The sequence below is a fragment of the Lingula anatina genome, chromosome 3 (assembly GCF_051362555.1).
Source record: "Lingula anatina isolate TDL-2025a chromosome 3, LinAna3.0, whole genome shotgun sequence".
Classification (NCBI taxonomy): Eukaryota; Metazoa; Brachiopoda; class Lingulata; order Lingulida; family Lingulidae; genus Lingula; species Lingula anatina.
In genome coordinates, this window is record NC_141769.1 from 11,180,632 (window position 1) to 12,239,682 (window position 1,059,051).

The 1,059,051-nt window shown below is 36.7% G+C and overlaps 80 protein-coding genes and 3 long non-coding RNA genes across 174 annotated transcripts; 41 read left to right on the forward strand and 42 right to left on the reverse strand.

The window, feature by feature from the left end:
• Positions 1-1,665: 1,665 nt before the first annotated feature.
• Positions 1,666-6,664, forward strand: LOC106166227 (flavin-containing monooxygenase 5-like). Its single transcript, XM_013544715.2, has 7 exons — positions 1,666-1,936; positions 2,206-2,607; positions 2,903-2,999; positions 4,267-4,394; positions 4,637-5,063; positions 5,238-5,403; positions 5,917-6,664. The coding sequence occupies exons 1-7, from the start codon at positions 1,800-1,802 to the stop codon at positions 6,213-6,215; spliced, it is 1,656 nt and encodes a 551-aa protein (XP_013400169.1). The 5' UTR covers positions 1,666-1,799; the 3' UTR covers positions 6,216-6,664.
• Positions 6,665-8,344: 1,680 nt separating this feature from the next.
• LOC106166202 (flavin-containing monooxygenase 5) lies at positions 8,345-50,932 on the forward strand. The gene is made up of 7 exons (XM_013544680.2): positions 8,345-8,765; positions 9,238-9,639; positions 10,038-10,134; positions 48,515-48,642; positions 48,891-49,314; positions 49,678-49,843; positions 50,147-50,932. The coding sequence occupies exons 1-7, from the start codon at positions 8,629-8,631 to the stop codon at positions 50,404-50,406; spliced, it is 1,614 nt and encodes a 537-aa protein (XP_013400134.2). The 5' UTR covers positions 8,345-8,628; the 3' UTR covers positions 50,407-50,932.
• A 364-nt stretch (positions 50,933-51,296) lies between these two features.
• Positions 51,297-59,966, reverse strand: LOC106166201 (serine--tRNA synthetase-like protein Slimp). Of its 3 annotated transcripts, none has more exons than XM_013544679.2 (17): positions 59,892-59,966; positions 58,622-59,379; positions 58,184-58,300; positions 57,849-57,929; positions 56,866-56,940; positions 56,547-56,619; positions 56,291-56,360; positions 55,943-56,084; positions 55,567-55,602; positions 55,140-55,290; positions 54,682-54,759; positions 54,315-54,367; positions 53,440-53,561; positions 53,057-53,150; positions 52,620-52,700; positions 51,786-51,851; positions 51,297-51,557 (listed from the first exon to the last, which is right to left on the reverse strand). In XM_013544679.2, exons 2-17 carry the CDS (start codon positions 59,186-59,188, stop codon positions 51,507-51,509), a joined length of 1,857 nt encoding a protein of 618 aa, XP_013400133.2. In that variant the 5' UTR covers positions 59,189-59,379; positions 59,892-59,966; the 3' UTR covers positions 51,297-51,506. The 3 variants fall into 3 exon arrangements, with proteins under 3 accessions (XP_013400133.2, XP_013400132.2, XP_086866214.1); XM_013544678.3 differs by having other exon boundaries at positions 59,839-59,955; XM_087010088.1 differs by lacking the exon at positions 59,892-59,966 and adding an exon at positions 59,711-59,880.
• Positions 59,967-59,985: 19 nt separating this feature from the next.
• LOC106166200 (uncharacterized) lies at positions 59,986-73,239 on the forward strand. Of its 2 annotated transcripts, XM_013544674.3 has the most exons (12): positions 59,986-60,043; positions 60,186-60,342; positions 62,293-66,402; positions 66,612-66,724; positions 66,924-67,819; positions 68,070-68,387; positions 68,640-69,203; positions 70,466-70,566; positions 70,874-70,951; positions 71,210-71,353; positions 71,591-71,681; positions 71,930-73,239. In XM_013544674.3, exons 2-12 carry the CDS (start codon positions 60,310-60,312, stop codon positions 72,055-72,057), a joined length of 6,576 nt encoding a protein of 2,191 aa, XP_013400128.2. In that variant the 5' UTR covers positions 59,986-60,043; positions 60,186-60,309; the 3' UTR covers positions 72,058-73,239. The 2 variants fall into 2 exon arrangements, with proteins under 2 accessions (XP_013400128.2, XP_086866212.1); XM_087010086.1 differs by lacking the exons at positions 70,466-70,566; positions 70,874-70,951; positions 71,210-71,353; positions 71,591-71,681; positions 71,930-73,239 and having other exon boundaries at positions 60,009-60,342; positions 68,070-68,290; positions 68,640-68,905.
• A 181-nt stretch (positions 73,240-73,420) lies between these two features.
• LOC106166203 (syntaxin-6) lies at positions 73,421-89,057 on the reverse strand. The gene is made up of 8 exons (XM_013544681.2): positions 88,870-89,057; positions 87,751-87,920; positions 87,112-87,206; positions 86,791-86,853; positions 86,194-86,307; positions 83,496-83,602; positions 82,968-83,062; positions 73,421-75,996 (listed from the first exon to the last, which is right to left on the reverse strand). The coding sequence occupies exons 1-8, from the start codon at positions 88,902-88,904 to the stop codon at positions 75,917-75,919; spliced, it is 759 nt and encodes a 252-aa protein (XP_013400135.2). The 5' UTR covers positions 88,905-89,057; the 3' UTR covers positions 73,421-75,916.
• A 3,190-nt stretch (positions 89,058-92,247) lies between these two features.
• On the reverse strand, positions 92,248-96,601 carry LOC106166231 (uncharacterized). Of its 2 annotated transcripts, none has more exons than XM_013544720.2 (2): positions 96,465-96,601; positions 92,248-95,485 (listed from the first exon to the last, which is right to left on the reverse strand). In XM_013544720.2, the coding sequence occupies exon 2, from the start codon at positions 95,440-95,442 to the stop codon at positions 94,495-94,497; it is 948 nt and encodes a 315-aa protein (XP_013400174.1). In that variant the 5' UTR covers positions 95,443-95,485; positions 96,465-96,601; the 3' UTR covers positions 92,248-94,494. The 2 variants fall into 2 exon arrangements, with proteins under 2 accessions (XP_013400174.1, XP_086866215.1); XM_087010089.1 differs by lacking the exon at positions 96,465-96,601 and adding an exon at positions 96,266-96,449.
• Positions 96,546-99,982, forward strand: LOC106166232 (U3 small nucleolar ribonucleoprotein IMP3). The gene is made up of 6 exons (XM_013544721.3): positions 96,546-96,716; positions 97,325-97,432; positions 98,013-98,087; positions 98,283-98,362; positions 98,821-98,945; positions 99,407-99,982. Exons 1-6 carry the CDS (start codon positions 96,580-96,582, stop codon positions 99,431-99,433), a joined length of 552 nt encoding a protein of 183 aa, XP_013400175.1. The 5' UTR covers positions 96,546-96,579; the 3' UTR covers positions 99,434-99,982.
• A 98-nt stretch (positions 99,983-100,080) lies between these two features.
• Positions 100,081-104,778, reverse strand: LOC106166185 (uncharacterized). 2 transcript variants are annotated; one of them, XM_087010087.1, is made up of 6 exons: positions 104,681-104,778; positions 103,365-103,469; positions 103,083-103,180; positions 101,366-102,858; positions 100,926-101,147; positions 100,081-100,668 (listed from the first exon to the last, which is right to left on the reverse strand). In XM_087010087.1, exons 2-6 carry the CDS (start codon positions 103,447-103,449, stop codon positions 100,578-100,580), a joined length of 1,989 nt encoding a protein of 662 aa, XP_086866213.1. In that variant the 5' UTR covers positions 103,450-103,469; positions 104,681-104,778; the 3' UTR covers positions 100,081-100,577. The 2 variants fall into 2 exon arrangements, with proteins under 2 accessions (XP_086866213.1, XP_013400114.2); XM_013544660.2 differs by lacking the exon at positions 104,681-104,778 and adding an exon at positions 104,451-104,672.
• Positions 104,779-105,206: 428 nt separating this feature from the next.
• On the reverse strand, positions 105,207-110,966 carry LOC106166209 (iron-sulfur cluster transfer protein NUBPL). Its single transcript, XM_087009480.1, has 11 exons — positions 110,844-110,966; positions 110,388-110,543; positions 109,916-110,063; positions 109,467-109,501; positions 109,133-109,223; positions 108,808-108,847; positions 108,444-108,534; positions 107,757-107,850; positions 106,912-107,118; positions 106,563-106,645; positions 105,207-106,233 (listed from the first exon to the last, which is right to left on the reverse strand). Exons 2-11 carry the CDS (start codon positions 110,514-110,516, stop codon positions 106,147-106,149), a joined length of 1,005 nt encoding a protein of 334 aa, XP_086865606.1. The 5' UTR covers positions 110,517-110,543; positions 110,844-110,966; the 3' UTR covers positions 105,207-106,146.
• Positions 110,737-125,011, forward strand: LOC147762911 (uncharacterized protein C05D11.1-like). Of its 2 annotated transcripts, XM_087009475.1 has the most exons (23): positions 110,737-110,933; positions 111,470-111,552; positions 111,801-111,959; positions 112,522-112,731; positions 113,131-113,253; positions 113,413-113,553; positions 113,948-114,058; positions 114,745-114,836; positions 115,107-115,209; positions 119,052-119,126; positions 119,360-119,470; positions 119,741-119,884; positions 120,431-120,613; positions 120,927-121,029; positions 121,436-121,566; positions 121,778-121,958; positions 122,209-122,294; positions 122,399-122,583; positions 122,888-123,127; positions 123,429-123,522; positions 123,782-123,942; positions 124,207-124,359; positions 124,704-125,011. In XM_087009475.1, exons 1-23 carry the CDS (start codon positions 110,789-110,791, stop codon positions 124,768-124,770), a joined length of 3,081 nt encoding a protein of 1,026 aa, XP_086865601.1. In that variant the 5' UTR covers positions 110,737-110,788; the 3' UTR covers positions 124,771-125,011. The 2 variants fall into 2 exon arrangements, with proteins under 2 accessions (XP_086865601.1, XP_086865602.1); XM_087009476.1 differs by lacking the exons at positions 121,778-121,958; positions 122,209-122,294.
• Positions 125,012-128,958: 3,947 nt separating this feature from the next.
• Positions 128,959-141,139, forward strand: LOC147762912 (uncharacterized protein C05D11.1-like). Its single transcript, XM_087009474.1, has 23 exons — positions 128,959-129,165; positions 129,988-130,070; positions 130,320-130,478; positions 130,969-131,178; positions 131,387-131,509; positions 131,629-131,769; positions 132,201-132,311; positions 132,605-132,696; positions 133,014-133,116; positions 133,549-133,623; positions 133,870-133,980; positions 134,364-134,507; positions 134,789-134,971; positions 135,269-135,371; positions 135,793-135,923; positions 136,076-136,256; positions 136,506-136,591; positions 136,718-136,902; positions 139,013-139,252; positions 139,554-139,647; positions 139,908-140,068; positions 140,334-140,486; positions 140,831-141,139. Exons 1-23 carry the CDS (start codon positions 129,003-129,005, stop codon positions 140,895-140,897), a joined length of 3,099 nt encoding a protein of 1,032 aa, XP_086865600.1. The 5' UTR covers positions 128,959-129,002; the 3' UTR covers positions 140,898-141,139.
• Positions 141,140-145,099: 3,960 nt separating this feature from the next.
• Positions 145,100-156,125, forward strand: LOC106166210 (uncharacterized protein C05D11.1). The gene is made up of 23 exons (XM_013544689.2): positions 145,100-145,297; positions 146,115-146,197; positions 146,447-146,605; positions 147,096-147,305; positions 147,514-147,636; positions 147,756-147,896; positions 148,328-148,438; positions 148,744-148,835; positions 149,160-149,262; positions 149,702-149,776; positions 150,014-150,124; positions 150,475-150,618; positions 150,923-151,105; positions 151,347-151,449; positions 151,846-151,976; positions 152,309-152,489; positions 152,737-152,822; positions 152,936-153,120; positions 153,401-153,640; positions 153,947-154,040; positions 154,330-154,490; positions 154,750-154,902; positions 155,228-156,125. The coding sequence occupies exons 1-23, from the start codon at positions 145,135-145,137 to the stop codon at positions 155,292-155,294; spliced, it is 3,099 nt and encodes a 1,032-aa protein (XP_013400143.2). The 5' UTR covers positions 145,100-145,134; the 3' UTR covers positions 155,295-156,125.
• LOC106166205 (serine/threonine-protein phosphatase 1 regulatory subunit 10) lies at positions 156,122-172,459 on the reverse strand. Its single transcript, XM_013544683.2, has 19 exons — positions 172,341-172,459; positions 171,999-172,203; positions 169,677-169,811; positions 167,673-167,770; positions 167,406-167,492; positions 165,885-166,072; positions 164,318-164,398; positions 163,723-164,056; positions 163,266-163,435; positions 162,790-162,932; positions 162,362-162,494; positions 161,895-162,154; positions 161,426-161,556; positions 161,076-161,151; positions 160,116-160,203; positions 159,425-159,615; positions 159,055-159,220; positions 158,680-158,793; positions 156,122-158,455 (listed from the first exon to the last, which is right to left on the reverse strand). The coding sequence occupies exons 3-19, from the start codon at positions 169,776-169,778 to the stop codon at positions 158,286-158,288; spliced, it is 2,532 nt and encodes an 843-aa protein (XP_013400137.1). The 5' UTR covers positions 169,779-169,811; positions 171,999-172,203; positions 172,341-172,459; the 3' UTR covers positions 156,122-158,285.
• A 110-nt stretch (positions 172,460-172,569) lies between these two features.
• On the forward strand, positions 172,570-177,169 carry LOC106166218 (uncharacterized). Its single transcript, XM_013544700.2, has 7 exons — positions 172,570-172,756; positions 173,516-173,711; positions 173,934-174,031; positions 174,332-174,403; positions 174,818-174,884; positions 176,136-176,195; positions 176,422-177,169. The coding sequence occupies exons 1-7, from the start codon at positions 172,640-172,642 to the stop codon at positions 176,604-176,606; spliced, it is 795 nt and encodes a 264-aa protein (XP_013400154.2). The 5' UTR covers positions 172,570-172,639; the 3' UTR covers positions 176,607-177,169.
• Positions 177,158-191,006, reverse strand: LOC106166216 (uncharacterized). Of its 2 annotated transcripts, XM_013544697.2 has the most exons (14): positions 190,834-191,006; positions 189,032-189,300; positions 187,176-187,314; positions 186,299-186,529; positions 186,025-186,133; positions 185,578-185,604; positions 184,638-184,741; positions 184,329-184,397; positions 180,847-181,024; positions 180,364-180,541; positions 179,978-180,100; positions 179,644-179,825; positions 179,282-179,477; positions 177,158-178,912 (listed from the first exon to the last, which is right to left on the reverse strand). In XM_013544697.2, the coding sequence occupies exons 2-14, from the start codon at positions 189,258-189,260 to the stop codon at positions 177,729-177,731; spliced, it is 2,949 nt and encodes a 982-aa protein (XP_013400151.2). In that variant the 5' UTR covers positions 189,261-189,300; positions 190,834-191,006; the 3' UTR covers positions 177,158-177,728. The 2 variants fall into 2 exon arrangements, with proteins under 2 accessions (XP_013400151.2, XP_013400152.2); XM_013544698.2 differs by lacking the exon at positions 185,578-185,604.
• Positions 191,007-191,155: 149 nt separating this feature from the next.
• On the forward strand, positions 191,156-209,668 carry LOC106166222 (endophilin-B1). 6 transcript variants are annotated; one of them, XM_087009477.1, is made up of 12 exons: positions 191,156-191,275; positions 193,871-194,012; positions 196,169-196,297; positions 199,971-200,104; positions 200,403-200,495; positions 201,702-201,725; positions 203,058-203,081; positions 204,123-204,215; positions 206,213-206,302; positions 207,153-207,253; positions 207,536-207,725; positions 208,050-209,668. In XM_087009477.1, the coding sequence occupies exons 1-12, from the start codon at positions 191,219-191,221 to the stop codon at positions 208,155-208,157; spliced, it is 1,185 nt and encodes a 394-aa protein (XP_086865603.1). In that variant the 5' UTR covers positions 191,156-191,218; the 3' UTR covers positions 208,158-209,668. The 6 variants fall into 6 exon arrangements, with proteins under 6 accessions (XP_086865603.1, XP_086865605.1, XP_013400160.1 ...); XM_087009479.1 differs by lacking the exon at positions 204,123-204,215; XM_013544706.2 differs by lacking the exon at positions 201,702-201,725.
• Positions 209,669-214,192: 4,524 nt separating this feature from the next.
• Positions 214,193-219,478, forward strand: LOC106166211 (uncharacterized). Its single transcript, XM_013544691.2, has 2 exons — positions 214,193-214,674; positions 216,880-219,478. The coding sequence occupies exons 1-2, from the start codon at positions 214,375-214,377 to the stop codon at positions 216,973-216,975; spliced, it is 396 nt and encodes a 131-aa protein (XP_013400145.1). The 5' UTR covers positions 214,193-214,374; the 3' UTR covers positions 216,976-219,478.
• A 2,393-nt stretch (positions 219,479-221,871) lies between these two features.
• Positions 221,872-223,615, forward strand: LOC106166196 (uncharacterized). The gene is made up of 3 exons (XM_013544671.2): positions 221,872-222,354; positions 222,759-222,831; positions 223,208-223,615. Exons 1-2 carry the CDS (start codon positions 221,887-221,889, stop codon positions 222,792-222,794), a joined length of 504 nt encoding a protein of 167 aa, XP_013400125.2. The 5' UTR covers positions 221,872-221,886; the 3' UTR covers positions 222,795-222,831; positions 223,208-223,615.
• A 532-nt stretch (positions 223,616-224,147) lies between these two features.
• On the forward strand, positions 224,148-228,455 carry LOC106166189 (organic cation transporter protein-like). Its single transcript, XM_013544663.2, has 9 exons — positions 224,148-224,872; positions 225,068-225,171; positions 225,496-225,650; positions 225,760-225,928; positions 226,207-226,434; positions 226,715-226,929; positions 227,175-227,283; positions 227,626-227,844; positions 228,305-228,455. The coding sequence occupies exons 1-9, from the start codon at positions 224,363-224,365 to the stop codon at positions 228,453-228,455; spliced, it is 1,860 nt and encodes a 619-aa protein (XP_013400117.2). The 5' UTR covers positions 224,148-224,362.
• Positions 228,456-229,437: 982 nt separating this feature from the next.
• Positions 229,438-235,650, reverse strand: LOC106162330 (organic cation transporter protein). 4 transcript variants are annotated; one of them, XM_087007434.1, is made up of 10 exons: positions 235,593-235,650; positions 234,518-235,225; positions 234,063-234,166; positions 233,362-233,516; positions 232,946-233,114; positions 232,495-232,722; positions 231,850-232,064; positions 231,182-231,290; positions 230,638-230,856; positions 229,438-230,124 (listed from the first exon to the last, which is right to left on the reverse strand). In XM_087007434.1, the coding sequence occupies exons 2-10, from the start codon at positions 235,046-235,048 to the stop codon at positions 230,040-230,042; spliced, it is 1,815 nt and encodes a 604-aa protein (XP_086863560.1). In that variant the 5' UTR covers positions 235,049-235,225; positions 235,593-235,650; the 3' UTR covers positions 229,438-230,039. The 4 variants fall into 4 exon arrangements, with proteins under 4 accessions (XP_086863560.1, XP_086863558.1, XP_086863559.1 ...); XM_087007432.1 differs by having other exon boundaries at positions 235,582-235,650; XM_087007433.1 differs by having other exon boundaries at positions 235,557-235,629.
• On the reverse strand, positions 235,644-238,428 carry LOC147762913 (uncharacterized). Its single transcript, XR_015333313.1, has 3 exons — positions 238,292-238,428; positions 236,221-236,304; positions 235,644-235,707 (listed from the first exon to the last, which is right to left on the reverse strand). It is a non-coding gene; the product is annotated as an uncharacterized LOC147762913 (long non-coding RNA).
• On the forward strand, positions 238,244-242,918 carry LOC106162327 (organic cation transporter protein). Its single transcript, XM_087007431.1, has 9 exons — positions 238,244-238,798; positions 239,142-239,245; positions 239,508-239,662; positions 240,239-240,407; positions 240,726-240,950; positions 241,286-241,500; positions 241,800-241,908; positions 242,214-242,432; positions 242,707-242,918. Exons 1-9 carry the CDS (start codon positions 238,244-238,246, stop codon positions 242,780-242,782), a joined length of 1,827 nt encoding a protein of 608 aa, XP_086863557.1. The 3' UTR covers positions 242,783-242,918.
• On the reverse strand, positions 242,607-248,710 carry LOC106166221 (acidic mammalian chitinase). Of its 4 annotated transcripts, none has more exons than XM_087007439.1 (9): positions 248,367-248,710; positions 247,430-247,474; positions 246,785-246,989; positions 246,248-246,500; positions 245,891-246,015; positions 245,564-245,687; positions 244,153-244,338; positions 243,586-243,720; positions 242,607-243,228 (listed from the first exon to the last, which is right to left on the reverse strand). In XM_087007439.1, exons 3-9 carry the CDS (start codon positions 246,916-246,918, stop codon positions 243,097-243,099), a joined length of 1,089 nt encoding a protein of 362 aa, XP_086863565.1. In that variant the 5' UTR covers positions 246,919-246,989; positions 247,430-247,474; positions 248,367-248,710; the 3' UTR covers positions 242,607-243,096. The 4 variants fall into 4 exon arrangements, with proteins under 4 accessions (XP_086863565.1, XP_086863563.1, XP_086863566.1 ...); XM_087007437.1 differs by having other exon boundaries at positions 247,430-247,558; XM_087007440.1 differs by having other exon boundaries at positions 248,362-248,710.
• Positions 248,711-250,244: 1,534 nt separating this feature from the next.
• LOC106166191 (uncharacterized) lies at positions 250,245-253,535 on the forward strand. The gene is made up of 3 exons (XM_013544666.2): positions 250,245-250,994; positions 251,751-252,368; positions 252,756-253,535. The coding sequence occupies exons 1-3, from the start codon at positions 250,769-250,771 to the stop codon at positions 253,265-253,267; spliced, it is 1,356 nt and encodes a 451-aa protein (XP_013400120.2). The 5' UTR covers positions 250,245-250,768; the 3' UTR covers positions 253,268-253,535.
• On the reverse strand, positions 253,384-261,702 carry LOC106166230 (STAGA complex 65 subunit gamma). Of its 4 annotated transcripts, none has more exons than XM_013544717.2 (11): positions 261,554-261,702; positions 261,241-261,431; positions 260,867-260,987; positions 260,537-260,664; positions 259,838-259,947; positions 258,940-259,061; positions 258,433-258,620; positions 258,063-258,157; positions 257,731-257,842; positions 257,300-257,461; positions 253,384-253,960 (listed from the first exon to the last, which is right to left on the reverse strand). In XM_013544717.2, the coding sequence occupies exons 2-11, from the start codon at positions 261,396-261,398 to the stop codon at positions 253,948-253,950; spliced, it is 1,209 nt and encodes a 402-aa protein (XP_013400171.1). In that variant the 5' UTR covers positions 261,399-261,431; positions 261,554-261,702; the 3' UTR covers positions 253,384-253,947. The 4 variants fall into 4 exon arrangements, with proteins under 4 accessions (XP_013400171.1, XP_013400172.1, XP_086863568.1 ...); XM_013544718.2 differs by having other exon boundaries at positions 261,241-261,424; positions 261,554-261,692; XM_087007442.1 differs by having other exon boundaries at positions 261,633-261,652.
• A 139-nt stretch (positions 261,703-261,841) lies between these two features.
• LOC106158991 (tetratricopeptide repeat protein 29-like) lies at positions 261,842-267,989 on the forward strand. 2 transcript variants are annotated; one of them, XM_013535138.2, is made up of 11 exons: positions 261,855-261,974; positions 262,190-262,222; positions 262,868-263,126; positions 263,537-263,760; positions 264,032-264,214; positions 264,519-264,734; positions 265,114-265,199; positions 265,443-265,534; positions 266,071-266,194; positions 266,539-266,779; positions 267,105-267,989. In XM_013535138.2, exons 3-11 carry the CDS (start codon positions 262,894-262,896, stop codon positions 267,302-267,304), a joined length of 1,599 nt encoding a protein of 532 aa, XP_013390592.2. In that variant the 5' UTR covers positions 261,855-261,974; positions 262,190-262,222; positions 262,868-262,893; the 3' UTR covers positions 267,305-267,989. The 2 variants fall into 2 exon arrangements, with proteins under 2 accessions (XP_013390591.2, XP_013390592.2); XM_013535137.2 differs by lacking the exon at positions 262,190-262,222 and having other exon boundaries at positions 261,842-261,974.
• A 115-nt stretch (positions 267,990-268,104) lies between these two features.
• LOC106166208 (sequestosome-1) lies at positions 268,105-272,218 on the reverse strand. The gene is given in 7 exon segments (XM_013544687.2): positions 268,105-268,770; positions 268,772-268,966; positions 269,234-269,532; positions 269,779-270,163; positions 270,458-270,681; positions 271,135-271,230; positions 271,763-272,218. Coding segments are annotated over 7 exon segments (1,449 nt in total). The 5' UTR covers positions 271,929-272,218; the 3' UTR covers positions 268,105-268,686.
• Positions 272,219-272,507: 289 nt separating this feature from the next.
• Positions 272,508-279,725, forward strand: LOC106158965 (sterol regulatory element-binding protein 1). The gene is made up of 16 exons (XM_087007430.1): positions 272,508-272,695; positions 273,322-273,758; positions 273,974-274,327; positions 274,476-274,590; positions 274,731-274,871; positions 275,023-275,214; positions 275,373-275,566; positions 275,724-275,985; positions 276,215-276,381; positions 276,569-276,731; positions 276,942-277,065; positions 277,402-277,638; positions 277,868-278,039; positions 278,556-278,726; positions 278,919-279,036; positions 279,322-279,725. The coding sequence occupies exons 1-16, from the start codon at positions 272,587-272,589 to the stop codon at positions 279,549-279,551; spliced, it is 3,186 nt and encodes a 1,061-aa protein (XP_086863556.1). The 5' UTR covers positions 272,508-272,586; the 3' UTR covers positions 279,552-279,725.
• A 253-nt stretch (positions 279,726-279,978) lies between these two features.
• On the reverse strand, positions 279,979-283,797 carry LOC106164211 (uncharacterized). Its single transcript, XM_087007938.1, has 4 exons — positions 283,695-283,797; positions 281,931-282,069; positions 281,381-281,500; positions 279,979-281,079 (listed from the first exon to the last, which is right to left on the reverse strand). The coding sequence occupies exons 1-4, from the start codon at positions 283,795-283,797 to the stop codon at positions 280,173-280,175; spliced, it is 1,269 nt and encodes a 422-aa protein (XP_086864064.1). The 3' UTR covers positions 279,979-280,172.
• An 11,266-nt stretch (positions 283,798-295,063) lies between these two features.
• Positions 295,064-303,557, reverse strand: LOC106164189 (trafficking protein particle complex subunit 2). Its single transcript, XM_087007615.1, has 5 exons — positions 303,539-303,557; positions 296,740-297,080; positions 296,192-296,339; positions 295,823-295,908; positions 295,064-295,607 (listed from the first exon to the last, which is right to left on the reverse strand). The coding sequence occupies exons 2-5, from the start codon at positions 296,833-296,835 to the stop codon at positions 295,509-295,511; spliced, it is 429 nt and encodes a 142-aa protein (XP_086863741.1). The 5' UTR covers positions 296,836-297,080; positions 303,539-303,557; the 3' UTR covers positions 295,064-295,508.
• A 98-nt stretch (positions 303,558-303,655) lies between these two features.
• LOC106164219 (pericentriolar material 1 protein) lies at positions 303,656-330,175 on the forward strand. 11 transcript variants are annotated; one of them, XM_013542051.2, is made up of 39 exons: positions 303,656-303,971; positions 304,331-304,475; positions 304,702-304,950; positions 305,654-305,833; positions 306,161-306,259; positions 307,540-307,635; positions 307,966-308,106; positions 308,735-308,917; positions 310,403-310,492; positions 311,163-311,250; positions 311,560-311,822; positions 312,115-312,313; positions 312,537-312,669; positions 312,885-313,049; positions 313,267-313,458; positions 313,816-314,040; positions 317,643-317,772; positions 318,060-318,159; positions 318,501-318,660; positions 318,944-319,065; positions 319,304-319,510; positions 319,744-319,850; positions 320,180-320,351; positions 320,746-321,340; positions 321,559-321,617; positions 321,819-322,038; positions 322,178-322,418; positions 322,727-322,819; positions 323,298-323,510; positions 323,838-323,999; positions 324,358-324,596; positions 324,947-325,082; positions 325,352-325,519; positions 325,855-325,970; positions 326,219-326,474; positions 326,737-326,811; positions 327,058-327,181; positions 328,014-328,130; positions 329,142-330,175. In XM_013542051.2, exons 2-38 carry the CDS (start codon positions 304,332-304,334, stop codon positions 328,112-328,114), a joined length of 6,243 nt encoding a protein of 2,080 aa, XP_013397505.2. In that variant the 5' UTR covers positions 303,656-303,971; position 304,331; the 3' UTR covers positions 328,115-328,130; positions 329,142-330,175. The 11 variants fall into 11 exon arrangements, with proteins under 11 accessions (XP_013397505.2, XP_086863732.1, XP_013397503.2 ...); XM_087007606.1 differs by having other exon boundaries at positions 312,540-312,669; positions 327,055-327,181; XM_013542049.2 differs by lacking the exon at positions 310,403-310,492 and adding an exon at positions 310,559-310,648 and having other exon boundaries at positions 327,055-327,181.
• A 265-nt stretch (positions 330,176-330,440) lies between these two features.
• Positions 330,441-343,503, reverse strand: LOC106164221 (BTB/POZ domain-containing protein 17-like). Of its 8 annotated transcripts, none has more exons than XM_087007610.1 (3): positions 339,178-339,600; positions 337,120-337,775; positions 330,441-332,929 (listed from the first exon to the last, which is right to left on the reverse strand). In XM_087007610.1, the coding sequence occupies exons 2-3, from the start codon at positions 337,414-337,416 to the stop codon at positions 331,682-331,684; spliced, it is 1,545 nt and encodes a 514-aa protein (XP_086863736.1). In that variant the 5' UTR covers positions 337,417-337,775; positions 339,178-339,600; the 3' UTR covers positions 330,441-331,681. The 8 variants fall into 8 exon arrangements, with proteins under 8 accessions (XP_086863736.1, XP_013397510.2, XP_086863738.1 ...); XM_013542056.2 differs by lacking the exon at positions 339,178-339,600 and having other exon boundaries at positions 337,120-337,425; positions 337,673-337,944; XM_087007612.1 differs by lacking the exons at positions 337,120-337,775; positions 339,178-339,600 and adding an exon at positions 343,357-343,503.
• A 567-nt stretch (positions 343,504-344,070) lies between these two features.
• Positions 344,071-346,060, reverse strand: LOC106169437 (uncharacterized). Of its 4 annotated transcripts, none has more exons than XM_024075957.2 (3): positions 345,891-346,060; positions 345,259-345,479; positions 344,071-345,051 (listed from the first exon to the last, which is right to left on the reverse strand). In XM_024075957.2, exons 2-3 carry the CDS (start codon positions 345,461-345,463, stop codon positions 344,702-344,704), a joined length of 555 nt encoding a protein of 184 aa, XP_023931725.2. In that variant the 5' UTR covers positions 345,464-345,479; positions 345,891-346,060; the 3' UTR covers positions 344,071-344,701. The 4 variants fall into 4 exon arrangements, with proteins under 4 accessions (XP_023931725.2, XP_013404350.2, XP_023931726.2 ...); XM_013548896.3 differs by having other exon boundaries at positions 345,259-345,482; positions 345,891-346,035; XM_024075958.2 differs by having other exon boundaries at positions 345,259-345,482; positions 345,784-345,973.
• A 153-nt stretch (positions 346,061-346,213) lies between these two features.
• LOC106161937 (protein FRG1-like) lies at positions 346,214-351,049 on the forward strand. Its single transcript, XM_013539015.2, has 8 exons — positions 346,214-346,414; positions 347,595-347,686; positions 347,986-348,117; positions 348,805-348,974; positions 349,266-349,370; positions 349,576-349,667; positions 349,850-349,960; positions 350,182-351,049. Exons 1-8 carry the CDS (start codon positions 346,356-346,358, stop codon positions 350,216-350,218), a joined length of 798 nt encoding a protein of 265 aa, XP_013394469.1. The 5' UTR covers positions 346,214-346,355; the 3' UTR covers positions 350,219-351,049.
• Positions 350,955-361,469, reverse strand: LOC106161936 (ubiquitin carboxyl-terminal hydrolase 46-like). Its single transcript, XM_087007562.1, has 9 exons — positions 361,377-361,469; positions 359,862-359,942; positions 356,074-356,293; positions 355,503-355,583; positions 355,111-355,250; positions 354,707-354,867; positions 354,329-354,461; positions 353,895-354,038; positions 350,955-353,564 (listed from the first exon to the last, which is right to left on the reverse strand). Exons 1-9 carry the CDS (start codon positions 361,401-361,403, stop codon positions 353,463-353,465), a joined length of 1,089 nt encoding a protein of 362 aa, XP_086863688.1. The 5' UTR covers positions 361,404-361,469; the 3' UTR covers positions 350,955-353,462.
• Positions 361,470-361,591: 122 nt separating this feature from the next.
• Positions 361,592-364,137, forward strand: LOC106161935 (large ribosomal subunit protein eL21-like). The gene is made up of 5 exons (XM_013539013.2): positions 361,592-361,634; positions 362,238-362,374; positions 362,572-362,684; positions 363,410-363,563; positions 363,986-364,137. Exons 2-5 carry the CDS (start codon positions 362,246-362,248, stop codon positions 364,073-364,075), a joined length of 486 nt encoding a protein of 161 aa, XP_013394467.1. The 5' UTR covers positions 361,592-361,634; positions 362,238-362,245; the 3' UTR covers positions 364,076-364,137.
• Positions 364,138-364,971: 834 nt separating this feature from the next.
• Positions 364,972-368,069, reverse strand: LOC106169431 (signal peptidase complex subunit 3-like). Its single transcript, XM_087007564.1, has 5 exons — positions 367,862-368,069; positions 367,155-367,230; positions 366,877-366,951; positions 366,482-366,597; positions 364,972-365,796 (listed from the first exon to the last, which is right to left on the reverse strand). Exons 1-5 carry the CDS (start codon positions 368,002-368,004, stop codon positions 365,667-365,669), a joined length of 540 nt encoding a protein of 179 aa, XP_086863690.1. The 5' UTR covers positions 368,005-368,069; the 3' UTR covers positions 364,972-365,666.
• A 39-nt stretch (positions 368,070-368,108) lies between these two features.
• Positions 368,109-375,240, forward strand: LOC106169430 (lysosomal Pro-X carboxypeptidase). Its single transcript, XM_013548888.3, has 9 exons — positions 368,109-368,296; positions 368,582-368,722; positions 368,896-368,997; positions 369,161-369,342; positions 369,770-369,927; positions 372,275-372,447; positions 372,740-372,907; positions 373,581-373,768; positions 374,196-375,240. Exons 1-9 carry the CDS (start codon positions 368,132-368,134, stop codon positions 374,383-374,385), a joined length of 1,467 nt encoding a protein of 488 aa, XP_013404342.2. The 5' UTR covers positions 368,109-368,131; the 3' UTR covers positions 374,386-375,240.
• A 215-nt stretch (positions 375,241-375,455) lies between these two features.
• Positions 375,456-380,195, reverse strand: LOC106169408 (spartin-like). 2 transcript variants are annotated; one of them, XM_013548865.2, is made up of 8 exons: positions 380,026-380,195; positions 379,524-379,671; positions 378,683-379,317; positions 378,233-378,436; positions 377,539-377,733; positions 377,053-377,214; positions 376,700-376,790; positions 375,456-376,442 (listed from the first exon to the last, which is right to left on the reverse strand). In XM_013548865.2, the coding sequence occupies exons 2-8, from the start codon at positions 379,622-379,624 to the stop codon at positions 376,193-376,195; spliced, it is 1,638 nt and encodes a 545-aa protein (XP_013404319.2). In that variant the 5' UTR covers positions 379,625-379,671; positions 380,026-380,195; the 3' UTR covers positions 375,456-376,192. The 2 variants fall into 2 exon arrangements, with proteins under 2 accessions (XP_013404319.2, XP_086863687.1); XM_087007561.1 differs by having other exon boundaries at positions 379,524-379,677; positions 380,026-380,152.
• A 128-nt stretch (positions 380,196-380,323) lies between these two features.
• LOC106169413 (transmembrane protein 184C) lies at positions 380,324-386,350 on the forward strand. Its single transcript, XM_087007560.1, has 10 exons — positions 380,324-380,730; positions 381,238-381,274; positions 381,539-381,747; positions 381,989-382,063; positions 382,524-382,617; positions 383,310-383,422; positions 383,872-383,971; positions 384,325-384,499; positions 385,186-385,272; positions 385,509-386,350. Exons 1-10 carry the CDS (start codon positions 380,474-380,476, stop codon positions 385,997-385,999), a joined length of 1,638 nt encoding a protein of 545 aa, XP_086863686.1. The 5' UTR covers positions 380,324-380,473; the 3' UTR covers positions 386,000-386,350.
• A 1,977-nt stretch (positions 386,351-388,327) lies between these two features.
• LOC106161930 (uncharacterized) lies at positions 388,328-391,642 on the forward strand. Its single transcript, XM_013539009.2, has 3 exons — positions 388,328-389,729; positions 390,576-390,667; positions 391,019-391,642. Exons 1-3 carry the CDS (start codon positions 388,388-388,390, stop codon positions 391,640-391,642), a joined length of 2,058 nt encoding a protein of 685 aa, XP_013394463.2. The 5' UTR covers positions 388,328-388,387.
• On the reverse strand, positions 390,832-400,519 carry LOC106161931 (uncharacterized). 2 transcript variants are annotated; one of them, XR_015333425.1, is made up of 6 exons: positions 400,434-400,519; positions 397,599-397,701; positions 396,834-396,895; positions 396,379-396,449; positions 392,061-392,761; positions 390,832-391,909 (listed from the first exon to the last, which is right to left on the reverse strand). XR_015333425.1 is itself a non-coding variant. In XM_087008441.1 (5 exons), the coding sequence occupies exons 1-5, from the start codon at positions 400,479-400,481 to the stop codon at positions 392,425-392,427; spliced, it is 621 nt and encodes a 206-aa protein (XP_086864567.1). In that variant the 5' UTR covers positions 400,482-400,519; the 3' UTR covers positions 390,832-392,424. The 2 variants fall into 2 exon arrangements, 1 of the variants encoding a protein (XP_086864567.1); XM_087008441.1 differs by having other exon boundaries at positions 390,832-392,761.
• Positions 400,520-401,869: 1,350 nt separating this feature from the next.
• Positions 401,870-407,978, reverse strand: LOC106169412 (uncharacterized). 2 transcript variants are annotated; one of them, XM_024075954.2, is made up of 5 exons: positions 407,828-407,978; positions 405,782-405,896; positions 404,982-405,040; positions 404,125-404,165; positions 401,870-403,971 (listed from the first exon to the last, which is right to left on the reverse strand). In XM_024075954.2, exons 1-5 carry the CDS (start codon positions 407,867-407,869, stop codon positions 403,632-403,634), a joined length of 597 nt encoding a protein of 198 aa, XP_023931722.2. In that variant the 5' UTR covers positions 407,870-407,978; the 3' UTR covers positions 401,870-403,631. The 2 variants fall into 2 exon arrangements, with proteins under 2 accessions (XP_023931722.2, XP_086864568.1); XM_087008442.1 differs by lacking the exon at positions 407,828-407,978 and adding an exon at positions 407,662-407,746.
• Positions 407,979-408,120: 142 nt separating this feature from the next.
• On the forward strand, positions 408,121-416,990 carry LOC106169445 (GDP-fucose protein O-fucosyltransferase 1-like). Its single transcript, XM_024075956.2, has 7 exons — positions 408,121-408,296; positions 408,762-408,877; positions 409,244-409,367; positions 409,653-409,827; positions 412,936-413,131; positions 415,524-415,757; positions 416,077-416,990. Exons 1-7 carry the CDS (start codon positions 408,185-408,187, stop codon positions 416,269-416,271), a joined length of 1,152 nt encoding a protein of 383 aa, XP_023931724.2. The 5' UTR covers positions 408,121-408,184; the 3' UTR covers positions 416,272-416,990.
• Positions 416,991-418,133: 1,143 nt separating this feature from the next.
• On the reverse strand, positions 418,134-422,343 carry LOC106169425 (uncharacterized). The gene is made up of 3 exons (XM_013548882.2): positions 422,185-422,343; positions 421,451-421,492; positions 418,134-418,806 (listed from the first exon to the last, which is right to left on the reverse strand). The coding sequence occupies exons 1-3, from the start codon at positions 422,228-422,230 to the stop codon at positions 418,526-418,528; spliced, it is 369 nt and encodes a 122-aa protein (XP_013404336.2). The 5' UTR covers positions 422,231-422,343; the 3' UTR covers positions 418,134-418,525.
• Positions 422,344-426,953: 4,610 nt separating this feature from the next.
• LOC106160868 (protein SCAI) lies at positions 426,954-445,143 on the reverse strand. Its single transcript, XM_013537636.2, has 15 exons — positions 444,929-445,143; positions 442,380-442,475; positions 441,631-441,717; positions 438,371-438,469; positions 437,997-438,093; positions 437,528-437,626; positions 433,285-433,437; positions 432,845-432,970; positions 432,435-432,615; positions 432,089-432,188; positions 431,331-431,412; positions 430,995-431,067; positions 430,487-430,660; positions 430,209-430,309; positions 426,954-429,832 (listed from the first exon to the last, which is right to left on the reverse strand). Exons 1-15 carry the CDS (start codon positions 445,012-445,014, stop codon positions 429,689-429,691), a joined length of 1,698 nt encoding a protein of 565 aa, XP_013393090.2. The 5' UTR covers positions 445,015-445,143; the 3' UTR covers positions 426,954-429,688.
• A 55-nt stretch (positions 445,144-445,198) lies between these two features.
• LOC106160869 (deoxyhypusine synthase) lies at positions 445,199-457,082 on the forward strand. Of its 4 annotated transcripts, XM_013537637.3 has the most exons (11): positions 445,199-445,268; positions 445,462-445,614; positions 445,814-446,050; positions 446,874-447,099; positions 447,984-448,148; positions 454,108-454,326; positions 454,607-454,693; positions 454,976-455,081; positions 455,250-455,353; positions 455,896-456,021; positions 456,281-457,081. In XM_013537637.3, exons 4-11 carry the CDS (start codon positions 446,899-446,901, stop codon positions 456,407-456,409), a joined length of 1,137 nt encoding a protein of 378 aa, XP_013393091.2. In that variant the 5' UTR covers positions 445,199-445,268; positions 445,462-445,614; positions 445,814-446,050; positions 446,874-446,898; the 3' UTR covers positions 456,410-457,081. The 4 variants fall into 4 exon arrangements, with proteins under 4 accessions (XP_013393091.2, XP_086864585.1, XP_013393093.2 ...); XM_087008459.1 differs by lacking the exon at positions 445,814-446,050 and having other exon boundaries at positions 456,281-457,082; XM_013537639.3 differs by lacking the exon at positions 445,462-445,614 and having other exon boundaries at positions 445,223-445,382.
• Positions 457,083-458,323: 1,241 nt separating this feature from the next.
• Positions 458,324-459,260, reverse strand: LOC147762914 (uncharacterized). Its single transcript, XM_087008461.1, has 2 exons — positions 458,857-459,260; positions 458,324-458,388 (listed from the first exon to the last, which is right to left on the reverse strand). The coding sequence occupies exons 1-2, from the start codon at positions 459,211-459,213 to the stop codon at positions 458,353-458,355; spliced, it is 393 nt and encodes a 130-aa protein (XP_086864587.1). The 5' UTR covers positions 459,214-459,260; the 3' UTR covers positions 458,324-458,352.
• A 2,208-nt stretch (positions 459,261-461,468) lies between these two features.
• Positions 461,469-463,109, reverse strand: LOC106160870 (uncharacterized). The gene is made up of 3 exons (XM_013537641.3): positions 462,773-463,109; positions 462,300-462,366; positions 461,469-461,918 (listed from the first exon to the last, which is right to left on the reverse strand). The coding sequence occupies exons 1-2, from the start codon at positions 463,091-463,093 to the stop codon at positions 462,331-462,333; spliced, it is 357 nt and encodes a 118-aa protein (XP_013393095.2). The 5' UTR covers positions 463,094-463,109; the 3' UTR covers positions 461,469-461,918; positions 462,300-462,330.
• A 2,132-nt stretch (positions 463,110-465,241) lies between these two features.
• On the forward strand, positions 465,242-466,730 carry LOC106155155 (uncharacterized). Its single transcript, XM_013529877.2, has 3 exons — positions 465,242-465,619; positions 465,860-465,930; positions 466,359-466,730. Exons 1-2 carry the CDS (start codon positions 465,302-465,304, stop codon positions 465,893-465,895), a joined length of 354 nt encoding a protein of 117 aa, XP_013385331.2. The 5' UTR covers positions 465,242-465,301; the 3' UTR covers positions 465,896-465,930; positions 466,359-466,730.
• Positions 466,731-469,378: 2,648 nt separating this feature from the next.
• LOC106154915 (uncharacterized) lies at positions 469,379-470,382 on the forward strand. Its single transcript, XM_013529511.3, has 2 exons — positions 469,379-469,746; positions 469,973-470,382. Exons 1-2 carry the CDS (start codon positions 469,444-469,446, stop codon positions 469,985-469,987), a joined length of 318 nt encoding a protein of 105 aa, XP_013384965.2. The 5' UTR covers positions 469,379-469,443; the 3' UTR covers positions 469,988-470,382.
• Positions 470,383-470,817: 435 nt separating this feature from the next.
• LOC106160866 (stanniocalcin-2-like) lies at positions 470,818-473,320 on the reverse strand. Its single transcript, XM_013537634.2, has 4 exons — positions 473,091-473,320; positions 472,459-472,622; positions 471,628-471,815; positions 470,818-471,328 (listed from the first exon to the last, which is right to left on the reverse strand). The coding sequence occupies exons 1-4, from the start codon at positions 473,188-473,190 to the stop codon at positions 471,223-471,225; spliced, it is 558 nt and encodes a 185-aa protein (XP_013393088.2). The 5' UTR covers positions 473,191-473,320; the 3' UTR covers positions 470,818-471,222.
• Positions 473,321-474,004: 684 nt separating this feature from the next.
• On the reverse strand, positions 474,005-478,503 carry LOC106160865 (uncharacterized). The gene is made up of 4 exons (XM_013537632.2): positions 478,235-478,503; positions 476,338-476,489; positions 475,758-475,954; positions 474,005-474,782 (listed from the first exon to the last, which is right to left on the reverse strand). Exons 1-4 carry the CDS (start codon positions 478,368-478,370, stop codon positions 474,680-474,682), a joined length of 588 nt encoding a protein of 195 aa, XP_013393086.2. The 5' UTR covers positions 478,371-478,503; the 3' UTR covers positions 474,005-474,679.
• Positions 478,504-481,700: 3,197 nt separating this feature from the next.
• LOC106154999 (carbohydrate sulfotransferase 15) lies at positions 481,701-490,777 on the reverse strand. Of its 3 annotated transcripts, none has more exons than XM_087009729.1 (8): positions 489,132-489,343; positions 488,458-488,804; positions 486,093-486,420; positions 485,682-485,798; positions 485,255-485,414; positions 483,792-483,966; positions 483,300-483,450; positions 481,701-482,370 (listed from the first exon to the last, which is right to left on the reverse strand). In XM_087009729.1, exons 1-8 carry the CDS (start codon positions 489,229-489,231, stop codon positions 482,135-482,137), a joined length of 1,614 nt encoding a protein of 537 aa, XP_086865855.1. In that variant the 5' UTR covers positions 489,232-489,343; the 3' UTR covers positions 481,701-482,134. The 3 variants fall into 3 exon arrangements, with proteins under 3 accessions (XP_086865855.1, XP_013385081.2, XP_086865856.1); XM_013529627.2 differs by having other exon boundaries at positions 488,467-488,804; positions 489,132-489,341; XM_087009730.1 differs by lacking the exons at positions 488,458-488,804; positions 489,132-489,343 and adding an exon at positions 490,754-490,777.
• On the forward strand, positions 490,526-492,063 carry LOC147762915 (uncharacterized). The gene is made up of 2 exons (XR_015333616.1): positions 490,526-490,986; positions 491,478-492,063. It is a non-coding gene; the product is annotated as an uncharacterized LOC147762915 (long non-coding RNA).
• Positions 492,064-498,412: 6,349 nt separating this feature from the next.
• Positions 498,413-520,324, reverse strand: LOC106155231 (sodium- and chloride-dependent glycine transporter 1). The gene is made up of 14 exons (XM_013529995.2): positions 520,155-520,324; positions 516,956-517,154; positions 514,762-514,893; positions 512,745-513,072; positions 512,384-512,516; positions 511,926-512,060; positions 509,861-509,964; positions 507,196-507,320; positions 506,898-507,010; positions 501,134-501,265; positions 500,685-500,784; positions 500,429-500,529; positions 499,947-500,114; positions 498,413-499,667 (listed from the first exon to the last, which is right to left on the reverse strand). The coding sequence occupies exons 1-14, from the start codon at positions 520,224-520,226 to the stop codon at positions 499,413-499,415; spliced, it is 2,097 nt and encodes a 698-aa protein (XP_013385449.1). The 5' UTR covers positions 520,227-520,324; the 3' UTR covers positions 498,413-499,412.
• A 7,138-nt stretch (positions 520,325-527,462) lies between these two features.
• On the forward strand, positions 527,463-530,487 carry LOC106154507 (uncharacterized). 2 transcript variants are annotated; one of them, XM_013528909.2, is made up of 2 exons: positions 527,463-527,639; positions 528,239-530,487. In XM_013528909.2, exon 2 carries the CDS (start codon positions 528,283-528,285, stop codon positions 528,790-528,792), a length of 510 nt encoding a protein of 169 aa, XP_013384363.2. In that variant the 5' UTR covers positions 527,463-527,639; positions 528,239-528,282; the 3' UTR covers positions 528,793-530,487. The 2 variants fall into 2 exon arrangements, with proteins under 2 accessions (XP_013384363.2, XP_086865573.1); XM_087009447.1 differs by lacking the exon at positions 527,463-527,639 and adding an exon at positions 527,688-527,867.
• A 1,437-nt stretch (positions 530,488-531,924) lies between these two features.
• Positions 531,925-541,418, forward strand: LOC106159914 (protein SDA1 homolog). 2 transcript variants are annotated; one of them, XM_087009116.1, is made up of 20 exons: positions 531,925-532,130; positions 532,684-532,788; positions 533,264-533,362; positions 533,830-534,012; positions 534,456-534,521; positions 535,056-535,148; positions 535,305-535,382; positions 535,701-535,802; positions 536,032-536,101; positions 536,312-536,415; positions 536,867-536,924; positions 537,310-537,445; positions 537,657-537,754; positions 538,035-538,111; positions 538,289-538,415; positions 539,010-539,095; positions 539,291-539,499; positions 539,851-539,935; positions 540,184-540,336; positions 540,708-541,418. In XM_087009116.1, the coding sequence occupies exons 1-20, from the start codon at positions 532,041-532,043 to the stop codon at positions 540,753-540,755; spliced, it is 2,067 nt and encodes a 688-aa protein (XP_086865242.1). In that variant the 5' UTR covers positions 531,925-532,040; the 3' UTR covers positions 540,756-541,418. The 2 variants fall into 2 exon arrangements, with proteins under 2 accessions (XP_086865242.1, XP_086865243.1); XM_087009117.1 differs by having other exon boundaries at positions 539,013-539,095.
• Positions 541,419-541,478: 60 nt separating this feature from the next.
• Positions 541,479-550,514, reverse strand: LOC106159915 (glycine receptor subunit alpha-2). 2 transcript variants are annotated; one of them, XM_013536365.2, is made up of 9 exons: positions 550,208-550,514; positions 546,545-546,654; positions 546,080-546,147; positions 543,989-544,215; positions 543,741-543,823; positions 543,104-543,238; positions 542,497-542,711; positions 542,020-542,193; positions 541,479-541,688 (listed from the first exon to the last, which is right to left on the reverse strand). In XM_013536365.2, exons 1-9 carry the CDS (start codon positions 550,282-550,284, stop codon positions 541,479-541,481), a joined length of 1,299 nt encoding a protein of 432 aa, XP_013391819.2. In that variant the 5' UTR covers positions 550,285-550,514. The 2 variants fall into 2 exon arrangements, with proteins under 2 accessions (XP_013391819.2, XP_086865244.1); XM_087009118.1 differs by having other exon boundaries at positions 550,204-550,514.
• A 1,330-nt stretch (positions 550,515-551,844) lies between these two features.
• On the reverse strand, positions 551,845-581,623 carry LOC106167835 (protein inturned). 11 transcript variants are annotated; one of them, XM_087007794.1, is made up of 22 exons: positions 581,478-581,622; positions 578,084-578,865; positions 576,383-576,487; positions 562,064-562,200; positions 561,317-561,739; positions 560,900-560,985; positions 560,291-560,491; positions 559,918-560,030; positions 559,571-559,660; positions 559,297-559,374; positions 558,801-559,035; positions 558,309-558,371; positions 557,730-557,951; positions 557,483-557,532; positions 557,027-557,128; positions 556,560-556,663; positions 555,527-555,616; positions 555,011-555,147; positions 554,530-554,615; positions 554,089-554,281; positions 553,329-553,477; positions 551,845-553,175 (listed from the first exon to the last, which is right to left on the reverse strand). In XM_087007794.1, the coding sequence occupies exons 2-22, from the start codon at positions 578,197-578,199 to the stop codon at positions 553,064-553,066; spliced, it is 2,892 nt and encodes a 963-aa protein (XP_086863920.1). In that variant the 5' UTR covers positions 578,200-578,865; positions 581,478-581,622; the 3' UTR covers positions 551,845-553,063. The 11 variants fall into 11 exon arrangements, with proteins under 11 accessions (XP_086863920.1, XP_086863922.1, XP_086863923.1 ...); XM_087007796.1 differs by having other exon boundaries at positions 562,070-562,200; positions 581,478-581,620; XM_087007797.1 differs by lacking the exon at positions 555,527-555,616 and having other exon boundaries at positions 581,478-581,623.
• Positions 581,624-585,037: 3,414 nt separating this feature from the next.
• On the forward strand, positions 585,038-593,328 carry LOC106167850 (neuronal membrane glycoprotein M6-a). Of its 4 annotated transcripts, none has more exons than XM_013546755.2 (8): positions 585,038-585,217; positions 586,221-586,377; positions 586,620-586,779; positions 587,057-587,219; positions 587,546-587,625; positions 587,858-587,923; positions 589,039-589,163; positions 591,094-591,266. In XM_013546755.2, exons 1-7 carry the CDS (start codon positions 585,214-585,216, stop codon positions 589,144-589,146), a joined length of 738 nt encoding a protein of 245 aa, XP_013402209.1. In that variant the 5' UTR covers positions 585,038-585,213; the 3' UTR covers positions 589,147-589,163; positions 591,094-591,266. The 4 variants fall into 4 exon arrangements, with proteins under 4 accessions (XP_013402209.1, XP_013402201.1, XP_013402217.1 ...); XM_013546747.2 differs by lacking the exon at positions 589,039-589,163 and adding an exon at positions 589,874-590,036 and having other exon boundaries at positions 591,094-591,265; XM_013546763.2 differs by lacking the exon at positions 591,094-591,266 and adding an exon at positions 589,874-590,038.
• A 163-nt stretch (positions 593,329-593,491) lies between these two features.
• On the forward strand, positions 593,492-611,699 carry LOC106159911 (sorting nexin-25). Its single transcript, XM_087007793.1, has 24 exons — positions 593,492-593,604; positions 594,120-594,239; positions 594,694-594,845; positions 595,120-595,280; positions 595,623-595,754; positions 596,105-596,280; positions 596,579-596,753; positions 596,985-597,058; positions 597,317-597,393; positions 597,667-597,777; positions 598,120-598,211; positions 598,479-598,518; positions 598,848-598,973; positions 599,196-599,355; positions 599,651-599,826; positions 599,992-600,132; positions 600,483-600,647; positions 601,148-601,261; positions 601,642-601,775; positions 602,035-602,097; positions 602,464-602,610; positions 603,141-603,322; positions 603,523-603,623; positions 611,022-611,699. The coding sequence occupies exons 2-24, from the start codon at positions 594,164-594,166 to the stop codon at positions 611,256-611,258; spliced, it is 3,012 nt and encodes a 1,003-aa protein (XP_086863919.1). The 5' UTR covers positions 593,492-593,604; positions 594,120-594,163; the 3' UTR covers positions 611,259-611,699.
• Positions 611,700-613,304: 1,605 nt separating this feature from the next.
• LOC106167825 (multidrug resistance-associated protein 1) lies at positions 613,305-637,432 on the forward strand. The gene is made up of 31 exons (XM_087008462.1): positions 613,305-613,442; positions 615,159-615,335; positions 615,669-615,797; positions 618,486-618,620; positions 619,026-619,145; positions 620,740-620,801; positions 621,296-621,427; positions 621,653-621,976; positions 622,320-622,497; positions 622,801-623,055; positions 623,434-623,499; positions 623,652-623,789; positions 624,085-624,231; positions 624,547-624,631; positions 624,827-624,893; positions 625,279-625,405; positions 625,664-625,840; positions 626,098-626,265; positions 626,877-627,063; positions 627,592-627,688; positions 627,967-628,144; positions 628,432-628,663; positions 629,125-629,435; positions 629,781-629,980; positions 630,176-630,314; positions 630,703-630,804; positions 631,033-631,179; positions 631,671-631,829; positions 632,246-632,412; positions 632,591-632,785; positions 635,346-637,432. Exons 1-31 carry the CDS (start codon positions 613,401-613,403, stop codon positions 635,455-635,457), a joined length of 4,755 nt encoding a protein of 1,584 aa, XP_086864588.1. The 5' UTR covers positions 613,305-613,400; the 3' UTR covers positions 635,458-637,432.
• A 984-nt stretch (positions 637,433-638,416) lies between these two features.
• On the reverse strand, positions 638,417-651,930 carry LOC106170660 (prostaglandin reductase 1). Of its 5 annotated transcripts, XM_087008817.1 has the most exons (10): positions 651,828-651,930; positions 651,274-651,408; positions 650,932-650,977; positions 649,034-649,093; positions 648,570-648,758; positions 648,120-648,237; positions 647,446-647,601; positions 646,820-646,931; positions 646,111-646,229; positions 645,452-645,869 (listed from the first exon to the last, which is right to left on the reverse strand). In XM_087008817.1, exons 2-10 carry the CDS (start codon positions 651,380-651,382, stop codon positions 645,759-645,761), a joined length of 1,020 nt encoding a protein of 339 aa, XP_086864943.1. In that variant the 5' UTR covers positions 651,383-651,408; positions 651,828-651,930; the 3' UTR covers positions 645,452-645,758. The 5 variants fall into 5 exon arrangements, with proteins under 5 accessions (XP_086864945.1, XP_086864944.1, XP_086864943.1 ...); XM_087008819.1 differs by lacking the exons at positions 645,452-645,869; positions 646,111-646,229; positions 646,820-646,931; ... (3 more) ...; positions 649,034-649,093; positions 651,828-651,930 and adding exons at positions 638,417-638,708; positions 638,997-639,115; positions 640,190-640,301; ... (2 more) ...; positions 641,733-641,915; positions 642,268-642,327 and having other exon boundaries at positions 651,274-651,767; XM_087008818.1 differs by lacking the exons at positions 645,452-645,869; positions 646,111-646,229; positions 646,820-646,931; ... (5 more) ...; positions 651,274-651,408; positions 651,828-651,930 and adding exons at positions 638,417-638,708; positions 638,997-639,115; positions 640,190-640,301; ... (4 more) ...; positions 643,468-643,513; positions 643,917-644,180.
• Positions 651,931-653,565: 1,635 nt separating this feature from the next.
• LOC106167910 (prostaglandin reductase 1-like) lies at positions 653,566-659,446 on the reverse strand. Of its 2 annotated transcripts, XM_024074358.2 has the most exons (10): positions 659,274-659,446; positions 658,712-658,848; positions 658,366-658,411; positions 657,330-657,389; positions 656,860-657,048; positions 656,414-656,531; positions 655,765-655,920; positions 655,141-655,252; positions 654,434-654,552; positions 653,566-654,191 (listed from the first exon to the last, which is right to left on the reverse strand). In XM_024074358.2, exons 2-10 carry the CDS (start codon positions 658,818-658,820, stop codon positions 654,081-654,083), a joined length of 1,020 nt encoding a protein of 339 aa, XP_023930126.2. In that variant the 5' UTR covers positions 658,821-658,848; positions 659,274-659,446; the 3' UTR covers positions 653,566-654,080. The 2 variants fall into 2 exon arrangements, with proteins under 2 accessions (XP_023930126.2, XP_013402263.2); XM_013546809.3 differs by lacking the exon at positions 659,274-659,446 and having other exon boundaries at positions 658,712-659,164.
• Positions 659,447-661,224: 1,778 nt separating this feature from the next.
• LOC106167899 (prostaglandin reductase 1) lies at positions 661,225-665,394 on the reverse strand. The gene is made up of 9 exons (XM_013546797.2): positions 665,257-665,394; positions 664,854-664,899; positions 664,117-664,176; positions 663,662-663,853; positions 663,282-663,399; positions 662,450-662,605; positions 662,191-662,302; positions 661,853-661,968; positions 661,225-661,632 (listed from the first exon to the last, which is right to left on the reverse strand). Exons 1-9 carry the CDS (start codon positions 665,363-665,365, stop codon positions 661,522-661,524), a joined length of 1,020 nt encoding a protein of 339 aa, XP_013402251.1. The 5' UTR covers positions 665,366-665,394; the 3' UTR covers positions 661,225-661,521.
• A 1,688-nt stretch (positions 665,395-667,082) lies between these two features.
• On the reverse strand, positions 667,083-699,942 carry LOC106159770 (vascular endothelial growth factor receptor 1). Of its 3 annotated transcripts, XM_087008041.1 has the most exons (24): positions 699,642-699,942; positions 690,384-690,511; positions 685,071-685,248; positions 684,509-684,799; positions 684,039-684,187; positions 683,575-683,764; positions 683,044-683,209; positions 682,544-682,668; positions 682,018-682,329; positions 681,575-681,743; positions 679,336-679,466; positions 678,810-678,996; positions 678,304-678,407; positions 677,107-677,270; positions 676,532-676,655; positions 676,188-676,292; positions 675,809-675,928; positions 675,270-675,703; positions 674,793-674,915; positions 674,512-674,582; positions 674,219-674,359; positions 673,510-673,615; positions 672,045-672,114; positions 669,528-669,699 (listed from the first exon to the last, which is right to left on the reverse strand). In XM_087008041.1, exons 1-23 carry the CDS (start codon positions 699,748-699,750, stop codon positions 672,049-672,051), a joined length of 3,693 nt encoding a protein of 1,230 aa, XP_086864167.1. In that variant the 5' UTR covers positions 699,751-699,942; the 3' UTR covers positions 669,528-669,699; positions 672,045-672,048. The 3 variants fall into 3 exon arrangements, with proteins under 3 accessions (XP_086864165.1, XP_086864166.1, XP_086864167.1); XM_087008039.1 differs by lacking the exon at positions 672,045-672,114 and having other exon boundaries at positions 667,083-669,699; XM_087008040.1 differs by lacking the exon at positions 672,045-672,114 and having other exon boundaries at positions 667,083-669,699; positions 677,107-677,255; positions 699,642-699,941.
• A 206-nt stretch (positions 699,943-700,148) lies between these two features.
• On the forward strand, positions 700,149-702,899 carry LOC106159776 (proteasome maturation protein). Of its 2 annotated transcripts, none has more exons than XM_013536178.2 (6): positions 700,149-700,198; positions 700,826-700,929; positions 701,137-701,197; positions 701,525-701,626; positions 702,008-702,101; positions 702,363-702,899. In XM_013536178.2, exons 1-6 carry the CDS (start codon positions 700,196-700,198, stop codon positions 702,428-702,430), a joined length of 432 nt encoding a protein of 143 aa, XP_013391632.1. In that variant the 5' UTR covers positions 700,149-700,195; the 3' UTR covers positions 702,431-702,899. The 2 variants fall into 2 exon arrangements, with proteins under 2 accessions (XP_013391632.1, XP_086864168.1); XM_087008042.1 differs by lacking the exon at positions 700,149-700,198 and adding an exon at positions 700,511-700,546.
• Positions 702,900-703,090: 191 nt separating this feature from the next.
• On the reverse strand, positions 703,091-714,770 carry LOC106159769 (DNA-binding protein SMUBP-2). The gene is made up of 16 exons (XM_013536171.2): positions 714,580-714,770; positions 713,590-713,753; positions 713,181-713,376; positions 712,878-712,996; positions 712,547-712,707; positions 709,400-709,603; positions 708,188-708,412; positions 707,801-707,898; positions 707,167-707,349; positions 706,753-706,871; positions 706,410-706,504; positions 706,071-706,194; positions 705,659-705,835; positions 705,110-705,317; positions 704,613-704,748; positions 703,091-704,453 (listed from the first exon to the last, which is right to left on the reverse strand). Exons 1-16 carry the CDS (start codon positions 714,663-714,665, stop codon positions 703,653-703,655), a joined length of 3,096 nt encoding a protein of 1,031 aa, XP_013391625.2. The 5' UTR covers positions 714,666-714,770; the 3' UTR covers positions 703,091-703,652.
• Positions 714,771-717,918: 3,148 nt separating this feature from the next.
• Positions 717,919-734,501, forward strand: LOC106159774 (uncharacterized). Of its 4 annotated transcripts, XM_087008625.1 has the most exons (11): positions 717,933-718,070; positions 719,515-719,609; positions 723,973-724,260; positions 724,480-724,554; positions 726,844-727,020; positions 727,198-727,312; positions 728,810-728,969; positions 731,565-731,627; positions 731,974-732,259; positions 732,652-732,729; positions 732,936-734,501. In XM_087008625.1, the coding sequence occupies exons 3-11, from the start codon at positions 724,032-724,034 to the stop codon at positions 733,115-733,117; spliced, it is 1,365 nt and encodes a 454-aa protein (XP_086864751.1). In that variant the 5' UTR covers positions 717,933-718,070; positions 719,515-719,609; positions 723,973-724,031; the 3' UTR covers positions 733,118-734,501. The 4 variants fall into 4 exon arrangements, with proteins under 4 accessions (XP_086864750.1, XP_086864751.1, XP_013391629.2 ...); XM_087008624.1 differs by lacking the exon at positions 719,515-719,609 and having other exon boundaries at positions 717,919-718,070; XM_013536175.2 differs by lacking the exons at positions 717,933-718,070; positions 719,515-719,609 and adding an exon at positions 723,170-723,297.
• A 465-nt stretch (positions 734,502-734,966) lies between these two features.
• LOC106159772 (sodium-driven chloride bicarbonate exchanger) lies at positions 734,967-754,694 on the reverse strand. Of its 3 annotated transcripts, none has more exons than XM_087008621.1 (21): positions 754,533-754,694; positions 750,545-750,638; positions 745,189-745,228; positions 744,004-744,166; positions 743,627-743,787; positions 743,232-743,405; positions 742,461-742,702; positions 741,839-742,090; positions 741,354-741,500; positions 740,809-740,960; positions 740,438-740,612; positions 740,122-740,255; positions 739,366-739,936; positions 738,882-738,995; positions 738,407-738,565; positions 737,914-738,092; positions 737,359-737,431; positions 737,151-737,219; positions 736,644-736,820; positions 736,171-736,278; positions 734,967-735,631 (listed from the first exon to the last, which is right to left on the reverse strand). In XM_087008621.1, exons 2-21 carry the CDS (start codon positions 750,632-750,634, stop codon positions 735,482-735,484), a joined length of 3,330 nt encoding a protein of 1,109 aa, XP_086864747.1. In that variant the 5' UTR covers positions 750,635-750,638; positions 754,533-754,694; the 3' UTR covers positions 734,967-735,481. The 3 variants fall into 3 exon arrangements, with proteins under 3 accessions (XP_086864747.1, XP_086864749.1, XP_086864748.1); XM_087008623.1 differs by lacking the exon at positions 754,533-754,694 and adding an exon at positions 753,897-754,023; XM_087008622.1 differs by lacking the exon at positions 754,533-754,694 and adding an exon at positions 752,699-752,926.
• A 9,264-nt stretch (positions 754,695-763,958) lies between these two features.
• Positions 763,959-766,246, forward strand: LOC106155388 (growth hormone secretagogue receptor type 1). The gene has a single exon (XM_013530187.2). It carries the CDS (start codon positions 764,835-764,837, stop codon positions 766,035-766,037), a length of 1,203 nt encoding a protein of 400 aa, XP_013385641.1. The 5' UTR covers positions 763,959-764,834; the 3' UTR covers positions 766,038-766,246.
• Positions 766,247-771,711: 5,465 nt separating this feature from the next.
• Positions 771,712-773,688, forward strand: LOC106155378 (uncharacterized). The gene is made up of 2 exons (XM_087009355.1): positions 771,712-771,976; positions 772,322-773,688. The coding sequence occupies exons 1-2, from the start codon at positions 771,940-771,942 to the stop codon at positions 773,227-773,229; spliced, it is 945 nt and encodes a 314-aa protein (XP_086865481.1). The 5' UTR covers positions 771,712-771,939; the 3' UTR covers positions 773,230-773,688.
• A 4,942-nt stretch (positions 773,689-778,630) lies between these two features.
• On the forward strand, positions 778,631-779,188 carry LOC112041878 (sarcoplasmic calcium-binding protein-like). Its single transcript, XM_024075617.2, has one exon. It carries the CDS (start codon positions 778,631-778,633, stop codon positions 779,186-779,188), a length of 558 nt encoding a protein of 185 aa, XP_023931385.2.
• A 240-nt stretch (positions 779,189-779,428) lies between these two features.
• On the reverse strand, positions 779,429-799,347 carry LOC106155413 (von Willebrand factor A domain-containing protein 5A). 6 transcript variants are annotated; one of them, XM_013530247.3, is made up of 19 exons: positions 799,094-799,347; positions 795,974-796,185; positions 792,911-793,148; positions 792,048-792,166; positions 791,665-791,773; positions 790,508-790,612; positions 789,747-789,873; positions 788,962-789,106; positions 788,610-788,692; positions 788,306-788,420; positions 787,811-787,972; positions 787,275-787,467; positions 786,871-787,019; positions 786,290-786,446; positions 785,565-785,801; positions 785,015-785,038; positions 784,028-784,234; positions 783,580-783,776; positions 779,429-782,188 (listed from the first exon to the last, which is right to left on the reverse strand). In XM_013530247.3, exons 1-19 carry the CDS (start codon positions 799,161-799,163, stop codon positions 781,148-781,150), a joined length of 3,690 nt encoding a protein of 1,229 aa, XP_013385701.2. In that variant the 5' UTR covers positions 799,164-799,347; the 3' UTR covers positions 779,429-781,147. The 6 variants fall into 6 exon arrangements, with proteins under 6 accessions (XP_013385701.2, XP_086863913.1, XP_013385702.2 ...); XM_087007787.1 differs by lacking the exon at positions 799,094-799,347 and adding an exon at positions 797,029-797,586; XM_013530248.3 differs by lacking the exon at positions 799,094-799,347 and adding an exon at positions 797,078-797,584.
• Positions 799,348-799,425: 78 nt separating this feature from the next.
• LOC106155414 (dnaJ homolog l(2)tid, mitochondrial-like) lies at positions 799,426-809,670 on the forward strand. 3 transcript variants are annotated; one of them, XM_013530252.2, is made up of 13 exons: positions 799,427-799,622; positions 800,297-800,436; positions 800,780-800,863; positions 801,301-801,394; positions 801,930-802,069; positions 802,212-802,364; positions 802,711-802,858; positions 803,358-803,422; positions 803,635-803,763; positions 804,076-804,191; positions 804,547-804,644; positions 805,799-805,913; positions 809,120-809,670. In XM_013530252.2, the coding sequence occupies exons 1-12, from the start codon at positions 799,466-799,468 to the stop codon at positions 805,894-805,896; spliced, it is 1,422 nt and encodes a 473-aa protein (XP_013385706.2). In that variant the 5' UTR covers positions 799,427-799,465; the 3' UTR covers positions 805,897-805,913; positions 809,120-809,670. The 3 variants fall into 3 exon arrangements, with proteins under 3 accessions (XP_013385707.2, XP_013385706.2, XP_013385708.2); XM_013530253.2 differs by lacking the exon at positions 809,120-809,670 and having other exon boundaries at positions 799,426-799,622; positions 805,799-805,914; XM_013530254.3 differs by lacking the exon at positions 805,799-805,913.
• Positions 809,671-814,410: 4,740 nt separating this feature from the next.
• On the forward strand, positions 814,411-833,534 carry LOC106176707 (xanthine dehydrogenase/oxidase-like). Of its 2 annotated transcripts, none has more exons than XM_087007786.1 (34): positions 814,411-814,525; positions 817,905-818,031; positions 819,684-819,741; positions 819,922-820,018; positions 821,161-821,269; positions 821,735-821,861; positions 822,201-822,391; positions 822,663-822,804; positions 823,055-823,222; positions 823,415-823,491; positions 823,629-823,722; positions 823,907-824,019; positions 824,306-824,484; positions 824,617-824,782; positions 824,981-825,191; positions 825,660-825,838; positions 826,133-826,255; positions 826,639-826,866; positions 827,258-827,321; positions 827,584-827,653; positions 827,925-828,012; positions 828,193-828,279; positions 828,463-828,654; positions 828,958-829,103; positions 829,237-829,321; positions 829,547-829,645; positions 830,074-830,202; positions 830,529-830,603; positions 830,826-830,878; positions 831,452-831,566; positions 831,742-831,828; positions 832,034-832,207; positions 832,510-832,677; positions 832,944-833,534. In XM_087007786.1, the coding sequence occupies exons 2-34, from the start codon at positions 817,963-817,965 to the stop codon at positions 832,992-832,994; spliced, it is 4,014 nt and encodes a 1,337-aa protein (XP_086863912.1). In that variant the 5' UTR covers positions 814,411-814,525; positions 817,905-817,962; the 3' UTR covers positions 832,995-833,534. The 2 variants fall into 2 exon arrangements, with proteins under 2 accessions (XP_086863912.1, XP_013414652.2); XM_013559198.2 differs by lacking the exon at positions 814,411-814,525 and adding an exon at positions 817,611-817,742.
• A 15,895-nt stretch (positions 833,535-849,429) lies between these two features.
• LOC106155402 (sodium- and chloride-dependent taurine transporter) lies at positions 849,430-878,877 on the reverse strand. Of its 3 annotated transcripts, XM_013530222.2 has the most exons (15): positions 878,615-878,877; positions 874,653-874,722; positions 874,032-874,297; positions 867,548-867,679; positions 866,483-866,753; positions 861,988-862,120; positions 861,143-861,277; positions 854,788-854,891; positions 854,008-854,132; positions 853,700-853,812; positions 853,204-853,341; positions 852,606-852,705; positions 852,129-852,229; positions 851,564-851,734; positions 849,430-851,269 (listed from the first exon to the last, which is right to left on the reverse strand). In XM_013530222.2, exons 2-15 carry the CDS (start codon positions 874,679-874,681, stop codon positions 851,012-851,014), a joined length of 2,076 nt encoding a protein of 691 aa, XP_013385676.1. In that variant the 5' UTR covers positions 874,682-874,722; positions 878,615-878,877; the 3' UTR covers positions 849,430-851,011. The 3 variants fall into 3 exon arrangements, with proteins under 3 accessions (XP_013385676.1, XP_013385678.1, XP_086863885.1); XM_013530224.2 differs by lacking the exon at positions 878,615-878,877 and having other exon boundaries at positions 874,653-874,842; XM_087007759.1 differs by lacking the exons at positions 874,653-874,722; positions 878,615-878,877 and adding an exon at positions 871,962-872,038 and having other exon boundaries at positions 874,032-874,292.
• A 10,436-nt stretch (positions 878,878-889,313) lies between these two features.
• LOC106155416 (periodic tryptophan protein 2 homolog) lies at positions 889,314-899,627 on the reverse strand. Its single transcript, XM_013530255.3, has 19 exons — positions 899,466-899,627; positions 899,157-899,269; positions 898,644-898,738; positions 898,320-898,419; positions 897,884-898,027; positions 897,284-897,419; positions 896,856-897,012; positions 896,488-896,554; positions 896,030-896,185; positions 895,686-895,893; positions 895,303-895,451; positions 894,621-894,768; positions 893,847-893,997; positions 893,489-893,669; positions 892,981-893,128; positions 892,493-892,664; positions 891,850-892,068; positions 890,322-890,547; positions 889,314-890,004 (listed from the first exon to the last, which is right to left on the reverse strand). The coding sequence occupies exons 1-19, from the start codon at positions 899,481-899,483 to the stop codon at positions 889,839-889,841; spliced, it is 2,754 nt and encodes a 917-aa protein (XP_013385709.1). The 5' UTR covers positions 899,484-899,627; the 3' UTR covers positions 889,314-889,838.
• A 49-nt stretch (positions 899,628-899,676) lies between these two features.
• Positions 899,677-906,105, forward strand: LOC106155417 (V-type proton ATPase 16 kDa proteolipid subunit c). The gene is made up of 3 exons (XM_013530257.2): positions 899,677-899,866; positions 904,292-904,475; positions 905,275-906,105. The coding sequence occupies exons 1-3, from the start codon at positions 899,797-899,799 to the stop codon at positions 905,489-905,491; spliced, it is 471 nt and encodes a 156-aa protein (XP_013385711.1). The 5' UTR covers positions 899,677-899,796; the 3' UTR covers positions 905,492-906,105.
• Positions 906,106-907,695: 1,590 nt separating this feature from the next.
• Positions 907,696-918,519, forward strand: LOC106155409 (uncharacterized). Its single transcript, XM_013530240.2, has 3 exons — positions 907,696-908,057; positions 914,972-915,113; positions 915,543-918,519. Exons 1-3 carry the CDS (start codon positions 907,817-907,819, stop codon positions 916,522-916,524), a joined length of 1,365 nt encoding a protein of 454 aa, XP_013385694.2. The 5' UTR covers positions 907,696-907,816; the 3' UTR covers positions 916,525-918,519.
• A 56-nt stretch (positions 918,520-918,575) lies between these two features.
• On the reverse strand, positions 918,576-952,537 carry LOC106155407 (uncharacterized). Of its 3 annotated transcripts, none has more exons than XM_013530233.2 (15): positions 952,326-952,537; positions 930,010-930,057; positions 928,940-929,088; positions 928,591-928,682; positions 927,583-927,672; positions 927,174-927,294; positions 926,905-927,024; positions 926,392-926,575; positions 926,168-926,274; positions 925,700-925,847; positions 925,366-925,451; positions 924,797-925,041; positions 924,295-924,429; positions 923,598-923,775; positions 918,576-923,249 (listed from the first exon to the last, which is right to left on the reverse strand). In XM_013530233.2, the coding sequence occupies exons 1-15, from the start codon at positions 952,364-952,366 to the stop codon at positions 922,225-922,227; spliced, it is 2,769 nt and encodes a 922-aa protein (XP_013385687.1). In that variant the 5' UTR covers positions 952,367-952,537; the 3' UTR covers positions 918,576-922,224. The 3 variants fall into 3 exon arrangements, with proteins under 3 accessions (XP_013385687.1, XP_013385691.1, XP_086866220.1); XM_013530237.2 differs by lacking the exon at positions 952,326-952,537 and adding an exon at positions 951,590-951,608; XM_087010094.1 differs by lacking the exon at positions 952,326-952,537 and adding an exon at positions 946,679-946,707.
• Positions 952,538-1,048,141: 95,604 nt separating this feature from the next.
• LOC147762916 (uncharacterized) lies at positions 1,048,142-1,049,495 on the reverse strand. The gene is made up of 2 exons (XR_015333320.1): positions 1,049,095-1,049,495; positions 1,048,142-1,048,271 (listed from the first exon to the last, which is right to left on the reverse strand). It is a non-coding gene; the product is annotated as an uncharacterized LOC147762916 (long non-coding RNA).
• Positions 1,049,496-1,059,051: the final 9,556 nt, after the last annotated feature.

Below are 1,059,051 nucleotides of genomic sequence, written 5' to 3' on the forward strand. Positions count from 1 at the left end.
TGGGGTCTAGATATTAGCTAAATCTAGACCTCTATTTTCAACCAATTCTCTGCTTTAACTTAAACAGTCCAGCAGAGAGAGAGAGAGAGAGAGAGAGAGAGCACGTTCATTTCTGCTATCTGAACGACTTTTAAGTTCATTATGCGACGCCAGATGGCTCCTGTTAGAAATATGGCCCTTCATTGCATTGGGTGAGCCTTCTGAAGAGTGTTTTGTATCAAAAGAAGAATAAAGATATCGTCAGAGAAAATACAATAAAACATTGCAATTACTGTATTTACTAATACTGCTCAGAGATAACGTCAAAACTACGTTGCTTATATACATAACATGTATTTCCTTTATTACGAATTAAAATCATAAATTTGAATAGGAAAAAAAATAGAATCGTTTGTCTCAAGATAACAAAAGTTAGAAAAGATAGTATTATTAAACATGTAGAACCAAGTGCTGTATATTTCTCAGAAATTTCACTGGTTGGAAATTTTAATCATAACAACTAAAGAATTGTTCTTTGTTAGAATCAATGGGGAAAAAAATAGGAAAGGTGATTCTAGGGCTGCTGTTTGTATATTCTACGTATGACCTATAGTTCAACCTAGGAACATGACTTACATGTACGTGAGAATTAGTAAGATGGTGGAAGAGCTTTACCCTATCGCATTATTTGGTTGTGATAAAATGTTCAAGTAACATGACAACAACCGGCAAGTCTGATCAGTTGAAGAAGTTATATTTACCAACCGCGTGCATGTTGGGGAAACGAGGGAGAGAAGGGAGACAGAGAGACAGAGAATCAACATTTGGTCTCTAATTGTGACCCCCCCCCCCTTCCCCGATAACTTGAAACTATTGGCACAGTAAATGTACATGTACACTGTAGCTTTTTGATTATATGACTCTCTCTTATTGGATGCATATGACCTCGCACAAATAAAAGAGGTGTCTGATATATAGAGAATTAACAGGTTTTATCAAGCGCTTTAGTTTATCGAGGTCAGGAACTGTGACAATATACCTACATATATCTAGCGGTATTTTTCACCTAAGACGCTAAAACAAAAACAGTAGTAAACTACCATGCAATCATAAGGCAATGCTGGGTTTGCTGAGTTTTGATCGATCTTTCCTTTCTGTGTGAAGCACCAAACCATGGGTTGCTCCCTGTCTTCATTTGTGCTTTATTGGTGTGTGGCATGAATATAAGCGGTGGAACCAATGTAGTCTTATACATGCCAGTGCTCAGTCAGTTTGTGTCTCTTACGTTGTATAAACTATGTCATGCTACATGTAAAAGAACTCTGATCACCCTCTCTCTTGTATCACGAAAATTCCCAAAAATAATCTGTGCCTTTTTATCCCCGTTTCCTCCAAATCCAACCGGGTATCCTGCACCCAAACCACTCTTTTAAGAGGTTTTATAGAAAACTTGGAGTGATCTTTCACTGTTGTTGGAAGAACTATCATATAATTCTTTGCTAGAATTGGGTCCGTTCATGTACACAAAAAGGAATACGGTGCCTTAAGTGTCTAGTTGTCTTGTTCACGGGGCATCAGAACAGTATATAAACTTTTTATTATATTTTTCATTTTCAAGCGCTGATAAGACGAGAAGAGGTACAACAGATTGCACACCCTCGTGTTTAAACAAGAGAACCGATGACCTATTTATCGCAGAAAACTGCCGGGTTAAGTTACCCTGCGCAAATGCTGCATTTCCGAGGTTGTACCGAGACGGTGAGCTTGCCATAGCAACGTAGCTGCCGATACACTGAAATTATTCGTGTTTCTTTCCAAAGATGCCTGGCAGAAAAAGAATAGCTGTTGTGGGCGGTGGGGGCTGCGGACTGACCGCAATAAAATGCTGTTTAGACGAAGATTTGGATCCAGTGTGTTTCGAGAGATCTGACCAGCTGGGAGGCTTATGGCTTTTCAGGTACATTAACTTACTTTTCTCAACTGTTAATATGAAATTAACAAAACATATTTTAAGATTAAATAAAAAAACATCAAGGCAAAAACTTAATTTCACAAAATTAAGATATATCAGCAGAAAATTAAGCAAAAATAAATTAGAAAACAGATATGCGGACATGAAAGACCGCTCGCTCGAATGGATTCCCTTTGCAATATGCTTTCACCAAAATATAAGTTTAAGAATAAAATCTCTCTTTTTAATCTATTCGCCCCTTATTTATATTACAGACCTGGGGGCAAGCAGGATGGGGAGGGGACAGTCATGCGGTCCACCGTTATCGACACCAGCAAGGAAATGATGTGTTGGAGTGACTTCCCCGTCCCTGATGACTACCCAAACTTCATGCACAACACCTACGTCCTCAAGTACTTTCGAATGTACGCCGAGACGTTCGGCTTGCTGAAGTATATTAAGTTTCGCCACGCAATCATAAAGATAAAACCGGCCAGGGACTTCCAGACCAGCGGGCAGTGGGAGGTCCAGTACAAGGATCTAGAGAAGGATCAAGAGTATACAGAGATCTTTGATGCAGTGTTCTGCTGTACTGGCCACCATACAACCAAAAACCAGCCAAAGTTCCCCGGCCAGGAAAAATTTCAGGGGAAAATTGTCCACTCTCACGATTACAGGTAATGTGAAGGCTGTGCTACCGCTTCTCTAAATATCAGTTCCACTTTCTCAACTGTTATATGGATGTATATGTTTTTATATTAGAAGATTAATACCTTGATAGAAAATTGCATAATCACTGGAATATTTTATCATAAAATGTGAATTCGTCCAGTGGATTGAAATTGTGGATAATTTTAATACATGCATGTATTCATTTTTCATTATGATCATAATATCTCTACTCTCTTGTTTACCTGCTGTCTCTCTGTCTCTGTCTCTTTCTAACACAAATACATTTTTTTACTTGTGCAGTGACGAGAGAGGCTATGAAGGCAAGCGAGTTGTCGTCGTGGGTGTTGGAAACTCTGGTAATGACGTAGCATCTGAATTGGGAAAAGTCGCAGACAAGGTATTCTTTGAATTGCGATATGTTGCGAGGAGAGCCGAATATTGGCTCTCCTCGTTCATTTGTAAATTCACACTGATGCATGTATTTTCAAGAAAAATGGGCATCTGTAATATAATAATGGTTACCATTCTTCGCATATTCAACTCCGCGGGAACTCTCTGATTGCAAACAACATACTCGTACAAGAACCAGCTTTTTATGTTTTCTACTCAGCGACAGTTAATCTGATTGCATTCAGCGAGAGTCCCTGCGGAATTGGATCGAGCGGCCTATGTAGAATGATAGTTTCATTGTGAATGAGGCCTAAGTTTGGTAGATCGGAAACACAAGAAACATCATAGTTGGCAGCATAGCAGTATACAATATGTGACACAGTACAGTAATTCTAGTGGCCAAGGTGCAATTAACAATTTTAATATATATTTAATAGAAACCTGTACTGAAAATTATTGGCAGAATTAATACCAGTGTATGAACAGAGTTGAAAAAGAACAGGTTTCAGATCAGTTTACATTGCCGTCAAGAAAATAGTCTGGCTTGCATTCTTTACCCCTCAAGGTCACAGAGAGTAGGCCCCTATACTACCGAGACGTGGGCAAAAAACCATTTGATGGTGCACTTATAATCCAGTAGGGGACCTAAACTATGCTGAAAATGCCAAACAGTAACTTTTAGTAACTCCAAACATTCAAAAGAGCGTCTAAAGGTTCAACTATGGTAAATGCAAAGACTATGCTAACAAAGGAAATCAGAGCTGTGACTGAAGGGTGAAAAAAGTTCTGATTTACCAGTAACTACCAAACGTGCCTCATATTGCAGTCTCCCGGTCCAATGCAATTTACCCCTTGTACCTTGAGCCATCGCTTACTTTGTTGAACTTACGAGGTCTTGCAATTAGTAGGTCTGCAATAAATCTTTGTTAGAGGTAGACATTTAATTCTTAGGCCTTCCACATCTTTATTATAAAGTTACAATAATGCTTTCATCAACCAAATGTCATCTAAACTCGGAGTTATTACTATTTAAGTATTTTAGTGTGTACCGATGCACCACTAAGGTACAATTGTGAATCTATAACATTTTTAGACGAACTATTATTTAATTTTTATATTGGTAACAGGGCTGATGAATTAAACTTTACGTGACGTAACTTTTACCTCCAACGTGCGTATCTGCTGTCATCAACTTATGTTGTTAAGGTAGCAAGACAATTAGTAACACACACACACACCTCTATAATAGATCATGTTCTTCACTATGATTCCAGGTATTTTTCTCGACTCGGCGCGGGATGTGGGTGATGAACCTTGCAGACAAAGATGGCCTCCCCTGGGACATCGTACAAACTCGCCGCCTGACCAGCTGGCTAGAGAGCTGGCTCCCGTTCAGTTGGAGGTCAGTTTTAGATGTAGAAGTCTGATACGTTTTACAGTTCACATAATTAATAATAGGGGCTTTTTGGTTTTGTTTTTTCAGGGACTTAAACTGGTTTTTAACGAAGTTGGCATTCAGTTTTGCCGAACTATTTTACACGGATAATGACAGTGAAATTTTTCAGATCTAGAAACAATTTTTCAAAATTTGTTTAAAAATGTAGAATTCTATAATTAAAGCACATTCTTTGTTTTTCAAAACAGATGCACCATGGTGGAAAACGACATCAACAAACGCTTTAATCACGAGCTATTCGGCCTGAAGCCGAAACACCGCGTCTTCAGCCAGCATCTGACGGCAAACGACACGCTCCCGGTTCGCATCCTATGTGGAAAGGTCGTCATGAAACCGAACATCGCAGGTTTTACTAAAACCGGCGTCAAATTCGACGATGGGACGGTGGAGGACGACATCGACCTCGTGGTTCTTGCAACGGGCTACAACTATGGTTTTCCTTATGTCGATGAATCCGTCATCAAAATTGAGAAAAACGTCATTAATTTGTACGAGTACATCTGGCCGTTGACCACTACCCATCCCACCATCGCTTTTATTGGATGCATCCAGCCGCTCGGTGCCATTTTTCCATGTGCAGAACTTCAGTGCCGTTGGGCGACACGGATGTTTAAGGTACTGATCATGTGAATGTTATTATTAAAGTGTTCGATCTTCTGATATCATTTCTCAGCCGTTTATCAACATGTTTGATTCAAAATAATAATTTGTTAATGCGAACGAAGCTAATAGCCCCTTAAAACATCACTTAGATATTATGGTCGATCTGCATCTATTTTTACTAACCAGGGACTGTGCAAACTCCCCAGTAAGGACGCCATGTTGGCAGATATGCAAAGGAAGCGTGACGCCATGGCGCAACGTTACGTCCAGACCCAACGTCACACTATCCAGGTGGACTGGATTCCCTACATGGACGAACTCGCTAGACACGTTGGTTGCAAACCAAACTTACGTGAGTCGGCGTTATTTTTTATTCATTTTTATTTTTAATGTGTGCCTGTATGCGTGTCATTGTCTCTCTCGTCTTTTAGTATGGAAACATAATCCTACATGTACGAGTACCTTGCGTCCTCCGTAGGCCTGAAAGGGTAATGTGTGAGTTACATAACCTTTGCAAAATGTTCGATTTACCTTTATTTCATATAATCAACATTTTGCTGAAATTTAGTAAAACTACCATTCGCATTTGATTGTATGAATGTCTGAATTGCATGAAACTGAAAACCGCAGTAGGGGTTTTCATCCATTATTGTAATAGTCGGCTATGTGACTGTTGCGTGTTATCTATGCAATCACAAGGTCTTGGCGGAGGTCTTCTGTACATATGATACAGCAGTTGGCAGTAAAACTTTTAATTTTATCTGTATTTACCATTCCAATATGGTCCCCACAATACCCTCTTATATTATATGTTACAGGACTGCAGTAAAAAAGTGAGTAATCGACGTGCTGTTTTCTATTTCAGTGAAACTGTTCTTAACCGACCCCGTCCTGGCTTGGGCAGTTCTCACAGGTCCGTGTGTGCCCTATCAGTACCGCCTGATGGGTCCCAAGCCGTGGAAGGGCGCTAGAGAGGCGATCCTCTCCACCATGGATAGAGTCATGAAACCGCTGCAGACCAGAAAACCTGCCGGGTGCTCAAAGAGGTCCGGTTTTGGTCGATTCTTCTCCATGATGGTCCTGTTGGTGGCTATAAGTGCGGTGATGGTAAAGCTGTACTATCCAGACAGGCTATCCTCCTTAGTCAACATGTTTAGCCGCTGAATGATTGATTGCGGTAAAACGATGCATTACTGATTAAGAAGGACCGTTGTAATGAAAAAAGAAACTTTTTTACTACTCTTTTTGTGCCTACACCTACAACAGCATTGACCAAACACTGCCATATGCCACTATTTTGGGACGCACGTTTGCAAACTAGGTCTAATATTCTGTTGTTACATGTTTTTTTACATGTTATCTACATGTGACGGATTTGTAAAAGGAAAAAGTTTTACGTCGTTAAAAGGATAGCAACTGTTCGTATGAGATTCATATTTCACAACAAATACATTATAAACAACTCATATATGATATGACATTAACAGCCTTACGGCTTGATTTTTATCCATTTACTACTATACAATATATCACGTAGAATAATAGTTGTATATTAGGATGCATAATATTGAAAATGTGTATGACTTTTCCTAATACATTTATTTATGCACGTGTGTGCTATCGGTTATTATTGAGTGCCACTGGTGACAGGGCCTTTCCCCAAGCATTTTATATTGCACCATATGTAACAGCACTGTGTGGGAGATAAATTAATTACCAAAGTACGTCCTTGGACGTGAGCATGAACAAATGCCTCGACATTTGAGAGAAAGTTTAAATTACTATAAAACCATGCTTCCTCGCCTAAAACGTTGTACCCAGAGCACAAACTCTATCCACATTGCCTGTGAAATGCCGAATAATTTACACTTTTTTTTTTCAACGAAATATTCTAATCTGTTTGCTTTGGGTCTCCATTGGGTTTACCACTCTTAGTTCAATTCCTTTATAAACACATGTGGGAATTAAAGTCTCTCTGCTTATGATAAATGTCAGCATGTCGCTGAGTCATAGACCGTGCAGATACGAGGACTTTCTACCGGGACACTGGCACCGGGTTAACTACAAACACGTTATACACGCGTGCACGTTGATAAAAAGGACAGCCAGTTGTTTTTACCCTGAGCTTCACGTTTGTTACGTGTAGGCAACCTGTACGCTGCAAGTCACTTACCAAATCACTATTTGGCCTAATTCTGTGCGATTACATTTAGATTTCATTTGACTTGTTCATTAATTCCATTGCCATGGATCTGAATATTTCCCTCCAGTAATGAACCATAGCCTTTGCACAATCACAGGTAAGCCGACTTAATCAAGACTTGGAAGACCGGACGCAGCTTCTTAACCAATCGCCAATGAAATGTTTTCCGTAGGCTCGAAGGCAGCATCCCGAGTTTGACAGATTACTAGAATATGCTTGCTGCCTTCTTCAGGGACCCCCTCCCCAACCCCCCCCCCCTAAAAAAAAAAAAAAAAAAAAAAAAAACAAAAGAATTATTTTATTAAGAGAATAAAATAAAATAATTAAAGAAATGACATTGAAAAATAAAAATAAAAAATTTAATTTAAAAAATGCCCTTTCTTGTATCGAAGAAACAGGACAAACGTATGATAAATAAAGGTGTTAGTTGCCCATTGTATCTGAACCTCGGTGGAAGTAGGACATTTGTCCTCTATAAGATAAGGAGTCATCTCAAACATTCACATGGCTTCTGCAATTTAAGTTATTTTAAGGCTGATTGGTAGTTAGATGGATACTTCATCTTGCAAGTATCTAGTAAGATGTGACAGTTTACTCTTAGAGTAAGCCATGGCTGTCACACTATTGGTAGAAACCTTCTGAAAGAATCAAGTGGCGGCCACTGGACCAACCAAGGCTCTTTTGTGATATTGAACGCCAATTCAAGTAAATCAAACAAGAAATAGATAGCATTTTAGGCAGCTGTACTTGAACAGAGTCGTTATAACGCAAAATTAAGTTAATTTTTTAAATGATGATACCCTTTTCCTCATTGCAAACCTTACTGTCAATGGTGAAGGTTCTGCAGGGTATTTATCACCTAGTTCAACAAAGTGCATGAAACAAGAATCATGCCCCCCTCCGCAAAAGAAATAACCCGATAAACGAATAAATAATTGAATAAGAAAAGAGATTTAACAAATGGATTTTTTTTAAAACAAAGAAAAGCATCTTATTAATAGGTACAATGTATGGCAAAAAACACAAAAGACAAATTGTGACAGGAGACAAACCCCAGTGAACCTGTCGCGCCTGTGACCTCTTATTTCAAGATAACAGCTCGTGCAAGGTCATAGAGCGTAATGGAGCACTTATATCACTGAGACTGTTTATCTACCAGAGAAAAAACTTTCGCAACACACGCAAACCTGACCACACCTCGTGTCCGCTGCACCCTACGAACATCTTCAGGAACTTAGGCTACACCACCACGTGTCTGCGGTGCCAGTATTTAACACCTGAAGGAACATCGACAAAAATCAGCACCATCGGCCTCTACTGTTCGCGTTTACATCACATCTACAAACTTCGCTAACTCCTTGAACACATTTTAAGATGTCGGGAAGAAAGCGGGTAGCTATTATAGGGGGTGGCTCAAGTGGACTGACAGCAATAAAGTGCTGTTTGGACGAGGATCTTGAGCCTGTGTGTTTCGAGAGGGCTGACCAGCTTGGGGGTTTGTGGTATTATAAGTATGTACATTTTGTATATTATCTTTAGTGTAAGACAACCAAGCCATTTACATATGTAGCCTACATATTCTTTGCTATATATCTTGTCAAAATATTATTTTATTTTAAGTTGCAATGATGATTATCAAAATGAATCAAATAAACAAGAATGAGTTGAACATTGAGAGAGAGAAAGAGGAACAGACAGTCAGTCAAAGATGTTTCATGTGTGAGTAGGTACTCTGAATTGCAGCAATTTCAGCATTTTGCAGGACTCGTGTCCTTTATTTCTGCCGCTGAGGGGCTTGTGAAAGATATACTACATATTTGTGTGTGAAAAATTGATGCCAAATCCATAATTGCAGTACTGGGGTGCATGTAAATAGATATTGACTTAATTGAACTGGAAGTAGCAATATCTTATACCTTCTACACAGACACACACATACACACAGCGATATCACATATTCAAACCATCTCTATCGGATTTTAGGCCAGAGGGTAAACTTGATGGTGAGTCCACTGTCATGAAGTCCACCATCATCAACACAAGCAAGGAGATGATGAGCTGGAGCGACTTCCCCATGCCCAAAGAATATCCCAACTTCATGCACAACACCTACGTCCTTAAATACTTCCAGCTATACGCAGAGAGGTTTGGTCTGAAAAAATACATCAAGTTTAACCACGCGATCATCAAGATTACTCCCGCCAAGGATTTTGAGAGCACGGGGCAGTGGGAGGTCCGGTACAAGAACCTGAAAGAGGACAAAGAGTACACGGAGATCTTTGATGCTGCGTTGTGTTGCACTGGTCATCATGCCAACAAAAATGAACCGAAATTCCCCGGGCACGAAGAGTTTCAGGGAAAGATTTTGCACTCCCATGACTATAGGTAAAACTGTTATTTTGTCGTACAGATGGAATATGAAAAATTATTTAAAACGTTAATATGACTAGACTGTACATCTTTCTTTGGTAATGACTTGCAATGATAGCGTTATCATCCGTTTCATTCTTCAGTATAATTCCAAATTGGGGATCTTCTCAGACTCTATCCCAGATTTGATTCAAAATATCAAAGATTAATTTACACAGTAAACTAATAAAAAGCACAAGAACTAATAAAAAAGAAAGAAAGATGTTTAAATCAAGTCAAAATTTATGTGAATTGATATCAATGATGGTTGGTTCCTATCCATGTCACAGCTAACTTCTTTGTCAGTGCAAGGAGTCTCTCGTCTATTTTGCAGATATACTGTATGTAAAACTTAAGAATTAACTTTTCTTCAGAGATCAACGAGGCTATGAAGACAAAAGGGCTGTAGTCGTTGGTGTTGGCAACTCAGGAAATGATGTAGCATCAGAGCTGGGGAAAGTGGCAGAAAAGGTAAAATACAGGGTGACAACCCCCCCCCCCTCCAAATAACTTTGCTGGATTTAAACTTCAGTACGTGCATGATCATTCTCCAAAGATTCAGTTATCTTGGTCGATTTGCATAAAAGTTATATTATTTTTAAAATATGCTTCAAATGGTCTACATGGTATTTGAGGCACACTTGCATAAATCGCGAAAATAATTGTCAATTTCTCAAACACATTCCTCCTTGGAATTTCCCTGATTGTTGCCATCAGTTCACCAATCATGCAAGGTTTGTTCTGGTACAAATTGTCTTTGAGATATCCCCACAGATAAAAATTTGGGGAGGTTCAAGTGAAGCGGTGCCCACTCATCATCACACTTTCTGCTGATCAGCCACTCCTGAAAATTTTATGAGTTCTGTTTTTTTGGGTCACCCTGTACATGTAGGTGAAGCAGATGAAATAATTTGGTAGTCTATGCCGCATAGTTCAGTCAGATCAAAATGACCTTGATGTGTCAGTTTACTTAAGCCTTTCTGTGTTTACCTAACCTCATTATGATAAATTAGCTGCGTAGACAAGTACTGATCTGATATCGGGGCAACGTGACAGTCGAACGTGGCCTGATGCCTTTAAAGATGCGTTCAAATCAGGACAGGTTACTCCTCAGGTTTTGGCAACAGAAGTGTTATGTAGCAACCGAATTGATTAAATGGATTATAAGGTTGTAATTACTTGTAAGCTGTAGTTACATGTAGATCCCCCTTCAAATTAGTGGTTTAGATGCGTGTTTCAGGAAAATTATAATCTAAAATATTCCCGATAAGAAAAAACCTAAGGTTGCCTCTCCGTTAACTTATTGGGCAAGAAACACACACACACACACACACACACACACACACACAGTTAATGTATCTCTGTTGTTCAAAGGAAAACACTGTGGTAAAATAAAAACTGTTGCAATTACTTTGAGGTTTGGCCCTAAAATGGCTTAGATTGCCTGGACTAAACTTGTTAAATAAACAAAATGAATTATTTTGCTGATAATCCTGCCGAGAAGACAGCACTCTGAGATGAAAGGGCAGTATGACGTGCATGGCACCATGGCGGATTAGCTATACTGACTCAATTCAAGTTTGATCTGTTGCGTAGCTGGTAAAGGATAGAGATCAAAGACCATCCCCGCCTAAGCATCATTTTAAGAACCTTTAAATGAAGAGTAAGAAAGTGTTATCGACGAGGCAGACATTATGATAACGACCAGCAAAAGTTGTTGCAAAATCGATCACTGATCCGAAACTTTACCGGCTTTTTATGCAAAAGGTAATTTGCCGGGACCGACGAGTGCCTGCATTCGTATTCGCGCCTTTCCCATCACGTGACCAGGTCGTATCCGAGGGAAAGGTGACATGCCTCATCCGGGATTCGAACTCGTGACTACTCGTGACTCGTTACCATGGTGGATGATTGGTTTGATTTTTTTAACAGCCTTGCACGCTACCGATTGCGCGGTGAGTGACCCGCCCACCCTCCGTGGATACGAGTTTCCTCTTATAGTAACCAAAGAAAATTTTTAGAAATGATTTCCAGCAACAAAAGATTGTGCTAGACGTTGTAGAACTCGAACCCGGGAAGGTGTCTTACTAGCTGCGTCCCAGTCAGCAAAGTTACCACGGAACCGAGGCAGCTTCGTTAGAAAGCTGTAAATCAAATGCAAACTTTCTGCCTTGTCATGAAGAGGGCCAGTTTGGATGCACATGTAAATGTCCGAAATTACAATCGATAGCCCTTGGGCCGTAAAAAATGAATTTCATCACGCACAACGCCTTTCCCCGAACATCGTATTATCATTGAACGTTTAAGTAGATGATGTACACGAGACTTTGGTTGAGAAGCCGACACGGAGCGTTCCGAGATAGATTTTTTTTTTTCTTTCTTACTATGACTTTGTTTTGAGCTGAGATTTAGTTTGGTATCACGTATGACGTTAAAAAGCACAGGGGAGCGATTTTAGCTTTAGCGAGGCCCTGAAAAGAGGGAATCATTAAAAAACGTTCAAATGTGTTAAAGCTGGTGCGTTTTCCTTTCAAGCAATTGCAACCATGTGAATTTTGACAAAGACAACATATTAGGCGACAATTCCGCCGAGAGGATACTTTCTTTTTCTGCTGAACGCGGTTTACAGGCGGTAAGACGTGGTGTCAAAGCGGGAAAGCTACCGAAACAATATCAAGTTTGGTCGCTTTTATTGATAAGACTGCTCGGAACGTAACTAGCCAGATGGTTTTGAAGCTTATATTTACATTTTGGTTTACAGTGAGATTACGTCTGACTTCACCTGTGAAGTTATCGAGCAAGACGAGAGCTAAAGCGGTTCACAGTTGGTCAGTTTTGGATTTGAGTAGTCTTTGCCATTTCTAATGGCCATTGTGGAGTTGCCCTTGGTACTGTAAGACAATATGAACAGTCTTGAGAAGTAAGGCCCTAGAGGAAGGGATGACATTTAAAAACACAACAAAATGTAACATTGGGTAAAGCAAAAGCGGTGACGTGATTTTCGAAAAAAATAAAAATAAACAAAATAAATTATTTTGCTGATAATCCCACCGAGAAGACAGCACTCTGAGATGAAAGGGCAGTATGACGTGCGTGGCACCATGGCGGGTTAGCTATACTGACTCAATTCAAGTTTGATCTGTTGCGTAGCTGGTAAAGGATAGAGATCAAAGACCATCCCCGCCTAAGCATCATTTTAAGAACCTTTAAATGAAGAGTAAGAAAGTGTTATCGACGAGGCAGACATTATGATAACGACCAGCAAAAGTTGTTGCAAAATCGATCACTGATCCGAAACTTTACCGGCTTTTTATGCAAAAGGTAATTTGCCGGGACCGACGAGTGCCTGCATTCGTATTCGCGCCTTTCCCATCACGTGACCAGGTCGTATCCGAGGGGAAGGTGACATGCCTCATCCGGAATTCGAACTCGTGACTACTCGTGACTCGTTACCATGGTGGATGATTGGTTTGATTTTTTTTAACAGCCTTGCACGCTACCGATTGCGCCGTGAGTGACCCGCCCACCCTCCGTGGATACGAGTTTCCTCTTATAGTAACCAAAGAAAATTTTTAGAAATGATTTCCAGCAACAAAAGATTGTGCTGGCCGTTGTAGAATTCGAACCCAGGAAGGTGTCTAACTAGCTGTGTTCCAGTCAGCGAAGTTACCACGGAACCGAGGCAGCTTCGTTAGAAAGCAGTATATCAAATGCAAACTTTCTGCCTTGTCATGAAGAGGGCCAGTTTGGATGCACATGTAAATGTCCGAAATTACAATCGATAGCCCTTGGGCCGTAAAAAATGAATTTCATCACGCACAACGCCTTTCCGCGAACATCGTATTATCATTGAACGTTTAAGTAGATGATGTACACGAGACTTTGGTTGAGAAGCCGACACGGAGCGTTCCGAGATAGATTCTTTTTTTTCTTTCTTACTATGACTTTGTTTTGAGCTGAGATTTAGTTTGGTATCACGTATGACGTTAAAAAGCACAGGGGAGCGATTTTAGCTTTAGCGAGGCCCTGAAAAGAGGGAATCATTAAAAAACGTTCAAATGTGTTAAAGCTGGTGCGTTTTCCTTTCAAGCAATTGCAACCATGTGAATTTTGACAAAGACAACATATTTGGCGACAATTCCGCCGAGAGGATACTTTCTTTTTCTGCTGAATGCGGTTTACAGGCGGTAAGACGTGGTGTGAAAGCGGGAAAGCTACCGAAACGATATCAAGTTTGGTCACTTTTATTTATAAGACTGCCCGGAACGTAACTAGCCAGATGGTTTTGAAGCTTATATTTACATTTTGGTTTACAGTGAGATTACGTCTGACTTCACCTGTGAAGTTATCGAGCAAGACGAGAGCTAAAGCGGTTCACAGTTGGTCAGTTTTGGATTTGAGTTGTCTTTGCCATTTCTAATGGCCATTGTGGAGTTGCCCTGGGTACTGTAAGACAATATGAACAGTCTTGAGAAGCAAGGCCCTAGAGGAAGGGATGACATTTAAAAACACAACAAAATGTAACATTGGGTAAAGCAAAAGCGGTGACGTGATTTTCGAAAAAAATAAAAATAAACAAAATAAATTATTTTGCTGATAATCCCACCGAGAAGACAGCACTCTGAGATGAAAGGGCAGTATGACGTGCGTGGCACCATGGCGGGTTAGCTATACTGACTCAATTCAAGTTTGATCTGTTGCGTAGCTGGTAAAGGATAGAGATCAAAGACCATCCCCGCCTAAGCATCATTTTAAGAACCTTTAAATGAAGAGTAAGAAAGTGTTATCGACGAGGCAGACATTATGATAACGACCAGCAAAAGTTGTTGCAAAATCGATCACTGATCCGAAACTTTACCGGCTTTTTATGCAAAAGGTAATTTGCCGGGACCGACGAGTGCCTGCATTCGTATTCGCGCCTTTCCCATCACGTGACCAGGTCGTATCCGAGGGGAAGGTGACACGCCTCATCCGGGATTCGAACTCGTGACTACTCGTGACTCGTTACCATGGTGGATGATTGGTTTGATTTTTTTTTAACAGCCTTGCACGCTACCGATTGCGCCGTGAGTGACCCGCCCACCCTCCGTGGATACGAGTTTCCTCTTATAGTAACCAAAGAAAATTTTTAGAAATGATTTCCAGCAACAAAAGATTGTGCTGGCCGTTGTAGAATTCGAACCAAGGAAGGTGTCTAACTAGCTGTGTTTCAGTCAGCGAAGTTACCACGGAACCGAGGCAGCTTCGTTAGAAAGCAGTATATCAAATGCAAACTTTCTGCCTTGTCATGAAGAGGGCCAGTTTGGATGCACATGTAAATGTCCGAAATTACAATCGATAGCCCTTGGGCCGTAAAAAATGAGTTTCATCACGCACAACGCCTTTCCGCGAACATCGTATTATCATTGAACGTTTAAGTAGATGATGTACACGAGACTTTGGTTGAGAAGCCGACACGGAGCGTTCCGAGATAGATTCTTTTTTTTCTTTCTTACTATGACTTTGTTTTGAGCTGAGATTTAGTTTGGTATCACGTATGACGTTAAAAAGCACAGGGGAGCGATTTTAGCTTTAGCGAGGCCCTGAAAAGAGGGAATCATTAAAAAACGTTCAAATGTGTTAAAGCTGGTGCGTTTTCCTTTCAAGCAATTGCAACCATGTGAATTTTGACAAAGACAACATATTTGGCGACAATTCCGCCGAGAGGATACTTTCCTTTTTCTGCTGAACGCGGTTTACAGGCGGTAAGACGTGGTGTCAAAGCGGGAAAGCTACCGAAACAATATCAAGTTTGGTCGCTTTTATTGATAAGACTGCTCGGAACGTAACTAGCCAGATGGTTTTGAAGCTTTTATTTTCATTTTGGTTTACAGTGAGATTACGTCTGACTTCACCTTTGAAGTTATCGAGCACGACGAGAGCTAAAGCGGTTCACAGTTGGTCAGTTTTGGATTTGAGTAGTCTTTGCCATTTCTAATGGCCATTGTGGAGTTGCCCTGGGTACTGTAAGACAATATGAACAGTCTTGAGAAGTAAGGCCCTAGAGGAAGGGATGACATTTAAAAACACAACAAAATGTAACATTGGGTAAAGCAAAAGCGGTGACGTGATTTTCGAAAAAAATAAAAATAAACAAAATAAATTATTTTGCTGATAATCCCACCGAGAAGACAGCACTCTGAGATGAAAGGGCAGTATGACGTGCGTGGCACCATGGCGGGTTAGCTATACTGACTCAATTCAAGTTTGATCTGTTGCGTAGCTGGTAAAGGAAAGAGATCAAAGACCATCCACACCTAAGCATCATTTTAAGAACCTTTAAATGTAGAGTAAGAAAGTGTTATCGACGAGGCAGACATTATGATAACGACCAGCAAAAGTTGTTGCAAAATCGATCACTGATCCGAAACTTTACCGGCTTTTTATGCAAAAGGTAATTTGCCGGGACCGACGAGTGCCTGCATTCGTATTCGCGCCTTTCCCATCACGTGACCAGGTCGTATCCGAGGGGAAGGTGACATGCCTCATCCGGGATTCGAACTCGTGACTACTCGTGACTCGTTACCATGGTGGATGATTGGTTTGATTTTTTTTTAACAGCCTTGCACGCTACCGATTGCGCCGTGAGTGACCCGCCCACCCTCCGTGGATACGAGTTTCCTCTTATAGTAACCAAAGAAAATTTTTAGAAATGATTTCCAGCAACAAAAGATTGTGCTGGCCGTTGTAGAATTCGAACCCAGGAAGGTGTCTAACTAGCTGTGTTTCAGTCAGCGAAGTTACCACGGAACCGAGGCAGCTTCGTTAGAAAGCAGTATATCAAATGCAAACTTTCTGCCTTGTCATGAAGAGGGCCAGTTTGGATGCACATGTAAATGTCCGAAATTACAATCGATAGCCCTTGGGCCGTAAAAAATGAATTTCATCACGCACAACGCCTTTCCGCGAACATCGTATTATCATTGAACGTTTAAGTAGATGATGTACACGAGACTTTGGTTGAGAAGCCGACACGGAGCGTTCCGAGATAGATTCTTTTTTTTCTTTCTTACTATGACTTTGTTTTGAGCTGAGATTTAGTTTGGTATCACGTATGACGTTAAAAAGCACAGGGGAGCGATTTTAGCTTTAGCGAGGCCCTGAAAAGAGGGAATCATTAAAAAACGTTCAAATGTGTTAAAGCTGGTGCGTTTTCCTTTCAAGCAATTGCAACCATGTGAATTTTGACAAAGACAACATATTTGGCGACAATTCCGCCGAGAGGATACTTTCCTTTTTCTGCTGAACGCGGTTTACAGGCGGTAAGACGTGGTGTCAAAGCGGGAAAGCTACCGAAACAATATCAAGTTTGGTCGCTTTTATTGATAAGACTGCTCGGAACGTAACTAGCCAGATGGTTTTGAAGCTTTTATTTTCATTTTGGTTTACAGTGAGATTACGTCTGACTTCACCTTTGAAGTTATCGAGCACGACGAGAGCTAAAGCGGTTCACAGTTGGTCAGTTTTGGATTTGAGTAGTCTTTGCCATTTCTAATGGCCATTGTGGAGTTGCCCTGGGTACTGTAAGACAATATGAACAGTCTTGAGAAGTAAGGCCCTAGAGGAAGGGATGACATTTAAAAACACAACAAAATGTAACATTGGGTAAAGCAAAAGCGGTGACGTGATTTTCGAAAAAAATAAAAATAAACAAAATAAATTATTTTGCTGATAATCCCACCGAGAAGACAGCACTCTGAGATGAAAGGGCAGTATGACGTGCGTGGCACCATGGCGGGTTAGCTATACTGACTCAATTCAAGTTTGATCTGTTGCGTAGCTGGTAAAGGAAAGAGATCAAAGACCATCCCCGCCTAAGCATCATTTTAAGAACCTTTAAATGTAGAGTAAGAAAGTGTTATCGACGAGGCAGACATTATGATAACGACCAGCAAAAGTTGTTGCAAAATCGATCACTGATCCGAAACTTTACCGGCTTTTTATGCAAAAGGTAATTTGCCGGGACCGACGAGTGCCTGCATTCGTATTCGCGCCTTTCCCATCACGTGACCAGGTCGTATCCGAGGGGAAGGTGACATGCCTCATCCGGGATTCGAACTCGTGACTACTCGTGACTCGTTACCATGGTGGATGATTGGTTTGATTTTTTTTAACAGCCTTGCACGCTACCGATTGCGCCGTGAGTGACCCGCCCATCCTCCGTGGATACGAGTTTCCTCTTATAGTAACCAAAGAAAATTTTTAGAAATGATTTCCAGCAACAAAAGATTGTGCTGGCCGTTGTAGAATTCGAACCCAGGAAGGTGTCTAACTAGCTGTGTTTCAGTCAGCGAAGTTACCACGGAACCGAGGCAGCTTCGTTAGAAAGCAGTATATCAAATGCAAACTTCCTGCCTTGTCATGAAGAGGGCCAGTTTGGATGCACATGTAAATGTCCGAAATTACAATCGATAGCCCTTGGGCCGTAAAAAATGAATTTCATCACGCACAACGCCTTTCCGCGAACATCGTATTATCATTGAACGTTTAAGTAGATGATGTACACGAGACTTTGGTTGAGAAGCCGACACGGAGCGTTCCGAGATAGATTCTTTTTTTTTTTTCTTTCTTACTATGACTTTGTTTTGAGCTGAGATTTAGTTTGGTATCACGTATGACGTTAAAAAGCACAGGGGAGCGATTTTAGCTTTAGCGAGGCCCTGAAAAGAGGGAATCATTAAAAAACGTTCAAATGTGTTAAAGCTGGTGCGTTTTCCTTTCAAGCAATTGCAACCATGTGAATTTTGACAAAGACAACATATTTGGCGACAATTCCGCCGAGAGGATACTTTCTTTTTCTGCTGAATGCGGTTTACAGGCGGTAAGACGTGGTGTGAAAGCGGGAAAGCTACCGAAACGATATCAAGTTTGGTCACTTTTATTTATAAGACTGCCCGGAACGTAACTAGCCAGATGGTTTTGAAGCTTATATTTACATTTTGGTTTACAGTGAGATTACGTCTGACTTCACCTGTGAAGTTATCGAGCAAGACGAGAGCTAAAGCGGTTCACAGTTGGTCAGTTTTGGATTTGAGTTGTCTTTGCCATTTCTAATGGCCATTGTGGAGTTGCCCTGGGTACTGTAAGACAATATGAACAGTCTTGAGAAGCAAGGCCCTAGAGGAAGGGATGACATTTAAAAACACAACAAAATGTAACATTGGGTAAAGCAAAAGCGGTGACGTGATTTTCGAAAAAAATAAAAATAAACAAAATAAATTATTTTGCTGATAATCCCACCGAGAAGACAGCACTCTGAGATGAAAGGGCAGTATGACGTGCGTGGCACCATGGCGGGTTAGCTATACTGACTCAATTCAAGTTTGATCTGTTGCGTAGCTGGTAAAGGAAAGAGATCAAAGACCATCCCCGCCTAAGCATCATTTTAAGAACCTTTAAATGTAGAGTAAGAAAGTGTTATCGACGAGGCAGACATTATGATAACGACCAGCAAAAGTTGTTGCAAAATCGATCACTGATCCGAAACTTTACCGGCTTTTTATGCAAAAGGTAATTTGCCGGGACCGACGAGTGCCTGCATTCGTATTCGCGCCTTTCCCATCACGTGACCAGGTCGTATCCGAGGGGAAGGTGACATGCCTCATCCGGGATTCGAACTCGTGACTACTCGTGACTCGTTACCATGGTGGATGATTGGTTTGATTTTTTTTAACAGCCTTGCATGCTACCGCTTGCGCCGTGAGTGACCCGCCCACCCTCCGTGGATACGAGTTTCCTCTTATAGTAACCAAAGAAAATTTTTAGAAATGATTTCCAGCAACAAAAGATTGTGCTGGCCGTTGTAGAATTCGAACCCAGGAAGGTGTCTAACTAGCTGTGTTTCAGTCAGCGAAGTTACCACGGAACCGAGGCAGCTTCGTTAGAAAGCAGTATATCAAATGCAAACTTTCTGCCTTGTCATGAAGAGGGCCAGTTTGGATGCACATGTAAATGTCCGAAATTACAATCGATAGCCCTTGGGCCGTAAAAAATGAGTTTCATCACGCACAACGCCTTTCCGCGAACATCGTATTATCATTGAACGTTTAAGTAGATGATGTACACGAGACTTTGGTTGAGAAGCCGACACGGAGCGTTCCGAGATAGATTCTTTTTTTTTCTTTCTTACTATGACTTTGTTTTGAGCTGAGATTTAGTTTGGTATCACGTATGACGTTAAAAAGCACAGGGGAGCGATTTTAGCTTTAGCGAGGCCCTGAAAAGAGGGAATCATTAAAAAACGTTCAAATGTGTTAAAGCTGGTGCGTTTTCCTTTCAAGCAATTGCAACCATGTGAATTTTGACAAAGACAACATATTTGGCGACAATTCCGCCGAGAGGATACTTTCCTTTTTCTGCTGAACGCGGTTTACAGGCGGTAAGACGTGGTGTCAAAGCGGGAAAGCTACCGAAACAATATCAAGTTTGGTCGCTTTTATTGATAAGACTGCTCGGAACGTAACTAGCCAGATGGTTTTGAAGCTTTTATTTTCATTTTGGTTTACAGTGAGATTACGTCTGACTTCACCTTTGAAGTTATCGAGCACGACGAGAGCTAAAGCGGTTCACAGTTGGTCAGTTTTGGATTTGAGTAGTCTTTGCCATTTCTAATGGCCATTGTGGAGTTGCCCTGGGTACTGTAAGACAATATGAACAGTCTTGAGAAGCAAGGCCCTAGAGGAAGGGATGACATTTAAAAACACAACAAAATGTAACATTGGGTAAAGCAAAAGCGGTGACGTGATTTTCGAAAAAAATAAAAATAAACAAAATAAATTATTTTGCTGATAATCCCACCGAGAAGACAGCACTCTGAGATGAAAGGGCAGTATGACGTGCGTGGCACCATGGCGGGTTAGCTATACTGACTCAATTCAAGTTTGATCTGTTGCGTAGCTGGTAAAGGAAAGAGATCAAAGACCATCCCCACCTAAGCATCATTTTAAGAACCTTTAAATGTAGAGTAAGAAAGTGTTATCGACGAGGCAGACATTATGATAACGACCAGCAAAAGTTGTTGCAAAATCGATCACTGATCCGAAACTTTACCGGCTTTTTATGCAAAAGGTAATTTGCCGGGACCGACGAGTGCCTGCATTCGTATTCGCGCCTTTCCCATCACGTGACCAGGTCGTATCCGAGGGGAAGGTGACATGCCTCATCCGGGATTCGAACTCGTGACTACTCGTGACTCGTTACCATGGTGGATGATTGGTTTGATTTTTTTTAACAGCCTTGCACGCTACCGATTGCGCCGTGAGTGACCCGCCCACCCTCCGTGGATACGAGTTTCCTCTTATAGTAACCAAAGAAAATTTTTAGAAATGATTTCCAGCAACAAAAGATTGTGCTGGCCGTTGTAGAATTCGAACCCAGGAAGGTGTCTAACTAGCTGTGTTTCAGTCAGCGAAGTTACCACGGAACCGAGGTAGCTTCGTTAGAAAGCAGTATATCAAATGCAAACTTTCTGCCTTGTCATGAAGAGGGCCAGTTTGGATGCACATGTAAATGTCCGAAATTACAATCGATAGCCCTTGGGCCGTAAAAAATGAGTTTCATCACGCACAACGCCTTTCCGCGAACATCGTATTATCATTGAACGTTTAAGTAGATGATGTACACGAGACTTTGGTTGAGAAGCCGACACGGAGCGTTCCGAGATAGATTCTTTTTTTTCTTTCTTACTATGACTTTGTTTTGAGCTGAGATTTAGTTTGGTATCACGTATGACGTTAAAAAGCACAGGGGAGCGATTTTAGCTTTAGCGAGGCCCTGAAAAGAGGGAATCATTAAAAAACGTTCAAATGTGTTAAAGCTGGTGCGTTTTCCTTTCAAGCAATTGCAACCATGTGAATTTTGACAAAGACAACATATTTGGCGACAATTCCGCCGAGAGGATACTTTCCTTTTTCTGCTGAACGCGGTTTACAGGCGGTAAGACGTGGTGTCAAAGCGGGAAAGCTACCGAAACAATATCAAGTTTGGTCGCTTTTATTGATAAGACTGCTCGGAACGTAACTAGCCAGATGGTTTTGAAGCTTTTATTTTCATTTTGGTTTACAGTGAGATTACGTCTGACTTCACCTTTGAAGTTATCGAGCACGACGAGAGCTAAAGCGGTTCACAGTTGGTCAGTTTTGGATTTGAGTAGTCTTTGCCATTTCTAATGGCCATTGTGGAGTTGCCCTGGGTACTGTAAGACAATATGAACAGTCTTGAGAAGCAAGGCCCTAGAGGAAGGGATGACATTTAAAAACACAACAAAATGTAACATTGGGTAAAGCAAAAGCGGTGACGTGATTTTCGAAAAAAATAAAAATAAACAAAATAAATTATTTTGCTGATAATCCCACCGAGAAGACAGCACTCTGAGATGAAAGGGCAGTATGACGTGCGTGGCACCATGGCGGGTTAGCTATACTGACTCAATTCAAGTTTGATCTGTTGCGTAGCTGGTAAAGGAAAGAGATCAAAGACCATCCCCACCTAAGCATCATTTTAAGAACCTTTAAATGTAGAGTAAGAAAGTGTTATCGACGAGGCAGACATTATGATAACGACCAGCAAAAGTTGTTGCAAAATCGATCACTGATCCGAAACTTTACCGGCTTTTTATGCAAAAGGTAATTTGCCGGGACCGACGAGTGCCTGCATTCGTATTCGCGCCTTTCCCATTACGTGACCAGGTCGTATCCGAGGGGAAGGTGACATGCCTCATCCGGGATTCGAACTCGTGACTACTCGTGACTCGTTACCATGGTGGATGATTGGTTTGATTTTTTTTAACAGCCTTGCACGCTACCGATTGCGCCGTGAGTGAACCGCCCACCCTCCGTGGATACGAGTTACCTCTTATAGTAACCAAAGAAAATTTTTAGAAATGATTTCCAGCAACAAAAGATTGTGCTGGCCGTTGTAGAATTCGAACCCAGGAAGGTGCCTTACTAGCTGTGTTTCAGTCAGCGAAGTTACCACGGAACCGAGGCAGCTTCGTTAGAAAGCAGTATATCAAATGCAAACTTTCTGCCTTGTCATGAAGAGGGCCAGTTTGGATGCACATGTAAATGTCCGAAATTACAATCGATAGCCCTTGGGCCGTAAAAAATGAGTTTCATCACGCACAACGCCTTTCCGCGAACATCGTATTATCATTGAACGTTTAAGTAGATGATGTACACGAGACTTTGGTTGAGAAGCCGACACGGAGCGTTCCGAGATAGATTCTTTTTTTTTCTTTCTTACTATGACTTTGTTTTGAGCTGAGATTTAGTTTGGTATCACGTATGACGTTAAAAAGCACAGGGGAGCGATTTTAGCTTTAGCGAGGCCCTGAAAAGAGGGAATCATTAAAAAACGTTCAAATGTGTTAAAGCTGGTGCGTTTTCCTTTCAAGCAATTGCAACCATGTGAATTTTGACAAAGACAACATATTTGGCGACAATTCCGCCGAGAGGATACTTTCCTTTTTCTGCTGAACGCGGTTTACAGGCGGTAAGACGTGGTGTCAAAGCGGGAAAGCTACCAAAACAATATCAAGTTTGGTCGCTTTTATTGATAAGACTGCTCGGAACGTAACTAGCCAGATGGTTTTGAAGCTTTTATTTTCATTTTGGTTTACAGTGAGATTACGTCTGACTTCACCTTTGAAGTTATCGAGCACGACGAGAGCTAAAGCGGTTCACAGTTGGTCAGTTTTGGATTTGAGTAGTCTTTGCCATTTCTAATGGCCATTGTGGAGTTGCCCTGGGTACTGTAAGACAATATGAACAGTCTTGAGAAGCAAGGCCCTAGAGGAAGGGATGACATTTAAAAACACAACAAAATGTAACATTGGGTAAAGCAAAAGCGGTGACGTGATTTTCGAAAAAAATAAAAATAAACAAAATAAATTATTTTGCTGATAATCCCACCGAGAAGACAGCACTCTGAGATGAAAGGGCAGTATGACGTGCGTGGCACCATGGCGGGTTAGCTATACTGACTCAATTCAAGTTTGATCTGTTGCGTAGCTGGTAAAGGATAGAGATCAAAGACCATCCCCGCCTAAGCATCATTTTAAGAACCTTTAAATGAAGAGTAAGAAAGTGTTATCGACGAGGCAGACATTATGATAACGACCAGCAAAAGTTGTTGCAAAATCGATCACTGATCCGAAACTTTACCGGCTTTTTATGCAAAAGGTAATTTGCCGGGACCGACGAGTGCCTGCATTCGTATTCGCGCCTTTCCCATCACGTGACCAGGTCGTATCCGAGGGGAAGGTGACATGCCTCATCCGGGATTCGAACTCGTGACTACTCGTGACTCGTTACCATGGTGGATGATTGGTTTGATTTTTTTTAACAGCCTTGCACGCTACCGATTGCGCCGTGAGTGACCCGCCCACCCTCCGTGGATACGAGTTTCCTCTACTAGTAACCAAAGAAAATTTTTAGAAATGATTTCCAGCAACAAAAGATTGTGCTGGACGTTGTAGAATTCGAACCCAGGAAGGTGTCTAACTAGCTGTGTTCCAGTCAGCGAAGTTACCACGGAACCGAGGCAGCTTCGTTAGAAAGCAGTATATCAAATGCAAACTTTCTGCCTTGTCATGAAGAGGGCCAGTTTGGATGCACATGTAAATGTCCGAAATTACAATAGATAGCCCTTGGGCCGTAAAAAATGAATTTCATCACGCACAACGCCTTTCCGCGAACATCGTATTATCATTGAACGTTTAAGTAGATGATGTACACGAGACTTTGGTTGAGAAGCCGACACGGAGCGTTCCGAGATAGATTCTTTTTTTTTCTTTCTTACTATGACTTTGTTTTGAGCTGAGATTTAGTTTGGTATCACGTATGACGTTAAAAAGCACAGGGGAGCGATTTTAGCTTTAGCGAGGCCCTGAAAAGAGGGAATCATTAAAAAACGTTCAAATGTGTTAAAGCTGGTGCGTTTTCCTTTCAAGCAATTGCAACCATGTGAATTTTGACAAAGACAACATATTTGGCGACAATTCCGCCGAGAGGATACTTTCCTTTTTCTGCTGAACGCGGTTTACAGGCGGTAAGACGTGGTGTCAAAGCGGGAAAGCTACCGAAACAATATCAAGTTTGGTCGCTTTTATTGATAAGACTGCTCGGAACGTAACTAGCCAGATGGTTTTGAAGCTTTTATTTTCATTTTGGTTTACAGTGAGATTACGTCTGACTTCACCTTTGAAGTTATCGAGCACGACGAGAGCTAAAGCGGTTCACAGTTGGTCAGTTTTGGATTTGAGTAGTCTTTGCCATTTCTAATGGCCATTGTGGAGTTGCCCTGGGTACTGTAAGACAATATGAACAGTCTTGAGAAGCAAGGCCCTAGAGGAAGGGATGACATTTAAAAACACAACAAAATGTAACATTGGGTAAAGCAAAAGCGGTGACGTGATTTTCGAAAAAAATAAAAATAAACAAAATAAATTATTTTGCTGATAATCCCACCGAGAAGACAGCACTCTGAGATGAAAGGGCAGTATGACGTGCGTGGCACCATGGCGGGTTAGCTATACTGACTCAATTCAAGTTTGATCTGTTGCGTAGCTGGTAAAGGAAAGAGATCAAAGACCATCCCCACCTAAGCATCATTTTAAGAACCTTTAAATGTAGAGTAAGAAAGTGTTATCGACGAGGCAGACATTATGATAACGACCAGCAAAAGTTGTTGCAAAATCGATCACTGATCCGAAACTTTACCGGCTTTTTATGCAAAAGGTAATTTGCCGGGACCGACGAGTGCCTGCATTCGTATTCGCGCCTTTCCCATCACGTGACCAGGTCGTATCCGAGGGGAAGGTGACATGCCTCATCCGGGATTCGAACTCGTGACTACTCGTGACTCGTTACCATGGTGGATGATTGGTTTGATTTTTTTTAACAGCCTTGCACGCTACCGATTGCGCCGTGAGTGACCCGCCCACCCTCCGTGGATACGAGTTTCCTCTTATAGTAACCAAAGAAAATTTTTAGAAATGATTTCCAGCAACAAAAGATTGTGCTGGCCGTTGTAGAATTCGAACCCAGGAAGGTGTCTAACTAGCTGTGTTTCAGTCAGCGAAGTTACCACGGAACCGAGGTAGCTTCGTTAGAAAGCAGTATATCAAATGCAAACTTTCTGCCTTGTCATGAAGAGGGCCAGTTTGGATGCACATGTAAATGTCCGAAATTACAATCGATAGCCCTTGGGCCGTAAAAAATGAGTTTCATCACGCACAACGCCTTTCCGCGAACATCGTATTATCATTGAACGTTTAAGTAGATGATGTACACGAGACTTTGGTTGAGAAGCCGACACGGAGCGTTCCGAGATAGATTCTTTTTTTTCTTTCTTACTATGACTTTGTTTTGAGCTGAGATTTAGTTTGGTATCACGTATGACGTTAAAAAGCACAGGGGAGCGATTTTAGCTTTAGCGAGGCCCTGAAAAGAGGGAATCATTAAAAAACGTTCAAATGTGTTAAAGCTGGTGCGTTTTCCTTTCAAGCAATTGCAACCATGTGAATTTTGACAAAGACAACATATTTGGCGACAATTCCGCCGAGAGGATACTTTCCTTTTTCTGCTGAACGCGGTTTACAGGCGGTAAGACGTGGTGTCAAAGCGGGAAAGCTACCGAAACAATATCAAGTTTGGTCGCTTTTATTGATAAGACTGCTCGGAACGTAACTAGCCAGATGGTTTTGAAGCTTTTATTTTCATTTTGGTTTACAGTGAGATTACGTCTGACTTCACCTTTGAAGTTATCGAGCACGACGAGAGCTAAAGCGGTTCACAGTTGGTCAGTTTTGGATTTGAGTAGTCTTTGCCATTTCTAATGGCCATTGTGGAGTTGCCCTGGGTACTGTAAGACAATATGAACAGTCTTGAGAAGCAAGGCCCTAGAGGAAGGGATGACATTTAAAAACACAACAAAATGTAACATTGGGTAAAGCAAAAGCGGTGACGTGATTTTCGAAAAAAATAAAAATAAACAAAATAAATTATTTTGCTGATAATCCCACCGAGAAGACAGCACTCTGAGATGAAAGGGCAGTATGACGTGCGTGGCACCATGGCGGGTTAGCTATACTGACTCAATTCAAGTTTGATCTGTTGCGTAGCTGGTAAAGGAAAGAGATCAAAGACCATCCCCACCTAAGCATCATTTTAAGAACCTTTAAATGTAGAGTAAGAAAGTGTTATCGACGAGGCAGACATTATGATAACGACCAGCAAAAGTTGTTGCAAAATCGATCACTGATCCGAAACTTTACCGGCTTTTTATGCAAAAGGTAATTTGCCGGGACCGACGAGTGCCTGCATTCGTATTCGCGCCTTTCCCATCACGTGACCAGGTCGTATCCGAGGGGAAGGTGACATGCCTCATCCGGGATTCGAACTCGTGACTACTCGTGACTCGTTACCATGGTGGATGATTGGTTTGATTTTTTTTTTAACAGCCTTGCACGCTACCGATTGCGCCGTGAGTGACCCGCCCACCCTCCGTGGATACGAGTTACCTCTTATAGTAACCAAAGAAAATTTTTAGAAATGATTTCCAGCAACAAAAGATTGTGCTGGCCGTTGTAGAATTCGAACCCAGGAAGGTGCCTTACTAGCTGTGTTTCAGGCAGCGAAGTTACCACGGAACCGAGGCAGCTTCGTTAGAAAGCAGTATATCAAATGCAAACTTTCTGCCTTGTCATGAAGAGGGCCAGTTTGGATGCACATGTAAATGTCCGAAATTACAATCGATAGCCCTTGGGCCGTAAAAAATGAGTTTCATCACGCACAACGCCTTTCCGCGAACATCGTATTATCATTGAACGTTTAAGTAGATGATGTACACGAGACTTTGGTTGAGAAGCCGACACGGAGCGTTCCGAGATAGATTCTTTTTTTTTCTTTCTTACTATGACTTTGTTTTGAGCTGAGATTTAGTTTGGTATCACGTATGACGTTAAAAAGCACAGGGGAGCGATTTTAGCTTTAGCGAGGCCCTGAAAAGAGGGAATCATTAAAAAACGTTCAAATGTGTTAAAGCTGGTGCGTTTTCCTTTCAAGCAATTGCAACCATGTGAATTTTGACAAAGACAACATATTTGGCGACAATTCCGCCGAGAGGATACTTTCCTTTTTCTGCTGAACGCGGTTTACAGGCGGTAAGACGTGGTGTCAAAGCGGGAAAGCTACCAAAACAATATCAAGTTTGGTCGCTTTTATTGATAAGACTGCTCGGAACGTAACTAGCCAGATGGTTTTGAAGCTTTTATTTTCATTTTGGTTTACAGTGAGATTACGTCTGACTTCACCTTTGAAGTTATCGAGCACGACGAGAGCTAAAGCGGTTCACAGTTGGTCAGTTTTGGATTTGAGTAATCTTTGCCATTTCTAATGGCCATTGTGGAGTTGCCCTGGGTACTGTAAGACAATATGAACAGTCTTGAGAAGCAAGGCCCTAGAGGAAGGGATGACATTTAAAAACACAACAAAATGTAACATTGGGTAAAGCAAAAGCGGTGACGTGATTTTCGAAAAAAATAAAAATAAACAAAATAAATTATTTTGCTGATAATCCCACCGAGAAAACAGCACTCTGAGATGAAAGGGCAGTATGACGTGCGTGGGACCATAGCGGGTTAGCTATACTGACTCAATTCAAGTTTGATCTGTTGCGTAGCTGGTAAAGGATAGAGATCAAAGACCATCCCCGCCTAAGCATCATTTTAAGAACCTTTAAATGAAGAGTAAGAAAGTGTTATCGACGAGGCAGACATTATGATAACGACCAGCAAAAGTTGTTGCAAAATCGATCACTGATCCGAAACTTTACCGGCTTTTTATGCAAAAGGTAATTTGCCGGGACCGACGAGTGCCTGCATTCGTATTCGCGCCTTTCCCATCATGTGACCAGGTCGTATCCGAGGGGAAGGTGACATGCCTCATCCGGGATTCGAACTCGTGACTACTCGTGACTCGTTACCATGGTGGATGATTGGTTTGATTTTTTTTAACAGCCTTGCACGCTACCGATTGCGCCGTGAGTGACCCGCCCACCCTCCGTGGATACGAGTTTCCTCTACTAGTAACCAAAGAAAATTTTTAGAAATGATTTCCAGCAACAAAAGATTGTGCTGGACGTTGTAGAATTCGAACCCAGGAAGGTGTCTAACTAGCTGTGTTCCAGTCAGCGAAGTTACCACGGAACCGAGGCAGCTTCGTTAGAAAGCAGTATATCAAATGCAAACTTTCTGCCTTGTCATGAAGAGGGCCAGTTTGGATGCACATGTAAATGTCCGAAATTACAATCGATAGCCCTTGGGCCGTAAAAAATGAATTTCATCACGCACAACGCCTTTCCGCGAACATCGTATTATCATTGAACGTTTAAGTAGATGATGTACACGAGACTTTGGTTGAGAAGCCGACACGGAGCGTTCCGAGATAGATTCTTTTTTTTTCTTTCTTACTATGACTTTGTTTTGAGCTGAGATTTAGTTTGGTATCACGTATGACGTTAAAAAGCACAGGGGAGCGATTTTAGCTTTAGCGAGGCCCTGAAAAGAGGGAATCATTAAAAAACGTTCAAATGTGTTAAAGCTGGTGCGTTTTCCTTTCAAGCAATTGCAACCATGTGAATTTTGACAAAGACAACATATTTGGCGACAATTCCGCCGAGAGGATACTTTCCTTTTTCTGCTGAACGCGGTTTACAGGCGGTAAGACGTGGTGTCAAAGCGGGAAAGCTACCGAAACAATATCAAGTTTGGTCGCTTTTATTGATAAGACTGCTCGGAACGTAACTAGCCAGATGGTTTTGAAGCTTTTATTTTCATTTTGGTTTACAGTGAGATTACGTCTGACTTCACCTTTGAAGTTATCGAGCACGACGAGAGCTAAAGCGGTTCACAGTTGGTCAGTTTTGGATTTGAGTAGTCTTTGCCATTTCTAATGGCCATTGTGGAGTTGCCCTGGGTACTGTAAGACAATATGAACAGTCTTGAGAAGCAAGGCCCTAGAGGAAGGGATGACATTTAAAAACACAACAAAATGTAACATTGGGTAAAGCAAAAGCGGTGACGTGATTTTCGAAAAAAATAAAAATAAACAAAATAAATTATTTTGCTGATAATCCCACCGAGAAGACAGCACTCTGAGATGAAAGGGCAGTATGACGTGCGTGGCACCATGGCGGGTTAGCTATACTGACTCAATTCAAGTTTGATCTGTTGCGTAGCTGGTAAAGGATAGAGATCAAAGACCATCCTCGCCTAAGCATCATTTTAAGAACCTTTAAATGAAGAGTAAGAAAGTGTTATCGACGAGGCAGACATTATGATAACGACCAGCAAAAGTTGTTGCAATATCGATCACTGATCCGAAACTTTACCGGCTTTTTATGCAAAAGGTAATTTGCCGGGACCGACGAGTGCCTGCATTCGTATTCGCGCCTTTCCCATCACGTGACCAGGTCGTATCCGAGGGGAAGGTGACATGCCTCATCCGGGATTCGAACTCGTGACTACTCGTGACTTGTTACCATGGTGGATGATTGGTTTGATTTTTTTTAACAGCCTTGCATGCTACCGCTTGCGCCGTGAGTGACCCGCCCACCCTCCGTGGATACGAGTTTCCTCTTATAGTAACCAAAGAAAATTTTTAGAAATGATTTCCAGCAACAAAAGATTGTGCTGGACGTTGTAGAATTCGAACCCAGGAAGGTGTCTAACTAGCTGTGTTCCAGTCAGCGAAGTTACCACGGAACCGAGGCAGCTTCGTTAGAAAGCGGTATATCAAATGCAAACTTTCTGCCTTGTCATGAAGAGGGCCAGTTTGGATGCACATGTAAATGTCCGAAATTACAATCGATAGCCCTTGGGCCGTAAAAAATGAATTTCATCACGCACAACGCCTTTCCGCGAACATCGTATTATCATTGAACGTTTAAGTAGATGATGTACACGAGACTTTGGTTGAGAAGCCGACACGGAGCGTTCCGAGATAGATTCTTTATTTTTCTTTCTTACTATGACTTTGTTTTGAGCTGAGATTTAGTTTGGTATCACGTATGACGTTAAAAAGCACAGGGGAGCGATTTTAGCTTTAGCGAGGCCCTGAAAAGAGGGAATCATTAAAAAACGTTCAAATGTGTTAAAGCTGGTGCGTTTTCCTTTCAAGCAATTGCAACCATGTGAATTTTGACAAAGACAACATATTTGGCGACAATTCCGCCGAGAGGATACTTTCCTTTTTCTGCTGAACGCGGTTTACAGGCGGTAAGACGTGGTGTCAAAGCGGGAAAGCTACCGAAACAATATCAAGTTTGGTCGCTTTTATTGATAAGACTGCTCGGAACGTAACTAGCCAGATGGTTTTGAAGCTTTTATTTTCATTTTGGTTTACAGTGAGATTACGTCTGACTTCACCTTTGAAGTTATCGAGCACGACGAGAGCTAAAGCGGTTCACAGTTGGTCAGTTTTGGATTTGAGTAGTCTTTGCCATTTCTAATGGCCATTGTGGAGTTGCCCTGGGTACTGTAAGACAATATGAACAGTCTTGAGAAGCAAGGCCCTAGAGGAAGGGATGACATTTAAAAACACAACAAAATGTAACATTGGGTAAAGCAAAAGCGGTGACGTGATTTTCGAAAAAAATAAAAATAAACAAAATAAATTATTTTGCTGATAATCCCACCGAGAAGACAGCACTCTGAGATGAAAGGGCAGTATGACGTGCGTGGCACCATGGCGGGTTAGCTATACTGACTCAATTCAAGTTTGATCTGTTGCGTAGCTGGTAAAGGATAGAGATCAAAGACCATCCTCGCCTAAGCATCATTTTAAGAACCTTTAAATGAAGAGTAAGAAAGTGTTATCGACGAGGCAGACATTATGATAACGACCAGCAAAAGTTGTTGCAATATCGATCACTGATCCGAAACTTTACCGGCTTTTTATGCAAAAGGTAATTTGCCGGGACCGACGAGTGCCTGCATTCGTATTCGCGCCTTTCCCATCACGTGACCAGGTCGTATCCGAGGGGAAGGTGACATGCCTCATCCGGGATTCGAACTCGTGACTACTCGTGACTTGTTACCATGGTGGATGATTGGTTTGATTTTTTTTAACAGCCTTGCATGCTACCGCTTGCGCCGTGAGTGACACGCCCACCCTCCGTGGATACGAGTTTCCTCTTATAGTAACCAAAGAAAATTTTTAGAAATGATTTCCAGCAACAAAAGATTGTGCTGGACGTTGTAGAATTCGAACCCAGGAAGGTGTCTAACTAGCTGTGTTCCAGTCAGCGAAGTTACCACGGAACCGAGGCAGCTTCGTTAGAAAGCGGTATATCAAATGCAAACTTTCTGCCTTGTCATGAAGAGGGCCAGTTTGGATGCACATGTAAATGTCCGAAATTACAATCGATAGCCCTTGGGCCGTAAAAAATGAATTTCATCACGCACAACGCCTTTCCGCGAACATCGTATTATCATTGAACGTTTAAGTAGATGATGTACACGAGACTTTGGTTGAGAAGCCGACACGGAGCGTTCCGAGATAGATTCTTTTTTTTCTTTCTTACTATGACTTTGTTTTGAGCTGAGATTTAGTTTGGTATCACGTATGACGTTAAAAAGCACAGGGGAGCGATTTTAGCTTTAGCGAGGCCCTGAAAAGAGGGAATCATTAAAAAACGTTCAAATGTGTTAAAGCTGGTGCGTTTTCCTTTCAAGCAATTGCAACCATGTGAATTTTGACAAAGACAACATATTTGGCGACAATTCCGCCGAGAGGATACTTTCCTTTTTCTGCTGAACGCGGTTTACAGGCGGTAAGACGTGGTGTCAAAGCGGGAAAGCTACCGAAACAATATCAAGTTTGGTCGCTTTTATTGATAAGACTGCTCGGAACGTAACTAGCCAGATGGTTTTGAAGCTTTTATTTTCATTTTGGTTTACAGTGAGATTACGTCTGACTTCACCTTTGAAGTTATCGAGCACGACGAGAGCTAAAGCGGTTCACAGTTGGTCAGTTTTGGATTTGAGTAGTCTTTGCCATTTCTAATGGCCATTGTGGAGTTGCCCTGGGTACTGTAAGACAATATGAACAGTCTTGAGAAGCAAGGCCCTAGAGGAAGGGATGACATTTAAAAACACAACAAAATGTAACATTGGGTAAAGCAAAAGCGGTGACGTGATTTTCGAAAAAAATAAAAATAAACAAAATAAATTATTTTGCTGATAATCCCACCGAGAAGACAGCACTCTGAGATGAAAGGGCAGTATGACGTGCGTGGCACCATGGCGGGTTAGCTATACTGACTCAATTCAAGTTTGATCTGTTGCGTAGCTGGTAAAGGATAGAGATCAAAGACCATCCCCGCCTAAGCATCATTTTAAGAACCTTTAAATGAAGAGTAAGAAAGTGTTATCGACGAGGCAGACATTATGATAACGACCAGCAAAAGTTGTTGCAAAATCGATCACTGATCCGAAACTTTACCGGCTTTTTATGCAAAAGGTAATTTGCCGGGACCGACGAGTGCCTGCATTCGTATTCGCGCCTTTCCCATCACGTGACCAGGTCGTATCCGAGGGGAAGGTGACATGCCTCATCCGGGATTCGAACTCGTGACTACTCGTGACTCGTTACCATGGTGGATGATTGGTTTGATTTTTTTTAACAGCCTTGCATGCTACCGCTTGCGCCGTGAGTGACCCGCCCACCCTCCGTGGATACGAGTTTCCTCTTATAGTAACCAAAGAAAATTTTTAGAAATGATTTCCAGCAAGAAAAGATTGTGCTGGACGTTGTAGAATTCGAACCCAGGAAGGTGTCTAACTAGCTGTGTTCCAGTCAGCGAAGTTACCACGGAACCGAGGCAGCTTCGTTAGAAACCAGTATATCAAATGCAAACTTTCTGCCTTGTCATGAAGAGGGCCAGTTTGGATGCACATGTAAATGTCCGAAATTACAATAGATAGCCCTTGGGCCGTAAAAAATGAATTTCATCACGCACAACGCCTTTCCGCGAACATCGTATTATCATTGAACGTTTAAGTAGATGATGTACACGAGACTTTGGTTGAGAAGCCGACACGGAGCGTTCCGAGATAGATTCTTTTTTTTTCTTTCTTACTATGACTTTGTTTTGAGCTGAGATTTAGTTTGGTATCACGTATGACGTTAAAAAGCACAGGGGAGCGATTTTAGCTTTAGCGAGGCCCTGAAAAGAGGGAATCATTAAAAAACGTTCAAATGTGTTAAAGCTGGTGCGTTTTCCTTTCAAGCAATTGCAACCATGTGAATTTTGACAAAGACAACATATTTGGCGACAATTCCGCCGAGAGGATACTTTCCTTTTTCTGCTGAACGCGGTTTACAGGCGGTAAGACGTGGTGTCAAAGCGGGAAAGCTACCGAAACAATATCAAGTTTGGTCGCTTTTATTGATAAGACTGCTCGGAACGTAACTAGCCAGATGGTTTTGAAGCTTTTATTTTCATTTTGGTTTACAGTGTGATTACGTCTGACTTCACCTTTGAAGTTATCGAGCACGACGAGAGCTAAAGCGGTTCACAGTTGGTCAGTTTTGGATTTGAGTAGTCTTTGCCATTTCTAATGGCCATTGTGGAGTTGCCCTGGGTACTGTAAGACAATATGAACAGTCTTGAGAAGTAAGGCCCTAGAGGAAGGGATGACATTTAAAAACACAACAAAATGTAACATTGGGTAAAGCAAAAGCGGTGACGTGATTTTCGAAAAAAATAAAAATAAACAAAATAAATTATTTTGCTGATAATCCCACAGAGAAGACAGCACTCTGAGATGAAAGGGCAGTATGACGTGCGTGGCACCATGGCGGGTTAGCTATACTGCCTCAATTCAAGTTTGATCTGTTGCGTAGCTGGTAAAGGATAGAGATCAAAGACCATCCCCGCCTAAGCATCATTTTAAGAACCTTTAAATGAAGAGTAAGAAAGTGTTATCGACGAGGCAGACATTATGATAACGACCAGCAAAAGTTGTTGCAAAATCGATCACTGATCCGAAACTTTACCGGCTTTTTATGCAAAAGGTAATTTGCCGGGACCGACGAGTGCCTGCATTCGTATTCGCGCCTTTCCCATCACGTGACCAGGCCGTATCCGAGGGGAAGGTGACATGCCTCATCCGGAATTCGAACTCGTGACTACTCGTGACTCGTTACCATGGTGGATGATTGGTTTGATTTTTTTTAACAGCCTTGCACGCTACCGATTGCGCCGTGAGTGACCCGCCCACCCTCCGTGGATACGAGTTTCCTCTTATAGTAACCAAAGAAAATTTTTAGAAATGATTTCCAGCAACAAAAGATTGTGCTGGACGTTGTAGAATTCGAACCCAGGAAGGTGTCTAACTAGCTGTGTTCCAGTCAGCGAAGTTACCACGGAACCGAGGCAGCTTCGTTAGAAAGCGGTATATCAAATGCAAACTTTCTGCCTTGTCATGAAGAGGGCCAGTTTGGATGCACATGTAAATGTCCGAAATTACAATCGATAGCACTTGGGCCGTAAAAAATGAATTTCATCACGCACAACGCCTTTCCGCGAACATCGTATTATCATTGAACGTTTAAGTAGATGATGTACACGAGACTTTGGTTGAGAAGCCGACACGGAGCGTTCCGAGATAGATTCTTTTTTTTCTTTCTTACTATGACTTTGTTTTGAGCTGAGATTTAGTTTGGTATCACGTATGACGTTAAAAAGCACAGGGGAGCGATTTTAGCTTTAGCGAGGCCCTGAAAAGAGGGAATCATTAAAAAACGTTCAAATGTGTTAAAGCTGGTGCGTTTTCCTTTCAAGCAATTGCAACCATGTGAATTTTGACAAAGACAACATATTTGGCGACAATTCCGCCGAGAGGATACTTTCCTTTTTCTGCTGAACGCGGTTTACAGGCGGTAAGACGTGGTGTCAAAGCGGGAAAGCTACCGAAACAATATCAAGTTTGGTCGCTTTTATTGATAAGACTGCTCGGAACGTAACTAGCCAGATGGTTTTGAAGCTTTTATTTTCATTTTGGTTTACAGTGAGATTACGTCTGACTTCACCTTTGAAGTTATCGAGCACGACGAGAGCTAAAGCGGTTCACAGTTGGTCAGCTTTGGATTTGAGTAGTCTTTGCCATTTCTAATGGCCATTGTGGAGTTGCCCTGGGTACTGTAAGACAATATGAACAGTCTTGAGAAGCAAGGCCCTAGAGGAAGGGATGACATTTAAAAACACAACAAAATGTAACATTGGGTAAAGCAAAAGCGGTGACGTGATTTTCGAAAAAAATAAAAATAAACAAAATAAATTATTTTGCTGATAATCCCACCGAGAAGACAGCACTCTGAGATGAAAGGGCAGTATGACGTGCGTGGCACCATGGCGGGTTAGCTATACTGACTCAATTCAAGTTTGATCTGTTGCGTAGCTGGTAAAGGATAGAGATCAAAGACCATCCCCGCCTAAGCATCATTTTAAGAACCTTTAAATGAAGAGTAAGAAAGTGTTATCGACGAGGCAGACATTATGATAACGACCAGCAAAAGTTGTTGCAAAATCGATCACTGATCCGAAACTTTACCGGCTTTTTATGCAAAAGGTAATTTGCCGGGACCGACGAGTACCTGCATTCGTATTCGCGCCTTTCCCATCACGTGACCAGGTCGTATCCGAGGGGAAGGTGACATGCCTCATCCGGGATTCGAACTCGTGACTACTCGTGACTCGTTACCATGATGGATGATTGGTTTGATTTTTTTTAACAGCCTTGCATGCTACCGATTGCGCCGTGAGTGACCCGCCCACCCTCCGTGGATACGAGTTTCCTCTTATAGTAACCAAAGAAAATTTTTAGAAATGATTTCCAGCAACAAAAGATTGTGCTGGACGTTGTAGAATTCGAACCCAGGAAGGTGTCTAACTAGCTGTGTTCCAGTCAGCGAAGTTACCACGGAACCGAGGCAGCTTCGTTAGAAAGCGGTATATCAAATGCAAACTTTCTGCCTTGTCATGAAGAGGGCCAGTTTGGATGCACATGTAAATGTCCGAAATTACAATCGATAGCCCTTGGGCCGTAAAAAATGAATTTCATCACGCACAACGCCTTTCCGCGAACATCGTATTATCATTGAACGTTTAAGTAGATGATGTACACGAGACTTTGGTTGAGAAGCCGACACGGAGCGTTCCGAGATAGATTCTTTTTTTTCTTTCTTACTATGACTTTGTTTTGAGCTGAGATTTAGTTTGGTATCACGTATGACGTTAAAAAGCACAGGGGAGCGATTTTAGCTTTAGCGAGGCCCTGAAAAGAGGGAATCATTAAAAAACGTTCAAATGTGTTAAAGCTGGTGCGTTTTCCTTTCAAGCAATTGCAACCATGTGAATTTTGACAAAGACAACATATTTGGCGACAATTCCGCCGAGAGGATACTTTCCTTTTTCTGCTGAACGCGGTTTACAGGCGGTAAGACGTGGTGTCAAAGCGGGAAAGCTACCGAAACAATATCAAGTTTGGTCGCTTTTATTGATAAGACTGCTCGGAACGTAACTAGCCAGATGGTTTTGAAGCTTTTATTTTCATTTTGGTTTACAGTGAGATTACGTCTGACTTCACCTTTGAAGTTATCGAGCACGACGAGAGCTAAAGCGGTTCACAGTTGGTCAGCTTTGGATTTGAGTAGTCTTTGCCATTTCTAATGGCCATTGTGGAGTTGCCCTGGGTACTGTAAGACAATATGAACAGTCTTGAGAAGCAAGGCCCTAGAGGAAGGGATGACATTTAAAAACACAACAAAATGTAACATTGGGTAAAGCAAAAGCGGTGACGTGATTTTCGAAAAAAATAAAAATAAACAAAATAAATTATTTTGCTGATAATCCCACCGAGAAGACAGCACTCTGAGATGAAAGGGCAGTATGACGTGCGTGGCACCATGGCGGGTTAGCTATACTGACTCAATTCAAGTTTGATCTGTTGCGTAGCTGGTAAAGGATAGAGATCAAAGACCATCCCCGCCTAAGCATCATTTTAAGAACCTTTAAATGAAGAGTAAGAAAGTGTTATCGACGAGGCAGACATTATGATAACGACCAGCAAAAGTTGTTGCAAAATCGATCACTGATCCGAAACTTTACCGGCTTTTTATGCAAAAGGTAATTTGCCGGGACCGACGAGTGCCTGCATTCGTATTCGCGCCTTTCCCATCACGTGACCAGGTCGTATCCGAGGGGAAGGTGACATGCCTCATCCGGGATTCGAACTCGTGACTACTCGTGACTCGTTACCATGATGGATGATTGGTTTGATTTTTTTTAACAGCCTTGCATGCTACCGATTGCGCCGTGAGTGACCCGCCCACCCTCCGTGGATACGAGTTTCCTCTTATAGTAACCAAAGAAAATTTTTAGAAATGATTTCCAGCAACAAAAGATTGTGCTGGACGTTGTAGAATTCGAACCCAGGAAGGTGTCTAACTAGCTGTGTTCCAGTCAGCGAAGTTACCACGGAACCGAGGCAGCTTCGTTAGAAACCAGTATATCAAATGCAAACTTTCTGCCTTGTCATGAAGAGGGCCAGTTTGGATGCACATGTAAATGTCCGAAATTACAATCGATAGCCCTTGGGCCGTAAAAAATGAATTTCATCACGCACAACGCCTTTCCGCGAACATCGTATTATCATTGAACGTTTAAGTAGATGATGTACACGAGACTTTGGTTGAGAAGCCGACACGGAGCGTTCCGAGATAGATTCTTTTTTTTTCTTTCTTACTATGACTTTGTTTTGAGCTGAGATTTAGTTTGGTATCACGTATGACGTTAAAAAGCACAGGGGAGCGATTTTAGCTTTAGCGAGGCCCTGAAAAGAGGGAATCATTAAAAAACGTTCAAATGTGTTAAAGCTGGTGCGTTTTCCTTTCAAGCAATTGCAACCATGTGAATTTTGACAAAGACAACATATTTGGCGACAATTCCGCCGAGAGGATACTTTCCTTTTTCTGCTGAACGCGGTTTACAGGCGGTAAGACGTGGTGTCAAAGCGGGAAAGCTACCGAAACAATATCAAGTTTGGTCGCTTTTATTGATAAGACTGCTCGGAACGTAACTAGCCAGATGGTTTTGAAGCTTTTATTTTCATTTTGGTTTACAGTGAGATTACGTCTGACTTCACCTTTGAAGTTATCGAGCACGACGAGAGCTAAAGCGGTTCACAGTTGGTCAGCTTTGGATTTGAGTAGTCTTTGCCATTTCTAATGGCCATTGTGGAGTTGCCCTGGGTACTGTAAGACAATATGAACAGTCTTGAGAAGCAAGGCCCTAGAGGAAGGGATGACATTTAAAAACACAACAAAATGTAACATTGGGTAAAGCAAAAGCGGTGACGTGATTTTCGAAAAAAATAAAAATAAACAAAATAAATTATTTTGCTGATAATCCCACCGAGAAGACAGCACTCTGAGATGAAAGGGCAGTATGACGTGCGTGGCACCATGGCGGGTTAGCTATACTGACTCAATTCAAGTTTGATCTGTTGCGTAGCTGGTAAAGGATAGAGATCAAAGACCATCCCCGCCTAAGCATCATTTTAAGAACCTTTAAATGAAGAGTAAGAAAGTGTTATCGACGAGGCAGACATTATGATAACGACCAGCAAAAGTTGTTGCAAAATCGATCACTGATCCGAAACTTTACCGGCTTTTTATGCAAAAGGTAATTTGCCGGGACCGACGAGTGCCTGCATTCGTATTCGCGCCTTTCCCATCACGTGACCAGGTCGTATCCGAGGGGAAGGTGACATGCCTCATCCGGGATTCGAACTCGTGACTACTCGTGACTCGTTACCATGATGGATGATTGGTTTGATTTTTTTTAACAGCCTTGCATGCTACCGATTGCGCCGTGAGTGACCCGCCCACCCTCCGTGGATACGAGTTTCCTCTTATAGTAACCAAAGAAAATTTTTAGAAATGATTTCCAGCAACAAAAGATTGTGCTGGACGTTGTAGAATTCGAACCCAGGAAGGTGTCTAACTAGCTGTGTTCCAGTCAGCGAAGTTACCACGGAACCGAGGCAGCTTCGTTAGAAACCAGTATATCAAATGCAAACTTTCTGCCTTGTCATGAAGAGGGCCAGTTTGGATGCACATGTAAATGTCCGAAATTACAATCGATAGCCCTTGGGCCGTAAAAAATGAATTTCATCACGCACAACGCCTTTCCGCGAACATCGTATTATCATTGAACGTTTAAGTAGATGATGTACACGAGACTTTGGTTGAGAAGCCGACACGGAGCGTTCCGAGATAGATTCTTTTTTTTTCTTTCTTACTATGACTTTGTTTTGAGCTGAGATTTAGTTTGGTATCACGTATGACGTTAAAAAGCACAGGGGAGCGATTTTAGCTTTAGCGAGGCCCTGAAAAGAGGGAATCATTAAAAAACGTTCAAATGTGTTAAAGCTGGTGCGTTTTCCTTTCAAGCAATTGCAACCATGTGAATTTTGACAAAGACAACATATTTGGCGACAATTCCGCCGAGAGGATACTTTCCTTTTTCTGCTGAACGCGGTTTACAGGCGGTAAGACGTGGTGTCAAAGCGGGAAAGCTACCGAAACAATATCAAGTTTGGTCGCTTTTATTGATAAGACTGCTCGGAACGTAACTAGCCAGATGGTTTTGAAGCTTTTATTTTCATTTTGGTTTACAGTGAGATTACGTCTGACTTCACCTTTGAAGTTATCGAGCACGACGAGAGCTAAAGCGGTTCACAGTTGGTCAGCTTTGGATTTGAGTAGTCTTTGCCATTTCTAATGGCCATTGTGGAGTTGCCCTGGGTACTGTAAGACAATATGAACAGTCTTGAGAAGCAAGGCCCTAGAGGAAGGGATGACATTTAAAAACACAACAAAATGTAACATTGGGTAAAGCAAAAGCGGTGACGTGATTTTCGAAAAAAATAAAAATAAACAAAATAAATTATTTTGCTGATAATCCCACCGAGAAGACAGCACTCTGAGATGAAAGGGCAGTATGACGACGTGGCACCATGGCGGGTTAGCTATACTGACTCAATTCAAGTTTGATCTGTTGCGTAGCTGGTAAAGGATAGAGATCAAAGACCATCCCCGCCTAAGCATCATTTTAAGAACCTTTAAATGAAGAGTAAGAAAGTGTTATCGACGAGGCAGACATTATGATAACGACCAGCAAAAGTTGTTGCAAAATCGATCACTGATCCGAAACTTTACCGGCTTTTTATGCAAAAGGTAATTTGCCGGGACCGACGAGTGCCTGCATTCGTATTCGCGCCTTTCCCATCACGTGACCAGGTCGTATCCGAGGGGAAGGTGACATGCCTCATCCGGGATTCGAACTCGTGACTACTCGTGACTCGTTACCATGATGGATGATTGGTTTGATTTTTTTTAACAGCCTTGCATGCTACCGATTGCGCCGTGAGTGACCCGCCCACCCTCCGTGGATACGAGTTTCCTCTTATAGTAACCAAAGAAAATTTTTAGAAATGATTTCCAGCAACAAAAGATTGTGCTGGACGTTGTAGAATTCGAACCCAGGAAGGTGTCTAACTAGCTGTGTTCCAGTCAGCGAAGTTACCACGGAACCGAGGCAGCTTCGTTAGAAAGCGGTATATCAAATGCAAACTTTCTGCCTTGTCATGAAGAGGGCCAGTTTGGATGCACATGTAAATGTCCGAAATTACAATCGATAGCCCTTGGGCCGTAAAAAATGAATTTCATCACGCACAACGCCTTTCCGCGAACATCGTATTATCATTGAACGTTTAAGTAGATGATGTACACGAGACTTTGGTTGAGAAGCCGACACGGAGCGTTCCGAGATAGATTCTTTTTTTTCTTTCTTACTATGACTTTGTTTTGAGCTGAGATTTAGTTTGGTATCACGTATGACGTTAAAAAGCACAGGGGAGCGATTTTAGCTTTAGCGAGGCCCTGAAAAGAGGGAATCATTAAAAAACGTTCAAATGTGTTAAAGCTGGTGCGTTTTCCTTTCAAGCAATTGCAACCATGTGAATTTTGACAAAGACAACATATTTGGCGACAATTCCGCCGAGAGGATACTTTCCTTTTTCTGCTGAACGCGGTTTACAGGCGGTAAGACGTGGTGTCAAAGCGGGAAAGCTACCGAAACAATATCAAGTTTGGTCGCTTTTATTGATAAGACTGCTCGGAACGTAACTAGCCAGATGGTTTTGAAGCTTTTATTTTCATTTTGGTTTACAGTGAGATTACGTCTGACTTCACCTTTGAAGTTATCGAGCACGACGAGAGCTAAAGCGGTTCACAGTTGGTCAGCTTTGGATTTGAGTAGTCTTTGCCATTTCTAATGGCCATTGTGGAGTTGCCCTGGGTACTGTAAGACAATATGAACAGTCTTGAGAAGCAAGGCCCTAGAGGAAGGGATGACATTTAAAAACACAACAAAATGTAACATTGGGTAAAGCAAAAGCGGTGACGTGATTTTCGAAAAAAATAAAAATAAACAAAATAAATTATTTTGCTGATAATCCCACCGAGAAGACAGCACTCTGAGATGAAAGGGCAGTATGACGTGCGTGGCACCATGGCGGGTTAGCTATACTGACTCAATTCAAGTTTGATCTGTTGCGTAGCTGGTAAAGGATAGAGATCAAAGACCATCCCCGCCTAAGCATCATTTTAAGAACCTTTAAATGAAGAGTAAGAAAGTGTTATCGACGAGGCAGACATTATGATAACGACCAGCAAAAGTTGTTGCAAAATCGATCACTGATCCGAAACTTTACCGGCTTTTTATGCAAAAGGTAATTTGCCGGGACCGACGAGTGCCTGCATTCGTATTCGCGCCTTTCCCATCACGTGACCAGGTCGTATCCGAGGGGAAGGTGACATGCCTCATCCGGGATTCGAACTCGTGACTACTCGTGACTCGTTACCATGATGGATGATTGGTTTGATTTTTTTTAACAGCCTTGCATGCTACCGATTGCGCCGTGAGTGACCCGCCCACCCTCCGTGGATACGAGTTTCCTCTTATAGTAACCAAAGAAAATTTTTAGAAATGATTTCCAGCAACAAAAGATTGTGCTGGACGTTGTAGAATTCGAACCCAGGAAGGTGTCTAACTAGCTGTGTTCCAGTCAGCGAAGTTACCACGGAACCGAGGCAGCTTCGTTAGAAACCAGTATATCAAATGCAAACTTTCTGCCTTGTCATGAAGAGGGCCAGTTTGGATGCACATGTAAATGTCCGAAATTACAATCGATAGCCCTTGGGCCGTAAAAAATGAATTTCATCACGCACAACGCCTTTCCGCGAACATCGTATTATCATTGAACGTTTAAGTAGATGATGTACACGAGACTTTGGTTGAGAAGCCGACACGGAGCGTTCCGAGATAGATTCTTTTTTTTTCTTTCTTACTATGACTTTGTTTTGAGCTGAGATTTAGTTTGGTATCACGTATGACGTTAAAAAGCACAGGGGAGCGATTTTAGCTTTAGCGAGGCCCTGAAAAGAGGGAATCATTAAAAAACGTTCAAATGTGTTAAAGCTGGTGCGTTTTCCTTTCAAGCAATTGCAACCATGTGAATTTTGACAAAGACAACATATTTGGCGACAATTCCGCCGAGAGGATACTTTCCTTTTTCTGCTGAACGCGGTTTACAGGCGGTAAGACGTGGTGTCAAAGCGGGAAAGCTACCGAAACAATATCAAGTTTGGTCGCTTTTATTGATAAGACTGCTCGGAACGTAACTAGCCAGATGGTTTTGAAGCTTTTATTTTCATTTTGGTTTACAGTGAGATTACGTCTGACTTCACCTTTGAAGTTATCGAGCACGACGAGAGCTAAAGCGGTTCACAGTTGGTCAGCTTTGGATTTGAGTAGTCTTTGCCATTTCTAATGGCCATTGTGGAGTTGCCCTGGGTACTGTAAGACAATATGAACAGTCTTGAGAAGCAAGGCCCTAGAGGAAGGGATGACATTTAAAAACACAACAAAATGTAACATTGGGTAAAGCAAAAGCGGTGACGTGATTTTCGAAAAAAATAAAAATAAACAAAATAAATTATTTTGCTGATAATCCCACCGAGAAGACAGCACTCTGAGATGAAAGGGCAGTATGACGTGCGTGGCACCATGGCGGGTTAGCTATACTGACTCAATTCAAGTTTGATCTGTTGCGTAGCTGGTAAAGGATAGAGATCAAAGACCATCCCCGCCTAAGCATCATTTTAAGAACCTTTAAATGAAGAGTAAGAAAGTGTTATCGACGAGGCAGACATTATGATAACGACCAGCAAAAGTTGTTGCAAAATCGATCACTGATCCGAAACTTTACCGGCTTTTTATGCAAAAGGTAATTTGCCGGGACCGACGAGTGCCTGCATTCGTATTCGCGCCTTTCCCATCACGTGACCAGGTCGTATCCGAGGGGAAGGTGACATGCCTCATCCGGGATTCGAACTCGTGACTACTCGTGACTCGTTACCATGATGGATGATTGGTTTGATTTTTTTTAACAGCCTTGCATGCTACCGATTGCGCCGTGAGTGACCCGCCCACCCTCCGTGGATACGAGTTTCCTCTTATAGTAACCAAAGAAAATTTTTAGAAATGATTTCCAGCAACAAAAGATTGTGCTGGACGTTGTAGAATTCGAACCCAGGAAGGTGTCTAACTAGCTGTGTTCCAGTCAGCGAAGTTACCACGGAACCGAGGCAGCTTCGTTAGAAACCAGTATATCAAATGCAAACTTTCTGCCTTGTCATGAAGAGGGCCAGTTTGGATGCACATGTAAATGTCCGAAATTACAATCGATAGCCCTTGGGCCGTAAAAAATGAATTTCATCACGCACAACGCCTTTCCGCGAACATCGTATTATCATTGAACGTTTAAGTAGATGATGTACACGAGACTTTGGTTGAGAAGCCGACACGGAGCGTTCCGAGATAGATTCTTTTTTTTTCTTTCTTACTATGACTTTGTTTTGAGCTGAGATTTAGTTTGGTATCACGTATGACGTTAAAAAGCACAGGGGAGCGATTTTAGCTTTAGCGAGGCCCTGAAAAGAGGGAATCATTAAAAAACGTTCAAATGTGTTAAAGCTGGTGCGTTTTCCTTTCAAGCAATTGCAACCATGTGAATTTTGACAAAGACAACATATTTGGCGACAATTCCGCCGAGAGGATACTTTCCTTTTTCTGCTGAACGCGGTTTACAGGCGGTAAGACGTGGTGTCAAAGCGGGAAAGCTACCGAAACAATATCAAGTTTGGTCGCTTTTATTGATAAGACTGCTCGGAACGTAACTAGCCAGATGGTTTTGAAGCTTTTATTTTCATTTTGGTTTACAGTGAGATTACGTCTGACTTCACCTTTGAAGTTATCGAGCACGACGAGAGCTAAAGCGGTTCACAGTTGGTCAGCTTTGGATTTGAGTAGTCTTTGCCATTTCTAATGGCCATTGTGGAGTTGCCCTGGGTACTGTAAGACAATATGAACAGTCTTGAGAAGCAAGGCCCTAGAGGAAGGGATGACATTTAAAAACACAACAAAATGTAACATTGGGTAAAGCAAAAGCGGTGACGTGATTTTCGAAAAAAATAAAAATAAACAAAATAAATTATTTTGCTGATAATCCCACCGAGAAGACAGCACTCTGAGATGAAAGGGCAGTATGACGTGCGTGGCACCATGGCGGGTTAGCTATACTGACTCAATTCAAGTTTGATCTGTTGCGTAGCTGGTAAAGGATAGAGATCAAAGACCATCCCCGCCTAAGCATCATTTTAAGAACCTTTAAATGAAGAGTAAGAAAGTGTTATCGACGAGGCAGACATTATGATAACGACCAGCAAAAGTTGTTGCAAAATCGATCACTGATCCGAAACTTTACCGGCTTTTTATGCAAAAGGTAATTTGCCGGGACCGACGAGTGCCTGCATTCGTATTCGCGCCTTTCCCATCACGTGACCAGGTCGTATCCGAGGGGAAGGTGACATGCCTCATCCGGGATTCGAACTCGTGACTACTCGTGACTCGTTACCATGGTGGATGATTGGTTTGATTTTTTTTAACAGCCTTGCATGCTACCGATTGCGCCGTGAGTGACCCGCCCACCCTCCGTGGATACGAGTTTCCTCTTATAGTAACCAAAGAAAATTTTTAGAAATGATTTCCAGCAACAAAAGATTGTGCTGGACGTTGTAGAATTCGAACCCAGGAAGGTGTCTAACTAGCTGTGTTCCAGTCAGCGAAGTTACCACGGAACCGAGGCAGCTTCGTTAGAAAGCAGTATATCAAATGCAAACTTTCTGCCTTGTCATGAAGAGGGCCAGTTTGGATGCACATGTAAATGTCCGAAATTACAATCGATAGCCCTTGGGCCGTAAAAAATGAATTTCATCACGCACAACGCCTTTCCGCGAACATCGTATTATCATTGAACGTTTAAGTAGATGATGTACACGAGACTTTGGTTGAGAAGCCGACACGGAGCGTTCCGAGATAGATTCTTTTTTTTTCTTTCTTACTATGACTTTGTTTTGAGCTGAGATTTAGTTTGGTATCACGTTTGACGTTAAAAAGCACCGGGGAGCGATTTTAGCTTTAGCGAGGCCCTGAAAAGAGGGAATCATTAAAAAACGTTCAAATGTGTTAAAGCTGGTGCGTTTTCCTTTTAAGCAATTGCAACCATGTGAATTTTGACAAAGACAACATATTTGGCGACAATTCCGCCGAGAGGATACTTTCCTTTTTCTGCTGAACGCGGTTTACAGGCGGTAAGACGTGGTGTCAAAGCGGGAAAGCTACCGAAACAATATCAAGTTTGGTCGCTTTTATTGATAAGACTGCTCGGAACGTAACTAGCCAGATGGTTTTGAAGCTTTTATTTTCATTTTGGTTTACAGTGAGATTACGTCTGACTTCACCTTTGAAGTTATCGAGCACGACGAGAGCTAAAGCGGTTCACAGTTGGTCAGTTTTGGATTTGAGTAGTCTTTGCCATTTCTAATGGCCATTGTGGAGTTGCCCTGGGTACTGTAAGACAATATGAACAGTCTTGAGAAGCAAGGCCCTAGAGGAAGGGATGACATTTAAAAACACAACAAAATGTAACATTGGGTAAAGCAAAAGCGGTGACGTGATTTTCGAAAAAAATAAAAATAAACAAAATAAATTATTTTGCTGATAATCCCACCGAGAAGACAGCACTCTGAGATGAAAGGGCAGTATGACGTGCGTGGCACCTTGGCGGGTTAGCTATACTGACTCAATTCAAGTTTGATCTGTTGCGTAGCTGGTTAAGGATAGAGATCAAAGACCATCCCCGCCTAAGCATCATTTTAAGAACCTTTAAATGAAGAGTAAGAAAGTGTTATCGACGAGGCAGACATTATGATAACGACCAGCAAAAGTTGTTGCAAAATCGATCACTGATCCGAAACTTTACCGGCTTTTTATGCAAAAGGTAATTTGCCGGGACCGACGAGTGCCTGCATTCGTATTCGCGCCTTTTCCATCACGTGACCAGGTCGTATCCGAGGGGAAGGTGACATGCCTCATTCGGGATTCGAACTCGTGACTACTCGTGACTCGTTACCATGGTGGATGATTGGTTTGATTTTTTTTAACAGCCTTGCACGCTACCGATTGCGCCGTGAGTGACCCACCCACCCTCCGTGGATACGAGTTTCCTCTTATAGTAACCAAAGAAAATTTTTAGAAATGATTTCCAGCAACAAAAGATTGTGCTGGACGTTGTAGAATTCGAACCCAGGAAGGTGTCTAACTAGCTGTGTTCCAGTCAGCGAAGTTACCACGGAACCGAGGCAGCTTCATTAGAAAGCAGTATATCAAATGCAAACTTTCTGCCTTGTCATGAAGAGGGCCAGTTTGGATGCACATGTAAATGTCCGAAATTACAATCGATAGCCCTTGGGCCGTAAAAAATGAATTTCATCACGCACAACGCCTTTCCGCGAACATCGTATTATCATTGAACGTTTAAGTAGATGATGTACACGAGACTTTGGTTGAGAAGCCGACACGGAGCGTTCCGAGATAGATTCTTTTTTTTCTTTCTTACTATGACTTTGTTTTGAGCTGAGATTTAGTTTGGTATCACGTATGACGTTAAAAAGCACCGGGGAGCGATTTTAGCTTTAGCGAGGCCCTGAAAAGAGGGAATCATTAAAAAACGTTCAAATGTGTTAAAGCTGGTGCGTTTTCCTTTCAAGCAATTGCAACCATGTGAATTTTGACAAAGACAACATATTTGGTGACAATTCCGCCGAGAGGACACTTTCTTTTTCATTAGCCAGAGTGTTTGAACTGAGTGTTTTTTTAATGAGTTATATACATTGCTTTGACGGACCGAAGGTTGCATTGTTCAATTTCCTTTAATTTGTTCAGAGGTTTAATGTTTTGAAGTTGAACGGCAACTGCTATTACGGGATGGTTTCTACTGACTGATTTTGCATCATTTTCTTATTTTCACAAAACGTAGGCATTTTCTGAATTTTGCAAGACAATATACCATCCAACCAATCAGCCACCAAAGCGAGGAACACTCCGACTAATGAACCTTTGGACAGCCGAGACAAATCTTCCACTTACCATTTCTTCCTTCATCCCCCCCCCCCCCCCCCCCCCAATAATCTCAGTTTGAATTTGTTTGGAAACAAAAATGCTGACGAATATTAGCCACGTAAATGGATTTTTTTCAATTATCTATTTTTTTCATACTCAGGTATATTTTTCCACGCGACGAGGGTTTTGGGTGACATTTAAATCAGACAAGAAGGGGTTTCCTTGGGATATCAACCAACTGCGGAGGCTTCCTCAGTTTTTTCTGAGCTTTCTCCCTTACTCTTGGAAGTGAGTTCTTCGTTTTATACACCAGAGGCAGTTCGAAGATTTTTCTTGAGAAATATTCATCAATCGACAAGTTTTCCTTAAGTTAGGCCAATTACTGAAACTACATATTTATTTAAAAACGAAATTGTTAAAATCGTACCCTTTCTACATAGATATCTAACCTAATGCAGTTAAATTAGAAAATAAGTTTTCAACGCTTTTCATACGGTTAAGACATATAATTATCATCTCTCACCTATGCGTTTCAGATGTACCATGGCAGAAAACGCAATCAACGAGCGGTTTGACCACGAAACATTTGGACTGAAACCGAAGCATCGTATTTTCAGTCAACACGGTACCGCTAACGACGAGCTCCCAATCCGAGTCTTGAGCGGCACGGTGGCCATTAAACCAAACGTTGTCGGTTACACAAAAACTGGCGTCAAATTCGAAGACGGAACCGTAGAGGACAACATTGACCTGGTGGTTCTTGCGACGGGGTATAACTTCGGTTTCCCTTACGTTGATGAGTCTGTCATCACAGTGAAGGATAACAAGCTCGACTTGTACGAGTATGTCTGGCCGCTGATATCTAAGCCCACCATAGCATTCATCGGCTGCGTTCAACCGATAGGGGCGCTGTTTCCTATAGCTGAGCTTCAATGCCGCTGGGCGACTCGCGTTTTTAAGGTGGGTTTGAATTAATTCGTAATTTGGAACTAATTTGAAGATGTTGTCTTACCTCAATTTCTTTTATTCTTGATAAGAAAAAAATGTACTGAACTCGCAAATCTGTTTCTACCATACTTCTGCTGTTCTTTAAGAATGAATATTTTGAAAAAAAAATTAATCTTTTTTTTTTTTTTTTTTTTTTGTAATTTGACATAGTGAAAAAAATATAATAAAAACAAAATTCGAAATTTTCATGTTGAATGAATGTTTCAAGTTGAATTTAAAATATTGGATATTAAAATAGAATGTAAAAATATTTCAGACACACAGCCCTGGTTGAGTTTAATATCCATGTAAAACAAACGACATGTCGTATTCCAGGGTCTAATCAAATTACCCGATAAGGAGGTCATGGAGGCGGACATGACGGCAAAGCGTGACGCGATGGCGAAACGTTACGTCCAGAGTCAGCGTCACACTATCCAGGTGGACTGGGTGCCCTACATGGACGAACTCGCTACACACGTTGGCTGCAAGCCCAACTTACGTAAATAGCCATTTCAACCGCCTGAAAAAAGGCCATCTGTCTTAATAAAAAAGTGTAGAATCAAGAGTATTACTGCTCACATTGTATTGTTGTGCTTTTATATATTTTATTAAATTGTATATCCACAGGTTTTCAGAACATCAATTTTTTAAAGAACAAACCTTTTATATAAATGACTATATAACTTGATAGTTTGAACAACACGGGACTGCTATGAAATTTTTCGTGAAAAATAGAAGTATTTCAGACAGAATATTTGGATAGGTGTGTAAGCACAAACTTAAACTTGAATTTTTTTTTCAGTGAAACTTTTCCTGACCGACCCTGTCTTGGCCTGGGCGGTTCTCACGGGGCCATGCGCGCCGTACCAGTATCGCCTGATGGGTCCTAAGCCCTGGAAAGGGGCGCGGGAGGCAGTCTTGACCACCATGGAGCGCGTGCTGTACCCCCTTCGAACCAGAAAAGCCTATACAGGCTCCAGTGCCTCGGGCCCGGGGTTCCTCACAATGCTGGTGATATTCATCGTCATAGTCGCAGTTCTCTTGAAGGTGTTTTTTGGATGAGGCAGGTGTTTGATGATGTCGATTGTAGAAACGTAGATTGTAGAAACGTAGATTTGAAAATTTCGATATATTTGATACTTTTACACAAATCAGCTCTTTACGGGCCTCATGAGCCTCAATGAAAAATATTTCGGGCGACGGAGCATTCTACTACTTAGCACTAAAAATTGTTTCGTCGTTTATGTATACCAAGCTACAGCCCAAAATAACTCCGCAAGGCAGAAAATGAACAGTGATTTTTTGCATCAGCTTTTAGAAATAAAACAGATCGACTTTTCACAGAATATTCACAAATACGTCTTTAAATAAATAGGCGGTCAATTTAATATCTCTGAAATTTTCCGTTTTTCCCTATATAATCTGCCACCCTGGTAGAGGGTAACAATTTAAGATGTACATATCATAAATGAAGTACTCATATTTCCTATGTCAGTATGGGGTTCTTATGCCGTAATTCAGTTATTGGTAACATAATAATAATACTCTTATATTGCATTTTAACAAACAATAAAATTGAAACCACTTCTTTTAGCGTGTTGCTTTTTTGTTAAATTTTGGTTGGTTTCTTACACCCCATTCTCATAGATTAGATCGACCTACATTGGATCGACCTAACTCCCTGGGGGTTCACGCTAAATAGCTGTCAGCCGGGCGGACACGAAAGTTAATTACCCCTTAAAGCTTGTAGTAGGCGGGGACGGACACTTAAGGGGGATTATCTGACAGTAATCTAGTGAGACTCCCCGCGGTGATAGATCGATCTAAAAGTTGTGAGAACAGAGCCTTAAAGTCTCATTATCTTCCTCTCTACATGTACTACAAAATGATTAATCACTCTACATTATTACGGAAGAGAGTGGTAAATAAGAAAAAACTAAAAAACACGTCAACTTGTTCAGAGCTCTCTATTGCAGCTAAAACAATTTATTGACTTCTGGTTAACCATACTAGTCACATTTTACACAAAATTAATGCATAATAGGCCTTTTCCACGTGGCGATGGACACAATGCACATTGTGTTGAGACATCCAAGTCACAATGAGTCACGCCTAACAAATTTTTTTTTTTTACAATTTATCCCACATTTAGTTTCACAGGATTATTTCATCTCCACAAATGACTGGAACAGGGGCAGGCTAACTTCTCCATTCTGCAAATAAATATGGGAGTTATTTCAAATTAAAATTGGTAACACTTTTTACATTTCCTCTTCCCTTTATCTCAGAGTGACTTCATAGGATTTATGACATTATATTTAAGCCAATTTTTAATTAAGTGAAGATAATATTACAACCCCGCTACTGATTTCAATCATTATATTAACACAACTACAGTTCATGGGTTACCAGGTAACCGTTTGCAGTAACAAACTACTCACTTTGGTTTGACTTTGTTCCAAGAGGCAAGCAATCAGTTTGGTGACATCTGCAACATAACCATGTACCTGGCAGAAAATGAGATCATTATTATTATTATTTTAGCCTGTGACATGAGTCATCAGTCTAAAGCAATGGAATGATAGGTCTGTGGTTGGGCCGGTGAAAAATTGGATTTTTAAAAAGAAAAATCAGTCTGCAATTGGTCCTACACCTGTGGTCATTAAAAATTTTTTTGGACCAGTACATTTTTCTCTAAGTGTGAAAAAATGGTCTGATAAGGCCACTAGATTTTTTTCTAGATTTTTTCAAAAGAGCTTTTGATTTGTTTCAATTTTTTTTTCCGAAATGTAACTAAAACATGATGATTCTAAATCAAAGCTATTACTATTAAGACTCCTACAATAGGGTGCAATGTTCAGTCCTTTCAAAAATTTAATTCAGACCAGTGAATCCTGATTTGAACCATCCTGATTTTAGGAAAGTGGTGGTCCTAATGGCCTGTAAGCTGAAAAGTTTATAACCAAACTCAAAAATGATATTGGTTGTTTTAGATTTTTTCAATCTTCTATAACTTTGATCTTGAGACTATTAAATTTGATTCGAACTAGCAGTGTTTGTTTGTGTACCAGTCCAATTGAGCTGAAACTTGCTGGGACTTTTGTTTCAACCATGTACAATTACAAATTGTATTGAACACTAAGTCTTATACTTTGCACTCAAAATTAGAAAACAGAATGAACCTTGACCAGTTAATAATTTGGAAACACTGAAAAATACAATAGCTCTTTAAAAAACAATCTGCCAAAGAAAATCACAAGGCATCATTAATTTACCATATGCACATGGTGTCCACCAGAGTGTTTTATCATAAGGCGTTTACTAATAAAATCATTGCTTTTTGACACAGCTGCAACCTGAAGTAAATAGCAAATTCACTTTCATAAATAGCCTAACAAAAGGACAATTCTTTAATCAACATGCATTATCAATTTTGTTGTAACAAATGAAATGCTTTTCTAGAAGAGCAAGCATGGTTAATAAATTTACTTAAAATTTGCTATCAACTGTTGATAACGACAAAATCTACATTCATGCCACAAAGATATTTTTATGATAAAAACGCAGGATTACATTTTATTTAATTCTACACCATCAAGTGATCAGTTTTGTTTAATTACAGATGGTATAACAATGTACACTTTCAAAATGGCTAAATTTCATGAGTTAAATACTTTACTTTCATAAAATGTTTAATAAATAGAATGTATACCGTAATAAACTTTCTCAGGCTTGGTGACCAAAGCTGAAATTCGTTTCTACAACTTTCCCACATGGCAAGTTGGGGTGCAGGTACAGAGCGCATCCTACAGTGAACATCAAATATTAAATACCTCTGGCAACAGTTTATGACCTATACCTGTTACAAGTCCATCTAATAATAATATGAAATAAAAAGATTTCCAAAAACAAAATACCATGCTGTTGATTATAGATTACAAAAACTGACAATCTTACACCAACCCTTATTTGCTATATCTAAATCAAGACACATAATCATGATAAATCTTTGTTATTTAGTACCAGTATATGTATGTGTACTAGATGTATATGTTTCTTTATGGGTACTTGATGATCGAAACACTTCTAACTTGCCTGCCATAAGGAAAAATCTCACTGGTTGTTTTAGGAGTATAAAGTCTCTGCAAGAGGTCAACCATCTCTTGGTACATTATATCACTTTCACTGCAATTCACAGTAGCAGCACATAACTGAACCTGACAATAAAAAAGAATTTATAATCACACCAAGGTTTATGTCACTGCTTAAATAGAATATTTTATAAGTAATTTTACAAGTACATTAGTTCATTATATTAAGATTGTTTTTTCATTCACAAACAGGCAACACAATTACCAACTAGAGAAATGGTAATGCACAAATTGTATTGTATCGTCATTAGTATATCATATTGCACAAGGTCATGACAATCTATGTACCAGTACAGAAATAAATTGAATTTATTCCTTTAATCATATCTGCTTATACTCTACTTTTCTTAGTTTTAGCACACCGAAAAAAAGTCTTAAGTCAAAAAATGTCAGGCTGGCCTATTTGACCTCTGACAGGTGCCAGTGTCTTATAGTTTGACACCTGTCAATTTGTTGTTGATTTGAGAATAATATGAAAACAGTCCAGAATTGGGCTGTAGGGTAGTCTGCTTTTCAATTTTGTTGCCATCACAAGATAGGAATGTTCTCATTTTAAGAATATTACAAATGCATAACGTGTAAAATTCAATTTTCTGCATTGAAAAGATTGAATCATTACCTTATGCCTGCTAGTGTCATCAGGCATTTACAAGTAGCAAATGTTAGTCCTGTGAAGCTCAAGCTGCATGGTTACCAGATATGAGTGTTGTTAATATCTCTTGTTAATTATCTTTAAAGTGTTTTGTCTTAATTCCAAAATGCTAAATAGTTGCACTAAATCATACTAATAGTATGGTCAACAGATGATGGCATATTTACCCTTGATGATTGACATGTGTTGAACAGGCTTGGCCCATTCAGATCTTCTTTTGCTTTAACAAAACAAAATAATGTTAGTCCTTAAAGTGTTATAATAATAATAATAATAATAATAATAAATAAATAAATAATTCTAATTTCTTTAAAAAGCTGAAGAGTTGTAGGAAAATACACACTGATTTTTGAAAATATTTTACACAATCTAGTCATTTTTCCATGTGAACTATTGTAATTTTTTTAATTAGGAAAAAGTTCTTCAGTAGAATTATTTACAAGGATAAGAAGAAAAACACACAACTTATTGACACAGAAACATCTCATAAAGTTTGTTTCATAAATAAACCAGTCCAAACCTGCCCAAGCTTACCAGGTTGGTAATGTCTACCCACAGAATACCATTTAGCTGGCAAACTCTTCTCCCAGATATAGTTCTTTGTTATGTAGGCTTTGGATATAAAACATACCACATTGTTAACAATAAAACTGTGATTAAAAGCTAATGTCTAAAATAATTGAATAGTCATAAAAGTCACACACACACAAGATATATATATATATATATATATATATATATATATATATATATATATATATATATATATATATATATATGGTTAACCTGTACAGCTGGAATATAAAAAATTGTTGGCAGAAACTGAAAATGCAGACTGGACAGGAAATAAAATAATGGTGTGCACTATGCAACAGAGCACAGTAGGGTCATAAAAATGATTTATTAATTTATTTATTTTACTATGAATTGGTTTATTTTCTCATTCATTTATCTATAAATCAACTTATTTTTACATGTAACTAATTTATTACCTGTGGCAGCCATGTGGCTGACGCCAGTCAGGTGATAGGTAATACTCCATTCCAGACCACCAGCCGATCCAGGCTGGGTCTTAGTGGAGCTAGACTCAGAGTCAGGACTATCTCCATCTTCAAGGTCTCCTCGGCAAGACAGAGTCAATACCTGTATGAATTACAGGAAAAAATTATCTGTGGTTGAATTCAAATAATTTCCTTATTTCTAAACAAAAAATCTTATTCATTATTTATATTTAAAGTTTTATTTTTCATTTTTTGTTATTTCAAACTGAAGCGGCTAAATGGTTTAAGAAAGAAAATTGTTTTTTTCCAGGTTAATTTTATAATTTTATGCAAAATTGCAATGCACTGCACCTACTTGAAGCAAAAAGTGTGGAATGTTCAAAGACCAAATTATTCACACAAATGAGATATGACAAACCTGTTCAGGATCTTCTGTGTCAACACCACAACCTTCCTAAGATTAAATTTTAAAAAATCAAACAAGAGAATACTTGTTCAATAAGTGAGAAGAAATGGGGATAAATAAGAAAACAATGTCACTTTACATCTCTGAACCAAAAATATCCTAAACACACTGAACTAGTACATGTACACCTATGAACTTAATATTAAATTGACCTACAGTATACATGTATCACTAAAATGACCAAGATGACATATGTATACTCCACACAGTAAAGCAGAAGCCATGTAAAAAAGAGTGGATTAAATCTATGCTAACAAAGTATTTTTCCTCTTTCTCCTTGAGTGACAATCTCAGGACAAATTTAATCCTAATATAACTGTCTACCCACCACAACAACAGATTTGAACATATCTGGACAGGAAAGAGGGGTAAAGCCTGCTTCTAACAACTGGTCAGAGAAATGGTCAACCAAAGAGAGCTCTGCCTCAGCCAGCCTTCCTTCCAAGTAATATGCTTTGGGGCTGACACCTCTGGAAAGAAACGGGCATTCAAAATATGGAAAATGACAAAATGACAGATTAAACAGAACAGCAAATACCAGTAAAAAACATAACTGGGATTATTCAGATGATATTTGTATTAATTTTACAAACAGTAAAGGGAGAGCAATTGTTGATACTTTCTATTCAGAGCACTTGACAATATGTTCCCATTCTTCTGTAAATTTCAAAATTACCTGAAGTGTATATTTCCATCCGGGAGCCGACTTGCCAATTCAACATGATCTTTGTATGATATAGGAGGCTCTGAGAAATCATAACATTTCTTAAGTTGTTATGTGTTTCAAAGTGGCATTCTGGTCTAAAACATAATTTTAAAAATTAAATAATCAAGTAATACTGATTATATTTTTCTAATAGTATGTCATTTGCAGCAACAGAATGAAATATTAAGAATCCTTGAATATAATTTTTCATGCTTTTCATACATACCCATTTCCTTAATAAACTGATCAGCTGAAGAACAAGTTTTATGATGTTCCAACAAAATATTTTCATGGTCTTTCTGGAAATAAGACAAAATGGAAACGCTAAAAAAATCAAATTTAATCAGCAAGTTGGATACAAAGTTTTATGAAGTACAGAATTATGCCTTTGCAAGAACTTCTCAGCTTATTTTAGTTAGCACTTTACAAAAGGTAAAAGTTTCAGTTACATCATTACATGCTGCCATGTCTGCAAATAAAAATAAAAATAAAAATGATTCAACTTTAAATAAAGTCTAAAATTGTCTACAACAAAGTGACTTAACTGTACAGATGTCCAACCAGTTAGGAAGTTCCAGAACTTGTATCATGATTTTATCTTCAATGTCAAGCCACTGGTCCTGAGTTGGTAGAATAAAAAGATGGAAAAAAGTTATTTAGCAAGAAACATTATTTCTTTAATTTCCTCCATGTATTAGCATCAGTTACCACCAACCATAATTCTACTGATTAAAAAAAAAATTGTAAAATTTACATATTGCCAGTGTATGCAGGTCAGCGGTTTTTAACATTAGGAACATAAGTGCAATTCGCAATCAGTTGTCTGACTCTGCTGCAGCCACAGTCATAAATTGTTTAGTTACATCTCGATTAGATTACTGCAACTCCATTTTATACGGTTGTCCAAAGAAACAAATTGCCAGACTGCAGCGCATTCAAAATATTTCGGCCAGATTATTAACTCAGACATCCACAAGGATACACATTTCCCCAATTTTAAAAAGTTTACACTGGCTACCTCTACAAGCCAGAATTTTATTCAAATTTTTAGTTTTTACTCACGATGCTTTTTATGGATTGGCACCAATCTACATCAATGAATTAGTTAGTCACTATGTTCCAATGCGAAATCTGCGGTCTGTAGACCAATTGCTACTCAACCCAGTAAAAATGCGATTAAAAACCTACGGTGATATATCTTTTAAAGCTGCAGGTCCAAAGGAATGGAATCTATTACCGCTGGAAATCCGAGCAATTCAGTCTACCAAACATTTTAAAAAAGAACTCAAAACATACCTTTTTAGGAAATATTTTGATTAACTCTTAATTGGTTTTATAAATCTTGTATTAATTGCATTTAATTGTATGGAATAATGGCTGTTTAACCTAGATTTTATTTATGACATTTTATGTAGTATTATTTATGATATTTTATGTAAAGTCTACTGAACATTTTAAATGGATTTTAGACTTAAAATAAATTTATTATTATTATTATTATTATTAAAATACTGAAATTACGATTCACCTTTAACCCAGATAACTCCTCTCTTAACTCCCTTCCTCTCTTGGTCAATGTTTTCATTCTCTTTACTGCTTCGCTGGTTTTCTTGAAAATAAATTAAGCAAACATTAATGTCTGTTTCCAACATACAAACTTACTTGCATAATATTGCAATAGTTCTTCTTTTAAGTAAAATGTGTGTGTGTTGTGAGAAGGGTTTATAGGTACTAGTAGCGGGTATCAGGTTTAGTATCATTGAGACTTGAACATTATATGACATTTTTCAAGTAACTCCATCACCCCCTGATTATGGTGATAAAAAAAAAATAATAATCCTTACGAGCATTACTCTGACTTACCCCTGTTGTCTCAAACTGGCCTACCAGGAGCTTAACTTTCTTTGTAATGTCTTGTTTTTCAGTCTCTACCTTCTGGAATACATCTCTGACTTCTCTAAACTTTTCATAATTCTGCATCTGAAATTAAAAGGAAACAAAATAACAATATTAAATAAGAAAAGCGAAGAGTGGCATTGTATTATAATTATCCTGGAAGTTCGAAAGAACTTGAAATATTGTTATCATAATGGGGGGGGGGACTTCAGGGCAAAATGATTTTAAGATGACAAGGCAATCTATACGATCTATATAGACACTAATACATACAATTAAATAATAGAGAAATATGGAAAAATAAAGATAAGAAATGAGCATAAAAGGCTGTGAAACACACGTACTAGCATATTACCAAAATGTGTCTTTTTATCAGAATTTTTCCTTAAATATGTCAATGCTCACCAAAATATCTATGTCCAGCCTCATTTTCCTCCTGTTAATATTTTCTCTAAGTTTAGGAATATTCTCCTCTGACAAGACAGCATCCACATCAACATCAGGCTTTACAATCTTTTGGGAACTTGGGTATCCCTTGCGAACGTGGAGGGCTGATGATGAGAACCTCATTGATGCTTGGTTCCCGATACTACTTAAGGCAGAGGAACAAAAACATTTTCCACTTTTGTGCACATTGAGTGATGACCAAAGTGATCCTAAACCCTGGTTGAACTTGCTCTCATTTTGTGGTGGTAAAGCATATCTCGATAAGTTCCTTACACTTTTTAAATGATGAGAGGATGAAGAAGCCTTCGTCTTTTTTTGAGACAACTGTGCTATCGGTATATTTGTAGAAAGAAGGGAAGTCATATTTTTATGAAGGTAAAGAGATGATACAGAGCAAGATGACCTAATACAGAATTGAAATGTCATCTTTTTAAAGGGTGACAGCATACATTTAGTTCCAATTAATCCTTGAGCATTCTTCAATATATGGAGATACAGCCCAGTTGGCGAAATACTCATTTTCATCTTTCCCTTGAGAATAAAAATCTAACAGTTTTAAAGTGACCGTTCTGGCATCTTAAAAAATTCCTCTGTAGTTCACAGTTCACATAGTCCTCTTACTGCTAGCAGTGACCAGTGTCCAGCTAGCAGGCTTCTTCTCATAAATTCAATATACTGTACATGTACATCCTGAGTTAATGTTGACAAGTTGCATCCTGAAATGCACAAACAGCCTAAAATTAAGTCATCGGTGTCAGTTTATTTCAATATTTTTCAAGCCTGATGCTGCAGTCCACTATGATATAAATAATAGCAACTTGCTGCTGAAAAGCTTTATCCAAAAAAAAAAAAAAAAAAAAAAAAAAAAAAAAAAAAAAAAAAAAAAAATTAAAACACTGGACAAAATTATGATGATAAAATTTTCTAGAAATTAATTATTCTCAATTCGTTCATATAAAAATGGTCCTAGAAAACTCAGGTTTTAGATTAGCACAATGATTTAAAATGCGAAGGTGTATCATAGCAAGAACAGGGAATGAATCTTACTCGTCAAAAGATCAGTTCTTAGCATGTACAGTATATACAACACACGCGGATATCCAGCTCGGTGCTTGGCTATGTTCATGAAATCACATACTAGCATTATTAACGTTAGGACATTCAAAATCAATTACCATAGGGATCTGAATAAAATCCTTGAATATGCACTGAAGACAGAGCGAACTACCTTAGACTCAGACTGGACTGAAGCAGAAATCACGTTTAACTGTGGGAGAAGCCATGATGAGGTCAGAGGGTAAAGGTTATCACAGAGGTCAATGGGGAGCAAGAACGAGGCTAACACACACCCGGGAAGTTGAAGTTTATTTTCTTCTTGCGGTCTCTTTGTTTACTGTTTTTATGTGATTATTTCAATTGTTGAAAATGTTCGAAGTTACATATTTTAAACCATTCTTATAAATAAGACAATGTTTACGTATCGTTATAAATGACCAAGCATTTTAATTTTGATTGTTTACAGGAATTGCACTGTTTGTAAACACAGCACGGCATTTTGTTGAAGAAACAACAAGACGTGCACCAACGCTACAAGCACGTGGGATGTTTTCGAACGTTAGATATTCGATCACATACAAAAGTTATTGATGGATAACTTTGCAGTTCAGCCGATGAGTTCAGTATGTAGTCTACTTTACTTATTGTCGCTTGCATTTGAAATTGCCGGCAGGAGGGGCATAAAAATAATGACTTGGCATATTTTACATGTAATTGCTTGTGTAATATAGACGTGAGGTTCATATGTAAACTGCTGGTGATAGCTGTATATAATTTATTTATTAGTTTATTTATATTTAAACCTTATCCGCACGTTTTTCTATAATTTACTTACTTGTTAATTTATACATGTAATTCTGAGTTTTTAAAATTGTTATATTTTATTTGTTGATTACAATATACTATAATCAGTTGTGGTTTACTTCATGTACATAGGGTACATTTGTTACATGTTAAAAGATATAGATGTGACATTGCATATTTAATTGGGGCTCTATGATGAAAAATGTGTGAGTTTGTTCTCATAATTAGCCACAAGGCCCGACCGAGCTAACAAAAATTAAGATGTGATCAATAAGCAGACAACAGTCATATTTACATAGTTAAAAAATTATATAAACATGAAAATAAGAATGTTTATTATTTTCTATCATGCTTTTTCTTATTTATGTGCTGTTTTACAAAACATTATGTCAGCTTCACTGCTAGTTTCAGAAGGACATGGTTTTTTTAAAGTCATAAAGTATATGGTTATACTAGTAATAGTGGAAGTGTAATTTGAATTAAAATCTTGGTGCTTTAAATTTAATGCAGGAGTTTTCCATCATTTTTTTAATGAAATATAGTCTGTAGGTGGCATGGATTTTTATGTCATATGTCTATCTTTTATTTATACTGGTAGTAATGAAATTTACAAGTGTGAAAATGGGGAGGACAGCAGTTTGGATGAATTTGTTTTATTCATTCAAGAAAGTATATATATATATATATATATATATATATATATATATATATATATATATAAACATGTAAATATATTTGTCACATCACTTTGAAACAAAACACACTATTTCTTTTTGTTTCCTTTAAATATTCATGTTCTCCACTAACCTGAACATCCAAATATGCCATATACCATTATGTCCATTATGAAATCTTATTACTAATTAGACATGAGCTTTTTCCATGGGAAATGTGGAATTCTGCATTTTTTAATTCAGTTTTGATGGTTCCTGAGATTCATCTTGTCTGAGATTCGATAAATGTTCAGAGTGTTTTCCTGAAACCTGACTGACTAATAGTTGATGTAAAGTAATACCACCTACGTGAAATGAAACTGGCAAGTGGGATTTCTTGCTTGTCTGTTTACTTGTTTTAATCTAGTTGATCTGCTTCATTGCCCTTCTTGTCCTTCTTGCTCTGTCTTATTTTTACTTGGTTTATCTAGTTGATCTTGCTGTCTTTTTGCTTGTTTTTATCTAGTTGATCTGCTGCATAGTCATGAATCTTTGTTTTTTTTTTCTTTCCAAATAATTTAAAAGCTCTTTTTTTGTGGAAAGGAAATTGTTTTAACATAAAAACATTTAATATTAAAACAGCTTGTGTTAAAAATTAGGAACAGTGAAATACATAGGGTTTGTGTTTCAATTAATTTGGCTTAAGTCAAGTAAACAGACCTAGCTAGTATGTATTAGAGTTACTTTGAGAAGAAATTGAAAGAGATAATTAAAATTATACTTATGTGCCAAAATAGTTTAGGTTTCCTTTAGTGCATAAATAAAAAATATGATTAAATTCAACTTTAATTGAATGGATTAGGAGGAGCATGCATAAAAGCTGACCTAGTGTACCGGTATGTACTCAGGGAAAGGTGACTGAAGCACTACAAAAGTCATTTAATGGAGCATGTTCCAGAAATACAATGGGATTGTGATGCTATAATAACATCTGTTAGCAAATTATGACTTTTGAAACCCATCTCTGATTTACTAGTTCGCTTCCTTTTAACTGACTGCTTTTTATTTTCAGCGATGTATGGAGAAAACAAGTTTACATTTTTTTTCATATTGCAGAGTAAAGGAATTGAAACTTTTGAGGTGAGATATAGTTCATCTGGTGTGGAGCACCATTCCAAAGACCTTCGCCAAGGAAAGGAAGAGCCCAGCGATCCGGACCATTACCATGTAAAGGACAGTAATATGAAAATAAAAGTTTTGCATTGTGATTGTTGCACATTCAAAAAGAAAACTGAAGCAGAGATTGCAGTACAAGACAACAGCAGAGAAGAGAACAGTGACACTATTTATCCAGGTCACCAAAAGAGAAATTGTTCTAGACTGCAACAAATAGGTTCACAAAGGAGAGAAGACAGAATTCTGAATCATGATTCTAGAAAGATCCATTCTCAATGTAATGATGACACTCACATGTCCCAGTCATTAATAGAACAGGCAAAGAGCATGCTGCACCATGAGAACAATGCCCCTCAGGTTAGTCCTGCTTCTAGAAATTTACCTGAAGAATCTGGATTCTGTCTCCATCAGAAGGCAGCAGGGGACATCTTTCGTCATGACTCTCTTAACTGTGAGCTTGGATTGAAAAAGGAAAAATCTTCTGGTTCGACATGTTCACAAAGAGCCAGTAGCTTTACAAAACCAAGACCTGTCCAGCATTCTCAAAGTGCAGTGCCCCTCAGAGAACAGAGTTCTTATTTCCAGGATTGTTCAGTTGAGGGTTTGAGGGAGTCCTTTAGCCATGATGGAAGCAGTTGCATGCTGTCTGAAGGTTCTCTTGTCATTACAGGCACTGCCTGTAAAAACCAACTTAACCACAAGAATGGCACTGACACAAGCACAACACTGGATGGTGACCTCTCTCATGTAAAAGGGCTTGACATGGAGTCGATGGAAGAAACAAAAAATGAAAGTTCAATTGTGCACCCCCTTGCGGAGGAATCGGGCATCCTGATGCCCGACCTTGAAGTGCGAGGTGAACCGAAACAGGTTCATGTGGCAACTACTGATGACTGTTCTATTTTTGATAATGCAGAAGGGATAGCAGATAGTATGTATGAGGAAGACATGATCAAAGGGGATTCATACATGAATAATAACACAATGCTGAATGTCCAAGGAACACAGATAAGGATACCGCTGCTCAGTCAGTCAATTTCTTCAAGATTAACCCAAGAGGACCAAGAGGTTTCTGCTCATGACAGTTTATATGAAGAAGATATTTTATCAAAGTCAGATTCTGGTGACCACTACAAAGATGTATCAGTATTAAAGGGGGTACGTATAGGTGACCTGGATAGCAAAAATCCCAGTGAGGCAGTACAGACTGGATTTGATTCCCTCAGTGTATCAGAAATATGGTCTTTCGATCATGGCTGTCAAGGACAAACCACCAAAGAGTTTGATCAGTCAGGCACAGATGAAGGTTTTGGCAATTTAAACTCTTTTAGTAAACCATACTCACATGTTTTGCACAAACTGAACAAGTTGACAACAAAGTATGACAGGGAACCTGGCACTACACTGTGTGCTAACATGAGGAGTCTTGTTCTGCAGATAGCAGATGTAGTTGGGAAGATTGCAAGCACCACTGGAGCAGTTGATATTTTACATGGACAAGACAGTCCACTTGCTGACAATATTGATCTTGTCACAGTCACATCAACTTTGTCAAGCTATCTTGAGACTTGTTGTTATACTGTGTCAGAGCTGAACATGGCTTTATTGGAAGTTGATCAGGTTGATGTGGAAGACATTTGTTACCATAGTGATCTGGAAGGTAAAGCTGAGAACAGTAGTAGGATTTGCAGTATAGGCAGCATCATGTCAGGACATGAGCAGATTCAGGACTTTTTGGTGGCATCTGAAGTTAAGAAGTATGGTGATACAAGTTTTAATGAGAATGTGTGCAGAGGAGAATCAGAGAAAACTGTGCCCAATGCCACAACCATTAAAAGTCCTGGTCCAAAAGAAGATGGTAAAAAGAATATTGAAAAATTAAGTGAACGCCGTGCAGTTGATTCTGGTGATGATGGCACAGAAACCAAAGGGTGTAAAAAGAAAATGAAAAGGAGTGTTTCTTTTTCAAAGTCAGATAGTGTCCTTTCTGAAAAAAATGATACAGAGGTGATGATGAATGATCCATTTCCAATGACAAGCACACCAAAAGAGCCTGAAAATAAAGAACAGCAAAGAGTTTTCAAGCTGAGGAAGAACTTGCATGTTCCAAAAGCAATTGAGGAGAGCCCTTGGGCCAAGAAATCGTGTAGTGTAACTTCTTCAGATAGTCTCCCTGAGCTTGAAGAAACTACTAAACCTTTTCCCCCTCTGGAAGAAACTAACAAAACAAAGGGGGTTTTCTCAGGTGACTCTAAAAACAAAAAATTGAAATATTCCAGTCCAGTAGCAAGTCTTCAACTGCATGTCATGGATCAGGGTATGGTCTTCAAAGGTAAAGCAAAGAAGAGATCCAAAAAAGGGAAACGTGGAAGACAATCAGTGCTAGATCTAAATAATAATGAAAGTCAAACTCTAGTTCCATTCGTTTCTTCAGCACAAGGTGCAACAGAAAATACCCTATCAGTAAAGACTAAAGCCAGTTTATCTAGTAACTTGTTAAACCAACAAAATAAGCTATTATGTGCCACTACTGGTACAACACCAGTGAGTACAACTGATGCAAAGAAACCTGGAAAGGCTGCTACAGGTACTACTATAGATGATGGTGGAACAGATAATATTCCTGTTGTTTTGCTGAAAAGGATTGATGATGTTGCTAATTCACCACTGCAGCCAGTTGCCAAAGAACAAGTTTTAACAGACAATAGGGCAGCTGATGATGATAAAGAATCTGATACATCTGAGATCTGCCTTTGTTCCAGTGTGACAACAGCCAGAGAGACCAAACTGGCAAAATTGGATACCAGCAATATGGACAACAGCTCTATTCTGTCAACACAAAAGTGGTATTGTTCAAAGGAAAATGAGCCCAAAGGAAGTCAGGGGACTACACTAAGTGGGCAAACTGATTTAGGCCCCACGAAACAGCCAATGAGAACAGCAGATGAATTAAACACGAGAGATCAGCCAAATGTAGAAGACACTACCCTTGAAGCTAATGTTAAAATTGCTTTAGCTGAAGCAGACTTAAGAACCATCAGTCAGAATCATCCAGTCTCCACCATTACAACATTGTCTTCCAGTGTTTCATCTAACCCTACCTCAGTGGCAGAAACCACACCCAAGAGAATAAAGAATGCTGTTGATGGCATGCAAGAACAAGCCAATGTGTCTTCTACACCTGTATATGTAATCATATCAGGACAATCTGATGTTGAAGGGGACAGCCAGGTAACTGGGGCTTTAACAGTGAAACATTATATGGAGGCCTCAGGATCATCAAGCAGAAAGGCCCAAGAAACCAAAGAAACTGCTTTTTCTCATACCCAACCATTGCAAACTGATGATCTGAAACCTAATTCCATATGTATGAAGTTAGGACAATCTGAAGCACAGACCAGAGTGAAACCAGCAGTTACCTCATTTCAGACTGAGCCATTGTTGCCTTTGGTAGTGCAAGCAAATTCAGCTTCAGGTGTACAAAAAACAAGCTGTAAAACACCTCTAAAATCTGAGCAATCAACAGCAATATGTAAAGCTGCTGTGGAGCGCACCTTGGATGTGACAAAACACCAAGAGAAACCATCACTGCCAACAGGGCTCTCTAGCAAGATGCAACATTCCAATCCAGCTACTACTGCACCAAAGACACATAATGGCCTGAATACTGCAGTGTTCTCTAATGGCCAACAGCCAGCATCTCCTGTTCAAAGGATAGGATTGGGTCCTGTTGTTGGTAGCCCAATTATAATACCGTTGACAGCCCTGGGCTTTAGCAGTGCCATTACTCCCCAAACTACTACAACATTAATGTCTACTGCCAGTGCCCTATCTCCTATGTCAACAGACCCTAGACTAAACAGGTCTCTCACCATAGGTCAGTTAAGGGATCCCAGGATGAATGTGGCTCAACATGTTAATAGCCCAGCAACATCAAATGCATTCAGGCAGAACCTGATCCAGATGTCAAGTTGGAAGCCCATTGCTCACCAGGCTTACCCCTGCATACATGGTTGGCTTAGCCCTACTAAGAGGCAGTCTGGTTCTGAGGTAATGTATGTCAGCATATTGATGTGTTTAATTTTTGATGTGAATATTATTTTTGCCTTGTTCAGAGATTTTTAACTGTGACCAAGTGTATTGTAGATTTGTATTTCAGTAGTATGTCTTGAGAAAGTGCTTGAAGATATGTCTTCCATTTGCAAATATCTGAGCTGCATGTGTAGACAAATGGTTGAACATGTTTAATTAAACTACAGGGTTACTTGAAAGTGCCATCCAAGTCTGAAACAAAAAGGGACATGGTAACACAGACCTGCTTAGAAAAAACAGTGCATACGGGTAGTGACAAGAGACAAAGAGAAGCTGAAAGGTAAATGATTTCATAAATTGACTATACTAATAGGAAAATCTGTACTATGTACTATGTTCATTTCATATGTTAAAAGACTTTACCAAGAAAGTTATATAAAGGTATAATGGGTGTCTAATGCTGCAAATTCACTCACCTTATCTGGTCCCCCGTTAATTCTGAGGTGAATGTCAATTCTGTAATTCTGTGTTGCTTTTAGATCAAACATCACCCAACCTGCCAGTGAACCACCTGCAAAACTTCTAAGACTGGGTCCAGAAAAGACTGGTGCCTTTCCAAAACACCAACACAGTGTCGCTCTCACCTCTTCTACACTACAAGGTCAGCATATGGACAGCACCAGCAAGCAAGAATGTGCGAGTCTTCCATCTTCAGTGACAAGCCAAAGTCTTGGGACCCTCCCTGCAGCCTCCATAGTACAGGTTCATGGCAATTTGCCTACTGTTTCTGTTACTCTCGGTCTTGGCAATCAGCTTCCTGTTTCTGTAGCTCAGGGTTGTGGCAGCCAGCCTCTTGGCAAAGTTCTTCCAGTTTCTGTACCCCAGGGACATGACAGTCTTCCTGTTGTATCTACAATTCAAGGTTACAATTTTTCCAAAACTGCCCCCAGAGTTCAGAGTGGAATTCGTGTGCTGACTTCATCTTTTGGACAGAATAATGCAAGCATATCTGCACCACTTACAGTCAGTCCAGTAGCATCTGTTCAGAACAGTAGCAGTCCAAATGTTGGCATTACCAGCATGTTTCGATTTCATATTGATAAGGGCCATCAAAAGGTAATTCCTTCTGGTCAGAGTCAGGCCTTTCCAAATAACCGGATTCCCAGAGTTCCTGGTGTTCAAAGTCATCAATTTTCTGGAGGCCAAGCATTTCCAAGAGGTCTGGGCCAGACATTTCCAAAAGGGCAACCAATTCCAAGAGGACAAGCTGGCACATTTCCAAGGGCCCAAGGTCAAGCACGTCCTAGAGGTCCAACATTTCCTAGAGGTCCAAGTCAAGCTTTTCCCAGAGCCAAAGTCTTACCGAGAGATCTTTCCAGGACAGTTTCTGGGAGAATAAAGAAACCTGGTGGAAGACATGATATGAAGACACGAGGTACAATCTCAGAAGTACATATTGCACGTGGTTGGTGATCTGTGGATAAGTTTATTTTGTACATGTCTACAAAAATTTCGTATTTATGTAATTGTAGAGATTCTAACACACTGGAATTTGGTAGTACTTATATTTTAGCACTGGGATCGTTATATCAATCTTTAGCGAAAGTGGGTTTGTTGTGTGTGTGTTTGGACAGGTAGGCAGGGTGTCATGTGTCTGCTTTTCTGTACAGCTTGCTATGTTTCAGCTGTAAGTCCTTCCCATCCACTGTACCATATCCTGAAGAACTACATGTCTGGTACAGGAGAGCATGACCACACCAATGCAGGCAATGAGAATGTGAGTTTCACTCCTGGAACCAGTATTGAAACATCCAGAGCCAGCCTTGGGGATAGTAGTTCATCCCCAGAGGGAAGCAGTATTAAAGCACCCATTGCAAACCATGAGTTGGGCAGTTTAACTCCAGGGGCAAGTAGTTTATCATCAAAAACAAAACATGAGACTGTCAGTCTCATTTCAAGTTGCAGCACATCTAAGAAATCCAAGAGGCGTCTGGACATGCAAGGTTAATTTAAGAAAAAGCATTTTCTCTCTTATCTATCAAATAGTTATGAGCACATAGGTTTTATATGCATTACGCGCCTTATTTGATGTTTATTTTAATTCAAATTACAACTATTCTTCAAATGAATGTGAACAGTTGTGGACATTTTAACATTTTTTCAAACATCGAGGTAGTATTTTCTCCTTTTTTTATAAGAAAATTTTGTTGTGAGTAATGATGTCATACCAGATGCATGTTCTTCATATATTACAGACTCCGCAAGACATAGCCATAAAGAAAAAGACGAAGTTATTCAAACGAGAAAGCATACTCCTTCCCACTCCACTGGCACATCTGACAACTTGGTAGTTATAAGTGACAGTGAAGATGAGCAAACAGAAGATACCTCTCAAATTCAGGAGAAACATGTAGATGAGGGGAAACCATCTTGCAGCTATGATGCTGAATCTAGCAACCCCTCTGCATCCAAAAGTACACCAAGGATGAATACTGTCAAGGGAAAGTTAACACCATCTTTACCAATCAAGGGCAAGTCCAGGACCTCCCTCCTCACCGAGAGTTGGGTACAGGGGGAGACTCCCCATGAAGTTGATAGTCCCAAAACCCCAACTAAGAGCACGTTGAACACATCCAAGCCATTAACTCCTTCCACCCCAGGGTCTCAAGGGAAGAGAAAAGGGAGACCCCCTGGTTCCGGTAAAACTCCAAATAAGATCCCTAAGAAAACCCCCACAAGCTCCCAAAAGAACAAGTCCCGAGGAACTCCCATCAGCAGGAAGACAAGGCTGAGCATATCTAGTCTGGACACTGTGGGAGGTAGGTGCTAGTAGATGAAAATGTGGCTATTGGCTGTACTGCCATTGGAAATATAGCTAGAGACAAAGTAGGGTCAAAAATGTAAACACAATGACAAAAGGGTGGGGGGAGAGGCAAGTGGGGTTTAAAAGGTATTATTATACATTTGCAAACTTAAAGACAGTCTCAGTGCGTTAAACCCTTAAAATAGCACGAAAATGAATTTTCCTGGAAAACTCACCAATTTCCCCATAATGACCAAAGTATATCCTATCCAAAACCGTTCAGAAAATGAAGCTACCTAATACCGTTTTTAAGTTCCATTAAATAATAAAAGACGACTCGTCTTAAATACTCAGCTACCACCTCACAGTACGGCTTCAGAACGCGCAATTTCTCGCTAAGTCTTGCGGTTTACTATGAATGAAGTACTACGGCTGAGACCCGGATGTTACTATTTGGCGCCAAAACAGCAAACATGGCTCAGACGCGTGTCAAGTCTGAACAGGAGAGCGACAAAAGGGGGCGAAAGAAAATAGCCACTCCAGTTCGAAAGATACGAAAGAAAATTAGAGACAGACGAAGAAGCACTCAGACTGTGTATGTTGGGAGGGAGGTGGGGCGGTGGAGGACACTTAAAGCTGAGTTAGGACTCACATACGAGGCAATGGCCAAACTACTCCTCGACACGTGAGTATGCGCTTCACAGGTCTCAAGTGTGTCTGATTATCATATTATCCTGTTCACAATAAATGACAATATTTGTGCTCATACAAAGTTGGTTACGTGTATAAGAGCGTTTTGGGCTTTACGTTTTCTGTTTTTGATCGGTACATGTACCGAAAAGATGGACAGGCGGCACTTACATGTCTGACAAGTTTCGCTGTGTAGTCGTGACGTCTATCTCATGCTGACTGAAGCCTGCTGTGATTGGTCGTAAGCGTGGGAAAATCGAGGTCGTGACCTTGAGCCGGAAGTACTTCTGGCTGTGCTCCGAAATAATGATAAATAGTTTTCGTTTTCTAATTCTTTATTCTAGTTGTCTTAACAGGACTTTTGTGACCCAGACTTATTCATATAATAATAAACAGTCTCCCAAAACACAAATCTGATCAAAGTTTTACATAGAACCTGCTTCTATACATTAATCTAACCCACTGAGTTGTCCTTTAAGCTATTTCATATCATAAAAAATATGTCAATGTATTTTTATCCAAATTTATTTGATCATTATTTTTGTTGCCAATGCATATTTTAACGGTGTATAATAAATTGACTTACAGGTGATAGCTCCGATGATGAGTGTGCTGTGCCTCTTGCCAGAAGTGTCTGTTCATCTGGAGAAAAATTACCAGTAGCAAGGAGGGGATTTCAGTATAGAAAGGTGAGGAAAGTGCTGTTTTTTTTCTGTGATGTTTTGCTCATGCAAAAATGTTGTATTAGTTATTATTTTATATCTTAGCATTAATTTTATGAATGATATATTTATGTCCAAACATTTTTAAAGGTAGGAGACAAAAATGAAACAGCTCTTTCACTTTGTATACAAGGACAGGAATAATATGATAATCCAAAATATTTTAGGAAGCACAAATTAACTGTGCTTACATGTAACTCCTATTCCATTCAAATTTGATATTGTATCATTCTTTCAAGTTTCATTGAGGATTCATTTATTTTTTTTTTTACAGAAATGCCTTAAGTTGGTTGATAAAATTCTTGAACATCCCTCTAGCATTCCCTTCATGCAAGAAGTAGACAAAAAAGAGGTTAGATTAATTTTATTCTGCAATATTTATTAAAGATCCAAAAATTTAATATTTAATTACCTCTTATTTCTTAATATTAATATGGGCTGAAGTCCACAAAAAACTGGAATATTTCTATGTTCTAGTCATAGATGGATAATTTTTCCTATAGAAAATTGTAGTTCACTAAAATTTAAAAAGGAAAATAGTAATTAAATTGTTAATTCATTTTAACAAAAGACTAAAAGGAATGATTACAATTTGTATATCATTTCTCAGTTCCCAGACTACCACTTGCTGGTGGCGCGCCCTATGACTCTCCAGAATGTCCGCTATAAGTTGGTTCAAATGAAGTACCAGAACATGGACCAGTTTGTGCATGACATGCGCAGAATATTCTTCAACTGCAAACTCTATAACCAGGTAACATAGACAAGATATAAAAAGTTCCAGTGCCAATTAACCAGCATTTTGATGAAATTCCGCATCTGCATATATATGCAGCTTATAATAATCTGTACAAATTACTTAAGAATGTATTTGAAAGTTTTATTTTAATATGGTATTAAAATGGTTTGCAAGAAAGTGTAAAATCTCATTCAATTTACGGACATGGTGATATGAAATGACTTATTTGTTAATTGATTCAATATGTTTTAGCCTGAGTGTCTGGTCATGGTTCAATGTCAAGAAATAGAGCACCTGTTTGAGGCGCTGCTGGCACGGATGTTTCCAGACATGCAGTTCACAGGTAACAGTGAAAATCATTGAATCACTAATTAGCAACATTTTCATATCCAATTGAAAAAAAATGTGAAAAAAAGCTGTTGTTTAATAAAGTGCTGTATCTTTTTGTAAATTAATTAAGTTAAATACAAATATAAAGATGTTTGCCCTTTATTTTACATTTTAAATCCCTTTCAATAACAATTACCCAGTACTTTCAAAATTTAAATGTTTCAAAATCTGCTATGACTTGCATTTGTGATATTTCCTTAGATATCCATGGAGACCCCAAAGAGATGGACATTTTGAATGAGAGGCAGTATTCACTAGAGGGTGTTGAAGCTGAGTGTGAAGAAGAGCCAATCAGACTTAGTGGAGAGGTCAAGCGGTTATTCTTTTAATGCACCTGCAAAGAAGCACCGTGGAAAGTGGACAGATAAACCCTAAAAACAAAGTCAGGCCTTAAAAGTGATAATTTCCAGTTGCTAACATGAGCTTTAGATTTGGGAGCACAAATGCAGAAATTAATGACTCCAGTCACAAATTAAGTATCCCATCGTAAAATTAGTTGCCACAAGGACAGTATTTAATTACACAAACAATGTGACCAGCTTCCATCCAGGTCTCTGACTGTATACGTAGGACCCCCAACAGGTTCATATTTATCAACCATTATGCGTATTAATATGTCAGCAATGTACGTGATCCCAGCAATACCCGGCTCATACGGAACATACTGAATGAGTAGATAAGCGGATAAACAATTTGTGTGGCAACTAATTTTTCATTGGGGTACTTAATTCCTGACTAGAATCGTTCATTTGGGCATTTGTGCTCACAAACCTGAGGCTCAAGTAAGCAAATAGTCACCTATTCTATTTGTAAGGCCTGTTAGTGGAGAGGTCAAGAGGGCAATGGATCGGTTTCTAAAGTGCTATATTATGAAGCAAAACATAAAACCTTGCTACATACTTGTCACTTAAGGGAGAATGATTCATAGTCTGAACACGTTTTTTTTTTCAAAACAGTGACAGACAGATTGATTTTGTGGAGAACCATTAAATATCAACTAAAACAAGTGTTTTACTTGCGAATGGACAGTTGTCTAACGAGAAGTTGAAAAGAAAAAGATGTTTTATTGGTGAATGAAACGCCATTTTTCAGTTTTAGAGAAATTATTCCACCCATTCAAGCAGTAGTTTATTTTTCTTCTTCTTCTCATGTTCTTGCCTTCATCATCTGTATGGACACGTGGAATTATTCACATGTCTGTTGGCATACCTGGAAATGCCATTTACAATATTTTGATCTGTTTACCGTTTCAAGCAAGTTTTAAGATAAACACATAAGAAAGTTAATTTGGCACCTCGCTTATTTCATCCCGATTTCCCAGGTAAGGGATGAAGTTCTTTCCTGTTGTTTCCAATTTTATTCCTTTTAAAAATATTTTTATTTTAGAATTTGGCATTCTTTTTAGTGCAGACTGCTTTAAAGTATGTCAGACACCAGAAGTTGAATCCATTATATTCCCAAATCTGCATGTAAACAAATAATATTTTGATTAAAACTTTTATTTTTTATTATTAATAACTTCGTCTTATTTTTCCTCTGAGTCAGTATATATTCCTGGGCTAATAACCCTTGTCAACATTTATAGCATCTATGAATCACAAAAGTCCACACATATGTGCATTTTGTATCTACTATATGACTGGAGATAAAAATGCTCGGGAACAAGTCAACATAAAAACACAACCAAATCCATATCCTTACAATGTATAATTTTATTTCATGTTGGTCTTTCACAAATCATTACTATATATTTATGCTGCATCTTAATAGTATGAAAACATTGTTCTTAAAACTGAAAACAAATTAAAAATAATATTTGAGGATATTTGGGTCATATCTTTTACTCACCTTCCAATAAATTTATTTCTATATGAATCAATATACGTTCCAATTGCATGGTGGTAAAAAAAATGATAAGAGAAATAATTTCTTCCTCTTCAAAGTTACACCTTTTTATCTTGAATCTGACCATTTTTGCAGCATGACAGAATGCTGACTGCATAATGTGCATTTTAAATATTACAAACCCCTGCACATTTCTGTTTTATACCCTTTTTCTGCTAGTATACATCACTACAAGTAAAGCACTAGAACTGTTATCATGCTCTATGCTTCTCAAATACTCGCACTTTTTATATTCCACCTCCAGAAATAAGTCTACCATTAGGACTTGTTGAGTATATCATATTCATGTATTATGCATACAGTATTAAAAATCAGTTTCTCTAAACAACTATTTTCTATAAAGGTACAAAAGGTAATGGTTTGGGTTACAGCACGAAATCCTTCATAAACAAGGTCAGTGACCTACATTTAGGCAATTTGCGCCTGGCCTGATCAGTAAGGATCTTCCCTCCTTTAAAGAGAAAAAATAGGTAGGGTCAAAACAAGATAACTATTTTGGGACTTTCATGTTGTCAGTCAACCTATTTTGCTCCTTGGAATTCAGGCTGCCAAGATTAGGTCATGCCCCTATGTTGAAAACTTTTCAGCACTGAAAATGTCTCTCTAAGTGTGTTGTTCCATTAACACAGAAATTACCAAATCATGCACCTTAGTTTAAACTTTATTATTCATAAATGTATACTACCCAATATTCTATGAGAATGTTTAAGAATGCCAGAACATTATAATACGAATTGAAAAATAAAAGATATGAAATGGAGGATAAGCAGGAAGTCTTTGATGTTAAAAATTTAAAGTAAGAGTTATTCCACTAAACTTAAACATATGAATAAAACAACTGAAATTCTAATTTATGCCTACCTTTATTTAGAATAAAATGTCAGTGTCCCATAATACTTCAATAGATACTATGGTGCATGACTTGAATATTCATTAAATGGGTCATACATTTTATGCCTCTAAATACAAAAAATTACATTGTACTAACAGCCAAGTGAATTTCTAATGCTCCTACTGCCTCTATGTCTGATCAGAGGGATCAGCTGTAAAATGCAAAAAGGCCTGTTGTCAGTTTCTGTGTGCAGAGGTCAGCATAACAGGGGCTGGGGGCCTTATAGTGCCTTAATTTAGTCCCTTTCCCAAAGACACCATGGGTCTACACAGACTGATCCAACTCTGCAGAGACTCCTGCTGAGAGCAGTCAGCTTAACTGAATGACAGACCCATTCAGGCATTAAGTAAAATACAGAAAAGTTGATGAGTATTCAAGTGCATTGGAAACGAGAGGAGGTTGTGTCCTTCAGTTAAGCTGGTTGCACTCAGCCAGAGTCCCTACAGAGTTGGATCAATTTATGTAAACGAAAGGAAAATTTCTATGGGAATGGGTTCTTACTCTCCGGCCACAGATGTCGCTGCAGTCTAGTGGGTAACTAAATTTATGAAAAGACACCTGTGAGATTCGAGAGGATCTGAATGAACGCTTTTTTCACCAGACATTTCCTTTGCATTTAATGGGGATGTTTTCATGCCTAGGTGTTGAATAGCGTGTATCCCTGTCTGTGTTACGTTATGTACTTATAGCTTTAAAAATTAGGTCAAGCAAGGAGTCGTTCTTACTTCAAATACCCAGCTGTGATTACACTCAACCCTGAAATTATCCCCTCTGCTGCTGTGCCAGCTTTTTAGGGTGGAGTCAAGGCAGGGAAGTTACATAAGAGTAGACAGCTTGATCATCATTGGGGCCTTTTTATTCAATTTTGTAATTAACAACAGCGATCCCTGTGGCCAGAGATGGTGCATCAGATATAAATTTGCCCCAAATTAACTTGGTGCAAGGTGGTCATATAGGGCTTTATACTACTGAAATGATTCTAACTTAGAACCCATGTGAACAGGGCTTTTGTCTGCAATTGCACATTGTGAGCTTCACATGCCTGTTTTTCTCCTTACTGAAGATAATAAAGAGCAGTATGACAGTCAGTCTGTCCTCTTTTTGACTGTTACAATGAGTAATATGTACATTTTGACCTGTATACAGATGGCTGCAGGGAGTTTTGTAGCCCTGCCACCAGATTTCGCCACTTCATGGACAAAATGCTCAGTTTGTCTGCTAGTAAGGCATGGACAATACTTGCAATACTAGCCATCACCGCTGGAAGAATCATAAACAGAACACTAGATGGCTGCACATGTCCTTCACCAGTACTTGTGTTTTTACTTTGTCTTCCGTAGCAAAAAGTCTAAGTCTTTCATAAATCCCATTTTTTCTTCACAATTGGTGTTTCATGGTAGCGTTGCAAACAGAATGATGATGATGATGAGAATCACAAGTAATATCCCAATGGCACACCACTGTCTTCTATCTGAAAAGAGAAAATTAATATTTTAGATGACACCATGATGAAGTTCAATGTATATATCGAACAATATTCTGAGACTACTACTTATTGGTTAAATGTACAGTTTTGTGTTGAACCTGACTGTGACCAAGACTTTTGACTTAAAAATCAATAGAGGACATCAACACATGACAAACATATATACCACATTAGGACTGTAGGGCAAATTGTTTTCTATTGGTCAGATAATATTTGTGTTAAGGTCAATGCAGCTTTGCCCTAATGGCTTCAAAATGGGCAGAGATCATCTGCATGTTATGATGAACCTCCCTACAAAATATGAAGATAGACCAAATTTTTAATTATTTATTGGTCAGACAAGATTTTTGTGTTGAAGGTCAATGTGACCTGGAAATTTGCCCTACTGACCTTAAAATCAGTAGGATCATCGATGTGTGATGAGGACTCTCTCTATAAGACCAATCCACCAACATGTGCACAGCAATCAATTTATCCCTCAAAATCAAAGTGATTTTAATTAAGCCCATTAAAACCTATCTATAAAGTTTGAACTTTTTGAGTTTGGCTGTTAACTGACAAACCAAAATAAATAAAATAAAATAACCTTCTTGGCAGGTGAAAAAATAAAAAGCAGTGTTTTTAGTACAGACTATTGATATTTGACCTTGGGAAGATATAAACAGTCACAACAAGGTATCCTCTCACTTTTAATACTTAGTCTAAGTAAATTGAAATTATTCCATAATTACAGCACTGCAAATAACAGGAAACTCAAATGACAGCACTGCCATCTATAAGGACAAACCTACATAATGCCAAAACAATTTTCTCAAACAGTATTTAAGTACTGTTGTTTTTTTCATTAATTAAGCTATTTTTATTCATCTATAGTAAGTGAATAGCCCCTAAAATTTTTTTCACAGCAGGCATAAAAACACAATGAGTAAAAAGTAGTGTTTAATTTTTATGCACATCAAAACCCTTTCTACAAATTTCTTAGCAAGAGAAATATGCCAAATTGAAAACGGTTACTGTGACATGAACTGACTTTCTGTGCTATGTAAAACCCTCACTTGTTTTTGGCAACTCATTTGAATAAGTTGCAATGTGCATCCAGCAACAACCTTACATTGGAGTAATGATTTTGCAATGTGTGTGCAGGACTAGGTCATTTTGCTAGTTTTTACAAACTGGAGTGATGGTAAAATAGGTAAATTTCCAGAAATTTGAAGAAGGTGCCTTTTCGATGGCATTTTTTTTTTTTTTTTTTTTTTTTTTTTTTTTTTTTTTTTTTTTGCTGATCCTAGGATTTATTTGATTTATGATTAATGATTTGGCATGTCAACTTTATTTTAGTCATGTAAGAAACTAATAGAATGGTTTTTAAGTTTTTTTGGGTATCCACGCTCACTTTATATATAACTTCAATCAGCATATATCAATAATATATAATATCTTAATCATCACACTCCCAATTGTTATATTTATCAATGATTCATTTAAAATACAAAGCATATACTTTTAACTTTCACATTATTGGTGTAAAACAAGAACAACTGTTAAGAATATAGATGAAAGCGAGACCTACTATACATATATAAAATAGTACACTGTTGCAACACCATTTAAACAACACGATGTGATACTGCATTTGAGTAAAAGCACAGCAACATTGTTCTAAGATTTTGTAATTTAAATGCAGTTAAATATTTCATTTCCATTTGTAATTATATAGCACAAAAAACGTTTGATAAATTATTTTTGGGAATTGTACAGAGTGGGCTGTTCCAATGTTTTCAAGGCCTCGTCCCACTGTAAGTTGTGGTGATGTGTATGAATTTATAATTTTTCTGATAGAAGAGGCTCTAAAAATTTCACTCATTGCAGGTACCTTCAGTCAATATAGAAGAACACTTTGTATTGTTTAGTCTTGAAATAAAAATAAAAAATCAGTGAACATATGTATTGCTAACATATCAATTTTTTCTTTAAAAAAAAGGCATCTGTAACCTGTCTAATTTCATGTACCCATAAATACAGTGAAGTTGGATTTGATCTACTTGTAATTAATACATGAAAGTAATGACATTAACAAGTAAAACCTAATCAAATCTGAAAGAAAACACGGATGTGGAAAGCAGGGGAAGAGGTTTTTCTTTCAAAATTTCAATATATTTCAGCATAAAGACACTGTCTAATTTGTCACTAGCAATTTGTACCATTTAAGGCTGTAGGAAACAAAGCAGGAAGCAAAACAAAATCAATAAGAGCTACTCATATTCCAAGGATATTATCCCTAGGTAAACTTTTCAATTATGGTTTTTCGGAGATACTTGAGAGGAATTTGCTGGAAACCCCATCCTAGGGATATTACAAAGAGTTTTCCTTTGGGCTGATAATCAGAATATACTTCAATGTTACTGATCACCTTCAGAGCTCATTACAGGTAATTGTATCTTTTGACAAGAAGTACTGTAAGGGACTGCTTGTACCAGAGAGGACACGTAACTTATTTACATGAGAACATTTTCAAGCAAAACAAATTGAAATCTGAAATGTTTGTTTTTGTACACCTGGAAATTCAGAAATGTCCTTCAAAGACCACATTTTTCAAAAATATATCAATGTATTTGTTTATCTGAGCTGATGCAATAACAGCAGCGTTTTGAGGGTGAAACTATAATACTAGTTTCAAACAGATCTCCTTCATCTGAACAGCTAACATAACAATTTTACACCTATTTAATCACAACAATTAGGCCCCGTTCAGAATAGGGTACTAACTATGATTGTGTTCAGCAGGGGGAGTAAGTATGAATAATGGGAAACACAGGACAAAAACACATACCTAGTGACCAATGTTTTCAATCCTTGCAAATGCTGAATTGGGAATAAATGACCAAAAATTTGGTGATTAATGTTTCAGAGATTAATTGCACTTTTTTATGAATCTCCAGGAGGACAAGAGTTGGGCTCAAAGTTTATTGTAATGACTTGCCCCATATATACCAATATATAATACGAAACAAAGCAGCAAAGCTGTCAAATGTACAGACAAAAAGCAGAAAATAGATCATTTTGTCAATTTTGATGTAATAATAAATAATTAAGGAATAACAGCACAGTCAATCAACACTGAATTTTAATCATGCACAACAGGTAATGTGGTCAATAAGATTACAGTTTCGGGACCATGAGAGTTCATATTCATATAATGAAAATCCCAACATGTGTAAAATAATATTACATAACAATTGCTTATGTGAAAATACAGAAAATGAACAGAGCTTCAGGCTGATGGGAGTAAAACTTCACACCTTGAAAATGCCACAGTGTTTGAAAAAAAAATTAAAAAAGAAAACATGAAAAAAAAAATTCCAATAAAGCTGCTATTTGAACTTTTAATCTAGCTGTATTAACATGATATGAATAACCCCATTGAGTTTGATAATAAGGCACTGTTATTCATCTATAGCATTTATGTTGGCATTACACAAAATATTTTTTTCTTCTGTAACTTATTTGCAATAATAAAGAAGATTTACCTGCATAATTATCACCGATTCCTTATTATGTGACACTATTAATTTAGACTTTTGCAAATTGTATCTAGCAGATGAAAAATTTGCAAAGTGCAATTTATGGTGAAAAGTAGGTCAAAGGCCAATTTTAAGATCATGGGTAGATTGCCAGTATATGACTTTCTATTCAAGTTCAATAGTAATTATAGGTGTATCTCTGCTAATTTTGGAGTATTTAACATTTTATTTTCATACTGAATATTGCAATGTTGTACTTTTTGATATAGCACAACTCTTAGACCATATGAAAAAAAAAAAACGTACTGCACCTACAGTATTGACAAGCTCTACAAAATGTAAATCTAGCTTCTACAGTTCCAGAATTAGAAAGAATTTTTAGTTTCAGCATCTAGTGGCTGATTCTTCCGTGAAAATGCACCTAGCGACCCCAAACTCATGAAGACAAAAAGAGACCCCAGTGTAACTCCTCACCATAATATAAAAGCAATGGTCTATTTAGTTTCTGAAAATTGGTAAAACAATTTTCAATTTGCAGAAAATTAACATTTTTACAATATTTTTGCCCATTTGACGTTGAAATAAGAGAGGAGTGACTGAGAGGCAGTATCATCAATGCATGTCAGCTGATAAAAATAGCCAGAAATAAGAGAGAGAGAGAGAGAAAGAGAGAGAAAGAGAATCAATAATGATGTCAACATTTGTCTGTCAGCTGACAAGAATTATCTGGGTTATAAAAGCCACCTACCCCAGATATGACAAAGGAGTGTGTCAGCAATCAAGAAAGATAAGAGGGAATTCCCAGTGTTGTATAAGTCCGTTCCCTCCACTTAGCAGCATGCTGTGCCATGTGACAGTGAGCATGCCACCTGTAGCAAAGATCTCACAGGGAACCACGCTGTGTTACCAAACCTACCATTGTTTCTGCATGTGCTTCTCTGCAAGTTCTAGCCACACGTAAAAAATGACTTTATGTAAGCCAAAATAGAACGTGGAAACACCATGCTCATCATGCTTAGAATTAAATAAGAGAAATTTGTCTATTCCACTATAAATATGGCTCTTAAACAAATCTGTAAGTCATATGTTCAGGTGTTTCTCCAACAAAGTAACAGTGACTCTTTACAACTTACTGGACACACACAGTTGATCACTGTCAGACAATACAGGTAAGTGGTACTTCTATTTATATCACAGCCTTAATGAATTATTAACTGTGCAAATGCTGTGAAACTATATCAATTATCACTGTAAAGAAGACTTGTTGCTAATTAAATTTTAGTCTGCATTTAGACAAAAAAGACACCTGAAGCAAAGTAGTTGATAAGTGTGATTTTTTTCTCAAAATTGACTAATTCAGGTGCAGCATTTTCTAAATAAAAAATCTGATTTATTCTTTTACTATCTTAACTTTTCGATTTTTAGTCAAATTTCTTACACATATCTCTGAGTCAATGTCTTCTTGATCAAGGACCATTGTAAGTGAAACTGAGCCAGCAAAATGAAAATGCTTTTGTGATCAATTTGATTGTTAGAATTTATAAAATCAGTAGCTCCAGCATTGTAAACATATCGGATTTACGACTAAAAGAAACATGGTTTGACAATTTTATATGGTAAGGTGGGGATAATTATATCATTACTAATGAATAAAATGGGGTTTAATTTTGAAATCAGATAAACGAACAGACTTTTGCCATCAGATTTTCAGTAAGATTTATATTTGTTTAATTGAACAAGTGATTGCTATCTTACCTGTGGCTTGAATTTATTTGAATTTATGTAAATCAAACATATCCTAATGAGAATTAATTAACAGTTGATAATTCCTGAATTGAAAAAAAATAGTTTGTTATTGAGACTAATAATTTATTTTTTAACATTTTAATAAGATTACTATTTTTCCTTCTTTCTTTTAGTCCGATATAAAAATTGGTCAAAAAAGGGCCATGAGAATCAGAGAAACTGAATGAGTCAAATGATGTCTGAATTCATCTTTTGTGGAATGTTGCACTTTTATCAATTTTCCTTCACAAATGGAAGCTTCTTTAGTTGTAAGCAATAGAATCAACTTTAACCAAAGCTTTGGTCATGTCAGATCTATTATTATCTAATCCAGGTCCAAATCTGAGGGGCATTTTGCACCATTGGTAAAAAAAAAAAACAAAACAGTAAGCATACAGCTGATCATTCCATATTTAGAAACAAATAGAAATATCCACTGCTAATTATTTCAGAATATATACTTCTTCTGGTGAATAGACCATTTTTACAATATTGGGTTTTCGGCCTAGAAATGGCAAGCTAAAATTATATATCCTGTAGTTTTGAACAATATTTTCACTCTTTACTTATACGTAGTCAGTGTACATATGTCAACTATGCCACATTATCAATGATAAGACAATATAGTTACTTTTTTTTACACACTTTCTATTAAGTTTATAAACTTAGCTTCATGTACAGCGTAGGGGACCTGTTCAAAAGCTTACAATAACATAACAATAACAGCATTCTCCTACACATATTGTGTTAGACTTTCAAACAAAATGACTTATAATTATGAGTCAACTCAAGATGTAACCTATTTATATCTTGTGGTAAGTGGTAATATATCATTCAAGGCTAAACAAATTTCAGTTTTGCTAATAATGATTTTCACCAATTTCACATTGTTCTCTTTTAAATGACAAACTAAGCAAAACGAGAAATATGAAAGCAACAAATATAAATCAAGAAGGGACTTAAGTTATGGTAGTTTATGCTACAGACTGATACAAGCAATGCGGTCTTTATGCTAGTAAGTGAAGTCACATGTCCTCCTGCAGATTGGTCTACTATTAGATGTTACCCAGGTAATATTAGTCTGTCACCAGTGGCAGGCCGAGATACTTCCCCTCGTCAATTTTAATCAAAGTTTGCCTAAGGCATCACTACAGCCACAATATTGCCAGTAACTTCTCTGCAGTCTACAGTGCTACAAGTGATGATCAAGATCTCTCCAACAGAAGCTTTCTCAGATTCTGCTGCTGACTTCTATGTGGTTTTGCTGGATGTTCATCGATGAAAATGAACCTCCATGACCATCAAGCAAAACCCACTATAGTCAGTACAATCTACATGATCCAAGAAGATGAAGAAAAATGTACTTGATTCAGCAAAATATACAAGAACCATGAAGATTAAGAGAAAGTAACTGAAATCACCAAAACCTGCAGTATTTACAAGAAGGAGGAGCTAACCACAAAAAACAGGAAAAATTAACAGGACACTTTTGTTATATAGAGCAGTTAGGATGAAGTCAATTAAAACCAACCTTAGTTAATATGCCATTTCCATTAGGCCAAGCCCATTCAGTTGCTGAATCACAATATTGCGATGTGAAATCGCCTCTACCACGTGAATACAACCAAACGATTTATCAGTAGCACTTACCATTTGACATGTGTAACACTTTTGCAATCTTCTTCATTGTCGTGTCCATTTTAGATTCTGTATTGTCCATTTCATGACCAAATTCATCTAACATCCTAAAATTTGATTCATTAAAAGATTTGTAAATATGTCATTTATTTTGAAGTAACACACACACCTGTGACTGTGTGTGGGGAAGTACATCATGCTTACATCAATTTATTCATGTATCTGAAATCTAAATTCAGTTTTGTTTAACCTCTTGTTTCATGTTTAATGGTGACGGATTCCCAGATAGAGATGAAAGAGGACCTTTAAAAAACAAGAAAAAGAGGAAATAAAAGCACTGACGATGCACAGCTCTATGTTGGGGTGAGGGTGGGGGGTGGGGAGCAACAGCCAAATATCCAGATTCCCTGAAGACTTTCATCTGTACCCAAAGAAGGTGTTGGTTTGGAGGGCATCCAGAGGACGCTTCTAACCTGGACTACTGTTCCAATTATGAGGACTAGGATATAAGTTCTATCAATATTTTCCAAATTTACTTACACTGATTGCTCTTCCAATTCATTGTGTATTCTGTGGCTCATGTCTTTCAAGACTCCTACACTGGTCCCTATGTTCTCCAGGTGGGTATCTTGTGTTTTGATCATCACCTGGAAAATATACAGTATTATTAAATATAATGGGCATAGAATATGATGTTATATACAGGGATTTGATATGCAATATACTACATAGTTATCTACTTCCCTGACATCATCAAAAACATAATATCTACTTCCTTGACATCAAAATAAAACAGTATCTACCTTTGATGCAACCAGCCGTACACATGATGACTTAACATTGACACAAAGCCAAGTCGATGTCATCAGATAAATATGGAAACTGGCTTTCCATATGCTTCACATATATTCATGGAATAATTACATCGTATCAACTTAACAAATAATTGACCTCATCCAAAGTCAATAATTGTATATTATAAGTTTAAATGCTTATCTCATTATCATTTAAATGGTGATTTTCATACATATTTATGTATCATTATCAGGAAAGCAGAAAAGACCTAGCTTCAATTTAAAACTTATATTATTAGTAATTTCTTTGTATTCATTTTTTAAATATCACTAAACTGAAGTGCAACTGTCAAGATATTGAAACAATGAAACTATATGCTTTCTAACACCCCCCCCCCAAAAAAAAAAAAAAATTATCCTATTAAAAGTATCAAGTTGATATAAAAAGTTAAAAATTAATGACACCATCACAGTTTATATTATATATAACATCATTTCAGGCCAATTTATTACAGGCAACAAAAATGCCTTAAAAGTTGCTACAATAACACCTTCTGAAAAAAGTCAATTCAAAAAGATAACATTTCAAAATCTAATAATGAAAACATGACTGGTGTATAAATATCTTTAATTGCAACAAAACATGGATCAAAAGTCTATCCTGACATTTCTACTCATGCACAAATAGAAAAATTATCAGGATTGTACCATGTAACTTGAGAATTAGGAGCGATAAGATTAAAGACCTTTGGGGGTTATATTTGTACAAGCTTCAGGAGTGAAAGAATAAGTATAAAAAGGACAGAGCAGACCATAACATTATACTGTATTATCTCATTTCATCCCTCTGGCTGAGTCAATCTAATATTGGACAGAAAGGGAATGCAGATACACTGTTCTAGGCTGATCAGAAAGTTCCATTTAAGGCATATAGATAGATCATTTATTTCAACATGTGTAGAGAGTGAAAAACCTTATGATAGTATGTAACATACACCTACTCATTTCTCTTTGCCAAGTGTCCGCCTCTACACTCTATACATCATATGTTTTGTAGAAGTATTTGAAGCAAGAAATAATGGTATATTGCTGTTAAGATAATTATATCTCAACGGTGTCTGAAATGATCTATAACAGTTTTCAACAAAAACACATGGTTTCTTATCAATTTTTATTTAAAAAATTGAGCTTATTTAGTTAATAAATAATTAATAAATGATAATGAAAATTGAGCTGTTTTGGCAGAGGTCTGTAATCTCTGGTTGCTTCTCTTGTTTTAAATTATTTATTTATTTACTTTTGGTATGCCAATTATGATCTCATATTTCCCTCTCAAATGCTAGAAAGACAGATGGCAAAACAAGATTTGTCTTGAATTTACATATTACCTCTGCAAAGGAGGTTATGTTTTGGGGTCTGTATATGTCTGTCCGTCTGTTGGCAACATAATGCAAAAAATGTGGAAAATTTTAATGGAATTTTAAGGAACTGTTGATGACTTCATAAGGTGACTCTAATATGAAGTCTAATGTGCTACAAGTGATGACCAAGATCACTCCAATGTACTTTGTTTTCTGGTATTAATTCATTTTTATAACATAATTACTCAACAATACACAGTGCACATATTGAATATGTACCAATTGATGCCACAATGATGGCAATTTATAAAACTAGACAGCAAAGCTGAAAACAGACACCAAAGAGGAAGTAACATCAAGAAAACACATGCAAAAAATTAATCATTACCATAAAAGTAAATAGAAATATGGTTTGTTACTTAAATGAGGCAAATGTCATCAAATCTGTGCAAAGAAAAAAAAAATTGTTGCAGTAAATGTAAAGTGATCATGCTAATTTTTGAAAGCAACCTGCCTCTTTACCAAACAAAGCCACTCAGTAAATTAAAAGTAAAACAGAAAATACAGTTTTGCAGTAATGGAGCAAACAAAACGTCACCAAATTTGTGCAAAAAAACAGAATAATTACTTGTACAAAAAACCAGAATAATTACCGTAAATGTACACCAATCATGCCCATTTTCAAAAGCAATCTGCCTCTTTACCAAACAAAGCCAGTCAATAAATTAAAAGTAATGAAAAAAAAAGGGATAAGAAGTTATGGGGCGAACGTCACCAATATTGTACAAAAACCAAGAATAATTACCGTAAATGCAAACCGATCGTGCTGATTTTGGAAAGCAACCTGCCTCTTTACCAAACTCTTTTGGCAGTTATGGGGCAAACGTCATGTGTCGGACACTGACAGCAACGTGACGACACGGACAGACAGATCAAAATATATAGATTCAGACACTTAAAGTGCCTGTATATAATAATTTCAATGTGATATTTTTCATCATACTGGCTCTAATCCATAGAGAATTAGGCTCATACTCATGCAAAACCAGTTTTTACCAAATGTAAACATGCCTAATATCTCACCTGCTGCTGTTGATTCATGTCATCAATAAATCTCTGGTTTGATTCCACTATATCATTGTCCAATCTATGATATCTGTTTTGCTGTTGGCCAGAGCCATTGGAATGCAACAGTGACTGAAACAAACAAAATAACAAACTTCCATTTCAATATGTGACAATATTGTGTAGGGTTGCTTTTTCAAACTATCAGTAATTTCATAAACAAATTCAATCATGCAGATTTTTGGTAGAAAACTGCCTTTTTATCACATAAAGCCACTTAGCAAAGTTGAAGTAAATACACAGATTGGCCCTTGGGGAGCAAAGGTTGGCACAATTCACTCACAAAGAAATGCTATTAAATAAAAATTAAATGATATATATGTGTACCAAGTTGAATTTCCAAATTACCCAGAAGTATCTTACATATTAATATCCTGCTTTCAGATTATTTTTGTGGCCACACAGAGAAAAAAGTTCATGTCAACCTAGTCAGCATCATAAGGTTTACCCTCAAAATGCATAACTTGAAGATATATAAAGAATATATCATTATCACAAATCACACCAGCCATGGTCACTGCTAGTATCAGTGCATGTATTAATTCCCTTACTAACCTGTTTTTCTCTGGAATTGTCTTTGATTTTCACTCTTGGGTTGGCTAAGTGATCTTTCATTTGCTGGATAGAAAATAAATTTAATTTTGTCATGCTGTTATGAATTTTGAAAATTACAAAAGTAAAAATCCAACGAGGCACTGTGAAACATGAATTTTTCAATATTCACCAACCGTTCTTGTAAAAGCTCTGAATTACTCATTGTAAAGATATCGCGATTCTTTAATTGGTCTTAGTAGTAATCTGTCCATATATGGATATACTGTTCAATAACATATGCTAAATATAACAATGGGTGGAGAATTGTCATTAAGATCTTACTTTTACTGATGATCTTGCATTTTCTATAAATTTTCTCCTTTCCTGTATTTCACCAGGTCCAATTTTAAATTTCCTGGGGTTCTTCTCAACTATTCGTACCAGGATTAAGGAAAACAACAACGTTTTCGAAATAATTTGCTAAATCACAAGACAGTGATAGCCTGACTATTCAGCACACAAATTTCCCTCAATTTGTGTGTGCTTTCCTTTCTTCAACTCTGATGTCTGGCACACCTAGTTGAAACTGTTAAGGGGTAATTAACTATCATTTAGCATCTTCAGCACTACTGTTATTGTGGGTATTCAGAAAATGTAACTAGCACAAGTTCCAAAACCATGTCATACCTGAAAATTCCAGTTTGTAAAGAATGGAAAATTAGTATAAAAAAAAAAGATTTCAGGAAAAATATTCCAAACAAACAGGTTTCTGCACACTGATACATTTTAGTCCTATGATTTATTGCTATATATTTAAAAATAGTGAGTGCATGAACAAAAAGTCCAGGAAAGTGCACAGCCACATCATGATGATGGTGAACTCAACAATATGCAGCTGATGGCAGGTCTCTGCCAATACAAAAAGGAAAGTGGAAAAAAGCAAAAAGTAATCTCTTTCAAAAACTTGTGTCAAAGGGATATCAACTGTCTCCTCCAGATCTTCCAAGTCCCACTCAATGCTGCGTAAACTATTTCTGAGTTCATTCAGGGTCCATTCATACTCCTCACTGGCTCCTGTACCCCCAACCTCCAACAGCTCACACCAACGGTCATATAAGCCCCTGGATGTCTTCAGGGCCTTTTGCACCTCCCTTTTGACAGAAACAAATAAAGAAAATAAATGTTCAGCTGGCATTAACCTAAGTGTATTGTTTATTTGTAAATTAAGCTGAGATAAAGTGACAAATTTTACTCAGTACCATGTTATCATGTATTTTCTGGTCTATTGGCCCTTTAAAAACTTTTCCAGGCATTTTTTTTTTCTAAAAGCATCGAATACTTGTCCATTTCCAAAATGACATCAAAATGAGTCAACTAGCATATCAATGTTTAATCACTGCTCTGTCTCATACTAATGCATCCTGCCAAAATAAGTATCAAATAGGATGCTAAAAAGCTAGGTATATCTCAGATGTGTATTCTACTAATAACTGTAAATCAAATGAAATTTGGCATAGAAAACTTTTCAAAAATATAATGAAATAATTATTTTAAGTTCCAAACACATTTTTGACATATGTAATAGAGAATAAAAAAGGTATTGTATATTCAATGAATATTCTTTCAGCAAGGCTAGCATTTAAATTATTCTCACGCCACCCACTCATTTTAACTGCTCTACTACAGTTATATCTAAATTCCTTTACATTATTTAAATATATTTTCATGTGAGAATTTCATTTTCTTTGTTCTGCAATCAAAATAACAAAAATAAGTTCTTTCAACAACAGGTAAATCAGAATTATTACCACTACAATACTGCACTGATTTGTTGAATATCCAGACAAGAAACAATGGCTTTAAATATAAAATATCAGTTCTGTAGCACAGCGTGACAAGCGATGATATGGACTGCCTTTGTCGTGCTGACGTTAAACTGGGCACATATCCGTTGATCCAGTTCATACTTATTCTCTGACCAAAAATAAACATCTACTGTCGTCTGTCGAGTATGTTATTATTAATATTAGTAAACGTACAAAATACACGGTGTCATTTATCGCGCTGACGTTAAGGAAGCAAACGTCAACTCATACTTACTCTCTGACCATAAAAAACGGATCTTCTAAAGACATGGCTGCTGTTTTACAATAAAATCACAAAATGGATGTTTTAGTGAAACAAATCTGGGTCAAACGTGAAAATATTTCTACCAAATCGTCGCAGCCGTCACCTCCTCCACCGGAAGTCGTGCATCATTGATGGTTTTAGTCATGTGACGTTTGACGTCAGATTTTACGAGGGAATCCCGTCTATAAATAGATTATAACCTCCAAACGTCCTAGAAATATGTTGGTTCGTATCATTGATGTAAAACTGTCACTTTAAATAAATATCAAGATGAATGAAATACTACTTTCAATAATTTCTCATTACAAGTAGCCCTAGCGCGAAATTCATGTGTAAGCACTCCTTTTACGGTTTCTGATATTTTCTCTGTACTAACGCATGAGAACAAAGACTTCAGAATTTTTGACAATAAATGTAAAATGATGACCAGTCTATCGCGATGAAGGAGCTCTCATATCTAATCTGTCATCTTCTTAACTTTCATACTCCTGTAAAGCCAACCAGTTTTCTCGTTGACATAAACATGATTAAGTTAAGAATAAGATACATCTGCATGTCCACCTTTCATCACCCAAACCCAATATAGAGGTGCAATTGATGCCACAGGCATGCTCTTAAAATATTAAGTGCACCGATTGTAAACTACGTTTGCTTATTTTAGGGTCCCACATGAAGAAATATGTATCAAAGTTTCACTCTCCTGGAACCATGAATAATAAAAAATAATTCATCGTCTATCCCCAAATAGGAACGTATGTTACTGTCACAAATGCAAGACATCCAGCTGTGTAACATTTTACTCCCTTTGAAAATTTAATCATCACTGGTTTTATCTCCTACATGTAAAACATTGTAAAAAACTGTAATAATCTTCTGTATAGAGTAGTTAATTGTTCTTGAGGAACTTTAGTTTGCTTGTCACTGTATATTAAAAAAGTGGGGCAAATACCAACAGTAAAATAAGCATGAAATTAATTATTTTCTCCTTGTGATCCAAATATTATATCAGAAATGTCAAACTATCCTGGAATCACAATATATATTTTTAGTTGGTAACAGAAAACCGTTTCTTATTGCATCAAGTACTTGAACAAAATTAAACTTTTTAAAAATTTTTCTGGGGGAACGTATATGTTACCTAGTATTAGCCATGACACAAAGCCCCTTGAGTTATAGTTTAAATATTAGAAAAAACATTCTTACATCATGTATAATTTACCATGACTGAATCACTAAAATATATATCGTAATGAGGTATGTATATTAAAATTTAATTGACCCAGAACATACATTACCATACGTTTCCGGAACATACATTAACATTTAGGGCTCTTTGCATAACGTAAAGACATGGTAAAAATTAAAATCTGAATTTAAATTGAGACAGTCATTGATTTTTGTTCCATACACATATATGTTTTAAAAAATTCAATACAACTTTGAATTCATTTAATTTTACTTTTGGACACTTCAGGATGTGAAATGCACCCCTATATTGGGTTTGGGTGTCATGCGTTAGCACAGCGTACATATCAGATACAGTAAATAGGAGTGCTAAAGCATGAATATCGTGTATAGGTAACCCTATTAATCTCCCCTTTAATCTTAAAGGTATCCTCTAATTTGTGCAAAATCAAAGTTTTCCTTGAAATTTAATGCTTTAGACCATTTCTTGTTAGGCTTTGGGACAACAAACATGGATGGTACACTGTGTATGGCTTTAATGTACAGGTACTGGGAGAGGGGGGTTGTCCTGATACCCTAATTAATGTTAATGATGAGTTAATATATTAAGTTTATTGATTTGTTGACTTATTATTAAACTCATAAATTAACTTACTACTTAATCAACACCCAAATATAGCCATTTTTACCTATCCTGAAAAAATTTAAATCAAAAGCTCTCCAAAGCCTTTTGTATCATGTTACTATGAACAGACAGACAAATAATTCACCATTAATTAATAAGAGAAATACCAAAATCTAATCATTTTTAAGTAAGCCCATTTCTGACCTGTACTGTACTGAAAAATTCATTAAAACCCATCCATGACTTTTTATGATAGGCTAGTAGTGACAAACAGACAAATGAAGGTGAAAACATAACCTTTCTGGCAGAGGTAATGAAACAGTACTTACAATATGAAATTGACATGGAAAACACAAAATGAGTTTGAAAAGTTCCATCCATAACAGAGATAAAAGCAAGTAAGCAACCTAAATAAATTTTATTCAAAACATGAATGCCCTTCTGTTTTCATTCTTAGCAATAGTTTTCTTCAAAATAATAGGATAAAAAAAAAAAAATTTTTGTGATCACAGACTGATTAATCGCAACAATAATAGTCATTTTGGCAAATGGAGTCTTAGGGTGTATTCCCAGAGATTTAGCTTAATCCAGGGATTAAGATTTAGATCTACCCAACTCCCTGGGGGTTCACGCTAAATTGCAGTCAGCCGAGCGCGCACCATAGTTTATTACCCCTTTACGGCCTCAGTGGGTGGGACAGACACTTAAGCTGGCTAAGCTGACAGTAATCTAATGAGACTCCCCACAGGGATAGATCGATCTAAAATCTATGGAACTGGGGTCTTAGCCAACTGATATCAGACTCAACCATACAGAATAAATGAGCTTAACTTAAGACTTAAGAGTCAAAAATAAAGAAGGAATAAGCACTTGGAATATTCAACAAAATGATTTTTTTCTAAATATTTTGATAAAAAAATAAATAAGTGAAAACAAGGCAGCAAAACTGTCAAATGTACTGACAAAAAGCAGAAAATAATGATGCGCAAGGTAATTTTGTCAATTTTGATTCAATAATAAATCATGTTTAAACAGCAAAGTCAACACCAAATTTAAATTACCCATGACAGGTAGCATGGTTGTTAGGAATAGGTAGTTACCGTAAGGTTTCAGGTCCATGAGACTTTAAATTCACACATTGAAAGTGCCAGAACGAGAAAAATGAATATTTAAAAAAAAAATGCATAAATTCAAGAAATATAATCCTATCAAGCTGGTTTTCCCATTTGAGATGTATGCCAATCCTATAAATCATTTTTTAAAGTTACAAGCATATGAGGTGGAAATGCACAAAATAGTTTTCTTGTCAATTTTTATCCAATAAAAGTTTACAGGAAAGAGCATTGTAGGGTTTCACTTTGGGGAGTAAATGGATACTCATCACTTTGTATTGTGCAATATCACCTTGTGACATCATCATGGCTTCTTTGCTTTCATAAATGTGCACAGTGAGTGTACATTTCTCAAATTTATTCTTGTTATCATAGTAGCTATTGTTTTAGTGTGATCTGGGTATGCATAAAAACAATGAGTCAGCATATTTTATGTAACAAAGCTGTTTATCCGGTTACTAATAAATTTTGGAGTTGCCTCCCTATCCAAAATTGACAAACACCAAATGGTTATTCATCTTGAAAACTTTCATGCTATTGTCAACTTTTGCAGAATTTTTAGGCTTAGCCACTTGACTATAACAAAAATTTCAAGAATCCAAGCCAACACTTATTAAGTGTCAATATATATATATTAACGTTTGTAGATGCATTTGAAGTTAGTTGACATGGCAAATCAACCAAATGCCACCATTACAGGGAATCTTAGAATCTCTTCGTATACAACTTTAAACTTTAAATTTTCATATGAAGCAAGTGTGGATTCCTAGTGTCACTGCTACCAGTATCTCACACAACTCAAAATATCCCAGTACCTTTTTCAAACTTCTGGGCGTAAATTTGACCTACTTGTCCATTCCTCCAGTTTGTAAAAGTCCATCAAATAATGTAGCAATGTATGATGCATTATACTGCTGCTGCCACAACAGCATAATTATTCAAATGAGGTTTGGTGAAAGTTACAGAGGATTACATATATATATATATATATATATATATATATATATATATATATATATATATATACATGTAAAAGAAAACATCTGGTCAAATATTATTTTTCAGGAAATATAAAACAATGCCCTTTGCTATTTCTTTAAGTTATTCTATTTGAATTTATATGTTGGCTTTTGGTCAGGTTTAGTAACAAAGACTGGACATGTCAACTCACTTCAAATGCATCTTTAAAGTTAGTCTTACCATTCTCAATTTCTTACACATTCCATAAAAAATTTTAAATAATCAGCAAAAACACTATACAGACTGACTGACTGAGTGAACAAAATCAAACAAAAAAAAGATCTTTTTCAGTTAAATTTAAATTCAACAACATCTGTCACTATTAAATGTATAACTGAATGTCAGTTTGTAATGGCAGCATATATATATATATATATATATATATATATATATATATATATATATATATATATATATATATATATATATTAAATGATAACTGAATATAGAATTTATAGGAATGTAAAACAGATGACAAATTTAACTGATATAACTTCTGCTTAACAAATGGAAGTCACCAGCAATTTATCAAAAAAATTCATAATAATTATGATAAATCAAATACTATAAATGTTGTTATAAGAAAATACAATAAACATATATCTGATTTATAGTAATAACTCATTAATACAGTTAATAAAATCAGTTTATAGACATTGCATAGACATTATCACTGGAAATGTATCATTTTGAATAGGCTTCATATCTCATAATCAACTAGAAAAGCACTCCAAGAGCGTAGACCTCTGCCAAGGTAGCAAAGTCTCCACCCAATGCCGTTTCACCCCTAAATTTTCATTCTATAATGACTTTGTTTTTTGATTATTGATTATTGATTGATTATTGATCCGGATCACCACCAAAAACTAATCATCTGTTCCTTGGCCCACTTCTGAGAGTTCCTGAAAATTTCATTGGTCCATAACTTTTTTGAGTTATGTTGATGACAGACAGACAGACAGACAGAAAGACAGACAGACAAACAAACAGGGTTGAAAACATAACCTCCTTGGTGGAGGTAACAAAGTAAGTACGATTAATAATAAAGATCACACTTCCAGGTATGAACAGTCAAGTTGATTCTAAATCATATATCTTGAACGTTCTCAATTAGGTGACATTCTTTCCTCTCTTAAAAATTAAATCCCTTCTGATCACAATTTTCAACTTTCCTCTAAAAAGACATACAATCTCTTCAAAATTTTCACACAATGTATGTCTTTGAGTTAAGATTTTGATATGTAACTTGATTCAGACAAGATAATCAAATCAGGTCTGTTCCTGTCTGGAGGAAATATAACCTTCCAAAGAAACATTATACTGTTATAATGAAAATATACCAGAAATAAAGTTATTTTATGAAATTAACAGAGACAGACCTATAGATAAAGATGTGGTCTAAATTCAACAGGCTTAATCCAAATATTCATTATAATAATATTCTTTACAAGAATAACCTTTAAAAAGGTGAAAACTTTAAACTCTAATTATGTTCTAGAAAAAATAAGAAATGGATTCAGCTTATTACAAAAGTAATCAATTTCCCTATGCATCAAAGATGCTAAAATTTTAAACTTGAAAATATATTATCATCAGACATAAGATAAGTGGCACATGGTTTCAATCAATGAAAATTTTAATCATACTGAGATGTCAATCTAATTGGTCCTCCAGAGGATGAGGTCGGCATATTGCAAAACTTTCCCTTTTCTTCGCTTTTTTCAACATCCTTGTAGCTTGTTTGCTATGAACTTTTATGGAACTTTTAGATGTTCTGAAATTAACCTCATGTTCTTTTTCAGTGTCACCCTTAATGGGTCTTTGGTCATTTGAATCAGCTATAGTAGCAGTTTCTGCACTTTTTGTGTCATCAGCATCATTTGTTATACTTGTTATGTCCCCTCTGATGGCTGCCCCAGAGTTGCTTTTACTGTTATTCTCTGCAGTAGGATCGGCTTCAGCCAAAGTGATTTTCGAAGTTTTAGGAGGCAAATAGTCATAATCAGGAAATATCTTCCTGCACAAAATATTCCCAAACCTGTTGAACATTTTATCAATGAACCACTTTTGATCACTCTCATGCTGTGTCAACCGATAAAAATCATCCTCCATTTCTTGTTGATGTTGGTCTTCTGGATCTGCAAAAACTGTTCCTTCTGGCACGTCTTTGTCTTCACACAATCTCTGTGGGCACAGGACGTTCAGTGCTATATAAACTTCATATGTCTTAAACATAATTGCATTGATTTCTCTCCCAGGGTCAAACTCCTGGCCACCTACATCTACCCACACATGACGTCGAATTTGTTCCGATTGACTAGAAGTCTTTGTGATCCAATATCCCAATTTCATGCAGGATTCTATCTTACGTTGTCGAAGATTGTAATAAAATGAAAAAGCTCCTATGAGAGCATTATCAAAGACTCCATGTTTTCCTATTGCTTTGGTTACATGGCGAAATATTTTATGAATTTTACATTTTTCCCTGTGTTTTGCCCAGTGGTTTGTCTGGCAATTTCTGTCACAGTAGTAAGCCCTATGACATTTACTACATTGCTTTGTGCAGTCTTCTTTTTTACAGTTCCAGCATGCTTCTGGCATGGCATCTACATCTAGTTATGCTCCACTGGAGATATGACACAATCTGGAAGGGAAAATATTTTCAAAATTATAATTTTTTTTAGATTTTGTATTTCATTACAAGTATGATCCTCAGGTAAAGGTAAGGGACAATTTCATACTTGAGTGAAGAATATTCATTCATAATATGAAGAATTTTATCTCTGCCACTAGAATTATATTTGGTATATGGGCACTGACTGATCATTGATATTCAATACAGAGAAAGAGGGGCAATTTCCACCTATGTGTGTATAGAACTATTTCTAATTTTCCCAATCCTAAAAAGGAAATGGGTTTGAGGCATCCTCCTACTATAAACATTTTTGACCTAAATGGCTCCCTGTCTGGAATTATGATATAATAAATGGTAAATTAATGATTGTAACCCTAATGGTGCTTTTTTTTTTTTTTTTTTTTTTTTTTTTTTGCTTATTATAATATGCAAATACATATGTTAATACTCGCATTCACATTTTCTGATTGCAGAAAATATGCGCAGGAGTGCAAATTAAGGCCAGACAAAATTAATGGGCTGGTCAGCCAGCACGGCAATGTAATTGTGTCATGGAAAAAATGTGTTGAGTATTTCTGTTGTACGTGTGAGAAAATTTAATTACATGTAACTACTGAAAATCCTTACTACTGGTACGTTTAAATTATATTATATTTATGTTGTAAAATCGCCCACACTGTGTATTTGACATTCCATCCCCCTGAAAATGAAAGAGAATTAAAACTGGATTTTTTAAACATTAAATAAAAATAAATAAATAAATAAATAAACATAATTTTGATCGTCGACCTTGTTTAATGAGATTTGCTGTTCGTTAACCAACTTAACACTGCCTCAAGCTCCAAGCCTACGGGATGAATTTTTACGGATGTTGATGCTGCTGCACTTTAGCTGTCTTCTTCGAATTCGACTATAACACCACAGAAGGCTAAATTAGGGAAAAAGTAATCTTCGTGATGTTATATTATAATTATAAAAAGTTTCTTACCAACTACTGAAAAGTGGTCACAAATGTTTTCCGACCTTGACCTTTGATCAGGCATTGATATCTGTACTTATTTCGCTGAAGAGCACAACGTGGACCAACGCCGTAAGCAACAAGCATGGTTAGAAAATTAAAGTTTCACGAGAAAAAGTTGTTAAAAAAGGTTGATTTTATATCATGGGAGGTAGACAACAATTTACACGAGGTGAAGGTGATGAAAAAATACTACATACAAAAGAGGGAAGACTACACAAAGTAGGTTAATCTCGCTCTCATTCACTGTTTTAATAGGATCCAAATTCCTTTTAGTGTTGGTGTACTGTTATGCGAACATTTTGATGTATGCCATTGCATTACCATTGTCTCTGCTAAGAGTTGAACTCCCGAACGATTTTGGTTAACAGTATAGAATTTTGTATAATTTTGGTGCATATATACAGTAGATAGCTACCTGTTTGAAGGCGTTAAACCGTTGAATTTTAGAGTCATCTTATTTAGGAAACAAAAATAGATATTCACGTTTTAACACCATGTTTGCCATTTTTAAAGGGGTCGTCTCTTTAAGTCTCTGCATTGTTACTCCCCAACAAGATGATATCTGTTGCAAAATTATAACATCGCCCACTTCATTATGCTCTGTAAAGATAACAACCTCCGTTGAACCCCCCTCTTCAATTGTTTTTTTTTTTTTTTTTGATAAGAATGAAAAAATGTTGCCTCCTTCAGGCAAGGTACAGTTATGGGATTTTGGTCTGCAAATATTGGAAAATACAAATTGGTCTAAAGATTTTTATTTCCGACCTTTCTGAATGTTATCTTAATGGCTCTACCAAATTATTATTTTATTTTCCAAAATGTTTTAGATACAACAAGCTATCAAGATACGTAAGGGAACTGGCAAACAAGATCAAAGAGGTTGACATTAAAGACCCTTTCAGGACAGAAGCTACATCTCAGCTGCTGGAAAAATTGTGAGTTTTGCTGAAAAACGGCACACAAAGTCTACTGGGGACATCAGTGTTTCCTTTTATATGTAAATGACATATTCATCTCATAAGTCTATTTTCCAAAATGAAGATCTTCAGAGATTTGGACATTTTGGCATTATATATATTTTGATTTGAAGAAATGATTTTGTTGTATGATAAACACTGTGACTACTATGGTGAGGCAATCAAGATTTTTGTGGTATTTATGGACAGTTCACTGTGGCTGGACTTGTTACTTGCATGTGTCATTGCAGTTAGCATCTTTGTGCATATAACTTTCTAACATTTTAAAAGGAAAACTTGCTTACTATTTTCAAATTGCACAATAAAAAATTGGTGGTGATTATTTAAATGTTATTAGTTATGCATTATAATGTATAAAACACCCATGTTGTGCACTGTCATTGTTAACACAGTAAATAGACAAATTTGTGCTTTATTTTCCTCAAACATACAAGATTGATTCATAGGAAAAAAATATAGCTCAAGTTCCAAAGCCAGCTAAATTGAATTGTTTTTCATTTGTAAAATAGAGAATTTAATTAAATGTAAATTACTTCAGACATTCCATGGGACTGATTCCAACAAAGAGAAGTTTAGCCTTAGCAGATAAAGTCAATGCCTCTGCATTTTGCAGGTAAGGTTTTAATATAACAGTTAATCATGAAAAATATTTAGGTTCTGTCTACGCTACTTAAAGCCTTAAAGCAATTTCAGAAAAAGTGAATTTTTATATATTTCTGTAGTATTCATGCATTTTGTTTCAATATGTATTGTAAACAAATGAATTCTACAAGTAGAGAATTTACATTTACTTTATTTTGTTTTCCAGACGACGTCTCCCAGTAGTAATGGTAAGAAACCACATGGCAGAAACTCTCAAGTCGGCTACTACATTCATTGAACAGGGACGTATCCGTTTTATCAGTACTATCATGCAGATTTATTATTGATATGTAGAACTACTGTAAAAAAAGCATATATTGAGACCATGATAACATGTACTTTAAAACTGAATTTAACCAAATCAGTGGTAAATTGGCAAAAGCAAATTAATGTGCAAACTTTTGTCTTTTATTAAAGTAAATATATTTATTAAAAGTAAAAGAAAAGAAAGGAAAAAAGAATTAGCCTTGTTATGAATTTTTGATGACCTAAAATGTTTTTATTGACTGACCATTACATACTGTTGTAGAGGTTTTCCACATTGGAATTAAGGGGTATCTTTTTTTCTTTTATTTGCTGAACCCATAGTCTCAGAACTTCCAGTATTTTACTAGATGTTCTTTTTCACTAACAAATTTATACCGTATCATGCTTTTACAAAAAGAAAAAAAAAACAAAAGAAAGTGCCTTAACAGGTTTCCCAGATGTTCGTGTTGGTCCTGAGGTGGTGACAGATGCTGCATTCCTGGTCACCAGAAACATGGAGGACTTTGTCACCTGGACAGATACTTCAGCCATCAGGAAACATGTGCTAGAGTATAATGAAATGGTAAGGACAACCATCCTATTACAGAGAAGATTTAGAGGTGAAAGTTGGCCTTAATTTTTGGACTGAAATGTTTGGTCTTTTTAATTTTTGGGATAAATCAGTAAGAGTCCACCAAAATAAAGTGGCTACTGGTCTGAAATATTGGCCTTTTTTTCTTTTTACAAAATGGGCACAACAATTTGCTTAAGTGGACTATTAGTGATTTATAAGATAGCATGGTTGCTCAGTCTAAAACCCAAAACTGGCTTTTAAACAAGCCTGTAGCAACAACCAATGATGTTTTGATATATGTTTATATCGTAAAACAAAAATGTCAGTAACATGCGAATGTAACCTTGCAAGTAGTCAACAATAACAAGTACACATGCAAGGTAAATTTTGGCTGTGTTTATAAAATGTGTTAATAAATAAATATAATAAGTAGAGCCTACTGTGAGTCCATTTGTAAAAATCTATTTCAGAGAGATGATTTTGATCTCATGGCATGACGGAATTCAAGCTTTCTGGAGTCTAGTGGTGAATACAAAGGAGTGGTCAAGCTGGGAGACACATGGCAGGCCCTGGGAATACAGGGTGTTGATTGAAAGACCATCCTGTAGCATACTGGTATCAAGACAGCCAGATGCTGGATGAAAAAGTTTCTGTTGCTAGGTGACCCTGGCTCAGCTCTGTGTATTGTTTGGAGCTAAAGTTACTGTTGCTCAGCAGTATAACTGGGTGTCAGGGTATCTGTAGCAGTTGCTACATAACACCTGTGCAATGCAAGGAACCACGATAGTGATGTTAGGAGCAGGAAATTGTGACCAAGTGGGCTGAAATATAAACTTAATTTGATATCACATCAAAAGGCTTGCTGAATTGTAGTTGTCAGAAAGTAGACATCATTTATCCAGTTGAAAAGATCCCAACTTGATGCGTTATGCAAGTAAAAATGAAGTGGGTCTAACCGCAGTTGCAATCTTTAGGAAATGTTTTGTATAAACCTTTCGATTCAAAATTGGCTAATTGTGTGAAATAAACTTAAGAAAACTTCAGAATTTAGTTTATGTTGAATTTAATTGCCCAAGAAGTCTTAAACAAAATAATGTACTCAACTCTCTTTAATAACCAGTTGCGATATAAACAAAACAACTGATTTTAAATGTTGTGGTAATTTTTTTTTATTAAAAGCAACATGTAAACAAAGTCTGAAAAACAACTGTAACATTTGTATATCCAGTATTCCCACCACTTGAGACAATTTATGAATTAGGAAAAAATTAAGAAGTACCTTCAAGAAGCATAAACAAATTATAAATAAGCTTTTGTTCTGCTCAAGATCATGTAAAATATTTTACAAAAGCTGCTTACATAACAATAATGAACACTGAACCCTGTTGAATGTGAAAAATTGTATAAAGTTTACAGAAGACACGTTACATACATACAGTCTCTGTAAACAAATTCTGACTTCTTTTCTTGAATCCTGCCAATATTCATATTTACCAAACTAATCTAAAATATGAATATTATATTAAGCTGAAAAATTCTGTAACAATAACATTTAAATTTTGTTCTTTAAAATATACGCATATAAAATATGATGACAATTATTAGCCCTACATTACAAGAAAAATGAAGCAAATTAATACGTCATCTCCCACATTTCTTGTGAGTGCCAAGATAATTCGGTCTTTTGTGCCTTAGTTGGTCCATTTCTCTTTTAAATTGCATTAGCATGGTGCTGGAGTAGAAGAATAAAACATTCTCGTATCATACATGACAAATGATTGGATTTCGTTTACACATGGTACCATTTGTATAATATCTTAAGACTGGTCAGTACAACTTTTAAAACTTCAAAATTGGACTAGCCTATTTTGTAATTTTTTTCATTCAACATGGACATATTTTAAAACTTAATTCATGGAAACTAGGTGTTTGTGTCAGTTATTGTTATATGTCATAACTCTGGAAGAAACAACTGATATATATACATACTTCAAAGATGTGAGCTCTGATATCAGTCCTTTCAGCATCCGAGTTTCCTTTGTATCTGGGTGTTTCTCTTGAGGAGGTACAGCAGCCCCCACATCCCTGGTAGATCTGAGTTGTACCAGTTTCTGGGGGGCTGTCAAGGCATGTGCTGGGGATTGGAGACAAGTCTTACTGTGGTCTACAGAGCTGGTATTTTCGCCTGGCATAGGGTAATGGCACACCAGTCTAAGAATAAAAAGAACAAAAGTGGGAAATGGCCATGCAGATTAAATTTGAAGTCTTAAAGTTGCTCTGCCTTAATGCAGTTGTAGGATAAACAAAAGTTATACCCAATTACACACTTCCTGCTTATTTTTCTTTAAGTGACATTTTTTAGGGACATTTTTTATTTTAAATTAATGTAAATCAAAGTCTCATGACATTATCTTTTTCAAAGTGCATACCCGTTTCCCATTCCAGCTTGGTCCTCTTTCATAAGATCTTCCCCTAGCTGAAAAAGTTGAGAGTCACTTATGTCTGGGCACTCATCTGACTGAGATACTGTCTTAACACCTACAATCTGTGGTACTTCTAATGACCTTAACTCCTCAATACACTGGCTGAGTACTTCTGACACTTTAGGTTCAATGGCAGTTGTGTTGTCCCTCAGTTTAAAGACTTCGGTACTGTCTCCAGCCATATCTGGGATGGTACAGTCTCTGGGGTTGTTGGCCATGGCACAAATTACAGGTGTAGAAACCATGGTACTATCTCCAGGAATGGCACTGGTATCAACTACAAGGGAGCAACTCTTGGTACTGTCTGCTGACTTGCAGTCCATGCTTCTCTCACAAGGTTCATGGTCTGTGACATTATCCCTTGAACTACAGGTGGAACTGTTATCAGGCTCAACACATGTTGTTGTGGCATCTCTGGTGATACTAATTCCAACTTTACAGGACTTTGTGTCATCTCCAGCCTCACAGGCCATGGAAGTGTCTCTATACTCACAGGCTGAAATGTCCATGTCTCCTTGCATCTGTGGTGTACTACCCTCTTTGGGCTCAAAGGCTATGGTAATTTCTACAGATTCACAGTCTATATTACTATATTGAGATTCACATGCTGAAGTGGACCTCTCAGGTTCATCTACTGTGGCAGTGCCTATCTCACTCACCTCTTTCATAACAGCTCTATTATCTCTTGATTGAAGTGGGAAAATATTACCAATTATTTGTTGCTCATCCTGAAAGGACACATGTGTACTTGTCAAGTTTACAGTTTTTTGTGTGTATGGAAAGACTTCACCAGGTGTTTTAACTGTAATGTCCTCATATTCTGTACCATTTATAGTCCCAAGTGGTGAATGTTGAAAATTTTCAAAGGGTTCTTCTACAACACCTTTTTTTTCTGTAACTGATATTGTTTTTCTTTGTATTTTGTCTTCTTCTCCATGTGAACTTTTTTCTGGGCCAGTTCCTGGGGAATTACTTGTAAAGGTAACTGTAGTTTTCTTTGTGTCATTACTTTCAAGTACCACAAGAGTTTTTACATTACATTTAGTTCCTATTGTGTCTGATGTTCTTGTACTAATATTGGCTTTGTGAAGACTGATGCTTTTTGATGCTTCTGTCATTAAATCTGCATTAACAACTGTAGAGCCAGGTGTTTTGTCCTTTTTGTGAGACTGAAAACTTGTCAAAGATTTCTTGAATGTTTTCCTTTTGCTGAAGTTGGGTTTGATCCTTGCAGGCTGCGACAGAGGAACAAAATCATCATAGTCAGATGTGACTGTTTTACTGTTTGACACACCTATCATTATGTCATCCTGAGATCTTGCTAATATTGCCACAGGGTTGTACATGTAGTCTAGGATGATGTTATTTGCATCAAATTGCTGTGCTTCTGCTATGCATTCACTGTGGATAGGCTGGGACTGATCAGTCTTGTTCTCCACCTATAATGGATTTGAAGAAGTCAGATAATTTGAATTTGAATAACTTGATGTCATAAACAGATTTTTACAAATATTACTGGGTAGTAGGGTACATTCTAATGCTGAAAACTAGAGAGATAAACTTGCTCAATATCAGAAATTTAAAATTAAATTTTGAGTTTCGTGATTAATGGAAAGGGTACATATTTATTACAATAATTTAAACTTCAACACTGACAAACTACCTTTGTTTCTCTGCTTTGAAAACCTGCTTCACTTGTTCCATCGCCTTGTATAGTTTTAGCTTGTTTTGCTATTACATTCCCATGATTATTTGATTCACCTGTATAATATAATTATAATTATCATTTTGATTTGTATATATGCACAGCACTATTTATGTAAAATTTTGGCCTAAAAATATCCATTTAATGTACAGAAAATTTTGCAAACAAAATGTTTCAAACATATAAAAAATAGACAAGGAAAAATAGAGAAATACTGATAATGCATTTCTCATTTGTTACCTTTGCTTGAAACTGACTTCCTCTTCCGTCCGCTAAGTGCTTTGCGTTTTTGTGCAGCTCCATTGGTTTTATGCATGCTCGGCATCGTAAAATCATCAGATTAATCTGAGAAAAATAATGGATACCATTTACAAATGTGACAGGATCAATATTGGGATTTGAGTGTTTTCACATCTCTGTATAAGTGCATTGTTGATGAGTTTTCACATTTTCACCTAGGGTCAAGATGTTGTTAAGGATTCCTGCTCTCCCATCTTCATCCTTAAGTGCCAATCATGTTGATTTTGCTGTACAGTTTCACATTGCCTCTTGGTCAGAAAGGTCTTTACCCAAGGTGCTTTTGATGTTACTATAACTAATACTACATTCCAATGCTTTAATTTTTTCAAAATTAATTACCTCAAACTTTCAAATATAGTTATTTGTGGTACTTAAATCAGTAATAGTCAAGAACTATAAATTCTCGATGTACTTAATAATATTAACAAGCCAGCAAATGGGCAACTACCTAGTACATGAATCTGTAGTTTAATATACTATATGTGAGTTTTCATTGAGAAAGAAAAGTAAATTTTTCCTACCCAACAATCATCGTTCTAAATTTGAAAAAGATCAGTAGCTTTACAAGATATTAAGACAAAAAATTGACTTAGGTTTTGGGAAACTTTCAGATGTGTCGAGTTAATCTCAACATTAACGAAAAAAGTATCTTCTCATAAAAAAAGGTCCTTATCATGCAGGTTGATTCAATGACATCCACACTGTAGAAAGATAAAGAAAATTATAATGTAAATCATCATTACTTTACTAGTATTTGGACTAGAGTCTGTTGGTTGAGCATAGCACGAAATTCATGCACTTTTATAGGTGTGTACAGCCAGTACATGTACATATCAAAGAGTTCTTAACCCAAAGGCAGAAGTTTCGTGCTTGGTCATGACTACATGAGAAGAGACATTAACATTGCCTCGGTGTTGAGCCTTGCTCAGATCTTTTTCAAATAGTAATATATACTTATCGCAAGTAAGTTCCTTTTCAATAAAACGAGCATTCGTTTTCTAGAAAAGCAATATTAGTTGCACTTACGGTGGCAGTTATAAGAGATAGTGTGATGAACGGACGTCTGAGTAGCTTTTTTGCTACAATTCATAAATGGCGGGTTTCTAACAGCAGTCACCGGTTTACGGTAGTCGTAAACATAATGACTCCGATGTTCGTCAAATGTTGGTGGTGCTTGTTACATAATTAAGCCGTCTAAGTGTCCATATGATGACATATTATTATGCGCGAAATACTTTTTCATGTAAACCATGTACCTGAAAGTTAATAAAAACTAGACCGCTTCCTCTCGCCGGCCGCTGGCCTACTCGACTCCCGTGATACAGCCGTAGACCTGGGAAGACATACCATCATGATTTATTATAATAACATATAACACCAGAGGCGGATTTATGATTTGGGGAAAGGGAGTCATAAAGTGATACTGTTTCATTATTTGGCAGTGGTTTTCACACAAAATTATTTAAATTTTGTTATAGATGATTGGTTACGTTTTATATAAAAAAATTACAACGTGCAGGTCTACGGGCGACTAGTAGATCACCTCAAAGACTCAAAATAAATTAATTGCTGAATTAACTGGGTAAATTAACCTAAAAGTCACAAAACTAGATTACTCTAGTACAGAACCTACCTTTGTTTAGCTTTAAATTTACAAGTTTACCATAACACAAATAAATAAATGAAATGAAATAATAAAATAAAATCAGTTTTAAAAGTATTTTAAAAAGAAATAAATGTTTATATTATAGCATTGTTGGAATATTGCAAAAAAGACATCTTAAGTTTTGTATGAATGTGTTTATTTCCATTATGAAGCTTAAAGCAGGTCTTAAATTACTCATAGTATTTATATTTTAATATATAACAATATGCCATCATATGGACTCTAAGATTAGTTTTACAAATTCACATACATGACAGACAAATTTAAAAGCACTAACATTGAATTTTATACACTCTACAAAGGAAAATTTCCAATTCCCCCAATATTTAAACAACTATATTTATTGATTGTTGCTGATTATAAGTAACTTTTATTTTCACATAAATTAAATTGCTGAATTGTCAGTAACCATATAACTTACAGCTGGACTGAGTGATGTCAGCTGATGCCATAGCCTGATGAAGATATGACTTGAGTAAACAAAATCTGCATGAACTGTTCTACACTGATAAAAGTATAATAATATATTAAAGGTATACCCTGCATTAAAAAAAATGCCCCAAATCATATTTTCTTTATTGATCATCTACACACATTTTGCAAAGCTACTTATCTTTCATTAATGTAGACCTTAAAAAGAATAAAATTCCCTCTAGGTAGACATTTGGAACAAAATTATATACATAGCAATGACATATATAAACTATTGAATCCAAGGGCATAGAATGAGTCCAGCAAAGATTTCAATTGTCAGTAGGAACTTCTCAAGGAAACTGATTTGGTGTGAAAGTCTTGGATAAGATACCTTTTATTCGACTCCAAAGCCTTTTTTTATCTTAAATCAAAGTATAAGCATTTGACCATCACTCAATGTATCATGTAGTTTCATCTGAAGAATATGTGTAAGCTTGTTTTAACAAAAAAAATCCTATTATCAAATTGAAGGTAAGGTCTCCATCAGTGCCAGTGTCTATCAGCACAGGACTTTATCATTTGCAGGTATACATGCATCCATGCTACAATGTCAGATCTCCATTACAAATTTTCAAAAATTGCTTAAGTCTTATTTCCTGCTGGAAATGGGTCTTCCCAAGCTGGTAATTTTTCCACTACTTTTCTGGCTATATTTTTGAAGGCCAGTGCCTAAAAATAAAAGAGAAAAAATGCAAATCTATTAGAAATATTACAGCTAATAATTTTCAAAGTAAAAAGGGCATCTAGAAATTAAGAAAGGCAACCATTAACAATAATTGTACAAAATAACATATACCAATCCCCTATATTTAGTAACAACAGTGCTATTCACTAGTATGTAAAACTTTTAACAATCCTGACCAAAAGTATCTAATTTCTTTTTCAAATTCATAATGAGTTCTTGTCACTTTCTTATTTATAAGTCCAAAATAAAGGTTATCTGAGCTGACTGTCTAATACGACATCATGTTAGTATAAAATCAGACCGTTCCACATACCTGTGGGCTCCCCTCTTCACTGACTACCACTGGTTTTCCACTGTCACAGAGTTCACGGATCTTTGTGTGTAGGGGAATATCACCTGAAAGGCATGACACTGCATCAGTGGCATATTCTCTGATTTTTCTGAATAATTTTTATTGTACTCACAATCTTATATATTATTAATTCCCTTTTAAACTCTTTCCTTTATTTATATTATGTTTTATCTTTGCTGGCGATTATATGATTCGATGATTTCCCTAACTTCAGACAGTTGTTTCCAACAACAGCAGATGCACACTGACACCAAAGGTAAGTTTCAGGTAATCTCTGAAATTCAGTAACTGCAAGGCCAGTCATGCTTACCAAGTATCTCCAGACCCATTTCTTGTGCCAATTTGTTAGCTCCCTCTTCCCCGAAGATGTGTTCCTCATGCCCACACTTGGGACAATGGAAGACACTCATGTTCTGTACTATACCCAGCACTGGAACCTGAACTTTCTTGAACATCTCGGCCCCTTTCCTGGCATCCAGGAGGGCAATGTCCTGTGGTGTGGACACAATTACAGCACCTGCAGCAGTCATTTGAGTATTGAATTTATTGTCAACTTGATTTATGACACAGAAGTTTTCACAGTTTAACTAAATTATAAACTATAAGCAAACTAATTGTCTATTTCAAATATTCTTATTGCCTTTTTGCTGTTGAATTTGGATTAAAGTAAACATTTTTGTAAGTTGTTACAATTTTGAATTTCACATATTTTACACTCCTTTTATGCAGAATTACAAACAAAACAAATAATGGAGACAGAGAGAGATTGATAAGACATTAAAATACAGACATCGATTTCAACTGGCTATTTATATACTTGTTATGTTGTAAATCAGGCCCGTAGCCAGGGGGGGTTCGGGGGTTTGAAAGAACCTCCCCTTTTGCTGGGAAAAGGTCCACTCTGGGTAAAATTTGATCTAGGTACATGAAGTTTTAATGGGAAAAGGTCCACTTTTTCAGAAAAAGAACCCCCCTTTTGAAATTGCTGACTATGGGCCTGTAAATGATCACTGAAGAAAAATTGTCAAAAATTTGAACTTGTTAACTGAATAGTATCAATATTCTGATCTGGGAAATTATCACTTTAGAATTTATTTATAAGTCAGAAATATGACAAAATCTGACTTGTGGAATAATGACCAATCATTTTCCTACCTGATATGGGAATATTTTGGGATAATGTTAACTGTGTGTCACCTGTGCCTGGGGGCATGTCAATAACTAGGTAGTCTAGAGGGCCCCACGCAACCTGTAATACAATTGATAAAATTATTTAATCATATCAAGATCTATAAGTGCCCATGTGCAAAACAAGCACCTTTAAAGTACTAGTATAAGCGTGTAATCAGGATTTTTACTTAGAAAAAACTAGGCTTTGACAGTGAAGTTTGTGTCATGCAGCAGACAGAATGAACAGTCAAGAATGGATCTAATGAGCAAACCAGCAGCTTGGCAGTTTGTTGATGCAATGCTAGGGACAATAAGAGTAAAGGTCCACACTTTCTAACTTTGTAGAGGAACAGATTTCATATCGGTCACGGAGTGACCAAAACCTCTGTAAGGTAAAGCTTCAAGTTAATGTAGAAAAAGAAAAGTTCAATTTCACAACATAACCCTGATACAATTAGCACTGAAAGATATTTGCGTTATTTGGAAGAGAAAAAAGATTAGTGTGCGTCAGATAGAGTAGGAACTCTGGTATGGGATGAAGTGAAATCTAACTATCAAATGGGTTTTGTGTACATGTGTTCAAAAACTGTATACCTCATACATTTCCTCTTATTTTCCCTATCAGCACTGCCTTGGTTCAAGAGAGATATAGGGAGAGACTTGCCAACTGACCTGTCTTAGTAACCTTTGTATGGCAGACATAACCATGAGCCCCCTCCAAACAACTGGTGAACCCTCGTCCACAAGAAAACCCATGGACATACTGTAATCAAATAAGCCTGTCCTTGAAATTACAATTCTTATTAGCAATGTAAGACTGTAGAAATCCCCAACCTTAAAGACCCACAAAATAGTGCAACATTTAACATACGTATATTCTGTAAAAGTTGGTTTAATAGTTTCTTGTCGCAGATAGTGAATGTTTCTCTGTTTTCTGTTTTGTTCAGTCTAGTATCCAACATACTGTATGTTGTATTCTAAGTTCTATATTGATAATTGTTTCTAGTAGCAGAAGGATGTCATTAAAAAATCTTACCATTTAATTCCGAAGTTCACTAATGGCATCATTAGATTTTCTGTAACAGCAAATAAAAATAAAATGCTAAAACAAATAAGGTTATTGAGATGCTGTAGCAGCCTTAAAAATTGCATGCAACACAACAAATTGCAACTGCTTTGCAAACACTTGCAAAAAATTGGCAAGAGAGGGAGGGGCATTTTTCTAACCATTCTTTATGTTTATTCTGTAGTTACTGTAAGCTTACAATTTTTATATCAATTGGGAATAATCATTTGATAAAAATTTCATATGCTGGGAGAAATCTACATATTACATATCACTGCACATGTACTTCACTTACGTTCATTTAAAAACACCTGCCCTTCAAGGTTCATCATCCTTGGGATAGAGGGGCCATACACATCAGCATCTAACAAACCAACCTGCTTGTCCTAGAAAAAATAACTTTAATTATTTACTTTTAATCACCATCTGGAACATTTTGTGTCCTACTAAAAATTTATTCTTGAAGTGTCACCTAAAATAGGAAGATTTCTTTTTCTGCAAAAGCATGACAAAAATAATCAGTTATATAAATACCATATAATATTAAATTATATTTCATTATATAAATGTCATATAATTTAATATTTTCTTAATTTTGACACATATTGGGGAATGCATAAGGCAAATACCTTGTCATTGTCTGCAAGAGCTAAGGCCAGGTTTACTGAAAAATTGAGATAAAAATATCACTGACACCATTTTCTGTAAACTTTTTTGAAAATAACTAATACTAAGCCTGTTGATTTAAAATGTTGGCTGTTTTTCAGCTTTGCCAATGCTATGTGTATGATGGCCAGGATAAGGTGAGAAGGCCATGTTGTTATTAGTAACAATACAGTAAAAATATATACATTGATGATAATTGACAATGATTCTGTTATATTCAGTCAATTTAGATATACCGAGAACTTGCAATCACGTATTATGAGTGGTCCAGTCTGTCTTTAAATAAACTGCAAAATATAACTTAGCTCAGCAGAGCAGAGTTTAATGGTATAACCATGTGCACTGAGACCATTTGGATCACTCCAGACAACAAGACAAGGACTAATTCAGAGCAGGAGAGGCCACACATTACCTGCTACAGTGGACTTGCCCACCCCACCCTTTCCAGATGCCACCACAATGACCTGTTTCACTCCTGCTATGGGGAATTTCTTTGGCAATCCTTTGGACATCTGTTCCTTGACACCAGGCGAATCTGCTGTCTTTTTTTTATTGATTCCCTACAAGGCAAAATTGGGGAACTCATACATGTACAATGCACTGTACAGTATATGGTCCATTCCATAATTATTTTTCCTTCTTAACACCTTAACCCCCCCCCCCCTCCGTCCTACTCATTTATCATTAATATACCAGTTATTATCACAAAGGTCCAGTGCAAAAAGTAGAGTTACTTACAGCAAAATTAGCATCCAATGGATGATCTCAGTTAACGTACTGGTATACACCAACTGACCAACTTCATCAAGTTTCATTTTGGAATATTTTAATATTAAAATACTAACAGTTACTGACTGTTCAAATGCACATCTTGACATACTTACAAACGGATCTTCGTGGGTGGAAAAATGCGTTTTTGTTGTTGATGAAACCCGAGGAAATGTAGCATAACAGGAAAACAGTGACTTGGCACAATTTCTGGAGATCCAGGCTTTCCCCACGAGGGTCGCCATTTTTTGCTCACGGAATTCCCTACCTCGCTTCCATACAAGAAACACAGGCATAAGGAAATGTCTAAGTAAAACCCATTAGCTTGAACTGACATAAATAAAATATTTATTTCTCAAAATGAATTAAAAATCTAAAATTAATTAAAACGCATTTTTAGGCGCTATGAGGGACATCTGATGAGACAATCTAGAAAAGAGTGTATTGATTTTTGACCACGTGCCTGTGGCATAAGTAACCTGGCACGATATGTGGACCAGTGTACGCAGCATACAAAATGCAGCAGGATTTTGAGTTAGTTTGCTCTGCCACAGCCAACAGTGGTAAAATACCTGTGTACAAGTATAAGTCAAAGTCGACAGGATTAACCGTGTCCATAGCTCAGGTAGCTGGGCCAACCGTAAGCGGGTATTTTTGCTTGGGTAAGTTGTTCTGGTGAAGCCAGCTGCTGAGACCAGTCGTTTGCTCCATCTTAGGTCAGCAATACTTTGCGGTCTATCTAAAATGCCTGTAATTAGATACCTGGATGTAGTTCTACTTCTGTTTGAAATTAAGCCTTGTTACACAATATATATTTAAATAGCCGTTTGTGCAAATACCAATCTCTTGAGCTAAGCTAATAAGACAAAGAATTTGACCTATTTTCAGCTAGACTGAACAATTTACCTCTAGTATATATAGTTTTATTTATATTTATTTTAATCAATATTATTTTACTGACCTGCTTTAATCCATTAGATGTTTGTTAAGTTAGAGTGAAAACCATCTTTAATTTGTGTCTACACAAGTATATATAGTAAGTAAACATATACCAGTAACTTTTCTGCTCCCACGTGCACCGGCCCTCACATGCCAGACTACTTAGTACATTGTGCAAGTTATATTCATTTAATACTAATTGAGGTAAATTTGGGTGCTTATACCATCAAACAAGACAACATCTGCCATATTTTCCCAGCTACTGAAGCTCATGATGATGATGGGTTACCCCATACCTTGGAACATTTGGTCTTTATGGGAAGTGAAAAGTACCCGTACAAGGTAGGATTTTGTCTAAACTGGACACTTGCCAAGATGTAAAAGTTAAAGGGAACTCAAATACAATGTAAAAGTAATAGATATGATGATGCCATAGGACATCACACTATGACAAAGCTTAATTCATATTTGTCAATAAGTCAGGAAGAAAAAGGTTCCAAGGTAAAATTACAAGTATTATTTTCACCAAACGGAAGTGTTTATGTGTCAGTTTAAAGATTTACAATCATGTTCTTCTGACATGCTTTCAGGGTGTATTGGACCTGTTGGCAAACCGCTGCCTGGCCTCTGGGACTAATGCCTGGACTGATACAGACCACACCTACTACACCATGCAGACAGCTGGAGATGAAGGCTTCCTTACCCTCATGCCCATATATGTAGAACATGTGCTTTTTGCTACTCTTACTGTAAGTGTATTGGAAGATTTGCATTCTGATGAACTTGGGTATTCTAAATTGTGGAATGTTAAAACACTTCTTTGGTGCATTCATACATGTGAAGTTCAGGCAGATCTTAACAGGAAGCAGTTCATATTCTTACCGGGTACCTGTCATCAGCCATTAGACTTTCTGATAATAACCCTTCTTCATATCGCTGCATTCCGTTGAAAAGCTATCTGCATCTGATCGTAGGTCGCATGACTCTTTAGTTATGCTTTTATGTCCTGAGTGGTCTGTACCATCATCCACTGATACAGGAAGAAAACGATCAAATATTAAGGAAAAAAATTGTAATTGATATGACAAAAATATTAATTATAGGTTGGATGCCTAGTTTTTTCAGGCTAGGATATACTAGTGCTTTTCATAATATGTCATAGAGAGTTAATTTAAAGTTTGAAATTAACTAAGAAAAGCTGAAGTGTTGATCAATAATTTAATGATAAAAATATTTATCTGGCTAATTTAATAAGAAATTCCTAGTATTGACCCCTAGAGTAAGTATTATATTATATATTTCGTCCTCCAGGACTCTGCTTACCTCACAGAAGTTCACCATGTCACAGAGCAAGGGGAAGATGCTGGTGTGGTCTACTGTGAAATGCAGGCCTGTGAAAACACGGGGGAGGAAAGAACCAGACTCGCCCTTCTCAGGGCCATGTACCCAGGGCATTGTGGGTATAAGTCAGAGACTGGGGGAATGTTGGAAAATTTACGCATAAGTACCTCAAATAAAAAGGTAAATTGCATTATTTTTCTCAAATATTATGGTATTATACAATTATTGGGCAGACTTAATTTGGCTTGAGTTTTTTTTTTTTTTTTTTTTTTTTTTTTGCAGAAAAGTGATATCAACCGAGGCAGCTGTAGAAGTACCATTGCTGCGAGCTGATATTAGTATATGAATGTTAATCTTTTACCTTAGGTTCAGATAATAACATTTACTGTTTGTTTATTTAAGAAACACACTATTAACCCAGGATTCCATTTTTTTCTTCTGTTTACTAATTTTTCTCTGATCAAGGAAAGAACAAAACCATAGAAAAATATCATTTCATTGCAATCAATAATTCTCAACGAAGGAAAATAAAAGCAATATAAGTGATGCCAGTTATAAAGATTTATATAATTTCCATAGGTTGTGAGCTATCATCAGGAGTTTTATCGCCCAGAAAATCTAAACCTCATTATCACTGGTCAGGTCAATCCCCAAGATGTGTTTAAGGCACTAGAGCCAATACAGCAGAAAATACTAGCAAAGGTAAGTGATAGCAATGTCTGTGCATCTGTATTTATGCCCATTTTGGGTCAATCCACTTACTCTTTATTATAACAATTTTAGTCAGGCACTGCCTTTTCTTCTGGTCTCTTTAATGGTTTCTTTGAATGTCATATGCTTTATATATATTGTTCTTTTTAGGGTAAACAAGCTCAATTTGTCCGTCCCTGGCAGAGTGATGTTCCTCCACTGGAGAATTCAGTTGAACAGATTGTCTGCTACCCCTCTGATGATGAAACTCGGGGCCTAGTCAGGATGGCCTGGAGGGGACCTAATGTCAAGGTCAGCGAATTGTAATGGCCATCACATCAAACAAAGTACAGTCTCACATAACATAATCAAGGTCAGATGTGATGATTGGAAGTGGCTCACAATAAGTACTACCTTTTACTATAAGAAGTATTCAGTGGTGTAATGTCAATTTCCGTCAATGCAAACACATTTAGTTTTGTCATGTAGCTAACGCACTGAGCACCGTCACACAAGTTTTCCTAACCTTCAGCTTAAAGAGAGATCCTCTGGCACTTGCTTGTGTATAGTTGTCATAAAAAGTCAGTTTTTGGTATAAATGTTGGATAGTGATATGAAATTGTAAAATTTAAAGAAAAAACGTGTAAATTGCAGCAATGTGAGTGTTATTCATTACTTACTTAACCAAAGACTTCTATGATTTAAGGATCTGTACACACATGTTGCACTGACTGTGATTTTGGACTACCTCCGAGATTCTGCTATATCTCCCCTACAGAGAGACTTTGTGGAGCTGGAGGAGCCATACTGTTCAAATGTGAGAAACAGCTGTTGGTATTCATGGTTTTAGTCCCGACACGTCTTGGGATATTTTGAGAACTCTCGTTTATTGCATTTTGTAGATCTTGTAAAGCACAACACTGGATTGAAAGTTTACATCATCCCTGTGAATTTTCAGGCAAATGTGTGGAGAAATGAAAAAGAAATTGTGCACAAGATAAATCAACTTTGTTTTGTTTTTGTTTTTTGTTTTGTTTTTTTTTGCCCATTACCAAATAAGAATGTAGTGTTTAACCGACCATAACCCCTGATATTGCATGTAAAATTTAAATGTAATTCCATGTTCATTTTGCTTAAAGTCTTGGCTTTTTAAAAACACATACTTTGTATGGGTAATAAAGGCACAAAAATAAATTATAGCCAAGTTACTGAGGTGACCCTGCTTTTAAAGGATAGCTCACAGAATTAATTGGGCCCAGCAAAAGTTTATGGGTCATTATTAACCAGTACCTATGGGGTGAAAGCGGGTGAAGGAGGTGTGTGCAGTCTGTTCTGACGCTTCGGAAGTGGTGAACTCCATTTAATTCTTTGGCTAAATGAGAGACAACAACCCTGTATTGATCTTTAAAGAGAGTTGCGTTGATATTTTTGTGTGAGTTTTTCTGAGGTCAGTTAAAAGGGTGACTGAGGATTGATTTAAGAGATTTATTTGATTAATTTCAGGTGTCATATTCTATTATAGAAAACCGAGAGATGTGTCTTATGCTGACATTCCAAAATGTCCGAAAGGAGAAGCTGAAGGAAATTAAACCCAGGTATGCTCTTCCATAAGCTAAAAGTTTTGCTGAGTTCAGTAACTTATATCATGTATATGTGCAACTATATGAAACTACATTGTTTCATTATAATTTGTTTACCTTTTTGATTCTGTTCCACCAATCTATGTCTTATATGATAAATCTGTGCAAACTTTTAGTATTTGCTAAACTATTTGAATAATCAGCAATTGCCCCTATTATAAAGGAAAACCTTATTTCGCCATCATATTATTGCTTTTTTTAATAAGTTTGTTTGTGATTGATCAGGTTGTTGGCCACCATTGGAAAGATAATGAAGAGAGAGGAAGAGATTGATAGTAAGAGAATGGAGACTGTGATTCACAAAAATATTCTGGATAGTATGGAGAGGGTAAGTCTCAGAATTAACCTAAAAAACAAGTTACATCTGACCTTATGTAAGTTGAAAGTGTGTTAGGTTTCACATTGCAGTAGAAACGACATTTTGTTAGGTGCGACACTGAGTTGCATCAGAAAGTTAGTTAAAGCAATGTATCAGACGTGGTAGGATGTTTTGTATTGGAGGATATTGGATTTGACTGATGATAGATATGAAATTCTTATTTTTATGTACAGACACAGATGTGTCTGTACATATAGCCATCACCTGCGTCTATCGTCGTCGCCGTGCACTTTCACCGAAAACACGATAAGTGGAAAATCGTTTTCTCTTTTAGTTTGAAACTTACAGAATTGATAATTATTTATAATACGCAGGTCAAGTTCAAAAATCAGCACGATCAGGTCATTTTTAGGGGAGTTATGCTGTTTTTTCACTTTTTTCAGCATATATGCAGCACCGATAACATGATAAGTGGAAAACCATTTTACCTTTTGGCTTGAAACTTACAGAACTGATGAATATCTATAATACGCAGGTCAAGTTCGAAAATCAGCATGATCGGGCCATTTTTACAAAAGTTTGCTGTTTTTTCACTTTTTCCAGCACATATGCAACACCTATTACAGATTTTAAGGAAAATTGATTGGCCAATTGTCTTGAAATTAACAGGAGTGATCAATGTTACTAAAATACAGATTAAATTTTGAAAATAAGCTTGATTTGTTAAGTTTTGGTGAAGTTATGCATTTTTTTGTATATAAGTGTTTTTTCCTCAAATTTAATTCTCAGGCATGTTAACAGTCTCATTTTGTAACTAATTAGATATGTAAAGTTGTTCTTTTGACATTTTCTGCATCTTAACAATATTGTTAGTTGATTATATAAAAATGATGGTAAACCTGTTATTGTGTATTGTGTAATAAAGTTTCAAAAATGGAAATAAACTCCTGTCTTTACAGTTTGTCAGATTGAATCATTCACTATGTTCAGAATCTCTGAATGGAGCAAATTAGACATATAAAATTGTTCTGTTGATATTTTTCCTATGTCAACAATTTTTGTAGTTGATCATTTAAAAATGACAGTAAATTGATTATTTTGTTTTATGTAAAAAAAGGTGCTGAAAATGGTAAGAAAATCATTTCAGTACAGTAATCTCTTGTTTACATTTTGGCATTTTGAAGGTGTGGCTCTTAACTTCCATGGCCTTGAAGACCTTTTCATGTCACGTTTTCGGAATATCCATGATACTTTTATTTTATTATTAAAAATTGATGGTTATTATACTGTTAAGCATTATGTAATATTGCATCAAAATGCAAAAAAAAACTATTTTGGACACTGATGACCATCAAAGGAAAACCATGTTACTTATGGTACTTACTGAAAAGTGCATCTTGTGTTGGAAAGTCAGTGTGATTGTTTTCTGTTTTGTAAGCAGTGCAGTTCTATAGAGTGCTATATGATGGTACTGTATGGACGGCAGTCTATGAAATTGTCCCTTGGGTGATCGCTAATTAAATTGAGGTCAATAAAGTCTTGCCTAGTAATTAATTTTCAATTGGCCATTAAATGAGATTGATGATTGATGATTAAATTTAAAGGGATAATAACTGTTCGTTTTGGCCAAAAATCGAATTTTCCTGGAGTAAACAATAATTTTCCCATACTTAACAATGGTAAATGAATCAATTTCTACATTCAAAGTTAGTCCTTGAATTTTTTCTAAAAAGTTTTTTTCTTTTTTTGTAATAACCTCTTAAGAGATTATAACAGAGTATATCCATCTGTGGAGGTCTCATGGTGCAACGACAAGCTCAGATATCAGAAAAATAGCTATAACTGCCATTTTTGTGGTAAAACAGAATATATTTACCGTGAGTGTCAGAGCAACTTAAAAGCTAGCTTGCTAAATATACCTTGTGATGGAGTCGCTTTTACTAAACTCTGACGAACACCGACAATCTGAGGGCGTTCTTCAAAATTTTGCCTGGGGTGCTTCCATATTTGGAAGTCACACGTCACAGCTGTGTCAGCCTGGATCCATATTTGGAAGTCGTAAGTCTTGTACGTCACAGGTTTAGCCGCCTGGAGCTGCCTTTCCCGCCTTGCGCTGACGTTATCTCGTGCAGACGAGACAAGAACCAAAGTGGCTGACGCGGAGTTAGAAGTTTGAATTGAAAATATCTTGCAGTCAAAGGTCAGTGCCACAATACAAGCAACATTCTGCTTTAAAAACTGATTTTGGTGTAGCCATTGCGCAGCCCTTATAGTGGTATCGGGCATCCAGTGTAGCTGTCAAACTTGGCACACGGCAAGCATGTGTGCTTATATCTCAGGACTAAATGTTCTTTGATAAGCAAAAAGTACAAAAACATTGGATATACCTTTTTCTTTTAGAAACATTATTTTATTTCTCACTTTACATATCTTAAATACAGCAAATAAAATTAAATAAACGTTTCATTTTGGTCTGATGACATTCAACTGCAGATTCACTGTGGAGCAGTTCTATTTGATTGACGGAAATCTAACATGGCCGCTGTTCGCTAGAGCCTGGTATTGCTTATATGGGTTATATATGAAATCAAGATCGAGCTGGCAATACCGGAATCTAGAACCTAGGGTAAATATATTATATTTCTATGAGTTTTTTTACAATGTCTTATTGTGGAATATAGATCTCATACAAAGAGTTATTATCCCTTTAAGTGTTGATTGTGCTGTTATAAGTATTATTTATTATTGTATCAAAATTGAAAAAAATGACCTATTTTCTGCATCTTTTTAAGGTGTGACTCATAGGCCTGAAGACCTTTACTAGTCACATTTGTAATTTTCCCTTGGGAATAAGTTCAGAGCTATAAAGTCAATTAAGATTCAAGTGGCCATTAAATGAGATAACGTAAAACACACTTGTTGATACTGTAAACTCCCATAGGTTAAGTTCTCTGCAAGATAAAGTGTCCATAATAAGGAAGCAGTGATAATTATGCAGGTAAATATTGCTTAATATTGCAAATAAGTTTTCAAAAAAAAAAAATTATTTTGTGTAATGCCAACATTAATGCTATTGATGAATAACAGTGCCTTATCTATCCTCAAACTCAATGGGGTTATTCATATCATGTTAATACAGCAAGATTGAAGGTTTGAATAGCTGCTTTATTGGAATTTTTTTTTTTTTTTTTCAAACACTGGCATTTTCAAGATGTGACTTTTAACCCATTCATTTGAACCTCTGCGCATTTTCTGCATTTCCACATAAGCAGTTGTATTGGTATTTATGTCTTTAAACATTATGTGAATTTGAACTCTCGTGGTCCTGAAACTGTAATCTTATTGCAGGGGTGGATTGACACCATCCTCTGGGCCTTCTGGAAGACGGTCAGATTTTAATGTTTATATTGACGGGTATCTATTTTTTCTGTTGGAAGACCATCAAAAATGGAGGATGGATCAACAAAGATAATTTGGAATACTGTCAGAAAATATATCTCCTGTTCGCTCCTGTTATTGACCATGTTATCTGTTCATGATTAAAATTCAGTGTTGATTGACAGCATTATTTATTATTGCATCAAAATTGACATAATGACCTATTTTTTGCATCTTTATTTTCTGTTTTTTGTCTGTACATTTGACAGCTTTGCTGCCTTGTTACTAATATCACCCTATTGTGATGTTATGTTCAATGGAAGCCTTCTCTGTTGAAGTGCCTGCAGGTAATCATATTATTATTACGTCTAAAAATGTTTTTTCTGCTGTTATGTTTTGTATGCACTGCACTTGTGGCTTGGCTGGGACATCAGAAGTACAGTTGAACAGTGATATTTTGTGTTTTATTTTAGTTGGAGTCAAGACCCCATGATCAGATCGCTGGAGATTTGATAGGAGATTTCCTGTTTAGTGACACAGGAGAGGAAGTAAGACGGCATTTTTCTTGTTTTTATCCAATATTTCTTTAATCTGCTAGTATTTAAGATTTACAACTTTTTAGTGTTATTATAACAGTGACAGTATTTGTATTTTGATCTCTGCACCAACACTGAAGACGGAAAACAAATTTTTGTTTTTCAATAATGCCTATAGCTTATATGTATTTTCTGAAGTTTATAGAGCAGCAGTGGGAAATCTATTGGATTGATTAATCTTCCAGCTGGTTGAGAGAGTGAACCAGATCAAAATTTTCAAAAAACTGAGTAAAGAAAACAAGGACTACTGGTACAATTTGCTGAACCAATATTTCATGACCTGTCCTTCTGTTACTGTAAGTATTATGGTTATGGTGAATTATGATTTATAAAGTATTACAGAGACTGTTAGTTTTGATCATCTGTGTCTCCCTTTTCCCTAATTGCCTACATGGAACATATTTTGGAAGTTGTTTGAGACACCAGACTTTATTAAATAATTTGTAACATGTGTCACTATATTTACTTTGTTCCCCCAAGGTGAAGCTTACTGCAGTGGCTGTTTCGCTTTCTAATATACAACTAAATTGCCTACAGATAGTATCCATACTTATCCTTTCTTCCAGATAATTGGAGAGCCCAGTAAGGCGCTCCATGACAAGATGGCTGCCACAGAGAAGGAACGTATAGAAGAACAGAAGAAGAAATTAGGAGAGACAGGGTTAGCACAGATGGGGGAGAATCTCAGAAAGGCTTGTGAGGAAAATGAGGTAAGCTGTGTGATGTTTTGGGGAAATGTGTTTTGAATGAGTGTAATAAATTCTGAATACTGCAATATGTTTTTTTTTTTGTTTGTTTATTAGTTCATATGTTGTTATAAAAATAAAGATTATGTGCTCCCATGCGGTTATGTTCAGGTGAGAAAAAGACTTAAGATGCTGCTGGGCTAGTACTGATACATGTAATATGTAATATTTTCAGATATGCTTCCTTCTGTGCATCTTGTAGTAGCATCATTTTTTTATATATAGATGCCCCATAACTTCCAAAACTTATTTTTGTTTTACTTTAAATTTACAGAGTGGCTTTGTTTGGTAAAGAGGCAGGTTGCTTTAAAAAAAATTAGCATGATTGGTTGACATTTACAGTAATTTTATGTAACAGTCCATCAAAATTGTCCAAAACATTGTTTTGTGCACTTTTTTCTGCATAAGGTCTGAACATTTCACAGTTTTGCTGCCTTGTTTCTGTATGGTGTCTGTATATTTGTCAGCTTTGCTGTCTGTTAGTATACACAATTGCTCTTTTGAATTCAGATTGAGGCACCAGGAGAAGTCGTCACCAGTGTGGACATTCCAAATGTCAGCAGCATTAAATTCCATCCAATTACAACATGCCACTCTGGCCACCCAGAGGCTGATACCAAATTCTCAGGTTTTCCTCTCAGTGATCTTCCTGTGGCATTCCAGCTGAATAGCATTAACAGTAACTTTGTGTCTGTAAGTTTTAGTTGCTTGAAAGCTCCCAGGGAATGTTTTAAAATTACATATGACAAATTTCCCTGAGGGGTATCTGTTAGTAACAATTAAATATCTTCGTAGGTAGAATTTTGTGATCTGTGAAATAAATGATGTTAATGAATGATTATTTCAGTCCTTTTAAAGATGAATAGATAATTGTTTTTAATGAGACTTACTCTACCCATATATATAGTGCATAATTTTCTTTTTAACTCAAGAACTCTAAAACAATTGGTTTAAAACTCTTGGTATGAATCGATATATGTTGATGTGTTGGCTATTTTATTGTCAGTTGTGCTGCTGTATCAATACGGATGCTGTACCTCAGGACCTGAAATATTACTTTCCTCTTTATGCTGCTGTGATGTGTGAGTCACCTCTGATGAGAAATGATGGTAGGATAATCAAGCTTCCTTTTTTAAAACATAACACTCTATGTAATTTTAATATGTTCCTGTCTTTTTAGGCAACTGGTCTTATGATTCTGACAAGAATCAAGAAATATCTGTGAAATGAAGCAGCTTACCTAATTGTTTTTCTATGATCTAATGTGAAATGTTATTATTGTCAGTTCTTTATGAAATTCTGTTAAGTCCATCTTCATTTCTGAAAATGTTTGAAACTGATAGATATGTTGGTAGTATTTTATGTCATCTGGTTTTCATACAGTCCATATTTTGTGGTCATTATGTTGGTCCATAGCTTGATGTGTATATTATCAATGTAATTAATTCACTATTGGTACACTGTGGTGCCCATATGAGTGAACAGCTTTATGATAATTTGAATTATGTATTGCAGAGCTGGTGTCCCATGAGGTTGTCATCCAAGAGTTGGAAGCTGACACTTTGAGTGTGGACACCTCTCTTGGTCTCTCAGGAGGAATGTTCACACATGGAGATTTTCCACAACTGCTTACACTCCGCCTCAAGGTTAGTCTGTGTGTGTGTGTGTGTGTGTGTGTGTGTGTGTGTGTGTGTGTGTGAGAGAGAGAGAGAGAGAGAGAGAGCATTTACTTCTTCATTCTTTGTCACTAAATCACAACATGAGTCAGAATGAATGTGAAATATTCAAGTGTTTTTTAGAATATTCCCATTTGCTTTCACTACCCTAAATCAAGGAAGATACATATTACCACTTCAGGTAGAGTGTGAGAAGTACAAGAAGTCCATCACATGGATTCATGAACTGCTGTTCAAGATCCAGTTTAATGAAGAGAGACTGAAAATTGTAGCACAGAAAATGGTGAATGAAGTGTCTTGTCTGAAGAGAAGAGGCCTGTTGATAGCACAAAACATGATGAAGGATATGTCTTTTGATCAAGGCAAGCACACTAGCACATAAATAGAAATACTGAGTGTATGTATGTGTGCACATCTGCTTCTGTACGTGTGTGTAGTGTTTTGCATACAATTTATAACCTGTGACTTTCTAAGTTATTTTGTGGTCAAAAAAGTTGACCTGTCACCCCTAAGAAAAAAATTGAATTGTTAACGGAATAGAAGTATTACTCACTATTATCTTAGTTGGTTGATCATATACATTTGATAAAGTAAGGGTTTTCTGTCTTGTAGCAAGTAACATGGTTGTCATGGGGTTCATGAGACAGCATACATTCTTGACTGATATGTTGGAGAAATTGGAAAAATCACCAACTAAAGTAAGTATTCTCTCTCTCTCTCTGAACTGCCAGAGATTTATTTTTTTCTGATTTATTTTTTAATGGACTGCAATATTTATTTTAATCCATCAAAATTATTTCAGGTTATAGAGCAGATGAAGAGACTTCAAAAACTGCTGACATTACCAGAAAACATCACAATCCACATGTCAGCAGATGTGACAAGACTAGCACAACTAACGCAATGTGATCCTCATGAAGTCTGGAAACAGGAGCTCCTACCAAAGGAACTGCAGCAGGAAGTGGGCAAAGTGGATTTGACAAAAAAGTGAGTTTTAAAAATATTTAAATAATTTTTTCTGATGCAAAAGAAACTGAACTATGGTATAAAAAACGAAATTCCTGTTACAAATTCCTGTTAATATAAATAACTGCATGTTTATGAAAATATTTAAGAAATTTATGACAACCAGTTGCTCTAACTGATGCATTATTACAAAATAAACATGGAAATGTGATATTTTGTGAAATTTAGAAAGTGCCTTAAATGCAACTGTTGCAATAAAAACCTCTTATTTAAGTATTCTTTCCCTTGTCAATTTTTAAAACTGACAATCGATCTGTTTCTCCAGACAACCAATCAAGTTCTCTCACTCTTTCCTCCGTACCCTTGAAGAGACATCTCAGAGTATGGGGATCATCTGTGGCGTAGCAGCCGTGGAGTCAGCATACCTAATTCTCAGTGTTCCCTGCCTTACAACCTACATCCACGTTGACACTGCACCTGTCATGGTATTCATACAGTACCTGACACAGATGGAGGGACCCATGTGGAGACAGATCAGAGGCATGGGACTGTCCTATGGATACAGGTAATAAGTGTGAGCAGTGACCTAGATAGAGAACTACTGCTTACTAGGTCATAAATGTGATGGAGTATGTAGCTTTTAACCAGCTTGAATCTATGGATGCATATCAGTACTAGTACATATCAGCAAAATAAACTATATAATGAAATTTGGCTTGGACAGTTTATGAAGATTTTTAGTACTTTGGCTAAAATTAATATGTTTTGAGGTTGTTTGAATCATTTGCTGGTTACCCAATCCCCAATCTTGGAGATGTCTCTAAAGCCAGAGGGAGTTGTTTTCATTAATTTTGTTTTTGTTTCAGAATGAGCATCAAGCAGGAGACTGGTCAGCTGTACTTTATCCTGTCCAGAGCTGCCCAGCTGTCCAGTGCCTACAAGCAAGCCAAGATCATTGTGGTAAGGAATTGTGGTCTTGTCCATTTTTAAAACTTATACAAAATGATAATTTAGTTTGGATAGCTTTGATATGCAATACTTTCCCGAGTAGGATACGCAGTACCGAAGTGATGTGATAATAATAATGTCAATTTTATCCTTTCAAAGACTTCTGTGATTTTCATGTAATATTTGTGTAGATGTGTTACTAGAAATTTGAACTTCTTTATTTATAATGTTTATATATTATGATATTTTACATGATAGAATACAATTTCAGGAAGAATTCCTCAGTGGCCAGACTGAATTCACAGAGGTAGATCTGGAGACAGCGAAGAGTTCTCTCATATTTAAAATCATTGAGGAAGAGACTTCAGTCTCTGACACTGCCTTCCAGAGTATTCTCAGCTACTACAGAGGAGTGGAAGTTGACTACAACAGGTATCTTTTTCTCATACCACACCCTGAAGAGTCAGGGATTAATAACACTGTTACAGAAATATATTATGAGAAGAATAGTCTTCCAGTTTTCTCCAGCACAGAGGTCACAGGAAGAGAGTAAAGAAAGGATCTATTTGTTATGAAAAAGTAATAAATAAATAAATTTATTGGTTTTACAGTTCTTTACATCAAAAACAGTTGAAATAAAACCTATACAGTATTGTTTTTTCCATCTTTGTAAGCTTTTTTATTGAATTATTGTAGGCAGCTCCTCCAGGATATTGCTAAGGTGAGCATCAAGGATCTTCAGAGAGTGAGTAAGCAGTATTTCAGCCAGCTGTTTGACCAGACCAAGTCCAGGTGTGCCGTCTGCTGTGACTCTGCCAAAGTGGAAGAACTGCAGAAAGAATTCAAAGAGTAAGAGATTGAAAATCGGTGGAAGATTTTTCAAAAGTGACTGAGTTTTTAGAAACGCATGCATGAGTGCACCACAGGTACAAAACTTGATGGATGGCAAACATTCTGTTTGGACACATGTAAATTGACATGTTGTCAACATGCACAAATTCATTTATTCTTGTGAAATGCATCATTTTATGTGATAATGAAATACATGTATATAAAGGTGTGAAGCAGAAAATGAATGGGCCAAAAGACCTCAATACCTTATGATTAAGAATTCACCAGTATTGGGATATAACATTGTTACTATTAAGTTGCCATTTCAGAATGTCATTCTTTTCTCTTTTTGGTCATCGCAGGTTGGATAGAGACCTGACAGTGCTGCCATCTTTGGAGGAAGGACTTATGGCTGAACTGAAGATGTAGACAATGCCCTGATGCAGAGATGCTACCTGAGCGCTTGATTGCAGGATTCCTGCCAAATAGCCCCAAAATCCTACAAGTGAATTATGCCAGTGCGCCTAAACTCTTGCCAAAAGTATCAAGTCCATGCAATATTTTTGTGATATTGTGCAATTAAAATATGAAAATCAAATATCTATGTTATCTTTTTTTTCTAATGATATACATATTCTGTCAAATGATGTGAATAAACTTTTTAAAAATCTCCTGCTCATCATTAATTCATTGATCATTAATATTATCATTAATTCTTTAATTTAATGAGAGAAGTAATAAAAGACAGCATATATTGCAAGCCCTGTTGAAGAGCAATATGAAAATGGATGACAAGATGGGTGGGGGTTACAGAATCTTTATCTTTTTTTCTTCCTACAGGTAAATCATCAACATTAATCATGTCACAATTATTCGTCCCCTTTTCCTAAGAAATTTAGTGGATCCAAATAAATTATTAATGTGAAATACCGAGTAAATGCTGGCTGGTTTATGAGCTAAGACAATGATCTTTTAAACCGAGGCTAAAAGATCCAGTCGAACATCTGGTCTTCTCAGTGATCCCCTGCGGTGACTTCCGGTCTCCTGGGGGCATTTCAGGTGGAAAGATCTTCAAAGTTATAAGCCTCACCTATGTAAAGTAAAATTCATTTCGGTACAAAAGGAAATATATGCATGCTTCATAGACTGTACTATAGCATTTGATTGAGTTCACCACATGCAGATAATAGAGTGTCTGGAAAAGATCAGGATATGGGAAAGACATCAGAATCATATCAAACCTCTACTGGCACCAAAAAGCAGATATAAGAATTCAGGGAGAAATATCAAAGAAAGAGGAGTGAGACGGATGCATATGTCACCTTACCTATTTAACATATATACAGAGATTATTTTTCGAAAGAGAGAAAACTGCCTACAGGTATCAATTAACATTGCAGGGTGGAATATCAACAACCTCAGATATGCTGATGATATACGGTCCTTACTGCAAAGAATGAAGAAAACTTACAAGCCCTTGTAAACAAAGTCAAAACAGTGAACAGGCAGGACTAGATATGAATATCAATAAAACCAAGGTCATGTTGATGTAAAAAAATCCAATGGAGACAAACATAACCATCGATGATAAAAGATTGGAACAGGTTGTGAGTTTCTGATATCTGAACAGAAAAACGCAGGAGATGGCAAAAATATGCAAAAAAAAAAAAAAAGAAGGTATTGGCATGGCAAAATCAGAGACTATAAAAATGAAAAAGTATTGACCAACAGCAACATCTGTTTTAACCTAAGACTCAGACTTGTGAAGTGCTACATAATTCCTGTCCTAACATACAGCTGTGAGGCCCAGACATTTAACAAGGACATAGAACGAAGAATCACATGGAGAAGGACAGTCGAAGCAGAGTTGAAACAACTGGGAGAAAGCTTAGGAACCATCCAACACCTAGCTTGAGACAGACAGCAGTGGAAGACCTTTGTTGGTGCCCTAGACACCCGACGGTGTAAAAGGAGATCATAGTAATAGTAGTATAGAAAGAAGAATTGAATCATTTGAAATGTGGATATACAGAATGATGAGAAGAATAAGCTGGACACAAAAGCTCACAAATTAAGAAATGTGTAAGCGATTGTCTGTCACACCAACTTTACTGGCAGATACACAATGCAGGAAACTGCAATACTTTGGTCACGTACAGGCATGAAACCATCTGCAAGCATGTCCCAGAGGGAAAGGGCGAAGGAACATATGTAGGAGAGGGAGACAACAACTAACATGGATGGATGACATCTAAAGATGGACAAGTAAATCAATGGAAGAATGCATGCATGAAGCAAAGAACAGGGCAGGATGGAAGGTCATTTCACGTCAACCTCAGAGGAGATGACATGCAAGGATGGATGGTGTTAAGTAAACAGTTACTTCTATATAGATGTCAATATGATGTTTGCTTGGAAAATAAACCTTCAGTGCCTCTCCACAGTATCATCTTTACAACAAGAGCATCCTTAATTTCACATACGATGGAGAATATTATCTTATTTAATCATCCCTGTGCACCATGAAAATCCTACTCCTGCAAAATGTGACTCCCCCCCCCCCCCCCCACACACACACACACACACACACACACACAAATCATTATAAATCTTATTTTGACTATATGACTTTTATATTGTAGTATGCATAATGGAGGATACATTGGAACTTTTTGTTAGTTTGCAGGTAAAAATTTTAACGAGAAATTGAGAAAATTTAAAATGTGTATTTAACCACCCAATGACTCGCTTATAAAATAGCTATTTATATGACATTTGGTGATCATTTCAACATCTTTCCCTTAAGTATACTTTGTGAAGAATATATTGGAAATATTTGAAAGTTTTGTGGTAAAATATTGGGTGCAAAAAATGAAAAAAAAATCATGAAAAATCTTCCATATTCATACCCATTGGGATTTGGAATCCCATGAAGAAAAGGCCCTATTTTATGTTTAGTCACCATACCATTTTTTCCACATGGTTTGCATTGTGACACATATTTTGTTAGTATTTGAAAGTTTGATGTTGAAAATTTTGATGAAAATTTATAATTTCTGAAACAAGTATTCATGTTACTACCTGTAGGATTTGGGCTCCCATAGCCTTTTCATAGGAGTCATTGTGTGGAAAAATACACATTTTTAATTTTCTTATTTTCTCTTGAAAATTTTCAAAAAGTGCCAATGTATCTTCCATTATGCATACTACAAGATAAAAGTTATGTACTCAAATAAAACAAGATTTATTAAGTTTTGTGAGGGGGAGTCAAAATTTCATGGGGGGAGTCAGATTTTCATTATGAAATTTTGACTTGGGGAGTCAGATTTTCATGTTACACCAGCATGCTTTGCGTGGTTACATCCCTATACGTCCCCGCACTGATACTCCCCTGCACCATTACTTCCCCGCACCGATACACATGGATACTGCACCAATACTACCCCGCAAATTTATGTCCACACACCGATAACCCCCACACAGAAGAATATATTATTTTTATTTGCACTGTTGAAAAAAAATTGCCAACACAGACTGCATAAAACATGAAAACTGTAGCAACTTGCTTGTGCATTCATTAATTACTGCTTATGTGTAAAATTATGCATTTGGTTATGCTCTTCTATAATAATGGAATGTTTCGTTTTTTTTTTTTTTTTTTTTTTTTTTCATAATCCTCTCAGAATACTTGAGTACGGAATTGACTTCAAAAACATTTTAAGGCTATATAATAAATAATACTTTGAAATTCTATATCTGCACTTTATTTCATATCTCTAACTTCAGGATTTTATTGTTATCATTGCTATTTTATATATTTTTTGTTTCACTTTTAAGAGCTCTGTTAATATTAAAATTTCTGAGACATTTTGTAAATAAATTTATTTATTCATTGATAGATAGATGGACAGATAGATCAGATGAATAAAATTATTAAATGTTTATTACTTTGTGTGTATGTACTTGATCACAGAAAAATAGGAACAGTGCTAACAGTAGTATGTGCCAAAATTATCCTGAAAAAAAGGGAAAATTTTCAAGATAAATTAAGACATTTAAAACGAGAATTCACAAAACTGTTACACGCCATGGCACTGCCACAAACTATGTTTAGAATTTTATTTTAATGCATTATAATATTAAAGTCATACTGAAAGAAAAATATGTTTTTAAGATTAAGAAATTTAAAACCAAATTCCAAAGCTGCGGTACAGTGTTTATGGGTCCATGCATTTACGTAAAATATTACTAACAGTTACTGACTGTCCAAATGTACATCTCGACATACTTGCAAACGGGTGGAAAGTGTGTATTTGTTGTTGATGAAATCCGAGGAAATATAGTGTAACAGTAAAACAGTGACTTAGCACAATTTCTTGAGATCCAGGCTTTCCCCACGAGAGTCGCCATTTTTGCTCGCGGAATTCCCTACCTCGCTTCCATACGAGAAACACAGGCATAAGGTAAATGCCCAAGATAAAACCCATTAGCTTGGACTGACATAAATCAAATATTTATTTCGCAAAACCAGGTAAAAATCTAAAATTAATCAAAATGCAATTTTAGGCGCTATGAGGGACATCTGACGAGACAATTTAGAAAAGAGTGTGTTGATTTTTGGCCGCGTGCCTGTGGCATAAGTAACCTGGCACGCCATAACTATGTACGCAGCGTACAAAATGCAGCAGGATTTTGAGTTAGTTTGCTCTGCCACAGCCAATAGTGGTAAAATACCTGTGTACAAGTATAAGTCAAAGTCGACAGGATTAACCGTGTCCATAGCTCAGGTAGATGGGCCAACCGTAAGCGGGTATTTTTGCTTGGGTAAGTTGTTCTGGTGAAGCCAGCTGTTGATCGTTTGCTCCATCTTAGGAGTACTGTACGGTCGATCGAAAATGCCTGGAATTAGATACCTGGATGTAGTTCGATCGTAACTGCAATGCTTGGCAACTTGCACAGTCATTGTTTATTTATATTATGTGCGTATTTGCCTGACTGGTGAAAATGCTTCGTTTTTCGCTTAGTGTGCCCTTTCTAGTTGTCGCTTGTGTAAACAGACGCCAGTTTCATACATGTACAAATACCATTCTGTGGTTTTACCATGATCTTATTTCGTAGGGTATGGTCACACCTAAAGACAACGAAGTTTTGGGCATGTGTTTATTTGTAGCAGTATATATATGTGTGTGTGTGGAGTCCTTTTAATCATGTAGATGCATATACAGTTTTATAGAGAGTGAGACTAATCACTTGGTTATATTAAATTTTAGAGTTGTTACATAATATGTATTTAAATAGTCATTTGTGCAAATACCAACCTCTTGAGCTCAGCTAATAAAGCAAAGAATGTGACCCATTTCAGCTAGTCTGAACAATTTATCTTTAGTATAGTTTAATTGATTTATTTTAATCAATATTACATGTATTTTAATGCATTGCTTTAGTCCCTTAAATGTTGGTCAAGTTGGGATGAAAACTATCTTTAATTTGTGTCTACATAACATTCAACTTGTTTGCTTATCTCCCACCCTCGCATGCCAGATTTTTCTAAGTACATTGTGCAGGTTATATTTATTTATTGCTGATTGAGGTAAGTTTTGGGTTGCTTATACCATAATGAAACAATATCTGTTTTTATTTTCCCAGCTACTGAGGCCCATGATGATGATGGATTACCCCACACTTTGGAACATTTGGTATTTATGGGGAGTGAAAAGTACCCATACAAGGTAGGATTTTGTCAATACTGGATATATGTCATCATGTAAGTTTTGACTGTTCACCAATTTTGAAGCAAAATTGATAGATATGATGATGTCATGGGACATCACACAATGACAAAGCATGCTTCCTATTTATGAATAAGTCAGAAAGAAAAAGGTTCCAAGGTAACATTACAAGTATTTTTCTCGCCAAACAGAAGAGCTTATGTGTCATTTTAATGATTTATAGTCATGTTTCTTCTGACATGCTTTCAGGGTGTATTGGACCTGTTGGCAAACCGCTGCCTGGCCTCTGGCACCAATGCCTGGACTGATACAGACCATACATGTTACACCATGCAGACAGCGGGAGATGAAGGCTTCCTCACACTCATGCCCATATATGTAGAACATGTGCTTTTTGCTACTCTTACCGTAAGTATATTTGATGATTTGCATTCTGGGAAATTTTGCTATTCTAAATAAGTTGTGGAATATTAATACTTCTTCAGTGTGTTCATGAATACAAGTGAAGATGAAGTAGTTCTTTACATTCAGCAGTTTATATTCTAACCTGTCATTAGTCATACGACTTCCTGACAGTATCCCTTCTTCCCACCACTGCATTCCAATGAAAATTATGTGCATCTAATCAAAGGTAACATGTATGTCTGAGTTGTATTTTTGTATATATATAATGATGAAAAACATGTTACTAATGGATTGGATGCCAAGTTGTTCAAGTTAGCAAGACAGTGTTTTTCAAAATATGTCATATACAATCAGTTTTGGAATAAGCTAAGAAAATGCTGCAGTCTTAAACTATTTGATCAATAGTTTATTTATAAAATTATTTGTCTATTTAACTAAAATAGAAAGTGCTAGTATTGACCCTTGAGTACTACGTATATACTTCATCCTCCAGGACTCTGCCTACCTCACAGAAGTTCACCACGTCACAGAGCAAGGGGAGGATGCTGGAGTGGTCTACTGTGAAATGCAGGCCTGTGAAAACACAGGGGAGGGGAGAACCAGACTCGCCCTTCTCAGAGCCATGTACCCAGGGCATTGTGGGTATAAGTCAGAGACTGGGGGAATGTTGGAAAATCTACGCATAAGTACCTCAAATAAAAAGGTAAAATGGATTGTTTTTCTCCAAATTGATGGTATTATATAATTATAGACTTTGGCTGAGGTTGTTTTGCAGAAAAGTGATCAAGGAAAGATAAAAACCATAGAAAAATATAATTTCATTGCAAACAATACTTCGCAACAAAAGGAAGTCATTTAAGCAATATTTCAGTGATGCCAGTAATAAACTGAGATTTACATAAATTTTTCAGGTTGTGAGCTATCATCAGGAGTTTTACCGCCCAGAGAATCTTAACCTCATTATCACAGGTCAGGTCAATCCCCAAGATGTGTTCAAGGCACTAGAACCAATACAGCAGAAAATACTAGCAAAGGTAAGTGGTATAACAAGTTCAGTCCAGTTACTATTTATTACTAAATTTATTCCAACATCGTCTTTACTTTTGGATTCATAATGCTTTCTTTGTCATGTTTCATATATTGTTCTTTTTAGGGTAAACAAGCTCAATTTGTCCGTCCCTGGCAGAGTGAGGTGCCTCCCCTGGAGAATTCAGTTGAACAGATTGTCTGCTACCCCTCTGATGATGAAACTCGGGGCCTGGTCAGGATGGCCTGGAGGGGACCTAATGTCAAGGTCAGTAACTTGTAACAGCAATCACATCAAACACAAGTGCAGCCTAACATAGCATAATCAGGGTCATGTCCAACAAAATTACTATCAGAACTCCTGGAATTACTGCTGGATATAATAACTGAAAGTGACTCCCAGACAGAGTAGCACCTTTTACTATTTATAAGAAGTGGTGCAATGTCAATTTCCATCAATACAAACACATTCAGTTTTGTCACAGCTAACACAGGGCAGCATCACACGTTTTCCTAACCTATAGCTTGCAAAGATCCTCTGGCTCTTGTAGGTGAAAAGTTGTCATGAAAAGCCAATTTTTGGTATAAATGTTGAATAATTATATTGAAATTGTAAAATTTAAATAAAAGATAGATGTAGATTGCAGCAATGTGAGTGTTATTCATTAGTCCCTCAACCAAAGACTTTTATGATTTAAGGATCTGTACACACATGTTGCATTGACTGTGATTTTGGACTACCTCCGAGATTCTGCCATATCTCCCCTACAGAGAGACTTTGTGGAGCTGGAGGAGCCATACTGTTCAAACGTGAGTAACAGTTTTTGCTTATATTTTAATTATCAGTTTTAACATAAAAATACACCACATATTTATATACCATATTTGTTCATCATTTTAAAGCTGGTTTAGAAGCTGTGCCCAGTCTGTACTGACTCTTTGGAAGTAGTGAACTCCATATAATTCTTTGGCTAAATTAAAGACAACAAATAAAAAAAACTGCATTCATCTTTAAGGGGATATTTTTCTTGTGTTAATTTTTCTCTGGTAATAAACGGGTGGCTTTGAGGATTAATTTGAGAGATTTATTTGATTAATTTCAGGTGTCATATTCTATGATAGAAAACAGAGAAATGTGTCATATGCTGACATTCCAAAATGTCCCAAAAGAGAAGCTGAAGGAAATAAAACCCAGGTATGCTCTTCCACAGACTAAAAGTTTTGCTGACTTCAGTAACTTCATTAATCATGTGCATATATGCAACTATATACATTGTTTCATTATAATTGGTTACCTGTGTGATTATAATTGGTGTCTGTTCCACCAATCTGTGTCCTATATGATAAATCTGCACAAACATTTGTTCAGCAAATTTAGAACTGGCTAACCTAAACAGGCTAAACTGCCCGGTAAATTGTCCCTATATAAAAGAAAACTCAATATGGTCATCATATTACTGCTTTTTGTAATAAGTCTTTTGTCATGAGCGTCACTTGTTTGTGATTGATCAGGTTGTTGGCCACCATTGGTAAGATAGTGAAGAGAGAGGAAGAGATTGATAGTAAGAGAATGGAGACTGTGATTCACAAAAATGTTCTGGACAGTATGGAGAGGGTAAGTGTCAGAATTTACCTATGAAAACAAATTACATCTGTCATTGGGTTAGTTGACAGTGTGTTAGGTTTTACACTGCAGTAGATATAACAGTGTGTTAGGTGTGAAATTGAGATTGTTGCATCAGAAAGTTAGTTTAAGCAATGTATCAGTGGTAGTATGTTTTGTATTGGAGAGAATTAGATTTGACTGATGACAGATATGAAATTCTTATTTTTACTAATATCATGCTCTGTAAGATGCTATAATGACCCACTTGTGATGTTATGTTCAATGGAAGCCTGTTCTGTTGAATTGCCTGCAGGTAATCATATAATTATTACGTCTAAAATGTTTTTTTTAATGCTGTTATATTTTGTATGCAATGCACTTGTGGCTTGGCTGGGACATCAGAAGCACAGTTTAACAGTAATATTTTGTGTCATATTTTAGTTGGAGTCAAGACCCCATGATCAGATTGCTGGGGATTTGATAGGAGATTTCCTGTTTAGTGACACAGGAGAGGAAGTAAGACAGCATTTTTCTTGTTTTTATCCAACATTTCTTTCATCTGCTAGTATTTAAGATTTACAACTTTTTAGTGTTTTTATAATGGTGACAGTATTTGTATTGTGATCTCTGCACCATCACTGAAGATACCTAACAAATTTCACTTTTTGTTTTTCAATTTAATGCCTATAGCTTATATTTATTTATTTATTTGAAATTTATAGAGCAGCAGTGGCAAATTAATTGGATTGATTTATCTTCCAGCTGGTTGAGAGAGTGAACCAGATAGAAATTTTTAGAAAACTGAGTAAAGAAAACAAGGACTACTGGTACAATTTGCTGAACCAATATTTTATGACCCGTCCTTCTGTCACTGTAAGTATGGCAGTTTTTATATTCAGACATTGTTAGTTTAAGTAATCTAATCACCTGTGTCTGCCCTTTTCCTAATTGTCTGCACGGAACATATTCTATTGCCTTTTAACTGCTTCAAAATATGTCTGTCTGTGCATGTGCCAGCCTTAATGCCCAATTTACTTGTAATTCTAAGATGTAGCACCCAAGGAAGTTTCCATTAATACATTCAAGAAAGGAAATTGTTTGAGACACCAGACTATATTCATAATCAGGCAACATGCATCACCATATTTATTTTAAGTTTGTTCCCCCAAGGTGAAGCTTTCTGCAATGGCTGCTTTGCTTTCTAATATGCAACTAAATTGCCAACAGATAGTGTCCATATTTATCCTTTCTTCCAGATAATTGGAGAACCCAGTAAGGAGCTCCATGAGAAAATGGCTGCCACAGAGAAGGAACGTATAGAAGAACAGAAGAAGAAATTAGGAGAGACAGGGTTAGCACAGATGGGGGAGAATCTCAAAAAGGCTTGTGAGGAAAATGAGGTAAGATCTGTAATGTTTTGGGGAAATGTTTTGAATGAGTATGATAAAGTGTGGATCCTGCAATATGCTGTCTTGTGTATTAGCTAAATATCTGTATGAGTACATATTTATTTTGTCATAAAAATAGAGATTATGTGCTTCCATGTGGTTATGTAGGTGAGAAAAAGACTTTAGAGGGGAGTACTGATACATGGAATATGTAGTACTTTCAGATATGCTTACATCTGTGTATCTTGTAGTAACACCATTTTTATCATAGAATATTTCTGTTTTGAATTCAGATTGAAGCACCAGGAGAAGTTATCACCAGTGTGGACATTCCAAATGTCAGCAGCATTAAATTCCATCCAATTACAACGTGCCACTCAGGCCACGCTGAGGCTGACACCAAATTCTCAGGTTTTCCTCTCAGTGATCTTCCTGTGGCATTCCAGCTGAATAGCATTAACAGTAACTTTGTGTCTGTAAGTTTTAGTTGCTTGAAAGTTCCCAGGGAATGTTTTAAAATTACACATGCCAAATTTCCCTGAGGGGTATCTGGTAGCAACAATTAATTATCTTTCTAGGTAAATCATCTGTGGAATAAATGATGTTGATGAAAATGATAATTATTTCAGTCTGTAAAATGTATAGATAAATGTGTTTAATGAGGATTACCTCTATTATATATAGTGCATAATTTCTTTTAAACTCTAAACCGATTGGTGAAAACTCTTGGTATGAATTGATATGTGTTGATGTGTTGGTTATTTTATTGTCAGTTGCGCTGCTGTATCAATACGGATGCTGTACCTCAGGACCTGAAATATTACCTTCCTCTCTATGCTGCTGTGATGTGTGAGTCACCTCTGATGAGAAACAATGGTAGGATAATTATGGTTTCATTTTAACAAAGCACTCCATGTAATTTTAGCATGTTTCTGTCTGTTTAGGCAACTCGTCTTATAATTCTTTGAAGTACTGAGATAATAGAGCACCTTATCTAATTGTTTTTCTGTGATCTAATGCAAAATGATATTATTGTCAGTGCTTTAAGAAATTCTGTTAAGTCCATTTTCATTTCTGTGAAGGTTTATAACTGATTTTTGGTAGTGACTGATGTCATTTGGTTTTCAAACCATCCATATTTAGTGGTCATTGTAACAGTTTTGGCTCTTGGATTGATGTGTTTATTATTATTATTATTATTATTGTTGTTGTTGTAGTTAACTCACTATTGGTACACTATTGTATCAGCACCCTTATTAGTGAATAGCCTTATGATAATTTAAATTATGTATTGCAGAGCTGGTGTCCCATGAGATTGTCATCCAAGAGTTGGAAGCTGACACTCTGAGTGTGGACACCTCTCTTGGTCTCTCAGGAGGAATGTTCATACATGGAGATTTTCCACAACTGCTTACACTCCGCCTCAAGGTTAGTCTGTGTGTGTGTGTGTGTGTGTGTGTCTGTGTGTGTGTGTGTGTGTGTGTGTGTGTGTGTGATTTATTATGAAATCTGCAAGACTAAAGTGTTTTTTCATTGATTTTACTGCCTTATATCAAGGAATACACTTCTTACCACTTTAGGTAGAGTGTGAGAAGTACAAGAAGTCCATCACATGGATTCATGAACTGCTGTTCAAGATCCAGTTTAATGAAGAGAGACTGAAAATTGTAGCACAGAAAATGGTGAATGAAGTGTCTTGTCTGAAGAGAAGAGGCCTGTTGATAGCACAAAACATGATGAAGGATATGTCTTTTGATAAAGGCAAGCACACTAGCACATAAATAGAAATACTGAGTGTATGTATGTGTGCACATCTGCTTCTGTACGTGTGTGTAGTGTTTGGCATACAATTTATAACCTGTGACTTTCTAAGTTATTTTGTGGTCAAAAAAGTTGACCTGTCACCCCTAAGAAAAAATTGAATTGTTAACGGAATAGAAGTATTACTCACTATTATCTTAGATGGTTGATCATATACATTTGATAAAGTAAGGGTTTTCTGTCTTGTAGCAAGTAACATGGTTGTCATGGGGTTCATGAGACAGCATACATTCTTGACTGATATGTTGGAGAAATTGGAAAAATCACCAACTAAAGTAAGTATTCTCTCTCTCTCTCTCTCTCTCTCTCTCTCTCTCTCTCTCTCTCTCTTTGAACTGCCAGTGTTGATTTATTTTTTAATGGACTGCAATATTTATTTTAATCCATCAAAATTATTTCAGGTTATAGAGCAGATGAAGAGACTTCAAAAACTGCTGACATTACCAGAAAACATCACAATCCACATGTCAGCAGATGTGACAAGACTAGCACAACTAACGCAATGTGATCCTCATGAAGTCTGGAAACAGGAGCTCCTACCAAAGGAACTGCAGCAGGAAGTGGGCAAAGTGGATTTGACAAAAAAGTGAGTTTTAAAAATATTTAAATAATTTTTTCTGATGCAAAAGAAACTGAACTATGGTATAAAAAACGAAATTCCTGTTACAAATTCCTGTTGATATAAATTACTGCATGTTTATGAAAATATTTAAGAAATTTATGACAACCAGTTTGCTCTAACTGATGCATTATTACAAAATAAACATGGAAATGTGATATTTTGTGAAATTTAGAAAGTGCCTTAAATGCAACTGTTGCAATAAAAACCTCTTATTTAAGTATTCTTTCCCTTGTCAATTTTTATGTACAGACACAGATGTGTCTGTACATATTGCCATCACCTGCGTCTGTCGTCGCCGATGCCGATGCCGATGCCGGCGCCGTGCACTTTCAGCGTTAACACTATAAGTGGAAGACAGTTTTACTTTTTGGCTTTATATTTACAGAGCTGACTAATATTCATAAAACGCAGGTCAAGTTCGAAAATCAGCATGATCGGGCCATTATTGTAGAATTTATGCTGTTTTTTCACTTTTTAGCATATATGCAACACTGTTAACACATTTCAAGGAAAACCGATAGGCCTGTTGTCATGAAACTCACAGGAGTAATCAATCTTACTAAAACGCAGATCAAGTTCGAAAATCAGCATGATCGGGCCACTATTTTAGTAGTTATGCTGTTTTTTTTCACTTTTCAGCATATGTGCAACACTGTTAACACATTTCAAGGAAAACCGATAGACCTGTTGTCATGAAACTCACAGGAGTAATCAATCTTACTAAAACGTAGGTCAAGTTTGAAAATCAGCATAATCGGGCCATTATTTTTTAAGTTATGCTGTTTTTTCACATTTCTTCAGATTCAATTCTTAGGCATGTTAACAGTCTCATTATTTAATTAATAAGATATGTAAAAGTGTTTGTTTGACATTTCCTGCATCTTTACAACATTGTTAGTTGATTATGTAAAAATGATGATAAACTTGTTATCGTGTATTGTGTAATAAAGTGTCAAAAATGGAAATAAACTCATATCATTGCAGTTTGTAAGATTCAATCATTCATTATGTTCAGAAACTCAGAATGGAGGAAATTGGACATTTGACACTGTTCTATTGATATTTTTCACATCTCATCAACTTTCTTAGTTGATCATATAAAAATGGCAGTAAACTGTTAATTTTGTTTTATGTTAAAAAATTGTTAAAAATGGAAAAAATGCATTTCAGGACAGTACTGTCTTGTCTACATTTTGGCATTTTCAAGGTGTGACTTTGAAGTTCCATGGGCCTGAAGACCTTTGCTAGTCACATTTTCTGAATATCCATGATATTAATATTTTATTATTAAAAATTGATGGTTATTATCCTGTTAAAAATTATGTAATATTGCATCAAAATTTGAAGAAACCCCTATTTTGGACACTGCTCCCTTGATGACCATTTAAGGAAAACCATGTCACTTACTGTTCTCAAACTTACAGGAAAGAAACATGGGACTAAAATACAGTTTCATTAGGCAGTGCAGTCTATTTGGTAAATTTTTCTGGCAGTTAATCAGTTTTTTGTGAAAATTTAATTTTTCACATATTGGCAATTTGAAGGTGTGACTTAGAACCACCTTGGGCTTGAAGACCCATGCTAGTCACATTTTCTGAAAATCCACGATACATATATTTTATTATTAAAAACTGATGGTCTTTATGCTGTTAAGCATTATGAAATATTGCATCAAAATAGAAGAAAACACAATTTTGGGTATTGCTGCCATGATGACCATCATGGGAAAACCATATTACTTATGATTGTCAAACTTTTAAAAAAGAAACACAGGACTAAAATGCAGCTCGAGTTGGAAAAGCAGTCTAATTGACTTCTTTTTCTGGAAGTTTTACATTTTCAATGTGTGAACTTGAACTCCCATGGGCCTGAAGCCTTATGCTTGTTACACAATTTACTTACATTGGTATTACCTGTTGAGCATAATTAAAATTTGATGTTGAATTTGCAGTTTAACATAATGTACTTTTACATCAGAATTGACAGTAGCCTATTTTGTTATTTCCTGCTTTTTGTCTGTACATTTGACAGCTTTGCTGCCTTGTTAAAACTGACAATCGATCTGTTTCTCCAGACAACCAGTCAAGTTCTCTCACTCTTTCCTCCGTACCCTTGAAGAGACATCTGAGAGTATGGGGATCATCTGTGGCGTAGCAGCTGTGGAGTCAGCATACCTGATTCTCAGTGTTCCCTGCCTTACAACCTACATCCATGCTGACACTGCACCTGTAATGGTATTCATACAGTACCTGACCCAGATGGAGGGACCCATGTGGAGACAGATTAGAGGCATGGGACTGTCCTATGGATACAGGTTATAAGTGTGGGCAGTGACCTAGATAGAGAACTACTGCTTACTAGGTCATAAATGTGATGGAGTATGTAGCTTTTAACCAGCTTGAATCTATGGATGCATATCAGTACTAGTACATATCAGCAAAATAAACTATATAATGAAATTTGGCTTGGACAGTTTATGAAGATTTTTAGTACTTTGGCTAAAATTAATATGTTTTGAGGTTGTTTGAATCATTTGCTGGTTACCCAATCCCCAATCTTGGAGATGTCTCTAAAGCCAGTGGGAGTTGTTTTCAGTAATTTTGTTTTTGTTTCAGAATGAGCATCAAGCAGGAGACTGGTCAGCTGTACTTTATCCTGTCCAGAGCTGCCCAGCTGTCCAGTGCCTACAAGCAAGCCAAGATCATTGTGGTAAGGAATTGTGGTCTTGTCCATTTTTAAAACTTATACAAAATGATAATTTAGTTTGGATAGCTTTGATATGAAATACTTTCCTGAGTAGGATATGCAGTACCGAAGTGATGTGATAATGATAATGTCAATTTTATCCTTTCAAAGACTTCTGTGATTTTCATGTAATATTTCATGTAGATGTGTTACAAGAAAATTGAACTTCTTTATTTATAATGTTTATGTATTATGATATTTTACATGATAGAATACAATTTCAGGAAGAATTCCTTAGTGGCCAGACTGAATTCACAGAGGTAGATCTGGAGACAGCGAAGAGTTCTCTCATATTTAAAATCATTGAGGAAGAGACTTCAGTCTCTGACACTGCCTTCCAGAGTATTCTCAGCTACTACAGAGGAGTGGAAGTTGACTACAACAGGTATCTTTTTCTCATACCACACCCTGAAGAGTCAGGGAGTAATAACACTGTTACAGAAATATATTATGAGAAGAATAGTCTTCCAGTTTTTCCCCAGCACAGAGGTCACAGGAAGAGAGTAAAGAAAGGATCTATTTGTTATGAAAAAGTAATAAATAAATAAATTTATTGGTTTTACAGTTCTTTACATCAAAAACAGTTGAAATAAAACCTATACAGTATTGTTTTTTCCATCTTTGTAAGCTTTTTTATTGAATTATTGTAGGCAGCTCCTCCAGGATATTGCTAAGGTGAGCATCAAGGATCTTCAGAGAGTGAGTAAGCAGTATTTCAGCCAGCTGTTTGACCAGACCAAGTCCAGGTGTGCCGTCTGCTGTGACTCTGCCAAAGTGGAAGAACTGCAGAAAGAATTCAAAGAGTAAGAGATTGAAAATCGGTGTAAGATTTTTCAAAAGTGACTGAGTTTTTAGAAACGCATGCATGAGTGCACCACAGGTACAAAACTTGATGGATGGCAAACATTCTGTTTGGACACATGTAAATTGACAGGTTGTCAACATGCACAAATTCATTTATTCTAGTGAAATGCATCATTTTATGTGATAAAGAAATACATGTATATAAAGGTGTGAAGCAGAAAATGAATGGGCCAGAAGACCTCAATACCTTATGATTAAGAATTCACCAGTATTGGGATATAACATTGTTACTATTAAGTTGCCATTTCAGAATGTCATTCTTTTCTCTTTTTGGTCATCGCAGGTTGGATAGAGACCTGACAGTGCTGCCATCTTTGGAGGAAGGAATTATGGCTGAACTGAAGATGTAGACAATGCCCTGATGAAGAGATGCTACCTGAGCACTTGATTGCAGGATTCCTGCCAAATAGCCCCAAAATCCTACAAGTGAATTATGCCAGTGCGCCTAAACTCTTGCCAAAAGTATCAAGTCCATGCAATATTTTTGTGACATTGTGCAATTAAAATATGAAAATCAAATATCTATGTTATCTTTTTTTTTCTAATGATATACATATTCTGTCAAATGATGTGAATAAACTTTTAAAAAATCTCCTGCTCATCATTAATTCATTAATCATTAATGTTATCATTAATTCTTTAATTTAATGAGAGAAGTAATAAAAGACAGCATATATTGCAAGCCCTGTTGAAGAGCAATATGAAAATGGATGACAAGATGGGTGGGGGTCACAGAATCTTTATCTTTTTTTCTTCCTACAGGTAAATCATCAACATTAATCATGTCACAATTATTCTTCCCTTTTTCCCAAGAAATTTAGTGGATCCAAAAAAATTATTAATGTGAAATACAGAGAAAATGCTGGCTGGTTTATGAGCTAAGACAATGATCTTTTAAACCGAGGCTAAAAGATCCAGTCGAACATCTGGTCTTCTCAGTGATCCCCTGCTGGTCTCCTGGGGGCATTTCAGGTGGAAAGATCTTCAAAGTTATAAGCCTTACCTATGTTAAGTAAAATTCATTTCAGTACAAAAGGAAATATGTGCATGCTTCATAGACTATACTAAAGCATTTGATCGAGTTCACCACATGCAGATAAGAGTGTCTGGAAAAGATCAGGATATGGGAAAGACATCAGAATCATATCAAACCTCTACTGGCACCAAAAAGCAGATGTAAGAATTCAGGGAGAAATATCAAAGAAAGAGGAGTGAGACGGATGCATATGTCACCTTACCTATTTAACATATATACAGAGTTTATTTTTCGAAAGAGAGAAAACTGCCTATAGGTATCAATTAACATTGCAGGGTGGAATATCAACAACCTCAGATATGCTGATGATATACGGTCCTTACTGCAAAAAATGAAGAAAACTTACAAGCCCTTGTAAACAAAGTCAAAACAGTGAACAGGCAGGACTAGATATGAATATCAATAAAACCAAGGTCATGTTGATGTAAAAAAATCCAATGGAGACAAACATAACCATCGATGATAAAAGATTAGAACAGGTTGTGAGTTTCTGATATCTGAACAGAAAAACGCAGGAGATGGCAAAAATATGCAAAAAAAAAAAAAGAAGGTATTGGCATGGCAAAATCAGAGACTATAAAAATGAAAAAGTATTGACCACCAGCAACATCTGTTTTAACCTAAGACTCAGACTTGTGAAGTGCTACATAATTCCTGTCCTAACATACAGCTGTGAGGCCCAGACATTTAACAAGGACATAGAACGAAGAACCACATGGAGAAGGACAGTCAAAGCAGAGTTGAAACAACTGGGAGAAAGCTGAGGAACCATCCAACACCTAGCTTGAGACAGACAGCAGTGGAAGACCTTTGTTGGTGCACCTAGACACCCGACAGTGTAAAAGGAGATCATAGTAATAGTAGTATAGAAAGAAGAATTCAATCATTTGAAATGTGGATATACAGAATGATGAGAAGAATAAGCTGGACACAAAAGCTCACAAATTAAGAAATGTGTAAGCGATTGTCTGTCACACCAACTTTACTGGCAGACACACAATGCAGGAAACTGCAATACTTTGGTCACGTACAGGCATGAAACCATCTGCAAGCATGTCCTAGAGGGAAAGGTCGAAGGAACATGTAGGAGAGGGAGACAACAACTAACGTGGATGGATGACATCAAAAGATGGACAAGTAAATCAATGGAAGAATGCATGAATGAAGCAAAGAACAGGGCAAGATGGAAGGTCATTTCACGTCAACCTCAGAGGAGATGACATGCAAGGATGGATGGTGTTAAGTAAACAGTTACTTCTATATATAGATGTCAATATGATGTTTGCTTGGAAAATAAAGCCTCAGTGCCTCTCCACAGTATCATCTTTACAACAAGAGCATCCTTAATTTCACATACGATGGAGAATATTATCTTTTTTAATCATCCCTGTGCACCATGAAAATCCTACTCCTGCAAAATGTGACTCCCCAGTCAAACTTTCATAATGAAAATGTGACTCCCCCCCCCCCCCCCCCCCCCCACACACACACACACACACACACAAATCATTATAAATCTTATTTTGACTATATGACTTTTATATTGTAGTATGCATAATGGAGGATACATTGGAACTTTTTTTTAATTTGCAGGTAAAAATTTTAACGAGAAATTAAGAAAATTAAAAATGTGTATTTAACCACCCAATGACTCGCTTATAAAATAGCTATTTATATGACATTTGGTGATCATTTCAACATCTTTCCCTTAAGTATACTTTATGAAGAATATATTGGAAATATTTGAAAGTTTGGTGGTAAAATATTGGGTGCAAAAAATGAAAAAAAAAAATCAGGAAAAATCTTCATATTCATACCCATTGGGATTTGGAATCCCATGAAGAAAAGGCCGTATTTTATGTTTAGTCACCATACCATTTTTTCCACATGGTTTGCATTGTGACATATATTTTGTTAGTATTTGAAAGTTTGATGGTGAAAATTTTGATGAAAATTGATAATTTCTGAAACAAGTATTCATGTTACTACCTGTAGGATTTGGACTCCCATAGCCTTTTCATAGGAGTCATGTGTGGAAAAATACACATTTTTAATTTTCTTATTTTCTCATGAAAATTTTCAAAAAGTGCCAATGTATCTTCCATTATGCATACTACAAGATAAAAGTTATGTACTCAAATAAAACAAGATTTATTAAGTTTTGTGAGGGGGAGTCAAAATTTCATGGGGGGAGTCAGATTTTCATCATGAAATTTTGACTGGGGAGTCAGATTTTCATGTTACACCAGCATGCTTTGCGTGGTTACATCCCTATACGTCCCTGCACTGATACTCCCCTGCACCATTACTTCCCCGCACCGATACACATGGATACTGCACCAATACTACCCCCACACAGAAGAATATATTATTTTTATTTGCACTGTTGAAAAAAAATTGCCAACACAGACTGCATAAAACGTGAAAACTTGCTTGTGCATTCATTAATTACTGCTTATGTGTAAAATTATGCATTTGGTTATGCTCTTCTATAATAATGGAATGTTTCGTGTTTTTTTTTTTTTTTTTTTTTTTTTTTTGTTTTTTTTTTTTTCATAATCCTCTCAGAATACTTGAGTACAGAATTGACTTCAAAAACATTTTAAGGCTATATAATAAATAATACTTTGAAATTCTATATCTGCACTTTATTTCATGTCTCTAACTTCAGGATTTTATTGTTATCATTGCTATTTTATATATTTTTTATTGTTTCACTTTTAAGAGCTCTGTTAATATTAAAATTTCTGAGACATTTTGTAAATAAATTTATTTATTCATTGATAGATAGATGGACAGATAGATCAGATGAATAAAATTATTAAATGTTTATTACTTTGTGTGTATGTACTTGATCACAGAAAAATAGGAACAGTGCTAACAGTAGTACAGTATGTGCCAAAATTATCCTGAAAAAAGGGAAAATTTTCAAGATAAATTAAGACATTTAAAACGAGAATTCACAAAACTGTTACACGCCATGGCACTGCCACAAACTATGTTTAGAACTTTATTTTAATGCATTATAATATTAAAGTCATACTGAAAGAAAAATATGTTTTTAAGATTAAGAAATTTAAAACCAAATTCCAAAGCTGCGGTAGTGTTTATGGGTCCATGCATTTACGTAAAATATTACTAACAGTTACTGACTGTCCAAATGTACATCTCGACATACTTGCAAACGGGTGGAAAATGTGTATTTGTTGTTGATGAAATCCGAGGAAATATAGTGTAACAGTAAAACAGTGACTTAGCACAATTTCTTGAGATCCAGGCTTTCCCCACGAGAGTCGCCATTTTTGCTCGCGGAATTCCCTACCTCGCTTCCATACGAGAAACACAGGCATAAGGTAAATGCCCAAGATAAAACCCATTAGCTTGGACTGACATAAATAAAATATTTATTTCGCAAAACCAGGTAAAAATCTAAAATTAATCAAAATGCAATTTTAGGCGCTATGAGGGACATCTGACGAGACAATTTAGAAAAGAGTGTGTTGATTTTTGGCCGCGTGCCTGTGGCATAAGTAACCTGGCACGCCATAACTATGTACGCAGCGTACAAAATGCAGCAGGATTTTGAGTTAGTTTGCTCTGCCACAGCCAATAGTGGTAAAATACCTGTGTACAAGTATAAGTCAAAGTCGACAGGATTAACCGTGTCCATAGCTCAGGTAGATGGGCCAACCGTAAGCGGGTATTTTTGCTTGGGTAAGTTGTTCTGGTGAAGCCAGCTGTTGATCGTTTGCTCCATCTTAGGAGTACTGTACGGTCGATCGAAAATGCCTGGAATTAGATACCTGGATGTAGTTCGATCGTAACTGCAATGCTTGGCAACTTGCACAGTCATTGTTTATTTATATTATGTGCGTATTTGCCTGACTGGTGAAAATGCTTCGTTTTTCGCTTAGTGTGCCCTTTCTAGTTGTCGCTTGTGTAAACAGACGCCAGTTTCATACATGTACAAATACCATTCTGTGGTTTTACCATGATCTTATTTCGTAGGGTATGGTCACACCTAAAGACAACGAAGTTTTGGGCATGTGTTTATTTGTAGCAGTATATATATGTGTGTGTGTGGAGTCCTTTTAATCATGTAGATGCATATACAGTTTTATAGAGAGTGAGACTAATCACTTGGTTATATTAAATTTTAGAGTTGTTACATAATATGTATTTAAATAGTCATTTGTGCAAATACCAACCTCTTGAGCTCAGCTAATAAAGCAAAGAATGTGACCCATTTCAGCTAGTCTGAACAATTTATCTTTAGTTAAATTGATTTATTTTAATCAATATTACATGTATTTTAATGCATTGCTTTAGTCCCTTAAATGTTGGTCAAGTTGGGATGAAAACTATCTTTAATTTGTGTCTACATAACATTCAACTTGTTTGCTTATCTCCCACCCTCGCATGCCAGATTTTTCTAAGTACATTGTGCAGGTTATATTTATTTATTGCTGATTGAGGTAAGTTTTGGGTTGCTTATACCATAATGAAAAAATATCTGTTTTTATTTTCCCAGCTACTGAGGCCCATGATGATGATGGATTACCCCACACTTTGGAACATTTGGTATTTATGGGGAGTGAAAAGTACCCATACAAGGTAGGATTTTGTCAATACTGGATATATGTCATCATGTAAGTTTTGACTGTTCACCAATTTTGAAGCAAAATTGATAGATATGATGATGTCATGGGACATCACACAATGACAAAGCATGCTTCCTATTTATGAATAAGTCAGAAAGAAAAAGGTTCCAAGGTAACATTACAAGTATTTTTCTCGCCAAACAGAAGAGCTTATGTGTCATTTTAATGATTTATAGTCATGTTTCTTCTGACATGCTTTCAGGGTGTATTGGACCTGTTGGCAAACCGCTGCCTGGCCTCTGGCACCAATGCCTGGACTGATACAGACCATACATGTTACACCATGCAGACAGCGGGAGATGAAGGCTTCCTCACACTCATGCCCATATATGTAGAACATGTGCTTTTTGCTACTCTTACCGTAAGTATATTTGATGATTTGCATTCTGGGAAATTTTGCTATTCTAAATAAGTTGTGGAATATTAATACTTCTTCAGTGTGTTCATGAATACAAGTGAAGATGAAGTAGTTCTTTACATTCAGCAGTTTATATTCTAACCTGTCATTAGTCATACGACTTCCTGACAGTATCCCTTCTTCCCACCACTGCATTCCAATGAAAATTATGTGCATCTAATCAAAGGTAACATGTATGTCTGAGTTGTATTTTTGTATATATATAATGATGAAAAACATGTTACTAATGGATTGGATGCCAAGTTGTTCAAGTTAGCAAGACAGTGTTTTTCAAAATATGTCATATACAATCAGTTTTGGAATAAGCTAAGAAAATGCTGCAGTCTTAAACTATTTGATCAATAGTTTATTTATAAAATTATTTGTCTATTTAACTAAAATAGAAAGTGCTAGTATTGACCCTTGAGTACTACGTATATACTTCATCCTCCAGGACTCTGCTTACCTCACAGAAGTTCACCATGTCACAGAGCAAGGGGAAGATGCTGGAGTGGTCTACTGTGAAATGCAGGCCTGTGAAAACACAGGGGAGGGGAGAACCAGACTCGCCCTTCTCAGAGCCATGTACCCAGGGCATTGTGGGTATAAGTCAGAGACTGGGGGGATGTTGGAAAATCTACGCATAAGTACCTCAAATAAAAAGGTAAAATGGATTGTTTTTCTCCAAATTGATGGTATTATATAATTATAGACTTTGGCTGAGGTTGTTTTGCAGAAAAGTGATCAAGGAAAGATAAAAACCATAGAAAAATATAATTTCATTGCAAACAATACTTCGCAACAAAAGGAAGTCATTTAAGCAATATTTCAGTGATGCCAGTAATAAACTGAGATTTACATAAATTTTTCAGGTTGTGAGCTATCATCAGGAGTTTTACCGCCCAGAGAATCTTAACCTCATTATCACAGGTCAGGTCAATCCCCAAGATGTGTTCAAGGCACTAGAACCAATACAGCAGAAAATACTAGCAAAGGTAAGTGGTATAACAAGTTCAGTCCAGTTACTATTTATTACTAAATTTATTCCAACATCGTCTTTACTTTTGGATTCATAATGCTTTCTTTGTCATGTTTCATATATTGTTCTTTTTAGGGTAAACAAGCTCAATTTGTCCGTCCCTGGCAGAGTGAGGTGCCTCCCCTGGAGAATTCAGTTGAACAGATTGTCTGCTACCCCTCTGATGATGAAACTCGGGGCCTGGTCAGGATGGCCTGGAGGGGACCTAATGTCAAGGTCAGTAACTTGTAACAGCAATCACATCAAACACAAGTGCAGCCTAACATAGCATAATCAGGGTCATGTCCAACAAAATTACTATCAGAACTCCTGGAATTACTGCTGGATATAATAACTGAAAGTGACTCCCAGACAGAGTAGCACCTTTTACTATTTATAAGAAGTGGTGCAATGTCAATTTCCATCAATACAAACACATTCAGTTTTGTCACAGCTAACACAGGGCAGCATCACACGTTTTCCTAACCTATAGCTTGCAAAGATCCTCTGGCTCTTGTAGGTGAAAAGTTGTCATGAAAAGCCAATTTTTGGTATAAATGTTGAATAATTATATTGAAATTGTAAAATTTAAATAAAAGATAGATGTAGATTGCAGCAATGTGAGTGTTATTCATTAGTCCCTCAACCAAAGACTTTTATGATTTAAGGATCTGTACACACATGTTGCACTGACTGTGATTTTGGACTACCTCCGAGATTCTGCCATATCTCCCCTACAGAGAGACTTTGTGGAGCTGGAGGAGCCATACTGTTCAAACGTGAGTAACAGTTTTTGCTTATATTTTAATTATCAGTTTTAAAATAAAAATACACCACATATTTATATACCATATTTGTGCATCATTTTAAAGCTGGTTTAGAAGCTGTGCCCAGTCTGTACTGACTCTTAGGAAGTAGTGAACTCCATATAATTCTTTGGCTAAATTAAAGACAACAAATAAAAAAAACTGCATTCATCTTTAAGGGGACTTGTGTTTATATTTTTCTTGTGTTAATTTTTCTGTGGTCAGTTAAAAGGGTGGCTTTGAGGATTGATTTGAGAGATTTATTTGATTAATTTCAGGTGTCATATTCTATGATAGAAAACAGAGAAATGTGTCATATGCTGACATTCCAAAATGTCCCAAAAGAGAAGCTGAAGGAAATAAAACCCAGGTATGCTCTTCCACAGACTAAAAGTTTTGCTGACTTCAGTTACTTCATTAATCATGTGGCACTGCATATATGCAACTATATACATTGTTTCATTATAATTTGTTTACCTGTGTGATTTTAATTGGTGTCTGTTCCACCAATCTGTGACTTATATGATAAATCTGCACGAACATTTGTTCAGCAAATTATGAACTGGCTAACCTAAACAGGCTAAACTGCCCGGTAAATTGTCCCTATATAAAAGAAAACTCAGTATGGTCATCATATTACTGCTTTTTGTAATAAGTCTTTTGTCATGAGCGTCACTTGTTTGTGATTGATCAGGTTGTTGGCCACCATTGGTAAGATAGTGAAGAGAGAGGAAGAGATTGATAGTAAGAGAATGGAGACTGTGATTCACAAAAATGTTCTGGACAGTATGGAGAGGGTAAGTCTCAGAATTTACCTAAGAAAACAAATTACATCTGTACATCTGTTGGTTTAGTTGACAGTGTGTTAGGTTTTTACATTGCAGTAGATATAACAGTGTGTTATGTGTGACATTGAGTTCTTTGCATCAGAAAGTTAGTTGAAGCAATGTATCAGATGTGGTAGTATGTTTTGTATTGGAGGATAGTGGATTTGACTGATGATAGATATGAATTTCTTATTTTTACTAATATCATGCTCTGTAAGATGTATGAATGACCCTATTGTGATGTTATGTTCAATGGAAGCCTGGTCTGTTGAAGTGCCTGCAGGTAATCATATATTTATTATGTCTAAAAATGTTTTTTCTGCTGTTGTGTTTTGTATGCAATGCATTTGTGGCTTGTCTGGGACATCAGAAGCACAGTTGAACAGTAATATTTTGTGTCATATTTTAGTTGGAGTCAAGACCCCATGATCAGATCGCTGGGGATTTGATAGGAGATTTCCTGTTTAGTGACACAGGAGAGGAAGTAAGAAAGCATTTTTCTTGCTTTTATCCAATATTTCTTTCATCTGCTAGTATTTAAGATTTACAACTTTTTAGTGTTTTTATAACGCTGACAGTATTTCTTGATCTCTGCACCATCACTGAAGATAGTAAACAAATTTCACTTTTTGTTTTTCAATATAATGCCTATAGCTTATATTTATTTTTTGAAATTTATAGAGCAGCAATGGGAAATTAATTGGATTGATTTATCTTCCAGCTGGTTGAGAGAGTGAACCAGATTGAAATTTTTAGAAAACTGAGTAAAGAAAACAAGGACTACTGGTACAATTTACTGAACCAATATTTTATGACCCGTCCTTCTGTCACTGTAAGTATGGTGATCTTCATATACAGACATTGTTAGTTTAAGTAATCTTATAACCTGTGTCTGCCCTTTCCCTAATTGCCTGCCTTTTAACTGCTTCAATATGTCTGTCTGTGTATGTGCAAGCTTTAATGCCTAATTTTACTTGTAATTCTAAGATATGGCACCCAAGGCAGTTTCCATTAATACATACAAGAAAGGAGATTGTTTGAGACATCAGACTATATTCATAATTTAGTAACATGCATCACCATATTTATTTTAAGTCGTTCCACCAAGGTGAAGCTTACTGCAGTGGCTGTTTCGCTTTCTTATATGCAGCAGATAGTATCCATATTTATCCTTTCTTCCAGATAATTGGAGAGCCCAGTAAGGAGCTCCATGAGAAGATGGCTGCCACAGAGAAGGAACGTATAGAAGAACAGAAGAAGAAATTAGGAGAGACAGGGTTAGCACAGAAGGGAGAGAATCTCAAAAAGGCTTGTGAGGAAAATGAGGTAAGATTTATAATGTTTTGGGAAAATGTGTTTTGAATGAGTGTGATAAAGTGTGAATCCTGCAGTAGGCTTTCTTGTGTATTACTATTAGCTACATATCTGTATTACTACATATTTATTTTGTCATAAAAATAGAGATTATGTGTTCCCATGTGGTTATGTAGGTGAGAAAAAGACTTTAGATGCTGCCTGGGGAATATTGATACATGTAATATGTAGTACTTTCAGATATGCTTCCTTCTGCACATCTTGTACAATGTAGTAACATCATTTTTATCATAGAATATTTCTGTTTTGAATTCAGATTGAGGCACCAGGAGAAGTCATCACCAGTGTCGACATTCCAAATGTCAGCAGCATTAAATTCCATCCAATTACAACGTGCCACTCTGGCCACGCTGAGGCTGACACCAAATTCTCAGGTTTTCCTCTCAGTGATCTTCCTGTGGCATTCCAGCTGAATAGCATTAACAGTAACTTTGTGTCTGTAAGTTTGAGTTGTTTCCAGAGGGGTATCTTCCTAGGTAAATCATCTGTGAAATAATTGATGTTGATGAAAATGATTATTATTTTGGTCTTTAAGATGAATACATAAATGTGTTTAATGAGGATTAAGTTTATTACATATGGTGCAAAATTTCTTTTAAACTCAAGAACTCTGAACTGATTGGTTTAAAATTCTTGGTATGAATTGATATATGTTGATGTGTTGGTTGTTTTATCATCAGTTGCGCTGCTGTATCAATACGGATGCTGTACCTCAGGACCTGAAATATTACCTTCCTCTTTATGCTGCTGTGATGTGTGAATCACCTCTGATGAGAAACAATGGTAAGATGATTATAGTTTCCTTTTAACAAAGCACTCCATGTGATTTTAATATGTTTCTGTCTTTTTAGGCAACTCGTCTTATGATTCTAACAAGAATCAAGAAATATCAGTGAAATGTAGCACCTTATCTAATTGTTTTTCTGTGATCTAATGCAAAATGATATTATTGTCAGTTCTTTAAGGAATTCTGATAAGTCCATCTTCATTTCTGAAAATGTTTGAAACTGATAGATTGTTGGTAGTATTTTATGTCATCTGATTTTCGTACAGTTTTGTGGTCATTATGTCGGTCCAAATCTTGATGTGAATATTATTAATGTAATTAACTCACTATTGGTACACTGTGATGCCAATATGAGTGAATAGCTTTATGATTATTTGAATTATGTATTGCAGAGCTGGTGTCTCATGAGATTGTCATCCAAGAGTTGGAAGCTGACACGCTGAGTGTGGACACCTCTCTTGGTCTTTCAGGGGGAATGTTCACACATGGAGATTTTCCACAACTGCTTACACTCCGCCTCAAGGTTAGTGTGTGTGTGTGTGTGTGTGTGTGTGTGTGTGTGTGTGTGCGTGCGTGCGTGCGTGCGTTTGTATGTGTGCCTGTGTGTGTGTGTGTGTGTGTGCGTGCGTGCGTTTGTATGTGTGCCTGTGTGTGTGTGTGTGTGTGTGTGTGTGTGTGTGTGTGTGTGTGTGTGTGTGAGAGAGAGAGAGAGAGAGTTTTTACTTCTTCATTCTTTGTCACTGAACCACAGCACAATCAGAATCAATATGAAATATTCAAGTGTTTTTAGAACATTCCCATTTGCTTTTAAAGTTTACTACCCTAAATCAAGGAAGATACATATTGCCACTTCAGGTAGAGTGTGAGAAGTACAAGAAATCCATCACATGGATTCATGAACTGCTGTACAAGATCCAGTTTAAGGAAGAGAGACTGAAAATTGTAGCACAGAAAATGGTGAATGAAGTGTCTCGTCTGAAGAGAAGAGGCTTGCTGATAGCACAAAACATGATGAAGGATATGTCTTTTGATAAAGGTAAGCACTCTAGCAGATATAGAAATACTGAGTTTATGTATATATATGTGCACATGTGTTCCTGTATGTTGTGTTGTGTTTTGCATGCAGTTTTTGACCTGTGATTTTGTAGGTTGTTTTGTGGTCAGAAATGTTGACCTGTCACCCCTAAGAAAAGAAATTGAATTGTTAAAGGAATTGAAGAGTTACTCACCATTATTTTAGATTATTGATCATATTGATAAAGTAAAGGTTTTCTGTCTTGCAGCAAGTAACATGGTTGTGATGGGGTTCATGAGACAGCATACATTCTTGACTGAAATGTTGGAGAAATTGGAAAAATCACCAACTGAAGTAAGTAACTCTCTCTCTCTCTCTCTCTCTCTCTCTCTCTCTCTCTCTCTCTCTCTGAACTGCCAGTGTTGATGGACTGCAATATTTATTTTCATCCATCAAAATTATTTCAGGTTATAGAGCAGATGAAGAGACTTCAAAAACTGCTGACATTACCAGAAAACATCACAATCCACATGTCAGCAGATGTGACAAGACTGGCACAACTAACGCAATGTGATCCTCATGAAGTCTGGAAACAGGAGCTCCTACCAAAGGAACTGCAGAAGGAAGTGGGCAAGGTGGATTTGGCAAAAAAGTGAGTTTTAAAAATATTTAAATAATTTTTTGTGATACTAAAGAAACTGAACTGTGATATAAAAGAACTGAAATTCCTGTTACAATGTTGATATTGGATTACTGCATGTTTTAGAAAAATCGTTTATTCTAACTGATGCATTATTACAAAGTAAACATGATTTTTTTTTTGTTTGTTTGTTTAATTTAGAAAATGCCTTGAACGCAATAATAAAAACCTCATATCAAGCCATTCTTTCCCTCGTCAATTCTTAAAACTGACAATCAGTCTTTTTCTCCAGACAACCAATCAAGTTCTCTCACTCTTTCCTCCGTACCCTTGAAGAGACATCTCAGAGTATGGGGATCATTTGTGGTGTAGCAGCCGTGGAGTCAGCATACCTAATTCTCAGTGTTCCCTGCCTTACAACCTACATCCATGCTGACACTGCACCTGTCATGGTATTCATACAGTACCTGACACAACTAGAGGGACCCATGTGGAGACAGATCAGAGGCATGGGACTGTCCTATGGTTACAGGTAATTGCTGTGAACAGTGACCTTGATAGAGAGCTACGGCTTTCTAGGCCATGAATGTGAGGGAGTGTGTGGCTTTTAGCCAGTTTGAACCTTTGGATGCATTTTAATACTAGTAGATATCAGCAATATAAATTATGTAATGAAATTTGGCATGGGCAGTTTTTGAACATTTTCAGTACTTTAATTGACTGAAATAAGTGTGTTTTGAGGTAATTTAAATCTTTAGCTGGTTACCCAATCCCCAATCTTGGAGATCCCTCTAAAGCCAGAAGGTGTGGTTTTCAATAATTTTGTTTTTTGTTTCAGAATGAGCATCAAGCAGGAGACTGGTCAGCTGTACTTTATCCTGTCCAGAGCTGCCCAGCTGTCCAATGCCTACAAGCAAGCCAAGATCATTGTGGTAAGGAATCGTGGTCTTGTCCATTTTTTAAATTTACACAAATTGATAATTTAGTTTGGATAGCTTTGACATGAAATATTTTCCTGAGATTTTAGTCTGAGTAGAATATGCAGTGCTGAGGTAATGTTGTGATAATGAAAATGTTATTATTATGTATATTCTCTTTTTTAGCCTTTCAAAGACTTATTTGATTTTTGTATAATATTTCATTTAGGTGTGTGACAAAAAAAGTTCTTTATTTATAATATTTATGTATCATGATATTTTACATGATAGAATATAATTTCAGGAAGAATTCCTTACTGGTCAGACTGAATTCACAGAGGTAGACCTGGAGACGGCCAAGAGTTCTCTCATATTTGAAATCATTGAGGAAGAGACTTCAGTCTCTGACACTGCCTTCCAGAGTATTCTCAGCTACTACAGAGGAGTGGAAGTTGACTACAACAGGTATCTTTTTCTCATACCACACCCTGAAGAGTCAGAGAGTAATAACACTGTTACAGAAATATATTATCAGAAGAATAGTTTTTCAGTTTTCCCCACCACAGAGGTCACAGGAAGAGAGATAGGAAGGGGCTTTATTTTTATGAAAAATTAATAAATAAACTTTCATTGGTTTTACAGCTCTTTACTTCAAAAACAGTTGAAATAACATCTACATGGTATTGTTTTTCATCTTTTAAGCTTTTTTATTGAATAATTGTAGGCAACTCCTCCAGGACATTGCCAAAGTGAGCATCAAGGATCTCCAGAGAGTGAGTAAGCAGTATTTCAGCCAGCTGTTTGACCAGACCAAGTCCAGGTGTGCCGTCTGCTGTGACTCTGCCAAAGTGGAAGAACTGCAGAAAGAATTCAAAGAGTAAGAGATTGTAAATCAGTGAAAGATTTTTCAAAAGTGACCAAGTTTTAAGAAATGCATGCATGAGCACACCACAGATGTTAAAAACTTGACATGTTGTCAGCAAACACTAAATGCATTTATCTGAAAGACTTCATTTTGTGTGACAAAGAAATACCTTAAGGTGCGACAAAGGTGTAAAGCAGAAAATGAATGGACCAAATGACTACAGTATCTCATGATTAAGAATTCGCCAGTATTTGCCTGAGATATAACATTGCTACTATTAAGTTGCCATTTCAGAATGTCGTTCTTTCTCTTTTACGCTGTGATAATTTCATTGCAGGTTGGATAGAGACCTGGCAGTGCTGCCATCTTTGGAAGAAGGACTTCTGGCTGAACTGAAGATGTAGGCTATGCTGATGTTCATTTAAAATCACCGTGTTATAAGGAGGAAGTTATTGTCAAAATGTATTCAGGAATTTACAATAGTTCATATTTGTAGTGGAGTCTTTGACTAGCCTAATGAATAACTCCAAATCCTTTCCATGTTCTCAGTATTGTACCTATGGCCAACTATATGTTTATTGGTCATCAGCGCGTTTTGATACCTAGACTAAACCCAAAATTTGTATTTGTACTATGTCTTTTTCGCTGTGATATTGACTCTACTTTTTTGTTCAGTGCAATCAGGAACGTTGTGCTAGCAATCTAGAATGTTGTCTGTTACTCTCTGCAGTCTTTATTCAGTGCAGCAAAGATGTTGTTTTAATGTTATTTTAAAATAGTTTAAACATTTGACAGCAAAGATGGCATTTCAAGACTCTCATACCTGATCCAGAAAAGAGAGAAAAGACATTTGCTGCACGTTTTTTAAAATTATGTTCAGTATGTAGACTGTTCACATCACTATAATCAGGGTACACTGCATTAAAACAGTAACACTAATAAAATCTCATACAAGGTTATTGACGTCAGAAAGCATCAATAGAATTTTATACTTATCAGTAATCGGATTTTAAATATTTTATAATGATACTCTTTTTAATTGTTTTTAAGTGTTTAGATGATACATGCATATCTCGATTTTTCATGTTTTAAATGTATAATGTAGCTAGTTGTGTGATTAAGAATTTTAATGCAGCAAAGAACAGCAATCATCACTATGGAGAAGTGAAATCCCATGCATCAAATCAACACTGTTAAACAGAATTGTGTGAAATAAAGCAAAGGAAAAAAATCAACTTGAAAGTTTTTATTTGAACAAGTCACTGTCAAGCTGCAGTTCTGCATATATGTAATACTGCTTCATAATATATACCTGCACAACAATATTCAATGTATATCTGGTGTACATTATATACAGCAACACCTTCATTTCTGACTTGGCTATTATAAGTATAATCATTATTCTCATTACATACACATTCCGTTTGTTGATTATAAAAATGACCAAAGTGCATCTACTTTACTCCTGCTACCATGAACTTTAACCAAGTCTATTGTCATGAGGCAAAACGCCCAAAAAATTAAGATGGTACATTTTCATCAAACTAAGACAAAATCCTTACAAACATGGAACTGCTAGTGGAAAATGTTAGAGCTGAATCTGATCATTTGAGCCAATGCCTAAAAACTGGACATTGGAAACAATACACCACATTTCATACACTATAATGCCTTTCTATATTCTTGAAATACACAATGCTTTATACAGAAAAACTCTTTCTCAAGTTACTGAACATAACCACGGATCTCTGGTCTGATAAAGTTATAAAAGTGGGAACAGATTACATTAATCTTTTGGTGATCTATTTCATCTGAATGTCATTATCTAACAAGCGTAAGTGAAAAAGCAACCAAAACTTCAAATAATGTCTACCTGAACCTTTTCAGGTAGACATTAACTACAATGCGCATGTTGCTGAAGCTGAACAGTTGCAACACAAAGAATGGAGGATATTTCAAATATATACTGTATTTACTTGCATGCAAGTTTTGTACAAAACAGCATGTCTTAAAAGGGTCTTCTTTCAGTTCCAAATTTGTAACTGGACTCATGCAGCAATTTTTTTTTATTATTAATTTTTCATATTAGAAGTCGTTTTAGAAATTGCTCTTGCTTCAATTAGTTATTTATATATGGGGTAGTGGGGGCTTTTACTCAAAAACATAGTGTATCTTTATTCCACTCAGATCTACACTACTCAGCAAACATTGTACACAAGTGGTATTGATGTGCCATGGTGGTTGGGAGACATTTTTTTTGTTCAGGTTCAAGCAGCTGTATAAAATGATATTTGTCAGTTTTGTATGAAACTGGTCTTCTTTAGAGCATATTAAGTATTTTCCTTTTTTTTTCTTTTTTTGTCACATTAAAACCTTTCCTACTACCATCTTTGGGTCTTTTAAAACCTTTAGGAGTATAGCTGTTTGTATCACCTTTTACCACACTTATTGATTTATTTTTCTTAACAAAATTAACAAATTTATTGATTATGTATCAATTATCAACATGATTACAGAAGATTTCCCTTGTGACCATGTTTCAAGAAAAAAAAAATGTATTCTCGAAGAGCAGTGAGACAAGTTGTCAATACTGACAGTAGTCCTGGCTAACACTACCTTCAGCAGTCAATTCAGATATACAACATTCAACAAATAGTTACTGCACAGTTCATTCAGTTGTCTAGAGTCAGACTCGGTACTTTTCTCATACATGCCAGGGTGTATTGTATTTATCAAACACAAATTTTAATTTGAACCTTCAATGTTAATGACAAAAAATCTCCTCTGATCTTGTTTGGCTGGAGAAATGAACTGATCCTCACCAGCACGTCACAGTATGACAAAAGAACTGATGAAATAATGACTTGATGAAACATGTATTAGAGTTGAGGTATTTCTACAACTACAAAATGATGAAGTCAAGTCTGTTTTTCACTTCCTTGTTCACAACACACTGTGATGAGATGAAAAATTATGGACATGATGAATATGAGTGGTTTGCGGCTACACAGTCTCCAGTTTACTGTAGACAATGAAATGATGAATGTTCCTATGTTATGAACATGCTTAGAACGGTCAGCTCAGAAGTTCTTTGCACTTGGTCAATAAGGATGTCCTTCTCTTTGAATGTGTTCTTTTCCTTCTTCCAATATCAGCACATCCACTAACTTGTATCATAAATACTTCAAATGTCAAAATGGAGCTGAGATGGAACAGTCTTACTTTCAAACCATGACTTTTTTGTAGGTAAACAATGAAGAATGACCAACTTAAGTCATCATAATTCTGGCATGTCATCATCATGACAACAAAACATTCTCTCTTTGATGTTAACTCTCTTCTAATTGGTGCTGAAGGCTGCCCAGTTATCCACTCAGCCTGAACTCATCAACAAGCTACTGTGTGGGAGACTGGTGTGGTGGTGACTGTTGTGGAGTGGGAGACTGAGCTCCTCCTGGTGGAGGGAGCGGAGGACCGTTGACACCAGGATGAAGGAACTGACATGACATTGCAAAACGACAGCCACGTCCTGCTGCCATGAAGTGTCTGCACACTGGACGATCACCTATAATCATCAAATATAAAATTCAAATTATAAAATCACTTATGGATAAAAGTATCATTTAACACAAGGTGATTTATTTTATGAGGAATGAGCACTTGCAAAAAATTTTCATTTAATTTTCTCAATTTTTTCAAGATAATACCCTGCAAAGTATTACTCCTAGAACTTCTTTCTGTCTCTCTCTCCCCTCCATCCTCATCAAACCTAACTGATTAAAAACCTACCTCTCCCTATCCCCCTTCCTCTCATCATAGGGGGTGGTGGAGGTCCCCGGGGACGGAAAGGAAATCCTGTCGGCATACGGCCACGCATCATGGGCACTGGACCCCTACCTGGACCTGAAAATTACACCTCATTATCAATGTGAAAAGTAAAGCTTCATGGTCTACGTGTTTCTAGTAAATTGGGAGATGTTCTGCAGTGGGCTTTTAAACTTGCATTGTTGTACTTAGTGACACAAAAGCTAATGAGTGAAAAAATTAAGTGCCAGAGGCAATGACAAGGAGTAGTATTACATAAATTCTATTGAATTTGGGACAACATTTTTTTTTCAAAATTTCAATCTTCAGTTCAAGACCATTTGTGCTGAGAACCCCTACCTCTGGGTGGCATCATAGGCCTAAAACCAGGTGGAGCAGAGCCCAGTAAGCCAGGGAGATGAAGTGGTATACCAAACTGAGTCATCATGAAGTTAGGAGGGAGTTGGTTCTTAAATGGTTCAAGTGCTCGACGTAAACTCTCTATTTGTTGCTGGTCTCCTCCACCCTGATGCAAACATAAGAAAATAATTGGTAATATATTGTACAGTGTGATTTAATGGATTTGGTGCACATATCACGAACATTCCAACAGGACTTTAGGTACCTAGATTTCCATATTTCATATAATAACCTATTTTCCATAAAATTTGCAACAACAACAAAAAAAAAGTCATTTATAACTTGCAACATAGTAATTGCTATGACTTACAGAGAGTGAACTGAGAATATTTTTGATATTTTGTATATCCCCTGGACTAATGGGAGCAGGCGGTGATGAGGGGGGCTGGTGGGGTTGTTGTTGCTGGTCACCCTGTTTACTGTGGTCATCTTGTTGATCCTGGGGCTGCTGCTGGCGGGCCAAATTCTGGATCATCTCTGCTATGTCTGGTGGTAAACTCACTAGAAATCACAAAATTGCACAACTGAATTGAACATTTCAAAGTACAAACTAGCATTTTCTTTTACTTGATTTTTATCCGTTTTCAGGCATGTATACATTTGTCCACCTACATTCGCCATTCTGCCAAACATGAAAGAACATGCAAGTTTTCTGTTATCTTTTTTCCTTTTATAATGATTTGCATCTCATGTGTCTCATCTGTTTCCATCATTCATATGTAGGTGGGTAAAGTTAAGCACCTTATTTACATCTAACTTGTGTATCACAGTGTATGTTAATTCAATGATGGAAATGAATCTTGGAATTCAGTAAAATTCACCTAGTGCAGTTTTCTGTACAAAGTAGGACACTTACATTGTAAGTATTAATTTTAGAAGGTATTTTTTGTGCTGACCTATAGTATTAAAGTTACAATGTGTTTCCTGTCCTTTGAGAGCATCCTTATTTTATAGCACTTGTTATAGTATGCATCTTAACATGCCTGTTGTTCTATACTTACATTGTGGCTGTTCCTCTCCCTCCACATGTGGTGCTGCAGCCTGGTCTTCTTCCACAGCTGGTTCCATCTCATGGTCTGCAGAGGCCTCCTGGAATTGTACAATGATATTATGTTTTACTGTGCTTATGATGTTTAGCGTAAAAAATTCTCGAAATGCCAAACAATGGAATACTAAACAGTAAAGAGTTTGATATGTTGGCATATTTTGATTGCACTGTAGTTCTGTTGAATATTAGTCTTATGAAATATATATAACCAATTAGTACACAACATATGAAACAAGCAAAAACATCAATGATCAGATGACAAGGACAAAAGACAATGTGTGTTTATCTCAAATGATGAAGAGTAGTAAAACTAATTCCAAAGCGAACAGAACAATGTTTGCACTATCCATTGGATTAAGCACACACTTTAAAATTAACAAGAAAACAGGACCACCAAAAATAGGAATATTCAATCTTATTAATCCATGGAATTCAGTATAAGCTGGTTTGGACAATTACTTCTGAAAAATGGGGGTCATTTTAAAGGTCTTTTTGAAAAACTGTGTTCGAAATTAATTAATCCCATCAGCTACTCGTACAGAAACCATGGTTAAACTATGTAATTAAAGCAATGCCTTTTTTTTAAGTATCACACAAAATAAATAAAAAACAATTAGTAAAATTTCTAACATATAGAAGAGAAGTCTATATAAACCCCTTTCAAGAAAAAAAAAAGAATAATCTTGGTTGTGTACATACTGTAACACAAGTCTTATCAGCACCTTCGACAGAGATGAGAGGAGGATTGAGAGGTATCTGAAGGAGAGAAGAAAGAGCTGGCCTGCAAAATATTGTGACGGAGTTGATTTCTAGAACACATGCTAAGAAAATTGTTTAAGAAAATCATATGTTACATAGACCAACTCTCCACAAACCAACATGCAAATGCACCAGGCATTACTAAAACACTTACATCTTCTAATGGAATGATTTTAGGTTCAGATGGTGTGTAGTTCTCAGGATCTGGCTCCTGGGCAGTATCTGGTAGCCTGCAACAATAAGACACATTAGAATGTGATGTAAGATAAACTTCAATTTGTAAAAGCCTGTGGTTAACACTAAATTTCTCCCTAGGCAAAACAGTAAAATTTTGATACTAATAGAGTACAACTTCACACACATTTTTACAATGGAAACTTTCCATTTTTTGTATTCATTAAGCATTATTCTTTTCCATATAGCGTAATGAATTGCTTATCTACATTTTTGGGGAATTGTAGCAATTTCAGAACCCTTCCAACACGAACTTAAAGAAAAACTTACATGTCCTTAGAGAAAAAGATGGCCTGTAATACTGCTTTCTCTCTTTGGGCCTGTGTCTCTCTCTCAGTGCTCCTCTCCCCAGGGGCTGTAGGAAGCTGAGTCAGACCATCTATACGATGAGGGCGATGCCACTGAAAACCAAATCCACAACTATGAAAGTTCAAAAACAAAAACAGTATTCTTAATGGATAACATTGACAATGCTTATACTTAACAGACACTAGCCCCTATATTTTGATTTTTTTTCAAGTAGAATTAAACCTACCAAACCACCACCTTTTTCCAAATATCACAAGCAATGACTCTCTTATCAATGTTAGAAATAATTTAACTTATAATAAAAGGCCTCTGCAAATGTAGTTGATACGCCTGACTAAATTAGCCCATATGATATATCATAAATAAAACAGCCAAAATGGTATTGCATATTTTGTGGGTTACATCCTCCATGCTTTGTTATATCACTTACATTTGTTTTCTCATTCATCTTATCCTGTGCCTTCTTCTTAGCCACCTCCACTATGTGTCTGTCTTCCATCATCTCTTTCTTCTTCATCTCCTCAAAATTCAACCTGTTTACATTGACTCGTTCCGTCTCATCCATCTCAAAGTAGTGGATTTGACGCAGATTGGCATCATCCACCCAAGATACTTTCTTTTTCTTCTTGCCACTTGATGCTTCTGTACTTTTTTCATTATCTCCAGAAGATTGCGAGGACCCTGCAGAATCTTAAAAATATATAAATCAATTAATAAATCAATTAATAAATAATACTGTTTACTGTGTAGGTATGCATATGCATCAATGCAATGATAACATATATGTCAGGTATAAAGAATTTGTACCTCAAAACCTTTATTGGCAGTGGGATTTAGCATGGTGCAACCAAAATACTATAAACAAATTGTGATCCTGTTCTAAATGTGATCTCTTACTTGAGTTATCATCTTTCATTTCCACATCATTAGATTCAGACCCCTCACTCTGTTTCTTGTCAGTTCCTGGTGGTGATGAAGCTCGTTTCTCTTCTTTATTCTCATTTGAGGTGTCTAATGTGTCTTTGTAAAACTAAAAATATATACATAAAACCTTTTTAAATACACATATCACTTACTAAAAATCACAACAGCTTTATTTCTGCCAGACTCATACTTAAAAGCAAACAGTAGGCAGAGATATTGGACTTGTCATCACAAGTGTCATCATCACAATTACACCTCATCCAGGACAATTGGGTAGATGAAGACATGGCTTTATGTGAGGCATTTTGAAAAAATAACCTTAATAAGTAAACAAATTGTACACTCTACTGAAGTAAGAACACATATACAATATAAGTTTTAAGTGAAGTCAGCAGACGTACAGATAACTGTGGTTTAGGCATGTTTGGAGATGTTGGTGTGGTTGGTTTTGGTGGCAGTTTCTTCTTCCGTCTGACAGGGACTATAGCAGGGGCAGTCAGAGCATCCATAAATCCTCTGCTTTCATGAACCTCATGTTGGACAGCTGAAATATATATGACAAAATAGTCAAGTGATTACTAAGTCTTTGCAATGAATAAAATACAAATACAAAGTACTTGCTACTGCTGTCTTCTGATTGGACACTTAATCTTATAATTCAGTCTATAATTTTAAAATCCATAGAAAATTAAGAAAGTGACAATAAACCTCAAACTGATGATTGTTCATTACTTCAAACATACAAGGATCATGAGGAGCCTTCTATGAAAATAAAGAATCAATATAATTTTCAGTATCACATTCTTCAGTCAGCATTACAGTTCTAAAAGAAAGGCAATAATCAAACTACGAACAATGTGAAATGTGTCACACATACGCCTTGGTTTAGCTGGAATGATTTTAATTTTCCCATGTGTTTCTGTTGGTGGTGATGTTGCTGTTGGTGATGCACCGTTGGCACTTGTTGAGGGCATAATGGGAGATGGAAGGACTGGCCTTGGTTTTTTCTCAGGGGGAGCAGTAAGAGGCCTATTGAATGGGGTTGGCCTGAAACAGATAATGCATTTTGATAAACATGGGTCACAAGACCTTTGTAGAAATGTATGTAATTTCAGTACAGCAGATGAAAACAATTTATCAATTTTTTCCATGTGGCAGACAAACTGAAACTTGGTAAACTGTTGTTAATCATTTCGAGACCTACATAAGACATTCAGTGAAGCCTGACATTTGTATATTATTTTCAGTTTTTGTCAATAACTCTGTTTTATCACATATTATTCACAAAGAATTTAACCAATATATGTTTATTATGTAATACCCATAATACGTACAGTGGTCTTTTTACAGGTGGTTTATCCTTATTAATACTGCCTTTCTTTTTCTGTACTAATGTCGTCTGCTCCTCTAATCCAGTGGAGCGGAACTTAGACGGTAAAGATTTAACAGTTTTAGCCCTTTCTTTCTGCTGACTAGAGCTCTTATTTTGTGAGGAGTTCAAAGAATTAGATAAGTCTTTTGATTTGTTAGCACTACTATTTAAAGAGTCTCTTCTCTCTTTCTTTGAGTCACTTTTACTGTCTTGGCCATTTGACTTTTCGTCCTTAGTTTTCTCTTTTTCTTTACTCTTCTCTTTATCTTTGTGCTTCTTCTTTTTCTTACTTTTGTCTGCAAAAGAAGTGAATACTTTTGATTATGGCTGCAATTTTCTTTCATATACCCTGAACTCTAAGCTCATTAAAGCATAAAATCCAAACCAAACAGTTTTTACCAAAAGGGAACCAATCTTATTCTCTTTGATCTAAAACACTTCCAAAGAATCATCTGACTAGGTAATCACTTCATGCAAAGAAGCTCACTTTAAACATGAAAGAGTTGAAAATCATCTGAAATTTTCAATTTCTTCTAACACAGTTCATTAGAACTTACCAGTGGATGCTTCTGTTCCCGATTTCTCTTTTATCTTCTTCATCCAATTATCAACTATTTCTGTGGCCAAAGTCTTCACAACTGCAAGTATCAAATACATACTAGATTAAAATCACGTTCAGCAAATCTCATTATAATAGTTATTATATTTTTTACACACAAACCACATGTCTAAGGTACATCAAATACAGCTAAAACACCCCAATGAGTCACTTTATTCAATAACAATAATCCAGTGGAAGACATCATTGAGCAAGTTTGAAAAAAGTTTTGGATTGCAGCACTGTTGTGACTTAGCGACTTTGGCAGTTTAGCCACAAAATATTGTAATAACAGAGAGCGTGCACCCAATAAGATGTTTTTTTTTCACTGCTCTTGCTTTTAGCATGCAAGGTCATTTTGAAGCTAGGCCAAGATTTAAATTGCTTACTTTTTTTGTAGATTTCTTTCGGGCTTATTTAAAAATATTGATTAAAATTCAATTTTAAAAATGAAGCTGCAACATACCATTTTTTATTTTTTGGTTTATCTGCTGAGCAGAATGTGCTAGGCACGACATAACAGCATTGGTATCTTTCAACACCGGATTAATAGGAATTTCAAGTGTCATAAACAGCATTCTTTTCACCCAAAAGACATGTTTCAGTGTTGCAGCAAGGTCCTTTTTGCGTGTTTTAACATTAATCGTGCATATCAGCTTGCCGTATTTTCATCTCAAACATGTGGTTTGTTGTAAAAATATCATAACACTTTATTAAAAAACATTTAGACAATATACAATAAAAATTTAACAATCTTATAAAATAAAATACTGCACTTGACTTTAAAAGCCACACAAAAAAATTCAAAAAATAATCCTTTGACAACCATTTCCTCTCTCTCGAGTATTTCTAATTCCCTGCACAATTGATTCTAAAAGAGAATATAAGTCAAAGAAAAGTCAGTGCTTGTATGTGCATATTTAGCAGTGTTTTGTTGCAAATCTTGGATATGCACAAAATCAAATAGGACTTCTAAGAGACTGCCAAAGTTGCTTTTAATGTCTGTCACATCCATGGAAATCATCCATATTGTAAATAACCGCTTTGAGTGTAAATGGGACTCTTTGGCACTTGGAATTGTAAAAAGTTTCATGGACAATGAAGACCATTTCCCTTCATCATGATGATCTTGGCAACAGTTCTTATGGCAATACACAATTTTCACTGGATTATGTCCTATGGTGTTATATCCAGGCACTTCTCTTTGTTTCACATGTCCAAGAAGTAGTATGTTGCAAATGTCAAGAGGTTTTTTTCCCTGTTAAGATCCGTTTTTGGAGAAGTTTTCCATAATCTTATAGGAAGACTGTTTCATTTAAAAACATTGTGAAGGTCTGGCAAGTAGCCTTACCTAACAATCAATTAGAAAAAAGCAAATACATACAAGATCAATAGAATGAGAGAGCAAAATGTTATGCCATAATTATCCTTCACAAACATTATAATGAAACAGTCTTGAAAAAAGATCTATGGATCAACTCCAAATTAAACACAGAGGCTAATCATCTTTATCCCTGAAAACTTACTACCATCTTCCTCCTTGCTTAAATTTTTTATTGTTTTAGCACAGTTGTTCTTTTTTAGTAGTTCCACTGAGACTGGCATCTGTTGATAAACTTTAAGAATCTCCATCAAGAAAGATGCACTGCTGGAGTCTGCCTTGGCATCCTGAAGCCAGGTATTGAGTAGATCCCAGCCTCCTTCTGATATGAACCTGTAATGAGATATAATTATTAAATGACTGTTACACGGCCACTGCATTTAAGATTCAATGAATGCTACAAAAGTTCAATGTTTTAGCACAGCTATCACTTTGATACTGAAATGTTATTAGAACTGACCACCACTGCACTAGTGATAACTGTAGAGTTAACAATTACAGCACACAAAATCAAGTATCTCATTAAGTTACAGGATGGTATTACCATAAGATCACTTTTGGAGAAGCTGAGCACAATCAGGTACAGTATCATAAAAGTTGCCAGCAACTTCACTTAAATCAATATTCACACAGAAGACAGCTCTAATTTCAGGGGCAACAGAAGCTGCCTTTTTCATTTATCTAATTCCCATACACGCATTACGGGCAAGCTTGTATTATCTGTACTTTAGTGGTATTTGATAGAAGTCTACCAGCAATCAGAATCAGTATCTAATTGGTGAGTATTCAATAAAATTTGCAAATGTGGACAGTTAAAATGTAGAGACTAGCACCAATGAACCCAAAACTCAGGGTGTATAGAAGCGAAAAGACCAAAATTATTCTATTTATGATCAAAGAAAAGAAATCATACTTGGAAAAAACATCAGTGTGATTGGCAACTTGTTATTCTGCATTGAAATTACCAAAATGTTCAATTTTGGTTTTAGACCTAATAACCTTATTAAATTTTCTGCATTTTTTTTTTTTTACTTTTTCACTTATATTTTTGTTCCTTTTTAAAATTAATCATCAAGTCTTTTCCATAAGATTTGTAATAATTACAATTTTTGAAATATTACATTTCTGATGCATTCTCAACTTCCTTGTAATTATTCTCCACAAAAGAGCTCCAACTTTAATTGGTTATCTGTCTAGTATTTGAACTCCACTATAACGACTTAAGCAAAATTTACTCTGCCAAAATAATTAAAAGCATTGAGACAGATCAAAAAAAAATCTTGCATTTCACTCTACCAAGAAGTGACATGTACATTTGCATAGATTTATTACACAGAAATAAATTTGGGTGAACATATTTTCTCCTAAATTTGGTTACACAATCTAATCAAGGATCAAGAACCCAAAAGTTAAACACTACCTTCATCAAGTCATCAAATATTCAGATTTTAGCAAATCCAATAATGGCTTTACTTAGAAATATAAGAGTTTTTTTATAAGTTAATGGTTGAACATTCAGACTATAACAAAATATTTCAAAACTTCTACAAACTCATATTACAAAATAAATCCTTTTATTTCCTACCCTTACCCCCCCCCCCCCCCCCCCCTTTACACATAAACATTTACTACTTGAAGAAAAACATAGTGAAGTAAAAGGACATACTTTTCTAAAATCTCCTGCTCATTGGTTGCTCTAAGAATATTGAGATAGGTGCATCTACTGACCATCTTGCTGGCATCCTTCATGAGGCTGAAATGAAGGCAAAGCATTCTGAATTACTATCCTAAAAGTGAAGCAAGTAGGCAAATTAACAAATACCCTGTCATTTTGAATTCAGCTGAATCAATATCTAAAATAATGTTTGAACAATTTCTGATATAAATAAGTTAGTAGGCCCAAACACCACTGCACAATCCAGGCAATTCTTACTTCACCATCCTTTGCACTGCTTCTTCATTAAGAATGCTGCCATCCTTACCCACCAGTGCTGACAAGCCTTGTAACAGTCCATGAGGATCTATGGGCCCCTGAAAAACAGAATCAATATCTGCAATCTGGTGGCTCTAAACTTGAACAAGAAATTGATTAACATATGAAAATTACAGCAGTGTTCTTAAAATACTACTTTGCGAGGCTTGTGGGATATTGTGAGAAGTGAAGGGCATTGTTTTTTTCAACACACAATAAAGTCTTTTGTTGAAGATTCAATGATACAAAATATTTTATTTGATATGAGGGACATTTGTCAAAAAAGTTTGGCGATTTCCAATAGTGATCTTTTCCCCAACAGATTCTTATAAAATGATCTTCAGACTGATGAGACTTAGGACTCATTTTATAATAGATAAGACAATCAGAAAAATAGTTTTCAACCTTCTTACTTAGATAACTAAACCTTTTGAATAAATCCTAATCAAAACAGGGAACATACCAAATAAAATGCATGCTTGATATACATCATAATTTTGCCTTGTTCGCACAACACAGAATCAAATATCTTATATCATACCTCAACTATAAGCATCCCTCAAAAAACTTTGGGCCCACCTACCCGTTCAAACCACTTCATGTTCTACAAGGTTATTAGGCTCACCTCATTTTTACATACCGTCCTAATCACAACATCAAGCATCATAAATGAAGTTCAAACATTAACAACCAAAAAGAAAAAAATTCCAAGTTAAAGAATTTTATTATCTTATCACATTGCACGCCATCCGATAATTTGAATATTCCACTGTATATCACTGCACAGGTTTTTCTTTGGCACTTTGACAAGAATGTAAACCTTGCTTGTAATTAAAAGTCACTCACTTAAAAAAGAGAGAAAGACTATGCAAGACCTAGAAAATATTTTAACATTAAGTATTTATGTTTGTTTTATTCAAGTATTTTCATCATTTTTTAAATTAATTTTTAAAGAAAAAGTTCACTTCAAGAATTAAGGGAAATGTACTGAATCAGGATTAAAACCCATTTTGTCAAGCCTTCTTGTAAAAAAAGAAATTTATAGATATAATCTCGTTTGGATACTTTCAGTCAATGATGATCATTGTCAATTTTTTTTATATAATGAGTGAAAAGAAAGCATATATTGCAAGCCCAAGAGCAATATGAAAATGGATGACAAGATGAGACAATTTTCTCTTTATTTTTTGTCTTATGGATATCATTATTATTATTATTATTACTTTGACTCTGTGGAATTAATTTAACTAATATGAAATTATTAAAAAAAAAAAAAACGGTAATTATTTTTATTTTCTACACAAATTGCCGATTGACCCAAAGTTGATGAATTTAGTGTTTCAAATTACAGCCGACATTCAAGAAGAAAACAAAATTTTCTTAGATCCTTTTTTTGTTTTTCACTACCTAAAAAGAAACCAACTTCAACCATGCCATTTATTCGTTTAAGATGAGCAAGCAGATCAGAAAGTACTTAATGATTTTTTTTTTCAGTTTTTAATTTCTATTCATCTAAACTGCACGAAAAGGAGATACTATTCCAGTGGGTTATCTTCTTTCAATGGATTTTCATATTCTTTTTTTTTTCCACAGTAACTAGTAACCTGGTGAGTTAGTTACATAATGCAAAAATAGACATGCAAGCTCTGAAAACTAGTTGTGAAAAAGGGCCCTCTACTGTTGTTTAAAGCAAACTGCCAGTATCAAACAATGGGTTTTTACAGAATCTTTTATCTCAATTTTTTTCTTCCAAAAGGTGAATCATCAACGTTGATCATGTCCCAATTCTTCTTCTTCCTCTCATTCCACAAAAATTTGGTGCTTTTTGTCACAGAATATTTGGTGGACCCAAAAAGTATAAAATACTGATATACAAAATGTCTTTTACAAACTTAATCCAAATAGGCATTTAGGTAAGCCGTTTTTGACATGCTCATTTTGTTAAATTCAGATCGAAAAAATTACCATGTTTTTTATCATTAAAGATTGCATCTGCAGTCCTTCACACCCCATCAACTCATTTTCTTCTGCATGTTGAGTATCTGGACTTTGTGTTTCAGGTATCATAAGGAGACTTCAGGTATGCTTATTTTTGTTTTTCTGAAAGAGAAAAGCACAAAATTAAGTTTCCAATATTGATAAAGTCTAAGTCAATATTACACATATACGTAAAAGATACCCCCACTCAAATAATTCTACAGATGTTGGTTGTTCTACTTTTAACCTTTGGCAGACATCATTTATGCAACAAGAATAACACAATAAATCATACCCCTCACATTCAAAACAATAGCTAGTTAAAAATGAACACAAATATTTGAACCAACCAAGTTAATATTTCACTCAAGAAATTTGTGTCAAGCTTCATCAACCTGTGCTTTCCATCTCAAAAGACCATCCATTTTTTTTTTAATATTTACAAGGAACTTTTAATTAGCAAAGCAGTTTAATAGGGCACAAAAGACTTAGGAGAATTAACCCATTAAAGCCTTCACTTCGACATATTTTAGACAAATTTAAGGACCTCAATTTTTAAATGTTTTTTGAAAATCAGACTGCTTTTTCAATTGAAGAATGAAAAGACTATATTTTAGTGAAACAATTTCCCTCCATAGCAATAGTTGTTAACCTTGGTCTTTGCAGCATACGTTCATCCGCCAGACTTGGAATGCTAAGATCAAATTATTTGTAGAGTTTAAATAGGTAGTGGGACATGACCATTAGTAAATCTTGACCATTAGAAAATCCTTGATAACATGTTACTTTTGCAAAATTGGTTTTTAATAGGGGAATGGTCTTGAAGCATAAGGCTGTTCTTGACAATTTTCAAACTAGATAAATTTTGGGCTTCTATCAGCAGATATCTCAAAATTGTACTATTTACATGATTTTTCCCTCACGATTAACATCTTACTTTTTTATGATTAATCCAAGGACAATTTTTTTTATTTTACAGATAAAGAAAGAGCTGTGCAGGGTCTGCCTAAAAATAGTAAACCAGCTAACACACCTTAACCCCCCCCCCCCAAAAAAAAAAAAAAAAAAAATTCACTATCAAGAACTCCTTTTAAGGTCTGTTGCTCACAATAATGACCCAACAATGGTAATTGAAACCAGAATAGAAGTTTGTTAAATGTATCAAAAAGATAAAATGACATTCGCTTGTCAGAGTCAATAAATGTTGATCTTGTGGTGCCAATTTTAGAAATTATATAATAGTGTATAAACAGAAAGAAAGAAATCCAGTACACTACTACAGATGAAAGTATTTGGAGAGGTTTTAAAAATCTGCCATATAAATAATGCATATTAACAAGCATACTACATGAAACAGTAAGGAAAACATTGCCTTAAAAGAAGGCATGTACTGCATACATATCTATCTTAATGGGGAAAAATATGCAATGTTGCAACACTTGCAAGCGTTGTGTGGAAAATCTTCATTGGATTTCCTTATATCACGTCCTGAAAATTCTCCCTCATGTTCACAGTGATCTTAGTTCTTTCATTGTGTGCTTTGGCTTGATCATATGAACTATCTCTTCATTTTACACTCAAGTAAAACAACCATGATGCTCATGGTAAAAATCTCTTCCTGTCAATTGCTATCAATAAATTTTTCCAACTCAAGTAAACTGGTTCCTTGGTTAATCATATAATGTCAATTTTTAAAAATCAAAACACTCAACTTCATACCATAAAAACTAGCAAATTTTCACTAGATTTCTCCTGCATGTTAAACAGAACATATTACTTTCACTCCACACATAGATTTTTTCTGTGTTCAGTGGACAGTTCTACCTTCTTGGTAGACATTTTGTTCAGTAAGTCAGCAAGCTTCCTCATTCAAGATTCTCCTCTTTCCATCTCAAATCAACAGACCTCGACTTTTCTTTTAGCAGATAGTGGTTTTCTATCTAAATGTTAACTATTAACAGAATAAGTTGCCCCAACAATCTTAACTTGGGAGATGATCTTCAAAAGTCAGTCAGACATTTTACACGTTCAGAAAGAAAAAGCATTATTCTTTCCGTTTTAATTGAGTAAAATTCCCAGAGGATATTAAGATAATATTTTACTTGCAGTGAACTTCACACAATATTTTATTTTTTAAATACAAAACCTTTCACCCTCACAGAACATGATTTTAGCACCAGGTTACCAAAAGCATAGATAAATATGACTATGTCATTCTTATACATAAATGATATCTGCCAGCGTCACGAACATTTCTTTATTTTTTGACAACTCAAAAGTTAGAATTAAAGATATAAGTTATAAACTTACGTGTTTAAATTATATCCAATATATCTTGATTATTTATAAATATATTATGAAAGAAATATCTTAACAGAAATATCAACCACAAAAGTGAAGCTTGGTGTGTGGAAGGGACAATTTTATATTTCCATATTTCAGCAAAGGACCGCGTTGGTTCAAGGTCAAACGTCTGGGTTGGTTTCTTGCCCACTACTCGACACACTGTTTAATTCTGAAACAAAAAGAACATAAAAATATAAACTTTTATCTTCTAACTCTATTTCAAACATTAAAAGTTACATCTCAACTGCAAGAAATAGGAAAATAGAAGTAATTTCTAAAATATACAATATGTCTTCCGTACCATACCTGCTACGCCTAAGTAATGACGTCAGTGTTGGACGCATGCCAAACGAAGCCGTAAATAGAGAGTAGTATTGAGAAAATACATTAAATTTAAAACATTACAAGATCATAAAAGGTGATTTTTTTTTTCAAAGCTTTTATGCGTCTTAAGAAACTGAAAAAATTACTTCAAAGGTTGGTTCATTACATTTTTATTTTGCACCTATTTCTTTTTTTCCTTACGGTTCCCTTACCTCAACCTGTCCACGTGACACAAGATCACGCATATGTCGCGAGAAAATATGTGAACATTTATAAACAAAATGGCAGCGGCTAAACTTACCACGAGCATTTTGTTTTCTCGAAATTTAAACCGACTTGGAAAGGGAATTTACATGTGCCGAAGTGCATTTATGATGAGAAAAACAGCTGTCAATCAGGTAATCGACAGGTTATTTATGTAATAGATCCTGGGCCTTTTCCTTTAGTGCAATGCCTTACCTTAAATGAAAATTCTACCTCGGCAGGCATGAACTCCCAAGCCAAAAGTACGTCGGGAAAATAAACAAATCTGACATTTTGCCTCTTTTACGCACGGTACTTATATGCAAGTAGCACGAAGTAGCTACATATCCGCACGCTCGGCTGTCACCTAGATTGATCAATTGAACTAAATATAGCACCTACTAGTACATGAGTTGAGATTTTGTAAACTTTGTGATTCGAATAAAGTAGAAGATGAGTTCCACCTCCTGCTAGAGAGCAAAACATATGATTCAATACGTGATTCCTTCAGAGGTCAGCTGTCAGAGTTCCTACCCCTAGGCGACCTCAGCAATAATGAACTGTTTAATTTTCTTATGGGTGCTCAGGACATAGATATTCTTAGAATGGTCATGTGTTTTGTAAATGGATGCTTTCAACAAAGAGCCGAGATTTAATTACTGTACCCCGCAGGGACGACGTGTGGAGAGGCTTGTGAGAGACGGAGAGACTATTAAAAGATTAGGCGGTTTTTCTTTCATGTACGTCCGCCATTTTTAGTTCTCAGGATTTGTAAAGCCTGGCTCAATTCGTTGAGAATGCGGTCTTAGTCTCCTATTCTGAATGGGGCTTTTATACCGGTACCTTGACCATAATATCAACTGAAAAAGTCTGATCAACATGTCTTTTATTAATTATATTTCATACACCCTTAGCTCTTTCCAGTTGAATTCAATCAGGCAAGTAGATGGGTCAGCACATCACCCATATGGTGCCAAAAGGATAATGCCAGTGAGGAAGATGAATTAGATGATGACACAGAAGAGGTAAAAGAAGATGGGGGTGTGCATGTTACATTTGCAGAGGCAAAAGCACCTGTAGAGGAAAGTATCGCATACATGCAGAGTGAAGGTGTGTGGTTTTCATTTTGCAGTTTTCATTGTAATTGAAATGGTTGCATTGTACAGTTTTTAGGAATTTAGCCCTTTTGTCTGGTTAACTTCAAATATTGCTGCAATTTTTGTGTAATAATTTTTTTAATTCTCCATCATAAAATTACAGTCTTAGATGCAAGTGTATTATTTTCAAAAACAAGCTGTGACTTGTTAGACTGATTATTTTTTATCTTTACAGTATTTAAAGAAAGATATGGAGATTACCCTGTGTATTTCTACTATAGGCGTAACCATAAGGGCAATACACCACCACGAGTTACAAGACGAACTTGCATTGTAAGAAGATGTATAAACATTTTTGAAAAAAAAAAGGTTACTTTTTTAATGGAAAGTAGTGGGATTATTATGATCTACACCAGCTATTGCCATTGTTTAAAATGGCACCCAGGCTAGTGAAATATGGATCTTACAGGCTTAAATTTTTTTTTTTTTTTTTTTTTTTTTTTTTGCCGGTGAATTAGTTCCACTGTATATGCTAGTTTTTTTGGATACCCTATCATTCCGATACTTGACTACACAGTAAATAATTTCTAAAATGCAGTTTAATATGATTGTATTGATTTTGACTGATTTCAGAAGGGCAACTTTGTAACAGCGGGCAATCCCTGTCCCATCTGCAGAGACAGGTTTCTTACTGTAGACTATAGAGTAAGTTATCAATGTTCTCCTAAAGATTTATTCTTTTTGGTTAGTGGGATTCCTGTTATTTGTTTCTTAATCTTTTAGTTTTGTCTTAAAACCAAGGAAATTAAAAGAATTTATCTCACTGCAGATAGTCAATTTTACGTGTGAAAATTACAGAATGAAACTACTAGTGGCAATTGCTTTTATGTTCTTCTTCAGTTCCTTTTACGCGTGAAAATTATAGAATGAAACTACTAGTAGCAATCATTTTTGTTTTTCTTCAGTTCCTTTTACGCTGGCTGTTGTCATGGCACCAAAAAAGATTTTCCACTAATCTTTTTCACAAACTATTCATTGACAAATTGTGCTGTTGTAAGTCGTGACTGACATTATAATCATTTCATACAAAGTCTATGAAAAAGGATTTTTCTTTTACAGAATCTTGATCTTCTGAAACAGTTTGTGTCAGAAGAAACAGGGGAGGTGCTGAAAGTTCACCAGACAGGTATAAAATTATTATTATTATTATTATTATTATTATTATTATTATACTTCAGTAAAATTACCAAAAATAGTTTGATGCGAGGTTATGTTATCATTTGTATATGGTTATGTTGGACTTTAATTTCCTCAACTCACATGAGATTACAGAGAGAGAATTTTTTGTCTGAACATGTCTAAAATAAGAACTTTCTGATAACAAAATATCACTTCAATTTTTAAATGCTAGAGTACTAAAGAAAGTGATTCTTCTATAAAGATCCATTGAAAGTCAAATTTTTTGCCACAGAACCTGGCAAATGCCATCATATAGTTTTGAATTATATAAATATAAAAAGAAAAACCAAAGGGCATTGTTTCCAATTTTCTAAAAAATTATATGTAAATGGATATTTTCTGAATCAAGAATTTCAACCAAAATGACCTTTTCTTTATTTTAATTAATTTTTTTCTGAAGGAAATTTATGGCACATTATTGTAACTCCAAAATTATAACATTTAGTCCCTTATATCTCCAACACTGGCAGAGATAGGTCTATAGTTACTGTTGAACTTGAATAGGAAGTCATATACTGGCAATCTTAATGTGACCTTGAAATTGACCTTTGACCTACTTTTCATCATGAATTTGAATTTTGCAAATTTTGGTTCCCTTTTATCTCCAAAACTGGCAGAGATAGGTCCATAGTTACTATTGAACTTGAATAGGAAATCTTACTCTGACCTTGAAATTGACCTTTGACCTACTTTACACCATAAACTAAACTTTGCACCTTTTTTAATGCTAACACTTTCAAAACTGGCAAAGATACGCCCATAGTTACTATTGAATTTGAATAGAAAGTCATAAGAGGCAATTTACTGTGACCTTAAAATTGACCTTTGACCTACTTTCCACCATGAACTGAACTTTGCAAATTTTGGTTCCCTTTTATCTCCAAAACTTGCAGAGATAGGTCCATAGTTACTATTGAACTTGAATAGGAAGTCATATACTGGAAATTTACTGTGACCTTGAAATTGACCTTTGACCTACCTTACGATGAACTGAACTTTGATTGTACCATTTTTAGTTATATATATATTTTTTTTGCATATTTTGAGAATTCTTGTTGATTGCATTTTTTACAGCTTGTCAAGCACAAGACTGGTGGGGGGTCTATACGAATGTGCTTACTCCAGCTAGTGGTACAATATTCGGAGGCGGTATCGCCTCTCTGATCCTCTGGTTAATAAGTAACTTTGTTCATTACAGGCGTTTGCCGCAAACAACAAAAGAAACTCATATTTGCAGTAGAGAAGGCAAGAGATTTAGGTAAATCTGCTGTTGTGTCTGTCACATTAACTTTCATATCTACCTAATAAGATATAGCAAGTGAAATGTATGCACGCAATTTTAAACAGTTCATGTGGTGTGTGTGTGTGTGTGTGTGCATGCGTGCATGCATGTGTGTGTGGAGAGAGAGGTAGTCTTGTCAAGAAGGAAGTGCAGTCTTTTTGGAGGATAAGGCATGGAACAAATTAAACTTTTTTAATTCCAGGATTCATGCGAGCCCCATTCCATGACCGCTATTATAATTACAAGGAATACTATCCACATCTGACTGAGAAAGATGTAGTACTGAAGACTCAGCCAAAGCCTCCACGTCCACGCGATAGACGTTTTCTGACATATATGGACATGCTGACCAAGAAATATTTGAGAGAGAAATTAAAGTACCAGTAGCACATGAGAGATGTTGTTTCATTCTGTGACTGAATATTAGCATTTCTTCTAGTAGAACTCGAAAGGTATTCCCCAACATTTGGTCTTGGCAATGGATTGTGGTACCTGTCAACTTTAACCTTGTACAAGAATATGAGCACATTGAAGTATCAGTTGGTGACTTTTTTTCATAACAAAATATATGTATTTAACCAATTTCAAGTCTTTCTGCAGATGTTGTTCACAGGGTGATCAAAAAAACTTTTCATTTTTATTTTATTATTTTTTTCATTGCTTTACTTTAAATATTTTAAGTCAGCTTGTATGTTGTAGTCATGCTGTGTCGTAAAACAGTATGTTAACTCGGAATTATACTACTAGATCAAGACAAACCCAGATGTTTATGTCTGAATAACTCGGATTAGTGCCAAACATCTAAAAATGCATAGAAACTGAACGTTATTTTCCAGGAATCCTAGACAATAGGACTTTCTACATGCCTGACATTAAAAATAGCTCCTTGAAATTGGGAATCTAGTGGTGTAGATCAAAAAAAGAAATAAAACTATGGGTTAAGTTCTTTACTCATTAGAATCTTTATTTATAATATATGACCACTAATAACCCTGTATATATTGGGTGTGACAACAATACAATTGCTGTTACTGCCATCTGGTGGGATGATGAAATGGTTGTAACTTGATTTATGGACAAGTACATACAACAAATATAATATCAAGATGCACTGTTATTTTGAAATTGCAGGCAATGTTGATATAAAAATGTACTATAATGAAAAACATCTAATATCTAAACATAATAAAATATACTGACATACAAAAGTTGATGCTGACTATGCATTAGGGATAAATGCAGTAAAAATACACAGATTGTCATCAAATTTTGAGCAAATACAAAGCACTTAACCATGATTACACTAGTCCAGTACATCTGTCTGTTAATGGTGTACTACATATATTTTGATTAAGAACTGTAGGCAATGAAGGTTCTACCACATTTCATGAGGACTAAATAATAACCACTGCGAATACAAAATGTGTTAAACATATGGGCTGTATCAGTATGTCTTTGCCTTCCCTATACTTTGTTATCTTTAAGAGTTTACTATAGAGTTTACACATACTATGATAACTTCGATAATTCATCCATCAGTTCATCTTTAAATTCTTCACCATCATCTCCATACTGATTGATATCAAGCTCAGCCAACCTTTCCATGAGATTCTCATCAATGCCAGTTTCAAACTCCTCACCACTGTTTCTTTCCTCTTTTGCTGTGGGGTTGATCTCACCCCCTGGAATGTCCACAGTTTGGAAGGTAGTTGTGTGATTGGCTCCAGTGGTTCCAGCTGGTGACGACTCCTGTTCTTCAGGCTGTGGTGACATGTGTGGCACTACTGGTGGTTCTGGATCTGATGTCTGTGACTTGGAAGGAAGTGGAGATGACTCGGCTATTGTATCATTTTTCTCCTCTGCAGGTGGTGCCATCTCACCATCTTTCTCTCCTGGTGCTGTGGGCGGTGGTGAAGGTATGGGCGTAGTCTCACGATCGTACGTAAAATGACTAGGTGGCATAGCTGAGATTGTCATTTCATCATCAGACATTTCTTCAGGAAGTGGAGTCATGGAAAGAGCATCCTTTCCTGAACTTCCTGACATGTTCCTCATAATGGTGGTTTTTGGTGATACTGATCCACGATCAACAGCTTCAGGAGACGGTGGGGGTGGAGCGGGAGAGTCCTCCATCATTTTATCTTTGTCAACCAAATGTTCTGGCGGCTTCATCATTGAAGACAAACTTGACTTCTCCGATTTGCTGTCAATATTCACATATCGTGAATCTGTGTTTGCACTGGATGAAGGCTTTGAGCTGGAAGGTGGTGGGGGTGGCGTAGGGGATCCCTCATAGTCCTCCTCATTAACCTGAGGCCAAGGTTCAGGGGATGGTGGAGGTGACTGACCCTCACTATAATCTGGAGTACCAGTCCTGTGCACACTGGAGATATCAGTCTGTATAGATCTAGCACCTGTCACCATTAACGTGTTCAGGGAACTCTCCCCATAGTCCATAGGCAGGTGTGGGATTGTGATGGAAATAGGAGACTTATTTCCCCATTGTCCACCAGGCCTTCTAGATGAAGTCACTGTAGATTGTGTCTTGGCTGATCCCTCGCGGGAGGCACTTGGCACCTCTGGTGCAAATCTCACACTGCGTTTGCTCATGCGCCCTGCTTTTAGTGAGGCACTGCCTGGAGGAATGGGACTCTCTTTGCCCTGTTCTGGGGGCTCTGGTTCATTTGATTTTCCTGTGGAATAAACAAAAAACCAAATTAACAAAGTCTGTGTATGGCAGCTGATCATAGTGCAGGTAATTGTTTTAGAGATAAGTATGAACCCCTTAAGTCATTTTAGGGTGGGGGGGGGGGGCATCTGCACTTATCTCTGTTTAGAAAATAAAACATTTATCAAATGAGCCTTAGAAACCTTTATCAAATTAATGAAATGACATCACTGAAAATCCCTACAGCTCTTAAGATCTTGGCTGTGAGAAAGAATGTACAGTTGTATGAAATTTTTGTATGAAAAAGATTTACACCTAAATTATTCTGTTCTTCATATATATGGCTTAGAAACAACAAAACTTGTGTAAGGTGAAAAAAGTTCTCTAGACCTACCAGTTCTTTGTCTCTCTGCAGATGCAGTGGCCTTGTCTTGAGCTGCACCCCACTCTGGTTCCTCTGATGATGTTGTAGTGTCTGGTGGGGTCCCACTCACATGGGCACGTAGTGTCATGCGTGTGGTTGGGGGTGTCTTAGGGTAAGGAGCCGACTGAGGAACCAAACTATTGTAACGTGACAGAAGTTCTTGTTGCTGGGGAAAGAAAACATAATTTTGAAATATACATATTTTTAATGTTTGTAAACACATGCAATGTACAGTAGATGGATAAATTTAATGCCAGCATAAATATAACTTTTTAAATGTCAGCTTTATGTCAGAGACTGAATTTTCATACTATGAGGCATTTTCCACATACCAGTTGCATGGCTGTTGGAGTAACAGACTCCTCACGACTAGAGCTGCCCTCTGCCTCCAGGGAGCTGTCCATGACAGAGTCTACACTGGGCATGGTGACGTGGATGGTGCTGCCCTCTGATGGTGGTGCTCTGGACTCTGCAACACTACTGCTCTCTGAGGGAGGTGGAGTGGGCAGAGGACCTAGATATAACATGTACACAGAAAGCTGTATAAAAATTAATTTTAAAAGCATTGAACAAGTATAATTAATTGTCAAAAAATAGTTTATCTGTGAAAACCCCATTTCAGTCTTGCCTGCAATATATACTATATGTTTTTGTTGTTATTCTTACCAAGTGTGAAGTCAAAGTTTTGCCTGCTGTACATGAAGGGCTTTATGGTTCCCTTAGGAAGCTCTGGTAGACCCAGGGAGATTGATGGAAGCTTAGTTTTGTGGGTGCGGGTACTCTTAGACCCTAAAAAAAGAAAACAGTTATTTGGTTACTGATCATACTGACTATGGCTGTAAGAATCCTGATGAAAAAAGACACTATATTTGTACAAATAATACTGAGAAACAAAAAAAATGGTAGAAATTTGATGTAGAAGAAATAATAGTAAAGAAAGGCAAAAAAACTACAGATTTGAAAGAAAATTTAGGTGGTAATATATTAAAACATATTCTATGTTAAAAAAAACCTTTATTCTTTTCATTGGTTCTGCAGAGAAATATTCCTACCTGTTGCAGAAGGCAAGGGCTTTCTGATATATTTTGGCGACTCAGCTCTGGCAGACGGAATCTCGCGGACTGACCCAAAATCAGACATTCTAGCAATACGGTCTTCATCAGCCTCACTCTCTGGGTTGTTGACAGAGCTCATCTTCTCCAGAACTGCATAGTCATCCAGTAGGTAGACCTGAGGAGAGAAATTTGGGCAGAAATTTGAATTTAATTCCTTTTTGTCATCTGGTTTCTTTTCGACATAATTTTTAAAAACAGTTTACAGCAGTTTTTCCACAGATTTCATCCATGTGCAAGGCATAGTTTGGATTTTATTATAGAAAGAGGGTAACTATATTTTAGGGTCTTTTCACACATAAAACTGATCTAGACCAGACAGCGTCTGAAAACATTTATGATTTTATAATGATAAAACTGGAATTCTATCAGATGAGAAAATCATTTATTGTTTTGATGGTCTGTCCACCATCCATTCAATACCTGCTTAGTTGTTAACAAATCTGGGTTTTTCATGTTCTTCTCCCTGATGTCACGCAGGTTCAACTTCTTCTGCTGTAGTACATCGCTGTTGGCCAGGGTGAGGGACACCTTGTCCTTAGGGAGGCTAGGGACTAAAGTGAGCAAGAGATCCCTGATCTTCTCCTTGGACAAAAGACTTCTGGAAAATAAAGTGCAAACAAATGAGATGAATGTTAAAAGGAGTCTGATGAAAAATCATATATCAGTATCAATACCTCATTTCCACGCAGTTCTGTCTCCAAATGCCACGAAACCTCGATTGGTTTTAAACTAAGTCACAAACCTTTGGGTTATCTCCCTTATCTACGGTAAAGTCTTGAAAATTTCGTCGCTTAAAAATTAATTAATATTTTTAATTGTGTAAATCCGACTAATTTTTCAAAATTACCTCTCCCCGACTCCTGGGTATGACGAAATTTTCAAAAATCCGGCCTTTGGGCTTTTCTCCTTAGCGACTGTTATCTTTGACCCTCCTATATTGTGGGATATTTAAAACTACTTCCTAAGTCGTTTTCTGGTGGTAAATAAAAATATATTTATTACTGCATCTCGATTAAGTTAAATTTAACTTACTGTACCCGAAAATGTGTTGAGAATTATCTTCCCGGTAAGAAACATACCTCCTGATAGAGGAGAAGGATCAAGATAAGCTTAATTGCCTCCTTGCATTATAACCTGGCCGCGACATATTAAAAAAAATTATGCACTTGGCAACGTTTGTTGCATGCAGGGCTTTTCCCAGGATTGAATGTCAGGCCTTCTAAAAGTACCATCTGTAACTTCCTAAAAATTTACAGGGAGTTAAAATAATTGCTCCCGCAGACGATCTTCCGCAATTTAAAGCAATAATAACTCTTCCTTTGAGATTCAAAAATCCGCATGAAATACATTGTAAAAAACGCATGGAAATATATTCTATTGTATTTTACCACTAAAACGGCCGTTTTTGTAGGAAAACTAAAATCTGTGCTTGTCAATAGGGCTTACGATGCCTTTTTTCCGGTCGACAAGTGCATTCGTTGCTAATGACGTAATGGTGTCACGCGGATTCTCGCGTTCATTCGAGACCAAAATAACATGGCGCCAAACGCATTGGTGCAGACGCAGACGTAAGTTGCGAGTTTTTGTACAGTGCGTCGGATAACGAAAAGCCCAGAATGGCACACATTGCGGATATAAATGCATTTTTAACAAAAAGACGAATATATCTCATGAATCTTATATAGTGTTGTTGTTGTCTGCTTTTCCCGCGGTTTTAAGTAGGTCACCAGTGACTTTGCAATGTCAGAGAGAGCTCCGTCAGTTAAAATCTCTTAAGAGATTTTAACAAAAAACCGTACGTTTAGGAAAAAAACCCTGGATTAACTTTGAATGCAGGAATGGGGTCGTTGGCCATTGGTAAGTACGGGAAAATTGCCGTTTTTTCCAGGAAAATCCAATTTTTGGCCAAAACGAAGAGTTATTATGACTTTAAGTTTCTTGAACTTATATGAAAACTGAACGATCTCCCGATGATGATATGAAAATTGCCTTTTCGTCTCGCTCGGATCGCGAACGATCTCCCTCTGACGATCTTACGCGAACAAAGTCCTGGCGATATATTTACGCAAACGATTCTTCGCCGAAGATACATGTATGCCGTGAGCGGGGAAGGGGGGGGGTGAAAGATGAAATTAAAAATATATATTATTTATAATATTCAAAGGGGAGGGGGGGGGTAAAATAATGATCTCCCGCTGACGATCGTTTGCAAACTAAGTTCCTTGAACTAATATGAAAACTGCATTTTATTATTGCTTACATCGCGAACAATCTCCCGACGATGATATGAAAATTGCCTTTACGTCAAGCTAGGATCGCGAACGATCTCCCTCTGATATGATCTTACGCGAACAAAGTCCTGAGGATATTACGCGAACGATTCTCCGCCGAATATATACCGTGAGCGGGGGAGGGGGGGGGGGCTGTTTAAAGATAAAATGAAAAAGATATTTTTTAAATCCAAAGTGTGTGTGTCTGGGGTCTGGGGGGGGGGGGGGGGGGAGAGTGAAATAATGATCTCTCGCTGACGATCTTCCGTTAACGAAGTTCCCTAAATCCCTTGAACTAATATAAAAATTGCATTTCATTCTTGCTTACATCGCAAACGATCCCGTGATGATTATCTTACGCGAACGATTCTCCGCCGAAGATATGCCATGAGCGGGGAAGGGGGGGGGTTTAAGATAAAATGAAAATATATATATTATTTATTAAATTCAAAGGGGGGGGGGGGGTTAGAATAGTGATCTCCCGCTGACGATCTTTTGCAAACTAAGTTCCTTGCACTAATTTGAAAATTGCATTTCATTCTTGCTTACATCGCGAACGATCTCCCGATGATGACATGAAAATTGCCTTTTCGTCTCGCTCGGATCGCAAACGATCTCCCGCTGATGATCTTACGCGAACGGAGTCTGCTATAAATATGAAAATTTTCTTCTTGTCTCGTTTGGATCGCGAACGATCTGTTGACAATATTACGCGAAAGATTCTCTGCTGAAGCTATGAAAATTGCCATCTCGTCCCATTCGCATTGCGAACGATCTCCATGGATGAGCCAGGTAATTGTTAAATGGTCCTAAATTGAACATGGACATGAATAGAAGTGACGGGTACATTTCCCTTCGAGATAATATCTTGATCTTTCATTGTGTCTTCCTCATTTAGGACAGCCGCCGATAACAATAACGGCGTTACAAATGACAAAGCCGCGGCCTGTGACTTTTATTTGCCGGCTTGATAACGCACCTTGAGCCAGGTAATAGTAATGAAACTATTTAGACAAAAGGCCGATGTTCCCGCAATTAAGAACGGGGATTCACATCTTAACCACTTATATTGTGAGTAACCGCTCGCAGGGGCGCACTATTGTTCCTATCTCCCATTGAGAGTGTTATCGGCAATGATATCCTGATCGTATCATTGTCTTGAATCAACTGACGCATTACCTTCATGTTTGAGCTGGACAACGCGGCCATATTTGGTGACGAACTTTTCAAAAATTATTGAGTACCTCATTTTCAAGGTCGACGAAGTTTTCAAGGGGAAAAAAATTACCTCGGCGGAAAATCGTCTGCCGACGAAATTTTCAAGAACGACGAAATTTTCAAGACTTTACCGTAGATTAGTAAGGAAGTGGAGAAAGGCAGTTGCTTAATATTTTCTTTGGCTACCAGTAGTTATGCAAAGTTAGTGAACATATTCCTAAAAGTTTCTACTATATTTCCACACTTCATAGGAAAAAGGATGCTTATCATAAGAAGGGTGTTTTTATACTACGAGTTTTCTTTTACTACAAGCCGACTTTACTCACAAGCACTCTAAATGATCCTCCTCCTTTAACTACAACAAACTCAAAAATATTTTTGATTTCATAATAATGTATAGTTCACACAGCTTACTTTGTGTCTTCATTATCCTCCAAGATTTTCTCAAGCACTTTTGTTGGAAGGTGCAGTAACTCTAACAACCTGTAATAAAAAAGAAGGGAGTTAACTACATGTACATCATCCCTTCCACAGAGTTAATTACATCCTCCTATTCACACACACACACAAACACACACACACACACACACACACACAAACCAAGCACGTGTACATTTGCAAACTCCTGCATGCAAACACACATTCACACACAACTGTTAAATGACATTTGTAAAATAACGGCATGTTACTGATGATATACTGGCATATAGTATGTTAACTTACATTTCCATATCTCCTTTCTTTTTCATCCCTGACATCAGGTGCTGTTTATATGGCTGACCTCCAGTTGGTGACTTAGTGCTTCGAGGGGACATCTGCACTTTTCTCTGTTAAGAAAATAAAATAGTTATAAAATTAGTCTAAGAAAATTCTTGTTAAATGAACAGATAAAATGTAACAGTAAATCATTGAAAATCTCTTTGAGCTTTAAAGATCTCAACTATAAGAAAGAATGTGCAGCAATATGAACATATTGTACAAAAAGATCAGATATTTTACTATTAATGTAATTATGTAATCATATAATGAATCTGTCCATTTTTATAAAGCTGATACCATTTTAACAAAATATTCATTGGTAACATTTACAAGCATTTGAAAAAAGTATGTAAGAACAAGTTACACAGAAGTGAGTTCATGTACCATTGAGATATAGAATCTCTGTAACTTTGAAAAAACATAAAAATGTGAATATTAAATAAATGAGCAGAAAAATTAAAGGAAAGAGAGTAAGAAATAAAATTTTACTAAAACCTAGTTTAAAAAATCTCAAAACCATTTGTGCTAAATACCCAGGAAAAAGGCTTATAAACATAAGGCAACATTTTCTCAAGTAAAATTAGAAAAACAATATAAGCTTTAACAGATGAGCTCAGAGAAAAAAATATTTATGAAATAAATAGCTTGCTAACAACTAAAAGTTGCTAACTGGAGCTTTCAAGTTTAAACACAAACTAAAGGTGCTACAAGATATCTATTCATTTTCTAACTGAAAAATCAATACAAAATAAGCTGGAACAAATCAGATAAGATTTGATAAAAAGAGCACATAGATAAGGGTTCTAAATGGGTTAATAAAATTATCATCTAGCTAAAAACTTCCTAGACTAAAATAAAGATGCTACAGCGAATGCTATTTTAAATGTCATCCACACAAATATACCTTCAAAACTGGCCAAAACTCTGCCAACTGTTTATCAATAAAACAAACAACATATTGTGTTAGTTAATCTGACATTCCTGTTAAATAATTGCATTTCAAACTGGACAGTGCATACAAAAATATACACAAACTTAGAGAATTTACATGAAATCACATAAACATACTAACCAACACATGCTGTTGATATTAAGCACTGATCAATTGATAAATGACGATTAATTCTAACAAACTATTCAATAGTAACAAATTCTCACAATTCACAATGACAAATAATTATGTATAACTCTCCGCACCTTGGATTTTCTATAACAGAAATTTCACAAACAAGTAAAAAGTGTTATAATCTTTCTTATCAACAGAGCATGCATTTAAACACAGCAGACAAACAATCATTACAAAACTACAAAAATACATGCCACAGTTGTTATAATGAAAACTAATACATACTGCTGCCTCGGCCTCTCGTAAAAGTTCAATCTCTCTAGGCAACAGGTCTTCAGTAACATCTCTGGCAGACAGGGGCACTGGACCTTTATTCAGATCCTTTATCTGAACTCTGGAATGACAGGGGCACAATAAGATATACATGACGTATGTATGTAGAAATTTTTAAAAAACTGTCATAGCTTTTTATCACTAATCTCAACTGACTGGAAAAAATTAAATTCATGTGAATATATTATAAGTTATAAAAAGTTGGGTTGTCAAGGTGACAACTTACTCTTCCTTTGGATCCAGAGGCTTTTTCTTTGTCTCCTTTTTACTGCTGGGGTTGGGTACCCACACATAATACTGTCTCGGTAAAAAGGTCTCTTGCCACTCCGCCGACAGGTCAGTGGGTTCAAACATCTCCTGAACCTCAACATGATTGACTCTAGGGGGCAGCACACGTCTGCTTGGTGACCTCTGGCTGCTGGCTGGTGTTGCTTGCGGAACTTTAGTCTGTGGAAAACTGGGTTACAGAAGAAAAGTTGAAGCTTATTAGTATAAGTTGTAAAATGATTAATAACAAAATTGCACATACCAAAACCAGATGCTTTTTGTTGATGATACAGAAAATGCTGCATATGTTTGAAATACAAATTGACATGACCCAAGACTACACATGTATATACAAAAAATTTTTATCTACCACTTAGAGGCATACTATACACTTTCATATAATAATAGCACTTTTTTTTTTCTGGAACTTTCAATAATTTTTCACCTCAATACATATATCACTCATCAAAAACTATTGAGAAAAATATGATCCATAAACCAGTTTCTGCTTTTACTGTAACAGTTACAACCGAAATTCACCAGTCTTCATATCCACTAAGTGACTCTGTGAGTGACTGAAAAACTGTCAACTTAGAGCTCAAAATCAACTTACAGACTGTATTTGTGTTGACAGTTTTGTCAACAATGCACCTTTATTGTACAAGATGATCAAGTAAAAAAAAATTTTTAGATACATAAAGGTATATTATTAATTTCAATTTATGCCTTTAAACAATTAATATCTTAAGAAATTTATTTTCAAGAACATTGATTATAGGTTTCTATGTTGCGCTACAAATACTCATGTCAACCTACACGAAGAAACCAGCCATTACCTTTTTTCTCTATTCATGAGTGAAGGCAGCATTGTAGATCGGCTCTGTGGTTCCTTGACTTGCCAAGAGAAAGGAAACTTCTCTGCAGAATCATCCCCATACTCATCTAGGATGTTACGCACCTTCAATGTGGGGAGACCTAAAAAGACAACAGAATTTGATGTAGAAGAAATCATTGTGTTAATTGCCACACCTTCATGTCAAACCTGAATCATACACTTAAAATGTTCAAAAATAATAACATGATAAAGTTCAGTATTGTTATTCTGTGTGTTTGAGTGTGCATTTGCACAAGTGTGCATGTACATTTACATACATGAAAGTATGTCAAACATGCAACTGTGCAATCCTTTATCCTTCTCAAGTAAAACAAATAAATAAATAAACCTAGTGAAATATCAAGTCCTTACGAATCTTTTTTGTTACCCAGGGCATTCCAATCTCTTCTTGTCAACTCAATGTGATGACATCTGTGTAAAGCTTCACTACGGTACTTTCAATACTATAGCCTACTCTCTATCTCTATGGTCACTAACATAAACACGATGTTTCATTCCTATTTATATATATATATATATGTGTGTGTACAATCCAAAAGGAATACTGTGCTGAGGTAAGCAGATTATCAAGTTCATAAATTGGCTCCTTAGCAAAGCTTCATCGACGTCAACCACATTAATGAGAATTTCAGAAAGATCATTAATTCTTGCACAGCCTCGTTTGAGAACATTTGCTTTAACCATTTGCCAAGGATAATTGTCACTTGGATGAGTCAAGTACAATGAAGTACATGAGAAAAAACATCGATTATGTAACTTTTGGCATTGGTCTTGTTCGGTGAAAAACAGCTTTATTACTACCTTTCATCAAAAAAACATGCCGTGTGCGTCAATACTTATATGTCTAATTTGTTTCCACGTCAATCAAGTTCAGATACATATAAATATAAGCTTCACTGAATAAGCTTCATTGAAGGATCAATTTCACCCATGTACATTTCTGAAAATTGTATTTTCCAGGAAATAATGAAATCAATATCATTGACTGAGATTAGATGTATTTGCTGAGTCACAAAAAAAGATAGAAAGAAAAAATCTTAATTTCTAAGAACCTGATTTTTTGCACTGAAAATGGCAAATTCTACCATTTACTTAAATTAAGGAATCGCACTGATAATTTATTCTTTTATCCAAATATCTTCAAGAGTTGGGTGTGTGTGTATTGTGCAAAGGTAAAATTTGTTTATCAAACCAAACTATGTTAAAAAAAATAATTGAAGGTACATACAAAAAATGCAGCAAAAATGCATGCACAGTAGCTAAACTGTGTGTTTTAATAAGTAAACTGGCTTCATAAACAATAATTGCAGTTTGCAACTTCAAGTTGCAGGTTTATAACTGCAAGCACTGGATTAATGACCTAAAAAGTATTTCCATGGTCTGATCATAAAGACATACTTGCCAGCACCACAATTAAAAAATTGGCTAGTTTAATACAGGTCTCTCACGGTTAACAAATGGGTTCTTTTTTCTTGACTGCAAAGTATTGATACGAGAGTAATGCTCTCTCAATAATCTCCAGCACATGCAGAATGTGCTGAATGGGACATTGAAGGGACTTGCAGTTTGTAGTTTATATTGCAGAGCTCACAAAACTATTTATTTGGCTCAGAAAAGTATTCATTTGATGGTATTTTGACATTGTGTTTCTAATTCTTGAATTCAGTGATTGCAATGAAAAATCTGGTAAACATCTAGCCTGTAAAAAGATAGTTATCTCAGTGCCACCAGATTTTATTTCTAAGCTAGCAGTAAGAGAAGGAGACCAAAGAGATTGTAAGTCATCATGGGCCTCACCTCCTTCCTCTTCCTCCTTCTCCTCCTCTCCACTGTCTGACTTGGCTTTCCTCTTCTCTGCAGCCCTGGGGAGTCCACGCTCCAGCCTCCGCTGCGAGGCCCAACACATAGGATGCTGGCACAGAGGACCACAGGAAGTCTCATCCAGGCTGTGGAAGGGGGTGGATGGGGCACTGTGGAAGGGGCTCACACCCACAGGGGCACTGTTCAGCCTTAGTTTAACTGGCATTGTTAGACTGTGGACACTGCCTTGTGCTTACATTAGGCTACTGTAAAATAAATTGTGTTTGATTCATTAGAATGGGGCATTTTGTTATGGTAATGAAAGAGCACTTGCCCTTACTGTTGAAAAACAATGCACTTGGTTCCAGTAGGTTACATTTTAATATTACATGTATGTGCTAAGAACTCATATTTCTTACCAGGTTACAAGAAAACTGATTGTTTATGCTACGATACTGCAAGGTTCTTCTAACAACAGCTAAAAATCAGAGTTATTACCACTACCAATATTTCAAGCCCTGACTATGAAAAGACACTTTTATCAAGAAACGAGGCTACAGGTGTTATTACTTATAATAGCCTCTACTGTATGTACCATTAATTAGCCCCCTCCCTCATATAGCCTCTACATAGTTAGCCCTCCCTCTCTACTCCCCCTATGTTACATCCACAGAAAAGACAGAAAGAGATCAGAGACAGTGGTTTAATTTCATATCCTTTTCAGACCTGCTCTTTAGATTTTTATATACACAGCCTCCAGAAATTCCCAGTATTGTTTTCTGGTTTTAGTATCCATTATTTTTTCAATGATAGGTTTGATAAATATCTCATGTATTGTTGTTCCCTAGACAGCAGCTATTATCAACCAGTATAACACCCAAATTCCCTGACGCCTAACTCCCTGACAAAGGTTTGAGACACTGCAATACTGGAGTATTAATAACGTATTTTTAGCTGTTGTTGGAATAAAATATCATGACCATATATAAATTTGAATGACATTGATGAAATACTTTACTAAAGGCTGCAGTTTTTGATCCAGTTCAAAGGGAAATATCAAACAGAATGATTTCCACATATAAAATTTTTTTAAGGAACAGGAGCAAAATATTTATATTTGTTGATCATAATAGAGAGGTCTTTGACACAGTCACACTGATACTAGTAACTATTTTTGGTCACAAATGACATCATCTCTTCATACTAGTAATTAATGCCAAGGATTCAGTGAACTACATGTACAGTAGTCCAGCACTGATGATGTGACACTGTACGGTCCTATCATGTTGCAGGACTTACAGACGTCATATTCAAAATATTTACATGTCATTACCAGTACGAAATTGTAATTAAGGAAATGGAATTCTCTCAATTTGAGACCCCACACAGCAGGTTATACTGACAAGATATATATGTGATGAACCTTTGTCAAGATCACCAGATGATCTGTGATTACAACTACCTGTAACTGTTAAAATATCAAAAAGAACAGTTCTTGTATTTTTAATTTTTTTTCGCTTCAAAAAATATTTTCCGCAGAAAATAATTTATATACTGTATTTTAGCTGACACTATAACTTTTTTAATTGTAGTGTATGCTATCCAAAAATAAAAAAAAATTATAATTATTAGTTTAAAACTTTTAACTATTTTGAACATTCCCAGTCATTATGATACTCCAGTTGGTGGGCTGTGGCTCACCACAAGCAGAGAGAAATAAAAGAGAGAGAAACATGCACTGATTTACAACGTTGCTTTTCCAAATATTCATTCTCAATATAAAAGCTTTTAGTTCTTACCTTCATTTCCATACTTTAATTATCTTCATCGTTGATATTTATCTTCAGTTCTGATTTACCTTAGCGGCAATTTATTCCTGCGAAATGTAATTAATTATGAACTTCACCTCGCTTGTCACATGCACACCGTTGTAAACAATCCTCCATATTTTTATGACGTCACATGGTAACTTGTTCTACGGAGATCATGTTTTGCTAGTTGTTACAGTTTCAAAAAACACTTATTTAAGCTTTTGTAACCAATAAATATTTTATATGATTATATTTTGTATAATTTTGATGCAAAATAATTTGAAATTATACTTACGAAAAAAAAACTAATTAAAGCATATTTCAAATGCGGATCACTTCATCCAGCGAAACCACGTGATATTACTCATCCAAGATGGACTTTAAAAAACTTGCGGCGGATGCTTCTACTGTCTTTAATCGTGCCGTGCAGGTAACAAATGCAATTTGTATAACAAGGAATTCTAGAATTTAAACATATATGTTTTAACGCCTACGCTGTAATACAAAGCTTTATTTTGTTTGACAATATTTCTAACAACTTTCTTCCAGCAACATTTGACGTTTTGGCGATTTGTCATTGTCAAGTAGAAAGCACTTGCATAGAGTTGGTGTGTTTTCTTTTAAATGTAACAAAATTCATTTAAAGATTTTTAGGCAAGCGATTTGTTGTGATATGGAATTTAACTTAGATCTACACAAGTTTGAGAAACATCTCATTCCCCTGGCGTGTAGTGGCCTCGTGTACAGTTGGGTGTGACTGAAATGCGCAATACACTGCAATACAGTGCAACACAGCGCAATACACTTCATAACACAAGTCCAGTTGCAAGTAAACACAGGAAAGTGTAATCTCAAATAAAATAGGGTGATATAAAAGCAAAACATAGTACATAGTAATTAATATTACTGATCTAACTTGACAATGTTTTCATTGTTTGGTCAGTCGCCATGTTGGCGAGTAGCTCTTCTTGGCCAGTAATATATCCAAGAAAAGCCACTCGCCAACATGGCTGCCAACGGGACAATATAAAAGTCTTGCTGATTGGTTAAGTTATATCAACGATAGGTTGTTTTTATACCACCCTGCTTTGCTGGAAATGGTCATTTCTTTTGTGTAATTGCAACTGGATTTGATTTTTGAAGTGTATTGAACTGTGTTGCGCTGTATTGCGCTGTATTGCGCATTTCAGTCACACCGTGTACAGTTTCACTTACGATAATTTGTTTGACATATTTAGTAAATAGAGAAATAAAGTTGCCTGGGGGAGGGGACCGGGGGTAATTTTCATATCCTTTAAAAAACATCCCCGAAAGCTGGAAAAACGTGCTACAGATACGTTCTTTTTTTTTTTTTTTTTTTTTTTTTTTTTTTTTTTTTTTTTTTTCATTGTATTATTGAAAATGAAATTGTTGTATTTCAGTCTGTTCTCATACTAAAATATGCTACACAGCACAGTACACTAGGAAAAAAACTCTGTACCCAAGTAAACATGACAAAAATAGCTCTGGGCAAGACAATAGGATAATATAAAAGAAAAGTATACTAGAAAGTATTTTATATTGCTGGTCCAACTTAACAAATCAGTATGATGTGTCTATATATGACAGATCTATCATCAACCATATTGCCAAGAAGTGCTACTACATGTAGATTTGTTTACTTTGATCTTTAAACATTTTACCCGAGCAGCAATCAAATTTACATTAAATGTTAATTTTAATTTGTATTTAAATGAGTGAATAAACTCTCATCTTACTTCCATCACTATCTTCAGAGTTGCTTGCATTTCAAAACTTTGTCAGGATGGTGTATGGCTAGTTTGCCTGGAAGTGATAAATTGGATTACTTATGGCATTTATCTTTTATAGATAATAAAAAAAGTATTACTTGTGCTTATATAAGTTACAGAATAAGTTATTAATGTACTTTTAAGTTTAATTTTAGGTGTTTAATAACTTGCGATACCCTTTGTCCCTTTTATTTTACAGTCCAAGAACTGCTAAGAATTTGTAAAGCCTTTTGCAGTTTGTATTCTAGGCAACAGACTGGTTAACTACAAAGAAACTGGCCCTTTATAGTATTGATTTTTCACTCGTGTGTATTGAACAGTTTTTTTTTAATTTGTGTTCATTGATGTTGAAGTCAAAAAGAAAAAGGAGAGACAGATACAGCAGTATGCTTAATAACAATGCAAAAACTATAGTTTTCCACTAATCAACTACTACAAAAACAATATAATGTAGGTGCAGTACCCCAATATAATCCTTTGCTGGCAAGACATTGCTTCTTCAAGGTGAAGATTATTAATTCATCAGAAAATATTACGTTCAAATCTTCTGAGTACAAGCCAGTGGAAATCTGTCACAAATAAGAGTGTCACAGCACTGCATAATGCCAGACAAAAATAGAATACTTGTAAGAATCTTATCATGTGAAGGGGAGTTAACCCCAAGAAATATGGGCAAAACTCTCTCTGCAGAGAATTTCATCTTAGAAATCAATATAAAAATAACAAAACATGAATAATACATATACTGTTGTGCAAAAGACAGCAATTCTACAAAACCAGCCAGAAAAATATATATATTGTGGATAAATTTTGCTAGCTTTTATTTGTTAAAATAGTTGTAAGAATTATTGAAGAAGAAATTGCTAAGTTTCAGTTGATGCATAATGCACTCGAGTGAAAATGATTGTTACTGCATATTTCATTGCCTGTTAAATTAGTCTGTGTTTTCACCAGATATGCTTTCAACATTTTTTTTTATCTTTTGTTAAATTATTTTTTCACCTTACTGTATTTCATTTTTGGATTTGGTGAAGTAAGTGACCCTAAATACCTTTATCCTGTTTTTCATTCCAACAACTGTCCATAGTATTTCAGCTGGAAAATTTTAAAAGGGGTGAAACAATGGTAGGCAGATGATGTCTTATACTAAAAAGAAATGTCATATCACTGGGTTAAAGTGTTATTTTAGTGTCCAATAAGAATATAGTAATAACTTCTTTTTGTATTCATTTTAGTTTACTGAAGAAAAGTTTGGCCATGCGGAAAAGACTGAACTAGATGCTCACTTTGAGAACTTAATGCAAAGAGCTGATACTACCAGAATCAACACAGAGAAAATACTTGGTGCTACTGAGAGTGTCCTGCAGCCAAACCCAAGTAAGAGTTCACAGTAGTCTAGAATATCAACAGAATGTTTTTCACAATAAATATATTTTGCATTTTGTAAATGTGAGTTGGAATGATACAAATGTCTTCACAAAATTATATGCATCTTTCATCTTGAAATTTTGGATAAGCCAGTGGTTTTCTTTTTTAACTGTGGATGCTATGAGTGTATTATCCCAAACACCAACTGTTTACATAAGATTTTTTTCTCCAGACACTTTTTTCTAATCATTAGAAAATGTGTGGTTTTTATTATGTACAGACACAGATGTGTCTGTACATATTGCCATCACCTGCGTCTGTCGTCGCCGTCGCCGTCCCTGTCGCCGTCGATGTCGCCGTCGCCGTCGCCGTCGCCGTGCACTTTCATCGTTAACACAATAAGTGGAAGACAGTTTTACTTTTTGGCTTTATATTTACAGAGCTGATGAATATTCATAAAACGCAGGTCAAGTTCGAAAATCAGCATGTTTGGGCAATTATTGTAGTATTTATGCTGTGTTTTCACTTTTTAGCATATATGCAACACTGTTAACACATTTCAAGGAAAACCGATAGACCTGTTGTCATGAAACTCACAGGAGTAATTAATCTTTCTAAAACGCAGATCAAGTTCGAAAATCGGCATGATCGGGCCACTATTTTAGTAGTTATGCTGTTTTTTTCACTTTTCAGCATATGTGCAACACTGTTAACACATTTCAAGGAAAACCGATAGACCTGTTGTCATGAAACTCACAGGAGTAATTAATCTTACTAAAATGCAGGTCAAGTTCGAAAATCAGCATAATCAGGCCATTATTTTATAAGTTATGCTGTTTTTAAACATTTCCTCAGATTCAATTCTTAGGCATGTTAACAGTCTCATTATTTAACTAATAAGATTTGTAAAAGTGTTTGTTTGACATTTCCTGCATCTTTACAACATTGTTAGTTGATTTTGTAAAAATGATGGTAAACTTGTTATTGTGTATTGTGTAATAAAGTTTCAAAAATGGAAATAAACTCATATCATTGCAGTTTGTAAGATTCAATCATTCACTATGTTCAGAAACTCAGAATGGAGGAAATTGGACTTTTGACACTGTTCTATTGATATTTTTCACATCTCATCAATTTTCTTAGTTGATCATATAAAAATGGCAGTGAACTGTTAATTTTGTTTTATGTTAAAAAAGTGTTAAAAATGGAAATAAACCCATTTCAGAATAGTGCTGTCTTGTTTACATTTTGGCATTTTCAAGTTGTGACTTTGAAGTTCCATGGGCCTGAAGACCTTTGCTAGTCAAATTTTCTGAATATCCATAATACTAATATTTTATTATTAAAAATTGATGGTCATTATGCTGTTAAACGTTATGTAATATTGCATCAAAATTTGGAAAAAAATATTTTGGGCACTGCTCCCATGATGACCATTTAAGAAAAATCATGTCACTTACTGTTCTCAAACTTACAGGAAAGAAACATGGGACTAAAATACAGCTTCAGTAGGCAATGCAGTCTGTTTGGTAATTCTTTCTGCTAGTTAAACATTTTTTTTTTTTTTAATGAAAATTTAATTTTTCACATATTGGCATTTTCAAGGTGTGACTTTGAAGTTCCATGGGCTTGAAGACCCATGCTAGTCACATTTTCTGAAAATCCATGATACGTATATTTTATTATTAAAAATTGACGGTCATTATGCTGTTAACCATTATGTAATATTGCATCAGAATAGAAGAAAACACAATTTTGGGTGCTGCTGCCATAATGACCATTATGGGAAAACCATGTTAGTGATGATTGCCAAATGTTCAAAAAAGAAATACAGGACTAAAATGCAGCCTGAGTTGGAAAAGCAGTCTAATTGGCTTCTTTTTCTGGAAGTTATACATTTTCAAAGTGTGAACTTGAAATGCCATGGGCCTGAAGCCTTATGTTTGTTACACATTTTACTTACATTGGTATTACCTGTTGAGCATAATTAAAATTTGATGTTGAATTTGCAGTTTAACATAATGTACTTTTGCATCAGAATTGACAGTAGCCTATTTTGTGCATAGTTATTTCCTGCTTTTTGTCTGTACATTTGACAGCTTTGCTGCCTTGTTGTTTACCCCACATTGCAAGAGATAATAAGTCTTAACAATTGTTTTCTACAGATGCTCGTGTGGAGGATTTTCTCTATGACAAATTAGACCGTAAGAAAAGAGAACGTCAAAACAACTTGGAAAGATTAGGTCAGTTTATGGTGGATGCTGGCAACGACTTTGGTCCAGGGACTTCATATGGTAAGTAAGCTGATGTGTGTGTGTGTGTGTGTGTGTGTGGGGGGGGGGGGGGGGGGGGCTTTTTTACTGTCTGGAAGTGTTTTGTTTCTGTGTTGCAAAAAATATTTAAAATAACACAACTGAAATTGCTAATAGGACTCTCTGATAAATATTTTCACAGTATTCAATTTCCATTGAACATTGCAGCTCTTGTTGCATTAAAAGTTAGTCATGCATAAAACAGATCATCTTCAAGTCTTTGAATTAATCAAAATCTTGAAGGTGGCGATGCTGAAAAATAATCAATGCAACATGTTCCAGAATTTTCCTAGAACTCATGAATGCATCATGGTATTAAAGTGGCTTCATTGATTGAATGATTCTATTTCAAAACATCTTAATTCTTTGGGCAGTGCATTATATGATTGTGACCATAATGTCTTCAGTAAACCTTTTTGCCTCATCTATTCCTACAGCTATTAATATAGATATACTTAAAATGTGGTACAATTGCCCATTTTCCAACACATTTTTATGGATCAAGAACAGAATCTGATGTAAATATATCACCGAGAGTAAAAGATATAATCAAGGGAATGGCAGTGTGAAGTGAGACCTTGAGACTATGAAACGGGAATTGATATATAAGTTCATCAGAAAAGGGGCACTATTGTAATTAATATACAAATTTGTGGAAAAGTACCTTTAATAACTGACATTCTGACTGTGAAATTTACCTAAGGCAAGTGCTATACTTTCAGTTCGACTTCTTATTCCTCGTTATTTCATTAGAAAACTGATAGCAGACTGTGTCACCCGAGGAATTGTATTCTTCTGTTTAGATTAAGTGGGTATCAGATTATTTTTTATCTCATGGCTTTATCTATATGAAATCAACCATTACTTTAATATCATTCCTCTCCTTTCAAATTTCCGATATTAATTTGGTTCATTTGCACTTATTTTATATATATATATATATATATATATATATATATATATATATATATATATATATATATATATATATATATATATATATATATATATACGTAATAACTGCAAATGAAACCAAATATATATATATAAAACCATGCTCCTCATACCTCTCAGCACTATGTAACACAACATATTAAGTGACATTTTTAATTCTGTGGAAAAAAAATTATTATACAGATGATTTGCAACAATAAGATGATAGGCATGATTCAGTATTAAATTATTCATGACAGTTTGAATATATACTTGTGCATCATACATTCTATATTTTCTTCAGGTAAAGGTCTTATATTACATAAACATAACGTCCTGTTTCAGTTTTCTGTCACAGTTACTGACTCACATTGAATTGACCTTTTTGAAAATTAAAGTATTTTATTAGTCCTTTTGTGGAAGGTTATATTTTTTTTATTCATATGCTTTGTGTTGCATTAAAAAGAGGCCAGGTTTTGGTTTTTTCCTTTCATGAAAGTGAATGCATTACTTGGTTCTTATTTATACTGACCTTATGCTAAAAAGTAAGGCAAAATCTAGACATATCCAGAGTAACAGTTTTGTGTTCATCTTTGTGTTCATTATAAGATTAATGACGTACAAGAAAGTTTAATGAAGATAATGAGCACAACTAAGATTTCATCTTGGCACAGTCTGGTTTGTTAACAGAACCATAAGACACATATTAAATTATACACCGCTCAGAGGAATGGCTGTTTCCTGTTTAAATCATCATGTTTGTTCAGAGAATCGATACTGTAATGTAATTCCCAAGTCATGAGGCTTGCCCAAGCCAGGAAATGTGCTCTGTGAAATGGGTTGTTCAGACAGAAAGCGATGGAGGTATAATCAATATCCTCTCATCTAGACCAGATAATACCATGAAACAGTAATAAACATCTTTCTGCCTACTTTAAATGTTGATACATTGTTTTTGGTTTTTTTTTTTTTTTTTCCAAGTCACTTAGGTGAGATGTGTATTTTTTATTGAGTCCTGATGGTGAAACAACTCAGTTACCAAGTCGTGATGTTGAAACAACTAAGCTGTTGAGTCATTGAATAGTCATTTGAAGCAGGTAACTGACTGTCTATAGCAAAAGATAAAAAAGGTTTTTCTTTTGTTTAAATATAGTCATATTTATGAAATTATTATAATTCTTCAATATCATTTCTTTAAGAAGGATATAAATGCAGCATGTCTGCATTTTTAAAAAAGATGCAAGTGCCCACAAGAGTAGTCTATAAAAATTTTTGTCTTCATCCAGATATGTTCTAATTCCTAAGCTTGAAGTAAAGGTCCAGAGTGTATATCATTGGTATAAATTTTGTAGAGGACAGAACTAATGATTTTCCTATGAAGTGAAGTACAAAAAAAGTACAAAGCACCAGAGTTTCATTAGAAAGCTGTCATAAATGAGACTAATACTGTTAATGGGCCTTTTTTCATACACCCAACTCTTTACTTGCAGTAAGTTTCAATATTTCAGTGAATGTTTATTTAATAGGTACTGTTTATCTGGAACTGTTCAAATGTCAGATTCTCTACAGACATCATTAAATTGAGTTTCTCAGAAATAGCCAAAGAGAATTGATAGAAGAAGGCCTACGCAAGTTTAGAATGCAGGATGTCAGTGACTATTGATTTCTTGGAAAATCCCAGTGAAGTGATGGTTCCATGAGATTTTCATGAAAAGCCTGAGTGCCTGTTTTATGCCTCATCCTGTTTTGTTAAGAACTCCATTTTGTTTGTGTGTAAAATTGCCAATTATTTATGACCATAAAAAATTCAGTATACTTAGGATAGACTTAGGATAGACAAATATATATGTCATTGTTTTTATGAAGAACAATATAAGTTCACTTGAAAAGATTGATTTGGAAACTTACATCATTTCTCTGGCTGGAACAATTGTCACACATAGAACATTATTGTTAACAGACAACTTATAAATAAATTCATATTTAATTGAATACCAGCTACTTCATTTCTATAGTACAGAAATTATTGGTACATGAAGTGAAATACTCTGGAATAATTTGATTAGTTGTGTCTAGAATTTAGTTTAAAGTCATCTTGAAAGGTTTTCAATTGCTATAATATTGATCTGTAGATGTATCTTCTTGCAGACCTCCCTCATCAAGCATAGATTTTATCTGCATGATAGTTTCTGAAGTGGTTATGTTTGAGCATGGAACAGACAACTCCTTTTTTCTTTTGGATATTTTATATTCAAGCCCCACTGAGGGAAAATGGATGGATCTTTTTCCAAAGTTAGACAAATGAAAATGGTTTATATAAAATAAAAATGGAGGGAGGGAGTAAGGAATTCAAAAGTTAGTTTTGGTCACTCTGGAGAAATTTGGCGTTCTGTCAAATAACTAAATTTTCAATAAGGATTAAAATGCATTCCTTTTACAAGTAGATAAATCCTTTTTTCAGGTTATATTTAACACTTGTATGTGAAATATGTGGTAGACCTCAAGTTTTCTTGTTCTCTGCAAGTGAGGCTCACTTGTTTAAATATGGTTTTCACTAGATGTAGAAGAAATGTAACAATATGCAACTAAATAAAAATATTCACTGGACTTCACACCAATCTTGAACAATACCAATCTCAGACTTTTGAACAATGCAAGCTTGTTTTTGAACTGGTGTGTTTTTATGTTTCAGTGTCATATTTTATTATTCTGTCATTTCTAGGGAACTCACTGGTGAAATGTGGTCAAACACAACAGCGTCTTGGCCAGGCTGAGAAGGATTTTGTGTCCACTTCTGCCAACAACTTCCTGACACCACTGAAGAACTTCCTAGAGGGAGACATGAAAACTATTCAGGTTAGATTCAATAAATTACATTTATTTTCAACTTAATAATAGCTGACAGAATTAAAACATCGTTACTATCTACTCAAATTGAGCACTGCTGACTGCGTCCAAACATCCAAACACTTCTTGTATCTTTTACAGTTGTCTGGAAGACTATAGAGATGGAAAAACAACCAACTCCATCACAATTTGCTCAAAGTTCTCACTGGAAAGATATCACATCTAACATGACTGAAACACTATTTGACAGAATTTCATACCAGAAGAAAAGAAAGTAAAATGTTATTGTATATCTGTTCTTTTGCAGAAAGAACGCAAGTTACTGGAAACCAAAAGATTGGACCTGGATGCCGCCAAGAGTCGTGTTAGGAAAGCAAGGTCCCAAGCTGCTCAACAGCAGGTTAGTATCAGCAGGAACAAGATGATGACAGTCTTGGGGGGAGGGGGGTAATAAACACTGAGTTATCTAAAGAAAAAACTGAAGGGGGTGAATTTTAAGTGGTCAGCATCTGTAACTCTGTATATCTTACCCATTATTTGTGAAGTCTCTGTCAGTTACCCTTAACGCTGGTTGTTAAGTATGGTTGTTGAATATTGTATTCATATTGCTGTGCTGCCTGCTGTTAAGATGCATGAACACGAGGCAGTTGTTTGAGTTGAAATATCTAACATCAATATTGCAAAATATTGTCTTGCAAGTATTACTGATTTTTTAATTAAAAAGGTTTATCTGTTTGGTTGAGGATTTTTTTATGTATATAATTTAAACTTGCACATCTTTTGATAGATATCAAGGTTAGGTTAGTCTTGGTTATTAAAATGTGTTCAGGTTTGACAACCATAGTCGATTAATTAGGCTATATTTGTGTTTGGTTTTCCTGTATACAATTGTTACCTGAAATGATATATAAAGATTATATGAAATTGTGGAAAAATTATTGTTCAAATTTTTATTTTATTTATTTAATTATTTATTTATTTAATTTGTTTTGTTTTGATTACATGTAGGTTCCTGTTTTCTTGGGAGTGGTTTTGAAAAATGTAGCTTTTTTAACATGGGAAGTTTAAGTAGTAAAGTCGGCTTGAATTAATTAGCCCATAATTTTTCTTCTTAAGTTAAACATTTGATTTGGAGTGTTTAACTTTTTATGATATTTCCTTTCTTATCAATTTCGGTGTGTGAATGTTCAGCTGTTTTCAGAGCTTTTTCTGCATGCAGCCATCCTTTTACTTATTTCTTTATGTTAGATTTGTAGCTAATCCTCAGCATATCTTAAAATATCATGGAACACCTAGCATTTTCCAATATTATCACAACTAATGCAATCACAGCATAGCTAACAGGAACACAGAACAACTAACACAATCTTATCCTAGCACAGCTAAATTGATCACGTATAGCACACTTTTGACTTATACTAGGGAAAAAAACCCATAGTGCCATAGATTCTTTACAGAGTTTATTTATTTATTTATTTATTTGTTTGTTTATTTTTCCATACAAAATGTGATCATTGTAATGGGTATATATATTTATATAAGGGCAAAAAATTACTGACTTCATAAAATGTTGCTAATGACTGTCTATTTCTGCTCTTTCTTCCAGTTTAATCCCAATATGACTCCTCAGGTGTGCTTTGTATGTGGCTTGTAATGTGCACTCCCCTCTTTTATCATGTACTGTTTGATACCAGTGTATATTCATATAGATGTATATTCACATACATTTGCTGCTCATGTATATGAAGCAGATTATTTTAAAAATTGTTAAGAACTCTTTACTACTTTCTGGTGTTGGTATACAAACGTGTCAGTGTGTAAAATGCCCTGGAAAGTTCTTTGAGGCCTTTTCCAAATAACACTATTAATAGAGCTGTATAAAGCTGGAACTGTCTGCGCTTCTCATTTATTATTTATTCTGTTTCAATATATTGTTTACAGTCTAGATGGTTATTGGATTATCATACCAGGGGCCAAAAATAAAATGCTGATCCAAATTGATTTACTATTAGGGTAAATCTTATTTAATTCTGTCTGATACAGGAGGGCATTGGAATCTGATTTATGTAATAGATTTCTTGGTAAGCTAACCCTGATATAAAAAATGGACAAAAAATTGTGAATCAATTTCTGGCTTTTTTCACTCAGGATATTTAAACTTTATGTAAGAATGTTCGTAAGAAGGAATAACCTCAATTAAACATGAAGTAAAGATTTTTTTAAATATTTAACTTAAAGATTTTGTTGCTTCTGATTTTTTTTTTATTTTTTTTTTAGTAAAGTATGTTATTCAGTCCAAGTGACTCTCATTACTTTAAACTAAATTAATGTTATTTCCTGGTATCAGACAGTACTCTTTTAATGTATAAATGCATGTTAACATGTAGGAAGATACTTGTGTGTCAGGAATAGTGTATTATTATATTTATTTATTTATTTATTTATTTAATTGACAAGTGCTATGTATTTTTAAGTTTCTGTTAGGTTGTTGACACCATGAAGCCGTGATATTTCACTTTGGATAGTGCATTTATTTGCGATTTTAGGTTCTGTTACTTGAAGTGTTCTGTGTATGATTTGGTTTAATGCTGAAAATTATATTTGGCTATTGATTTAAGAAATCCTGTTTCCCCCAAGAGTTTGTTTTTGAAAATACAGAATATGTTTTTATGCACTCTTTCTTGTTTTGTTAGATGTAGAAAGTTTTGTCTGTGACCAGTCAGCTTTATGTTGCGTATTCACAGAAAATTGTTTGTTAACAAGTGTTAAATTGAAAATGTGCATGTTAATTAACAGTCAACCTCAGTAATGCTTTGCTGAATAAATACCCAAAAATACTAAAAAAAAAAAAAGAGCTTGAATTAATAGGCAAACTGCATATTACATCCTTGAACAAATATCATGACAGATTATCATTAAGAGCATATCTTATCATTAAGTTTTGTATATTAATGCCACAAAGGATGCAGAGGATATGTTGGTCAAAGTAAGTTTTTTTCTACATGTAGTTAAAAGTAAAAACAATAACTGTATTCTCTTTATTTTTTGAAGAAAGAGTTTTGAACATTTTCCAAAACTGATGAGCTCAAATTATGTTCTAAGATGTAGAAATTGGAATACGCTATGAATTGTCTAATGATTATGTACATAGCCCTTTTGGGGCCCAAAGTCACAGGTGAAATCAGGTTATGCTTTAAAAGTTTCATTAGTTTAGCAGATAGTAGAAGAATCAGGTTATTATTTTTAATTTTCTACTCTAGTGCTACATATTTGAAATTATCAGTAGCTTGTTGTGGAAGTCTCCTTTCAAGGAGCATTGAGATAAATATCATTATAAGATAAAAAGGACAAGCATCTTCAATGCACATCAGGGTTACATGCACATTTTTAGCATGAAGGCTGGCAGTGTCACATATCCACACAATATAAAATATGGCTTACACATTAGAATTGCTGTTGGTCTTGGTTATTTTCTGTTTTCATTAAGCTGGCTTGTGCTTCTATGCATATTACATGTTTTCCCAAATAGTGCTAAAGTACTTAATTTTCATTTAGATTTTGATTGCAACAACAACACTTTCTAGTAATAAAGAGAAGGGTTGGGTAAAGTAAAAAAAAAAAAGAGGACCAAATGAAAAATATTCCTTCCCCATATTTTGTATTTTTTTTCAATATCTCATATATAACTTGGCATTCTTACCAAGAATTCTATAAAGTCTAGCTGCCCAACAATCAGAAGTTTCTGACTTGCCTACCTCAATTTTTGTGCTACTATCATTTAACTCTAAAGCGTTTTTATTCAGTTTGGTCAGGTTGGTCATCTTTTTTGCCCCTTTTATTTTCAAAATCCTATGTTATTTGCTTAGTTGATCAAATTCCTTTAATTTTGTGCCTAAATTATTTGTTGTCAAGTCTACTGAGTACATTTTTGTTTGACACAATTGTCACTCTTTGCCAGGTTATATTTGCCTGTTTTTTCTTCCCTGTTTGGAAGCTAATGTGGTTTCCATTATATTTCCTTCTGCAGCCTGGTTTGATAGAGTCATGCTTTCCACCTGTCCCTCCTCTCCGCAAATCTCCAGAGCGAGAAGAGCTTGACCACAGGATCAGTGTGGAACAGGTCAGATACTCACCACTAGGGGGACACGGGCATGGGGTGTAGCTTTTCTTGCATTGGTTGTGGAAACTTGAATATAAGCTTTGTTATGCTTGAAACAACTAGTAACACAAAAAAAAAACTATCTGCACAGGCCTTTGTCTTGGAGAGCTGCACTGAATTTCATAACGTAAAATCTTTGTTTCGATAAAATATTAACAATTTTTTTTTTTTTTTTTTTTTTTTTTTTGGTAATTGGTATGTGTTTCACATCCAACCCTTCTCTTTTTCTTCAGAGTATTAAGTTTTCTGTTTCATCTTTTTGTATGGTTATTATTATTATATACACAAAGCATACTTATACTGAAGGCTGAACTGAGCTATATTAAAGTACACTTATGCCTTAGGAAGGCGTGAAGTTTGTAGAACTAGACGTACCATTTTTGCTTCAGTAGGTTTCATATCTGTGCATCTCCGTAGCAGTGTATCCAGGTAGCAAACCATTTATTTTCTTTCCATTAAGCATGTAAGTCAGACCTTAAATATGATCAAGATTAGTGCTAATTCTGATTTATATGTACATGTGTTTCACTCCTGTTATCAGGTACCTCTTTAATTTTCATTGCTGCCCACATGAAAAACGCAGTAGATACTCCAGCGCAGTAGGCTACTGCAATCATACTGCAAACATGCCTCAAATCTGATTCGATTTGGGAGCAAATTAGCATATTTGAAACATGCTTCTATCGTGCTGCTAATCTACTGCATTGATGCTCCTCTCTGTACAAACCTATGTACTTTTTGGAGTAGAATTGCAGTAGGCTATACTGCATTTCTACTGCAAATATGCTCCACACCACTACTGCATTAATGCTTCTTTGCTACTTTGATACTACTGCATTTTCGTGCGGGTGTATTTTGGAGATGACCCTTATGTGGCATAATTTTTTTGAAAACAATAAAATAAAAAGGCGTATGATAGGAGCACATTTTTTTTTTTTTTTTTTTTTTTAAAGGGAGACTTTTTGAATTGGTCACGCTGACCTATTTTTAAAGGTCCTAACTTTTGACACCAGACTAGGGCATATATTCCCATGTGCTTGCCTTACTACTAATATAAATCAATCAAGCAATGTTTTGTTTCCTTTTTATGTGTGGATTATTTTATAGTACAAAAGTTGATGGTACATCATGTTGTGTAGAAATGTAAAAAAAAAAATTAAAGGAACATATCCTTTTTGTGGGACTTAATTATTGCCTAAAAATTGCCTGATTTTATCAACCTTTTATGGTTCTTTGTAATAATCATTTCATTGAACAACATTCAGCTCAAAAGTATCTAATACTTAAGACTATTTAGCCTTCACTCATCATGTGCCTTCAGAAAGATGACATGCATTCCTTGCCTTGACACTTTGCATAAACATGCAATTTTTAGGCAGGGAGAGTAGTTTCATTACTTCAGAAGGCTATTACATGTTTTTAAGACACAATTACAGGCCATTTGGAGAAGAAAAAGAGTAATTTAAGACAACAGAACTCCATCAGTAACCCATTTAAGTAGCTCACTCATGTGTTAGGTTGAAGACATGCAGATATTGCCAAAAATATTATATTTTGATAACTTCAAACAGGGACAAAATTAACTATCATTATGATCTTGGGATGGTTTAAATCTGCTTTTGAATGAATATGATGAAGTGATGAATATTATTAAGTTTATATTTTAGCCTCTGGTTAGGTTTAATGGTGTCAAAAACTCACTTGCAAGTTTTGTTTATAAATTAAAGAAACCTTTTCCCTGATTTCACCATGACATTTTTAAACCATAAATTTTCATTGATATATGACATTGCAATTTTAGTGATTGATTGATCCTTTACGTCATCTTTAAGCATATTGTAAACATTGCAAAAAAATTGATTTTTTTCTTCAGATATGACCAGTCTTGATAACTGGAAGTTGTTATCAATTGTGATCTGTACATTATTATCGTTAACCAGCAGAAATTTTTGTTTTAGGCAGAGACAGATCTTCGCAACGCTCAGTCTGAGTTTGACAGACAGTCTGAAATCACCAAGTTGCTCCTAGAAGGGATTAGTAGCACACATGTGAGTACAGGGACTTACAGTAAACCTTATACAAGTTTCACAAGAGGAGGTTAAGGGCGCATTTCCATAGATTTTAGAACGATCTATCCCCATTGGGAGTCCCACTAAATTACTGTCAGATAATCCGGCTTAAATATCCGTCCCGCCTACTACAAGCTGTAAGGGGGTAATTAACTTTTGTGCGGGGTCAGCTGACTGCAATTTAGCGTGAACCCCCAGGGAGTTAGGTCGATTTAGTAAGATCGATCTTAATCTCTGGGACTGCCCTCTAAGACTTGACATTTTTCCTTGATTTTTTAAGACCCAGTTTTGAGCCACTTTAAACCTAAATGTATGGATAGACTGCTGAGCTACTGAACCAATTTTGTGAAACAGACCCCTGATGGTAAGAGGAGTTTAAAAAATACTATGAACAAGATTCTTGATTTTTATCCAGAGGTCTTTTTTCCTGTGAACTGCAGATTGATAACATTTCATTGAAAGCTTTTATACGAGAGCACTGCTTTGTATTATTTGCATTTTTGCCCAGAGGCACATTATGGGAATAAAACCTATCGGGCATTTTTCATCACATGCTAACAAGGTTTACTTACGTTGTGTATCGTCAAGAAATGGTTTTGTAAAGACTTTCTGAAATTTGATTGAAACTTTGATTGATGACTTTAAAAGTTTATTGATGAGTATATTAAAAATATTAGTTTTGAAATGATGAAAAATATCAAATGTTGGAACTTGTAAGTACAGTACCACATTCAGTATTTTCTATTTCGTGTACTTGGTCGATACTTGAATGATTCTGTTGGAACATGGCCAAGAATCATTGCCATTATTTCTCTGTTATCTGCTTCAGGCACATCATCTCAGATGTTTGAATGACTTCATAGAAGCTCAGACTACGTACTATGCACAGTGTCAACAGTATATGCAGGATCTGCAGAGGCAGCTTGGGAGGTAGGACGTTAATTAACACTGCACAGTAGTCTTGGTAACATGGGATCCATTTTTCTAATCACCCACCTCTCCACTACAGATATGTGGTAAATATAAATGATTAAATGAACAAATGTGTATACATACTTGTACAAAGATGATTGTGAAATAAACACTGTGACAATAATTTGCATGTAGTTAGGTTATTCAGTTGTTTTTCCCCGTTTAAGTCTTGAATCTTTAAGGTTCCCAATGGAATGATCAAAACAGTAATTACACTTGCCATAACCTTTCTTTTTCCAGTTACTCCACAAGCCCCAACAATCCCCAAGGTGGTTTACCGACAGACATTCGCCCTCCTGCATATGAAAGCTTTCCACAGCCATCAGCGCCACCTGCTGGTAATGGAGCACCCTCTGGTGCCAGGAAAGCCAAAGCCCTCTATGATTACGATGCTGCTGGAAGCAAGGAGTTGTCTCTCTTAGCAGATGAGGTAAATGTGAACAGTAATGATGATTTTCTGATGGGAGGGTTTATTGCCTGGTTGACTTATTGATTCTAATAAACTAAAGCAAAAAAAAAAATGACAAATTTTATTTAGGTAATGGTTATTATTGCACATCTTCATTGTTAATGATTACTCCATGCTCTCATGTAAAATTGTGTCCTTTTTCCAAAAATTCTGGACAACCCATATATCCCTAATCTTAATAATTGTAAAATATGCCCTCCATGCCCACCCAACCACACATAACCAGTTTTACCACAGAGTGACACAGCACATAGTACAGGTACATATATGTGCCTTGTGTTTCAGGTGATCACAGTGTATAGTGTGCCAGGAATGGATCCAGACTGGATGATGGGAGAGAGAGGCTCTCAGAGGGGGATGGTGCCTGTCACATATCTAGAATTTGTGGACTGAAATGGGAACTATATGGACATTAATCTATATATATATATATTATGTGTACAATTATACAAGGGTTTTCATTATTGTACTGGCATCTATATACATAATTATGTGGAACTATTGATGATGATTAGTATAAGCATCATCATTATTGTTGCCATTTTGGTATGTGGAGAAGAGCTTTATGTCTTTATGCAAAGTGTAAATGGGGGAAAAGAGTTTACCTTAATAATTGAATTACATGTAAGTTTTCACCATTTTGGTTGCAGCAGTGGGGTTATATCAAAATGCTACGCCAAATATGTGTCTGCATTTTTCCCAATTTCAAAAAATGATAGATTCAGTGTCGTGAAAATTGAAAGGTTTGGATGGTATTCAACGTGTACAGTCTTAGATATTTTGAGAAGGCAAAGATAGGAGTGAACAACTTTTTTATGTTGAAATGCAGAAATGGGTATATAGTTTGTCTGCATAAAAAGGAGTTTTTTTTTTCTTTTTACAAATACGCATGTTGGAGGTGTATATAAATTTTGACTTTTCTCTTTGTTGCGGTCAGGTATTGAACAGGTTATCTTGTGTGACAGTTAATGACATTAATCGACCTTCTAGATGCTTCCTAGAATCAAGATGGACTATTCGCATAAAGAGTTGGGAAGGATAGGTTGTCAAATTGTATCATGTATTTTGCCTAGATCTGAGCAAAAAAAGAACAAACTGTCATCTCTCGTGGGGCGAAGTAAAATCCACTTTCATCGTTGCCATAACTGTTATTGTTTTCCCTGCAAAGAGATGTTAGAAGACACAGGACCAGTTTATTTAATATTTCCTTTGTTATGAAGTACAGAATTTGAATATTATATTGACAAACTAGGAAAATTTCATGTGTAGGATTATTATCTTCATCATGTGTTTATAATTTTTCTTTTGAAAATTTGTTTTTGCGCATCTTTCAATATTTTGTTGAAGCTTTTAAAAAGCTCCTGTGTTTTTTACTTATTTTTTTTCCTCTATTTTCATGTCAGATATGGACTGGCTTTCCTGGTGCCAATGTCTTATTGCCATTGTTGGTAAAATATTAATGACCTGGTTTTGCATTCTATTATTTACTTGTTGTACAATTTTAATTTGATTTATTTTGTTAAGTATCGTGTATCAAAATGGTTCGAGCTGCTGGAAAAATCGCCGCTAGATAGCAGTTTTATTGAATAAAAAAAGTCACCCTGGTCTGAGTGCAGTCATTGTCAAAATGCCACTGTCTGTACCATTTCGCACGTAAAATAGGTACGGATGCAGGAAATGTCGGAAAATTGTAATCTCATTATGACATGCTCGATTAGTCGACGTTGGCATGAGAACGACGGTTTCTGTAGAGATAAAAGTAAAATTGGCAAATTTCATTCAAGGTGTCATTATAGATTGACCACTTTATGTCTTAAAGAAGACGCTAAAAACGCTGTCCCTTTGTTATTTAGATTTTCTTGCCATTTAGTGGAACAGTTAATAAAAGCAGGCAGAATGGTTCATCATGCGTGTTGTCTTTTATATCACATTCAGTTGATGTTAAATATATAGCGGTTTGAACAAATTGAGATTAATTGATAATTGATCCATTGATGGTGGGCTTAAAAAGGACTTAAATTAAAAAGTGAATGAAATCTATCTGTTGTCTTTATGGGTTAACTGAATTTCGGACTCGTATATCAGTAAAATAATTTTAATTTAATCGGTTTCAGTTTATGTGGCTCAACAAAAATGCGAAATGATGTCACTTCGTTGAAGGTCGGGTATATCCTAGAACATACGGAACGTCCTAAAACGAATGTTTACGTTTATACGTAAAACCAGTCGGAAGAGGTTTAGACGCGTGTTATAAAGCACATTATAAGTAAAAAGTATGAATAGATACGTAAATATTTACCGTGATGTTTCTAGACCCGTGGCTCATAATGCCATATTTGGTCGACACGCTAAGTTAATCATTTACACAATGACAACGTATGGTATATACAAAGCATGCTCTTGGCATGCGACGCTCGATTTTTTCCTTAAACGCACCTTTACAAAACGGCCGTATTTTCCTGTTCATTTAGTTTGTCGTTAAAGAGTAATTATCCCTTGGCAATGAAATGCAATCACACGTTTTATCTCATTTTTGTAAAAAAAAAATCAGTCAAACTAAGGTTTCCTCACAATATGTACGCTCAATGTCACACGTAGAAAATATGTTTACCTTGGACTTTGTAAAAAGTCATTTACGTCGTCATGGCAAAGAAAGCTTTGTAAACTAGTTAAGGCGTGTCAAAAAGCACGCACATAAAAAGATGTAAACAAACAGGTAAACATAAATAACAAGGACCAATAACTGGGACCGAACGAAGATGACTGGGGCAAAGTCCACGTCCTCGTCGTCTCCTTGACTCACAGCCATTATTTATATTGCACCGCGCCTGTCAGTATGAATGCAACCTTTTGCTATTACTTGCTCTTTGAAAATCGTTTCATAATTGCTTGATGCCAGCCTATATAGAAACGTGCAGCAAAGTGCATTTGTTAACATTTTTTCACTGGCTTTTGTTCCCATTAGGTGGTTAGGTTCGAATGGGGGCAAAGCAGTGCGTATTGATAGAGGGAAAGTTCTGGGTGAAATGTCCGGATTTCTAACAAACGAAGTTGGACCAGGGAATTATATCCGATATAATTCCCTGGTTGGACGCACGTAATTTAAATCAGAAACTGCACCTCTTCCAACCATCTTTGTTCTCCTTCTCGCACCAATCGTGTCTCCCTTCCGTTCATTCTTCATTCCATTTATATGATTGGTCCATCAATTGTCCTCTGTTCTTGGAAACCGTGTTAAATGAAGTGAACTATTCCACAGGTATGCCTTAAATGATGACTAATTTTTTAGTCAGACAAAAACGACAGCAATCATGATTATGTTTATATTTTATGTATATATTTTATCTATTTTTATGTATCATCACACTGAATAAGTCTAGAACATTTAACCATTGTTTTTGTTATATTCTGACAACAAATGTGGTATTATCTCACACCTACTCCCTACGTCCTTTCAAATCTTTTAAAATATCGAAACAATTACTTCACAGGAGCCTTATATTATGGCAATAAACATAACAGTATGTTATTCATTATGAATATTAACCACTTGATCTGCATGGTATTGCATCAGTCATAACCTCCAAATAATGGCAAGTTTTAATTTGGTTTGTGTGCTTTTAGCACAGATTGATATTCGTTACAGCTAGAAATCATAAGAAATGCAAAAAAAAAAAGGTTAACAGAATGAGTGTAGCAAAGGATAAAAGTAGCAACGAAGTGTGAATGTGAGTGTACATGTGCGTGTGTGTGTTGGGGGGGGGGGGGGGCAGGACAAATGGAGGGAATATCAAAACTAGTTCTTCATGTACCAGTACATGTACCTATCATAACCATATTCAGTTTTCGTCTATTGGAGCAAATAGCAGGTAAATCAGCAGGTAAATCAGTATTTTTCCAAGCATCCCTATTTCCATGCCAATAAGTTTGGTCTGTAATAATACACCGATAGACATTCTATGAAGGCTAAAATCAATATCGCAGTAATTGTGAAACGAATACTGGGACATTGAGTACGCATTTCAGCCCAGTCATTCAGTTTGTTGTGCTGCGGTCGGAAAGAGGTGGGCCGTGGCACCTGATTCAGCCAATCAGAGAGCTTGATCTGGTACACACCTTCCAAATTCCTGATATAGGTCACGAGACGAAGTCACATGCCTTTGTTTACATCAACAGAAAAGTATAAAAAGGATGCACATCTATTGCGAACAAAAAAGACTTATACGAATTAGAAGAACCACTGAAGAGACATCGTTTAGATAACAGCAAAAGCAAGAGAAAGATAAGTTAACATGCAGGGCAAAAAGAAGATTAAACAGAAACCAAAGGTGCCAGAGGCCCCACAGACCAAGAAAGAACAGCTGATGAAAAGGGTAAGAGGACATATAACATTCCATATGAAATATATCCAGGTAGTATAAATGGGGTCATAGGAACTACACCAGGTATTGAGATGACGCTAGCGCACCCATACGTAGTAGATCATTGTGCAGCACATTCCGGAGGCTGCCGTGTTTATCTGTAGTTTTTTATGAGGATTTCTGATCAAACGAATACCAGTAGTTACGAGGTTCTAGGTACACCGTAGATACTCCATTTTTACATTGATATTCTGCAAATTACACCGTTTGATATATAGTTGACGGTTTTTATAATATTATTCATAACCCCTTAAAGGCCAAATACCGCAAAAGCTGACACTTGTAGCAATAGACCGAATGGTTTTGCTAGGGTGGAAGGTCTATTTTAGTGCGCTGTTTTATAGTCTACAACTATTATAGGCTTTTATTCCTAACTGACTCGATGATACATAGTTTGTAGAATCCGTCCTTGGTCTATATACGGCAACCAACTGCGCAGTTGGCTACGTTCCAAGTAGCCTAGCCAAACTGACAGTTTGACAGTTGTCACGAGTTCTAGGCTATGGATCAACAACAATATTCAATAATAGTTTTGGTGGTATCAGTTAGTTTTACATTGATAACATGATTGATAGCGACATATGTAATTTCAGGTAAAGAAAACAGCAAGTAAAATTGCCAACTCAATCAGCCTTCCTGCCGACCCGAAACTGACAGCCGCTTATGCAACTTACATTCCTATGTGAGGTATGGGAGGGTCTGCACGAGGGAGAGAGGCGAGAGTCGGGCCACTGCCAAGTGTTTTCAGAGCCCGCCTCATGCAATTCAATACTTCAGAGAGGAAGAAAGAGAGAAAAAAAGAATTCTTTTATTAATGATGTGAAAAAGTGTCGTTTTCTGGAATCACCTGTTATGGTACAAAATGACACTGGAGCACCTGCGCTCCGACAAGCCCTGGCGCACGTGTGTAAGATACGCTCTTCCCACTAAAGGTGACTCTGACAGAGACGGTGCTGAGAGCGCTGGATCTCAACCCTGCAAAAAGAACACTGTGCGAAAAATCGGGGCAGTATTAAAAGATTATATTTGCACAGTTTTATGCAGCTTTATCTCAGGGAGAAACATTAATAGTGTCTCAATGTAAATGTTATAATATATTGAACGATGGTTTGATATTTCGACTTTGTTTTTTTTTTTTTTTTTTTTTAATTTTAAACGGAATTACTTATAGTGATTATGGCCTTTTGCCTCTAGTAGATTGATTGTTTTTTTATTATCTTGTCTATTATATTGGCCTTTTTTTGTCTCAATGTGCCTGTTTACTGTGTAACGAGCGTATGTTTTTTTTTATAGAGTTTCCCGTTCATTATGCAATTTGATTCAAGCAAAGAATAAAGATATGTTTCACACAAAAAAAGGCTATCAATACCTTGCACTTTTAAAAAAACATTCCTTTAATTTTTTGTGCAATGCTCAAATTCGCTTACGATTTAATATTTATACACATTTACAATTTGAATAAATTTTACAAAAAAAATTCTTAGTTGAGCTAGTATTTAACTCACCCTAGCGTGATTTACAATATCCATATTATCGAATCTATTCTCGTTCAAAACAAAAAAGTGCTTGTTAATTAAGTACAATAAATTTTAGCTGTAAAGCAATCTTTAAGCTCAGACCCTATTGCCCTATGTCGCTACGTTCCAAAAACGTACCCTGTACATAAGTTTTGGTTTATGCTTGCCACGACCTTAATTGCTCCTTGATTGTAGAAAAAGTCACATTATTCAGCAGACGAAAAGAAAAATGGAATGTCAATAGTAATGTAAAACTGCAGGTGACCGCACTGACACTGTTAACGTTAGCGTACTGTCGAACTCGACTAACTTTAGTCAAAAACGAAAACGCCAACCAGCCAGATATTTCATTATTTAAAAAAACATATGGCCAGAGCAGAAGATACTTCATTTGTTTACCTGCTGTGCACTTAACTTGAGTGGATTTAAAAGTGGAAAAGTATCCAAACGTTTAAAAGACACTTACGCTACGAAATCAGTCAAAACAATTACCATTTTTGTTTATGTATCGCCGAAAACGAGGCTCAGTTGCGGAATAGGCATTGTTGACAAAATAACCCGTACGTGCAGTCTCTGCATAAAATCTTGGGCTGTGACCTGGTTGATCAGGTTGAGAGGAGAGAAATATATGTTGCGGGAGGCAGCGAGCACGGCCAAGGCAATCATCGGATCATGGAAGTAGCTGGGGGATCTAAGACAGAGAGTGAGACCAAACATGCCGAGAACGAGCACTTACTAAAGGCAAAGGCTAAGGAGGCCTCGGCAGAACTATCTCCTACGACTGGGAAGAAGAAGCAGAACAAAAAAGTGACCTACGCTGGCTCGACAGGTAGCAACGAGGATTTAGATTTTGTGCACTCCTGCCCCACGCTTGAGGAACGCAAAGAAATGGCCAAGGCATTCAGGAAACGAACACAATCCGAGTGTTCGACAATGTCGACTGTCAGTATTGACAGTAAAGGGATGAGGAAGGTGGGTATGGTGCGAGTTGGTGGTGGTGGTGGTCGGGAGGGGGGGGGATGATGGGTGCAAATAAGCCAGATCATTCAACTGTTTTTTAATGTTCAGCCCCCTAAATCTACATAATATGCGTCTGGGAATTGGTTCAAGCAACCCTGAGTTCAAGAGAAATGACCTTTCCTTGTACAGCGCCGAGCGTTATCTTTAGAACACAAATTGCACGTAGACCGCAGCGCGGGCAGTAGACCAGGGTCTAATTATATTTTTCAACAGTTAATTGTCTGCATACTGTCTACATAACTGTTGATATAATACATATATATCAATTTTAAGGGAATTTCAGTTATTTTTCTTTCCATCAAAGTTAAATGCATGGAGATTCCACAGAGATTGACCCATAGAGAATTCTGAACTGTTGCAAAGCAAACCTCCACTGTTTACCATGACCCTGACCCTGACTGAACTTTTGGCCACAGAACCAGAAACAATAAAGTTCACAAAACAACAAGGTTGCCAACTGATTAAACTCGTACGCTTTCGAGTAGGTTCAGGTTTTTGCGTTCATGTGCTTAGATTAAGACAATCTTGGAAAACGAACAACTACCGTGTATTAAACTGGGAGCCCAGGCTGTAGTGGACCAGCCGCAGAATTCCATATAAGTGTACAAAAGGTCTTTCAATCCAATATTATGGTTATGTGCATATAGGTTACGTCGATCTGCATCGTTTACAGCTGTGGTAAAGATTATCTTGGCAGTGAAACCATTTACCAGAAAATAATTGAATATTTCCCTGGGCATTTTTTGGGACATTGTCCTGTTGCAATAATGCTTTTACTGGTATGTCAAGTTGTTGTGAAATGTATACCCCACCTTTGGACCACTGAAATGTTTGAGAAGTGGGCTAGGCTATTGAATTTAAAAAAAAAAGAAAACTTAGAGTAGAAAATGCCAGTCCGAAACTCGGTGACCATGTGTTGGTAAACCACAAAAACAGAAGCTATATCCGTAGCAAACGCTAAGGTGGGCCACTAGAAATGTTAAGTATTAGATATCTCTGGAAACATTGTGCTCTCTAAATAGGTCAATCAATATCAGGGTGGCAGCTGTTGCAAAGCAAACCTCGTGTTTACTATGACCCTGACCTTGTTTGAACTTTTGGCCACGAATCCAGAAAACAACAAGGTCGCTAACAGATAAAACGTGTACACTTAGGTTCTGGTCTTTGCCCCTGGTGTTGTATGAGTGTTTGTAGACATAAAATTAATTTGAAGTGAAAGCTGCTCATCGAGTGGAAAGACTTGACTTGGAAAACATTTATCCTTTGCGGTTTATACTGGTATAAGATAATGTTACTGACTGCGACAGTAATAGATTCTCCTTATTTACAACCAGGTGCGAAATTCTCCTCCAGGCAGTTACAACTGCTACATGCTTAGAACATCAGTTGCTATTAGAATAAAAAAAACTCTTAAAAGCAATGCATAACAAACACAATCGTATAAATTGCTGGCATCTATTCAAGATTTCCGACTAGACTCTACATTTATACTTGTAATTCTTTGAACGATGTAATGTGCTTTGATCATACAGAGCAGACCCTGATGAGATTCAGTCTTTCATGCTGCGTATTCGAAAGTATGTGTCGGGCGGATGGTGGAAAGGTGTTGAACGAGTTGATCTGATTACAGAATAGTTTTTGAGCTGTTTTGCTCTACTGTTTCTACCGGCTTGCTTAAGTATATATGGCATGTTTATTATTACACGGAACCCCAATTCCTTAGACCACATTCGTATGACAAACTATAACATTTTCTAAAACGATATCGGATATATATCGTGTGTATATTTCTTTAAAAAATGCGAGTGCTACTTTACATTCCCCACCTCAAATTCTAATAAAAAGATTTATAGAACAACACAATCAACACAAAAAGTAGAGGGAAGAATTTACTACAGTCAGTAACAGTGACGCCAAAAATTATTAAAGTTCCTATATACACTGTGTATATATATATATATATATATATATATATATATATATATATATATATATATATATATATATATAATTTCAACGAATATTGAAAATCGGCCCTCGATAACTGCCTAGTAACATAACATAGCTTGATTGGTAACAGGTACACCATTTGGATTCCATTTGTGAATTGTGTGAGATTTCTTTGTGAAATTTTAGTTTGCTATTTAATTTTTGCAGCGAAAAGGTAGTTTAAGCAGGAGACTGCGCCGTGCTTTCAGCCTCTCGGAGGATCCTGAGATGACCCCGGCCTATTCTAGCTTCATCCCAATGTAACTGACCAGCATCATGCGTCATGACACACTTGTTTACCAGACTGTACTTGCAGCAGCGGGCACCGGATATAAACGGAAGGCGCTTGCGCAAAAATCCCCTGATTGGACAGAAAGAGTGCACGTGTAAGCGAAAACTTGAGGCGCAACACTTTTGGAATATGTTATTAAATGAAGTGCTTTGTTTATTATGCAAGTTGGGACCTTGAAACTGAAGAGATGTGGCGATTATCTCTTGACGCTACTTTTAACAAGAATGGGAGATAAGCAAAGTTTACTGTGCTGATTGTTTTATCTCTAAAGTTAATGGGGACCGTTCCAGGAAGATGGCCAAATAACAGTGTTGCTTTTGAGAATATTTTGGAGTCATTCAAACTGTGTCGTGTGCAACCAGTGCAAAACGCCTAACAGCCAGTGTTTAACAGTGCCATAAAATATAAAACTCAAGCTTTGCATTCCCTTTTCCCAAAGACAGAAGGCAATGGTTTTCACACATTTCGTGACCGTCAAAACCAGGCTTGACATTGCAGCAACGTCATCACTACAAGTTTGTCATGTGTGAAAGATTAAGAGATATGACTCCAGATCCACTATTATGATGATGCAGATGATGCAGCTTTAAACTTAAGAGCTAATGGCTTGAAATAGCCATTGACCTGATAATTGGGGTATGAGTTTTTGACAGTTTTCTATAAATTTCTGGATTCTGGGATTTGGTTTTTCACGTCTATTTGCAGACATACATTTTTAGCCTGAAAATCGCGTTCATTAAACTTCCAATTGCGGTTTCAGGCACGAGCTTCAGTATTCCTAACACAGTTTTGACTATTTATTCAGTCTTTTTACCAAAGCGCTATCATTTAGTCTATCATTGGCTAAAGATGGCCATAGGCTTCTATTGAAGTCTAAAAACCAGCCAAACTACTGCGTATTTTTGCAGTTAATTTTATAGCATACTTGGAGTTGTGATAATAGTATTTTATGTCGGTTGGAGCTGTATACCAAATGTAAGACTAATTGTACAAGAACTGAGTGCCAACAAATTTTTTACGCACCTCTTAACATAAGGCGATTTATGGGTCCAGATTATATTAACACTGTAAATTACAGGTGCAAGTAAATACTTTATATTACTATAAGGCATCTGTAGCAGGTGTGCAGATACACACCTTTATAGGTTATTATACCCTAGATGCCCCTGGCTTGTAAAGATGTCGCCATAACTGGAAAATCATTTCGGAACAGTCCGCTGAGTACAACCTTCTCTCTTGCATTTGGCATGTCATTTCAACTTGATGAGTCAACATAGGCCTAAGTCGATCTGCTTGTAGATTTTGAGTTATCAGTGCTATAAATATTTGTGCCTTATTAACCAACAAAATGGAGGTGCTGTTCTTCAGAGTATATAACCACAAGTAAACAATGCAAGTTTGTTTTACATATTGATGGCTGTTCTGGTTCATAGCCATTTACGTGTTTCAGCATTTGATTACCTAGTACCTCAATAAGGCTTACCTCTGTAAGCTATTAAGCAGAAGGGACCCGTTTCACAAAACGACCTCAATCGAAAGTCCGCCTTAGCAAAGACAGCTATGGATCTTACCCGACTCTGTTGCATTTCACAAAAAAAACAAAAAGTCGCTTCCCCTATTTTTCAGCCCTTCAAATGAGCCTTCCGAAGAAAATATGATTGTCTTGCCCGTGGTTTTTACTTCCTGGTGGGACAATAGTCCATTTTGTCGTGTCAAGTACTATGTGGATCTCTCTCAGATTACTATCATGAGGCGTGTACTTTTTGCAGACTAAGCTAATGTACTGAAAATCAGTCGTTTTGTGAAACTAAAACTTTGTCCCAGGTTTATTCTTTATTAGAAATCATTTAGTTTATTGTGTAAGTAATAATTTTGTAGCTGTACATACTATGCTTGTTAGTGGTATTTGCGTTTTGTTTTATGGCCTACATTAGCCTACTATATGAAGAGGGCGTACTGTCTCGGTGTTATTACACTTAGAAAATCTGTTTGAGCTCTTTTGAAATTAAGGGCTCATTCCAAATACAACTTTCATCCTAGATCAGTCAGGTTAATGCAATCAGGTTAACATATGAACACGCCTCTCCTGACGTTGAGTAGAATACAGAAAATCTGGTGATTATAGGAGTACGTGGGAAGTAGGACGCAACATTGCGTCCTAGGTGGGAAGCAAGAGACGTGTTAATCTGTTAATCTATCTATGTTAATCTGTTAATCTATCTATGTTAGAACGATGGTTTTATTGGGAATAAGTCCTTAGATTCTTAGACGTGTGATATTGCAATAAAGTACAAAGAAATTGGAGTGCGTCATGTAGAAACTTTTTTTAAACCGTCGCAAAAGGTGTTCCTATCTCGTCACAGTAGCGTGACTGTGGTCTTACAGGTTCCAAGTGTTGGGACGAAGTACTTCCAATTTCTTTAATCTTTTATGAAATAATAGTATTATATGAAATAAAACAAGTATTCTAAATAACATGGTGTAGGTTGCTCTTCTCATTCTCATCGTGTGGAGAAACCGTGTTTTGATGCTTGGTTGTTTTCGTTTTGGTAACACTCCTGGCATTCAAGTGGATGACGATCAAAACATGTTTGATAAGCTGTGTGTGCATAGTAAACATTGCAATAGGCCTACTTGGCCTTGATAAGACACAGGGCTTTAGATCAGTATCGTAACATCACTCATCACCAAAAAAAAAAGCGTCAAAATTGTGTGTACTGAAACAAGTAATGAAAGCTGCTAACACATCATAACGTTTCAAAGTAGGCGATATGAATAACGTGAGCACTCCCCTTTCTCAATGTAAAAGAGCTAATTTTTAACTGACACATCTTCTTATCGATTGCTGTCCTTTGCAGACTGCAAACATCAAAAACATTACAAACAAAAATGACACTAAACCAATAAACACATTATTTCAAAGAGCATTGTCCAGAAGCAACATGAGCACGTGTGACACGCGTATTCTGCAGCAGTGTACAAAGTCAAATATATCCGCAATTGGTTATGATAGAAATGCCATTACTCCCTGATCAACTGTAGAAAGGAAAGTAAAGGAAGGGGAAAAAAGGCATAGTTCCGAAATGTTGCGTTATGTTAAAGGGGGGCTAATAAATCCAGTGTTCAAACTCCACAAACCCATTCACCGTTTGAAAGTCACAATCCCAATTAATTATCGCTCTCCTGTTTCGTAGCCTTGGTGTATTAGCAGGGTTTAAAACATTGTGTTGGGATCATTGCGTTTTGTCGCAGCAAACGCACTTTCGAACAGAACTTGAATTGTGTGCCAATCCTACAAAAGTGAACGTTTGAAGCACGTCAGTGGCGTGCAGTTTTTGTATAATAAAATAATGTATGAAGTGGAATTTACAAATATTAGACAATATTTGTGCATCTTTGACGAATGCTTCTACTACAACTCGCAGGTCAATTTCCCACGTTCAAGCATGCACTCCTGGTTTTGTATGTAAAGATTTTCTTATATTTCAGTCTTATATTATTCTTTTAATTGTAAGGAACGTCCGCCGGTCGTAAATAACTATTTTAAAAAAGTCCAGTAAGTTTACTGCTAAAGAAATGCAGCAGTTGACAAATGGCGAGTGGACATAATATGTAACGTATATGGACATAGTATGTAAAAAGGATAAGTTTTGTGTGTATAGATGAGAGAGAGGTTGGAAAACATAAGGTCTTTCAGGTTAATAAAATCCCTATAACCAATGCCGGGTTCAGACACAAAACTTGTTTCAGCTCGAAGAAAGCAAGGGCCTTCTTTATCTTTCATTGAAAAGCAACCATATCACACTGTGCCAGGGATTTTATACGGAAGGAAAAGACACTTCACAAATACCGTGACGATTTGTTTGAAGACCCCCCTCGTCATTTTGTACAGTTCAGTGTCTTTTCTCTGCTGCTAAGATAGCGTGTCCTTTTGTAAATTTCCTGGTACAGAGCGGACCATCTGATGAATGAGATGCTAATTGAAATGGACGTGGCCACTTCAAAGTGCTAATTACACGTATACAATTGGCCATCTTCTTCTTCATTACAGCATTTAGTGTATGTTTTATACACCGTATAGTATCTCGTGTCAAGTCTGGACACGTGAAATACCCGTTTAAGTGGTTGTGATAACGAACGCTAACAAGGCGTTATTAATTGGACCATTAATCATCCCCCAATTCTTCATTGTTAAAAGCTGCCAAGGAAATGTATCATAATACTTATTTTCTACACGACGCCAGTAACTGGGTCATTTTTTGTAAAATGTTTTTTTTTTTTTTAATGTCACACTTATATTTTGAACAATCTGATCTTCAGTGCATATTTCATTATATTTTGACTGTTCAAGTGTTTTATAATCACATTATTTTGTTTTGTTAAATGCTTTTTATAACAACATTCGTGTCGAGGATTATATTTGTGTACAGTATGTTAAATCCGAAGAACGTTTCCCCTAGTTTCCATTAGTATTGTAACGTACAAACGTAAAATTTTCTAATATATTTTTTTAAAATCATCGGTGTTGTTCTTACAAATCTATCCACAACAATTTTTTTTAAATTTTGATACAAAATAAATGTTATGCCATATGCCTTTAAAATAAATTACATATTTAGTTTCACAATCAGCCTTTAGCCAAAATTAACTCATTAAAATATGCCAAAACGTTATCTTTGTATCGTGGAATTTCACATTGTATCTCAAATGAAATAGATAAATGATATAAAAGGCTCTAATATCTTCACCTTGAAAAGGGAATATTGTTATGTTGCACATTATTCGACTAAAAGCCTTGTTAATTTTGTGGTGGGAATTTTGAGATTCAAATTCATGAACAAGAAGCAGCGTTGTAAATTTGCTGTCCAGCTTACAAAGCCTTTATGTCATGGCATCAACGCTCCATGCACGACCTTGGAAAATGTTTAACATCACGCACAGAACACCAGGGTGCTGGGGCCTATAAAAGGCAAAGGGAAGAACACTGTCTTTACTCCACTGCATTAAAGGTAACAACCTCCACAGTCAAGATGATGAAGTGCATCGCTCTCCTCCTGGCCCTCGCCGCCGTCGCCTACGCCGCCCCAGGCCTGAAGGGATATCCAGTTGGCTACGGCAGTGGCATCGGTCGCATTGGTGGCTTCGGCATCGGCAAGGGTTTCGGCGGCTTTGGCGGTCTCGGCTACGGAGGTATCGGCGGTTTCGGCAAGGGCTTCGGCTACGGCGGAATCGGAGGCTTCGGCAAGGGCATCGGATACGGTGGTCTTGGCGGTTTCGGCAAGGGCTTTGGCCTTGGTGGATTCGGCCTCGGCGGCTATGGCGGTGTTGGTTACGGACTGGGTCTCGGCAAGGTCAGTGGAACTTCATTTTATTATAACAAAAATGGTGCCATTAGTTTTTCACATTTGAATTCAAGGTTTTAGTTACTTTTGTTGGAAACAAATTTTCTGAACTTGAGATGGGAAGTTTCTAATTCATCATTTATATGAATTTTATTTGAAGCAGTCTGTAGAAAACATTTTTCAAATATTCAGTGTGTGTGCGTAATTACATGAAGAAAAAATAAAAAAACAAAGCTAATGCTTAGCGAACGTTAGATCTTAATTGAAATCAAAAGGCAAATCCTTTTATAATTCAGTTCATGTATCTTGCTTTCTTTAAACATACAATCTTAAATTATCCTTATTAAAGTTGACTTGCAAATAGACCTAACATAATCTTCATAGATTACAAAACTTACATTTTCATGTTCCAGGGAGTTGGCTTTGGTAAATTTGGTCTCCATGGTTAGACGTCATGACCGAAGAAGGTTGAACATAGGCCTAATGGTTAGTTTAGAGATATTAATTTGTTTCTTTGTATACCATTGTACGATTTGTTCAGTTACAATTTTTGCAGTTTGATTTGGTCACTGTTGGATTGGAGGTGTTAGCACAAATGTCTTTATTTTCCAAATAACACACACCCTCACCCACACACACACACACACACACACTCAGAGAGAGAGAGAGAGAGAGAAAGAAAGAGGATGTGAACTCGAATATAATTTCCTTGAGTAGAAATGCTTAATTTACATGCAAGCAAAGAACGATGGGCATTTAAAACAATATCGTAAAGATTCCTTTTCTAAATCCTCTTAAGTGGCCTGTGCACATTTTAAATAAAATGAAAACTAGAATTATTCACAAGTCATTATTATTTCAGGAAATGAACAAGGCCCCAAAGAGGCGTGCATTTTGAAGACCCCAGTAGGTTTGCGTGATACTTCAACTATAGTCATCATATACATGAACATTCCAAACGACGCTCACGCTGGAAGTTTAACAAATGACGGACAGACTCGCCAGTGCCATCACATCTTGCCTTGGCTATACATTGTTTTAACTAAAGAAACTCGATCTCTGAACTTTTTAATAAGCCAACCACTTCGTTGAAATGATGTTATTTAGCAAGCGAAGCAATTGAATACTTTGTTTGCTGTAAAGTCATAACACCAACGGTGATGTCATTAAGTAACATTTTTCCACATTGCTCATCATTGTACGTTTTTTAAATTACCATTATTTAACACGTTTTAAAAACAAACATTAAATAAACTTACAAAATATGTTAGCTCTTAAGAGTTGTGTCTTTTCACATGCTTTGCAGCATTTTTTGAGGACTTAATTACTAATTTACACTCTCCTGAACACTTAATATCTTATTTATTCTTTTACTGTAGCAGTTTTAATTGAAATCGAAAACTTGATGAATTTAAGCATAATTTTATTATTATTTTTTTTTTCAAAAGTAAAAGTTCGGCGTTATAGTGATTTCCATTATCGTATCTTACCCGCACAGAGCACTAGCGAACCGATATTAACTCATTCTGGTAACAGGCCTCATAAAAGATACTTGGGATCTGTATATACAGAAAAAAAATAAAGTTTCTCGAAGCTATCTCAAGGTTTTTAGCAAGGTTCGCTGTGGAAACACGTTCTCAGAAGCCCAGCTAGTTTTTATTTTGATGTGGATTTTAACCGACCACCCCCTCACACTGAAAACGGCGTTTGAATAGGTACTGATTGCAGCATCCGTATCTCACCTGTCTTGTTGATTTACTTTACAATCTTAATCTAAGGTCACGTCTTATCGCATCGACCCGAGCTCTCTTACTAGAATATGTGAGCTCACGGTGTTGGGATATTTAGTCTGTTGCAATAAGAAAAACCTCACGACCAGAAGGTGACGGCAGTATCGTATATTGGGATATAGACGCTTTTTTTGTGTGCGCCTGGCATTATGGGTAAATTTAAGTGTACTCATTGTATTAGTTTAGCAATCAACACCTGCTGAACAGTTTCCCATTGCAACAGCAAAATGAATTTCGATGAATTTCTCAAGATACTTGGCGAGTTCGGTACGTACCAACAACGCAGATACGCTTTGATATGCATGATAACTTTCTACTCAGTATTATCCACATTGGGCATAGTATTTTACGGGGCCGAACCAGAACACCATTGTAAAATACCTGCGGCACAGGTAGAACGCGTGACTAGGCTGTATGGAAATGTTACACGTGAAGAGCTTTTAGAGCTGTTTGTACCGTACACAAAGGAAGGAAAGCGCAGTGGTTGTGAACTGTATCGCGTTGACGAAAAGTACCTGAATTCTACACTTCCTACATTGCCAAATAGCAGTTTCCCGTCCGCTCCACCTGACGAAAATAGAGTTCTAAATGGAAGAATGATAACATTTAATGATTCAGTTAAATCGGTCTTTCATATCCCCTGGAATCAAGCTTCTGGACAGAAGAGGGAAACTTATAACTGCCCCGGACAAAGAGTATACAGCAAGAACATCTATGAATCTACCATTGTTTCTGAGGTAAAAAACTGTGCTAGCACCGTGTTTGTTGTTGATCTAGATTTGCAAAAGGCCGCTCAAGAATAAGTGATGCTTTTAAGTGAATGTTGATCAACGTTACGACATCTTTTAGAATCGATTAGGCTTATTTTGTGATGTGATGGAACCCAATGAGACTCATCATCACGGCTATTGATCTGTCATATAATTTTTCAGTTTGATCTTGCGTGTGAGAACGCATGGCAAACCGACACCTGCAGTTCGGTTTTCTACGTCTTTAAACCGCTGGCAATGCTGGTGACGGGATTGCTGTCAGACAGGTGACGGTTCTGAGGGGCGAATCTGTTACTGATGCAAAGATATAAGTGGTGGTGATGATGATGATGATGTTGTTAAACAAAGATTCGGGGCCTAAATGTTGTCAGATGTCAGATATGTAGGTTAACGTCAAACGATATAAGTTTTTTTCATTCACGTCTTCCCACATAGAATGAAGATATATATATATATATATATATATATATATATATATATATATATATATATATATATAATCAGAGTCAGAGATCTAGACAGTAAATGGCAATTTGCCATAATCAATGAAAAGAAGGAGTTTTTTATTATCTCTTTTCTTCACTGCACAGATTCGGACGTCGCCCTGTATTCCTGATTGGCATTATAATACTGGTGGCGTCGGGGATTTCATCGGCGTTTGCTCCGAACATGTCGACGTTTTGTGTCCTTTACGTCATCCAGGGCGCCAGTGACTCCAGTATGTTTCTGGCGCTATATACAATGGGTAAGAGTCGAAATCATGTTGAAGTAACTGATCTAATTATTTCATATTATACCTCTAGCGCAGTTTTCTATTTTAGAAGTCGAACTTGATCACTTTCAATTTGTTATAGGAATGGAATATGTCGGTCCAAGTAAGAGAAAAATCGCTGGCGTTTTTATGGGTGTGTGTTTTGGATTAGGACACGCCCTTCTAGCCATTGAGGCCTATTTACTTTCCAACTGGAGATATTTAGCTCTGGTGGCGAGCTCACCCGGCGTCATTTTAATTTTTTCCTGGTTGTAGGTATACTTTCTTTTATAAAACGTTAAATTTGCTGACAGCTAGATTCAATGACGATAAGTAAGCGATACCGCCATTAACAGTATGTGGATAAACTATTACTAGAACAACTCCTGGAATGAGACGCAGGAACAATTAGAATGTAACCTTTTTTCTTTTTTTTTTGGAATATATTATCTACATGTATATTACAGATATATGTCTTCTTTTCATATTACATTTGCTATTTGAAAGATAATTTTAATCGGATAGATACATTTCTTACATGTCTTGATAGCTTTCTGTCAGAACCAACGCGGTGGTTACTAGCACGTGGCAGGCACGAGGAGGCGAAGAAGATCATTACCAAAGTTGCCGTAGTTAACAAGGTTAAGCTTGAAGAGGACACACTGGAGCGTCTTTTTAACGAAGGAGACGAGGAAAAGCAGACATCCACGCACACTCCTATTGACTTGTTTAGGACTTGGCATAGAGCTAAATTTGCTTTAATAATGACCACATGCAGGTGGGGTAGATGCCACTAAATTGAATAATTAAATAATATTTTAAGTTAAAACTTTTTAAAGGTGATTTGAGATAGATGTCATGTACATATGTTGGCGGCCATTTTAAATGCTTCTCTAGAAATTGCAAAATATGCTTCGTAGGATTGGATCTACGTACGTACCACTACTTCACAATCCACTCAAATATCTTAAAATTTGCTTTTTGAATTTTCTCCGCCCCGCTCGTGTCTGATTGACATCTACAAATATTTCAGCCAGTTTTTTGCAAAATAATTTCAGGTTTATTCTCGACTTGACCTACTATGGAATTGTACTTCATTCAGAAGGGCTTGGTGGCAACATATACATTAATTTTGCCTTACTGGGAGCTGCAGATGTTCCAGGGCTGTTGGTAGCCGTGTTTATTGTAGATAGAGTTGGTCGCCGGAGTATAATTGTTGTGACGTTCTGCATCGGTGGAATTGCCTGTATTGTGTCAGGCCTGCTTCCTACAGGTAACTTAAAGGACTGAGTAACTGTCTTAACATAAGTTATCTCGGTAGGGACGCTTGTGCGTCACACATTATTCATTACAAAGTTTGTATTCTGATCCCCTGATTTAACTTTAAAATGAATGCAAATTTAATGCTACTATCTTTGCTTAAAAGAAAAATGTATTTTATTGATGCAGAGAGCTACCTCTGTCTCCTTGGCCATTTAAAAATGATTCTGTAAATTGATGTCCATCGGACACTTCCAGATTTACAGTGGCTGATAATAACAATGGCTGTGATAGGGAAGATGATGGTCTCTGTTACGGGAAGTGTATTGCTAATGTTAACAGCTGAGGTTTATCCCACTGTAGTAAGGTAATTTTAAAAGTGACGAGATCGTTAATCATGACGGGCCGATTATATCCATTCCAACGATTTAATTTGTAATAAAAGTTATGTTGAAAGTTATAGTCAGGTTGTAAAATGAAGAGTACACTAATTTTATTTAAGATATGAATCCAAGCACACACCGTGAAATGCAAACTGAGCTACACAAGAACTGAATTAGTATTTAGCAGGCGTCCATTACATAGGTTCGCATCTTACTTATTATTCCTTTTCGAAAGGCACGTGATGAAGTTCCATCTGCTTACTTGCTCCAAATATTAGGTTTCCTCCGGATATGTTTTAAATTTTAATCTCTTTTTTTTTTCACAGGCAGTCGGGAATCTCCCTCACTGTGTCCGTGGCCAGATTGGGTGCCGCTGTGGCACCACAAGTCCTAGCCCTTGGCCGGATGTATTCGCCTTTGCCATTCATCATTTTGGGGTCCCTTGCTGTTGGTAGCGGCTTGTTGGCCTTATTACTACCCGAAACTCTTGGGAAATCGCTCCCACAGACTATAGAGGAATGGGATGCCAGACTTAATCATGGCAGGTAACTATATAGTTTTGGCGGTGCAGGGCTGGGCTGAGGCAGGCGGGGCCTGGACATATCTGAAATTCCCTTTAGCCCCTTTTACGCTGGTTATCATTTTTACCGCTTGGAACGAATTTTCGTCCAATATTACCCTAAAAAGTTGGATCTTTGACAAATGTTGATGGTCATCACCAAAATCATAAACCATTGTTAATGAACTTAAAATATTTCAGCCTATTTCTTTTGACACATATACTTTTGTCACATATACTGGGGTGTTTTTTAAAGGTCACATTTCTACCTTAGGCTGATGAACAGATTTTTGATAAATGGCCATTTACGATAAATCAGACCAAGACATTGTAATTCTGGAATACTCGAGTTCCGTAAGAACCCATTTGAAGACTGCTTTTGGTTTTGCTTATAAATCGAAACAAATTTGTTAAATGTTTGTTTTGAGTTTTCTTTTCTTTGTAAGCCTTAATTTTACTGTGGACCACGAGAGCGTTGACCGTCAAACTGGTGAAGAGTTGAAAGACCAAAGTAATGACAGTGTTGACGTTGACGGTAAACGTGCCAATGGAGCTGAGCGGCTGGAACTCGGAGCCCTTAATGTGACAAATATTTAACCCATCTCCCCATCTTCATCCATTACAACCGTTGGCGCCCGGGTTTGGAACTATCAATAGTCATGTTTGGCTAACTAAAATAGTCTGGTAATCGGTGGACTGAGACTGAGATTAATAAATGTTTACGTATCTCTTTCTTTTAAGATATTACTTTTAAAAGTATAATTCTTATTGGTTAGCTTAAATATAAATGTGCATTTCAGTTTGGTTCAAGGATTTGGGCAAATTGTACTGTCAAGAATATACGCCGTACACAAATATTATTTTATAAATTTTTTGACGTTTATTGACCATGAAATGACATGTTCCTTGCGAAGGAATAGTCTTACTTAAAATCATGTCAAATAGACCGAATTTCTAATACACTGAAACTCAATAAAATGTTTTATGTGTTTTAAACTTCTAGCAACGTATGTAGTAATTTGTACAGATATTGACTACGATCAGCATTTTTATTGTAGTTCACTTCATCTGGATGGATCTGTCATAGTTAAGTGTGAAATGATCAAATAATCACGAGCTTAAAATTCGCGAGCTGATCTGAGCTACAGGTACTATTTCGAGTCACGTTTTACTTTATACTTTTTACACCTTAAGATCAATTCTCAATACGAATACAACTGGTATAACTCTCTTAGCCTGAGTGGTTTTACATACTTTTAAACTCATTTGTGCTCCATCACTACTTCATGCGTCCAAGGAGTAAAAGGCATCTTCAATTGCTGTTTTCTATGTGTAAAAGGCATCTTCAATTGCTGTTTTGTATGTAATTCGTTCACTGGACCACTTCACTGCCTAATGCATTGTCACCACGTGCATAGCGCATCGCACTTCTGTTAATCTAACAGTGGTATCCGCAACAAGTTTTTTTTTTTTTATGCAACATGGAAGTCAGCTTCAGATTTCTGTAAGGCTAAACCTGGATGAGATGTTAATGATTTGCCAATTTCGTACATGGCGGCAAGAAATGCAACATACTTAGTCGGTGTCACCGTAACGGCTGCCTTTATCACTTCTAAACAATTTAAAATATTCTAAATATTTTATGAACTGTAGTGAAAATAACACCACAGCCAGAAAAATTTGACATCTTATGTGACAATCTCCTTTTTAACAGGTTTTAAAACTGACCAATCAGAGGCCTAGTTATGAGTAATAATGAAAGACAGTAAACTACATGCATACTATTCATAATAGGGCACTGTAACTGACCAATCAAAGGCTAAGGGCGCATTCCCATAGATTTTAGATCGATCTATCCCCGTGGGGAGTCTCACTAGATTACTGTCAGATAATCCGGCTTAAATGTCCGTCCCGCCTACTACAAGCTGTAAGGGGGTAATTAACTTTCGTGCCCGCTCGGCTGACAGCTATTTAGCGTGAACCCCCAGGGAGTTAGGTCGATCTAGTTGGATCGATTTAATCTCTGGGAATGGGGTCTAAGAATTTTACGAAGGGTATAATAATTCAAATTTTGTCTTTCTCAATATAACTGTTTTACATAGGGTGTCATAAGCTGAGGTAGGCGAGGCACTTGAACTCCCAATGTGAAAGACCCAAGTGAAGAGGTCTCGATCCACTTCACTATGTTGCAATTTGGTCACTTTTCATATTTTCAAGTTCCACTTCGTCAGCGTCTCTTTCATCTTTTTGCGCTTGATTTTTCAAACTGGAAAGATAAAACAACAAAAAGAGCGTAAATTTCATACAGAAAGGAGCCAAAGTACCCACATTTCAAATATTGAATTGTTATGAAGTCCGATAGACAATAGGAGACTTTAAGGAAATACAGTGATAATTACAAATGGATATATATTAATTTTACAGAAATGTTAAGGAATTGCGTTTTGGGAACCTAAGACTACATGTAACAATACAATCGGAAACACACTTCTTGACGTTTTTAACGTATAATATGCATGTATACAGCTGTGGAACAGGTTAATATTAAGTACAGGAAAACTTTAATATATAATAAACCATTCAATAATTAAAAGGCAAGTTACAATGGCAAATAACTTGAAACTGTTAATATATATATATTCTTTAAAATCAATAGACATTGCACGTCGGTCATAAGCACTAGTTTATTTTTTAAAATAGCCACCAGGTAAAGGGAAGCGGGGCAAGAATAGATAAACTGCTTTCGTAGTTCTAATTTGAATGACAATAAAATCACTACCTCCTGCCATTGAGTTCTATGTCCCATGCCTCTAAGGTCTGTAACAGTGGCTTTCCTCGGGTCTCCGGGAGGAAAAAAGACACAAATCCTCCAGTTATGGCCAAGGAACCAAGTATGATGAAGGGCAGTGGCTGATATATAGTTTTGAGAAATAAAATTTGTGAGGCCAGAACACCTCCCATTCTGCCAAAGGAAACACAGAAACTAAGGCCAGTGTGCCTGAAAATAGAAGATTAATTCCATCAACACGAATTGGACCCAAAAAGGATTTTAAATTTTTACCAGCAAAGAAGATTAAAAGATTATTTCCATCAACACAAATTTGACCCAAAAAGGATTTTAAAAGTACATGAAGCTTAAACCAAAATAATTCGGTCGGACACCAGAAGTATGTTATAAGTACAACACGAGGAAAGAAAAGCGACAGAGAGATTAAAATAATTAAACACCACTTACTCTAATCTCGCAATGTCGTTTCAGTTAACAGTAAGCATGTTGATTAGTGGATTTATAAAATCTCAAATGCCAAACAATAGTGGGATACCTTATAACAGTGGGATAAACTTCAGACACGACGAGGTCATTGAGTGCACCAGCTGCGCAGATCAGCATTTTGCCCGCCACTGCTGATACAATGACTAACCACTGGAAATCTAAAACGAACATCATGATTCGGGTTAATTTTCTACTTGATCATTTTTCGAATTTCAAAATGATCAGCTAGAAAATTCTTAATTTAATATCGTGGTTTTGAGATCTTTGATACTTCACATACGCATATTCATACGCAATATGACACAGAAAATGATATGTTACTTGGATTCGTATGAGAATAAAACATTATCCTAACATAACAAAATCAATTTAGGTCAAATAACTTTGATATGTGGAGGAAATAATGTGTTTTCCCTTTCTGAAAAAGCACTGATGAGTTTTAAGTACATACACACACTGGACAATAGAAGTGTCACCCCTACTGAAGCAATACTTTGGGGGGAGATAAGTGGCTATGGAATGATATGCTACTGGTATCAATTTATTAACATCAAATGTCACAAAAAAACCCAACAATACATTTCCATGGTACAGCGGTTTTATACTCATTTGTCACATTATAAGTAGACCAGGCACTATAATTACTCAAGATTTACCTACTTTGATTACTCTGATTCAGGGGGTGACACTTCTATTGTACATGTACATGTTACCAACCTTTGGGTATCAAACCAGACGCTATGCAGGCTAAACCACCAAAGAATAAAGTAGAGACCAGTAGTTTTCGTCGTCCTGTTTTATCAAGAATGATCGAAGAAAGTACTACAATTGGCAAATCTGCGGCGCCCAATAAGGCGAAGTTCAGGTAAATATTGCCTCCCAATCCCTGAGCATTTAAAGCAAGTCCGTAGTAGGCCACAGCGAATGAAAGTCTAAAACGTAATCGTGCCTTATTTGTTAAAATGTAAACACATTGTAAGATATACACTATACATATGCACGTTTCAACCCTCCATTGTGTATCAACACGCTAACATCACATTCAAAGCATTTTACATCTTAAAATTTTGACAAAACATTTTGTGAACCCTTGTGGCTAGAAGTGAACATAAGCACCGTAGAGCGGTTCAAAATATTCTACATATTGACGAAGAAAAATTATCAAAGGTAATATAATACTATTATATACAAAATATTAATGTAATACTGCTCAGCCAAAAATAAACGTCAGTTACGATAATTCAATACAATTAATATATATATATATTTTTTTCCTTTTTTAAAAAAGATATCCATTCTGTTTCTGTCAGACTAATAAACATCGCAGAAAAAGCGGACATTATGTCCATAAAAATTTCTTACCTGCAAAACGCAAGCTTAAAAGTCAGAACAGTTCTCTTCCAGGTCCTGAACAGATCCAGCTGAGAGTGTGTTTTTGTTTGTTTTTCCTCATCTCCCTCTTTTAAAAGCCGTTCCCATGTATCTTCTTCTAATTTAACCTTGTTTACTCGTGCTGCTTTAGTGATTATTCTTTTAGCCTCTTTGTGTCTTCCTCGTGATAGCAACCATCTCACCGACTCGTTGAAAATACTGGTGTGCAAAAAAAAAATAAATAAATAAATAAATAATAATAATAAATAAATAAATAAATAAAAATAAATAAATTGGTAATAGCAATAAAATAAAATGCACTTTACCTTCACTGCGGGAATTGGATTTTTCCGTTTTAATTATGCATTAAGATAATAATATAAGTCTAACTAAATTTATTGCCAAAGTACTGATATAAATGTCCCAACCAAGCCATACTTACAAATAAAAGAATATAATAATAACAGCGGGTGAGCAAGCTACCAAAGCCAGATAGCGCCAATTTCTGAGGAAATATGCCTCAAGTGCCAGAAGCGTGTGTCCTAAGCCAAAGGATATTGCCATGCCCATTCCTATTAATTTTCTGTACTTTGTTCCCACCAGTTCCATACCTAGTGGTGCGAAAGGGACGTCATCATTCGCACATAATCCACTTTAAAATTCATATGCAGTTTGTCAATTGATTTTCACCTTGAAATAGCAATGCATTTTAAAACATATTAATTTTTGGTCATCATGGACAACATAGGCCCGGGTACTCTAGTGAGTTATACGGCCTGCACTTTAGTAAGAGAAAGGAGGTCTGTTTGCTCAAAGATGTGTCACAGTTTAGAAAACGAAATAACTGCCTTTACTCACCCATTGTATAAAGTGATATGTACATGCTGGAATCACTGGCACCTTGAATAACATAGAGGATACAGAAAACCGCCATATTAGGAGAAAACGCTAACCCAATACCAGAGGCTGTCAATACTACAACACTTCCCAAGAAAATAGGCCTACGTCCAAACCTGAAAAACTGTGTAGTTTATTTCTCGTGGCAAAACTTCCGCTCAAACACAGGGTAGTTTAGACCGGAAATCTAACTTAATGCGCCATAGGCACCACATCGTGTAATACGGTAAACAGGGAAATAGTAACCTAATGCAAGAACCCAACTGTATTGGAGTAAGGTTATCACAGAATGACATATTTTGTTTAAGAGATATTCAAAGGTGTGAATGCAGCGCTAGATTTTATTGACCATATTATAAAATTATACGTGGCGTGGTTGATAAAATATCAATGCATTAAAAAATTGAACTAAACGTGTTTTTTACAGAAAGTTATTGCAAACACTTCTTTGGCGTTTATTTACGAAAGGATATATGATCTAAAAATCCGATCATGCGACACATGTACAGAAAACTCAACTTCAGGAATTATTGATCATCATTTCAAGTGACAAAGAAGTGCAAAATGCCCACCCCAGTTAAAAAGCTGTTCTTCAAATATGTGCTTTCTTAGCAGTTGAAGAAATGTCCATTTAGAATTACATGTACAATGTATTAAGTTACCTGTCTGAGAGAATCCCTGACACCAAAATTGCCACCAGTTTACCACCAAAGAAAACGGAACTGCACGTGCTCAGCTGCCACGCGTTGTCGCACGTGAGGTCAAACTGAAAATATCACGTGGAACAAATGGGTATAAGACAATAAATGAACTGAAACCTTTTAGGGAGAATAATTTAACAGCAGGAAACTTCTAATTTACTGTGACATGACAGTCAATGTAGAACGCGCGTTTTAATTACATTCGGTATATCGATCGAATGACTGTAATTATCTTGCTTATTGCGTTATAAACAAGATTGTTTGGTGACGTTTCTCCAGTTATTGCTAATGTTCGAGATGAAAATGAAAAAGGGGCATTTAATAATTTCTTAATTGAAATGAATAAACAGGTGTGACAACGTCACGGTGCACTTTGAATAGGCAAACGTTATGTCGCTGTGGCCATATATATCTACCTCGGAAACAATGGTGGCCTGATACTCGTCCGTACTGTAGTATCTGCCAACAGGACATGGGTACGTCTCCTGTGATTTCCAAACAGTGCTATTCCACAGACTATCCGAGGAGGTTGTCAAATTCACCGTCTGCGCATACTCAACATCACTCTCTAAAGAGGTAGTCATAAGACGCTGCAATAATCCGAAAGTGGAAGCATTTGCTGCAGTTATATTTTGAAACACGGGAATAGAGCCGTTGGTTAACGTTATATCCATGCGGTATAATGCACAGCCATTTCGCTTGCCGTATTTCGTATAAGGCACGTTCATGTCTAGAAGTTGCTCTTTTGACACATTCCCATACGTTCTTGATACATACTCTAAACGTTCCTGGGGTATTTTACAATGATGAAAGGGCTCTGCGCCGTAGAAGACCACCCCCAGTGTAGATATCACAGAGTAAAAAGCGACGACGCATATTAGAGCACATCTTTGCTTTTGATAGATTCCGAATTCTCCCAAAATCTTCAAGAAATCGTCGAAGTTCATCTTCGTTGAAGCACAGTCGCGCGCGCCTTTGAATAAGGACTGTGAAAAATCCCAGTTTGAAAATGTACCAAATCAACTACAACCAGGCGCAGAGATTGTGATCCCAGTTGAACTCGTTAGGCCTGAGGGTATTCAAGTCTAAACCTTCACCTTGATTTATATCACAGTGGGAACCTCCTGGAGACAAAGAAATGTCACAGTAATTGAATATCGATTTTTTTTGTATGGCTCTCTAAGGACTACACATAGATATGAGTCCTAATGAGCTTTTGTTACTGCCTTGTTTCTTTAATATGATGCCAGGTGGTAGATATTTTGATAAAAAATATTTAAATAAGGTGTCAGCGTAGGAAAGAATATCGAAATCCTTAAAAAAATTATCCAAGTGAAAATATTATCAGTACACTCGCACTTTTATGCGCTTGAACTTCGTAACAAAACATATTTGTTTCTTACTATATTTTAATATATTTAAATATAATTAAAATTACAACAAAGAACAACAAACCTCCCAGGTAGATACTACACTGTACCTCTACAGTACCCGGTTTATGAACAGCAACATCTGATTGCTTCGCACTGCAGTCTGGATCATCTTGAACTGTCACCCACGTCGGATTTGCATACGTACATGTACATGACGGCGCGTCACACAGATTCTGTAATGTAAATCACGTGACATCTGAAGAAAAAACTGACAGTAAGAGCAGGGGGCCTGTTTTACATTAGGTCTTAAGTCTGTTCTGGGGTTAAGACCTCATCTTACATGTATAAAAACTAAGCGAAATGGGTTCCGCCTCACAAAGAGTCTGAAATTAAAGCCCGCTCACCTCGCTTTTTACGGCCTTTTAACTAAGCTCCTTATTAGCAAATCGGTTTTTATTCTCAGCAGCAATACATGTTACAATGTAGTAGATTCTTTAATTAATAGTTTTATCATGACAGGGGCGGATTTAGGTCGTCTTCTTGGTCTTCCGGAAGACGGTCAGATTTTGAAGTTTACATTGACGGGTATCTATTTTTTTCTGTCGGAAGACGGTCAAAAATGGAGGATGGATCAACAAAGATAATTTGGAAGACTGTCAGAAAATATCTCTGGATCCGCCCCTGCATGATAACTATTTTTTGTGAAACAGACACTGGGTGCCAAGTTAAGTTACATGTACATGTACCTGCTTTATGACCGCACTGTACAACCTTAGTGTAATCCATGCGAGTTTGTCAATTTAAAGGGTGATATACAGCCGTCAATACCTCTGCAACGGAGAAATGAACGAGAACGTATAACGCCAAGCAAGTCCACTTACATCTATGCATCAACAACAGCAAAACCACATAGCCAAACGTACTGCTTGTCTTAAAGACAATTTTGTGAAAGGAGGCATCTAAAACCTCGGCCTTAAAGACAAGTATCCGCTTGATTGATCGAGTTAATGACCTAAAAAAAGAAATAAGGTTACTGAGGTAAGATTTTCACTGTGATACGGCTAGTTTGACCTTTACGACACCTTGTTTTTTAGTCATCTCGGCAATAATTCTGGGTCATCTGCGATAACATGAACGCAAACATTCTCAATTCCGATCAAGTGTACTGTTTCCTGTGCTTTTTTTCTACAGCGCGACAGCCAAGAATCGTGTCCTGAATTAGCCTGAGAGATATCCGTGAATTTCAAGTGAAAAATCAGTCTAAAAAACAACAATAATAACATTAATTAATTAAAACGCAACAAAGGAAAAAAACAGTGGACATTTTGCAGCTTGCCGATCACAAAAAAAAGAGCTAGACGTTCATTAAGACATCAGGAAACTGCCACCCCAAATAGGTGTTTCAGTATATTGAGTCTTAACATACACGTAGATTACCTTTGATCAAGGCTTTAGACCATTTTTTTTAAATCATATGTTAGTGTAACTACGTTTTACCAAGGAGTTATAACTCCTTGGTTTTACTTGGTGCTTAGTATATACCTACTCTGCATGTGCCACGGCAGGCCTACTGTACCTCAAATCATGGACAAAATAATTTTGTCCATGCTCAAATTACATCATAAACAGCAGGTGGGGTTAGTCTCATCGGGCAAGCTACAGCCTCCCCTTGCGTTCCCGTCTAAACTTACGCAATAGCAAAACTAACATACCAGTACACCCAACATAGAAACAGAAATTCAAATCCAGAAAACTGTAAGTTTAATGACGTTAGTTTGTCTTTTTCTCTTGTGAAAATGAAAGCATTAGTTTATTCAGAAAGCATGCGTGCGTAAGTGTTATCACATCCTGTAAATGAAAACTGGACGAAATATTTCATTTAACGACATGCCACACGTGATGACGGCCCATACTTACTCTTACGTCTTGTGGTACGTTTAGATATACTAAAATAATGATGCTTAGGTCTAAATGATGTCAATGTGCTTCCATATGAAGTTAGCCATAGATAGTGGAAACACGCAATAAACCTGTACTCCGCTGGGTTGACTATTTCGACAATACAGTCTTAAAAAGGTAGGCCGTTTATTGTCCCACAACCGCGTTTTTTTACTCAGATTCGTGGTACTACTTGGATAATATCCTCGTTCGGTGCTTCAGTTTTAACCTAGATCAGTTCTATTCTAAATCTCTGTTTGAACGCCTCTCAAAACAGCGAGACTGTATATAGATGAAATGTACACAAGGCAGATGTTAATATCCTGTACATCGACCTATTTAAGCTGTTATGCAAAAGCACGGTAATCGTGCAGTGGCTGAATAACAGAATAACAGTCGCGCATAGAGCAGAGAACGTGTCAGGTGTACGCATTACAGGACACAGGTTGGTTTTCTGCACATGTTCAATGTGAACAGTTTGTTTGTTTGGTCTAATTTATATGGTTTATTTAATATCAGCAGTGCATATGCGTCGTTGCTTCAGTTAGTTGGAATTATATAACGGAATGAATGCGGGTCTTGTTTACGTTCAGCGAGTTAAGCCCGTGTTAAATTTGTGCTATTTGGAGTTTTCTAGTTTTTGAAGAGGAACTAACAGAGAAAGTTGCTCTGATAAGCATGCCCTGTTCTTGATCCGAGACTAAATGTAACAAGGACATGTTTACTTACATTAAATCATTCATTTACTTGCCATGTAATGGAATTCAAACACGAGTTACGAAGTACAGGTATTTCATTTCATAGCTCCCACGATATCATAATCTAGCTGATATGCATTTCGACGAGTTTCTAAAGATCCTTGGACAATTTGGGACCTACCAGAAGCAGAGGTATACCCTCATCTGCCTTGTAGCCTTGTACTCGGTAGTCTCAATGTTTGGAATTGTATTCTACGGTGTAGTACCTCAGCATCACTGCAAGATTCCCCAGCACCACGTGGAACATGTAAACAGCACAATCGGCACCGTGACGTCAGAAACCCTGCTTCGTATCACTGTACCGCACAATGAAGATGGCAAACCCAGCAGCTGTAGCCTATATTCTTTAAATGACTTGTTTTTGAATAGCACAGGTTTTGAAAATGATGTCGTGCCATTCAATAAAACAGCTTTTGTTCAATACCATATATCTGCCGCAAACGTTGCGTACAAACTTAATCAAACACCTGATGATGTGAATCGTTATCGTTGGTCAAACAAATCCGTTCAAACAACGGAATCAAGGGATGGTGGTGAAATTCTTCAAAGTGACAGAAGAAGAAACCAACCCTGCCCAGAAGGACGAGTGTACAGCACAGACGTCTACCAGTCCACAATAGTATCAGAGGTATGTATAAAGAGACAGAAACACCAAATCCACCTACCTTTAAGTTAAAGGTAACAGTTCTTCACTTGGACAGACTCACATTTCTGCATGAAAACCCCAGTATTAGATCAGTAAACATATGAGGGTCATTATAAAGATGCGTTTTGCAGGGGAAAAACCAGTCATCGTGAAAAATTGGACATACAGTGCACGTAAAAAAATTCCCGTCTTCACTACAAAAGTGATTCAAAAACGACAAACAGAATAAAGAAAGGGTTTATAGTCCGTTATTGTGTCTACGGAATTGGGTGAGTGATGACGTTTTCAGAAACATCTTTTTTTGCTAGCTACTTCCTCTTTTCAGTTCGATTTGAGCTGTGAGAATAAATGGCAGCTAAGAACAACAACCTCTGTATTCTTTGCTGGGAAACTGGCTGCAACGTTACTGTCTGGGATGGCGGCTGACAGGTGAGTATGTATCTCGCTGCAGTACCGTCGCTTAAAATTTCTGAAGTCATGCTTACCTATGACCGGTAAAGGCTGCGACTGGTTCATGCTGTACATAATATCATACAGTTTGAGCGATAGACAACTAAATAACCTGGGTATCACGTAAGACAGCCACAGAGCCCCCGCGCTCATCCTGATTTATTTTGATTAGTACATAAGAGCTTGTGAAAGAAAAAACTCTTCATTTCCAGTAGCGTAATTCTTTTGTGTCACGTTCCAGGTTTGGCAGGCGTCCGGTGTTCTTAGTGGGAATGATTCTGCTAGCATTGTCAGGTGTGGCACTAGCGTTCTCCCCTAACATGATCGTCTTTACGGTGCTGTATGTGATACAAGGAGCCAGCGATGCCTGTGTATTCCAGTCCATCTACACTCTTGGTAAACGACGTTTTTTTCACTTTGCCTTTACTTTTATTTTAGGACTTGTAATTACATTTGAACGATATAAGATGGGCACAGTTTTCAGGGCCGTAGCCTGAGCAAAATGTCAGGGGGGCAGTAAGCGGACACGAGGGGGCGAAGCTCCCGAGGGGGGAGGGTGTGGTCGGGGGTGTCCCCCTCCCACGGTGTGGAAATTTTTGAAAAAATTGTATGTATAATACTGCATTCTGGTGCATTTTAACTGTTATTTACTGCTCAATCGGAAGTCAGAAATTGTGGGTTCATTTTGCCATAAGTACAGTCATAAGTACAGCCCCGGAGGCTACGGCCCTGGTTTTGTATGAAGAAAATATACATGTAGTCTACTTTTGGAGAAGGAATTTATACCAGGGAGAGTGGGCCAAAAAGCGCACTCTCACGTCCGCAGAAGCATGTTTTGTGCACATACTAGTACTGTCAAATTCACCAAACTGCAGCATTTAACCTCCGCCAAGGAGGTGCTAGTTTGCCTTTGTTGGTTTCATGCATGTTATCCTGAATCCGCCATCTTCACATCTGTTTTGATTTTTTCAGGTATGGAGTGGGTGGGCCCGAAGAAGAGACGAATTGCAGGGATGGGGATCAGCATCTGTTTTGGACTCGGTCATTCTTTTTTGGCATTGGAGGCGTACTTTCTCCGTAATTGGCGCCATCTAGCGCTGGTGGCAAGTGCTCCGGGAGTAATATTCATAGCATTCTGGTTGTACGTAACAGTTAACAGTGACAATATATAGCTATATTCTTTCAATCGATATTAAGGTAGCATGGAATAGGATAAGTTAAGATAAAAACTGGTTTTGAGAAAAAGAGCTAAGGGCAAAATCCACGGTTGGCTACAGCTTTTTTAAAAAACTTTTTTCATACAAACAATAAAACTTTATTTAACCCTCAGTTACAATACGTATTCAAGGTATTTTCATAGCTAGCACATGCATTTTCTTACCATTAGCGTATTGGAAACATAATCCAAATGCTAGTAACATGTACAGAAAAGACTTGTAAAAGTAGTTGTCATTTTCAGCTTCTTCGGGGAATCTGTACGCTGGCTTCTTGCACGTGGGCGTTATGAAGACGCTAAGGTTATCATAGCCAAAGTAGCCAAGACAAATAAAGTTGAATTGGAAGACAGTGTGTGGGAGAGTTTGTTCAAGGAGAAGAGCGAAGTGAAGCAGACGACACATACTTTTATTGATTTGTTTCGAACCTGGAGGAGAGCGGTCATGACAACTACCCTTGTTTTCGTTTGGTGAGAAATAAAACGTTGATGGTAAAATTTATATACTGTATATTCAATGTTGAACATTACAAAATGTGAGACATAAATACGCGTTCTTCTAAAAGATTGTTGACTTATCAGTAGCAAATGTGTGACAAAATATTAAATTTTATCTCTAAAAATTTCACCCAGGTTTCATTTATGTCAAACATCTATGTGGTGTTGGGAGCAAATGTCATGAGACGTCAGTGAACGTCGGTCAACAACAGCCCTTCACAAGATACATTTATATCTGACGATCGTAATCTTGCGTTAGACCTCGAGAGTTTCTATCAATGTACACCGCTGTTATTTGTTTATTTCAGGTTTAGCAGTAATATAGGTTACTCTGGCTTAGCGTTAAACGCCGAGGGGTTGGGTGCCAATGTATACCTTAATTTTGCTTTGCTTGGCGCCGCAGACGTTCCAGGGATGGTGCTGTCTATGTTTCTTCTAGACAAAATTGGAAGGAGGAAAATAATCTTTTTTTCTATGTGTGTTGGTGGAGTTGCTTGCGTATTGACCGGAGTTATACCTAAAGGTGAAACATTTTATTAATATATGCACGAGCTACATTTAGGAATGGAATAGTTTTATGAAATGGCAACACACAAAAGTCAACATTTTTTGTATGCATACGTGTTTTTAATTAATGATTATATAAGAATGCTTCACCCAGTTACTGATTACACGGAATCAAAAGATATAGATTAAACAAAAAAAAGTTACCCTATGAATACCCGAGTACGAGTAATTCATTGTGACCGACAGAGAAATAACAAATACCAGATCCTCCAACATGACAATATTCCTTTATGATAGAATCTTTGTACTTTTTAGATATGCATTGGTTGGTAGTCACATTGGCACTCATTGGTAAAATGATGATAGGAGGCGGGGGAGCTGTAATCTGCATGCTAGCGGCTGAGTCTTACCCAACAGTTATTAGGTCTGTCTGCCTCTCTGACAATGTGGCTCTCTGACAAAATTTATCCATTTCTTTCTCACAAGAAAATGGCGAATACTGCATATAAGCTTGTCGTTTGTACATTTTTTTTCTTATAGAGTATATAACAAAAGAGCTCTCTACGTTTTCTTAGAATTTCAGCTGGAAGTGTTTGCTTCACGCACAGTAAGGTAGACATACATATGTGTACTGATACAAATTATGTGCACTTTTCAAAGCTGTTGAAAATTATAGTATAATCCTGCATACAGATGAACCACGAATGATAATACACGTGTTCTTTTCAGAAACGTGAGCCTTAGCTTCGCCGCCTCGATGGCGCGTCTGGGAGGAGTTGTCGCACCTCAAATCTTGCTTCTAAGTCAATTCTTCAAGCCTCTTCCATCCGTCGTTTGGGGTTGTATGGCCATATCTGCCGGAGTGATGTCATTATTTTTGAGGGAGACATTAGGGAAGCCGCTGCCTCAAACAATGGAGGAACTGGACGTTATGCTTGCAGAAAGGAGGTAATATTTACACCGTTTTGCATTTTTATTATTGTCGTTTTAAATGTATGACAGTCTTTGCGCTGAATGGCATTCATTTACTTCGAATATTTTAGAATCAACACACCAAATACGATTTAATAAGCGAAATTTAAAATTAAAAAAAAAGAAACAAAAGAAAAGAAAAAACGGCTCTTAAAGAAGATAAAATATTTATTGATTTTCTAACGTTGTTAAAGCATGACGACAGGTGTCATTTTTATTAATAACAATAAACACGTTTTAAACTCAACAGCATGAAGTTCTGGAAAAAGGTACCACAAAGCGACGAAGCGGCAAAGGAGACAGAAATGCAAGCCATGGATGCCTGATGTCCAGTGTAATTTTAATCTCTTCAAATTGTTATATCGACTTCACTCAAATTTGTTCTATATAATTTTATACAAGCAAGCCGCAAATTTTAATTTTAATTTGACTTAAAAGTTAGGATTAAATTTTGTTCTCATGGGTTTTTGCTACTCGCACATAGAAGGTGCTGAAGGCGCAAGTACTCGTTTGTAACGCTCAATGCTAACAGACAAGCACAGTACACATGGGTTGTCTTAATATAGTCGTGTCTTCCCTTGACACGTCTCCCACTTCAAAACATCGTGACATCGCCAGAGACTGGGCAGATAAACCAGTATTACATTAGTCCATTTTTGATAACGTTATGAAGAGGGTATTTCCCCTGGCCACATCCGGCACCACTGAAGTCATCCAAGGCGTAATCCCACGTGAAGGCGCCAGCATAACCTTGGGCTTTTATCCATTCCACCTAAAACGGAGCGCTTTTATCTATATGTGTCTAACGATGGAAAAGCGACTAGTTTAACACTAATCATCACATTTAAATGTGTGCAAGAATTACTGGCGTTTTTCTCACCACTGATTGACAGCGCTCTACCACTAGTTCTCGTCCTTCGAAATATGAAATGTGCTTTTTTTCATTTTCAATGTTTTTTTTGTTTTTTTTTTTGCATCAAGGTTATTTATTCAAATGGTGTTGTTGGCCTTTACTTTGTTACATTTAACTTCTTATCCTTATCCTCACAAACAAAAAATAAATAACAAGACATTCCGCAACCAAGACAAAGATTTTTACGTGAATAAAGATATTTTTTTAAAATCCTACCTTGGTTTTCAAACTTATCTGATTGTCAAAACTAATCCACTCCATTCCTCCATATTGAGCCTTTCCATAAGCGTATGGCACCTTGGCTGTATCGTCCATGACATACTTATAGCCTTGCTTTAAGAGGCTGCAAATCTAAAGACAAAAATTTTAAGTGTCAGATCCAGGATTATTTTTAGGGGGACCCGACAGGCCTCGGATGCAAAGCTGACCCTCCCCCCTCCCCCTTTGGCGGTGCCAATTGGTCCGGTTTTTATGAGGGGAGTATTGGTGTGATTTTTTGTCAGAAATCGAAGGGGCGTCAGGGCCCCCTGACACCCGCCCTACATCCGCCACAGAGTGTCTTGAGTTTATAGCAATCTTGTCACAGAGAAAGCTTTTATCCCAATTAATCGTTCCGTAATCTCTACCAATTTGTATGATTTACAGTTTTTGACATTTTTTTAGAGGTAGTTGTAGAATATTTTCACATATTTAGTGTTTTCACATGTCAAGCTAATGTTTAAAACGTGAAAGGTGAATCAGTAATATAAGCCTTGCGTCTAATAACTTTCATATAAGTAATACCTCGTAGTAAGCGAGGAATCCGGCTTGTCTTGTAAACGTTCCTGCTGGTCCTGCCCCCTTGTCAGGAGCACCGATGCCGCAGTCTTTGTCATCGACTAAGGTAAAAGTGTGCCCATATGTTGGAAGTCCTACAATTAGTTTATTTTTTGGCGATCCATTTTTCTCCCAATACTTCATAACCCACTCCTGAAATAAGGTAAAAGAGACGTTTCAAAATGTGTTATTTAAAATGCAAGTACAGAACATGTACCTTCAAGTTAAGGGTCTTCATATGTAAGTTTCTTAACTTACATATATAAGTGTGGTCTTTTAAGATTTTAAAATAAATGATAGACACGGTATCAGGACAATTCCCCCCCCCCCGGACAATTCCCCCCCGGACAATTCCCCCCGGAAGATTCCCCCCCACCCCCGAAGAATATATATATTTATATACAAAAATATAAAGTAAAGAATACAAAGTTCAAAGTTCTTTTCATCCATTTTCTGAATATTTCTTTGTGTGATGATGCAAATCAAGGATAGATAATATTAATTTTATTAAAAATTTATTTTCTTGGAGTACAAGTACATTAAATTTTCGAGATAGAAGTACAGAACATTTTATTAAAAATCTGATCAAAGAATATATATCTCCAGGTAAAGGAGGGGTAAACAGTTGATCTCACTCATCCAGGTAGCCCTTTGATGAATTAACTGTTACTTTTAATTGCTTTATTTCTCTCCCCCCCCCCCCCCTTGATTCAGTAAGTCTTGAATAAAGGTGCATCTCTAGGGAGAGGTGGGGTAAACAGATTTTCTCGCTTATCCAGGTATCCCTGTGACGATTTGTCACTTTTAATTGCTTGACCACCACCCACCACACTAAAATATTTATAAAATATCTTTTACCTGTTCATCTGTTTACCCCACTTTTACCTGAAGGATAGGTGGTTATACTTCGATTAGATACTTAATAAATCTTCCTGTACTTGTACTCAACGAAACGGGAATTTGTTATAAAATAATTTGTTTCATGATGATGTTATATTATCACACTAAAAATGTTAATAAAATAGATGAAATGTTTAAAACTTTACACTTTCTACTTTATATTTGTATATTAATATATATTTCTTGGGGGGGAATCGTCCGGGGGGGAATTGTCCGGGGGGAATTGTCCGGGGGGGAATTGTCCTAGAATCGATAGACACGCATCCTTATAAATTCAAGCCAACGAGTACCAATACAACATGCACGTGCAAATAATGATACCAGAAAAGCATAAGAGTCATGTCTTGTGCATCCTGAGATTTGAAGACTCTTGGGAAACCCTCCTCTCGGCATTAGTCAAGGCGGTGTTAAAGGATAAATCCCAATAAGTCGTGGTAATGATGAAGGTTTTTTCCACCTCTATGCAATATCAACTTACCACGTTAAGCTGGGTATCGGGCCCCTTGGCTCCTTTAAATGGATACAGAGGACTGTTCAGCCCGGTCACATTGGCCCATGGACCCATCAGGTCGTATGACATGACCAGGACGTAGTCTAACGTTCTGAAACATGGTATTAATGCATGTTCAAGGGATCTTGGCAAAGATCAAGCTAGCGGTGTAATTTTGCCATTGCCTGATATCTCTCAATTGTATATCGGTATCTCCTCCCAATTGTAGTGTTTTCATGACATATACTTTTATTTAAGGATTGGAAAATGAAAATATTACAAAGAAAATCGAAATTCTAATGAAATACGACTTACTTTGAAATCTTTGGAACATCGTATGCGTATTTGATGTACTTTAAACCTGCGGCAACTGCTGAAGTTAGCAATAATTTTGTTTTGTTAGAATTCTTTGCTTCCTCTGTATAAGCCGCTTGCAATTCCTGAAACAACGTTAATGACATATCTTGACTTACTTGATATTATTTAAAGTCCCATGTTACGCAGGAATGTATGGTAGACTTTTTTTATCTAATGTTGACCGTTTCCTTGATTTAGTTAAAACGAGGTTTCCCGTTAATAAATGTAAATCAATTTGGATAATTATATAGTTTTTTTTTTAGCCCATAAAGAACATTTGCTGGAACGAAGGATTGATCGCGTATTATCTTTTACCTGCAGAAGTTCAGTAAATGTATTTATATCCGATGGCTTTCCTCCTCTGCTTCCTGGGTATTCCCAATCTAGCAGAAGACCATCAAAAGTTCTGTTCCTCAAAAACTGGATTGACGTCATGACGAACTCTCGCCTGCTTTCCTTAGTTGCCGCCATTTGACTGAATGGCTCAGATTTCATGTTCCAGCCACCCACAGCAAGAAGTGTTTTAAAATTAGGGTTAATCTTCTTAAGGTCATTGAAACGTTCATACCTAGCAAAATATGTTTAAATGCACAACTTATGTTATAATTTTAAACGCTACGGTCCTGATAAATTGTTAGAAAATAACTAAGTTAAAAAGGAAAATTAATAAACCAAGGCGGTTGTTTGTTTCTTAATGACACGATTTTTCGAAAATTTGGAAAAAAACAAAATCAACAGCATGTGGTTCAAGTTGAAAGTAAATTGCCGAAAGTAAATTGTTACGCAATTAATAAAATTTATCCATTAGATCTCCCTCTGAAAGTTATCAAATATCTCACGTGATCCACTTACAGTCCTTTTTTCCAAGGCGTGGAGTCATCGTCCCACTCATAGGGGGCCAGTTGGTTTCCGTTCAGCTTGGCGAAAGCGTAAACGCCGTGCGTGCACAAGTGGGGGTCCACCTGTTCCGGAAAGAACTTCCCCATGCCTTGGCGATACTGGGCCCAGTTGGTGAAGAAGCAAAATAATGACTTGGATGTGGGGGTTGATACTTGAACTGCAATGATATAATTAAAGACTGATCATTTTGTACAAGGAAGTGCTAAATGTAGAAAAAATGTATTTGTAATTTAAACCACATAAACGTTAGCTATTAATAGATGTGCACAATCACTTTCAACGCTGAATAGCTTGTTTTGTATACTTTTAAAAATATAAGTATGTTATTTAAATATTTTCATTATTTATTATTATCATTATTATTATTTTATTATCATTATTATTATTTCAACAGTTCTTCAACCTGTTGCAAGCTGAATCATATTGAAATAGCGATTACTATGCATCATTCATACTGATTAGATATTTTAGTGCCTACTTCCTGTTGCATGCATATTATCCCTTTCATTTTAATTTTCAAAAAACATTTTACATTTGGTCAAGTGGAAATAGTAATTGCAAAATGATGCTTTTAGATAATTAACAAAATCCAAATACCTTCGTTGTTTTCTGTCCCTCGTGTACATTCCAAGGTGACAGCAGTCGTAAGTAGCAGAATGCAAATACTCCTGTAAGTACTCATGGTGACGCCAGTGCCTCACAAGTCCACAACGGTGACACAAAATACTATGGAAAAATCAGTAAATGGTCCAGAATAATATGCGTGCAGCTTCACATACATACATACAGTGTATATGCTGCAATAATGGTAATCATATCCGATAACATAGTAAGTTGCGTGATTGATACTGTGATATGAGAGCATAGATAATCGAATAGTAAAAGTTATGTATGATTATCTGTAGTGTCTACAATGCTTTCATTATTCTATTATCAATGCTCTCGTATCACTGTATCGAGCAAGCAACTTGCACTATCGAATTTGTTGCTATTTGTAGTGCTCAATATAATCATTATTATCTATAAGGGTAGACCCCAATATACCGAGATCTCGAACTTGGAAAAAATGTCATCTACTACTTTGTGCGAATCTCTTGCTTTTGATCATGCATCACATGGTCCTGACTCCCAGTGTGTGTGTGTGTGTGTGTGTGTGTGTGGCTGTGTTTGTGTTTCTAAGACCACAGGTTGAGAAAAACGCTTTGAGCGCACGCCTGTTAAAGCCTACAATATATATAAGCAGATTTCAAGTAGCGCCTGTGGTACATATGGTATTCTAGACTCTTGATGAGGGGAAAGAATGAAAATTCTGATGGACTGGGAAAAGGAAAAAGACTAACAACACGAGATCAGGTACACGATGAGTTAATCCGTAGATACCGAACTTTTAATACAATATAGTGAAATATTAATCTGCAATAGACATCTGACATTTAAAGTACCAAAATATTAAGGATTGAGCATATATATATATATATATATATATATATATATATATATATATATATAGTACAAATTGAGTTAGATACCGTACCTTGATGAACCTACAGCATTCTGGTTTTGTCTTGTGTTTTGATGAACAGGAGCAGTCAGAAGTGCACAAGATATTCACAGCCTCATTTATCAGCAGTTGACTCACAAGACATCAATTTCCTCCATAAGTATGCGTTTACTATTACTGGCAATGATGCTAATAACTACACGGCGTTGAATTCTACTATTCACTTGCACGGTCACGGGAATAAAGATTAATCACGGTCACAGTGCTATGACTATTGTTTCCAATACACTGACCATACGCATATGCAGGTCAGACAGTATTAACTTGGTGTGGTCAGCCGCTTTCTCAACAGATGTCTATCGCAGCGTCTTAGTCTACTATATAAAAAGCGAAGAGTCATCAGATCTCCCAGGTGTTCATATCATATGTAAATTCATCAGGTCACACAGCAGGAGAAAAAAACCAGTCACATTCGTTCCCATTTCTTATCGTCATGCATCTGATAAATAATGACTTGTCTGTGTCTTTGTTTACTCCGATAGGCCTGTATTCATGATGCTTTCGGAACATTAAGATATTTTTATAAATGTGTGGTGTGAGTTGTACAGATAATACAGAGAAAAACTCCACTGCACATTAAATAGTGAGACAGCTGGTAAATTAGTTGTCTGTAAGCGTGTGTTAGACGTTTTAAATATACATCCAGGCCCAGAAAAGGCCCACTTTTTATCAATATTTGGTCTAGATGTCATTTCCATTGGATCAATTAATTCCATTTTTTTTTATTAGAAAAAGACCCCCTTGGAAATTGCTTTCATCCTGCTCTAGCGTACTAACTTTACACGGTAGCCGTGACTTGAAAGATGTTCACATGAAACTGTTTTCAAAATTCTTCTGGAAAGAATTCTTCTAATTTCTTAGATGTTGGTGGTTTTCAAAATGTGTATAAGTTTAACTTATTGCAGATTGCTCATTATGTAGGAGTGGAAAATATATTAGAGCTGCGTCTGTAATCCGCTACAGATTTTAAGGTAAATGACATATTTCTTGTAAGATTCTACATCATCTCCGTTTTATTTCCGTACTTATCCTTCGTCATCTCTCTGCACAATAACATGCATTTTTTGCCAAAAGCAGCGATTAAGATGCTAAACGTGCCATGAGACCACCATTAAGACAACCAAATGTGACAAAGCAAAATTTGGAGACATTTTGGTTTTGTTTAATGTACATTATACACAGCTCGCTATTGCTAGGACATCGCGATTTAGATTTCGGTTAGAACACAACCTAAAATATAAGTTATAAACTTATATCAGCAGACAACAGTCATCGTAATTTGTTTCATTGATTTCAATTTCTATTTCAATCTTTGCATTATTTCATCGGTTTGTTAGTATATTTTTTTATCATATCACACCAAATACTCTAAAATTATACAAAACAGATATTCTTTTCTTTTTTTAAAACTTAATTTGTTTTGCTGGAAAAAATAAAATAGTTACTAAAGCCAGAAAAGTCAGTTTCTACTCGATTAAGACACTTATATGTTTTCGCAAAGGCTTTTCAGATGCAGACACAAGGTCCATTAATCCGAGTCAATAGTAATAATAAGGTGACGGAGAAAGACATCTTAGTTGTTCGGAAATGTCTCACTTAAAAAGCACAATAAAGTATGAATAACATACGCCCAATAACAAAATGACCAACCATTTCCTACATACATGTAGGTCAATTACGACAAATATGCTTCAAAACGTAAAAAAAATACATTAAAGCATACAATTGCAAACTAAATTGAGTGCCATTAAGAGGGATGCTATAATTTCATCCCATTTGATTCAGAAACGAACATTTTCCCTCTTCTTCCTAAATTAGTAGACCGCAAAACACACTGAAATTTAATGTCTTACACATTTTGGTGACGCGACTGCGTATACTGGGGCTGGCAGGTCCTGTGTGACATTTCTCGCCCGAAGGAAAGTCAATTTGGGGCGAAAGCGTGGGGACATTGGAACGTTTTACACCGGACTGGACATCAAAGCTCGATCCTTGGAGGTCTTTCTCGTGAATCTTGGCACACATTCCGGGAACTGCTTATGAAAGAAAAACGCCATTTCTCTACCGAGATTTAAGCTTACGTGAAAAGTGGACGGTATCGCGTCCCGAAAATGGTTTGAAGACATTTAGATCAACCTTATAGAAGATACGTGAACAACTTGAAAATAAAAGCATTTTCGAATTTTCACATTCGGAGATTGCATTTCAAACATTCTGTGACTGCGCCTATTTCATCCACATTCAAGGCGGAGGAGAGAAGGCCCAGATAAAACTGAAACAACGGACCCGTAGATCTAGAGCAAAAGAAAAGTGACACTGATAGAATAAAATTAAGAATTACAAAATCTAAATTTGAACATCTTTTGCCATTTACCATGGAGAACCAAGAGATGAGTGTCACGATGCAGGAGCGGGTAAAGGCCGCCCTTACGGACCGCCTAGGAATGTTCACCCGCAGTGACGCCCAGAGAGCGCGGTTCATGCAATACTGTGTCTACATCAGTGTAGCTGTCCTGCTGGTACTGTCAGCGATGATGATCATCGTATTTCCCATTGTTTTCGACAGCTTTTATGCCCGTACCGTTTACCCGATTAATCAAGGTAATGGTTATCACGTACAAATTAAATATGTTGGTGTTTGTATTAATTTTGATGGTGTTTAAAGAAAACATAAAAGGAAATATTGCTGATGTTTTACAAATGTCCAAAAATGGTAATTTTTAAGCGTTCTGAGTACTTTCTTACTACCCTGCCCCCAAAGAGAAAAGAGAAAAGCTAAACTTCCTTTCCTTTATCTGCGTTTTGAAAGAAAATGTGGGACTACAGCATGTTGAAAATAGTGCCAAAATTTTGCCTACGTTGCTCAGATAGAAATTCTTAAATTTTAAAATATATATACATATATATATAACCCAATCTTTAAAAAACATGGATAACTAATAACTTATCTAAGGTCAGACGGGGCGAGCTTCGTTAAGCTCCGAGACATTCAGATTTAATGTCACCATATAATTTGCATCAACATTAAGCTAACATTAAGTCTATCTTCCTGAGTTAAATGTCTAGTTATATGTTTATTTTTATTCAAGAGCAGGGAATTTTTTATTGAAAAAAAGTTTGAAATGAATTTTAAAGAGAAAGGTTAAAGCATTAAAAAGTATTATGTATCTATTTTCTAATCAGGGTTTTTCTTCACCCACGTAAAACGAATCCCACTTTTTCCATCTATTTTTAAAATATAAATATCCTAGGAAGGCAAGTCAGCGTGTCTGTTACAGGCCTATGAGGACATTCAGAAAATGATGAAATTATATCATAACTATTTGTGGGTTGTACATTTTACTCTTTTCATTCCAGATACTTTAACAGCCACCACAGCGGAAAAGCACGTACCAATAGATAAACAAGAGACAACTGAAATGATCCCGACAACATCAACAGAACTGGAATTGTCAACCGAAGTCGATATAGCAACTACGGAAGGTCAGCCCTCTAAAACAACAGCCAAACCAAAGAAAAAGACAAAAATCCCAAGTACTACTGTTACTACGAGAAAACCAACCACAACAGAGAAAGCCACAACAACAACAACCTCTCCTACAACTACGGTTCCAAAATCGACCACCTCACCTCCATCCACCACCACGACGACCAGAAAGACCACGACCACCCCCCTCAGCCCCACCATCCCCCACTGGTGGCGACTACGCTTGTCATTCTCGATCCCCCAGCCCTGCAGACGGGGTGCCAAATACCTGCACGTGAATTGCAGGAAGTACCACACCTGTATGACCGACTTTACCCTCCACGAGGCGCAATGCCCGGGCGGAACGATGTTCAACCCGCGGTCTAAAAAGTGTGATCTGGAGAAGTACGTGCACGAGTTCTGCTACAGAGTACGGCTTACGGAGCCCGAGCCGCCTGTGCAGAGGCGAATCATAACAACAACGACCACAGAGGCCCCGGAAACGACAAGTAGGTTTTCTGTGCAGAATTATGGTTTTTCTTTCATAAAAGGTGTTACATTATTTAAATGTCAATCATTCAATCTAACCTAGGATCCCACATATACCTGCGTAAATATGTGTTGAATACATATCGTCAGGCCAAGTTTTGTTTGACAAATTCCGATAATAGAAAACGATATCCTAATAAGTCATAATAATGATTTTTAAAACAAAACTTTTACTAATATTTTAGTGATAGTAATCACTTACTTTGGAACAAAATTATTTGTGAAACAACTACGTTTCATGTCAACTCGTCACAAGAGCATCATCAGGCCGAATGCCAACATGTTGTTTTGATAGACATGTGAACGATTCTCAATCGAGTTAGTAATTGAAATACGTACATTTTCAGCTCCGCCGCCGCTTTTTAACCCACCAATTCCGTGCGAGACGAACAGTTTGTTTCCCCACGTCAACTGTACCCTCTTCTACAAGTGTGGTGACAACGGTTTTCCATCGGTGCTGACCTGTCCCCCTTCAAGCGAACCGGTGATCGGTACCCTCTTCTACAACGAGCGGACCAAGACTTGCGACCAATTCAACAATGTCCAAGAATGCACCATGGGCGCACATAGAACCGTCGCCGTGAACTTGATGAACCAGTTCAACCCCCCATTCCCTTGTAAGAACGGAAAGACTTATCCTCATCCGGACTGCAAAAAGTACTACACCTGTGTGGGAGAAGTTCCCACAGAAAAGACGTGTCTTCAGCAATTCAAAAGAATGCACTTTACGACGAAGGGAGGGGGTTGTGTGGATGCTACCAAAACTTTACTCAGTGGAGAGTGCAATAATTCGGACGAAAGACAAATAGATTTTCGAAAAGGAGACGGTGGCAATAATAACGTTGAAGATACAAAATAAACTTGATATAGGTAATAGAAAGAGCGCAGCGTACAAAACTTATAACTTCCAAATAGATCACTGACAGCTAATTGATTAAAATTTTTAACTACAAATCAAAATTTGGTATGAAGAACTCATGTTGATACCTTTAATTCATCATACAGGTTACAATAAAATTACATTATGAGTTTGTTTACAAGCATGTTGCTGCTGTGAACTTGAATGATAAAACTACATAGTACTGTGCAAAATGTAATATATACAAATATACAAAATATCAACAAGCCATTAGACGTCTTTACTTATAGGACTATACCCACACATCAAATGACATCCAACATGGCAAATTCTGCAGCTGCGTCACAAATTGTTTCTCTGCCACAGACTATGGTTCTTCAATAAGAAACTGCATCACCTTCCTCAAACACTGGATAAAGAATATGCAAGCTACATGATACTACAAGTCATAACTGGGACACCTTTTACATACCATGATGTAATATTTTAAACTGTTATAGACTCTATCAAAGAGGTTCTAAATTCTTTATCTTGTTGTATTTGTCATTGCTGACTTCAAAGCTCCTTTGGTCTTTTCCCCCCGAGATTCCTTCTGTGGAGAAAGTGAATTTTCTTGAATTTTTCACATCTTGGGCATTGTAACAGCAACATGGCTGATGATCAGTTTTCAGCAAAATGTATCACCTTTTTCTCCTATAACATAAATGATTATCCATTAAGAAAGAAGTTTAAAACATAGGACAGCATGAAAATAATTGGAATAAAGTCACAGCATGTTATTCAATCTAATTAATGAAAAAAACCAATAAGTTATAATACCATGGGGCCACTGCATGAAAAGAACAAGGCAGCAAAGCTGTCAAATGTACAGACAAAAAACAGGAAATAACTATGCACAAAATAGGCTACTGTCAGTTCTGATGCAAAAGTACATTATGTTAAACTGCAAATTCAACATCAAATTTTAATTATCCTCAACAGGTAATACCAATGTAATTAAAATATGTGACAAGTTTACACTTTGAAAATGTATAACTTCCAGAAAAAGAAGTCACTTAGACTGCTTTTCCAACTCAGACTGCATTTTAGTCCTGTATTTCTTTTTTGAAAGTTCGGCAATCATAAGTAACATGGTTTTCCCATAATGGTCATCATGGCAGCAGCACCCAAAATTGTGTTTTCTTATATTCTGATGCAATATTACATAATGGTTAACAGCATAATGACCGTCAATTTTTAATAATAAAATATACGTATCATGGATTTTCAGAAAATGTGACTAGCATGGGTCTTCAAGCCCGTGGAACTTCAAAGTCACACCTTGAAAATGCCAATATGTGAAAAATTAAGTTTTCACAAAATAACTGTTTAACTGGCAGTAAGAATTACCAAACAGACTGTATTTCCTACTGAAGCTGTATTTTAGTCCCATGTTTCTTTCCTGTAAGTTTGAGAACAGTAAATGACATGGTTTTTCTTAAATGGTCATCATGGGAGCAGTGCCCAAAATAGTTTTTTTTTTCAAATTTTGATGCAATATTACATAATGTTTAACAGCATAATGACCATCAACTTTAATAATAAAATATTAGTATTATGGATATTCAGAAAATGTGACTAGCAAAGGTCTTCAGGCTCATGGAACTTCAAAGTCACAACTTGAAAATGCCAAAATGTAAACGAGACAGCACTGTTCTGAAATGTTTTTTTTCCATTTTTAACAATTTTTAACATAAAACAAAATTAACAGTTTTCTGCCGTTTTTATATTATCAACTAAGAAAATTGATGAGATGGGAAAAATATCAACAGAGCAGTGTTAAATGTCCAATCTCTCCCATTCTGAGATTCTGAACATAGTGAATGATTGAATCTGACAAACTGCAATGATATTTCCATTTTTGAAACTTTATTACACAATACACGATAACAAGTTTACCATCATTTTTACATAATCAACTAATAATGTTGTAAAATTGCAGGAAATGCCAAACAAACACTTTTACGTATCTTATTAGTTCAATAATGAAACTGTTTACATGCCTAAGAATTAAATCTGAGGAAATGTGAAAAAAACTGCATTTCTTTAAAATAATGGCCCGATTATGCTGATTTTTGAACTCAACCTGCGTTTTAGCAGAAATGACCACTCCTGTGAGTTTAATGACAATTGGCCTATCTGTTTTTCTTATATTGTGTTTACAGTGTTGCATATATGCTGAAAAGTGAAAAAAAAAGCATAACTACTAAAATAGTGGTCCGATCATGCCGGTTTTCGAACTTGACCTGCGTTATAGTAAGATTGATTACTCCTGTGAGTTTCATGACAAAAAGCTTATCGGTTTTCCTTGAAATGTGTTTACAGTGTTGCATATATGCTGAAAAGTGAAAAAACAGCATAACTTCTACATTAATGGCCCGATCATGCTGATTTTCGAACTTGACCTGCATTTTATGAATATTCATCAGCTCTGTAAATATACAGCCAAAAAGTAAAACTGCCTTCCACTTATCATGTTTACAATGAAAGTGCATGGCACCAGCGACAGCGACAGTGACGGCAACGACGGCGACGACAGACGCAGGTGATGGCAATATGTACAGACACATCTGTACATATTAACTGTACTGTTTGAGCACAGTAAGTGACATGGTTTTTCTTAAATGGTCATCATGGGAGCAGTGCCCAAAATAGTTTTTTTTCAAATTTTGATGCAATATTACATAATGTTTAACAGCATAATGATCATCAATTTTTAATAATAAAATATTAGTATCATGGACAAATAGTAAACGTGACTAACAAAGGTTTTTAGGCTGATGGGACTTCAAAGTCACACCTTAAAAATGCCAAAATGTAAACAAGACTGCACTGTTCTGAAATGGGTTTATTTCCATTTTTAACACTTTTTTAACATAAAACAAAATTAATAGGTTACTGCCATTTTTAAAAGATCAACTAAGAAAATTGATGAGATGGGAAAAATATCAATAGAACAGTGTTAAATGTCCAATTTCTTCCATTCTGAGATTCTGAACATAGTGAATGATTGAATCTGACAAACTGCATGATATGAGTTTATTTCCATTTTTGACACTTTATTACACAATACACGATAACAAGTTTACCATCATTTTTACATAATCAACTAACAATGTTGTAAAGATTCAGGAAATGTCAAACAAACACTTTTACGTATCTTATTACTTAAATAATAAGGCTATTAACATGCCTAAGAATTAAATCTGAGGAAATCTGAGGAAATGTGAAAAAACAGCATAACTTCTAAAATAATGCCCCGATTATGCTGATTTTCGAACTCAACCTGCATTTTAGTAAGACTGACCGTTCCTGTGAGTTTAATGACAATTGGGCTTTCTGTTTTTCTTATATTGTGTTTACAGTGTTGCATATATGCTGAACAATGAAAAAACCGCATAACTACTAAAATAGTGGCCAGATCATGCTGATTTTCGAACTTGACCTGCGTTTTAGTAAGATTGATTACTCCTGTGAGTTTCATGACAACAGGCCTAATGGTTTTCCTTAAAATGTGTTTACAAGGTTGCATATATGCTGAAAAGTGAAAAAACAGCATAACTTCTACAATAATGGCCCGATCATGCTGATTTTCGAACTTGACCTGCGTTTTATGAATATTCATCAGCTCTGTAAATATAAAGCCAAAAAGTAAAACTGCCTTCCACTTATCATGTTTACAAGGAAAGTGCACGGCGACGGCATCGGCATCGGCATCGGCATCGGCGACGACAGATGCAGGTGATGGTAATATGTACAGACACATCTGTGTCTGTACATAAAAAATCCTCCAAAAAGTGAAATAATGCAAATAAATATTTCTTTATCAAAACATACTGATTTAATCAACATTAGTAACAAGAATTTCAATAAGAACATGTGGACAATTATAGATTAATTTTAACAGCCTCAAAAGCAAATCCGCAGTAAAATATATATACATTTACTCTTTTGTTTGTGTAGATCAGTTAATTAGTAGGAAACAAGGATTACTTTTTCTTTGGTCTAGACCTCCCAGGGCCTGAAGGAGGACTCATGATATCTGAGCCTGCTGCAGAAGAGTCCTCCAAACTGTCATCTGCTTCAATGTGACCGCCTGGTGTGTGTGGGTTGTCATCAGGATGCTGGGAGTCCGAGTCATCCAACACAATAGGCCTAGGTGATAATTATAAAGAATTTCTTAAGCAAGACAAAAAAAGTTGTCTTATAATTTTGCATATAAATTCATCATAATTTCAATATTCAAAGTATTCTTTTTAGTGCCATATCAGTAAAATTACACAAAAATAAAAAATAAAATAAAAATCTCATGGAGCACTGCTAATTCTCTACATCACTGCATGTCTTTTCAAATATTATCAAATTCTTATCATCACACACTGCAGGATAGAAATGACACTTCCTTTATTTCTAAAGATACACACTTTATATCTGACGGCTCAGACTTGATATTTTGGGTCCACTTTCCTTCCTCTTCTTGATGAAGACTTCCTGTTTCATCTGCTTGGTCTGAGCTAGTGTCCAGTGAATGAAAGCCTGAGAAATACACCAACATGATACATTGTTTAGCATACCACTGTAACATTTACAGATAATGCAACGATTCAACTATATTAATGAACACATCTGTAATATTAGATAAAAGATATTTTGTACCCAGAGACTGGTGTACATGATATCTTTAAAAAAAATGCTTGAGATTTTTAAAGTTTCACTAAATAAAATGTAAAAGCATTTATGGCTTAAAAACACATACTTTCTAACTGCAGAGGCTGATCAGACTCCGTGTTATCATCTGACTCTGGTTCTGAGGATGGAAAGTGAATGTCAGCAAAAGATTCATCTTTAACCCTAAAATGCACAAGAAAGCATGTGAAACACAAGTGACACAATTTAACCAGATGCAATAAAAACTGCCAATTTGTATGTGAATACGTAAGTCCATTGTCAAGTGAAACAGTTTCTTTTACAAATATTAACTAGTAATTGTATGCATGTGGATGAGAATTAATGTACCCCAGTATGTGTATGCCTGCATGCACTCACAGAATGGGCATGCTAGCAAACTGTCATTTGTGTAAGCACAAATGTATGTGTATATATGCTTTCACATGTGTGGAACTCACTTTGTTTTTTCCTCTTCCCCAATCTCTGAATCTGTAATAGGCTGCTTTACTTTCTCATAATCCTCTGTTAACTGCTGGCAAACCAGTAGCATATTGTTGTGATAATTGACCACCCGTGTCTGGTAGAATTCATGAAGGTTGCTTATACTTCCTATGCCAACTTCAAAAAACACTTGCTGAATAATATCCTTAAAGAGATCATAAAATAAGAAAAAGTGTTACAGTTTTCACTTTGTAAAAATCAATCTGATATTCTACATGGGACATGGAACCATAAAAGTGGCTTATATTTTTACTTTTGTTTGCAGAATTTTTTTTCTTAAATTATGCTCAAAATGCATACAGGCACTGAACTGATATCATTATAAAAAACTCAAGTTTAACTTTTAGCATTCTATTCCAAAAGACCATAATATATTATCTTTTTTACCAGTATCTCCACAACAAGACAGTATATAACAGAATATAACACTAAAATAGATAAAACAGTACAAAAAGCCATCACACCTGAAAGCCTGTATAGCCATGCAAACACTCATTGTCTTTTGATGTTCGTAGCAGTTTAGTTAGTCTGGTCATATAGTCATGGCTTACATCTGTCAATGTTTCCAGGACTGACTCTGGGCAAGCTGAAATAACAATATAACTAGCTTAGGGTCTAAACCTAATAACAGAACCTGCAACAGAAATGGTCTTGGTTTGCAAAATGTCTACAGAAAAGAAAGTAGAACACCAGGGTTAACCAGAGTAACTATTCATCTTAATTAATTAATTAATAATGATAAATAATTGATTAAAATATTTATCTATTTTTATTTTTCTTCTTTCTTTTTCTTCTCATTGTTTTTTTATCTCTTTTTTTTTTAAGGAAAAGTTCTGGTTGGGCTACATTTGTTAGTGTAATCCCAATATAAACCTTGTCTTGGTATAACGTTTCATTTATATGACCCCACACTAGTGGGCTGGATTTGGTCTTAAAATGCAATTTAAGATCACAAGTGCTCTTACACGATCTTAATCATTACAGCAGTAGTCTTAAAATGGACTGAATCTGCTTTTAAGGTCCAAAATGATCTAACATCTACTTAAGTGGTCAAGCAGTTTCCTCCCCTCACAATGGGGGACACCTCCCCTCACAATAGAGGACACTTCTGCTCACAATAGGAGAATGTGTAAGGGGAGACAACTTAATTGGCTGTCAGACCAGAAATGGCCTTACTCATGGTTTAAGATCATGTAAGACTATTTGTGAACTTAAATTGCACTTTAAGACCAAATCAAGCCCACTAGTGCCAGTTCTTGAATCTTCTCAGCATCAATAGGTATTCTACAATTACAATAAGTCATTTTATATAAGCAAATCTGTATTTATCAAATTAATTTACAATTATTAACATTATCTCACTTTCATATCCTGCATGTGCACAAATTGCTGCCACTGAATTTCTTAACAGCATCCGACATGTCATGCTGTCAATTTCTAATGGAGCATTGCCTATTCCCCTTGAGAAATCACTGAAAAAAAAGAAAGCAAAAAATATCAGGACATGAATCAAAAGAAAGAATGGTCAAATCAAAATACTGTACTGTCCAGATCAAAACTTAGTTGTTTTTAAAGTGGTGGCATCTTCATCTTACATTAAATAATACATTTAATCTTGATCTACACACAAACTTCTAAAAACATTTCCATCTATAAAAGATAAATTACTTTGGCTTAAGAGAAATAAATACATTTATTCTTCTTTAGTTAAAACATTCATGTGTTTAGTTAAATTACTGCTTTGAGGCAAAATGTCTTTTTCTTTAGTACAACTCATCATCATGGTGGGGTAATGATGATCATAACAGTAAGCTTAACTACTAAGAGCACAAGGTTTGTGTCCGGCTGTTACCCGGTACATGATTTTAGCCTTCTACTTGATATGTTGATATTTTCTCCTTTTAATTTATGATTAATCCTGAACAAATCCTTGATAGACTGGCAACAAAATCATCAAACTTTAAAATTTCTACAGCCATTTGATATATTATCTTGACAATCTATATCACCTTGAGCACTTTGCAAAAATTGTACATGCTAACATGATGAGATCTACCTCACCTTTCCGTATCTTTAGGAAGAAAAGGCAGGGGAGTGTTTCCATTGTCTTTTCTGTGACAGCCAAAGCTATCACAATCTGGCACCGGTGATGGGCTGGGGAAACTGATGCCTTCTAACTCTGCTGGGCTCTGAAACAGTGTGGAATTTGAATGTCACTTCACAATTTACCAGCAGTCAATCGTATCATTCCCAAGTGAAAAGACTTTTTTTTTTTTTGGAGGAGGGGGGGAGGGAGGCAATACATCTGGAAACATCTTAAGCCTTTACCTGAACATACTGTGCACAGTTTTAATAAATTCAGATCTTACACCACAAGTAATGGAAAGTTACCATACTATCTCTCTGTTGCTGTATGGACACTGTCATAATCTTGAGTCTCTTTGCATGCTGGAGTAAGCGTATCGTATGAACCATCAAAGGATCAATAGCAAACTGCTCTGCTGGAAGTGGACTAAAATACAAAGATTTGCAAACTGTTGGCCAAAACATATTTTGAAGGATATACACATTTGGTGAAAATTTCATTGTTTTATTAATGTGAGCTGTGTTTTGTACAAAAAAGTCAAGAAAAATCAACATTTAAAAAAAGATGAATAACATCAAGTTCTGACATAAGGTTTCAACAGAATGTATGTTGAATGCATATTATGCACTCACTTAAAACCATATAACATGGGTGTACTAGTAAAACCACATCAACATACTCGCTGGTTGGTGGATAATGCCTGGCTGAAGGTTGATGAAGCCTGGGACCTTCTACCTCCATTGGTCTAGGTTTTGTCATTTGTTCCCTCTCAATTGCTGCTATCCCTGGGTCTGTATCTGGGAGGCTTGGCATTTCTCCCCAGTGAGATGCCATCATTTCTCCTTATTGCCTTGCAATATAACCTAAAGTCTAATGGACGAGTAGTAAGAGCATACAAAGTTATGAATTGCTGCCATTTGGGCAAAGTTGAAACCAACAACACATTTGACGAAATACACAAATACGGTGTTGAAATAAAAACATAAGCTCACCGGTATGTAGCAGTCAAGTTTAAACTTTCAGAAAAATCGGAAGCCGTTTAAATAATCATTATGCACTCAATCAACATACAACGCTCGAAACCTGGCGAACTGTCATGGGAGCAGCCATTACATAGCAATCACGCACTGACAAATCTGAGCAAAATAAAATTATTATAAATCGATAATAATCATCAAACACGTTGCAGATAATCAAAATAAAATTATTTTAAGAACTATCTTGAACGTAAGTCACAAATTTACAATTGTATTGTTTCGTATACATATTCACTGCGGAATATCGTTGCCTAGATACATCACACTAGCGCAGCCATTTTGGAAAATGATTTTGATATGGAAGTCGATTGTCACTTGAAAATACGGGCATATCTGCCTATTTTTAATATCATCGTGCGTTAAACATTATAAAAAGGTAGGTTACATCTTTAAGTTCACCTGAAGTTTTGAAATATAATTTTAAGAGCTCATTTTGTGCAGTTCGTACGTTTAAGGGAACGCACTACACGTACATGAATTTGATAAATATTTGACTGACGTGTCATTTTAATTTGACTAAAATCTCTTCAGGTTGGATCTTTTTTAGGAATGTTTCATAATATGATACAGCAAACTTTAAATCTTTTTTAGTTTGACAAATAGTAGTAGACCCAAAACTTTTAAGTAAGTTGAGAGGTGTCCATTAAGTATTTAGATTGTGATATAAATCGAAAATATTATTGAAATTTAAATTGCCACTCCACCGTATTTTCCTGCCAAAATGAATTGTTATAGATTGTTATGTGTTTGAAATCTCTCACAGTCATGTTCATGTTCTGTTCTTCTTAAATCTTTTAATTCAGATTCTAAAGACAATAAAACCCTTTATCTAAAAGTTTATCTGGAGGGTACCCAGTATGTTGTTATTATCTTCTCAGCCTACTTGGCTAGCCACTGCCAGCTTGGTATATCTGTATTTTAAATGGAAGAAAAGATCAATTCCATATACAAAGATGGGCCAAGCAATTATTTGCGGCTAGGACAAAATTGCTCTTTTTCCCAGGAAAATTCAGTTTGGCAGGAAAATCCGGTGGATGGCCCTTTAACCATGATGCATTTTTAGAAGACCCTTTAAAACTATTTTATTATGAATAAGGCAACAATTTTGCACAGTTATGACACAAACTTGATTGAATGACCAGTAAATTTACATATGGATTGATAAAAATTAAAAAAATTACCTAGTACTGTATGTTATAGAGGTAAAACCACAGTTACTGGAGCCATCTATTTTTCTTTTCATTTTGTTACTATTTATGTATTTTTCAGATAAATAAGAAATAAAAAATCTAAAGATGACTACAGCTCTACCGGCTATCCGCCAGCATTCTGGCAAAATGGGTCAGCAGAACATGCAGCAGCACCACATGCCCAGCCCCCCTGTTACTGCCAGGTCTCCTTCCATGAGCACAAAGAGCTACTTGAAGCCTATGCGCAGGTCTCTAGGCAAGAAGGAGAAAGAGATGTTGATGAGACAAGCAGCGCTTCGCTCGCAGCAACCTGAACTGACCAAGAGGGAAACAGCAGCGTGAGTGACATATTTTAAGAATAAGATATATCATAATGATCAGTTTTTGAAATGATGCAGTGTTTACTATAACTTTTCTATGATTTGAGTGATTGACCAGGCAATTAAAGTATGTATCTTAAAGTAACTACCTTGTGTAACAATATAGATTGTTCTAAGGTTACACATTTTATGGTGGAGCACAGATGTGGTGTATAGCAAACAGCTCAAAAAGTAAAAATTTGCCCAACCTGGCAATTAAGGTTTTACAGTTTCAGTATTTGACAGACCAAATTTGTTCTGGCATTGACTAGGTAATTTATCCTATTACAGCTGCAACCTGATGTTCATTTTGTACATTGGATTGTCAAATAAAAAAAAAAGTTAAACAAATTTAACACTTTATTTTAATGTTTTGTTTCTTTCACCAGGTACCGTAATACCTATATGCACAACCTGTGCCTGGACATGCTGCAGGAAGGCTTCCATAGGTCCTTCTCTGAACTGTTTGCACTGGTCAAGCGCCAGTACTCTGAGAGAGAGGCAGCAGGGCCAGAGTCCATGATGTGGACACAGATGATGTTAGACGAGGAACATGAGAAATTAGAAATGCTTAAAGTTTTCCTTACAAGAGCTGAGGCTGCCCTTAGAAAAGGTGAGTTTTACACCATATGCCAAACCCAGGAAGTTTTGGGAGAGGAGAGGCTTTATCATGATGAAATCCCCCTGCAAGACTTAATTTGTGCTTATTTTATATCACGGATACATCTATTTTGTGTATGCATATAGGCACATGCTTTTTTTTTTTTTTGCATCATGATATCAATGCTACCATTAAATACATAGATCTGTATATTTTGCTGGATATACTATCAAAACACATGTATGCAACACTTATGAAAAGACATTCATGTCTGCCATTCCAGATGACTATGAGGAAGTGTACAATGCTCGGTATCAGCTGGCCAAGTATTTCCAGAGCACAGGAGACAAGTGGCTGTCAGATCATTTCTACACCACGTGTCTGGACACCAGTGGCTCCATCAAGGCTAATGTGAGGTTCCAGGCTGAGGCACACTGTAATGTGGGACTGGCTTTGGAAGAGAGTGGTAAGATAGTGCATTAGTCATCCTGTTTTGTCTTTTTGATTTATGTTAATGAGATACATTGGTCTGAAATGTGACACTTTACTTTAATGGTATCATTTCATGTCCAGGTAAATATTTCATTTGTCTAATATCGGTAATATAAATCTGACTTTTACTATTGTACGTCTCTTTGTGAATGGGAAATATTGCTTTGTTTAATTACAGTATAAACCTTTTGGATAAGATATATTCAAAAAAATTGTCACCTTTTGAAAGATGAGATGATATGGAACATGTAGTAATACACCATGACATCCTTTTCCAGGTGATTACTTCAATTCAGCAGAACAGTTAGAGAACTTCCACACCCATGCCTCAGAACACAAGGATTGGGTCACCAATGAGGGGGTCACACTGCACGCTGTGTCCTGTAACCATCTCATGAGGGTGTACACAACTATTGGGAACAAACTGGAGGCTAACAAAGAGCAGGAGGCCTCTCTGTCTTATTTTGTGAAAGCTTACAATATGGCTGTGGAAGGTGAGACAAGGGGGATAGATGGCATGTTATGGGGCAATATGACCAGGGAAGATAATAATAATAATAATAATAATAATAATAATAATAATAATAATAATAATAATAATAAAAGCTTGCTGGAATTTTGTAAATTAAATTTACAAAATTGAAATTATAGATATGGACTTTATGTTGTGCTTATTTCTGTTATGTCATTATCAGTTTGTTACTTGTATTTACTTCTGTCACCTGTGCTAGTGACAAAAGATATTTGAAAGAGATGTTATTTTAGGGTATAAGGCTAACTGTTAAAGAATTGCCATTCATAATGGCAAGCTGGTCAGATGAAAAGAATTTTTAAGCTGTAATTGTTTATAATTGCAATATTCTTTCTCTACAGGTGGTGACCTAAAACTCAAGGGAGAGTCCAGCTACAGATTGGGGCTTGCATATGAAAAGGCAAAAGATTCTGAAACTGCTCTTTTGGTAAGACCATCAGGACCATCAGATATTTGATTGCCAGACTGTTTTACATTACACAAATTCATACTTGCAGTAATCTTTAGTCTATAAAGTTGATTAAGCTAATATATAAAGTTGATTTAACTTTTATTTTCACATTGGAAAAGAGAATTTCAGAATATTTCAAAGGACTTTATGTTCCACTTTTTCTCACATTCATTATTTAATGATAAAAGAAACGTATTAGTATATTTAATTTCATTACAGTATCTGAATGACTTCTTGGAGACCTGCAAGCAACTGAATGATGATGTTGGTATCGGCCAAGCATGTGAAGCCATTGCAAAGTCTTATGAAAGGTAGTTTTCTTATGACTTATTGGTTGGTTGAATCATTAATGGGAATCATCTGAGATGGCCCATATTCAAGCTGAATTTTTTTGCGAGATGTGAAACGAATTGGGTGTCAGACTAAAATGTGCGGTGTCTATTGTACAATATTTTGTAGTGCTTTCTAAGCAGACATTCCTGATGTGTTGAATTAAGCCTTAAAGTTTATTGCTTAAAAGTTAACCACACCTCACTTTTGCACATTTTACACTGACAGCCTAGTTTTATGCTGTCTGCAGTCTTTGATGATTTTCATTGATTCAGAAGATGATATATATTTTATTGCATGTCTTGTCATTATCGCGTCTGCAATATTTATTGAAGGGCATTTTTTAAAAATATGATTATTGTTATTATTTAAATACATAATGTTCTGTGAAAATATTTATGCTTCATGTGATTAACAGCTGGTAGGACTTCTAGACATGTGGCACATGCATTTAATGTATTACACTTGGTCATTGCTGTGTGAAGATAATAATAGCTTTGTGATGCTATACTTTCAGTCTTGGTAAAATCAATGAAAGCATCCGTTATTTGGAGCAGTTCTGTGAGGTTGCTGAGAGGAGTAAGCAAGAGAAGGCTTATAGCAAGGCTTGCAGCAATTTGGGAGCTGTTTTCAATTCACTGGTGAGTTTTGAAAATATTATGTGCGAACTTTCTGTTACAGGGACCCTCAGTTTCATCACAATTTTGAAAATTTTAGTATTTTGCCTTTTAGTAAATGGATCAGTGACTGAGATAGCCCATAGATAGACATTGTTATTGTTCTTTGGTTAAAATATGTAAATAATGATATCAAATGTGCTTGGTATCAATTTTAAAACTGTGTACGATGTATGTTTATATCTGAACATTTTCATGTTTGAACTTATTCTGAAAAAGGATGAACAAAAAAAAAACAGTCCCAATAATTAATGGTTTTGATTATCTTTCATTTTTAAAAAAAATTCTAATCATGTGTTTGTTTTCAGGGCAAATATGACAAAGCCACAGAATACTTCAGCAAGGCCTACAACTTGTCCAGAGCCCTTAATGACCAGGAGTCCATCAAGACGTCCAGGGTCCATTATGGTGTTGCAATGGCCCACAACATGATGCAGGGGTTCTGTAACCACCTGATTACCCCCACCAAGCCCAGCATGGAGAGACAGGTGGAGTGGAAGAGCACCAGGGTGGACGAGTTCAGCAAGGAGATACCTCAGGAGAAACAGGGTATGTTTTTACAGGCATTCTTGTCTTTAGGATTTCATGAAATGAAAATATTTAGTGTATTGACATTACTGAAACCACTGATTTTGTTTTTAGTCATACATAATATTTTGTTGACATATTTGCAAGTATGTAGAATTCCTCTAACATTATGATGATTTGGCTCCTTTTTCCATATTTTATTGCCATAACTACATAAGACACAAGAAAGCCAACCATATAGTTTTATAGACCATGAATTGTTTTCTTGGAGACATTTTTGTTGATAAATAAATGATCATATATTTAATTATTTGTAATATATATCAATTTGTTAACCTATTTACAGAGCAAGAGCAACCGAGCACAACCCCAGCATCCCACCAAACACAATCTGAGCCTGCTTCCAGGGATGTGTCCAACATGGAGCCAGCAGCCACAGAGACGGCACCAGCCACTGAGGGTGAGGGTACCCCAAGTCAAGGCGAGGTAGAACAGGCTACAGAGAACCAAGAACCAGCAGACAGCCAAGCACCTGCAGAAAGTTGAACCCACAAGACCATGTAATGAACTGCTCTTGTAGCTAGTATATTAACAGTCCTCTGGTCTGAATGAAGGGAAGAGACAGACTTGAAGGAAAACAATAGACGGATCAATCCATATGAAACAGACATCTTGATAAACATTGAAATCCATTCTGTGATAGGTATTGAGTATAATGAAGGAAAGTGAGAAGGGAAAGTAACATCAGTTTTGTGACGTGTTTGGAGAGAATTTTGTTTGATGGCTAAAATTCTAGGTCTACAGACAGTCATACCATCCGTCCAGATTATAGTTTGATTAACCTGCATATGCCAAATTTCACCATGAATGATTCTCTCCAAAATAAAGGTCGATTATATTCTTATTGAACTAGTGTATATAAAATATAGTTTATTTTTTGTCTGTTATGTCAATGTTATTTAGATTTATAGTTTAGCATTTTATTGACTCATTCATTAGGCATTACTTTCTGTATAATGCTTATTTCATGATGTAGGAAAGATATTCCTCACTTTTGAGTGCAGACTTCTTTGCAATAAGTAAAATTTTACATATGCTGAAAAACCCTTTTATGTTCATACCTACACGTTGCCGCATTAAAATTGCCCAGAAGAACATTATACAGAAATGAAGTAGTACAAAAGTGGGCTAATTGTGTGACAATTTGTAAATAAAGTCTTTAGAATTATTATTCTGTGTTAAAGTTTTAATTTAGTTATTATTCTTCCAACATTTAAATCTGGGTTCTCAAGAAATAAGCTGCCCAAATGATAAATACATGCAAAAAAAATGAAAACAATTCAACAATCTTTTCCATTAGTTTTATTCTATTCTGTAAAATTGGTAAAACCATACATTGTGTTAGAATTCTGTTTTACACCACAGAAAAAATATTCAGTTCAGAAGTACATATGCCTGTAAAATCAGAAGTCTCATAACACTGGCTGTTTACTTAGCCACTGTATTCAGCCAGATATTACAAATGTAACTTCTCTTAACAAAAAGTAACCAACTCCACCCTGGGCCTGCCCAACCAGACCAAAAAATACGTTCAGCATGTCCACAATTGCAACAGTTGAGACAAATCACAACCATCACAATTGTCACTCTAGTTTGAAACATCAGGTATGCACTGAAGACTTCTGCCACATTTCAGTTGGAAACCTTCACAGTTACAAGAATCCCTCTTTAAACATGGCTGTTAAGAAGAAGGAAATGTCACTGTCAATCACGTCAACTTTCCAACAGTAAGGTGACAGGAAGCCTACCCATCATGGTGAAATCACTTCATATGTGCTAAAAACAACATCAGTTTTCACATCTAAAAGGTCTGGTTACTATAAACATTCAGTCATAGGTGTCTGGTCAAATTAAAAATTCACAGAATATTAATTCTGTGGTTTCAATGCATCGAGGACCTTCACAATGTCCCCATTCTTGGACTCGAGGAGGCGAGTGAGCCAGCCATCTTCAACCTGAAAACCCCATCTGTTTCATCTTGACCAAGGCATCTGCCACCTTGGGGTTGGGGTGAGGTGGTGTCTGTGAGAGCTGGGGATAGAGAGGCTGCTGTCCTTGCTGACTGGCTCCACTTGGCCCTGGCTGACCATCAATAACTGTCCATCCATTTTCTGTATCACTGCCCTGCTTTTGGTCTGGTGCAGCATCCTACAAGGGAAACAATTGAAGAATGTTCTTTAGAATAACTGATACAACAACTCATATGCTGGAAGGGACACTAAGTTTAGCACATATCTAAACAATCAGCCAAATACCCTGAGTACAGTATAAAGCACAATTCAATAATAAAATGTAGTAATAATAATAATAATGACATATCCTTTATATATACTCAGTATTCCAGTGTTCTAAATAAGCACACCAGTGGTCATTTTTTCACCAATTTAAACCAGTGAGAAACAAATGGCTACTCACCTGCATAGGTTCATCCAAAGGAGGGGCAGAACTGATAACAGGGGCTTTACTGGCATCTGTAAGCTCCCCAGTATCTTCCTCCATTGCTGTGGCCTTTTCACCTTCCTTTGGCCCTTGATCCTTGCTTGTTGTTGTTGAAGCTTGACCCTGACCCTGGTTCTGACCTTGACCCTGACCTTGGGTCTGATATGGTGGCACCCCACCCCACATTGCGAACTGTTGCCACCAAGGCACCCAGTTGCCATCTCTGCATCTCTGTCGCTTTCCCTTGTGCTCCACATCAACTTCTACATCTATGCCTATGTGTAAAATAAAACATTTTATTTTCCTTACTGGAAATTTGTAGGAAGTATAATTATTAATCACAAGCTATCTAAACATTAAAGGACCTGCTATATTTCCTGGACATAACCAAACAATTTTTTGAAAATGTAAGGAAGCTGGAAGATCCTGAAATCAATGTTACAATAAGTATTCTTCAACAAGAACAATTTTGATGATTAATACAGCTTATTTTAGTATATCTTGACAGTCTAACTTCTCACCAAGAGGATCCAGCATGGCAGCCACACTTTCTCCAACACTCTTCAGAAAATCTCCTGGAGCACTGTTGGCATTCTGCTGTCCTCCCTCTGCACTTCCAGCTGCTGTAGCACCCTCCTCGGGTGGCTGCCCATTAGACTCTTCCTGCTGCTGCTGTTCTCCCTCTCCCTGCTGCTTTTGCTGCTGATTCATCATGTTGTGGAGCCATGCTTTCTTAAAACATTTTTTCATCCACTTTGGGGGTCCATTGCCCTTGTGCCCACCCCAGGGCATTTCACATGACCCACAGCTCACACGAGGGCCCCTGGGACCATGACCTCTCCATGGGCCAGGTCCACCATGACGACCACCCTGGTTATATGGTGGTGGTGGCGGGAAAAAACCACCCTGAAAAGAAATATGCATTATGGCAGATGATCATGCAGATTTCATTCAGAAACAAGGATTGGCTGCAGAGAGATTTCTAGAGATATATATCTCAATCATCATTCACCTTTTAATTTATAAACAGACAGATCTAGCTACATTCAACTATTACACTAAAATTCTGATATTACAGAGAAATCAAATGCACATTAAGAAAAAAAAGAACACTACATGATTTCATTTAAATTAAGAAATAACCATAAATTCTTGAAATAAACTATAAAGAAAACTTTATTGTGCATTAAAAAAACCTACCATGAAAGGTCCATGGCAGCCTGGCTGAGCAATGCGCACCATGTCATGCTCTGTGTGGAGGCCCTTGCCCTCACAGTTGCCACACAGGTCATAGTCTGGGCAGATCATACACTTAAATCTGGGTCCATAGATCTGACCTTCACAGCCGTCACAAACAACACCGGGGTGGTGGACCTTTTCATAACCCTCTTCTTCTTGTGGCTGTTGCTTAGGGGCACCTGTCTCTGAAATAATTAGGTTTCCGTTAATAGAAATGTCATCTCAAATTGTTGGAAAAATGCTAATTTGCAGATGCACCTTAGGTTTGATCATAAATTTTAGGAAAAAATACTTGGATTGAGATCTTAAAAGAGAAAAGTCTACCAAGCAACTAAAAAAAAGCCAATTTTCAATTTATTTGTTTATAAATAAAGCTTTGCAATAAAGGCAAGCTCTTTTGTAATCCTACATACACTGATCCACCTGAGGCTGACTCATCAAATTAAGACCATGTCACAATGTAAACAAATGTATTCAAGATGGCGGAGTTCAATTTGGGAATGTCATTCAGTACCAAAAGTACATATATCTTCCATACAGAAAAACGCAAAATGCAAATCAACTTATTTCATTTTTATATTTTCATTACAGAAATTTCTTTTAGGCTCCTCTCCACACACAATTTCTTTTCAACTAACCTGTAATGTAGACCTTGAAGATATCTCCCTGGATCTGCCCCAGAGCCTCTGTTAGCTCATCATCACTGGAGAATGCAATGTTGTCTCCCTCCACATCTACAATACATAATATGCACTGTTTGTATTATTTCATGATGCATTTTAGCCTTTAAATTATTGGCTTCATTAAGGATATTTCGGACCAGTGAGAAATAAGAACATATTTCTTAATTTGCTATGTATACTAGTACATTGTATCCCTCTCTACATTAATTATACCTACTGTACACAGTATGACAACTTCGTGTTAAAAAAGCTAAAACAGAAATGTGTCTGTATCTAACGCTAAAAAAGCTTGTCATCCTTTTTTTTTTACTACTGGACTCTTTTTTTCTAGTGTACTGCACTGTATTGCGCATTTAAGGGACAGTGAAAGTTTTTTACTTCAGATTTCTGATGCCGAATTCCAAATTTTTACATCGAGTAAAATATAATGTAACATACCGTACGAGTCGTCATAATTTAATTTAGTATTATTTCTTATTCTATATGCTTCGCCATAGTATCTATTCTATAATTCTCAGTCTCACTCCATAAAATTATGCAAACATCATCAAAATTTTTAATTCATGTACACGCATGTCTTTACCTTTCCAATACAGGGAAAAATTCTCAGATGCCAAACTTGGAAAAATCTGTGCCGTTTTCTTACAAAAGTAAGAGAAGTTGGTGGCTACATCTTGGTCGATGGTAAACCGTCTAATCTCTGGTTGTTGCCCTTGCTTTTCAAGGTACGCTTTCACTGTCAGGGACATGGTGAAATACCGATTGTTGTTACTCTGCACTTCTCTCTGTCTTGAATTAGGTCGAGTTGATGTTCGTAGCTAGTATCTCCCTCTCTTCGTCAAAAGTGAACGTATGCTAAAGATCGTACACACACCGGTTATATACTGCTTGTCACGACAATCTAGAAACTTCTTAAGTGATTCAGTGACAGCTGTTAGTTGACAATTTTGAAGATAAAATTTTGCTGAATCATTTAGTCTTATGAAACGTACGAGAGAGATTACGCTAGCTTACGCAGGTTTTGGAGCACGTGACCAAAACATAATGCATCGAGCTTTTCCGTAGCTGTTCGGTTCTGTACGGAAAATTCTTTTTACTTCCGAGTCATTTGGTCTAGAATTTTCGGGGATGACTAAGGGATAAAACATTTCCAACTGAAACATAAATTGCTTCAACACGATATTAGTCAATAAATATGATTTCACCGAGTGTGTGCTTGCTTGATCAAATATCTGAGTTGAAGAAATAATCATTTTTAATAAAATATATCACTATTGCGGCTGTCATATTAACGACCTATATTTAATATCTAGGCCAAAGTTAACGTACGACGTAAAATCATCCGATGCACTGCGCGCGATGTGATTGGTCAAAATCTCGTGGTGCTACCAGCAGTGGACAACAATCATGGCCGACCAAGGAGGGTGGCCGTTTTCCTCCGATACTTTACCCGATCTAGGAGCAAGTTTCAATGTACCTTCAGATTTAGAAACAACAGGAATAGGTGACATAGATGGTAAGAGCATTTTGTGAAAATTTGGTGTTTGTAGGCCGTGTACTTCCAAAGTTATGCACGTTGTTTACAACTTGCCTCCAGTCCTAAAAGAACCGTGTTTGTGCGCTCCAGCTGTCAGAACAGTTTCATTCGCATTAACTTTGAAAAGCATGACATAAATGGTCAACACTTGATTTATTGTATGGGGCTGCTGTTGCTGTAAATGTTTCTGGTCAAACAACTACAATGTGTTGGTGTATTTCCAACTCCTTCAGTCTAATCTGAGCAATTGTTTTAATGTCAAGGAAAATGGACGATCAGCCTGTTACTATCAAGTGTGACGCGACGAGATCTCAGTGCTCGACTTTTCTTATAGTCTTTCTAAATAGATATTGCTCTGAACGATAAAAAATGTATTTCAGTGTCATATTCAGTTCACAGCAGATCTTGAAGTTGAGTGTCATAGTACTACTGAACTTGCGTACTGCATTTTGAGACCACACAGTTATCTACCCCGTATCTTGAGTAAGGTTGAGTTTTATGTGTACATTTCAGTGTTGCATCAGTTGTAAATGATATTTTTAATTTTATTTGACAAATGAATTGATATCGAAATTAATATCCACACATCATTGCTTGTTTTTCAGATATGATGCAATATTTGTGTCCTGGTGCACCTCCAGATGATTTGTTTGATGGTCAGTTATCAGCTATCAAAACAGACCCAGATCTCTTGTCTCCAGTGCTGGATGACCCGAACTTAAATCTTGACAATTTAGATGCTCTTCTAAATTTCAATGAGTCACAGACACTTAAACCTCCCCCTGATTACAAGCAAGTAACACAACAGCAGCAGCAGCAACCACTGAGGCAATTATTTCAACAACAGCCACAAATTCAACAGAAGCAGCAACAATCAGCGCAGAACGTGAAGCAACAGCAGCCACAGCAGTTATTATTACAACAGCTAGCACAGCAAGTGGAACAGCAGAAATTACAAAATGCCTTGCAGAATTTACAACGGCAACAGCAGCAGCAGCAACAACAGCAGCAAGCACAAGTTACTTTACAGCAGTTACAACAGGTATGTACACATATGTGGAAACTGCTGCAGAATGACACATAAAAGATAAACTTGATATTTCAGAAAGTTTGAAATAATAATAATTAAAATTGTGATAAAAGGAATGGGCAGTTTATAGTCCTGTGTTCATTGAAGTAGGTTGGTTTTTGGTTACGTCTAAAATGTGTTTCTAGTATTGTTGAAATATATTTAATTATATATTTTTTGTTTTCCAGTTGTTACTGCAAGCACAGATGAAGCCAGATACCTCCCCAAAGGTAGTTACCATCTCGACCACCTCTCCAGCTTTGAGTAATTTGAGCAATGTGAACACTGTGACCACTTCAGTCAACCCTGTCCAAACTGTGGTGACCACTAGCCAAGGCAGCGCAATACTGACCACTAGTATCCCCATACAGCTGGTGGACGCTGAGAAGGTTCCCATCTCCAGGTTGAATACATCTCAGACCAAAAACCCACCCAAAGGAGAGAAGAGGACAGCGCATAATGCTATTGAGAAAAGATACAGGCTCAGTATCAATGATAAGATTCTGGAGCTGAAAGACCTTGTGTCAGGGACTGATGCTAAGGTATGAAATGTTTGGAAGTATTATTAAGTGTTTTTATGATGCAAGCATAAGTATTTGGTTGAGACTGGAAAATAGTCTTATTTTCATTTAACATGGAATTAATTGTTGTAAGTATATTATGTAACTATTCACACTTTTATTTTTCTAGTTGAACAAGTCTGCAGTATTGAGAAAGGCCATTGAATATGTGAAATACATGCAACAACAGAACAATAGATTGAAGCAGGAAAATATGGCTCTCAAGATGGCCTTGAAGAAGCAGAGTGAGTATTATGGATCTTATTTACATAGGGTGGGGGGGGGGGAGGTTTCAAAATATGTAAAGAATAGAACCTGCTTAGATGAGGGTGCAATTATTTCAGTAATTAGGATTGTTTGACTAATAAATGTTGTTTTTATTCAGACATTGCAGATTTACTGACCAGTGGTCAGGAATACTTGACCCCACCTAATTCTGAGACTGGGTCTCCAATCCACAGTCCTCCTACCAGTGATACTGACCAGCCAGTTAGTCCATGTTCTAGTGAGGACAGCAACTCTTCAGGTAATAATAAGAACTAATGATGTGATTTATAGCTTATGAAACATGCTGTTGTTAAACTATTTGTTTCACCATAATACATTTGCCTTAAAAGATCTATCACTGGCTGTGATGTTAAGATGAGAAACTGAAGATCAATGTGTAATGCTTTTAGATGGCAGCAGCAGTCTTACTACCCGCGCCATGATGGACAGGTCTCGCATGGCCCTGTGTGTGTTCATGTTTGCTATCTTGGCATTCAACCCTTTTGGTGCTCTGATGGGCAGTGTGGACAGAGGAATAGCTGGGGATTACACAGGGGGACATATGGGCAGTGCAAGAACGCTTAACAGCCTGGGAAGTGAAGGTAAGTTTGAAGAATACATTAAATCATAAGTCATAAACATTTATAAAACATGGTTGTGTGAATTGAGATTCTGTATGGTGTAGACGAAAAAAGTACTCCTCGATGAGTAACATAGAATACCTATATGTCAACATCAAGATTGTCACTTTTTACTTCAGATCTTGCAAGTGGTCCAGTCAGCTGGTGGGATTGGTTATTCCCTTCAGCATTCATATGGATGTTAAACACAATACTGGTGTTTGGGGTGCTGGCCCGTATTCTCATCTATGGAGAACCTGTGACCAAGCCCTTATCTGAAACTTCAGTGCAGTTTTGGCGGCATCGCAAGCAGGCAGATATGGATTTAGCACGGGTAAGTACATAACAGGTGTGATGGTGTTGGAATTTAATCCAAGACTTTAAATTTTTTATTTAATGTTTTAATTGAACAGTATATTGATGTAACATTTATAAATTGTTGTATATTCATGTCACCTTCAAAGATTCAAAAACAAGTGTACTCATTTTAGGGGGAATACAACACGGCCAACATTCAACTACAGAAAAGTCTTTCTGCCATTGGTCGTTCCTTACCAACCTCCAACTTTGACCTAGCAGCAAGTATGTTTTGGAACCTCCTGCGCCAGGCCCTTCATCGTCTCTATATTGGCAAGTGGATGTCCTGCAGGGCCGGGGGCTTGAGGACAAGTGAATCCAAGGCCACAGAAGCCAAGCAGTCCTCAAAGAATGCTGCTTTGGCCTATCATAAGCTAAACCAACTATGGCTAACAGGTAGGAAACATTATCATGTCAAGATAAATATGTTTTATATTCTATCAAATTGTTAACAGTAAAACCAATTCCCCCTATGAAAATGACACTTTAAGCTGAACTCTTGCTGAAAGGTTGCAGTGTTAGCAATTGTTTGCTCACTCTTTAAGTGCCTAAAAACAGCTTGTTGTTGAAAAGTGACAAGGCAAATGAAGCTTTCTGTAAGTCCCTTTTCTGTTTTGTTTCTTAGGACATGGTGGCGGAGGTGTGCTGTCAGGTTTAAATCTAGCACTGAGTAGTGTGAACTTGGCCGAAGCTGCTGCAGACCAAATATCCCAGGAGTCCCTGGCTGAAATCTATGCCACTGCAGCTGTCACTGCTAAAGTGGGCCTACCAGTTGCAATGCAGTTCCTTGCAGTAAGTGTGTGTGTGTGTGTGTGTGTGTGTGTGTGTGTGATGGGCAAGAGGGGGTTGGGGTGGTATTAACATGCCAACATGAACCAATGCATTTTTTTAAACCCATGAATATTATTGAATAATAAGATTTGTATATAATACATCAGTGTAATCATGGACAGTACATCTGATCACTTCTGCATTCTAGCGTTATTTCCTGAGCAAGGCCAGGACTGTGTGTAAGAGTGGCAGTGGCCAAATCCCTGTATCCATGCAGTGGCTATGTCACCCACTGGGACACAGGTTCTTTGTCAGTGGCAGCTGGACCATTGGAAGCAAGGACAGCATTTATAGCTCACTGACCAGTGAAGGTGAGACACTGAACATTTGGCTCACAACATTCTAGCAATTTTACACTGTGTTACCTTGCAAATTAGTTGGTTCAATAAGTGCAAAAAGTTTCCAGCTTTTGATTTGTATTAAAGTGAAGATTGACAAAATACTTGATATCATCTTATTTCTACATAGTCATAATGTCAGGGATGGCATAGATTAGTTTAATGTGATCCTGTATTTTTCAGCTGACCCGCTGGCCTGTGTAATGCGTGCATTCAGAGAGCACCTGCTGGAGAAGGCCTTGTACACACTGGTCACTCCTGGTTACAGTTCACCAAACATCCACAATGGTGACCACAGTGCAGATGGGTAGGTTTATTAAGTTGGCACATTCTCTGTAAAATAACCTTTGTTTGACATATTTCTCGTATTGAATTGGATTTGCTAGATCTGAAAAAAAAGTTAAAAGCTCAAGTGGTCTAAAGATTTTTCTTACTTAACAAAGGTACAATGTTTGGATGTAGGAATGATGCAAAAATTTTATCAGAAGTTGTGAAAATACAAGAGAGAACATTTATGTATTGTCTTATCTGTTAATCTTACTATTCTCTCTGGGTGTCTTTTGGTCAGTGAAATCTGTTGCAATGAGCATTCTGTCTGGTTCTTGGAGTATAAACGTTAAAAGTCAAGTCTTGTCTTTTCTAGGTCACCCTCAGTCAGTGAGGTCTTGCAGTACAGCCAGCTACTAGCAGACTGCTCCAATGCAGCCAGCACTGTGATCAAGTTGGAGGGAGGCGTGATGATAGTCAGTGGGGACGAGGTGTCCAGATGGTGGTCAGCTGTTCTGTCTGTTGGAGCCTATTGGTTGATGGGAGATGATGTGGCTGCAGAGAAACAGTTCCCCATCATTGAGACATTCCCCAAAGCATTGAAAGAGAAAGAGTGAGTCTTTTCTTATGCCTTTGTTGTGAAAATGAGTTCGAGTTTTAAAGGGGTCATATGTCCTTTAAAAATATAATAAAAAGAATAGGAAAATAAGAATTAATGCTAAAAGTCAGAATTAGAGTGGTCAGTAGAAAGTGTTATGATGTTAAATGTTATAGTATGTTATATCTCATTCTTATCACCTATAAGTTGAAAGCCATAAAACAGTTTCATATTTTATTTCTAGCCATCCTCTCCCCAAGAGTGTTCTGATCATGTTCAAAGCGAGGAAGAACCTGCTGTCTGATCACAAGTCTAGTTGCAGTTTTAACACCATCAAGCTGTGTAACCAGGCCGGCCATTTGCTGAGAGACAGTCTGCACATGGGAGCAGAGAACAGGAGCTGTCAAAAAAACATGGTGGGTGTGAAAATGCCTATCATGCATCGTTGTGTTGTTTGTGAATTATAAATATGTGGAACTTGAAGGAGAGAGCCACACTGCAGTGAAGAATGCACGTTGTGCAAGTGATTTATCTAGCAGCAGCAGCAAATCCGAGATGTTGCCTGTCTCTCTAGTGCATTGTAGTTGCATTGCATTGGCTGTCATAGTATGCAATGCATCTGCAGTGCAAATAGAGCGACTGGAGCTATCAACAAAAGCAAAGGGATGGATGTATTTAGGGGCTTATAGCAGCATGAAGCGTGCTTAACGGGTTATACAAGGCTTTGCAGTAACAGGAGGCCAGATTAATAAAATTTTTAAATGACGATTTAAGTTGTGATGTAAATAGTTACCGTGGAATAACAAGAGTATTTGTAAACAATGATTGACTAAAGTTTCATTTTGGTTTTGGTTTTCAGATGAGTATAAATTCAAGATTGGTCTGGTTTCAGTTGAATGTGCTATTACTTCACTATATATGTTTGAATATAGGCTGTTCAGCTGTTGGTGTGTGACTGGCTGCTGTTGTCCAGGACCAGTGTGTGGCAGGCTGACAGTGAGAAAGGAACAAGTATAGTGTCCTCGTCTGAACTGGCAGCATTCCAGCAAGATTTAAGCTGTCTGAGACAACTAGCACAATGCTTTAAAGTGGCATTACGAAGAGTGAGTATAGATTAGTAGAATCAATGTAGCATTGTTTTCAAAGTGGATTCCTGCTTTATTCTATTAAAAACTAAGTGGAAAATCAAAACTCACGCCAAATTATACACCTATGTTGTTCAGGACAAAAAGCTCCAACTTGAATTCTGAAAATAATGGCAAGTAAAATATCTGATATCATATAAATTCTTCCAGGTATTTCTTCATGAGGCCACTGCTCGTTTAATGGCTGGAGCCAGCCCAGCAAGAACACAGCAATTACTAGACAGGAGTGTACGCAGGAGGCATATAACTCCTCCTTTCCATGAAAAAGGTGAGATCTATATATCTTGTAATGTTAGTCATTTAGTAGTGATAAAAAGTGCTGATATTTAAAATCAACAGACACTGACCATAATTGTTTTGTTCAACTAAGATGTTCAAGTTTGGATGATGTGCATTTCTGAACCACAATTCAATATTTAATTTGTCTCTGAAAGTTGTTCATGAGAAGGATAAGAAATAATTCTTGTATTGTATACCAGCTTGTTAGAGAAACCTCATTTGTTGAAACAAGCAGCCTGGCCACCACCACCTTATTTTCGTGTCCATTTCCCAGATTATCCAGAGTCCAAAGATACCCCAGACCGGGCCCAGGCCACCGCACTCCTCATGGCATGTAAACACCTACCTGAAGCCCTGCTAGCAGAGCCAGGGAGGCGAGCGGGAATGCTGGCTGAGGCAGAGAAGTTGTACGAACAGATGGGAGACACCCGTGCTGCTCAGGACTGTAGGCAAATGATGGTTAAAATGACCACAAGCAAGGTGCCTTTACAGGTGGCTTACTAGGCACGAAGGAGACCTTAACATCTACTTCCTCGAGTTTTGGTTTTATGAAAATTTGGGATATTTATGAAAAGGACGCATGTGCTCACTCACAAGAGTATTGATAGTATAATTTTCTGTCCGTGATGAGTCGACGTTTCTTGGAGAGTGGGCCCTTGTATGTATAAACCCAGCGTAAAAATAACTAATTCATGGTATTCTGCGAGAATCTGAATACTAGACGACCTGAAGACTTTTGATATTGCTGGCATTTATGTGACTTTTGCATAATGCACTATTTATACAAGAAATAAAGGATTACCTACTAAAAATTATTCTTTTCATAAAATTATCTCAGCCGTAATCTACTCTGTTCATCTAATTGTTGCTCTCACAATATGATAATTATTCAAATGACTAATGCAAGCGTGCAGATTTCTTTCATTCCAAATTCTTAAGCGTGCTCATTTCTGTCTATGCTTGCTGTCTTGGTTAAGTTATATCAAACTTTGTGAAACATTTGTCTTAAATTTAAAATCCACATTTCTTAAGTAGAATAGTGCTACTCGTGTGACGTCGACTTTTTTTAAACTATTTGTGAACAAGCAGATTTGAGGAACCCAGTGGAATAATTTATTCGGTCTCCTATTTTATTTCCACTTCAGTGTCGACAAGCAGTCTCCATTCGGATCCTGACACTTCTGTAAGCGCACCCAGACCATCGCACAATTTGAATGCCATTGTGGCCTTCTCGCCACCGGATGGGGTGAAATCTACTTCCCCAAATAGCATGAGAACGGCCGAGTCGTCTTCCTTTTTCCGCACGATAGCGCCACTGTCACCAGGCTCGCAAAAAATCTCATTATTATAAATGTGCTCCAGAAATACGACATTCTCAATCCCAGTACTAAATTGCGTGAAATCTCTACCGTTGATCCTACTTTCTGTGCGACCCGTCGTTGCTCCAATTTTGTACATAACTTTTTCAGACAGCAGCTTCACATCAGACTTCCATACCTGCAGTAAACAAAGATTGTGAAGGGCGACGTAATCCAAAGCGCAGTCGTCCATTATTTTCAGTCCACAGGCTTTCAAGGCTGTTATATCTACCCACGGAAAATTGCCTGAATTTCTGTCATTGACGAGATACCCACAAACGCATGTAATTTCTTGATCATTTGTTAAATGTACGATAAATGAGTCTTTGTCTTTATCTTTAACGCCGTGTCCTGCACTAAGAAGGTACACTTCACCTTCTGTCCCAGTTGTTGCGTATGCCCCTAATGTCATGTAGCTTTCGCGATCGGAGTCCTCTTTTTTAGGTATGTTTAATTTAGCACCTGAGCTTGGCGGATAATTATAAAATGTTATCTTAACAGGAGACTCTGCAAATACCACGTCACAGTCAGTTTTATCTATATTGCCGTGAGTCTCCACCAATGATTTCACCATCTCCTCTACTTCTTCATTTGTTTTTCCCTCGCACATGCTAAGACAGACGTGAACTCTGAGTCGGTTGTTCCAGATCTCCATGCAGTCGATAAACTTGAACCTAGTAAAGATGGAGACAGAGACATTTTATTGTAACAATAAAAATAAAACAATACTTGGTAAAGCAATAAACAGTTGGCCTACCACCAGCAACTATTGCAAGTGTAACGTGACTTCATGAAACGTAATTTGCTTTAGTTTTCCAACGGAATATTTCACATATCACTTCTATTTTCATTCATATCGATTATACTGAAATGTTTTACTTTAAAACAAACTATTTATACAGAAAAGACATTTTTAAAATGTAACTTTCATTAATTTTTCAAATGTATTTATTTCTTAAAAAAGAAAAGTCGTACTTCCTCAGTTCATCCTTCAGGATCTTTGGAATTTTTTCACATTGCGCCACATCTAACCTTTCCACAGTGTGAATGCCAGGTGCATCTTTGGGGGATGCAGGATTGCATGTGCCCAAACCACTGGAAAGAGAGTGAAACGCTTGTTTCTTTTATCTACTTTGTGGGCATTGTTTGAGTTCAATATATCGCGTGAGAGAGAGAGAGAGAGAGAGAGAGAAAGAAAGTCTGTGCACATCGATGAAGTTGCAGGGTTCTCTATATGAACGATTTGATCCAACCTTTACATTAAAGTTACAATGTCTTTGTACTAAAACTATAACATACACCAAAACATGTATAAAAGTTAACATGTGATGATATAACAGAGTTTAAATTGGGAAGACAGAGAGAAGGTTTAATATCACCTTCGACCATTCCCTGGTGATTTGAGAAGGGCTCCCCTCTCCATACATTCCTTGCGAAAGTCAGTGCTACCCCACTATGTCCATTTCCACGGATCCGATGTAAGTACTAAATAGTTCATTATTTCATTATTAACATTAACATTTACCTTGAATTAATTTCTTCATTGCGGAAAGGAGGGCCGACTTTGGGTAATCTATGACTACGGGTTTTCGGCGTATCCTGATTATCAGAGAGACCAACACTGGTAGATTTGCAGCTTTCAGGTGCCTTCCTCAGGGCTTTTACTACAACGAAACAAGGACAACTTTTTTTATTTGCAATACGCTCATTGTGATGTTATTACTGATATCATCCAGAATATGTCATAATACGATGTCCAAACCAGTTACAGAAAAGTAAGCTTCAGTTATTAAGTCACCTGATGTGAGATTATATATATATATATATATATATATATATATATATATATATATATATATATATATATATATATATATTCAGTGGGGTTTTAGAGGGGAGAGGGGTCAGGGGGGACCTGTTCCCCCCCTTCGATTACTGAAAAAAAATCACACCACTAGCTGAATCATAGTTCTAAACCGTACCAAATGGCACCGTTTGCCCTCCAAAATACCAAAAATTTTCGGGGTCCTTCAACGAGTCCTGAAGGGGGGAAGGGGGGGGGGGAGGGCCGGCTTTGCATATCAGACCCCCTTTTCAATAATACTGGATCCGCCCCTGTATATTTCTTTCGGTTGTTTTTTCAAACGATATCGCAAGACGTCTTCAGAGACGACAAACGCAGTTGGGTATGTGGATCTCCAATCATAGAGACAAGGTGAATTTTTCATGACGATTTCTTTAAAATTCAAATATCTGAAGAAAGATTAATTTTATTATTTTTATCAAATTTGCAACCTGAGAGTTGGATAATCACTGCATCATAGTAGAAAAAAAACAGTAGACAATAAGAATAAAGGAATATTAAAAGACACATATAAACAAATTTAAAACAAAATAACTAAAAGGTTAAAAAAGAAATAAAAGTCTATCTGTTAATATTGAAACTTGTATATGGCACTGGTTAAAAAGTCACTCATTAATCGTTCTGTATTAATTTTAGGTCTTTTGAATGTCTCCTGCTCTCTTATGAATATTTGGCATTTTGTTTTGGTTGTAAAAGATAATGCAATCTATGATCCGGTTCATTTGATATCCTAATAAACAATTAATGCGTTTTATCTTCGAGACTACAAATAAAGAACTGACTTTAATGTGTAATACTTACAGATATAATTGCTCGTCCAGTGTATGTAGGCCATGAACGCAGCTATTAACACAAATATCACAACAAATATCACAACAAGTGCAATGGTCAATGGACGTAATGCATGTAGCCATTTGATCAAAATATCCGGTGAATTGTCATCGGTATCCGCTACAGTGTTCAAGATTAAAAAAAAAGAAAACTGTTAGGTACAGTATAAGCTTATATAACCAACATGTTATAACTTCACTCAGCAAATACAGAATGTAGTAAATTGCAGTCAGTAACGTAAAGCATAAAAACAAAAACTTTTCTAGGCATTCTACCCACTTTCCAAAATAAAATGACTGTTTCCTTCCCTGTTCCATGGCTCGAATGAAAAAATGCTGATTAACAGCCCCACAGAAAAGTACATAAAATGCCTCAAAATGGGTCATATTTTCAGAAAACAAAAATGGAAAATGTCCTTGCAACTTTAATTTGAACCCCAGCCCCATTTTAACATGCTGGATAAACCAGTGACATGGGAGTAACAATGCATAATCTGCATTACATTTCTGTATTACATCTCTTTATGTAATGCAAAGTAAAAAAATTGACTATATAGCGCATGATAGCGCATGGTTATTGTTAAGTAAACCTTACAAGATTTTTCTTTCACTGAAAGCTCCATGTCCTTCTGTGTGGAAATTGTGCCAAAAGCCACGGCTGAAAACGCGAGAGTCGTACAAGTTGGTATGGCTGACATGTTGGTTGTGTATTTCGATGTGTTCCTTGGGTGTATCCTTCCTAGTTCGACACCGTTTTCACTACTTATAAAAACAAGTAAAAACAAGTAGCTTTATAGTATGACATGAAACGGAGTGTATTAGAAGTTAAACAACGTGTTTACCTTTAAATACATTACAAGCGCAAAAGCACACGCATATAAAACGTATCAAATGAGTTATAACTCGGCACTTCAACTCATTTACATACATAAAGTGTTATTACAGTTAAATGCATGGTGTTGAACTTTGTGTGCATTTTTTTTTTTTTTACCTGAAAGCCTTGTTCGTCCATTTAATACATTTTTATGTTCATAAAATGTTTATGCTCATAAAAAAACGTCCAGGACAATCAAATTACTCTTTAGGCTTGAGGCTACTACGTGTTGTCATATTTGGACAAATGTTATTTTTTTTACTTAGTAAGTCAGTTACACATACATATATACGCGCCATTTGATTTCAAACCAGCGAAAGAATGTTCAAAACAGAATATAGAGCCATTAAATCTTATAGTGTGTAATATATCCTAAACTTTAAAGAATCATATCTAATTAAGTCGCCTTTTTTTCTGGAATATTTGTCAAATATTTGACATAATTTTGACTTACAAAGAGGTGTTCACTGCCTGGCATACTGTGTCCGAGTATATTGTACACTGCTGGACTACAACTTCGTTAGCGCCACACACCCGGCAAGACTTGCATAAGTAATCGAACTGCTCATTAAAAGTTTCTTTAGCGATGCATGGCTTGCACTTTTCTTTGCATGGATCCTGAAACAATGATTGACAACAGATTACATAATAAATATTTCAAAAAGATCCGATAATGTAATTTTAATTACATTATTTTAATTTATTGTGGTTAAAACCACAATAGCTCAGACGTAGAAGGCCAATTCGTTGTGTACAGCTGTGTCTAGAGAGTTTTTTAACGGAAGACGCCCCAGTCTCACCCTCTACCAGGGCCGCAGAGATATGTCTCAGCTAAATGAAAGAACTTTTCTCCACTCGCGTCAGAAAAAAGTTCACACAATTATCTGCAATCCTGGTAGAGGGTATCGCAGCCTTAAGTTTCGGAAAACGCGGAAATCTGAGCAATTCTCAGCTTATTGAACAGATGATGGAGGAGAATTCAAAGGATGGTTGTCTTCAAGCGGTTGTTTTCCAAAGTTATGACTAAAACATTTTAAGTTTAAAAAATTTAAACTTACCTGTGTGTTCAGATTTTTTCCTTTCCCTTTATGACACTTGCAGGGTCTACAGCAACCATTATGATCTATCTTATGCCAAGGCTGGCAGGGAGGGAGCGCGCGGCCTTGAAGACCACATGGCCCCGGTTGTGGTCTTACAGTGCTCCTTCGCACAGGTGATGGGGTCCCAAGCGCGGCCTAAAGTTTAAAAATCAGTACAGGGACCAAGCCTTTGCTTATATCTCAAAGGTAGTCACATATCTTTTAAAGAAAAATGAGATCATTACGAGGATAACAAGGCACAGCAAAGTTGTCAAATGTACAGTCAAAAAGCAGGAAATAATGACAGACAAAAAAGGTATTTTTTTCAAATTTGATGCAATATTTCATGATATGTAACAGCAAATTCAACACCAAATTTTAATGATGAAGAGCAGGTTATACGAATGTTATGATATGTAACGGGCATAAGGCTTTAGGCACATGAGAGTTCACATGTAAGCATAGAAATGCCAGAATGATAAAAATTAAAAACATCATACATAATTCAAAATGATAATAATAATAATCCAATCAAGGCAAGCAGGTTTTCCAATTTCAACTTTATGTCAGTCCTAAGAATTATTCTTATAGCTTAGAAATTATAATAAGTGACACAGTTTTTCCCTTCATCGCGTTTGTGATGGCAGTGCACTAAATAGACGTGTTGTAAATTCTGATGCAATGTCACATAATGATTAACAGCTTAATCACCACCGATTTTATTTAACTACTATACTTATCATAGGCATATAGAAAATGCAACTACCATATGGCATTAAGCCCATGGGAGTTCTAAGGGCGCTTTCTAAAATGATGATCAACGGGTTAACTGATCCACGGACTACATTTGGCCGACCCCCTTTAAACGCAAGCCGTCAAATCCCCTGATGGTCTCCCCGCCACATGCGGCATTAAATGGGCCAAATCTTGGCTTTAAGACGGGGAGGCAAGCTTGTTTTTAAGTGGAGTTGGCCACATTTAGTCTGAGGATCACTTAGTCTGTGGATCATCTGTTCTGAAAGCTATACAAGGCAAACATTGAAAATACAAATATGTGAAAAAAGAACATTCCAACAGACGCAATTCTCCAAGAACGACAAGAAGAAGCTGTATTACAGTCCCATAAACATTTTTTGTAAGTTTTAAGAATCATAAGTAACACGGTTTTCCTTTAACAGTCATAACACGGCATTTGATACAATATTACATATTGCCAACTTATTTTTAATAATATGATAAAAGTATCATGGATATTCAGACAATGTGACCAACAATTGCCCTAAGCCCATGGAACTCCAACGCGCACTTCGTCCTTGGTATAACATATGATTATAATAGTAAAAAATAGCATAACTTTTGGAAAAAAGGCCCAATCAATCTAGTTTCCAAACTCCGCCTGTATATTTGTAATATTGAACTATCGTATATGTTAGAAGACAATAGGACTATAAGTTTGCCCTAAATTTTTTATTTTTATTGCATAAGTATAATATAGTCTGTAAACAAAACCCCATCAGGCTGTAACGAGCTGTATCTAAGTCTTATTCATTATTCCTGTAAGTTTGAAGACAATAGGTCAAATGGTTTTTCCCTGTAATGTGGTATCAGTATTGAATATAGTATAATATATTCAGAAAAAAAAAATAATAAAAATAAAATAAAAATAAAAATAAAAAAACAGCATAACTTCAAGAAAAAAGGTCTAATCAAGCTGATTTTCAAATGTGACATGTATTTTAGTAATATTGATAACTCCTGTAGGTTTGGAGACAAAACGCCGGTCGGAATATTAGATCTTAGGTTTACTTTAAAATATGTATCTGTATTTCATAAAGTACAATATTTGATTTGATGGCAACTATTTCAAACTGAAAATAATTAAATGAATCGGATAATAAGGAATATAAACGAAATGCTAGCGAACAAAGTTGAGAAATAATTATACAAATTTGCAAGTTTGTCTTACCAGAAAGCAGAAAACCAACGCCAAACACTTTAAGTCCATTCTTCCCTGAAATAGGAAAAAAAAATATTTCATTATATTTCATGTATATTTTTCAAACCACAGGTCATTTTCCATCACAGAAAGGAGATATTCAAATTTAAATTTAAATTTAAATTTGCTGTTTTATGAAAAGCAGAGTGTACTTTAGGTATTTAAATCCCGATATCTACGATTTGAATGGTTCACATGTATGGGAGGTAATGCACAACAATGCGTCTTCTTAAACCATCAAAATTTGTGACGAAGAGCAATTTTGTTTTTTCTCTAGTGTGTTTGCAGTAAATCATCCCTAAGATCACCAAAAAACTTGACAATAGGATTATTATTCTGAGAGCTTTCTTTTCCATTCGGCACAGCTGCAAAACGCAGATTTAAGCGCTGTTTTAGTGTCATTTTCGGCTAAGAATTAAAAAGTTTAAAATGCACATCAATGTTTTGAAACATAAAATTGTTTTTTTATAACTTGGAAAATCCATCCCCTTCCACACGATTGTAATCCAACAAATGGGAATATTTTAACAGACTTTTAAAGATAATAACCCATTGCTGTCACCCATTGTTGACGTGTAAATATACCGGTATTTAGACTAATTATGTAAAAGCGCTAAACATCACACCCTTACCAAATAAGAGAATGTGTATTGACGAATAGCTTAAAAGGGTAAGTTGTGGAAAAAAAGAGAATCTCTGGGATGCTTCATGGTATTTGAATGTGACATGATAAATAAAAGGAGTCTTATGATTGGAATTTAAGGATATACGAATAAATTGTTTGAGCCTCAAAATGTGTAGGTTCTCTCTTACTGCCTTTAAGGACAATGCACAGGGTAAAATCCAGTTTTCGGTTTTGAGAGAAATAGCACTTACACTGTACCGGTACACTAGAAGAGCGCGAGTGAGTGCTGATACACAACCAAGCCAAGCCCCCCCCCCCCCCCCCCCAAAAAAAAAAAAAAAAAAAAAAAAAAAGGCTAAGATCAGACTAGACTTATTACCGACATTATAGGCCTTCCTATTGGTTAAAAGGTATAAATTGTTCAGAAAGGACAAAGATTTATGCTTTTTACTGGCGGCTATAGAGTATTTGGCACATTTAGTGTGGTTAACGGCCTTCAATATTTATTATTTTATACTTATTTTACAACATCTACGAACAGAAATTACACTTGCTGTCGGAGACAATTTCGGTAAGTTAACGTAATAACTTGTTTGTAATTGTAGTTCGTAATTCCTTATAATACGTTATGTAAAGTCTAAAGAGGTTATGTAAGCTTGTTTACTAATCTGAATAAGAAGTTAAATCCGTGAAGTAATTGTCTTGATTTGATACTAAAGAGTGAGATTCCCCACATATCGTTAGAATGTACCTGAGCAAGCAACGAGTGAACATTACATGACTGAAACTGGTTATTTTTGTCAGCGTTGGATTTCTTCATAGCGTAAATATTTTGACCACGAACCTAGGAAGTGATATTAACGCGTCATCCAACCTAAAAGTTTACAAAGTTGTCTATATTCCGAGCCTGTTTGTAATTTTATGCATTGCTAAATTTTGCGCGGTTCTAGACATCGCGAAAATGGAAATGGTTTGAAATGAAATCGAGGGGCATCTTAGACAAAATGTCAATCTATCAAAGTGAGCCGTCATAATCTTCCAGCATGATGTGCTTCCCAACTCCCAACAACAGCCCTTACCCATTCACTTTTCTTTTCTGATCGGTTTAATTCCTCGAGAAGCCATTTCATGTCTATTATCTTTTACTTAATTTTAATAACGACTATCTCTACTAGTATAAAATCATGCAGTCGACTTGAGCCCATTAAATCATTCGATATTCGGGATAGAAGACATAGCTGTGAAACTCGAAATTTTCGTATGCCAGTTTTAACCAACGGTAGGCTATTCATTTGACGTCATACAGTTTATATATAGTCAGCTTAATGACAAATCCTGAGGTTGACGGAGGGAATTTCTCGCAAGTCTTACCTCTCCCATTCAGACACACGTAAAAATGTTTCTTTCAATTTTAAAATTACTGTTTTCTTGAATCTCCCTGGCAGTAGCTGAAATCCATGTATTCCAATGGTAAATGGTGGCCACCTTGGATTTTTTTTATCATCCTGAAACATGCTTATTACCCAACAGAAATATATTAAAAGAGTAATAAAGGAGAGGAAAACACTGAGAAAAAAACTTAATTTGACAATGGACACAGTGTCTACCTAACAATCGTAAGAGCCCATGTCCGATTTCAAATTTTCTCAAAATACCCAAGGTTACTCACTGAAATGCATTTGTAACCCACCAGAATGACCAGATATATATCAAAAGGATAATAAGGGTTTGGAAAACTCTTTGAAAAAAACTTTAGTTGATACTAAGATCTAATATCCGTTTATTAGATCTTAGGTAGATAATAAATGTTATACCTCAGGAATTTTTATAGTTCAAACCCAATAACAATTATGGTGAATAATTGTGTTTATGAAATGGCAGGGTTATAGGTTTATAAACTAAACACAGAGTGTACAGGCTGTGGCTGGTTTTATCATAGTGGACTAGAGTCTACTTAAACTATTTTATCAGGTACACTTGAAAATCACTAAATTTATAATTTTATTAAAATTTTATTTTTAGCCCTCCACCATCCCCTATCACCCGGCCAATGTTTTTGCCAACTTTTTGCTCTATTGTATGGGGTTTGTACGTGTGATCATTTAATTTTACGTTGTTACTATCCCCATCTTGTAACTTAGTATCGTATTACATTTCGTCATTTTAATAAATGACAATATCAGTCATATGGACTTATTTTTTATTTGATTTTGAGCAAAATCTGAGCTTCGTTGTGCTTGTGAACATTTGACTTCATAAATAAATTTCTAAAGAAAATGGCAGCCATCTGGCATTTTCTCAAAAATGCCATCTGGCATTTTTCTGAGGGAAACACAATCTACCATAGACGTATAATAGGGGTAATGAAGATATGGAAAACACTGATAACAATCTAAATTTGATAATGGGCACTATATCCCCCTGGTTGTAGTTGAAACCCCTGCCGTCCACATACTCTTATGGCATTGGAGGCCATCTTTTTTTTCATATTTTCCCCGGCTAGGATTTCTTAGGACTATTAGCATGTCATTTTGGGGACTTCATAGGAAAGCAATGTGGTAAAATAAAAACTGTTGCAATTACTTTCCAAATTGGTCCTATAATGGATTAGATTGCGAATATTCTACTTGACGCTTAACGTCGAGCATGGAATAGCAAATGTACCAATAACCTCATAAAATGGAAATTAAGTGTATAGACTTACTTGCAAGATTGGATGATATTTTGGCGATCTTTCTCCCTCCAATGTCCTCAAAATATCTGCCGGTTAAAAAAATCAATCGAGTGAAAACAAATAAGTGCCCATTCGCACTACTTTTTCAAGAAGAAAAAAAAGATACAGAATATGTTCGATATAACAATAAGATATTATAATTAAATTTAGTCTCAAAATTAGGATGGCAAAAGGGTAATGCAAGTTGTAAATTTAGAAGTTAATTCTTTGTATATGTTAATCACAGGCGGATGGAAATGTCAAAAGTACAGGTACTTCGCGTCGATAGATTTATTCTGTAATCAATAACTGTTGTTATAACTGCTGAATAATATTTTTAAGTTGGCAAGTTGGGGTGACGCCATATAAAAAACATGGTCTTGACTTCTATGTTAAATTTCTTGGTCGGTGTGCAGCAGTGAGCATCAAACTTTAAAAGGCTTCTCTTCTAAAAAAGTCGCCACACGAATTCTTCTAAAAAGTTTCATTTTCCAAAATTTATGAATACAAAGCAAAACACGATGCATATTCTAAGCCGAAAGCGTGCTCAAAAGATTGGTGCCATGTTGCCCATGCCCGAATATTTTCCCCAGTATCGTGGACGTGAGATATATAAGGGGAAGAGCATCGCAAAAGGAGACTTACAATGCAAAGGTTTGGAGGGTATTCTCCATATAAGTACCATATTTATGTTCAGATACATTAGTAACATGGTCCTTTTTTATATTGTTTAAGCAAGTTAAACAATGCACAGGCCATGTATAGTAACATACATTGTCAAGTCTGTTTTTATAACAATACTGACATCATAACACCCAGAACTCCGCACGTGCTGGCGAAACGGCCTAATAATCTTTTAAAACTTCATGAAAATGCATGTGCTAACATCGTAAAAAATGGACCGATTTAACTACAAATCAATTAAAAATATTCTCTTTTGTATTTGCCACTATCGGTCTTTATTTCCATACGTTCATTGAAACAAGGCAGCAAAGCTGTCAAATGTACAGACAAAAAGCAGACAATAACAATGCACAAAATAGGCTACTGTCAATTCTGATGCAAAAGTACATTATGCTTAACTGCAAATTCAACATCAAATTTTAATTATGCTCAGCAGGTAATACCAATGTAAGTGAAATGTGTAACAAGCGTAAGGCTTCAGGCCCATGGGAGTACTAGTTCACACTTAGAAAGTGCCAGAATGAGAAAAATGGAAATTTCACACAAAACTGCACAAAATCAATAATAAATGATAACCCATTTGAGCTGGCTTTCTAATTTGAACTGCATGCCAATCCTAAAAATCATACTTGTAAGTTGAATATAATAATAAGTAACACAGTTTTCTTTTCATAATGTTTGTAGTAGCAGTGCAAAAAGATTTTTGTCAATTTTGATGTAACATTACATAATAAATTACAGAATAATTATCACCATTTTTTGATTATTGACTATAAATAGCATGGCCATGTAGACAATTTGATTACCATTTGGCTTCATGTCCATGGGAGCTTGGAGTCCCACAATGAATATGCCAACATGATAAAAATGAATATTTCACTAAAATGTATAACTTCCAGAAAAAGAAGCTAATTAGACTGCTTTTCCAACTCGAGCTGCATTTTAGTCCTGTGTTTCTTTTTTGAAAGTTTGACAATCATAAGTAACATGGTTTTCCCATGATGGTCATAATGGCAGCAGCACCGAAAATTGTGTTTTCTTCTATTTTGATGCAATATTACATAATGCTTAACAGCATGAAGACCATCAGTTTGTAATAATAAAATATACGTATCATGGATTTTCAGAAAATGTGACTGCGTAGCATGGGTCTTCAAGCCCGTGGAGGTTCTAAGTCACACCTTGAAAATGCCAATAAGTGAAAAATTAAATTTTCACAAAAAACTGTTTAACTGCCAGAAAAATTTACCAAATAGACTGCATTGCTCACTGAAGCTTTATTTAAGTCCCATGTTTCTTTCCTGTAAGTCTGAGAACATTAAGTGATATGGTTTTCCTTAAATGGTCATCATGGGAGCAGTGTCCAAAATAGGGGTTTCTTCAAATTTTGATGCAATATTACATAATGTTTAACAGCATAATGACCATTAATGTTTAATAATAAAATATTAGTATCATGGATATTCAGAAAATGTGACTAGCAAAGGTCTTCAGGACCATGGAACTTCAAAGTCACACCTTGAAAATGCCAATATGTGAAAAATTTAATTTTCACAAAAAACTGTTTAACTGCCAGAAAAATTTACCAAACAGACTGCATTGCCTAATTATACTGTATCTTAGTCCCATGTTTCTTTCCTGTAAGTTTGAGAACAGTAAGTGACATGGTTTTCCTTAAATGGTCATCATGGGAGCAGTGTCCAAAATAGGGGTTTCTTCAAATTTTGATGCAATATTACATAATGTTTAACAGCATAATGACCATTAATGTTTAATAATAAAATATTAGTATCATGGATATTCAGAAAATGTGCCTAGCAAAGGTCTTCAGGCCCATGGAACTTCAAAGTGACACCTTGAAAATGCCAAAATGTAGACAAGACAGCACTGTCCTGAAATGTGTTTTTTTCCATTTTTAACAATTTTTTTACATATAACAAAATTAACAATTTCCTGCCATTTTTATATGATCAACTAAAAAAATTGATGAGATGGGAAAAATATCAATAGAACAGTGTTTAATGTCCAATTTCCTCCATTCTGAGTTTCTGAACATAGTGAATGATTGAATCCGACAAACTGCAATGATATGAGTTTATTTCCATTTTTGAAACTCTATTATACAATACATGATACCAAGTTTACCATCATTTTTACATAATCAACTAACAATGTTGTAAAGATGCAGGAAATGTCAAACAAACACTTTTGCGAATCTTATTAGTTAAATAATGAGACTGTTAACATGCCTAAGAATTGAATCTGAGGAAATGTGAAAAAACAGCATAACTTATAAAATAATGGCCCGATCATCATGATTTTTGAACTTGACCTGTGTTTTAGTAAGATTGATTACTCCTGTGAGTTTCATGACAACAGGCCTATCGGTTTTCCTTGAAATGTGTTAACAGTGTTGCATATATGCTGAAAAATGAAAAAACAGCATAACTTCTACAATAATGGCCCGATCATGCTGATTTTCGAACTTGACCTGCGTTTTATGAATATTCATCAGCTCTGTAAATATAAAGCCAAAAAGTAAAACTGCCCTCCACTTATCGTGTTAACAAGGAAAGTGCACGGCGCCGGCATCGGCGACGGCATCGGCGACGACAGACGCAGGTGATGGCAATATGTACAGACACATCTGTGTCTGTACATAAAAACAGCGTCAAGACCGCGTGTATGACCAGTGCTAGTATAGCAAAAATATGAGCGTACTCTTACATAGACTACATGTACATAACATGACAGATTTGACGCTCATACACACATCGACTCATCTTTCATTTTTCCTTGGAAAATAGTTAGCATTCGTTTTTTTCAAGAATAAAATGAAAAGAAACCACATATCTTTCAATCAATTCACATTTTCTGCCTGTTGTTAAGGCAGGACATTCAAATAATTTGCGTTACACGTACCTCATTAACGTGGATTGAGCAACTTTCAAAATTTTCGAATTTTGCTCATTTCAGATTCTAATATGTCTCCAAAAGACAACGGAAAGAAGCTTAGAGAGCGGAAAAGAAGATAGGAAGAAGTAAAAGAAAGGGAGAACTCCACGGATTTTATTGCACCCAAAATTCGCAGGGGACGTAAGATCCTAAAATCCGTGCGTCCAGTTGTTACCGAGGCTTACGTACGCTCATTGGACAACGCTTATAGCATGGACAATACATGATTGTTTGAGCCTCGGTCCCACAATTTAAGAAACCCATTTTCAATTTTTACCCCCAAACTGCAATTATGACGTCAACCATAAGATAACGTGCGTAAATGTTAATTTATTTAGTCACTGAACATTGAATGTTTATCTTATCCAAAAGAATTTATGTAAGGCAGTATATAAGGAGTTTTGATCAAAGGCAAAAGTAGGTTTTAAAGAGTGTTTATCCATGTGCAGTTTCTCATTTTAAATTATCAATTTTAGATATTGTCGGGCCTCAGGTTGGTTATCAAAAGGTCACTCACAACGCACAAAAGTGACGCCAGGCCTCATATGGATCTATTTTTCCTGTCATTTCTCAAATCAGAAAGTAAATCTCCAGTAGAGATGCAAGCGGTACACTCGATAATGAGGAAGAGGTAAAGGTTTCGAAATCTACCTACATGTGTAGTAAACATTTTTGTGGTGGATATGGACTCGTCTTTTGATCGGCAGTTACATGTATGCTTCTTTGGGCGTTTTGTGGTGTTATCAACTAGGTTAAGGGACAACAGGTCCTCGTGTGATATTCAAAATTCCACAATAAATACATTGAAAAAAACAACACAGAAAAAATACGTTTTACGGCACTTTTCCCCCTAAAATGAAGTTATTTTCCTTTCAAGTGTCAGAACTTTTCACATGTATTAGTAACTAACTTAATCACATAAGGAGGGCTAAAAAGACCTGAGAGACCCCAAATATGGCATAATTATGATGATTCAGCTTGATGTCAAAAAAGAATCTTCCAGCACTTTTTTCTTTTGAACAAGAACTATCAGTGACCTCGGATATAAAATTGCACATTTATTAGCATACATAATGTATTGCCATAATCACTGTCGCAATACATAAAATTTTCACACCAGATATCGACTTTCTTAAGCTTGGCATGTATCATTATTTATAAGAATCCAAGAGCAAATGGAGCCTGATATTTCTCAATGACAACTCCATTGTTCCTCTTGATATTTCTTTGTCCACTCATGCAAAACAGTTACCAATCCCACTATTTCAATTGTTTTTCACCTCTTCAAACAACGATCCTTTCGAGTTATGTTTGCTTCCTTACAATTAGCAACAAAATTATTGATTCAAATGAATTTAATCTTGCAACCCAAAACATATCCCATGGCTCTTGATAACAGTGTATTTACATCTATGTTCAGAAACAACTCCATCTCTTCCAAATGAAGTGTGTTCTCAGTTACTATCCTGTCCCAGCAATATCTTCAACCAGTAAGGTACTTCTTGCCTAAAGTCTGTGCTTTCTTGTCCATCGCTGCTGACTTAACAGGAGTATTGGGCTCATAGAAAGGATTCATGGCATACTGGAAAAAAATTTTTTTTTGTTAGGAAACATGAACCCAGATGTTGCAAAATGATAGTTGTACATAAACCTTAGAAATGAGTTTGGCTTGTAAGAGCAAGGAAGGAGAAATGGATATGTTGTTTTAAAACTTTAAAATAGACATAAAAAAGGGTTTCAAATTTAAAAAATCATGTCTGAAAATAAGATGCACCATGACACAGATGAAGAACTCACCTTAACATAAGCTTCATACATTTCTTGGAAGAAGTTTCGAATACCATCTTCATTTTTGGTGTCATGAAGCATTAGAAATCTCATTCCTGAAGCAAATGATTAAGGAAATGTGACCTGTATCTATCAACAAATAGCTGCCATCACTAAGTTTTAAGTTATATTAGCAGGGCAGTCAACTTAAATAATATTGTTCTTGTTGTTTCAAGGTCACCGTTTGATTCTTAACATGGAAAATGCTCTATTATTCTTTCTCTGACACACACACACACATCTACCTACACCCTGAATTAAACATATGGTTACAAATATCATCTAGCTTCATTTGTGTCATACATTCAGAAAGGAATAGTACCAAAATCAAAAGGATACTTCCAGCTGTGACAAAAGCAGAGACAAACCACTCATTAAACTTGTCGACTATCTTCAGGTACATATTCCCTGTCATCCACATTTGTTCATCAACCAGATCCAATGCTGCATGGGCTATAAACTGGTTCAAGTGACGATGGTCATCTTTCTAAAAGGAAGAAACAACAATTTCACAACTGCAGTTACCTGACTAATGCAACAATAAAGACTACATAAAAAAGTTGGCAGCAAAAAGATCTTGAACTAAAATTTAGTTGGTTAGACTAGCTCGGCAGTACCGTGATTGCATTTTAACAGACTTTTGTAGCCTGATTCACAAATGACAGCTGCAACTGTCTTGCAAATTTTATAAACAAAAAATTTAGACTAATTATAAAAACATATTCAAACAGCTTCTACCTGATCTAATGATCTTCTTATTGAAATTGTTCAAGCGTTGCAATTTTAATTTCATAGATTAAGACATCTTATTTCAATGTCCCAAACTCTTTGGCTTTCAGTGGAACATTTTGTGGTATGCACACTTCAGTTTTCCATCTGTATCTTACCTTTGGGTCATTAGCTTTACTTGGTGGTAGATATTCCATTTCATACACTGGGTTGTCATGGTGACCAACAATCACAAAGTAATAACTTCCAGACATTCTTACAGTAATAGTATATTAGCTTGGATATTTAAATGTTGAATCCCGCAGGAGTTCATTTGGATGAAATTTTTTCGCAATAGAAAATATATACACATGGGTACACTAATCTATGTGAATTGGAATGTTCATATGTTGAATTGTCTAAGTAACTAAACTCTGACGCATTATATCAGGTGTGTAGCATCCTTGCTTTTTTTCAGGATAAACCGTTGCTCCATGTAGATTCACATTCAACTTTCTGTCTGTGAAATAAAAAGAAAAAGAAATAAATTGAGTGAATATAAAGTGAGTTTCAAATTATACATTGGGAATTACAGAGAAAAATCTAATGTCAATTTCATAGCAGCAACACTTTATTCAGAAGCACTGAAATGGTAAAAGTATCAAGGACAAATTATTTATTGTGAAAAATGTTTTTTTTAATAGTACTAGTACACATATGTGCCTGTTGTTTATGTTCCTGTTTTGTCCCTGTTAGTCCCAATGCCAAACATGCTAGAGACATTAAAAATCCAGAATTGGACTGTTTATTCATATGAGGACTCACAAACACTAGTAGCTCACAAGAAGTCTTCCTCGAATCGACGGACAACCATCACTAGTCTAGGGTCCTTTAAAACATAGAAATGGACCGAAATGGATAGAAATGGACCGAAATGGACCGAAATGGGCTGAAATGGACCGAAATGGACGCATGGCAAACCTCTATGAGATCGCACTTGGGTTTTGCATAGTAAAAATAAACTTACTTTTATACCAGAAAGAAGTTTTATTGAATTTTCTGGTGATACACCCTTCGAGGTAGTAATCGGGTCAAGGTCGCCATTTTCAAGGTGGATTCCACAACGAGGCTCTGTTTAAAAACACAGTTGCTTGTATCATGCACGTGTTTTAAAGTCCAATTAGATCATTTAAACTGCAAACCTTTGACTTAAGTAACCAGAACCAAAGAAAGCTACAATAATGTGTGCAACATGATAATATATATTTATTTTTTGCGAATTATCAGCAGGGAGGGGACTAATAGTCTAAGTTAAATAATGAAATTTCTGGATTATAATTAGGAATAAATATACTGTATATCCTTATATATCCTTAACCGAAAGAGTTAAAGGATGTGGAACTTGCAGTGTATTTTATTATAAACCTGTTTGAAACTGTTGATCTCTATAGCATAGGGCATGTCCATTGCCATATCTGTAAGTTTTCTGTATTTTTCTGTTAGTGTTGTGAAATGGGTGAAGAGTGAAAAAAATTTCAGGTAAGAAAAGTGATGTTTCTTTAACGCTGAGACCAGGACTTCAGATTGCCAGTGAACCATTACAGTTATTAACAACCAGTTAGCGATCTCTGCTAGCTGGTAGAGATAATGATAAAAATGTGACAAGTGAGTACAGTAGTTATGTCACTGACAGGTAAGTCAGACTTACATTCTTTATTTAATTAAGTGCAAATTGATTTGGCTACTATTCCTTTTGGCTTCTGTGAGCTTGTGGAGTTAACACCTCATTAATTAATCACCACTATCAGATCAGTCCTATGATAAGATATTTGGATCTTAACCACCTTTTTTCATTGAACAGATCCATTCTATCAAGTGTTCATTTTGGCCCAAAAAAAAAAAAAACAAAAACAAAAAAAAAAAAACAATATTAACATTCTCACCAATAGTTAATGAATCCATCCCAACATCAAAAGTTTTTTTTTTTTTTTTTTTTTTTTTTTTTTTTTTTTTTTTTTTTGTAACAATTTCTAAACAGATTATCATTAATAACAGAGCCATCAATGAGGAGGTCATGTGGTCTGATGGCAAGCACAGAATTCAAGCTAATTATCATAACGATCCTTTTGGCGTTTAAAAAGAATTTATTATATTTTCATTTACAGTGTATTTATTGTGAAATATGAATCTTATACAAAGAACTATTCTTATTTAACAAACCATTTAGTAAAGTCTTTGCCACAAGGTAATGGTTGTTATGCAACTGTGCATGTATACATACATGTACTTCATAAATTTGTCATGAATAACAAAACATTCTTTCTTGTTCAGCAGGTGTGAGGTCTATACACTTTGGTGTGTAGATCAAGGCTTGTGGACTTAAAAATGAGGATGGCAAGATTAGGAGAGAATATCAGCTGAAAGTTTTCTATTTATGTGTTGTGAAAGGTGTAAAAAGTGTGATCCATGCAGGCCCGAAGAAATGTGAAAAAAACTCAGATAAGTACATGTTTTTTATTTCTTTGACTCTGAGACCAGAACTTTAGATTGCCAGTTAACCATCAGTTTCTTTATGAACCCTTGCGTATAGAGTTCTAAGATACAACCAAGTATTAATATGAAGTCTAAGAAGCCTCGGTACCCATGCAGTGTCTGCTCAACTGCTTGCACATACGATGTTATTGAGTGTTCCTCTTGCAATCAATGGACTCACAGGTAAGCTGAATTGATAAGATAGTAAGAAAACATACTTACAGGGTTGGAAGACAAAATTTGTCTACTTATTTGCTTGTTATAATTGTTACGATCATAATCAGGTAGCTTTTGGAATTTTTGGGAACCAAAAATATTACTTTTGCAGCTGATGCAGATCTGCAATAAAAACTTTAATCTTATACTTTTTTATTACAAAATGGTAGTCTCATCCCTGAATAGGTAAATTGGATTAACTAGCTTAGAATGGATTAGGTTTTAATGCTGTCTCAGATCACAGAATAATTTTTAAAAAATTTTTTCACATTGGACTGCTTTTGATTTGCTATTGTTATGAAGTGATGTGCTACATGTATGTAGGGGATTTCATTATTATTTGTTGTAGCTGGTGTTTTGGTATACCAACCGACTCATATATATCGATCACTGTCCCTACCTGTGTCATAGCCATTTGACATCACCCTATAACTCATCTCATTTTACTATATATTTTACCTTGTCAAACTGAACTGTCGATTAGATTTACTTCGATTATTAAAGGCACATCTTTTCCATCTACATGTAGTTACAACTTAGTTGCTGTTTGTGTCTGGAAATTAATTGTCCATTTCTTCTCACTAGGGGACACTTTGTCTTATATAGTAAATAATATTAACTTTAAAGAGGATAAAACAATTGTTAAGTGTATACATTTCTTTCACATACCTCTCTGAGGGGTTAGAATAAAATATTGTGTTAATGAAAAAAAGAGGAATAAATTTATCAGTGAAATTATGACAATAACGAAGTAAAATTGAATCAAATGAAAGTAATAATAGGTATGAGAATAAAGCAAAAAAGGCAATATTTTAGTAAAAAATCTAAAACCCACATAACTTTACATAACATTTCATTATATGAAACTTTACTTTGGATTTTTTTAAAGTATCCAAGAGTCAATGCGGTTCCATATTTTAATCGTATTCTATGGTTTGTTCATTTCCAGACACAAACAGCAACTAAGTTGTAACTACATGTAGATGGAAAAGATGTGCCTTTAATATTCGAAGTAAATCTAATCGACAGTTCAGTTTGACAAGGTAAAATATATAGTAAAATGGGACGGCCCAGAGTATAGTGATTGGTACTTTATTATTAATATCCGTTTTTTCTAATACTAACAGGTGAAGGGTTCAGCAGTTCCATAATAATGTTGCTTGCGTTTAGGAGTTGGGGCATCAGATCTGTGATACAGCCCATGTGAAAGGTCTGCGACACTACGACCCTTGAGGATGGCCCAGTGTGACACTACGTCCAGTAGTTTGGTACTTTATTATTGGTATCTGTTTTACAAAATACCAATAGGTGAAGGGGTTATCTTTCAGCACTTCCGTGATAATGTTGCCTGCATTTAGGGGGCAGATTCTTTCCAGATTTGCAATGCCGCCCATGTGAATGGTCTGCGGAACTACGACCATGGAAATGCGGCTCAGGGTGGCACTACGACCTGGCATCTACATCGCACTGCCCAAACTGAAAGCAGATCAACAGCATCAAAGTTAAGAAAGCTCTGGCAATGGTACCCAGGCACCTCCAAAAGTTGCTGAACGAAGAAAACTGAGGAAATCTCATTTCATACCTATAAACGGTCCTTTTCAGGACCACCCACTTTTCTCAGGAAAGGCTTCCAATATGTTCCAATTAACTACCTAAACCTATATACCCTTTATAATACAGGAATACCTAGCATGACTGCTTGATGAAACTGTAACAGGACTGTTATTTAAAAACGACTCAGACTGATCTGGTAGAGACTTGAAGTGGTATTTTTTTATAAACATGTTGTTTATTGCGATACCTATGAGAGGTAGAACAGCATGAGTGGACAAATGTCTGAATAATGTGATGAAACGAACAGAACAATTTACGTGAACTAAAACTAAAAAATAAATGAATAGTATTCTAAATGAACTAAACTAAAAATAATTATCTGTATAACAAAATAAGACAACATGAAACTCTTAAATAAAAAAGCAAACCAATCAAGCCAATATTTACCTGTAAGAGGTAGAACAGCGTGAGTGGACGAATGTGCCGCCAAATGAGGTAGGGCGTGTTTCTGGGCCTTGCACTCAAATGCAGTTATAATTCCATGTAAACGCCATGAAATAAATTTTTACTCATTAAATTGATTCTTTTGGTCTTTGATGACGCGGCAGATATATATTGAGGTTTCTTTACGTTGCATGGTATGTGTTGAAAGAATCTTAATATCTATTAAGCGAACTTATTTCTTTTTTAATTTAGGAATAAACTAATGATAATAAAATGAAAAGAAAACAAATGATTTCAATTTTGAACCAGTATTATTTTAGAAAACCATTGACTTTTTGTGCTAATGAACAACGCTGATAGGCCTACATTTCTGTGAAACTTGAAGCAACTAGCTTTACTTTGATACCCTATACAGGTTATACATATACTATATTCGATCACAAGCCTATGAAAGTAGATTTTTAATTCTCTAACAAATTTTTTTTAGATGCCGACTTCTTTCATTTCACTATCCGGTTAAAAAAAACATTTTTATGACTGGTGTACCATGAAATTCTGACTCCCCTAAAATGTGACTCGATCCCCAGTCAGATTTCCATAATTTATGAAATTCTGACTCCCCTAAAATGTGACTCGATCCCCAGTCAGATTTCCATAATTTATGGAAATCTGACTGGGGAGTCACATTTTAGGGGAGTCAGAATTTCATGATTAATGGAAATGTAACTCCCCAGTCCAATAGTGAAAATTTGTCTCCCCCTGGGAAATTTTGACTCCCCCCCCCCCCCCCCCCCACACACACACAAAACATTCATAAATTTATTTTATTTGAGTAAATGACTATGATCTTGTAGTATGCATAATGGAGGACACATTGGCACTTAAATTTTTGTTTTAATTTTCATGAAAAATATAAAAAATTAAAGATTTGTATTTTACCACACAAGGACTCCCCCTATGAAAAAGTATTTATTTAACATTTTTTCAACATATTTTCTTTTAGGGTACTTTAGGAAGAATATATTGGATAAGAATAAGAATTTATGAAAGATTAGTATTCTACCACCCAATGACTCCCCTATGAAAAAGCTATTAATATTTGATAGATTGAGACAATGGGTGGTAAAATGCACATTTTAGATTTTCTTAATTTTCGTGTTTTTTTTTTTAATTTTTTCTCACCTAATATTCAACCATCAAACTTTCAAATATTTTCAATATAATCTTCATAAATTAAAATAAAAAGAAAGGTGTAGAAATGATCACCCCATATCAAATAAATAGCTTTTTTCAGAGGGGAGAGAATGGGCAGTTAAGTGCAAATTTCATATTTATTTTTTCATGAAAATTTTCACCTGCAAACTAAGAAATAGTGCCAATGTATCCCCCATTTTACATACTACAAGATCGTAGTCATATACTCAAATAAATTAAGATTCATGAAGTCTTTTGGAGAGGAGTCAAAATTTCATGGGGGAGTCAGATTTTCATTATGGTAATTTGACTAGGGGAGTCAGATATCCATGGGAGTCGGGTTTTCATTTTACACCAGTGTTTTCTTGGTATTATTGGAGATGTTGTCCTTTTACAAAATGATGAGATCAATTTTTTTAAATTGTTTTAGTTACTTTTTCATAAATTGACTAGCTCAGGTCTCCCCTATATTCTATATCAGTAAAGCACCATCTTATGTGGAATTTCCAACTATTACCGTATTTTACTATTTTATATGGGAGGACGCTTGTGGTCGGTTGTGCTAGGTTGAGGACGATGTTTAGGTACACTGCCACAGCCTCGTTGTGGAATCACCGCCACAGCCTCGTTGTGGAATCCACCTTGAAAATGGCGACCTTGACCCGATTACTACCTCGAAGGGTGTATCACCAGAAAATTCAATAAAACTTCTTTCTGGTATGAAAGTAAGTTTATTTTTACTATGCAAAACCCAAGTGCGATCTCATAGAGGTTTGCCATGCGTCCATTTCGGTCCATTTCTGCCCATTTCGGTCCATTTCTATCCATTTCGGTCCATTTCTATGTTTTAAAGGACCGCTAGTCTATGTACAGTCTACACGACTGACTCCACCTCCAACTATAATCCGCATATTTTATAAATTATTAGCTTATATTATTAAAATTGGTATGGAAATACGATATGAGCACAATGATTTAACATATATTAAAACCATTTGTAATATGAATAAAAATAATTTGCTACCGCTTCGTACTCACAGCTAGCCAGCTGCACATAGAAGTGGGTCAAGGTTGCTTGATGAAGATGACCAATCAACGTATGAAAAACAAGCGCGAGACTTTTTGCCATTGCACCTCGCCGGAAGCTGCGAGATGGATCATTCGCAATGTGTTAAACAGTGAAAGTACAATTAAAAAAGATTTGTGCTTCTTTTTCTGACCTTTGGTGACTTTTAATTTTTTTAGATAATGCTTATCGCCTTTTAGCAACAAAAGTATAACGGAATTGCACCATAACAAGTGCTTGAACTATTTTCTTCAATATTTTGCGGGAAATATCTATCACTACGCCAGGTTCTCAAAATGGCGGATTGTTACCAAGATAAACTAGAGGATTAGCCGTGGAATTTTAACGTATTTTTCACTTTCTGTGAAACAGCACCATTTGATTGATCTTGCAGCAAATTCCAGGGTAAGTTCCGACTTATTTGCATTTCGTTATATTGTTGTTGTTTCAATATTTCTTGTACGTAAGTTGATTGACTAGGCGCTAATCGCGTCACGATTGATTTACTGAGTTCAGACATCGAAGTTGCACTTAACTTAAAACCGTTTTTCATTGGTTTGACTCCCCCTGTGCAGTGGAAATTCTAATTTTTAATGAAATGCTATGTTTACTTGTACAACATTTTACAAACCGAACCTAGTCAAAAGTCGTGACATATAATTTTTTAAAGTGACAATTTACTAATAAGTGGATTGTGCAAAGAAAAAAATCGAAGTTTGAATGAATTATGTAATATTTTATATGAAGATAATGCTCTTTTTTAGAATGGCTACAGGAGGCATTCAAATGGCCCGCAGTTCTAGGTCAGAACCTCGGAGGCCTGCTGCTTACAGGTCCCTGAATTTGACAGACAGGGATGATAAATCTAGTGCAAGCAGTGCTTTAGTTGAAGATAGACCAAATAACTGGGTGAGTCTTAGTGGTACATCTTGGGTGGAAACCTTAGATAAGTCATATGTTAATTATGTAAACAATCATGTCAGTTATTAAAATGGTACTGCAAAAACTGTCAAATAGATTTTTTACTTTTAAAATGAATATCTGTATCATCTGTCTTGCAGAATCTTAACCACACTGTTTAAAAGGTTTTACCAGATAATCATGCAAATCAGATTGTTTCCATCATATGTTGCAGGATTTCTCTGACTGGAGACCAGGAGGTGCTCCTTTTGACCAGAGCAGAGTGAGAGCCAAGAAGGGGAATCCTGAGAGAGAAAAAGAAAAGGAACAGTCACTTTCACTGGAGTCAACACCAGTTCATGAACAAAAGCACAGGACTCCCTTCACATTTCCTCGTACCAGGATCACAGCGAGTACTCCTGCCTCACAGAGAGTTGCTCTGGAGAACTTGAAACAGCAGCTTACTTATAGTGATGCTGAAGAGGTAAGGTCTTGATTCCCTGGGAGAGCTTGAAACAGAAATTACCTTGAACTCATATTTTGGCAACAGTTATGTTGATGGTGTTTATGATGAGTTTCATGTAAACTTAGAGATAAGGAAGTTATTTTTAACTTATTTTAAGTTTAGAAATAACCTTGTAGCAGAGAAAAATGACCAGAAGAAAGTTGATTTAAAAAGCAATACTCATTTTATTTAGCAACATAGCATGCTAAAAAACTTAAAACAAAAGTTATCAGAGATTTGTAGTGGTGATTTTACAGTGTCATGAACTTTAATCTGCACAACTTTTATCATTTGTTTTGTAAACTTACTAGACCAGCAATAAGCCCCTTGATTGCATAAACATTGATATGCTTGCACACCTTGCAGTGATTAATGTAATTCTTGTATATAGCTTGTATCTTTTGAATTTTAGTCAAATGAGTTTTATCATCAAGTTACTGAAAAGCTAGTCAATTTTTTAGAGATATTAAGTACAACATAATATTTTAAAATAAAAGAGGTTATTTACATCATTAGGTGGATGTGTATTTGCCATGTAATTGTGAGCTTAGGGTTTTATCTTATACCCCAATGTAACTTGTATTTTGAGCTGTACTCTTTTCCAGAGCAACCGAGTCTTATCTCTTAAATGTGATAAAAGCATTGATATATTTTTCTTGATTGGGATTTTTTCATTGAACAGATAAGTACAGATGGTGAAAGAAACAATGAAAGACATGTCCCAATCCGTCGTGAGAATCCCTCCAACTATTTGCGCCAGGAGATGTTTGGAAGTGATGGAAACAAGAGGAGAACCATTTCTGGTTCCACTCACACCAGCAACACGTCCAACCTGAACACTAATCCCAATGCAGAGGAACCGGTAAGTTGAAACTCTGACAACTTCTCTACATCAGCTCTTTTGTTTGAAAAAAGGATTACTGAGAGTACTTCAAATATATAAATGACTGGATTATACAACAATCTTTTTTTTTTCTTTTTTTTTTTTTTTTGCAATCATTTTTAGGTTCATTGGTTTACTTTTAGATGTATGAAAATTAGAATAAGCAAAGCAAACCATTCCCTGTTTATTAGCATTTTTAACACAATACTTATTGTCCTTTATATTTTATGTATTTTGAAAAATATTTTATGTCTGTTGTATTGTATTGTCAATATTTCATAAAAAATTCTTCATCATTCCTTATAGCCTGACAGTAACCAGATAGTGAGTCGTCTTATGCAAATCAGAGACTACCTCAAACAGGCCAACTCCATGATAGACTCTCTCCAGAACTCATCAGATACGGTAAGTCAGTGAATGTGACATATATTGATATATAGGTATTGTCCTTATAAATTGAGAGCTGTTTGTTTTGACATTTAATTTGAAATGAGTTTGAAGAAAGACCTTAAAGATGTTAAAAGAAAAATAGTCCTGTCACTTATGAATTTAACTATTGAATGTTAGCCTTGTTTACTATAAGCAGCATTGTCATGATTGGCCCCTGATTACAATTACTTCTCTTTTTTGTTAATATAATAGATCTTTAAAAGTAACTTTATCACCACACCTATCTTTACTTATTACTTTTAATTAAAGGGTTTTTTATGCTGCTCTCAGATATGTTGTATTATATCATGTTCCATATAATGCAAGTTCTGATTGTAGGATGATTTCATGAAGTTATGCTCCTTGCGCCGATTAGTGGGAGAGCTGAAAGAACAAGAGCAGGAACTTCTCAATGTCATGCTTATACTTTTGGTCTGTGTGATGTCCTTATAAGAGTATTTCTCTTTGGTCTTCAGTGTTGAAGTTGTTTCATTAACCTTGAAGGCTTGCAGATGTCTTTAATAACAGCAACATTTCAAATAAATATGTCTAGAGCAAAGGGGGGTGGTGGCTGTGAACTCTAAATTAGAACTGTGTTGAGTCAGTAGGTGAGTCATGACATTCTTGTTTCGTAATGTCAATATAGACAAGAAGCACACACAAAATAATATGTACAACAAAGAACTACATATTTGGCTTTTTTGGAGCACATTATAGTCCTGGCACTCAGCTATTGCATGCCTTGATTCAAGTGTGCATTAATAATACTCTGATGGCTAAAGGAATGCAATTTAAAATGAGGACATTCATTAGCCCTGCACCTGTACCATGTTTAATGGGCATATTTGGATTAAAAAAAGGCCATAATATAGTTTCAGAATGCTCATATTATTGTGAGTTTACCTCTTGTTTGTCCATATTCAAAGAGACAAAAGGAGTCATGTACCTACTCAACTTATTTCTAGTTTGGGAGTTCATCCTGCTTGTAGACACATTGTTTTATGTTTGATTTTGAAAAGGTCCACCGAAAATTTGTTGTAACAAAATGAAGGAGAATACATTGGATATGAAAATACCAATTTGATAAAAGATGCATGCTAGCCTTCATTCAAGTTCCAGCAAGCCTGCGGAGTGTGCTCTAGGGAGCAAGTCCAGAAAACTGCAGTTTAAGGTATATCTGTTGATATTTGTGTTTATTGTCATTAACCTGGTATTTGTTCAGTGTTCCTGTTGAATGTTTATATTTACTGTCACAGCAGGAAGCTAGAGAACAGATTGGGAAGTTGAATAGACTTGTGGATCACCTGAGGGAGCAGGAGAAAGGCTACATGGGCCTGTTGCAAAGAATGCTGGTAAGTGAGGTTCACATTTAATTTTACAATTATAGACCTGCTCATATTCCTTTGCTCTGCAGAAATATGAAAAATATTAAATAATAAATTTAAGAAATATTTAAACCTTTTTATAATGATATGAAATTAGTTTCATTAATTCAGTGTTATAAGAGTTAAGTAATAAAATGTCTGAATTTTCCCTTAAAATGCTAAAAGCTTGTGGTATTTGTAGATTTTACTTTCTGTGTATGGTTGTCTTATTTTGTCTTGTTACATGGTTCTGGACATTTCTGATATTTAATATATGAAGGTATATGGACTCTGTACATGCCATGCATGTGATTTCAGGCTGCTCGTGAGGAGGGATTGGGAATCAATGGTGCAGTAGGAGGTGGCTCTGGGGAATCCGGCAACTCCAAGGTGGAATCTATAGCAGACAGCACTTCCATTGATATTGATATGCAGTCTGATATCTCGGAGGCCACAACAGTAAGCCACTGGTTTATGCATGCTCTCATAGTTTGCATGTGTTAAGGAATTTTCACGTGCTTGTGGATGCATGCTTTGAATTGAAAGTTGTTGATATGTGCACAATGTGAAGCTATTTGAGTTTCAAGAGTTGGCATACCAAAATATCCCATTTTTTAAAGCGAGCAGAATGAGTCTTATCGTGACAGAAGGTGTGGAGTACTTGACTTGTTTTGAAATACTATTAAAGCGCAAAATCATGCATTGATTTCTTTAGCTTTAATGCTGAATGTAATTAGAACATTGTTTATTTTCCATCATATTTTGATTTAATTTAACACCTTGTGTCAAACATATGTAGGTCTATTTTTTATTGAAGTTATTGATTTAACTTTTGTGGCATATAAAAGTCACCTTGAGTAAACTGTTGACTGTGTAATTTATGAAGATGATTGGAAGGTCATCCATTTGAAATTAATGTAAAGATTTTACCGTGAAATTTTTGGCTAGTCTTACTTTGCCAATGCCCATGAATTATGATATTTGAAAAAGTCATTAAAAGTACTTGTCAATTTACTAACAAGGCAGAACATGTCAGCCACACTTTGACCTACATATGAAGATCTGCTTTCCACCTTTGCTCCTGTAGGACCGTTCCTTCAATGCATTCACGCGACCTAAAATAGAGGACCATCTTATGACCTTCTCAGAGATGGAGGACAACGAGCCTTTAAGTGCCCGTAGTCACATGTCCACTGATAGTACTCAATCCCTGCCGCATATAGACGTGGAACAATTCTTCGACAGGGATTCAGGGTCACATAGTTTAGAGGTAGGGGGGTCTCTTCCTTGGGGATAACTTTGACACAGGGGTGATTGCCCTCCCTGTATATACAAAATGTTTTGACACTTTTTGGCTGTTCATCTAAAATATCTGTGTATTTCTCATTTGAGCACAACGAAGCTGAGACTAAGCACTAAAGTAGTTCTTGTAGTTACACTACAGCATTTGTGTTATATTTTGTTTTCGTTTATTTATATTTTATTAGATTTCGATTTTGGGTATTTGTATTGGGCATTGAAAGCTTCCTACATAGCAAGGGACCTTGCTTGTGAAATGCTTGCTCTTTTCTACTGTGGCCATAGTGTTCCCGCCCAGAATTTCAAAGTACCCATGGTGACTACATCTTTCACGATGAGTACTCTTGAAAATCAGGGTTCCATATTGGATTTACAAATTGTTCAAGTTACATATCTCCTATACTACACCTCTTACTAATGCACCTTGGGGATCCCGTGGTTCTTCCTTCTTTGCACTAAGGGTTCATGGTGAACAAATTGTAGTAAAAGTCACCCCTGTATGTCAAAAAGGTTACCCCCAGCTAGAGACCTTTTATTATCTTGGATATTCTTATGTGATGTATGTTATAGATTTCCTAGCTGCGCTGTTCAGCTAGATATTTGATTTAATGTGAATAGCTCTGAGTGACCTGCAGTACTTTGGGTGACTCTTACTGCATGTTGAGACTGAAGTAGCTTGTTCTCGCTTGCATGTATTTTATTTATATTTCTTTTTATGATTTTTTTTGCTTGTGAGATGTTAATCATGTGGATGGAGAGTAACTGCTGTTATATTCACTCTTATGGAGAGATCCCATAAACCCAGCTTACTAGCTGAAATGATGTAACTGTGCCAGGATTCTCATTTTAGAAATTGCATTCATTGTAAGCAGCCTGAATGTCTGGCAAGCCTACTCAAGCTGCTAAGAATTATTAACAAATTATTCAAGGGGGTGTGCCAGACAATTAAGCTGAATATATTGAAAGCACTTTAGTGAGAAGCCCTTCAGAGGTTCGATGGATCCAGCTGGCACGATGGGTTTATGGGAATGCAGTCTTAAAGATGGGGGGGTAATAAATGTAATTGGTGGCCATGAGAAAGCTTATTTGCTTATTTTAGTACAGGAAAAGAGACAAGATGTGCTCTGTTTGTAATTACTTAATATACTTCTTTTTCACAAATATTGAAGTGGCTGTGCTGCAAAAAATGACTTAAAGAAATTTGAGCTTGAAAATTTTCTGTGTGACTGCTGTGTGCAATAATTATAGCTTTACTGGACAGGATAATCAGTATAAACATCTTAGGTGAAACATTTCAACTCCTAGGAAATACTGTTTAAAATTTAATGAATTTTAAATTTTTTAAAATTGATGTCTTAAATATAACCTTATCTTGGACAACAACAAAACCATTTTAGATGATTCTCTGAAACTTGCTACTGAGAATTCCCATCATTTGATACCTACATCATTTCAGTCTCAAGACTCTAGATTACAAGACTCTGAGATACAAGCACTTCGCCACCAGCAAGAGTTGTTGAAAAAACTGCTCTACCATCAGCAACAGGTATATTTATGTGTAATCATATATTTATACAGCTGTAGTATATAAAACATTATATTGCGTTTTCAGTCCCAAGACCCAAGTCTGCAGACCTCAGAACTGGGAGCTCTGAGACAGCAGCAAGATCTGTTGAAAAAGCTCCTGACTCAACAGCAGCAGGTAGTCTACTGCATGGAGTCTCACCGAGCTTGCTTTCTTCCTCATGTCTAGCTTGTTATTTTAACTGTTATTCCTTGCTAGCCTCATCCTGTTAAAGATAGTTCCCTAAAGTTGTAATAATTTATTCACTTTTGTTAAAAAAGCATGTTGTTGTTGTTTGATTTTTTTTCTTTTCTTTTTTTTCCTTTTTGGTAGATTTATCTTTGGTATGGCTCATAATTTTGGTTTAAGTTGAATATTATATTAGTGTACTGTTGTATGATATATTATCTTGAAAACAGTGATTTTCGTTTATCAGATTGCTTGACTTTTTAAAAACTGCTTGACTGTCTAAATATTTTCTTGACGTTCCTTCTGACTATGCAATCCTTTGCAGATTTAAAATTTGTTTTGAAGTAAATTTTGCTTATTTATCAATTCCAAGTTGACACAGTGGCTTTTTTTATTTGGGCATACCAGATATGACTATCAGTAATGTCCAGTAATGTCAGTAATGTCCAGCCCATCTTTTCAGCTAAGAGACTTACAGGACAGACAGGCAGGATTGCTAAAGCAGCAACAGGAGGCAGAAAAAAGACTGTCAGAAGTCAAAGAGAGTCAAAGTATGTTTTTTTTTTCATTTATTCTCTGACATACATGAAATACTGTTATGAAATACATAATGACAATCAATGAATGACGTAACAAGGTATTATTTGGAAATGAAATATGAAAAGTTTAGGACAATGTTTACATTAATACTGACATTTAAAAGAGATGTTTATAGAGCAAACACTGTTGAAGTCCGCATTCAAACATATTTTTAACTAGTGTAAAGCTGTTTTATTTTTTGTTTAAAGTGTAACCCTTCAATGGGTATGAAAATACCAAATTGTAAGATGCCATAATTACCACATGTTTTGTATTCCCAGTGCGCCATGCAGCTGCTGCCACTGCCATTGACTCTGACCAGGAAGGTTCCCTGGAGAGAACACTGACAGCAGATGGCACCAGCAGGTTCCAGATGCTGAGGAACAGACAGGAAGAGTCCCAGGATGAGTCAGTATCACAGTCAGAGCAGTCAGAACAGGAGGAGGAGGAAGAGGTCGATCCTGAGGTGGTGCCAGAGGAATTACAAGCTTTACGCCAGAGACTTAGCTACCTGAAGAGCCTCTATGAGAGACAGGATGATATGGTGGGTTGATAAGAAATTTATGTGAAGAATTATTTTAAAGAATATGTTCTTTTATTTGTAAGAAGATTGCAAAAAAAGCACAGCAGAAGCAAGTGATTTTGAGAACTTGAAAAATGATGCTGATTACTAATATACTTAAGAAGCCCCTTGAATCATGAACCAATAACTTATTTTTTTGTGTAGTAGTAGACCTGACCTTTAAAGCACAGTGTTATTATATTATTCATATTATTATACCAAAATTTCAGCATTATTATTGTGGCAGTTGATGATGATGTGTTTGTATTTCCAGACGGACTCAGTCAACCTGTCAGCAGACGAGCAGTCCATGTCCCAGCAGTCAGTGACTGGGTCAGAGATGACCCCCACTACTAAGGACCGTAAGCAGTTGAAGGGCAAGCTGCAGGAACTCCAAGATAAGAAGCAGAAAATGGACAGACTTCTCTTGGAGCTGCAGAGTTTAAGGAGCCAAAGAGATCAGATGAACAACGGTATGCTGCAGATTGAATTTCTCATTAAAGGAAAGGCTAAACAAAAAGCATGTAAATGCATGTGGCAAACTTTATAGCTATTTGTTGAGTTTAATTTCAGCATTGTCATTGAATAGCAAATATACTTTTTACAGTTCAACTTGTACTGTAACAGTCCAGTCATGTCATTATGGAACTTTTTTGAAAGTTCCCTGTAAAAATCACATGAAAACATTTGTTACAGAAGTGGAGACTGGAAGCACCACCTCATCCCAGATTCGTATTAGTCAATCCATTGCAGCCACAGCCAGTGCCAATGAGACAGCTAATGAAGCCAATGACATGCTGGAGATGCTGGATGCCAGGCATAAACTCAAGTGAGACTCCTTATAGCATTATCCCTCCACTTTCAGCCACAAGATGTGCAACTGTATTACAAATTAAAGAAAAAAAAGAGAATTTGTTTATTGTTATTTAAATAAAAGTAGGTATTTTGATTAAGTGAAATATTGTTATTATTAAATAATTGAAACATCACTGAAAAATGTGATCTTATTTTACACTTAAGAAATAACTTTTGTTTTGTTACTAGGAAGCTTCAAGAAGTTCGAGGACGCCTGAACCAACTGCGTGACTTGGTCCAGTACTACCAGACGGGAAGAGAATTCATCCATGAAGATGGTGGGGAGGATGAGGATGCCTCTTCCCTTCCTGCATTCAGTGACTATGAGGACCCTGAACTGATGAAGAACCTCAAGTAAGTGCAATTTTCAGTGCTTAAAGATCTAATATTTTGTATAAGTCTTTGTACCAGTTATCCCTCTCCTCCTTTTGGATAGCTATTAAGATACACTTTTCTTTTTCTTTGTGCAACTGTTGATGATTTGTTCACAGGAAATTCGCCACAAAAATAACTTTATTCTCTGAATTCAATTCCCTGTATTTCTCAGTGAGAGGTAATTTTTTGCTTGTAGGAAATTAAAGGAGCGAGGCACTCTGTCTGACCAGTTGTACAGGTATGCAGCAGAGGAGTCACAGTCCACCTCACAACAGATGACCACCACCACAGAAGACGAGACCACAGATGAGACGGAGGAGTCTGCCTCTGTTCTCAGCAGTAATCTCGGGGCCTATGGAGACGATCCTGAAATACAGGAGAAGGTCAAGTAAGTACAAACGGAGATGTGCAATGTGAAACATAATGTAGAAGCAAGAAGTAGTCACATTTTTTGAGCAAAAGACAAAAAGCATGGCAATTGGTAGAAATTCAAACAATTTTTAAAGATGACACATGTTGATGGGAAAGATGTTTTTAGAAAAAATTGTTTTTAGAAAAAATGTTATGATTTGACTTTAAACATGTTTAGTGCAATAGTCAGTATGATGTCCAGTTAATGTTGTTATGATGTAGAAAACTGAAGTTTGCAGTGACTTACCTAACTTTATATACCAAAAAGCTGTTGCTTGTATAATAATTCTTTGTACATATCAATAAAACCATATCACCTTTCTCTATATTATAGAAAACTGAAAGCTGCCAAAGAAAAACTGAAGAGACTCCAGCAGCTGGTGGCCATGGTCCAGCAGTCCCCTGAGGCTGCCCAGGTCCTCCCAGATGACCTGGCCGAGCTGGCGGCCAGCATTGATGACCTGGAGGATGGGGACACCTCTGTTATGTCCTCCCAGGCCACACAGACACAGGACGAGGATGGACAGGACTATGGGACCATGGCCAGGATGGAAGAGAGGTAGAGATCTGCTTTGATGACTCAACCTCTTTTGACAGTGTTTATAATTTGTTTTTTGTTTGATAGAGAAGTCATGTAGTTAAATGGTTTTCAGAAAGGTGCTTAGTTTTAACTTTGAATATGGATTGTTTTGTGATCATGATTTGAACCAGCAGTGTTTTTTTTTTATATTAAAGCACACTCATTGGTAATTTATTTTGTCATTGTTGTTTTTTCTGTTTTGTTGTTAAGTTATTCTCTACTAGTTGCAAGAATTTTTATTTCTAAACCAAACCCTTAATTATTATTGTACCACCAGCGTTAGCGCTGGCGGTACACATGGTTTCGGTCTCGTCCGGATCGTTCCGCCGGCTCCGCCGGCTCCGCCGGACGGCTACCGTTACCGCTTCTCCTCCTAGACGGTAAGGCCCCCCATACCCATCTCATGGATTTAGGTCACCTATAATCTCAACTCGTTCCACGTAAAATTTGGGCTTTGTCGGTATTGGGGTCTGGGTGTGGCACTCATTGCAATGCACCCTTGTCCAAAAATGGCAAAATTAAATGCTAATTATCTACCCTACGGAAGGAGTTACGGGAAAAATTTCTACAGACGGCTTTCCAAAAGTCATATGTGTAGATTTCAAATATACCCTCGGATTTGACCTTTGACCTTTACTTCAAGGTCAAATGGGCCAAAATTTTCAAAAAAATGAAATTTTTTACGAAAAAAAATTTTTTTGCCCTGTTATTCAGACACCACACAGACTTAACCAATAATATTATTGGAAAGTGTTACCCTTCAGGTCATCTTTCATCTCCGTGAATTTGGGGTCAATCGGTGCATTTTCACAGGAGTAGCGGCCATAAGATACCGAAACTGAAAACTGTCTCTAATTCGGGAACCGTTAATGCTAGAGACCCATTCTTTTTTGCATTTTGTAGAGCATGTAAAGCCCAACACTGGAGGTGGTCTCGGTTTTTTTGTATTCCATACGGTTTTCGAGTTACGCTGTATCAGAAAGTACATATTGGTGGTGAAAGGAAAATGTACGGAAGCCCACTGGTGCCATATGTAGAAAAAAAAATTATCTCGAAATTTCGAGATACTATTTTGAAATTTGAACAAAAAAATTTACCACCAGCGTTAGCGCTGGCGGTACACATGGTTTCGGTCCCGTCCGGTCCGTTCCGCCGGCTCCGCCGCCATGTTACCGTTACCGCTTCTCCTCCTAGACGGTAAGGGCCCCCGTACCCATCTCATGGATTTAGGTCACCTATAATCTCAACTCGTTCCACGTAAAATTTGGGCTTCGTCGGTATTGGGGTCTGGGTGTGGCACTCATTGCAATGCACCCTTGTCTAAAAATGGCAAAATTAAATGCTAATTATCTACCCTACAGAAGGAGTTACGGGAAAAATTTCTATAGACGGCTTTCCAAAAGTCATATGTGTAGATTTCAAATATACCCTCGGATTTGACCTTTGACCTTTACTTCAAGGTCAAATGGGTCAAAATTTTAAAAAAAATGAATTTTTTTATGAAAAAAAATTTTTTTGCCCTGTTATTCAGACGCCACACAGACTTAACCAATAATATTATTGGAAAGTGTTACCCTTCAGGTCATCTTTCATCTCCGTGAATTTGGGGTCAATCGGTGCATTTTCACAGGAGTAGCGGCCATAAGATACCGAAACTGAAAACTGTCTCTAATTCGGGAACCGTTAATGCTAGAGACCCATTCTTTTTCATTCATTTTGTAGAGCATGTAAAGCCCAACACTGGAGGTGGTCTCGGTTTTTTTGTATTCCATACGGTTTTCGAGTTACGCTGTATCAGAAAGTACATATTGGTGGTGAAAGGAAAATGTACGGAAGCCGACTGGTGCCATATGTAGAAAAAGAATTATCTCGAAATTTCGAGATACTATTTTGAAATTTGAACAAAAAAAATTATCTCGAAATTTCGAGATACTATTTTGAAATTTGAACAAAAAAAAAATTATCTCGAAATTTCGAGATAGCATTTTGATATTTGAGCAAAAAAATTTATCTCGAAATTTCGAGATAGTATTTTGAAATTTGAACAAAAAAAATGCTATCTCGAAATTTCGAGATAATTTTTTTTTTCAACATATGGCACCAGTCGGCTTCCGTAAAAATGTGCAGTACGGTAATGGATAATAAATTTTGAACTCCGGAAAAATAAAACATAATGCTTGGCAAAGCAGACAACTTGTGGTCAAAAATGACATTATTTTATCAAATTTAAACTTCTGCAACTTCAGAGAACCTCCCATTTCAAGAACTTTGACCAAAATGACCTTTTCTTTATTTTAATTAATTTTTTCTGTAGGAAATTTATGGCACATTATGGTAACTCCAAAATTATAACATTTAGTCCCTTATATCTCCAAAACTGGCAGAGATAGGTCCATAGTTACTATTGAAGTTGAATAGGAAGTCATATACTGGCAATCTTACTGTGACCTTGACATTGACCTTTGACCTACTTTTCACCATGAACTGAACTTTGCAAATTTTGCTTCCCTTTTATCTCCAAAACTGGCAGAGATAGGTCCATAGTTACTATTGAAGTTGAATAGGAAGTCATATACTGGCAATCTTACTGTGACCTTGAAATTGACCTTTGACCTACTTATCACCATGAACTGAACTTTGCAAATTTTGCTTCCCTTTTATCTCCAAAACTGGCAGAGATAGGTCCATAGTTACTATTGAACTTGAATAGGAAGTCATATACTGGCAATCTTACTGTGACCTTGAAATTGACCTTTGACCTACTTTTCACCTTGAACTGAACTTTGCAAAATTTGCTTCCCTTTTATCTCCAAAACTGGCAGAGATAGGTCCATAGTTACTATTGAACTTGCATAGGAAGTCATATACTGGCAATTTTACTGTGACCTTGAAATTGACCTTTGACCTTCTTTTCACCATGAACTGAACTTTGCAAATTTTGCTTCCCTTTTATCTCCAAAACTGGCAGAGATAGGTCCATAGTTACTATTGAAGTTGAATAGGAAGTCATATACTGGCAATCTAAATGTGACCTTGAAATTGACCTTTGACCTACTTTTCACCATGAACTGAACTTTGCAAATTTTGCTTCCCTTTTATCTCCAAAACTGGCAGAGATAGGTCCATAGTTACTATTGAAGTTGAATAGGAAGTCATATACTGGCAATCTTACTGTGACCTTGAAATTGACCTTTGACCTACTTTTCACCATGAACTGAACTTTGCAAATTTTGCTTCCCTTTTATCTCCAAAACTGGCAGAGATAGGTCCATAGTTACTATTGAAGTTGGATAGGAAGTCATATACTGGCAATTTACTGTGACCTTGAAATTGACCTTTGACCTACCTTACAATGAACTTAACTTTGATTGCACCATTTTTAGTTATATATATTTTTTGCATATTTTGAAAATTCTTGTTGATTGCATTTTTACAGCTTGTCAAGCACAAGACTGGTGGCTGCACCCCTTATTTTGTGTATGTGGGGGTCTATACGAATGCGCTTGCTCCAGCTGGTGGTACAATATTCGGAGGCGGTATCGCCTCTCTGATCCTCTAGTTTAAATGTCTTTTTTCATCAGCTCCAGAGACCAGTACTACCAAGCTAAGATGAAAGAACAGAAGCAAGAGCTCGATGCTCTGATGGAGGAGAGAAAGAAACTCATGGCAATACAGTACCAGTTGCAACTACTCCATGAACAGTTCCCTGATGTAAGGAAATTATAACAGCTAAGATAAATTTCAAATGAGAAATCATTATAAAGCTGAAAAAAGAAAGATGTGTAATTTTTCTCTAATTTTGAGTGAAAAGTAATAGATTTGGCTGTATTGTAAAATATGTCAGTGAGACGCCCAAGTGCCTAATAGACTGTACTTCTTTCTTGGTTTATCTTCTAAGGGCTTCACCTAGACTGTTCTTTTGTAAAAGATGGTAAGAAGATTGGTTGAGTTAAACATCAGAAAATATTTTATATTTTTGTCTTTGTTTTCTGTTCTAGGAGGAAGCTAGTCCCAACCCTGGCCATGTAAATCGCCAGGCACAATCCAAGGGTAAAGAAAGTGTAACTTTCAAAGAACCAGAACTCGAAGAAGAAGTGGGTAAGTGTGCATGTTAAATCTGTTAAGTTACATTATTTGGTCACTGTTATAGATTTTAGACTAGCAAAAATGGTCAATAACTACTCACTTATATTATTATTATGGTTGTTGTTGTTGTTGTTGTTGTTGTTGTTGTTGTTGATGATGATGATGATGATGATATAGTTAAGTATGACATATAAGTTTTCCTATTATGGGGTATTTTTTGATGGTTTTAAAAATTGTAAACAGAAATTTTTAACTCATAATTTAAGCAAATGACAATTGGTACTTCAAATGATATGAATAAGATAACAATGACACTAACAACTATCATAATCATATCACTGTAACTGTTGTAGTGAGCATGAATGATGAGCTTTGGGGCAAGATGCGTAAACAAAGAATGTTGCAGGAAGAACTCAGACAGAAGAAAAAGGAACTGGAAGATTTGATGAGGAAAGATAGGAATAATAAAACATATATAAGAAACCAAGATAACCAAAGTGATCTTGGGTATGGGTAATGATCATTTCACATTATTTGTAGTAATGATTTTGACTTATTAAAATGAACAAGAAGTTGAAGATAATAGATTAATATATCCCACTTTATGTCTTTTTAATTTGGAATTAGTGTCACCTTAATAGTATATCCACTGAAAACACAATTTTTACTTATTTAGATTTGAAAAAATTTGGAAGTATTTTTTAAGATTCACTCTTTGGAAATGCCTTTATTATCCCTGGTGATATTATCAATTGTTTATGTTCCAGAAGTTCTTATATTATAATGTATCTTTCAGGATGAGTGTCCAGAGTGCTGGGGATGTCACCATGGCAACATGGGGAGGTTCCACTGTAGATAATCCAGAAGATACATTTGATGACTATGGACAAGATGATGATGATGATGATATTGATGATGGTAGGCACTTAGAATAAGCATGCTTAAAAACTTGATATGCTTAGACTAACTTATATGGCGGTTTAAATTCATTTGGAAAAATCTAGGTCTGATTTAAGTGAAAAAAGTGAATTTTTAATTGATTTAAGCTTCAGATGATTTAACTTTTGCTGTTTGTTGGTCAGAATTTCTAAGAGATAGAGGAGTGAAGTGTCATACACAGCACTTTTTATAGTGTGGAATTTTGCCTGTTGATTAGGCTACCCAAGTGATGGTATAGTCCAGGTTGAGGAAGAAGAAGAGGCACGTGATGATGATGATGACAGAGGAACATACACTATTGATGAAGAATATCAGCGGAGAGAGCGTCAGAGAGGGGTGTTTGTACGACCTCCTGTGATAGATGATGAGTCACCCAGTGATGGAAGAATGAGAGGTGGAGCCAGGCCCAAATTTGACCCACAGGGTAAGTGTACAGATGAGGACTTTCATGATAAGTGTTGACATTTAATAAATACCTTTCAAGAGACTGGGTTTCTGTTTGAAGCTCTGCAGTCAAAAATAGGTTGTAGAGTACTGACTATATTCACTAAGGTTTTGCCTGTTTTAATCTTTATAAGCATCAGAATGAAGAAACATGTTGTTCTGCCTATCTTATGCTACCATACATTATTATAACATCACACTTTATCTTTTAAGATCCAAGAAACAGAAACCCATGGTCAAAGTCCCCCCTGAGCAGTGGAATATACCAGCGTGGCTGGCCAACTTTCAGTGAACAGAGGCGACAGAGAGCACAACAACAGGTGAGGGATTAGCACTGCCACAGTGGCAGCAATAGAAAATGATATGTGAACTGTGTGTGCCTCCATAGAAAATTGGGGGATAAAAGCAGGATGCAGTTTAATAAAATTTGTATTTTGGTTTATGCACCAAATTTGTTTTATATTATATTATATTATATTTGGTTTTTAAGACTTATAAAATTCATGAAACTTATAAGTTTCATTGTTCTTTGGATTGACTGTGAGAGAATGGTTGGTTTTGGCTCTGATACCAATCTCTCTCCAAATAACCAAACTGAGTCACTGCAAAGCCTAGACAACCAAAGAATGATGAAGGGGTGCTATTTCAGAATTACCGGTCTGCTGAGGAGATCATAAAGGAAGACGAGGATAATGTGGATGATGGCCAGCAGAGCCAGGACTATATTGTCACATTGCAGAGACAGCTAGAAAACACCAATGACATTTGTAGGACCTTACTACAAGACCAGCAGGCACTCATGGAGGCTTTGTCTACTGCAGGTATGTACAAGTTATGCTTTATGTTTAATGTAATTTCAGTGAAACCAAATACATGATAACATTCATGTAGGACCAAACTTGACAATTGTATTTTCTGAAACAAGAACATACTCATTGGCAAAAGACTTCAGGGAACTGCCCTATTTGCTCCTAATTTGCTTGTATTTTCACACAGATTTGCTCTCCTTCAACATTGATAATACCATATCTGATGGCATCCTCAATGGTATGATGAAATATCTGGTTTTAATGATGGGAATTATACTTTTATTTTAAGTCCCACATTCATTTTATTTACTTAACAATAGCATTCACAACTTCACTTCACCCAGCATACATTTAATTCTTCACCACTCTCATCACATATATTATAAGTTGCCGTGTTTGCTTCCAGGTATCAGCATTCCATCCAATTCCTACAGGAAGACTGCCTACTCCGAGATGATCCACCACTACAGAGACCAGATGCAGCAGCAGCAGCTCCTGTTCAATGTGAACCAGATGTACTACCAAATGTCCCAGCAGCAGGCAGAGATACACAACCTCCACCACCAGCTACAGTCACTGCTCAGAGGAACTGGGGATGAGGGGGAAGAAGAGGAGGAGGAGCTAAGGTTACATCCAAATAGTGTTGGACCCTGGGGGTATCCCCCAATGAGCCAGCAGCAGTCCCCCCTGCTGTATCCCCCTTACCCCATGATGAATCCGTCCCCAGTATTTAGCCCAGACAATAGATTTAGTCCGTACGTGTCCCCTTATGCCAGTGGCATGTATCCATATTATCCAGGATTAGAGCAGCAAATGAAAGGGCAGCCTCAGAAGCTGTCCACTTACTCTGATACCATAGAGCCATCAGAGGATGAGAACCCCTTTGTCATTCCGTCCGACCCCAGGTACCGTCCATCACACCCCCCTGAGCCTGCACCTCCACCCCCCTCATCCCCTGTACCAAAGCTGAATTTGAGAGAGGTCCTCAAGCCAAGAAAAAGGTGAGAAAGGTTTGTTTATGGACCAACTCAAAGAAAAACTTAAGGGGAATGCTTTTGTTCTTTACTAAATCAAGCTGACATAAGTAATGGATTTATTTTGAATCTACTGGTTTTGTTTATGTTGATATCAGCTGCAGTTTATATTACAGTCTATATGTTCAGGAGACTTGTGATAAAGTATTCATTAATTGTAAAGTCTGTCCAAAATCAATTTACAGGAGGAGACAGGATGTTGAGGATTCTGCAAGGTCAGAGTTGTCTGAGAAATCTGGGTCAGGTAAGATTGCAGTAACTGTTGTTGTTTAATAAGGTAAAACCTCATGTGATTTAACACATTGTATTAAAATGATAGCATATGTTGATCAGTGTTAATAATTGCTTCTGGCACAAACTGTGTAGACCATATTTCATTCAAGTTTTATTAAGTTTAAAAAATAAAGGGCTTCATTTTAAATTGACCTTTTTGAAAATATTTCAGCTGTGATAGGTCAAGTATACCCTACCCCTAGTCGCGCCAATGCTGCTGCACGGTTAGCCAGTCGCCGTCAGCCTCCTCCTGAAGAATACCGTCCAGGTCTTAGCGCAAACATCAGTGGGACAGCCTTCATGGACACTGCCTCACTGTCCAGCTACATGTCCAGTCTGCCTGGTGGGGAGTCCTCTGCCAGGGAACAGAGGGCCAAAATTAACAGTGAACTGTAAGTGAAACTTTAAAAAAGAATTAAATCCATGTATATTTTTATTTTTCTTTTGGTCAAAGGAAATCAGTTACATTCTTATCAAAAGTATAGTAATACTTTATATAACTCCTGGGTTTATGATATTTCTCTCTTTTAGTGAATCTGACACTCCCAGTGAATTCTCCCTGTTTGAGGCCCTGCGTGAGACCATCTACTCAGAAGTAGCTACTCTGATCTCCCAGAATGAGACCCGTCCACATTTTCTGATTGAGCTGTTCCGCGAGCTCCAGATGCTGAACTCTGATTATCTCCGGCAGAGGGCGCTGTATGCCATCCAGGACCTGGTGACACGATTCCTGACAGAGGAGAGCGTTGATGCCAGTGAGAGCACACAAACGGTATGCAAATTTAAAACTAGTGGATCACAAAGTAAAAAGGGAGAGAGAAAAAAAAAGAATTTTAATAGTAAAAAATTAGAAGCATATGGTCTTATTTATTTCTTCTCTAAATGACAAAGCTGTTAACTTGGTTTGGATTCTGGATCTTTCAAGTGTGAGTGTCTCTTTTGAAAAAAAAAAGAAAGTCAACAACACCAGATTTTAAGTTAGATGAGCCCAGTAGTTGCATAGTTTTCACTTAATTGTAGTGCTGCCTTACATTGAGTTAAACTTTTTGGTTTAGTATTAGTTGGTCTGTTCTGTTGTAGCCTCTTCCTCCCTGGTTGCTGGTAGCTGGCGCCACTGGCGATGAGCAGACACCCAGTGAGTCTCTCATCACTTCTGATGAGGAGGAAGTCAGGGTAGGTCGTAGGTCAGAGGTCACACATCCTGAGTGTCAGAGCACTGAACAGCAAAGAATTGCAAATATACACATTAGAAAAGTGACTCAGCTCAGACTAAGTGAAAGAAACTTCACTTAAAATACATTAAGACTTCTTGATCCTCACATGGTGGTATACTGTGTGAGTCACAGGGTTGAATACCTGTGGTGACTATTGCATGCTGTTGTAAAGGTAGTTCAATCACAAGTTCTCTGACATTCAGTGGAGATACACAATATAAGATGTGCATTCACTTTATTTCAGTGTGATGGAATTTTACTCCTCACAATATTTACTTCATTTTATTATTTTTGCACTTATTACTTATTAATCTTAAATTCTAGTTTTCTATGTGCTCAAGCATGCTTTAGATCTGTGCACAGTCCCACAATATCTCAATTTATTTAATCGTGTGTAATTTCCCCCTAAACTCAATTGGAATTATTTGCTTCCCCAGGCTAAACTGTATGAGATGGAGATGGAAATGGCCAAAGGCAAGAGCAGTGACCGGTCAGCTGCATCACTGCAGTCAGGTTCTATCCGTAGTGACCGCTATGACTATGTGGAGAGGGCAGACACCAGCAGCACCATGTCTACCCCTCCCTCTGGCACCTATTGGGACTCCCCCTTTGCTCAAGACTTGGGAGAAACTGTGATACATTTGGATAAGGTGAACTATTTCTCTTTTTTGCTTGAATTATATGATAAACAAAGATGTATAGTGGTCAAATAAATATGTCATTTAAGGTCAAAGACATTGAATGTGGTCATTCAAATTCGTGCCTGAATTGAAATGAAGAACAAAAGGGGGCAACACTGCGGGGCAGAATTTGCTTGTAAACTTTTGTGGAGGGAGAGAGGGTGATTTTGAGCAGAATGCCATTGAACACTCAAACAATATCAGATATGGAGTAATGAGTAAGTTCATTGCAGTAAAAATTATATATGAAACAACCATTTCCTTTGAGGAACTAGATAAATATTGTCCTGTTTCCAGGCTATGCAGAAGGTGCGTGACTATGAACGGCGTATGCAGGAGGCTGTTGATAAAGGTCAGGCTGCCAATGTGGCTGGCCTAAAGGTGAAGGATACTTCCTCTGTTGGGACCAGTAGCTCAGCACAGGATCCAGGCAGTGAGAGCTCCATATCAGATGTGCCAGTGAGTATTCATATTGATGGCTTATATAGATTATTACTGCAAAGTGGCTGTGTCTTTCTGTTTAACTTTTTTGAGGCATAGCACAGACAGGATGTTGACTGGGCTTGATGCATGAGTAACTGAAGAATATAAGAAAATTAAAGTCAAAACGGCGAGAATTTGCAAATGAGAAAAATCTTTTTAATTCAATTATCAGCTGCAATTAGAAAAAAAAATTACTAATATGTAGCAGTTACCAGATCAAAAAAGTTGTAAATTACACTGTATTGACAAAATACCAGTTGCAACAGGAAATAAGGTCTCCACTTTTATAACTCTGCATATCTGCAAATCAAAAGCATCCTAATTGTATTTTCAGTACCCTCGTATTGACACGCAGCAGTTAGACCAGCAGATCAAGAGCATCATGACAGAGGTGATCCCAGTGTTAAAGGAGCACATGGAGGACGTGTGTTCCACCCAGCTGCTGGCTTACATACAGAGGCTGGTGCTGACACTGACCAAACAGCAGGACGATGGCCAGGAGTTTGTACGCTTTTTCCACAAACAGCTTGGTTCTCTGTTGCAAGATTCTCTGGCCAAGTTTGATGGAAGGAAGTGAGTTATTATCTGATTAAAATGTTTGCATGATGTAAATTGATGTGCATTGTTAAAAAAAGTCAAGACTACATTATAAAACTAATGAGCATTTAAAGAGTGTAGACCACCAAAGAAAACAGTAATTTTAGAAGGGTACCAGAACAAAAACTTCTTTTAAAAATTTAAGGAAAAGGTTAAGTTGAAATTGTAGGCACTTCTTTCCATTCTGGATAACCGTCTATCAAAATTAATTTCATCTAAATTCTGTTATTACTCTCAGGCAGACAAAGAGACAAACCAACACCTATAAAAAGTATCTCCTGTTGGCAGAGTTAATAAAGGTATTATTGGTTATCCATCTATTCCAGGATGCGTGAGTGTGCTGAGGACCTGCTGGTGGACATGTCAGAGGTGTTGTTCAATGAGTTGGCATTCTTCAGACTGATGCAGGACCTGGATGAGACCACAGTGGAGGTCAGGACCAGGGCTAAGAAGTGGGCACAGGTTAGTTTGGGTACTGTACTCAGCATACACACATCTCAGCAACTCTGAACTTGGCCAACATCTGATAATTTATTTTGAAGTGCTGAATATGTGATTTGGTTTGCTGAAGAAAATATGCAATAAAAGTTTGTTTAATTTTGTGTGTTCTTCATCAGTTTGTGAAAATTAAATTACTTTTTTGAAATACAAAAATATTGTGGACTGAAACAAGCCATCTTTTATATTGAATATGAATATGAATATGAATGTACTTTTCTTTGGACTCTCAGGAATCTCAGACATCTACAGAGACCACTGAGGATGGCTTGCCAGACCAGGATGAGACTGAGGACAGCAGTGAGGAGGAGGAGGAGGAGGAAGAAGAGGAGGAAGAATCTGAGGATGGGGAAAACACAGCACTACACGTGTCACCTAAAGAGGAAGAGGATCTTGGCAAGGTGAATATATTTGAATATGTGCAGGTTAGAATAAGACTTAATAAGAGTTATGAATTTGGTAGACTAAAGAGGTTTGATATAGGCAGAGTGATGCTGCTTTTTGAATAAATTAATTTTGGATTGATGTGTCAGTGCATGATTTGAAAATTTGTAATGGCAAGATGTGTAATGACTAAACGCAATCTGTTAATTATATTTGTTTTATTTCTCTCTTTAACTGATGATTGAGATATATTTGTCATGTGATTTGTTTGCCATGTGATATTTCTGTATTTCAGGCCTATGGTGATGAGGTATGTTCAGTATTACATTGTTAACATTGTTTTATATTCCAGGCTAGAGATGATGAGATGGCCTATGCCACAGATATGGGGAGGGAAGATGATGAATCCCTGTCACAGACACCCATCAACATAGAACTGGCTGTCAGTGAGACCAAACCTTTTACTAGGTGAGAATAAAGTGAACTGTTGCTTGTAACATAACTATTTGACTATGTTTACTTCACAGTTATTGAAAATGATGATCTATATGTGGAGCAAATGTGATAAGAGTGCAATTCATGATGCATTCTTAAATGGTGGATTTTTGATACACACAGTACTATATTGGTTGGTAAATAAATTTTGATACCAAAGAAACAAACGAATGTTGATTTTTACCTGGTTTGCTCTGACTAACCTTTGTATGTCCTATCAGGATTGGAAGTGATGAGGATGAAGACGAGGAAGAAGAGACACAAAGTGCAGACGACCCTTCAGAGACAGCAGTATCACGAGAAGAAGAAAAGGAAAAGTCATCAGGCGAGTCCCCATCCCCGTCAGGACCAGATGCCTCACCCTCTTCCTCCAATGTCACGGTGATTGATACCACAACAGCAGGGACCTCTGGTGGTGATGTTGAGAACAGAGGCGGAGGAGATGCGGAAAATGGAGCCACTTACATGAATGGAGAGGTGAGAGGGTGTCTGTGTATTATAACCATGCAGTGTCTTTGATGTGGATATTGCCCTTTCTTTTAATGATATTGGTTCGATCTTGTATATCAGAGCATTTCTTTGAAAAATCTGATAGAAGAGTCACATTTTATTTTTATGTATCATTTGTGGAGTAGATGTAGTTTTTCAGGTAGCAGTATTGCAGTTTTCAAGATGTTTTGAAATAAGAAGGAAGATTTTTAGAAGCTGATAAATTTACTGATTATTCTTTTTCATTCAGGTTGTTATTGCAGAAGAAGAAATAGAAATAGTAACTGTAGATGATCTGCCCCCTAAAATGTCTGGACTGGAGAAGGTAATTCATGTTCAAATATTTATTTATATTAATACTCTATTTTTTCAATATTGCTTTCACAGAAAAGGACAAACGTTTGAACATTTTGCAGCCATTCTGAAGATATATGGGTGTAAAAGTAATATTTGGCACAAGAATCCAGCATAAAATACCTTTAAACAAGATCGTCAACTTTAAGTCAAATGTAAAAGACAATAATCTTGGAAAAAGACTTTCTTTAGCATAGCTGACACTCCATTTTAGCAGGCTCAGGTTGAGAACCAAGTGAATGAAGAAGCCAAGGCAAGTTCTGGCACTGCAGCAGTGTTATCCACCATGCCCTCTGGAGAGGAGGAATTGGCAGGGGACGGGGCTGCCATCAGAGAACCGGGTATGTGTCCAGAATAACCTTTTTTACTGCCTGGATTGTATTTAGGCTTTAGGCTACCAGTTGGATAAGTCTCTCTCTACTTTTAAAGGAAGTAAAGGAGTTTTTTTGTAGAAGAAAGTTTGTTGAAAATAGCTACATTTCAAGTTTAAAAAAAGGGAAATTCAGTGGAGGTAGGTGAAGGGAGTCTGCATCAAGTTAGATCTTTCAAGGCATCTTGGACTTGAAATTCAACAGCCTGACTTTTGTACATTCATAATAAAATACAGTCATAATAACATATTTCAGTTTTTTATGCTATTTCATAGAGAAGAGTATTGAAAGCTGCTTAAGTTGTAGACATTTTGTAAGATTGAAAAGGAATACATTTGCACCCATTTTTAGGGAAAAAAAAGCATGCGTCAACCTAGATGTACAAAAGTGTGTTGTGGCTCTGAGTTAGTTGGCTAGTCTGGTGTGGGTAGTACATTGTACGTGTTGCAATTGTATGTTACTACAAAACCTGCTTTAGGGCATCATCAGTCCAGTATATATGTGTGTGAAGCACATTGTAGGGTTCAAAACCACTGTTTTTCATATTTTGCCATGTTTAGTGCAAAAAGGGTGTTATAAAAGACAAAATTATGCATACTTGGCACCATATGGCATTGTCTTTCAAAGCATATACAGAGAAGCATTGGCACAGAAGCACTGTCTACTCATCATATGTTTAATCTGCATTCTGATGTATAGTGAATGACTAAGGCAACTTGTGTACAGTGTGCATTTTGGTCTGTCATTTGTTCTATGGTGTGTAGTAGTACTAAGTCAAGTGTTGGTTCTATTTATTTGTTAGGCACCTTTAGCCCAGTGTGTACCATGTATGATGAGAATAAGGTGGCATACAAACACACACCAAAGGGAGGGAAGTTGATGGCTAGCAGCAATCAGCAGTAGAAATACAATACAGCATGTGAGTGCACTTGTGTAGTGTTCCCCCTCCTCTGCTGTTGACAGGGATGTGATGATTAAGCTATTATCCCCTGAAATAAGGGGATTTCACTTCTATTCAGTCTCATCCTTGGTCAACAGGTGTGTAAATTTGTTTGGCTTGCATGCATGTCCCCCCTCCCCACCCCACCTTCCAATCCCAGTTTTGCACACCCTTATACCTCTCCCCAACACATAAAAGCTAGCTTGCAAAATGTCATTGGCAAGCAGAAGTGCACCATTATCTCAAATACCACATGACATAAAAAAACCCAAAGCTCAGCTAGTTTGAAACTTTTTAAAGTTAACCAAAATACCAAAATATCCCCACCGGCTGTCTCTTTATGCTTTATGTACAATACTAGTAAGTAGCTAACTATCATGGTCTTGTGCAGAAAGTAGAGGTGTTTGGCTTGCTGACAATGAATTCTCTGAACTGGTTAATGTGCATGGTCACAAGTTAGAGGGAAAACAAATATTGCTAGTCAGTTGAGGACACTAAAGCCAAGTCATGTGTACTTGCACCTGTCACTGAATGGGGATTGAATTTCAAAAGGCATTTTGCATGAGATTTCACTTTTCATTCAAGTACAATGTCTTGACCTTAGATGTCTTGGCAGCACTTTTGCACAGTTAATCAGATAACACAAAATACAAAGGAAGGAACAAGCTAGAAAAGGGGATCATTCAAAAAGGATGTGGTGTTTGCTATCAGTTCTACTGGATTCCTATTTAAACATGCTTCCTTTGCCTGAGAGCACAGGAAAGGAGTTTAGGTTGGCCAAGATAAGAAAAGAAGAGTGAAAATTGGTCAAGTTGTTTCAGTGTTGACATGGTGCATTCCTGGTGTTAATAGGTATAAACTCATATTTTCAAATGTCTTTATCTCTTTTATTTTCCAAGTTCAGATTATACCAAATATGGTAATTTGATTGAAAAGTCCTTGTTTTATTGCATAGTAATAAATTGTATATATTGTATTGTTCTGTTACAGAGTCTGAGATGCCCCAGCCTGCACAAACTACAGTTCAAGAGAGTGCAGTGTGATGTGAACCAAGGTTGTGATCCATGTGTATGGGACCAGTAGCGTGTGACTGTGATTCAGAGACTGTATGTAGAGGTGAAACTTATCCCAGGAAGGAAGGGAAGCTATAAATACAAGTGTAGGAATAGGAGGAAGTTCTGTTTAGTGTTGACATTGCAAATGTTGAACTCTTTAAAGTTTTATCCAATTTGTTATTTAACGAGTTGTGTAGGAATATGGAATCTATTGGACATGGTGTGGTGTTGGAGAAATTAAAGTTTGTTTGAAGTTGAACAGAATAAATACAGGGATCAGATTCAGTAAGAGGGAGGTAAAAAAGATAAACAGTTTCAATTTGAATTAAACAGAACAGTGTGCCCCAAGTGAAAATTGCAGTGATAAAATGAGGTTTGACTATGGTTTTACCAAATTAAATTTTTTGAATGGTTATTTTATAACACTTAAATTTTATTCTTAGTGAATGGGTTTTGGGAGTCGAAAGTTCCTATACAAGTGTGCTGGATGAATTTCCGAACACAGCAGTTGTAGAAAAGTACTCCACCCTCAGCTTGTTGAGATTCATTTGCAATATAGCTGATTTTTTTTTTTTTTTTTTTTTGAAAGGAATTATTGCCACATAAGATTGAAGAAAATTAGAAATCCATTATTGTTACCATGAAGTGCATTTAATATTATATTGTTATAACAGCATATCCCAGCTGACGGCACATGTACAGTAACATGCACCCAATGACAAATTATTTTGATCATTTTTATTTTAATTTAGATGTGTGACAGTGCTTTCCCAATTAAATTTATAGTTTACATTGAAAAAAAGATGGATTATTGATATCTTAATTATAATTATTTCTTTGTACTTTTTGAACGATGTTTTATTATAGTAATATTAACTGTTGTTGTGTGAGCTGAGTATTGAGAGAACAGTTGTTGTGTTGAGATGTATCAAACACAGGAATAAAGCATTCCAGTTGTATTTAGTTAAATTAATGTTTCCTTCTATTTTTACTGCCCCATGTTACAGTATAGGGCTCCTGCCATTAAATACTCTCACAAAGTTTTCGTCCCCATTATTACGTGTTGTAAGATGGTCAGATGACATTGGAATACTACAATATTGAAAAGAACCTACTTAAATCTCTCTCCCCCCCCCCCCCCCATCCCCCCACCATTTAACCTATGTTATTAAGGTTGTCATTTGAATTTTTTTCATCTGGGAATTCAAAATATATTTGGTATGAAGGTTCTCACTTACAGTGAAGGATACAACATATAGTCTTTAATACAGATAAGTTATAAAATACATAAATATTTTCTATTATAATAGCGAGAAAAGTTAATAAACTAAGTATACTAATATTGAGCAATGGTACAAAACAAAATTAAACCGTTTTCTTTTTCAATTGCACAATACATAATTTAATGTAAGTACACAAGTCATTTCCTTAAAAGGTGAGTCTTAAATTCTTTTAAATTGTGACCCTTTCTAATGTTCACTTTTACGTTTCAAGAATGTTTAATTAAACAGTCATAATATTACAAAATATAAAAGACCGTCTGAAGATGACATTGTTTTTCTTTCATTTCTTTTTGTGTCATATTCAAGAAATAAATTCCACTTCTGATCACTGATAAGCTGATAGCAAAGCAATGTACAGCACAAATAATATTTAATTTACATCATTACAGTGGTAACAGGAACTTTGTCACATAAATAGGGCAATAGTAAACAATGTCTGACAATAATACTGGTCCCTGTCTGTAGTCCCATGGTGGGCTGCACCTCATGCCATCTCTACCCATGAACAATTTCATATGTCAGCAGTGAAATTAATGTAAAGATGCTACATAGATCATCTCACCATCTTTATCATGATATGTAAAATTTAGACACTTTGAATAGAATACAATTATTAAAGTTTAATGTGCCTTGTTACCAAAATACTCTTTCAAATTCTTTAATGAGAACTGGGACAATTTTTCTGGGACTGGTAATGCTTTAGCAAAGTGCGCCTTTTGTTCCCTAAATTCCACTTAATCAAAAAAATTTCCATCTTTTCCTTCCATAAACAGAGTCTGAAATATCTGATTTCAGAACCATGTGAGATCTCATATAGTAATGTTATTCTTGATCTTATTTACTAATAGAAAGCAATGTGAATCTGCAAGCAACAACACATAACTTATCTTGTTGGCTACATTTATCTAACTGTAAAAAATTGTGGTTTAACATAACAGTAAAAGTATTCCAACAGCAGTTTCACACTGTTTTGTTCCATTGCATTTTCTCATTCAGTGCTCTATGTTGGGCTATATGCTGAAAATATGGTCATTTTGGCATGTTAGTTTTATGTCAGGCACCCTATAACAATGCATCGTATTGCTTTAATAAGGATAAACATCATGTTCTTAATGCCTCTGGACGGCAACATACACAGAGTTTGCATTGTGATCATCCTGTATTTCTGGTTGAGTTTAGTCAGCTAATTAGTTTAGTCAGCTATGGGTTTGATAAGTATCACCATGCTCTTAGAAGGCTCTATATCCTGCAGAGTAACTTGGATGTTCAAACTGTTCCCCCTAGAGCATGCAAATGTTCCAGTGCGCTGGACTTGGAGTGGTTTCTCCTGTTCATTGTGTATAAGAATTGTGGCCTGGACCTTGGCCTCGCCATTCACCATGGCCGAATCATGACAGTACAACTGTAGAGACCAGGTGTCATTGTTCTTTCGATATGTTATTTTCCACTCCCCTTCTTTTTGTTCATTCGGCACAGGGCCTACGTAAGTGCGCACATCAACCTGTATTCCGAACCTGAGAGTGTTCTGAATGCTGACTTTGTCCACCTGCAGATCAATATAGTCACGAGGCATGTAAAATATGTCTGCAAAACTGACCCCAAGGGTGCTCTGTGATGGGCACAGGGATCGAAACCTGTAAGCACGGCCGAGCAAGTCTTTCAGTAAATCTTTACATTCTTCATGACTAGCCAGTGCACTTGTCTCTACTTCAAACAAATCCCTGACCATCATCTGAGGGAACCTCACCAGGGGGAGCATTTGTTGTGCATTGTCGCTGATATTTGCAATATTACTCTCACTGAGCAACCAGCGCTCAGCTGCATGGTACATCATCAACTCATTCTTGATGATCAGTTCATGACTCTGCAGAATATCGCAGACAAATTCCAAATCCATAATCAGCCAATCAGGGGACTGTATGATATCTGCAATGTTCCAAGTTATAGTCTCATGGCACTGCTGGACCAGGTCGGTCAAGTTTAAGGCTTTGGCCCACGAATACCAGTTTAAAGCATTGGTCACTTTGGGACTACGGGAGTGATGAACCATATACTTTGTAACCAATTCTTTTAGGGACCCTACTCCATACTTGTCTGCCAGGCACAGTATGCCCACAGCACTCTCTGGGTTTATTGACACGCTCGCTGTGTACAGGTACTGCAAGAAACGTTCAAATGCCTCCTCACACTCCACACTTTCATTAAGAACCACTTCACTATCTCTGGTACCACTTAGCCATTGTTTTTCGTATAGCATACACTTGAACACTTCGCTGGACTTTGCCAGCACAAACTTGTGGCCGTAGAACCTTTGTTCGCCCACAGTCAGTATGACATCACTGAGTGCCTCTTGGTTGAAGAACTGGGACACATTCTGTATGAAGTCACTTTCGTCACGAAGGACTTGGTTGGGGTCATCTTCATGCTCTTCCATGTTGCCCTAGAAAATAAAGAACAGTAATTTTACCAATACTGGATGGGCAATAAAGTTACAAACAGAGGCAAAGAAAGTCTTGACTTTTATTTCAGATTGTTTTTTTTTTTTAATTTTCTTTAAAAAAAAAATCCTTTTGCTTAAGTATTTCCTTTCTTTGGTATTTCCCTGTAATAAATTGCCTCTGAGAATTGCTAAATGAAGATAGGAATTTCATTTCATTTTTTTTCTCAAGAATGTTTTTTAAGTTTAAGAATTATTAAGTCCAAATATTCACTAACTTATAAATATATTTCTATTTCACTGATGCTGTTAAAATGAACAATAACAAAAATTTGTTTCAAAACACTTGTGTTTACATGCCATCCCACAAACTAAAGAAATGAGCCTGGAAAATAAACCACAGATCACTCAAGAAAGTATTTTCAAATAAAGGTTATATGTGAATGATGATGTGCAATCTTGGACAACAATAGCCCCACAGTACTGTTATGGCCTAACAATATGTCACAGCGCTATAAAGAACATATAGAAGCACCAACTTCACCTCAACAACGCATATGATTGATAAAATGCGTGCGGGCAGGTATTAGCTGTCAGAGAGCATCTTAAATGTATCCATCAAATGCATTAATATAATATCAGCTCCTACACATTATACCAACAACTAATGAGCAAGTAAAACTGGCATGAAATAGTTGTCGCATCCCTTAAAACAATTTTAATATTCAATCATAAAAAGTATAATTTTACAATGTAAAATAAAGCTAATTTTTGATTTGCATGATTTTTCACGCTTCATAAAAAAGAATGTACAACAGTTTGTGTCTGAAAAACATTTTATCATTCATCATATTCAATCTTCTTTGGTATAAAATTAGTTGTTTGGCTGCATTTTTTTCCCCAAAAAACAACGGCTTGCAAGAAATCCCTACAGTGTGCTAAAAATATGTAATCTCTGCTTTGAAGTCTGTCTCTGAGTCTGAGAGATGACTCACGTCTCACATCTGCTGTATGATAGATCACTTAACTATGTTCAGCAAAAGGGGGTAAGAAACACATTAATATTCACAGCATCAGGTCAATAATAGACCTTGTAATACAGACAGCAGTCTATGCAAAGATTTTCCCTCTGCCTCAGGTGATAGGCGTCAAATTGCATCACCACTTGCAGAGCCAAGCTGAAAATAAGAGATCAGATGCAGAAGAGTATAAATTACATCTGACCCAGAAATCTAAATTTACTGCTGCAGAAAACAAATGTGTTATGTATAGATTGTAGGGCGGTGGCAGCAAGCAGTCCAGAAACTGTAGGGAAACAAAGCATTTAACAGCCAGCAAACCCAAGAGATTATAAGGATTCTAAACATTTTATACCTATAGCTGGAATAAACGGAAGCACACAGCAAGCGTACAATTGGCAACCACCACAGGCTTTTACAAAGCAGATAGTAAGCATTCCTCCAGGAGTACTAGGAGTAGATCAGCTAGCTGTAAAGTAGACAGACCATCCCTGGCAGCATCATGGTAGTAATGCTTTATATCTCCTCTATCTCTGCTAATATGGAGACCAAGAGGAATCAGAATAGAGTTCAAAATGTGCTGGAAGCAAAGAAGATAACCCACCAGGTCATAGATATTGCTAACAGTGATACGGACAAGGCCTTCATGCAGCAAAACAGCCGATCCCGAGATGACAACCCACCCCTCCCCCCACAGTTATTCAACGGGCAGGAATACCTAGGGGACTTCTTTGACTTTGATGATGCAGTAGAAATGGGAACTCTCAATGCTTTCTTAAAGTTATAAAGATAGAAAAATGTTGTGCTGATATTATGCCCTAAGGACTGCCCAAGAACATGGTTAGCAGAATGTTTTGAAACAATGCTACTGACTTTTTATACAACCAGAAACAAGGGACTATTGTCATGGTCTATAGCATTTAAAAAACGTTGGCACCTATACAGCCAGCCACATGATGCTTTATATTCTTCCTACAGATGCAAAGGAATTCATTTAGTATACTGTTTTGAAAACATATGCTACTGATACATGTATGGATTAAACGCCAGATGTCAGATAAAACCTATATAATAATATACAAATATAATTGCATGATAATTTATTTTTCCAGACATATGATGCTATATGGCTTGGAAGTGAACCATGGCATATAAATTCTGCAATGCTTGTGCCTCTTTGGTAAACATCTCTGTGTGTATATCTTATTCAAAGGAGACAGACAATGTATTATTTCACTTCATTCTACTGAATCAATATGGAAAGTAATTGAATGTGCAAGCCAAAATCATATTGGCAGCTATAATCAATTCTTTAAACAAAACACATATTGAGCAAATGCAGTAGGAACCACAGCATCAGACTACGCCATCCAGACTTAAAAATGAGAGCTTGAATACATATGTGCCAGTCAAATCTGGGAAAAATAGCTGCAAGAAATATGCTAGCCAGCAAACAAGACATTCTATGCCGTTCTGACATGAAAATGAGAGCTTGAATACATTTACGCCTGTCAAGACTGGGAAAAATCTGCAAGAAATATGCTAGCTAGCGAACAAGACATTCATAACAGAGCAAGCCTGCCAGATTAATTCCATATGATATATAATTATAATACTATAATAAGTTTCATAAAATTTCAATCGCAAAACAGGATTTCAAGGCCTTAATTCACAGTGTCAGGTCATGAAGAAGGCGTTTCCTAAAGATTGCAATCATCACTTTCAAATAAATGATGCTCTTGTTTTCTTTTGCGAAACCAACTTTGCTTTTCAATGCAGTTATAACCTACTTTGTCTTGTTATGTAGATATCTTGAGACAAATAAGCAAGTTAAATTGATGATGCTAAACTTTAAAATTATATGACAAGTTATGACTTAAAATTATGTTGCAAGTGTTTTTATACTGTTACTTCACAAACATTGGTGCTGTTTGAAAAAAATACTGAATTACTGAACTTTTTTGATATCCAATTCAGTAAATATAATATAGGGTGTTTTGGTGCTGTCTGAAAAAATACTTAATTACTGAACTTTTTTTGTTCTCCAATTCAATAAATATAATGCAGAGCATTTAAAAACATCTTACACATTGTGCTCGAGTTTCAGGTTCATTTTCATTTTCAAGCCTCTAGAATATTAAAATATTCTTCTTATTGCATATTCCATTTACAGCTTCTCTTATCACAAGCTGTGGCAGATATATTGCATGCACATTTATCAACAAAACACCCTGAGTTTCGGAGATCACTGGGAACTCACCTCCATTTTCAACATGCCTCTGACATTTCCAGTTACAGACATACCGAAATCAGATGTATAATCTCTGAAACACAGGGTTTTTGAGAGATTATATCTGCTTTCAACATGCCTGTAACTGGAAATGTCTCAAACACAGGGTGTTAAAACCTCCCACAGGCAAATCATACTGAGCCAAACAACAAACTGACACAGCTACTTTACAGACAACCTTTCACATGTAATAAGTTGGAGTTCACCATGAGGTTCGGGGTAATGACCATGCATGGCAGCAAGTATATGATTGGACAGATTTTATATACAAACATCCGTTCCTCATTTCTGTAACAACTTAGAAGTATAGGTGCTAAATAACTGTAGTGTGAACGGGTATTAAAATTGTTCCAAATGCATAATATTTTTACTTGTATTTTCCTTGCTTCTTAAAATGTGTGGAATATGATGACATGACGTGACATAATAGCCTGGTAACCATCCGTGTATATTAAACCCCTAAACTAGTTGTTTAATAATTGATTATTGTAATCATCATGCATTTGTTACCTTTTGAAAACTAAACTGAACATACTGGGGTATATACGTGTTCCAATATTGGAAGATGACACAATATCTTTATAGCTGTCTCACCTATCAGAATATACTACCACAGCTGCCTACCACATTCATTTCAAAACTAGGTTAGGAAGATGATGGATCACAGGGGCACCTGTCATTACTTTGTAACAGGTAGCAGCTATGTACTGGCTGTATAAATACACTATAAATACTAAAGAACATAAACTAAACTAGTTATTTATGAACGACAAATTTTTGCTTGGTATTAATTCCCACTGTAAACCCAATCACATACAAACTAGCATGTGCTAATTTTGGTATAAATGTCAGACTCATTTAAAAAAAATCATCACTCCTTTCACCTCTGCATTCCTTTCTTCTTCTTCCTCTCTAGCTGCCTGCTCACTGCCCTGCCTGGACTGCTGACCACCCCCCTCCGGCTCCCTGGCCACACCCTCACCACTCTGGGGTTCATCTTCAGATCCACGTGGAATTGAAATGCCCCTCTCTTCTTCCCCTGGGTCGCCTGGTCCCTCCACATCGCCCTCCTCTGCCTGGTCACCTGGTTCTGGTAGGTCAAGGGGGCCTTCAGGTGGGTCCTCCAGCTCTACGGCAACTAGGTCATTCACTGGACCACGAAAATAGGGGTTGTTCGCCATATTTTGTCTCTACGTGAAAGTTATACGAACACTTCCATCAACTTCATCTGGATTTTTTATCACCGTTTACGGATGTGAACATTTTGATTATTTCTAGTCCTCTGAAGGTCACACTGTTGATGAAAATTTTGTCATACACAGTATACGTCTTTCTGACAAGTTGTTACAACAATATGACAGATTGCCAAGTATTAAGCTGCTCTCTAGGTCTCCATGTACAGCAATGCAAATATGTACAGAGTTTATTGAAAAGTACCTGTAGAATGACTTATGTATATGTCCACTGCAATGCCGGTCCACCCATGTCCCACAGCTGTGACCTAGTTCTGTTTACCTGTACTGCTATCAACACAGGTGTGCTAGGAGAAACACTTAAACAAATAAATCTACCTGAGGCTGGCACCGAGCCAGGGAATTGTACTGGTATCATTAAGTATTCATTAAGGCAGAAAACAATGCACATAATAATTAAAAGGAAAGCCAGGACTGCATTTCAATATCAAATAAAATATTTTCATTGACATTTTCATACTTTTGGAGAATTTTAATAATCAACTACTAAGTTTATCCCTTAAAACATTTTCCTGTTTAAGACAACCAGCCAAACTCTACAGTACATGTTCACTTTAAAAAAAAATGACAAAAGATACTTAATGTGTCAAATGGTGAAAATAATCACACATTGTTTTTGACTATTTAATTTTTCTGTTTTTCTGCAGTAACCATTTCATTTTATCAATCAATTTGTCTTTTTCAAGGAGAATAATTGTACAATTTAAAAAACTGTTCTTGTGTTATGTGCCAAAATATATATCTAACAGCCAAAATAAATTAGTTTTTCACAATTTTTTTACAATTTACAAAAACGCTACATCAAGGGATAACAAAAAAAAAAAAAAAGGTTACCATTTCAAACAGTTTCATCCCCAATAAATAATTTAATAATATTATAAGTAAAAAATAGAATTTTGTTTCAGCAATTTTACTATCTGAAATTAAATGAAACCAAATTAACCTTACATACTACTGTCTTTGTGAAGTGATTGCAAAAAATCCTAGGCAGCCTCCTGCACATTAATACAAACTGACATATAAAAAGTACAACTACAGCAATTGTGTTCTCACACTGAAAACTACTCAATCATATCTGTGCAGCAGTGACAGTGTGATCTGGACCATTACATACTGACTGTTTTTCAACTGGGATTACTGTTTTGAAAAGTTTTAGAATCATATGGGGGGAAAATGAAAATGAGTGACTGGTTTACCCTTTTGGAAAATCAATATTTGTATCTCTCTCTAAAATAATAATAATAATAATGATAATAGCTTATTATTATTATTATTGTTTTTCTTACATTATTATAACAGATTAACATGCCTCCTCTTGTTTTCAACCTGCTCGTATAATCACCAGCTTTTCTGTATTCTAACCAATGCCTATCTATTTATATGACTGCATTCAGCAAGAGTCCCATGGAAAGTTGGCTTAATCTACAGAAAACTATGGTTTGACAACCAAAAAAAGGCCTGGTCATACACAAATTTTGGAGAACAAAATTTAAAATTGTTTGTTTAATGGGACCACAAATCCAAACCAAAGTAATTGTTTCATTTGGCTCGACTCCTGGACTAATAGTCATTTAAACCTGTCTTTTCAACAACAGATAACATCCAATTGACCTTGCCAGTGCATATATATGGCATTTTTCCCAGTAATAACAATTATAATGATAACTGTCATTCACTTGTCCCCCTTACCTGTTTCTCTGGTGCAGGAGAGATGGCATGCCAAAACTCATATCTGATCATAATGCTACAAACTTAAATAAATCCACTAAGCTGAACTCCTGAAACATCATCAATATGACAATGGATTTGCTCAGTTTTGTTCTTATCAGCCAGGTTCTTCACACAAAGAAGTCTGCGATAGTCATATCAGCCGTCATATGGCTATACTCAGTACAGTACACATTGCCCAGTGTATTGATCACTCCTTTGTCAGATTAATATCCACACACAGGTTGATTATATGCAAATGATCTAAATGTAGCTCCCGATAAAATAGCTGGAGTACTCCTCACATATAAAAAGGACAAAGTTAAACAGAGTATTGTCTATCATATGAGACATAGAAAAAACAATATGCAGATATATATAGTGTGATTGGTCAACTGATAGGTCCACTCTTATCTCCACTGACCACCTCTATTGTATGGTAAGGCCTTCAAATGAGGGCTTCTTTATTATAATTTTCAAATTCTCTATGGATTAAATATATTTAACAGTATCAAAAAATCAGATAAAATATAAAGTTTCTCTTGGTTTTTTTTATTTAAAACTGATAACAATGCATGATGGATTTAAATGACTAATTTCAAAAGAAAAAAAAAAAGAAAAAAATATTTACACAGGTGCAAAGTTTACTCCTTTCAACCCTCACTCTGAGTTGTAATAAAGCCATCAATCTACATTCCATTTATAATTCAGAAAACAAGCAAACATATAGAACGAGTACAATAGACCAGACTTGTCAATACAAATGTGGTAAATTCAACTACAGATAGGGAAATAATTATCTCACTGACATATATTGGATAAAAAAACATACTGTGCTTCAGCAAGGAGTGTATACACAGCATAATTGTGCAAAGAACCTTTCATTGTCCTTTAAATATAAGTAACATTAACTTCCAAATGTGGGAAATTTTTTAAGACATCAAAATATCTTTTATGCATTGGCACTTACTGCCTTTTTCATTTGTAAGATAGGGTATGCATCTTCCAATTTACAAGGGTATGGTGTGGGGCATGCTCCACTAAGGCATATTGCAAGTAAGTACACAGTAGATTTACATTTGTATGCATGGGCTTGTTATCTACAAACCAAGATTAATTTCACCTATTAAATAGGCTTTGTTTAAAAGATTATTCAGAAAATGTTTCCCTTTGATCCACATTTACTCAGTAAACCTACCAAATTTTAAGAAAGCATCAAAGGACTATTCAAGTCATATGTCAAGTATTGCATACTTCATACATGTCCATTCTTGACATTCTTTAAACCCTGGTCCAAGACCTACCCTGGACCTGGTCATCTAACTGACCACTCAGTGACCAATTAAAGTATATCAATGTCCAGTAAGCAGCTAAAGCTACTGTACTGTTTGGTTAAGCAGCAGGTGTGTTTGGAGTCAGACAGTTCACCTGGATGACTCTTCACATGCAACAATTTTATGACAAACACTGTGACCAAAATTCAAACAAGGAAAGCACTCAGAGAGCTCAGACCTCCGCCAAGGCAGCAAAGTCTCTATCCAACGCCGTTTCACCCCTAAATTTTCAATATTTTTGATTATTGATTATTGACTGATTATTGATGCGGATCACCACCAAAAACTAACCATCTGTTCCTTGGCCCACTTCTGACAGTTCCTGAAAATTTCACCAAAATCGGTCCATAACATTTTGAATTATGTTGATGACAGACAGACAAACAAACAGGGGTGAAAATATAACCTCCTTGGCAGAGGTAATAATAGCCCTTTGAAATGTCCCCAGAAAAAATAGTCCAGAATGACAATTCATCTTGGAAAGACATTAAGCTGTTGTTTTCCATCTTAATGAGTTGTACCCTTGCCAATTTCACATTCTTAACAGTTCCATGGTCTTGTAAGTTCATCTTTGTTCAGGGTAGCCCCTGAGTAACTTTCCTATGCTAGAACACTCAGGTAACACATAATACTGACTGACTAGTCTCACAAAAATACAATGTACCAGTAGCATCTTAAGTGCAATATGGACATTTGCCCCACTGCTGTGCTTATGTCTTTAATGTTTATAATAAGCAACTTGAATACAATTCAATTACAGTCAAGCGTGTAATAAATAAATTAAAAGTTAGACTGGTACATCACATATGTACTGTACCTCAAAGTGATTTGTGTAATCACAGACTGTGTGAAATTTAATCTGAAGTCTAAGTTCTTCAAGATATAAAGCATCAGATTATGCCCTCATTGCGCAATGGCTGGGTATCATAATAACAATGAAATAAAAACACAGGCTATTTGTACTAAATCACCTTTATTATTATATGTTCTACAGATATATGATTACTCATCCTGAGGTTAAATATGATGCAACCTTTACCTGCATCCTGGTGTCTTTCTTATAGACAGTGACTTAATTGGCCTTTCAAGATCACATTACCTGCTTTCTCTAATTTAAAACTAACTAAATCCTTCCACCTGGTTTTCATCTCACTGCTCCATCAGATTGCTATATAAGGCTCACAAGCTTGAACAAGTTACACTGTTCATTCAATTACTACCATGTAATATGTCTTATTCAATACAACTTAAAGAAGAAAATGAAAGAGGGAGAGCAATACCAAATGTCTTTCATTTCCATTGGCATAGTGTGATGATTACTTGTACAAGATATTTCAACCATTTCTCACTGACAATATCCATTCCCCTTATATGGTGATATTCTTATATAATCTTGTGTCTATGCCTTACAATCAGGCACAAATGGAATCTGCCCACAAACAAAAGTTTAGTTTATATCCGTACTTGTATACCTACATTACTGCACAATAAACCCATTCACCTCACAAAATTTAGTATTTTAACAACTAGTGATTTTCATAAAAGAATGAACATCTGAACAGTTTATTTTGTGGTTTTTATTACAATATGAAAGCACTTCAGAGCACTGTTTGGGTCTATTCACAATTAACCTTATTTCTCTATGAATAGAGGCGTGGACTTTGTTTTCTTAGCTGTTATGTCAACAGGAATACACTAACTACAGGTGCCCTTGAAAACATTTAGAATTGCATGTATGTGCTTAAATTCACCAATCAAAATCAACCATTTCAAATACAGTTTTCAATATCGTCTGGTTTTCTCTCACTGTGTAACAATTCATTAGAAATAATTCTAGCTACAAACAGAATAGAAATGAAAGAGATTTCTACAAACAGGGGGCCATAATGTGTGTATTAAAGAGTAAAACTTAAATAAACTAGAAAAGATAAATACACATGCAGGTGGTGCATTAAAAATTTCAATACTGCTTTGTGAAAGTTTGGATGAAGGTTATAATAAGCCCAAATTAGCTAGAGATGTTTTCTAAGCAACGCTCAAATGGTTTGAATGTCCTCTTTGTATAATGGTTTCTGTAAAAATTTATTCAAGTTAAATTAATAAGACTAAATCACAACATCCCTCATTTCTAATTTTTCATCTGCAGCAAAATTTTAATGCAGTGCATGTCAATCAGTACAATCACAAATGACAAAGGCCATCCCAGTTTAAGTGGTCTTATAAGCCTATTGTCCAGGATCGAAGTTAGGCTCCAATATCATTTGCCTAATAACAATATATAGGCCTACTTAACTTAATCACAATTTTGTCTTTTTTTAGCACAAACATTCATTCATGTTTCCTTCAGCATTTTCCAGCACTGTGTTGACATACAGTCATGTTTTTGGCAGCACATATCTCCCGCCATGCATCTTTCATACAGCTTATTTCTCTGAGTTAAGTAACGTCCAAAAAATATACGCATATGTCAATGAACTTTTTCAATGCACTTGGCAAACAGCCCATGTTGACATCGAAAAGATCTACGTACAGTGTCAATAAGTCAGCATATATTAAAACAGTGTTTGTTTCGCATTTTCTGATTTATTATATTTCATATTGAAAATGAAGACTCTGCTGTCATTTTACAAACCTTAAAAACGCATGCCACATACTATGGCACATGTCCCAAAAGCTTAATTGGTCGCTGGATCATCAGGCTCGCGCGTGCTTGGCCACTCGATCAGCTGTCAGGCGCAGGCATAAAAAGAAGTCTAATTTTCACGATTAATTAGCCAAAATATTTTCTTCAACGAGTGTCCACTAAAACTACAGACTAGTGACTTACCTATCGTCTGTTATCGTAGAAATTGTTCTTCACTCTGAGTTTTGTTGCCAGTTGTCTTTGTTTGACATACGATCAGCATGTGATTTTTTCAAGCTGCTTTGTTTTGATCTCGGCACAAATGAAGTCTCGCGAGATTTAGACAAAACGTCATCCCTCACTTCTCTTACTCTTTCTGCTCCACGTTAAAAAACCGGGACAGTGTTCAAGTAACATTGATAAGAAAAGATAAAGTGCTTTTCCTAACTTATTAAATCAAACTGAAACCTTATCAATTGGTAAAGTGAACCAATAATTTAAATCAATGAGAAATGTGCACGCAAGTCAGCATGAATATACATGTAGATTTGAATGTTGCAGCAATTAATTATATAACTAATTAATAAATAATATTATACAACATGATTGTAATTTCAAGTACAGCAAATCAGTATAGCTTTATGCGACTCAACAAATCTGTAACTGAATTATCAATCTTATTTGATAGACATGGCAATGCAAGTGGCTAGACTTTGAGGTACGTCTTAATCAATAATATCATATTAGAACATTAATTTTTAGGACTTTCAAGTTATCATTTAAAAATCAAGTTTTTTTCAGTTTGTGTGAACATTATATGGTCTTTTACAAAATGCATTGCACAATGTCTATTTTTCATTTTCTTGCCAACAGGCAAATTATTTTAAATTGATCGAATCACAACACATTTGTATCATGGCCTTGTTAAAAGTAATTTGTTTTATTAACAAAGATTATAACTTATTACAGCCAATTCAGTGCAGATGTTTCAAACATCATTTCAATTTTATTTTAAACACAACCCATTAAAAAGTGTCATGTATTCAAGCAAAAAGTATAAATAAACAAATACATAAATCATAATCAATAAAGAAATAAAATACAACAAACAATACAAACATTTCTTTCTACCATTTTCTTATAAATGTAGTAACAAATCATGAACATTTTATGCACATCTATTATCACCCTGTATTATTTGATAAGTCAAACAAATGTAAGTTATAAAGCTGAGATGATAAATACCAAATGGCACGAGCTTTTTCTTGAAACAATATCTGAAACAAGAGAGCAAAATAGGAAAATCATATTTATAAATTAACAATAATTAACAAACAAACAAAATTTTGTCAGCAATCATTAATCTAACAATTCATAACTTTCTTTATCTAAACTCACAGATATTTATTTATATATATATGTCATGGTCAGGCATATGTTATATAATTGAAAAAAAAAATGTAAAATTGAAAAATACATTCGCAGTTGTTAGTATACATTATAAAATAATCCTCTGGTATGTCAACAGATGAAAATATAGTTTTCTCTTTTAAACATTTTCATATTTCTTCAAAAATTCTCTGTGTGTCATCACTGTTGCGAAACCAAATGCCAGGTTTTTCAAGGCAGCCTCGTGGTACTCCTTTGTTGAAGTGGCATTACAGTCACTGAGGAAAATGACGTTGAAGTCATTGTTGAAGGCCACACGAGCAGTTGTTTCACAGCACAGGTTGGTCATGGTGCCAGTGATGACCACAGTGTCTACCTCCAGTTCCTGTAGTTTGCTTTTCAGTGGGGTTTCCCAGAATGAATCATAACGGCTCTTTTCTGTGATCATGATGTCATCTTCGACATTCAGGACCTTCTGTAGAGCTGGGATGATCTGCCATTCTTCAGTGCCTGATTAACACAATTAAAACTTTTGGGTAATCTCAGGGTAATCTGAATATCTAGTAATATGTAAAGTTACAAATAAAATCACATACGGATATGCCAACAAAACAAAGAAAGTAAATGAATTTATAAATGAAATTAAATCAAGGGTTTAATAAAAAACAAATATAGTACTGCCAGTCATATTTGCTTTATAATTTGCAATTATCTTACCTTTGATAATAGGGTTGTTCCACCACCTTGACAACACAGAGGTCATCTTAGGGTCATCGTGATGCTGGGTAAAGACCACAGGGAGGTCCTTGTTATGGAAAAGCCTGACCAAACTGGCAATGTTTTCTATGATTTTCCCATTCTCTGCAATTTCTTTAAACCGTCCTTGCATGTCAATCACCAAAAGTGCTATTCTCCTCGACATGGTACAAGCTGTAATTCTGCTAAAAATACAAATGAACAGACTTGTCAAAATAAGCTTTAAACTAAAATTCAAAATTAAATCCCTGCATACCATCAATAATACTGGTGTGGTAAGTGGGATTGGTTGCCCAATTGTTTGTAATGACTTTCTGCCTAAGGAAACCATTATCATGTTCAACTACAATTTAAAACTTTACTGCAAAGAAAGGGGGGAGGCAGGATCATACATACACACATACAGGAACATAAGTGAGCAAAGAAAAACTCATGGTTAACTTTACGATTGCATATGGAAACACTTTATAAATTATTGCCACGTACCCAAACGGTTGTAAAATGAAATATCTCAATCTTCAAAGCCAAGACGTAAATACCATCAGCATTATTACTCTCTATGGATTTAATTGATAATATCCGATGGAATATACCTGCTACGCAAAGGCTAGTGGACGACCTGAAATGTCCAAGCACGCGTGCCAAGGTTCTTGTTTACCTTGGCGTAAAGGTCTTACAACATTGGGAGTGGCAGAGGGGAAAATGATGACCAAACTATCCATGTAAATAAAATATAATAAAGCCATACAAAATAGGTAATGAAGACATACATGGTTATTGAAAAATAAATCAATGTATTTGAATAGATAAAATTTTATGTTTTCACTCTGTGATTATATGGAGCATGTCACACAAGATGTAACAAACAACACCATTCTTTCTCCACCCCAAAACTGAGGACCTCTTTGATCACCGTTTGCGCCAGAGATCTCGCGAGAACAAATATGGATGCGCCCATGTAGCTTTGGGTAAAATCTGTATGTCTATCTTATTTGAATTGTTCACAGTGATTACGAAGACGGTGGCCCGTGTATATTAAATCCTGTAAAGTTTATGTCATGGCAGACTCATATTCTTTGGTAAAAGGCGGCAAACTTAAACTGAAAGGACACAAAAGGTAGGTCTTATAAATGTGAGTGAGAGTCGATCTTTCAACGCTTGTTACTAGTGTTAGTGTTATATGTCAAGTTTAAGTCAACTTTGAATTAGACGGAAAAAGTACAAAAATAGAACTAAAGATGCATATTGTAGTGCATCTCTTTGTGAGAATTCAACTTGCAAACAACGACTTTGTGGCCTAAATATTCAATTTATATTTGACTCTCCAATTATTTACTATAATATATATACAATCAGGTTTTATAATATGTCCCCAAACATTCCCCCAAACTACTGAAGTCATTATCTGTATCTACTTACCTATAAAACTACACATCTTTTGCAATTTAGACTTTATAAACGATAAGATTTCTCAAATGAAAGAGCCTGATGTCAGTATTTCTTTCTCAAGTATGCAGGAAGATCAGCATTGCGGTCCTATAGTAATGGGCAAGTTATTTAGTACTGTACTTTATTGTTCAATAAGAAATATGATAAAAATAAATGTAAGAGCAGGAGGGGATTTGTTCAATTGTTTGTGAAAGAAAGATATTATTTTATTAGGTTGAGGAAAAGTGTTTGGCAGGAAAATCCTGAATAGGATATATCTCCGAGGGTTAATTTCCATTGAAACTATTTGTCTCCGTAGATCAATTCATGCAACTCCCTGGGAAGTCTCACTGAATCCAAGTAGTTTAACAGACTAAACAACCTCCTTTTGTTTCCAACTCGTATATCACAGCTTCTCTGTACTTAACTCAATGCTGGGAGGAGGCGTATTTTAATAAATTTGTTAAACTTATTGCATTCTATAAGGGTTCCATGGCGTGGATTAGTCTATAGCTCTGTGATGTATATGTACAAAGTAAATACAAAATGTAAATATATACAAGTGCTAGATTGCATCCTTAACTAACTTTTAGACCTGCACTGTCAAATTTACAGGACAATATTTTATATTTAACCCAAGATATCTTAAAAACTATAATTATGCAGTTACACACTTTTTTGTTTGTTTGTTTGAAATTTACTATTATTGGTAAATATAGGTTTACAATTATTTACCACAATCACAGATTGTTCATTTCTCCAAGTTTGTAATGGGCCTTAGGTCCTTCTAAATGTTGGTAATTTGAAAATATTATGTTAAAATCTATTAAGAAAAAAATGCATTAATTGTCCTGTTATATTTCACAAAGTCACAAGAAACACAAGAAGGAGAAAAGGAAGAGGAAGCGAGATGATGATTCTGATGGTGAAGTTGTGAAAGATGAAGATGCTGTGAAACATGGTAAAGCATCAAATTATTTTGTCTTATTAATACATAACTACACTAGTCTTTTGTTAATGCAGTGATATATTGATTAAGACTTAGTGCAGTTGATGTCTTTCTTATTGTATTTTATCTATTGGATTGTTTGATGTACATAGGGACTTAATGGTGACCATTAGAATTTTAAAAGAAAAATGTGTTTAGTGTCACCCAGCTTATCACATCTAACACAATCACGTCCACAATCACATCTTACCCCATGACATTCAGCACTTTCACTTCAGTTTGTTTTATTATGGAAATTTTTGGTTTTCCAGGTGGCTGGTGGGAAATGAAGAACTTTGAGGAAATTGCTAAGGCAGGAAGCAGTGCTATTGAAATGGGAAATATGGCTTATATGTTAGCTTTAGACAATGGTTTGTTTACAGTAGGACCAACACGAGAGATAGGTAAGATGGTGTCTGAAAAAAAAAAAACATACAGACATCAGTTATAGGTAAATGTGGCGTAATTTTTGTGTCACATCATCGAAAAATCATAGCATAACATAGCATAACATAGCATAGCATCATAGCATTTATTTGTGACAGAGGGCCTCAAGTTGGATATGGCTCAAATGGAGAAGTGGTATAGGCTATTTTTTCTTTACTGAAAATGACAGGAACATTTTTAGGAATATCATTTGTAGTAATTTGCATACCAGTTATGCATGTACTACAGCCACATTTTATCTACTGGGAATCACAGTCTGTGTCATAAACTTTTAGCTTACTGGCCATTTGAACCACCACTTTCCTAAAACCTACTAGTCAGAATCAGGATTCACGCATCCCAATAATAATTGCAATAAGACTGGACATTTTCCCCTATTGCATTAATATTAGTGATAGTATGAAATCATCATGTAACAGTTACATTTCAGAAAGAATTAAAACAAATTGAAAGTACTTTTGAAATTTAATATAAAAACTCTAATTGCCATGTGCGACCAAGAAATTAACACCTTCTGAAAAATCTATTGTTCCATGCAAAATTTTACTGGTTGCCAGCTTAGTTCCAGTGGCTAATGTCACAGACAGTAATCCCTTGATCCTCAATTGATATTTCATAGATGGCCTCACTTCATTTCAATTCAGGAGAAGGTCCCAATCCTGAAGAGATTTTGACAGCCATTAAGGTTACAGACACCAAGATTGCCCTGAAGTCTGGCTATGATAAGTATATCTCAGTGGACTCTGTTGGAAGAGTTGCAGGCAGATCTGATGCTATAGGTTCCAGAGAGCAGTGGGAGCCTATATTTCAGGATGTAAGATTGTTATCCTTAGAATAAGATAGATAAAATTGGAAAAAGTAGATTTAAAGTTTCAAAGAAGAAAAGAAAGACAGCATTTTCTTTGAAAGATAAAGGTAGGTATTGTGTTACAGGATTAGTTTTGATTGTTAAAACTTGTAATTTTTGCGTGATTGTTTGTTAAGTTGATAATACTGTAAAATGAAGCATGTACAGAGCAGTGTTGAATTTCACAAGAATCTCTTATGATTGTTTAACATTACAAGGTAGAATTGGTTAACTGCAGTGTCGCTTCTTGCATTTCAGGGAAAACTTGCATTGCTTGGCTGCAATGACTGCTTTGTAGGAGTTGATGAAGAAGGAGATGTAGTTTGTAAGAGCAAAGTTGCTGGGGAGAGTGAAATTGTCAAGGTTGGTGTTGTTTTGTGCCCTTTGATATTTGAAACATGATTGGCACAGTTGCAGCTAAAATGCAATTTTCAAATAGTACTTTTGGAAATGATGTACACAGTAAATAATTTAATCATTAAATTCTAGCAATTTCATTCAGCTGTTGCTTTATTGTGCTGTTTTCATGGACTATACGTTTGACATAGTTTTGTCTTTATTTGCTTAGATGCGCTGTTGCCTGTCTAGAGAAGTTGATCCAAAAGCCAACATACCATTAGAGGAAAGAGGAAAGATAAAAGATGCTGAAATCAACTATGTGTAAGTACATTGTGATATATTTAAATCTAAAGCATGTCAGACTATGTCATTGTATATGATATCATAGATTGTAGCTAAAACTGAAAAAATGATTGCCAGAAAGGAGAAAGGATGAGATGCTTACACCAAGTTTGTGTCTATTAGCCACCATCTTTTATAAAATTTCCTTATTTAATTTTTAGGAAGAAATTCCAAAGTTTTCAAGATCGAAAGTTAAAGATATCGAAAGAGGACATTAAAGTTTTGAAAAAGGCCAAGAAGAGCGGAGAACTCCATGAAGCAATGTTAGACAGGTGGGTTATTTATTTCTAAAATGTAAGTGGGGTTTACTTTCGTTTTAGGGGACTTGGTTGTGTATATGATTCTCTCTTCCTAGCTACTGTAAATGTTTAAGAATATCTCGGGGGGATAATGTGTGTTAGTATTGAGACATTCCATCATACAGTGGTATTAGAAAACAGTTATTTTAATATGTCATAGAGATTATATAATTATCTAAATATTTTAATTTCAGGAGGGAAAAAATGAAAGCTGACAGATACTGCAAGTAAAAGGTTGAGGCCATATGTTCTTGGAGTTGACAATTTTTAATTCTTTTAATGTTGAAATATGGACTGCATAATTCATCCTGAACTGCCACCAAATAACTTTTATTGCAGAAACATTTGCATATTTTGTAAACCCCTTCATCATTTTATTACCTCATATTCTGCAATGTAAGAGTTGAATATGGGATTATTAAAAAGACTAGAAAAGCACTCGGAGAGCGTAAACAATGCCATGGACCCTGCACTGATAAATTGCACAAGGTCAATGTCATTGGTCCCATCTGGCACTAGCAGACATGGGAAAACTCCCTATCATAGCCGTCACACTGCCTGAAAAGTCAGAGGTCCTCCCAAGATTTTTGATAATACAGGTCCTCTGGACTGGCAAAGTTTATGTGAAAATACAATAAATCAAAATAAACCACATGTAAACATAGGCTGATGGAAATGAATCACCAGCTCAGACCAGCACATAATTAGGACCTGCAGACTTCCCCATGTCTGGTGTCATGTGGTGAAAAATCCTTTTAAAATTTTGGATTCAGACAATTATCTGGACCAAGGATCACCACCAAAATCTTATCACTTTTAAAAGCTAACTCATTTCTGATCTATCCTGAAAATTTCATAAAATTCCATTTTTAACTTTTTGAGTTGGGCTTGTGACAGATATGCAGATACAGAAGTGAAAACGCAAGCTCCTTGGTATCACTCATAGCAAAAATAACAGTACTAGCACTTGGTTGCAATATAGTTTTCATATTTTATTGTATTTTTGTACAGATATCTACAGTAATAACAATAAAGATTTATGTACAAATGTTTAACATTTTACATTGATCTCAAGTAAACTATGGTTACCTGGTTTTGCAGGCATTACCTTTCACCAAACAAAAGAGAAGCATACAATGTTCAAGGTGATGTAATGTGTAAATCTCACAAAAACCACAGCTGGAAACTTCTCCAGTAGGAATTGCAACTTCTCAATATATGAAGCCAATACTTTTTGGGTAGTGAACTTCATAAAAAGTTTTTAATAATTCTAATTCACAAATTTAAATTGATAATGTACTAAAATTTCACCACATCTTTGAAATTTTGGACCTAATTATAGTATGGGCCACAGGCAAACAAAAATTGACTTGGAATTTATTCTGTAAAACAGCATCACATTGTTCAATGTGATATCACATGGTCAACATGTAACACTAGACTGTACTTGGGTGTCATATTGGCCTAAAGTGATTGCCACTAATTGGGAACTTTTAACGACTTTCAACATAACATGCAAACAAAAGCATGAAGTCACCATATCCATCAAATTGAGAGAAACTTTGAGAAAATATTTTTTTTTTAGTCTAAGACATATTTTCATAATTTGTCAATATCACCATGGGCAATATTTCCATCTGTTATTTTTTTCACAAATCTCACAACATGATTATAAGAGTCGAAATATATTGAGTGGCACCAAACATTTTAAGTACATGCAGTTTGCAAGGATTTACCAATGTTTATGGAAATGTATAACATTTGATCAAACTGAGCAGAAATCTTAATGTGTAGATTGCACTTTTGATATTTTTTAGCCTTTTCCATCCCACAGACTAAGTTTATAACAATCTTTCCTTTTGACTCATATCAAGAATATTGATACCTTTAACTACTAATGTCTGTATGTTCTTATGTGTCTGACTTTGTACACAGTGCATAGCATGAGGTAACAATTATGTTTCCAGTATGCGTACAATATTAAGAATATAAGGTGCACTTAGACACAGAAGATAAATACATGTAACTTTTCCTCCATATAAAACTACCAGGCTAACAGATGGACCACATATTCAACCACCTTTGGTTTAACAGTCTTTCTAGAAATCTGCACTACAAATCATTGAAGGCTAGTTCATTTAAACCATTCTGCCAACCAAGAAATGTTTGTAAAATCTGCATGCCACTCTCAATGAAAAGAAAAATCAATGAATGTGTAATGCGAGATGTTACAAAAATTTACACATGCTTCTTGGTTTACGTCAGCTACACATCACTGTGAGCAGTTTTGTGCAGAGGACAATCTCAGCAAATTGAACCATTGGTAAGTTAATTTGGTTATCTTACAATGCTCTTTAGTCAAAAGTTGCTTTGAATTTATGTTCTTGTCTAAATGCACAAGAATGTACCTATCTACTTTATATTAAATCATAAGGAAAAGTGCCCTGCACATGACACAAAATTATGCTTAAATCTTATAACTGGGGAAATAAATCCCAAAACATTCACTTCACAGTAACACAAGTTAATAAATAGGTATAGCATTACCATGCATCAAAAATAGTCCTGGAGTCTTGTATATAAGTCTCCAACAAATACTTCACTAAACCAAACATACAATCAGGGTTGTCACTTTTATACTTATTTTATGCATTGTTTTCCATTTTGATTAACCATTTGCTTAGATTCCAAGGTCTATATTCTTTTAAATAGCATGATAAACAGAATATATCACATTTTCAAATCTAAAGAGTTGGAAACATTCACAAATCACCTTCGTTATGAATCATTTCAGATATGGGACATTAATCCTTGTTACGTATAAATTTCCATTACTAATTTCTCAAAAAAAAAAAAAAAATTCACTATGGCGTATCAACTGGCAAACATCACTGGTATACATGAGACATTGCAGAAACTGAAACCTTCATATTACCCCTTTTATAATAATCATCACCATAATAATAATAATAATAATAATTATAATAATAATAATAATAATAATAATAATAACTTAATTGTATTAATTTTAGCAGGCTCGGAAGAGCTTTGTGTTAGGTGGTCATTTAAAAACAAATAGATATTTCATGTGAACATTTTCAGAAAAACCTTTAACAAAACTTTTTGCCTTACAACAAATTTCTTAAATAAATACTGTTTAGTATCACCATTGAAAGTGATATAAGATTATAATGTGATACACCTTGATAATAGAGATAATTGCCACAGTCTATTCATTTTAAAGTTTTATCTTAGTAAATCACAATTTCAATGAAGAAATAATGTGATAAACCTCATATTTAAATAGCTATCACTGATTTTAGCGTTTGGTTCAAGTTTTTACAGCATTTACAGTGAAATATCATAATGGTTACATCCCCCTTCAATAAAATAACTTCCACAATATTAGGAAAACACTATGTATATGAACTCTTCTACTTAAAATATCACAAGCTATTCTTCCCCCTTCTTTTCTTCATTCTCTCGATTGATAAAATAATATGTATCCAGACTCTGAATTCTTCTGAAGGTCTGATGTCAAGCCATAGAAATCTTCTATTGCAGAGGCATCTATTTTCTGAAAGGAAAATAATAATCAAATATATAATATGTCATTATGTGCATTTGTGTATGACTTGATATAAGTGAGAAGTGTGACGATGTAGATAAAAAAATAGAGAACTTTTCCGTGATCAGATTAACTGAATCCAGGACATATGTGAAACCTAAAGCTCTTTTCATTGATTGAAAGTCAAATAATATCTTATTTGAGCTAAATGATTGCAAAAATTAGCTAGTATTTTACTACATTTTACAGCATAAAATATTCTACTGTTTATCTAGTGTTTTTCATGTCTTTATATATAAGTAATCTATCAATATAACTAAAATGCAAATTTTAGCTTACATCTACAATATCGTCATCAAAGAGCAGCCAAAAGCCATGACTCTTTACAATGCTGATATAATGGCCTCGGTTTGGTCCACTCCCACAATGCACTACGACAGCTATCAGGTCGTACATCCTATCTGGATTGTAGGCATCATCTGACTGAAATATCAAATAAACTATGAATGACAATTGATGACTGGAAGTTATCTCAAAGTTCTCTGTCTCTCTCCTGACTTTTCACATCAACAAAGCAGTAATTCATAGTAATTGTTTCCTTGAAAATATGAATTTAATGTGAAATTTTGCTAAGGCATAGATTTGTTTAGAAATGTAAATAAATGCTGTTCAAAAAACAATTTGCTTTAAAAGTGATCATCTTATGTAATTGACGAGTTATTTGACAATGTTAAACATCATGCCAAAAATAATTTAAAAAGTGTTTGACTTACAGTGTTAAAGAGTCGTAACTCTAAAGGAAACACAACTCGATATGACAACTTGGTATATCTATTCAACTGCTCCATGTACTTAAAACGCTTTAAATGTAAAGCTAGAATCTGGGGTAACTTTTTCACTCGCATCCTGAAAAGATGAGATAATTGCAGCTTCACTAATAGTATAATTTTCAATGTTTCATATGGAAAATAAGCCACGATATAAAATTAAGAAGAGTTACAGAAATCTACTTAATGTTTTGCTAAAGAATAGAGTACTTGTGATTGATACTTAACAACATAAGCATAAACAAATCAGTAAAATTGTGAATTGAGGCCTCTTTTGGGCTAAAATAATGAAATTAGTTTCAAACAAATAAGTGCTTATGTTACCTCTTTTGAGCCTCCTGCTTACTGCAGCAGACTTCACAGTAGTATTTGTGCTCACTACACAGGGTCTCTGTGTTACTGAACTCTCTCAGACAGTGAGTTATGGACGTGTTCTGTTCTACATCTACGGACAGGTCCAGGAAGTCTTCATCTTTACTGCTTACCTAGGGGTAAAAATATGTAGAAGCCATTAGCTATACCTAAACCAATGTTTTCTAGGGGTGATCCAACTCTTTGAAATGCCAAATTAAACTTAGCCCAGCATGAAAACAGCATCTTCCCCATTTAAATTAAGACAGTTTTTATACGCATACCTAAAACAAATATCAAGTTTGGGGAGTTTTTCAGAAATTAGAACAAGGTAGAAAGACTCAAAATAATTCAGATGTGACATGTTGTATACTCACTGTCTCACAGTTAAGACATCTGGTTTCATTGGTTAGTGTCCCCTGAAAGATGTCGTGGACCCAGGTTGGTTCAGGCTTGCCATTACACTGATGGTTGGGGTCCACTGGACCATTTTTAGGTTTGGTGCCTTGCTTGTCAGCTGAAGGAAAAAAAATAGACTGATGAGATATCTCTAACAATTGTGCAAGCAACGTTTGCCCAACATTCAAAATAATCATATTCAGATAATTGTTTAAAGAAAATGTATATTTCAAAATATTTTAGCTCAAAAAAGAAACTATGACAAAAGCAAAGGAATTCACATTTTCTTTGAAATATACTTACTGTACATGCAATGGACAATATATGATTTTCTACACAAGGTCTTGAATTAATCAATAATTAAAATTACCTTGAAGCAAGTCAGCTATTGTATTCAGCAAGTAATTGAGAAACTCGTGAGCATCCTGTTGCATATAATTGTCAAACACCTCTGAAAAATAAAGAAATATCCCAGTCAGGGAAAATCAGAGTATCATAACTATTATATTACTCTCATAAAAATATAAAACATGCTTTTTGATTTTATTTCATTTTTGCAAAGCTTTAACCTAGTTCAAAATGTGTTGTCAATTATCAGCAACTTCTTATAGAGGAGGAGATTAAATTTTTAAATTAAGCCACACAATGGGCATTTGATCTTTATATAGCAAAAAAACTTTTCTAGATATTTCTGAATCAGCAATTCGTATCTGCTCACCAATGATTATTTTGTACAAAATCATTAACCAAATAAAATTATTATCTATTACCCTGTTTTTGAGTTTTATGTTTACAAAATTTTCAGCTATTCTGTTAATGGACAAGGAAGCACAGCCTGGTGAAATATTGTTGTGACAGTGACACAAAAATTAGATAAAGAGAAGTCCAATTTTTTAATAATTTCTCAATAGTTACTTAACCATTACAGCTTGTGTACTCACCATTCTCCTTACGTAGCCTTTGTATAAACTTCTTTGGTGCAATGGTTCCCACCTTTTTCTTCTGTGTTGCAATGCTGTAGAAGAGATCTCCCAGACATGTCAAGAGGCTCTCTTTCTTCTGGTTCTTTTGTTGTTGTTTATAATGGAGCACCCTTTCCCGGAATGGTCGGCAAAAATACAGGGCTTGTAGCACCGAGTTGCAATAGCAAGTATTGCCAAACTGGAAAAACAATAAATTTTGGTTCAATAAGTAAATATATAAACATAATCATACTTCAATATAATCTCTGCTTATGATGCCATAAGGATTGCTGTAGTAATAAATCTTGAAAAACTCAGGACATATTTTTGGGCTTTGCTCGCTGATAGCAACAAATATTTGCAGATAAATGAAAATGTTTTTCATGTAAATGCTAACTTGCAACCCTAAGAGGCTGGATGGCATGACAGACTATTCCATGTTTTAAAGTGGCAAAATAACTGACAAAATCTGATACATAATTGTAAAATTAGCAAATTTTAAAACACAAATACACAATACCATCAAAAGTAGAAATAAATGCAGATAAAAAAGATAACAGATCTGTACAATGCTAAGGCAAACAACTGGTCAGAAAAAAATGTGGATCTTGAAGTTAAAAAAAAAAAGATAATTACAAAAGAACTATTTATAAAGAAATACAGTATGGAAAAATTTTTTGAAGCAGTGCTGTTTTCACATTTTTGTTGATATGCAACAATATAGAACAAAAGCACCATAGACAATCAGCACATAAATCATAGTCTACAAGGCTGTCGTAACTTGATTAGACTATCTAATGGCAACACTGCCTTCCAATAAGATGAAGGGCTATTATGCATTCCCTATATACTTCCAGAATAGACCTAAACACAATTTAATGTGAACGGAGCAGGCAACAGCATGTTTGGTCCATTTTGGCATTTCAGTTTCTGTACGAGTACATCTGCAATGAATTTTAGTCAAACGTTTCTTTTTTGACGGAACTGTGGAAACAATACCAAGAAGAATTGTTCCTTTTTTTTCCCCGTTCGTTTTGTATTTAGCCAAAATGCTATTAATTGACTAATTTACATTTCACACACTAATACTGAGTCTTCATTGCATTCACATTTTATATCTTCATATATAATCATAAAAATCTGATGGTATTCAAGAAATCTTCCTTTTACCTTCCAGCTGGTGACAAAAACAAATAAATCTCATCATTCATCATACAATAACCTAATTTCTACCAATAATAAGTCACAGGAGTTAATTTCTTGTGGTCTTTATTGAATTTTCCAATATAAGTAGGATAAAGTGAACGGATGCATTCCTTGGCAAGGCAGTAGATGTGTATCATTTAAGCTTTTCTGTACTTTATGAATAATTAACTGTTGCAGAAAGTTTATTTATAACCAGTGTATAGATAAATGTTGCAGGAAGTCAAAGTCAAGCAGAAAATGAAGGTTTACACACCATAATAATACATTTGCAATCACAAATAAGTTTGGCCTTTAGTTGACAAATTCTCTACAATTAATTTTTTCTTTGGCCTGGCACAATTATAACCATATATTTTTGCTTATTATAGACTTGAGCTAATTTGCTGCTGGTTCATACCCATTAACTTCTCATTCTATGACTGAATGCCTAAAAACCAAATGCAGGGACTTTCTATTATAAGCAAAAAAAAAAAAAAAAAAAAAAAGCCAATAATTGGATTGTTGGAATGGTGTTTTCCTTTTCAAACTGCAAATATCCACAGTATTTTAAACATTAGCAAGAAGGGCACCTATCACCTAATGTTCTTTTCACCATATATTCACTTCATTACTAAACATTGACAGCAACTGATGGACAAAATGAACTACCGCATCAATAAAACAGCTACACCTATCAAATGGTAAACATAATAAATAAATAAATAAATAAATAAATAAATAAATAAATAACCAAGCATCATTTATGTCTGTAAAGTACTGCCCTAAGGAAATAACTGCTTCATTAACTAAAAGGTATGATATTACTCTGTAATTTGGCAAGCATAATGACTGAAGTTCTGTGCAATGCCAAACAAATATATACTATAATTACCAATCTTTTACATGGGCAAAAATGTTTAAACTTTTAAATGCATAATTTTTATAATCAAGAAAGTTGTATTTCTGTATAGCATTTGTGGTGCTTTTGTAATATAGAATAGAACTACAGAGCAGCCTTTTTTAAATATTGTTGCTACCACTCAATAGGAATGTTATAATTTTAAGAAATTATGACTTACAAAATACAGTATCTGTAAAATTCACAATTTTCCCCCTTGAAAAGATCAAATAATCACCATATATTCCAAAACAAATTTCATTTCAGACTTGAAGTCAAAGTTCTTCAAAACTGAACAGAATTTTCAGCCATGAAATATTTGGCAAATAATGCATAATATTTTATCAAATCATTGGCAATAAATTAATTTCTTAGATCACATTTTTTCTTTTGTTTCAAACTTGAAGGTTTTACATCAATTGCAGACTGAAGAAGATGTCATATTGACAAATACTGAAGTGTCTAAAAAATAGTAAGTTTATTACAAAAGAAAACCTGTGGTCTTGTACAACCTGGCAAATTTATTTCAAAAGCAATTTATTATTTCATAGCGAGCCTGTCTTAATTTCTCAGGGCTAAACAATGTCTCAGGCAACTTAAAATGAATTCCCATATATACAACTAAAACCTGAACGAACCCTTCAAACTCAACTCAACTGATTACCAATCACTCTCCCGATCAATACTTGCATGGACTATGCTTCAGGAGAAGATGCCTTTCTATGACTAGTTAAGACTTGGCTGAACCATTTTTGTATAAAAGCTTTTCTACTCATTTCTGTATGTCAATCTCAATTACTTTCCATCTGTTTTGCAGTGGCATTTCTCAGTACATGGTTTGATGCAGTGCAAATCAGCTTCTGTACAAGAAACCACAGTAAAAATTGTGCTCATTATATAACGGAGTTTCAACTGATTGCTCAATCAACCACAAATTACATCCACTATGTACTCCATCACTATTCATGTACAATGTGGTAGATCAAAATGTTTAACAATGTGTGATAGTATACTGCAGGTTTAAATACAAAGTTTTTTTTTCTTTTGTTTTTATCATCTTCTTCAAGATACTAAAACTTTTGGATAACAGGTAAAAAATATATACTATAAAGTGAGAAAACCATATTTCAAAATAATTTGAAAATGCTTATGTAAAACTAGTATGTAAATATTTTAATGGCTTAATCATTGTCAACTCTAGCTTAATATTTTCTTGTTGCAAGAGAGTTTAGCTTAATAGTTCAAATGCAACGGAATAAAGCTGACATATCCTAACATGTTACGTGCTACCCCAATACATCTGCTTGGAATATTATTCTTCCATTTCAAATCATCAAAGAAATTAAAATTATAAATCACAAATAAATTGCAAACTGGCAAATTAGGTCAATTTTTCCTCCTTATTTCCTCCAATTATTTGTAGTTTCATTTTATGTCTAGTGCTTTTTTTTTTCAACTGGTTTTTCAACTATACATTTTACTAGACATATCACCTTGAAAATCCTCATTGTTATGGTATCGATAGCATCTCCATTTCTTCTCAGGACAAAAAAATTGTCTGAGTGACTAAAGGAAGATTTAAGAAACAAATGCACAAACTGGCAGAAAGTTTAGACAACAGCATCAACAGATTTAACTGATAAATATATATATATATTATAAAATTAGATTTACAAATACTTACATTGACTAGTCCAAAGTAGTGTTCATTAATTGGGAATTGGTCTGTTCCAATCTCCTTTTCTAGCTGAGATGCATTTGCACCCTGAAAATGACAATATTATATTTTAATTTATACAACCAACATCAGCCATTTTGTGTTCTCCAAGATAAACGTCCCTTTAATTAAAATCCTTAATTGCAGAAAATACAGTACATTTAATTTGGTCATAAGATCAGAAGCAACAAAAGCTAGCAAAAAGTGCCAAAAGATATTGGGTTGGCTCATGTGTATATATAATACACAAAATAATTAGGGATTAATTCTACCACACACGAGCACTGGAGTAATAGGTACATCGGAATGCACTAAAGGCAGCACTGGCCCATATGTGACCAGTCCATTGAGGCACCCCCTTTGACAACCTATTCAAAAATCTCCATTCTCCATCTAAATTTTTATACTATGTGAAAGTACGAAAGTACAGAACTTTTGGGATCTTATGCAACAAATCCCTTGAAAGGCGAAATATTTGTAAGGTGATAAAAATGCACTCAGAGATCAGAGCTTTCTGGCTGAAATGTAAGGACATATTTGCCCTAATATGGCTCTGTAAAAAGTGCGATATTTCTTTTAACTTTAGAGATAGTTTTAAAAATCCAAAAGTATAACATTTTGGCCCTTGAATAGAAAACACTCCATTTTAGTTGTATTGGCTATGCCTGGAAAAAAATATGACTGAAGACATAAATAATTTGTCATATTTCTATAATTTTGCTTTGGTCTGACAGATTCTGTTTTAGTCTGCCGGATTTTCATGCTTGTCTGACAGATTTTCTAGACTTTTGTAAAGTCTGTCTTTTAAAATATATTTCTTATTCTGACTTTTTCCGATACACCTATAAGAGAAAATATTTTCATATGACAAAGAGTTAAACTCAACTCTACCAAACTATTCAAGAAAAAGGCTGTCTGCTTTTTGAAAGATTGGAACTAATCAAATATTGAAAGACTGAATGGTACAGTTGAGCTATATACATATTTTACTTGTAAAGAAATACACAGCCAGACAAGCTAACTTTAGATCGTCAAATATATGTGAAATTACTCACATAATACTTTTTATCATATTATAAAAAGCGAAATCCCACAGGGTTTTTAAATGATAAGTCTGACACTGAAAGGCCTATTTAAATGTTAACGTCATCAACATAACTGGAAATTATTTACGGAGGAAACATGATTAAGCAATATATGCCACTTTCAAATTCACATCACAAAGCCAATCCAAATACAATGGCAAAGACTAATAAATTTATCAGGACATTCAGACTGTCTTCAGGCCGGGGCGTACGATGTATGCAGGTGCGAGTTAGGTGTCAAAATTTCGGCTACTGGACCCCAAATAAGATTATGATCATTTCCATTAAATGTGCTTGAAATTTCAACTTATTATATTGACATTTTTGAAAGATCCGAGCTCTACAGAATGCACTACAGCAAATGTTTGTTTAAGTGTTCAGAGCTGAGATATCTTACCATTTTAACGCAGAAATCGGCGATCATCCTCGCACTTCAACATCCGCCATATTCCTTCCGCAGTAAACATTTGGATCATGGGAAATATAACCTTTTATATATCTAACTTTTTGTATACTATATTTAAAAGAACTTGAAAATTCTACTATTCTTAACGCTAAATTATGTCTCTCATTACCAATAAAGCAGATTAACTTGAAAAATTAGATTCTCGTGCTCATGTCACGTGATCGCCCTCTTACCCGTAGCAGCCATATTGTGAGTGGTGCATGTGTCTTTCGCCTCAAATTATTCTTCTTTACGCTGCCCAATCGCCCTTAATAACTAACAATAAATTAAGACATGTTAACAAGAAACATAAGTTTACTTTGGAAACGAAAGTTAAAGTTTCTGATGGTATATTTTCTCTTCACGTGTTGGCATACATTCAACGTGTAACAGAGTGATGGAGAAATGTGATTCAACTGGGAATGTGGATATACGCCGGCTGTGCAATAGCTGAGCATTGTGATGTACCTGGGCTGTATAAGGCGATACAATTTGAAGGCGAACATGACAGTTGTATTTAACATATCGTAAACGTCAAAAATACGTAATAAAATAATGTGTGAATCAATGATTGCGATGTGCGGGTTTTGCAAAGAATGGATAAAACATTACCTGAACGAAGAATGTTAATTATCCATATCATTAATATAATATGTTTTGTTTATAAGTTGTATGAACCTAGACATTTCTTTCTCCAACATTGCACTCTGGCTGTATTATTTTATAAGATGTACATCATAAATAACTAGTAGTGGGTCTGTTTTCTAAAGGTTAAATGCACCTGTTTCTGTACTTGCCAAATTTTCCCTTCAGGTGTCATCATGACGAACACAAAAGGCATACGTCGTGGCACCCGCTACATGTTTTCGCGGAAATTCCGCACAAAGGGTGCCATTCCCTTGTCAACATACTTCAAAACCTATAGACGTGGAGATATTGTTGACATCAAAGTAGGTTCTTTTCTCAAATTTTCTTTTTTTTTTTGTGGAAGTATCATGTTATTGTCCATTTGCATTTAATTTTCTTCACTGGCCAAATTAGCAAATGTAATAAAAGGCCAGGTATAGATTTTTCAACGTATGAACAACAATTAAATTAATTTACAATGTGTGTTAATTGTAATTACCTTTTCATTTCATTTTTGTAGGGAAATGGTGCCATTCAGAAGGGTATGCCACACAAGATATACCATGGCAAGACTGGTCGTGTTTATAACGTGACTCCCCATGCTGTGGGTATCATTGTCAACAAGAGAGTCAGGTAATTAAAACACATGAAATCTTGGTGGATTGAAGTCGATTTAAAGGGCCACTCCCATGGATTTCCCCACCAAAATGAATTTTTTAATGTTCTCTCCATGTGTTTGAAAACCCCCCACAGTCATATCCATGTCCTGTAAAGCCTCTTACATTTCCAAACTCAGACTTGAAAGATAATAAAACCCTATAGATAAAATTTAATCTGAAGCGTACCTTGTGACATCATTATCTCAGCCTCCTTGGGTAGCCATTGCCAGCAGGCAATGCCTGTATTATACATGGCACAGGGCTGCCACACAAAACACCCCTCCATTTTTGTGTGTGAAAATGAGGCAATGTGCATGATGGCAGATGCCGCTACTTTGACTGGTCAGTCATTTTAAACTAAAGTATTAAATGAAAAATGGAATAGAACATTGAATCCAAGTGCAGGGAGAGGTCGAGCAATAAGTATTGAGTAGGAAAAAATTGCTCTTTACCCCAGGAAAATGCATTTTGGTGGGCAAATCCTGTGGGGTGGCCCTTTTACATGAAAGTACACTGATATTTCATCCAGTTTGGGAAAGAAAAATGTTTTCAGGTGTATTACTACAAAAAATGCATAGAATTAAGAATTGAAAAAATTTTATATATTTTAGAATAATATAATTTTCAGCAATTGATGAGGGAAGGTTTGGTTCCTTTGGTTATAAAATTGACACCAATTTGCTGTATTTCTGCTTTCAGAGGCCGCATTATTGCCAAGCGCATCAATGTGAGAATTGAGCACATCAGACACTCTGCATGCCGTGTTGACTTCTTGAACAGAGTACATGAGAATGAAAAAATAAAAAATGAGGCTAAGGAGAAAGGAGAGGCACCTCCCCACTGTAAAAGACAGGTACAGTAGTGTAAAAATAAAAATAATGGCAATAACTTTTTCTTAATGCAAATTTGATAAACTCCTCTGAGGTAAAATGGTAAAGAATATAGCAGGAATGAGATTTTTTTTCCAATGTTTGAAAGATTTCTTTTTGAAATTTGAAATCTTATTGCATATTTTCAGACTGTTAGACAAAATTGTAATTAATATCTTGAATAAGTCTGTTTAGTACCTTCTCCAGAGTTTTATTATAATTACTTATTAAGATAGAATATTGGAAATGTCATCATGTTACAGGTAAATGAAGTTCATGCAACAGTGTCATGTTCTCTAGTTTTGTATCAAGTTGTCGGACCAAATCACACAGGAGGTTGATATAAATGTTATCTGTTGGTTTTCATTTCCCCAGAAGTCTTAGTATATGTTTGTATTCATTCCAGCCTAAGAAGCCAAGAGAAGCTCACACAGTCAGGACCAGATACAACAAGCCACAAACCATTCAGCCCATCCCATACGAGTTTATTGCATAAATAAACATGGACATGTTGGCATTGTAGAAAAATAATAAAGAACTTTGAATATAGGAAAATGATTTTGTTGTGGTGTTTTTGTAGAGAGAATTTTCCCAATGTCAAAGTTTCTTATGGTTTGCTGTGTGAAGTTTTAAAGCAAAATACTCTAAATGAAGGGGAGAAATGAGGATTTGCTGGATTCCTGTACAATTATAAGAAATTTGCCCATTACACAATTCACATAGGGTGTTTTTTGCTCAGTATGTAATTATCATTAAACATAAGAAGATGGCATAGATTCCCTGTTTAGCCCACATAAATCACTACTACTAGCATCCTTCATAACTCTCTTAAGGTCAACATCGTGCCAATGAATAAATGGGATCAAGCAGCCAAAAAATGCTTTAAAAACCTTTTTCTCACTGTGTAAGGAAATGTCCAACAATACAACAGTGAGATGATAATGAGAAAATGCTGAGTAATTGTTCTCTCAAGCCAGGAGTTGCTGCATTTTCTCTGGAACTGAGACCTGCAACATATTCTCTTGAAATTATTCTCTTCAGCCAAATGAGGGGGAGGGCATTCACTACATGATTATCTTCTGCTTCCAAAATGGGCAAATTTTATTTCTGAATTTGTGACTGGAAAAAAAAACTTGACCACGAATAAGCCAGACTTACCTTACAACTTCCACTGAAAAAAGGTTGAACCACTTTTTTGACAGTTTGTGGTCCTGATACAGCTAAACATGTATTTCACTAGCAAATTCACATGCCAGTAAGAAATGGGACTATTTTAAATTAAATTCTGCCTACTAAACTGTCAGTTGTCTTGCAATATCTGCTGAATAGTTAATATTCTAAATGTAAGAGTTACAGCCCATTTGACAAATATCAAAATATCAACAAACTAAATGGATTTTTGACACATTTATGTAAAAAATTCATACAAACAGTGTCACATACATGCATAATTTTTCAAAATATAAATAGAGATGCTACAACTGCATACTGACATGAAAGAAAATCTTGGTAATGGTATGGTTATAATATTGTAAAACTTGATTCCCTACATCCTGATTCAGTTACATGTTCACAAGTTTAAACTGCCAACGAGATATTAATAAATGTTCAAAATTATATTGAATTAGATATTTTCAATAAAAAATCAGTATATGGATGCAAACTACTTTTTTTACATACAGCAACTTAAACAACATGACACGTGCATCATGTTTGACTTATCCTGGACCATAAATAATAGCATACAAAAGGAAAGTCTTATATATTACATTTTTGCATCTTTCACTCTTAGTATAAGCAGGCTAGTTCTGTTTATTTTATCAATTTGGGAAAATCCTGCTTTCACTAACAGGAGTAAAACAGAAAATGTGGAGGAATGTCAGTTAACTAAGTTGAAATAACGTTTTGAATAACAATAAAATCTATGGCATTTGAGCACAACAGTCTCCCTGCTACTTATCACGTGGTAGCTATTGTACCTCCCGTCCACCAGTTCTCAATGCTGGACAACCACACAACTTTATATCATGCTGTTGATAAATCCTCTGTATCAGTTGCTTTAAACAGGGATTCCTTGCATTTATTGCCTAAAACTTGCTTGACTGATACTCTTCTGGGAATGCAAAAACATGTCTTCCATCTCCTTTAATCTTGGGCAAGGTTCCAGCATTGGGGATCACATTCCATGACAAGGACAGTGTGACATTTTTATTGCCTCTGAAAAGAGTTTGTGGAGAATTTGTCATCTGAGTTAAAAGCAAATTAAGAAGTTGTGAACATTGTTTGCCAATTCATTTACTTCTGCATATTTTTAAGTGCAAGGTTAAAGGGATAATAACTCTTTATTTTGGCCAAAAAATGAATTTTCCTGGAGTAAACAACAATTTTCCCATACTTACCAATGGTTAATGAATTAATTTTTACATTCAAAGTAAGTCCCTGGTTTTTTTCGAAAAAGTTTGGTTTTTTGTTAAAATCTCTTAAGAGATTATAACAGAGTATATCCATCAATGGAGGTCACGTGGTCTGAAGACAAGTCAGATATCAGAATAATAGCTATAACTGCCGTTTTTGTGGTAAAACAATATATTATATTTCTATGAGTTATTCACAATGCTTTTATTGTGAAATATAGATTTCATACAAAGAGTTATTATCCCTCTAAAATGATAATTCTAGTGGAGTAAGCTAAATGTGTATTAATGCAATTTCATTAACCAATTACCATGGCTCTTAATTCCATTTGAGAATTGAGTTATAGATGTGGCTGCGAAGAAATGACACTATCTAGGAAATAGGTCATTTGCCAATGCACTGTAAGAGAGGGTATATTACTTTTACATCATCAAGTTTTACATCTACCAGACCCACTCGCTCATAAAATATCATACCAAATACTTACTTTAACCCATTACCATCATCCCAGAAATAATACTTTGTGTTCATACTCCTGTAGTCTAACACAGCATTTTCTCCTCTTTTGATTATTTTATCCCATAATACAACCTGGTTTACCTCCTAGAATAAAAAGGCCAATATTTTTATTGTATAGATTTTCATCTAGTAGCACTTCATATGTTATGTTCATCAGATTACCCATCAGATTATCCAAACTGTTCTAAAAAAGGTTGCAGGACTTAACAAAGAGACTGGAATAGGTTGCCTGTCAATTATTGAATTTCAATTTCTTTCTATCAATATCACAATTCTTTTTTTCATGCTTTTATTTAAAATCACAATGAACTTTTTGTTAATAGTTACTGAAGGTATGAGTTAAAATTTGTTCAATTCACTTACATTGCTTTTAGTCTGGTACTCAGCTGTTAAATATACAAATAGCAGCTTTACATTCCAGTTAAATATTGAGTTCAGATGTAACAAAAAGTAAAGGAGAAATACACACTCATTGTCAAACAGCTAAGTCTAAAAACAATTACTTGTATTTAAAATCGTTTGCTGTTTCTAAATGTTTTTTTTCTCAATTTTGCTAATTTTAGTCTGTCATTAAAACGATACATTTCTAACATGGATGTTATTGACAGAAGAAAAATCTATAAAAAAGGAAATAAAAGGATATCTGCTTGCAGGTCAAAGGTTATGAAACCCAAGTCATTCTTCTCCCTAGAGGCACTATAGTCTGGTACATTCTTCCTGAAAAGAAACAAAAGTACTCTAAACTTAAGGTTTACATTATATAATTTTAAAAGTTCCTTTTAATACATAATTGAGCAATCATTTCCAATCTAGTCATTTTCTTTATCTACAAACTGAAGCAAATTTCATCTGTAGCTCTGATATTTACATCACATGTTAGCTACATGTATACAATATTTAGGTACACAAGTACAGAGTAGCATTTGAGTGAGGGAATATGGGGGGGGGGGGGAGGGAGGAATTTACTGCAGTATGAACCATTAATTCTCCTTACCACAGGTTAAGCCTCATATCACACTGTGCATTCAATATTTATCGACATCATGCAAATCACTTGGATTGTGTTTTTCTGTCAAAATTGCATAAACAAGTATTAACTAAAAAAATTTTGTACAGAAGTCATAACCCAGTACTGCTGATACACTATTTTGTTCAGCACACAGCTATTAACAATTTATTTATTGATGAATAAAATCTCCAAAATGACCCAAAGATGTCGTGGCAATTTCAAAGACATGCTTGTTAAAACAGTTCGTTAAACTGCAAAGATCATTTTCAATCGACTTCTCACAAATCTCAGGCACACGTCATCGTAAACATATGGCCATCAAAAGCCATCACAACTTACACTATGAGTTTAGCTGTGTTCATCGTCACTGGTGCCAAATGATCATTGAAAGCTGTTGTCAGAAAACAGCCAAACGTTAGAGCGGCCATTACACTCAATGTGAAGGCGAAAATAGTGTTCGCCCGCGATAAAAACGTGTTCATCTTGGATCACCGGCTTCTCCTATCCTCCATTCATTTACAACGAGAATACCGCAAATCCACGTGTAGTAAATATATTATTGGTCGTGGAGTCAGGTGGTCTATCATGTGACAAATCACGAGAATCAAAATGGCGCTGCCCGTTGGCAAGAAAATGCTGCTCGCTGTTTTAACACTGTGTGCTTTAGTTTTTGATAGTGCAAATGGCATAGGATTTCATCGCAGTAACTTGTATTCGCGTACTAAGAGTATTTTGTCACCAGGCACTTACAGGACTTTGTACATAAAGACAAAGGTACATAATTGTTACGTTGATTACGCTGTTATATGCCGCTTACGGCTGCAAGAATTGCAACGATTACAGTAGCATTTTCTATATTTTGTTTTTGATTCTTTTGTATATGATAAGCGAAAACCAGAAGTTGGAGGACTGCTGTTACAACTGCTGACCAAAATTTTAGTTTTGGAAGTGAAGTTGGTGACTGTGCAAATATGTATCTGTATTTTTAAAAAAGTTTATTATGTTTTACTACACTAGTAGTTCGTTTATGTTGGCTTATCTAGCAGCTTATATTTTCAGGTTGATCACTTCAGTTTCACCAATGATGACACATACATGATGAGATACCTGGTGGCAGATCAGTTTTGGGACCAGAAGGGTGGGCCCATCTTCTTCTACACAGGAAACGAGGGAGACATCACCTGGTTCTGCAATAACACAGTGAGTTCCAGGGCAATTGCCTATTTTAGATGTTTTATTACAGGGTTTTTGATGTTAATGTTAATATATATAATATTTTTGTGAAGATATGTACATAGAAGCAATCAGGTTTTAAAATCTGGATTTGCAGCTTTGCGTATGTAATGATGTAATGGAATATTGTTGTTCTTCAGGGCTTTATGTGGGACATTGCTCCAAAGTTTAAAGCAATGCTTGTGTTTGCAGAGCACAGATATTATGGAACCTCAATGCCATATGGCGCAGAATCCTATAAGGTAGGGTAACTAGCACCGAATGTTATTTATAAACTTACAATAAATTGTTTAAGCCAAATATCCATCTTTCTATCCACCCCTCATCCGTCTATCCATCCTTTCATATTATTGCTACTTTTTAGCGTTATTTATTATGCGCACAGATTTAATTTTATTTACCCAGGATGTTCAGCACCTAGGATATCTTACCTCTGAACAAGCATTAGCAGACTATGCATTACTCATCAATCACATGAAGTCCACCATACCTGGAGCAGAGAATAGCCCAGTGGTGGCATTTGGAGGCTCATATGGGGGCATGCTGGCAGCATGGTTCAGGATGAAGTATCCAAGTGTTGTTGTAGGGTAGGTTGTTTATTGTGGGGTTTTTACAGCTTGTACTGAGGTATGGCACTGGTCATTGATTTCTTAAATATTTTAGAAAAATATTTTGACTTAAAGGTATCAAGAGATAAGAAAAATCACATTGTAGTTAGTCATGCATCATTCATACAACTTTATATTATGATGTTTCAGGATTGTGCAACTTTATTGTCCTAGTAGCCTGTTTTTCAGACTCTGATTAATTTTCTAAATCTTTTTCTGGTTTCAAGTAAGTGAATGCCCAAAAATAGATGTGTTCTTTTCTCAGAATGATATATGATAACTTTTCGTAAGTTGAAAAAATTCAACCTCCCTTCATATTTTCACACTTGCATTATTGCTACAAAATATCATCCCATATGCCATAGGATTTCCTTTCTTTATTCCTTTTGTGTTAAAACTTCTTCAGTGCTCTAGCTGCTTCTGCACCCATATGGCAGTTTCCTGGTGAGACGCCTTGTGAAGTTTTTTACCAGATTGTATCCAAGGACTATGCTATGTCCGGTCCAGGCTGTGCAGATACCATCAGGGCTTCTTGGAAGGCAATTACAAATCTTGGCCAGACAGGTAAGTCAGAGTTGGACATATTCTTTCATTATTGTACCACCAGCATTAGCGCTGGCGGTACACATGGTTTTAGTCCCGTCCGGATCGTTCCGCCGGCTCTGCCAGCTCCTGCGGCTCCGCCGGACGGCTACCGTTACCGCTTCTCCTCCTAGACGGTAATGGCCTCCGTACCCATCTCTTGGATTTAGGTCACCTATAATCTCAACTCGTTCCACGTAAAATTTGGGCTTTGTCGGTATTGGGGTCTAGGTGTGGCACTCATTGCAATGCACCCTTGTCTAAAAATGGCAAAATTAAATGCTAATTATCTACCCTACGGAAGGAATTATGGGAAAAATTTCTACAGACGGCTTTCCAAAAGTCATATGTGTAGATTTCAAATGTACCCTTGGATTTGACCTTTGACCTTTATTTCAAGGTCAAACGGGCCAAAATTTTCAAAAAAACGAATTTTTTTATGAAAAAAAAATTATTTGCCCTGTTATTCAGACACCACACAGACTTAACCAATAATATTATTGGAAAGTGTTACCCTTCAGGTCATCTTTCATCTCCATGAATTTGGGGTCAATCGGTGCATTTTCATGGGAGTAGCGGCCATAAGATACCTAAACTGAAAACTGTCTCTAATTCGGGAACCGTTAATGCTAGAGACCCATTCTTTTTTGCATTTTGTAGAGCATGTAAAGCCCAACACTGGAGGTGGTCTCCGTTTTTTGTATTCCATACGGTTTTCGAGTTACGCTATATCAAAAAGTACATATTGGTGGTGAAAGCAAAATGTGCAGTACGGTAATGGATAATAAATTTTGAACTCCAGAAAAATAAAACATAAGGCTTGGCGAGGCAGACAACTTGTGGTCAAAAATGACATTATTTCAGCAAATTTGAACACCTGGAACTTCAGAGCACCTCCCATTTCAGAATTTTGACCAAAATGACCTTTTCTTTATTTTAATTAATTTTTTCTGTACGAAATTTATGGCACATTATTGTAACTCCAAAATTATAACATTTAGTCCCTTATATCTCCAAAACTGGCAGAGATAGGTCCATAGTTACTATTGAAAGTGAATAGGAAATCATATACTGGTAATCTAAATGTGACCTTGAAATTGACCTTTGACCTACTTTTTACCATGAACTTAACATTGCAAATATTGGTTCCCTTTTATTTCTAAAACTGGCAAAATACGCCCATAGTAACTATTGAACTTGAATAGAAGTCATTAGAGGCAATCTAAGTGTGACCTTGAAAATGACCTTTGGCCTACTTTTCATCATGAATTGAAGTTTACAAATTTTGTTCCCTTTTATCTCCAAAACTAGCAGAGATAGGTCCATAGTTATTATTGAACTTGAATAGGAAGTCATATACTGGCAATCTAAATGTGACCTTGAAATTGACCTTTGACCTACTTTTCATAATGAATTGAACTTTGCAAATTTTGTTCCTTTTTATCTCCAAAACTGGCAGAGATAGATCCATAGTTACTATTGAACTTGAATAGGAAGTCATTAGAGTCAATTTACTGTGACCTTAAAATTGACTTTTGACCTACTTTTTACCATGAACTTAACATTGCAAATTTTGGTTCCCTTTTATCTCCAAAACTGGCATAAATATGCCTATAGTAACTATTGAAATTGAATAGAAGTCATTAGAGGCAATCTAAGTGTGACCTTGAAATTGACCTTTGGCCTACTTTTCATCATGAATTGAAGTTTACAAATTTTGGTTCTCTTTTATCTCTAAAACTGGCAGAGATAGGTCCATAGTTGCTATTGAACTTGAATAGGAAGTCATATACTGGAAATTTACTGTGACCTTGAAATTGACCTTTGACCTACCTTACTATGAACTGAACTTTGATTGTACCATTTTTAGTTATATATATTTTTTTGCATATTTTGAGAATTCTTATTGATTGCATTTTTTACAGCTTGTCAAGCACAAGACTGGTGGTGGTGTCCCTTTTTTGTGTGTGTGGGGGTCTATACGATCGCGCTTACCCCAGCTGGTGGTACAATATTCGGAGGCGGTATCGCCTCTCTGATCCTCTAGTATGTATGTAGTTTATTTGAAAATGATTCAAAAGATGTTTTTTTTTTCCTTAGCCAATTTTCTGATGATCGAGTCCGTAAATGAAAAAATTATACAATCATGGTATAAACTTAGTTGATTTTGCTTGGCTTATTTTGCACACATACATATGATCTCTCTCTCTCTCTCTCTCTCTCTCTCTCTCAGTTGCTAATATTTTTTTAACAACTTTTTCACTTTCTCACTTTCTTTTTTACTAAAATATTAGCCGATGAGGTTGAATTTATAATTTTTTTTTCTCAGATGCTGGAAGAAAGACCCTCAGTGAGACATTCCACCTATGTAAGCCACTTAAGACCACAGCCGATGTGAATGCCATGAAAGCTTGGCTGTCAGAGACCTGGGGAAACCTGGCTATGGTGGACTACCCTTACCAAGCTAGTTTTCTCGAACCATTGCCAGCTTGGCCTATCAAGGTATCGTATAAAATCATTAGGTTGAAATATCTGTTCCATTTCATACCTCAAAAAAAAAAAAAAAAAAAAAAAAAAGGAAAGAAAAAATTGGTGTTAAGGTTGGTGTTGAGATGCAAGGATTTGTTGAATTATTGTAGATTTTTCAGTGTCTGCTGTATTCTCCAGAACTAGGGAATTGACTGCAGTTTTTCTAATTTGTTCAAGTAATTTTTTTTATTAATCTTTAAAAAGTCTATTCATGCCATTTCTTATACATTTCTTACTTCTCAATTTGATTATTCTTTTCATTCAGGTTGCTTGCAGTCATTTAGTTAATCTTACCAAGTCCTCAGATCTTCATCTTCTCTCAGGTATTTCAACAGCAGTAGGAGTGTACTATAACTACACAGGGCAGGCTAAGTGCTTCAATATCTCACAGCAAGGAACTGCTGACCTGGGAGATCAGGGCTGGAACTTCCAGGTAAGAAATTTGTAAGTAAACAGAAAAAAAACAGATATTCAGTCCTTTTTCTCAAAATAAAACATCCACGACTTCCCTCTAACATCACCCCATATGTTTTGGAGCACTGCCACTGACTGTTGAGAGAGAGCACAGTTGTGACCAAGTGTGCTCTCTCTAACACCATATTAGCTATTGATAACAACAAAGCATTGCTGATATAGAATTGGGTTTCCAGTAGACTGCAAATCTCTGGGTAATCTTATAGACAATCTGTATTTTAGACTACTATGTTACTACATTAATGTTGATGTCTAAAATAGATGTGGCATTTTTTTTTTTTTTTGCTCTATTTCAGCCCTGTCTGGTGGTCTCTGTCAAAATTATTCATGCAGATTAGTAGTTTCAACAGGCAGTGAAGAATTTTCTGATATCATTATTCCTTATGTCCTTTTTCCTCTGCACCGAGACTAAGTGCAGGAAGCAAAGAAATATAACATAAGCCTACACACAACTTCTACCTTCCTGATATGCCAAATACTTTTTACTTATATTACCAAGACACTGATGTATTGACAAGCTGTTGCAGAACAACACGTGCCCATTCTTACACATGAGGGTAATTTTAAGGCTGCACATATAACTTCCATCCTTGGGCATATTTCCTATATATTTCAGACTTTATATATTTCAGGCTTGCTCTGAGATGGTGATGCCATTGTGTACTGATGGTGTACATGACATGTTTGAGCCTCAGCCCTGGGACTTTAATGCCTTTGCCAAGGGCTGTAAAAAACAGTTTGGTGTGGTGCCAAGGCCCCAATGGATAAAGACCCAGTATGGAGGAAAGAATATTACTAGCGCTTCCAATATCATTTTCAGGTAAACGTTAGTACTTCAAAGTCTTACATATTTTTGAACTTTCGATTTTATCTCCCAGTTGAATGATTTTGCACAAGTACATTTAAAGATTGTAATAGAATTTTGAATTTAAGTAACTGTAAAAAATGGGATTTTATCTAAGGTGTCATCTAATCATTTAATTATCAAGTTTAAGTTTATACACGTTTATTACATCGACAAATTTTAAATCTGTTTCTGTACTTAAAGTGACACAATGTTACATGACTGACATACATTGTTGAGTTTAAAAAATTGTGTATACTTTCATTTCAACTGAATGTCTGGCAGTCTTCACCCTATTAAAATGTTAGATAGATTAAATGTGCAGAGTAATATTGATATCTGTATACATGCCATTCCCTCTTTTTCACACCTGTTCACTTTTTGTTCACGATTTGCTTCACAGCAATGGTCGATTAGACCCATGGTCAGGTGGGGGTGTCACAACGTCCCTCTCAGACTCCCTCATAGCCATCATCATAGAGGAGGGGGCTCACCATCTGGACCTCAGGGGAAGCAATCCTCAGGACCCTCAGTCAGTCATAAAGGCCAGGCGACAGGAGATGGGCATTATTAAGAAGTGGGTGCAAGGGTGATGCACTACATGTACAAGTACATCCTAGATGCCATAAAAATTGATTTGTTTCAATTAATGTGCCAAAATGGTTGTATTTGAGAAGTCATTGCATGCAGGATTTTGCTGGTGGACTTGCATTGAGTCAGACCAGGAAAACTAAGTTTTAGTCACTACAGCTGATTCATTCATAGAAACAAAATCTGCACATTTTTTACTGTAATTGATATGGGAAGTTAATCTTGTGGTTATGTAACTTTACAACTTAGTCACAAGAGCAGATACTCATAGAGCAGTCTTGATTTAACATAAGTTTTAGTTTTTTGTAGACATTCTGTCATATACTTTCCATGACCATTTTAAACAGCTGATACATTGCTCAGTATGTTAAAGTATAACAGATTGAACAGCATTTTTTTTTTTTTTGTAATATTTTGAGAGCAAAAAGGTAGAATAACCAATATGAATTCTTAACATTTCATAAAAGAATGTGGAAGAGCCCAATGAATACTTATGTACTTATTGGTGATTTTTTCTAACCAAACAAATACAGAGTTTCAAGGTTTTACACTCTATACTCAATATTACATAATCATTGTTACACATTCATTGTTGGATTAAGCACATTATTTGTATTGTTCTTTTAAAGAGTATTAAAATACTCTGTATTTTATATCAAACTATGCAAAATGAAAGAGTGATCTGTGTGCATGTCTTTCAATTGTCCAACACAAAAGTAGGTCTATAATACTTAATGATTAAGTAAGGCAATTGCCTTGTTGCTGAGCAACAAAGTCTAAGTATCAATAAATCTAATTTTTCCATATTAAAATAAATATTTATCATGCAATATCATTCTAATAAAAATAAGTTGAAATTCTTCGTTGTTATTATATTATTCAACAAAGGTAGATCCAGGCATAATTGTGTTGAATACCTAACACATTTTGAATAATTGTCAAGTCAAAACTGTTAACAACACTCCAAATGACAAGATGTAAAAATGTGCCTTGTAATCAATTGATAATAATGTATATTTTAGTTGTTATCACTTGATGTAACAAAAACAAAAGCATTGAATCAAACAACTAATAGGAGGAATGCATATTCATTGTATTAACAGAAAAGTATTTATACTGCATAGTATGTTGATTCCCACTACATGTACCACCAAAATGACTATACTAAATCAAAGGTAAACAAATGTAACAATGACACAGCACTATCCTAGGCATTTGACACTTTGAAGAAAAACGTGGATATTTCAAGACCTGTAATATAAAGAGCACAATGTGTAAGCACTGACATTACTTCTACTATTATAAAAATAATTATTGCACTTAAACCACAAGTCAATGCAATTTAATCACAAACTTTTTACAATTTAAGGGATTTTTTTATTGGGTGCAGTCCTACATGTAAATATACTAACATCATCAGGAATGAGATACATTATCATTTTATTTCCACTAAAACATCCCATAAATAACAATCTCAGCTGTTATCACAGAACAATGACACTAAACTTTAACTGGTATATATCTAAAAAAACATATCTCAAATATGTTAAAATAACTTAAAATATTAAACTGACAAATGCCTCAAATAGCACATATCTTAAATATGATAAAAGAATTTACTTTATGCCATTATATGTATATCAAGTTGACACAGGCTTTTAGTAAAAGGGGGCCCAGAGTAGCAAAACATCTTCCACTGTATCTATGAATAGCATTTGAAATAAATAAATAAATAAATAAATAAATAAAGTCCCTGGATCCAATTCTGATTGTACATAGGATTTGTTTAACTGCATGCAAAAAAAGGTGTCATTTTGGTCCATCAGGTGGAGGAGGACGAGGTGGCTTTTTTAATTCCGACATTGTGACAGTATGTGTGCCATTCTCTTTAGCAACCTTGGCTGTTTTGTAATCTTCTAAAACAGCCTTTCCAGTATCTTTGGCAGCTCTCTTGGCTATTGCTTTGATGCCCATTTCCTTGACATTGTATCCAGTCATGACAATGTGGCCTGCTGTGTACAAAGAATGCTCTGTGGCACTGCCAACTTGCTCACCATATCTAAAATTATCACAGTCAATTCATTAAAAATACTTATAAAAAGCTAGTTTTTTGTTGTTTTCACATGCCTAGATGTTTATTTGTGATGACTGTAAATTTTTGGAAGTTTGTGTAACTGACTTTGACACATATTTATTGAAGGTCGATTGCATACAAAAAACAGAAAATATAATTTTGGTCAGAGACTGATGCTATTTAAATGTATACCAAGAAAGCATATAAGAGCAAATACTGAAAAGACTGACAAGTAAACTTACTTGTGCTGAACAACATCGACTGTCTGTGTAGCAATGCTTTTTCCAAGAGCTTTGGCTGCAACTTCTAATCCATTGTACACTGTTCCTAAACCTAAATATAAAGAGTTATTTAAAGATAACGTGTAGCTTACTTTAACAGTTTTCAGCAAACTCAAAGAAATGACACTAACTTAAAAAAAAAACTTCACTTCTTCCTACCTAAAAGCTCAACAGATGTGAGAGACTGAAGCAGAAACCCAATAATTCTTACTTTACATAAAGTAAAAATAACGACTACTCTTGGACACTAAATTAGTGTACTGCCAAACACCAGCTAATCAGTGACACATAATCCAATTTTCATTCAAACTTGCCTTTTAAGCCCCCTCCTGCCACTTCAAGCACATCGTCAATCTTCGATCTTCCCTCCTGGTCACTATCCTTTAACTCCTTGGGTAACAGTCGGGTGCCATGTTTCTTTATGTGTGGTGCCAGCTGTCGGCCTAACAACATGGTGGCCTCACCAAGTTTATTCACTGTAAATGACAATATGGAATTGTCTTTACATGTGATGTTTAATGACTCAAAATGGCAAAATTAGGATGGCAATAAATTCGCTTTTAAATCTCATACAAATTTTACACTTTTAAATCTTATATAAATTTAACTTTGTCAGTCTTAGCCAGAATACATAGCCATTTTGTTTATAATATCCTAAAAGATAATAAAAAACTAAACACAATGATTGAAATTGTTTAAGCCATAACTCAATACTGATATCAATATTCACTTTGAAGATTTTCTTATCAAAAAACACATCTTAAGCATATACCAGTCTATCAGCATTCCATGACACTCACCAAGAAATCCACTGACTTTGACAGCCACCCCAGTCCCTTTCCTGGCATACACCAACCCTTTTTGTACACGGGGATCTACATTTGGTTGTTGTTCTTCTGGTTTCAAATGCTCCTTCATCTTGACTGCACCCATCTTCAGAAGTTCTCCCCCTTTCTCTGAAGCTTTTCCTAACCCCCAGGACACCCATTCTGCAGCTGCAACATTTCAATGTTTCTTAAAAGAAGCCCTTTCAGTGAAACCAAACACAAAGCTTTTTGAGTGATAACCATTGAATGATTTAAATGTACTTGATAAAAATATTTAAATCTGGCAATTTTAACATATTTTTTAATGACATTTAGAACTGACAGCTGAGGAAGAAAAAAACAGTAAAACAAGGAGTCTCACAAGTTTGCATTAACTGACCAAAAACTTGAATTAAAATTACATTTGATGAAATAAACCAGCTGGAATAAACACCTTAATATACAATTATTCTGAATAAATGGGAAATGTGAAGTTGATTGTCAGTGAAAAGTAATGACATTAACCTTAAGCCCCTAGTTTTTGAAATGAACTCGTGTATGCTGGGACAAGTAATGTATTATGGGAAGTTTCAAGGCATTACATATTTTTTTTTACTCAAAGTGTCTACCATAATACATCAATTAACACTGACAATATTTTTCTGTTATTGTGAATGGATGGAATTACCTGTGACCAGTCCTCTAGATATTTTTGCACTTGTTCTGTCTTCCTCAATTATTCCTGGCTCCCTAGGGGCCTCACTAGGGGGCTCTGGTCTCTCAGTGGGAAGGGGCTCCTCTTGCAAGGCAGTCAGGGAGTGGAGAATCCCTTCAAAATTTTCCCTCTCTGAGGTTGGCAAGTCTGGGGGCAACATTAGTCCTACAGCTGATCCTGAAAACAAAACAGACTACAGCAATATTCACAGTCCCATTAATGACATACACCAATTGTTCAATATTACATTCTTCTTGGAATTCAAGCCAGGTTCAGGCCCATAGGTTTCTCTCCTATTTCTTTTCATAATTTCATGAAAGTTCCCTTAGTAAAAATGACATATAAATATATTAAAGTTTGGAACATTCATCATATTTTTATTAATACTAAAAAATCATTGAAAAATAAAACACTTGTACCTACCCTCTTGAGCTGAGAGAACATCTGGAAACATATATGCCCCGTTCCTGGCATGAAGAACTGGGGATCTCCCTGGCTGAAGAGGGTACACCCAATCTCCCACCTTAAGGAAACCCTCAGGACGGGGTATGCTGCTTGCACCTTGGGGCTCCTGTTCTTTAAACTTAAATATATGTAAGGCTGCTGGGTAGGAGGGGGCACTGACATAACCCTGGGGAGTTATCCAGTATATTTGAACACCCTCTGGAATTGAGTATACAGCTTCAGCATTGGTTTCCAGTGATGGTTCACCATTTTCATTTGCCATTATACTATCACCAAGAGCCTCAAATTCATCCTGAGAAGCACCAAACATGGAAGCTTGGTAAGATGGGGGTGGGTCATCTATAGCCATGGCCACAGCCTCATCCTCTTTCAAAGCTTCAATCCTACTGTTTATCTGAATCTTTGTTTTTTCCATTTTTTGTTTCAGCTGTTTGACATCTTCAAACTCATCTCCAGTTCCATCACACTGTATGGACAGTGCCCTGTCCAAATACTGGCAGCCCCGGGTGTACAGCTGTAAAGCCTGGTCTTTTTGTCCTTGTTCATCATATGTAAGTGCTTTGTTGATTTGTTGAAATGCTTCATTGTGGTATCTGTAACAATGAAATACTTGATAAAGGGTTCAAAGATAAAATAAGTTAAAGATGTTCATTTCCTTTAAGCTTAGTTGTCCCATTTCTTTTGAGGCTTGACATTCAAAAATCCTAACAACAATAAACATAAGTTAACGCCTTAAAACAACAAAATGACACAGAGATGACGGTTTTACTTTAAAGTTAATTTAGGGAGCCTGCCATACCGTTTCACTTTCTTTATCTTCTCCTGTACCAGAGCAACAGTGGTCTGAGGTGCCATAGGAGGGGGCCTAGGAGGGCGGGATCTTCCTGGGGTACACTCCATCTGAGATATTTCAAAGTTCTAGTCAGACATTGCTTTCAAACCATGCACTGAAAATAACGTTTGACATTAATACATGTAGACTACGTACACGTAACGTTATGTCTCATTTGACACATGTTGATCGAAGCCAATAACGTTAAACAGATATTTGTGAAAAAGTGCTAAGAATAGTCAGATTATTCTACTAATGTTAGTAACTTGCTCGTTAAAATCTCCTGTTAAATAAATTCTCAGTTAGATTCTGAAGATGCTTAACCCATTACAACGTTAACTGCGCCGTTTCATTCTGTTAAAACGGAAAAGGAAAATAACGTTAGCCTTAACGTTGATCAAACTTTTCAAAGATAATGTTATTTAGTCTAAGCACGAAAAGCAACTCATTTTAACGACAAAGGTATTACCTTTTCAATCCAGTCTCAACATATGCTTATCTTTAAGTAGAAGAAGTACACATTAAGGAGTGAGCCAAGGTCTTCATGCGATTACTCATGTCACTTTGGCAATCAGAGCCATTGGCGGATGTAGCTTATCTTGGGTTCATACGAAATAAAGCGTAATTGGATATCATTTTCCCTGCAAAATACTAGTTGCAAAATACTTATAAAATATATATCTTGTCAGAAACCATGTGCATTTTGTTTATTTATGTAAAACTTCATATATTGTCTACTATGATAAAATACGTGCAATAATAATGGACTAAAATATCCGGGATAATTCTTATCATAGTTTTGCTCAAAACATAAAACTTGTGACTCTGTGGCACTTGTAAATAAAAAGTTATAAATCAAGGGGAAGATGTGATCTACCAGCATTTACTGATAGCTTGACTACGGGTCTTAATCAGTTATGGGCTGGAGGCCAGAATGGACAGGAGGATGGCGAAATTGGATTCGACCGTTGGTGATGTCCATTTATTTTCTTGTTCTAGTGATAGCTCTCCCCTTATGTGTCTGGGAACTCCAGAAGAATGGGGTTCAGTTGCATTTGCAGGCCTGGTTTGTAGGCGGACTCTTTGTCATGATGGCAATACCCATCTCCCTGTGGGGGATACTCCAGCATTTAGTTAACTATACTCAGCCTTTTCTACAGAGATACATCATTAGGTAGGTACCGTAGTGTTGTTTTGTGTACATTGAATAAATCCTATTAAAACAATTGATAAACTATAATAATAATAATAATTTTTAAAAAGGGTAAGCGAAATCTACTCACAGTATAGCTATTATCAGGGGCGGATCTAGAGATATTTTCTGACAGTCTTCCGAGTTATCTTTGTTGATCCATGCACCATTTTGACCGTTTGACAAAAAACATACGATACACGTCAATGTAAACTTGAAAATCTGATCGTCTTCCGGAAGACCCAGAAGACGGCCTAAATCCGCCCCTGATTATCTAGAGAATAAGTTCTATTTTAGGCTGTGAAATCTATATTTTTACTGAGGTTATTTTTATTTGAAATTAGAACCAAGTGAAAATACCCTAAATTAAATTAAACTTTAAACATAAAAAAGTTTTAAACTTAAAAGTTTGTTAAGGTAGTTTGATTATTGTTTTTGATAATTCGGTTATAATCTGTTGTAATCTATATATACTATATCTTTTTTTAGAATTTTATGGATGGTTCCTATTTACGCATTGAATGCTGTAAGTACTGGTATTTTGCTAAAATAAAATAAAAATAAAAAAATCTGAAGTTCCGAACATATGATTTTGTCAAAATGAAATATCAACCCATTTGGAAGTTGGATTTTTGGGCACCATAATCATAAAAATGTATGACATATTTTCCTTTTTCTTACTTGTTTTACCATGAAGGCTGTTAGATCTATTTAGTAAATTAAAACTTTTATAGTATCAAATATGAGATGATAATATGATACCTGTAAGTGTAAAATATATTATTTTCAGTGGTTTGCACTGAGATTCCCAGATGAAGCAATCTATTTAGACACACTCCGTGAATGCTATGAAGCTTATGTCATCTACAACTTCTTTGCCTATCTCATGAGTTTTCTTCGATCTGAATTCTCAAGGCTAGAGCATCATCTGGAGTTGAAACAGTCAAGTGTTAAACACATTATTCCATTCTGCTGTCTGCCTTCATGGGAGAGTGGGGAGTTAGTATACCAGTGTTTTACCCTTTTAAAGTAATTAGAAGAACTGATTCTGAAAAAAAATTTTTTAATAACTGAGAGAAGATTGCCAATGGGCAATTGCACTTAAAAGTTAATTAACTTGTATGAAAAATAATCAATGAATTACCTTGAAATGTTTTCAAAATTAAGATTGTAAATTGATTCATGTCCAACCTTTATTAGTGTGTTTCAAAAAAGCAAATTCATCATGATTTAATTTCAGAAAATTCTTAACCCATTGTAAACATGGAGCATTGCAGTATACAGTCATCAGACCTATTACAACCATCATAGCTTTGTAAGTAAACCTTGATTCCTCTGGTCAAAATATTCATGTCATTAAGTTATGAAATATCAGCATTCTTAGAATATATCTGAAATATATAAGCTTATGTCTACTGAGAGTCGAGGCAAATATGACACTGCAAATTGGATGATCCATGCTTTATAAGTTTATAAACAAAAGATATCATTTAATAATGATAATTGAGTAGTTGAATGGAATGTGGATTGTAATATTTTAATTTATGATGATTATGAAATTTTACAGATTTAGTTCGTTTAATTTAAAATTATGCTATCAATGAATTGTGAAAAGTGGTAGCTTCAACCAGAGAGTTGTGTACAACTCCTCACTCTAACTGAGATATTCTGGAAAGGACATGTGGATGAACAAAATTCACTTGACTGAAACAGATATTCTGCTAAGATGAGATTTCACAGCTAAGTGTACATTGTTATTTTTATAACACTTTTAGAATCTGTGCTCTGGCAGGAGTTTATGACGAAGGCCACTTCAGCTTCAAGAATGCATGGACCTACATAGTAGTGATAAATAATGTGTCCCAGATTGTAAGTAACTCTTTTGCATAATTCCACCTAAAGTCTAAAGATATGAATATTGCCATAGTATATTGTTTCTGAATTAGCCAGTTTGTCTTGTCTTAAAAATATGTTTTCTCTCCATATGTCTTGTCAAAATTGCAGTATAATAAATTGCACTATATTATGTTATGAATTGATATGTATGGTTTTGACATTGTTAATCATATATATGTATGTATGTATGTATGTATGTATGTATGTATGGAATACAGGCCCGTAGCCAGGGGGGGTTCGGGGGGTTCGAAAGAACCACCCCTTTTCCTGGGAAAAGGTCCACTCTGGGTAAAATTTGATCTAGGTACATGATGTTTTTATGGAAAAAGGTCCACTTTTTCAGAAAACAAACCCCCCTTTTGAAATTGCTGGCTACGGGCCTGGAATAAATCTATCTAGAATGGTGACAATGAACTTTTAGTCTTGGGACTTAGCTGACCACTAATGTTTCATGGCGTAACCTGCCTGAAGTGTATGGCCGGTGATCTAGATAGATAAAATCTGAAACCATGATCATGCTTTTAGTCATTTTAACTTAACTGGCTTATATTAACAGTCATGTGATTTATTGTCAGCTTTTAAGTTCTCAGGATTGGGTGGTGTCTTGTTTGATAATTGGTCACCAGCATAAAATTTATATTAGTATATTTTTAATTATCTTCTAGTGGGCCATGTACTGCCTTGTGTTATTCTACCATGTCATGAAGGAAGAGCTAAAGCCCTTGAAGCCTATATCCAAGTTCCTCTGTGTGAAATTTGTTGTTTTCTTCTCTTTCTGGTATGTAGGCCACTCATATTTCTTATCTACTGAAGGAGAACCAGTAGCCTCATAAAATTCCAACATGGTTGAAAAGAACAAATATGCCATCGGGATAATTTTACTGGGTGTTGTAAACTTGTATGATTGTTTTTAAATATTTTTTGTTATGCTTGCCAGTAAAGTTGAATTTTTATACCTCTGTCATGCTAATATATACTCAACAAACCGTGACTTGCCAACATAAAATAAAAGTTTATACCTCCAATAAGCTATACTGCTGGGCTTAATGTATGTACAAAATTTAGTATTAATTTTAGTGAAAATTGATCATCAATGTACATTTATTGCTATCTTTATTTTATTAAGTCAATTAATTCTGTAGCTAGGTAGATTCCCAATGTGCCTGGATTTAAATTATTGACATTGACTTATATAAATAATCTTTACATGTTACATGTATATTCCAGGCAAGCAGTCTTGATTGCTATTCTGGAGGCTGCAGGTGTGATAACTCAGGACAACACCTGGCAGATGTACACTACAAAGACAGTGGCCTCAAGTATTCAGGTGTGTAGAAACTATCAGAATGAACAAAAACCTTTCTGAAATTGTTAAAACTATTGAATGATGCCCAGCTAATTAAAAAGGTAAATGTTTATAATTGGTAAAGGAACAAGTGCTGATTGATTTTGATAAAAAATTTTATCTGAAAGATAAACATTTCATAAATATTTGTGGTTAAGAATATTTCAGAAGCTTAAATGACTGCTTGTAAGCTTCAGAATGAAAAATTTAAAAATGTGTCTTGTCATATACTATAATCATATGGTACTCGTAATATACGAAGTATGTGTGAGCTATAAAACTGCTGTAACATATTGGCATAAAAATCACTTTATGAAAAATGCTACTTCTTTTAGGATTTCTGCATTTGTATAGAGATGTTTATTGCTGCTGTGGCTCACTACTATTCCTTCCCCCATGGACCATTTGTGAACACGGCAGTTGAGCCAGTGCCATGCTGTGTGTCTTTTATGAACATGTTCAATGTGTCAGATCTCAGGGATGATGTGGTAGAACACGTCAGGCATGTTGGTAAGCACACTTAGTAATAAAACCAGGGAATATATCGAATATACTTCCCTGATAAAACTAACACAGGCCAGGTTTTAAATGGAGATGGGAGAAGAAAGAGCAAGAGTGAGAGATCCCTTTGTAGACTTTTGGCTCGATTTATCTTGTATGTATGTACAGAGTGCAGGATCGTAGCCAGAATTTTCAAGGGGGTGGGGTCTTTTTCTGAAAATGTGGACCTTTTATTGTGAAACCTTTGTGTTTCTTTAAATTGTTTTTTCAAGTTTTATATTAAAAAAACCTAAGGTGATGGTAGTCATTTAAACATATTTAATTTGCTGAAAAGTTTTGTAGTACCCTAAATGACAAAAGTTTTATACTTCATGATCTGCAATAAATATCATGTTAAAACAATGAGAAATCGCTGCATTTCAATACAACAAGAAAATTAATTACTTATTAGTAGTACAAGCACGATGTATAAAGCTGAGTTTTTCTTTATAATCCAAGGTGATGCAACAAGGCATTATAGCACAAAAGGCATTGCTATTTGACCATTGAGTGTATAAGAAAAAAAGGTAAAATTCTAGAAAGCTGGGCTTGTGCACCATTATCTGCCCGTAGATCAGTATGTAACGCTTTCATACTATTCAGTCTGTCAACTCACATAAATTCCTTAACGAGTATGTATGTACATTGTTTTACAGGTAAAACTGTCAAAGGGACCATTAGACCGGGCCATGCACGTAAAACTTCAGAATTGACACCTCTTTTATCATCAGACACGGATGATGGTAAAGTTTATTTTAGTTTTTTTTTAATTCTTAAATAATGTTATCATCATATTAGTGTGCTGTTTTTTTTTGTTTTTTTTTTCGTTTGTATGCATGTATGTATCGGCTAATATTTTCCCGACGAAAGAAACGAGTCGGTCAATAGGGGAAGAATAATGAGTTAACTTTATGTTTATTGTAATGACTTAATTTCATCCAGTTCCTCTTATTGAAATTATTAATCATTTTTATTACAGGACACAGTTACCTTGGAGACTCATCGGCCACAGCGTCAGACTTACACGATAGCTACCAGAAAAGCGGTACCACAGCAAGCCTCAACAATTATGTGAACTTTGGGGAAAGTGTAGACTCCAGACAGTTGAAATATCAAAACCTTTCAGAAGGACATGTAGTGAGAACAACCAGTGACCCGATCCTGGAAACGCAGCAGGACAACAGCGGCATCTCACCACAGCAGGACCACGTTTTAAGCAGTAGCACTGATGAAACTAGACCAGCTTGTGGTTTACTTGAGACCAATACTGCCTTACATAGTGATTTACGTGATATCGTGTCTGGCGTTCTTTCTTCCGAGGATGATTCGCGAGAAACAACGGAGAATAACTTGATCAACTTGGAAGCTAATTCAGATAATGTTAATGCTGTTACAAAGACCGACATTCCTGTGAATGATGTAAACGTTGAAGCAGGCAAGGATGAGGAAGAAACTTCCCCTATTGTTTAATTATTTTTATAGTTTAATATTTATTAAATTTCAGTTTACAAAACACGAAAAGTGCCAGAAACTCGTAAACACATGGATACACGGATAGCCTTTTTGATTACATTTGAATTTAATTTGAAATTGCATCTTGTTAAGGTATCTACCCACTCCAAAATACAGTCGTGAAAAAAAAAGATTAAGACAACGGTTACGCAAAATAAATAAAGCTATGTTACGGCTTCCTGTTAACAACCTCTTGTGCATTTTGTGATGAATTTCATGTGGCGCATATACACGAACAAAAGAACATCCATGCACATAATAAACTGGATTAAGTAATTGAATAAACCACTTTGCTCTGTTTAATTGGAACATGCCTACTTGTTATCTCCGGTCACCAGTGTAGAAGACTACGTGTCTGCATGGTCTTTGCCTCACGGCCTTTTTCCGTCGTTCAACTTGATTAGCTTGGGTTTATTTCAATTGTATTAATGGCGTTTGTTACTTAACTGCATCCAAAGAAATCATCAGCCAAATGCAAAATGAACGTAGAGCGGTCACAGAGTTTATCATGTCGCCAAAGTCTTCCACGTTCTTGAATTATAAATTGTTTTGCTTGAATTACCTGTGATGAGGTTAAAATGCAGTATGATCTAGAAACTAAAGATAATCGATAATTTTTACAGAAGTTTTATATTTCTTAAGGATTTAAATTTCACTTTGCTCTGTTCTGTATTTGCTATAACAGTGTGCAATCGGAATTGCGTTAGCCTCGTGCGTATTGTGATAGATTCAGCCTTGCACGTAAAGCATTAATTAGTTTATGTGAATAAGCATTTTCCACCTTTTGGATTTTGACAATCGGTGTAGAAATTGGCGTGTGAGTTGAATCTGCAAGTCACGGTATTTTTTTTTTCAACTTTTAAGTCAATTAGTTTGGAATTTAAAAACTCTAAACGGTATTGGTCATTCAAATGCATTTAAAGATACACCGTTCCAAGTGGCTGCATACAGTTTCTTGAGTTTATCGTGCCGCAATATAATAATGCCGGTCTGAAACTCAAGTCTGGTTTTTAAAAGTAACATTTTTGTGTAACTTTTATGCATGCTTAAGAAACATTACTTCGATTCATTAGAGTAATTACTTCCACTTTGTGTTATCTTGGACGGAACGTTATAGATTCCAGCCTTTGGCTGTCTCTATCGGTGAGAAACATGCTCTCTTCGCGTCACAGCCTCTTTCAGTCTTTAAAAATCAATTAGGTTGACTGGCGTTTTTAAAGGATATCAATGGAATTCTTAATTCACAGGATACTGATGGCACCACTGACTGACATTAATTCGAAAACACCACTATAACATTATAATGTGAAACGTTTAACTGTGTCCCTTTCATTACATTAAAAAAAATTATACTGCGATATTGAACTTGTTATCTCTCTCACACGCGCGCGCGGACGCCTACATTCTCTCATTTTGTGGAATGTCTCTGTTATCGCTTGTTTCAAAACCATACTGGTGACGCATTTTCGGGTTGAGGATTTTCATTTTAACCAGCTGGGAAGCTATCTTACAATCTCAACGGTACATAGAAGTTTAAATTTATCCCTACAACATTTCTTCGTTTCCAAAAATATTTAATGGGTTATTTTCTTTGATGGGCTAGCATCCGCACTGAGGAAAATAGCAGTCGGGTGCAGAGCACGGGTGGAACGCACGCTTACTAAGGCATACGAATGGCGATTTTATTAAATTTGTTAAAAATAATAATTTACCAATTTGATCGGACTTTTTTGCATTATAATAGACAAGGGTGGTTTTTAAAAGTCGTTTTGTGTTGAGTTTATATTTATATTCCGATCAAAGTGTCAGCCGAGTGAATTAAGTGCCACTTGCACCTGTGCTGGTGGTACTCTGAATGTCAGTATCTGGTGACGAATTTCTTTCGTCTTCGTATACTGGCCTCGCAAACTTCCAAATTGATTTTTCCACAGTTCCTTTCTCCTTACTTTTTACCCACCATGGCATGCGTCTGTTGCTCTACTGCTTCAAGTCGGATACAACTTAAACAATCCAAAACTACAGCGTTCACCTGAATAGCTCCTATGGCGCCTCCCCTTTGATGACATGGGCGGGTCTAAGCAACAAGCTCCCTCGCAGTTATCCAATAAACAAATAACTAGAAAGTTATAAGAAATGGTTCATTTTTAAACACACAAACAAACAATAAAATTAACAAACGAAGCCCTGACTGACATTATCTAGATCTGTATTACAATTTTGCACATTCTGTAATGGAACATGCTTTCAAGAACAAAAGTGATCAAGCATTTAAGAGATAATCCCCGATCTATGTCCTTATATCATTGGAAACCTTGCAAAGGAGCAGCGGTCAATTACACCAGCTGAATGACCTCACCCTTTGCACTTACGGTGACGCATGTTATAAACGAGATGCGCTGCTGGACAAGCGTCACAAAGTTGCAGTTAGTGAATATCAAACATATCCAAATTGTTTTCGCCAACGGTTGTGCCTCCATCACAATGAGCTCATCAAGCATTAACATGCTTGTGCTCTTTCTTCTCTGGACTGCAGCGTTCGGACAACAGAACCACACAACAAAGAGTCAGTCTAAAGAAACAGCGAAAACAACTGTCAGCATCCGTCAGTCTACACAATGCGTCAGAGGGAAACTATGTAACACGACGGTTTCAACTGCCCAGGAGTCACCGACCTATACCAGTAACGAGAAAGAAGCGGGCAATGAAGTGTTACCGACTAAACAAGGCGTGAAAAGTGATATACCGTCGTTCTTTAAGAACACAATCCCAACTATCTATCCCCCTTTGCAGAACGTCCGCCGGAACGTCGCCAAGAGATCGGTGACTACGCAGACTACGCCCTCTCCATTGAATACAACTGATCGTCCATGGGGCATTACAGGCAACCGTACAATGAACAATCACATTTGCGCAGCAGTGTCGAATGAAATGTCTGTCAGTGTGCAGGCGCTGTGTCATTGTGACGAGCTCTGCAATCTGTTTCGAGATTGCTGCGAACCGCTCCATTCCTGTGGGAATAACTCAGTACCCCAAGGACAAGCAATACAGAAGTCTGCTCTGAAAGATAACATAGATTGCGTATTGCAGTCTACAACCACCCTGAACGGAATTGAAAGTGGGTATTTTTGGATGATAACTTCTTGCCCAAGTAATTGGTTGAGCAGCACCGAGCGTAACTTTTGTGAAAATGCTACCGAAACCAATGACATTGACAGTTTGCTGCCAGTCTCAGATCCAGACACAAAACTGACTTATCAAAACAAATTCTGTGCAACCTGCCACGGTTCGACGAACCACCTCAAGTGGACGCCTTTATTCACCTGCCGATTAACTTGGGGAGACAGCACGGAGCTCTATCTTAACTCATCTAGCATTGATGATATATTGATCCACATCAAGTCAGATCCGGGCTGCATGATTTTCTATGTTCCACCACCGTCAGTTCCCGGAAGGCAATGTGTTCCGAACGGAGAAAGTCCAGTTACGTCAATTTTGTGGAACACCGGTAGATTATGTAAACGAGACGCTGATCCAATACACAAAGAGATGTGTTCTGCAGGGCCACTCTCGCTAGTCTACATAAAGAGAGGGTCGCACGGAGCTGAACTGTATGGCAGGAACATATATTGTTGGCTTTGTCTCTACAGTTTAGGTTCACCACCAATTGTACAAGCGTGCTCTACTCCACGTAAGATGTACATCTTTTTTATATGTTTTTTCTTTTGTTCTAAAAGAGGACAGATCTTTTTAACTGTGAATTAATAATTAGTTACACGCGGTTTCCTAGAATATATTCATTTCATTGGTATCAGGTAAGAGATCCTGTGCGACTGGGTAGTCAGGTGCTCCGGTTTCTGTGGTCAATGGCTTACACCCCATTTCCATAGAATTTTAGATCGATCTATCCCTGTGGGGAGTTTCACTAGATTACTGTCAGCTTGGCCGGCTTAAGCGTCTGTCCCGCCTACTAAAAGCTGTAAGGGGGTTATTAACTATGGTGCCCGCACGGCTGACTGCAATTTAGCGTGAACCCCCAGGGAGTTAGGTCGATCTAAAACTTAATCTTTAGATCGATCTAAATCTCTGGGAAAGCACCCTTAAATAATATTTAATATTTTTAGAAGTTTTTTAGATGTCTATTAATATATGTCTTTGGTGTTACACAAAATACCATTCTAACCATTCCAACGTGGTTCTGTTTTCGTGCAAAAGATCAACCAAATTGAGTCTTAGTCTAGTTCTAAAGAAAAAGAAAATAAAAAAAATCGCCATGGTTGTAGACCTGGCCTCCGTGCCGCTGTGAAATTTTGATCTTGTATTTTTGTACAACTAATTTAATGTATATGTTGCAAATACTGAATAGTAATAAATGCTGCAAATATTACATAATAAATCATATTAAACCATACTAAATCCAATCTTTGTTAACAATCAATAAGTCTTGCTTACTGCACAATTCGATACTATGAAATAGAACTTTTCATCGATTAAGTACTAATAATAGATTATTTAAAATTATTTTTCATTCATGTAGCCTCAGGAAAGAGGACGTTTGCTCCAGTAGGGTTCACAATGATGCTTGATCCTTCAAAGATATACGCCAAACAATGCCTACCAAAAACCATGGTAAGTCTTGTAACAGGAACAGATATTCCCGTTAGTAATACAAATACGTGGTAAACTAAAATTATTCTGGCGATTTCCATTTTGATGACCATAGTCAATCACGCAATGGGATGAAATTCCGACTTTTGTTCAGTAAATTTCGAAAGAAAGTACCAACTATAACATGAAATAATATAAAATATATTTCCGGAGTGGACAACTATCTCTCAAATAATTTGAACATTTTTCTGATTTCAAACAAAACAGTGACAACCTAACACAGATTTAAAACTTTAATATGCCAAAATAATAGGATTTTTGAAATCGCTTCTATGTGAAAATAGATTTCATTGCAAATCCATTCCATTCCAGTCGGCATGCAGTACGGAAAATGAACGCTGTCTCTCCCCGGCACTAGCCCTTCTCAACGTAGGTTACCAATTGCAAATGGCGCTAACTCACAGTGGTTCTTTGAACATTTCTGGAGACATGCTTGGTGTTTGCAGGGTGTTCCGTAACTACTTGAGTTATTTTTTTCATACATCCAGTAACATTGCTTGGATGTTTAAAAATGAATGGGTACTGCAACCGCGCGGAGCATGTTCCAAACCCACTGTGGATCAGATGAAGATGGCGCCATATTCCAATGTTGTGGTGATTATGCACCGCATTCTTGTACTGCAAAAACAGATCAGCTGGTATTATGATGGGGTCAGAATGTTGGAAACATTGAAGAATCGCATCAACGATATCCTGCACGCGAAGAAAGCAACCGTGCCATACAATGGTGTCGAGTTCAATGTTAGAGTAATCCTGGATGACACAGTGCCTTGTGGTAGTAATGAGGGATCAAGCAAGGTTGAGCCACCCCTACCAGATAAGACCGCTGGAAATAGTGGAAATCCCCGCAGCTATACCCGTTGGATGGCATTCACAGTCATTTGGTTCACGTGGCCGGTTTTCGTCCACATTATCATATGTGAGCTTATAAGCTAAATGAACGGTGTGCCCCGACAGAACGCTTTATCGGTAACCAGGAGCGAAGCACATGTACATTTCCGATGTACGTTTCCGATCTGAGTTTTGAATATGGTTTCGTTTTGCATCATGTCATTATTTTTAGAGATAGAATAAATCCAAATTCTCAAAAGTTCGATAAACTTGTTGCCATCATACTATTATGTTATTTTATGAACAAAAACTAGTAAGATTTACTCAGAGTCTATCTCAGGACCCGGAGATAAGTGAACTACAATCCATTACCTGTTACCCTAGGTTCTAGATTCCGTTATTGCCAGCTCGATCTTGATTTCATATATAATCCATATCAACAATACCTAGTAAAAGCGAATCCATCACAAGGTATATATTTAACAAGCTAGCTTTTACGTTGCTCTGACACTCAGGGTATTACCTGTACATTTCCACCACATATGTTAATAAAGTTTTGAAAAAGACAATGTAATTTTACAACATAAGCCAAATATATAGTTAATACCCTGCATATGAAAAAAGAACGAAACTTTTTAACCAAACATTAGAAAAAGCTCACATAAAAACCAAAAATACATATGTAAAAGGAAATAATGCTAAATGCGAAGTAAACTTGACTCAATAAAATTGCTTCAGTTGCAGTTGCAAAATTTTGTCACCGTGATAAGAAAAATGACTGGCTTCCATTAAAAAAAAAACAATAACAAAGTTTGAAGAAAATATTAGAGCAAAGGTAGACTTCATATAAGAGAATTAACTTATATCACCATCATCCCCTTTTCTTCTTATGTAACAAACAGACCGCCGCATATCACGAATACCATGAATTCCACCCGAACTCTCACACGAATCGCATTCGCTTTTTTGGCGGGCACTGTAGAGCCCGCAGTAGTAGTATTAAAAGCCGTTTGCGTGTAGCTATTGTCATTTTCTTGGGACACCAACGTACTGGCCACATCTGTCCCCTCGCCAGAATCCGACACACATTCCCAGGAAAAATCTAACGCACACAGGGCAGTGGACCCAGCTGGAGAATTTCTTGCGCATTCACTTTTTGTTGCAAACTCTTTAATCTCTTTCGTCACTGGATTTCTCTTGGTACAGCATGAGCATGGATCACATCTGGAGATAAAATTATGAACGGGGACTATGTAAACAGAAACGAAAAAAAAAACAAGGCAGCAAAGCTGTCAAATGTACAGACAAAAAACAGAAAAAAAAGATGCAAAATAGGTCATTTTGTTAATTTTGATGCAATAATATATGCTTATAATAGCACAGTCAGTCAACACTGATTTTTAATCATGCACAACAGCTAACATGGTCAATAACAGGAGCAGATCCAGAGATATTTTCTGACAGTATTCCAAAGTATCTTTGTTGATCCATCCTCCATTTTGATGGTCTTCCAACAGAAACCCGTAAATATAAACTTTAAAATCTGACTGTCTTCCAGGAGACCCAGAAAATGGTCTCAATCCACCCCTTCAATAAGATTACAGTTTCAGGACCATGAGAGTTAAAGTTCACATGATGAAAGTCCCAATATATGAAAAATGATGACAGTGCATAAAATAATATTATAGCCTGTTTAAAGACATAAATACCAATACAACTGCTTATGTGGAAATACTGAAAATGTGCAGAGCCTCAGGTGGATGGGAGTTAAAAATCACATCTAAAAAATGCCAGTGTTGGAGAAAAAATTAAAAAGAAAACAACAAAAATATAATTCCAATGAAGCTGCTATTCACTGCTTCCTTATTATGGACACTATGTTATCTAGCAGAGAGCTTAACCTTTGGGAGTTTACAGGGAAATATCAACAAGTGTGCTTTATGAAATTTCATTTAATGGCCGCTTAATTAGGCAAATGAGTTTATAGCACTGAAATTAGCCTAGTGAATACCCAAGGGGAATTTACAGACTGACCACACAAATTTGTCTATCAAAGGTCTTCAGGCCCATAAGTCACACCTTAAGAAAAGCAGAAAACAATAATGTACAAAATAAAACAGGAGACTGCCAATTCTGATGCAATAATACATTATGTTTAACTGCACAGTCAACATCAAATTTTAATTATGCACAACGTACAGGTAACACTGATGAAAGTAAAAGCATAAGGCTACAGGCCCATCAGAGTTCAAGTTTACAATTAGAAAGTGCCAGAGTGAGAAAAATGAAAATTTCACAAAAAATTCATAAATTTAATAAAAATGATAATCCAATAGAGCTGGTTCTCTAATATGAACTGTATGTCAATCCTAAGAATCATTTTTGTAAGAATATTTAAAAAAATAGAAAGTAACACTTTACTTTACATAATATTAATGGTGGCAGAGCACAAAGTAGGTTTTTTGTCAATTTTGATGCAACATTACATAATGATTAACTAATTAAATACCACCAATTTTAAAATATCTACTATTAAAAACATGGACATTAAGAAAATTTGATTACCACTGGGCTTCATGCCCAAGGGAGCTCTAAGTCCCACATTGAAAATTGCAACATGTGAAAGATAAAAATTTTCACAAAAAACCTGTATTACTTCCAAATAATTAACTTATGAGACAATTTTTCAACTGAAGCTGTATTTCAGTCATATGTTTCTTTCCTGTAAGTGTGAGAAGAGCAAGTGACATGGTTTTCCTTTCACCGCCACTAGGGAGGCAGTGCCCAGAATAGGGTTTTGTTCAATTTTTATGCAATATTACACAATGCTTAACAGCATAATAACCATAAATTTTTTAATAATAAAATAAAAGTATCATGGATATTCAGAAAATGTGACTAGCCTATAGAGTTCAGAGTCATACTTTGAAAATCCCAAAATGTAAACAAGAGAAAACTGTATTGAAAGAGTTTATTTCCATTTTCAACACCTTTTTTACATAAAGCAAAATATGATCAATCAAAAATATGTTGTCAAAGCAAAAATATCAATAGAACAATTATAAATGTCCAACTTGCTCCATTCTGAAATTCTGAACATAGTGAATGGTTGAATCTGACAAACTGTAAAGATATGTTTTTTTTTCCATTTTTGACACTTATTAAACAATACACAATATCAGGTTTACCATCATTTTTTTATAATCAACTAACAATGTTGTTAAGATGCAGAAAATGTCAAAAGAACAACTTAACATATCTAATTAGTTCAAAAATGAGACTGTTAGCATGACTGAGAATTAAATTTGAGGAAAAAAACAATTATATACAAAAAAAGGCATAACTTCACCAAAACTTTACTGATCAAGCTTATTTTCAAAACTTAATCTGTATTTCAGTAACACTGATCACTACTGTGAATTTCAAGACAATTGGCCAATCGATTTTCCTTAAAATGTGTTATAGGTGTTGCAAATATGCTGAAAAAAAGTGAAAAAACAGCAAAACTTTTATAAAAATGCTCTGATCATGCCAATGTTTGAACTTGACTTGCGTATTATAGATATTCATCAGTTCTGTAAGTTTCAAGCCAAAAAGTAAAGCGGTTTTTCAAATATTGTGTTATCGGTGTTGCATAAATGCTGAAAAAAGTGAAAAAAACTGCATAACTTCAATATAAATGGCCTGATCATGCTGATTTTCGAACTTGACCTGCGTATTAAGAATATTTATCAGTTCTGTAAGTTTCAAGCCAAAAGGTAAAACGGTTTTTCAAATATTGTGTTATTGGTGTTGCATAAATGTTGAAAAAAGTGAAAAAACTGCATTACTTCCATATTAAAGGCCCCATCATGCTGATATTCGAACTTGACCTGTGTATTATGAATATTCATCAGTTCTGTAAGTTTCAAGCCAAAAGGTAAAACGGTTTTCCACTTATTGTGTTATCGGTGCTACATAAATGCTGAAAAAAGTGAAAAAACAGCATAAATTCCCCAAAAATGGCCCGATCATGCTGATTTTCGAACTTGACCTGCTTATTATGAATATTCATCAGTTCTGTAAGTTTCAAGCCAAAAGAAAAAACGGTTTTCCACTTATCGTGTTATCGGTAAAAGGCCACGGCGACGGCGACGACGGCAACGACAGCGACGACGGCAACGACGGCGACGGCGACGACAGACGCAGGTGATGGCTATATGTACAGACACATCTGTGTCTGTACATAAAAACAAGCAAATAGAACAGGTGAGAATATTGACGCACTGCACGTATGGAAAGTTGGAAAGATTAAAAATGAAGGGACAACAGCAAGCAAACTGAAAGCAAAGTGGCGATTTTTTTAAACCTTTGGTCATTATATGCAAAAATACGGTGTACGTCATGGTGAAAAACCCAAACAAATGAAATATACAGATGACAAACGGGACATAAAACAGTAATGAGAGAAGAAAATTAATAAAATTTTAAATAAATAAACTGAAAAAAATTTATTCAAGAAAAGAAGCTGAAGCGATCAATATTCACTTCACAGTGTATGTCAATCTCCCGTTGCCTTACATATAATGGTTTTTATGATTTAAAGAAAAAGAAAACAAATTCAGGAATAACTTAAATTTCTATTTCATGTGTTTCTCATTACAAGCAGAAAAAAATCTAATACGATGTGAAAAAAGTAACATACAACAATGTTTTTTAATCAAACATCGATAAATTGCAATGAATTCACTAACTAATCGATTTGCAAGAGAAATATCTAAACACTCTCATGCATGTGTATATTTTTGGCCACCAGGAATTAAATAATTTTTTAAGTTTATCTATGTTTGGAATGTACTTACTGGTTTGTCAAATGATTGCAATAATTTCCGTCTGGGCAGCTGGAGTTCCCTGGGTTACACGGTGCCTCCCGCTAAAATTACGATACAGGGAATCAATATGGTCCGTTCCACTAGTGTTAAATTTGTTTTACAAAAATTACCATTTTTTTTACGAAATCAGTGATACATTGGCTGGCATTATGTTCTCTCAATCTAATATTAAAAGTAAAGAATAATGGCGCATTACACATGGCTATCTCAGGTACAAATGAAATAAAAGTCAAAATTATACAAAGCGCAACATAAGAGAAAAAATCAGACAAAAGTACGACTGTATGACTTTTTGATACAGACGTTTTTGATGCGCTTTAATGATCATAATAAATTAGACACTATTTGTCTAAAATTGAACAGGTATAAAATGATGTGAGTATATAAATTTACATCACTACTTCTACATTACTGTGAAAATATACCTTCAGTCTTATTCGGCTCTTCTGATAGTCTTCCCACCCGGACACATGCAAGGAATCTCTCACTACCATATACGTAAAGCAAAAGTAAATGAAAGCCAACCTAAGACACATGCTGTACGGAGAATAAAAACAGAAAAAGACAAAGATACGGGAAACATTAACCAAAAAAGTTCCATTGTGAGTGGGTCTATATAAGTAGGTCTGTATACGTGACGTATACAGTCAATTAATATAAAATAAACATAAAATTGGAAAATTAACATAAAATTAGAACTATAACAGCCAATAAACATAAATTTGGAACAAAGCTACAAAATATTGCTAGATACAACATAGATCATGCACATGATGCATCTACTTTACAATACATGCAGATAACACATCAGACAGGAAACCTCAACTGCTGCAGGGTAGTTACACATTTACCCCACCCACCTCTCGAGCAACTTAATACCTCAAATATCAAACACATAGCACGGGAGTATTTAGCGTTAAAAAGGGTTTTGTAGATGGTTGGAATAATACCTCTTTAACCGCATGACAATATATCATGTTGAAAAAGACGTCTTGCTGAACGAGTTCAGCTGGCCAAATGACTGGGGTTATTTTTTTTTTCTAAAATCGCCACTCGGATATCTGAATAAAGTAAGGAATCAGGACCGCCCTTTGCAGAGCATACATATAAAGCATTTTGGACAGACGGCTGTTTCAACATGCTACCCAGTACAGTCACAATTTGATAACAGTCAAATATCATACACGTACCTTTTGTGACCACAGTGTTATTAAATTCTATTCTACTCTCATCAACTTGTTCAGACAAGGAGCGCCCTTTGGATGACTGTGAGTCCACAGGATGACTAAATACCTAAAATGCAAACACATTTGTCATTTAAAAATTTGGCCTTGGCTTTAATTCTTTGTAAAATTATACTGAATATCCCTAACAGCTTATACTGCACGATTTTCCTAAGATCGATTTTTGGCATATATATATACAGACTTGACATTTAATATGGAATATTTCAGTTTCGAAGGTATACCTAGGTAAAAATACGTTCTTTTTTAAAAAAAACTCCGATTTCATATAAGATTTGTGAATGTAAAAGTATGCAGTCATGTGTGTCACTACCAATTAACTGACTTTCATGCATGTTGCGCTGCTACACTGTGTAATTTGAAGTGATTTAATTGGATAGTGTTCCTTTGGGCTGATCAAAGCTTGGCTTAGGCAAAGCTTGGTTCTGTCAAAAAAGTATCCATATTTCAGCAACTACTGCATAGAAAAATTTGAAATTTTGCATGCAAGCGGCCAATTTTGCAGTGCGTAAGATGAGTCAAGAAGTGCATTACAAATTTGTTAATCTAAGGCAGAATGGCGCGAAAAAGACAGACATCACCAGACAGATCATAGCGCCAAACGGAACGGTCCCCACAGTTTTATAGAGTAATGCCCAGACTGATGTACCTACACAGAGGTGACCCCCAATGTATCAACATTTTACCTACAGGGTACAAGACCCACTGTCTTTCGGGATACGCTGCTGCAACTAAACAAAAAACACTTAGCCCGTTCAGAACGAGGGATAAATTGCCACTAAAATGCGTTTTTCAAAGCCCTTAGCGAACACCAAACTGGTTTTAGCAGGTAAGAACACCTAATGACCTCCGAGGTACCCACTGTATACAGCAAAACATCGTCGTCTGTTTCTCTAATGAATTGGGGGTCATGAACGATTCTGGGTAGAACACTGAAACTGCGTGGCTTTCTTTATTGAGGTCAGATTTCACCTGTAACGCCCAATTAGTCAAAACAGAGTTTACAGATATCCAGAAGAGGCCTACGACGAAGCATATGCCGGGTCTTAAATGACAAGGGTGATTGACAGCGTCAGTATTTGGAGTAGATTCCACATTGGTGCCAAAACACCAATGGTAGTCATCGACGAAAACCTGAACCAGATCAAATAAAGGGATGATCTCGGAACCACTTGACTATCATTTGATAGGGGGCACCTTAGGAACAATTCTAGGTTGTACGATGAGGTTGCAGGTTCACACAGAGCACTTTTAATAGCAGATAACTTACAGAACCAAGGGGATGAGCAGCTACCCTGGTCATCAAAATCGCCACATTTGAACCACATAGACAATATTTCGGTAGACCATTACTCACCAATCAACTGCCTACATGTCCTACAACAAAACTGGACCAGATTGGACAATTTCAGACCGATGCCTAGAATGCTATTCCAGATTGAACTCTAAAAACCTACCCTCAAGAAATGCCTTGCCGCTTGAGAGCGCTGGCAACAGCCACGAAGAGGCCAGGCGTAACAACGACCATTACTGTGACTAGCAACTGACATGAGGGTCTTTTGTGGAGCGTATTACCCTTTTACGGACGATAATTTGGAAAATATGGAGATCCAAAATATCTCTTTTAATGGGAGTCGTATGACATAGAATAGGCAATGTGTTTTTGTTTGTTTCTCTGGCGAATTCCATTAATGAACTGATGTCACAATGACATCAAATAGATAATTTAAAGTTATTAAAACACGATTTAAATCCTTATTTTCATTTATCAGTCCGCAAAATAGGAAAAAACTGATACAAAATTATTTCGAAAAAAATATTCCATATTAAATGTCAAGTCTGTATATATATATATATATATATATATATATATATATATATATATATATATATATATATATATATATATATATACAGGGCCGCAGCCTGAGCAAAATGCCAGGGGGGACAGTAAGCGGACACGAGGGGGCACGAGGGGATGTCCCCCTCCCACGGTGTGGAAAATTTTTAAAAACTGTATGTATAATACTGGATTCTGGTGCATTTTAACTGTTATTTATTGCTCAATCAGAAGTCAGAAATTGTGGGTTCATTTTGCCTGGGGGATAGCTCCCTAAGGGAGGGTGAGCTTTGCGGTATGAACTGAGTTGGCTAAAAACAGTACACCTTTCTAAACAGATTGTTGAATGATTGTCTAGTGGCCATGAGTGCATTTTCTCACAGAATTGAAAGCAACTTTGCAATTATTTTTTTTAACCTTTGCTATTATTATTTTTTTTGCACCTCAAATCCCGGGGGGGGGGGGGGGCAGCTGCCCCCCCCCTGCCCCCCCTCCCCCCCCCCCCCGGAGGCTACGGCCCTGATATATATATATATATATATATATATATATATATATATATATATATATATATATATATATGCCGTCAAATATTTCTTTAAAAAAATTAAAAATCCAGGGGATTTTTCTGACCCTGGCCTGGGCATAGGTCTGTGCAGTAGAAATAATATACAAACATTTGTCTAACATCTGCGTTGGAAATAGATTTAAACAAAACTAATTGAATTCTAGAGGAGGTGACGACTTTGCAAAAAGATAGCAAGACACTTTATTGTCGAACATGTTTTTTTTTTGCTGAAACGGGTCATAGCCCTGTTTGCTAATAGGGGTGAGGTCGATATCATTCTACTTTGTAGGCGAAACCTCAGACACCTGTCGCATACTCCAAACCCTTGATTATTTAATACATGTCAAAGTTATACTTAAAGAAAGCAACTTACCAACAACAAAGAACAAATTGCGACTAGCATTAAAAGTTGACTCGCCATTTTCTCTGCCTTGTGTAAAGTGGTAAATAGGACATTCAATGACGCTGAAAAAACCCCCACTTGAGAGTAGGCTATTTATAGTGGGGATTTTCCATTGTTTTTAGTGTGTGTGTGAGTGTGTGTGTGTGTGTGTGTGTCGTTCATGAGACAACAATTCTGCAACTGGCTAGCGCGTATAGTTTGATCTATACTTATGCATTACTAATTCCCGATCAAACTTGATATTGATTTCAGACAATCTGACACTACATTTAGCCTTGGCCGAATAAGACTGTGTATGTTAGAATGTTTGAGCGTGTTCTAAAACAATTACATACGCTGCTTATATGTTCATGTTCATACGTTGCAAAAAGAGTGATATCACGCTCAAAGTAATGCGAAGAATCGATTCTATATACAATACTCAGGGCACTTATACGGATCTCTTTACGTTAGCATTCTTAGTCAAGCAGTGACGCGTTGTTGGGTTATGCAACAACTTGTTTCGGCTGCTCTATTTGTACTGCCTGTACATTTATAAGAGCTTTGCACCAAGTTGTATCTATTTTTTCACCTTTACTTCACATTTTAATTGACATACAAGCTTAATAATGATTTAGATTTTTCGTGCTTTTAGTATTCACTGAGAAAAATATATAATGTTGCAACATGCGAATGGAAAATATTTTGTAATCACGCAAAGACAATGGAAAAGAAAACAAGTAAATGCGTGATCAGTACGGAGAAATTGAGTATAAATATTTGTGAAGTTGTATGAAGCGAGAGTCGGTGAATAACCATTCGAAAGCTCCAAACTGCTGTCGTCATTTCTCACTATAACAATAAACGTACAAGATGCTTTATCGATAAATTCTATTAACATAGTTATTCGGTGCATAACCTCAAATCACCTTGGTTAATTTTAATTTGAAACTGCATTTTGTAGTGCAAAAGTTAAATACTGTTTGTTGCTTCTTGGATTCATAATAGTTAGTTTCTTGTCATATGTATTTTATAATAATAATGGTCCTAACAGTGTTTATTCTGCTACCTAAAGTTGGATTGTACATGTACTACTGCTATAAGAAAAGTGATAAAAACAACTAATACATTATAAGATTACCAACATAAAAATTAATAAAGAAAATCAGTGGTTCAAATATTATATCATTCAAATTCTCTAATTAGTTTCAAAGCAACAGAAAATTTTGAGTGTCTTATGGATAAAAGCATTTGCAGAAATAACTATTTTGGTACAAGTATTCAGCGTGCCTTCGAGTTTAAGTATGTTTACTTATTTTCGGTAAGTAAATTGTTGTGCATTTCTCCAACAATACATCATTTGTTTTAAAAGTCCAATATGTTTTACAAAGACTGTAATTACTGTTTAATAAATAAATAAACATTAATTACAAAGAAGCTTGTTTTTATTTTTCTGTCAATAATACAATAGCCACCAGTTGTAATGGGTTAAAAAATGCTAACTGCTCCAACGTAAATTGACAACCACATAGGTAATCTTATACATTACAGGTCCCAGAGATAAGCTTGCTTCTTAGAAACAAATGTGCGCATCCTAATCACTTCTTAAAAGCGAAGCCCTGCATGTGTGCGTACACGTGTCTGTCCAAATTGCTGGGCAAAATGTTATTTCCTTGACAATGCCGTCCATGGTTTCACAGTAATAATGGCGTATGCCAATATACAGGATGGTCATCGATATTCTAACAATCAAGATTGGCATCAATGTTTAAACTACGATCATTTTACAAACCAACTGGACTTGTCTCTGACTTAGGCTTTTTCCGAAAAGTAAATTAAAACATGCTATATATGAAATTTAGTAAATTTAGCTTTGCTTAAAAAAAATAGGCGAGATTTTAGATTTTAGATTTTCCAACAAAAAATTCTCGCCAAAAAGTGCAAACGACACTGACTTTAGCTAGGCTTAATCTTGGATATTGGTGGAACCCCTTACCAAAGTGCACTTTGTTGATTTGAAGGAATTCCACCAATGTTTAAAAAACTCTAATTTAAGTCAGTGCTGTCAACATATTATCTTATCAATTATCACTTATGACAGAGTGAAACACACACTGCCAGGATACCAGAATGAAAACAAATCCTACACCGCTTAATTTTGATAATAATACGAGAAAGTTACTATTTCCTGGAGCCCACCTAACAATGCTAAAACAGGCCCGTAGCCAGCTATTTGAAAGGGGGGGGGTTCTTTTTCTGAAAAAGTGGACCTTTTACCATATAATCCCCATGTACCTAGGTCAAATTTTACCCAGAGTGGACCTTTTTCCGGCCAAAAGGGGGGTTCTTTCGAACCCCCCTGGCTACGGGCCTGTAAAATCTAATAAGCTTCAAATGCATTTCATGGCATTTATAAAAGGTGTAAACAATAAAAGCAAGTTTGGATAGATACGAGAAAGCTACTAGTTCCTGAGACCCACCAAAAAATAAATAAAACCTAATTAGCTTTAAATGCACTTCACTGCATATATAAAAGGTGTTACAGAAATACAAACATAAGCTTGAAATGCATACATTGTAATACAGCTATCAGCTTTTCTTTCTTAGTGGACATCTTAACTTCAAGTATAAAAATTGATGTTACATACATTTATACCAAACTTAAAGCAATAATAACTCTTCGTTTCGGCCAAAAAATGAATTTTCCTGGAGTAAACAACAATTTTCCCATACTTACCAATGGTTAATGAATCCATTTTTACATTCAAAGTTAGTCCCTGGTTTTTTTCTAAAAAGTTTGGTTTTTTGTTAAAATCTCTTAAGAGATTTTAACAGAGTATAGACATCAATGGAGGTCACGTGGTCTAAAGACAAGTTCAAATATCAGAATAAAAGCTATAACTGCTGTTTTTCTGGTAAAACAGAATATATTGTATTTCTATGAGTTATTCACAAGGTTTTTATTGTGAAATATAGATCTCATACGAAGAGTTATTATCCCTTTAATTCTTATAAGACATACCAAGTACTGTAAATATGTATTTGAAATATATAAAAAAAGGATTATAAATGTAGCCAATGGCAAGTGAAGAACTAGTCTACATATTCTAAATGCAAAAGCCTTGTGGATATAACTGAAAGAAATGCTATTAACTAAACCCCACAACCACCATTAAATGTTCTGATTACTCAAAAAACGTTGTAACAGATTACAACAAAGACCAATCTTAAAAGTGCATTGACGGGTGTGTATTTCAGGTTAGAAGAGGACGATTTTGGTGGCTTTTTATCTCTTCGAATCTGATCCCTATCCGTCACTTTGGACCGAGTGGTTTCCTTGAAACCCGTATTGTATGGCTTAGTGGTATCATTCTGTACTCTGGTGTCACAGACCCAGGAGAAATCTTGTGAACAGGCGAAATCAGCACGCGTTTGGGAGTTACTTGTACATTCCGTGAGGGGAGTTAGTTTCCTTGTTTTGGTTTTGTCATGGCGGCTCACAACATTACAACAAGAACATCTGAGGCACCTGAAATGGAATAATTATTATTCCAGTGATTTTAATCACTTATAATTAAAATTAAGTTAAAACATTTTCTTGTGAGAACAAGACAGACTGCTAGCACAGGAGTTTTTTAACTGTTGTACTGATATTGACCTCAAATTGAAAATTAAGGCTTACCTATTTTTCTTTTCAGAAAAGTATTCATGGGCCCCACATTTCTGAAACAAAAAATATGTGAATGTGCATTATAGTTCATCACAGCAGAAACAACATGTTGTGGTTTTATATTCTTTTGTACATTACAACAAGCATTGAACTGAGTCACAGTCAGTATGAGGAAATTTTCTCTCTTTATATGAAACTTCTGTAAAGATTTTTTGATAAGGTCAATGTATAGTTTATGGACTAATCAAGCAGAAATCATTTAAACATTATTAATATATGTATAAAATACCTTTTCTCAAAAATATGTTAGCACACAAAAAGCAGAATAAGGGAAAAAAACCAAACAATCTTTATTTTAGTGTGCATTCACAATGAACCAACAATAAATAAAATAAATGAATGAATGAATGAATGAATAAACAAATTTATAACTAAATAAAGTAGGAAAGAAAGAATAAAGAAAAAAGGAGGTCCAACACTACCCATGCATGGAACAATTCTTACATAACCATTGCCTATAATCATGTTCACCAGATAATTCTGAACTTGTCACGATTCCTGAATCCCACATGCAAATACAATATTGGCTTTCGCCCAACTCCACTTTTATTTTTTTGAGGCAAGTTAACACAGTTAATTATAAATAAAAAAAATATCTTTACACTCACATGCAGAAGATAATATCAAACTACTTTTTTACTATCTAAATCTTACCATCAACAGGCCTTCAGCTTCTGGTAATGTATCCCATTTCCTTTGTGATAGAGTTAAAAGTTATCATTTTTTAAACGCAAAACAGATTTGATTTTTTTCTTTCAGTTAACCTTTAAGTTATTGAAATACTTTTTTTGACAATCATTTTATCTTACCTTATTAATGCCATCTGCCAAAAGCTCATTCTTAGGGGCATTAGAATCTCTGTTCCAATCTGTGTTCAAATGAACAATAATATAAGGAAAATGCATGCAGTTAGCAATAAAAGACCGCATTCACAACGAGTTGAGCCATGGCTCTACAAAGTCACGAACTAAATATGGCAGACATACATGAAAGGAAAACCACCTAATCTTTTAATAGTCTTTAATAGGGGGTACAGTCATTAAATCTCGGCTCCATTGGGACGACACATGGAGAGGCGGGTGAAAGGCGGAAGACTATTAAAAGATTAGGCAGTTTTCCTTTCATGTGTTTCCGCCATATTTAGTTCGTGACTTTGTAGAGCCATGGCTCAACTCATTGTGAATGCGGTCAAAGTAATATAAATAATACAACATGTGATGTATAATAAAACCTACAATAGGGAACAAGCAAAATAAATCGATTGGAATACAAAATTAATAAATACAAAATAAAAAAGTTAACAGTACACATACTTGTAACAGGCCCGTAGCCAGCAATTTCAAAAGGAGGGTTCTTTTTCTGAAAAAGTGGACCTTTTCCCATAAAAACTTCATGTACCTAGATCAAATTTTACCCAGAGTGGACCTTTTCCCAGCAAAAGGGGCGGTTCTTTATAACCCCCCGAACCCCCCCTGGCTACGGGCCTGTGTAATTATGTCCTGGTATGATGAGGTAATTTTTGTGGTGGGTAAGGGAAGGGGTAACATCAACAGGGAAATACAAAACATTGTACAAAACAACAGCATGTCTAACTGCACATATATCTTACCTGGGTACTTCATGTACATGTAACTAAGCACAGAGTTCTGGTTTCTAGTTGCGTTCCTAGGGAGATAATGGCCATGTCTATGCAGGTGGTTGGGGCTACTGGGATTTCCATTTACCTACAAAGATATTGATAGAAGCTACTATATCCACTGCACTAAATATGAATTTTAATTTAGCAACATGATGTTGACTTGTACTGTAACACCCCATTTCCATAGATTAGATCGACCTACTTTAGATCGACCTAACTCCCTGGGGGTTCACGCTAAATAGCTGTCAGCCGGGCGGACACGAAAGTTAATTACCCCCTTACAGCTTGTAGTAGGCGGGACGGACATTTAAGTTGGCTTATCTGAAAGTAATCTAGTGAGACTCCCCGCGGGGATAGATTGATCTAAAATCTATGGAAATAGAGCCTTAGGTAGCATTCACAACGAGTTGAGCCAGGCTTTACAAATCCTGTGGACTAAATATGGCGGACGTACATGAAAGAAAAACCGCCTAATCTTTTAATAGTCTCTCCGCCTCTCACACGCCTCCCATGTGTCGTCCCAATGGAGCCAAGATTTAATGACTGTCCCCCCGCAGGGACGATGTTGGGGAGGCGTGTGAGAGGCGGAGAGACTATTAAAAGATTAGGTGGTTTTTCTTTCATGTACGTCCGCCATATTTAGTCCCCATGATTTGTAAAATCTGGCTCAACTCGTTGTGAATGCGCTCTTAGTTATTGATTGTCTAAAGGCACAAAGTCACAGTAACTATCACAGTAGCATTATAAAATCATATGAATACACACATAAGACCAAAATGACACTGTGATGAATATTTCAAAAGAACTCAATGGTGTTAAAATGACATGAGTTATAACCACTTTTTTGCATTTAAGGGGATCAATAGGTTGGATTTTTTTTCCATACCCGCTTAGATAATGAGGATATAAATATTGTCATGCCATGAGATAATTCTATTGCATCAAAACTGGAGATAGAATTTCTAACACTAGCTGATATATAATAGCAGCTTTTTTTTTTTTTTTTTTTTTTTTGAGGGGGGGGGGGGGAGAACTAGTATCAATTTCAAACAGATCCCCCTCACTTGTACAGCTATCAATACCTTTTTAACAGCTTTTTAATAAGTGCTTACAGAAAATAACTATCCAATGTCAAGAATTAATTTTCTTGTGTTTTATAAGTGCTGAGCCAACACAATGTCTTTGTTAAACGAACAAAGATATTCATTATAGAGGCTCATTTCTCCTTTCAAAAATATCAAAAATGCTAGCACCAGTCCACACCCTTGTCGTCAACTATGCAGAAATGAATGGGTGGTGAAAAGGGAACAAGGGGGTGTTTTGTGCTTTAAAAACGTATATTCTCATGGCAATAAGATTAAGGTAAGTTATTTCCCGTAGAAGAAATGGGGCAAGCTGCTTTGCCTTTATATAATTATCGTATCGAATTCCCTGCCATGTGTGCCTACACCACGTCTAATACGTGTAATAATTTTCAAATCTGAGTACACATTGCTCACTACAGGAGTCCTCATCAAACAAATCCAATTAATTCAGTAAGACTATACACGTGCCACTTTTAATGGTTTTCAAATCAAAATTCTTTGTGTACACTTTGAATCTGAAAAAAATCTCTTAACTGTTGAATTATTTAAGTTGGGAATGTATACTGCGCTGTCATATCTTTTCAGTTTCAGTGTAACACAGTGCCATTGATTGCTATATTTAGAAAACGGTGATTTTATAACGTTAACCATTGGGTGGGGCTTTTTTTCCTTACAGTCCCTCTTCATTAATAATTACTAATTCATACTTTTTCATTGTAGATCTACAATCAATGTGCCTGTATTATTTATACAATATAGGCCTACATTAACAAAAAATGACCCGGTCCTACTGGTGTAGATAACCATATAATTATCTGTCTTTTCTAAAGAGAAGCAAATCACTGGAAAATCTCCCTTGTCTTTTAAACGAACTGAAACGAAACGAAATTTAAACGAGCTTTATCTAAGTACTACATACATATAGTCTTACCCACTGTAAAATGATGGCTAAGGAAATTACAGACACTATCATCTTTGCCACCCACGATATCCTCGTGTTAAAGATAAAGAGAGGGAGATTTTTCAGTGAATATCCGAACTAAAAATAGTACTTCCGCTAAGCCAGGGTCAGTTCCGTTATTTGTGATCAACAGGTATGTCTGTCTTTATTTCCTCCAAAACATAAAGATAAGATCATGATATATGGAACATGCAAACAACAAGTCTAAACACCTCTTTCAGACACAGAGAAGAGGAAAGTTCATTTTGAGTTGGTGGATTTTAGGATTGAAGCCTGAAGCTGACAGGTTATATACTGTATAAAACTGCAACGAATACGAGGAGGCTGATGATGGAACGATTGGTGTGGCTCCTGTTGTTTTTAAGTGTCATATTCAGCCAGGCTGTCAACACTGTGGACGTCGATCCAAACGGTTATGTAGTATACTGTCCTTGTATGGGTACGTATTAGTACTGGGAAAATATGCTAGAATGATCGCCACAGGCAGATGCATGTACGCTGTTCTCCCACCATGACATCAATGTCGGTTGAAATTGAAATCTCGTATCTGTTACTAGTGTCATGTCGTTAACAGTTCTGAAATAATGACCATCGTCATTATTAGGAAAATGGCCTTAGTAATTGTGTCTCTTCAATCTTCAGTTTATTGTATTTCTGCTTTGCTTTGCAGTGCATGTTCATATACAAATTATGGGGTTACCTAATGAGCCACGTTTACTTAACCAGTGGGCTATACATGTATACAGTTCATACATGTATATATGGCAAATTGTCTTTCTCTCTCCCTCTCTCTCTCTCTCTGTTTGTAATGAGGAAGGGGGGTGATATCATTTACATCATATACTTAAAAATGTAGTTATAATGCTCTTAAAGGGGGACTGCTCATTCAGATTTCAATTTATAGGTCGCTTTGGGAATCAGGCAGATCACTTTCTCGGATCTCTGTCATTTGCTCATGGCTTGAACAGAACCCTGGTGCTTCCCCCTTGGGTAGAGTACAGGACAGGAGAAAGGAATTCTGTAAGTTTTAATATATCCTAGCTGTGATTTAATTGTCTGATTATTCAGTTTAAACACACTCCCATTCCTAGCCGTTATCATCTTACACAATGCTTGGATGAATAAAATGTTTTATTCATCTAAGCACAATGCATGTATTGTCAGACTCATTCAGAAGTAATTGTGTTAAAAATATCAAAAATATCCCCCAACTTATTGTCAGTTATATTATGCAGTTGCCGATCTTTGTAATGCTCTCCTGAAATTCAATTAAATTGCAAGCTCAGCGATGCGGGATTCATCTAGAAACAAACAAATGAGGGTCCTCTGCCTGTTCTGGAGGTTTTTAAATGAATACCCCGTATTTCAATATTTTTGTTTCCTCAGGTCCAAGTGCCCTTTGACACATATTTCCAAGTAGCTCCTCTACAAGACTACCACCGTGTTATGACAATGGAGAAGTTTATGAAGGAACTGGCACCTGTAATTTGGCCACCAGGAAAAAGAACAGGTGACTTAAGCTTCTATCACATTAGTGTCCTTTTTTCATGGTAGTATCTATTGGGGATGAGCACAAGTTTAGCTTTCCAGGTGTGAATAAACCAATGGTATAAAGGTTTAAGACATTGTCCAACTTTTTATTTTACATCTGTGTTTATTTTGGTGTCGGACATTGCAATTTAAAAAAGAAAAGCCACCTGTAAATCATCGAATAAAAACCACATCTATGATCTTATCACATTCTTTTATTATACTCAACTTTCATGTTGTTTAAAATTAGACCTCTTTCTTTCAGCCTTCTGCTACATGGCCAGGCCAGGTTCTACCTCGGAGGGTTGCAATGCTAAAGATGGCAATCCTTTTGGACCTTTCTGGAATACTTTCAATGTCGACTTTGATTCATCAGAGTTCTATGGTCCACTGTATTATGATTCACATCGCACGTCAACTGCCAAAGCATGGCATAAAAAGTACGCATTTGTTAATCTTGAGATTTATAACAGTTAAAACCACTTTTTCAAGAACCTCTTTCTTAGCACACTGGTGTTTTTGGTCACTATAGAATTTAATTGAGGTGATTCTGAAATGCACCTGTTGTGTGTACATGTGTGTACATTTACATGCATTTAAATGACAATGTATATGTATTACTGTGGATTTTTTTTTTTTTTTTTTAAACATCTTTATTCTCAAGAGGGTTACATATTGATACAGTATAAATAAAGGTGGCAATTCGCCTAGGCATTATATGCTCACCTTTGAAATTTAATAATAATAATAATAATAATAATAATATTCAAGAAAAAGACGGTGACGAGGACATGAATGGCATTAGAGGGGAGTGAGGGACAGGGCATGGGGGAAAGGTAATTATGGGGGGGGCAATGGGCCATCAGGAGAGAGTGGTAGGCGCCAGAACAGAAATGGAAGAAGATTCAGACATTTTTGATTAAGAAATCTGACACTATTTCGAAAATCTTGTCGTTTTGTCCAGATGTTAGTGTTTTATGGCCATGTAGGAAGAGGGATATCTTATCTAGTTGGGTTCTGAAATATGCATAAGTTACACCAAGTATATCTTCAACAGATTCGTAGAGATCACGATATTTCCTCTGTTTCAGTGGGCATTGAAAGAAAAAATGTCGGATAGTTTCGGGTTTCCCACATAAACAGTTGGGAGAAGCCATAGCTGTCCAGTTGTGGTCATATAGTTGGGCTCTAAATAACAAATCGACTCGGGCCTTATTTAGGATTTTTTCATTTTGTCTCGGAAGCTTCAGATGGGTAGTGGACATTGTTGCTGGGAAGGTTTCATTTCTAAGGTTATACTTAAGGGAGGATGCAGAAGGAAGATTTTTTTGAGTGGTGTTTAGTTCATCCCAGCTTGTCATCAAAAAGTGTTCGGGACCTTTGTATGTGAATTTAGAGGGAATTATGTAGTCTCGTTTAGATGTTGTCCGTAGAGGTAGCATGTATTTATTTCTAAACGGAATGAAATAGGTAGAGACATAGGAAGGTGCTAGTTGATTGTGGATATTGAACATGATTTTTTTCGCGTGGTTTCTTCGACGTTCCTCTAGTGAAACCCAGTTCAGCTGTTTCAGTACTTTGCAGCGATTTGAGCCAGGAAGGGCCCCCAGTATATTAAGGCCAGCTTGATACTGGAGGGAGGATAGCTTTGATAGGTTATGTAGAGACGCGGTGCTATAGAGAACATCGCAATAATCAAGCAAAGGAGAAATGTACGCATTGTAAAGTATGTTAAGATGCTTAGATCGTAAAGTTTTAGAAAGCGATTTTAAAGGATTTAGTGCACTTTGGGCCTTGCTTAAAGTATATGTAATATGCTCGGAACAGTCAAGTTTATGATCAAGAATAAACCCAAGGTGTTTGTGGTATTTTTTCTGTGTTATAGCCGTGTTGCATAGAATAAGTGGACTGTACTTTTCTACATTTTCTTTTTTCGTAGTAAAAATCACTTCATTGCACTTTTTTGGTTTAAAAAATAATTTCCACTTCACTGACCATGCTTCAAGGTATGAGATATCAGACTGGAGAATGTCATGAGCTCTCCTGTTGTCCGGGGTAGACGGGAGAAAAATCGAAGTATCATCAGCATATATGAAGCAGTGCGAGATAAGACCATCAGGTAGGTCGTTTATATACAGAAGAAATAGAAGCGGGCCGAGTATACTTCCTTGCGGAACACTGGTATTGATGTAGTTTGTCTCGGAGACCTTTGAAAGGGTACCGTTTATGCGCACTCTGATTTTCCTATTGTTCAGATAAGAGGCCAAGAGAGAGTGCAGTTTACCTCTAAAACCATAGGATATAAGTTTCAGCAATAAGAGACTGTGAGGTACGCTGTCAAATGCAGCAGCAAAATCGAGGAAAATACCTCTAGTATCAAGACCATTTCTGAAATTGTCCCTAATCAGATTATCAATCGAAAGCAATTGATATTCTGTGCTGTGTCCACTCAGGAAACCCGATTGTCTGTCATAGAGAAGTTTATTGTCCATAACATGCCTAATCATTCTCGTATATATGATCCGCTCTAGGACCTTAGATATAACGCTTAACAATGAGATAGGTCTATAGTTTTCTACGTCAGTTTTGCTGCCTTTCTTGTGCACTGGGCATATATATGCCTCTTTCCATATGTCTGGAAAGACGCCGGTTTGTAGTATCAAGTTAAAGAGGGTGCATAGCGGATAAGCAATGGATACACTGCATAATTTTAACATTCTTACTGTTATACCGTCTGGTCCGTTAGCCTTGGATGAGTCCAGGCTATTTATTATACAGCTTATTTCTTCGGGTGTTGTGTCGAGATCGGTTAAAATAACATCTGTTCTTTGTGGGAAAGTGATATTTGTATCACAGTTTTGATTATCAGAATGGTAGCTTTTGCCAAAGTGATTTAGGAAGACCTCAGCTTTTTCTTCGTCAGAATTAGCAACATTACCGGTATTTACATTTCCAATCACCGGAATTGACCGATTGAATTTATTACCCAGAAGTTTTTTCAATGTTGGCCAATAGTGTTTCTTACTATCTGTTTTAGCTTCAAGTGCTTCGATTAGGCTTTTATAATAAGAGTCTTTAGTTTCAGATATTAACTGCTTCACCAGGTTACTTTGGGCAACATAGCTGGCGATGTTTACTTGCAACGGGTTCAGTTTTACACGTTGGTACAATTTTCTCTTTCTATTTAATTCATGTGTAATTTTGTCATTGTACCATGGGTTCTCATTTCCACGTACTTTACTATGTTTTCTTGGGATATGTTTTTCAAATATGGACATAAGCGTATCGATAAATTTTTTAGTCAGCAGGTGGACATCGGACTCGAGTTTAAACATGCCGTCCCAGTCGAACTGGGTTATTTCGGTTTTTAGTCCTTCTGGCAAACTACACTCCAAAACACAAAATTACTGTGGATGGATGTGTGGTATTGATTTTGTTGTTAATTTTGAATGTAATCCGAAATGCCAAGCTATTTTTCTAATGTATTTTTAATTACAATGTATCCACAATGTTCCAATGTGATGATAACTGTATCATTTGTTCCTTAGGTATCCAGTAAGCAGGTACCCTGTATTAGCCTTCACAGGTGCCCCAGCCTCTTTTCCTGTCAACAAGGAAGATGTCTACCTTCATAAGTACTTGAAATGGTCCAAAGGTATACAGAGTAAAGCAGATGAATTCATTAAGAAAAATATTGGCACAGATTCCTTTCTTGGGATTCATTTGAGAAATGGTGTTGACTGGGTGAGTTGGGGTATACTGAGTGAGTTCTGTCTGGCTGTGTTCACAGCTGGACTAATTCAGACCAGAAATATCTAATTGCTTTATATGCATTTATTTGTAAGACGTGCTAGGATGCTGAAACAAACTTGCTTGTTTGCTTATTTTGGGAGTGGTGGCATTGTTTATGTCATTTTGTTGTCAGAATGAATTAGTAGTAAGCACATTTTGATCAGTATGCTTTTACAGTTATCCTTACAAGCTGATTCCTTTTTCCTTTTCCTTTAAAGAAAGCTCTTCAGAATACTTCAAAGCACTTTTCCTAAGTATTGATTTGTTATTTCATGGAATTCCATAGATATAACAGGGGCATATCCAGAGCTATTTTTCTGACAGTCTTCCAAATTATCTTTGTTGATCCATCCTCCATTGTGACCATCTTCCGACAGAAAACATTAGATACCCGTCAATGTAAACTTGAAAATCTGACAGTCTTCCGGAACACTCAGAAGATGGGCTAAATCCGCCCCTGTACCTGGGCATGATGATATATAAAGAAGAAACAGTAGGGGTTTCCCAAATGAAAAGACATTTTTTCAAATCAAAATAAATTTTATTGGCAAGTTTTAATCACTCTCTAATGATTATTAGTACCACCAGCGTATACGCTGGCGGTACTCATGGTTTTAGTCCCGGCCCGTCTCGTACAGCTCCGCCGGCTCCTGCGGCTCCGCCGGCTCCGCAGTCGGGCGCCGGAAACAAGTCACCGTTACCGCTTCTCCTCCTAGACCGCAAGGACCTGTGTCCCCATCTCTTGGATTTAGGTAACATATAATCTCAACTTGAACCCCCTGGTATTTTTGTCTCAGTTGGTGCATTGGTCTGGGTGTGATGCTCACTGAAATGCACCCTTGTCAAAATTTTTGAAAATTTGATGCTAAATATCTCCCAAACTGAAGGAATTATGGAAAAAGTTACTATAGAGGTCTGACCAAAAGTCATATATGGAGTTTCCAAATATGCCCTTGGATTTGACATTTGACCTTTATTTCAAGGTCAAACAGGCCAAAATTTTCTAAAAATGGGAATTTTCTGCAAAAAAAGAATTGTTTGTGCCAATTTTCAGAAACTACATAGACCTAAGCTTTCATATTACAGTGAGGGCTACTATTTAGGGACTCCCTTCATCTTCGTGGGTTTGGGGTCAATCGGTGCATTTTCACGGGAGAAGCAGTCATTTGATGCCGAAACTAAAAACTCTGTAATTGTGGAACTGTTTACACTAGAGACGTCTTGTTTTTTGCATGAAGTACAGCTTGTCAAGCACAATACTGGAGGTGGTGTCCATTTTTTTATTTTCCATACGGTTTAGGAGTTGCACTTTATTAAATAGTACAACAATGCAATATTCAGTAGTTAACATAAAATGAAAAAATACTCCCAAAATTAGCAGAGATACACCCATAGAATTTGAATAGGAAGTCATTAACTAGCAATCTAACTGTGACCTTGATATTGACCTTTGACCTACTTTTCATGATGAACTTCACTTTGCAAGTTTTCTGGTCCTTATATCATCAAAACTAGCAGAGATACACCCATAGTTACCATTGAACTTGAATAGGAAGTGATATACTGACAATCTTAGAGCACATTCCCATAGATTAAGATCGATCTTACTTGATCGACCTAACTCCCTGCAGTTAGCCGACCACACACAGAATTTAATTATCCCCTTACAGCTTTTAGTAGGCATGACAGGCACTTAAGCCAGCTAAGCTGACAGTAATCTAGTGAGACTCCCCATGGGGATAGATCGATCTAAAATCTGTGGAAATGGGGTCTTACTGTAACTTTGAAATTAGCCTTTGACCTTCAAATTGATCTGTGACCTACTTTTCATAATGAACTGCACTAAAAAAAATTCCCTCCCTTATATCTCTAAAACTGGCAATAGTTGCTATTGATCTTGCATAGAAAGTCATATACTGGGAAACTTTTACTTTGAAATTGACCTTTGACCTATTTTTCACCATGAACTGTAGTTTGCAAATTTTCCCACCCTTATAAAATATACTGACAGAGAAATGCCCATAGTTACTATTGAACTTAACCCAAATATAAACAAACTTTGAAATATTGTTTCCATTACAGTTAGAGAGGAAGTCCTACATTCACAATGATACTACATCCTTGTATTTGACCTTTTACTTTTTCCCACCTGATTTAAAAATATAATAATTATCTATAAAAAATGATAACCCTTATTTACTGCATTTCATGCAGCTTGTCAACCCCTCCCCCTTCTTTTTCCTTCCCATTCGAATGTGCTTACTCCAGCTGGTGGTACAATACCAGGAGGCGGTATCGCCTCTCTGATCCTCTAGTTTTATTTAATTTTTATTTTTTATTCTAGTCCAATGCTTGCAACCATGCTTCTGATAGCCCACGGTTGTTTGCTGCCCCACAGTGTCTGGGATATAACAACGAATATGGAAAAGTCACCAAAGAGTTGTGTTTTCCTTCGGAGAAAACTATTATCTCACAGGTTAAGAAGGTTGTCAAAAAACATAAACTAGGGGCAGTGTTTGTAGCTACAGATAATGATCCCATGTTGAAAAAACTAAAGAAAAGTTTAGAAAAGCTAAAGGTAGGTGTCAGAGCTTCATGTACTTTATAAGGTTATGTGTGTATGCATGTTGGCATGTTTTAATAAATGGGCATATACACCTGTATGTATGTATGTATGTGTTTTTCATACCCTCTGCCAGGGTCACAGATTGATTTTTCACTAGATATTCACAGATAGGTCTTTATCCAATTCTTAGCAATTTTCTCTACTGTGTCCATTGAAAATTTGACCATGTTTCTGACATGATATTCCTGCATTTTACAAGCCACTATTGTATTGGTCGTGAATGCTAAATGCTTGAAATACTCATAGAAAGTATAACATTTTTTTATTCCAGGTAAAAACAGTGGTGACAACTCATCCCAGTGATTCTCCACACATGGATCTGGCCATCCTTGGGAAGGCAGACTTCTTCATTGGGAACTGCGTCTCAACATTTTCTGCATTTGCTAAAAGAGAGCGTGATGCCAAAGGGTTGCCCTCAGCATTCTGGGCATTTAAGGAACAGAAGGTGCAGCATGAAGAATTGTAATGATTTAAGGACAATTTTAAAAACAGTGGTCAGCTTGCATGTTTCTGTTTTTTTTTCATTTGACAAGATAAGTGCTTTTCCATTTAGTGAATGATAATTTGGCAAAAATAAAGTCAAATATTTTTTTTGGTCTTCAGGGAAAGTAAATGACGGTGAAAATTTTGGTCAAATAATTTTGTGTCAACTCTAGTCTCAAACTTGTTAGAAACAAATTAGTGCATTTACTTGCTGATACAATTTTCTCGTCTTTTTTTTGTAATAGATTAAAACTGAATCTATTATTGGAAGTGGCTGCCTATTGCATTTGAGAAAAACAAAGTTGTATTCTCTATGATGAGGTTTATTTTTTAACACTTAAATCTTATGTAAACTCATTATTTGATATTTAATATTTACAGCTTTTTTTATTCTGTTGAATGGTGTTACATTGAGCTGGTCATGAACACATTGGATGGCGATTTTTGCCAGGTCGTTCATTTAGATGTCAGTAATAAAAGAGCATCATTAAAAAGACCAATAGGTACCCAGTATGTTCAGTCCAGTTGGATGATAACTTATTTCCAGTTTTATCTGCTTGTATTAAAAAACATTCCATGTATTTTTGTTAAATTTCAAATCTCGTCTTCCACCAATTGTTACAATGTCAGTTAAGCAGTTAGATGGAAATTAGTATGGTAAATACAACCATAAGTCATTTAATAAATTCTTATTATTATCAATGCATATGTTGTTAAAATAATTCTAGTGCCTGTTTGTCTGGATTTTATTTGAAATTTTTTTTCATTATTCCTTTAACACTGGCGTAGACAGGATATGAACAAGGTGGGGGCAGAGGATTGTGTAAAAAAAAAAATTATTTACCCCCCCCCCCCCCCCCCAACTTCCTCAGACTGGATCATGTCTTTTTATGAATTTTTGGATCATTATAAAGATAAAGGACAGAGTGAAATTTAGCTCCAAATCATCAAAGATCCATCTTTCTTCTTCTTCAAATAATCTTAACTATTACAAATCAATAGAGATAACCCTAGAACAAATTAGAGTTAGAAGGCACTTCCGGAAAAATTGCCTAATAATTTGATGCTGCTAGATTTACATTAGCCAAAGGTTTTGGCTGTATTGTTGCAAATTACTGGAGGGTGGCATATATGTATTGTGGCAGTTGTTATACAGAGGCACCTAACGCATTTGAAATGTCTCTGAAGGTATTTGACATTAAAACAATTGTGTTTTATTTCTCAACTAACCCACTACTGATACTCTAGTTGCACTGTTGTGCGTTCTGAATGAAACTATCGTTCTGCGTGGATCGATCCAACTCTGCTAGGACTCTCGCTGAATGCAATCAGCATGACTGAATGACACGCCACCTCGAGCAGTTTGGGAGTGATTAACTTTCTGGAAGTTTTTTCGCTTTATGGAAGTTTTTGTTACTTCGTTTTGAGTGGGACGGAATGCACACAAAAGTTAATCACCCTTTACTAGCTGGTTTATCGTTAGTTGTACAACTTTGCTTGATTTGAGCTGTTCCTCACCAAGATGACTGGACGTTCGGACTCGGTCAAGAACTACAGAGTGTCACTAAGGAAGGCCGAAACTCGGGAGTTTATTGAGGAACAAACGTATGAAAATGTAAATTAAATTATAATCAGGAGAAATCTTATTGTCCAATGATTAGGCTACGTAAAATAATAGAAAGAAAGAAAGGAACATAAAGAGACAGATAAAAATGACGAAAGGAAGATCTGGAGAAAGAATGATAAAAAGGAACATAACACAAGTGAGCTAAGGAGACAATGGCGTGAGCTATAAAATGACTCTTCGAGGATCTTGCAACAAAAGGAAAAATATAAGATTCAGTCTGCGTTGTAATTTTACTACAGAAATAACCATAGTGTTTTTATTCGATTGGGTTTTGACATATGGCATTTACATGTGCGTTAAACCTGTTTTTTAAAGCTACATTTGTGAATTACTGAGGAATTGAACTGTACAGTTGACCATAGACTGGTGCAAATATCCACTACCGGTACATTGACAGTCCGTCAGGATGTTCTTGTCCCAACTGCACTCGGTGACAAAGTTCTACTCGTTTCTTTCTTACTGTTTTTCGTCACTTTAATGACTAGCATGGGCTAAATTCAGTTTTAATTTCAGTCAAAAAATGGAGCATAAATCTAAGCCCACCTCCAGCCTACTTGTACAAATGACTATATTTAAGTGAAATGGAAGAACTGATTTCTTGCTCCTTTGTCTAATAGTTGACAGTCGGACGTCTGTTATAATGGTGTCTGCGTCCATAGTTCCAGTTGGCCATGAATCGTCTACGTTGTTCGGCCTCGCGGGCATTTTCCCTTCTGTCTCTTTCTATTTCGTAGGGACTGTCGTCAAATTCCCATGTAGACTCCCAAGGTCCCTGACTCTCGTACATTTCATCCATCTCATCCATCTCATAACGCCATCTAGAACTTCGCTTTGAGCGCAGGAAGGCCTTTGCAGATGCGGCGTCCCTCTTATGAAATTTGTGAAGTCGGTCTACGGAAGGAGAGGAAAAACGGTTACAATACAATGTGTTGCGGAAAGTTAGTAGATCACTAAATGGAAGTAAGATTTACTATTTCAGCAAACTACCTCTTAAAGAACTGACTGAAATGAGAAAGGTAACGCAATACTGTTAGATATTTGTTATTTTTACAAAAAGCTTGTACAAGTAAAGCGACACATTCATGCTTATACGTATGATTTTTATTACAGAAACTTGATTGATTTAGTGACTAATTTGTGGCAACCCATTTTTGCCATTTTAAAATTAAAGTGTATGGTCGAAGAGAAGACCTTAAAGCGAAGGATGATTGTGAGAGGTATCTAAGAAAACTTGTGTACTTCTCAAAGGCCACACCTGAAACGTGTATTTAGGTTGTCATATTACTGCCGCTAAACCCGACACATAATTGCACCTTTGTGTCAAGTAGAATGACTAAAAATACTGAAGAGTATGATTTCCCAAAAAATGATATTAGCGCCTATATTTTCTGCTTACCTCCTGTGCTCAAATTAGCAGGCCAAAATTTCGACCAGAAATCTGAAGTAGGTGCAGTTTTTAAAGGCCTTTCTGCTGCCCAAGAGTTTTAATTTCTTTCTTTCTTTCTTTCTTTTTTTTTTTTTTTTTGTTTTTGGTATGTGTATTTCATTTAAGTCGTTAAAGAAACTGACACTAGTACAAAAATTTATAAACGTCAGGTCTCTAATTTTGAACTGAGTCTTTCATTTCTAAAGTCGCACCGATAAAGAATGGTAATAATGATAACTTTCTTTGTTTATTTTCCAACTTTATTTCATTTATATTATTATTGTAATAATAAATTTTATGAAGTTGTCTATTTAGATTCAAGGGTTTGTTAATACAAGTATATTGACACGTGTTGCTGAGATATTCATTACAACCTACCCACAACATTTACATTGACGTGGTAACAAAGAATAATTTTTATAATATCTTAGAAAAAAAAACGTAAATCAGCTAACATGGAAATAATTCTCTTAATGTTCTAGTGAATATTGAATGTACACTGGAGACAATAATGCCAGGTTGGACAATGGTATAGAATAAGTAATTAATTCTTACTCTGAAGACTATCAAAACATGGCAACCTGGGTAAAATGTTGTAGAGCTTTTATAGGCAAACAACGTAATAAAACGGGTAAAATGTTCTAGATACGTGTTTCATTACCATAAAATCCTTTTGTACGTGACGATGCAAAACGATAACAACTATTTGAATGTTACACAATTAGCTTTATTTAAACTAACAGAGCAGAATAAGTGAAGCGCTTGTCTGTATGAGTTGTATGAACATGTATACTTCGTGTAAATATGCAGAAGTCGCGTGCCCAAATTTGCATAGTCAACCGAAAAATTAAGCAACAACGGTAAGCATTTTGGTATTCCACTTTTTCGACAAAAAAGAAAAAAACGATTAAGTCGTCTGTGCCTGGCAACTTGTGACAGAGCCACACAATAGCCATACAAGAGATGGTTGTTGCTTAATTGATGACCAGACCCCGTGTAAGTTTTATGCTTTTGGTCACGGACCAATACTGCTTGCTCATTCCGTACCAGGGCTGAGAAAAAAAGTAACATACAAATTTGTGTATGCAATTATGGGTAACAGTAGTTGTGATTGTTTTGAGAACTTCTTTCCGTCAGCAGATACCAAACAATAAGTCTCGCCTGCCATCGGCATCGTGGCTCGGTGATTAACCTGGGATGGAGCTGTGTGCTGTGAAGTTCATTGCCAAAAGATTCGTTTATAATTAAATTATAAGTGATAAAATTATTTTATAACAAACTACTACCGCACCATGTGGTCAGAGAGTAGCTTTCTAAGACGACATTTCCAGCGCATAGGGTTTCACCCTTATTGGGATTTGGAGTTTCAAAGAATTTTTCGAAAAGACTATCAGAAACAAATCTTATCGATAACTTCGCGCCAATTCTTTGGTCATTTACAGAATCTACTAACAACTTGTACACGTAGCAATCTCTCACAACTTGACTTCTGCATCGATCAGGTTGCGCCAAGAAGTTATATAGATCAAATACATTAAATTTAAAACAAACAAAATTATTTCTTTTGAAGATCCGATATGAAGAAGAGCATATCCGTCTACTAGAACTTCTATTGGTTTTTAAAGTTAAAACTTTTGATTCTAAATAGACTAATTGATAAACGATTAAAATGAATACAATTAACTAGGATAGAAGATAATATATATTTTGTGTCCTAGATTGATGTGACTAAAATAATGAACAAGTCCTTTCAAAATTACTTCGAGTGTGGGCAGAGAGCCGTCTCATTAATACCCGGATTAAAACGATTGCACAAAAAAAAAAAAAAAAACGCAGAAATAATAAACAGTCACATTCTGAGTTATGGCATTTTAAAAACGTCGGGCCATTAATCTCTGGATTTAACAGACCCTCTACCAGGGTCACAGGTTGATTCTTCACTCGATATTCACAGATATGTCTCTGGTTAATTCATGACACGATTCTCTTCTTTGTGGCGGTGAAAGTGCAGATAATTAATCTGCAGCTCTCTTCCCATTCTAACTATATTACTACCGTCAGATTACAGGACGCTTGCAGAAAATAAAATAGCATGGCAACAACACTTACCCTCTTTGTCGACACTTGCTGCTATGGCGTTGGTTATCAGCACTAGAAACAGAGAAAAAATGTATGTGAACATCGCTCACCGCGTTTTAATCGTTCACCAAACACGTGTACAAAAACCCTGTTCGGATCTACACACAACAGCCTCATTATAGTCTGGGCTTAATGATGATGCAGTACCCTGCCATAAAGTATGCACTACGAACTATGGTCTGGATTGCAAAGAGGATTGTAATCGTGTCTTTTTTTTCTGAAATTAAAAACTAAAAAATTGAATTGTTTTAGACCAAAATTTAATTACAGAATCGAATAAAAAGGAAAGCCAGACAAGAAAACGTTCAGCGTGACAGGATAGTGTATTGAACTTTCTTGAATAGTACCAATCACTTTATGATGCTATGGGCTAAGGAAACCTTTACGGTGAAGACAAAATTCTTGTAGAATTTGCTAAGAAAACCATTTCCACCTTTCAAATAATGAAGAATCGTTTATAAGGTGTAAACCAAAATATTGCTGCAAATAATAATTATAATTATAATAAAACAAATTCCTGAATATCCTAATTAAAAATCACAGTGATCGCATACATCTAAAGGCAGGAACATTAAACTGTATCTCCGCGTGGAGATAAGAGGAAAAAGATTAATAAACAAATTAAGTTGAAATAAAGTTTTCATTTTGGTAGCTAGTTAAGCCATGTACAAATTGCTAATTTTTTTTCAATTTACGTTACGTACCAACAAAAGCCATGATGGCAAAGGAAATCAGCAGCGACTTCTCCATCTTTGCTCGAAAAACGGCTCCAAGTCTGTTTGGGTCTCTCGGCTTGCGCACTAGAGCGAACACGCAGTGGGCTGTCTTAAATAATATGAGCTAACTTGTTTGGGGCGAATTTATAGGACAGACTCTGTTTTTCGTGCCCCATGTGACTTTAACCTGTCTTTACACATAAGTGGAATCTGATGTATTCAATCTTTTTTTACTGAGTAATGGAATTAGTTTACACAACTGTTGGTCTCCTGTACAACATAGTTCAAAGGCAATGAAGAGGAAGGAGTTTTAATGATTTTACTGCAATCTTCTTTACCACATTGAAAACCTGCATCTTCAAACTGGGGAATATTTTTTCGATGACAGTGTATTCTTCAAAGACTTAAGTTAGGTGAAAGAAAAAATACAGTAATACGATGGCGATGCAGTTGGTATGATGATAATAATGATAATAGTTTGTTTATAGTAGTACGTCGGTCAGAAAAATGTGCGAAACGTGGCAGTTTGTCAATTAAAAGGTTAGGACTTTAACTATAATTGGAAGGTTTTTTTTATTTTCATAAAGGATAATTCATAAAGTAAGAGCAAAAAAGTGTGAATATTTGAATTTAAGCGTTTGATCGACAAGTTAAAAAAACAAAAGGCAACAAAGCTGTCAAATGTACAGACACAAAGCAGAAAATAACGATACTAGTGTACAAAAAAGTTTTATTGTCAATTTTTCAAAGTCACACACTGAAAATGCCAATATGTTAAAGATAAAAATTTTACAAAAAAAAAAAAAAAATGCATACATTCAATTAAAATAATACAATTAAGTTGGTTTTCCAATTTAGGCTGTATTTTAGTTTGAAGAATTATTCTTTCAAGTAAGAGCATAATAAGTAACACTTTCCTTTCCTTTGTTTATTAGTGTTTATGGTGACATTGCAAAAAATTACCTTCTACTAGGGCCACAGGTTGCTTTTTTATTAGATATTCACAGATATGTTTCTGGCTAATTTATGGCCCATTTCTTCGCTGTCGTGTCAGAGAAAAGTGCACATAATTAATCTGCGGGTTTTTGTCAATTTTGATGCAGTATAACTTACAGTTAACAGCATAATCACCACCAATTTCTACATATGTACTAGGGGTAAAATGGACATAAAAAATTAACTAGCATAGGGCCTCAGCACCATGGTATTTTAAAGTCATACACTGAAATGACAAAAATGAAAAAAAAATTTAAAAATCGAAAATTCGTACTTGGCCTGTAATTTACCCCAGTTATGCCATAAATCACCCACGTAAGGTTGAGGGTAATAAGTCACTTCGACTTTCATAAATGGCGTTAACGATGAAAAGTGCAGGACGACGGCGTCGCAGACGACGACGACGGACGCAAGAGATGGCTACACGTGAACGTACAAACACACTGTATCTGTACATATGAAAACTCACTTTATTTCATGCTTTACGTAGCTGTTGTTTTCACAGACTGTATAAATAGTTGCGCGTATTCCACGTCTGTAAGCCATAACACACCAAAGCTCTAACAGAGGTTCGTAGTTTCAGTAGAAGCCGTCATGCTCAAATAATATGGGATGATTTTGGGGGATGATTAATATGGGAAAATGGCTTCAAAATCGTCATGCTCTTACCATGTTGTGGGATTTTTTTCTTGTGTTTTGAAGTTGGCAATCAATAACACTTTACCTGGCATCCAAATAAAATCGTATCTAATAGAAATGTGCCTGGAGAATATTTCAATCGCATACATTGAAAGGGGTTGCAACAGATAATGCCACAGATGATGTTGAGAGAAAATGGGAAAATTAACACCATCATTTTCTCGACTAATGCACGCTATTTCAGTATCAACCAAACATTATTCCATCCATTTTTTGTTAGGCAACCACTACTGCAAGTGTGTACCCTGGTTGCCCTTTTAAACTGAACCAAATGCAATAATAAAAGCCTTGGGTTAATTCCATTTTCATAATTATAACTTAAATTAGTCTATATAGTCTGTACACATGTTTCACATGTATGAGTCTTCCTTTTTAGTAAACAAAGTTTTCCCATGAAATGTAAACATGCTTGTCCTGGCAACTCTTCACGTGGCTCACGCGCGGACACGTAAAGACGTAGGCAAACAAAAAACAGCAGCGTTTTCTGCATCTTTCTTGCCTGCAGGATTCTATTATGGAATTTGATAAAGCTGCCTTATATTAGGTGATGTTATTTGTTGGGAATTGCTTTGTTTTCCTCCGCAACTGGGATTTACATTGTATTTTCAAGGCCTTGACATTTAAGGCTTATATCTTAGTAGCTTTCAGCTCTGACTTACTGTTGTTTTTACTGTGCGAATATAACCCTTTCGTAAAGCTTACTCGTATTTGTTTATTATTCGTTTTCATAAGCAAGTTATTATTATTATTATTATTATTATTATTATTATTTATTTATTTTGTAAAAAATTAAAGGCAAATCATTTTCCTTGAAACAAAATAATTGCTTTTATAAAAAGCAGATGTATCATCTAAGTTTTGATCTACGATATATCACATCTTTGCCATAAACGCGGATGGACTGTAATCATTTGCCAAACCACCTGGGTAAGAAACAGCAAGCAACCCCATACTGTTTCAAGTTTTAACACTGTTCCAAGAATAGCTCCTTCGACTAGCAGCGGTACCTTGGCAACCACGTAAGCGACCCGTAAAGGGGGTGTTCAGGCGAATTAAAAACTCACCAGTATGTGCCAGACAATAAATTACTTTAAAACCACCTCTTCGTATAGCAAACCTTTTTTTATTTTCCGAAACAGTTCGAAGAGGCGATAGTTGGCGTTAAAATCAAGCGAAATTAGGCGGGATTTTGCTGACAGTGGGGTCAGAAATAATAACAGACTAGCGATTGCGGTGCGCCTACGAATAAACCCTGACGGAATTCGTCTGAGGTTACTGATAGTTTTCTCTAAAGTATCCTTGAGTTACAGTCTTTTGCACTACAGTGCGAATTCTCCGTATTTTGTGTGCCACTTTTGTACTGCTTTCTTAGACGACATTCCCGACTCCTGGACAGAGTTTCACCCTTATTGCTAAAAAGTTAACCAAACCTCACGTGGATTCCTGCACAGTCTGGCATCATCGCTTTAGGCTTTCTCGGATGATACTAATCAAAATTATCGTGAACGCGGTCATGGACGACGGGTCAAAATCTTCATCCATGGCTTTGTCAGTTATGGGCATTTTACAAGTATTAAACAACTATAACGTTAAAAAGAAAATACATCGATGACTTTTGTGTGAAGGCAATGCCATAAAATCGGTTTTGTTTTTTCAGAAAACGTAACCAGCGTGTGTTTTGAGTTTTTTCCGACATGTTAAATGTTGGCTTTCGACTAGGAACATATGTGCACGCGTAACGGTCATAACATTGGCAGTTCTGTTTTTAGTTCTTGGGGGGCTAAAAATTGAAAACATTCTTTGTCCTGGAATCCAGGTTTAAGGCGAGTAGAACAGCCTGTTTCAAATAACCTCAGTAAGATTGCTTTCTCTCAACTAGCAGTAGCAGTCATAGAAGCGCAGGTTCAAGACGGTGTAGAGAATGATCGCAATCAGTCAAAAGTCGACTCCTTGGCCAAATGCTGTGGATTCAGCCGTAAAAATGTGCAGTACCGTCAGACTACTTAAAGATAATTATAACAGAGTGAAGTCGGTAAAAATCTTATTATTACTTACAATTCCAACACGAATGAAAAGGAATTCTTAAGCTTTGAAATTCCCGATTATTGAGATTCCCATTTTACTGGTATTTGATTTATAAAACTCCTTGATAAGGGATTGAGGGTGTGGCTTCAAAGTACTATTCTGAAATATTTATTTTTGATAAAAAGAAGCCCTCTACGAAATATAATGTCATATCGATTAAAATTTGCTGACATTCGCTACAATTTGATTCTCTTCAATATCTCTTTACATGCAAATAAGAACCCAGCGAACTTTAATATAAAATATCTTTAAAAAGGTAATAATTATTACTTTCAAATTTTAACAGATTGAAGCTTTTACTACAGAGGCATCATATATCTGCTGCGATAATAATAATAATAATAATAATAATAATAATAATAATGACCAAAGGCACAGAAAATTATAGTTAAAGGTCAAAGCCGCGTGTTCATCGATACAAGACTGAGCAGACTTGAGATCTCCGCGATCAAATATAAAGCATGCACACAAAAAGCCGTTGTAAAGTCGCATTTTTCAACCGCAACGTATTTGAACTTTTTTGTAAGTCACTGAAACGGATTTTAAAAACTTAAAAGTGCCAGGAGAAATAGAGTTTGGGTGGCTGTCCCTGACCATGCCTCATTCATTCTACATTTTAGGAAATATCTACATTAAGAACTTTTATTGGTTTTATCCATTTTAAGGTCTGGATTGGGAAAGATAAGTAGGTTTGTCGTATATTTTGACACTTGAAATGACTTTGGGTCATTTTCAAACGAGGTTAGCATACCGTCTATGTTAACAGGACTTTCCCATTGAGTAAGTAACTTACTTAGTCTGCAAGTACTTCAAAGAAGAGAAGTCACAAAATCAAAAGGTGGATACTGGCTGCCGTGCATAGCTTGGTCGAAAAGGTCTATTTGTAAACTTTGTAAACAGCCTTCCTATTACACGCACAATTCGAGATGCTGTACATGTATATGTGCGATGTAGACACTTCTATGACAACACACTGCTTAATCATCATAGTTGTTTTATTGATATTTTGTAATACAAATCTTACAAAATGACAACGCAAGGAATGTTCTTAAAGCAACGAAAAACAATGTTTTGAGCATGTCCAGAATACATGAAACAAGGATGTAAAAAGTCCTGGTTTAAAACACACAAACAATATTCTGCCAAACTAAAACCTAACATATCATTGTACTGATCTCCACAGATACAAAACATCTACAGTAATTAACGTTGTAACAACATTAATCAGTTTCAAAATAGATTGACTTATCCTAATTAAAGGGGAATTTGTTAACCAGTCTTAGTTCATTTAAAAATTCTGCCAGAGAGTCAGTCAGTCGATACGCCAGCAGAGGACTCGCTTTATACGGCCACGCAACCAACCAAAGTAAAATCAATAGACTGGATCCTTTTTTTTTTTTTTCATAATCCACAATATGTTTGCACCACGTGGCTACATGTACTACATCAATGCTCAAGTATCCACGTGATAACCACGTGACCCCAGCGTGACGTAACATTGTGTACAGGTAAAGCTTCCTAACACTCACCAAAGTTTGGCATTAATCCTTTTTCAAATCAATAAACAAATGGAAGTACTACTTTTAACGTTTAGGGAGACGTTGAGGCATAATGACAGCTTGTCAGAAGTTTTCTCAGCGGGCAGTGTAAATGCCACGTGTGTTCAGTAAAATGAGCCTACTCTATAGTGATAAGTCACCACTAGAGACATATTTACATTCAGTTGTGATAGCCTTACTTCTTACCACACTATATCTAAGATAACCTTGCCATGAAACCTGACCAACCCCATTGCTATGCATGGCAAGCAGCCTAATGGCAATGGTGGTGGGCAGGATGACTTGATGAGAATGGCCCCCTATGCTTAGAAATTAAATCATAAGTTTGATGAGACAATATGACATGAAATTTATGTAAGTTAGTGTGCTGCAGAGCCCGTTTCCATGTTGTTACATATATTGATAATCTATGTAAGTTAATTAATGAAACCTATATATATATATATATATATATATATATTAATTGTGTTAGTTCAAGAAAAAATAATTTGTGACGTGACAGATTCTCCAATGATAGAGAGTCCGGTCCCCATTAATTTGCACATGTAAGCCTTGCCCTAGATTTTGACCCAATCACGTCAGGCTAATCCTAACCTGCATAATTAAATGGAGGGTGGACTCTCTGTTATACGGAACTTAAGTTTCATCACAGTTCAAGAAAAAATAACTTACCTACTTTCTAAATTAAAGAAATTTTACTGGCTTAGTTGTATATGTAAATAAAGGAAAAATATAACACATTACAATTCATATCTAGTATCATTTCAGGTCCAACTTTGATCACAAACAAACTGATTGAACTCACCAAATGACCAGGTTACATTTCATGCATGGACTAAAACACAATCAATGCCTTCAGCTGTGTCAGTGAGGCAGTTAAGTCTATCTCCAATCCAAAACTGTCTTATGTGAACATATCCGGTAAACACACAGTTAACCCTGTCAGTCACTGCACAGTCCATGCATGCTTCTTTATGTATATATTTTTACAAGAGCTTGATATCTTTAAAAGTCCACTGCACTCTTTATACAAAGTCTGCACAACTGAGTAAATGCACAAAAAAGTATACACACATTCAAATGAACTTTTGTCAATTACACAAACAACAGGTGACCAATGTGTTATACACTTGGGTTTTTTCTCTACTTGAATACTACTAAAAAGCTACATCTATATATGTGAACGTGTGTGGTTTTGATTTTTTTAAATGCTTATTAATAATTATTTCTCAGTATGTTTATGCACTGAATAAATATAAACTTGTCTTCAGTTCAGGTACCCTGTCACAGTTTACACTTGCTCACATCAGGCAGAGGAAGAATACACAAATACATCTTGATAATCAGAATATGCATTGAAACATACTAGGTTTTAGATCTTCTGCATTCTTCCATATCCTCATTTTAAATACACATGCTAAAAATAAGGCCGATATTTAACTGTCAAGTTTAAATCTCATTACAAGATAGTATACATGATGTCTTTTAGATAAAGGGACTACTGGTGCCTAGAAAATTTGAAACAAGTGTTTTTTTGTCCTGTACATGGTACAAAAACTTTAAAAATAAGGAAAAACATTATCATGTTTAGGGATGAGCAGGTGGGTTAGTTATTACTTTTAATAACTACATCTTTGTATGAAATACACCCCATTTGATTGAAAAAAAAAATGCACATCTAGGATTTGACAGAAAACAACATTACACACCTTTCATCAACGTAAGACTAGATCCAATAAAAAAAGATGCCTAATTAAAGTGTAAAAAGGAATTCAGCTGATAAACTGACTTAAACACAGCACTGGTAATGACCTTGGTAAAACTAGTGTAGATCCTAAATAGTGCATCACATCACTGGGCATGTCAGACCTCAAAGATATTGCCCAATTTCCAATTTTTTTACTTGGGATAAAAGAAATGATCGTGTAGATACTGTGTACGTTTTCTTATTCACTTCAGGCACATCTAAAGACTAAAAAAATCATTTGGGTGAAATATTTCATCCCATTTACCAGCACATTAAATCCAAGTTTGAGTTAGTCTAGGTATCATAGCATACTTTTAATACCAAATCTGTAGAGTAACGGCACCTTGATGTGCACTAGTTTCTAGATCCAGAGAGCTCCATCATCTGTGCTCTCCTGCATTAATTGTCAGTCCACCTCCGTGAGGTCCCCAAAGAGTCCTCGCACCTCTAAGGTGGATGCCACGTCCATGACCAGCCTGTGGAGCGATGCCTGGTGGAGAATCTCATCCTCTGGAAGTGGGGGCTGGGTTGTGGGGTAATAACTGGGACCCTGGGGGCAGAGAAAGAAATGTGTTGTTAAAAAATACTCTTTCAAATGTTTTCTGAAAATCTGCATTGAGAATAAAGAAAGAGTCTTTTGTTGGTGTTTACAATCTGTGAATGTGTAAGCTGACTTGTTGCTTAATATATCTCCTATCTCGGGTAGCAAAAAAGCAAAAATTACTTCATCAACATGCTTTTGATAGTTCATTGTTCAGATATATGCTTATTGTGATTGTTGCGTGTGTGCAAGGTGTCAGTGTGTGTTAAACTGACACTTCTAACATGTTAAGTGCCACGTACATACAGTGTGTTTGTTGTGACAGTGCTAAGTATCACAGTGTGTAAGACAAACCAATGCATTCAATGTGATAATGCTCTCTTACCTTGAACCCTCTGTGTAACCTTAGAGTTATCCAGCAGAATATGAACCTCAGCATCAGAAGCCTCAGAAAGTCATCACCATAAAACTGCATAAATGCATGATCTGAAAGCAAAAGATAATTCTTTACCAATAACTAAATTCCCTAAGTGCTGTCACATCCAATCTTACTAAAAAAGTTTGCTGGCTGAAAAAAAAAGCTTATATTTCAGATAGGAAAAAAATGGAGGACAGACAGATATTAAATTAAGAACAAAAACAGTCTTTTTGTCAGAGACTCACCTAATGACCTTGACCTAGAAAACACCTTGCTAGCTTCGGCCATGAACTTTTCAATGTGGCCTTGACATTTGTCCCACAGTGCAATAGGAATGTCAACGATGCTGCAGACATAGCAAAACCCCATTAGAGGGCTGTGAAGGAACATTGTGAACAGATTACCTTTTTGATGTTGATCTAAAAGAAAGGATTTATCATGTATTATATGTAGCACCTCTTCTGCAAATATATTTTGTAGGTGTTTTTTATTCTATCGTTGGCTGAAACAAAAGATATAACTTTTTCTCAAAATATACTTCAGCATAGCCAATAATACTACTACTACTACTAGTACTACTAGTAAAAGAATTGTACTGGCGGGTGAAATTTGGCTTAAATGAAACAACTCTTGAGTCAGTAGTTCCACATTGGGATCAGTTGCAAGTGGGTTTCTGAGATTGGCCAAAAAGTACATTTATTTATTTATTTTAGTTCATGTACATGATTGTAAATAATGAATATTGTTTCTCACCTTGCATTGTTGCAGGCACATTTTCTGGTGACAATAAACATGCCATAGGCTGACCAAACAAATTTGGGAAGTTCTGAAGAAGATGAATCACTATACACATGTAGATTTTATTTCATACAAGTCTATTTTATAAAGTTAAAATATAAATTTGCTATATATGTTTTATATTCCTGTACATTCTATTGTCAGTGTTTTGAAAAGAAAAATGCGAACGCAGGTACGTTTGCCTTCTATCTCTCTCTCACACACAACCACACACATACACACACACACTACATTAATAATCTCAGAAAGAGAAAACACAAAATGTTTGCAGCTACCAGTGGGCAATCTCACCTGAAAGGCAGTACTGTTATCACTGTCAATGATAAGAAACAAAGGCTTTCTGGTGAAGGGATAGACATCTCCTGGATGAAGACTGCAAGAAAAAACTTAACATTTATAGCTGGACAGTCAGGAGATCAAATATTTTTAAGAGAAAAGAACTTGAAACTGTTTAAGACTCAAGATAAGATTTTCATTTTTTTGGTCATTTTCGTTGCTTTTATTTATTATTTCTGTGCTTTTATTTGCATTATCTATTAGTTATGGAACACAAGTGTGACTGCAATTTTAATTAAAATATCAGTGCTTAGTAAGCATGGTATTGAGCATATTTGTCCTTCCTGCAAAATTCTTAGACTGCATTCCCATAAACATATCGTAATCAAATCAGCTTGTCTGATAGGACCCTTTGAGTAACTTGACTATCATTAATTATCCACTAGCAGCTTGAGTAGGTGTGCCAGACATGTGAGCCGTTTACACCATAAACATATCGTATTAGCTGGATCGTTCTTACTCTACAGGGCTTCTTTCTCAAGTCCTTTCAGAGAAATCAGCTTGTCTGATAGGACCCTTTGAGTAACTTGACTATCATTAATTATCCACTAGCAGCTTGAGTAGGTGTGCCAGACATGTAAGCCGTTTACACTGAACTCAATTTAGCGAGAATCCCTGCAGACTTAGATCAATCCAGCTACTACGCTGGGCTTATAAGAAGCCCCCCTTAGTTTTAGGTCACGTTCAATCCCAATAACAAACTGTATACCCACCAGTGCATCTCTTTGATATGAGCAGGTCTTTTTGTTCTGTTGTTGAAGGCATCTCCTTCTCTTTTGTTGTTTGTAACAACCCCTCCAAAGTCAAATGCCACTGAAAATTTTGTATAACAATAAAAACAATAACCATCATTCATGGTCCATATGTATATATTTTCATGCACTGTCAGGTAATTAATTCAAAATGCTTTAAATCTTTTCATCATTTGATGAGTGGAAATGATCCATATTTAGTTTTCTTCTGTTCATCAATGGTCTTAATTTAAAATTAGTTTTTAAAAAATGGCAAGAAACAAGTAAAATAGTGCTTCTCCAGATACCATTACAAAAATGCACTCACCATCTTCTGTCTCTTTCATGTTCCCCAAACTACCATCAGCAGACACATAGACTAACATAGCGCCCCCTGGGGGCAGTTCCTTGAACCCTGATGCCAGGAATGTGTATAACTGACTAAAGGTAGGTTTATACAGGAGATATTTGTGAGGGTTGTCCCTTTTGTTGATTTTATCTCCATTTTCCTGCAATAAACAGATCACTTGTCAACTCAATAAGACTTTAGTATTCTTGAATGCAAGCTGTTAGCTTCTGATACATAAATATTTCCAACAGATGTCCTTTTACATATTCTTGGCATTTGCCATCTAGTATTATATAAAAAATTCATCTATAGCTCTACATTGGAATATCTGAATTAATTTATACAATTCTTCAACTCTTATATCAAACTCAACAAAGGAAGAGACTTACAAATCCAGGTTTATTCCCTGGGGCTGGGGACTGGTCATAGAGCTGATTGGATAAATCTTCCTGGGGTTCTCGCTCTAGGGTCTGGAGCATTCTGAACATGTCTAATGTAAGTTCACTAAATTTTACCTGCAAAAACAGAGATACATGCATTTCTTTTTAAATTTACTGATTACAAAGAATCTTACATATCCATTTTAACTACTCGGTGTGTGTGTGTGCGCGTGTGTTTGTGTATGTGTGTGTGTTTCTATACAAAGGCATCTGAATGTATCTGTCGTCTTTTTTTTCTACTTTTGTATTATATTTGCCATGAAATGTGTATAGGTCAAAAGCTGCAAAAGTGGTAAGGTACCATCATGATCTTAATCAGCTATTATCATTTATACTCTTATCCACTGTTATTATTGACATAATCATTTAATCTCTCTCCCCCCTCACACCTGTTCGTAACAATTGCCCACTATGAGTATCTCCTGTAGCGTGAGGTAGACAGAGGACCCCTGCTCCATAGGTGGCGTGTTTAGTGGTGTAAGGCGATGTGATAATACAATAGGTGAGGAGTCCACATCTACAACATTGACAGGGACATCTGCCTACAGATATCAAAGTAAAAAAATTATCACAAGTTAAACAACCAGGAATTAATATATATGTAGAATTTTAAATATGTGTTCCTTTTATGCATAAATTTTATAAAGGCTTGGAATTTATGTTGTAGATAAATAACCTTGGTTATACATAGGATACCATAAAATTGGTATAACTGCACTTAAAGGTTCCTTTATTGTTCTCATCTCACAACAGCAAATGATTAATGCATGACAAAATAACATATAATTGTGTAAATGTGGTATCATTATTGCACTCTTTCTATTTTCAACCAACTTTCCAGGAAATAATATCCCTGTTCAGTGAAATGTCAATAAGCCTCCTTTGAAGTGGCTCAGTTTGAAGCACTCCATTAAATGTCTCAATACTTCATCAATTGATATTGGATTGAGGAAAACCTAGCTATTATAAATAATCTGGCAACAAAATTGATATTTTCACACAAAAAGCAACAGTTTATCCCATAATAGTTCTACCAGTTCTGGACCTCAAATTCTTTCCTTCACAGAGGTTGTTTTACTGTTTTATCATAAATGGTGGGAACAGGCATTTTGATAACATTTTATGTTAGACATTTGAATGGCCTCTGCACACACAGTCAGAATTCATAAGTGAGAAAGATATACTTAATTTACTGAAAATGCACATGTAACCTAGTAAGGTTTCTGAGTAAAATATATAATAACCTTGAAAAATTAGCACTGATTTCACTCTCTTAGAAAAAAAAAACTCACATAAAACACTAAACTGCTGCATTTCAACTTTACAAGAAACTAACAAAAATTCCCAATCATGTCATAAATCAGTTGCAAGTAAGAAGTCATATCAAAATAAAATTTTTTCTCAGTTTATTTCTACACCATGGAACTTCAAAATGCAGCATGTGGATAAACCACACAAGCTTTTTATCTAATATGTAATACATGAAACTCATACATAACACAATATGCATGCAAAACCAATATCTTAAGTGATCAATCCCTGTCATAGCCAATATAGGGGAACGTATCAATATACTGCTGGATGATAGCAGAGTACTGCTTGTCAGCAAGTCAGAATTAGTCTGAATACTTGAAGGAAATGATACGTTCAAGTAAAAACTTCTTACTCATGCATCTGTTTCCAATAGGGAAAAAAGCTGTGGTCCAAAAAAGTCTTCTTTTGTAATTAAGTAGCAAAAATCCAGCTGTAAATATTTCAAAATTGCACTTTAAGCTACATAATTCTACTACACAGTATTTCTATTTGAGATAGCTGATTTATGATGCTCTAGACAGAGTAAAACGGATACTAATCTAATACTTCCTAGTTCACCAAGGATTGTCATTTGCTACATTTAGCAAACAGAATATGAAAAATAACCAATTACGAAAAAAAAAAGAGTACTGCAATTTCCCAAAGGTAAAGAAGTCATCTGCAAATCTACGTCTTCATGCCACTAGTCAATAACTTACTCAAAATTTCATATGGTGTCTTGTTAATAATGATGCCTATTTCCAAAGCTGAGGAATTCATTAATATGGGACTTTTTCAGGAAAAGAAATGCATGGTGCATACGCACTATAAAGTATAAATGTTCTGACATGATGAAAGTCAACAAAAACGCACACACACACATACACTTATGTGTCAATCACTAACAAATTTGATGCATGTAAATATATCCAATATTTATTTGTACTACCATTGTCAAGTTTGTTATATCCTGATAACTATTTGAATAGTCTATTAAAATTGACACACTGGAAATTTTTAACTTTAAGAATACATGTACCCTGCTCCTCACAGTAAAATCCATGCAGAAGAACCCTCATTTTGACCAAAGAAGATAATAAGATAGAGCATACCAATATTAATACAATAGAGGTCTAATTAAAAACATCATGCCTGTAGGTTCTTCATACAAGAGCTGGGTTCCTAAAGGGCAGATTCACCTTTTGGCCAAACTCATAAGCGATCTGTTGTGTAGGGAATTAATCAGACAAGACCATGAATACTTGACAGAGCACCCTTGGTTGAAATAACCAATATGTTGCTGGTTGCCAGCATTTAGGGGCCTGTCTTTAACCACATACTTATACAGTCTATAATTTGATAAGCTTCCAGCTTAGAGCTAAAATTAGATCACTTTCAATCGTATATGTGGCCATTTGTATGGCGAGTCTTCTGAGACCTATGGCTCTTTACAGACCCATAATTTCCTTTATTAATGCGGCGAAAATGACTGGTTGCTCACAGGAAGGCCAATTACTTGCCAGACAAGCCCAGAGAGGGTATTCAGTAGTCTTTGATGTTTGGTACTTGGCTATGACTGATCTTTACATCATCATCAGCAGCAAAGGGACCATATATATGTCAAGGACTGCCATAACAGTTTTTCTCTTCTATTTCTGGAGTCCTTGCTTTAGGAACCTTGGTCAATAGATGACTAACTTTAATTTGTTCCAAGTTTAAATTGAAAAATCAAAGTACCAGAAGCTTAGGGTCAATTTGTCAGAGCTATTGAAGAAAATCATCTTCATTAAAATCCTTTGAAATCCCACATAATCCATGACTTTTGAAAGAGTGCCATTAAAAAAATGAAGGGTGATAGCATATAGATATTCACAAAAAAAATACAATATGGCATATTCAGATATAAAATCTGTTGGTAAAAGGCATGATTTAATAAAGATGACTGAATTGGATGTTCTTTTTCTTTAACACACACACGCTCACATCCACACTCACTACTTACACATGTATGACAAGAAATAAATACACTATTGATTTTCATCCCTCCAAAGCTAATTCTAGAAGAAAATTGAAAATGAATTGAGATAATGTGCTGTTTGCTCAACATGACACCCTAAACTTAGTCGAAGATATCAATTTTTAGATTCTAGCACCACACAAGTCTTTCTCTTATGTTTTAGTCAAAGATGCCTTTCTTTTCCAAATCAATAATAAAAAGCAAAAACTGATCTTTTTTTAACGTTTAATTAAATAATATTTGTCACTTGTAAAAAAAGCATATGCCTGGACCTGTCAAGTTCTGTAAATTGTCTCCAAAGGAATGAGCCAAGTCCAACTTAACTTTTCAGTGGCAGTGAAGTGCTGACAAATGTAACTATGTGGGCAAACACAGAATATATCGTGTTGTGAGATTTATAGGCAAGTTGATGGGGAAAAATGAAAAACTGAGCAAAAGCAGAAGTATGTATGTAAAAAGCAAGTGGCGAAAGAGGAGGGAGCATCTGACAGTCAACCATAAGTGTTATGATGTTGAAACCACACAGCTAGTTTCATTATTAAAAAAATGCAGTAAATATATTAACTTTTTCGTGTAAAAAATATATATCTCCTTTAAAAGACATCTACATATCTTTTTTAGAATAAAAAATATTGTAACAAATACTTTCACATAAACCTTGGCTTTTTAATCATCAAGATCAAACTTGGATTTGAAATAACACTAACACTGGTATTTTGTCCAAACACTATAGCAATCACAACAGAAACTGCAAATAAGTTTTAACTTTAACCCCCCCCCAAATGAGACATTTCTCTTATCAATTTCATTGATACATTTTCTCTCTTTTGCTGAGATGATCAATTTCCTGCTGGCCATTCAACAAATGAATATAGACCTCCCACAGTATGTGACTGTTAAGGATATGCTTGACATTAGAGCAGAATGCATAGGTAGTATTCATAACAGAAACAACATAAAATGCAAATAGACATCATAAGATGAGTAGATACCTAGCAGCCTCTTTTGGGCATTTGACAGGCAACTATTCAACTGTCTTTTGGACTCCCTATTTCAATTCTGGATTGTCAATTTTTTAGATTATTGTTATAGGGGCTAAAGGTATATGGTAGAATAGATGTCCCAACTTAGTAAGAAAATAAATTTGATTTCCTTTTCTTCAAATTCTGGCTTAACTCTTTACTTGGGCCTTGGTCACATCTTTAAATTTTGTGTTATATAATGGCATCATCAGGTGGCATAAATTAGTCTGATAAAGGAAAAATCCTAAATACCACTGGAATTATCAGTGAGAATAATATTGAGTTAATGCTGGTACATACCTCAATGAAAGCTTTGATCTCCCCAAGAACCAGTGACCACTCCAGCTGGTCCTCAGGTTCATAGATCTGTGTGTAGTCTTCTATTTGTTTTGCAAGTTCCTTATAGGAAATGAAAAATAAATTTAAAAAAATCTTATTTCGACCTACATGTTAATGTTACCTGATAACTGTTCCAGGTCTTAAACATGTCATCATATTGCCAATTTAATTCATTCAAGATTCAGATGTCTGCAGCACAGCAGTAATTCTCACCACAGGGGTCAGTATAATTAAGAGCCCCACATGTCCCCCAGATATCAAAACCTCTGACAAATTAATTTTGTTGTCTGGTGACATGTTTCAGACATAATATTAATATGTCCCTACATATTTCTATTATTCACTTTTATTTTCTTTAGCTAAACCCAAAAATCTATTTCCCATTGATCAAAGTGTGTTCTTATGTGCATGAGTTGAAAGTGGAACTTACCCTTACTAAATCCCTGACAAGTTTCATTTTTTTTAGCAGTAAGCATACCACAATAAACCTAGCATAGTACCGTAATTTCTTCACCATAAGATCGGGCCTAAAATTAAAATATATATTCATAATTATCATAATCATTATCACTAATAACTATTAACAAAACAAAACTTTGCATATTTATAGTGTGGCAAAAAAGTGTAACTTAATTAAAGTTTTTTTTTATTTCAACTTTAGGACCTTTCTAAAGATACATTAAAAAAACACACCAAAATTCTAACATGAATTACTAAAAACATTATTTCTATCTAGTATGCAACAACAAATATTAAAATTATACTGTGAAAGTTTCTTTTTATGTACTCATGAAGAAAATTTACCTTTCTTCTTTGTTGGCTTTGGAATAGTAAGCTCTCATTCTTATAGCTGAGTAAAAAGAGAAGGCCTCATTCAAGTAGTTTGTCTCGCTGGTTCGAAGGCTGCAAAACAAGAAAAGATTGACTCGTAGCATAGTTAATCAAGGCAGAACACAATTTTCTCACACTTTTACCTGGTGAAGATCTACCAATAACAAACTGGAATTTTGTGCAGCAAAAAAAGGATGACACAGAAGTGCGAAAGTCAGGGATAATGGATCTATTTTAAAGAATTTGAACCGCTATAAACAAATTAAAATTCAGAAAAAATAAAGAATCTCTATAAAATCCTCAAATCTAAACATTGATTCATTTCAAAGTTCTGAATTCTGGGTTGCATCCAAAAAATATAGCTTTTTTTTTTTCAACAAAAGGCACGGTTTCTCTCATTTTTATCAATGGCTACAACAAATTTTATTCCTGTGTGAAATAATACTCCCATTTACAACATGCAACTATGGTTAAATAAGAGCACAAACCTAAATAATATCTGTTCAACCTGACACTGATACTATTTTCATTAGACACACTCATTTATCTATGCATCTTGAACACAGAAAACTATCATTTACACTACTCTCAAAGCATATCACAGACAGTGCACAAATGCCAATATTGATCCATTTGTTTATTAGGTGCATGTAGGTAAAATAATCTATCTTAAGGTGTATTTCCAGTGATGATGGGTTGGCCTAACTAAGCCTGTTCTAACTCAGCAGGTCATCTTAAGTCAAAACAGTTTACAACTGTGCTAGAAGCAGCATGTAACTTGGGGGTGGGGGGGGGGTGGGGGGTGGGGGGGGGTGGAGGGGGAATGGGGCATGGACAGTATTTAATAAATGGGTATTGATGTATAGGACCACTGAACCAGATGACCTGGTATAGTCCTTCTCCATGGTAGCAGATATGTTTTGACTTCAATTTGCATATGTCCCATCTGAGCTGCTAATAGTATTCCATATGTCTGAGCTTGCTTTTTGGAACTACAAGGAAAAGAATAACTTCATTGAAGCCAAGTACATGTATGTCACTGAGACAGTGACTTTGTGAAACCACAGCAAATTGGGAGCATTCACATCGGGAAGATCCGAGGTCTAGTAAGGCCGCGACTATCTGAATGCAGTCCAAGCAGCAATGCCATCTCCTTACTGCTAGTATTGTAGAAATTATAAGGCTCCCAACTCTGTCTGTTCTACTAGTACACCTATAAAACTGAGCTTGAAAATACTCAAAATAACTACTTAAGAAACATCTTAGAAAACTCTGAGGATCACAGGCATGATTTTTTAGTAAATACAGTACAGAGGCATCTAATAACTCACAGCTCATGATCAAAGAGCATGTAAAAATCAATAGATATTGTGTGACAAGGAAAAACTAGTATCCTCCATTAGTGGACTGTCTGTTAAAAACCTATGCTGCATATCATCTCTAGTTACCCACGAAAGGTTCAATAATCTTATTGTATCATTATGAATTTATAAGCTTAATGCTATATGCACTTAAAATGGTAATAAATAATCCCTCCAGTGAAACAATTAAAGCCAGGGAGAAAGAGTTGATATAAGGTGCTGATACAAATAACATGAAAAGAGTGGCATTTGTAAAATTACAATGAAAAATTAGCAAAGAAGACTATTCATTCCCTTTTATTGGTGCAGAAAAAAAACAAAAAAAACAAGGTTTTGCTAGAGATGAGCTTCATATGCTAGGAACTCTCTACTGCCACAAGTGGCAACTGGTACAATGTATATCAAAACTCATATCTTTTCCTGTGCAAATGGATCAGAATATCCGTTTCTATTGAACTGAAGTATCCTCTATGCTGTATTGCTTTTCCTTCATATCTATGATAACCCTTGTAACTATAAGGATTCGGCTGAGGAGTCTGTTACATATTACAGACAATAAAAGCTGTGTTCACATCAATCTTATCTGAAATGGTATTGGTTTTCAATGTGGCTAGTAGACAAACAAGGTTACTCACCAGTTATTCAGAAGACTAGCATTTCTGCTAAATCAGAACATTTTTTCTTTAGATTTGTTTTTTGTTTCTAACGTTTTTTTAGGCAGGGGGAGACCAACAAACATGTGTTAAGTGACCAATCAATTTGACTAACAACATCATTTACTACTTTTTTTATCAAAACTTGTGTAAACTGGGCATCAGTGAGGCTAGGACATTCTCCAGGATTTGCTATCATACTTCAATGGAACATTCTGGCAATTTGTTTGGATCTCCAGAGGAATTTATTTCCACATAATACACATTACACCAGATCCTAGCTACAGTACATGTATTTGGTAGACTTGCATACTCGTAGACCTGGGATTGGATCTTAGTTTCATGTGCCCTAGATCTAGGGTAATAATTTTCTTTGGGATGAAACAAGATATTCCCAAATAGCCTAGCCCCAACCTCTTTCCTAGAAAAAAACAATTTGCTAGAGTACTTAAGAGACATCCACTAGATATAACAATAATAATAATAATAATAATACAACATCTTTAAGAATCTGGGTTATTATCAACCAACTATGAAAAATAAAGGAACCACCCATGTGATCATACTCTCTAGAGAATTGATTAGAACACTGGAGAGACTTTCAACTGCAGTGGCCATTCACTCAAAACAAATCTTCAAGAAAGTCTCTGCACAACTGCTTCTTGGAAAAAAAAAAGAAGACTTACTGTGTATACAGCAACTAATGACTGTAAAGTGCATGCGCTACAGACTTACATGTACTAGCAGTACATGTAGACACCTAAATAGAGCATATCACAAAGATGGAAAAAGCTATGAGGAAAAACGAAAAACATTTACAAATTGCTTCTGATACGGTAAGCAATTAGTTAAACAGATGTACTTTTTCCAAATTATAAGGATGTGTTTTAAAGCTGCCAAGTTTTGAGAGCTTTCTCTCCTATATAAATAATAACAATTCGTCAAAATATCATTATATTTAAGAAATTATTTTCACTAGTTAAAAATATCCAAAAGTGAGAAGGGAAAGGCTGACTTACAAAGAGTAATAAAAAAGTCGTCCTGTCTTGAAAGACATTTTCCCCAAAACTGTCAATTATTAGCTAACAATTTTTGTTTTAACATTAAATAAATAAATGAATAAATTGAAAAACAAACAAACAAACAAACAAATAAAAAACCACTTAAATTTGTTTTTATTTTCTTTTTTAATTTTTTAAATAGAGAAAAGCTGACTTACTAATAATGATAGTAGAGCTGTCCTATCTTGGATGCTATCTCTCCTATCTGCCATCTCTTCAACCCATACTTTGTGTCTAAAGTTTGTCTAAAGATAAGACATACCAACTGACATAAAAATTGCATTAAAAAAGAATGAAAATCTACGATTTGGTCAATTCCATGCTTCATATCTGAAAGTTAAATTTTTGAGAATGGTTTTAAAATGATAATTTTTGAGCAAAAAAAAAAAAGTATTCTTTTTTACAATGTGCTTATGGCTAAATAATTTGACCAAACAATAAAATCAAGCAAAATTATATTTGCATGAACCAAGTTACAAATTTGTATGAGGCCTCATTCACAACAGCGGACTAACAGATCCCTGGATCAAATATGGCAACCCACTTAAAAGTTTGCTGCATAATCCCCTCATGAACACTGAATAGATTCCCTCTAGGAGTACACAACAAGTAGTCAAGTGGGTTGGCCATAATTGATCTGCTAATCTGTTAGTCTGCTGTTGTGAAGGCAGCCTAAAAGTTAGTGAGTGATGGACTTTGCACAGCATATAATTTAAGTATCTTCAATAGTTTAAAACAACAAATAAAAATTGAAGTGTAGATTGAAACAAAAATGAAAACTCTGGAATATTCTAAAATTGGCTAAAAATCTACCTGGGTAAGAAGAGCAAATTACAATGCTGACAACAAATCAATCAACCAAAATCATGACAAGGTGAATGAAGCATTTCAACCTATCAGTATGTACCTGTTTTGTTGTTGAAACTTCCACAGTTTTGTGTAAACATCAAATGTTCTTCCAAAATAAGACTGCCACTGTTTATGTCCATACTGGGGCAGATCTCTGTAACAGAAAGCACATTTAAAAGATGGTGTACCATAAGATAATAAGCATATACCTGATAACTTGTTACTTATTTTATAAATATATATATCTGTGTGTGTGTGTGTGTGTGTGTGTGTGTGTGTGTGTGTGTGTTTGCAAACATGTGGGAGATTGTGTTTGGGTGTCTTATCATATGACTTAAAACAGCACTCTAATCTCAATCATCATATATTTCCCATTAGAGCAACTCTCCAATACGCCTAAAAGCATCCATAGCAGCTTCAATGACAATGATATATAAGACTGTGTGTACATTTAATATATCAGAAGTAAATGTATATGTTTTGCCAACAATATTCTAACCATGTTTACTTATCGTACGGTAATTATTCGATCTTTTCAATGGGGGAAAATTTTGAATTCTACAGATACTGTATTTTTAGTCATAATTTCTTACACTTAGAACATTTCTACTGAGTGGTTACAATAAAATTAAAAGCAATCTACCCTGTAGTTCTATTCTTTGTATTAAAAGCATCATAAATGCTATACTGAAATACAGTTTTTGTGATTATAAAACAATATATCTGAAAGTTTGATTTTTGCCAATCGAAAAGATCAAGTCATTACAGTAATTCCTGGATGCTACAAATAAAAGAGACAAATGTCAATATCTGTGAATAAAGCACTTGGTAATGTAACAGTTAGAGCTCTATAGTTTATTATATAAACACATCATTTATACATGTACTTTTCTGCTATAATAATAATCTTACACATTAGTAGGCATTTTTTATCAAAAATAATCTTAATAAAATATGCAGAATGGTTCCATTAATCATTGGAGAATACCTGTGGCACAATAATAAATATCTGTCTGTCTATAGGAAAGTCTGTCTGTCTATTTACATATCTTAGGATTCATTCCCAATGAAACTATTGTTCTACGTAGATTGATCCAACTCCGAGAGGACTTAATCAGACTTACTCAGATAAACAGATTAACACACCTTTTCCTGGTGTTAAGTAGATTACAGAAAAGCGGGTGATTTTATGAGTACGCTGGAAACAAGAGGAGACACATCATTCAGTGAGTCAGTACATTCAGTGAGGGTCCCTGCAGAGTTGGATTGATCTACGTAGAACGATAGTTTTTACTGGAAATGAATCTCAAGTCCACATTTCATAATGCTGTCTTGAAGATTCCTAAACTTAATCTAGCATATGGGTTTTCCCCAAACACTTCAGTACAAAGACTTATCTACAGAAGATGCCACAGAATTTCATTAATTGTCAAAGAGACTATATACTTCCTGTGCCACATATCTATTTGATTCTTCATAACAAAGACTAATAACCCACTATACAGTAAGTTAATTTGCTCTGTAGTAAACAATATTTTCTTTAGTTAATATTTCAACATCTTATGCTGATTTAGTTAATAAATTTGCTCAGTTGCAGAAAAATAAACACAGCATGTACAATTCCTCTTGTTTTCCTCTGGACAGTATCCTCTGTTTGCCGACATGCACCAACATATTATACCAATATCAGCAAATGTCAAAATATTAAACCTAATTTAACCACTTCAAGAGCCCTATAATTACGCCAAGTACTACTTGCTGTAAAGTTTCCATGCTTGCAAGTATTATTTCATGGATAGGGAATGACACTAGTGGTAATAAGAGGATCACCTCTTTATGTTGTTATTTTTTCAAATCATGATTTGAAAAATGTCACCTTTTAAATGTACAGGTAGGTCAAAGTGTTAACACTCAAGTTTTAAAAGTAAGAAGTAAAAATGCCATTTCCTTAAATTTTACAATGTGGTTAAGTAATGGTGCGGGGGGGGGGGGGGGGGGGAGGGGGGGTAATTATGCAGAGGAGTAATGATGTGGGGAGGTTAAGGGGTGTAGCCACAACAAATACTTGTATTTATTTAGTAACTACAGTACATGTAGCACCAGCAGTTGCCCCCTTGGTTTCAATACAATAACTAGTCTAAATTTTTATTTTACTACAGCAGCTTCTTCAAGATCAATATCATTAAGACAGATCTAATTAATTCAAGGTAAACACAATACTTACAGACAATGAACTATTATCTCACAAGAGGCCTAATGCAAGGGTATGTGCTTTCTTTGCCTTAGGCAGTTACTGAAGCTGTTAAGTGGTTTATTGCATGTTTTCATATCGTCCAAAGAGATTTGGCATCTACTTCTGATTTATTTCGACTGACAGTACACCTCTCCGTGGTCTTACCAAGAGCAAGCTTACTGAAAGTCATGCTATCATGCTGTAGAAACAAACGAGGAAATAAAATTTAATTTACTGAACTATTTAAAGTTACACTCCGCAGGTGCCTGTCCAAGCTTGGAGCAAACACTGCATTCATTTTTTGCAGCGGTTCTGTTTTTTCACGTGCATTGAACATTGGACCAGGAATATGATACCAGCAAAGAACGACGTACCTAAGTCCATTGAAAAGTTGCTTAGACTTCTCCAACAGATGACAGAACTCGTTGACAACCTTTCGTTCCTGGTCGTCCATCTCCATGATGTTGCTGTGTTGACAGTCGCCTTTAACCTCCAATCCTATGATAGCCTAAAAAATTGAACCCACAAAATATATTCCAGTGTTTACCAGTGAACGTTATATACGTATGCAAAGCCTAGGTTTAATGCGCTCTTTAGTGTTCGCTATGAAGAAATATATGGAAATTAATCAATGTTTGAATCGTCGAGAATATAGACAAGTAAAGAAGTGCGCAGGTGCGGAAGCTGTCTGCTACACGTGAATTTCTATGGCCGGTTGGTGCTTGTATGATACATTTGCAAATTGCGTGTATTTGCGTACTCGATTAATAATTATTTGTGTTTGAAAATTGTTATAGCTAAACAGCCGATAAGCATTTTATCTCCTGGGTAGGTAACCGATTAGAAAAAATTCAATCTCATTTCTAGTTACCGAATAAAATAATCATCTTGTACTTTTCTCTGTCAGGCTTTGAGATTGTGAAGAGCAGCCGGATAAGAATCTAAATACTCTTTATTCCTAGCACAGACTTCAAACGTCTGCTCCTTTTCACGAAACTAGTTCACGCAGACATCTATGGTGTGTTAGAGACTATAATTCTCTACCGAAAGTCATTTTAAGGTAAAAAAACATGTCCAAACTAAGTGCTTTTTCTTGATGTACACTGTACGTGTTTATTTTCATTAACATTATAAGATTTTAATAAAAGTTGTTGTAGGCATGTGGCATCTTGAACATAGTAAAAAAAGTGTCATTATTGAGTGCTTCCATTGTTGACACAATGTGACACATACTGGTACTGTATTGCCTTGCTTTCCAGAAATATAGCTTCAAGTACTCAGCCCCTGAACCAGTTGTGTTAGCACTCCTATTTATGCATAATTTGTGATATGTGCTAATGCACGAAAGTTAGAGGTAACAGAGAGGATATGACGGCCTGCTAGGGACTCAGCTGCATGTTGGGAAGCCTCAAATCTTTTGCTTACCTCTCACCTCCTCCAGTTGCACACTGCTGAAAGGTCAACCAGTCTTGTTGTCAACACTACTGTGAATTAAGGTAAGCAGGCATGTAGCAAGCAATTTATAAAGAAGAGGGGTTCTTTTTCTGAAAAAGTAAAGCTATTACCATCAAACCATCATGTACCTAGGTCAAATTTTATCCAGAACAGATTTTTTTCTACCTGGCTCTCGGCCTGGTAAGATTCAAGTGCTAATCTACCAGTAATGCTCCAGTCAATTGCAAACATCCACTGAAAACTGAAACTATGAGACATTTAAATGTGCGAGGTATGTCAGGTATTATTTCCCACCTGGAACCAAATGGTTGAAAGATCACTTGGGCTAAGCATCACTGCGTGTTGGTTTGTTTTCTGGCACATAAAATCCTTGTGTCATTTTATGGCCTGTTTCACATATTCAGAAATCTGTTAATGACAGTCTTCAGTAATTCAATAATTACTGGACAAGAAAGTAAATTATGGCTAGATTTATTAGGATGGGCAAATGGTCTTTTAAATTTCTGTAAGGTATTTTGATGGGCCAAGTTTATTTGATGTGCCTCTCTGTTGTGTAAAAGTACATGAAGAACACTTTTTGTAGATTATATATTGAATTAAAATAAAGGTAAAAAGGAAGCATCATTGCCTTGCATCTGTGGCTGCTTCGTTCTACAGCTAGTCAGGATCAAATGGTTTTAAACATCCTGAAAACATTGGCTCGTGTGCAACAACAGAAAGTATGAATGAGAAAATCTTTTTGATTAGATAACATGTAGCTGATGTAATGTTTTTTTTTTAATTTTTGTGTATTTGAGCATGAAAATGGGCTTTTTTTTAAATAATAAGTGGAAAAGAATTAACAAAAAAAAAATCTATCTCCAGAATTTTAAAGACATTCAGTTGAGCCATGGCCGGCCAGAGTGCACCTCCCAGTATAGCTGTGGACTCAGTGCTGCTGAAGAGTGAGGAAATGCCCGAGGGCTCCGAGACTGTCCAGGGTTATGACTTCAACAATGGCGTAGATTACCACCAGCTGCTGAAGATGTACACCACTTCAGGGTTCCAGGCAACTAATTTTGGACTCGCCGTTGAACAGATTAATAAAATGGTGATTATGTTTGTGTCAGGTTGAAATTCATAGGCAACTGATATTAGCCAAGAACTTTTGTCTCCATTCCCATAGACACCATCAGTCAACGTAGATCGGCTTAGCTCTGCAGGGACTCTGGCTAAGTACAATCAGCTTAACTGGATGACAGGCCTCCTCTTGTTTTCAACATACTTGTTTAATCACAAGCTTTTTTTGTATTCTACTTAATGCCAAGAGGAGGCATGTGATTCAGTTAAGGTGATTGCAGTCAGCGAGAGTTGGGTTGATTCAAGCAGACAGTGGTATCTAAGAGGATTGGGACTTGTGATACATGTATGACAGAAGAACCCTAATATTTCTCTACGTAAATGCAGTGTTAATCCAGTGATGTAACTTATATGCATGAGGCACTTAATGGAGTTGTATATGGATGGGGGATCGGGGAGACAATGCTTGTGTTACTGAAGCGTATCATGTTGATATTAAACTGGATTAATGTGTCTGTGAATGTCAACTGAATATTTCATGCTGTTTTGCTTGTTTGTTAAAATTTCATGTGGATAAGAAGAGAGATATACCTGTATATTTGGTCTTAGTTTTTTTTTTTTTTTTTTTTTTTTTTTTTTATCATAGCATTTGAGCAATGTCTGTTTTTCATAGAAAGTCATGCCTGTAGCCAGCAATTTCAAAGGGAGGGGGTTCGTTTTCTGAAAAAGTGGACCTTTTACGATAAAATCTTCAAGTACATAGATCAAATTTTACCTAGAGTGGACCTTTTCCCAGCAAAAAGGGTGGTTCTTTCGAACCCCCCGAACCCCCCCTGGCTACGGGCCTGAAAGTAGTTATTAGTATTTAATTGTACACATACCAGGAAGCAGCTGATAAATTTTCATACATTTTAGATTGAAAAGAAACTAGAACCCCTTCCAGAAGAAGTGAGGCAAGAAGCTAATTTCAACCCTGTTGGTCGCGAGAAGACTAACTGCACTATATTTCTGGGGTATACATCTAACCTGATTTCCTCAGGAGTCAGAGAGACCATCAGATATCTAGTGCAGCACAACATGGTAAGCTAGTGGATGAGGACAGTGCTTTGATGGCACATACCCTTAGGTTTTTTTGTTTTTTTTTATGTACAGACACAGATGTGTCTGTACATATAGCCATCATCTCCGTCTGTCGTCGTCGCCGTCGTCGTCGCCGTGCACTTTTACCGATAACACGATAAGTGGAAAACCTTTTTTCTTTTGTCTTGAAACTTACAGAACTGATGAATATTCATAATCCGCAGGTCAAGTTCGAAAATCAGCATGATCGGTCCATTTTTAGGGAAGTTATGCTGTTTTTTCACTTTTTTCAGCATTTATGCAACACCGTAAACACGATAAGTGAAAAACTGTTTTACCTTTTAACTTGAAACTTACAGAACTGATGAATATTTGTAATACGCAGGTCAAGTTCAAAAGTTAGCATGATCTGGCCATTTTTAGGGAAGTTATGATGTTTTTTTCACTTTTTTCAGCATTTATGCAACACCGTAAACATGATAAGTGAAAAACTGTTTTACCTTTTGGCTGGAAACTTACAGAACTGATGAATATTTATAATAAGCGGGTCGAGTTCGAAAATCAACTTGATCGGGCCATTTTTAGGGAAGTTATGCTGTTTTTTCACTTTTTTCAGCATATATTCAACCCTGATAGCGCAATAAAAGAAAAACAGATTGGCCAATTGTCATTATTCTCACAGGAGTGGTCAATCTTACTAAAACGCAGGTTGAGTTCGAAAATCAGCATAATCGGGCCATTGTTTTAAAAGTTATGCTGTTCTTTCACATTTCCTCAATTTTAGTTTTTAGGCATGTTAACAGTCTCATTATTGAACTAATAAGATACGTAAAAGTGTTTGTTTGATATTTCCTGCAACTTTACAACATTGTTAGTTGATTATGTAAAAATGATAGTAAACTTGTTATCATGTATTGTGTAATAAAGTGTCAAAATTGGAAAAAAAGTCATATCATTGCAGTTTGTTAGATTCAATCATCCACTTAACTATGTTCAGAATCTCAGAATACAGGAAATTGGACATTTAACACTGTTCTATTGATACTTTTCCCATCTCATCAATTTTCTTCGTTGAACATATAAAAATGGCAGTAAACTGTTTATTTTGTTTTATGTTAAAAAAAGTATTAAAAATGGAAATAAACCCATTTCAGAACAGTGCTGTCTTGTTTACATTTTGGCATTTTCAAGGTGTGACTTTGATATTCCATGGGCCTGAAGACCTTTGCTAGTCACATTTCCTGAATATCCATGATACCAATATTTTATTATTAAAAATTGATGGTTATTATGCTGTTGAACATTATGTAATGTTGTATCAAAATTTGAAGGAACCCCTATTTTGGGCACTGCTCCCATGATGACCATTTAAGGAAAATGATGTCACTTACTGTTCTCAAACTTACAGGAAAGAAACATGGGACTAAAATACAGCTTCAGTAGGCAATGCAGTCTGTTTGCTAATTTTTTTTCTGGCAATCTTACAGTTTTTCGTGAAAATTTGATTTTTCACATATTGGCATTTTCAAGGTGTGACTTTGAAGTTCCATGGGCCTGAAGACCTTGCTAGTCACGTTTTCTGAATGTCCATGTTACTAATATTTTATTATTAAAAATTGATGGTCATTATGCTGTTAAACATGTAATGTTGCACCAAAATTTGAAGAAACCCCTATTTGGGCATCGCTCCCATGATGACCATTTATGGAAAACCATGTCACTTACCTTTCTCAAACTTTCAGGAAAGAAACATGGGACTAAAACACAGCTTCAGTAGGCAATGCAGTCTGTTTGGTAAATTTTTCTGTCAATTAAACAGTTTTTTTGTGAAAATTTAATTTTTCACATTTTGGCATTTTCACTTAGAACCTCCACGGGCTTGAAGACCCAAGCTAGTCACATTTTCTGAAAATCCATGATACATTTATTTTATTATTAAAAATTGATGGTCATAATGCTGTTAAGCATTATGTAATGTTGCATCAAAATAGAAGAAAACACAATTTTTGGTGCTGCTGCTATGATGACCATTATGGGAAAACCCTGTTACTTATTACTGTCAAACTTTCAAAAGAGAAGCACAGGACTAAAATGTATCCCGAGTTGGAAAAGCAGTCTAATTGGCTTCTTTTTCTGGAAGTTATACATTTTAGTGAAATATTCATTTTTATCGTTTTGGGATATTCATTGTGGGATTTGGAGCTCCCATGGACATGAAGCCGAATGGTAATTAAATTTTCTACATGTCCGTCTATTTATAGTCAATAATCAAAAATTGGTGATAATTATTCTGTTATTTATTATGTAATGTTACATTAAAATTAACAAAAATATTTTTGCACTGCTACTACAAACATTATGAAAAGAAAAACTGTGTTACTTATTATTATTGTACCACCAGCGTTAGCGCTGGCGGTACACATGGTTTTAGTCCCGTCCGGATCGTTCCGCCGGCTCCGCCGGCTCCGCCGGCTCCGCCGGCTCCGCCGGACGGCTACCGTTACCGCTTCTCCTCCTAGACGGTAAGAGCCCCCATACCCATCTCTTGGATTTAGGTCACCTATAATCTCAGCTCGTTCCACGTAAAATTTGGGCTTTGTCGGTTTTGGGGTCTAGGTGTGGCACTCATTGCAATGCACCCTTGTCTAAAAATGGCAAAATTAAATGCTAATTATCTACCCTACGGAAGGAATTATGGGAAAAATTTCTACAGACGGCTTTCCAAAAGTCATATGTGTAGATTTCAAATATGCCCTTGGATTTGACCTTTGACCTTTATTTCAAGGTCAAACGGGCCAAAATTTTCAAAAAAATGAATTTTTTTACGAAAAAAAAATTATTTGCCCTGTTATTCAGACACCACACAGACTTAACCAATAATATTATTGGAAAGTGTTACCCTTCAGGTCATCTTTCATATCCGTGAATTTGGGGTCAATCGGTGCATTTTCACGAGAGTAGCGGCCATAAGATACCGAAACTGAAAACTGTCTCTAATTCGGGAACCGTTAATGCTAGAGACCCATTCTTTTTTGCATTTTGTAGAGCATGTAAAGCCCAACACTGGAAGTGGTCTCGGTTTTTTTGTATTCCATACGGTTTTCGAGTTACGCTGTATCAAAAAGTACATATTGGTGGTGAAAGCAAAATGTGCAGTACGGTAATGGATAATAAATTTTGAAATCCATAAAAATAAAACATAAGGCTTGGCAAAGCAGACAACTTGTGGTCAAAAATGACATTATTTCATCAAATGTGAACATCTGGAACTTCAGAGCACCTCCCATTTCGAGAATTTTGACCAAAATGACCTTTTCTTTATTTTAATTAATTTTTTCTGTAGGAAATTTATGGCACATTATGGTAACTCCAAAATTATAACATTTAGTCCCTTATATCTCCAAAACTGGCAGAGATAGGTCCATAGTTACTATTGAAGTTGAATAGGAAGTCATATACTGGCAATCTAAATGTGACCTTAAAATTGACCTTTGACCTACTTTTCACCGTGAACTGAACTTTGCAAATTTTGCTTCCCTTTTATCTCCAAAACTGGCAGAGATAGGTCCATAGTTACTATTGAAGTTGAATAGGAAGTCATATACTGGCAATCTAAATGTGACCTTGAAATTGACATTTGACCTACTTTTCACCATGAACTGAACTTTGCAAATTTTGCTTCCCTTTTATCTCCAAAACTGGCAGAGATAGGTCCATAGTTACTATTGAAGTTGAATAGGAAGTCATATACTGGCAATCTAAATGTGACCTTAAAATTGACCTTTGACCTACTTTTCACCATGAACTGAACTTTGTAAATTTTGCTTCCCTTTTATCTCCAAAACTGGCAGAGATAGGTCCATAGTTACTATTGAAGTTGAATAGGAAGTCATATACTGGCAATCTATATGTGACCTTGAAATTGACCTTTGACCTACTTTTCACCATGAACTGAACTTTGCAAATTTTGGTTCCCTTTTATCTCCAAAACTGGCAGAGATAGGTCCATAGTTACTATTGTAATTGAATAGGAAGTCATATACTGGCAATCTAAATGTGACCTTAAAATTGACCTTTGACCTACTTTTCACCATGAACTGAACTTTGTAAATTTTGGTTCCCTTTTATCTCCAAAACTGGCAGAGATAGGTCCATAGTTACTATTGAAGTTGAATAGGAAGTCATATACTGGCAATCTGTATGTGACCTTGAAATTGACCTTTGACTTACTTTTCACCATGAACTGAACTTTGCACATTTTGGTTCCCTTTTATCTCCAAAACTGGCAGAGATAGGTCCATAGTTACTATTGAAGTTGAATAGGAAGTCATATACTGGCAATCTGTATGTGACCTTGAAATTGACCTTTGACCTACTTTTCACCATGAACTGAACTTTGCACATTTTGGTTCCCTTTTATCTCCAAAACTGGCAGAGATAGGTCCATAGTTACTATTGAAGTTGAATAGGAAGTCATATACTGGCAATCTAAATGTGACCTTGAAATTGACCTTTGACCTTTTTACCATGACCTGAATTTTGCAAATTTTGCTTCCCTTTTATCTCCAAAACTGGCAGAGATAGGTCCATAGTTACTATTGAACTTGAATAGGAAGTCATATATTGGCAATCTAAATGTGACCTTGAAATTGACCTTTGACCTACTTTTCACCATGAACTGAACTTTGTAAATTTTGGTTCCCTTTTATCTCCAAAACTGGCAGAGATAGGTCCATAGTTACTATTGAAGTTGAATAGGAAGTCATATACTGGCAATCTGTATGTGACCTTGAAATTGACCTTTGACCTACTTTTCACCATGAACTGAACTTTGCACATTTTGGTTCCCTTTTATCTCCAAAACTGGCAGAGATAGGTCCATAGTTACTATTGAAGTTGAATAGGAAGTCATATACTGGCAATTTACTGTGACCTTGAAATTGCATTTTGACCTACCTTACGATGAACTTAACTTTGATTGTACCATTTTTAGGCATATATATTTTTTGCATATTTTGAAAATTCTTGTTGATTGCATTTTTACAGCTTGTCAAGCAGAAGACTGGTGGCTGTGACCCTTATTTTGTGTATGTGGGGGTCTATACGAATGTGATTGCTCCAGCTGGTGGTACAATATTCGGAGGCGGTATCGCCTCTCTGATCCTCTAGTTTTTAACTTACAAGTATGATTTTTAGGAATGGCATGCAGTTCAAATTAGAAAGCCAGCTCTATTGGGTTATCATTTATTATTGAATTTATGCAATTTTGTATGAAATTTTCATTTTTCTCATTCTGCCATTTTGAAAGTGTGAACTTGAACTCCCATGGGCCTGAAGCCTTATGCTTGTAACACATTTTACTTACGTCAGTATTACCTGTTGAGCATAATTAAAATTTGACGTTGAATTTGCAGCTAAGTATAATGTACTTTTGCACCAGAATTGACAGTAGCCTATTTTGTGAATTGTTATTTTCTGATTTTTGTCTGTACATTTGACAGCTTTGCTGCCTTGTTGTTTTTTTTTTTTTTGTAAAAAAAACATAAATAAAGTGCTTGTGTTGTATACATATGTTGACACATTTCAAAGATGGACTGAATTGGTGGAAGTGGTGGACTGAAAGGTGTAAAATCGTAAATGATATTGTTCCCAGAAATGGCCAAATTCATCACTGAAATAACTATGTGTTTTGTAGTAAACAGAGTATGTTGATGTTGTATAAATGACTTTATTTACTTATTCTCATATTGTTAAGTAAAGTGCAGGGTTGCCAACATTATTCAGTGCACAAAATTTGTAGATCTGTTGGTTGACCTGCTGGTAATACATGTAACAGAATTACATAAGGGTACCTGAAATCCGAGATAATTAATATTAAATGTTTTGTATAGTACACCTGAATACATAGAGTTTTTTATACTGTGGATGTGTGCTTAAAATAACAATTTTACTGTGTCAGGTGGATGTTTTGGTGACCACAGCTGGGGGTATTGAGGAAGACTTCATCAAGTGCATGGCTCCAACTTACCTAGGGGACTTCCACTTGAAAGGCAAGGAGCTGAGAGAGAAGGGCATCAATAGGATTGGGAATCTACTTGTTCCTAACAATAATTACTGTTTGTTTGAAGACTGGATAATGCCAATCTTAGACCAGATGCTGGTAGAACAGCAGGAACAAGTAAGAAGTTCAATGCTGATTGCAATTGGTAATAAGAGGCCAGTCCCATTTAGTTTTATTGTACAATTTTAGAAAATGATCAATTTTTTTAAAATTTTTGTGCATCACACTTTGGTTTGGTAAGTAATTAGCTATCGAGCAAAAACAGAAAAATAACAGTGGGACTCTAGATATATATTAATCCGAAAGAAAGGTTTGAGGCAAATATCATTGCATGTTAAAATTTCCCTTGGTTACACACATGAATTTCTGCTGTTTAATAAAATAATTATTTCTGCAGAAAGTGAACTGGACACCATCAAAAATGATTGCAAGATTTGGCAAAGAGATTGACAACCCACAGTCTGTTTATTACTGGGCCTACAAGGTAAGACAAATCAATCACCATGATTAGATATTAATTGTATACTAAACATTTCCTAAAAATGTATCCCTTTTGGTACTTGCTCCAGAATCATTATTGATATTTACAATTTTTTGCTAGGAATTTTTCAAGCAAAAATACTAATTTGAGGTGTTTAAATTTAAAGCATTTTTTTTCATGAAGTAGCACATGCCATGTATTTTGAGTGCTCACACTTTATAAGATAATTAGTGATGTTTTCAGAGATTTACTTTGTTCAAACAAAATATTTCATTGTTCTTCCAGAATAACATTCCTGTATTTAGTCCTGCTCTTACTGATGGCTCTTTAGGAGACATGCTGTATTTTCATTCCTATAAAAACCCTGGTCTGGTTCTGGATATTGTTGAAGGTTTGTGAACACAAAAAGCTTAGTTTTCTCTTTTACAAGGTTAAAGTACAGGTGTAATTTGTTTGCCATTGCATGTTGTGTCTATCCCAGAGTGTATTGCAGTAGGTTGATTTGAAATTTTTAGATTGTACATGCTTACATTACACATTCTTCTACATGTATTTCCAGACATACGTCGGATGAATAGCCAGGCGATCTTTGCGCAAAACTCGGGAATGATAATTCTTGGTGGGGGCCTGGTGAAACACCATATCTGCAATGCTAACATGATGGCAAGTATATAATAAATATGCTGTCAAAAACTATGATCAATAGCAATGTCAGGGTTTCAGGAAATATAGATGAACTTAAGTCTAACCTATAAATACAGGGTATGTAACATTTCTGTAACATCTGCTATATATCTGTCATTATATCCATTACATGTGGTTATTATTTTTTCCCCAGAAATAAAAATCACATTTTGATAATGTTTTATATGCAGTAGCTTTTATACCCACGTGTATTTGTGGATTGGTGTCAGTAATTATTGTGATTGGGAGAAGATCCAGTGATTGTGTTAGGTTGGAAATGTAAAACACATTCAAGATGCTGTATGCATTCATCAGTGCCATACGCATACAGTTACATATAAAATATAGGGTTTCCTTAGTTTATACTACCTTAGGAATAAGGCACTCTTTGTGCAAACTTTTGTACAGTCCTTATATTATCTGATGTGGTATGGTATTGGGTTGAATTTTGAGATAGAACGTGCATATTTTGAAAGTTATCATGCATTTAATTTACTTTTGACTTGGTTTCCATTTTTCAGAGGAATGGAGCAGATTTCTCATTATTTGTGAATACTGCCCAAGAATTTGATGGCAGTGATTCTGGAGCTAGGCCAGATGAGGCTATCTCCTGGGGAAAGATAAAGAAAGATGCTAAACCTGTGAAGGTACATTTTTTCAGAATATCAACAAATGACCGTTTTTGTGTATTCAACTCTATTTATACCTTTATTTATACACAGGTGTGAGAATTTTGTTTGTCGAATTTTGAATTTTGATGTGTCGATCATGAGTTTATTTTATCACAAAAATGGACCTTTGTTCTGTGATATTATTCTCATCTCTCTTATACATATATATAACAAACTACAATGCAGAATCTTTATATTTACGTATGCAACTATCAGATAAAAATCCATCTTGCAGGTGTATGCAGATGCCAGTCTTGTGTTTCCTCTGCTTGTTGCTGAAACATTCGCGAGGAATTTCCCAATTAAAAACGGAGATAGAAGTCTGGGAGAAGGCACATCGAGCAAGAAAAGCAAACTATCTTGAAGAAGGAACTTCGACCAAGAAAAGTAAATCATCTTGATAGAAACTGAATTATTCAGGAATGAGCCCATAAAGTACCGCCAATTGCTAGTCAAAGGCTTAGTTCTGACAGAAGATGCAGTTTCATTTTACTCTGTGCAACAATATATGTTATATCGTCATTAAGTTAAACCTTCAACAATTATTGTCAGAGAAAAAAGGGAAGTTTCTGCCTGCATCATCCTGTTAAGCTTGATCAAGTCTATGATGTTTAATAACTACAAAGACGAGTATCTCTAAGGAGAGGAAGAGCACTTCATGAAAGGTCTTCAGAAAAAACTGATTTGTCATAATTTCTGCTTGGTCAGCAGGTTTTAATTAAATGCTCTAATATAAATACATTTTAAATGATTACATGGTGAGTATTCATTCATGTATTACTTGTTTTGTTTAAGATAACATATGGGATATTTTATGTAAAGCATATTGTTTTCATTCTATCTATGCATGATAGCATCTATATAAAGTGTCTGATTTTTATTCGCAGTTAACCCAATCCAAATGAACATTTGATTATGGAAGGAGATACCAGTACTGCTACTGAACATTTTAAAATATATATTCATTTAATATAATAATAATAATAATAATAATAATATGTAGCCTCTCATACTCTGAAAACAGAAATGTTATATAACAATTTTTATTTAAAAAAATAAATAAAAAGCACCGACTCGGGTAAAACGTGTTCATTATATTTTCTTTTTGTGTTGTTTGTGGTCCTATATATTAATCCTTAGAAAAGAAAGTATGTCACCTCAAAATTAAAAGGAAACTGTCAATACTAAAAAATACACTTTTCGGAATTGCATATTAAAATTTAGGTTTCGAAGACTTGTTTCATATAGTATGGATGGCTTTTTTCACACATTTTGTTAAAGTGAAATATGCTTATGTTGACAGTCGTAGCGATAAATTTTTTTAGAAAAAATTGTAAATCAGAAATAAGCCCGTAGGAAAGAGATAACCGGAAATTGAGCCTCTCCTTCCTCCCCATTGCTGTAAACGACGTGAAATAGCACATAACTCATAACAAATAAACGTTGAAAGTTTATTTCATGTTTTTAAAACATCAAATAATGGTAATTAAAAACAAAAAAAAAATGCTTAACTGTGAATAAAGTGACAAAATGATACACAACGACATCACCTTTGGTGTTACAATTTTACAACCTATACACATGTACATACAAGATACATGTATTTACTTCTTTCACTTCAAAATAACACCATTACCATTGGTAAGCTATGGCTTATTGGAAGGCACTACTGGTAGTGCAGAAACAATTTGTCTAGTTGAAACTATTTTCAGCCAAGGTAAAATGCCTGTAGTTTTCACTTATGGTGGACCTTAGTCTTTCCATAGAGACATACACGTTTGTTAAATTTCCAGCGTGAACGTCGTTCAGAATGTTCATGTATATTTTGATTATTACTGAAGAATCCTTCATGAGATCTTCAAAACACACGCCTCATTGCGATCTTGATTATTTCCTGAAGTAACAAAAGATTGTGAATAATTCTACAGTTTTCATTTTAAATGAAGTGTGCAAAGGCCATTTGTGAGAAATTAGAAGAAAAAAAAACGATGTTGAGTCTTCTCACCATGAAGATAAACTATGTTAGTTCTTTAAACATTCTTCTCTTGCATGAAAATTATGCATTTAAATTCGAAGAAAATGCATTCGAAGTCACCTCTCTCTCTCTCTCTCTCTCTCTCTGCGTGTATCTGTTGATGTTGAGTGGCAAATAAAGACATTTACGAGGAAATCTGTCAGTCCAACGGTTACCAAATTATTATTTCATAATGCCAAATTTGTACTTAAATAATTTTTACAATGATATACAAAGAAACGATCATATCCAATCTTACCTTTATGTTAAATCTTCCCCGGCAGTCATGACATCTAACCATGGAGACCAAATTTACCGAAGCCAACTCCCTGGAATATAATAATGCAAGTTTTATAATCTAGGGAGATTTGCAAATAAACGTTGATAAAATTGCTTAAATTGAATAGTATACAGTGTGTATAATCCGTATATTGATGAATTATGCCATTGTTTTGAATGTAAAAGTCTAACGCTAGGCAATGGCAATATATATATATATATATATATAGTGTGTGTAGTTAGGCCTACTAGTATATTATAAGTAACATTTAAAAGAATCCACGTTTCTGCCGACTGCTTCCAATAAAAGAAATTATGAACTTGAAACTATCTTAGATAATAAGTTCATCTGGATGTATAACCTAGTATTTTTATTAAAAAATGGTGGAAAAAAAACTTCTCTCGAGCTCCTTAAAGTTTACAAAATGCTTTCAAGGAAAAAAACTAAGAACTCGAATGTATATATTTTGCTAATACAGTAAGATATTATTTTAAAAACAAAGTGAAGTTTCACTGACCTTGCCGAAACCAAGACCGTAGCCAACACCGCCATAGCCGCCGAGGCCGAATCCACCGATACCAAAGCCCTTGCCGAAACCGCCAAGACCACCGTATCCGATGCCCTTGCCAAAGCCTCCGATACCTCCGTAACCGAGGCCCTTGCCGAAACCGCCAATACCTCCGTAGCCGAGGCCCTTGCCGAAACCGCCAATACCTCCGTAGCCGAGACCGCCGAAGCCGCCGAAACCTTTGCCGATGCCGAAGCCACCAATGCGACCGATGCCACTGCCGTAGCCAACTGGATATCCCTTCAGGCCTGGGGCGGCATAGGCAACGGCGGCGAGGGCCAGGAGGAGAGCGATGCACTTCATCATCTTGACTGTGGAGGTTGTTACCTTTAATGCAGTAGAGTAATGACAGCGTCTGTCCCTTTCCCCTTTTATAGGCCCCAGCACCCTGGTGTTCAGTGCGTGATGTTAAACATTTTCCAGGGTGTTCAAACTAAAGGCTTTGTATGTCGAGCGCAGCTTCTTGTTAGTGAATTTGAATATTTAAATCTTCTCACCACAGTACGGAGGGTTTTACCTGTATGTGGAACAATGTTCGCTTTTCATAGTGAAGATGGGACCCTATGTGAGGCCCATTGTAAAAATTTACGATACGAAGATAACAATGGCATTTCATATACGTTTTGATTTTGAGCTGATTTGAAAATGGCTAAAATCTAATTAATTTTCAAAGGCATGTGGCCGAATTTTTTGTATCAAAAGAAATGAGCCTAGCCTTTTGTTATTATTAAAGAATTAAAAAGGAATGTAAAGCTCGAAATGAATTTGTAAAGAATATTGCAAAACTTTATAAAAGCGCTCTTCCAATTTAGCAAGCACAAATATAATTCCGACAAAACGAATATTATTTTAGAAAATAAAACGTTATGAAAACACACTTTTGGACTACTGATGAAATAAAGAATGAAGATCAGATTGAGTTTTAAGTTTGTAATTATGATTTTTTTTTTTACAAAAATGTTGATTAAAACGACCCAATCACTATTGTAACATGAAACTCGTTTTTGACAGCTTTTAACAATGTACAATTGGGGGTGATTAATGGTACAATTAATAACACCTTGTTAGCGTTCGTTATCATCTTATCATTTCATTTCAACGCGCATCTCACGTGTTCGCTCTTGACACGGGATAATAGACACTGTTTTAAGCATACACTATATGGTCTGATGAGAAAGAAGACGACCAATAGTATACGTGTAATTAGCACTTTGAAGTGGGGACGTCCATTTCAATTAGCATTTCATTCATAATTGTCTTAGGCAATGGTCCATTCTTTATCAGAAAATTCACCGACTGACAAGCTAACTTAACAATTTGAGAGCAAACACCGGGTTGAGGTTGAGGTTCCTCTGCTTGTTGCTGAAACATTTGCGAGGAATTTCCCAATTAAAAACCAAGACAGAATTCTGGGAGAAGGTACATCGAGCAAGAAAAGCAAACTATCTTGAAGAAGGAACATCAACCAAGAAAAGCAAATCATCCTGATATAACCTGAATTATTAGGGAATGAGCCCATAAAGTACCCCCAATTGCTGGCCAAAGGCTTAGTTCTTACAGAAGATGCAGTTTCATTTTACTCTGTGTCACAATATACACATGTATGTTATATCGTCATTCTGACCTAACCTTTAACAATCATTGTCAGAGGTAAAAAATGGGAGTTTCTGCCTGCATCATCCTGTTAAGCTTGATCAATTCTATGATGTTTTATAACTACAAAGACGAGTATTTCTAAGGAGAGCACGTCATGAAAGGTCTTTAGAAAAAAAAACTGATTTTTCGTAATTTCTGCGAGGTCAGCAGGTTTTAATAAATTGCTCTAATATAAATACATTTTATATAATTATATGGTGAGAAATCATTGGTTTATATATTACTTGTTTTGTTTAAGATAACATATGGGATATTTTATGTAAAGCGTATTGTTTTCATTCTATCTATGCGTGATAGCATCTATATAAAGTGTCAGATTATTATTTGGAGTTTGCTCAGTCCATATGAACATTTGATTATGGAGGAAGATACCAGTACTGTTATTGAATATTGAAAAAATGCATTCGTTTTATAGCATAACAACTATATATAGCCTCTCATTCTCTGTATACAGTGTCATGTGACAATTTTTATGGATTCAGAAACAAAAAAAAAACAAAAAAATAATAATAATAAACATATGTTCATTGTATGTTCTTTTTGCGTTGTTTGTGGGCCTACATTAATCCTTAGAAAAGAAGGTTTGTGACCTCAGTTAAAATAAAACTGTCAATATTAAAATATACACTTCGTATTACATGTAAAATAAAATAATCTAGAGCGGAAAGCAGTTGTATAAAGACCACGGTTCTTAGGTTATGAAGACTAGAGTAGATATAGTATGAAAGGCTTTTTCACACGTTATGTTTAAGTTAATTCTGCTAATGTTGACAGTCATAGCGATAAATTTTATAGAAAAAAATGTAAATCAGAAATAAGTCCGTAAGAAAGAAATAACCGGAATTTGAGCCTCCCCTTTCTCCCCATTGCTGTAAACGATGTGAAATAGCACACAACTCAACAAATAAAGGTGGAAAGTTTATTTCATGTTTTAAAAACATCAAATAATATTAATTAAAAACAAAAAAGTTTAATTGTCAATAAAGTGACAAAATGATACACAACGACATCACCTTTGGTGTTACAATTTTACAGCCTATAAACATGTAGGCCTACATACAAGGTATTTACTTCTTTCACTTCAAAATAACACCATGTCCATTGGTTAGCTATTGGCTTTTGGAAGGCACTACTGGTAGTAGAGATACAATTTGTCTAGTTGAAACAATTTTTAGCCAAGGCAAGAGGTCCGTAGTTTTCTCTAATGATAAACCTTAGTCTTTCCGTGGAGACGTACACTTTTGTTTTTTCGAGCGTGAACGTCGTTCAGAATGTTCATGTATATTTTGATAATTACTGAAGAAGCCTTCGTGAGATCTTCAAAACGTACACCTTATTGCGATCTTGCTTATTTTCTGAAATGATAAAAGATTGTGTATAATTCTACAGTTTTCATCATATATGAAGTGTGCAAAGACCATTTGTGAGGAAATAGAAACAACAATGATGTTGAGTCTTCTTACCATGAAAATAAACTGCGTTACTTTTTTAAACATTCTTTTCTTGAATGAAAATTATGCATTTAAATTCGAAGAAAATGTATTCGAAGTCACCCTCTCTCTCTCTCTCTCTCTCACTCTCTCTCTGCATGTATCTGTTGATGTTATGTGGCAAATGAAGACGTGCGGGGAAAACTCTCTGTCCAACGGTTACCAAATTATAATTTCATAATTTCAAATTTGTAACTAAATAAATTGCACAATAATATACAAAGAAATCATCATATCCAATCTTACCTCAGTGTTAAATCTTCCCCAGTCATGACATCTAACCATGGAGACCAAATTTACCGAAGCCAACTCCCTGGAATATAATAATGAATGTTTTATAATCTAGGAAGATTTGCAAATAAACGTTGATAAAATTGCTTAAATTGAATAATATACAGTGTGTATAATTGATGGATTATGCCATTGTTTTAAATTTAAACGTCCAACGCTTGGCATTGGCAATATTTTTCTGTGTAACTAGTGTATTCTAAGTAACATTTAAAAGAATGGTTCTTCCGACTGATTCCAATAAAAGAAATGATGAACTTGAAACTATTTAAGATAATAAGTTCATCTTGCTGTATAACCTAATATCTATATATATATATGTGAAAATGATGGAAAAAATTTTTCTTGAGCTCCTTAAAGTTAACAAAAATGTATATGTTTTGCTCGTACAGTAAGATATTATTTTTTAAACGAAATGAAGTTTCACTGACCTTGCCGAAACCAAGACCGTAGCCAACTCCGCCATAGCCGCCGAGGCCGAATCCACCGATGCCAAAGCCCTTGCCGAAACCGCCAAGACCACCGTATCCGATGCCCTTGCCAAAGCCGCCAATACCTCCGTAGCCGAAGCCCTTGCCGAAACCACCGATACCTCCGTAGCCGAGACCGCCGAAGCCGCCGAAACCTTTGCCGATGCCGAAGCCACCAATGCGACCGATGCCACTGCCGTATCCAACTGGATATCCCTTCAGGCCTGGGGCGGCGTGGGCGACGGCGGCGAGGGCCATGAGGAGAGCGATGCACTTCATCATCTTGACTGTGGAGGTTGCTACCTTTAATGCAGTAGAGTAATGACAGCGTCTGTCCCTTTCCCCTTTTATAGGCCCCAGCACCCTGGTGTTCAGTGCGTGATGTTAAACATTTTCCAGGGTGTTCAAACTAAAAGCTTTGTATGTCGAGCGCAGCTCATTGTTAGTAAATTTGAATCTTTAAATCTTCTCACCAGATGAAGGGTTTTACCTGTATATGGAACAATGTTCGCTTTTCATAGTGAAGATGGGACCCTATGTAAGACCCATTGTAAAAATTTGCGATAAGAAGATAACATTGGCATTTCATATGCAAGTTGATTTTGAGCCGATTTGAAAATGGCTTAAAATCTAGTTAATTTTCAAAGGCATGTGGCCAAAATTTTTGTATCAAAATAAATAAGCCTAGCCTTTTATTATTATTTAAGAATTAAAAAGGAATGTAAAGCTCAAAATGAATTTTGTAAAGAATATTGCAAAACTTTATAAAAGCGCTCTTCCAATTTATCAAGCACAAATATAATTCCGACAAAACGAATATTCTTTTAGAAAATAGAATGTTATGAAAACACACACTTTTTGGACTACTGATGAAATAAAGAATGAAGATCAGATTGTGTTTTAAGTTTGTTATTATGTTTTTTTTCACAAAAATGTTGATTAAAACGACCCAATTACTATTGTAACATGAAACGCGTTTTTGACAGCTTTTAACAATGTAGAATTGGGGGGGTGATTAATGGTACAATTAATAACACCTTGTTAGCGTTCGTTATCATCTTATCATTTCATTTCAACGCCCATCTCACGTGTTCGGTCTTGACACGGGATAATATACACTGTTTAAAACATACACTAAATGGCGTGATGAGAAAGAAGATGTCCAAAAGTATACGTGTAATTAGCACTTTGAAGTGGCGACGCCCATTTCAATTAGCATTTCATTCATAATTGTCTTAGGCAATGGTCCATTCTTTATCAGAAAATTCACCGACTGACAAGCTAACTTAACAATTTGAGAGCAAACACCGGGTTGTCCAAGAATATATGAGGAGGTCTTACGTGTAACATCAAATAAATGCCATTCGCGCTATGTGCAGTTTCTTTTCCCTCTGTATCAAAAATTATGGTACCTTGCATGGTTTGACATGGTTTTAGCAATGCTTCTCAGAGAAAGATAAAGAACCTGTTTTTATTCCAATTGTTCCCATTTATCTAATTCGCTCTAGTTGTTTTGCTACATGTATACACAATGGACAATAGAAGTGTCGCCCCCTCTGAATCAGAGTAATCAAATAATAATCAAGTAATCAATAATCAACGTAGGCAGATCTTGAGTAGTTATAATGCCTGATCCACATTTTTTTGTGAAATTTGATGTAAATAAAATGATACCAGGAGCATATCATTCCACAGTCATTTATCTCCCCCAAAGTATTGGTTCAGTAGGGGTGACACTTCTATTGTCCATTGTGTGTATACTAGTTTATTAATGTCGTAGTTAGGAAATTTACTTAAAGAGGTCGAAGAAGTACTGTTTAATAAAATCGAAATTACTCCTGAGACACAGGTTGTATAGGCTTATAATGCAAAGTGTATATAAACAAGAATTCGCTGTTAGTTAATGATGAAAAATTCTTTGCATTAATCTGTAATATAAACTGAGAGCAAAGATATTGGTCAAGTTTTGGAGAAATTTATTGTCCAAAATCAGAAACTTAGTTGAAATCGTGTTTTTTTTTTTTTTTTTTGGCAATTCTTTTTCCTTTGTCTATGTGTGATTTGCGAAAAACAAAAATTATCCAGTCTATTATTACAACACTGTTCATACATTACTCACAACATCAGGTTTCTGATTAATAACCACAAACTAAATGATAAATAATTGATCACAGTAAATAAAGTTAAACGTAAAATTGTCGTGTTACATGTATATATGGCATTAATTTAATTTCATGGGAAATTAAATAGATTTAAAGATATAAATTACTTACAAGAGTAATGTTGTAGTCATGCCACACTGCATACTGATCGTTTGTTTCAAAAATGCTTAACGCGCTCATGGAATGTCGATGAAGATAAAACAAAAGTTATGAATATGATTGAGGACTATCACGCACTGAAGATACTATAAAAAAGAAAGACGCAGATGCTGTCATCATTCGACTTAATTGCCGTTGCGCAGTAACTAAGCTAACCCCCACAGTCAAGATGATGAAGTGCATCGCTCTCCTCCTGGCCCTCGCCGCCGTCGCCTATGCCGCCCCAGGCCTGAAGGGATATCCAGTTGGCTACGGCAGTGGTATCGGTCGCATTGGTGGCTTCGGCATCGGCAAAGGTTTCGGCTTCGGCGGTCTCGGCTACGGAGGCATCGGCGGTTTCGGCAAGGGCTTTGGCTACGGAGGTATCGGAGGCTTTGGCAAGGGCATCGGATACGGTGGTATTGGTGGCTTCGGCAAGGGCTTTGGCTTCGGTGGCTTTGGCCGTCTTGGTGGTCTCGGAGGTTACGGTGGACTTGGTTACGGCAAGGTAAGCAGTTTATTTCATTCTTAGGTCATGGACATAAAATACAAAAAGATTTAGTTTTGAGTTAATAATTTGCTTTATTGTAAGAAAACAATTTATTCAAAAGATTGGCTATTTTATCTCAGTTTCTCAGCATTGCGGTATTTACTGTGCTTTCGAAGTATAAATATGAAGAAAAAGACATTTCATAGATTAAAAGTTGTGAATATATTTAACTCAACAAATTGTTTCGTCGTTTTTCAGGGAATTGGCTTCGGCAAATTTGGTCTCCTTGGTTAAATCTGTTAAATTTGCGGCCGAGTGAGGACCAATCGGTAAGTAGGCTATGATGTTGCCTTATTTTTTTATTTCCTGTGGCGTAGTCAGGCAAGTCTATTTTTTATACCTGACTTTCTGCTGCAACCTAGTGCAGGTTCTACATGCATTAAATTCGGGCCTTGTATTTGATGAATGTACGCACGTTTGTGAAATACAGTATTATTCAAATGTGTTTTCTTTGGTTCATTGGAGAGAGATGGAGGGGGGGGGGTCTGATAATGCCCGTCACTGAAAATAAAAATTATATATCATAGTAAAGTTCTGTTAAAATGATATAGGGATCTTCGTACACTATTCATTTTAAAAGTCACACTAAATTGTATTATTTCTTATATGTTTGAAGAAAATCATATTGTCGTTCTAGGACTATCAATAAATATGCCTTGTATTACCAAACTGTTTACAACGCTATTTTTTTTTTCAGTCCGGACTCTTGACGAACACCCTTTTGTGAGTCCCACTGGAGTTGCATACAACATTTCTAATAACACATAATATACCATATCATGTTTGGGCCTAAGGACGTCCAGGCTGATAAAGAATGACCACGACGTGAATACTGACACACAGCAGTTGCATTGAATACGTCAAGACTAAGATTTCACTGCCGTCTTGACTTGACTGAGATGTACGCGAATTGATGCATACGAACTTACTGTTAAACATACACATTGTTATTGATTTTATTTCATTGAATTTTTGTATGAATACAATTCTTGTCCAATTTTCAAATGTGAATTTTTTCTGTTACGAATTTGTGTTGAGACAGGAATAAAAAACCCTTTTTGAAAATATACTTCCAAGTCTTACCGTTTGCTTTCATAGTGTTTTCAGTTTATTTTTTATTCATGACTGAGTTATAATAATAATAATAATAATAATAATAATAAAATATTTCTTCTTTTTCTTCTTATTATTATAAATGAACGACGCCTAAAATGGGAGGGAATAGATTAATAGAAATACGTGTTGAAAGCTTTCTATATAACCAGCACTGTTACGATGTTCCTTTTTTTTGTTCATACCGTATCTGAGAGCAAATCATTGGTGCATATTCCTCCGAGAAATGTTACTGGTTTTTATTGCCTTTACGAAACTTCCCATGTCTAATATGGGCTTCATCTTTTCGAAACGTTATTCAAGTATCCATCTACTTCTATAAAAAAAATCTAAACACGTATTCTGTGAAATATGGTGCGTGAACATTCTCCATTAAGCTACGGGTAGTTGACCTCTGTATCTGTAGTAAGTGCATTATTGGTCAAAACCAAAGAAATTAAGAGAGGCGTTGATCGTAAAGATGCTCTTTAACTAGGGGTGAACAGAACTTCGGTTTGTTCGCTGGGCCAGGTCAAGCTTTTGCAAGTACATTATAAGTATATTATACAAGCCACGCCCTTATGCCCCGGGAACGCATTTGCATAAAAGCATACTTACTTTAAATCATATATTGTAAAAATGTACGAGTGTTTTTGACAGCTAAGCATAAATATTTGCTCAAAAGTAAAATAAAACTATTTATCATATTGCTTTATTTACCCGGATTCAATAATGATGCATTGCAGTTATGAATAACCATACAATAAATAAAGAGTATTTTAAAGGCAAAATGCTTAAGAATTATCAACCGAAGGCTAGACAAAAACATGTGCTGACAGTATCTGCTAAGATTATTGAAGAAATCTAATATCTCTTACAGAGTGTTTTCAACTGTAAACCTCAACGCCACGATCTCCAACAGTCACTAACGAGTATGCAGAACCCCAAGGAAATGTCAATTTGAAAGGAAATAAAGAAGAATTAACTTATTTACTTTTTCAATGTTGTTATGGATATTATATTCTTATATTTTTTCAAAGTCTGTTGTACGACTGAGGGGTTCTCGTAACATACAATTCAGGAATATTGTTTAACAGTGTATCTATGTACATATTCCCACTCCCTGTAAGGGCCTTCCTAAATTCTTTACATTTCATCACTGTCGAGAGATAGGAAGGGATGTACTTAAGTAGGACTTTAAAAAGGACGATTAAAGGGAAAATATTTTAGTCTGTAGACCAGACAAAATGTATGCTACTGCTTTCTCGGTGTCTCGCCATGTAGTCATAGTAATTGATATAGAAGTGGGTGGATTTAAAACAAAGAGATCACTAAGGAGTAATTAACGTTTGGATGTGGCGACTTTCTTTCCATAAAGTTCTTCACCCATGTCTACAAAGATAGACTTCGATGGCCCAACCTGAAACAGAAAGGGACCCACTCTCATCAGTTTTTTGATTGTAGGTTTAAGAGATTGGAAGAGGAATTCCCACGCTGTAAAAAGACATTTGAAACTTTAAAATTCACGTACACCTTTTTTATCATGGGTGTTTTAATGAAGAAATGGCACATTGCTGTGTAAACTGCTGAAAAACTGTTAGAATGTGTATCAGTCGGACTGTACCATTGAAAAAGTTGACCCCTTTAGAAAAATAAATGGTCGAATGCCCACAAATATTTTTTTGGGGTTTTATCTTCATTTGAAAACGGTTTCCCTCTTTTTTTTTTCGTTTCAAAGTATTCACTTAGTTTACCTTTCAAATTCATATGCGGGCTTGTTGGATGAAAATATGTTGGATGACAATATTGATGTGAACTTTGGCATATTCAATTACGAGCGACAAAAAAGAATTAGACAGATGAAACAATAGTGACTTCAAATACACTTTGTCACTACATGTAACACAAAGCCACCGCTTTCTCTATCAGACTCTAGATTCCGGCAACCTAAGATCCCTATTCAAAGGTCAACTGGTCTTTTCAGTAATTTGGTCTGGAATCACCGTGATTTGCTGACCTGCTACCATAAATCGTAGTATAGTTAAATAGATAAATTGCACATGTTAATATACTATTAACTACAGTCACCCTGGGAAGGGCACATACTAAAAACTTTGGCGTGCGAATTAGTGATGGTTATCAGCCCTTTTCTAGAAAATATCAGTCGCCATGAAGCTCGTCCATTACCATGATTACAATACGGACTTGTTAAATAAATTACACGCGACAGTCCACCTCATAAGTTCATATGATAAATCTCACATGTCACGCGACACGTAGAGACTGTGCCAGCATAGGAACAACGTCTTCTCAGATAATTCAGGACTATTTATACATTTATAAACAATAAGACACGGCCCTTTTATCTGTGGATCATAAAATCCATAACGCCCATTGTAAGTTAATAAATACATCGCCATTCACAGACACCGTGTCGCTCACAGAGATCTGTTTGCATGCAGCAGGGAGCAGCAGGGATCTTTTGTAATAAAATAAGGAAGGGTCCAAAACGTCGTTAAATCATATTTAAATCTATTCACTTATCAATTATAATTTGTTGTTATACAACAATTTAGCTATTAGACTGTACACGCACAGTGCAGACTATAAAATGACCAGCGGAGAACATTCCTGTCACATTTAGCTTCAAGGTGCTCACACTGCTCAGCTAACCAAACTCTATATCCAAGATGATGAAGTGCATCGTTCTCCTCATGTCTCTCGTCGCCGTTTCATACGCCGCACCCTTCGGCGGTATCGGTGGCTTCGGAGGCTACGGCGGCATTGGAGGCTTCGGAGGAATCGGCGGCTACGGCGGTCTGGGCGGCTTTGGCGGTCTCGGAGGCGTTGGTTATGGTGGTATTGGAGGCTTCGGCGGCTACGGCGGTCTGGGAGGCTTTGGCGGAATCGGAGGTTTTGGAGGCTTTGGCAAAGGATTTGGTGGCTTTGGAGGCTTTGGCAAAGGATTTGGTGGCATTGGATTTGGTGGCAAGGTATGTGTCAAAGTGTGATTTTAATGTAATATCCTCATTTAGATATACATTTAGATTGATAAGGTACGTTGTAAATTTGGTCCTTATTCTTACTTACATAATTTACATAATTTCTTAGAAATAATGACATTGTGTACTTACTGAAATCAATGATAAAATAGACTAAAACAAACATTTTAGTGTTGAATATTGTCCTTTCCTCTAATATATTTAAATCACCTTTCAGGGATTCATTGGTTAAGCAAAGAGCGGAATTACAGACACAGAAAACAGCATCAAATGGCAGCAACGAAACCAGCGATATTTCACATCACAACTTTGTAGATGTATGGCTTGGATTAGATAACCTGATTAAAATCATTGGGTGCCACGGGTCCAAATCACACCTTTCATAAACTATCCAGAAAGGGAATATTGCCCTGAACAATGTATGCACTAGGACCTTTAAGATTAGTGCATTTTCGTTCGTGCCAGTACACATCCAGGGATGAAACTGTACACTTCGCACGCTTTGATTGAAGTGGTTTCATGTGCCAATTTAGACTACAGTTATTCTTTTTTACATAGATATCTGTCTTCAGTAAGAAGATAATTGGTAAACACATGAAGACAAAAATAAATTATTTTGAAATATAAGTTCTGTTCACTGTTGTATTATTGTCATAAAGAGAAATGCTCAGTATCGGCGAAGAATCACTAAAATGACAAGGATGGAATACTGAATCACCAATACTCAGTCATATTCATACACACTCAAGCACAGGCACTAGGATTGGACACAAACACGAGTGCACGCGCGAGCGCGCGCACACACACACACACACACACACGAACTGAGGAAGACAGCCACTGAGCTGTTGAAAGTTTCATACGTAGTGATGAAATTATCTAGCTCATAACACTGTATGTAATTATAGTACTCCAAAATTGTTTAGCACCTTTACATATATGTAAACATTGAAAAAATATCAGAAAAAAAAAAAGATTTCTACACGAAAAAAAAATAATAATAAACAGGATGCCTCACGCTCTTTTCTTTTTTTTTTATATAAATTCAACCAATCACAAAAATGAAGTTCAAGAGAGAGCTTGTTTGCCTTTAATTCACCTTAGTAATTAAATTGATATCAACGTAAAAAAAGTACGAACAACAAAGAAAAAAACACGAAATGTTGATAGCAGCCTCTTTAGTTAAAAGGAACGTTGAGTTCTGTGTATTCGTGCAGAGGTTGACTACAATTTCTTCATCAGAACGGCTTTGGTTCTTTTTCAAATGTTTTTCCCCCGTGTTCAGTGTGGTCACTACTTTCTCATTCGTCCACACATAAAAGATATCCATTTTTCCATATTGTCATTGGCCCCATTCAGAATAGGGGACTAACTAGTCCGAGGGTCAATTATGGCCGACCCACTTGAATATTAAAGTCGCAGAATCAATGGCGATAATCACAATCGCGACAGTCGTTACTTCCTGGCCTACTTTTTGCCGTGGATTATCGGAAGGATAACACTGAGCTTTTTGCTTAGTTCGTTTCTAGCACACTGCGTAAGGGTGCGCCCAAGCTGGATCAGGTCTCTCGGACTAAAACAAAAAGAAAAGGAAGTATACCTTTGTAATCTTTTTTCGTTCGTCTATTTTGATTTTGTTTTAAGGGGATCGGATGATGGAGAGAGAAAGAGAGAGGGATGAAAGAAAGGTTATATTATGTAAAGTCAAAATTTTAAATAGACTTGAAGTTAAGTGCTAACAGGACTAATACTCAAATTTTGCACTAGAGAATTCGATTAAGAATATGCCATGTGTAGATGATGTTGAAGCCTTGGACCCATCACATATCAATATACATAACTTATCGCGTTATATATCTACCGAAGACTTACTGATAAACGCGTTTTAGCGTATCCATGTTGTTCTTTATGGCGGTGCAGAACCCCCTGTTTGCGTTACACTCAGCCAGCATTTTCTCCCCGTACTGCTCTAGGGCATAACACTGGTTGGAGTCAGCGCGGTATTTACTGAGGAATTTACCCATAAGACACTTGGTTGACTCGTCCGCAAACTGCTTGCCCTGTATAGATGAAAATAACAATGACTGGATCATGGAGTGTAGAACATGTCAGCAGCTTTTTGTCGTCTACCAAATTATTTGCATGAGGCTTTATAGAACTGTTATTTATTATTCTATTTATTTATTCAATTGTTCATTCATTTTGTAAAGACTCAAGCTGATACCTTTGTATGTCATATTTTCAGAATTCTCACAAAGACACCTTCTGCATTAAAATTATTCATAATTACATACAATCTAGGTCTACTCGCTCACGCACTCGTGCGTTACATACACGAGCAAGTTATTAACTGAAGTCATACACATACTAATACGGAAGGGTATTGCTGTCGTATTAATCTTATTGTGGGATTTAGAGATAGTATCTCTTTGGAGTTTCGATTAAGTCAAAAAACAAAACAAAAAGGCAGCATTGCGCTTCTGAATGTTCTGAAATTTAAGGATACTGACCCGAAATTTCGAGTTACTGACCCAAAATTCGAGTTACTTATTCGAAAACTCAAATAGAATTAAAACAAAATGACAACAAAGTGCTCCTGTAAACACACGAACATATGTTTGGAAAATTTTCTGTTACAATTATTGTCTGAAACTCTGTTGGTAATTAGAAAGAAAAATGGAGCACTGATCCGTTCTTGCCTACCTCATCATCAAAGCTGTCGTAGTACTGCTTCAACCTCTGGCACAACCTTTTGCCGTACTCTTCTGAGAAGTTGTGATCGCTGGAGCAGCGCCATCTAGCGTGGAAGCAATTCCAGAATTCACAGTCTCCATCACGAGCATTCTGTTCGCACATGGGGTTCACATCTGGAGAAGAAATAACAGAAATAAGTCTGATTCTCTGCCTCCACAGCTGTTTTTTATATTGTGCAAAGCATCTGACCAACAATAAATATCTGGCACTACGACGTGCAATTAATGAATGAAAGGCAGAGGCCACATTTTCAAACACTATGCAAAAATGAATAAATAGTGATGTCAAAAAATCATGACAAAAAATCAGATAAATGCAATATTTCTATGTACTTGTGAATAGTGGCTGAAGGTGCTGTCTTCGAACAAGTTTGACCAGCGGATAACTTTGTTAAGAAAAGAGTGTCCAGAAAAAAAATTAGGCTCTTTTGTGATACACATGTATTATATTTGGGAGAGACAAAAGCATGAATGAGACATCTCTAGCTTAGACGATTCAGGTCCTTCGAACTAAACATATGTATGTATGGTAGGGCATTGCACTCCCAAATTCTAGCCCCACGATAGATTTTAGCGACTTACCTTCCGATGGATATATAGTTGGGCTGGATCCGAACAAAAAGTGGCCGTTTACTTGATCACAGACAATCAGACACAGTGAGAGAATACAAAGAACCTTCATCGTGTGCTGCTTTCCACTGGATCTGGACTTTGGTATGTGTACAGTATTCTGTAAGACTGAGGCCAGTTCTCAATATTGACGTCTTAAAATAACATCCGTAACATAGATGTTCCACTTTTCAGGCTCATGACCCCATTTCTGGATTTTGTTGCTTTTCCCGGCTTTTCCTGTTTCATATAGCACTGTTCAGTGGCTTTTAGTACATTTAAGCAAGAAGTTGTAGAGTAGAACTTCAGCTTCTTGATTTAAGACATTCGGGCTCAGTCATAAATATTTGCATTGTACACTGTACTACTGCTACTTTGTTGTGGAAGTCGTTAATGAACAAATGTTACAAAAATGTGTTACAGCTGATCGATGTTATTATATCATTATGCTTCATTAGAGGCAATGTCCGGGGGAAATGAATTTAAATAATGATATTTTATTTATCATATCTAGATATTGTCTGGTTATTTAACTCATAAAATGCAAAAAAAAAAAAAAAAAAAAAAAAAAAACGAATCTGTGTGGTTTACAAAAATTATCTCTATTGTGTTATTTTAGGAGAAGCATGATATTAATCTAAAATTTAATATTAATTTCAATTTAATTTTACGCCCTTAGTTGCCCCCCCCCCCAAAAAAAAAAAAAGTATAATTATGGGCTTCCTTGGGCATATTGTCAGTAGTTCATTGTTCACATGACAGGATGCAATCTTGATTTCCTTGAGTGAGACTGCTGCGGCTGGTCCCATCTAACGCATTGTCTTGGCAAGCGAGTTACACTGGCATCGGTATACATGTATTTAAATAATAAAGCAAAATGCTTAAAAAAGGATAAAAATTCTATTTATTTACACAAATAACACTATGTATAGTTTATGACAAAACATCAAGAAGAAATATGATTGTCTACTTCATCGATATTTATGATATTTTTATTCAATTTTATTCCTAACACTGGCATTAATCAAGTGCGTTTTCTAAAGTATAGATGAAATGTCCCCATTCTTAGTCGTCTGTATAGATAAAAGTGTCCTCTGAATAAATTGGACACTGGTGTATTCAGCAGTATCTCACTGAAAATATTTGTGTGCAAGTTTGGGGTGTGGTTCATTTAGGCATTTTGGAAAGTAAATAATGCTGTACAATAAACACTAACAGAGGGGTTCAAATATATAACACTGGCAGCCAGTATAGCTGCAGTTTGTCGATCTCTCACGCTACGAAACGTAGAACACGTTAAAGGGAAAATATTTGCCAGATGTTCTCAGTACAAGGTTCTCTTCTCAACACTGCTACAACACAGCTATCTTGCATATGTGTTGTCGGGGTCAACACGTGGAAGAGAATTCGATTAAAATTGGTAAATTCATGTTGTCTCACACTAGGTAAGTCATTCTATCAAGTCCATCGTTCTCATAAAGAACCGGTTTTATTTGCTCTTTCCAACGTTCTTTTTTAGTGAAAGAATCCTTTCGGGTGTGTTGCATCTTGGCACGTTACCCTCATCTTGCGGTCATCCAGTGGAAGAAGCTGTTCAGCTGCTGGAGGTTGCACGTTTGGAGAGCTTCTGATACCTCGCCCTGAGCGTCCATAACTGTCTTGATGCTACAAAGAAATCATTGGAATTTGACTTAAGTTTGTAGACAGTGTATTAAATAACTCGTTGCCAGGTAAAATGATGATGATAAAGAAGAGCAATGCAATGCTATTTTTAGTCGGGTGAGGCGTATTTTGCGTCTACATGATAATTTTTCATTTGAATCCCATTGGTGTCACAGTGAAATGAAAAATCATGTCTCTTTAAAAAATCAACTGATCTCTGTTAACTACGCATATACGGAAAAACTATGTTCACTTCTGCCGATTTTTTTGCTTTACATGTTTACTAAACTGAGTCGAGATACACATAATAAAATTCCTTTACAACATATGGTTTTGATTCAGTAATTTCATTACTTAGCAATTGGCTATTCTAGCTGGGATTTAGAACATAACATGACCAAAAGCAGGATGGAATTCCGTTCTTTTTATTTGCGTTTGACGTTATCTCCCGACTTCTCCGGCCTGTGCACGCTGCGTTTCCGCAGATTTTATGTAAGTCCAGATATGTCAGATATCGGGTCTGATCTCTTAAATGTAGGTGGTAATGGGATAAATAAGAGGAATAGTGCGTATGACTGCCTCAGTTACTAAACCAACTGAAACGATCGAAAAAACATCACCTCTTGTTCTCAATGTTTAGACAGCATTTTCCAGGGTTGTCCTGTTCTCAAAAGCAAGGGGTGTGTGTGTGTGTGTGTGGGGGGGGGGGGGGGGGGGGGGGGGGGAGTTAAAGTGTCTGATCAGATAGGATTCCAACAAATGTTGTATTTTCTTTCCTTTTTACACGTATTTCGAAACGACCTTCGAAGGGAAATTAAAAACAGAAGCTACCAGCTCAACTTCACAGCCTAACAAGATGCATATTATTTCCCTATGTACAAGATGTTACATATTATACAATGTAACTTGGGGTTCCGAATAAATATCTAACGAGAGAGAGAGAGAGAGAGAGAGAGAGAGAGAGAGAGCCTAACCTACCCAAACATCTGCTGGAAGGCGCGTTTTTCATCTTCAGAGCCTTGCAGTAGTTCACACAGGTTGTGCTGAATGAAGCACTGTGTAAAAAGCTGTTGCCCAAACTCCTTGATAAAGAAGCAGTTGTTGGTGCCTGATTGGTATACAAGAGACAAGCTTCTCATCATGCACTTGTTGAACTGCGTGATCAGCTGGCGGTGCTGTAATGAAAAAGTACAAAATATATAACAATTAATTATATAATAAATAAATATATATAATACTTCAAAATAATTAAGAACAAAGGATACCTATATATGTGAGGGCACGGAAACTCAAGTCTCACTTTTCAGTAAAATATTTCGACTTCAAATTAATCGCGTATACTTGAATGTAGTGTTCTTTTACTTTCATGCCAGTGGTGAAAAATATTGTTCATTGCCAAAGTTTATCTTGTTGCTGATGCAAAATAAAAAAAAAGTAAACGGGCAAAGAGAAAAAGGAAAAATGGTCGTTAAATATGAGAACAAATAGGACATTTCAGTAAGTCAATTAGTTAATCATAAAGTGCATTCAAGTGTATCAGAAGTGCATCAAAATGTACCTCGTAACCACCAGCAAAGCGTCCCATTCGTCTGCAGCTGAACTCGGCGTCCCTGGCGTATTGGAATTTGTCGCAGGTGAATCTTTCTCTGAGGCAGCGATAAAACCGGCAATGCCCGGCTTCGGCTTGACTTAGGCATGTCGCGTCGACTTCTGAAAACGAAACAAAAACGGAATTTGGTTAGATATAAACGTGATTCTGAATGGTGTCATATTGTATCATCCTTTAATATTAAGTGTAAAATTCTCAGTTTAGGCCATCTTACGGGCAGAAGGTAGATGCATGGGGCTCGTTTAGTTTTATGAAGCTTTACGTCCCATAAGAGCCTGCACGTTGGCCTTTTACCAGGTCAGAACGGAAACTAAATCGACATGATAGTAAGTGAACCGAGTGAAGTCATCTCTTCAAAGTCGGGAGTCACCTCTTGGCGACCTGCCCACCCCGACATGTAGAGAGTATTTCAACTACAAATTGTTTGAATACATTACGATCTCACACACTACTCTGCGCTGCTACTGGAATGTCAAACACTCCGTGAGGAATGGGTGCGTCAAAATGTCACCGAGCAACACCAATGTCAACCTATGCGGTGGTCGTCGCAGTGAGTCACCGAAGAAGACACTGTTAACATTACCTTTGAGTATTCACTCGTTAATCTGGATGTTTCAAATATCTTATTTACGTTACCTTAATGCACTTGCTTTAGGTAGCCCGATAAAATGGGTCGGTGTGAGTTTTATTGTCAAATATTTCTGTAACAATTTTGAGTCCTCCAATGGTATACTCTTACAGCCAATACTTCTGAAGAATCTTTTTAAGCATCAGTGATTCATTAACCTAGATCTTTTCATCACATTTAATTAATAAGTCATTTATGACCCAGTCATCACTCGTAAAGCGTTCACAGGGTTAACAATTAGCAATGAATCATTTAATGGGTAGTAACCACTGACCGAAAGAATCCAATTTCCTAATATCAGTTTTAATAATTGGATGATTAGGATATTCTTCCGGTGTTTGACAACCACAATAATACTATAACGTACGGAAGATACACACTATCCGTGGCAATTTGAGAACATTCAGCTCCTAATAAAAGATCATCACTATTATCAAAGTGCTGTTAACAGGTATTTTATCATCCAAGTGCTACATGTATTGTACATAGTCATGATGTACAAATGTATGAACGTCCGAGGGTACGTGAATAAATCATCCCTAAATAAGTTGATACAGTAAAAAAAGGACTGGCACTCAAGAAATCCCCACACCACGGTCGATTGTCTTCAACGGCAATATAAAAATTGGTTCAGAAGTATTTTACTATTTTTTTCTGAAGGTTATCTTTCATGATTAAATTACGCCCCCGTCTTGTCCATTAACTGCTGTTTTTAATGCCAGTGTTTCCATGCACTCTGCGTGGATTGCTGTTTTCAGGACTGTAATATTATTTACGGTCGTGTATGTGTATGTTCACACCACCCACGCTATGCATCGTTCAAACACACTGAGGTTCATGTACCATTACGGTAAAGTGGACATAATAGGCACGGGGTTCACTTCACATTTCATATATCATATATATCAGCTTTTCCAAAAGTAATACCCATTCAGGCTATAGTAATTACTGAATCCAGTTTTACGACTACAAATTTCTCATATATATGACATACGAGGCTGGGAAGTATTCCAACACTGAAAAAAGAGCCTCGCATTAAATCTTTGGCACAGTGTGCAACAGGTCAATGCCCCACGCTTAAAAAAAAAGGGGGGAGGGGCTCATAAAGGACAAGACATAGAAAGAGAACCCCTTAATTCCCTCTCTATTCTCGTTTTTTTAAGTTTCAGGGAAAATAGAATTAAAAAACTCCACCAATGCCAGCTAACCCAGTCTTACCTTTGGATGGAAGGATATACTTGAATCTTTCATCTTTCTGTGTTGTGCCTCTTGTGAAAAAGTGATCCTCTGCTGCCGCGCATATTGTGAATACGGCAAGAAATGCAACTGTGGCTAGTTGAAATCCGTTCTGCATCTTCTGTTTTAAATTTGATTTTTACTTGAACAATAATAATCTAATCCTACACGTGTGCCCTTCTCACTTCTGGTCGTTATCAGAACACCTGCACCGAGTTGGTCTTAGTGAATGGTTTACTCTAAGCAGCGCAGCCGTCATTTATATATATCATAGCCCTGGAAGTGGGTCAGGGGAGTATTTCCTCCATATAAGGAAACTGTGGGCGGGGCCACATAATGTCTCGGGGGTCGTGTGACAACCTACGTCGGAAGTGTGTTACCCAATCTGCAACTCGTCACTGGGCATGGTTGAACGATTATTGCGTTGCGTGAAAGAGTATGGCGTTTAATTGTAATAAGAAAATTGAATTGAAGCTCTTGAAATTGCTTTTTATTTAGACGGAAACTAACCTTTGTTCTTTTTCCTTATTTATTTTTTCGGTATAAGCAAAGAGAAATCCACGACGTTTTTACGTCATTAATCAAACATAGTATTCAAGACGAGCACCAAAGCACTCGACGTTTCTATGTGGCGCTCAGACGGCACGAAATTAGACCATTCCGACGAGATCTTCTACAAACAGAGATAGTTTCTTTTTTGTGTTCAATACCTCAACTAAAACTAAATTTTTAAACGGACAAGTTACAATAACACATGTTAACCAATCTAAATCTTTTAAGGACACTATTGAGTACATGCGTTTGTAGCTCATTGATCTAACGAAGTAACTTGAGTCATGTGTGCTGGCTATGAAATCAATTATGCGACCACAGACATTAATCGCACGACAGAACTTTACTATTTTTTACTCATCTCTCGTCATAGTCAAACAAAAATTTTCCACATGGAAGAAAACTACACGTGGAAATTCAATTAAATGGTTCACCCTTTAGAAAAATACAGAGCCACTTCTGCTATTGTTGGACAGCTTAGACCAAAAAGAAAAAAATCGTCGTGAGGAGGAATTCGTAGTCAAATCGCATGACACAAAGATTTGTGATAGTTCTCAACGTTTTGGGAGGGGAGTTTTGAATAAACGAGAGCAGCTTAGGCTAGCACCGCTCCTACTCCACAAACATACGCTTAAGTTGCTCATGGCGCAGTAAAAAGAAAGTTAAACAATTGATAAAAAAATTATCTATATCCTTATTAATACTCACGTGTTTTTAGGGTTACAAAGTGAAAATACCCGTGTTATGTCACTTATATTGATCTAAATGATTTCATTTTATTGAGTTAAGTATACTTCAATATAGATCAATAAATCATGATTCCTTCATTTTTATTGTCCATTTTACGTAAGGGAAGAAAGAAATTGTCCACATCATAGACGTAATGATGCAACCTTCCAACTGAAGGAACTCGATTGCCCCCTTACATTATAAAGAATACATAGTTGCATTAACCCAGCTTCTCGGCCACGTTCACTCGTTGTCCTCTTCATAAAGCTTCCCCCACTACAGCTAATAAAAGTACACCAGAAGAAAATCTTCAGTTAAGGCAAACCTTATACAAACGTACTGACAATCGTCCCTGAAATGTTGCTATTCGCTGGCTATTTCGTGTGTGTGTGTGTGTGTGTGTGTGTGTGCGCGCGCGTGCATGTGTGCGTATGTGTGCATGTGTGTGTGTGTGTGTGTGAGTGTGAAGTAGGAGGGTTTGAGCATTTGACACTTTAATGTGCAATCTATGAAGTATTCTCGTGCAGTTAAAATGGTGGCATAGTTTTCATGATGTAGTCAGTAATTCAACAAACCATGGCCCACTAATTTTACTCGGCTGTTAACTGTGCAAAGAGTCCGTTTCGCAGGCACATAACTGCATGTAGAACACCGAGGATCTCTAAAACTATCCTAGATCCTACCTCTCATATCCTTTGCGTTTAACTAACAACTATCTAAGGGCCTGTTCGTGCTTTTACTACGACCACAGCTATATCGCGTGTTCCAGGTTCTTACTATGAGGTTAGTTGGTAAATCCATCCTCACACTATGACTGACCGCTACCGTGTGCACCACAGTGACCATATCTGGCCACAGTGACCGACGGTTAGAAAGAAGACTGATTCATCCACTGTCCCGAGCAGGTGCCACGACATCTTTAAAAAGCAATTTCGATATTGCCCATCTTTTTACCGTGGGTCAAACAGTGTGTACTGCGTGTGCCTTTTTCTAGGTGTTTCTTTCAATAGAGCGGTCTCTAATTTAAGATTCTGGTTGCAGTGAGACTTTTTTAATAAGTCAAATGGAAACATAAATAAAATCAATTTAATGCGTGAAGTGCGATTTTTAAATTGTCCCTACTTCCCCCCTTTACCTCGAAACTGGATCATCTAGAAAAGTAATTTAGGGTGCAGAAGTAACCCGGAATGGAATATTTGTGCAATTTGTAACATTTTTGTTTTACGCTTAAATACCACAGCAGTGTGCTAGACCTAAAAAAACTTTCGCGTGAGCAAGTCATGCCCACGAGTTGAATAATGTGAGTGACAGGACCATCTAAGGGAAAACAGTGAGTTGGCAGCCTTTCCAACATCTTTGACAGAGAGATACATCGGTGGCCTCAATCTCTGCCTTGAGATACAGTTGTAACGGGACACGCCTCCGGAATATTTTACCGCACTAACCTAAGCTCTATAAATTTTTATCTTAATAAAACAGTAAAATCCCCATGGTTCCATGGAGGAGGTGCAGTTTTCTAGCTCTCTCTTTAAAGGCGTCTGTCCAGAAAAAAGCACGGAAATTACAATTGCACTCAATGTTGCAAAATGTACTTCAAGTACATTAAATCGGAACACACGGTTCGCATATTTGTCTGGATTGAAAAGCAAAAGTACGATACACATGTAGGCCTACTATAATAATTTGCCCGAAATCAGGAACAGGTTCAGAGTCTACGCATAGTTGTAGCTTCAGTCATTTGACACACTCCCGTGACTAAGTAAGGTCCAGCAACATTTTCCGAGGTGTATCTCAGAGAGTTGGACATGGTTTTGGTCAGTTATCCGGATGTGATTCATTTTTTATTAAGACATTTTAATTATTTGTTATACTGCGTCCATTAGATCGGCTCCTCGAATATTCCTTGTTCCAGATTGCGAGCGTTTTCTAGGAGTGGATTGCACGGAAGCCGCCTTGTGACCACTAACGCATTTTATCCAAAGCTGAGGAAGTGATAAATTTTGCTTCCTTGTGTGCACACGAATACATATACGTATGGTGTATCATAAACATGAATTATTTGACCTATTATTGATACTCCTCATCAACATCACGTATATTTCCTTCCTGCAATCAGTTAGATTGCCCCATTCGTACCAAGTTTGTGAAATATGCCCTCAGACTCGAGAAGAGGTCAGCCGTTGGTTGTTTCTCCGGCCACACAAATTTATTCTCATACATTGCACTTAAACATTTTATATCTATGTTTATTTCTATATCCAATCGAATATATCATCTACACATTTACAATATGATTTCCTTATTTACTTTTCACTGAGTGCTTCGTGTCCCATTTTTGTTTTGCTTTTTTTTACGAAGAAGTAGAACTGATGTACTAAAAATTCCATCCATTACTAAACCAGTTAAGATAGGTTTGCATATTGTTTTAAGTTGCCATGGGGATGTATGACAACTTAAAAAGTGGTGCGTCCTGGAATGTTGAAATAAATGCAAGTACTCCATTAAGATGAAAACAAGGCTTTTTAACTGCACTGCTAAAACAATCCCTCTATCTGCCTTTCACAGCAACTATAATAACATCGTTCTTTGAAGGTCCGATAGTCACCGTTCAGTTGTAGTATTTGTCTCAGCGATATTTGTATCAGCGAGCACATCCGCCCATCGAAAGCGGTCATCATTCAATAAGTCAGCTAGCTGGTCATTGTGAGAGGCGTAAAATTCTCTCAAAAGTGTCCTAGTAGAATCCCACATTTTTCCAATGGTGCTATACGACTCAGTTCTAGAATTAGTTGGTGCTCTGGCTAAAATCTCGTCTTCTTCCCATGGATTAAGTTTTTCTGTAAAATAAAAACAAGAAAAAAATCAAGTGTCTTCCAAAACGTTAAAGTATATCTATTTTCGGGGAAAAATACGACTATATTGACTAAACTATCAAGCTAAAATTTACGATTTGAATTAACAGAAAATTGAAAAGCAAGCAAAAGGTGCCAATAAAAATCACCCATTCAAAAATTAAACAGGCCCGTAGCCGGGGGAGGGGTTTCGAAAGAACCGCCCCTTTTGCTGGGAAAAGGTCCACTCTGGGTAAAATTTGATCTAGGTACATGACGTTTTTATGGGAAAAGGTCCAGTTTTTCAGAATAACCACCCCCCTTTTGAAATTGCTGGTTACGGGCCTGTTAAAGGTCACAATGAAACTTTGATTATTTTACGGTGATCGGTAAAACGCAAGCAGTGGTGTCTTTGGTTATTTAAAAATTGTTGCCTTGAATCATAAACTACGCTTATAGACACTTTTCATAGGTATGTTGTTGTCTTAAGGACACCTTTCCTTCCAAATAGGCCAAGTTCGTGTTTATGATTTACAGACATTCTGCTTCCTTTGACAGTAGGAACGTGACGACTACTACTACCACTACTCGGGTTCAAAATTGCATTCTTAATGCACGCTCAGTTCTACCCTGTACTTCTAAAACAGATTCAGTGCCCGTCTCTTAAAAAATTTGAAGAAGACTCCGGCACACGCGTTCATTAAAATAACAATCATTCGCACTGTTTGTTATTTTTATTTTTCTAAGCAGAAGGAAGTGGTGGGGTGGGATTTCTAAAGGGACAGTAATCATTATGAGCAACTATCCTTCTCTAAGATCCCACGAACCCTACTTCAACTGAAATGTTCTTGTTTTTTTACTGTTTATTCGACACGCTTTGAGTGATTAGCTACTTGGGTTGTTTCAAAATATATGAACATAGTCATTGTACTTACTTAATCCAAGGAATTCATAAACTTTATTTAAACTCCCTCTCATGTCGCTATGGTAGTCTTCTAAACGGAGGAATAAAAGTTGATCACGTGGAAACACGTTAAGGAAATCTTTCACGAACACGTGGTACAGACCCAGTCGAAGCCGAGCTACCTGGAAATGACGTAGGAGCAACTTGTAAATGATACAGGTCATTAAACGTGATCCCTGCATTAAGTAGATCTACGTGTTTGTAGCTAAATTTTGAAAAGTTAAGAGTGTCTTCACTGTGTTCCTTTGCTGAATAATTTAAGTATTTGAAATGGTACTTTCTGAAAAAAGTGTTCATTGGTTACGAATATCTTTTGAAATAAACATCAGGTGAATTCGTCTGTTGCCTTTATATCCCTTTGTTTTGCAGTGCTGAAGACAGTTTGAGGGCATTTTGGTGTGTTTTGAGACATGATTTAATGTGAAGGTTGTAGGATTTTCAAGCACGTGCTATTTGAACTTACCGCCAAAGGTTTTTGGTGGTTAAGTTCTTTGCTATATACACAACTCCTGACTGAATAATGTTTAGTACAGCTAAGAAATAGAAGGACTGCGGCTGATGCCCACTCGTGGAACTTTGCTGGAGATTTGCCTTCACTTTTTACTCCTCCGGTAAAAAAGAGGTAGTCCGAATATAGCCTGAAATCAACATTTTGAGTGAATAAGTGTTCGGTACTGTATTCTTCATAAACAAAAAAAGTGATCTCCATAAATAAATCTATTTTCACTTTATATTGCCTGAGAACCTGACGTAAATAACACATTTGCCTTAAATACAATTGATACTGTATACAATTAAAACTGTGCCTTTAATCTGTTTGTAAGCTCTTATTGTTCAAAATTATTAAATAGGCCCAGTTTTACGGACACTTCTTTAAAGAAAAGTGAATTGTGTCAGTCAAGCCGGTAGAATTCATTATAACAAAGCGCACCCTCATATTAAATGGGCGTTTAGATGCTTGAGAGACAAAGTCGCCATCTATTGGTTGAAAATGTGGGACAGTTGAATAACTGAATAATTGTCAACACGCAATCTCGCCATTGCTGACAACGTTGTTTTCACTAGTGCCACTATAACTCTTTTATACATTATGCATCAGATCTATGTGGCTAAAAACGCGCTTGGTTTTATGACAGCTTGCAATGAATAATTTAAACAAATAACACCTTTATTTGTTCTTTCACCTATTATAATACTGAGAGCACATTCCAGTGTTTCACCCGTTTAAAGGCTCATGATAGATATCGAGAGTTTTTAGAACATAGGAAACGTGTCAGAATGCAGTGTTTTCGATTGCTTATAAAATTGTAAAAATTGACATTACGCATTAAAAAAACATACCTAAAGATGTATTAATGAAGCAGATCGCGTAGTTAAATCCCCCCTTTTATTTTGAAATTTCATGTTAGTGAATTTATCAGTTACTAGTCAACCTGGTTTCAGTAGAAGGTTTCAGTCAACTCAGTGAAGCAGGTCGCGCAGTTAAATCCCTTTTTTTTAAATTCCATATAAATGAAGTTACTAGTCCACTACCGGAAATAGGATTAATGAGTGCATTCTGCACAGCGGACTAACAGGTCTGCAGATCAAATATGGCCGACCCACTTGAATGCTTGTTGCGTAATACCCGCAGGGAATAAAATCAGTGTTTAATCGGGAATTAAGCGGCAAATGAGTCGCCAAATTTGATCCGCCGATCTGTCAGTCCTCTGTTCTAAATGCGCTCAATGTGAATGTACCCTCTACCAGAATGGCAAATTTATATAGGGAAAAACGGAAAAATCCCCAGACACAATGACAAAGAGCCAAATGACTGTCTATTTATCTAGAGACATATCAGTGAATATCTGTGAAAAATCAATCTGTCGCCCTGGTAGAGGGTAATGTGAATGACTCGTGACTGGAGAAATTCTTAGTTACAGGTACCTTGCGGTAGGCTCCCTGAAAATGGCGATGATTTTCACGCCAGGCTGCAGATATCTCATGTAATGGGCTACGGTGATGTCAGGCTCGTGCTTGCTGGCGTTGTTTCCCCTCATTTCTGGCCAAAAATCGTTGTCAAAGAGGGTACTAGTGCTGTAATCACCTACAGACAGAAAAAAACTTACGTGCAACTTAGATATCAGTTTTACGTAGGTTTTTGTTGTATATCAGTTTTGTTTTAACCATTAATGTTGTTATCTGTTTATTTGTCTATTTATTGTTAAATATGTGACAAATGAAAAGGACTTAAAATGTTTCGTATGTATTTTGTGTTTGAGTGCATCTTCCTGGGTACGTTTGGTCAACAGTGATAAAAGAGAAAATTTGGAGTAGAACTGGACAATTGAAATGGTTTTTGTCTGTTGCCTACCAACAATGGAAGGATGAAGATGAGAGCAATTGGAACAAGTGTTGTCCTCAATCTCCGATGCAGCATGGTCAAATATGTCCAAAAACTCGCCAAAACTCACTTTTTCCTCGAGGTTCCCTTTGTATGAAATAAACAACAAAATACTGTTTGAATGTATCCCATACTTTTTCTCAAAAAATTGTCTGGTAATTTTTCCTAATATATGCTATTTCAAATACTGGCATACTAAACCATGTTTATATAAAATCACTCTTTCTCTTCTTTGCTCACCCCTATTCTCTTAAATCTCTCTCTCTCTCTCTCTCTCTCTCTCTCTCTCTCACACACACACACACACACACACACACACATACACGCACACACACACACACACACACACACACACACAGACAGACACACACACACATATACCTTTGATTCGTATGGCTAGGCGGTTCCACCACTGAATAACCTTCAGCAGTCCGTCTGTCACATGGGGGTGATCTTTGATCCTAAGGTAGAGGTCGGTTGTGCCACACTTGGCGATACCAGCCAGGTAGAAATAAGGAAGGCATCGAAGTCTTCTCCCCGTCTGCACCCATTTCGGTGTTAGTTCCAGTTCCATTTTGTCAAACTTCATTGGCATCACATCCTTGAACGGGTGGTTGTTCCTGTACCAGTTGGTGTCGTAGGCGCCGGGGAGAGGGGCCTCCTCGTACCAACAGGGGTTCTTGAAATCTGGATTGAACTTGGGCTTTTCCTTATAAAGGAAAGGCGGATCAAATGAATAAATAGAAAGGTAAGTTAAAAAATGAATGGAAAAATAAATAAGTATAGAGATAAATAAAAGTAACAAAATATTTCATTGAAAATCACATAATAGCTGTTTCGTATTTTTCTTTAAATCTAACGCAATGTTCATAAAAAACGTAACATACCTTTTAGATTTTTTGCTATACCCACCACCACCTTATATTTCGAAGAATTTTTACAGAAAAAAGTGGGAACCTACTACATGTATTTAAGTTGTTGTTTCACGTCCCTTGTTCAAATATAATTTATGTAAGAAATGCTCTCACCTGTGAAAGCAAAACTTGACAATTCTACTTTCACGAAGATAAGCTTGATTTTACTTTTAATTACTACAGTCACCAATTCGTCTCATTGATGAAACGAAATCGGGACTGCATTGCAGAAGAGAAATGGTTACGCAAGATAAACCGCAATTTACGCTTAAGACGTGTTTCAAACAAGTTTCATCCTTCTTTTTAAATCTTATTTTGCTGTGTACAATATTTACCAACATTACTCGAGATTCAAATAGACGACATTTCCCACCTACCATCATTATCATGACGCGCTTCACTACACATTAGACGAGTGACGTCTATATGTCTGAAACCGGTAGCGTAAGTGGACTCTACGTACTGTACGCCCTACTTGAATGTCAACTGATATCAACCGATTTTAGATTTTTTTAACAGTCTGAGATCAGAAATGTTTTGAAGTCGCAGGGCCTGCTCGGCGTTGCCGCATTTCCGAAGAATATTCAATCACCCCTATCATAGAATACCATATGGTACTTAAACTGAATTCATGCAGTGTTGCAATAAATTACTTAAATTATGTCATCTTTAACATATGATTAAAAAATAATCAACGGATCCTTCCCGTGCCGATAGAAATATCTTGCTGTGACTATTCCGATTTTCTTATTTATATACGCAAGCTGTACACAAGTCCCGGTGCATATTTAGAATCTCATTAATACAACCCACACGTAATGCAAATAAGCATTCAATTGCAATGCTATTAACAAAACAGATACATTTATAATTTGACGTACAAGTATCCAGCAAACACAAAAACGAGAGACTGGTCTGATCTGTTTTTTAGAAAATAAAAATTTGGTTGGATTGATTGCACTTGTCGAACTGTTTGAGCAACTAGCGTATATTAGCTTTTACCACTAATAGGCCTACATGTACATGTAGGTTAGTTACCCTCTGGTATCACAGGGGCCTCTAGTATAGACTGTCACAAAATTGAAGAAGATTCAAGAACTTAACCAATTGCGACCTCTGTAGTCAGAGTGTATAGTTAGGTATGTATAGTTATGTATAGTTATGTACTACACCTTAGGAAGAGAATTAACCGTTAATCCCATTGCACTGTTTTTATATCATATATGTAATTGGCATGCGCATGCTTTGAAAAATATGCTATTAGAAGTCCATGCCCACATGCCTCACTTTTGTTTGATTATACAACGCAATCTTGTGTTTGAATCATTTAATCATGTGTGTTGCTGCAGAATACAGCTGTATGGTCTTTTTCATACCGACCAGAATTTGATCAAAAGAAATATCAGCTTTATGTAGTGCCAGGTTGCTACTCGATATGTAGCATCTACCCCTGTTGCTTCATTTGTAACAGTGCCAAAATTCACGGTTTTTTGTTTGTGTTTTTACCCTGAAAATGTCCATGGTTTCGGTGGAATTTCTCACCCCTCTCTGGGGTTACCCCAGGAAGTTGGTCAGAGGGTGTTGAATTCAAGTATTTTTTGCGATATTTATTAAGGTCATGAGTTGAACCAAAAGAGATTTATGCACTAACAATGCGCTTAAAATCCCAAATCTTCAGTTGGTCCCTTTAACAATTCATCTTGAGTATAAAGATGAAACTATTTAATATGTATCTCTCTGACCACGGTATGAGGGTTAAAAGGGGGGTGGTGAAAATATGTGTATGCGGGCCATTTGAAGTACATGTACTTTCTATTAGAAATAAACTGAACTGAATAAACCTTTCTCCCTGTCATCTGTTCCATGTCCAGGATAATAGCCTTCTTAAGTTCCTCGGGTAACAGTGGTGGGAATAACTCCGTATCTTTTCCTAATTCACCAAAAATATCCGTGTCTGAAGGGGGTCGAGCGGTGGGTCCGTTTGTTAACAAGTTTTTAGTCACAACAGCCGCTTCTTGGATCTGCTTGGTTACTGCTAATGGCAAAGACGGTCCAATTGTTGTTGTTGTTGCTGTTTCAGACCCAAGCTCTTTCTCGGTTCTCTGTTGGTGGTATTTATCTGTATTTTGGCCTCTGTATGTAGGAATCTTACGTGAGATGGATGATGATGTTAAACGCCCTGTGATAACGCAAAGAAAGTGAGTGCATGGACTCTTGAAAAGGGACAAAATTAGTTAAAAGAAAAATGATGAATGGACTCTTGAAAAGGGCCAAGTTTAGTTTAAAGAAAAATTATGACAGGTCAATTAGAAACATTTTTGTCTCAACTACCTGCTTTGATGAAAATATATATTACAAACCATATTATGTTGAAATATGAAATTATAAACTCTGGTCTTTCTCAGTAGGTCTTTTGTACCAAGCCCCCTTAAACTAACATGCCTTGCGGATTTGCAGATGCGAATGGAAATGATACAAATAAAATAACATCTTTTTCATTACTTACCGCTGTATCCAAGAAAAGCCAGAGTAATAAGCTCCACGCTTAAAATAATCACGAAAGCGACCTTGCATTTTTTACGCGTACAGGTCGAGAAATTCCTCATGTTGTATCCACTATATCCCAAACTTGGATGGTAAACCTAAACACCCGTATCGGCCACAAATCAACGTGGCAACCAAGTCACGCCTTCAGAAACAAATATATTATACAAATGGCAAGTTTGAATAATCTAACACAGGCCTCCATGCATTAATTATACAAATCATAATGCTCAATGAGTAGAAGCTCACATATCGAATATAAAAGACAACTAGATGATATTGTTCTGCTGTTTGCAAAGGAAACGTTCACAACATTACAAATATGCCTCTTTGACTGACTTGATAGATATCAAGCAAGCTGTTTATTATTTATTACCATGGTTTTCTTCTTGTTCGCGATATATAGTTGACCAACAACAGTCCAAAGCCAGGTTAAATATAATGATTTATTCATTTTCTTCATACATATATTTTGAAAGGATCTAAGCCACGATGATAAGGCAGAGTTCTTCAGTGTTTTTTGAAAAGTCGTGAAAAATAAGAAGTATTTCTACTGATGCTATTATTATTATTACTGTGAAGTGGCGGGTGTAGACTTTATACACGTATACCCATGTGAAACGTACTGTTGATTCCAATAGATTTCCTTAAAAGTCAACATCGAGAAGCTTACACTTTTATCTGACGTTGTTTTAAATGTCTAGGATATTTCATATTATCAGATTTTTTTGTTATACAAAATTGTGTTTCCTCCTGTCATTAAATGGCGGTTACACTGTTAGAGAAAAATTCAACCTTCTAATAATTAGAAAATTAAGTTTTTTTCGAGCGAGAGAGAGGGAGAGAGAGGGGGGGGGGGAGAGAGAGAGAGAGAGAGTGTCCTGGAAATGGTTAAACTGTGTTGCAATATACAGATGTTGCGATCGGTTGTTTTTGTGCTCTTGAATCACAACTAACACAATTGCATTTTTCTCCGTGAAAGAACCCGGTGTCTCTTTTGTTTTGGGTGATGGCAACTGTGGTCATTCCAAAATAAAAAATATCTAAGGACATATGGAAATTCAAAGTCAAACCAGAAAAATTGCATTTTGTGAAAAATAAAAAAAAAGAAAACCTCACAAAAATCATATTTTAATTGGAATAAATCCAGCCCTATTGGTTTCTTAACCAGAGCTGTATTTTAGTCCTGCAACACATTCCGGTATATTTAGGACTAATTAATTGCATTATTTTTCTTGTATGTTGTTCGCGTTTACAGTGCGCAAATTCTAAATTCTTTTTACATTCTATTTGTACAAGTTCTCTGTCATGTATATCTAGTGCATATGTAGAATAGTCCGTGGTAATGGTGACAGCTACTAGATATTCCCTTCCTCTGAATGACCCAAACCACTACAATTACATGACAATAGACAGGTGAGTGAACACTATTTATGCAAACTAATAACTCTCCGACAGTGTTGACTGGGCACAGTATCAGTTCCTAGTGTATTAAGCAATAGAGGAATTTAAGACTTATGAATGATCGACTGCATAACCTGTGTCAGCCAAGAACTGAAAAAAAAATGGATTTGACCAGCTAACCTGTAACATCGATGTAGATTTGCCTTTCTTGTGAAAACGATTTCAACAGCAACTCATCATTAAAATGGCAATACGTCATAACAGTTCTAATTTACATAACAATAAGTTGCTCAGCGCAGTGCGAGCTGTCATCCTGTCATTTGACAGCGGGACCCAGTATGAGGAGGACACGGGATGGATCTGGTGAATTACAGGGCCAAACATTTCATTCTGTGCTGAAGCAAATGTGTCTTGTGAGTAACGTTTCCTCTAGTACTGAAAGCGGGGATTTACAGTAACCTAATAGTTATTTACACTTAAGAGAAGCAGACTGTGGTAACATTCATTACGTAGGATTCGCCGTTTATTTGATGAGATTGCTTGTTTTTAGACTTGTTTGGCTTTATTCGTTTTCTAATAATTTGGACAATTTTTTCCATTCATCTGAGACTTTACTTTGAGAACGCTTTATAATAATGTAAGTGGTCAGTTCCCTTGTCAGTTTGCCAAGGATTGTCAGTGTTATAGAATGTAGTGTACAACAGTGACTGAAATTTGGAAGCATAAAAAATTTTGATTCTTACACTTCATACCCTTTTGCATTCGATTTTTTAACTAGGCGTTCAGCTAGCCTCAGTGCGATTTTCTCAACATGAGCACATGTCTATTTTCAGTTTAATCTTTCTCCAAATTTTATTGTATTGGAATATTGAATTATGTCACTAACGTTATTTTCATATTTCAGAATTCCCTTCTTCTTTGCCGAGATACTTCAAAATGCACATGGAACCGACAGATGCTTGCGTAGCCTTCTGCCTGGCGACTACTTGGGAGTGGGATACATGCACGTACATGTATGCACAGGCAAACCTTGTACGATAAAAATCGTGCATGCTGATACTGCGATTTAAAAAAACAAAACATTAACGGTCTACCAGTTCAAAATAATTCTGTACGTATAGAATTGGTATACTTAAAATTTCAAAGTATTTGCACAGCTTTCTTTATTAAGTAGATGAATAACTGTATGATATTGGCGATTATGGTATACATTGTATAAGCCAATTTTTTTCATCATGCGTAAATGCCATCATGAGACACTTGTGATAAATAAACAATTTTGCCTGAATTGTTGCGATTTTGGGGGAGTGGGCGGTTTGATCTAAAAGATACAGCTGAAGTAAATGTAACATCGATATGAGATGAATTTTCAGAACCTGTTATCTACCCGATTTAAAATTATATCATTTGCTTCTTTAGATTAAAACAAAAAAAAAAAAATTCAGATGTTTGTAAATTGTAACAGTTGAAATAAACAAGATGTATCTCTGCACTGAGTTCTCTTATTGATATACTCTGTCATGAAATATGGACTTAAAAACATTGCTGCTAACTGCTAAATTCCAGATGCTATATATCCGTTCACTTAAAGAAGTTTATTTACCCCTCGACCTTTTCTATTCACCGTGGGTCGCGGGAGGGGGGATTTACCATGACGTTTGGATATTAATTTAATCAAGTTTGGCGCAAAATTAAGTGATTATTTTTGCAAGAAAGAAAATCGTGATTACTGTTTTTTAAAGGCCATTGTAGTATGATTGGAAAGGTTTCATCGGAAAAAGGATGGGTCTATTCAATTTTAGGGTTAACGGGATAAGTCCATTCCATTTGAGGGATGACAGGTGGGGAGGGTCCATTCCATTCGAGGGGTGTCAGGTGGGAAGGGTCAATTCCATTCGAGGGGTGACAGGTGGGGAGGGTCCATTCCATTCGAGGGGTGCCAGGTGGGGAGGGTCCATTCCATTCGAGGGGTGACAGGTGGGGAGGGTCCATTCCATTCGAGGGGTGACAGGTGGGGAGGGTCCATTGCATTCGAGGGGTGACAGGTGGGGAGGGTCCATTCCATTCCAGGGGTGACAGGTGGAGAGGGTCCATTCCATTCCAGGGGTGTCAGGTGGGAAGGGTCCATTCCATTCGAGGGGTGTCAGGTGGGAAGGGTCCATTCCATTCGAGGGGTGTCAGGTGGGGAGGGTCCATTCCATTCGAGGGGTGACAGGTGGGAAGGGTCCATTCCATTCGAGGGGTGACAGGTGGGAAGGGTCCATTCCATTCGAGGATGTCAGGTGGGAAGAGTCCATTCCATACGAGGGGTGACAGGTGGGAAGGGTCCATTCCATTCGAGGGGTGTCAGGTGGGAAGGGTCCATTCCATTCGAGGGGTGTCAGGTGGGGAGGGTCCATTCCATTAGAGGGGTGACAGGTGGGGAGGGTCCATTCCATTTGAGGGGTGTCAGGTGGGGAGGGTCCATTCCATTTGAGGGGTGACAGGTGGGGAGGGTCCATTCCATTTGAGGGGTGACAGGTGGGGAGGGTCCATTCCATTTGAGGGGTGTCAGGTGGGGAGGGTCCATTCCATTTGAGGGGTGTCAGGTGGGGAGGGTCCATTCCATTTGAGGGGTGTCAGGTGGGGAGGGTCCATTCCATTTGAGGGGTGACAGGTGGGGAGGGTCCATTCCATTTGAGGGGTGACAGGCGAGAAGGGTCCATTCAATTTGAGGGGTGACAGGTGGGGTTAGTCAATTTTGAGCATGACAAGTGGGTTAGTTTATCAATTGTAAAGAGGTGATTACCATTATTTTGTATCAGTAGGTGTGCGATTCTTTCAAAACACAAACACAATTCATTTGCTATTTTATTTTCAATTCTTTACACGCAAAAGTGATAGCGATTACTGATAATGAGAAAGTACAACTTTAGTGTCAATTTTACAGAACATATGAAGCAAAAACAAAACAAAATCAAACAATATCATCTCAAGAATGTGTACATAAAAGCAGTGAAAATTGTTATAAATGTCATGAAAATATGTAAACAAAGACGTGGAAAGGAGCAAGCAACCAAAGAAATTAATCTTTAAGGCACCATAGGAAATTGTTGATTCGAAATGTACTATTCACACGTCTTATAAAGCAGATTAATATAGTTATATTTATACCATAATATATTTATACGCCTCTTCATATATTAAAACTACTATTATCATTATCATCATTATTTCATATCAAAATGAAAACAATAAAAAGGTGTTATACAGCTTTAATTCAAATTTAATTAAAAAAGTGCGTGAATAGGCCTTAAGTCCCCGAATGCGAACAAAGGGATGGGTGGCTTGCAGGCACATGTCGTATCTTGGTGGGTTTCTGAAATGAGAAAAAGTCAAAGATGCCTTTATCAAAATGATGATCTGAAATGACAAAATGATGTAACTAAAGACTACCCCGAAATGATTTTTAAAATATTTAAAGAAAAAAATAAGGATAATCATACAGATTCAGTTATTACGACTGTAATCACTTGTTTCTCTGGTTAAGTATCCATCCAGAGAACGTCAGCAAAATTTGTGAAACTATTCTTATTTACAAAGTATAATAATAATAATAATTAAAATAAGAATAATAACAACAACAATAACAATAATAATAATAATAATTGATTGAGTGAGTGGAAAATATGCTGTATTGTAGCTAATTTTTGGAGCAGAGCACGTTAATTTAAACGACTGTCAAAAGATCTCATTTACAACTGTTTTGAAAGAATATATTAGATATAAATAAAATTTCGACGACAGTACAATAAAGTTTAACTGTTTTGTTTAGGCCGAAATGTTTTTATGTAATTATTCGTGTGATGTATAAACAACATTTATTCATTGTGTACTGATATTTCTGTGTATGTGTATATACACGTGTTCATTAAAGCACTTATAATTATATTTTACAAAAATTATTTTTGAGAGCTTCTTAATTTCGAAGTGAAAGAAAGAAAAAAAAAAACGATTCGTTCAAATCTCATCGGAAACAATTATGCTACATTTATATGTTAACTTTCGCCTGCACCGCAGAAACAAAAAAAAAAACAGTGATTTCTTTAAATCGCCCTACAAATTCCAGTGCTGCTTACAAACATTATGTATAACACATGAAAATTTACCAATACTAATTTAATATAATAGAGAAAAATGAAATCCAATTGAAACAAAGACACCTCAAACATCAGATCCCTCAAACAAAAAAGAATTAAAATTCTCCTAAAGTTATCGGAATTTTGATAAAAAGTGACATTCAAATTGTTAAAATCTGGCCACAAAATTTTGCCATGAAATTGATATTTAGGCTGCTGGGGCCCACTTACCATTGGAACAAAAACCTCAAAACTGTAACAAGCACTATTAACTATGTCATGTCATGTCAAAGTCCTTTGTTGTCAACTTATCTTTTAAAAATTAGTCAATTGTTCAGGATCATACATGTATATACATACAGATTTCTTTCTAAAAAGATGCAGAGCTTCAGATTTCAAGTAAAGTTAGATTTCAATCAAAGGTCAGCTGAAAGCATTGTTCCCAATCCCAAGCATTCTAATACTTATCCAAAACTAACATTTTGACAGACATATTATAACACAGAAACGTGTGTTAAAGACATCTGCTGTAACTTTTCTTTAACTCTTCTGCGCCTTAAGTTTCATTAAAATGTTGCTGGACGAAAAGTGATACTTACAACAAGACGTATTTAACAAGGAATTACCTTGCGACCCTGCCTTCCGTCCCCTCACGTCTTCACTTCACGGCATTCAACTCTCAAGTGACTAGGCCTAGTTTGGAAGACAGCTCGCACTACGATGACCAATCAGTTATTGTTATGCAAATTGATACAGGTAGGGCTCATTTTAGATGAGAGGTTGTTGCTGACGCTGTTCACGAATGTTGACAGTCTAAATAAATGTAACTGGAGCACGCTTGTTCTTGAAATAAATCACCTTTTTTTTCTTTTTTTTTTTTAGAAACTTAACTTAAAGATGAGTCTTCATCCATACGCTTTCATATCCCCGTAGTTTACCACTCGCACAAAACTGAACACTACGGGATAGGAGGTGCTAATACGTACGAAAATTGGAGTGCGTGCTGATACAATTTTGTACCGATAAGTCCATGTGCTGATACTCCCGTTACCGACATCTACACAATAGAGCCTTTAAATTAGAGTGCCTTTGGATCCAAGTAACGGTAGATCCGAAATAAATACCGCCTCAGAAATACCGCACACCTATGAATCCACATACAATAAAATCTACATGCCTAGTCAAATACCGATAGATTTTTTTTAAGTTGCACTAAAATCTTAGGATCCCAAGGGGTCAAAATGTATAAGTAAGCGCAGCCATAGTGGTGGGCCTGCACACACTACGTTTGTCGTCTAAATATTAAAATCACTGAATGTTTGTTCTCGTCTTATCTAATAGTTTGTGCAGGAACATTAGAAAATGTGTACAAGGGATGATTTTTTTTTTATGGTTGTAAACAAACACTTTGAAACAAATACTTAATAACAATAATAAATCTAACTGATAAAAATGGCATATTGCCGAACAAGATGGTTATCTTCCAAATAAATGGCCACTAACTATATTCCAGCATAAGTTTTATCAGATGTGCATAAAAAAGTAGACAATGTTTCAAAAGGAACGGCTACAATAGAATTCATAGATGATCCCCAAACGTTACGTTTTCCTTGTAGGTCCAGCCTCTTGGTTGTGCTCCCCCTCCCTCCCCTCCTCCTCCTCCTCCCTTAAATAAGCAGCTCTTTCAAACAGCAATAGTCTGCAATAAATGGAAAATTTTGATTCGTCTTATGCACTGCTTTAGGTCTATTGGCTCTATCGACAGAGAAGTTATATACCCTGCTTGAATTTATGAGGACGGCAGGCCTATCTATCGATAACACGAATTCATGAGCACGTACAAGTCTTGGGATGCTTGCTTTTCCTGATTTAACCATGGAAGTTTATCTTGTTGGATAAACTTCATGAAGGAAGTGGATTCTGCCGATGCGTTTTCTAGATCTCCTCTAACACAATGGATGAATTCCATCCATACACTTGTGCATTCCGGTATATAAAAATCTAGCGGTCAAGTCTGTTACCAGCGGTCAAGTATGTTACCGCACGGTAACCGTAACTCCTTGAGGCAATTACGAAGACATGTTGTCTACTATCGCAATGATAAAAAACTCCAAATCACCCAAATCCGACGGATTTTTGAACCCGAGCTGTTTTTTAGCCAAAAGAATCATTCCTGTCAGTTTCGGAGAAAGCAATGCAGTTTTTCTTGTGTTAACGAGTAAAGTGCACCATGATGTCGACAACATTATGCACTAAGATATAACAAACACGGGAATTAATTTCCTCATGTAAACTTTTAGTATTGTTAAATAAAATCGTAATACAACAAACAAAAGAAGAAAAGAAACAACAATGTTACGTATTTGTCTCCATTTTTTTAATTTTCTTATATTATTATTTTTTTAAATTTTGCCATGGAATAGAAAGTTCATTGATGTCTGCATTATACTTTTCGAGGGATTCAACGTTAAAACCCCCAATTCTAAATAACACCGTTTCGAGTAGTGAGTGAAAGTCTGAAGTTCTTAACTCCTGAATTCAATCTATAATACCGATTTCAAAAGAGCTATATCCTTCAACGAATACTAAAGTAACAATTATACCGGTATCTCGTAAATAGCAAAGATCTAACAACCGTACATATTTACGGCACACGCCTTAAATATTTTCTTATTCAATTTCAAAACCTTATAAAAATTTGAAACTAGTAGCCTGTTTGTTTATCAAAATATAAACATTCGTTGTTAACAATGATTTGTAAATTTAGATAGACTAGCCTTTTGAGGAAGGGGGCTTTTGAGTAGAATGCCCAGCATAAGAGCAATATACAATTTCAAATAAAGCAATTTCGTATCATCTATATTATGCAAAAATCTAATCAAACAAACATGAACTTTGGAATTTCATTTCAATCACCCAACAAAAATACGAATTCATTAGCAAATTTGTCACACTTATCCTTACATAATCACCCACTGTTACTTTAGAAGCACTTAAAAAAGAATAGGAGTGAGCGATCTCCACGTCCTTGAAAAAGAAATAAGAAAATAACAATGCTGAAATAACATCACGAAATAACAGTGAAAATGACGTGCATGTCGCGATGCAATGGTAACAATAATGGCATAAGGATATCAATGGCAAATGACAGTTGCAATGCTATATGACGATTGATTCTAAACAACTGAAATCTATACATTTTACAATGGCAAAAAAATTTGTTTTAAAAAAATGACTAAATGTGTTCATACAAACAAAGTGCACAAGGAGAGAAACATCGAGTATAACTTATTTCTGACACGATCTACACCAACTTATAAGGTTAATGAAAACAAACTTGGAAAGTAGATTATGGATATATCAGACATACATTTCTTTTTTCTAAAATAAAGAGTACAAAATATACTTAGGATTAAGAGAGATCTAATCCCCATTAGAATAATACATTCATTAGACCAACAAAATGACTTGAAAACAAAGGACAGCGAGTTTAACTTAGTGAACAACTCTCACAAATACAATGAAAAGTCTTTGCATTGTTGAATCTCTCCACTCATCGAAATTGGACCTTTAAACTTAGAATAAACACTATCTGGATATGTGAGAAACGTGCTCAAGGAAATAAATGCGAGTTAATACTAAAAGTATCAGAATTCACAAATAATTGGTCAAACTTAATACAAAGAAGTAACAATGTAGCTACATGGGATAATAAAGCCTCTTTTTCTCTCTTTTTTTTTTTTTTTAATGTGGCCTCTGGAGTATCACAGTCACACTTGCATGGCACTACGGAGCATACTCCAGTCAATCGTCTGCTTCTTAAAAATGCTCCATCATTTATACTATCTTATAAGACTACGATTTTTTTATCATGCCGAACTTCTCCTGACTGTGAAAGTAATATATCGAGGACAATTTCTAGAAAAAATATTCAATGTGCAAAACAGGGCCAAATTCATTTAATTTTCAATTTGAAGTGAGAAAAATAAGATTTTACTGAATTACATTTTGCACAGCAATGTCAGCTTCCATCCCCCACAGAGTTTTAACTCCGAAAATCCCCCCTGATTCATTGTGATGATGGAGCATCTTTAAGACTAGACAGCTCATACACAGCTCACGTAAGACCAGACCATAAGTGACTAATGCTTAGCTATATGTAACTGCCTAAACTGTGTTACCATGGCAGTGACTGTTTGGATACTGAATGAATGTTCGTATACAATATCATGTTCAATATAAATTGAGCAAATATTAGTATGAGGCATCTCAGGGCTGTTGATATACACATCACCCTGTAAAACACAGGTATCCGATGCTTGGATAAGTGCACCGCTTGAAGGGCAGTACATCAAGCAATCCGCTGTGTACTCAGGGTGTGGTGCACACAATCAGCCCCTAGTTACCTATTCAATAATGGTATTTTCTAACAATCGTTATCTCCAATCAAGCTTGATTACACGAAGTTAGTTACTTAACATTTGCTTTTGTTGTGTGTGTCTCAATTTTACTCAGCTGTGGAGCAGTAGAAAGAGCTTTGAAACTTTAGGGCTAATGATGGCCAGGCAGCCACCTCTACAGCACAGCACAGCACCCTGCTGCCCTCACCGGTAGAACAAAACTCTTCAGCGCTGCACCCCATTTCTTTAAGTCCTCTCAACCTTTGAGCAGCCATGAACCTCTGAATACAAATACAAACATGATCTCATTAGCTGGTCCCCTCATACATTCAATTTGATTTCAGATTCGTGCATCAAACAGTCCATTTCGATTGCGCTCTTTTCATCCCTGTCACAGTCACTGCTCCCACTATTGCTTTCCTCGTCGTTTATTCCCGTGCTTAGGGAGCTACACGTGGAAAGGTCTTTCACCATACGACTCCTCTCTGCGGGAGGCAGTGTTAAGAGGTACCTCTTTCTGTGGGATAACACAGCTGGTCCCCACTCTGGGGCAGGTCGGACTAGCTTCTTCACACGCTAAAATTAGATAGGGAAGAATTAGCCATCATATGTTATCTTCTCATAAATAAAAAAGATCAACATATTCAACATACCACCAATATATATATATATATATATATATATATATATATATATATATATATATATATATATATATATATATAAAATTCTTTCATATTTCTTCCAATATTTATCTCTCTACAACACTGTCCCAACAAACAATGTTTTTTTTGTTTGTTTTTTTGTTTTTTTAATGCATAGTTGTAAATTTCTCACCACTAGATGTATACATACCTCTACAAAAGAACCTTCCTCCCTCAAAATCTTAACAATCATGACAATTGGTACTGGCACCATGGAAATGGATGCCATCACCCAGCCTAGCCCAACGGCCCATTCAGGATAGACAACATCGCCATAGGTGACAGGAGTGTGCATGGCCAAGCTGGCGATTAGGATGAACTGAAAGGTAGAGACACATATGAGATTAGTGTGGAGAAAAAAATGTAGAAAGTACAAGAAGGAGCTTTGTTTAATTTGAACTTAATTCTAATACACATGCCAGAACATGAATTTGTTCAAAACCAACCAATTCAAAATAAAAATGCTAAAAGGTGCGATGAATTCAAGTCAGAAAGCTATCTCATGAAAAAGTTGCAAAAACGTTTGAGATCTCGAAAACATAAATTGTTTTTTAAAAAGTGTTTAAAATTTGTAAATCATTACCACAAACAAAAAAGGCAGATCTGTTAAGTTGTTTAAAAAATGCTACATACCACAATCACCAAAGGAGTGACGTAACACCAGGCATACTTGTATACAATTGGAGGTTTGTACCCAATCATCAGCTCAATGTCCTTGTAAAAACGATCCACACCTGGGGAGAGGCAATAATAACTATGTGTAAACAAGTCATCATTCAAGAAAATTCAGCAACTCTGGCCAATAACCATTTAAAAAATGGCAGAATAAATTTTTTAAAGAGATTTAGAATTATAGAACCTTAGAAATAAAAATAATTTTTATTTTTACCGTAAATCCAGGCAATGACCATGCATTCCAAGAAGGAGAGGATCATCAGGGAGAATGTGGCGCAGTACCAGTCCATGATTTGTAGAATGTAGATGCCACCCTGAAGATAACAAAACATTAGAACATTAACACACACACGATCTTGGTTCACTCTTACCCCATAACTGTGAGCAAACCAAGGTTAAGACAACACTTACAGATAGCAAAATGAGTTGAAAGAGGCAATCATAACTAGCCTCATAGTACAGTGAAAATGAATTCAATCTAAATGCCAGTGGTCAAAAATCCATTGATATAGGTGGCATATACATGTGCACAGTACACTCTCCCCCCCCCCCCCCCCCCCCCCATCCCATCCTCTATAAACCTACTGGAACATGACTACCCACTCAAATTATAATTCAAATTACATCTTAATAAAAATGGAAATAGTTAAGAAACAGACTTACCTGCATGACAAGTGGTATGCCAATCAGGAATTCTACAACGCACATCACAGCCGTGAACAGCATCTTTCTCTTACGCAGAAGTTTTGGGAACTCGTCAAGAAAAGCACTGGTCATGGTTTCAAACATCCCAAACTACAAAAATACAAAGCAGAGAATAAGCAGGGATATCGTTATAAAGGGTGCATTTACATTTGAAATGCACAGCAAATATCGAACCTTAAAAGAACAGGCAGGAGCCAGGAGTTGCATTTTTCTTATTATAATCAGTTAACCATGATCTTTGAGGTTTATGACAAGCGTTCTCAAATTTAGGGTGCATGAGCCCATTATTGATTTACATGTTCCACGGGAAAAGTTCCCAACTCCACTTCATGACAGTTCTTTTAAAGTTTGATCTTATACTTATCGTCGAAAATTTGCACATTCTAATCGAAAGGTTAAGACTTAAGGCAAAAACAAAATTTTGTTAATAATTTACTTTAATTTATTAGATCAACTGTGAAAGAGATTTAACGATGTGCAAATTTTCTCTACTTTACTTCTACTCACAAGTATCATAGGACCTAATCAGGAGCAAATCCAAACAAATTTAGAAATTTTTTGGTTATTTAATGGCCAGAGATTTCAGTTTAAGAACAGAGTTTGAGATTTCAAAATCCATCCAATTATACTTGTGAGTGACATATCAAATGCATATAAATAAATATCTTAATATAATAACAGATGCATTATGCAGTAAGGCAAAAATGTAGCTCTGTTGTTCCGTGTAAGCAGGGGTAAAATTCTTGTTTTTAATGTGACCACAGTTTCATTGTAGCAAAGTCCACATTTTAGATTTTACCCAGTCAAAACTGGTTCATTACCATTCCCTTCCCTACCCATACGTTTCTATATACATATCCAAGCACATTAAAGTTTAATGTGAAGAAACTTTACCTCAAATCAACTGTGTCACTATTATTTTGCCAAAGTGCACCCTGAACTTAGTGCTATTCTCTTCCACCAAATAAAATGTCCTATTCACATTGTAGCAGCGGCAAAATGAAACGATTGCATAGACAGCATTCTATTTCGATTCTTTTGCTTTTTTGTAGAAGGATGAACAAGATGCATTCTTGATATGGCACAATTTGTTTTCAGTATGTCTATAATATCTTAGGATATTTACTCAAAAAATGTAAGCAAGATAATATTTTCAAAAACCTGTCATCAAAAGGCACATGTCAGAACTGAAATTAAAAATCTATTTCTTTCTTTTTTTTTTTTTTTTGAAAAATGCCAACCAGAATTTCACACCAAGTTAATCTCCCTTCAAAATGCTAACTTCATATCAGTGAACTGTCCATGAGCAATTTTCCCTGCTACACGTAAAAACAGACCACATACAAAAATGCTGCATTTTTGCCTCGACTGCACACATACTTTAAAGCATGACAAAATGCAGCGAGGATTACAAGTTTAACTTAGAGTCAGTCACATTACTTTGGTTGTTGCCGCCGACGAGACTCTTGAGGCAGCCCCCACAACACATCATCCGCTGGGGTGGAAAAAACACATTTAAGTCGCGATGAAATAAAGCTGACAGAGCATCTCACGATTGCAAATCATCAACTGGAAAAAAATACTCAAATTTCTCATCCAAAATGGGTATGCCGCAACAGAAACATAATGCATGAATCATATCATGCCTCAACATGAATTATTTTCAGTGCTGTCTGCACAAAATGTGATTTTTCAGAAATCTGACTGATGATTAATACCCTGAATATTTAGGACAATGGATACTCTGTCAGTTTACCCTAGCACATCCCATGGCTCTAAATGTTTATATGATACATCTCTAACACATCCAACACAATGTTATCACAAAATGCCTGATACCTTTCCTTTAAGTTCTTTACAATGACTCTTGCCAACCTCAAAGAAAATCAATATTTTTAGGCAATTACAAAGCCATGCGTCAACGTCTTCAACGTATTGCTCTGCTGAAGATTCTTTCTAGCTCTGCATAATATTGATTCCATGAAAGAAGTAATGAAATACTCATCTACAAAATTGCCAGTCTGTAGTATGAAAAAATCAATACAGATGTCAAAACTACACCATTTACAAAAGCTTCTTTCCAATATGACAAAAACATGGGTAAAGTAGTCTTCGGTAAAGCAAAATTACAAAAAAAATTTTTTTTTTTAATTCAGTTTTAGCACTAGCAGCCATGTGTTACACAACAAAGGAAAAATCTACTGCATATCATCAAGGTTGTGGTTGACGTGTCAGCATAATAAATTATGTGTGCAGATTTCCTGTGGAAATTTCCATCATGATCATACATTATTGGATTAAACATGACTAGCAGATGACGCATGATTACAGCAGTGGGAATAGCTTTAAAATGTTTATCAGGAAATGCACTTTACCTTACCTTGATCTGCTACAATTTCATATTCAGTAAAAATATTAGTCAACCACGTTAACACATAAATTTGCCAAATCTTGGTGTCTTTGAGTAAAAAAAAAAAAAAACAGCAAGACATAAAATTATGTCTAACACAATAGTAGCTAATTTCAAAAGTAAAAAATATCCTTCAAATTATGTCTCAGAGAAAAAATGACATGCAAATCTTACTTTAACACAATACTAGTAAATTATATTTTACATGTATATAAAGGGGAAAAATACACATTTGCACAAAAAAAATGAGTACAGAACTCTTACATATTATCATCAAAAAGGTAGGGCTATTAAAAAAAAATCACAGATATACCAGCATCTGCTTTACAAAAAACATGGTAGAAAAATATCTACACAAAAATATAACCAGACTCCATTACATGTGATTAATAGTTTGCTGATAAGGCATTACCTTTGTTTAAATGTGAGCCACAGGATGTTTAGTCTTCATTTTATCTGATGGTTGGAAAGCAGGACATAAAGTTATATGATACAAAAGTGATTGTATCGTATATAACAGTATCCAGAAACTTTCATCCCTCAAGATAGAAATCAGACAAGCTAAAGAGTAATAAACCTGCTTCTTCAATGAATATAAAACCATAAGTTGATGAAATTTGATATTACAGGTTCATACAACTACATTATTCATGATATAGAGGCACCATATGATATCAGTGGATAAAATATTTCAAGATATGGTTTTGATAGCGATATTTTCAGCATATTTTGGACACTGCTGTCAAATAGAGTCTGCTGAATATAAAAATCCACTTCTGTTTGAACCAAAATACAAAAACTATGGTTTCTTTTGCATTTTATTATAAAAATGGAAACTTCCAAATTGGGGAAATTTTTGGCACTGATATCATATGGATTTCCTTTTTGAAGAATGTGATAAAATGCCACAGAATCACTCCTCTCATTCCTATATACAGCACTTTCTCTTTCACATTCACAAATGAAAATGGCACAAGAATCTAGCAAACAGCAGTCACATTCAGTGTAACCAAATCTTTGAATCATTGAATTTTTCTTTGAATGTCTTTCAAGCATAAAAAAGTGTATCCAAATATTAAATGATTTTTTTAAAAAATAATTTCTAAAAAAAAAAAAAACATACTGTATTATTTTAATACAATACAGCACCTATAACCCAAAGCAAAAGCTCAATTTTGACTTTAAAATATCAATCAATTTCATTAAAAAATAGCACAAAGCAATTAAACATACACCTTACTTTTATACTATAACTTTTATAATATATACTAAAAACAGCCATATTCATATCATCATTATTCCATTCACACTCATCACATGACACTTAAAAAGCAACCACACAACAGTCCCTCTCTTACTTCACATGCATGGTATATAAAATCAAAATGTGCATAAATTTTATATGAGCCACCATTCCTAACCATTCTACACAGATATAGGTGTCAGCACAGAGAGCGAAATGGTCACAAAACTGGTAGCTTCTGGCGAGTTTAATAGTATACACCCAAAATATTTAATGGAAAGAGCTCAGACCACAGAACTGCACTGGTAATACCTTATTTTTGTATCCTATCTATGGGATGATGAGAACTTTCTACTGGTCATGATAGACCGACTCCATTTAACTACCCTCTCTGTACCAGGTGGCACCAGATCCACTCCTTGCAATTCCACTGTCGCACCTTCTATTTCACACAATTGTGCTCCACGTTTTTTCTTACATTTCTTCCATACTGCAACATCCCATCACCTTCAGTGGGAAGACCGGGGGGCATCTTTTTTTTTTTCTTTTTACATACACATTTTTCTGCCCTACAAACATTCATTCTCAGCCTATTCATATCAACACATGATGGATTTGCTTTAACCTTTCACAATGCATACCACTTGGCTACAGCCATTCAAAAGCCTAGGTTCTTTCTGCATCATAATGCTCATGAATAAAATTTTTCTTGTGCAAGAGAGAAAAATCTAACTGAAGTACTATTGTTAAACAGTTTAAAGGCTTTTTAAATCCCAGATGTACACTAGACAAGTAGATCATGTGAACAAGCCACCTCAGAATGATTTCTAGGGCAGATTCTTAAACTAAATGCTCCAAAACACAGAATGTTATGATAATGTGCAGCTGTGATCTGAGATCTTTTTTTTTTTTTTCATAATGATAATCTCTACCAAGTTGTAATGTTTGTCCATGGCAGTTAAATGACAAGTGACCATTTCAGACACCTCAAGTGTGACCAATACACCTGTGAAGAACAGTACACTGAGTCATGCACGATAGTTGTACAGAAAACCAACTGTATGCCCAACATAAGCAGCCACTACTCGTTTCCAAGAAACAGCTAATGGAATCAATATTATCAGCATGAGGGTACCACGATTCACAAGCTTTTTCAGGTTGCTTTTCACAAAGAGAATGTATTACCCAATTTTAATGAGCAAGCAAATAATTAATTGGAGATCTCTCTCAGATGCAGCTTTTAATATACCAGTTGGCAATTTTAGAGCTGCTGCTTATGCCGATTTGCACACAAATATATTTGTTGTTGTTTGTACATTTTCTGCATTGACCCAAGGTTCAACAAGATTAAGATTACATGTTGTATAAGTATCACAGAGCTGCTCTTTTCTTAAATGCAAGACAAAACTCACACCCAGTTTATAAAGCACAAAGGGGAAATTTTAATCATGAATTAAATTTCTTGTAAATGCTGGGTTATTGTCATTTATCAGAACTATCTTTGCAGAGGCCAAATGAAATGGGAGGGGAAATTTTGCTGTGAAGAAAGTGAAAATAACCATGTTTAAATATCAGAAACTGAAGTATCACTTTTCTTTTTACGTCCTAATTAGAAAAACAAAATGTTTTTGCCATTTATTTTTCTTTCAAAAAGACAACAATGATATTTCAATTTTGAAATCCTGCACTGTGTAGGGCAGCTCTGCTGTATAAAAGCTGGACTGACATGCCAATTTCATACTAAAATTAGCTTGCTCTATTATCTGGGAAGACAATGATATTGACGTCAAATCATCGATCTCCAAAGAAAGAGAATATAAAGTATTTAGTATTTGTTCTGCTTAATGTAAAAATAAATGTTGGTCAGTCCCACACAGCAGAGACATCTTATTTCAGTAAATTTACACTATGTATGTTTCAGGATATTTCTTAACATGTTTCAGGATATATATTTTGTTAAAAATATCATTCTCTTTTACCCCATGATAATAAGAGCAACAAAAATTGTCAGTCCTGCGAGATACACTTCGCAATATTGTGAAGTGATGTCGCCATGGAAACCATTTTACCTGACTGTCAAGACCAATGGTGAACAACATGAGAAAGAAGAGAACCGCCCACAGTGGAGAGATTGGCAGTTTAGCCAGAGCTTCAGGGTAAACCACAAACACAAGGCCTGGACCTAAAACAGAAAGGAAGATTAGGATAAAATTAAAGGGCCTCCAAAATATACTTACACAACTTTGACAGCTATAAACCTTTATAAAACTTTCAAAGAATGGATATCAAAGAAATCTTATTAAAATTGGTTATGATTTACAAATGAGCCAAAACACGCAGAGATTCATGGTAAAAATGATTACCTACCTTGTGTGACCACATCTTTGATATCTTGGCCAGTCTCGTGAGCCATGAAGCCAACGATGGAGAAGATTACAAATCCAGCGAAGATGCTAGTACCACAGTTAATGGCAGGAACAATCAAAGCATCTCTGAAAGTAAAAAAAAGGGATCTTTTGCTCAAGCATACATTATTTTCCTTTTTGTGAAAATTAAAATGGTACAACATATTTAAAAAAAGAACAAGATTTGAAAAATGCGCAAAATATTTCAAATATATAAAACACACTCATATTATTTAATAATTCTGTAAGCCACAAAGAGTTGGATAAATACATAGGCATAGAGAAAATATAAAAAATCCCAATGATAAAAGAGAATAGATGGATATTAAAAATCAAGATAAAATTCTTTTACACTTATTGAAAAAAAATAAAAGAAAGAGTTACAAAATTTAAAAACTTAACCGGTAAGCTTTGAAACTCATGTGTCGTATATATATAAAATGCAGTCTTAACTTCATGGTGTATACATGTGAATAATTCACTTTCTGTCAGTTTGCACATGCTGGTAGGTTTTACTCAAGCATTCATTTGCTACAATGCAAGCTAAGGGTATGGGAACCAGATTTACAAGAAAAAGAAAAACTGACTCTGATGAAACAAAAAGCATTGCCTTGTGGAAAATTTTTCATCACTTGTTGATGTTAATACTATCAGAGTTAAATGCCATGGTTAATATTTTCCGCTCCTTTTGTCCTTATGTTAAAGACAACATTTTGAGTGCCAGGGTAAAATTCTTTGAATATTTTATTTACATTTACGTCCTGAATAGTAGATCTTTCAAACATATCAGTCCCGCATTCTGCATCAATAATGGCATGTTCGGCTCAGGTGAAGCTTAGCTGTGGTATTTAAAATGTCCCGCATTCACATCAAGTCCCCAAGGGGGCATTAAACAGCACTCTACCCATTTTTTTAGCAACAGCAGCGATATTTGATGCCAAACATAACTGCCCTTCTATTGACAGCAGACTGAGAGGAATATCATGTTTAAGTCACAGATATGTTTACTGGACACCTCTGTGACAAAATTCAAAAAAGTTTTGTGAAATGATATTTCTTAATCTTCCATTTGATATTTCATTTGTGTATCAAGTACTTTATTAAAAATAAAATATCCCTGAACTTACTTCTATTCCAATTGTCAATTTTACTTTTTTTCGTTGATTCACCCCCCTCCCTAAAAAAAGTCTACTAATGCATCAAATCTGATTTTTCAGCACTAATTCAACTGTTATGGCTTCAGATTCTCTGCTGTGGCAGAATTAACAGATTACAAAAACATTACATAAGTTTATATAAACTTAATCTACACTGCATCAAGTCAAGTCACGTAGTATACCAAAATACACCACACGAAATTGCACCTTGGTCTTTTCATAACTTAACCTCATCAAACTTTGTTTTATGTGTTCAGCAGTCTGCAAATAAATTTGATAGCTAACTTCTCACAAGACATTAACAATATCAGAGTAGTTTTTGTTTTATTGTGTTAACCTTTAAGCTGTGTCTATTTTGGGTTGTCTTTCATATACTCTTGCATGTCAAAGGCGCGCAGTTGCAAAAATATTCACCCCTCAGAGGCAGCAGAAGAAGCCGAGGCAACTAATCAATATAGTCTGCATGGTATCAAGCTAACCACAGAAATCCAATACAGGCTTCCCAGAGGCAACTAATGGCAGACTGTTTTCCTAATAAAGGTTGCTGAACACTGTGAGCTAGCTAGCTATCTTCCATGGTCAGATGGAGTACATCTGGTATGTGCAGACAGTGCATTTCAGACATATCTACATGTGTTTTGACATTGTTATATTATGCACTGCGCAGCAAAACAAAACTTGACAGTCAGTAATAAATGACCTACAGGAACGATTTCCAAAAGGATCCTACAGGAAATTTCCATAAGGGATACGGGATGTTTAAATCTAAAACTTTTTAAAGCATCATATCATCATTAATGTACTGAAGGTAGAAAAAAAGCTGCAAGCTAAGTATGAAATAAATCTACAACTGCTGACATAAAATATGAAATTCCACAAAAATGCCGATAATTATTAACCAATTACCTAGATGAGAAGGGTATCTAGTGGGGGGGACTGAAAGGCTGACACTGTTCAGTGCCATCTCAAGTTGTAACTTGTATGGTATACTCGTCTCTTCACTTACTAAGTAATCTAATGTCAGGTTTTTAATTATTTTCATAGAGGCTTAGTACAAAGATTTAGTCCTATAAGCAGCTTAGAAGCCATACATATATAGCATCTTAATAAGATACTGGTTGAAAAACATGCAAGAAGCACTGCAAAGTTAAGACATCCGCTCTCACTAAAAATCTAGTGCTCTTTACATGGAAATAACGAATTTGAGAGACATCTTTCGGGGCCATGTTTCTTCAAAGATTTAGCTAAAGGAGACACTAATTTCAGGTCTTTCCAAACAGCAGTGTCTAACATGCAGGTAATTTTATTTAAAAAAAAACAAAAACAAAAAAGCATTATGATAAGCACTGCACTGAAAAAAATCTACAAAACAAACTTAATCAAAATCTAACAAATTTTCCTTAAGTTGTTGAAATAAATTTCATACATTTAATTTCTTTTTTACATCATGACAGTGAATGATATATTTACCTGAAGCAGTTGTTGTTGAACTTGTTGTAACTAGACATAGTGATGAGAGCACCCCAGGCTGCACCCACAGAGTAGAAAATCTGAGCTGCAGCTTCTGCCCACACCTGAAACATGAAAGGCAAGAATTCTCTTTAATAGGTAAAATTGTGAAACTACAACATTTGGAGAACTTGGCAGGTTTTTTTTTTAATAACCAAAAGAACAGTACAGTATTTGTCTGTTAAATTTAAACACATTGCTTCTTTTTTCTGAGATTGTAGCAGTGGTGAGTAATGGGAGGGAGGGGGGGGTACATTTTTAGTAATGTGTACAATGTTAAATGTACAGAAGTATTCAGCAAAACTGCAGACAAAATGAAACCCATTTTTCTTACTAATTCTATCAAGCTTAAGACAGCCAAATATAATTTTGTAAATGGGAATGATTAAATGCAGATAGGCATGCTATTCAGCTTACAAGGCAATTTTTCTCAAGCAGTGTTTTTCCTAGCACAATATCTTGACAAAGGAAGGTCACCTTCACCATATTGTAATCAACAGTATTTTCCTTTGTTTCCTTTTCCAGACAGATGTACTGGAGAGCTGCTTATTGAAAGCTTCCAAGAAAAAAATCCGTGTACATGCATTAGATATTCCATCATGCAGGCAACCTCGTGCTATATTGATTATTTGTCTCAGCGATGAATAATGGGAGTTTAGCAGATTGCAAATTTTGAGGAATTAGTCATTGCGTGCTGGTTTGGAGCTGCGCCTGTCTAATCCAGCCAGGGAGTAATTACCCATCAAGCACATAACTAACAGAATCTTGTTACTCAGAAACCCAAAATCATAAAACCTTGGGAACCTTATGAACAATTTCCGTAAATGATCATACTGCATGCAACACGTGCTTGAACCTGTCAACAGAGGTGCTATAGAAAATGGACCAAGTATGAACAACATGATGGACGTTGCTGTTTGATTTTCCACCGATTTTCCACACAATTTGAGATAATTTGGAGAAACATGTTGGTTCTGCACTGTAATCTATTATCATATTTTGGGCAGAAATGTTTTGTTGCTAAATACATTCAGAACAGGAAATTGAAAAGCTGGATGGTTTTGAATTGCACTGAAATCAGAACTGTTCCGAGAACTTGAAGACCTGTCTAAGTACCAAGGATGGGTCTAGCACTGATGCAAATATTTGTACTGAAATAACTCATAGTCTGAGTAAGAATGCCTTTGCATTTGAACCTACACTGGCATTCAAAACAACTGCTATATTTTTTATGCACTGAAGTACCTTAACCAAATTTAATTTAGACTCTAGGCAGCTTAATCTCAGAAATAACACGTCACAGGTAATTTTTTTTAAAAAAATGTGTGTGCATGTGTGCATTGTGATTTTACAAAAATACTTTCTATGAAAATGGAACCAGTGAATTTCCTTGTGACCTTTCTTAACTCGAGCAACTCTGTAAACGAATGCCTCTAATCTATAATTTATTCTTCAACGTAGCACATTTAACCTTCCACATAGCACCCTCAAATGTGGTGTGCATGAGAACTACTGCTATATTTTCAGACATTTTAATGCAATGGCCTATCTTAAGTATGTAATCTAAGATAATTATGGCTTTGGTAAAAGTAATTCATTTCTTTGTTATTCATGAAACAGCAAAGAAAAATCAAAAAGCAGCTAAATTTCAATTGATGACACAGCCACAAGCACCAAAAGTGCATTTTTGACGTTCATCTAAAATTCAGAATCCACAAGTCTCATCTCTGCTCCTAGCATAAAAGCTGAGTTGACAGTAAAGACAACATTTTCAAAAATAATTTTCTTGAAAATGACATGCCCTTTAAATAGTGGCATGTACATGTTGTTCTTTAAAAATACAAAAAGGTTATATAAGCTATTCCAATCAGTGTAGCAGTCCATATGTCTATCTTTAGAAGTGAAAATTTGAGTTAGGTGCTAGGACTTAAATGGCAATAAATAACACAGTGTGTATTTAGTCTGTGTAAAATGTCAAAGTAATCAGCACAGCACCCAGCAACGGGAAATGCAACATTTTACTCACTTTGAAGGTGCCCAATTTTGCAAAATCTGGAATGAGGTAGAACTTGATTCCGTTCAAGGCTCCTGGGAGGGTAACACCCCGCACCAGCAAGATGATCAGCACCAGATAGGGGAACGTAGCCGTCACATACACAACCTGAAGTTTGTAGTCTAAGAGTTCAATAGTGGTTAACTGGTGAAAAACACACAGAATAATCTTACAACTGGGATGACTGTGAACTTTTGAAGAAAAAAATGAACAAATAAAATGACAATTTTGCCTAGAGGAAAGAATTTTTTAAATAACAATAATGAACATACAGTACAACCTAAAATTTTCCACTGTCTGCAAAAAGATGCAACTTAAATACCAGGTGGTTGGTCTTAGACATCTTATTTATTATCTTGGATACTTGAAATTACCGGTATATGTACCACACAAAAGAGACCTTACATCCAGGAACTCATTTGTTCACTCACCCTGCCAGAGGACTTGACACCCTTAAACAGGCACAGAAACACCAAGATCCAGGCCACAATCAGAGACACCAGCAACTGCCAACGAATGTCACCAAGGTCATCGATGCCACTTGTCAGCTCCAAGACATGGTTTCTAGAAGGTAAATGACAGGTGAGACTGAATTCAAAATTATCTTTTAAAAGATATATTGAGAAGTAACCCAGGACCTGTTAATATTACACATGAATTTCTTTATGCTTAGTGGAGTTAAATATTGAAATTACTTGTATTTAATAGGACTTAATACAAGTCAGAGATAGCAACAAAAATTACAATGAAACGAGCGATCTTCAACCTTTTCTCAAAAACAAAGTCACTTACTGCCAGTACTGCTCACTGGGGGTCTGCTTGGGCAGTTCTGAGGCATTAGCAACAACAGAGGTCAGCACTGCAGACACTTCAGTGCCATTCACACTGAAGGTGGTGTTGTAAGTCATGACAGTCTCATTGGCAGCAGTCTGGTTGAGCAAGGTCTCATTTCCATTGTGTGCTCTAAGAGCACAGCGGTCATCGTTCCACTCGTTCCCACAGCTGGCCCAAGGCAGGACCGACCTGAGAGACATCACCAGGTAGTACAATGTCCAGGTGATGATGATGTTGTAGTAGATACACACGATTCCAGAGATGATGACCATGCCCCAGCCAATACCTAGAGTCGAAAAATAAATACCATCATCTAATGATGACCTGTGATGGCAACAGAGAAAAAATAAAGAACTTCTAGATCAGAATCAGAATTTAACACTGACAAAAACTTTCTTACACCCAACTTGTTAAAAAAAGGAAACCTATGAAAAACCTACCAAAAAGAAGAATAACACAATGTGGCCAAGATGAAATAGAGTGGAATATAGAAACATATAAATTCATAGAACCTTAGCTAAAATTATGAGGAATTTGGAAAGTTTTTGTTTTTTTTTTTGCTTCATATATAGGAAAAGGGTGCATCACACAAAATAAACACCCCATCCACCATGCTAATAGACCCTTTCAAATATATTAACATTAACTATAGTATGTTTTAACTTGATTGCACCAAAGGACAAAATCATCAACAAATTTCATTTTCGGACAACAAACAGTCTAAATTTACTCAACATCAAGGGTAAATATACAGAAAGCATATCAATTTACAGTGTGCTTATAAATCTTTTACGATTATATATTTTTTACGCATCACTCTTTTTGTACTGCAATCAATCAATCATTTCGTTTGTTTGCTTGATTTGCAAAGAAGTCATTGTAAACCATTGTAACATTATGAGTCAAAATTTAGCCTAATGTCAGCTACTGCCTGAAGCTCTTAAAAGGACCTTTACTAAGTGGAGTTGTAAGAGCAATGTTTCTTTTATGGTTTGTAATCTCTAAGCAAGTACTTTCAGAGCCTGAAGACGAAAAACCTGACGTCATGGATTTTTCCATCAAGCTGTTCACACACAAGCACTGCACAAACGTAAATCCAAGACCTCCAATACAAAGAGGCATGGACGTGTGTAATCAAGAGAAAATAAACCACCGTATTGATTGTGTGATTTGACATTTAATTATGAGAATAAATGTGGCAGACATATTAGTGCCGAGCCGGAAGCGGTGTTATATTAACTAACTGAATGGCAGACAGGAGTAGCATGGAGAAAAGTAACTGACAGATTTCGTTTAATAAATCTCACCTACAAGAAATATCAGGACTTATTTTTTTTAACACAAAGCAAAAAAATGAGAAATGTAAAACAAAAGTCTCCATATCCCCAAGTGAGTTGTTTATCCCATTGATGGAGCATGGTTGGAAGATCAATTTAAAAAATGTGTCTTATGTCGGAAAATCAATATGTGCTGTACCTTATACTAGTATTCGCAGCTTCTTACATCGCAAGTATTTTCTATTTGCCAAAAGTATTGTTTATTCATCACTTTCAGTAAGAGCAGTCAAATATGCAAGGATGTTACATGCACCGACAGTGTATAAGCACAGGTATAAGAAAAATCCCCCAGTATTTTCCTTCTTTATAAACTTTTTATATCTTAACATCTCATAAAAAGGGCAAGTAAATCAATATACATGCACAACACAGCACTTCAACCTTCAGCACTTCAGGTATCTGATAGGAAAAAGTGACTGAAAGTTTTGTGGGGGAGAAAAATACAGAGGAGTGGTCTTAAAAGTTTAATCCAACTCGAGTTCTTTACAGCCTGGTCAATCCTTGGTGCCATTTCCAAATACAACTTAATTTTTAAGAGTTCAGCAGGTCCACGTTCCCCATTAAAACCTGCAGAGCAGCAGCAGCTGATGCAAATTCCCTGCAAACTAATATAAACATATCTACCAAATAGAACATACCTTTGAAAAGAGGGCTCAGCTTCCATACTGCAGTGGGACTCAGGCTGGCAAACTGACCGTAAGACACCTCCAGGAAAAACAGAGGCATTCCACACAGCAGCAGGAAAGTGATGTAGGGAATGAGGAATGCTCCTAAAAGAAATCGTGAAAAAGGAAATCATTTACAATATATTCAAATGTGTATTGTTTTCAGGCATTTAAAGTGAAATATCTTTTTGACAATATTTTTCTGTTTGTTTCATACTTTCATACAACATAAGTACAAAGAGCCAGGTTGTTGGTTAGAAATATGATTATATTCAGGTATTTTTAGTAAGAATACCTGGTCAAATTTTCTTCAACAACTGCAACTGCATTCATTTTTTTCTGATTTGACAGAAAACATTCACTGAACATAAGATAATTTGGATCCAATAAAAGAATTCAGAGTTGGCAGATCACAAATTCAATTTTTCTAAAGAAATGCTGGTATTCCTTAAAGCTCTGGGGCAATAAAAATACTCAATAGCTTAGGCACAGGTTAAATGTGTTGAGTTTAAAATGCAAAAACAGGTGCAAAACTGATTTACATTTCAGGTGCAACTGCCATGAGTCACACATGATCAGCAGACTTGTGCAAGATATTTAAAAAAAAAGGGGGCCCCTTGTACATCCAGCCACTTCAGATTTGTGGCTGGCAGACGTAGTCAAAATCTAATCATCGTCCTTGAATTTCTTGTCTTTTGAATCTCGAGCATGTGCTCTTTAAACGTTAATGAGCAGGCAGAATGCAGGCTCATCTATATAAAGCTACCAACACTAATTGAAACTCTTAAAAATAGAAAATATCTTGGAAAAATGACATATCTAACAGAGGTAGAACTGTTTATATTATACATGTACTTACATGCAGACTTGAAAATTTAAATGCTAAATGTTAAGTGTGCAGCAAACTACACTTAGTACATCATCATCATTAACATTCCACCTTGTATGTACTGTAAAACATACCAAAATGTATCAAGTACTCTACTTTCATCAAGCTGCCTGCCATTTGGGATTCAGAGAAAAACTTTGTGATAAAGGGGTACATTCCCATGGTGCTATTTTCCCTGGAAGCTTTTCCCATAAAATTCCTGAGAATATTTTACTTTTTATATTTACATGTAGCAGAATTGCCTTAGCAAAAGTGCAGCGATAATATCATGATCACTTCTCTCTCATTACCATATGATTTCAGAAAATGTTTTGTAAGGAGGCAGGTGGGTTACGCTGCAATTTTTAGACAGGTGCCTTATCAATCAGTATTCAAATTACGGGTTCCTTCAAAGTTTATCATCCAGATTCAGATAATGGCATTACCAACACACTTGGTTGCATATCCCCTTTTCCACTTGTCATAAGGGGAGGGGGAGGATTTAACAGGTTGACTTTCTGGCAGGACAATATGTTTTGTGCAAAACTTTTCAGAACACAACCCGACTGGCAATGTAAATAAACATCTACTCTACCATCTACCACAGCATATTTCTGCAAAAGAGCTTACTTTAAAAATACATAGCTTATGACCATGATAAGTGAAAAAAAAAAACAAAAAAATAAAAAACAGACAGAGCTGTGTCAATCAAATGGAGAATTAGGCCCCACGCAGGTGCCCTCCATGGGAAAGTCCAGTTTCCAGACATATTATATACATTTCCAGGGGCAAGACCGCAACTTGGCATTAGTGTTATGTAATTCCATCAGCATGCTTTAACCCAAAAGGTTTCAAAAACATGTCAAGGTGACCTTTTGGCTTAGAATCGCCAGTCACACCTAGAACCAAGATCAGTTCCGCTTTACATTTTTTTGGGTCAGAAGTTTACTTAGTATGCTAAAAGCAAAGAAATTCTAAACCAAAACAAGCTTTCAGCTACAAGAGTTACATAATCCCAGAGGCATGGTGGAACTGAAAACCCTGTAAAACAAGTCTTGCTGTAAGCAGAATGTTGCCAGTAATGAACTTTTTTTTTTTTGCTTTTTTCACTTTGAATTCCTAATCTGTCTTGTCTATGCCACACCCTATGTTTTTGCAGGGGTTTCCAACAAGTTAAAATTTTCAGTAAATTAGTACGTTTACCATATTTTTTTCTTTTTCTATTTCTCTCCTTTGATCACCTTCTACATATTAGCAATTGCTGTTTTACCCTTAAAGAAATATGTTTGAAAAACTTACCTCCCCCATTTCTATAACACAGGTAAGGGAATCTCCAGATGTTTCCCAAACCAACAGCATAGCCCACACAAGAGAGCAGAAAGTCCATGCGTCCAGTCCAGTTTCCACGTTCAGTGTTCTCATCTCCACTCATACTACTGGAGCTACTGAACGTCCCCACGGAGGAATCATCATCCTTTCCATGAACCAGGCTGGCACCCTGTATAATAAAGATAATTTTTTTCAGTTTACTAATTTAAACTATACATTTTCTGAAATGTTCAATGAGCTATCCTGGAAAATACATTGAGATTGAATTGTTGTAATTTCCATTCAATTTGGTTGGTGTTATTGAAAACTCATCCAGGAACGGAATGACAGTCGAGGAAAAAAAAGAGTTGTAAGATACTGGCTTATGAACTAGTCGGTATAGCAAAGAAAATTTTCACCTGACTGTAAAATAGAAACCCTACTCTTTTGATGTTCAATATCCACTATAAAATTTATTAAGTGCCTTGTCAAAAAGTAAGAATTTATTCCTGCTATGTCATTTTGAGGAATTTACCTGGCATTTGCAAAAAGTAAGTACATTTTGGAAGCCATTTTCATTACTCTTTCACCTTTGAAATTTGCCCCTTCCTTCTCTTCAAAAATCTTTATGGGGAGGGGGAGGGGGTTTAAATTCTTTCTTGGATAACATTCATCCATGTATACGCTAATGCCCCTTGAACTACATAAGAACTAAAGTGATAAAATTTGTGTATGAAAGATGAAAAGCAATCAGTGCCATTGTACAACTCTGCACGGTTCTTATGCAACGTCTGCTAGTATGAGTCGATATGTCAATAGAAATTTGATCAAGCAGCTCATGTCAATAAAAATTGCGATTATTACATGTCCAGAGTGTTTGGAATAATTGCATATGTCAATTTGTAGTTTCTGTTATTGACCAATTTTGCATTCCCATCATACGTACAATTCCTTTAGACTTGTGCAACTATAGTAACCATCAAAATAACACTTCTCCTCTGATAATGAATTTACACAGGGGGGGTGGAATGGCCTTTAAACTTTACACTGGTAGTATATGTAGATGGAAACTAATATATTTTCCTTTCAAACACAAATCAACCCTAACAAACCAATGTTGTTTCACATATGATTCATTATTATTTATCTATCTTATACTAACATCAATGTTACAATATACTAACATAATGTCATCATATCTATTTAGGAAGTAATTTGCCCTTCCTTCCTTCCTTGCAACATTTTACTGATAAATGTCTGATAAAAAAAAGTACCGCCCCTCTCTACTATACTTAGTTACTTAGTGCTTAATCCCAATCAAGCTGATAAGTCAAAAGCCAAATTTTTCTGAGCTATGAAAAACTAACCTTTCTATTTCTTTCATGGCCAAATTTGTCACAAAATTAGTTCAAAATTAGATTTCCCTGCAATTATCCAAGTATTTGGATAAAAGGAATTCTATCCTAAAATGAGCCAAGCCAATGGCCAGGTATGTTCAAGGTTTAAGTTACCGTCAGGTATACAGGAGCTAATAGAGATGTTAACTATCATGCAAGGGTATCATGTTTGGGCTATTAAGGACAACAACAACAATGAATGGGCATACTTAAACCATTAAGATGCCTTTCTTATTCAAAGGAGCAGTGTGGAAAAAGTCCAGCTAGCAGCACTTTTCTGTAAAGGATACAATAATAAGGAGTGCTCTATTACTCATGACAACATCCTTGTCTGTAGGAGATATTTATGCTGTGTTTGGGGGCGTGAGGTAGAACAAATATGGACAGGTCAACTACAAGTGGACATCAGGAAAGGTGCTCCCTAATACTTTGACAACTGCCCATTAATTTGTCAATGCAAAAAAAAAAAAAATATATATATATATATATATATATATATATATATTTATGTAAGTAATAAAAGGGCCAAATAAAATGAAAATAAATATTTTATGAAGTACTTAAACTCTAAATATGTCCATAAACTGCCAAAATTATTCTCATAAAGATTCTTCTCTGAGAACTTACTGTTTTTAAAGAGACAAAAATGAATATATTTAAAACAGAAAGGAAAAATTACAAATTTGGAATTTTTCATATAGAACATAGACTATGTGTTATCAACATTTTATTTTTTTAGGCAGAGAGATTTGGGCTCATCTACCAACATAACTCCCATTATTTCTTTAATTTCTTTTGCAAAATTAATCAGCAGCCTTCCATAATTAATATAACATGATACCCGTGAACATCTGGCGCCGTGATTTTGACGTGTGGATATCGATGTGGGCGATTTGTGTGCCAGAGATAGACCTCAACGGTATCTTTAATCATTGAACGCATTCATACCAGAGTGTACTATAATAGTAGGTGAAGTTATTCAGACGAAAATAACTTGAAATCTGATCTTGTTTGCTAAGTTGCTTATCTTGTTCCGCTTTGCCTTACCCCGTTTTTATTTTCATTCTCATATTTCTGCCCTTTCTCACGCCCTTCTCAGAATATGGAAAATGATAATGAAGAGTTTTTTTTTATTTGATAAAAAAAACTTAGATAATTTATATACGCTAAGAAAAGAACTATTTCATAAACTTAGCAAAAATAATACAACGCAACAGTCACCACGCCCCAATAGCCACTTTATTAATTTGGCACCAGTGCCAGCATTAAAGTGTAAATTGACTTTCATCAATGTGCGCACAGTATAGAAGTATCAGGCGGAAAATTAATATTTAACGCGACAACTACGGTAAACAATAGGTATCCATTCATACGATCATCAATTACATAAAAGGCATGCCGCTCTGTAAATGAAAGGGAACGACTCCAAATAGTTAACCTAGTTTCTTAATTTTTCAACCAATCATTCACGTGGAACGCTGTATTTTTCCGTGACGTCATGATACGTCATGGGTCAAGCCATGTGGCTCATTCACAAAAATACTCACTCACCCCTGTCGAATTCCAAGTAAGACATAGTTAACTATGAAATAAAATGCTATCTCAAAGCTATCTTACAAAAGCCTTAACCTGAAAAACTTAACATCTTTGTATTTTGCCGACTGTCGTCTTGGAAATTTTCCATTACCAAGAGAAAGAGTGTAACATTATGCGGCGTGTACTGCAGTCCTCAGAATTCCACGTTTTCTCATTACTTTGCAATTTATTTTTTATTAATAATCAATTCTACTCACACTATTCATCAGAGTTACGCCCGATTTTTCATCATCCAACTGAGACAAGTGAGTTTTCTTCTTATCAGGCATTTTGGTTTAGTTTCCCAGTCAACAATCTTCAATACTTGTTTACGAGAAAATTTCTTGATTCTGTTTCGATGGCGGGCTTCTCCCATGCATTTTATATACACGGCTTTTCAATTGGTCACACTTTCAAAGGAGGGGAGCAGGTTGTGTAGTTTTGTTTAAAAAATAGATTTTTTGTTTGGTTTTTTATTTCTGCTGATACAGGCACTATACATAAAATTTGCAAAATATAAAAGATTATCAAGTATGTTCCCAATAAATAGTTAAGACCCGATTTATTATTTAACCAAAAGACTAATGCACCTCATATGGAAGAGTCCATTATAACGAACACGGTGATTGGTTCGAAATGTCACGCACGTAAAGTCATAATTAACATAACTGTTATTGATTTATATCCCACTCCCTTCTTTGCACATAATATTATTGATAGATCAAACAAAATCATAAAGGAGTTGCTATATGTATCTGTAAAATTTGTACTACAGTACCAGCCACTCACGAACTGCTCAATGAAGCGCAATGTAACGCTATCATTCAATTCATATAAATTGCTTTTCAACAATATTATTTTTTCTGTTCAAGTGTTCTGACAAGTTCGGATTTTGAAATAAGAGCTTAATAGTTGTTGTTAAAGAAGTTCACATTACACACAATCATACAAGGCTTCAGTGCCGTTGATTTATACTTTGTTGGCGGCAAAATGGGAACCCTGGCCCAGCTGCCAGCGGCATCATCATGTCACAGTTATTCCTACCTGAATAGGCGTCCTTGCAAACAACATATTTCTCGTATAAGCCTACTGATGATAATAATTAAGGCTCTTTGAGCTTCAGCGCCACATACTGGTATCATCCCCCCCCCCCCCCCCCCACCACCACCACCACCACCACAACAACAACAAACACACATAATATACATCGGATGCATGCCAGCCCGAAATACACAATTAACGGCCATGTAGGCCTACATAAGTATCTGCTGCAGTCGTTACTAAAACACCTGAAGGGCACAGGTCTGCGTTAAATGAAAAGCCATTGGTTTTGGTGCAAGCATATTTTGCTATTTATAAGTGTAACGTTTGAACTATTCTTCTAGTTCGTGTCGACCCAGCCAGTAGGTTATGTCAATATGAATGTGCACGTGAGATCTAAATTGTTAGGTATCCGGGTTTTCGCGCCAAATCTCATTTAAAAATCTAAAAAGGAAAAAATCCTTCTTACTTATTATATACTAGTAGACACAGATGCTTTTATTTGAGAGATTTTAACATGTCAAATCGGTGAATCGGGAAAGATAATTACTATTTATTATCTTTGCGGGATATATAGATAGGGCCTATATAAAAATATGACTTATTGACATTTTCAAGCGCGTTAAGTATACTTTTAAAGGAATGAATTATACAAACAAACACGTGCAAAATAAAACAGGCCACATCCCGCGATGATTCAAGACATTTACAAGCTACTCGCAGGCTCTTACTCTGTGTGCACAACATGATTACATTTCATCTGCACGGTCTGTAGAGATAAGCGTTCAGCATCAACATTACGTAAAGCAGCGAATAACTTCTACATGCTGAAACGCCCTCTTTTGATACGTATAAAGGGTATTCTCTCCAGCTGGGGGTGAATATTTCACTTTGCACACTCCTTCAAGCCTACAGAAATAGAGGTTTTGTGTCCCTTCTTCAAAAGCAATTTTACCAGCATTAAAATTGATGCTCTGGGAGTTTTTTTTTTATTACCGTGAAGACTTATATTAAAACAAGGCTGAAAGGTTCGGTTAACCATAAATATATGTTAAACCCCCTTACATAAAACTAGAAATCGAAGGAGCTCATATATCGTTACTACTCATATTCAAGTAGTTGAAATTACAGTGGTTATTCAGCTAAAAAAAGAGCTAAAACGAGCTAAAACTAAGTTTTTCTGGCTGCAACCAGTCTGTGCTGGTCATGGCTATACAAAGAAAAATCGATCGAATATGACGCATGGCTTAGCAACGCTGGTTATAATCGATACTCAGTAATACAAAGGGCGAATTTAATCGCGACCAGTATGTTACATGTATTATCGCCTTACATAGGGCCAAACAATATTCAAATTATAATAATTGTTATTATTATAATCATGCTTCCCTTCTTTTTCTAATATTACTTTTGTGTTTGTCCACAACACTGGCTAAAAAAAAAGATGTGCTATATTATATTATATTATATTATATTATATTATATTATATTATATTATATTATATTATATTATATTATATGTATAATGTACAATACAGGCACAGGTCTAGCACGAAGAGGACGGGTAATGATTTCCTCAGTACATGCATTGTGACTAATGTATGTCTTTAACTATTTGTGTGTTAGTGCAAAAATATTCCAATACTTTGTGGATGAAGACGGAGTCCCCCTGAATGTCAGGATCTTTTTGACATTTAAGCTTTTCCAAAGCCCAATGTTTTTTTCGTCTGCATTTTATCTTAAATTTCTGATTTACTATTAATTTTTGTTTTATTTTTAAGTTTAAAAATTTGCACAATATTACATGACTCTTTTATCTGTTTGGCTTAATTATTAAGGGGAGAAAAAATAGCTACACTTTCCCCGTTGCGATCGATATATCGATTTTAAAGATTATTTTAGACCGTTGTACAAAATAATAATGAAATGGAATTAAAATAAGGAGAGAAAGAGAGCTTTCTTTTGTCTGTTTTCCAATACTTTCTTTCAAGATTTGTCAGCAAATGTGTACTTTGTCAGCCAGAGCCCCCCTCCCCCTCCCGCCTCCCCGTGCACTTGGACATCAATCCTGGCCCATCAATCCACGTGCTTTTCTCCGGTCTTCCTAAAATTCAGTCACAAGAAAAGTTATTCAACACCATGCCGTCTGCTCTCTAGTTTGCGACATAAAAAGTGCGATGCTTAATTGATAAACAACTAACCGCAACTATTTAGACTAGAAAGACACTCCACATTTCATAGGAATGAATGCCAAGCTACAGATAAAAGGATGTTATAATTTCATCATGACCTTCAAGCGCTTTCTTTGTGAAAAATGGATGGAAAAGTACCTGGTCTAATCGTGACAGAACATTACTGAGATGGGTACAGTTATTCTTAAAGACCAATCGGACAATAGTTGCAGAACGGGTTTTAAAGAAAGAAAAGAGAAAAATATAAATGTTTTTTATTGCCATGCACGCTTTGAAAATAACTGTTCTACTATAATCTTGAATCAAAAACCAATTATTCAAAATTAGAGATAAAAAAGTACACAAGTGAAAAAAACTACGTAAGACCTCTTTCTTCACAAAGGTAAAATCACAAATAACCCTCAGTTGTAAGGAATTTTTTGCCACGTGTCTACAAAGACAAAATAGATGTAACCAGACGGTTTGTTTTACATTCCAAGAAAACGGCATTCAAACAGATGCCAAAAAGTGCGAACATTTGAGACAATATCGTCAATAATAGAACTTGGCGATGACAGATTGCGCTGCATCACAGAGAGTCCAGTAGCTGTATTTTTCCATGAGGCGAAGCACACAACAGTGGTCATACGATCATTTGATCCGATGGAATGTGACAAAAAGAGCCGAAGAATGATTTGAAAGGTCGTCTAGGTCTGGTAAATGTCTGCGTCTCTTTCCAACCAAGGCCTTTGGGAAAATTGGATAAGGGAACAGAGCCAACGGGTACAGTCTTTTGTAAAGACATTTTAGGAGAAAAAAATTAGAGCCCGTCGGAAAACATCTCCGCTGAGATCAAAATGTATGCAAATTCATTTATGCAATTGCTAACTTTCAACACGTGCTTTTATTACAGTAGCTTTTGTTAAGTTCGTTTGGGTGTCAGTTTGAATTAATTGAAGTCATTTTGCATTCTTCAAAGTCTCTCTCTGAAAAAACATTAAATCAAAAGTCGGGGTAATATGAGGGCTCACGTTTTCTAATTAAAGTAACTCTCAAGTAACAACCCAACCATTGTTTGAGGGGCCCTGTTTGAGACCCTAAACACTTCACGAAAAATACTTACCTAGACAAAAATAGGCTCTTACCTCTATTTAAAGTACTTTGTCAGCTGTATATCATAGCAAAAAAAAACTTGTAGTGTCAACTAAATCAGACATTCAATCTAATTGCGGTTACATCAAGAGCACTCCCTTTGATGTGAGGTCATCTGCGAGATTCACAGTCAGAAGAAGTTACTCTGCATGGCAACGGTTTTTGACTGCGTGTTAAGGCAAGTTCACACACGGGATTTTTTATCAAGCGCAAACTGGCAAATGATATTTAACGCAGCGCAGCGTAGTTGTGTTAATTTGCTAATTTTTTTCTTTTGTGCAAAGAATGTTCATGTAAAATTTTCTGAAAAATGTTTGACAAAAATAATAAATTGATGCATTGCATATCATCCTCTTTTCTGAAAAAAAAAATCAAAGAAAGGTGTCTCAACTATATTCCAAGCGAAGGAAAAAAAAACAATGAAAAAACCAAAAGAAAGCAAGGATAGATGTCTACTTTGTTTTGAAAATAACTAAATCATATCCCCAAATTTGTTTACAAAAAAGGGTAAATTCATAGTGCTGCGCAGTGTAACTGTCATAATCACGTAGCATTATGCTTAAAAAACTTTGTTAACATTTTCACCCCCTTTTGACCAAAAAAGTTCAAGAAAAATTGAAAAATAACAACACTTCAGTAAAAAGGCATATACAGTAGTTTTGGTGAGAAGAAGATTTACAATTAATTGCGTCGGAATAATCAAGATCAGATCAATATACAGTAAGTCTATGGACACGTTCATTTTAAAACCACCTTTTATCACAACACTTTTTTTTCCCTTTTTTTAAATATATTTTATAATTATATCTACTTTGAAAGATCAGGCTCACCTGCTGTTACAGTGGAATAAAGCCCATTTATACATTCCAGTTATATCATCTATATGATTGTTCACGGTCCCAAGGGTTTGCATTTACTAACGTGGCTGTTTTACTAATATTTTTGTTCCAAAGTAAGTGATTACTAGTGATTACTATCTCAAAAACATTAGTAAATTCCAGTTATAGATATTTCCATGTTTTCACTACATATAAAGCCAAATTCTTGTGAGTGAATAGTAAATTATATCCACTACCACTTTACATGTAAAACATAGAACTTCAATCCTGCTCTCGACCTCTTTCTCCTCTGTTTAATTCGATCTATGATAGATCTGTAGCGGTCTGCCTAGATGAAGAAATCAGCCCTGACGTACGGTTGTCTTATTTAGAGGACTGCTCATTTAGAGGGCCACGATTTTCGGTTTTTATCTTTTCGATTAGTGTGTGTGTGTGTGTGTGTGTGTGTGTGTGAAACTACAGTACGCAGCCGTTGCCTTAAAAGACCGAGGTGTAGCAGAAAACATGTTATTATGCTTAAACCTGTTCAAATCACCGGGTGACCGCCTTGAAAAAAGGCTGTGATTTTTTTACAAAAGCTATGCATGGCTTTTAAATCACGGTGACGCTCATTATAACCGAGAGGTCCATTTACACTTTGTGAGCCGTATGAAGTTGATCGCCATTTCATTCTTATAAATGTATTTCAGCACCCCATGCTTTAATTTTTATCTGCCGGTTTCACTTTTTCAAATTAGAGGCCTAAAACCGGTCTTCTGGCTGAAAAAATTGCTTGGGGCACTTGTTAAAGGTCTACAAAACATGCAATACAAGCTGTTTGTAATAATCTAGACGCTGACTTGACCTAATGGACTGGGAAAAGAAAGAGCAAACTCTGGGAGGGGAGGGGGGGGGGGGGGGGGGACAGCCTCCCCTCACAGGAAATGTGTAAACTTAAAAAGCAATGCGCATTTAGCAAATCGTCTTTTTTTATATCACCCCTCCTTCTAAATACAAATTATTGTTGGGAGTGTTTTCATTTTTTTATCAACTCTTTTAGAAACTAAATTAGAAAAGGTTTACATTTCGTGTCAAACTGGTATCCAATCAACAAATATGATAGTGTCTTGGGCCGCCGAGTGGCTCCCAAGTCCTGCATCTGTCGTGTGATTGTGTTTGTAGTGATTGTGGTGTGACGTATCTTTACTAACACAATAGACCTACGTTGGCTCCGATCATCTCAGTTCGAAGCAGACGTGACTGACGTGACTGACTTGACTCGTATTTTTAAAAGTAAAGTTGACAACTCACACCTACTGGTGGGAAATATTTCATGACGACGGACTAGGCCTATACTTCTACGCTGTCTTGCTTACGCGACATTTTCAAAATAAATTCAAACTAGCTCCTTTTATATTTTGGACCTTTTGAAAGCATGTCCAACGAATTAAAAAAAAAACACCAAGCGCAGACTCATATTTTCTTTTCTTCTTTGATTATTCAAAGACGATTCTTGTCGGGTTTTTTTATTTTATTTTTATTTTTATTTATTTTTATTTTATTTTTATTTTATTTTTTATTTTTTGTCTCCGGTGTTTTAACTTGACATAAAGCTGATCAAAGCTGAATTTCAATCACAGGACTTGGTTTATTTTGACATTCAAACTCTTTTCATTCTTGAGGGTTTCAAAAATTATACTTGAGAATGATAAAACTTTCAAAAACATAAATAAAATGATACACAAAACAAATGATTATTTAGTAGAAAAAAAAAACCCGTCTATACCCAGATAGCAAGACGACGTTGGCCCGACGTCGCTCGCCCAACCATGCCAACGTTAGCCCACCGTTGGCCCAACGTCCTCTTATCTGGGTAATATACCCGATCGATCCATTGCAATGTATTGTTAGGGCCTATAGATGAAGGCCTACTGGTACCAGCGGAGGATTTAATGGGGGGTCAGGGGGGTCCTGCCCCCTTCGATTTCTGAAAAAAAATCACACCTCTTGAAATTAGAATTTTGATTAGCATAATCATAGATCTAAAACGTACCAAATGGCATCACTCGCCCTCTAAAATACCAGACCCCACGCCAAGTAAGGGGGGGGGGGGGGTCCTCCGAAGCGAAGCCGATCCATCCCCCCCCCCTCGAATAATCCTGGACCCGCCCCTGGGTACGTTACTATAGTACCGGTAGTGGGCCTACATGTAGCGGTAATTTTTATTTATTACTTTTAAAACTGGAAGCAGTCGTCATTTTCATTCCTTTATATAAGGTAAATAAATATTTTCTGATTGACCTTTAATCCTCAGTTGTGTCTTTGCCCAGTAACTACATGTATAATCAGTGATAAATTGGGACGGTGTCCTCAGGCGACCTCTGTCCTAACCTTGTTTTTAGGGTTTGTCAGGGAATAAGGTCAAAACCTCGAACTGAACTAAGTCAGTGTAAACATTGACGAGGTCTCTTTCCGGCTTAACAAGCGTTCAGAGGTTGTACGGTTTTGCTGCATTTGGAAGGTGAGTTTTAGTTGGCATTGCTTGACTTAGAATCAGAAAGGGTAGTGTTAAATGGAGGTGCAGAAAATATAGTTTGAACACTGAGTATCTGACTTTGCAGTCGTTTTGACTGTGGTGCAATGTTTGGTTATTTGCTCTCTATCCACATTCGTAGGCATGTTACTTGGATATGTTGATCTCGCGTCATTCTTTTTAAAGATTGCATCAACTGAACCTACCAATCATATAGTAAGTGCAATTCTAAAATCTTCTTGCAGCCTAAGAAAAGGCGTCACTTTGACAACACGATTTGAAATTGAATTTGTGAATTTGGAATGCTAAGTGTGAATTCTTTACAACTCGAGATGTTGGTCTTGTCAAAGACAGATTTGATGATATTCATGGAAAGATAAGCACATAATCTACTGATAAAGTAATAGACGTATCAAGAATTGACCATTATACAACTTAATCCAACACATACTTCATAATATTGCCTTTAGCATATTATGTACTGGATACAAATAGCTAGACCTGTAAGTACAGTGCATATACTAGTACTCAGTAGCTTTTAAAAAATTGTGACATTCTAAGTGTTGTTTATTATTTTTATTTTTCAGCAATATTACATTTTTCTCTGAAGTAAATTTTAACTACATCCACCATGCCTGGAGGTTTCTACTGGAGTCGCAACATGATGGGCCAGAAGTTGACAGATGAGCAGATGCGGGAAATACCTCATGCAAATATGGAACTTTTTGGCCATGTCACCATCAAAACAGTCCAGGCAGGTGCTTTTCTTGGCACTCTTCTCACAGGACCTCTCACACAGGCCATTCGTGGTCCACGTACCCTAAATGCTATCATGGAGACTGCTGCTCGCCATGGTAGAAATGGAGCAATAATTGGACTCGTCCTGGGCCCTGCTATGACCTTCATGAAATGCAACAGCATGAATTGGGACGAGGAAGGAATATATGACAGATGTTACCGCCTTCGTTACAACCGCAACCAAGTGCGTGTGGATCGCGCAAGTGCCCTGGGTGCGACTGCAGGGTACCTTGTTGCATTACAGATGGGTGCGTCGGGGGCAACAGGGTTTGTGTTTGGGATGACAGGGGGCGTGGTCTTATCTGCAGTCTACAATTCCATGTTTTGTGAAAAACATGTCTAACTTCCTTTTAATGGAGATCATCCAGACTTTCGGCACTTTGTGACGAGACTTGAGAATCCACATGAGAAAGGGCTTACTTTTTAATTAGCAATAAGAGAGAAACTATGTCATTGTGCACTAGGAATGTCTTCTTAATTAGACATTAGTTCAAAAGATTAATTTGTGCTGTTGTGCAATAGACTGTAATTTCACATAACTTTGGGAAAACATCCATGGATAAAATGTGTTGGCTTAAATTCATTGTCACTCTGTATTTACTTGTCTGCCATTAATTATTTCTGATCTTGCTCTCTTCCCATTCCTGCCAAATCTCGTTGGATTTTATGCTAAGGTGTAAGACTTTGAGCCTTCTCCCATGGTCCTCATTGTTATGTTCTTTATGTATGCTGAAGCTTTATTAACAAAACATTGCAGATGCTATAGACATTATGTTACCCATTAGTTACTGGAACTATGTGGATAATATACAGTATATGTTGTTTTCCTGTTGTGATGCCAGAAAAAAAAAGGCTGAATGAAGATATCAATTTGACATTTTTAGTTTTTAGGTATACATAAATGCTATGCAAAATTTGCTGGAAAATGCATAGTCTGAATAGTATTTTATTGCAATATTTAATTAAAATTTTTTACTTGCAATATCAAAAACCAGCAGTCATCCCTTTGTTCTCCCCTAGGACCCCTGGATCCTAAAGGGTTGTTCCCGCCCTTACCACTGGTGACCTAAATCTTACTGTACACATACCTAAGTTGCCATAATGTATACAAGGTAGTAAAGGGTAGGTCAAATCCCATGAGATGTAAGCATAAAAATATAGGTGAGATGCAGGCCATTAGTGGACTACAATGTTTACCATCAAGCTCTGCAAATGGGTGATATGTATTAGAGGATTAACTTTGAGATGCAGAGTCAGATATGGGTCACTTCTTTATCTTGGAATGTTTTAAGCAATAAAGGGTAAATGCTTGTTCTTCATTAAAAATGATTTGATTGTGTACTTTGTCTAATTTTATTCACAGAGTCAATATTAATCTTTATTGTTAGTTGTTAAATCATACTTCTATTCATGTAGATGGGGAACAACTTAATGAAACCGTCTGTGAAAATATAGAGCTTGGCAAACTATTTTTTATATACAAGGATTGTAGTGCATAATATGACATATTTCAAAAGCTTTAAGTTCTGGTAACCCTTTGCTATAGAATTGAAGTTGCTTATTATGTGCAAGATGGAGTAAGTAGGACAAATATTCCTTTCGTGTGTGACTGACGGAATATAACAGTATTGAATTTCAGACATGAACTTTTCACTTGCAAAGGTATCAATTAACATATTGGATGGAAATATTTACACGGAATATACTTATTTTTGCAGTTAGATGTGTAGGTTTTCTTTTTCATTTTTATTTTTATGCTTTCTGAAAGTGTGTCAGTGTCACTGTCTACTATACATGTATAGTATACCAATACTATAGGATGGAAAATGAAAGATTCCAGGGGTATTGTGATTTTGAGATAACTTTATAAAATTTGTGATAACTGGCTTTAGCTTTTTGATTTAATATTTTGTAGTATGTTTTAAAATTGTTAAAATGTATTAATCAATATTAGTTTATTAGACTCTAATGGTAAACTGTTACATTTTCATCCCTCGATTTACATTATATTTGTAATAAAGGAACCCATGCTACAATGTACATGACTCTGGTTTTTCTTGTAAACATTTTTTTTTTTTTGAATTTGTATAGGTAATGTTGCTCTAGCTACTTGTAAAAACATGAGTTTTCAAACGATACCCTAATGGTTGGCCGTTTGATCTAGAGCATTGCATTGCTATACTAGTACTTGAGCACAGCTGCTTATACACAGACAGGCAACATGTTAAGACTATATTGTCAGTTTGTTATACTTGAGACCCCAAGTTTAACAGTGTTCTCGCAGTCTAACACCCAAAGTTTAACAGTGACCTATGACATGACCTAGGTGTGCTAGTTCTAATATTTAATGATAACTGCAACACTGGCATGTTCAAAATATTGAATTAAATTAAGGGAGCCCAGGGGGGTCATACCCAGTATATCCCTACCCTGATAACTTACAAAAAGTAGGTTATCTGCTGAATATTTTTTATGATTTTATTGGGTTTGAGGACTTTATGGAAGTTGAAGTGTTTTTTTTTTTTTTTTTTTGGGGGGGGGGAGACTTATCTGTGATTGTGAACATTTCTGATGTATGTTTTTGTATTTGGATTTTATTTCATGTAAAGAAATTTCTCATCTATTAACATTCGCACATGCATAATGAAAGGTGAAGGAACCAAATTTGTGTGCAAATTACTGGAATTTATAGTAATAACAATAAAATAATTAAACATGCAATTAAAACCTTAACAAATTAAAATTGCTTATGAGTCCAAAATTGTGAACATAAAAGAGTAAGATAAGGATTGAAAATTATATAAAACTTAATTGACATTAAAATTTTCTTCAAATTTTCCTGGTCAATTGCAGTTCTTATATCAGTAAGTAAAGCATTCCATAGCTTTGGTGCACTGCCGTTCATCATCCATGAAATTTATATATATCTTTCTTGAATTTCCTCTAAAAAGTAAAAAATGTTCTAGGAGCAAATAATGAAATTTGGGATTTGTAGTATAATTATGATGTTACTGCTAGAGAGGTTGAAGTAGCACCGAAACACATGTACAGGTGTATATTGTGGTTTAATTGTTCTTGACAGCTTTTTAAATTGCTTTTTAAAGTACAATTAAATAAAACTAATTTAGATGGCAGCGGCAGTGAAATTTAAGTGCTTTGAAGACGTTTAACTTTTAGCGTATTTGTGTTTCACTTTTCATGTAGCCTGGCTGCCTAGTTTTGGACTGATCCTCTTAATTATGAGCGTTTTTGGGAAAAAAAGAAAAGAAAATTGAAGAACACGTTATATATATATGAGCACCTTTCCTTTTACGACACTGTAGGGCATAAATTTTTTTAAAAATATTCTAACATATGCACAGGTGATTTATTTTTCAAACTCGGATTTAATTTGTGCTGTAAATTCCACACTACATTTTTCTCGCCGCCGCCCCCCCCCCCCCCCCCCCTTTGTAAGCGGAAGTCTTGCTAAATCTAACGCATGCGCATTTTCAGTATCCGGCAGCATGTGTAAAGCGAGAAAAACTAATGTTGAATGAGTTATATAGTAACAGATAAACAACTTGTAATTTGACACCTAGATAATCTGCTATGACAGAGAGAAACAACAACAAACTTCCGAGTAACTTACCTCAGTTACAGAATTTGATAAAACGAGATCCAGATTCGTATAAGGATGAGGTACGTATTGGGGGATATGTGGCAATATCATACTACTGTTCATTCATATGTGTAGTAGAAGTTTGAAGTAATACTAATAGTAGTGCTGAGGCTTTTGTCCTTATGTTACAAGAAGAAATACTTGTTTGAAACTGACATAAAATTACTTATTTCATTTTTATAAAAAGAAAATCAGAAAACATAAAAAATATAAACAGAAAAACATACTTGTTATCAAACCACTGTACTCATTACTGAAATTGACTTTGTAAAAGTTTTTTTGAAAGAGCTGATAGACTCTTGAATAACTTGATGTAGTGTGTTGAACACTACAGTAGTTGTACTTGCTCAGGTTGAGGTCACAGTTTTTAAGCCATATCTTTCAGACTCTTGGATAGGTATGAATTCTACACCAAAGCAGAAGTGCTAGAGTAGAGGCTAATTATTTGATCTCCTAGTGTCCTCTTTGTGCTCACACAAATAAAACTTTTAGTAGTGAAATTTGATGTCAACTGATAATCATCTGTTAAAGAATTAAGCAAAAATGTTTCATTTCTATTCACTTGTTTTCCAGTTTCTTCAGCAGTATCGCCATTTTCTGTCCAATATGGAGATATTTGCTCTTAAACCATCATCATATTCACAGACACTTGCAGAGCTAGTCATGTTTGTAGCACAGGTATAGTGAAGATGAGATATGTGTTATTTTAAGTTTTATATATATATATATATATATATATACACACACACACACACACACACACACACACACACACACACACACACACACATACATACATACATATTTATTTATTTATTTATTTATTTATTTATTTATTTATTTATTTATTTATATGTAATATTTTGTTTGGCTAAGTATCAATTAAATAATTGTAAGATAGAAATTTTAATGAGTAATCACTGTTGGGCTATGGACAATCCCCCGAGTACATACAGACCCTTGTTTACTTCTTGTAGGGACCTCATAGAGGTTCCATCTGTCCCAAACTGAAGTCCTGTTTCCTTCAGCAAATAATACCCTGCTGAACAAGACTTCACTTTGTAAAGGATGCTCAGAAATCCTTTAGTTATATTATGTTTCCTCAATGGAATTATGCTGTGCTAGAATTTGTATCAATAATCTTTTGTTGAAGGTGGCCCACTGTTACCCAGATGAACTGGCAAACTTTCCCCAGCAGCTGAGGGAACAGCTTCACAGGAATGCCACTGTACTTGACCCTGCACTCAGAATGGTGAGAGACTGGTTTTCTGGAGATTTGTGCTAAGTCTTTGTCTCAGTTTTTTCAGCCCATTTCTCAGATGGACTTATAAACATTAGACAACTACTAGTCAGAACCAAAATTTACTAGTACCAAGAAAGAGTCTGCAGATAATGGAAAATTTTTCATAATCTAAAACTGCATCTGAATTTCCCACAACAGTACAACACCAAATCTACTGGTCTGCTGTCACTGACCAGTGGCTAACATCATATGGTTGATTGCTGTCAGTCACTACTATAATTGGATTTGATGTAAAAGGTATATTAAACAAATTTTCTGGGAATCTTCAACAACTTTCTAATCGTTAGGTACCATCACTCAATCTAAACTGCCGCACATTCAACAGCTTGAATTCAGATATTCACAGTTACCAGTACACCCATATCTTTACCCCCTTGCTAAAAAAATATTAAATGTGTCTCTCTTTAACATTACAGACTTTTTGCAAGGCCCTTATTGCTCTTAGGAACAAAGGCTTGCTGCCTCCCATCACTGTCCTGGAGCTGTTCTTTGAACTGTTCAGATGTCAGGACAAGCTGCTGAGGAAGACCCTGTATAACTACATAGTACAGGATATCAAGATGGTCAATGCCAAACACAAGAATTCAAAAGTCAACACAGTAAGTAACTGGTTGTGACTTGTATGCTAAGCAAAACATGTTTCCGATCAGTTTTGAATTTTAAGGTTCATTTTGAACCACAAATGAAAATATTTATATTGGGTAATTTCTAGGTCATTGTAGTACTGTAGGAAAAAGAATGATATTTTTCATGAAACCCCCATTTGTGCTGTCTAAACATAAGAGACTTACAGTTCTCAGGAATGACACTTATAATATGCATTTAGAACATCATTATGAACATAATAATTAGTCTTTGAACATATTTAAATGAAATGTGAGTGTGGGTGTATGTACTGCACTGTGTGAATGGAGTCCTTATATGTGGAATATGTAACATTTCAGTCCTGTCTTACATTAGATGACAACTATTGGTTCAGTCAGAATTTTTATTTGTATCTCTTCTGAACAATGTTGACTGTTTAACTATTGATTTATTTCAGACTTTGCAGAATTTCATGTATACCATGTTGAGGGATAGTAATGCCATTGCAGCCAAAATGTCACTGGTGAGTCACCTATGGTCATGTCATGCATCACATTTATTTGTTTCAAAACACTGACATGCAATTATGCAAATTTTGGTCCCTTTCACAAGTTTGCTTCTAACTGTTTAGAGCAATCAAAATAAGCCAGTAATTGGCCAAGCCTGGGGGCTCTGTTAAGTTTGTTCTCTTACTTTATAGCCAGTTATGAAATTGTCAGTCTCTCAAAGCATTAATTTCTAATAAGTGAAATGCACAGTGTGAGAAGGGGCCATTTTTTTAACAAAAAGCTGTTGCTGCTGTTGTCACTTGGAATTTTAAAGCATAAACATGAATTTTATGTTATTTTAAATTTTATTATCTAACAATATGTCAAATTGTCATTCCTGAATCATTTTGATTTTTGCCATATCAGAGTAGCAAAAGGCTAAGAAAAGGAACTTGGTAGAAAACTTCTGTAAAAGTGAAGATATTGTGCAGTTATTGATAAAATAACGTTCATGGTGAAATAGCCAAATGGTAAATGTTTGATTTATTACGTTTTCTTGTCTGTTTCAGGATGTCATGATGGAACTCTACAGAAGAAATATTTGGAATGATGCCAAAACTGTGAATGTGATCACAACAGCTTGTCTGTCAAAGGTTACCAAGGTGAAGAAGTGTTCAGTGCTCATCAACAAAAAGTTGTGTTAAGATTATTTTAATGTAGTGGAGTTATATATTTGTATTTTTTTTATTAGCTTTACAGTAAAAAAAGCAACTTTTATCCAGAGTTATAATTTTATTGCTTTTACTTTGTGTTTTCAGATCAAGGTTGCAGCGCTAACATTTTTCCTTGGTAAGGATGAAGACAAAGCAGACGATGACAGTGACAGTGACTCAGAGGTGAGATTTCATTGAGATTTGTAAGAAAAATTGTTTGTGAAAGTTATTAGATAGCTAAGAGGCAGTTACTGTGATCATTGTATCCCTTTCATTTTTTTTTTTTTTTTTTTAGAATCTGTGGACAAGGTTTCACGGATAACAAATCTGTGGATACAATCACAAGAATGTCAAAACTGACTCTCATTCAACATTTTTAATTATTTTGATTTGTCTATGAATTATCCTTTCTGTTATTAGTTTGCAAATATTATCTTTTTTGTGGTATTTTTTTTTTTCAATGTTTTCTTGTAATGTCATTGATCACTGTTTTATGAGCAGCCTGACAGGAAGACAGCTAAGGAAGTGATGCTGGGACATAGGGTAGGCAAGAAAACAAAGAAAAGAGCCAAGAAAATGCAGAAGGCCCTTAGTGTCATTAAGGTAAATATGTTTCTGGGTAGACATAGTGAACTAATTTAAGGGTAACTGGTAGCTGCTGAATGTTAACTGCATTTGTAGCTTTTACTACATAATAAAAGCAAGATGCCCCAAATGAATTATTTATCAAGATTATTATTAACAAGCAATATAACCACAAGTTTTTCTTACCTTTTGATATTTTCACTTGAAATAGCTTTCAGTTAAATGTTTGTGTGTACTTTTTTTGTAGAAACATAAAAAGAAGAAGAAACCTTCATCATTCAACAATGCAGCTCTCCATTTAATACATGACCCTCAGGGTAAGGCAGGGCTCTATAAAATGAGTTTTAAAAAATATTCCCTTTTGAAATTTTACATTTTTAAGCACTGTTGCACCAAAGATATGAATGTTTGAGGTCATGGCATGATACCCTTGACAAATAATTGTAAAAAGAAGAACATTCAAAACATTGGTTTATGTGGTATGGACAGATGACACATTTTGAAAATACCAAGTTTTGTATTGTTAGGCTTTGCTGAGAAACTGTTCAAGGATTTGGAAGGTACTACAGAAAGGTTTGAAGTGAAACTGATGCTTATCAATCTTATCTCTCGGCTGGTAGGAATTCACCAGGTGAGTTTGTTATTAAATTCAAAGGTAAGAGTATTTTGACTGCATTCTGCTCAGAATGTTTAGACTTGATGCTATGTACACAACTTTGTTCGTCTTTTTCATCACTTAAATCTCTATTTTCTATGTTGATGGCATAGAATCATATCCAAAAGGCATCTTATTTCTTTTTATAACATTGAAAATAATATATTAAGGCATATGTTTAACCATTCAGTCCACTTAATAAAGCATGAAGAGAAAATAACAGTCTAAAATACATGTTTCCAAAGGAAATGTTTTGAACTGAGAGCTAATAGGTACTAACATTTATCGAAAAGACAAACAAAAAAAGATACATATTTTTCCTATTACATCTTTTTTTTACAATTCCTTGGTCTGAATGCATTTGGACTTTATAAACTATTAGATAATTAAACAAAATGTATTTATGTTTGAAGTTTTTCCTTTTCAGCTATTCCTGTTTAATTTCTATCCTTTTATACAGAGATTTCTACAGCCACATCAAAGAGGTAAGTCATTTTGTCAGTACAAGTGCATGTCATCAAGACAAGAGAAATGCCTTTAATGTAATCAAAACAAATGTATTTAAATAAATAGATTGTGGAGAGTGGATGGATACCCATAATTCTTCAGATGAGGAGGCTCCAGTTTGACTTTCTGTCTTTTCTCTATTAACTGATGAAATGAACTTTGTCAGTTTGATATTTATGAAAGTCACACTTATGCAGGGTTACAGTTATGATAGTAAATTTGCATGGGTGATAAAAAACTAAACAATAGTAGAGAGTGGGCTAAGAAGCTAACATTGACCTCAAAGTTTTCTCGTATTTAGGTAAATAAAACTAGTTGTCTTTGCATTCCCATTACATAGTTTTTTTTATTTACTATTTCCAGAGGTGACCAAGATTTTACTGTTTGCTGCTCAGGCCAGCCATGACACTGTGCCACCAGAAATTATAGAGCCTGTTCTCATGACCATAGCCAATAACTTCATTAGCGACAGGAATTCAGGAGAAGTAATGGCAGTAGGGTAGGTGTTAACACAGTTTAGTTGGCAGATTGTACAAGGCATTCTATTTGCCTAATGTATTCTGAGTAAACTGAATATTTTTTACTCAAATTCTTTATAATATTTATTTCAGCAAAGTTTACAAAATACATAAGGAAAATACATCAGGATAATAAAAATACATCAGGAAAATTTTTGTATATGTATTTATGTAAATATATTATATTTTCAGTTTAAATGCAGTTAGAGAAGTCTGTAGCAGGTGTCCGCTCTCCATGACAGACACCCTGCTCCAAGACCTTGTACAGTATAAAACACACAAGGATAAAAGTAAGAACTGATGCTCTTGACATAGTTATCATGTGTGAAGTGTTAAAGGAGTGAAAGTTTACATACCTACCTAAAGATGAAATATTTAATGATAATGTGTAATTTGTAACTGAAAAAAATAATTTATGAAAAAATTGGATTTGTTTTCGTATATAATTATTTCATTTTGAATTAGTTGAGATCTTTGGAAGAATATATTAACACCCTTTACTTCATGATTGGCAAAACAGCATTTTTCTTTCATTTAATGTTTTAATCTGGATTTTAACAATATTTCCAGGTGTCATGATGGCTGCACGCTCCTTAGTTCAGCTTTTCAGACAAATCAATCCAGGACTTTTACACAAGAAAGATAGAGTATGAAAATGCAGCATTCTTTCATTTATAGAATTTAGCTACACTCATTATTTTAATATGACAACTTTGGATTTACCTTATATCATGTAGTGTAAATTAGTACCTTTGTTTGTAACAAATCTTTCAGATGTTCGCTGAGTTACTAAGTGAGTTCTCATCACTTTGCTAATTTTGCAGGGCAAGCCCACCGAGGCCTCCGTGGACTTACATGTGAGGCAGTATGGGGAGCTAGATGCCAAGGACTATATTCCTGGTGCTGAAGTTATTAAACCTGAGCCAGACCAGAAAGAAGAGATAGAACAGGGTAAGAGATTAAGAACATCAGAATAACTGCCAATTGAAACTGTATTTTTGTTTTACTTAAAAATTACTAAGAAGCACTATTTGGTTTAAAAAGGTTTTCTTTCAAAAATGAGCATGATTGGAGAATTTACACAGAAGTTATTGATTTTCTTACATATTTTTTGCATTTAGTTTTGTGACATTTTCCCCATGGCCACAAGTACCATTTTTTGTGAGAAAAAAGTATTGCACTTGCATTAAAAGCCAGTATTTTATAGGATGTAGTTAATTGATTACTCTTTTTTCTGAACCAGTATCATGCACCTTTTTTTTTTCAAAAGTAAATCTTATAAGATTTTTTGATTTCATATATCTGACAAAAAGTGTTGCTCATATTGCAACTATGTCACATCTAACACAACTAAATGTGATGCATGCATTTTAAAGCCAGTACTTTATAGGGTGTTGTTAACTGATAACACTTTTCTAAACCAGAATAATTCTTGCATATTTTTATTTAATATTTATTATTTAAAATATTGACTGTCAAAATTATAAACAGATATATATTTTTGAACAGGAAAGGTATAATTTTTTATATATTGAAATGTTCCAGAAGACTGGGAAGATTGCAGCGATGATGACAGTGATGGCAGTGGAGAGTGGGTGGATATCCATCATTCTTCAGATGAGGAGGCTCAAGTATGACTTTCCGTCTTTCCTCTCTTAACTGTTGAAATGAATTTGTGTAAATCAATAGCTGCAAAAAGATGTTTTGTACCACCAGATATTTTGTCTAGTGTAAAATAATGTAAATTTATCAAATGCTGTAAATGTTGACAGATGTTCAGGTAAGGGTAAAAACTACTTTTTATAATTTCTGTGCACTTATTTCAGGATGCTGAAACAGAACAACTGAATCCAGAGGAAAAGTTAAAACGTGCTCAAGAAGTGTCGTCTGCTCGTATCCTGACGCAGGAAGACTTCAAACAAATTAGACTGGCTCAGATGAGAAAAGAGGTAGAGGGTGCTGTTAAGGGAAAAGGGAAGAAGAGGAAAAGTACGACAAAAACTGTGGATATTGATGCAGATGATGAACAGGAAGGGTAGGTATTATTTTTTATTTATTTTTTTTTTCACTGACATGATAAGATTATTTGCTGACTTTTATTCCTCCTTCAGAATGTCCAGGATTATTGATTTGTCCTAGGGGGTAAAGGGTAAATTATAATGAATTAACAAATCAATAGTTGATTTACTACAGAATTTAACAGAAAAAAAAACTTTCTCGTGAAGATGACGTTGGACTCTTTTTCATCTTAACATAACTGAAGTTATCCCGTGAATTTTGAAAATTCTTCAAATAAACTAAGTACAGCCTTTTAGGTTTAGAGAAAAGGTAAGTAAAAAAGGAAAAATAGATAAAATGACTAGATATACTTTTTTGTTATTTTCAGAGGTGATTTGGTAAAGTTGACTTCCATAGAGTTGGTCCACAAAAGACCCCGGCATGACAAAGAGTCCCGGTTGGCCACAGTCTTGGTAAGTTTTAATGTCAAGTTTATATATAGAATTCTCCAAAATCTTCAGGGCAGGTTTCACACGTGTGGTCATAGTCTAAGCACAAGTGTGATTTTAACCTCATTTTGAAACGATGCTTTTACATCATGCTCTTCCAAATTGCTTTCTTTTCTGCTGTTAGCATACTGAAATGGCAAAGAGAAGAAGAAAAAACGGTCATATGCTTTAATTGATTTGTTTGCACTCCACCTACTTAATCTCTCCCCCAGGCTGGCAGGAAGGACAGGGAGAAGTTCGGTCACAAGGAGAGAGCAAACCCCAGAGCCAGCACCACTAATAAAGAGAAAAAGAAAAAGAAACCATTCATGATGGTCAAACAGAAAATATTGAGGAAGCAGAAAAGATCGTTTAAAGATAAACAGGTGAGTGTTTGAACAAGAACGTTTATTTGCCATGCCATTCTTGTGGGGTGCTACACGTTTTGAAGACGTCATAGTGGGAAAAGCCATTTATTTCTGTATTTTTCTGGAAGTGAATTAACTGTGACCGTGAGGCAAATGAAGCTTTACCTTTTTCTTTGTCTTGTCTATAATTGAAGAATTTGTCATGCTGTTGGCATTTCCCAGAATTACAGGTTTTGTTGAAAATTAATTCATTAAGTAAGCAGTCTGATGCCCAAAAGTAATTTTCTAATCAATAAGTCCTTTCTGACGCGAAGCTCTCGCCTTATGATCTTACGACTCGCAAGTTTTAATTATTTTCCATTTGTATTCACGGGTCTTTTTATTTTCAGGTGGCATTGAAGAATTCTTTGTTAAAGAAACAGAAGTTCCAGAGGTGACAGGCTGTTTGCTAACCTCTTAGATGAAAATAACAGGATAACACGAGCAACATAGATAAGGGCAGGATCGGCATCCGTCGTTATAGAATTAAGAAATTGCTGAAAACAAGGGATATTGCATGATTTCTTGTTGTTAACCCATTGCACTCAGCTAGAACGGTGTCAACCTTTGATTAAAACAACGCCTGATCATTCCAACTGCTGCATTCATCCCGTCGACTTGATAATGATCAAATGACTGCGCTTGACTTTGAGCCCCAGACCAAGATGTTGGCTGTCCTCTCCGTAATCTCTCAAGAAGCGTAACTGTTCTCTTAGAATGGTCACTGTCGTTTTCATCAGATATCGGTCATATATACTCGATCAATATTTACTTTGCGACTTGTATTTAATTATCAAAATGGAATTACTATTTACTTAGCAATGGGTGTATCGTGCTTCCCAAACCACTCAATGATGCACAGCCGTGAAAGGTGGCAGGTTTGTATCAGTGGGGGTTCGAGGGGGGTTCACAAAGATTAGGGATGCTGCAGTCCTAAGCGAATGGCAGTCGTAACTTCGTTGGTATTTTTTTCTATGGCATTTTCCCGTAATTAAAAGCAATGAGGATGTGTAAATTGCTATTATATAGAATAAAACAATCTACTGGAGTCTTTCACTTAATCGAAGTTTGAATTTTTATTATAAAGTGCCAATTTTTGATGAAAATAGCTTTGAAATGTTTTATATGCTGGTCAGGTAAACTAACCAGTAGACAATGTTGAAAGAGAAGAATAACACTGGAAACGCGATCCGGGACACATAGTCTACTTTTTCTGAAGGCGTTTGTTTGTGTTCGTAATTGGCACTTTGAATTGTGGATAATCTGTCCGAGAGTTCCTCCTTTTCAAATTGAGATTCCACTGGAGTGATGGACTGATCTTTTTGTGTGTCCTGAAATATAACAGAAAACGATTTTAACTCTGATGAATCGCGATTCACTTGGTGCTGCATTGTCATTCATCTGATACATTAAAGCAAGTTGGGTCATTTACGAAAGTCTATATTTAAGTTATTTAATTCGGAAGTATATTGTATCGCAAGAGTTGGTCCGTTAATGAGCTGTGCAGTTCTTTCTTGAATAAATGTATTCTGTGAATATAAAAAAAATGTTAATTGGGGCTAGGGGGGTCTCCAATAAAGAAGTTTATCCCGACAGCAATGAAGGACTGGAGAAAAAATATTCGGAGAAATAAACTGGAGTCTGTAATCCACAAATTCTCACCTTTGAAATGTCACCGTTGGAGCTCAAACGGTTCAAACTTTGATGTGCGATCTTTTCTTTGTGCCTTCGCTCCCTTTGAAGCATCACATTGACCACTGCGTATTCTAACATAGAGCCCACCACGAACACCAGACAAACTGAGAGCCACACGTCTATTGCCTTGATGTAAGACACCTTTGAAATGAAAAAATATTACAAACAACAATATCACTTTGCAGATTTAGGAGACAGAATTACACTTGTTTTAACATTAAAATGAGATTGTCAACTCGCCTTTCATCGATCTTAACACATATATGAGAGAGGAAAGTGAAGGATGTGGGGGTGGGGGTGGGGGGGGGGGGAGGACATAATGAAACGAACCCATCGACGATATACATATTCCAAGTGGGCTGGAACATGTAAGAGAGAGATGGAGAGAGAGAAGCTCCAGTCTTGCTAGAAAATATGAGTTGTGTTATATACGTCCGCAATCACCTTTGGTAGACGGTCTTGAAGTGTCACGCTCTGGGTTGTCACTGTAAGGATGGTGACGATTCCAACCGTTGTCCTTGCTGGAACAGCTGTGGCATCTATCCAGAAGTTGACAAATGACAACAGGACAACGATGACACTCGGCAAGTAGACATTCAGGATATAGTAGCGTAAATCTCTGGTGACATGGAGGTCCATGTAGAGGCACGTGAACGATCCTAGATATGACAAGAATTTGTTCAGTCCGTCGGTGTATGTAACGTATAAATATCAGAAATCATTTGCCTTTTTAGCTGCGTTAAGAGCAATTACTCAATAAAGGAGCATAGTAAAAGTAATTTTATAGATTGTAGGTAAGCTTTAAAACGATTTAAAATAGGTAGTAAACGGTTCCAATTATTTCTTGGTTGAAAAGTTTGATTTGTTTATTCTTTAATCAGTAATTTCAAAATCGAAAAAGCCAATGTAATTTGCATACGAACTGTTTCTTTCAATAATGTGACAACGGCATTAGAAATAACGGACGGAAATACGTTATTCCTCTACAGTCTCGATTGCTCGAAACAGGTCCAGTGATAGTTTTTCTAATCTTCATAACTACTTTAATTACCTGTCGAGTAAACTGCGGTGCAGTCCCCTGTAGAAATACCGTCCAACTCAAATTCTGGGAGAGTGTTATCTAGGGTTTCGTCATATTGTACGCGATCTACCCATTTGAATATCAAGTCGGTCGTAGAGTGTGCATCTGTGGAAAAAACGGTGAGACAATCAAATGACCAGTCCAGTAGATGGTCAACCAACAAATAGTTCCCTAAGGTGGCCTATGACTGGACTGATGACTGTCGGACATCTAAGTTGACCATTTGGGTGGATAAAACAGTTGGGAAATCATTTTATTTTCGTTCAGTGAGCCTGTATGGAGATCTCCACAATTTAGTGATAGTTTGGAACGATGAAGTGACTTAGTAAACAGTATCGAAAGTAAATTAATGAAAAAGAAAGGTAATTATTGAGAAAAGTGGTTAATATGAAAAGCGACGTTAAATACGGGCAGCTGCATTTCATTATACAAAATACAATCATTGTGTTGCAAAATGTAAAACGTAACCAAAAACGGGTCTGCAAAAGGCCGCCGAAACACCTAGAACTTTTCATTGCAGTTTAATGAGAATACTGCAGGAATTAAGATGTTATACTGGATAGGTATAAGTACGTAGAAAGTCAAACCAGGTAGTATGGATACCTACAGCTCTCCATCTTAATCCGACATGTTTGATTATCCATCGGAAACTTCACCAGATCGAATTCGCAATTTAGTGTTGCTGACAATCTGGAAGAGATAAAATACAGAACCAGCCGAGAGGTGAATTTTATCATAGTAGCCTAGTAGGTTATGCAAAATGAGCACTGGCAATTTTTCAATACACTGACTATCATGAAAATATTAAATTAAATTTTAATTACATTTTAAAGTCTCAGGTCAGATATGAATTACCTCTGAGAGTAAAGAACGTCCCCCTTAGGCGATATTCGTATCATTAAGTTGGGTAAGGTAATGGTGTGAAAGGAGGACTTCTTCTCGTTTGAAAAGAACAAGTCGGGTACCCAGATATGGTTCCGCTGAGACTCAGACAGAGTCAGCATCTTGTCGTTGGTTGCGTTCGGGTGGGCTAGGCGGGGCTCTTTCCACATCTGTCGCAAGTAGAAATTTATGCCGAATTCCTGCAAAGAAATTTGATATAGAATCCAACAGCGTACTACGAATTTTCTAGGTGAAAATTATACTATTTGGTCAATTTTTATAAAAAAAAAAAGACAGAAAAACTGCAAGAAAGAAAGACTGAAAGGAAGACAGAAGGATTGGACAACCTGAGGATTGGATAACATTTGCAAATTTTGCGGTTTTGTGCCTTCGCTGTAGTCACGATTTGGTTTCGCTTTTCTTAAAATATTGATGGGATTACAACATAAAATGTCTAATTGGACACGAATGTTTGTCTGACAATCTTTGATTTTCCAAGTAAGAAGACTATTATGCTTCTAATGATCTAGGAATTCCATGTAAAGAGGGAAGTTATTCACGATTGTGTAAATGTACATGTGATGGAGTACAGAGAATATCTACAAATATCTATTAATAAGGTACTGATAAAACGCAAATAATTAGCAACAAATACACAAACGATCTCATCCCTTTTTCTTGTATCTCTTTATAATGTATATTGTATAACGCTACATTTAAATTTTCATTTATTTACTTTCATTACTATTATCCTATATGTAAAGTACATAGTACTTAGAGAGCCTTTAAGTGTAAAAACATTTCTGTGCTGAATAAAATTATTATTATTATTATTATTATTATTACTAAATACCCGACAGGCTACTAGATATTCGAGGGTTTATCTCTCGCTGAACTGTTTATTGAAGGTCATTAAGTATATAGGATAACTTTTCATATGATATCTCACAGACCATTTGTTCTCACGCTAACCTACCCCACCCCACCACAAGCGTTCCAAAAGTTTTCTGAATTGTATCTATGTGGAGCTGGCGACACCCCGTGGTTAAACTTTATGACAGCGATATCACTTCAAAGAACCAGAAAACACAGCCACAACAAAAGATTCTTTAGAAAGAGAGACAATACATTAATCAAGGCGTGCTTGCCTGTTATATATTTGATGTCGAGGGAGTATTAATTGTACAGTATCAGAATACGGTATTTCCTCGACTATGCCAAACAAATCTAATCAATTCTCTTCCTAGATACCACTTTTTGTAATGCCGGGAAAATTAAATACGTGAACCGTTAGAAACAAGTATAGATTATCCTAACTACCATATTAAACTGATTCATTCGTTAATATATTTGTTCAGTTAGGCCCATGTCTAAACTCAAGATCCTGGTGAGTTCCCGTGAAGTAGAAGATCAGTCAAAGCTAAAGCAAATCGTGAGTGGCACGCATTCAATTTGTTGTTCAAATTAACGATTAGATCACAATTGTCACGTTGGGAAGCCTTCAGCTATTCAGTGGATCAAACGAATGAACACATAACGGTTAGATGGTCGGCCATTCAGGAGTAAATGAAGATAGCCATGGACAGAACGTCTGTGTAACTCAGAGACAAATAATGTGTCTAAAAGTTTCATTTTGTTCTATCCCTTTCAAGGACCTTATTAGTGAAATTTAAATCGATAGAATTCAGCAAAATGTAATATATAACGCCACCAATAAAAAAGGAAATGATGTTGATGCATAACCTAAATCTAGTTTTCTAAAAGCAAGTACGTTTTATCAAAAAATTCATCCTTTTATGATAAACGACCTGAAATGATTATTTGTCCTTCCCCTTCAGATAGAATAGGCGAAGGGCATGAAGCATTTAATTGAACCGACTGGACCACGTCAATCTTTATTTTTCACCTCACGCCCAAACTCAAAACACTGTATGCAAACCCGACAGACTACCCTGAACCAATTTTTTATTTCATTTTCTTCGGTTGGGACAATCTTTTCTTTATTTCTCGTCATGAAGAGCCAGTGTGCGTGAACAAAGTTAACATGAATACATTTATACTTACCATGGCTGCCGCATTGATGTCGGTTATAGAACTGAGCAATATGTCGACAGTCACGACGGTTGGCTTTCCTTTTTTTTTTGAAAAAATAAAATTAATAAATAAATAAAACGTAACAGAATTCTGTTAAATCTTGATTTATGAAAAGGAAAATGTCAATTAAATATCAATTAAAAACAGGCACTAGTATGAAATAAATGAAATGAAATATAATAGCAATATAATAGCGAAGGGAGGTATTTCTGCATACAAGCTTATATGATATTTAACATGATTATTCTTGATCAACATTAACAGGAGAAAACATCAATATTTACGAAATATAACAATTACCGAAAATAATGTGCATTATTTGGGTTGAGGAAAAGTTCTCGTGTCTTTTACATGAGAATGTTTTACCTGGAAATCATTAAATAATAAAAGATGCCGAAATGATAAGTAACTCGAACATCCAATTCAGGGCAATACCTTCAGTGAACTGCGGTCTGATCCGCTTGTCGTATGTAAGATTCAACAGGTGCTCCAAGAATTCTATTTGTTCCATATACTCAGAGCTTTTTTCACTGGTCGCATTTTGCCTGGAATTGTCAATAAAGAATGATACATAATTTATCAAATTAATTGTTCCCAAAACATTTAGTCGCTCTCCTTGTTTTGTGAATACCCACTTTACAAAGAGCAGCAAACGATTTTTCTTGTTTTGATGTTTACATCTTGAGTCGGTTGGTTTGCTTCAAATAACACATCGCTTAGATAAATACCTATATTTATTTGGAGAAGAGAAAATTGCCTTTTAAAGCAAAGCTCATGGTCACGCCCGAATTGCTATCCTTTAAAAACTTCGTCACACCAAACTGGACTAAAATAAGTAGCTTTCTCTTCCCTCTTCCCTCTCTTCCTTCCCCTCTTCTACCTTCTTTCTTCCCTTTATTCCTCCCTGCCGGCACCCATTTTATCTCCCTTTTTGATTTCCCTCTCTCATTTCCCTGTTCCGAATTAAAACAAAACATTTTACTCTTGTTTAAATCTCTTAAACGCAACCTCCGTTTTATTTAATCTTTTAAATCTCTGAGTAACGTGGGAGCCTGGATTAGACATCGTATGATGAGGGGGTGACACTATAGTCTTCAAGCATCAACTTGCGCAACTCAGACCTAAAACTATATTTTGTTTAAGTCACCATTGGCGTTGTCTGAAAAATAAACCTTGGATTTCATATAAAGCATATAAAGCAGCAACTTAAAAAAAAATGCAACTGAAATGCTAAGCCAACTAGACACGGTGCCTCCCCTGCTTCTTTTATAATATTTTACTTGGTATGTGTTTAGCAACCTGGACAAAGGCTGCTATAAAGGTAGTGTTGAATGTAAAAAACCTTGACCCTTTCATTTTGATTTGTTGCATTCACGGAAGGCAAATAGTTCGTCAAGCGTTATGATTTCATTTTATTACTGTTGTTGAAATATTACAAGCCGTGTGAAAATTTAGTTTCTTCTGAAACGAAAATCACGTGGTTGTTTACACAAACGATTGTTCCTAACACTATTTTCCCTAAGACGCGACTTTCTATCAGAATTAAATGAGTCCGTCCTCCAAGTTGTTTCCATAACTTGTCCTGTGATCGATTGACATAATAATCACAATAATTTTAACACGAGTGAAAGGGGGAAGACATTTCATACAACTCCCACCACAATCACGTGTCATTTTACTTTATGAAAATTATCTTCACGTTAGCTAAAGATTTGAAGAAAATCCTCGTCGAAAAGCGATCAGACTGGAAGATGTCAGAGCTAAAGACGTGACAGCCGTATACAACCTATTTATTTTTATGATACTGTTATTAATATAATATGCTTTGCAGTAAAACCCATTTCCATATCTCTGAGGGGCCATTCAGAATGAGAAATGTTGAGTGGTAGCTGGTCCACGGCCTAAATATGGCGCCCCTCCTACCCCTCCCCACGCGTCGTCCCTCGACAGGTCGCATTGAGACGAGTTTTAATACTGTGCCCCTGCAGGGATGACGCGTGGGGGGGGGGGGGGGTGTGGGGGGGTGGAAGAGGCGGAGAGACCATTACAGGATTAAGCGGTCTTCCTGTCATGTAGGTCCGCTATATTTAGGCCGTGGACCAACTAGCACTCCGCTCTTCTCATTCTGAATGGCCCCTCAGACGAAATGTCCTAAATATATATTCGAAGAGAAACTATTATTGCAGTTTATCAAAGTGTAAGCCAGGTTGAATTCGCCTTGCTAATATGAAACTATAAACTATGTGAAATTATATATTATATCGTCCAATGTTCTATTGTCCTTACACTAAAGATGAGAAATGCAACGTTAATTTCAAAATAATGTAACTTGATATTCGAAAAGTACAGAGGTGGAAATCTTTGTGTTAAGGAAACAATAAATAAAAAGTATGTTGAAACGTTCCCTCGTAGAATAAACACGCTCTTAACGACGAAGCAATATGTTGATTTCTAGAAATGTTTTATTAATTCTTTAACCATGGCAACTCTCAAAGCTTTGACAATATAAACCAAAACACAATTTTCAACAAAGAAAATCTGTTATGATTAATGCGACAAAGTTATGAGTGTAGAATAAAATCAATTCACCTTTTCACATTGCCCAATCTCGCCTCCAATAAGTGTGAATCAAATGATTTTTTGTTATTTGTATATGGGTTACCGTTCTCGAGACTATTGTGAGAGGGAGTTTATGAGATTGAATGTCCTAGCTCCATTCGCATTCTTTGCCCGAAGTTACAATCACATACGGCAGGAATAGATTTAAATGTAATATGAAACCATCTCGAGCAAAATATATTGTCGAGTCAATAGAGTTTCAGAGACACCTGTAGCATGCCCACCTCACTTTTCTTGGCCATCAGTGCTATTGGTACTGTTATTTGCCCTTTTCAGGACAAACATAACTGGTGAACTGTTACAGGCCCCAAAGTACATTTTGCACTAGATAAGTGTGCTTGTTTCAGCTTATTCAGTTTGTGCTAAATTACAACTTGTTTTTCTGATCCAGCACCCTTTTTATCTTTACAATTTCACTTTCTCGATGTACTTATGTTGTGTTTCGTGTTGTACACGTGTATGGATTAAAGAATTTTATCTAAATTTCATAATAGATATTTGATACCACGCCCCAGACTGCTACTGTTTCCTTTTTATCTCTAGTAAGTACTCACTGGTCAGTGATGCAGAAATGCCTTTTTAGATAATGTGTATGATCAGCTGTAGGGTAGAGAGGGTACCCAGTTTTGATTTATAACTAATATGACAGGAGCAAACAATCAATTTAAAGTTTACATTTCTAAGCCCGCAGATGCATATCATTCCTCTCTTGGTCTGTTAGACACAGCTTTGTGTATGGACTGAAGGCATATAGACCCAGTGCCACCGTTTGTTTGGAAAGTCAGATTCGTCTTACGGATGATATAATCTCCTTTGCGACTACTGAAACGATTAATTTGTCCACCTGCTTAATCACCAGCAAATCTGGATATATTACAATATCACAACATTTGGCGAAAGGATAACAACGACAGTCTTACCACTAACTGTCATTTTGCGATACATATCTTTCGTGGAGTTGAATAACAAGTATAAGTCAAACAAATGTTCAAGCATTGTTCCGTTTCAAAAATGAGGAAATTAACCAATATCTTGAGTTTTCTTTCTTTTCACCAAACCCCTTACATCTTCCACATTTTTGTTCTTATTTACTGATGCAAAACTTTGATCAATTAGAATTATGATATGTTGCCAATTTCAATTTGAGAAACTGGGACATTGAACGCCATGACTCTCCTTATTGTGTGTCGCCCTGTTAAAGCAAGTTTATTTACTTAATCCTACTGCAAATTAAAAACAACACCAACAGATCACAGCACACGAAAGAATTTTTCTTTGCTTTTTTTAACGTGATCTTAATAGTCCACCCTATACATACATTTGACGGTCATATAAAACTCCTGTAAACAGGGGTAAAAAAAAGAAAACACTATAAGTTAATATTGTGACAGGAATTATAGAACTGTATGGTAGAGTTTGTTCCTTCTCCCCTTCTCTTTGAAATAACGCCAACAAAAGGTACATAAAAAACGTACTTACGCCTCAGTAAGCATGCAACAGGCACCCAAGACGTAGCCAAGCAGTAAGCAGCTAACGAGAAACCTCAGACGTTTCATGCTGTGGACCAATTTTCATGACCACTGTCACCGGTACCGTTCCTCCGATAATCTCCAATGGAGTAACTCGAGGTATTTAAATAAACGTGTATTTACATGTAGATATATATGTGCCCGTGGTTTGGCGAGCCCCTTCCACGTTCATCCCAGTCGGACGAGATTGGTCTTATCTAACAAAGCGCACGCAATCGATACATTCACTTGCACTGACGGGAAAAACTGCCAGGCGGCACATTATCAATAAGTGTTTTGAATTCAGTTGTGTGAGTGAGCAGCCATTGTGTGAACTCGACTGTCCGTAACGTTAAACGATTAACAAGTGGTTTAAATTGATTTTGATTGGTTAGAATGAATAATTTAGCCAAAATATCTATTTTGGATTGTATAACAACGCGTACGATATGGTAAATAATATGACGGCACTTGGTAAGACCAAGAAGTTATAAAGAGACTTCTTGGTAGGACACTGAAATGAATCTCATCTCGCCGTCTTCCCATTTCTTTAATGTGCCCCTAGATGAAAATTCTGATCAATTTAAAGATAATTTTATTGGTATGACTTTTACTAGTCATTGGACTTTTATAGACGTTGAACTTCAGCAAATGCTTTAATTTTAAACAATTCAGTGGCTTCAGTGTACCTTTGCCAAGTATTTCTCCCGATAATTGATGGTTCCAGCTGGCATTATTGTACAGAGCAGAGACGTGCTCAGGCCCGTAGCCAGCAATTTCAAAAGGGGGGTTCGTTTTCTGAAAAAGTGGACCTTTTTCCATAAAAACTTCATGTACTAAGATCAAATTTTACTCAGAGTGGACCTTTTCCCAGCAAAAGGGGCGGTTCTTTCGAACCCCCCGAACCCCCCCTGGCTACGGGCCTGCGTGCTTGTATAATTATTACTTTAGAACACACACACACACACACACACACACACACACACACGTATACTATTGGGTACACTATTTCGTTTGTAAAAATTGAAACACAGGTAAGAGACTTTGCAATGGCCAAGGACTGCGCCCTCTTGTTCGTGTTTGCGGTAACGTTTGGGATGGCATCTTGCAGTCAGCTGGTAAATAATTCACGCCCAAAAAACAGTTCCACCGATCATCATTCATCAGTGAATGAAATAAATATGAGGACATCTGCATGGTGTTACACCAAAGTTTTCTTTTGAAAAATGTATAAACCTCCTGGGATCCCCACAAATTGATCATGCTGCCTAACCGCCTGTGATGAATATTGTCTGAGTTTCCTCTTGCTGGGTCCATTATTGCTGTGAGCAACGCCAGAAGGACATTTTAAATGCCTTTAAAAGGGAGAGGTTGGTCATTTTTAACCCTGGACGATATATTTTACCTGTGCAGGTCATAGTGGTGGACCTTACACCTGTGTCCCGACTGAAAAGTGAGTTATGTTGGATGCAGTGCAATTTATTGGGAGTCTTACGTGTTATGTAATATTCAAAAGGGTTTCTACGTAATAAAATTAAGTGTACTGTAAGACAACATTAATTTTATCTGTAAGTGGTTTCTTATTCATCATTCCAACAACAGGCAGTGTAAGTAGAAAATGTTTATTCAGTGAAATGGCAAGAATAAATAATAATAATAATACTTTTCTTTAGTTTAAACATATAGTATATATAAAAATAACATTGATTTGATTTCACGATATTTTTGACTCAAGTGTAAAAGTGGCCCAATCCATATATTAAGACAAGATTAACCATGATTTATGTGATTCTGAAATGATTGGCAATAATTTGTTCCCAGTAATGGTGACATCTTATTCAATGATTTATGGGGTGTCTATGTCAGACAAGGACAGTTACATACTTATGTTGTAACTGCAAACATGAAAACAAGAAAATCTACTTACAACTAACTGGAGTGAGATTCGTAACAGAAGTTACAATTAACTGGAGTGAGATTCCTACAAAGTTGTGAAAGTGAAATTTTACTGAACAAGTATCGGTTAACAAAATCATAGTAGTCCCCTTCAAGATTTCAGTCATAACAATTACTGTTATGTAACTGAGACACCAGATTGTTGGTGTATAAAAATCCTGTTAAATAATGACAAATGAAATGACTGAAAGAGGTTTTAAATCCATCACCCACACTCTCCTTCTTACAAAAAATTGTACTCAGGAAAAACAGACCTACAATTAAAACAAATACAAAACTCCTGCACTTCTCTTGAAATACTGGTGTACGATGATATGCATAATGACGGATGCCGTTTTAAGTACAATTACGGCTCCAGAGTCTACTTTCCAAAGTGTAACAAGACACTTGTGATGGTCCTTGTGACACAGCAGCTGATGGAAGGAGTATTGCTTTTATGGCAGGTCTCATGGTGTATGAGTGAGTTGGGATTTATAGAACGATATACATAAATATATATGATATACATGAGTATATAAAACCAATGGCCCACTCTGCTTCCAAATCAAATCTACTTGTGCTAAAGTTTCTTGGTCCCTTTTCGTGATCACTATGGCAAGTTGGCAACGATGTTTACATCGCTCTCAAGTTGTTTGTTCAGGTCTCAACTGATACAGCTCATAGCGCTGTACACATTTTTTTCTCCATAACATGAGAAACATCTATTTCCTGTCAAAACAAGATGACTGAATTTCTCACATCTGGTCTTGATGGCCGTACTTAGTGTCAACTCTAATCTCCACTCTTTTCTTTTTATAGAATGACAATGTGGGGAATATTAACAGGTTTTCATGTGATTGGGTTATTTTGCTCTGTTCTCCCCGCAGACTACCTAAACACACATTCCAAAACTTAACTTGAAAGCCAGTTCTACCAAATTTTGTTGTGCTGAATCTTGAAAGCAGACGTAAACTTCTCTGGGGTAAGGATCAAAGAAGAGGCGCCTAAAATTTAATAAATAAATAAATTAGACAATTTAAAAAATTATTTTTAAACAGCAAAACGTTAATAAAATTTCAAAAAAGTAATTTGAAAAAAAGCAGTATTTCAAAAATTTTTTAGTACTTTGGAAAAAATAAAACTCTGCAGACACATACCCTACAACCCAGTATGTTAACGACGGTGCCTCTTTTTTCTTGTCAGTACGACTCTCTGGGGAACACCTGAACAGCACACCATGTTCTTTGACATCTATCAAGGAAGTGTCCTCACCCAGACGGCTCTTGATACCCTTGGTTTCTCTCTCCTGAAAGGAAGACAGTACACAGTATAGTCAATTAATCATAATCACATAGGATTCAGTCCTCAACATACAGATGGTTAATAAGTACTACTGATTAATGATGATGGGAATCTTTCATTAAGTTTTAATGTTAATGAGAAATACCATAAGAAATTCTTGGCAGCTTCTTACTATCACAAAGACTGTCACAGTATTGCATACAAATGATAATTATCTTAACCCATCAATTGGTAAGATGAGATATTAGTGAACCAGTTCATACTTTGATCATTAATTTTTAAACTTGATTAAAAATGTTTCACTTCTTGGGGCAGATGATGCTTATTACTGTAAAACACTGCGCAGCATCATGTTCCCTCGATAAGAGCCAATCCATTGTACCCTTACCCCCATAAACTTTTTGGCAAATTTTTACTAGTTTAATCAAACAGAACTTGGCGCACTAGTGAAACTACTAGTTCTATTCTAATTTTTCTAATATGAGAGACGAAAAAGTTATACATTAAGGAAGGGGGAGGGAGATATTACACTTAAACTACACAGTGTGTATTGACCTCATTCATATCATGTCAAACCCTATACACCTAACACACCCCAGTCTATTAAAACCTTACCTTCGCCTTGACTGCCTTCTCAAAGACCTTCCTGATGATGAGGCAGCATGCGTGGAAGTTCTGTACCAGCTGTGTGTGAAGGGCACTGCCCTCTAGGTCACTGACCTCTGCTCCAGTGGGGCACACATACACCCCCTCCATGCTGTCCAAGTGCAAGTAGTGGAACAGTGTGTTGTCAAGGCCAGCGGTCATTCTGCAATGGTCAAACCAAATTGTCTCTTTAGGATTTGTATCTCATTTTGAGGATGATCAGACACTAGCTCTATAATAATCTGATACAATTCTGATTGCAGTAAATCTACCAGGACTATTATAATGTGTTTTGAGTTTTTTCTTTTTGTCACTCTTAGTCCTTATATGCCCATCAATAGAAATATTTTTAAAAGTAAAATGTAGCTAAGATATTAAACAGTGGATCAAGCTGGTAATTCTGTAACTTACTTGACTGAATCCTGACGAAGGAGGTCCCTCCTCATCCCAGACATGTCATAGGCACCTGGCATGGTTCTGCTCTTCTTGCCAGTGTTCTGAAACAAAACAATTCTCTTGAAAAAAAGACATACAGCTTTACTTACTACATTACTTACATAGATAGTCAAGGTTTTTCTGCTTAGGCATGTTAGATGTCTTTTGGGTATAATGACTAATGCACATCTTTATAAGACTGACAGGATTCATCTTTGTACAGTGATTTACAAAACAACACAAAACATTGAATCATACTTAAATTCTATAAAATAGCAATTCTTCACATTCTATCACATATTTTCAAATATCTTTTTTTTTTACTTCACTTTACCTACCATCCTAAATCAAGTAATTCTATATTTAAAAAGAGAATTTGACACAATGGACATAAACAAAAGCTCAAATTTAGTAAAAGTTACAATTATCTAAATCATGAACAGATATAAAATGGTACCCTGAACAGCTGGTTGCTGCCTCCACTGCCCCCAGAGTCCTCAGAACCAGCAGACGGCTTGCGGTCAAATGTCCTGTTCATGACAGGGGTGGACCCCTCACTGGTGTCAAATGACTGGGTACTGTCACAATCAGACTCTGAAAGTAAACATTACCACTGTTTCAATACAGTTACCTACTGATCCAAATAATCAACAGATTCTGCAAGGTGTCACTTAGTTTTAAGACATAACATGAACTTGGTGTCTAGTACAGGGCATTTCCATTAAGATGAAACTTCATTTATCATTAAAATAGTAAAAACAAAGCCACTTGGACAAATAACATAGTGAAAAACCAAAATCTGTCAAATTTCACACTAAAAAAATTTTTTTGAACTTCATAAACCCTGTCCAATAATTTAAATTATCTAACATCATAATTGCACTGAAGGTCTATCAGTATCATTTTTTTTTTGTATCAGATTCAGCTGGAACATTCACGGTTAGACATTTAAATGAGCATCACTGGTCAATACCTGTTCTTGACCTGTCCAGCAGAGGACTAGGCTTTTTATTCTTCAGTATGGACTCTGGTCCCTGAGATTTCTTGTTGACTGGGGAAGCACCTAGAGCACAGAGCAGGTCACACAACCCAGGGTTAGTGAAGAAAAAGCACTGCCACCAAACACACAATATATATTTGAAGTTTACGCTCCATATATTGTTCACGTTAGAATAAATAAATAAATATAGAAAAGAGGTACCCTTGACTAGAATTAAGAGATTATCATAAAAAGCTATCTGTTTTCAGTAAAAAAAATAGATTAATAAATCAGTCCTTTGACAGTCTAAACTGTTTGGAAAAAGATCCATAATTTTAACTGAAAGCTTGAAGAACTTAATATGCTAGAGATAAATATGTTCAGCGTATGATACTGAAAGCTGTGTACTTTTGCTACATAATAAATACCAAAAGCAAAATCAAATATGTAAAATATGATGATATGTAATGTTATCATTCAATGAACAAAACATAAAACTTGATTGATTAAAAATACTCTAGTTTTTTTTCCCCACATTATCTGTTCATCTGCATAAAGCAGAGCTATTTATCAGTGTTAAGGTATAGAAAAAGACACATGCAATAAGGCTGTAAATTGCAACCTTATGACTTGGATGTCAAAACAAGGCCTAGATAGGATGGAAACCACTTTCTTGCACCCAGACAGATTCTGTGGAGACATAACGTATGCTGTGCATACAGACAAATAAATTACTGAGAAAAATGTCTGTTCATTGAATGATTAAATCATCCCCCATGTTTGCTTATGAAAAACAGGTTACATCAACCTGCAGTGAGTCATATCTCAGGGGGCCATGGTAGTTTGAGATATGCCACAATGTAGTTTGATACAAACCTGTACCTAATAAGTAAACAAGGGATAACTAGCTGTGGAGCATATACAAGTATAGCTTCCAGAAAAGTATACTACCATTTTGTACAAAAGACCCAAGGGAGAATTAAGAAAACTGACTTCTCATGTGTGATCTGTTTTATGCTCCTCCTACCTGCTTTAATGCCTGCTTTGGCATTTTGTTGACTGGAAGCACCTTTATTACCCTGGAGCTGCTGGTCTGCAGTGATCAGGGCGGGGAGAGATGGAGAGTGAAGCCTGTGAAACATGAAGAGATGAGAGTATAGACAGAAACCATATTACAATTAATGATTACATCTTTGGATGTATATTCCATATTCCATGCACTTTTCTATAAATCCCATTCAACAAAGTTGACTCAATATTTTGACTTGGCTTGAAAAAAACATAAAAGCTGTATGGTTTAATCAGAAAAAAGGTGCCAAATGACCCAAGTTGGGCCACAGCATTGTAACCTCAGTACAAGTAGATCTCATCATCAACACATACAACATGCACTCCAAACCCAGTGTTATGTTCCTATAAGAAACTCCATTCTACATTCAATTTTGAACCATAAACTGGTCCAGATGTGTCCTGTATGAGCACACATGTCCCTACCTGGCCTCACACTGTCCAGCCATGTCCAGTGTCTCCAAGTGGAGCAGAGTGGCCCTGGCCTGGTCAACAAAGAAGGGGTCAGGGGTGGGGTGACCTTCTATCCTGAAAAGGTGGGAAGAAAAACTGATTTCTTACTTAGAACATTTTTTAGTGTTGAACAGGTTGAGATTAACTTTTTTGAAAAACTCCAGGGTGTCATTTTATGCAAATCACTTTAGGATTTCAGACAATAATCTGGAGACTTATGGGGAAAATGTACGTACAGATAAATTTAACCATTCTTCGCTTTCCTGAATAAAAACATGAAGAGAGTAAAGGATGTTAATTTTTTAAGTTTTTTCTGAGACTCATGATTTTTTTAAGTTGTGGTCCAGGTGTTTGTAAGGCAAACCATGTTTTATGTAGGTAAAAATTAAAATTTTTACACCATAAAGAATTTAAGTAGTGATATCTTACCAGCCAGCACATCCTCCTGCCTCTAGCAAAACACATATCAGACTGTGTTTCTGGAACAACAACAATTACATCCCTTTATGTATCATTCTGACCACAAAAACCTTTGTTAAATACACATAAATAATAACAGGGTTTCAACATATGTTTGACATGTTTCAAATGTAAAGAAAGAATCAAGCTTCAGAGCAATCAAGCAATATGCTACAACCAACTGCCATATCTAATGTAGCACAATTGGTGAACTCACCAGTCCCACCACCAGTAAAAACCACCTTGCATCTGGTTCCGTATAACCTGGGATAAGGGGATCCGTCTGCTCATGACAGCGCCGCGTGGGGAACACCTCCTTCCAGACAACCACTTGCCCCACCTGGTGTTCAGATGATAACGCCAGCAGGCAGTAATACTTGGTGTATAGAGCGATATCCATGAAGTCTTCTTTGTGTAGGTGGTTGGCTATCAAGTAACCCTGTAGTCAATACAAAGACAACTGCATTATTATGCCAGCCCCAGCAGGCAGAAATAGTTGGGTAAACTGTGAATAGCCAGGAAGATGTCTTAGACTGAGAATTGATAATCAAGACACCCTTGAGAATGGATAAAAATATCTGTAAGAGGGTTTTACTATTATGAAAAGGGAGTCGATACTAAATTTTGTCTTGTACTGATCATTCTTAATCTCTTTAATTCATCTATCTTAAATTAGAATGTTTTACTGATGAATTAACCATTTTTGAAAAGGTAAAATGACAGTAAAGAAGAAGATTGTGGCTGTATTTTGATGGAAAATATGAATGAAACAGTGCTGAAGGAATACTGTCAGTACCTTATAAAACAGACAGGACCCCAAGATGGTGTAACTTCTTCTTCTGTCATAGTAGCTGTCAGACTGAAAAGTTAAAGATGGAAACATATTCAACATTTCTTGTACTAGACAAATAAAAATAGTTGTGTAAGATTGCCACCTATGCTTCAGCTTATTTCAAAATACAAACTGAGCACTTTGTTATTTCTCAGCTCTGTGTGATCTAATTTTCTTCTGTAGTTGTCTTTGACTCCTGTTCTAATACAATAATGTTGTTTTTAATACTTTCACTGTCCTGACAATCTTTCTACAGTTTAGTGTACAACATACACACAAAATTTAGAAGAATAAATGTATCGAATAAGGTTGCTTATTCCATGCATTAGCATGGATTCTACCCATCTTCAAACTTTGCATTGCAGGCATATTTTAAAATTTTATAATACAATAAATAGACATCTTTATTAGGTTATTATTTTGATGAAAATATTGGTAAACTTAATATCTTCTCACCATCTCAGCAAAATCTGCTGCTTCTAATTCACTGAGACTGTTGCTTATGTTGACTTTGGGTTCATCTGGCAGGTCCAGCCACCTGACTCCAGGCAAGGTGTCCAGGAAGCCATCTTGTCCTGTCTCCATACACTTCATACCATGCTGTCTCAGCTCCTCATTTAGTAGAACTCTCTGGAACAGGAGGCTGAAAAAATGGTCCAGCTTTTCTTGGTGCTCTCTCGGAACAAAAGCACTGAAAATATGAAGAGATGAATTATTTGATAAATATGTAACTAAAAATATCAAACTTGGAACCATTAATATTTTACCTTAGACATTTATTAGATGTAAAGCAGAAGTAGATACAGGGGTGATTGGTGCATTTAAATCTTTACATTATTTTTTTACCAAAATATTCCCTGAATTATCAAGTTTAATTTTTAACTTCAATCTTAATCTACAGGTATATTTTATCAATTAAAAAAAAAAACAGTCTAAAAGTTTTTCTCCTTACCCTCTTAGAGATCCATACAGCACCTTCATCATCCTGACAGTGTCATCCACTACATGGTTTAGTTGCTCTGCAGGCACTCTGTAATTGCACTTTACAAAGTCAGTCTAGCATATACTTTTATTTTAGATCAGCAGGGTTTACATTTCTATCTAAATTACTTTAACATCTACATAAAATGCTAAATACATATACTTTCTGCATTAAATTATCTTGAAAGTGTAATATAAAAACGTGATACCAATTTGTCAACCAATAAAACTTAACACAGCATTACCTGTTAGCAGGTACCCCTATGATCAATACTTCTCTGCCTTGCTTGGAGTATCCCACATGGATTAGCTGGCCTTCAACCAGAAGAGTAGAACTGAAATTTATAATAAATGTGTTGATAAGCACAATGTAGGCACCAAGTAGTTCAGAGCAATATGATTTAAAATCTATTTCTTACATACTTAAAATCATTTTGCTTATCTCTAGCTTAGGAATGGCAAAATATTTTTCAAGTTTGACAACCAACTACTTTTTTTAGCATTAATACAGTAATTTCACCTTGAAACAATAAAACAAACAATTCTACTTCATTTCAGAGAAAGATAAGCCTTAAGGGAATAATCTACTTACTTTTTGGCACTGTTATTTGTGACATCCACCAGCATGTGGCACAGAGTGATGAACAGCCCCCGCACCTGGACCAGCTTGTTATCCTGTCTTGGAAACTGGTACACTATATCCTCCTGAAGAGTGGCAAGTTTAAATTATAAACAGTTACAATTAGGGATATTTTGGAGATGCCTGTGTTATTGTAAACCTACAGCAGAAAATAACCAGTGGAGAATAAAAATATATTAGATATTCATCTTATCTCTAATTTATAGACACATTTATAAACAAAATTCACTCTTTTTTAATAATTTGGCAAGAGATAAATGAAAGATGAACAGATGGGGGAAAACAAGACCTTGCTTTACTGGTTATTTGAGCCATATCTCTTTACCTTCTCTCTCATACTGTCAGAGCTACCCTCTAGTGTTAAGTACATTGCTATGTGAGGTACATTCTTGAACTGTGGTATATATGCACCCAGTCTCTCCCCACTGACCAGCTTGACCAAGTGGTCAGTTGCATCATTGGTCTTCCTGGCCAGAGCTGGTCTGGACGGAAAGTCAATGGCCAACTTCTGAAGGGTTAGTTTGACCTGGAAGAAAGGTTTGTTAATATTAGGTATAAAATTATTTTCATCAATTCTCCAAGTTTAAAAAGTAAGAAACAAATAGACTTGCTTGCCCATCTCAGTGATAACATATAAAGCTGCAACTATACTCTTTGGTATGGATTGAAATCAAAAACAAATTAAACAATGGTTGAAATAATTTACTTTAAATTTTGTAGTCCATGTAATGTTGACCTTTTTTTTATAAATAAACTTTACTTTTTTTTTTTTGTTTCAATATATCAATTAAATTTTATTCTTAACTATAGATCTTCAACAAATACATAACAGACACATATAGTGCTTGAATAAGGCCAAACTTGGGAGTGTACCAGTAAAAGATAAACTGACCAAACTGCCAGGTAGCATTGATTGTGTAGCTAACTTAGTTACCTGTGTTGGTCCCTGTATTGTAGATATCACTGTATCAATGGAGTCAAAATCAACATCTAAATCATTGACTTTCATCAGCCAGTCGCCTGAAAATAGACAAAAAACAACTTTTTATGTTGCATATATCACCTCAGCATGTCCATGGTATATATTCTACCTTCATGTATATCTTATTTACTATATTCAGTTGGTTATACTTGAAAAGGGTTCTTTCTTTTTTTAACTTACAGAAAATCTGGTGAAACAGGATCTTGTCTTATTAGCTTACATAATGTTACATAAATAACAGATGGAATATCATTCTAATATTTTCCTGCAAGAGTAGCACAAACCTACTCATGCATTACTTATTTTACAAAAAGTTCATAAATCAACAAAGTTTAACAATACATACAACAGTTAGCAGGTCTATCCTACCTATCTTAATGTGTCCACACTTAATGGCTTCCCCCTCTGGGACCAGCCCCTGCACCATGATCCTGGTATCTCTGACCCCAGGGCCTCCATTCTCCACACCATTCCTCATGGGCTGACTGTCAAAACTCCCCGGGATAATCCCAAACACTGTCTCACACAGGGTGGCCCTACGGCCATAATTGTGTCTTCCTGGCTCCACATTGATGTAAACTTGTCTCCACAGCCCCTGCCCCACTACAGAGTCCTGGAATGTGACACTTCTAGGGGGAGTGCTGGTGTTATTGGACTGAACATTGGCGTGACCATTGAGGTCATCCTTTTTCTTGAGTCCAATAAAGCCTTTGATTTTCTTTATAGAAGTCTTTTCTTTTTGTTTTGCAGATCCATTTGTTTGTGCTGAATTCACTTCGTGTGAGTTTATACCTGAAAAACCACAAAAGATTACGCATCTTAATACAAAACTAGTAGTTAAATAATATTTCACCATGAACATCATACATATTATGTCTTTCAGATCAATTACAAAATCTTCATTCTGATTCCCATAATATCAAATGTATGCTTAATCTAATCAATAATACAAGTAATGCCTAACATCTTATAATTCAGCTAATGAAAATTTAAAACATTTTTTCGAAATTCACCAATGATTTTGTTTTTAATTTTAATCTATCTTAAACTATGTAGCTATTTGGCTAGAGTAGACCAAGACAGTGTTACTGGCCTTTTCTCTGGTATTTGAACTACCTTTACCTGTGTTATTGTGACCGTTTATATGAAGAGGCTGATGACTTGTGAACAGTGCCTCTTCTCCCTCAGGTGGCTCTACATAGAACAAGTCTCCTTTCTCTCCAACTTTATTTGCCCAGGCTGGCTCAAAACTGCTGTAATATAAAAACATATATCTAAAATGAGTATGTTTGTTTACTTGTGTTTACTCTTACTGTTTATAGACAGATGTCCCGTATTGTAAGTTTATTTGCAATTAGTTGGCAATAAATTGGTGTAAGAAACATGAATTGAACTTTCAAGGAAAATTGCAGTGGATACATCTGTGAGCATAAGGTACTGATTGGCAGTCGCTTTGGTATAAGAACACTCCAATCTTCTGTCATCACATTGTAATATATCACAATTTGTTACTTGCCATACACTTACACTGCTTCCAGAATGCTACAATATTCTTCAACAATACCAATTTCTGCAATCTTGAACCCATTATATAATAATATATGTGTATAATGGGTCCAAGATGCAATCTATAAATCTTTCTGTTACCTTGTTCCTCAACACAAAACACTAAATAGCACTTAATGTTTAGGATACTGAACTAAGTTCAAATAAACACAATTAAAATAAACCACTAAAGTTACTAAGTCGATTACTGTCGCCTCGGTGTGTCTTAGTTTTAATGTTGAACAAATTGCAGTCAAAATTAAACGATGCACATGCATTCGCGGCACTGTAAGCAAGTATTTAAATGGGTGATATCATTTTTATCCAAACGAAAATATGTGTTTTTGACACATGGTTATTGCTGGCGGTATTACAAAGCCAGACAGACACACTGATAAAACAAATGGCATTCCGAAACAAGTTGACATACTCAGAAAAGTCATCATCGGTGTAAGAGGACCAACTATCTTCCTCATAATCATCGTCGTCCACAATTTCTTCTCCCTCGTCTAACGGGCCATAGTAATCGCGCGGATATGACCTAACAGCCATTGCACTCAAAGAAGCAAATACATTCAAATGGATTTTACTGTCACTTCAAACTTTGTAAAAAGAGCACCTTCTTCCGCCATCTTGTTTACATCCGGGCACTTGGTAGTTTAGGTCAAAGCTAGCCGCTAGAGGTCAGTATTTGACAGAATGTTGACACGCCCTCAACAGTAACAGACAATGCACAAACGTATGCACGTTTAGTTCTAAGATAACCCCTGAACCCGAAATATATTTTGCTGAACGTGCCAGAAAACATTGGATAAAATATCTCGTGATGGATAAAGGGAGAGTGTCTATATCTTGGGCCCTTAGTATAATCAAAAGATAAACTTAATGCATGGAGGGAATGAGAAAAAGTACATTGTGGCAGGCTACACTAAAAAGTCTAAAAAATTAATCATCAAAATCGCAATCTGTTATTTTGATTTTAAGAGGGTGCATTTGCGTATGGACGTCCGCCACTTTTTTTTTTCATTCTTTTATTATTAGCATTCTTGCTTTTCGTTTACTTTAACTTTTAAAATGAAACGCTTCAGTTTTACAACAAAGTGGAAACACACACACACACACACACACACACACACACACAAAGAAAAAAAGGGGAAAAATCTGTCGAATTTTATCATTCCTAAAATCACGAAAAATTGAAAAGTAGTAAAACAGATTTCTGGAACAGAATTGGGTGGAATCAAATTTGGGAGACAAGCAATGTGGTTGATTACAAAGAGTATTAAGCAAAGGCCTAGTACATGTAGTGCTGTCGGGATCACTAAGACAAAAAGAAACATAGGAAAAGGCATTAATCTGGAATAATCACACAGGGTAACCATCTTGCAAGCAATTAGACCCATTCATGTGAACTCCACAATTTGTCCGATTCTATAGTTTTCACGTCTTATTCCATCACCCCATGATTTTCAGAGTTCTCATTGGACGGTAGCTTACCTCTAGTATGTGAGCCCTGTCAGTGTCCAACTGATCGTAAACGGCTAGTAGGCCTACTGATGTAAGAGACGAGCCTCTAGCAGACACCGAAAGTAAATGTGACCTATTGTTAATGACATGTTCAACAATAGCACTATATATTAACTGGTAAGCACTGGAATATGCCTTTCAAGTTTAAAATTCAAAACACATGGTGATATGTTGGGATCGTTAAGACACACTTCAATTCTTTAATGCAACCAAACAAAGTATGAATGAAAAATGCAGTCAGGGCAAAAAAGAAAGGGGTTGTCAAAGAAAAATGTATTGGAAATCACCACTTTTATTGATCTGTGTACCTTATTCGTCCAAGTCTAAAGCAATGTCATATAGGCCTTTATGTACATAAATAACGACTTCAAAATGGACAACAAAACTGACATGACAAATGTTAAAATGAGTGATGCTTGATGACAGAAAAGTCATGCATTCAATTACATCAACATCCGTTTTCTTTCAAAACTCCAGGCAAAAATGTTGCGTCAAGCCACAAAAGGCGGTACAAATACAACTCTTGATACCACAACTATGTTCAAATCCAGCAGGTCAAAGGGTGGGTTCCCGCTAAACTGATTTTTCAGACAGACCAAATATTTATTCAGAGCTCATACGTGAACTAAAACATAACCCGGTACCGTTTATTTCAATGCCGTGCTGTTTAGATACTTCGGCTAATGGGCCGGTGTGCAGAGACTTGTTGTTGCCTTTAGATTAAACAAAGAATATCATATCAAATATACAGGAAAATCAATGTTATGTGAAAGTGAAGTAAAGATACTCTCTCTCTCTCTCTCTCTCATCAAATTAAATTCGAACAATTTACTACCCTATAGAAGAAAAATCAGTTTCATTTTTGCCTGACTCTCTTCTTTTTATAATTTGACTATTACTACTATTCAGAAATAAACTCGCACGCAAGTAAAGGTCAAAGCCTCAGCAATTTGCACATATTCATATATTATTTTGGCGTTCTATCCTGCGGAAACAAAACTGCCACCTGCATGTCAGTTTGCTATTTTCTATGTTATTCTGGGAGGTCTAGCTAAAATGCTAGGGGCGTCTTCAACATTGCTAACAAGAATAAACTAACTGGTTGATCCCAATTGCAGCTAGTCATCCCTAGAACACTTACACTTGTATTGAATGTCACACCTGAAGACTTTTTCAAGTGACATTTTACAGTAACAGGTGTGCGATCAAACTTCCTTTAGTACTTTGCACATGGACATTTTTTACAGGTCATTCATATCATTATCTAAAAGGCATTTTGCTAAGGGTCACTGATCACTGTCTTTTGTGATGACAGAATCAAAGGTGATCAATGTGACATTGCTTGCAAAGGCTGAGAGAAATTTTGCGATATACTGCTTTAAGTTAAATTTCACTGCGCCAAGAAATTAACGATAGGTACATGTAGGCATAGTTTGCAGATTTGATAAAAAAAAAAAAAAATAGACGCCAAGCAAGAGGCCTAAGGCTTTACCTAAAATTCCTAACCTTATCGCCTTGTTTTTAACAGTATAGGCCTACTTATAATCTTAAAAACAGCTTGAAATTACTGAGAATTTCCCTAAAACAGAGACCGCGGCTCCTGGATACCTTAATACTTAAGTATATTATCTGATCTCAGCAAAACCAGAAAATAAAATTAAGTAAAAAAAAAAAAACAGTGTGAAGGGAAATTATATTCTTCTCGTTTAGATTCTTTTTCACACGTTCCCATTTCACAATTATGAAAAATACGTGCAAAACATGGCAAAGCAAGATGGCGACTGGTCGGTTCGTCGCTACACGGCGGTTGAGACAGGGGCTACTACTAAGGTGGCAATGCTTCACGTTTAACCACAAATAGACGGGGTCCGCACCAGGCAAGGTCAAATGTCCTCCTTTAATTGACAAGGTGGACAATTTTAGTGGGAAATTTGGCGTTCGGTTTTGACAGAGGTCAAACAGAGGGGCTGATTGAACCACGCAGAATGCTCGATGGATCAGTGGGCTGTGATCGTTGGACGTCCCCTACTGAGTCCTTCGGTGCAAAATTTCCCAACTGTTTTAAGAAAACAATGATCTTTGCATGTTCTTTTGTTCAAATCGAACCCAGCTTTTCCTTCACCTTCTAAACTGAATTCGATACCGAGGATGAGTTTGCACAGACATCCTTTTGTTACTAGCGATCACTGGTCACGCTACCGACAAGACCCTTTGATAAAACGAATGATCGACCTGTGTGGATGAACACGAAAATTTTTCTAATCGAAATATGGCAGGACAAAAGTGCTGTAAAAAAGAAGATATAACTAACAATGTTTAACCCATAACACACATATATATTTGAAGTAGAATACCGTGTTTGAAGCAGAAAGACTGAATGAGGCTTATCGCATTAAATGAGCGATTAATTCGTTGAAAGAAGCATATCTATAGATGCTGTCAAATCCGTAACATAGTGATACATGCGTGCTGATGCACAGACACCTCTGTGTCAAAATGAAATAATGAGCCAGAAATGAGGCAGAAATTCGACCAAATGACTTTATCACTCGAAAGGAAATATTTGATCAAAGCGTTTATAGATCTCACGTGCAGCTGAGGTTTTGAAATAAATACAACAAGCCTGAAGACTGCAATGAATAAACACGAATCCCTTGAATGTATACGGACATTTACGCCATTAAACTCGTCGCTTACACAGTTGAAGTATTCGATTCAGACTAGTCAGGATTAATGACGAAGAATCTATGCAAATCCACAGCTTATCCATTTTTGCATAACTATCTATGACTTACCACTCATCTCATGTGCAATCAGTTTGTTGTTGCCGTGTAGTCCCTACATAATGGGTTTGTCAACCTTTCCCCATCATTTCAACAGTAGCCCGATAAAACTACGCTCAAAGATCTATTAGTCTATTTGTAAATCACTTAGCAGAAGGGTATCGGGGGATGATTGGAGTGGGGCGTGTGTAATGCTAAGTGCAAACCAGGTGCTTCATATTGATAAGATCCGTGATCATCGTCACACAGACCTGGCCTCAGTTATTCAGCGATTTTTTTTAAACATTTTCTTTTTCAAAAATGAGATGTTTGCAACAGATGTGGGCAGCTACGTTCCTATGGGTGTGCTTACTAGTATGCCCCATACATATATTATTGATATATTTGGACATACCTACAAGATCGCAGATGACCAAATACATCTCTCTGGACTGCGAGAAATTATTGGCCAATAATTACTCTATAGCTGTCGGAGAAATGTCGGAAACTAAATACAATTATCCTCAAGATCACGTATTTTGGGTTAGAGGACACTATTAAGGTCAACTATACAATTAATACAACGTAAAAATCATCAAAATAAGATCTCACGGTGGAGAGATTACAGTTTACACAGCTGTGAGATTGCCTTAAAGGTGAAACCACAGTGACATTCAAATCGAAATGCTTGGACGCACTGCTAAATAAATGTCAAAAGTTTGGCTTCGCAGTTCGCCTCACCCTGAAGTTTAACATTTTCACACAAAAACAGACACGCAAAATATCAAATTCAAATATTCTGGCTAGTTTAAGCAAGAACGTCAATTGACGTCCTTGGTTTAAGTTTTCTCATTCCGTTTTTCAGCAAGAGAAATTTTGCTTGCAGAGAACACGAAGACGACCTATTTCACATGTCGATACGTTGAGATCCTTTGACATTAAGGTCAACTGTATTTAAGATAATGAAGTAGGAGCGCGAACCCATACCTTTGAGGCCTGCCAGGTGCCTATCTTTATCGATATCATTACTGCCAGTATGCTGGTATGTAACCATGGTTACTAACGGTACCATCAAAACAGAACTCGATCTTGGTTATGAATTTTGAGGACAGTATAGTTTGACAAATCGTGCACACGAACTTTCAACTGATATGATATCTAATCATTCAATGTGGAACGTAATAAAGCTATCTTATACTCTATATACCCTATTGTAATGTGCCTTGTCTGTTGAAGTTTACATTGGACTCTGCCAACGTGTTACTGTAAATCTGAGAAATCAGATTTGCCTGATAGCGACAAGTGAACCGCTCATAAACTATGCGTGTAAATCGGCCTAACATTTTCATTATTACCACCAAGGCACGTTCCGGTTTCTTCTCATATCTCCATATTGGTATTATCTTGATATATTAACATTTAATCATCGGTCATAATACTCTGATACAGCACGGGTCATATCACTGTCATATTACTAGTCTGCTACTGGAAGAGCACTGGAGCCCCACAGTGAACCCAGTAACTAGAAGTAAGATTTGGAATCACTTGGTGAAAACACGTGAAAAATTCAGTGATTTTGCCATTAGTTATTATCGCTTCTGTATTATGGGTTTCGTGTAATGCACATGCTGGTGCCGACTAATTAAGTCTCTAAATTAAAAGCAGCAATACATGTAATGTGCTTACAATGACAATAAATTACCTGCGTTATGCTGAAATTGTAGGGCGGTCTGCATCACCAATATGTATGATCACATTATTACTCATTATACTATACTTACAACACCGCCAGCCCGATTTCCTATATCCGCCCAAGCATACTATCCCTCTTAATGAAAGGGATATCTCACTTACCAATTTGTATCTTAAAAATACTGTAGCAGAGGATGAATTTCATTTTTTAGGGGCGTGTGTGCAGTGATTTTGTTTGCATGGATCTCTTTCTCTCTCTCTCTCTCTCTCTGTGTGTGTGTGTGTGTGTGTGTGTGAGAAGAGTGAGTGGGGTGGGGGCTTTTTCATCTTGTTTTTTAGGCCTCTCAATACTTTATCATAACATTTCATGTTAACACCCTTAGTTTTGGGAAATTACAGCGACTCTCTTCATTTCCATCCCGCTGCACAGACTTTGCCCAGCACATCAGCAAAAATAACTGAACTTTTCGCTTTACTTTTAACTCAGGGTACCCGGCGCGTGCTTGAATTACCACCGTTGCCTTCAGCAGCACTGCAATCCTATAAAAAGCGCTATCAAAAATTGGAAAAAGATTCGAGCAATTACAGGCACGCTAACGTCAGTCAAAATACCCGAAAGGGTGGAGAGGGTTATAGAACTTCTGACATCTTGCTACAGACGTCGAAGATTGAACTAAAATTACTTTCGCGTCGTGTTTCATCTGTACATACATGTCACCGTTTTTGTGCCAGTCACAGTGTTGTACTGCTATTGTTGCAGCTGCTATTGTTACTGCTCGTTTTTTTTTTAACACTGCATCTGTTATTACTGATTGACGATTCAAGCTTCCAAAACTCTGCACCATTGCTATAACCATTGCATGTTAGACAAGACTATCTAATACTCCCAAGTCTACACCCGTTATAATTACCTGTTAGCTAGTATAACACAGATATCATCAAAATCGTCATAATCCTTTTTTGGATTCTGAATATCTGTTAATCCACCAAACATCATGGGTCTAAGCTACAGCACGGCTCTTATTGTGACATTGTCCTTCCATTGCCACTGGTTGGTTTAACCATGACAGAACACGGTCCCTACGCTACTGTCTCTCCCTCCACCACCTAAATATGTCGGCCAGTTCGGAGATAGTGAAGGAGGTGGTTGAAGATTAATCAAGTAGATCCGACTCAGTCTGTGAGTGAGATGAATGGGGCACGTGCCCGTCGTGTGGGAAGGCTTAGCTACGCGTTCATTTCGACAGATCTTGCACAGCGTAAATTGCGCGTGATTTTTCTCCCCCTCTGTAGTTGCTGGTTATTCTGTAGGTTTTCTTTTTTTGTCCTCCGCCTCCCTCAGCGCTCGTCTTATCACCGCTGCACTTGTGCTTGCGTCTCACTGGCTCTGCGATGTCATGACGAACGCTGCCAGCCTCGCAAACAAAACAAATCAGAAAAAAAACTTTGAAGCAATGACACAGTTTTGCTGTTTGTTGCCTATTCTCTTCCGGCGGACAGACGCTACACGTCAATTTGCCATTTCCATGAGACGTCTACATTCAGAGTTTTTATGCTATCAAAGCCTACTTTGTGCGGATTTTCCTTCATTTACAAGAGTTAAGTGCTACTTATATCTGCAGGCAAGGTCCAAGCGAAAGATATGACGGTATTTAGGTGCCCTACACGTGCTACGGAGCCCATGTGCTTTTTTTCTAAACAAAATAACTCATTGCTGGCGACCAAATCAACCCTCGTATTGGAAATAGAAAGGTTTTACTCTGGTTGGTTTCACGCGCAAGGCTGCACACTTGACATGCAGAATATTAATACTGTCATCAAGCGGTTAAAAAGCTCAAACTTTTCTCCGATCAATCAATCAACGCCCTCGAATTCCTCTTTGTATTTTAAAATCCAAACCCGAGTTTCGAGCAGCCTTTTCCGTAAAATAACCCTCAGCTAATATCGCTTTCTGTCATCCATAAACTGTTCACTGGTTAGAGAGTGGTTTCCCCCATGTAAGTAGCCTAAGCTTGAGCAGTGGAGAGCATAGTCTAGGTCGTCGTTATGTAGTGGAGACGATGTGTCATTCCTCCTTCACTTGACAGCTGTAATACTGTGGAAGCGCAGAGAAAATGTTGATAAAAGAACCATTCATACAATAACGTGATTGCAAAGACCGTCAATCACGGCATATATCAATTAGTGAAGGTTCATCTTAAATATCGGAGTCATTGATTGCATTGCCAATGTAAGCCACAGACACAAAAAAACAGCCTTGTGAATTTCTCGTGTGATTTCAACAGTTATGTGTTTATAACCATTAGTTAACAGCACGTTGTGGAGCAGCTTTCTTATTTCATGTACACGATGTCTGTTCCCTACCAAGGCTAGGCAATATGTTCGGCTATTTTCATTGTAATTGCAGATCCTCCGCAAAGAAAGGATGGACTTTTTGCCTAAGATAACAGACTAAATTTCAGAGCGCTACTCACTGCGGCAATGTTGATCGTGGCATCATCAATCTCCACAGCAGAATGCCAGTAGTTAAAATTTGATTGTGCTGGCTGTAGGTCCACAGATCATAACTTTACCCATGCAAAACCTGTCATAATTTTTAAGAAACTTAATCGCCATATCCATCTCTGAGGATAGATGTCTTTTCCGGTGTGCACGTTCACGCAGAATAGTATCCTTAGTCAAGTTAGTCCTTTTTAACAAATACGGAAATCAGTCCATTGTCAGCTCTCGTGGGTACATTCTGAAGAACTCACCCGGTTCCTCGTGGCGTTCTCTCCCTCAATATGCATGAACTTAATGAAGTCCCCCGCACAGTCCATTCCGTGTAATATTGTCGTTTCATCAGTTACGCGTATTCGGGTGGAGTTATTGTAGTCCGGGAGCTCGTTAGGCGCCCTAAGCTTATAAGTACATACACTTTAGACTCTGTCAATGTTAAAGTATACAACTTCGGGTATTGAGCCTGGCTTTATAGACCTAGTGAGGAGAAGGTAGCGTAATCAAGGAAGGTAAATACCCACACGACCCTCGGGTACTGTACTAATTGTCATTCTGTGTGACGTAACGTGGGGCATTTCTACGGGGAGAAAATACTGTGTCTATTTATTTAACAGACACGAGAATCTAATTTCAGACCAAAGGGTATGGGGTTGATTGGAGGCAAGAGCTAGGGGTTGACTTTTTAAAAGCCCTCAAATTGCTTTGGCGAAATTGATATCCGTTTTAGCGTGCTTTTCACCTCTTCTCCTGTTTAAAATACATACTTGTATTTATTCGATTCGAGGACACCGAAATACCTTTCAGTGAGAATGAGAGGATAAAAAACTTAAAGCAATGCGGTAGGAAATACATTTAAGGAATGGTTAAAAAAATAGATGAAAATGGAAACATTATCCCGATATTCTGATTTTTTATGGATTGCATTATTAGATACGGCATCCAGCCTTGTTGGCTGAACGAAATCCAATTTGTTCGGGAAATTAAATGCCACTGATCTGCATGCGAAACAGACTAGCTGCACCCAGATGTTGTTGTTTCAGTATTAAGATTAGTTAATCGGAAAATCACTTATTTTTCAGGGGGATTCAATGAACGTATGTTTTTTTTTTAATTTACAGATAAAAGGAAAAAACCCTCACAATACCAACATCCATGACCCCAGTAAAGGGGCAGACGTCACTTCGTACCATAGCTGAACGTTATCAGATCTTTCTTTTTGTTTGATGCCCCATACAGACTACCCCAAGAAGAGTTGGGGAGATGAAGAAACACAGAAGTCTTAATTTAATTTTCTTCCGCTTAATACATATTCCAGTCACATTTCAACGGATATCACTGAATTGGAAAACTCTTTTTAACCGGTTTAACCTCTCTCTGGGTTGTCAAGTTGACGTGAATCAACGCACTTGTTTTCACCACTTCAATATGGAGTAGATGAGTGGCAATAGGAAAGACGTATTGAAAAGGATGACATAATATACTTCAAAGGTACTTCAAAATTGGAATAGAGTTGTTAAACTAGTAAACATCACATTAACCTTTAAAACTAATTAAAGCTATGAGGTTGGCCCTCTCTCTCTCTCTCTCTCTCTCTTCCTCTCTCTCTCTCTTCCTCTCTCTCTCTCTCTGAAACCAAATGACTCTAGGCCTAAAACAATTCCCCGTTCTCAACAGGACGCAAAAATCAAAGTTTCCGATTTGTATAACCACTACTGTTTTTCAATCAAAGTTACATACATGTTTTTCCATAAAGAAAGTCGTTTTGGCATAGAAGATACCCTAGCTTTTTTCGTAAATAAACACAAGCAATGAGGCTTGGGTGATTAGAGAACAGGATTAACGTGGAGTTCAAGCACCGCTGCTTTTTAATTTGGCTCAACTTTCGCAAGTTATGTGCTAGAAACGTCATGTGTTTCTCAATTAAATAAGCTTGAAATTAGTAGAGAAAAATGAGAACTGACTGTTTTTAGTGGGGTCGTTGTGTCAGCAAGGATTACTCTAGAGATGTTGAACGCTGTAATAACAATATATTTGTCACTGTAGGTAGTCCCCTGTAAGCACGTTTTCCTTCCATGTAGTGTTAAGAAATCTTTTTTTCCAAAGAGCACCACATAAAACGTAGTAGAGAATGTTTTCTGGTACATGGGCTACTTTTTACCATCTTAATATTTCGAGATTTTCGTCAAGAAGGCAATCGTCTGCATTACAAATAAGTAAATTCAATTTAAAATAGGGATATATATTTAAAATAGGAAGTATATTTGATCACCTATCGATATGTGTAGGCCTACTATATGTTTGTTAGGCATTCTCTCTCTCTCTCTCTCTCTCTCTCAACTCATATCCCCATACACCCTAGATTAAAAACCAACAACAGATATTTTTAAAAGATGCATTATCTGTGTTTACTTCTACTGAGGGTACATGTAAGTACTGTATAACTCTTTTTTGAAACTGGTGAATACTATTTTACATCAGACTGACAGGGACGAAGTTTTTTTTTCAGTTCAATCAAATTACTGTTACTACCTAAATGTTGTATAATCTAAACTAGAAAACAAGCATGGCATTTCCGGCTCGTGCGTATATAAGATATACTGTATAAAAACACTATGCCTGCCGAAAGTTCCAAGACACCAATGCCACAGCTCAGCTGCTTATACAGAAACTCTGGATCTCATCTAACGCAATTTATCAGTTGTATTTCGAGAACGCTAAAAGCCTACGGGAACACCTATTTTATAGTCATACTTTTCCGTAAAAGGAAGGAAAAAACAATAAATCTTTGTAGCAAAGCCGTTGTATCAATCTGACTATTAAATCTATCATTTCTATTTAAAAGTTCTAAGATGATCGATTTGGTAACTCATCAAAACTTAAAATGAACTCGTGTTGAACGCTCCTCCGGTGCACTGGTGTAGTGTATCATTTTAATGGCACTACGTACATTCTCCTGCCACACAATAGCACGTAATAAAATTGCTGCTTGGTAATCACTAAGCAAGAAATAAAAGGAGGCGTATTTACTTTACATCAGACTGACAAGGACATGTGTAAATAAGTGTTTTCTAGGCTAATATGGTCTGGGCTTTCTTAAAAAGAATATTCTGTGTGTAGAAGGGTAATATTATGTGATTTTTTTTCCATTTTAATGCTGCTAGTTCAATAGGTTCAGTAAAAAAGAAAAATATGGATATTATATTTTGGTAACGACGCGTTTTCTGCGCTAATTTGTTCGAGCTTTTAAACATTTACATCGAAGAGATTATGTTCTCTATTTCATTTTGATGTAGCTAGTTCATCGGTTCAGAGCGGAAAGAATAGCAATGCTTTTTTGTATATAGTAAGGAACCATGGTGATACACAAAAATATGTAATGACAATATTAACTGCTTTTTAATATTGGTTCAGTTAGTTCGCTTGCTTAGAATGGAAGAATAGTCAGGTTATTATATATATGTATGGAGGTACCATAATGGCCTTTTTTGTATATATTGCTTATATCACTGGTTTGCAAAAAAAAAAAAAAAAAAAAAAAATTGGCTGAAAATATTTATGTGCGCCTGCTGCAACAGCACTGCAAAATTCCCTTATTACAGCATACTTTTCATTAATTTCTTCAATGTGAGAGAGGGGGGGAAGTTGAGGCATTTTTTGCTTCCCTTCTTCATGATGATATTGCGGACCTTCCCGTGTGCGTGTTGTGTAAGGATACGGATTGATTATACACATATTTACTGTGGCTTTTTACTTCGTGTGGCTCTTTTGAACAAATTCATTTATCTTACGCTTCCTACTCCTACTCTCCTGTATTTGAATTCAAAACGGTGAATTGTGATGATAGTATTTCCACTTTATCCAATTCCTTCTTAAGTCTGACTTAAGTTATTCAGCAAAACTGTTGGGCGAGTAATCAAACTTAAGAGAAGGAAATCTGTCAATTTTATGGGAATTTTGACGGCATTTCCGCCAAAAAGTTCTTTATCGAACTAAAAAAACATAAACCGTTGATATTTATGTTGGAATGTCACAGCGTTGTACGAACCCAAACGCCTTTAACTTGAAAAGATAAAATGTGACGAAAAAAAGGAAAGAAAGCTATAACAATTTATAATTTCTAGTTAATGGGTGCCAAAAAAGTAGAACTACTGAAGTTTTTTAAAAAATGGGTAAAAAAAGAAGGGAAAAAAAGCAAGGCAATAAATATTTCAAAACTGATGGGTAACGCAAAAGAAAAAAAACTGACTGTTCTAATTCTATAAGAAATATGTATAAATAGGAGAATATATATTTAAAAAACAGTGGGAACTCTTTTGTCCGACTTCCATATGTTTTCAATGCAGCGTGACACGTGTACCATCCAATTTTGGGATATATTTGATTTGTTCTCGCTTGAGCGCGTGATTGATTTATGAGGCAGTGCCACTTCAAGAACACCGCAGTATCGTTTCAGCAGATGAGCGACATCGCAAACATACCCCCTCACCCTCCCCACTTACTAAAATAACCATGGTGTATACATGTTCAGTGTCTCAGTCTCTGGATTTCGGCCCGGAAATGTGAATTGGCAGTTTAACACGCACCATAGCAATCGGCATTAATAAACTAGAGGTAATATTTCAATTTTTTAGATTGTGGCTCTAGGACCAACCGCGCTAATATCTACGTCGTTTTGAAAACACAGGTGCGTGATTCTCGTTTATAGACATAGCCACAAGATAGATGGATGCCGGGTCAAGAGCAGGGTGTGAGCTGAGAAAGGATTTGTTGACTTTCATGAGGTCTCAAGTTCTATCCATACTAAAGCGGCAGAGGAGGTTCACAACATTAAAATACTTTCCTTAAAGAGTTTCGGAGCGGGGTGACAACAGGAAGAAAAATGGCATGTTTTATGAGTTTCATAAAAGCGATGAAGGAAAATGATATTCTTTCCATTGTGGGGCTATGTGATGGCATTGTATCAAGTCACTGCATTTCGCAAGCAATGATAAAGCGGTGCCAGATCCTGTAACCCCGCCATGTTTACCGCGGTTGCCGTTGGCGAGGCACGTCTTGTGGACATAGCACCTAGATTTGTAAGGAAAGCTACGAAAAAGTAACGAAATTATCCTGTATTTAAGTATTATTTTCGGTGAACAGGAGCACAAACAAAATAAAGATACTCAAACGATGGAGCTGGAGTCCCTAGAGTATCGACAGTTGTCAATATGAGAAAACACCTAATGCATGCTTTTTTTTTAGCTAATTAAAATTCAAAATAGGCACTGCCATTTATATTGATCTGCATTTCTACTGCATCATTTGTATCAAATTTGCATATAGAAAATTTTAAATCACTGTAAATTCTCCCTCCCTCCCTCTCTCTCTATCCCTCTCTCTATCCCTCTCTCTCTCTCTCTCTTTCTCTTACCTGCTGCGTTTTACGTCCAACGCTGACTTGTGTGGTGAGAAGTCTGGGACGCTGAGACTCCTGGTGAAAATTTTATTTTGGCGCTTCCGTGAGTAGTTGGTTACCCTGTAGAAAATAACAAAGAAAATCTAATTGTTTTTTCTTTATAAAAAATGTTGCTTACTTGCTAATTTGTGAGAACAAAACCAGTGTTTTAATAAAAGCGAGAGCTTAAACCTTTCAACTGCTGTTAAGATAGGCTTTATCTGCTATTGCCTACTATACAGTACAACATGCCCAATATTTGGATTATTGTTTTCTTATGTTGGAACCACTGTTGATGTTACTTTTAAATATTTCACAGCCAGAGAGGATAGAATTGAATTTTAAACCATGCATAATATTCGATTTTTGAAAATTTGCAAACAATTAATACCACATATATTTGAAACACTACAATGTAGCTACGTGCACTGCCATGTGAAATTCGCAGGTGTCTAACAAATTAGCTAACAGAAAGCTGCTAAAACATGTGTCTTGTACGTAATATTGTACGAGATCGATGGGGAGATAAACAAAGTATCAGCTGCCTGGAAATTAAAACTGCGCGGTTTTGCCTGCAATAATTGATCATGATTAAGATACACGTTTAATTTTAATCAAAAGAACGTAGTTCACGGCTTTCAAATCTAAAATTTAAAAAAGATTAGGTCTATTCCGGGAATCTTCGGCAATTTTGTAAGAATCACATACAGGTCCATGTATTTTAACTACTTAATACGGTGTTACCAATTCAATGTCCGCTTTCAGTTACGAGAAAGGAAATCCACAGTTCGTCATATCTCACAATTCAATCCTGTCTACAGATTGAAATAATTGTTTCCACAATTCAATTTGAGGCATGGCTCCAAGGCCTCTCCTTCCTAAAAATATTCATTAGTACTACACCTCACTAGGTCTTGTTTTCTGGACTTCATTGCATCTCGGATTGTTGGATATATGGAAACTTGTCCACATATAAAAAACTGCAAGAACTCCGTTTTGGAAATCCAATGAAAAAAATTAGACACGTTCAGCAATTAAAAATATCTACCACCGGTTCACGCGGACACGAGTACGGTCAAGGTCGATTGTCGAGTTACCGAGTTAGTCTCAAGAGGAATCTGAAGGGGTTCAAATCGATGGAATTAAAGTGCACCAATTACAACAGTCGACAAACTAAACTCGGGGCGCTTTATTTCCACTATTGATGAAATATTCGATATTTGTGTACAGAACGGAAATCCAAACAAGGTCGCGGTAGACCACCCCACAAATTGCAGGTGTAACAACTGTATAGGCGAAGGGAAATGTACCTCATTACTTTCACTAAATGAACCCATCGTCTATTTAACAGGAATGAAAATATTTACTGTATCAATCCTAGCGCCTAATTGAGAGTGTAGAATCTCATTGTTAGACCCATGGCCCGTGTTCGGTCCAATCTCTGTTTGGATTTTAGATCACTCTATTGGGTCTGATGAAATAATACAGCAAGATTGAATTTATTCGATAAGATTTTGTATGAAATATGAATAAATTTGTTTCATTATCCCTCGGAATATCACATAAAGATGCATTGATTATTCGTGAAAATAGTCGAAAGCAGGATGTCTATGATAATATACTGTTGGCGCGTATGTTAAGAAAAGCGTGCTCGTGCATTAAGGCAAGTTATCTTACCTATAAAGCTGGACGACGGGGTCCAGGGCAAACACAGGCAAAGTTCGAGGCTCTGCCGTCGGTAACACCCTTGGTAACGCCCCAAACTCAGCACAAGACACTGCGTTCCTTTTCATTTTCGCCACAAGACGACTTTAATCCAAATAATTTGATTCCCTCTTTAGTTCAAGCTTGCTCCGTGAATGTGAAAATTCTCTTCACGCGCTGAGAGCCTGAGCCTCGGGTCGTTATATCAATGTTTTTAATGAATTGTCACATCCCACACTGCCGATGACAATAGGCTGAGTTTACCTTGACGCGTGGTTTAATGAATTCGAGTATCTATTGCTAACTCCCGTTTTGTTCAGGGATGACCCCTTTCTTCAATCTCCTCATTTGGAAAATACTTCCTGCCCTCTTTTGCGATGAAAGGCTTTGTGAAGTTCTTCCCCTGAAAGAGTGACTAGGTTTTAATAGCAGCCCTTCACGGCCGCAGCTCATCGCGTCAAGTCAAACTTTATAGGTTCCAATAATGCTAGCAAACTTGAGGCCATACGATACTGATGAAATTCGCTGCTTCTCAGCTTTGCAGTTTCTTTTTGTTGCCGTTAATACCTACGGCGCCTCGTTTCAAAACCAGACATAGATTTAATTCTTTTCCAACGTCGTATTTTTTGTGTGCGCGCGTCAAGAATGTACTCGCTACAAGTAGTGCGATGTTGCCTGCCGTGTCCCCTTGTCTTCATTGCATCGTGTGTCCACGACTGGGTCAAGCACGCCGTCCATCATGGTCCATCGGTGGTCTGAAATAAAAGCCGAGCGAACGTAAGATTTGAAACAATGAATAAAACGGTCGTATACAGTCTTGGGGCAAGGCTGAGCGTGGTGGGTGTTTCAACAGAGCCAGTCATTTAAGTGACTGGAGCGTGGAAATAATTTGAGGAAAAACAAGAAGCACCTGCAGACTTAAAAACCGCAGATAGCAAGGAGTTTGTGGTAAAATCCGGGGGCAAAATGCATCACTTTAGCGTTTACAAAAATGCGCCAGAAACTGACAAAGTGTTAAACCAGTATACTAGACATACTTTCATATTCTATATAGAAGAATAGTCAGGACAAAACTATAACTCAAAGTCCAGCGAGACAAAACTATATAACTGTGAAGGGTAGGATTTTTTACATTGTCCTTCTGTATCAAATATTCGTATCAACAAAGAAACTTCGGCTATAGTCGCTATTTTAGCAATTCATATTTCTAGTGTATCGCTCGCTTTAAGTGACCCACCAAGCATCACATGATAAACAGTTTTCTGTCGAAACAATTTCAGGATAAATTTCAACCTTTTGTTGAGAACACCTCGCCATTGATGGGTTCTGTCGGGTTCAAAAGACCCTTTACAATTTTGGAAACTCAGACGGACGTCTCACCTGCTACACTTTCAGAAAAGATAGTATAAGGTCAGCCAACATTGCGTGTATCGGAAAAAGTTCAATTCTGTTTTGGCGACCCCAGGTGACAGAAACAACCGAAACAGAACCATCCCTCCTTATGTACTTTAAGATATAATGATGGTGTCTCGCTCTTCCTCCACTTCTTTTTTTTTTCTCGTTTTACAAATGCGAATGTTCGTCATGCCACTTAAAGGGATGTATAAATTACATGAAATATTTATATAAAATAAAAACAACAGTTTGGTAAATCTTATGTCGATTACCCCGAGTTTCAAGGTATTTATGGTTGTAGTTATTCTCCCACTCATAATGGGCCTTTGATGGCAATACTCAGAAACTGAGGGTGCTGTTGATTGAATAAACGAGACAGCTGTGAACAGATTTTGTATTGAATGAAATATTGCCCGCATTTTCGCAAATGATAAATGAATCGTCGAAGAGGGCCATAATTATATACTGTAGGTTTGATTTTGAAAGGCATCGTTTTCTTTTTCTATTGAATGCCTCTTCCTATTTTCTCTATTATTGAGATGCCGCGACAACAGCATCTCTTGAGTTAATAATATCAAGGAGAAATAGCAGTATACCGCATACATACAAGTCGAAGTAAGCTACTTCATTAAAAAAAGACCAGTTTTTAAGTTGACTTTAAGTCTGCCCTTTCGATGTAATATGACCCCCTTTTTAACATTTAGGAGTTATATGAAAAGAACATAACTTGGGATAATATTACATCTGTCACCCAAGGTCAACTTATCACGCAAAATTTCGATTATGAGATACACATGATAGGCCAAGAGAAGAAAAATAATATATTCTGAAGGCGCAAAACGCAAGAAAATCCATACAAATGAAACTTCCATTTGAAAACTGGTATTCAGCATCGGGGTTTATTCTGAAATGACTAATTCTTAACTCCTGAGATCAATTTTGTTATCGAGCTCTTGTCACTTTGGCCTTTACAAACATTATCGACCTGACGGAGAGTTACAATAACCCATGTCATCTAGCGGTAACATTGCATAAAAGAAAGCTACAAATATAAACACTGAAAACAACTGATGATTTATTGGAAAAGGGGCAAAATACCAAAGTTATTCATAATGTTTGACCCCGTCAAGTCACGTTTACTTCGCCTCCATTTCTGAATCCTTCTCCCTTCCCATCTCTTAGACGCGAATTCTAACCTCATGTTTTCAAATTTCACTGAAATTATTGACAATCTTCTGTTTTGTAATATGCAAGTTTTAAAGGAGAGAAAAATTCAACACTAATTTGATATCGAAGAATTGTGAGCGGCCGTAAATGGCACCGAAATTCGTGCACAATTGCTGCCAACGACTTCGTAATGCTTGCACCTGCCTGCATACGCAAACGGGATTTGAAAACACGATGATCCTCCTTCAAAAACTAAACTTGGCATCACTATATTACTTCCTTAAAGAAAACACTGCCATTAAACAGCTATAAATTTATCTATGCAATCTCGCTGAATACAATACGGATTGGCGGGATCCAATTTCATTGATATCTGTCGTTATTTGATGCCTCACCTTTGTTGCCGCTAAAAGATTTACCGCCCGATAGAAATTCAGGATAGGCCCGAAACAAATGAAAAGAGTGATACTTCACACAGCACCTTGAATCTCTTTGTGCATATTTTGTGGTGTTTTTTGCCCAGAATCAACTACCTTAACACAGTCGGTTGTAAGTTAAAGTAACTATTTGCATGTGCCCCATCAAATTAATATAAATACCAAACATAACGTTGTAAATATGCGCAGTGTGTAAACGTTTAAGTTTCTTTATTACAACTGAATGTTATTTTGCAATGCACATCTTGTACCTGTGAGAACATTCGGTCTATCGTTTCATTCAGTCCATGTTTATCAGTCTTTCTCCTCCTCTTCCTCTCTCTCTCTCTCTCTCTCTTCGCACATCTACACGTACTACTGCAACTTACCCGAGCCCGCTTGTGTCTGCGCCTGTCATCTCCACGTGTGTTCGTTTTTGTTTGTGTCGCATGACGCACCACAAGACACACAAATCAATGGGCGGCCACTGGATAATTCAATAAACCCATTGACGTCGAAAACACAATTCCAAGCGGTACGAGTTCGTATCAAAAATCACTACGTCTTTCTCCGGGACTAGACGAACAAACGCAAACCTATTCTAGTTGATAAAGGAATAAACCGAATACCCGCATTGTGTTTGCCGCATGTTACCTTGTATATTGTTACCACAGTGTTCGTTGGTATGACGGATTTTTTTTTTTTCAAAAGGAACACCCCAGTATGTTTTTTACCAACCCTGGAACTGGTGAATACAGAAAAAAATTGAATTATTTAAATTATCCATACGAACAATAGAAATATATACATAGCTTAAAATCTTAAGCGCATCGATGATATTTTAACACGAACGTACTCGCGCTTCCCAAAGGTAGTGAAGAGACCAGTTACGTGTTTCTTTGTTCTATTTTTCATTACGTGTGTTTGCATTACCCTTCTAAATATCACTGGCTGGTTGAAAATCTCATGGCGCAAATCAACATTGCTACAACCCGATAATAAACGGTTCACCGCGTAAATGGTGACGACAGTGCGATAAAAACCAATATTCATAACAATACCTGTCTTATCTGGTCGACATTTTTGGTCAGTTTCAGATGAAATGAAAATCCGTGTACAGCTCTACGTTCTTGCCCTGTTCGCCGTATAATGCTGAATCACTGCATGGGGAGACTACCAGAAAACCATACACTGAATATTTAATAATTCTTTCTTTCTGATCTTTTCTATATCATCAGCTGCTGCTTTATACCGTTCTTAATTGGTTTTATTGTAATGGTACTCAAATATTTATTGCTTTTTATCTCCATTTTGATCAGGTAATGGCTTTGCAATATAGCACTTTAGTTATTTAGATAAAGTCCCAGCAACTGAGGTATGAAGTGTGTCACTTAATAACAAGGTACTCCCCGAGTTTAAAAGTGCTCTCTTCAACGCCCCAAAAGCTTAAAACCTATTGACTTTTACCCATTCTTTGCTGCACGTGAGTTAAGAAATCCAGACGCCCATGTAGATCACTTCTTTATTGAACCGGTCAGTTCTAATAGGTTTTCTTATACATAGACGCAGTTTCATTCACAGTGAGTGACCCCGTGTAATGTAACGTCCGAGTGTGGACAGCACCCAGCATTCACTGGCCAGAGTAATCTCATCAAATCCTAATATGCAGTGTCATGATACAATATTCATTTTCGGTTAAAACGCATCATGGTGGTCATTACAGTCATTAAATCTCCACCATGCGCCTGGACAAGCAATTTGAGAGATGGAAGTAAACAGCCATGAAGATTGAATCTTCACACTTCTATATACCAAAGGCTCGTGCACCTTGGCTTCAGGGTCGGAATCAAAACATAACCAGCACGTACCGCGGTGTTTGTTCTGCGCATGCAATCAATGTATGTACACAGAGGGGTGAGACATTGTATCCGTCTTCTTATACGCATCATTACTGTCATCGATTTCATTGTTGTCGCTGTTGACCCGTGGTATAATTCCACGGCGGTTATTGGTAAGTAGTGTGAAAACACGTCATATGACAGAGAGTGGTTTGTTATAATAAAGTCTCGCTATTATATGTATATATATATGCGATATTATAATTAAGTTAGAATTTACGTAAGCAGCGTATATGATTTCATATCACGCGACACAGCACTGGTATAGAGAATTTTTCTTTCTTGTTCTCCTTTACAATAATATGAAAAATGTTTCTGGTGACATCGTGATAAGGTTTACTGGAATCTCAAATGCCCTTTTTTAGCACAGTTTTGATATATATACGTATACAAGAGAAAGATAGAGACAGATTTGTACAGTGCCGAGTAAATATCTATGTTCAAAATTGAAAATTAATATTAATAAAAAGAAACAGGAGAAACACGACAAAAGAAAACACGCCAAAGTTAAAAACAAGCAATGCACTATTATTTATATAAAAAGTGTGCCCCCTGGTAGCGTTCGAATATTGAGGACGAATATCTAACGCTTTTTTTGTTGTTATTGTGCTATTGTTCTTGCAACGTCGGTTTTTCTTAAAATAGTTATGTAGAGCCTCCAGAAGTCTCGACGTCTTAAGTTTTCATTACTATAGTTTTAAAGGCGCCTTAGGTCCATTTCTTGATTGTATGTTGATCGTTAAACAATTTTCCATTGGTTCTCGGGTAAGTTTTTCTTCCTTCTCATACTTTGAAATCGATGTTACTTCTTTTGTTATTTACAATACATTATCAGGTTTTGACTTCAATTCCGGGGACATCACCTCTGGAACCATTTGCATATTTGTCTCTAAAATATTTGACTGCACTCCAAACGGCGCGCCTTACGTAGTTTTGATTCAGTCATGTGGTAATGTCATGCCCAAACTTTTATGTAAATATACAGGGCAAATATCTCCCGGTGCCAGTTACACGACAGCCAAAAACCAGCCCCATGCAAAAGCAATGAATGCCAGGGTAAACAAATCGATGAAACAATTGCGGAAGTTATTTATCGGCGACAAAAGTTGTTCTATTACCAAAAGGCATCACACACAGCAGTGAATATGTCTCATATTTAGATTAATGTCTAGTATGCTTAAATGTTTGAAACAAAAATTGCCACTGCATTTTTTTTTTTACTTCCTGTATTCCTCATTATAAATTTTTTTGGATATATTTCTTTCCTTTGGCGGACAAAAGTTAACTTGAATCCTCTTTGTTTAGTTATTTTACTTTTATGTAACTTTTTTTTCATTCTATGCTATTTCATGATTATTGTTTTGTGATTTTGTCTTTCTTTTGAAAAAAGTCTGAAATCACCCAGTGGCTTCAAAACGTGCTTGAGGTGAAAATCGAGGTAAATAGATTAAGGAAATGAGAATTCCGTCGTGTTTTAAGATATTTTAAAAACTGTTTTAGAATGTCAGCTCTTCTCTTTTGATCACCTGCATAGGCTGCATTAGTATTTTTGCATTAGTATTTTTCCTTCTTTAATGTGTTTCTTTATTAAATAAATTACCTAATCGATAATTAATCAATGGCCGAATAAGCCCACTTCTTTTATCATTTGAAGAGATAATAAATGCCAAAAACTTATTTGACGTCAGTCGATCATTGTTAGTGATAGCTACGTATTGTATTACAGGGGCGGATTTAGGCCATCTTCTGGGTCTTCCGGAAGACGGTCAGATTTTCAGGTTTACATTGCCGGGTATCTGATGTTTTCTGTCGGAAGACGGTCAAAAAAGAAGATGGATCAACAAAGATAATTTGGAAGACTGTCAGAAAATATCTCTGGATCCGCCCCTGCGTAAGACTGTAAAAATATCAATAGAATAATGAAATATACCTGCCTGCTATCCTTAGACAGGAGTAAATCTGGAGCAATGATGAATTAACTCCCCTTCTCAAGATGTGCTTTGGATGTGTTCCCTCTTGAAATATTTTCACCTGACAATGTGAGGTGCTGCCATCATACGTTAGCATTATAGCCTCGTTTTCGTCCATACAGGTTAAATTTCCTGTTACCGTTTCAGGTGGGGAATTCTTGTGGAATTTTCCCCAAAACTGTGATCCATGTAATTCTTTGTGGAATTTAGTGATTAAAATTGAAACAAAACGTATCAGGGACAAAAAAGGACATATAATGGGTAAGTGATGAGTGCTTCTTTGTGCAATTTATCTTTTCTCAGGTGAGCAGGTTGTTGTCACACCTTGAGACATGGTCGGTAACTTTCACTCTGTGTGTATTTTTTTACCAGGATGCAAGTGTTTTAATAGCTGTTTAATAGCTAGTTCTTATGTTTTAAATGCCCAGTATTTATGTTGGCATCGCCTGGTCAGATTTAACCACAGTTTAAATGTCTAAACCGTTAATTGGCAAATAGTCGCACGACGGCATTTACTGGGTAAACACAATGGTTCAAAGCAAACAATGGACATAACTGATTAGTCATATTATGATGGCTAGTTGTTGAATTATTGGAACAACTTTGTGATAAATAATTTCCTGATAAAATCATAGGAACTGTTATAATCATCATTTGTGGATCATAATTTACTCAAATTGTGTCCTTCACTATTTGTTCCCATAGTTGAGCATAGACATTAGAGGTACAGTTTAACAATGAACTGAAAGAAAGAGTTCAGATCAGGTCATTTTCGTTTGATGTGATAAACTAGCTGTGAAAAAAAAACAACTGAAACGATGTCCCAGCTCTAATTATACCCCTTTTTTTAGGAATTAAATGCACAACACTTTATCAATATTTAAAAACAAGTGAAGACAATATCACAGTATTAATACCATTTGTAACAAATTTCTCTTATAAAAAAATTTCAGCACTTCATATCCAATTTTGGAAAAACATAAATAGCACCCTATCTGAAACCCTAGAAGTTCATGGGTGTAAGAATATAATTAAGTGGCAAAATAAGATATTTAATTGTAAAACACAAAGAAAAATTGATACATAAGAGCAAATGTTGGAATTGCCAACTGTATATTCAAATTTTAAAATGTGTTACACGTTTAAAGCTTATAAAGCAGGGTATAAGATACTATACTTATTAGTATACACTCTTTGAATATGAGCTTTGTAAATATATCGGCAATGAAGAAAGGCTTAAAATTAAATGTCCAAATTTTTCCAGGTGCATTAGAGTGTCTGGGACGCATTCCCTATGCTTCCCTAATTGCCACCCTGAAGTGCTGGGTAGGTGTGGGGATCTTCTGTGGCTGCCTTTATTCAGCACTGAGAATTGTGCTTGAGGACATTTTCTCCAAACTTCTGGGGTTCTCCATAGAATGGTGAGTGCAGAGTGACTAGAAATATCATACTATACTGTATTTTAACTTTCACCAGTTGCTTGAAAACAATTACTTTGAATAGAAAATTGGAATTTTTTGGTTTAATTAATGTCACTGACTTGATGAAGGAAAAGTACACTGACATGACTTTTCAAAACTATGATTATATCTTTACTGCAATATATTTTTTTATTGCCCTGTGGTTTACTCTTATTAAAGTCCTGTTTATTAATTTTCTTCAGGCTGAGAATTCTGGTGATAGTTCTTATCATTGTTGCTGTGGTGATGGGCATTTTTGCCACTCTGTTGTTGATATTTGGTTTCCTAGCAACTGGGAACACACGAAGGAATGTATACAAAGGCAACAAGTGCATCATGGGAGGAAGAGTGTCAGCAGCTATGGTAGGGCTGTGTATAAATTATTTTCAGCCATAATAAGTTTTCCAATTAAATTTGCATAATTTTTTTACTAAAATTATTCTGTCAGTGAAAAATGAAATCTAGACACTCTTTAATTTCCATGTTTAGAAACTGATGGTTGGATGTAGTATAACCTGTTTTTGAAAAAAAAAGCATAAATTCTAAATTTGCTTTTTGTTATCAATTGCTTCAGACATGACAGTTGCTGTAAATGAGCTTTAAAACATCAATATTATTGCCTCTTTTCTTTGTTTTCCAGTTCATGATGTTGACGTACATAATGAATTTGACTTGGGTCCTGATCTGCGCCCTGTTAACAGTGCCTGTATTGATGTATGTCATGTTCATGTCCATATGCAATGAGGAGATCATAGACCGCCAACTCGCAGGGTGGTATCCCACAATCAATATTTCACATTATGGTAAGAACTGATACATTATGTATTCTCTAAAAAAGTAACTTTTTTATAGAAATGTATCAATTTACTTGTATTGTTTCCAGTAGAGTTTTTTCATCAGTGAATACAGATTTCAAACAAAATTTAAACAATTTCTGGTTCTTAAATGATTTTTTAATTTAAGTTTTATAGAATTTTTGTTCCTATTGGAATTTTTAAATGGTCAAGTGTGAACAATACAAAGATACAGTTCAGATTAGCCTCATTGAGGGTGATTCTTAGGGTTTTGTGGAAAACAGAATTTTTTTGTTTTTGCTTGTGGTTTATATATCTAAATATCTTGTTCACAGGGCTGTACAGAAATGCCACTGCCCTAGGAGGCAAGAATGTACTGAGAACACCAACAGAGCTCAGCAAACTATGTGAACACGTGAGTACAATAATGTTGTTATCTTACCATCTAAAACAAATTAACAATTATTGCATTCCTAAAGTTCTCATAGCAGTAAAAATTTTTGATTTATGTTTACGTTATGTTGCATACTTAGCATTGATGGTAAAATGGCAAACAAGATAACATTTTTGTACAAAGTTATATAAATTTAGAATAATTATGCATTTTCTATACCACTTGTAAATGTTTTGTATTTTTGCATTTTCAGATCTCAGAGGCAGGTCCCCTTTTCATTGTTGCATTTATTGGTGCCCTTTTAATTGTGTTGTCTATGGTAAGTATAGATGCTTTTATCTATTTATACCAAATAGCAAATTGCTGTGTAGTTTACAATGCCTGCCTGCTTAAAAAAGAAAGAAAAACGCAGTTAATCTTGTTTTGTTATAAATCTATCTTCTCTTGTGTTAACTTCACAATTTTCAAAAGCTTGTTTGAAACAGTTTTAAGTAGATTTGATAGTTTCACGCAGATTGTGCACTGTCATAAATTAGAATTTTTTAAAAAATACTAGTGCTAGTTTTAGTGATTTTTGTTGAACTTTGTTTTGAATTTTCTTATCATTGTCAATTGATAACCACACCAATACTTTCTAAGTACTAACAGTAAGGGTTCACATGGGTGAAGGGATTACAAAGTGACCATTAAAATTGGAATTTTTATTTACTAACAGCCACAAATAAGAATTGTTATTTACTGACTAACATATAGCAAACTTGATTAATTTTTATATTTATTTATTCATTTTTATGTTTATTTATTTGTTTATTATTTATTTTTGTTTATTATTTTGAGAAACTGACAATGGACTGGTTGAACTCCATATTAAATGTTATTGGAAGAGGGATTATTCTTCAGTAACCCATTTGTACCTATAACACAGATATGACTATTATTAACACCTACCCGCTATTATTAACATTATTCTAACTATTGACCCCCTTCTGATTTTTTTATGCTCCCACCTTCCCTCATTGCTAAAGGTCACACTATCATAGTTGTAGGTTAAGGTCACTCTCCAAAACTCTATCATAATGTTGAAGATCCTTTTTAAAATTTGAGCACTTTTCAAAGATAGGAGAACGAAAAATCGTGGATTGTCAGAAGACAAGTAGACATGGTTTTAAGTCAGAATTCCTGTCAGGGAAATGATCCTTTATTGAATTTTGTCGGTTTAGGATTGTTTTCTTGGATAAACTCTTCATCTGAAGTACATTTCCCTGTGCCCTACTGACACGAATTGGTGGAAAGCTCATGGTTTGCATGAATTTGTGGAAAGGGAATGTTATATATTGAATCAAATTGCCCTCAATATGCTGCTTGTTTATTTAAATTTTCCGTCCTCTTTCAAAATTTGATTTTATCCTAATTTGGCACCTTTTAAATTTGTAGGCACAATTCATGATATCTTTGGCTGCCAATTACAACAAGATCAAAATGGCACGAGAGTTACAAGACATTCGCGAGGATCTCCGTTTGAATGACATGACTTCAGAATAGATCAAGAGAGTGAGAAAGTAGGTCCTGACCACTAGAAATAAATCAGAGTAACTTAGAAAATAGAGGCAAGATCATTATAGGGTTTAACTCAAATAATCAAATTGGTATGGCCATCTCAAGCATTGCACAGCAAAAAAGAAAATGAAAATACTAAATTTACTAAATAAAATGCCACTAAATTGTAGAAAGAGTGAGATAATTAAGTAACTTTTAGTTTGATTTCTTTTGCATATCATATCTAATATGTTATAAATGTGTTTCCCTGTTTAATTTACTAAGAAATAAGAATTTTATTTTATAGGACAAAATTATGTAGGCTTGTCCATTATTTTCACTTATGTAAAATGGTAATTTTTAGGAAAGTGCTCATCTGATAACACATAGTTTTTTGATCTAGCTAATATTGAAAGGGTCCTGGGTCACATTTGCTCTGTAATAATGTCAACTAACAAATATACTGATAGAAACAATCAATAGATAAAATTATCACATCAAAGAAAAGTAAAAGTAAAAGGCTTGGAGGGAAATAATTTTGTATCATGCTCTGCCCTATTTCTGTAGCTTCCCTTAGAGACATATATTTTGAGGGTCCTTGGTGGTCCAAGCAACATTACAGGTTTCTTCATAGTGGACTAAGAACAACCAACACAGTCTATATACATCTCAACTAACACAATTGACACCTTTCTCTAGCGCTTCTCTATATGTGGCACTTGGTGTGTTTCAGGTTCAGTTTATCTCCATATTAAGTGCAAACTATGTACGGTTACGAGTATCAAAGGAACTACAGGAAATCAGGGACGATGTCGAAATGACAGAATCTTTTGAACCAGACAAATTCTAATGCATTTGTGGAGGCTCATGTCTGTGCATAGATATTTATTGCCATGGTAAATTTTACTAATTGTGAACCCAGTGATGGGTTATTAGAGCTGTAATTATCATTATTACAATGATGAATAATGCATGATTATGTTGAAATATGATACGATTTGAATAGAAAAATTGTCTGTGATTTACCCTATTTAAGTGGAACCAAAGACCTATACATGGTGCTCTGTATATAAATCATTTACTGCATGTTTCTGTAAAATGCACCCATTTTTAAAAGACAGCAAAATGGTTTTATTGCTTTTTATGGTGAAGGGGGAGAGCAATTAAAAAAGAATCACACTTTGTAAGATTTCCACATTTCCAAAGACGGCAAGCCAGGACATCTTTGCATGCAGCACACGTAACTCATCCATGCACTTACATGTTTGTCAGGTGAAAATATAGGATATTTATGTAAAAATTAGTAAGCCGTGCCTGTTGTTAAGGTCCAACATTTTGATGCATGTTTGTAATACTAGAGTACGTAGGCAAATTATGGAAACAATTAGATTCCCTCTAAGTAGAATTCTGACAATGCATTTTTTTGCATCAGTCACCAGAAATTCAACTTTTTATAAAATTGCCTTAGTATTTTTATTTTATTTTCATACATTTTGAAAAATTGTTTTATTCTTACTCAAATTTGAAAAAAAAAACACAAAAAGATTTTAGATTAAGTATAACAGGTGCTACTGAATTGAGAAGTCAAAGAAAACTTTGTTAATCTCCTGTGTGTTTGAACTGTCAGTGTGCTGTGCAGTGCTTGCTTGAGACAATGTGATGTCTTGTCATGTCATAATGAAATTCTTCCTGTTGTTGTTTCTCAACCTCAATATTGTAAGTTTTGTATTGCTTCTGATTTACAAAACATAGTAATTATTTCATGATTTGTACCAATGTTTTAACTAATTTGGTATGTTAATTAAAGATAGAATAATTAAGGGTATATATTTCACCTTTGATGGACTGCTAAACAATTTTTATCTTTAATAATTTTATGAGATACAGATAAATAACTGGTATATATATACCAATCAAAATTTTTATTTTATTCTTCTCCTTCTGTAACTTTAGGTCCACTTCATGGTGTCCCTGACTGCCAACTACACAAAGATCAAGATAGCCAAAGAACTGACCGATTACCGGTCAGCTGTTGACCTCGAGTCCACGATGGAGATGGACAGTATCATTGGACGCTCAGGCAAGATTCCGGACAAGGTGCCTTTTGGAACGCAATGATGATAAAGGATATGAACACCATCAACTGTGACAGAATTCAGTCATTCCACAATGATCTCATTAACACCAAGGCAGGATTTTATATCAGTTTTTTTTCTTTCCCATATGTTTGTATTTTATCACTTGATGTAAACTTAAAGGGGCAATTTTGTCCTTACTATATGGCTTTTAAACCCCATCTCTTCCTCATGTTATCTTTTTAACTGAAAAGTCTGACATGATTATAAATTTTAGTATCTTCCATTGTGTAGGCCACTGATAAAAATAAACACAGATATCAAAAATAAATATTCTAACACCCAGTGTTGAAAATAATCAAGAAAAGAAATTAGTGTGATATGAATTTATGAGAAAAAATAATGATATAAATCCCATGTAGCACAAAACTACAAAGTGCATTTCTAAATTTATTTTTATTTAATTCTTGGCAAGTATCAACGATTTATGATTTTAGACAGAGAATGAATATAGAATGAACGTTGGTTCCACTTGATCTTCCCATTGAAAAGTGTATATTGAATAGACAGCAGATAAGACATTCCACTAAAGGATGCTGGTATTGAATATCAACCATGTGTTGAATAACATTGTTTCATAATTTTCATAGATGTGTTTTCTCTTTAAAAAATTCAAAATAATTTGGAGTACTTTTGGAATTTGCTCATGAGTTTGTTTAATGATTTTAACCTAGTTTGTGGTGTTTCTAGGTTTATTTTTGGTGCTTTTCTATGAGCTTTATAGTTACAAACTGTGCAAGTTAAAAAGCCTAAAATTTCATTTATTTTCATTGCGTTCTGACAACTTGAGGCATTTATTGTGTGTTTGAATGTGGCTGTGTTTATGTACATAGTACTATATGTCTTAGCCGAGTTGTTTTTAAACTATGGCACAGCCATATGCAATTTTAGAACCATGTGTACATAATATCTTTTCTGCTTTTTTTAACCCAAATGTACAGAACTTAAATCTATTATGTTCAGTTTTTTTTTTATATACCCTAGGGACCAAGTTATGTTAACGACATATTTTGATAACAAATGTTTTAACCTTTAACCTGTTTTAAACAGACAAAATGATATCCTTGAGTATCCCAGAATGTTGCGTCTACTGATATATATCAGGTGAAGCACACATTGAATACTTTGTATATAAACATTAGGTTTACATTTTATGTAATGACTAAGCACCTACTACACTTTTTGTATTGATAAAGGGCTATCAGGTAATGTATATGTGTACACTTGATGTTAATTGCATTTGTGGTACATCTCAAATCTCTACTGATTATATAATTATGTATGTTTTTATTTGACAATTATTTTGTATATTTCATGTAACATTTTTTGAAAAGTTCATTTTTGCTGGCTATTCTTAAATATAAATTACTGTGCATTATTTGGCAATTAACATTTAAGGTAAATTTCTTGAGTTGTGACATTATGTAGTTTTCATATATTAGTATCTTTTTTTTACATTGAATATATTTTAACTCTGAGGTTGCTGCAGTCTTGAAAAGTGGATAATGGAGAAATGCCTGTGGTCAACATTCCTTCATATGTTTTTCCTATGACATTTTAGGAGAACTTACTAAAATGCAGTTTTCATATGAATATTTTTCCATTAAAAAATAACATTAATTTTTTAAAAGCTAATTATTAAAATTATTTTAAAAAAATCCTAACATTGTAAAGGCATCTGAAAAAAGATTTGCTGTATTGAGAAAATTTTTTATATTGGTATGGTTGTGACCAAGTTAATGTGATTGGTTGTTCTTTTAGTTATTATGCAAGTTAAGTGTATGTTTAGAAATGCTTTTCTATGTTGTGACAATACGTACCTAGGAGTATTTTTTCCTTATTCTTATTTCATTTTATGTAAATTTGTATGTGAAATGTTGAAGTATTAGGAATTAGTATTGCAACTCTATAAATAGGACATTCCCGTGTTTTGTAAATAAATGTGCATTTTTACATGTAGTCTAAGGGTAATATAACCACCATGGATTACCAAGCAAATATAACATTACTTGCACATGCGAATAAAAAAAATGAACCATAAAGATTAGTTTTACATTGTGCTTTTAGTATTTTCTTTTATCCATAACATTTCTATCATATTGTTTACACACATTTTTATTTGTGCACATATTTTGTCGTTATTTCATGTTTTTCCCCGAGTGGCTACAAAATTATCAGCAATAGTTCTAGCACTTCAACACCAAGTGGGGAAATCAACATTGCAGTAGTTGAGATGGGTTGAGACGAATGTTTTAAACAATTACTTTCAAGCCTTCTAAGTTAGAAGAGGTATACCCATAAAGCTAGCATCAGATCTAGAGTGTGGCCTGTAAGTTGAAAAGTATTTGGCACAGACTGTATGCTGTTATATAAATAGTCTATTGATGAAATGTAACGATAAACCAACAATCTTACTGTGCTGCATGTTTGTCATACCATCGTGACGCTGATACCAGTAACATCAGTAACTTACGAGCCTTAGTACGTGTAGTTCAAAACATTGTTCGTCCGTCAGTCTGCGGGCTCCAGTGTTTAAAATTGAACCTGGCTATTTTTATGAACAATATTACTTGGCGAATCGCCTCATAATCCAGCAAGCAATGACATGGTTTATCCATTTTTTCATGCGTGTGTGCGTGTGTGTGTGTGTTTGTGTGTGTGTGTGTGTGTATGGTTTAGCTAAAACTGTGTATCTGTAATGAATGGGCGAAAAACTGCCAGAATATATTTCCATTAATTACTCTCTCTGTACAGAGTAGGTGATATGACCTAGTACTGGGTATCTGGCATGTGCATTGACCAAGGTACTTCATATATCTCATTAATGCTGTATTTTTTTTCCAGTTCCTGGTGCGAAAAAGCAACATGCAAATGAAAAACAATTCAAAATGATTTCTGGTCATGTTGTAACCATCAGCTTAGCAGCTGTGCTGGCTGCTTTCTGTTACCAACAGGGGTATATAGGTGAGAGAGAAAAATTTAGATTTGGACTGGTTGGAGTCTGATGCTTCTTATAAGTCACCTTTTATTTCGAATTAACAAATGGTTTAAATGTCTGAGACCGCATTCACATCGAGTTGAGCCATGGATCTACAAAGTCACAAACTAAATATGGTGGACGTACATGAAAGGAAAACCGCCTAATCATTTAATAGTCTCTCTGCCTGTCACACGCCTCCCCACCCGTCGTCCTTGCAGGGGTACAGTCATTAAATCTCGGCTCCATTGGGATGACACAACTCGACACTATATTATATGGTAGCATAATACTATATTATATTATATGGTAGCATAATAAGTCCTTAATTGGTCTAGCCAATGTTAGCTATTATTGTTTAATTTAAAAAAACATTGTCTATTGTAAAACTTTGAATAATTATCATCATGTTGATAGATTTTTTTCTTGTTTTGATTTTAGCCCTTCTGTTACACTGGAGCTTGAACATTATGGCTGTACTCAGTGGAGGAGTGTTGGGTGTTGCCATGGTGATATGCAGAGGAAAAAGATACATTCCACCTGCCCCTAATAAAGAAACATCAAAAGTACATGAACTCCTTAAACAGATGATGGTAAGGCAGCATTATGATGTCATGGGCAGTGTTTGAATTAAATATGAAAATGGAAATACAGGTATTAATATTTAACTTAGAAACTCCAGCAAATGGCCAAAAGCTTGTGAGAAATAGTAACTGCCAGATACTGCAGTTTTGTTTGTGGGGAAGGGTTGGGGTTGCTAATAGTCCAATGTGCATCAACTGAGAATAATAAACTAGAATATTTATTGATAGACATCCTTATGAGAATTGGATTCTGATAGAAGTAACAAAGGTTCTTCTGTTCCAGTATTCCAGAGGTAGTCAGATGGAGACCAGGAAGAAGGTCATTATTTCCAGAAATCTTGATGTCTCCATAGACGACCTCCTGAAATTAGTCATTAGAGACTATGTGATGGATTGGTACAGTGAGCTGTCTAGAGACACCACCACATTCCCTTACATGCTCAGGTAATACATACAAGAATTGCTATACAAGCAATAGCAATGAGTGCAAGATAAGGCAATAAATAACTTCAGGAAGTTTGAAAGCAGAAAAATATTTGCAAAATTGAGTGCAAAGCTGTGCAACTTCTGAAAAACAATTTATTATTAATTATATATATATCTGTTTTGATTGTCATCTTGTTTTGATGAAATGTATTCTTTTATTTATATATTAAGTAAACGGTGCATTAAAATTTCTGTTATGTAGTATTCTTTTTTAGTATGGGGTGGGGTGGGGTTTGTGTTGTGTTTTTTCTCAAATTCGCGTTTTATGATGAATGACCATTCTCTCCCATCCTGTCTCAGACAAGACATGTGGAAAGTGATAGAAAACCTTTCCACCCGCCTCAGCAGGATTGACACATTAAAGCTGATGACACAAGACTTTGCTGATGCATTGCGAAAACATTTCCATGATGTTAAAGAGGTTTCTGTAAGGTAAGCACTTTAACTTTTATATACAAGTACTATGTACTACGTAAGTTTTTGTACATAAGTACATAAGTGTTTCATGCCAAAGTTGGTACATGTACATGTATGTCTGCCAAAATAGGTACATCTGGTAATTAACAAGAATGAAAAGCAGCAAATGTTGATAATGTTCAGCATATTTTAATTTTAAACCATTTAGATAATAACATTGAGATAATTTGGAAATGATCATAATGATATAGTAAAAAATGAAGGGGTGGCATGAGAGTAATTTTAATATTACATTGCTAAATTTCTGTTGTGTTTATAGCCAGTTGAACACTGAAAATGTTGCCATCAAAATTGATTGGTTGCAGGGATCAAGACAGCCCAAACTCCGAGTTTATCCTTCACCCATGGCTTGCCAGTGAACACACAGAGACAGAATTTCTCAGAAAGGTAGCAGACGTTCTTCTAATTTACCTCCTTCCTGATGAGTATGCTTCCTGCCTACCTGCACGCCATCTACTGAGAGAAATTGTTGCTTGTAAAGGTAATTTCATGGAATCGCAATAAAGTATTTTAAAAAATAGGTAAAATACATTGATAATATTTGGAGGTATGTTTTTTTTTTTTTTTCATTTTTTTTTTTTTTTGGATTTATTAATGTTGTCAAGGAATCCTGCTGAATAATTTTCATAAACATTTGTCTACATTTATTTTTCACAAATTGCTGCCTTTTTTAATGGTGTTTTCCGACTCGCAGTTCTAAAACCTTCTATTTTTACATTTTTACATAAATATGACATCCAAGCATATGATTTCTTTAGTAAAATATTGATGTGTTTCAGTGTTAAAGCCTTCTGTGGAATCTATCTGTGACCCAGATAATATCAACCAGACTCTGCTGAGCAACATAGAGTACAGAGAGACCCACAAGAAGACGTACACCTATGCTGCCTCCTATGAGCAGTTCATGAAGATGATACAGGAGTGTGAGGATGTGGAAATGCTCAAGCAGATGAGGTTAGAAACTTTGGTAGAGGAATTCTGAAGATTTCCATTTTTTATACCATCAATGATCATTAATTTCCATTTAATTCATGAAAAACTGATGTACGTTTTTAGAGTGGGTTGTCACCATTATGGAACTGAAGATGTATTTAACTGTTTTTTAAGACAAAAGATGTAGTTTTTACAATTTTGCTAATAAATAATCAATTTGAAAAATTAAAATTTTGTTTTTCCACATTTTAGGTACAGCATTATGACTGAAATAATGCATGCCACTGTAATAAACAATTTAAAGAAAGCTCAAGGCTTAGATATTGGTAAGATGTATTGCTCTTCAGTTTCTTGAAAAATAAAACAAGCACACAGGCGCACGTGTCTGTGCATGCACACACACCCACACATACACACACACCCACACACACACACACACACACAAACACACACACACACACACACGCACACTTATCCAACATAATAACATGTTGAACATAGATGTAATGATTTTAAATAGAGAGAAGTTAACCAAATATTTTGACATTTCCTTTCTGGAAATTAATAGTTAATGTATTTTGCAGAGAAGGACACTGCACCAAAAGGCACAGGAAAGGGGGACCTGCTGAAAGCAAGGAATTTGAAGCGGTATATAAACCAGGTAATACAGTACTATTCTGACAAGAATTGAGAGAAATGTAGAGTATTTATTCAAACAGAAGGAAAATTATCTTGTCACATTGATAAGACTAATTACATTTGATCTACTTGTAAATTAATCACTGTTGACTTTGACTTGTCACAGTGAATTCAAATACCAGTAGTGCCAAACAGAAAAATAATCTATTTCTTATTGTACTACCAGAATGAGTGCTGGAGGATCAATGGATTTACCTCAAAACCATTCTTTGACAGTGTTTTCTATTTTCTGTAGTTGAGAACTTCTAAGAACAAAGTGGAGAAAAGGATCCGTCATTGTGGAGGGGAAGGGTATGATGGCTATGGCTCAGATGAAGAAGATAGTCAGGTTCATGGAGGAGGCAAGGTAAAATACTACAGTGACAAGAGGCCCAGTTGGGTGCTTGGCTTTTAGGTCATTCCAGCACGTATGAAATCCTCTAACTAAGATTATTTATAAAGTTTAAAGATTTCATTGTTATGTTTATGTTATTGATTTGGATCAAAATGTTTATGGTAATAGTTAAGGAAAAATTACAAATATTTGAATATATGTGATATAATTAGTATTAATTACACATAAAAGTAAAAAGACAAAATATGTTTGGAATCAAGAACAAGTGAAGTGGCTTGAAATGGTAAGCTGTACCCAGTGAAATTACACTATTTGGATCTGATTGTAACAAATAAATCAATTTTATTTTCTCAGGTGTTTTCATTCCATGTTGTGATGCATAATCCACAAGCTCAAGAATATTTCATGAAGTTTTTACGGAGAGATGATAACCATTCTCTTTTGGAGTGAGTAACATGTTGAGTGAATTTTAGGTGTTTTGAAAAGAGCTGCACAAGTGTCTTCTTATTATATGATTTGAAATTTAAATAATCTGAGGCTACATTTTCATTTGCTCTACCTTTTGTCAAGATGCTGTTAATTGTATTTGCCATGGCGTTATTGATCTTTGATGAATTTATTATGGTCAGAGAAATTGTTAGCATGTCCCCTTGTGTTGTGATCATGTTTTTGTGAAGAAACAGTGATGTTACTTGTAGACGTGAATTTTGCAGGTTTTGGAATGCCGTTGAAAAATTGAAGCATGCAGAAAAGGTAATTAGTTTAATGGATTGTAGTAGAAAGGGTTGAAATTTATAGGTGCATTCATATAAGATTAATGTGTTATTAAGTGATGCTGCACTTTGAGACATTTTCCCTAAAATGTTATGGTAATTTGCCTCAAATTTCTATCACTCTGTGTATAAAACTTCTAACATTGTTACATATTAATAAGGAACTTTCTGACTTGAACCCAAATTACTTTTCAGAATTTTCCAAGTAATTTTTTTGTGAATTATGAACCATTATTATATCTTTGGAACACATTAAGTAATTTTGTTCACATTTAATGAATTCTTACAGAGGTTTTTAACACTTTACAGAAATACCAGCACCAAATAGGCACAGACATCTACCACATGTCCATCTCCAGGCCCAGCAGTCTGGTCACTAAGCTGCTGGACAGAGGAACCATCAAAAGGATTGAAGGATTTCTGCTTGGAAACATGGTAATGATTCAGCTGTTATTGACCAAAAGGATTAGCTCTGCAGTGCTTTGATTTTTATGAAACTTGTTTAAACTTGTTCAAATGCTGATATAAGCTTTACTTTATTTGGCACCTGAACCTACTGACCCAAGGTGACAATTTTTTCAAGATGTTTACACTAAGTAAAGAACATGACTTATTTATTATCTTATTGATACAGGTAATAACATATTAACATTTTAGGGTCCAGAAGCATTCTTCACTGCTCAAGTCCAGGTATGGAATGAACTGGACAGCAATTATTATCCTTCATACATTGTGAGTGATGTCTATCACAAATATGTCAGTAAGCTGGAAGAGGAGGAGACTGAAGTGGATGTGTCATCACATGAAGCTTTACCAGGTAAGTCACCATAAGGTGGGTGTGGTATCACACTTGTTGCCCCTCCTATAATGTGAGTGGAGTATTTTTTATTAGGATAAGTTGTTTGAAGTGAAAGGAGGTGGGCAAAACTGGGTGTGTTGTTTCCCATAGTTGTACATGTAGAGGGTTTATTTGTATTATAATGTCTGAAGGTTTTGTGCTATAAGACTAAAAAGAAAAGGAAAAAATATAAAAAACTATGTGTAGCACACTTAATGACAGCTTTGTGCTAAAAATATATCAGAACGTTATTATATTTTTTTTTTGTTTCTAGATCATCTCATGTACAGTATCCCAGGGTCTCCAGAAGAACAGAAGGAACCTACATTTGGTTCTCATGAACTGACTCAAGCACTGCACAAAAGACTGCAGATATTGGATGACAAGACCATGAATAAGGCACAGGCTCTGCAGGCTATGAAACACACACAGAAGAGTGATGATACAAAGGTGACTTTATATTTTATATTTAGTTACATACTTTGGTTTTCCTTATCATTTTTCTTTTTTGTTGTTGTAACAGCTGTTATTTTTCTGAAGTATAATCATGTTCAATTTACTTTATTTTGAATGTTATATAAAGTGATATATACAGTGTATGTTTTGGATGTGCAGAGGGCCAAAGTAGTAGATGAGCTACAGCAGGAGCTTGATGAGCTGAAATCACAGCGCAGACAGCTGGAGTTTCATATTGAGAGGACAGAGCTATGGTGGGAAAATGTTGGACGTTGGAAAGCACACATATACAATGCAGAGGTTGGTTCAGTGGTGCAGTTTGTGAGATTGTGCTATAAAAGAGTCTTGACAGTAACATTGCAGTTACTCTCTATACTATAGATATCTCAAAAACTAATTTCCTTGGCAGATTTAAGGCTTAAACAAAATTCAGTGTCATTTGTTAACATGAATTCAATTTTTTTTATCCACTTCAGTTAGCTTGGTGACATGTTCACAGTTAAGGCTCCTTCATTCACGCTAAGAAGGAAATGTTGTTTTGATTTTATAAAAAAAGGGTATGATAAATAGTCAGTACTAGGGTAGACCTGTAAGTATCAATTGAATGAATATGGAAGTGAAGGTTGAAGATTGAATTTTTTCAATTTTAGCTGTCAAGAGATGAAGACACTGACAAGATGTTGCCAAATTTTGCCATAGTTGTAGATCTCCAAGGTTTCCATACTAGAGGGCGTTCAATGCAAGACAGCACCAGTGGATGGGTGGTATCAAGGACACTGGACGAATTCCACACACTTCATAACAAGCTAATTATGGTAAATAACAATACTCTGTGAAGTTGACTTTGAATTTTTTTATTCTGATGAAAGGATTAGAGGTGCTCATGTCCTTGCTCATATATATAATCCTTTACAGCCTTCTTCAAATATTATGATAAACTTATTTGTTTGACAATAAAAATCATACATACAGTATATGTGCCATCATCTGATGGATAAAGATAGTTATATGTCAATGATTTTTGGTGTAGAAAGACACGTTTCAGATTATCATACTATATGTACACTGAAATATGAAAAGAAAAACACACTAGGCTGGGGTAGTGCTAGCAATCTTTTTCACTTAGCCAAATTACCACTTTTTTTGTCAATTTGTTATCCAAATGGTTATAATTTGACTAAAACAAGTCAAATCAAGCCCTTTTTGTTTAGCCATTTTAAGTTAGTTTTAGCATTTGGCTAAATTGGCGAGAGTTAGCGCTACCCCAGCTAGATAACATGATTAAGATATAGATGACACATCATTTCACTTTCAGATTGCAGCCTGGCTGACCAAAAAGCAGTTGCCAACCCTGAGTAAACTTCCCTTTAAATCTGTTAACAAGGCATTTCTGGAGAAAGCTAAGGGCACTCTAAGCACATATTTGACTGTGAGTCATTAAATTGTTTAATTTCCCAGATTAACAGTTTGATTTAGATGGGATTTATTTGAAAAAAAAATATAATAAGAAGTTTTATAAAGAGATTTTAGCAATTCCTTTTTATGTGATAGTATGGAAACAAATATTATTAAAAAAATTAATGTTCTTTTAATAATGAGGAACATTTATGTAAATATTTATAATTTGTATTGTTATAGTAATCTTTAATCATGGCCTACACTATTCTTAATAATTAAGCATTTCATTCCAGGTTATGCATATAGAGCATTTTTACCAAAGTCACTATGATAACTATGATCCCTATGATGTTTTAAATGTATTTTTCCATAATGCACTGTTTTCCTCTATATGTATATGTTTTACTGTAGACTGTACTAAAGGATGATATGCTGTCACAAAGTGAAGCTCTTTATGCCTTTCTGAGTCCAAGTCCTGATTACCTCAAACATCATCCACCCAGGATCAAATCTGCAAAGTTCTCAATTCCAAATATATTCAGGGGGTGAGTTTTTAAGGCAATTATAAAATTTTGAAAATTCTTTGACTGCATTTTAAAAGAAAAACCAGGCCAACAGTCATACATTGTAATCATGAATAGGAAAGAGTGAGTAGCAGAGAGACAAACATAAGTGGAAATACTTTATGACAGACACACAAACAAACAGGCCTGGGTTTGTAGATTTAATGATATATATATATATAACCTGATTAAACATACTCCACTTTTGATGTTATTTGCAGTTTCTATTTGAAAATTTCAGCCTGTCATCGTCAAAGGGAGAAAGTAGCAGTGAGGACGAGCTGCTCCTGATGGATGATGAAGGGTGGGTTTTTCTGATGCCTCAATTTCTTATGTCCATTCACATAACATAAAGATTGACACATCACTGATGCAGGCTTTTAGTCAATTGGAGCAAGAAAGCTTTGGGTAGAAGATCACACAGAGAGTAGTTGCACTTGCTCCAAGTTACTTTCAGTATGTTTTAGATAATTGTAATGCACATCTTACTGTCCTCCCACTATTATTATTATTATTGTTTTAACAATATTTGTTTTAACAATTAAAATTCATTAGTCTCATTATCATTTATGTAGTTGTAGTTCTTTGTTAAATTATTATTATGATGATGATGATGAATTATATTTCCCCTTTTGTCTAATAGAAAAATATTTTTTTCAATTGATTTCAGCGTAAAAGATGACAGGAGCAAGGACTCTATAGCACAGCCTCTCTACTTGTTGATAGGGGAGATATTTGAGCTAAGTGGGGTGTTCAAATGGTTGAGGAAAAGTTTAATGGTGTTTGTGCAGGCCACATCTGGAAGGACAATTAACAGGTTGGTTGTAGGTTATTATATCTGGGAGGTCACTTCAGAAAAGACATGAAACAGGTTGGTTATAAAGTATATTTTGAAAATCATATCAGTTAACAAGACAGTACAGGTCACATTCTCAGTGGTTCAGTAGGTAATCACAGGTAACATCAGACAGATCATTTAACAGCTTTGTGAAGGTCAACAGCTTTATGTGGGTGTAGGTGATAATACATCTATTCTTGAGGTTTGTGATCAGGTAGGTGCAGCTCACATCTCTCAGGTCACATCTCTCAATTGTGACACAGGTGTAGGTAACGTGTAGTTAGTCAATTGCCTGGTACGTGTAGGTCATCTTATTATCATCAATGAAATGAATACATTTAGGTGATCATTGCGAATTTTTGTGGGTTAGATTCCAGATAGTGTATTTATGTTCATTTATATTTATTAGAGATTAAAGAACTTATGCATTTTTATTTAGCTGCAGTGATGTGATTGTTGGCTGGGATTCATGTTTAATTTAATGTTACAGTATTTATTTCTTACTTCAGACAGTTACGAGAAACAGTGGACTGGATCTTCTCTGAGCCTATGATCATTTACTACATTCAACTGTTTTGCAACTCATTTTGGCCAGGAGGACACCTGGCGCCTCCTACACCTCCCAGGAGTGACGAGGAGAAAATGAGAACCAGAATGGCAGCAAAAAATAAGTTTTTGGACAGCATACCTGGTGAGACTTTGGTTATATGCATAATTTCAATTCATTGTAAATGTTAGCGTGTTTTGGTCACATATTTCTGAAAAATTAAATTCATTATGCATGGTTGATGGGGTTTCAAATCTAATAAATATTTTTATTTTTATTCTCTTTGAATAAGAGGGCCTCATAAATTTCACTATATATCAGTATTGTTATTTACCTTGTTTTAGATGCTATGAAGAACTTATTTGGTGAGAAAAACTCAAGAAAGGGTGCCATCAAAATATTTGAAGTTTTTCAAGATGGCAGACTGAACAAGCATCTATTTTATGTAAGAAGTTTTTATTTATTATCAAAGAGCACTTTTCTAGAAATATATATTTTACATACATTTAAAATAATTTTGTGAAAATCCTTTCTGAAGAAAGGAGTATTTTCTGTTTATAAAAATCGGACAATGAAAGCAGTTTGTATATTAAGTCTAGCACTCACAATATCCCTATATAAGTTCCATACATAACAGAGTTAGGCTTTTTTATGTACAGACACAGATGTGTCTGTACATATAGCCATCATCTGCGTCTGTCGTCGCCGTCGCCGTCGTCGCTGTCGTCGCCGTCGTCGCCGTCGTCGCCGTCGCCGTGCACTTTTACCGATAACACGATAAGTGGAAAACCATTTTACCTTTTGACTTGAAACTTACAGAACTGATGAATATTCATAATACGCAGGTCAAGTTCGAAAATCAGCATGATCGGGTCACTTTTAGGGAATTTATGCTGTTTTTTCACTTTTTTCAGCATATATGCAGCACCGATAACACGATAAGTGGAAAACCATTTTACCTTTTGACTTGAAACTTACAGAACTGATGAATATTCATAATACGCAGGTCAAGTTCGAAAATCAGCATGATCGGGTCACTTTTAGGTAATTTATGCTGTTTTTTCACTATTTTCAATATAAATGCAACACTGATAACACAATATAAGAAAAACGGATTGGCCAATTGTAATTATACTCACAGGAGTGGTCAATCTTACTAAAACGCAGGTTGAGTTCGAAAATAAGCATAATCGGGCCATTACTTAAGAAGTTATACTGTTTTTTCACATTTCCTCAGATTCAATTATTAGGCATGTTAACAGTCTCATTATTTAACTAATAAGATGCCTAAAAGTGTTTGTTTGATATTTCCTGCATCTTTACAACATTGTTAGTTGTTTATGTAAAAAACATGGTAAACTTGTTATCTTGTATTGTGTAATAGAGTGTCAAAAATGGAAATAAACTCATATCATTGCAGTTTGTCAGATTCAATCATCCACTATGTTCAGAATCTCAGAATGGAGGAAATTGGACATTTAACACTGTTCTATTGATACTTTTCCCATCTCATCAATTTTCTTAGTTGGACATATAAAAATGGCAGTAAAATGTTTATTTTGTTTTATGTTAAAAAAGTGTTAAAAATGGAAAAAAAACCCATTTCAGAACAGTGCTGTCTTGTTTACATTTTGGCATTATCAAGGCGTGACTTTGAAGTTCCATGGGCCTGAAGACCTTTGCTAGTCACATTTTCTGAATATCTGTGATACAAATATTTTATAATTAAAAATTGATGGTCATTAAGCTGTTAAACATTATGTAATATTGCATCAAAATTTGAAGAAACCCCTATTTTGGGCACTGCTCCTATGATGACCATTTAAGGGAAATCATGTCACTTACTGTTCTCAAACTTACAGGAAAGAAACATGGGTCTAACATACAGCTTCAATAGGCAACGCAGTCTGTTTGGTAAAATTTTCTGGCAATTTAACAGTTTTTTGTGAAAATTTAATTTTTCACTTATTTGCATCTTTATTTCACTTTTCTCAGCATATATGCAGCACCGTGGTCAATCTTACTAAAACATAGGTTGAGTATGAAAATCAGCATAATCGGTCCATTATTTTATAAGTTATGCTGTTTTTTCACATTTCCTCAGATTCAATTCTTAGGCATGTTAATAGTCTCATTATTGAACTAATAAGATACATAAAAGTGTTTGTTTGACATTTCCTGCATCTTTACAACATTGTCAGTTGATTATGTAAAAATGATGGTAAATTTGTTATCATGTATTGTGTAATGAAGTGTCAAAACTGGAAATAAACACATATCATTGCAATTTGTCATATTCAATCATCCACTATGTTCAGAATCTTAGATGGAGGAAATTGGAAATTAAACACTGTTCTATTGATATTTTCCCCATCTCATCAATTTTATTAGTTGGTCATATAAAAATGGCAGTTAATTGTTAATTTTGTTTTATGTTAAAAAAGTGTTAAAAATGGAAATAAACCCATTTCAGAAAAGTGCTGTCTTGTTTACATTTTGGCATTTTCAAGATGTGACTTTGAAGTTCCATGGTCCTGAAGACCTTTGCTGGTCACATTTTCTGAATATCCATGATACTAATATTTTATTATTAAAAATTGATGGTCATTATGCTGTTAAACATTATGTAATATTGCATCAAAATTTGAAGAAACCCCTATTTTGGGCACTGTTCCCATGATGATCATTTAAGGAAAATCATATCACTCACTGTTCTCAAACTTACAGGAAAGAAACATGGGACTAAAATATAGCTTCAGTAGGCAATGCAGTCTGTTTGGTAAATTTTTCTGGCAATTAAACAGTTTTTTGTGAAAATTTAATTATTCATTTATTGGCATTTTCAAGGTGTGACTTAGAACCTCCACGGGCTTGAAGACCTTTGCTAGTCACATTTTCTGAATATCCATGATACTAATATTTTATTATTAAAAATTGATGGTCATTATGCTGTTAAACATTATGTAATGTTGCATCAAAATAGAAGAAAACATAATTTTTGGTGTTGCTGCCATGATGACCATTATGGGAAAATCATGTTACTTACGACTCAATCTTTCAAAAAAAGTTGGAAAAGCAGTCTAATTGGCTTCTTTTTCTGGAATTTATATATTTTAGTGAAATATTCATTATTATCTTTTTGGCATATTCATTGTGGGACTCAGAACTCCCATGGACATGAAGCCGAATGGTAATCAAATTTTCTACATGTCCTTGCTATTCATAGTCAGTAATAAAAAATTGGTGATCATTATTCTATAAATTATTATGTAATGTTACATCAAAATTGACAAAAATATTTTTGTACTGCTTCTGCAAACATTATGGAAAGAAAACTGTGTTACTTATTATTATGTTTAACTTACAAGTATGATTTTTAGGATTGGCATGCAGTTCAAATTAGAAAGCCAGCTCAATTGGGTTATCATTTATTATTGAATTTATGCAATTTTGTGTTAAATTTTCATTTTTCTCATTCTGGCTCTTTCTAATTGTAAATTTGAACTTTGATGGACCTGAAGCCTTATGCTTTTACTTTCGTCGTTGTTACCTGTTCTGCATAATTAAAATTTGATATTGACTGTGCAGTTAAACATAATGTACTATTGCATCAGAATTGGCAGTCTCCTATTTTTGTGCATTATTGTTTTGTGCTTTTCTTAAGCTGTGTCTTATGGGACAAATTTGTGTGGTCAGTCTGTAAATTCCCCTTGGGTATTCACTAGGCTAAGTTTAGTGCTATAAACTCATTTGCCTGATTAAGTGGCCATTAAATGAGATTTCATAAATCACACTTGTTGATATTTCCCTGTAAACTCCCAAAGGTTAAGCTCTCTGCTAGATAACAGTGTCCATAATAAGGAAGCACTGAATAGCAGCTTCATTAGATTATATTTTTGTTGTTTTCTTTTTAATTTCTTCTCCAACACTGGCATTTTTAAGATGTGACTTTCCCATCCACCTGAGGCTCTGCACAATTTCTGTATTTCCACGTACGGTAAAGTCTTGAAAATTTCGTCGTTCTTGAAAATTTCGTCGGCAGACGATTTTCCGCCGAGGTAATTTTTTTCCCCTTGAAAACTTCGTCGACCTTGAAAATGAGGTACTCAATAATTTTTGAAAAGTTCGTCACCAAATATGGCCGCGTTGTCCAGCTCAAACATGAAAGTAATGCGTCAGTTGATTCAAGACAATGATACGATCAGGATATCATTGCCGATAACACTCTCAATGGGAGATAGGAACAATAGTGCGCCCCTGCGAGCGGTTACTCACAATATAAGTGGTTAAGATGTGAATCCCCGTTCTTAATTGCGGGAACATCGGCCTTTTGTCTAAATAGTTTCATTACTATTACCTGGCTCAAGGTGCGTTATCAAGCCGGCAAATAAAAGTCACAGGCGGCGGCTTTGTCATTTGTAACGCCGTTATTGTTATCGGCGGCTGTCCTAAATGAGGAAGACACAATGAAAAATCAAGATATTATCTCGAAGGGAAATGTACCCGTCACTTCTATTCATGTCCATGTTCAATTTAGGACCATTTAACAATTACCTGGCTCATCCATGGAGATCGTTCGCAATGCGAATGGGACGAGATGGCAATTTTCATAGCTTCAGCAGAGAATCTTTCGCGTAATATTGTCAACAGATCGTTCGCGATCCAAACGAGACAAGAAGAAAATTTTCATATTTATAGCAGACTCCGTTCGCGTAAGATCATCAGCGGGAGATCGTTTGCGATCCGAGCGAGACGAAAAGGCAATTTTCATGTCATCATCGGGAGATCGTTCGCGATGTAAGCAAGAATGAAATGCAATTTTCAAATTAGTGCAAGGAACTTAGTTTGCAAAAGATCGTCAGCGGGAGATCACTATTCTAACCCCCCCCCCCCCCCCCCTTTGAATTTAATAAATAATATATATATTTTCATTTTATCTTAAACCCCCCCCCCCCCTTCCCCGCTCATGGCATATCTTCGGCGGAGAATCGTTCGCGTAAGATAATCATCGCGGGATCGTTTGCGATGTAAGCAAGAATGAAATGCAATTTTTATATTAGTTCAAGGGATTTAGGGAACTTCGTTAACGGAAGATCGTCAGCGAGAGATCATTATTTCACTCTCCCCCCCCCCCCCAGACCCCAGACACACACACTTTGGGTTTAAAAAATATCTTTTTCATTTTATCTTTAAACAGCCCCCCTCCCCCGCTCACGGTATATATTCGGCGGAGAATCGTTCGCGTAATATCCTCAGGACTTTGTTCGCGTAAGATAATATCAGAGGGAGATCGTTCGCGATCCTAGCTTGACGTAAAGGCAATTTTCATATCATCGTCGGGAGATTGTTCGCGATGTAAGCAATAATAAAATGCAGTTTTCATATTAGTTCAAGGAACTTAGTTTGCAAACGATCGTCAGCGGGAGATCATTATTTTAACCCCCCTCCCCTTTGAATATTATAAATAATATATATTTTTAATTTCATCTTTAACCCCCCCCCCCTTCCCCGCTCACGGCATACATGTATCTTCGGCGAAGAATCGTTCGCGTAAGATCGTCAGAGGGAGATCGTTCGCGATCCGAGCGAGACGAAAAGGCAATTTTCATATCATCATCGGGAGATCGTTCAGTTTTCATATAAGTTCAAGAAACTTAAATTGCGGAAGATCGTCTACGGGAGCAATTATTTTAACTCCCTGTAAATTTTAAGGAAGTTACAGATGGTACTTTTAGAAGGCCTGACATTCAATCCTGGGAAAAGCCCTGCATGCAACAAACGTTGCCAAGTGCATAATTTTTTTTAATATGTCGCGGCCAGGTTATAATGCAAGGAGGCAATTAAGCTTATCTTGATCCTTCTCCTCTATCAGGAGGTATGTTTCTTACCGAGAAGATAATTCTCAACACATTTTCGGGTACAGTAAGTTAAATTTAACTTAATCGAGATGCAGTAATAAATATATTATTATTTACCACCAGAAAACGACTTAGGAAGTAGTTTTAAATATCCCACAATATAGGAGGGTCAAAGATAACAGTCGCTAAGGATAAAAGCCCAAAGGCCGGATTTTTGAAAATTTCGTCATACCCAGGAGTCGGGGAGAGGTAATTTTGAAAAATTAGTCGGATTTACACAATTAAAAATATTAATTAATTTTTAAGCGACGAAATTTTCAAGACTTTACCGTAAGCAGTTGTATTGGTATTCATGTCTTTAAACACTAGTAATATTATTTTATGCACTTTCATCATTTTTCTTATATTGGGACTTTTATCATGTGAATTTTAACTCTCATGGTCATGAAACTATAATCTTATTGAAGGGGTGGATTGAGACCATCTTCTGGGTCTCCTGGAAGACAGTTAAATTTTTTATATTGATGGGTATCTATTTTTTTTCTTTTGGAAGACCATCAAAATGGAAGATGGATCAATAAAGATACTTTAGAATACTGTCAAAAATATTTCTGGATCTGCTCCTGTTATTGACCATGTTACCTGTTGTGCTTAATGAAAAATCAGTGTTGACTGACTGCTATTATAAGCATTATTTATTGTTGCATCAAAATTGACAAAATGACCTCTTTTGCATCTTTTTTTTCTGTTTTTTGTCTGTACATTTGACAGCTTTGCTGCCTTGTCTGCTTTTCTTAAGGTGTGACTTATGGGCCTGAAGACCTTGGATAGACAGATTTGTGTGGTCAGTCTGTAAATACCCTTTGGGTATTCACTAGGCTAATTTCAGTGCTATAAACTCATTTGCCTAATTAAGCAATTAAATTAGGCCATTAAATGAAATTTCATAAAGCACCCTTGTTGATATTTCCCTGTAAACTCCCAAAGGTTAAGCTCTCTGCCAGATAACATATCGTCCATAATAAGGAAGCAATGAATAGCAGCTTCATTGGAATTATATATATATTTTTTCTTTTTAATTTTTTCTCCAACACTGGCATTTTTAAGATGTGATTTTTAACTCCCATCCACGGCCGTAGCCTCCAGGGGGGCAAGGGGGCAGCTGCCCCCCCCTGGGATTTGAGGTGCAAAAAAAAAAAAAATAATAATAATAATAATAATCAAAAAGGTAAAAAAATAATTGCAAAGTTGATGTAAATTCTTTGAGAAAATGCACTCATGGCCACTAGACAATCATTCAACAATCTGTTTACAAAGGTGTACTGTTTTTAACAAACTCAGTTCATGCCAATGCACCAGAATGCAGTATTATACATACAGTTTTTAAAAATTTTCCACACCGTGGGAGGGGGACAATCCCTCCCACACCCTTCCCCCTCGGGGGGCTTCGCCCTCGTGCCCCCCCCTGGCATTGTGCTCAGGCTACGCCCTGATCCACCTGAGGCTCTGCACATTTTCAGTATTTCCACATAAGCAGTTGTATTGGTATTTATGTCTTTAAACACGCTGCAATATTATTTCATGCACTGTCATCTTTTTTCATATATTGGGACTTTCATCATGTGGATTTTAACTCTCATGGTCCTGAAACTGTAATCTTATTGAAGGGGTGGATTGAGACCATCTTCTGGGTCTCCTGGAAGACAGTCAGATTTTAAAGTTTATATTAACCGGTTTCTGTTGGAAGACCATCAAAATGGAGGATGGATCAACAAGGATACTTTGGAATACTGTCAGAAAATATCTCTGGATCTGCATCTGTTAGTGACCATGTCACCTGTTGTGCATGATTATAAATTAGCGTTGACTGACTGTGCTATAATAAGCATACATTATTGCATCAAAATTGACAAAATGACCTATTTTGCATCTTTTTTTTTCTGTTTTTTGTCTGTACATTTGACAGCTTTGCTGCCTTGTTCCAGGTGCTTCTTGAATTGGTGCTACTGGAAGTTCTCCCTGAGGTGAAGAGCAAAATGGAGGAGCTAACAGCTGAAAGACAGGTGCCCTTTTCAGTTAGTAGCCTCAATGCTCCACCCCCAAGTCGCTCACAGAGTCCAGAGACTGTCCAGTTTGATGACCAGGACGCTGATTCCACTGACCAGGCAACAAGGGGCCAAAAACAACCACTCCCACAAGTGGAGGTCATGTTCCATTTGTAGCCTATGTGATGTCCAGTGAAGACTCCGGGATACAATTTATGCCAATTTCGATAAGGCATTCCAAAAAAGAGTTGTGAAAGAAACTATTAAAAATCATTCCCAACCAAAGAAAATTACATGGAAATGAATTCATGATCATGGCACTATAAGTTTGATGTTATGTGATAATCATCAATGTTGATTATTCAGAGAACTTTCCACAAAAAAATTATGATCTCTCTAGGAATCTAAGTATCTGTTTAAAGCCAGAACACCTAACCTTCAACTGGCATCGACATTTGTAACATTATAGCAGCAAGACAGTACAATGTATGCCCGACTGTGATAGATAAGGCTGTACACTTTAAAGTGCAATATAAAATATTTGACAGAATTTAATTTCAGAAATATATAATATAAAATCCTAAATAAAGTGACTAAATAAATTGAATAAAAAATCAACTTTCTGTTGTTTATTAATTGTTAGTGCCAATATCCTATGTGCTATCACGGAAATTGAAAAATGCGTAGCTAAATTTATCGAAAACATAATCGAAGCTGACTTATTGTGTTTGGTGGAAAAAATATCAATCTGATCTTTAGCATCCCAGCAATGCCGTACGAAGGCGATATTCCGAAATTTCTGGAAATTATTCAAACATTTTTCTAAAAATGTATCATTGGTCCGAAGCTTCGCCACTCCGAATTTTCTTCGCTCCGAACTCCGCAGTTCTATTAATCTGATGGTAAAAAGGCCGGTAGAAAGACCAATACCCCTACTGTTTTACTTTTTTTCATTATATCAAATGTTTTTTCTGCCTCAAAAGCTAATGTGGTTCATATGCATGAAGGCCGGAGGTTTTGGCCAGCACTACCTACTCTTTTCAATCCCGCTCAATGTGATCTTACGGAATCCACCCCACCCTACCCACACACTCACAGTATATACTCAAAATTTGCCATACGCAACCTTGCGCACCTGGCTGTTTATTGATTTTGAAAAAAATTTGAAGATGAAATATCGCCGGTTGCTGTATGTTGCTTTTCATTCTTGGTAAAGCAAAATCACCAAAGAGGCCTAGGCTAACATGCAATGGAATTTACATTAAAAAAATAGAGGTTCAAACGCGGCAATACACGAGAGGGAGGGAGGGAGAATCTAGGCCCTATGACTATTTGATTTAATAAATTTTTCGATGCAATATTGGAGTAAAAATAGTCATCTAGGTCTACTGTTTTTTTATTGAATAAAAATTTTGAATAGCAGACCTTTTAAGTAAAAGTCTTGTTTTACTGGTTGTTCAGATCAAAGTACTTTCGAAGTGAAAAGAATACGCACCCCTTCCTCATCGCTTTATTTTTATTTTATTTATTAACAATATTGCCTCGATCTTTTGCCTCATTTATCCAGAAGTTTGTTTGCTGACACAAAACAGACTAGGATCCATTGATATTATGAACTGTCTCTAGTAATTTGTGAAGGTTTAACTTTTCCTTTTTTAACCGGGTTGTTTAATTTTACAGACCAGTTTCGTGCCCGGCACATGTAATATGCCTTTTTGCCGTTTTCATTTTAAATCATGTGAAAATCGATAAAATAGTTACGAACCTAGTTAAACCAGCAGCATAGGGTTTACTATTTATTTCATACTTGTTAAAATAAATATTTTCATTAATTAACCAAGATTACGCGTTTAGGGGGTATGAAGTGATGTGACAAAAGCTCCGTAGGAAAAACTGTAAACCAGGTTTAAAAAATGTAAATCAGGTTTAAAAATGAGTATTGATTTGTTGACCCTTTTCGAGGTTGGATCCGGCTGTGGTTATACATTTTACATTCTACATTTTATATACCCTCGAAATGGGGTTATGGGGATGAATGGACGTTTAACAAATTATCAACGGCACATTTTAAACTTTGACACAATGAAATATTGGTCAAATTGCAACAGCTAGGCCATTGCTTTTTAGCGATTGTATATTTTGAATTGTACATTGTTTATAATGATTGCAGTAAGTTTACTGTAACCACTTTTGTCACCCATCCCATATCTAATCGGTCTAATGGGCAAGAAAGTTGTAATACATTTTGCAAGTCATTGTAGGTCAGTACGTCTATAAATAGCCGCACACGCCTCGTCGTACTGTAAACATCACTGTAACATGGCGGCGAATTTCACGGAGTTTTGTGGCTCCGAATTCTGGGTAAGATTTCTCAAATCTTCGAGCTTGTAACATTGCAACTGTCGCACAGAATATAATATAGTCTACTTAGAATATATCCGTAAGTTGGGAGTTCTCAGTTGATGAGGAATAATGGGTAAAATCAGTTAGCTAATGTGCCTGAATTCATTGTAGTATTTTAGGTCAAGTTATGATATAACGCAGTGCGACGATTACGGTAACGTAAAATTACACTGACAGCATGACCTTTGTGAAATGCCGAGTATGTGTTTTTTTCTGGGTGTGTGTGGGGGGATTAAATAAGACTTATTTTACCGAATCATGGTCTGGCGGTTGTGTTATCTAAACGTGTTACCGACGTGCGTTGTATTTTTTTTTTTGCTGACGGCAGCACTGTGGTCTCCACATGTGTTTTTTTCAAACGATGTGTAGGGATTCAAACTTTGGTGCACAACTAGGAAAATATCTCCGTTTAAACAAGCAATTTGAATATGTAGCGCTCTCATTTAGATAAAAATATATTCTTGTTTTAGTGACATGATATTTTCCGTTTTTGAAGATGTCATTTTTAGAAATGAGTCAAAAGATGCCACACTCAATTTTTAAACTATATTATCACAAGCACCTGAGATTTACCACACAACAGGTTTAGGAGGTGGGCATGAACACACTGTCAGCTTAAATTTTGATTTTAGGATTTGCTCAAGTAGAGAAATATGTAGGCCCTATGTGAAATATAGGCCTACATGTGAAATACAAAAGTGGTCGGGAAATATGAGAAAGTGCATTTTGATACAATGTGGCCTAATTGCTAGGAGAAGATACAGATTTTCTAACAATGGCTTATTGGGGAAAGGGGAGTTGACTCCCCCTCTCCCCCCCCCCCAAAAAAAAAATGGCATGTGTTTTCTCTTGTCACCCCTCACCAACATAAGGAAAAAATTATAAAAAAATAGCAAAAAGAAAGAGAAAAGACAATTCTAATACTATACTACATGTATACTGGATCTAGGAAGTAATGATCAGTGCAATGGTCTGATGGTAGGATAGGTGCCATTGACCTTTAATAGGGAAATGAGTCGTGTGACTGCTCACACGACAACTAGATATCTGCTCAAGAACCTGGCCCAGATGTTGCAGAGATCAAATCTCAGTTCTCTTTTACTTCAGTGCTGTTTTATCTACTCTCTCCCAGATGCAGATGACTTCTTACACTTCTCTTTTATGTCTTTTCTGAGGTAATTGAAATGTGGAGCATGTGGTAGTACCAGCTGATCTTAGTCAGACCCATAGCCAGGGGGTGTGGGGGGGGGGGGTTCGAAAGAACCGCCCCTTTTGCTGGGAAAAGGTCCACTCTGGGTAAAATTTGATCTAGGTACATGCAGTTTTTATGGGAAAAGGTCCAATTTTTCAGAAAAAGAACCCCCCTTTTGAAATTGCTGGCTACGGGCCTGTTAGTCATGTGTCAGTGCAATCTCTCGGATATTGGACATCGGCTGCTGATATTGGCTACACCTTTTGAATTGGCTGCTTTCATTTAAAGATGATATTATCTCTTCCTATACTTTGGTAATGTAAAAATGATTTAAGTGCCAAACTAAATATGAGGTCTAAAGAGGCTCTACCAAGAGGTATTAGGCAATTCCCATATTCAAGAGTGCTGAATAGTATTAGTGAACAGTTATAGAAATTGATTTTATGATTGACATAATTTGAAATATATTTGATTTATTTCAGAACCTCAATATAACGTGGTACAATGAGGTTGGACCAGACTTCACCCCATGTTTCCAGAACACTGTATTGGTATGGGTACCTTGTGGTCTGCTATGGCTGGCCCTCCCCTTCTATAGCACTTTCCTTAAGAGAAGGAAGGGACACATCAACAGCAATGCTCTCAATATTACAAGAACAGTAAGTACAGGCAAAGGAATTTTTTTAACACTTAAAAGGTTTCTGATCTTGGGATGTATTGTAATAAGTCCTTTTGGAAGTTCATTGAGGCTGGAGCTTGGGTGTGATAGCTGCTTTTTATCTGACATGCACATCCATATAAGAATCTTTTAAATAACTGCTAGCTGCTAGCTTTGTATCACTGATTTCTAAGCTCTAGCATTAGTATGGACACATGTTGTTTTACATTTAATATGCTTTTAAGTTTATTAGAAGAGTTTGTGTACTGTGTAAAAATCAGACATTTGGCTAACGTTGACTTCATTTTCTAAGCATGAAACTTGTGTTTTCCAGATCATTACCCTACTCCTTGTCTGTGATGTTCTATTAGATGTGTTTAAGACAGCTAGCGAGTATGAGACGGAAAGTCCACCCCCGCCTCTGGTTCATTTTGTCTCCCCTGGAATACTAGCTGTCACATTGGTAAGCTGGCCTCTCAATCATTTTATCTTGTAAAATTTTTGTACAGTATATGTACAGTACATATACTGTACAAAAAGACAACTTCTGTTGTTGTTTCAAGGTTGTCTGTTTATCTTTGTGCCCCCTGGAATCATGTTTTTTTTTCTTTTAAGAAATTTTACTTTGATATTGTTCAAGATTGGCGATGTAGCATTCTAAAGTCAGTCAAAAGACATCTTTGGCCCCATTTATATGTACCAATAGCAGGGCATCATTGTACACTGTCACAGTAAAAACATAACCCATTTCATTAATCAACCAAAAAAGATCTGAGGTTACAATGCATGTGCATGTGCTGGTATGAGCCTTTTAATAAAACATACACTAGTACCTGCTTTATACAGTTACTTTCATGCATCCCATTCAGTAATGCATTTTCTCAACAAATAATATGACTGTATTGTTACTAGTTACAAAAAGAGTCCTGCACTGTATGTCGCATAGAAGAGTGTAATTATATTGAGGTGCAGCTGAGACATAATATGCTTTTGTATTTCGCATACAGTAGATCATGAGTAATTGTAACTGACTTAATAATATCCCTTGACTGGTGCTTCGAAAAATAGGATGAACACACCAAAGTGTTTGAAAATTAAGGTGAACATGTACTGTAAGAAAAATACAAGTACAATATTTTCCCATTGTTTGAAGTGCTGGCCATGGAATAATGAGCGGTAACAATGTGCAGCATACAGTATATGAGGTAGCAAATTAAGCTGGAATAAAGAGAGGCAGATGAACTCACATATAGGCTATGTCCAGTGTAACAATGCTGAGATCATCTGAAGAAAGCAAGAAGTTCTTTACAACTTCTTGGAAGAAAGGGAGTTGTGGAAGTCCTCGACAGTCAATGTCCTGAAAGGACAAGATATTTGAAGAGAATCAGAGAATTCATTGCAACTGTGCAGTATTCATAGTAGGTCACAACAATTTTTCTTTGGGTATGATGCATTATAATCAGATACTTTTATCACGCTTTGATAAGTTCAAACACATGCTTTCTCATAACTTTGGATCATTCGCAAATAACATACACCAATACTGAAGATATGATACAAAGGTATTGGAGTCAGTTCACCTGATTTAATATCTATCTGTTAGGTGTGAAAGATATGTGTTTTGTATTGGAACCTGTTAGGAGAAGGGGGCTTATCAGGTCAGACCTTCCAACTTATACAAATACCATATTGATTTTGTTTGTCAGGTCACTAATTTTTAGGACCTACATGGCTTCTGTGACCCACAAAGATTAAGGGTCCCTCAGTGTCTTTTTTATTTCTAAAAGTGGGTGTGAAACAGCACCACTTTGTCTTTTGGGTTCATTTCAGTGTATTTTATCATCAGTCAAATATACTATGAGAAATTGGCAAATATATTAATGAAATAGGATTAATTTGTTTTGCACAATTAATGGGATTTTACAGAAATAAACTTAAGTGTTCATTTGTTGAAAATCTGTTATTCTTGTATTTTTTACACTGATTGCTATCAAATTTTGAAAGCAAATTGATCGCATAGCATTTGCTTTATACAGAAAGTATGGGTCACAGAAAAATATTAACCACAGATAATGACAGCAAATCATTGAAAAAAAAGGCAAATTGCCTCTTACTATTGTCAACTAATAATTAAAAAACTTTAAAATAGTGGGCCTTTTACATCTTACAATATTTATAGATTAATGAGACAGCTGAGCTTGATGTATGTGTACTCAGTAGTTGTATAACAGAGGTAGCAAAGTCTATGCCAGATGCATTGGTACATGGTGCTTTGGAAGGAGATAGGGGGTGGGTTATTGCAAATGATTAACGCTGTAGTAGGTCTTCCTTGACTTCTGGGATGGTGCTCTTTTCATTGATATAAGACTGCATTCCCATAAACCTATCATACTAGCTGAATCGGTCTAACTAAAGAATGGTCCAAATCATGAACAGATGCCAGCAATATAGGAACAGGAATATTGTATACTAATATATGCACCATAAAAGCTTTTATCCATTGATGGTTTTCGCGATGATTGAAATATCTAGATTTAAATAATGTACTCCTGATTATATATCAGTATTGACATAAGATTTCACAAAGATAGGCGCTGACTACACCAAGCTCCTTGACCCAGACATGGTCACTGTATTATATATCTGAACCGTGATTGTCATATAAAATATCATTCCACATACTCCTGGGTTAGCTTGCCCCACATATCATCAATCATTCTGAGTAACCCATGTGCATGTATGATGGCTTTTTTTACAATAGCTTCAAGATAAAATACAACTGTTACATTATTCCATTTGCCACACATAGCACTGTATATCAGGTTACCATTTGCCACTATAGAAAGTATTGACTATTATATTGTAATTTTACATACTGTTATAACTGCTGTTTATGACTTCTGAATCAATCTATCACATGTGTGCCAATTAAATTGTATTAATGCTACCTCACATACAATTTTATTACTGCACATTGCAACAATGCTATTCCAGTTGTAGTAAATCATGTCCTTTTTTGCAAAAGAAATTGTTAAGGAAAACCTACCAAATCTGACTATAATTTGTTTACTGCTCTAAAACAATCTGAGAAATGTGAAGAATTCATCACCATTTTGTGAATATGTGATAATTACATTCAGTGTGATTTCAGATGCTTGTAGCAGTAATACAACAAGTGGAGCGTGCCAAGGGAGTGTATTCTTCTGGAGTCCTCTGGATTTTTTGGTTTCTGCTGATTGTAGCAGGAATTGTGCCATTCTATTCCAAAATAGTCAATTTTGATGAAGTAAGTCTTCTACAACATCAGTTGATAAATTTTCCCTGATGTAAGATTATTGATTTGAAATTTCTTCGTGTTTTAATAGTAACCTTAACAATCAGTTGTGAACCTAGGCTGCCTTTTCTATATTTTTTTAAATTTTATTTGTGTATTTGTTTGAGTGTAAAATTAAGATTTTAAAATGTTTGAATGACACTTATACATTATGTCATTTGAAAAAAGGTCTTTAATCAGTTTTTGATTGTTTTGTGAGTAACAAGGACTATGGTCTTTAAGACAATTTCCACTTTCTTAGAAAAACTAAAAGAAAAAAATCATGGTAGGAGGCATATTTACTTAGTTTAAAAAATATTTTCTGTTTGTGTGAGTTATAAGAGTTGATGATATTTCATGTTTGGACCGTCTTTTCAGGTATGGAAAAATGACATCTACAGATTTGTCACCTTCTTCGTGTATTTTGGTCTTCTCCTGGTGCAGTTTGTCCTCTGCTGTATCAGTGACCTCCCCAGGAATAACCTACCAGAAGGAGCTGTAAGTATATACTATATCCCATCTTGCACTTCCTCATTTTCAGCAATAGTAAATTACTAATCTTTTCTGGATATTAATGTCAAATTGCAGCAAATAGGAATATGATTTCTATTGTTAGCAATTGTTATTAATATTATCTCAGAAACTGATAAAGCATCTGACTGTGTAGAATGCATTCATTGAGAATTGATTGTTTTGATATAGTATCAACATGTGGTAAGATAACTGTACAGAAGGGCATTATATGGGACAGTGAACATCAGTAGTATAAAGAAAACAACAATTTGCAGTGATATGTGACTGTGAATTGAACAAGTAAAAAGGCAAGATCAAAGAAGACAATGAAAGGATAAAGGGTACTAAATTAGGCTTCGTTCACATGCAATGTCTATTTTCTATTTTCTATTTTCTATTTTCGGTATGTCTTATGATCACGCTCTGTGCCCTGAATATCCCGCGGCGTAATTACTGGCAGCGCGAGCCAGTTACTATAAGTTACTATAAGTAACTGGCTCGCGCTGCCAGTAATTACGCAGCGGGATATTCAGTGCACAGACCGTGATCATAAGATAGCGCGAATAGAAAATAGAATTTAGAAAATAGACATTGCATGTGAACGAAGCCTTAGACAGCAAGTTTACTATCTTATAGCTGTAAAGTTTAATTTAAATATAAATAAAAGCTTAATAAACGAGTTTAACGAGAGATCTGGATAGTTCACAGTTAGCTCTTCCAAAGAGATTGTTATCAGAAACTGATAAAGCATCTGACTGTCTAAAATGCATTAGTTAAGAATTGATTCTTTTGATAAAGTATCAACACGTGATAACTGTACAGAAGGGCAATATATGGGACAGGTTAAATAGTGCTTGATGTGATCAACATCAGTAGTATAAAGAAAACATAACAATTTGCAATGATATGTGACTGTGAATTGCAAAAGTAAAAAAAGCAAGATCAAAGAAGACAATGAAAGGATAAAGAGTATTAAATTGGACAGCAAGTTTACTATCTTATAGTTGTAAATTTTTATATAAACATAAATTAAAGCTTATTAAACCAGAAATCTGGACAGTTCAAAGTTAGCTTTTCCAAAGAGATATTTATTTCTAAAAGATACAAATTAACACCTCAGTGTGTAGTGATTACATTTATGTGATTTATACTAACATATGTTTTGTCGTGTAATTTCATTTATTTGAAATTTAAAATTAAAAAAAAATATACATTTGAAGAGGGAATAATGAAAAATATGAGTTATGAAAGTGGAAATAGAAATAAAATCTATTGTGTTAAGGGTGCCACCTGGTGTTAAATTATAAAAACATTATGCTTCCAACATGTACACCACATCTACAGCAGTTACAGGATATTTTTTGCCGATGTATAAATCTGTCCATCTTTAATTTTAGTATTTGTAAAATGGAACAGGAAGACACTCATGATGTCATGTTAGATATGATAATTTTGAGTGTTTTTCAAGTGTTTTTCTGCACCACAAATTAAGGTTGGAAACATATTTATGTTTACCTTGATATTCAGTGTGGCTAATGCCAATTCCCAGTTTTGATATTTGCTTTTTTTCTGCTTACAGAAGCCATCTCCAGAGATCACAGCCTCATTTCTCTCCTATATTTCTTTCCATTGGATTAACAGGTATAACATTTAACACTTTGTCAGTGGTTCTGTGACATTTTTTTACTGAAAGTTTTTGAAGAGTATTCTTGGTCCTGTGTAGTTATGGTGCTTACTAATGAATATCAACCAACACATTAAATCTAAACTTAAGAATTTTTAAAGACTGATGATTTTAAGGTGTACACACTTTCTATCTTTCTTTCACCAAAAAAAAAATGTCCTTACTCAAACCATATTTTCAGAATTTTATCATAATTTTTTTTTTAGATAATTAAAATTATCATCAAGGCAGTTCTTATGGATTTTTTTCTAATCAGTTTGATTTAATATTGGTCTAATGCCAGTAATGAGCATCATTGTTTCATGTTGAAATCCCTCTCTTTGACAAGAATGCATATGATACTACACAGTGTTTCATATTAGAATGTTACTTACTAAAGGAAGTAAAAAATGAACAAGTAATTTTATCAAGGGCAGTTGAATAGATTTGTTGTAAACTTTGTCTATTTCAGCCTCGTAGTGAAGGGCTACAAGAATGACCTGGTGGCTGATGACTTGTTTGAACTAAACCCCAGAGATGTGTCGGCCAACAATGCACCTATGATAGAAGCAGCATGGAAGGTGGAACTCGAGAAAGCAAAAAAGTATGCACTTCTGTTTTAAATTAGTAGAATTAAGAAGTAGGCAAGGCTTAGAGAAAAATCACAATTGAAGGACACAAAAAAAGTTGAAAATGTGATATTATGGGATAGAGGATAAGAGGACTGGGAATTTTTTTTTTTATTTTAAGCAATAAATGTTTTGGATATAGAATATACCAAAGTGGTTTTACATACCAGTAACTATAAAGAGAAAATGTTGTGTTTTAGAGAAGCAGCTCAGCTAGCCCTAAAGCTTGGATACAGCAAAGATGCCAATGGCATGTGGGTCAAGAACCAGCCCATGAACTTGGCATACAATGCCACAGAGTCCACAGAGAGAACGCCTTTACTGACAGGAAGCAACAGGAAGTCCGGGGAAGATGATGTGGAATTCAAAAATGGGAAGAGGAAAAAGAAAGATGATGGCTGTCCCAAACCCAAACCATCCCTGGTGAAGGTGATAGCGAAGGTGTATGGCAGTGTACTGGCAAAGGCTATACTGTGTAAACTGGTATATGATGGGCTGCAGTTCGTGGCACCACAGTTACAAGGGTGAGTGGGGAAAAGTTGTAGAATTATTTAAATTGTTCGGGTTTTTTCAAGGAGTTTTATAACCTTTCAGTGGAGGACCTGGTTAAGATACTCTTTCCTTTTTCTTGTTTACCAATGTTACATAGTACAGAATAAAATGAGGTAAATCAGGTATTTGAAAAAATACAGTATGTGTGAGCATGTGTAAAATTTGCATCAGATTTTACTTTTTTTGATAGATCAGTAAGATATAAAGTTTTTATTACAAGCGGAGATGCAAAAACTTTTCAGCAACATATTCCCTTACCTCAACTTCCCAATGGTGTATATTGATGATGCTGATGCTGATGCCCTTATTCTCTAGATTGATGATCAGATTCACAGAAGATGTGGATGACCCAGAGTGGCATGGGTACCTGTATACAGTGGCCTTCTTCCTGACTGGGCTGACAGGGTCCTTCTTCTATCACCAGCTGTTTCATCTGTCCATGACCACAGGAATGAGGCTCAAGTCAGCTCTCATTGGGGCTGTCTACAAAAAGGTGCAGTTAAGCTGTGGGTCATGACACTTGCATTGGCTATATATATATATATATATATATATATATATATATATATATATATATATATATATATATATAAAATAACTATTTCTATCGGAAGGTTTTTACCATTAGCTAATACAATTTTATAATTATGTGGTTTTTGTGAATTTCACCTATTATACATATTTACAGCCCTGTTACTTTCCCTCTCAGAACCTGACTATGAATAATGCTTAATACATGCTATGGTGTTATTCACTTACTATGTACATAAATGTTGCCTTATTCTGTTCCTCTTAGGCCCTAACCATGAGTAACGAGGCCAGACAGGAGTCTACTGTGGGTGAAATAGTCAACCTGATGTCTGTAGATGCCCAGCGTGTACAGGATGTCATGGGATATCTCTGGATGTTTGTGTCTGCGCCCGTACAGATTGCTCTTGCACTGTGGTTGCTGTATCAGCAGCTGGAAGGGGCTATATTTGCTGGATTGGCTGTCATGGTACTCCTGATTCCCATCAACGGTGTCGTGGCAACGAAACTGAGGAAGTTGCAGGTATGGGTAGTTTGGTCAAAAGTCATACCAACTCAGTCTCCTCAATTCTGCCACTTTTGAGTTGTGGAGCTACTTGGATTCCTGCATCTGAATACACAGTAGTTGTTGTTGTTGTTGTCCCTGAGCATACAACCTTATACTTTGGCCATCAGTTTTATAAAACGTAGAAAATACAGAGTTGAAATTTCAGAAGTTGATAATTAATGGAATAGATGTCAATTATAGTAATATTAAAGGTGCTGTTGAAAATACTAAAAAAATTAAGAATGGATGATATATATATTTTAAAAAAATCTTCTCTGCTATTTATTTCATAGTAATTAGTTTTGACTCATATATTTTTTGCATTAGGTAATTTTTTATATTTCTTTGTTACAGGTGGCTAACCTTAAGATGAAGGATAGTAGAATTAAGCTGATGAATGAAGTTCTTTCTGGAATAAAGGTGTGACTTAACATTGACTTGATTTTTCACCACATAGAGAGTGAAACTTGAATTATGATTAAATTTAATTGCTCATTTTGAATTCTTACCCTTTAAAATAAGATTAAAATTAGGGTTAAATTTACAGTTCTTTTCTGTTATGTATCTCACAGGTTCTGAAGCTGTATGCCTGGGAATTGTCATTTAAGGAGAAAATTTCAGAGATTAGGCAGAAAGAGCTGTCCTTGCTGAAGAGGTCTGCCTATCTCCAGGCCGTCACTGTCTTCTGCTTTACATGTGCTCCTGTCTTGGTAAGATTTTATGTCTGGAATTTATTCATAATTTGTTTATAATTTTCCTTGCTGTAACAATTGAATATTTTCTACTTGATTTCAACTTACAACGGACTTTTTCAAGCTATTTGTGGAAAAATCTTAAATCAATAGATCAAACAAATGGATATTAAAAATATTTTTCCAGTATTATTTTTTCAAATCGGTGCATAAAGAGCAGTCAGTCATCGCTAAACATGACATTTTACATAAAGTTAGTATAGATAGATGGATGGGTGGAATGATCTACATATAAATTAATGTATATTTACAGGTCACTTTGGCATCGTTTGCAACCTATGTACTGATAGACTCAAAAAATGTTCTTACAGCAGAGAAAACATTTGTGTCGCTGTCTCTCTTCAATATCCTTCGCTTTCCCATCAATATGCTGCCCATGATGATATCATTTGTAGTGCAGGTAAGGTAGCTCTTAATATGGTATTGCACAATGGAATAAGAATTTACCTATTATAAAAAACAGTCTCAAATGTTCTTTTTTAATTGATGCTGGACATGGACAGTAGAATGTGACAAAGTATCAAATTTCTGTTTCAACAGTTAATCCAAGGGATTGAATGGAAATGAGATAGATATGTCCCCTAGTTAAATGCTTTTTTATGTTTCTGTCCTAACAACAAGTTCACATTCATGGAAGGGATATTGTGCATTTAATAGAAATTCTGAAAGTAGACCAGTGCATCTTTTAAGAGGTACTATCTTTAATTTTTATCAGGCCAATGTTTCCATAAAGCGTCTGTCAAATTTCTTGTGCAATGAAGACATTGATCCCAACAATGTACACCACAACCCCAATGCCAGTAAGTGTACAGCAATCTCTAACTATAAACCTCAGTCAAGAATTTAATACATAACATTTATTTCTTAATATAATGAATGAAATAATACAATTGATAATGATATTTATCTGTATAAAACCCTCGGATGTTCTGCAAACTGTGTTTTATTCACGTGAAAAAGGATTCAATTTTATGCTGACATATTTCTTATTACAGGACATCCAATAGAAATAAGGAATGGCAAATTCTCCTGGAGCAAAGGGGACAGAGTTGTTTTGGAGGAGTATGTTTAGACAAATACACCACAGAATTATTTAAAATGTGTTTTGATAATATACAAAAGAGTAGATGTCTTTTGATTTGAGAATTTTAATACAAGTGGAATTCAGGCACCTGTTTTTTTCTGTTTAAATAGTGAAAATAGAAACTGTAGCTGGTTCTTGTATATGTATGCATTTTAGTTGTAATCCTGTCTCATTTCAAGATTTTTTTATATTTTCTAAAATACCGATCCATTTTCACAAAAGCTGGTCCTTATACATACCATATTTTATTTTCAGTATAATTATGGTCTTACACCTCATGTCCATAGCATTCAATAGCATTTATAGGTCAGTTATCATGGCTTGGAATACAGTGTGTCATTAAAATTGTGCATGACATTTCAGTGTCAATTTGGAGGTCCCTGATGGTAAGTTGGTGGCTGTGGTGGGACAGGTTGGGGCAGGCAAGTCATCCCTACTGTCTGCCATACTGGGAGAGATGCAGAAGGTAGAGGGCAGTGTCAACCTCAAGGTAAACCAGAAATTGACACTTTTTGTCAGGGTTTTTTTGTCAGTGAAACTACAAATAACAATTTCATCAAAGTATAAACTGCAGCCATGAATTAAGTACTAAATGTTTTTTCCTTAAAATCCCTAGAAGTGTGAATTTTAATTGTCAGTAGAACAAAACAAAAATGGTAGAAAAAAATTTAGTCTAGATGTGATCCTTAATTCAGTTCTATTCTGTAACTTGATAAGCTTTACTCTGTTTCTGTATCTACTGTTTCAGGGCAGTGTGGCCTATGTGGCTCAACAGGCCTGGATCCAGAATGCCACTCTGAAGGACAACATATTGTTTGGCCGGCAGGAAATGAGGAAGAAGTATGAAGAAGTGGTGGATGCCTGTGCCTTGAGACCTGACTTGGACATTCTGCCTGGAGGAGAGATGACCGAAATCGGAGAAAAGGTTTGACAGTCCATCCCCCTTGCGTCTTCCTTTGGGCATTATATTACCAACATAAATATGAATATTTTCAATTATGATATAATGCCCCCTTCCCTGCCTTGCACACACCCACGCGCACTCATAAATGCATGCATGTGCAGAAACACACAGACACACATGTTCTCTCTCTCTCTGCTCTCATTAGCATAAATTTTAACACTGAACATATCACTTCGTACTGGTATTTGTTCTTGCACAATTGATGTTCTTCGTTTTAGGGTATCAACTTGAGTGGTGGTCAGAAGCAGAGGGTCAGTCTGGCCAGGGCAGTGTATAATGATGCTGATGTCTATCTCCTGGATGACCCTCTCAGTGCTGTGGACTCCCATGTGGGCAAGCACCTGTTTGAGAGTGTCATAGGTCCTAAGGGATTGCTGAGGAAGAAGGTAATATTTTGACATAGTATATCAATTGATCCCAGCCACCTTCTAGCAACTGATGCCCCTCTCTATAGTTTTTGCTGCTCAGCAACAACCCTTTAATAATACCTGCCGCCTCTCCAACAAGAGATATTTTAAATAAGAAAACTTACCTCACCACTGAACTATGGCAACTGAAACGCAGTTGTACTGGACTGCACAGAGGTCTTGTCTTTGCAATTGGCACCTGTAATCTCCGAGAGAAACCTGTTAGCTTTAGCTCTCATCTTCGGTGCCTTCTCTTTGATTTTCTTCTTATCCTCTGAGTCGCCGACCAAAGGATAAGCCTTATAAATGTGGACAGTGCCCCACCCGCCTTCACTGGAATCAGCTAGTCTAATGAGCTTATTCCTTTAATTTTCTTAAGCTTATCACCTCTTAAGCGTTATCAGGCTTGTTATTGTCTATTGCCCAAACTACCTGCATCAGTTGCTTTTGTAACTGGTCTTGAATTCAAATTAGAAACTTCAGACTTAATCTTCTTAACTTTGACAGAGGAACCGTGCACTTCACAGACTTTCCAACTCTAGTGTTACTGGAGCAGCACAGTTTTTAGTTAACTGGTATTTTCCCTTTAGACCAGAGTGTTGGTGACCCATGGTCTTCAGTGGCTAGAGAAGTGTGACCAGATTGTTGTTTTGCTGGACGGTCGTATCTCGGAGACAGGCACTTATGAGGAGCTGCTTTCCCATAATGGTGCCTTTGCCCAGTTCCTGAAGACATACCTAACACAGGCTGATGATGAAGATGAGGAGAGCGATGAAGGTTTGAAATGATTACATATTACCTATCTGAAAATGGCAAAACCTATGCAATAAGCTTGGTTGCATTGTTAAATCATCCTGTCCCAAGATTTGTTAGTTTTCTCATAAAAAGTGACACAAATGCCTGCTTAATGAATTGTGCTTTTTAACACCAACATTGCAAAGCCATCTTGTCTTCTTATTATAAATGTGGTTGCATTTTTACATCTATTTGAACTGTTTGATTTTGGAAATATAAACTATTTATGATGAAATAAAATTGATCAATTCCTCAGTTTAATACACTGAATGAGGTCTTAACTACGATGAATATAGCATACTTTTTGTTTCAGCCAAAGAGCTGAAAATTTTCAAGAATTTGTATGTACTAATATAATTGCTTTTAGAATTGGTGAAATTTTTATATGCTAATGTGAAATTGGCTTTATTATGCTTTATGTTTTCAAAAACTGAGGCAAAGGAAAATATTCTACAGCGTGCATCTGAATTCTGAGTGGTATGTTTTAGTGTCTTCTCCTTCTGCTTACAGAGAATGAGGCAAAGCAAAAACTCCTGCAGCGTTTGGACTCTGTATTATCAGAAGATGGACACAGCTCAGATGAAGAGATATCCAAACTGAAACAAAGGTAATAATTCAACAAGCATCTGGATTATTTTCAATTTAAAAGTTTATTTTCCGGATTCATCAAATCATTGCTGGTTTGGCAAGGAAAAAAGATAAATGATTTAAATTCCTTATCCAGCAAAAATTTAATGTTAAAATTCTAAAAAAACTGTTTGCATTATCTCAGTGGTGTACTGTATTTTATTGTAACAGCAGCTCTCAGCAGTAAGTTTCAAGTTTTAAGGCAGTTTAGACTAATGGGGACAAGTCTTAATCAGTGTAAAATTTTTTTGTTCCTAGGGCTAAGTCTAAATCCCCTACTGCAAAATCCCCCACATCTGTCCTTCGTAGTCCTGTACAACGCTCACTCAGCAGACAGAAATCTGTGGAGATAGACAAAGAGATGGTGGAGAAACAGGTTAAAGAAAAGAAAGAGAAGGAAAAGTTGATTCAGGCTGAGAAAGCAGAAACGGGAAAAGTATGACAACAAATATCTGTTTAATGTTCTTGTGGTATTTTCACAAATAAATAAATAAATATAAAGTGAAGCTTTCGGGATGACCAGGTCTTTCTTTTCACACACACACACAAAAAAAAAAAAAACATGCACACAGGCATGCACGTTTGCACACACACACACCATATTCATAAGCATATGAATAGTCCACATTTTTATAAAGTTTTTGAATTTATCAGCATCTGTGGAATAATTCTGAACAATCCACAGAGACCTACATACATTGTGTATGTTTTGCCTCATTTCAGGTCAAGTGGACAGTATATTGGACCTATGCCAAGTCTATTGGTAAATGGATGAGCTTCCTTATTCTGTTCACTTTCATCCTGTACCAGGGGTGTTCTGTTGGCTCCAGTTTCTGGTTGACTATTTGGAACTCTGACAAAGTTCTCCAGAATGGCTCTCTTGCAGGAACACCAATATTTGAGGAGAAGGAGCAGTTGTATCTTGGGATTTATGGAGCATTTGGAGCAGCTCAAGGTTAGTGTGGAGCACATACCGGTATGTGGTCCCTTGTTGATTGTTATATGATTTAGTTAATTAATGATTTTAGGTTAGTCTTACAAGAATAAGAAGGTGTGCTTGTTTAGGAAAGATTGATGGATTGACAGTGAGTTTTTAAGCCTTACCTCTTTTCAGTGGAGATAAGCTGACCATACTGTCTTGACAAGCCCTCAGATTACAATATCTAAATTTTGGAAAATCAGTATGGTTTTCAGCTTCTCGTGTGACAGTAGGGGGTGGAACATGCAGGGATTTGATTGGCATCCGTTGTTTAGAAATTGTAATTAGATGGCTTGTTGAGATTGTACATTTTTAGGTTTATCTGCACTGTCTATAAATCAGTCATTTTTAAGCAGAAAATACATTTTTTTTTACCTGACTACTCTCTCTCTCATTTAATTATTGATTTATATTTGTATATTCTGTTTTGTTCCCAGCTGCCTTTGTCCTCATCTACTCCATAATAGCCTCACTTAGCATGGTGGATGCTGCTGGCAGGCTTCACGATGACATGATTCACAACATCTTACGTTCTCCGATGTCTTTCTTCGATACCACTCCCAGCGGCCGTGTGGTAAACCGTTGTTCCCGCGATGTGGAGACGATTGATAACAATCTTCCTCAAATCTTAAGAAGTTGGATGAACACATCTTTTACTGTGCTGACTACATTTATTATTATTGGAGTTAGTCAGTCATTTTTCTTGATAATGGTTGTGCCATTGGGGATTATTTATTACTTTATTCAGGTGAGGAGCAGTTATCTTGAAAATTAGAAAGATTCTATGAGGTGAAAAACATTAAAATGCTTAAGAGTATGTTGGTTTTCTTGAATATTTTGACTTGGAACAGTAAAGTCATTTACAGAGATATTTAGAAGGCCATTTTAAAATTAAGAGTTATTTGTAGGAGCAATTTCACTTTGATTTGATCATGAGACGGTATCATGGTCAGATTGGTTTCTTTTATTTCTAAGTTTATGTCTTAGTTCAGGTGTAAGCGTTAGAAAGCATTGTATAAATAATCTTGCATAAAATTCAACCCATCAGAGCATTACAATCACACACGTACCCTGTGTCTTTATCACTCTTCAGAGGTTCTACGTCCCAACTTCGAGACAACTGAAAAGATTGGAATCCACAACACGCTCCCCTATTTACACCCACTTCAGTGAGACCATAACAGGGGCGTCCACCATCAGAGCATATGGAGAGGATGGAAGGTTTTTGCAAACCAATGAGAAGAAGGTGGACAGCAACCTGGTGTTCTACTTCTCCTCATTGGCATCTAACAGGTGAATATGAAGGGTTTTCATCTTTAATTATTGCAATTGTTGATATGCTTACTATACTTAGATTTAATAACTTGAGTCTTTGGGGGTTGCATTTTCTGGGTGGTCATCTATATGCATTTCTGCATAAATTAAAGAGAAGTGCATTGATTGTAATTGCATTCATGTCTTACTGATTGGATGGAATTATTGTTACAGATGGCTAGGCTTCAGACTTGAAGTGATAGGAAACTTGATAGTGACATTCACATCCTTGTTTGCTGTGATCACTCGAAGTAATGTACAAGATCTACAGGCTGCCGCCCTGGTGGGACTCTCCCTGTCATATGCTTTACAGGTAAACTAAAGATGGCACTGCTTATGAAGATAATCCTGGAATACAAAAAATTTGTTGTAGAAAAATGGGTTTTTATGTACAGAAACGGATTTGTCTGTACATATAGCCCTCGCCAGTGTCTGTCATAGCTGTAGCTGTTCACTTTCAGAGGAAACAAAATAAGTTGAAAACCATTTGACTCTCTGTCTTCACAATTACAGAATTGATGCATTATTTTATTATTTATGCAATTTTTTGTGAAATGTTCATATTTTAATTATGGCATTTTCAAGGTGTGACTTTGCAATAGACCTGTTTGCTTTAATTTATCTGAAATAATACAGGCAATATTTTACATACCCTATTTCTTTAATTTTAGCATGTAATGGCTCTGTCTTGTGTATCCTAGGTGACTGGTGCATTGAACTGGATGGTTCGCATGAACAGCGATGTGGAGACCAATATAGTTTCTGTGGAGAGAGTGAAGGAGTACTCTGAAATGGAAACAGAGGTCTGTATTAGAAATGAACTAACATTATATGATGAATTTATAACAAAAGATAATAAATTTTGTTTTAAAATATGTATATTTTTATGACATTGTGGCATCAACTTCGAGGGACTTGTTATTAGTAATTTCTGTTACCATGCAATTGTGTGTCGCTCTTTGTATATATTTTTTATACTAAGACTCCTAATATGCAGAGATGTAATAATCTCAACACAATTCTGTCTCCAGGCTGAGTGGGACATAAAGGACACACGCCCACCCAGGAGCTGGCCTGATAACGGACAGGTCCAGATACAGAATTTCTCTGTGCGATATCGAGAGGGTCTGGATCTTGTGCTGAAAAATATCTCTCTTGATATAAACCCAGGAGAGAGGGTATGTAGTCAGATTGCAGAGTGGGAGAGAACATTCACAAGGGTCTGCTTAAAGACGTGTTGTATTAAATATTGAAATTTGAATATTTTTATATTAAATATTATTGTTTCAAAGATTAAGGTAAGAATAAATTGCAGCAAAGAAAAATAATCATTTAATATCCAGTGCTCAGTGAACTTCCAAATGATTAATTTTATATAAGGTGACATCTTAGATTTATTTAGATGCAAAATTTGGGCCATTAAAAAACTATCAATTTGTAAATTTTATAAACATTAAACATTTTACTGGATCTGTAATTTTATATATAAGGTGACATCTTAGACATACAAATGTAACCATTTTTTTATTAAGTTGCAAAATGTTGGTCAATATAAAAACAATCAATTTGTAAATTTTATATGACTTAAATATTTGCTTTAAAACATTTTACTGGATCTGTATACAATAAGCCTTGATTCTGATACAGTGAAGCACTTGTCTTTCCATAGGTTGGTATCATAGGAAGAACAGGAGCTGGTAAATCTTCCCTTACCCTGGCACTGTTCAGGTTGATAGAGGCTGCTTCTGGCAGAATAGTCATAGATGGCGTTCCCATCGCAGGGCTTGGGCTGCACCAGCTCAGGTCAAAGATCACAATTTTGCCTCAGGTGAGAAAAAGAGACTAGATAGATCTGTGTGATTTTGCAAGTTTTAATCTTCAAATTTGACATTTCGCAATGTGTAAGGAAAAAGAGACAGTACTGTAGCATGTGATTGTATTTAATAGGGTAGTTTTAATCTTCAAAATTGACATTTTGCAATGTGTAAGGAAAAAGAGACAGCACTATAGCATGTGATTGTATTTAATAGGGTAAATGTTTTGATAGTGTTAGTCTCAGTGTTTTAGCAAAGGTCACAACAGTTGGAAAATGTGTAGTTAAATGTTAGGTAATACATCTTATACAAGAATCCTGGACTGTTATTCAGGAAATCATTAACTTTGCTGCCATTGGGTCAAGCACTGTTTCTCTGTAGAAAATGGTCTTCCATTGTGACCAACACTGGTATACTTTCTGTTTTTCAGGATCCAGTTTTGTTTTCTGGCTCCCTTAGGATGAACCTTGACCCGTTTGACCAGTACAGTGACCAGCAGTTGTGGCTGGCTCTGGAACATGCTCATTTGAGGGATTTTGTGTTCACTCTGGCCGAGCAGCTGGACTATGAAGTTGGAGAAGGGGGGCAGAATCTAAGGTGAGATGGCTTGGCTTTAAAAACGTTATATGTTTTATTTAAATTAGCCACAATATGTTCAATATATTACTTTCGTTTTAAGTTCATGTAACACCACCTTAAGGACTTGTTTTGTCAATTAAATAAAGTTTATGCCAAGTAAGTATTAAATCCATTTCTTTGTCCCTTATTTTACCAGTGTTGGCCAGAGACAGCTTCTGTGTCTAGCAAGAAGTTTGCTGCGTAAGACCAAAATCCTGGTTCTGGATGAAGCCACAGCAGCTGTGGACCTGGAGACGGATGATCTCATCCAGAGCACCATTCGTAATGAATTTTCTGGCTGCACCGTCCTCACCATAGCTCACAGACTAAACACCATCATGGATTATGACAGGTCAGTGTGGGTGGGGGATCACATGTTGCAGGGAAGGGGGCTTGAACATGTTATTTCTGTCAAGAGATACAGGCCCATAGCCAGCAATTTCAAAGGGGGGTTCTTTTCCTTAAAAAGTGGACCTTTTTTGCAAAAGTGAGCAAGGTTTAAGTGTTCTTGGCATTCATCATCTTTATGAAAAATTCTTAACTGCACATTACCAATACACAACTGAAGTTGCAAATGCATAAACTGCCTGTCTATAAACTTTCAAAAATGAACATATATACTGATTATCCTCCAGAATATTTTAAGGCTTTACAAGGGAGTCTAATTCCATCCTTCGTGAGTGCTTTCTAGCAAAAATATCTACTACCTGGTTTAAATCAATGTTCATGTTGTAATGAATGTGTAGCAATGCAAGGTTGCTCAACCTCAACTTACTCATGGAATTCCGCATATAAGTGTTCAGCCTATGAAGTGCACTGACGCTGCACTCACACTCACAGGAAGTTACAGGGATTGCACAAGCAAGGTGCAGCAATACACAGAGGTTGGGCTACACATCTGGATCACACTTTTTTATGGCAAGTGCTGGGCTATTGGGTCTCTCCATTTCTGACACTTTGTCAAATCTGAAATACACAAATCATTTTAGTCTCTAAAACAATCCAAGAGTACCAGTGTTCTTTTCATTCCTATTAAAATAAAACCATTTAGTTTGCAGAATGCATCTAACATACCCCTGATCTTAATTACCTGTTTTTCCATCTTCTTACATCTAGAGGTACTAGCTCTGGGGAGGGAAGATCTTTCTCATAAGTAGTTACAATATCTGTGACATCCATCTCTCGCTCACAGATCACTGATGGCAGCAATCCCAGGAGGGAACAGGCAGTGGTTGACAAACCTAAAAGTTAAACAGTAGAAATCAAATAAAGAAACACTAACTTATTACATTGTGCTGACAATATGTTGGGATGTTGATTTAATGTTTCTTGTCATATATTATAATAGCACTGAATGATGTTACGCTGAGGTAGAACATGGGTTTCACATGTAAATATTTTATGATGAACTTACCAGAGATTTTAGCATCCAGATTGTTACTGATATGCTCTAAGAAATGAATGGCTACATTATCTTATTATGTTGAAACACAGTTTTTGCTGGAGCATTGCCCCTATGTTTCTGCCTCTTAGAAATTCTGGGCTTGCTTGGCTCAACACAGACCTTCTCAGCCATCGCACTGCTTAGTTATATATCAATGGAAACGATCCCATGACACTTTTCTCTTTCCTTTAAGTAAAATTCCTGCACTTTTGCAACCTGGAACAATATGAGAAAACATAATCTGATAAATGATCAGAATTGTCACTATGAATTCCAGTTATCTTATGCTTGACAGGATTTGATGAACCTCGCTTCTGTTACCCAGATCCCAATTTTGGTTTTCGCAATACTCATCTTCATAGAGCCTTCATCCAATGAATTCTAATGCAAAAAGGTGTATCCATTGTAGAAGTGCTGGTACGCACTATGTTGTTCTGCCCACCTGGTCCTACATAAGTTTAATAAGACCTTTCTTCTACCCTTTCCGATGGTATTGGTCTTTGCAATGAGTTCCAGCAACTTTTCCTTCTTTGGACTGTTCTGGAAGAATCGACAACAGTGCTTTTACTTGTCTACCACATTCCTGACATTTGGTATAGAGCTGCTGTGGCTAATGACCAGATTCAAACAGTGTCCACCACAATGGCTGTACGTCGCAAGAGGTGCCACCTCTTTAATCCTTGCCTGGACACTCACCTTGCCAGAAGACACATCCTTGTCCTCTGATGCCCTCGCTGTTACGGCCTATGTCTTCCAATGCCTGTAGGATTTCTCTGGCCACATTCTCACCTGTGATACACTGAAGAGGCAAAACCTTCAAGAACTCCTCCCTTATGCACAAATCCTTATCGACAAACTGCACACACAAAGCTAATTTTTCTGAGTTATGGAAAGAGATTTCATCTGCAAGTACTGCAAAGAACTTTGTCATGTGAACTTCTCTTGTTATATTAGCCAAGACAATGTCTTTTGCTGAAATGTCTATCATTTCATTTTGCCACTGTAGTGACATATATGTTGCATTTTGCATGGCAGCAAAAATCCAAATGTTCTTTCATCACAGGATCCCGCTCGGACAAAAATCTCGAATGCTCAGGAAATTGCCTGGGTTGCCTGTTGAATCTAGCTGTTCAGTGTCTCCCCTTAAGACACTGCATTGCCTTGCAAACAGCAGAACAGCAATGTTTCTGACCGTGGCCATGTTTCTTTCTCGGTTGGCTGCTTTTTCTTCTCATCAATCAAGTGCTGAGTGTTTTTCTCTGGCTTTTCTGCAAAGAAATGACTGCTACTTGCTAAGAGTCCTGATGGTATTTTGTTTTTTCTTGCTCTCTGCATTTTTCTGATTGTTTTTGCCATGCTGTAAAAGGTTTATTCAAGTGTTTGCTGTTTTTGTACTGTCCAAGGATTGATTATCTTTATAGAAAATAATATTTTTTTTCTTTTACAAATACTTGTCAATAAATTTCAGACTGGTAGTGTTAGACAAAGGGGAAGTGAAGGAATTTGATAGCCCCTCCAGACTGCTGGAGAACAAGATGAGCATCTTCTATGGCATGGCAAGAGATGCTGGGCTGGTGTAATACCACTACACCACACCAGGTGGCAGCACTGTCCAGCATGAGATGAAGTGGTGAACTGAAGGACAACGAACAAATGAGACAGAAGAACACTAGTCATTAACTATTTGACATTCTCAGTTTGAACTATTCTGTTGTAAGTTTAGACATTCAATGGTTATATTAATATGTTCATATTTTGTTAAGCACAAAGGAAGGGCTACCCAATAAACGAAAAAATTAAACAGCATATTTTAGAAAATATTAGTATAAAATAAATGTTTTATCGAGTAAATTGTCATTAATCGGAAATTACAGGTTTCATTATTTACAGTACATATTTGTTTCTCATTATGGCACTAAGTATAATTTATATTGGACAGGGTATGAACCTTTTTGGTTTATGTTTTCTGTTAAAGCTTCTATGTACCTTGAAATCCTATTCTGTTTGATGAAAAGTGATTTCAATGAGGCAATTTACTTTTAGCTATTCTTAAGGAGTAATTATGTTAAGTCTAAGTTGTTTTGATTTAATTGGCCAGAATAATAAAACATTTATTGCATTTGTTAAGTGCAGTAGTAAGGCAATATGTATAATTATAGACATTACAACTTTTTTTTTACCTTCATGCAACTATCTAGAATGACTGTTAGAAATATACAATATACTAGGACCATACCATATATTGTGTTCTGAATTGAGAATTGGTTATAGAATTAAAAGTTGTTTTGTGCCATTTAGAAATCCCTAATTTAAAGTATTTAAAACTGTTGCATTCCTTATTTGTTATTCTCTTTTTGCTTTCGATCATGTTTACATTATCTTTCTATACACTGGTGTATGTGAGTGTTAATAAGTGTTTTAAAAATAACTAAAAGTAGCTATTATCAAAACTGTAGTTGCATTTACCTCACATCATTGTAGGTTTCTATCTATTTGTAATGCAATTTTGTAAACAGTAAAAAAAAAAGATGTTTTTCGGTATATTACATATACATTACATTGATTGTTCAACCCTAGTATATGTTAATTGTTCAGGTGTTTATCATTAGTGTTTGAAATTTATTATGTAATAAAGAGGTTCCATATGAGGCTGATTTTTTGTTGCAAATCTGTAATATTTTTTTATTGTTTGCTAAGAACAATATAACAGTTATATTGAAAACAACAATTGTTGTGCATTTGGATTTGTTTTGGGTCAAGGCTATCCTGTGTTCTAACTTTCTTTGTTCTTTGTATATTGTAAGTAATTATAATGATAAATTTGTAAAGTGGAGGAGGGATGGTAATTAAATGATCCATTAGGAAAAGGTCAGTCCTAAAATGATTTACTTTTAATATTTTAAATGATATAGAACTAACATTCCATGTAAAGTACCTTAGCTATAGAAATGCAAATTGTTTTGCTTTTTTTGTACAGATATCATACATCCTCATTAGCAATGTTACTGTTTTGCTTCAAACTCACCAATATTACATATTGCCTTAAAGTGCCGTTCCAGTTCAAAATTAAGCATGATGATTTTCTCGAAGTATAATAATGGTTTTGTTGTCACTGTGTCATCCACATAAGAACACTCTTGTGCCTGGAATCTGCTACATGGGCCTAAATTGCAGGCCAACTTTAAAATTGGGAATGATCCATTTATTCTTTACATTTATTAATTTATCTTTGTCTTGTATTTGATTTTTTGCCATGTGGAAACTTTATCACTGATTAAGTGTAACTTGATCTGAACTTACACCTTAGGAGCCTAAATTTTAGGTCGTGTTCAAACTGGCTATGCTCCTTTTCATCCTATTTGGTAATTTTGGTCTTGTGGATCTTATATTATTCACACAGGTCTGATTGAGTGAAAAACTTGCAGGTTCGACATCTATTTTAGGTGAAACTAAATAGTTTGATTGTAGCCTTTAAAATGAACAATTGGGTAACAAAAGTACTTGTGAAATTTAGACGCATTTAATTTTATGAATTTCTCTCAATATTTAACTGGATTATTATTATTATTATTGTTTGAAGTTTTGTGATGTATCGAAATGCCTCAAAATATAACCTACCTGTGTTTTGAGCTTGATGATCAAATATGTCAATCGATCAGAACTTCTGTGATCAATTAGTCCTGTATTTGAATTTGGAGGTTTGTACTGTTCTGATCAATTTAGATTATATCAAAATGTATTATCATATATATATTATATTATATCATTATATTATATTATATTATGTACTCTTTTGCTTTACTTAATAGCCAAATAAATATTAGAATTTTACATAATTTAGTTTTGTCTCCGCTGGAATCCTCTCCATGTTTGTGATATGTAATAGTATGAAGAAAAGTACGTTGCCAATTTTAAGGATCTTGAAGCCTAGTTTCGGGTCTTGGTTTTCGAGCCTGACATTCATTTATTAACTGGACTCGTAATGGTTTAAACCTGGCAATAAACTACCCTCTAGTGGACATCCTTAATACTCAGTAATAAGCAATTTGTTACAAGAAAAGAAGACATATCCTCTCATATCACGGAGACCGCTTAATTTTTTGCCAAATTCACGTGAAAATGTTCAAAATCACGAGCGGTGGTTAGGGAGATCTGAAGACACCGTGGACGATTACAGACTCAGTCTGCATGGACCGCAGCTCATAAGCATATTTTACAAGCGACATTTTCTAATCAATAAATAATATTTATTAATACACTGAATTTGCGTTTGGTTTCGGATTTACTCTTGGACTAGCACACGAGAAATTATTTCCAGCGAAATTAAATAATATTGCAATGTGACCTTTTCTGGTAAGAAGAACTAAAAAGGTTACCAAAATTTTTTTCTCTGTAAATTCCTGAAGCTGCCGTTTGTATCAATTTCTAAGCATATAACTGGCTCAATCTATAGTACAATTTGTCATTTATAGTTCCAATGTATATCTTTTTTAGAATTTTTTCAGAAATTTCAAAGCTTACGATATTGATTGTATTGATATGAAAATGTTTTTGATTGTCCATAATAAATCAATAACATTTTATTTTACAATTATTTTTACTATAAATCCCAATTGTCTCCTTTTATGGCACATTTATATGAAATACATTGTAATCATTGTCAAAAACTTGTTCTGGTTAATACTGGTTAATGGCTGTAATTTGTTCCTCTACGGCGTTCTCAGACGTTCACTACAGCTTTTCCTGTATTATCTCCTCGCAGCATTCCATAGAAGGCCTCCCTCATGTTCTCGAAGCCCTTGGTAGTAGTTTCTCTGTACTTCAGTTTACCCTGGGAAAAGAGAAAAGTAAAACTAAGCTTATTATATGATGCAATAGCCATCTAATTGATATTTACTTTAATCAAGAGTTACACCTCCTTGCTTTAATACGTAAACACATTCCGACCTTTCTTCAAATTGAAATCGAGAAGAGAACCGATTTGTTTCAGTTTAATTAAATGGAGTGTAGAAGAAACCAAAACCGTTGCAAGATGTCTTTTAGCATTTCCATATCTCTTACATTTTTTCGGAATGCTATGTGACTTATGATTCACGTAAAACTTATGATTAAAAAGTACCTCTTTCATCCAGACCGCCATTTCCTTGAAGGCCTCGGGCCAGCGACTCAACCATCTGGTGACTATAAATCCCTCCATTCTTAGTTCATTTCGTATCAGGAGAAAACCCGGAAACCCGCCTAAAAAGAATAGTATTAACTGTTTACAAGTCTGAGATGAACGAGCAGCTTTGTAAAAAAATATATCAATCAGTCTAAGAAGATGACTTGAATTTTTTAAGGCGTAAACCTTATCTACTTTTTCAAAAATATTTTCTTAATTGAAGGTGGACTGAAACGGAAACTATACTGAGCTAAAAGAAATGAAAATAGACCCCAACTCCTGTTTGGCTATAGGCCTACAGGGCCGTAGCCTCCGGGGGGGCAGGGGGCAGCTGCCCCCCCCCCCCTGGGATTTGAGGTGCAAAAATAATAATCGCAAAGGTAAAAAAAAATAATTGCAAAGTTGGTTTCAATTCTGTGAGAAAATGCACTCATGGCCACTAGACAATTATTCAACAATCTGTACTGTTTTTAGCCAACTCAGTTCATGCCAAAAGGCTCACCCCCCTTAGGAAATGAAGTCCAATTTGCGTGTTGTGTTGATAAAATGACTGTACTTATGGCAAAATGAACCCACAATTTCTGACTTCTGATTGAGCAATAAATAACAGTTAAAATGCACCAGAATGCAGTATTATACATACAGTTTTTTAAAAAATTTCCACACCGTGGGAGGGGGACACCCCCTCCCCCCTCGGGGGCTTTGCCCCCTCGTGTCCGTTTACTGCCCCCCCCCCCGGCATTTTGCTCAGGCTACGGCCCTGCTATAGATTTCCGTCTGCAGCATACTCAGAGCATATATATGAAGCTGAACGAGAGAAAACACAAACTAGGTTTTACCCCCAGTGTCACATATTGACCTTTACTCCTTTTGATTTGATTATTACGCTATCTGATATTTAGCGTAAAAAAATCTGCTAAAATTTAGACCCTAACAATAATTTGTCAAATGACGTAAACATTCATTTGTATGCAAAAAAAAAAATGTTTTGGGTTTGATTGTATTGCCACTGTAGAGTATTGCTGGCTCTGAGGCTATTTATTTGTTGTTGAAAATTTTCACTGCATCTGCTTCAGTTTGTTGTCCCAATAGTGTGGAATTTTACCTGCAATGCGTCTGTTTTTTTTTTTTTTTTCGTTAAAATATAATACCTGATTTCGGGTTGTCTAAGTTGTCATTGTACTGAGAAATGGCCCCACAAACTGAGATCCTTCCAAACTTGTTCATCTGCCGCATGACAGTATAAAGGAAATCGCCGCCTACCTGTCAGAACCGTTGATAAAATAGTTTTAAACTGATCGATACGAACATTTGATTGCTAACAAGCATTAAAATGAAACCAAAATAGATAAAAAATCAGTCTACTTTGACTTAGTATCAGATAAAACAGTTGAAGTAGAACACAATGAAATGTTGCACCGGTTTTATAACAAGAAAGGCGTGACTTACGTTTCAGATTATTATGGATTTATTTAACAGAAGTGGGCCAAATATTTCGTCTTAAAGTTTAGACTTACGAAAGTTCTAAGAAGAATAAACGAACTAGAGTTCTTGTGTTAAACTGTCCCTTGGATTCCAATACACTCACGTTGTCAAAATAACAATCGACGCCATTTGGTGCTGCTTCTTTCAGGCTCTCGGCCACGTCACGTGTTTTGTAGTTAATGGCGTGGTCAAAGCCAAGTTCCTCCTTTATCCACTTGCACTTCTCGTCTGTCCCTGCATAGCCAATGACAGTACACCCCTGCAATAGCACGGGCAGAAAACGCTAATATTGAGGGGAACACTTCAACAGGTACATGTATTTTGTGTGGTCTATGCAATGTTTGTCACACCGGTATGATGTCTTTATCAATTTAAAGTGAAGCTGTGCTGTGTATTCGTCTTTTCCTAGATAAGCGTCACCTGACTAAGATCTGATATCTGATTAAGATCCCTTGCTTATTGTACAGCCTCAACGGTGTCTGTATATAAAAAAGGAATTGTTGAATACTTTTGAGTAATAAAATAATTCGTGCTTTTCCTTGTAATTTTGGAAATAATCAATACATATACATGTCGATCCATCCTAACTGAAGGTGCCCATATTTGGATAATGATGGCAAAATACTCATAAAGTGCTGCTTACTTTCGTTGTGAAAACAATACTTTCAATTAAATGTTTTTTAAAAACCATAGGCATAAATGCACTCAACGTTACGTTGGTGGACCGTTAACAGCCTCGTCTGCTATATAAGAATCGAGTTTAGAGAGTTTGTAATTTTTGTGACCTGCTTAAATATGACAGCTTGTCACAACATTTTGACCCCCTCACCTTAATTTTGGCTATCTGTCCGACCAAACTGCCCACTGCCCCTGCGGCCGCACTGACCACTACTACCTCCCCCGCCTTGGGCTTACAGAGCTCAAGTAAACCAAAATATGCCGTGGCACTGGAAACAAAGGACTAAATGCATTATTATTATTATTATTATTATTATTATTATTATTATTATTATTATTATTATTATTATATAAAAGTAAGCACCGATTTTAAATTTTCGATTTACGGTCATGAGTGAAATACAAAATTGTCAAATAAAGATCGAACGTTCATAGCGCCTTCAAATAGCCTGAAGAACTATTTTTAAGACATGTAATTTTGTTGGTGTACAAACACAAAACAAATAAACAAATAGATAATGAAAGTCTCACCCAGGCATGCCGAGGACACCCAGGTTAACTGACACTGGGAGACCAGGGACTGGAGTAGCAGGCATAACTGTGGGCATACCACCGACCCCCTGACCAACATCAACGATGGCGTGCGTCCTCCATCCAACATTCCCAACGAGCATCATTCCCACCGGATGCTTTGGGCTCTTGCTCTCTATCACCCTGGAAAAATAGACGACATTTTTCTCGGGACTCTTAGGCTGCATGAGATGTAATCTACCGTAATAGATCACCAAATACTGGTTTTAGTTATGAACAAAAGCCTAACACTTAACGGTCTCTTAACACATTTCAGTAACTCTCTGTAGATTTTCACTATAGTCCCCATTTACGGTGATTCTGAAATGTCTATTGCTTAAGGTTTTTATTTCGTAGATACATGTACAATAATTCTTTAGGCAATTTTAATATATAAACAATCAAGTATATATATAATTGTATTTTTAGGTTGGAAGTCTAGAAAAGGTAGATTTTACCATCGGCAAAGATGTGAATATCCAAACTGTGGACTTACTTCCCAACTTGGGAGCCTATCATGGTGTCCCCTTCCTTCAATGCTGACCGTACGTAAACCCTGCAGAAAAAAAGGAAGTATTATTAAGATTGAAATTAGAAAAACTATTAACAGAATTCCATTTTTATGCAATATATTAGATGGGGATAAAATTTTACATTTTCAAAAAATTTCGTCTGTGTCATAATGCGTTGTCTTTTCCAAGGGTCAATGCTAATTAAAATCCAGTAGTTTTGATTGATTCATTAATACTTATTTTCATCAACTCAAAAAAATTCGAGACATCTATAATGTATAAACCCATTTATATTCCATAACAGAGACGTTAGCAGGGGGCTCACTCAAATGCTTAGATAACAACGTCCTTTCCAAATAAACTCATGGGAAAACGTTTGTGGTCCTATGTTCTCTTTGAAACTTTTGTGAAATGCACATGCAACTTGTGACAATAATCAATCAAGTTAAAATATAATTGTATTTTTAACATGGAAGCCTAGAAAAGGTGCGTAACAGATGTGATCTGCTCAAGGTTGCATTTTTTTGTGCATTTTTATGGGGATTTCCTTATGATTGGTCAGAATCTACTAGGAGGTATTGCAAGCGTCACTTCTGCAATAGATTGGTCGGAATAAGTAGCAGAGGGTGATCTATGCACCCCAACGGATAAATGTAATTCCACCCTTTTAACATTTTTTTAATTCGAGTATATATTTTTGGGAATATGTATATGGATAATTTGTCTTTACTGAATGAACTGTCGTTGGCCGTGCCATGCACAAATTAACGTCACCATTTCCCAGGTTTACGTACTATATTATCCACACTCAGATCGAGCTTCTGTTCATGACGTCACGTGCAACCACCTTATTATACTGACCATGAGCGTCGGGTTATCTTGACCCAAATACTGGGGCTACAAATCCTTTTGTGTATTTGCCTGCTGTTTGAACACTGTCAATAGAATCACTCACAGTAAGTGCAGCACACCTCTCCCATCCAAGAGGAGAGGACACGGACATTTTTGGTTTTATTTTTAAGCATTTTGAGTACAGTTACGTCTACAGTGCCCTGGGTGCTTTCCGTTATTTATACTTTCTTGAAAAGAGTACAGGTTTAAACTCTCACCCAACCCCAGCCCAGTCATTGTTCGGCATGTAGAAAATGTAGAAAGGTCAGGCCTTCTGGGAAAAATTATCTCACCTCATATATGGGTCCACGCTAAGTGCTTGAGCTTCCATCAGGATTTCTGAAAATGACCAAACACTAGGGAAATGCAATACTCTTGTCCAACACGCGCGCGTGCGCGTGCACACACACACACACACACACACACACACACACAGAGGGAGAGAGAGAGAGGAGAGACAGAGAGAGCGTTATATTTCTTAAATCATTCTATTTAACAAAAACCCTTATGGGTCCAAATCTTTCAGCATTAATTCTCGTCACACTATATGTGAATCTCCGGAATCTCTTCCGTACATGTGCAGTTGGTTCATTATGCAACTTAAGTATTTGTTTATCAGAATTAGCTTAAATAATACCGTCGATATTTTGCAAGTCATGGCAGACCTACCACCCATCCCATAGGCTTGTGACACATTTTAAAATCAGTTTAGCCATGAGAGACTGTCAAAAATGCAACTTACGTCCATCTTGAAGCTCTGGCAACTCCTCCTCGACGAGTTCGAGATCTGAATCTTTGGGCACTCCATCGAATTGGTGTGCCAAGATCCATTTCTTTGCTTTCACAGGCATGTTTCAGTGTTACAGCTTTAACAGCAATGGTTTACTGACAAAATGTAGGTTATCGGTATATGATAAAGCTGGGCTGTGCTTCGGCCACTGTGTCACTATAATACTGCTAACAATGCGACAATAGCCTGGATCGCGGGGGTACAGCGAGTACAGCGGACCTGTAGGTTCTGAGGCCCCTTGTCACATCATTTTCATCATGTCATATAGGTAATGGGACCAAAATTGGATTATATTCAATAGTTTTACTGCTTGTAGTGAATCGTTAATTGTACTGATATTCTAAATTTGCATACATGTGATTTACATATTTGTTTAATTAATTTATTTATTCAGATGTACATGTATCTAAGCATGACAGCTTGCATGTGGTGAACTATTAATAGCACTGATAGCTAGATTTCCATACATGTGATTTGGATATTTGCTAATGTAAATTGTATCTACAATTAAGTTTTAAAGTATTAAGGCATGGCATGTTGCATGTCAGTTATGGAAGTTCATTTAAAATGTAAATTAAGATCGAGTATAAAAGCAGCGACCGAGCCACAGGGCAGGGAGATATAGACTGAGAGGTAGAGAGACTTACAGATGGACATAGTGAGACATAGATTAAGATACATATAGTGAGAGAGATGTGGAGAGACATATATGGGGACATATAGACAGAGATATAGATACCGAGAGATGGAGGGAGAGAGCAGAGACCTGAGTTTACAGTCAGCCAAATAAACCATGTAGCAAGAAACTATACCCACCTGTCTCTGTTGTGTTATTGGTGAAAAACAAATCAAAGAACCTGAATAACCAACCTGCTGGGATGCTTTAAATTAAAAAAAAAAAACACACTGTATGTGTTACACCAAGAACGTATTGTTGGTAACACTCTGTACTTAGCTGGTCTGGCATTAAAAGGCAGACAAGTATATGTACATTATCTTTGGTATTCATTATAACGTTCTCCATCATCGCAAACGTGTAACACTCAGTGCTCCGTGGAGGCCAAATGAGGAATTATCCACAGCGCCATCTGTCGTTAGAAGTCTCACGATTTGAGAACCTTTCTCCCAATTACCGATTTAAAATCTCGCAATCAGTTTTCCAAAGTTGTAAAATGATTCTTTTTGGTCTTCGTCGTTTGAAACATACGTACTGTATTTTCCCCACTAAACTATTGCAGATTCTGGTGCGAGATTAACGTCACGAAATGACTTTATATTCTTAATACATAAAAGATTTTATTTTCTAGGAATTTTTTTCACTTATTTGTAAACATCCATGTATATCATATCCAAAACCATATTTGTTTAAACATAATTACTATCAGTAAATCGGATTTTGAGCTCGAAGGTCCTAATATTTGGGCCAGTCACGTAATGGAGATAAAGTTCGGTGAATTTTTACACGTAAAAATAAAGATTACAAATAATGATGAGATAAAAATGATTTATAGATTACAATTTTCTCAATAATGTTAGATAGAGTATACTTAGCTCTGTGATAAAGAGAAAATAGGTGATGTTCCTGCGTATACATAATCCTTTGCACAGGATATGTTAAAGCTTTTATTGTTATCTTTTAAAATGTTTTAATGCCCTTTATATCTATTTTCGAGTTTCTTTGCTATTCGCCAGCGCAGTATCTAGCTGTTGTGTTGAAAAATTAACGTGATATTACGGCAATTACAAAATATCAGTGTCAGTCTGTTGGTAGAAATTTGTTGTTCTGCAGTTTTCTCAGATGTTCACTACAGCTTTTCCTGTATTATCCCCTCGCAACATTCCATAGAAGGCCTCCCTCATGCTCTCGAAGCCCTTGGTAGTAGTTTCTCTGTACTTAAGTTTTCCCTAGGAAAAAGAAAAGTAAAAGTAAACTAATTGTATAATGCATTATGCACGCGTAAACACATTTGTACCTTTCTTCAATTTGAAATCGAGGAAAAGCACCGATATGCATGTAGTTAAAGCTTCAGAAAATAAAGTATAAAATTTCAACCAAAACATTGCAAGATGCCTTTCCATATCTGTAACATTATTTCGGAGTGTTATGTGTCTTATCAGTCAAGTAAACTGATTATTTAAAAAGTACTTCTTTCATCCAGGCCGCCATTTCCTGGAAGGCCTCAGGCCAGCGACTCAACCATCGCGTAGATATAAATCCCTCCATTCTCAGTTCGTTTACTATCAGGAGAATACCCGGAAACACGCCTGAAAAGAATAGTATAAACTGTTTACAAGTCTGAGATGTACGAGTTGCTTTGAGAAAAAAATATTATCTTCAGTCCAGGAAGATGACTTGAATTATTAAAGGCGCAAACCCTATCTAACTAAATTGAAGGTGCACTCACACGGAAACTGCACTGAGCTAAAAGAAATGAAAATAGACCCCCAACTCCTGTTTGGCTATAGATGTCGGTCTGCAGAATACATTAAACATGTATTTGAAGCTGGGCGAAAAAAAAAACAACCCAAACTAGGTTTTACCCCCAGTGTCACATATTGACCTTTACTCCTTGGGTAAAACTTTTGATTTGACTATAACGTTTTTTGACATTCAGCGTAAAAGAACTGCTTAAATTTAGAACTAACAATAATCTGTCAAATGACATAAACATTCATTTGTATACAAAATATGTTTGGGGTTTAATTATATTGTCATTGTTGAGTATCGCTTGCTGTGAAACCGTTGATTTGTAGTTGGAAATTTAACTGCTTCTGTGTCAGTCTATTGCCCCAATGTGGAATTTTACCTGTAATGCGTCTACATGTTATTTCTTTTTTCGTTGAAAAAAAAGTACCTGATTTCTGGTTGTCTAAGTTGTCATTGTACTGAGAAATGGCCCCACAAACTGAGATCCTTCCATACTTATTCATCTGCCGCATGACGGTATAAAGGAAATCACCGCCTACCTATAAAAACCGTCGATAAAAGAGATTTTTTAACTGATCTATAGGACAATTTTTAGTGCTTGTAGAACATACAGTAGAAATGATACAAATTTAGCCAGTCAACGAGCATGTAATCAAGCATTACTGAAATACTTTGATTTTCAGTCAATAGACTCAAAACGACATAGAGACCGTTACTTTTCCAAGCATAGGGATAAGTTTGATAAAACGATCTATTTTAGTGCAATGATTACTTGCAAATACAACAGGAAGTAACAAGACGGTTATGATTTTTACTCAAATCTCCTGCGTTCTTTACATTTAAATACTTGGGTTTGATTTTGTCCCTGGTGTCATAGAGAATGAAGAGGAAAGGAGTGTGTCCTGGATAAAAGGTCATCAATATGGGGTGGAAGTGGACCAGATACTGAGTCTTAAATTTTTGAACAATTTAAGTTTTATAAGTTAAGACCAATATTCGGGTTAAAGTCCTTTTGTGAAACTGTCTCTTGGATTATTAAAAAAATGCACTCACGTTGTCAAAATAACAATCGACGCCATTTGGTGCTGCTTCTTTCAGACTCTCGGCCACGTCCCGTGTTTTGTAGTTAATGGCGTGGTCAAAGCCCAGTTCCTCCTTTATCCACTTGCACTTCTCGTCTGTCCCTGCATAGCCAATGACGGTACACCCCTGCAATAGCACGGGCAAAAAAACGCTTACACAGAGGGGAACACTTCAAGAGGTATCTTATGTGGGTCTATGCTATTTGACACAAAGAAAAGATGATTCTATCAACTGAAAGTGGAGTAGCGCAGCGGTTCCAAATCTTCGTTATTTTTCCACAATAGCGTCGTTAGGACAGGTTCTGAAAAAGACCCGTTGTGTAACATACAGCATCTTCGATGTCTGTATATAGTAAAAGAAGTGTTGAATGCCAAAAATTATCTGCATTTTCACTTAACTGAAAGTGCCTATGTATTGTGTTCGGATGAAGGTGATACTTTACAGAAGCTGTTAGTTTCATTGTGAAGACAATGCTATCTAAAAACCAATGGTAGGGATAAGTATAAAGGCAATCAACGATACTTTGGTTGACTGCGAACAGCCTCAACTGCATAAGGCCTATAAGGGCCGAGTTTTATCATTTTTTTTAGCTTTTTGTGACCTGCTAAAAATGTTATTTTGCCACATCATTTTGTCGCCCTCACCTTGATTTTGGCTATCTGTCCGACCAAACTGCCCACTGCCCCTGCGGCCGCACTGACCACCACTACCTCCCCCGCCTTGGGCTGACAGAGCTCAAGTAAACCAAAGTATGCCGTGGCACTGGAAACAAAGGACTTATTATTATTATTATGGTATAAAAGCTCGCAACGACTCTTAATTCTTTATTTGTGGTCACTAGTGAAATTCACCATTCTGTAACTCCATCAAAGTGGCTTAAAAACTCAGAGTTTTAGGATCGTATTTCTGTGAACAATTTTGGCTATGATATTACTTCGTGATGAAGGTGGAAGATGTTGAAATTCCCTTGAAAATAAAAAAAAATTGCAACACACAGTCGCCTTCAAATATCCAGAAGAAGTATGTGAAAGCCTGTTATTTTGCTGATATACAAACATTTAAAAAAATGAATAAATATATAATAAAAGTCTCACCCAGGCATGCCGAGGACACCCAGGTTAACTGACACTGGAAGACCGGGGGCTGGAGTAGCAGGCACAACTATAGGCGTGCCTAGAAGATCGGGCCCTTGATTAACATTAACGATGGCGTGCGTCCTCCATCCAACACTCCCAACGAGCATCATTCCCACTGGATGCTGTGGGCTCTTGCTCTCTATCACCCTGGAAAAATAGACGACATTTTTCGTAGAGGCTTTTCAGCTGCATGACATGTAATCTACGGTGTCACCAAATGCTGGTTTTAGTTATAAACAAAGACCTGACTTAATACCATTAGTTCGTTGTAGATTTTCACTATAGACCCTAGTGATGGCCATTCTAAAATATCTATTGCTTACATTTTCTCTTTTGTATGCACATGTACAAGATTTGTGTGGGCAATGAAATGGTTGATTTTACAACAGGCAAAGATCTGAATATCCAAAATGTGGACTTACTTCCCAACTTGGGAGCCCATTATGGTGTCCCCTTCCTTCAATGCCGACCGTGCGAAAACCCTGCACGAAAAAAAGGTAAAATTAAGATTAAAATTAAAAAAAAAAAAAAAACAATTAACTGCATTCCATTTTAATGCAATTCATTAGATGGTGATAAAATTTTACATTTTCTAAATCTTGAAAATTTCGTCTGTGTCATAATGCGTTGTTTTTTCTAAGGGTTAATGCTGATTAAAACCCTGCAGTTTTGATTGATTCATTAATACTTGCTTTCCTCAACCCAAAATATTCGAGACATGTAGAATGCATAAACCCATTTAAATTCAATAACTAAGAACGGCGTTTTCAAATCAACACATGGGTAAAGCGTTTTCTCCTTTTCGGTCTCTATGAAAAATACCCAATTTTGTGAAATGCACAATATGTGACAATAAAAAAAGTCAATATATATAATTGTATTTTAGCATGGAAACCTCGAAACGATGCAAAGGATTTGATCTGATCAAGGTTGCATTGTTTGTGCATTTTCGAGAGAATTCCTGATGCAATGCTGGATTACACCAGGCTAAGATCCGTTTATTAGATCTTAGCACCAGGGGATATCGCGAGGGTCACTTTAGGGTAAGATTGGTCGGAATCAGAAGCAGACGATAAGATGCACAGTTCATGCACTGCAGCGGAGAAATGTTTTCTTTAACTGGTTGGCCTATTTCCACCCTTTTAAACGTCAACATTTTTTATTTGAGTATATATTTTAGGGCATATGCATAAAGATAATTTATTTCATAACTGAATGAACTCGTTGGCTGTATTGTAGACAGAAATTCGTTTCACCACTTCCCGTACATAGTTGCGTATAGTTGCTGCGTATGACCTCACGCGCAACTGTCGAGTTATCTTAACCCAAATATTGGGGATACAAAACCTTTTGTGTGTTTGCTTGCTGTTTGCACAATGCCTGGGGAGAGACCTTTGTCAGGACGAGACGTCCTTGCACATTAGTGAATTTGAACTGGAACTGTGCACAACCAGATGCACACTCACAAAGGGGAGACACCTTTGATGAGAAATCCAACTCGGGGCCTTGCCTTTTTCTCCTGTGAAAACCATTGAACTGACCACCCCCTCTCACATCGCCCTATTACCAGGACTCTGCAGCTGATGACGGTCACTTGTTGACCGAAAAGCTCTTTCTGAAACGGGTCCACCCCCCTCCCCCGTCGGCCTGTACATCCCTCGTACAACGGGCTTTTTAGGTCAAACACATACAGAGGCGAGTCGATGTCTCCTCCACACCCTTTTGAGGCGAGACGCCTCACACCATGCAAGCCATAAATAGTACATTTTACACGGCTAAAAACGGTAATTTGATATCAGATCAGAACTATTAGACTGACACGTCAAATCACTCATCCCCTCATACATACGTTAAAAAGACATCCCAGGGAATAACAACATAAAAAAAATATATATTTATTTAAAAAACGAAACTCGAGCGTCCTATAAACAAACTCAAAGCTTTTAACTAGGAGCACTGTAAAAATAAATGAAATAATAAAAATAATAAAAAAAAACTTCCCATGGCCCCTGCCTTGGATCGTCTTATTTTGATAAGATCGAGGCTTTTAAACCAATGCATGAGACGACCACCCCATAACATGAACCATTCACACTAAGCGGAGTGAAGCACACCTCTGCCAACTATGAGAAGGAAAGGAAACGGACATCTTTGGCTTTATTAATTTCAGTCATTTTGAGTACAATTTTTTTGTACTGTTCACCTGAGTGCTTTTCTTTATTTATACTCTTTTCAAAGGAATACAGGCGTCAACTCTCACCCAACCCAGTCCAGTTATATCCTTGGGCTTGTAGAAAGATTACTGAACAATTAACCTCACCTCATATATGGGTCCACGCTTAGTGCTTGAGCTTCCAGTAGGATTTCTGAAAAGGACCGAATACAAAGAAGATGCAACAATTCTGCAAAACACACACATACACACACTGATGAGTCCACGTTATTCAACCTTAATTCTCGTTGTGAATCTCTGGAATCTCATCCGTACATGTGCAGTTTGTTCATCAATACAACTGGGGCAAGAAGAATTTGCTTATCAGAATAAGTTTAAATAATATCCACGATGTTTTAATTGCAAGCGAGCAAAGACCTTCCACCACCCATCCCACGGGCTTCTGACACATTCTAAGGTCAGTTTAGCCATGAGAGATTGTTATCTTACCTCCATCTTGAAGCTCTGGCAACTCCTCCTCGACAAGCTCCAGATCAGAGTCTTTTGGCACTCCATCGAAATGGTGTGCTAAGATCCACTTCTTTGCTTTCACGGGCATGTTTCAGTGTTACAGCTGTAACAGCGCTGGATATAGAACAAGTGTAGGTTATCGTTACGTGGAAAAGCTGGGCTGTACGTGTTCCGGCCTCAGTGTCACAGTATTGCTAACAATGCAACAATATAGCCTGAATAGCGGGGGTACAGAGAGTACAGTGAACACGTTCCCCTTAAGTTCTGAGTTCCCTTTTTACTTTTTTCATAATGTCATATTGCCTTTAGGTTATATGGAAAGAATTGGATGGTATCCAATAGTTTTACTGGTGCTTTCATGAAATACCATAAATTTAAAGGATTCTAGCTACGTAAAAAATCCATTTCTTGAATTTTAGAGATTCAGCACTCAATCCATGCTCTAGAACTATGTTTTAATCGATCCCCACCTTTTTAAAAAAGTCTAAAAACAATCTATTGGTAGAAAAAAAAGCGTTTAAGTAATTATTAACCTCAATGTGCAAAAATGAAGCAACAGATCTGGGTCACTTGGTACTTTGACGACAAAGGTCTTTGACACTCAGCTTATGCATGCTGTATACAGACAGAAAAGTCGACACGCTTACTAATTGCTGATGCATTTTAAATGCATAATAGTTTACCAAGAGCTTGTTCACAATAAAACCCGTTAATCTGATCTGATAAGATGAGTTACCTGTTATTACCTGGCTTGGGAAGTGGTGCATAATTAACAGGTTTTATTTAGGATTTAGGCCCCTCGGGTAAGAGATTTGAATGAGTATGAACTTTTATCAGGAGTTTTTGACAGCTAAAAACGCTGCTGGCTTCACGAGGATTTAGACCCCTCGGGTGAGAAATTTGAATGACAGGCCTACCCAACCACCAGACTCGGCACATAAGGGTCCTGAATTAATTGGTATATCGGACAACACTACCCGTTTTGAAGATGTGTGTCAGATTGCATTTCCGAGTATCAGTCGACAGGATGAGCCCGCAGTCGTCCTACAAAATTTGTTCTGGGGTATGATACTCCGAAATGCAATCTGACACACACCTTGAAAACGGGTAGTGTTGTTCGATATACCGGTTTATTCAGGATCCTTATGTGCCGAGTCTGGTATTTGGGTAGGCCTGAATGAGTATAAACTTTTATCAGGAGTCAGAAAAGTCTTACAGGTAGACAATGCAGCTTAGTTTGACAGCTAAAAACGCTGCTTGGCTCTCTCCTACGGTGACACGATTGTCGTCATCGGAACACGTGTCCACTTAGCTCATTAACTCCCAGGCCGAGCAAAAAGGACGTTTTTAAAGCCCAAAATTTACAAAATGAGCTTTTAATTAGCGTATTTGGATAAAGATATCGTTAGTTGGGCATGTTTTCTGAAGAATATACTCCGTTCAGGCCAGTCCGACGATCTGACGAGAAACCTTTAAGTACTTTCATAAGTTGTTTAATTGTGGTTAAGTGATAGCAACTTAATTAGCTTGAAAACACTTTGCTTTGTTTAATAATTTTTTTTTTGATGTATTTCGGCGTAATCGTTCTGTAGCAAAGCCATTTTTAAATTCTTAAAAGAATAAAATGAAATTCATCCTAGATGACATCTAAAATACATAGTTTACAGGTTCGTTATTTTTATTTGTGTCTGTTTACTCAAGGAGTTTCAACAGTTTCTGTTGTAACTCCTTGGTTACAATCTATGCTTAGCTGGACTGGCATTTAAAGAGGCAAGCATAACTACTTTTTTCTTTTGTTTTCATTGTAACATCCTCAATGATCGCAAACGTGTAACATTCAGTGCTCCGTGGAGGCCAAACAAGGAACAATCCAATGCGCCATCTATCTTTGAGAGTCTCATAATTGGTGGAGTTCTTTCCAAAACTACCGATTAAGGGACCATTCCCACAGATATTTGGATCGATCTGTCTTCACGGGTAGTCTCACTAAGGGACCATTCCCACAAATATTTGGATCGATCTATCTCCCTGGGGAGTCTCATTAAATTGCTGTCAACTTGGCCGCTTAAATGTCTGTCGCTCCTAGTAAAGCTGTTAGGGGGTAATTATCTTTACCTCCTACCTGATTCGGCCTGATCCGATCTATCAGTTTTCCAAAGTCGTAATACGATTCTTATTTGTCTATGTCATTTGAAACATACATTTACCTACTATGTATAATCAGTACACTTTTGCAGATTCTGTTGCGCGATAAATGTCAAGCAATGAACGTTTAGCCTTAATACAGCAAAGATTTAATTTTTCTGGTAATCATGTCACTTTTCTTCTTCGTCATTAATGTATACCATATCCAAAACCAGGTTTGTTAATACACAATTACGACTTATATATCGATTTTTGAGTTTAAAGTTTTCTAAATTTTGAGCACATTTTCGTAATGGAGATGGAAATCGGTTAATTTTACATGTAACAATAAATTGAGAGTAGAAATTATGAGTTAAAATATTTTAAGGTTGTAATTTTCTCAGTGATGTTAGATAAGATACATGTACACCTACATGTTGCTTGGTGTTAAGTAGAAAATAAGTGGTGTAATTGCATATACTAGCACATTATAGGATCTTGTAGCTTTTATTGCCATCTTTTAAAATGTGCTTAATGCCTTTTCCATCTACATGTATTTTCGAATTTTTTGTTATTTACCAGCACAGTATCTAGCATTTCTGTTGCAAATAAACGTGATATACGGCAGTCTGTTGGTTGTAATTTGTTGTTCTGTAGCGTTCTCAGACGTTCACTACAGCTTTTCCTGTGTTATCTCCCCGCAGCATTCCATAGAAGGCCTCCCTCATGTTCTCGAAACCCTTGGTAGTAGTTTCTCTGTAATTAAGTTTTCCCTGGGATAAGAGAAAAGTAAAAGTAAACTAATTGTATGATGCATTATGCACGCGTAAACACATTTGTACCTTTCTTCAATTTGAAATCGAGAAAAAGCACCGATATGCATGTAGTTAAAGCTTCAGAAAATAAAGTATAAAATTTCAACCAAAACATTGCAAGATGCCTTTCCATATCTGTAACATTATTTCGGAGTGCTATGTGTCTTATCATTCAAGTATACTTATTATTTAAAAAGTACTTCTTTCATCCAGGCCGCCATTTCCTTGAAGGCCTCAGGCCAGCGACTCAACCATCGCGTAAATATAAATCCCTCCATTCTCAGTTGGTTTACTATCAGGAGAATACTCGGAAACACGCCTGAAAAGAATAGTATAAACTGTTTACAAGTCTGAGATGTACGAGTTGCTTTGAGAAAAAATATATTCTTCAGTCGAGGAAGATGACTTGAATTTTTAAAGGCGCAAACCCTATCTAACTAAATTGAAGGTAAACTCATACGGAAACTGCACTGAGCTAAAAGAAATGAAAATAGACCCCCAACTCCTGTTTGGCTATAGATGTCAGTCTGCAAAATAAATGAAACATGTATTTGAAGCTGGGCGAAAAAAAAACAACCCAAACTAGGTTTTACCCCCAGTGTCACATATTGACCTTTGCTCCTTGGGTCAAACTTTTGATTTGACTATAGCGTTATTTGACATTCAGCGCAAAAGAACTGCTTAAATTTAGAACTAACAATAATCTGTCAAATGACATAAACATTCATTTGTATGCAAAATATGTTTTGGGTTTAATTATATTGTCATTGTTGAGTATCGCTTGATGTGAGTCTGTTCATTTGTAGTTGGAAAATTTAACTGCTTCTGTGTCAGTCTATTGCCCCAATGTGGAATTTTGTCTGTAATGCGTCTACCTGTTATTTCTTTTTTCGTTGAAAAAAAATACCTGATTTTGGGTTGTCTAAGTTGTCATTGTACTGAGAAATGGCCCCACAAACTGAGATCCTTCCATGCTTGTTCATCTGCCGCATGACGGTATAAAGGAAATCACCGCCTACCTATAAAAACCGTTGACAAAATAGATTTTTAACTGATCTATAGGAAAAATTTAGCGCTTGTAGAACCTACAATAGAAATGATACAAATTTAGCCAGTCATCGAGCATGTAATCAAGCATTACTGAAATACTTTGATTTTCAGTCAATAGACTCAAAACGACATAGAGACCGTTACTTTTCCAAGCATAGGGATAAGTTTGATAAAACGATCTATTTTAGTACAATGATTACTTGCAAATACAACAGGAAGTAACAAGACGGTTATGATTTTTACTCAAATATCCTGCGTTCTTTACATTTAAATACTTGGGTTTGATTTTGTCCCTGGTGTCATAGAGAATGAAGAGGAAAGAAGAGTTTCCTGGATAAAAGGTCATCAATATGGGGTGGAAGTGGACCAGATACTGAGTCTTAAATTTTTGAACAATTTAAGTTTTAAAAGTTAAGACCAATATTCGGGTTAAGGTCCTTTTGTGAAACTGTCTCTCGGATTTTTTAAAAAATGCACTCACGTTGTCAAAATAACAATCGACGCCATTTGGTGCTGCTTCTTTCAGACTCTCGGCCACGTCCCGTGTTTTGTAGTTAATGGCGTGGTCAAAGCCTAGTTCTTCCTTTATCCACTTGCACTTCTCGTCTGTCCCTGCATAGCCAATGACGGTACACCCCTGCAATAGCACGGGCAAAAAACGCTTACACAGAGGGGAACACTTCAAGAGGTCTCTTATGTGGGTCTATGCTATTTGTCACAAAGATAAGAGGATTCTATCAACTGAAAGTGAAGTTGTGCAGCGGTTCTTAGTCTTTGTAATTTTTCTAGAATAGCGTCGCCGGGGACAGGCTCTGAAACAGACCCGTTGTGTAACATACAGCATCATTGGTGTCTGTATATGGTAAAGGAAGTGTTGAATGCTAAAAATCATCTGCTTTTTCACTTAACTGAAGATTCCTATGTATTGTGTTCAGATGAAGGTGATACTTTACAGAAGCTGTTAGTTGTGAACACTATCTATCTAAAAACCTAAGGCAATCAGCGATACTTAGATTGACTGCGAACAGCCTCGACTGCATAAGGCCTATAATGGCCGAGTATTTGAAGTTTTTTACCCTTTTGTGACCTGCTTAAAAATGTCATTTTGCCACATCATTTTGTCCCCTCACCTTAATTTTGGCTATCTGTCCGACCAAACTGCCCACTGCCCCTGCGGCCGCACTGACCACCACTACCTCCCCCGCCTTGGGCTGACAGAGCTCAAGAAAACCAAAATATGCCGTGGCACTGGAAACAAAGGACTTATTATTATTATGGTATAAAAGCTCGCAACGACTCTTAATTTTTTATTTGTGGTCACTAGTGAAATTCACCATTCTGTAACTCCATCAAAGTGGCTTAAAAACTCAGAGTTTTAGGATCGTATTTCTGTGAACAATTTTGGCTGTGATATTACTTCGTGATGAAGGTGAAAGATGTTGAAATTTTCTTGAAAAATAAAAAAAATTTGCAACACACAGTCGCCTTCAAATAGCCCGAAGAAGTATGTGAAAGCCTGTTATTTTATTGATATACAATCATTTAAAAATGAATAAATATATAATAAAAGTCTCACCCAGGCATGCCGAGGACACCCAGGTTAACTGACACTGGGAGACCGGGGGCTGGAGTAGCAGGCACAACTATAGGCGTGCCTAGAAGATCAGGCCCTTGATTAACATTCACGATGGCGTGCGTCCTCCATCCAACACTCCCAACGAGCATCATTCCCACTGGATGCTGCGGGCTCTTGCTCTCTATCACCCTGGAAAAAAAGATGACATTTTTCTTAGAGGCTTTTCAGCTGCATGATCTACAGTGTCACCAAATGCTGGTTTTAGTTACAAACAAAGACCTAACACTTAACTGTGACTTGATACCATTAGTTCGCTGTAGATTTTCACTATAGGCCCTAGTGATGGCCATTCTAAAATATCTATTGCTTAAATTTTCTCTTTTGTAGTCACATGTACGAGATTTGTGTGGGCAATGAAATGGTTGATTTTACAACAGGCAAAGATTTGAATATCCAAAATGTGGACTTACTTCCCAACTTGGGAGCCCATTATGGTGTCCCCTTCCTTCAATGCCGACCGTGCGAAAACCCTGCACAAAAAAGGAAGTAATATTTAGATTAAAATTAAAAAACTATTAACTGCATTCAATTGATAAAATTTTATATTTTCTAAAACTTGAAAATTTCGTCTATGTCAGAATGCGTTGTCTTTTCCAAGGGTCAATAATGATTAAAACCCTGTAGTTTTAATTGATTCATTAATACTTGTTTTCCTCAACCCAAAATATTCGAGACATGTAGAATGCATAAACCCATTTAAATTCAATAACTAAGAACGGCGTTTTCAAATCAACACATGGGTAAAGCGTTTTCTCCTTTTCGGTCTCTATGAAAAATACCCAATTTTGTGAAATGCACAATATGTGACAATAAAAAGGTTAATATATAATTGTATTTTAGCATGGAAACCTCGACACGGTGCAAAGGATTTGATCTGATCAAGGTTGCATTGTTTGTGCATTTTCGAGAGAATTCCTGATGCAATGCTGGATTACACCAGGGGATATCGCGAGCGCCACTTTAGGGTAAGATTGGTCGGAATCAGAAGCAGACGATAAGATGCACAGTTCATGCATATATATATTAAAAAAATGAAACTCGAGCGTCCCATAAACAAACTCAAAGCTTTTAACTAGGAGCACTGTAAAAAAATAAATAAAATAATAAAAATAATTTTAAAAAACTTCCCATGGCCCCTGCCTTGGATCGTCTTATTTTGATAAGATCGAGGCTTTTAAACCAATGCATGAGACGACCACCCCATAACATGAACCATTCACACTAAGCGGAGTGAAGCACACCTCTGCCAACTATGAGAAGGAAAGGAAACGGACATCTTTGGCTTTATTAATTTCAGTCATTTTGAGTACAGTTTTTTGTACTGCTCACCTGAGTGCTTTTCTTTATTTATACTCTTTTCAAAGGAATACAGGCTTCAACTCTCACCCAACCCAGTCCAGTTATATCCTTTGGCATTTAGAAAGATTACTGAACAATTAACCTCACCTCATATATGGGTCCACGCTTAGTGCTTGAGCTTCCAGTAGGATTTCTGAAAAGGACCGAATACAAAGAAGATGCAACAATTCTGCAAAACACACACATACACACACTGATGAGTCCACGTTATTCAACCTTAATTCTCGTTGTGAATCTCTGGAATCTCATCCGTACATGTGCAGTTTGTTCATCAATACAACTGGGGCCAGAAGTATTTGCTTACCAGAATAAGTTTAAATAATATCCACGCTGTTTTAATTGCAAACGAGCACAGACCTACCACCACCCATCCCACGGGCTTCTGACACATTTTAAGGTCAGTTTAGCCATGAGAGACTCACTGTTATCTTACCTCCATCTTGAAGCTCTGGCAACTCCTCCTCGACAAGCTCCAGATCAGAGTCTTTTGGCACTCCATCGAAATGGTGTGCTAAGATCCACTTCTTTGCTTTCACGGGCATGTTTCAGTGTTACAGCTGTAACAGCGCTCTGGATATAGAACAAGTGTAGGTTATCGTTACGTAGAAAAGCTCGGCTGTACGTGTTCCGGCCTCAGTGTCACAGTATTGCTAACAATGCAACTATAACCTGAATAGCGGGGGTACAGCAAGTACAGTGAACACGTTCCCCTTAGGTTCTGAGTTCCCTTTTTACTTTTTTCATAATATCATATTGCCTTTAGGGTATACGGAAAGAATTGGATGGTATCCAATAGTTTTACTGGTGCTCCCATGAAATACCATAAATTTAAAGGATTCTAGCTACGTAAAAAATCCATTTCTCGAATTTTGGAGATTCAGCATTCAATCCATGCTCTAGAACTATGTTTTAATCGATCCCCACCTTTTTAAAAGAGAAAAAAAAAACAATCTATTGGTAGAAAAAAAAGCGTTTTGGTAATTATTAAACCTCACCTCAATGTGCAAAAATGAAGCAACAGATCTGGGTCACTTGGTACTTTGACGACAAAGGTCTTTGACACTCAGCTGAGCTGCATGCTGTATACAGACAGAAAAGTCGACACGCTTACTAATTGCTGATGCATTTTAAATGCATAATAGTTTACCAAGAGCTTGTTAACAATAAAACCCGTTAATCTGATCTGATAAGATGAGTTACCTGTTATTACCTGGCTTGGGAAGTGCGGTGGTGCATAATTAACAGGTTTTATTTGGGATTTAGGCCCCTCGGGTAAGAGATTTGAATGAGTATGAACTTTTATCAGGAGTTTTTGACAGCTAAAAACGCTGCTGGCTTCACGAGGATTTAGACCCCTCGGGTGAGAAATTTGAATGACAGGCCTACCCAACCACCAGACTCGGCACATAAGGGTCCTGAATTAATTGGTAAATCGGACAACACTACCCGTTTTGAAGGTGTGTGTCAGATCGCATTTCGGAGTATCAGTCGACAGGGTGAGCCCTACAAAATTTGTTCTGGGGTATGATACTCCGAAATGCAATCTGACACCCACCTTGAAACGGGTAGTGTTGTCCGATATACCGGTTTATTCAGGATCCTTATGTGCCGAGTCTGGTAGTTGGGTAGGCTTGAATGAGTATAAACTTTTATCAGGAGTCAGAAAAGTCTTACAGGTACACAATGCAGCTTAGTTTGACAGCTAAAAACGCTGCTTGGCTCTCTCCTCCGGTGACACGATTGTCGTCATCGGAACACGTGTCCACTTAGCTCATTAACTCCCAGGCCGAGCAAAAAGGACGTTTTTAAAGCCCAAAATTTACAAAATGAGCTTTTAATTAGCGTATTTGGATAAAGATATCGTTAGTTGGGCATGTTTTCTGAAGAATATACTCCGTTCAGGCCAGTCCGACGATCTGACGATAAACCTTTAAGTACTTTCATAAGTTGTTTAATTGTGGTTAATTGATAACAACTTATTTAGCTTGTAAACACTTTGCTTTGTTTAATAAATTTTTTTGATGTATTTCCGCGTAATCGTTCTGCAGCAAAGCCATTTTTAAATTCTTAAAAGAATAAAATGAAATTCATCCTCGATGACATCTAAAATACATAGTTTACAGGTTCGTTATTTTTATTTGTGTCTGTTTACCCAAGGAGTTTCAACAGTTTCTGTTGTAACTCCTTGGTAACAATCTATGTTTAGCTGGACTGGCATTTAAAGAGGCAAGCATAACTACTTTTTTCTTTTGTTTTCATTGTAGCATCCTCAATGATCGCAAACGTGTAACATTCAGTGCTCCGTGGAGGCCAAACAAGGAACAATCCAATGCGCCATCTATCTTTGAGAGTCTCATGATTGGTGAAGTTCTTTCCAAAACTACCGATTAAGGGACCATTCCCACAGATATTTGGATCGATCTGTCTTCACGGGTAGTCTCACTAAGGGACCATTCCCACAAATATTTGGATCGATCTATCTCCCTGGGGAGTCTCACTAAATTGCTGTCAACTTGGCCGCTTAAATGTCTGTCGCGCCTAGTAAAGCTGTTAGGGGGTAATTATCTTTACCTCCTACCTGATTTGGCCTGATCCGATCTATCAGTTTTCCAAAGTCGTAATACGATTCTTATTTGTCTATGTCATTTGAAACATAGATGTACCTACTATGTATAATCAGTACACTTTTGCAGATTCTGTTGCGCGATAAATGTCAAGCAATGAACGTTTAGCCTTAATACAGAAAAGATTTAATTTTTCTGGTTATCATGTCACTTTTCTTCTTCGTCATTAATGTATACCATATCCAAAACCAGGTTTGTTAATACACAATTACGACTTATATATCGGTTTTTGAGTTTAAAGTTTTCTAAATTTTGAGCACATTTTCGTAATGGAGATAGAAATCAGTTAATTTCACATGTAACAATAAATTGAGAGTAGATATTATGAGTTAAAATATTTTAAGGTTGTAATTTTCTCAGTGATGTTAGATAAGATACATGTACACCTACATGTTGCTTGGTGTTAAGTAGAAAATAAGTGGTGTAATTGCATATACTAGCACATTATAGGATCTTGTAGCTTTTATTGCCATCTTTTAAAATGTGCTTAATGCCTTTTCCATCTACATGTATTTTCGAAGTTCTTTGTTATTTACCAACACGGTATCGAGCATTTCTGTTGCAAATAAACGTGATATACGGCAGTCTGTTGGTAGTAATTTGTTCTTCTGTAGTGTTCTCAGACGTTCACTACAGCTTTTCCTGTATTATCCCCCCGCAGCATTCCATAGAAGGCCTCCCTCATGTTCTCGAAGCCCTTGGTAGTAGTTTCTCTGTACTTAAGTTTTCCCTGGGATAAGAGAAATGTAAAAGTAAGTTAAATATGTCATTCTAAAGCCATACAGTCAACACTAACCTAGCTGCGTTTAGAACAAATTTATAGAAGGAATGTCAACCAAAACCATGTTGAGATGTCTTTCGGAAATTCTGTCTGTCTGAAATTAATTCGGGATGCTACATGTACATGCAAGAGGCTTATGATTTGCGTTAAACTTAAAATTAAAAAGTACCTCTTTTATCCAGGTTGCCATCTCCTTGAAGGCCTCGGGCCAGCGACTCAACCATCTGCTGACCAAGAACCCTTCCATTCTCAATTCATTTGGTATCATGGGAAAAGTTGGAACGCCTAAAAAGAGAGATATGCATTTTTCACAAACTATCTTATAAGTTTCTGTGGTACGACGCTAAAAAAACCATAATGAAATGCTGGCTTAGGTTTGAAAAGATTTAAAATAATAGGTTAGACAGTTAAGATATCTATTTGACTTCTGTGAAATGTTGCCTATTTTTCCATTTTAAACAATCCGCTACGGACCTGTCTGTCGATTTCGTCGTCATAAATTATTACCTGACCGAGGACTGTCGATGCTGTCATTGTACTCAGAAATGGACCCACAGAGCGCGATCCTTCCATACTTGTTCATCTGCTGCATAACGGCGCGAAGGAAATCCCCGCCCACCTACAGCGTTTCAAAAGCATTATCAAAAATATTTATAAAATATCTATTTTTAGAGGAAATTTTAAGTGTAAGTAAAAAAAGCAGAGGTTGTACATATAAAATGTATTTTTTCAACACTATATGATCGGATACCTTCAAGGCACTTACATTGTCAAAATAACAATCGACGCCATTTGGTGCTGCTTCTTTCAGACTCTCGGCCACGTCCCGTGTCTTATAGTTAATGGCGTGGTCAAAGCCTAGTTCTTCCTTTATCCACTTGCACTTCTCGTCTGTCCCTGCATAGCCAATGACGGTACACCCCTGCAATACCACGGGCAAAGAATAATACTGAGGGAAACGCTAATACTGAGAGAAACGCTTGAAGAGATATCTTCGCAAATTTATACATTTTATGCAGAGGTCTCACGCATGTAAGAGTGAAACATCCCGGCGGTTCAGAAATGCCAGTGACACGAGGTAAGTTGGTAGTTTGGAAGAGAGCTTGATGAATACGCCACCGCTTGCATATTTCTAAATCAGGAAAACAAATTTCACTTGGATTACATGTAAGTTCTGTTGAATTGTCGATCTCCCTACATGCAGATGGTTTTTATAAAAACGAAACAATTATAACAGCAGTTTCATTTTGTACTGTTCTTCTTGTGCGAAGACAAAATGACTTGGGGCGTCTTTTTAAAAGGCGTTCGGTGTAAATTCAGTAATGTGATGGCCCGTTAAAAGGCTTTATACGCACTGTAACCGCCACATGTATGATAATTGATATCCACCTCACAGACAACTTTATCGCTGCATGTTCCAGGTTTATTCTTGATAACAATGCCTAAAATATGCCAGAGCAGATTGAGTGCCCGTGCGATTATATGTACTCTTTGTCCCAGTGATGCTGTTGCTTAGTCAACGTTTAGAGAAATTATCACATTATTGTGACCTGCTTAATTAAATACGACAGCTTGTCACATCATTTTGACCCCCTCACCTTAATTTTGGCTATCTGTCCGACCAAACTGCCCACTGCCCCTGCGGCTGCACTGACCACCACTACCTCCCCCGCCTTGGGCTGACAGAGCTCAAGTAAACCAAAGTATGCTGTGGCACTGGAAACAAAGGAATTGTTGCATTATTTTTTTAGCAGACATCACCGGAGATAACTCATACATGTATATGGAAACACACGGGCTGGTGGTCATGGGGATTGACATCATGAGACAGAAACGCCAAAATATGTTTTATCTTAAAACAGTGAAAGGATTTCTTTCATTGATCCATCTTACAAAAGAACAAACTCACAAAAAGAAGCAAATAAATAAAAAGATAACTATTCAAAATGTGTATGTGTGTCTAAGATAAAAGTCTCACCCAGGCATGCCGAGGACACCCAGGTTAACTGACACTGGGAGACCGGGGGCTGGAGTAGCTGGCATAACTGTTGGCATACCACCGACCCCTTGCCTTTCCTGGTCCGCTCTCAGGATAGCATGTGTCCGCCATCCAACATTTGCAACGATTGTCGTCCCTACCGGATACTGTGGATCCTTACTCTCTACCACTCTATAATAAACACGATAATCTTTCTGATTAGTTCTTCGGCTGAATGAGAAGAAAGTCCCCGAATCCACTCCAGTATGAAATGTTTGGAAAATTAAAGATTTATTAATTCCTCTCAATTTTGCTGTGACAGATAATAAAATAAAAAGACTGCATTGTTGTGTACCATACAGTACCTATATTTAAAGTTTAGAGAACAGAATATCTATGTAGACCTTTAATTGTTTGATATGTTAAACCAGTGAATAACCACATTATGGACTCACTTCCCAACCTGTGTACCCATCATGCACTCGCCTTCTTTCAATGATCTCGACGCAAAGGCCCTGCACGAAAAAAGAAAAGAAAAAAATGTACTGCATTCCACCTGCTCAGGAGAAATGAACGTGTTAATCGACTGAAAATTGTGTAATTAATTTTATACTTCTTTAATAAAATACAAACATTTGTCTGGATTATGCAAGTAAAGGGGTATGTCTACTTTCCAAAGTATTAGTAGTACGACCGTACCACCATATTTTAATTTGCAGAAGTCAAGTGAGTTTTTGAAATGAATATATTGCTAATTCGTTAGCCTATCTCTCAAAATTCGAAATTTTTCTCGGGCTTTTTTCATCGGGTAAAGTGAAATAAACAAATAAAAATGAAATGCGGAAGGACAACTTTATCACAGCACTAGCCAAGCTCAGTTATATCATGGACAAAATTAATTACGAACGTTATTATGTCCAAGGTTATATGTTGACGCTATCCGAGAACCCCCACCCCCTGATGCTGTCATTATGCCTGCCTAATTTTACTTTTTCAGTACCGGACACAGACGTTTACATTTACATTTCGAAAGAGTTGGGCTTCGAGCATTTTGAAGAAGATACAAGTAGGCTCGTAATGTGCATTTTGAAAAGGACACTTATGAAAAGGACACTTATGAAAAGGACACTACCGCCCCTTGTAGAACCGGCCTGGAAATGCAACACGGTTGTTACCAAGAATAGAACTTTACCTCATATATGGGTCCACACTAAGGGCCTCAGCCTCCAGCAGGATCTCTGAAAAAGACCGGATAGTATTTGGTGGCCCATGTTGAATACTTAGAGATTTCGACCTTAAGGTTTTAAGATTTTAAAAGTTTTAGAGTTTGCGACTTTTTTCTGCGCGTCATTTTGCATTTCCTGCAATGCTGAGTGCGTTGTATCTCACACTGTTTTATATATATATATATATATATATATATATATATATATATATATATATATATATATATATAACGTATTTTATGTTTGCCAAACACCTCATATAGAGAACGTCTGTCTGACTCTTATCTTGTCCTGAAAATAGAGCTCAGGGACAAAATTTGCCATGAGGGCCAGGTTAAAACTGTGGAACTTAAAATGCTGTCAACTTACGTCCATCTTGAAGCTCTGGCAGTTCCTCCTCGACAAGCTCCAGATCAGAATCTTTGGGCACTCCATCGAACTGGTGCGCCAAAATCCATTTCTTTGCTTTCACAGGCATGTTTCAGTGTTACACCTGTAACAGCGATGGTTAACTGGCAAATGTTGGTGAAAAAATGTAGGTTATCGGCGGTGATAGAGGTGAACTTTGTTTTTGCGGGCAGGAGACCATGCACCTTTGCATATATTATACTCCCTGATAACTTAACCGAACATAGGCACCTACACTATTGTACATCTAAAGGGACTTTTCCCAAAAATCAAAAACTTGTGCAAAACCTTTCGTGTTGTGTCTAAGGTACTGAGTACGTGCTCACAAATCCATATACTTCACAAAGTCTTTATTTAATTTGCAAAAATTGGATTTCAGTAGATAATTAATATTTGGTGTTACAAATATGTATGTTCCTCAGGTAGTTAATATCACAGATTATACGAACTCTATTATAGCATATTTCATTGCATTTCATAAGCTGGCTGCATGCATGTTGCCCCCTGCAAGCCCCAACGAAATACCATGGCGTCAGCAATCCGCTCAAACTTAATACCAAAAGAGCACTGAGTTCACGGAACCCGACGAAAGAATATATGAGAGCAAAATCACACGCATTGAACAATTAGAAAACCCATAATATAATAACAATAAAAAATGAGATATTGTTATATCCATGAGGGGTGCAAGGGTTGTGTCTTTTATTAGTTTTTTTTTCTTTTTTTTTGTCATTGCAGAATCTTCTTTATTTCAAACCTTTTCTGCGCTTACTTCTCACCTCAAGGCAGCTTTCCCGATGTGTATTTCACACAGACCACGAATCCCACGAATCGCCAGAAATTGACAACATTTTTTTGGAATCGGGAGTTTGTGGCCAAAATTTTGAACAGCTCAAAATTTTTGCCACGAATTCCCGATTGATCAAGAATTGCAAGAACTGACTACGATTATATACGGATCTGTTAAGAACTTCACGAACTGATTACGATTCAACCACGAATCCTGAAATTTTCAATTCCTGGCGATTCGTGGATTCGTGGTCTGTGTGAAATAGGGGCATCAAAGTTTTTGCCACTAATTCCTGTTGGTCAAGAAGTGCAAGAACTGACTACGAATATATACGAATCTGTTAAGAACTTCACGATTCAATTACGATTCAACCACGAATCCTGAAATTTGTCAATTCATGGCCATTCGTAGGATTCGTGGTCTGTGTGAAATAAGGGCATTAGACATCCAACAAATATCAAATGAAAATTGCCCTCCGACTCTCCCCGTAATCCCCAGTCAGACTGAATACTTTCATGTCAGCTAATTCTTTTCTTCCCTGCGGGCCTACTATTTTAACAAGGGATTTTCGGTGTCTCAGATCTGCTAGACGGCCTGGACTTGTGTCAAATTGACACGTAACCTATTTTCATAGTACATTGCATTTTAACGCGCAATTTTTCAGTCATTTACAACCATATGTTTCATGCATTAGCAGTGTAGTACTATCAGAAAACGTAGATAAGAATTGTGTATTTTTGTGCTATCTCACGATAAGGCCGCGGTATAACTTCTTTCCGCGGTAGGCTTACCCGGTAGGTCAAAAAGACGTTACAATGACAGTGCAGAAACTAAAACAAGAACTTTTCCTAGGTTTCCTAGGTAACTATTTATGACTTGATAGCATCCGATTGATCGAGCCAATATAAGCACCTTCCATCTTTCTCTTTTTTTTTACTTTTTTGATACGTTAAATGACATAACTTTGTGCAGACAAACGAAAAGCTTAAGAAAACTATGGACTTCAAATCTCTGCTTTGTTCACTGATAACACAGATTTATTTCATTTTCAATAAAATGTTTGTTATTTTTCTTTTAATGACATGACACAAGTGTATAAAACAAACCTACATCTCATAAAAGCAACATATTTAGTAAAACATCTACATGTAAATAAATGTCAATGTACATTACACATTTTACATATAAAAATAACTTGTGACAAAGCACAATTACAGGTAACAGTTCAAAATCTACATTTACAGCCTTGTGTGTAATAGATTGAGTAATACCCCATATTTTTCTTATACAAAAGTAAAAGTAGGGTACTTAACCTTCTTATCAAAATTTCATATCTGAAAAAAAAATGCACCATAGCTAATTTTTAAAATATGCTGCACCTAACAAGTATTTTCTGTAGCAACAAATCATTACAATATTTTTTCATCCAATCCATGTGAAAAGATCGTTTGCCACCTTGTAAAAACACAAAGTCCAAATCAGAAAATCAACAAGTAAAATCAAACTATCTCACTTCACAAGTCGATATGTTACAGTGTTTTTTTCTATTATAATTCAGCTTTTATTTTATTTTTGGGTAATTCATGTTATAATAAACAAACAAACTGGCCATGAGCAACAACACAATAATTTACTGTAATGACTCTTTATGTCTCTTTGATCGAAAAAGTTCAATACGATGTCGGTAAAAAGCCAAAGTATACTTTTAGGAACTGAAAAACAATTTTGTTCAAAATAAACGTTATCCACTACTTTAAACAAGCTTATTTGTAAGAAAAATATCCCATCACAAAATGAAGAGGTATAAGTAGCTTCAACATTTCTGTAAATTGAAGTGAATGTGCAACACCCTCCACTAAAACAAAAATGCATAGCCTAGCATACACAGCAAGTGGATTTCTAACAGACATCAAACTCACAATGCACACATAATTAATCAAACCTGTCTTAATGAAACTGAATAGAAAGTGAGCTATTTTGAGCAAAAGAAACTCTGAACATATTTCTATACACAAGTTGTGCTGACCTTAATGGTTGTTTGTACCTCAAATTAATTAAATTTAAGAAGGAGTTGACCATAATTTGAAAGAAAGTGTCTAAATGCATTGAGAGATTAAGCCCTGGTTACCTTTTACAACCCCATTATATGGTCTTTAAACCTCAACAGCTCAGTAAGACACAATAATGTTACATAAATATCTGTTTACAAGACACAGACACCTTTGTCTGTCAAAGATGACCAAAGCCACTTTTAATTCCTATAATTACATGTACAATATGAATGTAGAAAATAATGTAAATAACATGATTATTTATATGATGAAATGATAAACATAGCAGATGAAGCATGGCAGTACGTCGAACTCTCACATATTTTATCTGCATATTACCTGTACCTTATCAGAATCTAGAAGAAATACCAGTTTATGTACTAAACCCTGTATGAGGGTTTGATGTAAATACAAACAGAACACATTGAATATCAAACATTTACAAGGACACAATACAAAGATGACATGTAAGCACCAAACTTAAGCAGTACCCACATACAAGAAAACTTTTTGATAAATGTTTTATAAACACTGTTTTGGCCTCTATTTGTTTGAACAGGAGAAATAAATGTAAAATGGAGAAGGTCTACACTTTCAATTGGATTTGGGGAATATGCCTGAAATTGCCATCTGTTATGACAAAATATTTCTAATTAACTACCAAATTCATTTATTCTTAGTGACCTTTCAATTAATGGGAACAGATTCCAGTGACTGTCATAGGCAGTACAAAATTGAAACTCTGAATGCAAAGACCAACTATGCCACTGATTCATTCAAGCCATTTGAAAATTCTGGTTCTTGTGATGGTGGTCGCGGCGCCCTCTCCAGGGGAATATCAGAATCAATGTCCTCATGGAAGCCACTGGAGGCATTTGACCCTCCTGACCCCTTCTCCCTGTTCTTGAATATACTGACATAATCTTTGGGTGGAGGAGATATCTCTCTCTCTGGTTGCCTAGATACCAATGGGGACCTATCTCCAGTGGGAGACGATATATTTCTACTACTACCACTAGGACTACTGCTGCCAGACCTTGGTAACCATGGTGATGAAGACCTTGGCCTTGGTTGTGGTTTGTGAACTTCTTTTTCTGGTGAGGTTCTAGGGGAGGATTTGGGAGACAGACCTGGTGGTTTGGGAGGAGGTGCAGGTTTGGTTTTAGATTTCCGTGTGATAAGTGGATGTTCTTCTACATCAGGGCTCTGTTGTTGATGTACGTCCACTGACGCTGAACCCTTACCACTGTTCTCATACATAAGATCTTCCTTCAAGTCCTTTAATTGGCTATCCCTAGGCGGGGATTCAGAGGCTGCTGTAAGTGGCTCCATCTCTGAGGCATCTTTAGCATCCTTGGCCTTGGAGGTTGGTTTCTTCCACCGTACATTGTCCACATAGTGGTTACCATCTGAACCCATTGACACCTGGTTTTCCTCATCGTCTGCAAGTTCTTTACACTTGGGATTGTCACTGTCTACCTGCATGCTCAGGTAGCCATTGGTATTCATCTTCAAGTAGGGGTCATTGGCTGCTGCATAGGAGTTGTTTAGGTCCAGGTAATACTGAAACATTGGATGAGGAAATTTAATGTTGTTTATGAGAAAAATAAAAGAGCGACTTCACTGAGAGGGTGATGTAAGCCATGCAAACAAAAGAATCTGTAATAGCTTGGTCCTTTGAGCTGCTTTAATAAAATAACCATAGATTAAATACTGTGACCCTTGGTCCATTGTATCAATCAAAATTGGCCCATTTCCTATTATAGCTTCATGTTGCCACAACCCTAGTTGACAAGTAACTCGCAAAAGTTAACATATTATAGTCATTTTTCCTGTCCTTTCCAACATTTGTGGATCATGCTTGATCACAGCTGTCCAAGGATGACAGACTGGATTTTGATGACAATCTTGTGCATAAATATCAATCAAAGTAACTTATTTTTAAACCTTTATCATCACTAATTATTTATATATTAGGCTTAAAGGATGCCATCTTTGAAATAAAATGTACATGCATATAGCTGAGAAAAATGAAATGAAAAAAAAAATGAAAATGCTTTGCTGATATTAAATGGCTTCATTTTCAAAACTGGCATTCCAGTTTCAACTATATATATATATATATATATTCATTCATTTTCATTCTCCAAAAATAAGAAATAGAGGTCTATATAATATCTAAAAATTAGGGGAAAAATAAAACACAAACAAAACTAACTGCTGTACCTGCAGTCTCTCTGGGAGCTAGGCAATGAAAGAAGAGAATACCTATTATGTTATCTACTCACTCCATGCAATATGTTACATGGGAAAATTTTTCATTCACATCTGTAAGCTATTGCACAGACTTTAAATTTCCTTCCACTCAGGCATGCGAATTACATGTTGGTGCAAGTGACATAATTTTCTTGCCTGACAATGTTATTTAAACAAAGACTGAAAAGGTCAGTAGAGCACCTATGTTTTCTTTCCACATGCAAGTACCAATTCAAATAAACATCAGCTTTTTAAATATATATTTCAAACATTGATATGTGCATACAAATACAATGCCATGCAAGAATGATGAAACACATCAACAAAGGTTGAAATACATTTTAAGCAAGAAATGTTCCAGTCAGTGCATACATCCATTTGGTCCCCAAAAGACAGAGTCAACTTGTTATTTTTCAAAAGAATGCAACACACACAATCAAAAGAACAGAGAGAGAGAGAGAGAGAGAGAGAGAGAGAGAGGGAAACTGCATTATAACACTGAAGCTGTCAGAAGACATGAAAAATAGGAGGGAACTCTTTTATGTGATACAGAAAAAATGTGACTGGCTTAAAAGAAACACCCTCAGAATACTGTTAGAATTCCAATCATTCAATTGTTAGTTAACCCAGTCTATATTAAAAAAGTTCAACTTCATTAAAAAAAGTAGGAGGAAAAGAAGATGAAATGAGATGTTGTTCCATATAAAGATGTTAGTCACGCTTTCTATCTGTCACAGAACACAAACAACCTCAGAGATATTAGGCATGGTGTTATTTTAAAAAAACACAGACACACACAGTTCCAACAGTGTTAGAGAGACAGGAGGCGTGTATGCTGAGTTGTAAATTTGGAATTAGACAAACAGCAATCATGTAGTGAGTAGATGTGTTAGTATTGTCTCCTCTATCATGGAGGCAGAGCCCTAAAGTAGTGTCATGGTTTTAACATGCTGGACAAAGACAAAGAAATCTATGGCTGCTGAAAGATTTTTCCATAATGTATAATATGCAAGCTGTTTGAAAAAATTAAATTTTTTGTTTGAAAAAATGTGGGTACTTCTATATATATACATATTTTCATTTGTTCATATTAAAGGCTCCCCAAAAATGACAGTTGGCATATGTCCCATTGTGAAGATATTTGTTGTTTAACTCAAAATAACCCTGCACTTCTGATCAACAACTCACCAATATCAATCACTCAAGGTCAGATTAATTGCTGGTTTAAGGGAGAATCTTAACTAGCTTTGTGGACATTTAAGAGCCAGTCACACAAGAATTAAAACATACATAAACCAACAGTGGGCTCAAACAAATCTCATCTAAAAACAAAATGCACATGATCAACTAAGGTGTGCCAACATGCAGGTTGTAGAACATGAAATCCATAACAACACTAATACTGACACATGCAGAATGTCTACGAACTACTTACATATGGATAAAAAGTGTGCATTATCATCAAATATGAACAAATGCAGAAAGTGGAACATTTCAGCAAACAGTATACACTTGAGCATTGTGGGGAATATACACTGGAGGATTCTGGGAAAGGCTAACTGTATCAGCATGCTTCAGTCAACTGACCAGTGACCACTACTCTATGGCTCTGCAGTCCACTAATATTGGAGGATTGATTTTTGGATACTCACTTTGTCAACATTTTACATATTGATTGGTATTGTCCAAATATATGGTGTATCTTGGCACAAAGGTGTCTGGCTTTAAGATGGAAGAGAACAAGTTTTGTCCAAATAAGTCTGTATATACACACTCAACAAAATTTTCCCCTGGGGATTTCTTTTTAATTCTTATAAGCAGCATTTTTTAAGAAGCCAAAAAAGATGTACTGTATTTTTTGTAGCTAGGCCTAATTTTGGAAAAATAATTACTTGGTGTTTATTATCAAAGTATAAGATGTTTCAGATCAATGCTGTTCAAGTGTAAAATGCAAGCCGTATAAATACACTGTTCTGAACCACATCTCATTCCACATAACAACACAGTACACAATATGCTATATTACTCAGTGGGGAATTCAGTTGTTTTGTTCAGGGGGAATAGACTCCTCACAATACTGTGATTTTTCTAAATTTATAATGCATCTGTTGATGAAAATTCAACATAATTTGCAAATATAAAAATAATTCAGAATAATTTGCACATAATTTTGTAAAATATTAATGAGTTTAGAGACCAATAACTTTTTTCATTTTTTCCTTAGGCAGCATTTGGGAGGAGTACAAAACAAAGGGTAAACATGCTCATGTATGCCATTAATATACTCAGACTGTACATGTAAAAGATTCAACGGACAAAAGTCACCATCAAGATGCACATTACAAATTAAAGCCATTACTCAAAACTTTGAAATAAAAAGAAAGACAAGATGCATATTTAAAATACACAAGTACAAAATAAATCAACAAAAGAGCACAAGGCAGCATGCATCTCATGCTTGACCCCAACAAGTGCATTCTGTGTTCTATGATAAAAAGAACTGAAGTCTAAAAACACCCTTAACTTAATGATTGACAGCTGTAGTGTACTTCAACTCTGGACTAAATCTGTAGTAGCCAAGTGAATAGAAAATACTGGGTTTATTTTTTAAGGTTAATGTTTTAGATTTTAGTTAACTACTACAGAATTATCCTAGATCACAAAAGAGTACACCGTTTGAAATTTAAGTTTAGATCAACTAGTAGTTACTTTTAGACTTAAATTGAAAATAATCTGACCTTATCAGACAAAATAGTATCACAAGCACATCTTAAATCAAAACTTGTTGATATGATGTCTTTCCTCTTTTTTACCCTTAGTTTGTGAAACAAAGAGGTGGTGGTGAAAAAAAAACTTTAGTCATGAGGAGTAATAAGTTAACAAATGAAGGTTTTGTAAAATAGGACACTGTATTTTACAAATGGGTTAGACATCTTTAAGAACAATGAAAACTTAATTTGATCAATTCCTACAGTGATGTCAGTCAGACTATTTCCAGTTTACATCATATCAGTTTTGAATGTCTCATTCTGATTCATTCAGCCATGAGAAATGGTAGGGTGGACCCAACCCTCCCCCCGACCCACTGTGGAGATTTACCACAATATATAGTCTTACCTGCTTCGTATCATGCTGTAACAGATCTCCAAATCTTTCAGCTAACTCAGCAGCAGACGGTCTTTCCTCCGCCTCAGGATGCCAACAGTCCAACATCCACTCGTAACTAGACACAGAAATAGAAATAGGTTCATTATTAATGAGTGTCTACAAAACAATATTATATGAAAACTAAATAAAATTAAAAAATACAAACTACATGCAATTAGACTGGGACCTTTAATTTTTGTTTGTTGAAATAACTATAATTAAACCACGGCTAGCGCGTAGAACAAAAGACTCGGCCGTGCTGTATTCGACATACAAGCACGTCATGTACGAGTGCGTTCCACGGTCTGTTGCATTACTAGTGTAGTAGCCAATCAGAGGCCGTGGTTTAAGCCAGATACAACACTCGTCGCCGAGCTGTACGTGAAAATTACTCGTGTATTGTCTCGCCTGCGGCTCGCCGATACACTCGTAATATTTCACGTACAGCTTGGCAACTCGTATTGTATCTATCACATACAATGACAGCTGATTTTCATTTTCTTACCTTACGCTGTATATTTGACTTTCCTATATTTGCACATTTGAAAATTTGTGCATCTTTTCTACCCTATTATCTTGTTTTGGAGATACTGAAATCTCCAAAGTTCAGTGGATAAAAACAGTCCTGCCCATCGCATCACTTATCATTTACAAAGATGGGGGTCTCCTAAGTACTCACATTTCAGCAGATGCTTTAGGCGGCCTCTGCATTCTGTAACCTGCTTTTAACTTATCTACAAAAGTTTCATTTAACTCGAGGCCAGGGTACGGAGTGCTTCCCATGGTAAAGATTTCCCATAACAGCACCCCAAATGACCATCTGCAAAAGACATTCAAATCATTTACTGCTTGTTTTAAAAACATGATGGAATAGCAAGCATGTACTAGAATAAATAATAGTTACTGTAATATTTTCCAATATATAATGAAAGGATCATGCGATACATATGAACAAAAACATATTTTACTTACACATCACTTTTAGGAGTGAAGATTTTGTCAAGTAAAGATTCTAAGGCAAGCCATTTTATTGGTTCTGGTGCCTAAAAGATAAATAAATATTCATTAAACAGAACTTTCATGGCATTTCAAAGAGAACTGTTTCTTTTTTTTTTTGCATGTTAACACAATATTCTAGTTTACTGTATCATTCTTAACCACAATACACCATATTCTACATGTAATGCTGTGATGGTCATCCATCATAAACTATAAACTGTTAAAATAAACACGTTATGTTTTACTCTACTTACATGGCTCTGCTTCCTGTACTCTTGGTACTTGTATACATCTTTAGCCATACCAAAATCACAGATTTTCACTATATGGTCCTCTGCCACCAATATATTACGTGCAGCTAAATCTCTGTGAATATACTGAAACAAACAAACAAATCCTTTAAATACTACTTCACAACATTGCTCAAAGAACATGGTAGTACTCAAAGTTGTAGTTGAATTCCATTGGGCTGAATATGAAGTATTCTGGTCTTATTTCAGCAACTCTCACTTGAAATTTATGCTATGTTTTTTTAATCTTCTATTTTAATTGCTATATTTGGATAATATACTGCTACGGACAAGTGCTATTTTTGGACTCGAATCCCTTTCACATTTTTAAAAGAAGTTAAGCAACAACTAACAATGACACCTGATGAATTTTCATTTTCCTCTAGGATTAGATTCTTACATTCTTTTTAGCTAGCATGAGTCATTTATCCACCACCTTACCTTTTTAGAGTGCAAATAATCCATCCCTCTGGCAATTTGAAAAGCAAAACAAACTAAATCCTTAGAAGTTAGAATAGGTTCCTTCTTAATGCTTTGCGCACTGTCTTCTCCGTCTGCTGCAGCTTCTTTTTTCATATTTGAATAATTTTCTGCTGCCACAGTTCCCCCTGTAGTCTCTGTAATGGCTGTCACAGAGGCAGCACCTGGATCTGTCAATGAAGCTCCTCCTCTTACACTGTCCCTTGAATTGATCCCTGTCAGCGTGTTTTGTGCTGATCCCGTAGATGATGGGCCAGTTATACTGACCGGTTCTAAGTAGCCCTCATTGGCCAGTGTTAATTGGTTCATGGTGTCTACGAAACGGGACCTATTCTGTATCAAATATGAGCGCAGGTTGCCAAAAGTGCAAAACTCCATAATGACGTAAAATTCTCCTGGAAAGAGGAAAATTAAGTTTAATAAAACTGCACAATCATATTTTCAAAAATTATCAACAAAAATGACAACACCACATGCAACACAGGTTATACATTATTTACCTTGTCTAATATTCTTGGTGACAGCCCCCAGGACATTCAGTATATTAAGATGGTGGCCCAGGTGGATCATCACCTTCAGTTCTGATATCAGAGATTTGATCTGGGAGGAGTCATAACAATCTGGAATACACAGCATCAAATGTACACAAATCAAAATGGCCGGATGCTAAATGATTTGTAATCAAACTTATCTTGCAAAAGTCTACAATTTCATATTTACTGAAAAACATGACAGCCAATCCAATTATAAACTTTCAAAACTAAATCTTTCTTTTTACAGAAATCATATGTCCTAAGTTTTAGATTGGTACATGTGACAACATTGCCTAACTTAATCGATAATAGCACCAATCGTTGTGTTATGTACTGTATGCCCTACCTTTGACCATTTTAATGGCCACTGGTGTGGGGCCCTCAGTGTCATTAATACCCATGGCTTCTGCTTTGACCACTCGACCAAAGGCACCTTGACCTATCACCATTCCTAAAACATTCAACAACCCAAACATAGAAATGGTACCTCATATATCATTTCTCCTAAAATACTGCTTCAGTCTTGCAATTACTGTTTTAATGTTTGAGTAGATTTATTAACAAAATTTAAATACACATAAAAATATTCAAGCTGTGAGGAAAAAAAAGGGAATATTATTCCTAATTATGACTGAATAAACAAATAATAAAGAAGAAGAAAAAAACAGCTAATAGATCTAGAAATCCTACCTAACTTTAGCCTCTCTTTGGGGAATTCCCACTTTGGGTCATATGCCAGGCACTCTGTCTGTTCATCTATTGGAATGTCAGGATTAAAATCGTGTCTTGGTTGATCTTGGAGATAGTCCATCAACTGAAAACACATATATAAAAACATATGTAAGCCATTTGCCATAGGGGAAAATAAACCTTTACACCTAGAGCTTAATTTGGTTTTTGAGGCCATGTGAGTTATTCAAAATTTTTCAAACAACAATTATCTGGGAACTTAATTGGCGAACTTGGTACTGCTTGTGTTCTCTCTCAAGATGAATTCATAACTTTATTTTACCAAACAACCAGACCTCTGCCGGATCCAAGATCAACAGCTCCCAAATGTCTATTCCCAAAAAAATATTTTACAGATGGTGCAAATTAAGGCACATTATAATACCAAGTACATGAATCGCACTAATGTAAGACTCAATATGCCTTTTCTACCCTGCTAGGAAAAGTGGGGTGGAGTGCAACTGACTCCCCCTCCCACTTCTGGACCTGTGTATGTATTAAAAGAATAAAGAACACCAGTAAAAGTTTCAGTATACCAGTGGTAGCTCCTTCCTCTGTTTCTTCTTTCTCCTCATCACACAGATGACCAGGATGATGATGACCAGGAGCAACACAGCGGCAACAATGCCCACTATCATTCCCGTCTGCTGGGCTGACAACAATCCGCCTCTTTTGATAATACCATCTGGAATTGGGTCGCCTAGAGGTCAGTTGGAAGGGGAGAAAAGAAGAGGAAGAAAAACTAATAAGGTTAGTTGACCAAGAAGAAAGGCATGCACTACAAGACAGGACACCCTGGGTACACCGTAGTCTGTGGTTTTAGTTTTTGGATTAGAGCAGAAAGAAATAATTTTAGCTGAAGTAAATGTAAAAATTATTAGTTATATTATTTTGGTTATGTGTGCATTAAGATTAATGCTTCCGTGAACCCAGGTGCCACGATTGTCAACAGAAAAAATAAAAACACCAAGTGATTACTACTGTGACTATAAGGGATACTAATAATGGTTCAAAATAAGTTCAAAATGTCAATTAGTCAAATATTTCTGTGAAACCAATATAATTAGCCAAACCGCTGATAAACAGACTAAATGAAAAAGTACAATGTTAATTGTCCTTTTCTTAAAAAGAAAACTTAAACTCTGACAATAAAGGGTAGGGTCAGGTATCTTAAACTGAGGATAATATCACTATTATCAAGTGACAGGAAAGAAATCATAAGTTGCATACTGCACACCAGATTAACACAAGGAATTAAATAACAGAATATATTCAATAATTTAAAATAAGCAAATTTGTCTACCCGACACCAAATTTCACCATTATATAACCATACACCCATGCCCACTGGTTTGCTATTTTTAAATATATCTTATGTTATCAATGACATACATTGAAGTAAACATAACATGTCTGGAGATATAGTGAAAAAACACTACACAAATGTGAAAAGATGTAAGTTAACAAGTGAGGGCTATACCATAGAAAACATTGTATATGATGGTACACTTAAATTGAACAGGTTTTTTTCATGATTTATCTTACTGAAGTAAAAAAGCAAATTCCTTTTTTCTTAATTTCAAAACATTTACAAACAAATAATATCACACCAGGGAATTTCAGTGTCATTTGATTAATGTCAACCAATGACTTTCAAAGGTCTACTCCCTGTTTCATTTTTAGGCAAAAAGGAATATGAAAATAATTTTTTTGTTTGTACTCATTTTGCTTACCCTCCACTTGGAGTGTCAGGTTACTGATGATACTTCCAGCTCTATTGGTTGCCCTGCACTCATACAAGCCAGCATCATGCCTACTAACTCTCTCTATGGTGATTCTGGAGAAACAGACAAGGTGGAAATATAATATACAGACATCACTTCTTTTTCAGAGATGCAATTTACAAAGGATATGGCAAAGGAAATGTTGATAATTTTCTTTTGCCCTTATATTGCAGACTTAAATGTCACTGAGAAGCATGTGAAAAAGTTATTTTAGAAATTACTGTAATAATTATCATTAATCTCAGTTCACTTGCATCATGCATTTGACAACTCAAGTGTCAAATAGGACAGGGTGGGCAGACCTTTTGGGTTTTATCTTATATCACCACTTATGAGTGATATGACAACAACTAACCACCAAGCTGTCACATCAGTTTCAAGTCTGCACTTGTAGCAGTTACAAAATTTTCATAATTTAACAAAGTTTTTGCCCTTTTCATTCAAAATTGACTTACTTTGTATTTTCACTAGAAAACTTCACTCCGGGTCTTTTTAGGTCAGAGCTGAAGTTTTTCCCATCTTTGAACCAAGTGATGACAGGGTTCGGTAATCCGCTTGCCTTGCACTCCAGCTTATAGACACCACTGGCTTCCACAGTGTTCACACCAGCCAGCGGATTGGTGAAAACAGGGGGCTTCAGACCTGAAGGAAGAGCAAGAAGATCAAATCTCCAGGGACATAACACAAAGAAAATTGTGTGAAAAAAATTTGGAGACATCCATTGTCAACAAAGCTACTTTTCAGCAGATGTGCAAAACTTGACAATCATTCTTGCATTCTTTTCTTTCTTACTGTCAAGTATTCTGTAGCACAGTTGTGACATTCTACACTGCTATTTTTTGTATCTCACGGACTTCATAGCAAACTAGCTTAATGGTCTCTTTCATTTCCAAAATTTAAATATAAAATATAGGAGTGAAAGTCATATTACACTGGCTGTGCATACCAAACACAATTGAGAAACAGAAAAGTAACCCTTACTTAGTACAATGATATCTGCATCCACGGTGTGCCTGATACGAGAGCTGTTTAAGGCCACACACTTTATGACACCAGTATCATCCAGAGAAAGGGAATCTATAGTAACAGTGATTTCATTGGAATACTTGGTGCTGAAAATTCAGAATAATTTCATTTATTATAATTCTCTAAAAATTGTATAAAGTTACAGATTATGTGTGCCTCTTTAAGCTATAAGCAGAAAGTGCAGAAATGCTGAAATTGAATCTAATGGTCAAATATGCGCGCTCAACTAGATACAGGTGGCACTGCCAGGTCCCGCACAACTTACTATGCAGCAGGTGTTGTGTGATGCATTTAAATCAGATTAACAACGTTAATCTCCATATTAATTTACAGATTTTGTTTGCCTCTTCTTTTAATTCTAATTTAAATGTCTCTTCTAAATAACTGTTAACAAATACAGGATGCTTCTTTAAAACAACATTTTGTTTATCATGTTTATCACAAACTGCTGGAAAACCTCTAATATAAGAATGTACAATAAATTTTTTTACACCAAAAACTATAACAAGGCAGCAAAGCTGTCAAATGTACAGACAAAAAACAGGAAATAACTATGCACAAAATAGGCTACTGTCATTTGTGATGCAAAAGTACATAATGTGAATGCAATGCAAACTGCAAACTGCAATGATATGAGTTTATTTCCATTTTTGAAACTTTATTACACAATACAGGATGACAAGTTTACCATCATTTTTACAAAATCAACTAACAATGTTGTAAAGATGCAGGAAATGTCAAACAAACACTTTTATGTATCTTATTAATTAAATAATGAAACTGTTAACATGCCTAAGAATTAAATCTGAGGAAATGTGAAAAAACAGCATAACTTCTAAAATAATGGTTTGATCACGCTGATTTTCGAACTTGACCTGCGTTTTATGAATATTCATCAGCTCTGTAAATATAAAGCCAAAAAGTAAAACTGCCTTCCATTTATCTTGTTTACAATGAAAGTGCACGGCGCTGGCGACGGCGATGACGGCGACGACAGATGCAGGTGATGGCAATATGTACAGACACATCTATATATATTTACTGTACTGTTTGAGAACAGTAAGTGACATGGTTTTTCTTAAATGGTCATCATGGGAGCAGTGCCCAAAATAGGTTTTTTTCAAATTTTGATGCAATATTACATAATGTTTAACAGCATAATGACCATCAATTTTTAATAATAAAATATTAGTATCATGGATATTCAGAAAATGTGACTAGCAAAGGTCTTCAGGCCCATGGAACTTCAAAGTCACAACTTAAAAATGCCAAAATGTAAACAAGACGGCACTGTTCTGAAATGTTTTTTTCCCATTTTTAACAATTTTTTAACATAAAACAAAATTAAGAGTTTACTGCCATATTTATATGATCAACTAAAAAAATTGACAAGATGGGAAAAATATCAATAAAACAGTGTTAAATGTCCAATTTCTTCCATTCTGAGATTCTGAACATAGTGAATGATTGAATCTGACAAACCGCAATGATATGAGTTTATTTCCATTTTTGAAACTTTATTACACAATACACAATAACAAGTATACCATCATTTTTACAAAATCAACTAACAATGTTGTAAAGATGCAGGAAATGTCAAACAAACACTTTTACGTATCTTCTTAACTAAATAATGAGACTGTTAACATGCCTAAGAATTAAATCTGACGAAATGTGAAAAAACGGCATAACTTATAAAATAATGGCCCGATTATGCTGATTTTCGAACTTGACCTGCGTTTTAGTAAGATTGATTACTCCTGTGAGTTTCATGACAACAGGCCTATCGGTTTTCCTTGAAATGTGTTAACAGTGTTGCATATATGCTAAAAAGAGAAAAAACAGCATAAATTCTACAATAATGGCCAGATCATGCTGATTTTCTAACTTGACCTGCGTTTTATGAATATTAGTCAGCTCTGTAAATATAAAGCCAAAAAATAAAACTGTCTTCCACTTATGGTGTTAATGCTGAAAGTGCATGGCGACATGATCGGCGACGGCGACGACAGACGCAGGTGATGGCAATATGTACAGACACATCTGTGTCTGTACATAAAAATAGAAACTACACAAGCTGTCCACTCAAAAATCCCTAACAAATTAAAGAACTGCATGAAAGAAATCTTTTTGAAAGTTCAGGACACACAGTTAGCAGGATGCAGGTTAAAATGGACAATAATGTAAGCTGTACCTTGAGTTACTAACTCTTCTCCTAGCATCACTCAACAATGGCTGCCCGTTCTCCTGCTCCACTGCTAGGTCACTATACCAGTACTTGGCGGCACGGCAACTGACAGTAAGCATATCTCCCTCTATGTGGACTTCTGAACTCCGGACTACTTCAAATCCATTCTCTGCATCTGTAATTCCAAATTAAAACTTTAACTCCACAGAAGTTATTCATTCTAAGTGCAGGGTGCACATTTTTGTGGTGGTTAAAAAGTTAGAATGCATTGTTTATCAGATATAAAATCATTTAAGCATAGATGTTTCGCCTCATTGTGGCCAATACAAAAGTATTAACTTTCTAATATGTAGAAATTTCATGCTTTGTACTGACAAGTATTTTAGACCATCAAGTGATATAAACATCTAACCATTTAAGCCACCACTGAATGGGGGGGAAACACCAACCTGACACAATAACTATTTCTGTGCTCTCACTCGTTCCTTTTTTGTTACTGGCTCTGCACGAAAACTTTCCAGACTCCACAGCATTCAGGGACAGGAAACTCCTGTGTGATTCTTTTGTTATTCCCCTGTAGTTTCTGCTGCTGTTAGCTATCATATAAGCAGTCTCTGGGCATCCCAAACTCTTACACCCTGCCCACCACCACACGATCTCTGGCACTGGGAACCCCTGTACTGCACATTCCAGGATATAATCCTTCCCTGGTTTGTAGAAGGTTTCTGTGTGCTGCTTCAAGATGGATGTCTCTGGAGTCTCTGAATGATAAAGTTAACGCAAACAAATAAAGAGTAACTTATCAGAAACAATGTAAAGTAGATACTTGCACTTCTAAAAACACTACAACTCTCTATTATCTTATCATACATTTTACATTTTTAAACTGTTACAGTCAGTAGTTTCATCTATAATTAAAACTCAGGTCTTTCATCCTCTACAATTTTACCGATTTAATAAAAATAAAAATATTACCTATAACTTGCAAGGTGACAGAGGTGGCCTCCTCTTCCCCACCTACTGGGGCATGTGCCGTATAGACTCCAGCATCCTCTCTCCTTACACCAAAGATCAGAAGGCTGGCCTTATCTTCATTCTGCCTGTCAACAAGAAGCAGTTGGTTTTTTAAAGCAGCAAATGACATGCCTTTTCCACTAAGCTGATATTACAGTCTCAATTAAATAAGAAATGACTGCCATAAAAACAGTATTTGGTTTCTTACCTAGTTATTGTAAAGAGCTTGTAAAAAGACAATAAAAAGCTTAATAAGTTAAAATATTAGCTACAAAACAATCTCTTGGCATATCATAAGGTCTTACTCTTGATTTGCAATTTATTTTTATATACAACAAAGTAGATAGATACACATTTTCAATAACAAATTCAAAATCTCATAATATCAATACTATCTGTGAAATGTAAATAAAACAGTTAACACACTACAAAGGTATGATATAAGTAATTAATAATCTTACCTTGGTTCATACTTAGGTAAACGTCTACCAATCGTTTGCCCATTTTTCTTCCAATATATCTGTGGTGGAGGGTAAGCATCCACTATTACATTCAAGGATACAAGATCCTGATTCAGGTCTGCTTCTACTACTGATTTCTCTGGACGAAGGTTTGCAAAAGCGGAGTCTAGAAACAATACCAAAGAAATCTGTTGAACTGAAAAGTTTCTCAAGCATGAAATGTGCTTTGGACAATTAGTTTTAAAAAGTGTTTTTATTAATTGCATCACATGACCCTCTAACTGTACAATACATTTCATCTGTACAAACAAAGAATCAATAAGATTGCAACTGCATTATTAATGAAATTTCCACCTTCATTGATGGCACTTCTTAAATCTCACGTTATCTTCCGTGTGTGTGTGTGTGTGTGCGTGTGCGTGTGCGTGTGCATACTAGTTCAGATTTTTTTAATACAATTTTTATTTTCATGAATGATGGAGAGAGAGACGCAGGGAGAGAAAGGGGGTTCAAAGAAAAATAAAGCTTTACCAAAAACATCTATGCTGATAGTGTCGTCAGCAGTCAGCTGGTTAATCAATGTGGTGACACGACATGTGTAGACCCCAGCATCTGTGGGTATGGCTTTACTGATTGTCAAGTTATTCCTTAGCCTGGTGTACTGGAATGCTCCATTCTCTATTGTGTGCTGCTCTGATACTTGTGCTATCCGACTGGATCTCTGAATTCACAAAGTATATACGCTGATACAGTAACAACAATAAGAAGAAAATGAAGATGAAGCAGAAGAAGGTAGAAGAAGAAAAACATCAACAACAAGGGCAAAAACAATAGCAAAAATGCTACAATTCAACTGAAGGAGGACAAGCACAGCGACAAGAAGCTTGTCACTTGTTTGACCAAATTCAAAAATGAATTATATTAACTTTTAAATTTTGTCTAGTCACTATTCAGGATTTAAGAACTCAATACAGCATGTAAACTGGGCCACCTACCTCATCCATATTAGGATAGATCCATTCTAGGGTGTTTCCAGTACTGCCAACAGATGTCAGCACTATACACCTAAGCTGGATGTCTTTGCCAGTCATGTGGCGGGTCTGGTTGCTTTGGATTACTGGGGTAGGAGGGTTGGTGGGTGCCTCTGATAAAAAAAAAAAATGGAGAAACTGAACATCTAGTACAAATAAATCATCAACAGGAAAAACTTAAGATCTTACTTTATCTTCAAATCTTGAATCCATTTTATGTTGTTATCACCAAATCAATGGCAGCTTTATAAAAGTTTAAACAGTAAGAAGAAACTTGTCACCACACACACACACACACACACACACACACACACACACACACACACACACACACACACACACACACACACACACACACACACACACACACACACACACACACCTGTGCACATACCAATGCATACAACTGTCACTACACTAAAACATAAACTCACCACTGTAGAAAGTCAAAACTGACATGGTATCTGGGCCATTGCCAGCATATGAAGCCTCACAGACAAGTTGTTTATAAGCAAAGAACACATTTGGAAAAAGTACTTTGAAGCCCTCTCTGGGATCATATGTCACTGCCTCAGTGGGACCGATAATTTTGTCACCGTCTTTTAATATGACCGTAGCATTGGGGCTAGATACCCTACACGGGATGATCCCGGGCCTGTTCTGAACCAAGAAAAGAGCTACAGGGTCTGGATACAGTTCATGGGGGAGCAAAATGTTGATTTCATCTGAAATAAACACAAATCAATGATGATTTTAGATTTAAGGTAAGGAAGTCTAACCAAGTAACAGTGAAGTGTATAATTAACAGCGATAAAAAAAATCACACTTCCAACTTAAAAAAAAAATCCCTCTCAGCTGACTCCTGAATAGCATTTGCTTCGCAGATTATCTTAATTGATTCAGCCAAATTTGATGCATTCTGGCAAGAAACAATTTCAACAAACTGGTGAACATTTTACTTATCAAATCCAGTGCCATTATTTCTATGCTGCTGACCTGAGACATAGACATAAACTTTAGACTCGTCCTTGTTGTCAGGAGACAGTTTGTAGCGGCAGGTGTACTCTCCAGTGTCGTAGTACTTGGCAGGACCCACTGTCAGTTCACTAACATTTCCAGAACTATCTGTGCTGTGGACAATGCTTATTCTGTTTTCAATGGAGAAATCTTTGAACTGCAAATGAAAAAAAAAAAAAAAAGATCACCACTTTATTTGGTTGAACATCACGTATGGGCTGTATTATGTCTTTTATACAGAAAAAACTGAATATCTAACATTGTAGGTAAACCTGACATACGTAACATGTTCATTTATTTTCACAATTTCACACTGATTCTCCTCATAAAAATTCACCTGCCTTTACAGGAGAAGCTGGTCAGGACACTAATACCACTTTTCACTGAGGTGTGCGTGTTTGTATGTGTGTGTGTGTGTGGGGGGGGGGGGGCATGGGAACTGATCAAAACTCTGGGTATGATGACTACGGTAAAGTGCCATGAATTTCGAACGGCTCTTGAATTTCGAACGATCTTAAAATCGGCCGTCTGGAGTTTTTTCTGGACCATGAATTTCGGCCAGTAAGCAATTTTGCGCGATCTTGATTTCGTGAATTTCGTACACCTTAAAATCGGCCACCGGGCTATTCTCGCGCTTATGAAGATCTAACAGTCGGCAATGTTGCCCTAGCGTACCTTTACCTGAGTACTACGTGTGCGGCCCAAGGTGCAAGATAACGATCAGTACAGTTAGTTAAGGACGCTAAACAACATCGTCATATCCATTCATTCAGATAACAGGAGAATCTATTAAGAGTTGTACTGTCGGGCTGTTGTTTCTTTACCGCAATATTCGGTGTGAGATAGCGATCGGTAGTTTTGCTGAGGCGCACAATAGCATTATTAACAGTAGAGACTTCAGTAACAGAACAAAAGAGCAATATTAAGAGCTGCAACAAAGATAACCATTATTGCTTTCTTGTCTTGTTCAGATCGTTCACGATCTCCAGCTGACGATCTTCCGCTAATGAAGTCCCTTGAAATGTACAAATGAAATGAAAAATATTTTTAAAAATTATAAATGAGGAGGGATGGAGGGTTAAAAACAATCGAGAACGATCTCCGGCTGACGATCTTCCGCAAATGAAAGCCACTGAACGAGTATGAGCTTTCTCGTTTCACTCGGATTGCGATGCTGACGATACGAAAATCGCGTTCTCTTCTCGCCCTTTGGCTTACGAAGTCTCTTTAACAAATATGAAAATTGCCTCCTGGTCTCTCTCGGATTGCGAACGATCTCTCCCTGAAAATGTGAAATTTTCCTTTTTGTCAATCAGCTTTGTCAGTTGCCGTGCATATGAAGGTCCGGAAGGTGTCCCCTTTCACAAATTGGCCTGTAGTTTGCTTAGTGTTTTGTACCGCATGAAGGTCACTCTTGTCACTGCTGCATACGGCGTGGAATGTGTATCTTAAAGTTCATAGCAACATTTTATTGTGCTTTGTAAGCTTTAGGAAGTCGTTTCGGCGTAACTGAATATCAGCGTACACTACAAAGTAGTACCATTCATCTGTGACGCATCATAAAAGCTAGGTACGTCAAATTACTCTAAGAAAATTTCTTACAACGTCCACGGCTGCCCCGACAAGCCAAGACGTCATTAAAAAAAAAGTCGCAGGCCGTCTAGCCGTCTTTGAAAATACAGGCCGTCCGGTGATGTCAGCGGCCGTCCAAATGACGACTGGACGGTTCGCTTGGAAAAGCCTTGATCATAAGGGTATATTTATTTAACTAGGGGCTTACTTACATCACCCAGCTTACATGCGGGTGCATGCCTCATAATATTATTTTAAAGGATAAAATTGTAATATATCTAAGTTTAATTGTTTGTAAATTTTGTAAAAAATGCCCATGCCATCCCGTAAGTTTGGAGGGTTATGCTGGATCAATTCCGTGTCAAAATTCTTTGACACTTTGCAGGAAAAGTCAATCTTCCTTTGTTTCATTAGCTCCTTGTTTAGCCCGATGATCAGATTTATCTAGTGCCCCCAGGTCTGCTGGAGCAGCTCTTTGAAAATAACACACAGGTAGATTTTTATCTGAGATAAATATCGCGTTCGATACACTCAAGACAAAAGCTACCTGTGAGCTGAAGGGCACTTTACCCTCTAATTAAGAGGTAAAGCAAGTTCCAGCTAGATGGACGATTAAGATCGGACTTCAGATGGTAACTGTATTGTTTACCTCAGTTCTGTGAAAGCAAACGAAAAGGGGTGTCAGAACAATGGTGCATATATAAATTATACAGAGAATTTGTACATTCAGGTGACATTAACTTAAAATCGAAGGGGATTTTCGATAATATTCCTTGAAAAGTACACTAGATTTATAGAGAATAATATCATGGTTGGCCAAAAAATTATATACGCACAGTGTATCCGTGCGTATGCCTGGTTACGCCCCTGTCGCAAACCAGCAAACCATATCCTGCTGACTACATGAATATTGTTTTCTAGCCTGGACAAAAAGTCCAAGCTTCTATGCTTGCTCGGATCGCTGATGATCTCTTGCTGACGAATATAGTAACGAAGTCCCTTGAACTAGTGTGGAAATTGGCTTATTGTCGCGCTCAGATCGCTCACTATCTCCCATTGACGATCTTCTAGTCCCTTGAACGAATATAAAAACTGCCTTTTTGGTTTACCCTAGATTACCTATCTCTCGCGTTTGTTTGAAGATGGTTTCAATGACAAAACATACACGCTTTTCAAATGCGTACATTGACGCAACTATGCGCCAGGAAATCAGTTGATGCTGCTGGTTAAGAATGGGTTGCCTGAGCGAAAAAAAAAAAAAAAAAAAAAAAACGGCCCTGCACACCCCCCCCCCCCCAAACCTAGTATATTTGATCGCAGACAACAATCAGCGGTCATCTTGGTCGCAGCGCACGACGGAGAGAGACCGTAATACACAGTTCGGCTGCCGTGGCGAAGGCTACCTGTGCGCCGCACATACCGATCTGCGGTCGTAGTGGCCTCCCCGCACGGAGGAGAGGCCGTAGTGCCGAGGCCGGCTTCTGCAGGGAAGGCTACGTATGCGTTGGAGACACCGACCCGCGAACGGCGAGATGAGGACACATTCGCGCGTAAAGCTCCACCCGACTTTAACGGTAAAGGCAACGAACCTGGTCGCGGAAGACTCTTATCGCAGATGAAGGCTACCTGCACGTGCGCCATAGACACTGATCGGCTGTCGTCTCGGTTTCAGTGCACGGAAAGGAGCAACGGTAACACTAAGCTTCCATAGTAAAGGTTATCTGGTCGTGGCAGACGCTAATCGTCGGCCGTCTCTCCCTCCGTCCACTCCCGTTCTGAGCGCCAGGATCGTGTTTGAAAAACGACACTAGTTTCTGGCTGTCAGAATTGCTTTTGAAAAACGACACTACTGATAACGATGCTGTTTTGCGGCCCTAGACAACAGTACCGCTCTATCTATGGGCCATACACAGTGATCGGGTGAAAGTACGTGTATACCTTTGGTCGCAATTACCGACACTCACACATCATACATTATGGTAACTCTAAATAGATCGTCGGGAGAAGATAACAGAAGGCCTAGCGACGAACAGACAACTTCCGGTCAAAATTGACAGAATTCCATGAAATTCGAACTTTCGGAAGTTCTGAGCACCTCCATTTCATGAATTTCGGCCAGAACGATCTTTTCCCAAATTTAATTATTTTCTACTGTTCGAAATTCATGGCACATTAGCGTATATTCCACTAAATGAAACCATAAATTAGAACAAGATTTAGCATATATAACATCCACCCAAGTATTTACTTCTGGGAAATATCTCCCAGATGATGTGATGAACTGACACTGATGTTTTTAGGCATCTGTACACCACAGAGTCTGGTAGTATGTAGAGGAGGATTTCAAAGGCCAGAGCCATTAAAGTTCTGGGCAATGATGACTTCTGTAATAGGAAACACATCTGGATACCCAGAATTAATGGCATCTATCAACTGTGGGTGTGTTGTTAATTTCACTGGTAATGGCCCTAGAAAAATTGCTTCTACTTTCATCTAAGATGTGCTATTTGTAAGATATTGTGTACATGATTAAACAGGGGCCTGGAGGTGTGGTCTGTTCTTTAAAAATTAAGATTAAATGCAGCTGTTTTTTTTATTTCAGTTCTACACTGTGATGGTTTGGATGGATGCATAGGTAGATAAGATAGATAATACTTTTATGCCACGTTTCGAAAAAAAAATCTTAGGCTGTATTCAGAACAGCGGACTAACTAGTTCTCGGAACAAATATTGTAGACCCACTTGAATGTTTGTTGCATAATACCAGTGGGGAAGCTATTCAGCGTATATAACAGTACATGTAAAAGGGAAAAACAGCAAGTTTTCTAGTGGGTCACCATATTTGATCTGCGGACTTTTTGGTCCACTGTTGTGAATGCAGCCTTAGACATTGGCAAGATTAGTATCATACGGTGATAAAGCTTTTAAATTTGCAGCACCAAAAGAATGGAATATTTTACCCATCAGTCTTAGACAAATTGTGGACCCTGGACATTTTAAAAAGGAACTAAAAACCCACCTTTTTAAACAATATTATCTTTAAATTCTTGAAAAAACACTTCTTAAGAAAAACTGTTCTTAGTCATAGTTTTAAATTTCCTCTTTTTTATCCATTTTATATATCCTTTCATCTTATAACAAGTAGCAATATTTTTCTTTTAATTTGAATTTTATAATTTTTGTAAAGTCTACTGAACACGTTGGATTTTAGACTATAAATAAATATTATTATTATTAATAAATATTATTATTGGTGAACTTTGTTTCTCCAGATGAATTATACGGTAAAGATAATAGAAAAAAAATGATTTTCATCTTTAACTTTTAAGTTGCAGATGCCACACAAGATTTTGTGTGTAAATCCTTTGTCTAGATTAGAGAAAATTAAGTGAATTCCTTATCAATTTACCATCAGTCAGAGTCTTCAAATACATACAGTCTGCTCAGAAGATAAAAATAATGGTATTTTCATCTTTGTTGGGAGTCAATTCCAAACTGCTCCCCTCCTTAATCCATAAATAATTGGCAGAGTAATCAACAGAATAAGCCTGCCCATCAATCAAAATGACCAACAAATGTCCATCATATGTTTTGGATCATCTACGTAGAGAGATCAAAATCATTATATTTTTTTCATCAAAGATGGAGAAAAGCTCACTGGGGTGAAAATAAAAGAGAGAGATTGTTCTGAAGGTCAAGGCTTGTAGTTTCGTTACTTACAGAGTGTGATGGGTATACCCATTCCATCTCAGCCTCCCCAATACACTTTAGTGTGAAGTTCTTCTCCGACTGGAACACTACCTCTGTGGTGCCGATGTCCAGCTTAGGAGGCAGCAGCAAATTATTTCCTGGAATGAAATAAATATATGAACATGAGTGACCATGCATGGGGACCCACCATGCATCATAACTAATTAGGTGGATAAGAATGCAGAGAATGGGAGATAAAGCTAATCATGGACTATTAAGTGACCTTTTCCTAGAAATAAAAATTACATGATATTAACCAAAATCATGAACTGTAATAAAGAATAGAATTGGTCATCTGACCTCGGGGATAATACAGAAGAACATGCTATGATACTTAACATCAGAAAAGTATGAAAAATCATTAAACTGATTTATTACTAAATACAAATAACAATTCCCTAAAGAAGCATCATTCTTCATGTTATGCACAATCAAGAAATCCTGGAAGTACTTTGAACAGTAATTTGGTTCCTAGAATGTACAACAATAAACTGACGATGGCACTTGTTAAGGACCTACTAGACTGTCAGCCAAATACACAAAAGTTTATCTACATGACAACATGGCCATATCTTCAAAATGTTTTTTTTTTCTAAATTCCGTGGTTTGAAAATAAAATACATTAAAAAACTATTTGAACTAAGTGACACCATGTGTTTCAAATAATACCCACACTGATTTAACACACTCACACTAACACATACTTTAGTCAAATGATAAAGATAAAGATAATCTACTTCATCTACAGAAAAGTAAAATGCCTGTCAATTCTTCAGTCATGCATTTTTTGTTAAAAATCAAAAAGTACTAGGCCATAAACAGCCAAATCTTTAAATCAGCAATGGGGTTGTGGTGCGTGTTCATGCAATTAGTATTCTTTTCATTTCTAGAATTTATAATACTCCCATTAACCTACTGAGAGAATTAGCCTTACAAATAACAAAAAAGTAATTTCCTTTTTGTGACACTTAAATGCTGGGTCAGGAAATTCAAAATGAACTATGCCTAAACGAAATGATGAATAAATTTACAGTGGATGCAATCATTTAAGAACCAAGGCAGTACAAACTAGCGCAACAATTTCTTGCTTTTTCTATCAGAAAGAGTAGTTTTAAAGCAAATCAGTTGCAAGTTGAAAAAGTCATTTTGGAAAACATCTTCTTGGATTGTTTGCAATCAATTGCCCTCCCCCCTTCCTCTCCAAAATAAAAAAGTCCTATGGAGAAAGTAAATTAAAATAAAAAATATCAGCATTTATTTTTCCTTGTGTTTGGCATTAAACCACAGGAATCAGATCCTAGTCTCTCCTTTCACAAGGTGAATGATTAAAAACACTCCCACAGTAGGAAGTGCTGACTTACATGATTTCTCTGAAGTCTAAACAGAGCCATCCAGGCAAATCTTATCTCACCAAGCCCCATTTCCTTTTTCCATTTTTTGTTACAGAGTGAGAATTAAGAGCCCTTGCAGAACTGATGAAGGGATTTATATCATACAAGTAAAAATACACAACTGTAACTGTTCCAAGGTCTGCAAAGAACGCTTTATTTTATAAGACACTTCAGGGTTCATATGTGCACTGTCCAGATCAGAAAGGCCTTAAAGAAAAAATTTATCAAAGTAGGCATAATACTGGTTGTAACCAAGGAAAGCTGATAGTATAGATAACAAATGATAGAGAGTCATTAAACAACATATGACTCATGAAGAAAAATTAGATTCTGATAGTGGTAATGCAGATATACTTGTACATAAAAAAACCAGTAATGTATACTTTATTTGAATATTAATCTAAATTAGATAACAACAAAACATGTGTGATTATGATATCTGCATCATACAAAGTACTCCATTACATCATTAAATGCTAGAATGAGCCTCCAAAGTGCTGACAATTCCACATGTTGTATAGAATATATGTAGGTTATGTAAAAATCTACCCCCGATAAAAAAAGGAAAGAAAAGGCAACACATTACATAAAAACCATATTAAACATGTGGCTTTCAAGATATGTGGGTGTGCCTTGCCAATAGGAAATCAATGCACTGTCTGTTTGTTTTACAGACATCACTGTTCTGGTCATTATAATCAACATGACACCAATGTAATACATTACATGGAGTCAGAAGTGCCAGGGTGAAGACAGTCGTAGAAAATGAGGAAGTGACCAGGAGAAATAGTTTTATGTGGTGTTATGGTCAGATGATGCTACAATTAGTAATGTAATTGACAATAAGAAGACAGAGACCATATTCCTCATTACTAGTACTGTCCTCAACACTGGCTCAGTTAGTTCATAATACTTTGGAGGTAAATTCAGGTAAACTACCACCAGTACACTAAATGCTAACTTAATATGAGTTTTGTTTACAATAAAAACAGCCCACAGTCTTCAAAACAAAGTTTAGTTAGTAACCCTAATCTGTGGCAAGTGCACTGAACATGAGAGCACACTTGGATAAAACAAACACAAAAGACGGTGCCAGGATTTATTTTAAAATCTTGCCCTTGATATACGCACAGGGTTTCAGGTGCAGACTGCAAAATAACACCACAGAAGGAAATGATTTTTTACGGAATGTGAAAATAGGAACGTTTTCTCACTTTCACTTTCATAATGACACCTATGAACAATTACATATATTCAAAGCTGCAAATCAATAATGTAAGCACTGTAGTGGATCACATGTCAGAAGAAAAGGTTAAGAACCTGCAGGACATGTAGGCACTTAATCATGTGCTGGGTCAAAAATATAGGGCCTGGAGCAACAGTCAACTGCAGATATACATGTAAGCTTGTGGCATAACCATGAAAAACCTACTCTGTATAGAAAGGGACAGAAAAAAATTAATGTACACCTCATCCACCTACTAAGACTAATTTATCATTAAATGACGTATACATTTTATAAACATATTTAAATACACTATAACTTACAAAATTTAAAATAAACAAAAAATCAGCAAGTTAAAATCTCAAAATCTTAGTTAAGCAAACATAAGAAAAAGTTGTTCGAAAGCCATGACAAACCAGTTTAAAACCAATGATGGAGGAGGAGAGGAAGACCCCTTGGCGGCTAGGACCATGTGTTCTAACCTTATGCCAGGTGTAATATCTGGGTCAAAGAAAATAGAACATGTTATTCAGAAACCAGGTATGTAGGCTTTGTATCATGACTACAACTAGGTTGAGACTGATCTTATACCTTTCTCCATTAAAACTTTACACATCAATAGCCTTACTGTTATCACAAGAACATTACTGGTCCTATTACTAACTTGGATGCCTCTCTTCATTGGGTAAGACCACTTAGCATGCTATAAGGTAAATGCTCATGATATTTGAACAAAATAATTATATCATAATAGACATATTCAAAATTTAAATATTATACCTAGAAATTTCTGATTATTTTAGTAATGATAATTAAAGCTTTCTGAATATTTTGGTAAGTTAAAAAATGATAAATCTTCAACAGATAAGGAATTTTTGAATATCAAGTAACTGAAGTGCTTGAAACCTGTTGACAATTACTGTACATGCATTCATCTTCTTTCCATGTGTAAGAAGAGCAGGTAAAACTACTGGGGAGCCAAATTGATGACTTCTGTCTGACAAGGATGGCATATCATATTCTTGTTTAAAGCACCTGTACATTCATTTTATCAAATTATAAGGACAGAATTTCTTTTTTAATTTCCTCAAATGTAATATGTATTAAAATTACAACATTTACAAGACTTATTCAGTCAAATGTAAGAAAAAATGATGACTACTCATAATTCAGCTAATTATCTTTATGGTTAAACTCTGATCTTTCTGAGACATGTGGAGTATCTTATGCTCTCATAAATTCTAATGGCGATAGCATGAAGTACTTACAGCTAGCATCAAAGCTACTACAGCTACAAGTATCTTGAATACCAACACATGCTGAGATGCAAACACATCATACATCTCTTAAATGATTTGATCTATACATGATGAAGACAAAACAATAATTTACATCTTTTTGGACATCAGTTTTATTAAGGAGTTTCATAGTGACCAACCTGAATATCAGCACCTGGTCAAAAGTCAGTGGGGAATTCCATTAACCAAGGCTATTACATCACTGATAATCTACAGTGCTACCTGTTAATAGGAATCTGCTTCCATAACAGTAATTATTACACCCTTAGCCAAGTTAGGTATGCACAGGGCTTTTAAATATTAAATTTATTTAACTAGTGCAAAGTGTGATGCCATGCAGATTACAGTGTTAAAAAGACAAACTAGTACCAACAGATGCTTAGTGTACTTGAAAAATGTAGCAGAAAGAGGACTTGCTAATCTGAAATTCTGGATATCTTTTGCACTCTTTAGTGCAAAAATAATGAAGAAATAAAACTGACATGATTGGACAATTTGTTTTCAGAACCAAATGAACACCAGGAAAATATTTTAAACAAGTTGCATAAACGGCGGTCCAAAGTTTGTAATATGACAAACATGAAAGTGCCTTGTACAAATATCTCTAGGTAATTTAATTCCAGGGATTTCCATTTTCCAGGTGAGCACCTCTTTCGTAGGTTAATGTTTGCACACTTCAGGCACTGTGAAATCTTAACACTATTATTGTTACACATTCCTGGCAGTTCAACTTGGCTATTTTCTGTCAATATCTCTGGAAATTCTTTTAAGTTAAAACTATAAGTTTGTACCCGAGGGCGAAAGGCTCTGATCCCCCTCCTTGCCTCATACTAGTACTGTACACAGAAAGTACCAATGAACAAATAATGCCACCCAAATACTCGCACCAAAAATGCAGAGTGCAAGTACCTGATCAAAGAAATGTGTTCTCATCCTTTACATTCCATATTAGAGAGAAAAACCAATGGAACTGAGCAAATAAAGCCACCCACAGGTACAAATCTGAGCAATGCAGAGTGCAAGTACATGTTCAAAGAAATCCACCTCAACCGGCTGAGTTATTGGTAGGATTAACACTACTATGCACACAAGGAAGAAAAAATTAGCCTAATTCACAGATATTGAAACAATATATCAGTTTTGAATCACTGTTCTCTGTGATACTGAAATAACATACATCAACGTTACTGAGGAGGGGTGCTAGTCTGCCTTGGCAAAATATACCATCGTTCCTTATTTTAACCATTTGAGGTAAAGACTACATATATAAATAAACCATCATTGAAACAGACTTCATATTTTTTTGTTTTTGGACTCTCAGTGAGGCATTCCTACATACAACTATGCATGGCGTATTCAACAACCTTTCACATCCATAAGTCTGATAAGCCCTGATAGGAGAAAATATTTTCATTCAGTGTGAGCTATCTGATATCCTATCCACATGATCTGACCACTGGTCACTGCATTGTGGAAGGTGGCAGTTGTATCAGTTTTCAAGAACACTTCATACTGTTAGAGAAACCTGAGATCAACTTCATATGAAGTTTGTTACACATTAAAATAACTGTCTTTATGCCTGGCAAATAGGGGTACCACAAACAGCTGCATAACTTCAGTCAAATCAATTTTTTAAATTATACATACTGTATATTTACAAATGTAGAATGTGAGTAAAACAGTATAAAATCATACATTAATGATTTTTCAGAATAATAATGTTAGCATTTGGCTAGAATTTACTTTGCTAATAAAAAGCTCTACACAGAATTGAAGCCAACCACTAATTCACCACCTACATATGTGTTTTACAGTAACAGTGAGTGAAAATATAGCTGTTAATTCACAGGCATGTTTAGTTTGGTTCACTAAGTACACAAATTACCTGTCGACTCATCCTTCCTGTCCAATGCATTGTTTTGTATTTTCTTTTTTCAAATCATAATTGAACCAGGATGCATACCATTGAGGTCATCCCCACTCCAATACAAACATCATTAGTCATTGGTTCAGTTCAATTGAAATTTAATGAGTATCAGACAATCTACTTATAAATAACACAAAACATCTTTTAAAATTCAGAACATATTAGAAAACAGGAGGTTTAAATCAATAAGAAATGTGCGATTTCTAAAAAGAAGTATGATATAAGTTTAATCATTCATCAATTTGAATATTATTTGAATCAGGACCAATTACTTGTAATCATGAAGAAAGGCGTGGATTTAATCCCGGACGAAATTCAATAACAAAATAACCATAAGGTAAATTCTGAGAAATCCCCTGCATCTTAATTATCCTAAAGTGTTGTTCACACCCCAGGTATTGGTTGACCTGTGTACACTACTCCAGGTAACTACGGATATTACACTGAACAAGATATGAGCACATCTTTCCTGGTAGCCTGGAAAGTGGTAGGGCACCTGTCATTTCCAGACAAGCACCACATTTCATCTATAATAGCCATTTTAGACATCTTTGGTGCTTCATCTAGACTCTATCTATTTAGGGCCAAACTGAAAATGTTCTAATGAAAATAATTTCACTTCTGTTCTACTTGATACTGATGAAGCAGTGTTGTTATAAGAGTCAAGTTTGAGCAAGGCCTGGTTGCCTTTTGCTTAAACAAGTTTGAAAGTGAGTTTGAATAACTTTAGGCAAACTTATTAGTTAAAATACCAAATTATACCAAATAACAATATCTATATGTTCTTGCTAACTACACATAATTTGGCCTATATCTTCATTTGCCTAAACTTCTCTTTTCACCTTCCGAGTTCTACCTTTAGAATTATTTATTAAGCTAGTGAGTACAGACATTGATTAACCCTGTTATTTTCAAACTCTGTATGCAGAAGAGTCAAAGTTCCAGAGACTACAAGTAAAAGGAGGTGGTAGCCATGATGGTGACTTATTTCTTTGAATATACCAGGAAGCTGTTTTTATCAATCTAACATGCCTGATTTATATTTATAACAACCAGGGTGGAGAATAGGTTTTCGCCCCACTTGCTGAGTACAGCAAAGAAATGTAGGTAGACCTATGTTAAAGATAAACCACAGAATATTGGCCAAACTCAGCAAGTTAGCTCTGCTGAGGCAAAAGCCATATAAGAGGTTTAAGTTGTCAGCACTGGTCAGTTGGTCAGTTCTAAATGTCAATCATGAACCACAGCCTAATGGCATATGGAAATCTAAGAAAAATATGTGCTTGCGCTTGCAAGAATATGAAGAAGGGAAACCTGATATGTTTGTAAAAGTTATCTTTTTTGGTCATCTTTTTTTATCAAGAAAACATCTTACAGTAATACTGATAATAGTCAAATCCCTCTGGAGATTGAGCCCATCATAACATTCAAACTCATGTGTAAGGGATTGATGCCATCACATTTACACTAATGAAAACAGCTAGAATAGTTATTCTAAAACACTTCTGTATCAAAGAGAAACCTCTGTGGGTTTGCACTGGAGGATTAAATTATTTATTCAGTTTTTATTTGTATGTGTTATAGGCTGTTTAAGCTACCTGAAATACTACTGTATGTGTGCATGCAAATAAATAACCAAAATAAATCACAAGTTGAAAACCATACAGAAGACATATATGATAAAGATTATTGATCAACACTGCACTGGAGTTCTGGTACATGTACTAGACATTTCATTCACCACTAGATTGAAGGGATGGAAAATAGGTCACCAATCATGATTTACAGATAATTTATCCCAACTGTCAGACTGTTTCCTCTTTAAACCGTCAGTAGATTATATACAACAACAAGCTCCTTTATAAAAAGTACTTGTAAATCAATGGTATTATGCTTTATACACAGAGTTAACATCTACTTGCAGTGGCAGCATTCAAAAGATTAGAAAGGACTAGTTTTTTCTTACCAGTATATTTTATTTACAATTAACAAGATTCTTGATAATTTCATTTTTATAGCAACCTTGGCAATCATAACAAAATTTTCAAGACAAACCTCCAAATAATCTGACTAATCTGTCCATGTGTTGCGACAACATGTCCTCTGACATGTAGATACCTACTTCCCAAAGTTTCTTATCTTTTAACTGTGAAGTAGAAGCTTCCTCTACTTCTTGCCTAGCAGAGTATGAAATCAGGAAGCACATATCCAACAAAATTCCTATTTTCCTGACCTGCAAAAACTGACACCATACCAAATACTAAAACATTTATTAACACTATTTACAATCAAGAGCTCTAGTCCATACCCACTGACAGCCTCTGAGATAAATATATATCAGCTTAAAATAAACCTGATAATGAATTTCAATAAATAAATAAATAAATAAATAAATAAATAAATAAATAAATAAATAAATAAATAACCTTTAAATCTCTGATTTGTAATTGTTAATGCATTTGTCAATATTCAATTCGTAACATAACTCTATGCCACTTTCCAGGCCTATTGATACCGGTAGCTTCACATTTCAGCAGGGCATCAAGTTTTTCCAATACAAAATGAATCTAGGATCACTAGTTTTACCAAAAATAACCATCTGCAATTCCTTAACAGATGCATTTGGTATCTGGTAAATTGAGATCTATATGCTTGTTTATGCTAGTTTGAGTATAGTGAAGCTGACAACATGGCCTACAAAGTCAAACCTAGAGCCTGGCTATATCAACAGTACAGATAACATTCCTCACAACAAGCATCCAGAGAACATCATAAATCAATAATTTCTTTTAACAATACTAGATGCCACATACAATAAGCCACTACATTCTGTGTAGATTAGGCTATGATGTGAGTACACTAGACAAAACAGGGAGACAACATGTGGTATCAAGTATATAGAAATGTGAACCTTCCTGATAAAAAAAATAGCTGTAAAATGAGATTTGATTATATGTAGTTCTGATCAAATTGTCAAATCCTGGGATGTGTGGTGTACTTTCACACAATAAAAATGTCTAGGTTTTGGATATCATACACTGCAGGCAATACAATTAATATATATAACTTTGTACCGGGATAAAAATAAACGTTTTTGGTAATGCATTCTTGCTGCTACCCAGAATGTGGTTGCTGACAAGTGTATTCGGTGACTGTTAACTGTCAGCTGCAGAAGGTCCATGTTATGAGTTGGATTGCTTCCAATTTATAATGTAATTTATAAAGTGGGCATGGCACATATAACTTACATGTAGTTTTGTTGCGTTTTGGGGTCTTGTAAAACTTAATTCATGTGACTATTTATGTGCGTTTGGTAATTTAATTTGACACAAAAAGAGTTCAACTGTCCTCAGAGATGAGCCAGTTAAATCCAGAACATCAACCTACCTGAGCTGACGGGTATGAAGAATATCAGTGATAAACTGAGCCGTAAAACAGCTGATAATCGAGGTGATGGTCCAAATTTCATGACGTCCTTGAGAGTTGTAAATTCCATTTCATTAAGTGTCACATTCCTTGTGATAGCTTCTTAATTATCTCATCAACTGATTCCCTCTATACAACTAGATGTTCTTCTACCCATAGCATCCCTAATCTAATGTTATGCACTATGTGTGATCGATTTCAGGTCTGTAGTTAACTTCCTGTAACTGATTCATCTAAGCTATTACTGTTATCGGCTGTTAGTCCTTGTGGACTCTCCCCACCTATTAAAGATTTCGCGGTATAGGTATATATCATGGACAGAAAGAAAAAACATTAACATAAATGATTGCATATAAAGTAGGATAAAAGAAAATTAGATATATATGAAAAAGGATGATATAAATATCAATAAAAAGCATTCATTGTTGTAGGACAATCACTTTCTACTTTTGGTGGAGGGGTTGACAATTTGAATTCCATCTAACTTCCGGTCTTGCGTATTGACAGATTCCAATATGGTGGGTAAAACATTACGGATGGTGTTCAGTAGTAGCGATTTTCCAAATAATCTAGGTTTGGGAACTGCATCATTTGGAAAACAATCGAATGCTGTAATTGCTATAACAGAGAGCACACATAGCGCGTGTCATGGTACAAATTACTTGGCATGTGCCTTAAAACTCATGGTTTATTTTTGCTTTGTCACCGTGATCAAACAGCGTGCGTTTTGTGCGTATGATTAGTTAACCTCGTAAACCGTGACAATAGCTACCTGATACATCTTTTATTCGTGAATTAATATCAAACATTAGGGACAATGTAGTCACGCGGAGAGGGTAAATAGAATGAGTTCCCAGTTTTGTTGGGTATGATCTTGAAAACATCTTTATAAATGTTGTAAAACTTGCACCAGTTGTTTGCTTTGTCATTGATGGAAATACAGGGGCGGATTGAGACCGTCTTCAGTGTCTTCCGGAAGACGGTCAGATTTTCAAGTTTACATAGACGGGCATCTAATTTTTTCTGTCGGAAGACGGTCAAAATGTATGATGGACCAAGAATGATAATTTGGAAGACTCAGAAAATAGCTCTGGATCCACCCCTGGAATATGCACAATCATCCAAGTGTTTTTCTTTGATTGTAGAACTCAAGTGAAGGATGCCCAAGTATGAGGCCAAGGCCAGAGGGTCTTAACTCTGCCAATGCCAAAGGTGGTGTATATGGTGTACCTGATGTTCTATATCAGGGGTAAGTTGTTCAGCATTCTAAAAAATTGTATTTATTATCAACAAACTGGATAGGTACAACACTTACAGTAACTGTTTACATTGTCTACATTCAGAGATTGACTTTTACAGTGCCAGTTCCATGGTCTATATATTATACACCTTGGCTTTTGTATATGTAGAGCACGTGATAAGGTTACTAAAAAGTGACATTTTTTTTTCATTCCAGGTTTCAGAATGTAAGAAATGATCTCACAGCATCACATCCACTTGAGCATTCAGAAAAGGAGGTAAGATATCTGTTGTGTTGTAATCTACTTTCTAAACATCAGCAGTAAGCATTGTTTAGAGAACACAGAAAATCAAGTAGATGCTGAAAGCAATGTCTGTTAACACTAATTAACATTATTTAAATATCAGAGAAAATCCAACAGCCGCTGAAAGCAATGTCTAATACAGCATCCTGTATTGAACTCATTTGAAAATAGGGAGTGAAAACATCACAGATATGAAATAAAGATAATAGTATTCAATACTTGACTTTTGGTGCAGATTCTGTAAAAGTATTTCTCTATAGATAAGAGACTAAATCTTTGAATGGTGCTTGTTTGTTTCAGTGGAGAGCCAACCAAGAGAAGATGGACTTTGCAATGTTAAGACAAGTACAGGGAATTCATGCACCTCTTAGGCTACAGATGGAAAGGAATTTTGCCAATAAGGTACACCAGCTTGTCTCTAAGACTATAGGAATTCTACTCACCATTATGTTCAGATTTTAAATATAATAATGGATTGCATTTACTTCAAACATGGTGCTGTCTTTAATTTCTGCTTTAAAACAAGTGTTATAATGTGAAGCCAAATGTTTTTGATGTATATTACTGTAATTTTAAGTGATTAACACCCAAACAATCATGGGAGTTAATGCAAAATTGCAGGCTAGGGGATTTCCTTCATACAAGTTTTTTTTTTTGGAAATTCATGCATATCTGATGCTAGAAACGGGAGAGCGAAGAGATTGGGGAATTAAATTTTAATCTTTATTATGGACAGCTGTCTATTTCTAAGAATGGAGCCAAGAGAAACCTTTTTATTTTTAGATTGGTAGGTTACCTTGCCTCCAAAGTTCCCATGTGATGTTAGACTCTTTAACAGGAAAGGATGAGGAGATAGACTATGAAGATATCCTCAACTGTGAGTGCAGTATTTCACTTTCAATTGGAAAAGAAATGTAGTATAGAGTTTTAAGTTGTGTTTAAAGTCACTAATAATTTATAGGTGCTTGAATTTAAATAAAGAATTACAGTTTCTAATGGTTTTATTATTGAGCATTATGTGATCCAAGAAGGTTAAGATTTAACATTATAAGTTGCCATAATATACGTCTTTTCAAGAGAGAAGGGGGATAATGGTAATATTTTTCCATTGTTAAAGGACACAAATATTTCTTTTTAGCTCCAGCTGACTCTGAAGTTTCTGGCCAGCCTCACATGATGGTGGAGAAACAAATGGGACTGTTGTGATGATGATGATGCTCAAATTTTTATTATGATTATCTCATCAAAATAGTAAAATGGGAGCAGCGCGTTGACCGTTGGTGAACTGTGACATTGTGTACCTGCATTGTTTAAAACTGTTGAACTTATAAATGTACACTGGAGTCTGCAGTGAACACAAGGAATGCTGTTCTTGGATAGGAAAATATGATTCACTTGTAAATCTATGTGAAAAATCTGTATGAATCCCCATGCATCCCCACATGCAGGCCATCTGAACAACAGTGGCAAGCTGCACAGAAACATGTAATATCTGGTGTGTTTTGGATAATTTCTGGAAGCTCCAAGGAAGCATTTCTTAAGAATATTTCACATGTAGTCTTTTGAATTTTGTATTAGAGGTATTTCATCAGAAGGCCAAAAATGTCAAATTGGTGATATTCACTGAATATTACTGTAGTGTATATAGTGATTCTCAATAAAATTCTATGTTGAACTCGAGTCTTGATTTATAACAAATTCTGTGGCTGATGGTTACTGGAGGCAGATTTTTGCCTCTTCATGTACATCTCCAGATTTGTTTAAAAATTGAATGCAGAAATTTTCACCGTTCACAGAACTTAGTTTTAGACTAGAAAAGCAGTGGGGGAGCAGAGACTTCTGCCAAAAACTTAACACTGACAAAACTGGTAGTTGAGAGGACATTTATTGCACAATGAGTCTAGGTTATAGGGTCTTTCTTACAATGGTGAAGCAATGCTTAAATACTCTTAGATCCAGATGGTGACCAGGATCAACGCCAAAATCTTATCACTTTTATGTTAGCCAATTTTAGAGGTTTGACTGCATATAACTGCCAAGAATTGAATCAAACCTGTTAAAATTCACAACTCTAAGCAAACCCAATACTGCAAAGAGAACAAATTGTTTGCATTTGTAAATTGGACCAGAAATTTGTATTTCAAGGGGCTTTATAAAATTGGAAGTAATGTGTGACTAGGTGGATCAGTTATAAATTGATCGATTTTTAGCTGTCAAAAAATAAAATATATTTAGATTAAGTGTGAAAGTTTTATAACTTAATCTAATACCTGGGGATAAAGACAGTTTATGCAGGGATTATTGGTGGTTACATAAATATTTTTGACTCAAATATTTCTTAATTATTTGAAATTAGGTAGCAAATCGCAAATGAAACTTTGCTTTAAAATAACAAATTTGCATGCATCTAATATCATGCACAAAGACCTCACTTTCCTTTATCTTTCTTTTTAGTTTGTCTCTTTTCTTCAAATTCATGAAGTTTGCTATCAAGCTTTCTTTGAAGATGTGCCCTTTTTGCTGGGTCTGGTTTTTTGTTTGGAACTCCACCTCCTCTATAAATAACACCTTCCTTCGATATCAACATCCTTGCTCGTGATTTTGCTGCATCACCACAACCATGTACCTCTGGAATATGATGGGCAAGGCAAAAGCGTTTGGCACAAAATTCACAATTCTGACCCAAAGTCAACACATTTGTTTTACATTTATGGAAATTGCACACACCATTCAGTGTCATGGCTTCTGCAATAAGGGCATCAAAGTCTTCCTCCTGTGCCTCCTTGGAGGAGACATCATTTTTGGCACTCTTGGGTTTCTTGTTTTTCGTTTTAGTTTTGCTTTGTTCTTTCTGGGGTTCTGGTTTTGTTGCATTGTTGCTTCCATTGCACCTAAGAGAATGAAGCTCATAGTTTTGACTAGGTATTTTTTTCAAGCACCTTTCACATGTTATCACTGCTAGCTGTTCCTGTTGTAGTATTGCTTCATCTGGTCCAGAGCACAAAGAGAGACTTTGATGATTGTTACAGAATTCCTCTTTTTTCTTCTCTTTTTTATTTTGACCACGGGTTCCTACACTACTGTTGTCCTTCTCTCTTTGCACATTACTTGGGGCACTGCCACTTCTTTGTGTTTCTACTGCAACAGCAGGTGGTTGTTTGCTAATCATGATGTGCCTTGACTGACCTTCTCCCTGACTGATGTGGGCGATGCCCAATCTCTCTGCTATCTAAACTCAAATGAGAGACTTAACTATTAGAATATGTCTACATAAACATTTACAGTCTCACTGTTACATGTCTGTCAATCATACGTAGAAATTTACTACTTTTATAGCAGATAATTAAGGCAAACTAGGAACTCAAAAATGTACAAAGTTTGTACACACCTCATGCACAACAAATCTTCCCCTTGAAGACAATGAGGATGGAAAACTGTGCTCTGTCCTGTTCTGGTCAGCCATGAAGTCCATGATTTCCGTCTCTATGCTAGTCAACAACTCTTCTTTGTCTTCATCTGTAGGTCTGTAAAATAATGCAGACTCTTGTCAAGTGACATTTAAAGTTAATCAACACAGCTAGGCAGTTACAGAGCAAATTCAGCTCCACAACAGTTACTTGTCTGGGCCTGTATAAAACTGTACTGCACAAATCAAATCTTGCCCTTTTAATCTTCTAGGTCTTTCATTCCAAAGGTCCGGTCTTATCAAATATAAGTTTAATTATCCAATGAGTTGTAAAGGTTAAATAAGTATATTTTTACTGAAATAAAAACACATAATTTTTTGTTCCCATTTCCTACATATTATCATTTATTTTGTCCATTTTTTTTCAATGGAATTATCTTCCACAAGTCTAACACAGTATGACGAGCAATGAAACTCACTGTTTGATTTCACTCAGATAAGGTTTTGCTCCAGCAGTCCCTGAGGCAGTCCCTGGTCTTTTGTTTTCCTTCTTTTTCTTTGCCTGATTTGCTTTTGGTCTTGCACCACTGTTTTCTTTCTGTTCCTTGTGTGTGTTTCCAGAGCTTGCTTTTGTCATGGATGATTGAATGTGTTCTGGAAGTTCATAGTGACTAGACAGGTCCAGCTCTGGAAAAATAGCACGATTCAAAATAAGACTGCTATGTTTATGAATGTAACTTGAAACCAAAACTAACTAGAACTCTTCTCCCTTTCTCTTCACACACACACACACACACACACACACACACACACACACACACACACACACACACACACACACACACACACACACACACACACACACACACACACACACACACACACACACACACACACACACACAACAATAACAATGAGGGTGTATACAATTAATCTTTAAAATTCCATATGCAGCAGACTGATTAAATAAACTAAGATCAAATCAATCATTATGTCTTCTTTCATTTGGACATAAATGTTCAACCTACCATTCTGGTACTGGTGTGCACTTCTAACCTCTCCATGCTTGTTTAAGTAGTCCACCAGGGACTTAAGGAAAGCATGGTGACTGACTGTTTCACTGTCACATATCACCGCTAGATGGCGCCTGGCTCTAGTTATGGCTACATTTATCCTTCTGTCTTCAGCTAGAAATCCAACTTCACCTAAAGTGAAATTAATTGGCATTAATTCATAAATTTCACTAAAATAAAACTAAAGCTGTTCAACTTCGGCTCACACAACATCCATATAAGTCTTTTAAGACTAAAATTTGTTTTCATAATTTAACATTGCCACTTTATTCAAATTAATGTCTCAATTACATCTGATAAAAAAAAAAAAAGAAATATCTGAAAACAAGAAATGACCAACATGTATCCCTCCTCCTTCCCCTCATACCTTTGTTGTTAGATCTGACCAATGAAATGACCACAGCTTCCTTCTCTCTGCCCTGGAACCCATCCACTGACTTGACCTCTAACTTAGGATATTTGGCAGACAGACGGAGACGGAGAAGATCAACCTGGATAACGAACCTCAATTGTGCAATATAAATTGGTTTTGATAATTTGACTTAATTATTAGCCTTGTGATGATGTGGGACTCTTAGTAATCGATTTTTTATGTTTGTAAGAAATTCTGTCTAGTAAATTCAATTTGGGTAATTAAAAGATTATGAAGAATCAGTTATCAGAATGTCAAATAAACATGAGCATGTTCCCAGTATTTGTGCTATACCTGTAGATTGTAAGGGGCTATCACTGCTATGTCCTCTGCTGACAGTCCACTGGTTATCAGAGATTCCACATGGGCAGTTACCAAGCCAGCTTCACCTGCAAAACACAAGTGTTATTCCTTACAGCTGCACATTAAAAATACAACTGTATTCTTGCTTCAAGATAGAAGGAATGTAACTCTTACCAAAATCAAATTAACAAATCTGACAGAAAAATATAAACCTGGGAGATTTAACCATGTAAACTAAGTTTCTTTATTAGAAATTAATAATTATTGCATTGTAGATGTTAACAGTTAAAGTTTTACACTTCCAAAACTTTTCGAATAGAAAGTATTTGTCTACCTTCATTTCCCTTGGAAACTTCATCTGAGGTCTCTAGCTCCAGGAGATCACATCCTGCTGTGTCAATCAGCAGCAAAGGTAAAGTGGTATTCTCATTGGTCTCTATCCCTGGCAAATCTCTGGAATATAAACTTATCTTAAAAAACAAACATGTTATAAAATGTATACTTATCAATGTTGTCGCCTGACATATCGAAAACTATAATCATATTCTAATTGTCAGCTTATATTATATATTTTCTAGTTAATTTTCAAATGGCTTTACAAAATTTATCAAAACCATTTTGTTATTGCTGCTATGTTTTAAAAAACAAACCAGAGCTTAAACTGTAAATTGAAGTCCAACACAAGCATTAGCATCCATTACAATAATCCTCATCCCAGTCCTTTCAAATGAGTCATGTGAGCACTCACTTCAACAGGTGTTTGGCCACAGATTCATGAGCCACCAGTTTCCCATGATACAACTGTTCTGATGACCAGTTCATGATCAGCTCATGCATCCTGTACTGCATTGTCAGCATTCTCATCACTTTGTCTCCATGAAGCTTCAGGACTCTCTCCATTAGAGTGACCTCTAGACCTCCTTTGGCAGCCCTGGGTGTTACAAGAAGATTGTATAGTGACTGCAATAATAGTGACATCTAGCCCTCCCTTACTAGCCCTGGGTGACAAGTTTGTATAGTGAGTTTACTTAATACAGACAAAATCTGAGGAAAGACAGCTAGGGCTGAGGGCATGACAGTTAGCATGCACAGTCTGAAGAAATAAGGAAATTACAGTCTATCATTACCAATCAAATTTTGGATGTGCTGAAATTGCTCTTACCATAAAATTTTCAGTTGTGAACTACAAACAAGCAATTTTTCACTTTAACCAAATACTTGCTATTTATCATATATCTTATCTTTAAAACTAAAAGAGAAAACCAAACAAATATAATCCAAGGCAGAAATGATAAATGTGAAGCAACCCTGTCCTTTACCATTCCATTTCTCTGATATAAATTAAACCACTTGGAACCAAAACACATGCCAATCCAACTCACTTGTGTGAAATAATGGTGGGAGGAAGTTGCTGGTGGTCCCCAGCCAGGATACACCTCGGTCCCTTCAGAAGAGCTATCCAGCAGGCAGCTTCTAGGGACTGGAATAAATGTTAAATAGGTGCTTTTAAAATGCTCTGTCCATTCACAACAATTGTTAGTTAATTCACTTTACCCTTCCCTCCCTCTCTCTCTTTTGCTCTCTCTCTCTCAAGTATTCACGAACGCACACACACACACTTGTTCAATGATACAACCTTAGGAATTGAATAAAATTACATGCTATACCATTATTAAAACACATTTTCTTCAGACATCTTGTGTCTATCAGGTCTACTACTAGTGGAGAAACTGGGTTTATGCAGCTGTCTCCAGCAAATTTTTCTATACCTGAGAACACTCATCAATGACAACTAGGTCGAAGTGTTGGTCATCTAAATGTTTCAGGGGTCCATCCTCGGTGGCACTGGTCAGGGTCCCCAGCACAACATCTGCTCTCTTAAGGATCTCTCGCACAGCAGCAGTCTCCCTCTGGTGGAGCTCCTTCCTCAGATACTTCATCTCCTCTCTCATTGACTGTCGCTCCCCCTTGTTGCGAGTTCGCCTCATTTTGGTCTAAAACAGTGATACTAATGTTTTGCATCATAAATAAAGCAAATCTTTTTGCACAAAGACACATAGTATGGATGTACAGGAATGGGACAGGGTGTTAAAGCAATAATAACTCTTCCTTTGAGATTCAAAATTCCGCAAGAAATACATTGTAAACAACGCCTGGAAATATATTCTATTGCATTTTCCCACTAAAACGACTGTTATTGTAGTAAAACTAAAATCTGTGCTTGTCACTTGGGCTTTCGATGCCTTTCTTCACGGTCGACAAGTGCATCCGTTGCCAATGATGTTTAGGTGTCACGCGGATTCTCGCGTTCATTCGAGACCAAAATAACATGGCGGGAAACCCTCAGACGTAAGTTGCGAGTTTTTGTACAGTGCGTCAGATAACGAAAAGCCCAGAATTGCACACATTGTAGATATAAATGCATTTTGAGCAATAAGACGAATATATCTTATGAATCTTATAATATTGTTATATAGTGTTGTTGTTGTCTGCTTTTCCCGCGGTTTTAAGTAGGTCACCAGAAACTATCGCTCGATATCACGTGACTATCATGTCAGAGAGAGGGCTCCATCAGTTAAAATCTCTTAAGAGATTTTAACAAAAAACTGTACGTTTAGGAAAAAAACCCTGGATTAACTTTGAATGCAGGGATGGGGTCGTTGACCATTGGTAAGTACGGGAAAATTGCCGTTTTTTCCAGGAAAATTGTATTTTTGGTCAAAACGAAGAGTTATTATGACTTTAAAAAGAGGGAAAATTTGCATTTTCATTAAATCCTTCCCAATGCTAGACATTACATACGAAATTCTGCATCTTTTAAAGTCTCCAGCTTTTACACAAAAGGAGGAAAGTCTCCTACCCTGACATCACAGTAGATAAGATTAAACTGTGATTCATTATCAATGCACCAAGAATTGTTACACATTACTACAGAGCCAAGAACACTTAAATTCACTAAATTTTCATTTTGCCCCACTCACCAATGTTATATCGAGATCTTTCCTGACATCTTCTACCAACTTGGTTTCCTCACTTGTAGCCAAGATGGCATCCAGAGCATATTTCTGAATACCTGGTAATATTCTTGCTGGGTGGCCAAGACGAACTGCTTTAGCCTTACCAGCACCACCTATCCTCTCAACAAGATTATCCACAGCAATGTTGGAAGGAGCACATGCTAAAATCTAATTTGGAAAGTAAAATAAATAGTGCTGACAAATGTATGTTCTTTTAAATAATCATCCATTCATAACAAAATGTTACAGTTCACGTACAGTCTTGACTGTAATTTTAGTGACTTTTAAAACTAGAGGATCAGAGAGGCGATACCGCCTCCGAATATTGTACCACCAGCTGGAGCAAGCACATTCGTATAGACCCCCACATACACAAAATAAGGGACACAGCCACCAGTTTTGCGCTTGACAAGCTGTAAAAATGCAATCAACAAGAATTTTTAAACTTTTGCAAAAAATATATATGGTACAATCAAATTTAAGTTCTTCGTAAGATGTAAGATAGGTCAAGGGTCAATTTCAAGGTCACAGTAAATTGCCAGTATATGACTTCCTATTCAAGTTCAAGAGTAACTATGGACCTATCTCTGCCAGTTTTGGAGACAAAAGGAAAGCAAAATTTGCAAAGTTCAGTTCATGGTGAAAAGTAGGTCAAAGGTCAATTTTAAGGTCACATATAGATTGCCAGTATATGACTTCCTATTCAAGTTCAATAGTAACTACAGACCTATCTCTGCCAGTTTTGGAGATAAAAGGAAAGCAAAATTTGCAAAGTTCAATTCATGGTAAAAAGTAGGTCAAAGGTCAATTTCAAGGTCACATTTAGATTGCCAGTATATGACTTTCTATTCAAGTTCAATAGTAACTACGGACCTATCTCAGCCAGTTTTGGAGATAAAAGAAAAGTAAAATTTGCAAAATTCAGTTCATGGTGTAAAGTAGGTCAAAGGTCAATTTTAAGGTCACATTTAGATTGCCAGTATATGACTTCCTATTCAAGTTCAATAGTAACTATGGACCTATCTCTGCCAGTTTTGGAGATTAAAGGGAAGCAAAATTTGCAAAGTTCAGTTCATGGTGAAAAGTAGGTCAAAGGTCAATTTTAAGGTCACAGAAAGATTGCCAGTATATGACTTCCTATTCAAGTTCAATAGTAACTACGGACCTATCTCTGCCAGTTTTGGAGATAAAAGGAAAGCAAAATTTGCAAAGTTCAATTCATGGTGAAAAGTAGGTCAAAGGTCAATTTTAAGGTCACATATAGATTGCCAGTATATGACTTCCTATTCAAGTTCAATAGTAACTACGGACCTATCTCTGCCAGTTTTGGAGATAAAAGGAAAGCAAAATTTGCAAAGTTCAATTCATGGTGAAAAGTAGGTCAAAGGTCAATTTTAAGGTCACATATAGATTGCCAGTATATGACTTCCTATTCAAGTTCAATAGTAACTACGGACCTATCTCTGCCAGTTTTGGAGATAAAAGGAAAGCAAAATTTGCAAAGTTCAATTCATGGTGAAAAGTAGGTCAAAGGTCAATTTTAAGGTCACATATAGATTGCCAGTATATGACTTCCTATTCAAGTTCAATAGTAACTACGGACCTATCTCTGCCAGTTTTGGAGATAAAAGGAAAGCAAAATTTGCAAAGTTCAATTCATGGTGAAAAGTAGGTCAAAGGTCAATTTCAAGGTCACATTTAGATTGCCAGTATATGACTTTCTATTCAAGTTCAATAGTAACTACGGACCTATCTCTGCCAGTTTTGGAGATAAAAGGGAAGCAAAATTTGCAAAGTTCAGTTCATGGTGAAAAGTAGGTCAAAGGTCAATTTTAAGGTCACAGAAAGATAGCCAGTATATGACTTCCTATTCAACTTTAATAGTAACTATGGACCTATCTCTGCCAGTTTTGGAGATATAAGGGACTAAATGTTATAATTTTGGAGTTACCATAATGTGCCTTAAATTTCGTACAGAAAAAATTAATTAAAATAAAGAAAATGTCATTTTGGTCAAAATTCTTGAAATAGGAGGTGCTCTGAAGTTTCAGAAGTTCAAATTTGATGAAATAATGTCATTTTTGAACACAAGTTGTCTGCTTTTCCAAGCCTTATGTTTTATTTTTCCAGAGTTCAAAATTTATTATCCATTACCGTACTGCACATTTTGCTTTTACCACCAATATGTACTTTTTGATACAGCGTAACTCGAAAACCGTATGGAATACAAAAAAACCGAGACCACCTCCAGTGTTGGGCTTTACATGCTCTACAAAATGCAAAAAAGAATGGGTCTCTAGCATTAACGGTTCCCGAATTAGAGACAGTTTTCAGTTTCGGTATCTTATGGCCGCTACTCCCGTGAAAATGCACCGATTGACCCCAAATTCATGGAGATGAAAGATGACCTGAAGGGTAACACTTTTCAATAATATTATTGGTTAAGTCTGTGTAGTGTCTGAATAACAGGGCAAAAAAAATTTTTTTCGTAAAAAATTTCATTTTTTTGAAAATTTTGGCCCATTTGACCTTGAAGTAAAGGTCAAAGGTCAAATCCAAGGGTATATTTGAAATCTACACATATGACTTTTGGAAAGCCGTCTATAGAAATTTTTCCCATAACCCCTTCCGTAGGGTAGATAATTAGCATTTAATTTTGCCATTTTTAGACAAGGGTGCATTGTAATGAGTGCCACACCCAGACCCCAATACCGACAAAGCCCAAATTTTACGTGGAACGAGTTGAGATTATAGGTGACCTAAATCCATGAGATGGGTACGGGGGCCCTTACCGTCTAGGAGGAGAAGCGGTAACGGTAGCCGTCCGGCGGAGCTGGCGGAACCGGCGGAGCCGGCGGAACGATCCGGACGGGACCGAAACCATGTGTACCGCCAGCGCTAACGCTGGTGGTACAATAAAGTGCCGTGTTTGTTCTTTACTACACTATAATTGTCTTTCACAAACATAAGGCCTTACAATAAGAGTTTTCCATAACAGGACTGTCAATTCTTAACACACTTTATGCATTTTAAGTATCAATATTTTTTCAGGCGTTTCTCTGTTATTGGTAGTATGTCCAACAATAGACCTAAAAAAAAGTAAACACCAACCTTCATCCCCTGCCTGACAGCCTGCAGTATGATCTCTACAACTGTGGTGGTCTTTCCTGTCCCTGGGGGTCCATGTATCACTGCCACCTCTCTCTGATTTAATGTAAACTCCACAGCAGCTTGCTGGGACTCATCTAGGTGAGGGTTGATAAAGGCAAGATCTGGAAAATTGATAGGTAGTTTTAAAATCTAATTTTATTTCATCCTTTTTCAAGGGCTACTTTATACCAATACTTTTGATTTAGAAGAGTGCATTCCCATCTAACTTACTATTTTTTGTCACAGATACAGCCTCATTCATTCCTTTTTGAAGATTCAAGCAAGTAATTACCTTTTACTCCACCTCCAGATGTGCCAGTGTAAGGTATGCTGACATCAGCACTTCCAAACAGTATGTTTATCAATTGTGAACTTACACCTGTCCTGTAATTATTCAGTTGTTCTAGGGCTCTGCAATAAAATCATGCTGGATATTTATCTAAATGTTACACATGGAAAAAAGCTAATAAAACCAGTGTCCACTTTGAACATCTGTGAAATTTCAATATTTTTTCAACATAGCTAAATGAAAATTTATTTTAAAAAGCAAACTGAACTATTTTAAAGGCAAGCAAAAAAATGAAAAGTCAATAACTTTTTGAGTCTCCTGTAAGTGACATCATTGGCCAATTTGATCAGCTTGTACTGTGTATCATCCTCAACCTGCAGACTGTCAAAACTCTCCTCAAAGGCCACACTGATGGAGCTCTGCCCCACCTTGGACACTATGCCGGATGCTATCTGATCTACTCGGGAGTCACCAGATGATGGACTGATACCTACTATGTCACCTAAAAAGTATAATTTCATTTTCACTGCCTTCAGTATCAAAAACATCAAATGAAAAGCTTTGAATAATATATCATCTTCAGTACTAGAGTATGGGGGATTTTGTGAACAAAAGTAATGGTATATGCTCCTGCTGATGATGCTGAAAAATATTCAAGTACATAGCCTGGATCCTTTTATCTGCACTAAGGCTGTAAAATGGAAGTTCCTTTTACCTGGACTGAGGTTGTGTGATGGAAGTTCACTTCCAGGCCAAAATGGTTGCATTGTGAGCATGCTTCGCCCATACATCCCTGTGTGCCTGCTCTGCACGCGCAGCTTGAGGAGGCACACGCCACGCCTCTGGAGCTCTTTGGGCGACACATTCTCTTGTAGAACTCTGAAAAGTATTTTGCATCATAGGCAAGGCTCATCCACAGTAGTTTTTGTATATTTCAGATTTCATAATTTTAGTTTTAGACACATAAACCTGTAGATTTAACAGAACCAAACTTGCAAGTTGTTTTGCGAAAAAAATGTGGCCTTCAAATTTCAATACTTACAAGTATTAGTGATAAGGACATAATATCAATGTCAATAATATTCATTAGATACAATCAGAACCACTGTGTAGATATGATTCCCATCTCTGTACGTCACATGCTGCACAGTCACTGTCAGTCTGTCTTACAAAAATAATGCACCATACTACTTCTGCTAGTGCTGCCAAGCAAACATTTACTCTACAAGGTCTAATGACTTAACTAACATGGTGTCACTTACAAATGGCCAGAATTATTGCAAAGAAGAGCCACTTGCCGAAACGTTCACCGAGTTGCCGAGATAAACAATTGTTTAAACAACTTAAGTTGTGTCGATTTATTAAATTGGATCAACGGCATTTAATGCCAGTAGTAATATATTTCAATTTTGAAATCACCCTTTTTGTTGGGAATGGCAGTTTTCCGTGTTTACCTGCGATTAGACTTGCTTTTTTCTAGTATGTTGCTTGCGGCACATTGCGCATTTTAGTGTAAAACATCTCAACATCATTGAAGCGTTTTGGGAGAAAATACCTATCTCGACCGGGGACCGAACCCGGGAGAGTATCCCTAAATTGCGCAATACGGTGCAATACAGCGCAAAAAACTTAAAAAACGTGTCCAGTCGCAAGTGAAAAAAAAAGAGAGAACGAAAATTGATGCAAAATCAAAGCAGACAATCACCTCGTTTCTTCAATTTCAGCTCCCCTTTCTTCTTCTAACAGCTCTGAACATTTGCAGACAAAAGCCTCTACAGTTATTTGCTCCATTTAAAAATCCTTCTGATCCTAAAACTCCCCCGGCGATGGTATTTAACTTAAGAGAACAGAATAAGTTGCAGGTTCCCGTTTCTTATGGAGGCAGACATTTTTATAAGGCATTACGCGCGTACACGGTTGATTGTTAGCAAGTAAAACATCTCAACAGCAATTACAATTGCTAAAATTATAGTAAAATAGGAAAAATTTACAAGCATATACCATATCTAAACCATCTAAACTTATTTAGTTGAGAATGTACCTTGTCACACAATGAAGACATCACTTTCCGCAAGATTAACAAAAGGGCGTGATGCAGTGTCGCTTAAACCTGTCACATCTGTCAGATTGTGACGATGTGGTCTTCGTGATTGCGATAGATGTGAAAAAAATCCTTTTTGTCGGCAATCGAAACTGGTGCAATCTTTATTCTTTATATCACACCGTCAGTGTACATGCTTTTTACGAGATTTTAATTTTTTATAATTCAGATTCATGAGAAATTTGTCATATCAATAAATCAATTGCCACACTTGCAACAAGTTAAGACATATAGCCTAACCCTTTATATCGTTCAAATTAAACTTCAATATGGATGATTCACAGTATCCAACCCTGTGTATGAAACGGAATTGAAGAGGAAAAGACAAAAATATAGCAAGCTAAATTGGTAGAAGAAGAAGAAAAATCAATAATTGTAAGTTCCAGGAGGTAGGCCTATAGCTTGTCATTAGTGATTTGGATGCAAAAACTGCGAAACTAGGGGCGACCCTAGCACAGTTGTAGCCTTAAGATAGCCCCTACATAGACCTAAATTTTCAAACTTGCGCCTACAGTTAAATTTTTCATGCAGTGTCAATTCGGTTCCCTATTCTGCTTGAATGTCTCTTTTTCCTAAGGCATCGGTATGAAGGCAGGTGGTGACTGTGTGCACTCGTACGGATCCTCGTGCTTGCAGCTCTACGATTTTGTCAAGATTATGACAATATTTAAAATCCTAAGCCCGTAGACAGAAGCGATATCATAGATGTCATTGTAAAATTCCTGTTTGGTGGATTGCAGCTTGGACTAAAACAACGATTCGTCCAAGATTGGGGTGATCGTGCAACAGTGCAAGATTATCTTTACATAGACTTGTCAAAATCATTACGGAACATTTTCACGATAGTCCCACAACTCTCGAAAGTTCGCCACTCACTGCCCTTAAATACCCATTTCCGTACAAAAACACGGGTAATTTTTAAAAGATATGCCGAAATCAATAATTTCATTACCCTTTATCCGACAAAGGGAGAGAAAATTTGCGTGTCTACGCGTGTGTTGAGGTCGCTCTTGTTATTTAAAACCCACTAGTACTAGGTTAATTTTTAAAACATGAAATGAGGGCACATTTGTCATTTTAAGTGTTTGGGCAATATACTGGATTTACAGTCTTTTGAAAAGTATTTTAATACATTATATATTTCTCATCTTTAATATGACTAATACGGAAGTCTCTCTCTCTTTCTCTCTCTCTTCGTATTCGCGATATTCGCGGTCTTATCTGATGATTTACCTTTCAAATTACACTGATGTAGTATGTGTAAACTTGTCCGGACATCTCTACTCTCCTCGGCTCTTATCATTATATCAATAGTAACGATGATATGATATGTACAGATGTATCACCAGCACGCTCACGGCATTTGCACATTTCGATATTGAATATACAGATCTAGGGCACCAGGCATATAATGTTAGCCCTTCAGAGTGGATAACTATGCTGATTGTACCAATATCATATATGCTAAGAAACTGTGGATCACTAAATCCCAGAGTCAAGAAAGGTAATTTTGGGATGAAATTAAATGCATAAAATAGATCAAATTGACATCCTAAAGTACCGTCTATATAAAGTGAAGGTACATTCAGTCATTCCGAATCAATGGATTTATTACGGAGTTTTATTGCCATCTTCTTCATCTTCCTGTCAACCATAGTAGTTTGGCAACAGTTTCATTGGTCGGTAAAGCGCCTGTGGTATACAACTTGACAAAGTCCATAGGCGCTTTACACATAGCGGTACTTTAAATTTATACCTGGACAGCGATCTTAGATGGAATGAAATTTGTGATAGAACTAAAGTAACAGAATGACGCATTCACAAGATGCCCCCACTCAAACACACACACTTATGTATACGCATACGTTAAGAAAGAGGGGGGTTGAGATAGGGAGACATAGGTAGTAATATTGAAAGAGTTAGAGCACGACATATTTTGAAAGAATAAGGATCCCCCGAAGATGTAAATTGTAAATACAAATATATAGGCCTATATATTGAACAATAAGAGAATATATATTGAACCATAAAAGAAACAAGTAGGCTACTGACAAAGTAAGATCGAACAAATCACTTCTTTCAGCCGTTATTTGTCACTGCAGATCTCTGATGTTTCTTTGATAGTCCTCGTTCTATTCCCTGTATATTTTTTACCAATAGGGAATAAATTGGCATAGGCCTACTTACAGCGACACTGCCAATAGGCCCTAAACATGTCTCTTATTTTTTAAATCTTCGTCGAAAAGTTCTGGGAAATTATTATTTATAGAAAGTTTTTGTTGATGTCTTAAAGCAATGTTCACCCTTACTGTCACTTAAGATAGATCTCTATACTGTGAAAAACTTTTAAGGTTAATAAACACGAGATGCAACAGCTGTGAAACTGTTATTAACTGACACAGTCTCCAGCGATGCTGTGGGCGTTAGCATGTTGCCATTAGCAACATATGCGGGTTTATCATGCATATTATTTCATAGATTGAGATAAATTCTATATAAATCTATCAATATTAACGTATATCGCACAGGTTTGACAATATAGCAGTGCGCTATATGTCAGTGTGTCATTGGTAATAATAGACTCATAGCTTAATAGCATACCTGAAAACAAAACGAACCAATAGTAAAATACAAAGAATATGCGTAAATACTTAGGAGCGGCACCCTCGTTAGGGACAACTCAATTCTGGTAATAGCCCTTATTCAGTTTGTTATCCCTCAACGAAATATCTGCAATTAGGCTAAGGCCTATACATGAAGCAGGCATGCATTTTGATTTTGTGCGCCACCGCCTTTACTCAAAATTTACTAAAAAATGAAAATCATGTTGCAATATTCAAGAGGCTGATAATAAAATTTACAGTCCATGTATTTGTACTTCGGTCAATGGTTCAACCAGATAATAAACCTTATCATCAAACTGCATTTTCCTAATTCCTAGCTCTGTGCACACGCCCTGTGTAAACATCGTTATAAGACAGCAGTAACAACTCCAACACCACGTCTATCCCATAATTGACTCTGACCAGTCACGTGATGAAGGAAGAAGGATCGTCGTTTGACTAGGACATCACAGATTAGGACTGCTGACTGTGGTGAGTTGACACTCTCTCTTTATTTTCTTTGCGATCTCTGTGTCATCGTCGGCATTTATCTTTGTATTGAAATCAAATTTGTATAGAACATTTTCCATGGCTCTGAACTTTGATCATCAATCAATGAATATATGAAAAAAGAGCACGTAAGACCACGCAAGAAAAGAATGTCGCCCTATACGTTACAAACGTGAAACGCGATAGATATATTCATACACCATATGATAACTACAGCAGCGCTAATTTTTATGTCAACGGGTAAAAGAGAACCCGAAGCAAACCAGAGAATATGGGGATCGGGGCAGAAAGTTCAATTCAATCATTGAGAGTGACTTAATATTTCGTGTTCTATTAAAAACAAAGAAAAATAAAATAAGCAATGAAGACTTACTAATAGCACATCACCCTAACTTAAATCAGTATGTTTATTTTCAATAACTTTGCATTTAATTGGCAAATGAAATCAAGGCTATGATAAACTGTTTATTGGTGTAGAAAAGCAATATTTTTTGTATGAAGCTTCTTAACCATGTATAACATAAGTGGCCGTGTGATAACACGATGTCTTCTTGGTGACTATCACTAGCTTGTTTTTGTTCATACCAAACACGAAATAGAAGATTACATATTTCATGAACTACGAAGTCATAAACATTTGATCAAGTGGCAAACTTGATTACGCGCGACCTAGTTACTAGTATGATAAAGAGCGTCATTTTGGCATCGAAGAGCTCCCATTTTTCATTTAATTACATTTTTTCTTTTTTTAAATACTTCGTGAAATTATAATGCAACTATAGTTGAAATGATAAAGGGAGTAGTAAAATATTTAAACCTACTACGTCGTATAATAATGCATTGAAACTCTCTCTCTCTCACACACACACACACACACACACACACACACACACACACACATAGGGCCTACCATTATCATCATGTATATTAAATAAACCTGTGAATAACCAAGAAGATGAACTGATAACTTGGAGAACATTTTCCGAGATTAATATGTACATCATCATCATCATCCACGTTATCAAGATATCTTCACGCCACGTAGGCTACACCTTTAGCTTCCGTGTGCTTGTCTATAAAACAATATGGATGGAATTCTATACATAACACTAAGGTTATCATTATCATTATCATCAAAACATATCAATTATTCCATACTATAATGGTAAACAATACCAAGTTCTCACAACAGCTACAGCTACGGGCGAGAATGCACGCTGCCTAAGGCTGAGATGACTTGTCCCTCCCCTGCCCCGCCTTACCCTGAAGGTAAAGATGGGGCCTTATTTTCATCTGGAATTCAAACCTTGGCCATCTGATAAATCTTTCGTATTTATTTCGTTTCAGCATCGTTTTTCTACATTGTTGAATTGTTTAAAACCCGTATTCTAATGTCAGTGCTCGTTTTCTGTTTTATTCTCCATAGCTACTGTAACAGGGATAACAGCTCATTTTGGAAGGAAAAGTGTCATTAAAAGAATTTTCCTGGGGTAAACGACAATTTACCCATATTTACCAAAGGTAAGAGATTATTATGGAGCAATCAAATGCGGTCCACTATCTCGCGATAGCCGTATATAAGAATTAATCGCCAATTTACATATTTATGTGTTGTTTACAATGTATTTATTGTGGAATCTTGAATCTCATACGCCGTTATCCCTTTAAACGTTTCGTTTTCGCATTGTTTATCTCTCCCTGATTTTCCATCTTGTTACTGGTTACCTCTAAATCTTAAACAGACAGGAAATAATTGAATTGTTCTGAATTAGAAAAATGGCATTGTCAAAAATTCATACAAAAGCACATGTGCACTTAAGTACAATAGGACACCCACGCTACCAACTATTTTATCTTGAAGTTAGGTCCTCGCCTACTTTTTATTTTATCAGGATTTAAAACTGGCGATAGAAAATAAACTTCGTTCCATAAAAGCCTTGTTCAGTTAAGATAAATTTTCCAAAGATAATTAGAATAGTGTGGACACTAGGGGAGGCAACCTATAAATATGCCTATCTCAGGATTACGTTGTTATCTCGGCCCAGTCTTGTTGCGCCTAGTCTCCTCTCCGTAAAGAGATCTCGTTTTCGACACGTTTGATCTGTTCAATATTAAAGTCCCGCTCAAAATGGTGCTGTCATAACGGATATTGAATTCATAATATAAAAAAGGCTTATTAAAACCCTTAAACTTGCTCTTAAAACTACAACCATGTACAATTGAAGAAATCAGCAAAATTAATGTTTTTAACTATGACTTTATAAAAAATAATGCCGTTCTACTACAGATGCCGCAAAGACGGATAACATTTACACGTATCTGTCATATCAAAAAAGCATGTTGTCCAACAACGACAACAGCTGCGGCTCATGCGCTTTACGCACGTAGGTTCCGTAAACTTCTTGTCTCCTGTGCATCATGCTGTTTTATGCGCCTGCGAGGTTAAAGGTATATGATCCTCAAATGAAAATGTCCCAAAGTTATATTTTCTTTGTCTACATATCCTGCAAAGCTACTTATCTTCTTCCAATCGGACCTTTAAAACCCCTAAAAAAAGAAGAAAAAAAAATAATGTCGACATTTCTTTCTAAAATGCACAGGAGAACATGGCGGTCTAAGTGACTGGCAAGTAAAACCTAATTTGAGAGCAAATTATTAAGTAAGAATTATTATAAGACATCGAATCCACGTGCAGGGACGGGTTGAGCCATGATTTGTCAGTAGAAGAAAAATTGCTTTCCTTGGGGGGAAACTCGATTTGGCGTACTTTCCGTAATTTTTCCCCACCCAAGTGTGGTCTGACATTCCAGAGATAAAGGTTTCTATGTCGATATACATGTACTACGATAATAGATTACGAATTTTCTGCGTGGTTTTGGGCGGAAAGACTAACAAAAGGGCGGTTTAAGAGTATCCGATATTTAATTTGACAGTTATATAGCTAATTATATTATATTGCTATTTTGTACTGTTGACATTGCGGAGGTGTATCATTGATTGTTGTTTGATTTGCCCCAGCCCAAACAGGTATTTAGCCACGTCACATATCGACAATCAAATCCTGGCTAGGGATGATAGTACTATTCATAACTAGAGGAGGCTGCAACAGGTTGGTTTTTTTAACGTTTAAATCACCACTGCAGGTGGTGAATTAATCTCATACGACCAAGGTAAAGCTAGACAGCTTATACAGTACGTATATTTCAGGTACGTTCATAGCGTTTTGTATAATAGTCAAATTATTTTGAAGGTCTTCAGGTGGGGTGGGGAGGGGGTGGTATGAGGCCCATTTGGCCGGTAAAAGGCCCGGTCTGAATTAAATTTGCTGCTATGCCATAATAGATTCACTTTTCAGAAAAAGACTCCCACCTCACCCCTGCCTTTGAAATTGCTGCCTACAGTCATGAATTCGAATTCTGGAAAGATAAATTCCGATGAAAAATATCCGTTGTTGCTTTGTTAATAGAACGAAACTCTTAATAGAAACCACGGATGGCGCAGAAGGACAGGAAAAAGGTTTCACAATCAGATCTGGTAGTTTTCGTAAGCAATACGGCATATATACTGTATATACATATACATATACATATACATATACATATACATAACATATGTACATAACAATAGTTTTAATTAGCGACAGAGCAATCTCTTTTTGTGATTGTTGTACCATTCAAATTCGACACATGTTACAGTGGCGTGGTAAGTCATATGAAAAGTATGATTATGAGACATCCATTAATTTCTATTTTAAACATACTTGGTCGTTGTTCGCTACGTTACTACAGGACATGGTTAATTTCATCTGCTTCAAGCATATCACAGCAGTTACATATGTTTGAGTCATAACTGAAAGAGATCTAGGTCTCTGTGAAAAAGCCATAGCATATATGAACTTTGTGACATTGTGACTTTGAGGTATACTATTCCTGTCATAACAATATAATGAAACATAGTCGTGAGAGAATTATTATACACGATTCCCATGATGTCAGCTAATTATCCTTTAAAAATCCGTTGCTGTGTTTACAATACGTGTGTGTGTGTGTGTGTGTGTGAGTGTGTGTGTGTGTGGTCTTTATTAATATATTATACATGTATATATCAATTCATTTACATCGTGTATGTATACATCCATCAACATGTTAAAGGTCGCAGCTGCAATTGTCCGCTCAAAAAGTGTTGTCAATTTATCAATATTCCTGAATAGGGTATACAGTTTTCCCTTGGTCTCACAGTAATGTGTGTGTGATTTGCATGCGTGTACGCGCATGCGTGCGTTTCTTTGTGTGGAGAAAGAATTCGCCTATTTCTTTCTCTCTCCTACAAGAAGCGCGATTTCTTTTTTTTTTTTACTTGATCCTGACCCCGCCTGACCGCCGACCGTCTCACATGTTCAAAAATACAACGCATTTCGCTTGAACACATGATAAACAATAATTACACGACTCATCATATCACATGTTCCTGATAAAATTAGCATAAACTATTAAGATTTCACAAACATGAGAGGCAAAAAGTAGGCTGTATACAAGTGAAAACTATCACTGACTAACTGTCGAGAATATATATATATAACCAAGAGGTATTTAATCTTGTGAAATGTTACACTTTATACTCAGACTTTCAATTTGGCAGTGTCCTTTTGAATCATCTAAAGGTTCTGTCAGCTCATGAATACTCACAGATATTTGCGATAAAAAGAACCCCAATGTTTTTATATCCATTTTTCGACATTAATAGACAAAATCCGTAGTGTCATGATTTCCGAATTTATCAGTCAGCAATGCACATTACAATGCTAAAAAATGACGTCATATTCCAAAAAGGGACAGATACGACACCCATGGGTATCCGAATAAACAAACAAATATCAACGAAAAAACACCCACAAAAATGTTCCGTAAATAAATGCACCCTGGCGACCCCACATCTGAATTCTTGACCCTGGTATGAAAGGCTGTGGTAACAATGGAGCAAGCTAGTGTTAATGATGACATACGGGTGACTTAAAAGGAAAGGTGATGCAGCGATGACAGCGCAAAAGCTCAGGTGACACAAATCGGAAACGTGTGACGTGTTTTCTTGTGGGAAGTAAAAACCTTTAAAATGAGCGTGAACTTTTTGTAGGTCATTTTTCTTTAGTGACAGTGCTATATTAGCCTGGATTAACGTGATAGGGAGAGGTGGTCTTAATCCGAAGATAAAGGTGATATGATAAGAGGCTTATTATTCATGGCGTTATTGTAATGTAAAAATCTCTGTTTAAATATACATGTATATAATTAGTAATAAGTAACATTCTTCATTTTTCAAGCTAGCGTAAAAGTTTTAATGATAATTGCATTGACAATTTCAATATTGTTTTGAAGTCATGGCGATTAAAACTAAAAATGATGTACAGTTAGATTGTGAACAAAAAGAAAAAAATACCTACATACGTCAAACCAAAAATGGATAAATGGATGATAGAACTGCTTTTAGGATGTAATTAAATAATGTTATCTACGGAGTGGATGATATGATACTAAAATATAATTTAGGCCTAGCGAAAATAATATATGCGGTCATGGCATCGATATCTTCGATCAGTTTTACACAAGTGACCAGACTCAAAGAAATCTATTTACCTTGGCAAAATACTCAATGTAACTATATTGATTAGATAATCGGGTTATGCTCTACAGCACTGCATGAATCTGCTAATGCACTGCAACTGCGCTTCGGATAGGATATTACATCAGTATTCAGAATTTGCTATTGTTGCGATACTTTTGGTCAATACTGTGTTTGCTGGACATGTGCTCTTTCACCCATCGATCTGCTCTTGTAGTAAACCTAGCATACATGGGCTGAATATCAAAATGCCTATTTTCTCTCACAGAACACCAAACAAAATCTACATCTGAGCCACTGCTACATCTGAGACGACGCTTGCACAAGATGGGGTCTAAATTTGTCGACGATGCTGTGGCAGCCCATAATGTCTATCGCGCTAAACACAAGGTCGGTCCTCTGACCAAAGCCAAGGATCTGTGTGAATACGCCCAAAAATGGGCGGACAACATTGCCAAGTCTGGAAACTTCAGGCACAGTGACTGCATGCACAAAGGGGAGCGTCTCGGAGAGAATATCGCCATGAAGTACACGTCTTCTGGAGACCCGTTCACAGGTGATGATAGAGGCATATCATATAAATTGTGTTTGGTAATATTGTATTTTAATACAATTAAATTATTAAAATATAGTTTTAACAACAAATTGAGACTCTGCTGATTCAATGTTTCAAGTAAACGCTTCGACGTTTCAGGTTTTCTGCATTTACCAGTGTAAAAAATACGGATTTATGTTCAGTTAGACAGTATTTTAGCACATATTTTATCGTCAACAGGCCAACAGGTGACTGACCAGTGGTACAGTGAAGTAGCCAAGTATACATTTGGGAGTGACTTCTCCAGCGGAACAGGTGAGAGAGAGAGAGAAAGAGTTGAGAGGGGGGGGGGGCAAATTAACGTTTTCTGTTTTGGTATTGCGGGAAAATCCTTGTATGCTTCTTGGGCCGAAAGGCAATTCTTGTATTACATCTGTCTTGAAGTCTTGGTTCTTCAAGTGCAACACTCATTGTGTTAGATAAGATTGAACACATTCGAGCAGAATCAACATCGGCGACTCTGCCTGCAGGGGAATGCGCTTTAGATTGTATGGTCGTTGCCAAAATAAATCAACTGTATTCTTCTGGTTTCTTACACGTGTACACCGTAAAAAAAGATGACAAAGGGAGTTGCGGCGTTGCTTGAATATATACAAAAAAGGTTTCTACGCTGAAATGTTATGGAGTAGGCTTTGTAACCTGCTTACATAGTATGTACTTGTATACCCTTTAAAGGGGTCATTGTTCTACCACAAGCAGGTGGCTGGGACAAGAAGAAAAAAGTTGGCTTCGCTCAGTCTCGTAACATTGTATCATATATGCTAAGTTTGTTTTAAAGAAAGCCGAAGGGAACAGGTGCCTCTTTCCCCCTTTGATCCTATGATACTGATTTATAATATAGTAAACACAGCTCGTGATGATGTATCCACGAATTCACACGTTGTTGGATATTCCACATATGATACAGTTCGGTTTTTATTTCAAACATACTTTATAGTTGAGCAAGGAAAATAAGAAACATGCGCTGACTCACAGAGTCGCTTCCTTTTTTCCTTATCACATGACACGATCTCCAAGCCTTGACCCCTTTTGTCGTCGTTAAAAAATTAGTCACTTCCGAAATTACACATGTTGCAATAAATAAACGTAACAATACCATTAGGAAATTTTATACTACTGTTCTCAACACACAGAAAAGGTTTTCTCAATTGACATGGATTTTAGGAGAGTGCAACCTGGCGGAATGTACGGAGGTAAGACAAGTAGCTGAATATGAGACCAAATCATGACCTGTGTGAATTAGGTTTTCATAATGTCTGTTCGACTGTCGCGCGAGGCTTACTTTTTCAAAAAGAGATGAACTGGTTAACTTGTTTGTTGAATCCTATTTCAGTGTCAAGTCCTTCCTTTGCTCACTTTCAACTGCGTAACAATCGTTGTTTGTAATTATAGGGTCAGTTTTTGAATATATAAGTTATTTATCTAGGTTGTGTTTTTTAAAAACTAACAGAAGAATTCCATATTACGCGTGGCATGGAAATAGTAAAGACTACAAACAAACACGCTTTACGTACTTCAGCGACTAAAAAAAATCTGTATTCGACACAAGTGAAATGTCTAATGAATGAAGTCCCTATTTCTGTTATTGAATTAGCAGTAAAGGAATCTACATGTTAACATCATATAGTGTCAGATAACATGACGTATTAAATAGTTCCTGATGGGCACACTGAATGTTAAAGACACTGCGGTGAGATAGGAATTAAGGTTCGTCATGCGGTGACACATTCTTCACTCGCACGAGTTAAAAGCTCCTGTTAAAGACAACGTATAGATGAAGACTACTGTACTTTCTTATTTTCATCTTAATGACACCAGTGGGATAATAGAGATGATGAACATTTCAGGTTGCTGGTTAGAAGTTTGATTGTTAATTATAATCAGTGATAGAATTAAAAATATATTAGTATGCACCTGTGTAGTCTTTCCAGTTCTTTATTGGGCATTAAGGCTGCGTGAAATCGGTTTAGCTTTGTTTTTCGTGTTATTTTGAAAACGGCGTGGATACTTTATTTTGATTACTTAACTATTAGAATGTTTTATTTATTAACATACATTATATATTAATTTAATTATTTTTTTGTCATCGAAAATGGTAAACCAGTGTGGTTTGGTTTGGTATGCAAGACATGAAGGACTTATGCAATGTGTGAAGAATTATGCCTAGAGCCTTAGTCATATAAATCTTTCTAATGTGTCGTTCGGTTTGTGGGAAACTGCACATTGTGCCCTCCAAATGTTGTGATAAATATGGAAAGAGAGACTGGTTGTTGCATGATCTCATCGGTTGCTTCATAATTCATCCCCAGTGATAATGATTTACCAGGGTATAATTGATTAAACAGGTCTTTCTTTGGTCCTTGTTCACAAAGGAAAACTTCATCTGACGCATTTTCGATAGACCAAATGTTCGAAATTTGTTGAAGTTCCTTTGGAGGTGTTATTCTATATACGAGAAAATTGTTCTCATACTGTACATAAAAAAGCCTTATTCTTATTCGTAAAACTTAATATCCATATATACTTTGAAGTCTTGTATTTCAGGACATTTCACCCAGGTGGTATGGAAGGGCAGCAAAGAAGTTGGACTTGGTCAAGCCAAGGCCAAGGACGGAAAAATCTTCGTGGTGGCCAGCTATCGTCCAGCAGGCAATATGATGGGACAGTTTAAAGACAATGTATTCAAGCCAGACGGACCCATCGTTCTGCCGAAAAAAGAAGGTAGATTATGATACACAGTGCAATAATTCTGCTCGAAAACACAATGACTCGATTCAGATGTTAAGCTGATGTTTTACATTAATTCTGTGTAAAAAATATAAAGCGCCGTCTTTCTAACGCAAACAGCACCATTTGTTTTTCAATTTAATATTCAGAAATGTGACCATTTTTTCTAAGAACCGAAACCTATGACATTCAGAAGTTTTGGAGGAGCGGACGGTAGTCCAGGAGACTCGGGGATGACACGGATCGTCCACACAAAGACAATGCCTACCACAACCTCAACACAGAGGTGAGCTTGATTGATAACCTTCTTGCTGTCTTTGCATTGGAGCCGTTTAGAATGAGTTAGTGCGCACTAGCTATAGAGTGCGCACTATCTCCACGGGGACTCTTGCTGAACGCAGTCAGCTTAACACACTAACACGCCTCCTCCTGGCGTTCAGGATAATACAGAGAAGCTGCTGATAATACAAGTGCATTGGAAACAAGCTAGTGCACAGGAACTCATTCTGAACGACCCCTTTGCCATGTATTCTAATTGTCACATTCAATTTTGTAAAATTTTCCTACTAATTATGACATAAACTCTTGCACACGCACCAGTTTTAACTTATTGGTTTAACATTTTGGATTTATTCTACTGGATAAAAACAGGTTTGAAACTAAGTATTCAAACAGCAATGAGAAGTGTGGAAATAGAAAAGACCCTAGACGAAATGCCTCATGTATATGATGTAATGCAGAGAGCGTTCAGTTACGAAACATTTAAAACGTTTGTTCTATAGACATATTAGTCCTGGTATTGTTAATAAGCCTAACCCATATCTACTGCTAGGCTATTTGCAGGAAAACTCTCACAGCGGCATGTAATCTAGAAGAGACAGACACAAATTATCAGAAGTAATTTACAAGAAGTATTTGCCTTTTGATTTCCATCTTATTTGCCACCTGTGCATATGTTGTTTACAGAGTACTCATATTTCATTTCTGCTGGTTCAGAATCGGAACAAGAATTTGTCTTTCGAAACACATTTGTTATTATTATTTCTCGCTTATAGTCTCTTGGCATATTTAAAAAAAAAAAAAAAAGAATTCGCGTGTCAGGAAATGATGTAGAGGCCCCTGTTTTAAGTGTTTTAGCTAGGTAAACTGTACTTAGAGCACTGGTAGAATACAAGTATGTTTCAGGAACAGCAACATGTGAGTCTTAAATCCCTGTAATATTCTGTGTATTTCTCCCCTTTAAATATGAAATAACATGGTGGCCAATAAAGAAGTTAGCGGACAACTCTCGTACTTGCTAGGAAAATGTTAAAGGTCGGGTAAAATATGTGACCATTAGTTGTATCTTATTAAAATAGCCGTGACGGAGGTGAGATATCAATATAGGCACAAACAAAGCATGTTTTACGGTAAACAGTTTTCCCAGGTGCGCAGCTTCAAGTTCCCAGTGAAAATTTATTATTTTGTGTAGTTCTTTCGCATTCAGGTAGAGCAGCCAAATTCTCAGGACTTTTTTTCTGATTTTCTGGGAAGCTGCGGGCTGCATGCCTATATAATAGCGGTCAGATAGTTAGAATCACAAGGGCAAGAGCTCTGAAGTCAGCGCAGATACCAGCAATTTCTATTTCTCTGCCACTCTCTGAAAACACATACCGTGCCAACCAGGGGAGTTGATTATTATCAATCTTGAAGAAAAAAGTAAGATTGAAACCTGCAGGAAGAGTCACTCCCAAAGTGAAACTTACCTGGAAAAGGTTCAGAAATACAACGATTCTCTTTCCAGAACTGTTCGCACTGTAACTAACCAGGGCGGTCCTCAAACTGTCTCCAGGATGGTTGTCACTGAAACCAAGACTGGCCCGAATGGTGAAACAATTACGACGACAAAAGAGACGATCAATGGGAAAGAGACCACTACAACCAAGGTCACCAGGAAGGGAGAGGTACGTGCTGATAAATTCTTGTTATATCTTCGGCAGTTTCTTTATATATCAAAATACTAACCGCCTTTTAACAAATAAGTGCATGGTACGGCACAATGTCTATCACAGCTATTGTTATACAGCCGTTTATTTTCTTGAAAAAATGACTGCATCTCTGCGGTGCTGTTATTACACCTAACGACATGTTCAAGATTACAATCGTAATCTGTACAAGATATAGACTCGAGAAAAAGTCCTCTTAGACATTCAAATATGCCTTTATATATGTATTGCTTGCAACCCTACCCAACTATTTGCATGCCCACTTATCGATATGCTTGATGTTACATATAATGTGCTGTGTGTTGATTATCTGGATTTATACTAACAACGAGACAAAACAAAGCTTTAGTATATGTCAATGTTGCATTCACCCTGGGTTCCAGAAATTAAGTTCTCATTTATAGCCCACAAAAGCGTTTACGACGAGAACGGAAATCGTAAACGAAAAGTGGGAACTCATGGTGTGCAGATCGTCAATATCTATACATGTGGCTGATTTAACAACCCGCTCACTCGAGTCTACTTGCTGTACTAACGGCTTACCAGTTGCATGCTTTTGCTTATTTTCCAGTTCTGAAAAGAATGCTATATACTAAAACACTGCGGCATGGTGTAGTACCTACCCTCATAAAACAAAGTGGCCGACAGGGAAAATATCCGGAGGAAACAAATGGCAGAACGGATCAAGTAGCTTTAACTGGATCATCTTATTTGACTCGTTCCATCATTTCGAGGGAAATGTAACAGTTTGATGACAAATCAGAAAGCTTATAATAGACCGCTTAAAGACATTAGTAATTTTACATAAAAATAAATGACTAGCGTGAGTTTGACCGGGAACAAGACTAAGTTTGGCCGAGATGCGGTTTATTACCTCTCTATGCAGTGAAAAGTATATGGGAAACACCAACTTTGCAAGACTGAAAATGCTATGATACATGTCAATTATGTATAGGTTCATTTGTAAAAGGGTTTTATTAAGAATTTTTACCCATCGGTTTTTAACCCAATGACACTTAGTTGCTAACTTTTAGTAAGCATTGATGAATACCGGATGAAAAGTACGCTTTACCCCTACCCTTAATGAAGATATATCCTACTGAAATTTACAAATTTAATGTGCTTTATTTCAATATGATATATTGTCCTACCAATGCAATTAGCATTGTCATCTTTTAGGAATTTAAGAATGAACTCTGTTGGCAGCCATTGTTTTATCAATTTAACTTTTTTATAGACATCACAGTTTGATTAGTATTACTAATGGCACGTGAAGTGTTTTTTTTTCTTTTTTTTTTTTTTTTTTTTGTTAGATTGTAGCATATTTTATTCTTCATTTGGAATTAAGAGCCATGAAAATGGAAAATTCAAGTTAAAATTGCGTGGTGTAATATATATTGTTAATGTAGATCTGTATTGTACTGCATGATACTGCTTTTGCAGGCATGTACTTTAATTTTTACGTTATTCTTTTATTTAAACATGTTTAATATTTGATTCTACTGCAAATAATAAAACGTGACTTTAAAGACCATGTTATGTTTATCGTATTACACATTACACATACTACATCACAACCGTTTCATTATACGTGGCAAGATTATTCTGACTTGTTATCAATAAAATAGAATTCTCTAGTCTTCGCGTTATCCAGCTATGTATCTCTGACATGATAGAGCGGCAATTACTCTAACAGTTTACAGATCGGAAGTGCACGCCTAAGTCATCAAAAGTTCGCAATAAACAAACTGTGAAAAAGACCTAACGGGCCATGTGGTATTCATTAACAGAGAAGACATAACAGTTTACAGTCTTACAAGCTCACCACGTCTTTCCAATATTCAAAGACCTCCATTTAACATTTCGTTTTAGTATCTAAAACTGCTGACAGAATGTCATTTATGCAAATAGAGAATTTTCGTATTTTTCAATCTGTGGTACTGTGTAATGTTTCCATGACAACAGGTCACCTCTGAACCCTTCCACAACAGTTTCTAGAGGAAATTGGTTTGTGTTTTATTTAAAGAGCTTAAAAGGTCGAAACACCTTCGTTTTATTATTCGGGAATAGCGGCGGCTCTTCTAATGTAGGGTATTTTAAGAACAACCCAGTGGTTGACTTCCAACTACACTTCATTAAATTAAGTGCAAGTCTTGTCACATTATAAACAGCCTGAAAATTATGATTCGATGTAGTCGTTTGACCTTATACATGTACCTGTAGGCCTACATACACTCTAAAATCGGGCTTTTCTGAACGATTACATGACAAGGAGTAAGGTCGGTAAAACGACTGCAGAATGGCCTCTGTACCTAAGTTGTTTTTTACACACGTTTTTTACAATATCTAGACTGTAGTTAAACAATTGGTTCAATTTTTGACGCGTTTTATACAAAGTATACTCCGTTGATATTACAGAAGAACTCTGTTGGTATGTTTAATCTCAAGTTTAAGTAGGGAAATATTGTAATGTTGAAAAAATCATCTGAACATTTAAGAAAAATTATTATGAAACAACAAGTTCTATAATTTTGTCAATTATTATATCTTTAGTCAGAGAGACTGAAAAACTTACATTTGGACGAAGACGTTACCGGGAACAAATATCTACCTACGGTAAGTCTATTTTTATTTGTAGATACTCAAACATGTATATTACAGCTACTTTTATCCAAATAGTTGTACAACCATGTATAATGTGTAAGCCAATATAAACCTGATAATGTAAACTGTTAAAATATCTGAAACAGAGAGAAAATTAAAGTGAAAGAGGTGCAATATCATCACTAGCCCTAATCGATCTTCTGTCAAGACCAAATTTACCTAAATGTGTACAATTTTTCGTCATAGTTTTTACTAGGCACTAAACAAGAAAGCATGACCAGTTCAGAGTAAGAGGTCAACATGAATCTTTCGCTTTAATTATTAACAAATTATTGTCAAAGCTCTTTTACAATTACAGAATGCTTGGGAGTCGTCTAACAACCACGTTCCGGCAAAGCCCAAACCATGCAAGCAAAGTTCCAACGAATTCATAGACGACTGCGTGCGAGCGCACAACAACCTCAGAGCGAGACACGGTGCGCCGCCCTTGAAACATAATCCAGATCTATCTGCGCACGCGCAGAAATGGGCAGAGCACTTGGCGGAGTTAAACGTCATGAAGCATAGTAAAAGTACATTCAAAGGAGTAAAACCAGGAGAGAACGTGGCCACACGCTGGTCTAGCGACGGAGGTGCCTACACAGGTAACTGCCGATTCTTTCACGCAGCATTTCTCTTGAACGTTTTAGATCGAAACTGTTAATGTCGCAGATACAGATTCTCGCAGGATCATTTTGTCATGTTATTTTTTAATCTTTCTTTGGATGTAACGTAACTACCTTTTTTTCTCTAGATCTCTCAGATGCCCAATATTCATATAAACATATAACTAATTCTTCAGATGGAAGACATGTTTAACCGTGCCTATAACCACTAAAATTGCTTGGTTGTCACTGTCAACATAACGAAGGGGAAAAAGGCCTACCGGTATTCCTCTTACTATATCGAGATGTATATGAGTCGACTCACTTAAATGTGAATGTAACCATGACATTAAGATATATATTTTTTCAATGAACTATTTCCTTTTCTTTAGGAAAAGATGCTGTCGCCCAGTGGTACAGTGAGATTAGTAAATATGACTTCAAGACAGCGTCACGTTGTCTTACGGCAGGTAAATACTAAACACTGTGCTTGTTTAGATTGTGTTGGTTGAGATTGCGCTGTGTTGAGATTTTGATTCGGTCGCAAATCACTGGAAACCGATCGCGCTCCTTTTACTAAAACAATAATATTTTTAATAAACAGAAACTTTTCTCTGCTATTTTGCGTTTAAGCAAATAAACTGTGGTTCAGTAATCGTTTTTATTATTATTTCAGGCCATTTCACTCAAGTTGTGTGGAAAGGAAGCAAGGAAATCGGTGTAGGGAGAGCCGTGGGACAAGATGGACGCGTATATGTCGTAGCTAACTATCTTCCGCCGGGAAATATGCTCGGCGCTTTTAAAGAAAACGTGCTGCCGCCAAATTCAGTTCCGTCCAATGTTGTCAGTTTTGGCTAGAGTAAAATCCTATTTAAAGGTATGCAGAAAGATAAATTCAACCAACACCTAACATCCACTGCCAACAAGATGAGCAAACGCCATTAAAAAGATATAACCCGACAGAGAACTATATGACCGTGGTCTTACCAAGTGAGATTGAAGACAGGTGATTGCGCTGCAACTGAAGGGCCTTTGACCTGGTCCTCGCTGGCTCTTGCTCAATCCTGAGTTAAAGATGTACAGTATAAGATTTTCCCGTGGAAAGCTCATGCTTAACGATTTTCTTGGGCGATTTTTACGCCCCTTTTCTCTGAATTACCAACCTCTGGTCCCTCTTTTCTGACACAAGACATAACTCCGCAACAACATGGGGAAATAAAAAAGTCCTTAGCCCACATTTAAGCGATCGTGTTTCAAAATCATCATCCCTTCGAGCTAGATTCTCGCACTGACTTTCGGTTGCCTACGATGAAAAACTGTGAAGGTTGACGGGCAGAAACGTTCCTACGCCAAAAAAATTAATCTGGGTATTTTTGCGACGTTATTTTATGGCATTTAACTGTTAAAATTGTCAAAAAAAAAGTATTACTTGTTCTCAGATTAGTTCATCACGAAGTGGTAAAGGTACACTCCATGGGTTTCAAAATCCCCCAAATGCTTATTTTGCCATCTACAGCTTCTTGTCAAACTTACATACACCGAAAAAATTATTATTTAACCCCTTCAATTTTTTGGGAGAGTACCTGATGTTGATATTTCCATTAGAGCTTATAGGAAAATGATTTTAAGCTAAAACCAACCTTTGTAAATTTTATCAAAGGTCGAATCCAAGTGCAGAAAGGGATAGAGGAATGATTCGTGAGTACGAGAAAATTGCTTATTTTCCCGGGAATATCCTTTTTGGTAGGTAAATCTGATGGAGTGTACCTTTAACATGTCCTTATTTAAATACCTTCACTTTGTCACTTTAAAGGAATGGCCTAGTCCATTGGCAAATATATTTTGTATACACAAGGTTTATTTATGAACATATTTTGGATAAATGATTAGATGTGTAAAATTAAATTGAAGAATATTTGGAGGAAAACCTGCTGCAGTAGAATGGGAATAGATCGTAGGTTAGATCTGCCTTTTTTTCAGATCTCCAATCTTAGAGTGAACCATCATATCATGAAGTAAATAGAAGCCCTTTGAAGATGTGTCGCATATGAAAGGCGAACGTTTCAATTTCTTTATCATGCATGCAGAAATTAACTCATATAACATTTGAAGAAAAATATAGCTTATTTTATTGAATTAAACAGTGTACGTTCTAATAATACTCATTTTTTTACGGTTTTTAAAAATGCATTTGCACACTGCGTTTTATTGATGAGTACAAAAATAAAACATTTTCAAACGAGTTTCTATTCTTTTTTGTACGCCAATGTGTTCCAGTTTGGCTAAATGCGTAATATGAACGCAATGAGAAAGTTAATGTGACATAACTACAGCATACATGTAAGTGCACAGGTTAAGATACAAATGTAGGGTACATATACAATATTCTTATACCACAACACCAGCCAATGTTGGTTCTCCACAGAATCTAGTGATCAATCAACTGCTGTGTTAGCTTTTAACTGAAAGCTACACATTACAATCTTTAATCAAATGAAAAAAAATGATGGTTAAGGAGCCTGATATGTTCCCAATATATTAAAACGTAGACATAAAACGCATACACAAAAACCCTGCCTTCTGCACATCTTGATATTCAAAGTTTCAGTTCTGTTACCAAAACCGTTAATGAAATAAACTCGCGCAAAACCAGACAAAATTAGCACTGTATATAACATATGGTAAAAAGTGTAACTTATAAAATGTGTCAACTACATAACAAAGAGTTTTATTGAATTAAATGAATATGACCTATATGTATATATCACCAAATAATATGATTATCCATTATATAAATTCATATGATTATGATTTTTATCATCTGGGTGAACAAGAGTGAAAAACATTAATTAGTATTGAACTTGTGAAAGTAAATGCTTTTTAATTAGAATTCAATGGAGTATATGCAAAATCGTTATAACATTTTTTTCCGATTTTGATTATAATTCGACATTATGCAAATTTTTCTCTTTTTGACATGTAAACCCTCAGATTATATTTAAAGTAGGTAAAATCCACTTTACGGTTACATTTGCTGTTTCCCTTTCACTGCAAAAAGGAAACTATTTTGCATGGGTCGAAATTCCATCGACTTAAAAGCATGCCAAGGGTTGTTATTAAGCGGCATGTGAACTGAATTGTGACAACAAAACTTTTTTTAGTAAAAACTTGTCTTTTCACATTATAAATTTAAATTGTGCCCAGGCAGTGCAATAAGACCACTCATAAGCGGCTGCTCTCAATGCCTACGACCACCTCATTCATTTTCTTTTCGTCTTCAGTATCAGTAACGGCTTCGCCATTTGACACCGTTGTTCCATTTTGCTTTGCCTCTTCTGTCTGTTTCATTTCCATCTCCTTAGCTTCCTCGGCCTGTAAAAAGATGCACAATTTGGTGACAATATTCGAAACATCAAATCTGCATCAAGTTCCTATTTATTTTTATCATTATAATCATTACGCTTATTCTTATTACTACTCTAATTATAAATATCTATTTCTGTATATCATTTCCTACTACTGATGTAAGTGGTTAATTGTTAAAGGGATAACAACTCTTCTTATGAGATCTATATTTCACAATAAATACACTGTAAACAACACATATATGTAGAAATATAACATATTCTATTTACCAAAAAACAGCAGTTACAGTAATTAATATGAAATATGTGCATGGCATCTGACCACTACTCTCTTAAGAGATTATTACAAAAATAAAAAACTTTTTAGAAAAAAAAAAAAAACAGAGACTAACTTTGGATGCAGAAATGGATTCATTATTCATTGGTTAATATAGGAAAATTGCTGTTTACCCCAGAAAAATTCTTTTTTTTTTTGTGCCAAAATGAACAGTTGTTATCCCTTTAACGCTCGTCCACATTAGTTTCCTGCAGTACAGTTTTAAATACCTTCTTGGCCTTCGACTTGGACTCTGGCAGTAAGTTGTCCAGCCAGAACAGTTCTCTCATGTTGAAGATATGCTCCATCAGTTTCCTGGCAACGCACATGAGCAGGACCTAGACAAGGATGACATGAATGTTTTAATAGAATGGAAAACATTCATAGATGCAAGGAACGGGAGATTGGTCGTTGTGGTACAAACAATAACAGCACCCAAATCATAACTCAAAACTGTTTTGTATAAACCCTTACACTGTCACCTACTTACATGTATGTTCTAGTTTTTTTCCCGAATATAAAACAGAAATATTCACCAACTACAAGAGAACCATTTCTGAAACTGTGGAAAATACTGAAGGTATCGTTATAAAACACAGAGTAAGTTTAACTTCCATGTTTCGTCTGTATTCCTCTTATTCACTGAGCTACATTTCACCTTCAACAAAATATGAACCTTTAGCGACCACCCAGTTATACTCACCATAAGTGGAAACGCCATAGAGATAATGTTAATTGACTTCACCACCCAAAGTAGTGCAAAGCACACAATTTGAATGATGGTGAAAAGGTGAACTCGACGCGTCTTGACGTGGCGCAAAAACATATAGTCCGGTTGGTATTTCTGGGGCATGAACATGATGAGGACTCTTTGCACAACCTGAAGTTAGTAGAATAATGGATTATCATCAAGTGAAATAAATGAGGTTCTTTAATATAAATTTTAAATCTTACTGCAAGTTTCATGAAAGAATTGTAGTCAAATTACTATAAAATTTATAGCTGTTTACACGCAGCCATTCTCGACTTTCGATAAAACCAGTAAAACCAGAACTGAGGGTTTAATATTTTGCACTTAGAGGTAGCTAGGTAGAACGTTTTGTACCGGTAAAATTGACAAATATTTGAATTGGAAAACTGAAAGGTGACAGGTTCCTTGTCCATATGCATTCTTCGACATGGCCCGTAACTTAACGCCTTTACAACTTACCTCTTTATCGTACAGTGACGACACACCCATGTACAGAAACACGCCATAGAGAATGGGCATCGGTATATACTGAAGGAAAAAGCAAGACAATTACAAATAAATAATACATAATACTGCATCGGACGAAATATATGTTTCAGAGCATTGAGTACTCAAGCCTTTTTGAAGTGTCTAACGCCTGTGATACATGTATATTAATGGTACTTACGTTCAGAAACGACGACATGAGGACAGAACAACCAAGAACCGTGTAGACCAGTAACCCGGTGACTCGCTGCTCCCTGGGTACAAAAATCGCAATATTTATCACTCAACAGACAAGATAATACACCTACACGTGCTTTTAGAAAGGAACTTGCTTAACATGCGTATTTAGATCCTGGATTATACGGATTAAGATTTGTTCAATATTTTAAATACGCGATGGGGTTCAAAGCGAGATCTGTAGAGAGGAAGATCCAAGGGTTATCAGTGATTACTTCCATTTTACTGAAGACTTCTTTTAAATTTCCGAGCCAAAATTATTTAAAGCTTTCTGTAGAAGGAGCAGAGTCTTCATTACTTTTACATAGAACATCATGTCATTCTATAGGTGCTATGCAGAGGCACAACACAAATGATGCATAAAATTAAACAGTAAGGGCAGTTAAAATAAGGTCACTAGACAGTCAGAGTTATCAATATATTCAATATAACGCATTCCACTGATATCAGTAGAGCCTTTTGCAGCCATATCAAACTAAAAACAAGATAGAACGGTCACCTCACTCCCAGGAACGTCGGTTTCTCTCCCGGCGCCTTGCACTCGCTGGTCATCTTGAGACTGTTGACGTGGGACATTGACCGCACTGTCGCCGCCACCATCCAGGGGAGGCCTAGGGCCGAGCACACAGCAATCTGTATAGCTACTATGAATATGTCCAGGTGGTAGCCACCGCCTTTCTGTAAGTAATAAAATTGTAATAAAAGTACACAGTATACTTCTTTCACAGTGATACGGCACCAAAATTTAAATATGATTGCTCAAAGGTGGAAGTAACTGAAAGTCAAATCTAATTATTCTCAAAAATCGCCATTTTTAAATTTTTTGAATAATTCTAAAATGGCTAAAATTTAGACTTTTAGATTGTGGCTGAAAGAACAAAACATACGTGGCTCTGCAACCACTTGTCCTTCTAAGACATCTTTTAAAATGATTAGTTATCAACATGAAATTCTGTTAAATGTATCCATACATATGTTTCAAGAAAACTTACCTTTAACTTGTTTTCTTTCCTGTTCACGATAACGGAGGTGATCTGCTGGGCCAGGAAGACCAGAATGGACACCAGAAGAGCCGGCAAGATGGCGGCCACGATTGTCCACCATGCGTTTTTGCCCATGGGATCTATAATCCAACTGCGGTCGTAAGACGGCTGGAAAAAAAGACGTCGTCAGTTCGGTGCACTGAATAATTCTCCTCTTTAAAATGGCAATTCTTTGGACAAATTTTGGTATAAAACTTGAAAGAGCAATTTTCATATAAAATCTTTAAAAAAAATTAACTTCGACAGACAGTTTACAGTCAATGACCTCACAACAAACAAGAATAATAATATTACTGAGTGGAAACACAACTGGATATTACTGAGTGGAAATACAATTAGATATTACAGAGTGGAAACACAACTGGATATTACTGAGTGGAAACACAATTGGATATTACAGAGTGGAAACATAACTGGATATTACCTTGACCTCCGTTGGTACTTTGAGCTTTGGTGTCTCTATGTCCACCAGTCGGTCTAGTGTCACCATGGCTGCTATTGCCAAGGGGACAGCAAAATCACCCAGCAGAGAGCGGACCTGAAGTCAACAATCACTGTTTAAAGCAGAACAACTTACAGAACTCAGAGTCCTTCAATATACAATCAGCAAACTGATATTTTGACAAAAATCTCTTAGATTTTATCCTTACATCTATTTTAATTTTATTTACACTAAACATTCATACAAACTATCAAAATATAGCCTTCGTTGTTAGGATACCTACCTTAAACAGTCTTAAACATATAGATGTAATGCGGGCAGTACTTTATCAGTTGCTGCATTAATCTACCAACCAGTGGGCAGTTTTAAATAGGTAAGACATACATGTACACATGAAGTTGTACATGTGCATTGTGATGATTTTATTCAAGAAGAAATAAAACTTAGTAAACTTAGCACACTTTACCTTTGAGTGAAGGTAACCACTACGTTGGAAGGACTTCAAAGCCATTATAATTCCAAAAGTTCCTATGAAAAGCCAGGTGGAAAACAAGAAAACGTCCGCTTTGTACTTAGTATGGTCATAACATTCTGCCCCTTCCAACTGACCTCCCAAAGCATCACATCCACTAACTACAACATCGTGAAAATGTGTTAGCTCTTGATAGAGGCTGTAGTTGGCATTCTTTAGAACATCGCTTGGATCAAACTTGATGACACCATTTACGTCAGCTGTGACGTTATCTATGCTCGAAATGATGACGTCACTTGTGTTGAGTCTTCTCACGCAGTCGCACAAATGAGCATCCGGTGGTGCGGTATGAGACTTGAATGGTGCCTCATTCAGGATGTTGAATGTCTTCTCAAAAGCGTCAAATACGAAAATGATGGCGATCAACATTGCAAAACTCTCCATCGTAAACTTTGTTATGTATCTCACCATGGCGCTAAAATCAAATGCCACCACTACCAGTAAGATTACACAGGTCCACATGCCTACCCAAAACCGGAAGGGATAGTAATCAATGCCGTTCTCCCTGAAAAAATTTGAAAGTTTATTTTGAAAGTTTATGTCTTTGTTACATGTAATCAAATCGACTGTTATTCCTTAATACATGTACGACAACTCTTAATTGTTTGTCTTTGTTTCCTTTAAAACTATCACGTAACGAAATTCACGATTACCAAGTAGGCCTACAGAGCTTAAAACGTATTCACTTACACGCAGAAGGAATAAAACAACCCCTCAAACAACAAAAACGGGCCAGTACTACCCAAAATGGAGAGTGGCTGCCCCGAAAATAGCACGTAGACAATACCACAGGAACCAGCCGCCAATAGGTTCTCCACATTGCCCTGAGGTAAAGACAATTAATGAATGTCCATTTATTAAGAGATTTTGTATTACCGAAAATGCAATGCCTTTTTATGCAGAATAACTTTTAAATAATGATTTATTGAAAAGAATCTGTAGTTTTCAAAGCACTACACAATATGCCGACTAGGAGAGAGAGATAGAGAGAGAGAGAGAGAAATACCATTCGTTGTTCTGTCGCTATCCCCAGCAATCCACCAAAGGTCATGTTGGCAGCTAACATGGCAAAGTACAAAAAGATGAACGTCCCCAAACACTGCACGTGCAGCGCATCTTTAAAGTCACTTGCATAAAAACTCCACTTTCTTTTAACGTCTTTAACCAATCCGCCAAATAATCTACATAAAGAAAATGGATATTCGTCACTGAAAGGGTCTATTTTTTGACAGAGAATAGCACCTGTAGGGGCACAATATGAGCAAGATAAAAAAATGAATAAACTTCAAGGCACTTTTATTAAATGTTGTCAAGTGGGCTCGTTTTTTTTCGTATTTTTCACATTGCTGTGTGTTTCTATATTATGAATTCACATACTTCCCAGTCCTGGACAACATGATTTCCTCGGACACACCGGTTTCCCGCGCATGCTCATCCTCGTCCTCCGAGTCAGAATGCTGGTCGTCCGGCAGAATGTGCTTCTGGTGATCGAGGTTACATATGGTCTTTGCAGCCTTCCGCCTTTGAGTCTAAAATTATGTCGTAACAAATATCAAATCATACAAAAACATTCTTTGTCAAATGAGAGGCAACCACCATCAAATCACCACGCTAAAAGGACATCCTTAATGCTTTGGTAGCTAATTTGAAAGCATTTGTCCAAAATAACTAAAGCAACAGAATTTGAGAATATGGAATAGGGGTGCCCGCCTATAACAAGATCATCACCACTTGTACTTTTTTACTTGTTTGCGCACTACATTTTAGAATTCTTTTTATTTTAACATCCTTATTTGTTAATCAAGGATTCGTATTGAAACAAAGGTTTTAATCAAAGCCAACTTCAGAATATTTCCTCCCGACGTATTTTACAGTCTGAATATTCATTCATCAACATATTCTCCTTTCCTCGCGAGCTGTACCTGTGCTGGAACATTTTGAGGCGGGTCGATTCTAATGGAAGGATCCCATTCACTGGGTGGCAGCAGTGTCGAATTTATCAAAAACTCGTCTATGGCGAGCATGATGTCATGTTTAGAGCGTGCTTTGTAAGCGACTTCTTTGAACACCTAAAATACAAATATAAGCCTTTAAGTGCATTTTCCATTTTTCCCCTTCGTTTCAAAGTTCTGTCCAATTTTATTGTAGCATCATACAAATAATCAGTTAATGTCAAATAATAGGTTAAAAAACAGAGAAATATTGCTACTTTGAAATTAATCCCTTTTCACATAATGCACAGTTATGTCTATTTACTATGATGTGGAAAAAATACAAGCACTCCGCTCTGGGAATAACTGACAACACAGTAATGAAAATAACGAGTACGGAGAATATGAATTTTTTAGTCCCTCTATCCAGTAATGTCACCAAACAATCAAGAATAAGTGAACATTAAAAAAAATACCTCATCGCTCATCAGAGTCCCCATGACGCGTCCCATTTCCTCGTAGTTTATGACGTTCTGTCCGCCTTTGGGGGCCAGGAGAAACAAAATGAACCTGCTTGGAAGGTGAACCTCCGTCATGTCTCCCAGTACTACACCCGAAGAAAGCCGAGCAAGGACGAACATGGGATGAGAGAGAAAATCTGCCTCGCCCACGCAGATGTTGCACGCTTCAGCGCCTGGTGGAATCTTTCGCAAAAAGTTGCGATTTGGCTACAAATAAAACTTCAGAAAATAAGCGAAAGCGTCCTAGCATTAATCTATTGGTTAAACTTTTTTGAGATTCACTACTTCAAGCGGTTAAGGCAGAAGCCTTTACAGCCTGCTATATACCGGTCGTTCAGTATTAGCAAAAAGTTTCAAACTGGAAAGAATCATTTAATAATGCTTATCCCATGATGTGGTAATACACTGTGAAGTATCTTAACATACGCTTTAAAGTTTTATACCAATAGCAACATACAGGTTGCACTAAAGGCATGGCCTTTCAAATAAAATTTATTATTCACACATGTACAATAATAGCTTTAACCATTACATATTGAATATCGAAACATGGTCATGATACGCCGATGATCTCTACCTTGTATTCCGTTTTAAGCACTGGCCCCAAAACATCTTTTCCCTCCATCTCCAGGCGTTCAGCACTGTCTTGCCTAGGCGGAACATCGGGGGAATCGGGAAACTCGGGCTCATAATCCCACTCGGAATCCCCCATTCGGTCTACTCCGTCAGTCTCGTGACCCGTGTCTTCGTCATCTGACGTCATGCGGAAACTCTTGAAGCTACTGGAGATGGACGAGGCCCGCTGTCGTACAGATGGAGCTGTAATCGGACAATATCATTCAATCAAATACGAAATTCGAATGGAAGCATTGAGAAATGTGCTAATTCTAGCTTTGCGTTACGAATAGGCCCTATACACCTATCCGCATAAAGAAGCGCAAAAATTATTTTAAAAGTCAACCATCCACATACAAAATCATATACCCGATACGTGTAATCATACCTGAAAATTACTACTTTCGCGTTTTGAAGTGATGACTTTTCTTTTGCCTTTCTTATATTGTCACCGTGCTTATTATCATAATGAGGAATCTATCTTATAAGCTGATTATCAGTACATATTGACATTGTATAAAATCTATATACGAGAGAAACGAAGAGAGCATGATGCAACAACTAAGGTGAATTTTTTTATCTTGCATCACAAACTGGCGATAATGTTAGTCTTCATCGTGATATTTTCTTTCAGTCCTTATATGCACTTTCATATTAAGTTTTTTTCAAAGAGTGTCTTATAATTTTTACGATATGACAATACGGCGGTAGTGGTGATGATGAATTCACTTACACGGCGGCACGCGCATAGAACTCGTGTACTGTTGTGCGGTGACATCAACGGTGGGAGCCCTGATCTTGGACCTTTTCTCGTGTGGATGATGGTGTTTCCGAAGAAAGACCTCTATCACTTTTTCAAGATCCAGGCCGTGGTATTGTGACTTCATCAGGCGATACACGAGCATGTCTAGAAAATAAATGCTGTTTGAAAATCGAGAGAGAGAGAGAGAGGGGAGATAGAAGAAAGAAAATGGAAAGGTACAAATTAAATCTGATTATCAGAAAGCGCGAAAACTTATCGATAGAATAAAAACAGCGATATTGAGAGGAAATCCATCACATACGGTTTGTCAAGCACCTGACAACTTTCAAATAGAACTATTATTATTATTATTATTATTTACTTACCAGACACCTCCAGTAGGTCTGAACCATCCAGATCAAGAATGACCACGCCGTCATGTATGATTTCCTTCAGCTCTTTAAGGTACTTGTAAGACAACGTGGCCACGCGAGGCTTAGACCAACGCTTACCACCGGGCTCCAACACTTCCTCGAACTTAACCCATCTACGAACAAATAATATAATTCATAACGTACTTGGTTAGAGAGAATATTTCTTTCACAGAAGAACTCCCAATTCTATAGGTTTCAAAATCATTTTCAGCCTTAATCAAATGGTCTTTGTTTAAACACTTTAAAAAAGATAAAAACCAATAAGCCCGCTGTTGGGGGAAAGGGGTATAAAGAGTATCTTAAATATTACACTTAATGTATTTTTTCACCTGGCAGTTTCCATCCATTCCTCCATTTCCACTCCTTTCATCTTCTTCAACACAGACAGTTCGCAAAACAGGTCCTTCGGCTCCAACTGAATATGACCGGAGTCGATGTTGATGGAAAAATCCACCTTCTTGCGCTTATGAAATGGATTATGAGGCAGCGCATCTGAAAACGATCAAATTTTCCATCAGGATTAAGTAGAAAAATACCATTATCAGGAAGAATTTCTCTGATACGAAAACGCATTTTGTAAAATGCTTTCTACTAATTTGAGGAATGTTGCACAGAAACAGGGATTTGGATATATAAATATATATTACTATATATTATTTTATTTTGGACGGCCAGAGTTATGCAGACTGCACGTTTTAGAACACCAGTAAATGTTAACCAATCTCGTTATTATAAAAATCGATCAGTCGGAATCCTCAAACACATCACCTAGACATATAATTTTTAAAAGACGGACACGGGCTAATCCTTTTAACATGTAAACGGTGAGTTAAACCATTACCATCACAAATATCTATAAATAGGTAAAACCAGGGAATATAATTCTTTGGTAAAACTAAATGGAAACAAAATTGATTCATAAGTCACAAATAGATGGCGACACTAGACTGGCGAATGCATGGAGATCTGAGCTCACAGACAGTTAATGGACCCATGAATTGCATTTAACAATGCCGAGCGTCCCCAGGTTTGTCAATTTAAACAGCATTTGTATGGCTCACATCCCAATTGAACTTTCCCCACAAAAACGTATGTTTAATGCTTAAAATGCGTATGATTTTGAAAGCTGTCGGCCGGTTTATGATCAATCACGCATGCTCCCTTCTAGATCAAGTGAATGAGATGAATACGTGACATATAGGTCTGGATGTGATCAGATTGTTTTGCTCTCTAAGTGATCAATATTAACTGATTTGGTTAACTTTGGCTGTTAAAAATCTGCAGTAAGTATATTCTATATGCAAATAAATTGTACTTAAGATCATAAACTTGGGTAAGCAGCATACAAATGACATTTTTAAACTGACGTGAACGGGATGACAGTGTAGGCCAAACTTAAGTCAGTTTTCCTTTTGGTTGATTTTGGGTTTGCACTTACAATACAACACAAATACTTCTTTTGTAAAACGATCATCCTGAAAAACTGTATGTGAAAACGTCTGTAGTTTACTTACGTTTCTTTGGCTGCTCCTTGTCTCCATGCTTTTGTGCTGACTATAAGATGAAAGAACAGAAAGTATTAGATAGTCATCGTAGGTCTAAACTTGTCGAAATAAATTTGAAACTATAATACAAATAACACGCTGATGGATGGAAATAGGCAACATGATAGTATGCTACATGTTTGATTTCAACTAAAATTTGCAGAGCCGAGAAAAGATGAAAATATACGATAGCCTTCTCTCTCTCTCTCTCTCTCCCTCTCTCTCTCTCTCTCTCTCTCTATGCTTACTACCTTAACCAGCATAAAATTTTATAAATAAATGTAAGTTACAAACGTTTGGTTTATTTTTATTCATTCTTGCAAACTGATGTGGATTTTTTATTTTATTTCGTGACTGTAACGGATCGTTATCGTTTCTGGTTTTCCCGATAACGTCAAAAAATCGATACGATGTCACGCACAGGGTCAAACTGAAGAAAATCATCGCCCTTACATTTGTATTATCGTGAAGATTTCGATGATACAAGACGTACTTAAAATACCTTTATTAAAATTCCACATGTTACGACTTCAAAGTAGATGAAACATCTTAGAGCTCTCGAACTATGCAACAAATTACGAATATTTTTCTCCAAAAGACATAAGTGGTGATTTATATAAAAAAAAAAAAAAAAAAATTAAAATTCAACAATGCTTACATAAACAAATTGAGGGAAACTTAGTGCGTACGTGACAATTATTTCAGAAATAAGAGTAATGAGTACTTATCTTGAATGCAAATGTCGTACATGGTAAATAAATTGTTTCGTCATATGACTAAACAAACAATTAATATGCAAGCGTGGGTATGTAACACACATTACCATTGAGTCGTTTCTATTTTCCACTGCTAACCTTCATTAAAATCTTGTCGTTAATGCTTGTTATGCGCTTAACGCTTTCAAATTATTCATGGCAACTTTTATTCATTTCACTTGGTGACAGAAAGAAACCACAGAACGGAAAACAACACATTTCAAGTGCTGTGAATAAAATCATTACCATACTGTTTTTATGGCAAAAGTCAACTTTCACAGACCCACTCATATCTTCGCTTATGGCGCATATTTCTTCTATAGTACACGTGCAACGCGTCAACCGTTAGCCGTACAAAAAGTATTAAAAACAAATCATCAAATCCCGGAAACAAACGATAAGGGTCTTAGTTCAAAATCCGTATCACACTGTGTTCCAACTAATATCTATATATATTCATTTTGCATTTAAAAAAACAACTATAGGGAAACTTCTTTCAAAACAACAAAAATGGTTTTGACATTCCATCTTTATAATTTCGTGTCAAATAAAAGAAAATAAATGAATAAAACCTCCCAATCCTTTCTTCCCTAATTGACATCCTTAAAACTGGACTATTTGGCCAAAAAGCAGTAAGCCACATGTATGACGCCTATTTGAACAACAACGAGTAACCCATTACTCGTATAAGTGCATTACGCTCGGTGTTCGATGGGGAGTGTCCTGGCGGTGCCATGCACCCTGATGTTCAGATTTTATAATCAACATAATCTATCTCCTTTGATAAGTATACCCAAGTGAAAGTTAGTATAATATTACTTAACGGGCGTCGCAAAGTCATTGTTAAATAGCTAAGACTAGCATACAGTTGAATAGTTACTCTTAAATGCACCCGATTATGTATTCATCTTTAGCGTTTATCGATCTGTTTCATAATTTCATTGAAGAGGTGGCGTGCGATCCGGGTTCAAAGTTTCTAATAGCATATACCCGTAGCATGCGAACTACCAGTAGCCGCATGTAAGGAACGTTGTCCCCAAAGGCAAAATTGATTTGTGGCTTTATTAACAACAACTGATTATTAATTTTATTTATCTGCTCGAAGGTATTTTACTTTGTATAGGTGAGCGAGCACCCCCCCCTTTACTGTCCCCCTCTCCCCCCACCCCCTTCCCCACCGAAGAAAGACCTTGGATCCTGTTGTTAGTGTTGTAGTGAAATGGCAGGGGTGGGGGAGCGAGTACAACGTTTATTTGATAGAAACTAGGACCCCATTCCCAGAGATTAGATCGATCCAACTTGATCGACCTAACTCCCTGGGGGTTCACGCTAAATAGCTGTCAGCCGAGCGGGCACGAAAGTTAATTACCCCCTTACAGCTTGTAGTAGGCGGGACGGACATTTAAGCCGGATTATCTGACAGTAATCTAGTGAGATTCCCCACGGGGATAGATCGATCTAAAATCTACGGGAATGCGCCCTAGGACCCACTAAATAAGTGGTTGTTAAGTGGGTCCTATATAGAAACAAAAATATTTTGCACATTTCAACTCGAAACACATTTAATTAAAATGTGATTCACAAAAACAGTAAAACCTCCTCATTGCTTTTAAGTGGGACACGGATGGCTAATCAGTAAATTAAAAGTAAACGCGTTTTTCTTTGGGCTTAAAAGAGAACAAATTTTCTATGGGAATTTGATGACAACATATCACTTTATGGCCCGTTTATTAAGGGGATGTCATACTGTAATACCTGATGCACATCATGTAGTCATGACACAAATTACACACAGCATTCTTTCAAATTGCTATGAACAAAAATAAAGCAATAAACCGGTTTATTTTACCACAGTTCCAACTCGAGTGAAAACGTTTGATACGACCAAGGTGTGAAACGTGTAGATGCAATAATGACATAATAGTGTGTCACCATGTGCGATATCCAACCATCACAAAAGGCCAATGACCCATACGCTAACCATTCTAAATTGACATAATAATACGTCCGCTTCCTAAAATATATATTGGACAACCTTGCCAAAATAGTGCATTGAGCACCGAGCCATAAGTACCATGTAAACTGTTCGTTGTTTCTGCCATCCCGTGTTTCACACTCAATATACTGGCACCTTCAGTTTAACTTTATTTCTCGTTTACATTTACTTTTTTACAGAGAAAGCTGTAATTAGGACAATAATACAAAATTATAGTTTCAAACCAGGAGGAAAATGAGACTCTTTTTGAGAGTTACTTAACTGTATATGCAACTCTTTTCAATTACGGATTTGATTTTAGAAAAGATTCCGCGCCTCATTTAAGATAAGCCATGCAACATGGCAGGTACACATGTACGTTGTAGTTTGATATAACCATGATGCAGAGACTCTCTTGAGCCAATTTAGTTAAAAGTGTACAATTCCGCCGCTTCAAAAATCTCCTTTTCATATATACTGGGTAAACATTAAATTTGACATTTTAGAAAAAAGTGACAATTGAAGCACACTGTATGCTCTAGAAGCATTGGAGTTGTAGTAGCTACTGACCGTATCTGAAGATTGTTAATATCGTATAAATCAAAGTGTCCAATTAAAATACTTTTAAAACATATTTTCGTAAAAACTCTTTATGTGTATATATTTAAAACCCCATATCTGCATACAGTGTCTCGATTGGCAAAATAGTAAAAGCTTACAATCGAAAGGTATTATCGCCAAAACAGAGCAATTATCCACTGCATAATTTCAATACCGTATAAAATGATCATTATTACGAGTGCGTGTCAAGTGTGTTCAGAACCACACGAGGGGTCCTGGTTACACGACCTCAAGTGAAGAAACTAACCAACACTAATTCTTGTATCGTTATGCACGGTGAAATGGTAATAATTTACACCTTGATACATGCATGCATGCGGTCTTCTTGTATATATTTGTCACCGCGTTTTATTTCTCCACAAGTACTTGTACGTGTGCAAATCGAAAAGCAGTGTCCCACACTGAGATGCCGCTTATGATTAAGTGACTATACCAAGCCCCACAGATGTTAACTGATGTCCAGCTCCTCTGCTATCAGGGGGCATCTAATATAGTAGGCCTATACAAAATTAAAGCATAGGCGATACAATAAATTTATAACAGACTACTAGCATAGCAGACACTGTTGTCAGAGTGTACCCCCCATCCAAATCTTGGCACACCTATCGTCGTTCGTGGGTCATGTAGGTGTACATTACACGATGTAAAATGTACGTTCGTAACACACTCGGTAACTTTATCCGCTATCATATATCTATTTCCTTTTTTCGTGAAAATAAGCATCAATTTGTAATATAATACATGTATAAAGATGGTGTCCATAGAAGGCGGTATACTGCATTAATGGTTGTGGCATCATTTGACTGGATAATACTTTCTTTATAGCTTAGATTAAACATTCCATTACTGTGATGTTGATCAACGATGCGAAGTTTTGCCGTGTTTCGAGCGTCCCGTAAACAGACCGTTGTGCCCAGACTTTTCACTTAATCTTAAAAATGGATTTTTATTTTTAAAAAAGAAAGGTACATATTAAAATCATAACGTGCTGCTTTTTTGTTCTTCACGCTTTGAAAAAAAAAAACGCACAAGAAATACGACTTTATTGAAGAGAGAAAAAATGGTAGCAGAAAGAAGTATTCCTCAACATTTATCTTTGGCATTATCGATAACGTGTTTACAATTGACCATTTATCACCATACCTTATAACTAGGGTTTAAGATCAAGATCTGAAAGCTGTAAGGGGGTAATTAACTATGGTGCGCGCTCGGCTGACTACAATTTAGCGTGAACCCCCAGGGAGTTACGTCGATCTAAACCTGAATCTCTGGATCGATCTAAATCTCTGGGAATACACCATTAGTTAACAAAAAGCTAAACATTTGTCCCATAAACAACTACTTTCTTTCACTATACAGTCTGAGCACGTAAAACTGGTGAAAAAACCACGGATAACTTATAATAAAACACAGACCCCATTCCCATAAACAACATCAGTCTACGTAGATCGGTCCAATTCTGCGGGGACTCTCACTGAGTGCTATTAGCTTAACTGAATGACACGCCTTCTCTTGTTACCAACGTACTCGTATAATTACCAGTTTTTTTTTTTTTTTTGTATTCTACTCAATGCCAGGGGGAAGTGTGGTAATATCTACATCTTACTGCATTCAGCGAGAGTCCGCGCAGAGCTGGATCGATGTACGTAGACCTATGGTGTCTATGGAAACGGGGTCGAAGTGAAACATGAGTAGAGAAGAATTCATTCAATTTACCATCCAACCTATATCTGTTGGCTTCACAGGTTTATACAGACACAGCATGCGGACGACGTAACTTTTGGCTTACGGTACGATAGATCTCAATCAAAATAACATCTAGGACAAAATGACGCCATAGGTCTGCCGGAGGTCTCTCATCTTCTTTGTCATCTTACGGGATTAGAATCCACATTGATATGGTGACTCGACACTACCGAATGAATTAAATCAAATCAAACTAAATTACATTAAATTCATATGTCGCTGCCCGTACCTTTTTGTTATCAGCGTCAAACCCAGGGTTGTCGTAGCCGTCTTTATTGCCCTCTTCTGTCACCAGTTTCGATGTTTTTTGAGGTGCCATGGTGCTTCAAAAGCAAAAGAGAAATGAAAATTAACATATAAAAATTACTCTACACAAAAAATGTATTTCATACATCATTTCTCCCGTGTTATATATATAATGACCAACGTCATTTTTTGCAATAGTTGTCCGAATTGTTAATATATGACACGCACATTTGTAACGGTGGAATAGGCTCATAATTCCCAATTTATATCTGATTTGTAGAGGTGTGAGAGTGAATTACTTTTTATAAGTTAGGTTTTTGTTGTTATCTTAAATCGAACGTAATTGATTGGGGTCTTATTACTGTAGCTGGACTAATCAGTCAAGTCTAATAGACAGGGCGTGAGCAATCTCTAGTTTGTTCTAGGGTCATTTGAAATTACAATTACACTGTATCTAAGATCTAATATACCATTATTAGATCTTAGACTGTATTAAACAGTAAATTCAACAAAGACTTGCTCGATTTACATGTATGGAAAAAGATAGTGGTTCGCCACAATGTTAAACATAAACGCAGTTACAAAGCGAACTGTGTGATTTCATCCCTATGAACGTAACAATTTGTCAACCTTGATAGAGTTTCGTCATCTCGGGGATTTTTTTTGGAAACGATAGATATCATTTTCTTTCATTGTATTGTGAAGTTCTTTTTTATTCGCTTCACCTAACAGCCTACCCGTTCTTCTTATATTCAAAGGGGCATTCCATCACATAGGCTGTACTGGGGAAAACATCCGTCAATACCATCTTCATATACTACTATTACTACTACTACTACTACTACTATTACCGTATAAAATAGCTAATATGGTAAGTTTTTGTTCCACTAATATGCGTTGTTTCCTCTTAAGAAATATGAATTGAAATCATCATGTGTGTGTGTGTGTGTGTGTGTGTGTGTGTGTGTGTACTTCGAAGAGAGCAAACAAACAGCGAGTTCTTCTCAGCCTGTCAAAGGAAGCCTGGAATTTCACCAAGTTAGAAACCCAATGAATTTCTTTTACATATTTGTGCATCTTACTAGTTTGTTACACCACTGGGATACGAAATGTTGAAGAAGCTTACATGTTTTGTGACCCTTACAGCCTATTTTGTCCCGTGCGTTACATGAGCGTCACGGTTAACGATTCGACTTGTCAAGTTGTGCGTTATGTTTACGGCATAAAGGGGCGAGTCAGCGGGATTGGCCAACATTTTTATATTAAGGAACTCTCACACATAGCGTACAGCGCTAACAGAAACATTTGAGAAAAATTGCCCACACGCAGACAAACGTTAGACTTACGTCGTATACGTCTCAGGTATAGAGAAAGTTGTGGTATATGTTCCCATACCCAGAGGGAAATAAAATATTTTGAGCATGTTCAAAAACATTATGTTTCATACGCTGCTTGTATTTTTATTTAAAAACGCTGGAAACAGGGTGATTCCATACGCTTAAAGCTGTGATAGATGTCACATAAACGATACACATACGATATACAGAAATGCCATTTCATTTTATGTACGTACTTGTTCAAATCAAAATAACTAAAAACGAATAATTATAATAATGAAGGCACTTGCTTTTGTTGTCAGTGTGCTGGAACCAAAAAGGATAGTGACCCCACATATTTTGCGGGCTAGCAGTTCAAATGTTTAAGAATAATTCAGCGAAAAAAAACGTGAATGAAAGATCATCGGTGTGAACGAGGACCTAGTCCACAGCTGGAATTAGACGTCGATCAAAATAAATAATATAATATATAAATAAATAGTTTCACTGAAGACCGTATGCTACAGGGTAATTCTAGCCACTTTAAGCGAAACTTACTTTTCTTTATCTTGAACAGAAGGATCTCTAAATGCCATCAATATACGATTTTGTCTACTTTGCCCCCGAGAAGGGTGGTTTCACCTATTGTTTAAAAAGACTAAAAAAACCCTCAACAGCTTAGTTTCCTACAAATTACACAATACACATTTTGTAAGCAGCTTTAGCTTTTAAAACATCAAATAAAATACTACACATGCGCCCACTAATGGCGAGGTGCCAATAATAATGCTAAATATTGCCGATAATGCGTTGACACTTGCCCAAAATTGCTTGTGCCGCAAGGAACACCAACCAATTGACGAGAATCCTTTCGGATCCGAGGAAGAGGAACTCGTGGTGAAGATTTAACTTTAACTCAATCTCAGATGCGTCGTCCAATCGCTACTGATGACAAGGATGATCCAGCAGTGAATGTTTACACTACTTTTCCGACACTGGCTTCCATACCTGTATCAGTAGTACATTCATTTCAGTCTTCAATCAATCACAATGACAGAATAAAACGGAGGGCCGCTCCGCTATAAAAAAAGGACTTATATAGGGACGTATAGATAGAATTCACCTAACAATGCGACCTGGCACAGGGCCAAAATCTGCCGTGCCTGGACGGACCTGCTGACTCATACCATGGAGAAAAGTTTTCCATTAACAAAATGCATCAGTCCAGTTTCTGAACAAAACTGTCCTAATTTTTACGTGAGGAAGAAGATAAGAGCGTGTGATTTAGAACTGCCTGCCATAACACGTGGACATTCTTCTTGGCCAATGCTTCCAAGGCCAATTTTTCTTTTCGACTGTGACCAGTGACAATTTTCCCTCATACAATAGGTGCCCACATTTACTGCAGTTCCTTATTTGTATGGAGCCAAGGAATCTCACGCTCCACGTCTTATATTAAAGGATGAGAGTTTTGGTCCTTCAGAATAAGTAATAAAGACAAGGATGGACAGATTATATATATAAAATATATAAAGATTATATAGCTCTCAACCCTTTTCCTCTGCTGAATATTGTTATAGCTATATGCGATTATTGGATAATAAATGTTTCCTGTTGACAATTTACACATTTTTATTATTCAGGTCTTGGAAACAGACTGCCAAATGAAATAGCGTATTATAGATAAACAGAAAAAAGTTGATGCCTCTAATCTATAAAATACCACAATTTTTATTTTGAAAAGGAAAATGAAATTATCAAAAATAAATAAATAAATAAGTAAACAAATAAAATTAAATGTATGATTATCACTCTAAGCGACCATTTTACCGACAGCTCAGTTTAGGTATTAGGGTTTGTCTTAGTTTAATATTCTCTTTGTGAACAGCAAAAATTTATCTAAATTATGTCACACTTCAAAAAAGTATTGCCTCAATTTTCATCAATATAAGCAAAAAAAAAAAAAAAGAAGTGATACAATAAATCCATTTCTAATATCCGTCTCGCAACTGCACCTACTTTTTTATTGCGCCCGTGCGTTCTTATTACGCAATGACCCGTGGTCACTCACTGGTCACTCAGCGATCACTCAGTGGTCAGTTTAGACAACCACTAGTCAGTAGAAAGCAGTTCTCCTCGCTTGCACACCTGGATGGCGAATAAAGTCACGACACATTCACGTTCTTTTTATACTGATCCAGGGCTGGGCAATTGACTTAAGTATGAAACGCGAATTTTACAAACCGCGGTCCTATTAATAGTAGTTAATAAAGCCAAAATTTCTTGTGGAATTGTTTTGTTTGTAATAATGCGAGAATAATTGCAGATAGGTATCTTCCATAGACTGAGATTATCATCTAATCCCTCCGGGTGTCTTCATACGTAATTTTCATTTGCAAATATGGTGACTGTAAGATCATCAATCCGAGCATTAGACCGTTTTCCAAAAGCTTAAATTGGTTAATGTGTCTACACTAGTCTAGAATCCCTTAGCCCGCACAAATTAAACCAATAATACCACCAAATAACATGTTGACATAGTATCACCCGTCAATTATCTCATTTTTCTTAAGTATGATAAAACAAACAAACAAATAAAAAACAAAAGTAAGATAAAATACTATATTGCTTGTGTCCGTTTTTCATTTCTCTTACTTTTTGTTTTCTCCCTTGCGTTCTATCCAGGCGGTGACCCGTGGCACGTGGTCACTTTGGACGACCAGAAGCCAGTTAGGACAGGTTTCCTCGCGTGCGCGTCTGACTGCTGAGAGAAGTCACGAGACAAATAAGTTCATTTTATAGGATAGTCATACTGGTCCCCAACTAGTGAAGCATTTTACAAAGATTTTATAATCTGTGTCGTAAACAAGTCATGATAATGGTGAAATTCCTTAGCAGAATAGCGGTGATAAAATGAAAGAAGAATGGCAGATGAGTCAACTGTACGGGCTGAGATCAGCATCTGTGTCAAATGGATGGAAGCTTGTTTAATACTAGGCCTATTGCCTGAATGCCTCGACCACTCCCACCTTTTCGTTTTGTTCGAAAACAGTTTTACGCTATATAGTGATGAAAATTTAAAGAAATTCCCATGGCGCTCAACCTCTTTACGTTTCTCGCAGCTATACCTTAAAGAATTACGGTATTAATATATTACTATACTGAACTCAATATTATTGCAATAGATTTTTCCCGATTGGTGTGTAGATAAGTAGGCGCAACAGTTAAAATGTGACGAAATGGCCAAGTGACCATCGGGCAGTTATAATATCGGTCTGAAGCCTGCTGCTGTAACAATTATTTTCAGTGATATATGTTAATGGAAAGTATTGGCTCACTCCTTAATCTCCCCCCCCCCCCACCTCCCGTCCTCGTCCCCATCCAGTCCAGAGAAAATTTACTCTCCTTATAAAAGTTTATCTCCTTATATCAGTTGTTTAAAAAAATAACAATTGTAACGACATACCAAATATATGTCGTTAAGTTCGCAATCCTGCCTGTTATATAAATCGTTTTCTTTTTTTTTTTCAAATCTGAATCCAAATCTTTGATGTCTTGCAAAGATTTCGTGCTGACTTACCAAAAAGCACACCTGCTAGACGTGAAGAAGGGCCTAGTCGGCACAGCTTTTACATTATTGATACATGGGTGATGCGTAAAAAGTAATGAAAAAGAAGTGTTGCATTTTAAGTTAACCCATGTAAATGTGTCTGAAGTACGTATGTAAATGAGATATCATTGGGTCGTAACAGGTAAACATCCTGTGACAATTTTAGCTATTTCGGCTACCTCGGATTTACCAAGACACGTGTAGAGATTAGTTGATGGCCATTTGCGTTTAACATAGCACGACCTTAAGTCCCCGTAAGAATAGATGACATAAAAAGTTATAAAATCCGAATTTAAAGAAAAAAAATCTCATCTTCTTTCCATTCTATTCTAACATTAGTACGAGGAGATTTCAATACAGTGTTCCGCGTGGGATTCTTGTGGAATCCCAACTATCGTGTTATCCGGTGAATTATATGAACGTTGCTCATCTGGGTATATTGCAATCAAGCTTCGGCCTGAAGTTATGTAAAAGAGGGTTAATTGTAACGCCCCTTCTCATCGAAATCTGCAGTGGGAACGCTGCATGGAGAGTGCTTTTCGCTGTAGAGCTCGACGCTCACAGAAAAGATTTCTGACAGATTTATTTTGACAGCGATCAAGATGTTAAAATGTCAAACTCATGCATTTATATAAGAAAGCCATTTCTCCATATATTTGCATTAGTTGAGCATATCATATTTCCCGACTAGCGGCGACGTTGGTGAAAGGTAAAAAAAGTCTCTTGTTAAGGGTCGTTGTGCATATTTATAACCAAAGAGCAGTAGCCATGACGACAGCAAAAGTGACGAATGGATTTTAAATGGGTATTGAGTTCAGGCAATGTTGTCAGATTCGGGTGACATTTCTTATAAAACTTATGCAAACATTCTTCCAATACACCTGTGTAGGATTACGCATAGACCTTTTTTTATAAGATACTCTTTTTGATGTCAATTTTCAGCCAATTTTATTTATTGATACATTTTATAGACATCTACTTTAAAGCGATGAGGAAATACCCTAGGTTCTAGATTCCGGTATTGCCAGCTCGATCTTGATTTTATATATGACCCATAAAGCGACTCCACCACAAGGTATATTTAGCAAGCTAGCTTTTACGTTGCTCTGACACTCAGGGTATGAGGAAAAGACTGTATAAATAATTTGGCTGTGAACCTTTGAGGCCAATAGCGCGTACTGACCGGTTACGGTCATTATCCGCCCTGACGTCCTTTCTATATAAAGAGGACATGGCAATTCGCTCCGCGAAATTAGGTTTATTTCGAGGTACAAATTAAGTTGTAGCTCCTTCTTTCTCTCCTGTTCCCTAGTGATTAAGATTCTATGGTTTGTATGAAGTGATATTAAACTTAGCAATATATGTCTTTGTTGTAAACTTAGAGGACATGGCAAGGTTATGAAAATGCTCATGTAGGGAAATATGAAGACAAACCGAGTGGACAGATTATTTAGGCATTTTAGCGTTATCTTAATTTCATTATAAAATTTGTTCTTTTCAATAGTGGAGCCGTAGGCCTTTGCACTTCATTCATAGAAAGAAACGTTGAACCTCTTCACGAAAGATCTGATCCCATCAATTGTCTTTTTTATGTGTGTTGTTTATGCCCAAACACAACAGGTATCATTAGCATAAACGTCTTATGTTTTTTAAGTTGGTTTCGTGATTCCCCTGAGTGTCACCGTTGTCGCAGTTATTTGGTTTGATTTTCATATATTCACCAAAGGGGTCCACAGGAAAAAATATGCTGATTGATTAAACTCCATGTCATTTTTTTTTTTTGCTGCTTTACTTCCGAAGGTATAATTTCATAGAATGCGCTGATGTATCCAGGTTATACAGTTGGGCATATTTTTTTTTCTGAAAATCATATCCAACCATGGTCTTTTAGTCCCGTACAAAATGTGCTTGGCTATAACAGATCATTTATACACTAGGAATGAAAATGTCCTACGTTTGTCACGGCTCATTTTTCGCAAAAATTACAAAATCATAAAATCATGCTTAACAAAAATAAAGTAAAAAATGCTTTGTTCTAGCATATTGACCAGGTTTAGGTGTCGCATCGTGTGATCAGAGGTCACTGACGTCAGGGATTATAAAAGTGGGCGTGGTCGAGAAAAATTTCCCGTAACATTTGATAGTAATGAAGATTAACGTGTTTTGAAAGAGACCTATATATTAATCAAACCAGATAATGCAGTTCCCCCGTGTAAATAAGTCCCTCGTGTCCAGATAATTTGTTTTTACCTTGTTCCACGATGTTGCTCTCTTTAATGTCAAAGAAAAAACACGGGCAATATTACACATCAGGTACATGTACGCTTCCGTTAAAAACACGGGTGTTAGGTATCGTAAGCCTTGCCCCCTGTCAAGTTGGATGGTTGTCATGCACGACCGGTCCCCCTATCAAGGCATTATGTGTCAACAATTAAGCCGTGCTTGAGCGAGTCCCAGTGTGTATCTTTTTATATTCCGCAGGGACTCTATCGACCTGTAACATTAAGGGCAGGGGTTTGCTCCCTACAAGCTCTGCCGACTTGCATAACAGGAAAATAGTGAGAACAAAGAGTCAAGATTGTTCCCTTCACGTTTTTATCTCTCTCTGTTAAATTACAGTATATGTATGGCGATTTGTACTGTACAGATTTCATTCCGTCCTAGCGGCTGACAACTTGTTAACTGTGTAAATTAAATTGTCAATTCAAATATTAATAAAAAGCATTATACTGTATCCCAGAGATTTATGTAAATGCTAGTTATACGGATGTTTAAAAAGTTTTTGTTCAAATATAGTGCTCAGAGAGAGTTAAGAATTTTCATAATATTGATAATAAATTATTGAGCACTTAATGATATATACATGCACCATACATTTGTCGTTCCCTATACTACGGTTAATATTATTATATGTACAAGTAAAAAGACATGATCTGGTACCAGCTTCTACAGGTTGAGATGGTTGATTTTTGTACATTTTATTGAATGCACATGTTCTTCTTCTTATTATTATTATTAGAAATGAATAGTATAAAAACATAAAAGATAGAGATGACACTATATGTACATGTAGAACTTCTTGAATGCATGAGTTTGACGGCTGGTGCGTCATTTTGATTTTATTGTCTGTAATTTATATCTACTGTAGATGAATTAATTATTCTTTGTGTGTGTGTGTGTGTGTGTGTGTGTGTGTGTGTGTGTGTGTATTTCTCATCAAAGATGAATTGATGATTAATTGGACATCATATTTACAATGACTAGATGATCTGCTAAGAAGTACATTTTATTAAAGTATTTGAATTTCATGCTCAGGCAAAGGCACTGAATATGCCCAGAGAATTTTAGGGAAACAGCTGGCAAGTTTTTATTCAAGTCAAAAATCCTTTCTGGCAGTTCATTCGTAAATTTTACCCTTGAAGTTTACTAATGATAAATTGTATATATACAATGAGGACGAGAAAAAAACTTGCCAACATTTGTTTTCTCAATATATTTGCAACTTAATTTGCGATATTTTGGGCACGCATTTCTGTAAAGATAACCATAATTTACCAGGACATCAGTAAATTTATAGGAAAATGCTGATACAAAAAGACAACAGTAGCGAGGAACACTTGTGTTCAATAAACCTTCAAGTAATTTTGTACCGAGGGAACCGAGAAAAATTTTTTAAAAAATTCCTTCGAGTTCTGAAAAATACTTACAACTGGACCTTGACAATAAACCGTTCTGTGCAACCTGACACGTTTCCACTAAACTGAATTTAATGAGCGCTATCCATCTTCAATAACTACTTACAAATCAGAACAGTGCGTCAACATATGAATATTGGACTTGGTACAAATGTAATGCATGTCTCAGTGCTCCTTTATTTAGTAAATTACTTTACGTGCAAATCACTTTATTTCAATTTGCTGAAGATGTCCATGTATTTGTTTACGGCTGTCAGTGCACTATTTATCATTCATGGACATCAGTAAATATCATAATCGGGGTCAAAGGATGTAAAGGATGTGCACTTTTAAGAAAAAGAAAAATATACCCACACATACTAACGAATGGTCAGACAAAGGCTACAAAATACATTCGTTTTTCTTTTAAGAAAAAAAATTCCATAAATTTTCTACCAGCACGTTTGATAATTATACTACTACGCTGATTCACTAAAATAAGGTCGTATTGTACACACTGAACCCATTTTAACGTTAATAGTACTCTCAGGTCAGGGTGCTTATATTTGGGAAGAATGTAGTGGTTTCTCACTAGGGTCTTGTGGTTGAATAGAGTAGTATAATGGAAGGTAAACCAACACTTGCACCCTGTCAAGCGTTAAAGTAACGTCGCTTATATGTGAAAGAATCCACCCCAAGGCAGCTGGAGTCTTTTTTCCTTCACTGATTTAAAGACCACAGTGCAGCATACAAAAACTGGATGCGTTATGTCAAGGGGTATTATGTTGTCCGACATGGTATACACGAAGCCGTCCCTCTTTCACAAACGGTCATTAATTTGGTTAAGGAGTTTGAACTGTCCGGCTGTCTGCTTTCCTACCCACGGGGCAGAGCCTGGGTTCATAAGGAAAGAGCTACGCATGTGCAGCCCGAAAACTGGTCTAAACCTTTACATAAAAAAATTTAGGCTATTTTGACCAAATATAATTCAGCAGTAGTCCAGTTAAAAGAGATACTGTACCTATTAATTTATATATATAAAAAACATTCCTCATGATTTAGGCCAACGCTTATTTTATTTAAATAAACAACAATATGGATTTATTTAAATATTTTTTGGTCTAAAATTTAAGACTCATTTTCAGGCTATAGCTTTTTTGCAAAACCTACCCTATCTATTTCTTTCAGTCTATCCGAACGTACAAATCAATTGTATTCGATGTCAATGTGCCACAGCTCTAGCCAAAGCACAATGATTGCATTAGGTATGAAGATGTTGGTTGTGTTTTGTGTGATACATTTTTTCGGGCGTAAATGCGATAGTTGTGACAAGTTCTTGGCAACATTATAGTGTACCTCACAACCGACAAAATACAGCCAATGTCTATAACCAAATCAGTTATGATTGGTCAAAAGTTTGCAGAGCTCATACAAAGGGGGCTAAAATGGCCAATCATAATGCCACCTTGTAAAGTATTATACGAAACAGACTGATATCAACTCATAGATCAAACAAAGGGGTTTCGATCACACTTCATATGACATTTTACGTGAGAGGTTTGCAAAGAATAAAGATATAAAATCTTCGCTTTCTTTTTAACTATTTTTGTATGCAGAAAGCTATTGCATTTCAGTGCCGCCTTTTGTGTATTCGTTATAGCCTCCCTTTTTATTCAGAACTGGCTGTCAAAGTATAGGCGTCTACTAATGTGCAGTAGCTGTCTCTTACGGTAGATTGTTTGAAAGAGACACAGTTTTAGGAATATGATATATATATATATATATATATATATATATATATATATATATATGCAGGGGCGGATCCAGAGATATTTTCTGACAGTCTTCCAAATTATCTTTGTTGATCCATCCTCCATTTTGACCGTCTTCCGACAGAAAAAATTAAATACCCGTGAGTGTAAACTTGAAAATCTGACCGTCTGAATCCGCCCGTGATATGATATTATAACAACCAACTTGTTAAAATTTCAATAGGAGAAGCTAGAAGTGGCATTTCGAAATGATTTCATTCATTCAGAAAAGCATCATTACCGGTAGTATTCATTTCCCTGACAATTTCCAAGTTTTCATATTGAATATGCGTGACAAGTGATTTTGTCTCAAAGGAAAGTCGCCTCCCCTAAAATTGACTGCGAGTGGATCTAAGATAATAAGATCGGCTGGCAATCATGCAAAGGTTAATTGCATAAAATGCAGGTATCAAAGACCTCTAGCATGCACGGATAGTATGTAAATATTGAGTTCACTATGATGGGTAAAGTAAATAACACGCTATCATATCATGCATGAATAATAAAATAAATTTTAGAGATTCAGCACAGAGATTCTGTCGATGGTGGCAACAGTTGGTAATGACTGCATAATGAATCTGTTGCGCACGATTTTAACGTAATCCGCATGCATAAAACACAAACACAACAAGCTATACTTAATCTAAATATCGGCCGCCTCGCGATATCCGAACTTTGATACAGTTTTCACATTGAATATAACGCAGTGAAATCACTGATCGCGTATTCTCCACCAAACCTTATTTTTCTTGGCGTTTTCATTATAAACTCAATACCATTTCCACATCTGAAATCTTTTCAAAACGTCGTAACCCCAAGCAAAATCCAAGATTAACAAAAACCGTTCTATTTTGCCCTTTCGCCACCAGAAGTGTCAGTGCTAATTTTTGCATTGCAAAGCTTTTTTTTGTGAAGTTTTCCAGTTTATTAGATATTCTAAAATTAATAAACTGCAGCATTGCTCTGCCATACCTTTTCATTGCTTTGCTTTATTTTTGGATTGGTTTTTGCCCTTCACTTTTTACGAGTGATAGAGCAGTCTTGAAATGGATTGGACAAGTAAGTGAAGTCTTGGTTTGACATCCAAGTGAACGATTTATTGTGCAAGCCAACATCAATTCAGTCTGTAATGAAAAAACGACTAAAAACGATTTAAACTAAATTGAAAATGATTTTCCCAGGATAACTGATGCCGATTATATTCCTACTTCATGTTTTCTCTGTAATACAACGAAGAGCACATAATTTTACTTTTCATGGTGGTATTGTTAACATAGGTTATTGCGTACACAATGAGAAGACATGAAAGCTTAATGCAAACGGAAATACGTAGATTCATGAACCATACGTTCTTTCTCGAGAGCTGCATGTAGTTTATTAGCATGTATACATACTTGGCAAAAAAAGTCAGTATCTGTTTAATGTATCATTGGTTATAGCTTATCTGACAATTCTCTTAAGTCATTCATAAAAAAACTGACAATGGGTTTTTAATTTCTTTTTAATTAATTTTTTTCTTCTGTGAAGAGTAATTGCAATCACACTAACAAGTCAAATTCTAGGAGCTGCTACAGTTGTATCCTACCTGCTCCTGAACATTACGCAAAGCTCTAGTCTTCCCCCCTCCCCCTCAACCTCCTTTAACATCAAAGGGCTACAGCTTTTTTTAATGTTTATGCTTTATATATATTTTCTTTTTTCCTTTTTTATTTTGTAGATTTGTGAATAAAAAGGTTAATTCGGCCCTGAGGTGTTTTTGAGTCGCAAACATGGACATGCACTTTAATCAGTAATACGCGAAAAGGTTGATTGATGGTGTGCTAACAAATCATCAAATAACAATCTGAAGTATTATTGCAACGGTAATTTCATTTCGTCGTCGAGTGTTTACAAGTTGCAAGGTTCACAAACAATAATGTACATCGTTTGTCATTTTTTTATGAATAGGGTATAAATTTCCACGGTTCTTGCACACGATACTAAGACAGCTTTTACATTTTCTGGTTTTGGTTTCTTTTTAATATCGTTTTGGTAACTGTAGAATCCCACCTTTAAAGGCATTCCGTCATCCTTCAAAGCTTCTTATCTTCCTCAATTTCGAACTTAAAAACGACAAATCCTCTCGAATAAAATTTTATCTGAAATGTTCATTCTACCGGATGACACTATTTCCTTTTGAACGTATGAACCTCGCGAGATCCAAATCTTGACATCTTTCGACTTCACCTAAGAAATCGTAAATATTATACAAGGCTATGATACAGGGCGCTGCGTCAGTTTCTTGCTTTTAAATGAAAACTAAGTAATTTCCGATTTTGAGCGGTGCATGTATACTGTCAGGAAGACGGACAGCGGTCTAAATTATTAGGGGTAACCTTAAGAAGTAAATTATTTAACAAAAAATGGCATAAGACATCAAATACAGGTGCAGGGACGAGCAATGACTATCGAGTAGGAGAAATTTGCTTTTTTCTCTCTAAGAAAATTCGATTTGGCACAAGATTGCGGAAAGGATACACCCACTCTTAAGCAGGTGGGTGATGACGTCATTTTTGCGTAAAGTTTCTCGCTGGACACAAAATCTTCACAGTGCAAACATGTGAGTTAGCCAGAAAAAATATCTGTTCATATGTAGTGAAAAAATAGCTTTGGGCCTGCTCTTCTCTTTTGCCTTTCTCCACCCCCTTGCTCTGAATCAAAGCTAAAGCAAAAGCAAAACACACCTAGGTGACTTCGGATTCCAGTAAAGAGATCGTATCAGATCGTGCGAGAAACGGGAACAACGACATTGATGGTTTTCAACTTTTCGAGTAAATGTTTTCGAGTAGATGCACACAGAAACCGAACACCAAAAACGCGGGGTTTTAATATGAAACGTGACTCGCAGTGCTATGCGATATACCCGAAGTTTGAGATAAAAATAACTTTTCAAAAGAACCAAAATTTCTATAAGCAATGGGTAGCTTCATTGCACATGAACTAAATGCACGTTTCCTAGAATCTTATTTGTGTCTTGTTATTATAAGAGGAAACTCATTGACCTAAGCTATTGGTGCATGCACCTAAACTAAGTAACATCGTTCATATGGTTAGAATGTTGACTAAAGCAGCAGTAGCAGTATTTTAACTATTTGTCTGAACGCCGATACAGGTACCGCTTTTTCTCGCTGAATTATTGAATATTTATTGATTTTTATTACAGCGTTCGTGCGTTTCTGCATTAATTACACTTGTTTACCTGACATATTTCAAATCTCATTATGAAACAACAGATACATAGATACCTTAAAACAAACACAAGTTATGGTGTTTTCTTCGGTATCTGGAAAGTTTCTTTCAATCTCGGATAGTATCTGCAACGGCATTTCGAGATTAGCAATCAATTGTTTCGACTTCCTTGAGCAAGGCGTCTTTTCTTTGTCTGTTTACACTGCTAAGTTTACGCCACAAAACATATCGGGTTCTGAGAAGTTCCATTTGTGACGTCGCCAGTTGTTCGTAGCAACCAGGCGTTTTAAAAGAGTCCAGCAAAGGTCTGAAACTGTGCATACACATTTCATTTGGATCACCGACCAGCGGCTACGGATGGCCGGGTGGTTATTACGTACGATTTACGGCGTCAGATCAGGAACACAACAAACATTTTAATAAGTTAACTTGGCATGAGAACGAGATTAATGATTGAATAGATATTTTCTGAAACAGACACACTCCAAGATGCGTGGTCGTAGAGTCTTCACCACAATCCCACCGCAATTTGTGGCTTGCCATTGAGTACGCTCAAGCGTACAACTGAAGACACACTTGACAGTGCGCGGAAGACTAACTTGGTAGAACATCTGTCAACACTCATCTTCCAACTATGAACAGCACATGTGAATGTTTAAACACTTCAGCGGTGACAAGTGCAACAGACCCAAGCGTGGCCGCAATCAACGCAGCTGCGGAAATATTATATTCCGTGTTTCCTTTAGTGTTTCTAGTTTTTGGATCCGCGGGAAATATCTTGGCGTTTGTCGTTGTTCTACGGAAACCGCTTCGCCATAGTTCTTCAACACTCTACCTGGCGGTTTTAGCCATTGCCGATTTGGGTACACTTTGGTTTGGCCTCTCTAGACACATATTGTTGGCTTTTTGGGACCTCGATATTCGAAAAATACACTCATCAATCTGCAAATTACAACCGTTTTTGCTGTATTCCTGTCTTGACTATTCAGCTTGGATTTTAGCGGCAGTCACAGTAGAACGGTTCATCTCCGTGCATTTTCCACTAAGAGCCCACGTACTGTGTACTCGAAAGCGTGCCCGGTCTGTTGTGCTGATCTTGGCCCTTCTGGTTATGCTTAAAAACTTTCACGTTTTTATCACTCGGGGAGACGAGTATACATTTGACGCCAATGGCACCTCGATTGACTTAAAAACTAGCTGCGGTTTTCCATTAAAGGAACATAGGTATTTCTGGGTGAACATTCTTCCCTGGATTGTTTTCCTGTTTTACGCAGTTGGACCTTTCACCATAATACTCACCATGAACATTCTCATTATCAGGAAGGTGCTGAAATCGCGTAAGGCCAGGAAGGGTCTCACCATGCTCGTCCTTACTTCTGGCAGGATGGCTAATGGTGCAAACCAACGCACAAACGGCAGAGGCCATAATAAAGGTTTGGGAAACAGCGAGGCGACACAAACCACCGTTATGCTGATTACAGTGTCCCTGGCATTCCTCCTACTGGCAACGCCGAGTTTTCTTCATGGTATACTGGGGCCTTACTGGAGGAAGCAGATAACGAACCCACACGGGGAAGCAATGTACAATCTAGTTCGAGTCCTGGTTCTGTGTCTTAACTATACAAACCACAGCATTAACTTCATATTGTATTGCATCAGCGGGAAACGGTTTCGGACACAGGCGGTCATCCTGTTGACCTGTGGCGCGAGGCAGGAGAGACGGTCGAACGTCCAGTCTGGGACGGCAAACACCACGGCACGCAGAGGCCAAAAGAGACAAACCCTTGAAACACAGCTTACCTGTGTGAGTACCGTGACTTTAGACACTCCGCTTTAATAGCCAGGCGTTGTGACTGACATTCAATTAATGCAGCGCCAGACTGACTATTATTTCGTTACCGGCATACCTTAAATTTGTAACGTTGATGTAACTTCAGATTTAAGTTACTATATGTCTTGCACACATAACGCAGAACTTGCAAATGTGAAAATGTACTCAGACAATTGTAAAAATAAACAGAATATTGATGTATGATTATGACAAAATAAAAACTTCACGTCATTTGCCATCTTTCTACATAAAAGTAACTGGAGGACTAGTTAGTCTGAATCGCTGTGATGTTGTAAACAATTCGCGTTCTGGTCGCCAAGTCCTTTTCCAGGAATTGACCCTATTATGCTGCACTTAACCTAATTACATCCGACCAACATTAATTGTGCCAAAAATGCCATCAAAAGTTAACCGTCAGATATTAATGTTTTCTTGGAACGGAGAAAATATTAAATAACCTATTGTGCCAATGTGGTGTCTTAAAGTGTACATGCAAGTAATTTGGGTGGAAAAAGAATACCACTTCTCGCCTTTTTCGTTGGCGGTATTGGACTTCAAAGTCTTCTATATTGAACGATTTCTCACTGGTAGTATATTGTAAAGGGCTTTAATCTATCTTACATTGTGGTAATTGTTTTGGTGAATCGTCTTACACGTGGCGGTGGTTTGGATATTCCCTCTGGTAGTATATTGTAAAGGGCTTTAATCTATTTTATATTGTGGTAATTGTTTTAGTGATTCGTCTTACGCATGGCGGTTGTTAGGTCTTCACGGCTATACAGGTACACATGTCTTCCCCTTTTGACAGACAAACGAAAAATATGAGGGGGTCTAAGATCTTGAGCTTCACTAATTTTTCTGTTTTTATAATGCTGTATTCTCCTTCTTATAATTATTATTTTCGTGCTGATGTGACTTCTTTATTCCATATAAGTTTCCTGGTTTTGTTCCGTGTTCCTACAGCTCCCCTCCGAGCGTGCGCACACACGCACACACACACACACACACACACACACAAAGAGAGAGAGAGAGTACTCTAGACGCGAAATCGACACACCGCCAACTGAAGATGAATTAATGAAAATGCGTATTGAGCGTGTGCCTTTGTATGATTCACATAATGCAGCCATCTAAAGGTTATGCTTTTGTTTTTGTAAATTCTGTATCGTACCTTCATGAACAGAGGCAAATATATAGACGCATGGTGACATATTTGTTCGTTTTTCTACAGCATTGCAAATTTGCCCGTTCTACCTGTAGTGCACAATGATTTTTTTCTCGGCTACATTTTTTATTCCAAAGAGATTTTGCCCACATTCCAGCCTCATTACTACCTGAAGTATGCATGCTCAATTGACGACTTTTGCTTTCAAAAACGTTCGTATTTTCTAAGACGCCTACACCGCATACCCAGAAACTGAACCAATCGTTTAAAAAGCCAAACTGAAAAAAATCTTTACTTTAGCTTTTTATTGGATTATCACCTGAATACAAAGGTGCCTTTGTTTGTGAGCGTCTTCATAGTCAAATCAGTCGTAGGAATTAAACTTTTTTAATACGAGCTTGTTTTCGTTTACAAAAGGCACTTAAAAAGTCATCCAAGAAAATATGATACATAAATAGGCTTCTTGGGCTATCAACAAAGAGTACTAAAAGGTGCAGTTTATTTTGTCAAATTAAGAGTATGAAATTATTTTCTAAGCAATAATTAACTCTAGGGTTACTGACATCCGTCAGGTATTTCCCATTCTTGTTCACAGGTGTCCGCATTGTGCGCAATCCCCGAATGAGCAACGTAGTTCTTTTCAGATATTGCGGTTGAATGCAACTGACAATTTTTCAGATCGAATCTCTAAATGGATTATCTAGGAATGCTTTTAGCTTATTTTTCAGTTATCCAGTTATACAATATTTTGTTTTTCTGACGCGAGTGTCATGTTGCACGCAAACCGCAATGGTGAACACATAATAAAAGCGCGAACTAATTTCTTGAAAATTTGCAATAACTTTTCGTGATTTATCATATTCTGTCTGTTATTGAGATATTTGTGTACTTAAAAGGAAACACAACCCACACACATACTCATTATTCAAGGACGGTATTTGAGTGCATATTTTTAAAAATGTGCCTGTGGAAAAAAAAAGATTTTTCGTTACCTGTTTTTGAGATGAGAAGTATGATTATCGAAAATTATTTCTTAAATAACGACAACTACATAGTGTTTAATTAAAATTATAAAGAAAATAATCTCTGTCGAAGATGCGTGTCTCTGGGTCTGTTCACACACAGGGCAAACTGAAATTTACCTTGACTGCGTCAACTGACGTCACCAAATGACATCATAACGTACATATAGGTACGCCTTGAAACTCAATTCAATTCAGTTCATTCCTGCACTGGTACACAGAATAACGTGGCCTTGCATAACATAAAAACAATAAAACAAAATGTAAATGAGCAAATATACCTGTATACAATGGGCAGATGCACTACTTAGATTATTTGTATAATTTTCTTACCAAATGGCAAGATGCAACTTCTTGGTATGTTTACAGATATATCATAAACCCAATTCATGGAGTATACATTTACAAACGTATGTAACATACTATCAAAAATTTAAATTTGCAAAGGACATGCTAGAAGGTACTGAGTACAGCAAATACTTCACTTCTTTTATTTAATGATTTCATTATAAAATTGGACCTGGAAACTTTGTAAGCACTGTAAACCACTTTGTATAATTTACTTTTGGGTGACCTAGTATCAGTTTTTAGACAGATTTTACCAAAGAAAGTTTCTCGGTCTGTTTTATACATCGGGCATTGAAGTATAAAATGGCATTCGTCTTCAGTCTTTAAAAACCCCATGCAGTGACATGATACAATTTAACAGTCTATACTCTAGGTTGATGAGCGACGAGCGTTTAAACGGCCACAATGATTATCTTGTGACAAGTGGGTGTGCTGTCAGTCTTAACTTCATGAATACGAAGTGCGTGGTAATTTAGAAACACAATACCAACAGTATCGTGCCACGAGGTTATCAGTATGCTTCGCAGAGCGAACAGAGATAATACGTACAAAAACGTACTCAGGAATGGCGGATTCCCCTAGTCCGACGAAATCTTGTTTTCTTTTGTCAGTCCGGTTATTTCATAGTATTCTATTTAATTTAATTTTATCCCATCCTTATTTCTTTCAAAAAATATTTCTTTTGCAGCAAAGGAGGGGAAGGGATGCAAAAATTGCGATTCATTATTTTACTAACCCTCCCCCCCCCCCCGCGTACCAGGAAAGGGTCATCATTCATTTAATTAAAATCTAAGACTGGGCTTAGCTGTACAAACCAATGGGAAGTGTCAAAGGGAGCTCTCGAGGACAAGACACCAGTCACTGCCCTGATTCAGCTAAAATAAATGGTATTCCACGATCGCGGCACTGCCGGTATTTTGACTCGGTGATTTTTGAAGTTTCACCAGGCAGGCGCATGCTCACAACAAGTTAGTATTCAAATTATCGCTAGAAGAGTGCCCTTGGTCAACCTGTCCTGTAAGATTAATATTTTTTATGTTATTCTACGACCTCATCTGTCACCTGAGGTTACTACATCTATATACATGTAATACTCTAACCTACACGTTCGACCTATCACACACAGAAAGCGATGTCTTAATTTCCCACAGGAGTCAAAGCTCTGTAAAACCGGGCTATTGAAGAAAAGATACCGAATATGCACTTTTGTATCCCTCGAAAGGGATAACACACGCGCACGTGCACCTACTCAGGAGTCAAAGCTCTGTAAAACCGGGCTATTGAAGAAAGATACTGTATTTGCACTTTTGTATCCCTCGAATAGCAATGTTTGTGCGTGATTATACAATTTATCATTATCAGCTGACTACACAGGCTCCTTGACCCATTCCCATACCTAGATCAATCTAGCAGGATCGACCAAACTCCGAGAGGTTCTCGCTAAATTTCATCCAGCTTAAGCGGCTCTGGTGTCTGGCACGCCTACTGAAGCTGTTATCTATCGTTTAGCGGTTTTAGTAGGCGTGCCAGACATTTAAACCACTTTAATCTGAATGCAATTTAGCGAGAATCCCCTCGGAGATTGGTCGATGCTGCTAGATCAATCTAGGTATGTGAATGGGGCCTTTGCCTTTTCATTCCATCCCTACGACGACGCAAGTTGAAATATCGTTTACTGAGTATTAACCTGGTCGTAACATGTCTATTACATGTCTATTATTCAATCAATAATAAAAAAAACATATTTGCACACCACAACTGACACTTTACAACTTATTAATGGAGTTTCGGGACTTGATCACCATCGACGCTAAAATAAAATTGTTTTCATTATTTTATCATTATCTTTTTCATGTCATTTAATTTCTTTATTTTTGAAGTGACGGACTGTTACTCCCAGTGCACTTTTTTTGGGGAAAAGGGCGAGGTCTGATTTGAAGCAGATTTTTCGTTTAAGAAAGGAGTAGCAGTCGCCAGTCGCCTGTGTTTGCATTAAAGATCTTTAACTTAAGTGAAAGCCCTGGCGCACTATAACTGTTACCGACAAAATGTTGTGAGACAATTTAAAGGCCGTTCTTGATTACCAAGAACTCGTATTATCATCAGCTTTTCTGTATTCTACTCAATGCCAGGAGGAGGCATGTTAATCTGTTAATCTAATTGCATTCAGCGAGAGTCCCCGTGGAGTTAGTGTGCACTAGCTAGTACGATAGATTCATTGGGCGCATTCAGATTCACACATCGCGCAAGCAGGGTCGGTTCAACTTTGTGGGGAATTCTTGCTATAATGTAGTCAGTGGAATAAGCATAATCAGCACGCAATGGTTTTAACTAATAAAAACCCCATAAATGCTCGAAAAGGCGTGTCAGATGATTAAGCTGATTTAACTGATTGCACTTTAGCGAGAATCCTCCACAGAGTTAGACCGGTCCAGCTAGCACGATATGTGAAGCTAAATGCAGTTATTGGTATACAAATAGGTTCAATAAATGCTAACAAATTATCATTTGAATAGCGTATTCAGAATGATAATGTTATTTAAAATATTTTGTATACAACCTAATAAGCCTCATGAATAGACCCTGCTTGAGATGGTGTTGTTACTGTTAAATAATTCAGAAAAACTGGGATGGGAGAGGGGGGGGAGGCTATTCGAGGTTAAGACTTTAACCACTGCACAAGGGAAGTGATGCATTTTCACAATCTTCATCCCTACATATACAAACGTGCTAACACACGCGCACGTGCACCTACTCCTGCACCCCCACCCCCCTCTCACATAACACACACAAACAAATCTATATCTTTCTCCTCTAAGGCAATCCAACTCACCACAAGTACACGCGCGTCTCCTAAAATATCGATTGGGTCGACATTCTTACAGCTGATTAATTAAATGTGTCGCCAAAATTAGTAGGGCGCCAGATAGGCACAATTGTCATCAATACTGTCAACAAAGTGCCTCTGTGAACGACGTAACGAAAACAGTGCCAGCATTTTATAGGTATTCGATCGCATTCTTATATACGGCGTAAGTCAACAGGTGAGCTTAATCTGATTGTGTAAACTTACGAAGTGAGAATAACGATGCCTTCATTAGCCCTCAAACAACATGTGGTTGTTGTATTTGTCGATTTTCAAAATGCCTTGATTTCGTCATGTAACAGGCGTCTTCGGCCTCTAAACAAATGCAGGGGCGGAGAGGGCATTACGTGAATGGGGATCGCGTCTTACATTTGATTAATACAATTCGCTGGTCGGTGTTACAGTCCCCGTAGTAGGACACCGCAGTAGCAACACTTTCAATGGGCTGATACACACCCTAACATCGTGGGTAGATAAGGATAATAAGGTTTTAAGGAATAAAAAACCATGATGAGAAGAGAAGGAACCAGGTCAAAGTCGGCGGGTGAGTTTTTGAGCATCTTTGAGGGAAATAGTCCTTTTTTTATAAAAAAAAAAAGAGGTCAAAATTGAATAGCAGAATTGAGGAGCCTTTTTATTGAACTCAGTTGTGATTATTTGATTTATAGACATTTAGACTTATTATGTAGATATATTAAAATGATAAAGATTAGGCAATGGCTGTAATATACGAAAAACGCATCCCAATAAACATGTTACAAAAACTTTAGTATCACTGTTGCATACTATTATGCAAAGAAATCTAAATCTACACGTCCTCCCAGTTCAGTATAGAGCTTTTTAGGCTTTGTCGACCTGATTCATTCTAACTCTACCATGCATTATTCAGGCACAGATTTTGGTCCACTGCGAGATGTACTGTCACAGGCCCTAATGGCCAAGAATCATCTCCGAATACGCGCCTTTGTTGACAGATACTGGCCTTTTCTGCCAACCATCGCAGGTTTGCCGGACAGCACAGGTCGCTGTAACATCGGTAGGGCAGCAAAGTGCGGGCTAGTGGGTGCCGTTGACGCGTTCATATCTGCCGGGGTGGACGTTAACGCCAAAAGCATCTCTGGATGGTCGCCTTTGATGTACGCCGCCGGTGCTGGCGAGCAAATATTGGTGGAGAAACTCATCAGAGCTGGTGCCAATGTGCACGTCCAGGAGACAGGTGGCGCCACCGCCTTGTATCTTGCCTGCCAGAAGGGACACGCCGGTATCGTGAGCAAGCTGCTTAGAGCAGGGGCGGATGTTAACCAACAGGTCTCTGATGGTTCGAGCTGTCTGTATATCGCCACACAAAAAGGGCACAAAAACATCGTGCAGATACTGCTTTCAGCTGGAGCAGACGTTAATTTACTAACAAATAACGGTGCTAGCAGTCTTTACATTGCATCTCAAAACGGGCATTTAGAATTAGTGAAAATTCTGTTGGAACAGGGAGCAGATGTTAACATTCAGAAAGACACTGGGAGCAGCAGCTTGTACATAGCCTCACAGAACGGCCACGAGGACGTCGTCAAGGTACTATTAGCAGCAGGTGCTGATGTGAATTTGAGGAAAAACATAGGCACCAGCTGCCTCCACATTGCGTCACACTTTGGGCACACGGGTGTGGTCGAGGTTCTGTTAGAGGCAGATGCAGAGGTGAACGCTAAAACAAAGTCAGGGAAAACAAGTCTGCAAATAGCAAGACAAGAAAACCATAATGACATCTGCGTCTTGCTCAGGGCGACCGGGGCTAAAGAATGATGGCCGTCTTTGGGAAACGGCTTGAGAATTTATTTGGGTACAGTGCGAATTATATTCCAAAGACTATTAAGCTACCACTCGCATCTTCTCGTCCAGTCACGAAATAACCGAAGATGATATTCGAGATTGTTATTTAAAGTTCTCACGTTTATTTATTGAGGAACACATTTTTGTGGTCTAAATGCTTTTAGGTTATATACGCCGTAGGCGGTTTTTATCACATTTAAACTGTTTATAATGCTTGTGCCATGTTTTTCCAAAGTACACAATTTAGCCTTCCATTTTCATTAGTACAACCACTGTAGCACTACATGTACAAATAAATCAATTTTCTATTTGATTGAAAAAAATCGGTCGGTCTGGTCAAAAGCCTTAATCGTGGTTATTAAGAGTCCTTGTGCGTGCTCCAGCTGTATACAGCCTTCTTGTACGATCTGATTTTCTGGTTAGTTTTACGGTATTATATATATATATACTGGTTTTTATTGACATTTTTTTTCGAGAATAAAATCCATTAGCACAAAATTACGAATAATTGCTCGTCACGCGCCTGTACTTGGATACGATATTTTGGATTATTTTTAGTTGAATAACTTAGTTCTAAACAAAGTATGATTCATTTGGAGACTTATTCTAACCAGTTGTAAGAATAGGGCATATTGTAACAGGTGGGCCGTATAAGCTGTAAAGTATGTAAAATATTGCAGAAACCAACAGATTTTCTGAAAAAAATCTCAACGACAAGGATATGATTTAATCTTTTGTTATTTGCACGTTTTTGATAAAAAGAATTAATTGAAGTATAAGTTTGCGAACACATCATGTAAACCTAGTCATCCACCGCAACCGGCCAACGGACCATTTTCTAACGAATGTAGAATCCTACGTTCATACACGAAAAAGCAAAAGTACGTCATTCCCACATCAATCCTACCTGTGTAATTTCCAAAGGTGAATTCAGGTCTGTGAAGATTTATAATGCTTTTTACATCCTAAAACTAAATATTTATTTGCAAGAAACCCAAGGATATACCCAGGAAAGGTGTTAAAAGGGGAGTCGGAACGTTATGCACGCGACACTTTTATTAATTTGGGGTGCATGCGTTATGTAAGTTTAGATCTTTATGAATTAACTTATCTAAAAGATACACAAAATTTAAACAAGTTAAATAATCATCACACCGAACAGCACAAGTCCATTAAACAATGCATCTACAAAATTTCTACGGCCTACCTGTACGTAGTCTATAACGTATCCTTCAATATCGTTTCAAATCATTTCCACAACTGCGAATGTAATTTATTTTTAAAGACTTTCTTTTGAAAGATGTAAAAAAAATTGAAGACCACACTAAATGTGCCAATTTTTCGTAAGTCGTCCGTAGAAAGCATATCTTTTTGTCCGTGCAGAATAATTTATACCTTGACTTCTAACCAATAGGAAGGCCTGTGACGACCCGATATGTCCGACAGGCCAGAAATGTCCTACGACCAGAGAAGGCCAGAAATGTCCTACTCCAGAGAAGGCCAGATATGTCCGACAAAAAAGAGCCAGATGTGTCCGACTGGCCAGACATTTTACCACAAAAACGGCAATTATAGCAATTTATCTATGCTCGTCATCAGTCCACGTGACCTCCATAGATGGCAATACTCTGCAATAATCTCTTAAGAGATTATTAAAAAAAAAAAACTTTTTAGAAAAAAAAAAAAAAAAAAACAGGACTAATTTTGAATGTAGAAATGGATTCATTAACTATTGGTAAGTATGGGAAAAATGCTGTTTACCCCAGGAAAATCCATTTTTGGGCCAAAATGAACAGTTGTTATCCCTTTATTTATACCCCCTAGCAGCTTCAGACATCAGAGCCGCTTAAGCCGAGTGCAATTTAGAGAGAATCCCCTCGGTGATGGACCTTGAATCCGTAGGATTTCGAATAAATTTATACGTATATTGTCTGCCTAGGCACGGGTCACTGCACGAAAGGAGATATGCTGGCTGTATGCAGGCACTGCACGGACGATGCATGGCAAATGTGACAGTAGTAAATCGGTCAGTAGATCACACCACATTACAAAGGAGCAAAGCTAACGATAAACGCTTGGCCAGCTTGTGTGCTTGAATCGCGTGATGTGGTATATAATAGAAGGGTAAAAAATACTTTTACAGAGAGCACTTTTTTATTATAAAAGTATTTATTGTTATTGCGCCAATAATTCGACCGGTCGAATTAAGCCGAGATTTAATTACTGTGCCCCTGCAGGGACGACACGTGGGGAGGCGGGGAAGAGGCGGAGAGACCATTACAGGATTAAGCGGTCTTCCTTTCATGTAGGTCCGCCATATTTAGGCCGTGGACCAGCAAGCACTCGGCTCTTCTCATTCTGAATGGCCTCTAACAATACCAGACTTGAGTATGGACCACTGAACAAAAGTCAGGGATGTGGAACAAACCATTTGAATAGTGCGCATAGCTATAACAATTTTGGACAGAATGTGAAGTTAAAAGAACATTATTTTCATGTTATGTTGTACAAGGCCATGTTAATCTTTGTACCGGTACAGGAATGAACTGAATTGAATTGAATTTCAAGACGTGTTGAGGTACCTACGTTATGATGTCATTTGGTGACGTCAGTTGACGCAGTTTAGTCAAATTTCTGTCCAAGTCTGTCCTGTTTGTGAACAGACCCAGGGACGCATTTTCGACAAAGATTAGTTTCTTCATAATTACAAACACTATGTAGTTGTCGTTTTTTTTTAAAAATATTTTTCGATCATCGTACATTTCAAAACCAGATAACGAAAAATCTTTTTTTTTTCAGCAGGTACATTAAAAAATGTGCACTCATATACCGTCCTAGGTGTGTATGGGTTGTATAGTGTTTAGATTGCTGACATCTGCAATTTAAATTCTGCCCGACAAATTTGAAGGACAATAATGTCTTCTCTTGGACTGGGTGCACATGCCTAGATAGATCCAGCTAGATCGGTCTAACTCCCTGGGGTATCTCACTAAATTGCTACCAACTAACCGGCTTAAACGTCTGTCACGCCTACCGAATCAGCTAGGGGGGTAAAGATAATTACCCCCTAAAATCTGTACTAGGCGTGACAGACATTTAAGCCGGTTAAGTTGATAACAGTTTAGTGAAACTCCCCAAGGAGATAGATAGATCCAAATATCTGTGGGAATAGCCCCTTGTACATAATTTTTGCATTATTTCTGTTTAGCTTTTTTCGGTAATAGCAATCCTTTTTTATTGGAATCTCTTCTGTTTAAAACAGTGAAAGATAAGTCAGTCGTTTTTCATCTATCGTAACCCATCTAAAAGGTATGCGTTCATTCCCATTTAGGCGTTTTAAAAAACTTAGTAACAGATGTATTGAAAGGGCTGAACCAATTCCTTCAAACAATCTTTTCATTTACTTTATGTCCTGTAAATTTTGTTAACATTCTATTTTCTGACGTTGCTTCAGAGATGAAGTGATCTCTGTCAACGTTTAATCGTATACACAGCAGAAATGACTTCATTTTAGTCAATGAATCACCATGTAGATAAACAAAACGAGAGCTTAATTCTCAAGTGAAAGGAGACGAGAGTGAACGGTACTGTAGAATGAATTGAAGAAGGTTCTTTTCTTTACTGTACAGTTTGGATAATTCCGATTTCAAATGTCTTTTATGCAAGCGACACTCCCCAGGCACGTGGTTGCCACGCTGGTCTTCTATTTTTATCCTCTTATCCTGAGATATTTGACACGTTTCACCACAGGTCACATTTACGTGGCATTTTACAAAATATTTGAGAAGACTTATCCTCTCTTCGTACGCCACTGCTGTTGTTTTTAAAAACAAAAGTGGTTAAAAGTAAGTGTGATACATTAATTTCTAAGTGTATTTCTGCAAGTGGGATTTTTACGCTTTAAGTTTTCGGGATCGGGAGGTACAGGCGGGTGATATAAGCATGGCACCATCTGTGTGAATAGTGCTCTATGTGACATGGGGAACCCGTTCGCAAAAACTTCATTGTTTCAACTGTACAACTACTTAGATTAGTAGAGGCCGTACAAATTGCAGAATGAGGTTAGCAAAAGTACTGTTGAAAAAAGGTACCATGCTACATGAATTCACAACAGGGTTGCCAGGAGAAAGCCACTTATCACCTTTGTAAACAGATGAAGAAGAGTGACATGGGCTGCAAGGACCATATTTTATGATGAGTCCATATTCATCGTTTACAACGTGGGTGGACAGTTGAGAGTATGGAGAACATGATAAACATCTTCTTTGTCACAGTATATGCATTTCCTCATTAGACAGTCCACTTCAATAATAGTTTACAGGTGTCAGAAATGGTGAACTAGAGTTGATAAATGGGAACCAGAACCACGAGCGTTTCACTGACAGTCTACACCATTACCGGTAGAAAACACCTTTGGGGACAGGAACCATCCGTTCATTTTCCAAGATGATAACGCTACACCCCAAAGGGCCAGGGCTCTAACAGAGTGGCTCTACCAGCAAGGCATCAAGAGTGGAGTGGCCTGTCCAATCACCGCATGGAAACCCCATTGAAAGCCCGTGGAATGAGATTGGAAAACAAGTGACAAAGGATTGCCTCTTTACTACAAACGATCTAATCCAAAATATCTTTAGATCCTAGGCCAACGTAGCTCCCAGGTGATTACTGATCTTATTAGTCTATGCGCAAAAAGATTGTGGCCATGCTGAGATCACGCGGATACCTACAAAATGCTGGTCTGTAAACCTGTAGTAAAGATACTAACTTGGCATAACATGATTTCAATAAAACATTCATTGAAAACCTGACAAATCCAACTATTGTTCATTTAAAAGCAAAATGGTGCAATGCTTTCGTCACCCCCTGTAGGCCTACGTTGTTCTATCCAGAATTCTATAAACCTTTTGCATCAGCATTACTATTCGCAGCAGTACAGTAAAATACTAGTAGCTGTCCATAAATTTATGTAAAATTCAGCGTAAAATCTTATTTTATGACACCAAGGAAATGTGTTCACGGACAGCCAGTTTACACATTGGGTAAGGGTCATTCCACAGAAAAAGCGAACATTTTAGCGTCGTTAGTACCTCACACATTTCGTGTACTATTTGTATTACTGTTTCATATCACCTTTTAATTATATTTGATTTCTTTTCATATTGAAGGGTACTATAGTACCGGTAAAAGATAGCAAAAATAATGGATCAAATAAAATTATGCAGGTATTTCACAAAATGTGTGTCTGACGTGACTCAGTTGTCACCTTTTGGTGGAATGTCCCTCGAAGTGACTTTGGTTCACTGCATAGTTCATTTTTAAAATCTGAAAATCACATTTTAATTATTAATATATCATTGTTTTCAATAATCCGTAGATGCCCTTGAAGTCGGCCTCCGCTCCTTATCCAGAATTTTGGCTTCGCAAAATTCGCTCTATGTTTGCCATGTTTGACCATGATCAAGATGGCGTCATCCGCAGAGAGGACATTGTCAACTGGTGTGTACAGAACGCTAAAGGTCGCCTTAATCAAGTTCAGATGGAAGTTTTCCAGGAACTGATGGACGAGGCTTGGGAATACTACTGGGCTGGAGAAGAAAAGAGAACCGAAGTCACTCTTGACGACATTGCAGACAGCGTGAACCGCACTTACCAGGCTCTGGGCTTCAAGGCTTTGCAAGACAAGTGGTTAGGTACCTGTTTTGATAAAGTGGCAGATATCGACGGTGACGGCTATTTGACTTTAGAAGAATTTACGACTTTTCTTGGGTTGTTTGGCGTACACCCATTGAGCGTCCCTGCGTGTTTCGAAGCTCTGAAGACCAACAAAGATGACCTCATCAGCAGAGAACAGTTCGTGCAAAAGGGGAAAGAATTTGCTTATATTACAGTAGATTCTCCAGCAAAAATGTTCTGGGGACCCTTTATTGCTTAGAAACAAGTGTCAAAATTTAAACCTTTTCAATCTGAACTGTAATATTTTATATTATTGAGACGGTTAGGGGTTTGGTATTAAGCAGCCATCCAGGCAGACTGGTTCTGGTTTTTCATAGCCCTTGTTCAAAATGGATCATTTGAAAGCTATAGTTTACTGACGTGAACAATCTCAATCCTACCACAAGAATGTGGCATGTTTTGCGTTGTTAAAAAAAGGCACTTCTTTTAACTTGAAAAGCACAGTGTTCCCATTATGGTTTATTGTATTAAGAATTTACAAAAACGGATGTCCTTTATATGATGTGCACAGTGTCTGTACGCATTCTGATCTGAACTATATTGATAACTATATAATTTCTATGAATGAATGTATAATGAATAATGGGGAGATCTAGGATTTTGAGAAAATTGCACATGATAAACAGATTGCCATTCTCAATTTAAGTAGTTTTAATACAAGCCTTCCCACGGCTAAAATGAACCACAAATATAATTAAATACGGTGGGAGGTATACTCATGCCTTCTTTCATACCTCTTTAGAAACTTTACTTCCATCTGGCCAATTGTTATGAAATAATTAATAATGGATAATCTAACTGTTTAAATAATAATTATACCAAAATACTGAAACAAACAAAATGACTGCAACTCACAAGCATGCTCGTCTTACTTACTATTACTCATTCAAGCAATATATATATGTTTTGCAAATTAGCCATATTGTCACAAAAACATATCATTTGGCACCAAACACAAAACTTAATACAGTTGAAATATATACATATTTAACTTACTAAATGAAGATTTCATTACCAGGTATACAACATGTAAATACTCCCTTACACATGACTGCATATTTGAAACAATACACACACAATGAAATATGAATCATTTGAAATATTTTTTTAAACTTTCTCAATTCTGTTACACAGATATGTATAATACCTAATCTTTAAAATTAAGATACAGTTACTATCACATTGTTATGGACTGCCCTATAATCTCATGATATATTGTAAAGTACTGGTATTATTGTGTATTCACTACATTAATATAATATTTCCTTTGTCTGTGTACCATGCAGTAATGACACCAGATTTAGATTTTTTTTACATATAATCTCAGCATAATATGTTTATCTAAAATAATTCTAATTTTAATTATTACATATTATCACAATATTGATTGACAGGTAAAAGGGTAACAATATGGACAATAAATATCAATACATGACAGTGAAACGCATGTAAATATGTGATAGCTCACGCTTACAGATATGTATATAATGTAAAAACAATGCTGCCGGTACAAAGTCTCATTGTCATTCCGTTGAGTAAACATGTCCTTTTTAAGGCTGATTTTATATACTGTGCTGTAGTATACTTAATCAAATGAATAAACAGTAAACTTAACCACACATAGAAACATAAACACACCTTACCTTTGCATGGTGTTTTGATTGACAATTACAAAATAAATGGCGTCTGTCACTAGACTGAGGTGAAATCTCTGTGGTAATATTACTGACTGCATTTTTTTCTTATAATAAGTGAAGTAAAAATATAAAAAATAACCATATCTTCTGAAGCATCTAATCAGATAAAACCCTGTTATCCTGAACTTTCTTGTAACATTTTAACATAACAGCAGTTCAGAAAGTAGGAAAGAAATGTAAAATGGCCCACTAGTCATGCATATAAAACTGTCATTGTTGGTCCCGCTGTAAACAGTAAATAATGTACATTCTTATTTACTGACTGGATAAACAATTAGTCTAAGATTTGAATCCAACTTAAGAGACTAGAATTTCAACATAAGTACAATAAAAATTTTTGACAGTGGGCACTCTTTCCCCCATCAATTAGAATAGTATATAACTTGAAACTGGTATTAAAAATACAACTGCATAACATAACTATATCTTACTAAAATTACAACCTTCCCTTTTTCTTCTTTTTACACAGAAGTTTCAAATACATATGACTCTCCAACTTTAATAGCACTATATGAAACATTGGAGGAGGGATAAGACAGAGAACTTTCTTTTCCATAACCCTGGTCAATAGTGTCATGTCCATTTTGTGAGTGGTGAGTTCTAGAGGCCATGTGGTTTGTTTTTGTGTAGGTGTTTAATAGCGTATCCCCAGCACTGCTAAGGTACCTTGCATTCTTCCATTTATTGCTAGCCGCTGCGTCAAAACTTTCATCATCATTTTCCGCCGTAAGTATTCTATCATCACTGACCAGTGAGATGAGACTGTCTATTTCATCATCTCTGATATTATCATTTGGCACTTGATGATGCTCCCTCTCACTGACAGTCTTCATCCATTCCATAATCACATGTAATCCATGATCAGATCCACCAGTATGTGTTGCCAAGGGGTGTATATGCTTAAGAGCATCCAATCCATTTGTCTGCACAATAGATGGCACCACCGTCTGACCTGATACATAAGTCTGGCCAGGGTGTTCAAAACCATTTCTACCAATATTGGTGTCTGGTGTAGAGCTCCTAAGTGGCATATTTATTTTATTTGAGACGTTCAAAGTAGGGCTTATCTCTCCTTTCACAGAATCATTAGTTTTTTCTCTTGATAATTCAACAAAGTTTCTAGCATTACTTGTATCACTCCATCTTGAATTTTCCCTGAATTCAACTTCCCTATCCAGTGACTTAGCTCTAATAGTGCTGGCATCTACAGGTTCTCTTCTGCCCTCTCCAATACCATTCCCAAGATTCACTGCAGATAAAACATCTTCAGTATCATCTTTCTGATTATAGTTTCTAAGTATATCACCTAATACTTCATCACGTCTTTGTATTCTTAAAACGTCTGCTGCTGTTCCTGCTAAATCTAGCAAGCTATCACTATGGATACACTGGGAGTTCAGCCAATCCAAGGCCTTCTTCTTAATAAAAGTCCACTCTGAATGTTGTCCTGCATTCCTTTGCAGCCAAACCACAGCCAGGACTGTAGCCCATACACTCTGACTCTGAAATACCATAAAACATAGCTAATTGTGAATTACTGCTATTTCATTATTTTATCATTTTTCTGAAAATAATAAACTCGATTAAGCTTAAAATGGAATACACCTTGTAAATTGTTGATGGGATTCTGATTTCAAATGAAGGAGTATAATTCAGAGATAGAAACTATTAACAAGATGTCAAATCAACAGTTTTACGTCTTTTGTGAAATGCGACCATACACAGAACTGGCCTCTCAAATAACCATTTTACTTGGCAGTGTCACACCTACCACAAAGCACTACCCTTAGATACAATAAAGTTAGCATTTTTCTACAAATAACTATTAATTTCATCAGAGTTAAGAAACTGTGAAAATCAAACTTTGCCAATGTTAATTACACTCTGCCAAAATGACAATCGCTGATGTGAATTCTACTACTAATGACAAAAGACACTTTGCAAGAAAATGCATTTGCTCCACCTCATCCTGCATCACCTCGCCCAAAACAATGCAATCTACATCTCCCTTTCTATACTTACCTCCCCGTCTGGCCATTTTGTGTCTAGTCAGGTCTTCCTTGTGCGCATTGGAACGTAAACTGGCGAAGCTCAGCCAAATATGTTATGTACCTTAACATATACATATGAGATGAATGTCCTAAACTTATATAATTTAGAACGCTTAATTCAAGCGTGGGCTCGAAATAGGACATTACGTTTTAAACTTACTCAGTGGATAACGCAATTCGAAATTCCACGGTTCGTGTCAGATTTACGTGATGTCGCGCAAAGAAAACCCAAGTCCACATAATGACCAGTTTAATGGTTTATTAGTTGATGATCCCTAACTACATGTTCTACGTGAAGCCTCCAAGCTCTAGGCTGTCTCCCATAGCTCCGTCGAACGGTCACCTTCGAGTCTTCTTCAGTCTGCCTCCCGATATCAATTCTATACGTCTTTTATACCTATTTCTTATCTTTAGGTGGATTCTGTGCTGCAGTATTTGGCGGTACATATTAATTTTAATTATTCAAATTGCACACGTCCACTTAAGTTACATGACTTCAGGTAAGGCCATAAAACGAGTCGAGTGCACAAGCAATCGACTCTAATCAAATTAATTTACATGTCCGGGAATTATATTTGTGAACACTACACGTGTAGTGCCTAAAGATAAGAAATAGGTATAAAAGACGTATAGAATTGATATCGGGAGGCAGACTGAAGAAGACTCGAAGGTGACCGTTCGATGGAGCTATGGGAGACAGCCTAGAGCTTGGAGGCTTCACGTATAGAACATGTAGTTAGGGATCGTCAACCAATAAACCATTAAACTGGTCATTATGTGGACTTGGGTTCCTGATGCAATACAAACTCCTATACATATTAACCATTCAAACTCATACTTACAGGACAGGGGCACCTGGCAATCATCCTCTCCACTGATGTATCTAAGATCTCTGCCAGGGCAGCATCTAGGCACCATGAGCCATCAAATCCCTGGCACTCTGCCAGAAGATATTCTTTTTTCATGACAGGGGTGGTGGGGGACTCTGGAATACCCTCCAGTAGGAACTCTTTGCTGGCAGATGGGGACTGGGGGCTTCCTAAGAGACACAGGAATGGGTGCACTTTATAGATTTAAGATAATCTTTTCAATCATTTCAAAATAATTTAATACATTTTTATTTACTGTTATTCATAATTTTGTTTTGATTGTTTCATGCATGATCAACAAAATGTTCTTTAAAATATCATTTTGAATATATATTATTCATAAGATTTCATAGGATTTAGTATCAAAACCATCCCAAAATTCTACCATACAAAAAGTGAGTAATCCTGAGGCAATCCTTACCCTGGGTGTCATTAGACATGAAGGAGTCGTCCAGAGTGCCACTGGTATTGATCAAATTTACAGACGCTAAAGACACTCTCATCTCATCTCCAAACTCTGCCAAGGGTGCAGATTTGGGCCGCTTTGGTCGATAGCGGACATGTCGACTGGGGGCATCTCCTGGACTCCTCCAAAAGTCATCACTCATTGATGGAGATTTGTTTAAACCTGAAGTAAATAGGGAATGTGAGCATAAACCAACAGAGGAACTGTGTTAACTAAATAAAATAAATAAATTTATATATTAATAGAAGTATTCATTACTGTTTACAAAAATCATTCAATCACAAAGCCATGAAAATTAAGGAGGGAGAGAGAGAGAGAGAAAGAGAATATGACCCTGCCAAAAACCAATAATTACAGTTGAAAGACACCTATCACAACAGGTTCTGTACAATTTGCATTTAACAGTATCATTTTATATTTTAAGTGATCTTAAGGTAAATTTACATTATTTTAGTCTTGCAGCAATACATTAGACTGGGCTACAATACTATGTGTGCACTGCTCAGTTTAAGAGAAGCATTAATCACACATGCACTCATGCTATTATGTCTGAAGATTTACATCATGCATATTTTTGCATATGCACCTTCTATTTCAATACACTTAAGTCAACTGGCAGCAGTTTATGTTAATTTCGCACAAACAGCTACACGAAAATATCTTTTTCCAATCACACAAACTAGGAAAAACCTCAATTCTGATCAAATAAAAAATAAATACAATATTTTACTCAAAATAACCAGTAAACAACCTTAAAAACCTCTGATAATATTATGTTTCACAACAACAACAACAACAACAACAACAAAAAAAAAAAAACATTAAGTACAACCATGAATCAGGACAAGCATTCTGAAATGGAATCACACAAAATGATATTTCACAAACATTTCACTGCATCAAAAGCATGGCATAATTTTCTTCTAAGCCACAAGTACTCACGTATTTTGACTATATGGGGCACTGCTGCATTAGAGAAACAAAAGAGAAATATTTTAAATTACTGTAAAATGTACAGTTTTAACTCATTGCTTACGAAGCATGACTGCCAAACTCTGATGCATTTTTCCACCCACTCACCAAATTCTATGTGACATCTAATAATTTTGGTTTTGACTGTATTTGCTTTTACATTTACCTCAAAACAGGATCTTCTTCTATATCATAGACCGAGAGTAATGGGACCCACAGGCTAAACAGCATACGTACATTGCTACATATAATTTAAGTGAGCTGCAAGCATACATTTACACACATGCAAACACGTGGATATGCACACATCATATTGATCTTATTACGATGACATATCCGTACACTTAGAAAGCAGGTTCAAACAAGGCTTAAAACAAGGGTGGCACTGGACTTACACATCAATGCTTTCATTTTTAAGAAAAATCAAAACATAAATCATTCAGATAAAAACAAATGATAGAACACAAAATCAACATTTTTGCTCTTCCTGAAAAAATTTCATTTTAAACTACTAACTTACACCTGATAGAGTTAACAAGCTTCCTGAATTTGACTCTAAACCAAGAAAAACAACCACAGTTTGATGTATCTTCCTCTTCCTCTTTTTCTACTTCAACAGTCTCTATGCAATTTTCCTCTGCCTCCACTTCTGCCTCCACCTCCTCCTCCTCCTCCTCTCCCCTCTCTGGTGTTAGTAAAGCACGGGTCTGAGCACTATGCACCATGCGTCTTTTATAAGTTAGTTTGTTAGTCAAAGCTGAATATGAATATCAAGGAGAAATTATACATAAAAGCAAAGCAAAGAAAAGTTATACCTAGACATACAGACAGAATATGAATGTAAGAAATTAAACTTGAATATGTGCGAGCAAAAAAAACTGTTTCAAAGATATATTGTAAGTTTTACAGTAAAGAAAAAGGCAAACTATTGACTATAATAGAATACTATAGGAGAAAAATACTGAAACATGCAAACATCTAATAGTATTTTGATAAAAGCCAAGAAGGATTACACTAACATGTGGTAATATCAATTGACATGCTATCTACACAATGAACCATGAAACTATGCAAAAAAAAAGGAGAAAAAAGAAAGCAGGAGAAAAAATCCACAACTAAAATGCAGCATGATGACTACTGAGACAGCTGCCCAATTTTTGTAAACCTTTTTCAGAGGCAACAAGTTGTTAACATGTGCTCATTCGAGATTAAATGACACAATTGGAAGTGAAGAGTACCACTTACTTCTCCGTGAGAAAGACATTGACCGGAACTTTCTGGCCACTAATGACCCAAGCCCACAGTTCCACAGTGAGCTGACCCTCTTAAAGTGTGGTTTGTATTCTCTAATGGCAACTTCATAGGAGTCCCCTGAACCAATGGAAGTTGTGTCATCTGCTTCCTGAAAACAAAAACCAGGAGAGATAAGGAATTAACTCAATTCTTCTAAACTCTTGTTACAGACTCTCAGAGAAAGTTATTATAAATGCAGAGATTTAAATAACCTTTTAATAATTATCTAATTTTGCTTAGATCATGTAACTATTGCCACAAAAAATTCTTACCAGTTTTGCAAAATAGTTATCATAAGCAATTACAAATTATAAATAAATTATATGTTTGACATTAATATGTACACTGTCAATTCATTAACTGACCCAACTGGAATGTTCTACATCATTGGAAAACCTATATAATTACTTCTTCAGAAAAATATCAGCACCAAGTAATTTAAATTGCCTGCTGCTAAACTAAACTGCTTGATCTGACATTACTGATCTGTTATATGTATAATATTATCTACATTTATCTATATTAGTTCTCACCTGTGTCTTGTCCCAGTCACTGTACAGCAGCTGTACATGGTCCTCACTACCCACCATCTTACCCAAAATGGCCGTACACCTAGAGACAATACTGGAGGCTTTGCTCAGGCGGATGATGTAGTATGGAGTGTTTCCTTGCAGAATGTTTGCTGGAAAGAAAAAGACCACAAATGATTTGTGAAAAAAAAATAGAAAATGATCTTCACAAAACCAAATTTCTCAAGTCCAGCTGAACCACAGGAGCTGAGGGCAAGATACAGCTACTTGGAATTATGGTCAGGATCAAGATTCATCACACAAACAACAAAAAATACATATCACACCACATTAACAAAAGAGGTTTAAAAATGGTGTTCAAAGTGAGAGATCAAAAAAAGAATATATTTCAATTAATCAATCAGTACCTCCTCCATCTAACTGCTGCTCCAGATCACATATCAATGACTTGGCTGCCAGTCTGTGTATGGTGGCTTCCTGTACACTGGTGGCAGCAGTGGGATCAGTGTGCTGGGGGATCTCAAACTTCAAGCTGTGATAGAAAGGGTCGTCATCTAACTCCCCCTGAAGATACACTATACCATATGCTGAGCTCTCCAGCTGTAAATATAGATAATTTAAAATATAATTACATTTGCCCATGACCTGTATCAAGATGATATTAAATACTTAATATTCAAATTACATATTAAAGTGTTTATGCATGATTCCTTGTGTAGACTTATAATCACATGATCTAAATCACTATGGGTTTGGTAAGCTTATGTCTAACAGCAGTTACCAGGGTGTGATTATGAACATAAACAGAATACTCTTTTTAATCTGCTGAGAGCATGTGTGTGTCACATACCATTACATATAAGCAGCTTTTCTTAGTGATAATAAATGCTCCATATAATCATCACACAACTGGAGTAACATGTTTCACACAGATCCCAATTACCTTAGTTTTGATGAGTGTATGAACCACCAGAGTGTCCCCTGCCATGAGACTGAGGGGCAGCCTGTGTGGAGTAGTGTGGATCACAGTGCCCTCTGGGAGCTCCCAGTGTAAGCTTAGGTCACGGACTTCTGGGAGGAGAGCTTTCTTGAAAACTGACATCACCTGGAATAATAATAATAATAATAATAATAATAATAATAATAATATACAACATATCTTTAAACCCATTAGGTGATGACTGAACATGAAAATTACACTCACTCTATTAACATAGCATACATTGAAATTCAAAGTACTGATACCACATTTTATTCCAAGTCAGTCATTTTATCTACATATTCTAATTAGTTAAAACCTTTCACAATTGTTATTTAAATAATGTCCACTAAAATATAAAGGTGTATTTTCACTAAAATAATATTTAATTTTTTCTTTCAACCTGTAGGCATGAATAGTGATTGCTTGTTTTTTTTTAACCATTAGCAAAGGGCTTACCTTTTCTTCCAGAACTCTAGTGTCTCTGATCATGTTACAGGTGCCCCCAGTCCCAATGGCTATCTCCTTCAGCAATGACTGGTCACCAATATCACCAAGACCAAATACAAAGGTTCTGGCAGATGAAACAAATGTATGATTAACAAGTGAAATGGTATTTAGCTGAATACAAGCCAGAGGAAAAATCCGTAATTTTGTTTTAAACTATGTTTATTTTCACTATACAGCTTGAATGCTGGAAACCCTTCTCAGAATATATTTTCTACCCTAAATATGAATTATTATGAAGAATATAGAAAAATACCTTCCTCCAAGTGCATGTCTCTGAACCATCTCCTTGACATCCTTCATGATGGTGGCTCCTGCTCCACTGGTAAGGAGAAACAGCTGGAACAAGAATTAATACGTCAACAATGATAGAAGACTGATACATTATTGGGACAGCCAAGGAGTGAAAAACGCAAAAATCTTTATATCTAAACAGTTAAAACATGCACAAAAGTCAACAGTATCTATTATTATCATACTAACCAGTTTTGCTTCAACTGTAGACTACATAAGCTAGCATAAAATGGGCAATTATAAACATGGCAAACCTAATTTTGTTCTTAAGCAGTGCACACTTTATAAAAGGGTTGCAATTCCCATGCAAATACCTGTCTTGACTTGCCCATCTTATCCTGCCTATAGATGTGTTTAAGTGTCCTTAGCAAGGACGTATTGTCACCCATGTCTGGCTCCACGTCCTCTAAAAATGTCACAGCTTTCTCTAGGGTAGCTCTGTTGTAGGGTCGACTGCCACTGCAGTTAATAACAAGTGAAATACAATATTTTTACAGCAACAACATATAATTAAAAATAGTGGAAAGGGCTATCACAAAATTAATATACTGGAAATAAAAATCTGTCCTTTGTGCTAAATTATTATAAAATGGACAAAAACTTTATTTCATACTTGTATTGACAGATGCATATTCTAATAAATCACTATCAACACATTACTGTCTTATGACATCAAATACCAAAATTTGATAAAAAATTTGTAAGTTGTTAATTAATTGTTATTCAAAGCTATACAAGGTCATTGATCACAGCCACTGATCATACCAAATGGCAATAAATTACAAATAGCCCATGCAACATTGTATAGGCCTTACTCAAATCACTAGGCTACCTGTTTGTCCGTGATGGGGTTCAAACCCCCAAGGTGTCAGGTGGTCCCTGTACAGGCTCCTGCGTGTAAGGGTGTGTTTGTGAGTGTGGCCTGGGGGGGGGGGGGGGGGGGGGGGGGGGGGGGCACTATTTGCTCATCTGGTGGCATCAGTAAGACAATTTTTTGTTTTATAAAGTATAACCTGTTCAGATTGCATGTTATAAATTTACTTGAATCAGAAAACTGAAAACTTGAATGAGAAAACTGAAATTAAAAACCCTCCCTTACCCATCAAACAGTGAGTAATAATGGTCACCAAACACCACAACATTAAAGGTACTGTCCAGAGGCAAACTCTTCAGAAGCAACAGTAAAGATCTGCGTGCACTAAGAATCTTGTCCCCTGCCATAAAGTCTGAAAATACAAAAAAAAAAAAAAAAATTTCAACTTACTATACCAGAAACTGTTCATTTTCTAAACATTCATGAATGGGGGAAGGAAGGAAGGTAAAAAAGGAACCTTCCTCACTGTCTGCATTCTCTTGTCTTTCAACCTTCTATACAAAGTTCCACATCTTTCTTGCCACACTTTTACTCATAAAAAGGGGAAAATCCTTTAAAAGGATCCAAGTTCATTATAAACATTAATATGTATAAATTACTTCTAGTGCACAAATTAAAGTAAGTCACATCTTAGCAAAAGAATTAAATAATAAAGCAGCAACTGCAGATTGCCCTATTAATCTGACAATCTCTTTCTTTGGATATGAAACTGTTACAGTACCATCTGTGATACAAAATATTCCACAAAAAACAATTCTTACAGCATCAAATATTGAGCCATACCTTGAAATCATGTACAAAAAACATAACATTTTTACTTGAAATAATCTCTTCTGCTAAATTAGAGTGTAGGCAGCTACATTTCATATGAATGCCTCATAAATGCCATTACGCACCATTACAGTGAAGCAGCTGGCATTCATACAATAATGTACCATGATTTTATTGATCCTTGAAACACTCAGGGAAATTAATATCTCAGGTACCTGAACAATCCACCACAAAGATGAACTCAGTGTCTCGTCTTATCTCACTGGTGGGAATCTGTGGACAGAAAGTCAGCATCAGGACATCATGGTACATCACTCCCCCTGAAATTTGTCAGAATTTTATATATAATGCAATTCCTTGGATTGACATGATCAAGACACAACAGAGAAGCTTGCTGGTCTTGCTCTGTTTCTTTTACACATGTACACAATATGTACCATGTGTTTCTAAGATCTCTGGAAATACATGACTGTGTAATAATTGTATGTGCTCAGCTAAGCATCTGTGAGATCTAAGATCTGTGGAATTATGTAGTACTACTGGCTACGAATATGGCAGCTGTGCCAGATTATGAAACTCAGGTCGGCACAAAGTTATTAAATGTAGTAAACTACTTCAAGTTAATGGTCCAGAAATTTTCATTTTAATTAAAATGCATGTGTTCCCCCCTCTCTCTCTCTCTCTCTCTCTCACACACACACACACACACACACGTACAGTATCCTGCTCGCAAGTCCTGACCTGAGCTGTGAAACTGATCTGTTTGCTTTCAGTGACATTCATTTCTGATGATTTCGTATTCGTCACTGCACCTGTGCTGGTAATTTAGTCAATTTACTCAATGAAAAACTCTAAGCTCATTACAAATTGGAAATGGCACATCATAGGCAAACCATTGTGCTGTTCCATTTTGAGCCAGAGGCACTGCTTTGTTTGGCAGGAACCCATCTTTCAGATCTCAAAACAGCTACAATGTAATTTTGTATCATATACAGACAATTGAACAAATTGAATATATTTGCAGTGTTCTATAGTCAAAGCAACAGGGATATGAGAATTAAAGAACATGACACAGCAGGAATTTTAAAAGTAAAATGCTACACACTATACTGCAGGAGGCTATTGCTTTAAGTCAGTGCCAAGGAGTTTACACAACTGCAACAGATCGCCCTTCACAATGCAATCCAGCTAAAAAGGTTAATATGTTCACCTTGGTTCTACTACTCCAAGCTACCAAACATTTCAAATTGTTTCCTTTTATTAGTGTTACAGGACTAAGTAACAAATTAATAATATCTAAATCAACAGTTGAAAAAATATGTCAAAACAAGTGTAAATGGAACCATACGAAATCTGCAGATGAAAACCTTACATTTCGCAGGGTGACCTTTTTCGATGATGATCTTTGGCTGGTGGAGGTTGTAATAGAAGATGAAGATAGACAGCCGTGCAGTCAAAATATTGGTTTTTAAGAAAGATACCTGAATCAGAAAAACAATATTTCAATATAGCCTTTTTTCATATTTGTAAGGAACAGCATAAGTAAAATAGCAATAGATGTTGGAAAGAAAATAATAATCTTATGGCGCATTTCTTTCATTTGTGAGATTTCGATTTTCATTCAAACAGTGTGATTGTAAATGAAAGTCACTCACGACTAATTTAAAACTACACCTTCAGTATTCTGTACATTGCTCTTCTATACTTCTAGTGTACATTTATAATAAGAAATTTCCAAGGGTATGGCATTTCTACCTTTGCCTGTGTGAGGCTACTGTTTAGATATTCTGAAACAATTTCAATTTCTTCTGATCTGACGTCATGAATCTGGTAGGGCCCATCAATGTGGATGGTCAAATCAAAATGTGCAATACCTAAAATTTTACAAAGCAAACACAAAATGGCTTTACATTTATCTCACAAAATTCGCGTATCACTAAAAACAAAAACAAAACATTTGTTATATACTTTTTCCTTCATTGATTTACACAGACTTCTAGTATGAATCCATATTAAAATGTTAAAATATTGCTATACATTCAAATTGATGAAGATATGGTTGTTCTTTAATCAAGAAATGCAATTTTCAAACAAGGAACCCCCCTTAAAATAAAAAAATATGACTCCCTTTCCTGGCATAATATTCAACTGTTTGCATTAGCATTTTTAACATCTGCAATGACTAGGATGATGTTTCATGCTAGCTAACATTTATCAATACTACTTTTCAAACAAATTGGTCTTGGTAAAATGTCATGCCATTTATATAAACCTTTTATAAAATATTCTCATTCAAGTCATAGATTTAATCACTTCTTGCAAAATCAAAGAACAAATTTTTCATTTGATCTTTTTTTAATTAAGCAAGGACAACATCTACTGGTCATGCCTGGGAAGAAAAAATTTAGTGCCGTCAAGGAAAAATAATACTGGCAGATGGAAGATTTAGAAAACTTCTGTGAAATAGTAAATTAAAGTGGCTTCAGAACACTTCTGCCATGTATTATTCCTGAAGTATGCTTTTAAAATAAAATCAAATGCTATGGATGCAATAGTACATCACAAATTTGTTGAATATATGTGTATGCATGTGCCCTGTTATATGTATACCAACTCACCCTGTTTAGACAAAGCAGTGTAGCTATTTGGGAGAAGGAAAGATGGCAGAAGAAACTCAACAGCACCACCATTGCCAGACACGGCCAGAGTCTGGACAGTGGACACTGAGATGACCACCTGCTGTCCACTGGTCACTGATCCAATATGACAAACAAAACTGCCTTTGTACTTCTTCATCTCCAGGATCAGACAGTCCTGTCCAGACTTGGTCAGTCCCTCGCTGCACTGGCCAAGGGCCTGGAATATCAAATAATTTTACCTAAATCATATCCTTCTTCCCAATTGACAATAGAATAAATAGCTATTTACTTTAATAAACAAATGATATTTTTGTATTTTATTTATTCTATTTTATTTATTTATTTTTGAGAGGGGGAGAATAGGCAAGGAAGGAACACTCAAAGAATGAGTCAGTTTTTCACATCATCATATATAATTCAACCCAACTGAGAGGCAGGTGACTTCTATTCTTCACTCCCTGTGCACCCAATTGCTCCTTCTTAAGGTTTCAATCAACATCAGTTCTATAAACAACCACACATGGCATCACAGCAGAGAATCAGGCAGACAGCAGTATTGTTCTTACAAAAACCATAGAAAAATGTGTGCAGTGCAATTCAAGCCATGTTATCATTGTGGTAGACTTGGATTGCTCCCAGTGAACACATTTGTGAAGATCATGATTAGCGCAAATAAAAGCAGTTTCCATGATGCTGCTTTTTTTTAAGGGAGGCCACTGCACCAACCACATTTAGTAAAGAAACCCAACTTCTACAGGTCTCGCTAAGATATTTCATCTCTGCAGTCCCAGTAACTTAGTAAAAAAGAACATCACTAAATATTGTGGACTACTTCAATCTGTACATATATATATATATATATATATATCCAAACTTCTGAGATTTGAAATAATGGAAAAAGGGATAGCACTATTAAAATCTTCCAGTATTACACTTTTTTTCCTTGTGAGTATCAACCAAATGCAATGTCCCAATTCTAAACTAAAGCAAAAATTGCAGAATATACCAAATTGAATCACATAATTGGTAAAAAGGTCATTCTTCATCTTAAACAACAAATTATTTAACACTAACATTTTTCCACGTATTCTTACATCAATTGCAATCAAACAAATTAAATTGCGCCATCTTTTTAACTGGACTAAAACAGTAATACTTCAATTAACCAGATAAATAAATTTTGAGCATCATGAAAGAATTTCAGCAGTATTCGTAGTTATTAGAAAATTATCAGAACTTTTCGACAGCCATTAATCTTATAAACACTAATAACAAAATGGGGCTAGACGGAAACCAATAGTTGGAATGATATACAGTATTGATTTTATTTCAAATGTCAACAATCTGCTTTCAAAGAGCATAATGTCATGTACTGTTAAGAGCAGAAAACATGTATACCTTAGAGCATCAGATATAAAATATGATGGATTCCTGATACATCTGTCTGTGAATAAATCTAAATAAATGTGCCTACGGTAATCATTTTGTTTCCCAGGTACCATGTCCTGTCAACTGAGATGTGCTTGCATGTCTCATATGATATATCTGATGACAAATTACACCACTCAGGTGCAAATTAGGTGACATGATATATAAGAGCTGTCATTCTGTGAAGATGACTTCCTCACAGCATGGGAGTTATGAGGTATCATAAAGACGTCACTGTCTCCGCAGTATAGATATATGGTGCAACATATTTGCTAAGAATGCATCTGCTTAAATGAGGATGGAAAATTATTTTCACACTGGCTACGAAACTACTATTATACATGAAACCTGACTGTGAAATGTGAGAAATAATCCACATATCAGTACACAGATAAATATCACATTAAAGACTGACATGAATATATGTTGTCTTGGGGAAGATATCTGAATTATGAACATGATTTTACAAAGGCCATTCTCAATGAATTGTTCATTGGAAAATTTATGGTTAAACTACCCAGTCTGAAGGCTTTTTACAAGATATTTACATGACAACCTTCAGAGAGTATGTCTATAGTGTGACTTGCAGCAAATTTAGAGGGTATTCAAGAAAAGAAGCCCTTCCTGATAGTGTACACAATTTATACTGATTCTTTTTTTAATCTCTGTTTAGAGGAAGTGTCCACCCAAATATCTGCAAAGTCCTGGCAAATGTCCTTTTGCCTTTATATGTCCCTGCATACTGATAACCTTAGGAACAGCCATATAAAATGGGTGGCCAGTCACCAAGACCTCATGAATATATTACTGATCACAACAACGATAACATGGACCTTCTGAAAGTCAGGCAAATCTCAACCCACTGTTACTTTTCAAAGACACTGTGTATGGGAACTAGGATAAACAGCTTCTTTTTACCCTAATATAATATATTCCGAATTGTGATTAAACCCTCATTCTGTCACATACATAGAGGCACTAAATAAATATCACCGAACCTAATTACACATAGAAAATATACATATCACAATTAAAACATATCTGTGTAGTTAGCATCAATAAAATATTAATATTGAGGTGTGCCATGTGGACTATTAGGAATTAATTCTGTATCTGTTTCAATCAATATCAAGAAGATCAAATCTACACAACTGCTACACATTTATTAAAGCTACATGTGGGCACACCCTGTTTTATTTTGCAGCAAAATATACATTTTATAAACAGATAGCCTGACAAGACTTATTAGGAGCAAGACAATTAGGGAGTGACCATTTCCTATGTATACAGCTTGGGGGCAGCATACTGAGCTGTGTGTTGTGTGGCTGTGTAGAAGATTACGGTCACCACTCATTGCTGTATATTCAACAATAATTTCCTTTCTATAGAGCATATTTGTAATAGTTGTAGATGTAAACAGTCATAGTAGTTGTAGATGTAAACAGTCATAAAAACAACTGACTTTAAAAAAAAACAAAAAAAAAAAAAAAAATTCTTCATTGAATGGCTCCTGAAATACTAAGATTTGTTTATTGGGCCAATACAATATATGTGCTTCCAAGAGAACATCTCACCCAAGTGCACGAGTACATGCATGTGCAACACAACACCCACCAGTATTCTTTCCTCTACATGTCCCTGGAGGACTTTCCCGTCCCATATCGCCTTGAAGTCATACAGACTCCCCGCTGTGCTGTCATCTATGGGAAATGTCACCACTACATTGTCCAGGTTGTCATCTGATGTGTTGACGAAGGTGAGAGTGCCGTGGATGTCAGCAGCAAAACCCTGCACCTTGGCCTCAACAATGATACTTTCAAGAGTGACTGAAATTTCAAGAACATAAAATAAGTGCCTTGATCTTACTATCACTGTGACAAGAAAATGAATAAATATTGAATTTTTTAATAAAACACACACACACACACACACACACACACACACACACACACACAAAAAAAAAAAAAAAAAAAAAAAAAAAAAAAAAAAAAAAAAAAAAAAACCCTCCAAGACAAAATAGCATCTTTGATTTATTTTATAGAGGAAGCATAACTTAGTATGATAAACATAAAAAATGATATTTCTGCCATTTTTTAATGTCTAGTGTTTTCATCCAGAAACAATGTTATTGTATGGTCTGTATAGTGATGTGACATTTTTCTCCAGGCCTTACTAATATAATGAAAGATATGATGGCCTTATGATCCTTTCAAAAGAGGTGGACATCAGGTAAACAAAATTATTTTTGTGCCAGTTTAAAGCAGTTTAATGCTCTTGGTTTTAACAAAGTCTGTACATCAATACATAGATATCTTTAAGAATACAATGCCTTCATCTAAAACCAAAATAGTTTTTAACATTCTTCATAAATGAAAAATAAGATAAAGAAAGGATACAAAATGAACTGATTTCATAAATTTCAGTTAACATGAAGGAGTCTTTGCTGTCACAAATTTTTTCAATCGTAGCTATTATGAAATGTATTTTGTACCACACTAAAAGAAATTTTATGTTTAATCATGAACTTCATTCCTTTTTTTAAAAGGACAAGTAAATTTACCCAAGTGGACAAGATATGTTTTTCACAAATTGAAAAACACAATATAATATAGCACTAAATCACTTCACAATAAATACAAATATATTAGCCTCTTACAAAAAGAACTCACTAAATGAAACAGTACAGGTACAACTAAGATGGTTAGAATAGTAGCCTACCTTGGCCTCCTTTACCTGTGCTACTACCATTAACTTCAAAACAATCTTTTTGTACCATTATTACATCCTAACATGAACACACAATGTCTTTCACACTTTAACTACTCCAACAGCTCACACAAAATAGAAGCCAAGCAGTTCTAATCCACCGACAAATATTGTACAAACATTGTACAAAGCAAATGTTCCCCTTGACTGTGCACAGTTCCGTCAACAATCTCAAGGTAACGTTGCACACCGTCCTCCCAACATTCTTTTACGCTGACTTATGTTCATAAAAATAGCCAATAAAGGATTGTTGTACGTAAACAGTCATCAGGGATGAGTTGTGAAATGAATGAATGAATGAAAGTGGCACGTGCCCGTCCGGGATCACTAAGTTGACAAAGGGCTCTGTTATGTGACACCAGTGGCCTGTCACACGTGGTATAAGTATTTAACAAGTTTGGTGTTGTCACATTAACTTCAAAGTGTGCATTTATTTAGAGTCTGTCAGGGTATTTTGGTGCTACCTGGTTTATTGTTACTCATCCGTGTCACTGCTGAAATACATCTCTGTCACTTGATATCATCTCACATTAGAACCAAGAAACTTGTTGTTCAAATGCCTACGGATAAAATCAATTATGAATCCTGCCTATTTCTAGAGTGTCTCATATTTTTCTGATATATAATAAGATAAATTTAAAGTAATTACACACAGAAGTTCTTCTTTCAAACATTAGTCTTGGGGGGGGGGGGGGGGGGGGCAACCCGAAGAAACCATCACAGCCCTGACAGTCTAAATATCTCTGCTTTAAAACTATCCAATATATGTTACATACAAAAAATGCAATGTACACTAAAATTACACCTTAAAACATAAAGAAATTAATCCAAAAAGGTAAAATGCAATATCATAATACACCATACTGTGTCTCCCTTGTTATGATCTCCCACAGATATATTTCAAAGCTCTGTTTCAATCAATAAAGTTCTGGGGATCAAGGCTGTCACATGTGTTTTCAGCTTCTTTGGTTATACACAGAGCACTTTCATAAACCACACAGCTACCACCCACATAAATCATGTATAAGCACCAGAATGCTTCTAATTATGTCTGTTGATATCAATGCAAAATGAATCTCATAAGCTTAATTTGCAGTAAATGGCTTTGGTCACTTTGGTTTATTATATACTTCAGACATAGCATATTTCTCGCAAAATCTATAAAAGATTGTCCAAAACTGTTATTATCATTTTTTAACCTGTATAAATAGATTAGCTTTCACATTGGGTGAAAATGTAAGTTCACCTTTACAACTGAGCCCAAAATGTGTTTTCCTTCAAATAACCTGTTGCAATTTTTTTCCCTTAAAAAATAGTGATTAAAAATAATTAAAAGAATCACTGTTTGTACACAAAAGTATGTTCTAATCTCTTTATTGAACAGGGTGGCTTTTTATTTTCCCACTGGCTGTACTTCTCTGTGAAATAAATATATATGTTTCAAAATGAAAATAGTAAATAGATTAATATATGTGGGGTGGCATGGGGGAAACAGAAATGTGGGTATCATAATGTATACCTTGTTTTAAAATGTCAAATTTCCTTTAATCACAATTCATTTAGCCTAGTGAAAAAACACAATTGGAGGTTAAATGTGCCACACCAGGCATGCAACAGCTAACTGTATTTCACTTCAGACGCTCACTCCAGTGAAAAACTAAGTAGCCAATACCTGGTCGACAGGGATTAAGTTACAATGGACAAGTGAATCACACAATTATTATGTACCACTTAAGACTCGCTCGAGCATTGTTATCAGATTAAGCCACGCACATGCATACTCGCTGTTTAGAGGCGGCCAATTAATTACAGAAGTTGGGAGACAATTCCGTAATATTTGCAGTAGAATATATCCAGGTGCACATCCATATATGACCTCTATTTACACATTCGAAACACCACAGCATATCTAAAAAACGAGGGTGTGCCATATTTATTTTAAGTGGTCCACTTACGCTGAGAACTTACCGATAACATTTTTGTCCGTGTCGTGACACGAGATGCGGCTACCACTGCCACCTTGTTGCATCCGCAACATTGAGAATTTTTTTTGTCTTCTTCTGTGATATTGCACAAAAAATCAAAATATTGAGCTCGAACTCAAGGGAAACTCTTCGTCTGCACTTTCCATGTTCTACAAATCAGCTTTTGTTCATCTGTTTTCTGTTTACTTTGGCTTTTATAACTCTCTCTAAAGTGCTTCCATACACTCCGTGTGTTTACATAGGAAATGTCTCCGTGTACGCAAACCTATTTAGCGAACATCCAGCGCGTTGGGTAGACACTAACGCGTGGAATACCTGTTCTACTTCCGGTGAGAGACATGAAGGCATTACCATTATGGCTACCACGAGGGTTGCTTTAACTAGAACATTCTTGAACAAAAACGTGTGTAAAGTATGTCCGACTGAATCAAAAGAGAATGCCATAAGACTTGCCTCATCACACAGGAACTTTTCGTCTGTACTGTCAGGCTCTCCAGTTTGTCGATCTTTTGGTAAGCGAGACTTCATTGGAGTGATGCAAAACCTCGTTATTCAACAGTGCCATGGCCAAGGTCATTTCATCATTAAAGTCAAGTTTACTGTGTGTAGTTTGTCGTTCGAAATGTGCAAAGATGATTCACTATGATATATTGTATTTTTTTCAATCTGATCATGGCGTATTGCATAAGACTTAAAGTAAATGCAAACTGATTTTAGTATCGTTGCAAACTTTGTGCTTTCTGTCTTGGCGTCCCTGTCTCGCCGGTAAACTTGTATGCTACTTGCTAGGCACTGATGCAGCTACCACTATAATTTATGTGCCAACACTCCTATCAGTGATCTTTTATATATAGTATACATGCTAAACCAAAAAGATAAGGAGCACATAGCTGTATAAGGTAGCATAACTGTCTGTTACTAGTAGCATGTCTTCACAATGTAGATGCTCTCACGTCTTTATCCTATCTCTAGCCTCCGCAAGTCTTACACTGCTGAAAAGCCAACCAATCTCAAGGAATTTTAATTCCCAAGCCAAATGTGCAGATGTAATTATATCACAGGTGCTAAGCTCACAAAGGACCTGATGTCTTGGTGCATTTTATGGCTTGTTTGAAAGTTTGCTTTTTGGTGTGAAATCTGTGACATACTTCACAGATTCGGAAGTTTTGTCTAATCCTCTTTTCAGTTTTCTGTGAAACAAAATCCCGACATACACAATGTCGAAATTTCCATAGCACAGGACCCACACATAAGCAAGATTACTACGAGGTCTTAGGGGTATCAAAGGGGGCTTCCCAGAAGGAAATCAAGAAAGCATACTACCAGGTGAGATATAGAACTATTGATATTATTAGATATCTGTGGTTCAACTCTCAAAACCACCCTGAATCTGTAGTACAGAGAAAATGAAAAATTTACTGAGTATGTGGAAGCTCTGGATGTGCTAAGATTGTATTCTCTCACTAGTAAAAGTTTTGCAAAGCAGATTTACATGTAAAATGAACAACTTATAATAGACATTGATGCTATGGTGTGGACTTTAGTTAATAAGTTGCCTAAGTGGTAGAGGTACATAGAACACTGTGATTGTTTAAAGAAGCTATTTAAAACTTGCTTTTCAATGCAGGTTAATAATTTCTGTTTTTATAAAATTACTCCATTGTTTTAGCTTGCCAAGAAGTACCACCCTGACACTAACAAAGGGGACAAGAGTTCTGCCAAGAAGTTCCAGGAGGTCGCTGAGGCATATGAGGTAAGATTCAAATGAAAGTATGTGAAGTAGTGAAATACAGGTGTGCCCGTACTCAAACACCCACATACAAGTGTGTGGTATAATTAGGGCTCTGAATGAGATTTAAAAAACTGCTTTTGCAAATAATCAATGCAGTGTAATAGTGCATTATTCACAGATGTTCTTAAAAGCTTATCGCTCTCTCCTCCTCTCTCTCTTACCCCATGTCTCTCTCCCTTTCCCTCTCTACCTCCCCCCCCACCCATGCACCTGTACGTGCACGCAAACATTTAGATATTTTGCCTCTGTTAACAAATCTATCTTCATGTAATTTTATATTCTCCAAATTTTTGTAAAGTTTCAGTCTCTATTCCTTTTAAGATCTTATTATGCAGAATACGTAGAATTACATGTAATTTGGACAACCAGTTATTTGAGGTTTTATTTTGATATTCTAGGTGTTAGGAGATGAAAGCAAAAGAAAACAGTATGACACGTATGGCATGTCCGGAGGGCCTGGAGGAGGAAGGGGGCCAGGACAAGGTTTCCAAGGTGAGTGATAACATAGTGACTCACGTTGTCTGTGAGGTAGGAATTTCAACCCAGGAAGGGTTGAGATTTTAGGAAGTCTTGTAACACAATTGATGCATTAGTGCTTTGAGAGGTTGAGGAGAGGAATGAACAGTACTTGGACTAGGTAAGTGATAAGTTACAGACTTACTACATCTAGGAAGGATGGAGGGGTTTTGCCAGAGCAGTGACATGGTTTCCAAGGTAACTGGGGGCCCAGCTAAAACATGGGGCAACTATTTTGACATTGGCTGAAATTATAGACCATGGTGATCTGTTGCTAAATTCAACCTTGAAAATTTTCAAAAATTAGACTAAGATGAATAATTTGTAAGTTTTAATTTCAAATAATAAAATGGCAGTTTGACCACCTTTGTGAAATACTCATTGTTTTAGTTATCCTTAAAGACTACATACATACCTCCTTGTAACACTCTGCACAGATTTCTGTAGACATCATTCGTTATACGTTTTCATCATGCACCCTCTAGTCCAAATATTTCATCTTTTTGTCTAGGATTTGAGGGTTACCACTCCAATGTTGACCCTGAAGACCTTTTCAGAAAGATATTTGAAGATATGGGCTATAAGATGGGAGGCTTCGATGACTATCAGGATTTCACGTCGTCCCCATTTGGCTTTAGGCCAGCCCAAGAGGTAAGCACATTTTAGTTCAGTTGCATCTAGGAGTGTCTTCCATCCCATTTAATGTGCCATGTTTGTCAACTCGACATCTAACATCCAGTTGCCACTCGAACATTTCTTTTGCTATTGTAAACCTTGTTTTTTTCCTTTCTAGTACACTATGAACCTAACATTTGAAGAAGCGGCCCGTGGGGTGAACAAGGATATCAATGTGAACACAGTGGAGGTGTGCTCCACATGTAATGGTTCCAAGGCAGAACCTGGGTCAAGTCCGCGACGCTGCCATGTCTGCAACGGCACAGGAATGGTGGGTTTGAAAGAGCAATTTCTCTGTTGCTTCTTGATGTTTTTAAGATGATTTGAAAAAAAATACATTGATATTAAAGTTAAGATATGATTAGTGCCACAAAAGTAAAGTTCAGTTCAGTTCTTGTATATTGCACTCCGCATGTGTCTCAGTGTGGTTTACATTTCATGCCTGGTCATTTTTGACCCTGATACGCACTGGATGTTGATACTTTCACCTCCCAGGGGAGGATACTTATTTCTGATTTATTTATGTTTACTCATTTTAAATTTATGAGTGGTTGTCAAGGACTCCATCTGATTCAGTTTTTGAGTAGTAATGGTGCTGATGTTGTTTTACATACCAGGAAACCATCACGACTGGTCCTTTTATGATGCGCTCAACATGCAGGACGTGTCGTGGGACGCGCATGGTCATAGATAAGCCATGTTCTGCATGCAACGGCAAAGGTTCTGTGAACATGAGGAAGCAGGTAACAGTACCTGTTCCTGCAGGTAAGGTGTTCGCTAACATCTAGGTTATACTAAATGGAGATTGTATTTATTATGGTTTTAACTGGAATGGTTGCTAAGTAGATGCATGCTTCCCAATAAATGTAATGCGTGTTAGATCTTATATTGTTTTTGACTGTCATGTATATATTTAAACACTGATTATATTCAAAGAAGAACAATTAAACATTTTTTTAATTTAGCAATTTTAATTAAAATTTTTATTATCTTAAGTGTTTTTAATGGATATGCTTAGATGTATGATGTATCTTGATATACTGTATATTGCTGGTGTTGATTTAATTTTACTTCATTATGATTTATTTATCTTTTATTCATTAACACAATATTTTATTCTAACCCCTGAGAGGGCCATGTATAAGATATGGGTAATCACCTAACATGTTTTATCCTCTTTAAATAAAGTATATTATTATTATTATTATTATTATTATTATTATTATAAGTGATACTTAAAAAACTTTCTACCCTTTTATCACAGGCGTGGAAGATGGACAAACAGTACGAATGCCAGTTGGCCAAAAAGAAATATTTATCTCATTTAGGGTAAATTTTTTTTTTATTTTTACATAGAATAAGTGAATGTCACAAAGTAACTATAAAAATCTGATAAACAGTAGTTATGCTTTAATGTAGAGTATGCATGCTTTTCTTTCCCCCTGAAAATGAAAGATGCATTGTAGGCAAAGTTTGTCAAATTATTTTTGATTTCTTCATTTTTTCTGAAAAGTAATTATGTTTACATCAATTTTTCACAGGTCTCCAAGAGTCAAACATTTCGCCGGGATGGTGCTGATGTCCACTCAGACACATGGATAAGTTTATCACAAGCTGTCCTGGGGGGTACAGTGAGGATCAGAGGGATTTACGACAGCATTTTGCTCTCTGTAAGTTTCAGGGGCATTTATTTACAGCATTCCACATACTGCCAAAATATGTAATTTTATTATCTGTGTTATATTCTGGGAGCAATGCAGTGGCTTATTCTTAAACAGGGGAAGAGGTAAAAGTTTCTTAATACCAATCCACCACCTCCCTTAAACAGCTTGGCAAAAATGTTCACTTGGAAGGGTTATCTTTACCTGTGTTTATTAACAACTGTTGAATTTTTCTTGATGAGATTAATCAAGGATATTTTCTTCTTCCAATCTTGAAAAGTGCACTATTGTGTGCTCATGGAATTGTTTTATGTTTTTCAGATCCCTGAAAAAACATCCTCCCACACCAAGATCCGTTTAGCTGGCAAAGGAATTAGTCGGTTAAATTCCTATGGCTATGGAGATCATTATGTTCATATTAAGATTAAAGTTCCTACGTAAGTTTACCAAATGTTTCAAATTAAATAGTAATATTCAATGGTGATAATGACCAGAAGAACAGAAAGATTATTTGCATTGTAACTTTTGTATCAGCAAAGTGAGATTATACAGAGCACACATATACTTTGTGAATTGTAATTTTAAAAAATGTTGAAAGGTGTTGATGGATACAAATTTAAATGATGACAAACTGTTAGTGATAATAGAGAATTATAGAAGTGTAGTTGTTGGTTTATATTCTGAATGTAGTATTTAAGTATTCAGCACTATTTGGTACATTTGAAAACATTTGAAAAGTTGATACAAACACCATCATGATTTTGACTTAAAGTTACTTTTCCCTCTTTATAGAAAGCTGACAGAAGAACAGAAATCACTAATGTTAGCCTTTGCTGAAACTGAGGATGTTGGTGATGGCACAATTAACGGAGTAATACATGCGAAAAAAGGTCAGTAAACAGAAAGATAATGGGACATCCTATTAACTGAATCTACTTTTTTTTTAGTGATCATTCTACTTCACCTTGATTAGGACACTCATGCACAGAAGTATACTGAAAATTTAATATGGCACTTTACTGTTTTTTTTTTTTTTCACTTTCTATGAGTTCTCTGCTTTCTTTTTTCTCCCATCCCCTGTGTTGCTCTCTTTCCCTCTCTCTTTTTTTCTCTTTGTGACCCTTAATTATTTATTGATTATACAGTTACAATATGTATAATTTCAAGGAAAATCAATTTAAGCAGTATGTTATAAGCAAGAAAAGACAGCATTGAATAACATGTGGCATTGTTCTACCAGACAATTACATGGCAGATTCTTCATATTTTTTGATCATTAAAATCCATTGAAATAAACATTGAGAACATTCAGAACAGATGATCTGCAGATTTATTGATCCACAGACTAAATATGGCCTACCCCGCTAAATAGCAAGAAGGCCTCCCTGCCCCCACATGGGCCATTAAACAGATTCAATCCTGGCTCTAATGTTAAATTGCTAGGCCCTTGCAAGGACAGTTTGAGTGGAGACGGGAAGGCCATCAGAGGATTTAGTCAGCATTGCTTTTAAGTGGGTTGGCCATATTAGATCTGAGGATCAGTTAGTCCCTGGATCAACTTGTTCTGAATGTGCTCATTGTCAATCTGTGACATTAGACACTGGTCTGTTGCAACTGGTAAAAGACCAATAAAGACTTCAAATTTTCAAAGAATTTTGTCCAATCTGATGAGTGTGAACTTATGGGGTTGTTTAAGGTTTATGTTTTCTGGGGTCTGCTTGTGTGAGTGACCATTTGGCTAAAAGGAATTTGGAGACTGTAATGGAATTATGCCTCTATATACACTTGCCCAAAAAAGTTTGGAACTTTGTTTTTAGTATAATAATAATAATAATAAATTATTAACCATATGATCTAAATTAAATATTTCAACCAAATATTGATGTATAATGCACCCACCATTCGTTACTTTTTTATATACACTGAAGATTTTCCCACTACATTACATAGTTTTTTAATTATTGAAAAACAATTTCATGTTACTGAACTGGTTTGGTCGAGTATATGACTCTCCACACTGACCACGCCCCGGTTATCATTACAGGTCCGGGTGGTGAAGACAGTGTGAAGGGGGACGTGCACCCTGACAGTGATATTGATGACTCATTTCTAGGGAAAATTAAGAAAAAGATATTTGGATGACCACAGTTCAGTTTTAGGTATGACTGTTCAATACTGCAACTAAAATTTTTATAGTAATTTGTTTTTGTCTTGACTAAGATCCTTAAGTGATTCAAGGCCATGTTCTTGTCTGACGCAATGCTGCATGTTGCATGTAAGAAGACCGGGAAAATATGTTTTGTTTGTTAGTTCTTTTCCTTTTCCTTCAAGTCTGAAATGTAGTTGTATCAGTTTATTTTTTTTAAACTTGCAAATCTGAAATTCTTACACCCTTTACAATGTAAAAAATTGTCTAATTGCTAGAAAAAGGCGGCCTCTGTCTAAGATAATAACTAAAGACATTTACGATTTTTTAAATATCCATTTAGTTTTTTATTGATATAGTAATAAATCAGCACAAAATCAAAGATATGATTTTTAATAATTATGTTTTATGAACGTACATGCAATAAGCTAATTGTGCAGATTAAAAGAAAGCAGTCAGAAAAGTATCAGTGGATATTTTCTGTCAGCTTTTATCCTTGCTACCGTCGCCTGCCATTATTAGAACTTTTAAGTTCTATGAAATCTTGCAACACTTTGAGCTGTCTGTCTTAGGATTACCATTCAGGAAGTTCCAACCTATAAAATAGAATATATGTAGGAATTACCATAAGTATCAATAGTATGTTATAGAGCATGCTAAGAATACAGGCTTCGTTTCAACTTTGCATTGATTTACGGTAAAGTCTTGAAAATTTCGTCGTTCTTGAAAACTTCGTCGGCAGACGATTTTCCGCCGAGGTAATTTTTTTCCCTTTGAAAACTTCGTCGACCTTGAAAATGAGGTACTTGATAATTTTTGAAAAGTTCGTCGTTGTCCAGCTCAAACATGAAGGTAATGCGTCAGTTGATTCAAGACAATGATACGATCAGGATATCATTGCCGATAACACTCTCAATGGGAGATAGGAACAATGGTGCGCCCCTACGAGCGGTTACTCACAATATAGGTGGTTAAGATGTGAATTCCCGTTCTTAATTGCGGGAACGTCGGCCTTTTGTCTAATTTCTACACCTGGCTCAAGGTGCGTTATCAAGCCGGCAAATAGAAGTCACAGGTCGCGGCTTTATCATTCGTAACGACGTTATTGTTATCGGCGGCTGTCCTAAATGAGGAAGACACATGAAAAAAGCAAGATATTATCTCGAAGGGAAATGTACCCGTCACTTCTATTCATGCCCATGTTCAATTTGGGACCATTTAACGATTACCTGGCTCGTCGTGGGGATCGTTCGCAATGCGAATGAGGCAAGATGTCAATTTTCATATCTTCAGAGGAGAATATTTCGCGTAATATCGTCAACAGATTTTATATTTGAAGTGGACTCCGTTCGCGTAAGACCATCAGCGGGAGATCGTTTGCGATTACAGAGAGACGAACAGGCAATCTTCATATCTTCACCGGGAGATCGTTCGCGGTGAAAGCGAAAATAAATTGCACTTTTCATATTAGTCCAAGGGAACTTCGTTCGTGAAAGATCGTCAACAGGAGATCATTATTATAACCCCCCTCCCCCCTTCTCCCGCTCACGGCATATATTCATCGGAATTGAATTTTATAAATAACATGTATTTTTCATTTTATCTTTAACCCCCCCCCCCTTCTCCTGCTCACGGCATATATCCATCGGAGAATCTTTCACGTAAGATCGTCAGAGGGAGATCGTTCGCGATCCGAGCGAGACGAAAAGGCAATTTTCATTTCATCATTGGGAGATCGTTCGCGATGTAAGCAAGAATGAAATGCAATTTTCAAAGTAGCTCAAGGAACTTAATTTGCAAAAGATATTCAGCGGGAGATCATTATTCTAACCCTCCCCTTTGAATTTTATAAATAATATATATTTTTCATTTTATCTTAAACCCCTCCTTCCCCGCTCATGGCATATCTTCGGCGGAGAATCGTTCGTGTAAGATGATCATCGTTAGATCGTTTGCGATGTAAGCAAGAATGAAATGCAATTTTTATATTAGTTCAAGGGATTTAAGGAACTTCGTTCGCGGAAGATCGTCAGTGGGAGATCATTATTTAACTCCCCCCTCCCCCAAACACATACACTTTGGATTTAAAAAAAATCATTTTCATTTTTTCTTTAATCAGCCCCTCCTCCCCCGCTCACGGTATATCTTCGGCGGAGAATCGTTCGCGTAATATCCCCAGGACTTTGTTCGCGTAAGATCATATCAGAGGGAGATCGTTCGCGATCCTAGCATGACGTAAAGGCATTTTTCATATCATCGTCGGGAGATTGTTCGCGATGTAAGCAATAATAAAATGCAGTTTTCATATTAGTTCAAGGAACAAAGTTTGCGAACGATCGTCAGCAGGAGATCATTATTTTAATACCCCTCCCCCTTTGAATATTATAAAAATTAAAATGATATATAATTAAAATTTTATCTTGAAACCCCTTCCCCGCCTACGGCATACATGTATCTTCGGCGAAGAATCGTTTGCGTAATATCGCCAGGACTTAGCGTAAGATCGTCAGAGGGAGATCGTTCGCGATGTAACAGTAAGCAATAATAAAATGCAGTTTTCATATTATTTCAAGGAACTTAAATTGCGTAAGATCGTCAGCGGGAACAATTATTTGAACTCCCTGTAAATTTTTAGGAAGTTACAGATGGTAATTTGACGCCTAACACTCAATCCTGGGAAAAGCCCTGCCCGCAACAAACGTTGCCAAGTGCGTATGTCGCGTCCAGGGTTATTGATGCAAGGAGGCAATTAGGCTTATCTTGGTCGTTCTCCTCTATCAGGAGGTATATTTCTTACCGGGTACAGTAAGTATAACCATAGAACTTCTATGGTATAACTTATAATCGAGATGCAGTAATAAATAGATTATTATTTACCGCCAGAAACGACTAAGGAAGTAGTAGTAATAAATACCCCACAATATATGAGGGTCAAAGATAACAGCCGCTAAGGATAAAAGCCCAAAGGCCGGATTTTTGAAAATTTCGTCATACCCAGGAGTCGGGGAGAGGTAATTTTGAAAAATTAGTCGAATTTACACAATTAAAAATATTAATTAATTTTTAAGCGACGAAATTTTCAAGACTTTACCGTAGTTATCAGTTTATTTTTGTAATACAGAATGAAATTATTTTGTAAAGAATTTTTTGAAACTCATGGCAGCCCTGTCGCAATTAATGATTCACAAAAGTATTGAATTTCACTCCTTATCTTTCCAGGAAATAAAGCAGTTAATGACACAGAATATTCACACACGAGAAAAAAGACAGAAGACTTTGAGCCTGAAAATGAAGAGATCAAAAATAAATTATGAAAATGAGATATCTGATACAGGTTTTACAGAAACGAGTTCCAGCATAAGAACTGCATCTGTGAAGGATATTTTGGCGACAAAAATTGAACCACAGATGTTGAAGAATTAGACTGGCACATCATTCACAAACTCCATGGAACTGTTTGTTAAGTTAATGGAAGGTACTTAGTAATTGTGAAGCAGCAAAAAATTATGGAGCACTTGCTGTCTAATATATCGAAAATTTGAAATTAATTAACTCTATGTGATGTCCATAAAATGTCATATTTAGATATATGTCATGATATCTCATTTAAAGAAGCAAGTCGTTGTATAGAGTATAGAGACAAACAAGATTCCACAATTGAGCTACAATGTCTGTATTTGCCATATATTGCTTAAAGGCATTCTGAGTTTGTTAACCCAATGTAGTACAACACATGTACCAATCAGTCTCATTTATTATGTGGTTAAGGTTATTGTACCACCAGCGTAGGCGCTGGCGGTACCCATGGTTTTAGTCCCGACCCGTATGTTCCGCCGGCTCCTGCGGCTCCGCCGGCTCCTGCAGCTCCTCCGGCTCCTGCGGCTCCGCCGCCAAGTCACCGTTACCGCTTCTCCTCTTAGACAGTAAGGGCCCCTGTACCCATCTCTTGGATTTAGGTCACCTATAATCTCAACTCATTCCACGTAAAATTTGGGCTTTGTCGGTATTGGGGTCTAGGTGTGGCACTCATTGCAATGCACCCTTGTCTAAAAATGGCAAAATTAAATGCTAATTTTCTACCCTAAGGAAGGAGTTATGGGAAAAATTTCTACAGACAGCTTTCCAAAAGTCATATGTGTAGATTTCAAATATGCCCTTGGATTTGACCTTTGACCTTTATGTCAAGGTCAAACGGGCCAAAATTTTCAAAAAAATGAAATTTTTTACGAAAAAAATTATTTTTGCCCTGTTATTCAGACACCACGCAGACTTAACCAATAATATTATTGGAAAGTGTTACCCTTCGGGTCATCTTTCATCTCCGTGAATTTGGGGTCAATCGGTGCATTTTCACGGGAGTAGTGGCCATAAAGTACCGAAACTGAAAACTGTCTCTAATTCGGGAACCGTTAATGCTAGAGACCCATTCTTTTTTGCATTTTGTAGAGCATGTAAAGCCCAACACTGGTGGTGGTCTGTTTTTTTGTATTCCATACGGTTTTCAAGTTACGCTGTATCAAAAAGTACATATTGGTGGTGAAAGCAAAATGTGCAGTACGGTAATGGATAATAAATTTTGAACTCTGGAAAAATAATACATAAGGCTTGGCAAAGCAGACAACTTGTGGTCAAAAATGACATTATTTCATCAAATTTGAACTTCTGGAACTTCAGAGCACCTCCTATTTTAAGAATTTTGACCAAAATGATGTTTTCTTTATTTTAATTAATCTTTTCTGTAGGAAATTTATGGCACATTATGGTAACTCCAAAATTATAACATTTAGTCCCTTATATCTCCAAAACTGGCAGAGATAGGTCCATAGTTACTATTGAAGTTGAATAGGAAGTCATATAGTGGCAATCTTACTGTGACCTTGAAATTGACCTTTGACCTACTTTTCACCATGAACTGAACTTTGCAAATTTTGCTTCCCTTTTATCTCCAAAACTGGCAGAGATAGGTCCATAGTTGATATTGAACTTGAATAGGAAGTCATATACTGGCAATCTAAATGTGACCTTAAAATTGACCTTTGACCTACTTTTCACCATGAACTGAACTTTGCAAATTTTGCTTCCCTTCTATCTCCAAAACTGGCAGAGATAGGTCCATAGTTACTATTGAAGTTGAATGGGAAGTCATATACTGGCAATCTAAATGTGACCGTAAAATTGACCTTTGACCTACTTTTCACCATGAACTGAACTTTGCAAATTTTGCTTCCCTTTTATCTCCAAAACTGGCAGAGATAGGTCCATAGTTACTATTGAACTTGAAAAGGAAGCCATATACTGGCAATCTAAATGTGACCTTTAAATTGACCTTTGACCTACTTTTCACCATGAACTGAACTTTGCAAATTTTGCTTCCCTTTTATCTCCAAAACTGGCAGAGATAGGTCCATAGTTACTATTGAACTTGATTAGGAAGTCATATACTGCCAATCTAAATGTGACCTTAAAATTGACCTTTGACCTACTTTTCACTATGAACTGAACTTTGCAAATTTTGCTTTCCTTTTATCTCTAAAGTTATGCTTTATCAAAAAATACATATTGGTGGTGAAAGCAAAATGTGCAGTACGGTAATGGATAATAAATTTTGAACTCCGGAAAAAATTATACATAAGGTTGGCAAAGCAGACAACTTGTGGTCAAAAATGACATTATATTTCATGAAATTTGAACACCTGGAACTTCAGAGCTCCTCCCATTCCAAAAATTTTGACCAAAATGACCTTTTCTTTATTTTAATTAATTTTTTCTGTAGGAAATTTATGGCACATTATGGTAACTCCAAAATTATAACATATAGTCCCTTTTATCTGCAAAACTGGCAGAGATAGGTCCATAGATACTATTGAACTTGAATAGAAAGTCATATACTGGCAATCTTACTGTGACCTTGAAATTGACCTTTGACCTATTTTTCACCATGAACTGAACTTTGCAAATTTTGCTTCCCTTTTATCTCCAAAACTGGCAGAGATAGGTCCATAGTTGATATTGAACTTGAATAGGAAGTCATATACTGGCAATCTAAATGTGACCTTAAAATTGACCTTTGACCTACTTTTCACCATGAACTGAACTTTGCAAATTTTGCTTCCCTTATATCTCCAAAACTGGCAGAGATAGGTCCATAGTTACTATTGAAGTTGAATGGGAAGTCATATACTGGCAATCTAAATGTGACCGTAAAATTGACCTTTGACCTACTTTTCACCATGAACTGAACTTTGCAAATTTTGCTTCCCTTTTATCTCCAAAACTCGCAAAGATAGGTCCATAGTTACTATTGAACTTGAAAAGGAAGCCATATACTGGCAATCTAAATGTGACCTTTAAATTGACCTTTGACCTACTTTTCACCATGAACTGAACTTTGCAAATTTTGCTTCCCTTTTATCTCCAAAACTGGCAGAGATAGGTCCATAGTTACTATTGAACTTGATTAGGAAGTCATATACTGGCAATCTAAATGTGACCTTAAAATTGACCTTTGACCTACTTTTCACTATGAACTGAACTTTGCAAATTTTGCTTTCCTTTTATCTGTAAAGTTACGCTTTATCAAAAAATACATATTGGTGGTGAAAGCAAAATGTGCAGTACGGTAATGGATAATAAATTTTGAACTCCGGAAAAAATTATACATAAGGTTGGCAAAGCAGACAACTTGTGGTCAAAAATGACATTATATTTCATGAAATTTGAACACCTGGAACTTCAGAGCTCCTCCCATTCCAAAAATTTTGACCAAAATGACCTTTTCTTTATTTTAATTAATTTTTTCTGTAGGAAATTTATGGCACATTATGGTAACTCCAAAATTATAACATATAGTCCCTTTTATCTGCAAAACTGGCAGAGATAGGTCCATAGATACTATTGAACTTGAATAGAAAGTCATATACTGGCAATCTTACTGTGACCTTGAAATTGACCTTTGACCTTTTTTTCACCATGAACTGAACTTTGCAAATTTTGCTTCCCTTTTATCTCCAAAACTGGCAGAGATAGGTCCATAGTTACTATTGAAATTGAATAGGAAGTCATATACTGGCAATCTAAGTGTGACCTTGAAATTGACTTTTGATCTACTTATAATCATGAACTGAACTCTGCTAATTTCTTTCTCTTTTAACTCCAAACCTGGCAGAGATAGGTCCATAGTTACTATTGAACTTGAATAGGAAGTCATATACTGGCAATTTACTGTGACCTTGAAAATGACCTTTCACCTACCTTACGATTAACTTAAATTTGATTGTACCATTTTTAGTTTCATATATTTTTTGCAAATATTGAAAATTCTTGTTGATTGCATGTTTACATCTTGTCAAGCACAAGACTGGTGGCTGTGTCCCTTATTTTGTGTATGTGGGGTTCTATACGAATGCGCTTGCTCCAGCTGGTGGTACAATATTCGGAGGCGGTATCGCCTCTCTGATCCTCTAGTTTGTTGACTATTCATTCATGTGTCTTTAAAACCATGGACACAATATTTCAGGCCACTGGTGTAGATATGATGTTATTTTAAAAACAATTTACATTTGCCAAAGTCGAATGCTCTTACCAAAAGTTACTTATAATGGCTAATATTCATACAATGGTGTATGTTGTCTTTTTGATACCTGGACATACTGGTAAAGTACTGTAAGACATTTTCATAGGGCTTTCTTGATGCATAACATTGTACGCATTTAATACCTGTACTGAACTACTCTTTCGTTCTTTATTATGGGTTTGTGTCCCTCTTGAAGAGAAGTGCTGATTAGAATATTTGAAATAGCTTGCTAGTCCACCTGAAACATTTCATTACCAACGCATTGTTATGTACATTTAAATGTATGCTGCATTAACCAGTTCTAGATATTTTATTAACACCTTGCCCAGTTGGGCAGCCTGTGATTGCTGGCATTGTAATTGAAATAATACTGTTAGTGCATTAAAAAGATATGTCATAGGGAACATCGACAACCTGGCATAAATTCCACAACGTCTAAATCGACGATATTATGACCCCATTTCCAGAGATTAGATCGATCTACTTTAGATCGACCTAACTCCCTGGGAGTTCACGCTAAATAGCTGTCAGCCGAGCGGACACGAAAGTTAATTACCCCCTTACAGCTTGTAGTAGGCGGGACGGACATTTAAGCCGGATTATCTGACAGTAATCTAGTGAGACTCCCGCGGGGATAGATCGATCTAAAAGCTCTGGGAATACAGCCTTAGATTGGAGTGTCAAAAGTGAACCACAAGGCCTTAATTTATCATTCAAAACTGCAAATTCAAATACCCCATTACTGTAGATCCATCATACGCTCAGCCTCCAACGAAGTCTGCATCACATCTGATGTTTTTTTTCCTAGCTGGAAATCAAAATTCTCCTTATTTAGTTTGCGTCCGATTCTGTGCATGCTGATTTGGGGTTTGACCTTTTTTTTTGAGGGGGGGGGGAGTTCTCAGCTGCCACGACGTGGTCATGATATGTGGTCAGGTGCAACAATTGGTGTGTTCGGTAATTATTCCGTCAGTTTCACCCGAGGCTCAGTTGTGATCAAGAGATCGGTGAAGATGCACCTGGATGCACGAAACGGTTCTCGAGCAAGAAAGGTAAATTGCTATGGGTCTACGCAAAATTTACTTTCTAATTAGTGGCAGAAACGGTATTCTCAGTCTGTCTTGTAAGTCGGGTACGTGAAAAGTCTTGGACATACCTAAAGTTGTATACGGTGGACTGTCCAGGGTAGACGAGCAAGTTGCTCGTTGAACACCTAGTTTAGTTCTACTGCAAAAGTCCGGCTTTGGTAGTTAAAGGAGGCAATAGGATCGCTGGGCATTTGGCTATATTTCGGTGGCACAAGAGAGGCACGCAAGTCGCGGCTCGGTAAAAATGGGACCTAAGATGATGGGACAGTTGTAATCTGTATAGCTCTATAAACGTGGGATACATTTTACTTATTGTTCTTCGGCGCCACTTTCAAAGTGGGGAGATTGCACGCTACCACGCACCAACCAGAGTATTCCATCTTTGCATGGTACATGCAAATCGTGTGTGTGGTAGGTTGCAGGGGAATTTTCATACACGACAATGAAAGTGATTGCACGTTTTGGTTCACGTCCTTGAGGCTAGCAAATGATTTTTTGCTGTCCCAACCGGGTCTCGCAGACGAACGCCTGCCACCTCGACTCTCTCCACCTGTTCTGGTTCTGTAAGCCGTGCGTCCTTTGGCAATTAAAAGAAATATATGTTCTTAGTGTTTCTCTATTTAATGAGTAGTTCCATGACCTCGAAAAATTAACGGTTTTATAATGTGTATACGCCGTCATATGTAAAGACGGTTATTCATGCCCGTCGAAACCAAGAGAAAAGAGTCGGCCATCATTCATCATTTATTGCTTTTCGAATCCTCGTGAACTACGGCAGCACGCGTAATGTCGGAAGCTTACAGCTATTTTACCTCCTAATACGGCGTAAGTCTATCCACTCCACTGTACGCCAGTGCACTGGACCACAGTTTGGCTTGAGGTGAGGTCGGTATGTACTGGAAAGTTCGGTAAGGTATATCAAATAGATAGGTAACACTCAACGTTTTCCAATTCGAAAATTTACCGCAAAATCAAATTTTTCGAGAAAGGCATTTTTCTTCTACCCACTGCTCGACTCATCCCTGCACTGGATTAAAATCTCTGCTAATAATATGTTGTAAATGACTGAGCCAGTCAATAAGACTGCCGTGTCTTCTTGTACTTCTTAGAAGGAAGCATCCACATCAGGTTTAATTTGAGGGGTTTTATCACTTTTTAGGTCTGAATTGACATGGTAAATACCTTTGCAGGGGACATCGAAATTTTTTGGGGGGCATACATTAAAATAATTCTCACAAGATTTATCCGCAAAAAAATCTGAAACATAAACGTGCGTGATATAATTTTTCTCGAAAAGGATTTTTTCTCCCACTTGACACTCATTTCTCCACCCGTCCCTGTGCTTGGATACGATATTTTATTTCACTTTGATTTGATGGTTTAGTTCTAAATGATAGGCCGGTCATGTAATTGATGTGGCCTCGTTTTCACTGCATGACAAGTATGTAAAATAAATAAAAATACTTTTTAAAGGAAAGAAGGACAGAAATGAGGCGGCGTTTTGTATTGTAGCATTTGATCGTACATAATATTAGTACACCCGCTTTTATTTTTCGCAAAAAATGTTTCGGGATGTCGGATGAGAAGATAATGATGTCAACACTGAGCACGCCTCAGATAAACTTACTTTTGGTCTGAATTGAGAAATATAGGAAGCTTTGCAGGATAAAAATTACCTTTAGACATATTGTGAAGCATATTAAATGTTGACAGCGATTGAATTAATGAAACGGATTTCGATCTGTCTTTTTTACTATTAATTACAACTGAAGGTCGAAAAATGTTTGTAGAAATTTAAAAAGCAATGACGAATCCAGGGGTGTTCTCCCTCCCAAAATAACAGCTTGTATAACAATTAAAACCGTCAAACCTAGTTATTTTTCCAGCTCCGTATCCTATATTCTGTACTGTAGTGAAATTGCCCTCGTCTACTGTTTTATATTTGTCTCGCTTCTCTGTAAAGAATATTGTGAACCTTAACCCCACCCACCCCTTCCCTCGCCAAAATTCTGGATCCACCAATTAGCACGCTTTATGTTGCACTATGATACGTACATAATTTCGCATTAGACTTTCATTTGTGAATTTTTAAAAACAAAAAGTAAATAAATGAAAAAGGAAGGAAGGAAGAAAGAAAAAATCTAAGGACTGAGATCATCGTGAGATCACCTAGAATTGAGCTGTTCTAAACCGGACTGTTACTACTAGAATATTAAGTACACGGGAACGTTCACGTTTGCCACTGGTACCCTAGAAAAGGGGTAAACTGTCCTCGCTAAATGATACATGTTCCCCGCTAGCAGGAGATATACTGTGGCACCTCCAAGACACCGTATCAGGTAAAACATTGGCTGCCATACATGTAGTTTAGTTTACATTAAGTTCCAATAACTCAGTTGCTCTCTTTGTTGTACTTGTTAGGTTAACCACTGATTTATAAGTTGAAAGATCTTATAACCATGTTGTCCTTAAATCGCCATATAAAAGATACTCAAGCAAAACGTGGACTTCTGTTTCAATCACACCCCAGTTGCTTCATGGGCATAAACTTGATGCTTTAGCTAGACCACTTTAACGCCCCCTTTCACTATATGTTTGGAGCATCGAAAACGAGCAAGTGTCGGCTACTAACAGTGGACTAAAGTACTACTAGTATATTGTTTTTGTACAACTTGTACCTCTGGTGGGTCATAAAAAATGTTACTTATTTCAAAGTTAAATAAGTACTGTAGTTTTGTAGATATTGCAATGAAATTAGAGATATTTGGCATTTTTACTTAAGATTTTAATTTTTCAGTGTGCCACAAAATAATCCCAAATTCCACTGCAATATCTTCAAAACTGTTAAAGTTAGTAAGCTTTGAAATTGGTAGCGGTTTAATGAGCCTCCCGATTCATGAAGATAAAATTTATTACAACCGGGCAGTTTGTCGCATTATGTTTGAAAATCATAAACTAAACATTCTTTTCATAAATATGGTGCACATTAACTAAAATTGTATTGTTTGGCTTCTTTTAATTTACCCCCCAAATCTCTTTTTTCATTTTTAGTCTATCCCCTAAAACTAACTAAAACGTGCCTGATATTGTTGCTTATCGCATACGCAAACATTTTCCCTGTGCTCGTTTACCCGATGTACCCGGCCATGACGTAAGCCTACTGCTACCTGGTGTACTGACGGTAAGATGCTAGCCTATGTACCTGTATTTAATATCTCTCTGTCACACAAACCCTGCATTAATATTTGGGGTCCATATTAAAATGCCAGGGATACCCGAAAGTATTCGAGGCACGGAAGTGATCTACAGGTACCTAATTGAGGCATTTTGACTGTCATTATAGTGAGGCAGAATATTCCCCCAGCTGTGGATACAAGGGTCAGTAGTGATAGCCAGCTTGGATGATCAGTATGGAACCTGTATCCAGTAAGTCTCGAGAGGCACTTGTCGTATACGTCAATGGGAAAAAGGTAAGAAAGTGTGGGCAACCTTCCACGGGATTTTATTATTGAGATATGTTATCATTTGACCAAGGGAGATCTTTCAAATTCATAAGAAGTTAGTAAATCGAAACAGGTTTACCCTTGCATACATTGTACTGGTACATCTACTTTCCCGGGGTCGATTTGACAAAAGAACCTCAGAACAAATGCTAATCTTAATTAACTTTAAACAGAGCATTCTCATCTTCTTCAAATCGAGATAAATCCGTAGTAGTTCGATAAATTGAAAATAACTACTGGCCAGTATAAACGTACAACAATTTTTAAAAATATTTTTGGCGCACTTTATGACTTTAATTTACAGGAACTACTACGGATGTATCTTTGGTCAAAATAGGCTAAAATATTTGTTTTGAGAGTTACCACCAACTTTGGGTCCTATGTTTTAGTAAAACCGGTGGAACGAAACTGAGGGTCCATGTAACAGAAAGTCCGCCCTCCATTTTGTTATAATGGTTAGGGTTAGTCCGACCTAAGTGGGTCAAATCTAGGGCGAGACTCACCTGTACAAATGAATGGGAAGCGGACCCTCTGTCATGGGGGACTCTGTGTGACACTGGTCCCTACCGTGCTAGGATGAATGCATATGAGTATGGGTCAAGAGGTCACACTGGCTGGATAATTAACGTAGTTCACCTGATAGCAATCTTATTATTTTAAAGATGCATTTGAAGTCAATTTTTTTGTCACAAAAGCTGACCGAATGCCACCATACAGTTTCAAATGTGTAACTTAGATACAAAACGATATCAGGTCATATAACTTGAAAAATGATATTTGAACGGATTTTCTGCTTGCTTTCCATGCTGTATATAAACAGGGCAGATACATGTAAGTAGGTCAAATTTACGACCGAAATTTGAAGAAGGTGCAGTCTATGGCTGTGCGAGAGATTAATTCGGTATATCTCTTGGCAAGCTTGAAAATGATATGAGGACGTAAGTCTCAAATGGCGCCAGCTTAAAACAGTTAAAAAAACAGACTCGAATGTCAATGGAAGTAAAAAGTTCTGAACGGCAATATACAAGGTGCGGGATATACAATGCAGCTGTTTAATATTTAATGAACAACCCAGTAGACAAGCGGGTATTGCTACATGTAGGTGGCAATGAACAGCCAAGTGTATGAGTAAATTACGGGGCTAAGCGTAAAAATAAATACAACATTTTACAATGCAACCTACAACTGAATTATTCAGAGTCACTTAAGATGCTGTATCTCGCGTGGAAGGCTTCAGACGAGCACATGTGCTTTCTTTCCCAATCATATGGCCATGATGCAATTATCAAGATTTGGTCGTTGAGGTAGAAGGAAAAAAATAGTATAAGCAAGCATGACCTATCAAATCAGCTGAAGATAGCAATATGAAATAAACTATCAAACCAAATATTGGACCAGCGATATGAAAAAAAAAACCTTCCTAGCGGGTTGCTGCCGAATAAGATATATGAATTATGGCCTTACCAAGGTTAGAAAGTTCTCGTTTTATGATGGAATTAGTCAAGACAAGTTTTCCCTTTCTTTACAGCGTAACTGACATAATGTTCTGATGAGGTTTGCCTTTCTACAATTTGCAAAATAACTAGCTTTGTTTTATAATGTTTTTTTTTAAATTTCAGATTGTTGAAAATAATCCTGATCCTGAAACAACCCTGATTCAGTTTCTCCGTCTAAAACGTATCCTTATATCTCTCTATCTCTTTCTGTGTGAGTGTGAGTGTGTGTGTGCGCGCGCGCGTGCATGGGTGCATGTGTGTGTGTGTGTGTGTGTGTGTGTGTGTGTATGTACGTGTGTCCGCACATGCACATGTGTTTCCATGAACTGTGTTATGTTTTTAAACCTTAACTCGAAGTCAGTGCGACTACCTGGCACCAAGCTGGGATGTGCTGAGGGAGGCTGTGGCGCGTGTACAGTGATGGTTTCAAGATATGACAACATCAATAGTGAAGTAACGTATCCTTTTAAAACATATATCCCTAGCGACATAAAAAATAGGAATTATTTGAATCAATTTAATTCGTTGTACGTTATTGTTTTTCATATGCAAAATTGTTGGATGGATTGGAAGCCACCCTCGTAGCTGGAAGCTAAATAGTGGCAAGGTAATATACCCCTACTTCGGGGAGGAGGTTTAGTGCAATCTTCTTGAGCCTGGCATATCATGAAACAAAGACACATTATAAAATAAACTAATGTGTTTTACGTCATTATCTATTTGCAGATATCAGAGACGGGTCAATGAACCGTATGCCTTATGTTAACGGAGGTCCATCTGGCTATGCAGATGGACAGCCGCTTGGTCCCTTTTTATGCTTGTTTAGTACATTCCCGCAACTCGAAACGTCGGCTATTTTTCAAGATGCACGCAAAGTCTCCTATGAAATTGTAACTCATGACTGTTGTTAGTAAGCATACTTTGTGGAAAATATGTACTTGTGCACCAGCCAGGACCAGTTGAAATAATCAGTTCCAATATGCTGGTATGGGAGCAGTCTAAGGAAGGGTCGTTCGAACAGTAATAATTTGGAAATAAATGCAACATGGCTGGCTTGGGGCTTATAATTATATAAAATCATGCACTTCACACTAAGCCTACATGATTCTTGATACTTAGGTAGAAAAGAAAATCTATGACCCAAATTAAAAACCTGGACCACATGCACCCTTCACACACTTTCATCAAAATTACATGATTCGCGTGACTGATATGACAGAGTTAGCACAATTGACCCACTTTTTGTCTTTTTGATAAGAAAATAACCCATATGGTTATTGCTGCGTATTTTTATTTACTTAATCCCTAACCAATGCTTGTCTTAATGGGAGGAAAAGAAGTACAAGTATAAACAGACTTTAAACATTTGATATTTGATCAATAAGAACTGTTATATATTTTTACCTATATAAATACTGTGTTATCTAGTTGTAACTGTACAGGCCCCGCTCAATCTTTGTCATTTATGTGGACTAGTAGACTAAAGTTAATAAGTAAGGAGTTGGCGGTTAGCATTATATATAATATATATATATGGGCATTCTTGTCAGCCTGTAATAGAGACAAGTTCTTAGCATGTTTTCGTTAATGCTACCCTCAGCCATACTGCCGTAAATGCTTGTATAGCTCCCGTGTGTCTCTTCCATGGGATGGCAGTCACCACTGTGGAAGGAATAGGCAGTTGTAAAACTAGACTTCACCCAGTTCAGGTAAGTTCATATCTTGCTCTGAATAACTAGACATTTTTTGTTTGTTTTGTTTTGTTGAGACAAATAATGCAGATATTTTTGTAATTTATTTCCCCGCACAGCATTAATTGATCCACTTATTTGGTTAAAAAGCTGCTAAACACTGGATAAGCATTTATCGAAACCGATCTATCTACAAGTTAGTACTTGGAAAAATACAAAAGGTTTAAGTTTCGAATATTAGTTATCTTCATTGAATATATTGAGATTCATGTCTTCCTAATAAACACAGAATGCTTTATAACCTTGTTATAACGTTTTCTGGTTATATAAACGTTATGGTAACGATATAATGACGGTTGTGTTTGGTAAGTTGAAGCCTCACGTTCGAAGTATGCAATGGAGCGGGCAATCGCCCAATTGGTTCCACGTTATATATTCATGTGCACTAACTGTCATTAATTATTGCAATGTGCCCGCTTCAAGGAAATCATTGCCAAGACTCATGGGACTCAGTGTGGGTTCTGTACACCTGGGATGGTCATGTCCATGTACACGTTACTCAGAAACAAACCACAGCCGGAAGTGGAAGATGTGGAACGCATATTCCAAGGTAATTTTGGCAGTTCCTGTCATGTTTCAGAGCAGCTTGTTAGATCCTCAATTTTGTGCGATTTGTATTATGAATCATTGTCAAACGTGTACATTTTTCAACCTCAAATAACAAAAAAGAGAACAAAGTATCAAAAAAATCAAGGTAGGTGTCCTTTGTGCCTCTTGGTCATGGAATCTGAGAATATTGGTAAAAAGTTACTCAAAATAAACTGGAAAATTCGTCGTTAAATTGTGGCATGGAAAATTGGGCAGAATGACGGCTTTACATTCACTTGTTCAATTAAAACCATAGATCAACAATACTTAGCCTATCTTTCAAATATCGTATTGTGAATAGGTAACTTGTGCCGATGCACCGGGTACAGGCCAATTTTGGATGCTTTCAAAAATTTTACCAAAGACAGCTGCTGTCAACGTGGAGAAGGGTGCTGTAAACAGAATAGCGAAGTCAACACTGAGTGTTCCACGCCCGGAGAAAGCGCCATTCTTGAACCAACACAGGAGCTGATATTTCCTCCTGAGCTCAAGGCAGGTTACAGGTTACTGTTATTACTTAACTTACTGTAAATGGATGAACTTCTTCAACCTAGTATCTAGTAGAATAATCTTGTATTAAAAAATAGAACATATTGGTGAGTTTGTCGATGATTAATGCCATCTGTTCCAACTGTGAGTTTTTTTTTACACCGTGTGATATTTAAAGATTTTTTTCAAACACGAAATATTTAAGTGTAAAGATGTTAATCAATCACAATATTTGTATTCCCTGAAAAACCCTGCAATTTTGCCTATATTTCAGCTTAACACCAGTTTTAGTTTTGAAACTGTCAAATTCCAAGGAGAGAGATTAACGTGGTACAGACCAGTAACACTGACAGAACTGCTGGAATTGAAAACCGCCTACCCTGCAGCGAGAATCGTTGTTGGTTATACCGGTCTTGGTGCGTGTCTTTCAAACTTGAAGAGTGACCTAACACTACCAAAATATTTCAAAGATAAACCATTAAGAATGTGAGCGTTTATAACATTTAAAATGATTAGACGTTTAGTTTTTAAAGTCTTTAAAGGCATGGTAAGAAATGATCAAAAGTTCATTATAATTATACTTCATTATTATTAATCATTTCAATTGTTTATTTTTTACTGTATATTGTGGTGAAATTTCTCAATTATTTCCCTTTTCTCGTATAGCTCTTGAGGAGAAGTACCGGGGCAATGCTTGTACCACAGTGATCTCAGCAACACATGTTCCAGAACTCCTTGAGGTGCGTCACGACGATAGCGGGATTCACGTCGGCGGGGCAGTCACGATAACGAGACTGACCGAGTCTTTGGCAAAGGCAGTGAAACAATTACCAGGTCAAACATCTCTCTCTTTCTCTCTCTACCCCCTTTCTCTCTCTTTAAGAGGGATTTGTATTTATTTTGAGTTTTTGTAAGGCATCAAACCTGGTGTGTAAGGTATGCAAATACCATTGATGGTTTACTTATCAATATACCTGTAGTTAACCCATATGATTAGACTTATAATATAAAACTACTGACTTGCAGAATACCAGACAAGGATCTTTGCTGGTATTTTAGAAAATTTGAAATGGTTCGGAGGAGAACAAATTCGCAATATGGCGGTGAGTGCTTAAATCATTTCTACCAATTGTAGATCGTTTTCCTGTTTTGTTTTTGCGCATGAATTAATTTGACATAAATGCGTGTTTTATCAACATGTTGCAGGTTTGTTTTAAGTGAACTTTTATATATATTTCAGTCTGTGGCAGGGAATATTCTGACGACAAATTACATATCGGACCTGAACACCTTACTGATGGCGGCAGGATGCACGGCTACTTTGGTTTCAAAAGGTTGGGAAGTCAATCAGTATATTTATAGTTTTGTATTTTTAGGAGTATTTTAATGATAGATGGCAGGCAGATAATTTGATCTTGTGCAAGAGACATCTTTTTTACTATTAAGCTTATGAAGTGTAAAAGTTCTAATAAACACCTATACTCCGAGTAATACTGACATTATCATTGCCTTTTGTAGATGGTGGCCAACGAGCGGTTCCGCTGGACAGCGCATTTTTCCTTGGTGACAGAAAAACAAAACTGACCCAGACAGAAATATTGTTGTCTGTTCATATCCCTTATACAAAAATGGTACACCTAAACATTGCCTATGTCTATAGTTTTTTATCTGCTGTTAAGATGCAAGATTGAATATCTAAACACCTTCTGATATCATAGTTATTTTTAAAACAGACTAGGGTTAAGTACTGAATTCAAATTTAACAAGAGAATTATTTTATTATAACAATTATCACATAATTATTACACAGGCGTTCCACCAAAACTAGCTCTACTTCAACTATAAGTGTGATCAGTAATTTAGATGCATTCACAATATTGGAATGTACCTACTTCCTGTATATCCTTGTGATTCTAGAATGAGTATTATCATGGATACAAACAAGCACAGCGGAGGACTCTCGACATCGCTATCGTCAATGCCGGGATGAGGGTGGTGTTTGAGGGAGATCTAATCAAGGAAATGGTGATGACATTTGGTGGATTGGCGCCAATAACTTTGGCGGCTGTCAAAACCGCCGAAGAAGCTATTGGAAGGTATGTTTGAATGTCCTTACTGCCAAGTTACATGTGTTATATCGGTACTTCATCGCATTCTAAACTGGCCGTTCTTTTTGCTATTTCGGCACATCCAGAAAGTATTTTATCCCCCGTGTATTATCGTTCCAGAAAGTGGGACGATAGTCTTGTTGCAGATGCTTGTCAGTGGCTATCCGATGAGCTTCCATTAAAGCCAGACGCACCTGGTGGTCAAGTGGAATACCGGAGGACGCTGGCCATAAGCCTGTTCTTTAAGTTCTACGTTAGTGTGCATATGGAATTGAGCAAAATGAAGGTACTTTCCAACATCTACCGTGCGTTTTAAGGGGATTCCCTGTCTGCGTATATTTTCTTCACTTATGGCCCTCTAAGGTTAACCATCTACGTGTACCAATAATGTCACTTTAATTAAGATGTTAATACTAATATTGCGCACAAGGGCTGACTTACCACTGCGAGTACTGTTTATTTGCGGCCGCGAATTCAATTTCAGCACGATGCCATTGGAAGTAAACTTTTAACCACATTCGCAAGCGCTGCTGGCGACTGTCGCCATGGTTTGACTAAGAGCACACAAGTCTTTGAAGAGGTTTCAGTCGACCAACCGCTAGATGACGCTGTAGGGCGCCCGCTACCGCACATGGCCTGCATGCAGCACGCGACTGGAGAGGCCCAGTTCACTGACGACATGCCTCGCGCAGAAGGTGAGAAACGCAATGATTGTGACATTAACGCAACATGTGTTGCTGTAGTTAAGAACAGCTATATCAGCTTTTCTAATTTTTTTGTTGATGGTTCGGTCATTATTCCCGGTTGCGATTCATCTTCAAGTGGTGTCCTCCAGTTGTTGCAGTTTAAAACATCTACAAGATCATTTTGATGATTATAATATAGGACATATGTATGTCAAATAAGCAACGATATTTTTTCTGAAATTATGATGTTTATCAAAACAGATAACTTTGTTGGTTTATTTTTGGTTGAGTATGATGTAACGCAGTATCCTGAAATATTTGTATGATCAAATTAAAATGTCTTATCTTTTTTTTTTACAGTTTTCTAAATTCTCCTCTCGCGTTAACGTTGAATATTAATCAAACTTTCTTTTGTAACAGTTACTTCCGTCTTTGTCCGTGCAGTAAGTGATGCCTGTGCTATTTCCCCTTTTACAGGTGAGCTTTACCTGGCGTTTGTCACCAGCACTAGAAGCCACGCCACGATTCAGAGCATAGATGTCAGCGCCGCCCTTGCCTTGCCTGGAGTGGAAACCTTCCTCTGTCACAAGGACGTGCCTGGATCCAATATCACAATGGCTCTCCAATCGCAGTTAGAAATATTTGCTTCAGAAAAGGTACAAAAAATAGAAACAGACATGAAAATGATCGGCGAGTACGTAATAATAAATAAATAAATAAACAGGCGTTTGAACTAAATCATCTAATTGAAAATAAATGATCGCCGCCAACTGCAGGTAGGCCTACGAGTCGAACATTGATTCCTGAGAAGGAGAAATATTGCTTCTATTTTCACAGTATATAAATTTGGCAGGAAAAGTCCAGGTAGGATATCTTTAACTTTGGGTTTCCGTTTGCATTATTTGATGTTTTAAAATGAACAGATAATGACACTGAATACTTTTCTACAGGTGGCTTGTTACGGCCAGGTTATCGGAGCGGTGGTTGCGGATACCTTTGCGAATGCCCGAAGAGCTGCCAAGGCGGTGAAGGTTGAATATGGCGAGGACCTGCCAACAGTTGTGACCATCGAGGTGAGTTCAATTGCAGAGATTTTTGGTCATTTAATAAATTATGCTGTAATAACTTTTATATACCATAAGCATTTCGTTTGCTTGCACGGGAATATTAGAATCAGACAAGATAATTGGAAAGAAACTAATTGACAGCATCAGGCAGCCAGATCTCATAGGGAACCCCGTTCCGCTAAAATACATATTTGAGTTTCTTTTTAAAACAACCAGAGCCTCTGGTAATAGCAGTCCGGTGATACTAGTATTGCTTGTTAAAATACACTAGTTCATGAATGCGACCTGAAACAAAAAGAACGGACAAGACTTCAGAAAGTAATGTTGAAAGTTATGCTCAAGGCGTGATGCATTTTTTCGCCATTTGAATATTCATCTAATGTTTTCAGGAAGCGATAGAGAAGAATTCTTTTCACGACCCCGCTCCTTTTAGAGTAATAAAAACGGGGGATGTGGAGAAAGGCTTTGCCGCCTGCGCGCAGACATTAGAGGGTGTGGCAAGGGGCGGTGGACAGGAACATTTTTACATGGAGACGAACGTGGCCCGTGCCATTCCTAGAGGAGAGGACGGCGAAATGGAGTTATTTGTCTCCACGCAATTCCCAGCTTCCATTCAGGTCTAGGACGCCTTTGACACTTTTCTTTTAGTCTGCAGTGTCAGATCTTTGTTTTCATTCATTCTAAACACTATGTCAAAACACTTTTTGACAGGTCATGACGTCCCGTATTTTTTTTATGTATTTCAACATTTTTAGCAACTAATATTGTTTTAAACATGATGCTCCCAAGTCCTGAAAATATTTAATTTGCTATATTTTGAATTAAAATATTAGCCATTTTTCTTAAAGCAGGTCACTTATATTTATAGTATTGCCATGAAAGTAGCATTTTATACATTTTATTTGTACTGTTATAATTAGAAAAACGCGACACACGTAACCTATTCGTTGACCATCACCATAATCTATAATTAACATTTAACGTGTAACTGCACATTTTCCACACCAGGCTGCGACGGCCAAGGCGCTGGGGGTACAAGCTAGCAGAGTACAGCTGAGAGTGAAGAGAGGAGGTAGGCAGGCCAGGGCACAACATATTCTCAGTCATAGAAAGAAAGGATATCCTTTGTCTAAGAAATGTTATACTCGTAATGGAAATGCTGACTTCTCGTCAAAAATCTAAATGCATGTGAAGGGTGAAGCATAATCTTGATAGCTAACGTTCTACTCGATTTAGATATTTTATGAACGTAAGAAGCATAACAAGTAACTATCTACGGGTGTATGAAAACTGGGGGTCGCAATCTGATTCACTGTCCTTTTACTACTGTGTAGGAGGAGGTTTTGGTGGCAAGGATTTTGGCGGGCAGACGCTGACACTGCCAGTTGCTATCGCTGCATTCAAGTATGTAAAATCTTTCCATACTATAGTTTGTTTTACAAGCATTGTCCTTCTACAAGAGATCAAGTTCTTAAATTGTATCCCATGCGTAATAAGTTTAACTCCAAGAGATGAAATATGTTATCGTGACAACGGCGATTTGAAGTTTCATTTGGTTTTGCAACACGTACCTTGGTGATGATGTAAAGTCCGTCTTTACACTGAATAAACCTACATTCTGTAAAGCTTAAAGTATGATTAATATGCAGCTCTTTAATTAAAAAATCTCTTTTAGCCTGAATAGACCAGTCCGTTGTCAGTTGGAGAGGGACAAAGACATGCTGGTGACAGGGGGAAGGCATCCGTTTTTGGGAAAATATAAGGTACACCTTGTTTATTTGTTAGAGTAACAAGTCTGTCGTCTGTCCACATTGCGGCTGTCCAATAAATCATGTCAGTACTAGATGCAACGTACTACCACGAGTTATCCAATGCATGCAAAGTTGTTTCTCAATAAAATAAATCTACATTTATATCGGATTTTGCGTTTTTTTTCACTTAAGGTTGGCTTCAGCGAAGAAGGAGATATTTCTGCCCTGGAGGTGTTCTTTTACCTCAATGCTGGTCACATCCTCGGCGAATCTGCGTTGGTATGTAATGTTTATATGCCGTATGGATTTTAACAAGAAATATTGTAGAACAGTTTTGGCATATTGTCATAGATATACAAAGTGTAGTTACTATGAAATATGACATACAATAACACGATATAGAGAAGACCAAACGAGTGTAATTTACTTTACAAATTTGGTGATCAATTATTTATCACGCAGATAATGCATAGAGCTCTGTTCTACCTGTCCGCCAACTACCGCATTCCTAACATCACAGTCCACGCGTACGTGTGCCGCACCAATCTTCCTTCCAACACCAACATGAGGGCCGTGGGCGTGCCTCAGATCGCGTTCGTCACGGAGAGCATAATTGAGGATGTAGCTGTGTTCTTAGGGGTCCCTGCCGAATCTGTGAGTCTTAATAAATCGTCTTTGTTATTAGGCCCTACTGGTGGATCCGGGGTTTTTCTAAGGAAATTGATTTTGTTTTGCACAAAAGGTTAGATGATGACAACTGGATCTGCCATTGGATATGCACGTGCTTACTTTAAGGAAATACAAAAACACGCAGTTAATTTTTGCCGTTTTCACTTGGCCCCTTTTGTCGTAGGCCTGTCTTATCACAATCGCATTTTAAAATGTTGTATACGCTGTTTCATGTTATGTGCTTTTTAGTTTAAAAAGCTGATGTTCTTTGCATGTTGTTATTTGTAGGTGCGCGAGTTGAATATGTACGAGAATGGGGACTTGACACATTTTCATCAGCCCATAACCGATAGCCAATTGAAACGTTGTTGGGATGACGTCATCAGTCAGAGTTCCTTTGAATCTAGGAAGAATAGCGTAGCCAAATTCAATAAGTAAATAATGTTGTCAAAATTTTGAAGTGCTGTTAAAATAACATGATGCATTTTCTGTTCTTCAATATCTTTTCGGTGGAAGTGTATATCATTTAAGATGTTTTAAGCAAAATGATTGGAATGAATTTTTCAGGGAGAATCGCTGGAAAAAGCGAGGCATTTCCGTAATACCGCTGCAGTACGGCATGTCAATGTTTCCAGGAGTGTTTTTGGAACAGGTAAAATCACAATCTCTATGCACACTTACACACACACGCACACACACACACACACACACACACAGAGAGAGAGAGAGAGAGAGAGAGGGAGAGAGAGAGAAGCTAACTTTATGAATATTTTACATATATATGAATGAAAACACTTACTTTGTAAGTGCTGCAAATAGCTATTTTAACTGAGAGATATTTTTTCCAAACTCACCTTTCTGAATTCAACAATTTCAGGGTGCTGCTTTGGTCCATGTGTACCAAAGTGACGGCTCGGTGCTGATATCACATTGTGGCGCAGAGGTGGGCCAGGGTCTGCACACGAAAATGATACAGGTATTTGTCCCTTTTATGTACCTTTAACACAAATAAAAATACATGTATAACCATGAACCCAGGGATTCCCATGACCAATTTTGTCAACTAGAAACTTCCGTCTTCTTCAAGGTGGTCTTCTTCAGCCAGGTCAAGCTGCTCTAAAACCTAGAGTGGTCTAAACTCGCAACACTAACATCATTTTTTTTTATTGTGACCAACGTCTCATTTGATTTAATCGTGTCTAGAAGCAAACTAGATATCAAAGAAAGAACGGTTCACCTAAGTACATGTATTTTAACATATTAAATCGTTTCTCACCTTTCTGCGTAAAATAGGGAAACTTTTTGCTCCGTATTAGAATATACCCGTTATACATGTAGCAAAACGCTTCTGAATTGTTACTGAGGATATTTTCAGTGAGTACTTGCGCTTGCCCTGTTATATAGGTGGCAAGTCGGGCCTTGAACATTCCTACACATAAAATCCACATCAGTGAAACCAATACAAGCATGGTACCCAACGGCAGCACCACAGGGGGCAGCATGAGTTCTGACCTTCAAGGAATGGCGGTCATTGTAAGTGAAACAATAATACACTTTACAATGACACAATTCGTTTCGAGTGTATTAAGATGGCACAGCATTTAGATTTCGTTAGAAGCCTAACATCAAAATGGTACAAAATTTCAAGTTCATATTGTAATACTGCTTATCGCTGAGAATGCGTGATATACTATAATATGGAATACGTGAAACTATTTTAGGTAGAATATTTGATTGTTATGTTTTTACCGCATGTTTTCTATTTGTTTGTTAAAATGAAACACACGTAAAAGATGTAGCCTTAAAACGTGACAAAAGCCAAGATTGTAACAGTGCAAAATTATTGTTTTATGATTCAGAATGCATGTACGACTATCAGAGAAAGACTTGAACCATATGTCAAGGCCAACCCGGAAGGTACATGGGCCGAATGGGTAAGATAACTTTTTTCATGCACACACACGCTTCATGTACATGTATAAAGGCACACACACATGCGCAGTGAACAGCAATGGATCAGAATTAGTGCTCATTATTTGCATATAATCAATGCAGTACAATAATACATTATTAATACAAGAGGTGCTTGAATGTGATACACTTAATGTTGAGCAGATTCTCTCTAGAAAGCGTTGTGAACACTCTTTATATTACAGGTGGCAGCTGCTTACTTTGATAGAGTTAGTCTGTCTGTCACGGGATTTTACAAGTGAGAGTTTGTAAGAATTGGCGTTTTAAATTAACTCGATGTAATTGCAAATCAGGCACAATTAATGTATATATTGGAATCTTTTGCACATTCTTCTTTTTTCTTTACCAAAACACAAATGTAATTTAATTATTAATGGTCCATTTGAACTGTAGTAAATACTAAGGTGTTTTCAGTTATTGGACAAGTACACCGTTAAGACAATCGGAGAACAATTCATAATGTTTTCAAGAGCGATGTTTAGTATTAGACATTTCCATATACAGTTATAATTGTAACATTTAAACGTATTATTGCATTAGGGTAGGACTTTTAAATGGACGGACTTACATTACTGTCATATGTGTAACAGGAATAAAAGTCCGCTAGTAATCATGTACAAGTCCTATCTACTATAATTATGAGCCAGGGACTAAATGCCAGTAGGACGACTTTTCCCAAGTAATGGTAGTCCTACGGTTCATGTGGGACTTGGATTTCTGTTACACCGGACTTTTTAGTTATTCATAACAAACGCAATTGTGATCAACAATGTTAGGTTGGGGATCAATTATATCTTTTTTCTCTGTCAAGGGTCCCTGGTGTAGAATATGACTGGGAAAAGAACGTGGGCACTCCCTTTAGTTACTTCACGTATGGAGCTGCTTGCACAGAGGTGGAGGTAGATTGCCTCACTGGAGATCACGTGGTAAGATATACAATAGGACTGTTTAAAATGATTTATTAGTATCTGCTCTCTTTGCTTGTACTGATGTATGAAAGACAAGTGCATCGAACAACTGATTTGTTAGCAATCTAATTGTTTTAAAAAAGCGTGTCACAAAGGCAGCTGTATTGATTAAAAAATTCATTTTTCCTACAAGATTCTGCGAACGGATATCGTCATGGACCTTGGAAAAAGTTTGAATCCCGCACTTGATATTGGACAGATTGAAGGCGCCTTTATGCAGGTAAAAGCCCAATCACACTATATCCCTGGATAGTCAACGTGCATTCTAGAAATTCTGAGCGCGGCAGCGAGAAATAATATATTTTTTGCCTTTATTTATACTACATTTGTCATTACTTCTTTTTGATATTCTGATTACGCCCTGCAGTGGAACCATATCGTTTGTATATTTTTCTTCAATTTTATGCATTTCATTTCATTTGCAGGGGCGTGGTCTCTACACCTTAGAGCAGCTGAAGTACTCACCCGATGGTCGCCTGTTGAGTTGTGGACCAGGTGCATATAAAATACCGGGATATAGTGACATACCGCGAGAATTCCATGTTTCGTTACTGAAAGGGTCTTCCAACAGTCATCCCAGAGCAGTGTATTCTTCTAAGGTAATTTTTGCTTTGTTTTATCTTTGAAGAAAATGATTTGGACGAAAAAAATGTCACGATAACGGGGTGGGCAATTCTTTACAGGTACTGATATAGTGATGAATCAAAGTGCTAGGTTAGCTCAACCGTATAGAAGAGTGATGCAAAATGCTTTGTCGCACCTCACTTTATATATATATATATATATATATATATATATATATATATAATTTTATTTATTTATTTATTTATTTATTTTTTTCTTTTTTGATACGTCAGATGTCAGTTTAATTACACTTGAATTCGGCAATGTTTATTTTTAGGGAATCGGCGAACCACCCCTAGTTTTGGCGTTGTCCGTATTCTTTGCTATCAAAAATGCCATTGCCTCGGCCAGGGCGGACGCTGGCCTTGCTGGGAGATTCAAACTGACCAGTCCAGCTACGTCCGAGAAGATAAGAATGGCTTGCGAAGACCAGTTTACTCAAAAGGTATGTGTGCATTCGTGTGCGCGTTCATCTGGACTAGATCACACATATGATATGTATGCTTGTATTTGCGCTTTTGGTTTATATTTATCATCCTTCTTGCATAAAATAAAGGTGCAAATAAGCATAAAAAGCAACCCATTTTCTTTGTACATGGAAACTATTCTGCTTAATGGGAATGCTAAATTTAACTCGAGACCAACGTTACAAACTTAAAACTGTTCATATTATAATAGAACTAATTCACAATACCTGATTTTTAATTTCAGTTCCCCTCAGCAGAGCCAGGGGCATACAAGCCATGGTTTGTGGAGGTGTAATACACAAACAATGGTATTTAAATGGACGACGGGGTTTTTCATCCCCCTTGACACTACAAATGCATCAATTGGTCTATTCTAGGCATATTGACTTTTTAAAATAGCACTGAATGATATACACTTTATTCTGCACATATGTGTAAAAGTAGAGGACCGTGTGATCCCGATGTGCGTCTATAATGTCCGCTTTCTCCCCCTGGGCCACTAGAGTGAGGAACGTAGAATTTTGAGGATAAATAAACTTGCTATAGGGGAGTTTTAGGGAGACGGGCTGGGGCCTGTGGATGGCATGAATGGGGTATTCCTCATATTGGCATTATTTTGTTTATTATAAGTAGTCACAAACTACACTATTTCTGAAGGTGGATGGTTCTATTTTTCCTCATAAGTAATTATTTCAACAATACTTTTTTTATAAATAGCTTTACATGAAAGAAGGATTACCTGTTAATGTTGTTATGATGTTTATTGTCAATAAACAAGAGCCAGACAGCGGCACAGATATCCATGAGAGCGGGGTCCTGGCGATGCTAATTTTAATTTATATTAAGTCAATTCCAGCTAAATCTAACATGCAGCAAACATTAAAGAGCATTTGGCTTCGTTCACATGGAATGTCTATTTTCTAAAAATCTATTTTCTATTCGCGCTATCTTATGATCACGGTCTGTGCCCTGAATATCCCGCCGCGTAATTACTGGCAGCGCGAGCCAGTTACTTATGGTAACTTATAGTAACTGGCTCGCGCTGCCAGTAATTACGCCGCGGGATATTCAGGGCACAGACCGTGATCATAAGACATACCGCAAATAGAAAATAGAATTTAGAAAATAGACATTGCATGTGAATGAAGCCTTAGTAATAGGGTCATAGAATCCCTGGGGGTGGGGATGTACCTATGGATGGATTTGGTGAAGTGCGGACTATGCGATGACTGTCCATCGGGAACATCTAGTTGCTGTAATTATTATTATTATACTAATATTCTTGCTGCCGTTACTGTTGCTGTTATAAAAATAATTATGTTGTAATAATAATTTTTGAATGACAGGAATTCGTTGTGAATGAATGTGCAACTTAAGAATAAATAGCAAAAACGCCAGAAAAATAATTTAAAGAATGTTTCTCGCTGCCTGAAAGTAAGCATTGAAACAATATAATCTTAGGAACTATATAATCTTAAAGTATCTTTGTAAATGCCCAATGGCAACTTTCTTCTCATGACTGTGAAAGCAACTGAGTTATGTCCAGGAGAACGTTTCTAAAGGCGGCACAAGGAGCGCTATACCTTTATACACTGTACAGCATATACTTTAAATTTCCTGGAAATTTCAACTCTTTCTGAGTCATATTTCTTCAATTACCAAGGCGTGAAATGTAGCCTACCATATGCAAATCGTGCATAGAATTACAGGCCTGTAGCCAGCAATTTCAAAAGGGGGGATCTTTTCTGAAAAAGTGGACCTTTTACCATGAAACCTTCATGTACCTAGATAAAATTTTACCAAGAAGGGACCTTTTCCCAGCAAAAGAGGGGTTCTTTCGAACCCCCCCGAACCCCCCTGGCTACGGACCTGGAATTAACAACTGATATCTAAGTTTCTACTTTTTGAGCCACTTTTAAAGGCTAACTGAGATAGAGGTTGATCACTTTCACTCAGGACGTGATAACTATTTAGCACTCGATATTTATAGATATTTATAGACAGTAATTTTTTAAAGGGAACGCTGTGGTGATAATGTGAAAACTGCTGAAATTTCCAGAATATTTCCTAAATGCTGTATACTGCACTGTATGCTGACTACCGACAATACGTTAGTATACCTGTGTTCAATAAGCCTGTCTATCGCATCATCACACGCCAAAATCGGTATGAGGTAAACGTTACCTGGAGCCCCCTTTATAAGCTGCTTAACGTTCAAACACATCAACATCGATTTTTTTCTTTATTTTCATTACAACTGTGAACGTTGAGTGGTATTGAAAATAACCTCATTGGATCAGCGCAGATCGTATCATAAACCGTGCCTTGGTCTAATAGAGCTGACGCGTTACTCGCCCTCCAGTTAGGCGATCTATTATTAACAAAGGGCATTATGTAAGAATTCGATTGCTCTTTTAGATACTGTCTTGATACTAAATGTTGTCGAAAAACCCACAAATCTATTGAAATAGTTTCGAATTGCAGGCGCAGTCGATATTTTGAGGTAAAATCCATTTTTGTATGATTTTTTTGCATCGGTACACATTGTTTTTATGATTATGTGAAAGATATTTGTACATAGAAAATTATGATGAATCGATTAATAATAGCGTACTCATTTCAACTTGTGATTCCAACGAAATTAATTTTTTCCGGAAGACTAATTTCCTAGACATAGCGCAAGAAGCAGTTACAAAATTCCACCTACGTTCTTCCATCGCACTATCCAAGTTGCTAAATTAATTTCTAGTAAAGCTTTTATAAAAGTGCCTCACGGTCATTTCATATATAAGGGTAAAAAGAAATGTTTGTTTTTCATTATGATGATTGTTAACAGTGCTTGTAAAATCATTCTTGGGGATGATATAGCACTTTCAGAAGAACGAAATCGTGTACTTCCAATTCAACGTGAAGACAAAATAAATTCAAACAAATGTTCTTAGCTGAAGGGCTCAATCCAGTGACTTCACAATAGATTCCCAAACAACCGGCCTCATTTTCCAAGGGGAAATCAACCGTATTACCTGATATTCAATTCAACTCATTTCCGTGTACTACTATCATGACACCACAAGGTTACGTATCGAGACACTTATTACTATAAGGGTACAAGCTTACATTAACTTGCTACATTGTAGTTCTAAGTAAGGACATGTAACTGGCACGTGTCTGTCTGTCATAAGAACACTTTCTCACAATAACACAAATATGAGAGTCCTAAGAATGTTATCTGATCCTAAACATAGCTTGTTGTCATTAATATTTGGTGCCAATTATCGAATGCAACCTCTCCAAATTATGTTCATACAAAATATCGATCATGTAATAATGACAATACAGGAAGAGTCAAGGGAAACCGTGAAGACACAAACAACCTGCCTACTGTGGATCATATCCTGTTTGATCGTCTGGATAGAAGCTCCTTTATTCCCTTCAATGGAAATTTGAAAAAGAACCGATCCAGAGATGTTTCTTCTCCTTGTTCGGCTGCTTATTCAGTGGTGTCTATTCTGGGGACTCACGTGCGGTAAGAATATAATATTTTTACTTTTTTTGGATACAAAACCGTCATTTTAACACATCATCAAAAAGGCAAATTTGAAGTCTGCAGTACTCTATCTTTAACTTTTCAGTGCACAAGTACTTTAAAAGCGTATTATAAAAAACAAAAATGTGAAAGAAATTTAAAGATTGTTACGCATTCCTTTCGAAACTGGTTTGATGATAGAATATCTAAAATAATACTCAATTAATAATCTAACCAAAGAAACGAGATTTCCCTAAACAATAATATAGACATAAAAAAAAAAAAAAAAAAAAAAAAAAAAAATTTTGGTCAGGTCTTTAAATAGAATTTTGGTCAGGTCTTTAAATAGAAAACATCGCCACCTATTCCCAACTTCCCAACTATAGCGTATTTCTGATGGACGAATTAATTAAAATGTATAGTTGCATTTTAGTAATTAAATTAAAATAATTTTTTTTTTAAATTCGTCACTTTTTTTGTTTTAAATATAATATTTACAGCCACAACGTCAAAGGACACAGCCTCCATATGCACATGCACCATGTTGATTCACAGCGCACAATCCCATGCAACAACTCAGAGCATTTTTGACTCAATTTGGGAAAGTACAACATCACACTACACTGGGACTGTAACGACGTTTTATACACAATTCGCAACATCGCAACCGAGAGGAATTACTAGTGCTACTACAGACGTCAGTCCTGTTGAAACAACCATCATTAAAATGAGCACATCTCCCACAGTGGTAAATGCTATGACGGACCCAGTAACAGAAATCGACGGAGAAACAAACAGTGAAATCACAGCAGAGGTCCCTTCTGGTTCGTCCAGTGGAGATAAAACTACTGGTTTATTGTTTGCAGCTGAAACCACAAGTGCTAGTATTGATGCAGAAACTACTGCTACAACCAATGCAGCCGGAACCACAAGTGCTACCTCTGAAGCTGCAACTAGAGGAACATCTATTGCACTGGGCACCACTAGTACCAGTACAAGTACTAGTTTTGATGCAGAAACGGCTGGAACAAGAACTGCCGCTGAAACCACTGGTTCTACCACTGGAGCTACGACTGCTGGTGCATCCGTTGCATTAGACATTTCTAGTATCGGTTCTGAAACAACTGGTACTACCATTGCTTCCGAAACAACTAGCACTACCACTAGCACTACCACTATGGGGACATCTGTTGCAGCAGACACCACTAATACTAGTATTGCAGCAGAAACTACTGGTACAGCCAGTGCAGCCTCAAATACAACCACAAGAGCTGAAACTTCTGGTACACCCCTTACAGTAGACACCACTAGTACCAGTATTGCTACAGAAACTACTGGAACAACCACTGCAGCTGAAACCACAAGTCCTACCACAAGAGCTGAAACTACTGGTACATCGCATGAATTAGACACCACTAGTACGAGGTCTGATGCAGAAACCACTGGTTATGCTATTGCATCTGAAACAACAAGTTCTTTCAGAAGAACTGAAACTACCAATACATCCCTTGCAGTTGACACCGATAGTACTATTATGGATGCAGAAACAACTGGAACAACCACTGCAGCTGAAACCACAAGTCCTACCAGTGGAGCTGCAACTCCTGGTTCATCCCATGCAAGATACATCGCTAGTACAAGTACTGATGCAGAAACAACCAAAACAATCACAGCAGCTGAAACCACAAGTACTACCACAAGAGCTGAAACCAATGGTACGTCCATTGCAGTAGACATCACTAGTACTACTATTGATGCAGAAATAATTGGAACAACCACTGCAGCTGAAACCACAAGTCCCACAAGTGGGGCTGCAACTTCTGGTACATCCCATGCAGTAGACACAACTAGTATGAGTACTGATTCAGAAACAACGAGTACAACCGCTGCAGTTGAAACCACAAGTACGACCATAAAAGCTGCAACATCTGGTACATCCTTAGCAGTAGACTCCAGTAGAACTACTGTTGATGCAGAAACAACTGGAACAACCAATGCAGCTAAAACCACAAGTGCTAACCATGGAGTTGCAACTTCTGGTACATCCAATACAGTATACACCACCAGTGCAAGTAATGATGCAGAAACAACTGGTACAACAACTGCAGCTGAAATCACAAGTCCCACCAGTGGAGCTGCAACTTCTGGCACATCCCATGCAGTAGACACCACTGGTACGAGTACTGATGCAGAAACAACTAGTACAACAAATGCAGCTGAAACCACAAGTCCTACCAGTGGAGCTGCAACTTCTGGTACATCCCATGCAGTAGACACCACTAGTGCCAGTACTGATGCAGAAACAACTGCTACAACAAATGAAGCTGAAACCACAAGGACTACAAAAAGAGGTGAAACTACTGGCACATCCATTGCAGTAGATACCGCTAGTACAATCATGGATGCAGAAACAACTGGTACAACATCTGCAGCTGAAACCACAAGTCCTACCAGTGGACCCGGAACTTCTGGTACATCCCATGAACAAGACACCACTAAAGCGAGTACTGATGCAGAAACAATGGGTACAACAACTGCAGCTGAAACCACAAGTCCTACCAGTGGATCTGCAGCTTCTGGTACATCCCATGAAATAGACACCACTAAAGCGAGTACTGATGCAGAAACAACGGGTAAAACAACTGCAGCTGAAACCACAAGGACTACAAAAAAAGGTGAAACTACTGGCACATCCATTGCAGTAGATACCGCTAGTACAATTATGAAGGCAGAAACAACTGGTACTACAACTGCAGCTGAAACCACAAGTCCCACCAGTGGAGCTGCAACTTCTGGTACATCCCATGCAGAAGACATAACTAGTGCGAGTACTGATGCAGAAACAACTGGTACAACAACTGCAGCTGAAACCACAAGTCCCACCAGTGGAGCTGCAACTTCTGGTACATCCCATGCAGTAGACATCACTAGTGCGAGAACTGATGCAGAAACAACGGCTACAACAAATGCAGCTGAAACCAGAAATCCAACCAGTGGATCTGCAACTTCTGGTACATCCCATGCACTAGACATTACTAGTGCGAGTACTGATGCAGAAACAACTGGTACAACAACTGCAGCTGAAACCACAAGTCCTACCAGTGGATCTGCAACTTCTGGTACATCCCATGAAGTAGACACCACTAAAGCGAGTACTGATGCAGAAACAACTGGTACAACAACTGCAGCTGAAACCACAAGTCCCACCAGTGGAGCTGCAACTTCTGGTACATCCCATGAAGTAGACACCACTAAAGCGAGTACTGATGCAGAAACAACTGGTACAACAACTGCAGCTGAAACCACAAGTCCCACCAGTGGAGCTGCAACTTCTGGTACATCCCATGCAGTAGACACCACTAGTGCGAGTACTGATGCAGAAACAACTGCTACAACAAATGCAGCTGAAACCACCAGTCCTACCAGTGGGTCTGCAACTTCTGGTACATCCCATGAAGTAGACACCACTAAAGCGAGTACTGATGCAGAAACAACGGGTACAACAACTGCAGCTGAAACCACAAGGACTACAAAAAGAGGTGAAACTACTGGCACATCCATTGCAGTAGATACCGCTAGTACAATTATGAATGCAGAAACAACTGGTACTACAACTGCAGCTGAAACCACAAGTCCTACCAGTGGATCTGCAACTTCTGGTACATCCCATGCAGTAGACATCACTAGTGCGAGAACTGATGCAGAAACAACTGCTACAACAAATGCAGCTGAAACCAGAAATCCTACCAGTGGATCTGCAACTTCTGGTACATCCTATGCAGTAGACATTACCAGTGCGAGTACTGATGCAGAAACAACTGGTACAACAACTGCAGCTGAAACCACAAGTCCTACCAGTGGATCTGCAACTTCTGGTACATCCTATGCAGTAGACATTACCAGTGCGAGTACTGATGCAGAAACAACTGGTACAACAACTGCAGCTGAAACCACAAGTCCTACCAGTGGATCTGCAACTTCTGGTACATCCCATGAAGTAGACACCACTAAAGCGAGTACTGATGCAGAAACAACGGGTACAACTGCAGCTGAAACCACAAGTCCCACCAGTGGAGCTGCAACTTCTGGTACATCCCATGCAGAAGACATTACTAGTGCGAGTACTGATGCAGAAACAACTGGTACAACAACTGCAGCTGAAACCACCAGTCCTACCAGTGGATCTGCAACTTCTGGTACATCCCATGCAGTAGACACCACTAGTGCGAGTACTGATGCAGAAACAACTGCTACAACAACTGCAGCTGAAACCACAAGTCCCACCAGTGGACCTGGAACTTCTGGTACATCCCATGCAGTAGACACCACTAGTACGGGTACTGATGCAGAAACAACGGCTACAACAAATGCAGCTGAAACCAGAAATCCAACCAGTGGATCTGCAACTTCTGGTACATCCCATGCAGTAGACACCACTAGTGCGAGTACTGATGCAGAAACAACTGCTACAACAAATGCAGCTGAAACCACCAGTCCTACCAGTGGGTCTGCAACTTCTGGTACATCCCATGAAGTAGACACCACTAAAGCGAGTACTGATGCAGAAACAACGGGTACAACAACTGCAGCTGAAACCACAAGGACTACAAAAAGAGGTGAAACTACTGGCACATCCATTGCAGTAGATACCGCTAGTACAATTATGAATGCAGAAACAACTGGTACTACAACTGCAGCTGAAACCACAAGTCCTACCAGTGGATCTGCAACTTCTGGTACATCCCATGCAGTAGACATCACTAGTGCGAGAACTGATGCAGAAACAACTGCTACAACAAATGCAGCTGAAACCAGAAATCCTACCAGTGGATCTGCAACTTCTGGTACATCCCATGCAGTAGACATTACCAGTGCGAGTACTGATGCAGAAACAACTGGTACAACAACTGCAGCTGAAACCACAAGTCCTACCAGTGGATCTGCAACTTCTGGTACATCCCATGAAGTAGACACCACTAAAGCGAGTACTGATGCAGAAACAACGGGTACAACAACTGCAGCTGAAACCACAAGTCCCACCAGTGGAGCTGCAACTTCTGGTACATCCCATGCAAAAGACATTACTAGTGCGAGTACTGATGCAGAAACAACTGGTACAACAACTGCAGCTGAAGCCACAAGTCCTACCAGTGGATCTGCAACTTCTGGTACATCCCATGAAGTAGACACCACTAAAGCGAGTACTGATGCAGAAACAACTGGTACAACAACTGCAGCTGAAACCACAAGTCCCACCAGTGGAGCTGCAACTTCTGGTACATCCCATGCAGTAGACACCACTAGTGCGAGTACTGATGCAGAAACAACTGCTACAACAAATGCAGCTGAAACCACCAGTCCTACCAGTGGGTTTGCAACTTCTGGTACATCCCATGAAGTAGACACCACTAAAGCGAGTACTGATGCAGAAACAACGGGTACAACAACTGCAGCTGAAACCACAAGGACTACAAAAAGCGGTGAAACTACTGGCACATCCATTGCAGTAGATACCGCTAGTACAATTATGAATGCAGAAACAACTGGTACTACAACTGCAGCTGAAACCACAAGTCCTACCAGTGGATCTGCAACTTCTGGTACATCCCATGAAATAGACACCACTAAAGCAAGTACTGATGCAGAAACAATGGGTACAACAACTGCAGCTGAAACCACAAGTCCTACCAGTGGATCTGCAACTTCTGGTACATCCCATGAAATAGACACCACTAAAGCGAGTACTGATGCAGAAACAACTGGTACTACAACTGCAGCTGAAACCACAAGTCCTACCAGTGGACCCAGAACTTCTGGTACATCCCATGAAGTAGATACCACTAGTACGGGTACTGATGCAGAAACAAGGGGTACAACAACTGCAGCTGAAACCACAAGTCCTGCCAGTGGACCTGGAACTTCTGGTACATCCCATGAAGTAGACACCACTAAAGCGAGTACTGATACAGAAACAATGGGTACAGCCACTGCAGCTGAAACCACAAGTCCTACCACAAGAGCTGAAACTACTGGTACCAGTTCTGATGCAGAAACCACTGGTTATGCTATTGCATCTGAAACAACAAGTTCTTCCAGAAAAACTGAAACTACTGGTACATTCATTGCAGTAGACACCGCTAGTACTGTTATGGATGCAGAAACAACTGGAACAACCACTGCAGCTGAAACCACAAGTCCTACCAGTGGAACTGCAACTCCTGGTACATCCCATGCAGTATACACCACCAGTACAAGTACTGATGCAGAAACAACTAGAACAATCACTACAGCTGAAACCACAAGTACTACCAGTGGAGCTGCAACCTCTGGCACATCCCATGCAGTAAACACCACTAGTGCGAGTACTGATGCAGAAACAATGGGTACAGCCACTGCAGCTGAAACAACAAGATCCACCAGTGGAGCTGCAACTTCTGGTACATCCCATGCAGTAGACACCACTAGTACGGGTACTGATGCAGAAACAACTGGTACAACCACTACAGCTGAAACCACAAGCCCTACCAATGGATTTGCAACTTCTGGTTCATCCAGCACAGTAGACACCACTAGCACTACTATTGATGCAGAAACAACAAGTGTTACCACTAGAGCTGAAACATCTGGTACGCCTGTTACAGTACACGCCACTACCTCTAGTATTGATGCAGAAACAACTGATACAGCCAATGCAGTTGAAACCACTAGTATTACCACTAGTATTAAAACTGGTACAACCGTTGCGGTAGACACCACTACTTCTAGTATTGACGCAGGAACAAGTGGTAAAACCACCACAGGCGAAACAACCAGCATTACCACCAGAGTTACTGCTACATCTCTTGCAGTAGATACCGCTAGTACTAGTATTGATGCTGAAGAAACCCGTGCAAGCAATGCAGCTGAAACCACTAGTGCAACTCCTAAAACTACGGGTGCATCCGTTGCATTTGATACCACTGGTGGTAGTAATGATGCAGAAGCTGGTACTATGACAACTGCTGACACCACAAGCACTGCCATTGGAGTTAAAACTACTGGTACATCCTTTGCAGCAGACACTACTAGTACTAGTATTGATGTAGAATCAACTGGTACAACTGATGCAGGAACAACAAGAATAGTGTCTGATACAGAAACCATTGTCCGCGATTTGAAAATCACTAGTGCTGTAGATGATACACTGACAACAAGCACAGTCTCTGGTGGAACAATTACAACAGCCCCAAGTCGTGTACCATCTAGCACAGTCACTGATACAGGCACTTCTAGCACAGTCTCTAATGTAGGGACCACTAGCACAGTATCTGGCACAGAAATAACAAGTACAGGCCCCAATGCAGGAACAACTAACACAGTCTCTGATTCAACAGCCACTACTGATTCAGCTACGTCTTCTGATACAAAAACAGCTACTTCCACAACCATTACAGATGCTGAAACTTCTGGCCCCACCACCACTGCTTCCAGTACTACTGAACCAGCAACGACTGCTGATGCAGAAAACTCTGCTGTTCCCACAACATCTGATGCAGAAACCACTGCTCTAACTAACGCTGCTGTAACAGGCACTGCTTCTAGCGTCATTATTGATGCAGAAACTACTTCCCATACCACTGCTGCTGACATAAAAACCAACACTGTTACCACGAATGATAATGCAAAATCCAATGCACCAACCACCACCGACCATTTAGAAGCCATTTCTGCTACCACCACTATTGAAACATCTACCACTCTTGATGCAGAAGGAGTTGACTTGACCACCACAGTTGATGCATATACCACTACTCCTACCAATGTTAATGAAGGAACCACCACTCCTACCACTGGTACTGATGCAGAAACCATTCTTACTACCACCAGGGTTGCTGCAGAAACTTCTACCCCTGCTGCTGATGCAGATACCACTGCTCCAACCGACACCACTGCAGAAGGCAGTACTGTTTTCACTGCTGTTGATGCAGAAACCACTTCTCCCACCACTAATGCGGCTTCAGAAATCAGCACTGATACCACCATTGTTGTTGAAACTACCACTCTTGTCCCCACCGCTGATGCGGAAACAATTGTTCCAACCAGCACTGCTGCAGAAGGTACTACCTCTACCACTGATGGGGATGAAGACATTACTGCTCCTACTACCACTGCCACAGAAAATGCTTCTCTGTCTACCCCTGCTGATGCAAAAATCAGTACTTCCACCGTTGCTGGTGCAGAAACTAGCACTACTACCACCACCACCGCTGCTGTGGAAACCAATAGTCCTTACACCACTGCTGATGAACTTACCACCACCGGTCAGGCAGAAACCGCTTTACCTGCCACTACTGCTGATGCAGGGAACACTTCATCCATGACCACTGCTGATACAGAAAGGGCTGTTCCTACCACTACAGCTGATGCAGACACCACAAGTCCTAGCAACACTGTTGAAAAAAGAACAAATACTTCAACAACCATTGCTGCGGAATCCACTACAGCTACCCACACTGTTGCAGGAACCCCTTCTAAAACCACCACTACTAATACAGAAACCGTTTCCCCTACCAGCAATGTAGACACCACTGCAACTCCTGCAGAAACCGGAGCAGAAACTGTCTCAAGCAGCAACGCAGGGGATTTCACTACAACTGCCACTCTTCCGCCTTCCATTCACTCTGGGACAGCAGGTCCTTCCAGCACAGAGGGGTTAGTGAATGGAGTAGTGACATTAAATCCTACACTTGAGTCAGAGAATCAGGTTAGAGAGACCACAGTCGGGGCCACTTTAGACATCCGCACAGATGCAGGGACAACAGTAGGCACTACGCTTGCTAGAGGTTCACCAGCTTCTAGCGAAGAAATACTTACAAGTTCAGAAGACAGTTCAACGACGTCGACCACACCTGTTGCTTCCACGGGCTGTGCCTGTCAGACGCCGGAACCGACATCCGATACGGGTGATATCCGTCTGCTTTTCGTAGATGGTAGGTGAATCACAAATATCTTAATGTCCTTCCGATATGTCAAGTTAATGGAAGTCTATTTAGTTTTTGGTTAACTTTGAATTTGATAGTAAGTACAAGCATGTAAGTATGCCGTTTAAAGACTTCGGTAGATGAACTGAAAAAAGGGCCGGGGCAAAGAAAAATAAATTATTTACATAAGTCCCCATATTCAGAAAACAAAAAGGACTTTCTTTTAAAACTCCTTTTTCAGGTGAAACAGGAAACCTCCCTGATTTGGCTTTTGGTAAAGCAGCGAATCAAAGTTCGACGTACGGGGACGATGTTGCTGCTAATGTTCTGGACGGGGCGGAAAGTACCTGCTCCCGTACCCTGGCAGGTCCTGGGGCGTGGTGGATGGTGGACCTCGGCACGGAGGCAACCATTCACAATGTTATCGTGTCTGACGCCCAAACAGGTGATTGTCATTAAGCCCACTCTTTAAGGGAAACAAATGGTCAGGTGAAGTTAAAGTTACCCTCCCTTTCCCAAGCTTTACGGTGTTCAAGAAATCTCAAAGATATTTTGATTATCTATGTATTCAAATAGATTTAGTTCTTTTTATTTTACTTATTTTACTTATTACTCTATTTTATTTCATTTTATTTGATCATATTCCATATGTTTCAATTAAATTAGCTTTTTAGAACTCTTGTGCAATTGTCACTATTTAAATCCACTTCGATTTAGTCTTCACCTATGGCTTGTCTATAATGTGTCCTTTTGCGTGACTGCTTCATGAATATCACCAAAAATACAATAATTAGTATGTTCCAGTCAATTGTGAGTGCTATTGAAGTTAAAAGTCTACAGTAGTTCTTTAAGTTTCTAATTTGCAAAAACAGCACCAATTTAATCAATTTTATAAGAAAGCTTATTTTGATTATTGTTCCATTTCAGGCGCTTTTCAGGTGCGGGTGGGTTCGTCGTTCGGCAGTGGTGCCTTGATATCGGAAGAATTTTCTTTCTGTGGTAACTTCCAAGGCACGAATTCCCTGAATGGCACCACAGTGACGTGTGTAGGGCCGATGTGGGGTCGCTACGTGGCTATTTTACCAGCCAACTCTCAAGACTCGACCTCTGTCAGATTGTGTGAGGTCAGAGTTCAAGGTAATACGCATGACGACTTGAAAGGAGTCTAGTTTTTCGTGTCATCAATAGTGGCCTGACTAAAGGGGCGGGACAAAGAGTAGGTGGGAGAGAAGAAAACAGGGTGTTAGTTTTCTCTTTAAAGCTCCTTGGACACGCCACTGTTTGAAACCTTTTTTCTTTCATTTTATTTTTCCTGTTTCCTCATGTACACTGAATTTTCAAGGAATTAGCGCTCAAGTTCAAGCAGCTAACTTATAGAACCAAATTGCCTCTTATGGTTTTAAGTGCATACATGTTACATATTCTGTTTTTTTTTTTTTTTTTTTTTTTTTTTTTTTTTTTTTTTTTTTTTTTTTTGAATATATTTTGTTATTACAAACCTGACTTCGTTCGTTAAAGCATATAATGTAAAATGTCATTTATCATAGGATATGCTTCATTTTAGGCCAACCAATAGTCCAGAACGCGCTTTTCAAGCGCAAAGGACAAGGTGTCCGCTCTGGCGACATCCTTAAGGTGGCTAACACTAGGATCCTCTCCGAGTGCGGAGTCCTCTGCTTAAACCACTACGGCTGTGGCTCTTTCAATGTCAAACCCGTGGGCGCTGGAATCCGCCTGCTTCAATGTGAACTAGTGGCGGGAGAAAAGAACACGGATGAACTGGAATCGAGTGAACAGAGTGATTATTACATTCTTGTAAACTAGCAAACTATTCCAATTTTGTCCCACTACGTCGTTAAGTTTTGTGCTTTGACTGTGATTTTGCGCTTGAGAATAGCGCTGTAAATGTTTGAGAATACCTTAACATCCGTCCAACAAAATCATGCGCTTAATATTGTGTGATAGGATATTCTTATTTGTAAAGGTTTATGGTGCAGGCTATCTGTTAGATCTATACCTTGCATTTAAACGGATAAAGGCATGCATTATTCAAGCTCAATAATATTTTTTTCTTCAGATACAATGTACATCTGTGAGTTTATTTAAGAAAAAAGAGAAATGTTTCAAGTGTCAACTATTAACTATCTGCAAGAAAAGAAAGGGGTTTATTTGCCTGTGATAAGATAGGGGGCCCGTGTTGTCACCAAGCATTTAACATACAGAACATCCTTCTTGAAATCAATATACTTATACGGGTCGATAATACTTAGGATTTGGTCGAAGACGAAGTAGATAATTGTGGTATTTGCCAGAAAAGATATTGAAATTAAGAATTAGTATTGCCCTCCATCACGACCCAACAGCTAAAGAATGGATCAACGCCAAATTGGATATTTTCAAAATAAATCACTTGTGCATTATCTTGGCATTTGAATCACCTCCGGTTAATGGGTTGTGAGAGAAAAATCCTAAATATAACTTTTCTCTCCGTTTAATTTTTTCTTTCAAATACAGTAAAAAGGTCTTTAATTACTTGGGAAAGTTTCCAGTGCCCATAAAAAGTTTTGTAACATGAGTGAAAACGCAATTTACCCCACAGTGGGCCTATTAATAACTAGAACGACTTTAAGTGCACAATGGCTACGGGTATTTTTATTTATCTATTGCTAATTATTTCAGCTGTGTAAATATATCTGTCTACAATAATATGTCACAAGACGTGTCGCGGAGTGTGGCACTGTGCTGTTTTTCAAAGTTCGTTCTACTTACAATGTGCCAATCCTTAGAATCAGAAAGTTGACTGAAACTTTCGTACATAAAATCTAACACACGTGGCATCGTCTTTCAATCAATTTCTAATTGAGAAGTCATAGGTTCTGCTCTTAAAACTTATTCTATTGGAACGTGTATGTAACAACGTTGTGATCACTCATATATATTACATAACACTAAATCACTCCCGAGTATCAGTCTACTGGAAACACAATGAGCGGAGATTATATGTTTGCTTGAGGAAAGTCATCAACAGTACACTGAAACGTAGAGTGACGCTGACGAACCGAAAGATTTTTTCGGTTACTAAGAAACTTATAAAATCATTACAAATTCGATATCCCTTTTCGATGGGTTGTTGTACTGAATAATATACAAACTTTGGGCAAGCAAGGATCTTCTTACTCTTAACAACAGTCAATATGAGAAAAAGCCAAGAGTAATCTGCGGTGTATCATAGTATAACAATTGTCATTTCAAAATATCTTTTTTGCATTAAGAAAACTAACTGCTGAAGCAGGATCCATTACACTTAAAGGTGCATATTAAGCAAGTAACTCCATTTACATTTTAAAGCACTGCCACTGAACCTGACCAAATGCCACCATGGTGTTTTAAATACCTTTACTCATAGAAATGCCAGTTTCGTTACATTATTTTTCCAAAAAAAAAAAAAAATTACACATATATATCTGCATTTATTCTGTGGAAGAAAAAAAATCAGGTCAAGTTTGCGACCAGAAAATTGAAGAAGGTGAAGTTTTAAAGCCTTTTTCTGCTGCCCGAGAAATTAATTTCGTTTTTCTTTTTTTTTTTTTGGGGGGGGGGGGATTTTATTTGTTTTGAAAGAAAGTTAAAGTGGTACTCATAAATCTTACAATCGCTTCTTTTGAACCTTTAAACAATCAGCTATTGAACAGGTTGATACCGATATGAAACTGACCAAGCGGCACAAGCGCTATGTTGTAATAGATCTTAATACTGACTGGTACTACTTATGTACAGCATTTTACACACACACGAGCACATTTATTATACAAATAATCCGAACTATGCTTTTCCTTTTCTTTTGTTGGCCATTTTATAAATTTTTTTTCTCTTCGTCAGCACCCATCAGACACGTCATCCCGACGCCGTGACGTCGTTTGACGTAGCTATTACGTCGTGTCTGCTGGGAATGCGTACTATAACATCGTAACGTTCTCTACCCAACTACCAACCTCTAACAACATAGACCCCAATCACCTTGAAACCAAAAAATTCCTAAATCTTTTCACATCTAATTGATATATTTGATTTAACAACGCATGAAGGAAAATAAACAAATAAAATCAAATGAAATAACTGTCGTTTTGGAAATTTTAGGCTCAATGTGTCCGAATATGAAAACTGTCAACTCTAAATTTGATTCTCTATTCTTTTGGAATATATATTAAAAACCAATATATTAAGAAAATGACAGACATCAAACGTAAGCCTACAATGCTGTTTTATTCTAATATATACTACTCAAGAAGTACATGTAAGCTTATATACACTATTTTACTATCTAATAAGATATAAAGGCGCAGAGGGCACCATACCGTTTCCAAGCCTTTGACGCTATTCCTCCCTAGAGAACATTTCAAACTCACTAATCCTTTTACAGAAGACAAAAGTATTGGGATGCTAAGAAAACATAAAATATAACAATCTAATATTTACATCATGCTGATTAGCGTACTTTTATACTCTAGATCAGTCACAACCTGCAAAAACAGACCTGTCATCTGTAAGAAACAAGTGACACTAACCTATCTCATTGGTCACAAGCTTGCCATTCAAGTTTTCTAAATGTTGGCACACTGAACTACAGTGCTGTCTTCACATCGCCAAATAGTAGAATCTGACTTTTGATAATTGTACAATTCAATAGCTTATCTAGCAATAGGGCAACTTAGCTGGCTGCATTATTCTGTGGTTTCCTTTTAAAAAAATCTGACAACACTTGATCTTTTTTTTTCATAATACTGACAAAGACAGGAATAAAATTACCATGCAAAGTCAAATGCCTCCAAGGGTGAAATAATTAGCATGCAATGTGAGCTTGTACACAGCAAACTTGATCACAAATGTTTGACATCAAAGTTTTACACTTTTTCAAAACAGTGCATAAGTACATAAATCATATCTTTTTTATATAAAATATTTAACATTTAATTTTACTAGAAAGGGCAATTTCACTTTAAATGATAACCACAAGATGCCAGGAAAAAACCTTGCTATGTATCTAAAATTCAACATATTTATCCAAAAACTTAAAGAAAATACATATGTTTGTGCGCTGACAGGGAGGTACAAAAAGGTATGTAAAAAGATTCAATCTATGATGATATAATGAATATGTCCTGAAAATCTATTATAAATTTGAAATTACATTTCTCTTTATTTCATACAACAATATTTTTATACCTTAAGTTCAACACTAACAAGTTAAAATTGGTGTACAGACTTTCTGGTAATATCCATAAGCATAGTATCTTAGTTATCATAATTCAGACTACAAATCCATTACAAAAGCTTACTTGTATATACAATGTAAACCTATGTTTGATACACAATGTCACAGGACAAAGATGGAATTTAAAAACTAAGTGTACTGTTCAACATGCATTTTTTACACTTTAGCTCACAAAATTTCTCCACTCTTTTTCATTTCCCCCTCTACCAGGACAACATATTTTTACGCCTGGTCCAGATATTCACAGTTATTCTTCTTTCTGCATAATTCTGTCAATGGGAATTTTAGCACAAAATTTCAGAAATGACATCATCAGAACTCCTGACCTCTGGTAGAGAGCACTGTCACTACAACATACCGCTCACAATAGCCATTTCACTTCCGTGATAAACACCAAAATTAACACAAAATAACAAAGCACCCTTTCATTTCTTAAAACCAAAAGCTAAGTGGCTTCAACCAAGCACTACCTCTGGCTTGTTATTATATAATATTAATTCTCAATTTGAGTCCCAAAAGGTATTTAAAATACATCTATAAAAAGTCCTGAGCTGTTAAAATGAAGATTCATAAAATGTCATAGACTGCCTAGAGCCGTTCATGGAGCCATCTTTTTTCAGATCTCCATTAGGCTCCTGCTTCTCGCAATCCCCAGAGGAGGCAGAGTTGCTGCTGTCGGTCAGAGCGGTTTCTGGGGTGGCAGCTGAGGGATCGTAATAAAACTCGGCATCTTCTGTACACAGGTCATCTGGGTCATCTTCAGGACGGAGTTGGTGACGTTTCAGACGAGGCCTCAGCAATTTTACTATTCTCTAAGAGAACAAAATACAATTGTGATGAAAAAGATGATAAGAGTAATAAAAAACATGATTTAAACCATGGCAGATGGCAAAGGGAAGTTTCAGTCAACCATGCTAAAAGCAGTGAAAGTATGAAGATAGATATGACCTGACTCAATGGTCCTTGGTTTACCTAAAGGCTGGTAAATATTTTTTTCAAAGAACTAAGAAATCCATCATTCATGCCATGTATAAAAGATGCAAATGATTTTTTTAAAAAATTCCTTTTGATTTCCAAGTTTATTCAAACTTATTCAAAGTCCTCACCTCTTTCAGGGTCCCAGGGGTGGTGGCAATCTGAATAATCATCAACAGAGGAATCATGAGGGCAGCAACAGAAGCCATGGTCCAGCCAATAGCTATGGCCCACTTTGGGTACTGGTACACCCGGTTGTAGGTCAGCTCAGAGTAGGTGACCCCACTCATGATGAAAATTGCCTAAAAGAAGAAACGCATTTTCTTTTGTAAACTTTCTGGATAGAAGCGATATCAACAGACACTCAAATTCTTTACACGAACTTTTTATTATTAAAACTGCATGCCATGGGAAACATTTCAATAATTAAAAAGTCTTAAGTTGATAGTTTATCCTATATAATTAAAGCAGTGCAATATCAGAGGTATAAGTATTTTGCAATGTAAAGATAAAGCAATCACCAAATTACCATTGCATTTTTTGCTGCAAAAAGTGCTCTGGCACACCATATTATAATTTTTGGCTCATCTTTTCTTTAAATCACAAATCAATTCCTACTTTGCCATGCCCAACATGATGAGCAGATAAAAAAAGACAGTAATACAGTCTGGCTGTAAATTGAGAATGCTACTTTACCGTGACAAAAGCAGGGCACACTCCCATCCACATGACCTTGATAGCTGGGTTTACTCGGAAACCATACATCATCTCCAGGTTGTCATGGAAACGGTTGATTCCTAAAATAATAAAGCATAATAAGATCAATTTCTCAAAACACACACACACACATAAAAAATTAATAATAATAACATTAAATTAATAATAAAAAAAATTAAATAAATAAATAAATAAATAAATAAATAAAATGTTCCTTCTGTTAATTTTTTAAAAATACAACAAACAATGGTTGAGGTAATAATAAACCAGTTCTTGTTGGGCATCAATAGAATGTGTTTATTAGTATCCTGCAGTATTCTATTATCCTATATGGGGAAATAAAAACTCTCATTAGCTTCATACATTGTACATGTACAACAGAGACATGGGAAATGGGCATTCACTAAGAGCCCATTACGGCTGTCTCTTTGTAGGCACCAGTTTACTTTTCCTCACCATAGCAGTAGGATATTGCCAAACACTCAAACAAGGCCACCACCAAGATGATTCTGCTGCCAGAGTAGAAGTCAAACAGCTGGAACACATACATGCCACCCTAGAATGAAAGAAACAGGACTGAATGAACTAATGAGCCCAGTCTTTGTGCAAAGTTTTAATTTCAATTTTTGTTTCCTAAGTCTATTGAACAGCCTGTGCAACATTATGCATGCACTGCAACTTCTGGAGGCTTTGAGTAAATTAACATTATTTAACTATTATATACCAATTATAAATACCTGAACAGGCGGTGTATTTACACAGATGAACAACTTTTGAATTAAAAAAGGAAAACAAATAATGCATATAAAAAGAAAAAAATAAGCTATCTTAATAAATAAAAAATGGTGTACTTGGATATATAAATTACTGGTATCTTAAAAAATAACATGTTTCTAAATAAATAGACAACAGGTGTACAAAAAAGGAAAAAACAAGTAGTGATTTTGAATACAATTTTAGAAAGAAAAACAACTGGCATGTCTGAATTAACAGACAGACAAATGGTGTACTCAAAACAGAAAAAATATTGTTTTTACTTCCTGGCATTACTTACCTCTGTTACCATGGAGAGGCCAATGAAAAATGATACCAAACACGTCAGACCAGTGAAGATCTCGCGGTTGTGCCCCTTGCGCAAATAATGGGGATACTGATCGACAATGGCAGTGATGAAGCCTTCAACTCCCACAAACTGGCAAGAAACAGTAACAAAAACATCAAATTTCATTTTAAAAGACACAAAAATGGGCTAATATTTTTTCTAAGTGAAAAACAAAGATAATCTTTAACTACAAGTCATTTTATTTCACCATTCACTTGTAAGTGACAGCTATAATCTGTGAAGATCTTTCAATCTTTGGTCATAAGAAGTTCATATTTACTTTTTGAACTGAACTGATTTAACTGGATGGATTATACGCAACTAGACTGCATGACACCAAGTGCTGTGTAATTGCTGTAGCAACTGTACTAAAATGCATCTTCTTTTAAGACCTACTTTGAGTTAAAGAAGAAACTTCCACTGTATGTAATCAATGCTAATGTCTCACCTGGCTATCCAACCCCAGTAGGATGATCATTAGGAAGAAGAGCACAGACCAGAGAGGAGCCAGGGGCATCTGGGCTAGAGCCTTGGGATAGGCAATGAATGCCAGGCCAGGCCCTGCAACATAATATGGTAAAATTATGCAAAGTTAATGCCATTCATATTTTTCTAATTCCAAAGATTTTTCTGGTCTTCTCAGAAAACATGAGTTTTTCATCAAGATAATGAAGCTCTAATACCAACCACTACAAATTCTATTTAACAAAATGTGCTTTCTTTATCCTTGGCAATGATGTAATCACACTCACTTACCATACTCAGCCACTTTCCCAACGTTCGTCCCTTGCTCCTTGGCCATAAACCCTAGCACTGAGAAGATCACCAGACCAGCCAGTAGACTGGTGCCACTGTTGGTACAGGCAAAGATAATACTGTCTCTGAAAAGGAAGAGAAGATTTTTTCCTTCATAATTTTGCATACATAATGTTCAGACTTAAATTTCCTATACTGAAAACTGATGGGCAAATTAATATGTTCCTAATATTCAGGTATTAAAGTTGACATGCAGGGTGCTGAAGACAAATGGGCTCTTATATTTTATTAAAGCCACAGTAAGGAGCAAAAACATGTTTCTATAGGGTTTTTACAACATTTCAGGCAAATACACTAGAATAATTTACTGCAGGATTTTACTTTGATTGCTTCAGCTGGGAATAATCACATGTAATGCAATGACCATATTTCCTTTGAAAATAAGTAGGACAAAATAAAGGAATCATGTCTGAATATATGGCTCAAAGGTCCTCATTACTTCACACAAAAAGAATCCTTACAATCATTCCAAAAATAGAATCTAATATGGAATTTTCAGGGTCAATTCATAAATCACAAAAAAAGGATGACCTTAAAAAACCTACTGTATAAGGTCATCATATAGCCTGAGCACCTGCTGTGTAACAATGCTACCTGGTGAGTTAATTGTGTGCAAGTCCTCAGGGGCAGTCAAACCTCATAAAGCAATCCAATTATTTAACCCACTTCCAAATATTATAATATAAAGCATCACTGATCATCTCAGATCTTCATACTTACCTGTAAGAGTTGTGGTGGAATTTGTTGTAGCTGCCTAAAGCTGTCAGTGCTCCTAGACCAATGGAATATGAGAAGAAGATCTGGGTCCCGGCATCAACCCACACCTATATGGAGCAAAGATAACACAATTGACGGTTAATTATTGTATACACTTTAAAGGATATAATAACATTATGAAGCACTTCACTGTTTGAAAATGAGAATTTTTTTGACTGAAAAGGCATGCTGTAAAATTGGCCTGTAGCAAAAATGGGAAGACTATTACATTCAGCAGTAATTAAAATTCTGACCAGGTCTGACTGACTGTACCTATCTCATGTTGTATAAAATAAAAATGAATTCATTTTCTTAAGATTCCATTTCACATGTCAGCCTCCTCCTTTAGTCATAAATATGAACAGTTATTCATCGTTAAATAATTCAACGATAACTGCTTGTGTTTGGCCTTTGCATGGAAGCACAATATAAATCAAACACTATTTACATTTAATCATTCTTTTAATATTAAACACTGAGGCAATATTTATCATGAGAAATGGATTTCATTTGATACAGGGCCATAGTGGCAAAGTGTAAACAAGCTTGTGTTCCCTGACAACAACAGGTGTGCTACTCTTCACCTGGACCTGGACGTCCATACAGTTTTAAACTAAAACCCCATTAGAGACCTCTCCCAAAAATGGAGGAGGGAGAAATTGTAGCTGGGTGGGTGGGGGGTGGGGGCATCTTCAATTATAACAGCTCTCACTTTTGAGGGCACCACCTAGTGGTGAATAAGGGGCAGTTAATTATAATGAGTTTGGCTGTACACTAACTACACGGGGAATCTCAATGAATGCAATTAGATGTACAGATTAACGTGCCTCCTCCTGGCGAATATAGAGAATATAGAGAAGGTAATGAGAAGGGATGTTAATCCGACTGCATTCAGTGTGCAGTAGCTACTGTGACCTAACTCATTCTGAATGGCCCCTTATGGACTTACAATATGCTACCAAGCCCAATATACACCTTTTCAATCAAACACCACAGAATACATTTTAAAAGGAATTTGTCTCATTTAAAAAAAGGACTCCATGGGGTAATATTGGTTGTGGTACATGAGAACCTCACTCTCGACTCAGATGGTTTTTCAATTACACATCCATTATTAGTACAGTTTCACATTCACCAACAGCTGGTGTTTTGCTTATTGAATGGATTTATATCAATTATTAATCACTTTTCTGAAGCTTGACGAATTGTTTCAGAGAACTCCAACATGTGCAGTATCATATTAAAAATTAAGTTATCAACAAAGGAGTCTCTCTTTTGATATCTCATACAATTGATTAATAACCATATTCAATTTTAGAACTGCAGTGCCATAAAACTGACTACAAAGCAATCTAACCAATGATACTGGTTGATAAAAAAACATCTCACTTAAAAATATTATTTATCCCATGACCTTGTTATTCATGTTTATTACATGTTATTATTGAGAATTGTCTTTTTTTAATATGTAAAAAAAAAATCACCAAAAAAAGGAAACAAGAGATAATATGGCAATTTAAAGACTTTAAATTTACTGGATCATCACATAAAAACCATTAACAAGGAGAAAGTACTACTGTGTATGCCAACAACCTCAAAAAGCTGGTAACACTAAATTCATTTCTAAAATAAAATATAGATGCCTGCAATGGGAGTTCAAACAGTAAATCAACTCACATCACACTTCCCACTAAGACCCTGGAAATGGGGCCACCTGAGGAATAATGTTTCATTACAAGTACTTAAGTCAGTCTAGCAGAGAGTGTCCTGGAGTGAGGTGACAGGAAGCCAGGCTGTGAAGTATTAGCCTGTCATATACAGTATATTTATAGAGCTCTACCAATATATTCTGGACAGGCAATAATATATTTGCTCTGTATAATGATGATGTGAATTATGGCAAACATGTATTGAACCAAAAAGATCTTTTTGAATATTCTGCTGTGCACTGAAATGCCCTGTAACAGGTTAACTTTGGGTACACACAGCATTATCAATTATTACCAGGCATGTAATTATTATAGTGGGTGATGTATGAGCTCATCAAGTATTCATGCCAGGTTGAAAGTTAGGCCAGATAAATATACACACTTGGACAGACTATATGGTCCATTGAAAATATATTGTCCAAGTTAATACCATCTTTCATATAACATCAAAGCTAAGAATGAGACCAAAAATGAGGACGTATTAAAATCTGCTTTTGAATCAGTATTTTCCCCCCTTAATCACAAATTATTTATGTTTCACTAGAATTACACAAAGTGAGAAATACTGTTTTCCTTTTTATTGATTTTTTCCGCCTCTTTCTTTTTTAAATACCAATTTATATACTGAGCAGTCATTCTATTTGATTTTGTTATCTGGGAGGACATAAAGCACAGTTCCCTGCAATTATTTACCTTGGATGCTGTTCAATTATCAGAAGCTCTTTAAGTCAAATAACGACCCTTGATAATGAGGGGTGACCAAAATGCAAGGGTCTGCTGAATTATTTAATCCACTCTTCTTGTCATATTAATCTGGACAAAAATTAATTAAAATAAATCCATATTGAGGAACAGGTGCAGGGTGGAGAAGGCCAGAATATGTTACCTCTAATTGAATTTTCACTCCCAATACCTTTGATCCTCTTTCTCAGTCTGCATGCAAATTAGGTAATATTTCTCCATAATCAAGGCCAATCAATATCTCAACAAAAAGTTGAACTGTACACAGAATATATGCATGTGCTAAACTTTGCACTCAGTCTTCTATCCAAGGTTCTTAACATGTTTTTAAAACACCAAAGTGTATACTATGTGCAAACACATCGAAACATGTACAAAAAAAAGAGCTCATTTCTAGAGCATTTTTCTTTCATTATTTTTCACTCTTATAAGAAAGGTTTAATATTTTTTTTTTTGCTAAATTCATGCCAATGGACTGGTTTTAACTCATGCTTACTCTTGTTTCATTATTTGCCACAGTATATAATATCATCATGCTCCTCAGTCCATTTCAGTGACCTATAATATCATCAAAGAACATCCTTAATACTGCCTGAAGTCTTACCAGGCAATATGCACTCTGGGTATTTCCTCTACAGGAGGCCTACGTTACCATAGTTACATGCATCATGACCTAATGAATTTATTCTTCAGCAGATTTCACAGATAAGTGTCTTTGTTAGGAGAGAAAAAGATCAATAGCAAGCTAAACCTGAATTTGATTAGATAAACCCATCAGTGCTGCCATGCCCAACATGTCGGATCACATCTCACAATTCATTTTAATAATTAATCCATGATACTAGTTTACTTTTGCTGCATAGTCTCCTCTCTCCTTTCTTCCAGATCTAACAAGAACCACAAAACTACCCACATTTATCATGATTCCCATGCAATTACACTGTTTTAATGGAACAGCAATCGATATAATCCATCAATGCGCCACAATAAAATCATTCCAACACTTCGTATTTAATTCTTGGTAGAAGAGAATCATGACGGACCAGACTCATTAGCATAATTATGTGCACGCTTGCAAAAAGTGCTGGAAATTTTCCACTGACTCTCAGTGCTGCAGCCAAGAAAAATATCAACCTCAAATGAAGTGCAATTGTGTTTTTTTTTTTCCTTTGTACCCACAAGTGCCATTTCATCAATATGTATTGTTACGAGTTTGTTGGCAGTCGATACGCAATAACTAGATATCAAGATAATAAACCAATTCTAATAATGCAAAAATTCACAATGTGACTGTTCATGCATGCATTTTATTTGGTGTTCCCTCTTTCCTCTGCCTTTAAATTTGACAACGTTTTCATATCTTCACGATGTGTGTGTATACATGTGCGTGGGTGCATGCATGCATGCATGATATCTGAGTTGCCACCAATAACAGATCTATGAAACTGAGATGTTAATGTCATAATGTGACTCATTGATTTTCTTTTTTCTTCTGCATCAAATTTTCTGTTATCATCACATCTAAAAATATGAAGTATGTTCTGTCCTCAAAAAAATCAATGGTGTACTTAATGCAAATGCAATCATAACAACTTCAGGCCAAATGTAACAAACAAATTCTCTCATTCTGTAATTTTTCTCCTTCAGGTCTTGATAGCATATAAGTCATTCTATAACCCAAAGCAATGATAAATGCCATGTCTTCATAAACACTTTCTTGCTGCAACACATCAATGTAAAGAAAGTGATAAATTACATGCTCTGAAGTAATGACTGATTATTTCCACATAATACACTGCAGAATAGACCTTGGAGAAAAATTAAGTGCCATTTCAGCAGGGTTTTTTTCCTTTTTGTATCTACATAGTGAACATGGCTAAATATAGAATAACAGGATCTTGAAATTGATTCCTGCTGCCTTCATTTACTGAATGTTGCTGGAACATGTTTTGCTTCAACTCTAACATTTCAGTATTTTAATCAGTGCTGTATCAGACTGCCTTCACAATTATATAACAATGACTCATTTGATTACCAACATGTAAATTGGTAGGTTTTGTGGTTCAAATCCAGGCAGTATACAGAAACACACTCACAAGCACACAGGTGAAGCAATGGTTGGTTGGTTGGTTGGTTGGGGGGGGGGGGGGGGGGGCATGTTTTCGGGAAAAAATATTCACTTAAGGGGGCTAGGAGAAGGGGGGAGAGGAATGCAGTGTTTGTGGTGCCTCCCCCCCCCCCCCCCGTCCCCCCTACACACATACTTCACATTTCTTTGAATTGCATTTGATTGATTCTTTTTGATGTTCAGTTATGTAATATAGAAGTTCACAGATGTAAGTCATTTGTGTTTTACTGTGTCTATGATCCCCATCACTGCTACCGATAACATGTTTATCATCAACTTCATCATGAGATCTAGATAAAAAAACAATCCATATCTCATGTTCCAGTCACCTGTGAAAATAATGTCTAGACTGAGGACGAATGTCTTAATTCCTAATTAAGATCTTTTAAATAAGCAAAAAAAAAAAAAAAAAAAAAACTAAAGATGAATTGATAACTATTTACTTCATATAGGGGTCCGTACATCTACTGTACTAATACTGCACTACACTGGACTGCAGGTGCCATATAGAGATACATGCACAAGGATAAAACTGTCAGACATGGGTTAATGAAAGAAGACAGAAAGGAGAAAAGTTGATACCACGTCTTGGTAATAGCAATATTTTCGTACTTCGTTGGAATACAACATCTGTATTATCTCAGCAGTGCTCATGTAACAAAATTCCTCCAAGATCATTCCCTAAACCAGTCTGGAAGATAGAAAAACACTCTCTTTCCTATCTGCCATTTAGCTGAGTTAAATTTAGAACCCAGACATGCTTCATATTTGTGTAACCTGGCTTTAACATAGGCAAACTTTATCTGTGAAAAACATGTGTATTCAGTGCATTAAAAATTGGGTGCACTTGTATTTTTAATTCTCTTGACAACAAGATGATGCTTCTAAAAGGTCTTTTTCTTTTTTCCATTATTGATGTGTATGGTCAAAATTACACTCTCAGGTAGCCACACCTACTTGTAGAAACGTAAAACCCACCTCTTGAGTGTTTAGAAAAGTCACCTTACAAAAATAAAATAAAAAAAAAAAAAAAAATTAAAAAAAAAAAAACTCAATGCTTCTAAAATAATCTCAGTATCTGAGTACAGATTTAGATCTGATTCAATGGACATGAAAACCTTATTGATGATGATGATGATTATGCTCATATACAGTACAAATTCATTCAATCTTGTCAAAAAACTATATAACCGTTAATATCACCTTAATTGGACCTCAAATGATGGGTTCAATTTGATACAAATAACACATCAGCCCTTGTGTACAACATTTCTCCAACCTCAGATTTTTCAAAAAAAAAAAAAAAAAAAAAAAGGATTTTAAAAATGGGCACATTTTAATTGCTAATAAATACTGAAATAAAAAAAAACCCCAAAGATCGACAAAATAAAAGGGCAGGCAACATTTATCAGTCCCTGGTCTAGTGCCTTATGGTATTTGATCAAAATAAGAAGCATTGCTTTATTTACAAAGTTTATATTGATGAACTTGCATAATACATGTTCAAATTCTTGATCCTAACATTTGTGGCTCTATATTTCCAGATCTTATCAATACATGCAAATAAGAGCTACATGTACATGTTTCTTTTCATTAGTTTACAAGACCAAAGAGTGATGATCTAAAAGTGCTAAAAGACCATCAAAGGGTATTTTTGTTAGTGATTTTTTCACTTTTCAGCAATATACAACAAACTGTATCTTTAAGCTAAATTATAATGTAACATAACCACCAAACTAACCTGAAGTTCTCCAATCTTGGTGAAGTCAGGGAGGAGGTAATACTTAATGCCATCTACAGCGCCATCTAGTGTTGCGCCTCTGATCAACAATACTGTCATGAAGATATATGGACTCGTGGCCGTGAAATACATAACCTAAAATATAAGAGCTGTGAGGTAAATTCATATCAATGTGTTGCCCTATTCATGATCTCCCTAGGTTCTGCTCTTGCCCATATTATTGCTCTTCCGCACCTAATTAGGTGCAGGGCAACAATATGGCTGACAGAGAAAGAAGAACCAGAAATATTGGCAATAAAGTTTTTTGCAAGTTATTTTACTTTTAATGAAAACTATAAGGAGAAGTATTACTTAAGACTGAACAAAAAAAATTGACACTGCTTACAATTCCTATGATTTTACCAAAACAAATTTATATTCTATTTCAATAGAAGAGCTCATAAAAATTCTTCAAAAACTATTATTAAAAAGTCCTCAGTGTAGAATCAATGTCCATGGCAATGCACAAGGCAAAGACCAACTTTGTTAACTTGCTCTGAAAAAAGAACACACGGTTATTCGCTCCTCCAACTGTGTTCTTAGGCTTGCATGATAGCAAGGGCCTGAGCTCATCTGAACGGACCAGTGTGCAAAGCACACTTCGTGAGTGTAATCTGTATGTAATAACAAAGAAATATTTTATTCAAAAAGTCTACATGGGGCATACATGAGCACAAACATAGTACACATTGAAAAATAAACCAAAAAAAAAAAAAAAAAGGTTGTAATAAGGTAAAAGTGTGTTGAGTCGCTGATTGGGCAGGGTCTCACCGTCCCTGTTGCCCCGATCAGTCAACTAAGTTCACCTTGCCCGATGATTTAACTCCCTTCCATATGCAGAAGTAGACAACGACCCAGGCAAGAAGAAGACACAGTGCTAGGTCCCACTTGATTGTACCCATTGCGTTGATCCCGGTCGAGATCTGCAAGACTTTGCGCCTGCAGAAAATTGGGATAATCATAATCACCTTATTAGTAGATGGAGCCACAGAGGCATTGCTCAACACATGCCGCAGCGGCGGTGAAGTTGTTTGTTGTATTTGAGTGTTGTGTTGTTTGTGTTTTTTGTGGAGAGGACCATTAATTAAGCCACTTGAATGGGACTGGTTTTTTAAGGGATAGTGTTAATTGGGTTCTTTAGATGTGTTTCAGGAAAAATCTGTGCAAGTGTGCAGTTAATGGAACAAATTCCTTCAAGACAATTTATTCCTTTTCATTTCTTTTTCATTTCAAATCATAGATCTGTGGAAAAGACATGCATATTCTACATTTCTTTCATTCCATTTTTTACCTCACAGCAAAATTTTACAAAGTTTATAATTTCTTGCATTAATCACCCAAATTTTATTAGTTTCAAAATCAAGTGATTACTGGCAAAGCAAATGCATTTGCATATCAATCAGTTTAATCATTCCAACAACCACACACAAACACACAAGTGCATTTGGACAGACTTATGGTTTCACTGCAAAACTCAGATTAATGCCACACAAGACTCATTTTTAATACTTTTAAAGCTATTCCACTAAAATTAGGTACAGAGGCAAAGTTATATTTTTAGTGTGATAACCAAACAAAATCAGTTTTGGACAGAAAACAGTAAATGAAGAATCATGACCATTCCCCTACTTTATTTTTCAATTTAATGATAGATCACACCACACCTAATAGTAGAACTGCAATGGGTTATTTAATCAGGAGTAATCTAACTTGTGCACGTTTTCTTATGTGGCCAGGACACAGTTTCAGTGACAACCAAACATTCTTTCAGTTTTTCATAGCATATACATTGCGATAAAACTAACATAGGTGTCTATGAGTTTTTTTTAAGACCAGGATAAATCATCAAGACATTGAACAGTCATCTATAAAATTTGACTCATTCTTCCTACAAATCAATAAAAAACAGGAATGAAGCAACTAAAAAGGGTTTAAGTCATACAGCAGTCTAAGAACCAATCTTTAAAAAACTGAAAGATTTTTTTTCACTGTGCTTAAAGGAAAACCTGAATAGTCAATTAGTTTATCACACTTCAGTAATGCACACTGCCAAGATTTCTTTTTTTTTTACTCTCCAACTACACGGCACATTGTACACCACCAACCACCCCCTCCTTCACTGGATCCTTTAACCCCTCTTCCAACCCCTAGAACCCCCTCATCCCAAGGCAAGCAGAGTTTTCTACCAGAAATATATTAACAACATTTAAATGTTCTATTATCTGAAGTTTCACCTCATATTTTAAACCATGCTCTAATGCCAAATATATGTATGTCTTAAATTTAGTGTTGTACCAAAGAGAATCTAGGTTCCAATGTTTTTTTGAGACAAGTACTGCCAATAAACACATAAGTAGGGGCATAATTTTGTCAATATCTAATGGCCTTTGGGTAAGGTTGCAACTGCTGTGTGAGAGAGAAAATTCAGCTATGTACAACTTGTATCATCCTAATTCGCATAAAAGCCTGCCGATGGCATCTCCATAGCTCAGATATTTCTTATGTAATCTAGGTTTAATCAATTTCATGACAGTTTTCTCTTCCATTTAGAGATTAAGCTGAAATGTGTAATCCAGAAGGGTTTTACTTGGGTTACATGTTCAATCGTAGGTCTATAAAAATAAAAGGAAGGCAATGTATTTTGATGAGTTGCATTTTAGTTTTAAAATTCTATGAAAGGAGTTTTAGTACTGTTACTTAAGATTGGAATTATGCTTTGTTGTCATTTTTTGTTTGTTTTTTGTGATGCTTTTACATTTGTGTTTTGTTTTTTAAATACTTGTGAATAGTAAAGAGACCATTTGTGGGATTTTAGTTATTTTCACTTGATTTTCTTAGCAAACAGTGCCAAAGGCATGTTTCCCCATTTCTATTGATGGTATTACTACCCGTGTTAAAAAACAATTAAATTGGAAAATGCATATCAACATGAAATTAACCACATGACTTGTCTAATCTTAAACTCTATATTTCAAGGATATTTTTCAGTTTGGAAATTCATGGTCAATAAGAAAAAGCAACTGTACAACTGCACAATGAAAGTATGCCTCTTTTTTATATCATAATCCCATAAATGGCCACTTTCACATTCTATTAAATTTCTTAGAACAGATATTAAAATTAAAAGCTATGTCACTAGAGTAATAATACACTGACAGCATATCAATTTCCAGATACCAGGGCAATAATGAACTAACTTGTGTTTTGCTTTACTGTTCTTTTTGAGCAAATTGTGTTTAGCAAAAGAATTCTGTATTTTGTTTATCACTGTGTGTTGCAATCCATTATAAAACTTATTTGTAACATCTGTCAATAACATTGATTTCACTCTTGCAAGATCAATGGTTTTTATAAAATTGTAAAATAAACTCACTATATATCCAAAAGTATAAAACAACTCTATTGACATATAAACAAGTGAAAAAATCCCGGGCTTCAAGGTGAATTTTTGAGAGAAATTTGAAGACTTAGCTCAGATTGGGGGCCAAAGATGACAGCAAAATTATACAAATATTTTGAACAAAAAAAAAAAAAAAAAAAAGTCTGACCTTGACCTTTATTGAAGTTGACCTACTTCATCAAAGTCTAGTATTGCTTCACTATTTCAATACACTATATTTCATAAATTGTTGTACTATAATGGTTCAAAATTAATGACCTATAAATATAAGAAATAATGTTAAACCTAGAAAAAGTAGGTCAAGGTCATAATAATAGGCAAATGTTAGACTGATCCTCCTAGCCATAAACTGTTCTAGTTGCTGCCAAATTTCCGATGTTACCTGTACAGAATAAATCTGCACAGAGTCAAATATATTGATCTGCCAAAAGCAAAGAGCAAATGTTAATTCAGAGTATGTCTGGATAATATTACTTGTAAATAATTGGTTATCAAAGTTAGGATCATTAAAGGCCCACAGGATATACAGCCCCCCCTCCAAACTGAATTGTGAGTTTGGAGGCATCATGTTGAAATGCCTAACAAAAATGGAAAAGGTCATTATTTACTGAGTAACCATGGTGCCTTGAAAGGAATGTTTTATGTGCTTTGGGTTTTTCAACTGCACAATATATAATGTGCCTAGCTGGCTGCAAAAGAAAATTGTCTCTCCCTCTCTCAGTACTTTTTTTAGGTAAATATCTAAAAATGCACAAAATATTTTTTTTTTCAAATATCAGTGTTGATAATTTTTGATTTTATCAGATTTTATAATATGAATAATTTTTTTAAAAAAATTTAGCGACTGGATCTACTAGGTACAGAAAATAAGTCCAGAATGAAAAAAGTTTGCTAAAAACAGCATAAGGATAATGTCTTTACAGACTCAGCAAAGTTGTATTAAGATTGATTTCCCTCGCAGAAATAAATAAAGGAGACAATTCAAATGAAAATAACTTTTTGTTGAATGACTGTGTACTGAAGGATTAATTTTCAGATTAGGTAACATGAGTTATACATAGGAAAATGAATTTTGCTTTCATGCAAAGAATGTAAACACATTCTGTTATTCTTGTGTCTCAAAGTAAAAACTAAATATTGTCTTTACTAATGGTTTGTATAAATTTGGGTTGAATAACAATAGTGTAAATGTCTATCATACTGACACAACCACAGGGCCAAGCGCCACTTCAACAATTATTTGCCAAATAATCACGGATGCTGCCAATTTTAAAAAATCACTTCAAGCAATTTCAAAAATCCCTCTCAAGGCCACCCATCACCAGCAAGCAATGACATGTTCTTCTGGTGCCACAGATATTCTGACATTTATCATTTCCCTGCATTACCCAGTAAATAGACCATAATTCTCATTATACCTCTTCTCTAGAAAAAGCACTATGTGAATAATTGCTCTTTTCTATAACTTCACTTAAGTCCCATACCAACAGAAAGCATTATACAGTTAAGTTATCATTCCAAATAAATGGTGCTTTGTCATTTAAAGATATTTGTGAGTCCCATTCTATTTTAAGTGGATGGCTAAGGCAAACGCATGGCTTAGGCAAATGTCAGAATATATGCAAGGACCATTTTAAATTGAAAAACAGGGAAATCTTTCTTATATAATGTCACCCTGCCTTTGTGTTAACAAAGGACTTCAAAATTGTGAGAATCTAGGAAAAAATGGAAATCTATTAAGGGGTATTATGTAAGTCTAAAATATTGTTATTGATCTCATATCTACAAACGTTATATATTTACTGAGCAAAAAAAAACTAATATTAAAAGACAAAAATCTGGTCTTTTTTCTTCAAAAGAAAAAAATGGAAGACTGATGAAGAAACAAAATTTACACTTACTCCCAGTATTCAGTTACAGAATCAACTCCTTTGGTCTTGTTAGAAAACATAGTGTCATTACCCACACTCTGAGAGGCATTGAGTGTAGCATTGGTGGAGTTGGTAACATCATAGTGCATTCGGCAATGAATGGTGTTCCACGCGTTGCCACACGTGGCCCATGGCAAAACTGACGTGAACGACGCGAAGAAGTAGTAGAAGGCCCAGGTCAAGATGACGTTGTAGTAGACATTCAGGGAAAACACAATGACTGTCGCTGCATACCCAATGCCTAAAAAAAGATGTGCTTTGTTCTCAGTCATTTTCATTTTGGGGTTAAATAAAGGCCCTATGTGACACTCAAATAAAACAGCAGAATAAAAAGTGAACAGTTTTCATAACCTTAAACAGTTTCTCTTATTTTCACAACAAGCAGCACCTTCAAACTGATCATGTAACTGATAGAAATAATCATGAAAGATAGTAAAATGTGTTAATTATAAGAGTTCCATACGCACACAAAAAAAGAGAAAAAAAAGTCAAGAACAAAAACATGGTTCAATCAGTGAATTTTTCCACTAGTGACGGAGTGGAAAAAATGCTGGCAGCCAACTGTGCCGTAGACAATAAGAAATAAAACAAACTTGTGGGTAATGACTTCATTTATGGATCTCATAACAAAAACATTACCCAAATCTTCCATAAGGAATCTTTTATCAGGCAATCAATTCCACATTTTTGTATTAACTACAGCAAAGTCGATATAGGTGTGCTGAAGGTGCTCCAGTTACCAATACACATACACTGATGTGAAACAACAACACTTCATCATGAAAAGAAATCTTTTCCTATCAAAAAATTCATTTTGCAGATCTCATATGTCAATATACCCAGGTTACTATGTCAGGACTTGTAAATCACCAAAATCAATTTGACAAGAACTCATCAAATGAATCATCACCATCAATTTGACAGATTAGCTGCAAGTTTAGATGAAAAGTGCTATTCATTTTTGCACCAAGTCTAAAAATTGTGAACAATACTCAGGACTGTCTAGTTGTTTGTGCCAATTAGCCTTGTACCCACCTTGAAACAATGGTACCAGTTTCCACACTCCTATCCCGCCCTGGGACATGAACTGTCCCAAAGCCACTTCCAGAAAAAACACTGGAATTCCTCCAAGGATTACACAGGTGAAGTAAGGAATTAGAAAAGCACCTGCAAAGAAGCAAAGAGTAACTATGGATGTCATTTACAAAAATATAAATAATAAATATAAAATATATAGCAACTAAATTAAAATTATTATTAATTTATTTGTTAATGTAACTAATTCAATAATAATAATAATAATAAAGAAGAATATGGGTTGAATTAACTAATTTATTTCAAATTTTGAATCAGAGAGGACCCCTACCCCTCCAGTCTACAGCCCTAGCTGTAATCCTTCACCAGGAAAAAAGTGCAGAAAATAGACTAGAGGAGGCAATGATCTTGTGGTATGTTTATCTATATACTTGGAACATATTAGATAAAAGGTGAAACCTCCCTTCAGGGGATCAGCTTATCTGCCGTGTTCAAGGGCATAAAGCCAGCAGAATATCTTCAGGTAAAACCTGTGCAAAACAAGTAATTTCCTAGAAAATTATGTTCCCATTTCCTGCAATCTTAAACCCCTTGGGCAAACTTGACATGTGCTGATTTCCATGTTGTCTTCCAAAATCGATGTTTGGCAATAGGTGTATGTAATAATATTGCACCACATAAGTTGTTAATAAAGCTATTTCTTAGAGTAAATTTCCCAAAAGAATTTTCGGCCAATTAACGTTATTTGGCACATGCACCATTTTGCAGATTAAAATCTCTGTTAAGAAAAGAAATAAGAACAAACACAGTACAAAAATGTTCTCCAAAAAGAATACATCCCACAAGTGAATAATCAGTTCTATAATGAAGACTAGCTGACTGTTTTTCAATCTATTTATCTTTAAAAACAGAAATGACGTAACTTAGTTATTAAGAGGTGGGTGTAAGCTTTTTTATAAGCTGCAGGTATTCTTACTTAATTGCTTTTCTCCTTTCACCTAAAAACTTGAGAGTTAAAAAACCTTATGAATCACGAAAGAAAAAAGTGGAACTCACAACAGGTATTAAACATGCTGAAGTTGGTGCTTAGCTTTTGGTAGTTTGTTGATATTAAGATAAATAGAGAGAACCTCCCGTTGTTCATACAAAGTGTCAGCATAACTCACATCATCATTAGGTGCCTGACGCACAAGAAGATCAAATTCATCAACTTCAGAGCCAGGTGGCTGTTTGACTAGCCTCTCTTTAGGAGAAAATTCCTTGAAGCCGATTAACTGGTTTATTTTCAAATAAAAAATTTGAACCTTATCAAATTAAAATCATCAAAGTTTGGTCCAAAACAATATTTTACATTCAACTAAGCAAAACTAGTATTTGTTTAGAGTTAAGCTAAATTTTTTCTTTGTAGCAATAAGCCCACTATGACTGTAAAACTTGCAGGGAGATGCAGAAAAATATAACGGAAGTTTTAAATAATAAAGAAAACACAGTATTAGCTACATTTAAATGTTGGGGTTTCTTGGTTTGAACGAAAATACTTGCCCTTTCACACCTGATACCTTGATGCATCATTGAATAAACCAGACAGCAAAGCTGGCAATAAACAGACACCAACAAGCCACCAGCAAAACCCTTTTTTTTTTTTTTTGCAAAATAAACCGAATTGCAGATTTTTGAAAGAAATCTGCCTTACTTCCAAACAAAGCCACTTGCCAAAATATATATATAAAAAAAAAGAATATAGTAACTTTTGAAAAAATATTCCAATCATACCAATTTTCTGAAGGAACCAACATTTTCACAAACAAAGCCAGTCAATAACTTTTAAACAAAACAACGTTTGACAGTTAATAGGTTGAACACCAGATCAGTGGAACAGCATCTGTGGCGGTCACAGCAAGGACCCACAGTGATATAAATAGAGAGTCTGTGTAGAAAAAAACACATCTTGGTTCAGTGCATAAAAATCCAATGGAGTTCTATCAAACTAACATTTACATCTTATTCCTGAAATGGTTGAGATTTTTCCATCACCATTGGGTAAAAGACTTTTAAATACACTTTTCTCTCAAAACAACAATGAATGAAATAAGCACTATGAAATTTTTAAGCTTTAATTAGAATAAAATGTGCATGAAATTTACTGTATTATACATAGTGTACTGTTGTACTAATATTTATTGTTCATTCAGAAACTTTCCACTTAAAAAAAAAAAACAATCTTATAATGCACTGTTCCATGTTTTCTTCAACAATAATATACATTGTAGATGTCTAAGGGATTTTTTCAAAGTTACAGCACTTCTTTAGTCAAAAGCATAAGTTCACTCAGTATAGTATATATAAATGCTGTACGATTTGGAATTTTTAGTTGATAAGGTGCCATGACAGCCACTGCATATACAGATAATCAGATAAAGAGCAAACCAAATGAAAAAAATTAAATAAAGACAATTTAACAATTTAGCACAAACAGCTGTGGGTACTACCAGTATCCCTGTGTACTGTTTCATGTCACTGAGTACAATATTAAGACAGAATGCATGTTTAAATAATAAGGAGTGTTCTCTTTTATTTAGTTTGCTTACAATAATATGCAGAAACCACAAACAGCAATCAAAAAAGGTCATTAGTTAGAAGGTTATTAGGTTAAGTACAAATAAATGTAAATGGACAAAGCATCATATATAGACTCTATATATGATGCTTAAGTTTAGCAAATGTCCACTCTTCAGAATGTTTAGCAGGCCCAGGACCAAAAAGACCTTGTCACTGACATTTTACTTATTTATGACCATACATGTACGTATCATTTGCAACAAAAAAATAATACTTCACAAAAAGAAATAATACTTCATAAATAAATAAAAACATGCAGAATTAGCATTTGGTTCTCCTCCAAACACTCAGGGCAAAAATGTTTACAGGTTAGCAATCTCTGCACCTCTTTATGGATATAACAGACACTGATAATACGGGAAACATCTGCTCTATGTATTTATCTTAGTCATGTGCAGATTCATTTGTGCTTATATTCAATACTGATCAATACTTCTAATACATATCTACTATGTAGCTGGATAGCAATATGTACCCCGAGTCTCAAGTTACTGATGGTACCTTACTCGGTCCAGCAATGACATGCTAATGTAAGACACCCTAATACACAGGGTGATCCATATCTGTCTCTGACATAGTGAGAAATACATTCCATGCATGTGGATAACTAGAATGTATACACTCTTTTTTTAATTGTATGTTATAGGGTGCAGATAAAGCACTGAACAGCCGGATGCTCTGCAGAGTGGCCCACTTGCTAAGGCTGGCCATTTCTTTCTTTCGACAATTATTAGGCGTAAATTTCCTTATTCAAATATGCAAAAAGAAAAAAAAACAGTTTGTACAATAAGGTGAAATTTCAGGGCTCACTTCAACATTTAGTTAAGCCAAGTAGCTACTCAATAAACCTAAGATAAATTGGCGAAAAATATAAACCATTTTTCCACTTAAATAAATAAAAATCTTTTGCCTCTGAGCCAAATAAACCTAGCAATTGACATCACAGTTGGAACTCAAGATTATAATTCAGAATATCCTACAAACAATTTTTTTCTTTCTTTGCCTTTTTTCTATACACAGAAAGTATGTTTGTTGCACATTCTTCAGTAACATTTCACCTCTAACCTTCCATTTTTACTCAGACACTTAAAAATATTGTATTGGTGGCATGTTATTCACAATACCAAGTAAAACCGTCATAGACCTTTACTTCTTTCCCACACACTTTGCGCAGTGTGAACCCCCCAGAAAAACATTCTGTGAATGCCCAAAGGTCTTGAAATGTCAAAGGTTTCCTAAATTTGTCTTTGCCCACTGATTGCCGGAATCCTCCATCTATTTTTGACCAAACATCATGAAGTGTGTGGTATGCAAAGATGCAAGAATTGCCTGATATATATCTGAAAGTTAGAATTCTGTCCAGTTTAAAGTGTGTGAGGTCCAGAAAATGTAGCCTGCAGCTTCTTCCTTTACAAATTATAAAAGCACATATTGCTTATTTCCTGGGAAGTCGATTATTTCTAGAGTGAGACCTTTTAGCTAAGCAATGCATTTGCCATGTATAAATTTGTATCTGTACATTTACTTGATCAATAAGAGGCATGGTCACATTTGATTTCGTAGAAATATCACAAAATTAAAAAAAAAATAACTGCCAGTAAAATTATAAATATTCATAACTGGTATTGAATCGAGGACTGGTGAATCAGTACGCATTGCACAGTATCATACCCCGAACAAATTTTGAGTGGTGATGCAATACTTTTCAACCCTGCTGAGAATCGTCACTATCACATCGCGTACTAGGCAAGAGCAGTGTCGCTTCTGATACTGTGAAATGAGTACTGATACACACCTTGAAAACGGGTAGTGTGGTCCGATCTACCGGTGAATTCAGGATCATTCGGTGCCGAGTCTGGTAGTTGGGTAGGCCTGAAAGTGGTTAGGTTAATTACATGGTATAAATGAACATCTACAAAGTGACACAAACCTCCAGCAGTGAAGTTTGAAATAAACTCTGAGAATACATGGAACCTACAAGGAAATTTATCTCTTTCAACATGATTAAATTAACCACCAATGCCAAATAAATGTAGGTCTTAAAACTTAATTCTCAATTTTTCAATTATTTCATTTTATTTTAATAGCTATTTTTATCAATTCTATTTATTAATTTGTTAATTAATTTATTTTTGTTGTTGTTATTATTGTTATTATCATTATTTTTTTTTCTTGCAAAGTATAAGGTAACATGAAGAAATTCAATACTACGGCTCGTGCAATCTTTGTAACATTACATCCCCCCCTTCCTGGACAAGCATCCACTCCATCATAGTTTGGAGAAAATCTGGTTACAGCTTGCTTTCATGTCCTACGCATGAATCTTTCAACCATGGTACAGTGATATTTCTGTGTTTATCTAGTGAGCGGCCTGTTTACTACATCAAATATCTCAGAGTGCATCAATGATAAGTCAAAGGACTTGCAAACATGTTATGACAGACTCAATACTGACTTGTCTTGTAATGTGAACTTGAAAAAAAAATCCAATGTCAAGGTGATGCTCCTTCACCTTCAAATGAAAGGGATAACTAAAGGGATTTTTGTCACCATCTAAACCTTTACAAGTAAATTTTCTACTTGAAGATCTCGTTGTGTCACCCTTCAGTCTGCTTTATAAACAATGAAGCCACTTTGCCTGCTTATAAACTAGAAGCTAAAACAGCAATCATTGCAACCCTTAACTTGGCTTAAGCCAAATTTTTATGCAAAACTTTTTCAGAATACTCCAGGTGATTGGGACATTTTGGAAGACAGGATGACATCATAAGTACTTATAAATAAAACGATTCATTGTTTGGGTTCCCTTGCTTAAGTGCTTTCTCAATCTCCATCCCGATGCACTAGCCCTTTAAGTTTGGCCTTTGATAAGAACACATTTAAACTTTCCTTTCCTTGTATCAGGCTGGCTTTGTCCATGAACTCAATGTACCGTATGTGGGGGCTGTTTTGAGCATTCAAACATTAGGAAATGTAAACATGATTTTCAGGTAAATAGCAGCTGGGTACCTTGTAATTTAACAGAAGTTAAAAATATACCTGTACTCATTCCTTTGTATAATATTTCAACATAGAGGGCAAATAAGGATGTAAACAGGATGTTTTGAAAAAGACAATAGTCTGAATCACTTAATGAAAACACTCCAGAGACAAAAAGTGTAAAGCAAGGTATTTTTCCAATAGTGAATGACCATTAATAATCAAATATTTCTTTACAAAAGAAGTCTACTTAAGATAAACAAAGATGGTTTCCACTTTAAAGATTAAATGAAAAACAAGTAGTTTCCCACTGAAAAAAACTGTTGTCCCTCATATTGTTTATATCAATCTTAAGTTCACTGAATTTCCAATAAGTAGATGTCTGACACTTTACCTCTAGGGGTTTTTATGTCTGAGATATTATCATAACTGAGAGACATGTTTACTAGTAAATACATTTCATACTTTATACTTCTTTCCTGTTAATCCTTTAAACCAGTGTGCATAATAACAAAGAATAGAAATATATAATTATCAATAAATAAAGAAATTAATAAATATTTTCTTAATTTAAAAATGATGCAGTTTAGACTTGGTATTATTTGGTACCTATCAAAATGTGATTACATGTATTTCTAGTTTCCGTTAAAACTAAATTTAGGAATAGACCGGCTGATAGACCATTGTCTTCAGCACTCTCATTTGTTTACGTTTCTTGCGCCTATGCCAATCAAAAAGTTAGATTCACGTACGGGGCCATTTGGTACCCACTGAAAGCGATAAAGGCAAATCAGAAGCGATCATGATAAAGTTATAACAGCGCAATTGTGAACATTTAACAAACAAAGCACCTAGGAGTGCCTGGGTCTGATGCACGGTAACTTACCGCCTCCATTTTTGTAGCAAAGATAGGGGAACCGCCAAACGTTTCCCAGCCCCACAGAGAAGCCGATACACGCCAGCAAGAAGTCTATTTTGTTGGTCCATGTTTCTCTCTTCTTCAGCTTCGTGCCCTCGTCTTGTGTGGAATCAGATGAGACCGTGCCTTGACTGAGAACGTCGCCGTTGACGACAGGTGAAACGCCGTTTTTCTTCTCATCTAGGGCGGCTTCGGCCTGTTTCTCTTGGTCAGGTGTCTGACGATCCATTTTGCTTTAAATAGTAAGTGGAGCAAAGTATATTTTACATATGTATATCTTAAAATACATACAATGGGGAACCGCCATTTTTCAATAGATTGACCTGGTATCAAATTCAGCATAACAGTGCGTCGTAGGTACACAAATATGCTGTGAAAAAATAACGTTTGATAAAAGAACATGAAAGAGTGAGTTGCACGCTACCGATACGGTTTGTTAAGTTTACAACGGCTACGGCCCAAGACAAACCACGTTTCTCTCCGAAGTTTTTTCCGTCTGTGATATTTCAAATTCACTCATAATCATTACATGCTTTGCTTACTTTTAAAATAAAATGAAAAATATATTCAAGGTATTGCAGTTCTTACCGATAAATATATTTCCTTAGCCTTTCCATTTTTCTTTGAACGGTATTTCTTTGAGCGATACAATAGGTCCCTGAAACAAAAACAAAGAAGACTATTTAAAGTCTTTGGTTCAGAGCCGAAAACTCGCTCGGACTCGATCTGAATCTAGCGCCTGGCTGACTCAATGAAGTCAATAGCTGCTGTATCATGTCTTTACCACTAGCTCCACTTTGTTCCAAACATAGGCTCCACTATTTTTACTTCTATTTATATGTATCCTTCCACGAGTTTACTTAATCTGTGTATTTACATTTTCACAAGGTTATCTTTGTCATTTCAATAAATATCAAAATGCTAATATTTTCCTTATACATTTGAAAGAAAGTTAAAAGTTCTTGTCAGATTATTAGATTAGATTACAGGCGCGGATGGCGGGCATATGGCGCATTTTCAAATTGCCACACCCTCTCCCCGATTAAGTTTCATAATCTCCTCCCCCCCCCCCCCCAATTCACTCATGTACCCCCTTCCCCTCCCGTCAGCTAGAAGATAAATACAAACCAAACTTGAAAAGTTATTCACGATCTTGATATGGTCCCTGTTTTGTATTTCTTACATTCATTAATAAAAATTTCAAATTAAAAGAAACCAGATCCATCAGGTCCGAACAGGCTGATAAATTGAGATAATTCGGCTGGATTCAACTGGACCCTTTGCTGGTTGAATAACACTTGAAACTGAACCGAGGTTAACTTATAAGATAGGTATTATAATAGGGGTCAGGAATGCCAAACCGCAAATTTTGATAAAGAGGAAGGTCATGCCGCCGTCTAAAATCGAGAAATAATTCAGAATTGTATTCTGGAAGAAAAAAAGAGAAAAAGAGAGATAATTGCATTAAATTCGTTGGATTGGACTGACTTTTACTTTGCCCCCCCCCCCCCCCCCCCTCTCTCCCACAATCACTCCCACTTTTCAGTAGACCTATATCTACCAGTCACGTGTTTGGGGCAAAGAAGACGGGGAGAACGGAAGACCCAAATTTCAAGAAATAACACGAGCATCGGACGTGTGTGAAAGACACTAGCATCACTAGGGCCCTATTTCTGGTACTTTTTGCCTTTCACTGGAGACATTGCCCGCCGATTCAATCGGATTTTTTAAAGGGACCCAAATAAGTCCACATTGACAGTGGATGAGCCGACAGAGATACAGGTCACTTTTATAAATTGCTGTTCTAGAAAAGGCATAGATACCGTTATAGCGATAATAGAGGGGATTATCCGGCTGTCTCTGAAACTCAGGGTAATAGACGTGAAAATCCTGCCAGATAAGAGCTGAAGAATAAAATAAATAACACCCGTGGGAAACTTCAAGGTAATGTGCAGTTGTCTTTAAATAATGTTGGACGTTATTTAACACGATTAAACAAGTATTGAAAAGAATAATAAGTGACAGGACCTGACAACTGACTTCGGACTGGTGATGACCGAGCTTTACGCTCATCTAAAAACCGAGAAACCTTGGTAAAATACTTTATTTTAGTGCAATCGGAAGATAAACGGTTGGGCATACGTGTGATTAAGTGATTATTTACCGGCTACGATTTGTTGATAAGTGAATTGTTTAAATTTGCAGACACACCTGCCATTGTATGAATGACGTGGTGAGTGATGAGCCTGCGTTCTTTTCGGGGAGTAGAATCTATGCTATATACAGCAAAATTACTGGAATGAAACTCCTCTAAGCGCTTACATTTGGAGTAAAACGGTGAAAAAAGATATCAATAGTTTGATCAAATGTTGGATGATTAAAAAACAAAACATTTGCCCTGTTTGATAATTGTGCAGAATGTGGCGTAATAAGATTTAGTTCTAATCACTATTTATAATACTTTTATCCATGAACTTAACAGCTGAGGTTAACCTTAAAAATAAACAACGTTAAGAGGTACCGTGAGATTTTTTCCAGAAATTATGCAAATGCTTCATAAAAACTTGTATTCTGATAACGGCATGCTGCAAGCATGCTGAGGTGATACTTGCAGTTGACGCTACGGCGCGGAGACGTTTCAACCTTTCTTATAACGGTGATCAAGTGCGCCCTCTCGTGGTGGCTAAAACTGCCCCACCTCCCTCCCGCCGTACCCAATTCCCCCTTCTCAAGAAAGGAACCAGGGAGTGGAAAAGCCCCTGTAAGTTTAATAAAAGGAAGCGATTTTCTTGTAAGTTCCAATTAACTTTTGTAACGTGTTGGCCTCGGATTTTGAGCAAATAGTAAAACGAGGGACTTATCTTGGATAAATAAATTACAAGGGAACACGCCTCGCCGGTGAATGGTTGGATTTGATAAATGAACAGGTATATAGAACTAATCGAAGGGTTATTTGGACAAGCTTGTAAAAACAATACACGGTACGACGAAGTCGTGTTATGAAATGGCCCATGCTGAAGTCCTTAGCAATCCATTGCAGGGGTCCTTCAATGGTCAACGATGGCTTTTTTTTCGGGAAAGTCCATGAAATATATGCTGTTCACAGTCTCAAAGACATGTGACACGCTTTTATAGTAATGCTATTACTTTTCCTTATGAATATTGCATTTTTACATGATGTGGTTACATTGAACCATAGAATTTGTTGGCCTTCAATAATGGTTGGCGAGCTGCCTTAAGGGAAATCGCTGAAAACCATGTATTCATTGAAAGCCGTTTTTCTGCCATACTAGGAAACCAAGTACTCTGATCCAGAGGAAAAATCAATGAAGTGACGATTAATATTAGGGTTCTATTAATTCTGACATAATAACGGTGAACTATTCAGGTGACGGTCAATATAGAGAGGCAATCACTGGGCAAACTCAAGCATACTGAATTTTAGGTAAATACCAGATATTTCATGTAGCCTAGAAAAAATGTAAAATATTTTACTGTTTTTCATCTTTACTTAGTTCAAACTTCTGATTTGACTAAAATCATCCAGCCATTTGGCTTTAAAGGAAAGAATTCCAGAAAGAGTATGGAATCATCAACCAGCCATGCTTTCAATAAAGGGTAATCCAGTGAAAAAGGCGTTCGATAGCAATTCCTTTCCTTGATGTTGCCTGCAAAGGTCAACGGTGGGCTCGGTTACCTGAAGTGATTTTTCTATAAACATATGCATCCCGAATGCTCTGCAATAGTCTCAGAATAGCTAACCATCAAATAAGATATGCCAAGAAGTCCACCTCAACCTGAGAAATGCTCGACCCCGGTCCTTCATGCTGCGTATTCGGTTGTAATGTATTAAATAAACCACCAACATGAAACCCACAAAGATACTGACTATACACGAATTCAGTATAATACGTGGGGCTAAAGGACGCAAAGATCATTGTCTACAATCTGTGCGTTACCTTGGTGGTGAATAAAAGAAAAAACCCATAAATTCAAGGCAAACCTGTTTTCAGACCGTTTTTATTCGCCAATGAACTTGACGTGCGCACTGCCCCCAGACGGTTGTCAAAAGCCTTCACCTGACAGGCAATGGAACTGTATCTCGGAAAATGAATATGTATTGATAAGAATACCTTTGTCTCATTGTCGGCATTGTGACGGAAATCTATATTAATAAAGCAGTCTCTAGAGAATCGAATAATGTTTTACCGTTAAAACATAAGAGACGATTAAGCTGGCTGCACAGCACTGTCACGCATTTCATTTCAACCCCGCACGTGGCTGTAAGGACGGAGCAGGTCATACGGTTGTCAAATGCTAGAGCCATGACTAAGAGGTCTTAATCGTAGCAATATACGCATGATAACGTATCCTGTTCTTTTTTCAGCTTTCTTAAGACGTATATGATATTAATTCAGGGTTGTATTACCCAAGTACATTTATCATTCACGTAGTAACGTACCGGTAACTGTAAAGTAACCATGCCTAATGGACAATGGGATAAGCGGCGTGCTGATAAAGCAGCTGTTCGTTTCGAAGAAAACACTTACCCGGGACTGGTGGATCTCGCCGTGGCTGCGACACACGTCTTTACCAAGTATTGGAAATGAAGATAACGGGAAAAACGTCTTGTCTTCCCCGCGGAAGTGAGTCCGTCACGGTGCTCTATTTGTCTGTCTTGGGTGCAGTAACTGCCCTTTGTAATGCTGGGTTTGTTCGCTAAACGCGGTGTTTGCTTGAACAAGCGCTAGCTCTGTGCTCCGTTCAGCGGCAAGTGAATGAATGCATAAAGGCACTGAATGCATAAATAAACGTGCTTACTCGTGGGCACAGTGCCTTGCAAAAGATCGCTTACACCAATCAAACGGCTTGGATTATGATTGAAGTGAACAGATTATAGAACAACAACATACAACTGATACAATCTCACCTGTTTATCTTGAGTAGAACTCAGGTGTGCTTGGCCAACCAACTACCTCATAAGTGCCTATAAATCATTATTGAATGTATAATTAGCCGTGGGAGTATAGAATTAATGGATAGCGGGTTCACTCACCTGAGTTTGACAACGCTACAACCAAGCGAAATTGGAAGTCACTCGAAGACTTGATGACTGGGTGTAGTACATATATTTCCTCAAAATAACCATGACAAGAAAATATCTCATTTTTACATTATTTATTGGAATTCAGAGTAAATTCCGTTATGCGGACTTTTCCCACGGGTCGTGCCAAAATTGGTGATTATTATGAATTATTATATGTTAAATGCAGGAGATGCCAATTAGATTTTTAAGACATGAAGAATACACGTGCTTGCGTAGAACTAGTTAGTACCCCAGAGAAAATGGTAGCCTACGGGTCATGTTGTGATCTTTATCAGTTCAGCCGTCAGTTATTTTTATCATCATTTGGACGTTTTTATTATTTTGTGTACATAGAGAAACGCTTATGTTTAGTGTAAAGCGACATATGTTTAGCAGGCGCCGCGGCATGTTCCCGTGGATCGACAGCTATTTTTTGCTCATGCAGCACTTTACTTGCTCAGCGGAGCTACTTTGAAATCCAGTCTCTTCTGTTCAAATCAACTCTAATACATATGGTTCAGCGGGAGCGAATTCACGATGCGAGCTATAGATCAGTTAAATGTACCAAAGTGCACGAATTTTCGATACACAGTATGCTCGTCATGGAAAATTCCGTGACGTACAAAAAATCGACTTTTTAATTCGTTGATACATATCGTAAAAATCAATGCAAAGAATGAGAGAAGAAAGAGCAGTCACACGATAGTTCCTTTCGTTTTTCCTTTCTAAAACATACAGCATACATTGTTGCCATATTACTCAAAGAAATGCATGCATATATATATTTATATATAGAAAGAGAGAGAGAGAGAGACAGATCTTTTAAACGATTTTATGTAATGTAATTTTATCGAGGACAAAAAAATCTCCCTTTTATTTCCATATTCAAGAAATAAAGATACATTCATCTTCAGTGGTAGTCGCACGTTTTTCAAAGTTGCACCAAATGTATTTTTATCTCCAACCATTTGAGCTGGTTTGATCTGCTATTGCAAGCAGTTGGTTTTTAGTAATAAGGGAGTAAGATGACAGTATGTATGCATTTTCTCTCAGCATCGTAAGATTATATCAAACAGCTAAAAATCTGCCATTACCAAATTCAGGAAGACGAGAGTGCGCTTACTTTGAGAATTAAAACAAAACCCTTTATTACCATGTAATACCATTAATACAGAGAATAGCGGGTTTAGCAGTGGGCGTATATAAAATCTGTTGGGTAAATATTCCAAGCGCCATTGATGTTGATGTATAACATAAACTGATCTGCCGATCGATCGCTAATTTAAGACCATGCGCAGACGGCATATTATGTATGACTAGACTGCTCCCAATCATTGCTGTTGGATTTATCAGCCCGATTTATCAAGGTGAATGCCGAACAACCAACATGCAGGCCAAACCAGTGCCGTGATGCGACGGGAGGGATTTCTCATATTGACGAGAAATCATTCTTTTTATTAACTCACAGAGCACCGGTACGCAAGTAACCGTAAAGCTCTCTCTCTCTCTCTCTCTCTCTTTCTCTCTCTCACAGAAACAGACGCAATAAACAGGTTACTCAACACTGTGTTTTGCCAGGGATGTGTCAAATGTAGATTGGTTGTTGTAACCCTTTAGGACTCATCTATGGCTCACATTGGGAATGTGTTAAGATATCAAAGAGACGGAAGAAAATATATACTGTAGCTCCCAGTGGGTGATAAAAAATTCACCTCTATTTCCAAAACGAACAATAGGCTTACAAAGATTTTGAAGTACAAAAAAATCTTGTTCCAAACCTGTTTCTCTTAATGGAAAAGTTTAATTTGAAAACACCATCCTACATGTTTATTTTGCATCAGCGGTTATGTACACGTTGAGATCCAATAACGACTTGAGCGGCACCCAGAGCAGACAGTTCACTGCTGGTCCATAGAGCAACGGGTTTTCTGAATGAACCAAACACAAGGTTCGTTATTTGGATACTTTATTGTCACGGTACAATATTGCTGCCAAGGGCAATTACTCTCTCACTATGGCCTACGAATAAAGTCAATATCAAAGTCGATTGAAATTACCGCTATGGCAAATGCTGGCGTGGTTAGATTGAGTCCCGTTCTTATTGGTCCTGACAAAAAAGGGTTTGGTCTTAACTGTAGGTAGTAGATACTCGATTGTACAACCAGGTGACTACCTTATATATAGATTTATGACGAAAATGGGTTTAATTTAAAACTGATATGAAAGCCGATGGTCTAATGTTAAAACGGTAATAAACCGATAAAGGCCGCGAAGGTCTACACGTATCCGTTCGGGCAAATAAAATCAAAGGTTCTTACTTTCCCTCCTTACCATGTTCTGTTTGCACATTCACTAAAATATACAAAAGTATACATGTTAGGCGTGCTGTCCAATAAAACTGACGTGAAGGATCAACCGTCAAGTGTCCATTAACTGTTTTTCCTCATCGCGGCACATTTTTGGGATATCCTTTAACCTCAGGCGTGCGAAATGCATGCTTTAGTCATGTTGTCCTTAATAAAGTTTTTATTCGGACGAAGGACGTTTTAAACATTGCGTGACAAACATTCTTTTAAAAAATTTGGAGAAATATCCCTAGAGAATAAATTTAACCTAGATTACATTTTCCATGCAATGTCCGTAGTGTGCTTGTTTTCTGCCCGTAAATCCCATTGCGTGCGGCATAAGTGCAAAGGCAGGCGGTGGCAGTGCGAAATCGTGCAAAATCGTACTATACGGATTCACGGCCACCATAGCCTCTACGATTATGTTTATTTAGCTAAAACTTTTGACAAATTTTGAAACTTGTAAGCCCGTCAAAACATTAGGGAAAATTATATACAATTTCATCGTATGGCGCCCGAGGCAAATGTAATCTGGGCTTTACTTCTTCTCAAGGGACATTTTTTCAAAATTGTTTTAAAGCATCTTTGTCAAACAATGTAAATACAAAAAAGGAATAAATAAATAAATAAATAAATAAATAAAACATAGAAAAATAGAACTAAATAAAAAAGGGGTTTCGCAAGTGGAGGGAGTTGTTAGTGGACTGTCGGCCTTTAAATATCTGAAAATAAGTTTTCCTGCAGAAATATATCAATCGTGCACACAGGCCCGTAGCCAGCAATTTCAAAGGGGGTAGGGATATTGTTCTGAAAAAGTGGACCTTTCACCATGAAACCTTAGTGTACCTAGATCACAGAAAAAAGGGGGGGTTCGTTCGAACCCCCCAACCCAACCTCCCCACCCCCGGCTACGGGCCTGGCGTTAATAATTTCTACTTTCAACCTTAATACACACGAATCCGGGTGAACCTATAATGGATATGTCCTGTTCACGTTGGTGTAAATTATTATGTGTGGGATGTGACAAAAGAGGATAGGTTTCCTTTACAAGATGACATGGTCAGAAGACTAGTGTTGATAACACTCTCAACGGGTTTAACTAAACCTGTAAGTGTAAGTGGATCCGGGGTTGAGCAAGAATAGAAATAAGGCCTATGATATAACACAAAATATGGTCTTCATATTACTAATTATCTCAAAAGGTGCTTATGCTCTACATTATGAGTGTAAATCTGATAAATCTCGACAAACATGGATTTTTTCTTTTAAATTTAAGTTGAGACATGAGATTGTCTGACCAGTCTGCGAATAATATTTGCAATCTAACCAAACGTCCTAAACTTGATAACTGTGCAGGTTGGAATTTTAACTGGCCACGGTTCAACTGATCTTTGTGCTGCCGTCTTGATTGGATATGTAACGTTGCGCCACGAGACCTTAAACCCTTTGTTAGAATGCAAAATACCGCATCAGGAATTTTTGACTGGACGTCGAGAACTTGAACTATTCCTACCAAGCGTAAAGGCATTCTAGATTATTAGTTGACAGTGATTTTGAAAAGAAAAAAAATGATCTACCCGTTATAAATGGTAAAATTAGCTTCGCCTTTGACAGAAGTTAAACAGTCAAAGTATAGAACCTGAAAGCCGCTAGAAATTCAAACAATTCCAGTAATTTTCCCACATCTTTTTTTCGTGATGTATAAATACAGTATCCGTGAACAAAAAAATTCCACAGCAGGAGGTCATAATATGTACTACCGACAAGCTTCGGTGTCAGTATAGACTAAATAAAATGTTAGTCAAAAGATAGCAGAGCAGCCACGAATGTCTATCAGGTCTTCTGCACAGCCCAGAGCTCTGTCAAATGTCTAGACAAATAAAAACTTGCTTAATGAGGCGGATGCCTTGGTAGCGTCAATATATAGCAATTGTTGGACATGACACATCTATCTGTTGTGAGTGCATGTTGTAAGTGTTGTGTAAGTATTGTGGTAGTGTTGTATGTGTGTGTGTGTTGTGGCATTGTGACTTTTGTGTTGTGAGTTTCGTGTGTGTTGTTGTGTTGGGTGGTTAATTTTTGTTGCAGTCCTTAAACGCTTCTGTAATTTATAGATTCCTACACGCTGTAAAACGAAACTGATCCCAACGTGAAACGTTGCACTCGGTGCAACTGGTCTAGCCACTGTCATTAACATGACAGGTCTATATTTTGAGTTGGTTGACAAATTTAAATCGGAATCTGCTGAGTCACTGTCTCATTAATAACACACCAAATTTCTTGTGGAAGATTTGTGTCGTGTGAACTTGATAACAGGACAGATGTTTGACTTATGATTTACTACGCAGTTTTCCGGTTAAGTAATTAATTCATCAGGCAAAATAACGTCATTATTTAGTCGTGAAAAAGGGGGGGGGGGGGGCTGTTTACCACAAAATACAAATATCTAATCATTTGTAAAGTCTGGCAAAAGCAACAATGTATAAATATATAGAAAAATGTTGAGGTATCAATACAAAAATCATTCCCCACACTGTTTTAAAAGAAAAAATGACATGTGCAAAAGCCTTCGGGTCTCATTACCTGTTGAATAAGTAGAAATCACGGAGAAATAATAGTAATTGCATATTTATGAGACCATTACGGAATCCAGGACCGCGAAAGGGCTATTTTTTCTCTCGGAACGTTTGACCTTGATTTTCTGAACACAGAAATGTACAAGTGAAGCAGGTGTGTCGGGTTACATAAAGAGATAGGATAGGTACCGTAGTAGGCCTATATATCCTGAATGTCGACCCGATCAGGTTAAATAAAATACGCGCAACACAACACCCCCCCCCCCCCCCCCCAAAAAAAAAAAATAATAATAATAATAAATAAATAAATAATAAAAAAATAATGGAAATAAGTCTGGAAACTAGATTAAATTATGGTCGAAGTCAGCGACTGGAAAGCCTTATGAGGCCTTATGAGCATTGGACATCGACGCAGACGTCCGTGTTAACCAAACCGTACCTATCGCCAGAGCAGGATCAAAAGTTAAATTCTTGAACCTAAATCATTCTGACTCCCACCGCACTGACCTCTATATACTATGGTGGCCCCTATTGGATATTTCGAGTTTTCGAGTTTTTGACTTTTCGAGTTTTTTACCAGTCATATGGCAACTGGCTGCGCGTAGGAAGATATTCAGAACGGAGCACGCGCGCTGAGATGACGTCGCGGTCGAAATTTTGTAAATAAAGGGAACCGGAGAAGATCAGCATTGGTCAGAATTGTGCCGGAAGTGACGTGCAGTGGTGTTAGAAACGAAGCTGAGTGGTCATTTTAACATAGAGGTGAACGGCAGTGAAGACGGGTTGTCGGAGGAAAAAGAAGTTTTCTAAACAACATGGTAAGATAACACTTTTTCTTTACGCATTTTGGGCAGAGAAAACTTGTAGAAATAATAAATGCATGATATGAAAACGTGACACGGAACTTGAAGGTGCAAAATCGTGCTTAATTGGCGGTCAACTTGTTTTAAAATGAATGCTGCATCGACCGCCATTGCGACAAAGAGTGTAAATGGAAAATAATTCCCGGGAGGCTGTAAATCGTTGCCATGTGGAAATTTGGCATTAATATAATCCGATATGTCCATATCTAAGTATTTTTGGGGTGTTTTATGGTATGGGCTGCAATTAGAACGAAGTTTTAGAGGTCTTGAAGGACCTTGTGAAAACAAGGAAGTAGTTCGTAACTAACAAGTGAAATGTACCGATCTCCGACTGCTGTGCACAGCTGTATCTTTTTTTCAATATATTGAATTATTTCCCTTTTACGCTTTTTGTCGCGCTGGCGGTCGACGCAGCATTTATTTCTTAACAAGTTGACCGCAAATTAAGCATGATTTTGCACCTTCAAGTTCCGTGTCACGTTTTCATATCATGCATTTATTATTTCTACAAGTTTTCTCTGCCCAAAATGCGTAAAGAAAAAGTGTTATCTTACCACGTTGTTTAGAAAACTTCTTTTTCCTCCGACAACCCGTCTTCACTGCCGTTCACCTCTATGTTAAAATGACCACTCAGCTTCGTTTCTAACACCACTGCACGTCACTTCCGGCACAATTCTGACCAATGCTGATCTTCTCCGGTTCCCTTTATTGCGTAACCTTCGCGGAAGTTCAAGAATTGCACTTTATTCCCTGCATAAGTACCTGGTGAAAATTAAGACATGGTAGCAGAGTTTATTATGTGTATCATCGTGTGTGATTTATCTAGAAGTAAGAAGCAATGAATGAGGTAGATCTCGACGAAGTCGGCCAACTGGTCACTTTTAAATTTGGCCATAGCAACACTAACATTTTTAGATATCTCATGTCACAGAAACTGTGCAACTTATTCACGTCAATGGAAGGTGGCTTTTTGCATGAGAAAATTGACTATCAAGTTCCATTAAAATCCAACCTGGCAACTTTTTGACCAGTCGGGAAAAAAACTCCGATATTTCTTATCATTATTACTTATTAATTACTTATAACTTATTTTGTCTTATGTTAACTTTTTAACAATTATCGCAAGTGTGTTTTTATTTAAGAAAATCTATGCCAATTGGTATTTGCCTCAGTGAGGCTTGTATGGAGTGACAAATGAAAGAAAATTAACTATGTACATGTATATATATATATGTGGTAAGACTTACCACTTAAGACTTAAGAGTTTTATAAAAGTTGTTGAAGACCTCTCACTTCCTGTCTCTTTTCATTTACTGAAAAATATAAATAGCACATTAGTAATCTGTCTTATCTAAATAAAATACAACCGATTAAACACCTGTAATAATAAAATCTTCATTTTACTCCGACAATTAAGAAGGTTCTATAGATAGTGTGTAACTCTACCCTTGACAAATCATAGCATTTGTTGAAAAATTGAGAAGTTCAGATCATGGTATTCAGATATTCAGAAGTTCAGATATTATTACCGTTCAGTTATTTAAATTTTGAAATGAAAATCCAAATATAGCATTTATGTAAAAAGTCTGTGGTAGCACCATCTGATTGTATCATTTATTATTAATGTTCAGTTAATTAAATTTTGTAATGAAAATCCAAATATAGCAGTTATGTAAACAGTTTCATTATTATTGTTCCTCCTGATTTCATGGAAATAAAGCCTGTTCAGCAGATTTCTCAAACTATGCCAACCTAAAAATGGGCAAAAAAGAAAAAAATGAGCTTGGTATAATTGTAGCTTTTCTACCATGTAGTATGAAGATCACGTTACCAATTCTTATATTAAATAAAATATGAGTAAAAGTTTAGTTTTACTCCAAGAATCAAGAAGGCTCTATAGATAGTGGGAAGTTCTACCCTTGACAAATCACAAAAATTGTTCAATTTTCAAGAAGAAGTCGGTCCTATATTTCTTAATTAAAAATGAAGGGCATATCTAGGGTAGTTTTCTGTCGACAATTATTTATGTTTGCGTGTTCGAATTGCTTTGTAAAGTTCTGCTTCACTACAACTATTTTCACTATCACTGTTTTCTTTTATAATTTCTTCACTACATAAATTACCTAAGCTATTTAAACACTCCCCTTCACATACACAACTTGGCCCACATGTTCTATTTTTCTTCCTACATCCACAATGGTTGCCACACGTGGTCTACCTTCCTACAACTAGTATTATTTGGAAAGAGTTGATTTTTTATTCAAGGCAATGTTTATCTATTACAATAAAAATTTCGACAAATTTTGTAATTATTATTATTATTATCATTTCGGAAGGACGGGGGACTTCGACAAGTCCCTCTTATGACAGATAAGTGGCGCACCGACATGCACTGCATGTGATGGATCCCTTTTCCAACAAAGCATGACAAAGCGATACAAGCGACTTCTGTTTTAACGTTCAATTAAGTGACACATAACTCGATCAAACGCGTCTCTGACGGTGACTCCAGTGTTTTCTTAACGAGCAGAGGGGGAGGCTTCGTATACGATGAAAAGTTTAAAATAAAACAAAGAGAAAAGGTGAATTTCTGAGTCAGACGGTTTCTCCTCAAAGTCAGCACAGGCAACCTTGTCTTTTACCTTTATAGTTGACCTTCAGTATGTCCTTTATAAAGGGAACGCTGTTGCCTTCCGAAAATCAGGGTGCACAGCGCAATTGGTGGGAGACCGCACAGAGGATCTTACCTTTGCGTCCCTCATAGTGGGGGAGGGAGTGATTCAGACACATTAAAGTTTGAGGCGTCTAAGATAGGAGGAGCGCAGGGAGTCCATATATCGGATATATCATGGTAGATGAATAGTTCGCCTCGGTTTCTACGGCATGTAAGGTTCATAAATCGAGATGTGGGTCTATTGGTAATACATATCCGAATCTAAAATATTTTTTGTACGATAACTTAAAAATATTTAAAGAAGTTAGCAATAACTAATTATAAAGCGCTGCCATTAAAAATAATTTACGCAATGCTCTTCACCTTGAACAACATCGGTCTTTGGATTGTAAGTTTTAAAAAGAAATCATTATGGTAAAGATTTCTGAATTAATCAGTCCCCAGGAACCCGCTTGACAAAACGAGTGGGCAGGAATATACATTTAGCGTCAATTCTCAATTGCTAAAAAAAAAAAAACATTTAAGAACTGATGTAAATTTTACGAGAAGTAAAAAAGGAGGCATCGGGAGCTGGACTGGTCAACTACATGCAAGTGCTCACAATATATCAGAAAACAATGCTAGATACAAAATACCTGACACTGGAGGGAATACATGCAAAGACAGGATTTGGTATAAGGCCAATCCCTACTACAAAGATAAATATAATGGTAAAAGGTGTTATACTTGCCTGCTTATTAAGCCCTGAATTCCAGCCAAATGTTTCTCTCACTGGCAGCTAACCATGTTTCCCTCCTCACCTATTTATTAGCTGTTACTTCCATTGTGCATATCCTGGTAATAATTATAGGTGATCGGGGCATTTTTTCTGGTCCATTGGTTATAGGTGTAAGACTTACCTACATAAGAATCTGTATCAAAAAAGCTCATTCACACCAAAACTTCGTTAAGCTCAGCAATATGGTAAAAAAATCATGGCTCTCATCTTTGAAAGCAGAATATATGATAATTGTTTTAGTATTTAAGGTAAAAAATGGCCAATATGAATTCCATGTAGCACCAGCTGTGGCGTTTTTCAATCATGGGTATATCCATATATTCATCATAAGATCATGTCTAATTCTCCCCCCATGACCCTGGTTCAACCTATTCACTATCAAGTGTGTGTGAGATTTCTAACTCCAGGTTTGTGGCTCAGGCCCAGCAAAAAATGTGTTATCCTCGTCTCAGGTTAAAGGTTGTTTTTTTTTATTCATTACTTAAATGATTGATTCCCCAAGCTCACACCTGCTCCATGCCTCAGTAAACACTGTGGTTAAATACATTTGTAAAAGTACCATACGTTTGAAAATAAAATACTTTTCCTTTGATATCACATCCCATCACCACTGGGTAAAAAATTCCATGGAGATTCAGTATATCTTTAAAAAAAATTAGTGCCAACATTCTGAAATTTAGGGTGCTTACAAGGGGTTTTCAATAAATTTTTTTTTTTAGTTTTAAAACAGTTATAAAATTATGTTTTATAGGCTTTATATTTTAAGTTTTAAAATTATGTTAAAACAGGTGTATTTTTTTTGTTATCCAAATACGGGGGGGGGGGGGGGGGGTTACTTTGTAATGCAATTTGTCATTAATGTTCAAAAACCAAAGTATTCTAGAATATTATATTTCAAGAAAATAAGGTAGAAACAAAAAAATGATGCAAAAGCTACATAACATTGTTTATCCGACTTAGAAGTGATAACATCTAAAGAATGATGAAAATCATTATTTTTGCAATTGAAATCTTATTTATTTTACCACATTTATGCTGTTATCTAATTTATGTTCCATCTGGTTTTACTTTCATGAGGTCGGGAAATGAAAAGCAATATATTAAGGAGCAGTTTTCACAGATAAATAGTATCTGTTAATGTATGGTTTCCTTCCAAGCATTACAAAGACTCACAAGTTTGCCCTATTTTCACTTTCTTAATATCAGGAAATGAAGTTTCTTTTTACACATTATTTTCTTCCAAGTATTACTATGACTCATAAGTAAGCCATAAACAATATTATCCCCAAGTTTTCCACAAAAACTGTTATTAAGTCTCTGGCACAATCAACCCTTCCATCATTTTAAAATAGGTTCACCATTTTGTTCCACTGAAAATATGCTGCAGTTCGATTCAGAAACAGAGAACAACCAGTCAAGAGTGAAGCTTTAAATTAATTCTGCCTCCTTCTGTCATGTCATTACACTCTCACTGTCTGATGACTGCATTAAGTCACTGTCGTCTGCCACACTTTCCTGTTCAGTGTCTTCTTGATGTTCAGGGTCTGTGTCTCCTCTTTTCCTCTTTGCCTGTCCCAGGTTCAAGAGATACTGGAGAATGTACTGGTTGTGATCACATCTAAAAATCATAAAAAAATGTCCTTACATAAATCATTTCATCCAAATTTAAGATTTTCCTCAACTTCTTAATCCAAGATGTGCTCACTTTCTTCCATTAGGAAATATGGTAAGGACCCTTATTAGAAAAAAGAAAAGGAATAGTACAAAAGCAGATCTTTTTTTCATATAACAATACTTACACATGGAATGTGATTATTTACCATTAGTTACCATTTTTAACCCTTTTGTAGGATATCTGAATACTGGACAAACCCTTTTCCATTAACACTCGCAAAAACCTTCCTTCTAAGAGAAGATATGAAAATGTGAACTCACATGCTTCCTAACTCTTCACTTCGTTTTGTAATATTTTTCTGCAGTGTCCGCAGTAGTGCCAGTATTGACTGTGATTTCTGCTTCAGTTTTGGGCCATTCAGCATCAGCAGTTTTTGACACCATAGAAGATAAAACTCGACATGACGTGACGTTTCCATCATCCCTCCAACAAAGCCGAGTAGTTTTTCTATGTACAAATCCGGTAAACTCTGGCATACAAAATCCACTGCAAAGTAAAATATTAACAACCAAATTATTTCAAGACCATGTAGCAGATTATCTTTTTCCTGTGTGTTTTTTTTTTTTTTTTTTTTTTTTTTCCAGTGAACAAAATGTCTGAAATATACACACAAGCAAATACAGAGACCTACAGACACAAACACATAATAAACACATGCAATGGGGTTTATGAATGCAAATGTGAGTTAATCGGTATTTAATCAATGTTTACTAAAATGGACATCCTGGGATAAATGTCTCTTCTTTTTTTTTTTCCAATGTATAAATAAATAGTTAAAAATCTCATATTACCATAAATGTCAACTTTTACATACTGTCTGGGAACCTAAATCACCCATTAATTATCATGAATAATTTAAATTGAATAAACCTGGGCCGTGTCTTTGACATCACTGCACACCTAAACTGCTATTCAAAAGAAAGTATTAAAAAGACCAATGTCACCAGGGAGTCTACAATCAATATAGTTTTCTGGTGACTTTCAAAGATTCCGTTTTGTTTAAAATTTTGTTTTCTGGTGATTTAAAAACATTAACAATAGGGGACCCATCCAGTCCTTCTGTTAACCCACCCACTGACACTGTTACCAAGGTAGACCTCATGTTGTAAAATTGGGTTCCTATATATATATATATATATATATATATATATATATATATATATATATATATATATATATATATATATATATATATATATATAAATGCATGCATGCTAAGGCCCCAAAGACACCATCGGTCTACATAGATGGATTCAACTCTGCAGGAACTCTCACTGAGTGTAATCAGCTGAACTGAATGACACACCTCCTACTGGCATTGAGTAGAATACAAAAAAGCTGGTGATTTACGAATCTGTTGAAAACAAGAGGAGGTATGAGAGAACAGTTTCATTAGCTCTGTACGTATCAATTTAAATTATTGTTTTTCTTTTTATCAAGGCCTGGCAATTGACCTGGATTTTCATTCCAGGTGAAATGACCCTAGTCATTTACTCCCTGATGATGGTGACTGACAGTCACAGAAATATTGGAGGTAATACCCACATATTTTATAAGCTCTTGAAAAAAACGAAAAACAATAATTTAAAGAGGAGGTATGTCATTGCACTCAGATTGCAGAGTTGGATTGATCTGATCTGCGTAAATCGATGGTGTCAATGGGAATGGGGTATAAGTTTTAACAATCTTAACTGGAATGGATTGAACAAGAAATTCAACTTTATGTTCCCATTGTGACCCCACCTGATGAGTCATCATCCACACTCTGACCCTCGCGGTGATACTTACAGTCTCCCACAGGCACCTGCTCAACCACCTCCTGTATCAGTCTATGTTCATTCAGCCTGAAGGACAGCATCAGAGATGTGGTGTACTCTTTCCTGGCCAGTGTCCGCCTCACATTCTCTGGGGTGATGTCCATCTCCAGGTCAAAGGGGTCAAAGATGAGGTTGTGGTCAAGGGAGTAGATGAGAAGCCCTTCTGTAGAAGTGGCAGCCCAGGCTCTTCCTGCAATTTAATTGGCACTCACACTTAATACCATGTTTCTTTGAACACCACTTATTTAGACCGCACTGTGACAGAGGTATGAAGATAATGTTAGGCCAACACAAAATGGCTGCCAAATCTTAGTTAGTTCAACCAAATTAACATAAAAATATGAAAGTAGAAGAATCAAATCCACGTAATGGGCAAAGTCTTCTTTGGCCCAAGGTTCCATAGTGGCACCCAATTTCAAAATGTTTTTTAAATGAAATCAATAAAGACAAGAATGTAGCCACAAGAAAGTATTATGGAAGCAGTTTCTTCTTACTCCCATTTGTAAATAATCACCAAGAAGAAATTACATCATATCAAACTGCATCCAACATTAAAAAAAGACCTAAATTCAATCCTACTATTGTACTATCCCTTATGTAGGATTTGATCATACCAGTGGGGGAGAAGCGCACACAGGACACCAAGACTTCAGGTTTCCAGTGCCTTGAGCTCATGTCTCCCTTTTTCACACCAGGTAGCGCTATGGAGGTCTTCCCGTCTTCTGCCGCCTCATCCACAAGAGCAAGACTGCCCCACTCCGTCATCTTTCTTCTGTCCAAATACTCCTACATAAACAAGACAATATTTCCAGCTAACAGACATTTTCTGATAACTAATTCCATAACTACAAAACCTACAAAAAACTCCCAACAAAATTACCAGTTTTTATGATAAGAAAAACTTAATCATCAATATCTTTGTAATGTGTACAAGATATCAAACATATTTGGGATAGTTTGTTATTTGGGAAAAAATAAAAATTAAAGTATGTAAAGGATAAATAAACCATTTCACAAAATGGTTCCTGGGGACATATATGGTGTAAATTCCTCAAAAAGTCTAACAAACACCATGAAAAAAAAAAATTGTTCTGTTCCTTACCTCCATTCCGTCAAAAGACAGATTACAAGAGATCTCAAACTTCCTGATCAGAATCTGGTCAGCCACAGAGTAGATACAGACATTCTTGGACCGTCCAGCAGCCAGAATGCATTGTCCATCTGCTGTATAACAAAGGCTGGTGAATGCTCTGAAAAACAAATTCCATTTCTGCTGGGAAGAGTCCATACTGTCTCAATATATCCAATTAAATCAAATGTTACATATAAGTATTACAGCAATTTCATGATGTAATTAAAAAGAGAAGAGAGGCTTATGAATTTTAGAATCATGCTTAGACATATTTCAAAACTTCCACTTTTTGTGGTACATTTTTTCACTTTACTTTCCGAAGAATATCTTAATTCCCATTTTGTTTCCATCTCCTTCTTTATATAGAAGCTGTAGTTTTAATATCTAGACTCAAATATATCCCCTGTATCAAACTAATTTAATCTAAGTTTTTCTTAACATTTTCAAGACCTTAAAACAATTCATATTCTTCCCTTACTTTCCACCAGCAGACTTCTTGGCAGTAATCTTGTCCAGTTCTTTCCTACTGTATCCAAGATCAGGCCTGCCCTCTATGGAGCCAGTCTGGACAGCAGAGTGGACATCCCAGAAGGAGATGTGACCATTAAGAGTGGACACTGCCAATTCAGCACCATCAGGCCTGTAGGCCAAGCCCAGCACTAGAAAAAGAGGGGGCATGGATTTTATCCATCAGACTAATACACAGTACTGAAGATTTTCACCCTTCAAATAAACTAATAAAAAATAAAAAGTCAGAAGAAAGCGTACTTTTCAGTACAAGTGTCTCTGTTTGCGTTAGGTTTGCATCAAAAAAAGAATTTTACTTGTAAACCCACCATCTGATCCCAGGAGTATTGTTTCACGGGAGCCTTTACTTTCAAATATATCCCATAATTTTACAGTTTTATCCCAGGATGTGCTGGCCAATATGGCATGTCCAGTACTAAAGGCAAGACTGCTAATAGGTCCCTCATGTCCAGCAAGAACCTGAAATTTATGAGAAATTCATGGACATTATTTTCCCATCAGAATAAAGTTAATCTATTTACACTGGGCTAGATTTGGTCTTAAAGTGCAATTTAAGTTCACAAGTGATCATACACGATCTTAATCATTACAGCAGTAGTCTTAAAATGGACTGAATCTGCTTTTAAGATCAAAAATGATCTAACATCTACTTAAGTGGTCAAGCAGTTTCCTGCCCTCACAATGGGGGATACCTCCTCTCACAATAGAGGACACCTCTGTTCACAATAGGAGAATGTGTAAGGGGAGACAACTTAATTGGCTGTCAGACTAGAAATGGTCTTACTCATGTTTTAAGATCATGTAAGACTATTTGTGTTCTTAAATTGCATTTTAAGACCAAATCAAGCCCACTAGTGTTACCTCATACCCAAGCAGCAAATAATAATTCACTTGTATATAAACCAGTTAAATATCGCAATCTTTCTAAATTTAACACAACTAGCTGAAAGGCCTTCGGACAGTAAAATCACAAAATTAAAAACCAGTGTACATCTTAAATTTTGAAACAACATTTTTATTAACTAGGGTAAAAAAAATCTATCTGACAGTCATAAATAAAAAGGATTAATTTATGGTATTACCTCCAACAGCCTCCCTGTCTTCATGGACCATACAAAGATCTCAAACACGTCCAGACCCCCAGCACAAACAATCTCGCCACTTGAGTCCAAGGCCAGGGATGAAAACTGAACAGGACGTGGTGATGTAAAGGTGCGGAAGTTACGATATCTGAAACAAAATGTATAACACATTGCTGGTAGGTCAGAGTTTTACAATCAACAGTTTTCTTTTTATAAATTATGATTTATCATCAGTGCATTTAGAACAGAACATTACTCTATAAAGATCTTTATTTAGGAGAAAATCTTGGGGTATCTTGATCCAGAATAAATCTGTACATGTTCACTAATATATCAGCTGCCCATCTTAAACAGAAGTCATTTAACATTTTAAGGGAAAGAGGTCAAATAATGTCAATGAACCACTATGTACTGATTTTTACTAGGTCAAAGTATGCTAAAAGTTTCTAAAAACAAACTGAGAACCAAATATTGATTGAATTTCTCTATAAAATTACCAACTTTAAATGGAAACCGTCCAACTCAAACATGAACAGATGATATAGGAATCCCCATCACATATGAACAGATGACATAGGAATCCCCATCACATATACAAACCAGACTGTCAGTTGACATAAGACTGACTGAAACCACAATTTTAATCAAAAGCACAGAAATAATATTTTCTTGGTTAACTGACCTGTTAAGGTCAAATGCTCTGACAGTCCCGTCCAGTGAGGCAGTGACCACTACTTGTCCACTCTGGCTGAAGGCCACACCTGAGATACCTCCCAGGTGTTCATTAAATGTCACAAAACACAAACCACTACTAGTATTCCAGACCTTAACCTGTAACATAAATCAGAAGTACAAAATATGCAAACCACCTTTTTAGGTGCAAAATTTATAAGCTTTTCATCTGTAACACCTTAACTTCTGTTACACACACAAAAAATACTTTAATTCTACAATTACAGGTTACTTCTAAAAGCAGAATGGGGTAAAATAATCCCATCTAGTTTCAATGCTTATGTCTATTTCTCATGTCTTTCAGAATGAGCTAAGCGCACAGCCTCCCCTTACCTTCCCGTCATCCCCTCCTGTAGCAATATACTGCCCATCAGGCGAGTATGCCAGGCAGCTCATGTTGTTGAAGTGACCCTGTTGTTTCAGTATATATGACTCACTCTGCCATTCCCACACAAGCAGCTGTCCCAGACCAGCACAGCCCAGAGCAATCCAGTCCCCAGGCTTGTTGAATTCTATAGAGATGATACTCTGGTCAGATATACTGGAATTACAATACAGATAAGAAGTTCAGAAAAATGACAGATAACATGGTCAGACAAGCAACACCTTTTGATACCTGTTTTTAATTCTGTGCAATTTTTCCAACTGTAATTTATCTTATCAAGATCCATGCATACCTCAGAGAGTGTATCAGATTAAAATCTGGCATCTCATGAAGAAAGAAGGCACCATCTTCAAATCCTGAGCACAGAATGTGTGTGCGTTTGTGATAAGCTGCACTGGTTAACTTAGCATATGCTGCACCTTCACCGCGTGCTTCTTTGTAATTGTGTCTGAAATCAAATAAAACATATTTCAGGTTTTAAGCTGACAAGTCGTGCTGTACTTGTTCAAGACCTGGCATGCACAATTTCATCTCCATGCACAGTTTAAATGATAAAAAAGACAAGTTTTAGTTGTTGCCTGATATGAAGGATTAAAAAATTTTATTGATAAATTTAACTCTTGCTAAAACATGTTTTGAAAGAAATTAAACATTTTGAAGCCAGGTGAGTGTCCTTAGAATCAAGCAGATCTTGTGGTACCTTAAGGCCTCAATTATAACATATTATAAATAAAAATGGTATCAACTCACTTTGCAAGACGTTTATATAAAATCTTGTCTTCTGTTTTCTCTGCATCTTGAGTTGCCACTTCTTGCTCTGAAAAATAAATAAATGGTTAACAAAATAGTCCAAGGTTATATTGATAATAAGTAAGGTTTATTTTAACATTTCACATATTCAGATAAAAAATATGATTTATTACCTTTTTAATTTAATTTCTTAAGTAAGTCTTTTGATAACCATCTGTTTGGCACCAAGTGAAACATTTTAAATAAGCACATTATGAATTTCATTCTCTTATCCAGCTGGTATACTATTCTCCCCCCCCCCCCCCCCCCCCCCAAAAAAAAAAAAAAATAATAATAATAAATAGTAAAGAAAGTTAATCAAAATTTACCCTTTTTCTTCTTCTTTTGCTTTCCTTTACTTTCCTCCATTTCCTCCTCCTCTGAAGAGCTGTCTACTTGTGGAGGTGCTTGGTAGGGTCTTAGGCCATCCAGGTCAGTGTCACACTCCCACACACACAGCTGACCATTCTCACTGATACTGATCATCTGGACATCGGTCAAGGAAATAACAAGCTATGGCAGATACGAACTTGAGCCAAAAACACCCACTTCAATAAATACTTAGTGCATCATATCATAATTAGCAAATACTTGACAGATAGCAACTGTGTTTTTTATTATGTCTTTATAACTAAGAGAAAAGTGAGATTAATAAGTAATTATAATAACCTGTCTAGTAACTATTGATCCAATTGTTCTCATTGCTTTATATCAAAATGCCTGTCTAAACCCCTCTTTTAGCTAAATTAAAGAATACATCAAGGGACTCTTCCTCAAAGAAAGCAGCCACTATAGAATTGCTGTGTCCTCCAAGCGAGTAGACTACAAGATTGGCAAACCTTTCAGCACCATACACTCTGGTGTTCATATCCTTAGAGCCCACAAGGAAAGCCCTGGGGAGTGAAAAATGATATAAGGTTTAATGGCCCCATATCCAAGTATCCTCCCCCTCCCTCTGTTTTTTTCTGTATCTATGCCTTCCCTTCCATAGAATAATTCAGTTTAAGAGTTTGGTTAAAGGTTCAATTACTTTTTTACAAGAGATTTGAAGTGTTATGATTGTTCTGATGTGGAAAATTTTCAACTGAATGGCATGCAAGTTCATTTTGAAGATATTTTTGATAGCAAGTTCATTTCAAAAGATATTTTTGATTTAAATATATTTGATATCTTCAATAACAGGATCATCATGAAAATAACAGCAATTTACATCTGCTTTTGTGAGTGTCAAAATCTGATTAACAACATGAATGGATGAGAAAGCCATATCATTCAAATACAAATTATTTGATCTCAGCTTCATTATTCATGCTGAGTGACACATACAGTATTAGGCTGAATAATGTGGAAAGCTTACTTTGAGTTTGTGGTCCAGTCTATACACACTGTCTCATCATATGCACCAAAGAAGGTGCGCTCTAAAACAAATGGATTGAACTCCATAGTTTTCCCGGGAGCATGAAACACCAACACATTGTTTTCCTTTGTGACAGCAAATTTCCTAGAAAAAAATAAATAAAATAAAGTTAAACACGTAGTCCTGTAAGCACTTTATCATTCGTGTGGTCAGTCTTATTTAGAATATCGATAAAAGTCCATTTAATGAAAACAAATAGTAAGACAACTCATCAGAAGAAAACAGCATGATGTTGATATTAGAAAAAATATAAATAATGTATAAGAAACTAGTAGTACTGGTTTAAATGGATTACAGGGAATCTAAGCTTGTTTCATATGTAACTTTAACGAGGGTTTGTACATAAAGATGAAATATTTGTAAAGTTGGTGTTTACCTGCCATCTGGACTGAACTTAATGGCGTGGACTGGACGGTGGAAGTGGTAAGAATGTAACACTGTCTTACTGACGAGACTGATGAGAATGGCTTCTCCCTCTGGAACACAATAAAACTGTACTGAAACCTTATGTCAGATGTCTCACTCTAAATCAATCATGCATTTCCTGCCATTACTATGCCTCACTTGGAAAATAATGACAATTTAAGAAAATTTACATTTTACACTTGACCACCATGCTGGGACTCTAAAACTACTTTAATTCCACCATCTTGTCACTCCAGACTGAAAATGCAACTCAAGTTACCTGAACCATTCTTACCTTCATTGACTGCTATAAGTAGATTGGCATCAGGGGACAATGCAGCTGCTGTGATATTTAACCTACTCTCTACTGGAAGTGTTTCTGATTTGTTGCTAAACAGTGTGAAAGCAATTATGGGGATAAGTAAATAAATTCCTCATCTAGATTGTAATTTCAAATTAATAATCACAGTGGATCAGCATCTATAATACATTCTTTAAGTTTTGTGCTGTTTTGATGTTTGTTTACCACATTTACAACCAAGATTTTTTTACTTTGCTTATTTGTTTCTTATCTTGCCCATCAATAAATATGACAAATACGAAATGGAAACGCTGGTTTACAACAACTACCAGTATTGATCACATAAATAACACCAAAGAAAACCAAATTAAATGCTGTCGTTCAGACTCATATGATAATAAGCAAAGAATATGGAACACATAGGCCATGAGAAGGAAAATACGACAATCATATACTTAGTATGTCAATTCATGTAAATCAAGGAATTATATATAATTTTAATATCACTTTTTCAAATCAAAGACAGTGATCCTGTTCCCCACTGGACTGATCACACTGTTGCCATCTGGACTGAAGATCAGGTTCCCCTTTCTGTAAACCGTCCCAAGCAGGTTGGAAAACTAACAGAAACAAAATAAGTCGATGGATACAGAATTAATTTCCCAAATAATGTAAGTATAAACAGTATAAAAATACTTGGCACGGCAGGCTGCTTTTAAAAATTTCACGGAAACTTAGTTCTCATTTCCAAACCAGCTTCATTCTGGCAAATGCAAATTACACTTAAGATACGTCAGGTTTCATTCAAATACATACACGATAAGAAAACTTCATCCTTTGCTCTCATCCCATGCGGTCATTACTACACTTTCCTGTAAAGCATGTGGAGGAAATGTATACACAAGGTCACAGCGCATGTTCTAAGGAGCCGGCAAGCTTAAGGTCAGGTCAAGGTGAGCACATTTGATCCGTAGGTTTTTATTGGTCAATCAACACCCATGGACCAATTATAATTCAAGTTACAATCAAAGTCAAGGACATCTGCTCACAATCGGATCGAATCACATGATACTAGCGCACCAGCCATTTTGTAGGAAGATCTGATCGGGGCGGCTTGTCTTCTCGTTATTCTAAAAGAACATCCAAAATGTCAGAAAATCCCATATACACGCCGTTTTTTGGTGTCATGGGCGTAACAGCAGCCATGGTTTTCAGTGGTATGTATTGTTGTCTCGCAGTTTTTGATCATTTTTTATCACTGGGGGTCTCACCGGAAGACTAATCAGCATTGACATTGAGATATTCATTGATAATTTTACATTAGGAAATGACATATTTTTATGTTGTTTCAAAGAAACATCTCCTGATTCAACACATGATGTGACAATCTATATATCGTTTGATTCATTTTGATATCTTGAAACGTTTTATGCGAGATCGGGCTGAGTTAATTTTTGTATAAAATGCCACTTCACAGTCTTGTGACATTGACTGACGTCAGTTAATACTAATAGATCGACATTAAGAAACGATGCGATAAAATTAATTCATTATGGTATTTGAAATGTAGACAACGTTTTGCTGAATGTCATGCTTTACATGGTGATAAGATTTTATTACGGGCTGATTGTACAAAGTCCCAAATCATTACTGCTGTCATCGAGCTTTTTTACCAACTATTTGTGCTTAGAATGCTAATGAATTGAAGAAACATAGTTTACGTTCAATAAGTATTGAAAGGTTGCTTTTAGTTTTAAAAAAATCAGTTTTGAGTTACAGTCAGACAAATGATCTTCAGACAATTTTTCGATTTGGAGAGTGCTTCCAGTTGATGCTTTGACCCTTTTTCCATAGTGGTATACTTCAGCAATACAGTCTGTTCCCATACACATTGAGAAATGGACAACAAAAAAGACTGGTCAGTACTGAAAGTCAGCTCTGCACTCGGCATGGCAAATCGTATAACTTAACGAAACAGCACTAGTTTTGTGGAAAACCTTTGAAAGGAGTAAACACCCATGTAGCATAATTACATGTAAGGACTTTACGAAGGGTATAAACATAGATTGTATTGCTTGAATATATCACTCTGTGAGAAAAGACCCTTGCAATCCCAAACTTAAAGGAACCATCTACTGGATTTTGCTAAAAAGTTTATAGATATACAACATGTGCATTTCAAGCATCACTTTCTGTCATTTGAAAGTCTTCTTGCAAGAAGGAAAGGAAGGAAGACAAAAGCAAAAATATTTTATGGATTTGTAATTTATAGTTAAAAGGAGAATGAAGTTTTGAACACATTGCTCTTGTTTGATGTTTAAAATTTATTATAAATGTTATTTTGTGTATGATTGATGCTTTTTACTCCTAGCGCTATGTCTAACCCCAACAGCAAAATTTAAATCCCTTATTATTATATTTTATGTATTTATAGCAGTTTTATGTTTAAAAAAGTATTGAAATAATTTTTCTGATCAGTGGATTTGTAAATTAGATGTTTTATTTGTAAGTCTGTATTACTATCAATCTCTTTTTTAATTGCTTGAAAAACAAATTAACTTTTGGTGACTATCTTTTTACATTAACATTTCCATTGTAAGAAGCATCTTTGGTGGCTCCCAGCAAAAGTGTTTAATCTTGTCGTGTCAAGGCTGCCTGTAGAGTTAATAAATCAGTATGAATTGCAAAAAGGGTGGTTTGTTCCTCGTCCCTTAGGCCTGGGGTCATCCACAAGTTTACTATGCTAGGAGCACACTAGGTTATAAATTGTGTTCTTGTAGACCCGTCCACCTCTGCTGACACATTAGGGAAAGAAAATGACATGCAATCATTGATGAACTTCAGAAGTTATGGACTTACCAGGAAAATTATATTTTAAGTAAAATGGAATTGTTTTCATTGATTCGCCTTTGCTTCTACTAATTCTTTGGTGATAATAGTATAGACTTAATCTGTAAGTTTTTAGCATCATATTACAGAAAGACATCTGATTAATAGTGACATTTGAATTCATACCGTGCTTCAAGCTTGACTGTTTAATTATTCAGAAGAAGAAAAATTAATTTGGAACTAATTAAACCCATTGAAGACTGATCCAGAATTCTAATGGGTGACAAATGTAGACAGTCCTGTGACCAGTTTTGTAATAGGGAGCCACATGACTGGTCATGTGGTGATGATCTGTGGGGAAGGTGATAACAGCTCCATTGACAGATGATGTATTAAGTTTGTGTTACACTGTGGCCAGGTACACTGGTATAAGGATAGTTTAACTAATTTCTAAGAATTTTTCTTTTTATTTATTTATTTTTGCTTAATGGTGGAATGATTGGTGTCGATTTTTTTTTTTTTTTTTTTTTGACATGACTTTTCATATGTGAAAACATTAAAATATATACAGTTATATTGTATATATTTTATTATTTATTCAAAACGTTAAAAATTGGTGGGGTCTCAGTGGAAATTTTGATAACAGTTCTCAATTCCAGTTTTGAAATAGCACACATTTCCAGCCATTGTGCCAACTCATTGATCATAATTCTTGTCTATTGTCCTGCAGATAGTGAGAATATTGATAATTGATAAAATAACTTATCTTCTGGATATAGTAACATGATAGAGAGAGTGAGGGTGTCAGATGGAACAGGAAGGGAGGTGTCCATGATTTGAAATCAATTTTTAAAAGTCCAGGTCTATGAAAATTGACTTTATATTGTCTCTACATCAGGACCAACATAAACCAGCAATAAACTTACTGATATTGTCTGATGACCTGGTGGTTTAACTTTTTTTAAAAGTCTAAGGCATGATAAGGTCCTTATCAGTATGGAAACTTCAATCTCACCACACCCGGAAATTCCAACTGTTTTCACCATGAAAGAAGTAATTCACGTAAATTCATGTGCAAATTTCATTTTGTTAGTGGGGCAGAATTTGAAATTAGTGTCAGGTTGATGAAGTATGTATTGCAGGATGAAAGCATCATTTCCTGATTTGTGTAGGTGTTTCACAAAAGAACAAAATAGATTGGTTTAGATTTAAGTGTTCTTGAAAGCCTTATTATAAAAATATCCTGGAATTCCTGCATTTTATTATATTCCCACTGCAGAATGAAAAGCTATCAATAAATTCCATGTCATTTTGTTGGAATATAAGCGCTTTATGTCATGGAGCTATAGTATACTTGAGAACCAGATTATGCAGCGCAGTAATAAGCAGGCTATTGATTTTCCTAGGTCCTTGCTATGAACTAGATCAATAATTACAAGTAACCACTTTGGTACTGCATATTCTGCTGAATGACAGGACTCTCCATATCTGAGCACACTGCCCACAAAACGCCAATATAGACACGTAGGAGATTTGGTGCCTGTGTGTTTGCTTTAGCTTGGAATTTCAATAATTATAGTGACTTTCCTTCCATGTGACTTGTTAACTAAGGGGAGTGTTGCATTGGTAGTATTCTATTGATTCCTTACCAATTGTGTATGAAAGGTTGTATTTTTCTAAGACTTGATGTAGTATGGAAAAGAACTTAGTAGTATAAAGACTTCTGAAGTGTGTTGTTTTCGTATGTTTTTTAATTTTTTATTAGGCAATGTACATGGTTTTATATCTTTTACAATCCACTATCACTGGACTATAATCTATGTAGTACATTAAACCATCTGATGATATTTGATTGCGTGCAGGACTCATGGCACCACCTTATATTTCATCATTATTAACTAATGGAATTTCTACTTTGGCTTTTGGAAAAAAAGTGGTTGCCATTGGTCCTACGAATCCTGTATAAATTCATGAAGTTTGATATTTGGCTCAAACATAGGTTCTGCAATGTCCCAAACATGTTTTATATCAGATAACATTAATTCAAGCTTATGCCCCACACCTAATATGAAAACCTGCATATTTTCAATATGTATGTGACTGTATCAGACTAAGGTTAATTGTAACCAGAAGTATCCCAACTGACATTACCACACAGACAGGGTCCCAAATCTGACCTGACTCATGTCACAAGCTAGACCTGCTCTGAATGTGCCCATACTGAAGGCCAACATTTTAAGTAAAGCATCAACGCATCATCATTTCACAGACAGATAATGAAAGCACTAGTATTATATACAATAGTTCACAAACCTGATAATGACTGAAGCATGTTTTATATTTTCACCTTTGAGAGCAGCCTGATGCTGGTATTGCACCTACTTCAAACACTTTATTTCATCTGCAACATGCTTTTTATATAGAAATACTGTAGTGTCAGTACACATTGCCATTACTTAGTATTTCCATATCTTTTGAACAAGTTGTGTACATTTCTGTTTCATATATATATATATATATATATATGCATTTAAGATGTATATACACTGTATTATATTTTCCATTTATTGGAGAAGCCTCTGGTGCTGTCCTGTTTGGCTTGTGGGTTCCAGTCATGCATGCTCATGTATCAGTTGTTGTCATGTATTAATGTGCTCCAGGTTTTACTTACAACTTGCTTTAAATTTCACCAGTGATTTTCAGCTTGTTTTTAGTCACTCTATGGTGTTGCAAAGTATTGCATCCACATCAGTAGTAAGTACTGAATATTATTTTCATGTATTTCATTTCGTCCTATATATTATATTTTTCAGCTTTTGGAGCAGCCTATGGCACTGCTAAATCTGGTACAGGCATTGCAGCCATGTCGGTCATGAGGCCAGAGCTGATCATGAAGTCCATCTTGCCAGTGGTCATGGCTGGTATCGTGGCTATCTACGGCCTGGTGGTGGCTTTGCTGATTGCTCAAGACATCAGTCCAAATTATACCTTAACGGCGTAAGCAAAGCTCTGTTGATAGCCTTAAAGTGCATTCAGTACAGCAGATTTATATATCTGCGGATCAAATATGGTGACCCGCTAAAAAGCCTACCACTTAAATTCTGAGTAGACACTGTATAGATTCCCCATGGGGATTACGCAACAAGTATTCGAGTGAGTTGGCCATATTTGAATGCAGATCTGTTGGTCTACTGTTCTGAATGCGCTCTTAGGCTCTATTCCCATAGATTTTAGATCGATCTATCCCCGCGGGGAGTCTCACTAGATTACTTTCAGATAATCCGACTTAAATGTCCGTCCCGCCTACTACAAGCTGTAAGGGGGTAATTAACTTTCGTGTCCGCCCGGCTGACAGCTATTTAGCGTGAACCCCCAGGGAGTTAGGTCGATCTAAAGTAGGTCGATCTAATCTATGGAAATGGGGTGTTAGTCCGAATTTTTCTTCAACAGAGTAAATATTTTTGTTGATGGCCTTAGTCTCATACTCAGCATGGAGTAATTGTTATGTAAATGTCTTAATTAATGAAACCAGTACAGGTCAGCTTCTAGAGCTAGACAAAATACATATTTATGGAGTCGCCCTAGTATGTTTCTTAGATAGAGGTAAAAAGGGTGATTTCTTATTGATCAGAATGAAGGCAAAATTTGTTTTTGATGACCTATTTTCAACCAATATTTACTATTTGATAATTTGATTTCTAAAAAGGTTACTTGACAGTTGGTAAACTTCGACTGATGTAACTGGATTTATACAAAATTTAAGTGCTATCTACACATTTGTAATTTGTAATTTCAGGAGCTTCGCTCACTTGGGAGCAGGTCTTAGTGTAGGACTTAGTGGATTGGCTGCTGGCTTTGCTATCGGCATAGTCGGTGATGCAGGTGTAAGAGGAACAGCACAGCAACCTAGGCTATATGTTGGTATGATCCTGATCCTTATTTTTGCTGAAGTGCTGGGTCTATACGGACTTATTGTTGCCCTTATCCTGTACTCCAGAGGCAATGCTACATAGATTGCTGGACCTTTTGAATAGAATGTGTGAGTGGAGCAATGACACAATGAATGAATATTACTGTAACTTTGCTGACTTTGTCTCTTATGAACCAATATATTTAAATGTGAATAAAATAAAAGGGGGGAAAAGACCTGTTGAAACAGATTTTGTTTCTACTACCTTGTATGGTATCGGAACTTGCTGACTTTTTTGTTCAGGTTGTGGGAGGGTAAGAAAAAATATTTACCAAGGTGTCAAAGTTGTTTCTACTTCTGAGATTCAATAGTTGCTTCTTTTGGGATCTCCTCTAAGATACGAGTTTGACATCAAGTGGAGGACCAATGTTATAATATTATATAGATAATGGGGATTTTCAAAGAGAAAAAAAATGAACCAAAACTCATGACTTTGATAACTGAAATACTGACTAGCTTGATATGAATGAGTGTCACCTATGTCTGGCAAAGCAATGTTGTGTGTAATATATTTCTTGTAAGTAGCTGTTTTGTAGTTAATTAGGAGATACAGCTTGTGATGATGGGTCATCAACTTCAAACAATTGTGAGAGCTAATCCACTGACTGGATGTACATATAGATAAAGGCTAGAATAAAAGAACAAAAACTGTTTAAATGTTGTGCAGTAAAAGTATATTTATGGTAGACGCATTGCACATAGTATTACATGCATCTTATTTACTGAGAACACTTCACAAACTGTATGTGAAAGATGAGGGCAGTGTCTGTGCTGCAGGAAACCTTTGGATAAGAGGTTGTGCAATATATCTGACATCGCTGGCCATCAGTTCACTGTATTGACAAAATCCCTGGCAAGTAGACTCAAGGTGTTTAACAATATGTGAGCTGATGGCCATCATTACTTGATTAGTTTGGGAGCAGTTCTCTCGGGGAGGGGTCTCGTGGGCTTAGAATAACTCTTCGTTTCTCTTGGAAGCCTCTCCAGGCAAGGTTTGTTTAGAAAAAGCATCAAGGCTAACACATGATACATCTGTCATTATTTATTACCAATACCATTATGTAGCTGACCAATGGGCTGACCATTTGTGTTTAACACAACAGCATAATCTCCACACTGTCAATGGCTTCTTACAGGAGACAAAAACGGGATCTCTTTATATATATATATATATATATATATATATATATATATATATATATATATATATATATACACACACAATGTGGTTATCTTGACAGAGAAAACAAGGGCTTTGCTCTGTACAGGGAGCATCTCTTAGCAGTGAAGAAATAATATGGTTCACTATCAAGCCCACTTTTTTTAGATTAATCCATTTCAGTTGTGAAGTGTCATGATGTTCAGTTGTCACAATTTTTGCAAGAAACTTTCTGAATGTATAAACAACCTCACTCTGCTACAAAGTACAGCCCATTGCAGCAGTTATTGACTACAGCTTTTTAAAGCTGTGCAGCTGTAATTACATTTGCTACCGTAAGATAAGCCTTCTCCAATGCCTACCCAACATTCCGAAAGGTTGTCTGTGTTGTTACTGCCAGATGCTAATGTACTAGAAAGACCAGAATAAATTCAGTATGACAATATTATTGTGAGATTGTGTTGCATTTGATTTATTAAAGCTCCCAGATGGTTGTTACAAAAAAAAAAAAAAAAAAAAAAAGTTCTTGATCTGATGACATCACTCAATTCATGTTACTTATTTTGACCTTAGTAAAAATTACTACTAGTAACATTACTGTAGTGTACCATGATGAATATGTATCATAAAAAGAGTACAAGTAAAATTTACAAAAAAAAAAAAATAAATAAATAAATAAATAAATAAAAAATAATAATAAATAAAGGCTGATCATGTATAATGGATTATTAATAATACCTTGCGAGGATTCCAGAACCCTGCAGTATTTTGTACTTGGTATGTTATCAATCTTAAGGTTTCAGTTATATTAATATATTTATAAGGATATAGATCTATATTCATACAACAAAGAAGTTGCCTCTATTTACAGAATTTTTAATGCATTTCTCTTTTGACAAAAAAAAGTACTGGACAAAGATATTTTATTGGTTGAAAAGAAAAACTTTCCAGTCAAGACAATTTTAATGTAAATTTTAATTATTAAAATCTGTTGCAAACCATTTATCCGTCTGGCAAGTGCATTGCGTTTTCTCAACTCTAATCACACCTAACACAATATGTAGATAAATATTATTGCTGCAGTAGCGGTGGATAGTTTTCGTGGAAATTTGCCATGATCAAAACAACAGCAGGAGTAGCAAGCAGGAGCACCTGTCCAAGATCAAATACTCCAGTGCTATAGATTATGCCTTCTGCGCTCGGTTCAGTATGGGTCAGAAATTGTGCTGTACTGCACCGAACAAGAGAAGAAGTCCTTGTCGACACAGGAGTGCCAGCCCTAGGACGCAGAGGACCCGGGGAAGTGAAATTGTGAGCGAGCCTGAGCTGCACCAAGGTCACTGCGAGGAATTAGAAGATGGAAGCGGCTTCCTGAGAATGGAAACTAGTACTGGAGAACTCGTACGGAAAGAATGCTGCCTAGTAGAACAGTGGAGAGCCTCCGTAGCAGGTATACATACTTCCGTGCCTGTCGAAAAATTGAATAAGAAGAGGTTGTAACGTGAACCTTATTTAACAATTAAGGCTTTTTTTTTTTTGAGAAAACTTGCCTTGGCTAAATTCAAGCATTTTCACATCACTCAGGTTTATACTGTATAGCGCTGCATTATTGTAATCCCTGTGTAAATATAGCTCACAATGCATGTGTGAGTGGATGTGTGCTTCATATACTGTACACTGTATATAATATCAAGGAGTTATAACAGTTTTGTTTGGGGGTGGCCGGCTCATGTCTTAGTTAAACTAACTCTTATCAAAATAACACGACCCAGTGTAGCTGCACTCAGTCAAATAAAGGAAGTCTCTAACTGGTTGAATTTTATTAAATTCAAACGTTAAACTGAAAGAAAATAAAATAAAACAAAATAAATAACAGAACAAAAATTGTAGCGAAAAATACTGAAAACAAATCTAAATACAAAATAACCTAAAAATTGATAACAAATTTACACGAAGTACATACGAAAGTGTAAGAAAAAGGATAGACGGAAACGTTGCAAAGACCCAAAGACGGAGAAGTTTACGTTACTTTAGCGTTGAAATAATTTACCTTACCCCCGACCAAGTGTGCTAATATCGTTATAAAATGATAGATAGAAACGTTGAAATACCCAAAGCCAGAGAAGTTTACGTTATCGTTGAAATAATTACCTTTTCCTCCGACTGGGTGTGCTAAAATGGTGTCGTTAGAGTACACGTATCGTTCTGTGTAAGAAAGTGAAGTGAGCAAAAAGAAATAGAGAGGAGGCCTTATATACGCAGTGAAATGAAAACTGTTCAGTGCAGGGTGTGGTACAGGCATGTGACGGTGCGGTTAGGTAAGTGCGGTGGCCTGTAACGTTATAATTAGTAGAGAGAGAGAGAGAGAGAGAGCGAGAGAGAGAGAAAAAGAAAGAGTAAACAGAGAAAGAACGGAAAATGTACTTCGAATGAATAATGAGAAATAAATAAATAAATAAAATAAAATAAAATGTCGCGGGCAGTTACACTCCCACCAAAATCAAAATGATTTTAAGTAAATAAAGAAATCTAACTGCTACGTTATGAATACGCAATTACCAGTGAATGCTAGCAATTAGAAAAACAATAAATTAAATGTAAATGAACCATTAAACGGTTACTGCTGGCTTTCCTTAATTGAAGCAATGTACGTTATACAAATAAACTTAATGAATCCAGTCTTTCAATGATATATAATCATTTTAAGCAAATATGTAGACTCGTTCCAATAGTGTCCATTATCATCAGAAATATATCACTGTCACTGCAATAAAGTCATTGTAGTAATGTCACTATAATGTATGTACACATGTAAACACTAATTTTCAACCAATAATACCAGTTTTTGTACATTTCGCTCAAGAATGGAAGATCGCAAAGTTCCAGAACAACCCGTTCTGACTTTAACTCTTCTCACAAGTCCGTCATCGTCTGCATTGGCTTCCACCACTCGAGCCAGAGGCCACTGGTTTCGAGGAAGTTCTATATCTTTGATCAAAACAACATCTCCTTTCTGCATATTACGACGAGGTTCATGCCACTTCTGTCGCAGAGATATTTGACTGATGTATTCCTTTTTCCACCTAGACCAAAACTGTTCTAGCAAATATTGGACGCGTCTCCAGCGCTTTCGTAGAAAGAGATCTTCCCTGACGAAATTACCTGGAGGAGGAAACGGTATGTCAGCCTTGGCGGTCAAAATGTGATTTGGAGTGAGCGGTTCGAGAGTTTTCGGATCATTGATTTCACTCACTGTTAATGGTCTGCTATTGACGATCGACATGACCTCGTAGAAAACGGTCCTGAGAGATGAATCGTCCATTCTACCTGGGCACAATTGAAGCACGGAATTAAGAATTTCCCTCACAGTTCTTATTTGCCTCTCCCACACTCCTCCGGTGTGGCTTGCGTGGGGCGCATTAAGAATGAAGTCACATTGTCTTTTGGTTAGAAACGTTGCTATCTTGTTGCTGTCCACTCGATGTTGAAATTCGTTAATCGCACCAATGAAGTTGGAACCTTGGTCTGAACGGATCTGTCTAACAGCACCACGAATCGCAATGAAACACCGTAAAGCGTTGATGAAAGAATCAGTTGACATGTCATCTAACAACTCGATGTGGATTGCACGTGAACACATACAAGTTATCAAAAGTCCATACCTTTTTATTTCTTTGCGTCCCTGTTTAACGAGAAAAGGCCCAAAACAGTCTATACCGCAGTAGGTGAAGGGTGGCGTTGGTTCTACGCAATCCTTGGGTAAATCTGCCATTTTCTGGGACTCGGTCTACCTTCTCAATTTTCTGCAAGTAACACACTGACTAATGAATTTTGCGACGACTTTGCTGCCACCTACAATCCAAAAACCAAGGGATCGAAGCTTGTTGAGAGTCATACCTCTGCCCTGGTGTTGGGAGTCCGTATGAGCATAATCAAGAATCAGTCGCGTAACATGATGATTCTTTGGTAGGATGGATGGACGTTTTAATGGCGTTGGAAAACCTGCTTTCCGTAATCGGCCGCCGTTCAGAAGAAGACCATCTTCAAGAACCAGATCTTGGGGGTGAAGCTGATGCGTCTTAAGTAACGTGGTAGCTGCATCGAGGGCACTGAATGCGTCTGGAAGTGCATCGCGTTGGGTAAGCATAACAAGAGATTTTTCTGCCTTTCTTCTTTCTTCAATAGTCAGAGTCTGTGTTCCATTTACACCATTTGCAATTCGTTGGATCCTCCCCATCTCAGACACGGTTTTCCACGAACAAGAGAATCTCGTAAAGAGGTCAAGGATATTTGGCATTGTAGACGTAACTGCAGTACACAATGAAAAGACTCTCACCTCTGGATCCCCCAACTGTAGTTCTGTAGTGACACGTTCCAGTTTCACCTGCCTTTGCCAAAGAAAGGAGGGTCCAGTCAACCGTGGTGATTTGGAGATTTCAGCAACGCTGCCATTGTCATAAGCGAAGTCCTTTTCTATTACTCTGATGACTTCTTTTGAAGAACACTGAGGTAGTTCTTTGACGGCTGTACGATGAGCAATGACAACGTTGACATTGGCACTTGGAGGAGTAGAGTATCCCACCACCCTCCAACCAAGCAGAGTCCTGACTGCAAAAGGCTGATTTTCTTTTCCAATTAAGACCTTTCTGGGAGCTAGAGCCATCGGACAGTTGTACCCGATCAAAAGTCCTACCTCACATGACTGTAGGGGTGGTAACTCGGCACTAAGTTGCTGTAAATGTGGCCACTTACTAACTGTTTCCGTCACTGCAATGTGAGATCGATTTGCTGGTATGAAATCTCTGGTGAAACAGGCATTGATGGGTACAATTTCAGATGAGTTGAAGGCTCTTACTTGTAAACTGGAAATCCGGGAACTGTTAATAACTGTGTTTGAGGCGGTCATTGTTGACAACGATAAACGTGCGGGCTGTCCGGTAATCTGCAATGTTGTAGCCGTCTCTTGTAGAATAAAGGAAGTGTCGCTCTGTGTGTCCAAGAGAGCATACGTCAGGATTTCCTTTGACGGATTTTCCCTACTGGAAACCCACACCGGAACTATCATGGAGGTGCTGTCATCTTTACCTTGGTCAATCTGAAGAGAATTTGCTACCTGGTACTCTGTTGTAGGTTGTGGGCGAGCTAACCTAAAGTTGTCATCATGTAAACACGTGGGATGTCTTCCCTGGCATTTTTCGCATCTTAGTTTCCTTTTACAAGTGTTGTTGTGATGGCCGTGACGTAAACACCCGTAACATAGATTGTTCTCACGAATAAAAGTGCGTTTGTGATCAAGTGTCAGAGATCGAAAATTTTCACACTGTGAAATGAAATGTCCTTTCTGACAGTAAGTGCAAACATACACAGGAGGACTGGAGGTAGTGGTAAGAACGTTGGCATTACCTTTGACCTTGTGAGCAGCAGCAGCAGTCGTAGCGTTGAGGGCGTGTATTGACGAAATCGGGTTGCAGGCAATTCTTGCTTCCTTGGTCACAAACTCCACAAACATCTGAAAAGGAGGATATTCACCTGTAATGTCAATACACTGCGTCACTTCGCGGTTCCACCTCACTGTCACCCACTCTGGCAGTTTGGCGATGAGCTTCTGGTTTTCTGTACAATCGTTTAAAATGCGCAGATTAGGCACGTGTGGAATTGCATCATGGCAGGCTTGCAGAAAGTCACCGAAGTCCCTCAGAGCTACAGGGTCGTTGGTTGGGATCTTAGGCCACGTGTCTAGTTTGTCTCGGAAGGCTTTCTGTACTAGGAAGGGGTGTCCGTAACGCTCATCCAGAATTTTCCATGCGCTGTGAAATGCAGAGGGGCTGTTGCTGTAGAAAAACCCTTCAAGTGCTTTACGTGCTGGATATCCCACATACCTCTTTAAGTAGAAGATCCTTTCTCCAGGGGGTATACCTTTTCGTTCTATGAGCATCTGAAAGGATGTCTTCCATTCTAAGTACTGTAGTGGATCTCCAGTAAAAATGCTGGGTTCTGGTATCGGCAATCTGTTAAGGTTCATGGAATCGGTCAGAGCTTTAACTAGAGTGTTCATATCCTGTAGCGACGACGCAGGTGTAGCGGCGCTGGTATTCTGTGAAGTGTCAACGTGACTCCCACCATCGCAAGGCTCGGCCTGATCTCGACTCTCGGTTGTAGCAGAATCACCGGTAGAGCGTTTGGCACTGGTCATATGCTCTCTTTCACGTTTTCTTGCTTCTAAATATTCTGCCATTCTTTTTGTCACTTTCTGTTTTCGTTGAGTCCTTCTTACACTTTCCTCTGTCTCACTGTCACTTTCGGGTTTGTCCATGAACACCAATTGTCCGTTGAATAGCTATGGGGATGGAGATTGCACCGTTGGCCCCCACGGGAGGAGAGACTGCACCGTTGGCCCCCACGGGAGGAGAGACTGCACCGTTGGCCCCCACGGGAGGAGAGACTGCACCGTTGGCCCCCACGGGAGGAGAGACTGCACCGTTGGCCCCCACGGGAGGAGAGACTGCACCGTTGGCCCCCACGGGAGGAGAGACTGCACCGTTGGTCCCCACGGGAAGAGAGGCTGTACAGTTGGTCCCCACGGGAGGAGAGACTGCACCGTTGGCCCCCACGGGAGGAGAGACTGCACCGTTGGCCCCCACGGGAGGAGAGACTGCACCGTTGGCCCCCACGGGAAGAGAGGCTGCACCGTTGGTCCTCACGGGAAGAGAGGCTGCACCGTTGGTCCCCACGGGAAGAGAGACTCCACCGGAGATAAGTTTTACTGTAGCTGCACTCGGTCAAATAAAGGAAGTCTCTAACTGGTTGAATTTTATTAAATTCAAACGTAAAACTGAAAGAAAATAAAATAAAACAAAATAAATAACAGAACAAAAATTGTAGCGAAAAATACTGAAAACAAATCTAAATACAAAATAACCTAAAAATTGATAACAAATTTACACGAAGTACATACGAAAGTGTAAGAAAAAGGATAGACGGAAACGTTGCAAAGACCCAAAGCCGGAGAAGTTTACGTTACTTTAGCGTTGAAATAATTTACCTTACCCCCGACCAAGTGTGCTAATATCGTTATAAAAGGATAGATAGAAACGTTGAAATACCCAAAGCCAGAGAAGTTTATGTTATCGTTGAAATAATTACCTTTTCCTCCGACTGGGTGTGCTAAAATGGTGTCGTTAGAGTACACGTATCGTTCTGTGTAAGAAAGTGAAGTGAGCAAAAAGAAATAGAGAGGAGGCCTTATATACGCAGTGAAATGAAAACTGTTCAGTGCAGGGTGTGGTACAGGCATGTGACGGTGCGGTTAGGTAAGTGCGGTGGCCTGTAACGTTATAATTAGTAGAGAGAGAGAGAGAGAGAGAGAAAAAGAAAGAGTAAACAGAGAAAGAACGGAAAATGTACTTCGAATGAATAATGAGAAATAAATAAATAAATAAAATAAAATAAAATGTCGCGGGCAGTTACACCCAGGACTGGGCCCCTGAGGACGTGTGTTTTGACAGCGCCCCTGGTTAAAAGCTTAGAGATTGCTTTTGGGACGTTAGAGTTGCTGTATAAAAGTCCCTTTGATTAGTGATAATGTATTTCTGAAGAGATGAAAGCTGTGATAGAATGTGTCCGTACTATAATTCTTATTCGAATTATGTAATTAAAAAATGCCGTATTTAAAATTATCGGCTTGTTGTTTCACTTCGATAAGATGTGAGAGAGGTGTCTCGCCTCTGTATGTGTTTGACCTGAAGGGCCGATTAATTGTAAGAAATACGCACAGTGCGGCAGGGGAAACAGAAAGAATGGGGGGAGTTTGGACTGTTATAACTCCTTGATAATATTAGGGTGGTATGTATATTTTAATATAATTAAAATTAGGCCTCAAAATAATTCTGAAACTGTAATTTTTAAAAATAACACATTCATTCAAAAAATCACCCAAGCTGAACAAATGGAACATGCTTATCTTAAAGGGATAATAACTCTTCGTATGAGATCTATATTTCACAATAAAAACCTTGTGAATAACTCATAGAAATATAATATATTCTGTTTTACCGCAAAAACAGCAGTTATAGCTTTTATTCTGATATTTGAACTTGTCTTTAGACCACGTGACCTCCATTGATGCCTATACTCTGTTAAAATCTCTTAAGAGATTTTAACAAAAAACCAAACTTTTTAGAAAAAAACCAGGGACTAACTTTGAATGTAAAAATGGATTCATTAACCATTGGTAAGTATGGGAAAATTGTTGTTTACTCCAGGAAAATTCATTTTTTGGCCGAAACGAAGAGTTATTATTGCTTTAATATATAAAAAATCAAATTACCATTTCTCATAATTCTTATCATTAATTTTTATTATAAGGCACGCTGGGTTTTGAGGATTCCCCTGTGGTATGTACCTATCCTCTGTACCACTGTAGTCTGAGATGGGTCGGGTTTAGGCTATGTCGCTGGCAGCTCAGTGTGGTACATGACAGACAGAAGAAATGCTTGGTGTTTGTGAGGTAAGGTGACATTCATATTAAGGCCATCATTGTTAGGATGTTTGTAACATAATATATGCTAGAACTGGAGTTTATAGTTCAGGTTTTCTTTATAATTTTTTTGACAAAACTGTGATTATTTTCAAATTGTGGCTATCTTTGATGGAATGAATTTTCTCTGTTATGTCAATTTGAAATTTTTGATTGATTTAAAATTTTCCATTATTAAAAGAAAGTGAAGTATGTAGCATAACTTTATTGTCAAATTTTTTTCCTGAAAATGACCTGTAACAGTTTAAATTTTTTGAATAACTATTGTTCGATTTATTTTCTTAAGCATTGATTTCACAAAAAAATATGCTGATGATAGTCATGAGTACTATTAATTTTGATAAATCAAGAGCGTAGATTTCCTTTGAATTGGTATTTTCAATTTTTCATCATTCTCAGATACCATCTAGATGTCCGTGGTGCTGTCCACCACACCTCCACCCCTGTCCCCTACCACCAACACCCTGAGGTCCTAGCCAGAATAGAGGACTCTGCCATGAATGTCATCCACATAGACGACACGGCCTACTGCTACCAAGACCATATGGTGGTTATAGGCATCTTCAGACTTCCGCCTATGATTATCACATTCGTGTGTGTAGACCTGAAGGAGAAGAGTATAGTCTCATGTTTCGATGCACCAGAACAATATAACATAGATGTGCGCTATAAAAGTGTTATAAGTCCCGACAAGACAAAGATTGGTGTGTTGTATGAGAAACATGACTCCTGGAAACTCTACTTGTACTCAGTCGGTACGTCACAGAAGCTGAATATAATCGAGTTATTTGATTGGACAGGTGCTCCTATTTATAATCTCTGGATGGGGCCAGGGACCTTGGCCTTTGACCCCAGGTATGGCTGGTCCCGACTCGCCTTCTGTCGAGGAACCCATCTTGCCTTCTGGGATTTGAAATCTCACCAGCGTTTGCATCAGATAACAGTCAGCAATGCCCGAGACGCCTTTGAGTACGGACTTCCCATGTACAGTCCTGATGGGCGTTTCCTTGTTGTTGTCTATATTCTTGTCATTACAGAGGACAGATTTTCTGTGACAAAGGTGGACATATTCGACAGTGACAATTTAATCCGTTTGGCCACCTCATCACAGGATTGCGTGATTAATGGCCTGCATGTGTGCTCATGTTTACCCATGTTTTCAGCCTGTAGTCAACGGCTGGCAGTTGTCTCCAGTGATGTCCGTCACAGCAACTCGTATTGTAAAATGTGTGTATTTGAATTACCTCAGCCAATCAACCTTCAAGAAATTTGCCGAATGGTGATCATACGATCTGTCAGACATAAAAAATCGCTCCTGAAGAAGCTGCCACTGCCTCCAACAATACTCGGCTTTCTCACCTTTCAGCCCATGCTGGAGTGAGAATTGTTGTATTCATTATTGTAATTTGATGTCAGATAAAAGAAACACCCAGTTTTATTCCTTTTTTTAAATGATGCACAAATCAGTATTTATTTATTTACCATCATTTTATTATTAGTGTTTTTTTATATGAAGAGTTTGTAAAAAAAAAAAAACACCTTTCTTGCAAATAGTTTATGTTCAGAAATTTTTTATTTACAATTTTTAACTTATTTATTGTGAGCTTGATACTTTACTTTCATACACTGTACCCTCATGACTGTGCCATTTCAGAAGTCTTCAAGGTTGAAGCTTTATATGGTCCCATTGTTTGTACTTCCATGATGTGTTACAGGCCCTTAGCCAACAATATCAAAGGAAGGAAGGAAAGGGGGGGGGGAGCTTTTTCTGAAAAAGGGGACCTTTTACCATGAAACCCTCTTGCACCAATTTTAACCCAGAGCAGATCTTTTCCTGGCAAAAGGGGTGGTTTGTTTGACGATCCCCTCCCCTCCTCGGCCTGTGTTATTTTGTATTACTAGTCATTTCCACACATATTTTTCAGTGTATTACATTTGTACTTTATGTTCAAATTTTTATAAAAATGACTTTGTAATAACAAAGATGTAATTATTAGTGCAAACAATAAGAAGTTTTTTTGTCAGTTCAAGACTGATTTTTATACTTATTGTACTTGACTTGGTACTGTTGATGTATTGTGTAGTATGTTTTCTATTAGAAATTGTTTCACGTATATTGCCAAGCAGTCCATTTATACTGACATCTTACACAAACATTCATGAACTCTTTAAAGTCAGTTTGGTAGTTAAACCCTTATTTTATAATTTCATTAGCTGCAAAAGACACACACTTGGCAGGAGTAGAATATTGAATTTTTCCGGATTTTTCATGGTAATTTTAAGCAGATATATTTGTGTTATGTTCTGTAATCATACAATATTAGTACTGTATCGATCCCAGGGTCACTGTTATATGCTCATATGTTACTTTTAAATATTTCTTGATTTAACTGTGAAGGTGCACCTACATATAAGTTTGTCCAATTGAGTATTATTATTATTATTATTGAAGTCTGTCTTACTCCCAGCCACAACATATAATCCCTATTTATGCAATATTGATGTGCATAGCAGCCAGTATTATAAGGAATTAAGTTACTTAATATCTGTGTGAAAGTTTAAAATGCAGCCTGGAGTGAAAGTGATTCACTTTGCATAAATACAAAACAAAAAATTTGCATAATATTTGTGAAACCCGATCTGATTAATTTCATTAGCTATTTATTTTTCATTTAGACCAAGAAGGTAGGTTTGGAAATATTGTCTTAACATCACAATCCCAAATCTCTTTTTTTTTTTCATCTTGGAAAGAAAACTAAGCCCAGAATACATGTATGTGACTGAATCAGATTGTTGTCTTTTGTAACACGGTCTACATCATGCTGATGTCACAATAAAGCAGCAAACATCAGATTTTAAAACAGTTTTTACTTGAAAGTACATCAACTGTTTCATGTTGAACTAATTTTTAGATCAAGTTTATTTTCAAAAAATCATTTTTAGCATTTTGTGACATGAATTAATGTTGCCAAAAATAATCCAGTACCTCCATACAATCATCATTGCCTTTGACTTAGTTTTGAATTTCTTGCAGAAGTCAGAATTTCCTGGAAGTTGGCTTGAACGTTGGCAATCAATTATTAAATTTCGATTAAATTTTTCCAGATTGTTAGAGTTGTGGCAAATGCTAAGATGGGGGGGATTTAAGGTTGGTTATTTGAGGGGAAAACGTTTATTCCTGGTAAATTTGTTGTATATCAGATTTTCACTAGAAAGTCTTAACACTGAGCACCTTTTATTAAGTGGCGTATCACCTAGCTTTTACAACAGAAAATTAAGTCAAAGTTTATCAAACTTTCATACTTTGTTTTGAACCAGATTTAAATAGATCAATTTTTAAAAGGACGTATGAACAATAAAACAATTTTAAATAAAAGCATTATCTACTGTTTTTACATAGAAAGTAAGTTGATATCCAACAACCATAAGACATGTTTTTATAACCTCTTTATTGACATTTGATGTGGAATCCTCTCATAATACAACTAAAAAAACTTAAATCAAATGTTGTATCCTATCCATAATTTTCCCACTAAATCAAACTTTGCTAAAAAAATTAATTAATTAATAAGTAATAATAAAGCAATTTTTTCCTACTCATGAATCATTACTAGACCTATTCTTGAACTTGGATTCGATGTCTTATATAATTTCTTTATAAGTAGCTAAGTTCTAAACTAGCTCAGTGTGTCCTATAGCTAGTTCTAAATGACTGGCCAGTCGCTTAGATTACCGTGTCTTCCTGTACATTTAAGAGTGAAATATGTACTAAAGGTGACTTACTTTGAGGGACTTTATCATTTTAAAGGTCTGAAATGGGAAAGATGAGTAATCTTAGAAAATGAGTTTGGGACATTTTTAAAAGCAGAAAATATTTACCTTTAACATCCCCAATGCTTGAAAACAAAAGCTACATTTTTATTGTGCTTTGTACAATAAAGTGCACCTTAAACTTCACCTACATGTGGTACTAGCAATACTTTAACAATGGCATAATGCCTAAGGTTGAACTTGTGCCACTACGTACTCCAGCTAGTCAGATGAAAATGTTTGCATCAAAGGACTTCAAGTCCAAACACATGCTTAAATGCAACTAGAAAAGAAGACAAAAGTTACAGACAGATTTATGATCATCAAAACACTTAAGTGAGTTTTTTCGTGTATCTAATTATTCATTTAAAAATGCATCTACCATTTTGCTTATTAAAAACAATAAAAAATGTCTGGAAAATCTCAAATATTGATGCTTATATTTTCTGTTGCTCAGCATATAAAGCATCTCAGAGCATTTATGGACAATTGAAGAGCTTTCTATTTTGGGGTGAGATATAATAATTGGCATGGGACATAACTTCCATAGCTGAACAAATTTTTTTCACAACAACAAATGGGCTTCAATCCCGTGCCATCATGGTTTACATGTATGTCTTGGAGTTTTAAGCCCCTAATTTCAGTGTATCATAGAAAAAGTACTATTTTGCCTCATTAAGAATAAAATCTGAATTAGGGCTTTCAAGAAAAATAGCTGGCGGGGTTTTGAAGTGCTCAATGGTGTCATAAATGGGTGTTAAAGGGGTATTCATGGTGCTCAGGGAAAGGAGAGATTTGAAAAACTGATTTTGCAATATTTACCCCAATATTGCAATTATGACGTCAATGGTGAAATGACAGAGCTAGTGAACACCAAAGATTTATCCATTATCCAAAACATGTACATTTAGGACTTTTTGCCTTACCCTGTCCACCACTTTAAAATGATTTTAATCATTTAAAAATGTTTGGGAATTCGATGTATCAAATGTGACCAACTTGAAGGAAGTGACATCATGCAGATGTAAGAAAACCATTAGTGAAGAGGTTAGATTAATTTCAGCCTTTAAGTGGAAAATTTCAAGGTGTTACTTGTATAAAAATTTTTTTTTTTAAATGGATGCTCATGGTATAATGAAATGGCAATGATTTAATGATTATTTTATTATTAATTGCCAAATGTGCTGATGACGATGATTTTAAAATATACTCATTAATAATAGTTATGCAAGTTTGTTCTTTCAATTGTTTACCTACCCGTTTTTTTCATTTGCCTAGGATTTCATATCAAATATCTATATTTAACCATTTTAATTTTTTATTCCACTATTCTTTAAAATTGATAATATATGTAATATTGTGCTTAAAATACTTCTTTAACATATGTCAAACATTAACATCTATCACTCTTTCCCAGCTCAACTGTCAACAACAAAATCATGTCCAAATCACGGAAAAGACCTCCACATGTAATAATAATACCTAAAACGATTTAAGAATTATCTTTCATTTATTATAATATTATACTTTTTTAATTGGCTTAAATAAAATGCATGATGACAACTAACTTTAATCATAATAACTATACTATTAAATTAAAACTATATATAAAGCTTGTCCCTGTCTATGATTTGATTCAAGTAATACTGTTTTATCAAGGGCATTTTATGTTAATGTTTAATCTACCTGCAGTTTTGTCCCCGACTGAAAATTTTGCATTTACTACTTTTTTGAGAGAGATTTTTGATAATTACATAATTACCTGGGCTAAGGTTAGCATGATTTTTAGTACAGAAACTTGGATTAAAAATAGATAAAATTGGCCTTTTAAAACTACACTGTGCTTTCCTCAAGTTGGGGTCAGTACTTAATAAATGCTTTAAACTAAACTCTCTTAAAGTTTTAAATTACCTGTATTCTTGTGTTGGGGAAATATTACCAATACTCCATTCTAAAATCTCCAATTCTTGTGATAACATTATCACAGTCATCACATTGAGTTGTGTTCATTTTTAAGGCCACACTGTCTTACCATGTAAAAAATCTTGTCAGTATCAAACTTAACCATCACATTTTGCTTTAACAACTTGAGCAAGTAGAATCTATCCACATAAAGATGGCTATATTTTAGATGGTAAACAAGCAAGGAGGAGAATCACTTTGTTTGAAAATAAATAAATAAATAAACAAATAAATAGATAAAACTCTGATTAATCCATTCTCAACAGAAATACTTTTTTTAAAAGCACAAATTTTGAACCTGCTCCTTTTTCCTGAATTGAAATTTCCACTAACATAAAAAAGTGGGATTCTTCAGTGAGATATACATTCAAAAAGGTCTTAATCATTTTTTCTTTCTCAGAAATGACATTTAAAATGAACTTACAAACAGAATGCGTGTGTGTGCCTGTGCGTGCCTGTGTGTAGGCACACATACACAGGCATATACCCAGAAAGTATCCAAAAGATGCAGCCTACTGCGTTTCAGTCGAGGTAGAATATTCAAAAGAGTTGGTAATTTGGGTAGTAAATATCATAATAAATACAAAAATGGGGGTGCAGTGTTCATAGTTCTTAGTAACCTCGCTTTCACAAAGCTTGGTGGAAGGTCCTTCTGTAAAAAAGACGAAACTGCATTGAAAAATACTCATTCAAATATATAATTTTTGTGCGCTTCCTTACAACCTTGGAATTTTCAAAGAAAATATTCGGAATTTGTTAATATGCAGTGAAACATTTATATAATGACTAAAACATAACTCATAAAGTGCAGTCACAGCTTGTACATGATGAAGTCAGCAATGGGAAGACAACATGATCTACATAAAAATACAATAAATACTACTCACTTAAATACTACTCACTTAAATGTGTTCTTACATTTCATTTAGGTCAAAATATCAATCAACCTAAGATAGGAGTCCAGCAGAGTTCTACTTTAAAACTCGAACATGAAACATTGATGCATAAAGAAATACAGGAAAGAGAAGTGAAAACTAGCAAGCTACAGTCAAAACAACAATCACAGGAAATCAACCAGCACTAAATTTCCATACAAAATCTAAAGAAAATATACACATATCACTTTCATACAATTTTCATAACAATATTATCAGTGTAGCAAAATATATTTTCACATGATTCAATAACAATATATATGTATGATATATGTGTATATATATATATATATATACTTGTATATGTAGATAATATATAGATCTCTTTTTTTAATATTATGTGCTATTTTGACATTCGTTATTGCAACACGTGTTCATGTCAGGTCACTGGAATTACTACTGGGCGGATGATAGTAGTTTTGAGAGCAGGAGGATCTAGGCTGTTGTGATGAGGACAACTGTAATCCTAATGAACTCACGGAGTGTAGTCTTTGTTGCCGTGAATGCACAGAACTACCACTGGGGGGCAACAGCATCCCGCCATTGTTCACTTGTAAATGAGGAGACACAGATGACAGGTGGACATGTGGGGAGGCCATGTTACCTGACATCATTGTCTGTGACCCTGATATGTGACCTTGACCCAAATGTGGTTGCTGAACCTGATTCTGGGACACTGCAACATTTTGTTGTTGCTGCTGTTGTTGTTGTTGTTGCTGTTGTTGTTGTTGTTGTTGTTGTTGTTGTTGTTGTTGTTGTTGTTGCTGCTGTTGTTGTTGTTGTTGTTGTTGTTGGCTCATTGGAGAAATGGGGGTTCTAAACCCTCCATCCACCCTGAAAGATCCCTGTAAATCCTGAAGCATCATTGAATCATCCTGTGTAAGCATCTGTCCCACCAACCCTGTCCCCAGGTCCTGACTCAGCATCTGCCCATTCATTGGCATATTATTAGTCAGCATCTGGTCGTCCATCAGCAGGTCTTGGGAGAATAATAACGACTGGAAATTTGGCATTGCCTGGACCTGATGCTGCAGTAACAACTGCTGCTGTAGCAATTGTAACTGCAACAACTGCTCATTGAGTCTAATATCACTGGTAGTGCAAGAGTTGGTGCTGTTAAAATCTGCCACAGTGCTAGCTGTGGTCACGCAGGGACTGAAGTCAGAGTACAGTGACATGGGACTCATATTACTAGAGGTGATGACAGACTGATGGACTGGCTGTTGTTGCTGTTGTTGTGGCTGAGATGGCTGAGATGGCTGGGATGACTGGCCAGGAGAGTGTGATGATCCTTGAGCAGATGCCTGAGCAGAGGCCTGTGAAGTTGTGGGCTCACTGCTGTCCTCTACTGGCTGTTGCTGTGGAGATATGTCTATCTGGTCCTGAGGCTGGTCGGCATCTTAAAATACAATGTGGCACAGACTGAGGTTATCTTAAAATATAGAATCAAACAGAGCTGACGGATTTGAGGAATAGTGTTTTAAAAAGTTGTCAAAATGTTGGCAACATAAGGGGCACATTCTACCACAGCCAGCTGACAAGACGAGTGCCAGGGCAACTTGCAAAAATACAACTCCAGTACAAAATTCATCATACCTTGAAGATCAAATATGTTACAAAAAGCTATAGTAGACCAAGATAACCCCTTTTTTAACAGACCTAATATCCTCTGTCAAGCTGACCATTAATGTGCAAAAGATTGAAAAAAAAAAAAACTTTTTATCTTCAGGGTTTACGTCAAGCTTACTGATATTGGAGTTCCCAATACTGGTCATCTGCTGCTGGGTCCACAACAACTGCTGTGCTATAAGGTGCAGCTGCTCCTGCTGCTGTGTGATCATCTGCTGAAGGTGGCGGTGTTTTTGTAACAATTGGAGCTGGAGCTGCTTCTGCGCTGGCGTAAGTACTATCTGCTGTTGTCCAAGCTGAAACAGAAGTGATATTTTTATTAACTGATTTGTTTCATTCTGGTAGACATACAGTTAGCTAGTAACTATTGAGCTATTAAAAAATTGACTAGAATTATTGATATAAACTGCTATAACAATGACAACTGCCAATATCACTACCATTACAAGGACTTATTTATAATTTATTAGAGCTTAAAACTCTCCGTGATGTCACTTCCTTCTTCTGGCATTGAGTAAAATTCAGATATAAGCTGGTGATTACACCAGTAGGTTAGAAATGAAAGGGAGTGTAAACATGTTAATTTGATTGCATTCAATGAGTCCCAACAGAGTTGGATCGATCTACATAGACCAATAGTTTCATTGAGGACGAGAGCCCTTAGTCTTGTTTTATCCAGACATATAGTATACTGTCATAAAAAAGTATATGTATTGCAGTACTTGTACTGGTGATAAGTGATTCATTTGCACTTGTACAGTATCTGTGAACAAATACTGTACTGGTATTTGTGTACAAAACAAATAGTCTTGTACCTGATCTAGCAAGTTGTTCTGCAGCCCAGCAGAGCTGGACACAGTGCTGGATACAGTTGCAGTGGCTGGGGGAGAGGAGCTGGTGCCAGCCGCACTGGTGCTGGATGTCCGTGTGGAACTGGGACCACTGGCACTCTGAAATAATGAATGGAAAGTGTGTAATAATTACTGAAAATAGTACAAGAAAATAATATTGAAAAAAAAAAGCCACTATAGGTTTTTAAAAAATCCTTGATTGTTGTTTCAGCCATCTTACACTGGCTGTTATTTTCTTCACCACTGTTTTGTATTTTGTCAGCCTATTCCTACTTTCTTCCCTCCTTCCATTCTTACTTGCTTCCCTCATTTATTCATTCATTCAAACAGGTAGTGAGCCATCAATAATTTTTAAGCAGTTTCTTCAATAATACATTTATTAAAATTAACATGAAACACCAAACATGCACGTATTCCAAACAGAGTCAAACCTGTCTCATAATATCTAGCACCATAATTTACTCACAGGCAAGTTTTTGAATAAATGTTTACTGACTCCACCTCGGCTGCTGCTTGGCACACCATTCTGTCCAGTACTGCTGCTGGGATTCTGCTCCAACAGCTCCTTGAGACCTTGAAAATGCTGAGAGATTCTTGGCTTTATGGGTGACATGATGACAGCACCATTATGTTGAGATGCAGAAGAAAAATCACTGTGCGTCTCGTCCATGTCAGACACGGATGGAGTGTGCTCATAGTCAGAGAAAGGACCTAATGAGTGCAGAATATAAGTATTTACTATTATAATAAAGAATGATAAAAATAATGAATATAACATGAGACGTGAAGAGGGTACATCCCTTCATTTGGAGAATGTTTTCTGAAAATAATGTTCAGAATTGTCGCTGAATTTCAATAGAAAATTTACTAAAAATCCTTCCCCATGTACACAAAAACAAGGCATTTTTATCTCAAGCATTATATGTTAGTGATGGAGTTGTCTTGACATGGCCGTATAATGAAAAATGCATACAAAGTGTTTTCTTTCAGGTAAATGACAAACCCAGAATTAGAAATCATGACTTGATCACTAACCTGCTACTGGGGAGGAGTCCATGCTGTCCACCTTGTCTTCAGGGCAGCCCATGGCTTTCTTCAAGCTGGCTCGTACCTCTTTATAACTGAATTTAAAGTATATTATTACACATTAGATATAGGCATCAATTAAGATGTTTGCAAAGGTTGGCTGTGAAGGTTTTCAAAGGCTGGTGATGAATTTAGAATTTGCCTTTTTATTCTAAAAGACAGACATTGGGTCTTCTGGACTTCACTAGCCATGTCAATCCAAGCTGTGACGGGTTAACTTAGTGTTTATTAACTATCATTAAATTTTTATACCCTTGTTCATGTACAGTCTATATGTCCTTACCTGACTACGGTGTTAACACAGACCACAAACTCAGGCTTTGAGTTCCACTGGTGATAGGTAATATACTGCTTGGTCTGTAGCCAGATCCACTGCTGGCCCTTGGTCAAGAATCTGTAGTAACAAGATGTCCCCTCACCGGTTTTCATTACTGAAATTTAAATGCAAAAGTATAATAAGAGGACTTGAAGCAGAAGATTTCTTGTCCTTCAACCTTCTTGATACATTTTCAATCTTGTCCCAATATCTAATATATGTATATTTTTGATGACAAAACAACATTCAGTGTGTTTTTACTAACTTATGCAAGCTGACTTCACATTCAATTCTACTTCCTTTCATAAATATCTATAAGTTGGTGGCCCATCATCTATGAAAAGACCTATCAAATGAACTTTCAGCATTGTTGTCCCTTCTTAATTAATTAAAAAAATTCTACCGACAAGGCCATCTTAAATGTTGTGTACTTACGCTGTTCATGTGATCTAGCTATCTTCTGTAAATCTTCTGGATGAAAGTAGTCGTACCCTGAAGTCCCCAATACCTCAAAAGGCATGTAGCCTATTATGGGTGGTCCCCTGAAAAAATAAACAGAACATTATGACAATGTATCTTGCTTTGCATTAATGGTTTCTCATCAAGAGTGAGAATAAATTACAACCTAAAATTGAGATTCAAAGTAATGTTGAACTAACCTATGGTCCAGAAAAAGAAATTTCCACTCTAAACTGTGTCTTGATGTGAATTCACTTTTACTTTCATTGACATATGTCATTTCCCTGTAGAACAATGGATGCTGCAGCCGTACTGTGCAGCAAAAACAAACTGTTTCTAAATCATCACCATTGTCTTGGAAGCCATCTTCAGATTCTATATTAACTAAAATATGAAGGAAAAAATAAAGGTTTACATGTAGTATTATATTCATTTATTGAAAAAAACAAAAAAAAACAAAAAAAAAAAAAAACACGACAAGATGATTCTGATTAAAACCATTTGTCAGACACAGATTTGTTTCATATTATTATTTACAAAACAAATTTATTACTGTTAGGGGTTTTTCTTAGAGCAATGCATCTCCCAAGTAAATTATAACTCATTCTGAAAGCATCTAGGTAAGCAACATCAACTCAAAAATATATTGAAGGGCTTTTCAATGCACAAAGTAAATGATTTGGAATGATTAAATGGATATACAGATACAATACCTATACTTGTGCTCCATTTTCTAAAATTTCCTATGACTTTGACTAGTTCATATTGTGGTACGCTGTCAGGACTCGTTGAGCCCCTTCTCATATGACATGAAAAGGAAAGCTGATTTTCGTCTGAAATAAGACAATTTTATACATAATTCATGCAATTTATTCAACTCTAATTTCTGTATGCTGGACGGATGTCAACAGATTAAATCCTTTAAGAATGTTAGCCAATGAACCACTTTTATCATTTAAGGCTTTTTTTACAGTAAACAAACCTGCATCTAAATCAGTCCTGCTGTTATAAGTTTCTAGTTGGTGGGATGACAGTAATGTATGGAGATCAACTCGCTCTGATTCAAGAATAAAATCATATACTAGACGATTGACTAAATCCACCTAGAAAGAGAAAAATTAAGTCACTCTCATCTTTATAAATAACTTCTCATAGGTAGTAATATCCAAATAGGCAATTATCATGGACTCAAAGCTCAAATCACATAACAGACAAATCACCTAATTCCTCCAAAATATGAAGGAGAAACAACTTTAAATATTTCAACCACCTGTGTGGGCCAGTGACTTTTACTCTAGAGAAATTAACCTCATATTATTCAAAATTCTATCCACAGCAGATTTAATTACAAGAAGATAAACTACATGTCAATTGCTCTATTTTCCACTTACAGGCAAATGTCCAAGAAGCGAAGTTACACTTTCTGAAGAGTATAGTATATTCCCTGCCTGTGTGAGCACCAAAAGGAAACCGTCTGTGGCCTGAGAAAAATTTTGTGCATAATTAAAATCAAAATTAAACCAGAAAACCTATATGTTGATTGGTATAAAGAAGGCAAATTGTTTCTCATCGTTACCACAACATTTAATTTACATGCACATGTGTAAGTGTTGTATGGCAATTGTGACAGCATAAGAGACAGAAACAAAAATGACATGAACAAATGGATATTTTGAAAATACAATAAGCTAAAGGTCAATACCTGACAAAATTTGATGCAAATATGGCATCAATTTGCAGAATGTTCAAGGATTAAAAAGAAGATTAAAACTACTGTACACCTGCTTGGTTGTGCTTCATGTAAAAAGACCATTAGACCACTTTAGTATAAAATAAGGGGGACAACTATTTAATAATGCAAAAACAAAAATCATTAAAGAGTCTACTTTGTTTTCCCATTATTGTAATAATGTGGGGTTGATCATACAAGTATTACTATGGGTAATCATTGCATTTGCTGGGCAATGCATCCACTGAGGAACAAACAAACAACAACAACCACAGCAAACAATGAACATTCACAACAGACACCTAACACAATCACAAAGGTCAAGTTGACTGGAGTTAACAACCCCCCCCCCCCCCCCCCAATTACTAAAGCAATGCACACTGTTCCAGTACACCACAGGGAGTTCAGCTTGTTTTCATAATTTGGGGGAAAAGTGATTCTTGGATGTGTCGAATGTGGGGGCATTTCCTGATCCAAACTGAAGATCTACTGATTCTTAAATCCTCTACTCACTCATAAAGAATTACTAAACACATAAAAGTAACAACTCCCTTTGCCAAATGAAAGTGACTAATTTTACATGAAAGGGCATTTTTAGTTTAGTTTCAAAGACTGCCTCATCTTTCAGTATGCAAACTTAAAATCAAAAATTCATTTGTGATATACTTACCTCTAACATCAGTTGTGTGAATTCATTGTTTGTCAGGAAATGTGGCTTCCAGTCGTCATGTATTTCATGCTGCTGGGACTGAGTAATACTTTCTTAAATGGAGAAAAAAAGCCCACTTAGTTACCAACTAAACAAATTAGCGGATGGTAGTTATAAGGCTTGGCAAGACCTGGAGATTACAAACTGTAGGCAAACACAGTTTATTCCAGGTTCAACTGCAATATATGAATACTTGTCAGAATTTTAAAAACTCCAAAGAAATCAGTTCTTTTTCTTTCTTTTTCCTTTTCTTTAATAATTAATTCATTTATTTTCATTTTATTTGTGGTTGAGAAATACTCTAACTGACCATTGTGTGTTTTCAGGTAGGCGATAGTTGACTTTAATACTGAAGATTTATCCATGCGGCGGTTTCCCTTGGACACCATGTTACAAAGATCGCTAACCAGCACATTAAACTGGTCGCGTCTTTTCTTCTCACTGAGGTTGCGTGATTTTCTAGGAAGAAAGGAAAACAAAATCATTTCAAATTTATTCTAGGATCTTTTTCCTTCCTTAATAAGGTCGACTACTTTTTATACAAAACAGTTCACTTCACTTCCTCAATCAACCTTAAGTGCGGAGAAATGTCACTGCTTTTAACAATACACTAAATTGATTTCTATATTCCAATTTTACTATCTGGACAAGAATAGAATTTAAATCATAGGGTATTACTGGCAGCCAATAAAACATAGGCATAGCCATTGACATGATGGATCCATATCATTTCTTCAACATGCTGGTTTTTGGTCTTTCAAATACAGGCCTACCCAACTACCAGACTCGGCACCGAATGATCCTGAATTCACCGGTAGATCAGACCACACTACCCGTTTTCAAAGTGTGTGTCAGATCGCATTACACAGTATCATACCCTGAACAAATTTTGAGTGGTGATGCAATGCGTTTCAACCCCGCTGAGAATCGTCACTATCACATCGTGTACTAGGCAAGAGCGGTGTCGCGTCTGATACTGTGTAATGCGATCTGACACACACCTTGAAAACGGGTAGTATGGTCTGATCTACCGGTGAATTCAGGATCATTCGGTGCCGAGTCTGGTAGTTGGGTAGGCCTGAAATACATATATTTCTTTAAGCGCATTCAGAACAGCCGACTGACAGATCCACAGATCCCCATTTAGCTCAACAGAATCAGCAGTCCCAGCTCAATTCTAAGTTACCTCCAGTACTTTCAGTAGAGATCCTGTTACATTAACAACACTGTTCACAGGTATATATTTATACCTATTTAAAATTACTTTGCCATTCAAACAAAACTTAACATTTCAGAATAAATATGGATATGAATAGATCATGATTAGCATATTTTGCACCTAACTAATTCTGACTAATTTTGTTATTTTTGACCTATTACCTTTTAATGTTATCTTTGGCATCTTCTTCTTCTCCAAACATACTATCCCTGCAAGAACAAGAGGAAAACTTTCAGATGTCTTAAAGCAATAATAACTCTTCGTTTGGGCCAAAAAATGAATTTTCCTGGAGTAAACAACAATTTTCCCATACTTTCCAATGGTTAATGAATCCATTTTTACATTCAAAGTTAGTCCCTGGTTTTTTTCTAAAAAGTTTGTTTTTTTGTTAAAATCTCTTAAGAGATTTTAACATTGTATAGCCATCAATGGAGGTCACGTGGTCTAAAGACAAGCTCAGATATCAGAATAATAGCTATAACTGCTGTTTTTGTGGTAAAACAGAATATATTATATTTCTATGAGTTATTCACAAGGTTTTTATTGTGAAATATAGATCTCATACGAAGAGTTATTATCCCTTTAACCTGACAGCGTTCAAGTTTATATCAGAGAACGGTGAATGTCAGTTTAATTGAGTGCTTCTATTAGCAACTGTTCTTAGAACGGAATATACAGTGAATTGTTCACAACACGTAATATAAAAATCTATACATAAGTGCCCAATAATTCATTAAATCAGATTTTGATCTCATTACCAGTACTCTTCCTTTACATGTACATAATACAAAGATGATTTTTTTTTCTTGAAAATTTCAGCAGTTTCCTCTATAGCACCTTAAGGTGTTTAGTCTAACCAAAAAAGGTATATACAGAAATTTATGATCTATAAACTCATTTTCAAGTACTAAATGTATCATTTATACTATCATAAGTGACATTTAAAAGTTGCCTTCAAATTCTCTATTTTCAGTGAATCAAAGGCTAAAAACTTGCAAAAAAGGGCTTATAATATACTAGTACAGTCTGTATATGATAAGTCTTGTCTATGGTATGTACCTTGGTGATAAGGGAATAGTGGATTTTTGAAAAAAAAACTTTTTTGCTAGATATTGAAATTCTAACACTAATTGTGTGCCTTTACTGACAAATGTCAATGTTATTTTCTTTTCATTCATACAATATCTTTGTTTTTTCAAGAGTTAGACCATTTATTTCTTTAACTATTTAAATAAAACTCAGAGAAATCTCAATTAACAAACAAAGTTTCATTTGTCAATAGCTAAAGAAAAAATACAATACCTATCACAGCCCTATTTTCCCTGATAAAGTCCGAATGTCAGCAGTAGCTACTGATAAAATTGAAACTCTTTTTGCAAGCATACAGCAAATGAAACTGTTAACATCAACAGAAAAATCTCACCATTACAATTGTCAAATGTTTTCAATATTGCAGGTGTATTTCCTAAGCAATCAAAATTTTCCTTTTTAACACTGATTAATTGCCTCCTTTACATAGAACTGCAACCGTGACAACTAAAACAAAAACATCCCAATATATGTGATGAAATTCATGAAAAATGAACTTTGATAACACAATAATTTACCCTACAAGACTGAAATTTCCACTGCCATTCACACAAGAATTGCACTTCTTCCACATTATTTAAACAATGAATTATCCATAAGTTTCATTCAAATTTGGATAAGTGGCCTAAAAATGGTGTAGACCTACACAGTCATGTTTTAAAGATATTCCCGCTTAATGAACAAAACAAGTGGTGAAGCTGCACTGATAAATCTACAGTTAAATCAGAACCTCAGTGCCTTACCTTCAGTGCTCTTCAATTTCAAACAAGGGCACTTACCAAGCTCTTTTTTTGTTTTGCAAAAAAAAAAAAAAGAAGCAATCAAGAAAAACACATGGCCTGCAACCAATGCATTTGCCAGTCATTTACTAAATAAAACATCCTCTTTAGCTTCTACACTGGAGTTTTTTCATATGAACCAGTAAATTGCGTGGTGGCATGATGGCATGTATTGTGATTGCGTTCAGAGCAGTTTTAACAAAATGTTTATGTTCCAAGTTTGTGATATAGATACTTGATTTTAGACTGCACCCACCTCAACCCTCTCGCCAAATCTACTTATTCCTAAAACATCCTTAGCACTCCTGACCCTTAGCTTTCAACTATAGAAGTTAAGCCTACAGACCACAGTCTACAGTGTGGTGATACATGTTGCAGTTGAACGTAATTACATCCTGTGTTGAAAACCAAAACATTTTAATGTAAACCTTCCTTAAAGCAGCCTTTTTCCTGAACATAATACTCAGACTTCAATGTGAGACGAGGTATGCAGCTCTTTGTATATAAGGTTCACTCCCTTTGAGAAAGTTTGTCACGACTAAGAGAGAAAAACATTTCAGCATGTAATCATTTTCACTTTTATATATACATATATGTGTAAACACTACTGAAAACCTCACTTAAAAGAATCTTAGAACGAAAAAGGCTAACATCCTGTGCTATTATAGGCATTGTACCCTCTACCAGAGCCGCAGTTATTATTATATGGACATTTAAGCCGAGGCGACCTTGTAAGCAATTAAATCTGCACGCGCGTGCAGATGGTATTGTGCTCGCTCTGCAGGAGCTCAGTGGGAGCTGGGGTTTGCTCCCACGTGATTAACTCTCGTTATGCAACCTGTCTTTCTTGTCTGTCTGCTGAAACTAGTCACGGGTGGTTTGAAGGAATACCCTGAAGTTACAAGCTATTCATAAGGGGCTATTTTTGTTGTTACAGAAGAGCAATTAACTGTCTTGATTGCTGTCAGGGGTACTTGGCAGGGACTGCATGGTTAGGTGGCAGTGCCTGAATAGTTATGCAAACAATTACCAGCCACGTAATCATCCATGCGATTTCATTACAGAATCACAGTACAGAGAATAACCATGAATTTAACCAGGGACATATCTGTGAATATCTAGTGAAAAATCAATCTGTGGCCCTGGTAGGGGGCATAGGCATTGCATCATTAGATTGAACTTTGAAAGCTGACTAGATCAGGCTTCTTAAGGAATATAATCCTGAGACCAATTATTAAGATAGCAAGCAATTCCAACACCAGTAAATGAAGAAAAGAGAAACCTCTGATGTGCCCTGGCCTTGGGGAAATGTAATGTACTGCAATACTTAACTGCTTGTCCTCAGAGTCATAGCATACAACACACACCACAGGTGAAAAAATGCCTTTACTTCAAATATTTCTTTGAAAAAAAGTTCAGTACTGTTTACTGATATTGCATTAAATATAGTGCATTGCATTTAATAGAACAACATACCACTGCAGGCTTTTTTTAAGTCAGTACACAAGTCCTCATCTCAAAACTCCATGCAAAACTTGCCAGTACACTGCATTTTTTTAAATGATGACCTTTCTTGAAACAGACTATCAAGGCGTTAAAGACAAATCCTTCAAAGACAAATCCTTTACATTAAAAACCATGGACATTAATGCTATAATCATAGGAACAAACTGAGTGATACATCAGACCTTGTAAAATGGATAACCACATTCAAAGTCCCTGGAATTTAATCCAATGCATAACCCAATCCACACCAGGGATACCCTGGCTGCAAATTCTTTATATAATAATAACCAGAATGGATGTGAAATGAAGGATGCTAGATAAAAAAAAAATGGACAGACAGTTGCTTAAAGTAAGGGTTAACACTACTGACAAAAGAGACTGAATGTAATATGAAATGTGGTCAAAGACTAATTGATTGCCATTTCTAAGAAATCAAAGGGGATTGTTGTCTTGGACTATGACTTCTGTAACAAGCAAAACATGGATGTCTCATAATGTCATACATATCCAGTTCTTTTTTCACATAAAAGACAATATATCCAGTAGAAGCATTACCAGGAATTTCAAAGAATCTTTAAGGCAAAAAATGTAGAGACTAAATATTACTAGTAGATGCATAAAGCTCTTTTAATACCACCTGTTTCAAAAACCAATGGACTTTTCATCTATCTGAAACATAAATCATTTATTTTTTAGTAGTTACATTAATCATCATAAAATTATCCAGGGTGTAAACTTACAGTCTAGTGTTTAAATCCTAGCCAGACTGTGTCAACCACATTATTTTTTTTATCCTGCAAGACTTGCACATCATGTGAGATTAATTTTTATATCAATCACATGACAATTTATAGTATGTAACATATTTATTATCCAGAGAGACAAAATTTCATCAAGAATCCTAATGAATATTTCAGACTAATAACAAGTTACTTACAGAAATTTGATTACTCTTGGACTATTCATCAAAAATTTAGGCTGAAATGAGTCAGCAAAGCTGTCTAATATACATATTCACACACACACACACACACTAAACAGATAAAAATGAAGTAATATCCAGGGATCCATTTAAAAATATACAGGCACTATCTAATGTAAACTAATCCAATTATGATTTCTACATTGCTGTTAAAAAGGATATTGTAAAGTATTCCATAAAAATATCTTTCTCTTTATAACCACCATTTTATCCCGGAATCAATGTAGACCACAGCTGTCTTTTTTAAAGGCATGCAAAGCATGTGAGACATCTATATTTTCAGGAAAAATTTATTAATTTTCCTGGAAATTTCAGCAATTTTCACTTCATTTTCAAGGTGTACCCTATCCAAATTTATTTAAAAAAGGTACAATCTATAAATTTTTTTGATATTTTTTCTGATATTTTACTGTCACAAGTAAAATATAGTAGTCTCTTTGTTTCAAGGTCTGGCAATTTTTCCATGCAATTTAATTAGCACAAATTTTGTTTTGAGTATAGGTGCTATATAATACCTTTAAGAAGGTGAAGGTAATGATATCTGTTCATGCAAAAAAAAAAAAAAAAACATCATATAATCAGGTGTTTCGCTGATCCAAACATCAAGAATTAATAGTAATTCATCAATCCAGTTACGATGTTAAACTGTGCCATATAATTTGGGTTCTATTATAATTCAATATGGTCTCATTCAAAAGAGAGCTGATTAGCTGAAAAATTACACATATACAAATTAGGGATCAGGAAGGGCAATATTGATGACCCCTTGCAAATAGAACTTGATTAATATGGATGTCGAAAAAAATTAATATATTCCATTAATAACTTATGACTGATCACTCAGGCATTATATATGAAAGCCAGGATTGAAATAATTTCTTAAGATCTGAATTGGCTACTAGTACATGTTTGTTTTATTATATTTTTATTATAAAATGGTATAGTGATAGGATGGCATGAAATTAAGTTAAGAGATAGTACAACACTTTATTTAAAAATTAATTTTTTTTAAATATCACTCTCTACCTTTTGTCAATTAATTTTATAGTATATGTATATGCAAATAAAGCTTATCAATTATCAATCTTATTTTTTTCATCATAAAAACCCACATCTGTGCAGTTGTAATTTCCTTTTTACTGACAGAATACCTTCCTGTTTCCCTCGCCAAGCCAAATATTGGAAACTGAAGCCTTTAACTTATCTCTAATCTGATCACTGTTCCCACGTGGGGATTAATTGCCTTACTTTGGTTGCATTTAAGGTGATAACATTGCCATTCAAGCTCTGATTTCACACATAATGAAATCAAGTTTAGATCATATCTATGAGCTGTGTACTAGTATACTAGCCCTACTGCTAGTATTGTTTAGAGAACTAGCCAGGAGCAGGTACTAGTAGGCCTACACAGTAAGAAAATGGTTCTTTATAAACAGGATTACCAAATCTGTGCATCTGTGCCGTATATATCCTACATATTTTTAACCAGACTATTTTCAAGAAAGGTATCAATAATTTAAAAAAAAATAGAGAACAGATCAATGAGGCTCCATGATACTGAAGTTATACTACGCATAACACAAACAACCCCCTCACCCCTTCAAACACCCCATTTCCATAGAATTTTAGATCGATCTATCCCTGTGGGAAGTCTCACTAGATTACTGTCAGCTTGGCCAGCTAAAGCGTCTGTCCCGCCTAATAAAAGCTGTAAGGGGGTAATTAACTATGGTGCCCGCTCGGCTGACTGCAATTTAGTGTGAACCCTCAGGGAGTTAGGTCGATCTCAATCTTAATCTTTAGATCGATCTAAATCTCTGGGAAAGCACCCAAAGTCTTCAAAACCTTCCTATCACACAATCCTCACTTTTGGATTTCTTTCTAATTCACCCTTTTATTTAAACTACATTTCTGGTGTTTGAACATAATGGTGGATTTGTAGTTATGTTAGTAACGTAACGCCAACTTCAAAAATTATTATATTCGAGTTCAATCATATGACACCATTCAATCTATGTTAGGAGTAAGAAATTACCTTTAATTCTACGGTTTGTAAAATTCCTACTCCAGTAAGAAAATAATAAGTTTGTCATTGGTTGGTAACTGAAAACTTCAGTTGCTCATGAAGTTAAGTCAACAGCAATCAATCGAAATAAGTCACAACTAGCCTCTGTCTGGTCTTCTGATCTGTTGTCATCTGTGCCACCAGAATGTTGCATTCAAGGCTATATATTAAATATCCTTTCTAATCCTGCCCATCTAAGGACTAAATTGTACATCCTTAGTTACTCAAAACCTGCTAACATCTGCATGGCAACAGGGGTTTTAATGAAGATCAAAAGGCAAGAGCCATGGATGCTGTTGAACCCAAGAAAGGTCTAGTTCAAAGCAGAGCAATTCTGACCTTTCAGTAGCATGAATTATCACTTAGGCTGTGTTGGGGCAGGAATACCTGAAATATGGTCTGGCAGTAGAGATACATGTCACATATGTGAAATGTGAAGGGCAATCTGTCATGGCCATCAGGGCTTGATAACCCAAAGGCATCACATATTGGGACCGAATGATACTGATACTTGAATTATACTGATATTTGAAGTGTTTGACACCAATAAATTGCCAAAACAATATTCTTAGTATTTTTTAAAGTTATAAGATATTTTATCATTGCAACTATCCCACCATTTCATAAGCCCTTTTATGGAATGATACCAGTATTGATACATTGGTGAGTAGTTCTCGGTCTCAAAATGACACACTGAGGAAAGTCACCATGTGATCAAGTGCTTTGTGTCTCCTTTTTTATTTGTGTATTAAAGTGAGATGTTGAAACTTATTATTATTATTATTAACAGAGTTAACACAGAATAATTTTCATCAGAAATTATAAATTAATATATGAAATGTTCAATTTTGATATTTTCATGCATAATTAAGCATGACTTTATAAAATGAACATCAGTGTAACTTTTTATCTTTTATGATGGCATTCGTCACATGAAAATTTCCAGCAAAAAACTTATATGGCGTTTTTTGCAGGAAATTTTCATGTGACCAGCAAAAAACACCATATAAGTTTTTTGAGACACCAAGATCTCATTTTTTCAGTTTCATCCTTTCTATCAGAGGTACCAAGTAACTCAATCTTTTTAAGCTTCCATGCTTTGTTATTTATGCTATTACAACTTGCACTCAAAACTTACCGTCATGTTTATTACATTAGAGACACTGTAAAATAATAAATTATGTATACACAAAGGCAATTGTGATAGGTTTGACTCGTTTCAAATAATAGCCTTGAAACAAGAGATGATATCGCTATAAATATTAACACTTGGTTGCAAAATGCGATGCCTTTAAGTAAGGCAATAGTCCCAGATTTGCCATGTTTACGTGCGCCACCCAGGTGTTAAAAAACTCCAATTGGCATCTGACTGTCTCACTTCACTTGCCAGTCAATAACCTGCTATGTTCAATTTCTGTTACCTTTCCTTCCTTGATTCCTGGCATCAAATAGGAACTTTCAGAGCTTTCTGGCAACAGGCCTACTGTATACATATGCCCCTAGGAAAATCTCATGAAACTTGGTAAAGCAGACAGCAGGATGCAGAATACCTTCGAGTGTAAATTGTATCTTAGCCAATGGAGTACTCCAGAACTCATTTACCATCAGTTACTTTCCCTCTACTACAGGGTCACAGAGAAAGTTTATTCCACTAAATATTCACAGATATTTCTCTGGTTGTTCACTGGCTATGCACATTCCTACTGGTATATTGTTTAGCATAGGTGGTTTCATGCACAGCATTCAGTAAAGGTGAACCCTAGCATGGTCAAGTGAATTGTCTCTTGATAGATCTTGTGAGAAAACAACCCACGAGCTATGCAGACTCGCTTAAGGATATCTACATTTATAAATAACAGGAAATGAATAATTCTGCATTCAAAGAAATCAAATTGGATATCAAGTGCACTTTGAAAGGCCATATGTCATGATGACCAATGCACCAGAGCAATAGAAAAAGGAAGCATCCCTATTCTTGGGTCAAGCCAACCTGCAATCCTATTTTCATTGTATTTTTTAAAATCATTATTTTCCCTGTTACTTGGATCATGTTCAGCATTGTTTCAAGCAAATTTGTTTTAAGACTAACTCTATGTACTACTGTTTGATTGGATGAATAGCAGGTATAAACTTATCGTCCTTATTATTGACCCCAACTATTCAGGACCCCTGTTTTAACATCTTTTTTACTTCCATAACAAAAAAGAAGATTAAATTGCAAGTCAAAGAAATCTAGTTTAGAAGCTTGAATAAGTCAATCTAGAATAAATCAGTCCAATAACATACTGTGACTATCAGTCTAAAACTTCAGCTTACTTTTTCATTCTTTCTGTAAAATTGGCCCAATCCCCTCAAATGAAGTACTGAGTCATCTTGATTAAAAGAAGACTAAATTTCCAATCTTTCAGTTAAAGACCAAAATTCCTATTTGGAGAAACCACCTCCAGATGTCCAAAGTACCATGTAATTGCCCTTGTTACTGTGGTGACTCTATGTTTCTTATATATGTTAATGGCAAAAAAAGTATAAATTACTACTCGACATATAATTCTAGATGAAAAATCATTATTATAAACAGTATAATACAGAAAAAAAAAATGCAGAGATTCAACCTTGCTACTATCAACTGAAAATTCCTGCTCTGTCACAGTTAGTAGATAAGGTCAATTCCATTAGACTGCTTTCCTATTATAAAAGATTTACTCATTATTTATAGCTGTACTTCATTAGTTTCCCCTTTTAAATGTTTGCTATACAAAATGCTAGTATTGAAAACAGCCTCTTCTCTACAGCATCTTTTACCTGAACTGAATTCCAATATAAATCTATTATCAAAATCACAAAGTTTTCTTGTACAGCCAATCAGCTATATGTGTGAGATGAGGCAGAGTGAGAGACCCTCTACAAAAAGGGAAGGCTATTAACTATCACAATTGAGAGTTTTTCATTTCCCATATATCATTTATACAACATGCCTTTTTATCCACATGTTCATGTCAAGCACAAGCTACTCATTTCTTAAGGAGGAAACAAATGTATCACCATTTTCAGGGGCAGATCCAGAAATAATTTTTTTTTTTTTTGTTGATCCATTCTCCATTTTTGGCTGTTTTCCGACAGAAAAAATTAGATTCCTGTCATTATAAACTTGAAATTTTTCCCAAGACCAAGAAGAGGCTTCCTTAATCCCTCCCCCCCCCCCTTGATTTTATCAAATATATCTAAATGAATAATGAAACAATTATGTTTTCTCTGTGGAATATAAAATGTGAAGTTATTTTATGCCATCACTCTGCAGTGATACAATTATGATCAAAAACGTATTTTTGAAAACCCAAAATGTGAACTGTAAATTTCATCACAATTTGGGGAAATTTAAAAAAAAGTGAAAAATAAAGATTTAATAGCTTTTATATATATTGACAGTCATTTAAAACCTTGAGACCATATTTTATGATATACTATAATTGTTATTTAGAAGCCCTAAACTGGAATTTTTTCACATGATTCATTTATTTAGGATATTAATTGACATACAGAAACAGAAAATTTCAAGTTTCAAGAATAATTTTGAAACAAAACACTTAACAGTGTCACTTGCAAACAAATAACTAATGATTATCCTTGTGGTGAGTCAAAGGCAGCATTCACATCTAGAAGAGCCGAGGCTCAACAAAGCCGAGAACTAAATATGGCAGACGTACATGAAAGGAAAACCGCCTAATCTTTAAATAGTCTCTCCGCCTCTCACACGCCTCCCCACGCGTCTTCCCTGTGGGGGTACAGTCATAAAATCTCGGCTCCACTCGCCCGGAAGCTACCTGAGAAATATTAAGTGTGCATGCTCACCAATTAAACTCGCGGTGAAGAAAGCATGGCAGCTGGAAGTGATTGAAGGAAAAAAGCTCTTCTGTTCTATTATCTTTCAAAACAGAGACGAAAAAGGAATGAATTGGCCCGTTGAGCAACAATGAAGCGGCTATCTACGGAGATAATGTCAGCTGACCCAAGACCAATGAGCATGCACACTTAATTTTTCTTAGGTAGCTTTAATGACTGTACCCCCGCAAGGACGACGCATGGGGAGGCGTGTGAGAGGCGGAGAGACTATTAAAAGATCAGGCGATTTTCCTTTCATGTATGTCCGCCATATTTAGTTCTTGGCTTTGTTGAGCCTTGGCTCTTCTTGATGTGAATGCAGCCAAAGAATGAAAAGAAACAAAGGTCACGATTTGCTTTGGGAAGATTGTGTGGCTACTGTAATTTATTGGGATAAACAGTTTTACTGTTTGTTCTGAAAAATGTTCCTATGTTTATTGTTTGGTATTTTGAATGTAATCATCAAAAAAAGGAGGGGCCCCTTTATGAAGAAAATTATCTGAATACCTCATAATGAATGGATTATCACCTTCTGGGCAATTACTAGAACTTCACAACAAAATGTAAGTCTAATTTCAGTCTCTTAATTAGAAGACTTCAAATGTTCCATTTATTGTTAAATTAGCACATTTTCAAACTTACCTGACAAAATGACAGTTAACAAACAAACAAAAAAAAAATCTTCAAACTGACAACACCTGCAGTAGTTACTAGCTTATATAAATGCCAAGTTTACCAATATATTCAGAAGCATCAATGAGGAGACCATCTGATATCATGACCATTTGTTTTCTTCACCTTGTGTTCAGCAAGGCAATTAATTGCCGATGAGCTTCCTGAAATGTCAATTTCCCCACGCCATGTTTCTAAGGGTGACAGGGGAGTTTCCTGTCATTGTCCAGTTAAATAGTGTTTTCTAGTCTAGTGGCAATGGGTTAACATGGTGTCATGCAACCTTGGCAGGCCCCATGCAGTGAACCGATCTAATCCTGCAATTCTCCTGTCTACCACCATAATACAGTTTATGTGAAGGTTTACCAGTTTATAATATTCCCAAGTGTAAATCTTTACATCTGAATAATATAAGTTCCTCATGATAAGAGTTACATAAAACTAAAAAAAATCTGATCCTACTCCTTAACTGTAATTTTTTAACGAAAATTTAATTCTCAATTTCAGACTGTTAACTTCATAATCAAGCAAATAAATAAAATCTATTCAAAGCACGATATAACCTACCTCTTTAATAAGAGACGTGACTAAACTGAGCCCTCACAGGGGTAACATTTTTAAGTTAAGCTATTTGAAACTATATATGGAGGCATCTGGGCAGGCTTAGTGGCAAAGATTTGATGTTTTAACTCAGATCTAATGCATCATTAAAGCCACAATATGAAAAATTCACTGTCCAAAAGTTCACTCTCTGTATGCTTAATATCTAACTTCGACAATGAAAAAAAGGCATAAACTTCCAAGTCAAAGTAATATTCTACTTCCAAGAAACCACACCATCAAGCTCAATCAAAGACTACAGCTTTGTGGTATGTTTGATTGATCTCCTAAAAACAGCTATTTTCTCAAATTAAAATTTGTTTATAGGTATGCCAATATATCCTTTGCAAATTTTTAACCATGTTTGTCAGCTTGCTGTGAAGATAAGGGACAAGCTTAACTGCCATTTACTGAAGCAAGGTATTGACTGTTACTGTCCTATGCAGTCTTTGTAATTTTTTTTATTATTGAAAAACCAGCAGCAGTCAAGTGGAAAATGGCAAAACAAAAAAAGACATTTTTTACCAAAAAAAAAAAAAAAAAATCAATTAACATGTGTTTTTGTTTTAACATCTAGCCTAAAATTACCATTTTGCTCAGGTGTATTAATTTAATTATTTTACTACCCTTTACACTTTGCTCAAGTATATTAATTTCATTATTTTACTAAAAGCCAGCTGAAGCTGACAGGTGTACAGCTAAGCACTGTTAACATCTGTTATCTGAAGTAACTACCTGCTGTGGAACACAAAAAAGACAAAAAACATGCAAACGTTTCATTTTCCAGTTAACCCTGTTGAAAGACAAACATCTTGAATCTTTTTGAGACAATGAACAATTTACAGTTTGGTTTTAGGACAAACAAGCAAATTATAGTTCAAACACTGTCAGATGGAGCAATTCAGAAAAGCTTATCTAACCACCAATTAGAAGCCAAGTCCATAGCAAGCTGGAGGCAGAAAACAATTGCTAGTACCTGAATGTACAGTGGCCGATTTAGGCGGAGTTCGAGGGGTTTGTTGGGTTTGGACACATTTTCAGACCTCCCCCCCCCCCCTTCTTGGTGATAAAAAACCTGTTTGCTTTGTTCTCCAATTCTTCCTAAAGGTGTGCAATTCATTCAATTGATCAATCACTGGTGGTTGGCATTACATTCCATAGCTGTCTTATAAATAAGATCTAGGATATACGATAAGAGTGACCAATTGCCATCTCAATGAGGAGAGGAGGCCCTACCCTATACATATAATACACATATACTAGTATACATATAATGTAGTGTTTATAAAGCTTATTAAGTTTGGAGCTTACACCTAGTGGCATTCCACGACACAATGGCTAGTTGATTATATATTTAATTATTATCCTGCATCAACAGAAGTTAATTAGTAGTTGCTCACCCACCTTAATGGCATAAGTGAATCTTCTGCTATTGTCTCATGTCTAAGATCAAAGCCAACAACTGATAAGTCGTTTCTTCACTTTCGCGGGTACATGTGGTGGCAGAAAGTTTTATTTCTGACACCCCTGTTGGCTAAAGAAAATCAGCAACAGAATTTGGGAGACTTAAAATGTTTCATGAGGGAATTTTAAAATGGGTCGTACACTCATCAGTCCACATTAATTTTGCTGTTACAGCGAAAAAATGAAGAAGGTATTCGCAATGCTATTGCAACTTCTGATTTTTCCAATCATATTACCAAATTATCTAGTTACAGCACCTTTAAAAGCTTTGTACACTGCTTTGCATTTATACTTCTGAAATATAATGGTTTGCACACATGCTTGGTGTAGGGCATTCTTATAACATCACTGGACCCATTTTGGACAGCGACCCAGGTTGGACATTTATATCAATATCTGGAAAATTGCATCACTGCCCAGTGCCATTCAACAGATCCAGCTGAAATAGAAATTGTTTTTTTTTTTTTTTTATGGTCTAACTTTATCATATAACCACTACTGAGCAAGATAAAAAAAGGTGTCCAAACTAGATGCTGTGATGTTAAAATGCCATCAGCCTATGTTTGATCTTTACCTTCGACAGTCCTGAAATAGTGCCTCTATCCACCCCTCAAAAGCCCATCATGACATGAGATGTTGTTTGGCAATTGAGCAAGTAGCAGAAACCTTTCAGAACCTGGTTAATATAATTACTTTTTCGTTAATGTACTTATTTAATTGTTCCCACCACATATTTAATAATAATTTTTTTAAGGGGGGGGGGGGGGGAGATCAATAAAAATGAACCCCTCTCAAGGAAATCCTGGATACGCCCCTGATGTAATCTGCCTGCTTGTAATCCAAAGGTGCCAGCTAGGGCCCAGTTTGACATAAAAAACTTCAGATTACATAATGATATCCTGAAATGTATCATTACCTAATTTAATTTTTTTTCTATCATTTCCTTATTCTTCTAGCAATCCATCATATCTGACACATATACTTTGTGGCTATACTGTTCAACATATCAATAACAGGTAGGTCTGTCGCTGTGCAAAGGATGAAGATGCCACTTTTACCTGTTAAATAACTGGTATAATGCCATCAGCAAAATCACCATACAATGCTCTTTGTATGTCCATAAACATCAAATGATAATATTAAAACAACCAGTGGATTTTAAGCCTAACTTTGGGCATAAAAAATTCCTTTAACTGGTGTCCAGAAATCAGTGACACTCAACATGTCATAATGCATGCATGCTCTTCACAAACTGTAAGTATATCCTTCAAGACTGGGTGGAAATCAAACACTTACCACAATGTTTATTAACTTTGTACAGTTACTGTCTTGTTAAGTGATCATGAAGGCCCTTCTCTGCATTTCTCATAACAGTCAATGAGTGAAACACCTACATATGGTAACAATGACGGTAAACAAATGTTGAACATCAAGGAACCATTGAAAAAAGTAAGTCGGCGAAAAGTGAGTCAAGAGGTTTGATAATACAGACTCATATGTGCAGGTTTTGACATTTGCATTGACATGACAGTTAAAATGACAATCCAGGAAATACTGTAGTGAGAAAATATATAAATTTTGTACACAAAAATTAACTCAATTCTCTAATCTGACCTTGAAAATTAGACTAATCTGGCCAAAGGTCATAATCAAGGTCAGGCTTTAAATCTGTACAGGCAGTTTCAAACATAATGATCCAGATAAACCCCATGGTACTGGTACCCACCACTGGGTTGGCAATGAACTGCATAGAGAATTTCTTACATTCTTTACTAATAAACATATTTTCAGAAAAAAAATGTTCTTTTACAAAATTGCAGTAGCACAACTGAATTTAACTCTCAGGGTCTCACTGAAACTATCGGTAGTAGTACCGTAATGGATCAACAGAGTGGAGGCTGTAAACATAATACGGGGTCAGGCAGAGTGGGAGCCTTTAATAAAGAACTACTGGAATCGAGCCATTGCATGTCATATATGGCCACATTCACAACCAGTTGATCCAAGGGCTAACAGATCCGAGGATCAAATGTGGCCAACCTGCTTGAAGGCTTGCCGCATAATCCCTTTATAGACACTGAACAGTCTCCACAAGGTTTACGCGGAAAGCTTTCAAGTGGGTTGGCCATATTTGACCTGTGGATCTGTTAGTCCACGTATCAACTTATGTTGTGAATGCAGCCAGTGAGGTCAGGCAGAGTGGGAACCTTAATTTCTTATAAAGAACTACTGGAATCCCCTGGAATCAAACCATAGCATGTCACACATAACTGTTAACTATATCTGTTTGTTTGCATAGCACCAGGGTGATTCAATGGTCCTTTAACATTCAGCATACAACAGTTTTTCAATTTAGGTGCCATACAAAATCAGGATATATACTCATTGTTTAATACCATGAGGTTTTAGCTGTCATTTTTAGTTTGAAAAATCAACTTATTATTCTATGTACAGTTGATCACATGGTGTCTTAAGAGTAACAGTTCATTTAATTATAAGTGTAACTGACATGCAAGAGTGCATCAATTCATCTTTACATGTAATGGATTATTTTGTTTCAGTGATATACTGGAAACTAGCTCCAGAAAAGTTTTGAATATTTCACAAATGGCCATATGCTTTGTTGTGTTAGACAGTTTAAATAGATTCTTTAGTCACATAATTTGAATGCACTGTTCCCGACGCTCACAGATGATAATGCAATAGGCTATTATTCAAGATTGTATCTGACAACTCATGAATGATTGATAAAGTATTCAGTATATTAAAAACACCTCTCCTGAGTGTCATATTATTTTCTCTCTCCTAACTGGTATATTTCCTAGAAAAAATGTACATTGTATAGGATCATTTTTGTCTTGAATCCTGCTATTTTATGTAAAGAACACCTTCTTTGCCAGATATATATATGCTTTTAAAAAGCGGCAGTTATTATTTTAAAACATACTAAATACAGGACAACACAAAGCAGTCACTGCCACTCCCTTCAGGAAAATGTCAAGTGCTAACAGATTTGATTTATTATAAGTATGCTTAATATTTAGGTTGACAAATAGCTCATATTTGACATGTACAAGTAAGAAAGAAGTGACTGATCAGATAAATATCAAATATCTTATCAAGGAAATCATACCACTGACAGGCTGCTTTTTCTCTCAACTTTTCTTCAGTAGATATGCGTACTAGTAATTTGAAACACTGTCAAACAAAAGTAAAAGTAAAAGATGTGAGAAACTTAAAGAACCAACAATGGAATTCTCTTTGATGATAAAGGTATACTTGGTAGCATTTTGGTAATACATAATTGGCTAATTCACCAAGTACTTTTTGGCTAACATCATAACTCCAAAATATGTGCTACATTGTATCATCTGCATGAAGTGAAATTAATTTTTTAACTTCTTTTATACCTGTGTTATACAATTTAATAACATTATACCATTTAAGTGCTGCAAGTACTCCTGCAAATTTAATTTATATTTATAAAAAGATTGAAGGTGAAAGCCTAATTTCAGGGTATCCTTTTGATGGCATACCTATTGAATTTCTAAGAATTCTGAAACATTTGCCCTCTGAACTACAGTAACAGAAATATCACTACAGAACTGTGATATCCAACTCCTAACTTAGCATGGAAAATGTCATTGCCTTCTAAAGGAAAAACCAAGACAAAGAATGGAATGCCTTTTCAAAGTCACGCAGTAACAGTTACCAAGGAATAATATCTTCCTAGGTCTACTGCTCTGAATCAGATTTTAAAATAAAATATCAAGTATTTTAAATAATGTATCTACCTAAAATGAAGCATACTGCATTCCTTTACTCACTTTAGTGACCAGCTTGACCCCACTGTGCTACAGCTGCTTATCAGACAGCCCAAATTTAATCTATATACACATACACATATATATATATAATACAGTGAACACGATCTGTCTGACCTGCTTGACCAGTGGCCAAAGGTATTATCTCCCCTCTGTCCAGCTGGCCAAGCTTTACAGTGTGCACCACTGGTGGTCGTTTCCTAATCTCCCCCCCCTCCTCCATCTTTACTAAACATGTACTTTAATTACGTGCAACCTATGCAAAAAAAAAAAAAAAAAAAAAAAAAAAACTCATCCCACCCCTTCAACAAATTCTAAATTTATATATGAGGGCTAAGTAAGGCACTCCTCCTCCTACATTGGGGATTTTGATCACCTGCCCTCCATTCACTTAATAAGTTATCTCAACCGTCCAAATCACAACTCACGGGTGTCAGCAAAGATTATTTGTTGAAGTACAAAAGAAATTATTTGCAACATATTTAATAATAAGTTTTAGAGAAGATTATTCACGCTATTATAAACAGAGAATTATGTGTTATACAGATCAAAATGTCCCATTCCTCTACTGTATTTTATTTTATTTTATTTTATTTATTTGTTTATTTATTTATTTATTTATTTTGCTTGACCATTATGCAATCCCCTTCTCACTTAACAAAATTTCTCACTTGACAGGTTCAACCCGAAGGCGAAGGTTTATACTATCCCAGACTGAGACCACTGTAACTAACAAGTGAGAGAAATATCTGTGAACATCTTGGGGAAAGTTTGTTGAGTGGAGATATCCTATCCCTAGCAAACTGCCGGAGAACTACCTGGACCATCACAATCAGTTCTGTCCAGTGGATCCTAGGTTAAACAATAGGATTGACAATGGTGGTGAGATAGCCACAACATGGATGGGCACAAGGTATCCATTTGAATAATTAATGATGGAAGTCCTTGGCTCATCTCCATAAAAAGCACCACCACTTCTTAACACAGTGGCTTACAGCAATAAATACTATGACAGTATTCATTCAGTGTATGTTCATATTATAAAATATACAGACAGTGGTTACACCCTTGATAACAGCTAGGATCAAACACAAGATTATTGACTCCTAGCTAGATCCTAGTATATTTTAATATACCTGTAATTCTTTGGTTGGGTCCCCTGTCTATGAAATTATGTAAAACCCCAGTGTGTCATGTACCATGGCAAATATAAGATTCTAAACTGGAGCAAAATTAAAGCTAGCACAAATACATGTAGGTTTACATCAGAATAATTTCTGCTGTAACTTCTAATGGCATCAGGAAAATTTATTATTTTGATGTAGCCAATGATGCAAGACTGTGTCAGTATGGGTGCAGGCCCGTAGCCAGGGGGGGTTCGGGGGGTTCGAAAGAACCCCCCCTTTTTGCTGGAAAAAGGTCCACTCTGAGTAAAATTTGACCTAGGTACATGGGGGTTATATGGTAAAAGGTCCACTTTTTCAGAAAAAGAACCCCCCCTTTGAAATTGCTGGCTATGGGCCTGGGGTGTGTGTACACAGTGTACTGTATGTCACATCTACTTCATCATTTCCTTGACATCCCTATGCAGCTAACATTCTTCTTTTTAAATTCTCAAACCAGTAAGTACTAGAAATATATATCAATGCTTGGTGGTGATTTTAAGTGGTGACATGGAGTAAAAGTACAATTTAAAAACACCATATATTTTGCTGAAATAACTGATAACTGAAACTCTGCAAGACTTTAATCTTAGTAAAATACAAATTGGACTTACATCACAATAACATTGAATACTTACATTAAAGATAAATATAATTATATCTATAAAATGTTAATTTGCTATGTATTTTTACCATTCCCCCCCCCCCCCCCACACACACACACCCTGCATAATAATAATAATAAAAACAAGCTTAACTTACTAATATGTACTCAGAGATTAATTCAAGTATGGGTTAATGCTGCTTGCCCAGTTCCTTTTTTAACTTGTGGGCATTCTGACCTTTCACACCCTTGTTAAGTTTGGTCTGCCAACTGTCTGCCACCCTTAGCAACAAAACAATCCTATTGTTTGTCACAGTTGTAACTTGTAAGCAACATGTCTACTGAAGAACAATTAACGTATAACAAACTTCCACTGGTTCTATTAATAGAAATATTTAGAGAACATATAGTGTGCATTCCTATCTTTGACCAAACAGCACACACAGACATCGCCATCAATTCATTTTATGCCCAGTTGGCAACTAGGGCACCAGCAAAGATCTTCCACTACTCACCGTCACGTCACGGGGGCAGGGTCGATGTTAGATGGTTCCCTCCCATTTGTTTTAACTCCGGGTGCATTCAGAACTGCAGGCTAACACACACATTAGCCTAGGTTTCAAAAAAAAAGAAAAAAAAAAAAAAACTCCGAACATTTATCATGAGACCCAACACCTAACCTTCACGAATCTCAGGAAGCATCAGAATTGAATTAAAAAAACATGGAAAAAGCTCATGTCTGCTAACAGATCCATAATTCAAATATGACCAAACTTGAATGCTTGTTGCATGATCCCCGTGGGAAATCTATTCAGTGCCTGATTGGGAATTAAGGGCAAGCTTTTTAGTGGGTTGCCATATTTGTCCGCAGACCTGCAAGTCCACTGTTCTGAATGTGCTCTCTGCCTCTAGGTCCTTCTCCATGTGGTCTTAAGTCTGTCTCTTTGGGTGCAATCAGAACAAGTTTAATAAATAAGAAATAATTGTAATTATAAATCAAAATAAAGCATTTTGGTAAAAAAAAAATCTGCAAAATTTAAAACAAACTGGCATTAAGACTTCATATTAACATTCTTTTGACACTAAAGCTGCATTTAAAGTGTTTTTTTCAATTGGTCTGTTAACTAGTATATACTTCATACTTTAAGGCCTTGAAATGCAGGTGTCAGAGAGTCCATTTGTAACTACTGTAGTTGACTATATTGTTTGCCACAACATAAGTACCAAAACGGGCAATTACACATCTGATGACTTGATAATTTTATCAATACTATTAATACAACACAATCTTGATAAAATTAAATATGTCTTTTTTTTTCAAGTGGTACTCAAAATTTGATTTGTTTCGCTTGATAATTTTATGATTATTAATTTTGTGTTGGTAATAAGTTGCTCAATAAAATTTGCCAGTGTCAATACTCAGTTTTTCTGAAGACCACTGTCTTTTACCTTGGTGATAACATTCGACTTTCCTATCTGTACTGAAATTCAATTAGTTATTCAATACCAGAAATTTTATCACAAATGGAAATGACATTTCAAACTTTATTCTTCATTTGACCATGAGGTAATACATCACTAATTTCTTCAATAATACTGCATTTAGTATAACCTTTGGCAGACTGGTTTAATCTTCATACTTCACTTTATATATATATATATATATGCAAATTTCAGTTTTCATACTATTTTCATGTCTACAATAAACAAAATTTAAATGTGAAGAAATAACACTGACCAGCATAGCCATGGTGCTGAAGTAACATTCCACATAGCCAAAACAAGAATTGATAATAATATGTGCAACAAAATCATAACAATAATGGGATGCTTTCTCACGAAAAGTCAAGTATCCTGCCATTCAATAATTTTCACCTAAATTCATATGCTTCGCACTTCAAAAGACATTGATTCTTGTCTTTCATTTTCACTAATTTTCTTTTTCATTTTCTAGAATTCTTCAATTGCCAAAGTGGAAAAGGCAAACATCTGGTGTTGTACAGAAAAATCTGATAATCACAGACTTCAGTCTAGCACTTGGAGCTGTGCATGTAACCATTGTTTAAATATTATTATTATTATTCATTTGTAATTTTGTAAACTATGTCCTCAGTTTTTTTGATCTGGGAGATGATCTGGGAGAGGCTCTGCTGCACTCATCAAAAAAAAAAAAAAAGATCTTGGTTTTCTCCCAAATATTCTATGTTTACAGTTATTATATATTTAAGTATACAGTTACAACCTCACTTTCTTTATATCTTTCTCCCAATCAGTTTTAAACTATAGAGGATATAGTCAGATGGATAACCACAAGTTAATCACCTTGTGTATTAATATAAGGAAAGTTCGAATTGGTATGGATACAGCTGGGAAGTTACACAAACCTGTCCAATTAGTCCAAACATAACTACTCGTAAATACATCATCTGAAACAAGCAAAGACTTTTTTAAGCTATACAAAAGCATCTTGCTATCGTCATATTTCATGTACCAAAACAAATTGATCAGCAAAATATGAACAGTAGCTAAATGTTGATAACACCTCCACCACAACTTGCTCTGTTCCTTTTAGATTCTGTTCCATTCTCATTAGAAATCAATTACCTGTAGTCTTGTAGACTTACCCATGGTGTATGAGAAGTTTTATATGTCAGGCAACCAATGTAACTTTATCAGTCTACAAGCCTAAAAAGTGTGCTACATAGAATTGCGTTTCTAATCATTTCTGAAAGGATTGGGTTGATTTCAGCATGTATTTGCTATGTTATCTTGTGGTTTTGAATGCTTATTAATTGTGATAACAAGTCCTTCAAAAGCAACTGTTATTGATGGGTCATTTACAATATCTTCATATGATATTAAACATCTGGTAAAATATTGCAATAATTGAAACAAAAATCGTGCCTACTACAAAAATGTAACAGACATTTGCTAAATCATTCTTATCAAATTCTTAATCGCATATTCTGCTTTACGTACTGTATTTACTGATCAAAACACCATTGGAAGTCTGTCTGTACAGTACATGTTAGTGCTAGTATCTGACACTGCATGCAATCTCTCTGTATGCAACCCACAAGTCCACATATAAAGGAAACCATGATATAAACTTACCAATTCTAGTTGCATTATTTTCAATATGAAAAAATGATGAAGATATCAAACTACATTACAGCACTGTGAGTCCTGGGCATCAGGGACCCTGTGATGTCTGTGTTGGCCCAATGTGTTTTCAATGAGGGTATGAATGAATCTAATGAGGTGCTGACCTTTCAACAGAAATTTTTAAGATTGGTCACTTAACTAATGGGCATGGTCTTCTCTCAAACAAAATGTTATGAGCAAAACAACTGCTTCTGCAAGTCAGACGATTTCAACTTACACGTGTGTACATTGTACATACTGTATATATGTAACAGCAGCATGCACTGTACTGTGCATCATCTTACTAGAAACTGTATCACTGCCTCATCATTACCACAGCTTCTATAGAGGATGTACAAACTGTTTGCATTTTATAAAGGATGAAATATATCACACGGCAAGGTGTCAGGTTGACATATTTTACTGTGCTTTAATTAAGGTTGTGCATGATATTTGGTAATTCTAAAACAAAACAACGACAAAACATAAAAACGTGAAGTTTCACACTGTCACACGTACAGTCTGTGCTTAGTTATACATCAGAATGTTACCACATCATGATTTGGCGAGTTGTCATATCGACTGCATCTGGGCAGACCATAAGCTGATATCTTGACAGATGAAATAGGCTACGAGAGACAGATACTGGGGTGCAGTGCCTGTAGTAATGCACTAACTTCACCTGGAATTTCTGAATATGACTTACGAATCGAATGATGTCTGCGACGATTTCTTCCCGTAATTCATGTTTTATGCTATTCCCGATGAGAACACACTAAAGTTATCGCAACCATGTCCATTGATAGTCTCCTAAAGCCCTTCGTCGTCGACTCACGTAGAAAGCAGCATATCTTACAGTTCACGTCTACACCGTTATCTTGAGCCATGTTTATATCTTGTCACGACAAACCAAAACTAGGTCATACGTTAAATACTAAATAAAATACAGATTGCTTCCAAATCATATTTTCATTTTACATCAGAAAACAATAATATATACTGATTGCAGGATTGTTATATATTTCTTTTTTATGATTACGTATTTTTCTGTATTTAATGAATTAATCAGTTCGTGTGGGATGTCATAGTTTATGTAACTTATGAATGAAAGGTGAAGGTCGTTTCCCAAGACCTGTCTTGATTAGCGGAGGTAGCTTATACAGTTTTATATACATGTGCAGGGGTACATGTATATATGATGGATCCTAGTTTTAAACAATCATTTAACTACATGATGAGTGGCAAATAACATTTATTATTCTACCCGGTTGGTCATGATATGTCGGGTTTTGACTGAATATCAAAGCGAGTAGGCCTACCTAGACTGTATACCTTGTGCAGAATACACCGGGACAGTACAGTATTACTGTACCAGGTACCGGTACATGTACATGTAGACTATAACTTGAGCAAAATGTTCATTAGCTTGGTAGTTGGATCATATATGAAAATTATCAAACACCTTACATTTATAAGGGGACCCTGACCCACTATGCCACCTAGCGGTCAGTGAGTAACAACGTACATCTAGACCTACTGGTAGGCCTATCTCACTTCAGGTTTGGCGTAACAGTAAGAAAGTTTTTCGGCTTGTGTTTGATTATTTTTACATATGGTATAAAACTTGGTATAAGGAGCTGAAACCTTTAGGTCCAACGGATTCTGAAGTGAAGACGCAATTAATGTAGGCCTACTTGTAGGCTACATGTTGGTTATGACCAGCACACCGAGCTTCGAGTTGTGGCATGATTTTGAGTATATAGGGCCTATTTAGCTATCTTTCAAATAAACTTTTTACACAAGTTTCTTAAAAACCAAATATAAAACCCATCTGTTTTTAGTGATTTTTCTCCAAAATACTAAAACCCAAGTAGCAGCTCTGATAATAGAGATGGCCTAATTTGGTTTTTGTAATTTGTTTTTAAGATGTAGCCTATAAGCATCTTTTTAGGTGGTTTTGACACGGTTTTGGGGAAAAAGGTTATCTAAGGACCCCCCCCCCCCCTACTATATGCCTTTAATAAGCTTGTAGCCTACCATTGGCATATAATGATACAACCGGCTAATTTTGACAAACAGCAAGATTCTAACTATTAGGCCGACTTAATGTAAGCATAACAGAGTAGGCTATATTGTTAGAAGTAGCTCAGACAGCGAACAATGCATATGTTAAAATGTAACGTTGTAAAAGTTGAATAAATTATTATTATTATTATTGTAATTGGTTTTCTGTCATGCCTTAGCTGCTTGACCGCCAAAATGTCGGACATGTATAGGGCCTATACACCTGCACTAGTAGGCCTACGGGTAGGCCTACTTGAAGCAGTTAAAACCCAGTAGCCTACACTGTAGGCCTATCCACCTATCCTTTTTTCGATTTGCCTAAAGTTTCTATGATATGTCGAATTTGCCCAAGGTATGGTATGTCGGTGGTGAAATCACCAAGTGTATTTATATTTTGTGTTACGGATTCTGCCCGGATAATCTCGATCTAGTAATGAACGGATTTTCTGGATTTTCAGTTCTAATCGCACGTTCAGTGCTCAGTCTCACTTTCACATAGGCCAATTAGATACAATCAGAAAAGGCACAAGCATTACGATCAACACGCACAAATCTAAAGGCATGCAACCACAAAATTATTGTAAACTTAGAAGACAATAAATTATTATGATAATAATCGTAGAAAAATGATTGATTAAAAAGTATAATCACAGACGCGCGCACACACACACACACATTAGGCCTAAAAGTGATAACAACAGGATACAATTAAAGGACGATCGAGTTCAAATGATCATAAAAAATTATGGCAGATTAAATGGTGTATATAGGCCTACATGTATACTGATCGCATCTAACAAGCAGAAAATGGAATCGATCCAGCAGCTCTATGTAGCGTGAGTTAATGGTGTCACGAAAATTATGTTTAGGAATCTTGCCTTTACCACCGAACAATATGTTTTGAAGAAAAAAAACCAATAACTTAATATTGTGAAAAGTTTCCTACATTGGAAGTCAATCCCAGATGGTAGAAATGTCGATATGCTGAGTCGGGTCAAAAACTGATCAATAGAATTTGTTTGGGTAGTGTTTTGCATGATTGGGAAATGTTGAAAACCCGAACAAGTGTATTCTTCACCCTAATGTTTACAGTTATTGGTGGTGATATTTATACAGAATCAATACAAAGAATAAAAGAAGTATGCGAGTAATCTTTAGAGTTATTGTATATGACATAAGAATGCCACGCTTCAAGAGACTAAACTTCAGAGAGAGAGAGAGAGAGAGAAAAATCGTGATTACTCACGTAGGCTCAAAACGCCTATAGAAATAATGAAAATAATTTTCATTCAGAACAGAACAGTACATTCTGAAAAAAAAATATATCGCACGCACACACGCATTCTAAAAAGGGTGAATAACGTGATTTCAAGTGGCATCGCAAATAAAAAGTAATCAAAAAGCGTTTCATGAGGTATGTCTCGACTATAATCTCTGTTTTTTCCTCAGGTCTTTGTCATCTTTGTCAGTTTCATTAATTATAGTAATCAAAAAATTTTCTAACCCTTTCCTATTTCCATGGATTTTACGATTCTTATTCTACCACAAAATCGGCTCCCATTGTTTTTATCTAAGAAGAGGAAGGCAGGTTCAAGTAGTTTAATATGGCATGTGATTTGTCTATATTCAGATAATTCAGGTGATTGCTTGCTACTGATGTTACACAAAAGTGCAGGGTTTACATGGAAAGTAACGTGACACGTGGCGCCCACTTCTTCGTGACTTGTGCGATACCTGCTCGACTTGAGGGATAAAACATTTAAATAGTAGAGTTCATTTAACAGCGTTTGTATTTTTAAGTAGGTTATTTGACATGCACTTCAGATTCTTGGTAAAATTGATATGCCGAAATTGGCTGCAATGTATCAATAGGCCAAATATGTTGAATAGGAAATTACAAAATATCGGTGCTTGCGACCTTTTTGCAACCTTTTTTCAACCACAAAATCTGGCGGTCGCTTGCAATCACTTTGCAAGCTAATTAAGAAGCTGTGGCCAATTTTGATCGGCAAGCAGTCGCAAACCGGTATGGTATCTGCAACCTCTTATAGACCATCTTCAATTTATAGGTTACCAGTCCCACACTGTTTGCCGAGCGATACACAACCTGTCTGCAACCACTCGGTGACCGAAAACCGGTTGCAGGACTGTAGCAATCGCTTGTCAACTGGCAGCAGCAAGGTCGCACAGAACATATACTGAACAAAAATATAAATGCACGAAACTAAAATGGTCAGTTAAAATGGATAATTATGAAATATGCCAAAGTTGATGGTTTATTTGTGAATTGATGGATTTGTATTGATCAAGTATAGTGGTCTGGCTTCACTTGGATGCTCCCCGTGAGTATACTGAAAGGTTTAGTTTTTCCACCCATAAGACTAATGGAGCATGACCAAGTGGAGGTCAATCTGCATGACCAATACACAGACACTCCTTACAGTCTATGCAACAAAAGGACACACCAAAATGTGCATTTCTGTCACTTATCAACATGCCACAGATGTCTGAAATCATGAGGGAGCATTGCATCGGCATGCTCAATGCTGGCTTGTTGGTAACAGAAGTTGCAGCATGCCTGAATGTGCATCATTCCACTGTCAGCCGTCTGAGAACACGCTTCAGAGACACTGATAGCATTAGGAACCGCCCACATATCCGCCAACCATGTGTTACCACACCCAATATGTCGCTCATCGAACACCTGTGGGATGTTCTGGATCAGCGTTTTCGTCATCATGTTCCAGCTCCCGAGAATGTTCGCCAACTGCCAGTAGCACTCCAGAAGGAATGGGATAATATCCCTCAGGCCACTATTGACAACTTGGTGATGCCCATGCGCTGCCAGTGTACTGCTCTGTGCGAAGCTGATGGTGGCCATACTTGTTATTAGTGTCTGATGTGAACTCAGGACGTTGACCCCCATGGTGTAGTTGATGCCTTAACTCTTGGACTATGCATTTAAACTTACCTTAATGCTCTCAAAGTGATGTCTATTTGTTGAGGAAAATAGGCTGTTAATGTTGGCCATATACTCTAATTCCATACATGAAAAGAAATCAACATATTCTTTCGTGCGTTTATATTTTTGTTCAGTATATATGTTGCCAACTTGTGACAGTAGCTGCTTTCCCATAAATTCCCCTCTCAAAAGACAAAAATGTTGTAGTAAAACGACTCCTTTTCAAAAAGACGGGACTGCTATAATCATTGACTTTGTTTACCTAAGAAGTAAAACGAGTAAAAAAACTCGAAAATACTGGGTGAACCCGTGGATTGCAAGACGCCCCTTGTAAGGCGATTACAAACATTTGATGAAAGAACTTCGACTTGAAAATCAGGAAGTTTTCATTTCCTTCCTAAAAATAGAATTAATAATGTTTTGTGAACTTTTGAAAAGACTACACCCTCACCTAACGAAACCAGTGCTGCAATAAAAACATAAACTTGCAAACGTTTTAATCCTTATTAATCTCATAATACTCTTTAATATTTTCTTGTTCAAATACTTGGTCTCTTTGAGGTCGCAAGGCCTGTGCAGTTACGGTCACACTGAACAAAAAACCTCTTTGCAACTTGCAACTGTCACCGGTTGCAAAAAGGTCGGCGACCGGTTGCAACAACTCGCAAAGTGGTTTCCAAATGAACGCTGGGTTAGTATCCGGTTGCGCCGGTTTTCGGTGCAGCACCGATAACCTCCTGGCGACCGAAACCTACTTGTGGTATCCAACCGGTTGCTAACAGGTCGCCGACTGCTTTGAAACTGATTTGCAACCGAATGTGTGGTTTTCCCTTTGTCTTTTTAACCCTAGGCGTTTGCCACTTACAATACAACGTAATTAAATCGTGACAAGTCATGCGCATCGTGTACTTTTTACATTCTCATCCTTGTAGTGAGGATACCAAGCACTGGGAAGATGTTAAATTGTTTGTGTTGAAACTATTTTTATTTAAGTCTATTGGACACATTTTACGATTTGTTCAATTATTTGTGGATAATTTTGATGTTGAAATTATGATATTAAATAGCAGTTATACCTTGTTGATTAAATTGCTTTTATTTTCCGTTTTCTCTGCATTCGTGTATTTGTTTCATTGTTTACTCTGATAATATGGCTTTGCAAATTTTAAATAACATACAGCGATATATAATTGAGGTTTTCGGCATTTTACCTATGATTTTCGCAAAATGATAAAATATATAAACGTAGCGTCAAAAAATATAAATTGCTTTTATCATCACATTTTTTTTTTTTGGTTTCGTACGTGTGAAATACCTGGTAAATGAAAGCCTCACAAATTTTAATATTTTAGAAAAAGAAAACATAAATTGCATTTGTTGGCAATATTTTATACCTGCGCGACCAAGATAAGACCAAGTGTAGTTCCCAGACGCCAGATGAAAAATAATTTGCCCGAATAGACCACCATCCTACGCCTATTTTATTGCAGTCGCTTGCAACCTTCCTGCGACATATTTTCGAACGCCTGCAATCGGTAAAAAACCTGTTACCGACCAAGATACTAAAGACCGTCAATCGACTATGCAGTTACAACTGCAACCTTCTGGCGACCTGCTGCCGACTACTTGCCACTGGTAAAAAACTTGTAAGCGACCAGTCGACTAAATACGGCCAATCGACCGTGCAGTTGCAAATGGTATGCTACTGGTTATAGCAACCTACTAACAACCAAGAAGAGACCGATAGGCAACCTTTAGGATACCGATAATTTTCATCATTAGTCGCACTGGTTGTCGGTGCACAAAAAATGGCTTTCGTGTGTCACCGATCGCAGGCGACCAGTTAGCAACCTTATGCGACCAATTTAAAACCTATGGCAACCTCCTTGCGACTGACGATGCAAAGAGGTTGCCCAAAGGTTGCAAGCGCAGTGTGACCCAGGCTTTACCAAAATCACTCAAAATCACCCAAAAATGACCCGTCACCAATTTTTCCAAAATGTGATGAAAATCAATCTACCACACCTGTCATTCATAAAAAATGTGGAAACGCGCCCAGATCACTTCATTAAAGCCCCCAATTTCAGCTTTAAGGATTGCCAAAAAGCACACCTGAGAACAGGATTTGGAGAGGGGGGGGGGGGTGGAGAGAGTTTTTGCTCTATTTCTTCCTTAATAATGACACAACCACTCTTCCAGCACTTTTTTCTGACTACAAATGACCAAACACACCTACCAGACACTATAATGAAGAAAAAAAATTTTCAACCCTACCTGGCCAAAATTGAAGAAAACTGCCATATCCGAACCTTACGAAAATCACTCACAATCACCAAAAAATGACCCGTCACCAATTCTTCCAAAAAGTGATGAAAATCAATCTACCACACCTGTCATTCATAAAAAATGTGGAAACGCGCCCGGATCACTTCATTAAAGCCCCCAATTTCAGCTTTAAAGATGGCCAAAAAGCACACCTGAGAACAGGATTTGGAGAGGGGGGGGGGTGGAGAGAGTTTTTGCTCTATTTCTTCCTTAATAATGACACAACCACTCTTCCAGCACTTTATTCTGACTACAAATGACCAAACACACCTACCAGACACTATAATGAAGAAAAAAATTTTTCAACCCTACCTGGCCAAAATTAAAGAAAACTGCCATATCCGGACCTTACGAAAATCACTCAAAATCACCCAAAAATGACCCGTCACCAATTTTTTCAAAAAGTGATGAAAATCAATCTACCACACCTGTCATTCATAAAAAATGGGGAAACGCGCCCGGAGCACTTCATTAAAGCCCCCAATTTCAGCTTTAAAGATGGCCAAAAAGCACACCTGAGAACAGGATTTGGAGAGAAGGGGGGTGGAGAGAGTTTTTGCTCTATTTCTTCCTTAATAATGACACAACCACTCTTCCAGCACTTTATTCTGACTACAAATGACCAAACACACCTACCAGACACTATAATGAAGAAAAAAATTTTTCAACCCTTCCTGGCCAAAATTGAAGAAAACTGCCATATCCGAACCTTACGAAAATCACTCAAAATCACCCAAAAATGACCCGTCACCAAATTTTCCAAAAAGTGATAAAAATCAATCTACCACACCTGTCATTCATAAAAAATGGGGAAACGTGCCCGGATCACTTCATTAAAGCCCCCAATTTCAGCTTTAAAGATGGCCAAAAAGCACACATGAGAACAGGATTTGGAGAGAGGTGGGGTGGAGAGAGTTTTTGCTCTATTTCTTCCTTAATAATGACACAACCACTCTTCCAGCACTTTATTCTGACTACAAATGACCAAACACACCTACCAGACACTATAATGAAGAAAAAAATTTTTCAACCCTACCTGGCCAAAATTGAAGAAAACTGCCATATCCGGACATTACGAAAATCACTCAAAATCAACCAAAAATGACCCGTCACCAATTTTTCCAAAAAGTGATAAAAATCAATCTACCACACCTGTCATTCATAAAAAATGGGGAAACATGCCCGGACCACTTCATTAAAGCCCCCAATTATAGCTTTAAAGATGGCCAAAAAAGCACACCTGAGAACAGGATTTGGAGAGACGGGGGGTGGAGAGAGTTTTTGCTCTATTTCTTCCTTAATAATGACACAACCACTCTTCCAGCACTTTATTCTGACTACAAATGACCAAACACACCTACCTGACACTATAATGAAGAAAAAAATTTTTCAACCCAACCTGGCCAAAATTGAAGAAAACTGCCATATCCGGACCTTACGAAAATCACTCAAAATCACCCAAAAATGACCCGTCACCAAATTTTCCAAAAAGTGATGAAAATCAATCTACCGCACCTGTCATTCATAAAAAATGTGGAAACGCGCCCGGATCACTTCATTAAAGCCTCAATTTCAGCTTTAAAGATGGTCAAAAAGCACACCTGAGAACAGGATTTGGAGAGAGGGGGGGTGGAGAGAGTTTTTGCTCTATTTCTTCCTTAATAATGACACAACTACTCTTCCAGCACTTTATTCTGACTACAAATGACCAAACACACCTACCAGACACTATAATGAAGAAAAAAATTTTTCAACCCTACCTGGCCAAAATTGAAGAAAACTGCCATATCCGGACCTTACGAAAATCACTCAAAATCACCCAAAAATGACCCGTCACCAAATTTTCCAAAAAGTGATGAAAATCAATCTACCACACCTGTCATTCATAAAAAATGTGGAAACGCGCCCGGATCACTTCATTAAAGCCCCCAATTTCAGCTTTAAAGATGGCCAAAAAGCACACCTGAGAACAGGATTTGGAGAGAGGGGGGATGGAGAGAGTTTTTGCCCTATTTCTTCCTTAATAATGACACAACCACTCTTCCAGCACTTTATTCTGACTACAAATGACCAAACACACCTACCAGACACTATAATGAAGAAAAAAATTTTTCAACCCTACCTGGCCAAAATTGAAGAAAACTGCCATATCCGGACCTTACGAAAATCACTCAAAATCACCCAAAAATGACCCGTCACCAAATTTTCCAAAAAGTGATGAAAATCAATCTACCACACCTGTCATTCATAAAAAATGTGGAAACGTGCCCGGATCACTTCATTAAAGCCCCCAATTTCAGCTTTAAAGATGGCCAAAAAGCACACCTGAGAACAGGATTTGGAGAGAGGGGGGGTGGAGAGAGTTTTTGCTCTATTTCTTCCTTAATAATGACACAACCACTCTTCCAGCACTTTATTCTGACTACAAATGACCAAACACACCTACCAGACACTATAATGAAGAAAAAAATTTTTCAACCCTACCTGGCCAAAATTGAAGAAAACTGCCATATCCGGACCTTACGAAAATCACTCAAAATCACCCAAAAATGACCCGTCACCAAATTTTCCAAAAAGTGATGAAAATCAATCTACCACACCTGTCATTCATAAAAAATGGGGAAACGCGCCCGGATCACTTCATTAAAGCCCCCAATTTCAGCTTTAAAGATGGCCAAAAAGCACACCTGAGAACAGGATTTGGAGAGAGGGGGGGTGGAGAGAGTTTTTGCTCTATTTCTTCCTTAATAATGACACAACCACTCTTCCAGCACTTTATTCTGACTACAAATGACCAAACACACCTACCAGACACTATAATGAAGAAAAAAATTTTTCAACCCTACCTGGCCAAAATTGAAGAAAACTGCCATATCCGGACCTTACGAAAATCACTCAAAATCACCCAAAAATGACCCGTCACCAAATTTTCCAAAAAGTGATGAAAATCAATCTACCACACCTGTCATTCATAAAAAATGTGGAAACGCGCCCGGATCACTTCATTAAAGCCCCCAATTTCAGCTTTAAAGATGGCCAAAAAGCACACCTGAGAACAGGATTTGGAGAGAGGGGGGGTGGAGAGAGTTTTTGCTCTATTTCTTCCTTAATAATGACACAACCACTCTTCCAGCACTTTATTCTGACTACAAATGACCAAACACACCTACCAGACACTATAATGAAGAAAAAAATTTTTCAACCCTACCTGGCCAAAATTGAAGAAAACTGCCATATCCGGACCTTACGAAAATCACTCAAAATCACCCAAAAATGACCCGTCACCAAATTTTCCAAAAAGTGATGAAAATCAATCTACCACACCTGTCATTCATAAAAAATGTGGAAACGCGCCCGGATCACTTCATTAAAGCCCCCAATTTCAGCTTTAAAGATGGCCAAAAAGCACACCTGAGAACAGGATTTGGAGAGAGGGGGGGTGGAGAGAGTTTTTGCTCTATTTCTTCCTTAATAATGACACAACCACTCTTCCAGCACTTTATTCTGACTACAAATGACCAAACACACCTACCAGACACTATAATGAAGAAAAAAATTTTTCAACCCTACCTGGCCAAAATTGAAGAAAACTGCCATATCCGGACCTTACGAAAATCACTCAAAATCACCCAAAAATGACCCGTCACCAAATTTTCCAAAAAGTGATGAAAATCAATCTACCACACCTGTCATTCATAAAAAATGTGGAAACGCGCCCGGATCACTTCATTAAAGCCCCCAATTTCAGCTTTAAAGATGGCCAAAAAGCACACCTGAGAACAGGATTTGGAGAGAGGGGGGGTGGAGAGAGTTTTTGCTCTATTTCTTCCTTAATAATGACACAACCACTCTTCCAGCACTTTATTCTGACTACAAATGACCAAACACACCTACCAGACACTATAATGAAGAAAAAAATTTTTCAACCCTACCTGGCCAAAATTGAAGAAAACTGCCATATCCGGACCTTACGAAAATCACTCAAAATCACCCAAAAATGACCCGTCACCAAATTTTCCAAAAAGTGATGAAAATCAATCTACCACACCTGTCATTCATAAAAAATGTGGAAACGCGCCCGGATCACTTCATTAAAGCCCCCAATTTCAGCTTTAAAGATGGCCAAAAAGCACACCTGAGAACAGGATTTGGAGAGAGGGGGGGTGGAGAGAGTTTTTGCTCTATTTCTTCCTTAATAATGACACAACCACTCTTCCAGCACTTTATTCTGACTACAAATGACCAAACACACCTACCAGACACTATAATGAAGAAAAAAATTTTTCAACCCTACCTGGCCAAAATTGAAGAAAACTGCCATATCCGGACCTTACGAAAATCACTCAAAATCACCCAAAAATGACCCGTCACCAAATTTTCCAAAAAGTGATGAAAATCAATCTACCACACCTGTCATTCATAAAAAATGTGGAAACGCGCCCGGATCACTTCATTAAAGCCCCCAATTTCAGCTTTAAAGATGGCCAAAAAGCACACCTGAGAACAGGATTTGGAGAGAGGGGGGGTGGAGAGAGTTTTTGCTCTATTTCTTCCTTAATAATGACACAACCACTCTTCCAGCACTTTATTCTGACTACAAATGACCAAACACACCTACCAGACACTATAATGAAGAAAAAAATTTTTCAACCCTACCTGGCCAAAATTGAAGAAAACTGCCATATCCGGACCTTACGAAAATCACTCAAAATCACCCAAAAATGACCCGTCACCAAATTTTCCAAAAAGTGATGAAAATCAATCTACCACACCTGTCATTCATAAAAAATGTGGAAACGCGCCCGGATCACTTCATTAAAGCCCCCAATTTCAGCTTTAAAGATGGCCAAAAAGCACACCTGAGAACAGGATTTGGAGAGAGGGGGGGTGGAGAGAGTTTTTGCTCTATTTCTTCCTTAATAATGACACAACCACTCTTCCAGCACTTTATTCTGACTACAAATGACCAAACACACCTACCAGACACTATAATGAAGAAAAAAATTTTTCAACCCTACCTGGCCAAAATTGAAGAAAACTGCCATATCCGGACCTTACGAAAATAACTCAAAATCACCCAAAAATGACCCGTCACCAAATTTTCCAAAAAGTGATGAAAATCAATCTACCACACCTGTCAATTATAAAAAATGTGGAAACGTGCCCGGATCACTTCATTAAAGCCCCCAATTTCAGCTTTAAAGATGGCCAAAAAGCACACCTGAGAACAGGATTTGGAGAGAGGGGGGGTGGAGAGAGTTTTTGCTCTATTTCTTCCTTAATAATGACACAACCACTCTTCCAGCACTTTATTCTGACTACAAATGACCAAACACACCTACCAGACACTATAATGAAGAAAAAAATTTTTCAACCCTACCTGGCCAAAATTGAAGAAAACTGCCATATCCGGACCTTACGAAAATCACTCAAAATCACCCAAAAATGACCCGTCACCAAATTTTCCAAAAAGTGATGAAAATCAATCTACCACACCTGTCATTCATAAAAAATGTGGAAACGCGCCCGGATCACTTCATTAAAGCCCCCAATTTCAGCTTTAAAGATGGCCAAAAAGCACACCTGAGAACAGGATTTGGAGAGAGGGGGGGTGGAGAGAGTTTTTGCTCTATTTCTTCCTTAATAATGACACAACCACTCTTCCAGCACTTTATTCTGACTACAAATGACCAAACACACCTACCAGACACTATAATGAAGAAAAAAATTTTTCAACCCTACCTGGCCAAAATTGAAGAAAACTGCCATATCCGGACCTTACGAAAATAACTCAAAATCACCCAAAAATGACCCGTCACCAAATTTTCCAAAAAGTGATGAAAATCAATCTACCACACCTGTCAATTATAAAAAATGTGGAAACGTGCCCGGATCACTTCATTAAAGCCCCCAATTTCAGCTTTAAAGATGGCCAAAAAGCACACCTGAGAACAGGATTTGGAGAGAGGGGGGGTGGAGAGAGTTTTTGCTCTATTTCTTCCTTAATAATGACACAACCACTCTTCCAGCACTTTATTCTGACTACAAATGACCAAACACACCTACCAGACACTATAATGAAGAAAAAAATTTTTCAACCCTACCTGGCCAAAATTGAAGAAAACTGCCATATCCAGACCTTACGAAAATCACTCAAAATCACCCAAAAATGACCCGTCACCAAATTTTCCAAAAAGTGATGAAAATCAATCTACCACACCTGTCATTCATAAAAAATGGGGAAACGCGCCCGGATCACTTCATTAAAGCCCCCAATTTCAGCTTTAAAGATGGCCAAAAAGCACACCTGAGAACAGGATTTGGAGAGAGGGGGGTGGAGAGAGTTTTTGCTCTATTTCTTCCTTAATAATGACACAACCACTCTTCCAGCACTTTATTCTGACTACAAATGACCAAACACACCTACCAGACACTATAATGAAGAAAAAAATTTTTCAACCCTACCTGGCCAAAATTGAAGAAAACTGCCCTATCCGGACCTTACGAAAATCACTCAAAATCACCCAAAAATGACCCGTCACCAAATTTTCCAAAAAGTGATGAAAATCAATCTACCACACCTGTCATTCATAAAAAATGTGGAAACGCGCCCGGATCACTTCATTAAAGCCCCCAATTTCAGCTTTAAAGATGGCCAAAAAGCACACCTGAGAACAGGATTTGGAGAGAGGGGGGGTGGAGAGAGTTTTTGCTCTATTTCTTCCTTAATAATGACACAACCACTCTTCCAGCACTTTATTCTGACTACAAATGACCAAACACACCTACCAGACACTATAATGAAGAAAAAAATTTTTCAACCCTACCTGGCCAAAATTGAAGAAAACTGCCATATCCGGACCTTACGAAAATCACTCAAAATCACCCAAAAATGACCCGTCACCAAATTTTCCAAAAAGTGATGAAAATCAATCTACCACACCTGTCATTCATAAAAAATGGGGAAACGCGCCCGGATCACTTCATTAAAGCCCCCAATTTCAGCTTTAAAGATGGCCAAAAAGCACACCTGAGAACAGGATTTGGAGAGAGGGGGGGTGGAGAGAGTTTTTGCTCTATTTCTTCCTTAATAATGACACAACCACTCTTCCAGCACTTTATTCTGACTACAAATGACCAAACACACCTACCAGACACTATAATGAAGAAAAAAATTTTTCAACCCTACCTGGCCAAAATTGAAGAAAACTGCCATATCCGGACCTTACGAAAATCACTCAAAATCACCCAAAAATGACCCGTCACCAAATTTTCCAAAAAGTGATGAAAATCAATCTACCACACCTGTCATTCATAAAAAATGTGGAAACGCGCCCGGATCACTTCATTAAAGCCCCCAATTTCAGCTTTAAAGATGGCCAAAAAGCACACCTGAGAACAGGATTTGGAGAGAGGGGGGGTGGAGAGAGTTTTTGCTCTATTTCTTCCTTAATAATGACACAACCACTCTTCCAGCACTTTATTCTGACTACAAATGACCAAACACACCTACCAGACACTATAATGAAGAAAAAAATTTTTCAACCCTACCTGGCCAAAATTGAAGAAAACTGCCATATCCGGACCTTACGAAAATCACTCAAAATCACCCAAAAATGACCCGTCACCAAATTTTCCAAAAAGTGATGAAAATCAATCTACCACACCTGTCATTCATAAAAAATGTGGAAACGCGCCCGGATCACTTCATTAAAGCCCCCAATTTCAGCTTTAAAGATGGCCAAAAAGCACACCTGAGAACAGGATTTGGAGAGAGGGGGGGTGGAGAGAGTTTTTGCTCTATTTCTTCCTTAATAATGACACAACCACTCTTCCAGCACTTTATTCTGACTACAAATGACCAAACACACCTACCAGACACTATAATGAAGAAAAAAATTTTTCAACCCTACCTGGCCAAAATTGAAGAAAACTGCCATATCCGGACCTTACGAAAATAACTCAAAATCACCCAAAAATGACCCGTCACCAAATTTTCCAAAAAGTGATGAAAATCAATCTACCACACCTGTCAATTATAAAAAATGTGGAAAAGTGCCCGGATCACTTCATTAAAGCCCCCAATTTCAGCTTTAAAGATGGCCAAAAAGCACACCTGAGAACAGGATTTGGAGAGAGGGGGGTGGAGAGAGTTTTTGCTCTATTTCTTCCTTAATAATGACACAACCACTCTTCCAGCACTTTATTCTGACTACAAATGACCAAACACACCTACCAGACACTATAATGAAGAAAAAAATTTTTCAACCCTACCTGGCCAAAATTGAAGAAAACTGCCATATCCGGACCTTACGAAAATCACTCAAAATCACCCAAAAATGACCCGTCACCAAATTTTCCAAAAAGTGATGAAAATCAATCTACCACACCTGTCATTCATAAAAAATGTGGAAACGCGCCCGGATCACTTCATTAAAGCCCCCAATTTCAGCTTTAAAGATGGCCAAAAAGCACACCTGAGAACAGGATTTGGAGAGAGGGGGGGTGGAGAGAGTTTTTGCTCTATTTCTTCCTTAATAATGACACAACCACTCTTCCAGCACTTTATTCTGACTACAAATGACCAAACACACCTACCAGACACTATAATGAAGAAAAAAATTTTTCAACCCTACCTGGCCAAAATTGAAGAAAACTGCCATATCCGGATCTTACGAAAATAACTCAAAATCACCCAAAAATGACCCGTCACCAAATTTTCCAAAAAGTGATGAAAATCAATCTACCACACCTGTCAATTATAAAAAATGTGGAAACGTGCCCGGATCACTTCATTAAAGCCCCCAATTTCAGCTTTAAAGATGGCCAAAAAGCACACCTGAGAACAGGATTTGGAGAGAGGGGGGGTGGAGAGAGTTTTTGCTCTATTTCTTCCTTAATAATGACACAACCACTCTTCCAGCACTTTATTCTGACTACAAATGACCAAACACACCTACCAGACACTATAATGAAGAAAAAAATTTTTCAACCCTACCTGGCCAAAATTGAAGAAAACTGCCATATCCAGACCTTACGAAAATCACTCAAAATCACCCAAAAATGACCCGTCACCAAATTTTCCAAAAAGTGATGAAAATCAATCTACCACACCTGTCATTCATAAAAAATGGGGAAACGCGCCCGGATCACTTCATTAAAGCCCCCAATTTCAGCTTTAAAGATGGCCAAAAAGCACACCTGAGAACAGGATTTGGAGAGAGGGGGGTGGAGAGAGTTTTTGCTCTATTTCTTCCTTAATAATGACACAACCACTCTTCCAGCACTTTATTCTGACTACAAATGACCAAACACACCTACCAGACACTATAATGAAGAAAAAAATTTTTCAACCCTACCTGGCCAAAATTGAAGAAAACTGCCCTATCCGGACCTTACGAAAATCACTCAAAATCACCCAAAAATGACCCGTCACCAAATTTTCCAAAAAGTGATGAAAATCAATCTACCACACCTGTCATTCATAAAAAATGTGGAAACGCGCCCGGATCACTTCATTAAAGCCCCCAATTTCAGCTTTAAAGATGGCCAAAAAGCACACCTGAGAACAGGATTTGGAGAGAGGGGGGGTGGAGAGAGTTTTTGCTCTATTTCTTCCTTAATAATGACACAACCACTCTTCCAGCACTTTATTCTGACTACAAATGACCAAACACACCTACCAGACACTATAATGAAGAAAAAAATTTTTCAACCCTACCTGGCCAAAATTGAAGAAAACTGCCATATCCGGACCTTACGAAAATCACTCAAAATCACCCAAAAATGACCCGTCACCAAATTTTCCAAAAAGTGATGAAAATCAATCTACCACACCTGTCATTCATAAAAAATGTGGAAACGCGCCCGGATCACTTCATTAAAGCCCCCAATTTCAGCTTTAAAGATGGCCAAAAAGCACACCTGAGAACAGGATTTGGAGAGAGGGGGGGTGGAGAGAGTTTTTGCTCTATTTCTTCCTTAATAATGACACAACCACTCTTCCAGCACTTTATTCTGACTACAAATGACCAAACACACCTACCAGACACTATAATGAAGAAAAAAATTTTTCAACCCTACCTGGCCAAAATTGAAGAAAACTGCCATATCCGGACCTTACGAAAATCACTCAAAATCACCCAAAAATGACCCGTCACCAAATTTTCCAAAAAGTGATGAAAATCAATCTACCACACCTGTCATTCATAAAAAATGTGGAAACGCGCCCGGATCACTTCATTAAAGCCCCCAATTTCAGCTTTAAAGATGGCCAAAAAGCACACCTGAGAACAGGATTTGGAGAGAGGGGGGGTGGAGAGAGTTTTTGCTCTATTTCTTCCTTAATAATGACACAACCACTCTTCCAGCACTTTATTCTGACTACAAATGACCAAACACACCTACCAGACACTATAATGAAGAAAAAAATTTTTCAACCCTACCTGGCCAAAATTGAAGAAAACTGCCATATCCGGACCTTACGAAAATCACTCAAAATCACCCAAAAATGACCCGTCACCAAATTTTCCAAAAAGTGATGAAAATCAATCTACCACACCTGTCATTCATAAAAAATGTGGAAACGCGCCCGGATCACTTCATTAAAGCCCATAATTTCAGCTTTAAGATGGCCAAAAAGCACACCTGAGAACAGGATTTGGAGAGACGGGGGGTGGAGAGAGTTTTTGCTCTATTTCTTCCTTAATAATGACACAACCACTCTTCCAGCACTTTATTCTGACTACAAATGACCAAACACACCTACCAGACACTATAATGAAGAAAAAAATTTTTCAACCCTACCTGGCCAAAATTGAAGAAAACTGCCATATCCGGACCTTACGAAAATCACTCAAAATCACCCAAAAATGACCCGTCACCAAATTTTCCAAAAAGTGATGAAAATCAATCTACCACACCTGTCATTCATAAAAAATGTGGAAACGCGCCCGGATCACTTCATTAAAGCCCCCAATTTCAGCTTTAAAGATGGCCAAAAAGCACACCTGAGAACAGGATTTGGAGAGAGGGGGGGTGGAGAGAGTTTTTGCTCTATTTCTTCCTTAATAATGACACAACCACTCTTCCAGCACTTTATTCTGACTACAAATGACCAAACACACCTACCAGACACTATAATGAAGAAAAAAATTTTTCAACCCTACCTGGCCAAAATTGACGAAAACTGCCATATCCGGACCTTACGAAAATCACTCAAAATCACCCAAAAATGACCCGTCACCAAATTTTCCAAAAAGTGATGAAAATCAATCTACCACACCTGTCATTCATAAAAAATGTGGAAACGCGCCCGGATCACTTCATTAAAGCCCCCAATTTCAGCTTTAAAGATGGCCAAAAAGCACACCTGAGAACAGGATTTGGAGAGAGGGGGGTGGAGAGAGTTTTTGCTCTATTTCTTCCTTAATAATGACACAACCACTCTTCCAGCACTTTATTCTGACTACAAATGACCAAACACACCTACCAGACACTATAATGAAGAAAAAAGCTTTTCAACCCTACCTGGCCAAAATTGAAGAAAACTGCCATATCCGGACCTTACGAAAATCACTCAAAATCACCCAAAAATGACCCGTCACCAAATTTTCCAAAAAGTGATGAAAATCAATCTACCACACCTGTCATTCATAAAAAATGTGGAAACGCGCCCGGATCACTTCATTAAAGCCCCCAATTTCAGCTTTAAAGATGGCCAAAAAGCACACCTGAGAACAGGATTTGGAGAGAGGGGGGGTGGAGAGAGTTTTTGCTCTATTTCTTCCTTAATAATGACACAACCACTCTTCCAGCACTTTATTCTGACTACAAATGACCAAACACACCTACCAGACACTATAATGAAGAAAAAAATTTTTCAACCCTACCTGGCCAAAATTGAAGAAAACTGCCATATCCGGACCTTACGGAAATCACTCAAAATCACCCAAAAATGACCCGTCACCAAATTTTCCAAAAAGTGATGAAAATCAATCTACCACACCTGTCATTCATAAAAAATGTGGAAACGCGCCCGGATCACTTCATTAAAGCCCCCAATTTCAGCTTTAAAGATGGCCAAAAAGCACACCTGAGAACAGGATTTGGAGAGAGGGGGGGGTGGAGAGAGTTTTTGCTCTATTTCTTCCTTAATAATGACACAACCACTCTTCCAGCACTTTATTCTGACTACAAATGACCAAACACACCTACCAGACACTATAATGAAGAAAAAAATTTTTCAACCCTACCTGGCCAAAATTGAAGAAAACTGCCATATCCGGACCTTACGAAAATCACTCAAAATCACCCAAAAATGACCCGTCACCAAATTTTCCAAAAAGTGATGAAAATCAATCTACCACACCTGTCATTCATAAAAAATGTGGAAACGCGCCCGGATCACTTCATAAAAGCCCCCAATTTCAGCTTTAAAGATGGCCAAAAAGAACACCTGAGAACAGGATTTGGAGAGAGGGGGGTTGGAGAGAGTTTTTGCTCTATTTCTTCCTTAATAATGACACAACCACTCTTCCAGCACTTTATTCTGACTACAAATGACCAAACACACCTACCAGACACTATAATGAAGAAAAAAATTTTTCAACCCTACCTGGCCAAAATTGAAGAAAACTGCCATATCCGGACCTTACGAAAATCACTCAAAATCACCCAAAAATGACCCGTCACCAAATTTTCCAAAAAGTGATGAAAATCAATCTACCACACCTGTCATTCATAAAAAATGTGGAAACGCGCCCGGATCACTTCATTAAAGCCCCCAATTTCAGCTTTAAAGATGGCCAAAAAGCACACCTGAGAACAGGATTTGGAGAGAGGGGGGGTGGAGAGAGTTTTTGCTCTATTTCTTCCTTAATAATGACACAACCACTCTTCCAGCACTTTATTCTGACTACAAATGACCAAACACACCTACCAGACACTATAATGAAGAAAAAAATTTTTCAACCCTACCTGGCCAAAATTGAAGAAAACTGCCATATCCGGACCTTACGAAAATCACTCAAAATCACCCAAAAATGACCCGTCACCAAATTTTCCAAAAAGTGATGAAAATCAATCTACCACACCTGTCATTCATAAAAAATGTGGAAACGCGCCCGGATCACTTCATTAAAGCCCCCAATTTCAGCTTTAAAGATGGCCAAAAAGCACACCTGAGAACAGGATTTGGAGAGAGGGGGGGTGGAGAGAGTTTTTGCTCTATTTCTTCCTTAATAATGACACAACCACTCTTCCAGCACTTTATTCTGACTACAAATGACCAAACACACCTACCAGACACTATAATGAAGAAAAAAGCTTTTCAACCCTACCTGGCCAAAATTGAAGAAAACTGCCATATCCGGACCTTACGAAAATCACTCAAAATCACCCAAAAATGACCCGTCACCAAATTTTCCAAAAAGTGATGAAAATCAATCTACCACACCTGTCATTCATAAAAAATGTGGAAACGCGCCCGGATCACTTCATTAAAGCCCCCAATTTCAGCTTTAAAGATGGCCAAAAAGCACACCTGAGAACAGGATTTGGAGAGAGGGGGGGTGGAGAGAGTTTTTGCTCTATTTCTTCCTTAATAATGACACAACCACTCTTCCAGCACTTTATTCTGACTACAAATGACCAAACACACCTACCAGACACTATAATGAAGAAAAAAATTTTTCAACCCTACCTGGCCAAAATTGAAGAAAACTGCCATATCCGGACCTTACGGAAATCACTCAAAATCACCCAAAAATGACCCGTCACCAAATTTTCCAAAAAGTGATGAAAATCAATCTACCACACCTGTCATTCATAAAAAATGTGGAAACGCGCCCGGATCACTTCATTAAAGCCCCCAATTTCAGCTTTAAAGATGGCCAAAAAGCACACCTGAGAACAGGATTTGGAGAGAGGGGGGGTGGAGAGAGTTTTTGCTCTATTTCTTCCTTAATAATGACACAACCACTCTTCCAGCACTTTATTCTGACTACAAATGACCAAACACACCTACCAGACACTATAATGAAGAAAAAAATTTTTCAACCCTACCTGGCCAAAATTGAAGAAAACTGCCATATCCGGACCTTACGAAAATCACTCAAAATCACCCAAAAATGACCCGTCACCAAATTTTCCAAAAAGTGATGAAAATCAATCTACCACACCTGTCATTCATAAAAAATGTGGAAACGCGCCCGGATCACTTCATTAAAGCCCCCAATTTCAGCTTTAAAGATGGCCAAAAAGCACACCTGAGAACAGGATTTGGAGAGAGGGGGGGGTGGAGAGAGTTTTTGCTCTATTTCTTCCTTAATAATGACACAACCACTCTTCCAGCACTTTATTCTGACTACAAATGACCAAACACACCTACCAGACACTATAATGAAGAAAAAAATTTTTCAACCCTACCTGGCCAAAATTGAAGAAAACTGCCATATCCGGACCTTACGAAAATCACTCAAAATCACCCAAAAATGACCCGTCACCAAATTTTCCAAAAAGTGATGAAAATCAATCTACCACACCTGTCATTCATAAAAAATGTGGAAACGCGCCCGGATCACTTCATAAAAGCCCCCAATTTCAGCTTTAAAGATGGCCAAAAAGAACACCTGAGAACAGGATTTGGAGAGAGGGGGGTTGGAGAGAGTTTTTGCTCTATTTCTTCCTTAATAATGACACAACCACTCTTCCAGCACTTTATTCTGACTACAAATGACCAAACACACCTACCAGACACTATAATGAAGAAAAAAATTTTTCAACCCTACCTGGCCAAAATTGAAGAAAACTGCCATATCCGGACCTTACGAAAATCACTCAAAATCACCCAAAAATGACCCGTCACCAAATTTTCCAAAAAGTGATGAAAATCAATCTACCACACCTGTCATTCATAAAAAATGTGGAAACGCGCCCGGATCACTTCATTAAAGCCCCCAATTTCAGCTTTAAAGATGGCCAAAAAGCACACCTGAGAACAGGATTTGGAGAGAGGGGGGGTGGAGAGAGTTTTTGCTCTATTTCTTCCTTAATAATGACACAACCACTCTTCCAGCACTTTATTCTGACTACAAATGACCAAACACACCTACCAGACACTATAATGAAGAAAAAAATTTTTCAACCCTACCTGGCCAAAATTGAAGAAAACTGCCATATCCGGACCTTACGAAAATCACTCAAAATCACCCAAAAATGACCCGTCACCAAATTTTCCAAAAAGTGATGAAAATCAATCTACCACACCTGTCATTCATAAAAAATGTGGAAACGCGCCCGGATCACTTCATTAAAGCCCCCAATTTCAGCTTTAAAGATGGCCAAAAAGCACACCTGAGAACAGGATTTGGAGAGAGGGGGGGTGGAGAGAGTTTTTGCTCTATTTCTTCCTTAATAATGACACAACCACTCTTCCAGCACTTTATTCTGACTACAAATGACCAAACACACCTACCAGACACTATAATGAAGAAAAAAGCTTTTCAACCCTACCTGGCCAAAATTGAAGAAAACTGCCATATCCGGACCTTACGAAAATCACTCAAAATCACCCAAAAATGACCCGTCACCAAATTTTCCAAAAAGTGATGAAAATCAATCTACCACACCTGTCATTCATAAAAAATGTGGAAACGCGCCCGGATCACTTCATTAAAGCCCCCAATTTCAGCTTTAAAGATGGCCAAAAAGCACACCTGAGAACAGGATTTGGAGAGAGGGGGGGTGGAGAGAGTTTTTGCTCTATTTCTTCCTTAATAATGACACAACCACTCTTCCAGCACTTTATTCTGACTACAAATGACCAAACACACCTACCAGACACTATAATGAAGAAAAAAATTTTTCAACCCTACCTGGCCAAAATTGAAGAAAACTGCCATATCCGGACCTTACGGAAATCACTCAAAATCACCCAAAAATGACCCGTCACCAAATTTTCCAAAAAGTGATGAAAATCAATCTACCACACCTGTCATTCATAAAAAATGTGGAAACGCGCCCGGATCACTTCATTAAAGCCCCCAATTTCAGCTTTAAAGATGGCCAAAAAGCACACCTGAGAACAGGATTTGGAGAGAGGGGGGGTGGAGAGAGTTTTTGCTCTATTTCTTCCTTAATAATGACACAACCACTCTTCCAGCACTTTATTCTGACTACAAATGACCAAACACACCTACCAGACACTATAATGAAGAAAAAAATTTTTCAACCCTACCTGGCCAAAATTGAAGAAAACTGCCATATCCGGACCTTACGAAAATCACTCAAAATCACCCAAAAATGACCCGTCACCAAATTTTCCAAAAAGTGATGAAAATCAATCTACCACACCTGTCATTCATAAAAAATGTGGAAACGCGCCCGGATCACTTCATTAAAGCCCCCAATTTCAGCTTTAAAGATGGCCAAAAAGCACACCTGAGAACAGGATTTGGAGAGAGGGGGGGTGGAGAGAGTTTTTGCTCTATTTCTTCCTTAATAATGACACAACCACTCTTCCAGCACTTTATTCTGACTACAAATGACCAAACACACCTACCAGACACTATAATGAAGAAAAAAGCTTTTCAACCCTACCTGGCCAAAATTGAAGAAAACTGCCATATCCGGACCTTACGAAAATCACTCAAAATCACCCAAAAATGACCCGTCACCAAATTTTCCAAAAAGTGATGAAAATCAATCTACCACACCTGTCATTCATAAAAAATGTGGAAACGCGCCCGGATCACTTCATTAAAGCCCATAATTTCAGCTTTAAAGATGGCAAAAAAGCACACCTGAGAACAGGATTTGGAGAGACGGGGGGTGGAGAGAGTTTTTGCTCTATTTCTTCCTTAATAATGACACAACCACTCTTCCAGCACTTTATTCTGACTACAAATGACCAAACACACCTACCAGACACTATAATGAAGAAAAAAATTTTTCAACCCTACCTGGCCAAAATTGAAGAAAACTGCCATATCCGGACCTTACGAAAATCACTCAAAATCACCCAAAAATGACCCGTCACCAAATTTTCCAAAAAGTGATGAAAATCAATCTACCACACCTGTCATTCATAAAAAATGTGGAAACGCGCCCGGATCACTTCATTAAAGCCCCCAATTTCAGCTTTAAAGATGGCCAAAAAGCACACCTGAGAACAGGATTTGGAGAGAGGGGGGGTGGAGAGAGTTTTTGCTCTATTTCTTCCTTAATAATGACACAACCACTCTTCCAGCACTTTATTCTGACTACAAATGACCAAACACACCTACCAGACACTATAATGAAGAAAAAAGCTTTTCAACCCTACCTGGCCAAAATTGAAGAAAACTGCCATATCCGGACCTTACGAAAATCACTCAAAATCACCCAAAAATGACCCGTCACCAAATTTTCCAAAAAGTGATGAAAATCAATCTACCACACCTGTCATTCATAAAAAATGTGGAAACGCGCCCGGATCACTTCATTAAAGCCCCCAATTTCAGCTTTAAAGATGGCCAAAAAGCACACCTGAGAACAGGATTTGGAGAGAGGGGGGGTGGAGAGAGTTTTTGCTCTATTTCTTCCTTAATAATGACACAACCACTCTTCCAGCACTTTATTCTGACTACAAATGACCAAACACACCTACCAGACACTATAATGAAGAAAAAAGCTTTTCAACCCTACCTGGCCAAAATTGAAGAAAACTGCCATATCCGGACCTTACGAAAATCACTCAAAATCACCCAAAAATGACCCGTCACCAAATTTTCCAAAAAGTGATGAAAATCAATCTACCACACCTGTCATTCATAAAAAATGTGGAAACGCGCCCGGATCACTTCATTAAAGCCCCCAATTTCAGCTTTAAAGATGGCCAAAAAGCACACCTGAGAACAGGATTTGGAGAGAGGGGGGGTGGAGAGAGTTTTTGCTCTATTTCTTCCTTAATAATGACACAACCACTCTTCCAGCACTTTATTCTGACTACAAATGACCAAACACACCTACCAGACACTATAATGAAGAAAAAAATTTTTCAACCCTACCTGGCCAAAATTGAAGAAAACTGCCATATCCGGACCTTACGGAAATCACTCAAAATCACCCAAAAATGACCCGTCACCAAATTTTCCAAAAAGTGATGAAAATCAATCTACCACACCTGTCATTCATAAAAAATGTGGAAACGCGCCCGGATCACTTCATTAAAGCCCCCAATTTCAGCTTTAAAGATGGCCAAAAAGCACACCTGAGAACAGGATTTGGAGAGAGGGGGGGTGGAGAGAGTTTTTGCTCTATTTCTTCCTTAATAATGACACAACCACTCTTCCAGCACTTTATTCTGACTACAAATGACCAAACACACCTACCAGACACTATAATGAAGAAAAAAATTTTTCAACCCTACCTGGCCAAAATTGAAGAAAACTGCCATATCCGGACCTTACGAAAATCACTCAAAATCACCCAAAAATGACCCGTCACCAAATTTTCCAAAAAGTGATGAAAATCAATCTACCACACCTGTCATTCATAAAAAATGTGGAAACGCGCCCGGATCACTTCATTAAAGCCCCCAATTTCAGCTTTAAAGATGGCCAAAAAGCACACCTGAGAACAGGATTTGGAGAGAGGGGGGGTGGAGAGAGTTTTTGCTCTATTTCTTCCTTAATAATGACACAACCACTCTTCCAGCACTTTATTCTGACTACAAATGACCAAACACACCTACCAGACACTATAATGAAGAAAAAAGCTTTTCAACCCTACCTGGCCAAAATTGAAGAAAACTGCCATATCCGGACCTTACGAAAATCACTCAAAATCACCCAAAAATGACCCGTCACCAAATTTTCCAAAAAGTGATGAAAATCAATCTACCACACCTGTCATTCATAAAAAATGTGGAAACGCGCCCGGATCACTTCATTAAAGCCCATAATTTCAGCTTTAAAGATGGCAAAAAAGCACACCTGAGAACAGGATTTGGAGAGACGGGGGGTGGAGAGAGTTTTTGCTCTATTTCTTCCTTAATAATGACACAACCACTCTTCCAGCACTTTATTCTGACTACAAATGACCAAACACACCTACCAGACACTATAATGAAGAAAAAAATTTTTCAACCCTACCTGGCCAAAATTGAAGAAAACTGCCATATCCGGACCTTACGAAAATCACTCAAAATCACCCAAAAATGACCCGTCACCAAATTTTCCAAAAAGTGATGAAAATCAATCTACCACACCTGTCATTCATAAAAAATGTGGAAACGCGCCCGGATCACTTCATTAAAGCCCCCAATTTCAGCTTTAAAGATGGCCAAAAAGCACACCTGAGAACAGGATTTGGAGAGAGGGGGGGGTGGAGAGAGTTTTTGCTCTATTTCTTCCTTAATAATGACACAACCACTCTTCCAGCACTTTATTCTGACTACAAATGACCAAACACACCTACCAGACACTATAATGAAGAAAAAAATTTTTCAACCCTACCTGGCCAAAATTGAAGAAAACTGCCATATCCGGACCTTACGAAAATCACTCAAAATCACCCAAAAATGACCCGTCACCAAATTTTCCAAAAAGTGATGAAAATCAATCTAACACACCTGTCATTCATAAAAAATGTGGAAACGCGCCCGGATCACTTCATTAAAGCCCCCAATTTCAGCTTTAAAGATGGCCAAAAAGCACACCTGAGAACAGGATTTGGAGAGAGGGGGGGTGGAGAGAGTTTTTGCTCTATTTCTTCCTTAATAATGACACAACCACTCTTCCAGCACTTTATTCTGACTACAAATGACCAAACACACCTACCAGACACTATAATGAAGAAAAAAATTTTTCAACCCTACCTGGCCAAAATTGAAGAAAACTGCCATATCCGGACCTTACGAAAATCACTCAAAATCACCCAAAAATGACCCGTCACCAAATTTTCCAAAAAGTGATGAAAATCAATCTACCACACCTGTCATTCATAAAAAATGTGGAAACGCGCCCGGATCACTTCATTAAAGCCCCCAATTTCAGCTTTAAAGATGGCCAAAAAGCACACCTGAGAACAGGATTTGGAGAGAGGGGGGGTGGAGAGAGTTTTTGCTCTATTTCTTCCTTAATAATGACACAACCACTCTTCCAGCACTTTATTCTGACTACAAATGACCAAACACACCTACCAGACACTATAATGAAGAAAAAAATTTTTCAACCCTACCTGGCCAAAATTGAAGAAAACTGCCATATCCGGACCTTACGAAAATCACTCAAAATCACCCAAAAATGACCCGTCACCAAATTTTCCAAAAAGTGATGAAAATCAATCTACCACACCTGTCATTCATAAAAAATGTGGAAACGCGCCCGGATCACTTCATTAAAGCCCCCAATTTCAGCTTTAAAGATGGCCAAAAAGCACACCTGAGAACAGGATTTGGAGAGAGGGGGGGTGGAGAGAGTTTTTGCTCTATTTCTTCCTTAATAATGACACAACCACTCTTCCAGCACTTTATTCTGACTACAAATGACCAAACACACCTACCAGACACTATAATGAAGAAAAAAATTTTTCAACCCTACCTGGCCAAAATTGAAGAAAACTGCCATATCCGCCCTTACGAAAATCACTCAAAATCACCCAAAAATGACCCGTCACCAAATTTTCCAAAAAGTGATGAAAATCAATCTACCACACCTGTCATTCATAAAAAATGTGGAAACGCGCCCGGATCACTTCATTAAAGCCCCCAATTTCAGCTTTAAAGATGGCCAAAAAGCACACCTGAGAACAGGATTTGGAGAGAGGGGGGGTGGAGAGAGTTTTTGCTCTATTTCTTCCTTAATAATGACACAACCACTCTTCCAGCACTTTATTCTGACTACAAATGACCAAACACACCTACCAGACACTATAATGAAGAAAAAAATTTTTCAACCCTACCTGGCCAAAATTGAAGAAAACTGCCATATCCGGACCTTACGAAAATCACTCAAAATCACCCAAAAATGACCCGTCACCAAATTTTCCAAAAAGTGATGAAAATCAATCTACCACACCTGTCATTCATAAAAAATGTGGAAACGCGCCCGGATCACTTCATTAAAGCCCCCAATTTCAGCTTTAAAGATGGCCAAAAAGCACACCTGAGAACAGGATTTGGAGAGAGGGGGGGTGGAGAGAGTTTTTGCTCTATTTCTTCCTTAATAATGACACAACCACTCTTCCAGCACTTTATTCTGACTACAAATGACCAAACACACCTACCAGACACTATAATGAAGAAAAAAATTTTTCAACCCTACCTGGCCAAAATTGAAGAAAACTGCCATATCCGGACCTTACGAAAATCACTCAAAATCACCCAAAAATGACCCGTCACCAAATTTTCCAAAAAGTGATGAAAATCAATCTACCACACCTGTCATTCATAAAAAATGTGGAAACGCGCCCGGATCACTTCATTAAAGCCCCCAATTTCAGCTTTAAAGATGGCCAAAGAGCACACCTGAGAACAGGATTTGGAGAGAGGGGGGGTGGAGAGAGTTTTTGCTCTATTTCTTCCTTAATAATGACACAACCACTCTTCCAGCACTTTATTCTGACTACAAATGACCAAACACACCTACCAGACACTATAATGAAGAAAAAAATTTTTCAACCCTACCTGGCCAAAATTGAAGAAAACTGCCATATCCGGACCTTACGAAAATCACTCAAAATCACCCAAAAATGACCCGTCACCAAATTTTCCAAAAAGTGATGAAAATCAATCTACCACACCTGTCATTCATAAAAAATGTGGAAACGCGCCCGGATCACTTCATTAAAGCCCCCAATTTCAGCTTTAAAGATGGCCAAAAAGCACACCTGAGAACAGGATTTGGAGAGAGGGGGGGTGGAGAGAGTTTTTGCTCTATTTCTTCCTTAATAATGACACAACCACTCTTCCAGCACTTTATTCTGACTACAAATGACCAAACACACCTACCAGACACTATAATGAAGAAAAAAATTTTTCAACCCTACCTGGCCAAAATTGAAGAAAACTGCCATATCCGGACCTTACGAAAATCACTCAAAATCACCCAAAAATGACCCGTCACCAAATTTTCCAAAAAGTGATGAAAATCAATCTACCACACCTGTCATTCATAAAAAATGTGGAAACGCGCCCGGATCACTTCATTAAAGCCCCCAATTTCAGCTTTAAAGATGGCCAAAAAGCACACCTGAGAACAGGATTTGGAGAGAGGGGGGGTGGAGAGAGTTTTTGCTCTATTTCTTCCTTAATAATGACACAACCACTCTTCCAGCACTTTATTCTGACTACAAATGACCAAACACACCTACCAGACACTATAATGAAGAAAAAAGTTTTTCAACCCTATCTGGCCAAAATTGAAGAAAACTGCCATATCCGGACCTTACGAAAATCACTCAAAATCACCCAAAAATGACCCGTCACCAAATTTTCCAAAAAGTGATGAAAATCAATCTACCACACCTGTCATTCATAAAAAATGTGGAAACGCGCCCGGATCACTTCATTAAAGCCCCCAATTTCAGCTTTAAAGATGGCCAAAAAGCACACCTGAGAACAGGATTTGGAGAGAGGGGGGGTGGAGAGAGTTTTTGCTCTATTTCTTCCTTAATAATGACACAACCACTCTTCCAGCACTTTATTCTGACTACAAATGACCAAACACACCTACCAGACACTATAATGAAGAAAAAAATTTTTCAACCCTACCTGGCCAAAATTGAAGAAAACTGCCATATCCGGACCTTACGAAAATCACTCTAAATCACCCAAAAATGACCCGTCACCAAATTTTCCAAAAAGTGATGAAAATCAATCTACCACACCTGTCATTCATAAAAAATGTGGAAACGCGCCCGGATCACTTCATTAAAGCCCCCAATTTCAGCTTTAAAGATGGCCAAAAAGCACACCTGAGAACAGGATTTGGAGAGAGGGGGGGTGGAGAGAGTTTTTGCTCTATTTCTTCCTTAATAATGACACAACCACTCTTCCAGCACTTTATTCTGACTACAAATGACCAAACACACCTACCAGACACTATAATGAAGAAAAAAGTTTTTCAACCCTACCTGGCCAAAATTGAAGAAAACTGCCATATCCGGACCTTACGAAAATCACTCTAAATCACCCAAAAATGACCCGTCACCAAATTTTCCAAAAAGTGATGAAAATCAATCTACCACACCTGTCATTCATAAAAAATGTGGAAACGCGCCCGGATCACTTCATTAAAGCCCCCAATTTCAGCTTTAAAGATGGCCAAAAAGCACACCTGAGAACAGGATTTGGAGAGAGGGGGGGTGGAGAGAGTTTTTGCTCTATTTCTTCCTTAATAATGACACAACCACTCTTCCAGCACTTTATTCTGACTACAAATGACCAAACACACCTACCAGACACTATAATGAAGAAAAAAATTTTTCAATTCTACCTGGCCAAAATTGAAGAAAACTGCCATATCCGGACCTTACGAAAATCACTCAAAATCACCCAAAAATGACCCGTCACCAAATTTTCCAAAAAGTGATGAAAATCAATCTACCACACCTGTCATTCATAAAAAATGTGGAAACGCGCCCAGATCACTTCATTAAAGCCCCCAATTTCAGCTTTAAAGATGGCCAAAAAGCACACCTGAGAACAGGATTTGGAGAGAGGGGGGGTGGAGAGAGTTTTTGCTCTATTTCTTCCTTAATAATGACACAACCACTCTTCCAGCACTTTATTCTGACTACAAATGACCAAACACACCTACCAGACACTATAATGAAGAAAAAAATTTTTCAACCCTACCTGGCCAAAATTGAAGAAAACTGCCATATCCGGACCTTACGAAAATCACTCAAAATCACCCAAAAATGACCCGTCACCAAATTTTCCAAAAAGTCATGAAAATCAATCTACCACACCTGTCATTCATAAAAAATGTGGAAACGCGCCCGGATCACTTCATTAAAGCCCCCAATTTCAGCTTTAAAGATGGCCAAAAAGCACACCTGAGAACAGGATTTGGAGAGAGGGGGGGTGGAGAGAGTTTTTGCTCTATTTCTTCCTTAATAATGACACAACCACTCTTCCAGCACTTTATTCTGACTACAAATGACCAACACACCTACCAGACACTATAATGAAGAAAAAAATTTTTCAACCCTACCTGGCCAAAATTGAAGAAAACTGCCATATCCGGACCTTACGAAAATCACTCAAAATTACCCAAAAATGACCCGTCACCAAATTTTCCAAAAAGTGATGAAAATCAATCTACCACACCTGTCATTCATAAAAAATGTGGAAACGCGCCCGGATCACTTCATTAAAGCCCCCAATTTCAGCTTTAAAGATGGCCAAAAAGCACACCTGAGAACAGGATTTGGAGAGAGGGGGGGTGGAGAGAGTTTTTGCTCTATTTCTTCCTTAATAATGACACAACCACTCTTCCAGCACTTTATTCTGACTACAAATGACCAAACACACCTACCAGACACTATAATGAAGAAAAAAATTTTTCAACCCTACCTGGCCAAAATTGAAGAAAACTGCCATATCCGGACCTTACGAAAATCACTCAAAATCACCCAAAAATGACCCGTCACCAAATTTTCCAAAAAGTGATGAAAATCAATCTACCACACCTGTCATTCATAAAAAATGTGGAAACGCGCCCGGATCACTTCATTAAAGCCCCCAATTTCAGCTTTAAAGATGGCCAAAAAGCACACCTGAGAACAGGATTTGGAGAGAGGGGGGGTGGAGAGAGTTTTTGCTCTATTTCTTCCTTAATAATGACACAACCACTCTTCCAGCACTTTATTCTGACTACAAATGACCAAACACACCTACCAGACACTATAATGAAGAAAAAAATTTTTCAACCCTACCTGGCCAAAATTGAAGAAAACTGCCATATCCGGACCTTACGAAAATCACTCAAAATCACCCAAAAATGACCCGTCACCAAATTTTCCAAAAAGTGATGAAAATCAATCTACCACACCTGTCATTCATAAAAAATGTGGAAACGCGCCCGGATCACTTCATTAAAGCCCCCAATTTCAGCTTTAAAGATGGCCAAAAAGCACACCTGAGAACAGGATTTGGAGAGAGGGGGGGTGGAGAGAGTTTTTGCTCTATTTCTTCCTTAATAATGACACAACCACTCTTCCAGCACTTTATTCTGACTACAAATGACCAAACACACCTACCAGACACTATAATGAAGAAAAAAATTTTTCAACCCTACCTGGCCAAAATTGAAGAAAACTGCCATATCCGGACCTTACGAAAATCACTCAAAATCACCCAAAAATGACCCGTCACCAAATTTTCCAAAAAGTGATGAAAATCAATCTACCACACCTGTCATTCATAAAAAATGTGGAAACGCGCCCGGATCACTTCATTAAAGCCCCCAATTTCAGCTTTAAAGATGGCCAAAAAGCACACCTGAGAACAGGATTTGGAGAGAGGGGGGGTGGAGAGAGTTTTTGCTCTATTTCTTCCTTAATAATGACACAACCACTCTTCCAGCACTTTATTCTGACTACAAATGACCAAACACACCTACCAGACACTATAATGAAGAAAAAAATTTTTCAACCCTACCTGGCCAAAATTGAAGAAAACTGCCATATCCGGACCTTACGAAAATCACTCAAAATCACCCAAAAATGACCCGTCACCAAATTTTCCAAAAAGTGATGAAAATCAATCTACCACACCTGTCATTCATAAAAAATGTGGAAACGCGCCCGGATCACTTCATTAAAGCCCCCAATTTCAGCTTTAAAGATGGCCAAAAAGCACACCTGAGAACAGGATTTGGAGAGAGGGGGGGTGGAGAGAGTTTTTGCTCTATTTCTTCCTTAATAATGACACAACCACTCTTCCAGCACTTTATTCTGACTACAAATGACCAAACACACCTACCAGACACTATAATGAAGAAAAAAATTTTTCAACCCTACCTGGCCAAAATTGAAGAAAACTGCCATATCCGGACCTTACGAAAATCACTCAAAATCACCCAAAAATGACCCGTCACCAAATTTTCCAAAAAGTGATGAAAATCAATCTACCACACCTGTCATTCATAAAAAATGTGGAAACACGCCCGGATCACTTCATTAAAGCCCCCAATTTCAGCTTTAAAGATGGCCAAAAAGCACACCTGAGAACAGGATTTGGAGAGAGGGGGGGTGGAGAGAGTTTTTGCTCTATTTCTTCCTTAATAATGACACAACCACTCTTCCAGCACTTTATTCTGACTACAAATGACCAAACACACCTACCAGACACTATAATGAAGAAAAAAATTTTTCAACCCTACCTGGCCAAAATTGAAGAAAACTGCCATATCCGGACCTTACGAAAATCACTCAAAATCACCCAAAAATGACCCGTCACCAAATTTTCCAAAAAGTGATGAAAATCAATCTACCACACCTGTCATTCATAAAAAATGTGGAAACGCGCCCGGATCACTTCATTAAAGCCCCCAATTTCAGCTTTAAAGATGGCCAAAAAGCACACCTGAGAACAGGATTTGGAGAGAGGGGGGGTGGAGAGAGTTTTTGCTCTATTTCTTCCTTAATAATGACACAACCACTCTTCCAGCACTTTATTCTGACTACAAATGACCAAACACACCTACCAGACACTATAATGAAGAAAAAAATTTTTCAACCCTACCTGGCCAAAATTGAAGAAAACTGCCATATCCGGACCTTACGAAGATCACTCAAAATCACCCAAAAATGACCCGTCACCAAATTTTCCAAAAAGTGATGAAAATCAATCTACCACACCTGTCATTCATAAAAAATGTGGAAACGCGCCCGGATCACTTCATTAAAGCCCCCAATTTCAGCTTTAAAGATGGCCAAAAAGCACACCTGAGAACAGGATTTAGAGAGAGGGGGGGTGGAGAGAGTTTTTGCTCTATTTCTTCCTTAATAATGACACAACCACTCTTCCAGCACTTTATTCTGACTACAAATGACCAAACACACCTACCAGACACTATAATGAAGAAAAAAATTTTTCAACCCTACCTGGCCAAAATTGAAGAAAACTGCCATATCCGGACCTTACGAAAATCACTCAAAATCACCCAAAAATGACCCGTCACCAAATTTTCCAAAAAGTGATGAAAATCAATCTACCACACCTGTCATTCATAAAAAATGTGGAAACGCGCCCGGATCACTTCATTAAAGCCCCCAATTTCAGCTTTAAAGATGGCCAAAAAGCACACCTGAGAACAGGATTTGGAGAGAGGGGGGGTGGAGAGAGTTTTTGCTCTATTTCTTCCTTAATAATGACACAACCACTCTTCCAGCACTTTATTCTGACTACAAATGACCAAACACACCTACCAGACACTATAATGAAGAAAAAAATTTTTCAACCCTACCTGGCCAAAATTGAAGAAAACTGCCATATCCGGACCTTACGAAAATCACTCAAAATCACCCAAAAATGACCCGTCACCAAATTTTCCAAAAAGTGATGAAAATCAATCTACCACACCTGTCATTCATAAAAAATGTGGAAACGCGCCCGGATCACTTCATAAAAGCCCCCAATTTCAGCTTTAAAGATGGCCAAAAAGCACACCTGAGAACAGGATTTGGAGAGAGGGGGGGGTGGAGAGAGTTTTTGCTCTATTTCTTCCTTAATAATGACACAACCACTCTTCCAGCACTTTATTCTGACTACAAATGACCAAACACACCTACCAGACACTATAATGAAGAAAAAAATTTTTCAACCCTACCTGGCCAAAATTGAAGAAAACTGCCATATCCGGACCTTACGAAAATCACTCAAAATCACCCAAAAATGACCCGTCACCAAATTTTCCAAAAAGTGATGAAAATCAATCTACCACACCTGTCATTCATAAAAAATGTGGAAACGCGCCCGGATCACTTCATTAAAGCCCCCAATTTCAGCTTTAAAGATGGCCAAAAAGCACACCTGAGAACAGGATTTGGAGAGAGGGGGGGTGGAGAGAGTTTTTGCTCTATTTCTTCCTTAATAATGACACAACCACTCTTCCAGCACTTTATTCTGACCAAACACACCTACCAGACACTATAATGAAGAAAAAAATTTTTCAACCCTACCTGGCCAAAATTGAAGAAAACTGCCATATCCGGACCTTACGAAAATCACTCAAAATCACCCAAAAATGACCCGTCACCAAATTTTCCAAAAAGTGATGAAAATCAATCTACCACACCTGTCATTCATAAAAAATGTGGAAACGCGCCCGGATCACTTCATTAAAGCCCCCAATTTCAGCTTTAAAGATGGCCAAAAAGCACACCTGAGAACAGGATTTGGAGAGAGGGGGGGTGGAGAGAGTTTTTGCTTTATTTCTTCCTTAATAATGACACAACCACTCTTCCAGCACATGACCAAACACACCTACCAGACACTATAATGAAGAAAAAAATTTTTCAACCCTACCTGGCCAAAATTGAAGAAAACTGCCATATCCGGACCTTACGAAAATCACTCAAAATCACCCAAAAATGACCCGTCACCAAATTTTCCAAAAAGTGATGAAAATCAATCTACCACACCTGTCATTCATAAAAAATGTGGAAACGCGCCCGGATCACTTCATTAAAGCCCCCAATTTCAGCTTTAAAGATGGCCAAAAAGCACACCTGAGAACAGGATTTGGAGAGAGGGGGGGTGGAGAGAGTTTTTGCTCTATTTCTTCCTTAATAATGACACAACCACTCTTCCAGCACTTTATTCTGACTACAAATGACCAAACACACCTACCAGACACTATAATGAAGAAAAAAATTTTTCAACCCTACCTGGCTAAAATTGAAGAAAACTGCCATATCCGGACCTTACGAAAATCACTCAAAATCACCCAAAAATGACCCGTCACCAAATTTTCCAAAAAGTGATGAAAATCAATCTACCACACCTGTCATTCATAAAAAATGTGGAAACGCGCCCGGATCACTTCATTAAAGCCCCCAATTTCAGCTTTAAAGATGGCCAAAAAGCACACCTGAGAACAGGATTTAGAGAGAGGGGGGGTGGAGAGAGTTTTTGCTCTATTTCTTCCTTAATAATGACACAACCACTCTTCCAGCACTTTATTCTGACTACAAATGACCAAACACACCTACCAGACACTATAATGAAGAAAAAAATTTTTCAACCCTACCTGGCCAAAATTGAAGAAAACTGCCATATCCGGACCTTACGAAAATCACTCAAAATCACCCAAAAATGACCCGTCACCAAATTTTCCAAAAAGTGATGAAAATCAATCTACCACACCTGTCATTCATAAAAAATGTGGAAACGCGCCCGGATCACTTCATTAAAGCCCCCAATTTCAGCTTTAAAGATGGCCAAAAAGCACACCTGAGAACAGGATTTGGAGAGAGGGGGGGTGGAGAGAGTTTTTGCTCTATTTCTTCCTTAATAATGACACAACCACTCTTCCAGCACTTTATTCTGACTACAAATGACCAAACACACCTACCAGACACTATAATGAAGAAAAAAATTTTTCAACCCTACCTGGCCAAAATTGAAGAAAACTGCCATATCCGGACCTTACGAAAATCACTCAAAATCACCCAAAAATGACCCGTCACCAAATTTTCCAAAAAGTGATGAAAATCAATCTACCACACCTGTCATTCATAAAAAATGTGGAAACGCGCCCGGATCACTTCATAAAAGCCCCCAATTTCAGCTTTAAAGATGGCCAAAAAGCACACCTGAGAACAGGATTTGGAGAGAGGGGGGGGTGGAGAGAGTTTTTGCTCTATTTCTTCCTTAATAATGACACAACCACTCTTCCAGCACTTTATTCTGACTACAAATGACCAAACACACCTACCAGACACTATAATGAAGAAAAAAATTTTTCAACCCTACCTGGCCAAAATTGAAGAAAACTGCCATATCCGGACCTTACGAAAATCACTCAAAATCACCCAAAAATGACCCGTCACCAAATTTTCCAAAAAGTGATGAAAATCAATCTACCACACCTGTCATTCATAAAAAATGTGGAAACGCGCCCGGATCACTTCATTAAAGCCCCCAATTTCAGCTTTAAAGATGGCCAAAAAGCACACCTGAGAACAGGATTTGGAGAGAGGGGGGGTGGAGAGAGTTTTTGCTCTATTTCTTCCTTAATAATGACACAACCACTCTTCCAGCACTTTATTCTGACCAAACACACCTACCAGACACTATAATGAAGAAAAAAATTTTTCAACCCTACCTGGCCAAAATTGAAGAAAACTGCCATATCCGGACCTTACGAAAATCACTCAAAATCACCCAAAAATGACCCGTCACCAAATTTTCCAAAAAGTGATGAAAATCAATCTACCACACCTGTCATTCATAAAAAATGTGGAAACGCGCCCGGATCACTTCATTAAAGCCCCCAATTTCAGCTTTAAAGATGGCCAAAAAGCACACCTGAGAACAGGATTTGGAGAGAGGGGGGGTGGAGAGAGTTTTTGCTTTATTTCTTCCTTAATAATGACACAACCACTCTTCCAGCACATGACCAAACACACCTACCAGACACTATAATGAAGAAAAAAATTTTTCAACCCTACCTGGCCAAAATTGAAGAAAACTGCCATATCCGGACCTTACGAAAATCACTCAAAATCACCCAAAAATGACCCGTCACCAAATTTTCCAAAAAGTGATGAAAATCAATCTACCACACCTGTCATTCATAAAAAATGTGGAAACGCGCCCGGATCACTTCATTAAAGCCCCCAATTTCAGCTTTAAAGATGGCCAAAAAGCACACCTGAGAACAGGATTTGGAGAGAGGGGGGGTGGAGAGAGTTTTTGCTCTATTTCTTCCTTAATAATGACACAACCACTCTTCCAGCACTTTATTCTGACTACAAATGACCAAACACACCTACCAGACACTATAATGAAGAAAAAAATTTTTCAACCCTACCTGGCTAAAATTGAAGAAAACTGCCATATCCGGACCTTACGAAAATCACTCAAAATCACCCAAAAATGACCCGTCACCAAATTTTCCAAAAAGTGATGAAAATCAATCTACCACACCTGTCATTCATAAAAAATGTGGAAACGCGCCCGGATCACTTCATTAAAGCCCCCAATTTCAGCTTTAAAGATGGCCAAAAAGCACACCTGAGAACAGGATTTGGAGAGAGGGGGGGTGGAGAGAGTTTTTGCTCTATTTCTTCCTTAATAATGACACAACCACTCTTCCAGCACTTTATTCTGACTACAAATGACCAAACACACCTACCAGACACTATAATGAAGAAAAAAATTTTTCAACCCTACCTGGCCAAAATTGAAGAAAACTGCCATATCCGCCCCTTACGAAAATCACTCAAAATCACCCAAAAATGACCCGTCACCAAATTTTCCAAAAAGTGATGAAAATCAATCTACCACACCTGTCATTCATAAAAAATGTGGAAACGCGCCCGGATCACTTCATTAAAGCCCCCAATTTCAGCTTTAAAGATGGCCAAAAAGCACACCTGAGAACAGGATTTGGAGAGAGGGGGGGTGGAGAGAGTTTTTGCTCTATTTCTTCCTTAATAATGACACAACCACTCTTCCAGCACTTTTTTCTGACTACAAATGACCAAACACACCTACCAGACACTATAATGAAGAAAAAAATTTTTCAACCCTACCTGGCCAAAATTGAAGAAAACTGCCATATCCGGACCTTACGAAAATCACTCAAAATCACCCAAAAATGACCCGTCACCAAATTTTCCAAAAAGTGATGAAAATCAATCTACCACACCTGTCATTCATAAAAAATGTGGAAACGCGCCCGGATCACTTCATTAAAGCCCCCAATTTCAGCTTTAAAGATGGCCAAAAAGCACACCTGAGAACAGGATTTGGAGAGAGGGGGGGTGGAGAGAGTTTTTGCTCTATTTCTTCCTTAATAATGACACAACCACTCTTCCAGCACTTTATTCTGACTACAAATGACCAAACACACCTACCAGACACTATAATGAAGAAAAAAATTTTTCAACCCTACCTGGCTAAAATTGAAGAAAACTGCCATATCCGGACCTTACGAAAATCACTCAAAATCACCCAAAAATGACCCGTCACCAAATTTTCCAAAAAGTGATGAAAATCAATCTACCACACCTGTCATTCATAAAAAATGTGGAAACGCGCCCGGATCACTTCATTAAAGCCCCCAATTTCAGCTTTAAAGATGGCCAAAAAGCACACCTGAGAACAGGATTTGGAGAGAGGGGGGGTGGAGAGAGTTTTTGCTCTATTTCTTCCTTAATAATGACACAACCACTCTTCCAGCACTTTATTCTGACTACAAATGACCAAACACACCTACCAGACACTATAATGAAGAAAAAAATTTTTCAACCCTACCTGGCCAAAATTGAAGAAAACTGCCATATCCGCCCCTTACGAAAATCACTCAAAATCACCCAAAAATGACCCGTCACCAAATTTTCCAAAAAGTGATGAAAATCAATCTACCACACCTGTCATTCATAAAAAATGTGGAAACGCGCCCGGATCACTTCATTAAAGCCCCCAATTTCAGCTTTAAAGATGGCCAAAAAGCACACCTGAGAACAGGATTTGGAGAGAGGGGGGGTGGAGAGAGTTTTTGCTCTATTTCTTCCTTAATAATGACACAACCACTCTTCCAGCACTTTATTCTGACTACAAATGACCAAACACACCTACCAGACACTATAATGAAGAAAAAAATTTTTCAACCCTACCTGGCCAAAATTGAAGAAAACTGCCATATCCGGACCTTACGAAAATCACTCAAAATCACCCAAAAATGACCCGTCACCAAATTTTCCAAAAAGTGATGAAAATCAATCTACCACACCTGTCATTCATAAAAAATGTGGAAACGCGCCCGGATCACTTCATTAAAGCCCCCAATTTCAGCTTTAAAGATGGCCAAAAAGCACACCTGAGAACAGGATTTGGAGAGAGGGGGGGTGGAGAGAGTTTTTGCTCTATTTCTTCCTTAATAATGACACAACCACTCTTCCAGCACTTTATTCTGACTACAAATGACCAAACACACCTACCAGACACTATAATGAAGAAAAAAATTTTTCAACCCTACCTGGCCAAAATTGAAGAAAACTGCCATATCCGGACCTTACGAAAATCACTCAAAATCACCCAAAAATGACCCGTCACCAAATTTTCCAAAAAGTGATGAAAATCAATCTACCACACCTGTCATTCATAAAAAATGTGGAAACGCGCCCGGATCACTTCATTAAAGCCCCCAATTTCAGCTTTAAAGATGGCCAAAAAGCACACCTGAGAACAGGATTTGGAGAGAGGGGGGGTGGAGAGAGTTTTTGCTCTATTTCTTCCTTAATAATGACACAACCACTCTTCCAGCACTTTATTCTGACTACAAATGACCAAACACACCTACCAGACACTATAATGAAGAAAAAAATTTTTCAACCCTACCTGGCCAAAATTGAAGAAAACTGCCATATCCGGACCTTACGAAAATCACTCAAAATCACCCAAAAATGACCCGTCACCAAATTTTCCAAAAAGTGATGAAAATCAATCTACCACACCTGTCATTCATAAAAAATGTGGAAACGCGCCCGGATCACTTCATTAAAGCCCCCAATTTCAGCTTTAAAGATGGCCAAAAAGCACACCTGAGAACAGGATTTGGAGAGAGGGGGGGTGGAGAGAGTTTTTGCTCTATTTCTTCCTTAATAATGACACAACCACTCTTCCAGCACTTTATTCTGACTACAAATGACCAAACACACCTACCAGACACTATAATGAAGAAAAAAATTTTTCAACCCTACCTGGCTAAAATTGAAGAAAACTGCCATATCCGGACCTTACGAAAATCACTCAAAATCACCCAAAAATGACCCGTCACCAAATTTTCCAAAAAGTGATGAAAATCAATCTACCACACCTGTCATTCATAAAAAATGTGGAAACGCGCCCGGATCACTTCATTAAAGCCCCCAATTTCAGCTTTAAAGATGGCCAAAAAGCACACCTGAGAACAGGATTTGGAGAGAGGGGGGGTGGAGAGAGTTTTTGCTCTATTTCTTCCTTAATAATGACACAACCACTCTTCCAGCACTTTATTCTGACTACAAATGACCAAACACACCTACCAGACACTATAATGAAGAAAAAAATTTTTCAACCCTACCTGGCCAAAATTGAAGAAAACTGCCATATCCGGACCTTACGAAAATCACTCAAAATCACCCAAAAATGACCCGTCACCAAATTTTCCAAAAAGTGATGAAAATCAATCTACCACACCTGTCATTCATAAAAAATGTGGAAACGCGCCCGGATCACTTCATTAAAGCCCCCAATTTCAGCTTTAAAGATGGCCAAAAAGCACACCTGAGAACAGGATTTGGAGAGAGGGGGGGTGGAGAGAGTTTTTGCTCTATTTCTTCCTTAATAATGACACAACCACTCTTCCAGCACTTTATTCTGACTACAAATGACCAAACACACCTACCAGACACTATAATGAAGAAAAAAATTTTTCAACCCTACCTGGCCAAAATTGAAGAAAACTGCCATATCCGGACCTTACGAAAATCACTCAAAATCACCCAAAAATGACCCGTCACCAAATTTTCCAAAAAGTGATGAAAATCAATCTACCACACCTGTCATTCATAAAAAATGTGGAAACGCGCCCGGATCACTTCATTAAAGCCCCCAATTTCAGCTTTAAAGATGGCCAAAAAGCACACCTGAGAACAGGATTTGGAGAGAGGGGGGGTGGAGAGAGTTTTTGCTCTATTTCTTCCTTAATAATGACACAACCACTCTTCCAGCACTTTATTCTGACTACAAATGACCAAACACACCTACCAGACACTATAATGAAGAAAAAAATTTTTCAACCCTACCTGGCCAAAATTGAAGAAAACTGCCATATCCGGACCTTACGAAAATCACTCAAAATCACCCAAAAATGACCCGTCACCAAATTTTCCAAAAAGTGATGAAAATCAATCTACCACACCTGTCATTCATAAAAAATGTGGAAACGCGCCCGGATCACTTCATTAAAGCCCCCAATTTCAGCTTTAAAGATGGCCAAAAAGCACACCTGAGAACAGGATTTGGAGAGAGGGGGGGTGGAGAGAGTTTTTGCTCTATTTCTTCCTTAATAATGACACAACCACTCTTCCAGCACTTTATTCTGACTACAAATGACCAAACACACCTACCAGACACTATAATGAAGAAAAAAATTTTTCAACCCTACCTGGCCAAAATTGAAGAAAACTGCCATATCCGGACCTTACGAAAATCACTCAAAATCACCCAAAAATGACCCGTCACCAAATTTTCCAAAAAGTGATGAAAATCAATCTACCACACCTGTCATTCATAAAAAATGTGGAAACGCGCCCGGATCACTTCATTAAAGCCCCCAATTTCAGCTTTAAAGATGGCCAAAAAGCACACCTGAGAACAGGATTTGGAGAGAGGGGGGGTGGAGAGAGTTTTTGCTCTATTTCTTCCTTAATAATGACACAACCACTCTTCCAGCACTTTATTCTGACTACAAATGACCAAACACACCTACCAGACACTATAATGAAGAAAAAAATTTTTCAACCCTACCTGGCCAAAATTGAAGAAAACTGCCATATCCGGACCTTACGAAAATCACTCAAAATCACCCAAAAATGACCCGTCACCAAATTTTCCAAAAAGTGATGAAAATCAATCTACCACACCTGTCATTCATAAAAAATGTGGAAACGCGCCCGGATCACTTCATTAAAGCCCCCAATTTCAGCTTTAAAGATGGCCAAAAAGCACACCTGAGAACAGGATTTGGAGAGGGGGGGTGGAGAGAGTTTTTGCTCTATTTCTTCCTTAATAATGACACAACCACTCTTCCAGCACTTTATTCTGACTACAAATGACCAAACACACCTACCAGACACTATAATGAAGAAAAAAATTTTTCAACCCTACCTGGCCAAAATTGAAGAAAACTGCCATATCCGGACCTTACGAAAATCACTCAAAATCACCCAAAAATGACCCGTCACCAAATTTTCCAAAAAGTGATGAAAATCAATCTACCACACCTGTCATTCATAAAAAATGTGGAAACGCGCCCGGATCACTTCATTAAAGCCCCCAATTTCAGCTTTAAAGATGGCCAAAAAGCACACCTGAGAACAGGATTTGGAGAGAGGGGGGGTGGAGAGAGTTTTTGCTCTATTTCTTCCTTAATAATGACACAACCACTCTTCCAGCACTTTATTCTGACTACAAATGACCAAACACACCTACCAGACACTATAATGAAGAAAAAAATTTTTCAACCCTACCTGGCCAAAATTGAAGAAAACTGCCATATCCGGACCTTACGAAAATCACTCAAAATCACCCAAAAATGACCCGTCACCAAATTTTCCAAAAAGTGATGAAAATCAATCTACCACACCTGTCATTCATAAAAAATGTGGAAACGCGCCCGGATCACTTCATTAAAGCCCCCAATTTCAGCTTTAAAGATGGCCAAAAAGCACACCTGAGAACAGGATTTGGAGAGAGGGGGGGTGGAGAGAGTTTTTGCTCTATTTCTTCCTTAATAATGACACAACCACTCTTCCAGCACTTTATTCTGACTACAAATGACCAAACACACCTACCAGACACTATAATGAAGAAAAAAATTTTTCAACCCTACCTGGCCAAAATTGAAGAAAACTGCCATATCCGGACCTTACGAAAATCACTCAAAATCACCCAAAAATGACCCGTCACCAAATTTTCCAAAAAGTGATGAAAATCAATCTACCACACCTGTCATTCATAAAAAATGTGGAAACGCGCCCGGATCACTTCATTAAAGCCCCCAATTTCAGCTTTAAAGATGGCCAAAAAGCACACCTGAGAACAGGATTTGGAGAGAGGGGGGGTGGAGAGAGTTTTTGCTCTATTTCTTCCTTAATAATGACACAACCACTCTTCCAGCACTTTATTCTGACTACAAATGACCAAACACACCTACCAGACACTATAATGAAGAAAAAAATTTTTCAACCCTACCTGGCCAAAATTGAAGAAAACTGCCATATCCGGACCTTACGAAAATCACTCAAAATCACCCAAAAATGACCCGTCACCAAATTTTCCAAAAAGTGATGAAAATCAATCTACCACACCTGTCATTCATAAAAAATGTGGAAACGCGCCCGGATCACTTCATTAAAGCCCCCAATTTCAGCTTTAAAGATGGCCAAAAAGCACACCTGAGAACAGGATTTGGAGAGAGGGGGGGTGGAGAGAGTTTTTGCTCTATTTCTTCCTTAATAATGACACAACCACTCTTCCAGCACTTTATTCTGACTACAAATGACCAAACACACCTACCAGACACTATAATGAAGAAAAAAATTTTTCAACCCTACCTGGCCAAAATTGAAGAAAACTGCCATATCCGGACCTTACGAAAATCACTCAAAATCACCCAAAAATGACCCGTCACCAAATTTTCCAAAAAGTGATGAAAATCAATCTACCACACCTGTCATTCATAAAAAATGTGGAAACGCGCCCGGATCACTTCATTAAAGCCCCCAATTTCAGCTTTAAAGATGGCCAAAAAGCACACCTGAGAACAGGATTTGGAGAGAGGGGGGGTGGAGAGAGTTTTTGCTCTATTTCTTCCTTAATAATGACACAACCACTCTTCCAGCACTTTATTCTGACTACAAATGACCAAACACACCTACCAGACACTATAATGAAGAAAAAAATTTTTCAACCCTACCTGGCCAAAATTGAAGAAAACTGCCATATCCGGACCTTACGAAAATCACTCAAAATCACCCAAAAATGACCCGTCACCAAATTTTCCAAAAAGTGATGAAAATCAATCTACCACACCTGTCATTCATAAAAAATGTGGAAACGCGCCCGGATCACTTCATTAAAGCCCCCAATTTCAGCTTTAAAGATGGCCAAAAAGCACACCTGAGAACAGGATTTGGAGAGAGGGGGGGTGGAGAGAGTTTTTGCTCTATTTCTTCCTTAATAATGACACAACCACTCTTCCAGCACTTTATTCTGACTACAAATGACCAAACACACCTACCAGACACTATAATGAAGAAAAAAATTTTTCAACCCTACCTGGCCAAAATTGAAGAAAACTGCCATATCCGGACCTTACGAAAATCACTCAAAATCACCCAAAAATGACCCGTCACCAAATTTTCCAAAAAGTGATGAAAATCAATCTACCACACCTGTCATTCATAAAAAATGTGGAAACGCGCCCGGATCACTTCATTAAAGCCCCCAATTTCAGCTTTAAAGATGGCCAAAAAGCACACCTGAGAACAGGATTTGGAGAGAGGGGGGGTGGAGAGAGTTTTTGCTCTATTTCTTCCTTAATAATGACACAACCACTCTTCCAGCACTTTATTCTGACTACAAATGACCAAACACACCTACCAGACACTATAATGAAGAAAAAAATTTTTCAACCCTACCTGGCCAAAATTGAAGAAAACTGCCATATCCGGACCTTACGAAAATCACTCAAAATCACCCAAAAATGACCCGTCACCAAATTTTCCAAAAAGTGATGAAAATCAATCTACCACACCTGTCATTCATAAAAAATGTGGAAACGCGCCCGGATCACTTCATTAAAGCCCCCAATTTCAGCTTTAAAGATGGCCAAAAAGCACACCTGAGAACAGGATTTGGAGAGAGGGGGGGTGGAGAGAGTTTTTGCTCTATTTCTTCCTTAATAATGACACAACCACTCTTCCAGCACTTTATTCTGACTACAAATGACCAAACACACCTACCAGACACTATAATGAAGAAAAAAATTTTTCAACCCTACCTGGCCAAAATTGAAGAAAACTGCCATATCCGGACCTTACGAAAATCACTCAAAATCACCCAAAAATGACCCGTCACCAAATTTTCCAAAAAGTGATGAAAATCAATCTACCACACCTGTCATTCATAAAAAATGTGGAAACGCGCCCGGATCACTTCATTAAAGCCCCCAATTTCAGCTTTAAAGATGGCCAAAAAGCACACCTGAGAACAGGATTTGGAGAGAGGGGGGGTGGAGAGAGTTTTTGCTCTATTTCTTCCTTAATAATGACACAACCACTCTTCCAGCACTTTATTCTGACTACAAATGACCAAACACACCTACCAGACACTATAATGAAGAAAAAAATTTTTCAACCCTACCTGGCCAAAATTGAAGAAAACTGCCATATCCGGACCTTACGAAAATCACTCAAAATCACCCAAAAATGACCCGTCACCAAATTTTCCAAAAAGTGATGAAAATCAATCTACCACACCTGTCATTCATAAAAAATGTGGAAACGCGCCCGGATCACTTCATTAAAGCCCCCAATTTCAGCTTTAAAGATGGCCAAAAAGCACACCTGAGAACAGGATTTGGAGAGAGGGGGGGTGGAGAGAGTTTTTGCTCTATTTCTTCCTTAATAATGACACAACCACTCTTCCAGCACTTTATTCTGACTACAAATGACCAAACACACCTACCAGACACTATAATGAAGAAAAAAATTTTTCAACCCTACCTGGCCAAAATTGAAGAAAACTGCCATATCCGGACCTTACGAAAATCACTCAAAATCACCCAAAAATGACCCGTCACCAAATTTTCCAAAAAGTGATGAAAATCAATCTACCACACCTGTCATTCATAAAAAATGTGGAAACGCGCCCGGATCACTTCATTAAAGCCCCCAATTTCAGCTTTAAAGATGGCCAAAAAGCACACCTGAGAACAGGATTTGGAGAGAGGGGGGGTGGAGAGAGTTTTTGCTCTATTTCTTCCTTAATAATGACACAACCACTCTTCCAGCACTTTATTCTGACTACAAATGACCAAACACACCTACCAGACACTATAATGAAGAAAAAAATTTTTCAACCCTACCTGGCCAAAATTGAAGAAAACTGCCATATCCGGACCTTACGAAAATCACTCAAAATCACCCAAAAATGACCCGTCACCAAATTTTCCAAAAAGTGATGAAAATCAATCTACCACACCTGTCATTCATAAAAAATGTGGAAACGCGCCCGGATCACTTCATTAAAGCCCCCAATTTCAGCTTTAAAGATGGCCAAAAAGCACACCTGAGAACAGGATTTGGAGAGAGGGGGGGTGGAGAGAGTTTTTGCTCTATTTCTTCCTTAATAATGACACAACCACTCTTCCAGCACTTTATTCTGACTACAAATGACCAAACACACCTACCAGACACTATAATGAAGAAAAAAATTTTTCAACCCTACCTGGCCAAAATTGAAGAAAACTGCCATATCCGGACCTTACGAAAATCACTCAAAATCACCCAAAAATGACCCGTCACCAAATTTTCCAAAAAGTGATGAAAATCAATCTACCACACCTGTCATTCATAAAAAATGTGGAAACGCGCCCGGATCACTTCATTAAAGCCCCCAATTTCAGCTTTAAAGATGGCCAAAAAGCACACCTGAGAACAGGATTTGGAGAGAGGGGGGGTGGAGAGAGTTTTTGCTCTATTTCTTCCTTAATAATGACACAACCACTCTTCCAGCACTTTATTCTGACTACAAATGACCAAACACACCTACCAGACACTATAATGAAGAAAAAAATTTTTCAACCCTACCTGGCCAAAATTGAAGAAAACTGCCATATCCGGACCTTACGAAAATCACTCAAAATCACCCAAAAATGACCCGTCACCAAATTTTCCAAAAAGTGATGAAAATCAATCTACCACACCTGTCATTCATAAAAAATGTGGAAACGCGCCCGGATCACTTCATTAAAGCCCCCAATTTCAGCTTTAAAGATGGCCAAAAAGCACACCTGAGAACAGGATTTGGAGAGAGGGGGGGTGGAGAGAGTTTTTGCTCTATTTCTTCCTTAATAATGACACAACCACTCTTCCAGCACTTTATTCTGACTACAAATGACCAAACACACCTACCAGACACTATAATGAAGAAAAAAATTTTTCAACCCTACCTGGCCAAAATTGAAGAAAACTGCCATATCCGGACCTTACGAAAATCACTCAAAATCACCCAAAAATGACCCGTCACCAAATTTTCCAAAAAGTGATGAAAATCAATCTACCACACCTGTCATTCATAAAAAATGTGGAAACGCGCCCGGATCACTTCATTAAAGCCCCCAATTTCAGCTTTAAAGATGGCCAAAAAGCACACCTGAGAACAGGATTTGGAGAGAGGGGGGGTGGAGAGAGTTTTTGCTCTATTTCTTCCTTAATAATGACACAACCACTCTTCCAGCACTTTATTCTGACTACAAATGACCAAACACACCTACCAGACACTATAATGAAGAAAAAAATTTTTCAACCCTACCTGGCCAAAATTGAAGAAAACTGCCATATCCGGACCTTACGAAAATCACTCAAAATCACCCAAAAATGACCCGTCACCAAATTTTCCAAAAAGTGATGAAAATCAATCTACCACACCTGTCATTCATAAAAAATGTGGAAACGCGCCCGGATCACTTCATTAAAGCCCCCAATTTCAGCTTTAAAGATGGCCAAAAAGCACACCTGAGAACAGGATTTGGAGAGAGGGGGGGTGGAGAGAGTTTTTGCTCTATTTCTTCCTTAATAATGACACAACCACTCTTCCAGCACTTTATTCTGACTACAAATGACCAAACACACCTACCAGACACTATAATGAAGAAAAAAATTTTTCAACCCTACCTGGCCAAAATTGAAGAAAACTGCCATATCCGGACCTTACGAAAATCACTCAAAATCACCCAAAAATGACCCGTCACCAAATTTTCCAAAAAGTGATGAAAATCAATCTACCACACCTGTCATTCATAAAAAATGTGGAAACGCGCCCGGATCACTTCATTAAAGCCCCCAATTTCAGCTTTAAAGATGGCCAAAAAGCACACCTGAGAACAGGATTTGGAGAGAGGGGGGGTGGAGAGAGTTTTTGCTCTATTTCTTCCTTAATAATGACACAACCACTCTTCCAGCACTTTATTCTGACTACAAATGACCAAACACACCTACCAGACACTATAATGAAGAAAAAAATTTTTCAACCCTACCTGGCCAAAATTGAAGAAAACTGCCATATCCGGACCTTACGAAAATCACTCAAAATCACCCAAAAATGACCCGTCACCAAATTTTCCAAAAAGTGATGAAAATCAATCTACCACACCTGTCATTCATAAAAAATGTGGAAACGCGCCCGGATCACTTCATTAAAGCCCCCAATTTCAGCTTTAAAGATGGCCAAAAAGCACACCTGAGAACAGGATTTGGAGAGAGGGGGGGTGGAGAGAGTTTTTGCTCTATTTCTTCCTTAATAATGACACAACCACTCTTCCAGCACTTTATTCTGACTACAAATGACCAAACACACCTACCAGACACTATAATGAAGAAAAAAATTTTTCAACCCTACCTGGCCAAAATTGAAGAAAACTGCCATATCCGGACCTTACGAAAATCACTCAAAATCACCCAAAAATGACCCGTCACCAAATTTTCCAAAAAGTGATGAAAATCAATCTACCACACCTGTCATTCATAAAAAATGTGGAAACGCGCCCGGATCACTTCATTAAAGCCCCCAATTTCAGCTTTAAAGATGGCCAAAAAGCACACCTGAGAACAGGATTTGGAGAGAGGGGGGGTGGAGAGAGTTTTTGCTCTATTTCTTCCTTAATAATGACACAACCACTCTTCCAGCACTTTATTCTGACTACAAATGACCAAACACACCTACCAGACACTATAATGAAGAAAAAAATTTTTCAACCCTACCTGGCCAAAATTGAAGAAAACTGCCATATCCGGACCTTACGAAAATCACTCAAAATCACCCAAAAATGACCCGTCACCAAATTTTCCAAAAAGTGATGAAAATCAATCTACCACACCTGTCATTCATAAAAAATGTGGAAACGCGCCCGGATCACTTCATTAAAGCCCCCAATTTCAGCTTTAAAGATGGCCAAAAAGCACACCTGAGAACAGGATTTGGAGAGAGGGGGGGTGGAGAGAGTTTTTGCTCTATTTCTTCCTTAATAATGACACAACCACTCTTCCAGCACTTTATTCTGACTACAAATGACCAAACACACCTACCAGACACTATAATGAAGAAAAAAATTTTTCAACCCTACCTGGCCAAAATTGAAGAAAACTGCCATATCCGGACCTTACGAAAATCACTCAAAATCACCCAAAAATGACCCGTCACCAAATTTTCCAAAAAGTGATGAAAATCAATCTACCACACCTGTCATTCATAAAAAATGTGGAAACGCGCCCGGATCACTTCATTAAAGCCCCCAATTTCAGCTTTAAAGATGGCCAAAAAGCACACCTGAGAACAGGATTTGGAGAGAGGGGGGGTGGAGAGAGTTTTTGCTCTATTTCTTCCTTAATAATGACACAACCACTCTTCCAGCACTTTATTCTGACTACAAATGACCAAACACACCTACCAGACACTATAATGAAGAAAAAAATTTTTCAACCCTACCTGGCCAAAATTGAAGAAAACTGCCATATCCGGACCTTACGAAAATCACTCAAAATCACCCAAAAATGACCCGTCACCAAATTTTCCAAAAAGTGATGAAAATCAATCTACCACACCTGTCATTCATAAAAAATGTGGAAACGCGCCCGGATCACTTCATTAAAGCCCCCAATTTCAGCTTTAAAGATGGCCAAAAAGCACACCTGAGAACAGGATTTGGAGAGAGGGGGGGTGGAGAGAGTTTTTGCTCTATTTCTTCCTTAATAATGACACAACCACTCTTCCAGCACTTTATTCTGACTACAAATGACCAAACACACCTACCAGACACTATAATGAAGAAAAAAATTTTTCAACCCTACCTGGCCAAAATTGAAGAAAACTGCCATATCCGGACCTTACGAAAATCACTCAAAATCACCCAAAAATGACCCGTCACCAAATTTTCCAAAAAGTGATGAAAATCAATCTACCACACCTGTCATTCATAAAAAATGTGGAAACGCGCCCGGATCACTTCATTAAAGCCCCCAATTTCAGCTTTAAAGATGGCCAAAAAGCACACCTGAGAACAGGATTTGGAGAGAGGGGGGGTGGAGAGAGTTTTTGCTCTATTTCTTCCTTAATAATGACACAACCACTCTTCCAGCACTTTATTCTGACTACAAATGACCAAACACACCTACCAGACACTATAATGAAGAAAAAAATTTTTCAACCCTACCTGGCCAAAATTGAAGAAAACTGCCATATCCGGACCTTACGAAAATCACTCAAAATCACCCAAAAATGACCCGTCACCAAATTTTCCAAAAAGTGATGAAAATCAATCTACCACACCTGTCATTCATAAAAAATGTGGAAACGCGCCCGGATCACTTCATTAAAGCCCCCAATTTCAGCTTTAAAGATGGCCAAAAAGCACACCTGAGAACAGGATTTGGAGAGAGGGGGGGTGGAGAGAGTTTTTGCTCTATTTCTTCCTTAATAATGACACAACCACTCTTCCAGCACTTTATTCTGACTACAAATGACCAAACACACCTACCAGACACTATAATGAAGAAAAAAATTTTTCAACCCTACCTGGCCAAAATTGAAGAAATCTGCCATATCCGGACCTTACGAAAATCACTCAAAATCACCCAAAAATGACCTGTCACCAAATTTTCCAAAAAGTGATGAAAATCAATCTACCACACCTGTCATTCATAAAAAATGTGGAAACGCGCCCGGATCACTTCATTAAAGCCCCCAATTTCAGCTTTAAAGATGGCCAAAAAGCACACCTGAGAACAGGATTTGGAGAGAGGGGGGGTGGAGAGAGTTTTTGCTCTATTTCTTCCTTAATAGTGACACAACCACTCTTCCAGCACTTTATTCTGACTACAAATGACCAAACACACCTACCAGACACTATAATGAAGAAAAAAATTTTTCAACCCTACCTGGCCAAAATTGAAGAAAACTGCCATATCCGGACCTTACGAAAATCACTCAAAATCACCCAAAAATGACCCGTCACCAAATTTTCCAAAAAGTGATGAAAATCAATCTACCACACCTGTCATTCATAAAAAATGTGGAAACGCGCCCGGATCACTTCATTAAAGCCCCCAATTTCAGCTTTAAAGATGGCCAAAAAGCACACCTGAGAACAGGATTTGGAGAGAGGGGGGGTGGAGAGAGTTTTTGCTCTATTTCTTCCTTAATAATGACACAACCACTCTTCCAGCACTTTATTCTGACTACAAATGACCAAACACACCTACCAGACACTATAATGAAGAAAAAAATTTTTCAACCCTACCTGGCCAAAATTGAAGAAAACTGCCATATCCGGACCTTACGAAAATCACTCAAAATCACCCAAAAATGACCCGTCACCAAATTTTCCAAAAAGTGATGAAAATCAATCTACCACACCTGTCATTCATAAAAAATGTGGAAACGCGCCCGGATCACTTCATTAAAGCCCCCAATTTCAGCTTTAAAGATGGCCAAAAAGCACACCTGAGAACAGGATTTGGAGAGAGGGGGGGTGGAGAGAGTTTTTGCTCTATTTCTTCCTTAATAATGACACAACCACTCTTCCAGCACTTTATTCTGACTACAAATGACCAAACACACCTACCAGACACTATAATGAAGAAAAAAATTTTTCAACCCTACCTGGCCAAAATTGAAGAAAACTGCCATATCCGGACCTTACGAAAATCACTCAAAATCACCCAAAAATGACCCGTCACCAAATTTTCCAAAAAGTGATGAAAATCAATCTACCACACCTGTCATTCATAAAAAATGTGGAAACGCGCCCGGATCACTTCATTAAAGCCCCCAATTTCAGCTTTAAAGATGGCCAAAAAGCACACCTGAGAACAGGATTTGGAGAGAGGGGGGGTGGAGAGAGTTTTTGCTCTATTTCTTCCTTAATAATGACACAACCACTCTTCCAGCACTTTATTCTGACTACAAATGACCAAACACACCTACCAGACACTATAATGAAGAAAAAAATTTTTCAACCCTACCTGGCCAAAATTGAAGAAAACTGCCATATCCGGACCTTACGAAAATCACTCAAAATCACCCAAAAATGACCCGTCACCAAATTTTCCAAAAAGTGATGAAAATCAATCTACCACACCTGTCATTCATAAAAAATGTGGAAACGCGCCCGGATCACTTCATTAAAGCCCCCAATTTCAGCTTTAAAGATGGCCAAAAAGCACACCTGAGAACAGGATTTGGAGAGAGGGGGGGTGGAGAGAGTTTTTGCTCTATTTCTTCCTTAATAATGACACAACCACTCTTCCAGCACTTTATTCTGACTACAAATGACCAAACACACCTACCACCTACCAGACACTATAATGAAGAAAAAAATTTTTCAACCCTACCTGGCCAAAATTGAAGAAAACTGCCATAATCGGACCTTACGAAAATCACTCAAAATCACCCAAAAATGACCCGTCACCAAATTTTCCAAAAAGTGATGAAAATCAATCTACCACACCTGTCATTCATAAAAAATGTGGAAACGCGCCCGGATCACTTCATTAAAGCCCCCAATTTCAGCTTTAAAGATGGCCAAAAAGCACACCTGAGAACAGGATTTGGAGAGAGGGGGGGTGGAGAGAGTTTTTGCTCTATTTCTTCCTTAATAATGACACAACCACTCTTCCAGCACTTTATTCTGACTACAAATGACCAAACACACCTACCAGACACTATAATGAAGAAAAAAATTTTTCAACCCTACCTGGCCAAAATTGAAGAAAACTGCCATATCCGGACCTTACGAAAATCACTCAAAATCACCCAAAAATGACCCGTCACCAAATTTTCCAAAAAGTGATGAAAATCAATCTACCACACCTGTCATTCATAAAAAATGTGGAAACGCGCCCGGATCACTTCATTAAAGCCCCCAATTTCAGCTTTAAAGATGGCCAAAAAGCACACCTGAGAACAGGATTTGGAGAGAGGGGGGGTGGAGAGAGTTTTTGCTCTATTTCTTCCTTAATAATGACACAACCACTCTTCCAGCACTTTATTCTGACTACAAATGACCAAACACACCTACCAGACACTATAATGAAGAAAAAAATTTTTCAACCCTACCTGGCCAAAATTGAAGAAAACTGCCATATCCGGACCTTACGAAAATCACTCAAAATCACCCAAAAATGACCCGTCACCAAATTTCCAAAAAGTGATGAAAATCAATCTACCACACCTGTCATTCATAAAAAATGTGGAAACGCGCCCGGATCACTTCATTAAAGCCCCCAATTTCAGCTTTAAAGATGGCCAAAAAGCACACCTGAGAACAGGATTTGGAGAGAGGGGGGGTGGAGAGAGTTTTTTGCTCTATTTCTTCCTTAATAATGACACAACCACTCTTCCAGCACTTTATTCTGACTACAAATGACCAAACACACCTACCAGACACTATAATGAAGAAAAAAATTTTTCAACCCTACCTGGCCAAAATTGAAGAAAACTGCCATATCCGGACCTTACGAAAATCACTCAAAATCACCCAAAAATGACCCGTCACCAAATTTTCCAAAAAGTGATGAAAATCAATCTACCACACCTGTCATTCATAAAAAATGTGGAAACGCGCCCGGATCACTTCATTAAAGCCCCCAATTTCAGCTTTAAAGATGGCCAAAAAGCACACCTGAGAACAGGATTTGGAGAGAGGGGGGGTGGAGAGAGTTTTTGCTCTATTTCTTCCTTAATAATGACACAACCACTCTTCCAGCACTTTATTCTGACTACAAATGACCAAACACACCTACCAGACACTATAATGAAGAAAAAAATTTTTCAACCCTACCTGGCCAAAATTGAAGAAAACTGCCATATCCGGACCTTACGAAAATCACTCAAAATCACCCAAAAATGACCCGTCACCAAATTTTCCAAAAAGTGATGAAAATCAATCTACCACACCTGTCATTCATAAAAAATGTGGAAACGCGCCCGGATCACTTCATTAAAGCCCCCAATTTCAGCTTTAAAGATGGCCAAAAAGCACACCTGAGAACAGGATTTGGAGAGAGGGGGGGTGGAGAGAGTTTTTGCTCTATTTCTTCCTTAATAATGACACAACCACTCTTCCAGCACTTTATTCTGACTACAAATGACCAAACACACCTACCAGACACTATAATGAAGAAAAAATTTTTCAACCCTACCTGGCCAAAATTGAAGAAAACTGCCATATCCGGACCTTACGAAAATCACTCAAAATCACCCAAAAATGACCCGTCACCAAATTTTCCAAAAAGTGATGAAAATCAATCTACCACACCTGTCATTCATAAAAAATGTGGAAACGCGCCCGGATCACTTCATTAAAGCCCCAATTTCAGCTTTAAAGATGGCCAAAAAGCACACCTGAGAACAGGATTTGGAGAGAGGGGGGGTGGAGAGAGTTTTTGCTCTATTTCTTCCTTAATAATGACACAACCACTCTTCCAGCACTTTATTCTGACTACAAATGACCAAACACACCTACCAGACACTATAATGAAGAAAAAAATTTTTCAACCCTACCTGGCCAAAATTGAAGAAAACTGCCATATCCGGACCTTACGAAAATCACTCAAAATCACCCAAAAATGACCCGTCACCAAATTTTCCAAAAAGTGATGAAAATCAATCTACCACACCTGTCATTCATAAAAAATGTGGAAACGCGCCCGGATCACTTCATTAAAGCCCCCAATTTCAGCTTTAAAGATGGCCAAAAAGCACACCTGAGAACAGGATTTGGAGAGAGGGGGGGTGGAGAGAGTTTTTGCTCTATTTCTTCCTTAATAATGACACAACCACTCTTCCAGCACTTTATTCTGACTACAAATGACCAAACACACCTACCAGACACTATAATGAAGAAAAAAATTTTTCAACCCTACCTGGCCAAAATTGAAGAAAACTGCCATATCCGGACCTTACGAAAATCACTCAAAATCACCCAAAAATGACCCGTCACCAAATTTTCCAAAAGTGATGAAAATCAATCTACCACACCTGTCATTCATAAAAAATGTGGAAACGCGCCCGGATCACTTCATTAAAGCCCCCAATTTCAGCTTTAAAGATGGCCAAAAAGCACACCTGAGAACAGGATTTGGAGAGAGGGGGGGTGGAGAGAGTTTTTGCTCTATTTCTTCCTTAATAATGACACAACCACTCTTCCAGCACTTTATTCTGACTACAAATGACCAAACACACCTACCAGACACTATAATGAAGAAAAAAATTTTTCAACCCTACCTGGCCAAAATTGAAGAAAACTGCCATATCCGGACCTTACGAAAATCACTCAAAATCACCCAAAAATGACCCGTCACCAAATTTTCCAAAAAGTGATGAAAATCAATCTACCACACCTGTCATTCATAAAAAATGTGGAAACGCGCCCGGATCACTTCATTAAAGCCCCCAATTTCAGCTTTAAAGATGGCCAAAAAGCACACCTGAGAACAGGATTTGGAGAGAGGGGGGGTGGAGAGAGTTTTTGCTCTATTTCTTCCTTAATAATGACACAACCACTCTTCCAGCACTTTATTCTGACTACAAATGACCAAACACACCTACCAGACACTATAATGAAGAAAAAAATTTTTCAACCCTACCTGGCCAAAATTGAAGAAAACTGCCATATCCGGACCTTACGAAAATCACTCAAAATCACCCAAAAATGACCCGTCACCAAATTTTCCAAAAAGTGATGAAAATCAATCTACCACACCTGTCATTCATAAAAAATGTGGAAACGCGCCCGGATCACTTCATTAAAGCCCCCAATTTCAGCTTTAAAGATGGCCAAAAAGCACACCTGAGAACAGGATTTGGAGAGAGGGGGGGTGGAGAGAGTTTTTGCTCTATTTCTTCCTTAATAATGACACAACCACTCTTCCAGCACTTTATTCTGACTACAAATGACCAAACACACCTACCAGACACTATAATGAAGAAAAAAATTTTTCAACCCTACCTGGCCAAAATTGAAGAAAACTGCCATATCCGGACCTTACGAAAATCACTCAAAATCACCCAAAAATGACCCGTCACCAAATTTTCCAAAAAGTGATGAAAATCAATCTACCACACCTGTCATTCATAAAAAATGTGGAAACGCGCCCGGATCACTTCATTAAAGCCCCCAATTTCAGCTTTAAAGATGGCCAAAAAGCACACCTGAGAACAGGATTTGGAGAGAGGGGGGGTGGAGAGAGTTTTTGCTCTATTTCTTCCTTAATAATGACACAACCACTCTTCCAGCACTTTATTCTGACTACAAATGACCAAACACACCTACCAGACACTATAATGAAGAAAAAAATTTTTCAACCCTACCTGGCCAAAATTGAAGAAAACTGCCATATCCGGACCTTACGAAAATCACTCAAAATCACCCAAAAATGACCCGTCACCAAATTTTCCAAAAAGTGATGAAAATCAATCTACCACACCTGTCATTCATAAAAAATGTGGAAACGCGCCCGGATCACTTCATTAAAGCCCCCAATTTCAGCTTTAAAGATGGCCAAAAAGCACACCTGAGAACAGGATTTGGAGAGAGGGGGGGGTGGAGAGAGTTTTTGCTCTATTTCTTCCTTAATAATGACACAACCACTCTTCCAGCACTTTATTCTGACTACAAATGACCAAACACACCTACCAGACACTATAATGAAGAAAAAAATTTTTCAACCCTACCTGGCCAAAATTGAAGAAAACTGCCATATCCGGACCTTACGAAAATCACTCAAAATCACCCAAAAATGACCCGTCACCAAATTTTCCAAAAAGTGATGAAAATCAATCTACCACACCTGTCATTCATAAAAAATGTGGAAACGCGCCCGGATCACTTCATTAAAGCCCCCAATTTCAGCTTTAAAGATGGCCAAAAAGCACACCTGAGAACAGGATTTGGAGAGAGGGGGGGTGGAGAGAGTTTTTGCTCTATTTCTTCCTTAATAATGACACAACCACTCTTCCAGCACTTTATTCTGACTACAAATGACCAAACACACCTACCAGACACTATAATGAAGAAAAAAATTTTTCAACCCTACCTGGCCAAAATTGAAGAAAACTGCCATATCCGGACCTTACGAAAATCACTCAAAATCACCCAAAAATGACCCGTCACCAAATTTTCCAAAAAGTGATGAAAATCAATCTACCACACCTGTCATTCATAAAAAATGTGGAAACGCGCCCGGATCACTTCATTAAAGCCCCCAATTCAGCTTTAAAGATGGCCAAAAAGCACACCTGAGAACAGGATTTGGAGAGAGGGGGGGTGGAGAGAGTTTTTGCTCTATTTCTTCCTTAATAATGACACAACCACTCTTCCAGCACTTTATTCTGACTACAAATGACCAAACACACCTACCAGACACTATAATGAAGAAAAAAATTTTTCAACCCTACCTGGCCAAAATTGAAGAAAACTGCCATATCCGGACCTTACGAAAATCACTCAAAATCACCCAAAAATGACCCGTCACCAAATTTTCCAAAAAGTGATGAAAATCAATCTACCACACCTGTCATTCATAAAAAATGTGGAAACGCGCCCGGATCACTTCATTAAAGCCCCCAATTTCAGCTTTAAAGATGGCCAAAAAGCACACCTGAGAACAGGATTTGGAGAGAGGGGGGGTGGAGAGAGTTTTTGCTCTATTTCTTCCTTAATAATGACACAACCACTCTTCCAGCACTTTATTCTGACTACAAATGACCAAACACACCTACCAGACACTATAATGAAGAAAAAAATTTTTCAACCCTACCTGGCCAAAATTGAAGAAAACTGCCATATCCGGACCTTACGAAAATCACTCAAAATCACCCAAAAATGACCCGTCACCAAATTTTCCAAAAAGTGATGAAAATCAATCTACCACACCTGTCATTCATAAAAAATGTGGAAACGCGCCCGGATCACTTCATTAAAGCCCCCAATTTCAGCTTTAAAGATGGCCAAAAAGCACACCTGAGAACAGGATTTGGAGAGAGGGGGGGTGGAGAGAGTTTTTGCTCTATTTCTTCCTTAATAATGACACAACCACTCTTCCAGCACTTTATTCTGACTACAAATGACCAAACACACCTACCAGACACTATAATGAAGAAAAAAATTTTTCAACCCTACCTGGCCAAAATTGAAGAAAACTGCCATATCCGGACCTTACGAAAATCACTCAAAATCACCCAAAAATGACCCGTCACCAAATTTCCAAAAGTGATGAAAATCAATCTACCACACCTGTCATTCATAAAAAATGTGGAAACGCGCCCGGATCACTTCATTAAAGCCCCCAATTTCAGCTTTAAAGATGGCCAAAAAGCACACCTGAGAACAGGATTTGGAGAGAGGGGGGGTGGAGAGAGTTTTTGCTCTATTTCTTCCTTAATAATGACACAACCACTCTTCCAGCACTTTATTCTGACTACAAATGACCAAACACACCTACCAGACACTATAATGAAGAAAAAAATTTTTCAACCCTACCTGGCCAAAATTGAAGAAAACTGCCATATCCGGACCTTACGAAAATCACTCAAAATCACCCAAAAATGACCCGTCACCAAATTTTCCAAAAAGTGATGAAAATCAATCTACCACACCTGTCATTCATAAAAAATGTGGAAACGCGCCCGGATCACTTCATTAAAGCCCCCAATTTCAGCTTTAAAGATGGCCAAAAAGCACACCTGAGAACAGGATTTGGAGAGAGGGGGGGTGGAGAGAGTTTTTGCTCTATTTCTTCCTTAATAATGACACAACCACTCTTCCAGCACTTTATTCTGACTACAAATGACCAAACACACCTACCAGACACTATAATGAAGAAAAAAATTTTTCAACCCTACCTGGCCAAAATTGAAGAAAACTGCCATATCCGGACCTTACGAAAATCACTCAAAATCACCCAAAAATGACCCGTCACCAAATTTTCCAAAAAGTGATGAAAATCAATCTACCACACCTGTCATTCATAAAAAATGTGGAAACGCGCCCGGATCACTTCATTAAAGCCCCCAATTTCAGCTTTAAAGATGGCCAAAAAGCACACCTGAGAACAGGATTTGGAGAGAGGGGGGGTGGAGAGAGTTTTTGCTCTATTTCTTCCTTAATAATGACACAACCACTCTTCCAGCACTTTATTCTGACTACAAATGACCAAACACACCTACCAGACACTATAATGAAGAAAAAAATTTTTCAACCCTACCTGGCCAAAATTGAAGAAAACTGCCATATCCGGACCTTACGAAAATCACTCAAAATCACCCAAAAATGACCCGTCACCAAATTTTCCAAAAAGTGATGAAAATCAATCTACCACACCTGTCATTCATAAAAAATGTGGAAACGCGCCCGGATCACTTCATTAAAGCCCCCAATTTCAGCTTTAAAGATGGCCAAAAAGCACACCTGAGAACAGGATTTGGAGAGAGGGGGGGTGGAGAGAGTTTTTGCTCTATTTCTTCCTTAATAATGACACAACCACTCTTCCAGCACTTTATTCTGACTACAAATGACCAAACACACCTACCAGACACTATAATGAAGAAAAAAATTTTTCAACCCTACCTGGCCAAAATTGAAGAAAACTGCCATATCCGGACCTTACGAAAATCACTCAAAATCACCCAAAAATGACCCGTCACCAAATTTTCCAAAAAGTGATGAAAATCAATCTACCACACCTGTCATTCATAAAAAATGTGGAAACGCGCCCGGATCACTTCATTAAAGCCCCCAATTTCAGCTTTAAAGATGGCCAAAAAGCACACCTGAGAACAGGATTTGGAGAGAGGGGGGGTGGAGAGAGTTTTTGCTCTATTTCTTCCTTAATAATGACACAACCACTCTTCCAGCACTTTATTCTGACTACAAATGACCAAACACACCTACCAGACACTATAATGAAGAAAAAAATTTTTCAACCCTACCTGGCCAAAATTGAAGAAAACTGCCATATCCGGACCTTACGAAAATCACTCAAAATCACCCAAAAATGACCCGTCACCAAATTTTCCAAAAAGTGATGAAAATCAATCTACCACACCTGTCATTCATAAAAAACGTGGAAACGCGCCCGGATCACTTCATTAAAGCCCCCAATTTCAGCTTTAAAGATGGCCAAAAAGCACACCTGAGAACAGGATTTGGAGAGAGGGGGGGTGGAGAGAGTTTTTGCTCTATTTCTTCCTTAATAATGACACAACCACTCTTCCAGCACTTTATTCTGACTACAAATGACCAAACACACCTACCAGACACTATAATGAAGAAAAAAATTTTTCAACCCTACCTGGCCAAAATTGAAGAAAACTGCCATATCCGGACCTTACGAAAATCACTCAAAATCACCCAAAAATGACCCGTCACCAAATTTTCCAAAAAGTGATGAAAATCAATCTACCACACCTGTCATTCATAAAAAATGTGGAAACGCGCCCGGATCACTTCATTAAAGCCCCCAATTTCAGCTTTAAAGATGGCCAAAAAGCACACCTGAGAACAGGATTTGGAGAGAGGGGGGGTGGAGAGAGTTTTTGCTCTATTTCTTCCTTAATAATGACACAACCACTCTTCCAGCACTTTATTCTGACTACAAATGACCAAACACACCTACCAGACACTATAATGAAGAAAAAAATTTTTCAACCCTACCTGGCCAAAATTGAAGAAAACTGCCATATCCGGACCTTACGAAAATCACTCAAAATCACCCAAAAATGACCCGTCACCAAATTTTCCAAAAAGTGATGAAAATCAATCTACCACACCTGTCATTCATAAAAAATGTGGAAACGCGCCCGGATCACTTCATTAAAGCCCCCAATTTCAGCTTTAAAGATGGCCAAAAAGCACACCTGAGAACAGGATTTGGAGAGAGGGGGGGTGGAGAGAGTTTTTGCTCTATTTCTTCCTTAATAATGACACAACCACTCTTCCAGCACTTAATTCTGACTACAAATGACCAAACACACCTACCAGACACTATAATGAAGAAAAAAATTTTTCAACCCTACCTGGCCAAAATTGAAGAAAACTGCCATATCCGGACCTTACGAAAATCACTCAAAATCACCCAAAAATGACCCGTCACCAAATTTTCCAAAAAGTGATGAAAATCAATCTACCACACCTGTCATTCATAAAAAATGTGGAAACGCGCCCGGATCACTTCATTAAAGCCCCCAATTTCAGCTTTAAAGATGGCCAAAAAGCACACCTGAGAACAGGATTTGGAGAGAGGGGGGGTGGAGAGAGTTTTTGCTCTATTTCTTCCTTAATAATGACACAACCACTCTTCCAGCACTTTATTCTGACTACAAATGACCAAACACACCTACCAGACACTATAATGAAGAAAAAAATTTTTCAACCCTACCTGGCCAAAATTGAAGAAAACTGCCATATCCGGACCTTACGAAAATCACTCAAAATCACCCAAAAATGACCCGTCACCAAATTTTCCAAAAAGTGATGAAAATCAATCTACCACACCTGTCATTCATAAAAAATGTGGAAACGCGCCCGGATCACTTCATTAAAGCCCCCAATTTCAGCTTTAAAGATGGCCAAAAAGCACACCTGAGAACAGGATTTGGAGAGAGGGGGGGTGGAGAGAGTTTTTGCTCTATTTCTTCCTTAATAATGACACAACCACTCTTCCAGCACTTTATTCTGACTACAAATGACCAAACACACCTACCAGACACTATAATGAAGAAAAAAATTTTTCAACCCTACCTGGCCAAAATTGAAGAAAACTGCCATATCCGGACCTTACGAAAATCACTCAAAATCACCCAAAAATGACCCGTCACCAAATTTTCCAAAAAGTGATGAAAATCAATCTACCACACCTGTCATTCATAAAAAACGTGGAAACGCGCCCGGATCACTTCATTAAAGCCCCCAATTTCAGCTTTAAAGATGGCCAAAAAGCACACCTGAGAACAGGATTTGGAGAGAGGGGGGGTGGAGAGAGTTTTTGCTCTATTTCTTCCTTAATAATGACACAACCTCTCTTCCAGCACTTTATTCTGACTACAAATGACCAAACACACCTACCAGACACTATAATGAAGAAAAAAATTTTTCAACCCTACCTGGCCAAAATTGAAGAAAACTGCCATATCCGGACCTTACGAAAATCACTCAAAATCACCCAAAAATGACCCGTCACCAAATTTTCCAAAAAGTGATGAAAATCAATCTACCACACCTGTCATTCATAAAAAATGTGGAAACGCGCCCGGATCACTTCATTAAAGCCCCCAATTTCAGCTTTAAAGATGGCCAAAAAGCACACCTGAGAACAGGATTTGGAGAGAGTTTTTGCTCTATTTCTTCCTTAATAATGACACAACCACTCTTCCAGCACTTTATTCTGACTACAAATGACCAAACACACCTACCAGACACTATAATGAAGAAAAAAATTTTTCAACCCTACCTGGCCAAAATTGAAGAAAACTGCCATATCCGGACCTTACGAAAATCACTCAAAATCACCCAAAAATGACCCGTCACCAAATTTTCCAAAAAGTGATGAAAATCAATCTACCACACCTGTCATTCATAAAAAATGTGGAAACGCGCCCGGATCACTTCATTAAAGCCCCCAATTTCAGCTTTAAAGATGGCCAAAAAGCACACCTGAGAACAGGATTTGGAGAGAGGGGGGGTGGAGAGAGTTTTTGCTCTATTTCTTCCTTAATAATGACACAACCACTCTTCCAGCACTTTATTCTGACTACAAATGACCAAACACACCTACCAGACACTATAATGAAGAAAAAAATTTTTCAACCCTACCTGGCCAAAATTGAAGAAAACTGCCATATCCGAACCTTACGAAAATCACTCAACATCACCCAAAAATGACCCGTCACCAAATTTTCCAAAAAGTGATGAAAATCAATCTACCACACCTGTCATTCATAAAAAATGTGGAAACGCGCCCGGATCACTTCATTAAAGCCCCCAATTTCAGCTTTAAAGATGGCCAAAAAGCACACCTGAGAACAGGATTTGGAGAGAGGGGGGGGTGGAGAGAGTTTTTGCTCTATTTCTTCCTTAATAATGACACAACCACTCTTCCAGCACTTTATTCTGACTACAAATGACCAAACACACCTACCAGACACTATAATGAAGAAAAAAATTTTTCAACCCTACCTGGCCAAAATTGAAGAAAACTGCCATATCCGGACCTTACGAAAATCACTCAAAATCACCCAAAAAATGACCCGTCACCAAATTTTCCAAAAAGTGATGAAAATCAATCTACCACACCTGTCATTCATAAAAAATGTGGAAACGCGCCCGGATCACTTCATTAAAGCCCCCAATTTCAGCTTTAAAGATGGCCAAAAAGCACACCTGAGAACAGGATTTGGAGAGAGGGGGGGTGGAGAGAGTTTTTGCTCTATTTCTTCCTTAATAATGACACAACCACTCTTCCAGCACTTTATTCTGACTACAAATGACCAAACACACCTACCAGACACTATAATGAAGAAAAAAATTTTTCAACCCTACCTGGCCAAAATTGAAGAAAACTGCCATACCTGGACCTTACGAAAATCACTCAAAATCACCCAAAAATGACCCGTCACCAAATTTTCCAAAAAGTGATGAAAATCAATCTACCACACCTGTCATTCATAAAAAATGTGGAAACGCGCCCGGATCACTTCATTAAAGCCCCCAATTTCAGCTTTAAAGATGGCCAAAAAGCACACCTGAGAACAGGATTTGGAGAGAGTTTTTGCTCTATTTCTTCCTTAATAATGACACAACCACTCTTCCAGCACTTTATTCTGACTACAAATGACCAAACACACCTACCAGACACTATAATGAAGAAAAAAATTTTTCAACCCTACCTGGCCAAAATTGAAGAAAACTGCCATATCCGGACCTTACGAAAATCACTCAAAATCACCCAAAAATGACCCGTCACCAAATTTTCCAAAAAGTGATGAAAATCAATCTACCACACCTGTCATTCATAAAAAATGTGGAAACGCGCCCGGATCACTTCATTAAAGCCCCCAATTTCAGCTTTAAAGATGGCCAAAAAGCACACCTGAGAACAGGATTTGGAGAGAGGGGGGGTGGAGAGAGTTTTTGCTCTATTTCTTCCTTAATAATGACACAACCACTCTTCCAGCACTTTATTCTGACTACAAATGACCAAACACACCTACCAGACACTATAATGAAGAAAAAAATTTTTCAACCCTACCTGGCCAAAATTGAAGAAAACTGCCATATCCGGACCTTACGAAAATCACTCAAAATCACCCAAAAATGACCCGTCACCAAATTTTCCAAAAAGTGATGAAAATCAATCTACCACACCTGTCATTCATAAAAAATGTGGAAACGCGCCCGGATCACTTCATTAAAGCCCCCAATTTCAGCTTTAAAGATGGCCAAAAAGCACACCTGAGAACAGGATTTGGAGAGAGGGGGGGTGGAGAGAGTTTTTGCTCTATTTCTTCCTTAATAATGACACAACCACTCTTCCAGCACTTTATTCTGACTACAAATGACCAAACACACCTACCAGACACTATAATGAAGAAAAAAATTTTTCAACCCTACCTGGCCAAAATTGAAGAAAACTGCCATATCCGGACCTTACGAAAATCACTCAAAATCACCCAAAAATGACCCGTCACCAAATTTTCCAAAAAGTGATGAAAATCAATCTACCACACCTGTCATTCATAAAAAATGTGGAAACGCGCCCGGATCACTTCATTAAAGCCCCCAATTTCAGCTTTAAAGATGGCCAAAAAGCACACCTGAGAACAGGATTTGGAGAGAGGGGGGGTGGAGAGAGTTTTTGCTCTATTTCTTCCTTAATAATGACACAACCACTCTTCCAGCACTTTATTCTGACTACAAATGACCAAACACACCTACCAGACACTATAATGAAGAAAAAAATTTTTCAACCCTACCTGGCCAAAATTGAAGAAAACTGCCATATCCGGACCTTACGAAAATCACTCAAAATCACCCAAAAATGACCCGTCACCAAATTTTCCAAAAAGTGATGAAAATCAATCTACCACACCTGTCATTCATAAAAAATGTGGAAACGCGCCCGGATCACTTCATTAAAGCCCCCAATTTCAGCTTTAAAGATGGCCAAAAAGCACACCTGAGAACAGGATTTGGAGAGAGGGGGGGTGGAGAGAGTTTTTGCTCTATTTCTTCCTTAATAATGACACAACCACTCTTCCAGCACTTTATTCTGACTACAAATGACCAAACACACCTACCAGACACTATAATGAAGAAAAAAATTTTTCAACCCTACCTGGCCAAAATTGAAGAAAACTGCCATATCCGGACCTTACGAAAATCACTCAAAATCACCCAAAAATGACCCGTCACCAAATTTTCCAAAAAGTGATGAAAATCAATCTACCACACCTGTCATTCATAAAAAATGTGGAAACGCGCCCGGATCACTTCATTAAAGCCCCCAATTTCAGCTTTAAAGATGGCCAAAAAGCACACCTGAGAACAGGATTTGGAGAGAGGGGGGGTGGAGAGAGTTTTTGCTCTATTTCTTCCTTAATAATGACACAACCACTCTTCCAGCACTTTATTCTGACTACAAATGACCAAACACACCTACCAGACCCTATAATGAAGAAAAAAATTTTTCAACCCTACCTGGCCAAAATTGAAGAAAACTGCCATATCCGGACCTTACGAAAATCACTCAAAATCACCCAAAAATGACCCGTCACCAAATTTTCCAAAAAGTGATGAAAATCAATCTACCACACCTGTCATTCATAAAAAATGTGGAAACGCGCCCGGATCACTTCATTAAAGCCCCCAATTTCAGCTTTAAAGATGGCCAAAAAGCACACCTGAGAACAGGATTTGGAGAGAGGGGGGGTGGAGAGAGTTTTTGCTCTATTTCTTCCTTAATAATGACACAACCACTCTTCCAGCACTTTATTCTGACTACAAATGACCAAACACACCTACCAGACACTATAATGAAGAAAAAAATTTTTCAACCCTACCTGGCCAAAATTGAAGAAAACTGCCATATCCGGACCTTACGAAAATCACTCAAAATCACCCAAAAATGACCCGTCACCAAATTTTCCAAAAAGTGATGAAAATCAATCTACCACACCTGTCATTCATAAAAAATGTGGAAACGCGCCCGGATCACTTCATTAAAGCCCCCAATTTCAGCTTTAAAGATGGCCAAAAAGCACACCTGAGAACAGGATTTGGAGAGAGGGGGGGTGGAGAGAGTTTTTGCTCTATTTCTTCCTTAATAATGACACAACCACTCTTCCAGCACTTTATTCTGACTACAAATGACCAAACACACCTACCAGACACTATAATGAAGAAAAAAATTTTTCAACCCTACCTGGCCAAAATTGAAGAAAACTGCCATATCCGGACCTTACGAAAATCACTCAAAATCACCCAAAAATGACCCGTCACCAAATTTTCCAAAAAGTGATGAAAATCAATCTACCACACCTGTCATTCATAAAAAATGTGGAAACGCGCCCGGATCACTTCATTAAAGCCCCCAATTTCAGCTTTAAAGATGGCCAAAAAGCACACCTGAGAACAGGATTTGGAGAGGGGGGGGGTGGAGAGAGTTTTTGCTCTATTTCTTCCTTAATAATGACACAACCACTCTTCCAGCACTTTATTCTGACTACAAATGACCAAACACACCTACCAGACACTATAATGAAGAAAAAAATTTTTCAACCCTACCTGGCCAAAATTGAAGAAAACTGCCATATCCGGACCTTACGAAAATCACTCAAAATCACCCAAAAATGACCCGTCACCAAATTTTCCAAAAAGTGATGAAAATCAATCTACCACACCTGTCATTCATAAAAAATGTGGAAACGCGCCCGGATCACTTCATTAAAGCCCCCAATTTCAGCTTTAAAGATGGCCAAAAAGCACACCTGAGAACAGGATTTGGAGAGAGGGGGGGTGGAGAGAGTTTTTGCTCTATTTCTTCCTTAATAATGACACAACCACTCTTCCAGCACTTTATTCTGACTACAAATGACCAAACACACCTACCAGACACTATAATGAAGAAAAAAATTTTTCAACCCTACCTGGCCAAAATTGAAGAAAACTGCCATATCCGGACCTTACGAAAATCACTCAAAATCACCCAAAAATGACCCGTCACCAAATTTTCCAAAAAGTGATGAAAATCAATCTACCACACCTGTCATTCATAAAAAATGTGGAAATGCGCCCGGATCACTTCATTAAAGCCCCCAATTTCAGCTTTAAAGATGGCCAAAAAGCACACCTGAGAACAGGATTTGGAGAGAGGGGGGGTGGAGAGAGTTTTTGCTCTATTTCTTCCTTAATAATGAAACAACCACTCTTCCAGCACTTTATTCTGACTACAAATGACCAAACACACCTACCAGACACTATAATGAAGAAAAAAATTTTTCAACCCTACCTGGCCAAAATTGAAGAAAACTGCCATATCCGGACCTTACGAAAATCACTCAAAATCACCCAAAAATGACCCGTCACCAAATTTTCCAAAAAGTGATGAAAATCAATCTACCACACCTGTCATTCATAAAAAATGTGGAAACGCGCCCGGATCACTTCATTAAAGCCCCCAATTTCAGCTTTAAAGATGGCCAAAAAGCACACCTGAGAACAGGATTTGGAGAGAGGGGGGGTGGAGAGAGTTTTTGCTCTATTTCTTCCTTAATAATGACACAACCACTCTTCCAGCACTTTATTCTGACTACAAATGACCAAACACACCTACCAGACACTATAATGAAGAAAAAAATTTTTTAACCCTACCTGGCCAAAATTGAAGAAAACTGCCATATCCGGACCTTACGAAAATCACTCAAAATCACCCAAAAATGACCCGTCACCAAATTTTCCAAAAAGTGATGAAAATCAATCTACCACACCTGTCATTCATAAAAAATGTGGAAACGCGCCCGGATCACTTCATTAAAGCCCCCAATTTCAGCTTTAAAGATGGCCAAAAAGCACACCTGAGAACAGGATTTGGAGAGAGGGGGGGTGGAGAGAGTTTTTGCTCTATTTCTTCCTTAATAATGACACAACCACTCTTCCAGCACTTTATTCTGACTACAAATGACCAAACACACCTACCAGACACTATAATGAGGAAAAAAATTTTTCAACCCTACCTGGCCAAAATTGAAGAAAACTGCCATATCCGGACCTTACGAAAATCACTCAAAATCACCCAAAAATGACCCGTCACCAAATTTTCCAAAAAGTGATGAAAATCAATCTACCACACCTGTCATTCATAAAAAATGTGGAAACGCGCCCGGATCACTTCATTAAAGCCCCCAATTTCAGCTTTAAAGATGGCCAAAAAGCACACCTGAGAACAGGATTTGGAGAGAGGGGGGGTGGAGAGAGTTTTTGCTCTATTTCTTCCTTAATAATGACACAACCACTCTTCCAGCACTTTATTCTGACTACAAATGACCAAACACACCTACCAGACACTATAATGAAGAAAAAAATTTTTCAACCCTACCTGGCCAAAATTGAAGAAAACTGCCATATCCGGACCTTACGAAAATCACTCAAAATCACCCAAAAATGACCCGTCACCAAATTTTCCAAAAAGTGATGAAAATCAATCTACCACACCTGTCATTCATAAAAAATGTGGAAACGCGCCCGGATCACTTCATTAAAGCCCCCAATTTCAGCTTTAAAGATGGCCAAAAAGCACACCTGAGAACAGGATTTGGAGAGAGGGGGGGTGGAGAGAGTTTTTGCTCTATTTCTTCCTTAATAATGACACAACCACTCTTCCAGCACTTTATTCTGACTACAAATGACCAAACACACCTACCAGACACTATAATGAAGAAAAAAATTTTTCAACCCTACCTGGCCAAAATTGAAGAAAACTGCCATATCCGGACCTTACGAAAATCACTCAAAATCACCCAAAAATGACCCGTCACCAAATTTTCCAAAAAGTGATGAAAATCAATCTACCACACCTGTCATTCATAAAAAATGTGGAAACGCGCCCGGATCACTTCATTAAAGCCCCCAATTTCAGCTTTAAAGATGGCCAAAAAGCACACCTGAGAACAGGATTTGGAGAGAGGGGGGGTGGAGAGAGTTTTTGCTCTATTTCTTCCTTAATAATGACACAACCACTCTTCCAGCACTTTATTCTGACTACAAATGACCAAACACACCTACCAGACACTATAATGAAGAAAAAAATTTTTCAACCCTACCTGGCCAAAATTGAAGAAAACTGCCATATCCGGACCTTACGAAAATCACTCAAAATCACCCAAAAATGACCCGTCACCAAATTTTCCAAAAAGTGATGAAAATCAATCTACCACACCTGTCATTCATAAAAAATGTGGAAACGCGCCCGGATCACTTCATTAAAGCCCCCAATTTCAGCTTTAAAGATGGCCAAAAAGCACACCTGAGAACAGGATTTGGAGAGAGGGGGGGTGGAGAGAGTTTTTGCTCTATTTCTTCCTTAATAATGACACAACCACTCTTCCAGCACTTTATTCTGACTACAAATGACCAAACACACCTACCAGACACTATAATGAAGAAAAAAATTTTTCAACCCTACCTGGCCAAAATTGAAGAAAACTGCCATATCCGGACCTTACGAAAATCACTCAAAATCACCCAAAAATGACCCGTCACCAAATTTTCCAAAAAGTGATGAAAATCAATCTACCACACCTGTCATTCATAAAAAATGTGGAAACGCGCCCGGATCACTTCATTAAAGCCCCCAATTTCAGCTTTAAAGATGGCCAAAAAGCACACCTGAGAACAGGATTTGGAGAGAGGGGGGGTGGAGAGAGTTTTTGCTCTATTTCTTCCTTAATAATGACACAACCACTCTTCCAGCACTTTATTCTGACTACAAATGACCAAACACACCTACCAGACACTATAATGAAGAAAAAAATTTTTCAACCCTACCTGGCCAAAATTGAAGAAAACTGCCATATCCGGACCTTACGAAAATCACTCAAAATCACCCAAAAATGACCCGTCACCAAATTTTCCAAAAAGTGATGAAAATCAATCTACCACACCTGTCATTCATAAAAAATGTGGAAACGCGCCCGGATCACTTCATTAAAGCCCCCAATTTCAGCTTTAAAGATGGCCAAAAAGCACACCTGAGAACAGGATTTGGAGAGAGGGGGGGTGGAGAGAGTTTTTGCTCTATTTCTTCCTTAATAATGACACAACCACTCTTCCAGCACTTTATTCTGACTACAAATGACCAAACACACCTACCAGACACTATAATGAAGAAAAAAATTTTTCAACCCTACCTGGCCAAAATTGAAGAAAACTGCCATATCCGGACCTTACGAAAATCACTCAAAATCACCCAAAAATGACCCGTCACCAAATTTTCCAAAAAGTGATGAAAATCAATCTGCCACACCTGTCATTCATAAAAAATGTGGAAACGCGCCCGGATCACTTCATTAAAGCCCCCAATTTCAGCTTTAAAGATGGCCAAAAAGCACACCTGAGAACAGGATTTGGAGAGAGGGGGGGTGGAGAGAGTTTTTGCTCTATTTCTTCCTTAATAATGACACAACCACTCTTCCAGCACTTTATTCTGACTACAAATGACCAAACACACCTACCAGACACTATAATGAAGAAAAAAATTTTTCAACCCTACCTGGCCAAAATTGAAGAAAACTGCCATATCCGGACCTTACGAAATTCACTCAAAATCACCCAAAAATGACCCGTCACCAAATTTTCCAAAAAGTGATGAAAATCAATCTACCACACCTGTCATTCATAAAAAATGTGGAAACGCGCCCGGATCACTTCATTAAAGCCCCCAATTTCAGCTTTAAAGATGGCCAAAAAGCACACCTGAGAACAGGATTTGGAGAGAGGGGGGGTGGAGAGAGTTTTTGCTCTATTTCTTCCTTAATAATGACACAACCACTCTTCCAGCACTTTATTCTGACTACAAATGACCAAACACACCTACCAGACACTATAATGAAGAAAAAAATTTTTCAACCCTACCTGGCCAAAATTGAAGAAAACTGCCATATCCGGACCTTACGAAAATCACTCAAAATCACCCAAAAATGACCCGTCACCAAATTTTCCAAAAAGTGATGAAAATCAATCTACCACACCTGTCATTCATAAAAAATGTGGAAACGCGCCCGGATCACTTCATTAAAGCCCCCAATTTCAGCTTTAAAGATGGCCAAAAAGCACACCTGAGAACAGGATTTGGAGAGAGGGGGGGTGGAGAGAGTTTTTGCTCTATTTCTTCCTTAATAATGACACAACCACTCTTCCAGCACTTTATTCTGACTACAAATGACCAAACACACCTACCAGACACTATAATGAAGAAAAAAATTTTTCAACCCTACCTGGCCAAAATTGAAGAAAACTGCCATATCCGGACCTTACGAAAATCACTCAAAATCACCCAAAAATGACCCGTCACCAAATTTTCCAAAAAGTGATGAAAATCAATCTACCACACCTGTCATTCATAAAAAATGTGGAAACGCGCCCGGATCACTTCATTAAAGCCCCAAATTTCAGCTTTAAAGATGGCCAAAAAGCACACCTGAGAACAGGATTTGGAGAGAGGGGGGGTGGAGAGAGTTTTTGCTCTATTTCTTCCTTAATAATGACACAACCACTCTTCCAGCACTTTATTCTGACTACAAATGACCAAACACACCTACCAGACACTATAATGAAGAAAAAAAATTTTCAACCCTACCTGGCCAAAATTGAAGAAAACTGCCATATCCGGACCTTACGAAAATCACTCAAAATCACCCAAAAATGACCCGTCACCAAATTTTCCAAAAAGTGATGAAAATCAATCTGCCACACCTGTCATTCATAAAAAATGTGGAAACGCGCCCGGATCACTTCATTAAAGCCCCCAATTTCAGCTTTAAAGATGGCCAAAAAGCACACCTGAGAACAGGATTTGGAGAGAGGGGGGGTGGAGAGAGTTTTTGCTCTATTTCTTCCTTAATAATGACACAACCACTCTTCCAGCACTTTATTCTGACTACAAATGACCAAACACACCTACCAGACACTATAATGAAGAAAAAAATTTTTCAACCCTACCTGGCCAAAATTGAAGAAAACTGCCATATCCGGACCTTACGAAAATCACTCAAAATCACCCAAAAATGACCCGTCACCAAATTTTCCAAAAAGTGATGAAAATCAATCTACCACACCTGTCATTCATAAAAAATGTGGAAACGCGCCCGGATCACTTCATTAAAGCCCCCAATTTCAGCTTTAAAGATGGCCAAAAAGCACACCTGAGAACAGGATTTGGAGAGAGGGGGGGTGGAGAGAGTTTTTGCTCTATTTCTTCCTTAATAATGACACAACCACTCTTCCAGCACTTTATTCTGACTACAAATGACCAAACACACCTACCAGACACTATAATGAAGAAAAAAATTTTTCAACCCTACCTGGCCAAAATTGAAGAAAACTGCCATATCCGGACCTTACGAAAATCACTCAAAATCACCCAAAAACACCCTGAGCTTCAGAGATAACTTGACACTAACCTCTTCATTATAGCCTATCTTCATCGTGTCAAGTTACCTCTGACGAAAATAGTTTGACCTAGTTTATATAAGCCAATCGAATCCAAGTTTCAAAATTTTTCACCAAAGTTTGGTGAAAACGCTGATTGGTTGACCGTCAATCGGTAACCCTCGGCTGATTCCGCAAGCGAGTGCATAACCGTGCACAAAGAAAGCATGGCGTCTTCTACGAGTGACTACGTAAAATAATGTGTTAAGTTATCTCTTGATTCTTTGAAAAATATGAGTATATCGGAATTGAAACCAGAGCAGTTTGAGGCCCTGCATCATTATCTACTGAGGGATGATGTATTTTGCGTGCTGCCCACAGGTTACGGCAAGTCCCTGATATTGAGCCTTATCTCTGATTGGTCCGGATTTGAACAAAGCGCGCTTTGACTCGTTCACGTTCATTGGCTAGATCGTTCAATGAGTCATTGAGTGCGGGCTTTAAATTTGATTGGCGGGCGGCGGGGGCAATCGAATGTGGTCAGAGGTAACTTGACACGATGAAGATGGGCTATTGTGAAGAGGTTAGTGTCAAGTTATCTCTGAAGCTCAGGGTGCCCAAAAATGACCCGTCACCAAATTTTCCAAAAAGTGATGAAAATCAATCTACCACACCTGTCATTCATAAAAAATGTGGAAACGCGCCCGGATCACTTCATTAAAGCCCCCAATTTCAGCTTTAAAGATGGCCAAAAAGCACACCTGAGAACAGGATTTGGAGAGAGGGGGGGTGGAGAGAGTTTTTGCTCTATTTCTTCCTTAATAATGACACAACCACTCTTCCAGCACTTTATTCTGACTACAAATGACCAAACACACCTACCAGACACTATAATGAAGAAAAAAATTTTTCAGCCCTACCTGGCCAAAATTGAAGAAAACTGCCATATCCGGACCTTACAAAAATCACTCAAAATCACCCAAAAATGACCCGTCACCAAATTTTTCAAAAAGTGATGAAAATCAATCTACCACACCTGTCATTCATAAAAAATGTGGAAACGCGCCCGGATCACTTCATTAAAGCCCCCAATTTCAGCTTTAAAGATGGCCAAAAAGCACACCTGAGAACAGGATTTGGAGAGAGGGGGGGTGGAGAGAGTTTTTGCTCTATTTCTTCCTTAATAATGACACAACCACTCTTCCAGCACTTTATTCTGACTACAAATGACCAAACACACCTACCAGACACTATAATGAAGAAAAAAATTAACCCTACCTGGCCAAAATTGAAGAAAACTGCCATATCCGGACCTTACGAAAATCACTCAAAATCACCCAAAAATGACCCGTCACCAAATTTTCCAAAAAGTGATGAAAATCAATCTACCACACCTGTCATTCATAAAAAATGTGGAAACGCGCCCGGATCACTTCATTAAAGCCCCCAATTTCAGCTTTAAAGATGGCCAAAAAGCACACCTGAGAACAGGATTTGGAGAGAGGGGGGGTGGAGAGAGTTTTTGCTCTATTTCTTCCTTAATAATGACACAACCACTCTTCCAGCACTTTATTCTGACTACAAATGACCAAACACACCTACCAGACACTATAATGAAGAAAAAAATTTTTCAACCCTACCTGGCCAAAATTGAAGAAAACTGCCATATCCGGACCTTACGAAAATCACTCAAAATCACCCAAAAATGACCCGTCACCAAATTTTCCAAAAAGTGATGAAAATCAATCTACCACACCTGTCATTCATAAAAAATGTGGAAACGCGCCCGGATCACTTCATTAAAGCCCCCAATTTCAGCTTTAAAGATGGCCAAAAAGCACACCTGAGAACAGGATTTGGAGAGAGGGGGGGTGGAGAGAGTTTTTGCTCTATTTCTTCCTTAATAATGACACAACCACTCTTCCAGCACTTTATTCTGACTACAAATGACCAAACACACCTACCAGACACTATAATGAAGAAAAAAATTTTTCAACCCTACCTGGCCAAAATTGAAGAAAACTGCCATATCCGGACCTTACGAAAATCACTCAAAATCACCCAAAAATGACCCGTCACCAAATTTTCCAAAAAGTGATGAAAATCAATCTACCACACCTGTCATTCATAAAAAATGTGGAAACGCGCCCGGATCACTTCATTAAAGCCCCCAATTTCAGCTTTAAAGATGGCCAAAAAGCACACCTGAGAACAGGATTTGGAGAGAGGGGGGGTGGAGAGAGTTTTTGCTCTATTTCTTCCTTAATAATGACACAACCACTCTTCCAGCACTTTATTCTGACTACAAATGACCAAACACACCTACCAGACACTATAATGAAGAAAAAAATTTTTCAACCCTACCTGGCCAAAATTGAAGAAAACTGCCATATCCGGACCTTACGAAAATCACTCAAAATCACCCAAAAATGACCCGTCACCAAATTTTCCAAAAAGTGATGAAAATCAATCTACCACACCTGTCATTCATAAAAAATGTGGAAACGCGCCCGGATCACTTCATTAAAGCCCCCAATTTCAGCTTTAAAGATGGCCAAAAAGCACACCTGAGAACAGGATTTGGAGAGAGGGGGGGTGGAGAGAGTTTTTGCTCTATTTCTTCCTTAATAATGACACAACCACTCTTCCAGCACTTTATTCTGACTACAAATGACCAAACACACCTACCAGACACTATAATGAAGAAAAAAATTTTTCAACCCTACCTGGCCAAAATTGAAGAAAACTGCCATATCCGGACCTTACGAAAATCACTCAAAATCACCCAAAAATGACCCGTCACCAAATTTTCCAAAAAGTGATGAAAATCAATCTACCACACCTGTCATTCATAAAAAATGTGGAAACGCGCCCGGATCACTTCATTAAAGCCCCCAATTTCAGCTTTAAAGATGGCCAAAAAGCACACCTGAGAACAGGATTTGGAGAGAGGGGGGGTGGAGAGAGTTTTTGCTCTATTTCTTCCTTAATAATGACACAACCACTCTTCCAGCACTTTATTCTGACTACAAATGACCAAACACACCTACCAGACACTATAATGAAGAAAAAAATTTTTCAACCCTACCTGGCCAAAATTGAAGAAAACTGCCATATCCGGACCTTACGAAAATCACTCAAAATCACCCAAAAATGACCCGTCACCAAATTTTCCAAAAAGTGATGAAAATCAATCTACCACACCTGTCATTCATAAAAAATGTGGAAACGCGCCCGGATCACTTCATTAAAGCCCCCAATTTCAGCTTTAAAGATGGCCAAAAAGCACACCTGAGAACAGGATTTGGAGAGAGGGGGGGTGGAGAGAGTTTTTGCTCTATTTCTTCCTTAATAATGACACAACCACTCTTCCAGCACTTTATTCTGACTACAAATGACCAAACACACCTACCAGACACTATAATGAAGAAAAAAATTTTTCAACCCTACCTGGCCAAAATTGAAGAAAACTGCCATATCCGGACCTTACGAAAATCACTCAAAATCACCCAAAAATGACCCGTCACCAAATTTTCCAAAAAGTGATGAAAATCAATCTACCACACCTGTCATTCATAAAAAATGTGGAAACGCGCCCGGATCACTTCATTAAAGCCCCCAATTTCAGCTTTAAAGATGGCCAAAAAGCACACCTGAGAACAGGATTTGGAGAGAGGGGGGGTGGAGAGAGTTTTTGCTCTATTTCTTCCTTAATAATGACACAACCACTCTTCCAGCACTTTATTCTGACTACAAATGACCAAACACACCTACCAGACACTATAATGAAGAAAAAAATTTTTCAACCCTACCTGGCCAAAATTGAAGAAAACTGCCATATCCGGACCTTACGAAAATCACTCAAAATCACCCAAAAATGACCCGTCACCAAATTTTCCAAAAAGTGATGAAAATCAATCTACCACACCTGTCATTCATAAAAAATGTGGAAACGCGCCCGGATCACTTCATTAAAGCCCCCAATTTCAGCTTTAAAGATGGCCAAAAAGCACACCTGAGAACAGGATTTGGAGAGAGGGGGGGTGGAGAGAGTTTTTGCTCTATTTCTTCCTTAATAATGACACAACCACTCTTCCAGCACTTTATTCTGACTACAAATGACCAAACACACCTACCAGACACTATAATGAAGAAAAAAATTTTTCAACCCTACCTGGCCAAAATTGAAGAAAACTGCCATATCCGGACCTTACGAAAATCACTCAAAATCACCCAAAAATGACCCGTCACCAAATTTTCCAAAAAGTGATGAAAATCAATCTACCACACCTGTCATTCATAAAAAATGTGGAAACGCGCCCGGATCACTTCATTAAAGCCCCCAATTTCAGCTTTAAAGATGGCCAAAAAGCACACCTGAGAACAGGATTTGGAGAGAGGGGGGGTGGAGAGAGTTTTTGCTCTATTTCTTCCTTAATAATGACACAACCACTCTTCCAGCACTTTATTCTGACTACAAATGACCAAACACACCTACCAGACACTATAATGAAGAAAAAAATTTTTCAACCCTACCTGGCCAAAATTGAAGAAAACTGCCATATCCGGACCTTACGAAAATCACTCAAAATCACCCAAAAATGACCCGTCACCAAATTTTCCAAAAAGTGATGAAAATCAATCTACCACACCTGTCATTCATAAAAAATGTGGAAACGCGCCCGGATCACTTCATTAAAGCCCCCAATTTCAGCTTTAAAGATGGCCAAAAAGCACACCTGAGAACAGGATTTGGAGAGAGGGGGGGTGGAGAGAGTTTTTGCTCTATTTCTTCCTTAATAATGACACAACCACTCTTCCAGCACTTTATTCTGACTACAAATGACCAAACACACCTACCAGACACTATAATGAAGAAAAAAATTTTTCAACCCTACCTGGCCAAAATTGAAGAAAACTGCCATATCCGGACCTTACGAAAATCACTCAAAATCACCCAAAAATGACCCGTCACCAAATTTTCCAAAAAGTGATGAAAATCAATCTACCACACCTGTCATTCATAAAAAATGTGGAAACGCGCCCGGATCACTTCATTAAAGCCCCCAATTTCAGCTTTAAAGATGGCCAAAAAGCACACCTGAGAACAGGATTTGGAGAGAGGGGGGGTGGAGAGAGTTTTTGCTCTATTTCTTCCTTAATAATGACACAACCACTCTTCCAGCACTTTATTCTGACTACAAATGACCAAACACACCTACCAGACACTATAATGAAGAAAAAAATTTTTCAACCCTACCTGGCCAAAATTGAAGAAAACTGCCATATCCGGACCTTACGAAAATCACTCAAAATCACCCAAAAATGACCCGTCACCAAATTTTCCAAAAAGTGATGAAAATCAATCTACCACACCTGTCATTCATAAAAAATGTGGAAACGCGCCCGGATCACTTCATTAAAGCCCCCAATTTCAGCTTTAAAGATGGCCAAAAAGCACACCTGAGAACAGGATTTGGAGAGAGGGGGGGTGGAGAGAGTTTTTGCTCTATTTCTTCCTTAATAATGACACAACCACTCTTCCAGCACTTTATTCTGACTACAAATGACCAAACACACCTACCAGACACTATAATGAAGAAAAAAATTTTTCAACCCTACCTGGCCAAAATTGAAGAAAACTGCCATATCCGGACCTTACGAAAATCACTCAAAATCACCCAAAAATGACCCGTCACCAAATTTTCCAAAAAGTGATGAAAATCAATCTACCACACCTGTCATTCATAAAAAATGTGGAAACGCGCCCGGATCACTTCATTAAAGCCCCCAATTTCAGCTTTAAAGATGGCCAAAAAGCACACCTGAGAACAGGATTTGGAGAGAGGGGGGGTGGAGAGAGTTTTTGCTCTATTTCTTCCTTAATAATGACACAACCACTCTTCCAGCACTTTATTCTGACTACAAATGACCAAACACACCTACCAGACACTATAATGAAGAAAAAAATTTTTCAACCCTACCTGGCCAAAATTGAAGAAAACTGCCATATCCGGACCTTACGAAAATCACTCAAAATCACCCAAAAATGACCCGTCACCAAATTTTCCAAAAAGTGATGAAAATCAATCTACCACACCTGTCATTCATAAAAAATGTGGAAACGCGCCCGGATCACTTCATTAAAGCCCCCAATTTCAGCTTTAAAGATGGCCAAAAAGCACACCTGAGAACAGGATTTGGAGAGAGGGGGGGTGGAGAGAGTTTTTGCTCTATTTCTTCCTTAATAATGACACAACCACTCTTCCAGCACTTTATTCTGACTACAAATGACCAAACACACCTACCAGACACTATAATGAAGAAAAAAATTTTTCAACCCTACCTGGCCAAAATTGAAGAAAACTGCCATATCCGGACCTTACGAAAATCACTCAAAATCACCCAAAAATGACCCGTCACCAAATTTTCCAAAAAGTGATGAAAATCAATCTACCACACCTGTCATTCATAAAAAATGTGGAAACGCGCCCGGATCACTTCATTAAAGCCCCCAATTTCAGCTTTAAAGATGGCCAAAAAGCACACCTGAGAACAGGATTTGGAGAGAGGGGGGGTGGAGAGAGTTTTTGCTCTATTTCTTCCTTAATAATGACACAACCACTCTTCCAGCACTTTATTCTGACTACAAATGACCAAACACACCTACCAGACACTATAATGAAGAAAAAAATTTTTCAACCCTACCTGGCCAAAATTGAAGAAAACTGCCATATCCGGACCTTACGAAAATCACTCAAAATCACCCAAAAATGACCCGTCACCAAATTTTCCAAAAAGTGATGAAAATCAATCTACCACACCTGTCATTCATAAAAAATGTGGAAACGCGCCCGGATCACTTCATTAAAGCCCCCAATTTCAGCTTTAAAGATGGCCAAAAAGCACACCTGAGAACAGGATTTGGAGAGAGGGGGGGTGGAGAGAGTTTTTGCTCTATTTCTTCCTTAATAATGACACAACCACTCTTCCAGCACTTTATTCTGACTACAAATGACCAAACACACCTACCAGACACTATAATGAAGAAAAAAATTTTTCAACCCTACCTGGCCAAAATTGAAGAAAACTGCCATATCCGGACCTTACGAAAATCACTCAAAATCACCCAAAAATGACCCGTCACCAAATTTTCCAAAAAGTGATGAAAATCAATCTACCACACCTGTCATTCATAAAAAATGTGGAAACGCGCCCGGATCACTTCATTAAAGCCCCCAATTTCAGCTTTAAAGATGGCCAAAAAGCACACCTGAGAACAGGATTTGGAGAGAGGGGGGGTGGAGAGAGTTTTTGCTCTATTTCTTCCTTAATAATGACACAACCACTCTTCCAGCACTTTATTCTGACTACAAATGACCAAACACACCTACCAGACACTATAATGAAGAAAAAAATTTTTCAACCCTACCTGGCCAAAATTGAAGAAAACTGCCATATCCGGACCTTACGAAAATCACTCAAAATCACCCAAAAATGACCCGTCACCAAATTTTCCAAAAAGTGATGAAAATCAATCTACCACACCTGTCATTCATAAAAAATGTGGAAACGCGCCCGGATCACTTCATTAAAGCCCCCAATTTCAGCTTTAAAGATGGCCAAAAAGCACACCTGAGAACAGGATTTGGAGAGAGGGGGGGTGGAGAGAGTTTTTGCTCTATTTCTTCCTTAATAATGACACAACCACTCTTCCAGCACTTTATTCTGACTACAAATGACCAAACACACCTACCAGACACTATAATGAAGAAAAAAATTTTTCAACCCTACCTGGCCAAAATTGAAGAAAACTGCCATATCCGGACCTTACGAAAATCACTCAAAATCACCCAAAAATGACCCGTCACCAAATTTTCCAAAAAGTGATGAAAATCAATCTACCACACCTGTCATTCATAAAAAATGTGGAAACGCGCCCGGATCACTTCATTAAAGCCCCCAATTTCAGCTTTAAAGATGGCCAAAAAGCACACCTGAGAACAGGATTTGGAGAGAGGGGGGGTGGAGAGAGTTTTTGCTCTATTTCTTCCTTAATAATGACACAACCACTCTTCCAGCACTTTATTCTGACTACAAATGACCAAACACACCTACCAGACACTATAATGAAGAAAAAAATTTTTCAACCCTACCTGGCCAAAATTGAAGAAAACTGCCATATCCGGACCTTACGAAAATCACTCAAAATCACCCAAAAATGACCCGTCACCAAATTTTCCAAAAAGTGATGAAAATCAATCTACCACACCTGTCATTCATAAAAAATGTGGAAACGCGCCCGGATCACTTCATTAAAGCCCCCAATTTCAGCTTTAAAGATGGCCAAAAAGCACACCTGAGAACAGGATTTGGAGAGAGGGGGGGTGGAGAGAGTTTTTGCTCTATTTCTTCCTTAATAATGACACAACCACTCTTCCAGCACTTTATTCTGACTACAAATGACCAAACACACCTACCAGACACTATAATGAAGAAAAAAATTTTTCAACCCTACCTGGCCAAAATTGAAGAAAACTGCCATATCCGGACCTTACGAAAATCACTCAAAATCACCCAAAAATGACCCGTCACCAAATTTTCCAAAAAGTGATGAAAATCAATCTACCACACCTGTCATTCATAAAAAATGTGGAAACGCGCCCGGATCACTTCATTAAAGCCCCCAATTTCAGCTTTAAAGATGGCCAAAAAGCACACCTGAGAACAGGATTTGGAGAGAGGGGGGGTGGAGAGAGTTTTTGCTCTATTTCTTCCTTAATAATGACACAACCACTCTTCCAGCACTTTATTCTGACTACAAATGACCAAACACACCTACCAGACACTATAATGAAGAAAAAAATTTTTCAACCCTACCTGGCCAAAATTGAAGAAAACTGCCATATCCGGACCTTACGAAAATCACTCAAAATCACCCAAAAATGACCCGTCACCAAATTTTCCAAAAAGTGATGAAAATCAATCTACCACACCTGTCATTCATAAAAAATGTGGAAACGCGCCCGGATCACTTCATTAAAGCCCCCAATTTCAGCTTTAAAGATGGCCAAAAAGCACACCTGAGAACAGGATTTGGAGAGAGGGGGGGTGGAGAGAGTTTTTGCTCTATTTCTTCCTTAATAATGACACAACCACTCTTCCAGCACTTTATTCTGACTACAAATGACCAAACACACCTACCAGACACTATAATGAAGAAAAAAATTTTTCAACCCTACCTGGCCAAAATTGAAGAAAACTGCCATATCCGGACCTTACGAAAATCACTCAAAATCACCCAAAAATGACCCGTCACCAAATTTTCCAAAAAGTGATGAAAATCAATCTACCACACCTGTCATTCATAAAAAATGTGGAAACGCGCCCGGATCACTTCATTAAAGCCCCCAATTTCAGCTTTAAAGATGGCCAAAAAGCACACCTGAGAACAGGATTTGGAGAGAGGGGGGGTGGAGAGAGTTTTTGCTCTATTTCTTCCTTAATAATGACACAACCACTCTTCCAGCACTTTATTCTGACTACAAATGACCAAACACACCTACCAGACACTATAATGAAGAAAAAAATTTTTCAACCCTACCTGGCCAAAATTGAAGAAAACTGCCATATCCGGACCTTACGAAAATCACTCAAAATCACCCAAAAATGACCCGTCACCAAATTTTCCAAAAAGTGATGAAAATCAATCTACCACACCTGTCATTCATAAAAAATGTGGAAACGCGCCCGGATCACTTCATTAAAGCCCCCAATTTCAGCTTTAAAGATGGCCAAAAAGCACACCTGAGAACAGGATTTGGAGAGAGGGGGGGTGGAGAGAGTTTTTGCTCTATTTCTTCCTTAATAATGACACAACCACTCTTCCAGCACTTTATTCTGACTACAAATGACCAAACACACCTACCAGACACTATAATGAAGAAAAAAATTTTTCAACCCTACCTGGCCAAAATTGAAGAAAACTGCCATATCCGGACCTTACGAAAATCACTCAAAATCACCCAAAAATGACCCGTCACCAAATTTTCCAAAAAGTGATGAAAATCAATCTACCACACCTGTCATTCATAAAAAATGTGGAAACGCGCCCGGATCACTTCATTAAAGCCCCCAATTTCAGCTTTAAAGATGGCCAAAAAGCACACCTGAGAACAGGATTTGGAGAGAGGGGGGGTGGAGAGAGTTTTTGCTCTATTTCTTCCTTAATAATGACACAACCACTCTTCCAGCACTTTATTCTGACTACAAATGACCAAACACACCTACCAGACACTATAATGAAGAAAAAAATTTTTCAACCCTACCTGGCCAAAATTGAAGAAAACTGCCATATCCGGACCTTACGAAAATCACTCAAAATCACCCAAAAATGACCCGTCACCAAATTTTCCAAAAAGTGATGAAAATCAATCTACCACACCTGTCATTCATAAAAAATGTGGAAACGCGCCCGGATCACTTCATTAAAGCCCCCAATTTCAGCTTTAAAGATGGCCAAAAAGCACACCTGAGAACAGGATTTGGAGAGAGGGGGGGTGGAGAGAGTTTTTGCTCTATTTCTTCCTTAATAATGACACAACCACTCTTCCAGCACTTTATTCTGACTACAAATGACCAAACACACCTACCAGACACTATAATGAAGAAAAAAATTTTTCAACCCTACCTGGCCAAAATTGAAGAAAACTGCCATATCCGGACCTTACGAAAATCACTCAAAATCACCCAAAAATGACCCGTCACCAAATTTTCCAAAAAGTGATGAAAATCAATCTACCACACCTGTCATTCATAAAAAATGTGGAAACGCGCCCGGATCACTTCATTAAAGCCCCCAATTTCAGCTTTAAAGATGGCCAAAAAGCACACCTGAGAACAGGATTTGGAGAGAGGGGGGGTGGAGAGAGTTTTTGCTCTATTTCTTCCTTAATAATGACACAACCACTCTTCCAGCACTTTATTCTGACTACAAATGACCAAACACACCTACCAGACACTATAATGAAGAAAAAAATTTTTCAACCCTACCTGGCCAAAATTGAAGAAAACTGCCATATCCGGACCTTACGAAAATCACTCAAAATCACCCAAAAATGACCCGTCACCAAATTTTCCAAAAAGTGATGAAAATCAATCTACCACACCTGTCATTCATAAAAAATGTGGAAACGCGCCCGGATCACTTCATTAAAGCCCCCAATTTCAGCTTTAAAGATGGCCAAAAAGCACACCTGAGAACAGGATTTGGAGAGAGGGGGGGTGGAGAGAGTTTTTGCTCTATTTCTTCCTTAATAATGACACAACCACTCTTCCAGCACTTTATTCTGACTACAAATGACCAAACACACCTACCAGACACTATAATGAAGAAAAAAATTTTTCAACCCTACCTGGCCAAAATTGAAGAAAACTGCCATATCCGGACCTTACGAAAATCACTCAAAATCACCCAAAAATGACCCGTCACCAAATTTTCCAAAAAGTGATGAAAATCAATCTACCACACCTGTCATTCATAAAAAATGTGGAAACGCGCCCGGATCACTTCATTAAAGCCCCCAATTTCAGCTTTAAAGATGGCCAAAAAGCACACCTGAGAACAGGATTTGGAGAGAGGGGGGGTGGAGAGAGTTTTTGCTCTATTTCTTCCTTAATAATGACACAACCACTCTTCCAGCACTTTATTCTGACTACAAATGACCAAACACACCTACCAGACACTATAATGAAGAAAAAAATTTTTCAACCCTACCTGGCCAAAATTGAAGAAAACTGCCATATCCGGACCTTACGAAAATCACTCAAAATCACCCAAAAATGACCCGTCACCAAATTTTCCAAAAAGTGATGAAAATCAATCTACCACACCTGTCATTCATAAAAAATGTGGAAACGCGCCCGGATCACTTCATTAAAGCCCCCAATTTCAGCTTTAAAGATGGCCAAAAAGCACACCTGAGAACAGGATTTGGAGAGAGGGGGGGTGGAGAGAGTTTTTGCTCTATTTCTTCCTTAATAATGACACAACCACTCTTCCAGCACTTTATTCTGACTACAAATGACCAAACACACCTACCAGACACTATAATGAAGAAAAAAATTTTTCAACCCTACCTGGCCAAAATTGAAGAAAACTGCCATATCCGGACCTTACGAAAATCACTCAAAATCACCCAAAAATGACCCGTCACCAAATTTTCCAAAAAGTGATGAAAATCAATCTACCACACCTGTCATTCATAAAAAATGTGGAAACGCGCCCGGATCACTTCATTAAAGCCCCCAATTTCAGCTTTAAAGATGGCCAAAAAGCACACCTGAGAACAGGATTTGGAGAGAGGGGGGGTGGAGAGAGTTTTTGCTCTATTTCTTCCTTAATAATGACACAACCACTCTTCCAGCACTTTATTCTGACTACAAATGACCAAACACACCTACCAGACACTATAATGAAGAAAAAAATTTTTCAACCCTACCTGGCCAAAATTGAAGAAAACTGCCATATCCGGACCTTACGAAAATCACTCAAAATCACCCAAAAATGACCCGTCACCAAATTTTCCAAAAAGTGATGAAAATCAATCTACCACACCTGTCATTCATAAAAAATGTGGAAACGCGCCCGGATCACTTCATTAAAGCCCCCAATTTCAGCTTTAAAGATGGCCAAAAAGCACACCTGAGAACAGGATTTGGAGAGAGGGGGGGTGGAGAGAGTTTTTGCTCTATTTCTTCCTTAATAATGACACAACCACTCTTCCAGCACTTTATTCTGACTACAAATGACCAAACACACCTACCAGACACTATAATGAAGAAAAAAATTTTTCAACCCTACCTGGCCAAAATTGAAGAAAACTGCCATATCCGGACCTTACGAAAATCACTCAAAATCACCCAAAAATGACCCGTCACCAAATTTTCCAAAAAGTGATGAAAATCAATCTACCACACCTGTCATTCATAAAAAATGTGGAAACGCGCCCGGATCACTTCATTAAAGCCCCCAATTTCAGCTTTAAAGATGGCCAAAAAGCACACCTGAGAACAGGATTTGGAGAGAGGGGGGGTGGAGAGAGTTTTTGCTCTATTTCTTCCTTAATAATGACACAACCACTCTTCCAGCACTTTATTCTGACTACAAATGACCAAACACACCTACCAGACACTATAATGAAGAAAAAAATTTTTCAACCCTACCTGGCCAAAATTGAAGAAAACTGCCATATCCGGACCTTACGAAAATCACTCAAAATCACCCAAAAATGACCCGTCACCAAATTTTCCAAAAAGTGATGAAAATCAATCTACCACACCTGTCATTCATAAAAAATGTGGAAACGCGCCCGGATCACTTCATTAAAGCCCCCAATTTCAGCTTTAAAGATGGCCAAAAAGCACACCTGAGAACAGGATTTGGAGAGAGGGGGGGTGGAGAGAGTTTTTGCTCTATTTCTTCCTTAATAATGACACAACCACTCTTCCAGCACTTTATTCTGACTACAAATGACCAAACACACCTACCAGACACTATAATGAAGAAAAAAATTTTTCAACCCTACCTGGCCAAAATTGAAGAAAACTGCCATATCCGGACCTTACGAAAATCACTCAAAATCACCCAAAAATGACCCGTCACCAAATTTTCCAAAAAGTGATGAAAATCAATCTACCACACCTGTCATTCATAAAAAATGTGGAAACGCGCCCGGATCACTTCATTAAAGCCCCCAATTTCAGCTTTAAAGATGGCCAAAAAGCACACCTGAGAACAGGATTTGGAGAGAGGGGGGGTGGAGAGAGTTTTTGCTCTATTTCTTCCTTAATAATGACACAACCACTCTTCCAGCACTTTATTCTGACTACAAATGACCAAACACACCTACCAGACACTATAATGAAGAAATAAATTTTTCAACCCTACCTGGCCAAAATTGAAGAAAACTGCCATATCCGGACCTTACGAAAATCACTCAAAATCACCCAAAAATGACCCGTCACCAAATTTTCCAAAAAGTGATGAAAATCAATCTACCACACCTGTCATTCATAAAAAATGTGGAAACGCGCCCGGATCACTTCATTAAAGCCCCCAATTTCAGCTTTAAAGATGGCCAAAAAGCACACCTGAGAACAGGATTTGGAGAGAGGGGGGGTGGAGAGAGTTTTTGCTCTATTTCTTCCTTAATAATGACACAACCACTCTTCCAGCACTTTATTCTGACTACAAATGACCAAACACACCTACCAGACACTATAATGAAGAAAAAAATTTTTCAACCCTACCTGGCCAAAATTGAAGAAAACTGCCATATCCGGACCTTACGAAAATCACTCAAAATCACCCAAAAATGACCCGTCACCAAATTTTCCAAAAAGTGATGAAAATCAATCTACCACACCTGTCATTCATAAAAAATGTGGAAACGCGCCCGGATCACTTCATTAAAGCCCCCAATTTCAGCTTTAAAGATGGCCAAAAAGCACACCTGAGAACAGGATTTGGAGAGAGGGGGGGTGGAGAGAGTTTTTGCTCTATTTCTTCCTTAATAATGACACAACCACTCTTCCAGCACTTTATTCTGACTACAAATGACCAAACACACCTACCAGACACTATAATGAAGAAAAAAATTTTTCAACCCTACCTGGCCAAAATTGAAGAAAACTGCCATATCCGGACCTTACGAAAATCACTCAAAATCACCCAAAAATGACCCGTCACCAAATTTTCCAAAAAGTGATGAAAATCAATCTACCACACCTGTCATTCATAAAAAATGTGGAAACGCGCCCGGATCACTTCATTAAAGCCCCCAATTTCAGCTTTAAAGATGGCCAAAAAGCACACCTGAGAACAGGATTTGGAGAGAGGGGGGGTGGAGAGAGTTTTTGCTCTATTTCTTCCTTAATAATGACACAACCACTCTTCCAGCACTTTATTCTGACTACAAATGACCAAACACACCTACCAGACACTATAATGAAGAAAAAAATTTTTCAACCCTACCTGGCCAAAATTGAAGAAAACTGCCATATCCGGACCTTACGAAAATCACTCAAAATCACCCAAAAATGACCCGTCACCAAATTTTCCAAAAAGTGATGAAAATCAATCTACCACACCTGTCATTCATAAAAAATGTGGAAACGCGCCCGGATCACTTCATTAAAGCCCCCAATTTCAGCTTTAAAGATGGCCAAAAAGCACACCTGAGAACAGGATTTGGAGAGAGGGGGGGTGGAGAGAGTTTTTGCTCTATTTCTTCCTTAATAATGACACAACCACTCTTCCAGCACTTTATTCTGACTACAAATGACCAAACACACCTACCAGACACTATAATGAAGAAAAAAATTTTTCAACCCTACCTGGCCAAAATTGAAGAAAACTGCCATATCCGGACCTTACGAAAATCACTCAAAATCACCCAAAAATGACCCGTCACCAAATTTTCCAAAAAGTGATGAAAATCAATCTACCACACCTGTCATTCATAAAAAATGTGGAAACGCGCCCGGATCACTTCATTAAAGCCCCCAATTTCAGCTTTAAAGATGGCCAAAAAGCACACCTGAGAACAGGATTTGGAGAGAGGGGGGGTGGAGAGAGTTTTTGCTCTATTTCTTCCTTAATAATGACACAACCACTCTTCCAGCACTTTATTCTGACTACAAATGACCAAACACACCTACCAGACACTATAATGAAGAAAAAAATTTTTCAACCCTACCTGGCCAAAATTGAAGAAAACTGCCATATCCGGACCTTACGAAAATCACTCAAAATCACCCAAAAATGACCCGTCACCAAATTTTCCAAAAAGTGATGAAAATCAATCTACCACACCTGTCATTCATAAAAAATGTGGAAACGCGCCCGGATCACTTCATTAAAGCCCCCAATTTCAGCTTTAAAGATGGCCAAAAAGCACACCTGAGAACAGGATTTGGAGAGAGGGGGGGTGGAGAGAGTTTTTGCTCTATTTCTTCCTTAATAATGACACAACCACTCTTCCAGCACTTTATTCTGACTACAAATGACCAAACACACCTACCAGACACTATAATGAAGAAAAAAATTTTTCAACCCTACCTGGCCAAAATTGAAGAAAACTGCCATATCCGGACCTTACGAAAATCACTCAAAATCACCCAAAAATGACCCGTCACCAAATTTTCCAAAAAGTGATGAAAATCAATCTACCACACCTGTCATTCATAAAAAATGTGGAAACGCGCCCGGATCACTTCATTAAAGCCCCCAATTTCAGCTTTAAAGATGGCCAAAAAGCACACCTGAGAACAGGATTTGGAGAGAGGGGGGGTGGAGAGAGTTTTTGCTCTATTTCTTCCTTAATAATGACACAACCACTCTTCCAGCACTTTATTCTGACTACAAATGACCAAACACACCTACCAGACACTATAATGAAGAAAAAAATTTTTCAACCCTACCTGGCCAAAATTGAAGAAAACTGCCATATCCGGACCTTACGAAAATCACTCAAAATCACCAAAAAATGACCCGTCACCAAATTTTCCAAAAAGTGATGAAAATCAATCTACCACACCTGTCATTCATAAAAAATGTGGAAACGCGCCCGGATCACTTCATTAAAGCCCCCAATTTCAGCTTTAAAGATGGCCAAAAAGCACACCTGAGAACAGGATTTGGAGAGAGGGGGGGTGGAGAGAGTTTTTGCTCTATTTCTTCCTTAATAATGACACAACCACTCTTCCAGCACTTTATTCTGACTACAAATGACCAAACACACCTACCAGACACTATAATGAAGAAAAAAATTTTTCAACCCTACCTGGCCAAAATTGAAGAAAACTGCCATATCCGGACCTTACGAAAATCACTCAAAATCACCCAAAAATGACCCGTCACCAAATTTTCCAAAAAGTGATGAAAATCAATCTACCACACCTGTCATTCATAAAAAATGTGGAAACGCGCCCGGATCACTTCATTAAAGCCCCCAATTTCAGCTTTAAAGATGGCCAAAAAGCACACCTGAGAACAGGATTTGGAGAGAGGGGGGGTGGAGAGAGTTTTTGCTCTATTTCTTCCTTAATAATGACACAACCACTCTTCCAGCACTTTATTCTGACTACAAATGACCAAACACACCTACCAGACACTATAATGAAGAAAAAAATTTTTCAACCCTACCTGGCCAAAATTGAAGAAAACTGCCATATCCGGACCTTACGAAAATCACTCAAAATCACCCAAAAATGACCCGTCACCAAATTTTCCAAAAAGTGATGAAAATCAATCTACCACACCTGTCATTCATAAAAAATGTGGAAACGCGCCCGGATCACTTCATTAAAGCCCCCAATTTCAGCTTTAAAGATGGCCAAAAAGCACACCTGAGAACAGGATTTGGAGAGAGGGGGGGTGGAGAGAGTTTTTGCTCTATTTCTTCCTTAATAATGACACAACCACTCTTCCAGCACTTTATTCTGACTACAAATGACCAAACACACCTACCAGACACTATAATGAAGAAAAAAATTTTTCAACCCTACCTGGCCAAAATTGAAGAAAACTGCCATATCCGGACCTTACGAAAATCACTCAAAATCACCCAAAAATGACCCGTCACCAAATTTTCCAAAAAGTGATGAAAATCAATCTACCACACCTGTCATTCATAAAAAATGTGGAAACGCGCCCGGATCACTTCATTAAAGCCCCCAATTTCAGCTTTAAAGATGGCCAAAAAGCACACCTGAGAACAGGATTTGGAGAGAGGGGGGGTGGAGAGAGTTTTTGCTCTATTTCTTCCTTAATAATGACACAACCACTCTTCCAGCACAGGACCTGTAGATCTCTTTGGCCAATCATGGACTGTTATAGTCGAATCAAGTTCCGTGTGAAAAATTAGTGATTGTTTCCAGTTTTTTTCCTGACAGTTTTTGTGTGTTGCTAGGTTTAATTCTGGTGTCAAGTAGCAGGTTGGGACGTGAATTGCTTCTTATTTTTTGGCGGGACCTTGTCTAGGTACTGCGCAGTGTGATACCTCTGGCGGAGGGAGCTTACGACAGTGAGCAGTGCAGTGGTTTGTTTACAAACAGAGAAGTGCACGTGTTCAATTATAGTACTGCCGGTATGAAAAGTAACTTTTTGACAGTTTATTTTTGTGGCATTGGGAGTTACGTCAGTGAGACTGCTGTCCATGAAGATAGAAAATGTTTTACCAAATTATTTTGTTCATGCATTTTTTCAGGCATTTTAGTACAACAGTCATTGGGAAATTATTTTATGGTTTTCGTTGTCCTTATGATGTGTCAAACAAACATAACAAAAGAAACATATTGTTGAAGACATTTGCCCGCAGCTCATTATTTGGCCTAACATTTCAGAATAAATCAAATTTATGTACTAACATTAGGATTTAAAACACATTCTAAGTGCAAGAATCAGTTGTTGAACTTATCTGAAGACAATCACAACGTTTAAAACATACAATGGCCTTAATCAAAATTGCAAAAATAAACAATAATAACAATCATATTCACAGTCTGCTACCACACACCGGAAGTAAGCCATCCTGACATTACACCATTTAGCTTTGAAGATTTTTCGTTAATATTTAAGATGTGATTTTGTTCTTATTCCGGAATGGATCCCTAGAAATTTGAACGATATTAGCCGTGTAATTGATTACGATGATTGGGGAATCACTCATCAGTTTTTTTAACATGTTGGATAAAATGTGGGTTCCACATTCGATTGACTGATTCGCTATTAGTGACAATAAAAAATTGAAAAGCTTAAATTTTAGATATTGGAATCATGGTAGTGAAGACGTGGACTCTTTTTCCTGTGACTGGCGTGAAGAAAATAATTTGGCCTTTTATTTTCATTTGCGCCAACTTTTTGCTCCTATAGCTGTTGTGATTTCTCATATCTATCTTAATTAATCCTGGTTACACTCATTAACGTACTTTATTATTTTTATTTTATGGCACTTATATAGTTTGGGGGATGTTTGATTATCTCCCCAGTTTTGTAACTTTTTGGTATCTTATAAGTTTTCGTCATTAATAAATGACAATTTTCAGTCATATGGCCTTATTTTACTTATTTTGGAGCAAAAACAGAGCTTCGTTGTGCATAAATAATTTGCTGTTTCCATCCATTTGCTATTGTGCAAAAGCTATTAAACATGTTATATTTTGCAAAGCAGCGGCAACTCTCATTGTTCCTAAATGGACATCGTCGCCATTTTGGCCGTTTATTTTTGAAGGGAATCACTGGAGATGGTACGTTAAAGATGTTTTAGAATCTGAACCACAGTGAGTTTTACACCAGGGTACAAATAAAAATTGCATTTTGGGCAGTAACAGATTTGTATCTAAAGTGTTAGCCGTTAAACTAGACGCATCGTAGAAAATTCGATGTATTTAAAATATTCATTTTATAAAAAAATTAATAAAAACAATTATAAAGATTCACTTACGTTATATTTCTTAAATTTTTAAGCAAAAATAATGTAAAAAATAGACTCGATTGTTGCTTTTTATCTTCAAAATTTGTCACAATCTTGTAATTCTTCTGCTGCGGTTTAGACGCTTTTTACAGTTTAAAATGGTTTTATGATATTGCAAATTGTAAGAAAAATCCGAAATTACGAGTCAAAATTCGTTATTGCAGTGAAGGAAGTATCTCAGAGAAGGAAAGGTCATAGAGTAACAAAAAAGGAACCTATATCTGCTGAGCACATTTCTCAATTGGTAACTAATTTCATGAGTTCGAAAGTGACTTTGAAGGATCTCCGAGTACTTTCCATTTGTTTGATTTCATATGCTGGATTCTAAAGGTGGCCAGAAATATCTGAATTTAGATGTAATGATGTGATCATTATTTAGAGATTTTCATCAGAAAAATTAAAACCGATTAATACACGGATGGTTATTCTTGTTTGATAGCCAAGACCGGAAAGCACACCTGTCCATATTTGATGCTTTAAAGTATTTCGAAGTTGCAGAGCTGGATAACAATTCTAAAAAAAAAGTGTGTCGTTCTTTAAGTTTTCTAAAGGAGAAAAACTTGCTGAGGAGGAGTAATGTGAAATTGTCTTATACAAGAACAAGGGACATAGATCTTGATGCTTTCAGTTTAATTGGTTTAGACAAAAAAACAATCTGATCCTCATAGCTTAAGAGCAGGAGGGGGCTACAGTTTCTGCTAATGCTGGAACTTAAGACGACTGTTTAAGAAACACGGTTGATTGCGTTCTGAAAACGCAAAAGACGGTTATGTAAAAGATACTGCCGAAGAAAGATTACTAGTTTCTAAAAATTTGGGAATTTAATTTTTTAAAATTCTCTTCCTCTTTCTTTGCTATTTCAAATGTTTTACTTCAGTTTGGCTTCTGTGGCAAATACTACAACTTTTAATTGTTGTTTATTATTATTTGAATCAAGGGTGAAGAGTTAACAAATTATTTATGTTCGTTTGAATAGATGAATAAGAATATAATATCAATTTGTTTCACATCTCCTTCACCCTCACCGTTTCTCTTGGAAAATTTTCCTTCTCTCTGTAATATTTACGATCTTTTGTGAATACGACCAGTGTTAAAAAAGGTAAGCTTATTAGTATCTCTAAAATCTTAAATTGATAACTTCAATAACTTCCCTTAATCATGGTTAAACAGTACTATTTGATCACGAAACTGTAGAATCTTCGAGTGGGCCAGTTGTCCTTGAGAAATATTTTGTACGGTGACAAATAGGTCTACGTGGCCGGGGTAATAGCCTTGTCACAACAGTAAAATAATATTCCATAGATTCGCCGTTCTTTGAGATCGATTTCCACAGCAACTTCTCAACCAAATGTGCCATGCACTATACCAGTTGTAATTTGCATAACAATAGTCGCCCATCGCTGTGCGAGCTATGCTCCTGGTTAGTCACTTGACCGCTAAACCTGAAAGAAGATGACCTGCATTGAAAGTTTACAGGTGGGACGAGTCCATTCGATTTGAGGGGTGACAGGTGGGGCGAGTCGACTTGATTTGAGGGTTGACAGGTAGGGCGAGTCCATTTCATCTGAGGGGGTGACAGGTGGGGCGAGTCCATTTGAGTTGAGGGGTGACAGGTGGGGCGAGTCCACTTGAGTTGAGGGGTGACAGGTGGGGCGAGTCCATTCGATTTGAGGGGTTACAGGTGGGGCGAGTCCATTTCATCTGAGGGGTGCCAGGTGGGGCGAGTCTATTTCATCTGAGGGGTGACAGGTGGGGCGAGTCCACTCGATTTTAGGGGTGACAGGTGGGGCGAGTCCATTTCATCTGAGGGGTGACAGGTGGGGCGAGTCCACTTGATTTGAGGGGTGACAGGTGGGGTGAGTCCAATTCAGCTGAGGGGTGACAGGTGGGGCGATTCCAGTCCATTTGAGGGGTGACAGGTGGGGCGAGTCCATTTCAGATGAGGGGTGACAGCTGGGCGAATCCATTCCATTTGAGGGGTGACAGGTGGGGCGAGTCCATTCGATTTGAGGGGTCACAGGTGGGGCGAGTCCACTTGATTTGAGGCGTGACAGGTAGGGCGCGTCCTTATCATTTTATCAAAGGATCAATTTATTTTAATTATGATTTTAATGAGACATTTTCAAACATTTTCAGAATATGCAAAACTAATTTTTGAGTGGGGAGCAAATTTCAACTGTTGCCATTTCAAAAGTGTGTCAGGATCTCTTATATTTCTGTTTTAATTTAAAATTGAAGTATTCATCTAATAAGAAGGTCGTGAAATTTGAATCAATTTCTTGTAACAAACCATAACTCTTAAAATGTGGACTTATATTAAATTAAGAAAATTATGTCAGGGAGGACGAACAAATTTATTCCAATAGATATAAAAAAAACCGTCTCACTATAGAATAAAATCTAGGGCAGATTTTTCAAAAGAGCAAGATCGTAAATTCATACAAATTGTTTTTATAAATGTGGGCTGTTGGACATCCCGTAGATATATTCTTAAAATGCTCTCAATTATTTCAAAATACTGGGCATATTAACAAACCTTTCAATCCTTTTGATTTACGACATCGTCTGTTACTGTTGAAATCATCAATCCCAAACACAATGCTTACAGATCAGTTGTAGCACATTTAATTTGAAAGTGCTCGGACAATAATCTTTATAATTTTACCCCTAACCCTCTGTTCTTACTAATATTTTTATCATCATTTCATATCGAAGTGAAAAAGAAAACAAGTAATGAAAAACGTATTTATTCACTTTTAAAACAAAAGATGCATAAATGTGCGTCGGGTTCCAGAGCGTGAATGACGGGCTTGGTTGCAAGCAGCCGGGTGTCGTGCAGTTCTCAGTATCTCAGTGGACCTCTGAAATGAGAAGGTAATGTTAACAATATCTGACTAAACGGGCAGGTTGGGAAGATACGACCAATACAATTTACATCTAAGAGAAGAGGGCACTTGAAATGATGTGGGTGATAAAATTTACTGACTTGTCCATAGTTCAGGCTCAGATAGCACCCCAAAAAAGCAAATCGATTCTATGTTGTCTATATTATAACGCCATAATTATGACCTGAAGTTAGTAATAAAGATATTTCAGATAACTTGCTTTGAAAAAATAAATATTGAAATCACTCCTCTAATTTGTGGAGGTTATCACTACGGACGTTTATTTATTTTACCTACTATATAAAGTTGTAATATCTAAAATCGCTTTGCATCACGCGTTTCGGAACCATATTTCGCTTTATTATAAATCATTTTCCCAGATTTCAACACTGTTTACAAGCATTTTACAGGTTCATGTATAAGAAAATAAACAAACCTACCAAAACTGATTAAAATATTTTAAACTATCGTGATTGTCGTAAAAGGAGACGTTTGGATTTTTGATAAACTTTGACTATAAAATTAATGTACACGTTGATGGGGCACAATTGTTTTTGGATCAAAAGTTCCGAACTGTGACAAGTACGGTACTATCATCTAAACTAGTCCGTAATCTTTCTGGTAATATGCCCATTTACTAATTTGCTAAATAATGTCTTGAGTGACATAATAGAAATGACAGGCAAAATATAACAAAGATTAGTAACATACCAGTCAATACTTTTCGCAAATTTCTTTGCATTCTTCTACTCTCTTCCTATCAACTGACATACGTAACTGAAGAAAAAATTATACTTACGAAACATGCATTTGCTTTTACGCCTCATACGACTGCCTTGCGACTGCACCACACGTTGTTGCGTCTTTTCCCAGCTGTGTCCTACTGCCTAGTGAGCATTCGGAAATACAGCTCGCACTACGATGACCAAGTTATTATTATGCAAATTACAGACAGGCATGGCTCATTTCAGACGAGGGACTGTGGTTGAAACTGTTCACGAATGTTCACGGTCTAAAACATGTACATGGCGAATTAGGGAGGGTGTCAGGGGGATCCAGACCCCCTCCCCCTTGAACTTCTGATAAAAAATTACACCTAAAATCTTTAGCTGAATAATAGTTATAAATCGTACCAAATGGCGATATTTTCCCTTCTAAATCCCCTTTTTGGGGGCCCTCGAGCGTGCCCCAAACATAACTCCAAGGGGGTGAGGGTCGGTGTAACATGACACAGAGTCCGTCGAAACATAGAGTCCGCGGGCTTCCGGTTTCAGAAATCAGGGGTCCTACGGACATTCATTTTTTCATTTAATGGGGCCAAGTAGTTAATCCTGCGGACCCCTGGTTTCTGAAACTGGGAGTCCTCATTAAAATATAGGGTCCCTCTAGTGTGACAGAGAGTCCGTGTAATAAAGGCCCCCCTGGACTCTCTATTACACGGACTTTGTTTTTCACAAAGGACTTTTAGAATGGAAGTAAAGTGTCAAAGAAAAAAACTCAGAAGGGAAAATAGAAAAGGGGGCAAAGCTGCCCCAAGGTACATGGGGCCATACACATGCACAGTAGTGGCGAAGAAGTCAAACGGCACGTATATTCTGGAAAATTTACAAGGGAAAAAGTTTAAGGGGGCTGTGGGTGCTGGTCAACTAAAGCAGTACAGAGAAAATTTTGCAAAATGTAAATAGCAACTTTTATCTAATCCTTCTATAAAAACAATGTTAGCTATTAAAAAATTAACTTTATATTCATTGCCATTGCGTTTTCATGATTAATTTGGACCGCATTTACAGCACATTGATTTTTCTGTATTTCACAGCTGAAGGCGAAGTTGATACCAGTTAAATAAAAGAATGAAACAATTGAGTATTTTGTTCAACAAAGAAGATGGTAAACAATAAACACCCAGTTAAAACAGGCTTTCTGTATTCTTGTCTTTTTAAATTCAATAAATTATATATTTTTATTGATAATTGGTTACAATTATATTGCACCAATAGAACTATTACTTCAAAGAAATGTATAAAGCGTACAGATTACAAAAAACTAAGAAATATTGCCTTATGGGTACTAATTAAACTCGATTTTCTTTCGACTAAAGTGCAACAGTAAGGGGGACCCTGCGATTCAAAGCGGACTGTTCATTTTAAATCTGAAAGTCTGTGGACTGTACGTTTTAATATAGGAAGTCTTTCAGATTCAAAACTTAGGGTTCGCCGGACTCTGAAAGGGCCGGACTCTACGGCACGCTACATCGGCTTTGAATTCCAAGGCCTGCCAATCCGTCAAAAAAAAAAAAAAAAACACCACCACCCCCTTCAAAAAATCCTGGATTCGCCCCTGATGTACATGTGGATTTGATTTATTTATTCACACATTAATTGACCAATAAGACCACGGGCGCTAATATATACACGACATTCTTATTAATACTACGCTTATTCCATAGTACTGTAAAATGTAGGGTTATCAGTTTCATTTGTTTGATTGATTTGTCTACCTTTTTTATTCGTTTGTTTATTCATCTGTTATTCATTTTGCATATTTTAAAAAGATTTTAAAGTTTTTAGTTTACTAAATTTATCATATTGTAATTCCTGCCAGAATAGGTTATCAATTTTTTGTGGTTATTTCATGTTCTAGACTCGTGTAGTGTGCTATATTTCTCATCTTATTTGCAAGTCCCCATGTTTCAAGGAATACTTTGCTGAGGTCCAGGTATGTTTTTTACCATATATCTCTTATTCATACAATTGTCTTACTATTCGGCTGTCTGGTAACTCTTCTATTTTTTCCCAAACCTGTGTCATCTCACTACACCAATATTTATATAGGGTCCCTAGGTCTGCTTGGCTTGCATTATTGCTTGTTGAAGTCTCTAAGGCACCTATCTTTGTGCTGATTTAAAACAATAAAAATCTCCTCGAAAATATAAAAATTGACTGTCATATTTCTCGTTGCAATGCATAAGCATAGGCAACTCAAAGCTTTAATTGTCAATTTCACACCTTTCTATTTTGAGGTGAGATCGCAATCGGCAAAGGGCGTAACTTCATCCCCGAACAAGGTTTTATCACGGAAATTGGCAGAGTTGACCTCGAGTGTATGGGCTACAATCTTGTGCCGTCATTTTAGTTGAAATATTTTTGTCATGGAGTAATGGGTCCCTAATGCATTATAGATTTTCATTCAACAAAGGCATTATTTTGCTTTATCAACGATAAAATCTGAACCAAGACCTTTAAGGAAGTGGCGACTAGAAATGACCAAACACACCTTCCACATATCATTAAAAAAAGCTTCTGGTAAATAAGAACGCTGCATTATAATCCCAAAACTTACCAAAAATACCATAGATCGGACCTACCAAAATCAGCCAAAATCGACTATTTTCAGGTTTTTGCAAAAAGCGATCAAAAATAGTGTCCATAGGCCTACTCTCCGGCACCGATACTCCCGCTTAATATTTTTTTTTCATTTTGCCCATCAATACGACACTACACCGATAGATCGCCTCATTGAAACATACATGTACCCCCTAAAATTACTGTTGTACGCGCACTGTTACTAACCGACACCGATACTCTCCCACATCGTTGCTTCCCCGACTCTTTACTCCCCCGTATCGTTATACAATTTTCATATATAACCGTCATTGTAACTCAACGATATTATATTTAAAATAGGCCATATAAATTCGAAAAGTTTTAGCTAGGATCGAGGCCTACCAATGAAATCTAAATATTTTCAAGAATTTTTACTGGGCATGAATACCATTTAACCCGATTTATCAAAAGGCAATTGCCACCTCTATATCTCGACTTTTCAATAAGAAACTAGGTAGCATCTAAAAGTTTAAAGCTTCAAAAATTTGGAGACCATAACAGATTCAGCCAAGGGCACGTTTCGGTGCCATATTTGATCACGTCATGATGGACATTTATAGTTCAAGGACCAGAACAGTCTGTCGGAAACAATGTAGAAATAACGACGCGTGTCCAATTCACTGTAAATACGCCAACACCAGCGTCTCCTGAATTCTAAAATCTAGAATAAAAATATGTACTTAAGCATTGTAGCAGGACGAAAACCAATCCACTTCATGAGGATCCCATATCTTATCAAAATGTGAGAATAATTCTTGAGAAATACCCCAGTCGTCAACATACACACTTTTACTTATATAATCTGCATGGGTATTCTTTTCTCTCAGTATCCTTACATTTCTATTGAATTACTTCATTAGAAGAAAAACATCTAAAATAATAGATTGTGATTTACTCTTCGTGTTACTTTTTTCTTTTACTTTTACAATATCTTTGTTATCAGAAAACCACTTCAATCTCGAATCACTCAACGTGTTTGCCATGGAGAACAGGACCCTGAAAACAGCTATCAGTTCTCTGTAAGTAGATCTCTCCGTCGCTGACCATTCCCCGTGACACACTCTTTTAGGTGTCTCCACACAATATCCTCCAAACCCAGAACTACTAGCATCAGAATAAACTACCTTATTGCACTAAGGTGAAAACTGTAAAATGCTGATTTACTACATCAAGATTCTGTACCCAAGGTCTGACTGCATGCGTCTTCACACACGTTTTCTGGTTCTAAGAAAAAGAACTTGAAATAAACATGCTATTATACTATATCATTAGTTGCGTTACACTCCCCAACACAACAGACATAGTATAATCTGACCGACAAAACTAGCCATTCCTCTGCTCTCTTTCGTGCAAAAATAATGCCAGTTCTCTTAGCTCTTGCTAATCTAATATCAAGAACTTTGATTTCCACAATACTTATATCTATATCGATGCCAGACTCTGTAGCTACGACCAAATAGTATTCTCATATATCTGCATAAAACCTGACTTAGCAATATCTTTGTTACTACAGTACCACAGACCGTCATCCAATTACATTAAAGTTTGAAAATCTTCATATCTCCATTTTTTTTATCAATTGCCTTGTCAATTTTGAAAAAAAAATATAAAGTGCTAATGATAACCCAAATAGAAGAACTAAGAATTAAAGTAAATCTGCTGATCTTGAATTTTCCATGAAAAACCTCAATAATCCGTATGAGGATAATAGATATCTAGATGATGATAAGCTGAATCCAATTTAATCATCCAACCACAGAATTTCATAAACATAAGAGCCGTTCTCAAATGTTCGTAACTACCAGACTGCTTACAGACATGTTTGTTTACTTCTCGTAAATCTAAAATCAATCCATTTTTTACTGCTGTGCACTGCTACTGTTTAAGGGTTACCAACAATTGGTTGTTTGCTACACCTTTTTATTAAACCCTTCTTTTCCAATTCAAGAATAGCATTTTAACAAAAAACTTATTTTTCAATGGTGAAAGCTGTTATCTTTCCTCATCCCACAGGGTGTTGTTATAAACGGAAATTTACAACCATTTTTATCAAGTCTAGAATTAAAGATGGAGACCCTACATGTACTTCTTCCCAAAAACTTAAATTGGTTCTTAACCTACTTTTCACATTTTTCTGATCTTCGCAACTCTTGATTGAAACTAACGCACTCATTCCGGGTACTTATCTTATTTCAATGTTTCCGCCTTTTCCCATTCCAGATGTTCCCTGATCTCTGGGGTTGGACTCTGGTGGAAGAACTTTTCCCTCTGTAAGTTGGTCACTCAAGCATGAAATGGCCCTTTCCTCAACAAGCTAAGCAAAGTCTCGACCCCTTGCTGCGAAAAAGACATCTCCGCTGAGAAGTATCGCTGACCACACCCATCGCTGGTCTGCTGATATAACTTATTTTTTTTTGCTCCTCTTTTGTGATTTTCTTTTATTTTCGTTGCAGCTCTCTCTCGCTCTCAGAATCACTAGCAAGAGGATTTACTGTATATTCCTTAACAGTTTGCCAGCCGGCAACTAAAGTGTCAGCAATTCTGATAAATTTGTTTCTCTTGCCAAGGCTGTAAGGCACTGTCATATTGTTCGCCACAATATCTTATTTTCAAATACTGTTAAGTCAAATTGCTGGTGATTACCTTCTATTTTCCAAGACAAATATTGTCCACTTTCACTTTTTACTATCACTGGCTAAGGCATTAAATGTAGACAGTCTATGTTCGAAATAGACTTTCGGCTCTTTCTTTTTACTTTCCATTTTTTCATTACATCAGCCAAGGTAAAATGTTCGCCTCCACTGGACTCATCATCCATGTCGTCTACGGAGTCGTAATCATAAGCGTGTTAACAGTACCGTGTCAATCGCCTGAATGACACGAGAACTCTTCTACGCCAATCGCGCCCTCTTCTGGCGTGTCATAACCAGAGAGAAATCAAGTTCACTTTAATTCCTCTCGTCAACCGATTGAAATTATATTTTTATTGACTCGCTACATCGAGCTGGACGTGACGCAGTTAACTTTTGTTTACTGCATTTTGTAGAGCTTGTCAAGCACAACACTGGAGGTGGTGACCCTTTTTTTACTTTTCTATACGAATGCGCTTACTCCAGCTGGTGGTACAATACCCTCAGGCGGTAGCGCTTCTCTGATCCTCTAGTTTTCATGTTTTTTTCAAATGCTCGCTTCATTTTATAAGATCAAGCGTGCGTAATAAGCAAAGCATTATTTTCTGTTTCACGGGTATGTTATTGTTTTTTAACCTCATGGATGGATCGTTGTGGGAATGAAATTAGTGGTTGTGAATAATACATGGTTACCCATCCCATTCGGCTGAGCCAGTTCAGCGGGGTAAATAAAAACTAACCACCCTCTAAGAAATCCTGGATCCGCCCCTGAGGGCTGTTCGTTATTGGTTTCTTATTAACGATCTCGCTGCATGCTGGCAATAAACACAATCGGATTTGTTATCTATTCCACCCGTTTTCAAGGATTTATGATGTTACATTCAATTTGTAATTTTTTTCTTGTCCTCGATTTCTATTACAAATAGAATCTTAAAGAAAAAGCAGTAATTATAGCGCATTAAAAGTGTTCATTAGTCCCAACAATCGCCCAAGGACAGCGTAAAGTGTAGAATCTCACATTTCCAGGAAGACAAAGGCGGTAATTTATCGCTTTAACACTGTTTATTTTTTCTTTAACGAATGGAGTGGCGCCTGAGGAAAAGATTATGGCGTGTTTGCTATCTTCTGTTGAAAACATATTTTAGTAGAATAAATAAAAAAATAAAGAAGTTGTGCAATTTGTATACAGTAGCCACTGTTGAAAAACGAAGTGAAGTATACAGATATTTCTTAATAATCACAAAGCCGAGCTGCAAGAGTGGTTGTGTCATTATTAAGGAAGAAATAGAACAAAAACTCTCTCCACCCCCCCCCCCTCTCTCCAAATCCTGTTCTCAGGTGTGCTTTTTGGCAATCTTTAAAGCTGAAATTAGGGGCTTTAATGAAGTGACCCGGGCGCGTTTCTACATTTTTTATGAAGGACCAGTGTGGAAGATTGATTTTCATCCCATTTTGGAAAAATCGGTGACAGGTCGATTCTGGATGATTTTGAGTGATTTGCACAGTGCCGGAGTAACATGAAAATCTGACTCCCCCAGTCAGATTTTCATAATGAAAATTTGACTCCCCCTCCACAAAACTTCATAAATCTTATTTTATTTGATAAGTCTGTGATCTTGTAGTATGTAAAATGGAGGATACATTGGCACTTTTTTTAGTTTGCAGGTGAAAATTTTCATGAAAAAATGAGAAAATTAAAAATGTGCACTTTACCGCCCATTGTCTCCCTTATGAAAAAGGTATTTATTTGATATTGGATGATCATTTCTACATCTTTCCTTTAAATTTACTTTATGAAGATTATATTTGAAAGTTTGATGGTAAAGTATTGGGTGAAAAAACTAAAAAAAACATCAAAAATAAGAAAATTAAAAATGTGCATTTTATCACCCAGTGACTCCCCTGTGAAAAGGCTATCTATTTAATATTTGATGATCATTTCTAAATCTTTCCTTTACTTTTACTTTATGAAGATAATATTGGAAATATTTGAAAGTTTGATGGTAAAATATGGGGTGGACCCTTGGTATTTTTGCACCTAAAAGTAATTTTGTTTAAGAGATTTAAAAATCTATTTGCATAGGCTTTTGATCGAATAAAATATATGTATAGGGCATCAAACTGAAGCTAATTGTTTCAAGTTTCACAGAGATGTATCATCGTTGCTCATTCTAGCAACATAAATGGCTGCCATCCTTTAAAATAAAAATGTGCACCCGTGGCTAGTTAATTAATTACGTTGGCCCCCTTGACTTGGGGAAAGTTGTACCCTCATATTGCCCACAAACCTTACCACACAACAGAGCTAGAAAGCACTGTTGAAAGAAACTCAATGGTTTAAAACTGCATTTCTTACTTTCTTTAAAAACGAAATTTATTATTAGTTTTAATTCATTAAAAACCCGCTTTATACCATTATAAATTTATTGTTAATTAAAACAAAACATTTTATTGATAGATATTTTGGTTCTGGCAACACATACAACGTGACGTACGGAAACCTCAATAAATCTGCCTCATTCGAACCATTTATTCATCAAAGACTCTCAAATTCAATTTTATAAATTAAAAATGTAAAAAAATGTATTTCAAGGTGTTTACATGGGATACTTAGCCATCTGGCATTATATTTGAAAAATAATGACGTTGCATACATAGTTTAGTTCATGGGGCTTACTTTGAAACCGGTTTTGATACTCATAATCATTCCTAGTTGGCCTCTAACTGGGCCAACTAGATCTGGTCTCCCCTAATATAGCCGATGGACACTTATGGTAAACTGAAACAAAGGACTGATTTTGCTGATTTTTTTTTTATTTTCCTTTACTAATGTGCTTATTTTTTAGGCCTGTCACATTAATAAAACACTGAGGTGATTTTCATATATAGTACATGTAGAAAAAAATTTAAACAAGGCAGCAAAGCTGTCAAATGTACAGACAAAAAAGCAGAAAATAAAGATGCAGAATATAGGTCACTTTGTCAATTTTGATGCAATAATCAATAATGTTTATGACAGCACAATCAATCAACACTAAATCTTAATTGTGTGCAACAGGTAAGATGGTCAATAGGAACAGTGAAAGTTTAAATTCACATAATGAAAACCCCAATATGTGAAAAATTATGACAGTGTATAAAAAAATATTACATAATGTTAAACAGTATTAACACCAATATTATAGCTTATGTGGAAATACAGAAAATGTACAGAGCTGCAGGTGGATGAGAGTCACATTTGAAAATGCCAGTGTTTGAAAAATACAAAGAAATTAAAAAGAAAACAAAAAATATTTTAATAAAGCTTGAAAATGCCACTATATAAAAAATGAAAATTTCATAAAATCCTTTATTACTTCCAGAAAAATCAACCAATCAGACTCGTTTTCCAGCTATGGCTGTATTAACATAAGTCCTATGTTACTTTCCTGTAAGTCTAAGAAGAGTTAGTGACATGGTTGTCCTTTAACTATGGAGGCAGAGTCCACAATAGGGTTGTCTTCAATTTTGATGCAATATTTTATTAATAATAATATAATAATAATAGTCTAAAATCCATTACAACATGTTCAGAAGACTTTACATATACATAAAATAATTACTTTAGAAATCAATTATTAGAAATGGATAGATAAAAAATTACAGAGCTTAAAGACAAAAAAATTAAGAGTATTTTAGATAAAACATACGGATTCTCATATAAAAAGCACTTAAACTACATAACTAAAATAGGTTTGTTAAGAAAAAGTAATTAATTCAATTTAGGGTAAAAAAAAGCCTTATCTGCACACAGAAAAAATTATAAGTAGAACAGCCTTATTTCTTACAGTGCACAAATGCAACTACTATAAAATTTGTAAAATCAATTTAAAAGTCGATTAGTCAAAAATTTCCTGAATAAGGACGTCTTCAATTCTTTTTTTAAATGCTTGGTAGACTCAATTGGATTTCCAGTGGAAATAAATTCCATTCCTTTGGACCTGCTGATTTAAAAGAAATGTCACCATAAGTTTTAAGGCACATTTTTACCAGCTTATTAAGTAACAATTTGTCTACAGACCGCAGGTTTCTTTCTGGAACATAGTGAGTGACTAATTCACTTAAGTAGATCTGTGCACTTGTATAAAAAGCATCATGAACAAAAACTAGAAATTTAAATAAAATCCTGGCTTGCAGAGGTAGCCAATGTGACTCTTTTAAAACTGAGGTGATATGGTTACTCATGGATGTACGAGTAAATAATCTAGCTGAGATGTGAGATGAGCTTATTCAAGCTGCAGTCTTTTAATCTGGTTTTTTGGACAACCATATAAAATAGAATTACAGTAATCCAATCTAGATGTTACTAAACAGTTTGTAACTGTAGCTGGAGCAGAGTCAGATAGGTGATACGAATTGCACCTATATTCCTAATGTTATATATTGCTGACTTGCATATGCTGGCAATTTGCTTATTCATACATGTAGAAAGTGTTCTATCTAAAAAAAACACCAATAGGGTGTTGGCTTTATGATACTGGATCCAATTTTTAGTTCAATTTTTGTGATATTTTCTGATTAAGTGGTTGGGTTACAACTAAAAGTTCAGATTTTCCATCATTGATTTTCAGCTTATTTCTTATCGACCACCCTAGTAGATCATCAGTACACCTAGACAGCTTTTCAATTGATTCATTAGGATTTTCTGCATTACAGCATGTAAAAATTTGTGTATCCTCTGCATAGATGTGATAGCCAATACTG

What these genes read in the sequence shown, in the direction of transcription:
- LOC106154999 (XM_087009729.1), bottom strand. Translation starts at nt 489,231, where the DNA reads ATGAGGAATTTCTCGACCTGTACGCGTAAAAAATGCAAGGTCGCTTTC. An exon ending in CAGGGAGAAAGGTTTATTCA is followed by an intron (nt 486,421 to 488,457) that starts GTTCAGTTTATT and finishes TTCCTTTATAAG; the next exon opens with GAAAAGCCCAAGTTCAATCC. An exon ending in ACCACCAAAAACCTTTGGCG is followed by an intron (nt 483,451 to 483,791) that starts GTAAGTTCAAAT and finishes CGTCATTTCCAG; the next exon opens with GTAGCTCGGCTTCGACTGGG.
- LOC106155413 (XM_087007787.1), bottom strand. Translation starts at nt 797,107, where the DNA reads ATGGTAGTAGCACAGGTAAAGGAGGCCAAGGTAGGCTACTATTCTAAC. An exon ending in CTTTGTGGTGGATTGTTCAG is followed by an intron (nt 789,874 to 790,507) that starts GTACCTGAGATA and finishes TTGTATTTTCAG; the next exon opens with ACTTTATGGCAGGGGACAAG. An exon ending in GCAGCAGTTAGATGGAGGAG is followed by an intron (nt 787,020 to 787,274) that starts GTACTGATTGAT and finishes TTTTCTTTCCAG; the next exon opens with CAAACATTCTGCAAGGAAAC.
- LOC106166231 (XM_013544720.2), bottom strand. Translation starts at nt 95,442, where the DNA reads ATGCCAGAAGCATGCTGGAACTGTAAAAAAGAAGACTGCACAAAGCAA.
- LOC106166203 (XM_013544681.2), bottom strand. Translation starts at nt 88,904, where the DNA reads ATGTCTTTAGAAGATCCGTTTTTTATGGTCAGAGA. An exon ending in ACATGAATCAACAGCAGCAG is followed by an intron (nt 83,603 to 86,193) that starts GTGAGATATTAG and finishes TATATTTTCCAG; the next exon opens with GTGATGATCAAAACACAAGA. An exon ending in GAATTGGAAGAGCAATCAGT is followed by an intron (nt 83,063 to 83,495) that starts GTAAGTAAATTT and finishes ATCAAATTTTAG; the next exon opens with GATGTTAGATGAATTTGGTC.
- LOC106160869 (XM_087008459.1), top strand. Translation starts at nt 446,899, where the DNA reads ATGGCCGGCCAGAGTGCACCTCCCAGTATAGCTGTGGACTCAGTGCTG. An exon ending in GGTTCTGGATATTGTTGAAG is followed by an intron (nt 455,082 to 455,249) that starts GTTTGTGAACAC and finishes ATGTATTTCCAG; the next exon opens with ACATACGTCGGATGAATAGC. An exon ending in TCTGCAATGCTAACATGATG is followed by an intron (nt 455,354 to 455,895) that starts GCAAGTATATAA and finishes TCCATTTTTCAG; the next exon opens with AGGAATGGAGCAGATTTCTC.
- LOC106176707 (XM_087007786.1), top strand. Translation starts at nt 817,963, where the DNA reads ATGATCAGTATGGAACCTGTATCCAGTAAGTCTCGAGAGGCACTTGTC. An exon ending in CAACAGTTGTGACCATCGAG is followed by an intron (nt 826,256 to 826,638) that starts GTGAGTTCAATT and finishes TAATGTTTTCAG; the next exon opens with GAAGCGATAGAGAAGAATTC. An exon ending in GCTGAGAGTGAAGAGAGGAG is followed by an intron (nt 827,322 to 827,583) that starts GTAGGCAGGCCA and finishes ACTACTGTGTAG; the next exon opens with GAGGAGGTTTTGGTGGCAAG.
- LOC106167910 (XM_024074358.2), bottom strand. Translation starts at nt 658,820, where the DNA reads ATGCCCGTGAAAGCAAAGAAGTGGATCTTAGCACACCATTTCGATGGA. An exon ending in GCCAGAGCTTCAAGATGGAG is followed by an intron (nt 658,412 to 658,711) that starts GTAAGATAACAG and finishes GGTCCTTTTCAG; the next exon opens with AAATCCTACTGGAAGCTCAA. An exon ending in AGCGTGGACCCATATATGAG is followed by an intron (nt 657,390 to 658,365) that starts GTGAGGTTAATT and finishes TTTTTTGTGCAG; the next exon opens with GGTTTTCGCACGGTCGGCAT.
- LOC106170660 (XM_087008817.1), bottom strand. Translation starts at nt 651,382, where the DNA reads ATGCCCGTGAAAGCAAAGAAGTGGATCTTAGCACACCATTTCGATGGA. An exon ending in TCGATTGTTATTTTGACAAC is followed by an intron (nt 646,932 to 647,445) that starts GTGAGTGCATTT and finishes CGGTTTTTATAG; the next exon opens with GTAGGCGGTGATTTCCTTTA. An exon ending in TGGCGGCCTGGATGAAAGAA is followed by an intron (nt 645,870 to 646,110) that starts GTACTTTTTAAA and finishes TCTTTTTCCTAG; the next exon opens with GGAAAACTTAAGTACAGAGA.
- LOC106166196 (XM_013544671.2), top strand. Translation starts at nt 221,887, where the DNA reads ATGTCATGGCATCAACGCTCCATGCACGACCTTGGAAAATGTTTAACA. An exon ending in ACGGACTGGGTCTCGGCAAG is followed by an intron (nt 222,355 to 222,758) that starts GTCAGTGGAACT and finishes TTCATGTTCCAG; the next exon opens with GGAGTTGGCTTTGGTAAATT.
- LOC106166232 (XM_013544721.3), top strand. Translation starts at nt 96,580, where the DNA reads ATGGTTAGAAAATTAAAGTTTCACGAGAAAAAGTTGTTAAAAAAGGTT. An exon ending in AAGAGGGAAGACTACACAAA is followed by an intron (nt 96,717 to 97,324) that starts GTAGGTTAATCT and finishes AAAATGTTTTAG; the next exon opens with ATACAACAAGCTATCAAGAT. An exon ending in TGCTAGAGTATAATGAAATG is followed by an intron (nt 98,946 to 99,406) that starts GTAAGGACAACC and finishes AATCTATTTCAG; the next exon opens with AGAGATGATTTTGATCTCAT.
- LOC106167850 (XM_013546741.2), top strand. An exon ending in GAAGAGTGTCAGCAGCTATG is followed by an intron (nt 586,780 to 587,056) that starts GTAGGGCTGTGT and finishes TTTGTTTTCCAG; the next exon opens with TTCATGATGTTGACGTACAT. An exon ending in TTTTAATTGTGTTGTCTATG is followed by an intron (nt 587,924 to 591,093) that starts GTAAGTATAGAT and finishes CTGTAACTTTAG; the next exon opens with GTCCACTTCATGGTGTCCCT.
- LOC106166210 (XM_013544689.2), top strand. Translation starts at nt 145,135, where the DNA reads ATGTACGCAGCGTACAAAATGCAGCAGGATTTTGAGTTAGTTTGCTCT. An exon ending in TAAGTACCTCAAATAAAAAG is followed by an intron (nt 147,306 to 147,513) that starts GTAAAATGGATT and finishes TAAATTTTTCAG; the next exon opens with GTTGTGAGCTATCATCAGGA. An exon ending in GGATATGTCTTTTGATAAAG is followed by an intron (nt 152,490 to 152,736) that starts GTAAGCACTCTA and finishes TCTGTCTTGCAG; the next exon opens with CAAGTAACATGGTTGTGATG.
- LOC106159776 (XM_087008042.1), top strand. Translation starts at nt 700,526, where the DNA reads ATGAGTTCCCAGTTTTGTTGG. An exon ending in TTGAGCATTCAGAAAAGGAG is followed by an intron (nt 701,198 to 701,524) that starts GTAAGATATCTG and finishes TGTTTGTTTCAG; the next exon opens with TGGAGAGCCAACCAAGAGAA. An exon ending in AAAGGAATTTTGCCAATAAG is followed by an intron (nt 701,627 to 702,007) that starts GTACACCAGCTT and finishes TTTTATTTTTAG; the next exon opens with ATTGGTAGGTTACCTTGCCT.
- LOC106169437 (XM_024075957.2), bottom strand. Translation starts at nt 345,463, where the DNA reads ATGTCGAGGAGAATAGCACTTTTGGTGATTGACATGCAAGGACGGTTT. An exon ending in GAACAACCCTATTATCAAAG is followed by an intron (nt 345,052 to 345,258) that starts GTAAGATAATTG and finishes TGTGTTAATCAG; the next exon opens with GCACTGAAGAATGGCAGATC.
- LOC112041878 (XM_024075617.2), top strand. Translation starts at nt 778,631, where the DNA reads ATGCCCTTGAAGTCGGCCTCCGCTCCTTATCCAGAATTTTGGCTTCGC.
- LOC106161930 (XM_013539009.2), top strand. Translation starts at nt 388,388, where the DNA reads ATGACCTCACCCTTTGCACTTACGGTGACGCATGTTATAAACGAGATG. An exon ending in ACAAGCGTGCTCTACTCCAC is followed by an intron (nt 389,730 to 390,575) that starts GTAAGATGTACA and finishes TCATTCATGTAG; the next exon opens with CCTCAGGAAAGAGGACGTTT. An exon ending in AATGCCTACCAAAAACCATG is followed by an intron (nt 390,668 to 391,018) that starts GTAAGTCTTGTA and finishes ATTCCATTCCAG; the next exon opens with TCGGCATGCAGTACGGAAAA.
- LOC106166205 (XM_013544683.2), bottom strand. Translation starts at nt 169,778, where the DNA reads ATGATACCTGAAACACAAAGTCCAGATACTCAACATGCAGAAGAAAAT. An exon ending in CCACCTGTAAAAAGACCACT is followed by an intron (nt 163,436 to 163,722) that starts GTACGTATTATG and finishes TATCTGTTTCAG; the next exon opens with GCCAACCCCATTCAATAGGC. An exon ending in GCCTATGATGCCACCCAGAG is followed by an intron (nt 158,794 to 159,054) that starts GTAGGGGTTCTC and finishes TGTAATTTTCAG; the next exon opens with GTCCAGGTAGGGGTCCAGTG.
- LOC106159769 (XM_013536171.2), bottom strand. Translation starts at nt 714,665, where the DNA reads ATGGAGCAAATAACTGTAGAGGCTTTTGTCTGCAAATGTTCAGAGCTG. An exon ending in TAGCCCCTTACAATCTACAG is followed by an intron (nt 706,195 to 706,409) that starts GTATAGCACAAA and finishes TTCGTTATCCAG; the next exon opens with GTTGATCTTCTCCGTCTCCG. An exon ending in GAAGATTTGTTGTGCATGAG is followed by an intron (nt 704,454 to 704,612) that starts GTGTGTACAAAC and finishes ATTTGAGTTTAG; the next exon opens with ATAGCAGAGAGATTGGGCAT.
- LOC106169430 (XM_013548888.3), top strand. Translation starts at nt 368,132, where the DNA reads ATGGCGCTGCCCGTTGGCAAGAAAATGCTGCTCGCTGTTTTAACACTG. An exon ending in CTTTGTACATAAAGACAAAG is followed by an intron (nt 368,297 to 368,581) that starts GTACATAATTGT and finishes TTATATTTTCAG; the next exon opens with GTTGATCACTTCAGTTTCAC. An exon ending in ATGGCGCAGAATCCTATAAG is followed by an intron (nt 368,998 to 369,160) that starts GTAGGGTAACTA and finishes TTATTTACCCAG; the next exon opens with GATGTTCAGCACCTAGGATA.
- LOC147762912 (XM_087009474.1), top strand. Translation starts at nt 129,003, where the DNA reads ATGTACGCAGCGTACAAAATGCAGCAGGATTTTGAGTTAGTTTGCTCT. An exon ending in AAGCGGGTATTTTTGCTTGG is followed by an intron (nt 129,166 to 129,987) that starts GTAAGTTGTTCT and finishes TTATTTTCCCAG; the next exon opens with CTACTGAGGCCCATGATGAT. An exon ending in AGCAAGCCAAGATCATTGTG is followed by an intron (nt 139,648 to 139,907) that starts GTAAGGAATTGT and finishes ATACAATTTCAG; the next exon opens with GAAGAATTCCTTAGTGGCCA.
- LOC106166230 (XM_013544717.2), bottom strand. Translation starts at nt 261,398, where the DNA reads ATGATGGCATCTCACTGGGGAGAAATGCCAAGCCTCCCAGATACAGAC. An exon ending in CTTCCTAAAGATACGGAAAG is followed by an intron (nt 259,948 to 260,536) that starts GTGAGGTAGATC and finishes CTTTTTTTTCAG; the next exon opens with TGATTTCTCAAGGGGAATAG. An exon ending in TCAGCCTCTGCAGTTAGAAA is followed by an intron (nt 257,843 to 258,062) that starts GTATGTGTTTTT and finishes TGTATTTCTCAG; the next exon opens with GCTTTCATTCACTGGACACT.
- LOC106161931 (XM_087008441.1), bottom strand. Translation starts at nt 400,481, where the DNA reads ATGGCGAGTCAACTTTTAATGCTAGTCGCAATTTGTTCTTTGTTGTTG. An exon ending in CAATTTGTTCTTTGTTGTTG is followed by an intron (nt 397,702 to 400,433) that starts GTAAGTTGCTTT and finishes TTTGCATTTTAG; the next exon opens with GTATTTAGTCATCCTGTGGA. An exon ending in TAACACTGTGGTCACAAAAG is followed by an intron (nt 396,896 to 397,598) that starts GTACGTGTATGA and finishes CGTATATGGTAG; the next exon opens with TGAGAGATTCCTTGCATGTG.
- LOC106159770 (XM_087008039.1), bottom strand. Translation starts at nt 699,750, where the DNA reads ATGGAATTTACAACTCTCAAGGACGTCATGAAATTTGGACCATCACCT. An exon ending in TTCACTCCTAAAAGTGATGT is followed by an intron (nt 674,360 to 674,511) that starts GTAAGTAAAATA and finishes TGTCTTTTGCAG; the next exon opens with ATGGTCATTTGGGGTGCTGT. An exon ending in TACAGCATGATACGAAGCAG is followed by an intron (nt 669,700 to 673,509) that starts GTAAGACTATAT and finishes CCAATGTTTCAG; the next exon opens with TATTACCTGGACCTAAACAA.
- LOC106162327 (XM_087007431.1), top strand. Translation starts at nt 238,244, where the DNA reads ATGCATTTCGACGAGTTTCTAAAGATCCTTGGACAATTTGGGACCTAC. An exon ending in AGTCCACAATAGTATCAGAG is followed by an intron (nt 238,799 to 239,141) that starts GTATGTATAAAG and finishes TCCTCTTTTCAG; the next exon opens with TTCGATTTGAGCTGTGAGAA. An exon ending in CCAGTCCATCTACACTCTTG is followed by an intron (nt 239,663 to 240,238) that starts GTAAACGACGTT and finishes TGATTTTTTCAG; the next exon opens with GTATGGAGTGGGTGGGCCCG.
- LOC106164189 (XM_087007615.1), bottom strand. Translation starts at nt 296,835, where the DNA reads ATGTCTGGAAGTTATTACTTTGTGATTGTTGGTCACCATGACAACCCA. An exon ending in GTAAAGCTAATGACCCAAAG is followed by an intron (nt 296,340 to 296,739) that starts GTAAGATACAGA and finishes TCTTCCTTTTAG; the next exon opens with AAAGATGACCATCGTCACTT. An exon ending in TGCTTTTGTCACAGCTGGAA is followed by an intron (nt 295,909 to 296,191) that starts GTATCCTTTTGA and finishes CATTTGCTTCAG; the next exon opens with GAATGAGATTTCTAATGCTT.
- LOC106166222 (XM_087009477.1), top strand. Translation starts at nt 191,219, where the DNA reads ATGGACTTTAAAAAACTTGCGGCGGATGCTTCTACTGTCTTTAATCGT. An exon ending in GAGACATGAAAACTATTCAG is followed by an intron (nt 200,105 to 200,402) that starts GTTAGATTCAAT and finishes GTTCTTTTGCAG; the next exon opens with AAAGAACGCAAGTTACTGGA. An exon ending in CTGCAGAGGCAGCTTGGGAG is followed by an intron (nt 207,254 to 207,535) that starts GTAGGACGTTAA and finishes TTCTTTTTCCAG; the next exon opens with TTACTCCACAAGCCCCAACA.
- LOC106155378 (XM_087009355.1), top strand. Translation starts at nt 771,940, where the DNA reads ATGATGAGAAGAGAAGGAACCAGGTCAAAGTCGGCGG. An exon ending in AACCAGGTCAAAGTCGGCGG is followed by an intron (nt 771,977 to 772,321) that starts GTGAGTTTTTGA and finishes TGCATTATTCAG; the next exon opens with GCACAGATTTTGGTCCACTG.
- LOC106166201 (XM_013544679.2), bottom strand. Translation starts at nt 59,188, where the DNA reads ATGAAAATGAGTATTTCGCCAACTGGGCTGTATCTCCATATATTGAAG. An exon ending in TGTTCAAATCTGTTGTTGTG is followed by an intron (nt 55,603 to 55,942) that starts GTGGGTAGACAG and finishes ATTTAATCTTAG; the next exon opens with GAAGGTTGTGGTGTTGACAC. An exon ending in GTGGACACCATGTGCATATG is followed by an intron (nt 51,852 to 52,619) that starts GTAAATTAATGA and finishes ATTTTCTGCCAG; the next exon opens with GTACATGGTTATGTTGCAGA.
- LOC106166185 (XM_087010087.1), bottom strand. Translation starts at nt 103,449, where the DNA reads ATGCCGAGCATGCATAAAACCAATGGAGCTGCACAAAAACGCAAAGCA. An exon ending in GAAGTCAGTTTCAAGCAAAG is followed by an intron (nt 103,181 to 103,364) that starts GTAACAAATGAG and finishes TATATTATACAG; the next exon opens with GTGAATCAAATAATCATGGG. An exon ending in TCAGAGCTCACATCTTTGAA is followed by an intron (nt 100,669 to 100,925) that starts GTATGTATATAT and finishes CTTCTACTCCAG; the next exon opens with CACCATGCTAATGCAATTTA.
- LOC106159915 (XM_013536365.2), bottom strand. Translation starts at nt 550,284, where the DNA reads ATGAAACGTCTGAGGTTTCTCGTTAGCTGCTTACTGCTTGGCTACGTC. An exon ending in CAGACCGCAGTTCACTGAAG is followed by an intron (nt 546,148 to 546,544) that starts GTATTGCCCTGA and finishes CAAAAAAAAAAG; the next exon opens with GAAAGCCAACCGTCGTGACT. An exon ending in ACATCAATGCGGCAGCCATG is followed by an intron (nt 544,216 to 546,079) that starts GTAAGTATAAAT and finishes ATTTCTTTGCAG; the next exon opens with GAATTCGGCATAAATTTCTA.
- LOC147762911 (XM_087009475.1), top strand. Translation starts at nt 110,789, where the DNA reads ATGCAGCAGGATTTTGAGTTAGTTTGCTCTGCCACAGCCAACAGTGGT. An exon ending in TTAACAGTAACTTTGTGTCT is followed by an intron (nt 120,614 to 120,926) that starts GTAAGTTTTAGT and finishes TTTTATTGTCAG; the next exon opens with TTGTGCTGCTGTATCAATAC. An exon ending in GGACTGTCCTATGGATACAG is followed by an intron (nt 123,128 to 123,428) that starts GTAATAAGTGTG and finishes TTTTTGTTTCAG; the next exon opens with AATGAGCATCAAGCAGGAGA.
- LOC106160866 (XM_013537634.2), bottom strand. Translation starts at nt 473,190, where the DNA reads ATGAAGGTTCTTTGTATTCTCTCACTGTGTCTGATTGTCTGTGATCAA. An exon ending in AACTATATATCCATCGGAAG is followed by an intron (nt 472,623 to 473,090) that starts GTAAGTCGCTAA and finishes TTTCTTCTCCAG; the next exon opens with ATGTGAACCCCATGTGCGAA. An exon ending in ACGACAGCTTTGATGATGAG is followed by an intron (nt 471,816 to 472,458) that starts GTAGGCAAGAAC and finishes TCATCTATACAG; the next exon opens with GGCAAGCAGTTTGCGGACGA.
- LOC106169425 (XM_013548882.2), bottom strand. Translation starts at nt 422,230, where the DNA reads ATGGAGAAGTCGCTGCTGATTTCCTTTGCCATCATGGCTTTTGTTG. An exon ending in TGCCATCATGGCTTTTGTTG is followed by an intron (nt 421,493 to 422,184) that starts GTACGTAACGTA and finishes CTCTGTTTCTAG; the next exon opens with TGCTGATAACCAACGCCATA. An exon ending in AGCAAGTGTCGACAAAGAGG is followed by an intron (nt 418,807 to 421,450) that starts GTAAGTGTTGTT and finishes CTCCTTCCGTAG; the next exon opens with ACCGACTTCACAAATTTCAT.
- LOC106159774 (XM_087008624.1), top strand. Translation starts at nt 724,032, where the DNA reads ATGGGGTCTAAATTTGTCGACGATGCTGTGGCAGCCCATAATGTCTAT. An exon ending in CGTTCTGCCGAAAAAAGAAG is followed by an intron (nt 727,021 to 727,197) that starts GTAGATTATGAT and finishes ATTTTTTCTAAG; the next exon opens with AACCGAAACCTATGACATTC. An exon ending in CGACGGAGGTGCCTACACAG is followed by an intron (nt 732,260 to 732,651) that starts GTAACTGCCGAT and finishes CCTTTTCTTTAG; the next exon opens with GAAAAGATGCTGTCGCCCAG.
- LOC106155231 (XM_013529995.2), bottom strand. Translation starts at nt 520,226, where the DNA reads ATGCCTGATAAGAAGAAAACTCACTTGTCTCAGTTGGATGATGAAAAA. An exon ending in CCCAGTGAGCAGTACTGGCA is followed by an intron (nt 512,517 to 512,744) that starts GTAAGTGACTTT and finishes TTTACCTTCTAG; the next exon opens with AAACCATGTCTTGGAGCTGA. An exon ending in GCATACCACTTGTCATGCAG is followed by an intron (nt 500,785 to 501,133) that starts GTAAGTCTGTTT and finishes TGTTATCTTCAG; the next exon opens with GGTGGCATCTACATTCTACA.
- LOC106155409 (XM_013530240.2), top strand. Translation starts at nt 907,817, where the DNA reads ATGGGTCAGAAATTGTGCTGTACTGCACCGAACAAGAGAAGAAGTCCT. An exon ending in GTGGAGAGCCTCCGTAGCAG is followed by an intron (nt 908,058 to 914,971) that starts GTATACATACTT and finishes TTTTATTATAAG; the next exon opens with GCACGCTGGGTTTTGAGGAT. An exon ending in AAATGCTTGGTGTTTGTGAG is followed by an intron (nt 915,114 to 915,542) that starts GTAAGGTGACAT and finishes CATCATTCTCAG; the next exon opens with ATACCATCTAGATGTCCGTG.
- LOC106166218 (XM_013544700.2), top strand. Translation starts at nt 172,640, where the DNA reads ATGGCAGCGGCTAAACTTACCACGAGCATTTTGTTTTCTCGAAATTTA. An exon ending in GAAAAACAGCTGTCAATCAG is followed by an intron (nt 172,757 to 173,515) that starts GTAATCGACAGG and finishes ATACACCCTTAG; the next exon opens with CTCTTTCCAGTTGAATTCAA. An exon ending in GCTGAAAGTTCACCAGACAG is followed by an intron (nt 174,885 to 176,135) that starts GTATAAAATTAT and finishes TGTTCATTACAG; the next exon opens with GCGTTTGCCGCAAACAACAA.
- LOC106166189 (XM_013544663.2), top strand. Translation starts at nt 224,363, where the DNA reads ATGAATTTCGATGAATTTCTCAAGATACTTGGCGAGTTCGGTACGTAC. An exon ending in TCTGGCGCTATATACAATGG is followed by an intron (nt 225,651 to 225,759) that starts GTAAGAGTCGAA and finishes AATTTGTTATAG; the next exon opens with GAATGGAATATGTCGGTCCA. An exon ending in GCCAGACTTAATCATGGCAG is followed by an intron (nt 227,845 to 228,304) that starts GTAACTATATAG and finishes TTTCTTTGTAAG; the next exon opens with CCTTAATTTTACTGTGGACC.
- LOC106161935 (XM_013539013.2), top strand. Translation starts at nt 362,246, where the DNA reads ATGACGAACACAAAAGGCATACGTCGTGGCACCCGCTACATGTTTTCG. An exon ending in ATTGTCAACAAGAGAGTCAG is followed by an intron (nt 362,685 to 363,409) that starts GTAATTAAAACA and finishes TTCTGCTTTCAG; the next exon opens with AGGCCGCATTATTGCCAAGC. An exon ending in CTCCCCACTGTAAAAGACAG is followed by an intron (nt 363,564 to 363,985) that starts GTACAGTAGTGT and finishes TATTCATTCCAG; the next exon opens with CCTAAGAAGCCAAGAGAAGC.
- LOC106154915 (XM_013529511.3), top strand. Translation starts at nt 469,444, where the DNA reads ATGATGAAGTGCATCGTTCTCCTCATGTCTCTCGTCGCCGTTTCATAC.
- LOC147762914 (XM_087008461.1), bottom strand. Translation starts at nt 459,213, where the DNA reads ATGATGAAGTGCATCGCTCTCCTCCTGGCCCTCGCCGCCGTTGCCTAT. An exon ending in ACGGTCTTGGTTTCGGCAAG is followed by an intron (nt 458,389 to 458,856) that starts GTCAGTGAAACT and finishes ATTATATTCCAG; the next exon opens with GGAGTTGGCTTCGGTAAATT.
- LOC106167835 (XM_087007794.1), bottom strand. Translation starts at nt 578,199, where the DNA reads ATGAAAAGGAACGCAGTGTCTTGTGCTGAGTTTGGGGCGTTACCAAGG. An exon ending in GGTCCTGTCTGTTTTATAAG is followed by an intron (nt 557,952 to 558,308) that starts GTACTGACAGTA and finishes TATTGACTACAG; the next exon opens with GGTTACTTGATAGCCAACCA. An exon ending in TTAACATACTGGGTTGTAGG is followed by an intron (nt 553,176 to 553,328) that starts GTATGTGTCTGC and finishes ATTAAATTTTAG; the next exon opens with GCGCCTCTTCTTTGATCCTT.
- LOC106155155 (XM_013529877.2), top strand. Translation starts at nt 465,302, where the DNA reads ATGATGAAGTGCATCGCTCTCCTCCTGGCCCTCGCCGCCGTCGCCTAT. An exon ending in GTGGACTTGGTTACGGCAAG is followed by an intron (nt 465,620 to 465,859) that starts GTAAGCAGTTTA and finishes GTCGTTTTTCAG; the next exon opens with GGAATTGGCTTCGGCAAATT.
- LOC106169408 (XM_013548865.2), bottom strand. Translation starts at nt 379,624, where the DNA reads ATGGAGTGTACCCCAGGAAGATCCCGCCCTCCTAGGCCCCCTCCTATG. An exon ending in AAGATAAAGAAAGTGAAACG is followed by an intron (nt 379,318 to 379,523) that starts GTATGGCAGGCT and finishes TCATTGTTACAG; the next exon opens with ATACCACAATGAAGCATTTC. An exon ending in GGCAGGAGGGGGCTTAAAAG is followed by an intron (nt 376,791 to 377,052) that starts GCAAGTTTGAAT and finishes CTTTATATTTAG; the next exon opens with GTTTAGGAACAGTGTACAAT.
- LOC106159911 (XM_087007793.1), top strand. Translation starts at nt 594,164, where the DNA reads ATGATTTCTGGTCATGTTGTAACCATCAGCTTAGCAGCTGTGCTGGCT. An exon ending in AGAAGAGTGATGATACAAAG is followed by an intron (nt 599,827 to 599,991) that starts GTGACTTTATAT and finishes TTGGATGTGCAG; the next exon opens with AGGGCCAAAGTAGTAGATGA. An exon ending in CTCCTGATGGATGATGAAGG is followed by an intron (nt 602,098 to 602,463) that starts GTGGGTTTTTCT and finishes AATTGATTTCAG; the next exon opens with CGTAAAAGATGACAGGAGCA.
- LOC106161936 (XM_087007562.1), bottom strand. Translation starts at nt 361,403, where the DNA reads ATGATCGCCGATTTCTGCGTTAAAATG. An exon ending in AAGGCTACGTAAGGAGAATG is followed by an intron (nt 355,584 to 356,073) that starts GTGAGTACACAA and finishes TTTATTTTTCAG; the next exon opens with AGGTGTTTGACAATTATATG. An exon ending in AGTTACGACTCTTTAACACT is followed by an intron (nt 354,039 to 354,328) that starts GTAAGTCAAACA and finishes TTGATATTTCAG; the next exon opens with TCAGATGATGCCTACAATCC.
- LOC106167899 (XM_013546797.2), bottom strand. Translation starts at nt 665,365, where the DNA reads ATGCCTGTGAAAGCAAAGAAATGGATTTTGGCGCACCAGTTCGATGGA. An exon ending in GGTGTCCTCGGCATGCCTGG is followed by an intron (nt 663,400 to 663,661) that starts GTGAGACTTTTA and finishes CTTTGTTTCCAG; the next exon opens with TGCCACAGCATACTTTGGTT. An exon ending in GACAGATAGCCAAAATTAAG is followed by an intron (nt 662,606 to 663,281) that starts GTGAGGGGGTCA and finishes GTGGTATTGCAG; the next exon opens with GGGTGTACCGTCATTGGCTA.
- LOC106166200 (XM_013544674.3), top strand. Translation starts at nt 60,310, where the DNA reads ATGGATAACTTTGCAGTTCAGCCGATGAGTTCA. An exon ending in AGAGGCAGTCTGGTTCTGAG is followed by an intron (nt 66,403 to 66,611) that starts GTAATGTATGTC and finishes ATTAAACTACAG; the next exon opens with GGTTACTTGAAAGTGCCATC. An exon ending in GAGGCGTCTGGACATGCAAG is followed by an intron (nt 68,388 to 68,639) that starts GTTAATTTAAGA and finishes CATATATTACAG; the next exon opens with ACTCCGCAAGACATAGCCAT.
- LOC106166227 (XM_013544715.2), top strand. Translation starts at nt 1,800, where the DNA reads ATGCCTGGCAGAAAAAGAATAGCTGTTGTGGGCGGTGGGGGCTGCGGA. An exon ending in GTCCACTCTCACGATTACAG is followed by an intron (nt 2,608 to 2,902) that starts GTAATGTGAAGG and finishes TTACTTGTGCAG; the next exon opens with TGACGAGAGAGGCTATGAAG. An exon ending in GGGCGACACGGATGTTTAAG is followed by an intron (nt 5,064 to 5,237) that starts GTACTGATCATG and finishes TTTACTAACCAG; the next exon opens with GGACTGTGCAAACTCCCCAG.
- LOC106167825 (XM_087008462.1), top strand. Translation starts at nt 613,401, where the DNA reads ATGGCGGCGAATTTCACGGAGTTTTGTGGCTCCGAATTCTGG. An exon ending in TGATATCATTTGTAGTGCAG is followed by an intron (nt 624,232 to 624,546) that starts GTAAGGTAGCTC and finishes AATTTTTATCAG; the next exon opens with GCCAATGTTTCCATAAAGCG. An exon ending in ACACCACAACCCCAATGCCA is followed by an intron (nt 624,632 to 624,826) that starts GTAAGTGTACAG and finishes TTCTTATTACAG; the next exon opens with GACATCCAATAGAAATAAGG.
- LOC106166221 (XM_087007437.1), bottom strand. Translation starts at nt 247,514, where the DNA reads ATGAGTACTTACAGGAGTATTTGCATTCTGCTACTTACGACTGCTGTC. An exon ending in CATTTACTGAACTTCTGCAG is followed by an intron (nt 246,016 to 246,247) that starts GTAAAAGATAAT and finishes ACGTTGTTTCAG; the next exon opens with GAATTGCAAGCGGCTTATAC. An exon ending in GATGTTCCAAAGATTTCAAA is followed by an intron (nt 245,688 to 245,890) that starts GTAAGTCGTATT and finishes ACCATGTTTCAG; the next exon opens with AACGTTAGACTACGTCCTGG.
- LOC106166202 (XM_013544680.2), top strand. Translation starts at nt 8,629, where the DNA reads ATGTCGGGAAGAAAGCGGGTAGCTATTATAGGGGGTGGCTCAAGTGGA. An exon ending in TTGCACTCCCATGACTATAG is followed by an intron (nt 9,640 to 10,037) that starts GTAAAACTGTTA and finishes ACTTTTCTTCAG; the next exon opens with AGATCAACGAGGCTATGAAG. An exon ending in GGGCGACTCGCGTTTTTAAG is followed by an intron (nt 49,315 to 49,677) that starts GTGGGTTTGAAT and finishes GTCGTATTCCAG; the next exon opens with GGTCTAATCAAATTACCCGA.
- LOC106159772 (XM_087008621.1), bottom strand. Translation starts at nt 750,634, where the DNA reads ATGGCACCTCAAAAAACATCGAAACTGGTGACAGAAGAGGGCAATAAA. An exon ending in TTGACGCTGATAACAAAAAG is followed by an intron (nt 745,229 to 750,544) that starts GTACGGGCAGCG and finishes TTCATCTTATAG; the next exon opens with TCAGCACAAAAGCATGGAGA. An exon ending in AGACCTACTGGAGGTGTCTG is followed by an intron (nt 743,406 to 743,626) that starts GTAAGTAAATAA and finishes TTTATTTTCTAG; the next exon opens with ACATGCTCGTGTATCGCCTG.
- LOC106166191 (XM_013544666.2), top strand. Translation starts at nt 250,769, where the DNA reads ATGGAGAACCAAGAGATGAGTGTCACGATGCAGGAGCGGGTAAAGGCC. An exon ending in CGTTTACCCGATTAATCAAG is followed by an intron (nt 250,995 to 251,750) that starts GTAATGGTTATC and finishes TTTTCATTCCAG; the next exon opens with ATACTTTAACAGCCACCACA. An exon ending in AGAGGCCCCGGAAACGACAA is followed by an intron (nt 252,369 to 252,755) that starts GTAGGTTTTCTG and finishes GTACATTTTCAG; the next exon opens with CTCCGCCGCCGCTTTTTAAC.
- LOC106164221 (XM_087007610.1), bottom strand. Translation starts at nt 337,416, where the DNA reads ATGGCGAACAACCCCTATTTTCGTGGTCCAGTGAATGACCTAGTTGCC. An exon ending in AAGAAGAAAGGAATGCAGAG is followed by an intron (nt 332,930 to 337,119) that starts GTGAAAGGAGTG and finishes TTTATTTTCTAG; the next exon opens with GGCAACATGGAAGAGCATGA.
- LOC106158991 (XM_013535137.2), top strand. Translation starts at nt 262,894, where the DNA reads ATGACTACAGCTCTACCGGCTATCCGCCAGCATTCTGGCAAAATGGGT. An exon ending in ACCAAGAGGGAAACAGCAGC is followed by an intron (nt 263,127 to 263,536) that starts GTGAGTGACATA and finishes TTCTTTCACCAG; the next exon opens with GTACCGTAATACCTATATGC. An exon ending in TGAGGCTGCCCTTAGAAAAG is followed by an intron (nt 263,761 to 264,031) that starts GTGAGTTTTACA and finishes CTGCCATTCCAG; the next exon opens with ATGACTATGAGGAAGTGTAC.
- LOC106154507 (XM_013528909.2), top strand. Translation starts at nt 528,283, where the DNA reads ATGCCTGGAGGTTTCTACTGGAGTCGCAACATGATGGGCCAGAAGTTG.
- LOC106161937 (XM_013539015.2), top strand. Translation starts at nt 346,356, where the DNA reads ATGGCAGACTCATATTCTTTGGTAAAAGGCGGCAAACTTAAACTGAAA. An exon ending in AGGACCAACACGAGAGATAG is followed by an intron (nt 348,118 to 348,804) that starts GTAAGATGGTGT and finishes ATTTCAATTCAG; the next exon opens with GAGAAGGTCCCAATCCTGAA. An exon ending in CATGAAGCAATGTTAGACAG is followed by an intron (nt 349,961 to 350,181) that starts GTGGGTTATTTA and finishes TTTTAATTTCAG; the next exon opens with GAGGGAAAAAATGAAAGCTG.
- LOC106169413 (XM_087007560.1), top strand. Translation starts at nt 380,474, where the DNA reads ATGGGCTGGAGGCCAGAATGGACAGGAGGATGGCGAAATTGGATTCGA. An exon ending in ATTACAACCATCATAGCTTT is followed by an intron (nt 382,064 to 382,523) that starts GTAAGTAAACCT and finishes TAACACTTTTAG; the next exon opens with AATCTGTGCTCTGGCAGGAG. An exon ending in TAAATAATGTGTCCCAGATT is followed by an intron (nt 382,618 to 383,309) that starts GTAAGTAACTCT and finishes ATTATCTTCTAG; the next exon opens with TGGGCCATGTACTGCCTTGT.
- LOC106160865 (XM_013537632.2), bottom strand. Translation starts at nt 478,370, where the DNA reads ATGCAGAACGGATTTCAACTAGCCACAGTTGCATTTCTTGCCGTATTC. An exon ending in GTATATCCTTCCATCCAAAG is followed by an intron (nt 476,490 to 478,234) that starts GTAAGACTGGGT and finishes TTTCGTTTTCAG; the next exon opens with AAGTCGACGCGACATGCCTA. An exon ending in GCTTTGCTGGTGGTTACGAG is followed by an intron (nt 475,955 to 476,337) that starts GTACATTTTGAT and finishes TTTTCATTACAG; the next exon opens with CACCGCCAGCTGATCACGCA.
- LOC106155414 (XM_013530253.2), top strand. Translation starts at nt 799,466, where the DNA reads ATGGCTACCACGAGGGTTGCTTTAACTAGAACATTCTTGAACAAAAAC. An exon ending in TCTGCAACGGCACAGGAATG is followed by an intron (nt 802,365 to 802,710) that starts GTGGGTTTGAAA and finishes TTTACATACCAG; the next exon opens with GAAACCATCACGACTGGTCC. An exon ending in AAATATTTATCTCATTTAGG is followed by an intron (nt 803,423 to 803,634) that starts GTAAATTTTTTT and finishes AATTTTTCACAG; the next exon opens with GTCTCCAAGAGTCAAACATT.
- LOC106155416 (XM_013530255.3), bottom strand. An exon ending in CAGGAGGGGATGACGGGAAG is followed by an intron (nt 895,452 to 895,685) that starts GTAAGGGGAGGC and finishes TTTATGTTACAG; the next exon opens with GTTAAGGTCTGGAATACTAG. An exon ending in TGTGCGCTTCTCCCCCACTG is followed by an intron (nt 892,069 to 892,492) that starts GTATGATCAAAT and finishes ATTAAATTGCAG; the next exon opens with GAAGAGCCTGGGCTGCCACT.
- LOC106169431 (XM_087007564.1), bottom strand. Translation starts at nt 368,004, where the DNA reads ATGAACACGTTTTTATCGCGGGCGAACACTATTTTCGCCTTCACATTG. An exon ending in AACACAGCTAAACTCATAGT is followed by an intron (nt 367,231 to 367,861) that starts GTAAGTTGTGAT and finishes GTTTCTTTTCAG; the next exon opens with GAAGAATGTACCAGACTATA. An exon ending in AGTACCAGACTAAAAGCAAT is followed by an intron (nt 366,598 to 366,876) that starts GTAAGTGAATTG and finishes TTTTTATTCTAG; the next exon opens with GAGGTAAACCAGGTTGTATT.
- LOC106166211 (XM_013544691.2), top strand. Translation starts at nt 214,375, where the DNA reads ATGGAAGTAGCTGGGGGATCTAAGACAGAGAGTGAGACCAAACATGCC. An exon ending in ACAGTAAAGGGATGAGGAAG is followed by an intron (nt 214,675 to 216,879) that starts GTGGGTATGGTG and finishes TAATTTTTGCAG; the next exon opens with CGAAAAGGTAGTTTAAGCAG.
- LOC106160868 (XM_013537636.2), bottom strand. Translation starts at nt 445,014, where the DNA reads ATGGAGATGGACGACCAGGAACGAAAGGTTGTCAACGAGTTCTGTCAT. An exon ending in TGGGCAATTGTTACGAACAG is followed by an intron (nt 432,971 to 433,284) that starts GTGTGAGGGGGG and finishes CTGTTTTTGCAG; the next exon opens with GTAAAATTTAGTGAACTTAC. An exon ending in ATAACAGTACTGCCTTTCAG is followed by an intron (nt 431,068 to 431,330) that starts GTGAGATTGCCC and finishes CATCTTCTTCAG; the next exon opens with AACTTCCCAAATTTGTTTGG.
- LOC106160870 (XM_013537641.3), bottom strand. Translation starts at nt 463,093, where the DNA reads ATGATGAAGTGCATCGCTCTCCTCATGGCCCTCGCCGCCGTCGCCCAC. An exon ending in ACGGTCTTGGTTTCGGCAAG is followed by an intron (nt 462,367 to 462,772) that starts GTCAGTGAAACT and finishes ATTATATTCCAG; the next exon opens with GGAGTTGGCTTCGGTAAATT.
- LOC106159914 (XM_087009116.1), top strand. Translation starts at nt 532,041, where the DNA reads ATGACAGAGAGAAACAACAACAAACTTCCGAGTAACTTACCTCAGTTA. An exon ending in GTCTGTCAAAGGTTACCAAG is followed by an intron (nt 535,149 to 535,304) that starts GTGAAGAAGTGT and finishes TTGTGTTTTCAG; the next exon opens with ATCAAGGTTGCAGCGCTAAC. An exon ending in GGAGAAGTAATGGCAGTAGG is followed by an intron (nt 537,446 to 537,656) that starts GTAGGTGTTAAC and finishes TTATATTTTCAG; the next exon opens with TTTAAATGCAGTTAGAGAAG.
- LOC106158965 (XM_087007430.1), top strand. Translation starts at nt 272,587, where the DNA reads ATGGCCGACCAAGGAGGGTGGCCGTTTTCCTCCGATACTTTACCCGAT. An exon ending in TGTCAGGGACTGATGCTAAG is followed by an intron (nt 274,328 to 274,475) that starts GTATGAAATGTT and finishes TTATTTTTCTAG; the next exon opens with TTGAACAAGTCTGCAGTATT. An exon ending in TAGCTCACTGACCAGTGAAG is followed by an intron (nt 276,732 to 276,941) that starts GTGAGACACTGA and finishes TGTATTTTTCAG; the next exon opens with CTGACCCGCTGGCCTGTGTA.
- LOC106162330 (XM_087007434.1), bottom strand. Translation starts at nt 235,048, where the DNA reads ATGAACTTCGACGATTTCTTGAAGATTTTGGGAGAATTCGGAATCTAT. An exon ending in TTTAAGCTTGCGTTTTGCAG is followed by an intron (nt 232,065 to 232,494) that starts GTAAGAAATTTT and finishes ATTACGTTTTAG; the next exon opens with ACTTTCATTCGCTGTGGCCT. An exon ending in GTCTGGTTTGATACCCAAAG is followed by an intron (nt 231,291 to 231,849) that starts GTTGGTAACATG and finishes TGTTCGTTTTAG; the next exon opens with ATTTCCAGTGGTTAGTCATT.
- LOC106155402 (XM_013530222.2), bottom strand. Translation starts at nt 874,681, where the DNA reads ATGGAAAGGCTAAGGAAATATATTTATCG. An exon ending in GAGTTAAATCATCGGGCAAG is followed by an intron (nt 861,278 to 861,987) that starts GTGAACTTAGTT and finishes CTTATATTTTAG; the next exon opens with GTTATGTATTTCACGGCCAC. An exon ending in TTCCACCACAACTCTTACAG is followed by an intron (nt 854,133 to 854,787) that starts GTAAGTATGAAG and finishes CTTCCTTTTCAG; the next exon opens with AGACAGTATTATCTTTGCCT.
- LOC106164211 (XM_087007938.1), bottom strand. Translation starts at nt 283,797, where the DNA reads ATGTCAGCCATACCAACTTGTACGACTCTCGCGTTTTCAGCCGTGGCT. An exon ending in AATGAAGAAATTAATTCAAG is followed by an intron (nt 281,501 to 281,930) that starts GTAAATGTTAAT and finishes CTCTCTTTCCAG; the next exon opens with TGGTTTGGGCACATGCAATC. An exon ending in CTGAAGGATGAACTGAGGAA is followed by an intron (nt 281,080 to 281,380) that starts GTACGACTTTTC and finishes CATCTTTACTAG; the next exon opens with GTTCAAGTTTATCGACTGCA.
- LOC106155407 (XM_013530233.2), bottom strand. Translation starts at nt 952,366, where the DNA reads ATGAATTACGGGAAGAAATCGTCGCAGACATCATTCGATTC. An exon ending in CTACCTGAAAACACACAATG is followed by an intron (nt 928,683 to 928,939) that starts GTCAGTTAGAGT and finishes TCTCCATTTAAG; the next exon opens with AAAGTATTACTCAGTCCCAG. An exon ending in AGCTAGATCACATGAACAGC is followed by an intron (nt 925,848 to 926,167) that starts GTAAGTACACAA and finishes TTTAAATTTCAG; the next exon opens with TAATGAAAACCGGTGAGGGG.
- LOC106169445 (XM_024075956.2), top strand. Translation starts at nt 408,185, where the DNA reads ATGATGGAACGATTGGTGTGGCTCCTGTTGTTTTTAAGTGTCATATTC. An exon ending in AGTATACTGTCCTTGTATGG is followed by an intron (nt 408,297 to 408,761) that starts GTACGTATTAGT and finishes TTCAATTTATAG; the next exon opens with GTCGCTTTGGGAATCAGGCA. An exon ending in GCCAAAGCATGGCATAAAAA is followed by an intron (nt 409,828 to 412,935) that starts GTACGCATTTGT and finishes TTTGTTCCTTAG; the next exon opens with GTATCCAGTAAGCAGGTACC.
- LOC106164219 (XM_013542049.2), top strand. Translation starts at nt 304,332, where the DNA reads ATGGCTACAGGAGGCATTCAAATGGCCCGCAGTTCTAGGTCAGAACCT. An exon ending in ATGAGAGACAGGATGATATG is followed by an intron (nt 311,823 to 312,114) that starts GTGGGTTGATAA and finishes TTGTATTTCCAG; the next exon opens with ACGGACTCAGTCAACCTGTC. An exon ending in AGAACTCGAAGAAGAAGTGG is followed by an intron (nt 318,160 to 318,500) that starts GTAAGTGTGCAT and finishes TAACTGTTGTAG; the next exon opens with TGAGCATGAATGATGAGCTT.
- LOC106155417 (XM_013530257.2), top strand. Translation starts at nt 899,797, where the DNA reads ATGTCAGAAAATCCCATATACACGCCGTTTTTTGGTGTCATGGGCGTA. An exon ending in AGCAGCCATGGTTTTCAGTG is followed by an intron (nt 899,867 to 904,291) that starts GTATGTATTGTT and finishes TATATTTTTCAG; the next exon opens with CTTTTGGAGCAGCCTATGGC. An exon ending in CCAAATTATACCTTAACGGC is followed by an intron (nt 904,476 to 905,274) that starts GTAAGCAAAGCT and finishes TTGTAATTTCAG; the next exon opens with GAGCTTCGCTCACTTGGGAG.
- LOC106166216 (XM_013544697.2), bottom strand. Translation starts at nt 189,260, where the DNA reads ATGCCAGTTAAACTAAGGCTGAACAGTGCCCCTGTGGGTGTGAGCCCC. An exon ending in CCTCTGGATCCAAAGGAAGA is followed by an intron (nt 186,134 to 186,298) that starts GTAAGTTGTCAC and finishes CTGTCATTCCAG; the next exon opens with AGTTCAGATAAAGGATCTGA. An exon ending in ATTTGTTAACAACTAAGCAG is followed by an intron (nt 180,542 to 180,846) that starts GTATTGAATGGA and finishes TTCTCTCCTCAG; the next exon opens with GTCTACCTACTGGATGACTA.
- LOC106166209 (XM_087009480.1), bottom strand. Translation starts at nt 110,516, where the DNA reads ATGGCGACCCTCGTGGGGAAAGCCTGGATCTCCAGAAATTGTGCCAAG. An exon ending in CTCTTGCAGACAATGACAAG is followed by an intron (nt 109,224 to 109,466) that starts GTATTTGCCTTA and finishes TATTTTTTCTAG; the next exon opens with GACAAGCAGGTTGGTTTGTT. An exon ending in CCAAAATATTCCCATATCAG is followed by an intron (nt 107,119 to 107,756) that starts GTAGGAAAATGA and finishes TGACTGCTGCAG; the next exon opens with GTGCTGTAATTGTGTCCACA.
- LOC106155388 (XM_013530187.2), top strand. Translation starts at nt 764,835, where the DNA reads ATGAACAGCACATGTGAATGTTTAAACACTTCAGCGGTGACAAGTGCA.
- LOC106169412 (XM_024075954.2), bottom strand. Translation starts at nt 407,869, where the DNA reads ATGATAGTGTCTGTAATTTCCTTAGCCATCATTTTACAGTGG. An exon ending in CATGTACATGAAGTACCCAG is followed by an intron (nt 405,041 to 405,781) that starts GTAAGATATATG and finishes ATTTGAACACAG; the next exon opens with ATTGGAACAGAGATTCTAAT. An exon ending in TGGCAGATGGCATTAATAAG is followed by an intron (nt 404,166 to 404,981) that starts GTAAGATAAAAT and finishes TTTTTGTTTCAG; the next exon opens with AAATGTGGGGCCCATGAATA.